This window comes from Pristiophorus japonicus, chromosome 5 (genome assembly GCF_044704955.1).
Source record: "Pristiophorus japonicus isolate sPriJap1 chromosome 5, sPriJap1.hap1, whole genome shotgun sequence".
Lineage (NCBI taxonomy): Eukaryota > Metazoa > Chordata > Chondrichthyes > Pristiophoridae > Pristiophorus > Pristiophorus japonicus.
In genome coordinates this window covers 72,676,844-73,830,276 of record NC_091981.1, presented here as the reverse complement: position 1 = coordinate 73,830,276, position 1,153,433 = coordinate 72,676,844, and the positions used below count along the sequence as shown (strand labels likewise).

Sequence of the window (1,153,433 nt, the reverse complement as noted above, 5' to 3'; positions counted from 1 at the left end):
CACTGTCACAGGACAGAGAGTGGAGAGCACCTGTTCCAACTGTCGCAGGACGGGAGAGTGGAGAGCACCAGTTCCAACTGTCACAGGAGAGAGAGTGGAGAGCACCAGTTCCAACTGTCACAGGACAGAGAGTGGAGAGCACCAGTTCCCACTGTCACAGGACAGAGAGTGGAGAGCACCAGTTCCAACTGTCACAGGAGAGAGAGTGGAGTGCACCAGTTCCAACTGTCACAGGAGAGAGAGTGGAGAGCACCAGTTCCAACTGTCACAGGAGAGAGAGTGGAGAGCACCAGTTCCAACTGTCACAGGAGAGAGAGTGGAGAGCACCAGTTCCAACTGTCACAGGACAGAGATTGGAGAGCACCAGTTCCCACTGTCACAGGACAGAGAGTGGGGTGCACCAGTTCCCACTGTCACAGGAGAGAGAGTGGAGAGCACCAGTTCCAACTGTCACAGGAGAGAGAATGGAGAGCACCAGTTCCCACTGTCACAGGACAGAGAGTGGAGAGCACCAGTTCCAACTGTTACAGGACGGGAGAGTGGAGAGCACCAGTTCCAACTGTCACAGGAGAGAGAGTGGAGAGCACCAGTTCCCACTGTCACAGGACAGAGAGTGGAGAGCACCAGTTCCCACTGTCACAGGACAGAGAGTGGAGAGCACCAGTTCCAACTGTCACAGGAGAGAGAGTGGAGAGCACCAGTTCCCACTGTCACAGGACGGGAGAGTGGAGAGCACCAGTTCCCACTGTCACAGGAGAGAGAGTGTAGAGCACCAGTTCCCACTGTCACAGGAGAGAGAGTGGAGAGCACCAGTTCCCACTGTCACAGAACGGGAGAGTGGAGAGCACCAGTTCCCACTGTCACAGGACAGAGAGTGGAGAGCATCAGTTCAAACTGTCACAGGACAGAGAGTGGAGAGCACCAGTTCCAACTGTCACAGGAGAGAGAGTGGAGAGCACCAGTTCCCACTGTCACAGAACGGGAGAGTGGAGAGCACCAGTTCCCACTGTCACAGGACAGAGAGTGGAGAGCATCAGTTCAAACTGTCACAGGACAGAGAGTGGAGAGCACCAGTTCCCACTGTCACAGGACAGGAGAGTGGAGAGCACCAGTTCCCACTGTCACAGGACAGGAGAGTGGAGAGCACCAGTTCCCACTTTCACAGGAGAGAGAGTGGAGAGCACAAGTTCCCACTGTCACAGGAGAGAGAGTGGAGAGCACCAGTTCCCACTGTCACAGGACGGGAGAGTGGAGAGCACCAGTTCCCACTGTCACAGGACAGAGAGTGGAGAGCATCAGTTCAAACTGTCACAGGACAGAGAGTTGAGAGCACCAGTTCCCACTGTCACAGGACAGAGAGTGGAGAGCACCAGTTCCCACTGTCACAGGAGAGAGAGTGGAGAGCACCAGTTCCCACTGTCACAGGACAGAGAGTGGAGAGCACCAGTTCCCACTGTCACAGGACAGAGAGTGGAGAGCACCAGTTCCAACTGTCACAGGACAGAGAGTGGAGAGCACCAGTTCCAACTGTCACAGGACAGGAGAGTGGAGAGCACCAGTTCCCACTGTCACAGGACAGAGAGTGGAGAGCACCAGTTCCCACTGTCACAGGACAGAGAGTGGAGAGCACCAGTTCCAACTGTCACAGGACAGAGAGTGGAGAGCACCAGTTCCAACTGTCACAGGACAGAGAGTGGAGAGCACCAGTTCCCACTGTCACAGGACAGAGAGTGGAGAGCACCAGTTCCCACTGTCACAGGACAGAGAGTGGAGAGCACCAGTTCCAACTGTCACAGGAGAGAGTGGAGAGCACCAGTTCCCACTGTCACAGGACAGAGAGTGGAGAGCACTAGTTCCCACTGTCACAGGACAGAGAGTGGGGAGCACCAGTTCCCACTGTCACAGGACAGAGAGTGGAGAGCACCAGTTCCCACTGTCACAGGACAGAGAGTGGAGAGCACCAGTTCCAACTGTCACAGGAGAGAGTGGAGAGCACCAGTTCCAACTGTCACAGGAGAGAGTGGAGAGCACCAGTTCCCACTGTCACAGGACAGAGAGTGGAGAGCACCAGTTCCCACTGTCACAGGACAGAGAGGGGAGTGCACCAGTTCCCACTGTCACAGGACAGAGAGTGGAGAGCACCAGTTCCCACTGTCACAGGACAGAGAGTGGAGAGCACCAGTTCCAACTGTCACAGGACAGAGAGTGGAGAGCACCAGTTCCAACTGTCACAGGACAGAGAGTGGAGAGCACCAGTTCCCACTGTCACAGGACAGAGATTGGAGAGCACCAGTTCAAACTGTCACAGGAGAGAGTGGAGAGCACCAGTTCCAACTGTCACAGGACAGAGATTGGAGAGCACCAGTTCCCACTGTCACAGGACAGAGAGTGGAGAGCACCAGTTCCCACTGTCACAGGACAGAGATTGGAGAGCACCAGTTCAAACTGTCACAGGAGAGAGAGTGGAGAGCACCAGTTCCAACTGTCAGAGGACGGGAGAGTGGAGAGCACCAGTTCCCACTGTCACAGGACAGAGAGTGGAGAGCACCAGTTCCCACTGTCACAGGACAGAGAGTTGAGAGCACCAGTTCCAACTGTCACAGGACAGAGAGTGGAGTGCACCAGTTCCAACTGTCACAGGAGAGAGTGGAGAGCACCAGTTCCAACTGTCACAGGACAGAGAGTGGAGAGCACCAGTTCCAACTGTCACAGGACAGAGAGTGGAGAGCACCAGTTCCCACTGTCACAGGACAGAGAGTGGAGAGCACCAGTTCCCACTGTCACAGGACAGAGAGTGGAGAGCACCAGTTCCAACTGTCACAGGAGAGAGTGGAGAGCACCAGTTCCCACTGTCACAGGACAGAGAGTGGAGAGCACTAGTTCCCACTGTCACAGGACAGAGAGTGGGGAGCACCAGTTCCCACTGTCACAGGACAGAGAGTGGAGAGCACCAGTTCCCACTGTCACAGGACAGAGAGTGGAGAGCACCAGTTCCAACTGTCACAGGAGAGAGTGGAGAGCACCAGTTCCAACTGTCACAGGAGAGAGTGGAGAGCACCAGTTCCCACTGTCACAGGACAGAGAGTGGAGAGCACCAGTTCCCACTGTCACAGGACAGAGAGGGGAGTGCACCAGTTCCCACTGTCACAGGACAGAGAGTGGAGAGCACCAGTTCCCACTGTCACAGGACAGAGAGTGGAGAGCACCAGTTCCAACTGTCACAGGACAGAGAGTGGAGAGCACCAGTTCCAACTGTCACAGGACAGAGAGTGGAGAGCACCAGTTCCCACTGTCACAGGACAGAGATTGGAGAGCACCAGTTCAAACTGTCACAGGAGAGAGTGGAGAGCACCAGTTCCAACTGTCACAGGACAGAGATTGGAGAGCACCAGTTCCCACTGTCACAGGACAGAGAGTGGAGAGCACCAGTTCCCACTGTCACAGGACAGAGATTGGAGAGCACCAGTTCAAACTGTCACAGGAGAGAGAGTGGAGAGCACCAGTTCCAACTGTCAGAGGACGGGAGAGTGGAGAGCACCAGTTCCCACTGTCACAGGACAGAGAGTGGAGAGCACCAGTTCCCACTGTCACAGGACAGAGAGTTGAGAGCACCAGTTCCCACTGTCACAGGACGGGAGAGTGGAGAGCACCAGTTCCAACTGTCACAGGACAGAGAGTGGAGAGCACCAGTTCCAACTGTCACAGGACAGAGAGTGGAGAGCACCAGTTCCAACTGTCACAGGACAGAGAGTGGAGAGCACCAGTTCCCACTGTCACAGGACAGAGAGTGGAGAGCACCAGTTCCCACTGTCACAGGACAGAGAGTGGAGAGCACCAGTTCCCACTGTCACAGGACAGAGAGTGGAGAGCACCAGTTCCAACTGTCACAGGACAGAGAGTGGAGAGCACCAGTTCCAACTGTCACAGGACAGAGAGTGGAGAGCACCAGTTCCAACTGTCACAGGACAGAGAGTGGAGAGCACCAGTTCCCACTGTCACAGGACAGAGAGTGGAGAGCACCAGTTCCCACTGTCACAGGACAGAGAGTGGAGAGCACCAGTTCCCACTGTCACAGGACAGAGAGTGGAGAGCACCAGTTCCAACTGTCACAGGACAGAGAGTGGAGAGCACCAGTTCCAACTGTCAGAGGACGGGAGAGTGGAGAGCACCAGTTCCCACTGTCACAGGACAGAGAGTGGAGAGCACCAGTTCCCACTGTCACAGGACAGAGAGTTGAGAGCACCAGTTCCCACTGTCACAGGACAGAGTCTGGAGAGCACCAGTTCCCACTGTCACAGGACAGAGAGTGGAGAGCACCAGTTCCAAATGTCACAGGACAGAGAGTGGAGAGCACCAGTTCCAATTGTCACAGGAGAGAGAGTGAAGAGCATCAGTTCCAATTCTCACAGGAGAGAGAGTGGAGAGCACCAGTTCCAACTGTCACAGGACAGAGAGTGGAGAGCACCAGTTCCCACTGTCACAGGACAGAGAGTGGAGAGCACCAGTTCCCACTGTCACAGGACGGGAGAGTTGAGAGCACCAGTTCCAACTGTCACAGGAGAGAGAGTGGAGAGCAACAGTTCCAACTGTTACAGGACAGAGTGTGGAGAGCACCAGTTCCCACTGTTACAGGACAGAGAGTGGAGAGCACCAGTTCCCACTGTCACAGGACAGAGAGTGGAGAGCACCAGTTCCCACTGTCACAGGAGAGAGAGTGGAGAGCACCAGTTCCCACTGTCACAGGACGGGAGAATGGGGAGCACCAGTTCCAACTGTCACAGGACAGAGAGTGGAGAGCAACAGTTCCAACTGTCACAGGACAGAGAGTAGAGAGCACCAGTTCCAACTGTCACAGGACAGAGAGTGGAGAGCACCAGTTCCCACTGTCACAGGACGGGAGAATGGGGAGCACCAGTTCCAACTGTCACAGGACAGAGAGTGGAGAGCACCAGTTCCAACTGTCACAGGAGAGAGTGGAGAGCACCAGTTCCAACTGTCACAGGAGAGAGAGTGGAGAGCACCAGTTCCAATTGTCACAGGACAGAGAATGGAGAGCACCAGTTCCAACTTTCACAGGACAGGAGAGTGGAGAGCACCAGTTCCAACTGTCACAGGAGAGAGAGTGGAGAGCAGCAGTTCCCACTGTCACAGGACAGAGAGTGGAGAGCACCAGTTCCCACTGTCACAGGAGAGAGAGTGGAGCGCACCAGTTCCAACTGTCACAGGACAGAGAGTGGAGAGCACCAGTTCCCACTGTCACAGGACAGAGAGTGGAGAGCACCAGTTCCCACTGTCACAGGACAGAGAGTGGAGAGTACCAGTTCCAACTGTCACAGGACAGAGAGTGGAGAGCACCAGTTCCAACTTTCACAGGACAGAGAGTGGAGAGCACCAGTTCCCACTGTCACAGGACAGAGAGTGGAGAGCACCAGTTCCCACTGTCACAGGAGAGAGAATGGAGAGCACCAGTTCCCACTGTCACAGGAGAGAGAGTGGAGAGCACCAGTTCCCACTGTCGCAGGACGGGAGAGTGGAGAGCACCAGTTCCCACTGTCACAGGACAGAGAGTGGAGAGCACCTGTTCCAACTGTTACAGGAGAGAGAGTGGAGAGCACCAGTTCCAACTGTCACAGGACAGAGAGTGGAGAGCACCAGTTCCCACTGTCACAGGACAGAGAGTGGAGAGCACCAGTTCCAACTGTCACAGGAGAGAGAGTGGAGAGCACCAGTTCCAACTGTCACAGGACAGAGAGTGGAGAGCACCAGTTCCAACTGTCACAGGAGAGAGAGTGGAGAGCACCAGTTCCCACTGTCACAGGACGGGAGAGTGGAGAGCACCAGTTCCCACTGTCACAGGACAGAGAGTGGAGAGCACCAGTTCCAACTTTCACAGGACAGGAGAGTGGAGAGCACCAGTTCCAACTGTCACAGGAGAGAGAGTGGAGAGCAGCAGTTCCCACTGTCACAGGACAGAGAGTGGAGAGCACCAGTTCCCACTGTCACAGGACAGAGAGTGGAGAGCACCAGTTCCCACTGTCACAGGACAGAGAGTGGAGAGCACCAGTTCCCACTGTCACAGGACAGAGAGTGGAGAGCACCAGTTCCCACTGTCACAGGACAGAGAGTGGAGAGTACCAGTTCCAACTGTCACAGGACAGAGAGTGGAGAGCACCAGTTCCAACTGTCACAGGACAGAGAGTGGAGAGCACCAGTTCCCACTGTCACAGGACAGAGAGTGGAGAGCACCAGTTCCCACTGTCACAGGAGAGAGAATGGAGAGCACCAGTTCCCACTGTCACAGGACAGAGAGTGGAGAGCACCAGTTCCAACTGTCACAGGACGGGAGAGTGGAGAGCACCAGTTCCCACTGTCACAGGACAGAGAGTGGAGAGCACCAGTTCCCACTGTCACAGGAGAGAGAATGGAGAGCACCAGTTCCCACTGTCACAGGACAGAGAGTGGAGAGCACCTGTTCCAACTGTCGCAGGACGGGAGAGTGGAGAGCACCAGTTCCAACTGTCACAGGAGAGAGAGTGGAGAGCACCAGTTCCAACTGTCACAGGACAGAGAGTGGAGAGCACCAGTTCCCACTGTCACAGGACAGAGAGTGGAGAGCACCAGTTCCAACTGTCACAGGAGAGAGAGTGGAGTGCACCAGTTCCAACTGTCACAGGAGAGAGAGTGGAGAGCACCAGTTCCAACTGTCACAGGAGAGAGAGTGGAGAGCACCAGTTCCAACTGTCACAGGAGAGAGAGTGGAGAGCACCAGTTCCAACTGTCACAGGACAGAGATTGGAGAGCACCAGTTCCCACTGTCACAGGACAGAGAGTGGGGTGCACCAGTTCCCACTGTCACAGGAGAGAGAGTGGAGAGCACCAGTTCCAACTGTCACAGGAGAGAGAATGGAGAGCACCAGTTCCCACTGTCACAGGACAGAGAGTGGAGAGCACCAGTTCCAACTGTTACAGGACGGGAGAGTGGAGAGCACCAGTTCCAACTGTCACAGGAGAGAGAGTGGAGAGCACCAGTTCCCACTGTCACAGGACAGAGAGTGGAGAGCACCAGTTCCCACTGTCACAGGACAGAGAGTGGAGAGCACCAGTTCCAACTGTCACAGGAGAGAGAGTGGAGAGCACCAGTTCCCACTGTCACAGGACGGGAGAGTGGAGAGCACCAGTTCCCACTGTCACAGGAGAGAGAGTGTAGAGCACCAGTTCCCACTGTCACAGGAGAGAGAGTGGAGAGCACCAGTTCCCACTGTCACAGAACGGGAGAGTGGAGAGCACCAGTTCCCACTGTCACAGGACAGAGAGTGGAGAGCATCAGTTCAAACTGTCACAGGACAGAGAGTGGAGAGCACCAGTTCCAACTGTCACAGGAGAGAGAGTGGAGAGCACCAGTTCCCACTGTCACAGAACGGGAGAGTGGAGAGCACCAGTTCCCACTGTCACAGGACAGAGAGTGGAGAGCATCAGTTCAAACTGTCACAGGACAGAGAGTGGAGAGCACCAGTTCCCACTGTCACAGGACAGGAGAGTGGAGAGCACCAGTTCCCACTGTCACAGGACAGGAGAGTGGAGAGCACCAGTTCCCACTTTCACAGGAGAGAGAGTGGAGAGCACAAGTTCCCACTGTCACAGGAGAGAGAGTGGAGAGCACCAGTTTCCACTGTCACAGGACGGGAGAGTGGAGAGCACCAGTTCCCACTGTCACAGGACAGAGAGTGGAGAGCATCAGTTCAAACTGTCACAGGACAGAGAGTTGAGAGCACCAGTTCCCACTGTCACAGGACAGAGAGTGGAGAGCACCAGTTCCCACTGTCACAGGAGAGAGAGTGGAGAGCACCAGTTCCCACTGTCACAGGACAGAGAGTGGAGAGCACCAGTTCCCACTGTCACAGGACAGAGAGTGGAGAGCACCAGTTCCAACTGTCACAGGACAGAGAGTGGAGAGCACCAGTTCCAACTGTCACAGGACAGGAGAGTGGAGAGCACCAGTTCCCACTGTCACAGGACAGAGAGTGGAGAGCACCAGTTCCCACTGTCACAGGACAGAGAGTGGAGAGCACCAGTTCCAACTGTCACAGGAGAGAGTGGAGAGCACCAGTTCCAACTGTCACAGGAGAGAGAGTGGAGAGCACCAGTTCCCACTGTCACAGGACAGAGAGTGGAGAGCACCAGTTCCAATTGTCACAGGACAGAGAGTGGAGAGCACCAGTTCCAACTGTCACAGGAGAGAGAGTGGAGAGCACCAGTTCCAATTGTCACAGGACAGAGAGTGGAGAGCACCAGCTCCAACTGTCACAGGACGGGAGAGTGGAGAGCACCAGTTCCAACTGTCACAGGAGAGAGAGTGGAGAGCACCAGTTCCCACTGTCGCAGGACGGGAGAGTGGAGAGCACTAATTCCAACTGTCACAGGACAGAGAGTGGAGAGCACCAGTTCCAACTGTCACAGGAGAGAGAGTGGAGTGCACCAGTTCCCACTGTCACAGGACAGAGCGTGGAGAGCACCAGTTCCAACTGTCACAGGAGAGAGAGTGGAGAGCACCAGTTCCCACTGTCACAGGACGGGAGAGTGGAGAGCACCAGTTCCCACTGTCACAGGAGAGAGAGTGTAGAGCACCAGTTCCCACTGTCACAGGACAGAGAGTGGAGAGCACCAGTTCCAACTGTCACAGGACAGAGAGTGGAGAGCACCAGTTCCCACTGTCACAGGACAGAGAGTGGAGAGCACCAGTTCCAACTGTCACAGGACAGAGAGTGGAGAGCACCAGTTCCAACTGTCACAGGAGAGAGAGTGGAGAGCACCAGTTCCCACTGTCACAGAACGGGAGAGTGGAGAGCACCAGTTCCCACTGTCACAGGACAGAGAGTGGAGAGCATCAGTTCAAACTGTCACAGGACAGAGAGTGGAGAGCACCAGTTCCCACTGTCACAGGACAGGAGAGTGGAGAGCACCAGTTCCCACTGTCACAGGACAGGAGAGTGGAGAGCACCAGTTCCCACTTTCACAGGAGAGAGAGTGGAGAGCACAAGTTCCCACTGTCACAGGAGAGAGAGTGGAGAGCACCAGTTCCCACTGTCACAGGACGGGAGAGTGGAGAGCACCAGTTCCCACTGTCACAGGACAGAGAGTGGAGAGCATCAGTTCAAACTGTCACAGGACAGAGAGTGGAGAGCACCAGTTCCCACTGTCACAGGACGGGAGAGTGGAGAGCACCAGTTCCCACTGTCACAGGACAGAGAGTGGAGAGCATCAGTTCAAACTGCACAGGACAGAGAGTGGAGAGCACCAGTACCCACTGTCACAGGACAGAGAGTGGAGAGCACCAGTTCCCACTGTCACAGGAGAGAGAGTGGAGAGCACCAGTTCAAACTGTCACAGGACAGAGAGAGTGGAGAGCACCAGTTCCCACTGTCACAGGACGGGAGAGTGGAGAGCACCAGTTCCCACTGTCACAGGACAGAGAGTGGAGAGCACCAGTTCCAACTGTCACAGGACAGAGAGTGGAGAGCACCAGTTCCAACTGTCACAGGACAGAGAGTGGAGAGCATCAGTTCCCACTGTCACAGGACAGAGTGTGGAGAGCACCAGTTCTCACTGTTACAGGACAGAGAGTGGAGAGCACCAGTTCCAACTGTTACAGGACAGAGTGTGGAGAGCACCAGTTCTCACTGTTACAGGACAGAGAGTGGAGAGCACCAGTTCCAGCTGTCACAGGAGAGAGAGTGGAGAGCACCATTTCCCACTGTTAAAGGACAGAGAGTGGAGAGCACCAGTTCTCACTGTCACAGGACAGAGAGTGGAGAGCACCATTCCAACTGTCACAGGACAGAGAGTGGAGAGCACCAGTTCCCACTGTCACAGGACAGAGAGTGGAAAGCACCAGTTCCCACTGTCACAGAAGAGAGAGTGGAGAGCACCAGTTCCCACTGTCACAGGACAGAGATTGGAGAGCACCAGTTCCAACTGTCGCAGGACAGAGAGTGGAGAGCACCAGTTCCAACTGTCGCAGGACAGAGAGTGGAGAGCACCAGTTCCAACTGTCACAGGACGGGAGAGTGGAGAGCACCAGTTCCCACTGTCACAGGACGGGAGAGTGGAGAGCACCAGTTCCCACTGTCACAGGACGGGAGAGTGGAGAGCACCAGTTACCACTGTCACAGGACAGAGAGTGGAGAGCACCAGTTCCCACTGTCACAGGACAGAGAGTGGAGAGCACCAGTTCCAACTGTCACAGGACGGGAGAGTGGAGAGCACCAGTTCCCACTGTCACAGGACGGGAGAGTGGAGAGCACCAGTTACCACTGTCACAGGACAGAGAGTGGAGAGCACCAGTTCCAACTGTCACAGGAGAGAGTGGAGAGCACCAGTTCCAACTGTCACAGGACAGAGAGTGGAGAGCACCAGTTCAAACTGTCACAGGAGAGAGAGTGGAGAGCACCAGTTCCCACTGTCAGAGGACGGGAGAGTGGAGAGCACCAGTTCCCACTGTCACAGGACAGAGAGTGGAGAGCACCAGTTCCCACTGTCACAGGACAGAGAGTGGAGAGCACCAGTTCCAAATGTCACAGGACAGAGAGTGGAGAGCACCAGTTCCAATTGTCACAGGAGAGAGAGTGAAGAGCATCAGTTCCAATTGTCACAGGAAAGAGAGTGGAGAGCACCAGTTCCAACTGTTACAGGACAGAGTGTGGAGAGCACCAGTTCCCACTGTTACAGGACAGAGAGTGGAGAGCACCAGTTCCCACTGTCACAGGACAGAGAGTGGAGAGCACCAGTTCCCACTGTCACAGGAGAGAGAGTGGAGAGCACCAGTTCCCACTGTCACAGGAGAGAGAGTGGAGAGCACCAATTCCCACTGTCACAGGACAGAGAGTGGAGAGCACCAGTTCCCACTGTCACAGGACAGAGAGTGGAGAGCACCAGTTCCCACTGTCACAGGAGAGAGAGTGGAGAGCACCAGTTCCCACTGTCACAGGACAGAGAGTGGGGAGCACCAGTTCCAACTGTCACAGGACAGAGAGTGGAGAGCACCAGTTCCCACTGTCACAGGACAGAGATTGGAGAGCACCAGTTCCAACTGTCGCAGGACAGAGAGTGGAGAGCACCAGTTCCAACTGTCGCAGGACAGAGAGTGGAGAGCACCAGTTCCAACTGTCACAGGACGGGAGAGTGGAGAGCACCAGTTCCAACTGTCACAGGACGGGAGAGTGGAGAGCACCAGTTCCCACTGTCACAGGACGGGAGAGTGGAGAGCACCAGTTCCCACTGTCACAGGACGGGAGAGTGGAGAGCACCAGTTACCACTGTCACAGGACAGAGAGTGGAGAGCACCAGTTCCCACTGTCACAGGACAGAGAGTGGAGAGCACCAGTTCCAACTGTCACAGGAGAGAGTGGAGAGCACCAGTTCCAACTGTCACAGGACAGAGAGTGGAGAGCACCAGTTCAAACTGTCACAGGAGAGAGATTGGAGAGCACCAGTTCCAACTGTCACAGGACAGAGAGTGGAGAGCAACAGTTCCCACTGTCACAGGACAGAGAGTGGAGAGCACCAGTTCCCACTGTCACAGGACGGGAGAGTTGAGAGCACCAGTTCCAACTGTTACAGGACAGAGTGTGGAGAGCACCAGTTCCCACTGTTACAGGACAGAGAGTGGAGAGCACCAGTTCCCACTGTCACAGGACAGAGAGTGGAGAGCACCAGTTCCCACTGTCACAGGAGAGAGAGTGGAGAGCACCAGTTCCCACTGTCACAGGAGAGAGAGTGGAGAGCACCAGTTCCCACTGTCACAGGACAGAGAGTGGAGAGCACCAGTTCCCACTGTCACAGGACAGAGAGTGGAGAGCACCAGTTCCCACTGTCACAGGAGAGAGAGTGGAGAGCACCAGTTCCCACTGTCACAGGACAGAGAGTGGAGAGCACCAGTTCCAACTGTCGCAGGACAGAGAGTGGAGAGCACCAGTTCCAACTGTCACAGGACGGGAGAGTGGAGAACACCAGTTCCAACTGTCACAGGACGGGAGAGTGGAGAGCACCAGTTCCCACTGTCACAGGACGGGAGAGTGGAGAGCACCAGTTCCCACTGTCACAGGACGGGAGAGTGGAGAGCACCAGTTACCACTGTCACAGGACAGAGAGTGGAGAGCACCAGTTCCCACTGTCACAGGACAGAGAGTGGAGAGCACCAGTTCCAACTGTCACAGGAGAGAGTGGAGAGCACCAGTTCCAACTGTCACAGGAGAGAGAGTGGAGAGCACCAGTTCCCACTGTCAGAGGACGGGAGAGTGGAGAGCACCAGTTCCCACTGTCACAGGACAGAGAGTGGAGAGCACCAGTTCCCACTGTCACAGGACAGAGAGTTGAGAGCACCAGTTCCAACTGTCACAGGACAGAGAGTGGAGAGCACCAGTTCCAAATGTCACAGGAGAGAGAGTGAAGAGCATCAGTTCCAATTGTCACAGGAGAGAGAGTGGAGAGCACCAGTTCCAACTGTCACAGGACAGAGAGTGGAGAGCACCAGTTCCCACTGTCACAGGACAGAGAGTGGAGAGCACCAGTTCCCACTGTCACAGGACGGGAGAGTTGAGAGCACCAGTTCCAACTGTCACAGGAGAGAGAGTGGAGAGCACCAGTTCCAACTGTTACAGGACAGAGTGTGGAGAGCACCAGTTCCCACTGTTACAGGACAGAGAGTGGAGAGCACCAGTTCCCACTGTCACAGGACAGAGAGTGGAGAGCACCAGTTCCCACTGTCACAGGAGAGAGAGTGGAGAGCACCAGTTCCCACTGTTGCAGGACAGAGAGTGGAGAGCACCAGTTCCCACTGTCACAGGACAGAGAGTGGAGAGCACCAGTTCCCACTGTCACAGGACAGAGAGTGGGGAGCACCAGTTCCAACTGTCACAGGACAGAGAGTGGAGAGCACCAGTTCCAACTGTCACAGGATGGGAGAGTGGAGAGCACCAGTTCCAACTGTCACAGGACGGGAGAGTGGAGAGCACCAGTTCCCACTGTCACAGGACAGAGAGTGGAGAGCACCAGTTCCAACTGTCACAGGACAGAGAGTGGAGAGCAACAGTTCCAACTGTCACAGGAGAGAGAGTGGAGAGCACCAGTTCCCACTGTCACAGGACGGGAGAGTGGAGAGCACCAGTTCCAACTCTCACAGGACAGAGAGTGGAGAGCAACAGTTCCAACTGTCACAGGACAGAGAGTAGAGAGCACCAGTTCCAACTGTCACAGGACAGAGAGTGGAGAGCAACAGTTCCCACTGTCACAGGACGGGAGAGTGGAGAGCACCAGTTCCCACTGTCACAGGACGGGAGAGTGGAGAGCACCAGTTCCCATTTTCACAGGACAGAGAGTGGAGAGCACCAGTTCCAACTGTCACAGGACAGAGAGTGGAGAGCACCAGTTCCCACTGTCACAGGACAGAGAGTGGAGAGCACCAGTTCCCACTGTCACAGGACAGTGAGTGGAGAGCACCAGTTCCCACTGTCGCAGGACGGGAGAGTGGAGAGCACCAGTTCCAACTGTCACAGGACAGAGAGTGGAGAGCACCAGTTCCAACTGTCACAGGACAGAGAGTGGAGAGCACCAGTTCCCAGTGTCACAGGACAGACAGTGGAGAGCACTAGTTCCCACTGTCACAGGACAGAGATTGGAGTGCACCAGTTCTCAATTTCACAGGACAGAGAGTGGAGAGCACCAGTTCCAACTGTCACAGGTTGGGAGAGTGGAGAGCACCAGTTCCAACTGTCGCAGGACAGAGAGTGGAGAGCACCAGTTCCCACTGTCACAAAAAAGAGAGTGGAGAGCACCAGTTCCCCTTGTCACAGGACAGAAAGTGGAGAGGACCAGTTCAAACTGTCACAGGACAGAGAGTGGAGAGCACCAGTTCCCATTGTCATTGGACAGAAAGTGGAGAGCACCAGTTCAAACTGTCACAGGACAGAGAGTGGAGAACACCAGTTCCCACTGTCACAGGACAGAGAGTGGAGAGCACCAGTTCCCACTGTCACAGGAGAGAGAGTGGAGAGCACCAGTTCCCACTGTCACAGGACAGAGAGTGGAGAGCACCAGTTCCAACTGTCACAGGACAGAGAGTGGAGAGCACCAGTTCCCACTGTCACAGGACAGAGAGTGGAGAGCACCAGTTCCCACTGTCAAAGGACAGAGAGTGGAGAGCACCAGTTCCCACTGTCAAAGGACAGAGAGTGGAGAGCACCAGTACCCATTGTCACAGGACGGAAAGTGGAGAGCACCAGTTCCCACTGTCACAGGAGAGAGAGTGGAGAGCACCAGTTCCCACTGTCACAGGACAGAGAGTGGAGAGCACCAGTTCCCACTGTCACAGGATAGAGAGTGGAGAGCACTCGTTCCAAATGTCACAGGACAGAGAGTGGAGAGCACCAGTTCCCACTGTCACAGGACAGAGAGTGGAGAGCGTCAGTTTCCACTGTCACAGGACGGAGAGTGGAGACCACCAGTTCCCACTGTCACAGGAGGGAGTGGAGAGCACCAGTTCCAACTGTTAAGGCAGAGAGATTGGAGAGCACCAATTCCAACTGTCACAGGACGGGAGAGTGGAGAGCACCAGTTCCAACTGTCACAAGACAGAGAGTGGAGAGCACCAGTTCCCACTGTCACAGGACAGAGAGTGGAGAGCACCAGTTCCCACTGTCACAGGACAGAGAGTGGAGAGCACCAGTTCCCACTGTCACAGGACAGAGAGTGGAGAGCACCAATTCCAACTGTCACAGGACGGGTGAGTGGAGAGCACCAGTTCCCACTGTCACAGGACAGAGAGTGGAGAGCACCAGTTCCAACTGTCACAGGACAGAGAGTGGAGAGCACCAGTTCCAACTGTCACAGGACAGGAGAGTGGAGAGCACCAGTTCCCACTGTCACAGGACAGAGAGTGGAGAGCACCAGTTCCCACTGTCACAGGACAGAGAGTGGAGAGCACCAGTTCCAACTGTCACAGGAGAGAGTGGAGTGCACCAGTTCCAACTGTCACAGGAGAGAGAGTGGAGAGCACCAGTTCCAATTGTCACAGGACAGAGAGTGGAGAGCACCAGTTCCAACTTTCACAGGACAGGAGAGTGGAGAGCACCAGTTCCCACTGTCACAGGAGAGAGAGTGGAGAGCACAAGTTCCCACTGTCACAGGACGGGAGAGTGGAGAGCACCAGTTCCAACTGTCACAGGAGAGAGAGTGGAGAGCAGCAGTTCCCACTGTCGCAGGACGGGAGAGTGGATAGCACCAGTTCCAACTGTCACAGGACAGAGAGTGGAGAGCACCAGTTCCAACTGTCACAGGAGAGAGAGTGGAGAGCACCAGTTCCCATTGTACAGGACAGAGAGTGGAGAGCACCAGTTCCAACTGTCACAGGAGAGAGAGTGGAGAGCACCAGTTCCCACTGTCACAGAACGGGAGAGTGGAGAGCACCAGTTCCCACTGTCACAGGACAGAGAGTGGAGAGCATCAGTTCAAACTGTCACAGGACAGAGAGTGGAGAGCACCAGTTCCCACTGTCACAGGACAGGAGAGTGGAGAGCACCAGTTCCCACTGTCACAGGACAGGAGAGTGGAGAGCACCAGTTCCCACTTTCACAGGAGAGAGAGTGGAGAGCACAAGTTCCCACTGTCACAGGACGGGAGAGTGGAGAGCACCAGTTCCAACTGTCACAGGAGAGAGAGTGGAGAGCACCAGTTCCCACTGTCACAGGACGGGAGAGTGGAGAGCACCAGTACCTACTGTCACAGGACAGAGAGTGGAGAGCATCAGTTCAAACTGTCACAGGACAGAGAGTGGAGAGCACCAGTTCCCACTGTCACAGGACGGGAGAGTGGAGAGCACCAGTTCCCACTGTCACAGGACAGAGAGTGGAGAGCATCAGTTCAAACTGTCACAGGACAGAGAGTGGAGAGCACCAGTACCCACTGTCACAGGACAGAGAGTGGAGAGCAAAGTTCCCACTGTCACAGGAGAGCGAGTGGAGAGCACCAGTTCAAACTGTCACAGGACAGAGAGAGTGGAGAGCACCAGTTCCCACTGTCACAGGACAGAGAGTGGAGAGCACCAGTTCCAACTGTCACAGGACAGAGAGTGGAGAGCACCAGTTCCAACTGTCACAGGACAGAGAGTGGAGAGCATCAGTTCCCACTGTCACAGGAGATAGAGTGGAGAGCACCAGTTCCAACTGTTACAGGACAGAGTGTGGAGAGCACCAGTTCTCACTGTTACAGGACAGAGAGTGGAGAGCACCAGTTCCAGCTGTCACAGGAGAGAGAGTGGAGAGCACCATTTCCCACTGTTAAAGGACAGAGAGTGGAGAGCACCAGTTCTCACTGTCACAGGACAGAGAGTGGAGAGCACCATTCCAACTGTCACAGGACAGAGAGTGGAGAGCACCAGTTCCCACTGTCACAGGACAGAGAGTGGAGAGCACCAGTTCCAACTGTCACAGGACAGAGAGTGGAGAGCACCAGTTCCCACTGTCACAGGACAGAGAGTGGAGAGCACCAGTTCCAACTGTCACAGGACAGAGAGTGGAGAGCACCAGTTCCAACTGTCGCAGGACAGAGAGTGGAGAGCACCAGTTCCAACTGTCACAGGAGAGAGTGGAGAGCACCAGTTCCAACTGTCACAGGACAGAGAGTGGAGAGCACCAGTTCAAACTGTCACAGGAGAGAGAGTGGAGAGCACCAGTTCCCACTGTCAGAGGACGGGAGAGTGGAGAGCACCAGTTCCCACTGTCACAGGACAGAGAGTGGAGAGCACCAGTTCCCACTGTCACAGGACAGAGAGTGGAGAGCACCAGTTCCAACTGCCACAGGACAGAGAGTGGAGAGCACCAGTTCCAAATGTCACAGGACAGAGAGTGGAGAGCACCAGTTCCAATTGTCACAGGAGAGAGAGTGAAGAGCATCAGTTCCAATTGTCACAGGAGAGAGAGTGGAGAGCACCAGTTCCAACTGTCACAGGACAGAGAGTGGAGAGCACCAGTTCCCACTGTCACAGGACGGGAGAGTGGGGACACCAGTTCCAACTGTCACAGGACAGAGAGTGGAGAGCACCAGTTCCAACTGTCACAGGACAGAAAGTTGAGAGCACCAGCTCCCACTGTCACAGGACAGAGAGTGGAGAGCACCAGTTCCAACTGTCACAGGATGGGAGAGTGGAGAGCAACAGTTCCAACTGTCACAGGACAGAGAGTGGAAAGCACCAGTTCCCACTGTCACAAGAGAGAGTGGAGAGCACCAGTTCCCACTGTCACAGGACAGAGATTGGAGAGCACCAGTTCCAACTGTTGCAGGACATAGAGTGGAGAGCACCAGTTCCAACTGTCGCAGGACAGAGAGTGGAGAGCACCAGTTCCAACTGTCACAGGACGGGAGAGTGGAGAGCACCAGTTCCAACTGTCACAGGACGGGAGAGTGGAGAGCACCAGTTCCCACTGTCACAGGACGGGAGAGTGGAGAGCACCAGTTCCCACCGTCACAGGACGGGAGAGTGGAGAGCACCAGTTCCCACTGTCAGAGGACAGAGAGTGGAGAGCACCAGTTCCCACTGTCAAAGGACAGAGAGTGGAGAGCACCAGTTCCCACTTTCACAGGACAGAGAGTGGAGAACACCAGTTCCAACTGTCACAGGAGAGAGAGTGGAGAGCACCAGTTCCAACTGTCACAGGACAGAGAGTGGAGAGCACCAGTACCCATTGTCACAGGACAGAAAGTGGAGAGCACCAGTTCCCACTGTCACAGGAGAGAGAGTGGAGAGCACCAGTTCCCACTGTCACAGGACAGAGAGTGGAGAGCACCAGTTCCCACTGTCACAGGATAGAGAGTGGAGAGCACTCGTTCCAACTGTCACAGGACAGAGAGTGGAGAGCACCAGTTCCCACTGTCACAGGACAGAGAGTGGAGAGCGTCAGTTTCCACTGTCACAGGACAGAGAGTGGAGACCACCAGTTCCCACTGTCACAGGAGGGAGTGGAGAGCACCAGTTCCAACTGTTACAGCAGAGAGATTGGAGAGCACCAATTCCAACTGTCACAGGACGGGAGAGTGGAGAGCACCAGTTCCAACTGTCACAAGACAGAGAGTGGAGAGCACCAGTTCCCAGTGTCACAGGACAGAGAGTGGAGAGCACCAGTTCCCACTGTCACAGGACAGAGAGTGGAGAGCACCAGTTCCCACTGTCACAGGACAGAGAGTGGAGAGCACCAATTCCAACTATCACAGGACGGGTGAGTGGAGAGCACCAGTTCCAACTGTCACAGGACAGAGAGTGGAGAGCACCAGTTCAAACTGTAACAGGAGAGAGAGTGGAGAGCACCAGTTCCCACTGTCACAGGACAGAGAGTGGAGAGCACCAGTTCCCACTGTCACAGGACAGAGAGTGGAGAGCACCAGTTCCAACTGTCACAGGAGAGAGTGGAGAGCACCAGTTCCAACTGTCACAGGACAGAGAGTGGAGAGCACCAGTTCAAACTGTCACAGGAGAGAGAGTGGAGAGCACCAGTTCCCACTGTCACAGGACAGAGAGTGGAGAGCACCAGTTCCCACTGTCACTGGACAGAGAGTGGAGAGCACCAGTTCCAACTGTCACAGGACAGAGAGTGGAGAGCACCAGTTCCAATTGTCACGGGAGAGAGAGTGAAGAGCATCAGTTCTAATTGTCACAGGAGAGAGAGTGGAGAGCACCAGTTCCAACTGTCACAGGACAGAGAGTGGAGAGCACCAGTTCTAATTGTCACAGGAGAGAGAGTGGAGAGCACCAGTTCACACTGTCACAGGACAGAGAGTGGAGAGCACCAGTTCCCACTGTTACAGGACGGGAGAGTTGAGAGCACCAGTTCCAACTGTCACAGGAGAGAGAGTGGAGAGCACCAGTTCCAACTGTTACAGGACGGGAGAGTTGAGAGCACCAGTTCCAACTGTCACAGGAGAGAGAGTGAAGAGCACCAGTTCCAACTGTTACAGGACAGAGAGTGGAGAGCACCAGTTCCCACTGTTACAGGACAGAGAGTGGAGAGCACCAGTTCCCACTGTCACAGGACAGAGAGTGGAGAGCACCAGTTCCCACTGTCACAGGAGAGAGAGTGGAGAGCACCAGTTCCCACTGTCACAGGACAGAGAGTGGAGAGCACAAGTTCCTACTGTCACAGGAGAGAGAGTGGAGAGCACCAGTTCCCACTGTCACAGGACAGAGAGTGGAGAGCACAAGTTCCTACTGTCACAGGACGGGAGAGTGGGGAGCACCAGTTCCAACTGTCACAGGACAGAGAGTGGAGAGCACCAGTTCCAACTGTCACAGGACGGGAGAGTGGAGAGCACCAGTTCCCACTGTCACAGGACGGGAGAGTGGGGAGCACCAGTTCCAACTGTCACAGGACAGAGAGTGGAGAGCACCAGTTCCAACTGTCACAGGACAGAAAGTTGAGAGCACCAGCTCCCACTGTCACAGGACAGAGAGTGGAGAGCACCAGTTCCCACTGTCACAGGACGGGAGAGTGGAGAGCACCAGTTCCAACTGTCACAGGACAGAGAGTGGAGAGCACCAGTTCCCACTGTCACAGGACGGGAGAGTGGAGAGCACCAGTTCCAACTGTCACAATATGGGAGAGTGGAGAGCACCAGTTCCCACTGTCACAGGACGGGAGAATGGAGAGCACCAGTTCCAACTGTCACAATATGGGAGAGTGGAGAGCACCAGTTCCCACTGTCACAGGACGGGAGAGTGGAGAGCACCAGTTCCAACTGTCACAGGACAGAGAGTTGAGAGCAACAGTTCCAACTGTCACAGGACAGAGAGTGGAGAGCACCAGTTCCAACTGTCACAGGACAGAGAGTGGAGAGCACCAGTTCCCACTGTCACAGGACAGAGAGTGGAGAGCACCAGTTCTCACTTTCACAGGACAGAGAGTGGAGAGCACCAGTTCCAACTGTCACAGGTTGGGAGAGTGGAGAGCACCAGTTCCAACTGTCACAGGACGGGAGAGTAGAGAGCACCAGTTCCAACTGTCGCAGGACAGAGAGTGGAGAGCACCAGTTCCCACTGTCACAAAAAAGAGAGTGGAGAGCACCAGTTCCCATTGTCATTGGACAGAAAGTGGAGAGCACCAGTTCAAACTGTCACAGGACAGAGAGTGGAGAGCACCAGTTCCCACTGTCACAGGACAGAGAGTGGAGAGCACCAGTTCCAACTGTCACAGGAGAGAGAGTGGAGAGCACCAGTTCCCACTGTCACAGGACAGAGAGTGGAGAGCACCAGTTCCAACTGTCACAGGACAGAGAGTGGAGAGCACCAGTTCCCACTGTCACAGGACAGAGAGTGGAGAGCACCAGTTCCCACTGTCAAAGGACAGAGAGTAGAGAGCACCAGTTCCCACTTTCACAGGACAGAGAGTGGAGAACACCAGTTCCAACTGTCACAGGAGAGAGAGTGGAGAGCACCAGTTCCAACTGTCACAGGACAGAGAGTGGAGAACACCAGTTCCAACTGTCACAGGAGAGAGAGTGGAGAGCACCAGTACCCATTGTCACAGGACAGAAAGTGGAGAGCCCCAGTTCCCACTGTCACAGGAGAGAGAGTGGAGAGCATCAGTTCCAACTGTCACAGGAGAGAGAGTGGAGAGCACCAGTTCCAACTGTCACAGGAGAGAGAGTGGAGAGCACCAGTTCCCACTGTCACAGGACAGAGAGTGGAGAGCACCAGTTCCCACTGTCACAGGACAGAGAGTGGAGAGCACCAGTTCCCACTGTCACAGGACAGAGAGTGGAGAGCACCAGTTCCCACTGTCACAGGACAGAGAGTGGAGAGCACCAGTTCCCACTGTCACAGGAGAGAGAGTGGAGAGCACCAGTTCCCACTGTCACAGGAGAGAGAGTGGAGAGCACCAGTTCAAACTGTCACAGGAGAGAGAGTGGAGAGCACCAGTTCCAACTGTCACAGGACAGAGAGTGGAGAGCACCAGTTCCAACTGTCACAGGAGAGAGAGTGGAGAGCACCAGTTCCCACTGTCACAGGACAGAGAGTGGAGAGCACCAGTTCCCACTGTCACAGGACAGAGAGTGGAGAGCACCAGTTCCAACTGTCACAGGAGAGAGAGTGGAGAGCACCAGTTCCAACTGTCACAGGACAGAGAGTGGAGAGCACCAGTTCCCACTGTCACAGGACAGAGAGTGGAGAGCACCAGTTCCCACTGTCACAGGACAGAGCGTGGAGACCACCAGTTCCCACTGTCACAGGAGAGAGAGTGGAGAGCACCAGTTCCAACTGTCACAGGAGAGAGAGTGGAGAGCACCAGTTCCAACTGTCACAGGACGGGAGAGTGGAGAGCACCAGTTCCCACTGTCACAGGAGAGAGAGTGGAGAGCACCAGTTCCCACTGTCACAGGACAGAGAGTGGAGAGCACCAGTTCCAACTGTCACAGGACAGAGAGTGGAGAGCACCAGTTCCCACTGTCACAGGACGGGAGAGTGGAGAGCACCAGTTCCCACTGTCACAGGAGAGAGAGTGGAGAGCACCAGTTCCAACTGTCACAGGACAGAGAGTGGAGAGCACCAGTTCCCACTGTCACAGGACAGAGAGTGGAGAGCACCAGTTCCAACTGTCACAGGACAGAGAGTGGAGAGCACCAGTTCCCACTGTCACAGGACAGAGAGTGGAGAGCACCAGTTCCAACTGTCACAGGACAGAGAGTGGAGAGCACCAGTTTAAACTGTCACAGGACAGAGAGTGGAGAGCACCAGTTCCCACTGTCACAGGACAGAGAGTGGAGAGCACCAGTTCCAACTGTCACAGGACAGAGAGTGGAGAGCACCAGTTCCAACTGTCACAGGACAGAGAGTGGAGAGCACCAGTTCCCACTGTCACAGGAGAGAGAGTGGAGAGCACCAGTTCCCACTGTCACAGGAGAGAGAGTGGAGAGCACCAGATCCAACTGTCACAGGAAAGAGAGTGGAGAGCACCAGTTCCCACTGTCACAGGAGAGAGAGTGGAGAGCACCAGTTCCCACTGTCACAGGAGAGAGAGTGGAGAGCACCAGATCCAACTGTCACAGGAAAGAGAGTGGAGAGCACCAGTTCCCACTGTCACAGGAGAGAGAGTGGAGAGCACCAGTTCCAACTGTCACAGGACGGGAGAGTGGAGAGCACCAGTTCCCACTGTCACAGGACAGAGAGTGGAGAGCACCAGTTCCAACTGTCACAGGAGAGAGAGTGGAGAGCACCAGTTCCAACTGTCACAGGACAGAGAGTGGAGAGCACCAGTGCCCACTGTCACAGGACGGGAGAGTGGAGAGCACCAGTTCCCACTGTCACAGGACAGAGAGTGGAGAGCACCAGTTCCAACTGTCACAGGAAAGAGAGTGGAGAGCACCAGTTCCAACTGTCACAGGACAGAGAGTGGAGAGCACCAGTTCCAACTGTCACAGGAAAGAGAGTGGAGAGCACCAGTTCCCACTGTCACAGGACGGGAGAGTGGAGAGCACCAGTTCCAACTGTCACAGGACAGAGAGTGGAGAGCACCAGTTCAACCTGTCACAGGAGAGAGAGTGGAGAGCACCAGTTCAACCTGTCACAGGAGAGAGAGTGGAGAGCACCAGTTCAACCTGTCACAGGAGAGAGAGTGGAGAGCACCAGTTCCAACTGTCACAGGACAGGAGAGTGGAGAGCACCAGTTCCAACTGTCACAGGACAGGAGAGTGGAGAGCACCAGTTCCCACTGTCACAGGACAGAGAGTGGAGAGCACCAGTTCCCACTGTCACAGGAGAGAGAGTGGAGAGCACCAGTTCGCACTGTCACAGGACAGAGAGTGGAGAGCACCAGTTCCCACTGTCACAGAACGGGAGAGTGGAGAGCACCAGTTCCAATTGTCACAGGAGAGAGAGTGGAGAGCACCAGTTCCCACTGTCACAGAACGGGAGAGTGGAGAGCATCAGTTCCAATTGTCACAGGACAGAGAGTGGAGAGCACCAGTTCCCACTGTCACAGGACAGAGAGTGGAGAGCACCAGTTCCAACTGTCACAGGCAGAGAGTGGAGAGCACCAGTTCCAACTGTCACAGGACAGAGAGTGGGGAGCACCAGTTCCCACTGTCACAGGACAGGAGAGTGGAGAGCACCAGTTCCCACTGACACAGGACAGAGAGTGGAGAGCACCAGTTCCCACTGTCACAGGAGAGAGAGTGGAGAGCACCAGTTCCAACTGTCACAGGACAGAGAGTGGAGAGCACCAGTTCCAACTGTCACAGGACAGAGAGTGGAGAGCACCAGTACCCATTGTCACAGGACAGAAAGTGGAGAGCACCAGTTCCCACTGTCACAGGAGAGAGAGTGGAGAGCACCAGTTCCCACTGCCACAGGACAGAGATTGGAGAGCACCAGTTCCCACTGTCACAGGATAGAGAGTGGAGAGCACTCGTTCCAACTGTCACAGGACAGAGAGTGGAGAGCACCAGTTCCCACTGTCACAGGACAGAGAGTGGAGAGCGTCAGTTTCCACTGTCACAGGACAGAGAGTGGAGACCACCAGTTCCCACTGTCACAGGAGGGAGTGGAGAGCACCAGTTCCAACTGTTACAGCAGAGAGATTGGAGAGCACCAATTCCCACTGTCACAGGAGAGAGAGTGGAGAGCACCAGTTCCCACTGTCACAGGACAAAGAGTGCAGAGCACCAGTTCCCACTGTCACAGGACAGAGAGTGGAGAGCACCGGTTCCCACTGTCACAGGACAGAGAGTGGAGAGCACCAGTTCCCACTGTCACAGGACAGAGAGTGGAGAGCACCAATTCCAACTGTCACAGGACGGGTGAGTGGAGAGCACCAGTTCCCACTGTCACAGGACGGGAGAGTGGAGAGCACCAGTTCCCACTGTCACAGGACAGAGAGTGGAGAGCACCAGTTCCAACTGTCACAGGACAGAGAGTGGAGAGCACCAGTTCCAACTGTCACAGGACAGAGATTGGAGAGCACCAGTTCCCACTGTCATAGGACAGAGAGTGGAGAGCACCAGTTCCCACTGTCACAGGAGAGAGAGTGGAGAGCACCAGTTCCAACTGTCACAGGACGGGAGAGTGGAGAGCACCAGTTCAAACTGTCACAGGAGAGAGAGTGGAGAGCACCAGTTCCCACTGTCACAGGAGAGAGAGTGGAGAGCACCAGTTCCCACTGTCACAGGAGAGAGAGTGGTGAGCACCAGTTCAAACTGTCACAGGACAGAGAGTGGAGAGCACCAGTTCCCACTGTCACAGGACAGAGAGTGGAGAGCACCAGTTTAAACTGTCACAGGACAGAGAGTGGAGAGCACCAGTGCCCACTGTCACAGGACAGAGAGTGGAGAGCACCAGTTTAAACTGTCACAGGACAGAGAGTGGAGAGTACCAGTTCCCACTGTCACAGGACGGGAGAGGTTAAAGCACCAGTTCCCACTGTCACAGGACAGAGAATGGAGAGCACCAGTTCCAACTGTCACAGGACGGGAGAGTGGAGAGCACCAGTTCCAACTGTCACAGGACAGGAGAGTGGAGAGCACCAGTTCCCACTGTCACAGGACAGAGAGTGGAGAGCACCAGTTCCAACTGTCACAGGACAGAGAGAGTGGAGAGCACCAGTTCCCACTGTCACAGGACAGAGAGTGGAGAGCACCAGTTCCAACTGTCACAGGAGAGAGAGTGGAGAGCACCAGTTCCCACTGTCACAGGACAGAGAGTGGAGAGCACCAGTTCCCACTGTCACAGGACAGAGAGTGGAGAGCACCAGTTCCAACTGTCACAGGACGGGAGAGTGGAGAGCACCAGTTCCAACTGTCACAGGACGGGAGAGTGGAGAGCACCAGTTCCAACTGTCACAGGACAGAGAGTGGAGAGCACCAGTTCCCACTGTCACAGGACAGAGAGTGGAGAGCACCAGTTCCCACTGTCACAGGACAGAGAGTGGGGAGCACCAGTTTCCACTGTCACAGGACAGAGAGTGGAGAGCACCAGTTCCAACTGTCACAGGACGGGAGAGTGGAGAGCACCAGTTCCAACTGTCACAGGACAGAGAGTGGAGAGCACCAGTTCCCACTGTCACAGGACAGAGAGTGGAGAGCACCAGTTCCCACTGTCACAGGACAGAGAGTGGGGAGCACCAGTTCCCACTGTCACAGGACGGGAGAGTGGAGAGCACCAGTTCCCACTGTTACAGCAGAGAGATTGGAGAGCACCAATTCCAACTGTCACAGGACGGGAGAGTGGAGAGCACCAGTTCCCACTGTCACAGGACGGGAGAGTGGAGAGCACCAGTTCCAACTGTCACAGGACGGGAGAGTGGAGAGCACCAGTTCCCACTGTCACAGGACAGAGAGTGGAGAGCACAAGTTCCAACTGTCACAGGACGGGAGAGTGGAGAGCACCAGTTCCCACTGTCACAGGACAGAGAGTGGAGAGCACCAGTTCCAACTGTCATAGGACGGGAGAGTGGAGAGCACCAGTTCCAACTGTCACAGGACAGAGAGTGGAGAGCACCAGTTCCCACTGTCACAGGACAGAGAGTGGAGAGCACCAGTTCCTACTGTCACAGGACGGGAGAGTGGAGAGCACCAGTTCCAACTGTCACAGGACGGGAGAGTGGAGAGCACCAGTTCCAACTGTCACAGGAGAGAGAGTGGAGAGCACCAGTTCCAACTATCACAGGACAGAGAGTGGAGAGCACCAGTTCCCACTCTCACAGGAGAGAGAGTGGAGAGCACCAGTTCCAACTGTCACAGGAGAGAGAGTGGAGAGCACCAGTTCCCACTGTCACAGGACAGAGAGTGGAGAGCACCAGTTCCTACTGTCACAGGACGGGAGAGTGGAGAGCACCAGTTCCCACTGTTACAGCAGAGAGATTGGAGAGCACCAATTCCAACTTTCACAGGACGGGAGAGTGGAGAGCACCAGTTCCAACTGTCACAAGACAGAGAGTGGAGAGCACCAGTTCCCACTGTCACAGGACAGAGAGTGGAGAGCACCAGTTCCCACTGTCACAGGACAGAGAGTGGAGAGCACCAGTTCCCACTGTCACAGGACAGAGAGTGGAGAGCACCAGTTCCCACTGTCACAGGACAGAGAGTGGAGAGCACCAGTTCCCACTGTCACAGGACAGAGAGTGGAGAGCACCAGTTCCAACTGTCACAGGACAGAGATTGGAGAGCACCAGTTCCCACTGTCACAGGAGAGAGAGTGGAGAGCACCAGTTCCAACTGTCACAGGACGGGAGAGTGGAGAGCACCAGTTCAAACTGTCACAGGAGAGAGAGTGGAGAGCACCAGTTCCCACTGTCACAGGAGAGAGAGTGGTGAGCACCAGTTCAAACTGTCACAGGACAGAGAGTGGAGAGCACCAGTTCCCACTGTCACAGGACAGAGAGTGGAGAGCACCAGTTTAAACTGTCACAGGACAGAGAGTGGAGAGCACCAGTTCTCACTGTCACAGGACTGAGAGTGGAGAGCACCAGTGCCCACTGTCACAGGACAGAGAGTGGAGAGCACCAGTTTAAACTGTCACAGGACAGAGAGTGGAGAGTACCAGTTCCCACTGTCACAGGACGGGAGAGTGGAAAGCACCAGTTCCCACTGTCACAGGACAGAGAATGGAGAGCACCAGTTCCAACTGTCACAGGACAGAGAGTGGAGAGCACCAGTTCCCACTGTCACAGGAGAGAGAGTGGGGAGCACCAGTTCCCACTGTCACAGGACAGAGAGTGGAGAGCACCAGTTCCAACTGTCACAGGACAGAGAGTGGAGAGCACCAGTTCCAACTGTCACAGGACAGAGAGTGGAGAGCACCAGTTCCCACTGTCACAGGACAGAGAGTGGAGAGCACCAGTTCCTACTGTCACAGGACGGGAGAGTGGAGAGCACCAGTTCCCACTGTCACAGGAGAGAGAGTGGAGAGCACCAGTTCCAACTGTCACAGGACAGAGAGTGGAGAGCACCAGTTCCCACTGTCACAGGAGAGAGAGTGGAGAGCACCAGTTCCAACTGTCACAGGAGAGAGAGTGGAGAGCACCAGTTCCCACTGTCACAGGAGAGAGAGTGGGGAGCACCAGTTCCCACTGTCACAGGACGGGAGAGTGGAGAGCACCAGATCCAACTGTCACAGGAGAGAGAGTGGAGAGCACCAGTTCCAACTGTCACAGGAGAGAGAGTGGAGAGCACCAGTTCCAACTGTCACAGGACAGAGAGTGGAGAGCACCAGTTCCAACTGTCACAGGAAAGAGAGTGGAGAGCACCAGTTCCCACTGTCACAGGACAGAGAGTGGAGAGCACCAGTTCCAACTGTCACAGGACAGAGAATGGAGAGCACCAGTTCCCACTGTCACAGGACAGAGAGTGGAGAGCACCAGTTCCAACTGTCACAGGAAAGAGAGTGGAGAGCACCAGTTCCAACTGTCACAGGACAGAGAGTGGAGAGCACCAGTTCCCACTGTCACAGGACAGAGAGTGGGGAGCACCAGTTCAACCTGTCACAGGAGAGAGAGTGGAGAGCACCAGTTCCCACTGTCACAGGACAGAGAGTGGAGAGCACCAGTTCCCACTGTCACAGGACAGAGAGTGGAGAGCACCAGTTCCAACTGTCACAGGACAGAGAGTGGAGAGCACCAGTTCAACCTGTCACAGGAGAGAGAGTGGAGAGCACCAGTTCAACCTGTCACAGGAGAGAGAGTGGAGAGCACCAGTTCAACCTGTCACAGGAAAGAGTGGAGAGCACCAGTTCCAACTGTCACAGGACAGGAGAGTGGATAGCACCAGTTCCCACTGTCACAGGACAGAGAGTGGAGAGCACCAGTTCCCACTGTCACAGGACAGAGAGTGGAGAGCACCAGTTCCCACTGTCACAGGACAGAGAGTGGAGAGCACCAGTTCCCACTGTCACAGGAGAGAGAGTGGAGAGCACCAGTTCGCATTGTCACAGGACAGAGAGTGGAGAGCACCAGTTCCCACTGTCACAGGACAGAGAGTGGAGAGCACCAGTTCGCACTATCACAGGACAGAGAGTGGAGAGCACCAGTTCCCACTGTCACAGGAGAGAGAGTGGAGAGCACCAGTTCCAATTGTCACAGGAGAGAGAGTGGAGAGCACCAGTTCCCACTGTCACAGAACGGGAGAGTGGAGAGCATCAGTTCCAATTGTCACAGGACAGAGAGTGGAGAGCACCAGTTCCCACTGTCACAGGACAGAGAGTGGAGAGCATCAGTTCAAACTGTCACAGGACAGAGAGTGGAGAGCACCAGTTCCAACTGTCACAGGAGAGAGAGTGGAGAGCATCAGTTCCAACTGTCACAGGACAGAGAGTGGAGAGCACCAGTTCCCACTGTCACAGGACAGGAGAGTGGAGAGCACCAGTTCCCACTGACACAGGACAGAGAGTGGAGAGCACCAGTTCCCACTGTCACAGGAGAGAGAGTGGAGAGCACCAGTTCCAACTGTCACAGGACAGAGAGTGGAGAGCACCAGTTCCAACTGTCACAGGAGAGAAAGTGGAGAGCACCAGTTCCAACTGTCACAGGACAGAGAGTGGAGAGCACCAGTACCCATTGTCACAGGACAGAAAGTGGAGAGCACCAGTTCCCACTGTCACAGGAGAGAGAGTGGAGAGCACCAGTTCCCACTGCCACAGGACAGAGATTGGAGAGCACCAGTTCCCACTGTCACAGGATAGAGAGTGGAGAGCACTCGTTCCAACTGTCACAGGACAGAGAGTGGAGAGCACCAGTTCCCACTGTCACAGGACAGAGAATGGAGAGCGTCAGTTTCCACTGTCACAGGACAGAGAGTGGAGACCACCAGTTCCCACTGTCACAGGAGGGAGTGGAGAGCACCAGTTCCAACTGTTACAGCAGAGAGATTGGAGAGCACCAATTCCAACTGTCACAGGACGGGAGAGTGGAGAGCACCAGTTCCAACTGTCACAAGACAGAGAGTGGAGAGCACCAGTTCCCACTGTCACAGGACAGAGAGTGGAGAGCACCAGTTCCCACTGTCACAGGACAGAGAGTGGAGAGCACCAGTTCCCACTGTCACAGGACAGAGAGTGGAGAGCACCAGTTCCCACTGTCACAGGACAGAGAGTGGAGAGCACCAGTTCCCACTGTCACAGGACAGAGAGTGGAGAGCACCAGTTCCCACTGTCACAGGACAGAGAGTGGAGAGCACCAATTCCAACTGTCACAGGACGGGTGAGTGGAGAGCACCAGTTCCCACTGTCACAGGACAGAGAGTGGAGAGCACCAGTTCCCACTGTCACAGGACAGAGAGTGGAGAGCACCAGTTCCAACTGTCACAGGACAGAGAGTGGAGAGCACCAGTTCCAACTGTCACAGGACAGAGAGTGGAGAGCACCAGTCCCAACTGTCACAGGACAGAGATTGGAGAGCACCAGTTCCCACTGTCACAGGACAGAGAGTGGAGAGCACCAGTTCCAAATGTCACAGGACGGGAGAGTGGAGAGCACCAGTTCAAACTGTCACAGGAGAGAGAGTGGAGAGCACCAGTTCCCACTGTCACAGGAGAGAGAGTGGAGAGCACCAGTTCCCACTGTCACAGGAGAGAGAGTGGTGAGCACCAGTTCAAACTGTCACAGGACAGAGAGTGGAGAGCACCAGTTCCCACTGTCACAGGACAGAGAGTGGAGAGCACCAGTTTAAACTGTCACAGGACAGAGAGTGGAGAGCACCAGTTCTCACTGTCACAGGACTGAGAGTGGAGAGCACCAGTGCCCACTGTCACAGGACAGAGAGTGGAGAGCACCAGTTTAAACTGTCACAGGACAGAGAGTGGAGAGCACCAGTTCCAACTGTCACAGGACAGAGAGTGGAGAGCACCAGTTCCTACTGTCACAGGACAGAGAATGGAGAGCACCAGTTCCAACTGTCACAGGACGGGAGAGTGGAGAGCACCCGTTCCAACTGTCACAGGAGAGAGAGTGGAGAGCACCAGTTCCAACTATCACAGGACAGAGAGTGGAGAGCACCAGTTCCCACTGTCACAGGACAGAGAGTGGAGAGCACCAGTTCCTACTGTCACAGGACGGGAGAGTGGAGAGCACCAGTTCCAACTGTCACAGCACGGGAGAGTGGAGAGCACCAGTTCCAACTGTCACAGGAAAGAGAGTGGAGAGCACCAGTTCCAACTGTCACAGGACAGAGAGTGGAGAGCATCAGTTCCAATTGTCACAGGAAAGAGAGTGGAGAGCACCAGTTCCAACTGTCACAGGACAGAGAGTGGAGAGCATCAGTTCCAATTGTCACATGAAAGAGAGTGGAGAGCACCAGTTCCAACTGTCACAGGACAGAGAGTGGAGAGCACCAGTTCCCACTGTCACAGGAAAGAGAGTGGAGAGCACCAGTTCCAACTGTCACAGGACAGAGAGTGGAGAGCATCAGTTCCAATTGTCACAGGACAGAGAGTGGAGAGCACCAGTTCCCACTGTCACAGGACAGAGAGTGGAGAGCATCAGTTCAAACTGTCACAGGACAGAGAGTGGAGAGCACCAGTTCCAACTGTCACAGGAGAGAGAGTGGAGAGCATCAGTTCCAACTGTCACAGGACAGAGAGTGGAGAGCACCAGTTCCCACTCTCACAGGAAAGGAGAGTGGAGAGCACCAGTTCCCACTGACACAGGACAGAGAGTGGAGAGCACCAGTTCCCACTGTCACAGGAGAGAGAGTGGAGAGCACCAGTTCCAACTGTCACAGGACAGAGAGTGGAGAGCACCAGTTCCAACTGTCACAGGACAGAGAGTGGAGAGCACCAGTACCCATTGTCACAGGACAGAAAGTGGAGAGCACCAGTTCCCACTGTCACAGGAGAGAGAGTGGAGAGCACCAGTTCCCACTGTCACAGGAGAGAGAGTGGAGAGCACCAGTTCCCACTGTCACAGGACAGAGAGTGGAGAGCACCAGTTCCCACTGTCACAGGACAGAAAGTGGAGAGCACCAGTTCCCACTGTCACAGGAGAGAGAGTGGAGAGCACCAGTTCCCACTGTCACAGGACAGAGAGTGGAGAGCACCAGTTCCCACTGTCACAGGAGAGAGAGTGGAGAGCACCAGTTCCCACTGCCACAGGACAGAGATTGGAGAGCACCAGTTCCCACTGTCACAGGATAGAGAGTGGAGAGCACTCGTTCCAACTGTCACAGGACAGAGAGTGGAGAGCACCAGTTCCCACTGTCACAGGACAGAGAGTGGAGAGCGTCAGTTTCCACTGTCACAGGACAGAGAGTGGAGACCACCAGTTCCCACTGTCACAGGAGGGAGTGGAGAGCACCAGTTCCAACTGTTACAGCAGAGAGATTGGAGAGCACCAAATCCAACTGTCACAGGACGGGAGAGTGGAGAGCACCAGTTCCAACTGTCACAAGACAGAGAGTGGAGAGCACCAGTTCCCACTGTCACAGGACAGAGAGTGGAGAGCACCAGTTCCCACTGTCACAGGACAGAGAGTGGAGAGCACCAGTTCCCACTGTCACAGGACAGAGAGTGGAGAGCACCAGTTCCCACTGTCACAGGACAGAGAGTGGAGAGCACCAGTTCCCACTGTCACAGGACAGAGAGTGGAGAGCACCAATTCCAACTGTCACAGGACGGGTGAGTGGAGAGCACCAGTTCCCACTGTCACAGGACAGAGAGTGGAGAGCACCAGTGCCCACTGTCACAGGACAGAGAGTGGAGAGTACCAGTTCCCACTGTCACAGGACAGAGAGTGGAGAGCACCAGTTCCAACTGTCACAGGACAGAGAGTGGAGAGCACCAGTTCCAACTGTCACAGGACGGGAGAGTGGAGAGCACCAGTTCCCACTGTCACAGGACAGAGAGTGGAGAGCACCAGTTCCAACTGTCACAGGACAGAGAGTGGAGAGCACCAGTTCAAACTGTCACAGGAGAGAGAGTGGAGAGCACCAGTTCCCACTGTCACAGGAGAGAGAGTGGAGAGCACCAGTTCCCACTGTCACAGGAGAGAGAGTGGTGAGCACCAGTTCAAACTGTCACAGGACAGAGAGTGGAGAGCACCAGTTCCCACTGTCACAGGACAGAGAGTGGAGAGCACCAGTTTAAACTGTCACAGGACAGAGAGTGGAGAGCACCAGTTCTCACTGTCACAGGACTGAGAGTGGAGAGCACCAGTGCCCACTGTCACAGGACAGAGAGTGGAGAGCACCAGTTTAAACTGTCACAGGACAGAGAGTGGAGAGTACCAGTTGCCACTGTCACAGGACGGGAGAGTGGAAAGCACCAGTTCCCACTGTCACAGGACAGAGAATGGAGAGCACCAGTTCCAACTGTCACAGGACGGGAGAGTGGAGAGCACCAGTTCCAACTGTCACAGGACAGAGAGTGGAGAGCACCAGTTCCCACTGTCACAGGATGGGAGAGTGGAGAGCACCAGTTCCAACTGTCACAGGACGGGAGAGTGGAGAGCACCAGTTCCCACTGTCACAGGACAGAGAGTGGAGAGCACCAGTTCCAACTGTCACAGGACGGGAGAGTGGAGAGCACCAGTTCCAACTGTCACAGGACAGAGAATGGAGAGCACCAGTTCCCACTGTCACAGGACGGGAGTGGAGAGCACCAGTTCCCACTGTCACAGGACAGAGAGTGGAGAGCACCAGTTCCAACTGTCACAGGACAGAGAGTGGAGAGCACCAGTTCCTACTGTCACAGGACGGGAGAGTGGAGAGCACCAGTTCCAACTGTCACAGGACGGGAGAGTGGAGAGCACCCGTTCCAACTGTCACAGGAGAGAGAGTGGAGAGCACCAGTTCCCACTGTCACAGGACAGAGAGTGGAGAGCACCAGTTCCCACTGTCAGAGGACAGAGAGTGGAGAGCACCAGTTCCCAACTGTCACAGGACAGAGAGTGGAGAGCACCAGTTCCAAATGTCACAGGAGAGAGAGTGGAGAGCACCAGTTCCAACTGTCACAGGAGAGAGAGTGGAGAGCACCAGTTCCAACTGTCACAGGACAGAGAGTGGAGAGCACCAGTTCCTACTGTCACAGGACGGGAGAGTGGAGAGCACCAGTTCAAACTCTCACAAGACAGAGAGTGGAGAGCACCAGTTCCCACTGTCACAGGACAGGAGAGTGGAGAGCACCAGTTCCAACTGTCACAGGAAAGAGAGTGGAGAGCACCAGTTCCAACTGTCACAGGACAGAGAGTGGAGAGCACCAGTTCAACCTGTCACAGGAGAGAGAGTGGAGAGCACCAGTTCAACCTGTCACAGGAGAGAGAGTGGAGAGCACCAGTTCAACCTGTCACAGGAGAGAGAGTGGAGAGCACCAGTTCAACCTGTCACAGGAAAGAGTGGAGAGCACCAGTTCCAACTGTCACAGGACAGGAGAGTGGATAGCACCAGTTCCCACTGTCACAGGACAGAGAGTGGAGAGCACCAGTTCCCACTGTCACAGGACAGAGAGTGGAGAGCACCAGTTCCCACTGTCACAGGACAGAGAGTGGAGAGCACCAGTTCCCACTGTCACAGGAGAGAGAGTGGAGAGCACCAGTTCGCACTGTCACAGGACAGAGAGTGGAGAGCACTAGTTCCCACTGTCACAGAACGGGAGAGTGGAGAGCACCAGTTCCAATTGTCACAGGAGAGAGAGTGGAGAGCACCAGTTCCCACTGTCACAGAACGGGAGAGTGGAGAGCATCAGTTCCAATTGTCACAGGACAGAGAGTGGAGAGCACCAGTTCCCACTGTCACAGGACAGAGAGTGGAGAGCATCAGTTCAAACTGTCACAGGACAGAGAGTGGAGAGCACCAGTTCCAACTGTCACAGGAGAGAGAGTGGAGAGCACCAGTTCCAACTGTCACAGGACAGAGAGTGGAGAGCACCAGTTCCCACTGTCACAGGACAGGAGAGTGGAGAGCACCAGTTCCCACTGACACAGGACAGAGAGTGGAGAGCACCAGTTCCCACTCTCACAGGACAGAGAGTGGAGAGCACCAGTTCCAACTGTCACAGGACGGGAGAGTAGAGAGCACCAGTTCCCACTGTCATAGGACAGAGAGTGGAGAGCACCAGTTCCCACTGTCACAGGAGAGAGAGTGGAGAGCACCAGTTCCCACTGTCACAGGACAGAGAGTGGAGAGCACCAGTTCCCACTGTCACAGAACGGGAGAGTGGAGAGCACCAGTTCCAATTGTCACAGGAGAGAGAGTGGAGAGCATCAGTTCCCACTGTCACAGAACGGGTGAGTGGAGAGCATCAGTTCCAATTGTCACAGGACAGAGAGTGGAGAGCACCAGTTCCCACTGTCACAGGACAGAGAGTGGAGAGCATCAGTTCAAACTGTCACAGGACAGAGAGTGGAGAGCACCAGTTCCCACTGTCACAGGGGAGAGAGTGGAGAGCACCAGTTCCCACTGTCACAGGATGGGAGAGTGGAGAGCACCAGTTCCCACTGTCACAGGACAGACAGTGGAGAGCACCAGTTCCCACTGTCACAGGACAGAGAGTGGAGAGCACCATTTCCCACTGTCACAGGAGAGAGAGTGGAGAGCACCAGTTCCCACTGTCACAGGACAGAGAGTGGAGAACACCAGTTCCCACTGTCACAGGACAGAGAGTGGAGAGCACCAGTTCCCACTGTCACAGGAGAGAGATTGGAGAGCACCAGTTCCCACTGTCACAGGACAGAGAGTGCAGAGCACCAGTTCCCACTGTCACAGGACAGAGAGTGGAGAGCATCAGTTCCCAGTGTCACAGGAGAGAGAGTGGAGAGCACCAGTTCCAACTGTTACAGGACAGAGTGTGGAGAGCACCAGTTCCCACTGTTACAGGACAGAGAATGGAGAACACCAGTTCCCACTGTCACAGGACAGAGAGTGGAGAGCACCAGTTCCCACTGTCACAGGACAGAGAGTGGAGAGCACCAGTTCCAACTGTCACAGGAGAGAGAGTGGAGAGCAACAGTTCCAACTGTCGCAGGACAGAGAGTGGAGAGCACCAGTTCCAAATGTCACAGGACGGGAGAGTGGAGACCACCAGTTCCAACTGTCACAGGACGAGAGAGTAGAGAGCACCAGTTCCCACTGTCACAGGACGGGAGAGTGGAGAGCACCAGTTCCCACTGTCACAGGACAGAGAGTGGAGATCACCAGTTCCAACTGTCACAGGACAGAGAGTGGAGGGCACCAGTTCCAACTGTCACAGGACAGAGAGTGGAGAGCACCAGTTCCAACTGTCACAGGACAGAGAGTGGAGAGCACCAGTTCCAACTGTCACAGGACGGGAGAGTGGAGAGCACCAGTTCCCACTGTCACAGGACGGGAGAGTGGAGAGCACCAGTTCCCACTGTCACAGGACGGGAGAGTGGAGAGCACCAGTTCCAACTGTCACAGGACGGGAGAGTGGAGAGCACCAGTTCCCACTGTCACAGGACAGAGAGTGGAGAGCACCAGTTCCCACTGTCACAGGACAGAGAGTGGAGAGCACCAGTTCCAACTGTCACAGGACAGAGAGTGGAGAGCACCACTTCCAACTGTCACAGGACAGAGACTGGAGAGCACCAGTTCCCACTGTCACAGGACAGAGAGTGGAGAGCACCAGTTCCAACTGTCGGAAGACAGAGAGTGGAGAGCACCAGTTCCCACTGTCACAGGAGAGAGAGTGGAGAGCACCAGTTCCCACTGTCACAGGACAGAGAGTGGAGAGCACCAGTTCCCACTGTCACAGGACCGAGAGTGGAGAGCACCACTTCCAACTGTCACAGGACAGAGACTGGAGAGCACCAGTTCCCACTGTCACAGGACAGAGAGTGGAGAGCATCAGTTCCCACTGTCACAGGACGGGAGAGTGGAGAGCACCAGTTCCAACTGTCACAGGACAGAGAGTGGAGAGCACCAGTTCTAACTGTCACAGGACAGAGACTGGAGAGCACCAGTTCCCACTGTCACAGGACAGAGAGTGGAGAGCACCAGTTCCCACTGTCACAGGACGGGAGAGTGGAGAGCACCAGTTCCAACTGTCACAGGACAGAGAGTGGAGAGCATCAGTTCCCACTGTCACAGGAGAGAGAGTGGAGAGCACCAGTTCCAACTGTTACAGGACAGAGTGTGGAGGGCACCAATTCCCACTGTTACAGGACAGAGAGTGGAGAGCACCAGTTCCCACTGTCACAAGACAGAGTGTGGAGAGCACCAGTTCCAACTGTCACAGGACTGAGATTGGAGAGCACCAGTTCCCACTGTCACAGGACAGAAATTGGAGAGCACCAGTACCCACTGTCACAGGACAGAGAGTGGAGAGCACCAGTTCCCACTGTCACAGGACAGAGAGTGGAGAGCACCAGTTCCAACTGTCGCAGGACAGAGAGTGGAGAGCACCAGTTCCAACTGTCACAGGACGGGGGAGTGGAGAGCACCAGTTCCCACTGTCACAGGACGGGAGAGTAGAGAGCACCAGTTCCAACTGTCGCAGGACAGAGAGCGGAGGGCACCAGTTCCAACTGTCACAGGACAGAGAGTGGAGAGCACCTGTTCCCACTGTCACAGGACGGGAGAGTGGAGAGCACCAGTTCCCACTGTCACAGGACTGGAGAGTGGAGACCACCATTTCCCACTGTCACAGGACAGAGAGTGGACAGCACCAGTTCCAACTGTCACAGGACAGAGAGTGGAGAGCACCAGTTCCCACTGTCACAGGACAGAGAGTGGAGAGCACCAGTTCCCACTGTCACAGGACAGTGAGTGGAGAGCACCTGTTCCAACTGTCGCAGGACGGGAGAGTGGAGAGCACCAGTTCCCACTGTGACAGGACAGAGAGTGGAGAGCACCAGTTCCAACTGTCACAGGACAGGAGAGTGGAGAGCACCAGCTCCAACTGTCACAGGACAGAGAGTGGAGAGCACCAGTTCCCACTGTCATAGGACAGAGAGTGGAGAGCACCAGTTGCCACTGTCACAGGACAGAGAATGGAGAGCACAAGTTCCCACTGTCACAGGACAGAGAGTGGAGAGCGCCAGTTCCCACTGTTACAGGAGAGAGAGTGGAGAGCACCAGTTCCAACTGTCACAGGACAGGAGAGTGGAGAGCACCAGCTCCAACTGTCACAGGACAGAGAGTGGAGAGCACCAGTTCCAACAGTCACAGGACAGAGACTGGAGAGCACCAGTTCCAACTGTCACAGGACAGAGAATGGAGAGCACAAGTTCCCACTGTCACAGGACAGAGAGTGGAGAGCGCCAGTTCCCACTGTTACAGGAGAGAGAGTGGAGAGCACCAGTTCCAACTGTCACAGGACAGGAGAGTGGAGAGCACCAGCTCCAACTGTCACAGGACAGAGAGTGGAGAGCACCAGTTCCCACTGTCATAGGACAGAGAGTGGAGAGCACCAGTTGCCACTGTCACAGGACAGAGAGTGGAGAGCACCAGTTCCCACTGTCACAGGAGAGAGAGTGGAGAGCACCAGTTCCCACTGTCACAGGACAGAGAGTGGAGAGCACAAGTTCCAACTGTCACAGGACAGAGAGTGGAGAGCACCTGTTCCCACTGTCACAGGACAGAGAGTGGAGAGCACAAGTTCCCACTGTCACAGGACAGAGAGTGGAGAGCACCTGTTCCCACTGTCACAGGACAGAGAGTGGAGAGCACAAGTTCCCACTCTCACAGGACAGAGAGTGGAGAGCACCAGTTCCAACTGTCACAGGACAGGAGAGTGGAGAGCACCAGCTCCAACTGTCACAGGACAGAGAGTGGAGAGCACCAGTTCCCACAGTCATAGGACAGAGAGTGGAGAGCACCAGTTGCCACTGTCACAGGACAGAGAGTGGAGAGCACCAGTTCCCACTGTCACAGGAGAGAGAGTGGAGAGCACCAGTTCCCACTGTCACAGGACAGAGAGTGGAGAGCACCAGTTCCAACTGTCACAGGACAGAGAGTGGAGAGCACCTGTTCCCACTGTCACAGGACGGGAGAGTGGAGAGCACCAGTTCCCACTGTCACAGGACGGGAGAGTGGAGAGCACCAGTCCCCACTGTCACAGGACAGAGAGTGGAGAGCACCAGTTCCAACTGTCACAGGAGAGAGAGTGGAGAGCACCAGTAAACATTGTCACAGGACAGAAAGTGGAGAGCACGAGCTCCCATTGTCACAGGACAGAGAGTGGAGAGCACCAGTTCCCACTGTCACAGGAGAGAGAGTGGAGAGCACCAGTTCCCCTTGTCACAGGACAGAAAGTGGAGAGCACCAGTTCAAACTGTCACAGGACAGAGAGTGCAGAGCACCAGTTCCCACTGTCACAGGACAGAGTGTGGAGAGCACCAGTTCCAACTGTCACAGGACAGAGAGTCGAGAGCACCAGTTCCCACTGTCACAGGACAGAGAGTGGGGAGTACCAGTTCCCACTGTCGCAGGACGGGAGAGTGGAGAGCACCAGTTACCACTCTCACAGGACAGAGAGTGGAGAGCACCAGTTCCAAATGTCACAGGACAGAGATTGGAGAGCACCAGTTCCAACTGTCACAGGACAGAGAGTGGAGTGCACCAGTTCCAACTGTCACAGGAGAGAGAGTGGAGAGCACCAGTTCCCACTGTCACAGGAGAGAGAATGGAGAGCACCAGTTCCCCTTGGCACAGGACAGAAAGTGGAGAGCACCAGTTCCCATTGTCACAGGACAGAGAGTGGAGAGCAACAGTTCCTACTGTCACAGGAGAGAGAGTGGAGAGCACCAGTTCCCCTTGTCACAGGACAGAAAGTGGAGAGCACCAGTTCAAACTGTCACAGGACAGAGAGTGGAGAGCACCAGTTCCCACTGTCACAGGACAGAGAGTGGAGAGCACCAGCTCCCACTGTCACAGGACAGGAGAGTGGAGAGCACCAGTTCCCACTGTCACAGGACAGAGAGTGGAGAGCACCAGTTCCAACTGTTGCAGGACAGAGAGTGGAGAGCACCAGTTCCAACTGTTACAGGACGGGAGAGTGGAGAGCACCAGTTCCAACTGTCACAGGACAGAGAGTGGAGAGCAGCAGTTCCAACTGTCACAGGACGGGAGAGTGGAGAGCACCAGTTCCAACTGTCACAGGACGGGAGAGTGGAGAGCACCAGTTCCCACTGTCACAGGACAGAGAGTGGAGAGCACCAGTTCCCACTGTCGCAGGACAGAGAGCGGAGAGCACCAGTTCCAACTGTCACAGGACGGGAGAGTGGAGAGCACCAGTTCCCACTGTCACAGGACAGAGAGTGGAGAGCACCAGTTCCCACTGTCGCAGGACAGAGAGCGGAGAGCACCAGTTCCAACTGTCACAGGACAGAGAGTGGAGAGCACCAGTTCCAACTGTCACAGGACAGAGAGTGGAGAGCACCTGTTCCCACTGTCACAGGACGGGAGAGTGGAGAGCACCAGTTCCCACTATCACAGGACGGGAGAGTGGAGAGCACCAGTTCCCACTGTCACAGGACAGAGAGTGGAGAGCACCAGTTCCAACTGTCACAGGACAGAGAGTGGAGAGCACCAGTTCCCACTGTCACAGGACAGAGAGTGGAGAGCACCAGTTCCCACTGTCACAGGACAGTGAGTGGAGAGCACCAGTTCCCACTGTCGCAGGACGGGAGAGTGGAGAGCACCAGTTCCCACTATCACAGGACAGAGAGTGGAGAGTACCAGTTCCCACTGTCACAGGAGAGAGAGTAGAGAGCACCAGTTCCCACTGTCACAGGAGAGAGTGGAGAGCACCAGTTCCCCTTGTCACAGGACAGAAAGTGGAGAGCACCAGTTCAAACTGTCACAGGAAAGAGAGTGGAGAGCACCAGTTCCAACTGTCACAGGAGAGAGAGTGGAGAGCACCAGTAAACATTGTCACAGGACAGAAAGTGGAGAGCACCAGTTCCCATTGTCACAGGACAGAGAGTGGAGAGCACCAGTTCCCATTGTCACAGGACAGAGAGTGGAGAGCACCAGTTCCCACTGTCACAGGAGAGAGTGGAGAGCACCAGTTCCCCTTGTCACAGGACAGAAAGTGGAGAGCACCAGTTCAAACTGTCACAGGAAAGAGAGTGGAGAGCACCAGTTCCAACTGTCACAGGAGAGAGAGTGGAGAGCACCAGTAAACATTGTCACAGGACAGAAAGTGGAGAGCACCAGTTCCCATTGTCACAGGACAGAGAGTGGAGAGCACCAGTTCCCACTGTCACAGGAGAGTGAGTGGAGAGCACCAGTTTCCACTGTCACAGAACGGGAGAGTTGAGAGCACCAGTTCCAACTCTCACAGGACAGGAGAGTGGAGAGCACCAGTTCCCACTGTCACAGGAGAGAGAGTGGAGAGCACCAGTAAACATTGTCACAGGACAGAAAGTGGAGAGCACCAGTTCCCACTGTCACAGAACGGGAGAGTTGAGAGCACCAGTTCCAACTCTCACAGGACAGGAGAGTGGAGAGCACCAGTTCCCACTGTCACAGGAGAGAGAGTGGAGAGCACCAGTTCCCACTGTCACAGAACGGGAGAGTGGAGAGCACCAGTTCCCACTGTCACAGGTGAGAGAGTGGAGATCACCAGTTCCAACTGTTACAGGACAGAGTGTGGAGAGCACCAGTTCCCACTGTTACAGGACAGAGAGTGGAGAGCACCAGTTCCCACTGTCACAGGACAGAGAGTGGAGAGCACCAGTTCCCATTGTCACAGGAGAGAGAGTGGAGAGCACCAGTTCCAACTGTCACAGGACAGAGAGTGGAGTGCACCAGTTCCAACTGTCACAGGAGAGAGAGTGGAGTGCACCAGTTCCCACTGTCACAGTACAGAGAGTGGAGAGCACCAGTTCCCACTGTCACAGGACGGGAGAGTTGAGAGCATAGTTCCAACTGTCGCAGGACAGAGAGTGGAGAGCACCAGTTCCAACTGTCACAGGACAGAGAGTGGAGAGCACCAGTTCCCACTGTCATAGGAGAGAGAGTGGAGAGCACCAGTTCCAACTGTCACAGGACAGATAGTGGAGAGCACCAGTTCTAACTGTCACAGGACAGAGAGTGGAGAGCACCAGTTCCCACTGTCACAGGACGGGAGAGTTGAGAGCACAGTTCCAACTGTCACAGGACAGAGAGTGGAGAGCACCAGTTTAAACTGTCACAGGACAGAGAGTGGAGAGCACCAGTTCCCACTGTCACAGGACGGGAGAGTGGAGAGCACCAGTTCCAACTGTCACAGGACAGAGAGTGGAGAGCACCAGTTCCAACTGTCACAGGACAGAGAGTGGAGAGCACCAGTTCCCACTGTCACAGGACAGAGAGTGGAGAGCACCATTTCCCACTGTCACAGGAGAGAGAGTGGAGAGCACCAGTTCCAACTGTCACAGGACAGAGAGTGGAGAGCACCAGTTCCAACTGTCACAGGACAGAGAGTGGAGAGCACCAGTTCCCACTGTCACAGGACAGAGAGTGGAGAGCACCAGTTCCCACTGTCACAGGACAGAGAGTGGGGAGCACCAGTTCCAACTGTCACAGGACAGAGAGTGGAGAGCACCAGTTCCCACTGTCACAGGACAGAGAGTGGAGAGCACCAGTTCCCACTGTCACAGGACAGAGAGTGGAGAGCACCAGTTCCCACTGTCACAGGACAGAGAGTGGAGAGCACCAGTTCCCACTGTCACAGGACAGAGAGTGGAGAGCACCAGTTCCCACTGTCACAGGACAGAGAGTGGAGAGCACCAGTTCCCACTGTCACAGGACAGAGAGTGGAGAGCACCAGTTCCCACTGTCACAGGACAGAGAGTGGGGAGCACCAGTTCCCACTGTCACACGACGGGGAGTGGAGAGCACCAGTTCCCACTGTCACAGGACAGAGAGTGGAGAGCACCAGTTCCCACTGTCACAGAACAGAGAGTGGGGAGCACCAGTTCCCACTGTCACAGGAGAGAGAGTGGAGAGCACCAGTTCCCACTGTCACAGGACAGAGAGTGGAGAGCACCAGTTCCCACTTTCACAGGACAGAGAGTGGAGAGCACCAGTTCCAACTGTCACAGGACGGGAGAGTGGAGAGCACCAGTTCCCACTGTCACAGGACGGGAGAGTGGAGAGCACCAGTTCCCACTGTCACCGGAGGGAGTGGAGAGCACCAGTTCCAATTGTCACAGGAGAGAGAGTGGAGAGCATCAGTTCCAATTGTCACAGGAGAGAGAGTGGAGAGCACCAGTTCCAACTGTCACAGGACAGAGAGTGGAGAGCACCAGTTCCCACTGTCACAGGACAGAGTGTGGAGAGCACCAGTTCCCACTGTCACAGGACGGGAGTGTTGAGAGCACCAGTTCCAACTGTCGCAGGACAGAGAGTGGAGAGCACCAGTTCCAACTGTCGCAGGACAGAGACTGCAGAGCACCAGTTCCCACTGTCACAGGAGAGAGAGTGGAGAGCACCAGTTCCCACTGTCACAGAACGGGAGAGTGGAGAGCACCAGTTCCCACTGTCACATGACAGAGAGTGGAGAGCACCAGTTCCAACTGTCACAGGACAGAGAGTGGAGAGCACCAGTTCCAACTGTCACAGGATGGGAGAGTGGAGAGCACCATTTCCCACTGTCACAGGACAGAGAGTGGAGAGCACCAGTTCCCACTGTCACAGGACAGAGAGTGGAGAGCACCAGTTCCAACTGTCACAGGACGGGAGAGTGGAGAGCACCAGTTCCCACTGTCACAGGACAGAGAGTGGAGAGCACCAGTTCCCACTGTCACAGGACAGAGAGTGGAGAGCACCAGTTCCCACTTTCACAGGACAGAGATTGGAGAGCACCAGTTCCCACTGTCACAGGACAGAGAGTGGAGGGCACCAGTTCCAACTGTCACAGGAGAGACAGTGGAGAGCACCAGTTCCAACTGTCACAGGAGAGAGAGTTGAGAGCACCAGTTCAAACTGTCACAGGACGGGAGAGTGGAGGGCACCAGTTCCAACTGTCACAGGAGAGAGAGTTGAGAGCACCAGTTCAAACTGTCACAGGACAGAGAGTGGAGAGCACCAGTTCCCACTGTCACAGGACAGAGAGTGGAGAGCACCAGTTCCCACTGTCACAGGACAGAGAGTGGAGAGCACCAGTTCCCACTGTCACAGGACGGGAGAGTGGAGAGCACCAGTTCCCACTGTCACAGGACGGGAGAGTGGAGAGCACCAGTTCCATCTGTCACAGGACAGAGAGTGGAGAGCACCAGTTCCCACTGTCACAGGACAGAGAGTGGAGAGCTCCAGTTCCAACTGTCACAGGAGAGAGAGTGGAGAGCACCAGTTCCAACTGTCACAGGACAGAGAGTGGAGAGCACCAGTTCCAACTGTCACAGGAGAGAGAGTGGAGAGCACCAGTTCCCACTGTCACAGGACGGGAGAGTGGAGAGCACCAGTTCCCACTGTCACAGGAGAGAGAGTGGAGAGCACCAGTTCCCACTGTCACAGGACAGAGAGTGGAGAGCACCAGTTCCAACTGTCACAGGAGAGAGAGTGGAGAGCACCACTTCCAATTGTCACAGGAGAGAGAGTGGAGAGCACCAGTTCCTACTGTCACAGGACAGAGAGTGGAGAGCACCAGTTCCAACTGTCACAGGAGAGAGAGTGGAGAGCACCAGTTCCAACTGTCACAGGACGGGAGAGTGGAGAGCACCAGTTCCCACTGTCACAGGACGGGAGAGTGGAGATCACCAGTGCCCACTGGCACAGGACGGGAGAGTGAAGAGCACCAGTTTCCACTGTCACCGGAGGGAGTGGAGAGCACCAGTTCCCACTGTCACAGGACAGAGAGTGGAGAGCACCAGTTCCCACTGTCACAGGACAGAGAGTGGAGAGCACCAGTTCCCACTGTCACAGGACAGAGAGTGGGGAGCACCAGTTCCCACTGTCACACGACGGGGAGTGGAGAGCACCAGTTCCCACTGTCACAGGACAGAGAGTGGAGAGCACCAGTTCCCACTGTCACAGAACAGAGAGTGGGGAGCACCAGTTCCCACTGTCACAGGAGAGAGAGTGGAGAGCACCAGTTCCCACTGTCACAGGACAGAGAGTGGAGAGCACCAGTTCCCACTTTCACAGGACAGAGAGTGGAGAGCACCAGTTCCAACTGTCACAGGACGGGAGAGTGGAGAGCACCAGTTCCCACTGTCACAGGACGGGAGAGTGGAGAGCACCAGTTCCCACTGTCACCGGAGGGAGTGGAGAGCACCAGTTCCAATTGTCACAGGAGAGAGAGTGGAGAGCATCAGTTCCAATTGTCACAGGAGAGAGAGTGGAGAGCACCAGTTCCAACTGTCACAGGACAGAGAGTGGAGAGCACCAGTTCCCACTGTCACAGGACAGAGTGTGGAGAGCACCAGTTCCCACTGTCACAGGACGGGAGTGTTGAGAGCACCAGTTCCAACTGTCGCAGGACAGAGAGTGGAGAGCACCAGTTCCAACTGTCGCAGGACAGAGACTGCAGAGCACCAGTTCCCACTGTCACAGGAGAGAGAGTGGAGAGCACCAGTTCCCACTGTCACAGAACGGGAGAGTGGAGAGCACCAGTTCCCACTGTCACATGACAGAGAGTGGAGAGCACCAGTTCCAACTGTCACAGGACAGAGAGTGGAGAGCACCAGTTCCAACTGTCACAGGATGGGAGAGTGGAGAGCACCATTTCCCACTGTCACAGGACAGAGAGTGGAGAGCACCAGTTCCCACTGTCACAGGACAGAGAGTGGAGAGCACCAGTTCCAACTGTCACAGGACGGGAGAGTGGAGAGCACCAGTTCCCACTGTCACAGGACAGAGAGTGGAGAGCACCAGTTCCCACTGTCACAGGACAGAGAGTGGAGAGCACCAGTTCCCACTTTCACAGGACAGAGATTGGAGAGCACCAGTTCCCACTGTCACAGGACAGAGAGTGGAGGGCACCAGTTCCAACTGTCACAGGAGAGACAGTGGAGAGCACCAGTTCCAACTGTCACAGGAGAGAGAGTTGAGAGCACCAGTTCAAACTGTCACAGGACGGGAGAGTGGAGGGCACCAGTTCCAACTGTCACAGGAGAGAGAGTTGAGAGCACCAGTTCAAACTGTCACAGGACAGAGAGTGGAGAGCACCAGTTCCCACTGTCACAGGACAGAGAGTGGAGAGCACCAGTTCCCACTGTCACAGGACAGAGAGTGGAGAGCACCAGTTCCCACTGTCACAGGACGGGAGAGTGGAGAGCACCAGTTCCCACTGTCACAGGACGGGAGAGTGGAGAGCACCAGTTCCATCTGTCACAGGACAGAGAGTGGAGAGCACCAGTTCCCACTGTCACAGGACAGAGAGTGGAGAGCTCCAGTTCCAACTGTCACAGGAGAGAGAGTGGAGAGCACCAGTTCCAACTGTCACAGGACAGAGAGTGGAGAGCACCAGTTCCAACTGTCACAGGAGAGAGAGTGGAGAGCACCAGTTCCCACTGTCACAGGACGGGAGAGTGGAGAGCACCAGTTCCCACTGTCACAGGAGAGAGAGTGGAGAGCACCAGTTCCCACTGTCACAGGACAGAGAGTGGAGAGCACCAGTTCCAACTGTCACAGGAGAGAGAGTGGAGAGCACCACTTCCAATTGTCACAGGAGAGAGAGTGGAGAGCACCAGTTCCTACTGTCACAGGACAGAGAGTGGAGAGCACCAGTTCCAACTGTCACAGGAGAGAGAGTGGAGAGCACCAGTTCCAACTGTCACAGGACGGGAGAGTGGAGAGCACCAGTTCCCACTGTCACAGGACGGGAGAGTGGAGATCACCAGTGCCCACTGGCACAGGACGGGAGAGTGAAGAGCACCAGTTTCCACTGTCACCGGAGGGAGTGGAGAGCACCAGTTCCCACTGTCACAGGACAGAGAGTGGAGAGCACCAGTTCCAACTGTCACAGGACGGGAGAGTGGAGAGCACCAGTGCTCACTGTCACAGGACGGGAGAGTGGAGAGCACCAGTTCCAACTGTCACAGGACAGAGAGTGGGGAGCACCAGTTCCCACTGTCACAGGAGAGAGAGTGGAGAGCACCAGTTCCAACTGTCACCGGAGGGAGTGGAGAGCACCAGTTCCAACTGTCACAGGTTTGAGAGTGGAGAGCACCAGTTCCCACTGTCACCGGAGGGAGTGGAGAGCACCAGTTCCAACTGTCACAGGTTTGAGAGTGGAGAGCACCAGTTCCAACTGTCACAGGACAGAGAGTGGAGGAGCACCAGTTCCCACTGTCACAGGAGAGAGAGTGGAGAGCACCAGTTCCAACTGTCACAGGACGGAAGAGTGGAGAGCACCAGTTCCAATTGTCACAGGAGAGAGTGTGGAGAGCACCAGTTCCAACTGTCACAGGACAGAGAGTGGAGAGCACCAGTTCCCACTGTCACAGGACAGAGAGTGGGGAGCACCAGTTCACACTGTCACAGGACGGGAGAGTTGAGAGCACAGTTCCAACTGTCGCAGGACAGAGAGTGGAGAGCACCAGTTCCCACTGTCACAGGACAGAGAGTGGAGAGCACCAGTTCCCACTGTCACAGGACGGGAGAGTTGAGAGCACAGTTTCAACTGTCGCAGGACAGAGAGTGGAGAGCACCAGTTCCCACTGTCACAGGACAGAGAGTGGAGAGCACCAGTTCCAACTGTCACAGGAGAGAGAGTGGAGAGCACCAGTTCCCACTGTCACAGTACAGAGAGTGGAGAGCACCAGTTCCCACTGTCACAGGACGGGAGAGTTGAGAGCACAGTTCCAACTGTCGCAGGACAGAGAGTGGAGAGCACCAGTTCCAACTGTTACAGGACAGAGAGTGGAGAGCACCAGTTCCAACTGTCACAGGACGGGAGAGTGGAGAGCACCAGTTCCCACTGTCACAGGACGGGAGAGTGGAGAGCACCAGTTCCCACTGTCACAGGACGGGAGAGTGGAGAGCACCAGATCCAACTGTCACAGGACGGGAGAGTGGAGAGCACCAGTTCCAACTGTCACAGGACGGGAGAGTGGAGAGCACCAGTTCCCACTGTCACAGGACGGGAGAGTGGAGAGCACCAGTTCCATCTGTCACAGGACAGAGAGTGGAGAGCACCAGTTCCCACTGTCACAGGACAGAGAGTGGAGAGCACCAGTTCCAACTGTCACAGGAGAGAGAGTGGAGAGCACCAGTTCCAACTGTCACAGGAGAGAGAGTGGAGAGCACCAGTTCCTACTGTCACAGGAGAGAGAGTGGGGAGCACCAGTTCCCACTGTCACAGGACGGGGAGTGGAGAGCACCAGTTCCAACTGTCACAGGAGAGAGTGGAGAGCACCAGTTCCAACTGTCACAGGACGGGAGAGTGGAGAGCACCAGTTCCCACTGTCACAGGACGGGAGAGTGGAGATCACCTGTGCCCACTTGCACAGGACGGGAGAGTGAAGAGCACCAGTTCCCACTGTCACCGGAGGGAGTGGAGAGCACCAGTTCCCACTGTCACAGGACAGAGAGTGGAGAGCACCAGTTCCAACTGTCACAGGACGGGAGAGTGGAGAGCACCAGTGCTCACTGTCACAGGACGGGAGAGTGGAGAGCACCAGTTCCCACTGTCACCGGAGGGAGTGGAGAGCACCAGTTCCAACTGTCACAGGATTGAGAGTGGAGAGCACCAGTTCCAACTGTCACAGGACAGAGAGTGGAGAGCACCAGTTCCCACTGTCACAGGAGAGAGAGTGGAGAGCACCAGTTCCAACTGTCACAGGACGGAAGAGTGGAGAGCACCAGTTCCAATTGTCACAGCAGAGAGTGTGGAGAGCACCAGTTCCAACTGTCACAGGACAGAGAGTGGAGAGCACCAGTTCCCACTGTCACAGGACAGAGAGTGGGGAGCACCAGTTCACACTGTCACAGGACGGGAGAGTTGAGAGCACAGTTCCAACTGTCGCAGGACAGAGAGTGGAGAGCACCAGTTCCCACTGTCACAGTACAGAGAGTGGAGAGCACCAGTTCCCACTGTCACAGGACGGGAGAGTTGAGAGCACAGTTTCAACTGTCGCAGGACAGAGAGTGGAGAGCACCAGTTCCCACTGTCACAGGACAGAGAGTGGAGAGCACCAGTTCCAACTGTCACAGGAGAGAGAGTGGAGAGCACCAGTTCCCACTGTCACAGTACAGAGAGTGGAGAGCACCAGTTCCCACTGTCACAGGACGGGAGAGTTGAGAGCACAGTTCCAACTGTCGCAGGACAGAGAGTGGAGAGCACCAGTTCCAACTGTTACAGGACAGAGAGTGGAGAGCACCAGTTCCCACTGTCAGAGGACAGAGAGTGGAGAGCACCAGTTCCCACTGTCACTGGACAGAGAGTGGAGAGCACCAGTTCCAAATGTCGCAGGACAGAGAGTGGAGAGCACCAGTTCCAACTGTCACAGGACAGAGAGTGGAGAGCACCAGTTCCCACTGTCACAGGACAGAGAGTGGGGAGCACCAGTTCCAACTGTCACAGGACAGAGAGTGGGGAGCACCAGTTCCAACTGTCACAGGACAGAGAGTGGAGAGCACCAGTTCCAACTGTCACAGGACAGAGAGTGGAGAGCACCAGTTCCAACTGTCACAGGACAGAGAGTGGGGAGCACCAGTTCCCACTGTCACAGGACGGGAGAGTGGAGAGCACCAGTTCCCACTGTCACAGGACAGTGAGTGGAGAGCACCAGTTCCCACTGTCACAGGACAGAGAGTGGGGAGCACCAGTTCCCACTGTCACAGGACGGGGAGTGGAGAGCACCAGTTCCCACTGTCACAGGACAGAGAGTGGAGAGCACCAGTTCCCACTGTCACAGAACAGAGAGTGGGGAGCACCAGTTCCCACTGTCACAGGAGAGAGAGTGGAGAGCACCAGTTCCCACTGTCACAGGACAGAGAGTGGAGAGCACCAGTTCCCACTTTCACAGGACAGAGAGTGGAGAGCACCAGTTCCAACTGTCACAGGACGGGAGAGTGGAGAGCACCAGTTCCCACTGTCACAGGACGGGAGAGTGGAGAGCACCAGTTCCCACTGTCACCGGAGGGAGTGGAGAGCACCAGTTCCAATTGTCACAGGAGAGAGAGTGGAGAGCATCAGTTCCAATTGTCACAGGAGAGAAAGTGGAGAGCACCAGTTCCAACTGTCACAGGACAGAGAGTGGAGAGCACCAGTTCCCACTGTCACAGGACAGAGTGTGGAGAGCACCAGTTCCCACTGTCACAGGACGGGAGTGTTTAGGGCACCAGTTCCAACTGTCGCAGGACAGAGAGTGGAGAGCACCAGTTCCAACTGTCGCAGGACAGAGACTGCAGAGCACCAGTTCCCACTGTCACAGGAGAGAGAGTGGAGAGCACCAGTTCCCACTGTCACAGAACGGGAGAGTGGAGAGCACCAGTTCCCACTGTCACAGGACAGAGAGTGGAGAGCACCAGTTCCAACTGTCACAGGACAGAGAGTGGAGAGCACCAGTTCCAACTGTCACAGGATGGGAGAGTGGAGAGCACCATTTCCCACTGTCACAGGACAGAGAGTGGAGAGCACCAGTTCCCACTGTCACAGGACAGAGAGTGGAGAGCACCAGTTCCAACTGTCACAGGACGGGAGAGTGGAGAGCACCAGTTCCCACTGTCACAGGACGGGAGAGTGGAGAGCACCAGTTCCCACTGTCACCGGAGGGAGTGGAGAGCCCCAGTTCCAATTGTCACAGGAGAGAGAGTGGAGAGCATCAGTTCCAATTGTCACAGGAGAGAGAGTGGAGAGCACCAGTTCCAACTGTCACAGGACAGAGAGTGGAGAGCACCAGTTCCCACTGTCACAGGACAGAGTGTGGAGAGCACCAGTTCCCACTGTCACAGGACGGGAGTGTTGAGAGCACCAGTTCCAACTGTCGCAGGACAGAGAGTGGAGAGCACCAGTTCCCACTGTCACAGGACGGGAGAGTGGAGAGCACCAGTTCCCACTGTCACAGGACAGAGAGTGGAGAGCACCAGTTCCAACTGTCACAGGACAGAGAGTGGAGAGCACCAGTTCCCACTGTCACAGGACAGAGAGTGGAGAGCACCAGTTCCCACTGTCACAGGACAGTGAGTGGAGAGCACCAGTTCCCACTGTCGCAGGACGGGAGAGTGGAGAGCACCAGTTCCCACTATCACAGGACAGAGAGTGGAGAGCACCAGTTCCAACTGTCACAGGACAGAGAGTGGAGAGCACCAGTTCCAACTGTCACAGGAGAGAGAGTGGAGAGCACCAGTAAACATTGTCACAGGACAGAAAGTGGAGAGCACCAGTTCCCATTGTCACAGGACAGAGAGTGGAGAGCACCAGTTCCCATTGTCACAGGACAGAGAGTGGAGAGTACCAGTTCCCACTGTCACAGGACAGAGAGTGGAGAGCACCAGTTCCCACTGTCACAGGAGAGAGAGTGGAGAGCACCAGTTCCCCTTGTCACAGGACAGAAAGTGGAGAGCACCAGTTCAAACTGTCACAGGAAAGAGAGTGGAGAGCACCAGTTCCAACTGTCACAGGAGAGAGAGTGGAGAGCACCAGTAAACCTTGTCACAGGACAGAAAGTGGAGAGCACCAGTTCCCACTGTCACAGGACAGAGAGTGGAGAGCACCAGTTCCCACTGTCACAGGAGAGAGAGTGGAGAGCACCAGTTCCCACTGTCACAGGACAGAGAGTGGAGAGCACGAGTTCCCACTGTCACAGGACAGAGAGTGGAGAGCACCAGTCCCCACTGTCACAGGACAGAGAGTGGAGAGCACCAGTTCGCACTGTCACAGCACAGAGAGTGGAGACCACCAGTTCCCACTGTCACAGGAGGGAGTGGAGAGCACCAGTTCCAACTGTCACAGGACGGGAGAGTGGAGAGCACCAGTTCCCACTGTCACAGGACAGAGAGTGGAGAGCACCAGTTCCCACTGTCACAGAACAGAGAGTGGGGAGCACCAGTTCCCACTGTCACAGGACGGGAGAGTGGAGAGCACCAGTTCCCACTGTCACAGGACAGAGAGTGGAGAGCACCAGTTCGCACTGTCACAGGACAGAGAGTGGAGAGCACCAGTTCCAACTATCACAGGACGGGAGAGTGGAGAGCACCAGTTCCCACTGTCACAGGACAGAGAGTGGAGAGCACCAGTTCCCACTGTCACAGAACAGAGAGTGGGGAGCACCAGTTCCCACTGTCACAGGACGGGAGAGTGGAGAGCACCAGTTCCCACTGTCACAGGACAGAGAGTGGAGAGCACCAGTTCGCACTGTCACAGGACAGAGAGTGGAGAGCACCAGTTCCCACTGTCACAGGACAGAGAGTGGAGAGCACCAGTTCCAACTGTCACAGGACGGGAGAGTGGAGAGCACCAGTTCCAACTGTCACAGGACAGAGAGTGGAGAGCACCAGTTCCCACTGTCACAGGAGAGAGAGAGTGGAGAGCACCAGTTCCAACTGTCACAGGACAGAGAGTGGAGAGCACCAGTTCCCACTGTCACAGGACGGGAGAGTTGAGAGCACCAGTTCCCACTGTCACCGGAGGGAGTGGAGAGCACCAGTTCCAACTGTCACAGGAGAGAGAGTGGAGAGCACCAGTTCCAACTGTCACAGGACAGAGATTGGAGAGCACCAGTTCCCACTGTCACAGGAGAGATAGTGGAGAGCACCAGTTCCAACTGTCACAGGACGGAAGAGTGAAGAGCACCAGTTCCAATTGTCACAGGAGAGAGTGTGGAGAGCATCAGTTCGAATTGTCACAGGAGAGAGAGTGGAGAGCACCAGTTCCAACTGTCACAGGACAGAGAGTGGAGAGCACCAGTTCCCACTGTCACAGGACGGGAGAGTTGAGAGCACAGTTCCAACTGTCGCAGGATAGAGAGTGGAGAGCACCAGTTCCAACTGTCACAGGACAGAGAGTGGAGAGCACCAGTTCCCACTGTCACAGGACAGAGAGTGGAGAGCACCAGTTCCAAATGTCGCAGGACAGAGAGTGGAGAGCACCAGTTCCCACTGTCACAGGAGAGAGAGTGGAGAGCACCAGTTCCAACTGTCACAGGACAGAGAGTGGAGAGCACCAGTTCCAACTGTCACAGGAGAGAGAGTGGAGAGCACCAGTTCCCACTGTCACAGGACGGGAGAGTTGAGAGCACAGTTCCAACTGTCGCAGGACAGAGAGTGGAGAGCACCAGTTCCAACTGTCACAGGACAGAGAGTGGAGAGCACCAGTTCCCACTGTCAGAGGACAGAGAGTGGAGAGCACCAGTTCCCACTATCACTGGACAGAGAGTGGAGAGCACCAGTTCCCACTGTCTCAGGACAGAGAGTGGAGAGCACCAGTTCTAACTGTCGCAGGACAGAGAGCGGAGAGCACCAGTTCCAACTGTCACAGGACAGAGAGTGGAGAGCACCAGTTCCAACTGTCACAGGACAGAGAGTGGAGAGCACCTGTTCCCACTGTCACAGGATGGGAGAGTGGAGAGCACCAGTTCCCACTGTCACAGGACGGGAGAGTGGAGAGCACCAGTTCCCACTGTCACAGGACAGAGAGTGGAGAGCACCAGTTCCAACTGTCACAGGACAGAGAGTGGAGAGCACCAGTTCCCACTGTCACAGGACAGTGAGTGGAGAGCTCCAGTTCCCACTGTCGCAGGACGGGAGAGTGGAGAGCACAAGTTCCCACTGTCACAGGACAGAGAGTGGAGAGCACCAGTTCCAACTGTCACAGGACAGAGATTGGAGAGCACCAGTTCCAACTGTCACAGGACAGAGAGTGGAGAGCACCAGTTCCAACTGTCACAGGAGAGAGAGTGGAGAGCACCAGTAAACATTGTCACAGGACAGAAAGTGGAGAGCACCAGTTCCCACTGTCACAGGACAGAGAGTGGAGAGCACCAGTTCCAACTGTCACAGGACAGAAACTGGAGAGCACCAGTTCCCACTGTCACAGGACAGAGAGTGGAGAGCACCAGTTCCCACTGTCACAGGAGAGAGAGTGGAGAGCACCACTTCCCACTGTCACAGGACAGAGAGTGGAGAGCACGAGTTCCCACTTTCACAGGACAGAGAGTGGAGAGCACCAGTCCCCACTGTCACAGGACAGAGAGTGGAGAGCACCAGTTCCCACTGTCACAGCACAGAGAGTGGAGACCACCAGTTCCCACTGTCACAGGAGGGAGTGGAGAGCACCAGTTCCAACTGTCACAGGAGAGAGATTGGAGAGCACCAGTTCCCACTGTCACAGGACAGAGAGTGGAGAGCACCAATTCCAACTGTCACAGGACAGAGAGTGGAGCGCACCAATTCCAACTGTCACAGGACAGAGAGTGGAGGGCACCAGTTCCAACTGTCACAGGACAGAGAGTGGAGAGCACCAGTTCCCACTGTCACAGGACAGAGAGTGGAGAGCACCAGTTCCCACAGTCACAGGACAGAGAGTGGAGAGCACCAGTTCCCACTTTCACAGGACAGAGATTGGAGAGCACCAGTTCCAACTGTCACAGGAGAGAGAGTGGAGAGCACCAGTTCCAACTGTCACAGGAGAGTGGAGAGCACCAGTTCCCATTGTCACAGGACAGAAAGTGGAGAGCACCAGTTCCCACTGTCACAGGAGAGAGAGTGGAGAGCACCAGTTCCCACTGTCACAGGACAGAGAATGGAGAGCACCAGTTCCCACTGTCACAGGACAGAGAGTGGAGAGCACCAGTTCCAACTGTCACAGAACAGAGAGTGGAGAGCACCAGTTCCCACTGTCACAGGACAGAGAGTGGAGAGCACCAGTTCCCACTGTCACAGGACAGAGAGTGGAGAGCACCAGTTCGCACTTTCACAGGACAGAGAGTGGAGAGCACCAGTTCCAACTGTCACAGGAGAGAGAGTGGAGAGCACCAGTTCCCACTGTCACAGGACAGAGAGTGGAGAGCACCAGTTCCAACTGTCACAGGAGAGAGATTGGAGAGCACCAGTTCCCACTGTCACAGGACAGAGAGTGGAGAGCACCAATTCCAACTGTCACAGGACAGAGAGTGGAGAGCACCAATTCCAACTGTCACAGGACAGAGAGTGGAGGGCACCAGTTCCAACTGTCACAGGACAGAGAGTGGAGAGCACCAGTTCCCACTGTCACAGGACAGAGAGTGGAGAGCACCAGTTCCCACAGTCACAGGACAGAGAGTGGAGAGCACCAGTTCCCACTTTCACAGGACAGAGATTGGAGAGCACCAGTTCCAACTGTCACAGGAGAGAGAGTGGAGAGCACCAGTTCCAACTGTCACAGGAGAGTGGAGAGCACCAGTTCCCATTGTCACAGGACAGAAAGTGGAGAGCACCAGTTCCCACTGTCACAGGAGAGAGAGTGGAGAGCACCAGTTCCCACTGTCACAGGACAGAGAATGGAGAGCACCAGTTCCCACTGTCACAGGACAGAGAGTGGAGAGCACCAGTGCCAACTGTCACAGAACAGAGAGTGGAGAGCACCAGTTCCCACTGTCACAGGACAGAGAGTGGAGAGCACCAGTTCCCACTGTCACAGGACAGAGAGTGGAGAGCACCAGTTCGCACTTTCACAGGACAGAGAGTGGAGAGCACCAGTTCCAACTGTCACAGGAGAGAGAGTGGAGAGCACCAGTTCCAACTGTCACAGGACGGGAGAGTGGAGAGCACCAGTTCCCACTGTCACAGGAGAGAGAGTGGAGAGCACCAGTTCCCACTGTCACAGGAGAGAGAGTGGAGAGCACCAGTTCCCACTGTCACAGGAGAGAGAGTGGTGAGCACCAGTTCCCATTGTCACAGGACAGAGAGTGGAGTGCACCAGTTCCAACTGTCACAGGACAGAGAGTGGAGAGCACCAGTTCCAACTGTCACAGGACAGAGAGTGGAGAGCACCAGTTCCAACTGTCACAGGACGGGAGAGTGGAGTGCACCAGTTCCAACTGTCACAGGACGGGAGAGTGGAGAGCACCAGTTCCCACTGTCACAGGACAGAGAGTGGAGAGCACCAGTTCCAACTGTCGCAGGACAGAGAGCGGAGAGCACCAGTTCCAACTGTCACAGGACAGAGAGTGGAGAGCACCAGTTCCAACTGTCACAGGACAGAGAGTGGAGAGCACCTGTTCCCACTGTCACAGGATGGGAGAGTGGAGAGCACCAGTTCCCACTGTCACAGGACGGGAGAGTGGAGAGCACCAGTTCCCACTGTCACAGGACAGAGAGTGGAGAGCACCAGTTCCAACTGTCACAGGACAGAGAGTGGAGAGCACCAGTTCCCACTGTCACAGGACAGTGAGTGGAGAGCTCCAGTTCCCACTGTCGCAGGACGGGAGAGTGGAGAGCACAAGTTCCCACTGTCACAGGACAGAGAGTGGAGAGCACCAGTTCCCACTGTCACAGGACAGAGAGTGGAGAGCACCAGTTCCAACTGTCACAGGACAGAAAGTGGAGAGCACCAGTTCCCACTGTCACAGGAGAGAGAGTGGAGAGCACCACTTCCCACTGTCACAGGACAGAGAGTGGAGAGCACGAGTTCCCACTTTCACAGGACAGAGAGTGGAGAGCACCAGTCCCCACTGTCACAGGACAGAGAGTGGAGAGCACCAGTTCCCACTGTCACAGCACAGAGAGTGGAGACCACCAGTTCCCACTGTCACAGGAGGGAGTGGAGAGCACCAGTTCCAACTGTCACAGGAGAGAGATTGGAGAGCACCAGTTCCCACTGTCACAGGACAGAGAGTGGAGAGCACCAATTCCAACTGTCACAGGACAGAGAGTGGAGAGCACCAATTCCAACTGTCACAGCAGAGAGAGTGAAGAGCACCAGTTCCCACTGTCACAGGAGAGAGAGTGGAGAGCACCAGTTCCAACTGTCACAGGAGAGAGAGTGGAGAGCACCAGTTCCAACTGTCACAGGACGGGAGAGTGGAGAGCACCAGTTCCAACTGTCACAGGACAGAGAGTGGAGAGCACCAGTTCCCACTGTCACAGGACGGGAGAGTGGAGAGCACCAGTGCCCACTGTCACAGGACGGGAGAGTGGTGAGCACCAGTTCCCACTCTCACCGGAGGGAGTGGAGAGCACCAGTTCCAACTCTCACAGGACAGAGAGTGGAGAGCACCAGTTCCAACTGTCACAGGACAGAGAGTGGAGAGCACCAGTTCCCACTGTCACAGGACATAGAGTGGAGAGCACCAGTTCCAACTGTCACAGGACGGGAGAGTGGAGAGCACCAGTTCCCACTGTCACAGGACATAGAGTGGAGAGCACCAGTTCCAACTGTCACAGGACAGAGAGTGGGGAGCACCAGTTCCAACTGTCACAGGAGAGAGAGTGGAGAGCACCAGTTCCAACTGTCACAGGACGGGAGAGTGGAGAGCACCAGTTCCCACTGTCACAGGAGAGAGAGTGGAGAACACCAGTTCCCACTGTCACAGGAGAGAGAGTGGAGAGCACCAGTTCCCACTGTCACAGGAGAGAGAGTGGTGAGCACCAGTTCCCATTGTCACAGGACAGAGAGTGGAGTGCACCAGTTCCAACTGTCACAGGACGGGAGAGTGGAGAGCACCAGTTCCAACTGTCACAGGACAGAGAGTGGAGAGCACCAGTTCCAACTGTCGCAGGACAGAGAGCGGAGAGCACCAGTTCCAACTGTCACAGGACAGAGAGTGGAGAGCACCAGTTCCAACTGTCACAGGACAGAGAGTGGAGAGCACCTGTTCCCACTGTCACAGGATGGGAGAGTGGAGAGCACCAGTTCGCACTGTCACAGGACGGGAGAGTGGAGAGCACCAGTTCCCACTGTCACAGGACAGAGAGTGGAGAGCACCAGTTCCAACTGTCACAGGACAGAGAGTGGAGAGCACCAGTTCCCACTGTCACAGGACAGTGAGTGGAGAGCTCCAGTTCCCACTGTCGCAGGACGGGAGAGTGGAGAGCACAAGTTCCCACTGTCACAGGACAGAGAGTGGAGAGCACCAGTTCCAACTGTCACAGGACAGAGATTGGAGAGCACCAGTTCCATCTGTCACAGGAGAGAGAATGGAGAGCACCAGTAAACATTGTCACAGGACAGAAAGTGGAGAGCACCAGTTCCCACTGTCACAGGACAGAGAGTGGAGAGCACCAGTTCCAACTGTCACAGGACAGAAAGTGGAGAGCACCAGTTCCCACTGTCACAGGAGAGAGAGTGGAGAGCACCACTTCCCACTGTCACAGGACAGAGAGTGGAGAGCACCAGTTCCCACTGTCACAGCACAGAGAGTGGAGACCACCAGTTCCCACTGTCACAGGAGGGAGTGGAGAGCACCAGTTCCAACTGTCACAGGAGAGAGATTGGAGAGCACCAGTTCCCACTGTCACAGGACAGAGAGTGGAGAGCACCAATTCCAACTGTCACAGGACAGAGAGTGGAGAGCACCAATTCCAACTGTCACAGGACAGAGAGTGGAGGGCACCAGTTCCAACTGTCACAGGACAGAGAGTGGAGAGCACCAGTTCCCACTGTCACAGGAGAGAGAGTGGAGAGCACTAGTTCCAACTGTCACAGGAGAGAGAGTTGAGAGCACTAGTTCCAACTGTCACAGGAGAGAGAGTGGCGAGCACCAGTTCCAACTGTCACAGGACAGAGAGTGGAGAGCACCAGTTCCCACTGTCACAGGAGAGAGAGTGGAGAGCACCAGTTCCAACTGTCACAGGACGGAAGAGTGGAGAGCACCAGTTCCAATTGTCACAGGAGAGAGTGTGGAGAGCATCAGTTCTAATTGTCACAGGAGAGAGAGTGGAGAGCACCAATTCCAACTGTCACAGGACAGAGAGTGGAGAGCACCAGTTCCCACTGTCACAGTACAGAGAGTGGAGAGCACCAGTTCCCACTGTCACAGGACGGGAGAGTTGAGAGCACAGTTCCAACTGTCGCAGGACAGAGAGTGGAGAGCACCAGTTCCCACTGTCACAGGACGGAAGAGTGGAGAGCACCAGTTCCAACTGTCACAGGAGAGAGAGTGGAGAGCACCAGTTCCCACTGTCACAGGAGAGAGAGTGGAGAACACCAGTTCCCACTGTCACAGGAGAGAGAGTGGAGAGCACCAGTTCCCACTGTCACAGGAGAGAGAGTGGTGAGCACCAGTTCCCATTGTCACAGGACAGAGAGTGGAGTGCACCAGTTCCAACTGTCACAGGACGGGAGAGTGGAGAGCACCAGTTCCAACTGTCACAGGACAGAGAGTGGAGAGCACCAGTTCCAACTGTCGCAGGACAGAGAGCGGAGAGCACCAGTTCCAACTGTCACAGGACAGAGAGTGGAGAGCACCAGTTCCAACTGTCACAGGACAGAGAGTGGAGAGCACCTGTTCCCACTGTCACAGGATGGGAGAGTGGAGAGCACCAGTTCGCACTGTCACAGGACGGGAGAGTGGAGAGCACCAGTTCCCACTGTCACAGGACAGAGAGTGGAGAGCACCAGTTCCAACTGTCACAGGACAGAGAGTGGAGAGCACCAGTTCCCACTGTCACAGGACAGTGAGTGGAGAGCTCCAGTTCCCACTGTCGCAGGACGGGAGAGTGGAGAGCACAAGTTCCCACTGTCACAGGACAGAGAGTGGAGAGCACCAGTTCCAACTGTCACAGGACAGAGATTGGAGAGCACCAGTTCCATCTGTCACAGGAGAGAGAATGGAGAGCACCAGTAAACATTGTCACAGGACAGAAAGTGGAGAGCACCAGTTCCCACTGTCACAGGACAGAGAGTGGAGAGCACCAGTTCCAACTGTCACAGGACAGAAAGTGGAGAGCACCAGTTCCCACTGTCACAGGAGAGAGAGTGGAGAGCACCACTTCCCACTGTCACAGGACAGAGAGTGGAGAGCACCAGTTCCCACTGTCACAGCACAGAGAGTGGAGACCACCAGTTCCCACTGTCACAGGAGGGAGTGGAGAGCACCAGTTCCAACTGTCACAGGAGAGAGATTGGAGAGCACCAGTTCCCACTGTCACAGGACAGAGAGTGGAGAGCACCAATTCCAACTGTCACAGGACAGAGAGTGGAGAGCACCAATTCCAACTGTCACAGGACAGAGAGTGGAGGGCACCAGTTCCAACTGTCACAGGACAGAGAGTGGAGAGCACCAGTTCCCACTGTCACAGGAGAGAGAGTGGAGAGCACTAGTTCCAACTGTCACAGGAGAGAGAGTTGAGAGCACTAGTTCCAACTGTCACAGGAGAGAGAGTGGCGAGCACCAGTTCCAACTGTCACAGGACAGAGAGTGGAGAGCACCAGTTCCCACTGTCACAGGAGAGAGAGTGGAGAGCACCAGTTCCAACTGTCACAGGACGGAAGAGTGGAGAGCACCAGTTCCAATTGTCACAGGAGAGAGTGTGGAGAGCATCAGTTCTAATTGTCACAGGAGAGAGAGTGGAGAGCACCAATTCCAACTGTCACAGGACAGAGAGTGGAGAGCACCAGTTCCCACTGTCACAGTACAGAGAGTGGAGAGCACCAGTTCCCACTGTCACAGGACGGGAGAGTTGAGAGCACAGTTCCAACTGTCGCAGGACAGAGAGTGGAGAGCACCAGTTCCCACTGTCACAGGACGGAAGAGTGGAGAGCACCAGTTCCAACTGTCACAGGAGAGAGAGTGGAGAGCACCAGTTCCCACTGTCACAGGAGAGAGAGTGGAGAGCACCAATTACCACTGTCACAGGACAGAGAGTGGAGAGCACCAGTTCCAACTGTCACAGGACAGAGTGGAGAGCACCAGTTCCAACTGTCACAGGAGAGAGAGTGGAGAGCACCAGTTCCCACTGTCACAGGACAGAGAGTGGAGAGCACCAGTTCCCACTGTCACAGGACAGAGAGTGGAGAGCACCAGTTCCAACTGTCACAGGAGAGAGAGTGGAGAGCACCAGTTCCAACTGTCACAGGACAGAGAGTGGGGAGCACCAGTTCCCACTGTCACAGGACAGGAGAGTGGAGAGCACCAGTTCCCACTGTCACAGGACAGAGAGTGGAGAGCACCAGTTCCCACTGTCACAGAACAGAGAGTGGGGAGCATCAGTTCCCACTGTCACAGGACGGGAGAGTGGAGAGCTCCAGTTCCCACTGTCACAGGACAGAGAGTGGAGAGCACCAGTTTCCACTTTCACAAGACAGAGAGTGGAGAGCACCAGTTCCCACTGTCACAGGACGGGAGAGTGGAGAGCACCAGTTCCCACTGTCACCGGAGGGAGTGGAGAGCACCAGTTCCAATTGTCACAGGAGAGAGAGTGGAGAGCACCAGTTCCAACTGTCACAGGACAGAGAGTGGAGAGCACCAGTTCCCAATGTCACAGGACAGAGTGTGGAGAGCACCAGTTCCCACTGTCACAGGACGGGAGAGTTGAGAGCACCAGTTCCAACTGTCGCAGGACAGAGAGTGGAGAGCACCAGTTCCAACTGTCCCAGGACAGAGAGTGCAGAGCACCAGTTCCCACTGTCACAGGAGAGAGAGTGGAGAGCACCAGTTCCCACTGTCACAGAACGGGAGACTGGAGAGCACCAGTTCCCACTGTCACAGGACAGAGAGTGGAGAGCACCAGTTCCAACTGTCACAGGACAGAGAGTGGAGAGCACCAGTTCAAACTGTCACAGGACAGAGTGGAGAGCACCAGTTCCAACTGTCACAGGACGGGAGTGTGGAGAGCACCAGTTCAAACTGTCACTGGAGAGAGAGTGGAGAGCACCAGTTCCCACTGTCACAGGACGGGAGAGTGGAGAGCACAAGTTCCAACTGTCACAGGACAGAGAGTGGAGAGCACCAGTTCCCACTGTCACAGGACAGAGAGTGGAGAGCACCAGTTCCAACTGTCGCAGGACAGAGAGCGGAGAGCACCAGTTCCAACTGTCACAGGACAGAGAGTGGAGAGCACCAGTTCCCACTGTCACAGGACGGGAGAGTGGAGAGCGCCAGTTCCCACTGTCACAGGACGGGAGAGTGGAGAGCACCAGTTCCCACTGTCACAGGACAGAGAGTGGAGAGCACCAGTTCCAACTGTCACAGGACAGAGAGTGGAGAGCACCAGTTTAAACTGTCACAGGACAGTGAGTGGAGAGCTCCAGTTCCCACTGTCGCAGGACGGGAGAGTGGAGAGCACAAGTTCCCACTGTCACAGGACAGAGAGTGGAGAGCACCAATTCGAACTGTCACAGGACAGAGATTGGAGAGCACCAGTTCCAACTGTCACAGGACAGAGAGTGGAGAGCACCAGTTCCAACTGTCACAGCAGAGAGAGTGGAGAGCACCAGTCAACATTGTCACAGGACAGAAAGTGGAGAGCACCAGTTCCCACTGTCACAGGACAGAGAGTGGAGAGCACCATTTCCAACTGTCACAGGACAGAGAGTGGAGAGCACCAGTTCCCACTGTCACAGGACAGAGAGTGGAGAGCACCAGTTCCCACTGTCACAGGAGAGAGAGTGGAGAGCACCAGTTCCCACTGTCACAGGACAGAGAGTGGAGAGCACGAGTTCCCACTGTCACAGGACAGAGAGTGGAGAGCACCAGTCCCCACTGTCACAGGACAGAGAGTGGAGAGCACCAGTTCCAACTGTCACAGCACAGAGAGTGGAGACCACCAGTTCCCACTGTCACAGGAGTGAGTGGAGAGCACCAGTTCCAACTGTCACAGGAGAGAGATTGGAGAGCACCAGTTCCCACTGTCACAGGACAGAGAGTGGAGAGCACCAGTTCCCACTGTCACAGGACAGAGAGTGGAGAGCACCAATTCCAACTGTCACAGGACAGGAGAGTGGAGAGCACCAGTTCCCACTGTCACAGGACAGAGAGTGGAGAGCACCAGTTCCCACTGTCACAGAACAGAGAGTGGGGAGCATCAGTTCCCACTGTCACAGGACGGGAGAGTGGAGAGCTCCAGTTCCCACTGTCACAGGACAGAGAGTGGAGAGCACCAGTTTCCACTTTCACAAGACAGAGAGTGGAGAGCACCAGTTCCCACTGTCACAGGACGGGAGAGTGGAGAGCACCAGTTCCCACTGTCACCGGAGGGAGTGGAGAGCACCAGTTCCAATTGTCACAGGAGAGAGAGTGGAGAGCACCAGTTCCAACTGTCACAGGACAGAGAGTGGAGAGCACCAGTTCCCAATGTCACAGGACAGAGTGTGGAGAGCACCAGTTCCCACTGTCACAGGACGGGAGAGTTGAGAGCACCAGTTCCAACTGTCGCAGGACAGAGAGTGGAGAGCACCAGTTCCAACTGTCCCAGGACAGAGAGTGCAGAGCACCAGTTCCCACTGTCACAGGAGAGAGAGTGGAGAGCACCAGTTCCCACTGTCACAGAACGGGAGACTGGAGAGCACCAGTTCCCACTGTCACAGGACAGAGAGTGGAGAGCACCAGTTCCAACTGTCACAGGACAGAGAGTGGAGAGCACCAGTTCAAACTGTCACAGGACAGAGTGGAGAGCACCAGTTCCAACTGTCACAGGACGGGAGTGTGGAGAGCACCAGTTCAAACTGTCACTGGAGAGAGAGTGGAGAGCACCAGTTCCCACTGTCACAGGACAGAGAGTGGAGAGCACCAGTTCCAACTGTCGCAGGACAGAGAGCGGAGAGCACCAGTTCCAACTGTCACAGGACAGAGAGTGGAGAGCACCAGTTCCAACTGTCACAGGACAGAGAGTGGAGAGCACCAGTTCCCACTGTCACAGGACGGGAGAGTGGAGAGCGCCTGTTCCCACTGTCACAGGACGGGAGAGTGGAGAGCACCAGTTCCCACTGTCACAGGACAGAGAGTGGAGAGCACCAGTTCCAACTGTCACAGGACAGAGAGTGGAGAGCACCAGTTCCCACTGTCACAGGACAGTGAGTGGAGAGCTCCAGTTCCCACTGTCGCAGGACGGGAGAGTGGAGAGCACAAGTTCCCACTGTCACAGGACAGAGAGTGGAGAGCACCAATTCGAACTGTCACAGGACAGAGATTGGAGAGCACCAGTTCCAACTGTCACAGGACAGAGAGTGGAGAGCACCAGTTCCAACTGTCACAGCAGAGAGAGTGGAGAGCACCAGTCAACATTGTCACAGGACAGAAAGTGGAGAGCACCAGTTCCCACTGTCGCAGGACAGAGAGTGGAGAGCACCATTTCCAACTGTCACAGGACAGAGAGTGGAGAGCACCAGTTCCCACTGTCACAGGACAGAGAGTGGAGAGCACCAGTTCCCACTGTCACAGGAGAGAGAGTGGAGAGCACCAGTTCCCACTGTCACAGGACAGAGAGTGGAGAGCACGAGTTCCCACTGTCACAGGACAGAGAGTGGAGAGCACCAGTCCCCACTGTCACAGGACAGAGAGTGGAGAGCACCAGTTCCAACTGTCACAGCACAGAGAGTGGAGACCACCAGTTCCCACTGTCACAGGAGCGAGTGGAGAGCACCAGTTCCAACTGTCACAGGAGAGAGATTGGAGAGCACCAGTTCCCACTGTCACAGGACAGAGAGTGGAGAGCACCAGTTCCCACTGTCACAGGACAGAGAGTGGAGAGCACCAATTCCAACTGTCACAGGACAGAGAGTGGAGGGCACCAGTTCCAACTGTCACAGGACAGAGAGTGGAGAGCACCAGTTCCCACTGTCACAGGACAGAGAGTGGAGAGCACCAGTTCCCACTGTCACAGGACGGGAGAGTGGAGAGCACCAGTTCCAACTGTCACTGGAGAGAGAGTGGAGAGCACCAGTTCCAACTGTCACAGGACAGAGAGTGGAGAGCACCAGTTCCCACTGTCACAGGACAGGAGAGTGGAGAGCACCAGTTCCAACTGTCACAGGACGGGAGAGTGGAGAGTACCAGTTCCCACTGTCACAGGACAGGAGAGTGGAGAACACCAGTTCCAACTGTCACAGGACGGGAGAGTGGAGAGCACCAGTTCCAACTGTCACAGGACGGGAGAGTGGAGAGCACCAGTTCCCACTGTCACAGGACAGAGAGTTGAGAGCACCAGTTCCCACTGTCACCGGAGGGAGTGGAGAGCACCAGTTCCCACTGTCACAGGACGGGAGAGTGGAGAGCACCAGTTCCAACTGTCACAGGACAGAGAGTGGAGAGCACCAGTTCCAACTGTCACAGGACAGAGAGTGGAGAGCACCAGTTCCAACTGTCACAGGACAGAGAGTGGAGAGCACCAGTTCCAACTGTCACAGGACAGAGAGTGGAGAGCACCAGTTCCAACTGTCACAGGACGGGAGAGTGGAGAGCACCAGTTCCAACTGTCACAGGACAGAGAGTGGAGAGCACCAGTTCCAACTGTCACAGGACAGAGAGTGGAGAGCACCAGTTCCCACTGTCACAGGACGGGAGAGTGGGGAGCACCAGTTCCCACTGTCACAGGACAGGAGAGTGGAGAGCACCAGTTCCCACTGTCACAGGACAGAGAGTGGAGAGCACCAGTTCCCACTGTCACAGAACAGAGAGTGGGGAGCACCAGTTCCCACTGTCACAGGACGGGAGAGTGGAGAGCTCCAGTTCCCACTGTCACAGGACAGAGAGTGGAGAGCACCAGTTCCCACTTTCACAGGACAGAGAGTGGAGAGCACCAGTTCCAACTGTCACAGGACGGGAGAGTGGAGAGCACCAGTTCCCACTGTCACAGGACGGGAGAGTGGAGAGCACCAGTTCCCACTGTCACCGGAGGGAGTGGAGACCACCAGTTCCAATTGTCACAGGAGAGAGAGTGGAGAGCACCAGTTCCAACTGTCACAGGACAGAGAGTGGAGAGCACCAGTTCACACTGTCACAGGACAGAGTGTGGAGAGCACCAGTTCCCACTGTCACAGGACGGGAGAGTTGAGAGCACCAGTTCCAACTGTCGCAGGACAGAGAGTGGAGAGCACGAGTTCCAACTGTCACAGGATGGGAGAGTGGAGAGCACCAGTTCACACTGTCACAGGACAGAGTGTGGAGAGCACCAGTTCCCACTGTCACAGGACGGGAGAGTGGAGAGCACCAGTTCCAACTGTCCCAGGACAGAGAGTGGAGAGCACCAGTTCAAACTGTCACAGGACAGAGTGGAGAGCACCAGTTCCAACTGTCACAGGATGGGAGAGTGGAGCCACCAGTTCCCACTGTCACAGAACGGGAAAGTGGAGAGCACCAGTTCCCACTGTCACAGGACGGGAGAGTGGAGAGCACCAGTTCCCACTGTCACCGGAGGGAGTGGAGAGCACCAGTTCCAATTGTCACAGGAGAGAGAGTGGAGAGCATCAGTTCCAATTGTCACAGGAGAGAGAGTGGAGAGCACCAGTTCCCACTCTCACAGAACGGGAGAGTGAAGAGCACCAGTTCCCACTGTCACAGGACAGAGAGTGGAGAGCACCAGTTCCAACTGTCACAGGACAGAGAGTGGAGAGCACCAGTTCCCACTGTCACAGGACAGAGAGTGGAGAGCACCAGTTCCCACTGTCACAGGACAGAGAATGGAGAGCACCAGTTCCCACTTTCACAGGACAGAGATTGGAGAGCACCAGTTCCAACTGTCACAGGACAGAGAGTGGAGAGCACCAGTTCCCACTGTCACAGGACAGTGAGTGGAGAGCTCCAGTTCCCACTGTCGCAGGACGGGAGAGTGGAGAGCACAAGTTCCCACTGTCACAGGACAGAGAGTGGAGAGCACCAGTTCCAACTGTCACAGGACAGAGATTGGAGAGCACCAGTTCCAACTGTCACAGGACAGAGAGTGGAGAGCACCAGTTCCAACTGTCACAGGAGAGAGAGTGGAGAGCACCAGTAAACATTGTCACAGGACAGAAAGTGGAGAGCACCAGTTCCCACTGTCACAGGACAGAGAGTGGAGAGCACCAGTTCCAACTGTCACTGGACAGAGAGTGGAGAGCACCAGTTCCCACTGTCGCAGGACAGAGAGTGGAAAGCACCAGTTCCCACTGTCACAGGAGAGAGAGTGGAGAGCACCAGTTCCCACTGTCACAGGACAGAGAGTGGAGAGCACCAGTTCCCACTGTCACAGGACAGAGAGTGGAGAGCACCAATTCCAACTGTCACAGGACAGAGAGTGGAGGGCACCAGTTCCAACTGTCACAGGACAGAGAGTGGAGAGCACCAGTTCCCACTGTCACAGGAGAGAGAGTGGAGAGCACCAGTTCCCACTGTCACAGGACAGAGAGTGGAGAGCACCAGTTCCCACTGTCACAGGACAGTGAGTGGAGAGCACCAGTTCCAACTGTCACAGGACAGAGAGTGGAGAGCACCAGTTCCAACTGTCACAGGACGGGAGAGTGGAGAGCACCAGTTCCAACTGTCACAGGACGGGAGAGTGGAGAGCACCAGTTCCAACTGTCACAGGACAGAGAGTGGAGAGCACCAGTTCCAACTGTCACAGGACAGAGAGTGGAGAGCACCAGTTCCAACTGTCACAGGACAGAGAGTGGAGAGCACCAGTTCCAACTGTCACAGGACGGGAGAGTGGAGAGCACCAGTTCCAACTGTCACAGGACGGGAGAGTGGAGAGCACCAGTTCCAACTGTCACAGGACAGAGAGTGGAGAGCACCAGTTCCCACTGTCACAGGACAGAGAGTTGAGAGCACCAGTTCCCACTGTCACCGGAGGGAGTGGAGAGCACCAGTTCCAACTGTCACAGGACAGAGAGTGGAGAGCACCAGTTCCAACTGTCACAGGACAGAGAGTGGAGAGCACCAGTTCCAACTGTCACAGGACAGAGAGTGGAGAGCACCAGTTCCAACTGTCACTGGAGAGAGAGTGGAGAGCACCAGTTCCAACTGTCACAGGACAGAGAGTGGAGAGCACCAGTTCCAACTGTCACAGGACAGAGAGTGGAGAGCACCAGTTCCAACTGTCACTGGAGAGAGAGTGGAGAGCACCAGTTCCAACTGTCACAGGACAGAGAGTGGAGAGCACCAGTTCCCACTGTCACAGGACAGAGAGTGGAGAGCACCAGTTCCCACTGTCACAGGACAGAGAGTGGAGAGCACCAGTTCCAACTGTCACAGGACAGAGAGTGGAGAGCACCAGTTCCAACTGTCACTGGAGAGAGAGTGGAGAGCACCAGTTCCAACTGTCACAGGACAGAGAGTGGAGAGCACCAGTTCCAACTGTCACAGGACGGGAGAGTGGAGAGCACCAGTTCCAACTGTCACAGGACGGGAGAGTGGAGAGCACCAGTTCCAACTGTCACAGGACAGAGAGTGGAGAGCACCAGTTCCCACTGTCACAGGACAGAGAGTTGAGAGCACCAGTTCCCACTGTCACCGGAGGGAGTGGAGAGCACCAGTTCCCACTGTCACAGGACGGGAGAGTGGAGAACACCAGTTCCAACTGTCACAGGACAGAGAGTGGAGAGCACCAGTTCCAACTGTCACAGGACAGAGAGTGGAGAGCACCAGTTCCCACTCTCACAGGACAGAGAGTGGAGAGCACCAGTTCCAACTGTCACAGGACAGAGAGTGGGGAGCACCAGTTCCCACTGTCACAGGACAGGAGAGTGGAGAGCACCAGTTCCCACTGTCACAGGACAGAGAGTGGAGAGCACCAGTTCCCACTGTCACAGAACAGAGAGTGGGGAGCACCAGTTCCCACTGTCACAGGACTGGAGAGTGGAGAGCTCCAGTTCCCACTGTCACAGGACAGAGAGTGGAGAGCACCAGTTCCCACTTTCACAGGACAGAGAGTGGAGAGCACCAGTTCCAACTGTCACAGGACGGGAGAGTGGAGAGCACCAGTTCCCACTGTCACAGGACGGGAGAGTGGAGAGCACCAGTTCCCACTGTCACCGGAGGGAGTGGAGAGCACCAGTTCCAATTGTCACAGGAGAGAGAGTGGAGAGCACCAGTTCCAACTGTCACAGGACAGAGAGTGGAGAGCACCAGTTCACACTGTCACAGGACAGAGTGTGGAGAGCACCAGTTCCCACTGTCACAGGACGGGAGAGTTGAGAGCACCAGTTCCAACTGTCGCAGGACAGAGAGTGGAGAGCACGAGTTCCAACTGTCCCAGGACAGAGAGTGGAGAGCACCAGTTCAAACTGTCACAGGACAGAGTGGAGAGCACCAGTTCCAACTGTCACAGGATGGGAGAGTGGAGCCACCAGTTCCCACTGTCACAGAACGGGAAAGTGGAGAGCACCAGTTCCCACTGTCACAGGACGGGAGAGTGGAGAGCACCAGTTCCCACTGTCACCGGAGGGAGTGGAGAGCACCAGTTCCAATTGTCACAGGAGAGAGAGTGGAGAGCATCAGTTCCAATTGTCACAGGAGAGAGAGTGGAGAGCACCAGTTCCCACTCTCACAGAACGGGAGAGTGAAGAGCACCAGTTCCCACTGTCACAGGACAGAGAGTGGAGAGCACCAGTTCCAACTGTCACAGGACAGAGAGTGGAGAGCACCAGTTCCCACTGTCACAGGACAGAGAGTGGAGAGCACCAGTTCCCACTGTCACAGGACAGAGAGTGGAGAGCACCAGTTCCCACTTTCACAGGACAGAGATTGGAGAGCACCAGTTCCAACTGTCACAGGACAGAGAGTGGAGAGCACCAGTTCCCACTGTCACAGGACAGTGAGTGGAGAGCTCCAGTTCCCACTGTCGCAGGACGGGAGAGTGGAGAGCACAAGTTCCCACTGTCACAGGACAGAGAGTGGAGAGCACCAGTTCCAACTGTCACAGGACAGAGATTGGAGAGCACCAGTTCCAACTGTCACAGGACAGAGAGTGGAGAGCACCAGTTCCCACTGTCACAGGACAGTGAGTGGAGAGCTCCAGTTCCCACTGTCGCAGGACGGGAGAGTGGAGAGCACAAGTTCCCACTGTCACAGGACAGAGAGTGGAGAGCACCAGTTCCAACTGTCACAGGACAGAGATTGGAGAGCACCAGTTCCAACTGTCACAGGACAGAGAGTGGAGAGCACCAGTTCCAACTGTCACAGGAGAGAGAGTGGAGAGCACCAGTAAACATTGTCACAGGACAGAAAGTGGAGAGCACCAGTTCCCACTGTCACAGGACAGAGAGTGGAGAGCACCAGTTCCAACTGTCACTGGACAGAGAGTGGAGAGCACCAGTTCCCACTGTCGCAGGACAGAGAGTGGAGAGCACCAGTTCCCACTGTCACAGGAGAGAGAGTGGAGAGCACCAGTTCCCACTGTCACAGGACAGAGAGTGGAGAGCACGAGTTCCCACTGTCACAGGACAGAGAGTGGAGAGCACCAGTCCCCACTGTCACAGGACAGAGAGTGGAGAGCACCAGTTCCCACTGTCACAGCACAGAGAGTGGAGACCACCAGTTCCCACTGTCACAGGAGGGAGTGGAGAGCACCAGTTCCAACTGTCACAGGACGGGAGAGTGGAGAGCACCAATTCCAACTGTCACAGGACAGAGCGTGGAGGGCACCAGTTCCAACTGTCACAGGACAGAGAGTGGAGAGCACCAGTTCCCAATGTCACAGGAGAGAGAGTGGAGAGCACCAGTTCCAACTGTCACAGGAGAGAGAGTGGGGAGCACCAGTTCCAACTGTCACAGGACGGGAGAGTGGAGAGCACCAGTTCCAACTGTCACAGGACAGGGAGTGGAGAGCACCAGTTCCCACTGTCACAGGACGGGAGAGTGGAGAGCACCAGTTCCAACTGTCACAGGACAGGGAGTGGAGAGCACCAGTTCCCACTGTCACAGGACAGAGAGTGGAGAGCACCAGTTCCAACTGTCACTGGAGAGAGAGTGGAGAGCACCAGTTCCAACTGTCACAGGACAGAGAGTGGAGAGCACCAGTTCCAACTGTCACAGGACGGGAGAGTGGAGAGCACCAGTTCCAACTGTCACAGGACGGGAGAGTGGAGAGCACCAGTTCCCACTGTCACAGGACAGAGAGTTGAGAGCACCAGTTCCCACTGTCACCGGAGGGAGTGGAGAGCACCAGTTCCCACTGTCACAGGACGCGAGAGTGTAGAACACCAGTTCCAACTGTCACAGGACAGAGAGTGGAGAGCACCAGTTCCAACTGTCACAGGACAGAGAGTGGAGAGCACCAGTTCCCACTCTCACAGGACAGAGAGTGGAGAGCACCAGTTCCAACTGTCACAGGACAGAGAGTGGGGAGCACCAGTTCCCACTGTCACAGGACAGGAGAGTGGAGAGCACCAGTTCCCACTGTCACAGGACAGAGAGTGGAGAGCACCAGTTCCCACTGTCACAGAACAGAGAGTGGGGAGCACCAGTTCCCACTGTCACAGGACGGGAGAGTGGAGAGCTCCAGTTCCCACTGTCACAGGACAGAGAGTGGAGAGCACCAGTTCCCACTTTCACAGGACAGAGAGTGGAGAGCACCAGTTCCAACTGTCACAGGACGGGAGAGTGGAGAGCACCAGTTCCCACTGTCACAGGACGGGAGAGTGGAGAGCACCAGTTCCCACTGTCACCGGAGGGAGTGGAGAGCACCAGTTCCAATTGTCACAGGAGAGAGAGTGGAGAGCACCAGTTCCAACTGTCACAGGACAGAGAGTGGAGAGCACCAGTTCACACTGTCACAGGACAGAGTGTGGAGAGCACCAGTTCCCACTGTCACAGGACGGGAGAGTTGAGAGCACCAGTTCCAACTGTCGCAGGACAGAGAGTGGAGAGCACGAGTTCCAACTGTCCCAGGACAGAGAGTGGAGAGCACCAGTTCAAACTGTCACAGGACAGAGTGGAGAGCACCAGTTCCAACTGTCACAGGATGGGAGAGTGGAGCCACCAGTTCCCACTGTCACAGAACGGGAAAGTGGAGAGCACCAGTTCCCACTGTCACAGGACGGGAGAGTGGAGAGCACCAGTTCCCACTGTCACCGGAGGGAGTGGAGAGCACCAGTTCCAATTGTCACAGGAGAGAGAGTGGAGAGCATCAGTTCCAATTGTCACAGGAGAGAGAGTGGAGAGCACCAGTTCCCACTCTCACAGAACGGGAGAGTGAAGAGCACCAGTTCCCACTGTCACAGGACAGAGAGTGGAGAGCACCAGTTCCAACTGTCACAGGACAGAGAGTGGAGAGCACCAGTTCCCACTGTCACAGGACAGAGAGTGGAGAGCACCAGTTCCCACTGTCACAGGACAGAGAGTGGAGAGCACCAGTTCCCACTTTCACAGGACAGAGATTGGAGAGCACCAGTTCCAACTGTCACAGGACAGAGAGTGGAGAGCACCAGTTCCCACTGTCACAGGACAGTGAGTGGAGAGCTCCAGTTCCCACTGTCGCAGGACGGGAGAGTGGAGAGCACAAGTTCCCACTGTCACAGGACAGAGAGTGGAGAGCACCAGTTCCAACTGTCACAGGACAGAGATTGGAGAGCACCAGTTCCAACTGTCACAGGACAGAGAGTGGAGAGCACCAGTTCCCACTGTCACAGGACAGTGAGTGGAGAGCTCCAGTTCCCACTGTCGCAGGACGGGAGAGTGGAGAGCACAAGTTCCCACTGTCACAGGACAGAGAGTGGAGAGCACCAGTTCCAACTGTCACAGGACAGAGATTGGAGAGCACCAGTTCCAACTGTCACAGGACAGAGAGTGGAGAGCACCAGTTCCAACTGTCACAGGAGAGAGAGTGGAGAGCACCAGTAAACATTGTCACAGGACAGAAAGTGGAGAGCACCAGTTCCCACTGTCACAGGACAGAGAGTGGAGAGCACCAGTTCCAACTGTCACTGGACAGAGAGTGGAGAGCACCAGTTCCCACTGTCGCAGGACAGAGAGTGGAGAGGACCAGTTCCCACTGTCACAGGAGAGAGAGTGGAGAGCACCAGTTCCCACTGTCACAGGACAGAGAGTGGAGAGCACGAGTTCCCACTGTCACAGGACAGAGAGTGGAGAGCACCAGTCCCCACTGTCACAGGACAGAGAGTGGAGAGCACCAGTTCCCACTGTCACAGCACAGAGAGTGGAGACCACCAGTTCCCACTGTCACAGGAGGGAGTGGAGAGCACCAGTTCCAACTGTCACAGGACGGGAGAGTGGAGAGCACCAATTCCAACTGTCACAGGACAGAGCGTGGAGGGCACCAGTTCCAACTGTCACAGGACAGAGAGTGGAGAGCACCAGTTCCCAATGTCACAGGAGAGAGAGTGGAGAGCACCAGTTCCAACTGTCACAGGAGAGAGAGTGGGGAGCACCAGTTCCAACTGTCACAGGACGGGAGAGTGGAGAGCACCAGTTGCAACTGTCACAGGACAGAGAGTGGAGAGCACCAGTTCCAACTGTCACAGGACGGGAGAGTGGAGAGCACCAGTTCCAACTGTCACAGGACGGGAGAGTGGAGAGCACCAGTTCCAACTGTCACAGGACAGAGAGTGGAGAGCACCAGTTCCCACTGTCACAGGAGAGAGAGTGGAGAGCACCAGTTCCCACTGTCACAGGACAGAGAGTGGAGAGCACCAGTTCCCACTGTCACAGGACGGGAGAGTGGAGAGCACCAGTTCCCACTCTCACCGGAGGGAATGGAGAGCACCAGTTCCAACTGTCACAGGAGAGAGAGTGGGGATCACCAGTTCCAACTGTCACAGGACGGGAGAGTGGAGAGCACCAGTTCCAACTGTCACAGGACGGGAGAGTTGAGAGCACCAGTGCCCACTGTCACTGGACGGGAGAGTGGAGAGCACCAGTTCCCACTCTCACCGGAGGGAGTGGAGAGCACCAGTTCCCACTGTCACAGGAGAGAGAGTGGAGAGCACCAGTTCCAACTGTCACAGGACAGAGATTGGAGAGCACCAGTTCCAACTGTCACAGGACGGGAGAGTGGAGAGCACCAGTGCCCACTGTCACAGGACGGGAGAGTGGAGAGCACCAGTTCCCACTGTCACAGGACAGAGAGTGGAGAGCACCAGTTCCCACTGTCACAGAACAGAGAGTGGGGAGCACCAGTTCCCACTGTCACAGGACGGGAGAGTGGAGAGCACCAGTTCCCACTGTCACAGGACAGAGAGTGGAGAGCCACCAGTTCCCACTCTCACAGGACAGAGAGTGGAGAGCACCAGTTCCAACTGTCACAGGACAGAGAGTGGAGAGCACCAGTTCCAACTGTCACAGGACAGAGAGTGGAGAGCACCAGTTCCAACTGTCACAGGACAGAGAGTGGAGTGCACCAGTTCCAACTGTCACAGGACAGAGAGTGGGGAGCACCAGTTCCCACTGTCACAGGACAGGAGAGTGGAGAGCACCAGTTCCCACTGTCACAGGACAGAGAGTGGAGAGCACCAGTTCCCACTGTCACAGAACAGAGAGTGGGGAGCACCAGTTCCCACTGTCACAGGACGGGAGAGTGGAGAGCTCCAGTTCCCACTGTCACAGGACAGAGAGTGGAGAGCACCAGTTCCCACTTTCACAGGACAGAGAGTGGAGAGCACCAGTTCCAACTGTCACAGGACGGGAGAGTGGAGAGCACCAGTTCCCACTGTCACAGGACGGGAGAGTGGAGAGCACCAGTTCCCACTGTCACCGGAGGGAGTGGAGAGCACCAGTTCCAATTGTCACAGGAGAGAGAGTGGAGAGCACCAGTTCCAACTGTCACAGCACAGAGAGTGGAGACCACCAGTTCCCACTGTCACAGGAGGGAGTGGAGAGCACCAGTTCCAACTGTCACAGGACGGGAGAGTGGAGAGCACTAATTCCAACTGTCACAGGACAGAGCGTGGAGGGCACCAGTTCCAACTGTCACAGGACAGAGAGTGGAGAGCACCAGTTCCCAATGTCACAGGAGAGAGAGTGGAGAGCACCAGTTCCAACTGTCACAGGAGAGAGAGTGGGGAGCACCAGTTCCAACTGTCACAGGACGGGAGAGTGGAGAGCACCAGTTCCAACTGTCACAGGACGGGAGAGTGGAGAGCACCAGTTCCAACTGTCACAGGACAGAGAGTGGAGAGCACCAGTTCCCACTGTCACAGGAGAGAGAGTGGAGAGCACCAGTTCCCACTGTCACAGGACAGAGAGTGGAGAGCACCAGTTCCCACTGTCACAGGACGGGAGAGTGGAGAGCACCAGTTCCCACTCTCACCGGAGGGAATGGAGAGCACCAGTTCCAACTGTCACAGGAGAGAGAGTGGGGATCACCAGTTCCAACTGTCACAGGACGGGAGAGTGGAGAGCACCAGTTCCAACTGTCACAGGACGGGAGAGTTGAGAGCACCAGTGCCCACTGTCACTGGACGGGAGAGTGGAGAGCACCAGTTCCCACTCTCACCGGAGGGAGTGGAGAGCACCAGTTCCCACTGTCACAGGAGAGAGAGTGGAGAGCACCAGTTCCAACTGTCACAGGACAGAGATTGGAGAGCACCAGTTCCAACTGTCACAGGACGGGAGAATGGAGAGCACCAGTGCCCACTGTCACAGGACGGGAGAGTGGAGAGCACCAGTTCCCACTGTCACAGGACAGAGAGTGGAGAGCACCAGTTCCCACTGTCACAGAACAGAGAGTGGGGAGCACCAGTTCCCACTGTCACAGGACGGGAGAGTGGAGAGCACCAGTTCCCACTGTCACAGGACAGAGAGTGGAGAGCACCAGTTCCCACTCTCACAGGACAGAGAGTGGAGAGCACCAGTTCCAACTGTCACAGGACAGAGAGTGGAGAGCACCAGTTCCAACTGTCACAGGACAGAGAGTGGAGAGCACCAGTTCCAACTGTCACAGGACAGAGAGTGGAGTGCACCAGTTCCAACTGTCACAGGACAGAGAGTGGGGAGCACCAGTTCCCACTGTCACAGGACAGGAGAGTGGAGAGCACCAGTTCCCACTGTCACAGGACAGAGAGTGGAGAGCACCAGTTCCCACTGTCACAGAACAGAGAGTGGGGAGCACCAGTTCCCACTGTCACAGGACGGGAGAGTGGAGAGCTCCAGTTCCCACTGTCACAGGACAGAGAGTGGAGAGCACCAGTTCCCACTTTCACAGGACAGAGAGTGGAGAGCACCAGTTCCAACTGTCACAGGACGGGAGAGTGGAGAGCACCAGTTCCCACTGTCACAGGACGGGAGAGTGGAGAGCACCAGTTCCCACTGTCACCGGAGGGAGTGGAGAGCACCAGTTCCAATTGTCACAGGAGAGAGAGTGGAGAGCACCAGTTCCAACTGTCACAGGACAGAGAGTGGAGAGCACCAGTTCACACTGTCACAGGACAGAGTGTGGAGAGCACCAGTTCCCACTGTCACAGGACGGGAGAGTTGAGAGCACCAGTTCCAACTGTCGCAGGACAGAGAGTGGAGAGCACGAGTTCCAACTGTCCCAGGACAGAGAGTGGAGAGCACCAGTTCAAACTGTCACAGGACAGAGTGGAGAGCACCAGTTCCAACTGTCACAGGATGGGAGAGTGGAGCCACCAGTTCCCACTGTCACAGAACGGGAAAGTGGAGAGCACCAGTTCCCACTGTCACAGGACGGGAGAGTGGAGAGCACCAGTTCCCACTGTCACCGGAGGGAGTGGAGAGCACCAGTTCCAATTGTCACAGGAGAGAGAGTGGAGAGCATCAGTTCCAATTGTCACAGGAGAGAGAGTGGAGAGCACCAGTTCCCACTCTCACAGAACGGGAGAGTGAAGAGCACCAGTTCCCACTGTCACAGGACAGAGAGTGGAGAGCACCAGTTCCAACTGTCACAGGACAGAGAGTGGAGAGCACCAGTTCCCACTGTCACAGGACAGAGAGTGGAGAGCACCAGTTCCCACTGTCACAGGACAGAGAGTGGAGAGCACCAGTTCCCACTTTCACAGGACAGAGATTGGAGAGCACCAGTTCCAACTGTCACAGGACAGAGAGTGGAGAGCACCAGTTCCCACTGTCACAGGACAGTGAGTGGAGAGCTCCAGTTCCCACTGTCGCAGGACGGGAGAGTGGAGAGCACAAGTTCCCACTGTCACAGGACAGAGAGTGGAGAGCACCAGTTCCAACTGTCACAGGACAGAGATTGGAGAGCACCAGTTCCAACTATCACAGGACAGAGAGTGGAGAGCACCAGTTCCAACTGTCACAGGAGAGAGAGTGGAGAGCACCAGTAAACATTGTCACAGGACAGAAAGTGGAGAGCACCAGTTCCCACTTTCACAGGACAGAGAGTGGAGAGCACCAGTTCCAACTGTCACTGGACAGAGAGTGGAGAGCACCAGTTCCCACTGTCGCAGGACAGAGAGTGGAAAGCACCAGTTCCCACTGTCACAGGAGAGAGAGTGGAGAGCACCAGTTCCCACTGTCACAGGACAGAGAGTGGAGAGCACCAGTTCCCACTGTCACAGGACAGAGAGTGGAGAGCACCAATTCCAACTGTCACAGGACAGAGAGTGGAGGGCACCAGTTCCAACTGTCACAGGACAGAGAGTGGAGAGCACCAGTTCCCACTGTCACAGGAGAGAGAGTGGAGAGCACCAGTTCCCACTGTCACAGGACAGAGAGTGGAGAGCACCAGTTCCCACTGTCACAGGACAGTGAGTGGAGAGCACCAGTTCCAACTGTCGCAGGACGGGAGAGTGGAGAGCACCAGTTCCAACTGTCACATGACAGGGAGTGGAGAGCACCAGTTCCAACTGTCACATGACGGGAGAGTGGAGAGCACCAGTTCCCACTGTCACAGGACGGGAGAGTGGAGAGCACCAGTTCCAACTTTCACAGGAGAGAGAGTGGAGAGCACCAGTTCCAACTGTCACAGGACAGAGATTGGAGAGCACCAGTTCCAACTGTCACAGGACGGGAGAGTGGAGAGCACCAGTGCCCACTGTCACAGGACGGGAGAGTGGAGAGCACCAGTTCCCACTGTCACAGGACAGAGAGTGGAGAGCACCAGTTCCCACTGTCACAGAACAGAGAGTGGGGAGCACCAGTTCCCACTGTCACAGGACGGGAGAGTGGAGAGCACCAGTTCCCACTGTCACAGGACAGAGAGTGGAGAGCACCAGTTCCCACTCTCACAGGACAGAGAGTGGAGAGCACCAGTTCCAACTGTCACAGGACAGAGAGTGGAGAGCACCAGTTCCAACTGTCACAGGACAGAGAGTGGAGAGCACCAGTTCCAACTGTCACAGGACAGAGAGTGGAGTGCACCAGTTCCAACTGTCACAGGACAGAGAGTGGGGAGCACCAGTTCCCACTGTCACAGGACAGGAGAGTGGAGAGCACCAGTTCCCACTGTCACAGGACAGAGAGTGGAGAGCACCAGTTCCCACTGTCACAGAACAGAGAGTGGGGAGCACCAGTTCCCACTGTCACAGGACGGGAGAGTGGAGAGCTCCAGTTCCAACTGTCACAGGACAGAGAGTGGAGAGCACCAGTTCCCACTTTCACAGGACAGAGAGTGGAGAGCACCAGTTCCAACTGTCACAGGACGGGAGAGTGGAGAGCACCAGTTCCCACTGTCACAGGACGGGAGAGTGGAGAGCACCAGTTCCCACTGTCACCGGAGGGAGTGGAGAGCACCAGTTCCAATTGTCACAGGAGAGAGAGTGGAGAGCACCAGTTCCAACTGTCACAGCACAGAGAGTGGAGACCACCAGTTCCCACTGTCACAGGAGGGAGTGGAGAGCACCAGTTCCAACTGTCACAGGACGGGAGAGTGGAGAGCACTAATTCCAACTGTCACAGGACAGAGCGTGGAGGGCACCAGTTCCAACTGTCACAGGACAGAGAGTGGAGAGCACCAGTTCCCAATGTCACAGGAGAGAGAGTGGAGAGCACCAGTTCCAACTGTCACAGGAGAGAGAGTGGGGAGCACCAGTTCCAACTGTCACAGGACGGGAGAGTGGAGAGCACCAGTTCCAACTGTCACAGGACGGGAGAGTGGAGAGCACCAGTTCCAACTGTCACAGGACAGAGAGTGGAGAGCACCAGTTCCCACTGTCACAGGAGAGAGAGTGGAGAGCACCAGTTCCCACTGTCACAGGACAGAGAGTGGAGAGCACCAGTTCCCACTGTCACAGGACGGGAGAGTGGAGAGCACCAGTTCCCACTCTCACCGGAGGGAATGGAGAGCACCAGTTCCAACTGTCACAGGAGAGAGAGTGGGGATCACCAGTTCCAACTGTCACAGGACGGGAGAGTGGAGAGCACCAGTTCCAACTGTCACAGGACGGGAGAGTTGAGAGCACCAGTGCCCACTGTCACTGGACGGGAGAGTGGAGAGCACCAGTTCCCACTCTCACCGGAGGGAGTGGAGAGCACCAGTTCCCACTGTCACAGGAGAGAGAGTGGAGAGCACCAGTTCCAACTGTCACAGGACAGAGATTGGAGAGCACCAGTTCCAACTGTCACAGGACGGGAGAATGGAGAGCACCAGTGCCCACTGTCACAGGACGGGAGAGTGGAGAGCACCAGTTCCCACTGTCACAGGACAGAGAGTGGAGAGCACCAGTTCCCACTGTCACAGAACAGAGAGTGGGGAGCACCAGTTCCCACTGTCACAGGACGGGAGAGTGGAGAGCACCAGTTCCCACTGTCACAGGACAGAGAGTGGAGAGCACCAGTTCCCACTCTCACAGGACAGAGAGTGGAGAGCACCAGTTCCAACTGTCACAGGACAGAGAGTGGAGAGCACCAGTTCCAACTGTCACAGGACAGAGAGTGGAGAGCACCAGTTCCAACTGTCACAGGACAGAGAGTGGAGTGCACCAGTTCCAACTGTCACAGGACAGAGAGTGGGGAGCACCAGTTCCCACTGTCACAGGACAGGAGAGTGGAGAGCACCAGTTCCCACTGTCACAGGACAGAGAGTGGAGAGCACCAGTTCCCACTGTCACAGAACAGAGAGTGGGGAGCACCAGTTCCCACTGTCACAGGACGGGAGAGTGGAGAGCTCCAGTTCCCACTGTCACAGGACAGAGAGTGGAGAGCACCAGTTCCCACTTTCACAGGACAGAGAGTGGAGAGCACCAGTTCCAACTGTCACAGGACGGGAGAGTGGAGAGCACCAGTTCCCACTGTCACAGGACGGGAGAGTGGAGAGCACCAGTTCCCACTGTCACCGGAGGGAGTGGAGAGCACCAGTTCCAATTGTCACAGGAGAGAGAGTGGAGAGCACCAGTTCCAACTGTCACAGGACAGAGAGTGGAGAGCACCAGTTCACACTGTCACAGGACAGAGTGTGGAGAGCACCAGTTCCCACTGTCACAGGACGGGAGAGTTGAGAGCACCAGTTCCAACTGTCGCAGGACAGAGAGTGGAGAGCACGAGTTCCAACTGTCCCAGGACAGAGAGTGGAGAGCACCAGTTCAAACTGTCACAGGACAGAGTGGAGAGCACCAGTTCCAACTGTCACAGGATGGGAGAGTGGAGCCACCAGTTCCCACTGTCACAGAACGGGAAAGTGGAGAGCACCAGTTCCCACTGTCACAGGACGGGAGAGTGGAGAGCACCAGTTCCCACTGTCACCGGAGGGAGTGGAGAGCACCAGTTCCAATTGTCACAGGAGAGAGAGTGGAGAGCATCAGTTCCAATTGTCACAGGAGAGAGAGTGGAGAGCACCAGTTCCCACTCTCACAGAACGGGAGAGTGAAGAGCACCAGTTCCCACTGTCACAGGACAGAGAGTGGAGAGCACCAGTTCCAACTGTCACAGGACAGAGAGTGGAGAGCACCAGTTCCCACTGTCACAGGACAGAGAGTGGAGAGCACCAGTTCCCACTGTCACAGGACAGAGAGTGGAGAGCACCAGTTCCCACTTTCACAGGACAGAGATTGGAGAGCACCAGTTCCAACTGTCACAGGACAGAGAGTGGAGAGCACCAGTTCCCACTGTCACAGGACAGTGAGTGGAGAGCTCCAGTTCCCACTGTCGCAGGACGGGAGAGTGGAGAGCACAAGTTCCCACTGTCACAGGACAGAGAGTGGAGAGCACCAGTTCCAACTGTCACAGGACAGAGATTGGAGAGCACCAGTTCCAACTATCACAGGACAGAGAGTGGAGAGCACCAGTTCCAACTGTCACAGGAGAGAGAGTGGAGAGCACCAGTAAACATTGTCACAGGACAGAAAGTGGAGAGCACCAGTTCCCACTTTCACAGGACAGAGAGTGGAGAGCACCAGTTCCAACTGTCACTGGACAGAGAGTGGAGAGCACCAGTTCCCACTGTCGCAGGACAGAGAGTGGAAAGCACCAGTTCCCACTGTCACAGGAGAGAGAGTGGAGAGCACCAGTTCCCACTGTCACAGGACAGAGAGTGGAGAGCACCAGTTCCCACTGTCACAGGACAGAGAGTGGAGAGCACCAATTCCAACTGTCACAGGACAGAGAGTGGAGGGCACCAGTTCCAACTGTCACAGGACAGAGAGTGGAGAGCACCAGTTCCCACTGTCACAGGAGAGAGAGTGGAGAGCACCAGTTCCCACTGTCACAGGACAGAGAGTGGAGAGCACCAGTTCCCACTGTCACAGGACAGTGAGTGGAGAGCACCAGTTCCAACTGTCGCAGGACGGGAGAGTGGAGAGCACCAGTTCCAACTGTCACATGACAGGGAGTGGAGAGCACCAGTGCCCACTGTCACAGGACGGGAGAGTGGAGAGCACCAGTTCCAACTGTCACTGGAGAGAGAGTGGAGAGCACCAGTTCCAACTGTCACAGGACAGAGAGTGGAGAGCACCAGTTCCCACTGTCACAGGACAGAGAGTGGAGAGCACCAGTTCCAACTGTCACAGGACGGGAGAGTGGAGAGCACCAGTTCCAACTGTCACAGGACGGGAGAGTGGAGAGCACCAGTTCCCACTGTCACAGGACAGAGAGTTGAGAGCACCAGTTCCCACTGTCACCGGAGGGAGTGGAGAGCACCAGTTCCCACTGTCACAGGACGGGAGAGTGGAGAACACCAGTTCCAACTGTCACAGGACAGAGAGTGGAGAGCACCAGTTCCAACTGTCACAGGACAGAGAGTGGAGAGCACCAGTTCCCACTCTCACAGGACAGAGCGTGGAGAGCACCAGTTCCAACTGTCACAGGACAGAGAGTGGAGAGCACCAGTTCCAACTGTCACAGGACAGAGAGTGGAGAGCACCAGTTCCAACTGTCACAGGACAGAGAGTGGAGTGCACCAGTTCCAACTGTCACAGGACAGAGAGTGGGGAGCACCAGTTCCCACTGTCACAGGACAGGAGAGTGGAGAGCACCAGTTCCCACTGTCACAGGACAGAGAGTGGAGAGCACCAGTTCCCACTGTCACAGAACAGAGAGTGGGGAGCACCAGTTCCCACTGTCACAGGACGGGAGAGTGGAGAGCTCCAGTTCCCACTGTCACAGGACAGAGAGTGGAGAGCACCAGTTCCCACTTTCACAGGACAGAGAGTGGAGAGCACCAGTTCCAACTGTCACAGGACGGGAGAGTGGAGAGCACCAGTTCCCACTGTCACAGGACGGGAGAGTGGAGAGCACCAGTTCCCACTGTCACCGGAGGGAGTGGAGAGCACCAGTTCCAATTGTCACAGGAGAGAGAGTGGAGAGCACCAGTTCCAACTGTCACAGGACAGAGAGTGGAGAGCACCAGTTCACACTGTCACAGGACAGAGTGTGGAGAGCACCAGTTCCCACTGTCACAGGACGGGAGAGTTGAGAGCACCAGTTCCAACTGTCGCAGGACAGAGAGTGGAGAGCACGAGTTCCAACTGTCCCAGGACAGAGAGTGGAGAGCACCAGTTCAAACTGTCACAGGACAGAGTGGAGAGCACCAGTTCCAACTGTCACAGGATGGGAGAGTGGAGCCACCAGTTCCCACTGTCACAGAACGGGAAAGTGGAGAGCACCAGTTCCCACTGTCACAGGACGGGAGAGTGGAGAGCACCAGTTCCCACTGTCACCGGAGGGAGTGGAGAGCACCAGTTCCAATTGTCACAGGAGAGAGAGTGGAGAGCATCAGTTCCAATTGTCACAGGAGAGAGAGTGGAGAGCACCAGTTCCCACTCTCACAGAACGGGAGAGTGAAGAGCACCAGTTCCCACTGTCACAGGACAGAGAGTGGAGAGCACCAGTTCCAACTGTCACAGGACAGAGAGTGGAGAGCACCAGTTCCCACTGTCACAGGACAGAGAGTGGAGAGCACCAGTTCCCACTGTCACAGGACAGAGAGTGGAGAGCACCAGTTCCCACTTTCACAGGACAGAGATTGGAGAGCACCAGTTCCAACTGTCACAGGACAGAGAGTGGAGAGCACCAGTTCCCACTGTCACAGGACAGTGAGTGGAGAGCTCCAGTTCCCACTGTCGCAGGACGGGAGAGTGGAGAGCACAAGTTCCCACTGTCACAGGACAGAGAGTGGAGAGCACCAGTTCCAACTGTCACAGGACAGAGATTGGAGAGCACCAGTTCCAACTGTCACAGGACAGAGAGTGGAGAGCACCAGTTCCAACTGTCACAGGAGAGAGAGTGGAGAGCACCAGTAAACATTGTCACAGGACAGAAAGTGGAGAGCACCAGTTCCCACTGTCACAGGACAGAGAGTGGAGAGCACCAGTTCCAACTGTCACTGGACAGAGAGTGGAGAGCACCAGTTCCCACTGTCGCAGGACAGAGAGTGGAGAGCACCAGTTCCCACTGTCACAGGAGAGAGAGTGGAGAGCACCAGTTCCCACTGTCACAGGACAGAGAGTGGAGAGCACGAGTTCCCACTGTCACAGGACAGAGAGTGGAGAGCACCAGTCCCCACTGTCACAGGACAGAGAGTGGAGAGCACCAGTTCCCACTGTCACAGCACAGAGAGTGGAGACAACCAGTTCCCACTGTCACAGGAGGGAGTGGAGAGCACCAGTTCCAACTGTCACAGGACGGGAGAGTGGAGAGCACCAATTCCAACTGTCACAGGACAGAGCGTGGAGGGCACCAGTTCCAACTGTCACAGGACAGAGAGTGGAGAGCACCAGTTCCCAATGTCACAGGAGAGAGATTGGAGAGCACCAGTTCCAACTGTCACAGGTGAGAGAGTGGGGAGCACCAGTTCCAACTGTCACAGGACGGGAGAGTGGAGAGCACCAGTTCCAACTGTCACAGGACGGGAGAGTGGAGAGCACCAGTTCCAACTGTCACAGGACAGAGAGTGGAGAGCACCAGTTCCCACTGTCACAGGAGAGAGAGTGGAGAGCACCAGTTCCCACTGTCACAGGACAGAGAGTGGAGAGCACCAGTTCCCACTGTCACAGGACGGGAGAGTGGAGAGCACCAGTTCCCACTCTCACTGGAGGGAATGGAGAGCACCAGTTCCAACTGTCACAGGAGAGAGAGTGGGGATCACCAGTTCCAACTGTCACAGGACGGGAGAGTGGAGAGCACCAGTTCCAACTGTCACAGGACGGGAGAGTTGAGAGCACCAGTGCCCACTGTCACAGGACGGGAGAGTGGAGAGCACCAGTTCCCACTCTCACCGGAGGGAGTGGAGAGCACCAGTTCCCACTGTCACAGGAGAGAGAGTGGAGAGCACCAGTTCCAACTGTCACAGGACAGAGAGTGGAGAGCACCAGTTCCAACTGTCACAGGACGGGAGAGTGGAGAGCACCAGTGCCCACTGTCACAGGACGGGAGAGTGGAGAGCACCAGTTCCCACTGTCACAGGACAGAGAGTGGAGAGCACCAGTTCCCACTGTCACAGAACAGAGAGTGGGGAGCACCAGTTCCCACTGTCACAGGACGGGAGAGTGGAGAGCACCAGTTCCCACTGTCACAGGACAGAGAGTGGAGAGCACCAGTTCCCACTTTCACAGGACAGAGAGTGGAGAGCACCAGTTCCAACTGTCACAGGACGGGAGAGTGGAGAGCACCAGTTCCAACTGTCGCAGGACAGAGAGTGGAGAGCATCAGTTCCAACTGTCGCAGGACAGAGAGTGCAGAGCACCAGTTCCCACTGTCACAGGAGAGAGAGTGGAGAGCACCAGTTCCCACTGTCACAGGAGAGAGAGTGGAGAGCACCAGTTCCCACTGTCACAGGATGGGAGAGTGGAGAGCACCAGTTCCCACTGTCACAGTACAGAGAGTGGAGAGCACCAGTTGCAACTGTCACAGGACAGAGAGTGGAGAGCACCAGTTCCCACTGTCACAGGACAGAGAGTGGAGAGCACCAGTTCCCACTGTCACAGGACAGAGAGTGGAGAGCACCAGTTCCCACTTTCACAGGACAGAGAGTGGAGAGCACCAGTTCCAACTGTCACAGGACGGGAGAGTGGAGAGCACCAGTTCCAACTGTCGCAGGACAGAGAGTGGAGAGCATCAGTTCCAACTGTCGCAGGACAGAGAGTGCAGAGCACCAGTTCCCACTGTCACAGGAGAGAGAGTGGAGAGCACCAGTTCCCACTGTCACAGGAGAGAGAGTGGAGAGCACCAGTTCCCACTGTCACAGGATGGGAGAGTGGAGAGCACCAGTTCCCACTGTCACAGTACAGAGAGTGGAGAGCACCAGTTGCAACTGTCACAGGACAGAGAGTGGAGAGCACCAGTTCCCACTGTCACAGGACAGTGAGTGGAGAGCTCCAGTTCCCACTGTCGCAGGACGGCAGAGTGGAGAGCACAAGTTCCCACTGTCACAGGACAGAGAGTGGAGAGCACCAGTTCCAACTGTCACAGGACAGAGATTGGAGAGCACCAGTTCCAACTATCACAGGACAGAGAGTGGAGAGCACCAGTTCCAACTGTCACAGGAGAGAGAGTGGAGAGCACCAGTAAACATTGTCACAGGACAGAAAGTGGAGAGCACCAGTTCCCACTGTCACAGGACAGAGAGTGGAGAGCACCAGTTCCAACTGTCACTGGACAGAGAGTGGAGAGCACCAGTTCCCACTGTCGCAGGACAGAGAGTGGAGAGCACCAGTTCCCACTGTCACAGGACAGTGAGTGGAGAGCACCAGTTCCCACTGTCACAGGAGAGAGAGTGGAGAGCACCAGTTCCCACTGTCACAGGAGAGAGAGTGGAGAGCACCAGTTCCCACTGTCACAGGACAGAGAGTGGAGAGCACCAGTTCCCACTGTCACAGGACAGAGAGTGGAGAGCACCAATTCCAACTGTCACAGGACAGAGAGTGGAGGGCACCAGTTCCAACTGTCACAGGACAGAGAGTGGAGAGCACCAGTTCCCACTGTCACAGGAGAGAGAGTGGAGAACACCAGTTCCCACTGTCACAGGACAGAGAGTGGAGAGCACCAGTTCCCACTGTCACAGGACAGTGAGTGGAGAGCACCAGTTCCAACTGTCACAGGACGGGAGAGTGGAGAGCACCAGTTCCAACTGTCACAGGACAGGGATTGGAGAGCACCAGTGCCCACTGTCACAGGACGGGAGAGTGGAGAGCACCAGTTCCCACTGTCACCGGAGGGAGTGGAGAGCACCAGTTCCAACTGTCACAGGACAGAGAGTGGAGAGCACCAGTTCCAACTGTCACAGGACAGAGAGTGGAGAGCACCAGTTCCAACTGTCACAGGACGGGAGAGTGGAGAGCACCAGTTCCAACTGTCACAGGACGGGAGAGTGGAGAGCACCAGTTCCCACTGTCACAGGACAGAGAGTTGAGAGCACCAGTTCCCACTGTCACCGGAGGGAGTGGAGAGCACCAGTTCCCACTGTCACAGGACGGGAGAGTGGAGAACACCAGTTCCAACTGTCACAGGACAGAGAGTGGAGAGCACCAGTTCCAACTGTCACAGGACAGAGAGTGGAGAGCACCAGTTGCAACTGTCACGGGACAGAGAGTGGAGAGCACCAGTTCCCACTGTCACAGGACAGAGAGTGGAGAGCACCAGTTCCCACTGTCACAGGACAGAGAGTGGAGAGCACCAGTTCCCACTTTCACAGGACAGAGAGTGGAGAGCACCAGTTCCAACTGTCACAGGACGGGAGAGTGGAGAGCACCAGTTCCAACTGTCGCAGGACAGAGAGTGGAGAGCATCAGTTCCAACTGTCGCAGGACAGAGAGTGCAGAGCACCAGTTCCCACTGTCACAGGAGAGAGAGTGGAGAGCACCAGTTCCCACTGTCACAGGAGAGAGAGTGGAGAGCACCAGTTCCCACTGTCACAGGATGGGAGAGTGGAGAGCACCAGTTCCCACTGTCACAGTACAGAGAGTGGAGAGCACCAGTTGCAACTGTCACAGGACAGAGAGTGGAGAGCACCAGTTCCCACTGTCACAGGACAGTGAGTGGAGAGCTCCAGTTCCAACTGTCGCAGGACGGGAGAGTGGAGAGCACAAGTTCCCACTGTCACAGGACAGAGAGTGGAGAGCACCAGTTCCAACTGTCACAGGACAGAGATTGGAGAGCACCAGTTCCAACTATCACAGGACAGAGAGTGGAGAGCACCAGTTCCAACTGTCACAGGAGAGAGAGTGGAGAGCACCAGTAAACATTGTCACAGGACAGAAAGTGGAGAGCACCAGTTCCCACTGTCACAGGACAGAGAGTGGAGAGCACCAGTTCCAACTGTCACTGGACAGAGAGTGGAGAGCACCAGTTCCCACTGTCGCAGGACAGAGAGTGGAAAGCACCAGTTCCCACTGTCACAGGAGAGAGAGTGGAGAGCACCAGTTCCCACTGTCACAGGACAGAGAGTGGAGAGCACCAGTTCCCACTGTCACAGGACAGAGAGTGGAGAGCACCAATTCCAACTGTCACAGGACAGAGAGTGGAGGGCACCAGTTCCAACTGTCACAGGACAGAGAGTGGAGAGCACCAGTTCCCACTGTCACAGGAGAGAGAGTGGAGAGCACCAGTTCCCACTGTCACAGGACAGAGAGTGGAGAGCACCAGTTCCCACTGTCACAGGACAGTGAGTGGAGAGCACCAGTTCCAACTGTCACAGGACGGGAGAGTGGAGAGCACCAGTTCCAACTGTCACAGGACAGGGATTGGAGAGCACCAGTGCCCACTGTCACAGGACGGGAGAGTGGAGAGCACCAGTTCCCACTGTCACCGGAGGGAGTGGAGAGCACCAGTTCCAACTGTCACAGGACAGAGAGTGGAGAGCACCAGTTCCAACTGTCACAGGACGGGAGAGTGGAGAGCACCAGTTCCAACTGTCACTGGAGAGAGAGTGGAGAGCACCAGTTCCAACTGTCACAGGACGGGAGAGTGGAGAGCACCAGTTCCAACTGTCACAGGACAGATAGTGGAGAGCACCAGTTCCAACTGTCACAGGACAGAGAGTGGAGAGCACCAGTTCCCACTGTCACAGGACAGAGAGTGGAGAGCACCAGTTCCAACTGTCACAGGACGGGAGAGTGGAGAGCACCAGTTCCAACTGTCACAGGACGGGAGAGTGGAGAGCACCAGTTCCCACTGTCACAGGACAGAGAGTTGAGAGCACCAGTTCCCACTGTCACCGGAGGGAGTGGAGAGCACCAGTTCCCACTGTCACAGGACGGGAGAGTGGAGAACACCAGTTCCAACTGTCACAGGACAGAGAGTGGAGAGCACCAGTTCCAACTGTCACAGGACAGAGAGTGGAGAGCACCAGTTCCCACTCTCACAGGACAGAGAGTGGAGAGCACCAGTTCCAACTGTCACAGGACAGAGAGTGGAGAGCACCAGTTCCACCTGTCACAGGACAGAGAGTGGAGAGCACCAGTTCCAACTGTCACAGGACAGAGAGTGGAGTGCACCAGTTCCAACTGTCACAGGACAGAGAGTGGGGAGCACCAGTTCCCACTGTCACAGGACAGGAGAGTGGAGAGCACCAGTTCCCACTGTCACAGGACAGAGAGTGGAGAGCACCAGTTCCCACTGTCACAGAACAGAGAGTGGGGAGCACCAGTTCCCACTGTCACAGGACGGGAGAGTGGAGAGCTCCAGTTCCCACTGTCACAGGACAGAGAGTGGAGAGCACCAGTTCCCACTTTCACAGGACAGAGAGTGGAGAGCACCAGTTCCAACTGTCACAGGACGGGAGAGTGGAGAGCACCAGTTCCCACTGTCACCGGAGGGAGTGGAGAGCACCAGTTCCAATTGTCACAGGAGAGAGAGTGGAGAGCACCAGTTCCAACTGTCACAGGACAGAGAGTGGAGAGCACCAGTTCACACTGTCACAGGACAGAGTGTGGAGAGCACCAGTTCCCACTGTCACAGGACGGGAGAGTTGAGAGCACCAGTTCCAACTGTCGCAGGACAGAGAGTGGAGAGCACGAGTTCCAACTTTCCCAGGACAGAGAGTGGAGAGCACCAGTTCAAACTGTCACAGGACAGAGTGGAGAGCACCAGTTCCAACTGTCACAGGATGGGAGAGTGGAGCCACCAGTTCCCACTGTCACAGAACGGGAAAGTGGAGAGCACCAGTTCCCACTGTCACAGGACGGGAGAGTGGAGAGCACCAGTTCCCACTGTCACCGGAGGGAGTGGAGAGCACCAGTTCCAATTGTCACAGGAGAGAGAGTGGAGAGCATCAGTTCCAATTGTCACAGGAGAGAGAGTGGAGAGCACCAGTTCCCACTCTCACAGAACGGGAGAGTGAAGAGCACCAGTTCCCACTGTCACAGGACAGAGAGTGGAGAGCACCAGTTCCAACTGTCACAGGACAGAGAGTGGAGAGCACCAGTTCCCACTGTCACAGGACAGAGAGTGGAGAGCACCAGTTCCCACTGTCACAGGACAGAGAGTGGAGAGCACCAGTTCCCACTTTCACAGGACAGAGATTGGAGAGCACCAGTTCCAACTGTCACAGGACAGAGAGTGGAGAGCACCAGTTCCCACTGTCACAGGACAGTGAGTGGAGAGCTCCAGTTCCCACTGTCGCAGGACGGGAGAGTGGAGAGCACAAGTTCCCACTGTCACAGGACAGAGAGTGGAGAGCACCAGTTCCAACTGTCACAGGACAGAGATTGGAGAGCATCAGTTCCAACTGTCACAGGACAGAGTGTGGAGAGCACCAGTTCCCACTGTCACAGGACAGAGAGTGGAGAGCACCAGTTCCAACTGTCACAGGAGAGAGAGTGGAGAGCACCAGTAAACATTGTCACAGGACAGAAAGTGGAGAGCACCAGTTCCCACTGTCACAGGACAGAGAGTGGAGAGCACCAGTTCCAACTGTCACTGGACAGAGAGTGGAGAGCACCAGTTCCCACTGTCGCAGGACAGAGAGTGGAGAGCACCAGTTCCCACTGTCACAGGAGAGAGAGTGGAGAGCACCAGTTCCCACTGTCACAGGACAGAGAGTGGAGAGCACGAGTTCCCACTGTCACAGGACAGAGAGTGGAGAGCACCAGTCCCCACTGTCACAGGACAGAGAGTGGAGAGCACCAGTTCCCACTGTCACAGCACAGAGAGTGGAGACCACCAGTTCCCACTGTCACAGGAGGGAGTGGAGAGCACCAGATCGAACTGTCACAGGACGGGAGAGTGGAGAGCACCAATTCCAACTGTCACAGGACAGAGCGTGGAGGGCACCAGTTCCAACTGTCACAGGACAGAGAGTGGAGAGCATCAGTTCCCAATGTCACAGGAGAGAGATTGGAGAGCACCAGTTCCAACTGTCACAGGTGAGAGAGTGGGGAGCACCAGTTCCAACTGTCACAGGACGGGAGAGTGGAGAGCACCAGTTCCAACTGTCACAGGACGGGAGAGTGGAGAGCACCAGTTCCAACTGTCACAGGACAGAGAGTGGAGAGCACCAGTTCCCACTGTCACAGGAGAGAGAGTGGAGAGCACCAGTTCCCACTGTCACAGGACAGAGAGTGGAGAGCACCAGTTCCCACTGTCACAGGACGGGAGAGTGGAGAGCACCAGTTCCCACTCTCACTGGAGGGAATGGAGAGCACCAGTTCCAACTGTCACAGGAGAGAGAGTGGGGATCACCAGTTCCAACTGTCACAGGACGGGAGAGTGGAGAGCACCAGTTCCAACTGTCACAGGACGGGAGAGTTGAGAGCACCAGTGCCCACTGTCACAGGACGGGAGAGTGGAGAGCACCAGTTCCCACTCTCACCGGAGGGAGTGGAGAGCACCAGTTCCCACTGTCACAGGAGAGAGAGTGGAGAGCACCAGTTCCCACTGTCACAGGACAGAGAGTGGAGAGCACCAGTTCCCACAGTCACAGGACAGAGAGTGGAGAGCACCAGTTCCCACTTTCACAGGACAGAGATTGGAGAGCACCAGTTCCAACTGTCACAGGACAGAGAGTGGAGAGCACCAGTTCCAACTGTGACAGGAGAGTGGAGAGCACCAGTTCCCATTGTCACAGGACAGAAAGTGGAGAACACCAGTTCCCACTGTCACAGGAGAGAGAGTGGAGAGCACCAGTTCCCACTGTCACAGGACAGAGAATGGAGAGCACCAGTTCCCACTGTGACAGGACAGAGAGTGGAGAGCACCAGTTCCCACTGTCACAGGACAGAGAGTGGAGAGCACCAGTTCCAACTGTCACAGGACAGAGAGTGGAGAGCACCAGTTCCCACTGTCACAGGACAGAGAGTGGAGAGCACCAGTTCGCACTTTCACAGGACAGAGAGTGGAGAGCACCAGTTCCAACTGTCACAGGAGAGAGAGTGGAGAGCACCAGTTCCAACTGTCACAAGACGGGAGAGTGGAGAGCACCACTTCCCACTGTCACAGGAGAGAGAGTGGCGAGCACCAGTTCCCACTGTCACAGGAGAGAGAGTGGAGAGCACCAGTTCCCACTGTCACAGGAGAGAGAGTGGTGAGCACCAGTTCCCATTGTCACAGGACAGAGAGTGGAGTGCACCAGTTCCAACTGTCACAGGACGGGAGAGTGGAGAGCACCAGTTCCAACTGTCACAGGACAGAGAGTGGAGAGCACCAGTTCCCACTGTCACAGGACAGAGAGTGGAGAGCACCAGTTCCAACTGTCGCAGGACAGAGAGCGGAGAGCACCAGTTCCAACTGTCACAGGACAGAGAGTGGAGAGCACCAGTTCCCACTGTCACAGGACAGTGAGTGGAGAGCTCCAGTTCCCACTGTCGCAGGACGGGAGAGTGGAGAGCACAAGTTCCCACTGTCACAGGACAGAGAGTGGAGAGCACCAGTTCCAACTGTCACAGGACAGAGATTGGAGAGCACCAGTTCCAACTGTCACAGGACAGAGAGTGGAGAGCACCAGTTCCAACTGTCACAGGAGAGAGAATGGAGAGCACCAGTAAACATTGTCACAGGACAGAAAGTGGAGAGCACCAGTTCCTACTGTCACAGGACAGAGAGTGGAGAGCACCAGTTCCAACTGTCACAGGACAGAAAGTGGAGAGCACCAGTTCCCACTGTCACAGGACAGAGAGTGGAGAGCACCAGTTCCCACTGTCACAGGAGAGAGAGTGGAGAGCACCACTTCCCACTGTCACAGGACAGAGAGTGGAGAGCACGAGTTCCCACTGTCACAGGACAGAGAGTGGAGAGCACCAGTCCCCACTGTCACAGGACAGAGAGTGGAGAGCACCAGTTCCCACTGTCACAGCACAGAGAGTGGAGAGCACCAGTTCCCACTGTCACAGGAGGGAGTGGAGAGCACCAGTTCCAACTGTCACAGGAGAGAGATTGGAGAGCACCACTTCCCACTGTCACAGGACAGAGAGTGGAGAGCACCAGTCCCCACTGTCACAGGACAGAGAGTGGAGAGCACCTGTTCCCACTGTCACAGGACAGAGAGTGGAGAGCACCAATTCCAACTGTCACAGGACAGAGAGTGGAGAGCACCAATTCCCACTGTCACAGGACAGAGAGTGGAGGGCGCCAGTTCCAACTGTCACAGGACAGAGAGTGGAGAGCACCAGTTCCCACTGTCACAGGAGAGAGAGTGGAGAGCACCAGTTCCAACTGTCACAGGAGAGAGAGTGGAGAGCACCAGTTCCCACTGTCACAGGACGGGAGAGTGGAGAGCACCAGTTCCAACTGTCACAGGACAGAGAGTGGAGAGCACCAGTTCCCACTGTCACAGGACGGGAGAGTGGAGAGCACCAGTGCCCACTGTCACAGGACGGGAGAGTGGAGAGCACCAGTTCCCACTCTCACCGGAGGGAGTGGAGAGCACCAGTTCCAACTGTCACAGGAGAGAGAGTGGAGAGCACCAGTTCCAACTGTCATAGGTCAGAGAGTGGAGAGCACCAGTTCCCACTGTCACCGGAGGGAGTGGAGAGCACCAGTTCCAACTGTCACAGGAGAGAGAGTGGAGAGCACCAGTTCCAAATGTCACAGGACGGGAGAGTGGAGAGCACCAGTTCCCACTGTCACCGGAGGGAGTGGAGAGCACCAGTTCCAACTGTCACAGGAGAGAGAGTGGAGAGCACCAGTTCCAACTGTCACAGGTGAGAGAGTGGAAAGCACCAGTTCCCACTGTCACAGGACGGGAGAGTGGAGGGCACCAGTTCCAACTGTCACAGGAGAGAGAGTGGAGAGCACCAGTTCCAACTGTCACAGGAGAGAGAGTGGAGAGCACCAGTTCCCACTGTCACAGGACGGGAGAGTGGAGGGCACCAGTTCCAACTGTCACAGGACAGAGAGTGGAGAGCACCAGTTCCCACTGTCACAGGACAGAGAGTGGAGAGCACCAGTTCCAACTGTCACAGGACAGAGAGTGGAGAGCACCAGTTCCAACTGTCACAGGACAGAGAGTGGAGAGCACCTGTTCCCACTGTCACAGGATGGGAGAGTGGAGAGCACCAGTTCCCACTGTCACAGGACGGGAGAGTGGAGAGCACCAGTTCCCACTGTCACAGGACAGAGAGTGGAGAGCACCAGTTCCAACTGTCACAGGACAGAGAGTGGAGAGCACCAGTTCCCACTGTCACAGGACAGTGAGTGGAGAGCTCCAGTTCCCACTGTCGCAGGACGGGAGAGTGGAGAGCACAAGTTCCCACTGTCACAGGACAGAGAGTGGAGAGCACCAGTTCCAACTGTCACAGGACAGAGATTGGAGAGCACCAGTTCCAACTGTCACAGGACAGAGAGTGGAGAGCACCAGTTCCAACTGTCACAGGAGAGAGAATGGAGAGCACCAGTAAACATTGTCACAGGACAGAAAGTGGAGAGCACCAGTTCCCACTGTCACAGGACAGAGAGTGGAGAGCACCAGTTCCAACTGTCACAGGACAGAAAGTGGAGAGCACCAGTTCCCACTGTCACAGGACAGAGAGTGGAGAGCACCAGTTCCCACTGTCACAGGAGAGAGAGTGGAGAGCACCACTTCCCACTGTCACAGGACAGAGAGTGGAGAGCACGACTTCCCACTGTCACAGGACAGAGAGTGGAGAGCACCAGTCCCCACTGTCACAGGACAGAGAGTGGAGAGCACCAGTTCCAACTGTCACAGGAGAGAGAGTGGAGAACACCAGTTCCAACTGTCACAGGACAGAGAGTGGAGAGCACCAGTTCCAACTGTCACAGGACGGGAGAGTGGAGAGCACCAGTTCCCACTGTCACAGGACGGGAGAGTGGAGAGCACCAGTTCCCACTGTCACCGGAGGGAGTGGAGAGCACCAGTTCCAACTGTCACAGGAGAGAGAGTGGAGAGCACCAGTTCCAAATGTCACAGGACGGGAGAGTGGAGAGCACCAGTTCCCACTGTCACCGGAGGGAGTGGAGAGCACAAGTTCCAACTGTCACAGGAGAGAGAGTGGAGAGCACCAGTTCCCACTGTCACAGGACAGAGAGTGGGGAGCACCAGTTCCAACTGTCACAGGAGAGAGAGTGGAGAGCACCAGTTCCCACTGTCACAGGACGGGAGAGTGGAGAGCACCAGTTCCAACTGTCACAGGAGAGAGAGTGGAGAGCACCAGTTCCCACTGTCACAGGAGAGAGAGTGGAGAGCACCAGTTCCCACTGTCACAGGACAGAGAGTGGAGAGCACCAGTTCCCACTGTCACAGGACGGGAGAGTGGAGAGCACCAGTTCCAACTGTCACAGGAGAGAGAGTGGAGAGCACCAGTTCCCACTGTCACAGGAGAGAGAGTGGAGAGCACCAGTTCCCACTGTCACAGGACAGAGAGTGGAAAGCACCAGTTCCAACTGTCACAGGAGAGAGAGTGGCGAGCACCAGTTCCAACTGTCACAGGACAGAGAGTGGAGAGCACCAGTTCCCACTGTCACAGGAGAGAGAGTGGAGAGCACCACTTCCCACTGTCACAGGACAGAGAGTGGAGAGCACGACTTCCCACTGTCACAGGACAGAGAGTGGAGAGCACCAGTCCCCACTGTCACAGGACAGAGAGTGGAGAGCACCAGTTCCCACTGTCACAGCACAGAGAGTGGAGACCACCAGTTCCCACTGTCACAGGAGGGAGTGGAGAGCACCAGTTCCAACTGTCACAGGAGAGAGATTGGAGAGCACCAGTTCCCACTGTCACAGGACAGAGAGTGGAGAGCACCAATTCCAACTGTCACAGGACAGAGAGTGGAGAGCACCAGTTCCCACTGTCACAGGACAGAGAGTGGAGAGCACCAGTTCCCACTGTCACAGGACAGAGAGTGGAGAGCACCATTTCCAACTGTCACAGGACAGAGAGTGGAGAGCACCAGTTCCAACTGTCACAGGACAGAGAGTGGGGAGCACCAGTTCCCACTGTCACAGGACAGAGAGTGGAGAGCACCAGTTCCAACTGTCACAGGAGAGAGAGTGGAGAGCACCAGTTCCAACTGTCGCACGATGGGAGAGCGGAGAGCACCAGTTCCAACTGTCACAGGACAGAGAGTGGAGAGCACCAGTTCCCACTGTCACAGGACAGAGAGTGGAGAGCACCAGTTCCCACTGTCACAGGACGGGAGAGTGGAGAGCACCAGTGCCCACTGTCACAGGACGGGAGAGTGGAGAGCACCAGTTCCCACTCTCACCGGAGGGAGTGGAGAGCACCAGTTCCAACTGTCACAGGACAGAGAGTGGGGAGCACAAGTTCCAACTGTCACAGGACACAGAGTGGAGAGCACCAGTTCCCACTGTCACAGGACGGGAGAGTGGAGAGCACCAGTGCCCACTGTCACAGGACGGGAGAGTGGAGAGCACCAGTTCCAACTGTCACACGACGGGAGAGTGGAGAGCACCAGTGCCCACTGTCACAGGACGGGAGAGTGGAGAGCACCAGTTCCCACTGTCACAGGACAGAGAGTGGAGAGCACCAGTTCCAACTGTCACAGGAGAGAGAGTGGAGAGCACCAGTTCCAACTGTCACAGGAGAGAGAGTGGAGAGCACCAGTTCCCACTGTCACAGGACAGAGAGTGGAGAGCACCAGTTCCCACTGTCACAGGACAGAGAGTGGAGAGCACCAGTTCCAACTGTCACAGGACAGAGAGTGGAGAGCACCAGTTCCAACTGTCACAGGACGGGAGAGTGGAGAGCACCAGTTCAAACTGTCACAGGAGAGAGAGTGGAGAGCACCAGTTCCCACTGTCACTGGACGGGAGAGTGGAGAGCACCAGTTCCCACTGTCACAGGACGGGAGAGTGGAGAGCACCAGTTCCAACTGTCACAGGACGGGAGAGTGGAGAGCACCAGTTCCAACTGTCACAGGACGGGAGAGTGGAGAGCACCAGTTCCAACTGTCACAGGACGGGAGAGTGGAGAGCACCAGTTCAAACTGTCACAGGACGGGAGAGTGGAGAGCACCAGTTCAAACTGTCACAGGAGAGAGAGTGGAGAGCACCAGTTCCCACTGTCACAGGACAGGAGAGTGGAGAGCACCAGTTCCAACTGTCGCAGGACAGAGAGTGGAGAGCACCAGTTCCCACTGTCACAGGACAGAGAGTGGAGAGCACCAGTTCCAACTGTCACAGGACAGAGAGTGGAGAGCACCAGTTCCCACTGTCACAGGACAGAGAGAGGAGAGCACCAGTTCCCACTGTCACAGGACAGAGAGTGGAGAGCACCAGTTCCAACTGTCACAGGACAGAGAGTGGAGAGCACCAGTTCCCACTGTCACAGGACAGAGAGTGGAGAGCACCAGTTCCCACTGTCACAGGACAGAGAGTGGAGAGCACCAGTTCCCACTGTCACAGGACGGGAGAGTGGAGAGCACCAGTTCCAACTGTCACAGGACAGAGAGTGGAGAGCACCAGTTCCAACTGTCACAGGAGAGAGAGTGGAGAGCACCAGTTCCAACTGTCACAGGACAGAGAGTGGAGATCACCAGTTCCAACTGTCACAGGACAGAGAGTGGAGAGCACCAGTTCCCACTGTCACAGGACAGAGAGTGGAGAGCACCAGTTCCCACTGTCACAGGACAGAGAGTGGAGAGCACCAGTTCCAACTGTCACAGGACGGGAGATTGGAGAGCACCAGTTCCAACTGTCACAGGACGGGAGAGTGGAGAGCACCAGTTCCCACTGTCACAGGACAGAGAGTGGAGAGCACCAGTTCCAACTGTCACAGGACGGGAGAGTGGAGAGCACCAGTTCAAACTGTCACAGGACAGAGAGTTGAGAGCACTAGTTCCAACTGTCACAGGACAGAGAGTGGAGAGCACCAGTTCCAACTGTCACAGGAGAGAGAGTGGAGAGCACCAGTTCCAACTGTCACAGGACAGAGAGTGGAGAGCACCAGTTCCCAATGTCACAGGACAGAGTGTGGAGAGCACCAGTTCCAAATGTCACAGGAGAGAGAGTGGAGAGCACCAGTTCCAACTGTCACAGGACAGAGAGTGGAGAGCACCAGTTCCAATTGTCACAGGAGAGAGAGTGGAGAGCACCAGTTCCAACTGTCACAGGACAGAGAGTGGAGAGCACCAGTTCCAATTGTCACAGGAGAGAGAGTGGAGAGCACCAGTTCCAACTGTCACAGGAGAGAGAGTGGAGAGCACCAGTTCCAACTGTCACAGGACAGAGAGTGGAGAGCACCAGTTCCCACTGTCACAGGACAGAGTGTGGAGAGCACCAGTTCCAAATGTCACAGGAGAGAGAGTGGAGAGCACCAGTTCCAACTGTCACAGGACAGAGAGTGGAGAGCACCAGTTCCAATTGTCACAGGAGAGAGAGTGGAGAGCACCAGTTCCAACTGTCACAGGACAGAGAGTGGAGAGCACCAGTTCCCAATGTCACAGGACAGAGTGTGGAGAGCACCAGTTCCCACTGTCACAGGACGGGAGAGTGGAGAGCACCAGTTCCAACTGTCCCAGGACAGAGAGTGCAGAGCACCAGTTCCCACTGTCACAGGAGAGAGAGTGGAGAGCACCAGTTCCCACTGTCACAGAACGGGAGACTGGAGAGCACCAGTTCCCACTGTCACAGGACAGAGAGTGGAGAGCACCAGTTCAAACTGTCACAGGACAGAGTGGAGAGCACCAGTTCCAACTGTCACAGGACAGAGAGTGGAGAGCACCAGTTCAAACTGTCACAGGACAGAGTGGAGAGCACCAGTTCCAACTGTCACAGGACGGGAGTGTGGAGAGCACCAGTTCAAACTGTCACAGGACAGAGAGTGGAGAGCACCAGTTCCCACTGTCACAGGACGGGAGTGTGGAGAGCACCAGTTCCAACTGTCACAGGACGGGAGAGTGGAGAGCACCAGTTCCAACTGTCACAGGACGGAAGTGTGGAGAGCACCAGTTCAAAGTGTCACTGGAGAGAGTGGAGAGCACCAGTTCCCACTGTCACAGGACAGAGAGTGGAGAGCACCAGTTCCAACTGTCGCAGGACAGAGAGCGGAGAGCACCAGTTCCAACTGTCACAGGACAGAGAGTGGAGAGCACCTGTTCCCACTGTCACAGGACGGGAGAGTGGAGAGCGCCAGTTCCCACTGTCACAGGACGGGAGAGTGGAGAGCACCAGTTCCCACTGTCACAGGACAGAGAGTGGAGAGCACCAGTTCCAACTGTCACAGGACAGAGAGTGGAGAGCACCAGTTCCCACTGTCACAGGACAGTGAGTGGAGAGCTCCAGTTCCCACTGTCGCAGGACGGGAGAGTGGAGAGCACAAGTTCCCACTGTCACAGGACAGAGAGTGGAGAGCACCAATTCGAACTGTCACAGGACAGAGATTGGAGAGCACCAGTTCCAACTGTCACCGGACAGAGAGTGGAGAGCACCAGTTCCAACTGTCACAGCAGAGAGAGTGGAGAGCACCAGTCCCCACTGTCACAGGACAGAGAGTGGAGAGCACCAGTTCCAACTGTCACAGGAGAGAGATTGGAGAGCACCAGTTCCAACTGTCACAGGACGGGAGAGTGGAGAGCACCAGTTCCCACTGTCACAGGACAGAGAGTGGAGAGCACCAATTCCAACTGTCACAGGACAGAGAGTGGAGAGCACCAGTTCTCACTGTCACAGGAGAGAGAGTGGAGAGCACCAGTTCCCACTGTCACAGGACGGGAGAGTGGAGAGCACCAATTCCAATTGTCACAGGACAGAGAGTGGAGGGCACCAGTTCCAACTGTCACAGGAGAGAGAGTGGAGAGCACCAGTTCCAACTGTCACAGCAGAGAGAGTGGAGAGCACCAGTTCCCACTGTCACAGGACAGTGAGTGGAGAGCACCAGTTCCAACTGTCACAGCAGAGAGAGTGGAGGGCACCAGTTCCCACTGTCACAGGACAGTGAGTGGAGAGCACCAGTTCCAACTGTCAAAGGACGGGAGAGTGGAGAGCACCAGTTCCAACTTTCACAGGACAGGCAGTGGAGAGCACCAGTGCCCACTGTCACAGGACGGGAGAGTGGAGAGCACCAGTTCCCACTGTCACCGGAGGGAGTGGAGAGCACCAGTTCCAACTGTCACAGGACAGAGAGTGGAGAGCACCAGTTCCAACTGTCACAGGACGGGAGAGTGGAGAGCTCCAGTTCCCACTGTCACAGGACAGAGAGTGGAGGGCACCAGTTCCAACTGTCACAGGACAGAGAGTGGAGAGCACCAGTTCCAACTGTCACAGGACGGGAGAGTGGAGAGCACCAGTTCCAACTGTCACAGGACAGAGAGTGGAGAGCACCAGTTCCAACTGTCACAGGACAGAGAGTGGAGAGCACCAGTTCCAACTATCACAGGACAGAGAGTGGAGAGCACCAGTTCCAACTGTCACAGGACAGAGAGTGGAGAGCACCAGCTCCAACTATCACAGGACAGAGAGTGGAGAGCACCAGTTCCAACTGTCACAGGACAGAGAGTGGAGAGCACCAGCGCCCACTGTCACACGAGAGAGAGTGGAGAGCACCAGTTCCCACTGTCACAGGACGGGAGAGTGGAGGGCACCAGTTCCAACTGTCACAGGAGAGAGAGTGGAGAGCACCAGTTCCAACTGTCACAGGAGAGAGAGTGGAGTGCACCAGTTCCAACTGTCACAGGACGGGAGAGTGGAGAGCACCAGTGCTCACTGTCACAGGACGGGAGAGTGGAGAGCACCAGTTCCCACTGTCACCGGAGGGAGTGGAGAGCACCAGTTCCAACTGTCACAGGACAGAGAGTGGAGAGCACCAGTTCCAACTGTCACAGGACGGGAGAGTGGAGAGCACCAGTTCCAACTGTCACAGGATGGGAGAGTGGAGAGCACCAGTGTCCACTGTCACAGGACGGGAGAGTGGAGAGCACCAGTTCCCACTGTCACAGGAGAGAGTGTGGAGAGCATCAGTTCTAATTGTCACAGGAGAGAGAGTGGAGAGCACCAGTTCCAACTGTCACAGGACAGAGAGTGGAGAGCACCAGTTCCCACTGTCACAGGAGAGAGAGTGGAGAGCACCAGTTCCAACTGTCACAGGACGGAAGAGTGGAGAGCACCAGTTCCAATTGTCACAGGAGAGAGTGTGGAGAGCATCAGTTCTAATTGTCACAGGAGAGAGAGTGGGGAGCACCAGTTCCAACTGTCACAGGACAGAGAGTGGAGAACACCAGTTCCCACTGTCACAGTACAGAGAGTGGAGAGCACCAGTTCCCACTGTCACAGGACGGGAGAGTGGAGAACACCAGTTCCCACTGTCACAGGACGGGAGAGTGGAGAGCACCAGTTCCAACTGTCACAGGAGAGAGAGTGGAGAGCACCAGTTCCAACTGTCACAGGAGAGAGAGTGGAGAGCACCAGTTCCAACTGTCACAGGACAGAGAGCGGAGAGCACCAGTTCCCACTGTCACAGGACAGAGAGTGGAGAGCACCAGTTCCCACTGTCACAGGACGGGAGAGTGGAGAGCACCAGTTCCCACTGTCGCAGGACAGAGAGTGTAGAGCACCAGTTCCCACTGTCACAGGACGGGAGAGTGGAGAGCACCAGTTCCCACTGTCGCAGGACAGAGAGTGTAGAGCACCAGTTCCCACTGTCACAGGATGGGAGAGTGGAGAGCACCAGTTCCAACTGTCACAGGACAGAGAGTGGAGAGCACCAGTTCCCACTGTCACAGGACGGGAGAGTGGAGAGCACCAGTTCCCACTGTCACAGGACAGAGAGTGTAGAGCACCAGTTCCAACTGTCACAGGACAGAGAGTGGAGAGCACCAGTTCCCACTGTCACAGGACAGAGAGTGGAGAGCACCAGTTCCAACTGTCACAGGACAGAGAGTGGAGAGCACCAGTTCCCACTGTCACAGGACAGAGAGTGGAGCGCACCAGTTCCAACTGTCACAGGACAGAGAGTGGAGAGCACCAGTTCCCACTGTCACAGGACAGAGAGTGGAGAGCACCAGTTCCAACTGTCACAGGACAGAGAGTGGAGAGCACCAGTTCCAACTGTCACAGGACAGAGAGTGGAGTGCACCAGTTCCAACTGTCACTGGACAGAGAGTGGGGAGCACCAGTTCCCACTGTCACAGGACAGGAGAGTGGAGAGCACCAGTTCCCACTGTCACAGGACAGAGAGTGGAGAGCACCAGTTCCCACTGTCACAGAACAGAGAGTGGGGAGCACCAGTTCCCACTGTCACAGGATGGGAGAGTGGAGAGCTCCAGTTCCCACTGTTACAGGACAGAGAGTGGAGAGCACCAGTTCCAACTGTCACAGGACGGGAGAGTGGAGAGCACCAGTTCCCACTGTCAAGGACGGGAGAGTGGAGAGCACCAGTTCCCACTGTCACCGGAGGGAGTGGAGAGCACCAGTTCCAATTGTCACAGGAGAGAGAGTGGAGAGCACCAGTTCCATCTGTCACAGGACAGAGAGTGGAGAGCACCAGTTCCCACTGTCACAGGACAGAGTGTGGAGAGCACCAGTTCCCACTGTCACAGGACGGGAGAGTTGAGAGCACCAGTTCCAACTGTCGCAGGACAGAGAGTGGAGAGCACCAGTTCCAACTGTCCCAGGACAGAGAGTGCAGAGCACCAGTTCCCACTGTCACAGGAGAGAGAGTGGAGAGCACCAGTTCCCACTGTCACAGAACGGGAGAGTGGAGAGCACCAGTTCCCACTGTCACAGCACAGAGAGTGGAGAGCACCAGTTCCAACTGTCACAGGAGAGAGAGTGGAGAGCACCAGTTCAAACTGTCACAGGACAGAGTGGAGAGCACCAGTTCCAACTGTCACAGGATGGGAGAGTGGAGAGCACCAGTTCCAACTGTCACAGGACAGAGTGTGGAGGGCACCAGTTCCAACTGTCACAGGACAGAGAGTGGAGAGCACCAGTTCCTACTGTCACAGGACAGAGTGTGGAGGGCACCAGTTCCCACTGTCACAGGACAGAGTGTGGAGGGCACCAGTTCCCACTGTCACAGGACAGAGAGTGGAGAGCACCAGTTCCAACTGTCACAGGACAGAGATTGGAGAGCACCAGTTCCAACTGTCACAGGACAGAGCGTGGAGAGCACCAGTTCCCACTGTCACAGGACGGGAGAGTGGAAAGCACCAGTTCCCACTGTCACAGGACAGAGACTGGAGAGCACCAGTTCCCACTGTCACAGAACAGAGAGTGGGGAGCACCAGTTCCCACTGTCACAGGACGGGAGAGTGGAAAGCACCAGTTCCCACTGTCACAGGACAGAGACTGGAGAGCACCAGTTCCCACTGTCACAGAACAGAGAGTGGGGAGCACCAGTTCCCACTGTCACAGGACGGGAGAGTGGAGAGCACCAGTTCCCACTGTCACAGGAGAGAGTGGAGAGCACCAGTTCCCACTTTCACAGGACAGAGAGTGGAGAGCACCAGTTCCAACTGTCACAGGACGGGAGAGTGGAGAGCACCAGTTCCCACTGTCACAGGACGGGAGAGTGGAGAGCACCAGTTCCCACTGTCACCGGAGGGAGTGGAGAGCACCAGTTCCAATTGTCACAGGAGAGAGAGTGGAGAGCATCAGTTCCAATTGTCACAGGAGAGAGAGTGGAGAGCACCAGTTCCAACTGCCACAGGACAGAGAGTGGAGAGCACCAGTTCCCACTGTCACAGGACAGAGTGTGGAGAGCACCAGTTCCCACTGTCACAGGACGGGAGAGTTGAGAGCACCAGTTCCAACTGTCGCAGGACAGAGAGTGGAGAGCACCATTTCAACTGTCGCAGGACAGAGAGTGCAGAGCACCAGTTCCCACTGTCACAGGAGAGAGAGTGGAGAGCACCAGTTCCCACTGTCACAGAACGGGAGAGTGGATAGCACCAGTTCCCACTGTCACAGGACAGAGAGTGGAGAGCACCAGTTCCAACTGTCACAGGACAGAGAGTGGAGAGCACCAGTTGCCACTGTCACAGGACAGAGAGTGGAGAGCACCATTTCCCACTGTCACAGGACAGAGAGTGGAGAGCACCAGTTCCCACTTTCACAGGACAGAGATTGGAGAGCACCAGTTACAACTGTCACAGGAGAGAGAGTGGAGAGCACCAGTTCCAACTGTCACAGGAGAGAGGGTGGAGAGCACCAGTTCCCATTGTCACAGGACAGAAAGTGGAGAGCACCAGTTCCCACTTTCACAGGAGAGAGAGTGGAGAGCACCAGTTCCCACTGTCACAGGACAGAGAATGGAGTGCACCAGTTCCCACTGTCACAGGACAGAGAGTGGAGAGCACCAGTTCCAACTGTCACAGGACAGAGAGTGGAGAGCACCAGTTCCCACTGTCACAGGACAGAGAGTGGAGAGCACCAGTTCCCACTGTCACAGGACAGAGAGTGGAGAGCACCAGTTCGCACTTTCACAGGACAGAGAGTGGAGAGCACCAGTTCCAACTGTCACAGGAGAGAGAGTGGAGAGCACCAGTTCCAACTGTCACAGGACGGGAGAGTGGAGAGCACCAGTTCCCACTGTCACAGGAGAGAGAGTGGAGAGCACCTGTTCCCACTGTCACAGGACAGAGAGTGGAGAGCACCAGTTCCAACTGTCACAGGACAGAGAGTGGAGAGCACCAGTTCCCACTGTCGCAGGACGGGAGAGTGGAGAGCACAAGTTCCCACTGTCACAGGACAGAGAATAGTGAGCACCAGTTCCCACTGTCACAGGACAGAGAGTGGAGAGCACCAGTTCCAACTCTCACTGGAGAGAGATTGGAGAGCACCAGTTCCAACTGTCACAGGACAGAGTGGAGAGCACCAGTTCCCACTGTCACAGGACAGAGAGTGGAGAGCACCAGTTCCCACTGTCACAGGACAGAGAATAGAGAGCACCAGTTCCCACTGTCACAGGACAGAGAGTGGAGAGCACCAGTTCCAACTGTCACAGGACAGAGAGTGGAGAGCACCAGTTCCCACTGTCACAGGACAGAGAGTGGAGAGCACCAGTTCCCACTGTCACAGGACAGAGAGTGGAGAGCACCAGTTCCCACTGTCACAGGACAGAGAGTGGAGAGCACCAGTTCGCACTTTCACAGCACAGAGAGTGGAGAGCACCAGTTCCAACTCTCACTGGAGAGAGATTGGAGAGCACCAGTTCCAACTGTCACAGGACAGAGAGTGGAGAGCACCAGTTCCAACTGTCACAGGACAGAGAGTGGTGAGCATCAGTTCCCACTCTCTCAGGACGGGAGAGTGGAGAGCACCAGTTCCCACTGTCACAGGACAGAGAGTGGAGATCACCAGTTCCCACTGTCACAGAACAGAGAGTGGGGAGCACCAGTTCCCACTTCACAGGACGGGAGAGTGGAGAGCTCCAGTTCCCACTGTCACAGGACAGAGAGTGGAGAGCACCAGTTCCCACTTTCACAGGAAAGAGAGTGGAGAGCATCAGTTCCAACTGTCACAGGACGGGAGAGTGGAGAGCACCAGTTCCCACTGTCACAGGACGGGAGAGTGGAGAGCACCAGTTCCCACTGTCACCGGAGGGAGTGGAGAGCACCAGTTCCAATTGTCACAGGAGAGAGACTGGAGAGCATCAGTTCCAATTGTCACAGGAGAAAGAGTAGAGAGCACCAGTTCCAACTATCACAGGACAGAGAGTGGAGAGCACCAGTTCCCACTGTCACAGGACGGAGTGTGGAGAGCACCAGTTCCCACTGTCACAGGACGGGAGAGTTGAGAGCACCAGTTCCAACTGTCGCAGGACAGAGAGTGGAGAGCACCAGTTCCAACTGTCCCAGGACAGAGAGTGCAGAGCACCAGTTCCCACTGTCACAGGAGAGAGAGTGGAGAGCACCAGTTCCCACTGTCACAGAACGGGAGAGTGGAGAGCACCAGTTCCCACTGTCACAGGACAGAGAGTGGAGAGCACCAGTTCCAACTGTCACAGGACAGAGAGTGGAGAGCACCAGTTCAAACTGTCACAGGACAGAGAGTGGAGAGCACCAGTTCCCACTGTCACAGGAGAGAGAGGTTGGGAGCACCAGTTCCCACTGTCACAGGAGAGAGAGTGGAGAGCACCAGTTCCCACTGTCACAGGACAGAGAGTGGAGAGCACCAGTTCCAACTGTCACAGGAGAGAGAGTGGAGAGCACCAGTTCCCACTGTCACAGGACAGAGAGTGGAGAGCACCAGTTCCCACTGTCACAGGACAGAGAGTGGAGAGCACCAGTTCCCACTGTCACAGGACAGAGAGTGGAGAGCACCAGTTCCAACTGTCACAGGATGGGAGAGTGGAGAGCACCAGTTCCAACTGTCACAGGAGAGAGAGTGGAGAGCACCAGTTCCAACTGTCACAGGACAGAGAGTGGAGAGCACCAGTTCCCACTGTCACAGGACGGCAGAGTGGAGAGCACCAGTTCCCACTGTCACCGGAGAGAGAGTGGAGAGCACCAGTTCCCACTGTCACAGGAGAGAGAGTGGAGAGCACCAGTTCCCACTGTCACAGGAGAGAGAGTGGAGAGCACCAGTTCCAACTCTCACTGGAGAGAGATTGAAGAGCACCAGTTCCAACTGTCACAGGACAGAGAGTGGAGAGCACCAGTTCCAACTGTCACAGGAGAGTGAGTGGAGAGCACCAGTTCCAACTGTCACAGGAGAGAGAGTGGAGAGCACCAGTTCCCACTGTCACAGGACAGAGAGTGGAGAGCACCAGTTCCCACTGTCACAGGACAGAGAGTGGAGATCACCAGTTCCCACTGTCACAGAACAGAGAGTGGGGAGCACCAGTTCCCACTGTCACAGGACGGGAGAGTGGAGAACTCCAGTTCCCACTGTCACAGGACAGAGAGTGGAGAGCACAAGTTCCCACTTTCACAGGACAGAGAGTGGAGAGCATCAGTTCCAACTGTCACAGGACGGGAGAGTGGAGAGCACCAGTTCCCACTGTCACAGGACGGGAGAGTGGAGAGCACCAGTTCCCACTGTCACCGGAGGGAGTGGAGAGCACCAGTCCAACTGTCACAGGACAGAGAGTGGAGAGCACCAGTTCCAACTGTCACAGGAGAGAGAGTGGAGAGCATCAGTTCCAATTGTCACAGGAGAAAGAGTGGAGAGCACCAGTTCCAACTATCACAGGACAGAGAGTGGAGACCACCAGTTCCCACTGTCACAGGACAGAGTGTGGAGAGCACCAGTTCCCACTGTCACAGGACGGGAGAGTTGAGAGCACCAGTTCCAACTGTCGCAGGACAGAGAGTGGAGAGCACCAGTTCCAACTGTCCCAGGACAGAGAGTGCAGAGCACCAGTTCCCACTGTCACAGGAGAGAGAGTGGAGAGCACCAGTTCCCACTGTCACAGAACCGGAGTGTGGAGAGCACCAGTTCCCATTGTCACAGGACAGAGAGTGGAGAGCATCAGTTCCAACTGTCACAGGACAGAGAGTGGAGAGCACCAGTTCAAACTGTCACAGGACAGAGAGTGGAGAGCACCAGTTCCCACTGTCACAGGAGAGAGAGGTTGGGAGCACCAGTTCCAACTGTCACAGGACAGAGAGTGGAGAGCACCAGTTCCCACTGTCACAGGAGAGAGTGGAGAGCACCAGTCCAACTGTCACAGGACAGAGAGTGGAGAGCACCAGTTCCCACTGTCACAGGAGAGAGAGTCGAGAGCACCAGTTCCCACTGTCACAGGACAGAGAGTGGAGAGCACCAGTTCCCACTGTCACAGGACGGGAGAGTGGAGAGCACCAGTTCCCACTGTCACAGGACAGAGTGTGGAGAGCACCAGTTCCCACTGTCACAGAACAGAGAGTGGGGAGCACCAGTTCCCACTGTCACAGGACGGGAGAGTGGAGAGCACCAGTTCCCACTGTCACAGGACAGAGAGTGGAGAGCACCAGTTCCCACTTTCACAGGACGGGAGAGTGGAGAGCACCAGTTCCCACTGATACAGGACGGGAGAGTGGAGAGCACCAATTCCCACTGTCACCGGAGGGAGTGGAGAGCACCAGTTCCAATTGTCACAGGAGAGAGAGTGGAGAGCACCAGTTCCCACTGTCACAGGACAGAGAGTGGAGAGCACCAGTTCCCACTGTCACAGGACAGAGAGTGGAGAGCACCAGTTCCCACTGTCACAGGACAGAGTGTGGAGAGCACCAGTTCCCACTGTCACAGGACGGGAGAGTTGAGAGCACCAGTTCCAACTGTTGCAGGACAGAGAGTGGAGAGCACTATTTCAACTGTCGCAGGACAGAGAGTGCAGAGCACCAGTTCCCACTGTCACAGGAGAGAGAGTGGAGAGCACCAGTTCCCACTGTCACAGAACGGGAGAGTGGAGAGCATCAGTTCCCACTGTCACTGGACAGAGAGTGGGGAGCACCAGTCTCCACTGTCACAGGACGGGAGAGTGGAGAGCTCCAGTTCCCACTGTCACAGGACAGAGAGTGGAGAGCACCAGTTCCCACTTTCACAGGACAGAGAGTGGAGAGCATCAGTTCCAACTGTCACAGGACGGGAGAGTGGAGAGCACCAGTTCCCACTGTCACAGGACGGGAGAGTGGAGAGCACCAGTTCCCACTGTCACCGGAGGGAGTGGAGAGCACCAGTTCCAATTGTCACAGGAGAGAGACTGGAGAGCATCAGTTCCAATTGTCACAGGAGAAAGAGTGGAGAGCACCAGTTCCAACTATCACAGGACAGAGAGTGGAGACCACCAGTTCCCACTGTCACAGGACAGAGTGTGGAGAGCACCAGTTCCCACTGTCACAGGACAGAGTGTGGAGAGCACCAGTTCCAACTGTCACAGGAGAGAGAGTGGAGAGCACCAGTTCCAACTGTCACAGGACAGAGAGTGGAGAGCACCAGTTCCAACTGTCACAGGACAGAGAGTGGAGAGCACCAGTTCCAACTGTCACAGGACAGAGAGTGGAGAGCACCAGTTCCCACTGTCACAGGACAGAGAGTGGAGAGCATCAGTTCCCACTGTCACAGGACAGAGAGTGGAGAGCACCAGTTCCAACTGTCACAGGACAGAGAGTGGAGAGCACCAGTTCCAACTGTCACAGGACAGAGAGTGGAGAGCACCAGTTCCAACTGTCACAGGACAGAGAGTGGAGAGCACCAGTTCCAACTGTCACAGGACAGAGAGTGGAGAGCACCAGTTCCCACTGTCACAGGACAGAGAGTGGAGAGCACCAGTTCCCACTGTCACAGGAGGGAGTGGAGAGCACCAGTTCCAATTGTCACAGGAGAGAGAGTGGAGAGCACCAGTTCCAATTGTCACAGGAGAGAGAGTGGAGAGCACCAGTTCCCACTGTCACAGGAGAGAGAGTGGAGAGCACCAGTTCCAACTGTCACAGGACAGAGAGTGGAGAGCACCAGTTCCCACTTTCACAGGACAGAGAGTGGAGAGCACCAGTTCCAACTGTCACAGGACGTGTGAGTGGAGAGCACCAGTTCCCACTGTCACCGGAGGGAGTGGAGAGCACCAGTTCAAATTGTCACAGGACAGAGAGTGGAGAGCACCAGTTCCAACTATCACAGGACAGAGAGTGGAGAGCACCAGTTCCCACTGTCACAGGACAGAGAGTGGGGAGCACCAGTTCCCACTGTCACAGGACAGGAGAGTGGAGAGCACCAGTTCCCACTGTCACAGGACAGAGAGTGGAGAGCACCAGTTCCAACTGTCACAGGACAGGAAAGTGGAGAGCACCAGTTCCCACTGTCACAGGAGAGAGAGTGGAGAGCACCAGTTCCCACTGTCACAGGACGGGAGAGTGGAGAGCACCAGTTCCCACTGATACAGGACGGGAGAGTGGAGAGCACCAATTCCCACTGTCACCGGAGGGAGTGGAGAGCACCAGTTCCAATTGTCACAGGAGAGAGAGTGGAGAGCATCAGTTCCAATTGTCACAGGAGAGAGAGTGGAGAGCACCAGTTCCAACTGTCACAGGACAGAGAGTGGAGAGCACCAGTTCCCACTGTCACAGGACAGAGTGTGGAGAGCACCAGTTCCCACTGTCACAGGACGGGAGAGTTGAGAGCACCAGTTCCAACTGTTGCAGGACAGAGAGTGGAGAGCACTATTTCAACTGTCGCAGGACAGAGAATGCAGAGCACCAGTTCCCACTGTCACAGGAGAGAGAGTGGAGAGCACCAGTTCCCACTGTCACAGAACGGGAGAGTGGAGAGCATCAGTTCCCACTATCACTGGACAGAGAGTGGAGAGCACCAGTTCCCACTGTCACAGCACAGAGAGTGGAGAGCACCAGTTCCCACTGTCACAGGACAGAGAGTGGAGAGCACCAGTTCCCACTGTCACAGGACAGAGAGTGGGGAGCACCAGTTCCCACTGTCACAGGACGGGAGAGTGGAGAGCTCCAGTTCCCACTGTCACAGGACAGAGAGTGGAGAGCACCAGTTCCCACTTTCACAGGACAGAGAGTGGAGAGCATCAGTTCCAACTGTCACAGGACGGGAGAGTGGAGAGCACCAGTTCCCACTGTCACAGGACGGGAGAGTGGAGAGCACCAGTTCCCACTGTCACCGGAGGGAGTGGAGAGCACCAGTTCCAATTGTCACAGGAGAGAGACTGGAGAGCATCAGTTCCAATTGTCACAGGAGAAAGAGTGGAGAGCACCAGTTCCAACTATCACAGGACAGAGAGTGGAGACCACCAGTTCCCACTGTCACAGGAGAGAGAGTGGAGAGCACCAGTTCCAACTGTCACAGGACAGAGAGTGGAGAGCACCAGTTCCAACTGTCACAGGACAGAGAGTGGAGAGCACCAGTTCCCACTGTCACAGGACAGAGAGTGGAGAGCACCAGTTCCCACTGTCACAGGAGGGAGTGGAGAGCACCAGTTCCAATTGTCACAGGAGAGAGAGTGGAGAGCACCAGTTCCAATTGTCACAGGAGAGAGAGTGGAGAGCACCAGTTCCCACTGTCACAGGAGAGAGAGTGGAGAGCACCAGTTCCAACTGTCACAGGACAGAGAGTGGAGAGCACCAGTTCCCACTTTCACAGGACAGAGAGTGGAGAGCACCAGTTCCAACTGTCACAGGACGTGTGAGTGGAGAGCACCAGTTCCCACTGTCACCGGAGGGAGTGGAGAGCACCAGTTCAAATTGTCACAGGAGAGAGAGTGGAGAGCATCAGTTCCAATTGTCACAGGAGAAAGAGTGGAGAGCACCAGTTCCAACTATCACAGGACAGAGAGTGGAGAGCACCAGTTCCCACTGTCACAGGACAGAGTGTGGAGAGCACCAGTTCCCACTGTCACAGGACGGGAGAGTGGAGAGCACCAGTTCCCACTGTCACAGGACAGAGTGTGGAGAGCACCAGTTCCCACTGTCACAGAACAGAGAGTGGGGAGCACCAGTTCCCACTGTCACAGGACGGGAGAGTGGAGAGCACCAGTTCCCACTGTCACAGGACAGAGAGTGGAGAGCACCAGTTCCAACTGTCACAGGACAGGAAAGTGGAGAGCACCAGTTCCCACTGTCACAGGAGAGAGAGTGGAGAGCACCAGTTCCCACTGTCACAGAACGGGAGAGTGGAGAGCACCAGTTCCCACTGTCACAGGAGAGAGAGTGGAGAGCACCAGTTCCAACTGTCACAGGAGAGAGAGTGGAGAGCACCAGTTCCAACTGTCACAGGACAGAGTGGAGAGCACCAGTTCCCACTGTCACAGGACAGAGAGTGGAGAGCACCAGTTCCCACTGTCACAGGACAGAGAGTGGAGAGCACAGTTCCAACTGTCGCAGGACAGAGAGTGGAGAGCACCAGTTCCCACTGTCACAGGACAGAGAGTGGAGAGCACCAGTTCCCACTGTCACAGGACGGGAGAGTGGAGAGCACCAGTTGCAACTGTCACAGGAGAGAGAGTGGAGAGCACCAGTTCCCACTGTCACAGGAGAGAGAGTGGAGAGCACCAGTTCCAACTGTCACAGGACAGAGAGTGGAGAGCACCAGTTCCCACTGTCACAGGACAGAGAGTGGAGAGCACCAGTTCCCACTGTCACAGGACAGAGAGTGGAGAGCACAGTTCCAACTGTCGCAGGACAGAGAGTGTAGAGCACCAGTTCCAACTGTCACAGGACAGAGAGTGGAGAGCACCAGTTCCAACTGTCACAGGACAGAGAGTGGGGAGCACCAGTTCCCACTCTCACAGGACGGGAGAGTTGAGAGCACCAGTTCCCACTGTCACAGGACGGGAGAGTGGAGAGCACCAGTTCCCACTGTCACAGGACAGAGAGTGGAGAGCACCAGTTCCAACTGTCACAGGACAGAGAGTGGAGAGCACCAGTTCAAACTGTCACAGGACAGAGAGTGGAGAGCACCAGTTCCCACTGTCACAGGAGAGAGAGTGGAAAGCACCAGTTCCAACTGTCACAGGACAGAGTGGAGAGCACCAGTTCCAACTCTCACTGGAGAGAGATTGGAGAGCACTAGTTCCCACTGTCACAGGACAGAGAGTGGAGAGCACCAGCTCCAACTGTCTCAGGACAGAGAGTGGAGAGCACCAGTTCCCACTGTCACAGGACAGAGAGTGGAGAGCACCAGCTCCAACTGTCACAGGACAGAGAGTGGAGAGCACCAGTTCCAACTTTCACAGGACAGAGAGTGGAGAGCACCAGTTCCCACTGTCACAGGACAGAGAGTGGAGAGCACCAGTTCCAACTGTCACAGGACAGAGAGTGGGGAGCACCAGTTCCCACTGTCACAGGACGGGAGAGTGGAGAGCTCCAGTTCCCACTGTCACAGGACAGAGAGTGGAGAGCACCAGTTCCCACTTTCACAGGACAGAGAGTGGAGAGCATCAGTTCCAACTGTCACAGGACGGGAGAGTGGAGAGCACCAGTTCCCACTGTCACAGGACGGGAGAGTGGAGAGCACCAGTTCCCACTGTCACCGGAGGAAGTGGAGAGCACCAGTTCCAATTGTCACAGGAGAGAGAGTGGAGAGCATCAGTTCCAATTGTCACAGGAGAAAGAGTGGAGAGCACCAGTTCCAACTGTCACAGGACAGAGAGTGGAGAGCACCAGTTCCCACTGTCACTGGACAGAGTGTGGAGAGCACCAGTTCCCACTGTCACAGGATGGGAGAGTTGAGAGCACCAGTTCCAACTGTCCCAGGACAGAGAGTGCAGAGCACCAGTTCCCACTGTCACAGGAGAGAGCGTGGAGAGCACCAGTTCCCACTGTCACAGAACGGGAGAGTGGAGAGCACCAGTTCCCACTGTCACAGGACAGAGAGTGGAGAGCACCAGTTCCCACTATCACAGGACAGAGAGTGGAGAGCACCAGTTCCAACTGTCACAGGACAGAGAGTGGAGAGCACCAGTTCAAACTGTCACAGGAGAGAGAGTGGAGAGCACCAGTTCCAACTGTCACAGGACAGAGAGTGGAGAGCACCAGTTCCCACTGTCACAGGACGGGAGAGTGGAGAGCACAAGTTCCAACTGTCACAGGAGAGAGAGTGGAGAGCACCAGTTCCCACTGTCACAGGACGGGAGAGTGGAGAGCACCAGTTCCAACTGTCACAGGACAGAGAGTGGAGAGCACCAGTTCCAACTGTCACAGGACGGGAGAGTTGAGAGCACAGTTCCAACTGTCGCAGGACAGAGAGTGTAGAGCACCAGTACCAACTGTCACAGGACAGAGAGTGGAGAGCACCAGTTCCAACTGTCACAGGACAGAGAGTGGGGAGCACCAGTTCCCACTCTCACAGGACGGGAGAGTGGAGAGCACCAGTTCCCACTGTCACAGGAGAGAGAGTGGAAAGCACCAGTTCCAACTGTCACAGGACAGAGTGGAGAGCACCAGTTCCAACTCTCACTGGAGAGAGATTGGAGAGCACCAGTTCCAACTGTCTCAGGACAGAGAGTGGAGAGCACCAGTTCCCACTGTCACAGGAGAGAGAGTGGAGAGCACCAGTTCCAACTGTCACAGGACAGAGAGTGGAGAGCACCAGCTCCAACTGTCACAGGACAGAGAGTGGAGAGCACCAGTTCCCACTGTCACAGGACAGAGTGTGGAGAGCACCAGTTCCCACTGTCACAGAACAGAGAGTGGAGAGCACCAGTTCAAACTGTCACAGGACAGAGAGTGGAGAGCACCAGTTCCCACTGTCACAGGAGAGAGTGGAGAGCACCAGTCCAACTGTCAGAGGACAGAGAGTGGAGAGCACCAGTTCCCACTGTCACAGGAGAGAGAGTCGAGAGCACCAGTTCCCACTGTCACAGGACAGAGAGTGGAGAGCACCAGTTCCCACTGTCACAGGACGGGAGAGTGGAGAGCACCAGTTCCCACTGTCACAGGACAGAGTGTGGAGAGCACCAGTTCCCACTGTCACAGAACAGAGAATGGGGAGCACCAGTTCCCACTGTCACAGGACGGGAGAGTGGAGAGCACCAGTTCCCACTGTCACAGGACAGAGAGTGGAGAGCACCAGTTCCCACTTTCACAGGACGGGAGAGTGGAGAGCACCAGTTCCCACTGATACAGGACGGGAGAGTGGAGAGCACCAATTCCCACTGTCACCGGAGGGAGTGGAGAGCACCAGTTCCAATTGTCACAGGAGAGAGAGTGGAGAGCATCAGTTCCAATTGTCACAGGAGAGAGAGTGGAGAGCACCAGTTCCAACTGTCACAGGACAGAGAGTGGAGAGCACCAGTTCCCACTGTCACAGGACAGAGTGTGGAGAGCACCAGTTCCCACTGTCACAGGACGGGAGAGTTGAGAGCACCAGTTCCAACTGTTGCAGGACAGAGAGTGGAGAGCACTATTTCAACTGTCGCAGGACAGAGAGTGCAGAGCTCCAGTTCCCACTGTCACAGGAGAGAGAGTGGAGAGCACCAGTTCCCACTGTCACAGGACAGAGAGTGGAGAGCACCAGTTCCCACTGTCACAGAACGGGAGAGTGGAGAGCACCAGTTCCAACTGTCACAGGACAGAGAGTGGAGAGCACCAGTTCCCACTGTCACAGGACAGAGAGTGGAGAGCACCAGTTCCCACTGTCACAGGACAGAGAGTGGAGAGCACCAGTTCCAACTGTCACAGGACAGAGAGTGGAGAGCACCAGTTCCAACTGTCACAGGACAGAGAGTGGAGAGCACCAGTTCCAACTGTCACAGGACAGAGAGTGGAGAGCACCAGTTCCAACTGTCACAGGACAGAGAGTGGAGAGCACCAGTTCCCACTGTCACAGGACAGAGAGTGGAGAGCACCAGTTCCAACTGTCACAGGACAGAGAGTGGAGAGCACCAGTTCCAACTGTCACAGGACAGAGAGTGGAGAGCACCAGTTCCAACTGTCACAGGACAGAGAGTGGAGAGCACCAGTTCCCACTGTCACAGGAGGGAGTGGAGAGCACCAGTTCCAATTGTCACAGGAGAGAGAGTGGAGACCACCAGTTCCAATTGTCACAGGAGAGAGAGTGGAGAGCACCAGTTCCCACTGTCACAGGAGAGAGAGTGGAGAGCACCAGTTCCAACTGTCACAGGACAGAGAGTGGAGAGCACCAGTTCCCACTTTCACAGGACAGAGAGTGGAGAGCACCAGTTCCAACTGTCACAGGACGTGTGAGTGGAGAGCACCAGTTCCCACTGTCACCGGAGGGAGTGGAGAGCACCAGTTCAAATTGTCACAGGAGAGAGAATGGAGAGCATCAGTTCCAATTGTCACAGGAGAAAGAGTGGAGAGCACCAGTTCCAACTATCACAGGACAGAGAGTGGAGAGCACCACTTCCCACTGTCACAGGACAGAGTGTGGAGAGTCCCAGTTCCCACTGTCACAGGACGGGAGATTGGAGAGCACCAGTTCCCACTGTCACAGGACAGAGTGTGGAGAGCACCAGTTCCCACTGTCACAGGACAGAGAGTGGAGAGCACCAGTTCCAACTGTCACAGGACAGGAAAGTGGAGAGCACCAGTTCCCACTGTCACAGGAGAGAGAGTGGAGAGCACCAGTTCCCACTGTCACAGAACGGGAGAGTGGAGAGCACCAGTTCCCACTGTCACAGGAGAGAGAGTGGAGAGCACCAGTTCCAACTGTCACAGGAGAGAGAGTGGAGAGCACCAGTTCCAACTGTCACAGGACAGAGTGGAGAGCACCAGTTCCCACTGTCACAGGACAGAGAGTGGAGAGCACCAGTTCCCACTGTCACAGGACAGAGAGTGGAGAGCACAGTTCCAACTGTCGCAGGACAGAGAGTGGAGAGCACCAGTTCCCACTGTCACAGGACAGAGAGTGGAGAGCACCAGTTCCCACTGTCACAGGACGGGAGAGTGGAGAGCACCAGTTGCAACTGTCACAGGAGAGAGAGTGGAGAGCACCAGTTCCCACTGTCACAGGACAGAGAGTGGAGAGCACCAGTTCCCACTGTCACAGGACGGGAGAGTGGAGAGCACCAGTTCCAACTGTCACAGGAGAGAGAGTGGAGAGCACCAGTTCCAACTGTCACAGGACAGAGAGTGGAGAGCACCAGTTCCCACTGTCACAGGACAGAGAGTGGAGAGCACCAGTTCCCACTGTCACAGGACAGAGAGTGGAGAGCACCAGTTCCAACTGTCACAGGACGGGAGAGTTGAGAGCACAGTTCCAACTGTCGCAGGACAGAGAGTGTAGAGCACCAGTTCCAACTGTCACAGGACAGAGAGTGGAGAGCACCAGTTCAAACTGTCACAGGACAGAGAGTGGAGAGCACCAGTTCCCACTGTCACAGGAGAGAGATTGGAGAGCACCAGTTCCAACTGTCTCAGGACAGAGAGTGGAGAGCACCAGTTCCCACTGTCACAGGACAGAGAGTGGAGAGCACCAGCTCCAACTGTCACAGGACAGAGAGTGGAGAGCACCAGTTCCAACTTTCACAGGACAGAGAGTGGAGAGCACCAGTTCCCACTGTCACAGGACAGAGAGTGGAGAGCACCAGTTCCCACTGTCACAGGACGGGAGAGTGGAGAGCTCCAGTTCCCACTGTCACAGGACAGAGAGTGGAGAGCACCAGTTCCCACTTTCACAGGACAGAGAGTGGAGAGCATCAGTTCCAACTGTCACAGGACGGGAGAGTGGAGAGCACCAGTTCCCACTGTCACCGGAGGAAGTGGAGAGCACCAGTTCCAATTGTCACAGGAGAGAGAGTGGAGAGCATCAGTTCCAATTGTCACAGGAGAAAGAGTGGAGAGCACCAGTTCCAACTGTCACAGGACAGAGAGTGGAGAGCACCAGTTCCCACTGTCACAGGACAGAGTGTGGAGAGCACCAGTTCCCACTGTCACAGGACGGGAGAGTTGAGAGCACCAGTTCCAACTGTCCCAGGACAGAGAGTGCAGAGCACCAGTTCCCACTGTCACAGGAGAGAGAGTGGAGAGCACCAGTTCCCACTTTCACAGAACGGGAGAGTGGAGAGCACCAGTTCCCACTGTCACAGGACAGAGAGTGGAGAGCACCAGTTCCCACTGTCACAGGACAGAGAGTGGAGAGCACCAGTTCCAATTGTCACAGGAGAGAGTGTGGAGAGCACCAGTTCCAACTGTCACAGGAGAGAGAGTGGAGAGCACCAGTTCAAACTGTCACAGGAGAGAGAGTGGAGAGCACCAGTTCCAACTGTCACAGGACAGAGAGTGGAGAGCACCAGTTCCCACTGTCACAGGACGGGAGAGTGGAGAGCACCAGTTCCAACTGTCACAGGAGAGAGAGTGGAGAGCACCAGTTCCCACTGTCACAGGACGGGAGAGTGGAGAGCACAGTTCCCACTGTCACAGGACAGAGAGTGGAGAGCACCAGTTCCAACTGTCACAGGACGGGAGAGTGGAATGCACCAGTTCCCACTGTCACAGGACAGAGAGTGGGGAGCACCAGTTCCAACTGTCACAGGACAGAGAGTGGAGAGCACCAGTTCCAACTGTCACAGGACGGGAGAGTTGAGAGCACAGTTCCAACTGTCGCAGGACAGAGAGTGTAGAGCACCAATACCAACTGTCACAGGACAGAGAGTGGAGAGCACCAGTTCCAACTGTCACAGGACAGAGAGTGGGGAGCACCAGTTCCCACTCTCACAGGACGGGAGAGTGGAGAGCACCAGTTCCCACTGTCACAGGAGAGAGAGAGTGGAAAGCACCAGTTCCAACTGTCACAGGACAGAGTGGAGAGCACCAGTTCCAACTCTCACTGGAGAGAGATTGGAGAGCACCAGTTCCAACTGTCTCAGGACAGAGAGTGGAGAGCACCAGTTCCCACTGTCACAGGAGAGAGAGTGGAGAGCACCAGTTCCAACTGTCACAGGACAGAGAGTGGAGAGCACCAGCTCCAACTGTCACAGGACAGAGAGTGGAGAGCACCAGTTCCCACTGTCACAGGACAGAGAGTGGAGAGCACCAGTTCCAACTGTCACAGGACAGAGAGTGGGGAGCACCAGTTCCCACTGTCACAGGACGGGAGAGTGGAGAGCTCCAGTTCCCACTGTCACAGGACAGAGAGTGGAGAGCACCAGTTCCCACTTTCACAGGACACAGAGTGGAGAGCATCAGTTCCAACTGTCACAGGACGGGAGAGTGGAGAGCACCAGTTCCCACTGTCACAGGACGGGAGAGTGGAGAGCACCAGTTCCCACTGTCACCGGAGGAAGTGGAGAGCACCAGTTCCAATTGTCACAGGAGAAAGAGTGGAGAGCATCAGTTCCAATTGTCACAGGAGAAAGAGTGGAGAGCACCAGTTCCAACTGTCACAGGACAGAGAGTGGAGAGCACCAGTTCTCACTGTCATAGGACAGAGTGTGGAGAGCACCAGTTCCCACTGTCACAGGACGGGAGAGTTGAGAGCACCAGTTCCAACTGTCCCAGGACAGAGAGTGCAGAGCACCAGTTCCCACTGTCACAGGAGAGAGAGTGGAGAGCACCCGTTCCCACTGTCACAGAACGGGAGAGTGGAGAGCACCAGTTCCCACTGTCACAGGAGAGAGAGTCGAGAGCACCAGCTCCCACTGTCACAGGACAGAGAGTGGAGAGCACCAGTTCCCACTGTCACAGGACGGGAGAGTGGAGAGCACCAGTTCCCACTGTCACAGGACAGAGAGTGGAGAGCACCAGTTCCCACTGTCACAGGACAGAGAGTGGAGAGCACCAGTTCCAACTGTCACAGGACAGAGTGCAGAGCACCAGTTCCAACTGTCACTGGAGAGAGAGTGTAGAGCACCAGTTCCAACTTTCACAGGACAGAGAGTGGAGAGCACCAGTTCCAATTGTCACAGGAAAGAGAGTGGAGAGCATCAGTTCCAATTGTCACAGGAGAGAGAGTGGAGAGCACCAGTTCCAACTGTCACAGGACAGAGAGTGGAGAGCACCAGTTCCCACTGTCACAGGACAGAGTGTGGAGAGCACCAGTTCCCACTGTCACAGGAGAGAGAGTGGAGAGCACCAGTTCCAACTGTCACAGGACAGAGAGTGGAGAGCACCAGTTCCCACTGTCACAGGACAGAGAGTGGAGAGCACCAGTTCCCACTGTCACAGGACAGAGAGTGGAGAGCACCAGTTCCCACTGTCACAGGAGAGAGTGGAGAGCACCAAACCAACTGTCACAGGACAGAGAGTGGAGAGCACCAGTTCCCACTGTCACAGGACAGAGAGTGGAGAGCACCAGTTCCAACTGTCGCAGGACAGAGAGCGGAGAGCACCAGTTCCAACTGTCACAGGACAGAGAGTGGAGAGCACCAGTTCCAACTGTCACAGGACAGAGAGTGGAGAGCACCAGTTCCCACTGTCACAGGACGGGAGAGTGGAGAGCACCAGTTCCCAATGTCACAGGACAGAGAGTGGAGAGCACCAGTTCCAACTGTCACAGGACGGGAGAGTGGAGAGCACCAGTTCCCACTGTCACAGGACAGTGAGTGGAGAGCTCCAGTTCCCACTGTCGCAGGACGGGAGAGTGGAGAGCACCAGTTCCAACTGGCTCAGGACAGAGAGTGGAGAGCACCAGTTCCCACTGTCACAGGACAGTGAGTGGAGAGCTTCAGTTCCCACTGTCGCAGGACGGGAGAGTGGAGAGCACCAGTTCCAACTGTCACATGACGGGAGAGTGGAGAGCACCAGTTCCAACTGTCACATGACGGGAGAGTGGAGAGCACCAGTTCCCACTGTCACAGGAGAGAGAGTGGAGAGCACCAGTTCCAACTGTCACAGGATGGGAGAGTGGAGAGCACCAGTGCCCACTGTCACAGGACGGGAGAGTGGAGAGCACCAGTTCCCACTGTCACCGGAGGGAGTGGAGAGCACCAGTTCCAACTGTCACAGGAGAGAGAGTGGAGAGCACCAGTTCCAACTGTCACAGGACGGGAGTGGAGAGCACCAGTTCCAATTGTCACAGGAGAGAGTGTGGAGAGCATCAGTTCCAATTGTCACAGGAGAGAGATTGGAGAGCACCAGTTCCTACTGTCACAGGAGAGAGAGTGGAGAGCACCAGTTCCCACTGTCACAGGACGGGAGAGTGGAGAGCACCAGTTCCCACTGTCACAGGACGGGAGAATGGAGAGCACCAGTTCCCACTGTCGCCGGAGGGAGTGGAGAGCACCAGTTCCAATTGTAACAGGAGAGAGAGTGGAGAGCATCAGTTCCAATTGTCACAGGAGAGAGAGTGGAGAGCACCAGTTCCCACTGTCACAGGACAGAGTGTGGAGAGCACCAGTTTCCACTGTCTCAGGACGGGAGAGTTGAGAGCACCAGTTCCAACTGTCGCAGGACAGAGAGTGGAGAGCACCAGTTCCAACTGTCGCAGGACAGAGAGTGCAGAGCACCAGTTCCCACTGTCACAGGAGAGAGAGTGGAGAGCACCAGTTCCCACTGTCTCAGAACAGGAGAGTGGAGAGCACCAGTTCCCACTGTCACAGGACAGAGAGTGGAGAGCACCAGTTCCAACTGTCACACGACAGAGAGTGGAGAGCACCAGTTCCCACTGTCACAGGACAGAGAGTGGAGAGCACCAGTTCTCACTGTCACAGGACAGAGAGTGGAGAACACCAGTTCCCACTTTCACAGGACAGAGAGTGGAGAGCACCAGTTCCAACTGTCACAGGAGGGAGAGTGGAGAGCACCAGTTCCAACTGTCACAGGAGAGAGAGTGGAGAGCACCAGTTCCCATTGTCACAGGACAGAAAGTGGAGAGCACCAGTTCCCACTCTCACAGGACAGAGAGTGGAGACCACCAGTTCCCACTGTCACAGGAGGGAGTGGAGAGCACCAGTTCCAACTCTCACAGGAGAGAGATTGGAGAGCACCAGTTCCAACTGTCACAGGACGGGTGAGTGGAGAGCACCAGTTCCCACTGTCACAGGACAGAGAGTGGAGAGCACCAGTTCAAACTGTCACAGGACAGAGAGCGGAGAGCACCAGTTCCAACTGTCACAGGACAGAGAGTGGAGAGCTCCAGTTCCAACTGTCGCAGGACAGAGAGTGGAGAGCACCAGTTCCAACTGTCACAGGACGGGAGAGTGGAGAGCACCAGTTCCAACTGTCGCAGGACAGAGAGTGGAGAGCACCAGTTCCCACTGTCACAGGACAGAGAGTGGAGAGCACCAGTTCCCACTGTCACAGGACGGGAGAGTGGAGAGCACCAGTTCCCACTGTCATAGGACAGAGTGTGGAGAGCACCAGTGCCCACTGTCACAGGACGGGAGAGTGGAGAGCACCAGTTCCCACTGTCACAGGACGGGAGAGTGGAGAGCACCAGTTCCAACTGTCACAGGAGAGAGAGTGGAGAGCACCAGTTCCAACTGTCGCAGGACAGAGAGTGGAGAGCACCAGTTCCAACTGTCACAGGACGGGAGAGTGGAGAGCACCAGTTCCAACTGTCCCAGGACAGAGAGTGCAGAGCACCAGTTCCCACTGTCACAGGAGAGAGAGTGGAGAGCACCAGTTCCCACTGTCACAGAACGGGAGAGTGGAGAGCACCAGTTCCCACTGTCACAGGAGAGAGAGTCGAGAGCACCAGTTCCCACTGTCACAGGACAGAGAGTGGAGAGCACCAGTTCCCACTGTCACAGGACGGGAGAGTGGAGAGCACCAGTTCCCACTGTCACAGGACAGAGAGTGGAGAGCTACCAGTTCCCACTGTCACAGAACAGAGAGTGGGGAGCACCAGTTCCCACTGTCACAGGACAGAGAGTGGAGAGCACCAGTTCCCACTGTCACAGGACAGAGAGTGGAGAGCACCAGTTCCAACTGTCACAGGACAGAGTGGAGAGCACCAGTTCCAACTGTCACTGGAGAGAGAGTGGAGAGCACCAGTTCCAACTTTCACAGGACAGAGAGTGGAGAGCACCAGTTCCAATTGTCACAGGAGAGAGAGTGGAGAGCATCAGTTCCAATTGTCACAGGAGAGAGAGTGGAGAGCACCAGTTCCAACTGTCACAGGACAGAGAGTGGAGAGCACCAGTTCCCACTGTCACAGGACAGAGTGTGGAGAGCACCAGTTCCCACTGTCACAGGACGGGAGAGTTGAGAGCACCAGTTCCAACTGTTGCAGGACAGAGAGTGGAGAGCACTATTTCAACTGTCGCAGGACAGAGAGTGCAGAGCACCAGTTCCAACTGTCACAGGAGAGAGAGTGGAGAGCACCAGTTCCAACTGTCACAGGACAGAGAGTGGAGAGCACCAGTTCCCACTGTCACAGGACAGAGAGTGGAGAGCACCAGTTCCCACTGTCACAGGACAGAGAGTGGAGAGCACCAGTTCCCACTGTCACAGGAGAGAGTGGAGAGCACCAATCCAACTGTCACAGGACAGAGAGTAGAGAGCACCAGTTCCCACTGTCACAGGAGAGAGAGTGGAGAGCACCAGTTCCAACTGTCACAGGACAGAGAGTGGAGAGCACCAGTTCCCACTGTCACAGGACAGAGAGTGGAGAGCACCAGTTCCAACTGTCACAGGACAGAGAGTGGAGAGCACCTGTTCCCACTGTCACAGGACGGGAGAGTGGAGAGCACCAGTTCCCACTGTCACAGGACGGGAGAGTGGAGAGCACCAGTTCCCAATGTCACAGGACAGAGAGTGGAGAGCACCAGTTCCAACTGTCACAGGACGGGAGAGTGGAGAGCACCAGTTCCCACTGTCACAGGACAGTGAGTGGAGAGCTCCAGTTCCCACTGTCGCAGGACGGGAGAGTGGAGAGCACCAGTTCCAACTGGCTCAGGACAGAGAGTGGAGAGCACCAGTTCCCACTGTCACAGGACAGTGAGTGGAGAGCTTCAGTTCCCACTGTCGCAGGACGGGAGAGTGGAGAGCACCAGTTCCAACTGTCACATGACGGGAGAGTGGAGAGCACCAGTTCCCACTGTCACAGGACGGGAGAGTGGAGAGCACCAGTTCCAACTTTCACAGGAGAGAGAGTGGAGAGCACCAGTTCCAACTGTCACAGGAGAGAGAGTGGAGAGCACCAGTTCCAACTGTCACAGGATGGGAGAGTGGAGAGCACCAGTGCCCACTGTCACAGGACGGGAGAGTGGAGAGCACCAGTTCCCACTGTCACCGGAGGTAGTGGAGAGCACCAGTTCCAACTGTCACAGGAGAGAGAGTGGAGAGCACCAGTTCCAACTGTCACAGGAGAGAGAGTGGAGAGCACCAGTTCCTACTGTCACAGGAGAGAGAGTGGAGAGCACCAGTTCCAACTGTCACAGGACGGGAGAGTGGAGAGCACCAGTTCCCACTGTCACAGGACGGGAGAATGGAGAGCACCAGTTCCCACTGTCGCCGGAGGGAGTGGAGAGCACCAGTTCCAATTGTAACAGGAGAGAGAGTGGAGAGCATCAGTTCCAATTGTCACAGGAGAGAGAGTGGAGAGCACCAGTTCCCACTGTCACAGGACAGAGTGTGGAGAGCACCAGTTTCCACTGTCTCAGGACGGGAGAGTTGAGAGCACCAGTTCCAACTGTCGCAGGACAGAGAGTGGAGAGCACCAGTTCCAACTGTCGCAGGACAGAGAGTGCAGAGCACCAGTTCCCACTGTCACAGGAGAGAGAGTGGAGAGCACCAGTTCCCACTGTCTCAGAACAGGAGAGTTGAGAGCACCAGTTCCCACTGTCACAGGACAGAGAGTGGAGAGCACCAGTTCCAACTGTCACACGACAGAGAGTGGAGAGCACCAGTTCCCACTGTCACAGGACAGAGAGTGGAGAGCACCAGTTCTCACTGTCACAGGACAGAGAGTGGAGAACACCAGTTCCCACTTTCACAGGACAGAGAGTGGAGAGCACCAGTTCCAACTGTCACAGGAGGGAGAGTGGAGAGCACCAGTTCCAACTGTCACAGGAGAGAGAGTGGAGAGCACCAGTTCCCATTGTCACAGGACAGAAAGTGGAGAGCACCAGTTCCCACTCTCACAGGACAGAGAGTGGAGAGCACCAGTTCCCACTGTCACAGGACAGAGAGTGGAGACCACCAGTTCCCACTGTCACAGGAGGGAGTGGAGTGCACCAGTTCCAACTCTCACAGGAGAGAGATTGGAGAGCACCAGTTCCAACTGTCACAGGACGGGTGAGTGGAGAGCACCAGTTCCCACTGTCACAGGACAGAGAGTGGAGAGCACCAGTTCAAACTGTCACAGGACAGAGAGCGGAGAGCACCAGTTCCAACTGTCACAGGACAGAGAGTGGAAAGCACCAGTTCCAACTGTCGCAGGACAGAGAGTGGAGAGCACCAGTTCCAACTGTCACAGGACGGGAGAGTGGAGAGCACCAGTTCCAACTGTCGCAGGACAGAGAGTGGAGAGCACCAGTTCCCACTGTCACAGGACAGAGAGTGGAGAGCACCAGTTCCCACTGTCACAGGACGGGAGAGTGGAGAGCACCAGTTCCCACTGTCACAGGAGAGAGAGTGGAGAGCACCAGTTCCCACTGTCATTGGACAGAGTGTGGAGAGCACCAGTGCCCACTGTCACAGGACGGGAGAGTGGAGAGCACCAGTTCCCACTGTCACAGGACGGGAGAGTGGAGAGCACCAGTTCCAACTGTCACAGGAGAGAAAGTGGAGAGCACCAGTTCCAACTGTCACAGGACAGAGAGTGGAGAGCACCAGTTCCAACTGTTACAGGACAGAGTGTGGAGAGCACCAATTCCCACTGTTACAGGACAGAGAGTGGAGAGCACCAGTTCCCACTGTCACAGGACAGAGAGTGGATAGCACCAGTTCCCACTGTCACAGGACAGAGAGTGGAGAGCACCAGTTCAAACTGTCACAGGACGGGAGAATGGAGAGCACCAGTTCCAACTGTCGCAGGACAGAGAGTGGAGAGCACCAGTTCCAACTGTCACAGGACAGAGAGTGGAGAGCACCAGTTCCCACTGTCACAGGACAGAGAGTGGATAGCACCAGTTCCCACTGTCACAGGACAGAGAGTGGAGAGCACCAGTTCCAACTGTCACAGGACGGGAGAATGGAGAGCACCAGTTCCAACTGTCGCAGGACAGAGAGTGGAGAGCACCAGTTCCAACTGTCACAGGACAGAGAGTGGAGAGCACCAGTTCCCACTGTCACAGGAGAGAGAGTGGAGAGCACCAGTTCCCACTGTCATAGGACAGAGTGTGGAGAGCACCAGTGCCCACTGTCACAGGACGGGAGAGTGGAGAGCACCAGTTCCCACTGTCACAGGACGGGAGAGTGGAGAGCACCAGTTCCAACTGTCACAGGAGAGAAAGTGGAGAGCACCAGTTCCAACTGTCACAGGACAGAGAGTGGAGAGCACCAGTTCCAACTGTTACAGGACAGAGTGTGGAGAGCACCAGTTCCCACTGTTACAGGACAGAGAGTGGAGAGCACCAGTTCCCACTGTCACAGGACAGAGAGTGGATAGCACCAGTTCCCACTGTCACAGGACAGAGAGTGGAGAGCACCAGTTCCAACTGTCACAGGACGGGAGAATGGAGAGCACCAGTTCCCACTGTCACAGGACAGAGAGTGGAGAGCACCAGTTCCCACTGTCACAGGACAGGAGAATGGAGAGCACCATTTCCCACTGTCACAGGAGGGAGTGGAGAGCACCAGTTCCAACTGTCATACGAGAGAGAGTGGAGAGCACCAGTTCCAACTGTCACAGGACAGAGAGTGGAGAGCACCAGTTCCCACTGTCACAGGACAGAGAGTGGGGAGCACCAGTTCCCACTGTCACAGGACAGAGAGTGGAGACCACCAGTTCCCACTGTCACAGGAGGGAGTGGAGAGCACCAGTTCCAACTGTCACAGGAGAGAGAGTGGAGAGCACCAGTTCCAACTATCACAGGACAGAGAGTGGAGAGCACCAGTTCCCACTGTTGCAGGACGGGAGAGTGGAGAGCATCAGTTCCAACTGTCACAGGACGGGAGAGTGGAGAGCATCAGTTCCAACTGTCACGGGACGGGAGAGTGGAGAGCATCAGTTCCAACTGTCACGGGACGGGAGAGTGGAGAGCATCAGTTCCAACTGTCACAGGACAGAGAGTTGAGAGCACCAGTTCCCACTGTCACCGGAGGGAGTGGAGAGCACCAGTTCCCACTGTCGCAGGACGGGAGAGTGGAGAGCACCAGTTCCAACTGTCACAGGACAGAGAGTGGAGAGCACCAGTTCCAATTGTCACAGGAAAGAGTGTGGAGAGCACCAGTTCCAACTGTCACAGGACGGGAGAGTGGAGAGCACAAGTTCCAACTGTCACAGGACAGAGAGTGGAGAGCACCAGTTCCCACTGTCACAGGACAGAGAGTGGAGAGCACCAGTTCCCACTGTCACAGGACGGGAGAGTGGAGAGCACCAGTTCCAACTGTCACAGGAGAGAGAGTGGAGAGCACCAGTTCCAACTGTCACAGGACAGAGAGTGGAGAGCACCAGTTCCAACTGTTACAGGACAGAGTGTGGAGAGCACCAGTTCCCACTGTTACAGGACAGAGAGTGGAGAGCACCAGTTCCCACTGTCACAGGACAGAGAGTGGAGAGCACCAGTTCCCACTGTCACAGGACGGGAGAGTGGAGAGCACCAGTTCCAACTGTCGCAGGACAGAGAGTGGAGAGCACCAGTTCCAACTGTCACAGGACAGAGAGTGGAGAGCACCCGTTCCCACTGTCACAGGACAGAGAGTGGAGAGCACCTGTTCAAACTGTCACAGGACAGAGAGTGGAGAGCACCATTTCCCACTGTCACAGGAGGGAGTGGAGAGCACCAGTTCCAACTGTCACAGGACAGAGAGTGGAGAGCACCAGTTCCCACTGTCACAGGAGGGAGTGGAGAGCACCAGTTCCAACTGTCATACGAGAGAGAGTGGAGAGCACCAGTTCTAACTGTCACAGGACAGAGAGTGGAGAGCACCAGTTCCCACTGTCACAGGACAGAGAGTGGAGAGCACCAGTTCCCACTGTCACAGGACAGAGAGTGGAGACCACCAGTTCCCACTGTCACAGGAGGGAGTGGAGAGCACCAGTTCCAACTGTCACAGGAGAGAGAGTGGAGAGCACCAGTTCCAACTATCACAGGACAGAGAGTGGAGAGCACCAGTTCCAACTGTTACAGGACAGAGTGTGGAGAGCACCAGTTCCCACTGTTACAGGACAGAGAGTGGAGAGCACCAGTTCCCACTGTCACAGGACAGAGAGTGGATAGCACCAGTTCCCACTGTCACAGGACAGAGAGTGGAGAGCACCAGTTCCAACTGTCACAGGACGGGAGAATGGAGAGCACCAGTTCCCACTGTCACAGGACAGAGAGTGGAGAGCACCAGTTCCCACTGTCACAGGACAGGAGAATGGAGAGCACCATTTCCCACTGTCACAGGAGGGAGTGGAGAGCACCAGTTCCAACTGTCATACGAGAGAGAGTGGAGAGCACCAGTTCCAACTGTCACAGGACAGAGAGTGGAGAGCACCAGTTCCCACTGTCACAGGACAGAGAGTGGGGAGCACCAGTTCCCACTGTCACAGGACAGAGAGTGGAGACCACCAGTTCCCACTGTCACAGGAGGGAGTGGAGAGCACCAGTTCCAACTGTCACAGGAGAGAGAGTGGAGAGCACCAGTTCCAACTATCACAGGACAGAGAGTGGAGAGCACCAGTTCCCACTGTTGCAGGACGGGAGAGTGGAGAGCATCAGTTCCAACTGTCACAGGACGGGAGAGTGGAGAGCATCAGTTCCAACTGTCACGGGACGGGAGAGTGGAGAGCATCAGTTCCAACTGTCACGGGACGGGAGAGTGGAGAGCATCAGTTCCAACTGTCACAGGACAGAGAGTTGAGAGCACCAGTTCCCACTGTCACCGGAGGGAGTGGAGAGCACCAGTTCCCACTGTCGCAGGACGGGAGAGTGGAGAGCACCAGTTCCAACTGTCACAGGACAGAGAGTGGAGAGCACCAGTTCCAATTGTCACAGGAAAGAGTGTGGAGAGCACCAGTTCCAACTGTCACAGGACGGGAGAGTGGAGAGCACAAGTTCCAACTGTCACAGGACAGAGAGTGGAGAGCACCAGTTCCCACTGTCACAGGACAGAGAGTGGAGAGCACCAGTTCCCACTGTCACAGGACGGGAGAGTGGAGAGCACCAGTTCCAACTGTCACAGGAGAGAGAGTGGAGAGCACCAGTTCCAACTGTCACAGGACAGAGAGTGGAGAGCACCAGTTCCAACTGTTACAGGACAGAGTGTGGAGAGCACCAGTTCCCACTGTTACAGGACAGAGAGTGGAGAGCACCAGTTCCCACTGTCACAGGACAGAGAGTGGAGAGCACCAGTTCCCACTGTCACAGGACGGGAGAGTGGAGAGCACCAGTTCCAACTGTCGCAGGACAGAGAGTGGAGAGCACCAGTTCCAACAGTCACAGGACAGAGAGTGGAGAGCACCCGTTCCCACTGTCACAGGACAGAGAGTGGAGAGCACCTGTTCAAACTGTCACAGGACAGAGAGTGGAGAGCACCATTTCCCACTGTCACAGGAGGGAGTGGAGAGCACCAGTTCCAACTGTCATACGAGAGAGAGTGGAGAGCACCAGTTCTAACTGTCACAGGACAGAGAGTGGAGAGCACCAGTTCCCACTGTCACAGGACAGAGAGTGGAGAGCACCAGTTCCCACTGTCACAGGACAGAGAGTGGAGACCACCAGTTCCCACTGTCACAGGAGGGAGTGGAGAGCACCAGTTCCAACTGTCACAGGAGAGAGAGTGGAGAGCACCAGTTCCAACTATCACAGGACAGAGAGTGGAGAGCACCAGTTCCCACTGTCACAGGACAGAGAGTGGAGAGCACCAGTTCCAACTGTCACAGGACAGAGAGTGGAGAGCACCAGTTCCAATTGTCACAAGTGAGAGAGTGGAGAGCATCAGTTCCAATTGTCACAGGTGAGAGAGTGGAGAGCACCAGTTCCCACTGTCACAGGACAGAGAGTGGGGAGCACGAGTTCCCACTGTCACAGGACCGAGAGTGGAGAGCACCAGTTCCCACTGTCACAAGACAGAGACTGGGGAGCACGAGTTCCCACTGTCACAGGACCGAGAGTGGAGAGCACCAGTTCCAACTGGCGCAGGACAGAAATTGGAGAGCACCAGTTTCAACTGTCGCCGCAGGACAGTGAGTGCAGAGCACCAGTTCCAACTGTCACAGAACAGAAGAGTGGAGAGCACCAGTTCCCACTGTCACAGGAGAGAGAGTGGAGAGAACCAGTTCCCACTGTCACAGGACGGGAGAGTGGAGAGCACCAGTTCCAACTGTCACAGGACAGAGAGTGGAGAGCATCAGTTCCCACTGTCACAAGAGAGAGAGTGGAGAGCACCAGTTCCCACTGTTACAGGACAGAGAGTGGAGAGCACCAGTTCCCACTGTCACAGGACAGAGAGTGGAGAGCACCAGTTCCCACTGTCACAGGACAGAGAGTGGAGAGCACTAGTTCCAACTGTCACAGGAAAGAGAGTGGAGAGCACCAGTTCCAACTGTCACAGGACAGAGAGTGGAGAGCACCAGTTCCAACTGTCACAGGACAGAGAGTGGAGAGCACCAGTTCCCACTGTCACAGGACGGGAGAGTGGAGAGCACCAGTTCCCACTGTCACAGGACGGGAGAGTGGAGAGCACCAGTTCCCACTGTCACAGGACAGATAGTGGAGAGCACCAGTTCCCACTGTCACAGGACAGTGAGTGGAGGGCACCAGTTCCCACTGTCGCAGGACGGGAGAGTGGAGAGCACCAGTTCCCACTGTCACAGGACAGAGAGTGGAGAGCACCAGTTCCAACTGTCACAGGACAGAGATTGGAGAGCACCAGTTCCAGCTGTCACAGGACAGAGAGTGGAGAGCACCAGTTCCCAGTGTCACAGGACAGACAGTGGAGAGCACTAGTTCCCACTGTCACAGGACAGAGAGTGGAGAGCACCAGTTCCCACTTTCACAGGACAGAGAGTGGAGAGCACCAGTTCCAACTGTCACAGGAGAGAGAGTGTAGAGCACCAGTTCCCATTGTCAAAGGACAGAAAATGGAGAGCACCAGTTCCCATTGTCACAGGACAGAGAGTGGCGAGCACCAGTTCCCACTGTCACAGGAGAGAGAGTGGAGAGCACCAGTTCCCCTTGTCACAGGACAGAATGTGGAGAGCACCAGTTCAATCTGTCACAGGACAGAGAGTGGAGAGCACCAGTTCCCATTGTCACAGGACAGAAAGTGGAGAGCACCAGTTCCAACTGTCACAGGACGGGAGAGTGGAGAGCACCAGTTCCAACTGTCACAGGAGAGAGATTGGAGAGCACCAGTTCCCACTGTCACAGGACAGAGAGTGGAGAGCACCAGTTCCCACTGTCACAGGACAGAGAGTGGAGAGCACCAGTTCCAACTGTCGCAGGACAGAGAGTGGAGAGCACCAGTTCCAACTGTCACAGGACAGAGAGTGGAGAGCACCAGTTCCAACTGTCACAGGACGGGAGAGTGGAGAGCACCAGTTCCCACTGTCACAGGACAGAGAGTGGAGAGCACCAGTTCCCACTGTCACAGGACAGAGAGTGGAGAGCACCAGTTCCCACTGTCACAGGACGGGAGAGTGGAGAGCACCAGTTCCAACTGTCGCAGGACAGAGAGTGGAGAGCACCAGTTCCAACTGTCACAGGACAGAGAGTGGAGAGCACCAGTTCCAACTGTCACAGGACGGGAGAGTGGAGAGCACCAGTTCCAACTGTCACAGGAGAGAGAGTGGAGCGCACCAGTTCCCACTGTCACAGGAGAGAGTGTGGAGAGCACCAGTTCCCACTGTCACAGGACAGAGAGTGGAGAGCACCAGTTCCCACTGTCACAGGACAGAGAGTGGAGAGCACCAGTTCCAACTGTCACAGGACAGAGAGTGGAGAGCACCAGTTCCCACTGTCACAGGACAGAGAGTGGAGAGCACCAGTTCCAACTGTCACAGGAGAGAGTGTGGAGAGCACCAGTTCCCACTGTCACAGGACAGAGAGTGGAGAGCACCAGTTCCCACTGTCACAGGACAGAGAGTGGAGAGCACCAGTTCCAACTGTCACAGGACAGAGAGTGGAGAGCACCAGTTCCAACTGTCACAGGACGGGAGAGTGGAGAGCAGCAGTTCCAACTGTCACAGGACAGAAACTGGAGAGCACCAGTTCCAACTGTCACAGGACAGAGAGTGGAGAGCACCAGTTCCAACTGTCACAGGAGAGAGAGTGGAGAGCACCAGTTCCAACTGTCACAGGAGAGAGAGTGGAGAGCACCAGTTCCCACTGTCACAGGAGAGAGAGTGGAGAGCACCAGTTCCAACTGTCACAGGACGGGAGAGTGGAGAGCACCAGTTCCCACTGTCACAGGACAGAGAGTGGAGAGCACCAGTTCCAACTGTCACAGGAGAGAGAGTGGAGAGCGCCAGTTCAAACTGTCACAGGAGAGAGAGTGGAGAGCACCAGTTCCCACTGTCACAGGACAGAGAGTGGAGAGCACCAGTTCCCACAGTCACAGGACAGAGAGTGGAGAGCACCAGTTCCCACTGTCACAGGACAGAGAGTGGAGAGCACCAGTTCCCACTGTCACAGGACGGGAGTGTGGAGAGCACCAGTTCCCACTGTCACAGGACAGAGAGTGGAGAGCACCAGTTCAAACTGTTACAGGAGAGAGAGTGGAGAGCACCAGTTCAAACTGTCACAGGACAGAGAGTGGAGAGCACCAGTTCCCACTGTCACAGGACAGAGAGTGGAGAGCACCAGTTCCCACTTTCACAGGACGGGAGAGTTGAGAGCACCAGTTCCAACTGTCACAGGACAGAGAGTGGAGAGCACCAGTTCCCACTGTCACAGGACGGGAGAGTTGAGAGCACCAGTTCCAACTGTCACAGGACAGAGAGTGGAGAGCACCAGTTCCAACTGTCACAGGACAGAGAGTAGAGAGCACCAGTTCCCACTGTCACCGGAGGGAGTGGAGAGCACCAGTTCCAATTGTCACAGGAGAGAGAGTGGAGAGCACCAGTTCCAACTGTCACAGGACAGAGAGTGGAGAGCACCAATTCCCACTGTCACAGGACAGAGTGTGGAGAGCACCAGTTTCCACTGTCTCAGGACGGGAGAGTTGAGAGCACCAGTTCCAACTGTCGCAGGACAGAGAGTGGAGAGCACCAGTTCCAACTGTCACAGGAGAGAGAGTGGAGTGCACCAGTTCCAACTGTCGCAGGACAGAGAGTGGAGAGCACCAGTTCCAACTGTCACAGGACAGAGAGTGGAGAGCACCAGTTCCAACTGTTACAGGGCAGAGAGTGGAGAGCACCAATTCCCACTGTCACAGGACAGAGTGTGGAGAGCACCAGTTTCCACTGTCTCAGGACGGGAGAGTTGAGAGCACCAGTTCCAACTGTCGCAGGACAGAGAGTGGAGAGCACCAGTTCCAACTGTCGCAGGACAGAGAGTGCAGAGCACCAGTTCCCACTGTCACAGGAGAGAGAGTGGAGAGCACCAGTTCCCACTGTCACAGGACAGAGATTGGAGAGCACCAGTTCCAACAGTCACAGGACAGAGAGTGGAGAGCACCAGTTCCAACTGTCACACGACAGAGAGTGGAGAGCACCAGTTCCAACTGTCACAGGACAGAGAGTGGAGAGCACCAGTTCCAACTGTCACAGGACAGAGAGTGGAGAGCACCAGTTCCCACTGTCACAGGACAGAGAGTGGAGAGCACCAGTTCCAACTGTCACACGACAGAGAGTGGAGAGCACCAGTTCCCACTGTCACAGGACAGAGAGTGGAGAGCACCAGTTCCCACTGTCACAGGACAGAAAGTGGAGAGCACCAGTTCCCACTGTCACAGGACAGAGAGTGGAGAGCACCAGTTCCAACTGTCACAGGACGGGAGAGTGGAGAGCACCAGTTCCCATTGTCACAGGACAGAAAGTGGAGAGCACCAGTTCCCACTGTCACAGGAGAGAGAGCAGAGAGCACCAGTTCCCACTGTCACAGGACAGAGAGTGGAGAGCACCAGTTCCCACTGTCACAGGACAGAGAGTGGAGAGCACCAGTTCCAACTGTCACAGGACAGAGAGTGGAGAGCACCAGTTCCTACTGTCGCAGGACAGAGAGTGGAGAGCACCAGTTCCCACTGTCACAGGACAGAGAGTGGAGAGCACCAGTTCCAACTGTCACAGGACAGAGAGTGGAGAGCACCAGTTCCCACTATCACAGGAGGGAGTGGAGAGCACCAGTTCCAACTGTCACAGGACAGAGAGTGGAGAGCACCAGTTCAAACTGTCACAGGACAGAGAGTGGAGAGCACCAGTTCCCACTGTCACAGGACGGGAGAGTGGAGAGCACCAGTTCCCACTGTCACAGGACAGAGAGTGGAGAGCACCAGTTCCCACTGTCACAGGAGGGAGTGGAGAGCACCAGTTCCAACTGTCACAGGACAGAGAGTGGAGAGCACCAGTTCCCACTGTCACAGGACAGAGAGTGGAGAGCACCAGTTCCCACTGTCACAGGACGGGAGAGTGGAGAGCACCAGTTCCCACTGTCACAGGACAGAGAGTGGAGAGCACCAGTTCCCACTGTCACAGGACAGAGAGTGGAGAGCACCAGTTCCCACTTTCACAGGACAGAGAGTGGAGAGCACCAGTTCCAACTGTCGCAGGACAGAGAGTGGAGAGCACCAGTTCCCACTGTCACAGGACAGAGAGTGGAGAGCACCAGTTCCCACTGTCACAGGAAGGGAGAGTGGAGAGCACCAGTTCCCACTGTCACAGGAGAGAGAGTGGAGAGCACCAGTTCCCACTGTCACAGGAGAGAGAGTGGAGAGCACCAGTTCCCACTGTCACAGGACAGAGAGTGGAGAGCACCAGTTCCAACTGTCACAGGACAGAGAGTGGAGAGCACCAGTTCCCACTGTCACAGGACAGAGAGTGGAGAGCACCAGTTCCCACTGTCACAGGAGGGAGTGGAGAGCACCAGTTCCAACTGTCACAGGACAGAGAGTGGAGAGCACCAGTTCAAACTGTCACAGGACAGAGAGTGGAGAGCACCAGTTCCCACTGTCACAGGACGGGAGAGTGGAGAGCACCAGTTCCCACTGTCACAGGACAGAGAGTGGAGAGCACCAGTTCCCACTGTCACAGGACAGAGAGTGGAGAGCACCAGTTCAAACTGTCACAGGACAGAGAGTGGAGAGCACCAGTTCCAACTGTCGCAGGACAGAGAGTGGAGAGCACCAGTTCCCACTGTCACAGGACAGAGAGTGGAGAGCACCAGTTCCCACTGTCACAGGAAGGGAGAGTGGAGAGCACCAGTTCCCACTGTCACAGGAGAGAGAGTGGAGAGCACCAGTTCCAACTGTCGCAGGACAGAGAGTGGAGAGCACAAGTTCCAACTGTCACAGGAGAGAGAGTGGAGAGCACCAATTCCCACTGTCACAGGACAGAGTGTGGAGAGCACCAGTTTCCACTGTCTCAGGACGGGAGAGTTGAGAGCACCAGTTCCAACTGTCGCAGGACAGAGAGTGGAGAGCACCAGTTCCAACTGTCGCAGGACAGAGAGTGGAGAGCACCAGTTCCAACTGTCACAGGAGAGAGAGTGGAGAGCACCAGTTCCCACTGTCACAGGACAGAGAGTGGAGAGCACCAGTTCCCACTGTCACAGGACAGAGAGTGGAGAGCACCAGTTCCCACTGTCACAGGACAGAGAGTGGAGAGCACCAGTTCCAACTGTCACACGACAGAGAGTGGAGAGCACCAGTTCCCACTGTCACAGGACAGAGAGTGGAGAGCACCAGTTCCCACTGTCACAGGACAGCGATTGGAGAACACCAGTTCCCACTTTCACAGGACAGAGAGTGGAGAGCACCAGTTCCAACTGTCACACGACAGAGAGTGGAGAGCACCAGTTCCAACTGTCACAGGAGTGAGAGTGGAGAGCACCAGTTCCCATTGTCACAGGACAGAAAGTGGAGAGCACCAGTTCCCACTGTCACAGGAGAGAGAGCAGAGAGCACCAGTTCCCACTGTCACAGGACAGAGAGTGGAGAGCACCAGTTCCCACTGTCACAGGACAGAGAGTGGGGAGCACCAGTTCCAACTGTCACAGGACAGAGAGTGGAGAGCACCAGTTCCTACTGTCGCAGGACAGAGAGTGGAGAGCACCAGTTCCAACTGTCACAGGACAGAGAGTGGAGAGCACCAGTTCCTACTGTCGCAGGACAGAGAGTGGAGAGCACCAGTTCCCACTGTCACAGGACAGAGAGTGGAGAGCACCAGTTCCAACTGTCACAGGACAGAGAGTGGAGAGCACCAGTTCCCACTGTCACAGGAGGGAGTGGAGAGCACCAGTTCCAACTGTCACAGGACAGAGAGTGGAGAGCACCAGTTCAAACTGTCACAGGACAGAGAGTGGAGAGCACCAGTTCCCACTGTCACAGGACGGGAGAGTGGAGAGCACCAGTTCCCACTGTCACAGGACAGAGAGTGGAGAGCACCAGTTCCCACTGTCACAGGACAGAGAGTGGAGAGCACCAGTTCAAACTGTCACAGGACAGAGAGTGGAGAGCACCAGTTCCAACTGTCGCAGGACAGAGAGTGGAGAGCACCAGTTCCCACTGTCACAGGACAGAGAGTGGAGAGCACCAGTTCCCACTGTCACAGGAAGGGAGAGTGGAGAGCACCAGTTCCCACTCTCACAGGAGAGAGAGTGGAGAGCACCAGTTCCCACTGTCACAGGACAGAGAGTGGAGAGCACCAGTTCCCACTGTCACAGGACAGAGAGTGGAGAGCACCAGTTCCAACTGTCACAGGACAGAGAGTGGAGAGCACCAGTTCCCACTGTCACAGGAGGGAGTGGAGAGCACCAGTTCCAACTGTCACAGGACAGAGAGTGGAGAGCACCAGTTCAAACTGTCACAGGACAGAGAGTGGAGAGCACCAGTTCCCACTGTCACAGGACGGGAGAGTGGAGAGCACCAGTTCCCACTGTCACAGGACAGAGAGTGGAGAGCACCAGTTCCCACTGTCACAGGATAGAGAGTGGAGAGCACCAGTTCAAACTGTCACAGGACAGAGAGTGGAGAGCACCAGTTCCAATTGTCGCAGGACAGAGAGTGGAGAGCACCAGTTCCCACTGTCACAGGACAGAGAGTGGAGAGCACCAGTTCCCACTGTCACAGGAAGGGAGAGTGGAGAGCACCAGTTCCCACTGTCACAGGAGAGAGAGTGGAGAGCACCAGTTCCCACTGTCACAGGACAGAGTGTGGAGAGCACCAGTGCCCACTGTCACAGGACGGGAGAGTGGAGAGCACCAGTTCCAACTGTCACAGGACAGAGAGTGGAGAGCACCAGTTCCAACTGTCACAGGACAGAGAGTGGAGAGCACCAGTTCCCACTGTCACAGGACGGGAGAGTGGAGAGCACCAGTTCCAACTGTCATACGAGAGAGAGTGGCGAGCACCAGTTCCAACTGTCACAGGACTGAGAGTGGAGAGCACCAGTTCCCACTGTCACAGGACGGGAGAGTGGAGAGCACCAGTTCAAACTGTCACAGGACAGAGAGTGGAGAGCAACACTTCCCACTGTCACAGGACAGAGAGTGGAGAGCAAAAGTTCCCACTGTCACAGGACAGAGAGTGGAGAGCACCAGTTCCCACTGTCACAGGACAGAGAGTGGAGACCACCAGTTCCCACTGTCACAGGAGGGAGTGGAGAGCACCAGTTCCAACTGTCACAGAGAGAGAGTGGAGAGCACCAGTTCCAACTATCACAGGACAGAGAGTGGAGAGCACCAGTTCCCACTGTCACAGGACAGAGAGTGGAGACCACCAGTTCCCACTGTCACAGGAGGGAGTGGAGAGCACCAGTTCCAACTGTCACAGGACGGGAGAGTGGAGAGCACCAGTTCCAATTGTCACAGGTGAGAGAGTGGAGAGGATCAGTTCCAATTGTCACAGGAGAGAGAGTGGAGAGCACCAGTTCTAACTGTCACAGGACAGAGAGTGGAGAGCACCAGTTCCCACTGTCACAGGACAGAGAGTGGGGAGCACGAGTTCCCACTGTCACAGGACCGAGAGTGGAGAGCACCAGTTCCAACTGGCGCAGGACAGAGAGTGGAGAGCACCAGTTCCAACTGTCGCAGGACAGTGAGTGCAGAGCACCAGTTCCAACTGTCACAGAACAGGAGAGTGGAGAGCACCAGTTCCCACTGTCACAGGAGAGAGAGTGGAGAGAACCAGTTCCCACTGTCACAGGACGGGAGAGTGGAGAGCACCAGTTCCTACTGTCACAGGACAGAGAGTGGAGAGAATCAGTTCCCACTGTCACAAGAGAGAGAGTGGAGAGCACCAGTTCCAACTGTTACAGGACAGAGAGTGGAGAGCACCAGTTCCCACTGTCACAGGACAGAGAGTGGAGAGCACCAGTTCCCACTGTCACAGGACAGAGAGTGGAGAGCACTAGTTCCAACTGTCACAGGAGAGAGAGTGGAGAGTACTAGTTCCAACTGTCACAGGACAGAGAGTGGAGAGCACCAGTTCCAACTGTCACAGGACAGAGAGTGGAGAGCACCAGTTCCCACTGTCACAGGACGGGAGAGTGGAGAGCACCAGTTCCCACTGTCACAGGACGGAAGAGTGGAGAGCACCAGTTCCCACTGTCACAGGACAGAGAGTGGAGAGCACCAGTTCCCACTGTCACAGGACAGTGAGTGGAGAGCACCAGTTCCCACTGTCGCAGGACGGGAGAGTGGAGAGCACCAGTTCCCACTGTCACAGGACAGAGAGTGGAGAGCACCAGTTCCAACTGTCACAGGACAGAGATTGGAGAGCACCAGTTCCAACTGTCACAGGACAGAGAGTGGAGAGCACCAGTTCCCAGTGTCACAGGACAGACACTGGAGAGCACTAGTTCCCACTGTCACAGGACAGAGAGTGGAGAGCACCAGTTCCCACTTTCACAGGACAGAGAGTGGAGAGCACCAGTTCCAACTGTCACAGGAGAGAGAGTGGAGAGCAACAGTTCCCACTGTCACAGGACAGAGAGTGGAGAGCAAAAGTTCCCACTGTCACAGGACAGAGAGTGGAGAGCACCAGTTCCCACTGTCACAGGACAGAGAGTGGAGACCACCAGTTCCCACTGTCACAGGAGGGAGTGGAGAGCACCAGTTCCAACTGTCACAGGAGAGAGAGTGGAGAGCACCAGTTCCAACTATCACAGGACAGAGAGTGGAGAGCACCAGTTCCCACTGTCACAGGACAGAGAGTGGAGACCACCAGTTCCCACTGTCACAGGAGGGAGTGGAGAGCACCAGTTCCAACTGTCACAGGACGGGAGAGTGGAGAGCACCAGTTCCAATTGTCACAGGTGAGAGAGTGGAGAGGATCAGTTCCAATTGTCACAGGAGAGAGAGTGGAGAGCACCAGTTCCCACTGTCACAGGAGAGAGAGTGGAGAGAACCAGTTCCCACTGTCACAGGACGGGAGAGTGGAGAGCACCAGTTCCTACTGTCACAGGACAGAGAGTGGAGAGAATCAGTTCCCACTGTCACAAGAGAGAGAGTGGAGAGCACCAGTTCCAACTGTTACAGGACAGAGAGTGGAGAGCACCAGTTCCCACTGTCACAGGACAGAGAGTGGAGAGCACCAGTTCCCACTGTCACAGGACAGAGAGTGGAGAGCACTAGTTCCAACTGTCACAGGAGAGAGAGTGGAGAGTACCAGTTCCAACTGTCACAGGACAGAGATTGGAGAGCACCAGTTCCAACTGTCACAGGACAGAGAGTGGAGAGCACCAGTTCCCACTGTCACAGGACGGGAGAGTGGAGAGCACCAGTTCCCACTGTCACAGGACGGAAGAGTGGAGAGCACCAGTTCCCACTGTCACACGACAGAGAGTGGAGAGCACCAGTTCCCACTGTCACAGGACAGTGAGTGGAGAGCACCAGTTCCCACTGTCGCAGGACGGGAGAGTGGAGAGCACCAGTTCCCACTGTCACAGGACAGAGAGTGGAGAGCACCAGTTCCAACTGTCACAGGACAGAGATTGGAGAGCACCAGTTCCAACTGTCACAGGACAGAGAGTGGAGAGCACCAGTTCCCAGTGTCACAGGACAGACACTGGAGAGCACTAGTTCCCACTGTCACAGGACAGAGAGTGGAGAGCACCAGTTCCCACTTTCACAGGACAGAGAGTGGAGAGCACCAGTTCCAACTGTCACAGGAGAGAGAGTGGAGAGCACCAGTTCCCACTGTCACAGGAGCGAGTGGAGAGCACCAGTTCCAACTGTCACAGGACGGGAGAGTGGAGAGCACCAGTTCCAATTGTCACAGGTGAGAGAGTGGAGAGGATCAGTTCCAATTGTCACAGGAGAGAGAGTGGAGAGCACCAGTTCTAACTGTCACAGGACAGAGAGTGGAGAGCACCAGTTCCCACTGTCACAGGACAGAGAGTGGGGAGCACGAGTTCCCACTGTCACAGGACCGAGAGTGGAGAGCACCAGTTCCAACTGGCGCAGGACAGAGAGTGGAGAGCACCAGTTCCAACTGTCGCAGGACAGTGAGTGCAGAGCACCAGTTCCAACTGTCACAGAACAGGAGAGTGGAGAGCACCAGTTCCCACTGTCACAGGAGAGAGAGTGGAGAGAACCAGTTCCCACTGTCACAGGACGGGAGAGTGGAGAGCACCAGTTCCTACTGTCACAGGACAGAGAGTGGAGAGAATCAGTTCCCACTGTCACAGGACGGGAGAGTAGAGAGCACCAGTTCCAACTGTCGCAGGACAGAGAGTGGAGAGCACCAGTTCCCACTGTCACAGGACAGAGAGTGGAGAGCACCAGTTCCCCTTGTCACAGGACAGGAGAGTGGAGAGCACCAGTTCCAACTGTCACAGGACAGAGAGTGGAGAGCACCAGTTCCCCTTGTCACAGGATAGAATGTGGAGAGCACCAGTTCCAAACCTCACAGGATAGAGAGTGGAGAGCACCAGTTCCCACTGTCACAGGACGGGAGAGTGGAGAGCACCAGTTCCCACTGTCACAGGACAGAGAGTGGAGAGCACCAGTTCCAACTGTCACAGGACAGAGAGTGGAGAGCACCAGTTCCCACTGTCACAGGAGAGAGAGTGGAGAGCACCAGTTCCCACTGTCGCAGGACGGGAGAGTGGAGAGCACCAGTTCCCACTGTCACAGGACGGGAGAGTGGGGAGCACCAGTTCCAACTGTCACAGGACAGAGAGTGGAGATCACCAGTTCCAACTGTCACAGGACAGAGAGTGGAGAGCACCAGTTCCCACTGTCACAGGACAGAGAGTGGAGAGCACCAGTTCCCACTGTCACAGGACAGTGAGTGGAGAGCACCATTTCCCACTGTCGCAGGACGGGAGAGTGGAGAGCACCAGTTCCCACTGTCACAGGACAGAGAGTGGAGAGCACCAGTTCCAACTGTCACAGGACAGAGTTTGGAGAGCACCAGTTCCCACTGTCACAGGACAGAGAGTGGAGAGCGCCAGTTCCCACTGTCACAGGAGAGAGAGTGGAGAGCGCCAGTTCCAACTGTCACAGGACAGAGAGTGGAGAGCACCAGTTCCCACTGTCACAGGACAGAGAGTGGAGAGCACCAGTTCCCACTGTCACAGGACGGGAGAGTGGAGAGCACCAGTTCCCACTGTCACAGGACAGAGAGTGGAGAGCACCAGTTCCCACTGTCACAGGACAGAGAGTGGAGAGCACCAGTTCCCACTGTCACAGGACGGGAGAGTGGAGAGCACCAGTTCCCACTGTCACAGGACAGAGAGTGGAGAGCACCAGTTCCCACTGTCACAGGACAGAGAGTGGAGAGCACCAGTTCCAACTGTCACAGGACAGAGAGTGGAGAGCACCAGTTCCAACTGTCACAGGACAGAGAGTGGAGAGCACCAGTTCCAACTGTCGCAGGACAGAGTGGAGAGCACCAGTTCAAACTGTCGCAGGACAGAGTGGAGAGCACCAGTTCCAACTGTCACAGGACAGAGAGTGGAGAGCACCAGTTCCAACTGTCACAGGACAGAGAGTGGAGAGCACCAGTTCCAACTGTCGCAGGACAGAGTGGAGAGCACCAGTTCCCACTGTCACAGGACAGAGAGTGGAGAGCACCAGTTCCCACTGTCACAGGACAGAGAGTGGAGAGCACCAGTTCCAACTGTCGCAGGACAGAGTGGAGAGCACCAGTTCCAACTGTCGCAGGACAGAGTGGAGAGCACCAGTTCAAACTGTCGCAGGACAGAGAGTGGAGAGCGCCAGTTCAAACTGTCACAGGACAGAGAGTGGAGAGCACCAGTTCCCACTGTCAAAGGAGAGAGAGTGGAGAGCACCAGTTCCCACTGTCACAGGACAGAGAGTGGAGAGCGCCAGTTCAAACTGTCACAGGACAGAGAGTGGAGAGCACCAGTTCCAACTGTCACAGGACAGAGAGTGGAGAGCACCAGTTCCCACTGTCACAGGACGGGAGAGTGGAGAGCACCAGTTCCCACTGACACAGGACAGAGAGTGGAGAGCACCAGTTCCCACTGTCAAAGGAGAGAGAGTGGAGAGCACCAGTTCCAACTGTCACAGGACAGAGAGTGGAGAGCACCAGTTCCAACTGTCACAGGAGAGAGAGTGGAGAGCACCAGTTCCCACTGTCACAGGACAGAGAGTGGAGAGCACCAGTTCCCACTTTCACAGGACAGAGAGTGGAGAGCACCAGTTCCAACTGTCACAGGAGAGAGAGTGGAGAGCACCAGTTCCCACTATCACAGGAGCGAGTGGAGAGCACCAGTTCCAACTGTCACAGGACGGGAGAGTGGAGAGCACCAGTTCCAATTGTCACAGGTGAGAGAGTGGAGAGGATCAGTTCCAATTGTCACAGGAGAGAGAGTGGAGAGCACCAGTTCTAACTGTCACAGGACAGAGAGTGGAGAGCACCAGTTCCCACTGTCACAGGACAGAGAGTGGGGAGCACGAGTTCCCACTGTCACAGGACCGAGAGTGGAGAGCACCAGTTCCAACTGGCGCAGGACAGAGAGTGGAGAGCACCAGTTCCAACTGTCGCAGGACAGTGAGTGCAGAGCACCAGTTCCAACTGTCACAGAACAGGAGAGTGGAGAGCACCAGTTCCCACTGTCACAGGAGAGAGAGTGGAGAGAACCAGTTCCCACTGTCACAGGACGGGAGAGTGGAGAGCACCAGTTCCTACTGTCACAGGACAGAGAGTGGAGAGAATCAGTTCCCACTGTCACAGGACGGGAGAGTAGAGAGCACCAGTTCCAACTGTCGCAGGACAGAGAGTGGAGAGCACCAGTTCCCACTGTCACAGGACAGAGAGTGGAGAGCACCAGTTCCCCTTGTCACAGGACAGGAGAGTGGAGAGCACCAGTTCCAACTGTCACAGGACAGAGAGTGGAGAGCACCAGTTCCCCTTGTCACAGGATAGAATGTGGAGAGCACCAGTTCCAAACCTCACAGGATAGAGAGTGGAGAGCACCAGTTCCCACTGTCACAGGACGGGAGAGTGGAGAGCACCAGTTCCCACTGTCACAGGACAGAGAGTGGAGAGCACCAGTTCCAACTGTCACAGGACAGAGAGTGGAGAGCACCAGTTCCCACTGTCACAGGAGAGAGAGTGGAGAGCACCAGTTCCCACTGTCGCAGGACGGGAGAGTGGAGAGCACCAGTTCCCACTGTCACAGGACGGGAGAGTGGGGAGCACCAGTTCCAACTGTCACAGGACAGAGAGTGGAGATCACCAGTTCCAACTGTCACAGGACAGAGAGTGGAGAGCACCAGTTCCCACTGTCACAGGACAGAGAGTGGAGAGCACCAGTTCCCACTGTCACAGGACAGTGAGTGGAGAGCACCATTTCCCACTGTCGCAGGACGGGAGAGTGGAGAGCACCAGTTCCCACTGTCACAGGACAGAGAGTGGAGAGCACCAGTTCCAACTGTCACAGGACAGAGTTTGGAGAGCACCAGTTCCCACTGTCACAGGACAGAGAGTGGAGAGCGCCAGTTCCCACTGTCACAGGAGAGAGAGTGGAGAGCGCCAGTTCCAACTGTCACAGGACAGAGAGTGGAGAGCACCAGTTCCCACTGTCACAGGACAGAGAGTGGAGAGCACCAGTTCCCACTGTCACAGGACGGGAGAGTGGAGAGCACCAGTTCCCACTGTCACAGGACAGAGAGTGGAGAGCACCAGTTCCCACTGTCACAGGACAGAGAGTGGAGAGCACCAGTTCCCACTGTCACAGGACGGGAGAGTGGAGAGCACCAGTTCCCACTGTCACAGGACAGAGAGTGGAGAGCACCAGTTCCCACTGTCACAGGACAGAGAGTGGAGAGCACCAGTTCCAACTGTCACAGGACAGAGAGTGGAGAGCACCAGTTCCAACTGTCACAGGACAGAGAGTGGAGAGCACCAGTTCCAACTGTCGCAGGACAGAGTGGAGAGCACCAGTTCAAACTGTCGCAGGACAGAGTGGAGAGCACCAGTTCAAACTGTCGCAGGACAGAGTGGAGAGCACCAGTTCCAACTGTCACAGGACAGAGAGTGGAGAGCACCAGTTCCAACTGTCACAGGACAGAGAGTGGAGAGCACCAGTTCCAACTGTCGCAGGACAGAGTGGAGAGCACCAGTTCCCACTGTCACAGGACAGAGAGTGGAGAGCACCAGTTCCCACTGTCACAGGACAGAGTGGAGAGCACCAGTTCCAACTGTCGCAGGACAGAGTGGAGAGCACCAGTTCCAACTGTCGCAGGACAGAGTGGAGAGCACCAGTTCAAACTGTCGCAGGACAGAGAGTGGAAAGCACCAGTTCCAACTGTCACAGGACAGAGAGTGGAGAGCACCAGTTCCCACTGTCACAGGACAGAGAGTGGAGAGCACCAGTTCCCACTGTCAAAGGAGAGAGAGTGGAGAGCACCAGTTCCAACTGTCACAGGACAGAGAGTGGAGAGCACCAGTTCCAACTGTCACAGGAGAGAGAGTGGAGAGCACCAGTTCCCACTGTCACAGGACAGGAGAGTGGAGAGCACCAGTTCCCACTGTCACAGGACAGAGAGTGGAGAGCACCAGTTCCCACTGTCACAGGAGAGAGAGTGGAGAGCACCAGTTCCCACTGTCACAGGAGAGAGAGTGGAGAGCACCAGTTCCCACTGTCACAGGACAGGAGAGTGGAGAGCACCAGTTCCCACTGTCACAGGACAGAGAGTGGAGAGCACCAGTTCCCACTGTCACAGGACAGAGAGTGGAGAGCACCAGTTCCAACTGTCACAGGACAGAGAGTGGAGAGCACCAGTTCCAACTGTCACAGGACAGGAGAGTGGAGAGCACCAGTTCCCACTGTCACAGGACAGAGAGTGGAGAGCACCAGTTCCCACTGTCACAGGAGAGAGAGTGGAGAGCACCAGTTCCCACTGTCACAGGACGAGAGAGTGGAGAGCACCAGTTCCCACTGTCACAGGACAGGAGAGTGGAGAGCACCAGTTCCAACTGTCGCAGGACAGAGTGGAGAGCACCAGTTCCAACTGTCGCAGGACAGAGTGGAGAGCACCAGTTCCCACTGTCACAGGAGAGAGAGTGGAGAGCACCAGTTCCCACTGTCACAGGAGAGAGAGTGGAGAGCACCAGTTCCCACTGTCACAGGACGGGAGAGTGGAGAGCACCAGTTCCCACTGTCACAGGACAGAGTGTGGAGAGCACCAGTTCCCACTGTCACAGGACGGGAGAGTGGAGAGCACCAGTTCCCACTGTCACAGGACAGGAGAGTGGAGAGCACCAGTTCCAGCTGTCGCAGGACAGAGTGGAGAGCACCAGTTACCACTGTCACAGGACGGGAGAGTGGAGAGTATTAGCTCCAACTGTCACAGGAGAGAGAGTGGAGAGCACCAGTTCCAACTGTCACAGGACAGAGAGTGGAGAGCACCAGTTCCCACTGTCACAGGACAGAGAGTGGAGAGCACCAGTTCCAACTGTTGCAGGAAAGAGAGGAAAGGCAAAGAGCACCCAGCCCAACCAGTCCACCTCACACAACTGCGACACCCCTTATACTGAAACATTCTACGCTCCACCCCAACCGGAGCCATGTGATCTCCTGGGAGAGGCAAAATCCAGATAAAAACCCAGGCCAATTTAGGGAGAAAAAATCTGGGAAAATTCCTCTCCGACCCATCTCGGCGATCAAAACTAGTCCAGTAGATCACCCTGGCTGTATTCTACCCCCTGCAGTAATTACCATTCATACTGCGTCGGTCAACAAAAGTTCATCCAGTCTAATCCCAATTACCAGCTCTAACTAAGTCCGTAACCCTGCAGGTTACTACACTTTAAGTGCCCATCCAACCACCTTTTAAAAGTGGTGAAGGTTTCAGCATCCACCACTCTTCCATTCAGCGTGTTCCAGATCCCCACAACCCTCTGCGTAAAGAAGCACCCCCCCTCAAATCCCCTCTAACCCTTCCACTAACCACCTTAAAACTATGCCCCCTTGTAATAATCCCCTCCACCAAGGGAAATAGACTCTTACTATCCATTATGTCCAGGCCCCTCAATATTTTGTACACCTCAATGAGGTCTCCTCGCAACCTTCTCTGTTCCAATGCGAACAAACCTAGCCTATCCAATCTGTCCTCGGAACTAAGATTCTCCATTCCGGGCAGCATCCTAGTAAATCTCCTTTGCACCCTCTCTAGTGCAATCATGTCCTTCCTATAATATGGTGACCAGAACTGCAGGCAGTACTCCAGCTGTGGCCTAACCAAAGTATTATTCAATTTAAGCATAACCTCCTTGCTCTTGTATTCTATGCCTCGACCAATAAAGGCAAGCATTCCGTATGCCGTCTTAACCACCTTATCCACCTGGCCTGCTACTTTCAGGGATCTGTGGACAAGCACTTCATCTACACTATTAAATGGCCGACCGCTTAAGGTGTATACCATTTCCTTATTAGCCCTCCCAAAGTGCATCACCTCAGACTTCTCTGAATTAAATTCCATTTGCCTTTGCTCTGCCCACCTGACCAGTAGATTGATATCCTCCTGCAGCCCATGACTTTCTTCTTCATTATCAACCACACAGCCAATTTTAGTGTCGTCTGCAAACTTCTTAATCATACTCCATATATTCAAATTTAAATTGTTGATATATACCACAAAAAGCAAGGGACCCAGTACTGAGCCCTGCGGATCCCACTGGAAACATCCTTCCAGTCACAAAAACATCACATCAATCATTACACTTTGCTTCCTACCTCCAAGCTAATTTTGGATCCAACTTGCCTCTTTGCCCTGCAACCCATGGGCTTTAACCTTCATGACCAGTCTACAATGTGGGACCTTATCAAAAGCCTTGGTAAAGTCCATATATACTACATCCTATGCACTACCTTCTTGGTTACCTCCTCAAAAAATTCAATCCAGGTTAGTCAGACACGATCTTCCCTTAACAAATCCATGCTGACTGTCCCTAATTAATCTCTGCCTTGCCAAATTCAGATTTATCTGGTCTTTCAGGATGTTTTCCAATAGTTTTCCCACCACTGACGTTAGGCTGACAGGCCTGTAATTACTCAGCCTATCCCTTTCTCCCTTCTTAAACAAGGGTACTACATTAGCAGTCCTCCAATCCTCTGGCACCATGCCCAGATCCAAAGAGGACTGGAAAATGATGGTCAAGGCCTTTGCTATTTCCTCTTTTATATCGCTCAACAGCCTGGGATGCATTTCATCCGGGCCTGGGGACTTATCTGCTTTCAAAGCTGCTGAACCCCTTAATACTTCCTCTCTCACTATATTTATTTCATCCAGAATATCACACTCCTCCTCGATTGCAGTTTCTGCAGTACCCCTTTCCTTTGTGAAAACAGATGGAAAGTGTTCGTTAAGAACCTTACCAACATCTTCCGCCTCCACACAAAGATTACCCTCATGGTCTCCTTTCTTTAGTTACCCTCTTACTCTTAATATATTTAAAGAACATCTTAGGATTTTCCTTAATTTTACTGGCCAAGAATTTCTTGTGCTCTCTCTTTGCATTCTTAATATCCTTTTTAATTTTGCCTCTTAAATTTTCATATTCCTCTAAAGATTCGAAAGTATTTAGCCGTTGGTATATGACATAAGCGTTCCTTTTTTTCTTAATCCTCCCCTGTAAGTTCCTAGACATCCAGGGTGCTCTAGAATTATTTTTCCCAGCCTTTTTCTTTCAGGGCACATGTTTGGCTTGAGCCTTCCGGATCTCCTCCTTGAATGCCTCCCACTGTTCCGACACTGATTTACCCACAAGTAGCTGTTTCAAATCCACTATGGCCAAATCACTCCTTAACATAGCAAAATTATCTTTCCCCAATTCGAAATTTTTATTTCAGGCCTATTCTTGTCCTTATCCAAAATCTGACTAAATTATGGTCACTGGCACCCATGTGCTCTCCCACTAATACCCCTTCAACCTGCCCAGCTTCATTCCCCAAAACTAAATGCAAGACCACCCCCTCTCATGTTGGGCTTGCTACATACTGACTAAAAAAGTTCTCTTGAATGCATTCAAGAATTGCGCATCCTCAATACTCTTCACACTATATTTGTCCCAGTCATTATTTGGATAGTAAAAATCCCCTACTATTCCTACCCTATGGTTTTTGGACTTCACAGCAATTTGCCAACATATTTACTCCTCTATCTCCCTCCCACTGTTTGGGGGTCTATAATACACACCCAGCAGTGTGATTGCCGCTTTTTTATTTTCCAATTCGACCCATATGGCCTCATTTGATGAGCCCTCTAACATCATCCCTCCTCACCGTTGTAATAGATTGTTTAATCAGTACCGCAACCACCGCCTTTTTACCCATCTCTCTATCTTGCCGAAGAATACTACAGCCAGGAATATTGATCTGCCAACCACAATATGATATTTCTGCAAATGTGCCATGATGCTTTTGCCCTGCGGCAGACCAAGCTCCCTGATGTCTTTGCACCTGCAAGCAGACTGAAGGGGTGGCTGAGGAGCTACTCCCCGAGTTCAAACTGTCACAGGACAGAGAGTGGAGAGCACCAGTTCCAACTGTCACAGCTGAGAGAGTGGAGAGCACCAGTTCCAACTGTCACAGGACGGGAGAGTGGAGAGCACCAGTTCCCACTGTCACAGGACGGGAGAGTGGAGAGCACCAGTTCCCACTGTCACAGGACAGAGCGTGGAGAGCACCAGTTCCAACTGTCACAGGACAGAGAGTGGGAGCACCAGTTCCCACTGTCACAGGACAGAGAGTGGAGAGCACCAGTTCTAACTGTCACAGGACGGGAGAGTGGAGAGCACCAGATCCCACTGTCACAGGACAGAGCGTGGAGAGCATCAGTTCCCACTGTCACAGGACAGAGAGTGGAGAGCACCAGTTCTAACTGTCACAGGACGGGAGAGTGGAGAGCACCAGATCCCACTGTCACAGGACAGAGAGTGGAGAGCACCAGTTCCCACTGTCACAGGACAGAGCGTGGAGAGCACCAGTTCCCACTGTCACAGGAGAGAGAGTGGAGAGCACCAGTTCCCACTGTCACAGGAGAGAGAGTGGAGAGCACCAGTTCCAACTGTCACAGGACAGAGAGTGGAGAGCACCAGTTCCCACTGTCACAGGACGGGAGAGTGGAGAGCACCAGTTCCCACTGTCACAGGACGGGAGAGTGGAGAGCACCAGCTCCCACTGTCACAGGACGGGAGAGTGAAGAGCACCAGTTCCCACTGTCACAGGACGGGAGAGTGGAGAGCACCAGTTCAAACTATCACAGGACAGAGAGTGGAGAGCACCAGTTCAAACTGTCACAGGACGGGAGAGTGGAGAGCACCAGTTCCAACTGTCACAGGATGGGAGAGTGGAGAGCACCAGTTCCCACTGTCACAGGATGGGAGAGTGGAGAGCTCCAGTTCCAACTGTCACAGGACAGAGAGTGGAGAGCACCAGTTCCCACTGTCACAGGACAGAGAGTGGAGGGCACCAGTTCCCACTGTCACAGGACAGAGAGTGGAGAGCACCAGTTCCCACTGTCACAGGACGGGAGAGTGGAGTGCACCAGTTCCCACTGTCACAGGACGGGAGAATGGAGAGCACCAGTTCCAACTGTCACAGGACAGAGAGTGGAGAGCACCAGTTCCAACTGTCACAGGACAGAGAGTGGAGAGCACCAGTTCCAACTGTCACAGGACGGGAGAGTGGAGAGCACCAGTTCCCACTGTCACAGGACAGAGAGTGGAGAGCACCAGTTCCCACTGTCACAGGACAGAGAGTGGAGCGCACCAGTTCCCACTGTCACAGGAGAGAGAGTGGAGAACACCTGTTCCCACTGTCACAGGACAGAGAGTGGAGAGCACCAGTTCCCACTGTCACAGGAGAGAGAGTGGAGAGCACCAGTTCCAACTGTCACAGGAGAGAGAGTGGGGAGCACCAGTTCCAACTGTCACAGGACGGGAGAGTGGAGAGCACCAGTTCCCACTGTCACAGGACAGAGAGTGGAGAGCACCAGTTCTCACTGTCACAGGAGAGAGAGTGGAGAGCACCAGTTCCCACTGTCACAGGACAGAGAGTGGAGAGCACCAGTTCCCACTGTCACAGGACAGAGAGTGGAGAGCACCAGTTCCAACTGTCACAGGAGAGAGAGTGGGGAGCACCAGTTCCAACTGTCACAGGACGGGAGAGTGGAGAGCACCAGTTCCCACTGTCACAGGACAGAGTGGAGAGCACCAGTTCCCACTGTCACAGGAGAGAGAGTGGAGAGCACCAGTTCCCACTGTCACAGGACAGAGAGTGGAGAGCACCAGTTCCCACTATCACAGGACAGAGAGTGGAGAGCACCAGTTCAAACTGTCACAGGACAGAGAGTGGAGAGCACCAGTTCCCACTGTCACAGGACGGGAGAGTGGAGAGCACCAGTTCCCACTGTCACAGGACAGAGAGTGGAGAGCACCAGTTCCAACTGTCACAGGAGAGAGAGTGGAGAGCACCAGTTCCCACTGTCACAGGACAGAGAGTGGAGAGCACCAGTTCCCACTGTCACAGGACAGAGAGTGGAGAGCACCAGTTCCCACTGTCACAGGACAGAGAGTGGAGAGCACCAGTTCCCACTGTCACAGGACAGAGAGTGGAGAGTACCAGTTCCCACTGTTACAGGACAGGAGAGTGGAGAGCACCATTTCAAACTGTCACAGGACAGAGAGTGGAGAGCACCAGTTCCCACTGTCACAGGACAGAGAGTGGAGAGCACCAGTTCCCATTGTCACAGGACAGAGAGTGGAGAGCACCAGTTCCCACTGTCACAGGACAGAGAGTGGAGAGCACCAGTTTCCACTGTCACAGGATAGAGAGTGGAGAGCACCAGTTCCAACTGTCACAGGACAGAAAGTGGAGAGCACCAGTTCCCACTGTCACAGGACAGAGAGTGGAGAGCACCAGTTCCCACTGTCACAGGACAGAGAGTGGAGAGCACCAGTTCCCACTGTCACAGGACAGAGAGTGGAGAGCACCAGTTCCCACTGTCACAGGAGAGAGAGTGGAGAGCACCAGTTCCCACTGTCACAGGACAGAGAGTGGAGAGCACCATTTCAAACTGTCACAGGAGCATCCAGTCGTGCCCCGGTAACTGCCCCCAAAGGAAATGGAGTGTAGGAAATTGCACTCAGCTTCCATTGAGGGGTGGTAAGGCCAATTCTGCAGCAGGAGCAGGACTTCCACGCTGGGGGCTATAATTCTCTGCCCCAGAAGGTTATCGCCCCCAAGATGGGAGACTGTGCGGGGAGGCAGAGGGGAGACGGGGGCGGGGGATGGAGGGGAGAGTGGTGGAGGTGGGGGGTGGAGAAACCCAGGGTGGGGGACAGGAGGGGCCACATTGCAGCGAAGGTTTGGGGGGGTGCGAAGTGTGTTGGAAGGGCAGGCCTGGGGGCTCTGTGCCCCGGTGCGGGGAGTGTTCAGAGTGGGGTGGACGGGTTGACTGCGCAGATGGTGGTTGGTGGATGTGGTGTGGTTGACGTCGCGGGGGCTTGGCTCCGGGGTGGCCGGGGCTGGGGGCTCGACATCCGGGGGTGGACAGCATTTGGGAAGGAATCTGATGGGTCGGGGCGGGTTGGGTGCGGGGGGAGTGTTCTCGGTGTTGGGTGGGTCCAGAGCCGGGGGGGTGGCACGCTCTTGGGATGGGGGGTGGGCTGTTTGGGGCTGGGATTGGGAGAGACTTCTGCACTCGGGGAGTTGTTGGCCTGTGGGGTTCCCTGCCGTGGAGAGTTGTTGATACCAGTTCATTGGATGTGTTCTGGAGGGAGTTGGATGTGGTCCTTGCGGCTGGGGGGGTCGCGGGGGTGTGGGCGGAGGTGCCGGGGTGAGTGATCAGCCATGATCTTGTTAAATGGTGGTGCAGGCTTGAAGGGCCGAATGGCCTACTCCTGCACCTATTTTCTATGTTTCTATGAGTCACAGTGCACAACGGGCATGATTTTTGCAACGCGACAGTTGCAGGATAAATGCAGGGAACAGCACTAGTCCTTATACATCGCCTTCTTCGAACTTACAAAGGCCTTTGACACTCTCAACTACGAGGGTCTATGAACCGTTCTCCTCCATTTCGGATGTCCCCAAACGTTCGTCAGCATCCTCCGCCTGCTCCACTACAACATACAGGCCGTGATCCTTCCCAACGGATCCATTACAGACCCAATCCTAGGAGAGTGCTAAGCTGCTGATGACACCTGGTAGAATCCCGACCAATGAAGGCTTAACAGCGCTACAATGAATGCTGTTTTTCAGCCGGCACAACCACAATGGGCTGAATAGCCTCCATCTGTGCTGTAAATTTTTATGATTCTATATGACCACCAGATGTTTGGTCGAACAAGCCATCGATATGCTGAAGATGACCTTCAGTGGCTAGACAGATCTGGAGATGCCCTTCAATGTGCAGCAGCCAGGTTGTCCACAATGATGGTGCTCTGCTGCGCTATGGACAACATTGTGCGGATTTAGCATGCAGGAGCAACAAGGTGCAGGGCTCAGATCTTTGGACAATTCCGAGGAGGAGAAGGATGATAACAAGGAGGAAGGTGATGAGTGCAATGCACTGCCAGCTGCTCACATTGCAGCCTGGGATACCAGGGATGCCTTTATTAATGCAAGGTTCATTTAGGTTACAGCAGCGGAATGATGTCACAAGCATATACAACGGTCAATCTACCATGATCACCCTCCCACCCGGCCCCAATGCTACTGACACAGAGCAATCTTGTAAACATGCAACCATCCCTTGCATATCCCCCCCATTAGTCCCTCTCAATTCGGCTCTTTTCATTTATCATTAAACAACTTAAAATGTGACATTCCACTCAGCAACCAAGATGGGCAAGATGGGAAAGTAATGTCAAAGCATAAAATATACGTGCTTTAATTGAAGAATAGAAACTTAATAACATTACATTTTATCATACACCCATGTGCAACTACAAAGCTTTGCTCTTCCTTTTTCTACTACTCCTATGTTGTGCAACCCCTGTGGCTTGAGCAGAGATAGAGGCAGGCTGCTCAGATCCCTGCTCTGACTGCTGAGATGCTCTTGACTTTTGGGTTTTGGAGCCCGTAAGGGCCCCGCCAAAGACTGCTCCAGGGTGCTGGAGCAGGGTCAGCCATCGGGAGACAAGGCAGCATTTCGGGTACTGACTGAAGGGGGAGCAACGAGTGAGAAGTGGATGAACTTTGAGTGGAGTCCTCACTTCCATATCCCATTTCACCATCATCCATCTCACCTTTCACAATCATCTCTTTCATGGCCCAGCTGCATTTCAATGCTATCACTGTGCTGGAGAGCACTGTTGTGAGGACAAGGTAAGGACAAGGCCAAGGTATCTGTCGTCCTATTTAAGGTGGCAGACATGTTGTAAAGTCCTTACTCGACAGCATGAAACCTCACGAGGCACACTCTGTGACCTTAACTCTTTATTCACAGGACTCCAAAGACGATGACCCTGCATGGGACCTCCCTTTTTATACCTGTGTGATCAGGTAAGGAGTGTCTCCCACAAGTTCACCTCTTGTGGTCAAGGTGTGCATCTAGGTTGAGTGAATATACAGTAATACAGTGGTGTTACATTGTGGTTACATACATGACATCACCTCCCCCCACCCCCCCCCAAAATCTTATTGGGATCATAGGTTTAGTCTTTCAAGTGGTCTACATTCCCTCGTGGAGCGCCGCAGTTGGGGCTCTGGTTGTTGAACACTGACGTGAGTGTCTGTCACCTGTGGTGATTCCGGCCTGTCCGGGCTGACCACAAGGACTGTGCATTCTTCTGATTGCTCTTGTTGCTCATTCACTGGTGGTGTTATGAGCTCCATCTCATGGTCTTCAATAGGTTCCTCCGTGTCGATGCTGAACCTTTTTTTTACTTGGTCCAGATGCTTACGGCATATCTGACCATTGCTGAGTTTTACCATGATGTCCCTATTCCCCTCTTTGTCAATTACAGTGCCCTCAAGCCACCTGGGCCCCATGGCGTGATTGAGGACGAATACAGGATCATTTATTTCTATACATCTCCCCCTCGAATTACTTCATGGTACTCGTTTTGTGACTTGCGCTTGCCCTCAACTATGTCGGTCAGGACTGGGTGAATGAGGGACAACCGAGTTTTGAGTGTCCATTTCATTAGTAGCTCTGCGGGCAGGACCCCAGTGAGCGAGTGCGGTCGGGATCTATAGGCCAGCAGGAGACATGATAGGCGGCATTGTAGGGAGGGTCCTTGAATCCTGAGCATACCTTACTTAATGATTTGGACCGCACTTTCCGCCTGGCCATTGGAGGACGGCTTGAACGCCGCAGTCCTGACGTGGTTGATGCCATTGCCCGACATAAACTTTCGGAATTCGTAGCTTGTGAAACATGGGCCATTATCACTAACCAGGATGTCCGGCAAGCCATGGGTTGCAAAGATCGCACGTAGGCTTTCCACGGTGGTGGATGACGTGCATGAATTCAGAATGATGCACTCGATCCATTTCGAGTACGCATCTATCACAATAAGGAACATTTTACCCATGAACGGGCCCGTGTAGTCTACATGAATGCGAGACCATAGCCTGGTGGGCCAGGGCCACGGGCTGAGCGGGGCCTCCCTGGGGGCATTACCCAGCTGGGCACACGTCGTGCACCTGCGAACACAGTGTTCCAGGTCTGAATCAATTCCAGGCCACCAAACGTGTGACCGGGCAATGGCCTTTATCAGCACAATGCCTGGGTACTCGCTGTGGAGTTCCCTGATGAATGCCTCCCTGCCCTTCTGGGGCATAACTACCTGGCTGCCCCATAGTAGACAGTCGGCTTGGATGGAGAGCTCATCCATCTGTCTGTGGAACGGTCTGACCTCCTCAGGGCATGCTCCGTGTGCGGGCGCCCAATCCCCAGTCAGGACACATTTCTTATTCAGGGATAGGAGGGGATCTGTGTTTGTCCAGATTTTAATCTGGCGGGTTGTGATGGGGGAGCCTGCGCTGTCAAAGGCATCGACAGCCATGACCATCTCGGCGCTTTGCTCCGCTGCCCCCTCAGTGGTGGCCAGTGGAAGCCTGCTGAGCATATCAGCACAATTTTCAGTGCCGGGCCGGTGCCGGATGGAGTCGTCATAAGCAGCCAGCGTGAGAACCCATCGCTGTATGCGAGCTGATGCGTTGGCATTGATAGCTTTGCTGTCTGACAACAGGGATGTTAATGGCTTGTGGTCCGTCTCTCATTCAAACTTCCTACCAAAGAGGTACTGATGCACTTTTTTTTACACCAAAGATTCATGCAAGCGCTTCCTTCTCGACCATCCCATATCCCCGTTCTGCTTGAGAGAGCGACCTGGAGGCATAAGTCACAGGTTGTAGTTGATCCTGAGCATTGCCCTGCTGCAACACACACCCAACCCCATAGGACGATGCATCACATGTCAGAACCAATTTTTTTACAGGGGTCGTACAGGGTCAACAACTTGTTTGATTAAAGTAGGTTTTGCGCCCGATCTAAAGCCCGTTCCTGACAGTCCCCCCAAAACCAATCGCAACCCTTACGCAGGAGCACGTGTAGCAGCTCCAGCAACGTGCTCAAGTTCGGCAGAAAGTTCCCAAAATAGTTCAACAGTCCCAGGAATGAACGCAACTCCGATGTGTTGCTGGGCCTGGGTGCTCACCGAATCGCCTCTGTTTTGGATTCCGTGGGCCGAATCCCATCTGCAGCAACCCTCCTGCCCAGAAACTCAACCTCAGGAGATAAGAACGCACATTTAGACTTCTTGAGTCGCAGGCCTACCCGGTCCAGTCAGCGTAGCACCTCCTCCAGGTTGTGGAGGTGTTCCTCGGTGTCTCGACCCGTGATGAGGATGTCGTCCTGGAATACAATCGTTCCAGGAATGGATTTAAGCAGGCTTTCCATGTTTCGTTGAAAAATCGCAGCCGCTGATCGAATACCAAACGGGCGCCTGTTATAAACCAACAGTCCCTTGTGCGTGGTGATGGTGGTCAGTAGTTTAGATTAATCGGCCAGTTCCTGGGTCATATAGGCTGAAGTGAGGTCCATCTTGGTGAACAGCTTGCCGCCTGCCAACGTGGCAAAAAGGTTCTCCGCTCTTGGCAGCGGGTATTGATCTTGTAGGGACACCCGATTGATGGTGGCCTTGTAGTCGCCACAGATCCTGACAGAGCCATCCACTTTTAGGACGGGAACAATGGGGCTCACCCAGTCGCTGAATTCAACAGCCGAGATGATGCCCTCTCTCAAAAGCCGGTCCAATTCGCTCTTGATCTTTTCCCGCATCACAAGCGGCACTGCTCTGGCTTTGTGGTGCACTGGCCTGGCGTCCGGGGTGATGTGTATCACTACTTTAGTGCCTTTGAAAGTCCCGACGCCAGGTTGGAATAGTGAATCAAATTGTTGTAGGACTTGTGAGCATGAACTTCGCTCCACAGATAACATTGCGTGAACATCTTCCCATTTCCAGTTCATCTTGGCTAACCAGCTCCTCCCCAACCGTGCGGGACCATTGCCCAGGACAATCCAGAGTGGCAGCCGATTCACTAACCCATTGTGTGTGACAGCCAACATTGCATTGCACTGACTTTAGTGTAAGTCTGTAATTGTGTCTCAATACGTGCTAATTTAGGTCTACTGGCTTTAAGTAGCCATAGCTTCTCAAATTGCTGAACGCCCATGATTAACTGGCTGGCCCCAGTGTCCAGCTCCATGCATACAGGGATACCATTTAATAAAACCCTCATCATCATTGGTGACGTTCTGGTGTATGAACTGTGAATATTCGCCACATGGACCTGCTGAACCTCGGCGTCCATCGATTTGCCCCAAAAGTCATCCTACCTCAGTCTTTCCCAACACAGTACCATTCCTCTGTGCTACTGGTGGCCATTCTCGTGGGCCGTGAATTCCCGTTTCTCGTCGCCACTGTAAAGTCCTTACTCTACAGCATGAAACAACACGAGGCACATTCTGGGGACAAGGTCACTCTGTGATCTTAACTCTTTATTCACAGGACTCCAAAGACGATGACCCTGCGTGGGACCTCCCTTTTTATACCTGTGTGATCAGGTACGGAATGTCTCCCACAAGTTCACTCCTTGTGGTCAAGGTGTGCATCTAGGTTGAGTGTATACAGTAATACAGTGGTGTTACATTGTAGTTACATACATGACACATGTTGTCATCCATAATCTGCACAGTCGTGGTCAAGGCTTACATGAACTCATTTTATTGCAGCGTTTGATGTTCCATGGAGTTGGCCACTCCAGGCATGCAAGAACACATCATCGCAATGCCCTGCAACATCAACCCACTCATGCTTGAGGTGGCTCCCCCATTCTCTCTGCAATCATGGTCAGTGTGCTTAGAAGGCCTTTGACTGCATCGCACATTCTTTGCTGCTGCTCAGTGCTACAACTGCTTTCTTAAGAAATAGGAGCAGTAATAGGCCATTTGGCCTCTCGAGCCATTCAATAAGATCATGGCTGATCTGATCTTGGGCTAAGCTCCACTTCCCTGCCCACTCCTCATAACCCTTCACTCCTTTGTCGCTCAAAAATCTGTCTTATCTCAACCTTAAATATATTCAATGACCCAGCCTCCACAGCTCTCTGGGGCAGAGAATGCCATAGATTTACAACCCTCTGAGAGAAGAAATTCCACCTCATCTCAGTTCTAAATGGGCGACCCCTTATTCTGAAACTATGCCCCCTAGTTCTAGATTCTCCACGAGTGGAAACATTCTCTCTGCATCTACCTTGTCGAGCCCACTCATTATCTTATATGTTTAAATAAGATCACCTCTCATTCTTCTGAACTCCAATGAGTACAGGCCCAAACTGCTCAACCTTTCTTTATAATTCAACCCCTTCATCTCAGGAATCAACCTAGTGAACCTTCTCTGAACAGCCTCCAATGCAAGTACATCCCTCCTTAAATAAGGAGACCAAAACTGTACACATTTGGAGCAGGACTTCTCTGCTTTTATACTCCACCCCCTTTGCAATAAAGGTCAACATTCCATTTGCCTTCCTGATTATTGCTGTACCTGCATACTATTTGTGTTTCATGCACAAGGACCCCAGATCCCTCTGTATTGCAGCATTTTGTAATTTCTCTCCATTTAAATAATAATTTGCTTTTCTATTTTTTCTGCCAAAGTGGGTAATCTTACATTTTCCCATATTAAACTTCAGCTGCCAAATTTTTGCCCACTCACTTAGCCTGTCTATATCCCTTTGCAGATTTTTTGTGTCCTCCTCACAATTTGCTTTCCCACCCATCTTTGTATCATCAGCAAACTTGGCTACATTACACTCGGTCCCTTCGATTAAATCATCAATATAGATTGTAAGTACTTGAGGTCCCAGCACCGATCCCTGTGGCACCCCACTAGTTACCATTTGCCAACCTGAAAATGACCCATTTATCCCTACTCTCTGTTTTCTGTTAGTTAGCCAATCCTCTATCCCTGCTAATATATTACCCCCAAATCCGTGAACTTTTATCTTGTGCAGTAACCTTTTATGTGGAACGTTATCGAATGCCTTCTGGAAATCCAAATACACCACATCCACTGGTTCCCCTTTATCCACCCTGTTCGTTACATCCTCAAAGAACTCAAGAAAATTTGTCAAACGTGATTTCGCTTTCATAAAACCATGCTGCCTCTGCTTGACTGTATTATACTTTTCCAAATGTCCTGCTACTGCATCCTTAATAATGGACTCCAGCATTTTCCCAATGACAGATGTTAGGCTAACTGGTCTATAGTTTCCTGTTTTCTGTCTGCCTCCTTTTTTAATTAAGGGCGTTACATTTGCGGTTTTCCAATCTGCTGGCCCTCACCAGAATCCAGGTAATTTTGGTAGATTACAACCAGTACGTCCACTATATCTGTAGCTACTTCTTTTAAGACCCTAGGATGCAAGCCATCAGGTCCAAAGGACTTGTCCACCTTATGTCGCATAACTTTACCGAGTTCTTTTTCTTTAGTGATAGTAATTGTTTTAAGTTCCTCCCTCCCAATAACTCTATGATTATCCATTATTGGAATGTTTTTAGTGTTTTATCATGAAGACTGATACAAAATATCTGTTCAAAGTCTCTGCCATTTCCCTGTTTCCCATAATTAATTCCCCAGTCTCATCCTCTAAGGGACTCACTTTTACTTTAGTTACTCTTTCTTTTTATACACCTGTAGAAACTCTTACTATCTGTTTTTATATTTTTTACTAGTTTACTCTCATAATCTATCTTCCTTCTCTTTACTATTTTTTTAGTCGTCCTTTGCTGGTTTTTAAAATTTTCCCAATCCTCTGGCCTCCCACTAATCTTGGCAACTTTGTATGCCATTGTTTTCAAATTTGCAACAATCCTTTACGTTCTTAGTTAGCCACGGATGATTCTCCCTTCTCTTAAAGTCTTTCCTTCTCACTGGATTATATTTTTGTTGAGTGTTATGAAATATCTCCTTAAATGTCTGCCACTGCTTTTCATCCGTCTTACAATTTAATCTATTTTCCCAGTCTACTTTAGCCAACTCTGCCTTCATAACTTTGTAATCTCCTTTATTTAAGATCAGGACAACTTTCTCACCTTCAAGCTGAATTTGAAATTTGAGCCTGCTATGATCACTCTTTCCTAGAGGATCCTTTACTCGGGGACCGAAATTCATCACCTCACCGGCCGCTGCTGCCCATTGAGGCCGACATTGCTCTTCTTAATCCGCCCAGTGCCACTTTCAGGTGGAAGGAGAGAGGTGCCACTAACCGCCCGCTGACGTCAGCGGATGGCCAAGTGCCTCTGCTGCCGAGAATGAGCCCTGCCGCCCAGATTGGCGGCGTATGTCATCCATTTGTCACCCGCTGACCTTTGAGGGAGTTGGTAATGAATATACTGCCAAAAGTACCGTCCGGTACTTCAGCAGCCATTGGCAGCATTTTGGGTGGTACTTGGGCGGGCGGAGGCTTTGATGAAAATTGGCCCCTAGGAGATCATTTATTAATCCTGTCTCATTACACAGTACCAGATTTAAGATAGCCTGCTCCCTGGTTGGTTCCATAACGTACTGTTCAAGGAAACCATCCCAGATTCACTCCATGAACTCTTCCTCAAGGCTACCTTGGCCAATTTGATTTGTCCAAACAATATGAAGATTAAAATCGCCCATGATTATTGCCGTTCCGTTCTTACAAGCCTCCATTATTTCTTGATTTATACTCCGTCCCACTGTTAGAGGGCCTATAAACTACGCCCACCAGTGACTTCTTCCCCTTATTATTTCTTATCTCCATCCAAACTGATTCTACATTTTGACTTTCTGAGCTAATATAATTTCTCGCTACTGCACTGATCTCATCCTTTATTAACAGAGCTACCCCACCTCCTTTTCCTTTCTGTTTATCCTTCCAAATTGTCAAATACCCCTGAATATTCAGTTCCCAGCCATGGTCACATTGCAACCACGTCGCTGTAATGGCTATCAGATCATACCCATTTATATCTGTTTGTGCCGTCAACTCATCTACCTTTTACGAATGCTGCGTGCATTCAGATAAAGAGCTTTTAATTTTGTTCTTTTTACTATTTTTCCCTGCTTGACCCCACTTTCTGATACACTCTTATTTTTATACATTCTGTCCCTTCCTGTCACACTCTGATTATCATTTCCCCTACTGCTAACCTGCTGTATTGCCTTCGTATGATGGGAAAAGATTATAATGAGATGTCTAGTTTTGCTATCCATTCGATAGCCTCCTGAGATACTAACTGGAAAAATGAGATACCTCCTGCAGTAGACCTTAGTGGGCAGGTTGATGTGATGTGTTCCATAGTCGGGAACTCATGGCCGCAGTTGCAGCTCGGGTCATGTCTCATCTTCCACTTGTGGAGCAGGTGGCCACATTGTGCATGTCCTGTGCAGATTCGATTCAGCGCTGTCTACTGTCCTCGAGGGAGGTCGAAGCCTCTGCTGTTGCATCAGTGATGAGATGTTGGTTCTTTATGTTGCATGCCCACGATTTCGTCCATCTGGATAGTGCGTTGATACTAGCTGCATGAATATTGGCTGTCGTTTCCCAGAATGGCTGGAGTGATATCTAGCACTTTCGTTATGGGTTTTTCAAATCTTCACGAATGGGAAGGTCAGTGTTGCTCATAATTTGTTCATCTCGCAGAGCACGGTGGCGTCGCGGCAAATGGCAGGCAGGGCAATGTGGGACAGTACCTGGAACCACTCCATTGGAGTGCACTTAAGTGTCCCTGACACCATCCTCATGGTGGCATTTAGCTGCACGTCGACGATCTTTGTGTGGTGCCTCCAGGACCTTGAGGTAGAGCAGTATTCAGCAGCAGAGTAGACTCAGGCCACTGTTATGGTGCAAAGTGTCCTGGCTGTGCCCCTATCCGCGGCTCCCCACCCATGATGTTTAAGTGAGTTTCTTGTCCAGGTTCACCTTGGTTTTTACTTTTTGCCTGCTGATAGGTGAGAATACTGTCCAGGGTGACATCCAGGTATTTTGCGTGGGGTCATGGGTAAGTCGCCTTCCACAGAAGGAAACATTGAGTTCTTTCCATGGATTGGGGCGGAGGGGCCAGGTCCAGAAGTAGCATTCCAGTAGGTCCAGGTCGCTTGTGAGCATCCTACTTTCATCCTCTGCTCAATGTTGCTCAATGATTCTCCTTTTATCGAAGGCGCAGCATCTATGCCCAGCTGAACAGAGCTTGGAGATGGCTGTGCCCTCCAACATGGACTCCCTTCTGCTTCACCAGGTGAAAACACAACTATTTGTCTAAGTAGTCCCATTGAAGTGCGAGTATCTGAGCTGGAGCATTGTATGTATGAATCCTGTGATGGTGCACCCTCAGAACTCAGCTCCTTTGAGGAATTGTTGTTGGCCAGTTCCACCAACTTCTGGTGCATGCCTGAAGGCCCTGTAAGAATAAAAAACTTGAATTAGTACAGGCAAGGTAACAATATTGCAATTTATCATTATGAAGATACTCATAATACCAGGAACGATAGCATTGTCGTTACGTTATGGGACTAGTAATCCGTAGACATGAGTTCAAATCTCACCACGGTAGCTGTGGGATTTAAATTAAATAAAATAAATCTAGAATAAAAAGCTAGTGTCAGTAATGGTGACCATGAAAATTATCGTAAAAACCCATCTGGTTCACAAATGTCATTTAGGGAAGGAAATCTCCCATTCTTTCCTGGTCTGGCCTATATGTGACTCCAGACCCACAGCAATGTGGTTGACTCCTAACTGCTCTCTGAAATGGCAAGCCACTCAGTTGGAACAAAACACTACAAGAAACAATAATAAGAATAAAACCGGACGGACCACCCGGCATCGACAAGACACACCTAGCCCAGTCGACCCTGCAAAATCCTCGTTGGTAACATCTGGGGATTTGTGACAAAATTGGTAGAGCTGTCTCACAGACTAGTCAAGCAACAGCCTGGCATAGTCATACTCATAGAATCACACCCTTCACCCAATGTCCCAGACTCCTCCATCACCATCCCTACGTATGTCCTGTCCCATCGGCAGGACAGACCCACCCATGACGCACAGTGGTATACAGGTGGGAGGGAGTGGCCCGGGGAGTCTTCAACATTGACTCCGGACTCCATGAAGTCACATGACTTCAGGTTAAGCATGGGCAAGGAAATCTCCTGCTGATTACCACCTACCACCGTCCCTCAGCTGATGAATCAACACTCCTCCATGTTGAACACCACTTGGAAGAAGCACTGAGGGCAGGAAGAGTACAGAATGTACTCTGGTTGCAGACTTCAATGTCCACCACCAAGAGTGGCTCGGTAGTACCACTACTGACCAAGCTAGCTGAGTCCTGAAGGACATAGCTACCAGACTGGGCCTGGAGCAGATGGTGAGAGAACCAACATGAGGGAAAAACCTACTTGACCTCGTCCTCACCAATTACCATTGCTGAATCCCCCACCATCAACATCCTGACAGTCACCATTGACCAGAAACTTACCTGGAGCAGCCTCATAAATACTGTGGATACAAGAACAGGCCAGAGGCAGGATATTCTGCAGCGAATGTCTCACCTCCTGACTCCCCAAAACCTTTCCACCATCTACAAGGCACAAGTCAGGAGTGTGGTGGATTACTCGCCACTTGCCTGGTTTGGTGCAGCTCTAACAACACTCAAGGGGGCCGCCATTTTGTAAATTGCTCTTTGTGAGTTTTGGAGCGGTGCCCAGGACTACTGAGCCTGTTTTCCCACCGTGGCGTGCTCGCATCGATCCCTTACCGACTGGCGGGAACCCCCTCGAAATTGCCCATTTCCCGGTATTACCCTGTGGGAGCGGCCCTATTGCCAATCGGTGCCTCCGACAGCTTTTGCTGTCAGTACATTCTCTGTGGCATGGTGGCGCGGCCGCCCTTAAAGGGGAGGGCACACGCTGCAGCTGCCATGTTATTTTTTAATTAGCCAACTGCCAGGTTGGTCCGACAATTACGGCCGCGGGTTCGGCCGGGCCGCCAACAGGCAGCCTTGCACCCCCTCTTGGGTACCGGGCTGCTGGCCCCGCCAAAACCCTCCCTGGTAGCCCAGTGTTTCATCATCATCATCATCATAGGCAGTCCCGCTTCCACTCTTAAAACGAGTCCTTACGTGGCTGAACAGTCCAACACGAGAACCACATTCCCTGTCACAGGTGGGACAGATAGTCGTTGAGGATAAAGGAATGGGACAAGTTTGCCACACGCTCTTTCCGCTGCCTGCGCTTGATTTCTGCATGAGACTCGGCGATGAGACTCGAGGTGCTCAGCGCCCTCCAGGATGCACTTCCTCCACTTAGGGTGGTCTTTGGCCAGGGAATCCCAGGTGTCGATGGGGATGCTGTACTTTATCAGGGAGGCTTTGAGGGTTTCCTCAATATTTCTTCTGCCCACCTTTGGCTCCTTTGCCGTGAAGGAGTTCCAAGTACAGCGCTTGCTTTAGGAGTCTCGTGTCTGGCATGCAGACAATGTGGCCTGCCCAGCAGAGCTGATCAACTGTAGTCAGTGCTTCAGTGCTGGGGGATTTGTAGGATCTTGCGGAGACATCGTTGGTGGTATTTCTCCAGCGACTTGAGGTGTCTACTGTACATGGTCCATGTCTCTGAGCCATACAGGAGGGTGGGTATTACTACAGCCCTGTAGACCATGAACTTGGTGGTAGATTTGAGGGCCTGATCTTCGAACACTCTTTTCCTCAGGCAGCTGAAGGCTGCACCGGCGCACTGGAGGCAGTGTTGAATCACTTCATGGTTGTCTGCTCTTGTTGATAAAAGGCTCCCGAGGAAATTGTCCACGCTGTCAAGGGCCACACTGTGGATCTTGATGTCTGGGGGGGTAATGCTGTGCGGCGAGGACAGGCTGGTGGAGGACCTTTGTCTTACGGATGCTTAGCATAAGGTCCATGCTTTTGTACGCCTCAGTAAATACGTTGACTATTTCCTGGATGCCACTAAAGTGGCTGCAGAGTTTGCAACGGCTCACCCCTTTAACCGAAGGGGAGAGACAGTGTGACGAGCCAGCGCGATGACTTCATCATCGCAGTGCTGATGACTAGCAGCCTCGGCTACTCTGCCCCACCCCCACTTCCTCCCTGCTATTGACGGCCAATCCGTCCCACCCTCAATTCCGCCCCCATGATGAGGCCACTTCTGCCTCGCTTGAATAAAATCCCCGAAGTGCTGAATTTCGACAGTTAGGCCACACATCGAAAATGGTAGGTGTGCCTTGTTGCCGGCGGTGGGCAATATCAGCCCCAAGAAGCTCGACACCATCCAGGACAAAGCAGCCCACAGTTCTGGGGGAGGTGGGATCAGTACAAAATGGACGGTCTGCACCTGAGCAGGCTCAGAACCAATGTGCTAGGGGGAGTGTTTGCTAATGCTGTTGGGGAGGAGTTAAACTAACATGGCAGGGGGATGGGAATCTATGCAGGGAGACAGAGGGAAATAAAATGGAGGCAGAAGTAAAAGATAGAAAGGAGAATAGTAAAAGTGGAGGGCAGAGAAATCCAAGGCAAAAAACAAAAAGGGCCACATTACAGCAAAATTCTAAAGGGGCAAAGTGTGTTAAAAAGACAAGCCTGAAGGCTCTGTACCTCAATGCGAGGAGTATTCGGAATAAGGTGGATGAATTAACTGCACAGACAGCAGTTAATGGATATGATGCAATAGGCATCACGGAGACATGGCTCCAGGGTGATCAAGGCTGGGAACTCAACATCCAGGGGTATTCAACATTTAGGAAGGATAGGCAGAGAAGAAAAGGAGGCGGAGTGGCGTTGCTGGTTAAAGAGGAAATTAATGCAATAGTAAGGAGGGACATTAGCCTGGATGATGTGGAATCGGTATGGGTGGAGCTACGGAATTCCAAAGGGCAGAAAACGCTAGTGGGAGTTGTGTACAGACCACCAAACAGTAGTAGAGAGGTTGGGGACAGCATCAAACAAGAAATAAGGGATGTGTGCAATAAAGGTACAGCAATTATCATGGGCGACTTTAATCTACATATTGATTGGGCGAACCAAGCAATGCAGTGGAGGAGGATTTCCTGGAGTGTATTAGGGATGGTTTTCTAGACCAATATGTCGAGGAACCAACTAGAAAGCTGGCCATCCTAGACTGGGTGATGTGTAATGAGAAGGGACGAATTAGCAATCTTGTTGTGCGAGGCCCCTTGGGGAAGAGTGACCATAATATGGTAGAATTCTTTATTAAGATGGAGAGTGACACAGTTAATTCGGAAACTGGAGTCCTGAACTTAAGGAAAGGTAACTTCGACGGCATGAGGCGTAAATTGGCTAGAATAGACTGGCAAAGGATACTTAAAGGGTTGACGGTGGATAAGTAATGGCAAACATTTAAAGGTCACATGGATGAACTTCAGCAATTGTACATCCTTGTCTGGAGTAAAAAATAAAACGGGGAAAGTGGCTCAACCATGGCTAACAAGGGAAATTAAGGATGGTGTTAAAGCCAAGGAAGAGGCATATACATTGGCTAGAAAAAGTAACAAACCTGAGGACTGGGAGAAATTTAGAATTCAACAGAGGAGGACAAAGGGTTTAATTAAGAGGGGGAAAATAGAGTACGAGAGGAAGCTTGCAGGGAACATAAAAACTAACTGCAAAAGCTTCTATAGATATGTGAAGAGAAAAAGATTAGTGAAGACAAACGTAGGTCCCTTGCAGTCGGATTCAGGTGAATTTATAATGGGGAACAAAGAAATGGCAGACCAATTGAACAAATACTTTGGTTCTGTCTTTACGAAGGAAGACACAAATAACCTTCCGAATGTATTAGGAGACAGTGGGTCTAGTGAGAAGAAGGAACTGAAGGATATCCTTATTAGGCAGGAAATTGTGTTAGGGAAATTGATGGGATTGAAGACCGATAAATCCCCGGGACCTGATAGTCTGCATCCCAGAGTACTTAAGGAAGTGGCCCTAGAAATAGTGGATGCATTGGAGATCATTTTCCAACAATCTATCGACTCTTGATCAGTTCCTATGGACTGGAGGGTAGCTAATGCAGCACCACTTTTTTAAAAAGGAGGGAGAGATAAAATGGGTAATTACAGACCGGTTAGCCTGACATCAGTAGTGGGGTAAATGTTGGAATCAATCATTAAGGATGAAATAGCAGCGCATTTGGAAAGCAGCGACATGATCGGTCCAAGTCAGCATGGATTTATGAAACAGAAATCATGCTTGACGAATCTTCTGGAATTTTTTGAGGATGTAACAGGCAGAGTGGACAAGGGAGAACCAGTGGATTTGGTGTATTTGGACTTTCAAAAGGCTTTTGACAAGGTCCCGCACAAGAGATTGGTGTGCAAAATCAAAGCACATGGTGTTGGGGGTAATGTACTGACGTGGATAGAGAACTGGTTGGCAGACAGGAAGCAGAGAGTCGGGATAAACAGGTCCTTTTCAGAATGGCAGGCAGTGACTAATAGGGTGCCGCAGGGCTCAGTGGTGGGACCCCAGCTCTTTACAATATACATTAACTATTTAGATGACGGAATTGAGTGTAATATCTCCAAGTTTGCAGATGACACAAAACTGGGTGGCGGTGTGAGCTGTGAGGAGGACGCTAAGAGGTTGCAGGGTGACTTGGACAGGTTAAGTGAGTGGGCAAATGCATGGCAGATGCGGTATAATGTGGATAAATGTGAGGTTATCCATTTTGGGGGCAAAAACACGAAGGCAGAATATTATCTGAATGGTGGCAGATTAGGAAAAGGGGAGATGCAACGAGACCTGAGTATCATGGTTCATCAATCATTGAAAGTTGGCATGCAGGTACAGCAGGCAGTGAAGAAGGCAAATGGTATGTTGGCCTTCACAGCTAGGGGATTTGAGTATAGGAGCAGGGAGGTCTTACTGCAGTTTTACAGGGCCTTAGTGAGGCATCACCTGGAATATTGTGTTCAGTTTTGGTCTCCTAATCTGAGGAAGGACGTTCTTGCTATTGAGGGAGTGCAGCGAAGGTTCACCAGACTCCAGGGATGGCTGGACTGTCATATGAGGAGAGACTGGATCAACTGGGCCTTTATTCACTGGAGTTTAGAAGGATGAGAGGGGATCTCATAGAAACATATAAGATTCTGACAGGAGTGAACAGGTTAGATGCGAGAAGAATCTTCCTGATGTTGGGGAAATCCAGCAACAGGGGACATAATCTTAGGATAAGGGGTAGGCCATTTAGGACTGAGATGAGGAGAAACTTCTTCACTAGAGTTGTTAACCTTTGGAATTCCCTGCAGCAGTGAGTTGTTGATGCCAATTTATTGGATATATTCAAGAGGGAGTTAGATATGGCCCTTACGGCTAAGGGGATCAAGGGGTATGGAGAGAAAGCAGGAAAGGGGTACTAGGGAATGATCAGCCATGATCTTATTGAATGGCGGTGTTAGCTCGAAGGGCCAAATGGCCTACTCCTGCACCTATTTTCTGTATTTCTATTAGCACCCCATCCACCACCTTAAACATTCACTCCCTCCACTGTGGCTGCAGTATTTACCATCTATAAGAGGCACTGCAGCAACTCCCCACAGCTTCTTTGGCAGCACCTCTCAAACCTCTACCATCTGGAAGGACAAGCGCAGTGGGAACACCATCACGTCCAAGTTCCCCTCCAAGTTACACACCATCCTGACTTGAAAATTGTAAGGGGTGGTCCCGGGGGTCAGGTTCACCTCTGACCTACTTGAGCAGTTCGAATCGCTCCCACTCCTTTGGGTTCTAGACTCTGGATTTACTTGGGGGATGGGATAAAGTGCAAAGGCCACTGGGTTGGTGCAAAAGAACTTTGATTTGATTACAGACAAGAAAGTACAATGTCAAACTTATAATCTCTCTAATAAAGAACAATACATTACACATTCAAAGGGGTTTACAGTAAAAATTACACCTCCCATCTCCCAATACCTAATCCTAGCTAGGTTAGACTCCAGGGTAGGCAGGGACTATGCTTACCAATCCTTTCTGGTCAGTTAGAGGTAGTTCGCAATGTTGGGGTTTGTTGAATTGTAGAATGTCGGAGGAGACTTCTTACTGCGCAATCTTCAGTTGAGTTGAGTCTGCTGATACGGTAAGACGCGTTTTGGATTTGTGGGGTAAGTACCCATTTTCTTTTGCTAGAAGTAGTTTTTTTACAGTTCTTTAGGTAATGTTTTACCCGTTGGTAGCTCAGGAACAGCTTGTGGAGTGGAAACTTTCGATTCTTCAGTTTCTTTCTGTTGGAGTTTTGTTTCGAGTTTGATCGATCACGGTGGTTTTGGTGGTACCACATTGGCTGTGGTCGGTTGCTGCCGTGATGGCGATGTTTTTCCTTCATTTTGGACTTCAGGACTTCGAGGCTGGAGAAGTTGGTTTTCAACTGTCGCATTGGTTTGTCTCCCTTCTTGATGGCATAGTCGCAGTATGGCATACCCTTTGTTAAAACAGGGGGCCAGTTATATGGTTTGAGTTGTCCTAATCTTCGCACCAAATCAGTCCAGAATTCTTTGTTTAAATTTGGTGGACTTGACATTTCTTTGCAATATTTTGACGGGTTAGTTAAAAGTTAATATGTCTTGGGAGGGTTGCTCTTCTAAATCTGTTTCCTGATGGAAATATTAGCTTGGTAATCGCAATGTCCTTTTGTGCTTGGTATTTGCATACAGGCTGTATTGGGCCCTTTGTTCTTATTCATGCTGAAGATGGCTTTTCTCGGTTCAGTTTGATGGCTGGCCATCTCTGAGTTATTGTTGTTATGTTAATGTCTCTTATGTAGAAGGGTTTTTGAATATCCATTTCTCCAGACAACTTAGTTTAGTCCTAACACCCAGACAGTTCCAATAATCAAGTTGGCTCCTTTCGTTCCTTAGGCCCACCCACAGACTTGAATTTGTCTTGTAAAAGTCCAAAATTCGATTAAAGTTCGTAGTTTCTTCCATAAGCACTTTAGGATTTCAAACTTTCCGGTAGATAGTCCCAAATTAAATTTCCTTTCCAATGAGCCCAAACACTGGGGGGGTTCCTGTGAATTTTGACCTTTTAAAATATATCACGTTCCTTCATCATCGCTGGGTTAAAATCCTGAAACTCTCTCCTAACAGTACTGTGGAAGTACCTTCACAACACGAACTGCAGCGGTTCACGAAGGTGGCTCACCACCAACTTCTCAAGGACAATTAGGGATGGGCAATAAATGCTGGCCTTGCCAGCGACACCCACATCGTGCAACAAATAAAAAAATATATTTCATTCACTGTTGAAATCAAGTCAATATGACTAAGTGCTAATGTGGGACACTAATATTTAACGTGTCACCAGGTAGCTGCGAGATCCCCACTGAATCTCCACTCATCACCAGCACCTTTTCCTCTGCACCGAGAGTTGGAAAATCTGTGGCGGTCCACATTCAGTTCTCTCTTTCTCCCTTATGTTCTGTGCTCCCTTCTCCTGCAATGAGGAAAGGAACACACCTATGAGCATCTGTGCACCCGATAGATGCCTGCATTTGGTGCGGGTGATCAGGATGACGGTGAGTGGCAGTGGTGGATGGATAGATGGGGATGTGAGGAAGTGCATGGATAGTGAAGGATGGATGGGTGTGAGGAGTGATATGATGGAGTAGACTTGACAAGGCAGAGTGAGAGGTTGGAGTGATGCGCATAACAGGATGTAGGTGAATGTGCAACTGTATTCACCTTTCCTGACCAGGTTGGGTCATTAATGCACTATCTGTGCTGAATCCAGAAGTGTGGCGCTACGCTCTTGGTGCTGACTTCCTGCGCCACCTCCAGCCATGTCTTCTTGATTCCATCAGCTGGTTTCTTCCTCCCATTGCTGGAGAAGAGTATCTTTCGCCGGCTTCTCACAGCCCCAGCAGCACATTAAGGAAGGCAACGTTAAAAATCGGCGCAGTCTTTGTCCAACTCAAAGTCATCATTGAACTCCTATTGTTGCAAACTCCAACTTCCGCAAATTGTACCTTCGGATTGGCCCTTCCAATACTGGAGTTGAGATTGCATCATGCGATTCCTCATCACGCCTGCTGCTACGGATTGGACACGAAACTCAGAAGTAAAATGTTAATGAACTGGGTGAGTTAAAAAACCACTGACAGATTCGCTGAACTTCCAGTTTTTCCGCATGATATTGGACCCTGTCGAAGATACCGATTCAAGGTAAGACTCTTAACACAAGCAGACCATCAGATTGTTAGTTTATTTTTACTTGTATACAAGGGGAGAGTGCCCTAGTCAAAGGCTTAGAGTACCAACTCCGCAATCCAAAGAAATTGGAACTTATTTATACACCCAAGTAAACAAGTCCTATAGAATTACATGTTCCTCTTTTTTGTACTAGTGCAGAGTCTGCAAGATTCAACAGTCTCTCTACAGCAGTGTAATTAATTACCTCATCAGTGTTATCCAATGGATACTTGTTTTAGCTACCCTTTCCTTATTTGGGCTAACCTTTTCCTTGCCCCCTGTACACTCCAGTGTCTGGTTTTTGGTTATCACATCCTCATTGTGGTTATAATTAAACAAAAAAGACAGATGACCTCAGTTGCTGCAAAGTAATGCAACCCGTGGTTTCAACTGCTGACAGCTTGTTTGGTATAGTTGCTGAAGTAAGCTCTAATTCTTAGGTTGACCAAAGATAATATCCCAGCAAGCCTTGCAATCTATGGTTGCTCTTTTTCTATCTTTCCACATTCCTCCCTTTTGTCCCTATAGAGACAATAACTTTTAGTCCAACTGAATTTTACAGAGTCTCTCCATCTCCATGGTTTCTGTCTTCTCTGAGGCTTCTGGGGTTGTGGCTACCATCATGGTGGTCGCCCCCGCTGGTACGGCTGTAGCCCCTAGTAGCGCACAGCAGCATTTTATCAGGACAAATACCAAATATAGAGCAAAGATAATGACCAGGAATATGATCAGCCCTTGTACTATGGTTTAACCTATAGGCCCGAACCATCCGCCTGCCCAGGGAACCTGGTTTCTTTAACTTTTCAACTTCCTTCCAGATGTGGTCCACTAAGTTACCTATTTCCTCAGAATTGTCAGGAATTCAGAATTGTCAGGAATGTACGTGCAACACTCGGACCCTATTAGTGCACATGTTTCACCCTTTTCTGCCAGCAGATAGTCTAGAGCCATTCTATTTTGCAAAGCTACTGTTCTTATAGCCACCGTCTCATCGTTTAATCCGCTTATAGCTTCTGCAGTGTCGTTTGCTACCTCTTCTAATATTCTAGCCACTTTTCTTATTTCTCTTATGGCATGTGCTACTCCTAGAGGGGAAACAAGGATAGAAAAGAATCGTTGTTTCTGTAATGGTTCGTCTGGATCGATAATGCGGGTGATTTTCTAGAGAGGATAAGTGACGAATGTATGGTACCACATATGCCAGGTAACATGATCTTGTCCAGCCCCTTGGCAACCAGAGGTAGGCCTTGTGGCCACAAACAAAGTATGTTCCATTGGTGGTTTCATCCACATTAAACCCTGCGGATACCAGGGAATAGTTGAAAGTACCTATCTGGTTGGCGTATGGGACATTCAATGTACAACCATAAAACTGAGAGGACGTATAAATTGGAAACTTGTCAGGAGTACCCATCACTGTAAAATTATATTCGCACTGACTCATGCCTACGAATATTTCCCCGGCCAAGTTCCTTACTAAACATTTTGTCCCCAGCGGCCTTCCCATACCTGTGGCCCTGGTAAGGGTGAGGAAGGGAGGCTGTTGGGAGTGGTCATACCTCGGTTGGTACCACCCTTCAAAGGTATTCAGACGATATCCACCCTTTTCCCAGGGCTCTGCAGATATGGGGTAAAATGATAAACTAGAGGATTCCATCATCTTCCCATCGCCCGATGGTGGGTATACTACCACAGACGCAACTCTCATCATCCTAGGGAATTGGCGTGTTCCATTCTGGTAGATATACCATTCTACTACTTCTGACAGGTTAAGTTTAAGTGAGATAGGTCTAAGAGGAATCCCTCCCTTAGAGTGGAGAGGGGTTTGGGTACATATCCAACAACCGCCTTCCTTGTTGTTTTCCATAGCGTATTTGTGAGACATATACAAGAAGGTGTTTACATGCAATTCGGGCATTACAGGTATTATAAGTATCACAAGGAAACATAGTCCTAATGTCCATTTCCCTTTACTGATGGGGTTGGTGATTTCTTTTCCTCGTGTCCTGGAGCTCTTTTGCAGTGTGAAGCGTGGATCCATGCTGGTCTCTCCTTTATCTTCACGGCAGTATTGGTGGTCAACAGGATCTGGAATGGACCTTCAAACCTTGGGTGAAGATTATTTTTCCTCTTGAACACCTTCACGTACACGAACTCGCCAGGCTTCAAGCTATGGCATCTTCCTTCAGCAGGATCAAATTGGGCTTCCTTTACCTGGGAATGAAAGCGAGAAATATATTTTGTTAAAGCAATTAAATAGTTTAGCATATTTTCTTCCATTTTATGGACATCCATTTGTTTAGCAGTAAACGGTGCAGAAAAAGGCAAACGCTGGGGACGTCCCATGACGATTTCATGTGGTGATAATCCTGTTGTTCTATTTGTTGCTGATCGCATTACCATTACTGCCAAAGGTAACAGTTCGACCCATTTGAGTCCATTCTCATCACATAACTTTGCTAGTTTATTCTTCAATATTCCGTTGTATCTCTCCACCAATCCAGCTGACTGTGGGTGATAACTGCAGTGGAAATGTTGGTCGATTTGTAACGCTCGACACATTTCTTTCACAATTGTCCCAGTAAAATGTGACCCATTGTCACTTGAGAGTTGTACAGGTATGCCAAATCGTGGCACACTTTCTTTTAACAAATGCTTCGCGACAGTAGTTGTGTAATTCTTTTTACATGGAAAAGCTTCAACCCATTTAGAAAACACATCTATAATTACTAATACATACTTAAATCCCATGCATGGGGGTAATTCAATAAAATCCATTTGCAAATTTACAAAAGGCCCCATTGGGTTTGAGTGGGAGGCAGATTCTACCTTTTCCGTTTTACCTGGATTCATTGTCTGACAGGTAACACAATTTTCACAGATTTGTTTTGCAATTGCCGAAATACCTGGTGCATACCAAGTTGCCAAAATATAATCTGCCACCCCCCTTTTGTATTTGTATCTATTATTGGATTACAAAATGTCAAATATGGTAATACTGTTTTTTTTAAATCGGACTTCTCATTTATGCTTATAGTGATTCACAGATCACAGAATGCAAAGTACTTGTTTTATAATTGTGTGCCCAACTCCTGGTTTAGAAGTTGAACATCAAAAACTTCAATATTTTTCTCTGTAACTTCAATTTTATGATAGTGTCTTATAAATTACAACCTTTTAAGCTTCAGCTCCTGACTCAGTAGTTTTGTAATTTTATTAAAAAGGCTTCCAAACCCAAGATTTTTCCAATACAACCAAAATGTTTATCAAGGAGAATCACCTGAAATATCTCAAAATCCCAATTCGGATATTGTACTGCCAATCTTTTATTTAAAATCTATTTACTGAGCTAGAAGCTTTCGCGTCAAGGTTTTACACAAAGGGCAATGGGAGCATACTCCCCCAGCCTGCAGCCTCGAATTTAAAAAAAATGCATTACAACTTCCCTTCTCAGACCGCGCAGGCTTTTTAAAAAAATGCTTTACACTTCCCTTGTCAGACCACGCATGTTTTTAAAAAAAAAATCTTTTGCTCAACAAACCTATCCTTTGTTCACTTCCTAGCTCCATAACTTATCATCCGAATAAATCCACACCTTCGTTTCTAACTTAAAATGTAATTCAATAAGGTTCACACTCTTAAACTTCCCACATACAGGACAACACTACGAAGGGTTTAAAAAAAAACTTCACTCTGTTTGAAAAAGTGGTGGAGCTAAAACAAACCGACAACTCCCCAGTTTCCCATCAGGCTTTCATTCATTCTGCAGTCAAAATCACACAAGTACTCTCACTCAGAAACAGACATTCACAAAAGTCTCTCTTCATTCAACAAAGCTTATTGTTTGGCCAGCTCTATATTTTGGATCCATATACATCACTATAAGGTTTCTTCTTTTTTTTTCCTTTTCTTACATATTGATTTACTTCCTCTGTTAATTTTAAGTGGGCTCGAAGAATCGGAACCCAGGCCATTTTTTAATTACTTTTTCCCCTGGGTCTCTGTTTATAAGACACTCCTCTACATGTTGTTCTCTTTAAATTAAATGAACCATCGGGTGGAAATGGCCTGTTTTCACCCTTAGTCCATTTTTTTTTAGGTGATCCATTGAAGACTGACTACAATTCTGGAGCATGAAAAAGGCTGGTGTGCCCTTTCTTGCTCCGGCACCCATATTTAACTGTTTGAGATATCACAGTTCTCCATATCAATGTCCTCTCGCTCCAACCGAGTTCCCCATGCCCAATTCACCTGGCCGTCACGTGACCCATTTGGGTTCTTAATTCGGGCTCAGTCTGGGTGTTTGAGATATTGTTGGACACGAGTCACTCGCTGCTAATCAACCGATCACTGTTCTCTCTCAACCAATTTATATGTTTCTGAAACACAACCTCCCCTGTTGATTTCCCCGTTATGTCTTCCTAAGAGCTCATAAACAATTGACGCACATAACAATATTATGAAGACAATAAAAAAACGCGTAAACCCAAAGGGGTGCACAGATCATAATCCTTATGCTTGAACTAAACAAATAATTAATTCTTAGTCTGCGTTGTATGCCCCTACAGACTGAGTCCTTAACTTATTCTAAATGACCCCATCAAACAAGGGTCCTCATCCTGTCACACAAGGGTGACTTATCCTATCACACAAGGATAATTTCTATGATCCTATCCCACAAGGATCGTGTCCCATCTTATTTCTCCCTATCACACAAGGGTATTTGTTTCCATCACACAAGAAACAGGGATCTTTTAATGATGTCTTTTCTTACCTTCCCCCTTTACAATCTGCCGGCCCGCTTCAGCGCTAAATTTTTTTGCTTTTTGGAATCTGTCCCCTCTTACTGTCTAGCTGAAAGAGGAAGTGATTACAAAAATTTAACTCAATCCTGAAATGAGTCCTACAATCGCAGTACTTTTGCCGAGACAAACAGACTACACTCGCACTCTCTCCAAGGAAGGGCTCCTTTAGTAACAAAAATGTCACCGATGACTGGCCAGTTAGAGTCCTTCCCTAGAGAGTCACCGTGTTCTTGTCCGTTTATTCACCGGCAAATAGTAAGCGATCTCGGTGGGACCTCCAATAAATTCTGTCGAAGATACAGATTCAAGGTAAGACTCTTAACACAAGCAGACCGTCAGATTGTTAGTTTATTTTTACTTGTATACAAGGGGAGAGTGCCGTAGTCAAAGGCTTAGGGTACCAACTCCGCAATCCAAAGAAATTGGAACTTATTTATACACCCAAGTAAACAAGTCCCATAGAATTATGTGTAATGGTTCCTCTTTTTTGTACTAGTGCAGAGTCTGCAAGATTCAACAGTCTCTCTACAGCAGTGTAATTAGTTACCTCATCAGTGTTATCCAATGGATACTTGTCTTAGCTACCCTTTCCTTATTTGGGCTAACCTTTTCCTTTCCCCCTGTACACTCCAGTGTCTGGTTTTTGGTTATCACATCCTCATTGTGGTTATAATTAAACAGAAAAGACAGATGACCTCAGTTGCTGCAAGGTAATGCAACCCATGGTTTCAATTGCTGACAGCTTGTTTGGTATAGTTGCTGAAGTAAGCTCTAATTCTTAGGTTGACCAAATATAATGTCCCAGCAAGCCTTGCAATCTATGGTTGCTCTTTTTCTATCTTTCCACAACCCCCTGAGTTAATATTGGGGTCTTTGTTTTCAGAACCTGTGTTCTGCTCCATCTTCTCATTGCCTTCAGCATCTTAGCCAAGCATTGAAATTGTGAAAAGGCTCTATAGAAATTCCTCCAAGGAGCTGAAGGTGGAAAAATCATCATGAATAGTTTCATAAATTGGACTATGCATAAACTGCAGATTTTACTATAAAACTGCTCCACAAGACTAAAAAGCACATTTATTTATTTCAAGCATTGACATTTATAGGGGCACCAGCATTGTACTTGAGGATTTTTAAGCCTTTGCTGAATATTATCGATACTTTATGAACATTGTAAAAAGAATATAGTTGCTTAGTGAATCAGTGTCTGAGGGCATGTTGGCTGGTCCTTTCTCAGAAGATTGAACAGTTTATGAGTTAAGGTTTTTCTAGATAGATTAAAGATTTTCTGGGTCGGAACTGCTGCCTTTCTTCAACCTGAATACTTTTAATGTGTGCTATTTTGCACCAGCGTGCTTGTATTAAATCAATCAATAAATGTCAGCCATAGCTCAGAGGAAACCTTCCATTCTCTAAGTCAGAGGGCCATGAGTTCAAGCCCTATTCCAGAGACTCAAGCACATAATCCAGGGTGCACTTTCAGAGGTACTGTCTTCTCAAGTGGATGGGAAAGAGCCCCTGGTAGGATTCAGAGGAGAGATGGGGTGGTCTCTTGGTGTCCTATCTATCCAACCAACACCATCAAAAAACAGATTATCTGGGCATTTATCTCATTACTGTTTGTGGTCATTGTGTGCAATTTGGCTGCTGCACTTCATTATATTACGATAGTGATTCCACTTCAAAATATTGGCTGCGAAGTACTGAAGATGTGAAAGTCACTGTGTAAAATTGAATTAACTCTTTACTCTTTCTCTAATACATTTCCTGCATCTGGCAGCATTCATTGTATGGCAGTCCTATGTGCCAGCTGCATTTCAGCCACGGCAGCAAACCAAAGGTTGGCTATTGGGCGAGAAGGGCTATCCGCTGATGACATGGCTCATGACTCCAGTTCCCAACACACGAATGCATGAGCACCATGCATAAAATGAGAGCCATGCTGCCACAAGAAATGTAATATTAGTGTGTGAAACAACAATTCTGCTGTCTGGACTGCTCTGGAGGAGCCCTGCAGTACTCGGGTGAGCTGGTCTCATGATTCGTGGTGGTCTGCTGCATGCTGCACAACATCATCATCATGAGGGGACAGCCCTTGCCAGGCAAGCAACTGAGGAGCAGGAGCATGAGGAGGAGGAGGAAGTGGAAGGGAGGCAGCAACCTAGACAGCTCCTTTCTGCCAGGGCTGTCTGTGCAGAACTAATATGAGTGTTATGCCAGTAACTGCAACCCCAATTCCCCGTTGACCAACAGTCCCACACTCCTTACCTTCCCTCTGTCACTAAGCAATACATCGTCCTCTTGGCCACATTTCAAAAATAATATCTACCTCAAAATAAACATTGCAAAAAAAATTTATCAATGAAAGCATGCCATATTCCATTCACAATTAATTTCCATTTGTCTTCTGCTTCTCCTTTCACGGTGTAACAATCTGGGTTTCCTTATCAACACCATTTATGCTGGAAAGTTATTTGGGACTTCTGCTCATCCTCCATAACTTTGGAAACCCCACCGAACCTCTGCCACAGTTACAGCAGTGGAGCGGGAGAAATCCTGAGGAGATTCCTGAGATGTTCTATGTACTTCAATAATCCACCTCAATAGTCTTTATTCTAACTGTAAAGTATCATCTTCTCTATCCTTCCCCCTTGGCTCATCCCCTATACACTTGAGATTGAACTTGTTGCTCTTTACTGTATCCTTGACAATTACGGTCTGTGCATTATAAAGCCAGATGCTAATTTCTGGAAGTATATATGTTATAGCTTTAGCTGTGGCTCAGTATCTCAGTATTCCATTGTCTTTTTACTGCTTTGCGAGATTTTTCCAAACATTGAAAATTGTTACTTCTATACCTTTCTAAATCTTTCTGTGTTGATTTGATTCCTTTATTTCCATCAGGAGTAAGGTCATTTAATGTTTATGGCACTAGATGAACAACTCAGAGATGGTGAGTTCCAATCCCAGCTTGGCTATTTGTGAAATTGTATTTAATAAATCTGGTAATTTATGGGTTAGTGCCAGATCATGAAAGCTGCTGAATTGTTACAAAGATCCAACTAGTTCACTAATGTCCTTCGGGGAAGGGAACCTGCCACCCTACCAAGTCTGGACTATATGTAACTCCAACCCCATACTGCGTGGTTGATAATGCTTTCAAGGCAACCAGAGATAGCCATTAAATGCCAATATCGTCCACATCCCAATAACTGATTTTTTTAAATCAACTGATTGTACATTTTTTGTAACACTTTTCATTTATATCAGTGTTAAATGTCATCTGCCACATGTCTGCCTAATTGCATACGTGAACCAAATATCTGAAAATCATTTTTGCTGCATCCTTTGTTTTTACTGCTCTCCCGACATTTGTGTCATTGGTAGATTTGGCTAGTTTTGCTTCCAGGTCAGTTACGTCGATTAGAAGCCATATGGGTTTAAGCACTGACCCTTGTGGGAATGCACTTACCACTCTCTTCCCACTCGCCATTACACATCCCACAAATACTCTGGTACTTATTTTTTAGCACTTTCTTATCCAGTCATATGTTCTACTCTGGATTTTTTTGACTTTTAGTTTGAGTAAAAGCCTTCAATGCAGAACTTTACCAAAATTTTTCTGAAACCAATCAGTGAATAGCACGAGCTAAATATGCTGTAATATCCTCAAGGACACTCAAGGGTGCTGGTCAGGAGGTACTTTCCCTTTTAAATCCACACCGGCTGTTGCTGATTAAGATTGACAATTAATAACTCCATTATTTTATCTGTTATTGAGGTTGTGGTCTGGAGTTGCCTTGGTCATTTTGGTGTCCTTTTTAAATAGAGGACAATATTGGTAAAATCTTTTGCAATGAACCTAGAATAGAAACCCAATGTAAGTCCTTTATTACTGAAGAGCCCCAAGGGAGTGAAGGGTTATGGGGAGCAGGTAGGGAAGTGGAGCTGAGCCCAAGATCAGATCACCAATGATCTTATTAAATGGCAGAGCAGGCTCGAAGGGCCAAATGGCCTAGCCCTGCTCCTATTTCTTATCTTCTTCTGTTTCTTATGTGATAACTCTATATTTGAACGGTATATGAATACCAAGTTATAATAATGTGTTATGCATTCTGTGCTGGCTTGGGAGCCTTAAGCATTACATGTTATCAGAGAATATTGCAACAAAGGGATATAACAAAGTTTTTTAACATAAGAACATAAGAAATAGGAACAGGAGTAGGCCATATGGCCCCTCACGCCAGCTCCGCTATTCAATACGATCATGGCTGATCTGATCATGGACTCAGCTTCACTTCCTCGCCGGCTCCCCATAACCCCTTACCGTTTAAGAAACTGTCTATTTCTGTCTTAAATTTATTCAATGTCCCAGCTTCCACAGCTCTCTGAGGCAGGGAATTCCACAGATTTACAACCCTCTGAGAGAAGAAATTTCTCCCCATCTCTGTTTTAAATGGGTGGCCACTTATTCTAAGATCATGCCCTCTAGTTCTAGTCTCTCCCATTAGTGGAAACATCCTCTCTGCATCCACCTTGTCAAGCCCCCTCATAATCTTATACGTTTCGATAAGATCAGCTCTCATTCTTCTGAATTCCAATGAGTAGGGGCCCAACCTACTCAACCTTTCCTCATAAGTCAACCCCCCTCATCCCCGGAATCAACCTCGCGAACCTTCTCTGAACTGCCTCCAAATCAAGTATATCCTTTCATAAATATGGAAACCAAAACTGCACGCAGTATTCCAGGTGTGGCCTCACTAATACCTTATATAGCTGTAGCAAGACTTCCCTGCTTTTATACTCCATCCCCTTTGCAATAAAGGCCAAGATACCATTGGCCTTCCTGATCACTTGCTGTACCTGCATACTATCCTTTAGTGTTTCATGCGCAAGTACCCCCAGGTCCCGCTGTACTGCAGCACTTTGCAATCTTTCTCCATTCAAATAATAACTTGTTCTTTGATTTTTTTTCTGCCAAAGTGCATGACCTCACACTTTTCCAACATTATACTCCATCTGCCAAATTTTTGCCCACTCATTTAGCCTGTCTATGTCCTTTTGCAGATTTTTTGTGTCCTCCTCACACATTGCTTTTCCTCCCATCTTTGTATCATCAGCAATCATGGCTACATTCCACTCGGTCCCTTCAAGTTGTTAATATAGATTGTAAATAGTTGGGGTCCCAACACTGATCACTGCTGCACCCCACTATTTACTGGTTGCCAACCAGAGAATGAACCATTTATCCCGACTCTCTGTTTTCTGTTCGTTAGCCAATCCTCTATCCATGCTAATATATTACCCGCAACCCCGTGAACTTTTATCTTGTGCAGTAACCTTTTATGTGGCACCTTGTCAAATGCCTTCTAGAAGTCCAAATACACCATATCCACTGGTTCCCCTTTATCCACCCTGTTCATTACATCCTCAAAGAACTCCAGAAAATTTGTCAAACATGACTTCCCCTTCATAAATCCATGCTGACTTTGTCTAACCGAATTTTGCTTTTCCAAATGTCCTGCTACTGCTTCTTTAATAATGGACTCCAACATTTTCCCAACCACAGATGTTAGGCTAACTGGTCTATAGTTTCCTGCTTTTTGTCTGCCTCCTTTTTTAAATAGGGGCGTTTTTCAATCTGCTGGGACCTCCCCAGAATGCAGGGAATTTTGGTAAATTACAACCAATCCATTCACAATCCCTATGAAGTCTATCTTGTTTTGTATAATTTAAATATAACAAATACTTAAAATTGGACTCAAATCAAAAGCTATCTCAAGAAATTACTTGGCAAGTTATATTTTATTGCAAGCACAGGTGTCTTGGATGGTGCAGAGATGTTAATAAATACATCTGGTTTTGCAGTCACATATGGTGATACAGCAGTTTTAGAACAGCTTCTCTCTCTGATTTTTGCTATTCAATACAGTAATGAAAGCGGGATGTGCAAAGCAATTAATTTGTAGAGGAGCAAAGAATGACGATGTTGGTTCTTTTACCTGCAGTGCTATTGATCTTCCTGCTGTTTATAACTTGAAACAGCATACACCATCTCACTCCACTGATGAACCTTTCTGGTTGGAAGGTTTTGTTTGGATTGAAACAGTAAGTTTAATTTGGTAAGAGTTAAAATGTGGTTGTCTAACTGCCCATTACAAATTTGTGATGATTGATAGGATTGTCGTGTTTCACATTTCTATTTTGGGTGTACTATGCATACTTAAAATTACACGGTAGCTGCAGTGCTTTTTATTTTAAAAAGGTGTTCGTTAGCTTTGAGTAATTCAGTAAAATATAAGGGCAGGGTCAACCTATTTGTTTCAGGTTTACAGTTTGTGTTTAATTCTGCTACATAGGTTTAAAGAGCAGGATTGTGCCACAGATATTATAAATGTTCACATTGCTTATTTTAGGTGCTGTAACTGCACAATTAAAGGTTGTTTAAAGTTACAGCACTAAACCCTTTTTCTGGTGGCATTATTTCTGTGCTAGTCACTGCAAGGAGAGATAACAGCTTGATGTTCTGTAATTATCAGGAAAAATGAGAGAAGCTCAGCGATGTATTACCTTAAATTGCATTAGGTCATAGGTAATTAAATACAGGATTTCAGCACTCACCACATATTTTATCTTCAAGGTTTCCATTCCCCCATCCCCACTCCCCAATCTTTTCCCATCTCTTCCAGGAAGGGACTTGTGCTGGGTTCCACATATGTTGGCAGCTCTCCAATGTCTTTCTCAAATGGTCATTCCTAATTGTGAGCCCATGAGTGAGTTTCATAGGCTATTCAAGTACAAAGGCATCACAGATGAGCCAATTCTGTCCCATCACCCCTGACTGACATTTTTCCTTCCCTCCTTCTCTCTGGACCCTGGCACTTGCCCAGTGATGTTGAGGTCAGTTGTTATGCTCCACGATTCATCATCATAGGCAGTCCCTCGGAATCGAGGAAGACTGGCTTCCACTCTTAACATGAGTCCTTAGGTGGCTGAACAGTCCAATACGAGAGCCACAGTCCCTGCCACAGGTGGGACAGACAGTCGTTGGGGGTAAGGGAGGGTGGGACAGGTTTTCCGCACATTCTTTCCCCTGCCTGCGCATGTTTTCTGCATGCACTTGGCGATGAGAATCGAGGTGCTCAGCGCCCTCCCGGATACACTTCCTCCACTTAGGGCGGGCTTTGGCCAGGGACTCCATGGTGTCGGTGGGGATGTTGCACTTTATCAGGGAGGCTTTCAGGGTGTCCTTGTAACATTTCCTCTGTCCACCTTTGGCTCGTTTGCCATGAAGGAGTTCCGAGTAGAGCGCTTGCTTTGGGAGTCTCGTGTCTGGCATGCGGACAGTGTGGCCTGCCCAGCGGAGCTGATCAAATGTGGTCAGTGCTTCAATGCTGGGGATGTTGGTCTGGACGAGGACACTAATGTTGGTGCGTCTGTCCTCCCAGGGGATTTGTAGGATCTTGCGGAGGCATCGTTGGTGGTATTTCTCCAGTGACTTGAGGTGTCTACTGTACATAGTCCATATCTCTGAGCCATACAGGAGGGCGGGTATTACTACAGCCCTGTAGACCATGAGCTTGGTGGTAGATTTGAGGGTCTGGTCTTCAAACACTCTTTTCCTCAGGCGCATGAAGGCTGTGCTGGCACACTGGAGGCAGTGTTGAATCTCCTCATCAATGTCTGCTTTTGTTGATAAAAGGCTCCCGAGGTATGAGAAATGGTCCATGTTGTCCAGGGCCACGCCGTGGATCTTGATGACTGGGAGGCAGTGCTGTGCGGCGAGGACAGGCTGGTGGAGGACCTTTGTCTTATGGACTAATGCAGTTGAGAATAACTAACGTAGATAATCCTAGGACCCTACTGATCTGAAGACACTGTCCCACTCTACACCACGTACCCAGTGAGCCATTAGGGTATTGAAGTAAAATGTGATTTTGATTTTCTTTTTTATAGTTTAGATATATTTTACATAATCAAATATTCTTACAGAAAATACTGTCTATTAAATAACCATAATGTCATAATGAAACATTGAAACTGTAACTCAACTTTTATTGTATTCTAGTTATCAAAGTAAGTCAATGTATTTGGGATTTTATATTTTGCAAATGTTTTAATTGGTTTCTACATTTTGATTACTAATTGAATCAATAGAAAGTGCATTGTGATAAATTTTGGGATACAGTTTTCTTTGCCATTAACAGGTTGATTTGGTAACTTGCATGTCATGAGTAATGAATAGCACTACATGGGGCATAATTCAATTTGCTTAGCTTTTTATCCAGTATTGTGCTCATACCTTGTGTTGGGCAAACAGTTAAATGGAAATCTAAATATATTTTAAATTTAGACTATTTTGAATTATGAATTGCAGGCTGTTAAACCTTTAAACTGGTTTTCATATTACTGTTGGTTATCAATTGTAATGTTATCTCCATGAAATATGAAACATATTCAGTGGTGCTGAATTCATCTTGTGGTCTGAAATCTGTTCATGTTCAGAAATGAAAGCAATGTAAAGGTTGGTGTTATTATGAAGGCAGCTCACTGCAGCAGTTTATAAGGCAGAGTTCATTAAACTTTTTCTTTATTAAAAATATTTAATTCCCTTTGTTTAGTTTTCTTTGTTATCATCTGTTGTCTGTAGTCTCTATGTAATTTCCTCCTGTTGTATGAACAGTTTGTTTTCTTAACTTGATGTCATGTTTTGGGTTTCTAATTATTTTATTTCTCCACAGAAAGGATTAGGAATGAGCTATCTTTCAGTGATGGAAACAAATTTAATTCACAGAGGTTTTAAATATCTTTCAGAACACAGACAGTGAAGTTGTGTGATAAAGCCTTATGAGCCAGTTTGTGGAATGTTGCAGCTCATAGACTATTTCAAGCTAATGCAATGAGAGATAATTGTCAACCCAAGCCCATTAGGCCAACATATCCCTTGTTCATTTCAAAGAATACTCGGGAATATTTCTTTTCAACCCACACCCACAAGGATGAGGGAGATAGACAGACAGTTTTATTGACAGGCCTATTGGTGAATCACTGATCAGGGAGAAGTCAGAGAGACAGTTCTTCCACAGTCCTACACATAAAGAAAAGGACAAAAAGACATATGTGTAGTCATCCAGCTAGGTCTAGCCTGGCCTGGCGAGGAAATACTTATTTTTCTCAAGCCCAAAGCCAGTCAGGATCAGAAAGCTGACCAAGAAAAGTACACAAATTGGTATAGTGCGGTATATTTTTTTTATCATTATTATTAATAGTCTTGAGCTTTTGTCATTGGTTGAATTAAGATAAATTTTATTACATCCTTTATGTTCGATTGCTATTGTAAAACAAAGCATTTTCAAGATTTAGATTTCACCTTGTCTCACTCAGTATTTCATTCCACCATTGGAAAGATTGGAGTAGGGTATGTGAAAAGAGTGGCATTTGAGTGGGGGGTGTGGGGGAGGTGAAGAACAATATCCAGTTCAGATCACAAGTATGCCTTTTGTTAAACCACTGAGTTAAACTACTATACAGTTAGATATTGGCCTGAACGGCACATTGCTAAATGTAAGTTTCTCAGATCACTTTCGGGACTAGGATTACTAGGACCTGAAACTTGTAACATCCAAATATTATTTTAGTGGTCTTACAGTAAACTGGGTGTTATTGTTCTTCTTGCCACTGTTTTGGTTTTCATTGCTAGTTTGAGAAATTCAGCTCTCTAATATCATCAGAAGACTTACCCTCTTAACAAAACAGACCAATTTTAATGCCATTCAAGGGCCGGGATTTTACGAACCTCGGCAGGTCTGTGGCGGGCGATGTCGGTGGTGAGTCCCATTGCTGGCTCCATCCCGCTCTGTGAAACTAATTTCCCTTGATAGGGCTTGTTAAGTCCACCCAGAGTATTTCTCGGCCAATTCGAATAACTGGGTATGGTGATGTCATTTGATGACACGTCATCAGCTGGTTTCCTTAAAGGGACCATGTCCAAATTAATTTTGACACTGCATTAAGGTGCTGCAAACACTGATATTGACTGCACAAAGGCACAGGGCTGTACCAGGCTCTCCCATAACTCCGTCCATATGCTTATGGAGGGAGTCACAGCATACAGGGAAGTCCTTTTCCCTTCGATGGAGGGGAAGAGGCCTCCCCAGAAGATCAACACAGCCAGGTTGCACATTGCACAAGAGGGCACAAGCAGGGATGTGGTCAGGAGGACCTGAGTGCAAGCCGCAAACATTTCAATGATCTCAATAGATCACGAAACATTAATACAAAGCCACACTCAACCTCATTCTGCTGTGCCTTTGATCACATCCCCATCACACTGCCTTCCCTAACCTACTCCTGCACAACTCACTTTGCATCTCCACCCATCACTTTATATCTATATTATCACATCCCCAACTCACTACCCACCCTTCACACTCACCATTATCCTAGTGCACAGTGCGCACGCTGTGATATATGTGTGCACTAGGTCTGTGCAGCAGAGCTGGTCTCCAGTCGTCTTGGTTAGTCCTTGCCACTGGACCAAGACCTAGCTCTGTCAAGTCCCTCTGGTGGCTGGTATGCAATGGCCACCACGTTTTTAAAAAATCCATGCACAGGCATCTTCCACCCTCCAAGATGTAATTCTGGATTCAGAATATTAGGTTCTTCATTGAAACACCTGTGAACTCATCCCTTTTCAGCATGGAAGCAAGTCATCCTCGTTTCGAGGGACTACCTATGATGATGATATCCTCGTGCAATCATACCAGCTAAAGAAAGAAAGACTTGGATTTATATAGCACCTTTCATGACCACTGGATGTCCCAAAGCACTTTACAGCTAATGAAGTACTTTTGAAGGTAGTCACTGTTGTAATGTAGGAAATGCGAGCTCCCACAAACAACAATGTGATAATGATCAGATAATCTGTTTTTTTGTTGTTATGTTGATTAAGGGATAAATATTGGCCAGCACACTGGGGATAACTCAAAATAGTGCCATGGGATCTTTTACGTCCACCTGAAAGAGCAGACGGGAACTCAGTTTAACGTCTTATCCGAAAGACGAAAAACAAACAACACACAAGGGTAGGCACTTGGTAGTTTTATACAATGTTCATGTAAAGTTTCTATTAATGTGGTGTCAAACATTGAAACCTTTATTTTCAACACTTTGCATTCTTGGACAGATTCGTGTGCACCTTTGGAAGTGGCTTAGTGAGTTGCAGTGAATGGTGAGACATAACGGTATCCCCACACTGGTCATGAGTGTGAAAAGAATGGCTTAGACACTGCAGGGATGCTTTATGGCGCTAGTGTGGGATGGGGTGGTGCCAACCTGGCACACCATGTGACAGCCAGGGTGTACAGCACCAAGTGAAGTAAACCTGGCCATGGTGAGGCCATCACTGGCCTCCCGGGCAGCAATGTGGTTGGGTGCTGATACCCTGTGTCCAGCGCAGTATCAGCTGATTGTAGAGAAGGTTGGTGTTGTTGTTGGTGCTGCTGTTGTGACTGGTGCTGCTGTTATTGGGGCTGATCATGGTAGGATTCTGAGGACCAAAGTGAGAGAGTATAAAGGGCACCCATGCTGATGGAATAGATGGCAGGTGAAGTAGAGATGACAGAAGTGACCTGTCGATGGTGATAGGGGTTGCTGCAATGAAGTGATACTGGCTGGAGAGTTTGCTCCAACACTTGCAGCCTGCATAAAGCTCAATCTGCATTCTAAAGGGATAAAGCAACAGCCTCTGTGCTTGGAAAGATAACATGTGTGATGTGGGAGATTTTATACAACATTTCAAGCTGTCATTCATCAGCTGATTCAATGGCCACTCAACTTCCACCTCAGGTTAACAGACGGGGTCCAGGAGCAGTGTGGAAACCGTGGGTGAGCTATTAAAATTAAAAGGTAAGGTCTTAAGGGCTTGTCAACAAGCCAATAATTGTTTAATTTAGGTCCCCTGCTGCTGCTGGTCAGGTTTGCTCAGTGCTGGCAGACCTGACATTGGGAAAAGCAAATGTGCATTATTTGACAGGAGGTTCGCGAGTGCTTGTCAATCAAATCAAATTGCACTGCCGACCCGCCAACGATCCTATCTGCTGAGCACCGCCAAGATGTTTGTGCTCTGACTTGTTTTTAGTAATCTGAGTAACTCATCGTAGAATTTTTGAAATTCAGTGTCATAAGAACATAAGAATTAAGAGCAGGAGTAGGCCGTTCAGCCCTTCGAGCCTGTTCTGCCATTCAATGAGATCATGGCTGATCTTCGACCTCAACTCCACATTCCTACCCAATCCCCATATCCTTTGATTCCCTGAGAGTCCAACAATCTATCGATCTCAACCTTGAATATACTCATATACTCAACAACTCAGCATCCACAGCACTTTGGGGTAGATAATTCCAAAGATTCACAGCCCTCTAAGCAAAGAAATTTCTCCTCATCTCAGTCTTAAATTTCCGACCCCTTATAGAATCATAGAATTATTACAGCACAGTAGGAGGCCATACGGCCCGTGGAGCCCATGCCGGCTTTCTGCAAAAACACGTCAGCTGGTCCCACACCCCAGCCCTTTCTTTCCTCCAGGTACTTTTTAAATTCCCTTTTGAAAACCACAATTGAATCTGCCTCCACTTTCAGGCAGTGCCTTCTATTGTGTTCCTAACACAGATGAGACTGCACATAGGGAGGTTAAAGTAACAGTGACCTCAGTCTTTATCAAGACACTCCAGAGTCAAGAACAGGCCTTGGGGTCGGCTTATATTCAGTGCTCCCAAGGGATGCTGGGATCCCTTAGGACTTAAGGGGATGCGCTCCCTGGTGGCGGAACGTGGGAGTGCATGCTTTACAGATACACAACATCACTCCCCCGAAAATCAAAGTGAAAACTATTTACAAGGTGAGGCGGTCGGGAGTCTTTCTTTCCCTCGTGGACTGCCTCGGTACAAATGTCGATTCTGGTGTGTTGGCTGTGCCCTCGCTGGGCTGGCGTGTTGTTGGCCCTGCAGGGCTGCTGGGTGAGCCTGGCCTTGCTGGGCTATTGGGTGTGATGGGTTCGATTTCCTGGTCCGGCGTGGTGTCGTTGATCCTTTGGGTGTGTTGTGGGCTCGAAAAAGGTGGTGTCTGCTGTGGGTTGTTCAGGGCAGTCTGTGAACCGCAGCCTCGTTTGGTCCAGGTGCTTTCTGCAAATTTGTCCATTGTCGAGTTTGACTACAAACACCCTACTCCCTTCTTTAGCTATCACTGTGCCTGCGATCCACTTGGGACCATGTCCATAGTTTATCACATACAAGGTTCGTTCAGATCAATTTCCCGTGACACAGTGGCGCGACCATCGTTTACATTTTGTTGCTGCCGCCTGCTCTCTACCTGATCATGCAGGTTGGGGTGAACCAGCGAAAGTCTGATTTTAAGTGTCCCTTTCATGAGTAGCTTAGCCAGGAGCACCCCTGTGATTGTGTGGGGTCTCGTGCAGTAGCTGAGCAGTACTTGGGACAGGCGGGTTTGGAGTGAGCCTTCTGTGACTCGTTTAAGGCTCTTTTTGATTGTTTGTACTGCCCGCTCTGCCTGCCCATTGGAGGCTGGTTGAAACAGGGCCGAGGTAACATGTTTGATCCCATTGCGGGTCATGAATTCTTTAAACTCGGCACTGGTGAAACATGACCCGTTGTCACTGACCAGTATGTCATACAGGCCGTGGGTGGCAAACATGGCTCTCAGGCTTTTAATTGTGGCAGTGGTGGTGCTTCCCGACATTATTTCACATTCAATCCATTTTGAAACAGCATCCACCACCACCAGGAACATTTTACCGAGAAACAGGCCCGCATAGTCGACATGGATCCTTGACCATGGTCTGGAGGGCCAGGACCACAATCTTAGTGGTGCCTCTCTGGCCGAGTTGCTCAACTGAGCACACACGCTGCATTGCCGTACATAGGACTCTAAGTCAGAGTTGATACCGGGCCACCACACGTGGGATCTGGCTATCGCTTTCATCATTACTATACCCGGGTGTGTGCTGTGGAGATCCGAGATGAACGTCTCCCTGCCCTTTTTGGGTAGCACTAGGTTACCCCACAACAGGCAGTATGCCTGAATGGACAGCTCGTCCTTTCGCCGCTGGAACGGCTTGATTAGTTCTTGCATTTCAATGGGGATGCTGGCCCAGCTCCCATGCAGTACACAGTTTTTTATTAGGGACAGCAGAGGATCTTGGCTGGTCCAAGTCCTAATCTGGCAGGCTGTGACAGGTGATTTATCATTTTCAAACGCTTCCATGACCATCAACAAGTCTGCGGGCTACGCCACCATCAACAAGTTTGCAGGCTGCGCCATTTCCACCCCCGTGGTGGGCAATGGTAGCCGACTGAGAGCATCCGCACAGTTCTCGGTGCCTGGCCTGGCTGATAGCATGAGTGCCCACCTTTGAATGCGGGCTGAGGCATCAGTATTTATCCCCTTGTTTTCAACAAACAGGAATATGAGGGGCTTGAGATTGGTTTCCAGCTCAAATTTGAGGCCAAACAGGTACTGATGCATTTTCTTTACCCAGAACACACACACTAATGCCTCTTTCTCAATCATGCTGTTGGCCCTCTCGACCTTAGACAAGCTCCTGGAGGCTTAGACGACAGGTTGCAACTTCCCTGCAACGTTAACTTGTTGCAATACACACCCGACTCCATACGACGATGCATCACATGCTAGCACAAGTCTTTTACACGGGTTATACAATACAAACAGCTTGTTGGAGAATAAAATGTTTCTGGCTTTCTCAAAAGCAATTACTTGGTTTTTTTCCCCCATACCCAGTTCTCACCTTTACGCAATAACACATGTAGGGGCTTTAAGAGCATACTTAACCCCGGTAGGAAGTTACCAAAATAGCTGAGGAGTCCCAGGAACAACCGCAGCTCTGTGACGTTCTGTGGTCTGGGCGCGTTCCTGATAGCCTCTGTCTTGGCGTCTGTGGGTCGAATGCCGTCCGCCGTGATCTTTCTTCCCAAAAACTCCACTTCTGTTGCCATGAAGACGCATTTCGACCTCTTCAGCCGCAGCCCTACGCGATTCAGTTGCTGGAGGACCTCCTCCAGGTTTTGTAGGTGCTTGATGGTATCCCGACCCGTGACCAATATGTTGTCCTTAAAAACCACCGTGCGTGGTACCAACTTGAGTAAGCTCTCCATGTTTCGCTGGAAGATCGCTGCAGCCGACCAAATTCCAAACGGGCATCTGTTGTAGATGAACAGTCCCTTGTGCGTGTTGATGCAGGTGAGGCCCTTTGAAGACTCCTCCAGCTCCTGCGTCTTGTAGGCCGAAGTCAGGTCGAGCTTGGTGAACGTCTTGCCTCCTGCCAGTGTCGCAAATAGGTCGTCTGCATTAGGTAGCGGGTATTGGTCCTGTAGCGAGAAACGATTAATAGTTACTTTATAATCGCCGCAAATTCTGACCGTGCCATCACTTTTGAGTACTGGAACAATCGGGCTGGTCCACTCACTGAATTCCACTGGGGAGATGATGCCCTCGCGCTGCAGCCTGTCCAGCTCGATTTCCACTCTCTCCCTCATCATGTGCAGTATCGCTCGCGCCTTGTGAATGGGTCGTGCCTCTGGGACCAAGTGAATCCGCACCTTCACCCCGGAAAGGTTTCCAATGCCTGGCTCAAAAAGGGAAGGAAATTTGTTGAGAACCTGGGTACATGAGGCCTCATCGACATGTGACAGTGCTCGGATGTCATCCCAGTTCCAGCGGATTTTGCCCTGCCAGCTCCTTCCAAGCAGTGTGGGCATTGCCCGGGACAATCCAGAGTGGCAGTTCATGCACCGTGCCCTCGTTGGTGACCTTGACCATGGCGCTGACCAGGATAGTGAAAAACTCTTTGGTCTTTCGTGTGGATGGGGCTCAGGGCTGGTCTGAGTGCCTTGTTGCACAATAGTCTCTCAAACATCTTTTTCCTCAGGATGGATTGGCTAGCGCCAGTGTCCAGTTCCATGGCTATGGGTAAGCCATTCAATTTTACATTTAGCATTATAGGTGGACATTTCGTCGATAATGTGTGCATCCCGTGTACTTCAGCATCTGCCTCCTCTCTCTGAGGCTCGAAATTACTTTGATCCACCATGGACCGATCTTCCTCTGCCATGTGGTGGTTAGCAGGTTTTGCAGAACTTGCAGCTCGTCTGCAAGCTCGTCGGAGGTGCTCCATTGTTCCACAGCTCTTGCAAACATACCCTTTGAAGCGACATGAATAGGCTGAATGCAAGCCTCCACAACGCCAACAAGGTGTGAATTGCCTTGCATTCATCCTTTGTTGCGGACTCTGAGTCATCTGGGTCACCTGAGGTCTGCTGGCAGTTGCAGACTCGTGGTTTCTGCCCTGTATATTTCTGCTCGCAAACACAATTACAGTTAATTTACATTGCATTGCTACCAGTTGTGTGCTGAGAGATTTGTTTAATGTTATCACTGGTGGACATAAACGCCTGTGCTATCGCAATGGCCTTACTGAGGGTCAGTGTCTCTACAGTCAAAAGTTTTCGTAGGATGGTCTCGTGGCCAATGCCCAGTACAAAAAAGTCTCTGAGCATTTGCTCCAGGTAGCCATCAAACTCACATTGTCCTGCAAGTCACCTTAGCGCGGCGACGTAGCTCGCCACTTCCTGACCTTCAGATCGCTGGCACGTGTAGAACCGATACCTCGCCATCAGCACGCTCTCCCTCGGATTAAGATGCTCCCGAACCAGTGTACACAGATCCTCATACAACTTATCTGTGGGTTTCACCGGAGCCAGAAGATTCTTCATGAGGCTGTAGGTTGGTGCCCTGCAGACCGTGAGGAGGACCACTCTCCTTTTTGCAGCACTTCCTTCTCCGTCCAGCTCGTTGGCTACAAAGTACTGGTCTAACCGTTCGACATAGGCTTCCCAGTCCTCACCCTCCGAGAACTTCTCCAGGATGGCCACAGTTTGCTGCATCTTTGTGTATACTCATTGCCAGTTATTGTGTTCCTAACACAGATGAGACTGCACACAGGGAGGTTAAAGTAACAGTGACCTCAGTCTTTATTAAGACACTCCAGAGTGAGTAACATGCCTTAGGGGCTGGCTTATATACAGTACTCCTAAGGGATGCTGGGATCCCTTGGGACTTCAGGGGATGCACTCCCTGGTGGCGAAACATGGGAGTGCATGCTTTACAGATACACAACACATTCCAAATACTAATTGCTCGTTGCATCAAAAAGTTTTTCCTCATGTGCTTTTGTATCTTCTGCCAATCTGTGTCCTCTGGTTCTTGACCCCTCCGCCAATGGAAACAATTTCTCTCTATCTACTCTGTCTGGACTCCTCATGATTTTGACCACTTCTATTAAATCTCCTCTCAATCCTCTCTGCTCCAAGGAGAACAACCCCAGCTTCTCCAGTCTATCCAAGTAACTGAAGTCCCTCATCCCTGGAAACATTCTTGTAAATCTTTTCTGCACCCTCTCCGAAGCCTTCACATCCTTCCTAAAGTGCAATGCCCAGAATTGGATAAATCAGTGATTTACTTAAGAAATAAGAACATAAGAAATAGGAGCAGGAGTAGGCTTGCTGTACTTGCTGTACCTGCATACCAATCTTTTGTGTTTCATGCACAAGTACCCCCAGGTGCCACTGTACTGCAGCACTTTGCAATCTTTCTCCATTTAAATAATAACTTACTCTTTGATTTTTTTTCTGTCAAAGTGTGTGACCTCACACTTTCCAACATTATACTCCATCTGCCAAATTTTTGCCCATTCACTTAGCTTGTCTATGTCCTTTTGTAGATTTCCGTGTCCTCCTCAAACATTGCTTTTGTTATGCATTTAACCCTTGGCAATCTGTATCACACCACCACCAGAGGGCCTACCTGTTGGAGTCCCAAGGGATCCCAGCATCCCTTGGGAGCACTGTATTTAAGCAGGCCACCCACGCGGTACCTGGACTCTGGAGTCTAATTAAAGGACTTAAGGTTACATTCATTGCTCACAGTTTCACCCTTTATTATGAGCTTAGCAATTGGCGACAAGGTAACGAACAACCGCATGAAAATGCAAAGAACAGTTGATATCCTGGAGACGTTCTCAGAAGGGGATGATTGGGAGGCCTTCGTGGAGAGACTCGACCAATACTTCGTGGCCAACGAGCTGGAAGGGGACGAGAATGCTGCCAAATGAAGGATGATCCTCCTTAACGCCTGTGCGGCAACAACCTATGGCCTCATGAAGAATCTTCTAGCTCCGGTAAAACCAACAACCAAATCCGATGGAGAATTGTGTACGCTGGTCCGGGAGCACCTAAATCCTAAGGAAAGCATTTTGATGGCAAGGTATTGGTTCTACATGTGTCAACGGTCGGTGGGCCAGGAAGTGGCGAGCTACGTCGCCGAACTAAGGTGCCTCGCAGAACATTGCGAATTTGATGGATTCCTAGAACAAATGCTGACAGACTTTTTTGTGCTTGGCATTGGCCATGAGGTAATCGTTCGCAAACTATTGACTGTTGAAACACCGAATCTGTGCAAAGCCATTTCGATAGCCCAGGTATTTATGTTCACCAGCGATAACACCAAACAAATTTTGCAGCATAAAGAGGTTTCGGCCAGTACTGTGCACAAAGTAACGTCGTTTTTGAGCAGGAATATAAATGGCAGAATGTATACGCTGGCTGCTGCACGACCTCAGATGACCCAGAGTCCACCATCAATTGTTAATGCGAGGCAGTTAACACCTTGTTGGCGTTATGGAGGTGATCATCGGGCCCATCAATGCTGCTCCAAGCACTATGCATGCAACGGCTGCAGAACAATGGGACACCTTCAGCGAATGTGCAGGCGAGCTGCAAACCCTGCAAACCACCACGTTGCAGAGGAAGATCGATCCACTGTGGATCAGGCTGCACTAGAGACTCGAGCCGAGGAGGCAGAAGTGTATGGACTGCACACCTTCACCACGAAATGTCCACCAATAATGTTAAAAGTTGAACTGAATGGAATTCCAGTATCCATGGAACTGGACACGGGTGCGAGTCAGTCCATAATGAGCAAAAAGGTCTTAGACAGGCTGTGCTGCAACAAGGCACACAGGCCCAAACTTAGCCCCATTCACACCAAGCTAAGAACTTACACCAAAGAACTGGTCCCTGTAATTGGCAGTGCAGAAGTCAAAGTCTCCTATGATGGAGCAGTACACAAACTCCCGCTATGGATCATGCCAGGGGATGGCCCCACACTGTTCGGCAGAAGCTGGCTGGGAAAAATCCGCTGGAACTGGGACGACATCTGAGTGCTTTCGTCCATCGACGACGCCTCATGTGCCCAGGTTCTAAGCAGATTTTCATTGTTGTTTGAGCCAGGCATTGGAAGTTTCTCGGGGGCGAAAGTGCAGATCCATTTGGTTCCCGGTTCATGACCCATCCACCACAAGGCACGGGCGGTACCGTATATGATGTGAGAGAAAGTGGAAATTGAGCTAGATAGGCCGCATCGAGAAAGCATCATTGCGCCGGTGGAATTCAATGAGTGGACCAGTCCGATTGTCCCGGTACTTAAAGGTGACGGCACGGTCAGAATTTGTGGGGACTATAAAGTAACGATTAATCGTTTTTCGCTACAAGACCAGTACCCGCTACCCAAGGCAGATGATCAATTTGCGACCCTGGCTGGAGGGAAGACATTCACCATGTTGGACCTAACCTCGGTCTACATGACACAGGAGCTGGAGGAATCTTCGAAAGGCCTCACCTGCATCAACACGCACAAAGGTGTATAACAGATGCCCGTTTGAGATTCGGTTGGCCATGGCAATTTTCCAACGGAACATGGAGAGCCTGCTAAAGTTGTTTCCTCGCACTGTGGTTTTGCAGGACGACATACTGGTTACAGGTCGGGACACCATCGAACACGTGAAAAATCTGGAAGAGGTTCTAAGTCGGCTAGATCACGTGGGACTCAGGTTGAAATGCTTAAAGTGTTTTCCTGGTGCTGGAGGTCAAGTTCTTGGAAGAGGAATCGCAGCAGACGGCATCAGATCCACCGACACCAAGACAGACGCCATCAAGAACGAGCCGAGACGACATAACGTGACGGAGCTGTGGTCGTTCCTGTGATTCCTCAACTATTTCGGTAATTTCCTACCCAGGTTAAGCACCTTGCTAGAACCCCAATATGTGCTACTGTGCAAGGGAGATGACTGGGTATAGGGGAATTCACAAAAGGCTGCCTTTGGGAAAGCCAGAAATCTGTTATGTTCAAACAAACTGCTTGTTCTGTATAACCCTTGTAAACGATTAGTGCTAGCTTGCGATGCGTCGTCATACGAGGTCGGGTGTGTGTTACAACGAATCGGGGATTTTGCAACTGGTCGCCTATGCGTCCAAGACCGAAAGAGTCTACAGCATGATTGAAAAAGAAGCTCTGGCATGCGTTTACGGGGTGAAAAAAATGCACCAGTATTTGTTTGGCCTCAAATTTAAGCTTGAAACTGATTATAAGCCGCTCATATCGCTATTCTCAGAAAACAAAGGGATTAACACCAATGCCTCTGCCCACATCCAAAGATGGGCGTTCACGCTGTCGTCATACAACTATGTAATCCACCGCAGACTGGGCACAGAGAACTGCGCTGATGCTCTCAGTTGGCTACCATTGCCCACCACCGGGTTGCAAATGGCACAGCCTGCAGACTTGCTCATGGTGATGGATGCATTCGAAAACGAAAAGTCACCTGTTACGGCCCGCCAGATCAGGACCTGGACCAGCCAGGATCCTTTACTGTCCCTGGTTAAAAAAACGGTGTCCTCCATGGGAGCTGGTCCAATATCCCAGCGGAGATGCAGGAGGCGATTAAGCCATTCCACAGGCACAAAGACGAAATGTCCTTGCAGGCGGATTGTCTTTTGTGGGGTAATCGTGTGGTCTTGCCCAAGAAAGGTAGAGAAACGTTCATTCGTGACCTACACAGCACCCACCCAGGCATTTTAATGATGAAAGCCATAGCCAGATCCCATGTGTGGTGGCCCAGCATCGACTCAGATTTAGAGTAATGCGTGCGCCAGTGCAACACGTGCTCTCAACTGAGCAATGCACCCAGGGAGGCATCGCCAAACCGTGGTTGAGAATCCACGTTGACTATGCGGGCCCATCTCGAGGCAAAATGTTCTTGGTTGTCCTGGATGCTTATTCAAAATGGATTGAATGTGTAATATTGTCTGTAAGTACGTCCACTGCCACCATCGAAAGCCTACGAACCATGTTTGCCACACACGGCCTGCCTGATGTCCGAGTCAGCGACAATGGGCCGTGTTTCACCAGTGCTGAATTCAAGGAATTCATGACCCGCAATGTGATCAAGCACATCACATCTGTCCTGTTCAAGCCCGCATCCAACGGCCAGGAAGAACGGGCAATTCAGACTATCAAGCAAAGCTTGAAATGCGTGTCGTAAGGCTCCCTGCAGACCCGACTGTCCCGAGTTCTGCTCAGCTACCGCACCAGACCCCACTCGCTCACCGTGTTTCCCCCAGTCGAGCTGCTCATGAAAAGGGCGCTCAAAACTAGGCTCTCTCTTGTCCACCCTGATCTCCATGATCATGTAGAGGGCAGGCGGCATCAGCAAAGTATGTACCATGATCGCGCAAAGTTGTCACGCGATATTGAGGTCAATGATCCTGTGTTTGTGCTCAATTATGGACATGGTCCCAAATGGCTCGCTGGCACGGTGATAGCCAAAGAAGGTAGTAGGGTGTTTCAGGTCAAATTGGCCAATGGACTAACGTGCAGAAAACATTTGGACCAAATCAAATTGCGGTTCACTAACCGCTACGAGCAACCGGAAGAGGATACCACCAACTTCGACCCTCCAACACACACACACACGTGGCAACCGACATCATGGTTGACCACGAAGCCGAACTCACCATCCCCAGCAGCCAGGCAAGGCCGGCTGCCCAGCAGCCCAGTGAAGAACTAACCAACTCACCCACACCATACCGAGACGATCGACAAGTGAGCGAAAAGCCCCAGATCGTCTCACCCTGTAAATAAGTGTACTATTGACTTTACAAGGGAGTGATGCTATGTGTTTAACCCTTGGCAACCTGTATCACACCACCACCAGAGGGCCTACCTGTTGGAGTCCTAAGGGATCCCAGCATCCTGTGTTTGTACTCAATTATGGACATGGTACCTGGATTCTGGAGTCTAATTAAAGGAGCTAAGGTCACACTTACTCATTGCTCACAGTATACAGTTTCATCTTTTTATGAGCTTATCAGCTTTTCCTCCCATTTTTGTATCGTCAGCAAACTTGGCTACGTTACACTCAATCCCTTCTTCCAAGTTGTTAATATAGATTGTAAATAGTTGGGGTCCCAGCACTGATCCCTGCGGCACCCCACTGGTTACTGATTGCCAACCTGAGAATGAATCATTTATCCCGACGCTTTGTTTTCTGTTCGTTAGCCAATCCTCTATACATGCTAATATATTACCTCCAAACCCCGTGAACTTTTATTTTGTGCAGTAACCTTTTATGTGGCACCTTGTCAAATGCCTTCTGGAAGTCCAAATACACCACATCCACTGGTTCCCCTTTATCCACTCTATTCGTTACATTCTCAAAGAATTGTAGCAAATTTGTCAAACATGACTTCCCCTTCATAAATCCATGCTGACTCTGCCTGACCGAATTTTGCTTTTCCAAATGTCCTGCTACTGCTTCTTTAATAATGGATTCCATCTTCACAACCACAGACATTAGGCTAACTCGTCTATAGTTTCCTGGTTTTTGTCTGCCTCCTTTTTTAAATAGGGGCATTACATTTGCAGTTTTCCAATCTGCTGGGACCTTTTCAGAATCCAGGGAATTTTGGTAAAGGTAAAGGTTCATCATAACTTCCTTGCTTTTGTACACTATACCTCTTTTTATAGTGTCAGCTGTGGCTCAGTGGTGAGCACACTCACCTCTGAGTCAGAAAGTTGTGAGTTTAAGCCCCACTCCAGGGACTTGAGCACATGAATCTAGGTTGACGCTCAAGTGCAATGCTGAGGGAGTGCTGCACTGTCGGAGGTGTCGTCTTTTGGTTGAGATGTTAAACTGAGGCCCTGTCTGCTCTCTCAGGTGGAAGTAAAAGATCCTATGGTACTATTTCGAAGAAGAGCAGGGGTGTTATCCCTGATGTCCTGGCCAATATTTATCCCTCAATCAACATAAGAAATAAAAACAGATCATCTGATCATTATCACAGTGCTGTTTGTGGGAGCTTGCTGTGCGCAAATTGGCTGCCGTGTTTCCCACATTACAACAGTGACTACACTCCAAAAAAAAGTGCTTCATTGGCTGTAAAGCGCTATGAGACGGTGGTCGTGAAAGGCGCTATATAAATATAAGTATTTTTTTTCTTATGGAGCTTACGATCCCAAATGCTTTTTTAACCGTGTTCTCAACAAGCCTTGCCATCTTCAGCGATTTGTGCACATATACCCTCAGGTCTCATGCACCCTATTTAGAATTGTACCCTTTAGTTTATGTTGCCTCTCCTCATTCTTCTGACCAAAATGTATCACTTTGCATTTTTCTGCATTAAATTTCATCTGCAACGTGCCCACCATTCCATCAGCCTGTCTATGTCCTCTTGAAATCTATCCCTATCCTGTTCACTATATTTCCAAGTTTTGGGTCTTCTGCAAATTTTGAAATAGTTCCCTGTACACCCAAGTCCAAGTTATTAATATATAGCAAGAAAAGCAGTGGTCCTAGTACTGACCCTTGGTGAACTCTGTTTCCTGTCACTTAGCCAATTTCGTATCCATGCTGCCACTGTCCCTTTTATTCCATGGGCTTCAACTTTGCTGGCATGCCTATTATGTGGCATTTTATTAAATGCTTTTGGAAGTCCATGTCCACCATATCAACCATATTGCCCTCATCAACCCTCTATGTTACCTCATCAGAAAATTTAATCAAGTTAGTTAAACACGATTTGCCTTTAACATATCCATGCTGGCTTTCCTTAATTAATCCACACTTGTCCAAGTGACTATTAATGTTTTTCCGGATTATCGTTTCTAAAAACTTCCCCACCACCAAGGTTAAGCTGACTGGCCTGTAGTTGCTGGGTTTATCCTTTTTTGAGCAAGGGTGAAATAATTCTCCAGTCCTCTGGCACCACACTATCCAGCCTGTGGAAGATTATGACCAATACCAACTCAATGTCAATCTTTATTAATTCGTATCCAGCCCTGTTGACTTATAATTACAGCCAGCCTTTTTAGTACCTTCTCTTTATCAATTTTTAGCCCATCCAGTATCTCAACTACCTCCTCTTTCACTATGACTTTGGCAGCATCTTCTTTCTGGGTAAAGACAGATGCAATGTACTCATATAGGGCCCAATTTTGATAACTCATTTTTTTGCCGCACTGACCCTTGATGCACCGACTTTGTGTGCTGGAAAGGATGCCAAAAAACTTACTTAGTATCCTGGCCCCTCTGCCGAGTGTCCCGGGTCCTGGCGCGGCGTTCATGGTGGAGTGGGGGGGGCGGAGCTACAACCCTGCGCTGAAAATACCGCCGGCAGCTGTCGCATGTGCAGTGGAGTCTGTGCGCTTGCTCCTCGCCCTCCCAGCATGTCCTGCAAGCTGTCAGCAGGACCCGATGTTTGCCACCCCTAGCCGTGGCCGAATGGTCGCCCGCGTCTGAGTGCAGCCCAGGCTGCCAGAACCCTACCCGTCGAGCCCAGCCTTTCCTCTCCCTCCATCCCTTCCACCCTCCAGCCTCCTGATGCGTCTTTGCCGGCCGCCCATCCCACGCCAAATGGCCTCCCGTACAGACTGGCCCGCTGTCTTCCCCGGCCCAGGGTAGGATTTTCTTCAAATATTTAATTGTTAATCAATTGTTTACCTCAGTTCTTTATTTTTATTTAGTTATTTTAACTTTTATTTGGAATGTTTGCTGTTTGGCGCTTGGGTGCAGGACCTTACTTACTTACCTGCGCCGATTTCTTAACTGCCCATAACGTTTTTAAGAGCTGACCACATACGCTGACCTAAGTCGATTTGGTGTAAGTGTTAGCTAGCCAAAGTGGCATAAATGGCCAAAATTGGCGTAAGTGTCTGGGAACACCACCCCCTTTGAAAAAAAAAACTGACTAAAAAAAAATCATGTCTAAGTTACTCAGGTGCAAGTTTATTGGGGAAAATGTTTTTTTTTTTAAAACTTACGTCAGAAAAATCAACTTACTCCAAAAAAATTGATGCAAGTCATGGCCAAAATTGAGCCCTTAGTACCTCAGTCGTCTCCTCTACCTCCATGTATAGATCTCCTTTTTGGTCTCCAATCGGCCCCACCCACCTCTTGCTACCCATTTACTTTTTTATATGCCTATAGAAGAACTTTGGATTCCCTTTTATGTTAGCTGCCAGTCTATTCTCATAATCTCCCTTTGATCCTCTTATTTCTTTTTACACTTCCTCTCTGAACTTTCTATATTCGGCCTGATTCTTGTATTCTTAGCCTGACATCTGTCATATGCCCTTTTTTCTGCTTCATCATACTATTTATCTCTTTTGTCATCCAGGGAGCTCTGACTTTGGTTGCCCTACCTTTCCCCCTTGTGGGAATGTACCTTGACTGTACCCGAACCATCTCCTCTTTATCGGCAGACCATTGTTCAATTACATTTTTAGCTGTCAATCTTTGATTCCAATTTACCTGGGCCAGATCGATTCTCAACCCACTGAAGTTGGTCCTCCTCCAAGTATTTTAACTCTAGATGGCTCCTTATCCTTTTCCATAGCTAATCCAAACCTTGTGATACTATGATCACTGTTCCCTAACTGTTCCCCTACTGACACTTGACCCACCTCATTCCCCAGAACTAGATCCAACAATGCCTCCTTCGTCGTTGGGCCAGAAACGTACTGCAGAACACCAAAGGGCAAAAAACGTTAGTGGGAGTTGTGTACAGACCTCCAAACAGTAGTAGTGATGTTGGGGAGGGCATCAAACATGAAATTAGGGGTGCGTGCAATAAAGGTGCAGCAGTTATAATGGGTGACTTTAATAGATTGGGCTAACCAAACTGGAAACAATACGGTGGAGGAGGATTTTCTGGAGTGCATAAGGGATGGTTTTTTAGACCAATATGTCGAGGAACCAACTAGGGGGGAGGCCATCTTAGACTGGGTGTTATGTAATGAGAGAGGATTAATTAGCAATCTCGTTGTGCGAGGCCCCTTGGGGAAGAGTGACCATAATATGGTGGAATTCTGCATTGGAATGGAGAATGAAACAGTTAATTCAGAGACCATGGTCCAGAACTTAAAGAAGGCTAACTTTGAAGGTATGAGGCGTGAATTGGCTGGGATGGATTGGCAAATGATACTTAAGGTGTTGACTGTGGATGGGCAATGGCAGACATTTAGAGACCGCATGGATGAACTACAACAATTTTACATTCCTGTCTGGCATAAAAATAAAAAAGGGAAGGTGGCTCAACCGTGGCTATCAAGGGAAATCAGGGATAGTATTAAAGCCAAGGAAGTGGCATACAAATTGGCCAGAAATAGCAGCGAACCTGGGGACTGGGAGAAATTAAGAACTCAGCAGAGGAGGACAAAGGGTTTGATTAGGGCAGGGAAAATGGAGTATATGAAGAAGCTTGCAGGGAACATTAAGACGGATTGCAAAAGTTTCTATAGATATGTAAAGAGAAAAAGGTTAGTAAAGACAAACGTAGGTCCGCTGCAGTCAGAATCAGGGGAAGTCATAACGGGGAACAAAGAAATGGCGGACCAATTGAACAAGTACTTTGGTTCGGTATTCACGAAGGAGGACACGAACAACCTTCCGGTTATAAAAGGGGTCGGGGGGTCTAGTAAGGAGGAGGAACTGAGGGAAATCCTTATTAGCCGGGAAATTATGTTGGGAAATTGATGGGATTGAAGGCCGATAAATCCCCAGGGCCTGATGGACTGCATCCCAGAGTACTTAAGGAGGTGGCCTTGGAAATAGTGGATGCGTTGACAGTCATTTTCCAACATTCCATTGACTCTGGATCAGTTCCTATAGAGTGGAGGGTAGCCAATGTAACCCCACTTTTTAAAAAAGGAGGGAGAGAGAAAACAGGGAATTATAGACCGGTCAGCCTGACATCGGTAGTGGGTAAAATGATGGAATCAATTATTAAGGATGTCATAGCAGTGCATTTGGAAAGAGGTGACATGATAGGTCCAAGTCAGCATGGATTTGTGAAAGGGAAATCATGCTTGACAAATCTTCTGGAATTTTTTGAGGATGTTTCCAGTAGAGTGGACAAGGGAGAACCAGTTGATGTGGTATATTTGGACTTTCAGAAGGCGTTCGACAAGGTCCCACACAAGAGATTGATGTGCAAAGTTAGAGCACATGGGATTGGGGGTAGTGTACTAACATGGATTGAGAACTGGTTGTCAGACAGGAAGCAAAGAGTAGGAGTAAATGGGGACTTTTCAGAATGGCAGGCAGTGACTAGTGGGGTACCGCAAGGTTCTGTGCTGGGGCCCCAGCTGTTTACACTGTACATTAATGATTTAGATGAGGGGATTAAATGTAGTATCTCCAAATTTGCGGATGACACTAAGATGGGTGGCAGTGTGAGCTGCGAGGAGGATGCTGTGAGGCTGCAGAGCAACTTGGATAGGTTAGGTGAGTGGGCAAATGCATGGCAGATGAAGTATAATGTGGATAAATGTGAGGTTATCCACTTTGGTGGTAAAAACAGAGAGACAGACTATTATCTGAATGGTGACAGATTAGGAAAAGGGGAGGTGCAAAGAGACCTGGGTGTCATGGTACATCAGTCATTGAAGGTTGGCATGCAGGTGCAGCAGGCGGTTAAGAAAGCAAATGGCATGTTGGCCTTCATAGCAAGGGGATTTGAGTACAGGGGCAGGGAGGTGTTGCTACAGTTGTACAGGGCATTGGTGAGGCCACACCTGGAGTATTGTGTACAGTTTTGGTCTCCTAACCTGAGGAAGGACATTCTTGCTATTGAGGGAGTGCAGCGAAGGTTCACCAGACTAATTCCCGGGATGGCGGGACTGACCTATCAAGAAAGACTGGATCAACTGGACTTGTATTCACTGGAGTTCAGAAGAATGAGAGGGGACCTCATAGAAACATTTAAAATTCTGACGGGGTTAGACAGGTTAGATGCAGGAAGAATGTTCCCAATGTTGGGGAAGTCAAGAACCAGAGGTCACAGTCTAAGGATAAGGGGTAAGCCATTTAGGACCGAGATGCGGAGGAACTTCTTCACCCAGAGAGTGGTGAACCTGTGGAATTCTCTACCACAGAAAGTTGTTGAGGCCAATTCACTAAATATATTCAAAAAGGAGTTAGATGAGGTCCTTACTACTAGGGGGATCAAGGGGTATGGCGAGAAAGCAGGAATGGGGTACTGAAGTTGAATGTTCAACCATGAACTCATTGAATGGCGGTGCAGGCTAGAAGGGCCGAATGGCCTACTCCTGCACCTATTTTCTATGTTTCTATGTTTCTATGATCAAGAAAGTTCTCTTGAACACACTTCATACTTCAGAAATTCTTCTCCCCTCTGCCCTTTACGCTATTACTATCGCAGTCATTACGATAATTGAAGTCATTTTTTTGAGCCAGATCTCTGTTACTGCCACATCACATTCTCATGTGGCTATTTGTGCCTGCAGCTCACCAACCTTATTTACCACACTTTGTGTGTTTACACACATGCACTATAAACATATATTAGACCTTTTTGTATTCTCTCTTCGTCTGACCCTACCTAATACTCTTACTCTCGTGCTATCTCTCTCTCACTCCTTTGTGTAACTTGTTTCTCCTTTCTAATGCTACATCCTGGTATTGATCCCCCTGCCCAACAGCACTAGCGAAACCTCTTCCCCCCTCCACCACCACCCACTGCAAGGACATTGGTCCTGGCTCTGTTGAGGTGCAACCCATCCGGCCTGTAAAGGTCCCATCTCCCACAATGTCCAAGGTATCTAAAGCCCTCCCTCCTGCACCATCTCTCCCACCACGCATTCATCTTCTTTATCCTCTCATTTCTATACTCACTAGTGCACGGCACAGGGAGTATTCCGGAGATTACGACTTTTGAGGTTCTGCTTTTTAATCTCTTTCCTAGTTCCCTAAAATATGCCTGCAGAACATCATCCCTCTTTACCTATGTCGTTGATACCAATATGGAGCACAATCTCTGGCTGTACACCCTCTCCTCTCAAAATGTTCTGCAGCCGCTCAGTGACGCCCTTGACCCTGGGATCAGGGAGGCAACATAGAATCTTGGAGTCACGTCTGCGGCCACAGAAATGCCTGTCTGTTCCCCTAACTATTGAATCCCCTATCATTACTGCTTTCCCAATCTTCCTTCTCTCCCCGCCCCCAACCCACCCCATATAGCTGAACCACCAATGGTGTCGTGGACTTGGCTCTGTCTATACTCTCCAGAGGAACCATCGTCCTCACCAATATTCGATTAGAGAGTGAGATGCACTTCAAGGACTCCTGCACTACCTGCCTGGTCCTTCTTTTCTGTATGATGGTCACCCATTTCCTCTCTGCCTGCATACTCTTAAGCGGAGGGGTGACCACCTTCTTCAAACATGCTATCCACGAAGCTTTCGGCCTCACGGATGCACCACAGTGACGCCAGATGCTGCTCCAGCTCCGAAACCCGGACTCGAGCTCCTCCAACTGACAAAACTTATTAGTCATGTGGTTTTCCAAGACATTGGAAACGTTCTGGATTTCTCACATGGCACAAGATGTGCATTCCAAAGGACTGAGGTGCCCCGCTATGCCTCTATATAATGGATTATTAACTAACTTAGCAGAAATATACTTAATATTTAACAAAGACACTTACCAGCTACTCACTAATTAGCTCAGTCCCTTGTGCTAACATCAATTTAGGTTTTTTACTCTGATGTCACCCTTCAAATTCTGCCTGTGTTGAGTTGCTCCCAGCTCTGCACTCGCTCCTTCTGCTCTCGGGCCTCCTCTGATGCTGTGCTATTCATCCTGCTCCATTCTCGCTCCATCTACTCTCAGGCTCCTCTGTCGATGTGCTATTTCTGCTGCTGCACTCTTGCTACTTCTGCTCCTGAGACTATGCCTCCTAGTTCTAGACTTTATAGTCAGGGAACACAACATCTCAGCATCTGTCAATTCCCATCAGAGTCTTCTGTTTCAATTAGATCACCTGTTATTCTTCTAAACTCCAGAGAGCATAGGCCCAAACTACTCAATCTCGCCTCATAGGACAACCCTCTCATCCCAGGGTTCAATCCAGTGAACATTCATTGCACCGCCTCTAAGGCATGCAAGTCCTTTCTCAAATAAGGAGACCAAAACTGTGCACAGTACTCCAGGTGTGGTCCCACCAAAGCCCTGTACAATTGTAATAAGACTTCCTTACTCTTGTATACCAACCCCCTTACAATAAAGGCCAACATACCATTTGTCTTCCTAATTGCTTGTTGTACCTGCATGCTAACTTTCTATGCTTCCTATATGAGGACACCTACATTTCTCTGAACACCAACATTTAATAGTTTCTCACCTTTTAAAAAATATTTTAATTTTTCTATTCTTCCTACCAAAGTGAATAACCTTACATTTCCCCACATTATACTCCATCTGCCATCTTATTGTTTACTCACTTAACCTGTCTATATCCCTTTGAAGGCTCTTTGTGCTCTCCTCATAGCTTACTTCCCCATCTAGCTTTGTATCAGCAAACTTTAATACATTGCAATCGGTCCCTTTATTTGTCATTAACATAGATTGTAAATAGCTGAGGCCCAAGCACTGATGCTTGAGGCACCCCACCAGTTACAGCCTGCCAATTTGAAAATGTTTATCCCTACTCTCTGTTTTCTGCCCATTAACCAATCCTCTATCTCTGCAAATATATTACCCCCAACCCCATGAGTACTTATCTTGCGTAGCAACCTTGTATGTGGCACCTTATTGAATGCCTTGTGGAAATCCAAATATGCTACATCTACTGGTTCCCCTTTATCTACCTGCTGGTTACATTCACAAAAAACTATAATAAATTTGTTAAATATGATTTCCCTTTCATATACCATGTTGTCTCTGCCTAATCATATTATGATTTTTTTTAAGTGCCCTGTTACCACATCCTTAATAATGGATTCCAGCATTTTTCCGATGACTGATGTCAGGCTAACTGACCTGTAGTTCCCTGTTTTCCCTCTCCCTCCTTTCTTGAACAGTGGGGTTACATTTGCTATCTTCCAATCTGCTGGGACCATTCTAGAATTTAGGGAATTTTGGAAGATCATAACCAATGCATCCACTATCTCTGCAGCCACTAGCACACGAGGATGTAGGCCATCAGGTCCAAGGGATTTGTCGGCTTTTAGTCCCATTAGTTTCTCAATTAGTTTTTCTCTACTAATATTAATTACTTTAAGTTCCTCACTCTTATTAGCTCCTTGGCTCCCCACTTTTTTTGCTATGCTTTTTGCATCTTCTACTGTGAAGACTGTTACAAAATATTTGTTTAAAATCTCTGCAATTTCCTTATTCCCCATTATAATTTCACCTATCTCAGCCTCTAAGGCACCAATGCTTACTCTTTTTTTACATATTTGTCTTGGCATATCATCTTGTTGCAGATATTAATTTGGAAACGGATTCTCTCTTTCAAAATCAGCATTCCGATATATTTCATTAGGGTGAATTTTCCGATGAGTTGCACTTCTGTTTTTGCCCCGGGCGGGCGGTCAGCTTCCAGCGTCCCGCGGAGCTTTTCGGGGCTGGATTTGCGGAAGAGTTGAGCCGGTGTACAATGCCCCTGGTTGCGACACCGGCTTGATTCTTGAGTCCTGCCCGACCCATACACCCCACAGTGCACCATCCTGGGACCGCCTGTGAAAACGGGCAGTCCAATCTATACCAGCTGCAGTGAGGTAAGTAATGCCAACCTCAGGAAAGTGTCATTGTTTTTTCTTTTAAATTTTTTGTTCATTTATGTTGCAGTGGCGTGGGAATGTTTTTGGGTGGGGTTTTTTCAGGTTTTTTTTTTCTCCCTAGGCCTCTCACAGAGCACTCACGGGCCGGCTCTTTAGCTCAGGATTTTCACATGCTCAACTGACCTAACACCCGAAGAGAAGTGTACAACGCCTCCCTTCGTGCTCCGCCCCACACCAGCCCAACGCCTTAATGACTGAGGCGCAAACTGTTCCTGGGTGCAAACTTTACTGCCCCACCGCCATTACTGCCCCGAAATCAGCAAAGCTGAAAAGCCAGCCCCATATGATATTTAATCATCCTCAAGGGATGGTTGCAGTATAAATTATGGTTCCTACCTCTGTCGCTCTTGTGTTTAGTATCCGTGCAGAACCGTCTAAAATCAGTGAAGTATTTCCACCAAATTTATCCTGATATATTACCAAAGGTTATTAACCAAAAGGGAATAACATTTTCCTTTCTATCCTACAGATGTCTCTATTTTAATAGATGTCACTTTTTCATCCAATTTGAGTTATTTCATTATACAATACTGTGTGATGCAGAAATGCAAAGCATTTTGCTGGTTGCAAAATAATTGATGTAATAAGCAAGTTTTTGTATTGTCGTTAAATATCAGACGTGGGTGTGAATGAGAATTGAGGTGATTCATTACTATGGCATGATGTTCTGCTGTATGGCTACAAAAGTTTGGTGCTAAGTCTTTCTCGTTTTAAATAAAATTTAAGTTGTGTATGACAAAGTGAGAGGGAAAGCACAACCATTGTTCAACTTTGCTCAATGATATCACCCATGCCTCTGAGTCAGAATGTCATAGGCTCAAGCCCCATTCCATTCCTAAGCATATAAGCTCTGGCTGACACCAGTACAGTACTGAGGGAGTGCTGCATTGTCAACGACGCTATCTTTTTGATGAAATGTTAAACCAAGGCCAGATAGAGGTAAAAGATCCCTGGACTATTTGATGATGAGTAGGGAATTCTCCTGGTGTACTGGCTGACTTTTCCCTCAACCAACACAGCAGATCAGATTAACTGACCATTTATTTGATTTACTTCTTTGAAGGATCTTGCTGTGCACATTTTGGCTGCCATATACACATACACAACAGTGAGTACTCTGGAAAAGCAGTTCATTGGAAATGCGGCCACACTGTGCCCTACTAAGACCCCAATATGGCATGTAAATTAGTGTCATGCCTTTCTTGTAGGACCTGATTTATATTTTCGATCACCTCAGTGCTTCACTTGCCATGTGCTGACCTTGCACAGCCCAACGTGATACAAGCTGGCATGAAGGCCCCCTCACCAGTGCTACTTACATCTAATGAATTGCTTTTGAAGTAAGCCCATCTCTTCTATTTCCCTTTTATTCCCCGTTTTTTTCTTCTTTTCTCTTTGCCACTCTTAAGCCCTTCTCTCCTGTCATTTCTCCCCTCTCGGGAACTCTACCCCCACAAATCCCTATCTCAACTCTTCAGCACTCCTTGATCTTCCTACACTCCTGCTGCCGTCCCGGGCTTGACTCCCTCTTAGATAAGCCTACAGCTTCCCTTTATGCCTCTTTTGACATCCTCCAAAGGGCCTATCGAAACACTCGTCACTGTCTCCTTATGAATAGCAATCCCCACTGCCACATCCTACTCTCTTACCAACCTTCCAGCCCAGGGGGCTAATCTTGCCAATCTCCTCTCTGTCCCACTCACTCCTCCCAATGCTGTGGACTCTGCCAGTAGATCAGCTATTACTGATCTTCTCTGCACCTCCCTCCAGAATGTCCATTCACTTGTAATTACAGCCCTTGCCAGGCATGAGCTCATTGTGGATGATTGCATCAATATTTTAGCATATATGGAAATTACTGACAGATGATGACACCTTCCCTCAAAATGAAGCCTCCCCACCTAGCTATACCTTCCATCACTTGCCATGCTCAGACCACCGCGGTAGCAGTGTGGCCCTCATCACCAAATATACCTTGGTCAGTCCCCCCACTTCTCTGGTGCCTTCTCCTTCTTTGAGCATTTCAACTTGTTCCACCCCTCTTGCCTCTCCTCCTGTCACTAGAAAGACAAATACCAACACCAAATCAAGAACAAAGAACAATTGATCAGACAAATCGTGTTAGCATTGATTTAAAAAAATGACGAATCATCCTGTGCAAGGGTGTGCAGATGGGCTCTTCCTCCTCCAGTGACAGCCTGTTGCCTTCAATGATGGACAACCTCCAGCAGCAAGAAAGTGTTTGAAAGAAAGAAAGACTTGCGTTTATATAACACCTTTCACAACCACTGGATATCTCTCAGCGCTTTACAGCCAGTGAAGTACTATTGGAGTGCAGTCACTGTGGTAATGTGGGAAACACAGCAGCCATTTGCACACAGCAATGTGATACCTGTAATGACCAGATAATCTGTTTTTGTTATGTTGATTGAGGGATAAATATTGGCCAGGACACCAGGAAGAACTCCCTGCACTTCTTTGAAATAGCACCATGGGATCTTTTACATCCACCTGAGAGAGCAGACGAGACCTCAATTTAAGGTCTCATCTGAAAGACGGCACCTCCCTCTGCACTGCACTGGAGTGTCAACCTAGATTTAGTGTCCCTGGAGTGGGACTTGAGCGCACAGAGGCAAGTGTGCCACAGCTGACACTATAAATAGAAGTGTACAAAAGCAAGGAAGTTATGATGAATCTTTATAAAACACTGATTCAGTCTCAACTGGAGTATTGTGTCCAATTCTGGGCACCGCACTAACACAATGAGAGTTTTGTGAGGTATTTGGAGAATGTGGTTGAATACGGAGAATGAGATTTCTTCTCACTGTGAAGAAAATACCTGGATGACTTCCTGCGCCCTCGGGAGGGAAGAGGATGTCCCACCACTCTCCACTGTCTGCACCAAGGCCTCCAGTGCAGCATTGGAGAACTTTAGTGCTCGCTTGCTCAGCTATTTGTTTACCAACATCTTGCTTCTGTGCAGCCAGAAAGGGCCTCCCATTTAAGTGCTGCTGGCTGCATTTAAGTGGCATATCCACCCCCGCCCGGATAGTTGTAGAGCCAATAAACAACGTTAGCTGGACCCCTGTTCATTAAAATGAACAAGCAGAATGAATATTGCATGTTGTCTGTATAAACGTCAACTGTTGCATGCTGTTAAGGGGCTGCGCGGCCCATTCAAAATACCGCGCATGCACGGTTTTTCCTATTTAAAAGCCGGTGAGCCAGCTGCAAGCGAGCTGCAGATTGCTGTGCGGCCACGCAGCTTAAAGGAAACATCGGTAGTGAACCTCTAAGACATTACTGTCTGTTTTGCTGGGTGCTGACTCTGTTCCTGCCTTCAAGAGAGAGCTGGACCAGTTCTTGACTGGGGAAGAAATTGCATCATATAACAGGTACGTGTCTTTATAGATAACACTTGGTCCGTAGAATCAAAGAATAGTACAGCACTGAAGGAGGCCATTTGGCCTATCAAGTTTGTGCCAGCTCTTTCGAAAAGCAATCCAGTTAGTCCCACTTTCCTGTATCACTGTAGCTTTTTTCTCCTTCAATATTTATCCAATTCCCTTTTAAAATCTGTATCCACCACCCTGTCAGGCAGTGCATTCCAAATCCTAAACACTCGTTGCATAAAAAAGTTTTTCCTCATGCCACCTCTGATTCTTTTGCCAATTACTTTAAACGTGTGCCCCTTATCAACCCTTCAGCCATTGGAAGCAGTTTCTCTTTATTTACACCATCTAAACCCGTCGTGATTTCAAACACCTCTGTCAAATCTCCACTAAGCCTTCTATGCTCTGAGGAGAATGTGATCTCCTGGAAATTTTCCTGCTCGTCAATTTCATATGTTCATCTGTATTTCTATAAATTGCTTGTCTATATCCCTACATTACCCTTGCAATCCTTATTCATGCCTTTATGATTATTAAACTTGATTTTTTCAATGCCCTCCTTGTTGACTTCCAACCTACATAAGCTACAAATTGTTCTAAACTGCACCACCTGCATCCTGGATATGCCAGGCCCCACTTGCCCGTCATCCCGGTCCTCCCTGACTTGTATACCCTGTCCCCCAACACATGCTACTTAAAATCCTTATTCTCCTCTACAAATCTTTCAACAACTCACTTCACTGTACCTTTGCAACCTTCTCCAGCCTTAAGTCTCTTCTGGTCCTCTGATTCTGGCCTCCTCCAGTTTCTTACCCTGCCCACCCTCCACTCAATCTGCCGCTGCTCTTTCATACTCTCTGCAACTCCCTCCCAAATCCTTCTGTTTGAGCCTTCTTTCCATCCTGTCTTCAAAAGTCTTCTACAACCCCATCTCTTTCATCATTCTTTTGGTCACTTCTGACTCTCTTTCAACGCTTTTGAGGTTTTTTAATCTCCTCTGTGAAGCACATCAGGAGGTTTTTCGGCTTTAAAGATACTATATAAATTCAAATAAATATAAGGTTTGATGTCACAGATCATCTTTAGTCAGACAATATAGTACTTGATAAACGTGGTACAGCTGGAGAATGCATCATTGCAAAACAATATAGTAATTATATACAAATGAAATTTAACATGAATGTAAGCAATTGCATATTGTTATAGAAACATAGAAAATAGGTGCAGGAGTAGGCCATTTGGTCCTTCGACCTGCACCACCATTCAATAAGATCATGCAACTTCAGTACCCCATTCCTGCTTTCTCTCCATTCCCCTTGATCCCTTTAGCCGTAAGGGCCACATCTAACTCCCTTTTGAATATATCCAACGAACTGGCCTCAACAACTTTCTGTGGTAGAGAATTCCACAGGTTCACAATTCTCTGAGTGAAGAAGTTTCTCCTCATCTCGGTCCTAAATGGCTTACCCCTTATCCTTAGACTGTGACCCCTGGTTCTGGACTTCCCCAACATCGGGAACATTCTTCCTGCATCTAACCTGTCCAATCCCGTCAGAATTTTATATGGGCACACACACAGACCAGCCTTGGCTCAGTGATAGCACTCCAGGGACTGAGCATATCATCTAAGTTGAAGCTTCAGTACAGTATTGAGGAATTGCTGCGCTACCAGTGATGGTATCCTTTGGATGGGACATTAAACCATCGCCCCATTTGCCCCCTCAGGTGGATATGAAAGATTCTATAGCACTATTCAAAAATGAGCAGAATTCTTCCGGTTTCTGACCAACATTTATCCCAATGTCCCAGACTCCTGCTTCACCATCCCTGGGTATGTCCTGCCCTACCGCCAGTACAGATCCACCACAGGCGGTGGCACAGTGGTATACAGTCAGTAGGAAGTGCCCCTTGGTGTCCTCAACATTAACTCCGGATCTCATGAAGTCTCATGACTTCAGGTCAAGCATGGGTAAGGAAATCTCCTCCTGATTACCACCTACTGCTCTCCCTCAGCTGATGATTCAGTACTCCTCCATGTTGGACACCACTTGGAAGAAGCACTGAGGGTAGCAAAGAAGTAGAATGTACTCTGGGTGGGGGACTTGAATGTCCATCCCCAAGAGTGGCTTGGTAGCACCACTACTGACTGAGCTAGCCGAGTCCTGAAGGACATATCTGCCAGACTGGACCTGCGGCAGGTGGTGAGAGAACCAACATGAGGGAAAAGCCTACTTGACCTTGTCCTCACCGATTTACCTGTATTGGTAGGAGTGATCACTGCATAGTCCTTGTGAAGACAAAGTCCTGTCTTCACACTGAGGACACCCTCAGTCGTGTTGTGTGGCATTACCACTGTGCTAAATGGGATAGATTCAGAACAGGCTTCACAGCTCAAAACTGGGTATCCATGAAGTGCTGTGGGCATTCAGCAACAGCAGAATTGTATTCCACCACAATTTATAACTTCATGGCCAGGCATATCCCTCACTCTACCATTACTATCAAGCTAGGGGGTCAAACCTGGTTCAATTAGGAATACAGAAGAGCATGCCAGGAGCAGCACCAGGTGTACCTATAAATTAGGTGCCAAACTGGGGAAACTGCAACACCAGACTACGTGCATGGTAAACAGTGGAAACAACATGCTAAAGACAGAGCTAAGCCATCCCACAACCAACGGATTACATCAAAGCACTACTGTCCTGCCACATCAAGTCGTGAATGGTGGTGGACAATTAAACAACTAAGAGGAGGTTCCATGAATATCTCCATCCTCAATGATGGTGGAGCTCAGCATACGTGCAAAAGACAAGGCAAAGGAAAAGTGTTTGCAACCATCTTCAGCCAAAAGTGTCGAGTGGATGATGTCATCTTGACTAACCCTTGCCACTGGCTCAAGATCTAGCTCTGTCAAGCCCATGTGGTGGCTGGTGTACAACGGCCACCCCACGTTAAAAGAATCCATGCACAGGCATCTTCCACCCTTCAGTATGTAGTTCGGGATCTTGAATGTCAGGACCCTCATTGAAACACCTGTGAACGCATCCCCTTTTTGGTGTGAAAGTGGGTCATCCTCGATACGAGGGCTGCCTAATACTAATACAATACTATGCAATAAAAATTTGACACCGAGCTGCATAAGTAGAAATTAGCACAGATGACCAAAAGCTTAGTCAAAGACGTATGTTTTAAGGAGCGTCTTGAAGGAGGAGAGAGAGGCAGAGAGGTTTAGGCAGAGAATTCCAGAGCTTAGGGCCAAGGCAACAGAAGGCACGCCACCAATGGTTGAATGATTACAATCACTCATACACTCACTCACTCACCCACTCCCTCACTCACTCACTCACCCACCCACTCACTCACTCACTCACTCACTCACTCACTCACTCACTCACTCACTCACTCACTCACTCACTCACTCACTCCGATATTGGGGAAGTCCAGAACCAGGGGACACAGTCTAAGGATAAGGGGTAAGCCATTTAGGACTGAGATGAGGAGAAACTTCTTCACTCAGAGAGTTGTTAACCTGTGGAAATCCCTACCGCAGAGAGTTATTGATGCCAGTTCATTGGATATATTCAAGAGGGAGATACATATGTCCCTTACGGCTAAAGGGATTAAGGGGTATGGAGAAAAAGCAGGAAAGGGGTACTGAGGTGAATGATCAGCCATGATCTTATTGAATGATAGTGCAGGCTCGAAGGGCTAAATGGCCTACTCCTGCACCTATTTTCTATGTAATGCTCAGGAGGGCAGAGTTAGAGGAGCGCAGACATCTTGGGGGTTTGTGGTGCTAAAGGAGATTACAGAGATAGGGAGGGGTGAGACCTTGGAGGTATTTGAAAATAAGGATGAGAATTTTGAAATCAAGGCGTTGCTTAACCGGAAGCCAATGGAGGTCAGCGAGCACAGGCATGATGTGTGAGCGGGACTTGGTGCAAGTTAGGACACAGGCAGCTGCGTTTTGGTTGACCTCTAGTTTTCGTAGGGTAGAATGTGGGAGGCAAGCCAGGAGTGCGTTGGAACAGTCAAGTCTAGAGGTAACAAAGGCATGGATGAGGGCTTCAGCAGCAGATGAGCTGAGTCAAGGGCAGAGACGGGCGATCTTACGGAGGTGGAAATAGGCGGTCTTAGTTATGCTGCGGACATCTGATCGAATGCTCATTTCAGGGTCAAATATGACACTAAGGTTGTGAACATAGTGATGGAAAGTGTCGTCGAAAGTGTTATCAAGCGTCACTTACTCACCAATAACCTGCTCACCGATGCTCAGTTTGGGTTCCACCTGAACCACTTAGCTCCAGACCTCACTACAGCCTTGGTCCTCATCCTACCCCTTATCCTTAGACTGTGTCCCCTGGTTCTGGACAGAAGAGCTGGTTCTGGATTCCAGAGGTCAGATGAGAGTGACTTCCCTTGACATCAAAGCAGCATTTGACCAAGAATGGCGTCAAGGAACTCTAATAAAATTGAAGTCAATGGGAATCAGGGTGAAAACACTCCACTGGCTGGAGTCATACCTAGCACGAAGGAAGATGGTTGCGGTTTTTGGAGGCAATCATCTCAGCCCCAGGACATCACTGCAGGAGTTCCTCAGGCAGTGCTCTAGGCCCAACCATTTTCAGCTGCTTCATCAATGACCTTCCATCTGTCCTAAGTTCAGAAGTAGGAAAGCTTGTTGATGATTGCACAGTGTTCAGTTCCATTCGCAACTCCTCAGATAATGGAGCAGTCCATGCCTGCATGCAGGAACACCTGGATGACATTCAGGCTTGGGCTGATAAGTGGCATGTAACATTCGCACCACACAAGTGCTTGGCAATGGCTACCTCGAACAAGCGAGAATCTAACCAATGCTCCTTGACATTCAACAGCATTACCATCACATAAATACTGTGGCTGTAAGAGCAGGTCAGAGGCTGGATATTCTGTGGCCAGTGTCTGACCTCCTGACTCCCTGAAGCCTTTCCACCATCTACAAAGCACAAATCAGGAGCATGATGGATACGTGCAGCTCCAACAAACTCAAGAAGCTCGACACCATCCAGGACAAAGCAGCCCGCTTGATTGTCACCCTATCCACCACTTTAAACATTCACTCCCACCACCACTAGCGCACCCTGGCTGCAGTGTGTACCATCTAAAAGATGCAGTGCAGCAACTCGCCAAGGCTTCTTTGACAACACCTTACAAGCCCGCAACCTCTACCATCTAGAAGGAAAAGGGCAGCAGGCGCAGTGGAAGCCCATTACCTGCAAGTTTGCCACCAAGTCATATGCCATTTTGACTTGAAAATATATCGCTGATCCTTCAGCGTCACTGGGTCAAAATCCTGGAACTCCATTCCTAACAGCACTATGGGAGTACCTTCACGCACAGACTGAAGCAATTCAAGAAGGCGGCTCACCATCACCTTCTCAAGGGAAAATACACATGGGTACACAGAATATGTTAATAGCATGAGGTCTGAGCTTTTGAGAGAAGCAGGTCTGATTTTATTTTTTTCTCTTTTGGTAGCATTTTTTAATATTACTGCGATCAAAGCAACTCATTTTCTAAGCAACAAAAAAAAATGCAGGCACCTGATATGAAACAGGATCAGAATGGCCTCTGATGGAACATCCACCCCATGCCTTACAGTTTTCTTTATCATCCATGAAGCTCTTCCCTATACATTAAAAAATCATTGAGGGAGCCCCTCTCTCGACACAAAACAATCATCTAGGGAGCCCCACCTATACATTAAAAAATAATCTCGGCAGCTCTTCCCTATACATTAAAAAAATCATCGAAGGAGCCTGTTCTATCTTACAAAATACATTCGATACAATTGATTTCGGGGGAATAACTTGTGGGTTTATTTAAATACTGCTAGACAAGATGGATGCCATCTTAACTATAAAACATGTTTTAGCAAGTATCGCCAATAGAGGGCGCTACGATAAAAACTCTTAACTCCAGGTTACTGCAACTCTCCTTTTAGAACACGAATACCAGAACTTCCAAAACTTCAATAGGTTTGAACTTAAAAACCAAATGTTTGGGAAAATCTGGTACTTAGATTTTTTATGAACATTGTTATACACATGTAGTGGTTCTGAAAACAAGTCTCTTTTTGTTCTCCTAGGTATTGGTGAAAACAACAATAATACTGTTAAATGTCCAATGGTTGAGTATTTACACATTATTGTCCAGACAGTGTTTATAGGGTACTTGTAATTATACTTAAGTGTCAACACAAAACTTTGCTTAAGCGTAACAGATCTGGGGAACCTTAGCAATCCGGTTTGGTGTGAACGCGCGTGGATCTGCGAGGTTCAGTTTCTGGTTTATTGTTCAGTAGGCTAGTCTGCTCAACTTTGGGCACCATCGATGGTTGTTGTACAGGGTCTGGAGCAATATCAACCTGTACTGTTGGTTGTTCATCAACCATCTCCTCCCTCTCTGGTGACAAAGTGGGGAAAACTGGATCCATAAAGGATGGGGATGTAGGTAACGGATAGGATCGACAAGACATTTCCACACACGTCCATCCTCATGTTGGATGTTGTACATGAGATGGCCAATTAACGCTGTGACATGACCTGCAAGCCATCTCGCTCCATGTGCAAAGTTTTGCACATAGACAGTATCCTTGACATTGAATGAGCGATGTTTATCATAATTCTCCTTCTGTGCGAGTTGCTTGCTAACGCGACGTTAGACATCTGGATGGACTAAGTCAAGTCACGTCCATGGTTGGTGATTCATCAACATTTGAGCTAGTGACAATCCTGTTGTGGAATGCAGTGTGATGCGATATGTCATCAAGAATCGTGATAACTTTGTTTCAATTGTACCTCCATTCATGCATTTCATTCCAGCTTTGAATGACTGAACCACTCTTTCAGCCAAACCATTGGATGACGGGTGTAATGGCACTCATCTGATGTTCTTAATGCCATTCTCATGAATATTACCGCTCCCCCAGAAGGTCCCAATGCCTCAGGAATCTAAAGCCCTCCCTCCTGCACCATTTCTCCAGCTACACGTTCATCTGCTCTATCCTCCTATTTCTGTAGTCACTAGCACATGACACCGGGAGTAATCCAGAGATTACTACCTTTGAAGTCATGCTTTTAAAACTCTCTCCTAGCTCCCTAAACTCTGCCTGCATGACTTCATCCCTCTTTCTACCTATGTCATATCGACCACGACCTCTGGCTGTTCACCCTCTCCTCTCACACTAAGAACATAAGAAATAGGAGCAAGAGTAGGCCACCTGGCCCCTCGAGCCTGTTCCACCATTTAATAAGATCATGGCTGATCTGATCATGGACTCAGATTCACTTCCCTGCCTGCTCCCCATAACCCTTTATTCCCTTATCACTCAAAAATCTGTCTATCTCCGCCTTAAATATATTCAATGACCCAGCCTCCACAGCACCGTATCGCAGATTTACAACCCTTTGAGAGAAGAAATTCCTCCTCATTTCAGTTTTAAATGGGCGGCCCCTTATTCTGAGACTATGTCCCCTAGTTTTAGTTTCCCCTATGAGTGGAAATATCCTCTCTGCATCCACTTTGTCGAGCTCCCTCATTATCTTAGAAGTTTTGATAATATCATCTCTCATTCTTCTGAACTCCAATGAGTATAGGCCCAACCTATTCAACCTATCTTCCTCATAAGTCAACCCCCTCATCTCCGGAATCAACCTAGTGAACCTTCTCTGAACAGCCTCCAATGCAAGTATATCCTTCCTTAAATACGGAGACCAAAACTGTACACAGTACTCTAGGTGTGGCCTCATCCAATTCCCTGTAAAGTTGTAGCTGGACTTCTCTGCTTTTATACTCTATCCCCCTTGCAATAAAGGCCAAAATTCCATTTGCCTTCCTGATTACTTGCTGTACCTGCATACTAATTTTTTGTGTTTCATGCACAAGGACCCCCAGGGTCCCTATATACCGCAGCACTTTGCAATTTTTCTCCATTTAAATTATAATGTCCTTTTCTATTTTTTCTGTAAAAGTGGATAACCTCACATTTTGCTACATTAGACTCCATGTAGAACATTTTTGCCCATTCACTGAGCCTGTCTAAATCCCTTTGCAGATTTTTTGTGTCCTCACAATTTGCTTTCCCACCCATCTTTGTATCATCAGCAAACTTGACTACATTACACTAGGTCCCTTCATCCAAGTCATTAATATAGATTGTAAATAGTTGAAAACCCTGTGGCACCCCATTGTCACTCTTTGCCTACCGGAAAATGACCCATTTATCCCGATTCTCTTTTTCTCTATTAGCTAGTCAATCCTCTATCCATGCTAATATATTACTCCCAACCCCGTGAACTTTTATCTTGTGCAGCAACCTTTTATGTGGCACCTTATTGAATGCCTTCTGGAAATCCAAATACACCACATCCACTGGTTCCCACTTTTCCACCCTGCTTGTGACATCCTCAAAGAACTCCAGCAAATTTGTCAAACATGATTTCCCTTTCATAAAACCATGCTGACCCTGCTTGATTAAATTATGCTTTTCCAAGTGTCCTGCTACTGCTTCCTTAATAATGGACTCCAGCATGTTTCCAACAACAGATGTTAGGCTAACTGGTTTATAGTTTCCTGCTTTCTTTCTCCCTCCTTTGTTAAATAGGGGCGTTACATTTGCGGTTTTCGAATCAGCTGGGACCGCCCCAGAATCCAGGGAATTTTGGTAGATTACAACCAATGCATCCATTATCTCTACAGCCACCTCTCTCAAGACCCTACGATGTAAGCTATCATGTCCAGGGGACTTGTCTGCCTTTAGTCCCATTATTTTACCTAGTAGTACTTCATTAATGATAGTGATTGTATTAAGTTCCTCCCTCCCTATAGCCCCTTGATTATCTACTATTGGGATGTTTTTAGTGTCTTCTACTGTGAAGACTGATACAAAATATTTCTTCAACGTCTCTGTCATTTCCTTGTTCTCTATTGTTAATTCTCCAGTCTCATCCTCTAGGGGACCAACATTTACTTTAGCCACTCTTTTCCTTTTTATGTACCTGTAGAAACACTTACTATCTGTTTTTATATTCCGTGCTAGTTTACTTTCATAATATATCTTCTCTCTCTACCATTTTTTTAGTTGTTCTTTGTTGGCTTTTAAAAGTTTTCCAATCCTCTGGCCTACCACTGGTCTTGGCCACATTGTATGCCCTTGTTTTCAGTTTGATACTGTCGCTTATTTCCTTAGTTAGCCACAGATAGTTCTCCCTTCTCTTACAGTCTTTCCTTCTCATTGGGATATATTTTTGTCGCGAGTTATGAAATATCTCCTTAAATGTCTGCCACTGCTCATCAACCCTCTCATTTTAATCTATTTTCCCAGTCTAATTTAGCCAACTCTGCCTTCATACCTTTGTAGTCTCCTTTATTTAAGCTCAGAACATTGGTTTGAGAACCAACTTTCTCAACCTCCAACTGAATTTTAAATCCAAACATATTATGGTCACTCATTACTAGAGGATCCTTTACTACAAGATCATTTATTAATCCTGTCTCATTACACAGTAGCAGATCTAAGATAGCCTTGTCCCTGGTTGGTTCCGCACCGCAATGTTCAAGGAAACTGTCCTGGATACACCGATGAACTCTTCCTCAAGGCTACCCTGGCCAATTTGCTTTGTCCAATCAATATGAAGGTTAAAATCGCCCATGATTATTGTGGTTCCTTTATCACAAGCCTCCATTATTTCTTGATTTATACTCCATCCAACTCTTTCGCTACTGTTAGCGGGCCTATAGACTATGCCCACCAGTGACTTTTTCCCCTTATTATTCCTTATCTCCACCCAAACTGATTCAACATCTTGATCTTCTGAGCCAATATCATTTCTCACTAACGCAGTGATCACATCCTTTATTAACAGTGCTACCCCTAACTTCTTTTCCTTTCTGTCTGTCTTTCTGAATTGTCAAATACCCCCGAATATTTAGTTCCCAGTGCTGATCATCTTGCAACCACGTCTCTGTAATGGCTATCCATACCCATTTGTATCTATTTATAAGAGCATAAGAACATAAGAAATAGGAACAAGAGTAGGCCATACAGCCCCTCGAGCCTGCTCCGCCATTCAATAAGATCATGGCTGATCTGATCAGCTCCACTTACCCGCCCGCTCCCCATAACCCTTTATCCCCTTATCATTTAAGAAACTGTCTATTTGTGTCTTAAATTTATTCAATGTACCAGCTTCCACAGCTCTCTGAGGTGGCGAATTCCGCAGATTTACAACCCTCAGAGAAGAAATTTCTCCTCATCTCTGTTTTAAATGGGCAGCCCCTTATTCTAAGATCATGCCCTCTACTTCTAGTCTCCCCCATCAGTAGAAACATCCTCTCTGCATCCACCTTGTCAAGCCCCGTCATAATCTTATACGTTTCGATAAGATCATCTCACATTCTTCTGAATTCCAATGAGTAGAGGCCCAACCTACTCTACCTTTCCTCATAAATCGACCCCCTCATCCCCGGAATCAACCTAGTGAACCTTCTCTGAACTGCCTCCAAAGCAAGTATATCCTTTCGTAAATATGGAAACCAAACTGCACGCAGTATTCCAGGTGTGGCCTCACCAATACCTTATATAGCTGTAGTAAGACTTCCCTGCTTTTATACTCCATCCCCTTTGCAATAAAGGCCAAGATACCACTGGCTTTCCTGATCACTTGCTGTACCTGCATACTATTCTTTTGTGTTTCATGCGCAAGTACTCCCAGGTCCCGCTGTACTGCAGCACTTTGCAATCTTTCTCCATTCAAATAATAACTTGCTCTTTGATTTTTTTTCTGCCAAAGTGCATGACCTCACACTTTCCAACATTATATTCCATCTGCCAAATTTTTGCCCATTCACTTAGCCTGTCTATGTCCTTTTGCAGATTTTTTGTGTCCTCCTCACACATTGCTTTTCCTCCCAACTTTGTATCGTCAGCAAACTTTACTACGTTATACTCAGTCCCTTCTTCCAAGTCATTAATATAGATTGTAAAAAGTTGGGGTCCCAGCACTGATCCCTGCGGCATCCCACTAGATACTGTTTGCCAACCAGAGAATGAACCATTTATTCTGACTCCCTGTTCTTTGTTAGTTAGCCAATCCTCTACCCATGCTAATATATTACCCCCAACCCTGTGAACTTTTATCTTGTGCCATCAACTCATCTATTTTATTACGAATGCTACATGCATTCAATTAAACAGTTTTTAAGTTGTTTTTTTACCATTTTTTCCTGCTTTGACCCCACTTTCTGATTAACCTTTATGTCAATACATTCTGTCCCTTCCTGTCACGCTCTGGTTTTCCTTTCCCCCCGTGCTACCCTGATCTATTGCCTTCACCTTATTCTTTGAATTTTGACATTTTCGCTCACCTGAATCCTCCCCCCAACTAGTTAATTTAAAGCCTTCTCTACAGCCCACGTTATTTGATTCACCAGGACCCTAGTCTCAGCACAGTCTAAGTGGAGTCCGTCCCAACGGAACAGCTCCCTTTTACCCCCGCACTGCTGCCAGTGTCCCACAAACCAAAACCCATTTCTCCCACACCAGTCTTTGAGCGACGTGGTTAACTCTCTGATCTTATTTACCCTGTTCAAATTTGCTCGTGGCTCTGCAGCCGCTCAGTGTAAGAGTGGAAACTTTGCTGGCGAACACAAATTATTCCCTTTACATCCTTGTTTTCAAATCCCTCCATGGCCATACCCCTCCCTACACTTTGCCTTTGAGGCGGTGCAACAAAGGTTCACGAGATTGATTCCTGGGATGAGAGGGTTGTCCTATGAGGTGAGATTAAGTAGATTGGATGAGTACTCTCTGGAGTTTAGAAAAATGAGGGGTTATCTCATTGAAACATATAAGATTCTGGGATTGACAGGGTAGATGCTGAGAGGTTATTTCGCCTGCCTGGAGTGTCTAAATCTACGGGGCATAGTCACAGGATAAGTGGTCAGCCATTCGAGACTGAGATGAGGAGAAATTTTTTCACTCAAAGGGTTGTGAATCTTTGGAATTCCAGACTCCAAAGGGTTATGGTTGCTGAATCGCTGAAATAGATGGATTTTAGGGGGCTGAAATTCAGTGTCTGTATAAGATTCCTCTGTTTAGCCATGCGGCGGAATCGAGTGGCTGCCGCGTTGCAATCCAATGGCCGCCCCGACCCAAATTCAGTTTGGAGATTTTTCAGCCTGTCCCCAATTCCACCCCGCTGTTGATGACTGTCGCAGGCGCATCATCAAAACACGCACCACCGCTCTCCCTCACCTCTAGAATACTCTGACCGAAATTTAGGTTAAAAAATCGCTGCCCCGCCGCGCGGTGCCCCCGACAGCTTTCTCTGTCAGTGTACCTTGTATGCTCTCCCTCTGCCCTGGTATGCGGCGGCCATGAAAGGCAAGGGCCGAATGCCACGGCTGCCATCTTATTTTTTTTGCAAAGTCACCCTCTCTTGGCTGCCAGGCCGCAACCCTCCCTCGTGGCCCAGTGGCCAAATCTAAAAAATGCCTGTTTCTCTCCCCTTTAACGGAGGGGAGAGAGCGTGGTGACGCACATGTCCTGTGATGTCACCGCCGCTCCGCCGCTGAGTGACAGCGGCGGAGTCTCGATCCCGCCCCAATTTCCGCCCCTCAGCCTGATTTACCGCCGCACTTTTGCCCCCACTATGACCGACTTCCAGTCCAATGATAAAAAAATTACAAAGTCCCAAAAATTGATGGAAAGGCTGCCTCAACACTCCCAGCAGAAAAAACTTCAAAAAAAATGGTAGGTGCGCCAGCTTTCTGGCGGCCCTGAATTTCAGCCCTGAGGACTCTAGGAGAATCAAGGGATATGGAGTTGAGGTCGAAGATCAGCCATGTTATTGAATGGCGGAACAGGCTCGAGGGGGTATATGGCCTACTCCTGCTCCTAATTCTTATATTCTTATGTTCTAAAAGATATGCAAAATCAGCAGACTCTAAAATGAGGCACCTTCTCTTCTCCGTGATTCTGTGCTTTTGCAATTTGGAGCTGGTGCAGAATCCTTGCTCGCGTTCGGTGGTTTTCTGATTTTCTTTCCCTTATCCTTAAGATTCACCTCAGCTTTTTTGACTGCTGTCTTCTTGATTGGAGCTTGTGTTTTAGTAGTACTCTATTGCTTTAATATTATTAGTTCTTGAGCATGTGTAGCAGATTCAAATGATTTGGGCATAATCGCTGGCGCTTGAATTTAATGTAACAAACCCACTGACAGCTGACTAAGTTTGCTCCTCTCCATAAATGTTTATTTTAAATATTGCTTCTGAGCCCAATCACCACAGAGAAGTTGACCGATAAGTACATTTCAAACTTACCTCTGAGGCCAGTGAGCTGAGAAACAAGGTCAATTTTTTTCTGATAACACTTCTATAAGATGCCTTGGGATGTTTTACTATGTTAAAGGTGCAATATAAACGCAAGTTGTTGTTGATGTCAGCATTAAGAAATGGGGCTGATCTCTCAGGGGAAAAAATAACATTTGTTGGAGCATCAGGCTGGTTTTTGGCTGAGTAGGAGAAAGGACAGAGGAAGTGATGTCTCCAGCAGAGCTGAGGAACCAACAGCTGGAATGGATACAGGCTCTGTAGTCCCAGCACTGGTGTGAATACTGCTGTGTGGCAGACAGTGCTGGGAGGTATGAATGCCGTGTGGCAAGTTTATATTGCAAAATCCCATTATAAATATGGACATCGACATGAACATGAAGTGAATTGGTGGAGACAGGAAGTGTGTGCAGATGTAAGACTTTTATATATTATACAGTGACATAAGAAACTTTAAATCTTTTCCTTGAGTTTTAGAGTTGGGACACCAATTATTTTTGGGAATTAAGCTGTCATGTAGACTGATTGGAAAGAGCCGTGTATGATCTTTCTGTTTTCAAGTGTATCCTGACTTGGACATTTTGTCATTTTCAGCTCCTCACCTTTTTTCTTCTTTTATTGTCCCACTACCACTCTCTTTTGCCTTGCACCATCATCCCTTTTGTTATTTAAACACTCCTACCTTCCATTTTATCAGAAACCTTCCCTTTTATTCTTTCCTCCCCTTTGGAGTTATGCAAGGTCCCACAGTGATCTGCTGATGAGGCAGGATTATGTTCATGGGCAGTATATTTTTCACCACATCCTTAATTGTCATTTTGGAATCCATTGACTACAGTCAACATTAGCTTTGCTGAGAATAACATGTTAACTATGCTCATTTTATTAAACATCAAAAGCAACAACTACTCTCTTCAGCTCTTGGATTGAGACAATGAAAAGCTATGGTCATTAAATATGAAAACATTGCTGAATTGGAACAGTACTCAAAAAGTGGAATGAATATAAAGCATGTCTGTTTAAATTTAGAATTGAAACTCTCTTTAAAAATACATTTTCGAAGTGAAAGCAGCTTGCATTTTGGAAAAATCAAACCTTTTATGTGCTACCATCTTTCACAAGATAATGTTCTGATTGATGGTAACCAACAGTTCTGACTTAATTTATAGTGAAATATCGAGAGCTGGATCAGTTTCATGTATACATGTACTTCACATACATAGAATGCCCAGATTGACCAACTATCACTTCTTCAGCTTCATAATCACTCTTTTTGATTTTTCTTAAACTCACATACATTGCTCTTAAATATAAATTCATCTCCATGTGTTAGTAGTACTAGAAAAATTAATAGGACTAAGTGGCAACAAATCCCCTGGACCTGACAACCTACGCCCTAGGGTTTTAAAAGAGGTAGCTGCAGAGATAGTGGATGCACTGGTATTAATCTTCTAGAATTCCCTAGATTCGAGAACAGTCCCCAAGGATTGGAAGGTAGCAAACATTATTTAAGAAAGGAGGAAGAGAAAAAACAGGGAACTATACGCCAAATAACCTGACATCAGTAGTAGGCAAAATGCTAGAATCTATTATTAGGGGCATGGTATCAGGGCACTTAGAAAATCATAATATGATTGGGCAGAGTCAACATGGTTTTATGAAAGGGAAATCGTGTTTGACAAATCTGTTGGAGTTTTTTTAAAGATGTATCTCGTAGAATGGATAAGGGAACCAGTGGATGTAGTGTATTTGGATTTTCAAAAAGCATTCGATAAGGTGTCACACAAGAGATTATTACACAAAATTAGGATTCATGGTATTGGGGGTATTCAACATTCAGGAAGGATAGAATAAAAGGAAAAGGAGGTGGGGTAGCATTGCTGGTTAAGGAGGAGATTAAGGCAATAGTTAGGAAGGACATTAGCTTGGATGATGTGGAATCTATATGGGTAGAGCTGCAGAACACCAAAGGGCAAAAAACGTTAGTGGGAGTTGTGTACAGACCTCCAAACAGTAGTAGTGATGTTGGGGAGGGCATCAAACAGGAAATTAGGGGTGCGTGCAATAAAGGTGCAGCAGTTATAATGGGTGACTTTAATATGCACATAGATTGGGCTAACCAAACTGGAAGCAATACGGTGGAGGAGGATTTTCTGGAGTGCATAAGGGATGGTTTTTTAGACCAATATGTCGAGGAACCAACTAGGGGGGAGGCCATCTTAGACTGGGTGTTATGTAATGAGAAAGGATTAATTAGCAATCTCGTTGTGCGAGGCCCCTTGGGGAAGAGTGACCATAATATGGTGGAATTCTGCATTAGGATGGAGAATGAAACAGTTAATTCAGAGACCATGGTCCAGAACTTAAAGAAGGCTAACTTTGAAGGTATGAGGCGTGAATTGGCTGAGATGGATTGGCGAATGATACTTAAGGGGTTGACTGTGGATGGGCAATGGCAGACATTTAGAGACCGCATGGATGAACTACAACAATTGTACATTCCTGTCTGGCATAGAAATAAAAAAGGGAAGGTGGCTCAACCGTGGCTATCAAGGGAAATCAGGGATAGTATTAAAGCCAAGGAAGTGGCATACAAATTGGCCAGAAATAGCAGCGAACCTGGGGACTGGGAGAAATTTAGAACTCAGCAGAGGAGGACAAAGGGTTTGATTAGGGCAGGGAAAATGGAGTATGAGAAGAAGCTTGCAGGGAACATTAAGACGGATTGCAAAAGTTTCTATAGATATGTAAAGAGAAAAAGGTTAGTAAAGACAAACGTAGGTCCCCTGCAGTCAGAATCAGGGGAAGTCATAACGGGGAACAAAGAAATGGCGGACCAATTGAACAAGTACTTTGGTTCGGTATTCACGAAGGAGGACACGAACAACCTTCCGGTTATAAAAGGGGTCGGGGGGTCTAGTAAGGAGGAGGAACTGAGGGAAATCCTTATTAGCCGGGAAATTGTGTTGGGGAAATTGATGGGATTGAAGGCAGATAAATCCCCAGGGCCTGATGGACTGCATCCCAGAGTACTTAAGGAGGTGGCCTTGGAAATAGTGGATGCGTTGACAGTCATTTTCCAACATTCCATTGACTCTGGATCAGTTCCTATGGAGTGGAGGGTAGCCAATGTAACCCCACTTTTTAAAAAAGGAGGGAGAGAGAAAACAGGGAATTATAGACCGGTCAGCCTGACATCGGTAGTGGGTAAAATGATGGAATCAATTATTAAGGATGTCATAGCAGTGCATTTGGAAAGAGGTGACATGATAGGTCCAAGTCAGCATGGATTTGTGAAAGGGAAATCATGCTTGACAAATCTTCTGGAATTTTTTGAGGATGTTTCCAGTAGAGTGGATAAGGGAGAACCAGTTGATGTGGTATATTTGGACTTTCAGAAGGCGTTCGACAAGGTCCCACACAAGAGATTGATGTGCAAAGTTAGAGCACATGGGATTGGGGGTAGTGTACTGACATGGATTGAGAACTGGTTGTCAGACAGGAAGCAAAGAGTAGGAGTAAATGGGTACTTTTCAGAATGGCAGGCAGTGACTAGTGGGGTACCGCAAGGTTCTGTGCTGGGGCCCCAGCTGTTTACACTGTACATTAATGATTTAGATGAGGGGATTAAATGTAGTATCTCCAAATTTGCGGATGACACTAAGTTGGGTGGCAGTGTGAGCTGCGAGGAGGATGCTGGGAGGCTGCAGAGCGACTTGGATAGGTTAGGTGAGTGGGCAAATGCATGGCAGATGAAGTATAATGTGGATAAATGTGAGGTTATCCACTTTGGTGGTAAAAACAGAGAGACAGACTATTATCTGAATGGTGACAGATTAGGAAAAGGGGAGGTGCAAAGAGACCTGGGTGTCATGGTACATCAGTCATTGAAGGTTGGCATGCAGGTGCAGCAGGCGGTTAAGAAAGCAAATGGCATGTTGGCCTTCATAGCAAGGGGATTTGAGTACAGGGGCAGGGAGGTGTTGCTACAGTTGTACAGGGCATTGGTGAGGCCACACCTGGAGTATTGTGTACAGTTTTGGTCTCCTAACCTGAGGAAGGACATTCTTGCTATTGAGGGAGTGCAGCGAAGGTTCACCAGACTGATTCCCGGGATGGCGGGACTGACCTATCAAGAAAGACTGGATCAACTGGGCTTGTATTCACTGGAGTTCAGAAGAATGAGAGGGGACCTCATAGAAACATATAAAATTCTGACGGGGTTAGACAGGTTAGATGCAGTAAGAATGTTCCCAATGTTGGGGAAGTCCAGAACCAGGGGTCACAGTCTAAGGATAAGGGGTAAGCCATTTAGGACCGAGATGCGGAGGAACTTCTTCACCCAGAGAGTGGTGAACCTGTGGAATTCTCTACCACAGAAAGTTGTTGAGGCCAATTCACTAAATATATTCAAAAAGGAGTTAGATGAGGTCCTTACTGCTAGGGGGATCAAGGGGTATGGCGAGAAAGCAGGAATGGGGTACTGAAGTTGAATGTTCAGCCATGAACTCATTGAATGGCGGTGCAGGCTAGAAGGGCCGAATGGCCTACTCCTGCACCTATTTTCTATGTTTCTATGTTTCTATTGAGAATTGGTTAATGGGCAGAAAACAGAGAGTAGGAATAAACCTGATTTTTGCAGGTTGGCAGGCTGTAACTAGCAGGATAGCGCAAGGATCAGTGCTTGACCCTCAGCTATTTATAATCTATATTAATGACTTAGATGAAAGGACTGAGTGTAATGCATCCAAGTTTTCTGATGATATGAAGTTAGGTGATAAAGTAAGCTGTGAGGAGGACGCAAATAGGCTGCAGAGAGATATAGACGGGTTGACTGAGTGGGCAAGAACATGGCACATGGAATAAAATGTGGGGAAGTGTTAAATTATCCACTTTGGTAGGAAAAGCAAAAACGCAGAATATTTTTTGAATGGTGAGAGACTGGGAAATGTTTGCATTCAGAGGGACCTGGGTGTCCTTGTACATCAATTACAGAAAGTTAACATGCAGGTGCAGCAAGAAATTATGAAAGCCAATGGTATATTAGCTTTTGTTGAAAATGGATTAGAGTATAAGAGTTTAAAAAGTCGTACTACTATTATACAGGGCATTGGTGAGGCCACACCTGAAGTACCGTGTACAGTTCTGGTCTCCTTAGCTAAGGTAAAACATACCTGCCTTAGAGGGAGTGCAGCAAGGTTCACTAGGCAGTTTCCTGGGATGAGGGGATTGCCCTATGAGGACTCAGTGAGTAGATTTTCAACTTTCGAGGTTTTTCAGCAAAAACAGTAATGATATGTGAAAATTAATGTTTACGTTGTGCTACCGTTTTTAGGATAAACTTTCGGCCTTTACGTCTGCGCCAGGGTTAAAGGAAGCATTGCACGATTATTCATGGCGCAAAATGTGAGTTTTGGCAACTTTAGTCCGTGGTCTTTTGCACTGCGATATAGGCCTTGGGAGGGGAAAAAAAAAATTGCAAAAAGCATTCACAAAACCCTTAGCTAGCAAATCGTTGAAAAATAATTGAAAAATAAAAACTTTAACTTACCTTTTTAGCAGATTTTCATACTTACCGCTGCTGGCAGGGCTATGCCGACAGGTTTGACCTGTCGGTATTCTGGGCGCGGCGTATGGGTCCCGAGAGTGCTTAAAGTATGACGGTAATGCAATCCACGTTGTTACACCTCTCCCCAGCGGTACTTGAAAGCGCCGCCGCAAACAGGTACCCGAGGATCCCGCCTAGGCTTTGCAATCGGGTTTTCGTTGCGGAGGGTCAAATCGCGACGAAAACCCAGTCGCAAACCTGCCGAAAATCCGGTCCCGGCCTATATTCCTTAGATTTTAGAATTCTTAAGGGGCTTAATGCTGGGAAAATGTTTCCCCTGGCTGGGTAAATCTAGAACACGGGGTCACAGTCACAGAATAAGGGGTAGGCCATTTATGACTGAGATCAGGAGAAATTCCTTCACTCAAGGGGTTGTGAATCTTTGGAATTCTCTACCCCAGGGAGCTGTGGATACTCAGTCGTTGATTATATTCAAGACAGAGGTCGATCAATTTTTGTGAACAAAGGGAATTAAGAGATATGGGGATATTGCGGGAAGGTAGAGTTGAGGTACAAGATTAGCCATGATCTTGTTGAATGGCTGAGCAGGCTCGAAGGACCAAATGGCCTACTCAAGCTCCTATTTCTTATGTTGTTATGTTCAATGCTACCCTGAAGTGCCAGACGGGTTTGCTCATTTAACAACCCTGTTTAAAAAGGGGAAGAGGGATAAACCTGATAAATACAGGCCAGTCAACCAGGTGGTGGGTAAACTTTTAGAGACAATAATCCGGGAAAGAATTAATTGGTATTTGGAAAAGTATGGGCTAACAAATGAAAGCCAGCATGGATTTGTTAAAGGCGAGTCGCGTTTGACTAACAGGATCACGGTTGTTGATGAAATAATGGAGAGGTTTGATGAGGGTAGTGCAGCTGATGGTCTATATGGACGTTCAAAAGGCATTTGAAAAAGTACCACATAATAGACTTGTTAGATAAGTTAAAGCCCATGGGATTAAGGGACAGTGGCAGCATGGATACAACATTGGCTAAGGGACAGGAAGCAGACAGTAGTGGTGAATGGTTACTTTTCAGACTGGTGGGAAGTATACTATGGTGTTCCCAAGGGTTGGTATTAGGACCACTGCTCTTTTTGATATATATTAATGACCTGGACGTGGGTATTCAGGGCATAATTTCAAAGTGTGCAGATGACAAGAAACTCAGAAATGTAGTAAACAGTGAGGATGTAGATAGACTGGTGAAATGAAAAGACACATGACAGATGAAATTTAATGCAGAGAAGTATGAAGTAAAATATTTTGGTAAGAAGAATGAGGAGAGGCAATATGAACCAAATGGTACAATTTTAAAGGGTCTGCAGAAACAGAGAGACCTGGGGGTGTATGTACGACCACCGGACATCTCAAAGTGCTTTATAGCTAATGAAGTACTTTTGGATTGTAGTCACTGTTGTAAAGTAGGAAATATAGGAAACGCAGCAGCCAATTTTCACACAGCAAGCAATGTGATAAGAAATTCAGAGAAGGTTCACTAGATTGATTCCTGAGATGAAGAGGTTGACTTATGAAGAAAGGTTGAGTAGATTGGGCCGATACTCCTTTGAGTTCAGAATAATGAGAGGTGATCTTATTGAAACATTAAAGATAATGAGGGGGCTCGACAAGGTAGATGCAGAGAGGATGTTTTCACTCATGGAGGAATCTAGAACTGGGGGGGCATAGTTTCAGAATAAAGGGTCGCCCATTAAAAACGGAGATGAGGAGGAATTTCTTCTCTCAGAGAGTTGTAAATCTGTGGAATTCTCTGCCTCATATTTAAGGCGGAGATAGACAGTTTTTTGAGTGATAAGGGACTAAAGGGTTATGGGGAGTGGGCAGGAAAGTGGAGCTGAGCCAAAGATCAGATCAGCCATGATCTTATTGAATGGCGGAGCAGGCTCAATTGACCAAATGACCTACTCCTGCTCCTATTTCTTATGTTCTTAAATTCTTGAAGGAGACAGGACAAGTTGAGAAGGCTGTTTAAAAAAAGGCATATGAAATCCTTAGCTTTATTACCTTTCATGACCACCGGACATCTCAAAGCGCTTTACAGCCAATGAAGTACTTTTGAAGTGTAGTTACTGTTGTAATGCAGGCAACACAGCAGCCAATTTGCACCCAGCAAGCAATGTGATAATGACCAGTTGATTGAGGGATAAATATTGGCCAGGACAGCGGGGATAACTCCTCTGCTCTTCTTCGAAATAGTACCATGGGATTTTTTACATTCGCTTGAGAGAGCAGACGGGGCCTCGGTTTAATGTCTCATCCGAAAGCCGGCACCTCCGACAATGCAGCACTCCCTCAGTACTGCACTGGAGTGTCAGCCTAGATTTTTGTGCTCAAGTCCCTGGAGCGGGACTTGAACCCACAACCTTCTAACTCAGCGGCGAGAGTGCTACCCACTTAAAATATATATATATATATATTGAACATTAAAAACATTTACAACATTCCATTGTATCACACAAATCCAATCCGCCAACACATATTAACATTAAAACCTGAACTTTAATTTGTCTCGCATAACATATATTAATCGATTGTACTTCAAAAATTGATCATAAAATACTATCTTTTAATTCCTTTCTGAATAAAACAGCCACAGATAATGATCTTTTAGCTTATATTTAAAATACTCTTTTAGATTTATTCTCCTCCCCTTAAAAACAGAGCATTCGTTCTTTGCACAATCAAAAATCTAGCCAAACTGTACATTAAATTAATTGCCGCTCCGCTCGACTCGGGCAGACTCTCCTGCAATCCCCGTCTCAAAATTGAGTCCCACCGGATTCCCATTCTCGCTCTTCGGTCCTCATCCAGCAAGAAAACCTCATACAACTGTTGAACATAGTATTTAAAATCCTTTAACTGCGGACATAACACTAGTAAATGGGATAGAGTCTCGTCCCGTGTCCCACACATTGGGCAAGTTACCACCTCCACTCATCCAATCGTACATAAGACCATCATGGTAAAATCCAGTTATGAGCCAATTTGAAATCCAGTTCAATCCACACTGGACATTTAAAATTCGCTCACACTCCCTTCCAAATTCTGTTGAAGTTCAGCTGTGGGTATATATACTCTGCCAAAACTCCTGACCAGCAAGTGTCGTGAATCTCCATTCTCTAAATACCCCATAGAAATCTTGGGTATTACAGTTGTCAAATTGGACCAACACCTGCCCTTTCTCCAGCAGAAAGCTTGGAAAAGCGGGATGTATTTTACCTCCTTTGGAGATTTGCGTATTTAGTTTTTCCATCCAACCCTATGGCTTTGCCCTCACAATCTTCTCATGCATGATCATATTTGCTTTTTCCTCTACCTTCTGACCCTCCTCCCAAACCATGTCCCTCACTACCGTTTCCGGCAACCAACCTGGAATTACCTCATATAATATATCTTTCACATATATAATACCAGCTTTTATAAACGCTTGATTAAATAAAACCTCTCCTTCAATGTTGACCCACCTGTTCAAAAATAAGAGTTGTTCTAAAAATTCCTCAGCACCTCTGGGCATAAACTGCACACTTGAAAAAAAATTGGGCCCCCTTATAAAACCTAGGGAGAGGTTTCATCGATTTCAAAAACATATTATTGTATTCCATACAAAATATACCCTGTCCTCCCATCCCACTTCATTTAAAGAAATGCTGAAAACAATTCTTCCAAAAACTTGGATTTGTCTGCTGAAGAAATCTCTTCACCCATTTGATTCTAAGGGATTTTTTCTTTCAACCAGTATCTGGGAAATTGAGTCCTCACTGATTTCTCCATCCAATGATGGTACTGTAAGCAACCAAGACTGCTTTCCCTTCTGATAAAAACCTCACACAAGCCTCTCGGATGGACTTTTCTGCCCACTCAGGAATATCCTCCACCGTCAATAAGTACCATAGTTTGGATAGCAGGAGAGCTGAACCTACTATCGCTAATCCTTGAACTTTCAACCAACTTCTTTCCCATCTTCCCAAAATCTTTTAAAATTTCCATAACCTTCAGTTCCCAATTTAATCGATCCACTTCATCCCTATCTTTCTTATGCCCCAGAACTTCCAAAACCTCCACCACCTTAAAAGGTCTTTCCTCCAACCATTCCACCCTGTGGCTTCCCGCAACCAGGCATTGGGACTTACTATAATTCACTCTGACTCCTGAAGCTCTACAATACTCCTCCACTCCTCCCATAGCTTTCCTCACTGACTCCCCATCTCTCAACGTTAAGGTTGTGACATCTGCATATTGGTGTATCACTGACACCCGCCTGGAACTGGGAACCACAATCCTGACTACGCCTTCTTCCTTTCGCATCATGTAATGGTTTTGCTACCAATGTGTACAACAATGGGGACAGGGGACAACTCTGTCTCAATGACCTCTGTATTGGAAAATACTTGGATAAAAGCCCATTACATTTAACACAGCTAAATATGTTTGAATAAAAAATCCTTATCTACTCAATGAAATTTTTCCTGAAACCAAATGCTTCTAAAACCATCAATAAAAACTCATGAGAGACTCTATCAAAGGTTTTCTCTTGATCTATCTTTAGCACACAAGCCTCCCTCCCACTCTCTTCCATGAGCTCTATCACATCTTGGATTGAGACCACAGAGTCTGCGATTTCCTGGCCTATGACTCCATAGGACTGAGAGGGTGAAACTATCTGCGGCATCACCTCCTTCATATGATTTGCCATAACCCTCAACTAAATCATAATCCATATTTAATAATGTGATGGGCCTCCAATTCTTCAAATCCCTTTTCTCCTCTTTATTTTTATAAACTAAGCTTATGATACCTCTCCTCATAGCTGGGGTCAGGCTTCCGTCAATTTTAATCTCCTTAAAAACCTCTAAGAGCAATGGACTTAAAATCTCTAAAAATTCTTTATAAAATTCTGCAATTTGTCTATCAGACCCTGGGCTTTCCTCCCCTTCATTCCACTTATTACTACTTTTAATTCCACTTATCCTACTTCTTTGTCACACATGCTTATCTCATCCTCCTTTAAACATTCTTCAATAATATTACTAACCTTCTCCATCGCCAATTTGGAAATGTCTTCTTGTGTAGATAACTCTTGATAAAAGCTACTAGCCATCTTCAAAATCTTCCTGCTTTCATTAATGATCTTCTCCTCAACCTTCAACTCTCCAATTAATGATAACCTTTGTCACAACTTCTCTTGCTGTAGAAAATATCTAGTGCATCTTTCTCCCTCCAATGCAACTTTAGCCTTTGCATGGAGAATGGCCCCGTTGCATTTTTCAGGTTGCAATAATTCTCACTCTTCCTATAAAACCAACCACTTAGCCTCTGCTCCCTTATTCCCATCGTCAACTGCTTTACAGATATCTGTTTATATTCTCTTCTCAACGGCGGTTAGCTGCTGCTCTCTCCCATAACCGAAAAAACTTTTGCCTCATATTTGAAATTGTCCCACCAAACTCTTCTTTCTTCCGTGCATTCTTTATTATATTTAAAATCCCAACTTGGGGAGGGGTGGGGGAATGGCAAATCTGTTTTCGTCCAAAGGTGGGCTTACAGAAGGCAAAATAACTTCACATGAATGGATAGGCACAACTAATATTGGGCCTCGGGCCTGATTATCAGTGAACCGGCGAGCTGAGAATACCTAATGGGCGTTCCCTGGCAGCTTGCTGGAGAAGTCGTCCCGAAGATCGGCTTCCTGCCGGAAACAGCTGAGCAGCTGACTGACCTATTTTAATTGAGCCCCAGCAGCTAAAACCTGGTGAGCTGCGATACGCACTACCCTGCAGGATTGCTGTGCTTTCCCACCAGATTCCCTTCAGAAGTTAAAATTAGCCCTATAGTCCGAGAGTGGAGTTTCTGATTGCAGCAATCTATCTGAAGCAATCTATCGTATGACTGACACCAGGAAAAATATTACACACATACGGTCACAGGGTTTTACAGTATTTATCAACTGCTATAAAAAGCTGGTTTAAGATGCATGGTTCAGTTAATTCCGAACCAAAACCTAGTTATTAGCATTTTTTTTAATTGCTCTCTTACTACACCACTAAAAAGTGTGGGGTGCAAGTAGATAAGAAAATAATAACATAAGAAATAGGAGAAGGGTAGGCCATATTTAGTTTTAGGGAATGAAGCTGGGCAGATGGAAGGGGTATCAATGGTGCTAGTGACTATAATTCAGTTCGATTTTAGGTATTTATGGAAAATGACAAGGATAGACCAGGAATAAAAGTTCTAAATTGGGGAAAAGCCAACTTTGCTAATCTGAGAGGTAGTGGACTGGGAACAGCTACTTGTAGGTAAATCAGTGTCAGAGCAGTGGGAGGCATTCAAGGAGGAGATCCGGAGGGTTCAGTCCAAATATGTGCTGGGACTAACAAATCTAGAGCCCCCTGGATGTCGAGGGACATACAGGATAGGCTAAAGAAAAAAAGGGAGGCTTAAGACAGATAATGAGGGCAGAATCTCTAGAGGAGTAAAGAAAGTCCAGGGGTGAAATTAAAAAGGATATTAGGAAAGCAAAGAGAGAGCATGAAAAATTCTTGGCAAGTAAAATCAAGGAAAACGCAAAGATGTTTTATAAATATATTAAGAGTAAGAGAATAACGAAAGAAAGGGTAGGGCCTATTAGAGACCATGGGCCGAAGTTCAGTGCAGCCAGAAAGCTGGTGGTGTTAAGGCCTTTTTTCCCCAATTAGCGCCGCAAAATTTGTGGCGGCCATTGAATCCAAGTTCAGCTTTTTGACCACAAAAATATGTTCCAGTCTTATTAGCCCTTCAAACCTGAAAGTTTGCATTCTTAATTGGGCCGTTATTCCCACGGGAAATTCACCCTTAGAGTGGGCAAATGCATGGCAGATGAAGTATAATGTGGATAAATGTGAGGTTATCCACTTTGGTGGTAAAAACAGAGAGACAGACTATTATCTGAATGGTGACAGATTAGGAAAAGGGGAGGCGCAACGAGACCTGGGTGTCATGGTACATCAGTCATTGAAGGTTGGCATGCAGGTACAGCAGGCGGTTCAGAAAGCAAATGGCATGTTGGCCTTCATAGCGAGGGGATTTGAGTACAGGGGCAGGGAGGTGTTGCTACAGTTGTACAGGGCCTTGGTGAGGCCACACCTGGAGTATTGTGGACAGTTTTGGTCTCCTAACTTGAGGAAGGACATTCTTGCTATTGAGGGAGTGCAGCGAAGGTTCACCAGACTGATTCCCGGGATGGCGGGACTGACCTATCAAGAAAGACTGGATCAACTGGGCTTGTATTCACTGGAGTTCAGAAGAATGAGAGGGGATCTCATAGAAACGTTTAAAATTCTGACGGGTTTAGACAGGTTAGATGCAGGAAGAATGTTACCAATGTTGGGGAAGTCCAGAACCAGGGGTCACAGTCTAAGGATAAGGGGTAAGCCATATAGGACCGAGATGCGGAGAAACTTCTTCACCCAGAGAGTGGTGAACCTGTGGAATTCTCTATCACAGAAAGTTGTTGAGGCCAATTCACTAAATATATTCAAAAAGGAGTTAGATGTAGTCCTTACTACTAGGGGGATCAAGGGGTATGGCGAGAAAGCAGGAATGGGGTACTGAAGTTGCATGTTCAGCCATGAACTCATTGAATGGTGGTGCAGGCTCGAAGGGCCGAATGGCCTACTCCTGCACCTATTTTCTATGTTTCTATGTGGCAGCTGCCATTGCAGTACAGGCGCGAAGGAACGAGCGTATCGGTCTGTTTTGGAGAGGATGGCCGTGGCTCTGCAAGAGTCGACAGAGCATCTAAGTGCTGTCATAGCTGATGACTTTCAGACTGTGGCTGCTCGCATGCTGACTCACTGGATGCCCCCCAAGACCGCAGTGTTGCTTTCGCAGCTGGGTCCACTACGGGCATTTTGGTTTGGCGCTACAGCACCGACCTGAGCTCCCTCAGATTGGTGGTGCTGGTATTGTACCACCCCTGGTGAGTTATTCAGGCTCCTTGGGCCAGGATACAGATAATGCGCTCCCTCCGGCTCGCAGCATTCCTGGCCCCAGACCTGTCACTCCGCCAGTGCCTTCACATCTGGCCTCACCCGAGCCAAGTCAGATTGGACCCTCCCAGGCAGGTTTTGACCAGCCTCCAGCTGGTCCTTCCAGGCCAAAAGCTGCTCGAGGATATCCTAGAAGGACATCTGCAGTTTCCACACAGAGAACACAGCAGCCTTCCCAAACCCATGAGACAGCCACAGGGGAGACACTGAGCTGAAGTCGCAGGTTAGGCACGCCTATGATCATCAAAGTTGAGAATGACTTGCTTCCACTCTAAAAATGTGTTCTCAGGTGGTTGAACTGTCCAATGCAGGACCTACATTCTCTATCACAGGTGGGGCAGACAGTGGTTGAAAGAAATGGTGGGTGGGGAGCCTGGGTTGCCGCATGCTCCTTCCGCTGACTGCGCTTGGTTTCTGCATCCTCTTGGCGACGAGACTCGAGGTGCTCAGCGCCCTCCCGGATGTGCTTCCTCCACTTTGGGCGGTCTTGGGAAAGGGATTCCCAGGTGTCGGTGGGGATGTTGCACTTTTTCAAGGAGACTTTGAGGGTGTCCTTGAATCGGTTCCTCTGCCCACCTGGGGCTCGCTTGCTGTGTCGAGGCTCTGAGAAGAGTGTTTGCTTTGGGAGTCTCGTTTTGGGCATGCGGAGGATGTGGCATGCCCAGTGGAGCTGATCGAATGTGGTCAGTGCTTCAATGCTAGGGATGCTGGCCTGAGCGAGAATACTGACATTGGTGCATCTGTCCTCCCAATGGATTTGCAGGACCTTGCGGAGGCAGCGTTGGTGGTACTTCTCCAGTGCTTTGAGGTGTCTGCTGGAAATATTCCACGTCTATGAGCCATATAGGAGGGAGGGTATCACTACTTTAGTGTTTAAATTAATATGGCAGGGGGATGGGAACATATGCAGTGAGATAAGGCGAAGTAATATGGAGTCAGAAACAGATGGTAGAAAGGTAAAAAGGTGGGATAGCATTGCTGGTTAAAGAGGAGATTAATGCAATAGTTAGGAAGGACATTAGCTTGGATGATGTGGAATCTATATGGGTAGAGCTGCAGAACACCAAAGGGCAAAAAACGTTAGTAGGAGTTGTGTACAGACCTCCAAACAGTAGTAGTGATGTTGGGGAGGGCATCAAACAGGAAATTAGGGGTGCATGCAATAAAGGTGCAGCAGTTATCACGGGTGACTTTAATATGCATATTAACCAAACTGGAAGCAATACGGTGGAGGATGATTTCCTGGAGTGCATAAAGGATGGTTTTCTAGACCAATATGTTGAGGAACCAACTAGGGGGGAGGCCATCTTAGACTGGGTGTTGTGTAATGAGAGAGGATTAATTAGCAATCTCGTTGTGCAAGGCCCCTTGGGGAAGAGTGACCATAATATGGTGGAATTCTACATTAGGATGGAGAATGAAACAGTTAATTCAGAGACCATGGTCCAGAACTTAAAGAAGGGTAACTTTGAAGGTATGAGGCGTGAATTGGCTAGGATAGATTGGCAAATGATACTTAAGGGGTTGACAGTGGATGGGCAATAGCAGACGTTTAGAGACTGCATGGATGAACTACAACAATAGTAAATCCCTGTCTGGCGTAAAAATAAAAAAGGGAAGGTGGCTCAACCGTGGCTATCAAGGGAAATCAGGGATAGTATTAAAGCCAAGGAAGTGGCATACAAATTGGCCAGAAATAGCAGTGGACCTGGGGACTGGGAGAAATTTAGAACTCAGCAGAGGAGGACAAAGGGTTTGATTAGGGCAGGGAAAATAGAGTACGAGAGGAAGCTTGCAGGGAACATTAAAACGAACTGCAAAAGTTTTTATTGATATGTAAAGAGAAAAAGGTTAGTAAAGACAAACTTAGGTCCCCTGCAGTCAGAATCAGGGGAAGTCATAATGGGGAACAAAGAAATGGCAGACGAATTGAACAAGTACTTTGGTTCGGTATTCACTAAGGAGGACACAAACAACCTTCCGGATATAAAAGGGGTCAGAGGGTCTAGTAAGAAGGAGAAACTGAGGGAAATCCTTATTAGTCGGGAAATTGTGTTGGGGAAATTGATGGGATTGAAGACCGATAAATCCCCAGGGCCTGATGGACTGCATCCCAGAGTACTTAAGGAGGTGGCCTTGGAAATAGCGGATGCATTGACAGTCATTTTCCAACATTCCATAGACTCTGGATCAGTTCCTATCGAGTGGAGGGTAGCCAATGTAACCCCACTTTTTAAAAAAAGGAGGGAGAGAGAAAACAGGGAATTATAGACCGGTCAGCCTGACATCAGTAGTGGGTAAAATGATGGAATCGATTCTTAAGGATGTCACAGCAGCGCATTTGGAAAGAGGTGACATGATAGGTCCAAGTCAGCATGGATTTGTGAAAGGGAAATCATGCTTGACAAACCTTCTGGAATTTTTTGAGGATGTTTCCAGTAGAGTGGACAAGGGAGAACCAGTTGATGTGGTATATTTGGACTTTCAGAAGGCTTTCGACAAGGTCCCACACAAGAGATTAATGTGCAAAGTTAAAGCACATGGGATTGGGAGTAGTGTGCTGACATGGATTGAGAACTGGTTGTCAGACAGGAAGCAAAGAGTAGGAGTAAATGGGTACTTTTCAGAATGGCAGGCAGTGACTAGTCGGGTACCGCAAGGCTCTGTGCTGGGGCCCCAGCTGTTTACATTGTACATTAATGATTTGGATGAGGGGATTAAATGTAGTATCTCCAAATTTGCGGATGACACTAAGTTGAGTGGCAGTGTGAGCTGCGAGGAGGATGCTATGAGGCTGCAGAGTGACTTGGATAGGTTAGGTGAGTGGGCAGATGAAGTATAATGTGGATAAATGTGAGGTTATCCACTTTGGTGGTAAAAACAGAGAGACAGACTATTATCTGAATGGCGACAGATTAGGAAAAGGGGAGGTGCAACAAGACCTGGGTGTCATGGTACATCAGTCATTGAAGGTTGGCATGCAGGTACAGCAGGCGGTTCAGAAAGCAAATGGCATGTTGGCCTTCATAGCGAGGGGATTTGAGTACGGGGCAGGGAGGTGTTGCTACAGTTGTACAGGGCCTTGGTGAGGCCACACCTGGAGTATTGTGTACAGTTTTGGTCTCCTAACTTGAGGAAGGACATTCTTGCTATTGAGAGAGTGCAGCGAAGGTTCACCAGACTGATTCCCGGGATGGCGGGACTGACATATCAAGAAAGACTGGATCAACTGGGCTTGTATTCACTGGAGTTCAGAAGAATGAGAGGGGATCTCATAGAAACGTTTAAAATTCTGACGGGTTTAGACAGGTTAGATGCAGGAAGAATGTTCCCAATGTTGGGGATGTCCAGAACCAGGGGTCACAGTCTAAGGATAAGGGGTAAGTCATTTAGGACCAAGATGAGGAAAAACCTCTTCACCCAGAGAGTGGTGAACCTGTGGAATTCTCTACCACAGAAAGTTGTTGAGGCCAATTCACTAAATATATTCAAAAAGGCGTTAGATGTAGTCCTTACTTCTAGGGGGATCAAGGGGTATGGAGAGAAAGCAGGAATGGGGTACTGAGGTTGCATGTTCAGCCATGAACTCATTGAATGGTGGTGCAAGCTCGTAGGGCCGAATGGCCTACTCCTGCACCTATTTTCTATGTTTCTATGTTTCTACTACTGCCCTGTAGAACATAAGCATGGTGCCAGATTTGACGTCCTGGTCTTCAAAAACTCTCTTCCTCAGGTAACCAAAGGCTGCGCTGGCACACTGAAGGCAGTGTTGGACATCGTCATTGATGTCTGCCTTTGCTGACAGTAGGCTCCCGAGGTATGGAAAATGGTCCACATTGTCCAAGGCCTCATCGTGGGTTTTGATAACCGGAGGGCAGTGCTGTGTGATGGGGTCAGGTTGGTGGAGGACCTTTGTCTTACGGATGTTTAGTGTAAGGCCCATGCTTTCGTAAACCTTGGTGAAGGTATTGACGATCGCTTGGAGTTTGGCCTCCGCATGTGCACAGACACAAGCGTCGTTCACATACTGTAGTTTGATAACAGACGATGGGACGACCTTGGATCTAGCCTGGAGGCAGTGGAGGTGGAACAGATTCCCATTTGTTACAGCTTGGAATGCTGAGCTGGGGTAACGTTTCCAGTCTGAGCCCCTGGATTGAGACTTCGGTTTTTGCTCATTGAATCTCGGGATCTCTATTTCGCTCTCTCTCTAGTTTTTTTTCCCCTTTTCTCTTTCTCTATTCCTATTTCTCTATTTCGCTCTCTCCCAATCAAATGTTCTCATTCTGTTTCTCATTCCCTTTCCTCCCTTCTATCTCTTTCTCCTTTCTCTTTTGCTTCCTTCCCTCTCTCTCTCTCTCCCTCCCTCTCTCTCTCACCCTCTCCCTCCCGCTCTCTCTCTCTCTCCCACTCTCTTTCTCTCTCGCTTTCTCTCCCTCGCTCTCTTTGCCTCCCTCCGAGTGCGGATTCTGTGCTGAAGTCCTCCGATCCATTGAAGAGGCTCTTAGACTTGTTGCTGAGCAATACGGAGCTGGCTCCATGATCTTGCCCTGTCCGGAGCTCACTGATCTCCCCCAGATGATCTCTTACCAGACTTCTCTGTGAGACCGACTCAGCTGCTATTACATCGAGGACTCTGGGGAGCTTCCGACCCATCCTCAGGTTTGGATCTTCTTGTCACTCTCCACTCCCACGGCTCCGAGATCTCTGCACTCTGCACCAGCCCTAAAAGCTGGCGGGGGCACTGTTAGCTGAAGGGCTGGCTTCTTCATGCTGGAAATGGGTCCGGGGGCGGAGCAGCAGTGGTGCGCACTTTTAGCACGTCACTATTGCCGCATGCCCCACACTGCCATGAGAGTTGGCAGTGGCCCACACCGCTGCAAGACCTCCCGGACCGAATCTATGTTGTTGCGGCCAGTTGAGCCAAATGGCCGCCACAAACGGGCAGTAATGGTCCTTCCCAGAAACATGAATTTTGGGGCCCATGAGGGTAATCTGTAGGTGGAGGCGGAAGATATGGGTATGGTTCTTAATGAATACTTTGCGTCTGTTTTCACAAAAGAGATGGGCGATGCAGATACTGCTATCGAGGAGGAGGAGTGTGAAATATTAGATGAAATAAACATAGTGAGAGAGGAGGTAACAAGGAAAGGGAATACACACTAAATGGTAGGACATTGAGAAGTGTAGAGGAACAAAGGGACCTTGGAATGCATGTTCACAGATCCCTGAAAGTAGGAGGCCAGATAGCTAAGGTGGTTAAGACGGCATACAGAATACTTGCCTTTATTAGCTGAGGCAAAGAATACAAGAGCAGGGGAGTTATGCTTGAACTTTATAAAACACTGGTTAGGCCACAACTGGAGTACTGCATGCAATTCTGTTCACCACATTACAGGAAGGACGTGATTGCATTGGAGAGGGTACAGAGGAGATTTACGAGGATGTTGCTGGAAGTGGAGAATTTTAGCTGCGAGGACAGATTGGATAGGCTGGATCTGTTTTCCTTGGAACAGAGGAGGCTGAGGGGAGACCTCATTGAGGTTTATAAAATTATGAGGGGCCTAGATATAAAGCACCTCCCCTTTAAGAAGTGCAGGCAGCATTTCACTTAGCAGGCAACCTTTAAATACAGATCAGACTACTCACAATATTGGGCCCCCTGCTGAGCGCTGAGCCAACTAGCAGTGCTTTCAGCACTGAGCTCCGCACTTCAATCATGTTAATTAGTAGTCAGCATGAATTTCGCGTAGTGCCTGCATTACTTTCAACGAGTGTGGGCAGATTGAGCATTGCGATTCCCACGCCTATTTTAGGGCCTTATCGAATTTAGCCCCCTGTTTCTTCTAATTGCGAAGTCATTGATGATAAGTCATCAATTAAAAATTATTACTAAGAGAGTTACGAAAGCAAATATAAAATAAACAATGCTGGAAATATTCAACAGGTCAGGTAACATCTGTGGAGAGAGAAACAGAGTTCACGTTTCAGGTCGATGACCTTTCATCAGAACTGAAAGAAGTTAGTGATGTAACAGTTTGTAAGCAAGTACAGAGCCAGAGAAACTGGGGAGGAGAGAAAAGAAGCAAAGGGAAAATCTATGATAAGGTGGAAGGCAGCAGTGATTAAGTACCAGATGGGATGATGGCGCAAGGCAAAAGGGATTGGGACAAGTAAAGAAACAAAATATGGATCTATTAACAGCACTTGCTGCCCAAAAAATGGGAGCAGTGGTTCTGATCGAAATTGTTGAATTCCCTGTTATTTTTTTTCTTCCTCAGTTATTCACATGATGAGATATTTCCCCCCTTGTTTTCCACTTTGGGTCCGTAGTTCTTGTTGAACTTGTTGATGCTGTAGTACTGCCAGGGAGGTTTTTCCCACTGCAGAGTTTCCAAGGTCCAGCACAAGTTTATTGGTTTTAATTTGGCTCTGGCTAGATTCGAAATATGCAGCAAAAACATTTCTTTGTCCATGTCTTGCTCCAAGCCCACATGCAGCAAGACCTGGAAAACATTCAGGCTTGGGTTGATAAATGGCAAGACACATTCGCACCACACAAGTGCCAGGCAATGACTATCTCCAATAGGAAAGAGTCTAACCACCTCCACTTGACACTAAATGGCATTACCTTCAATGTATCCCCCACCTGGGGGTCATCATTGACATTAATTCAACTGGTCTAGCCAAATAAATGCCGTGGCAATTCGAACAGGTGTGAGGCTGGGTATTCTGCGGCAATTGTCTTACCACCTAACTCTCCAAAGCCTCTCCACCACCTACAAGGCACAAGTCAGGAGTATGATGGAATATACTCCACTTGCCAGGATGAGTGCAGCTCCAACAACACTCAAGAAGCTTGACACCATCCAGGACAAAGCATTCCACTTGATCAGCAGCCAATCCACCACCTTAAGCATCCATTCCCTCCACCCGACACAACGGTAATTTCGCTCTGCCACCGGCCGGAACAATGCACTAACACCAATATTGCTCAAATCTCCACCTCATGGATTGGGGCAGAGAAAAAAATTAAAAATCGTTAAGTGTGCCCCATTTGGTGTGGCGGGCAATTTCTTTTCATGACTTAAACTCTGCAAAATGTTGTATAAAATGTGTTTTTTTTCCTGTCATTTATAGTTCATTATTGTTTGTAAATATTCCATCAAGCTTACCATTGGTAGTGTAGTTCCGTACAAATAGGCGAAAAATGCAACTCCTGTGATGAATCTCTTTCTCAGAAACAAAATCTACCCACAGTTGATGGAATTTTGAGGACTCAAGTGATATTTCCAACTTAATCCCAGGCTCTTGAACATGCAGGACTTTCTAATATTAAATGACAAATCTTATGTGCAAGTTTAGTGAATTTTAATTAGTAACAAAAGGGGTGAGATAATGACAGAACTTTGAAATTTGTCTGAAAAACTGTGGAGGAAATCTGGGGTTAGATCTTCAATGCATTAACGCCACCTGTTAGCGCCTGGGCGGTGCGATACCGGAGCAATAATTGGTTATCGCCCAGGCGCAACGATTTTAGCACCACTCGTGAACTTCATTATGTTTTTATTCGTGGCGTTAATACTTAGTGCCAGGAACTGTAGTGGCAAAGACCCCATGATGCCAAAGAATGTGCAACGCCCTGTTGGCGCCCCCTTCACAATATTGATTAGCTTTACTTCACTTAGCGCTTGGCGCTAATGACGCCAGAAAAAGCAAGAATTTATACCTGGGATTGGAGGGACCGCGGCGATATTTAAAGGGATGGGCAACCGGGTCATTGTGAGGTCAGATTGATTGCTACCTTTTCAGATAGCGTTTTGACTGCTTTCATATTGTGCACATTGTTGCTTTGTTGCTGCTCTTACAGTTTCTTCAGTAGCATTTCTCTGAACATTTACACCTGCTGCTTTGTCTCATTTATGTGTACTATGCTGCCAATGCACCTTGCCATCCACCAACTACTTTTGAGGCGGCGGCTGCAGGGACAAAGAATGCCAAATGTGGCCAGAGGCAGGTGGAGGACTGTAGACATCACAACAAGAGGCCTTACCCTCCCAGGGTTTTCCGGGAGCACTTCTCCTACATTCATCTCGCAGAGGAGCAGTGCCTTAGAAGGCTCCGCTTCAGCAAGGAGGTAAGCACAGAGCTCTGCCATTCTTGCTGCAGCCATACCTCCAGCCTCAGGTCAGGACCAGGACTTCGTTCTCAGTGGTAGTTGAGGTCACAGTTGCTCTCAATTTCTATGCTGGCGGCTCCATCCAGGCAACAGTAAGGGATATAGCAAACATTTCACAGTTCGCCATCCATTGCTGCATTCGGGATGTGACACATGCTCTGTACAGCAGGACAAGGGAGCACATCTCATTTAGCATGACCAGGGAGAAGCAGCAGGAATGCTCATGCGGATTTTCAAGGATAGCGGGCTTCCCCATGGTTCAGGGCCCCATTGACTGCACACACGTGGCATTGACGGCACCTCATCACATAAGAACTTAAGAAATAGGAGCAGGCCATTTGGTCTCTCGAGTCTGCTCCGCCATTCAATAAGATCATAGCTGATCTGATCCTCGCCTCAACTCCACTTCCCCGCCTGCTCCCCATAACCTTGACTCCCTTATCATTTAAAAATCTGTCTATCTCCACCTTAAATATATTCGAAGACCCAGCCTCCACAGCTCTCTAGGGTAGAGAATTCCAAAGATTCATTACCCTCTGAGAGAAGAAATTCCTCCTCATTTCTGTTTTAAATGGGCAACCCTTTATTCTGAAACTATGCCCCCTAGCTCTAGATTCCTCCACGAGGGCAAACATCCTCTTTGCATCTACCCTGTCAAGCCCTCTCAGAATTTTATATGTTTCAGTAAGATCACCTATCATTCTTCTAAACTCCAAGGAGTATTGGCCCAACCTGCTCAACCTTTCTTCATATGACAACCCCTTCATCTCAGGAATCAACCTCATGAACCTTCTCTGAATTGCCTCCAATGCAAGTATATCCTTCCTTAAATAAGGAGACCAAAACTGTGCACAGTACTCTAGGTGTGGTCTCACCAGTACCCTGTACAGTTGTAGCAGGACTTCTCTACTTTTATACTCCATCCACCTTGCAATAAAGGCCAACATTCCATTTGCCTTCCTGATTACTTGCTGTATGTGCACACTAACTTTTTGTGTTTCATGCACAAGGACCCCCAGCTCGAGCAGTACTGCAGCATTTTGTAATTTTTCTCCATTTAAATAGTAATTTGCTTTTAAATTTTTTGTGCCAAAGTGGTTAACCTTACATTTTGCCTCATTATACTCCATCTGCCAAATTTTTGCCCACTCACTTAGCCTGTCTATATCCCTTTGCAGATTTTTTGTGTGCTCCTCACAACTTGCTTTCCCACCCATCTTTGTATCATCAGCAAACTTGGCTACATGACACTTGGTCCCTTCATCCAAGTCATTAATATAGATTGTAAATAGTTGAGGCCGCAGCATCGATCCCTGCGGCACCCCACTAGTCACTGTTTGCCAGTGTTATAGCTGTAATGGAACGGCTTGGCTAGAGGTGCAGCTGATTCAAGTCTTCAGCACGGCAGCCGTGATGTTGTCAGGGTCCATCGTCTTTACTGTATCCAGTATCGCTCAGCCATTTCTTGATATCACATGGGGTGAATCGAATTGGCTGAAGACTGGCTTCTGTGATGGTGTGGAGGAGGCCGAGATGCATTATCCACTCGGCACCTCTCGTTGAAGATGGTTGCAAATGCTCCAGCCTTGTCTCTTCATCCCTTCATCCAAATCATTAATATAGATTGTAAATAGTTGAGGCCGCAGCACCGATCCCTGTGGCACCCATCATAGGCAGTCCCTCGGAATTGAGGAAGACTTGCTTCCACTCTTAAAATGAGTCTTTAGGTGGCTGAACAGTTCAATATGAGAGCCACAGACCCTGTCACAGGTGGAATAGATAATCGTTGAGGGTCAGGGTGGGTGGGACTGGTTTGCTGTATGCTCCTTCCGCTGCCTGCGCTTGATTTATTCATGCTCTCGGCGACGAGACTCGAGGTGCTCAGCGCCTTCCCGGATTTCTTCCTCCACTTAGGGCGGTCTTTGGCCAGGGACTCCCAGGTGTCGGTGGGGGTGTTGCACTTTATCAGGGAGGCTTTCAGGGTGTCCTTGTAATGTCCACCTTTGGCTCGTTTGCTGTGAAGGAGTTCCGAGTAGAGCTCTTGCTTTGGGAGTCTTGTGTCTGGCATGCAGACAATGTGACCTGCCCAGCGGAGCTGATCATGTGTGGTCAGTGTTTCAATGTTGGGGATGTTGGCCTGGTCGAGGATGCTAATGTTGGTGTGGCTGTCCTCCCAGGGGATTTGTAGGATCCTGCGGAGATATCGTTGGTGGTATTTCTCCAGTGACTTGAGGTGTCTACTGTAAATGGTCCATGTCTCTGGAGGGCAGGTATTACTACAGCCCTGTAGACCATGAGCTTGGTGGTAGATTTAAGGGCCTGGTCTTCGAACACTCTTTTCCTCAGGTGGCCGAAGGCTGCACTGGCGCACTGGAGGCAGTGTTGAACCTCTTCATCAATGTCTGCTCTTGTTGATAAGAGGCTCTCGAGGTATGGGAAATGGTCCACGTTGTCCAGGGCCGCGATGTGGATCTTGATGACTGGGGGGCAGTGCTGTGCGGCGAGGACAGGCTGGTGGGGGACCTTTGTCTTACGAATGTTTAGCGTAAGGCCCATGCTTTCGCACTCCTCAGTAAATACATCGACTATGTCCTGGAGTTCAGCCTCTGTATGTTCGCCGACGCAGGCGTCGTCCGCCTACTGTAGCTCGACGTCAGAGGTTGGGGTGGTCTTGGACATGGCCTGAAGACTGTTTGCCACCTGGAAAATGAGCCATTTATCCCGACTTTCTGTTTTCTGTTAGTTAGCCAATCCTCTATCCATGCTAAAATATTACCCCCAACCCCGTGAACTTTTACCTTGTCCAGTAAGCTTTTATGTGGCACCTTATCGAATGCCTTCTGGAAATCCAAATATAAGACATCAGCTGGTTCTCCTTTATCCACCCTGCTCAGTACATCCTCAAAGCACTCTAGCAAATGTGTCAAACATGCTTTCCCTTTCATAAAACCTTGCTGATCTGCTTGACTGTATTATACTTTTCCAAATGTCCTGCTACTGTTTCCTTAATTATGAACTCTAGCATTTTCCCAATGACAGATGTTCGGCTAACTGGTCTAAAGGTTCCTGGTTTCTGTCTCCCTCCTTTCTTAAATAGAGGTGTTACATTTGTGGTTTTGCAGTCCGCAGGGACCTCTCCAGAATTCAGAGAATTTTGGTAGATTACAACCAACGCATCCACTATCTCTGCAGCCACTTCTTTTAAGACCCTAGGATGCATGTCATCAGGTCCAGGGGACTTGTCCACCTTTAATCCCATTAGTTTGCCTGGTACTTTATCTACAGTGATAGGGATTGTTTTAAGGCCCCCCCCCCGCCCCCCCCCCCACAATAGCTCCTTGATTATCAATTATTGGGAGGTTTTTAATGTCCTCTACCACGAAGACCAATACAAAATATTTGTTCAAAGTCTCTGCCATTTCCCTGTTTCCCATTATTAATTCTCCAGTCCCATCCTCTAAGGGACCAACGTTTACTTGAGCTACTCGTTTTCTTTTTATATACCTGTAGAAGCTTTTACTGTCTGTTTTTATATTTCTTGCTAGTTTACTCTCATATGCTATCGTCCCTGTCTTTATCAGTTTTTAGTCATCCTTTGCTGGTTTCTAAAAATGTCCTAATTTTCTGGCCTTCCACTGTCCTTTGCAATATTCTATGCCTTTGATACCATCCTTTACTTCCTTAGTTAGCTAGGGATGATTCCTGCTTCTCTTAGCAAATTTATTTCTCATTGAAATAAATCTTTGCTGAGAGTTATGAACTATCTCCTTAAATGTTTGCTACTGCGTTTCTACAGTCTTACCCTGTAATATATTTTCCCAGTTCACTTTAACCAACTCTGCCTTCATATCTTTGTAATTACTTTTATTTAAGTTCAGGACACTAGTTTGAGACGTAGCTTCCTCACCCTCAAACTGAATTTGAAATTCTACCATGTTATGATCACTCTTCCCAAGAGGATCCTTCACTACAAGATCATTAATTAATCCAGACTCATAACACTTTACCAGATCTAAAATAGTTTGCTCCCTGGTTGATTCCACAACATACTGTTCCAAAAAACCATTCCGCATCAACTCTATGAACTGTTCCTCAAGGTCACCATTACCAATTTAATTTTTCCAATCAATATGAAGATTAAAATCGCCATGATTATTGCTGTACCTTTCTTACAGGTCTCCATTATTTCTTGATTTATACCAGTACCACCAGTGACTTATTTCCCTTATTACTTCTTATCTCGACCCAAACTGATTCTACATCTTGATTTTCTGAGCCAATATAATTTCTTACTACTGCACTGATCTCATCCTTTATTAACAGAGTTACCTCACCTCCTTTTCCTTTCTGCCTATCCTCAGGAAATGGCAAATACTCCTGAATATTTAGTTCCCAGCCTTGGTCACCTTGCAACCATGTCTCTATAATGGCAATCAGATCATACCCATTTATTTACATTTGTGTCGTCAACTCAGCTATCTTGTTACGAATGCTGTGTGCATTCAGATATAGAGCTTTTAATTTTGTCTTATGTGTATGGGCTCTGTCCCTACTTGTCTGACTCTGGTTATCATTACCCCTATCGCTACCCTGCACTTTTACCTTCTCCTTTCTCTTTGACTTTTTTAATTTCCGCTCACCGTATCCCTCCCCCCCACTATTTAGTTTAAAGCCCTATATACAGCCCTAGTTATTTGATTCGCCAGGTCACTGTTCAAGTTCAGTCTGTCCCGACGGAACAGCTCCCTCCTGTCCCAGTCCTGGTGCCAGTGCCCCATGAATTGAAACCCTTTCCTCCCACACCAATCTTTGAGCCATGCATTCATCTCCCTGATCCTATTTACCCTATGCAAATTTGCTCGTGGCTCAGGTCGTAATCCAAAGATTATTACCCTTGTGGTTCTGCTTTTTCATTTAATCCCGAGCTGCTCATACTCCCTCAGCAGAACCTCTTTCTTTGTTCTACCTATATCGTTGATACCCACGTGGACCACGACAACTGGATCTTCCCCCTCCCACTCCAAGTTCCTCCCAGCCTAGAGGAGATGTCCTTAACCCTGGCACCGTGCAGGCAACACAGCCTTCGGGACTCAATCTCTCGGCTGCAGAAAACTGTATCTATCCCCCTAATGATACTGTCCCCTACCACTACAACATTTCTTTTTACTCCCCTCATTTGAATGCCCCCCTGTACTATGGTACTGTGGTCAGTTTGCTCATCCTCCCTGCAGTCCTTGCTCTCATCCACACAGGGAGCAGGTATCTCGTACCAGTTGGACAAGAGCAAGGACCGAGGTTCCTCAATGACTATCTCCTGGATCCCCATACCGGCCTCGCTCGTAGTCACTCGTTCCTGTCCCTGACCATGGACCAAATTTGAGTTAATTAATCTAATTGTTGTGACTGCTTCCTGGAACATTGCGTTCAGGTAACTCTCCCCCTCCCTGATGTGTCGCAGTGTCCGCAGCTCAGGCTCCAGCTCATCAACACAGAACCGAAGGTGCTTGAGCTGCAGACACTTGCGGCAGCTCCCACATGCAACAGCAGAAACACAGCACCTGCTCTGCAATCTCTAATGCATTCAAATAGTTAAGATTTGAAATTTTGAATGTTTAGTTTATAATCCCAGCTCTTAATTTAAACCAATGCCCAAGAAAAGAGAAAAAAACTGACCAACCCAATGCAGAAGTGTTCCGTAACCACAAAGGCGATCACTCTCTGAACATTCAGTTGGTGTGCAACCACAGGAAGCTCATCCTCACTGTCAATGCCCGCCATCCTGGCAGCACTCACAATTCATTCATCCTGCAACAGACCACTGTCCCAGCACTGTTCCAACCACCACATGGATCTCGCAGCTGGCTGCTCGAGAACAAGAGTTATGCACTCGCCACTTGGCTGATGACACCCCTCTGCAACCCCAACAATCTTGCTCAGCACGTCTATAATGAGAGCCATGCCGCCACCAGGAACCTCATCGAACAGACTATCGGGGTACTGAAACAACAGTTCCGCTGCCTTGACTGCTGTGGAGGAGCATTGCAGTACTCCACTGATCGAGCCTTCCTTTTCGTCATTGTGTGCTGCATGCTGCACAACCCAGTCATTGCCATCAGGGATTGCAGGTCCAGCTCAGGAGGAAGGAAGAGGGAATGGAGGGGGAGGAGGAGGATCAGCAGCAACGGAGGAAGGAGCGTGCCAATGTTGCTTCCGCAAGGGCCGTGCGTGACGGTCACATTATGCAGTGGTTACACCAAAGCAGAGATCACATGGTGATTGCGCAGCACCAACAAATGGCTCTATGCAAGACGCAGCCACTATCACCTGCAAAGGCCAAATGAGAAACACCACAAAAAGTGAAATGTCCAATTACCCATTTATTGTAACCCCCAACAGCAACCGTAACTACCCACAACCATCATCAACAACAATATCTTTACAAATAACCCTTTGGTTTTCAAAAATAAGAAACCACAAACAACGGCACAAACATATTTACAAATTATTGACCAGACGATGTCAGCAAAACTGCTTTACTGGCCTTTTTTGTAATTTTTCTCCTGGTCCCTTCTCCCACTCCCAGCCCTGCTGCTCCTCCTTAATGAGGCACCAGTGGCTGCAGTAAGACTGGTAGCAGGCTGCTCACTGTGCGACACAGAGACTGCAGATGGCCTAGGAGGACACCCTCAACCAACCCTGGGCCTGGAAGGCCCGGCTACAGACTGCACCACCTCAGGCTGGGAGGCAGCATGCTCGGATGGCTGGGGTGCAGACAGCGCCAAGTGCAATGGCGAAGTGGCAGTGGTGGGAGCCGGAATGCTGTCATCCTGAGAGAGGACAGCACCTTCCATTTCTACCAACATACTGCCATTCCCCCAGGACAGCACCTCAGCATCCGGAGCAATCTGCTGGAGCACGGACTGCTGGCCTGCTTCGGCACCGTGACTTCCCCGTTAGAAATGATGGCAGCAGTCAGTGCTTGTGTGGCATCAATCTGAAAGCAGACTGAGTTTGGATGCCACCATGTACTGAATCCATTACAGCACTAAGCCATTGCGTTGCTTCGGCCTGTGCTGCAATAGCTGCTGCCAACTCACCCATGACATGCAGCATGAGGTCTGGGTCCCCAAGGTCCATTTATGAATCCACCATCCACAAAGGCGCGCTGGTAGACAAGTGAAATGCTGGAGGCGGACTCCTCCAAACTTAGAGCAAATGCTTCCATGCTCTCGAGCACCCTTGCCATTGCACCCAGAAGCTCGCTGTGCATGCCCACTGACCGCCTGGCTAAAGCCTCCATATCAAGGTCCACATCTGAGTCCTGCTGAGCAGAACTCGCGCACGAACTCACCCTCCGGGGAGCAGCTCCTCAAGCTTCCTTTGCCTCATGCTGTTGCTGCATGCCACTGGGTCCTGGAGCATCACCCTCCTCGAACCCAGGATCATTGCCTCTTCCACTGACGTCATCTCCCCAGAGTTGGAGACAGCATGCTGAGGTAACTGAGGCAGTGATGAAGTCTCCTCTCCTTCCTCCTCCTCTCTGGCATCGCTGCCACTGGGAGGCTGAGGGACAGGCTGCTGCTGTACTGGCTGATTATCTGAAAGCATGAAGACATAAGAGTGTGGTTAAGTTCAGGGGAGGGGGACAGGAACGGAGCAAGGAATGGAGACAGTATACTTTAATGGAAAATGGGAAAGGCTTATGATTTGAGGGGGAAGTGACATGAGAGGAGAGGTGAGGAACATACCATTATGTCCCAGTGGGGTCGGCCTCGCAGCATGCTGCAACTCCCACGAGTTGTGAGCCGATGATCTCGTGGACTCGATCCTCGATGTCAGTGAGGAGCGTGAGATCCGCCTCACCTCCTCCCATCCTTCCTGCTCACGGCGGTTAACATAGAAACCTAGAAAATAGGAGCAGTAGTAGGCCATTCGGCCCTTCGAGCCTGCACCGCCATTCAATATGATCATGGCTGATCCTCTATCTCAACACCATATTCCCACTTTCTCCCCATACCATATCTTGATGCCTTTTGTGTCTGGAAATCTATCTATATCCTTCTTAAATATATTCAGTGACTTGGCCTCCACAGCCTTCTGTGGTAGAAAATTCCACAGGTTCACCACCCTCTGAGTGAAGAAATTTCTCCTATCTCAGAGCTAAATTTCCTACCCTGTATCCTGAGACTGTGACCCCCTGTTCTAGACTTCCCAGCCGGTGGAAACATCCTCCCCACATTCAGTCTGTCCAGCCCCGTCAGAATTTTATATGTTTCAATGAGATCCTCTTTCATTCTTATAAACTCTAGTGAATACAAGCCTAGTCAACCCAATCTCTCCTCATACGACAGTCCCGCCATCCCAGAAATCAGTCTGGTGAACCTTCGTTACACTCCCACTATGGCAAGTATATCCTTTCTTGGGTAAGGAGACCAAAACTGTGGTCTCACCAAGGCCCTGTATAACTGTAGTCAGTCATCCTTGTTCCTGTACTCAAATCCTCCTGCAATGAAGGCCAACATACCATTTGCCTTCCTAACTGCTTGCTGCACCTGCATGTTTACTTTCAATGACTAGTGTACGAGGACACCCAGGTCCCTTTGTATATCAACATTTCCTAAGCTAACACCATTTAAATAATACTTTGTATGTTTTTTTTTAACCAAAGTGGATAACTTCACATTCATCCACATTATACTGCATCTTCCAAGTGTTTGCCCACTCACTCAACCTATCTAAATTGCCTTGCAGCATCTTTGCATCCTCCTCACAACTCACAATCCCACCTAGTTTTGTGTCGTCAGCAAACTTGGAAATATTACATTTGGTTCCCTCATCCAAATCATTTATATATGTTGTGAATAGCTGGGACCCAAGCACTGATCCCTGTGGTACCCCACTAGTCACTGCCTGCCACCCCGTTAACCAAGTTTCATCCATGCCAGTTTATTACTCCCAATCCTATGTGCTTTAATTTTGCACACTAACTTCTTATGTGGGACTTTATCAAAGGCCTTCTGAAAATGAAAATGCACTACATCCACTGGTTCTCCCTTATCTATTCTATCAGTTACATCCTCAAAAATCTCCAGTAGGTTTGTCAAACACCATTTTACTTTCATAAATCCATGTTGAATTTGTCTACTCCCATTGATATTATCTAAGTGTGCCATGATCACATCCTTTATAATAGACTCCAGCATTTTCCCTACGACTGATGTAAGGCGAACTGGTCTGTAGTTCCCTATTTTCTCTCTCCCTCTTTTTAAAATAGTGGGGTTACATTTGTCACCCTCCAATCTACAGTAACTGTTCCATAATCTATAGAATTTTGGAAGATGACGACTGTGATATCTTCGGAGAGCACACAACACACAATCTTTAAGATGGCTGCCGGTCCGGAATCTTCTGACCTGCTGGTCAGGTGACCTGCTCTTTATTAAACAGCACTAGCTGCAGTAACACAGGCATCCACAGTGTGGAGCTACAGACATTACACTTCTCCCTCCTTAATGAAGAAGTTATTATAACAATCAACATGGTTATACATAACAAGGATGTGGACTTATTTTCCCATAATAACAAATCAAGCTTAACCACTTGTTTTCTGTTTTGAAGAGGATACCTTTACTCTTGAACAGAACCTTCCAAACATGGAGTCCAATTTAAACTCATTCGAAGCTTATCCCGAGGGAAGTTTTCGTCCAAGGGATGCCCTTGATTTCCATTTCAACGCTCTCTAACTTCAGACTGTTTGTTTTCCTGACTCGGACTAAGACTTAAATTCTGACTTTCTCTTGGATTTGTTTCCAGTACATTGTATGTAGGATATGCTGCTGGTGTATCAAAACAATCTGATGAGTCAGAAATAATTGGATCACTCCCACTCTCAACTACTTCCATGTCTGTGGGTAAATATGATCAACGTGAACAAACCTAACCTGTCCATTATCAAACATCTTGACTAAATATGTGCGAGGATCACATATCTTCACCATTCTTCCTGGTAACCACTTTACCCATTTATGGTGATGGTTCTTCACTCTCACCTTCTGATTTAATTTCACACTTCTCTCTTTTACTCTACCTCTATCATGATTCTCTTTCTGTCTTAATTGTGTCTCTTCTACGGACTATGTCAGGTTTGGTTTTAACAACAAGGATCTGGTTCGTGGCTGTCGTTTGAGAAACAATCCTGCTGGTATTCTATCAGTAATTTTGTGAGGGGTATTATGATACATTATTAGAAAATTATCCAATTTATGGTCCAATGACGACTGTCGTTTCTTTGGATTTGCATCCAACATTTGTTTGATGAGGGCACGTTTTACAATTTGTACAGTGCGCTCTGCTGCACCATTCGAAGCAGGGTGGTACGGTGGATCTGCAAGATCCTGCAAATCCCCTGGGAGGGCAGGCACACCAACATCAGTGGCCTCGACCAGGCCAACATTCACAGAATTGAAGCATTGACCACACTCGATCAGCTTCGCTGGGCAGGCCACATAGTTTGCATGCCGGATACGAGACTCCCGAAGCAAATGCTTTATACGGAGCTCCTTCGTGGTAAACAAGCCAAAGGAGGACAGCGGAAAGGTTATAAGGACACCCTCAAAGCCTCCCTGGTAAAGTGCGACATAACCACTGACAGTTGGGAGACCCTGGCCGAAGACCGCCCGAGCTGGAGAAAGTGTATCCAGGAGGTGAAGAGGCCAAGCGCAGGCAGCGGAAGGAGCGTGCGGCAAACCAGCCGCACCAACACTTTCCCTCGACGAATGTCTGTCCACCTGTGACAGGGTCTGTGGCTCTCATATCAGACTGTTCAGCCATCAAAGAACTCACTTTTGGAGTGGAAGCAAGTCTTCCTCGATTCTGAGGGACTGCCTATGATGATGATGGGTATGGTGGAACCTTGGTATGTTTCACACCATTTTTGCTCGTGAACTGTGCAAATTCTTCTGAACGAAACTGTGGTCCATTATCCGAAACAATTTCTTCTGGGAGGCCAAATGAAGAAAATAATCTTCACAAAATGTCTAATGTTTTACTTGTTGTTATTTTCCACATTGGAAGCACCTCGATCCACTTCGAATGGCTATCAATCACAATGAACAATTGTTGTCCTTCTAGCTCAGCAAAATCAATATGTAGCCTTTGCCACACCCTGGGAGGCCATTTCCATGGCTGTAATGGTACTGATAGTGGTTGCTTGCTTACCGATTGACATGTCGCACACTGACTTATGATGTACTCGATATCTTTATCAAGACCTGGCCACCATAAGTAACTGCGTGCAAAACCCTTGGTCAAGCACATTCCCAGGTACTGGTCATGGAGGTCTCCTAATAAGTTGGACCTGAATTTATTTGGTATAACCACTCTTGCACCCCACATGATACAATCTTTATCGACTGATAATTCATTCCTATGAATGAAGAATGGATGAATATCTTTGTCTGTTACCTGGTTTGGCCATCCATTTTCAATATAATCATACACCTTTGACATCACTGGGTTACGTTTGCTTGCTCTACCAATCTCTTCAGCTGTGACTGGCAGTTCATCAATGTATGAAAAATAGAACACCTCTTCCCTATCGGTTGTAACTTGTGATGGGGATGACAATCTAGACATAGCATCAGCATTACTGTGATCAGCTGATCATCTGTATTCAATATCATATATATATGCTGACAAAATCAAAGCCCATCTCTGCATTCGGGCTGCAGCTAATGTTGGAACTGGGGACTTTGGATAGAGGATTGCTGTCAGGGGCTTATGATCCATAACGAGAGTAAACTTACAACCATTCAAGTATTTGTGGAACTTCTTGACCCCAAAAATTAGTGCCAAAGCTTCCCTTTCAATTTGCGCATAATTACTCTCACTGGCACTGAGAGTGTATGAAGCAAAAGCAATTGGTCTCTCCTCCCCACTAAGTAATACATGAGTGCTTCTTATCTTACTCTTTTTTTCATTAACCTAGGTTTCCCTGGTCTCTTATTCATATCAATGATCCACTCATCATCAACTCTCCACTCTTTTGTTAATTTTATTGTACCTTCATCAATTAATTTAAAATCACAACCTTCGCATACAATCTCTCAGTGCTCTGATTAATGCACTATAGCTTCATCTCATTTATGCCCTTTAAACAATGAAAATCTTATTTCTTTCAAATCTTCCAATACACCTTTTCACATCTCAAATCAAATCAACAGCAAGCACACTAAACACTGGCTGCATTATTGGTCTTTTAGCTATTGCCAATCTTTGCACCACTATCACCTAACATGTTTAGCGGAGCTCATGCACCCTACCTCACTGCTGTCTTATAGCACAGGCCCTTGCCTTTCAACTTATTAGTTTCTAAAAAAATGAAAAAAATTGTCGTGGCTTTTCCTAATTACTAATCACAAAGCACTCCTATAATTAAGAGACAGAATAATCTTGGTAATTATTCAGCATCACACTTCAGTGTTAAACATGTGCTATAAGGCGCACTTTAATTTGCCGTAATGCAGAATATACTATACCCATTTTATGACTTAACAACTTAAATACAAATCTGCGATCTATGTTCTGCTACATTTAAAATGGTGGGTTTTATAGAACTATTGTTACAATGAATAATGTGATCACAAAGGAATTTTAGGACTTGTAGGCAATATTTTATATAAGCTGAATACAATTGCAGCAAAGGGGCTTAATTGCAAAGAGAAAATCTATCTTTGATTAGTTCGCCTCTCCTGTTCCCCCTTTCAAATTCTATTCGAGCACATGGCTGGATTGAATCCCTCTGAGGACAAACAGTCTGACAAGAGATGGATTTGAAGTAAAATGTCAGTTTGTGTTGACCTTTTCATTTCTGACATTAATCCAATGGAAAATGAGATAGGCGTCTTGCTCTGCACTTCTTCCCTTGCAGATTGTTCTGTTCTATTTCTTCGACTGTAAACCAATGTTTGACGATGTGCCAGCCATGGCTCAGTGGGTAGCATACTCACCCCCGAGTCAGAAGATCGTGGGTTCAGAGACTTGAGCACAAAGATCTAGGCTGATACTCCAGTACAGTACTGAGGGAGTGCTGCCCTGTCGGAGTTGCCGTCTTTTGGATGAGATGTTAAACTGAGACCCTGTCTGCTCTCTCAAGTGGATGTAGAAGACCTCAGGACATGATTTCAAAGAAGAGCATGGGAGTTATCCCCGGTGTCCTGGCCAATATTTATTTCTCAATCAACATAACACAAACAAATTATCTGGTTATTATCACATTGCTGTTTGTGCAAGCTTGCTCTGCGCAAATTTCTACCGCGTTTCCTATAGAAACATAGAAACATAGAAAATAGGTGCAGAAGTAGGCGATTCGGCCCTTCGAGCCTGCACCACCATTCAATATGATCATGGCTGATCATGCAACTTCAGTACCCCATTCCTGCTTCCTCTCCATACCCCTTGATCCCTGTATGCCAACTTTCAATGACTGATGTACCATGACACCCAGGTCACATTGCACCTCCCCTTTTACTAATCTATCACCATTCAGATAATAATCTGCCTTCCTGTTTTTACCACCAACATTTATCTACACTATACAGCATCTGCCATGTATGTGCCCACTCACCTAACCTGTCCAAGTCACCCTGCTGCCTCTTAACAACCTCACAGCTCACACTGCTACCCAGCTTAGTGTCATCTGCAAACTTGGAGTTATTACATTCAATTATGTTACAACATAATTTCCTATGTATTTCTTCAGCTGTAAAACACTTTGGGTTAGAAATTCAGCAGGTTTGTGCCCTTTCACCACCATTTTACTTACTGCCGTTTTTGGGCGGAAAAAGTAATTTTTGGGGCTGAAAATGCAACGCACAAAATTTAGTGCCAGCGCCAAAAATACCACCTGCCCTTTTTTCCACTGTTTTTATGATGTCAATCGGTGTGCAATGCCTCGCTATCGCCGCGAGCGGGAAATTCACCGATACTGCTATTTTTACCACCCTCCCAGAAATCCATCGTGAAAACTCAAGTCTTACCTGCTCAGATCCATGATGCACCCAACGTTGACGACATTTTGAAAAATGGAGCAGACGTTCACTGCATAAAAGGATTTTGAGAGAAGGCTATGTTTTACACAGTGAGCTTTATGTGAGTTCATAGTTCATATTTGAGGCTATTTGAGCACATTGGAGGACATTTGTACACAACCCTTTTCTCGATCTTCCTCGCTGCAATGCTCCATCTCAACAAGCTCCCCGCTGGAGTGGAGATAAACTATTGAACCAGTTGGAACTTATTCAACCTTCGTAACCTCCAGGCTAGATCGAAGTCCGTCCCATCCTCTGTCGTCGAACTACAGTATGCAGATGACACTTGCGTCTGCGCACATTCAGAGGCTGAACTCCAAGCCACCGTCAACATCTTCACCGAGATGTACGAAAGCATGGGCCTTACACTATACATCCGTAAGACAAAGGTCCTGCACCAACCTGACCCCGCCACACAGCACTTCCCCCCCCACCCCAGTCATCAAAATCCTTGGACAACTTTTCATACCTCAGGAGCCTACTATCAGCAAGCACAGACATCAACGACGAGGTCCAACACCGCCTCCATTACGCCAGGGCAGCCTTCGGTTGCCTGAGGAAGAGAGTGTTCGAAGATTGGGCCCTCAAATCTGGCAGCAAGCTTATGGGGCTGTAGTGATACCCGCCCTCCTGTATGACTCAGAGACGTGGACCATATACAGTAGACACCTCAAATCACTGGAGAAATACCACCAACGATGTCTGCAAGTTCCTGCAAATCCCCTGGGAAGATAGACGCACCAATGTCAGTGCCCCAACTCCTTGATCTCCTGAGATACGTCATAGTAAACTAACATGGCGCTCTCTACCAAGTTGCTTTTACACTCCTTGAATGCTGTATCGCATTCTTTTGACCACTTCCAATGGACCTGTTTTTTCAATAGTTCATTCAGTGGTTGGAATACTGTAGCCAAATTTGGTAGGAACTTCCCATAATAGTTCAAAGGACCCAAAAATGATCGAAGTTCATTTGTTGCATCCATTTTTTCCTTGGTTGGATGTAAACCATCTTTGTCTACTCTGTACCCTAAGTACTCCACTGAGTTTTGAAATAACTCACACTTGCGAGCAGACACTCGTAGTCTGTGCTTCTCTAGCCATTTGAGGACTTCATTCAATATGTTGTTATGAATTTGCCTATTTGGTGCTGAAATTAGTATCTCATCTAACTAACATACTATCCCTTCAATCGCTTGCAAAATCTGGTTCATTACCCCTTGGAATATGGCAGGGGCGGAAGATACTCTAAATGGTAGCCCATTAAATTGATATAGGCCTAGAAAGGTATTTATAGTCAAGCATGAGTTGGACTCCCCGCCTAGTTCAAGCTGTAAGTAGGCATTCGTAAGATCCAACTTTGAGAAAACCTGACCACCTGTCATTGTTGTGAACAAATCTTCTTTATTTGGCAATGTATTGGGGACATTACCCTCTAGAACCTGGTTTACGGTTACTTTATAATCACCACACAATCTTACCTTACAATTGGACTTAAGTACAACAACAATGGATGTAGCCCAATTACATCGATCTATCTTAGAAATAATGTTCTCAGTCTCTAATCTTTTGAGTTCTTGCTCAACTTTCTCCTTGAGTGCATATGGTACGGAACGTGGCTTGCAGTAAACCGATCTCGCATCTTTCTGTACCGACACTCACCTTGAAACCTTGGAACGGACTGTCTGTTTTGCAGAACACCTACGGATAATTCTTGATGACATCATCCTTTGAGGCAAATCTCATTTCAACACGAAAAATCTCACTCCAATCCAGCTTCAGTGATCCCAATCAATTTCTTCCTAGTAAGGCAGGCTTGTCTTCTGCCACTACTATTAGAAGCAAGCTTTGAACTTGATCCTTGTATTTCACCGGTACAGTGATATGACCTACCACCGGACTGTTCTCTCCTGAGTAGTCTCACAGCTCTATCTTGGATTTCTCCAATGGAAATCCCACATTTGTCAAGGTATAGCGACTCCGGTACTACACTCACGGATGCACCAGTGTCGATTTCCATGGGTATCTTGAATCCTGCAACATCTATGTGGATTATTATACTTTTCGAATCGCCGTCCGTTAACCTCATGCTCCTGATGACTTTTAACTCTAACATCTCCTTGTCCTGTTGTTTTTCCATGCTATATAGTCTTGGCGATTTCTACTCATAACTTTGAAAGCTGGTTTACCCGACAGTCGGCATGCCTTCGCAAGATGCCCAGTTTTCCTGCAGACGAAACACTCTGCCTTCACATATGGGCAACCTTGAGCAATATGTTGTCCCAGGCACCGATAGCAGGACGTCGATGCTCTGTTCCCATTTGCAGTTTCTGAGACTTTGGGGCCCCACTGCCTTTTACTTTGAACTTGCAGGCGGTTCACCTCGGTTGTCTGATGACTGAAATTAGTATGAAATTCTTGGGAATATTGGTCGGCCATGCTCATCGACCTAGCTGTCTGACAAGCTAAATCAAAAGTCAAGTTAGGCGTTGTCAGTAACTTTCTTCTGATCGCATCATCTTTCATCCCACAAGCAATGCTCGGTTCTGAAAGTCTCCGAAATTACAGTGAATAGAAAGCTTTTTTAACGCTACAATGTACTCACTGATATTTTCTTCGGCCTTCTGATTTCATATTCCGAAACGATAACTTTCAGCAATTTCTAACGGAACGGGGCTGTAATGTTGTTCTAGCTTAGTTAGAATCTGTTTCTGCGTCGTATCCTTTGGCTTGTCAGGCCCAAGCAAATTTATCAGCATTTTATACAACTCGAGACCGGCCTCAGTTAAGAATATAGCTCTTTTTCGTTCCAACACCGCCCGGTTATTGTCTTCATTACCGGGAATTTCGATGCTATTATTTGCAGTGAAAAACATTTCTAACAGATCCACATATGCTCTGAAACTTTCACGGTCGCATTGAAATTCCCCCAAATGCCCTATAACTCCCATAGGGGCAGCCATTTTGACTTTGGCAGTTTAACCAATTGTGCTCGTAATATACCTTGGATTTGTAGCTATTTCCAAAAACAGAGAAGCTCTCAAAGTCTCTCTGTCGGCTGGCTGAGTCCTTCACCATCAAAAATTTCAGCTTTGTATTATCCGATTACATCCCATTCCCGTCATCAAATGTGATCTCTTCAGAGAGCACACAACACACAACCTGTAAGATGGCTACCGGTTCGGAATTTTCTGATCTGCTGGTCAGGTGACCTGCTCTTTATTAAACAGCATTAGCTGCAGTAACACAGGCATCCACAGTGTGGAGCTACAGCCATTACAAAACCAATGCATCCACTATTTCCCTGGCTATCTCTTTTAGTACTCTGGAATGCAGATTACCAGGCCCTGGAGATTTATTGGCTTTCTGTCCCATTAGTTTCTCCAGCACTATTTTCTTACGAATAATCATTTCCTTTAATTCCTCTTGCTCACTAGACCCTTGGTACCCCAGCTATTTACAATATACATTAATGATTTAGATGAAGGAATTGAATGTAATATCTCCAAGTTTGCAGATGACACTAAGCTGGGTGGCAGTGCGAGCTGCGAGGAGGATGCTAAGAGGCTGCAGGGGGACTTGGACAGGTTAGTTGAATGGGCAAATGCAGTATAATGTGGATAAGTGTGAGGTTATCCATTTTGGTGGCAAAAACAGGAAGGCAGATTATTATCTGAATGGTGACAGATTACTAAAAGGGGAAGTGCAACGAGACCTGGGGGTCATGGTACATCAGTTATTGAAGGTAGGCATGCAGGTACAGCAGACAGTAAAGAAAGCAAATGGCATGTTGGCCTTCATAGTGAGGGGATTTGAATATAGGAGCAGGGAGGTCTTACTGCAGTTGTACAGGGCCTTGGTGAGACCACACCTTGAGTATTGTGTGCAGTTTTGGTCTCCTAATCTGAGGAAGGACATTCTTGGTATTGAGAGAATGCAGCTAAGATTCACCAGACTGATTCCCGGGATGGCAGGACTGACATATGAAGAAAGACTGGATCGACGAGGCTTATATTCACTGGAGTTTAGAAGAATGAGAGGGGATCTCATAGAAACATATAAAATTCTGACGGGATTCGACAGGTTAGATGCAGGAAGAATGATCCTGATATTGGGGAAGTCCAGAAACAGGGGTCACAGTCTAAGGCTAAAGGGTGAGCCATTTAGGACCGAGATGAGGAGAAACTTCTTCACTCAGAGAATTTTGATCATGTGAAATTCTCTACCACAGAAAGTTGTTGAGGCCAGTTCGTTGGATATATTCAAGAAGGAGTTAGATGTGGCCCTTATGGCTAAAGGGATCAAGGGGTATGGAGAGAAAGCAGGAAAGGGGTACTGAAGTTGCATGATCAGCCATGACCATACTGAATGGTGGTGCAGGCTCGAAGGGTTGAATGGCCTACTCCTGTACCTATTTGCTATGTTTCTCTGTTCCCTCGCATTTCTGGGACGTTATTTGAGTCCTCTTCCGTAAAGACAGAATTGAAGTATTTATTTAATTGTTCTGGCATTTCCTTGTACCCTATTATAAATTCTCCCTTTTCTGACTGCAAAGGACCGATATTTGTCTTCATTAATCTTTTTCTTTTTACTTGTAAAAACTTTTGTAGTCTGTTTTTATGTTCCTTGCAAGTTTACTCTCATACTCTATTTTTCCCCTCTTAATCAATCTCTTGATCCCTTTTTGCTGAATTCTAAACTGCTCCCAATCCTCAGGCTTGCTACTTTTTCTGGCAACTTTGTATGACTCCTCTTTGGATCTAATACTATCCTTTCTTTTGTTAGCCATGGTCGGCCACTTTTCCTTTTGTGTTGTTGTGCCAGAAAGGAATGTATAACTGTTGCAATTCATGCATTCGTTCCTTAAATGTCAGCTATTGCCTATCCACCATCATACCTTTTAATGATATGATGTAATTGGCATCATGGAGACATGGCTCCAGGGTGACCAAGGCTGGGAACTCAACATCCAGGGATATTCAACATTTAGGAAGGATAGGCAGAGACGAAAAGGAGGTGGGGTGGTGTGCCTGGTTAAAGAGGAAATTAATGCAATAGTAAGGAGGGACATTAGCCTGGATGATGTGGAATCGGTATGGGTGGAACTGCGGAATATCAAAGGGCAGAATATGTTAGTGGAAGGTGTGTACAGACCACCAAATAGTAGTAGTGAGGTTGGGGACAGCATCAAACAAGCAATAAGGGATGTGTGCAACAAAGGTACAGCAGTTATCATGGGCGACTTTAATCTATATACTGATTGGGCGAACCAAACTGGTAGCAATATGGTGGAGGAGGATTTCCTGGAATGTATTAGGGATGGTTTGCTCGACCAATATGTTGAGGAACCAACTAGAAAGCTGGCCATCCTAGACTGGGTGATGTGTAATGAGAAGGGACTAATTAGCAATCTTGTTGTGCGAGGCCCCTTGGGAAAGAGTGACCATAATATGGTAGAATTCTTTATTAAGATGGAGAGTGACACAGTTAATTCGGAAACTACGGTCCTGAACTTAAGGAAAGGTAACTTCGACGGTATGAGGTGTGTATTGGCAAGAATAGACTGGCAAAGGATACTTAAAGGGTTGACGGTGGATAAGAAATGGCAAATATTTAAAGATCACATGGATGAACTTCAGCAATTGTACATCCTTGTCTGGAGTAAAAATAAAATGGGGAAGGTGGCTCAACTGTGGCTAACAAGAGAAATTAAGGATAGTGTTAAAACCAAGGAATAGGCATATAAATTGGCTAGAAAAAGTAACAAAACTGAGGACTGGGAGAAATTTAGAATTGAACAGAGGAGGACTAAGGGTTTAATTAAGAGGGGGAAAATAGAGTACGAGAGGAAGCTTGCAGTGAACATAAAAACTGACTGCAAAAGCTTCTATAAATATGTGAAGAGAAAAAGATTACTGAAGACAAATGTAGCTCCCTTGCAGTCATTCAGATGAATTTATAATGGGGAATAAAGAAATGGCAGACCAATTGATCAAATACTTCGGTTCTGTCTTCACGAAGGAAGACACGAATAACCTTCCAAATGTACTGGGGGACAGTGGGTCTAGTGAGAAGGAGGAACTGAAGGATACCCTTATTAGGCAGGAAATTGTGTTAGGGAAATTAATGGGATTGAAGACTGATAAATCCCCGGGGCCTGATAGTCTGCATCCCAGAATACTTAAGGAAGTGGCCCGAGAAATAGTGGATGCATTGGTGAACATTTTCCAACAGTCTATCGACTCTGGCTCAGTTCCTATGGACTGGAGGGTAGCTAATGTAATACCACTTTTTAAAAAAGGAGGGAGAGAGAAAACGGGTAATGTTAGCCTGACATCAGTAGTGGGGAAAATGTTGGAATCAATCATTAAGGATGAAATAGCAGTGCATTTGGAAAGCAGTGACAGGACTGGTCCAAGTCAGCATGGATTTATGAAAGGGAAATCATGCTTGATGAATCTTCTGGAATTTTTTGAGGATGTAACTAGCAGAGTGGACAAGGGAGAACCAGTGGATGTGGTGTATTTGGACTTTCAAAAGGCTCTTGACAAGGTCCAGCACAAGAGATTGGTGTGCAAAGTCAAAGCGCATGGTATAGGGGGTAATATACTGCCGTGGATGGAAACTGGTTGGCACACAGGAAGCAGAGAGTCAGGATAAACGGGTCCTTTTCAGAATGGCAGGTAGTGACTAGTGGAGTGCCGCAGGGCTCAGTGCTGGGACCCCAGCTCTTTACAATATACATTAACGATTTGGATGAAGGAATTGAATGTAATATCTCCGAGTTTGCAGATGACGCTAAACTGGGTGGCGGTGAGGGCTGTGAGGGGCTGCTAAGAGGCTGCAGGGTGACTTGGACAGGTTAGATGAGTGGGCAAATGCATGGCAGATGCAGTATAATATGGATAAATGTGAGGTTATCCATTTTGGGGGCAAAAACACGAAGGCAGAATATTATCTGAATGGCGGCAGATTAGGGGAGGTGCAACGAGACCTCAGGTTCATGGTTCATTAGTCATTGAAAGTTGGCATGCAGGTACAACAGACGGTGAAGAAGACAAATGGTATGTTGGTCTTCAGAGCTAGGGGATTTGAGTATAGGAGCAGGGAGTTATTAATGCAGTTGTACAGGGCCTTAGTGAGGCCTCACCTGGAATATTGTGTTCAGTTTTGGTCTCCTAATCTGAGGAAGGACGTTCTTGCTATTGAGGGAGTGCAGCGAAGATTCACCAGACTAATTCCAGGGATGGCTGGACTGTCATATGAGGAGAGACTGGATCAATTGGGCCTTTATTCACTGGAGTTTCGAAGGATGAGAGGGGATCTCATAGAAACGTATAAGATTCTGATGGGACTAGATAGGTTAGATGCGAGAAGAATGTTCCCAATGTTGGGGAAGTCCAGAACCAGGGGACATAGTCTTAGGGGAAGGGGTATGCCATTTAGGACTGAGATGAGGAGAAACTTCTTCACTCAGAGAGTTGTTAACCTGTGGAAATCCCTGCCGCAGAGAGTTGTTGATGCCAGTTCATTGGACAGATTCAAGAGGGAGTTAGATATGGCCCTTACGGCTAAGGGGATCAAGGGGTATGGAGAGAAAGCAGGAAAGGGGTACTGAGGGAATGATCAGCCATGATCTTATTGAATGGCGGTGCAGGCTCGAAGGGCCGAATGGCCTACTCCTGCACCTATTTTCTATGTTTCTATGTTTCCCAATCTATCAGAGCCAATTCATTCCTTATACTTTCGTAGTTCCCTTTGTTTAGATTTAGGATCCTAGTTTCAGATTGGACAACTTCACTTTCCATCTTAATAAAGATTTCAATCATGTTATAGCCACTCTTCCCTAATGGACACCGCACAACAAGACTGTTAATTAACCCCTTCTCATTGCACAATACCCAATCTAGGATAGCCTGTTTCCTCATAGGCTCCTCAACATACTGGTCTAAAAAACGATCTCGTACGCACTCCAGGAATTCATCTTCCACAGTATTATTTCTAATTTGGTTTGGCCAGTCTATATGGAGATTAAAGTCACCTACGATTACTGTAGTACCCTTGTTACATGCGTCTCTAATTTCCTGTTTGATGCCATCCCCTACATTACCGCTACTATTTGGAGGCCTATAGACAACTCCCACTAATATTTTCTGCCCCTTAGTGCTCCTTAGCTCCACCCAGACTGATTCTACATCTTGATTTTCTGAGCCAATATCCTTTCTCACTATTGCTCTGATTTCATCCTTTACTAACAATGCCACACCACCCCCTTTCTGCCTCACCTCCTCCCATCCTTTCCTGCTCACGGCGGTTGTCAACAAGTTTGGCCTGCAAGAGAGAAGAAAGCGTGTGAGTGAGTATGGTGCTAGGTGTTTGTCACACATGCTACCATAGTTGAATAGCTGTTAATGTATGGAAGTGGTGAGATGTGGATGTTACTTTCATGAGGTGGGCACAGTTTGTGGGTGAGTGCTGTGATGTGGCGGTTTCTACAGTGTGTACAAATAATGAGGTTGACATTGTGGCATGCAGAGGTTTTGGAAGAATGTACCCACCCTGACCACCCGAGCGAGGTCATTGAACTTTTTTTGGCATTGCGTGGCAGTCCTGTCCACCACGCTGCTGGCGGAGACTCCAAGGCCTGGTCGCGAAACCGCACAGCCTTTTGGCATGGCCTCTGAGCTGTCATTGTGCTCCTTCCACACCTATTGCATAGAGTAGAGTGATGAGTTTTTAGGCTGTGCAGCATCATTGTCCCTCCCCTTTGAGAACCAGATCATCATCATCATCATAGGCGATCCCTCAAAACGAGGATGACTTGCTTTCACGCCAAAAAAGGATAAGTTCACCGGTGTTCCAATGAAGGACCTAAAATTCCAGGTCCTGAACTACATCCTGAAGTGTGGAAGATGCCTGTGCGTGGAATTTTTTTACATGTGGTGGTCGATGCACACGGACTTGACACAGCTAGGCCTTGGTCCGGCGGCAAGTATTACCCAAGATGACTGGAGACCTACTCTGCTGCATGGACTTAGCGTGCACACATATTGCAGTGTAGGCTGGACTGTGCTGCCCCTGGGCCCCTGGCCCCGAACTCATGCCTCCCCTGGGCCCCGATCACATCCCTCCACAGTCTCTCGCTGCTCCTTCGCCCCGACCTCGCCGCTCCTGCTATATCTGACAACGCTCCAATCATTGACCTGGACCTTGATGATGTCACTCTTCGCTAGCGTTGCAGCTCATGCCGCTCCCTGAGGTGGCGTGTCTCCACTCTGCTCCTAGGGCCTCCACTTGTCGTTCCTTTTATGGCCCCTGTTATGTATTGTCCAGGTACATTAAATGTATAAGTACAATGGTGCACCACAGAGGGCGCTGTGGTGGGAGACCTGAAAGTACCTGCAAAACAGAGTATAAAAGGCTGCCCACCACACCTGAAAGGCACTCTGGAGTTACACAATAAAGGACCAAGGTCACAGCAGTTGTAGTAACAACACCAGACTGCGTGGAGTCAGTGATTTGAGTGCTGCATATACCACATTGACGACGAGGACATGGAATAGCTTCACACAACTATGGCTACTCTGGGCTCGTTAAAGGATTTTACGGTGGGCAATGATTGGGAGGCCTTTACGGAAAGGCTCGAGTACTACATTACAGCAAACGACCTGACAGGGAACACGGACGCACTGAGAGAGAAGCGTAAGGCGATATTACTTTCCAGTTGTGGCGAGGAGGTTTACTGTCTCGTCAGGGATTTGCTGGCACCCGCGAGCACCAGGGACAAGTCATGAGGAGCTGATCCAACTCATTCATGACCAACTGAAACTGAAGGAGAGTATCCTCATGGCCAGGCACAAATTCTACCACCACTGCAGACCTGAGGGCCAGGATGTCACCAAAAATGCTGCGGACCTCAGGAGTCTCACGGCGCCATGTGACTTTGGCACACTCCTTGACAAGGTGTTGCAAGACGTTTTTGTTATGGGGATTGGCCATGAGGGTCTACTCCACAAGCTGCTAGCCACTGAACCTCCAGTCACCCTGAAGCAAGCCATCACCATCAGCAGGGCATTTATGACCTCGACTTACAGCACCAAGCAGATGATACACACAGTCTCGAACCCGATAAAACTGCAGAACGTGGCTCTGCCCAGGGAAGAGAGCACGGACCTTGGGGTCCTGGAACTCAGAGTCCTCCGAGGGGGGCTAATCGAGCAGCACCATGCTGGCGCTGCGGAGGAAGCCATGGGGCTCACCGGTGCAGGTTTGCAGAGTATACGTGCAATGCCTACCACACGAAAGGCCACCTTCAGCATATGTGCAAAAGAAACCTGACTAACTGTGTGGCTGAGGAGATGGTAGAGGGTCCATTTTCCAGCGAGGAGCAGGCAGAGGAAGACGAGGCGTTGTTTGGACTGTATACGTGTACCAACGGTTCGGCCCCGGTGATTACGGAGGTCAAGATTAACGGAGTCCCAGTGAGTATGGAAGTGGACACTGGATCGGGTCCGTCGTTGATGAGTCAGGAAACTTTTGATAAACTGTGGGTCAACTCAGTTGCACGACCCAAGCTGGTCCTGGTCACGGCGAAGCTGCGTACCTACACCAAGGAACTAATACCTGTTCTTGGCAGAGCGGATATGCAGTTATCTCACGGGGGCGAGACGCACGGTTTACCTTTGCGGGTCATTGCAGGCGATGGGCCGACGCTTCTCGGCAGGAGGTGGATGGGGAAGGTCCGTGGGAGCTGGGAAGACTTCATTCCTCCACAGACTGCTGTTCCCCAGGTTCCCAAAGAGCAGCGCCGACCGAGCTGGAGGAGAAAGAAGCCGTTCATCAGCAGTCTAAATCCCCATGCAGGCGAGCAGACCCTGGAAGAGCAGTTTTTCAAGTGCGGGCCGATCGCTGAGGTGCGAGCCGGTGACGCGCTGTGGGCGATGAACGGGAGGTCTATCGATGGCCGACAAGTCCGGGGGGGGTGCCCACGCGGAGAAAGAGTCGGGCGGCGGTCGCGGCTACCGTTGAGGCTGGGAGAGGCGGCAGTTACTGGGACAACGGCAGGAGCGGAGGCTACAGGAGAGGCGGCAGTTGCTGGTACAGTGGCAGGAGCGGAGGCTGCAGCGGCGGCGGAGGCTACGGCAGCGGCGGGTATGACTCGGGAGAATGCGACAGCTACTCGGGTGGGTGCAGGAGCCAGAGCGGAGGATACGGTAGCAATCACGGAGGCTGCCCTCACAGGGACCATGACTGATCAAATCCAAAGAGCCACTTCTGCCAGATTCAAGATCGGATTGTGTTGGCTGTTTTCCTTCCTTCTTTCTTCTTTATTCCTTCTATTCCAGAGAGTAAAACGTCATGCCAGCGAGCTCAAGATGGTGGCGAGCCTCGTGGCAGCAGAGCTCTGTAGACAAAGGCAAGCAGAGCAACTAAAATGGCGGCGCCCAAGGGAAGCCTCGTGGGAACCACAAGATGGCGTCTTAAAAGGGAAATGCACCCGTGAGTCTTAAAAGGGCTTTACACCGTGGCGGTCCCCACAAAGAGACTGTTGTAAGGCAAGCGCGAGTCTAAATGAGCAATGTGATCTGTATGATGACGTGAGTTATGAATAGAAGTAATATTTTTATGCTGGTTGGGTACTGTGTTTAAAATAAGAGATATGTATTACAAAAACAGTTAATACCACAAGGTACAAGTAAAAGGGTAAATGGGCCCGTGACTAACATGATTAATGAACCAATACGATTCTTGATTTATGTAATTCATGCAATGGTTCAGCGGCTGCAGTTGAGCTGCTAAGGCGATCACTTTCTGAGAACAGAGGCAACGCACCAAATGTGATACTCTGCCTCAGCGCAGCCCGTTACCTCGGGCAAAAAGGGGCAGTATACCGCCACTATACTTCATCCAGAAGAGCTGGGATTAAACTGTTCAGTGTACCTGCAACCTTTTGACATAACATCTGTACCACATGTTATATGTACCATACAAATGTACTGTCTATGTATACCTGTTTTCTGTTGGAGGTTATGCCTGTGTACTTCATCACCCATGTAAGGGCTGCAAACACCACAGTAAGGACTCACACTCACAAATCAACCAGGACGAACAAGGCCGAGGTCACCGGCAATGGCTTCTGGAACGGGGGGCGGAGTGAGATGTTATGTATTGTCCAGGTACATTAAATGTATAAGTACAATGGTGCGCCACAGAGGGCGCTGTGGTGGGAGACCTGAAAGTACCTGCAAGACAGAGTATAAAAGGCTGCCCACCACACCTGAGAGGCACTCTGGAGATACACAATAAAGGACCAAGGTCACAGCAGTTACTACAACAACAGACTGCGTGGAGTCAGTGATTTGAGTGCTGCATACACCACAGCCCCGACCTGCCATTGGTGTTCTCCCGCAGGTCGGGGCCTCCACGCTGCTCCCAAGGCCTCTGCTCACTTCTCCGTTTATGGCCCCAATCTGCTGCTGGTGTTCTCTCGCAGGTCGGGGCCAGATAGAGCCAGTACGTCTGATGAGTCTCCAGATTAGCGCAGCAGAAATTGTTTTGTGCTATGAGGGTAGCGCCACACTAGTCGATAGTATCGCCCTAAGAGAAGTGTCCATCACTTGATTTAGTGCTCCTCGTCCTTCTTGGAGCGCAAAAAATTAATTTCCCGATCGCCGGCGCTAAACTTACTGACCAAGCGATGTTAGCACCTCAAAATGGTCGATAATCAATTTCTCCCCCTTGTAGTTTTCATAAATACGTAACAAAGTAATGGTTGATGCAGTTGAGTTCATGGCGAAAAACAGAGGTCAGCAATGAAGTCATCAGAAGCTGTAGTGCTTGAAAGTACCAGCTGGTTAGAATTGAACTCACATTCTCTGGATTATTAGACTAGGCTTCTGGATTACTAACCCAGTAACATTACCACTACACTACTGTACATGAGGATGTGTGGATGTTCTTTGTGTGCATTGGAGAAGAGGTTTAGAGGATAAGTTTGTGACCTTGGGAGAAATAATTTAGAGGAGAAAATTGTAACCTAACAAAATTTTAAGTTGGTGCAACTGAGCTAAACATCTCTGTGCCTGTCCATATGATTTTACTATCAGATAACTGGAGGCATACTGGTTGTGGACATGGTGGTAGCCTGCACAATCTTGACTGACATTTCATGAATTTTGTTACACAAGGTGTTACAGCACTGCAAAAATGATATTCATAATTAGTTTTAAGAAGTTAGGTTTGAAAGTGCATCTTTATTCAAACTAAATTGTGACTCAAAAGCCATTAGTTGCTCCGTGTACAATAGGGTGTACCCACCTTGATGGCTATTTTATGTTGCTAGAACTTGAAGAAGAATTTCCTTCTCTGCTGTAGTTAGTGGTCTCAAGTATAGGAAATTTTCATCTGGAAAATTCAGTCTACAGTAATTTGTGAGGAGGTGTCCATTATGATAGTGTATCATCTAAAACAGACTGCAAGGTGCAATTTCTGGCATTAGATTGAAATGAAAACTGGTTAGTGATTAAACTGAATGAATCATTTGACTGTGCCGTATGGATTGCTACTCTCATTGAAGACGACTGCATCTGGATTACCATAATCAATTTCATTCCTCTTCAGGCTGCTTGTGCAATAAGTTTGTAGATGCATGTTATTTTTCACTATTCGGACATTTTTGCTTTGATGCTGTGTTTAACAGTTATCACTGCTGTCCTTCAGTCTAGGGAAAAATTGTGAACTTCTGCCGTTGTGGAACCTTGAGGTCTGCATCGCCAGTGGGTGCTAACAAGGCGCAAAACTGGTTTTGCCTGGGGGCGGACTGGGGCAGAGGGGGCGGGGGGGGGGGGTGCGTGTTACGGGCTCCGAGAAATTGCGCGGGAGTTAGCGGAGGCACGAAAACGGTGGCGCCGCAGGACGCTGCACCTCCGGCGGAAACTGGCCATCTCCAGGTGATGCCCGCTCCAGTCTCGGCAGTTGCGAACCCACCGCGGGGCGAACCTTAAAGGGAAGGTGCAATGCGCCATGTGTTGCCATCTTTTATTTATTCCCACTTCGCCGCTCCTTTCGCAGGGTCTGGGCCATGATCGTGCAGCCCGTCACTCCTGTGGACATGGCACTTCTTAGCTCTGTTGGCCCAGTGGAGGCCTTCAAAGGACATGCAGAGCTCGCGGCGTCCCTCCCCTTGCCTCGGTTACCGCCCCCAAACGGGGCATAACTGAATTTCGCACCCCTTCTGTTTTAAAACTGTTCTGTTTAAACGCAGTCTGCCCCTCCTTGCTGAATGTAATGACAGGAAGAATGTTCCCGTTGCTGGGGAGTTCCAGAACCAGGGGTCACAGTCTAAGAATAAGGGTGAGCCATTTAGGACCGAGATGAGGAGAAACTTCTTCACTCAGAGAGTGATTAACCTGTGGAATTCTCTAACGCAGCAAGTTGTTGAGGCCAGTTCGTTAGGTATATTCAAAAGGTAGTTAGATATGGCCCTTACGGCTAAAGGGATCAAGGGGTATGGAGAGAAAGCAGGAAAGGGATACTGAGGTTGAATGATCTGCCATGATCTTAGTGAATGGCAGTGCAGGCTCGAAGGGCTGAATGGCCTACTCCTGCACCTAATTTCTATGTTCTATGTTTCTATGACATAGGGACCAAAATTGATGAACTTACTGCCCACTGCCACCCTCTGCCGCCGACATTCCTCTGCCCAAACCGTCCAGTGCCACTTTTGATGTGGCCTAGAGCGGGCAGGAGCGGAGAAGTGTCAGGAAGTGCTCGCCAACGTCAGCGGATGGCCAGTGCACATAAATAGACACCCGCCCACCGAGATGCCAATTTGATGTGGGCGGGAGTCGGCTGGAGTTGGTGGCAGGACGGCGGTGGACCGCTATATGGAGGCTGCTCTGTCCTCGATGGTAAATGTGTAGATGGGGGACAAAAAGGTTAGTGACGTTTTTAAAATGTATTTCTTTACAGGGACTTACCTCTATGGGGTAAGATGGTTTTTTTGCTGCTTTTTATTTTTAGGCGTTCGACCCTCTGTGGGTCCGACTCCATCCTCGGCGGCACTTGGGCGGCAAGCGCAGATTGGTGGCGTACGTCGCTGCTTTGCCGCCCGCCAACCTTCGAGGGTCATTGCTAATGAAATCCCCATCCAAAGAACCGTCAGGGACCTCGCCGTCCATCGGCAGTCCTTTGGGCAGCACTTGGGCAGGCGAGGGCCTTCATCAAATTCGGGCCTATAGTTTATTTTTAGAAAATGGTGATTCAGCCTATGAATCAGTGAAGATAAAGATAACTGCCAAATTCTGCATGTTACAGCATGTTCCTAGAGCAGTTCAAAAAATATTGAGGGGTAAATATGTTCATAATCTTTTTTATTGTATGACCTTTGAAGACGTTCATTTGTTGATCAGAAAGATGTGGAAGTCTTGTAATAGCACTTGTGTGATAGCCATACTAAACATTGCTCAGGTGTGTAGGAGGAAACTGAGCTTAGATTGGCTGGTGAATCCTGTTAGTTTCAGTAATTTTATTTTATATTATGTTATAAACCTCTCTTACATTCAGTATGCATAATGTGTAGTAACTCTACAAGACTGCTTTGGGGGAGAAATTTAATTAACTTTTTTTATCTCTCCTTATTTAGCCACAGATGGTTGGACAAATCAAATTGGCAAAGTTTTGTGTATGCAATAACTATTCGACTGAGTACTGTTTAACTCCAAGTGTTATGACCTTGGCTCTGCTTTATTAAGGCCCAAAGTGCATATTATACAAAATGGCTGGCCTTTTATACTTGGATTGCACTTGGCCTCCAAAAGTGATGCATGCCATCTAGTGGATAGTGATCTCAAAAGTACATACATGACCATACCCACCTCTGAGATATTAACACAGTCTTTTACAAATTGAGACGGTCCGGTGTTTTATGCTCCTGGGTTGACCGTCTCAGTTCAACTCCAGCCTTGGGTGAGTGTTCAGAGTCTGTTGTGACTGGTGGCTGGGTGGCTGACCTGGTGGAAGTGGCAATGGCCATGTCAGGGATTGCAAGTCCATTTTCATTGAACATGTCAGTGATTGAAAGTCCCGATTTACTGATGACCACTGAGTCCTCTGATGACTGAGGGTAGGTCGTCGATTGTCCCTTCTTCCGACAGTTCCGGTTCGTCTGTGTGCCGCAGCTTTGTCTGATCCATATGTTTCCTGCATATTTGCCCATTTTTGAGCTTGACAATAAATACTCTGTTGCCTTCCTTGGCCATGACAGTACCAGTGATCCACTTGGGACCCTGACCATAATTCAGAATATATACAGGATCATTTACAGAAATATCGCGTGACATAGCTGCGCGATCGTGATGCTCTTGCTAACTTTGTCTTCTATATTCAACATGATTATTTAAGTCAGGGTGTACAAGAGATAGCTTTGTCTCAAGACCTCTCTTCATCATTAGTTCAGCAGGTGAGACCCCGGTAAGCGTGTGTGGTCTTGTCCTATAACTAAGCAGTATGCATGATTGGTGGGTCTGCAGTGACCCTTGCGTTACTCACATCATACTCTGCTTTATGATTTGGACAGCACGTTCTGCTTGCCCATTGGATGCAGGTTTGAATGGTGCTGACCTTACATGTTTGATGCCATTGAGTTTCATGAACACTTGAAACTCCTGACTGGTGAAGCACGATCCGTTGTCGCTAACAACGATGTCAGGCAGACCATGAGTTGCGAACATGACACTGAGATTCTCAATGGTAGTTGTGGATGTGCTGGATGACATGATTATACACTTTAACCACTTCGAATATGCATCCACCACAACTAAAAAATCTTTCCCAGGAAGGGACCTGCAAAGTCTATGTGGATCCTGGACCAAGGTTTGGACGGCCACAACCACAGACTCAGCGGCGATTCCGCTGGTGCTTTGCTGAGCTGCATGCAAGTGTTGCACTGATGCACACATGATTCCAGCTCAGATTCAATTCCCGGCCACCATACATGAGACCTGGCGATGGCTTTCATCATTACAATGCCGGGATGTGTGCTATATAGCTCACGTACAAATTTCTCTCTCCCTTTCTTGGGCATAACAACACGGTTGCCCCACAGTATACAATCCGACTGAATAGACAGTTTGTCTTTGCGATGAATGTAAGGTTTGGTCTCCACGCACATTGGGTTGGGTATGGCAGACCAATCACATTTGAGGATGCAACTCTTCACCACCGATAAAATCGGGTCCTGTCTGGTCCAGGTCTTAACTTGTTGAGTCATGATAGGGGTTCCTTCACTCTCAAAAGCATCCATAACTAACAATAGGTCCGCCGGTTGTGGCATTTCCACCTCCGGTGTGGGCAACAGCAGACGGCTCAAAGCATCGGCACAATTCTTGGTGCCAGGTCTATGGCAAATGACATAACCATAAGCGGATAATGTCAGCGCCCACCTCTGGATGCGGGATGAAGCATTGGTATTGATACCTTTGTTTTCAGAGAAGAGAGAAATGAGCGGCTTGTGATTTGTCTCCAGTTCAAACCGAAGCCCAAACTGGTACTGATGCATCTTTTTAACCCCATACATACAGGCTAGTGCTTCTTTCTCTACAATGCTCGAGGCTCTTTCCGCTTTAGACAAACTTTTTGAAGCATATGCGACTGGTTGAAGTTTACCTGACCCATTAGCTTGTTGGAGTACGTAACCAATTCCATATGACGAAGCATCACAGGCCAATACTAAACGTTTACATGGGTCATAATTTACCAGCAGCTTGTTAGAGCAAAGCAGATTAGTGGCTTTCTCAAAAGCTCTGTCTTGAGACGCACCCCACACCCAGTTGTCGCCTTTTCTTAGCAGCATGTGCAGTGGTTCTAATAAGGTGCTCAATTTAGGTAGGAAGTTACCGAAGTAGTTGAGTAGACCCAGGAATGAACGTAGCTCCGTCACATTCTGCGGCTTGGGCGCATTCTTGATGGCCTTGGTTTTCGCGTCTGTGGGCCTGATGCCGTCAGCAACAATTTTCCTCCCCAGGAATTCGACTTCTGGTGCCATGAAGGCGCACTTTGAGCGTTTCAGTCTGAGTCCCACTTTGTCCAGACGATGTAAAACCTCTTCCAGGTTGTTCAGATGTTCCTCGGAGTCACGACCTGTCATCTTGGAACACGGCGGTTCTGGGAACGGACTTCAGTAGACTCTCCATGTTCCTCTGAAATATTGCTGCAGCCGAGCGAATTTTAAAAGGGCACCTGTGATAAATAAACAGTCCTTTATGCATGTTAATGCACATAAGTCTCTTCGACGTCTCGACCAGCTCCTGTGTCATGTAGGCTGACGTCAAGTCCAGTTTGGTGAACGACTTCCCCCCGGCTAGCGTTACAAACAAGTCATCAGCCTTCGGTAATGGGCACTGATCCTGTTTTGAAACCCTGTTGATCGTAGCCTTGAAATCTCCACAGATTCTGACTGTGCCATCACTTTTCAGCACAGGAACAATGGGACTTGCTCATTCATTAAATTCAACCGGTGATACAATCCTTTCACGCTGTAGTCTGTCCAGTTCGATTTTGACCTTCTCCTTCATCAAAGACGGAACTGCCTGAGCTTTATGATGAACACGTCTTGCATCTGAGTCCACGTGGATCTGCACCTTGGCTCCCGTGAAGTTGCCGATACCTGGTTCGAACAGCGAGGGGAACTTGTTCAATACCTGGGCACATGTATCTTTCTCTGACGACAGTGTCTTGATGTCATTCCAATTGCAACTGACTTTTTTAAGCCAGTTCCTGCCGAACAGTTGGGCCATTTCCTGGGACAATCCATAGCAGTAACTCGCGAACTGCATCCTCATACGACACTTTAATTGTGGCACTGTCAATCACCGTTATGAGTTCTTTGGTGTACATGCGCAACTTGGCATTGACTGGACTCAGCCTGAGCCTCACAATCTTATATCCCACAGCTTGTCGAATGCCCTCTGGCTCATTATCAATTGATTCGCACCTGTGTCCAGTTCTATCGATACTGGCACTCCATTAAATTTCACATTGATCATTATCAGTTTGCTCTTAGTTAGGAACGCGTACAGTCCATACACTTCCTCCTCTGATAACTCGGATTGCATATCCGGACCCACGCTAGTCTGACCATCATTCTTCACGTGGTGCGTCGCAGCACGCTTGCTTATCTGCGGATACTTGCGCTGGAGATGCCCCACTCTCAGACAGCCTTTGAAACTATATTGCTTAATTCAGCAATGCTGGTACTGGTTATTTCCTCCACAATGCCAACAGAGAGAAATCAGATGCATTCCCAATGGCGGATTTTGGCCAGCTACAGGTTTTGTGTACACAGTCAGGTAGGCCCTGCCATGTGCTGCTCTGCCGAACTCCGAATCAATCATATTTTCAGTACTTGCCGAGTTTCAATTTTTCACTGATATCTGCTTTAGACTTCTATCCATCGTTATGCATGACTGAATGATCGTGATGGCCCTGTTCAAGTCCAACGTCTCCACCGCCAGTAGTTTACACAGGATCACCTCGTGGTTGATGCCGATTACAAAGTAGTCCCGCAGCATGTCTGCCATCACAGCCCCAAACTTACATGGTCCCGCTAGACGTCTCGGGTCGGCAACGAATTCCACCGCATTCTGGCCCTCTGAGCAGACGTGCGTGTAAAATCTGTATCTCGAGATGATGATGCCTTCGTCTGGCTTAAGGTGGTCCTGTACCAGCGTACACAATTCTTCATATGTTTTCTCTGTTGGACTCACAGGCAGGAGTTGATTCTTTATCAGATCATAAATTTTTGGACCGCAATCGTGAGGAACACCGTTCAGCGCCGATCTATGTCGCCGACCTCCTCCATTTTGTTGGCCACGTAGAACTGGCTCTAGCGGCTCACAAAGTCTGCCCAATCTTCTCCTTCCACAAATCACTCCAACAATCCAATTGTGCTAATTTTTGCAAGCAAAGGCTCTTGTTGCCTCGTCGCTAAATGTTGTATATGCAATAAATGTTAGACTGAGTACTGTTTAACTCCAAGAGGTATGACCTTAGCTCTATTTTATTAAGGCCCAAAGTGCATATTATACAAAATGGCTGGCCTTTTAAACTTGTGCTGCACACATCTGCGTACAGCCCAATGGCATCCAACATTGATGCCATCTAGTGGCTAGTGATCCCAAAAGTACATACATGACACAAAGGTAGCCTTGAGGAAGAGTTCTTAGAACAATACATTGTGGAACCAACCAGGGAGCAGACTATTTAAGATCTGGTAAAGTGTAATGAGACTGGATTCATTAATGATCTCATAGTAAAGGATCCTCTTGGGAAGAGTGATCATAGCATGGTAGAATTTAAAATTAAATTTGAGGGTGAGAAAACTATGTTTCAAACTAGTGCCCTGAACTTAAATAAAGACAATTACAAAGGTATGAAGGCAGAGTTGGCTAATGTGGACCGGGAAAATAGATCAACAGGTAAGACGGTAGATAAACAGTGGCAAACATTTAAGGAGATATTTCATAACTCTCAGCAAAGATATATTCAGTAAGAAAGAACAGCTCCAAGACAAGGATGAACCATCTGTGGCTAACTAAGGAAAGGATGCTATCAAATTGAAAACAAATGCATACAATGTTGCAAAGAACAGTGGAAGGCCAGAGGTTTGGGAAATTTTTAGAAACCAGTTTGGATACTCCTTGATAACCTCATCCGTTGATGCAAATCTCACTTCCACACGGAAAATCTCACTCCAATCCAGCTTCAGTGATCTCAACCAATTTCTTCCTAGTAAGGCAGGCTTGTCTCCTTTCACTACAATTAGAGGCAAGTTCTGAAATTGATCCTTATATTTCACCGGTACGGTGATACGACCTACCACAGGAATTTTCTCTCCCAAGTAGCCGCGCCTCTTCATCTTTGATTTCTCCAATGGGAAATCACTCAATTTGTCGAGGTATAGTGACTCTGGTAATACACTCACAGATGCACCTGTATCAATTTCCATTGGTATCTTGAATCCCGCAACTGCTATGTGGATTTTGATACTTTCCGAATCGCTGTCCGTTAACCTCGTGCTCCTGATGACGTTTAACTCTAACATCTCCATGTCCTGTTGTTGTTCTTCCTTGCTATGTAGTCTCTGGGGATTTCTACTCATAGCTTTGTATGTTGGACTCATAGCTTTGAAAGCTGATTTACCCTTCAATCGGCATGACTTCCTAAGATGCCCAGTCTTTCTGCAAAATAAACACTCTGCCTTCACATATGGACAACTTTGAGCAATGTGTTGTCCCAGGCACCTATAGCACGACTTCGACGCTCTGTTAGAATTTCCAGTTTCTGAGACTTTGGGCCTCCCCCGTCTTTTACTTTGAACCTGCAGGCGATTTACCTCGGTTGACTGACGACCATAATTATTATTTAATTCTCGGGAACGTTGTTCGACCATGCCCATCGACCTCGCTGTCTGACAAGCAATCTCAAAAGCCAAGTCATCCATCGTCACTAACTTTCTTCTGAGCGCATCATTTTTCACCCCACAAACAAAACAATCCCATAATGCTCGGTTTTGAAGGTTTCCGAAGTTACAGTGAATCGATAGCTTTTTTAATGTTGCAGTGTACTCACTGATACTTTCATCAGCCTTTTGATTTCAAATACCGAAACGATTTCTTTCAGCAATTTCTAACAGTTTGGGGTTATAGTGCTGCTCCAGCTTCGTTAAAATCTCTTTAAGCATTGTGTCCTTTGGCTCGTCAGGCACAAGCAGATTTCTCAGTGTTTTATACAATGCCGGTCCAGCTTCCGATAAGAAAATTGCTCTCTTATGTTCCAATATTGCCTGATTCTGGATTGCATTGTCTGGAAGTTCGATTATGTTATTTGCAGTGAAATACATTTCCAGCCGATCCACATATGCTTTAAAATGTTCCCGGTCGTGTCTATATTCACCCAAATGTCCCATTACACCTGCGGGTGCTGCCATTTTAATTTCTAGCTGTTCACAGTGTGCTGTATTTTACCTTGGATTTTGTAGCATTTTTCAAAATCAGAGAAGCTCCCAAAGTCTCTCTGTCGGCTGGCTGAATCCTTCACCAACAAAGTTTCAGCTTTAAAGCATCCAAAAAATCCCATCTCACCACCAAATATGATATATTCACAGAGCACAAGAACACACAGCTTCTAACATGGCAGATAGCTCTCTTGGAAGCTTCCAGAACATGCCTGGTTCTGTTTAATTATTAACTCTGTAGTTGCAGTACACAATATGTCCACATCCACAGTGTGGCGCTCCAAACATTACAAGCTCACAGACATTACAGATTAGGTGCCACTGAAAAGGTTACTGCACAAGATTAGAGCTCACGGGGTTGAGGGTAATATTTTAGCATGGATAGAGGATTGGCTAACTAACAGAAAACAGAGAGTCGGGATAAATGGGTAATTTTCAGGTTGGCATGTAGGAGTGCCACAGGGATCAATGGTGGTACCTCAACTATTTACAATCTATATTAAGACTTGAATGAAGGGACTGAGCGTAATGTAGCCAAATTTGCTGATGATACAAAGATAGGTGGGAAAGCAAGTTGTATGGAGGACACAAATAATCTGCAAAGAGATATAGATAGGCTAAGTGAGTGGGCAAAAAATTGGCAGATGGAGTATAATGTGGGAAAATGTGAGGTTATCCATTTTGGTAGGAAAAATAAAAAAGCAAATTATTATTTAAATGGGGAGACATTACAAAATACTACAGTACAGAGGGATCTGGGGTCCTTTTAGATTAAACACAAAAAGTTAGCATGCAGGTACAGCAAGTAATTAGGAAGGAAAATGGAATGTTAATTTATTGCAAGGGGGATGGAGTATAAAGTTAGTTGTGCTACAAATGTTGGTGAAACCACACCTGGAGTACTGCGTACAGTTTTGGTCTCCTTATTTATGGAGAGATATACTTGCATTGGAGGCAGTTCAGAGGAGGTTCACGAGGTTGATTCCTGAGATGAAGGGGTTGTTTTATGAAGAAAGGTTGAGCAGGTTGGGCCTATACTCATTGGAGTTCAGAAGAATGAGAGTTGATCTTATTGAAACATATAAGATTCTGAGGGGGCTTGACAGGATAGATGCAGAGAGGACGTTTCCCTCGTGGGGGAATCTAGAACAAGGGGCATAGTTTCAGAATAAGAGGTCGCCCATTTAAAACAGAAATGAGGAAGAATTTCTTCTCTCAGAGGGTAATGAATCTTTGGAATTCTCTACCCCAGAGAGCTGTGGAGGTGGAGATAGAGAGATGTTTGAATGATAAGGGAGTCAAAGGTAATGGGGTGCGGGCAGGGAAGTGGAGTTGAGGCAAAAATCAGATCAGCCATGATCTTATTGAATGGCGGAGCAGGCTCAAGGGGCCAAATGGCCTACTCCTGTCCTATTTCTTATGTAAAGGGCAGTGCTGCTGCACACTCTCCAAGGCCTCTGATGGCCTCCACTAGGCCAGCAGGGCAGTGTGCGACCGGGCCTGCATCCGGCACCCAAAACGGAGTGCCAGATTGCACAATGGTGGCCCAGACCATGCTAGGGCTGCCATTGTTGAACCGACCTGAAAGTCGGCAGGCAAAACAAATGGCTGGCTGGGGCCCTGGTGCCCTCCCCTTTAAGAAGCGTCCCGAGAGTGGATGTTGGCCAGATTCATGACCCAGGAAGCTGGCATTGACATCTGGCTGCACCAGCCTAGTGGTCCACGGGACAATTTTCCCCATGGGGCGTTAAGGGGTCGGAGCAGGGCGGTGAGGAGTCATCACACATAGCAATTACATTATCGACGGATGCGCGGTGACCCGGGGCACAAACTGCGGGGCTCGACGCTTCCATTGAGGCATCTCCACAAACTCTTGGGCTATTTCCTGGGAGGGGGTAGCATCCCCCCTCCCCCAGGCAAAAAGTCTCCTCCGCCTTTTTAGTGCCCCCCAGAGGCACTAATGGGTCTATAAAAAGGGGCAATTTTGTCCCCTCAAACTTTCCCATTCAGTTTGGCCCTTACAATGTATTTCTTTAATATGACTAGTTGATCTCCTGTGGTATTGCTCATTGTAAGTCAGAGGATAGGATATTTTATAAGGATACAAATGTTACATCCTTTAATGCACAATGTATTATTCTGCTGCTAGTTTCAATTTGTGTCCTTTTAAGTTCACAAAATGTAATTGTTAAGTAATGCAGCTTTAGGTCATGCAATTAGCTGTTGAATAAAATAAAATGCTGAAGAATAATGGTTGAAGCAAATCATTTATCTTTGTGGAATGCACTTGCACACATAATTAATGATGTGGTTTGTACACACATATATACACTCACTCACACACTCACACACACACACACACACACACACTCACTCACTCACTCACACACCGACACATACACATACACACACATATACGCACACATACACACACATATACGCACACATACACACAAACACATTGCAAACACTTTGTATTTGCTCATTTCAGTTCGTGTTAATCAGATGAGATACATTTTTGCCGGTGGACATTAGGACCCTGCGACTGCCCATCCGGCGGTGCTGTGAGGTCACGGTTCCAGGCTCTGTCTGACACAATTAGTGGGCCATGTGAAAGCGGAATAAAAAATACAGCAGGGAAAACAATCGTCAACATTAAAGAACTCGTTGGTAAGCCGATTGAAAAATGTTTTTAAGATTTCAGCTCCAGGTCAGAATGCCTTTTTTCTCTTCCCTACTATTTAGGAAATATAACTATGGGCCCAAATTTGTCCCACCCGTTTTTTCGACGCACTCACCAGAGATGCGCCGACTTCGTAGGCTGAAAACGGCGCCAAAAAGATCTCCCTGGATTCTGGCTGCTCTATTGACTCTCCCGGGGCTTGGCATTGTGTGGGGAGGGGAGGGGGGAGGGGGGGTGGGGAGGGGAGGGGGGGGGGGCGCGGAGCTAGGGCCCTGCTGGAAAAACAGTGCCGACAGCTGTCCGCATGCGTCTTACAGCATTCGTGCATGCGCAGTAGCTTCTGCCGATGATGATGATGATGATGCATGCTGCAGCGTGGGACCCGATGTATCCCACCCCCTATCCCGGGCCGAGTGGCCTGCTGCACAGTAACGCGAGAAGCCTGCCTTCTTCTAAAGCACTTGGTTCTTTTGTTGGCTGCCTGCATTATTGCCACTTTATGTCAATATTCTACACACAACTTGAAGACTTGAGGACATTGCCATGCAAAAGCTCAGGTAGAATTGTCTGTTTTGAAATCCATCTCAAGAGTTTGATGGGGGCGGGGGAGTTTTGATCCAGTGGGGTGTGAGTTTTAATCAGCAGGCGGGGTGGGGGGTGTTTTCATCCTGGGGGGAAATTTTGATCTCGGGGGAGGGGGCAGTTTTGATCTCGGGGGAGGGGGCAGTTTTGATCTCGGGGGAGGGGGCAGTTTTGATCTCGGGGGAGGGGGCAGTTTTGATCTCGGGGGAGGGGGCAGTTTTGATCTCGGGGGAGGGGGCAGTTTTGATCCGGGTGGGGAGTTTTTTTCCTGGGGAGGAGTTTTGATCCCGGGGGGTGGGGCGCGTTGATGACTGTGTAGCCATTAATTTTAAAGTCTTACTCAAGACTTTCCTTAACCCTGTTGATGAAACCCTGCATAAGAACATAAGAATTACGAACAGGAGGTACTTCTATTTTTTATTTGGATATTTTGAAAAAGTTATGTAAATATGTTTTGTCTCTTTACTTCTTTTATTTTTGTAGTTTAAGCTTTCATGAATGTTTCTGTTGTATAGTAGATTAACTTTGTGAAATTTGTCATATGATGTCCTGTATAGCTGTTTGATCCTATTCACATTCTTTAGTCAAGTCATTAAGTTCTGCTGGCCTCCGATGGACTTACCTGCACTGATTTCTTAACTCTCCGCAAGGGTTTTCTGTGCGGCCACAAGTGGCCACATATGCTGGCCTAAGTTAGTTTGGAGTAACTATTAGCTGTCCAAAGTGGCCTAAATGACCAAAACGGGCGTAGGTGGCTGGTAACGCCCCCTTTTGAAAAAAATGAAACTAAACTAAAAAAATCCTAACTAACTCACTTACACTGGCACAAATTGAATGTGCAAAATGGAGATTTTTAATATGCTCCAGAAAAATCAAGTTGTTCCCAAAAAAATGGAGCAACTCCTGAGCAATTTTGAGCCCATTGTGTGTATCTCTATCTATATATTATTGTGCATGTAATTGTATTTAGAAAGTGCTATGATATTTAGTTCTGCTTATGTGCAGATTATCGGCACTCTACTTTGTAATTTCGCATTGCTGTTTTAAAATTCTAAATATGTTAAAGGTATGAAAGATGGCTTTGTCAATGTGAAAGCAAACTCAATTAAGTATCAAGCTATACTGTAAGAATGTAAGAATGTGCTTGTAATATTCATTACGGATAAGTTCCTTGCTAAACCAGTAGCAACAGCTTTCATTGTTTCGTAGCTTTTGGCTGAACAGGCACGTAAAGCCGATTAAAGATAGTTTGTTAATATTAGGGATCAGTAGGGTTTGGATACCTGAACTGTAAAAACAGGATGAGTCAATAATAATATTTAAAGCTCACCAAATATGAGTGCACAATTTCCACCAAGTGAACCACCAAAGAATGTAGGTGCACTGTGAAGGTCTTTTTTAAATTCCCTGCTCCTACACAATGGAACTTGAAAACATATTCCACACTTAACTGGCAGCAATAGCCTTTTATTAGCTCCCTACACCTGTGCATGTATACAACGGAGCTGGGGAAGAGAAATAGACTGGCAATCTTTATAATAAACTTTATTTAATTGGTTATTTTCCATTCTTCTTATTCACCAGGCAAGTTACATCAAACCTATTACACAAAACTCTTCCACATAATTTAAATCATCTCCCTAATCTCATTCAATGAGATTTTCTCCCTAATATCAGCCCTCCTAAATAACATAATTTACAGCTGCCATGATAGGGATGGAGGGCAGACAGATCAGGCTGTGGCAAAAATATATTGGGGACAGATGCTCACTTGCATTATAAAACTTTAAAAATAAGGGGCTGTTAGTGCCTCCAGCCGACGCTAACAGGGCAATGATGTCATCGCCGTGCACGCCAACCCCTTATCGCCCTGCATCGATCCCTTTGTGCCCCGTGGAGGAAATTGCCCCACAGGAGCATGGTCGGCACTGGGCGATGTCGCTGGCCTTAAATGTGCCCGTGGCTGGGGCGCTGGAGCTGGCCTTAAAGGGGAGCGCCGCGGATGCCATCTTAGTCAGAGTCGGCCCGACAATGGCGGTTGCTGGTTAACCTGGCGTGCAAGCAGGCTGATGGGTGATATCTATAGCTGTTAAATGGACACACACATCAATCAGGTTGAATGGAAGGGTTTGGACTGTTTAAAATGTTTTTTTATTCAAATGCTGGCTTGCTGAAATAGATGTAAGAAGTTTTTAATTGTTTTGAGAGTGCTGCTGGATGCTTGCAAGGGCTCGGATGGTCAGTGAAAGCCTTTGAGAAGACAGAACATACTGCGAATACTCAGCAGGTCACGATACAACCATGGAGTTCACGTCTCAGTTCGACATGCTGCCTGACCAACTGAGTATTGGCAGCATTTTATTTTTTAATTTTACATTTACAGCGTCCGCTTGCAGAGGGAAGAAGAAGGTGCAGAAGAGGGGGAAGCTGAAGAGGACTAATCAGATGGAAGGATGCATCCCAGACAGCCTCTTTGTGGCTGGCATATCCGGGATGGAATCATCCGCCTATGGTCCCACTGGCTGGGTAGGCTGCATTTCTTGGGTGTGTGTCATGAAGAAGGCACATGGATGGAGTTGTGCTGATGGGAGGGTGGGAAGCCAAGAGGTGCATGCCAGAAGGAGGATAACACTCGAGGAAACCTACATCTTTTATCCTTTTAGCCCTGCCACTGGCTAAGGGCTCAAACATGGCCCTGCCAAGAATGGCCTGCACTGTCTCCTCCAGGGGAGTGAGGTGATGCTAGGAATGGGAGATGTGCCTTGTGATTGGTGCATATCGTTGATAGGTGAGTGATTAGGGGAACTTGCATTTAGCAATGCATGAGGTTCGTGATTCAATTGGTAGGTGACATCTTTTGAAGGTGCATTTACTGATCTTCATTAGTGGTTTGAGGTCATAAAGCTTCTTTGGGCACTAGAACCAGGTGGTGAGGGCGACACTGGGAGTGACGGGGAGTAATGTACTCCGGTACTCCCACATTGTTCTTTCTGGAGTGGCTCTTGACCCCTGTGTGTGAGGGCCAGTCTTGCAGTATTGACACCCTGCACAAAGCTGGTGTGCTGCGTTGAGAATCTGGGTGCCCCTTCCCTGGCTTGCTGAGCCATTTGTGGTAGTGCTGAGGCAGTTTTCCCATTTATTGAGTTTAGGAAAGTAATTCAGCTTTAAGTGCTGAATATTGACATTTGGAACTTCTTTTAAATATTGATTATTTGTTAAAGACAGAAAGGGCTGAAAAATGTATTGAATCAGTGCATTTTATTTTGACTTGCTTCAATATCCATGCTCCTTTAAAGTTGAGATCCTCACTGTCCACAATGCATTGCGAGCTTCACAGACGCTCGGGGAAGCAACAACGCCGCACCAGCACAACGAATTGGTCCCGGATCCCTCGTGCAATGCCACCAGGGCAGTGTTGCATCAAAGGTTAGCGTTGCGCTACCTACCTCCAAGCCCCCCCACACCAACTTACCTTGTTTACTGCAGCGGCCATTTCGGGCGGCCATCAACAGCAGTTGGCAAGGACACCGACTGCTTTCCGGGATAGAACAAACTTCTCCCCTTCTGTAACTACCCTATCGAATCTTTTTATTATTTTAAAAGCTCGATTTGATCAACCCTAATTATTCTATATTCAAGGAAATACAAGCCACATTTATGCAATCTATCTTCATACTTTTAACCCTTTAAGCTCTGTATAATTCTGCTGAATCTGTGCTGTACCCTCTCCAAGGCCGATATATCCTTCCTGAGGTGTGGTGCCCAGAACTGAACATATTATTCCAGATGGGGTCCGACCAAGGCTCTATACAATCAAAGCGTAACGTCCTCCCTTTGTATTCCAGCCCCTTTAAGATAAAGGCCAACATTCCATTTGCCTTTTTGATTACTTTTTGTAGCTGTGCACTAGCCTTGAGTTATATCTGTACACGGACAATCTAAACTGGTTGCTCCTCCACAGTACCTGGTTTCTCACTATTTATAAAATATTCCTATTTGTCTTTCTTGGATCGAAAGTGGATGCCCCAGACTTGCTCGCAATGAACTTCATTTAAAGATCACATGGATGAACTACAACAATTGTACATCTCTGTGTGGCGTAAGAATAAAAAAGGGAAGGTGGCTCAACCGTGGCTAACAAGGGAAATTAGGGAAAGTATTAAATCCGAGGAAGAGACATATAAATTGGCCAGAAAAAGCAGCAAACCTGAGGACTGGGAGAAATTTAGAATTCAGCAGAGGAGGATAAGGGGTTTAATTAGGAGGGGGAAAATAGAGTATGAGAGTAAGCTTGCAGGGAACATAAAAACTGACTGCAAAATCTTATGTGAAGTAAAAAGATTAGTGAAGACTAATGTCGGTCCCAAGCATTCAGAATCAAGTGAATTCATAATGGGGAACAAGGAAATGGCAGACAAATTGAACTAATACTTTGGTTCTATTTTCACTAAGGAAGACACGAGTAACCTCCCGAAAATACAAGGGGACCGAGGATCTAACGAGAAGGGGGAACTGAGGGAAATCCTTATCAGTCAGGAAATGGTGTTAGGGAAATTGAAGGGACTGAACGCCGATAAATCCCCAAAGCCTGATAGTCTGCATCCCAGAGTACTTAAGGAAGTGGCCCTAGAAATAGTAGATGCATTGATGATCATTTTCCAACATTCCATGGACTCTGGATCAGTTCTTATGGATTGGAGGGTAGCTAATGTAACCCCACTTTTTAAAAAAGGAGGGAGAGAGAAAACAGGGAATTATAGTCTGACATCGGTGGTGGAGAAAATGCTGGAATCAATTATTAAAGATGTAATAGCAGCGCATCTGGAAAGCAATGACAGAATCGGTCCAAATCAGCATGTATTTATGAAAGGGAAATCATGCTTGACAAATCTTCTAGAGTTTTTTGAGGATGTAACTAGTAGAGTGGATAGGGGAGATCCAGTGGATGTGGTGTATTTGGACTTTCAAAAGGCTTTTGACAAGGTCCCACACAAGAGACTAGTGTGCAAAATTAAGGCACAAGTTATTGGGAATAATGTATTGACATGGATAGAGAACTGGTTGGCAGATAGGAAGCAAAGAGTGGGGATAAATGGGTCCTTTTCAGAATGGCAGGCAGTAACTAGTGGGGTGCCGCAGGGTTCAGTGCTGGGCCTCCAGCTATTTACAATATACATTAATGATTTAGACGAAGGAATTGAAGATAATATCTCCAAGTTTGCAGATAATACTAAGCTGGGTGGCAGTTCAAGCTGTGAAGCGGATGCTAAGAGGCTGCAGGGGGACTTGGACAGGTTAGGTGAATGGGCAAATGCATGCCAGATGCAGTGTAATGTGGAAATTCAAAAGGGAGTTAGATGTGGCCCTTACGGCTAAAGAGATCAGGGGGTATGGAGAGAAGGCAGGGGTGGTGTGATCATGAGGTTGCATGATCAGCCATGATCATATTGAATGGCAGTGCAGGCTCGAAGGGCCGAATGGCCTGCTCCTGCACCTATTTTCTATGTTTCTATGTTTCCCATTGTTTTTCCGATTCACTTCATCAGTAAGTCAAGGAGCCAATTTGGGAACAGTCTATTTTAGATTTAGTATTGTGCAATGAGACAGGGTTAATTAATATCCTTGTAGTAAAGGAGCCTCTGGGGAAGAAAAACCATGATATGATAGAATGTTATATTGAGTCTGAGAGTGATTTAGTTAAGTCCAAAACTAGGGTCTTAAACTTGAATAAAGCAAACTTCATAGATATGAGGGGCGAGTTGGTTAAGCTAGATTGTGAAGCTAGATTAAATAATATAATGGTAGATAAACAATGGAAAACATAATTCATAAAAACTGTGGCGAACAAGAGTAGTTAAAAATAGTATTAGATTAAAGGAAATGGCTTATAATGTTGCCAAAAAAGTAGTAAGCCTGAGGATTGGGAGAATTTTAGAATTCAGCAAAGGATGACCGATAAATTGATAATGAGAGAGAAAATAGAATATTAAAGAAAACTAGCAAGTGACATAAAAACAGATTAAAAAAGAAAGAGATTAGCGAAAGTAAACGTGGGTCGACTTGCAGGCAGACAGGAGAAATTATAAACAGGGAATAAGGAAATGGCAGATATTTTGTATCTGTCTTCACAGAAGATGACACAAAAAACATTCTGGAAATAGTGGGCAACCGAGGGTTTAGTTTGAGAAATTTAAAGAAATAGCATTGGAGAAATTATTGGGATGAAAAGCCAATAAATCCCCTGCATCTGATTGCCTAAATCCTCGGGTTTTAGAAGAAGTGGCTATAGCGATAGTGGCTGCATTGAATCCCCTAGATTCTAGAAAGATCCCCACCGGTTGGGAGGTAGCAAATGACCTATGAGGAGAGAGTTTAGAAGAATGAGATGTGATCTCATTGTAATGTATTAAATTCTTAAGAGGTTTGACAGTGTAGATGCTGGGAGGATGTTTCGCCTGGCTGGGGAGTCTAGACCTCGTGGTTACAATCTCAGAATAAGAGGTGGACCATTTAGGACTGAGATGAGCAGACATTTCTTCACCCAAAGGGTTGCGAATCTTTGAAATTCTCTACCCCAGAGGATTGTGGATGCTCAGTCATTGAGTATATTCATATTCAAGACAGAGACTGATAGATTTTTGGATACTGTGGGAACCAAGGGTATGGGGATAGTGCGGAAAGTTGAGGTAGAAGACCAGCCATGAGAGTGGTGAACCTGTGGAATTCTCTACCACAGAAAGTTGTTGAGGCCAATTCACTAAATATATTCAAAAAGGAGTTAGATGAGGTCCTTACTACTAGGGGGATCAAGGGGTATGGCGAGAAAGCAGGAATGGGGTACTGAAGTTGAATGTTCAGCCATGAACTCATTGAATGGCGGTGCAGGCTAGAAGGGCCGAATGGCCTACTCCTGCACCTATTTTCTATGTTTTCTATGTTTCTATGATCTTATTGAATGGTGGAGCAGGCTCAAAGAGTGGAATGGCCTACCTTCCTATTTCTTATGTTCTTACGTCTATGTCCCTTTCTAACTTGCTGCTCCCATCTGCAATGCTTACTGCACCTTCTAACTTAGTGTCATCTGCAAACTTGAATATATGGCTCGCTAATCCTTTATCCAAGTCATTGATACATATGGTGAAAAGCTGAGTCTCCAGTACAGATCCCTGGGCAACACCTTTTGTCACACCCTGCCAACCCATGTTGCAGAGATGCCTCTAATTGCCTGTGCTTTCATTGTTGCTAATAATCTGTGGTGTCGAACCTTATAACATGCCTTCTGGAAGTCCATAAAGATAACATCCATAGCCATTCGCTTATCTACCATGTTAGTGATCTCAAAAATTCAACTAGATTAGTCAGACATGACGTATCCCTCACAATTACATGCTGACTCTTTCATCAACTGATACACAGGGATAAGGGACTTAAGTTAGGTGGAGAGACAAGAGAAGCTGGGATTGTTCTCCATTAATGATTTAGACGAGGGGATTAAATGTAATATCTCCAAGGGCTGAAGGGCTGAATAGCCTACTCCTACAAATATTTTCTATGTTTCTATGCAACAGAAAAGGCTTAAGCGAGATTTAATCGAGATGTACAACATTATGAATGGTTTTGGTAGAGTAAATTAGGAGAGACTGTTTCCACTGGCAGGAGGGTCAGAAACTAGGGGACACAGACTTACGGTAATTGGCAAAAGAACCAAAGGGGAGATGAGGAGAATTTCTTTATGCAGCGTGTTGTTATGATCTGAAATGCATTGTCTGAAAGGGTGGTGGAAGCAGATTCAATAGCAAGTTTCAAAAGAGAACTGATTATACACTTGTAAAGGAAAAAGTTGCAGGGCTATGGGGAAAGAGTAGAAGGGTGTATAGAATCATAGAAATTTAGAGCACAGAAGGAAGCCATAAGGCACATGTCTGTGCCGGCTGAAAAATTGCTATCCAACCTAATCCCACTTTCCAGCTCTTGGTCCGTAACCTTGTATGTTATGGCATTTCAAGTGCACATCCAAGCACTTTGTAAATGCAGTGTGAGTTTCTGGCTCTACCACACTTTCAGGCTCTGGCTGAAAAGATTTCTCCTCAACTCTCCTTGAATCCTTCTACTAATTAATTTAAATCTATGCCCCCTGGTTATTGAACTCTCTGCTAAGGAATATAAGTCCTTCTTATCCACTCTATAGGGCTCAAGTTTTCCCAGGAGTTGCTGTTTTTTTTTGGAGCAACTAGATTTTTTTGGAGTTACTTAAAAATCGCAATTCTCCCCATTTTATTGACTCCAGTGTAAGTGAGTTAGTTAGATTTTTTTTTTAGTTTCGTTTTTTTTTCTCAAAAGGGGTTGTTATCCGCCACTTACGCCTGTTTTGGCCATTTAAGCAAGTTTATCCAGCAAAAAGTTACTCCAAACTAACTTAGGCTAGCATATGAGGCCACTTGTTTCTGTTCAGAAAAACCTTAGTGAATTAAGAAATCAGCACAGGTAGTCTCCAAATGACGGTGTTATGATAGGAATGCTAGTTTTTTTTTTCAATCCCAAGCCAGCGAGACTGGACAGAGTGATTAAACTGAGTATATTTTTAGTAAAGATAGCTAGATATTAAAGAACTGGAAAATCTTTGAAGATTCTTTTCTCCAAACCCCGCCGCTGCCCGCCCCCCCCACCAGGCATGCTGGATCAAAACTCTTCCCCTCTCGCTCCGATCAATACTCTTCCCTCATCAATCTGTCTCTTGTAGGCCTGTGCAGCAGGCCATTCGGCCCGGGATAGGGACGGTGTGCTTTGGACCCCTGCAGCTGCAGCACACGCACACAGAATCTGGGGGGAGGAGCTACTGCGCATGCGCGTGCACTCTAGCGCGCATGTGCAGAGGTCCTGGCACTGTTTTCAGCGGTGGGACCTGGCTTCGCCCCCGAATCTAGTTGCCACGCTACGCCACCATGGAGGAGAGGCTGGGGAGCGGCCAAACTTGGCCCAAAGATTTTTGGCGCCCTTGGAGTTCTACAAAAGTGGCACACCTCTGGTGACTGCACCAGAAATCTGTACTGGCCAAATTTGGGCCCTATATAAGCCCCTCATAATTTTATACACCTCCTCTGTTTCAAAGAAAACAACACCAGTCTTTCCAATCTTTCCTCATAGCTAAAATTTTCCAGTCCTGGCAACATCCTTGTAATTCTCCTCTGTACCCTCTCGAGTGCAATCACATCCTTCCTGTAATGTGGTGACCAGTACTTTAGCGTCGTTGTCTCCAATGGGCACGCACCACCTGGCACCCAATGATCTGCAGCACTCAAAAGATTAGCAAAAGTAATCCTGGGTCCCTTGCAGGCTGAGACAGGAAAAATTATAATGGGGAATAAGGAAATGGTAGCGAAATTAAACAAATACTTTGTGTCTGTCTTCACAGAAGAAGGCGCAAAAACCTTCCAGAAATAGTGGAGAACCAAGGGTCTAGCGAAAATGAGGAACTGAAAAAAATTATTAGTAAAAAAAAATAGTACTGAAGAAATTAATGGGACTGAAAGCCAATAAATCCCCTGGTCTGATGGCCTACATTCTCGGGATTTAAAAGAGGTGGCTATAGAGATAGTGGATGCATTGATTTTGTCTTCCAAGATTCTAGAATCCACAGATTGGAAGGTAGCAAATATAAACCCATTATTTAAGAAAGGAAAGAGAGAGAAAACGGGGAACTACAGACCAGTTAGCCTGACATCAATCATAAGGAAAATGCTAGAATCTATTATTAAGGACCGAGTAATTACAGGCCAATTATTGGAAATCATCCTGTGGGACAGGATAAATCTTCATTTGGAAAGACATAGATTAATCAAGGACATGGATTTGTTAAGGGAAGGTCGTGTCTGACTAACTTGAGTGAATTTTCCGAGGAGGTAACCAGCGGGATCGACGAGGGCAGTGCGTATGATGTAGTGTATATGGATTTTAGCAAAGCTTTTGATCAGGTCCCACATGGCAGACTGGTCATGAAAGTAAAAGCCCATGGGCTCCAGGGCAAAGTGGCAACTTGGATCCAAAGTTGGCTGAGAGGCAGGAAGCAAAGAGTAATGGTTGATGGGTGTTTTTGTGGCTGGAAGGTTGTATCCAGTGGAGTTCCGCAGGGCTCAGTGCCAGGTCTTTTTGTGGTATTTATCAATTACCTGGACTTGAATGTTGGGGATATGATTAAGAAGTTTGCAGATGACACTAAAATAGGCTGTGTGGTTGATAATGAAGAAGAAAGCTGCGGACTGCAGAAAGATATCAATGTACTGGTCAGGTGGGCAGAACAGTGGCAAATGGAATTCAATAGGGATAAGTGTGAGGTAATGCATATGCGGAGATCTTACAAGGCAAGGGAATACACATTAAATGGTACAACACTGAAAAATGTAGAGGAACAAAGGGACCTTGGAGAGCAGGTCCACAGATCTCTGAAGGTTGCAGGCCAGGTAGATAAGGTGGTTGAGAAGGCATATGGTTAGTCGAGGCATTGGAATACAAGAGCAAGGAGGTTATGCTTGAACTGTATAAAATGGCCTTCTTCCGTGCTGTAAATTTCTATGATTCTCTGATTCTTTGAGGACGTGGTAACAGGGCACTTAGAAAATAATAATAGGATTCGGCAGAGTCAACATGGATTTGTGAAAGGGAAATAGGGAATCGGTTGGAGTTTTTTGAGGTTGTAACTAGCAGAATAGTTAAGGAGGAACCAGTGGATGTGGTGTATTTGGATTTCCAGAACGCATTCAATAATGTGCCACACAAGAGGTTATTAAACATAATTAGGGCTCATGTGCTTGTGGCTAATATACTAGCAAGGATTGAGGTTTAGTTAACGGACAGAAAACAGAGAGCAGGAATAAACGGGTTATTTTCAGGTTGGCAGGCCGTAACTAGTCAGGTACCACAAGGATCAGTGCTTGGGTCTCAGCTATTCACAATCTATATCAATGATTTGGATGAGGGGGCCCAATGTTGACAGTGTTGTTGCCAAATTAAGTGTATCTAAAGGTTAAGTCATGGCAGGAGAGCTCGGTCACGTGATATGCTCCTCCTCTACCATGTGGGAACTCAGGGACACTTCCGGTGTCCCTGACGACTACGTGTGCAGGAAGTGTATCCACCTCCAGCTCCTGACAGACCGCGTTGTGGAATTGGAGCTGAGGGTGGATTCACTCTGGAGCATCCACGATGCTGAGTGACGTGAGTAGCACGTGTAGCGAGTTGGTCTTACCGCAGGAAAAGGGTCCACAGCCAGATCGTGAATGGAAGACCAGCAGGAAGAGCAGTGCAAGGAAGGTAGTGCAGGGGTCCCCTGCATTCATCCCCCTGCAAAAGAGATATACCGCTTTGAGTACTGTTGAGGGGGATGACTCATCAGGGGAGGACAGCAGCAGCCAAGTTCATAGCACCGTGGCTGGCTCTGCTGCACAGGAGGGCAGGAAAAAGAGTGGGAGAGCGAAAGTGACAGAGGATTCAATTATAAGGGGAATAGTTAGGCGTTTCTGCGGCCACAACCGAGACTCCAGGATGATATGTTGCCTCCCTGGTGCAAGGGTGAAGGATGTCTCAGAGCGGGTGCAGGACATTCTGAAAAGGGAGGGTGAACAGCCAGTTGTCGTGGTGCACATTGGTATCAACGATATAGGTAAAAAAAGGGATGAGGTCCTACGAGACGAATTTAAGGAGCTAGGAGCTAAATTAAAAAGTAGGACCTCAAAGGTAGTAATCTCAGGATTGCTACCAGTGCCACGTGCTAGTCAGAGTAGGAATCGCAGGATAGCTCAGATGAATATGTGGCTTGAGCAGTGGTGCAGCAGGGAGGGATTCAAATTCCTGGGGCATTGGAACCGGTTCTGGGGGAGGTGGGACCAGTACAAACCGGCCGGTCTGCACCTGGGCAGGACCGGAACCAATGTCCTCGGGGGAGTGTTTGCTAGTGCTGTTGGGAGGAGTTAAACTAATATGGCAGGGGGATAGGAACCAATGCAGGGAGACAGAGGGAAACAAAATGGACAGTAAGGAGATGAGTAAAAGTGGATGGCAGAGAAACCCAAGGCAAAAAACAAAAAGGGTTACTGTACAGCAACATTCTAAAGGTTAATAAAAAGGCAAGCCTGAAAGCTCTGTGCCTCAATGCGAGGAGTATTCGGAACCCAGGAGAGGGCTCTGAGCTAGTTAGAGTGGGTGAGAGCTCAGATGAACAGGACCTCAAGAAAGAATGCAAAAGGCAGGAGGCAACAGATTAGAGTAGCACTGGGATAAGTGTAAAGCACAAGGTGATAGGAAGGGACAATATGTATGAATCTAAAGGGGCTGCAGGAGGGGTCAAAACTAAAAATCATGGTTTAAAAACTAGTATTAAAACACTCTACCTAAACGCACGCAGCATTCGAAATAAAGTAAATGAGTTGACGGCACAAATCATTACAAATGGTGGCCATTACAGAAACATGGTTGCAGGGTGGCCAAGACTGGGAATTAAACATGCAGGGGTATGTGACAATTCGGAAAGATAGACAAGAAGGGAAAGGAGATGGGGTAGCTCTGTTCAGAAAGGATGATATCAGGGCAGTTGTGAGAGACGATATTGGCTCCAATGAACAAAATGTTAAATCATTGTGAGTGGAGATTAGAGACAGTAAGGGGAAAAGTCACTGGTGGGCGTAGTTTATAGGCCCCCAAATAATAACTTCAGGGTGGGGCGGACAATAATCAAGGGAATAATGGAGGCATGTGAAAAAGGAATGGCAGTAATCATGGGGGATTTTAACCTACAGATCGATTGGTCAAATCAAATCGCACGGGGTAGCCTTGAGGAGGAATTCAAAGAATGCATACGGGATTGTTTCTTAGAACAGTATGTTACAGAACCTACAAGGGAGCAAGCTATCTTAGATCTGGTCCTGTGTAATGAGACAGAAATAATAAACGATCTCCTAGTAAAAAATCCTCTCGGAATGAGTGCTCACAGTATGGTTAAATTTGTCATACAGATTGAGGATGAGGAAGTAGTGTCTCAAATGAGCATACTATGCTTAAACAAAGGGGACTAAAGTGGGATGAGGGCAGAGTTGGCTAAAGTAGACTAGGAACACAGATTAAACGGTGGCACAATTGAGGAACAGTGGAGGACTTTTAAGGAGCTCTTTCATAGTGCTCAACAAAAACGTATTCCAGTGAAAAAGAAGGGCGGTAAGAGAAGGGCTAACCAGCCGTGGATAACCAAGGAAATAAAAGAGAGTATCAAATTAAAAACCAATGCATATAAGGTGGCCAAGGTTAGTGGGAAACTAGAAGATTGGGAAAATTTTAAACAACAGCAAAGAATGACTAAGAAAGCAATAAAGAAGGAGAAGATAGATTACGAATGTAAACTTGCGCAAAACATAAAAACAGATAGTAAAAGCTTTTACCGATATATAAAGCGGAAAAGAGTGACTAAAGTAAATGTTGGTCCCTTAGAAGATGAGAAAGGGGATTTAATAATGGGAAATGTGGAAATGGCTGAGACCTTAAACAATTATTTTGCTTTGGTCTTCACAGTGGAAGACACAAAAACCATGCCAAAAATTGCTGGTCACGGGAATGTGGGAAGGGAGGACCTTGAGACAATCACTATCACTAGGGGGGTAGTGGTGGACAGGCTAATGGGACTCAAGGTAGACAAGTCCCCTGGTCCTGATGAAATGCATCCCAGGGTATTAAAAGAGATGGCGGAAGTTATAGCAGATGCATTCGTTATAATCTACCAAAATTCTCTGGACTCTGGGGAGGTGCCATCGGATTGGAAAGCAGCTAATGTAACGCCTCTGTTTAAAAAAGGGGGCAGACAAAAGGCAGGTAACTATAGGCCGGTTAGTTTAACATCTGGAGTGGGGAAAATGCTTGAAGCTATCATTAAGGAAGAAATAGCAGGACATCTAGATAGGAATAGTGCAATCAAGCAGACGCAACATGGATTCATGAAGGGGAAATCATGTGTAACTAATTTACTGGAATTCTTTGAGGATATAACGAGCATGGTGGATAGAGGTGTACCAATGGATGTGGTGTATTTAGATTTCCAAAAGGCATTCGATAAGGTGCCACACAGAAGATAAAGGTACGCGGAGTCAGAGGAAATGTATTAGCATGAATCGAGAATTGGCTGGCTAACAGAAAGCAGAGAGTCGGGATAAATGGGTCCTTTTCGGGTTGGAAATCGGTGGTTAGTGGTGTGCCACAGGGATCGATGCTGGGACCACAAATGTTTACAATATACATAGATGACCTGGAAGAGGGGACAGAGTGCAGTGCAACAAAATTTGCAGATGACACAAAGATTAGTGGGAAAGCGGGTTGTGTAGAGGGCACAGAGAGGCTGCAAAGAGATTTAGATAGGTTAAGCGAATGGGCTAAGGTTTGGCAGATGGAATACAATGTCGGAAAATGTGAGGTCACCCACCTTGGGAAAAAAAAACAGTAAAAGGGAATATTATTTTAATGGGGAGAAATTACAACATGCTGCGGTGCAGAGGGACCTGGGGGTCCTTGTGCATGAAACTCTTTTTGGAGTTTATCTGCAAAACAAAAAACATTAAACCGTGCCACCCGACCTGGGTGACACACCAGACATTTACAAGGCCCTTTTTTTTCCCCCCCTTTTTTTTTTGTGTTTTTCTTTTTTGTTTTTTTTTTTTGGGCACTAAATTCACAATTTTCCCCAGTGCCCCCTATAAAAGGGAAGGGGGACACTACAAGCACCGGCAATTAAAACAAATTAAACTTAAAAAACGTAAAATCAAATTAAAATTTGGTTGCCGGGCGTGATGATGCACTCCAGTCCCTCCGGTGCCCACCTCTCGCGGAAGGCCGCGAGCGTACCGGTGGACACCGCGTGCTCCATCTCCAAGGACACCCTGGACCGGATGTAAGAGCGGAAGAGAGGCAGGCAGTCAGGTTGAACGACCCCCTCGACCGCCCGCTGCCTGGACCGGCTGATGGCACCCTTGGCCGTGCCCAGGAGCAGTCCTCCTTGTGCATGAAACTCTTTTGAGTTTACCTGAAAATAACCATAAACATTAAAACCATGCCACCCGCCTGGGTGACACAGCAGACATTTTCAAGGCCCCTTTTTTTTTTCCTTTTTTTTTTGGTTTTTTTTTGGGGCACTAAAATCAAATTTTTCCAGTGCCCCCTATAAAAGGGGAGGGGTCCTTGTGCATGAATCCCAAAAAGTTAGTTTGCAGGTGCAGCAGGTAATCAGGAAAACGAATGGAATGTTGGCCTTCATTGCGAGAGGGATGGAGTACAAAAGCAGGGAGGTCCTTCTGCAACTGTATAGGGTATTGGTGAGGCCGCACCTGGAGTACTGCGTGCAGTTTTGGTCACCTTACTTAAGGAAGGATATACTAGCTTTGGAGGGGGTACAGAGACGATTCACTCGGCTGATTCTGGAGATGAGGGGGTTACCTTACGATGATAGATTGAGTAGACTGGGTCTTTACTCGTTGGAGTTCAGAAGGATGAGGGGTGATCTTATAGAAACATTTAAAATCATGAAAGGGATAGACAAGATAGAAGCAGAGAGGTTGTTTCCACTGGTCGGGGAGACTAGAACTAGGGGGCACAGCCTCAAAATATGGGGGAGCCAATTTAAAACCGAGTTGAGAAGGAATTTCTTCTCCCAGAGGGTTGTGAATCTGTGGGATTCTCTGCCCAAGGAAGCAGTTGAGGCTGGCTCATTGAATGTATTCAAATCACAGATAGATAGATTTTTAACCAATAAGGGAATTAAGGGTTATGGGGAGCGGGCGGGTAAGTGGAGCTGAGTCCACGGCCAGATCAGCCATGATCTTGTTGAATGGCGGAGCAGGCTCCAGGGTCTAGATGGCCTACTCCTGTTCCTAATTCTTATGTTCTTATGTTCTTATGTACTATTGCCAGAACACACGCAAGATTTGGTGTGAAGTGAAAATGCTACTGTCTCTATGCGTATTCCACTAGCAGAAGCAACAAAGTTGTCATACCAGTTTTCTTGAAACGTGTCCTGGCTACTTTGTTGTGCTCCCACACAATGGGCCCAAGTTTCCACATGATTTGCGCCTGATTTTTAGGAGCAACTGGTGGAGAACGGACTATCTTAGAAATTGCAATTCTCCACATTTCATTTTCTGCAGTTCTAGTCAGGTAGAACAGTTCTACTTTGGAACAGAATTTTTTCTTCAAAAGGGGGCGTGTCCGGCCACTGACGCCTGATTTGAAAGTTTCCACAGTGAAAACGTACTCCAAACTAAGTTAGAATGGAGCAAGTGAAGATTTTTGTAGAACTGAAAAAACATGTTCTACACATTAAAAAATCAGGCGCAGGTTACAAATTAGGCGTCCAGAACGAGGTGGGGGGGGGGACTGGGGGGGGGGGGAAGGGAAGTCATTAAATTCTACAATAAATCCTTATTTATACTTCTGCAAATATTATACAAATAAATCCAACCTGAATAAACATTTATAAGCAAAGAAAAGATTAAATAAACCATCTTCCTACCTGTGTGAAAGTGCTTCAGCCAGGGAGAATTCTGCAGCCGTTTGTTGCCGCTGAGCGGGAGGTGGGGGGGAGAAAGCCATTCGTTGCCGCTGTGCGGGAAGGGGGGAGTAGGAGGAGACAGCCGTTCGTTGCCGCTGTGCGGGAGGGCGGGGGGGTGGAGGGAGAGACAGCCGTTCGTTGCCGGGGGGGCGGGGGGAAGGAGACAGTGAGAAGGTTGCAAGAAGCCTTAGTGCTGATGTCAATGTGCTTTTATTAAAAAATGTTCAAAAATTAAACAGCTGCAAAGAACTACAAAAATGGCCGAGTGCCAATGATTTTTTCACACTGCGCGTGCGCGAACGCTCCAACGCGCACACGCAGCGTTGCCGGCAGGAAAAAAACTAATTTAAATAGTACCCGCCCCCTCCCACTTACAAAATCGGCGCGAGTGTAGGCTCCGCCCCCCTGCGCGCCGCGCCAGGCAGACAAGGAGCTGCAGGGCGCTCGAGAATAGCGCGTTTTTTTTTAGGCGCCGTTTTTTTCCGTGTGGAAACTTGGGCCCATTGTGTCTCCAGACTCAGTTTAGAAAATATGATCACCCTAACATTGATACACTGGGGGCAGTACAGAGAATTGTCGGGAGTTGAATCCTTCATGTCAAAGCTGAGAGTTGTGAGACAAAATCCCTTGCTTCATTTAATAAACAATTAGAGGCAGCAATGGTCAGATATTAGGGTTTTTCTGGGTGGATGAATTGAGATGGTCTAATTGGTCTTCCTGTCTGCAATTTTCTTGTGATGCTGATACCACCATTCCTCTCTGTTATGTTGGAAGAGTCGAAATGAAAATTCTGAGGGGCCAAAATTCATCGACATACTACCCACTACCGCCTGCTTACTGCCCAAAAACACAAGTTGTGTCAAAAAAACAGGTACATACCGCCTGGCGAAAATTTCATCAGTGACATACCGCCAGGCGGTATGCATACTGCACGCCCATGCAGACTGCCGACATACTGCCCAAAAGTGTAAAATTCATGACATACCGCTGACATACTGCCAGAACTGCATACCGTCCTGGAGAAGATGCTTTTAAGTGGATGTTAAGTGGGCAGTATGGATACAGAGCTGACAAGTTTGTTTGATATTACATAGATCTTTATAGTTCTCCACAATTTGATGTATTTTTAAATGGAATGTAGTATTTTCTAGTGTTAGGCAATAATATAAATGGTCTAATAAAGCCTCATTTACTTCTTTATTAATGAACTATAATAAAAATGTTATTAGTCTCTCTCACCCCTCCAATCTCTCCCACACCCCAGCCTCTCTCACCCCGCAGTCACGCTCACCCACCAGTCTCTCTCAACCCCCAGTCTCCCTCTCTCTCTCTCTTCTCTAGTCTCTCTCCCACGCCCCAGTCTCTCCCCCCGCCCTCCACAGCGATCTCTTGCCCTCCCCCAAAACGATCTCTTCCCCTCCCCACACAGCGATCTCTCCCCTCCCACAGCGATCTCTCCCCTCCCACAGCGATCTCTCCATCCCCGCACCCCCCCACAGCGATTTCTTTACCCGCCTCCCCCACAGCGATCTCTCCATCCCCGCACCCCCCCACAGCGATCTCTCCACCCCCGCCTCCCCCCCCCCCACAGCGATTTCTTCCCCCCCCCACAGCGATTTCTCCCCCCCCCCCCCAACAGCGATTTCTTCCCCACACAGTGATCTCTTCCCCCTCCCCCAGTGATCTCTTCCCCCTCCCTCCACAGTGATCTCTTCCCCCTCCCGCCCCCCACAGCGATCTCCCCCACAGCGATTTCTTCCCCCTCCACAGTGATTTCTTCCCCCCCCACAGCGTTTTCTTCCCCCCCCGCCACAGCGATCTCTCCACCCCCGCCTCACCACACAGCGATCTCTCCCCTCCCACAGCGATCTCTCCCCTCCCACAGCGATCTCTCCACCCCCGCCTCCCCACACAGCGATCTCTCCCCTCCCACAGCGATCTCTCCCCTCCCACAGCGATCTCTCCATCCCCGCACCCCCCCACAGCGATTTCTTTACCCGCCTCCCCCACAGCGATCTCTCCACCCCCGTCTCCCCCCCCCCCCACAGCGATTTCTTCCCCCCCCCCCCCAACAGCAATTTCTTCCTCCCCATAGTGATCTCTTTCCCCCCCCCCTCCCACCCCCAGTGATCTCTTCCCCCCCCACCACAGTGATCTCAGGTCAGCAGTCTCTGGCCACTCGTCGGTGCCAATCGGAGGCCGGAGTTTGACAGCCGTCGTGCACAACTCAGGAGCCGAGGATTCCCGAGTCAAAAGGCCTCCTTTGCCGCACGTTGCCCGCTGCACTCCGCCACCACCCGCTGCATTCCACTCCGGTTACCAGAGAGAAAAGTGGGATGAAATTCCCCCCCATTTAGCCCCAGCGGTATCGGGCGGTAAAAAATGACGCACCGCCCGGGGACCTCCGAAAAACGGGCAGAACTTGTGTTTCATCAATTTCGGCCTCCGAGTCTTTATGAAATAAGTATTAGAAAAGATCAACTGAGAAAAATGGTGATACCGAACATTGAAATATTAGAATTGTGCAGTACATCATGCTATTAATAAACATGTCTTTGGGATTTTGAGACCACTGTTCTGATTAATTGGCTATTTTCACTAGGATTACACTTGCTGTAGAAAGTGCAGGGCAATGTCTGAAAGTTTAATGACTATCACTGAATCTTGAAGGTTGCAAAACCACTAATTACACACTGACATCAGCAATTACTTATTCTCAGGAACTGAACTGATGTAAAAGAGACTTGGCAGCCTCCACGTTACATAAAGGTCAGCAGCATATTTCTCATCTAACAACATTTGGCTCTAGAACTGACTATAGGAATAGCAACTATTTCAAAATAGATAAGATTCAATATATTGGTGTTCAGGGTGTCATGGAGACGATTCAGCTTGGTCCTGCTCTTCAGTTAGTGGCTCTGGATATTATAATGACTCTTCTGTTGTTGGGTGTTCTGTACTGACACAGAACTTTGCACATTATTGTGATATTTTGGAGAGGTTTGCAAAACAATACACTAATTTAGATAAAAGGGAAAATAAGCTATTCATGTCTCAATTCATGGAGGGGGCATTTAAAAAAAAATAAAACAAAATTGCAGTACTCTGGTCTTTCTCAGACACCTGCCATCTCCCAGCCAGTAATTCCTGTACTGTGGGCATTCAACTCTTACCCTGTTGTGTCAGGCTTGCTCATACCCGGAGAACACTTCATCTGGCTGCCTTCGGTTGCATCATTAAAGCTACACTTGAAATAACAAAAATACTGCTTGAATCAAAGAATCATAGAATGGTTACAGCACGGAAGGAGGCCATTTGGCCCGTTGAGCCCGTGCCGGCTATGTGCAAGAGCACTTTTGCTAATCCCACTCCCCTACCCTTTCCCTGTAGCCCTGAAAAAAAATTCCTTCAGGTACTTATTCAATTCCCTTTTCAAAGCCATGGTTGAGTCCGCCCCACCACTTTCAGGCAGTGTATTCCTGATCCTTACTGCTCACTGCGTAAAAAGGTTTTTCCTCATGTCGTTTTTGGCTCTTTTGCCAATCACCTTAAATCTGTGTACTCTGGTTCTTGACCCTTCTGTCAATGGGAACAGTTTCTCTCTATCCAATCTGTTTAGACCCATCATGATTTTGAACACCTCTATCAAATCTCCTCTCAACCTTCTCTGCTCCAAGGAGAACAATCCCAGCTTCTCTAGTCTATCCATGTAACTGAAGTCCCTTCTTGCAAATCTTTTCTGCACCTTCTCTGAAGCCTTCACATCCTCCCTAAAGTACGGTGCCCAGAATTCGACACAATACTCCAGTTGAGGCCGAACCAGTCTTTTATTAAAGTTCATTATAACTTCCTTGCTTTTGTATTCTGTGCCTCTATTTATGAATCCCAGGATCCCGTAAGCTTTTTTAATTGCTTTCTCAACCTGCCCTGCCACCTTCAGTGATTTGTGCACATATACCCCCAGGTCTCTCTGTTCATGCGCCCCCTGTAGAATTGTACCCTTCAGTTTATATTGCCTCTCTTCGTTCTTACCAAAATGTATCATTATGCACTTTTCTGCATTAAATTTCATCTGCCACGTGTCTGCTTATTTCACCGGCCTGTCTATGCCTTCTTGAAGTCAATCACTCTCCTCCTCACTGTTCACTATACTTCCAAGTTTTGTGTCATCTGCAAATTTTGAAATTGTTCCCTGTACATTCAAGTCGAAGTTATTAATATATATCAAGAAAAGCAGTAGTCCTAGTACCGACCCTTGAGAACACCACTATATGGCCCTGAAATTCCAATGTCCCGGCTCCGTACGAAATTTCGACGGACCCAGGAAGGCATCGGAAAAGCCGGTTTTCAGCGCGCAATGCGCATGCGCTGAAAGCCGGCTTTTCCAATCTGTCAAGTTTCTGGCTTGACAGATCCAACGCATATCGGAAGCGAGGGCACTTGCGAATATCTATTTATGAATATCTTGCCCAGCAAATGTCCTTTAAAATCTTGCCCAGCAAATGTCCTTTAAAATCTTGCGCCTGAAAAAGCAGACATATCGCATACTTTAAAGGCGCAAGTGTTTAAAAATACAAAAACATTTTAAAATAAAGTTATAACAACACATTTTATTGTTAAAAACCCTCCCCACTATGGTAAGTTTATTTTAAGGCTTAATTAAAAAAACTTTTTTAAAAATTCAGGAAAAGATTTTTTTTATAACAACTTTAATTTAAATGAATGTTAAATATGTAGTTTATTTTCTATTTTTTGTTGTGTTTTGGGTGTTTGGGGTGGGGGGGGCTTCTCATTCATAGGAATAGGAGTTCCGGACTTACGGAACTCCTATTACTAGGAATGAAAATCTATACTACATCTGATTGGCTGCTGCCACCAGATCCTGGCCTGCGCACGTCCCCACGTGCACACGCTGCGACGCGCAGTCACGAGAGGCCTCAGGCTCGGAAGTTCCAACGGGTGCAGCAGCAACAGGTAAGTGCACATCTTTTTTCTTTCTTTCGTTTGCCCGCGGGAAGAGCTCGACTGGAATATGTTCCTCCAGTCCAAAAAACAACCGTTCATCTCTCATTGTCAGGAGCAAGCTGTTCCTGGGTTGTAAATCTTATTGACATTAGGGTTAAAAATTGCCCAGTTCCTTGATTGCTTTAACTTATACAAAAAAAATGTGTTTGTGTATAGCTGCAGATATACTCTGTCATGGCAAATAGATTAGTCTGTTAGTCTGGCTGAGGTGTGTGCTCTGCTGTTGTGGTTATGTAGTGATTGTCAAAAGGCCTACTTCTAAGCGAAGTGAATAACTTTACAGCTGACAAGTCAGCCTGAGTTTTTTTTCTTTTTAGCTTGAGTACTTTATTTCATTCATATCTTTATTATAATCTATTGTATATTATGATCTGTAGGTGGTTCATTGCATTGAAATCTCCATTGTCAACAACAACTTGAATTTTTCACTGTAGTATAGTTTCCCCTAGATCTGTTGCAAATCAATATGTAGAGTAAACTCAAATGTCAGTGGGGCTCCCCTCCATTCAGAGAGGTCTGAGTTTAAACACCCCCCAACCCCATAATAAGATATGCTCCAGAGCCACCCAACTCACTTTAGGACGTAATATGAGTTGCCTTGTCTCTGCTAGGCTGTGGGTAAGTTCTCAACCACTGCTGTCTATAATATCAGCTATTTTGTCCCTGTCGCTGTCCCTGACAACATTTCCGACCTGTCACCTCCCGAAAAACAGTTATTGCCTTTCCATTGGCCCCACTCTTTATTGGCTCCTACACTTCTGTCATTTTTCTCACCTGTCTTGGGAAGCTGCTTTTCCCTTGGACCTACCTGGTGTCAGCTTTTATGCCTGCCTCGGTGACTGAAATCGTGCTCTGTCACAGTTCTTCTGCTTGTTTCTGGGACCAGATTCCCATTCCTGGCCCCTTTTGTAGGCCTGTTGCGCCGCCATCATGACCAGATACAGGCACTGATCCTGCCCTCAATTTTTTTCAGGCCCTGTAAGAGAGACAGGTGGTTGAGAACATTGCTAAGACTAGGGTTGCCAACTCTGGACCTATTTCTGCAGGTATGGTGGCATGACATTTTAATTCATTTAACATTGTACAGCAGAAATGAATGGCCTCCCTTTAAATGTCTTTACCTTTCTTTCCTCATTTGGGTGCAGGTTTCATTAGTATAATGGTATAACTGTGTTATAACTGACCTGAGAGTGGCTGATGCTGGCACTGGGTGCCTAAGAGAGAAAGTACAACTCTTCTTAGTACTAATGTCTCTCACCTTTCATAAGGTTAACTAAAACATTTATTTTAAAATGATACATGTTGTAAATAAGCAGTTTATTATTTTTTAAAGTTTATTATAGTTTAATTTTAGACTTTATTTTGTGATCTGTGCCTTTTTCAGGGAATAAGAAATGTCACATACATAATATTTTAATGGATTTATATTGAATCTGATTGCTTGTCTCCACTACTGACAGAAAGTGAGAAAATAAACCATTAAAATGAACCCTACTGTGCACATCTTTCAAACCACATCACAACTTGAGTGATGTTTTCATTAGTGTTACAAAACATAGAAACAATTGTCTAGATGCTATGAAGTCTTGATGATCTTGGCAATCTTGGGATAGGCATACAGCAGGGGTGGGCAATTATTTGGACTGGAGGGCCATTTAACAAGTTTTGGTGAGCTGTTGAGGACTGCACACCAATGTTCCCGTTAATCAGTTAGTATAAATAATCAGTGTGAAATAAATCAATGAGATAATTAAAATGCTAATTAATAAACACAAATCAGTTTTGCATTAATTAGTTAGATGGTAGTTAATAACGTTAACATTTATCATCCATCAGTCAGCCCATTACTGGGGATTGGGCCTCGGCTGTGGGGGGGAACGGGCCTGCGCCCTCCCCGCTGCTGTATTCATCGCTCTCCACCGGCTTAAGAGCCGCATTGCCATCGGTAAAAAGCCCTCACCTGGGGAGCCATGGCCCAGTGTGCGACTCCCGGCCAGCTTCTGTCCACCTCAGCCGCCAGTCTCCGTATCTTCTTTTCCTATCTCTAAGGCCCATTGCTAAACTCCCCTGCTGCCTCGGGGACAATGACCCGCCACTTGAAAATACATGGGGAGTGGTCAGGCTAGGAGTAAAGTGCGGTGGATGTTCGGCCTCAAATCCAGGCCTTGGCTGGCCAGATCGAATCCATTGGCAGGCCGGATACGACCCATGGGCCATATTTTGCGCGCCACTGGCATAGACCAACGTATGCACAATTTAGTATAAATTCATAACTAGGTTAACTAGGTTTAGTTTATTTTCATTGAGCAGCTCAGTCACATCTTTGGATTTGTGAGGTATGAAAGCACACTGCAATGTTGCAGGAGTTACTTTTTCAGCACCTGAGAACAATTTTAGAAACTGCAGACACTAGATAATACATGAAGTAGAATAACTAACGGTTATTTCATATTTTAACACATTGGCTGTAATTTTGCCAATGCTCGGTGGGCCCGATTAGTGGCGGATCAACTGTGAAATTTAAAATAATTGACATGGGTCGAGAACTCGCTGTCAAAACACGCACAACTGCATTTCCCGATGCTGAGCAGACCCGACAGGCAGTGGCAGGGGACCTAATTCAAATCATTAGTGGTTTGTTTAGAGCCACTTAACAATGCTTTTTTCCCTAGATTTGTGAATTTGACAGGTCTCCCACCAATTTCCCATTGTGCCTAGACCTCGTCTGTGAAGCTGAGGTGGGAGGTCACTGGCTATTGAACCAGTTGTTGAGTTGGCAGCTTCACATGTCAAGCCAAAGCTCCCAGCTGATCGAGAAATGTTCCCTTAACTACTAGCTTCTCTAAACTGCATTTCCACTACAGATTCAGGATCCTGCAAGTCTTTACACAAGTCTCCATCCAGTCTGATCTCATTACCTCTCCCACCATTGACAGATCACTTCTATCATCTCTACTTCACCTGCCATCTACACCATTAGCATTGTTGCACTTTACTGCCTCATCTTGGTCTTCAGAATCTGACCATGATCAACCCCAATACCAGCATCAACAACCACACCAACCTTCTCCGCAATCAACTGATGCTGCACAGGACACAGGCCATCAGCACCTGACCACATTGTTGCCCAGGATGCCAGGGATGGCCTCACCATGGCCACATTTACTTCACGTGACGTTGCACACCCTGGCTGCCACATGATGCACCAGGTTGGCACCATCCCACACACCAACAACATAAAGTATCCCCATAATGCCCAAGCCATTCCTTTCACAATCAGCATTGTAGGAGGGTACCGTTATGTTTCAGCATTCACTGCAACTCACTAAGCCACTTCCAAAGGTGCACACAAATCTATCCAAGAATGCAAAGTGTGGAAAATAAAGATTTCAATGTTTGATAGCACAGTAACAGAAACTTCACATAAACATTGGCTAAAACACACAAGTGCTACCCTTGTATGTTGTTAGTTGGTATGATTGAACTAGGATGAGTGTGTGTGTGAGGGGTAGCAAGTGAGAATGGGAAGTGATAATATAGATAGAGGGGGATAGGTGGAGGTGCAAGGTAAGTTGGTGTGAGTATGGATCTGTACATGTAGGGTAGAGAAGGCAGAGTGATGGGAATGTGATGAGTGGCACAGCAGGATGAGGTTGAGTGTGTCTTTGCAATAAAGTTCCGTGATCTACTGAGATCATTGAAAGGTTTGGGCCATTGCAGCCTGATCCTCCTGATGACATCCCTGCTTGTGCCCTCCTGTGCAATGTGCAACCAAGCTACGTTGGACTCTGGACAGGTCTCTTCCACCCACTGGAAGGGAAGAGAACTTCCCTGCGGGCTGCGACTCCCTCCTGTGTGCAGTGCTTGTCAGTGTTTGCAGCACCTCAATGCTGTAGAAAAGTGACAGCACAAATATCAAAATAAATTTGCGTATGGTCCCTTTAAGGAAACCGGTTGATGATGCGTCATCAAATGACGTCATCAGACCCACGCTCTTCAATTGGCCGGGAACCACGTGCTGGGCAGGTTGAACAAGCCCAATCAATGGAAAGTCATGTCAGCGACTGGGCTGAAGCCAGAAACAAGGCCGTGACTCACCAGTGACATTGCCTGTCACGGACCTGCCAAGGTACGGAAAATCGCGGCCTTTTTCTTTTACAACGTACACTAAATTCTCTAGCAATAGTATTTGGCAACTGTAACAGCAGAATGGTTATGTGAACATAAACATTTGTCGTTTAAATCTAATGAAAGTTTCCATGGTCTTACATGAGATGACACTTGAAACTCTCTAACACAGCATAATGTTAAAAAAAAAATCAGATTACATGCGCAGGAGGTGCGATGGAGCAAAATCGAATGTGGAAGTCCTTTTCTCATGGGTCACCAGCAGCGGGGCCGAGGAGATCGGTCACCCATTTTGGGAGAATCCTGGGAAATCCGAAAGGGTTGGCAATCCTACTATATATTGAGATTGGGGCACAGGGAGACATAGACACAGAGATGGAGGAAAGGTTGAAGTGAATGGAAGGAAACAGGACAGAAAAATGGGGATGGACATTGTTGCAGACAGACATGAGGGAGAGAAAGCGAGGGAGAAAAAATGGAAGAGTGACATACAGAAGAGATGTTATTGAACAATTATGTGTGGTGTCTCATTTCTTCAGATTGTGAATTGTTTTAAGAGATTTTAAAAAATCTATTTTTTTTCTTTCTTTTCTGTTCTGACTCTTCATTCTCTCTATCTTAATCCAATCTTTATTTCTCTCTTTACTTGATTTGACATTGAATTCACCCACTCTAACTCACCCTCCTTCACGGTCCTTCAATTGTTTCTCAATCCTTTAATCTAATTGTTTAAGGACACCATTTGTCCCGCAATTCACCAAGGTCCAAGATGCCTTGTTGCTCTCGCTGCGCCATTATCAGCTTGCACTTCCAGTAACTTTGTGGGCCAAAAATGTTAAACCCGATTTTAAGTCTAACTAATGTGGTACATTGCAAGATGACTCACGCCAGTAAAATTTGACCCAATGAGAAAAGAAAGAAAAGAACTTGCATTCATATATTGTCTTTCCCAAATTGGCACAGTAGCGTTGTGGTTATGAGAACGTAATTTCAAATTCCACCATGGCAGTTTGAAAAATTGAACTCCGTTTTAAAAACATCTGAAAATAAATAGCTGGTATCAGTACTAGTAAAGTGACCATAAACTCATTGGATTGCTGTAAAACCCCTCATTGTTGTAAAAACCAAACTGATTTACTAATGTACTTTAGGGAAGAAAACCTGATATCCATATCCATTCTGGCTTATATGTGACTCCAATCCCATACAAAATATAGTTGACTCTTAATTGCCCTCTGAAGTGGCATAATAGGCCATTAATTTATATCAAATCGCGACAAGAACTGCAGCAGTTCAGGAAGCAGGCCCATCACCATCTTCTCAAGGTTAATGCCGGCCTTCCCATCGATGCCTACAGTCTGAGAATTCATATTAAAAAACACAGTCAGTATGTCTAAAAGTGTCTCGCAACCAATTTTGAAGTGTGGTCACTGATTTAATGTAGGGAAAAGCAGCAACCAATTTGCACACAAACTGCAATGAGACAAATTACCTTAGCCATCTGGCCCTGCTCCCTTCCAAAAACGAGCTGGCTTCACATCTTTAACTCAAACTACCCTCACATCATTTACACCTCCCCATGCTTCGTGCTTTTCTGCGTGGACATGCAAGCCTGGCCGATGCTGATGACCTTGCTGAGGTCCGGCGTCTCCGCAGCCAGCAGCTTACTTAAGATCACCTCGTGGTTGACCCCGATCACGAAAAAGTCACGCAGCATGTCTTCCAAAGCAGGCCCAAATTTGCAAGGCCCTGCAAGACGTCTCAGGTCGGCAACGAATGCCGCTACGCCCTGGCATATAGAAGCGACATCTGGATATGAGGATTCCTTCCGTGGGTTTAAGGTGTTCCTGAACTATAGCACACAGTTCTTTGTAATCCTTTTCTGTGGGAAGAGTGGCTGAGAGCAGATTCTTGATGAGTGCATAGATCATGGGGCCACAGATGGTGAGAAGAACTGCTCTGCGCTTCTCTGCATCTTTATTTAGGTCGTTTGCCATGAAGTACTGGTCAAGACGATCCGTGAAATCTCCCCAATCCTCTCACTCGTTGAATCCTCGAGAATTCCAACAGTACTCGCTATCCTTTTGCATGGGTTCATATTCTCGTCGCCAGTTGTAGTGTATGAAATGATACAATGAACTCCATGCTGTGAGCCAGTGACTAGGTATAACCTGGTCAGTCTTTAATGCTTCCAGAAGTGAAGATACAAAGGAGAAGTTCAGGTTATATACCGGGCCCAGCACCTATGACCCGAGGACCTCCGACGGTAGTGCCTCCTATTGGTGGGAAGACCTTATGTACACACATCACACCACCCCCACCCCACTTTTTCAAACATTGACATCAATCAAATGGTCAACATGTCCAGCAACACAGAATACAAATGCAAACCAACCGGGTGGCCCCCTCCCTCCATATATTACAATAAATTGCATACACCCAGATGGAGATATAACACAGCCATCACCTGCGGATATGCACCTCACACCTCCCCACCTCTACCCCTTCCCCTCCTCGCCCCAGGCGGTGGCTCATTGGGGGGGGATGAAGGCAGAGCTGATGGTTGAACGGATATGGGAGCGGGTGGTACCGAGGTGGGAACATTCTCGGATTTAGAAGCCGGATCTTGCTCCTGTCTCTCGTGTCGTTGGCATTGGGGTGCGGAACCGAGGGGTGGAGTGCCACGCTCCAGGACCACTGGGAGGTCTGTGCCATGAGTGTTTCTGGCTATCGCCTCCAGGGCCTCTGCAATCTGCAGAACGTACTCCGTCATAGTGCCGGAGATGCTGGCCAGCTGTCGGGATATGCCCCATAATGCATGTAGAATCTGGTCACCTATGTCTACAGACCTCCTGGACAACTGTACCATCTCTCCGCTCTCATCTGATGCTCGTGGAGCAGACCTGCCACGTCCACGAAACCTCCGCAGGGTCGGCGCCGTCCTGGGGCCACCCGGGTTGCCCTGTGGCGTGGGGCTTGGGCCCGGTACCTCCAGAGTGGAGGTGGGAATGACCAGAGGAGTACGAGATGACCTTGGGGTTGTATGCCTTCTGGAGCCTGGCGATGCAATCTCCTCAAAGTCGGCACTCTCATCCGTGGAGCACAGACGCAGCTGATTGATGGGCGAGAATCGGACCTCCTCAGCACCAGATGTAGGACCGTCCTGCGAGTCCGGCCTCGCGCCCCCACCTTCTGTCCTCTGTGGTCTTGCCTGGGGCCGCGCTGCTGGCTGAGCTGCAAAACATAAATGAGGTTATTAGAGGAGAAGGGGGTGCTAGTGTCACAAGGCGAGTCCAGCGCTGCACAGAGTATATGCACGACAAAAGCACCACCGCTATCAACATCATCACAGACATCACATTTCATGACCATCAACATATTCTGCATTGCAATGATTTTCATTCGGTCAGCATTATTTATAGGACAATTTTAGAAATCATCGATCATATATTATTGTTCGGATATGAGTGGGTGTGGCATCTATTGACTTTACATCACGCAATGGTGTATACTTTACTCACGTGGCATCACTTCAGGATCTGCAGTTGCCTGCGTGGCCATCTGGGGGTTGCTCCCCACTCGTGCGAGCACCCGGTCCTCAATGTCAGTGAGGTCGCTGGTGACTGGTGACCCCCGCACCTGTACGCCTCTGCTCGAACCTATTCATCGAGAGCTTCTTCTGTAAAAGGTAACAACAGCACGACATGGCATGAGATAATTGCGTGATATAATTGCTAGGTACTGTCACAGAGACTGATAGATCACATAACCAACAAATGTAATCATGATTATTATGATAATTAGCATTCTTGACCTAAAGACGTGCACCGTGACCACAGGCTTTGAGTACAACATTCCCGGTAAAAGTGAAAGACCTCACATCTGATGATAGTCACTCATGACTCTTACAAATCAAATTATATAAATACATAAATACATGTAAATAAATGTAATACTTAAATTACTCTTGCAGATCCGACAAGGTCATTTCATTGCTTGCGGCATTGGTTTCCCTCACGTACCTCGTTGGTCGCCGACGAGACCACCTCTGCTATCTCGGCCCATATCTTCTGATAGGCCTTTGGGGTGGGCTTCCCACGCCCTCCCTGTGTCAAATCACCCCAGCGTGACTGGACCTCCTGCATGAGGGAGGCATTAGCCTCGTCCGAGAACCTCCTCACTTTTTTGCGTCCTCCAATGTGCTCCTTTCCCAGCTCACTGCTCTCACCAGCATCAGTCTCCACAACATGCTGTGTCGCCTGCTCCACTCCCTCCATTATAGGCACCAAATTCGGGAAAATATCTGGCTAGTAACAGCTAAGTTTTTTGGCACAATTTTCTATAAAGCTTGAAACTCTACCTCCATCCTCCCAAAGCAGCCACACCACACCCACACATGCCTTCACTCCCTCTCAGCCTGTCTCCTCTTATGCACATGTAATGATGACCCTTGACCTCCTGAATCGCGGGAATCGAGCATTGCGATGCCGTTACGAAGGACGGACGCTTTACGGCAGAAGGTCAGAGAGATTTAACGCTAACTCCCATTTCAGATCACTCGAGGCAACGCCCAATTTTTAAAATGGAGACTAGGGGCTCCCGGCGATCTGAAAACCCATTTTTACTGCCCAAGCCGGAAATAACGCCCATTTTTGGGCAATCTGCACAAAAGTGTATAATCTTGCCCTAGATCCCTTTGCAGCCTCTTTGTATCTTCCTCACAACTTACGTTCCCAACTGGCATTGTATCGTCAGCAATCTTGGATACATTGCACTCATCTAAGTCATAGATTGTAAATAGCTGATCCTTGCAAAACTCACTTGTTACAGCCTGCCAACCTGAAAATTAACCATTTATTCCAAAAGCTGTTTTCTGTCAGTTAACCAATCCTCAATTCATCCCGTGAGCCCTAATTTTGCGTAATAACCTCTTGTGTGGCGTCTTATCGATGGCTTTCTGAAAATTCAAATACACGACATCCACTGATTCCCCCTTATTTACCCTGCTAATGACAATCTAAGTGCCCTGTTACTATATCCCAAATAATAGATTCTACCATTTTCCCTAATTCACATGTCCGGCTAATTGCTCTATAGTTCCCTGTTTTCTCTCCCTCATTTCTTGAACAGTGGTGTTACATTTGCTGACTTCCAATCGCAGGGCCCATCCTCGAATCTAATATCTTTGTAGCCACGTCTCTTAAAATCGTAGGATGTGGGCCATCAGGTCCAAGGGATTTGTCAGCTGTTAGTCCCATTAATTTCTCCAGTACTATTTCTTTACTAATAAATTCTTTAAGTTTCTCATTCTCACTGGAACCTTGGTTCCCCACTATTTCCAGAATGTTTTTTGTGTCTTCTTCCATGAAGACAGTTATGAAGTATTTGTTTAATATCTGCCATTTTCTTATTCCCCATTATCATTTCGGGATGAACTATTTGTACTGCACTTTTTTTTGACAGACCCCCACTGCCCGTACAGCACTTTTTTGACAGACATGAGACAAGCCCCGCCCTGTCAAGCTCCGCCTCCGTCCCGGCCGAATCATTCCCTCCGCGTGGTGCCAGAAGCAGGACCTGAGGCTCCGACTCTTCCTTCCCCCCATCCACCCCTCCCCACCCTGGCCACCCAGTCTGGGGCCAAGAGTGGAGGGCCTTCGGGCTGCGAGTCAGAGAGGCTGGGTGGGTGAGAGAAGGGGGCTGAGGGGGGGTGAGAGAGAGGGGCTGGGGGGGGGAAGAGAGAGGGGCTGGGGGGGGGGAAGAGCGAAGGGCTGGGGGGGGAAGAGAGAGGGGCTGGGTTGGGGGGAGGGGAAGAGAGAGGGGCTGGGGAGGGGAAGAGAGGGGCTGGGGGGGTAAGAGAGAGGGGCTGGGGGGAGGAAGAGAGCTGGGGTGGGGGAAGAGAGAGGGGCTGGGGTAGAGAGAGAGAGAGAGAGAGAGAGAGAGGCTGGTGGGGTAGAGAGAGAGAGGCTGGTGGGGGGGAGAGAGAGAGGCTGGTGGGGGAAAGAGAGAGAGGCTGGTGGGGGAAAGAGAGAGAGGCTGGTGGGGGAGAGAGAGAGAGAGAGGCTGGTGGGGGAGAGAGAGAGAGAGGCTGGTGGGGGAGAGAGAGAGAGAGGCTGGTGGGGGAGAGAGAGAGAGGCTGGTGGGGGAGAGAGAGAGAGAGAGAGAGAGGCTGGTGGGGGAGAGAGAGAGAGAGGTTGGTGGGGGAGAGAGAGAGAGAGAGAGAGGCTGGTGGGGTAGAGAGAGAGAGGCTGGTGGGGGGGAGAGAGAGAGAGGCTGGTGGGGGAAAGAGAGAGAGGCTGGTGGGGGAGAGAGAGAGAGAGAGGCTGGTGGGGGAGAGAGAGAGAGAGAGAGGCTGGTGGGGGAGAGAGAGAGGCTGGTGGGGGAGAGAGAGAGAGGCTGGTGGGGGAGAGAGAAAGAGAGGCTGGTGGGGGAGAGAGAAAGAGAGGCTGGTGGGGGAGAGAGAGAGAGAGGCTGGTGGGGGAGAGAGAGAGAGAGAGAGAGGCTGGTGGGAGAGAGAGGCTGGTGGGGGGGAGAGAGAGAGAGAGAGGCTGGTGGGGGAGAGAGAGAGAGAGAGGCTGGTGGGGGAGAGAGAGAGAGAGAGGCTGGTGGGGGAGAGAGAGAGAGAGAGGCTAGTGGGGGAGAGAGAGAGAGAGAGGCTGGTGGGGGAGAGAGAGAGAGAGAGGCTGGTGGGGGAGAGAGAGAGAGAGAGAGGCTGGTGGGGGAGAGAGAGAGAGAGAGAGGCTGGTGGGGGAGAGAGAGAGAGAGAGAGGCTAGTGGGGGAGAGAGAGAGAGAGAGGCTGGTGGGGGAGAGAGAAAGAGAGGCTGGTGGGGGAGAGAGAAAGAGAGGCTGGTGGGGGAGAGAGAGAGAGAGAGAGGCTGGTGGGAGAGAGAGAGAGAGGCTGGTGGGGGAGAGAGAGAGAGAGAGAGAGGCTGGTGGGGGAGAGAGAGAGAGAGGCTGGTGGGGGAGAGAGAGAGAGAGGCTGGTGGGGGAGAGAGAGAGAGGCTGGTGGGGGAGAGAGAGAGAGAGAGAGAGGCTGGTGGGGGAGAGAGAGAGAGAGGTTGGTGGGGGAGAGAGAGAGAGAGAGAGAGAGAGAGAGGCTGGTGGGGGAGAGAGAAAGAGAGGCTGGTGGGGGAGAGAGAAAGAGAGGCTGGTGGGGGAGAGAGAGAGAGAGGCTGGTGGGAGAGAGAGAGAGGCTGGTGGGAGAGAGAGGCTGGTGGGGGGGAGAGAGAGAGAGAGGCTGGTGGGGGAGAGAGAGAGGCTGGTGGGGGGGAGAGAGAGAGAGAGAGGCTGGTGGGGGGGAGAGAGAGAGAGAGGCTGGTGGGGGAGAAAGAGAGGCTGGTGGGGGAGAGAGAGAGAGAGAGAGGCTGGTGGGAGAGAGAGAGAGAGGCTGGTGGGGGAGAGAGAGAGAGAGAGAGGCTGGTGGGAGAGAGAGAGAGAGCGAGAGAGGCTGGTGGGGGAGAGAGAGAGAGAGAGAGAGAGAGAGGCTGGTGGGGGAGAGAGAGAGAGAGGCTGGTGGGGGAGAGAGAGAGAGAGGCTGGTGGGGGAGAGAGAGAGAGGCTGGTGGGGGAGAGAGAGAGAGAGAGAGAGAGAGGCTGGTGGGGGAGAGAGAGAGAGAGGTTGGTGGGGGAGAGAGAGAGAGAGAGAGAGAGGTTGGTGGGGGAGAGAGAAAGAGAGGCTGGTGGGGGAGAGAGAAAGAGAGGCTGGTGGGGGAGAGAGAGAGAGAGGCTGGTGGGGGAGAGAGAGAGAGAGAGAGGCTGGTGGGAGAGAGAGGCTGGTGGGGGGGAGAGAGAGAGAGAGGCTGGTGGGGGAGAGAGAGAGGCTGGTGGGGGGGAGAGAGAGAGAGAGAGGCTGGTGGGGGGGAGAGAGAGAGAGAGGCTGGTGGGGGAGAGAGAGAGGCTGGTGGGGGGGAGAGAGAGAGAGAGAGGCTGGTGGGGGAGAGAGAGAGAGGCTGGTGGGAGAGAGAGAGGCTGGTGGGGAAGAGAGAGAGAGAGAGAGAGGCTGGTGGGGAAGAGAGAGAGAGAGAGAGGCTGGTGGGGGGGAGAGAGAGAGAGGCTGGTGGGGGAGAGAGAAAGAGAGGCTGGTGGGGGAGAGAGAGAGAGAGAGAGGCTGGTGGGGGAGAGAGAGAGAGAAAGAGGCTGGTGGGGGAGAGAGAGAGAGAGAGGCTGGTGGGGGAGAGAGAGAGAGAGAGAGAGAGGCTGGTGGGGAAGAGAGAGAGAGAGGCTGGTGGGGAAGAGAGAGAGAGAGGCTGGTGGGGAAGAGAGAGAGAGAGAGGCTGGTGGGGAAGAGAGAGAGAGAGAGGCTGGTGGGGGAGAGAGAGAGAGAGAGGCTGGTGGGGGAGAGAGAGAGAGAGAGAGGCTGGTGGGGGAGAGAGAGAGAGAGAGGCTGGGGAGGGAGAGAGAGAAAGACTGGTGGGGGAGAGAGAGAGAGAGGCTGGGGAGGGAGGGAGAGAGAGAGAGAGAGAGAGGCTGGTGGGGGAGAGAGAGAGAGAAAGACTGGGGAGGGAGAGAGAGAGAGAGAGGCTGGGGAGGGAGAGAGAGAGAGAGAGGCTGGGGAGGGAGAGAGAGAGAGAGAGAGAGAGAGGCTGGGGAGGGAGAGAGAGAGAGAGAGAGGCTGGTGGGGGAAGAGAGAGAGAGAGGCTGGTGGGGGAAGAGAGAGAGAGAGAGAGAGGCTGGTGGGGGAAGAGAGAGAGAGAGGCTGGTGGGGGAAGAGAGAGAGAGGCTGGTGGGGGAAGAGAGAGAGAGGCTGGTAGGGGATAGAGAGAGAGAGAGAGAGAGGCTGGTGGGGGAGAGAGAGAGGCTGGTGGGGGAGAGAGAGAGAGGCTGGTGGGGGGGAGGGAGAGAGAGAGAGAGAGAGAGAGACTGGGGATGGAGAGAGAGAGAGAGAGGCTGGGGAGGGAGAGAGCGAGAGGCTGGGGAGGGAGAGAGAGAGAGAGGCTGGGGAGGGAGAGAGAGAGAGAGGCTGGGGAGGGGGAGAGAGAGAGAGAGGCTGGGGGGGGGAGAGAGAGAGAGAGGCTGGGGAGGGAGAGAGAGAGAGAGGCTGGGGAGGGAGAGAGAGAGAGAGGCTGGGGAGGGAGAGAGAGAGAGAGGCTGGGGAGGGAGAGAGAGAGAGGCTGGGGAGGGAGAGAGAGAGAGAGAGAGGCTGGTGGGGGAGAGAGAGAGAAAGACTGGGGAGAGAGAGAGAGAGAGGCTGGGGAGGGAGAGAGAGAGAGGCTGGGGAGGGAGAGAGAGAGAGAGAGGCTGGTGGGGGAAGAGAGAGAGAGAGAGAGGCTGGTGGGGGAAGAGAGAGAGAGAGAGGCTGGTGGGGGAAGAGAGAGAGAGAGGCTGGTGGGGGAAGAGAGAGAGAGAGAGGCTGGTGGGGGAAGAGAGAGAGAGAGGCTAGTGGGGGAAGAGAGAGAGAGGCTGGTGGGGGAAGAGAGAGAGAGGCTGGTGGGGGAAGAGAGAGAGAGGCTAGTAGGGGATAGAGAGAGAGAGAGAGAGGCTGGTGGGGGAGAGAGAGAGAGAGGCTGGTGGGGGGGAGGGAGAGAGAGAGAGAGAGAGGCTGGGGAGGGAGAGGGAGAGAGAGGCTGGGGAGGGGGAGAGAGAGAGGCTGGGGAGAGAGAGAGAGAGGCTGGGGAGGGAGAGAGAGAGAGAGGCTGGGGAGGGAGAGAGAGAGAGAGAGGCTGGGGAGGGAGAGAGAGAGAGAGAGGCTGGGGAGGGGGAGAGAGAGAGAGAGGCTGGGGAGGGGGAGAGCGAGAGGCTGGGTGGAGAGAGAGAGAGAGGCTGGGGGCGGGGGGAGGAGAGCGAGAGACACGGGGGGGGGTGGGGGGGGGGGGCGGAGGGGTGGTCAGAAGGGAGAGATAGAACTCAGAAAAGACAGATCACGTTTTTCCAACTCCCTGCAAGGGCCATTGTTGGATTGGATGATTCCAGAGGTCACAACTGTCACTATTCACTTCATATCCAATAAACCTGTTAATAATCCATACACAATGCCCCATCTATGGGATGGGGAGGATGCACTTGCGCTTGGGTAAGGCACTTCAGCTGGGTGAGGAATGTACTTGGACTGGGGTAAGGCACTTTGGCTGGCCCTTGTTGTCTTCTGGGTAGCTCTGTCCTCTGTCGCTTCAGGAAGTCAAAGTGGATCGAGTTACAATTTACAAAGTCAGTGAGACTTTGGGATGGGCGGATCCAGTGACGCATTCCTGTGAAACTTCAGGGTGTGGCTTATCCTTCAAGGAGACCAATCAGAAATTAGGGGTGGAACCTCTTGGTCATGTTTTGCAGTACAAATAAGCGTGTCCTTTATTCCTGTCTCTGCCTGTAAAGGACTCACTTTTACTCTCGCTAATCTCTTCCGATTTACATACTTATCGACTCTCGGGTTCCCAGCTCGCTTTTAACAATTTCTTTTTTACTCAATTGCTTATAAAATACTTTACTTGTAAAATACTTTTTTACTTGATATTGTTGTTAGTTTTCCTTATTCCACTCTTAGGGCTGGATTTTCAGCTTTTTTGCACCTCTGTTTGCACCCCGGAAGGGCGGTAAATGCCAGGCATTCAAGCACGGCCAGTAAATTTGGCAACTGATTTGCGCCGATGCAAAACTTATCGCCCTACCCTCCATTTTGACTGAGATCATGCCGTCAATCGTCGTGCAACGCTGCACCAGCGCCCCGGATGGAAAATTCGGCCCTTATGCCTCATTTAATGCCCATCCCAGGAAACATCTGAAAAAAATTGGCGTTCCCAGGGTGCGGCAGGCAGTATGGGCGACGTAGTTAAAGGGAGGGTGGTGGATTAGACATTGCAGTTGACATTGACAGCTATGGTTGCGAACAGCATGCTGCGTGAAGCTCCGATTTGCAAACGGCACTTTTAAGTGCCATTACAATTTACATACAAAGTCAATGAGTGATTTGAATGGGGGCATTACTAGTTCGCCCGCGTATTATACTGGTTGCTATTGGCAGATGCCTTCAAGCTAGAAGGAGGGCTCTGGGATATGTGGGCCCATGGATGAGGAGAGGTCGAGGACGTGTGCTGAGGAAGCCTTACCCCCCATGGGTTTACAGGGACCATCGCTCATACCTCCAGCTCTCTGTGGTGCAGTGCGTGAGAATGCTGCACTTCTGAAAAGAAGTGCTGACAGAGATATGCTAGCTCCTACAGCCAGACCTACATCCTACCAGCGTCAACAGGACTGAGCTGCCCGGCACAGTGAAGATGACTGGCGGTGGTCTTCTATGTCTCCGGCTCCTTCCACGCTACAGCAGCATCTCTCAACATGCTGCACATCGCTGCATTCAGCATGTAACAAAGGCTCTGTATGCCCACAGAATGGACTTCATAAAGTTCCCTGTGAGCAGGGACAGCCAGAATGAGAGGGCAGAATTGTGGGCTTCCCGAGGGTTCAAGGAGCCATTGACTGCACACACGACGCTTGCGAGCACCATTCGACAACGCAGAGGTATTCAGAAACCGAAAGGGATAACACTCCCTAAACGTGCAGCTGGTGTGCGACCACACACACCGCATCCTCGCAGTGAATGCCCGCTATCCAGGGAGCGCACTTGATGCTTTCATCTTGTGCGAGAGCAATGTCTCACGAATGTTTCAGCATCAATGGCAAGGGCACGGCTGGCTAATCGGGGACAAAGGATATGACTTGCTCATGACCCCCTTCCACAACCCCACCACAGAAGCCAAGCAGCACCTACAATGACAGCTACCCGCAACATCATTGAACAGACGCTAGTGGTGCTCAAACAGCACTTCTGACGCCTGGACCGCTCTGGAGGTAGCCTTCAATACTCCCCTCAACAGGTCTCAAAATTTATTGTGGTATGCTGCATGCTACACAAGCTAGCCATCATGAGGGGCCAGGCATTGCCAGTGGGGATTTCAGGCCCACCTTAGGAGGAGGAGGACGATGAAGAGGAACAACGTGGAGATGCTGCCGGAGAAAGATCCACATGGCGCCAGCTCATCATCGGTGGAAGCAGTCATTGGTGGCTCGGGTGTGTACCATGTAGGGTGCATGGTTGGAGGAAGGTGGCATTGCACATTTATATTTGAAGGCCCTCCGCTACTTTATAATACGTCTCAATGAAGTCACATCAGTCGTGCAATCCATGTACTTACCCTCACTACTCGATGAGGGCTCAGCATCGCCCCTGGCAACTGCCTGAGCTGGTGCTCCACTGAGTACAGACACCCATTCCTCGACATCCGTCAAGTTTAGGATCTGAAGCGGATCCCCGCCTGTGCGCAGCTGCTCATGCCTGTTGAGTGAATGCTTCGACTGCAAAGAAAAAAATAGGAAGGGTTCAGACAGGGTCCATCTCCATTTGTGCCACTTACCATACTTCAATAGGTGAGGCTGTGTGCATCTTCTAATGCCTTCACTTCAATCTGTGTGGATGTTGCATGAACTTTGTGAGCGATTGTTAGGAGGTGAGAGGGAAGTAACATTGGGGCTGCAGGTGATCATTATGAAAACAATATCAGTAGTGGTAATGTACTGTGAGGAAGGTTCTCACTGATTAGGGAACTAGAATCTATGTGCATCCTTCATCAAGAGGCAATGGCTGGAGAAGTCATCCTTCAGTTTTCTGATGTATTGTGAAACCGACCCCACCCCACAGCACTGAGAATGAGCAGATACATGAAAGACGAAAAAAATGATTAAGAACGGGAGATAGAAAGTAAACTAGCACAAAATATAAAAACAGATAGCAAGAGTTTCTACAGGTTTATAAAAAGGAAAAGAGTGGCTAAAGTAAATGTTGGTCCCATAGAGGACGAGACCGGGGAATTAGTGATGGGGAACATGGCGATGGCAGTAACTCTGAACAAATATTTTGTATCAGTCTTTATGGTAGAGGACACTAAAAATATCCCAACACTGGATAGTCAAGGGCCTATGGGGGGGAGGAACTTAACACAATCACTAAGGAGGTGGTACTCCGTAAGATAATGAGAGTAAAGGCGGATAAATCCCCTGGACCTGATGACTTGCATCCTCGGGGTCTGAAGCGAAGTAGTGGCAGGGATAGTGGATGCATTGGTTATAATTTACCAACATTTCCTGGATTCTGGGGAGGTCCAAGCAGATTGGAAAACTGCAACTGTAACACCCCTATTTAAAAAAGGAGGCAGACAAAAAGCAGGAAACTATAGACCAGTTAGCCTAACATCTGTGGTTGGGAAAATGTTGGCGACCATTATTAAAGAAGCAGTAGCAGGACATTTTGGAAACGCATAATGCAGTCAGGGCAGAGTCAGCATGAATTTATGAAGTGGAAGTCATGTTTGACAAATATGCTGGAATTCTTTAAGGATGTAACGAACAGGGTGGATAAAGGGGAACCAGTGGATGTGGTGTATTTGGACTCCCAGAAGGCTTTTGACAACATGCCACAAGAAAGGTTCTGCACAAAATAAAAGTTCACGGGGTTGCGGGTAATATATTAGCATGGATAGAGGATTGGCTAACCAGCAGAAAACAGAGAGTCGGGATAAATGGTTCATTCTTGGGTTGGCAACCAGTAACTAGTGGTGTGCCACAGGAATCAGTGCTGGGACCCCAACCATTTACAATCTATTAATGACTTGGATGAAGGGACCTAGTGTAACGTAGCCAAGTTTGCTGATACAAAGATGGGAGGACACAAAAAACTGCAAAAGGACATAGACAGGCTAAGTGAGTGGGCAAAAATTTGGCAGATAGAATATAATATTGGTAAGTGTGAGTTTACGTACTTTGACAGAAGAAATGGACGAGCAAGTTATTACTTAAATGGAGAAAAATTGCAAACTGCTTTAGTACAACGGGACCTGGGGGTCCTGGTGCATGAAACACAAAAGGATTGTATACAGGTACAGCAATTGATTAGGAAGGCCAATGGAATGTTGGCCTTTATTGCAAAGTGGGTGGAGTATAAAAGCAGGGAAGTCTTGCTACAATTATACAGGGTATTGGTGAGGCCACACCTGGAATATTGTGTACAGTTTTGGTTTCAATATTTAAGAAAGGATATATTTGCTTTGGAGGCTGTTTAGAGAAGGTTCACTCGGTTGATTCCGGAGTTGAGGGGGTTGACTTATGAGGAAAAGTTGAGTAGGTTGGGCCTCTACTCATTGGAATTCAGAAGAATGAGAGGTGATCTTATCGAAACATATAAGATTATGAGGGGCTTGTCAAGATGGTTGCGGTGAGGATGTTTTCACTGATAGGGAAGACTAGAACTAGGGGCATGATCTTAGAATAAGGGGCCGCCTATTTAAAACTGAGATGAGGAGGAACTTCTTCTCTCAGAGGGTTGTAAATCTGTGGAATTTAGGGTTCGGGTTAGCTGGGGAAGCTGCGTCATTGAATAAATTTAAGACAGAGATCGACAGTTTCTTAACCGATAAGGGAATAAGGAGTTATGGGGAGTGGGCAGGGAAATGGACCCGAGTCCATGATCGGATCAGCCATGAGCGTATTAAATGGCAGAGCAGGCTCGAGGGGCCGTATGACCTACTCCTGCTCCTATTTCTTATGTTCTTATGACTTCACATGGTGTCTGACATTCATGTTGGAAGGATAACAGCCTTAAATAAATGTGAATGGTACTCACCCTGACGATTCTGGTAAAGTTGTTGAACTTTTTGCGGCATTGTGTCCCAGTTCTGGGAACCGTATCTGCCGCAGACATCTCATGGGCAATTTCTCTATAAATTCGTTTAAATAAAGCTGTCAGCGGTCTCGCTCCCTCAGCCAGATTGAATGAGGACCACCTCCTCTCCACTATGTACACTAAGCCCTCAGTAGCCTCATTTGAAAATCGCCTGACGCTGCCTGCCCTCCTGCTGCTCCATCTCTGCATGCGCGGACGAAGCTGCCATGCCCTGAAATAGCATTTTTGCCCAGGAAACAAAAAACATACTGCGCATGCCCAAAATGGCCACTTCTTTTACCGCAGCGATTTTTGGCTCAGGTGCACAAAGTCAGTTGTATAATGGCTAACTTAACGCCCACGATCATGGATCCTAATTTTTTGCTGAATTTTCCAGTCGAGGGCGCAAATTATTTTCAGGCAGTTTCTTTTCCGCCCCACTGTGATTAGCGCCCCGAAATCGGGAAAGCTGTAAATCCAGCCCTTGATCTCTTATTTTCTCATATTCTCCTTTAGTGTTTTTTAGTGGCTTTATAGTCCTCATTGGCCCTTTTAAATTTAAATTTGTTACTAAACTCTTTATTTATCCAGGGTACCTTAAACTTCTACAGGTTGAGTGTTCGAAATCCGGAGTTCCGAAATTCAGAATTTTCCGCAATCTGGACAGCGGGCTGATCCGTGGCAGGGTGTACGGAATCCGGAAAATGTTCCGAAATCTGGACACTTTTTAAAACCGATTACCACTGCGAATTGGTCCTAGGGAGGGGGTTAAACCCCCCCCCCCCCCAAAATTCCAAAAAACAAAAAATTAAAATTCACAAAACATTCACAAAACACTTAGCAATAAATCACTGAAAAATAATTTAAAAATTTAGGGCTAAACTTTCCTTTAATTTTCGGTGGGTTTTTGGCGATTTTCTCGGCGATACAGCTGTTTTCCTGCCTGGCAAAAGTTTCCCCCTTTATTTATTAATGGTATCGCCCAAATCTGAAAACAGCCGCCGGGACCAAACCACCGACGTGCACTGCCGAGAAGATCGCCAGGGCATAAGTTTGGTCTTAATGGAAGCCTGTCCAGATCGTCGAGGAAACCGCCCTGTAAAAACTGCTTAAACAGGGCGGTAGGTGAGTACTCCGCAAAGACAGCTAAGTTAAAGGTTCTTTATTTTTTTCAAATTGTAAAATGCCGATGAGGTGTAAAAGTGTCTTGGGAATGTTTTTTCACTTTTTTTTTAGTGAATTTAAAAAAAAGTTTTCCCCCCTCCCTAGGCCCAACCGCTGCCTCAGACTAAATTTTTTAAAAAACACCCGTTTTACTTAGTTTCCCCTTAACAGCTGAGAAAACCAACGAGAATAATGGTGCAAGATCTATTTTCTCGTCGGGCGATTATTTTTAACTTAAAAGTGGAAATTCTTGCCAGCATTACTTACAAAATGTTAGCGGTTTTTCTGGGAGGGCAATCAGGCATTGAGGGGCTTTCGGGAAAGTCTAGCCCAAAAACTTTAACTTACCTTTTTTGCAGGTCTTCAACGCAGGTTTTTCCCGGCCACCGACCCTTGACCCAGAACCCCTGACCCCTGACCCGCAGCCAACGATGCCGAACCCGGAACCGTCGACCCCCCCTCTGTTCCACCGCCGACCCCCTCTCCAGGCCCCACCGCCCGCCATACACCCCAGGCCCCGTCGCCCACTAGACTCCCCAGGCCTCGCCGCCCGCCGGTCTTCCCAGGCCTTGCCTCTTGACGGACCTCCCAGGTCCCGCCGCCTGCCGGACCCCCGCTCCGCTCCCGCCCCCCCTCCCCCCCACCCCCCACCCCCACCTTACCTCGGCCCAGGCATTTCCGAATTCATGACATCAGAAAGACATTCCGCAATTCGGAAATACCCAAACCTCGGCTCGGGCTTTTCTGTATTCGGGATGTTGGAAAGACGTTGAGACGTTCCTAAATCCGGCAGTACCCTAAATCCGGAACAGCCTTGGTCCCGAGGTTTCCGGATTTCGGACACTCCACCTGTAGTAGTTTATTTATGAATGCAATATATGTACTCTGCATTATTTTAGAAATCATATCACTGTTGCTCTACAATCCTGTGTGCCAACTTCTCCTTCAACCTCACCTGAGCTAGCTTACTCCTCATCTTTTGAAAATCTGCCCTAATGCAAACTGGTGTTCCTAGTTTTTGCACTGAGATTTTCCCTTTCTATTTGGATCTTAAACTTCATCTAATTGTGGTCACTTCTCCCAAGGAGCTCACCCACATTCAGCTCATCTATCTGATCTATTTCATTGCTTATAACCAGATCGAGTCACGACTCTGCCCTTCTGGGTCTAACAACATACTGCTTGAGCAAGGAGTCCTGTACACATTTTAGGAATTCCATTCACTTTTTCTCCACATGCTCCCCATCTGTCTCCACAGGTAAGTGGAGAACAAAAATCTCCAAGAACAATGATTTGTTTTGGCTACTCATCTCGCTAAACTGACCAAATGTTCTCTTCCATTTCCTTCCCATAACTTGGAGGTCTGCAATACACCCCTACCAATGTACCAAGCCCTTTTTTATCTTGAGCTCCAATCATGTTAACTCTGTACCCCTTTCTTGTCTACATGAATCATCTCCACAGTATATATTCCTCCTCTTACCAATATTGCCATCCTGCTTCCTTTATTTTCTTTTTATGCCTCATATTATATCTCAATTGCATAATTTCACTTCTTATCCAATTTGAGACCAGTCCGGCATGGACACAATGGGTCGAATAGCCTCCTTCTGTGTCGTAATTTTTCTATGATTTCTGTTAAAGCTGCTAAATCTAGGTCTTCATGTAAAAATAATTGGGGCCTAAATTGGATTGCAAAGCAGGCAGCACAACAACTTCGTGCTGCCTGCTCACTTAATGTTTTCAACGTGCAGTTAGCACTAACTGCGCTGTTCATTGGCTGCACACATCAGCAGGGGACCCAAAATCATAACTTGCTAGTACCAATTAAAGCTAATGTGCACTGCTTAAAGCTAGCCTTGAAGTGGAGGTGCATTGTGGCTGGAGCAGGTGCTGGCAATCGTGCAGGAAGTGAATCTGACATGGGAAACAGTGAAGAATGGCACAACATGGGAGAGTGCGCAGGCTCCAAGATTTTCTAATGCTGCACTGGAAGCCTTGGTAGAGGAGTTGGAAAGTAGGAGAAATGTCCTCTATCTACAGGGGGCCAGGATGCCCTCCAGACACATGATCAAAAAGGAGCAGATAGCTGTGGAGGTCAATGATAGGAATCAAGTTCTGAGGATCTGGATGCAGTGCCACAAGAAGTTCAGTGACCTTACACGAGTAGTCAAGGTCAGCGAATGCATCTTCAAATGCTATTTTCCATACCTCAGGAGCCTACTATCAGCAAGGGCAAACATCGACGACGAGGTCCAACACCGCCTCCAGTGTGTCAGTGCAGCCTTTGGTCGCCTGAGGGAGAAAGTGTTTGAAGAGAAGGACCTCAAATAGTGATATCTGCCCTCCTATATGGCTCAGAGACGCAGACCATATACAGTAGACATCTCAAGGTGCTGGAGAAGTACCACCAGCGCCGCCTCCACAAGATCCTGCAAATCCACTGGGAGTATAGACGCACCAACGTCAGTGTTCTCGATCAGGCCAACATCCCCAGCATCGAAGCACTGACCACACTCAACCAGTTCCGTTGGGCAGGCCACATCGTCCGCATGCCCGACAAGAGACTCCCAAAGCAAGCGCTCTGCTCGGAACTCCTACACGGCAAGCGAGCCCCAGGTGGGCAGAGGAAACGTTTCAAGGACACCCTCATAACCTACAACCTCCTTGATAAAGTGCAACATCCCCACTGACACCGGGGAGTCCCTGGCCCAAGACTGCCCTTAGTGGAACAAGAGCATCTGGGAGGGCGCTGAACACCTCGAGTCTCATCGCTGAGAGCAGGCAGAAACCAAGCACAGGCAGCGGAAGGAGCGTGTGGCAAACCAAGCTCCCCACCCACCCTTTCCTTCAATGACTGTCTGCCGCACCTGTGACAGAGACGGTAATTCCCATATTGGACTGTACAGTCACCTGAGAACTCACTTTTAGAGTGGAAGCAAGTCCTCCTCGATTTCGAGGGGCTGCCTATGATGATGATGAAATGCCATTTCCTACCAACTGTACCACTAGCCACAGCCACTGCTGAATTCACCATACCCCCATCACTCACCTCTTAATAATCTCTATCAATCAGGACTCATATCTAACATTCATAGTTTCACCTCACTGCTGCAAGCCTCACACCCGCATCTCCCAGCTTGCACACACTGCCAGCTATTCAACTATGACAGCTACATCACCCAAACACATTGCACAATACTCACTGACACACTTTGTCCTCTTACGGGACAATGTGGCGCACAAATGTGGTTGGGAAAGATACGCTGGAATTGGGACAATGTCCGAGCGCTTTCAGCCGTCGATGACACCTCATGTGCCCAGGTCCTAAACAAGTTCCCCTCGCTGTTCGAACCAGGCATCAGGAAGTTCCAAGGAGCAAAAGTGCAGATCCATTTGATTCCGGGTGCGCGACCCATCCATCATAAGGCAAGAGCAGTACCTTACATGTTGAGAGAGAGGGTGGAGATTGAGGTGGACAGGCTGCAACGAGAGGGCATCATTTCGCCGATCGAATTCAATGAGTGGACCAGTCCGATTGTTTCATTTCTCAAGGGAGATGGCACCGTCAGAATCTGTGGTGATTACAAAGTAACTATCAATCGTTTCTCACTGCAGGTTCAATACGCGCTACCAAAGGCAGACGATCTATTTGCGACGCTGGCGGGAGGGAAAACGTTCACGAAGCTGGACTTAACCTCGATCTACATGACGCAGGAGCTGGAGGAATCATCGAAAGACCTCACCTGCATCAACACGCACAAAGGTCTCTTCATTTACAACAGATGCCTGTTTCGGATTCGATCGGCCAGGGCAATTTTCCAGAGGAACGTTGAAAGCTTGCTGAAGTCTGTCCCGTGCACCGTGGTCCTCCAGGATGACATCTTGGTTACAGGTCGGGATACTGTCGAGCACCTGCAGAACCTGGAGGAGATTCTTAGTCGGCTTAATCGTGTGGGGCTCAGACTAAAACGCTCAAAGTGAATTTCCCTGGCACCTTAAGTGGAGTTGCTGGGGAGAAGAATCGCGGCGGGCGGCATCAGTCCCACCGATTCGAGGATGGAGGCAATCAAGAATGCACCGAGACCACAGAACGTGACGGAGCTGCAGTCATTTCTCGGACTCCTGAACTATTTTGGTAACTTCTTACCGGGTCTTAGCACATTGTTAGAACCCCTGCATTCTTTACTGTGCAAAGGAGATGAATGGGTATGGATCAAAAGCCAAGAAAATGCCTTTGAGAAAGCTAGGAAGCTGTTATGTTCAAACAAGTTGCTTGTGATGTACGATCCATGTAAACGTTTGATACTAGCACGTGATGCATCATCGTACGGGGTCGGGTGTGTATTGCAACAAGCTAATAAATTTGGGAAATTGCAACCGGTTGCTTATGCATCCAGAAATCTGTCTAAGGCTGAGAGGGCCTACAGTATGATCGAAAAAGAAGCGTTAGCGTGTGTTTATGGGGTAAATAAAATTCATCAATATCTGTTCGGGCTCAAATTTGAATTGGAAACCGACCATAAGCTGTTTATATCCATCTTTTCTGAAAACAAGCGGATAAATACGAATGCATCGGCCCACATCCAGAGATGGGCGCTCACGTTGTCCGCATACAATTACCTCATCCGCCACAGGCCAGGCACAGAAAACTGTGCCGATGCTCTCAGTCGGCTGCCATTGCCCCCCACAGGGGTGGAGATGGCACAGCCCACAAATTTAGTTATGGTAATGAAAGCATTCGAGAGTGAGCAATCACCTGCAACCGCCCAACAGATTAGAACGTGGATGAGCCAGGATCCCTTACTGTCCTTAGTAAAAAAAAATCTATGTGCTCCAAGGGAGTTGGTCTAGTGTCCCATTGGAGATGCAGGAAGAAATAAAGCCATACCAGCAGCGCAGAGATGAAATGTCTATATAGGCAGACTGCCTCCTATGGGGTAATCGGGTAGTGGTGCCAAAAAAGGGCAGGGACACTTTCATCAGTGATCTCCATAGCACCCACCCAGGCATCGTAATGATGAGAGCGATAGCGAGATCCCACGTGTGGTGGCCCGGTATCAATGCAGACTTGGAGTCCTGCGTGCATAAATGTAACACATGTTCACAGTTAAGCAATGCACCCAGGGAGGTGCCACTAAGTTTATGGTCTTGGCCCTCCAAACCGTGGTCCAGAGTCCATGTCAACTATGCAGGCCCAGTCTTGGGAAAAATGTTCTTAATGGTTGTAGATGCACCCTCCAAATGGATTGAATGTGTGATAATGTCAGCAAGCATGTCCGCTGCCACCATTGAAAGCCTACTGGCCATGTTTGCCACGCACGGCCTGCCTGATGTCCTTGTAAGTGACAATGGGCCGTGCTTTACCAGTGCCGAGTTCAAGGAGTTCATGACCCGCAATGGGATCAAACATGTCACATCTGCCCCGTTTAAACCAGCGTCCAACAGTCAGGCAGAACGAGCAGTTCAAACAATCAAGCTTGAAAATGGTAACTGAAGGCTCACTGCAGACTCGCTTATCCCGAGTCCTGCTTCGTTACCGCACAAGACCCCACTTGCTCACTGGGGTCCCTCCCGCTGAACTGCTCATGAAAAGGGCACTGAAGACAAGGCTCTCGTTAGTCCACCCTGATCTACACGAACAGGTAGAGAGCAGGCAGCTTCAACAGAATACATATCATGATCGCGCAAATGTGTCACGTGAAATTGAGATAAATGATCCTGTATTTGTGTTGAACTATGGACAAGGTCCCAAGTAGCTTCCTGGCACGGTTTTGGTCAAAGAGGGGAGTAGTGTTTGTGGTCAAACTCGCAAATGAACTCACCTGTACGAAACATTTGACCAAACCAAACTCAGATTTACAGATTATCCAGAATATCTTTTTCGACCCTCCAACACACACACACACAAGTGGCAACCAACCCAGCGGTTGACCACGAAGCAGAACCCACGAAGTTGACCCGCAGCAGCCCAGCAGGACTCAACACCCCCAGCAGCCCAACAAGGCCAGCTGCGCAGCAGCCAAGTGAGGGCCCAACAAATGACTCACCAAAACCAGCATTTGCACCGAGACGGTCAACCGGGGAAAGGAAGGCCCCAGATCGACTCACATTGTAAATAGTTAAACTATTGACTTTGGGGGGTGGGGGTGGGGGTGTCTTGCTATGTATGTAAACCTGTAAATACCATGTCTAACTACCAGAGGGCTTATCCCCTGGAGTCCCAAGGGATCCCACAATCCCTTGGGAGCACCTGTATATAAGGAGGCCTCACAGGCTGAAGAGGCACTCTGAGATCTGCAATAAAGGACTACGGTCACACCTTACTTTGAGCTTGCAGTATCTAGTCTGACTCTTTATGCAAGACATAACACCCTTGAAGCAGAGTTGCATCCTTCTCACTTCTCGCTTTATATCATCAATAAACTTGGATATATTACTTTTGATCCCCTCTTTCATATCATTGATCTCGATTGTGAATAGCTGAGGCCCAAGCACTGATCCTTGCGGCACTCCACTATAGTTACAGCCTGCCAACCCAAAAATGACCTGTTTATTCCTACTCTCTATTATCTGCCCATTAACCAATCCTCAATCCTATGAGCCCTAATTTTGTTTAATAACCTCTTGCTTGCTGATGCAACACATGTGTAGAGTAACATACAGTACAATCAAATTATTTGCTCTTGATTTCTACTTTTGGTTCCTGCTAACAGGAACTCAGAGGGATAGTTACCCTGTTCAGCACTCATACGGCTAGTGTGATCAGTACAGACACATATTAGAGGAGTCTAAGAACTGAACAGCTGATCTATAGGGAGATCACAGCAGAACAAACATGAAAATGGAACAAAAATAAAAGCCATTCCCAATGTAGATATTATTATAATTGTTAGAGTGTAGTAGTTAATCTGGCCACTGATGACGTGCTTGGCATGATATTTTGTATCCTGTTTTGAATTTTATTGCAATATCACCTCAAGTACTCCATCTGGTAGCAAGTTCCACATTCTCACTACTCTCTGAGTAACCAATGTGGGATAATCAAAAGGGTTCTGGACAGGATAGGTCACTGGCAGAGAGTCATGAGATCTGTTAAAAGAAATGAGAATTTAGAGTACATATTCAGTAGTAATATGTCTGAAGCAGCAGAGCTGGAATGAAATCTGGGGGTTTTAGTGAAGAATTCATTAAAAATAATGATTCGTTGTTTGCAAGCAGTCAAGAAAGCAAATACAATATTGGGACAGGCAACTAGGGATATTAAGAAAGTGATTTTGTAATTATATTAACCTTTGGCAAGACTGTTCAGTTTGTGTCCCGTATTACAGGAAGAATATAGATGGAGTCCAGAGGAGGCCGACAAGGCTGATTATGAAATTGGAGGACTGGATTATGAGGAAAGATTATCTACCCTGGGACTTTACATTCTAAAGAAGAGCAGGATGGAGGGGGCGGGGATGGGGGGGAGTGAGGGGGGCTGGGGGTAGCTGTGAGGGCAGCAACTTAAGGTCGTCAAATTTTTGGCGATATGGCAAAATTAGATCTAGGAACGTCCATCTGTTGAATGTGAATTCAAGGGTTAGTTTAAAGTAAAGTGTGCAAAAAAGAAATTTAGGCAACATTTTTTAGTAATAATGGTAAAATTATGGAAATTATTACCAGTGGATGGGGAATAAAAATTACAGCAGATTTGAAATAAAGAACTGACTGGATTCCTGTTAGGAAAGGATATTGTATATTAGTTCAATTCTTCTGGTGGTTTGGAAGTATAGGCTAGATGAGTCAATGTCTTCTTTCCAAAACATTACAATGTTAACAATTTGTAAACTGGAACTTAGCAAAAGCCATGGGGGGCCTAAATTGCCCCTTTCCATAAGAGCCGTGACCGCCTCAAAGAGGTGGCCACAGGTCGGTAAGGACTCACTGCTCAGTGGCCTCCTTTATTTTTGAAGCAGTGTACGGGACCACCCCGCCTGTTTTCCCACCGCGTTGGGCACATGCCGACCCCTTACCGACTGCCAGAGACCCGCTTTCTGACCCCTGCAGGAGATTGCTCCATGTGGAATTGCCCCGCAGGAGCGCCGCCGGTCGGTGCAACTGGCAGCTTTCCCCGGTGGGGAGCTATCTGTGGCTGAGCGGTGCGTCCGCCCTTAAAGAGGAGGTCACGCTGCCGGCGACTCCATTTTTTTTTATTGTTGGGCCGACAGTATGCATACTGCTTCGGTTGGGCCGCCAGCAGGCAGCCTGGCACCCCCTCTTGGGTGCCAGGCCACTGGCCCAGCCAAACCTTCCCTGGTGGCCCAGTGGACATAACTAAGAACTTTGCAGAGTTTGCAGCGGCCCTCCCCTTTAACTGAAGGGGAGGGACTTTGTCACGCATCAGCGACGCCCTGATGTCATCAGTGCGACGCTGATGACTTGGAGCGACAGCCGTTTTGACCCGCCCGCACCTCTGGCCCCACATCCGCCCCGCTCCAAGAAAAAGAAGAACTAAATTTTGTCAGATTGTCATTAACATTTTTTAGCTCCATTTCCCACCCGGCAACAGCCCAATAGACAGCCTCGTTGGCAGGTGGGAAGGAAGACAGCAGCAGGAGGCCGTTGCCGGAGACCCTTGATCAGGAAGGCTGGATGGAGGCTGGAGATTGGGGCTGGGGTGGAGGGGGGGGGTAGTGAAGGCATTCTTGATGGGGGGAGCACTGCTGCTCCTCCTGGCTCACAAGGAGTGCTGAAAGAGTGCATCAGAAATTTGTTTTTCAGAATTTTTTTGAAGATGTCTACATGGAATTACTCAGAATTTTACAGCACATAAACAGGCCATTCAGCCCAACAGATCTATGCTGCTGTTTATGCTCCAAGGACAGAGAGGTCAAAGTCGGAATGCAGTGGAGAATTAAAGTGACAGTCGACTGGAAGCTCAGAGTCACACTTGTGAACTGAACGGAGGTGCTCTGCAAAGCAGTCACCCAATGTAGAGGAGACCACATTGTGAGCAGCGAATACAGTATACTAAATTGAAAGAAGTACAAGTAAATCGCTGTTTCACCTGGAAGGAATATTTGGGGCCCTGGATGGTGGGAAGGGAGGAAGTAAAAGGGCAGGGTTGTATCCTGCGCTTGTACGGAAAAGTGCCGTGGGAAGGGGAGAGGGTGCTGTGGGTGACTGCAGAATGGAGCAGGGTGTCATGGAGAGAGCGGTCCCTTCAGAATGCTAACTTACTTGATCTAATCCCATCAATAGACTACAGAGAAGAATAATTTCTTATTGTGAAATCTAATTTTCTGCAATCACTTGCTGGTAATCTCCAGCAACTCATAGAATAGAGTCATAGAAATTTACTGCACGAAAAGAGGCCATTCAGCCCATTGTGTTTGTGCCAGCTGAAAAAGAGCTTTGCAGCCAAATCCCATTTTCCGGCTCTTGACCTGTAGTCTTGTATCAAGTGTATATTCAGGTATTTTTAAATGCGATGAGGTTTCTGCTTCTACCACCCTTTTAGGCAGTGTGTTCCAAACCCCCACCACCCCCTTGATGAACACTGAGGGGCTTTTATTACACTCTCATCATGTGTATAGTGCATGCAATCACCATGTATCTGGATAAAAGGATGCTTCGTGTTGGATCTTTAATAGGTTGATCTACCGAAAGCTTGAATTACTGACTCAGTGTGACTGCAGTTCCTGTTCAGTCCCTTTAACAATGCAGTTTTGACTTCCACCAGCAGAAGGCAGATATGCTCAATTTATAATGGACGCAAACTTCAATTTATAAATAAAAGCAATATACTATGGATGCTAGATATCTGAAACAATTTATAATGTTCACATAAGAATAGGACTTCTCTCAAATATCAAGCAACTGATTCAATTTAACTCATCCTATGCCATTTTTTTAGATGCAATTCATGGTTGACACGTTGCTATTAATATTTTGATTTAATTTTATTAAAAAGTGGTAAATATGAGTCATATTGAAAGGATAAATAGTTACAATCATAACCTGGTGTTTGCGGTCAGGATGATGGCGATCTGATAGCGTTCACCATCATTCCGCCTTTGGAACTAACCGCACCTTTGGGATTTGGCATATGCAGAAATCCCGAAGTTGCAGTTAGTCATTGAAAGCTCCGAAAGAGGCTGCGGGTCCCCATGCCATAGAGCTGACAATCTGTGAAATCAGCTAAATCATTGAAACTGACTAAAACTTTTCAGTGCTGAATACCAGTGAGGGTGACGACACCTTGGGGGAGTACAGTGGTCATAGGGGATTTGATCAGGGCATAGGCAGGCATTTCTGCAACTGGTGATGTGAGTCTCACATGGTGCGTTGCTTCCCTGGTGCAGAGCATTTTGAGGGGTGGTTGGGGGGCGAGGGGGTGGAATGTAGGGAAACAGCCAGAAGTTGTGGTCCATGTGGGAAAAATGACATAGGAAGGAAAAGGGTTGAGGTCCTGCAGTCAGAATTTCAGGAGCTCGGGTTAAAAATCAGCATCTCAAAGGTAGTAATCTCTGGATTATTCTCAGTGCCATGCACTGGTGAGTATAGGAATAGTAGGATAAGATGGGTTAATGCGTGGTTGGAAAAATGATGAAGGAGGGAGGGCTTTAGATTCTTGGGGCATTGGGACCAATTCTGAGGCAGGAGGGACTGGTTCAAGGTGGACGGGCTGCACCTCAACTGAGCTCGTAATGTGGGGGAGGATTAAACGAATTTGGCAGGTGGAGTGGGCATCAGTATGAAACATGAGAGAGGAGAAACAAAGTGAACAATAGACTGGGAGAGGCAAATAGCACTAGAATAAAGAATAGGTCAGAAGCAGGACGGATTGGATAGGGGACAACTGCAAAGCAGTCCAAGATGGGTTTGAGTGCCTGTACGTAAATGCATGTAGCATGGTAAATAAGATTGATGAGCTGCAGGCACAAGTCGCCACATAGGACTATGTTTAGTGACAATAACAGAAAGCTGGTTCAAAGAAGGGCAGGATTTGCAACTTAATATTCCTGGCTACAAGAATTTGAGAAAAGCTAGGGAAGGAAACTAAGGATGAGGGGTGGCAGTATTGATCAAACTATTATAGCTGGAGACAGATAATGCAGTTGAGGGGCCAAACACTCAGGTCTAGAATTTCGTCTCGGGCGTTGGTGCAAATTGGGTGGTATCGGGTCGTTGCTTGTTATACGCAGTGCCTGATAATCAGTTTCATTGACTATACTGGAGCTGAATATCAGGCGCTGCGTATAACGGGCGACAATCCAATACCACCCGCTTTGCGCCACCGCCTGAGACGAATTTCTAGGCCACAGTCTATTTGGTTAGAATTAAGGAACAATAGAGTAGCTATTACTCTATTGGACGAATACCAACGGCCAGCAAATAATGCAAGAAGATAGAGTAGCAAATTCACAGGCAAAGAAGAAAAGGAAAGATTTACATTTATATAGCGCCTTTCACGACCACTAGATGTCTCAAAGTGCTTTCCAGCCAATCAAATACTTTAGGAGTCAGTGTTGTAATGTGGGAAACATGGCAGCCAATTTGCGAACAGCAAGCTCCCACAAACAGCAATGTTGTAATGATCAGATAATCTGTTTTTGTTATGTCGATTGAGGGATAAATATTGGCCAGGACACCGGGGATAACTCTCCTGCTCTTCTTCGAAATAGTGCCATGAGATCTTTTACATCCATCTGAGAGAGCAAATGGGGCCTCGGTTTAACGTCTCTTCCGAAAGACGGCAACTCCGACTGTGCAGCAGTCCCTCAGCACTGCACTGCAGTGTCAGCCGAGATTTTTGTGCTTACGTCCCTGGAGTGGGACTTGAACCCACATCCTTCTGACTCAGAGGAGAGTGTGCTACGTGTAGTGTATGGAGAACGAGTCAGACTGAACACTGCGAGCTCAAAGTAAAGTGTGACTTTAGTCTTTTATTGCAGGTCTCCAGAGTGCCTCTCCAACCTGTGAAGCCTCCTTAAATACCTGTGCTCCCAAGGGATTATGGGATCCATTGGGACTCCAGGGGGATGAGCCCTCTGGTGGCTGTATAGAGTAAATACAATACAATAACAACACTTCCCCACCCCCCCCCCACTAATGTCAATAGTGTAACTATTTACAATGTGAGTCGATCTGGGGCCCTTGTTTATCGTCTCGGTGTGAAAGCTGGTGTTGTTGAATCATTTGTTGGGTCCTTGCTGGGCTACTGTGCAGCTGGCCTTGCTGGGCTGCCTGGTGTGTTGGGTCTTGGTGGGCTGCTGTGGATGATGGGTTCTGCGTCGTGTTCAACCGTGATGCCGGTTGCCACTGGTGTGTATGTTGGGGGATCAAAGAAGGTAGGGTCCAAGGTGGATTGCTCAGGATAGTCCGTGAATCTGAGTTTGATTTGGCCCAAGTGTTTCTGGTGAATGAGTCCATTTGAAAGTTTGACCTGAAACACCCTGCTCCCCTCTTTGGCCACGACAGTGCCGGGAAGCCAGTTGGGACCTTGTCCATAATTTAATACAAATATAGGATCATTGATTTCAATCTCGCGTGACACATTTGAGCTGTCATGGTATACACTTTGTTGAAGCCGTTGCTGTTCATGTAGATCAGGGTGAACTAACGAGAGCTTTGTCTTCAGTACTCTTTTCATGAGCAGTTCAGCAGGTGGGATCCCAGTGAGTGAGTGGGGTCTCATGCGGTAGCTAAGCAGGACTCGGGATAGGCGAGTCTGCAGTGAGCCTTCAGTTACCCTCTTCAAGCCTTGCTTGATAGTTTGTACTGCTCTCTCTGCCTGACAATTGGACGCTGGTTTAAACGGGGCAGATGTGACATGTTTGATCCCGTTACAGGTCATGAATTCTTTGAACTCATCACTGGTAAAACATCTCCCGTTGTTGCTCAGCAGGATATCGGGTAGGCCGTGTATGACAAACATGGCCTTCAGTAGTGGCAGCGGACTTGCTAGCCGACATTACCTCACATTCAATCCACTTAGAATACGTGTCTGCAACCACAAGGAACATTTTACCCAAGAACGGGCCTGCATAGCCGACGTGTACCCTAGACCACAGTTTGGAGGGCCAAGACCATAAACTTAGCGGCGCCTTCCTGGGTGCATTGCTTAACTGCGAGCATGTATTACATCTGTGAACACAGGACTTTAAGTCCGCATCGATACCGGGCCACCACACGTAAGATCTGGCTATCGCTTTCATCATTACGATGCCTTGGTGGGTACGTTGGAGGTCATTAATGAAGATGTCTCTGCCCTTCTTGGGGACCACTACTCAATTGCCCCACAGAAGGCAGTCTGCCTGTACAGACATTTCATCTTTGCACCGCTGGAACGTCTTTAACTCTTCCTGCATTTCCACTGAGGCACTGGACCAGTTCCCGTGAAGCTCTCAGCTTTTGACTAGAGATAATAAGGGGTCCTGGCTTGTCCAGGTTTTGATCTGCTCGGTAGTGACGGGTGATTGCTCACTCTCAAATGCTTCCATAACCATGGCTAGATCTGTGGACTGCGTCATTTCCACCCCCATGGTGGGCAATGACAGCCTACTGAGAGCATCGGCACAGTTTTCTGTGCCTGGCCTGTGGCGGATGGCGTAGTTGTATGCGGACAACGTGAGCGCCCATCTTTGGATGCGGGCCAATGCATTGGTATTTATCCCTTTATTCTCAGAGAACAGGATATAAGTGCTTTGTGGTCAGTTTCCATTTCGAACTTTAGCCCAAACAGGTATTGAGGCATTTTCTTTGCCCCATAGACACGCACGAACGCTTCTTTCTTGATCATGCTGTTGGCTCACTCAGCCTTGAACAGACTCCTGGATACATAAGCAACCGGTTGCAGTTTCCCGAAATCATTAGCTTGTTGCAGTACATATGCGACGCCATATGACACCGCATCAATGCTAATACCAAACGCTTACATGGATCATACAACACAAGTAATTTGTTTGAGCATAACAATTTTCTCGCTTTTAGAAAGGCATTTTCTTAGTTTTTGCCCCAAACCCATTCATCTCCTTTTCATAGTAAGACATGCAGTGGTTCTAACAGTGTGCTGAGACCCGGTAAGAAGTTACCAAAGTTTTTCAGGAGTCCCAGAAATGACCGCAGCTCCGTCACGTTCTGTGGCATTGGTGCATTCTTGAGTGCCTCCGTCTTCGCGTTGGTGGGCCTGATGCTGTCTGCCGCAATCCCCCTTCCCAGGAACTCCACTTCAGGTGCCAGGAAAACGCACTTCGAGCATTTTAACCTGAGCCCCACGCTGTTGATTCGACTAAGAACCTCCTCCAGGTTCTGCAGATGCTCGACTGTGTTCCGACCTGTGACCAAGATGCTAGCCTGGAAGTCCATGGTGTGCGGGACCGACTTCAGTAAGCTTTCCATGTTTCTCTGGAATATTGCTGCCGCTGATCGGATTCCAAACGGGCATCTGTTATAAACAAAAAGACCTTTGTGCGTGTTGATGCAGGTGAGGGCCTTGGATGATTCCTCCAGTTCCTGCGTCATGCAGGCTGAAGTCAGATCCAGCTTCATGAACGTCTTTCCTCCCGTTGGCGTTACAAAGAGGTCGTCGGCCTTTGGTAGTGGGTATTGGTCCTGCAGGGAGAAACTATTGATAGTTACTTTGTAAGCGCCACAGATTCTGATGGTGCCGTCTCCCTTGAGGACTGGGACGATAGGACTGGCCCACTCGTTGAACTCGATCGGGGAAATTATGCCCTCTCTTTGCAGCCGGTCTAGCTCGATCTCTACCCTTTCTCTCATCATGTATGGTACTGCTCTCGCCTTGTGATGGATGGGTCGTGCCCCCAGAATTAGGTGGATCTGCACTTTTGCTCCTTGGAATTTCCCGATGCCTGGTTCGAACAGCGAAGGAAATTTGTTTTAAGACCTGGGCACACGAAGTGTCTTCAGCAGGCGATAGCGCTCAGATGTTGTCCAGCTCCAGCGTATCTTTCCCAGCCAGCTCCTGCCGAGCCACGTGGAACCATCGCCCAGTACCAACCAGAGTGGTAGCTTGTGCACCGCTCCATCATGGGAGACCTTTACGGTATCACTGCCGATTACAGGAATCAGTTCTTTCGTGTAAGTACTTAGTTTCGTGCGAACTGGAGTTAAGACTGGTCTGGAGGCCTTGTTGCACCACAATCTTTCGAAAATCTTTTTGCCCATGATGCACTGGCGCGCGCCCATGTCGAGCTCCATTGACACCGGGAGTCCAGTTAGTTAAACATTCGGCATTATCGGGGGACAATTCGTGGTGAATGTGTACACCCCATATACCTCTGCCTCCTCGATCTGAGGCTCTGGTTCATCGTGATCCTCCGTGGATCTGTCCTCCTCTGCAACATGGTTGTTTGCAGATTTAACAGGCTTTGCAGCTCACCTGCACACTCGCTGAAGGTGTCCCATTGTTCGACAACCATTGCAAACGTACTCTTTGCATCGGCAGGAATGGAAACGATGATCACCCCCACAGCGCCAACAAGATGTCAATGGCCTTGCATTCATCAGCCTTGATGGTGGACTCAGACACCTGTGTGACCTGCCCTGTACGTTACAATTCAAATACAACATCATTTTGTCCACAGTACTTGTAGCAGCACTTGTGTGCTGAGAGAATTGCTTCGTATTGTTACTGGTGACAATGAACGCCTGGGCTATCGCTATGGCCTTACTCAAGATTGGGGTCTCTGCAGTCAAAAGTTTGTGAAGCATGGTTTTGTGGCCAATGCCAAGTACGGAAAAGTCTCTGAGCATGTGCTCCAAATGTCTTTCAAATTCGCAATGTTTCTGCAAGGCGTCTCAGCTCGGCGACATAACTCGCCACTTCCTGGCCTTCAGACATTTTGTAGGTGTAGAACCGGTACTTCGCCATCAGAACGCTTTCCTTTGGGTTCAAATGCTCTTGGACCAGTGTGCACAAATCGTCGTATGATTTCTCCGTGGGTTTCGCTGGAGTGAGCAGATTCTTCATGAGGCCATACGTTGGTGCCCAACAGACGGTGAGGAGGATCGCCCTTTGTTTGGCAGCGCTCTCTTCTTCATCTGGCTCGTTAGCCACGAAGTATTGGTCGAGTCACTCCACAAAAGTTTCCCAATCATCTCCCTCCAAGAATTTCTCCAGGATGCCCACTGTTCTCTGCATCTTTGGGTTCGCTATCTGTATCTCGTCGCCAGTTGTAGTGTATGGAGAAAGAGTCAGACTGAACACTGTGAGCTCAAAGTAAAGTGTGACCTTGGTCTTTTATTGCAGGTCTCCAGAGTGCCTCTCCAACCTGTGAAGCCTCCTTAAATACCTGTGTTCCCAAGAGATTATGGGATCCCTTGGGACTCCAGGGGATGAGCCCTCTGGTGGCTGTACTGAGTAAATACGTATATATATAAAACACTACCCACTGAGCCACAGCTGATAGAAACATACAAAAACTACAGAATAGTGATAAAAGGAGACTTCAGTTATCCTAATATAGACTGGGATAGTAACAGTGTAACGGGCAAAGAAGGGGAGGAATTCCTGAAATATGTACCAGAGAACTTTCTTGTTCAGTGTGTTTCCAGCCCAATGAGGAAGGAAGCATTGCTGGATCTAGTTTTGGAGAATGAAGTGGAGCATGTTTCATTGGAAGAGCATTTTGGGCACAATGATCATAATAGCATCAGGTTTAGAATAGTTATGGAAAAGAACAAGGAACAATCAAGCATAAAAATACTTAACTATAGATGAGCTATTTTTATTGAGATAAACATGGACCTGGCCCAGGTATTAAAAGGTTAGCAGTCTTCAAAGTAGAAAATTCTCCCATTCTGGATGGGATGCATCTTAAGTTACTGAGGGAAGTAAGGGTGGAAATTGCACAGGCTCTGGCCATAATCTCCCAATCCTGTTAGGATATGTGGGTGATGCCACATGACTGGAGGATTACAGATGTAATACCCCGGTTTAAAAAAGGGGAGAGGGATTGTAATGTATTTGCTTCATGTGTTCTTTGCTTAAGAATTCTTAGCATAAGAGAACTAGTTGGTTTATTAACAAAGGTTTAACAATCACACGACACATTACCAGTTCATCCACTATGCTCACAACTGCATACCTCATCGTGGATGATGTTGACCCAACTGACTGGGGTTTTATTGTGTATTGTGAACATTACGTGACTGGCTAAGCCACTCACAATGCAATGGCTCGACAGCTATTTTAGTTGTATCAGTAATCAAGTGCCCCCCTGATTAAAGGGCAGGGTGGGGGGGGGTGCGCGGGGGGAGAGGCACACTCCAAAAACCTTTCAGGTGCCCCCTTGTTTTTTTTTCAGGGCACTAGAAACACAAATTATACAAGTGGCCCCTGGCTAAAAGGGCGGGCGGGGGCGGGCACCAAAACCAACAATTTAAACAAATTAAACTTTCGACATTAAAATGAAATTAAAATTTGGTTGCCGGGGGTGATGATGCCCACTTCTCCGGAAGGCTGCGAGTGTACCGGTGGACACCATGTGATCCATTTCCAGGGATACCCTGGCTCGGATATAACCGTGGAAGAGAGGCAGGCAGTCGGGCTGAATGACCCCCTCGCCCGCTGCCTGGACCGGCTGATAGCCGCCTTGGCCATGTCCAGGAGCAGTCCTACGAGGAGGCCATCTGACCTGTCCGCTCCCCTCCGCACAGGGTGCCCAAAGATCAGGAGTGTGGGACTGAAGTGCAACCTAAATTTGAGGAGCAGCCCTTTCAAATATTGGAAGAGGTGCTGCAACCTCACACATTCCACAAAAACATGGAACACGGACTCTTCCAGACCGCAGAAATTGCAGGCAGCCTGAGAGCCCGTGAAGCGACTTAAAAACTTATTGCACGGGACTGCTCTGTACAACACCCTCCAGGTCAAGTCCCCAATAAATAAGGGCAGGACTCCCCTGTAGAGAGCACTCCATTGGGGACCCCCGCCTCCTCCGGACGGCAAGTTGGTGCGCCATGGCCTATCCGGATAGCAGACGAGGATGGCAACGTGGAGAGTGTGCAAGAGCAGCCTGTACAGAAATCCCCTCCGCGCAGAACTGAAAGGCACAGAGGGGATTTCCCCGAGGAGGCTCAAGTTGTGAGGCGCCGGCTCCCTAGGGAGGTTTCGGGCTTGGCGCCGATGAGGAATTCCATCCAGATTGGGGTCATTTCGGACGGGATCTCCCCACATGCTTGAGCCTCCTCGACACACATAACGGAGTCAGGGTCCAGCGCTGTTTTTAGCGGCTTAATGGCATTGACCACCTGCTGGACGTCGGCCCAGGATAGGTGCCGTGCCAGCATGTCAAGGGCGCCATCGAGCAAGTCCCTGACTCTGGTCACCTCGCCAGCCACAGCCCTCTCGTCCGCCTGCCACCTAAAACCACGGTCGTGGAGGTACAGATTCCTGAGCAGCAGCTCCTGCAGGACGGCCGCCACTCCAGACAGGGGAGAGCTGCGCTTGGTGGCGACTCTGTTCCAGACCCTGATGAGTTCCTGGTAAAAGACAGGCAGCCCCCGCATGGCGGTCCTGATGCCCCTCAGGCTCACAAACAGGAGCTGCGTGTCATAATTGAGGCAGTATTGCTGGTGGAAGAAATACGTCGCCAGCGCACGCCATCTAGGAGGGGGCTCGACATAGAGGTATCTCTGCAGGGTCTGAAGACGGAAAGTCGCATGCTGGGTGCTGACGCACACCAACGACTGACCGCCCTCCCCATGTGGGAGACTCAGAACCACAGCAGAGACCCAGTGCTTCTTGTTGTTCCAGAAGAAGTCCATCAGCTTCTTCTGTATCTTGGCGACAAACGCAGGGGGAGGGGTCAAAGTGACCAGCTGGTACCACAGCGTAGCGGCCACCAGCTGGTTTATGACTAGCGCTCGACCCGTCGGAGCAGTCCTGTCCAGTGCCCTAGGCGAGCGGCGACTTTGGCCTCCAACTCCTGCCAGTTCGCCGGCCAGGCTTCCTCGTCGGGGCTAAGGTAGACTCCCAGATAGAGGAGATGGGTCATGCTCCAGGCAAAAGGCCCGAGCTCCTCCGGCAGGAAGTCCACCCGCCACTGACCCACCAGGAGTCCGGAACCTTTCTCCCAGTTGATCCTGATGGAGGATGCGGCCGAGTAAATCTCCTGGCACTCACGCATCCTTCGCAGGTCAACAGGATCCCCGACCATGAGAAGCACGTCATCGGCATAAGCCAACAGGACGACCTCCACGCCCGGCCCTTGCAGATCCAGTCCCATCAACCTCTTCCGCGAGAGGCGCAGATGGCATATAACTGGCCGGACATGGAGCATTTTTGGCGTACCCCTCTCCCAAAGTGAAGGGGCGCCGTCAAAGACCTGTTAACCTTAATCAGACACTCCGCGGCGATGTACAAAAGTCGGATTCTGGCGGCGAAATGCGTCCTGAACCCAAAAGCGCAGAATTCCGAACAGATACTCGTGATCCACACTGTATCTGGTCGAGGGAAAGAAAGGCGACCGACAGACCAGCCTCCTGGGAATGATGGATCAGGTCCCGGACCAGATGGATGTTATCATGGATTGTCCGACCCAGGACCGTGTAGGACGAGTCGGGGTGGATCATGTGGTCCAGCACGGCGCCAGACATCACCCTGGCAAAAATGTTTTAATCCGTGCTGAGGAGGGAGACTGGACGCCAGTTCTTTAGTAGACAGAGATCGGCCTTCTTCGGCAGCAGGACGATGACTGCCATGCGCCAAGAGAGGGGCATCTCCCCAGTCGCCAGACTTTCCCCTAGGACCCGTGCTTAGTCGCCGCCCCCCCCCCCCCCCACCAAGACGTCCCAGACGCCTTGTGGAACTCCACGGTCAGCCCGTCTAGCCCCGGGGACTTTCCCCTCGAGAGCTGGTCGAGGGCACCGGTCAGCTTCGCCAGGCTTAGCAGAACATCCAGATTTTCGGTGCCCTCTGGGCCAACCTTCAGCAAGTCCTCCCGCAAAGCTCTACGCGAATCCTTGCTGGACGGATCCAGTGAGAACAGAGCCTCAATAGTCTCGGGCCCTGTTGCTGATGCCCTCCGGATCTGAGACCAGAGATCTGACATCGGCCAGCAGCATCAAGAGCTGCTTACGGGCCCCCCGTCTTCTTTCCAGCGAGTAGAAGAAGGGGGAGCCGCGGTCCAGGTCCCAGAGGAACTGAATTCGCGACATCACGAACGCACCTCGGGACCCGACAAGCTGCAGGTCCTACAGCGCGGCCGTTTTCACTTCGACAACTTGACCGGGTCCTCGATAACTTGACCAAGACGGGATTCCAGGTCGAGCACCTCCATCTCCAGGCACCCCACCCTGGCCACCCGCCTCTTGGTCGACCCCTTCGCGTACTCTTGACAGAAGAGACAAACTTGAGCCTTGCCCACGTCCCACCATAGCCTCAAGGAGGAGAAGCCCCCCTGCTTCCTTCTCCAGTTGGCCCAGAAGCAACGGAACGAATCCTGGAAGCGCACGTCCTCCAGCAGCAGGTTGTTAAAGTGCCAGTACGCGGACCCCACCCACGCGCGGAGCGAAGCAAGCTCCGCCCACACCAGATGGTGGTCCGAGTACGGCGCCGGCCACATGGAAGCCGCCGAAACTCAAGAGACGTATGCCCGAGACATGTAAAGGCGGTCGATTCTGGACCATGCTCTTCTAGGTCTCACCCAAGTAAGGCGCTGGAGTCGGGATGGAGATTTCGCCAGACGTCCACTAAGTCGAAGGACCCGACCAGGTCCCCAGGTCCCTCAACTTTTCCATCGCCGTCATGCTCTGCGGGGCACTGGAGTAGTCTCTCACCTCGAGGGTGCAATTAAAATCCCCTCCCTCCCACCGAGAACAATGCAGTCATCGACATCGATGGAGCCTAGAAGAGTGGACACTTCTTCAAAGAAGTGCACTTGCTGCGGCCCGGGCTGGGCGGCGTACACGTTCACGAAATGGAGCGGCACATCCCCCAGGTGAACCGTGACAGGGAGCAAGCAGCCTGGCATAGGTTCCTCGACCCCAACATCTCCAGCTGAAAATGCGGGGCCAGCAAGATAATGGCGGTGAGGTGGCTCGTGCGGACCTCTCCTTGCCATTCCAGCAGCCACGTGGCCTCGTCTCCCGGAACGGTGTGGGTTTCTTGCAGGAAGCACACTGCATATTTCCCCTCCCATAGGAGCAAAAAATTGTTAAATATAAGGCGTGCCTCCCTGCCGCTGTTGACATTGAAGCTGGCTATGGTTATCTTCATGGCAAAAACATAGTGCAACTTCTAACTTAAACTACTGTGGGGGTGGAGATCGCAGTTGTTTAATGACCTCCACTCCCTCAGCAACCCAGCGAAGAATGTTCTGAGCCAACGCAGCTCAAGGCTTTCTGGTTTTGATAAGGCCCCGCCCACGCCCATGGCGATGTGGACGTACCTGATGAGCAACGCTGGCTCGGACCATTTGTCCCTGGCCAGATGGGCTCTATTGCGGCGACCCTAGCGTTCCGCCAAAAAGTCCCGGAGTTCCTTGGCAGGAATGAGGGGGGACTCAGTGGCGGGCACGAGGAGATCCTCTCCCGCAGCTACCACTGAGTCCCCGTCCTCCTCCAGGAGGTCGCCACCAGCAACCGGTCCGTCTCCTGCACGGGGTACGGTGAAAGGCCCGGCCGCACCATCCGGCCCTACCTCTGTCACGATCCCACCCCCAAGTTCATTGGCAGAGGAGTCCCCCATGGGCTCTTCCTGGGATGCCAGGTTGGGAAGTGGCAGCGGACGGGGGACCCCCTCCGTCCCAGCCACCGGGGAACACGGAGAGACTGGGCTGAAAAACTGCTCCAGGTCCTCCAAGAACCCCAGCTCCAACGTCAGGGCCAAATATTGGGGTTCCACACCCTCCCCGCCACCACCCTTTGGCCCAGCAGTTGGGGGGTTCATAAAATTTGATACATTTTTCTGCCAGGTCAAGCAGATCCCGGGGGATGGCAATAATTGGCTGGGCGGGCTCAGACTTGGCCTCTTCGGCCTCGCCCGCCTCAATTCCCGGGACGCTCGACCCGGCGGCGATACATTCTTTTTGCGGCCTTGTGCCCCCTGCAACAGGCAGGTCTTTTTCCCCCATTCCCGGGAGGCTCAGGCTGACAGCCTTGGATGTCTCGCCCTCCCAAGGGACAGACTCCCCCGACCTTCGGCGCGCATTGGGAACGCTGGTGGGGGACGCGGGTCACTCGCCGGACACCAACCCCTCCATGGAGGTATCTTGTTCATCTTCCGCTTCCTTGGAGCGGTGCCTCCTTTTTGGTCTGGGTGGACATGGAGGCAGGGCGACCTCCATGTCTGCCGAGGCCTCCGGCTCTGCTCCCTCCTCCTGTATTTCGAACCCGCGCCCTAGACCGACCGCGGGGGCAAAATCTCCGCGGAAGCAGATATGGTCAAGGGTTTGGGCACGGGCTCGGGATACCCCGCGCTCGCTGGTGACATGGGTTGGCTGAGCGCAGTGATGGGGCTGTCTGGCCCACTGAGTGGACTCGCCTCAAGGCGTTTTGTTTTCCTCCGCGCCTTCCTTCCGACCGGATGCTCTCCCCACCCCCTGCTGGAGGCTGTGATGACCTTGACCCCCGACGCTTCCCGAGCATCTATGGCTCCCAACGCCTTGGCCGTCTTTGCTGTTTTAGCTGCCTGGGATGTAGGGCAGTTCTTGTGGACGGGCCCCACCTCCTTACAGATGTGGCACTGCACGGCGTGGTAGGCTGTCCCCTCTTGGACCACGGTAAATGATCCTTCTGTTACCTCCTCCTGGGCCAGCTGGATGAAAAGTTGGCGCTGGACGGAGAACACAGGACGGAGGCTGGCCTTCCTGAAGCTGAGCAGTATCGGCGTTATCCCCAACCTTACCTCCCCCAGTTGATGTAGGTCAGGGAGGAGAAGCTCACCGGGAACAAAGGGCGGGAGGTTTCAAATAACGACTCTCGAGACGATCTACCGGCAGGAAGGTCCCGCCCACCGTGAGCCCCTTTTCAAGGGCCAAGGACACCGGCCACTTCGACCCCAGGAAGAACACAGCCTTGCCGGACATTTTGGAGGCAGCGACAATGGCCGAGGGGTTGACGACCCCAGCCATTGCCCGCACGCACTCCTCAATGGTCATGTTGGGGTGAGTGTAGCTCTTGACCCCGCTCTTTTTCGTGAATGGTGGCAGGGCAGCAGGAGGCGCTGTGGCCGTGGATGCCATGTGTGCATAAGTTTGCGCTGGCCCTGCCACCAGCGAAGGTGGACTCACCATGTCAGGGTCCCTTTAAGGGCTACACTCACCCCAATGTCACAGGCCTAATGGTCTTAATTGGCCTCCTTAATGAGCAGAGGGTGCTCTTAATGAGGCATACCTCTCCCCTGCTTAACGATTGGGGAGGAGCCTTTTTCCCTCTGCTCAGTTGTCTTATATTTTTTTTAACTATATTTTTTAAAAGGAGGAGAAAGAGGCCTCTCAGAGAGAGGGGAGAGACAGAGAGAGAGCGAGTGAGAGGGGTGGGAAGGAGGGAAGCTGTGAGAGCAGGTCACCCCTCACAGCATTGGGTGGGTGCTTGCAGGGGTGCACTCTCCGATGGTAAAAACAAATCTTTAAATGGTGGTCTTCTGGCAGGGGGCAGAAGATGTCTTCCCCTGGGATAGCTGGAACTACCCAGGCACAGTCCTCCTAACGATGTTAATTTAGTGAGAAACGAGTCTTCACCCAGGTAGCTCCAGCTAACCCGGGCCAGGCAATGGGGGAGGGGTGTTTTAGTGGTTTGTGGGGCCTAGTTATTCGCAAGAACCCCACATACACTTGCACACCGCCCCCGCCACCCCCCCCCCACGATATTCTGGTCTTCTTATAAATCTTCTTTCCTCCCCCCACCGATAAAACAAAGTCTTTTGTGGAGAGTGCACCAATACACCCAACTGTCGGTTGTTGATAATGGCTCTCCCTCCTTCCACACAAAATGGTGTTGTTTTTTTTCATTTTCCCCTCTCTCCAACTCTGTAGCAGTGTTGTAGTTCTTACTCTCCTCCCCTCCCTTGAAATGTTGAAGCAGTCGGCCCCTTCCTCCACTCCTGAGGACTCAGGTTGGCTGCAGGCTTGCAGAGAGAATTGCAGGAGCTCCTCACTCCACAGACTCACAGCTCCAAGCGAATAGGTCACGCCCACAACAGCTCTACACACCAGTGAGCATCCTCACACATGCATATATTACAGGGATAAAACCGCAACTACAGGAAAGTGAGCCAAACATTGGTGCTGGGGAAACTTTTAGGGAAAATAATCCAGAACAAAATTAATTGGCATTTGGTATCGTATGGACTAATAAATTAAAGGCAACACAAATTTGTTGAATGCAAATCGTGTTTGACTAACTTGATCGAGTTTGTTGATGAAGCAACGGAGAGAGTTGGTGAGGGTAGTGTGGTTGAAGTTGTGTATATGGACTTTGAAAAGGCATTTGGCAAAGTACCACATAATAAACTTGTGAGCAAAGGAGTAAGAAGTGTTGTGGAGCCATCTAGTGGACTACTGATGCAATAACAATAAAGCCATGAGCTCTACACAGTTCTACCTGGGAGCCATGTTGTGCAGCTATGTGTTTACTGTGTCTCAAGATATCACACCTATTTTTTGTGTTGCCTGCAAATTTTGATATTGAGTCCCCTATGGGCTAGATTTTCGGTATATCATCACCCATTTATCGCCCATATAAGCGCTAAGATGCAGGCTATGGCCCATATTTGCTGAAAAGTGGAAACTAGTGCCCGATTATAGCCCATTTATTGCCGGTGCAACTTTCGACATACGTGAATGAGCTGCATCTACTGGCCTTTTTTTTGTGAAATATATATGACCTCATCCTCGTGCAAAGCTGAGAATAGTGTTTATAATGGAAACTAGTGCTCGATTATTATCGCCGAGTGCTACTTTTGGCATTTCGCCCATAATTCGCCCGAATGATCGCTGGCCCAAAAAGAGGCTGAAGAAAAGCTGCAATCACCTGACCTTAACTCGGCACTGCGGATGTCATTTTGTAACTCGGAGGATCTTTAATAAAAGGTTGCTTGAAGTGCTTGTCAGGAGGAGAATTTGTGAGAAACATAGAAACATAGAAAATAGGTGCAGGAGTAGGCCATTCGGTCCTTCGAGCCTGCACCGCCATTCAATAAGATCATGGCTGATCATTCCCTCAGTACCCCTTTCCTGCTTTCTCTCCATGCCCCTTAATCCCCTTAGCCGTAAGGGCCATATCTAACTCGCTCTTGAATATATCCAATGAACTGGCATCAACAACTCTCTGCGGCAGAGAATTCCATAGGTTAACAACTCTCTGAGTGAAGAAGTTTCTCCTCATCTCAGTCCTAAATGGACTACCCCTTTTCCTAAGACTATGTCCCCTGGTTCTGGACTTCCCCAACATCGGGAACATTCTTCCCCCATCTAATCTGTCCAGTCCCGTCAGAAACTTATACGTTTCTATGAGATCCCCTCTCATCCTTCTGAACTCCAGTGAATAGAGGCCCAGTTGATCCAGTCTCTCCTCATATGACAGTCCAGCCATCCCTGGAATCAGTCTGGTGAACCTTCGCTGCACTCTCTCAATAGCAAGAACGTCCTTCCTCAGATTAGGAGACCAAAACTGAACACAACATTCCAGGTGAGGCCTCACCAAGGCCCTGTACAATTGCAGTAAGACCTCCCTGCTCCTATACTCAAATCCCCTATCTATGAAGGCCAACATACCATTTGCCTTCTGCACCGCCTGCTGGACCTGCATGCCACTTTCAGTGACTAATGAACCATGACACACAGGTCTCGTTGCACCTCCCCTTTCCCTAATCTACCACCATTCAGATAATATTCTGCCTTCGTGTTTTTGGCCCCAAAATGGATAACCTCACATTTATCCACATTATACTGCATCTGCCATGCATTTGCCCACTCACCTAACCTGTCCAAGTCACCCTGCAGCCTCTTAGCGTCCTCCTCATAGCTCACACCACCACCCAGTTTAGTGTCATCTGCAAACCTGGAGATATTACACTCAATTCCTTCATCTAAATCATTAATGTATATTGTAAAGAGTTGGGGTCCCAGTACTGAGCCCTGTGGCACTCCACTAGTCACTGCCTCCATTCTGAAAAGGACCCGTTTATCCCGACTCTCTGCTTCCTGTCTGCCAACCAGTTCTCTATCCACGTCAGTACATTACCCCCAATACCATGCGCTTTGATTTTGCACACCAATCTCTTGTGCGGGACCTTGTCAAAAGCCTTTTGAAAGTCCAAGTACACCACATCCACTGGTTCTCCCTTGTCCACTCTGTTAGTTACAGCCTCAAAAATTCCAGAAGATTCGTCAAGCATGATTTCCCTTTCATAAATCCATGCTGACTTGGAACGATCCTGTCACTGCTTTCCAAATGCGCTGCTATTTCATCTTTAATAATTGATTCCAACATTTTCCCCATTAATTATATCAGGCTAACTGGTCTATAATTACCCAATTTCTCTCTCCTTTTTTAAAAAGTGGTGTTACATTAGCTACCCTCCAGTCCACAGGAACTGATCCAGACTCGATAGACTGTTGGAAAATGATCACAATACATCCACTATTTCTCGGGCCACTTCCTTAAGTACTCCTGAATGCAGACTCTCAGGCCCCGGGGATTTATCGGCCTTCAAGCCCATCAATTTCCCTAACACAATTTCCCGCCGAAAAAGGATATCCGTCAGTTCCTCCTTCTCACTAGACCCACTGCCCCTAGTACATTCGGAAGGTTATTTGTATCTTCCTTCTTGAAGACAGAACCAAAGTATTTGTTCAATTGGTCTGCCATTTCTTTGTTCCCCATTCTAAATTCAACTGAATCCGATTGCAAGGGACCTACGTTTGTCTTCACTAATATTTTTCTCTTCACATATTTATGGAAACTTTTGCAGTCAGTTTTTATGTTCCCTGCAAGCTTCCTCTCGTACTCTATTTCCCCCCTCTTAATTAAACCCTTTGTCCTCCTCTGTTGAATTCTAAATTTCTCCCAGTCCTCAGGTTTGTTGCTTTTTCTAGCCAATTTATATGCCTTTTCCTTGGTTTAACACTATCCTTAATTTCCCTTGTTAGCCATGGTTGAGCCACCTTCCCCATTTTATTTTTACTCATGAGAGGGATGCACAATTGCTGAAGTTCATCCATGTGATCTTTTAATGTTTGCCATTGCTTATCCACCATCAACCCTTTACGTATCCTTTGCCAGTCTATTCTAGCCAATTCACGTCTCATACCATCGAAGTTACCTTTCCTTAAGTTCAGAACCCTGGTTTCCGAATTAACTGTGTCACTCTCCATCTTAATAAAGAATTCTACCATATTATGCTCACTCTTCCCCAAGGGGCCTCGCACAACAAGATTGCTAATTAGTCCCTTCTCATTACACATCACCCAGTCTAGGATGGCCAGCTCTCTAGTTGGTTCCTCGACATATTGGTCTAGAAAACCATCCCTAATACACTCCAGGAAATCCTCCTCCACCACATTGCTACCAGTTTGGTTAGCCCAATCAATATGTAGATTAAAGTCGCCCATGATAACTGCTGTACCTTTATTGCACACATCCCTTATTTCTTATTTGATGCTGTCCCCAACCTCACTACTACTGTTTTGTGGTCTGTACACAACTCCCACTAATGTTTTCTGCCCTTTGGAATTCCGCAGTTCCACCCATAGCGATTCCACATCATCCAGGCTAATGTCCCTCCTTACTATTGCATTAATTTCCTCTTTAACCAGCAACGCCACCCCGCCTCCTTTTCCTCTCTGCCTATCCTTCCTAAATGTTGAATACCCCTGGATGTTAATTACCCAGCCTTGGTTACCCTGGAGCCATGTCTCCGTAATGCCAATTACATCATCATATCCGTTAACTGCTATCTGCGCAGTTAATTCGTCCACCTTCGTGAGTGATTTTAACTGCCTTTTTGACTCTTGCCAATAATCTAATCATATTTGCATTTGTTGAGGACAAATTAAGGACAGTTATAGTGATGGGGCCTGTAATTTCTCAACCAGTATTGATCACTAATCACATGCTGCAGAATAGCGATGGGAGAAGGTATATTGAGGAGCATTATGTGCCCAATCAAAGAGGTGGCAGACTGCTGAGGAGGAGGAGACGTTACACCCAACGCATTTACAGGGATAAGCGATCATACCTGGACATGTCCGATAACACGTGCATTAGAAGGCTGCGCTTCGAAAGGAGGTCATCAGTGAGATATGCAAGCTAATTAAGGGGGATTTGCAGCCTACCAGCACTATCAGGACCGCACTGCTCATTGAGGTTAAGGTTACTGCGGTACTTTCCTTCTATGCATCGGGCTCCTTTCAGTCCTCAGCTGGCGACATTTGCGGTATCTCTCAGCACGCCACACATTGCTGCATTCGACATGTGACTGAAGCCCTTTGCACACACAGGATGGACTTTATAAGCTTCCCGATGACCAGGGAGGCACAGACTGAGAGGGCTTTGGGTTTCTCAAGAATAGTAAACTTTCCCAACGTGCAGGGAGCATTAGACTGTACGCACATCACCCTGCAAGCACCTTCACAGGATGCTGAGGTGTTTCGGAGCCAAAAGTGATTCCACTCACTGAATGTGCAGCTCGTTGTTGACCACAAGCAAATAATCATGGCAGTAAATGCAAATTTTCCAGGGAGCATCCATGATGCGTACATCTTGCGTGAGAACACTGTCTCTGACCTGTTTACGAGTCAGCCACAAGGTCATGGTTGGATGCAGGGGGATAAAGGATATGGCCTTGCCAGCTGGCTCATGACCCCCCTGCGTAAGCCCCAGACAAAAGCCAAGAAACGCTACAATGAAAGCCATATAGCTACACACAATATCGAAAAGACAATTGGAGTACTTAAGCAGCGCTTCTGATCCCTGGACCACTCGGGAGGCAACCTACAATACCACCCAGAGCAGGTCGCTGAGTTCATTGTGGTGTGCTGCATGTTGCATAATCTAGTCATCAGGAGAGGACAACAATTGTCAGATGGGACCGCTGCTCCACCTCAGGAGGGAGGGGAGGTGGAAGAGGAGGAGGAGGACGAGAACCTCAGGGAGGACAATCAGCCTGGCAATGAACCCATGCTCCCACGACCCCCAGCCCCCCCCCCTGCCACAACACTGGAAAAACCCCGTGGTAGATACGCAGCTGCAAAACTCTTGCGTCAGCAGCTCATAAATGAACGCTTTGCATGAAGTTACATTGGTGACAGTTACAGTTTCATTACATTTCACCCTTGCCTGGCCTGGCCAGGGCCATTGTGTCCAACCATTGTATTGATGTTTTACCTTATTAGAAGACACTTTACAACACTTGTAAACTTAAAATAAAAATATTTACTGAACAGAAAATGTTCTTTTTTCTTTTAACAAACAAATATAACCCCCCCGCCCCCAACAATCAACAACATTTTTAACACAACAATATAACAACACTCTCCCATCATCCCCAACAATGAACATTCAACAAAATGTTTTTTTATAAAAACAACAATATACAGCCCCTCCACCCTCCCTATCTGCGGCCACGCTTCATTCCTGCACCTTGACCCCCCACTTGTAGTAACCCCCTATTTCCCACTAACTCCTCGAGTTAAAGAACCAAGATATCTTGCAGCAGAGCACCTCAAGGCCTGCTGCTATGGGGGGGGCGGGGTGGTGACGTCGGCAGAATGATCTCAGTGGCTGGAGGAGAAGACGTTTGCGAAGAAACATCTTCCGAGTCAGAAGGAAGTTCTTCCGACTGTCCCGCATCTGTCGTGGTGGTTAGTGGTACGGCAACTTGGGGTGCAGTGCCGTCTCCCGAAACTATTGCATGCTGCAAGGCATTGACAGAGTTAGTCGTTTTCCCCATTGCCGCAACTATCCGTTCCATGCCTTCCATTATTCGCGCGGACAGTGTGGCAATGTTGCCAGTCAACCCACCAAGTGCCTTGAGGAGCTCTCGACCTATGTCGACGCTCGCCCTCGACAGTGACACCATGTCAGAAGGGATAACCAGCCGTGGATAACCAAGGAAATAAAGGAAAGTATCAAATCAAAGACCAATGCATATAAGGTGGCCAAGGTTAGTGGGAAACTAGAGGATTGGGAAGATTTTAAGCAACAGCAAAGAATGACAAAAAAAGCAATAAAGAAAGGGAAGATAGATTACGAAGGTAAACTTGCACAAAACATAAAAACAGATAGTAACAGCTTTTACAGATATATAAAACGGAAAAGAGTGACTAAAGTAAATGTTGGTCCCTTAGAAGATGAGAAGGGGGATTTAATAATGGGAAATGTGGAAATGGCTGAGACCTTAAAAATTATTTTGCTTCCGTCTTCACAGTGGAAGACACAAAAACCATGCCAAAAATTGCTGGTCATAGGAATGTGGGAAGGGAGGACCTTGAGATGATCACTATCACCTATGGAGGTAGTGCTGGACAGAATAATGGGATTGAAGGTCGACAAGTCCCCTGGTCCTGATGAAATGCATCCCAGGGTATTAAAAGAAGTTATAGCAGATGCATTCGTTATAATCTACCAAAATTCTCTGGACTCTAGGGAGGTACCAGCGGATTGGAGAGCAGCTAATGTAACGCCTCTGTTTAAAAAAGGGGGCAGGCAAAAGGCAGGTAACTATAGGCCGGTTAGTTTAACATCTGTAGTGGGGAAAATGCTTGAAACTATCATTAAGGAAGAAATAGCGGGACATCTAGATAGGAATAGTGCAGTCAAGCAGACGCAGCATGGATTCATGAAGGGGAAATCATGTTTAACTAACTTACTGGAATTCTTTGAGGATATAACGAGCATGGTGGATAGAGGTGTACTGATGGATGTGGTGTATTTAGATTTCCAAAAGGCATTCGATAAGGTGCCACACAAAAGGTTACTGCAGAAGATAAAGGTACGCGGAGTCAGAGGAAATGTATTAGCATGGATAGAGAATTGGCTGGCGAACAGAAAGCAGAGAGCCGGGATAAATGGGTCCTTTTCCGGTTGGAAATCAGTGGTTTGTGGTGTGCCACAGGGATCGGTGCTGGGACCACAACTGTTTACAATATACATAGATGACCTAGAGGAGGGGACAGAGTGTAGTGCAACAAAATTTGCAGATTACACAAAGATTAGTGGGAAAGCGGGTTGTGTCGAGGACTCAGAGAGGCTGCAAGGAGATTTAGATAGGTTAAGCGAATGGGCTAAGGTTTGGCAGATGGAATACAATGTCGGAAAGTGTGAGGTCATCCACCTTGGGAAAAAAAACAGTAAAAGGGAATATTATTTGAATGGGGAGAAATTACAACATGCTGTGGTGCAGAGGGACCTGGGGGTCCTTGTGCATGAAACTCTTTTGAGTTAACCTGCAAAACATAAAACATGTATCCGTGCCACCCGACCTGGATGACACACACAAGACATTTACAAGGCCCTTTTTTTTTCTTTTTTTTTTTTGGGCACTAAAATCAAATTTTTCCTTTTTTCCAGTGCCCCCTATAAAAGGAGAGGGGGACACTAAAAGCACCGGCAATTAAAACAAATTAAACTTAAAAAACGTAAAATCAAATTAAAATTTGGTTGCCGGGCGTGATGATGCACTCCAGTCCCTCCGGTGCCCACCTCTCGCGGAAGGCCGCGAGCGTACCGGTGGACACCGCGTGCTCCATCTCCAAGGACACCCTGGACCGGATGTAAGAGCGGAAGAGAGGCAGGCAGTCAGGTTGAACGACCCCCTCGACCGCCCGCTGCCTGGACCGGCTGATGGCACCCTTGGCCGTGCCCAGGAGCAGTCCTACGAGGAGGCCTTCGGACCTACCCGCTCCCCTCCGCACAGGGTGCCCAAAGATCAGGAGAGTGGGACTGAAGTGCAGCCAGAATTTCAGGAGCAGCCCCTTCAAATAGTGGAACAGGGGCTGCAACCTTGTGCATTCAATAAAAACATGGAACACGGACTCCTCCAGACCGCAGAAATTGCAGGCGGCCTGGGAGTCCGTGAACCGGCTTAAAAATTTATTGCACGGCACTGCTCCGTGCGCCACCCTCCAGGCCAAGTCCCCGATGAATAGTGGGAGGACCCCTGCGTAGAGTGCCCTCCATCGGGGACCCCCGCCTCCTCCGGTCCTTGTGCATGAATCCCAAAAGGTTAGTTTGCAGGTGCAGCAGGTAATCAGGAAAGCAAATGGAATGTTGGCCTTCATTGCGAGAGGGATGGTGTACAAAAGCAGGGAGGTGTTGCTGCAACTTATAAGGTATTGGTAAGGCCGCACCTGGAGTACTGCGTGCAGTTTTGGTCACCTTACTTAAGGAAGGATATACTAGCTTTGGAAGGGGTACAGAGACGATTCACTAGGCTGATTCGAGAAATGAGGGGGTTAACTTATGATGATAGATTGAGTAGACTGGGTCTTTACTCCTTGGAGTTCAGAAGGATGAGGGGTGATCTTATAGAAACATTTAAAATCATGAAAGGAATAGACAAGATAGAGGCAGAGAGGTTGTTTCCACTGGTAGGGGAGACTAGAACTAGGGGGCACAGTCTCGAAATACGGAGGAGCCAATTTAAAACCGAGTTGAGAAAGAATTTCTTCTCCCAGAGGGTTGTGAATCTGTGGAATTCTCTGCTCAAGGAAGCAGTTGAGGCTGGCTCATTGAATGTTTTCAAGTCAAAGACAGATAGATTTTTAAGCAATAAGGGAATTAAGGGTTACGGGGAGAGGGCGGGTAAGTGGAGCTGAGTCCACGACCAGATCAGCCATGATCTTATTGAATGGCGGAGCAGGCTCGAGGGGCTAGATGGCCTACTCCTGTTCCTAATTCTTATGTTCTTATGTTCTTATGTCCTCATTTGCATCTGCCGTCGCAGGGCGTGCCTACCTTGCCGACTCAATCTCCGCGGGGCCGGCGTGAGCACTGGACGCCTTGGAGTGGCCTGCTGCAAGCCGCCCTGGCCCTGCTACTTCATCCATTGAGGATGACATGACCGCAGGTACCACAGACCAACTCTGGCTCATCTTCCTCCTCCTCAGTTTCGTGTTTGTCACCCATGGTGATGACGACCTGTAGCGGTGCAGGGGCCTCCCTTTGCATCTGGGATGTCTGGGTAGCTGCAAAACATAATTGAGGTTATTAGAAGAGAAGGGTAGACATGAGAATGCTTGCGCTGCGCTGGCATATGTAAGAGGAGCAACACTACTGCAATAAATGTGAACGAGAGATGTTACATATGATTAACCCCAAATTGTTTAAAAAGTATAAAAGTTGATTAAAATTTTAAAAATTAATTAAAAGTTGGTTCGGAGTTTAAGACGTTGGGTTGAACGCTGCGGCTGTGGTCCCTTCGGCCGGTTCAGCGCCGGCCTGGAGTCCCTTCAGCCGGTTCCACGTTCCCCCAATCTGTCAGCACAATGAACACCTGGTGTGCGACCACAGGGACACGTGTGAGCAGGTGTGGAGTTCTTTCGGCCTGGATTACCCTCAAGTCCTTTCAACCGGCACAGGATCCCTTCAGCCCGGGACAGAAGCGGCCGGCGCGAGGTCCCTTCGGCAACTGCAAGGTAACGTCTGTGCACATTCAGAGGCTGAAATCCAGGATATAGTCAATGTATTCACTGAGGCATATGAAAGCATGGCCCTTCGCTTAACATCCGTAAGACAAAGGTCTTCCACCACCCTGTCACTGCCGCACAGCACTGCCCTCCAATCATCAAGATTCACGGCAGTGACAGGGTGGTGGAAGACCTTTGTCTTACGGATGTTAAGCGTAAGGCCCTCGACAACGTGGACCATTTCCCATTTCTTGGGAGCCTCTTATCAACAAAGGCAGACATTGATGCGGAGATTCAGCATCGCCTCCAGTGCGCCAGTGCAGCTTTCGGCCGTCTGAGGAAAAGAGTGTTTGAAGACCAGGCCCTCAAATCTACCACCAAGCTCATGGTCTACATGGCTGTAGTAATACCCACCCTCCTGTATGGATCTGAGGCATGGACGATGTATAGAAGGCACCTCAAGTCGCTGGAGATATATCACCAATGATGTCTCCGCAAGATCCTGCAAATCCCCTGGGAGGACAGGCGCACCAACATCAGTGTCCTCGACCAGGCTAACATCCCCAGTATTGAAGCACTGACCACACTCGATCAGCTTCGCTGGGCAGGCCACATAGTACGCATGCCAGACACGAGACTCCCTAAGCAAATGCTCTACGCGGAACTCCTTCATGGTAAACGAATCAAAGGAGGACAGCGGAAACGTTATAAGGACACCCTTAAAACCTCCCTGGTAAAGTGCAACATCACCACTGACACTTGGGAGACCCTAGCCGAAGACCGCCCGAGGTGGAGAAAGTACATCCGGGATGGCGTTGAGCTCTTCGAGTCTCAACGCAAAGAGCATGAAGAGGCCAAGCGCAGGCAGCGTAAGGAGCCCGCAGCAAACCAGCCCCATCGACCCCTTCCTTCGACGAATGTCTGTCCCACCTGTAACAGGGTCTCGTATCGGACTGTTCAGCCATCAAAGAACGATTCCGAGGGACTGCCTATGATGATGATATGATTAACATGAGAGTACAGAAGCTGCATGCATAACATTACATCATTCATATATTACAATGAAATTACCACTGGTTTACCACTGCTTTACACATTACTCACCTGGCGCAACAACGAGATCTGCACCACCATGCGTGGCAGAACGATTGTGGGTGCCCAATAGTGCTGCGGCACATTCCTCTAAGTCAGTGAGCCGGTGGAGCTCAGCACACCCTACTCCGGTCAGCCTCTGCTCCACATGATTCTTGGATATCTTCCTCTGCAAACATGACAAGAGCATGGCATAAGCTCGGTACTATTACAGAAACACAACATATTATAATCCACAATTAGTCACCCCATGATTCTATTCATCCATATCTTTAACATTATATGCTAATACGGTTTATAACATCTACGTTCAGAGAAAATATTTAATAAGATTGTGTTTATGAACTAATGCTTGACACCAAACATCTTGCGTACAATCTCCAGGAAAGGCCCCATCCACGGGCCGTGCCATTCGGCGCCTGAGGGGAGGTAGGCGCTTTATTTGAAGCGATGGAGGTCCCCTGGAGGGGGGGGGAAATCAGGACTGCTGGCGAGTTCGGCAATGACAGGACTGTAATGGGGCGGGGCACCATGTCCATGGGCTGTGCTCGGAGACCTCTGTGTGGCCGGAGCTAATGTCCCAAAGTGTCCCAGGGCAGCTCTCCCCCAGACCAGGATGGGTCAGTGTGTGAGTGACAACAGTCGGAGAGACTCATACAGTCTGGGTAAAGGTGTCCAGACCTCTCAGTGCTCAGTTGTGCAACATCTACCAATGTAACCAAAAAGGAGACGATGCCCAAGTTAAAGACTTGCTCACAGCACACAAAAATTCTCCTTCCAAACTAAAGTGGTAGAAATGCCAAATATTTGCGGACTGTCTGTTTCCAGTCATTCCTTAAATAATAATCATTAATGCTGTTGATTAAATGCAAGGCATCTCAGCAAAATTAAACTTAAAGAGTGGGGGTTCCGACCCCAGTCCAAATCTTAGCAGGAAAGCTACCCATGATTACTCAGATTAATTACAATCCGGAAGATTTACATTCTAATTAATTTAGCGCATCATTACAATTTACAATGTAATAATTTAATACTTTTGCCAAAACAACAAGGCTGTTCCACCTCTTGCGGCACTGGTCTGCCTCACGCTATCATGGTCCACTGAAGACACTACGGTGGCGCCGAGGGACACCATGTAGATGCGAAATAGGAGAGAGACAAGGGTAGATCCTTGGGAGACTCCAGAGGTAACGGTGCTGGAGCAGGAAGAGAAGCCATTGCAGGTGATTCTCTGGCTATGACTGAATAGATAAGAATGGAACCAGGCGATGTAGTTTCACCCAGCGAGACGACAGAGGAGAGGTGTTGGAGGAGAATAGAGTGGTCAACCCTGCCAAAGACTGCAGACAAGTTGAGAAGGATGAAGAGGGATAGTTTCTAATGGTCACAGTTACATGGGGGGGGGGGGAAATTTGCACCTCCCGTTAGCTCCTGCAGGGTGTGGTAACGAGGCATTAAGGGCTTACCGACTAGGCGCGGCAAAATCACTGACACCTGCGAACTTCCCTGGTGGTTTTGTCCTGGTACTCACACTTACTGCTTCGCTCTCTTGTGCCCCGTAGATTGTGACGTCATCTGGAGCGCAGCACCTTGTTTACACCCCAGATGTAATATTCGCTCCCGCCCCCTGCAGCATCGCCGGGCGTCAACAACAGCAGCTGCAGGAGGCGTTGTTACCTTGGCTGGCCGCTAGGGGAGCGATATTTAAAGGCAGTTGTTGTCAGGTAGGGCAAAATTTATTTATAATCCCCAATCTGGTGCCTCCTGATTTCTTTTGCCCCTGCGATTGTTCAGCCCTGTACTCTCTTGGAGTGTTTGGGGATGCAATGCAGGTAGTGCAGCCATGGCCCAACAGAGACAGCATGAAAGCTCATTCAACCCATTATTGGCCCTTCCCTTTAAGTGAGGGAAGGAGCCTGTACAGATGGCAGCATGACACTGCACATTGCTCAGCACTCTGCCGATACCGTCCCCTCATCCCTTTAGCACTCTAAGGGAAGTGGTAGCACTTGATTTAGCGCTCCCTCATGGAGTTCCCGACAGCAGAAAATCTTTTCTGCTCATCGATATTTTTGCGTTCCCTGAAAAGTTATCGGCCAAATGGGGTGCTATGCAATTTCTAGCCCAGGATGTCATTTCTGACTTCAGAAAGAGCTGTTTCGTTACTGTGGCAGGGAGGAAACCTGATTGGCGGATTCAAAAATGGAGCTTGGGAATGATGGGCATGGATTTGGGAGGCAACAACATATTGAAGGATTTTAGAGAGGAAAGGGAGGTTGGAAATGTGGCGGTAGTTTGCAAGAACAGAGAGATCAGGGGTTGTCTTTTTGTGGAAAGGGGTGATGATAGCAGATTGAGCAGGACAGTATCCAAAGAGAGAGAGAACTGTTAACAATTTCAGCTTTAATGTGGTTAGGTGGTCAGCAGTTGAGTGGGAATAGGGTCATGGGAGCAGAAGGTGGGTCTCATGGACAAGATCAGGTCAGAGGGGAGATGGGAGAGATACTAGATAAAGATGTGACATCAGGGCTAGGGCAGGGGGATCCTTAGAGGAAGTTTGGCCCTGTGGGCTAGGGGAAGGGAATGAAGTGGCAGAGGTAGCTGAATGGACGGTCTCAATCTTGGTGACAAAGAAGTTCATGAGCTCCTTGCACTTGTTGGAGGTGAAGGTAGATGAGGCAGGGGAAAGGGGTTTAAGAAGATGGTTTATAGTAGAGCAAAGAAACTGGGGGTTATCATTCCTGGAATAGTGAGCAGTTTTGGCAGAGGAAAACAGGTAGTGCTTTACGTGGTCCAGGCAAATCTGGCGATTAGTGGCTAAACCAGTTGTCCACCATATTCGTTAAAGTCTGCACCCCTTGGACTTAAGGGAGTGAAGGTGAGGGCCATACCAAGGGAAATGGCCAAGGTGAGAGAGGGTAATGGTTTTAATGGGAGAGCTGTAGAGACTGGGTTATTGAACATATTTAAGGTGGAGATAGACAGATTTTTGAATGAACAGGGGGTGAAGGGTTATGGGGAGTGGGCAGGGAAGTGGAGCTGAGCCCAAGACCAGATCAGCCATGATCCTATTGAATGGCAGAGTAGGCTCGAAGGGCCAAATGGCCTACTCCTGCTCCTATTTCTTATAATGGGGACTAGGGCATTTAAAAGTGGAGGTGAGGGTGTAATTGAGCAGATGGGTAGCTGCAGAAATGTTGTGGTGAATGGATGACCAAAGGCTAGACAGCTTTGATTTGCAAGCGCAGTTTTAAATGAATTGGGAGAGAGTTTTTTTTTTCCAGGGGTGGTTATAGAAGAAAATAGGGTTGGGTGGAGAAGGTCGATGTAGGTGGAGAGCGAAACAAGGAAATGATCAGAGATAGCCCTATCTGTAATTGGCACGGGAGGAATAGCAAGGCCACGTGAGATGGCAAGGTCAAGCGGGTGGCCGTGAATATGGGTTGGGAAGTTTATGTGGAGGGAGCGATTAAGGGAGGACAGGAAGGTAGTGAACTCAGAGGAGAGAGAGCATGATGAGTTGAGATGGAGGTTGAAATCACGAAGGATGGGAAGTCGTTCAGCGCAGAGTTTGAGGGAGGAAAACAGTGAAGAAATATCAGTGAAAAAATAGGCATGGTACTTGATAGGCAGTAGAGAATGAGGATTTTAAATGAGAGGCAAGGGGTGGAACAAGGTGAGATGCTCAAAGGACGAGAAAGTGCCAGAGGAGTCGGGGGACAGACGAAGGTATGATTTGGGCGAGGCAAGTGGTGGAATGTATTGCCAGGCGGGGAGGCTTCATTTAGGGGGAAGGTGTCATCACCCTCAGCTAGGTTTCCGGCATGGCCATGATGCAGTCTTCCAGAATAATCTCTCAGATGGTGAGGGCCTTGTTCACAAGTAAACAGATATTCTGGAGAGAGATGTGCTGAGGGACAGTGATAGCTGATTCACTGGCAGAGTACACAGGGTTAGCATTGCGAGGACTGAATGGGATGGGAAGGAGGGAGGAAAGATCAGCCTCCAGAGGGCATGCTGGGTGAGAAACTCGGTGAGAGAGTAGAATGGGGCAGCTGGCGGTGCTGAAAAGAGACAGCGATCAGTGACTCGATGGGCCCTTCGGCGAGGCAGAGAGCAGCTTTAGAGTTATCTAAGGGGAGTCAAGCCTGGGACAGCGTCAGAAGAATAGGAAGGTCAAGGAGTGCTGAAGGGTTGGGGTAGGGATTGGGAGGGCAAACTCTCCAAGAGGGGATAATTGAAAGGAAGCATAATGACAGGAGAGAGGAGTTTAGGAGGGGTAAAGAGAAAATAAGAAAAAAAGGGGAGAAAAATGTTGAAAAAGAAGTGATTGGCTCGGGTCCTTTATCCTTGTCACATGATACCTCTTCTCTCAGTTCATATGATCTTTTGATGCTCCATTACAACAGTGACTACATTTTAAAAGTACTTGATTCGCTATAAAGTGCTTTGGGGCATCCTGAAGTCATGAAACACAGAAACACAGAAAATAGGAGAAGTAGTAGGCCCTTCGAGTCTGCAGCGCCATTCAATATGATCATGGCTGATCCTCTATCTCAACACCATATTCTCGCTTTTTCCCCATACCCCTTGATGCCTTTTGTGGTTAGAAATCTATCCATCTCCCTTTTAAATATATTCAGTGACTTGGCCTCCAGAGCCTTCTGTGGTAGAGAATTCCACAGGTTCACCACCCTCTGAGCGAAAACATTTCTCCTCATCTCGGTCCTAAATTTCCGACCCCGTATCCTGAGACTGTGACCCCTTGTTCTAGACTTTTCAGCCAAGGGAAACATCCTCTCCGCATCCAGTCTATCCAACCCAGTCAGAATTTTATACATTTCAATTCTCATTCTTCTAAACTCTAGTGAATACAGGCCTAGTTGACCCAATATTTCCTCATACGACAGTCCTGCCATCCCAGGAATCAGTCTGGTGAACCTTCGCTGCACTCCCTCTATGGCAAGTATATCGTTTCTTAGGTAAGGAGACCAAAACTGCACACAATACTCCAGGTGCGGTCTCACCAAGGCCCTATATAACTGTAGTAAGATATCCTTGCTTCTGTACTCAATCCTCTTGCAATGAAGGCCAACATACCATTTGCTTGCTGCACCTGCATGTTTGCTTTCAATGACTGGTGTACAAGGACACCCAGGTACCTCTGTACATCGACACTTCCCAAGCCATCACAACTTAAATAATACTTTGTTCTTGTGTTTTTCCTATAAAAGTGGATAACTTCACATTTATCCACATTATACTGCATCTGCCATATGTTTGCCCACTCACTCAACCTATCTAAATCGTCTTGCAGCGTCTTTGCATCCTCCTCACAACTCACAATCCCACCTAGTTTTGTGCCGTCAGCAAACTTGGAAATATTACATTTGGTTCCCTCATCCAAATCATTTATATATGTTGTGAATAGCTGGGACCCAAGCACTGATCCCTGTGGCACCCCACTAGTCACTGCCCGCCACCCCGAAAAAGACCCATTTATTCCTACTCTCTGTTTCCTGTCAGTTAACCAATTTTCAATCCATGCCAATACATTACCCCCAATCCTATGTGCTTTAATTTTGCACACTAACCTCTTATGTGGGACTTTATCAAAAGCCTGCTGAAAATCCAAATACACTACATCCACTGGTTCTCCTTGATCTATTCTATCAGTTACATCCTCAAAAATCTCCAGTAGATTTATCAAACATGATTTTCCTTTCATAAATCCATGTTGACTTTGTTTAATCTCTTTGATATTATCTAAGTGTGCCGTTATCACATAATAGACTCCAGCATTTTCCCTACTACTGATGTTAGGCCCTGGGAATTTATCTGCCTTCAGTCCCATTAGTTTCTTCATACTCTATTTTTCCACTCTTAATCAATCTCTTGGTGCTTTTTTGCTGAATTCTAAACTGCTCCCAATCCTCAGGCTTGCTACTTTTTCTGGCAACTTTGTATAACTCTTCTTTGGATCGAATATTATCCTCAGTTTCTTTTGTTAGCCATGGCCACTTTTCCTTTTGTGCTTTTACGCCAGAAAGGAATGTATAACTGTTGCAATTCATGCATTCATTCCTTAAATATTAGTCATTGCCTATCCACGTTCATGCCTTTTAATGAATCTTCCCCATCTATCATAGCCAATTAAATCCTAATACCTTCGTAGTTTCTTTTGTTTAGATTTAGGACCCTAGTTTCAGATTGGACGACTTCACTTTCCATCTTAATAAGAAATTCAATCATGTTATGGTCACTCTTCCCTAAAGGACCCCGCACAATGAGACTGTTAATTAACCTCTTCTCATTACACAATACCCAATCTAGGATAGCCTGTTCAGTAGTAGGCTCCTCAACATACTGTAACAAAGAGGGCGGATAAAGGGGATGTGGTGTATTTGTACTTCGAGAAGGCATTTGACAAGATGCCACATAAAAGGTTACTGCACAAGATAAAATTTCATGGGGTTAGGGGTAATATATTAGCATGGATAGAGGATTGGCCAACGAACAGAAAACAGAGAGTAGGGATAAATGGTTCATTCTTCGGTTGGCAATCAGTAACCAGTGAGGGGCCGCAAGGATCAGTGCTGGGACCCCAACTATTTTAATGACTTGGAAGAAGGGACTGAGTGTAACGTAGCCAAGTTTGCCGAAGATACATAGAAACTTAGAAAATAGGTGCAGGAGTAGGCCATTCGGCTGTTCGAGCCTGCGCCACCATTCAATAAGATCATGGCTGATCATTCACCTCAGTACCCCTTTCCTGCTTTCTCTCCATACCTCTTGATCCCTTTAGCCATAAGGGCCATAATGAACTGTCATCAACAACTCTCTGCGGTAGGGAATTCCACAGGTTAACAACTCTCTGAGTGAAGAAGATCCTCCTCATCTCAGTCCTAAATGGCTTACCCCTTATCCTTAGACTATGTCCCCTGGTTCTGGACTTCCCCAACATCGGGAACATTCTTCCTGCATCTAACCTGTCCAGTCCTGTCAGAATGTTATATGTTTCTATGAGATCCCTTCTCATCCTTCTAAACTCCAGTGAATACAGGCCCAGTCGATCCAGTTTCTCCTCATATGTCAGTCCTGCCATCCCAGGAATCAGTCTGGTGAACCTTCGCTGCACTCCCTCAATAGCAAGAATGTTCTTCCTCAGATTAGGAGACCAAAACTGAACACAATATTCCAGGTGAGGCCTGACTAAGGCCTGAAGGCCAACATACCATTTGCCTTCTTCACCGCCTGTGTACCTGCATGCCAACTTTCAATGACTAATGTACCATGATGCCCAGGTATCATTGCACCTCCCCTTTTCCTAATCTGCCGCCATGCAGATAATATTCTGCCTTCGTGTTTTTGTCCCCAAAATGGATAACCTCACATTTATCCACATTATACTGCATCTGCCACTCATTTGCCCACTCACCTAACCTGTCCAAGTCACCCTGCAGCCTTTTAGCGTCCTCCTCACAGCTCACACCGCCACCCAGCTTAGTGTCATCTGCAAACTTGGAGATATTACACTCAATTTCCTCATCCAAATCATTAATGTATATTGTAAATAGCTGGGGTCCCAGCACTGAGCCCTGCGGCACCCCACTAGTCACTGCCTGCCATTCTGAAAAGAACTCGTTTATCCCGACTCTCTGCTACCTGTCTGCCAACCAGTTCTCTATCCACGTCAGTACATTACCCCCAATAACATGTGCTTTAATTTTGCACACCAATCTCTTGTGTGGGACCTTGTCAAAAGTCTTTTGTAAGTCCAAATACACCACATCCACCGGTTCTCCCTTGTCCACTCTACCAGTTACATCCTCAAAAAATTCTAAAAGATTTGTCAAGCAGGATTTCCCTTTCATAAATCCATGCTGACTTGGACCGATCCTGTCACTGCGTTCCAAATGTGCTGCTATTTCATCTTTAATAATTGATTCCAACATTTTCCCCACTACTGATGTCAGGCTAACCGGTCTATGAATCCCTGTTTTCTCTCTCCCTCCTTTCTTCAAAAGTGGTGTTACATTATTTACCCTCCAGTCCATAGGAACCGATCCAGAGTTGTTAGACTGTTGGAAAATTTAGGACTGAGATGAGGCGAAACTTCTTCACTCAGAGAGTTGTTAACCTGTGGAATTTCCAACCGCAGAGAGTTCTTGATGCCAGTTCATTGGATATATTCAAGAGGGTGTTAGATATGGCCCTTACAGCTAAAGGGATCAAAGGGTATGGAGAGAAAGCAGGAAAGGGGTACTGAGGTGAATGATCAGCCATGATCTTATTGAATGGTGGTGCAGGCTCGAAGAGCCGAATGGCCTACTCCTGCACCTATTTTCTATGTTTCTATGTTTCTAAGATGGGCTCGCTGGAGTCCTCAGATAATCGGGCAATGCGTGAGGCTGCCTCTGCCACACTCACAGCAAGTGCATTGATGCGTTGCTGGTGTTGTGTCAGACTGAACTCTGTGAGTTCAAAGTAAAGTGTGAACTTAGTCTTTTAATGCAGGTCTCCAGAGTGCCTCTCCAACCTGTGAAGCATTCTTAAATACCTGTGCTCCCAAGGATTATGGGATCCCTTGGGACTCCGGGGAATGAGCCCTCTGGTGGCTGTACTGAGTCAATACAAGTCCACATAGATAACAACATTCCCCCGCAAAGTCAATAGTGTAACTATTCACAATGTGAGTTGATCTGGGGCCCTTCTTGCCCTGGTTGATCGTCTCGGTGTGAAAGCTGGTGTTGTTGAATCATTTGTTGGGCTATCGTTGGGCTGCTGTGCAGCTGGGCTTGCTGGGCTGCCTGGTGTGTTGGGCCCTGCAGGGCTGCTGTGGATGATGGGTTCTGCTTCGTGGTATCATTTGCCACTGGTGTGTGTGTTAGGGTCCAAGGTGGGTTGCTCAGGATAGTCCGTGAATCTGAGTTTGATTTGGTCCAAGTGTTTCCGGTGAATGAATCCATTTGAAAGTTTGACCCAAAACACCCTGCGCCCCTCTTTGACCACGACAGTGCCAGGAAGCCACTTGGGACCTTGTCCATAATTTAATACAAATACAGGATCATTGACTTCAATCTTGCGTGATACATTTGCGCTATCATGGTATGCACTTTGTTGAAGCCGCCTGCTCTCTACCTGTTCATGTAGATCAGGGTGAACTAACGAGAGCCTTGTCGTAAGTGCTCTTTTCATGAGCAGTTCAGCAGGTGGGATCCCAGTGAATGTGGTCTCATGCGGTAGCTAAGCGGGACTCGGGATATGCGAGTCTGCAGTGAGCCTTCATTTGCCCTCTTTAAGCCTTGCTTGATGGTTTGCACTGCTCTCTCTGCCTGACCATTGGACGCTGGTTTAAACGGGGCAGATGTGACATGTTTGATCCTGTTATGGGTCATGAATTTTTGAACTCAGCACTGGTAAAACATGACCCGTTGACGCTCACCAGGACATCGGGTAAGCCGTGTGTGGCAAAAATGGCCCCCAGGCTTTCAGTGGTGGCAGCGGACGTGCGAGTCGACATTATCTCACATCCAATCCACTTGGAGTACATGTCTACAACCACAAGGAACATTTTACCCAAGAACGGGCCTGCATAGTCGACGTGTACCCTAGACCACGGTTTGGAGGGCCAAGACCATAAACTTAGCAGCGCCTCCCTGGGTACATTGCTTAACTGCGAGCATGTATTACATCTGTGAACGCAGGACTCAAGTCCGCATCGATACCGGGCCACCACACGTGGCATCTGGCTATTGCTTTCATCATTACGATGCCTGGGTGGGTACTGTGGAGGTCATTGATGAAGGTGTCTCTGCCCTTCTTGGGGACCACCACTCGATTGCCCCACAGAAGGCAGTCTGTCTGTGTAGACATTTCATCTTTGCGCCGCTGGAACGGGTTTATCTCTTCCTGCATTTCCACTGGGGCACTGGACCAGCTCCCGTGAAGCACACAGCTTTTGACTAGAGATAATAAGGGGTCCTGGCTTGTCAAGGTTTTTATCTGCTGAGCAGTGACGTGTGATTGCTCACTCTCAAATGCTTCCATAACCATAGCTAAATCTGTGGGCTGCGCCATTTCCACCCCCGTGATGGGCAATGGCAGCCTACTGAGAGCATCGGCAAAGTTTTCTTTGCCTGGCCTGTGGCAGATGGCGTAGTTGTATGCGGACAACGTGAGCACACATCTCAGGATGCTGATGCGTTGGTATTTATCCCTTTACTCTCGGAAAACTGGCATATAAGTGGCTTATGGTCAGTTTCCAATTTGAATATTAGCCCAAATAGGTATTGATGCATTTTCTTTATCCCATCGACACACGCTAATCATGCTGTAGGCTCTCTCGGCCTTAGACAGACTCCTGGATGTATCAGCAACCGGTTGCAGCTTCCCGAAATCATTAGCTTGTTGCAATACACACCCGACGCGATATGACGACACATCACATGCTAATACCAAACGCTTACATGGATCATACAACACAAGTAATTTGTTTGAGCATAACAATTTTCTCGCTTTTACAAAGGTATTTTCTTGGCTTTTGCCCCAAACCCATTCACCCACTTTTTGTAGTAACACATGTAGTGGTTCCAACAGTTTGCTGAGACCTGGTAAGAAATTACCAAAGTAGTTCAAGAGTCCCAGAAACGACCGCAGTTCCGTCACGTTCTGTGGCCTCGGTGCGTTCTCGGTTGCCTCCATCTTCGTGTTGGTGGGCCTGATGCCGTCCGCTGCAATCCTCCTTCCCAGGAACTCCACTTCAGGCGCCAGCAAAACGCACTTCGAGCGTTTTAACCTGAGCTCCACGTGGTTGAGTCGACTAAGAACCTCCTCCAGGTTCTGCAGGTACTCCACTGTGTTCCGACCTGTGAACAAGATGTCGTACTGGAAGACCACAGTGTGCGGGACTGACTTCAGTAAACTTTCCATGTTTCTCTGGAATATCGCCGCCGCTGATCGGATTCCAAACGGGCATCTGTGATAAACAAAAAGACCTTTGTGCGTGTTGATGCAGGTGAGGGCCTTCAATGATTCCTCCAGTTCCTGCGTCATGTAGACTGAAGTCAGATCCAGTTTTGTGAACGTCTTTCCTCCCACCAGCATAGCAAAGAGGTCGTCGGCTTTTGGTAGTGAGTATTGGTCCTGCAGGGAAAAACGATTGATAGTTACTTTGTAATCGCCACAGATTCTGACGGTGCTGTCTCCCTTTAAGACAGGGACAATGGGACTCACCCACTCGCTGAACTCGATCGGTGAAATGATGCCCTCTCGTTGCAGCTGGTCGAGCTCGATCTCTACCCTTTCTCTCATCATGTATGGTACTGCTCTCACCTTGTGATGGGTGGGTCGCGCCCCTGGAATTAGGTGATCTGCACTTTTGCTCCTTGGAATTTCCCAATGCCTGGTTCGAACAGCGAAGGAAATTTGTTTAAGATCTGGGCACACGAAGTGTCGTCAGCGGGCGATAGCGCTTGGTTGTCCTCCCAGTTCCAGCGTATCTTTCCCAGCCAGCTCCTGCCGAGCAGCGTGGGACCATCGTCTGGTACCACCCAGAGTGGTAGCTTGTGCACCACTCCATCGTAGGAGACCTTTACGGTGGCACTGCCGATTACAGGAATCAGTTCTTTACTGTAAGTTCTTAGTCTCGTACGAACTGGAGTTAAGACTGGCCTTGAGGTCTTGTTGCACCACAACCTTTCGAAAGTCTTTTTGCCCATGATGGACTGGCTCGCACCCGTGTCCAGCTCCATTGACAGCGGGAGTCCATTTAGTTCAACATTCAGCATTTTCGGAGAACAATTCGTGCTGAATGTGTGCACCCCATGTACCTCTACCTCCTCTATCTGAGGCTCTGATTCTTAATGATCCTCCATGGATCTGTCCTCCTCTGCAACGTCGTGGTTTGCAGGTTTAGCAGGCTTATCAGCTCGCCTGCTCACTCGCTGGAGGTGCCCCATTGTTCCACACCCCTTGCAAACGTATCCTTTGAATCGGCATGAATGGAAACGATGATCACTCCCGCAGCGCCAACAACGTGTTAATGTCCTTGCATTCATCACCCTTGATGGTGGACTCTGAGACATCTGCGGACGTGTGGCTGCAGATATGTGTGACCTGCCCTGTGTGTTGCAATTCGAAAACGACATCACTTTGTTCACAGTAGTTGTAGCAGCACTTGTGTGCTGAGAGATTTGCATCGTATTGTCACTGGTGGCAATGAACGCCTGGGCTATCGCTATGGCCTTACTCAAGGTTGGGGTCTCTACAGTCGAAGTATGGTTTTGTGGCCAATGCCAAGGACGAAAAAGTCTCTGAGCATGTGCTCCAAATGTCCTTCAAATTCGCAATGTCCTGCAAGGCGTCTCAGCTCGGCGACATAACTCGCCACTTCCTGGCCTTCAGACCTTTTGTAGGTGTAGAACCGGTACCTCGCCATCAGAACGTTTTCCTTCCGGTTCAAATGCTCTCGGACCAGTGTGCACAAATCGTCATACGATTTCTCCATGGGTTTCACTGGAGTGAACAGATTCTTCATGAGGCCATACGTTTGTGCCCCACAGACGGTGAGGAGGATCGCTCTACGTTTGGTGGCGCTCTCTTCCCCATCTAGCTCGTTGGCCACGAAGTATTGGTCGAGTTGCTCTACAAAAGTTTCCAGGATGCCCACTGTTCTCTGCACATTTGGGTTCGCTATCTGTATCTCGTCGCCAGTTATTGTGTATGGAGAAAGAGTCAGACTGAACACTGTGAGCTCAAAGTAAAGTGTGACCGTAGTCTTTTATTGCAGGTCTCCAGAGTGCCTCTCCAACCTGTGAAGCCTTCTTAAATACCTGTGCTCCCAAGGGATTATGGGATTCCTTGGGACTCCGGAATGAGCCCTCTCGTGGCTGTGCAGAGTAAATACAAGTCCACATATATAACAGCTGAACCCTACCCAATGCACCCATGAGGTCACGGTGCATTTACATGTTCTTCTTGGACATAGCCACCAAGTTCAGGTCCACATCTGCCAGTCTCTGAGCAGGACTACTAGGCCGACTCACCCTCCGGGGAGCTGTCCTCCGAGCTTCCCCTCCTGCTCGCCGTTGCTGTAGGCCAGGAGCCTCAGACTCTTCAAAGCCCTCAAAGGAGACATCATCTCCCGATGTTGTTTCCTCACTCGGTGGGACTGATGGGGTCTTCCCACTTGATGGGACTGATGGGATCTTCCCACTTGGTGGGACTGATGGGTCTTCCCACTTGTTGAGACTGATGGGTTCTCCCGCTCAGGAACACAATGGCATCCCCTCCCTCGTCATCTCCCCTGTGCCCAGATTTGACGGCTCATGGGAGGGCTGGTCATCTGTAAGCACAAAGCAACAGACGTGTGGCTGGCAGCAAGGGAGGGGGCAGGGAGATAACAGGAAGGTGACATTGGACATCTATATGTAAAAAGGCTAGGCCACTTGATATTAGGGGTCAAGGAACTCACATCAATCGCAAAAGCCATTCACATACTCTCTACCTCGGTGAGGTCCTGCAGATCAGGCTCTCTGCCTCCGGTTTGCTGCTGCTCCCGCCGATTATGCGATAACTTGGCCTACAATAAGTGCAAGTAGAAGGGTTGAGTAAGTGTGCAGCCTTCCATAGTGGAATAGCTGCCACTGTGTGGAAGTGCAAATGTGTCAGTATAATCTGTGTGGCTGCGGACTGAACATGTGGAAAAACTGGGAGGGGGTGAGAGCCAGGTAGCATTGCGGCTCAGTGTCACATTTGGGCAACACTTATCAACAATGGAAGGGGAGTGTGAGGAGGGGTAACAATGATTCGGGGGCAAGAGGGTCCGTGCCGCCTGAATGCGCAGGGCATGGTTGGTGAAATGAGCCTCCAGCTTACAGGTGGCTTCAACAACTCAAACCATGGCCTCGAACACATAGAGAAGGGGCAGCTCCAGCAAAGACTTAACCTTGCGTGAGACAGTGATCTTGCCACCATGGCAGGGGTCACAAATGTAAAGCATACTCACCCTGACGACCCTCGTGAGGTTGTTAAACTTCTTGCGGCATTGAGTGGCAGTTATAGCCGTGTCTGCTGCTGACACCTCCAGGGCCATCTCCCTCCAAATCCTTCTGAAGACCCTTGGCACAGGCTTCTGTCCTCCCATGAGATGCAGTGCAGGCCATTTCCTCTCAATGGCCTGAACTAGGGTCTTAGCGGCTGTTGCAGAGAAGCGACGTGCTCTCTGGCTTCCCTCCTGCTGCACCATATCTCCCGCTCTGCAAAGTGGGCCGGTGGATCTGTGCATGCGCAAACAAAATCGGTGTGCCCTAAACTTTCGCCTGGGCCCAGGAAGCTTTGAGCATGTTTGTGCATGCGCAAAGTGTAGATCATTTTTTGGACCGTGGTTTTCGGCTGGGGCGGAAGTACAGGTGTGTAACTCCTGATTTAGCGTCCCTGATCATTAAACCTCAGTTTCGGTTGAATTTTATGAATGGGAAGCACAAACTTTTTCCAGGCGCTATCAGTACCACTCCGCCCTGAAATCACCAAACCCAAAAATCCAGCCCATAATCTCTCAGTTCTGGTGCCATACTTTTAAATCTTTTATGCACGTTCTCCAGTGCATCTGTGTCCTTTTTATAGTTTGTAGACCAGAACTGTGCACAGTACTGCAAATGTGGCCTGACCAGGCACCTATACAAGTTTAACATAAATTCACTACGTTGAATTCTATCCCCCTCAAAATAAATCGCAGTGCTTTGTTCGCATTTTTAATTGATTTGCCGACCTGTGATGCTGCTTTTAATGATTTGTTCACCTGTATCTCTAGATCCCTTTGCTCTTCTACCCCATTCAGTTTTTAACTTTCTAAGGTGTAGATGATGTTTCTATTTTTCCTACCAAAGTGTATCAGTTCAAATGTTTCTATGTTAATGTTCATTTGTCTCTTAACTGCGCAGTCTGCAAGTTTTCCAATGATGTCTTATGTTATGTTGCATTCTTCCTCATTGTTAGTTTGGTATCATCTGCAAATTTTGATATTGAGTTACTTCTTCCTAATCCAAATCATTAATGTGAATTATGAATAATAGTGGTCCTAGGATTGATCCTTGTGGAATACTGCTTTCTACCTTCCTCCAATCTGAATAACTATCCTTTACACCTACTCTGTGCTTTCTATTTTCTAGCCAATTTGCTATCTATTCAGCTATTTGTCCTCTGACTCCACATGCCCTAACCTTTGTCAAAAGCCTACCATGTGATACCTTATCGGAGCCCTTTTGAAAATCCAAGTATATGACATCTAATACATTACCCTTGTTACTTCAAAGAATCATATCAGGGTAGTGAAGTGTGATTTAGCCTTTTGGTATCCACGCTGACTATTTTTAATTATATTTTCTGTATCTAGCAGATCTTCTATCACATCTTTTAGTACAGATTCCAGTATATTTTCTGTTCTATCTTCCTTTTTGTATGGAGGATCAAGATTAGTTGCCGCTAGTCCTCTGGCACTATCCCCTCTTCTACAGAACTTGTATATATAAATATATATATATAAATTAGTGCCTCTGCTATTTCCTCCCTGCTTCCCTTGATTATACGTGGGTCGAATAACTAACTGAGAGAGGGCTTTAAAATAAATAGTGGGGCGGGGGGGTTGGGAGGGTTTGGGTAAGCAGAAATTTAAAAAATCAAAGAGAAAGGAGAAGGCAATAGAGCAGGGTAACGATGGGAAAAATGGTAACCAGAGTGTGACAGGAAGGGGGACAGAATGTATAAAAGTAAGAGTGTATCAGAAAGGTGTTGCGGAGGCCTTCTCTTCCCATGCTGCGAAGCGCACTCCCGTCCTCCAGGTTCCCACACAGAAGGTGCAGTCAGGTTTGACGGCACAACCAATCAGGTACAGTATTCCAGTTTTCTCATTAATAGCAATGAGAACTCCGTATCTACGCGTTCTCATTGCTATTAATGAGAAAAAACAAACACACTAAACACCATAATAAAAATTAAAAAACACACCTCATATAATTAAAATTAATTGAAATTAAAGTTAATAAATGCCTTAGAAAAAAACAAATATTTTTCCGATTTTCTTTAAAGTTTAGTGGACAGGGGTTTTAACAATAAAATGTTTTTTTTTATTTAATTATATTTTTGTATGTTTTAAAACTCTTATACCTGTAAAAGTAGGCTATGTGCCTGCTTTTACCAGCTTGACAGTTTTCAGCGCATGGACCCGGGGAGGCCGGGATTTGCAGGCCAATTAAGGGAAGAAATCACTGGTGGGCATAGTCTATAGGTCCTCTAATAGTAGCTACACTGTTGTACAGAGTATAAATCAAGAAATAATGGAGGCTTGTAAGAAAGGTATGGCAATAATCGTGAGTGATTTTAATCTTCATATTGATTGGATAAATCAAATTGGCAAAGGTTGCCTTAAGGAAGAATTCTTAGAACAATATGTTGTGCCACCAACCAGGAAGCAGACTATTTTAGATTTGGTACAGTGTAATGAGACAGGATTAATAAATATCTCATATTAAAGGATCCTCTAGGAAAGAGTCATCATAGCATGGTTGAATTTCAAATTCAGTTGGAGGGTGAGAAAGTTGGGTCTCAAACCAGTGTCCTGTTCCTAAATGAAGGCGATGACAAAGGTATGAAGGCAGAGTTGGCTAAAGTGGACTGGGAAAATAGATTAAAGTGTATGACAGTTGATCAGCAGTGCAGACATTTAGGAGATATTTCATAACTCTAAATGAAATTATATTCCAGTGAGAAGGAAATACTTTAAGAGAAGGGAGAACTATCCGTGGCTAATTAAGGAAGTAAAGGATGGTATCAAATTGGAAACAATGGCATACAATGTTGCCAAGATTAGTGGGAGGCCAGAGGATTGGGAAATTTTTAAAAACTAGCAAAGGACAACGAAAAAATAATAGAGAGAAGATGGATTATGAGTAAACTAGTAAGAAATATAATAACAGATAGCAAGAGCTTCGACAGGTATATAAAAAGGAAGAGGGTAGCTGAAGTAAACATTGGTCCTTCAGAGGAGGAGACTGGGGAATTAATAATGGGGAACATGGAAATGGCCAAGAGTTGAACAAATATTTTGTATCGGTCTTCATGGTAGAGGACACTAAAAACATCCCAATAATAGATAATCAAGGGGCTACAGGGAGGAGGGAACTTAAAACAATCACTATCACTAAAGAAAAAGTATTCAGTAAAATAATTGCACGAAAGGTGGCTTACATCCTAGGGTCTTAAAAGAAATGGCTGCAGAGATAATGGATGCATTGGTTGGAATCCTGAATTTCCTGAATTCTGGAGAGGCCCGAGCAGATTTGAAAACCGCAAATGTAACGCCCCTCTTTTACAAAGGAGGGAGAAAGAAAGCAGGAAACTATAGACCAGTTAGCCTAACATCTGTCGTTGGGAAAATGCTGGAGTCCATTTTTAAGGAAGCAGTAGCAGAACATTTGGAAAAACATAATACAGTCAAGCAGAGTCAGCATGGTTTTATGAAAGGGAAATCATGTTTGACAAATTTGCTGGAGTTCTTTGAGGATGTAACAAGCAGGGTGGATAAAGGGGAACCAGTGGATGTGGTGCATTCAATAAGGTGCCACATAAAAGGTTTCTGCACAAGATAGCCCACGGGGTTGGGGGTAACATATTCGCATGGATAGAGGATTGGCTAACTAACAGAAAACAGGGATAAATGGGTCAATTTCCAGATGGCAAAAAGTAACTAGTGGGGTGCCACAGGGATCAGTGCTGGAGCCTCAACTATTTACAATATATATTCATGACTTGGATGAAGGGCCCGAGTGTAATGTAGCCAAGTATGCTGATGACACAAAGATGGGTAGAAAAGCAAGTTGTGAGGAGGACACAAAGAATTCGCAAAGGGATATAGACATACTAAGTGAGTAGACAAACATTTGGCAAATGGAGTATAATGTTGGAAAGTGTGAGGTTATCCACTTTGGCAGGAAAAATAAAAAAGCAAATTATTATTTAAATGGAGAGAGGTTACAAAATGCTGCAATACAGAGGGACCCGGGGGTCCTTGTGCATGAAACACAAAAAGTTAGTATGCAGGTACAGCAAGTGATCAAGAAGGCAAATGGAATATTAGCCTTTATTGCAAGAGGGCTAGAGTATAAAAGCAGAGAAGTCCTGCTACAACTGTACAGGATATTGGTGAGACCACACCTAGAGTACCGCGTACAGTTTTGGTCTCCTTATGTAAGGAGGAATATACTTGCATTGGAGACTGTTCAGAGAAGATTCACTAAGTTGATTCTGGAGATGAGGGGGTTGACTTATGAAGTTAGGTTGAGTAGGTTGGGTTCAGGTGATCTTATCGAAACATAAGATTAATGAGGGGGCTCGACAAGGTGGATTTCCACTCATAGGGGAAACTAAAACTAGGGGGAATAGTCTCGGAATAAGGGGTCGCCCATTTAAAACTGAAATGAGGAGGAATTTCTTCTCTCAGTGGGTTGTTAATCTATGGAATTCTCTGCCCCAGACAGCTGTGGAGGCTGAGTTTTCAAATATTTTTAAAACGGAGATTGACAGAATTTTGTGCGTTCAGGGAATAAAGGGATATGGGGAGCAGGCAGGGAAGTGGAACTGAGTGCATGATCAGATCAGCCATGATTTTATTAAATGGCAGAGCAGGCTGTAGCAACCACATGGCCTACTCCTGCTCCTATTTCTTATGTTCTTATGTTCTTAAAGCACTCTGCATCCAGGAAAACCTGTGGATGTTTGGCCAGCTCATGGTTGTTGCGAGGAGACAGGTGAGGCTGGGACTGGTAAAGAAGTTTGGTCGGAGGAGGTTACCAGCTAGAATCTGATGAGGTGAGGGTGACAGATTGATTGGATCGGAGCTGCAGAAGAACATGTGGAATTATATGCCTATATGGAAATAATGAGGGAAATGGGTCGGAAGTAGCTTCAACGTAGATGAGTTTACGACTAATTTAGACTGCTGATGTCAGCACCAATCACCAGTCCCACTTTGTTAAAAAAAGGTCTGCATGATTGACTTTTTTCAGAAGGTGTAATCTGTGCTGCTATATCAGAGCACCACCTCCACATACATTAACTCCATTTTAATTTTAATTTCAGAAAAGTCAGTTTATTAAAATCCTTCTCTAACTCCCTAATATCTTCCCTTAAATGTAGTTGCGGAATCGGTGGGTGTTATTTGCAGAGAGATTTCTTGACAGACGACACACATTTAACAGGGAAACAGGCTTGCAACTCTGTAACAATTCTGTAATTGTGCTGGTCTGCTGTGAGTACTGCCGAAGTCATGTGATTGTGGCAGTGTGAGTGCTTCCCTGCACAAAGAACCGTGCAGCACGCTTTGTTGCTCCATATGTTAGGAAACTGCAATGTTTAAAGCTACAGTCCAGCTGTCAACGTGGATCATCTGATCATTGAGGAGGTTTGTGCTCTCTATCCTTTTGTTGATGCAACCTACTGGCTGGAGGAGTGCAATTACATTATTGAGAGTGTTTCAAAATGCTCTCAGCCTCCTGCTTCTCAGCAGTTGGCTTAATTCACTGTTGCACAAAACCAATGAACTCACAGAGCCCTCAGAGAGAAGCCAGGAAGCATTTCTTGGTGAAGGTAGGGAGCAACAAGGCTTTTACTGGCTGTGCTTTAGTTTCCTTATTCTTGCTTTAGTGATCTTCACTTTTAATTAAGGGGCGTTATGTTCAGATGCATTATGTACTGTATGTACTGTTCGAGTGGCCAGTTCGGTCAGATTTTAAGGGTCTTTGGTTTACTCAGATCAGTGGTACCTTTTCCCGTTTGTATCATCTGTTAATTTATAAATGCATTCTGTTTTGTTTCATGATGTGATTGCAAGGATCAGATGGTGCCTGGTACTGACAAGCTTTGCATAATCGCTTCTAATTTTTTTTGTTGGGTGGTCTAGAAACAAACACAGATCGCATTTACCTTATATGTAGCACAGCAGAACTGTGATATACAGATTGTGGCAGTGTGTTGTGTGTTCACAGTTTGATGCTAAATGTATGCTGACATTGTAGAGTGTGTGTTGAGGACAGTTGGGGCTTTTTAAAAAATCTGGTTGGTTTGTCTCATTTACAGCAGCTGCCACCCTTAAAAATGCTTTTATAATAGTGCACCTGCACCACCCCAAGGGCTTTCCTTGGACTGAGAATAGAAATGAGCCGTATAGGGAGACATACACCCTGAAATTTGAGGAGTCCCATTCTGCTGGGAAATGGACCGGAGCAGGACTCCTGTCTGCCTGCAGCCAATACTGTAGGCCTCAGCCCAAATCATGGGGATTGGGTCATTTCCATAATCAAGGCTGGCTGCCTATGTTTGCCTCCCCCTCCCTATCGAACTGCTCTGATAGGGAGGGGGAGGCATAACCCCTTAATGGGCTGAAGAGGAAATAAATAATAAAAAATTTGGGCTGCTTTTGGAACAGGGTAGAAATCTGGAGCTATGGATTCCACCCTAAATCACAGCCCCCTGAATTTCAGGAGTTTGTTCTTTTTAATTTGTTCTTTCATTCTTTCTCTCTCTGTCTCTTTTTCTTCTGACTTTCTCTACCACTCTCTCCCCCTCACGCACCATCCCCCTCTCTCATCCCCTCGTTATCCCTCTCTCCCCTCTATTTCCCCGTCATCTCTCTTTCCCACTCCATCCCTCCCTTATCTTTTTATGTCTCTTACATACACACATATACAGAAAAACACATACATATATATAGACACACAAATATAGACACATGCATATATTCAGTTGCAACACTGAAATACAGTTGCGCAGAAGAGCTATTAACCTGCAGCATATTCCTCTTCTCGAGTTTTCTTTTCGCCCAACCCTTGTACACATTCCCATTCCATGATCTCCATGAGTGACTCTTCAAAGAGTTGTGATGTTTGCCTGTAGGCAGTTAATGCCTTTTATTCTGTAAGGAGAGGTATTGAACAAGCAAACACTTTGGGGTAGATTTTAAATCGTGGGTGGGAAGACAGTAGGAATTCGCAGCCTTCCTGCCTGGAAGTCTGTGTGGGAGGTCTCGGACAATATTAACTGATGGTCCTCATCTACATCCCACTGGCCAGCTGCGCACTGGCTGGCTTCGGGCAGGTCAAAATCGTAGGGCTCAGCAGTCACCCTCCAGCACCAAGGTAAGTTGCTAGGGGGAGGGATCGGAACTGTTTCACGGGTGGGAATAGTGGGGACCTGAGGCAGCAGAGTCCCAGATATTTCTCCTGGGGTCTGGAAGAGCACTCCTGGTTCTTTTGGGCCCAATGAACAAAGACTTGACTTACCTTAGACGGCCTCCTCTTCTTCTCCGCAAGGTTTTACTAAGTGGGATGCATATGGAGGGCGCCCTATTCAGTAGGCCGTTAAAATGTCATTGGGGTCCTATGGACCCAATTAACATGTGTTAATGAGGTTCCTTCTTCAGTCAAGCAGGGGCCTCAACCACCTGTTTAAAAAGTACTATTTGAGATGGTAGCAGGCTGGAATTGAGTTGGAATGGGGCAGTAAGTATTTACACAGCTATTTTAACTGTGCGCTCACCCCATTCTCGCCAGGCCGGATGGGTTACATTTGTCCCATTTAGAGAGTAGTGCTGTTTTATGGCCTGATGCAATTCATTGTAAAGTACCTTACCTACAGAAAGTTTGAGGGAGTATTCGAGAGATTATAATTGTCTGCTGTTTGTGTGAATAACTAGTCAGTCTTCAGTATTTCTCAGCTGTATCATTCTCGGTTCTCCTTTTTTAATTTTGTGCTAGTTCCCAACCATCTTCAATAGTATTCTCTGAGCTGCATTTATAGCGAGTTATGAGATTAACAAAATTAGTGTATTGAGGGGTATTAGTGAATACCAACCTATAACCTGCCACCATACATGGTATCTCTCTATATGGAAAGTGAATTTTGTTCACACATCCTCATTATTCACTTAGCACATGGCTGGAAAGTGGAATTGATGGAGAAGTTCAGCCATGATCTTACTGAACGGCAGAACAGACTCGATGGGCCGAAGGGCCTACTCCTGCTCATATTTCTTATATTCTTATTCTCTTGGATATTCTTCTAAACTCTCTCGGTATGATATATACATTGAAGCCCTGTGTGATAACCCCCTCCTCCTGATGTCTGTTTTATCCTCTAGCCACTTTTTCACTTCCCCATTGCTGTGCTCTCATGCCATCTATTATGATCTGCAGATTTTGATCAGTAAATCTCATTTTACATCTTGCTTTCACTTTCTATAGAATTTATGCACTCCACAGATAGGCTAGGTTAAAGGTTAAGTGGGTATCTGGCTGGTTGAGCACACTTTTGCAGGTCACTTCCCATTTGCTGTCTAGATTGGCCATTTTGTTTAAGCATATGCCACCGTGCTAAGGATAAAGAAAAGACAGAGAGTAAAGTTACGAGTGTTTCAAAAACAACATATACATTTTAAAGTCTGTGCATTAGTTGATTTCACCCCCAAATCAATTATGTTTTGCTTTTTAATGAGTAATATATTAGTTGCCACTGGTATGTGGAGACTATGCACGGAATATTCCGAAGGCCCGTGCCACCAACTGTCTATCAATTATGATGTTGTGTATATGGATTTTAACAAGACTTCTGATAAGGTCCCACATGGCAGGCTGGTCACAAAAGTAAAAGCCCATGGGACCCAAAGCAAAGTGGCAAGTTGGATCCTAAATTGGCTCAGAGGCAGGAAGCAAAGGGTAATGGTTGATGTTTTTTTTGTGACTCGCAGGCTGTTTCCAGTGGGGTTCCGTAGGGCTCAGTACTCAGTATCTTGCTTTTTGCGGTATATATCAATGATTTAGACATGAATGTAGGGGGTATGATTAAGACGTTTGCAGATGATACTAATATCGACCATGTGGTTGATAATGAAGAGGAAAACTGTAGACTGCAGGAAGATAACAATGAACTGGTCAGGTGGGCAGAACAGTGGCAAATGGAATTCAATCTGGAGAAGTGTGCGATAATGCATTTGGGGAGAGCTAACAGGCAAGGTATTGTGTTCCTAACACAGATGAGGCTGCACACAGGGAGGCTAAAGTAACAGTGACCTCAGTCTTTATTAAGACACTCCAGAATGAGGAACAGGCCTTTGGGGCCGGCTTATATACAGTGCTCTCAAGGGATGCTGGGATCCCTTGAGACTTCAGGGGATGCGTTCCCTGGTGGCGGAACATGGTAGTGTATGCTTTGCAGATACACAACATCACTCCCCCCCACGCCCCCCAAAGTCAAAGTGAAAACTATTTACAAGGTGAGGCGGTCGGAAGCCTTTCTTTCCCTGGTGGACTGCCTCGGTACAAATGTCTGTTCTGGTGTGTTGGCTGTGCTCTCGCTGGGTTGACGTGTTGTTGGCCCTGCAGGGCTGCTGGGTGAGCCTGGCCTTGCTGGGCTGTTGGGCGTGATGGATTCAATTTCCTGGTCCAGGGTGGTGTCGTTGATCCTTTGGGTGTGTGTTGTGGGCTTGAAAAAGGTGGTATCTGCTGTGGGTTGTTCAGGGCAGTCTGTGAACCGCAGCCTCGTTTGGTCCAGGTGCTTTCTGCAAATTTGTCCATTGTCGAGTTTGACTACAAACACCCTACTCCCTTCTTTAGCTATCATTGTGCCCACAATCTACTTGGGAACATGTCCATAGTTTGCACATACACAGGGTCATTCAGATCAATTTCCCGTAACACAGTGGCGCGACCATCGTTTACATTTTGTTGCTGCTGCCTGCTCTCTACCTGATCATGCAGGTTGGGGTGAACCAGCGAGAGTCTGGTTTTAAGTGTCCTTTTCATGAGTAGCTCAGCCGGGGGCACCCCTGTGAGCGAGTGGGGTCTCGTGCAGTAGCTGAGCAGTACTCAAGACAGGCGGGTTTGGAGTGAGCCTTCTGTGACTCATTTAAGGCTGTTTGATTGTTTGTACTGCCCGCTCTGCCTGCCCATTGGAGGCTGGTTTAAACGGGGCCGAGGTGACATGTTTGATCCCATTGCGGGTCATGAATTCTTTAAATGCGGCACTGGTGAAACATAGCCCGTTGTCACTGACCAGTATGTCAGGCAGGCCGTGGGTGGCAAACATGGCGCTCAGGCTTTCAATGGTGGCGGTGGCAGTGCTTCCCGACATTATTTCACATTCAATCCATTTTGAAAAAGCATCCACCACCACCAGGAACATTTTACCGAGAAACGGGCCCGCATAGTCGACATGGATCCTCGACCATGGTCTGGAGGGCCAGGACCACAAACTTAGTGGTGCCTCTCTGGGCGCGTTGCTCAACTGAGCACACACACGGCATTGCCGTACACAGGACTCTAAGTCAGAGTCGATACCGGGCCACCACACGTGGGATCTGGCTATCGCTTTCATCATTACTATACCCGGGTATGTGCTGTGGAGATCCGTGATGAACGTCTCCCAGCCCTTTTTGGGTAGCACTACCCGGTTACCCCACAACAGGCAGTCTGCCTAAATGGACAGCGCATCCTTTCGCCGCTGGAACGGCTTGATTGGCTCTTGCATTTCAACGGGGATGCTGGCCCAGCTCCCATGCAGTACACAGTTTTTTACTCGGGACAACAGAGGATCTTGGCTGGTCCAAGTCCTAATCTGGTGGGCCGTGACAGGTAATTTATCATTTTCAAACGCTTCCATGACCATCAACAAGCCTGCGGTCTGCGCCACCATCAGCAAGTTTGCAGGCTGCGCCATTTCCACCCCCGTGGTGGGCAATGGTAGCCGACTGAGAGCATCTGCACAGTTCTCGGTGCCTGGCCTGTGGCGGATGGTATAGTTATACGCTGATAGCACGAGTGCCCACCTTTGTATGCGGGCTGAGGCATGAGTATTTATCCCCTTGCTTTCAGTGAACAGGGATATGAGGGGCTTGTGATCAGTTTCCAGCTCAAATTTGAGGCCAAACAGTTACTGATGCATTTTCTTTACCCCGAACACACACGCTAATTTCTCTTTCTCAATCATGCTGTAGGCCCTCTCGGCCTTAGACAAGCTCCTGGAGACATAAGCGACAGGTTGTAACTTCCCCGCAACATTAGCTTGTTGTAATACACACCCGACTCTGTACGACGACGCATCACATGCTAGCACAAGTCTTTTACACGGGTTACACAATACAAGGAGCATAAAATGTGTCTGGCTTTCTCAAAAGCAATGACTTGTTTTTTTCCCATACCCAGTTTTCACCTTTACGCAATAACAGATGTAGGGCCTCTCAGAGGGTGCTTAACCCGGGTAGGAAGTTACCAAAATAGTTGAGGAGTCCCAGGAACGAATGCAGCTCCGTGACGTTCTGTGGCCTGGGCATGTTCCTGATAGCCTCTGTCTTGGTGTCTGTGGGCCAAATGCCGTCCGCCATGATCTTTCTCCCCAAAAACTCCACTTCTGCTGCCATGAAGACGCATTTTGACCTCTTCAGCCGCAGCCCTACGCGATCCAGTCACTGGATGACCTCCTCCAGGTTTTGTAGGTACTCGATGGTGTCCCGACCCGTGACCAATATATCGTCCTGAAAAACCACCATGCGTGGTACCGACTTGAGTAGGCGCTCCATGTTTCTCTGGTCTTCCAGGATGACATCTTGGTAACAGGTCGGAACACAGTCGAGCATCTGCAGAACCTGGAGGAGGTTCTTCGTCGACTCAACCGCGTGGGGCTCAGGTTAAAACACTCGAAGTGCACTTTCTTGGCACCTGAAGTGGAGTTCTTGCGAAGGAGGATTACGGCAGACGGCATCAGTCCCACCAACATGAAGACAGAGGCAATCGAGAACGCACCGAGGCCACAGAACGTGATGGAGCTGGGGTCATTTCTGGGACTCCTGAACTACTTTGGTAGCTTCTTACCAGGTCTCAGCACACTGTTAGAACCACTGCATGTCTTACTACGAAAAGGGGACGAATGGGTTTGGGGCAAAAGCCAAGAAAATGCATTTGTAAAAGCGAGAAAATTGTTATAAGAACATAAGAACATAAGAATTAGGAACAGGAGTAGGCCATCTAGACCCTCGAGCCTGCTCCGGCATTCAACAAGATCATGGCTGATCTGGCCGTGGACTCAGCTCCACTTACCCGCCCACTCCCCGTAACCCTTCATTCCCTTATTGGTTAAAAATCTATCTATCTGTGATTAGAATATATTTAATGAGCTAGCCTCAACTGCTTCCTTGGGCAGAGAATTCCAACCCTCTGGGAGAAGAAATTCCTTCTCAAATCGGTTTTAAATTGGCTCCCCCGTATTTTGAGGCTGTGCCCCCTAGTTCTAGTCTCCCCGACCAGTGGAAACAACCTCTCTGCCTCTCTGCCTCTATCTTGTCTATTCCTTTCATTATTTTAAATGTTTCTATAAGATCACCCCTCATCCTTCTGAACTCCAACGAGTAAAGACCCAGTCTGTTCAATCTATCATCATAAGGTAACCCTCTCATCTCCGGAATCAGCCTAGTGAATCGTCTCTGTACCCCCTCCAAAGCTAGTATATCCTTCCTTAAGTAAGGTGACCAAAACTGCACGCAGTACTCCAGGTGCGGCCTCACTAACACCCTATACAGTTGCAGCAAGACCTCCCTGCTTTTGTACTCCATCCCTCTCGCAATGAAGGCCAACATTCCATTCGCCTTCCTGATTACCTGCTGCACCTGCAAACTAACTTTTTGGGATTCATGCACAAGGACCCCCAGGTCCCTCTGCACCGCAGCATGTTGTAATTTCTCCCCATTCAAATAATATTCCCTTTTACTGCTTTTTTTTCCAAGGTGGATGACCTCACATTTTCCGACATTGTATTCCATCTGCCAAACCTTAGCCCATTCGCTTAACCTATCTAAATCTCTTTGCAGCCTCTCTGTGTCCTCTACACAATCCGCTTTCCCACTAATCTTTGTGTCATCTGCAAATTTTGTTACACTACACTCTGTCCCCTTTTCCAGGTCATCTATGTATATTGTAAACAGTTGTGGTCCCAGCACCGATCCCTGTGGCACACCACTAAACACCGATTTCCAACCCATTTAGGACCCATTTATCCCAACTCTATGCTTTCTGTTAGCCAGCTAATTCTCTATCCATGCTAATATATTTCCTCTGACTCCGCGTTCCTTTATCTTCTGCAGTAACTTTTTGTTTGGCACCTTATTGAATGCCTTTTGTAAATCTAAATACACCACATCCATCAGTACACCTCGATCCACCATGCTCGTTATATCCTCAAAGAATTCCAGTAAATTAGTTTAACATGATTTCCCCTTCATGAATCCATGTTGCGTGTGCTTGATTGCACTATTCCTATCTAGATGTCCCGCTATTTCTTCCTTAATGAAAGCTTCAAGCATTTTCCCCACTACAGATGTTAAACTAACCGGCCTATAGTTACCTGCCTTTTGTCTGCCCCCTTTTTTAAACAGAGGCGTTACATTAGGTGCTTTCCAATCCGCTGGTACCTCCCCAGAGTCCAGAGAATTTTGGTAGATTATAATGAATGCATCTGCTATAACTTCCGCCTTCTCTTTTAATACCCTGGGATGCATTTCATCAGGACCAGGGGATTTGTCTATCTTGAGTCCCATTAGCCTGTCCACCACTACCCCTCTAGTGATCGTGATTATCACAAGGTTCTCCCTTCCCACATTCCCGTGACCAGCAATTTTTGGCATGGTTTTTGTGTCTTCCACTGTGAAGACCGAAGCAAAATGATTGTTTAAGGTCTCAGCCATTTCCCAATTTCCCATGATTAAATCCCCCTTCTCATCTTTTAAAGGACCAACATTTACTTTAGTCACTTTTTTCCGTTTTATATATCGGTAAAAGCTTTTACTATCTGTTTTTATGTTTTGCGTAAGTTTACTTTCGTAATCTATATTTCCTTTCTTTATTGCTTTCTGAGTCATTCTTTGCTGTTGTTTAAAATGTTCCCAATCTTCTAGTTTCCCACTAACCTTGGCCACCTTATACGCATTGGTTTTTAATTTGATACTCTCCCTTATTTTCTTGGTTATCCACGGCTGGTTAGCCCTTCTCTTACCGCCCTTTTTCACTGGAATATATATTTTTTGAGCACTATGAAAGAGCTCCTTAAAAGTCCTCCACTGTTCCTCAATTGTGCCACCGTTTAGTCTGTGTTTCCAGTCTATTTTAGCCAACTCTGTCCTCATCCCACTGTAGTCCCCTTTGTTTTAGCATAGTATGCTCGTTTGAGACACTACTTCCTCACCCTCAATCTGTATTACAAATTCAACCATACTGTGATCACTCATTCCGAGAGGATCTTTTACCAGGAGATCCTTTACTTTTCCTGTCTCATTACACAGGACCAGATCTAAGATAGCTTGCTCCCTTGTAGGTTCTGTAACATACTGCTCTAAGAAACAATCCCGTATGCATTCTATGAATTCGTCCTCAAGGCTACCCCGTGCGATTTGATTTGACCAATCGATATGTAGGTTAAAATCCCCCGTGATTACTGCCGTTCCTTTTTCACATGCCTCCATTATTCCCTTGATTATTGCCTGCCCCACCATGAAGTTATTATTTGGGGCTCTATAAACTATGCCCACCAGTGACTTTTTCCCCATACTATCTCTAATCTCCTCCCACAATGATTCAACATTTTGTTCATTAGAGCCAATATCGTCTCTCACAACTGCCCTGATATCATCCTTTGTTAACAGAGCTACCTCACCTCCTTTCCCTTCTTGTCTATCTTTCCGAATTGTCAGATACCCCTGTATGTTTAATTCCCAATCTTGGCCCCCCTGCAACCACGTTTCTGTAATGGCCACCAAATCATACCCATTCGTAATGATTTGTGCCGTCAACTCATTTATTTTATTTCGAATGCTGTGAGCATTTCGGTAGAGTGTTTTAATACTAGTTTTTAAACAATGATTTTTAGTTTTGACCTCTCCTGCAGCCCCTTTATATTCATAGATATTGTCCCTTCCTGTCACCTTGTGGTTTACACTTACCCCAGTGCTACTCTGCTCTGTTGCCTCCTGCCTTTTGCATTCTTTCTTGGGGTCCTGTTCATCTGAGTTCTCACCCACTCTAACTAGTTCAGAGCCCTCTCCTGGGTTCCGAATACTCCTTGCATTGAGGCACCGAGCTTTCATGCTTGCCTTTTCATTACACTTTGACCCTTTAGAATTTTGCTGTACAGTGGCCCTTTTTGTTTTTTGCCTTGGGTTTCTCTGCCCTCCACTTTTACTCATCTCCTTTCTGTCTTTCGCTTTTGTCTCCATTTTGTTTCCCTCTGTCTCCCTGCATTGGTTCCCATCCCCCTGCCATATTAGTTTAATTCATCCCTAACAGCACTAGCAAACAAATTGTTTGTGTGGTATGATCCATGTACTAGCATGTGATGCGTCGTCATATGGCACTGGGTGTGTATTGCAACAAGATAATGATTTTGGTAAACTGCAACCGGTTGCTTATGCATCCAGGAGTCTGTCTAAGGTTGAGAGAGCCTACAGCATGATTGAGAAAGAAGCGTTAGCGTGTATCTATGGGGTAAAGAAAATGCACCAATACCTCTTTGAACTAAAATTCGAATTGGAAACTGACCATAAGCCACTCATATCCCTGTTTTCCGAGAGTAAAGGGATAAATACCAATGCCTTGGCCTACATCCAGAGATGGGCGCTCACGTTGTCCGCATACAACTACGCCATCCGCCACAGGCCAGGCACAGAAAACTGCGCTGATGCTCTCAGTAGGCTGCCATTGCCAACAACAGGAGTGGAAATGGCGCAGCCCGCAGATCTAGCCATGGTTATGGAAGCATTTGAGAGTGAGCAATCACCCGTTACTGCCCGGCAGATCAAAACCTGGACGAGCCAGGACCCCTTATTATCCCTCGTCAAAAGCTTTGTGCTTCACGGGAGCTGGTACAGTGTCCCAGTGGAAATGCAGGACGAGATAAAGCCGTTCCAGCGGCGCAAAGATGAAATGTCTATACAGACAGACTGCCTTCTGTGGGGCAATCGTGTAGTGGTTCCCAAGAAGGGCAGAGACACCTTCATGATTGACCTCCACAGTACCCACCAAGGCATCGTAATGATGAAAGCGATAGCCAGATCCCACGTGTGGTGGCCTTGTATCGATGCGAACTTAGAGTCCTGCATTCAAAGAACTAATACATGCTCGCAGTTCAGCAATGTACCCAGGGAGGCGCTGCTTAGTTTGTGGTCTTGGCCCTCCAAACCCTGGTCTAGGGTACACGTCGACTATGCAGGCCCGTTCTTGGGTAGAATGTTCCATGTGGTTGTAGATGCCACTCCAAATGGATTGAATGTAAGATAATGTCGGCTAGCACATCCGCTGCCACTACTGAAAGCCTGCGGGCCATGTTTACCACACACAGCCTACCCGATGTCCTGGTGAGCGACAACGGGCCATGTTTTACCAGTGCTGAGTTCAAAGAATTCATGACCCGTAATGGGATCAAAGATGTCACATCTGCCCCGTTTAAACCAGTGTCCAATGGTGAGGCAGAGAGCAGTGTAAACCATTAAGCAAGGCTTGAAGAGGGTAACTGAAGGGTCACTGCAGACTCGCCTATCCCGAGTCCTGCTTAGCTACCGCACGAGACCCCACTTGCTCACTGGAATCCCACCTGCTAAACTGCTCATGAAAAGAGAACTTAAGACAAGGCTCTCATTAGTTCACCCTGATCTACATGAACAGGTAGAGAGCAGGCGGCTTCAACAAAGTACGTACCATGATAGCACAAATGTGTCACGCGAGATTGAAATCAATGATCCTGTATTTGTATTAAATTATGGACAAGGTCCCAACTGGCTTCCTGGCACTGTCGTGGCCAAAGAGGGGAGCAGGGTGTTTCGGGTCAAACTTTCAAATGGACTCATTCACCGGAAACACTTGGACCAAATCAAACTCAGATTCACGGACTATCCTGAGCAACCCACCTTGGACCCTACCTTTTTTGATCCCCAACCCACACACCAATGGCAACCGACACCACGGTTGACCACGAAGCAGAACCCATCATCCACAGCAGCCCAGCAGAGCCCAACACACCAGGCAGCCCAGCGAGGGCCCAACAATTGATCCAACAATACCAGCTTTCACACCGAGACGATCAACCAGGGCAAGAAGTATCCCAGATCAACTCACATTGTAAATAGTTACACTATTGACTTTGGGGGGAAGGTTGTTATGTATCTGGACTTGTATTTACTCTGTACAGCCACCAGTGGGCTCATCCCCTGGAGTCCCAATGGATCCCATAATCCCTTGGGAGCACCGGTATTTAAGGGGGTCTCACAGGTTGGAGAGGCACTGTGGAGACCTGCAATAAAGGACTACGGCCACACTTTGAGCTCACAGTGTTCAGTCTGACTCTTTCTCCATACATAACACCCTCCAAGGCCAATATATTCTTCCTCAGGTGCAGTGCCCAGAACTGAATGCAGTACTCCAGAATGGGTCTTAACCTGAGCTTGATACAACTTTAACATAACCTCTGTCCCTTTGTATTCAAGTCCCCTTGAGAAAAAGGACAACATTCCGTTAGCCTTATAAATTATATTTTGTTTCTGTTCACTGGTTTTTAGTGATTTCTGTACTTGGACCCCTAAATCTCTCTGCTCCTTCACTGTTTCTAGCTTCTCACCATTTTGGTAATACTCTGATCTATCTTCTTAGGTCCAAAGTGGATGACCTCAAACTGAACTCCATCTGCCACAGTTTTGCCTACTTGCTCAATCTATCAATCTCCCTTTGCATCTTTCTGCTTCGATCTACTCTACTTGCTCTGCCACCTAACTTGGTGTTATCAGCAAACTTAAGGCTCTCTATACCTTCATCTAAGTCATTAATAAATATAGTGAAAAGTTGAGGCCACAGTACAGATCCCTGGGGGCACCACAAGAGATATGCTGTCGTTTGGAGTATGTACTCAATATCCCTGCTCCCTGTATCTGACCTCCGAACAAATTTCCTACCCATATCAATAGGTTGCCACCAATTCCATGCACTTCTATTTTTGATATCAGTCTCCTTATCGAATGCCTTCTGGAATTTCATTTAAATAACTTACCTAACACATTAGTGAATTCCTCAAAAAATTTAACTTGGCTCATTAGACATCAGTTACATTTTATAAATCCATACTGGCTCTCTGATCAGTTCATATTTGTCCAAGTTTTCAGTATCTCTATCCCTAATAATTGATTCTAGTAACTTCCCCACAACAGACGTTAGACTAATAGGGGCTAGAAATGAACCTGTTGAGCAGTGGCGCCATGAAACAGCAATAAAATGGCGGCAGCCGCAGCTGATGGCGGATCCGGTGGCAGCTGCCATATTTGTCATGTATGTAACCTTCATGTAACTAACATTCATGTAACAACACTGCATACTATATACACCAAAGAAATGCACACCTTGACCACAGGGGGTGAACTTGTGGGAGGCACTCCCAGCCTGGTCTTTCAGGTATAAAAGAGGAAGCTCCACCCACCTTCATCACTTCTTGGTCCTGTGAATAAAGGTTAGGTCACAGTGACTTTGTCTGCAGAATGTACCACGTGTGAATTTATAGTAGTGTGTATACAACATTTGGCGACGAGAAACTGGAATCAACGACTCACGAGAATGGCCACCAGTAGCACAGAGGAATGGTACTGTGTTGGTGAGGACTGGGACGATTTCGTTGAGAGGCTTCAGCAGAGCTTTGTCACGAAGGACTGGTTGGGAGACGCAGCGGCTGACAAGCAAAGGACGCATCTACTGACAGCTGTGGACCCAAGACGTACGCGCAAGGGCAATTCGACACCACCCAGGCTGTAACAGACTCTATAGAGTGGGTCATCAACAGAGACAATGGCAGGTTGAACGGACATTTACACCATCACAAGGGACAATACGTCCCGGGATGGGGCCATTGACACCCACTAACAGAATGTTCAAGAGTAATCAAAGAGACAATCAGAGAGGAATGCCTGGTAACGGCCCTTTTATTCACAACAATCTCAGCTCATGCTGGAGCAGACATGCTGCAGAAACCTGCAGGTTCCAACAAGTCATCTGTAGAAATTATAACTTCAGTGGATATTTAGCCAGAATGTGCAGGAAGCCTGTAGCGAGGCTAATTTATGAGGCAGATGAACCACAAGAGGGGTCTGCAAGGCAGGGTGATGCTTGGGATACAGCCATGCATGCTGAAGTTCAGCGGGTTCAGGTGGCAAACATCCACAGCTCATATACAAAAACGCCACCTATGATGATGAAAGTCCTATTAAACGGCATGGAGCTGGACACAGGGGCCAGCCAGTCACTTATGAGTGTCCAACAATTCCAGAAACTATGGCTACTCAGAGCTAGCAGACCCAAACTAGAATACATTGACACGCAATTACGGACGTACACCAAAGAGATCATCCCAGTGCTAGGCAGTGCAATGTTGGTGGTCACACATAATGGATTGTCCCGGGGAATGGTCCCGCGCTTTTGTGGAGGAACTGGCTAGCCGAGATGAACTGGAAATGGGGGATGTGCACGCCATTTCATCTGTGGAGCGAAGTTCATGCTCACAGGTCCTACAAAAATTTGAATCACTATTTCAACCTGGTGTCGGGACTTTCAAAGGTACCAAAGTTGTGATATGCATCACCCAAGGTGCCAGAACAGTGCACCATAAAGCCACAGCTGTGCCGTATGTGATGCGGGAGAAAATTGAGAGTGAGTTGGACAGGTGGCTAAGAGAGGGCATCATTTCGGCCATTGAATTCAGCGACTGGGCAAGCCCCATTGTCCCTGTCCTAAAAGTGGATGGCTCGGTCAGGATCTGTGGCGACTACAAGGCCACTATCAACCGAGTGTCACTACAAGACCAATACCCGCTTCCAAGAGCGGAGGATCTTTTTGCCATGCTGGCAGGCGGCAAGCTGTTCACCAAGTTGGACCTCACTTCAGCCTACATGACCCAGGAACTGGCCAAAGAATCCAAGCTACTGACCACCATCACCCAGCACAAGGGGCTGTTTGTCTGCAACAGGTGTCCGTTTGGCATTCGTTCAGCAGCCACTATCTTTCAAAGGAACATGGAAAGCCTGCTCAAATCCATTCCTGGAACAATCATATTTCACGACGACATTCTTATCACGGGTCGAGACACCGAGGAACACCTCCACAACCTGGAGGAGGTGCTACGCTGACTGGACCGGGTACGCCTGCGACTAAAGTGCGTGTTTTTGGCCCCAGAGGTCGAGTTTTTGGGCAGGAGGGTTGCTGCAGACCGGCCTACCGAATCCAAAACGGAGGTGATTCATCGTGCGCCCAGGCCCGGCAACACATCGGAGTTGCGTTCATTTCTGGGACTCTTGAACTATTTCAGGAACTTTCTGCCAAACTTAAGCACATTATTGGAGCCGCTAATCGCGCTCCTGCGCAAGGGTTGCGATTGGTTTTGGGGGGACTGTCAGAAACGGGCGTTCAATCGGGCGCGGAACCTGCTTTGTTCTAATCAGCTATTGACCCTGTACAACCCCTGTAAGAAATTGGTTTTGACATATGATGCATCATCCTATGGGGTTGAGTGCGTGTTGCAGCAGAGTAATGATGAGGGCCAACTCCAAACTGTAGCTTATGCCTCCAGGTCGCTCTCCCAAGCAGAAAGGGGATATGGGATGGTTGAAAAGGAAGCACTCGCATGTGTTGACGGGGTGAAAAAGATGCACCAGTACCTTTTTGGCAGAAGGTTAGAGTTAGAAACGGACCACAAGCCGTTAACATCCCTGTTGTCAATTCAATATGATGCACTCGATCCATTTCGAGTACGCATCAACAACAATGAGGAACATTTTTCCCATGAACGGGCCTGCGTAGTCTATGTGAATACGTGACCATGGCCGGGCTAAGTGGGGCCTCCCTGGGGGCATTGCCAATGCGTCAGCTTGCATACAGCGATGGGCTCTCACGCTCGCTGCATTTGACTACACCATACGGCACCGGCCCGGCACCGAAAATTGCGCTGAAGCGTTCAGCAGGCTTCCACTGGCCACCACTGAGGGGGCAGCGGAGCAAAGCGCTGAGATGGTCATGGCTGTCGATGCTTTTGACAGCGCAGGCTCCCCCATCACATCCTGCCAGATCAAAATCTGGACCAACAGAGATCCCCTCCTATCCTTGATTAAGAAATGTGTCCTGACTGGGGATTGGGCGCCCGCACACGGAGCATGCCCTGAGGAGGTCAGACCGTTTCACAGACGGATGGATGAGCTCTCCATCCAAGCCGACTGCCTACTATGGGGCAGCCGGGTAGTCATGCCCCAGAAGGGAAAGGAAGCATTCATCAGGAAACTCCACAGCAAGCACCCAGGCTTCGTGCAAATGAAGGCCATTGCCCAGTCACATGTATGGTGGCCTGGAATTGACTCAGACCTGGAACACTCTGTTCGCAGGTGCACGACGTATGCGCAGCTGGGCAATGCCCCCAGGGAGGCCCCACTTAACCCGGCCATGGTCACGTATTCACGTAGACTACGCAGGCCCGTTCATGGGAAAAATGTTCCTGATTGTTGTTGATGCATACTCGAAATGGATCGAGTGCATCATATTGAATTCGTGCACGACATACACCACTGTGGAGAGTCTGCGTGCGGTCCTTGTGACCCACGGCTTGCCGGACATCCTGGTTAGCGACAACGGCCCGTGTTTCACTAGCTATGAATTCCGGGAGTTCATGTCGGGTAATGGCATCAAACATGTCGGGTAATGGCATCAAACATGTCAGGACAGCACCGTTCAAGCCGGCCTCCAATGACCAGGCGGAACGTGCGGTCCAAATCATAAAACAAGGCATGCTCCGGATTCAAGGACCTCCCTTCAATGCCGCCTATCGCGCCTCCTGCTGATCTTTAGGTCCCGACCGCATTCGCCCACAGGGGTCCCGCCAGCGGAACTACTCATGAAACGTACACTTAAAACTCGGCTGTCCCTCATTCATCCAGTCCTGTCAGACATTGTTGAGGGCAAGCGCCAGTCCCAAAATGAGTGCCACGACCGTAACTCAAAGGGGAGATGTATGGAAATCGATGACCCTGTATTTATTCTTAATCACGCTTTGGGGCCCGAGTGGCTTGAGGGTACTGTAATTGGCAAAGAGAGGAATAGGGTCATAGTGGTCAGACTTGACAATGGACAGATATGCCGCAAGCATCTGGACCAAGTAAAAAAAAAGGTTCAGCATGGGCACTGAGGAACCTGAGGAAGATCATGAGATGCTGCCCACACCACCGCCAGTGAATGAGCAACAAGAACCGTCAGCAGCATGCACAGTCCCTGCAGCCAGCCCGGACGAGTAGGAATCACCACAGGTGACAGAGACACATGCCAAGGCTCAACAACCAGAGCCCCAACTGCGGCGCTCCACGAGAGAGCGTCGACCGCCCGAAAGACTTAATCTTTGACCCCACAAGATGTGTGGGAGGAGGTGATGTCATGTATGTAACCTTCATGTTACTGTAAAATTCATGTAACAACACTGCATACTATATTCACCTAAGAAATGCACACCTTGACCACAGGGGGTAAACTTGTGGGAGATACTCCTAGCCTGGTCTTTCAGGTATAAAAGGGGAAGCTCCACCCACCTTCATCACTTCTTGGTCCTGTGAATAAAGGTTAGATCACAGAGTGACTTTGTCTGCAGAATGTGCCTCGTGAGAATTTATAGTAGTGTGTAAGGACACAACAATATTCCTCTCCTCCTTTGCGCTACCTGCAACTGACAGCGCCTGGGAAAAAAATGGCGGCATGGTGACGTCAATCGACGTGCAACGCCAACTTAACATCACCAATGCATCCTAAGCATGCCAGGTTAACCTGGTAGGTGTGTGTCTTTTGAAAATGCATTCACTGACCGTGACCAGTGGTCAGAGGTCAGGAAGCTTCTTTAGGCACTGGAGCCAGCTGGTGGAGGTGACATTGATGGCAGTGACGGCCTTAGTGATGTACTCCCCCATCGTTCTTTCTGGAGGGCCTCCTGACCCCTGTGGGTAGAGGGTCGCTCTTGCAGTATTGACCTCCTGCACAAAACTGGAGTGCTGCATGTGAGACTCTCGATGCCCCTTCCCTGGCTTGCTGAGTCACTTATGTTAATACTAAAGCAGTTTTCCCATCTGTTGAGTTCAGGAAGCTAATTCAGTTTTAACAGCTGAATATTCACATTTGGAACTTCTTTTAAATATTGAATATTTCTTAAAAGGCAGAAAGGGCTGAAAAATGTATTGAGTCACTGCATTTTATTTTGTATTGCTTCAGTGTGCATGGCTCCTTTAATTCTCAGACCTCTTCAATTCCCAAAAATTCATTGCGAATTTCACAACTTCACTCACAGAGGCTGTGGGAAGCTGCAGTGCCGCACCTGGACAGGAACTTCGTCCTGGATCCCTCCAGTAATGCCACCAGGATGGCATTGCATGGAAGGTGAGAGCTGCGTCACCTATCTCCATCTCCATTTCCTCACTTACTTATTTTAATACCCTGGACCTAAGGCAACAGATCCTGGAGATTTGTTTATCTTCAGTCTCATTATTTTCTCCATTATGATTTTCCTTACTTATATTAAGTGTAGTATGTTCCTCCACTTAATTTATTCTTAGTTTTCCTCGTATCTCTGATACTTTATCCTCATCCTCTACTGTGAACACCAGTACAAAGTAATTATTTAGCAAGTCTGCCTTTTCCTTATTTTTAATTATATCATCTGCGTCTGTCTTTATGGGGTCTGCATTACTCTTGGCCACGCACTTTCTCCTAATATACTTGTAAAACCTTTGTGTCTTATTTCTTGTATTCTATTTTTGCAGCTCTTACTACTTTCTTTGTATCCCTTTGCTGTTCTTTATATCTCGCCCAGACCACGAGATCGCCACTATTCTCTGCGTTTGTGTAAACCCTTTCCTTTAGTTTTATACTATCTTTCACCTCTTTTGTTGACCAAGGTTGTTTAATTATACAAGTAAAGGACAAGTGCGAGGAGCTAATGTACTTTTTTATCAATAAAATTGAGAGCCTCCTATCAGCTATCCCTCCCTTCGCATAGATTTTCAAGCCAAGGTTCCGCCTAGGTTAACGCTTGCCATAAACCTGAGCATACATCTCTCTCCCTTCGTGCCCTCTCCAAGCTTATCATGTCCGTGAGACCCAGCTCTTACTCCCTTGACCCTATTCCTATTAAATTGCTGACCACCCAACTTCCCTTCCTGGCCCCCATGCTGATATTGTAAATGGTCCCTTTTCCTCAGGTACTGTCCCATACCCATTCAAATCTGTCATCATTACCTCCCTCCTCAAAAAACCCACCCTTGACCACCTATGTTCTTGAAAACTACCACCCCATCTCCAACCTCCCTTTGCTCTCCAAAGTCCTGAATGTGTTGTTGCCTCCCAAATCAGTGCCCAGCTTTTTCACAATTCTATACTTGAACCTATTAGGATTAATAAAAAAATGAGAACTGGAAAGATTAATGGGCCTGAAAGCCGATAAGTTCCATGAACCTGATGGCCTACATCCGAGGGTTTTGAAAGAGGTGGATATAGAGATTGTGGATGCATTGGTTGTCATCTTCCAAAATTCCATAGATTTTAGAACGGTTCCCGCAGATTGGAAGGTAGCTAATGTAACCCTGCTATTAAAGAAATGAGAGATAGAGAAAATAGACCAGTTAGCCTGACATCAGCAGTAGGGAAAATGCTAGAATCTATTATTAAGGATGTGATAACAGGACACTTAGAAAATAATAATAGGATTGGGCAGAGTTAACATGGATTTATGAAAGGGAAATCATGTTTGACAACTCAGTTAGAGTTTTTTGAGGTTGTAATTAATAGAGTAGATCAGGGGGAACCAGTGGATGTGGTGTATTTAGATTTTCAGAAGACATTCGAAAGGGTGACACACAAGAGATTATTAAACAAAATTAGGGTAATGGGATGGGGGGTAATATAGTAGCATGGATTGAGGATTGGTTAACGATCAGAAAACAGAGAGTAGGAATAAACGGGTCATTTTTTGGATTGGCAGGCTGTAACTTGTGGGGTGCCACAAGGATCAGTGCTTCGGCCTCAGCTATTCACAATCTAGATCAATGATTTAATTGAGAGGATCAAATGTAATATATCCAAGTTTGCTGATGATATAAAGCTAGGTGGGAATGTAAGTTATGAGGAGGATGCAAAGCATTCAAATGGTATAGACAGGCTAAGTGAGCGGGCAAGAACATGGCAAATGAAATATAATGTGGAGAAATGTGAAGTTATCCACTTCAGTAGGAAAATTAGAAAAGCACAGTATTTTTTAAATGGTGAGAGATTGGGAAATGTTGGTGTCCAGAGGGACCTGGGTGTCCTTGTACTCCCGAATCACCAAAAGTTAACATGCAGGCACAGCAAGCAATTAAAAAAGCAAATCATATGTTGGCCTTTATTACAAGAGGATTTGAGTATAAGAGTAAAGACGTCTTACTGCAATTATATAGGGCCCCTGGTGAGACTGCACCTGGAGTATTGTGTACAGTTTGGTCTCCTTACCTAAGGAAGGATATATACTTGACATTGAGGGAGTGCAAAGAAGGTTCACCAGATTGATTCCTGGGATGGGGGGTTGTCCTATGATGAGAGATTGACAGGGTAGATGCAGGGAAGATGTTTCCTCTGGCTGAGGAATCTAGAATCAGGGGTCACAATCTCAGAATAAAGGGTCGGCCATTTAGGACTGAGATGAGGAGAAACTTTTTCACTCAGAGGGTGGTGAATCTTTGGAATTCTTTATCCCAGAGGGCTGTGGACGCTCAGTCTTTGAGTATATTATAGACAGAGATCAATAGGTTTTTGTATATTAAGGGAATCAAGGGATATGGGGATAGTGCAGGAAAGTGGAGTTGAGGTAGAAGATCAGCCATGATCTCACTGAATGGTGGAGCAGGCTCAGGAGGCCGAATGGCCTACTCCTGATTCTTATATTCTAACCTCAACCAACCTGATTTCCTCCCCGCTGCTGTACTTAAACAGCACTAATCAAAGTTACAAAAGACATCCTATTGACTGTGACCGTCGTACACTATCTCTTCTCATCCTTCTCGACCTGTCTGCAGCCTTTGATCATACCATCCTCCTCCAATGCCTCTCCTCCATTATCCAGCTGAGGAAACTGTTCTCACCTGGTTCCACAGTTAACTATTCAGTTAAAGCCAAGGAATATCCAGCAATGGCTTCTCTTCCCACACCTGATCCCATATGTCTGGAATCCCCCAAGGATCTAGCTTTGGCCCCCTCCTATTTTTGATCTACAGGATAGCCCACAGCAACATCATCCAAAGACACAAGGTCAGGTTCCAAATGTACACTGATGATACTGAGTTCTACCTCACCACCATCTCTCTCAACTGCTTCACTGCCTCTGATTCTCGCGTTGATGCTCCTCCTGGTTGTTCTTTCATCTTCCAGCTTGACCTCATCCAAACCTCTGCTGTCCATATCTTAACTCACACTAATTCCTGTTCACCCATCACCCCTGTGTTAGCTGACTTATATTGAGTCCCAGTCCATGAATGCCTTAATTTAAAAATGATCAATCTTGTGTTCAAATCCCTCCATGGCCTTGCCCCTCCCTATCTCTGTAACCTCCTCCAGCCCTATAACCTTCTGAGAACTCTGCGTTCCCCCAACTCAGGCCACTTGTGCATCCCTCCACTTCCTTCACCACACCATTGGTGTCCCTGTCTTCAGCCACCTAGGCCCTAAGCTCTGGAATTATCTCCCCAACCTCTTCGCCTCTCCACCTTTCTCTCCTCCTTTAAAGATGTTGTTTTAAACCTACCTCTTTGATCAACTGTTTGGTGACCTGTCCTAATGTCTCCTTATAAAAGCAAAATACTGCGGATGCTGGAATCTGAAATAAAAACAGAAAATGCTGGCAATCTCAGCGGGTCAGGTAGCATCTGTGGAGAGAAAAACCAAGTTAACGTTTCAGGTCGATGGCCCTTTGTCAGAACTGGCGAATGTTCGAAAGAACATTCTTAAGGAGCACTGAAAGGGAGAGGGGAAGAAAGAACAAAAGGGAAGGTCTGTGATAGAATGGAAGGCAGGAGAGATTAGAGAGACAAAAGGGATGATGGGCCGAATTGAAATGGTAATGACAGAAGTTAGAAAAAGGTTAATCCAGATTGGGTGTGAATAGCAGAATAATGACCATTGGAGACGAAGAGAAAAAAAACACAAGGTGGGGGTGGGGGCGGGGGGGTAGGGGGTAAGGGAGCCAAAGATGGCCAGAGGTTACGCACTGAAATTGTTGAACTTAATGTTGAGTCCAGAACGTTGTAAAGTGCCTAAACGAAAGATGAGGTGCTGTTCTTCGAGCTTGCATTGAGCTTCATTGGAACAGTGTAGGAGTCCGAGGAGGGAGATATCAGAGTGGGAGTAAAGTGGAGAATTAAAGTGACAGGCGACCGGAAACTCAGGATCACTAACGTTTCCTTCTTTGGCTTGGTGTCAATTTTCATTTAGTTATGCTCCTGTGAAGGTAATTGGACATTTTACTATGTTAAAGGTGTCATATAAATTGTTGTTCATAGAATCATAGAAATTTACAGCACGGAAGGAGGCCATTTCGGTCCATCATGTCTGCGCCAGCCGACCAAGAGCTATATAGCCTCATCCCACTTTCCAACTCTTGGTCTGTAGCTCTGTAGGTTACGGCACTTTAAGTGCACATCTAAGTATCTTTTAAATATGGTGAGGGTTCCTGCCTTTCAGGCAGTGAGTTCCAGACCCCCACCACCCTCTGGGTGAAGAACTTTCCCCTCATATCTCATCTAACCCTCCCCCCAATTACTTTAAATCTATGCCCCCTGGTTGTTGACCTCTCTGCCAAGGGAAACAGGTCATTCCTATCCACTCTATCCAGGCCCCTCATCATTTTATACACCTTAGCGCCTCTGTTCCAACGAAAACAGACCCAGCATCTCCAATCTTTCCTTATAGCCAAAATTCTCCAGTCCAGGCAACATTTTGTAAATCTCCTCTGCATCTTTTCCAGTGCAATCACATCTTTCCTGTAATGTGGTGACCAGAACTGCACACAGTATTCCAGCTGTGGCCTAACCAGTTTTTTATACAGTTCAAGCATAACCTCCTTGCTCTTGCCTTCATAAGTCGAGGCATGGAATACAAGTATTCCATACGCCTTCTTAACCACCTTATCTACCTGGCCTGCTATCTTCAGGGATCTGTGGCCCTGCACTCCAAGATCCCTTTGTTTCTCAACACTTTTCAGTGTCGTATCAGTTAATGTGTATTCCCTTACCTTGTTAGACCTCCCCAAATGCATTACGTCACACTTATCCAGATTGAATTCCATTTGCCACTGTTCTGCCCACCTGACCAGTTCATTGAGATCTTCCTGCAGGCTACAGCTTTCTTCTTCATTATCAACCATACAGCCTATTTTAGTGTCATCTGCAAACTTCTTCATCATATCTCCAACATTTAAGTCCAAGTCATTGATCTATACCACAAAAATCAAGGGACCCAGCACTGAGCCCTGCGGAACTCCACTGGATACAGCCTTCCAGACACAAAAACACTCATCAATCATTACCCTATGCTTCCTGCCTCTGAGCCAATTTTGGATCCAACTTGCCACTTTTCCCTGGATCCCATGGGCTATTATTTTCGTGACCAGTCTGCCATGTGGGATCTTATCAAAAGCTTTGCTAACATCCATATACATTACATCATACACACTGCCCTCATCGACCCTCCTGGTTACCTCCTTGAAAAATTCTATCAAGTTAGTCAGACACGAACTTTCCTTGAAAAATCTATGCTGACTGTCCTTGATTAATCCAAATGGAGATTTATCCTGTCCCTCACAATTTTTTCCAATAATTTCCCCACCACCGAGATTAGGCTGACTGGCCTGTAATTACTCGGTCTGTCCCTTACTCCCTTTTTAAACAAAGGTACAACATTAGCAGTTCTCCAGTCCTCTGGCACCACACGTGCAGCCAGAGGGGATTGGAAAATGATGGTCAGAGCCTCTGCTATTTCCTCTTTTGCTTCTCTTAATAGCCTGGGATACATTTCTTCTGGGCTTGGCTTATCCACTTTGAAAGCTGCTAAGCCCCTTATTATATCCTCTCTCACAATGTTTATCTCATCTAATCTTTCATACTCCTCCCTCATTGGGAAGTCTGCATCGCCCCTCTCTTTTGTGAAAACAGATGCAAAGTATTCATTAAGAATCCTATATTAAGTGTCTTCCGCCTCCAGACACAGATTTCCTTTATGATCTCTAATAGGCCCCACTCTTTCTCTAGTTATGCTCTTGCTCTTACTGTATTTATAAAACATCTTTGGGTTTCCCCTGATTTTACTTCCCAACATTCTTTCATGCTCTCTCTTTGCTTTCCTGATATATTTTTTAATTGCACCCCTGCACTTCTTATACTCAACCAGAGTTTAAGAAAGGTGACGTCACAGCCAAGGGGGTAAGTGATTGGCTGGTGATTGGTAAGTAGCTTTTCTTTTTTCTTTTCTTTATCAGTAAATAACATTTAACATTGTTGTTGCCAAATTAAGTTAATCTAAAGGTTAAGTCATGGCAGGACAGCTCGGACACGTGTTATGCTCATCCTGTGCTATGTGGGAAGTTAGGAACGCTTCCGGTGTCCCTGACGACTACGTGTGCGGGAAGTGTATCCGCCTCCAGCTCCTGATAGACCACATTGCGGCACTGGAGCTGCGGGTGGATTCACTCTGGAGCATTCACGATGTTGAGAATGATGTGAATAGCACGTTTAGCGAGTTGGTCTTACCGCAGGAAAAGGGTACACAGCCAGATAGGGAATGGGTGACCAACAGGAAGAGCAGTGCAAGGCAGGTAGTGCAGGGGTCCCCTGCGGTCATCGCCCTGCGAAATAGATACACTGCTTTGTGTACTGTTGGGGGGGTTGACTCATCAGCGGGAGCAGCAGCAGCCAAGTTCATGGCACCGTGGGTGGCTCTGCTGCACAAGAGGGCAGGAAAAAGAGTGGGAGAGCTATAGTGATAGGGGATTCAATTGTAAGGGGAATAGATAGACGTCAGGATGGTATATTGCCTCCCTGGTGCAAGGGTCAAGGATATCTCGGAGCGGGTGCAGGACATTCTGAAAAGGGAGGGTGAACAGCCAGTTGTCGTGGTGCATACAGGTACCAACGATATCGGTAAAAAACGGGATGAGGTCCTACGAGATGAATCTAGAGAGCTAGGAGCTAGGAGCTAAATTAAAAAGTAGGACCTCAAAAGTAGTAATCTCAGGATTGCTACCAGTGCCACATGCTAGTCAGAGTAGGAATCGCAGGATAGCTCAGATGAATGCGTGGCTTGAGGAGTGGTGCAAAAGGGAGGTATTCAAATTCCTGGGACATTGGAACTGGTTCTGGGGGAGGTGGGACCAGGAGAAACTGGATGGTCTGTACCTGGACAGGACCGGAACCAATGTTCGAGGGGGAGTATTTGCTAGTGCTGTTGGGCAGGAGTTAAACTAACATGGCAGAGGTATGGGGACATATGCAGGGAGACAGAGGGAACTAAAATGGAGGCAGAAGCAAAAGAGAGAAAGGAGAATAGTAAAAGTGGAGGGCAGAGAAACCCAAGGCAAAAAACAAAAAGGGCCACATTACAGTAAAATTCTAAAGGGGCAAAGTGTGTTAAAAAGACAAGCCTGCAGGCTCTGTGCCTCAGTGCGAGGAGTATTCAGAATAAGGTGGACGAATTAACTGCACATACGGCAGTTAACGGATATGATGTAATTGGCATCACGGAGACATGGCTCCAGGGTGACCAAGGCTGGGAACTCAACATCCAGGAGTATTCAACATTTAGGAAGGATAGGCAGAGAGGAAAAGGAGGCGGAGTGGCGTTGCTGGCTAAAGAGGAAATTATGCAATAGTAAGGAGGGACATTAGCCTGGATGATGTGGATTTGGTATGGGTGGAGCTGCGGAATTCCAAAGGGCAGAAAATGCTAGTGGGAGTTGTGTATAGACCATCAAACAGTAGTAGTGAGGTTGGGGACAGCATCAATCAAGAAATAAGGGATGTGTGCAATAAAGGTACAGCAGTAATCATGGGCGACTTTAATCTACATATTGATTGGGCTAACCAAACTGGTAGCAATGCGGTGGAGGAGGATTTCCTGGAGTGTATTAGGGATGGTTTTCTAGACCAATATGTCGAGGAACCAACTAGAGAGCTGGCCATCCTCGACTGGGTGATGTGTAATGAGAAGGGACTAATTAGCAATCTTGTTGTGTGAGGCCCCTTGGGGAAGAGTGACCATAATATGGTAGAATTCTTTATTAAGATGGAGAGTGACACAGTTAATTCGGAAACTAGGGTCCTGAACTTCAGGAAAGGTAACTTCGACGGTATGAGGCGTGACTTGGCTAGAATAGACTGGCAAAGGATACTTAAAGGGTCGATGGTGGATAAGCAATGGCAAACATTTAAAGATCACATGGATGAACTTCAGCAATTGTACATCCCTGTCTGGAGTAAAAATAAAACGGGGAAAGTGGCTCAACCATGGCTAACAAGGGAAATTAAGGATCGTGTTAAAACCAAGGAAGAGGCATATAAATTGGCTAGAAAAAGCAACAAACCTGAGGACTGGGAGAAATCTAGAATTGAACAGAGGAGGACTAAGGGTTTAATTAAGAGGGGGAAAATAGAGTACTAGAGGAAGCTTGCAGGGAACATAAAAACTGACTGCAAAAGCTTCTATAAATATATGAAGAGAAAAAGATTAGTGAAGACAAACGTAGGTCACTTGCAGTCGGATTCAGGTGAATTTATAATGGGGAACAAAGAAATGGCAGACCATTTGAACAAATACTTCGGTTCTGTCTTCACGAAGGAAGACAAAAATAACCTTCCGAATGTACTAGGGGACAGTAGGTCTAGTGAGAAGGAGGAACTGAAGGATATCCTTATTAGGCCGGAAATTGTTTCAGGGAAATTGATGCGATTGAAGGCCGATAAATCCCCAGGGCGTGATAGTCTGCATCCCAGAGTACTTAAAGAAGTGGCCTTAGAAATAGTGGATGCATTGGTGATCATTTTCCAGCAGTCTATCGACTCTGGATCAGTTCCTATGGACTGGAGGGTAGCTAATGTAACACCACTGTTTAAAAAAGGAGGGAGAGAGAAAACGGGTAATTATAAACCGGTTAGCCTGACATCAGTAGTGAGGAAAATATTGGAATCACTCATTAAGGATGAAATAGCAGCGCATTTGGAAAGCAGTGACAGGATCGGACCAAGGCAGCATGGATTTATGAAAGGGAAATGATTGCCGAATCTTCTGGAATTTTTTGAGGATGTAACTAGCAGAGTGGAGAAGGGAGAATCAGTGGATGTGGTGTAATTGGATTTACAAAAGGCTTTTGACAAGATCCCGCACAAGAGCTGGGTGTGCAAAATCAAAGCGCATGGTATTGGGGGTAATGTACTGACGTGGATAAAGAACTGGTTGGCAGACTGGAAGCAGAGAGTCGGGATAAACGGGTCCTTTTCAGAATGGCAGGCAGTGACTAATGGAGTGCCGCAGGGCTCAGTGCTGGAGCCCCAGCTCTTTACAATATACATAATGATTTAGATGAAGGAATTGAGTGTAATATCTCCAAGTTTGCAGATGGGTGGCAGTGTGAGCTGTGAGGAGGACGCTAAGAGACTTGGACAGGTTAGGTGAGTGGGCAAATGCATGGCAGATGCAGTATAATGTGGATAAATGTGAGGTTATCCATTTTGGGGACAAAAACACGAAGGAAGAATATTATATTAATGGCGGCAGATTAGGAAAAGGGGAGGTGCAACGAGACCTGGGTGTCATGGTTCATCAGTCATTGAAAGTTGGCATTCAGGTACAGCAGGCGGTGAAGAAGGCAAATGGCATGTTGGCCTTCATAGCTAGGGGATTTGAGTATAGGAACAGGGAGGTCTTACTGCAATTGTACAGGGCCTTGGTGAGGCCTCACCTGGAATATTGTGTTCAGTTTTGGTCTCCTAATCTGAATTCTTGCTATTGAGGGAGTACAGCGAAGGTTCACCAGACTGATTCCAGGCATGGCTGGATTGTCATATGAGGAAAGACTGGATCAACTGGGCCTTTATTCACTGGAGTTTAGAAGGATGAGACGGGATGTCATAGAAATGTATAAGATTCTGACAGGACTGGAGAGGTTAGATGCGGGAAGAACGTTCCCAATGTTGGGGAAGTCCAGAACCAAGGGACATAGTCTTAGGATAAGGGGTAAGCCATTTCGGACTGAGATGAGGAGAAACTTCTTCACTCAGAGAGTTGTTAACCTATGGAATTCCCTCTCTAGCTGTTGATGCCAGTTCATTGGATATATTCAAGAGGGAGTTAGATATGGCCCTTATGACTAAGGGGATCAAGGGGTATGAAGAGAAAGCGGGAAAGGGGTACTGAGGGAATAATCAGCCATGATCTTATTGAATGGCGGTGCAGGCTCGAAGGGCTAAATGGCCTACTCCTGCACCTATTTTCTATGTTTCTATGTTCCTGCAGTGTTGAGCTCCCGGTATCTGTCATAAGCTTCCCTTTTTTCTTTATCTTACCCTGTATGTTACTTGACACCCAGTGGGCTCTAGATTTGTTAGCCCCATCTTTTTTTTTAAGGGAACTGTAATCTGTACTCTCTGGATCTCCTCCTTGAATGCGTCCCAGTGTTCTGACACTGATTTACCATCAAGTAGCCGTTTCCAGTCCACTTTGACCAAATCCCATCTCAACTCAGCAAAATTGGCTTTACCCCAATTGAGAACTTTTTTTCCTGGTCCCCTTTTGTCCTTTTCCATAACTACCCTAAATCTTACTGAATCACTATCACCAAAATGCACTCCCACTGATACCCCTTCCACCTGTCCCTCTTCATTCCCCAAATCCAAGTCCAGAACCGTCCCCTCCATTGTTGATCTTGTTACATATAAGCTAAAGAAGTCTTCCTGAATGCATTTTAGGAATTCCGCACCCTCTGTACCATTCACGCTACCTTTTTCCCAGTTAATATTAGGGTAGTTGAAATCCCAAACTATTACAGCTCTATAGTTCTTGCACGTCGCAGCAATTTGCCCACATGTTTGTTCTTCTATCTCCCTCTGACTGCTTGGGGGTTTATAGTACACTCCCAGTAATGTGATCGCCCCTTCCTTTTCTTTAATTCAATCCTTAAGTCCTCATTTGATGATCCCTCTAACATATCACTTCTCACAGCAGTAATTGTTTCTTTAATCAATACTGTGACCACTCTCCTTTTTTAGCCCCCTTTCTATCCCATCTCAAAACCTTGTAACCAGGATGTTGAGCTGCCATACCTACTCTTCTTTCAGCCATATCTCAGTAATAGCGATAGTATCGTACTCGCAAGTATCAATCTGTGCTCTCAGCTCATCTGCCTTATTCCCTATACTCCTTGCATTGAAGTATATACCATTTAGTATTGCCAAACTCCCCTGTTGTCTATTTCCCAGCCCTTGTTTCCTCTGTCTTCCAAATTCACATTCTCTGCTGCCCAATTCCAACTTTGCTTCTCTCCCCACTGAATCTATTCTCCTGTTCCCATCCCCTGACAAGCTAGTTTAAACCCTTGTTATTGTTGTTGTTAAGACTCTTTACCTTTAAGGGTATATACAGGTCTTGTACCAAATACTTCTTTAAATACCTCCCATTGTTCATCTGTAATTTTACATGTTAACAATTCCTCCCAGTTTACTGTGGTCAATTTGTGCCTCATCCCTTCAAAGTCAGCCTTACCTAAATTTAAAGCCTTGGTTTGTGACTCATCCTTCTCCCTCTTAAATCTAATGTTGAATTCAATCATGTCATGGTCATTGTTAGGTAGGTGTTTCTTACCGTTAGATTGTTGGCTAATTCTGGCACATTACTCATCATTAAATCTAGTGTGGTCTGTCCTCTTGTTGGTTCAAGAGGATATTGTACCAGTAAACCATCACGAATAGACTCATGGGGCTAGAATTTGATCAAAATCCACCACCACTGGATTGCCGCCCAAAACAACACTAAGATTATTCAATTAAGGCCAGTGGGAAATGGATCAAAAAATTGAAAAAATTCCGCCCGGCGGGAAAAATCGGTCTTCTACGCGGATTCTCAGTGGAAAACGCGATTCTCGTCAAATTGAGAGGTACTTAATCAAAATTTAGTCCGAGGCTGCGAGTTGGGCCTAGGGAGGGGGGAAAACACAAAAAATATTTTTCCAAAAATTGGGAAACCTTCACAGGACCCTTTCCCATTCAATCGCTGCAAAGGAATGTAAAAAAGTCTTTCATTGACCTTTTTTTGCAGGGTTTCATACCCACCATCGCTGCTCCGGCTGGTTTCTCCTGGGCAGTGTTTTTTTCAACAACTACCACCAAACCCGGATGGTGGAAGTTTTTTCAGTGTTGCACACCGGCAGTCCGCTCCCCAGCGGTATTTCAAAACCGCTGGTGGAACACTTTGACAAAACTTGGTCTTCAACCAAAAAAAAGGAATCCGAGAAACCGGGCAGAAACGCTGATCAAATTCTAGCCCAAGAACTTCGCTGCCTTTGGGACTTGAGTTGTTCTGCTTCTCCCAATCCAAGTGAAAATTAAAGTCTCCCATTATAACCTCACAGCTTTGTCTTCTATTCCTTTAGAAATTAGCCCCAGTACTTTGGTTTGCAATCTTTATGGCCTTACCAACTTGTGTTGCTATTTTTAGCAATTTATGAATCTGTTTTCCCACATCTCTGCTGTTCTACCCTATTTAGTTTCTTACCTTCCAAGCAATGAGTTGCTGCTTTATTCCTGCTACCGAAATAAACCACCTCACACTTCACTATACTGAATTTAATTTGCCTGTTTATGTCTGCCTGTAATTTGGTGCAATCCTCCACATTATTAGCTTTACCTCCCAATCTGGTATCATCTGCAAATTTCAAAACCACATCCCCAATTTCTGAGTCCAAACCATTTTTGCATATGGTGAACAACAGCACAGATCCTTGTGGAACACCACTTCCCACTTTCTGCCAGTCCAAGGACATAGGAACAGAAGTAGGCCTTTCAGCCCTTCTAACCTGTTCTGCCATTCAATCAGATTATGGCAGATCTGTACCTCAACTCCATTTACGCACCTTAAATCCATATCCATTGATAACCTTAGGTAACAAAACTATTAATCTCAGTGTTGAAAGTCCATAGGTTTGGGGGATTTCCCTTATCTCGTACTCTGTGTTTTTGTAGACATATTTCACTCCATTCTACTGAAAGTCCCCTGATCCCATACGTGACTTTTGTCATGAGTCCCTTATATGGACCTTGTATAATTCCACCCAAGGTGACTTTCGAAGTATGATGACATGAGCCTAATGAATGTACTTGGGTAAGGGCATAAAATTAGATTTAAAATAATGTATCATTACAATTACGGTTGAAATAAATACATTTTAAAATATTTATATTCTGAAACATCAAGAAAATGTAGTGCTGCACTGCTGTGAGACATACATTCTCTCGTCAAAGCTTTCAGGCTGTTTGTCGCTACACATGCTTTCTAAAGTGGCTAAAGGAAGGGGGAGGAGCATGTGTTATCTTGTCAAATTGTACAGTCACAGTTTGCTGCAAATTGTCTTCAACTCCCTGGAAAATCTGCATTTCATTCTCATTGTGTTTCATTTAGTCCAAGATCTAGGATCATACTGTTGTTCAGTGGGCTGCATTATAATAGGATATGTCTATTTAATTTGTTCAGTAGTTTCGGGTCTATTTTGAAGGAATATTTGACTGCAGTATGCAGTCTTACTGCCTCAGCAAATTTAAATGTGTAGTAGGCAGGATATAATACAATAAATGTGAGTGTGGGTCCTGTTACAGTGAGAGGCTTTTGTTTATTTATAAGGGATGAATACTTTTGCATTGCTTTTTATTAAAGTACCAAACAGCTGGCGAATAAACATAATTCTACACAAAATATTTTTAAATTAGCAGCAGAGGACTGAGGTGTAATCTATGAACAATTGCCTCCAGCTGACTTGACAGTTCCAACAATTTGTCTAGGGTTAACTGTTCCTAAACATACTAATATGTGCTGCAAGATTCAGTTCCCAGCCTATTATTAAGGAAATACTTAACAATTTCAGTACAGGAGTGCTATTTATTGCATCTAGAGGACAGTAACCTCAAGGGATACATACTGTAGCTGAGAACTGATTAGAGCCTGAACTGCTGATCAAGCTGATTATATTTTATGTGTGGCAGAGAGATCAAGGTGTAGAGGGGATGGCACGCTGTGTGTGCACTCAGCGTATCTAAATTTGGATTGCCTCAAACAGCACGGTCAGAAGGGTCACCAGAAGTCGACTGGGGTCTTGTCTCCTGATCTCCTTGTGATGCAGCTTGGTGTTAATCCTTTAGTCTATTGATGGCATGTTCTGCTTATACAGAACAGCACACATTTCCTGCTGGCTGTAGAGGAAGATCAGCACAAAGCATGAGTGGGGAAAAGCCCAAAAAGAAAACCTTTTACCTCATGAGGATGAAGCCATTGAAGGAGCCTGCTAACCACAATGTTTCCTTCGTGATTCAGTGCCATATAGGCAAGGAGATAAAGCATATTTGCAGCAATTGCAGTCGTGGAGAAATAGCTAAAGACGGTAAGGTTGTTTTTGCTTTTTGTAGCTTGTGGTGTTGTCAAGAGCTGTTGCTTTACATTTGATATACTGTATTGCAGGAATGATTGTCTAAATAATTTATTAAGCCGTGATTGCAAAAGCTACCATGCGGATCAGCCAGAAACTAAGAAGTCATCGTTCCAGTCTTTAACTGTGCTAGTCATACCAGTCATTTTAAATCTTATCATATGAAAGTGAACTGCCTGGGACATTGCTAGTTTCTTGTATCTTTCAGTTATCAATACCTGAGGTCATAGTATTATCGATCACTGTTTTATTTGAACATGTGGCATTGTATTTACACTATTGATTGTTGAATGGTATCAGTGTATTGTCATCCAGTGAGTATTTGTAAAGGGAATCTGGAATTTTTTGTGTCCTCCAATAATAGCTGTAAATGGAGGGGAATAAATGGGCAAGTTGTTCAAGTGTAAGCAGATTACACAACTAACTGGAATACTGTAAGAGGGGTGGTAACAGAGCACTATCAGAATTATCTATCAGAATTTAGAAATACTTTATTAAAATTCTCTATCATAAATTAATAATACTTTATTAATAATCAGTGGACACAGAAAGTATTGTGTGATGTGAAGTATATGACAAAGGTAATGAATAGATATTACTGTATGCGGATCACTGCAGAGGGGTAGGAATGCTGAATCTTGCAGTCTTTGGTCAGCTCTCTGACTGCAGTCTGTAGTAATCTCAGTGATCTCTCACTGTAAGAGCCTTGTTTTGTTTCTGTGGTAGCATCTGGTGTATTTATTTATTCATTCATTCACAATGAGAACTCTAAGGTCACTAGTGTGAATTATGTGATTGGAACAGAGGCAGTTGTGACATTACTCTATTTTGTTATGTTGATGTAACTGGCTGATCTTTCAAACCCTGCTGACATCCAGAAGCATCCTAGCCACATTTTTACTTTGATTTTTACTTAGTTTTTTTTCTTAAATAACAGAAGTCACATTGTGACAGTGACCTCAACCATGTCAAAAAGCAATTTGATGAATATGTTCTGTGTAATAGGTCTTGGGCTAATACACTGTTACATCTCATTTTTAATGTGAGCTTAAATACACCAATTATAATGTATAGACCCTGACCACCATGGCTTGAAATATTTAGGGGAATGTTACAGGGGGTATTCATCAAGGTATTGAGAGAGGCTGACACTGACTGGCTCTTAATATGAGGGTCATCAAGTTAATAGCTTATTCATGCTCCATCTCCATCTAAAAATAGAGTCTTCTCATCTGCAAAAAAAGCCTTTAAATATGAATATATTTCAGAAAAAAGTATGATACATAAATTGAAATCTGCAAAAATGTTAGTTTTTTAACAATCTAATGATATAATATTTTTGTTATAGTAATATTTTAAAATTTTGTGCCGCTATCCTCTGTCTTAAAAAAAAGTCTTCATGGGAACAAAGTGACCTGCTGAAAGGGACCAACTTGTCCTCGGAGTTAATTTAGGAGGGCACATAAGGGCTGATTTTTTGACCATGTGCTGCTGATGAAGAGCTTCATCCGCTGGCGCCAACATCTGGAAACTTTGGGTGCACTGCCTGCATTTCCCGATTGCACTCAGTTACCAGACAAGGTTACCTACGGACAAAGCATACTCAGAAAATGAGTCTTGTAAATTGGTCACCAGCTTGCCACAAGCAGAGTAGTTGGCATGTGTAGCACTGTCAGAAGGATGGTGCCTTTGCCATAAGCAGAACTATACTGTGTGCATGCTAGCCCTTAATGATGACAGGGATTGTAAGCCCCATAATTCAAAAGCTGCAATTGCGTAATATGATTCAGGTAAACAAATATTGTGGTAAACTGGAAATCCACCCATTTGGCTGGCAAAACATCAACTAGTGCTGTCAACATGAGAAACACTTTGCCTTAATATAATTAATTCCCCCAACCATTGGTTCATGTTGTCCCCTGAGTAGCATATGTGTATTTCTGTCAGTTAAAAATGACATTTGCATTATAAGCCATTTGAAGATCATAGGCAGTCCATCGGAATCGAGGAAGACTTGCTTCCACTCCTAAAGTGAGTTCTTTGTGGGCTGAACAGTCCAATACGAGAGCCACAGACCCTGTCACAGGTGGGACAGACATTTATCGGGAGAAGGGGGGGTGGGAGTGATTTGCCGCACGCTCATTCCGCTGTCTGCACCTGACCTCTTCATGCTCGCGGCCTTGAGATTCGAAGAGCTCAACGCCCTTCCGGATGCACTTTCTCCACCTAGGGCGGTCTGCGGCCAGGGACCCCCCGGTGTCAGTGGTGATGTTGCACTTTACCAGGGAGGCTTTGAGGGTGTCCTTGTAATGTTTCCGCTGTCCTCCTTTGGCTCTGCATAGAGCAATTGCTTAGGGAGTCTCGTGTCTGGCAAGCGAACTACGTGACCTGCCCAGCGAAGCTGATCGAGTGTGGTCAGTGCTTCAATGTTGGGGATGTTAGCCTGGTCGAGGACACTGATGTTGGTGCGCCTGTCCTCCCAGGGGATTTGCAGGATCTTGCGGAGAGATCGTTGGTGATATGTCTCCATCGACTTGAGGTGTCTTCTGTACATCGTCCATGCCTCTGATCCGTACAGGAGGGCGGGTATTACTGCAGCCTCATAGACCATGAGCTTGGTGGTAGATTTGAGGTCCTAGTCTTCGAACACTTTTTTCCTCAGGCGGCCGAAGGCTGCACTGGAGGTGATGTTGAATCTCCGCATCAATGTCTGCCTTTGTTGATAAGAGGCTCCCGAGATATGGGAAGTGGTCCACGTTGTCGAGGGCCGCGCCATGAATCTTGATGACTGGGGGGCAGTGCTGTGCAGCGAGGACAGGCTGGTGGAGGACCTTTGTCTTACAGATGTTAAGCATAAGGCCCATGCTTTCATATACCTCAGTGAATACATCGACTATATCCTAGAGTTCAGCCTCAGAATGTGCTCAGATGCAGGCGTCGTCTGCATACTGTAGCTCAACGAGAGAGGTTGGGGTGATCTTGGACCTGGCCTGGAGGCGGCATAGGTTAAACAGCTTCCCACTGGTTCTTTAGTTCAGTTCCACTCCAGCGGGCAGCTTGTTGACTGTGAAGTGGAGCATGGCAGCGAGGAAGATTGAGAAGAGGGTTAGAGCGATGACGCAGCCCTGTTTGACCCCGATCCAGACATGGATTGGGTCTGTAATAGATCCGCTGGTAAGGATCACGGCCTGTATGTCATCGTGGAGCAGGCAAAGGATTTTGACAAACTTTTGGGGGCATCCAAAACGGAGGAGGACGCTCCATAAGCCCTCACAGTTGACAGTGTCGTAAGATCTAAAAAGGCCATGTATAAGGGCTGGCGCTGCTCTCTGCATTTTTCCTGCAGCTGTCGCGCTACAAAGGTTATGTCCGTTGTGCCCCGTAGGGGATGAAATACGCACTGCGACTCCGGGAAGAGCTCCTCGGCCAAAGGGAGAAGACGGTTGAGGAGAATTCTCACGACAAACTTCCCAGTGGCTGATAGCAGGGAGATTCCCCTGTAGTTGCCGCAGTCGGACTTGTCCCCCTTTTTAAAGATGGTCATGATCACTGCATCTCTGAGATCTCCCGGCATGCTCTCCTCCCTCCAAATGAGAGAGATGAGGTCATGTATCCGCGCCAACAGCGCCTCTCCGCCATACTTTAGCACCTCAGCGGGACTTCCATCTGCACCCGTAGCCTTGTTATTCTTGAGCTGTTTTATGGCTTTGCCGACCTCGTGCAGTGTTGGGGTTTCACTGAGGTGGTGGGGGGTCCATGCTGGGGGATGGAGTTGAGAACGCCTGTGTCAAAGGCAGAGTCTCAATTGAGGAGATCTTCAAAGTGCTCCTTCCAGCGGGCCCTGACAGCCTCGGTGTCCTTGATGAGTGTTTCCCCGTTCTTGGCCAGCAGTGGGGTGGGGCCTTGGGAGTTTGGATCATAGGTGTCCTTGACTGCAGCGAAGAATCCTCGCATATCGTGGCTGTCGACCAGTTGTTGTATCTCCTGTGCTTTCTCCATCCACCACCTGTTCTTTAGGTCCCGGGTTTTTTGTTGGACCTGAGCCTTGAGCCGCCTGTAACATTGCTTTGCAGCTCCCGAGTTGGGTTGTTGCTTGAGGCTCAGAAATACTCTGCACTTACAATCTATTAGCTCTTGGATCTCCTGATCATTTTCATCAAACCAGTCCTGGTGTTTTCTGGTTGAGTAACCAAGTGTCTCTTCACAGCCCCTGGTTATGGAGGCCTGGAGGGCAGAGCAAGCGCTGTGGGCATTCAGCATCTCGGGGTCATCAAGGAACACCAGATTGGCTGTGAGGCGCTGGCTGTATACGGCTCTCTTAGCTGGGTCTTTAAGTGCCCCGGCATTAACTTTTTGCGGCACTGCTTCTGCTGTCCCCTCTGCTTTGAGTCTATGTTAATATCGATGATGGATCGGATTAGGCGATGGTCCGTCCAACAGTCATCAGCTCCTGTCATAGCGCAGGTGATGTGCACATCCTTGCGCTCTCTGGCTCGGATGATGACATAGTCGAGCAGGTGCCAGTGTTTGGAGAAAGGGTGTTGCCACGATGCCTTGTATTTGTCCGTCTGGCGGAACAAGTTGTTGATGATGAGGAGTTCATGTTCTAGACATTTTGTCAGGATTAGGGTACCGCTGGAGTTGGCTTTCCCTACCCCCTCTCTGCCAGTCACACCTCCCCAGAGGGCTGTGTCTTTGCTGACTGTGGCATTAAAGTCACCTGGAAGGATCAATTTGTCGTCTGTGGGAACGCGGGTCAGGGATGTCTCAAGGTTGGAATAAAAACCCTCTTTAGCCTCATCCGTTGCATCTAGTGTTGGGGCGTACGCACTGATGACTGTGGTGCACTGGTTCCGGGATAGGGTAAGGCGAAGAGTCATGACACGTTCGTTAACCCTGCAGGGGGAGTCTTTGAGGAGGTCGACCTGTTCATTTTTGACGGCGAAGCCGATTCCATGAAAGGCGGCTTTCTTCCTCTGGATTTCCTTTCCAGAAAAAGGTGTAACCTCCACCATGTTCCTTCAGCTGGCCTTCCCCTGCCTGCCGGGTCTCGCTTAGGGCGGCGATGTCGATGTCAAAACATCTAAGTTCCCGGGCAACTGTGGTGGTGCGGAGTTCCGGCCTGTTGCTGTTGGAATTGTCCATGAAGGTCCTGACATTCCAGGTCCCGAACTTCATATTAACGAAGTGGAAGATGCCTGTGTGTTAGTTCTTTTAACGCTGCACACCGGCAACCACACGGGCTTAGCTGAGCAAGGTCTTGGTCCAGTGGCAAGGGGGTCCAAGACGACTAGAGATCTGGCACTGCTGTATAAGCCTAATTGCCTACGGCGAGGTGTTAGCCGCAAGCTCGGCGCTGAGTAGTGCCATTGATGGTAGATGGCCCGAGGCTTGGTTGGGGAGCAGGCATTAGGAAGGTCAACTGTCCGCTGGGATTCCGAGGCATGTTTCGGAAAGTTTCTTCCTAGGTTAAAAATGTCCCCAGAGGTTTCCAAGTTGTTTTAAAAGTTTTAACAGTTTAAAAGTATTTCCAAATTATTTTTTTTCAGTTACACAGGTTGATTGAAGGTTTAATAAATAGTTTAAGAGTTGGTTAAAAGTTGATAAAAAAAAGACTAAAATGTAAATCAAGTTGTTTAAAAGTTAGTATTCACCGCTAGCGACCTAGGGCAGGTACAGCCCGTCGTTGGACCCGGAGTGCGAGGCTGGGCTGGGCCGGCTGGCCGAAGGGACCTGGAGTGCGAGGCTGGGTTGGGCCGGCTGGCCGAAGGGACCTGGAGTGCGAGGCTGGGTTGGGCCGGCTGGCCGAAGGGACCTGGAGTGCGTCATCTCACCCGCTGCCTCAGAAACAGCCGCCCCACCGCGCATGCTCAGCTCACACTGTCACTTGAACAGAACCTTCCTGGAATGGATACTATATAGAGAGATTTATGCTCTTGCTTATATAATCAAAGAAAGGGAATTAGCTAGGATAGATGGATTAACACAGTTAGCAGTGTTTAATTTCACAAGTGACAAAAGAATGGCTCAATTTTGCCCAAGCCCGTTTTCCTCAGCCACAAATGCGGCAGAAATATTTTGCCAAAGTTTCCCCAATATATAATTCAAATTTGGCACCACGCAGCGTGAACAGTCGCCTCAGGTGGCGGGGTGGAGTCTGCTGTCTGTGCTGAAAAAAATGATGCTGCACCTTCCATGCATGCGTGGGAAAAAAACATGAAGTTTTTGACGTTATTTCAATGGATGCACAGTACAGCTCCGGGTTAGCAATCGGCCATTTTTTAAAGAGCCAGTTGTGCGTGTGAGAACGTTGAATGCTGTGTGAGAGCATTGGAAAAATCGGAGCTGCAGCAATACAAGATGCAACGCGGTGCAAGGACCAAGAATTTCTTACAGGAGGAAGTGGAGGCACTAGTTACTGTGATTGAGACCAGATGGCAGGAGCTGGACACCAGCAGAGGCCACATAAAAGTTCCACCCAAAGAAATGAAGAAATGCTGGAACTAAGTTGCAGAAGATTACTGCGCAATGGTGCATACATCCCCAGTTGTAGCTTGAAACGATCCGGAGGCATAGAATGAAAGTGCAGCTGTAACCTTCACTTCAAGTGACAAAGCAGTCCTCCTGACGCTTCTAGGTTGCAGGTCTGCTTTCACCAACTCAGATCTCAGTTACAACTTCTTGTGGAAACGCAGCCTTCTGATACAGTCTGCATCACTCAGATGCAGGTACGAACGCCTATCTCGATGTACCTAAGGTGGGTAAGGCCTTCTGCCCAGCACCCTCGGGGCTCTGATGTTCCTCGTGCGATGACATCAAATCAATTGTCTCCTACGTAGCAACATCATGCAGAAGGCTCGTACAAGGTATGTCATTGTTAGTATTGCCCCCATGGTTAAATGTTACCTTTGCAAGAAGCTCAAAATGGCAGAAAGGCAGGCAGGACAGGTTCTTTGTTGTCTCTGCCCAAGGTCTGTATGGATGGACCACACCCAGGTCATGAATTCTCTCCCCCCACAACCCCCCCCAACTCATTGCGGTCTTGTGACTTCTCCCCCGCCACACCCCCCGCCAAAAACTCATTGCAGTCTTGTGCCTAGTGCAGCAGCCTTCCGATCGCCACCTCCCTCCATGGGCTCAGTGCAGAAGCCTTCTGATCACCACCTCTCTCCCCCACCCCCCCGGGCTTGTTTCCCAGCCGAGCCCCGAGCCCGTGTCCAAGCGTGGAGCCGCTTCTGACGGCCGACGCTATGACTCACAGCCGTGCTTGAAGACATTTGGTGGTGGCGTGTGAGTAATAAAAAATATGAAAACTTCAGAAATCCAAGAAACTTCCATGTACTCCGTTGAAAGTTTAAAAAAAGGTAAAAAAAAAAGTTGAACTTAATGGATATTTAAAGTGTTCTTGACTCCCTCCCAAATCTTCAATGAAAAACAATGGTGTGTTTCAGTGCCGGTTTCTCAATGTGCGCTGCTTTCTGTCAACTCACCAGAAGGTTTTTTTGGGAGTGGCCAGATACGCTGACCGAGGATTCAAATTTTTTGGGCAAACTGCGAAAAATAATGAAAACTGGTGCAGACATGAGGGAACCAATGATGTGAAAAAACCTAACCTAGAAAAATCGTAACTAAAGCAGTTACACTGGCGCAGATTCCAGGGGGAATCTTTGAATAAATACTTAAGCCAGAAAAAACGTCGCGTACCAAAAAATTGACGCAACTGACTTGGGAAAATTGAGCCCAATGTATCCCTCTTGGACTTAGACTTAAACAATGCTAGCTAATATCCTGTAGCATTGCTTACATTTTGTGCTATCGAGCACTTTTACCTTTAAAGTAATTGCGCTGGTTTTCCTGTGGGTAAGTCGTCTAACCAGGCACAGGTCACTTAGAGGCTAATTGATGTTGCTGTTGGAGATTGCTCTAGATTGACAGCTTTGGTTCTTTGAGAAAAGGTGAAGCTATCTTAAAGTGGCAAATGACTCATTCTTCTGAATAGCCTAACATCTGGGAAAATGTTGGAGTCCATTATTAAAGAAGCAGTAGCAGGACATTTGGAAAAGAAAATTTGGTCAGGCAGAGTCAGCATGGATTTATGAAGGGGAAGTCATGTTTGACAAATTTGCTGGAATTCTTTGAGGATGCAACGAACAGGGTGGATAAATGTGAACCAGTGGATGTGGTGTATTTGGACTTCCAGAAGGCATTTGACAAGGTGCCACATAATAAAGCACAAGATAAAAGTTCACGGGGTTGGGGGTTATCTATTAGCATGGATAGAGGATTGGCTAATTAACAGAAAACAGAGAGTCGGGATAAATGGTTCATTCTCAGGTTGGCAATCAGTAACTAGTGGGGTGCCTCGGGGATCAGTACTGGGATGCCAACTATTTACAATCTATATTAACGACTTGGAAGAAGGGACCGAGTGTAACGTAACCAAGTTTGCTGACGATACAAAGATGGGAGGAAAAGCAATGTGTGAGGAGGACACAAAAAATCTGCAAAAGGACATATACAGGCTAAGTGAGTGGGCAAATATGTGGCAGATGGAGTATAATGTTGGAAAGTGTGAGGTCATGCACTTCGGCAGAAAAAAATCAAAGAACAAGTTAGTATTTAAATGGAGAAAGATTGCAAAGTACTGCAGTACAGCGGGACCTGGGGGTACTTGTGCATGAAACACAAAAGGTTAGTATGCAGGTACAGCAAGTGATCAGGAAGGCCATCGCAAAGAGGATGGAGTATAAAAGCAGGGAAGTCTTGCTACAGTTGTACAGGGTATTGGTGAGGCCACAACTGGAATACTGCGTGCAGTTTTGGTTTTCATATATACGAAAGGATATACTTGCTTTGGAGGCAGTTCAGAGAAGGTTCACAAGGTTGATTCCAGTGATGAGGGGGTAGACTTATGAGGAAAGGCTGAGCAGGTTCGACCTCTATTCGTTGAAATTCAGAAGAATGAGAGGTGATCTTATCGAAACGTAAAAGATTATGAGGGGGCTTGACAAGGTGGATGCAGAGAGGATGTTTCCACTGATGGGGGAGATTAGAACTAGAGGGCATAATCTTAGAATAAGGGGTCGCCCATTTAAAACAGATGTGGAGAAATTTCTTCTCTCAGAGGATTGTGGATCTGTGGAATTTGCTACCTCAGAGAGCTGTGGAAGCTGGGACATTGAATAAATTTAAGACAGAAATAGACAGTTTCTTAAACGATAAGGGGATAAGGGGTAATGGAGAGCGGGCAGGGAAGTGACCGTGAGTCCATGATCGGATCAGCCATGATCGTGTGGAATGGCAGAGCAGGTTTGAGAGGCCGTATGGCCTATTCCTGTTCCTATTTCTTATGTTCTTATGACTGGTTTCCTTTCGCTTCACATTAGATTCAAGACTTTTACAATGTGCTTGCAGCACAGAAACAGGCCATTCGGCCCAATAGATTCATGGCAGTGCTAATGCTCCACATGACCCTCCTCACACCCTTCTTCATCTAAATCCATTTACATATCCTTCTATTGCTTTCTCCCTCATGTGCTTATCTTAAATGCGTCTATATTATTCGCCTCAACTACTTCTTGTGATAGATAGCAAGTTTCACATTCTAACCACTCTATGGGTAAATCATTTTCTCCTGAATTCCCTATTGGATTATTAGTGACTATCTTATATTTATGGCCCCTAGTTCTCCCTAGTCTCACCTGCAAGTGGAAACATAAGTGTTATATATGTAAACCTGTAATTGCCATGTCTAACCACAAGAGGGCTTATCCCCTGGAGTCCCAAGGGATCCCACAATCCCTTGGGAGCACCTGTATATAAAAAAATAAGGATGCCTCACAGGCTGGAGAGGCACTCTGAGATCTGTAATAAAGACTACGGTCACACTTACTTTGAGCTTGCAGTATCTAGTCTGACTCTTTATTCAAGACATAACAATAAGAATATAAGAAATAGGAACAGGAGTAGGCCATTTGGCCCCTTGAGCCTGCTCTGCCATTCAGTAAGATCATGGCTGATCTGATCATGGACACAGCTCCACTTCCCTGCCCGCTCCCCATAACCCTTTACTCCCTAACTGCTCAAAAATCTGTCTATCTCCGCCTTAAATATATTAAATGACCCAGCCTCCACAGCTCTCGGGGGCAGAGAATTCCATAGATTTACAACCGTCAGAGAAGAAATTTCTCCTCATTTCAGTTTTAAATGGGCAGCCCCTTATTCTAAGACTATGTCCCCGAGTTTTAGTTTCCCCTATGAGTTGAAATATCCTCACTGCATCCATCTTGTCGAGCCCCCTCATTATCTTATAAATTTCAATAAGATCACCTCTAATTCTTATGAATTCCAATGTGTACAGGCCCAACCTACTCAACCTATTCTCATAAGTCAATCCCCTCATCTTCAGAATCAACCTAATGAACCTTCTCTGAACAGCCTCCAATGCAAGTATATCCTTTCTTAAATACGGAGACCAAAGCTGTACACAGTACTCGAGGTGTGGCCTCACCAATACCATGTAAAGTTGTAACAGGACTTCTCTGCTTTTATACGCTATCCCTTTTGCAATAAAGGCCAACATTCCATTTGCCTTCCTGATTACTTGCTGTACCTGCATACTAACATTTTGTGTTTCATGCACAAGGACCCCCAGGTCTCTCTGTACTGCAGCACTTTGCAATTTTTCTCCATTTAAATTATAATTTGCTTTTCTATTATTTCTGCCAAAGTGGATAACCTCATATTTCCCCTCATATATTCTTCTTAAATTTTGATAATTTACATGATTGCCTTTTGGACTTGACTCCCTTTCTTCCAGATGCAAATCACTTATAGAATGCTGCAAGTTTCAACTGCCTCTGTCCAAGAGCATGTCAACATTTTCTTAATTGATCTGTCAATAACACAAACACAGGGTTCTGATTTACTACCTGTCTATAAGTGAACTTACCTTTCATTGCAAGCATACAGAGCAATTGCACCTTCCAATCTTAAAACACCGTGACACCTGTTGCTGTCGTTATAAACAGTACATCCTCTAACTTATTGTGAGTAGCGCCATGAAAGGAGTGGATACAAAAAAAAATGAAAGAAGTGGAAGTTATGCTACAGTTGTATGAAGCTCTGGTTAAACTGCAACTAGAGTATTGCATTCAGTTCTGGACACTGCACTTCAGGAATATTTGCCTTGGATGGAATGCAGTGCAGATTCACCAGACTGATACTGCGGCTAACAGGGTTAAATTATAAAGGCAGGTTGCATAGACTATGCTTGTATTCGCTTGAGTGTGGAAGATTAACGGGTGATTTAATTGAGGTGTTTAAGACAACAATAGGATTTGATAGGATAGATATGGAGAAACAATTTCCTCTGCTGGGGGAGACCAGAACAAGAGAGTGTAACCTTAAAATTAGAGCTAGGCCATTCAGGAGAGATGTCAGCAATTACTTCTTCACACAAAGGGTAGTGAAATCTGGAACTCCTTCCCTCAAAAAGCTGTTGAGGCTAGCTCAATTGAAAATTTCAAAACTAATTGATTATTGTTAGGTAAGGGTATTAAGGGATATGGAACCAATGCACATAAATTAAGTTAAGACACAGATCAGCCATGATCTAATTGAATGGCAGAACGGGCTTAAGGAGCTGAATGGCCTACTCCTATTCATATAAAAGATTTGCTAATAATTTTATTTATACTTTACAGATGCATGCACATCCTGTCTTGTCATTCTTCACCTGTTGCACATTGTCCAATGCAATTTTCCGTGCTACGCTTGGAGAAAAGTGTAAAATATAAAGAAACAAAGAAAGTCCTCTGGAATGTACAGACAAGCCCTCCAGCAGCAAAATATACAGATGCCACAATATCTCCAGCCTTTTTATGACCTGTGTTTAAAGTTAAATAGATTTTGTAGCTACATCGTAGTAGCAGAATACAGGAGCAATGTCCCGAATCTGGAACTCCAAAAACCGGAATTGCCCGAAAACCGGACATTTTGCGCATCCCAGATGATGTCGTCCGAAAACTGGACATTTTTGAGACAGCCAAGATGGTAACATCGGGCAGCAAGGGACAAGGAAACCGGTAAAAAGCACAGCGCTGGGTGGCTGCGGGCGGCGTGAATGGCGAGGAGCGGAGTAAATGGGTGAGGAGCGGAGTGAATGGACGAGGGGTGAGGAGTGGAGTGAATGGGCGAGGAGTAGAGTGAATGGACGAGGGGTGAGGAGCAGGGTGAATGGGCGAGGAGCGGAGTGAATGGGCGAGGAGCGGAGTGAATGGGCGAGGGGTGAGGAGTGGAGTGAATGGGTGAGGAGCAGAGTGAATGGGCGAGGGGTGAGGAGTGGAGTGAATGGGCGAGTGATGAGGAGCGGAGTGAATGGGCGAGTGGTGAGGAGCGGAGTGAATGGGCGAGTGGTGAGGAGCGGAGTGAATGGGCGAGTGATGAGGAGTGGAGTGAATGGGCGAGTGATGAGCAGCGGAGTGAATGGGCGAGTGGTGAGGAGCGGAGTGAATGGATGAGGGGTGAGGAGTGGAGTGAATGGGCGAGTGGTGAGGAGTGGAGTGAATGGGCGAGTGATGAGGAGTGGAGTGAATGGGCGAGTGATGAGGAGCGGCGTGATTCGGCGAGTGGTGAGGAGCGGAGTGAATGGGCGAGTGGTGAGGAGCGGAGTGAATGGATGAGGGGTGAGGAGTGGAGTGAATGGGCGAGTGGTGAGGAGTGGAGTGAATGGGCGAGTGGTGAGGAGCGGAGTGAATGGATGAGGGGTGAGGAGTGGAGTGAATGGGCGAGTGGTGAGGAGTGGAGTGAATGGGCGAGTGATGAGGAGCGGAGTGAATGGGCGAGTGATGAGGAGCGGAGTGAATGGGCGAGTGGTGAGGAGTGGAGTGAATGGGCGAGTGATGAGGAGCGGAGTGAATGGATGAGGGGTGAGGAGTGGAGTGAATGGGCGAGTGGTGAGGAGTGGAGTGAATGGGCGAGTGGTGAGGAGTGGAGTGAATGGGCGAGTGGTGAGGAGTGGAGTGAATGGGCGAGTGGTGAGGAGTGGAGTGAATGGGCGAGTGATGAGGAGCGGAGTGAATGGATGAGGGGTGAGGAGTGGAGTGAATGGGCGAGTGGTGAGGAGTGGAGTGAATGGGCGAGTGGTGAGGAGTGGAGTGAATGGGCGAGTGGTGAGGAGTGGAGTGAATGGGCGAGCGGCGAGGAGTGGCGTGATTCGGCGAGGTCTTTATTCCAGCAAAACCTGAAATCCGGCACGGATTTGGTTGAGGATTCCAGATTTCAGACGTTGTACCTGTAATACAGTGTATTTAGATGACATAATGTTCCTGTCCTCATACAATGGAATAAATCTGACTTACCATGATCAGTACCATAGGAGAGTCATGAGTAATATAGAAAATGTGTGCTTGCTGATATCATTTTACAATCATCATAGTGCCAACTTCACAAACAACTGATCACATGGTTCCAGTGCTGCTGGCCTGTGGTTGTAACTGGATTCCCTCATTACAAATGTTCCTGATCTTTGTGGTTATGGGCTTGTGGCCTTCCATGTAACACAACCTAAAGAGGGCAGAGAAAGATAAGAATAGGTAAAGAAGCAGAAGAGAACAGAGATAGATGCAGAAGAGAATGGAGACAGAAAAGCAGTTTGGCCATCTACACCCTCAGCCCTCGAGCGGTTGTGAAATAAATCAGAATATGAAAGCTGAAATTCATACTGGGGCTTACATTTTCAACTTCCAACTCAGAGGTAAGAGTGCTACCAACTGAGGCAAGCTGACATTGTAGGTTCAAAAAGTCAGATGTAGCAGAGGAGAAACAAACGGGAAGAAAATCAAAAGCAGAAAGCAAAGATCTATGGGAAAGGCAGAAAAAAAGAAAAAGCAATACAAAATGAGAGTCAGACTGAGAGTAATATGTCCTTACTATACAGTATAAATGCACACGAGGCCCATACTTGAGAGAAGGTCACTCTGTCACCAGTTACCTTTATTACCAAGACCTCAAGAGGGAGACGGTGGGTGGAGTTTCCCCTTTTATACCGGAAAGTCCAGGTTAGGAGTGCCTCCCACAAGTTCAACACTGTGGTCAGTGTTCTCACGGTGTACAACTTAGGTCAGCTTATACATAGGTTACAATGACAGTTGAATACATGACAACACCTCCCCCGCAAAGTCTTATTGGGATAACAAGTTAAGTCTCTCTGGTGGTTTACGCTCCCTTGTAGAGCGCCTGAATTGGGGCTCCGGTTGTTGGGCGCTGGCCTGAGTGTCTGCTGTTTGCGGTGCCTCAGGCCTGTCCGGACTGCCCACAGTGACTGGGCTCTCCTCCACTTGGTTCTGGTGTTCGGTCACCTGTGGTGGAGTAAACTCTACGTTGTGTTCTTCCTCTGCTTCTTCTATGGGGTTGCTGAACCTCCATTTAATTTGATCCACGTGTTTGCGGCAGATTTGTCCATTGGTAAGTTTAACTACCAAAACCTTATTCCCCTCTTTGGCAGTCACAGTGACTGCAAGGCATTTGGGCCCTGCAGCGTAATTAAGGACAAAAACAGGGTCATTGACATCAATACATCACGCCCTCGCATTCCTGTCATGGTAGTCACATTGTGACTGATGCCTGCTCTAAACGATTTCTTTCATAGTAGGGTGTAAAAGGGATAACCTGGTTTTGAGCGTCCTTTTCATTAGCAGCTCTGCGGGTAGAACCCCTGTGAGCGAGTGTGGTCGGGTTCTATTGGCCAACAGGAGGCGTGATAAGCGGCTTTGTAGGGAACCCCCTTAGATTCTGAGCATCCCGTTTGATTATCTGCACTGCTTGTTCCGCCTTGCCGTTTGAGGCCGGCTTGAACGCTGCCGTTTTGACATGGTTGATTCCATTGCCTGCCATGAAGTCCTGGAACCACGGGCCATTGTCGCTGACCAAGACATCCGGTAGACCATGGGTGGCGAACATTGCCTGTAGACTCTCTACCGTGGCAGAGGATGTGCTTGAATTTAAAATGGCACACTCAATCCATTTGGAGTAGGCGTCTACTACATCCAAAAATATTTTTCCCATGAAAGGACCTGCGTAGTCCACATGGATGCCTGACGATGGCTTGGCGGGCCAGGACCAGGGCTAAGGGGGGCTTCCCTGGGTGTGTTGCCCAGCTGAGCATACGTGTTGCACCTGCACAAAGTTCCAGGTCTGCATCTATCCCTGGCCACCAAACGTGTGACCTAGCAATTGCCTTCATCATGACAATGCCCGGGTGCTCATTGTGAAGTTCTCTGATAAACATCTCTCAGCTCTTCTGGGGTATGACTACTCGGTTTGCCCACAATAGACAATTGGCCTGAATCGAGAGTTCATCCTTGCGCCTATGAAATGGTTTAAACTCCTCAGGGCATGCCCCATACGTGGCTGCCCAGTCCCCATTCAGGACACATTTCTTAACTAAAGACAGTAGCGGGTCTTTATTTGTCCAGACTTTAATCTGACGGGCTGTCACAGGTGAGCCTTCACTTTCGAAAGCTTCAACAGCCATGACCATTTCAGCATCATGCTCAGCTGCTCCCTCAGTGGTGGCTAGTGGTAGCCTGCTGAGTGCATCGGCACAGTTTTCAGTGCCCGGTCTGTGTCGAATTGTGTAGTCATAGGCGGCTAACGTAAGTGCCCACCTCTGTATGCAGGCCAATGCATTCGCATTTATGGCCTTGTTGTTGGCCAAAAGGGACGTTAGGGGTTTGTGATCTGTCTCCAGCTCAAATTTCCTGTCAAACACGTACTGGTGCATTTTTTTTACTGCATATACACATGCTAGCGCTTCCTTGTCGACCATCCCGTAGCCCCTTTCTGCCCGGGACAGACTTCTGGAGGCATAAGCTACCGACTGTAACTGACCATTGGCATTCACATGCTGCAAGACACACCCGACCCACTAGGACGATGCATCACACGTTAAAACTAGTTTCTTACACTGGTCGGATAACGTTAACAGTTTGTTGGAGCATAACAAATTGCGTGCTCTATCAAAAGCCCTTTCCTGGCTGTCCCCCCAGACCCAATCGCAATCTTTGCATAGAAGCACGTGTAGCTGCTCTAACAGCGTGCTCAATTTGGGAAGAAAGTTGCCAAAATAGTTCAGGAGCCCCAGGAATGAACGCAGCTCCGTCGTGTTACCGGGTCTGGGTGCTCTCTGGATCGCTTCCATAGAAACATAGAAACATAGAAAATAGGTTGGCTGTAGGCTTCCTGTACATATGCGCCAAGTGACTGCTGCGTTGCAGTTTCTGCAGGTATATTGCTGATACCTGCAAGCTCTGGCTAGGTGTTTGCCTCCACACCTCCAGCATGAGCTGGAGACCCCATTGTTGGAAACAATAGGTCCATTACCAGTCGATCATCTCTGACTGTCTCTGTAACTGTCCTTAAGCGCACCATTAACAGGTGTTAATGGCCCCATTACTGGCTGCATTGTCCATTGCGATGGCATGAATCACCGTTCAGCTAGCCATTGTCTCAGTTGAATTCCCTCTTTGGGTTCGACTGCATGCTGGGGCACGTCCGATTGCCCTTGTCTGCCTAGGGAACTGTGTGCTGCATTAACAATGTTGACTCCCTGGTCATTTGCCGCATTTGAGCCAAGATTTTTGTCACAAATCATTCTGGTCTCATCCTCCCCTGAGATAATTGTCTGGGCTATTATAGCCGCCGCTTCCAAGGTCAAGTCTTTGGTCTCAATCAGTTTCCTGAAAACCCCAGCGTGCCCGATGCCCTCAATTAAAAATTCTCGCAGCATCTCCGCTCTGCATGCATCCGGGAACTTACATAGGCTCGCCAGTCGCCAGAGATCTGCCACAAAGTCAGGAACGCCTTGCCCTTCTCGCCGCCGGTGCGTGTAAAACCGGTGTCTCGCCATGTCCATGTGCAAGGTGTTCCCCGATCAACTTACTGAGCTCTTTGAACGTTTTGTCCGCCGGCTTCTCTGGTGCTAGAAGGTCCTTCATCAGGGAGTACGTTCTGGATCCACAAACTGTCAGGAGATGAGCCCCGTGTTTGTCGGCCGAATCCTCTCCCAACCATTCCTTCGTGACAAAACTTTGCTGTAGTCTTTCAATAAAGTCGTCCCAATCATCACCAACACAGTACCTCTCTTCTGTGCTGCTAGTGGCCATGCTCGCGTGGTTTAAATCCCAGTTTCTCGTCACCAATACTATGCCCTTACTATACAGTATAAATGCACATGAGGCCCATACTTGAGAGAAGGTCACTCTGTGACCAGTTACCTTTATTACCAAGACCTCAAGAGGGAGACGGTGGGTGGAGTTTCCCCTTTTATTGCGGAAAGTGCAGGTTAGGAGTGTCTCCCACAAGTTCGTCCCCTGTCTTCAGTGTTCTCAAGGTATGCAACTTAGGTCAGCTCATACATGGGTTACAATGACAGTTGAATACATGACAGAGAGAAAACTCAGATGAAGAGAATGTGTAAGAGAGGAAAAAAGAAAGGGAGAATATGACCCGCTGAGATTTTGCATCACATTCCTTGTCCATACTTTACTGCCAAGCTGTCTCACCCTTTGCTGGACATCAGGCACCCTCACAACATCCTGGACTGTCAGGCAGATACTGGCCTGAAACTTGTTTTAAGGACAGAATCAACTTGAAATATTGTATTTGTCAGCTTTAGCTTCAGAATAACATCAACAACTAGCATTTATGTAATACCTCAACGTAGAAAAACATTCAAAGATACTTCACAGAGGCATAAGGAAAAGAATGGACGCCAGAGAAAGACGTTGGTTCAATGCTCGGGCAGAAAGAAGCCGAGGTGAGGTTGTCTTGATGGACATGGTGAAGAGGGGAAGAAACAGAGATAGCTGAACCAATGTTCTCAATCTTAGTGACAAAGATGTCCATGAGCTCCTCACACTTGTTGTTGGAGGTGAGAGTAGTAAAGCAAGAAGGCTGCTGCGTTTCCCATATTATAATAGTGATTACACTCCAAAAAGTACTTCAGTAGCTGTAAAGCACTTTGAGAGTGACCATAATATGGTGGAATTCTGCATTAGGATGGAGAATGAAACAGTTAATTCAGAGACCATGGTCCAGATCTTAAAGAAGGGTAACTTTGAAGGTATGAGGCGTGAATTGGCTAGGATAGATTGGCGAATGATACTTAAGGGGTTGACTGTGGATGGGCAATGGCAGACATTTAGAGACCGCATGGATGAACTACAACAATTGTATATTCCTGTCTGGCGTAAAAATAAAAAAGGGAAGGTGGCTCAACCGTGGCTATCAAGGGAAATCAGGGATAGTATTAAAGCCAAGGAAGTGGCATACAAATTGGCCAGAAATAGCAGCGAACCCGGGGACTGGGAGAAATTTAGAACTCAGCAGAGGAGGACAAAGGATTTGATTAGGGCAGGGAAAATGGAGTACGAGAAGAAGCTTGCAGGGAACATTAAGGCAGATTGCAAAAGTTTCTATAGATATGTAAAGAGAAAAAGGTTAGTAAAGACAAACGTAGATCCCCTGCAGTCAGAATCAGGGGAAGTCATAACGGGGAACAAAGAAATGGCAGACCAATTGAACAAGTACTTTGGTTCGGTATTCACTAAGGAGGACACCAACAACCTTCCGGATATAAAAGGGGTCAGAGGGTCTAGTAAGGAGGAGGAACTGAGGGAAATCCTTATTAGCCGGGAAATTGTGTTGGGGAAATTGATGGGATTGAAGGCCGATAAATCCCCAGGGCCTGATGGACTGCATCCCAGAGTACTTAAGGAGGTGGCCTTGGAAATAGTGGATGCATTGACAGTCATTTTCCAACATTCCATTGACTCTGGATCAGTTCCTATCGAGTGGAGGGTAGCCACTTTTTAAAAAAGGAGGGAGAGAGAAAACAGGGAATTATAGACCGGTCAGCCTGACCTCAGTAGTGGGTAAAATGATGGAATCAATTATTAAGGATGTCATAGCAGTGCATTTGGAAAATGGTGACATGATAGGTCCAAGTCAGCATGGATTTGTGAAAGGGAAATCATGCTTGACAAACCTTCTGGAATTTTTTGAGGATGTTTCCAGTAAAGTGGACAAGGGAGAACCAGTTGATGTGGTATATTTGGACTTTCAGAAGGCTTTCGACAAGGTCCCACACAAGAGATTAATGTGCAAAGTTAAAGCACATGGGATTGGGGGTAGTGTGCTGACGTGGATTGAAGACTGGTTGTCAGACAGGAAGCAAAGAGTAGGAGTAAATGGGTACTTTTCAGAATGGCAGGCAGTGACTAGTGGGGTACCGCAAGGTTCTGTGCTGGGGCCCCAGCTGTTTACATTGTACATTAATGATTTAGACGAGGGGATTAAATATAGTATCTCCAAATTTGCGGATGACACTAAGTTGGGTGGCAGTGTGAGCTGCGAGGAGGATGCTATGAGGCTGCAGAGTGACTTGGATAGGTTAGGTGAGTGGGCAAATGCATGGCAGATGAAATATAATGTGGATAAATGTGAGGTTATCCACTTTGGTGGTAAAAACAGAGAGACAGACTATTATCTGAATGGTGACAGATTAGGAAAAGGGGAGGAGCAACGAGACCTGGGTGTCATGGTACATCAGTCATTGAAGGTTGGCATGCAGGTACAGCAGGCGGTTAAGAAAGCAAATGGCATGTTGGCCTTCATAGCGAGGGGATTTGAGTACAGGGGCAGGGAGGTGTTGCTACAGTTGTACAGGGCCTTGGTGAGGCCACACCTGGAGTATTGTGTACAGTTTTGGTCTCCTAACTTGAGGAAGGACATTCTTGCTATTGAGGGAGTGCAGCGAAGATTCACCAGACTGATTCCCAGGATGGTGGGACTGACCTATCAAGAAAGACTCGATCAACTGGGCTTGTATTCACTGAAGTTCAGAAGAATGAGAGGGGACCTCATAGAAACGTTTAAAATTCTGATGGGTTTAGACAGGTTAGATGCAGGACGAATGTTCCCAATGTTGGGGAAGTCCAGAACCAGGGGTCACAGTCTAAGGATAAGGGGTAAGCCATTTAGGACCGAGATGAGGAGAAACTTCTTCACCCAAAGAGTGGTGAACCTGTGGAATTCTCTACCACAGAAAGTAGTTGAGGCCAATTCACTAAATATATTCAAAAGGGAGATGAAGTCCTTACTACACGGGGGATCAAGGGGTATGGCGAGAAAGCAGGAAGGGGGTACTGAAGTTGCATGTTCAGCCATGAACTCATTGAATGGCGGTGCAGGCTAGAAGGGCTGAATGGCCTACTCCTGCACCTATTTTCTATGTTTCTATGTTTCTATGAGATGTCCAGTGGTCATGAAAGGCGCGATATAAATGCAAGTCTTTCAAGCCTTTCTTTAGAGAGAAGGATTTAACAAGATGGTTCGCAGCTGAGAAATTAAGCCGGTACTTATCTTTGCTCTCCAGGAAGACCCTGGATTAGAGCAGTTTTGTTCGAGAAGAGTGAGGTCCAACAGCACTTGATGTGGTTCGGCCAGATCTGCAGTAGTCGTAATAGAGGTAACAACGATGCTTGTGCCTGGAGTTCTCAAAATAGTATAGTCTGCACTTGAAATCTTGTTACTGCTGGATGTACTTAGAAATTCACAACATGCACCAGTATAGTTCTCTCAGAAAATCTGTACAATAACTCAAAGCGATAGTACTATAATCATCATTATAATCAGCTATCGTAGGCAGTCCCTCGAAATCGAGGAAGACTTGCTTCCACACTAAAAGTGATTTCTCAGGTGACTGTACAGTCCAATATGGCAATTACTGTCTCTGTCACAGGTGGGACAGACAGTGATTGAAGAAAAGAGTCTGGTCGTCTGGTTTTCCGCACGCTCCTTCCGCTGTCTGTGTTTGGTTTCTGCATGCTCTCGGCGACGAGACACGAGGTACTCAGCTCCCTCCCGGATACTCTTCCTCCACTTAGGGCGGTCTTTGGCCAGGGACTCCCAGGTGTCGTTGGGGATGCTGCAATATATCAAGGAGGCTTTCAGGGTGTCCTTGAAACGTTTCTTCTGCCCACTGGGGGCTCACTTGCTGTGAAGGAGTTCCAAGTAGAGCGCTTGCTTTGGGAGTCTTGTGTCAGGCATGTGGACGATGTGGCCTGACCAATGGAGCTGGTCGAGTGTGGTCATTGCTTCGATGCTGGGGATGTTGGCCTGATCGAGAACACTGATGTTGGTGCGTCTATCCTCCCAGTGTATTTGCAGGATCTTGCGGAGGCAGCATTGGTGGTACTTCTCCAGCACTTTGAGGGTGTCTACTGAGGTCGAAACAACAATTATGAGTTAGTTTTTCCAAATAATATCAAAATAAGCTGGAGCATGAGCTTAAGGGGAAAAAAGATTACAGGAAAAGTGATTTACTTGGTTGACTGGAAGAGACACATATCGACACAGTGAACAGAAAGAGAACAGTGAGAAGAAGACAAAGGGTATAACTAGAGTACCTGCATTTCATGGTTTATACTGAGAATTTGAAAATGATCATTGTTGACGATAATATTTATTAATGCTGTTATTCTATGCATTTATCTGGTACAATGGGTAAGAAAAACTATTCATTTTCTAGCAGACCATCAAAGAACATTTGCTTCACTACCTCTGAGCAGAAGTCTTAGACACTTCTTTCCCTCACACTCTGGTACCTTTCCCTGTGCAACATTGTAGCCTCAAACTCTACGTCAGCAATGCCGTGGGGAAATCTGCTAATATAGATGGCTTTCGTTTGCGGTAAGGTTTCAGAATTAGAAGGATCAAAATGCATGTTAAATTAAATTATACAAAAAAAGTTAAAAATTATAATGTAAAGCTGCAATAAATATTCCACTCAAATTAATTTGATCTAAACCCAGGGCACAGCATTGCTGAAAAATAGTCCTCAACTCTGAAGCACTGCTATACACTTAAGAAAGCAAATAATGGGTCAAGGGGTATGGAGAGAAAGCAGGAAAGGGGTACTGAGGTGAATGATCAGCCATGATCTTATTGAATGGTGGTGCAGGCTCAAAGGGCCGAATGGCCTACTCCTGCACCTATTTTCTATGTTTCTATGTTTTAAGCTGTACTCTCAAAAGTGGGAATGTGAGTGACAGATTTGGCCTCTGAGTTATGTCCCTACTGTGCTCCCATATAGCAAAACTGCAAGAGCGGAGCCTTGTAAAACTAGTCCTACAAAGTATGCTAGACTCAGCTAGAAAATAATATTTTAAGCACTATATTTCATCATCAACATCATCATAGGCAGTCCCTCGAAATCGAGGAAGACTTGCTTCCACTCTTAAACTGCGTCCTTAGGTGACTGAACAGTCAAATTACAGTCTCTGTCACAGGTGGGACAGACAGTTGTTGAAGGAAAGGGTTGGTGGGACTGGTTTGCCGCACGCTCCTTCCACTGCCTGCGCTTGATATCTTCACGCTCTCGGCAGAGAGACTCGAGGTGCTCAGTGCCCTCCCTGATCCACTTCCTCCACTTAGGGCGGACATTGGCCAGGGACTCCCAGGTGTTGGTGGGGATGTTGCATTTTATTAAGGAGGCGTTGAGGGTGTCGTTAAAACGCTTCCTCTCCCCACCTTGGTCTCGCTTGCTGTGTAGGGGTTCTGAGTAGAACGCTTGCTTTGGGATTCTTGTGTCAGGCATGCGAACACTGTGGCCCCCCCAGCGGAGCTGGTCGAGTATGGTCAGTGCTTCGATGCTGGGGATGTTGGCCTGATCGAAGATGCTAACATTGGTGCGTCTGTCCTCCCAGGGGATTTGCAGGATCTTGCGGAGACATCGTTGGTGGTATTTCTCTATTGATTTGAGGTGTCTACTGTATATGGTCCATGTCTCTGAGCCATACAGGAGGGCGGGTATCACTACAACCCTGTAGACCATGAGCTTGGTGGCAGATTTGAGGGCCTGATCTTCGAACACTCTTTTCCTCAGGCGGCCGAAGGCTGCGCTGGCACACTGGAGGCGGTGTTGAATCTCATCGTCGATGTCTGCCCTTGTTGATAATAGGCTCCCGAGGTATGGAAAGTGGTCCACGTTGTCCAGCGCTGCATTGTGGATCTTGATGCTGTGTGGCGGGGTCAGGCTGATGGAGGACCTTTGTCTTACAGATGTTTAGTGTAAGGCCCATGCTTTCGTATGCCTCGGTGAAGATGTTGACTATGACTTGGAGTTCAGTCTCTGAATGTGCGCAGACACAAGTGTCGTCCGCGTACTGTAGTTCGACGACAGAGGTTGGGACGGTCTTGGATCTGGTCTGGAGATGACGAAGGTCGAACAGATTCCCACTGCTTCTGTAGTTTAGTTCCAATCCAGCGGGGGGATTGTTGAGTGTGAGGTGGAGCATTGTAGCGAGGAAGATTGAGAAGAGGGTTGGCGCGATGATGCTGCCTCGCTTGACCCGGGTCCGGACATCAATTGGGTCTGTAATGGATCTATTAGTAAGGATCACGGCCTGCGTGTCGTTGTGGAGCAGGCGGAGGATGGTGACGAACTTTCGGGAGCAGCCGAAATGGAGGAGGACGCTTCATAATCCGTCACGGTTGACAGTGTCAAAGGCCTTTGTAAGGTCAAAGAAGGCCATGTACAAGGGTTGGTGCTGTTCCCTGCATTTTTCTTGCAGCTGTTGTGCTATAAAAATCATGTCCGTTGTACCCCTGTAGAGGACAAAATCCACGCTGTGACACAGAGAGGACCTCCTCGGTCACTAAATGCAGTGGTTGAGGAGGATTCTAGCGACGACTTTCCCAGTGGCTGATAACAGGGAGATTCCTCTGTAGTTGCCGCAGTCGGACTTGTCCCCTTTTTTAAAGATGGTCACGATTACTTCATCTCTGAGATGTCCCGGCATGCTCTCCTCCTTCCAGATGAGAGAGATGAGGTCATCCATTCATGCCAATAGTGCCTCTCTGCCATACTTTAGTGCCTCAGCAGGGATTCCATCTGCTCCCGTTGCCTTGTTGTTCTTAAGTTGGTGGATGGCCTTTTCTACCTTGTACAGGGCTGGGGTTTTACTGAGATGCTATGGGATGGAGTCGAGGGCACTCGAGTCACTATATTTACAGTAACACAAGATAATGAGAACATTTATTGTGCCTATTGAATGAAGATTTTCCACTGGCACTGAGTAATTAATGAGGTGTTCGACTTGACCTATTTAAATGAACAATTAACAGATCAACTTTTGTAATGGTAAGTCATTGGACCATTAATACAATGATTCAGCCAGCACTGTGTGTGTTTACAGACAGCAAACCCATACATTTACATGAAAATTCCCCTTATTAGTGCACATGAAAGAGTAATCGACTGACAGATGTAGGAAAAATATATTTTATTGCTGACTGATTAATATCACCTGAAACATTATTACTGTTGAATGTACATAGCATCTATTAATTGTAATATATTTTCATGCTTTACCTTTTATAAAGCAAGGGAGAAAATTCCAGTATAATGAACAGAATAACAAAGGATTTAGTTTAGGTCTTGCTATTTTCCCCTGAATTGTTTACCTGCGTACCATTTCTGGTCCAAGGTCAGAATCTGTGACAATTCTACCCTTAGTTCTTGAGGCTCCAGGCTGCTCTTTGTTACCCCTCCATGCCCAGGTGGATGTGAAAGATCTCATGACACTACTAGAAAAACAGGAGCCCCAATTTTAACATGAGGCAGGAATCAGGCGGATGGGAGTGGGCGGCAAGCTGCTGTAATTCTCGGGCCCCATTTACGTGCCACTGGTCAGTCGTCTGTCTGAAACAAACGTTCTTATATTCCTATGAAGAGGCAGCTAGCTTGTAGGTGGGAGTACAACATCAGACGGCAGGCTGCGGTTGCGGACCGATAGAACATTCCCTGGAGAGGAGGGCAGCGGGGACAAGAGCCTCACGATTGGGAAGGAGGAGAGGTCCGGCACAGAGGAGGCTTAAGCTTTCCCAGTGGAGGCCGGAGCAATATTCTTGCTCTTCAAGACCCCAAAAGGAAGGCGAAAAAAAGTTTAAAAACTTATCGTTCTGACTAAAGGTTATCGAACTGAAACGTTAGCTCTGTTTCTCTCTTCACAATTGCTGCCTGACCTGCTAAGTATTTCCAGCATCTTGTTTTTATTTAAAAACCTACTTCTTGATCTTTTTGGTCCCAAATGTTCTTCCCGCTACATCAGCCTGGTGGGAAAGCCACATTCCCTGCTGAGGCCAATGGTTAAATGATGTCATCAAAGCCTGCTCTGCATATTTAAAGACTCGTAAACATGCTGGTTTCCAATTTCAGAAGAGCAGGATAAAATGGAAGACTGAGGGAAGGGAGCTGGACGTCAGCAGACAACTCTCCTGGGTGATGTTAACTGCTCATGAACCAGATAGCCCCCTGAAGGGCTGGCTTAAAATCACCGCTAGGGAATTTTGCAAGTATCCTGGCCAGCAGAATTCTCCCAATTTACACCATCAAAAACAGATTAACTGGCTATTCATTCATTTGCTATTTATGTGCATAGGCTGCTGCATTAGCCTTTATAACAGCAGTAAATATACTTCAACAGTTGTAAAGCACTTTTGGACATCCTGAGGATGTGAAAATTGCTTCCTTTCTTTCTAGTCTGTGATGTGTTACAGTGTACTTTGAGACTTGACCTATGTTACTGCCTTGGAATATGTTCTCGAATGTGTGACTGTGGTGCTTTATGTTTCAATGAGATCACCTTTCATTCTTCTAAACTCCAGAGAGTATAGGCCCATTCTACTCTAAAATGTATTTTAGCCAACTTGAAGTGTAGTTACTGTTGTAATGTAGAAAAAGCGGAAGCCAAATTGTGAACAGCAAGCTCCCATAAACAACAATGTGATAATCACCAGATAATCTGTTTTAGTAGTGGTGGTTGTGGGTTAAATATCGGCCAGGAGCTCCCCTGCCCCTCTTCGAATAGTGCCATGGGATCTTTCTGTTCACCTGAGCTGGCAGTCGGGGCCTTGATATAGCAAGGCAAGAATTTGTGGGCACTAACACCTTGTTATGCTGAAAGTAGATCGGAGCCTGATTCTGGTCCTTTTTCAGAATTCCCAAGTTGCAATAAGTTAGCCCTAGTTCCCATAGTTTTCAGGAGTCCATTGTCTGTTATTCCAGAGTATTAATAAATGCTTATCCAGGATACACAACCATCACAACAAATAATTGTGTATGAAATTAGTCTCCATTGAACAACAACAGCAATTTGCATTTATATAGTGCCTTTAACGTAATAAAATGTCCCAAAGCACTTCACAGGAGCGTTATCAAGCAACATTTGACACCGAGTTAGGTCAGCTGGCCATAAGGTTGGTCAAAGAGGTAGGTTTTAAGAAGCGTCTTGAAGCAGGAAAGAGAAATGGGAAGGTTTAAGGAGGGAATACTAGATCTTAGGGCCTCAGCAGCTAAAGGCATGGCCGCCAATGGTAGAACGATTAAAATCAGGGATGCACAAAAGACCAGAATTGGAGGGGCGCTGACATCTAGGAGGATTGTGGGGCTGGAGGAAGTTACAAAAATAGGAAGTGGTGAGGCCATGGAGGGATTTGAAAACAAGGATGAGAATTTTAAAATTGATGCATTGTCTAACCGGGAGCCAATGTAGGTCAGCGAGCAAAGGGGTGATGGGTGAACGGGACTTAGTGCGAGTTAGAATATAGAAAGCAGAGTTTTGGATGTGCTTAAGTTTATAGAGGGTGGAAGAAGGGAGGCCGGCCAGGAGTGCATTGGAATAGTCAAATCTAGAGGTAACAAAGGCATGGATGAGGATTTCAGCAGCAGAAAAGCAGAGGCTGAGGTGGAGTCGGGCGATGTTACTGAGGTGGAAATAGGCGGTCTTCATGATGGCGCGGATATATGGTCAGATGCTCAACCCGGGGTCAAATACGACATCAAGGTTGTGAACAGTCTGGTTCATTTAGAGAGAGTTGCCAGGAAGAAGGATGAAGCTGGTTGCTAGGGAATGGAGTTTGTGGCGGGGACCGAAGACAGTGGGGGTGAAATTCGATAAGGCCCAAAAATGGGCCTGGGCACCACAATGCAAGATATGCCATTCAGAAAGTGCAGGCAGCACATCAACTTGGTGCTGCCTGCTAATTAACAATCTAGCGAGTAACACGCTGCTGACAGGCTGTGCACTGAGCAGGTGGCTGAAGTTCACGTCACTGGAGCAAGGCTGGTTCTACTTAAAGATAGCCTACTCCTTTTCAAGGTAGTCTCTAGCTTTTAAAGCTGAATTGCACATAAAAAATGCTAAAAGTGTTTCAGTACTAACAAAAATGGCTCAACAGGCCAGGGAGAGAGCACCCAGGATCTCGGACGCAGCACTCCAGCTTTGTGCAGGGAGTGAACAGTAAAATAAAGGTCCTCTACCCACAAGGGGCCAAGCAACCCTCCAGAAAGAAGAATGTGGAACCAAATCTCACTGCCTGAAAGGGTGGTAGAGGCAGAAACCCTCAGCACATTTAAAAAGTACTTGGATGTGCACTTGAAGTGCAGTAACCTGCAAGGTTACGGACCAAGAGCTGGAAAGTGGGATTAATCTGGATAGCTCTTTGTTGGCCGGCGTGGACACGATGGGCCAAAATTACCTCCTTCCGTGATGTAAATTTCTATGATTCTATGAGATCGCAAAAGTGGTCACTGCTCCACAACCTGGCTCCAGTGTCCAAAGAAGTTTCAGGACCTCAGACCAGTGATCAAAGTAAATGAATGAATCTTCAAAAGCCGTCTCCGACCAACTGCACCACTAGCCTCACACACTGCTCAATATACGACTCCACCCCCATCACTCACACACCTACAATCTGTACCAAACACAAGGCACACCTCTCATTCCTAGGAGACGGTGCTGCCATTCTGAGCCCTTGGTCAATGGCGGGGCTGAAAGAATACCCCCTCATCCCAAAATCTCTGCTGATTTAAAAGCTGCACATGCACCTCTTGCTTTACCCCGCTCCCCTCACCACAACCTTACCCTTGTACCTTCCTCATTTCAGACATCCAAGAAATCCAGCCTGCCCAGCCAGTGGTTTATCAAGGAGAGAGGAGAGTGAAGAAGAAGAAAACAAAATACCGTCACTCAATTTCATGCTTCCAGCCACTAGCTCCTCAAGGTTGAGCAGCAAGGTCATTTACAGTGGCCCCACTGAAAGTCAGCAGTCTTCCACCAGCCATGCTGTATCGGTTGTGTATGGAGAAAGAGTCAGACTGAACACTGTGAGCTCAAAGTAAAGTGTGACCGTAATCTTTTATTGCACGTCTCCAGAGTGCCTCTCCAACCTGTGAAGCTTTCTTAAATACCTGTGCTCCCAAGGAATTATGGGATTCCACAGAGTAAATACAAGTCCACATACATAACAACATTCCCCTCCAAAGTCAATAGTGTAACTATTTACAATGTGAGTCGATCTGGGGCCCTTCTTGCCCTGGTTGATTGTCTCGGTGTGAAAGCTGATGTTGTTGAATCATTTGATGGGCCCTCGCTGGACTGCTGTGCAGCTGGCCTTGCTGGGCTGCCTGGTGTGTTAGGTCCTGTAGGGCTGCTGTGGATGATGGGTTCGGCTTCGTGGTTAACCGTGGTGTCGGTTGCCACTGGTGTGTGTGTTGGGGGATCTAAAAAGTTAGGGTCCAAGGTGGGTTGCTCAGGATAGTCCATGAATCTGAGTTTGATTTGGTCCAAGTGTTTCCGGTGAATGAGTCCATTTGAAAGTTTGACCCGAAACACCCTGCTCCCCTCTTTGGCCATGACAGTGCCGGGAAGCCACTTGGGACCTTGTCCATAATTTAATACAAATACAGGATTATTGACTTCAATCTCACGTGACACATTTGCGCTATCATGGTATGCACTTTGTTGAAGCTGCCTGCTCTCTACCTGTTCATGTAGATCAGGGTGAACTAACGAGAGCATTGTCTTAAGTGCTCTTTTCATGAGCAGTTCAGCAGGTGGGATCCCAGTAAGTGAGTGTGGTCTCGTGCGGTACCTAAGCAGGACTCGGGATAGGCGAGTCTGCAGTGAGCCTTCAGTTACCCTCTTCAAGCCTTGCTTGATGGTTTGCACTGCTCTCTCTGCCTGTGCATTGGACATTGGTTTAAATGGGGCAGATGTGACATGTTTAATTCCATTACAGGCCATGAATTCTTTGAACTCAGCACTGGTAAAACATGGCCCGTTGTCGCTCACCAGGACGTCGGGTAAGCCGTGTGTGGCAAACATGGCCCGCAGGCTTTCAGTGGTGGCAGCGGACGTGCTAGCCGACATTATCTCACATTCAATCCACTTGGTACGCGTCTACAACCACAAGGAACATTTTAACCAAGAACGGGCCTGCATAGTTGACGTGTACCCTAGACCACGGTTTGCAGGGCCAAGACCATAAACTTAGCGGCACCTCCCTGGGTACATTGCTTAACTGCGAGCATGTATTGCATCTGTGAACGGAGGACTCTAAGTCCGCATCGATACCGGGCCACCACACGTGGGATCTGGCTATTGCTTTCATCATCACGATGCCTGGGTGGGTACTGTGGAGGTCATTGATGAAGGTGTCTCTGCTCTTCTTGGGGACCACTACACGATTGCCCCACAGAAGGCAGTCTGCCTGTATAGACATTTCAGCTTTGCGCCGCTAGAGTGGCTTTATCTCTTCCTGCATTTCCACTGGGACACTGGACCAGCTCCTGTGAAGCACACACATTTTAACTAGAGATAATAAGGGGCCCTAGCTTGTCCAGGATTTGATCTGCTGGACAGTGACAGGTGATTGCGCACTCTCAAATGCTTCCACAACCATGGCTAGATCTGCGGGCTGCACCATTTCCACCCCCGTGGTGGGCAATGGCAGCATACTGAGAGCATTCGCGCAGTTTTCTGTGCCTGGCTTGTGGCGGATGGAGTAGTTGTATGCGGACAACGTGAGCGCCCATCTCTGGATACGGGCCGATGCGTTAGTATTTATCCCTTTACTCTCAGAAAACAGGGATATAAGTGGCTTCCAATTAGAATTTTAGACCAAACGGGTATTGATGCATTTCCTTTACCCCATAGACACACGCTAACACTTCTTTCTCAATCATGCTGTAGGCTCTCTCGTCCCTAGACAGACTCCTGGATGCACAAGCAACCGGTTGCAGTTTCCCAAAATCATTAGCTTGTTGCGATACACAACCGACGCCATTTAACGACGCAGCACATGCTAGTGCCAAACACATCGATCATACAACACAAGCAATTTGTTTGAGCATAACAATTTTCTCGCTTTTACAAAGGCATTTTATTGGCATTTGCCCCAAACCCATTTGCCCCCTTTTCGTAGTAAGACATGTAGTGGTTCTAGCAGGGTGCCGAGACCCGATAAGAAGTTACCAAAGTAGATCAAGAGTCCCAGAAACGACCGCAGCTCCATCACGTTCTGTGGCCTCGGTGCGTTCTCGATTGCCTCCATCTTTGCGTTGGTGAGCCTGATGCCATCTGCCACAATCCTCCTTCGCAGGAACTCCACTTCAGGCACCAGGAAAACACACTTCGAGCATTTTAACCTGAGCCCCACGTGGTTGAGTCGACTAAGAACTCCTCCAGGTTCTGCAGGTGCTCGACTGTGTTCCGACCTGTGACCAAGATGTCATCATGGAAGACCACGATGTGCAAGACCGACTTCAGTAAACTTTCCATGTTTCTCTGGAATATCGCCGCCGCTGATCGGATTCCAAATGGGCATAAGACCTTTGTGCACGTTGATGCAGGTGAGGGCCTTCGATGATTCCTCCAGTTCCTGTGTCATGAAGGCTGAAGTCAGATCCAGCTTCATGAACATCTTTCCTCCTCCAGCATTGCAAAGAGTTCGTCGGCTTTTGGTAGTGGGTATTGGTCCTGCAGAGAGAAACGATTGATAGTTACTTTGTAATCGCCACAGATTCTGATGGTGCCGTCTCCCTTGAGGACTGGGACAATTGGACTGGCCCACTCGCTGAACTAGATCGATGAAATGATGCCCTCTCGTTGCAGCCAGTCTAGCTCGATCTCTACCCTTTCATCATGTACGGTACTGCTCTCGCCTTGTGATGGATGGGTCGTGCCCCCGGAATTCGGTGGATCTGTACTTTTGCTCCTTGGAATTTCCCGATGCCTGGTTCGAACAGCGAAGGAAATTTGTTTAAGACCTGGGCACACGAAGTGCCATCAGTGGGCGAAAGCGCTCGGACGTCGTCCCAGTTCCAGCGTATCTTTCCCAGCCAGCTCCTGTCGAGCAGCGTGGGACCATCCCCTGTACCACCCAGAGTGGTAGCTTGTGCACCGCTCCATCGTAGGAGACCTTTATGGTAGCACTGCCGATTACAGGAATCAGTTCTTTCGTGTAAATTCTTAGTCTCTGGAGTTAAGACTGGAGTTAAGACTGGCCTTGAGGCCTTGTTGCACTACAACCTTTCGAAAGTTTTTTTGCCCATGATGGACTGGCCTGTGTCCAGCTCCATTGACACCAGGAGTCCATTTAGTTCAACATTCAGCATTATCGGGGGACAATTCATGGTGAATGTGTGCACCCCATGTACCTCTGCCTCCTCTTTCTGAGGCTCTGGTTCGTAGTGATCCTCCATGGATCTGTCTTCCTCTGCAACGTGGTGGCTTGCAGGTTTAACAGGCTTAGCATCTCGCCTGCACATTCATTGGAGGTGCCCCATTGTTCCACAGCCCTTGCAAACGTATCCTTTGAATCGGCATGAATGGAAAAGATGATCACCCCCGCAGCACCAACAAGGTGTTAATGAGCTTGTATTCATCACCTTTGATGGTGGACTCAGACATCTGTGGACGTGTAACTGCAGGTATGTGTGACCTGCCCTGTACGTTACGATTCGAAAACAACATCACTTTGTTCACAGTACTTGTAGCAGCACTTGTGTGCTGAGAGATTTGCTTCGTATTGTCACTGGTGGCAATGAATGCCTGGGCTATCGCTATGGCCTTACTCAAGGTTGGGGTCTCTACAGTCAAAAGTTTGCGAATGATGGTTTTGTGGCCAATGCCAAGTACGAAAAAGTTTCTAAGCATGTGCTTCAAATGTCCTTCAACTTCGCAATGTCCTGCAAGGCATCTTAGCTTGGCGACATAACTCGCCATTTCCTGGCCTTCAGACCTTTTGTTCGTATAGAACCGCTAACACTTTCCTTCGGGTTCAAATGCCCTCGGACCAGTGTGCGCAAATCGTCGTACGATTTCTCCGTGGGTTTCGCAGATTATTCATGAGGCCATACGTTGTTGCCCCATAGATGGTGAGCAGGATTGCTGTATGTTTGGCAGCGCTCTCTTTCCCATCTAGCTCGTTGGCCACGAAGTATTGGTTGAGTCGCTCCACAAAAGTTTCCTAATCATCTCCCTCCAAAAATTTCTCCAGGATGCCCACTGTTCTCTGCATCTTTGGGTTCGCTATCTGTATCTCGTCGGCAGTTGTTGTATATGGAGAAAGAGTCAGACTGAACACTGTGAGCTCAAAGTAAAATGTGACCTTGGTATTTTATTGCAGGTCTCCAGAGTACCTCTCCAACTTGTGAAGCCTTCTTAAATACCTGTGCTCCCAAGGGATTATGGGATCCCTTGGGACTCCAGGGAATGAGCCCTCTGGTGGCTGTACAGAGTAAATACAAGTCCACATATATAACAGTATCCACTGGGGTGGTACTGCGTAACATCACTGGAATAGGCAAAGGCACACGCAAGACAGGCACTAAAGAATGCACAAGGGCAAATAAGTGATTTTTCTTCATATAACAGAAGAACATAAGATCATTTGAAATAGGAGCAGGAGTAGGCCATACGGCACCTCGAGCCTGCTCCGCCATTTAATACGATCATGGCTGATCCGATCATGGGCTCAGGTCCACTTCCCTGCCCTCTCTCGATAACCCCTTATTCCCTTATCGTTTAAGAAACTGTCTATTTCTGTCTTAAATTTATCCAATGTCCCAGCTTCCACAGTTCTTTGAGGCAGAGAATTCCACAGATCCACAACCCTCTGAGAGAAGAAATTTCTCTTCATCTCAGTTTTAAATGTGCGGCCCCTTATTCTAAGCTTATGCCCTCTAGTTCTGGTCTCCCCCACCAGTGGAAACATCCTCTCTGCATGCACCTTGTCAAGCCCCCTCATAATCTTATACGTTGTGATAAGATCCCCTCTCATTCTTCTGAATTTCAATGAGTAGACGTCCAACCTACTCAACCTTTCCTCATAAGTCAACCCCCTCATCTCCGAAATCAACCTAGTGAACCTTCTCTGAACATTGGATACATACTTGGATAGTTGGATTGGAAAGTTTGCTTTATGGTGGCTTTTATTTCAGCATTGTGGTCGAGATGGTCAGGAACAGATCGAAGGTAAGGTGTGGGACAAATGTTAAAAGAGGAATTGGGGTTGTGTTCACTGGTACCACAGGCGGATGGTTCCATCGCAGACATCCTGGCCAGAAAGGGGCTGTCTGGGTTACATCCTTCATTCCGCTTACTCTTCTACATTTTCCTCCTGATTCCTCCTCTTCTGCTTCTTCCTCTGCTGCTTTCACCTCCCTCTGCGAGCAGCTTGTCTGCTTTGTATCTCTGCTCCAGCTCCATGTGATGTTGCAGCCCAAGGGGGATTGCAACTAAAGTCCCCAAGACTGGGAACAATTGGTGTTCTCAGAGGTCTTCCTTTAACAACCAAAGCTTTGTTAACATCTAGCAGCACTCCATGCACATGTTAACATCTTTTTTTTAATGTATTGTACCAAGCCACTACTCCAATAAAATGTAAAAAAATACTATTCAAAAGCAAAAATCTAAACTTACCTGAAACTGTGTGTGTCCCTTTAAGAAGTGCTGACAACATCTTTGTTGTACTGCTGCACGCACATTCTTCCATGCATGGTTTAGAAACATAGAAACATAGAAAATAGGTGCAGGAGTAGGCCATCCGGCCCTTCGAGCCTGCACCACCATTCAATAAGATCATGGCTGATCATTCCCTCAGTACCCCTTTCCTGCTTTCTCTCCATACCCCTTGATCCCTTTAGCCGCAAAGGCCATATCTAACTCCCTCTTAAATATATCCAATGACTTCAACAACTCTCTGCGGTAGGGAATTCCACAGGTTAACAACTCTCTGAGTGAAGAAGTTCCTCCTCATCTCAGTCCTAAATTGCTTTCCCCTTATCCTTAGACTATGTCCCCTTGTTCTGGACTTTCCCAACATCGGGAACATTCTTCCTGCATCTAACCTGTCCAGTCCCGTCAGAATTTTATATATTTCTATGAGATCCCCTCTCATTCTTCTAAACTCCAGTGAATACAGGCCCAGTCGATCCAGTCTCTCCTCATATGTCAGTCCTGCCATCCCGGGAATCAGTCTGGTGAACTTCGCTGCACTCCCTCAATAGCAAGAACGTCCTTCCTCAGATTAGGGGACCAAAACTGAACACAATATTCCAGGTGGGGCCTCACCAAGGCCTTGTACAACTGCAGTAAGACTTCCCTGCTCCTATACTCAAATCCCCTTGCTATGAAGGCCAACATACCATTTGCCTTCTTCACCACCTGCTGTACATGCATGCCAATCTTCAATGACTGATGAACCATGACACCCAGGTCTTGCTGCACCTCCCCTATTCCTAATCTGCCGTCATTCAGATAATATTCTGCCATCGTGTTTTTGCCCCCAAAATGAATAACCTCACATTTATCCACATTATACTGCATCTGCCATGTATTTGCCCACTCGCCTAACCTGTCCAAATCACCCTGCAGCCTCTTAGCGTCCTCCTCACAGCTCACACCACCACCTAGTTAAGTGTCATCTGCAAACTTGGAGATATTACACTCAATTCCATCATCTAAATCATTAATATATAATATGTATATACAGTGCAAGCATCTACTAGGGGATCCCGAAGGTTGCATAGTCGTCAGATTTCTGCTTGTCTGGGGTTGGACCTATTGTGCACCATGAGTACATCATCTCAGAAGTTCTGCATGCAGCATTTTTCTGTATTTCTTGTCTTACTAGTGAATTATCTCTGTTGCTTTATATGCAAATTAAAATGTTGTCTGCGTTTTATGGAACTGTATTTTTAAAGAACAATATAAAGTATTATCTGCTGACTATAATTATTGGAGCAGCTTCAAACAATTTTATCTGTATTTTTTTTGACGTTTTTTTCCTTTGGATGTCACAGTGCCAGCAGGGATAGTAAGATGCTCTCCACCCAGAGCTCTCTGTGGCTGCTTCTGTGATTATGTGGCGAGGCACATTAGTGGTTAGGAGCTGCCATTATGTCCTCTCTGTGACTCAATGGGCCCAAGTTTCCACATGATTTGCGCCTGATTTTTAGGAGCAACTGGTGGAGAACGGACTATCTTAGAAATCGCAATTCTCCACATTTTTTTCTTCTGCAGTTCTAGTCAGTTAGAACAGTTTCACTTTGGAACAGAATTTTTTCTTCAAAAGGGGGCGTGTCCGGCCACTGATGCCTGATTTCAAAGTTTCCACAGTGAAAACGTTTGGAGAGGGTGTTATCAAGAGCGGCGATGTCGAAAATCATGTGTGAATTCAGGTGTTGCACGGTGATTGACATCACAATCTGTATCATTTAAATGTGGGCGGCAAGTGTAGAAAACAGCAGCGCTGCCTTCCCGCCCAAAATGGTGGCCACCACATTCCGTGCCGGAAGCAAGGCGGCTACCATTTTTTCTAAATGGCCAATGATACAGCTCCAAATTTTGTGGGCAATGGCTTCGGTCATCCCAATATTTAGTTGGAGGATACTTCTGCACATCCAGTATGACAGTTTAGAGACAATGGGGGGGCATGAGAGGCGGTGGTGAGGTAGAGCTGATTGTCGTCAGCGTACATGCAGAACCTCACATTGTGTCGCCGAGGAGCAGCATGTTGATGAGAAAAAGGAGGGGGCCAAGGATAGATACTTGAGGGACACCAGGGTAAAGTGCAGGAGCGGGAAGAGAAGCCATTGCAAACCTCATTACAGCCTGGTTCCCAACATGGACAAAGGAGCTGACTTCCAGAGGTGAGTTGAGAGTGACTGCCCTTGGCATCACGGCAGCATTTGACTGAGTGTGGCATCAAGGAGCTCGAGTAAAATTAAAATCAATGGGAATCAGGGGGAAAACTCTCCACTGGCTGGAGTCATACCTTGCAAAAAGGAAGGTGGTTGTGGTTGTTGGAGGTCAATCATTCCAGCCCCAGGACATCACTGCAGGAGTTCCTCAGGGCAGTGTCCGAGGCCTAACCAGCTTCAGCTGCTTTATAAATGACCTTCCCTCCATCATAAGGTCAGAAATTGGGCTGTTCACTGATGATTGCACAGTGTTCAGTTCCATTCGCAACTCCTCAGAAAATGAAGCAGTCCATGCCTGCATGCAGCAAGACCTGGACGACATTCAAGCTTGGGCTGATAAGTGGCAAGTAACATTCACGCCACACAAGTGCCAGGCAATGACCATCTCCAACAAGCGAGAGTCTAGCCACCTCCCCTTGATATTCAATGGCATTACCATCTCCAAATCCCGCACCATCAACATCCTGGGGGCCACCATTGACCAGAAACTTAACTGGACCAGCCATAAATACTGTGGCAACAAGAGCAGGTTAGAGGTTGGGTATTCTGCGGCGAGTGTCTCACCTCCTGACTGCCCAAAGCCTTTTCACCATCTACAAGGCACAGGTCAGGCGTGTGATGAAATATTCTCCACTTGCCTGGATGAGTGCAGCTCCAACAACACTCAAGAAGCTGGACACCATCCAGGAAAAAGCAGCCCGCTTGATTGGCACCACATCTACCATCTTCACCGTTCACTCCCTCCACCACTGGCGCACCGTTGCTGCTGTGTGTACCATCTATAAGATGCACTGCAGCATCTCGCCACGGTTTTTTTGGCAGCACCTCCACAATCCACGACCTCTACCACCTAGAAGGACAAGGGCAGCAGGCGCTTGAGAGCACCATCACCTGCAAGTTCCCCTCCAAGTTACACACCATCTTGACTTGAAAATATATCGCCCTTCCTTCATCTTTGCTGGGTGAAAATCCTGGAACTCCCTCCCTAACAGCACTGTGGGAGCACCTTCACTACAAGGAATGTAGCAGTTCACCGCCACCTTCTCAAGAGCAAATAGTGATGGGCAATAAATGCTGGTCTTGCCAGCGATGCCCACATCATGGAATTAATTTCTAAAAAGGTGATTCTCTGGCTGCGACTGGATAGATAAGAATGAATCCAGGCAAGTGCAGTCACACCCAGTTGAACGACGGAGGAGAGGCATTGGAGGAGGATGCTGTGGTCAACCGTTGTCAAAGGCTGCAAACAGGTCAAGAAGGATGCGGAGACAAATTTATCTTTGTCAAATAGGATTCCATTTGTGACTTTGATCAGAGCTGTTTCAGTAATGTCGGAGGGATGAAAATCTGACTGGAGGGATTCAAACATGGAGTTCCGGGAAGAATGGGCAAGAGTTTGGGAGGCACCAGCATCTTCAAGGACTTTGGAGAGCAAAGGGAGGTTGAAGAAACATAGAAACATAGAAAATAGGTGCAGGAGTAGGCCATTCGGCCCTTCGAGCCCGCACCACCATTCAATAAGATCATGGCTGATCATGCACCTCAGTACCCCTTTCCTGCTTTCTCTACATATGCCTTGATTCTTTTAGCTGTCAGGACCATATCGAACTCCCTCTGAATATATCTAACGAACTGGCATCAATATCTCTCTGCGGTAGGGAATTCCAGAGGTTAACTCTCTGAGTGAAGAAGTTTGTCCTCATCTCAGTCCTAAATGGCTTACCCCTTATCCTTAGACTGTGACCTCTGGTTCTGGACTTCCCCAACATCGGGAACATTCTTCCTGCATCTAACCTGTCCAGTCCCGTCAGAATTTTATATGTTTCTATGAGACCCACTCTCATCCTTCTAAACTCCAGTGAATACAGGCCCAGTCGCTCCAATCTCTCCTCATATGTCAGTCCCGTCATCCCAGGATTCAGTCTGGTGAACCTTTGCTGCACTCCCTCAATAGCAAGAACGTCCTTCCTCAGATTAGGAGGCCAAAACTGAACACAATATTCCAGGTGAGGCCTCACCAAGACCCTGTACAACTGCATTAAGACCTCCCTGCTCCTATACTCAAATCCTCTAGCTATGAAGGTCAACATGCCATTTGCCGCCTTCACCGCCTGCTGTACCTGCATGCCAACTTTCAATGCCTGATATACCATGACACCCAAATCCCATTGCACCTCCCTTTTTCCTAATCTGCTGCCATTCAGATATTATTCTGCCTTCATGTTTTTGCCACCAAAGAGGATAACCTCACATTTATCCACATTATACTGCATCTGCCATGCATTTGCCCACTCACCTAACCTGTCCAAGTCACCCTGCACCCTCTTAGCATCCGCCTCACAGCTCACACCACCAACCAGCTTGGTGATGTCTGCAAACTTGGAGATAATACACTCAAATCCTTCATGTTAATCATTGATGTATATTGTAAATAGCTGTGGTCCCAGCACTGAGCCCTGCGGCACCCCACTAGTCACTGTCTGCCATTCTGAGAAGGATCCGTTTATCCCTACTCTCTGCTTCCAGTCTGCCAACTAGTTCTCTATCCACGTCAATACATTACCCCCAATACCATGTGCTTTAATTTTGCACACTAATCTCTTGTGTGGGATCTTATCAAAAGCCTTTTGAAAGTCCAAATACACTATATCTACTGGTTCTCCCTTGTCCACTCGACTAGTTACATCCTCAAAAAATTCTAGAAGATTTGTCAAGCATCATAATCCATGCTGACTTGGACCGATCCTGTCACTGCTTTCCAAATGGGCTGCTATTTCATCTTTAATAATTGATTCCAACATTTTCCCCACTACTGATGTCAGGCTAACTGGTCGATAATTACCCGTTTTCTCTCTCCCTCCTTTTTTAAAAAGTTGTGTTACATTAGCTACCCTCCAGTCAATAGGAACTGATCCAGAGTCAATAGACTGTTGGAAAATGATCACCAATGCATCCATTATTTCGAGGGCGACTTCCTTAGGTACTCTGGGATGCAGACTATCAGGCCCTGGGGATTTATCGGCCTTCAATCCCATCAATTTCCCGAACACAATTTCCTGACTAATAAGAATTTCCTTCAGTTCCTCCTTCTCGCTGGACCCTCGGTCCCCTAGTATTTCCAGGTTATATGTGTCTTCCTTCGTGAAGACAGAACCAAAGTGTTTGTTCAATTGGTCTGCCACTTCTTTATTCCCCATTATAAATTCACCTGATTCTGACTGCAAGGGACCTACGTTTGTCTTCACTAATCTTTTTCTCTTCACATATCTATAGAACCTTTTGCAGATACGGTTAAGCCACTTTCCCCGTTTTGTTTTTACATCAGACAGGGATGTACAATTGTTGAAGTTCATCTATGCGATCTTTAAATGTTTGCCATTGCGTATCCACTGTCAACCCTTTAAATATAATTTGTCAGTCTATTCTAGCCAATTCATGTCTCATACCATCGATGTTACCTTTCCTTAAGTTCAGGACCCTAGTCTCTGAATTAACTGTGTCACTCTCCATCTTAATAAAGAATTCTACCATATTATGGTCACTCTTATCCAAGCCGCCTCGTGCAACAAGATTGCTAATTAGTCCTTTCTCATTACACATCACCCAGTCTAGGATGGTCAGCCCTCTCGTTGGTTCCTCGACCTATTGGTCAAGAAAATCATCCCTAATACACTCCAGGAAATCCTCCTCCACAGTATTGCTACCAGTTTGGTTCACCCAATCTATAAGTAGATTAAAATCGCCCATGATAACTGCTGTACCTTTATTGCACATATCCCTAATTTCTTGATTGATGCTGTCCCGAACCTCACTACTACTGTTTGGTGGTCTGTACACAACTCCCACTAGCGTTTTCTGACCTTTAGTATTCCACAGCTCTACCCATACTGATTCCACATCATCCAAGCAAATGTCCTTCCTTACTATTGCATTAATTTCCTCTTTAACCAGCAACAGTACCCCCCTCCTTTTCCTTTCTGTCTATCCTTCCTGAATGCTGAATACCCCTGGATGTTGAGTTCAGTTCCCAGCCTTGGTCACCCTGGAGCCATGTCTCCGTAATACCAATTATATCATATTCGTGAATAGCTGCCTGCGCAGTTAATTCATCCACCTTATTAGAAGGCAGTTGTTAGCATGGACAGAGGTGTCAAGGGTTGCTTTTTGAGGAGAGAGGTGATGACAGTAGATTTGAAGGGGAGGGGACAGAACCTGAAAAAAAAGAACCGTTAACAATAACAGCTAATAAGATTGCCAGGGATGATGTTGAGTGGTCATGATGTTGGGTGGAAGGAGCAGGAAATGGATCTCATGAACCAGATGAGCTTGGAGGGGGCATGAGAGTAGATATGAGAAGAAGTAGAGAAAGATGCGAGTTCAGGACTAGGAGGGAGGGAACCTTAGAGGAAGTTTCACCCGGTGTTCTAGGGGAAGGGAGGGAAATGGCAGAGGCAGCTGAACTGATGGTCTCAATGTTAGTGATAAAGAAGTTCATGAGCTCCTCACACTTGTTGGAGGAGGTAAGGACGTTGGGTTTAAGAAGACAGTTTGCAGTAGAGAAAAGAAGCCAGGATTATCTTTGTATTCCAGGTTGATCCTGAATCGTGAACAGTTTTGGAAAAGGAGAGCAGGATGTGATAATGCTTTAGATGGTCCAGTCAGATCTGGTGAGGAATGGCTAAACCAGTTTTCGCTACATACGTTCAAGTCTGCATCCCTTGGACTTAGGTCTAATCTGAAAGACGGCACCTCCAGCAGTGCAGTACTCCCTCAGTTGGTAGGAATAACCACCGCACAGTCTTACATCAAAAATAGGAGCAGTAGTAGGTCATTCAGCCCTTCGAGTCTGCACCACCTTTCAATATGATCATGGCTGATCCTCTATCTCAAAACCATATTCCCGCTTTTTCCCCATACCCTTGATGCCTTTTGTTTCTAGAAATCTATCTAACTCCCTCTTAACTATATTCAGTGACTTGGCCTCCACAGCTTTCTATGGTAGAGAATTCCACAGGTTCACCACCCTCTGAGTGAAAACATTTCTCTTCATATCGGTCCTAAATTTCCTACCCCGTATCTTGAGACTGTGTCCCCTTGTTCTAGACTTCCCAGCCAGGGGAAACATCCTCCCCGCATCCAGTCTATTCAACCCAGTCAGAATTTTATACGTTTCAATGAGATCCCCTCTCATTCTTCCAAACCCTAGTGAATACAGGCCTAGTCAACCCAATCTCTCCTCATACGACAGTCCTGCCATCCCAGGAATCAGTCTGGTGAATCTTTGCTGCACTCCCTCTATGGCAAGTATATCCTTTCTTCGGTAAGGACCAAAACTGCACACAGTCTCACCAACGCCCTGTATAACTGTAGTAAAACATCCTTGCTCCTGTACTCAAATCCTCTTGCAATGAAGACCAACATACCATTTGCTTTCCTAACTGCTTGCTACACCTGCATGTTTGCTTTCAATGACTGGTGTACAATGACACCCAGGTCCCTCTGTACATCGACTCTTCCCAAGCCATCACCATTTAAATAATACTTTGTCCTTATGTTTTCCCTCCCAAAGTGGATAACTTCACATTTATCCATGTTATACTGCATCTGCCATATGTTTGCCCACTCACTCAATCTATCTAAATCACTTTGCAGCATCTTTGCATCCGCCTCACAACTCATAATCCCACCTAATTTTGTGTCGTCAGCAAACTTGGAAATATTACATTTGGTTCCCTCATCCAAATCATTTATATATATATTGTGAATAGCTGGGGCTCAAGCACTGATTCCTGTGGTACCCCAATAGTCATTGCCCGCCACCCCGAAAAAGACCTGTTTATTCCTACTCTCTGTTTCCTGTCAGTTAATCAATTTTCAATTCGTGCCGATACCTTAACCCCAATCCTATGTGCTTTAATTTTGCACACTAACCTCTTATGTGGGACTTTATCAAAGGCCTTCTGAAAATCCAAATACACTACATCCACTGGTTCGCCCTGATCTATTCTATCAGTTACATCCTCAAAAAACTCCAGTAGGTTTGTCAAACATGATTTTCCTTTCATAAATCCATGTTGACTTTGTTTAATCCCGTTGATATTATCTAAGTTTGCCGTTATCACATCTTTTATAATCGACTTCAGCATTTTCCTCCTACTGATGTCAAGCTAACCAGTCTGTAGTTCCTCGTTTTCTCTCTCCCTTCTTTTTTAAGTAGTGGGGTTACATTTGCCACCCTCCAATCTACAGGAACTGTTCCATAATCTATAGAATTTTGGAAGATGACAACTAATACATCTACTAATTCCACGGCTACCTCTTTTAGTACTCTGGGATGCTGATCATTAGGCCCTGGGGATTTATCTGCCTTCAGTACCATTAGTTTCTCCAGCACTATTTTCTTACTAATTTCCTTTAATTCCTCATGCTCACTAGACCTTTGATTCCCTCGCATTTCTGGGACGTTATTTCTGACTTCATCTGTGAAGGTAGAACCAAAGCATTTATTTAACTGTTCTGCCATTTCCTTGTTCCCCATTACAAATTCTCCCGTTTCTGACTGCAAAGGACCTAAATTTATCTTCACTAATCTTTTTCTTTTTACGTACTTGTTGAATTTTTTGCAGTTGGTTTTTATGTTCCTTGCAAGTTAAATCTCATACTCTATTTTTCCCCTCTTAATCAACCTCTTGGTCCTTTTTTGCTGAATTCTAACCTGCTCCCAATCCTCAGGCTTGCTACTTTTTCTGGCAACTTTGTATAACTCGTCTTTGGATGTAATACTATCCTTAATTTCTTTTGTTAGCCGTGGTTGGGCCACTTTTCCTTTTGTGTTTTTACACCAGAAAGGAATGTATAACTGTTGCAATTCATGCATTCGTTCCTTAAATATTAGCCATTGCCTATCCACCGTCATGCCTTTTAATGCATCTTCCCAATCTATCATAGCCAATTCATTCCTCATACCTTTGTAGTTTCCTTTGTTTAGATTTAGGACCCTAATTTTAGATTGTAGTGGAGATGAAGTCCCCTCTTCACACTGAGGACACTCTCTATCTTTCACTACCACCATGCTAATTGGGATAGATGTAGAACAGATCTAGCAACACAAAACTGGTCATCCATGAGGCGCTGTGAACCATTACCAGCAACAGATTTGTATTCCACCACAATCTGTAATCTCTTGGCCTGGCATATTCCTCACTTTACCATTACCATCAAATCAGGGGACCACCTCTGGTTCATACATGCAAAACAGCATGCTATAGAAAGAGCGAAGTGACCCTACAATAAACGGATTAGATCAAAGCTCTGCAGTCCTGCCACATCCAGTCATGAATGGTGGTGGACAATTAAACAACTGACGGGAGGGGGATGTAGTGTCTCTGCACCTTGTTACAAACTCATACGAGGCATGTATATATCAGACACGGTCACTCTGTGACCTTCACTTTATTCCCAGGGCCAAGGAGTGCTGACTCTGGGTGGGACCTCCCCTTTTATACCTGGAAACCCAGGTGAGGAGTGTCTCCCGCAAGCTCACCCCCTGTGGTCAGAGTGCATTTCAAGGGTACAGGTACAGTGTGCATGAGTTACAGTTACATAACCATTGTCATTGCAAGATGGTGAAATACTTGACATCACTTCCCCCCTTAAGTCTTTTAGTTTCAGAGGTTAAGTCTATCGTGTGGTCGACGCTCTCTCGTGGAGCGCCGCAGTTGTGGCTCTGGTGGCTGATCCTCAGCACGTGTCTCTGTCACTTGAGGTGATTCCGGCTGGCCGCCGGGACTGTGCATGCTCAGGGCTGTCTTTGTTGCTGGTACGCTGGCAGTGGTGTGAGTGCTATCTCATCATGCTCTTTTTCGGGTTCCTCCGTGTCTATGCTGAACCTTGTCTTTACTTGGTCCAAGTGTTTGCGGCATATCTACCCATTGTTTAGTCTGACCGCCATGACCCTGTTTCTTTCTTTGCCAATTACGGTGCCCTCAAGCCATTTGGGTCCCAAAGCATGGTTAAGAACAAATACTGGGTAATCTATTTCTATACACCTCCCCCTTGAGCCTCGATCATGGAGCTCGGTTTGGGACTGGCGCTTGCCCTCACCAATGTCTGCCAGGTCTGGGTGAATGAGGACAGCCGCGTCTTGAGCGTGCGTTTCATGAGGAGTTCTGCTGGCGGGACTCCCGTGAGTGAGTGTGGCCAGCAGGAGGCGCGATAGGCGGTACTGAAGGGAGGGTTCTTGGATGCGTAGCATGCCCTGCTTTATGACTTCGACCGCCCCTTCCGCCTGGCCATTGGAAGCCAGCTTGAATGGCGCTGTCCGGACGTGCTTGATCCCATTGCCCGACATAAACTCCTGGAATTCATGGCTGGTAAAACACGGGCTATTGTCGCTGACCAGGATGTCCGGCAAGCCGTGGGTCGCGAAAACCATATGCAGACTCTCCACAGTGATAGATGTTGTGCACAAGTTCAATATGATGCACTCGATCCACTTCGAGTATGCATCGACAATGATCGGGAACATTTTCCCCATGAACAGGCCTGCATAGTCTACGTGAATGCATGACCATGGCTGAATGGAGCCTCCCTGGGGGCATTACCCAGCTGGGCACTCGTTGTGCAATTGCGAACTCAGTGTTCCAGGTCTGAGTCAATCCCCGGCCACCATACATGTGACCGGGCAATGGCCATCATTAACACTCGCTGTGGAGTTACCTGATGAATGCTTCCCTTCCTTTCTGGGGCATGACTACCCGGCTGCCCCATAACAGGCAGTCGGCTTGGATGGAGAGTTCATCCATCCGTCTCTGAAACAGCCTGACTTCCTCGGGGCACGCCCTGTGTGCGGGCGCCCAATTCCCAGTCAGGACACATTTCTTTATCATGGATAGGAGGGGGTCCCTGTTGGTCCCTCTTGGTCCAGAGTTTGATCTGTCGGGCTGTGATGGGGGAGCCAGCAGTGTCAAAAGCCTCAACGGCCATGACCATCTCGGCGCTCTGCTCCGACGCCCCCTCGGTGGTGGCCAGTGGGAGCCTGCTGAGTGCGTCAGCGCAGTTTTCGGTGCCTGGCCGGTGCCATCATATGTAGTCATACGCAGCCAGCGTGAGGGCCCATCGCTGTATGCGAGCTGACGCGTTGGCGTTGACAGCCTTGCTGTCGGACAACAGGGATGTTAACGGCTTGTGGTCTGTCTCTAGCTCGAACTGTCTACCGAAAAGGTACTGGTGCATCTTTTTCACACCATACATACAGGCAAGTGCCTCATTCTCGACCATGCCATATCCACGCTCTGCCTGGGAGAGCGACCTGGAGGTGTAAGCCACCGGTTGGAGTCGGCCGTCATCGTTACCCTGCTGCAACACACACCCAACCCCATAGGATGACGCATCGCATGTCAAAACCAGTTTTTTACAGGGGTCATACAAAGTCAACAGTTTGTTGCAACACAGCAGGTTCCTCGCCTTATTGAAAGCCCGTTCTTGACAATCCCCCTAAAACCATTCACACCCTTTACGGAGGAGCATATGTAACGGCTCCAGCAATGTGCTTAAGTTTGGCAGAAAGTTCCCAAAATAGTTCAAATGTCCCGGGAATGATCGCAACTCCGACGTGTTGCCGGGCCCAGGCACCCAGTGAATCACCTCAGTTTTTGGTTCAGTGGGCCGGATCCCATCTGCGGCAACCCTCCTGCCAGGAACTCGACCTCTGGGGCCAAAAGCACGCACTTGGCCTTTTTTAGCCGCAAGCCTACCCGTTCCAATCAGCGTAGCACCTCCTCCAGGTTGCGGAGGTGTTCCTCGGTGTCTCGACCTGTTATAAGGATGTCGTCTTGGAATACGACCGTTCCAGGGATGGACTTGAGCAAGTTTTCCATGTTCCGCTGAAAGATAGCCGCTGCCGAACGAATGCCAAATGGGCACCTGTTGTAGACAAATAATCCTTTGTGCGTCGTGATGGTGGTCAGAAGCTTGGAATCTTCCGCCAGTTCCTTAGTCATGTAGGCCGAAGTGCGGTCCAGCTTCGTGAACAGCTTGCCACCTGCCAGCGTGGCAAAGAGGTCCTCCGCTCTCGGAAGCGGGTATTGGTCTTGCAGTGACACTCGGTTGATGGTGGCTTCGTAGTCGCCACAAATCCTAACCATCTGCTTTGAGGATGGGAACGATGGGACTTGCCCAGTCGCTGAATTCAACGGCCGAAATTATGCCCTCTCTGAGCAGCGTGTCCAGTTCACTTTCAATTTTCTCACGCATCACGTACGGCACTGCTCTGGCTTTGTGGTGCACTGGTCTGGCTTCCGGAGTGATGTGTATCACTACTTTAGTGTCCTTGAACATTCCAACACCGGGTTGAAAGAGTGACTCGAATTTTTGCAATACCTGCGAGCATGAACTTCACTCCTCGGATGAAATGGCGTGCACATCCCCCCCATTTCCAATTCATCTCAGCTAGCCAACTCCTCCCCAAAAGCGCAGGGCCATTTCCCGGAACAATCCAGAGTGGCAGCCTGTTCTGTAATCCATTATGTGTTACCACCAAGTTTGCACTGCCCAGCACTGGGATTATCTCTTTGGTGTACGTACGTAGCTGCGTCTCAATGCGTTCCAGTTTGGGCCTGCTAGCTCTGTGTGGCCATAGTCTCTCAAATTGTTGGGCGTTCATGAGTGACTGGCTAGCTCCCGTATCCAGCTCCATGCCATTCAGTAAGACTTTCATCATCATGGGTGGCGTTTTAGTGTATGAACTGTGGACGTCAGCCACATGAATTCTCTAAACTTCAGCATCCATGGTTGTTCCCCAGGCCTCATCCTGCATTGCAGACCCCTCGTCTGGTTCCTCTGTCTCGCAGACTAGCCTCGCGACGGCCTTTTTGCACATCCTGGCCAAGTGTCCACTGATGTTACAAATCCTACAGGTATACTGCTGGAACCTGCAGCTTTTGGCAGTGTGTCTACCCCCACACTTCCAACATGAGCTGAGATTGCTGGTTAACAAAAGGACTATTCCCAGGCATTCCTCTCTGATGGCCTGTTTGGCTGTTTCTAAGCACTCTGATGGAGGGTGTTACTGGTCCCATCACGGGATGCATTGTTCCTCGTGATGGCATGAATTGCCGACCCCCTTTCCATTGTCCCTGTTGCGGGCCCACCCTGGAGCTTGTTGCTGCCTGGGCAGTGTCGAATTGCCCTTGCCTGCCTGCCTGGGCGGTGTCGAATTGCCCTTGCCTGCCTGCGGGGTTTTGTATCACTTTTACAACATTAACTCCCTGGTTCATCCCACTGTTAAAACCAGGGCTGCATGCGTAAATTAGCTTGGTCTCCTCTTCCCCTGCCATAAAGGCCGCCCCTTCTAAAGTCAAGTCCTTAGTCTTTATGAGCTCCCTGAAAATGCCGGCATGATTAATGCCCTCGATGAAAAAGTCCCTTAACACCTCCCTCCTGCAGGCATTGGAGAACTTACAGAGACTGGCCAAACGCTGCATTTCCGCCACGAAGTCCGAGACGTTGTGACCCTCCTGACGCCAGTGTGAGTAGAACCGGTACCGGGCCATGTGTACGCTACTTGCCGGCTTGAGATGCTCACTGATCAGCTGGCTGAGCTCTTCGAAGGACTTGTCCGCTGGCTTTTCGGGTGCGAGCAGGTCTTTCATCAGCGCATACGTCTGTGGACCACAGCTTGTCAGCCACTGTCTCTTCCAGCCAGTCCTTTGTGACAAAGCTCTGCTGGAGTCTTTCCACAAAGTCGTCCCAGTCCTCACCCACACAGTAGCATTCCTCTGCGCCACCGGTGGCCATCCTCGTGGTTCGGTGATTCCCGTTTCTCGTTGCCAACAGTAGTGTCTCCTCATCTTGTTACAAACTCACACAAGGCATGTATATATCAGACACGGTCACTCTGTGACCTTCACTTTATTCCCAGGACCAAGGAGTGCTGACTCTGGGTGGGATCTCCCCTTTTATATCTGGAAACCCAGGTGAGGAGTGTCTCCCGCAAGCTCACCCCCTGTGGTCAGTGTGTGCATTTCAAGGATACAGGTACAGTGTGCATGAGTTATAGTTACATAACTATTGTCATTGCAAGATGGTGAAATACATGACAGAGAAGGTTCTATGAACATCCCCATCCTCAATGATGGTGGAGCCCATCACGTGAGTGCAAAAGACAAGGCTTAAATGTTCGCATTTCCAGTCAGAACTGGATGATCCATTCTCGGCCTCCTCCTGAGCCTCATACCATTGCAGAAGCCAGTCTTCAGCCAATTCGATTCACTCCACGTGATATTAAGGAATGGCTGACTGAGTGCACTGGATACAGCAAAGGCTATGGGCCCTGACAACATTCCAGCTGTCGTGCTGAAGACTTGTGCTCCAAAACTAGCTGCACCTCTAGCCAAGCTGTTCTAATAGCTACAACACTGGCATCTACACGACAATGTGAAAAATTGCCCAGGTATGTTATATCCACAAAAAGCAGGACAAATCCAATCCAGCCAGTTACAGCCCTATCAGTCTAATCTATACCTGGAGTACCGTGCACAGTTTTGGTCTCCTTACCTGAGGAAGGATATACTTATCTTGGAGGGAGTGCAACGAAGGTTCACCAGACTGATTCATGGGATGAGGGGCTTGTCCTATGAGGAGAGTTTGAGGAGACAAGGCCTATAATTCCTAGAATTTAGAAGAATGAGAGATGATCTCATTGAAACATATAGGGCTAGAAATTGCTTAGCATCCTGTTTGGGGTGCTAACTTTTCAGGGAGTGCAAAAGTAGCAGAAGGTGGAAAAGATTTTTTGCTCCCGGGAACTTTCGCTTTAGTACTCCAAAAGGGAAGTGGAGCACTAAATCAAGCGCTATCACTTCCCTTCGAGGGCTAAAGGGAGTGAGAGGTGCGGAAGTGGCAGAGCGCTGAACATTGTTCCGCGCAGCACTGCCACCTTTCTCGGCTCCTTATCTCACTTAAAGGGAAGGGACAATGTTGGTTTGCTTCAATCTTCATCCCAACTCTGTGGGGCGACGAGACTTGTGCTCGGTGCACAACAGCCCCAGGCACTCAGAGTGCAGGGCTGACAAAGAAACATAGAACCATAGAAAGTAGGTGCAGGATTAGGCCATTCGGCCCTTCGAGCCTGCACCATCATTCAATATGATCATGGCTGATCATGCAACTTCAGTACCCCATTCCTGCTTTCTCTCCATACCCTTGATCCCTTTAGCCATAAGGGCCACATCTAACTCCCTTTTGAATATATCTAACGAACTGACCTCAACAACTTCTGTGGTAGAGAATTCCACAGGTTCCCAATTCTCTGAGTGATGAAGTTTTTCCGCATCTCGGTCCTAAATGGCTTACCCCTTATCCTTAGACTGTGACTCCTGGTTCTGGATTTCCCCAACATCGGGAACATTCTTCCTGCATCTAACCTGTCCAGTCCCGTCAGAATTTTATATGTTTCTATGAGATCCCCTCTCATTCTTCTAAATTCCAGTGAATATAAGCCTAGTCGATCCAGTCTTTCTTCATATGTCAGTTCTGCCATCCCGGGATTCAGTCTGGTGAATCTTCGCTGCACTCCCTCAATAGCAAGAATGTCCTTCCTCAGATTAGGAGACCAAAACTGAACACAATATTCAAGTTGTGGCCTCACCAAGATCCTGTACAACTGCAATAATACTTCCCTGCTCCTATACTCAAATCGTCTTGGTATGAAGACCAACATGCCATTTGCTTTCTTCACCGACTGCTGTATCTGCATGCCAACTTTCAATGACTGATGAACCATGACACCCAGGTCTCGTTGCACTTCCCCTTTTCCTAATCTGTCACCATTCAGATAATAATTTGCCTTCCTGTTTTTGCCACCAAAGTGGATAACCTCACATTTATCTACATGAAACTGTATCTGCCATGCATTTGCCCACTCACCTAACCGGTCCAAGTCACTCTGTAGCCTCTTAGCATCCTTCTCACAGCTCACACTGCCACCCAGCTTAGTGTCATCTGCAAACTTGGCGATATTACACTCAATTCATTTGTCTAAATCATTCATGTATATTGTAAAGATCTGGGGTCCCAGCACTGAACCTTGCGGTACCCCACTAGTCACTGCCTGCCATTCTGAAAAGACCCATTTATTCCTACTCTTTGCTTCCTGTCTGCCAACCAGTTCTCTATCCACGTCAGTACATTACCCCCAATACCATGTGCTTTAATTTTGCACACTAATCACTTGTATGGGACCTTGTCAAAAGTCCAAATACACCACATCCACTGGTTCTCCCTTGTCCACTCTACTAGTTACATCCTCAAAAAATTCTAGAAGATTGATTTCACTTTCATAAATCCATGCTGACTTGGACCAATCCTATCACTGCTTTCCAAATGTGCTGCTATTATATCTTTAATAATTGATTCCAACATTTTCCCCATGACCGATGTCAGGCTAACCAGTCTATAATTCACTGTTTTCTCTCTCCCTCCTTTTTTAAAAAGTGGTGTTACATTAGCTACCCTCCAATCCATAGGAACGGATCCAAAGTCTATAGAATGTTGGAAGATGACCACAATACATCCACTATTTCTAGGGCTACTTCTTTAAGTACTCCGGGATGCAAACTATCAGGCCCTGGGGATTTATCGGACTTCAATCCCATCAATTTCCCGAACACAATTTCCTGATTAATAAGGATTTCCTTCAGTTCCTCCTTGTCACTCGACCCTCGGTCCCCTACTATTAGGTTATTTGTGTCTTCCTTCGTGAAGACAGAACCAAAGTATTTGTTCAATTGGTCTACCATTTCTTTGTTCCCCATTATAAGAACATAAGAACATAAGAATTAGGAACAGGAATAGGCCATCTAGCCCCTCGAGCCTGCTCCGCCATTTAACAAGATCATGGCTGATCTGGCCGTGGACTCAGCTCCACTTACCCGCCTGCTCCCCGTAACCCTTAATTCCCTTATTGGTTAAAAATCTATCTATCTGTGACTTGAATACATTCAATGAGCCAGCCTCAACTGCTTCCTTGGGCAGAGAATTCCACAGATTCACAATCCTCTGGGAGAAGAAATTCCTTCTCAACTCAGTTTTAAATTGGCTCCCCCGTATTTTGAGGCTGTGCCCCCTAGTTCTAGTCTCCCCGACCAGTGGAAACAACCTCTCTGCCTCTATCTTGTCTATCCCTTTCATTATTTTAAATGTTTCTATAAGATCACCCCTCATCCTTCTGAACTCCAAGGAGTAAAGACCCAGTCTACTCAATCTTTCATCATAAGGTAACCCCCTCATCTCCGGAATCAGCCTAGTGAATCGTCTCTGTACCCACTCCAAAGCTAGAATATCCTTCCTTAAGTAAGGTGACCAAAACTGCATGCAGTACTCCAGGTGCGGCCTCACCAATACCCTATACAGTTGCAGAAGGACCTCCCTGCTTTTGTACTCCATCCCTCTCGCAATGAAGACCAACATTCCATTCGCCTTCCTGATTACCTGCTGCACCTGCAAACTAACTTTTTGGGATTCATGCACAAGGACCCCCAGGTCCCTCTGCACCGCAGCATGTTGTAATTTCTCCCCATTCAAATAATATTCCCTTTTACTGTTTTTTTTCCCAAGGTGGATGACCTCACATTTTCCGACATTATATTCCATCTGCCAAACCTTCGCCCATTCGCTTAACCTATCTAAATCTCTTTGCAACCTTTCTGTGTCCTCGACACAACCTGCTTTCCCACTAATCTTTGTGTCATCTGCAAATTTTGTTACACTGCACTCTGTCCCCTCTTCCAGGTCATTATGTATATTGTAAACAGTTGTGGTTCCAGCACTGATCCCTGTGGCACACCACTAACCACCGATTTCCAACCCGAAAAGGACCCATTTATCCCGACTCTCTGCTTTCTGTTCGCCAGCCAATTCTTTATCCATGCTAATACATTTCCTCTGACTCCGCGTACCTTTATTTTCTGCAGTAACCTTTTGTGTGGCACCTTATCGAATGCCTTTTGTAAATCTAAATACACCACATCCATCGGTACACCTCTATCCACCATGCTCGTTCCAGTAAATTAGTTAAACATGATTTCCCCTTCATGAATCCATGCTGCGTCTGCTTGACTGCACTATTCCTATCTAGATGTCCCGCTATTTCTTCCTTAATGATAGTTTCAAGCATTTTCCCCACTACAGATGTTAAACTAACCGGCCTACAGTTATCTGCCTTTTGTCTGCCCCCTTTTTTAAACAGAGGCGTTACATTAACTGCTTTCCAATCTGCTGGTACCTCCCCAGAGTCCAGAGAATTTTGGTAGATTATAACGAATGCATCTGCTATAACTTCCACCATCTCTTTTAATACCCTGGGATGCATTTCATGAGGACCAGGGGACTTGTCTACCTTGAGTCCCATTAGCCTGTCCAGCACTACCCCCCTAGTGATAGTGATTGTCTCAAGGTCCTCCCTTCCCACATTCCTGTGACCAGCAATTTTTGGCATGGTTTTTGTGTCTTCCACTGTGAAGACCGAAGCAAAATAATTGTTTAAGGTATCAGCCATTTCCACATTTCCCATTATTAAATCCCCCTTCTCATCTTCTAAGGGACCAACATTTACTTTAGTCACTCTTTTCCGTTTTACATATCTGTAAAAGCTTTTACTATCCGTTTTTATGTTTTGTGCAAGTTTACCTTCGTAATCTATCTTTTCTTTCTTTATTGCTTTCTTAGTCATTCTTTGCTGTCGTTTAAAATTTTCCCACTCTTCTTTTTTCCCACTAAACTTGGCCACCTTATACGTATTAGTTTTTAATTTGATACTCTCCTTTATTTCCTTGGTTATCCACGGCTGGTTATCCCTTCTCTTACCGCCCTTCTTTTTCACTGGAATATATTTTTGTTGAGCACAACGAAAGAGCTCCTTAAAAGTCCTCCACTGTTCCTCAATTGTGCCACCGTTTAGTCTGTGTTTCCAGTCTACTTTAGCCAACTCTGCCCTCATCCCACTGTAGTCCCCTTTGTTTAAGCATAGTACGCTCGTTTGAGACACTACTTCCTCATCCTCAATCTGTATTACAAATTCAACCATACTGTGATCACTCATTCCGAGAGGATCTTTTACTCGGAGATCGTTAATTATTCCTGTCTCATTACACAGGACCAGAGCTAAGATAGCTTGCTCCCTTGTAGGTTCTGTAACATACTGTTCTAAGAAACAATCCCATATGCATTCTATGAATTCCTCCTCCAGGCTACCCCGTGCGATTTGAGTTGACCAATCGATATGTAGGTTAAAATCCCCCATGATTACTGCCGTTCCTTTTTCACATGCCTCCATTATTCCTTTGATTATTGCCCTCCCCACAGTGAATATATTATTTGGGGGCCTATAAACTATGCCCACCAGTGATTTTTTCCCCTTACTATCTCTAATCTCCACCCACAATGATTCAACATTTTGTTCATTAGAGCCAATATCGTCTCTCACAACTGCCCTGATATCATCCTTTATGAACAGAGCTACCCCAACCTCCTTTCCCTTCTTGTCTATCTTTCCGGATCGTCAGATACCCCTGTATGTTTAATTCCCAGTCTTGGCCACGCTGTAACCACCTTTCTGTAATGGCCACCAAATCATACCCATTTGTAATGATTTGTGCCGTCAATTCATTTACTTTATTTCGAATGCTGCATGCGTTTAGGTAGAGTGTTTTAATACTAGTTTTTAAACCATGATTTTTAGTTTTGACCCCTCCTGCAGCCCCTTTATATTCAGTGGCCCTTTTTGTTTTTTGTCTTGGGTTTCTCTGCCCTCCACTTTTACTCATCTCCTTTCTGTCTTTTGCTTTTGTCTCCTTTTTGTTTCCCTCTGTCTCCCTGCATTGGTTCCCATCCACCTGCCATATTAGTTTAACTCCTCCCCAACAGCACTAGCAAACACTTCCCGAAGGACATTGGTTCCGATCCTGCCCAGGTGCAGACCGGTCGGTTTGTACTGGTCCCACCTTCCCCAGAACCAGTTCCAATGCCCCACGAATTTGAATCCCTCCCTGCTGCACCACTACTCAAGCCACGTATTCATCTGAGCTATCCTGCGATTCCTACTCTGACTAGCACGTGTCACTGGTAGCAATCCTGAGATTACTACTTTTGAGGTCCTACTTTTTAATTTAGCTCCTAGCTCCTTAGATTCGTCTTGTAGGACCTCATCCCTTTTTTTACCTATATCGTTGGTACCAATGTGCACCACGACAACTGGCTGTTCACCCTCCCTTTTCAGAATGTCCTGCACCTGCTCCGAGACATCCTTGACCCTTGCACCAGGGAGGCAACATACCATCCTGGAGTCTCGGTTGCAGCCGCAGAAACGCCTATCTATTCCCCTTACAATCGAAATGTCTATCACTATTGCTCTCCCACTCTTTGCCTGCCCTCCTGTGCAGCAGAGCCAGCCACGGTGCCATGAACTTGGCTGCTGCTGCCCTGCCCTGATGAGTCATCCCCCTCAACAGTACTCAAAATGGTGTATCTGTTTTGCAGGGGGATGACCGCAGGGGACCCCTGCATTACCTTCCTTGCACTGCTCTTCCTGCTGGTCTTCCATTCCCTAGCTGGCTGTGGACCCTTCACCTGTGGTAAGACCAACTCGCTGCACGTCCTACTCACGTCATTATCAGCATCGTGGATGCTCCAGTGTGAATCCACCCTCAGCTTCAATTCCACAACACGGACCGTTAGGAGCTGGAAACGGATACACTTCCCACACACGTAGTCGTCAGGGACACCGGAAGTGTCCCTGAGTTCCCACATGGTACAGGAGGAGCGTATCAACCTATTATAAATTCATCTGATTGACTGCAAGGGACCTACATTTGTCTTCACTAATTTTTTTCTCTTCACATATCTATAGAAGCTTTTGCAGTCAGTTTTTATGTTCCCTGAAGCTTACTCTCTATTTCCCCCCTCCCAATTAAACCCTTTGTCCTCCTCTGCTGAGTTCTAAATTTCTCCCAGTCCTCAGGTTTGCTGCTTTTTCTGGCTAATTTATCTGTCTCTTAGATTTAACACGATGCCTAACTTCCCTTGTTAGCCACGGTTGAGCCACTTTCCCCGTTTTATTTTTACGCCAGACAGGGATGTACAATTGTTGAAGTTCATCCATGTGATCTTTAAATGCCTGCCATTGCCTTTCCACTGTCAACCCTTTCGTCAGTCTATCCTAGACAATTCACATCACATACCATCAAAGTTACCTTTCTTTAAGTTCAGGACCCTAGAGTCTGAGTTAGCTGTGTCACTCTTCATCTTCATGAAAAATTCTACTATATTATGGTCACTCTTACCTAAGGGGCATCGCACGACAAGATTGCTAATTAATCCTCTCTCATTACAAAACACCCAGTCTAGGATGGCCAGCTCTCTAGTTGGTTCCTCGACATATTGGTCTAGAAAACCGTCCCTTATACACTCCAGGAAATCCTCCATCGTATTGCTACCAGTTTCGTTAGCCCAATTTATTGTCACCCATGATAACTGCTGTACCTTTATTGCACGCATCCCTAATTTCCTGTTTGATGCCATCCCGAACCTCACTACTACTGTTAGTGATCTGTACACAACTCCCACTCGTGTGTTCTTCCCCTCGGTGTTTCGCAGCTCTACCCATACAGATTCCACATCGTCCCAGCTGATGTCCTTCCTTACTATTGCGTTAATTTCCTCTTTAACCAGCAAAGCTACCCCACCTCCTTTTCCTTTCTGTCTATCCTTCCTGAATATTGAGTACCACTGGATGTTGAGTTCCCAGCCTTGGTCACTCTGGAGCCATGTCTCCGTAATCCCAATTACATCATATCCGTTAACGGCTGTCTGCATAGTTAATTCATCCACCTTATTACGAATGCTGCTCGCATTGAGACACAGCACCTTCAGGCTTGTTTTTTTAACACTCTTTGTCCTTTTAGAATTATGTTGTAATGTGGCTCTTTTTGACTTTTGCCTTTGATTTCTCTGCTCTCTACTTTTACTTATCTCCTTTCTACCTTTTGCTTCTGCCCCCCATTTTACTTCCCTCTGTCTCCCTGCAAAGATTCCCAACCCCCTGCCATATTAGTTTAAACCCTCCCCAACAGCACTAGCAAACACTTCCCCTAGGACATCGGTTCCAGTCCTGCCCAGGTGCAGACTGTCTGGTTTTTTCTGCTCCCACCTCCCCCAGAACTGGTTCCAATGTCCCAGGAATTTGAATCCCTCCCTCTTGCACCATTCCTCAAGTCACGTATTCATCTTAACTATCCTGCTATTTCTACTGACGAATCGCGGGGTCCAAAAAAAGCAGAAGACACCAGACTGGAGAGATGAATAAATGTTGTCCTACCTGACCACCCATCACTGTCTTTAAATTGCACTCCCCAAATGGCCGGCCGAGGTGACAACGCCTCCTGCAGCTGCCGTTGTTGAAGCTCGGCGTTGCTAAAGGAGGTGGGAGTAAATGTTACATCCGAGCGGTAACTGGGCATTGCACACCGGATGACATCACGATCACGGTAAGTGCTAGCGCTAGTGCAAAACCGCCAAAGAAATTTGCGGGTGTCAGTGAATTTGCCGCACCCGGTCGGTACCCCCCGTTAGTGTCCCATTACCGCCGCCCGCAGGTGCTAATGGGAGGTGCAAAGCAGCTCAATTTCTTCCCCATAAAATTCTTATAGGGCTTGACAGGGTAGATGCTGCGAGCATGTTTCCCTGGCTGGGGAGTCTAGAACTAGTGGTCATAGTCTCAGCACATGGGGTCGGCCATTCAGAATAGAGCTGAGGAGAGATTTCCTCACACAAAAGCTTGTGAATCTTTGAAATTCTCTACTTCAAAGGATTGTGGATGCTCAGTCATTGAGTATATTCAAGACAGAGATCGATACAATGTTGGGCACGATGGGAATCATGGGATATGGGGATAATGCGGAAAGTGGAGTTGAGGTAGAAGATCAGCCATGGCTCGAGGGGCCGAATGGCCTGCTCCTGCTTGTATTTCTTATATTCCTATGTTCTGAGGGAGAGAAGGACAGGAAGGCAAGATGGACTCCTTCCCCGCTGCGGGTACAGGACACCCCTTCACCTTTGGCCTTCCTCCACCAGAGTTTCCAGTGCTACGTCTGGGATCTTGTGCACCCTCTCACTCGTTCCCTGTGCCATCCTGAACCCTGCCGCTGTGTGTCATCCAGCGCAGTCCACACCTTCAGTACAAGTGGGTGTGAGGAGCCCACATACACTGCTCCATGAAAATTGCTTCTAATCAGCGCTTGAGTGCTAAACAAAGGCATGTTCACATTATAGTAATCAGCAGTTAGGATCAAAATTGCTTGCTAAAACCAGATTTGCAATCATTAGCACAGTATCCATTTAGGGCCTGTTTTCACCCATTCACCAAAATAACCCCAAAATTCTTAAAAAGAAGCAAAACCTTTAATTATGCAGTCGTTGAAGTGTTAGTAAATGAGGCTGTTCATATGGTATTACAATAACACAAAGACATCCACCCAGTTCTACAAGTTATTTTCCATCCATGTAAGTTGCATGATCAGCCATGATCATATTGAATGACGGTGCAGGCTCGAAGGGCCGAATGGCCTGCACCTGCATCTGTTTTCTATGTTTCTGTGAAATGCATTTTTATATTTGACCCTGACCTACAAATGTTGCACAGAAAGTGCTGGAAGTTATGATAAACCTTTGTAAATCACTGGTTAGACCCCAGCTGGAGTATTGTGCCCAGCTGGATTACGAAGGATTGCATGGTCTTGGAGAGTGTGCAGAGGAGATTTACTAGAATTGTATCAGGGATGCGGGACGTCAATTATGTGAAAAGAACATAAGAATTAGGAGCTGGTGTAGGCCATTTGGCCCCTCGAGCCTGTTCCACCATTCAATAAGATCATGGCTGATCTTCTACCTCAACTCTGCTTTCCTGCACTATCCCCATATCCCTTGATTCCATTAATATCCAAAAATCTATCGCTCTCTGTCTTGAATATACTCAAAGACTGAGCCTCCAGAGCCCTTTGTGGTAGAGAATTCCACAGATTCATCACCTTCTGAGTGAAGAAATGTCTCCTTATCTCGGTCCTAAATGGCCGACCCGTTATTCTGAGACTGTGACTCCTGGTTCTAGACTCCCTAGGCAGGGGAAACACCCTCCCAGCATCTACCCTGTCAAGCCCTGTAAGAATTGTGTGTGTTTGAATAAGATCATCTTTCAGTGTTCTAAATTTTAGAGAATATAGGCCTAGTCTACTCCATCTCTCTTCATAATCCCCCCCACCCCAGGAATCAGATTGGTGAACTTTCATTAGGGTTCATAGGCATCAGGGAGGTCACAGGCATCTGTGAATCTACCCGACGCTAGAAGCAATGGCAAAAGCCCCGAGAGCAGGCAACTTGAGCCAACCGGGTTCCCACTGAAAGCAGACTACCTGGACACCATCCAGCAGTTCTGGCACTAGTTTGTCCTCACGCACCGGTGCTGACCCCAGCACTGACTCCAAGTATATTCCAAGTATGTACCTCACCATTCAAATGTACTTACCTCACCACGTTACCACGAATGCAATACTGTAAATAAAAAATTTTTTTGGACTTGAATGTATATGAATGTAATGAGCCAATGGCACAATCTGTATGTGGGGAGCGGGGGAGAGAATGGAGTGGTCATGGACACACAAACAGAAACCACCAGTAACTCTACTGCCAACGAAACACCACCTACTCACCCAAGATGGAAACGACCCTCCAAGGCTCAGTCAGATAGAGCTAAGCCTAGAGCACAGTCAATGCAAACACAATTTGCACTCAAGACTTGGGGGAGAGTGATGTCATGTATCCTACATGGTTACTGCTTGTACTATTACAAGGTGTGCCACCAGAGGGCACTGCAGTGAGAGACTTGTAGGTTACCTGTACAGGTATGCCAGGACTAGTATAAAAGGCAGGCCACCGTGTGTGATCCTCACTCTGGAGTTACATTAAATGGACTAAGGTCACTACAGTTCAAGCACAACACATTGTCTCGTGGAGTCATTATTAGAGCATCTGAAGACATAACAGCCACGTATATTCCTCCTGACATCACCCAGCAGTAATTCCAGTGAGATGTCATTAAATTCGAGTGCTGCCCTCGCTCTATGTCCAGCTTCCATCCTGAACACCTCCAATTTCCATGTGTGCACTGTCCGCTTAAATAGAGCTGAGCTCACATCTTACTGGTGTGCATCACGCTAACTGCGCAGCTTGGAAAAGTGAAACCCAGAAGTCAAAATTAATTGGTACAATTCCGTTGCGATTCCCGCTCATTTGACTTCTGGGTTTCACATTCCACCCCCACGTTCCATGCTCCATGTTACATGTTGCGACAATATTAAAAAGAAAACAAGCTTTTTTCTCTTTCATAGAATGGTAATGCGTCCAAAATCAGGATTTTCCATGAGAGGTGTTTCAAGGCACCTGCCCCTTTAAGAAGAAGGAGAGATGCCACCTCCAGTAGCCCTGCTCCTTTAAGAGGCAGTGTGAGGCTACCTCTCTCTCTCTCTCGAACAAAAAAATAGTTATAAAGATTTAGCAATGAGCATCCATCTTTCCCAATTGCTTTTCTGCAACTTTTTGCCGAATGTGGATTGCCAATGACATCACCGGGGGAAAGTGGAGTTGAGGTAGAAGATCAGCCACAATCTTATTGTGGATCAGGCTCAAAGGACCGAATGCTTCAATCAGGTTCTCTCTCATACAACTTGTTTTCTAAGGCTAAAGGATTATTATCATGGTTTTCTGACCTCTCTTTTGATTTGGAATTTCTATTGATTTGGATAAAGGTGCCAATTTCCAGATACAAGAAGATCCAGAAGTCATGGCTCATAACCATTAAAGGCAAAACTTTTTCTTCCTCTTTCTCTTTCTCTTCCAAATACTTTTTTTCATCAAGCTGCCTGTTTTTGTTGCTTTGATTCACAGCACAGATAAACAGAAAAAAAGAAAGACTTGTGCCTTTCATAACTTCCGGATGTCCCAAAGAGCTTGACAGCCAATTAAGTACTTTTCTGGTGTAGCCACTATTGTGATGTAATAAACAGAGGTTCTAGAAACAAGGAAGAAAATTTCAATGCATTAGAACATAAGAAATAGGAGCAGGAGTCGGCTCCTTAAGCCTGCTCCGCCATTCAATAAGATCATGGCTGAGCTGATCTTGGCCTCAACTCCACTTCCCTGCCCGCTCCCCACTTCCCTTATCGTTCAAAAATCTGTCTATCTCCACCTTAAATATATTCAATGACCCAGCTTCCACAGCTCTCTGGGGCAGAGAATTCCACAGATTTATGAGCCTCAGAAGAAATTCCTCCTCATCTCTGTTTTAAATGGGTGACCCCTTATTCTAGATTCCCCCACGAGTGGAAACATCCTCTCTGCATCTACCTTGTTGAGCCCCCTCAGAATCGTATATGTTTCAATATGATCACCTCTCATTCTTCTAAACTCCAATGAGTATCGGCTCAACCTTTCTTCATAAGACAACCCCTTCATCTCAGGAATCAACCTAGTGAACCTTCTCTGAACTGTCTCCGAGGCAAGTATATCCTTTCTTTGAGACCAAACCTGTATGCAGTACTCCAGGTGTGGTCTCACCAATATCCTGTACAATTGTAGCAGGACTTCCCTGCTTTTATACTCCATCCCGTGAACATAAGTGGCTAGGCTTGCGTTTCACTAACCCATTATGTGGTGATCGTTAATTAGGCATTAGACGGCGAAGAGGGACATCATCAAAGTCCAGGTCGGTGATTGGAACGTGGGCAGGTACTGCAGGAGTGGCGAGATCGGTGCGAAGGAGCGGCAAGATCGGGTGAAGGAGCGGCAGGAAATTGTAGAGGGACGTGATCGGGGCCCAGGAGAGGTGCGAGCTCGGGGCCAGAAGAGGCGTGGGCCCGGGGACAGCACGGGTCAGCCCACACTGCGATATGTGTGTGCAGTAGGCCCGTGCAGCAGAGCGGGTCTCCAGTCATCTTGGTTAATCCTTACCACTGGGCCAAGACCTAGCTCTGTCAAGCCCATGTGGTGTCTGATGTGCAACGGTTACCACACATTAAAAAAATCCGCGCACAGGCATCTTCCACCCTACACTATGTAGTTCAGGACCTGGAATATTAGGTCCTTCTGTGAAACACCTTTTTTGGCGTGGAAGCAAGTCATCCTCATTTTGAGGGACTGCCAATGATGATGATCATGATGATGATGTAATAAGCACAGGAGACAATTTGCGCACAGCAAGGACGCACACACTGGAATGTGATAATGACCTGATAATCTGTTGTTAGGTAATAAAAAGGATGCGCTTATTTGTACTGCAAAAATGGCCAACAGGCTCCACCCCTTATTTCTGATTGGTCCCCTTGGAGGATAAGCCACACGCTGAAGTTTCACAGGAATGTGTCACTGGATCTGCCCACTCCATGGTCTCACTGACTTTGCAAATTGTAACTCGACCCACTTTGACTTCCTGAAGCGAGAGGACAGAGCTCCCCAGAAGACAGCAAGGGCCAACCAAAGTGTCTTACCCCAGTCCAACTACTTCTCTCTCCCAGCCAAAGTGCCTTACCCAAGTGCATCCTACCCCCATAAATGGGCCATTGTGTATGGATTGTTAATAGGTTTATTAGGTATGAAGTGAATAGTGACAGTGTCGTGACTTCTGGATATCATCCACTCCAACGATGTCCCTTGTAGGAGGTTGGAAGAATGTGATCCGTCTTTCCTGAGTTCCGGCGGGGGGAGTCAGAGTCGGTGAGTCCTCGGGGGGGGGGGGGAATTCGGAGTCGGCAGGCCTAGCGAGTCCGGGGGGGCGGGGTGGGGGGAGTCGGAGAGTTGGGCCTAGCGATTCCTGGGGGAGCGAGTCGGCGAGGGTATCAGTGGAGTCTCGAGTCTCATGTCCTGCTTCTTGGCACCACGTGGACAGAATGATTCGGGGCCCGGGAGGGGATGATGGGTGGAGCTTGACAGGGGGCGGGGCTTGTCACCTGTCGGTCAAAAAAATGCAGTCGGGCAGGGGCGGGGCTGGGCAGATGCCTGTCTGTCAAAGAAAAGTGCAAATAGTTAATCCCTAATAAAAACAGAAAATGCTGGAATACTCAGCAGGTTAGGCAACATCTGTGGGGAGAGAAACAGAGTTAATGTCTCAGGTCGATGACCCATCGTCAGAACTGGAAAAAGTTTGAGATGTCACAGATTTTTAAGCAAGTGTCGGAGCAGGGAAAAGGGGGAGGGGAGGAAAGATCAATAGGGAAGGTCTGTGATAGGGTGGAAGGGAGGAGTGATTAAAAGACAAAAGGAGATGGTAATGGGGCAAGTTAAGAAATTAAATATGAGTATAGATGAGGTGTAAATGGTAATGGCACAATCATCAACAGCTGCCATGTGAAAAAAATAGGGGGAGAGGTTATGGTCTGAAATTGTTGAACTCCTTGTTGAGTCCAGAAGGCGGTCAAGTGCCTAGTCGAAAGATGAGGTACTGATCCTCAAGCTTATGATGAGCTTCATTGGAACAGTATAAGAGGCCATGGACAGAGAAGTCAGAGTGGGAGTGGAGCGAAGAATTAAAGTGACAGGCGACTGGAAGCTTGGGGTCACGCTTGCAGACTGAACGGAAATGTTCCCCAAAGCGATCACCCAATCTGGGTTTGCTCTCCCCAATGTAGAGGAGACCACATCGTGAGCAGCGAATACAATATATTAAATTGAAAAAAGTACAAGTAAATCACTGTTTCACCTCGAAGGAGTGTTTGGGCCTGGATGTTAGGAAGGGAGGAGGTAAAATGGCAGGTGTTGCACCTCCTATGCTTGCACGGGAAGGTGCCGTGGGAAGGGGAGGGTGTGTTGGGGGTGATTGAGAAATGGACCAGGGTGTTGCGGATGGAGCGGTTCCTTCGAAATACTGAGAGGGAAGGGGAGGGGAAGATGTGTTTGGTGGTGGGATCATGCTGGAGGTAGTGAAAATGGCAGAGGACGATACATTGAATGTCATCATCATCATAGGCAGTCCCATACCCCGAGCTTCTCCAGTGGATCCACACATGGCATCTCCATTGTCTCTCCTCCCAATACAGCAGGACTCTGGCTGCACGAACTCTTGGCGCCAACTTGGGTCGGGTCCTGACATGAGGGAGGGGGTTAGGGTGAAGGGCAAGAGCCGGAGGTAAAAGATGTTCGGTGCAGGGGTTGTTGATTTGTTGTTTTGTTATTCTATTAAAGTTTTAAAAGTTTACAAAGCCCGTTCAAGTTCAAATTTTATTTAAGTGTCATAATTATGTTTAACAAGTTTACAATGTTTATTCAATTCTTTTGTTCACCTTAACCATTCCTGTGTAGTGTCTCACTTGCAGAATAAGAGGGGAAATAGTCAACATGGTGGGATAGAGTGGCCAGGCAATGGTCAAACGTGCCATTCACTATTCAAGCAAAGCATTGAATTATGAGCTGCTGACATAAGGCTTTTGCAGTGGCAAAAGCTGCATGAGGCCTTCACTGTGGTGGTGGTGGTAGCATGGGTTCCTCACCAGGCTCCTCGTCCTCGTCCTCATCCTCGACTTCGACTTCATCCTCGTCCTCATCCTCCCCCCCCCCACCTCCTTCTCCTCCCCGCCTCGCTCTTGAGGTGGTCCTGCAGTCCCCATTGGTAAATCCTGTCCCCTCATGATGGCTAAGTTGTGTAGCATGCAGCACACCACAATTAACTCAGCGATCTGCTGAGGGGAGTGTTGCAGGCTGCCTTCAGAGTGGTCCATGCATCGGAAGTACTGCTTGAGCACTCCAATTGTCTGTTCGATGATGTTGCATGTGGCTATATGGCTCTCTTTATAGCGATGCTCGGCTTCTGCCTGAGGGTTCCGGAGGTGGGTCATAAGCCAGGTAGCGAGGCCGTAACCTTTGTCCCCCAGCATCCAGCTCTGGCCTTGTGGTCGATGCTCAAACAGGCATGAGACACTGCTCTCACGCAAGATGAGAGCATCATGGATGTTCCCTGAATATTGTGCATTGACTGCCATGATGCACTGAGTATGATTGCAGACGATCTGTACGTTCATGGAGTGGAATCCCTTTTGGTTTCGGTAAACCTCTGGATTGAGTAAAGGTGCTCGCAGGGCGATGTGTGTACAGTTAAGGGCACCCTAAACCTTGGGAAAGCCAGCAATTCATAATAAAACCTATAGCCCTCTCAGTCTGTGCCTCCTTGGTCATTGGGAAGTTTATGAAGTCCATCCTGCGTGCATACAGTGCAGTAGTCACCTGGCGAATGCAGCAATGTGTAGCATACTGCGAGGTGGAGCATATGTCCCCTGCTGATGCCTGAAAGGAGCCGGAGGCATAGAATGCAAGTGCCACAGTCACCTTCACCTTGACAGGCAGCACAGTCCTGTTGCCGCTGGTAGGCTGTAGGTCTGCTTTTATGAGCTGGCATATCTCTGTGACCACCTCTTTTCAGAAGCACAGCCTTCTAATGCACTGTGCCTCAGAGAGCTGCAGATATGAGCACTGCTCTCTGTAAACTCGTGGGGGGTAAGGCCTCCTCCCCATATATCTGCAACCTCTTCAATTACGCTCATAATGATCATCAATAAGCCTTCTTTCAGCTCAGCACTGTATAAATACAGCAGCCAGGAATAATGGCTGACATAGTATAGCCCCCATTTTTTAAAATGTCCTTAAATATCCTTTAAAACTCACATAAAACTTCACCGTGTAAAATTCAGCCTTCTTCTCCAAATCCTTTTATGTACTGAACTTATGCTCCGTTTTCAAGGTGGCGCCGTTAGAGCCACTGCGTCCTGGGTCTGACCTGGGATCGACTGATTTTTTTTTTGGCGGGTTCCCAGCGGACAGTAAATTGGGTGATATCGGCGAATTTTCCGCCCGGGGCGATAGCACAGCATTGCACGCCGATTGATGTCATCCAAACAGTGAAAACATCAGGCAGGCGCTAAGTTTTAGGGCCGCTGCAAAACCACTGCCGAAATTTCCACCTGGGTGCAAAATGTTGTGCAACTCGTTTAGCACCAAAAAAGTAGTTTTTGCGCTTCGCCCAGGCGAAAAAACGGTCGCAAACCTGTCGAAAATCTAGCCCAGTGAATCAGCAAAGGGATATAGACAGGCTAAGTGAGTGGGCAAACATTTGGCAGATGGAGTATAATGTGAGAAAGTGTGAGGTTATCCATTTTGGCAAGAAAAATAAAACAGCAAATTATTATTTAAATGGAGAGAGATTACAAAATGCTGCAGTACAGAGGGACCTAGGGATCCTTGTGCATGAAACACAAACAGTCGTAAATCTGTGGAATTCGCTACCCCAGAGAGCTGTGGAGGCTGGGTCATTGAATATATTTAAGGTGGAGATAGACAGATTTTTGAAAGACAAGAGAGTGAAAGGTTATGAGGAGCGGGCAGGGAAATGGAGCTAAGCCCAAGATCAGATCAGCCATAATCTTATAGAATGGCGGAGCAGGCTCAATGGGCCAAATGGCCTACTCCTGCTCCTATTTCTTATGTTCTTATGTAAAAAGGACAACATTTATGCAGTTTTTGAAATGGGAGATTGGTTGAGTTTTTATTGGTTCTCTGTGAAAGGGGGGGGTTCCTGGATTTACAGGTGCCTCTGCCATCATCCTTCCCCTTTAGGCAACGTAACAATGGGGGCAAGGGGTGAGGTGGGTGCCATGTTGAGTGGCAATGATGCATTCAAGAACCTTGGAGAGGAATGGAAGGTTGAATAGGGCAGTGGTTGAAGACCTGGATGGGGTCATAGGTGGACTCTTTAAAGAGAGCGCTGATGTCTGATGTTTTGAAGGGTAGAGGGACAATGCTAGATGTGATGGAGAAGTTAATTTTGTAAATGAGCGCAACATTATGTGCTCAAGTCTCTGGAGTGTGACTTGTTAAGTGAATCAGAAGAGACTGAAAATTGCGGGGTAGCATACTTGTCATTCACTTTCCTTGTCTGCGTGGCCGGATGGCATGGCCACCAGTGCCAAGCAGGAAATTCCACCCTCAGTTTCGGGGCAATTGAAACATTGCTCCTGAGAACAACTCCAAGCTAGTACGATGGGCTTTTTTGGCAACAATAAGGGCCATTCATTGAATGTTCCTGGGCACTGTGGAATAAAATTCATGTTCCAGAACAGAATGTTCCTGGCTCATGTCATTCGAGTCTCAGTTCCCTTTGAAAGCGCTTTCCTGTGTTATTCCAGAATTTGAACATTTATTTAGATATAATTGAGGAATCTATTTCTTAATCCTGCCAGTCTTGCCTTCCTCTATCCTGCCCACTGCACCAGCTGAAATAACACATTCAATAGTGAGGTTGCCACTGCTATCATTCTGCTAATACTTTCCTGGTGAATAGTCTTAGGTTATGGTACGGTTGGAACATACAGCTCCAATGTGCTCACCCTCGGGACCTTTTGCTATATTAAGAGTGCTATATAAATGCAAGTTGCTGTTCCTGTGAATAAAGAGTTAAGGTCACATCCCCAGAATGTGCCTCGTGGGACCTCCCTTTTTATACCTGTGTGGTCAGGTAAGGAGTGTCTCCCACAAGTTCACCCCTTGTGGTCAAGGTATGCATCTTGGTTGAGTGTGTATAGTAATACAGTGGTGTTACATTGTGGTTACATACATGACATCACCCCCCCCCAAAAGTCTTATTGGGATCACAGGTTTATTCCCCTCTTTGTCAATTACAGTGTCCCCAAGCCATTTGGACCCCATGCCATGATTGAGGACGAAAACAGGATCATTTATTTTTATACATCTCCCCCTCGAATTACGATCATGGTATTTTGTGACTTGCGCTTGCCCTCAACTATGTCGGTCAGGACTGGGTGAATGAGGGACAACTAAGTTTTGAGTGTCCATTTCATTAGTAGCTCTGCGGGCGGGACCCCCGTGAGCGTGTGCGGTTGGGATCTATAGGTCAGCAGGAGACGCGACAGACGGCATTGTAGGGAGGGTCCTTGAATCCTGAGCATACCTTGCTTAATGATTTGGACCACACATTCTGCCTGGCCATTGGAGGCTGGCTTGAACAACGCAGTCCTGACATGGTTGATGCCATTGCCCGACATAAACTCTCGGAATTCGTAGCTTGTGAAACATGGGCCATTATCACTAACCAGGATGTCCGGCAAGCCATGGGTTGCAAAGATCGCACGTAGGTTTTCCACGGTGGTGGATGACGTGCATGAATTCAGAATGATGCACTCGATCCATTTCGAGTACACATCTACTGCAATAAGGAACATCTTTCCCATGAACGGGCCCGCGTAGTCAACATGAATGCGTGACCATGGCCTGGTGGGCCAGGGCCACGGGCTGAGCGGGGCCTCCCTGGGGGCATGACCGAGCTGGGCACATGTCGGCACCTGCGAACGATTGAAATTTTTAAAAAAGATTCCAAAGGTCAGGAGACCAAAACTGTACACTATACTCCAGGTGTGGTCTCACCAGGGCCCTATTTAACTGCAGTAAGACATCTTTACTCTTATACTCAAATCCTCTTGTAATAAAGGCCACCTGTAAACGATTGAACATGTATCCAATAAGTTAACCAAGGCAGCAGCCTGTACTCACGGGACTAAAGAGACGTACCAAAGTGTGTCCCAATATGTGCTCGAGTCAGACAAGCTGCCCATCCCGCAAGTTTTGGAGAGCAGAGGCACCATTATCGATGTGTTGTTTCGAGAATGCCTAACACTGTCTGTGCACTGTAACATGATCCGCCACGGGCCAGGCACTGAGAATGGTACTAATGCCCTCAGTTGGCTACCATTGCCCACCACCGGTGTGGAAACGGCACAGCCTGTAGACCCACTCGCGGTTACGAAAGTGCTAGAAAGCGAGGGGTCAACTGTAACGGCCCCCCAGTTTAGGACCTGGACCAGCCAGGATTCCATGTTACTGCCTGCCAAAGGTGAACTGCTAGATGGGATGTTGCAACCTATCCGTTACAAAGACGAAAGGCCCAACCCAACGTTGCAAAATAAGGCAGGGCGGCTGCACACAATCGGTGGTCCAGGGCCCCCATATTATGGCCCAGGATCCACAGGGACCACGAGGCCTCCCGCCACTACCGAAAGTCTCAAGGCCATTGCGACCACCCTGAGTTTGCTAGACCTCAGGGTCAGCGACAATAACCCGGAGCAGGCAGCCCAAATCACTAAACCAAGCACCACGCGCGTCACGGTGGACTACCTACAGACCCGGCTATCCTGGGTGCTACGCAGTCACCAGGACAGAATCACTCAGAACCGAGCCTTCTGTAGGCCATCAGCAGAGAATGCACCATGATCGCACGGCTCCCCAACGCGACATCAGAATAAGTGATGTAGACCATGTTCAAGGCCCCAGTTGGGCCACTAGCACCGCATTTGCCAAGGGGGGGGAATGGAGTGTATGTGAGGGAAACAGGGCGTTTGATTGTGAAACCGTGCACTGGGCTAACGTGTAAAGCATTTGGACTAGATCAAATTGCGAACTACAGATAACCAGGAACCGTGAAAGGACCTGGCCCCCAGCGACCCAGTAACACAATCGACTTCGCCTTCAACCACAAGGATGAACCCACCATGTCAGGACTTCAACCCAGGTGATCGATCCGGGGATGCGGGGCGCCAGATCGCCTCAACTTGCAAATAACTTGCACATAAGACTTTGGGGGGGGGAGTGATGTTATGTATGTATGTATGTAAACCTTACCAAAATGTAAGACTTGCCACTAGGGGGAACACCTGTGGAAGACCTGAGGGTCACCTGTGCACCCTGGGGCAAGCAGGTATAATAGATGATTCACCATGCTGCCTCGGCACTCTGGAGTCTGAATAAAGAGTTTGAGCTAGCAATACAGTCCTGTGGATTTATTCTGAACACAACAAGAACTGTACACAGTACTCCAGGTGTGGCCTCACCAATGCCCTGTATAATTGTAGTAAGACTTCTTTACTCTTATACTCTAATCCCTTTGTAACAAAAGTAAATGCACCATTTGCTTTCCTAATTGCTGCATATTAACTTTCTGTGATTCATGTACAACGACACCAGGTCTCTCTGAATGCAAACATTTCCCAGTCTCTCACCCACCATTCAACAAATATTCTGCTTTTTTGTTTTTCCTCCCAAAGTGGATAACTTTACACTTCCCCACATTGTATTCCATTTGCCAAGTTCTTGTTCACTCAATCAATCAGCCTATATCTCCCTGCAGCCTCTTTCCAACCTCCCTCACAGCTTATTTTCCCACCTAAATTTGTATCATCAGCAACTTTGCATATGTTAAACTCAGTCCCTTCACCTAAATCAATGGCGGTAAAATCCCGGCCTCGCAAAAGCCGTATTTCCGATCTGTCAAGATTTCGCTTGACAGATCCTCCGCAACTCTCCAGGAAGGACAGCCGCGCAGCAGAGATTGGGCTATTTGTCCATCTTTTGCCTAGTGAATGTCCTTGAAACTTGTACGCCTGGTAAAAGCAGGCACATAGCCTACTTTAACCAGAGTAAGAGTTTTAAAACATATAAAAATTAAATTTAAATGCAGATTTTTAAGAGTAAAAACTCTGTCCATTAAGGTAAGTTTATTTTAAACCCTATTAAAACACAAAAAAAAAATCTAAAAACTATATATTTTTTCTAAAACATTTAATTAACTTTAATTTCAATTAATTTAAATATGTGAGTTTTTTTTATTATGTTGTGTTTCTGTGTTTTAGGGGGTTATTCTTATTGATAGTAATGGGAACTCGGAGAAACGGAGTTCCCGTTATTATCAATGAAAATAATGCAGAGTGATTAGTGGTCCAGGCCCCCGTGACTCCAGATTTTTTGTGCGTGCAAGGAAGTCCTCTTCCTGTATGCTACACATCGAATCGAGGCCTCTGACTGGAATTGAAGGTGCCTCCGGGACCACCAGGTACTGTCGTAGAAAAATTTTGGGTCGGAGGCGTCCGTCCGAAGGAAGCCTCCGACAGGAATCTTAGGCCCATTAATATAGATTGTAAATAGCTAAGGCCCAAGCACTGATCCTTGTGGTACCCCGCCAGTTACAGCCTGCCATCCCGAAAAAGCCCTATTTATTCCCACACTCTGTTTTCTGTCCATGAACCAATCCTAAATCCATGCTAATATATTAACCCTAATCCCATGAGTCCTAATTTTGTGTAATAACTTCTTGTGTGGCACCTTACCAAATGCTTTTTGAAAATCCAAATACACTACATCCACTGGTTTCCCTCTTATCCATCCTACTAGTTACATCTTCAAAAAAACGTTTTGTCAAACAAAAAAAAAAGAGAAAAAAATATTTTTTGCCATTTTTTTTAAATGGCAAAATGATGCTTCAATGAGTTTTATTTTACTATTTATGTTGGAGTTGGAGTAGGAGGAGGAGGAATACAAAGGATGGCATGGAGGTCTGAGGCCTTAGGAGGAGTGCCATCAAGATCCATTATTACCCCAGGCAGTGTGTGCACAGCTGCAGCAGGGCCACCTCAATGTGACTGAGGAAAAATACGTGAGCTGGCTACTGGGCCAGTTCAAGTTTGGTATACTCAGGTACTCATGCAAACACCTCTGCCATCTGTCACTTACTTTGATTGGCATTGTTTTTTTAATTTGTTCAGGAGATGTGGGCATTGCTGGCAAGGAACAGCATTTATTGCACATCCCTAATTGCCATTAAGAAGGTGGTGCCTTCTTGAACTGCTGCAGACCGTGTGGTGAATCTACCTGAGTGTGTTAAACCTGAGCCCATAGTACTGTTCAGGTAGGGAGTTCTAGGATTTTGACCCAGCGACGATGAAGGAACAGTGATTATATTTCCAAGTCAGAATGGTGTGTGACTTGGAGGGGAACTTGCAGGTGATGGTGTTCCCATGTGCTTGCTGCCCTTGTCCTTCCAGGCAGTAGAGGTCGTGGGTTTGGGAGGTGCTGCCGAAGAAGCTTTGGTAAGTTGCTGCAGTGCAACTTGTAGATGGTACACACTGCAGCTACGGTGCATGGTGGTGGATGGGGTGCCAATCAAGTGGGCTGCTTTGTCCTGGATGGTGTCAAGCTTCTTGAGTGTTGGAACTGCACTCATCCAGGCAAGTGGAGAGCATTCAATGACACCACTGACTTGTGCCTTGTAGATGAGGGAAAGGCTTTGGGGAGTCAGAAGGTGAGTCACTCATTGCAGAATATCCAGCCTCTGACCTGCTCTTGTAGCCACAGTATTTATGAGGCTGGTCTAGTTAAATTGCTGGTCAATGGTGATCCCCAGGATGTTAATGGTGGGGGATTTGGTGATAGTAATACTGTTGAATGTAAAGAGGAGGTGGTTAGACCAGCTCTTGTTGGAGATGGTCATTGGCTGGAACTTGTGTGGCATCAATAGCTTCAGTTTCATATACAGTTTCTGCAAACATTTTCTCGTGGTGACTTTGTTTCTCACCTTGCCACTTTTCTTCAGGTATGACACCTTCTTGCAAATAATAGTACAGCTTCACTGATTCTCTGTTGACCATCATGTGATGGCCTCTACGATCTACTTTACTCTCTGTCAATTGGTGTGTTGCCACTTGGCAAGGTAGCGAGTCTTTCACCTGTTGTCACACCACTATGAACTGAAGATCATGTGATATTAAACTAGTTCGAGCAGGATTGTTGCAGATGCTTTCAGATTAGATACCCGGCTATGTGTTAATTTTAGTGCACTCAAATATACTGAAGCTTCCATTGAGCAAAGTCATGTGTTTCTAATGGTGAATTTTTAAAAAACGATTTTAAAAAACAGGTGCCAACATACTATTTGCGTTCTTAACTGCTTGCCATACCTGCATTTCCCAATTTCTCACCATTTAAAAAATATTCTGCTTTTCTATTTTTTTTACAAAAGTGGATAACTTCATATTTCTCCATAGTATATTCCATTTGCCATGTTCTTGCCCACTCACTTAGCCTGTCTCTATCCCCTTGAAGCCTTTTTACATCTTCCTCACAACTTACACTCTCACCTACCTTTGCATCATCAGCAAATTTAGATATATTACATTTGGTCCCCTCATCCAAATCATTGATATAGATTGTGAATAGCTGAGCCTAAGCACGATCCTTTCGGCACCCCACGAGTTACAGCCTGCACCTGAAAATGGCCCGTTTATTCCTGCCTACACTCTATTTTCTATTCGTTAGCCAATCCTCAATCCATGTTAGTATATTACCCCCAATCCTATGAACCCTAATTTTGTTTAATAACCTCTTGTGTGGCACTTTATCAAATGCCTTCTGAAAATCCAAAAACATCACATCCACTGGTTTCTCCATATCCAATCTACTAGTTACAACCTCCAAAAATAACAGATTTGTCAAGCATGATTTCCCTTTCATAAATCCGTGTTGACTCTGCCCAGTCCTATTATTCTTTTCTAAGTGTCCTGTTGCCACATCCTTATTAGATTCTAGCATTTTCCCTGCTACTGATGTCAGGTTAACTGGTCTGTAGTTCCCCATTTTCTCTCTCCCTCATTTCTTAAATAGTGGGGTTACATTCGCTACCAATCTGCGGGAACCGTTCTAGAATCTGTGGAATTTTGGAAGATGTCAATCAATGAATCCACTATCTCTATAGCCACCTCTTTCAAAACCATAGGATGTCGGCCATCAGGTCCAGGGGATTTATTGGCTTTCAGTCCCATTTATTTCCCCAGTACTATTTTTTTACTAATACAGTTCAACCTCTCCAGTCCGGCCCCCTTCGGACCTGACTAGTGCCGGAGCAGAGAATTTTCCAGACTACCGGCGGTCACGCCGACCCTAGCATTGCTGACAGTACCCTAGACTTACCAGGTACTGCTAACAACGCTGCTGACAATGACCCGGCTGCGTTCTGCGCATGCGCTGCACAGAAGCATACTGTGCAACATTTTTCAGGCCCAGCTTCGGCATCTCAGTCAGCCGCCACACTCCTTGCCCCCTCTCCACACTGATCCAATCAAGGAGAGAACACTGCAAGCAGCGGGGAGAAGAACAGCAGTCAGCCCCAGAACACAGCGCGGGTCGGGAATCATGTTGGCTGACCAAAGAGTCCCAGACTGGAGAGGTACAATCTGTACTAATTTCTTTCAGTTCCTCATTCTCAGGCTAGACTTTCCACTTCACATCGCTGGGCTAGTGCCCATATATCGGCCAAAAAGCCCTGCTATTGCCCATTTTGACTCAAAAGTGGAAAATTGGGCCGGCACATCGCCAGAAAATTGGCGTCCCAGCTTTCGGCTCACATAACTGAGGTGATCTCCCACACATCGCCCAGCCCAACTTTCCGCACATCGCTGGGCTGATCGCTCGCTGAGAACATCGCTGAAGAATAGTTGCTTTTCCCTGGCCTTCCTCACAGAGCTCGGCACTACGGACGCCATTTTGAATGTCAAAGGAAGCGAGGAGGCTGCTTAAACAGGGGCTTAGATATTTTGTGAATTATATAAGGGCCTTTTAAAGATAGATCCACTCACAATTAATTTTATTATATTTATATTAATAAGTGATGTTTCATCTTTAATTGGTCTGGCCTGGCCATTGTTTTACAATAGTTGCATTGATGTTTTACTAAAACTTACATTATTAGAAGACACTGCACAACAATTGTAAAGTGAAAGAAAATTGTTTTAATAAAATAACAGCTCTTGAATGTTATTTTTAAATAACACCAAAACACCCCCCCCCCACCCCACCAACCACCCCCCCCCCCACCCACACCCCAACAGTGAAACAACAATAAAAAACACCAACAATGTGAACAATATGTACAATATAAAAAAGATTGCGTCCCCCTCCATACCTGCGGCCATGTTTCCCTCCAGATCCTGGATCCCCCCCCCCCACCCCATCTCCTTACCTCACCCACCCATTTTGGCCCCCGGGTACTGCTACGAAGCTGGCGTGCAGTGGGCAATGGCAAGACTTCCTGCCATGGTGGGGGATGTAGTGGCACAATCGCCTGTTAGGGGGCTGTTGGAGGGGAAGACAAAACATGGGGATCGCCTTCCGAGTGAAGGGGTGGTGCTTCCTCCGGACCTACCTGTGTGCCGGTGCTTGTGGTCACGGGACCTTGGGGTGCAACGCCGTGTGCCGCCAAGAACGCATGCCGCAATGCATGGCTGGAGGTGGTGTTTTCACCATCTCGTGGATCATCTGCTGCGTCGCCTCCGCTTGGCGAGCAGATACCCGGGAGAATTCCTCCGTGAACCCCACAAACATGTGGAGCTGCTCGTGATTGATCGCGACAGACTCTTCGCACAGTCGTGCCAGGCTCTCTATGCGATTGTCCAGGGTAGGCCTTTGCTCAAGCCGCTGACCCGGCCTCCGTGGGGTCTGCGACAGCACCAATGTGCGCCTTGGCATCGCCAACTGCATGCCGCTTGCTGCCGCTACCTCTTCGGTGGAAATCAACATCGTGGCCGCAGGTTCAACAGACAGAGGGATACAAGGGGCATCCTCCTCTGCAAGTATTCCTCCTCCTCTGGCTCGGTGGTCTCCTCTTCACCACCCGTGGTGAATGACACATGCAGTGGGTCAGGTGCATGAGAGGGTGTGTCCTCCATTGGCGCTTCTGGAGCTGGGAGTCCTGCAAAACACAATTGAGCTTATTAGAACAGAAGGGATTATTGCGCCACGCTGGCATACGTAGGAGGAACAGCACTACTCCAATAAATGTGAGCGAGAGATGTTATATATTAATGCATCATATGGTAGTGCATATGGTGGTACATCTATGTGGAATTCACTGCGCCAGAGAGCTGTGGAGACTGGATCAGTCGCAGATAGACAGAATGATAAGGGAGCGAGGGTTTATGGGGTGCAGACAGAGAAGGGGACAGGTGGCCAGATGGCCTGCTCTTATGTTCTTATGTTGTCAACCTGAGAGTAGCACAGAGGCTGCATGCATAACATGACATAATTCGTCTATTCTATTATAATGAAATGATGTTACATTACTTTAACACTGCTTGACACATTATCACATGACACATGGGAGGGTCCGGCAACACCACGGGTGGTAACAGTGCGACTGTGGGTCTCCACTAGTGCTGCAACATGTTCCTCAAGGCCAGTCAGTGGCTCTATTACAGCAGGCCCTCCTCCGGTGTGCCTCTGCTGCGCCCAATTATGAGATATCTTCCTCTGTAAACGTGCAAAGAGCATGGCATAAGCTACTTGACGAGGTTATATCATTTATAGACAACAGTTCCCAACGTTATATGCTAATAGGGTTTGTGTCCACAATTGATGCTCGGTTATAACAACGATCGGTGTGTTTAGGAGCTAATGCTTGACACAAACATCTCTCTTGAGTACAATCTACATTGAACTCGGCAATGACAGGAGCTAATGTCCCAAAGTGTTCCAGGCCAGACAGTGAGCAAAGGCAGCTCTCCCTCAGTCAATGCTGGGCCCCTGTTTAAGTGACAGCAGCCAGAGAGATTTTAAAAAGGCATAGGTTCATAGCCATGTCCAGTTCTTAGCGGGGATGATATATCTTTTATATGTTAGAATAACAAGCTTACATTCAATCCAGGAGATTGACTATTATAATTAAAATTATACTTAAATTTGCATCATTACAATATAAAATCGTACTTACTCTTGCTGAAGCCACAAGACTGCTCCAGCGCTTGCAACACTGATCAGATTCCCTGGCTTCGTGGGACGTAGACAAGACAACAGTGGCGATCTTGCCCCATATCTAATGTTTGCCACCACCCTCCCTCCTGGTCAGTTGGGCCCACCGGGAGTGGACCTCTGTGACGAGGGCCTCGTTGGCCTCATCCAAAAAGGGTTTGGACCTCTTCCTCCCCATCTCTGCATCTCTAACACTTTCATCACTGTCAGACATATTCTTTATCTCTCTCTTTTCTCTTTCCTCTCTGTCTCGGCCTTCCTCCTCTCTATCTCTCTCTATCCTCTCTCGATCTCTCTCCCCCTTCTGCGCATGTGTGGATGACCCCTGACCTCCTGAAACGCAGGAAAATATGTCCACCAAAAAAAAACAAGCATGTGCAGAAGCCTGTTGCGAGTGAAGCTTTTGCCTTCATCGTTGCTGCGCTATCGCTGGCCAATGTCACATTGCTGGGCTGTCACTTTGCCCATTTCACATCGCTGGGTTATCGCCAAGCCGAAAGTCGCGATCCAAAAAATGGGCGATGCTCCAGCGATCATGAAGGCTGAAACATCGCTCATTTTTTGGGCCCTAGCGAGCAAAGTGGAAAGTCTAGCCCTTGGTTCTGAACTATTTCCAGGAGGTTTTTTGTGACTTCATCCGTGAAGGCGGACACAAAGGACTAGGTTTTACACTTTTTATGCAAGTATAACACCCACTTAATGTCCATTTTACTGCTGAAATGAGGTATGACGCCCAGATATTGCCCATTTAGCCGCAAAATGGAAACTGACGCCCATTTTTCAGATACTTATTGCCGAGTGTTACTTTCCCCATGTGCGTAACCCGCCCACTTTTTTTGGGTGGAATCATCAGAATGGGCGAAACCAATGGCCATAATATCGGCAAGCGTTACTTTCCGCACGTAATTACTGCTGAGATTCAATAATATCGACCGCCCACTTTTTTTTGTAGTAACTAACGCCCAGGAGATCACCCAGCATCACTTTCACCACCTCGCACACATCTCGCCCACAATATCGCTTGCCCAAAACACCGCTCAGAAAAAGTGGAACTGTTCTGAACGAATCACAGCGATGTGTACGCCATTTTTGAAAATGCAGGTCGCTTCATTCAAAAGGCTGCTTTAACTTCGGGGGAGTTTGGATTGACTCTGGAGTTCTGCTCAGGTGAAGTGACCATCTCAACAGACATATTTTCAGACTCTGGACTATTGGGGGTTTACTGTAGGTGTATTTTAGTGAGGAAATTATTGCTTCTGATTAATCGCTATCATACTTTCATTGCAATGGGTCCAGCCATTTCTCAGCCTGCATCGATTAATACGCAGATGCTGCAGAGTGCAAATGGCTCAATGTCTAATGCACATCTTTATGTGCCCAATTTAAGACGTGCCAGAATGAGGAGGAGGTCCAGAACATACACACCTCGCACTTACAGAGAGAAGAGGTCTTACCTCGACGTGTCCGAGCACATCTGCCTTTGGAGACTGCACTTCCACAAGGTGGTGATCAATGAAATATGTGAGCTCGTCAGGCCATATATGCAGCCTGCTGTCAGGGCATCAGTGTCAGTCGAGGTCAAGGTCACTGCGGCACTGTCTTTCTACGCATCCGGTTCCTTTCGGGCCTCCACGGTCGAGATTGTCCCTCTGTCTCACCATGCCACCCATCGCTGCATTAGACAGGTCACGGAGGCCCTGCACGCGTGTAGGATGGACTTTATCAGCTTCCCCATGATCACGGAGGCTCAGGCTGACAGGGCTGGAGCATTCTACCACATTGCTAAGTTCCCCAGGTTGCAGGGAGCAATACAGTGCACACACATCGCCATGCGGGCACCTTCTCAGGACCCAGAGCTTTTTTGTAACAGAAAAGGATTTCACTCCTTGAAGGTCCAACTAGTTGTCGACCACAACCAGATCATAATGGCAGTGAATGCCAAATGCCCGGGCAGCTTCGATGAGGCTTACATCCTGCGTGAGAGCGCTGTCTCTGACATGTTTAAGAGTCAGCCACAAGGACAATGCTGGATGCTTGGTGACAACCGATATGGCCTAGCCACCTGGCTGATGACCCCCCTGCGTGACACCCACACCGAGGTCGAGAAATGATACAACGAGAGCCACAGAGACACACGCAATGTGGTCCAGAAAATAATAACTGTGCTTAAGCAGCGCTTTAGTTGCCTGGACCACTCAGGAGAGGAGCTACAATACAACCCTGAGCAAGTAGCTAAATTCGTGGTCGTGTGCTCCACCTGCACTACCTGGCTATCAGGAGGGGCCAAGAATTGCCAGAAGGGACTGATGCTCCACCTCAGGAGAGAGAGGAAGAGGACGACGAGGGGCTGGACACTGACCTACGGCCAGACAATCAGGCTGGCGATGCAACCATGCCCACGCCCCCCTCCAGACCTCAGGAAAGGGCCCATGGTGGTTACATAGCTGCAAGGCTCTTACGTCAGGAGCTGATTTGCCTGAAAGAACGTTGCTGTGAGTGACAACTCTGACACACTGCTGTGTGAGTGCAGCTCAGACATCAATGGTGGGCTTCACCTTGGTGCCAGTTAAAGTTTAAGTTGATTGAAGTTAAGTTTTATTTAACCCTTTCATGTTAGGGAATCATCAGTGTGTAACGGTCCAGCTATCTGAGACAATGCGCAACAAAGTTATGTTGAATAAAAAACATTTTATATGAACACTGACCTGAAATCATAAGTATCACGGCCAAAAACACCCCACCCCCGCCCACACCCCATTTTTTCGAGCATTGACATCAATCAAATCGTCAACATGTCCAGCAACACAGAATACAAAGGCAAAGCAGGAGGGTGGCCCCCTCCCCCCATACATTACAACAAATTGCATACACCCAGATGGAGATATAACACAGCCATCACCTGTGGACATGCACCTCACTTTCCTTTCCCCCTCCCCTTCTTCTCCCCACCTCTACCTCTTCCTCTCCTCGCTCCACACCGCCTGACCGAAGAGCTCCTCAGGCGATGCTTCATTGGGGGGGGGGATGAAGGCAGAGACAGTGATTGGACGGGTACGGGAGCTGGGGGTGCCGAGGGGGGGAACATTCTCTGATCCAGAAGCAGTGGTAGTGCAGAACCTAGGGGTGGAGTGTCACGCTATGGGACCACTGGGAGGCCTGTGCCAGCAGTGTTCCTAGCTATCGCCTCCAGGGCCTCCGCTATCCGCGGAACGTACTCAATCAATGTTTGGCCAGCTGTCGGGATATGCCCCCCAATGCATCGAGGATCTGGTCACCAGTCTACAGTCCTCCTGGACAACTGTACCATCTCATGTGGTGCTCGTGGACCTACCTGCAACGTCCATGAAACCTCTGCGGAGTTGGCGCCATCCTGGGGACAAATAGGGTGCTCTGTGGCGAAGTGCTTGGGGCAAGTACCTCCAGAGTGGAGGGGGGGAATGACCGAAGGAGCACTAGATGGCCTTGGGGTGGAATGGCTTCTTAAGCGTAGCGATACAGGTTCCTCGAAGTCCGCTCTCTCATCCGTAGAGCACAGACCCAGTGGATTGACGGGCGAGAATCGGAGCTCTTCAGCACCAGATGTTGGATAGTCCGGCGAGTCCGGCCCCATGCCACCACCTTCTGGCCTCTGTGGTCTTGCCTGGGGCCGCTCTGCTGGCTGAGCTGCAAAACACAAATGAGGTTATAGAGGAGAAGGGGGTGCTAGGATCACAAGGTGAGTCCAGCGCTACACACAGCATATGCACGACAAAAACACCACCACTATCAAAATCATCACAGACATCACATTTCTTGACCATCAATACATTCTGCATTGCAATGATTTTCATTAGACTAGCATTATTTCTAGGACAATTTTAGAAATCATCTATCATATATAATTGTTCGGATATGAGTGGGTGTGGCATCTATTGACTTTACATCACGCAATGGTGTAAGCTTTAGTCATGTCGCATCACTTCAGGGTCTGCAGTTGCTTGCGTGGCCGTCCGGGGGCTGCTTCCCCACGAGTGTGAGCACCCGTTCCCCCATGTCAGTGATGTTGCAAGAACTGGTGGCCCCCTACCCGATCACCTCTGCACGGACCTCATTGTCGATAGCTTCTTCTGTAAAAGGTAACAGGACGACATAGCATGAGATCATTGCGTGATATTATTGCTAGGTACTGTCACAGAGACTGATACAACACATAACCGATAGATGTAATCATTGATTATTATGATAATTAGCATTCTTTACCTAAAGACGTGCACCGTGACCACAGGCTTTGACGAAAACATTCCCGGTAAAAGTGAAAGACCTCACATCTGCTGATAGTCACTCATGACTGTTACAAATCAAATTATTTAAATACATAAATACATGTAAATAAATGTAATACTTACTCTTGCGGATCCAACAAGGTCATTCCATCGTTTGCAGCATTGGTTGCCCTCACGCACCTCTTTGGTCGCCGACAAGACCACCTCTGCTATCTCTGCCCATATCTACTGGTAGGCCTTTGAGGTGGGTTTTCTCTGCCCTCCCTGTATCAAATCACCCCAGCGTAACTCGACCTCCTGCAAGAAGGAGGCATTTGCCTCATCCGAGAACCTCCTGGCTCTTTTGCGCCTGCAAATGTGTTCCTCTCCCAACTCACTGCTTTCGCCAGCGTCAGTCTCCACAGCCTTCATTATCATCACCAAATTAGGCCAAATATTTTCCCAATTTGCTAAAAGCTCAAAACTCTCCCTCCTTTCTCCCAAAGCAGCCACACCACAACCACACACGCCTTCATTCCCTCTCAGCTCACTATCTGTCTTCTCTCCTGCGCATGTCATGATGACCCTTGACCTCCTGAATCGCAGAAATCGAGCATTGCCATTCCGTTGCTAAGGACAGTGGCACTTTATGGCAGAAGGTCAGAGAGATTTAACGCTACTGCCCATTTCATATCGCTCGCAGTAACACCCAATTTAAAAAATTGAGACGAGGAGCTTTGAGAATGGGTGACAAACCGACGATCTGAAAACCCATTTTTACTGGCCACACCAGAAATGCCGCTCATTTTTGGGCGATCTGCACAAAAGTATAAAATCGAGTCCCAAGTATTTTTTTAAATTTCTCTGCCATTTCCTTATTCCCCATTATTATTTAGCCTGTAGCTAATTGTTTCCTTTTTACAAATCTATAGAAGCTTTTACAGTCTGCTTTTATGTCTCTCACTAGTTTACTCTCATATTCTATTCTCCCTTTCTTTATCAATTTGTTGGTCCTGAATTCTAAACTCCTCAGGCTTACTGCTCTTTTTGTTAACATTATAAACCTCTTCCTTTGATCGAATACTATCTTTAATTTTTCTTGTTAGCCATGGTTGGATCACTTTTACTGTGGGGTTTTTGTGCCTTAAAGGAATGTATGTTTGTTGTAAATTATGTATTAATTTTTAAAATGCTAGCCATTGCTTGTCGACCGTCATACCTTTTAATGTAGTTTCACAATCTACCTTAGCCAACTCACCCCTCATACCTATGTAGTTTGCTTTGTTTAGATTTAAGACTCCAGTTACGGATTTAACAAAATCACTTTCAAACTCGATATAAAATTCTATAATATTGTGGTCACTCTTCCCTAAAGGCCCTTTTACTACAAGGTTATTAATTAATGCTGTCTCATTGCACAATACTAGATCTAAAATAGCCTGTTCCCTAGTTGGTTCCTCAACATAATGATCTAGAAAACTATCTTGTATACATTCCATGAATTCATCCTCCACACTATTACTGCACATTTAGTTTGTAGATTAAAGTCCTCCATGATTACTGTATTACCCTTGTTATATGCACCTCTAATTTCCTGATTTATACTGTGCCCTGCATTATCACTACTGTTTGGCGGCCTATAAACAACTCCCACCAATGTTTTCTGCCCCTTGCTGTTTCTTAGCTCCACCCAAACTGATTCTACTCCTTGATTTTCTGAGCTGTGATCCTTTCTCTCAACTGGCTTTATCCCATTCTTTATCATCATATCTCTTCTAAAAGTTAAGACTCCTGGAATACTTAGTTCCCAATCTTGGTCACTTTGCAACCACGTCTCCGCAATCATCATAGGCAGTCCCTCGAAACCGAGGAAGACGTGCTTCCACTCCTAAAGTGAGTTCTTTGGTGGCTGAACAGTCCAACATGAGAGCCACAGACCCTGTTACAGGTGGGATAGATATTCGTCGGGGGAATGGGGGTGGCACTGATTTATCATACACTCCTTCCGCTGCCTGCATTCAAGGAGCTCAACGCCCTCCCGGATGTACTTTGTCCACCTAGGGCGGACTTTGGCCAGGGTCTCCCAGGTGTCAGTGGTGATGTCGCACTTCAACAGGGAGGCTTTGAGGGTGTCTTTGTAACGTTTCCGCTGCCCACCTTTGGCTCGTTTGCCATGAAGGAGCTCCGCGTAGAGCAATTGCTATTCGATCAAACCTATTAATTCCTATCTGCGCTATTAATTAGTCTATGTTGTTGCGAATGCTTCGCGCATTTAGATATAGTGGGGTAGAAATTCACCCCCGCCAGAAACCTGGCGCACCTACTGTTTTCAAAGTGTTTTTACCATCGCATCAGACGAGGTAGACTCTTGATTGATTTTCACCTCTTTGGCAATTATTTTGGAGTGGGCCGGAATTCGATCATAATTGCGGAAGTGTGGCGGTAAGTACTGTAGAGGGGCGGAAGTGGGGGCGAGACGGAGTCGCCGCTGCTGTCAGCCAGCGGCGGAGCGGTGCTGCTGTCAGTGCGCGTGTGCGTCACCACGTCTCTCCCCTCATTTAAAGGGGAGAGAACCAACAATTATTTAGCTTCGGCCCACTGGGCCACCAGAGAGGGTTTCGGCTGGGCCAATGGCCTGGCTCCCAAGAGGGGGTGCCAGACTGCCTGTTCGCAGCCCGGTCAAACCAGGGGCCATAATTATCCGGCAAGTCTGCCAGCAAAAAAAAGCATGGCGGCCGCAGCAGTGTGCCTTCCCCTTGAAGGGCCGTCGCGCTGCCATGGCTAACAGACTGAAAGCAAGTTGCATGGACAGAAAAAGCTGTCAGCGTCACTGTGTGGCGGGTTAAAGGTTTTTGGACCTGAATTTGGCGGGAGGTGCTATGGAGTTGCTGGTGATTGGCGGTAGCGCCCTTTGATGACCCACTTAGGACAGTCGGCAGCAGCGGGATGGAAGTGGGGACCGCCAGAAAACCCCCCAGCTGAATTTCACTTCCGTTGGACCGGAAGTTGGCTGCCACTCGACTCAGCCGCCTGGCTGCCGCTTTCTGGCGGTAAGTGGCCTTTTTGGGAGGTTGAATTTCAGCCCCAGTGCCTTTAGCTTTAACTTTTACCTATTTTTCCCTGATATCACCTTAATCACTGATGCCCTATTACCTTTGTGACTCTCTCTGTCGCTTCCTGACCCACTCTGCTTATTTTTAGCCTTGACATTTCTCTTGCTGCTTTTAAATTTATTCTTTCTTGAATGCTCCCAACCCCGTTCATTAGTTTAAAGCACTTTCACCTGCCCTAGTTATTTGATTAGCCAGAACACTGTTTCCAGCCCGGTTCAAGTGGAACCAGTCCCAATGGAACAGCTCCCTCATCCCCCAGTAATGTTGCCAGTGCCCCATGAAGCAAAACCCCTGTCTCCAACACCACTCTTTGAGCCACGCAATTAACTTTCTAATTTGCTTATCCCTTTACCAATTGGCACGTGGCTCAAGTAACAATCCAGAGATTATTACCTTTGAGGTTCTGCTTTTTAATTTGGACCCCACCTCCTCAAACTCTTTCAGCAGAATCTCAGAGTCTGGAGAAGCTGGGATTGTTTACTTTAAGGCAGAGAAGATAAAGGGGAGATTTATTAGAAGTGTTCAAAACTATGAATAGTTTTGGTAGAGTATTTAGGGAGAAATTGTTTCCAGTCGTAGGGGGGTTGATAACCAGAGCGCACAGATTTAAGATAATTGGCAAAAGAAAGGGGGAAATGAGGACATTTTTTGTTACCTAGTGGAACAATCTGGAACGCAGTAACTGAAAAATAAAAACTTGCATTGACAGAATGCCTTTCACGTCCTCAAGACATCCCAAAGCGCTTTACAACCAATATAAGGTGGGAAAATGTGAGGTTATCCACTTTGGTAGAAAGAATAATAACGCAAATTATTATTTAAGTGGAGAGAGTCGACAAAATGATCCGGTACAGAAGGATCTCGGGATCTTTGTACATGAAGCATGCAGGTACAGCAAGTAATTAGGAAGGCAAAGGCAATATTGGCCTTTATTGCAAGGGAGATGGAGTATAAAAGTAGGAAGGTCCTGCTACAAATGTACAGGGTGTTGGTGAGTAATGCATACAGTTTTAGACTCCTTATTTAAGGATGGATCTACTTGCATTTGAGGCAGTTAAGAGACGGTCATAGAAACATAGAAACATAGAAAATAGGTGCAGGAGTAGGCCATTCGGCCCTTCTAGCCTGCACTGCCATTCAATGAGTTCATGGCTGAACATGCAACTTCAGTACCCCATTCCTGCTTTCTCGCCATACCCCTTGATCCCCCTAGTAGTAAGGACTACATCTAACTCCTTCTTGAATATATTTAGTGAATTGGCCTCAACAACTTTCTGTGGTAGAGAATTACACAGGTTCACCACTCTCTGGGTGAAGAAGTTTCTCCTCATCTCGGTCCTAAATGGCTTACCCCTTATCCTTAACCTGTGGCCCCTGGTTCTGGACTTCCCCAACATTGGGAACATTCTTCCTGCATCTAACCTGTCTGAACCCATCAGAATTTTAAACGTTTCTATGAGGTCCCCTCTCATTCTTCTGAACTCCAGTGAGTACAAGTCCAGTTGATCCAGTCTTTCTTGATCGGTCAGTCCTGCCATCCCGGGAATCAGTCTGGTGAACCTTCGCTGCACTCCCTCAATAGCAAGAATGTCCTTCCTCAAGTTAGGAGACCAAAACTGTACACAATACTCCAGGTGTGGCCTCACAAAGGCCCTGTACAACTGCAGCAACACCTCCCTGCCCCTGTACTCAAATCCCCTCGCTATGAAGGCCAACATGCCATTTGCTTTCTTAACCGCCTGCTGTACCTGCATGCCAACCTTCAATGATTGATGTACCATGACACCCAGGTCTCGTTGCAGCTCCCCTTTTCCGAATCTGTCACCATTCAGATAATAGTCTGTCTCTCTGTTTTTACCATCAAAATGGATAACCTCACATTTATCCACATTATATGTCATCTGCCATGCATTTGCCCACTCACTTAACCTATCCAAGTCAATCTGCAGCCTCATAGCATCCTCCTCGCAGCTCACACTGCCACCCAACTTAGTGTCATCCGCAAATTTGGAGATACTACATTTAATCCCCTCATCTAAATCATTAATGTACAGTGTAAACAACTGGGGCCCCATCACAGAACCTTGCGGTACCCCAGTAGTCACTGCCTGCCATTCTGAAAAGTACCCATTTACTCCTACTCTTTGCTTCCTGTCTGACAACCAGTTCTCAATCCATGTCAGCACACTACCCCCAATCCCATGTGCTTTAACTTTGCACATTAATCTCTTGTATGGGACCTTGTCGAAAGCCTTCTGAAAGTCCAAATATACCACATCAACTGGTTCCCCCTTGTCCACTCTACTGGAAACATCCTCAAAAAATTCCAGAAGATTTGTCAAGCATGATTTCCCTTTCACAAATCCATGCTGACTTGGACCTATCATGTCACCTCTTTCCAAATGCGCTGCTATGACATCCTTAATAATTGATTCCATCATTTTACCCATTACTGAGGTCAGGCTGACCAGTCTATAATTCCGTTTTCTCTCTCCCTCCTTTGTTTAAAAAGTGGGGTTACATTGGCTACCCTTCACTGATCCAGAGTCAATGGAATGTTGGAAAATGGCTGTCAATGCATCCGCTATTTCCAAGGCCACCTCCTTAAGTACTCTGGGATGCAGTCCATCAGGCCCTAGGGATTTATCGGCCTTCAATCCCATCAATTTCCCCAACACAATTTCCCTATTAATAAGGATTTCCCTCAGTTCCTCCTCCTTACTAGACCCTCTGACCCCTTTTATATCCGGAAGGTTGTTTGTGTCCTCCTTAGTGAATACCGAACCAAAGTACTTGTTCAATTGGTCTGCCATTTCTTTGTTCCCAGTTATGACTTCCCCTGATACTGACTGCAGGGGACCTACGTTTGTCTTTACTAACCTTTTTCTCTTGACATATCTATAGAAACTTTTGCAATCCGTCTTAATGTTCCCTGCAAGCTTCTTCTCGTACTCCATTTTCCCTGCCCTATTCAAACCCTTTGTCCTCCTCTGCTGAGTTCTAAATTTCTCCCAGTCCCCGGGTTCGCTGCTATTTCTGGCCAATTTGTATGCCACTTCCTTGGCTTTAATACTATCCCTGATTTCCCTTGATAGCCACGGTTGAGCCACCTTCCCTTTTTTATTTTTACCACCAGACAAGAATGTACAATTGTTGTAGTTCATCCATGTGGTCTCTAAATGTCTGCCATTGCCCATTCACAGTCAACCCCTTAAGTATCATTCGCCAATCTATCCTAGCCAATTCACGCCTCATACCTTCAAAGTTACCCATCTTTAAGTTCTGGACCATGGTCTCCGAATTAACTGTTTCATTCTCCATCCTAATGTAGAATTCCACCATATTATGGTCACTCTTCCCCAAGGGGCCTTGCACAACAAGATTGCTAATTAATCCTCTCTCATTACACAACACCCAGTCTAAGATGGCCTCCCCCCGAGTTGGTTCCTCGACATATTGGTCTAGAAAACCATCCCTTATGCACTCCAGGAAATCCTCCTCCACCGTATTGCTTCCAGTTTGGTTAGCCCAATCTATGTGCATATTAAAGTCACCCATTATAACTGCTGCACATTTATTGCATGCACCCCTAATTTCCTGTTTGATGCCCTCCCCAACATCACTACTATTATTTGGAGGTCTGTACACAACTCCCACTAACGTTTTTTGCCCTTTGGTGTTCTGCAGCTCTACCCATATAGATTCCACATCATCCAAGCTAATGTCCTTCCTAACTATTGCATTAATCTCCTCTTTAACCAGCAATGCTACCTCACCTCCTTTTCCTTTTATTCTATCCTTCCTGAATGTTGAATACCCCTGGATGTTGAGTTCCAAGCCCTGATCATCCTGGAGCCACGTCTCCGTAATCCCAATCACATCATATTTGTTAACATCTATTTGCACAGTTAATTCATCCACCTTATTATGGATACTCCTTGCATTAAGACACAAAGCCTTCAGGCTTGTTTTTTTAACACCCTTTGCACCCTTTGTCCTTTTAGAATTTTGCTGTACAGTGGCCCTTTTTGTTCTTTGCTTTGTGTTTCTCTACCCTCCACTTTTCCTAATCTCCTTTCTGTCTTTTGCTTTTGTCTCCTTTTTGTTTCCCTCTGTCTCCCTGCATTGGTTCCCATCCCCCTGCCATATTAGTTGAACTCCTCCCCAACAGCACTAGCAAACACCCCCCCTAGGACATTGGTTCCGGTCCTGCCCAGGTGCAGACCGTCCAGTTTGTACTGGTCCCATCTCCCCCCAATGCCCCAGGAATTTGAATCCCTCCCTGCTGCACCACTGCTCAAGCCACGTATTCATCTGCGCTATCCTGCGATTCCTACTCTGACTAGCACGTGGCACTGGTAGCAATCCCGAGATTACTACTTTTGAGGTCCGACTTTTTAAATTTAGCTCCTAGCTCCTTAAATTCGTTTCATAGGACCTCATCCCTTTTTTTACCTGTGTCGTTGGTACCAATGTGCACCACGACAACTGGCTGTTCTCCCTCCCTTTTTAGAATGTCCTGCACCCGCTCCGAGACATTCACATACCATCCCGGAGTCTCGGTTGCGGCCGCAGAAACGCCTATTTATTCCCCTCACAATTGAATCCCCTATCACTATCGCTCTCCGACTCTTTTTCCTGCCCTCCTGTGCAACAGAGCCAGCCACGGTGCCATGAACTTGGCTGCTGCTGCCCTCCCCTTATGAGTCATCCCCCTCAACAGTACTCAAAGCAGTGTATCTGTTTTGCAGGGGGATGACCACAGGGGACCCCTGCACTACCTTCCTTGCACTACTCTTCCTGCTGGTCTTCCATTCCCTAGCTGGCTGTGGATCCTTCTCCTGCGGTAAGACCAACTCGCTACACATGCTACTCACGTCATTCTCAGCATCGTGGATGCTCCAGAGTGAATCCACCCTCAGCTCCAATTCCACAACGCGGTCCGTCAGGAGCTGGTGGCGGATACACTTCCCTCAGATGTAGTCGTCAGGGAAACCAGATGTGTCCCTGAGTTCCCACATGGTACAGGAGGAGCATATCACGTGACCGAGCTCTCCTGCCATGACTTAACCCTTCGATACACTTAAATTGGTGACAACACTGTTACAGGTTACTTATTGATATAAAAAAGAAAAAGAAAAACTACTTACCAATCACCAGCCAATCACTTACCCCTTTGGCTGTGACGTCACCTTTTGATTCCTTTCTACTTCTTTTCTGCTTTTTCTCCCGGCTGGAGCTGCACAAGCTGGGCCTTTATAGGCCTCATCACGCTGCTCCCACCTCTCGCTGACTGCCGCTGCCTGTGGAACACCCGCTGGGCCTTTTATAGGCCTCACCACGCTGCTCCCACCTCTCGCTGACTGCCGCTGCCTGTGGAACACCCGCTGGGCCTTTATCGGCCTCACCACGCTGCTCCCGCCTCTCGCCTCTCGCCGACTGCCGCTGCCTGTGGAACACCCGCTGGGCCTTTTATAGGCCTCACCACGCTGCTCCCACCTCTCGCCGACTGCCGAGGTTCGAGAGGTTGATTCCTGAGATGAAGGGGTTGTCATATGAAGAAAGGTTGAGCCTATACTCATTGGAGTTTAGATGAATGAGAGATGATCCTATTGAAATATATAAGATACTGAGGGGGCTCGACAAGTTAGATGCGGAGAGGATGTTTCCACTTGTGGGGGAATCTAGCACGAGGGGGCAGAGTTTTAGAATAAAGGGTCGCTCATTTAGAACTGAGATGAGGAAGAATTTCTTCTCTCAGATGGATGTGATTCTGTGGAATTCTCTGCCCCAGAGCTCTGTGGAGGCTGGGTCATTGAATATATTTAAGGTGGAGATAGACAGATTTTTGAATGACATGGATATCAAGGAATATGGGGAGTGGGCAGGGAAGTGGAGTTGAGGCCATGACGAGATCAGCTATGATCTTATTGAATGTTCTTATATAAGTACTTTACAAAGTCTAGTCACTGTTCTAATCTTTTAGGTCCACCTGAGGGGACAGATTGGGCCTCGGTTAAACATCTCATCTGAAAAACGGCACCCCCGACAGTGCAGCAATCCCTCAGTACTGCACTGGAGTGTCAGGCTAGACTTTTGTGTTCCAGTCTGTGGAGTGGGAAAGGGTAGTGGAAGCAGATTCAATTCTAACTTTCAAAAGGAAATTGAATATGTACTTGAAAAGGAGAAATTTTCACAGCAAAGTATTAGCCCAGACATTTATCTCAGGGGAGGAAGAGACCAGAATGATGTATGACAAAAATCTTGGCTCAAATGCGGCAAACGACCAGGGAGTCAACATTGTTAACGCGGCACACAATTCTCTAGGCAGACAAGGGCAATCGGACATGCCCCAGCATGTAGTCGAACCCAAAGGGGGAATTCAACAGAAACAATGGCTAGCTGAACGGCGATTCATGCCATCGCAATGGACAATGCGGCTAGTAATGGGGCCATCAACACCTGTTAATGGTACGCTTAAGGACAGTTACAGAGACAGTCAGAGACGATCGACTGGTAATGGACCTTTTTTTTCCAACAATGCGGCCCCCAGCTGGGTCCAGTAATACACCTGCAGAAACTGCAAAGTCAGCGGTCACTTGGCCCGTATGTGCAGGAAGCCTGCAGCCAGGTTGATGTATAAGGAGGACGGGCCCGATGTAAGCCCTACGATGCCAAATCAATACTTGGGGAAATCGCTGGAAGATGAAGTTCAATGAGTTCATGTGGAGCCCATATACAGTTCATATACCAGGACGCCACCGATAATGCTGAAAGTGCTCCTCAGTGGCATCCCAGTATTAATGGAGCTAGACACAGGAGCCAGCCAGTCCCTGATGATGATCAAACAATTCGAAAGGTTGGTGTCCAAGGCCAGCAGGCCAAAATTATTGCCGATTGACGCACAGCTATGGACATATACAAAGGAGATCATTCCGGTGCTAGGCAGCGCCACGGTAGTCATGACCCACAAAGATTCAGAAAACAGGTTGCCACTCTGGATTGTCCTGGAGGACGGTCCCACACTACTGGGGAGGAGTTGGCTTGCTATCATGAACTGGAAATGGGGCAATGTCAATGCAATTTCTTTTGTGGAGCAAGTATCATGCTCACAGGTCCTGGACAAATTTGACTCATTATTTCAACCCGGCATCGGCACTTTCATGGGGGCCAATGTAGTGATGCACATAAACTTGGATGCCAGGCCAGTACACCACAAGGCCAGAGTGGTGCCGTACGTGATGTGGGAAAAGATAGAATGCGAATTGGTCCGCCTGTTGAGGGAAGGTATCATCTCGCCAGTCGAATTCAATGACTGGGTGAGTCCGATCGTGCTCAAGGCGGATGGGTCGGTCAGGAAATGTGGCGATTACAAGGCCACCATCAATCAGGTGTCACTCCAAGACCAGTACCCGCTACCGAGAGCGTAGGACCTCTTTGCGATGCTGTCCGGTGGCAAACTTTTTTCAAAATTGGACCTGACCTCAGCTTACATGACCCAGGAGCTGGCGAGTGAGTCGAAGAAGCTGACCACCATCACTACACACAAGGGGTTGTTTGAGTATAACAGATGTCCGTTCGGGATTCGTTCGGTCGCTGCGATCTTTCAGCGAAATATGGAAAGCCTCCTCAAGTCGATTCCAAGGACGGTGGTTTTTCAAGCGACATCCTCATCACGGGTCATGATACTGAAGAACACCTCCACAACCTGGAGGAGGTGCTACGCAGACTGGACCGGGTAGGGCTGCGACTGAAAAAGGCGAAGTGCGTCTTCTTAGCTCCAGAGGTAGAATTCCTGGGGATGAGGGTAGCAGCAGACGGGATATCAGACCTACTGCGTCCAAAATGGAAGCGATCCAGAGAGCATCCAGACCCCGTAACACGATGGAGCTCCTGGGGCTCCTGAAGTATTTTGGCAACTTTCTTCCCAAATTGAGCACACTGTTAGAGCCGCTAACGTGCTCCTACGCAAAGGTCGCGATTGGGTCTGGGGGGACAGCCAGGAAAGGGCTTTTGATGGAGCATAACAAATTGCGTGCTCTAACAAACTGTTAACATTATATGGCCCGTGTAAGAAACTTGTGTTAACGTGCGATGTGTCGTTCCTATGGGGTCAGTTACAGCCGGTAGCTTATGCCTCCAGAAGTCTGTCCCAGGTAGAAAGGGGCTACGGGATGGTAGAATAGGAAGCGCTAGCATGTGTATATGCGGTAAAGAAAATGCACCAGTACCTGTTTGGCAGGAAATTTGAGCTGGAGACAGATCGCAAACCCCTAACGTCCCTTTTGGCCGACAACAAGGCCATAAATGCGAACGCATCGGCCTGCATACAGAGGTGGGCACTTACGTTAGCCAACTATGACTACACAATTCGGCACAGACCGGGCACCGAAAACTGCGCCGATGCACTCAGCAGGCTCCCACTCGCCACCACTGAGGGAGCAACTGAGCATGATGCTGAGATGGTCATGGCTGTTGAAGCTTTCGAAAGCGAAGGCTCACCTGTGACAGCCTGTCAGATTAAAGTCTGGACAAATAAAGACCCGCTGCTATCTTTAGTTAAGAAATGTGTCCTGAATGGGGACCGGGCAGCCACGTACGGGGCATGCCCTGAGGAGTTTAAACCGTTTCATAGGCGCAAGGGTGAACTCCCGATTCAGGCCGATTGCCTACTGTGGGGAAACCGAGCAGTCATGCCCCAGATGGGCAGAGAGGTGTTTATCAGAGAACTTCACAATGAGCACCCGGGCATTGTCATGATGAAGGCAATTGCCAGGTCACACGTTTGGTGGCCTGGGATAGATGCAGACCTGAAACTTTGTGTTTGCAGGTGCAACATGTGTGCTCAGATGAGCAACGCACCCAGGGAAGCCCCCCTTAGCCAATGGTCCTGGCCCGCCAAGCCATGGTCACGCATCCATGTGGACTACGCAGGTCCTTTCATGGGAAAAATGTTTTTGGTTGTAGAAGACGCCTACTCCAAATGGATTGAGTGTGCCATTTTAAATTCAAGCACATCCTCTGCCATGGTAGAAAGTCTACAGGCAATGTTCGCCGCCCATGGTCTACTGGATGTCTTGGTCAGCGACAATGGCCCGTACTTCATAAGCACTGAATTCCACGACTTCATGGCAGGCAATGGAATCAACCATGCCAAAATGGCCAGGCGGAACGAGCAGTGCAGATAATCAAACAGGGGATGCTCAGAATCCAAGGGAGTTCCCTACAAAGCTGCTTATGATGCCTCCTGTTGGCCAATAGATCCCGACCACACTCGCTCACAGGAGTTCCACCCGCAGAGCTGCTAATAAAAAGGACGCTCAAAACCAGGTTATCCCTTATACACCCTACTATGAAAGAAATCGTTTAGAGCAGGCATCAGTCACAATGTGACTACCATGACAGGAATGCGATGTATTGATGTCAATGACCCTGTTTTTGTCCTTAATTACACTGCAGGGCCCAAATGGCTTGCAGGCACTGTGATTGCCAAAGAGGGGAATAGGGTTTTGGTAGCTAAACTTACCAATGGACAAATCTGCCGCAAACACGTGGATCAAACTAAAAGGAGGTTCAGCAATCCCATAGAAGAAGCAGAGGAAGAACACGACGTAGAGTTTACTCCACCACAGGTGACCGAACAGCGGAACCAAGTGGTGGAGAGCCCAGTCACTGTGGGTAGTCCGGACAGGCCTGAGACACCGCAAACAGCAGACACTCAGGCCAGCGCCCAACAACCGGAGCCCCAACTCAGGCACTCTACAAGGGAGCGTAAACCACCAGAGAGACTTAACCTGTGATCCCAATAAGACTTTGGGGGGGAGGTGATGTCATGTATTCAACTGTCAATGTAACCCATGTATCAGCTGACCTAAGTTGTACACCTTGAGAACATTGACCACAAGGGGGTAAACTTGTGGGAGACACTCCTAACCTGGACTTTCAGGTATAAAAGGGGAAGCTCCACCCACCTTCATCACTTGAGGTTTTAGTAATAAAAGTTACTGGTCACAGAGTGAACTTCTCTCAAGTATGGGCCTCGTGTGCATTTATACTGTACAGTAAGGACATATCACAATGGGCTAAATGTGCTGTATGATTTTATGAAATATGTAGCATCTGAAAAGAAAGACAGGTTAATGAATTCAGCTGGAGGCTGCCAGAAATGGGCTGAGATGTTTTTAAGGGTGCCATTAATCGGTATGGAAGGATATGTGAAAGAACAGACAGCCCTAGCAAAAAGAATTTATATAGCATTTATATAGCGCTTTTCACGTACTTTGGCTCTCAAAGCACTTCACAACCAATTGTTTACTTTTGAAGTGTAATCACTGTTATATAGGTGAATAAAGCTGCCAATTTGTGTACAGCCAAGTCTCACTCACAGCGATTACATAAGAACATAAGAAATAGGAGCATGAGTAGGACATTTGGCCCCTCGAGCCCGCTCCGCCATTTAATAAGATCATGCCTGATTTCATTACGGACTCAGCTCCACTTCCCTGCTCGCTCCCCGTAACCCTTTATTCCCTTATCGCTCAAAAATCTGTCTATCTCCACCTTAAATTTATTAAATGACCCAGCCTCCACAGCTCTCTGGAGTAGAGAATTCCACAGATTTACAACCCTCAGAGAAGAAATTCCTCCTCATCTCAGTTTTAAATGGGCAGCTCCTCATTCTGAGACTATTCCCCCTAGTTTTAGTTTCCCCTATGAGCAGAAATATGATTAGATAAATGACCTGTTCTAATGATGTTGATTGAGGAATTTTGGTTGAAGGCTTTCTTCAGAATGAGTTGACTCCCTCAGAAGGGTCTTAATCAATTTTGGCAAACAACCTCAACATGAAATTATTAACCTGCCTTTTCCCTTTCCAGATGTTGGTGGACTTGCTGTATATTTCTAGCATTTCTTGTTTTTATGTCACTATGAACAGGTGGTAAAAAATAACTGATGCCATTAATTCTGATAATGCATTGGTGCGTTTGGAATATTCAGGGCCAATTTTAACCCTCCTACTGTAAAACTTTTATGATGTACGGTTCTTGGCAATCAGTGGCACAAAGATAAAAACAGAAAATGCTGGAAATCTCAACAGGTCAGGCAGCATCTGTAGAGAGGAAGCAGAGTTAACATTTCGGGTCGATGACCCTTCATCAGAACTGGAGAGTGTTCGAAAAGAACAGATTCTTAACAAGCACTGAACGGAGGAGGGGACAAAAGAAGGGAAGGTCTGTGATAGGTTGGAAGACAGGATAAATTAGAGACACTAAACGGATGATGGCACAAAGCAGTCACCCAATCTACGCTTGGTCTCCCCAATGTAGAGGAGACCACATCTTGAGCATCGAATACAGTATACTAAATTGAAAGAAGTACAAGTAAATCGCTGTTTCACCTGGAAGGAGTATTTGGGGCCCTGGATAGTGGGAAGGGAGGAGGTAAAAGGGCAGGTGTTGCATCTCCTGCGCTTTTCAGAAAGGTGCCGTGGGAAGGGGAGTGGGTGCTGGGGATGACTGCGAAATGGACCAGGATGTCGCGGAGGCAGCGGTCCCTTTGGAATGCTGAGAGGGGAGGGGAAGACGTGTTTGGTGGTGGGATCACGCTGGAGGTGGCGGAAATGGTGGAGGATAAACCATTGAACGTGGAGGCTGGTGGGGTGAAAGGTGAGGACAAGAGGAACCCTATCATGGTTCTGAGAGGGAGGGGAAGGCTTGAGGACAGAAGTGCGGTAAATAGAACAGACACGGTCAAAGGCCATGTTAACCACGGCGAAGGGGGATCCTCTGTTGAGGAAAAAGGAAGACATGTCAGAGGCACTAGTGTGAAAGGTGGCGTAGTCAGATCAGATGTGACAGAGACAGAGAAACTGGGAGAATGGAATGGAGTCCTTACAGGATGCGGGGTGGGAGGAAGTGTTTTCCAGGTAGCTGTGGGAGTCAGTGGGCTTATAGTGGATACTGGTCGAAAGCTTATCTCTAGAGATGAAGACGGAGAAGTCGAGGAAGGGAAGGGAAGAGTCGGAGATGGACCATGTGAAGGTGAGGGAAGGGTGGAAATTGGATGCAAAGTGGATGAAATGGTAGCACAGAGACACCATTAACCACCCCCCGCCACACCCAATAAGAACAGAGTATGGACGTTAAAGTAGAGGCAGCGTCCTGACCTCTGGCCTGGCTCTGCAATCTCATCATAATTTTCGTGAATCCATTTTTGGTTAACAGCATCAGCACTTTCGACCTCTCACCCACCACATCTCAGGCCGACTTTCTTCTTCATGCCTCTGCTGGGCACCCAACAGGCCCAGGCTTGTGAATTTGGAGAAGTTCCAGAAATCCCAGTTTGGTAGCGCAAGCCGGAGAGATGACCCAACGCGTCCTACTTCACATTGCACTTGGGAAACTACACATTCCCCAGACACAAGAAAGAGGAAAATGTGCTCACTTTAAATATTTTAGTCTAGTGTGTCTTAATAGCTAAGAATGTACTAAATTAAAGTGTAACTTAATTAAAACCAGCTGTTTTAATGGATTTTTAATGGCATTTTATAAAAAGTACAAATACTATCTTGGTACTCCCTGAGGCTACCACTTCTGGTATATTTACACATTCCCATTCACCTACAACCAATGTTCCCTTTCCGCGCAGCTCTCTGGACCTCCCACGTAGCCAGCGTGTTGGCTTTTCAAAGCGAAGATATTTTGAATAGGCTGCACAGCCCCTTAAAGGGGATACGAACCCCCCCCCCCCCCAAAAAAAATGAACGGGAATATTGCCTACATAGAAACATAGAAAATAGTTGAAGGAGTAGGCCATTTGGCCCTTCGAGCCTGTACCACCATTCGATAAGATCATGGCTGATCATTCCCTCAGTACCCCTTTCCTGCTTTCTCTCCATACCCTTTGATCCCTTTAGCCCTAAGGGCCATATCTAACTCCCTCTTGAATATATCAATGAACTGGCATCAACAACTCTCTGCTGTAGGGAATTCCACAGGTTAACAACTCTCTGAGTGAAGAAGTTTCTCCTCATCTCAGTCCTAAATGGCCTACCCCTTATCCTAAGACTGTGGCCCCTGGTTCTGGACTTCCCCAACATCGGGAACAATCGATCCGCATCTAACCTGTCCCATCCCGTCAGAATCTTGTATGTTTTTATAAGATCCCCTCTCATTCTTCTAAACTCCAGTGAATACAGGCCCAGTTGATGCAGTTTCTCCTTATATGTCAGTCCAGCCATCCCGGGAATCAGTCTGGTGAACCTTCACTGCACTCCCTCAGTAGCAAGAATGTCCTTCCTCAGATTTTTTGAAGCAGCCCATCCTACAGGGCCAAGTGTGATAGATTCACATATGTGTTTGGCGCAACACCTGACCCAGAGACACCGCAGACAGAATAGTTAGGTGTAAGGAAACTCTCTCCTTATCAGCTTGTCATTTAAAAAAAAATCATACTCTACAATGAATGATTTTATGCTGCTGCCTGATTATGTAGTCACTGCTAACTCAGGACACAAGCTCTCTCAGTAACTGTCACCTAATTTCTACTGTAAACCTTTTAAGATGTACAGTTTTTGGCAATCAGTGGCACAAAGATAACATTAAAGTTACAGAAGTAAAGAAGTAATAGCATGCAATTGGAACGACATTTTAAAAAGTGACACACAGTTTCTGCATGTGCTTCAGAGTCGGAGAGAGACAGACTAAGGCAGAAAGAGAAATACTCACACTTATGGAGAGACAAGAAGAGGGACAGGGAGAGAAGCAGATAGATTGTACATGAGAGCCGACAGAGACACCATGTAAATGAGCCCTACAGTGATGAGGTTCACTATGGACAGGTGCTAATCATGACAGAGTTTATTTTGTGTTGTGAGCTGTTAGCTTTACTGGGGACTTTAGTCAATAATAATTTACAATTGAAACATGACGTGGCAGTGATGGAAAGTAAACTTACTCCATGTGCTGACATCACGTTGATCAGCTTTCTGTTCTTTTTTTCTCAATCCAGCTGAAGAAGTCGAGAGGCTGGCTGCAATGCGTTCGGAATCACTGGTCCCAGGGACTCACACACCGCCCATCAGGAGAAGAAGCAAGTTTGCAACATTAGGGAGGCTGTTTAAACCATGGAAATGGAGGAAGAAGAAAAGCGAAAAGTTTAAACAGACATCTGCAGGTAGGCATTTTTTACAAGTTACTCTCATCAATTCTGTTCTGAATATGGGGAGCCATGCAAAATGAGCAGTGTTCGGACTGAGAAATAGCAAAGTCCACCTCTCTGGGACAGGGAGGGGTCCTTCATGGGCAAACAATCTTCTATGCTACTAAGCTTGTTATGGTCTGGTGGAATTTTTAGATCTCTATCAAAATGTGAACAGTAACTTGTTCTGCTTCAAGCTTCTATCGATCGACCCCGCCCCCGCATCAGTATAATTTCATATTCGCCAGACACGCCGGGTACCTTTCCCGCTTCATGTGTAAATCATGACAATGGGTATTGGAAGTAAGCAGTGGAAGAAATATTCAGCTACAGAAGCCAAGGCAGCTGAGCTCATCCCTCCACAGGAATTCCAGTTGATTTTCTCTTCCCTTACCAATTGCAGCACCCTTACTAAGAGCCCAGTTGAGATCATCTGACTCAGCACGAACCTGGAATAGCTGTGGACTACTTTGTGTGTAAGGCTCAAATATCAACTGCTTCAATCAATTGAGCCATTGCCATTGGGGGAGCTGATTTTTATTACGGTTTATTTTGCATCAATGTTATGTTCAATGCTAATTCATGACACAACCAACAACAACAACTGGTATTTATATAGCATATTTAAAATAGTAAAGGAGAAAAGAGAGGTTTAGGGAGGGAATTCCAGATCTTAGGGCCATGGCAGCTGAAGGCACGGCCCTAATGGTGGAGTGATTAAAATCGGGATGCTCAAGAGGCCAAAATTTGAGGAGCGCAGACAACTTTCCCTTTAAGTATGGTCACATAGCTATTTACCGGTCCTGCGCAGCCTGGGACCAGCTTTTTCAATGTTAAGTTTCATGCAAACTGTGAATAGGCTGCGCATCAAAGAAAATGAGGGGGTACATTGAATGCAGATATCTCGGTGGGTTGTAAGGCTGAAGGAGATTACAGAGATAGAGAGGGGCAAGACCATGGATGAATATGAAAACAAGAATAAAAATTTTAAAATCGAGACGTTGTTTAAAAAGAAAAGAAAGAAAGACTTGCATTTATATATTGCCTTTCACGGCCACCGGCCGTCCCAAAACGCTTTACAGCCAATTAAGTACTTTTGAAGTGTAGTCACTGTTGTAATATGGGAAACAAGGCAGCCAAAATACGCACAGCAAGCTCCCACAAATAGCAATGTGATAATGACCAGATAATCTGTTTTTAGTGATGTTGATTGAGGGATAAATATTGGTCAGAAAACTAGCAATAACTCCCCTGCTCTTCTTCAAAATAGTGCCATGGGATATTTTACATCCACCTGAGAGGGCAGACAGGGCCTCGGTTTAACGTTTCATCCGAAAGACAGCATCTCCAACAGTACAGCACTCCCTCTGCACTGCACTGGAATGTCAGCCTAGATTTCTGTGTTCAAGTCTCTGGAGTAGGACTTGAACCCATAACCTTCTGACTCAGAGGCGAGGGTGGTACCACTGAGCCACTCAACCGGGAGCCAATGCAAGCCATCATCATCATCATCATAGGTAGTCCCTCGGAATCGAGGAAGACCTGCTTCCACTCCTAAAGTGAGTTCTTTGGTGGCTGAACAGTCCAATACGAGAGCCACAGACCCTGTCACAGGTGGGACAGACATTCGACGGAGGAAGGGGAAGTGGGACTGATTTGCCGCATGCTCCTTCTGCTGCCTGCGCCTGATCTCATCATGCTCGCAGCGTTGAGATTCGAAGAGCTCAACGCCCTCCCGGATGCACTTTCTCCACCTAGGGCGGTCTTCGGCCAGGGACTTCCAGGTGTCAGTGGTGATGTTGCACTTTACCAGGGAGGCTTTGAGGGAGTCCTTGTAATGTTTCTGTTAAGTCTTTAAATGCTCTAATAATGACTCCACGAGGCAAAGTATTGCACTTGAACTGTAGTGATCTTAGTCCATTTAATATAACTCCAGAGTGAGGATACCACATGATGGACTCCTTTTTATTCCTGGGTACCTACGGTACAGGTGACCCCTGGGCCTCCACCAGTTGCACCCTCTGTTGATGCCAGCATAGTGTATACAGTGTGAACCTTGTTAATGGTACCTCCGGTAAACAAGTTTCCATCTTATGCAACTATACAGAGAGTATATTTATAGTATTCATATATAACATCATTCTCCCCCAAGTCTTTTGTGCCAATACCTTTGCACTATGTGCTCTGGCTTGGCTCTCCCCAGACTTAAGTGCCAATAGACCTTGGGTGTGCTTTGGCTTGGCTCGCTCCCTGTTAACCCCCAAGTCCTTATTGCCACAACGTTAGGTAGTGGTTACCAGTTGGGATGGTTCGATGATGCAGTGGGGCTTCAGTGGGTTCTGGGTGAGATCCATGTGTGTGTCCATGGCTACATACATACATTTTCCCCTCAACATGTAGATCACGCCAGTGGCTCATCACATTCATATACATTCATATACATTCAAGTCCAGAAAAGGAAATTTGCATTTACATCATTGCATTTGTGGTACAGTTGTGAGGCAGGTATATTTGACTGGTGAAATACATTGATGGTACATCTTTAGGATCAGTGCTGGGGTCAGCACCGGTGCGTGAGGACAAGCTAGTTCCAGAGCTGCTGGATGGCGTCCAAGTAGCCTGGTGGTCGGTGCTGGCAGTGGGAACCCGGTTGGCTCGCGTTGCCTGCTCTCGGGGCCTTTGCCGTTGCTCCTAGCGTCGGGCAGGTTCACAGATGCCTGTGACCTCCCTGTCCTCTCCTTGCGCCCCGGGTCGCTGCTGCTCCCAGAGGAGCAGTTGTTGAGCAGTGCACAGAGAACTGCTAACTCGCTTGCCTGGGTGTTATTTGGTTTGGGATCCTGGCTGGTCCCGGTCCCAATTGAGAGAACCTCCGCGGGTGACCCCTCGCTCCCAGGCTTGGCCTTGGTGGCGATGGGGTCTGGGGACTGCGCCTTGGCGCAGTTTGCTCTTTCAGGCTCGTGGCAGTTTGTGCCATCGGGTGCTGAGAGGTGGAGCCGATCAGGGGCAGGGTATCGATACCAGTGCCGTTGCCCTCCTGAGATCGCTTGCTCTGCAACTTGTCTATTTTTGCTGCTTGTGGCCACACTCCATGGTGCATCACCCTGTTCCCAGGGGTGCAGGCTACAGCATCGGGTAGCCCATTGAACCTGTGTGCTTCCGATGGGTGTTTGCCTGCTACATAATCAGAATACAGTTGAAATCCTGCATCGCACAATGTTTCATTGCTTATTGTAGATAAACTGTAGCTCCGATTGCAATCGCCCGACTTTTCTTTGCTTAATACATGTATAAAACTCTGATCATCAATTACAAGCTTTACATTTAGCTCACAGTTGTTATTACATTGAGTGAGAATGTGGGACTGTCCATTTAAGTGTGGTGGATTGCTGGCCTCCTTTAAGAGAGCCTTGCTATCTTTACCCCAATCCGCTTAGAAACATAGAAACATAGAAATTTACAGCGCCGGCCGACAAAGTACAGCAGCCTTAAAGGTTACATACAAACCCATGAACAATAAAAGAAAGGCAAATAGCACCCAGCCCAACCAGTCCGCCACACACCACTGCAACACCCCTTATACTAAAAACATCTAGATTCCAACCCAACTAATTAGCAATCTTGTTGTGCGAGGCCCCTTGGGGAAGAGTGACCATAATATGGTAGAATTCTTTATTAAGATGGAGAGTGACACAGTTAATTCGGAACTGAGTGTGCTGAACTTAAGAAAAGGTAACTTCGACGGTATGAGGCGTGAATTGGCTAGAATAGACTGGCAAAGGATACTTAAAGGGTTGACGGTGGATAAGCAATGGCAAACATTTAAAGATCACATGGATGAACTTCAGCAATTGTACATCACTGTCTGGAGTAAAAATAAAACGGGGAAGATGGCTCAACCATGGATAACAAGGGAAATTAAAGAAAGTGTTAAAACCAAGGAAGAGGTATATAAATTGGCTAGAAAAAGTAACGAACCTGAGGACTGGGAGAAATGTAGAATTCAACAGAGGAGGACTAAGGGTTTAATTAAGAGGGGGAAAATAGAGTACAAGAGGAATCTTGCAGGGAACATAAAAACTGACTGCAAAAGCTTCTATAAATATGTGAAGATAAAAAGATTAGTGAAGACAAATGTAGGTCCCTTGCAGTCAGATTCAGGTGAATTTATAATGGGGAACAAAGAAATGACAGACCATTGAACAAATACTTCGGTTGTGTCTTCACGAAGGAAGACACAAATAACCTTCCGAAGGTACTAGGGGACAGTGGGTCGAGTGAGAAGGAGGAACTGAAGGGTATCCTTATTAGGAGGAAAATTGTGTTAGGGAAATTGATGGGATTGAAGGCCGATAAATCCCTGGGGCCTGATAGTCTGCATCCCAGAGTACTTAAGGAAGTGGCCCTAGAAATAGTGGATGCATTGGTGATCATTTTCCAACAGCCTATCGACTCGAGATCAGTTCCTATGGACTGGAGGGTAGCTAATGTAACACCACTTTTTAAAAAAGGAGGGAGAGAGAAAACCATTTAGCCTGACATCAGTAGTGGGGAAAATGTTGGAATCAATCATTAAGGATGAAATAGCAGCGCATTTGGAAATCAGTGACAGGACTGGTCCAAGTCAGCATGGATTTATGAAAGGGAAATCATGCTTGACGAATCTTCTGGAATTTTTTTAGGATGTAATTAGCAGAGTGGACAAGGGAGAACCAGTGGATGTGGTGTATTTGGACTTTCTAAAGGCTTTTGACAAGGTCCCGCACAGAGATTGGTGTGCAAAGTCAAAGCGCATGGTATTGGGGGTAATGTATTGACGTGGATAGAGAACTGGTTGGCAGACAGGAAAAGCAGAGAGTCGGGATAAACGGGTCCTTTTCAGAATGGCAGGCAGTGACTAGTGGAGTGCCGCAGGGCTCAGTGCTGGGACCCCAGCTCTTTACAATATACATTAACGATTTGGATGAAGGAATTGAGTGTAATATCTCCAAGTTTGCAGATGACACTAAACTGGGTGGCGGTGTGAGCTGTGAGGGGGACGCTAAGAGGCTGCAGGGTGACTTGGACAGGTTAGGTGAGTGGGCAAATGCATGGTAGATGCAGTATAATGTGGATAAATGTGAGGCTATCCATTTTGGCGGCAAAAACACGAAGGCAGAATATTATCTGAATGGCGGCAGATTAGGAAAAGGGGAGGTGCAACGAGACCTGGGTGTCATGGTTCATCAGTCATTGAAGGTTGGCATGCAGGTACAGCAGGCGGTGAAGTAGGTAAATGGCATGTTGGCCTTCATAGCTAGGGGATTTGAGTATAGGAGCAGGGAGGTCTTACTGCAGCTGTACAGGGCCTTAGTGAGGCCTCACCTGGAATATTGTGTTCAGTTTTGGTCTCCTAATCTGAGGAAGGACATCCTTGCTATTGAGGGAGTGCAGCGAAGGGTCACCAGACTGATTCCCGGGATGGCAGGACTGTCATATGAGGAGAGACTGGATCAACTGGGCCTTTATTCACTGGAGTTTAGAAGGATGAGAGGGAATCTCATCGAAATGTATAAGATTCTGATGGGACTGGACAGGGTAGATGTGGGAAGAATGTTCCCGATGTTGGGGAAGTCCAGAACCAGGGGACATAGTCTTAGGATAAGGGGTAGGCCATTTAGGACTGAGATGAGGAGAAACTTCTTCACTCAGAGAGTTGTTAACCCGTGGAATTACCTGCCGCAGAGAATTGTTAATGCCAGTTCATTGGATATATTGAAGAGGGAGTTGGATATGGCCCTTACGGCTAAGGGGATCAAGGGGTATGGAGAGAAAGCAGGAAAGGGGTACTGAGGGAATGATCAGCCATATCTCCTGCCCCTATTTTCTATGTTTCTGTGGGCCCAAGTTTCGGGCCGCGCCTAGAATGGCGCAGTCCCGACCTGGACGCCCGTTTCTTGCGCCACAAAGCGCGCCTAAAAAAAACTTACAGATTTTCCGGCTCCCTGCTGGTCCTCTGGAGTCGGGCACGGCACAGCAGGAGCTGTAGGGGGCGGAGCCAGGTCCCTGAGCTGAAAACAGTGCCGGGACCTCTGCACATGCGCGCTACAGTGGGCGCGCATGTGCAGTCGCTCCAGGCGCCCAAAACTGTGTGGGAGGGGCCGAAGCACGCAGCCCCCTAACCCTGGCCCAATGGCCTCACTGGTGCTGCGTGAATAAGGCTGCCTCCCACGGCCAGCTCCTGCTTCCTCCCGACCGGCTCGACTTCGAATCCTGCTTCCGCCCCCGCCCCCCCGTCCCTGGACCCGACCCGACCCCGACACTGACCCGACTCCTGCTCCCCCCCCCACAGCCCCGGACCGGACCGGACCCGACCCCCCGGACTGGACCCGACCCGCGCTACCGCCCCCCCCTCCACCCGACCTGACCTCCCTCTCCCTCCCTCCCTCCCTCCCGCCCCCCCCCGACCTGAACCGAACAGACCTCCCTCTCACCACCCCCCGACCCGACCCGCGCTCCCGACGCCCCCCCGCCCCCCCCCAACCCGGACCGGACCCGACCCAACCTAACCTCCCTCCCCCCGCCCCCGACACGAACCGACCCAACCTAACCTCCCTCCCCCCGCCCCCGAACCGACCCTACCCGACCCGACCCATGCTCCCTCCCTCCCCCCCACTGAACCAACCCAACCTCCCTCCTCCCCTCCCCCCGATCCGACCCGTGCTCCCGACCGCCCCCCCCCCGCCCCTGGACCGGACCCAACCCGACCTCCCTCTGCCCCCCCCCGACCCGACCCGACCCGCACTCCTGACCCCGACTCGTGCTCCCCCCGACCCGACCCGCAGTCCCGACCCGACCCAACGCCACCTACCTGTAAATCTGGTGCTGGGGATGGGCTCTGCCCGAAGTCTTGGGCCCTACCGGGCCCGGCCCGTTCAGCCTCCCTTCCCCTTCCCCTCCCGCCCCGGTTCTCCTTCCCCCACCCCCCTTCTCCTCCCCCCCTTCTCCTTCTCCCCCTTCTCCTCTCCCCCTCTTCTTCTCCCCCTTCTCCTTCCCACTTCTCCTTTCCCCCCTTCTCCTTTCCCCCCTTCTCCTTTCTCCCCCCTTCTCTTTCCCTCCACTTCTCCTTCTCCCTTCTCCTTTCCCCCCTTCTCCTTTCCTTTCCCCCCCTCCTTCCCCATCTCCCCCTTCTCTTTCCACTTCCCCCCCTTTCCCCTTCTCCCCCTTCCCCTTCTCCCTCCCTTCCCCCTCTCTCCCCCTTCCCCCCCTCCCCTTCTCCTTCTCAACTTCCCCTTCTCCTTCTCCCCCCTTCTCCTTCTCCCCCCTTCCCCTTCTCCTCCCTTCCCCTTCTCCTCCCCCCCTTCCCCTTCTCCTCCCCTCCTTCCCCTTCTCCCCCCCTTCTCCCCCCTTCTCCCCCCTCCCCCCCTTCTCCCCCTTCCCTCCCCCTTCTCCCCCTTCTCCCCCTTCCCTCCCCCTTCTCCCCCATCCCTCCCCCTTCCCTCCCTCCCCCTCTGCCTCCCTCCCTCTCCTCCCCCTGCCCCCCCCTCTCTCCCTCTACCCCCCTCCTCCCCATCCCCTCGCTGTCAGAAACACATACACTGACAGACAGAGAGTGAGAGACACACACAGACAGACAGACAGAGAGATAGAGACGCTGACAGAGACACACTGAGGGGGGATCCCAGCACGCTGTTGGAGAGCTCCCGGTGCTGCAGTCGGTAAGTAGAAAATGTTTTATTTATTGATTTAAAAAAAAAATTATTTCTTATTAATTTTTTTGATTGATTTATTGGTTGATTTATTGATGTTTTTATCATTTATTATTGATGATGGCTCTTTATTTGTAAAACTGAAGTGTTTAATGTTTGTAAACTTCCCTTTAAACCCCCCCCCCCCTCCATTCTCTACGCCTGATTTGTAACCTACGCCTGATTTTCTAAAGTGTAGACAAGGTTTTTTCGAGCGTACAAAAATCTTCACTTACTCCATTCTAAGTTAGTTTGGAGTAAGTTTTCACTGCCGAAACTTTGAAAACAGGCGTAAGTGGCCGGACACGCCCCCTTTTGAAAAATAAATTCTGTTCCAAAGTGAAACTGTTCTGACTGACGAGAACTGGAGCAAACTAAATGCCGAGAATTTGAATTTCTAAGATACTCCGTTCTACACCAGTTGCTCCAAAAAATCAGGAGCAACTGAGGCCGAAACTTGGGCCCATTGTTTCTAACTGGATCTATGTAATCTCCTGGGAGTTGCAAAAACCAGATAAAAACCCGGCCAATTTAGGGAGAAAAAATCTGGGACAATTCCTCTCCGACCCATCCAGGCGATTGAAACTAGTCCAGGAGATCACCCTGGCCGTATTCTATTCCCTGCAGTACTTACCATTATATCTGCGACGACCAACCATCTAGTCTAGTCTAGTCTAATCCCAATTACCAGCTCTAGGTCTGTAACCCTGCAGGTTACGGCATTTTAAGTGCCCATCCAACCATCTCTTAAAAGTGGTGAGGGTTTCTGCATCCAACTCTCTTCCAGGTAGCGAGTTCCAGATCCCCACAACCCTCTGTGTAAAGAACGCACCCCCCCGCTCAAATCCCTTCTAAACCTTCCACCAACCACCTTAAAACTATTCCCTATCATAATAGCCCTCTCCACCAATGGAAATAGACCCTTACTATCCACTATCCAGGCCCCTCAATATTTTGTACACCTTGCTGAGGTCTCCTCTCAACCTCCTCTGTCCAATGAGAACAAACCCAGCCTATCTAATCTATCCTCATAATTAATATTCTCCATTCCAGGCAGCATCCGAGTAAATCTCCTCTGCACTCTCTCTAGTGCAATCACTTCCTTCCTATAATACTGCGACCAGAACTGCACGCAGTACTCCAGCTGTGGCCTAACCAAAGTATTATACAATTTAAGCATAACCTCCCTGCTCTTATATTCTATGCCTCGGCCAATAAAGGCAAGCATTCTTAACCATCTTATCCACCTGGCCTACTACTTTCAAGGATCTGTGGACAAGCACTCCAAGGTCCCTTTGTTCATCAAAACTATTAAGTGGCCTACTGCTTAATGTGTATATACCCTTTCCTTATTAGCCATCCCAAAGTGCATTACCTCACACTTCTCTGAATTAAATTCCATTTGTCACTGCTCTGCCCACCTGACCAGTAGATTGATATCATCCTGCAGCCCATGACTTTCCTCTTCATTATCAACCACACAGCCAATTTTAGTGTCGTCTGCAAACCTCTTAATTATACTTCCTATATTCAAATCTAAATCGTTGATATGTTCCACAAAGAGCAAAGACCCAGTACTGAGCCCAGCGGAACCCCACTGGAAACATCCTTCCAGTCACAAAATCATCCATCAATCATTTGCCTTTGCTTCCTACCTCCAAGCTAATTTTGGATCCAACTTGTCATTTTGCCCTGGATCCCATGGGCTTTAACCTTCATGACCAGTCTACCATGCGGGACCTTATCAAAAGCCTTGCTAAAGTCCATATATACTACATCATACGCACTACCCTCTTCGACGCTCTTGCTTACCTCCTCAAAAATTTCAATCTGTTTAGTCAAACACGATCTTCCCGTAACAATTCTGTGCTGACTGTCCCTAATTAATCCTTGCCTATCCAAATGCAGATTTATCCTGTCTTTCAGGATTTTTTTCCAATAATTTTCCCACTACTGATGTTAGGCTGACAGGCCTGTAATTACTCGGCCTATCCCTTTTTCCCTTCTTAAACATTAGCAGTCCTCCAATCCTCCGGCACCATGCCCATATCCAAAGAGGTCTGGAAAATGATGGTCAGGACCTCTGCTATTTCCTCTTTTACTTCGCTCAACAACCTGGAATGCAGTTCATCCAGGCCTGGGGACTTATTTACTTTCAAAGCTGCTAAATCCGTTAATATTTCCTGTCTCACTATATTTATTTCATCCAGAATATCACACTCCTCCTCTATAGCAGTATCTGCATTACCTCTTTCCTTTGTGAAAACATTCGTTAAGAACCCTACCAACATCTTCTGCCTCCTCACAAAGTTTACCCTCATGGTCTCTAATAGACCCTCCCCTTTCCTTCGTTACCTCTTACTCTTAATATATTTCTAGAACATCTTAGGGTTTTCCTTAATTTTACTGGCCAATAATTTTTTGTGCTCTCTCTTCGTATTCCTAATATCCTTTTTAATTTTAACTCTTATCTTTTTATATTCCTCTAAAGATTCTAAAGTATTTAGCCATTGATATGTGACATAAGCGTCCCTTTTTTTCTTAATCCTCCCCTGTAAATCCCTAGACATCCGGGGGTTCTAGAATTATTATTCCCAGCTTTTTTCTTTAAGGGCGCATGTTTGGCCTGAACCTTTCGGATCTCCTCCTTGGATGCCTCCCACTGTTCCGACAGCGATTTACCCACAAGTAGCTGTTTCCAGTCCATTATGGCCAAATCACTCCTTAACTTAGCAAAATTAGCTTTTCCCCAATTTGGAACTTTTATTCCAGGCCTATTCTTGTCCTTATCCATAACCAACTTGAATCTGACTGAATTATGGTCACTGGCACCCAAATGCTCTCCCACCAATACTCCTTCAACCTGCCCAGCTTCATTCTCCAAAACTAAATCCAAGACCGTCCCCTCTCGTGTTGGGCTTGCTACATACTGACTAAAAAAGTTCTCTTGAATGCATTTCAAGAATTCCACACCCTCTATACCCTTCACACTAAATTTGTCCCAATCAATATTTGGATAAAATCCACTACTATTACTACCCTATGGTTTTTAGACTTCACAGCAATTTGCCTCCATATTTGCTCCTCTATCTCCCTCCCACAGTTTGGGGGTCTATAATACACTCCCAGCAGTGTGATCGCCCATTTTTTATTTTTCAATTCGACCCACATTCGACTCTTCTTCGTTTGGTGCCACGTGTTGCTCCATCAGCGCTGCACCTCATGGTCTGGGCGACATCTTTCTTCCATACACGATGTTGGCTGCTGTGATCCTCTTCTCCCCGGGTTCTGCCACCGAAGCTGGGAAGTCGCCTCTGGATCCGAATTTCTTCCTCCGGAGTCCTGCCACTGGAGCCTGGAAGGTGTGTTCGGGTCGTCTCAGCTGGATCATCTCCACGCAGTCGTGCTGAGCGGTCTGTGCCTCGGGTGCTGTACTGGTCTGCTCTCTGGTGCCGGATCCAATGTCAGATGAGGCCTTGCTTTGCCTCTGAGCATGGAGGACGTCGATCGCTGGAGGGGTGAAATCTTCCCAGCTCCAGTGGATCTTCTCCATCCACCTTCTTCCGAGTAGCGTTGGTCCATCACCTGCAACAATCCACAGGGGTAACTTGTGCACCCAGCCATCATGGAGTACCTTAACATTCGCACTACCAACAACTGGAATAAGTTCATTGGTGTAGGTGAACAGCTTTGCTTGAACCGGGACCAATTTGGGTCGTTCAGTTTGATTGTCCCATAGCCTCTCAAAGGCTTCTTGATTCATTACTGACTGGCTCGCCCCGTGTCCACCTCCATGAAGACTGGAGCGCTGTTTATCTAAACTTCCATTCTCAACGGGGAACATTCTGTGGTGCAGGTAAGCATTACGTACACCTCATCGTGGGGCTGAGCTGCCTCACTGACCACCTCTTCATAATCCGCACTGGATTCATGGCCCTCTGCAGACTCTTCATCAACATGGTGAGTCCTATTTCTTTTACACATTTGCTGGAGGTGGCCCTTTGTGCTGCACCCTTTGCACACATAGTCCTTAAAATGGCACTGGTGAGACTGGTGATTTCCTCCGCAACGTCAGCATGGTGCTAACCGATTAGCCCCACTCAGCGGACTCAGAATTAAGGAACTCGGGGGCTTGTATTCGCTCCCCTGAGGAGATTCACGTTCTACAAATCTGCCTCTATTAGGCGCCAGTCTGTGTACAGTACTTGCCGGGTTTGAGTCCTGAGGATGAGTCATCCACCAAGAGCCGCAGGTCGAGATCAAGAATGCCTGACTCATGGTGATGGCCTTCTGCAGTGTGACTGTGGTATCCATGAAGAAGGCCCTCGTGGCCGATTCCGATGACAAAGACATCCCGCAGCGCTTCGGTGTGGTGTTTGCCGAAATCACACAGTGCCGCCAGCCTCCTGAGGCCTGCAGCTTATTTCGCGATTTCCTGGCCTTTGGGCCATCGGTGGGTGTAAAACCGGTGTCTGACTGTGAGGATGCTCTCTTTGGGCTTGAGTTGTTCTTGGATCAGCGTTATAAGCTCCTCGTTCTTGGTCGTTGTCTTCGCTGGTGCCAGCAAGAGTAGTAGTGATGTTGGGGAGGGCATCAAACAGGAAATTAGGGGTGCATGAAATAAAGGTGCAGCAGTTATCAAGGGTGACTTTAATATGCATATAAATTGGGCTAACCAAACTGGAAGCAATACGGTGGAGGAGGATTTCCTGGAGTGCATAAGGGATGGTTTTCTAGACCAATATGTCGAGGAATGAACGAGGGGGGAGGCCATCTTAGACTGGGTGTTGTGTAATGAGAGAGGATTAATTAGCAATCTCGTTGTGCGAGGCCCCTTGGGGAAGAGTGGCCATAATATGGTGGAATTCTACATTAGGATGGAGAATGAAACAGTTAATTCAGAGACCATGGTCCAGAACTTAAAGAAGGGTAACTTTGAAGGTATGAGGCGTGAATTGGCTAGGATAGATTGCCGAATGATACTTAAGAGCTTGACTGTGGATGGGCAATGGCAGACATTTAGAGACCGCATGGATGAACTACAACAATTGTACATCCCTGTCTGGCGTAAAAATAAAAAAGGGAAGGTGGCTCAACCGTGGCTCTCAAGGGAAATCAGGGATAGTATTAAAGCCAAGGAAGTGGCATACAAATTGGCCAGAAATACCAGCGAACCCGGGGACTGGGAGAAATTTAGAACTCAGCAGAGGAAGACAAAGGGTTTGATTAGGGCAGGGAAAATAGAGTACGAGAGGAAGCTTGCAGGGAACATTAAGACGAACTGCAAAAGCTTCTATAGATATGTAAAGAGAAAAAGGTTAGTAAAGACAAACGTAGGTCCCCTGCAGTCAGAATCAGGGGAAGTCATAATGGGGAACAAAGAAATGGCAGACCAATTGAACAAGTACTTTGGTTCGGCATTCACTAAGGAGGACACAAACAACCTTCCGGACTTAAAAGGGGCCAGAGGGTCTCGTAAGGAGGAGGAACTGAGGGAAATCCTTATTAGTCGGGAAATTGTGTTGGGGAAATTGATGGGATTGAAGGCCGATAAATCCCCAGGGCCTAATGGACTGCATCCCAGAGTACTTAAGGAGGTGGCCTTGGAAATAGCGGATGTATTGACAGTCATTTTCCAACATTCCATAGACTCTGGATCAGTTCCTATGGAGTGGAGGGTAGCCAATGTAACCCCACTTTTTAAAAAAGGAGGGAGAGAGAAAACAGGGAATTATAGACCGGTCAGCCTGACATCGGTAGTGGGTAAAATGATGGAATCAATTATTAAGAATGTCATAGCAGCACATTTGGAAAGAGGTGACGTGATAGGTGTAAGTCAGCATGGATTTGTGAAAGGGAAATCATGCTTGACAAATCTTCTGGAATTTTTTGAGGATGTTTCCAGTAGAGTGGACAAGGGAGAACCAGTTGATGTGGTGTATTTGGACTTTCAGAAGGCTTTCGACAAGGTCCCACACAAGAGATTAATGTGCAAAGTTAAAGCATATGGGATTGGGGGTAGTGTGCTGACATGGATTGAGAACTGGTTGGCAGACAGGAAGCAAAGAGTAGGAGTAAATGGGTACTTTTCAGAATAGCAGGCAGTGACTAGTGGGGTACCGCAAGGTTTTGTGCTGGGGCCCCAGCTGTTTACATTGTACATTAATAATTTAGACGAGGGGATTAAATGTAATATCTCCAGATTTGCGGATGACACTAAGTTGGGTGGCAGTGTGTGCTGCGAGGAGGATGCTATGAGGCTGCAGAGTGACTTGGATAGGTTAGGTGAGTGGGCAAAGGCATAGCAGATGAAGTATAATGTGGATAAATATGAGGTTATCCACTTTGGTGGTAAAAACAGAGAGACAGACTGTTATCTGAATGGTGACAGATTAGGAAAAGGGGAGGTGCAACGAGACCTGGGTGTCATGGTACATCAGTCATTGAAGGTTGGCATGAAGGTACAGCAGGCGGTTAAGAAAGCAAATGGCATGTTGGCCTTCATAGCGAGGGGATTTGAGTACAGGGGCAGGGAGGTGTTACTACAGTTGTACAGGGCCTTGGTGAGGCCACACCTGGAGTATTGTGTACAGTTTTGGTCTCCTAACTTGAGGAAGGACATTCTTGCTATTGAGGGAGTGCAGCAGAGGTTCACCAGACTGATTCCCGGGATGGCGGGACGGACATATCAAGAAAGACAGGATCAACTGGGCTTGCATTCACTGGAGTTCAGAAGAATGAGAGGGGATCTCATAGAAACGTTTAAAATTCTGACGGGTTTAGACAGGTTAGATGCAGGAAGAATGTTCCCAATTTTGGGGAAGTCCAGAACCAGGGGGCACCGTCGAAGGATAAGGGGTAAGCCATTTAGGACCGAGATGAGGAGAAACTTCTTCACCCAGAGAGTGGTGAACCTGTGGAATTCTCTACCACAGAAAGTTGTTGAGGCCAATTCACTAAATATATTCAAAAAGGAGTTAGATGTAGACCTTATTACTAGGGGGATCAGGGGTATGGCGAGAAAGCAGGAATGGGGTTACTGAAGTTGCATGTTCAGCCATGAACTCATTGAATGGTGGTGCAGGCTAGAAGGGCCGAATGGCCTACTCCTGCACCTATTTTCTATGTTTCTATGTTTCTGACGAGGCCATAGACGGTGGGCCCACAACTGGTGAGCAGGATAGCTCCATGCTTATCAGGCAGTGTGGCCGGACCATCGCCTGCCAGGTCACTTGCTGTGAAGAAATGGTTGAGCCTCTCCACAAATGTATCCCAATCATCCCCATCAGCAAACTGCTGCAACTTACCAAAGTTAGCCATTTTCGCGTGAAAGTCCGTAATCTAGTCGCCAATTGGTGTGTCTTTAGATGCTCTGATAATGACTCCACGAGGCAATGTATTGCAGTTGAACTGTAGTGACTTTAGTCCATTTAATATAACTCCAGAGTGAGGATACCACATGGTGGACTCCCTTTTATATCTGGCTCCCTGTGGTGTACAGGTGACCCCTGGGCCTCCACCAATTGCAACATCTGGCGGTGCCAGCATAGTGTATACAGTGTGAACCTAGTTGACGGTTGATGCATTCACAATAAAGGATGAAACTGAGTACTGTGCACAATGAGCAAGTGTGACCTTAGCTCCTTTAATAAGACTCCAGAGTGCAGGTACCTCGTGGGTGGCCTGCTTATATACCGTGCTCCGAAGGGATGCTAGGTTTCCTTGGGACTCTCAAAGGTAGGCCCTCTGGTGGTAGTGTAATACAGGTTGCAAGGAGTTAAATACATAACATCACTCCCCCGTAAAGTCAATAGTACACTTATTTACAAGGTGAGATGATCTGGGGCTTTTTGCTCCCTTGTATATCGTCTCGGTACAAATGCGGGTGTGGGTGAGTTGGTTAGTTCTTCACTGAGCTGCTGAGCAACCGGCCTTGCCGGGCTGCTGGCAATGGTGTGTTCGGCTTTGTGGTCAACCATGATGTCAGTTGCCACTTGTGTGTGTATTGGAGGGTCCAAAGTTGGTGGTGTCTTCTTCAGGTTATTCGTAGCTCTTGGTGAACCGCAATTTGATTTGGTCGAAATGATTTCTGCACGTTAGTCCGTTGGCCAATTTGACCTGAAACACCCTACTCCCCTCTTTGGCTATGACCGTGCCAGCGAGGCATTTGGGACCATATCCATAAATGAGTACAAATAAAGGGTCCTTGACCTCCACGTGATCATGGAGATCAGGATGGACAAGAGAAAGCCTTGTTTTGAGCACCCTTTTCATGAGCAGCTCAGCTGGGGGGACCCCGGTGAGTGAGTGGGATCTGTTGCGGAGGCTCAGCAGCACTCGAGACAGCTGGATCTGCAGAGAGCCTTCCGACACGCATTTCAAGCTTTGCTTGATGGTCTGAATGGCCCGTTCTGCCTGGCCATTGGATGAGGGCTTCAACGGGAAAGCTGTGACGTGCTTGATCCCATTGCGGGTCATGAATTCCTTGAATTCAGCACTGGTGAAATACAGCCCATTGTCGCTGACTAGGACATCGGGCAGGCCTTGCGTGGCAAACATGGCTCATAGGCTTTCAATAGTGGCCGTGGACGTGCTTACAGACATTATTGCACATTCAATCCATTTTGAGTAAGCATCCACGACAACCAAGAACATTTTGCCTAGAAATGGGCCTGCATAGTCCACGTGGATCCTCGACCATGGTTTGGAGGGCCACGACCACAAACTTAGCGGAGCCTCTCTGGGTGCATTGCTCAGCTGAGAGCAAGTGTTGCATTGGCACACGCATGACTTTAAATCTGAGTCGATGCCGGGCCACCACACATGGGATCTGGCTATGACTTTCATCATTACAATGCCCGGGTGGGTGCTGTGCAGTTCACAAATGAACTTATCTCTGCCTTTCTTGGGCAAGACCATGCGATTACCCCACAACAGACAGTCCGCCTGCAGGGACATTTCGTCTTTGCGCCTGTGGAACGGCTTAATTGCCTCCTGCATCTCCGTTAGGATGCTGAACCAGTTCCCATGGAGAACACAGTTTTTTACCAAGGACAGTAAAGGATCCTGGCTGGTCCAGGTCCTGATCTGGCGGGCCGTAACAGGTGACATTTCATTTTCGAATGTATCCATTATCATGAGCAAGTCCGCAGACCGTGCCATTTCCACCCTAGTGGCAGCCGACTGAGAGCATCAGCACAGTTCTCTGTGCCCAGTCTGTGGCGGATTACATAGTTGTATGCCGATAGCGTGAGCGCCCATCTTTGGATGCGGGCAGAGACATTGGTGTTAATCCCTTTGCTCTCAGAGAACAGCGATATGAGTAGCTTGTGGTCAATTTCAAGCTCAAACTTGAGGGCAAATAAGTACTGGTGCATTTTCTTTACCACGTAAATGCATGCCAGAGCCTCATTTTCAATCATGCTGTAGGCCCTTTCGGCCTTGGATAAACTGCTGGATGCACAAGCGACTGGTTGCAAAATCCTCGATTCGTTAGCTGTTGTAACACACAGCCGACCCCATATGACGACGCAACGCAAGCTAGCACTAATCGTTTACATGGGTTATACACGACAAATAGTTTGTTAGAACACAATAGATTCCTGGCTTTCTTAAAGCCAGCCTCTTGTGAATTTCCCCATACCCAGTGCACTTGCACAGTAGCACATGCAGGGGTTCTAGCAGGGTGCTTAACCCAGGTAGGAAATTACCGAAATAGTTAAGGAGTCCCAGGAACGACCGCAGCTCTGTCACGTTCTGTGGTCTCAACGTGTTTTTGATGGCCTCCGTCTTGGCGTCGGTGAGTCTGATACTGTCTGCTGCGATTCTTCTTCCCAAGAACTCGACCTCCTGCGCCAGGAAAACACACTTCGAGCATTTCAACCTGAGTCCCACGCGATCCAACCGGCTAAGAACCTCTTCCAGATTCTTCAAGTGCTCAATGGTATCCCGACCAGTATGTCATCCTGGAAAACCACGGTGCGAGGAACTGACTTTAGCAGGCTCTCCATGTTCCGTTGGAAGATTGCCGCAGCTGACCGAGTCCTGAACGGGCATCTGTTATAGATGAACAGACCTTTGTGTGTGTTGATGCAGGTGAGGTCTTTCGAAGACTCCTCCAGCTCCTGCGTCATGTAGGCCGAGGTCAGGTCCAGCTTGGTGAATGTCTTCCCTCCAGCCAGAGTCACAAATAGGTCGTCTGCCTTGGGTAGCGGGTACTGGTCCTGTAACGAAAAACGGTTAATCGTTATTTTATAGTCCCCACAAATTCTGACCGTGCCGTCCTCTTTAAGTACCGGGACAATCGGACTGGCCCAGTCGTTGAATTCCACCGGCGTGATGATGCCTTCTCGCTGCAGGCTGTCCAGCTCAATTTCCACTTTCTCACGCATCATGTATGGTACCGCCCGTGCCTTGTGGTGGATGGGTCGTGTACCGGGAACCAAATGAATCTGCACTTTCACCCCCGAGAAGTTTCCAATGTCTGGCTCGAACAATGATGGAAACCTGCTCAGAACCTGGGCACATGAGGCATTGTCGACGGAGGAAAGTACTCGGATGTCATCCCAGTTCCAGCGGATTTTTCCCAGCCAGCTTCTGCCAAATAATGTGGGGCCATCCCTTGGCATGATCCACAGTGGGAATTTGTGTACTGCTCCATCATAGGAGACTTTGACTTCTGCACTGCAAATTACAGGGATTAGTTCCTTGGTGTATGTCCTTAGTTTGGTGTGAATGGAGCTGAGCTTGGGCATGTGTGCCTTGTTGCCCCACAGCCTGTCGAAGGCCTTTTTACTCATTATGGACTGACTCGCACCCGTGTCCAATTCCATAGATACTCGAATTCCGTTCAGTTCAACTTTCAACATTATTGGTGGACATTTCATGGTGGATGTGTCTACCCCGTACACTTCTGCCACCTCGGTATGAGTCTCCAATTCAGCCTGATGCACAGTGGATCTATCTTCCTCTGAAATGTGGTGGTTTGCAGAGTTTGCAGGGTTTGCTCACCTGCACATTTGCTGGAGGTTTCCCATTGTTCTGCAACTGTTGCACGCATAGTGCTTGAAGCGGCATTGATGGGGCCGATGATCACTCCACAGCATCAACAAGGTGTTAACTGCCTCGCATTAACAATTGATGGATCATCTGAAGTCGTGCAGCAGCAGCCGGCGTGTACATTCTGCCATGTATATTCCTGCTCGAAAACGACGTTACTTTATGCACAGTACTGGCCGAAACTTCTTTACTTTGCGAAATCTGCTTGGTGTTGTCGCTGGACATAAATGCCTGGGCTATCGTTATGGCTTTACTTAGATTCGGAATTTCAACAATCAACAGTTTGCGAAGGATTGTCTCATGGCAAATGCCCAGTACAAAAATGTCTCTAAGCATTTGTTCTTGGAATCCCTCAAATTCGCAATGTCCTGCGAGGCACCTTAGTTCGGCAACATAGCTCGCCACTTCCTGGCCCTCCGACCGTTAACACATGTAGAACCGATATCTTGCCGTCAAAATGCTTTCCTTAGGATTTAGGTGCTCCTAGACCAGCGTACACAATTCTTCATAGGATTTAGCTCTTGATTTTACCAGAGCTAGGAGATTCTTCATGAGGCCATAGGTTGTTGCCCCACAGGAGGATCGCCCTTCGTTTGGCAGCGTTCTCGTCCCCTTCCAGCTCGTTGGTCATGTAATATTGGTCGAGTCTCTCCACGAAGGCCTCCCAATCATCCCCTTCTGAGAACTTCCCCAGGATACCAACTGTTCTTTGCATTTTTGCACGGTTGTTTGTTACCTCGTCGCCAATTGATGCGTTCACAATAAAGGATGAAACTGAGTACTGTGTACAATGAGCAAGGGATGCTGGGATCCCTTGAGACTCCAACAGGTAGGCCCTCTGGTGGTAGTGCAAGACAGGTTGCAAGTAGTTAAATACATAACAATGGTACCTCCGGTAAACAAGTCTCCATCTTATGCAACTATACAGTGACTACACAGAAAGTATATCTATAGTATACATATATAACAATTTCCGCTGCCCCCCTTTGACTCAATTGCTGTTAAGGAGCTCCGCATAGAGTAATTGCTTAGGGAGTCTTGTGTCTGCCATGCGAACTATGTGGCCTGCCCAGCGAAGCTGATCGAGTGTGGTCAGTGCTTCAATGCTGGGGATGTTAGCCTGGGCGAGGACACTGATGTTGGTGCGCCTGTCCTCCCAGGGGATTTGCAGGATCTTGCAGAGACATCGTTGGCGATATATCTCCAGCAACTTGAGGTGTCTACTGTACATCGTCCATGCCCCTGATCCATGCAGGAGGGCGGGTGTTATTACAGTCCTGTAGACCATGAGCTTGGTGGTAGATTTGAGGGCCTGGTCTTCGAACACTCTTTTCCTCAGGCGGCCGAAGGCTGCACTGGCGCACTGGAAGCGATGTTGAATCTCCGCATCAATGTCTGCCTTTGTTGATAAGAGGTTCCCGAGGCGTGGGAAGTGGTCTACATTGTTGAGGGCCGCGCCGTGAATCTTGATGACTGGGGGGCAATGCTGTGCGGCGCGGACAGGCTGGTGGAGGACCCTTGTCTTATGGATGTTAAGCATAAGGCCCATGCTTTCATTTGCCTTGGTGAATACATCGACTATATCCTGGAGTTCAGCCTCAGAATGTGCTCAGATGCAGTCATTGTCGGCGTACTGCAGCTCAACGACAGAGGTTGGGGTGATCTTGGACCTGGCCTGGAGGTGGTGTTGGTTAAACAGCTTCCCACTGGTTCTGTAGTTTAGTTCCACTCCAGCGGGGAGCTTGTTGACTGTGAGGTGGAGCATGGCAGTGAGGAAGATTGAGAAGAGGGTTGGAGTGATCGCGCAGCCCTGTTTGACCCCGGTCCGGACGTGGATTGGGTCTGTAATAGATCCGTTGGTAAGGATCACGGCCTGCATGTCATCGTTGAGCTGGCGAAGGATGTTGACAAACTTTTGGGCACATCCAAAACGGAGGAGGACGCTCCATAAGCCCTCACGGTTGATGTAAGATCGTGGCCCTTTATAAGATCGAAAAAGGCCCTGTATAAGGGCTGGCGCTGCTCCCTGCATTTTTCCTGCAACTGTCGCACTGCAAAGATCATGTCCGTTGTGGCCCGTAAGGGACGAATTCCGCACTGTGATTCCGGGAGGAGCTCCTCGGCCACAGGGAGAAGACGGTTGAGGAGAACTCTAACGACAACCTTCCCAGTGGCTGATAGCAGGGAGATTCCCCTGTAGTTGCCGCAGTCAGACCTATCCCTCTTTTTAAAAATGGTCACAATCACTGCATCTCTGAGATCTCCCGGCATGCTCTCCTCCCTCCAATTGAGAGATGAGGTCATGTATCCATGCCAACAGCGCCTCTTTACTTTAGCACCTCAGCAGGAATTCCATCCGCACCCGTAGACTTGTTATTCTTGAGCTGTTTTGTTTCAGCAAGCACAGGTTAATGGGTGAACGGGATTTGTTGTGAGTTAGGATACAGGCAGCAGAGTTTTGGATGACCTCAAGATTACAAAGTTTAGAATGTGGGGGATCGGCAGGGAGTGCATTGGAATGGTCAAGTCCAGAGGTAACAAAGATATCGCTGAGAGTTTCAGCAGCAGATGAACTAAAACAGGAGCAGAAACAGGCGATGTTATGGAGGCGGAAATAGATAGTCTAAGTGAATGCACGGATATGTGGTTGAAAAGTTATCACGTAGTCAAATATGAAACCAAGTTTGCGAACAGTTTGATTAAGCCTCAGACAATGCTTCCGGTGTTTCTAATATTTATTTGGATGAAATTTCTGCTCATCCAGTACTGGATGTCAGACAAGTGGAGGGGTCAAGAGAGGTGGTGGTGAGGTAGAGCTAAGTGTCGTTAGTGTACATGTTGATACTGACACTGTGTTTCCAGAAGATGTCACTGAGGGTGCAGCACATAGATGAGAAATAGGAGGGGACAAGGATAAACTCTTGGGGGACACCAGAGGTAACGATATGGGAGCAGGAAGCGAAGCCACTCCCAATTCAGTTGATTCGCTGGCTACGACTAAATAGATAAGAATGGAACCAGGTGAGTGGCTGACAGTGGAAAGGCGTTGGAGGTGGATGGTATGGTCAATCATATCAATGTCTGTAGAAAGGTCGAGAAGGAAGAAGAGGGATAGTTTACCTTTGTCACAATCACGTAGGATGTCATTTGTGACTTTGATAATAGCTGTTTCGGTACTATGTAGGGCTGGAAACCTGTTTGGAGGGATTGAAACATGGAGCTGCTGGAAAGATAGGCACGGATTTGAGAGGCGACAGCACACTCAAGGACTTGGAAGTGGAAAGGGAGGTTGGAGATGGTGCTATAGTTTACCAGGATACAGGGGTCAAGGCCTATTTTTTTGAGAAGTGGGGTGATGATGGCAGATTTGAAGGGGGAGGGGACAGTACCTAAGGGGAGAGAATCATTAACAATATGCGCTAATGTGGGAGCCAGGAAGGGAAGTTGGATGATCAGTAATTTAGTTGGAATAGGTTCGAGGGAGCAGGAGTTGGGTCTCATGGATAAAATGAGCTTAGCAGAGCATGAGAGGAGATAGGAGAGAAGCTAGAGGAAGAGGCTAGTTCAGCGCCAGGACAGGGTGAACCTTAGAGGAAGTTTGTCCCAGTGGGCTAGGGGAAGGAAGGAAAGCGACAGAGATAGCTGATCAACTCAATCTTAGAGACAAAGTCCGTAAGCTCCTCGCACTTGTTGTTGGTGAGTGTGGAGGAGACAGGGGAGAGGGGTTTAAGAAGATGGTTTGCAGTAGATAAAAGAAAGTTAACTTTGCATTCCAGAATGGTTTTGGAATAGTAAGCAGATTTTGCAGATGAGAGGAGGACGCAATGTAGTCCAGGCAGATCTGGTGGTGAATGGTTAAACCAATTTTCCACCATATCCATTTGATTTTGTGTCTCTTGGACTCAGGGAGCGGAGATGAGGGCCGTAATAGGAGGAATAGCCAGGGAGAGAGAGAGTAGTGCTTTTAACGGGGACTAGGGTATCAAAGATGGAGGCGAAGGTGTGATTGAGCAAATTGGTTGCTGCAGAAATGTGATGAATGGAGAGCCAAAGGCTAGACAGTTGGGATTTTGAAAGTGCAGTTGTAAGAGCATTGGGGGAGAGATTTTTCCAGGGGCGAACACAGAAGGAAGTAGGGTTGGGAGGGGGAAGGGGGGGATCTGGGTGGAGAGTGACACAAGGAAGAGATCAGAGATGGCCTTTTCTGCTTCCTGGTTATATTTGTGAGTCTTTTGCAATTGCTGAACATACTAATTGAACTGGCATTTTTTACCAGAGTACTCTAACCATATATTAGAAATCTCATCATTTAAAAATAATACATCTGTTTACTGTGGTCTTTGTGAATCACACACCAGCTATGGCTGAGTGGGTGGACTGGTGCCATACTCTCAGGCCCCAGCGCCAGTCAAAGGACAGTGACCTGCAAAGAATTCTGGCTTTGATTCTTCATTACACGCGATGGGAACTGGTTGACAACCCTCCAAGAGCTCAGTGTTTTAGGAAACTGGCCCCACTGCAGTGGTATCCCCCATAAACTCCTTCTCTCACACCCAGAGATCAAGTTGTTTTTGTGTAAAATATTTACTGAGTGTTCTTCATTTTTGAATGGAGGTTTAACGAGCTGTGACACAAAGACTAACAAATAAGACATTTTTCTCCGCAGTTTATAGACTTCATGAGGCAGGAGTAATGCTGACTAAGGTATTACATTTCTTGGCAGCGTGCTTATCAGGAGTCAGCCGCATGAGTTTTAGGAACTCATCAAGGTTTTGCACCCACCATCGCCTCTTGTCCACGACAGCTGCTTGCAATGAGTTGCAAATTTATTGTGTTTGTGATGCAAAAAATGAAACTCGGTATTGAGCTCCTGGAGAGTTGCTCAAAAAGGGTTTGTGCAGTGAAGCAGTGGTTTATTATGTAAAGGTTTATGCAGTGAAGCAGTGGTTTATTATGTAAAGGTTTATGCAGTGAAGCAGTGGTTTATTATGTAAAGGTTTATGCAGTGAAGCAGTGGTTTATTATGTAAAGGTTTATGCAGTGAAGCAGTGGTTTATTATGTAAAGGTTTATGCAGTGAAGCAGTGGTTTATTATGTAAAGGTTTATGCAGTGAAGCAGTGGTTTATTATGTAAAGGTTTATGCAGTGAAGCAATGGTTTATTATGTAAAGGTTTATGCAGTGAAGCAATGGTTTATTATGTAAAGGTTTATGCAGTGAAGCAATGGTTTATTATGCAAGGGTTTATGCAGTGAAGCAGTGGTTTATTATGTAAGGGTTTATGCAGTGAAGCAGTGGCTTATTATGTAAGGGTTTATGCGGTGAAGCAGTGGTTTATTATGTAAGGGTTTATGCAGTGAAGCAGTGGTTTATTATGTAAGGGTTTATGCAGTGAAGCAGTGGTTTATTATGTAAGGGTTTATGCGGTGAAGCAGTCGTTTATTATATAAACTCTGTGCACACTTTTTTTTCACTTAAAGAATTTTTCTCTTTAAATTTATTCCGCTTATCTCAGCTGTCATCAGCAGTTGCCTTTCACTCTTATTTTTACGCTTTCTAAGGTTGTACTACATGCCAATTAAACAGTGAATGGGACAATGGAGCTTCTGAAATTCCATCCCTGAACTGGTCACAGTGAGGTGGGGGTGGGACGTATCATATGTGGGAGCAGGTGTGCATCATGTGCGAGTGAGTGTGTGTCATGTGAGAGTGGGCGTATGTCATGTGGGAGTGCAGTTTACAGCGGATTACAGGCAATAATTTAATCTTAGGGTCATTGTTGAAGAAACCAATCAAGCTCAACTCACATAGTTTTCAGTGCCTTCTGAATTCATTGACTGGATTATTGGCTTATAATCACTCCCAGCTCAGTATCCTCTGTACATATTACAGGCATCTTACATGAAGGAGAGCTGCTCATTGTTGGCAGAGATGTTGACTTGTGGCATTCACATGTTTGGCTCAAAGGTAGGCTGACCAGACGTCCCCATTTTCCCGTGAGAGCAGAGGTTTGCAAATTTACCATTGGCCATTAGAGATCAGAGACTCCAGCTGACCTAATGATTGTTCTAAATAATTGCTTAAGATTTCATTCGGAGGTAGTCAGACTTATTAGTCAGGTTTTTCCAGCTTCTGCACCCACAAACCCACAATTCTAAGGTCATTTCCTGTATTTTTGATTGAAGTATTAACTTTTTTGCAGTACTTCTCTTATTTTCTGTCTATCACTTGTATAATAACAGGCGTGGAGGCCTCGACCTGTGGGAGAACACCAACGGCTGGTCAGGGCCATAAAGAAGCTGCGAGAGGAGGCCCAGGAGCAGCGTGGAGGCCTCGACCTGTGAAAGAACACCAGCAGCAGGTTGGGGCCATAAAAGGAGCAGCGAGCAGTGGCCTGGGAGCAGCATGGAGGCATGCTACCTCAGGGAGCAGCACGAGCTGCGACGGTAGCGAAGAATGACATCATCAAGGTCCAGGTCGGTGATTGGAGCGTGGGCAGATACAGCAGGAGCGGCAAGGTCGGGGCGAAGGAGCAGCGAGAGACTGTGGAGGGATGTGATCGGGGCCCAGGGGAGGCATGAGTTCGGGCCAGTGGCCCAGGGGCCCAGGGGCAGCACGGGCCAGCCCACACTGCAATATGTGTGCGCGCTAGGTCCGTGCAGCAGAGCAGGTCTCCAGTCGTCTTGGTTAATCCTTACCACCGGACCAAGACCCAGCTCTGTCAAGCCCGTGTGGTGGCTGGTGTGCAACGACCACCACACATTAAAAAAATCCACGTACAGGCATCTTCCACCCTTCAGGATGTAGTTCAGGACCTGGAATTTTAAGTCCTGCATTGGAACACCTGTGAACTTATCCTTTTTTGGCGTGGAAGCAAGTCATCCTCGTTTCGAGGGACCGCCTATGATAATGATGATGATGATGACACCGGGCAAAGTTTGTGCAATTAACTGTTGAATTTGATGTTAAAAGTACATACAGCGGGAAGGGGAAGTATAGCTTGCTACTTCCGAATGTATGCGACTAGGGCGCTACACTCTCCACGCTGCATTCAGAAAACATGCCAAATTGAATCCAAGTGCAGGATCAATTCCAGTCACTCTACTAATGAATATCTATTTTTATTTTCTGTCCCAGTTGTAAAAGTCTTTTTACAAAGTTAATTATTTCTTCTCGTTGGTTAAAGTAAGCAGTAACACTAAAACTTAAATGAACGAGGCATGAATCGGACTGAATCGTCCCTATTGTTCCCTGAAAGTTCATTCAACTTTAAAAAAAAATTCAGTTTGAGGGTCAGAGAAAGGATCCACTCTGCAGGATCCACCAATACCACTCTACAATCAGGACACTTTCATTTGTCCCCCTGAATCAGAAAGCAATGCAATCCTGGAAGGTGCTTTGCGTAGAAGCTGTGGCTGACTACTGTTGCATCTCGTTGAAACAGAAGCTGGCAGATAGTCGTGTCAGATGGCTCTGAGATTTGAGAAATGTGCCCTCTGATTTGGAAAGCAAATGTTTTTATTATCAAACTGCCAGGCTGGGCATCCCAAATTGTGTTTTGACATGGAAGGCCATAAAACATCTTATGATGTCATTGTATAATTTCATTTTGAGAAATTGTATCCGTAAGCTGTGCTAGAGTGCCTCTCCCGGCAATATTATTGCTTCTTTCCCCTTTGTAAGTCACAAGTGTTCTAACATGCCTGTCAACACGTTTTCTAAACTAAAAGCACTGTGGTAAGTGTCTTAACTCATTTTCTGCAATCTGTTGCACTTAACAAGACTGTTCTGTTAAGACAAGTGCATGTAAAGTGGTTGAGCCTCAAAAACACATTTCTTTAGAATACTATCCTATATTACAATAAAAAAACTGTTCTAGAGCTTATCACATTGTAGTTATATAGATGGCACTCTTGTGGACCTACATATACTATGCAGCCTATGGTAGTGTAGTCTAGAGATTATAATACTGGACTAATAATGTAGAAGTTATGAATTTAAATCCTACCATTGAAAATTGTGAAATGCATATATGTCAATAAGGGGCCTACTCTGGCTTACTTGGATCCGGGCACTGTTTTTTTGCTATCTTCAGTTCCTCAACCCACCCACAAACCATTGGTGGATTATCGGGGCGCGGGGGGGGGCTGTAATTTTCAGCACTATTTAAAAAGATCCCCAGCTACTCTCGGATTAAACTCTGGAACATTTAGTGAAACATTTGGTTGCTATTACATTGACATTTTTGACTACTTAGACTATTTTAATGTGCTAGTAGTGACTGTAGAATGTTCTCATCTCTAAAGGAGCTTCAGGCAACACAGCTTTTTCATCGTGGGGGTTCTTCAAATAATTCCACTCTAGCTAGAAAAACAGAAGGAGGATCAGGAGGCAGGAGCACACAGAGCTGTAGCTGCAGTGACAGCAATTACAAGGATAAGTGCTCACAGGAATCCTTGCCCTCCCAGTGTTTATTAGTCAGGACAACATACCAATAGTTCTGGAAGGAGCAGTGCATAAAGGGGCTGCACTTCTCCAGGGAGACTGTTGCAGAATTATGTCAGCTCCTGCAAAAAAGCCCACAGCACAGCATTGCCTCTTACACTGCAACCCTCAAATTCTTTACATCCAGCTCCTTCCAGTCTGCCACAGGGTATAGAATCATCAAATCATAGAACCATTACGACACAGCAAGAGGCCATTTGGCCCTTCGTGTCTGTGCTGGTCGAAAAAGAGCTACCCAGCCTGATCCCACCTTCCAACACTCGGCCCGTAGCCCTGTAAGTTCCGGCTGCTTAATCCAAGTACATTTTAAATGTGATGAGGGTTTCTGCCTCTACTTTCAGGCAGTGAGTTCCAGACCCCCACCGTCCTCAGGGTGAATTTTCTTTCCCTCATCTGCCCTCTAATCCTTCTACCAATTATTTTAAATCTATGCCCTCTGTTTATTGACTCCTCTGCTAAGGGAAATAGGTCCTTCCTATCCACTCGATCTAGGCCCCTCATAATTTTGTACACTTCAATTAAATCTCCCCTCAGCCTCCTCTGTTCCAAAGAAAACAACCCCAACCTATCCAATCTTTCTTCATAGCCAAAATGTTCTAGTCCTGGTAACATCCTCATAAATCTCTTCTGCACCCTCTCCAGTGAAATCACATCCTTTCTGTAATGTGGTGACCAGAACTGTACGCAGTACTCAAGCTGTGGCTTAACTAGTGTTTTATACAGTTCTAACATTACTTCCCTGCTCTTATATTCTATGCCTCAGCTATTAAAGGAAATGCCTTTTTAACTACCTTATCGACCTGTCCTGCTACCTTTAAGGATGTGTGGACATACACTCCAAGGTCATTTGTTCCTCCACACTTCTTAGTATCCTTCCATTTATTGTGTGTTTTCTTGTCTTGTTGCACCTCCCCAAATGCATTAAATCACACTTCTCCGGGTTGAATTCCATTTTCCACTTTTCTGCCTAAATGACCAGTCCATGGATATCTTCCTGCAGTTTAAAGCTTTCCTCCTCACTGTCAACCACAAGTCCAATTTTTGTATCATCTGCAAATGTCTTTAACATAAGAACATAAGAAATAGGAGCAGGAGTAGGCCATTTGACCCCTCGAGCCTGCTCCGCCATTTAATAAGATCATGGCTGATCTGATCACTGACTCAGCTCCACTTCCCTGCCCGCTCCCCATAACCCTTTATTCCCTTATCGCTCAAAAATCTGTCTATCTCCGCCTTAAATATATTCAATGACCCAGCCTCCACAGCTCTCTGGGGCAGAGAATTCCACAGATTTACAACCTTCTGAGAGAAGAAATTCCTCCTCATCTCAGTTTTAAATGGGCGGCCCCTTATTCTGAGACAATGCCCCCTAGTTTTAATTTCCCCTATGAGTGGAAATATCCTCTCTGCATCCAACTTGTCGAGCCCTCTCATTACCTTATATGTTTTGAAAAGATCACCTCTCATTCTCCTGAACTCCAATGAGTATAATCCCAACCTATCTTCACAACTCAACCCTCTCACCTCCGGAATCAACCTAGTGAACCTTCTCTGAACAGCCGCCAATGCAAATATATCCTTCCTTAAATGTGGAGACCAAAACTGCACGCAGTACTCCAGGTGTGGCCTCACCAATACCCTGTACAGTTGTAGCAGGACTTCTCTGCTTTTATACTCTATCCCCCCTGCAATAAAGGCCAACATTCCATTTGCCTTCCTGATTACTTGCTGTACCTGTATACTAACTTTTTATGTTTCATGCACAAGGATCCCCAGGTCCCTCGGTACTGAAGCACTTTTCAGTTTTGCTCCATTTAAATTATAATTTGCGTTTTTATTATTTCTGCCAAAGTAGATAACGGCACATTTTCCCACATTATACTCCATGGGCCAAATTTTTTGCCCACTCACTTAGCCTGTCTATATCCCTTTGCAGATTGTTTGTGTCCTCCTCATAATTTGCTTTCCCACCCATCTTTGTATCATCAGCAAACTTGGCTACATTATTCTCAGTCCCTTCATCCAAGTCATTAAAATACATTGTAAATAGTTGAGGCTCCAGCACCAATCCCTGCAGCACCCCACTAGTTACTGTTTTCCAACTGAAAAATTATCCGTTTATCCCGACTCTCTGTTTCCTGTTAGTGAGCCAATCCTCAATCCATGCTAATATATTACCCCCAATACCATGAGCTCTTATCTTGTGCAGTAACCTTTTATGTGGCAACCTTTAATCGAATGCCTTCTGGAAATCCAAATGCACCACATCCACTGGTTCCCCCTTATCCACCCTGCTCGTTACATCCTCAAAGAACTCCAGCAAGTTTGTCAAACATGATTTCTATTTCATAAAACCATTCTGCTTGATTGAATTATGCTTTCCCGATGTCCTGCTACTGCTTCCTTAATAATGGACTCCAGCACTTTTCCAACGACAGATGTTAGGCTAACTGGTCTATAATTTGTTCTGAAAACCGGAGTCCCCCACCTCAGCCCGACCTCTGGCCGCCCGTTCTCGCCTCGGCCCAACCTCCCCCAGCCTCGGCCTGACCTCCCCTGGCCTCGGCCCGAACTCGCCCGGCCCAATCTCCCCCGGCCTCGGCCCAACCTCTCAAGGCCCGACCTCCCCCGGCCTCGGCTTGACCTCACCCGGCCTCGGCCCGATCTCCGGCCGCCCGAACTTGCCTCAGCCCGATCTCCACCGGCTCAGCCTGACCTCCCCCGGCCTCGGCTGTGTCATGTTTGTAACTACAATGGAACACCACTGTATTACTGTACACACTCAACTTAGGTGCTTACCTTGACCACAGGGGGTGAACTTGTGGGAGACACTCCTTACCTGATCACACAGGTATATAAAGGGAGGTCCCACACAGGGTCATCACTTCTGGAGTCCTATAATAAAGAGTTAAGGTCACAGAGTGGCCTTGTCCCTGGAATGTGCCTCATGTGGTTTCATGCTGTAGAGTAAGAACTTTACAACCTAGCCTCGGCCTGACCTCCGGCCATCCAACCTTGCCTCGGCCCAACCTCCCCAGGCCTTGGCCCAACCTCACCCGGCCTCTGGCCGCTCGACCTCCCCGCATCTCGGACTGACAAATCATCCCCGACCTCAGGCCGCCTGACCACCTCTGGCCTTGGCCCGACCTCCGGCAGCCCGACATCGCCTCGGCCCAACCTCTCCCGGCCTCGACCCGACCTCCCCGGTCTCCGGCCGCACGACCTCCCCCCCGTCTTGGACCAACCGTCCTCCCCTGACCTCCGGCTGTCCGACCTCCCCTAACCTCCAACCGCCCGACATCTGGCTGCCCGACCTCGCCTTGGCCTGACCACCCCCGGCCTCAGCCCGACCTCCCGCAGCCTTGGCCCGACCTCCGGCCGCCCGACCTCGCCTTGGCCCAACCTCCCTGACCTCGGCCCGACCTCCCCCGACATCCGGCCTCCCGACCTCCCCCGGCAATGGCCCAACCGACCCCCCCCCCACACCGAGACTCCAGGATGGTATGTTGCCTCCCTGGTGCAAGGGTCAAGGATGTCTCGGAGCGGGTGCAGGACATTCTAAAAAGGGAGGGAGAACAGCCAGTTGTCGTGGTGCACGTTGGTACCAACGACATAGGTAAAAAAAGGGATGAGGTCCTACGAAATGAATTTAAGGAGCTAGGAGCTAAATTAAAAAGTAGGACCTCAAAAGTAGTAATCGGGATTGCTACCAGTGCCACGTGCTAGACAGAGTAGGAATCGCAGGATAGCTCAGATGAATATGTGGCTTGAGCAATGGTGCAGCAGGGAGGGATTCAAATTCCTGGGGCATTGGAACCGGTTCTGGGGGAGGTGGGACCAGTACAAACCGGACGGGCTGCACCTGGGCAGGACCGGAACCAATGTCCTCGGGGGAGTGTTTGCTAGTGCTGTTGGGGAGGAGTTAAACTAATATGGCAGGGGGATGGGAACCAATGCAGGGAGATAGAGGGAAACATAAAGGAAGCAAAAGGAAAAGACAGAAAGGAGATGAGGAAAAGTGGAGGGCAGAGAAACCCAAGGCAAAGAACAAAAAGGACCATTGTACAGCAAAATTCTAAAAGGACAAAGGGTGTTAAAAAAACAAGCCTGAAGGCTTTGTGTCTTAATGCAAGGAGTATCCGCAATAAGATGGATGAATTAACTGTGCAAATAGATGTTAACAAATATGATGTGATTGGGATTACGGAGACGTGGCTCCAGGATGATCAGGGCTGGGAACTCAACATCCAGGGGTATTCAACATTCAGGAAGGATAGAATAAAAGGAAAAGGAGGTGGGGTAGCATTGCTGGTTAAGGAGGAGATTAAGGCAATAGTTAGGAAGGACATTAGCTTGAATGATGTGGAATCTATATGGGTAGAGCTACAGAACACCAAAGGTCAAAAAACGTTAGTGGGAGTTGTGTACAGACCTCCAAACAGTAGTAGTGATGTTCGGGAGGGCATCAAACAGGAAATTAGGGGTGCATGCAATAAAGGTGCAGCAGTTATAATGGGTGACTTTAATATGCACTTAGATTGGGCTAACCAAACTGGAAGCAATACGGTGGAGGAGGATTTCCTGGAGTGCATAAGGGATGGTTTTTTTAGACCAATATGTCGAGGAACCAAGTAGGGGGGAGGCCATCTTAGACTGGGTGTTATGTAATGAGAGAGGATTAATTAGCAATCTCGTTGTGCGAGGCCCCTTGGGGAAGAGTGACCATAATATGGTGGAATTCTGCATTAGGATGGAGAATGAAACAGTTAATTCAGAGACCATGGTCCAGAACTTAAAGAAGGCTAACTTTGAAGGTATGAGGCGTGAATTGGCTGGGATGGATTGGCGAATGATACTTAAGGGGTTGACTGTGGATGGGCAATGGCAGACATTTAGAGACCGCATGGATGAACTACAACAATTGTACATTCCTGTCTGGCATAAAAATAAAAAAGGGAAGGTGGCTCAACCGTGGCTATCAAGGGAAATCAGGGATAGTATTAAAGCCAAGGAAGTGGCATACAAATTGGCCAGAAATAGCAGCGAACCTGGGGACTGGGAGAAATTTAGAACTCAGCAGAGGAGGACAAAGGGTTTGATTAGGGCAGGGAAAATGGAGTATGAGAAGAAGCTTGCAGGGAACATTAAGACGGATTGCAAAACTTTCTATAGATATGTAAAGAGAAAAAGGTTAGTAAAGACAAACGTAGGTCCCCTGCAGTCAGAATCAGGCGAAGTCATAACGGGGAACAAAGAAATGGCGGACCAATTGAACAAGTACTTTGGTTCGGTATTCACGAAGGAGGACACAAACAACCTTCCGGTTATAAAAGGAGTCGGGGGGTCTAGTAAGGAGGAGGAACTGAGGGAAATCGTTATTAGCCGGGAAATTGTGTTGGGGAAATTGATGGGATTGAAGGCCGATAAATCCCCAGGGCCTGATGGACTGCATCCCAGAGTACTTAAGGAGGTGGCCTTGTAAATAGTGGATGCATTGACAGTCATTTTCCAACATTCCATTGACTCTGGATCAGTTCCTATAGAGTGGAGGGTAGCCAATGTAACCCCACTTTTTAAAAAAGGAGGGAGAGAGAAAGCAGGGAATTATAGACCGGTCAGCCTGACATCGGTAGTGGGTAAAATGATGGAATCAATTATTAAGGATGTCATAGCAGTGCATTTGGAAAGCGGTGACATGATAGGTCCAAGTCAGCATGGATTTGTGAAAGGGAAATCATGCTTGACAAATCTTCTGGAATTTTTTGAGGATGTTTCCAGTAGAGTGGACAAGGGAGAACCAGTTGATGTGGTATATTTGGACTTTCAGAAGGCGTTCGACAAGGTCCCACACAAGAGATTGATGTGCAAAGTTAAAGCACATGGGATTGGGGGTAGTGTGCTGACGTGGATTGAGAACTGGTTGTCAGACAGGAAGCAAAGAGTAGGAGTAAATGGGTACTTTTCAGAATGGCAGGCAGTGACTAGTGGGGTACCGCAAGGTTCTGTTTACACTGTTTACAGCTGTTTACAGCTGTTTACGCTGTACATTAATGATTTAGATGAGGGGATTAAATGTAGTATCTCCAAATTTGCGGATGACACTAAGTTGGGTGGCAGTGTGAGCTGCGAGGAGGATGCAGTGAGGCTGCAGAGCGACTTGGATAGGTTAGGTGAGTGGGCAAATGCATGGCAGATGAAGTATAATGTGGATAAATGTGAGGTTATCCACTTTGGTGGTAAAAACAGAGAGACAGACTATTATCTGAATGGTGACAGATTAGGAAAAGGGGAGGTGCAAAGAGACCTGGGTGTCATGGTACATCAGTCATTGAAGGTTGGCATGCAGGTGCAGCAGGCGGTTAAGAAAGCAAATGGCATGTTGGCCTTCATAGCAAGGGGATTTGAGTACAGGGGCAGGGAGGTGTTGCTACAGTTATACAGGGCATTGGTGAGGCCACACCTGGAGTATTGTGTACAGTTTTGGTCTCCTAACCTGAGGAAGGACATTCTTGCTATTGAGGGAGTGCAGCGAAGGTTCACCAGACTGATTCCCGGGATGGCGGGACTGACCTATCAAGAAAGACTGGATCAACTGGGCTTGTATTCACTGGAGTTCAGAAGAATGAGAGGGGACCTCATAGAAACATTTAAAATTCTGACGGGGTTAGACAGGTTAGATGCAGGAAGAATGTTCCCAATGTTGGGGAAGTCCAGAACCAGAGGTCACAGTCTAAGGATAAGGGGTAAGCCATTTAGGACCGAGATGCGGAGGAACTTCTTCACCCAGAGAGTGGTGAACCTGTGGAATTCTCTACCACAGAAAGTTGTTGAGGCCAATTCACTAAATATATTCAAAAAGGAGTTAGATGAGGTCCTTACTACTAGGGGGATCAAGGGGTATGGCGAGAAAGCAGGAATGGGGTACTGAAGTTGAATGTTCAGCCATGAACTCATTGAATGGCGGTGCAGGCTAGAAGGGCCGAATCGCCTACTCCTGCACCTATTTTCTATGTTTCTAAGGCCTCGGCCCAACTGACAATCCTGACCTCCGGTGGCCCGACCAACACCCCCCGGCCTCGGCCCGACCGACACCCCTCCGGCCTCAGCCCGATGCACCTCCCCCGGTCTCGGCCAGACCTACATCCCCGATCTCCAGTGGCCTGACCGACCCTCCGACCTCCAACGGCCCGATCGACCCCCAGCTACCTACCTTCCTCAGCCCAGGCAAAGACGTTCCGAAATCCGGAAATATCCCGAATCCGGAATGGCCTTGGTCCCAAGGTTTCTGGATTTCGGATATTACAACTGTACTACAAAAAGCAGGGGACTGAGTACTGAGCCCTGTGGAGACCCACTGGTAACAGCCTTCCAGTCGCAACAACACCCATCAACCATTACCCTTTACTTCCTGCCACTGAGTCAATTTTGGATCCAATTTGCCATTCTCTCTTTGATCCCATGGGCTTTTACTTTTTTGATCAGCCTGCCATGTGAGATCTTGTCAAAAGACTTACTAAAATCCATGTGGACTACATCAAACGCACTGCCCTCATCGACCCTCCTTGTTACCTCCTCAAAAAATTCAATCAAGTTTTCAGACACGGCCTTCCCTTAACAAATCCATGCCGACTGTTCTTGATTAATCTGTGTCTTTCTAAATGAAGGTTTATACTGTCCCTCAGAGTTGATTCCTAAATTTGTCCACCATTGTGGTTAAACTAACTGGCCTGTAATTACAAAAGCAAAATAATGTGGATGCTGGAAATCTGAAATAAAAACAGAAAATGCTGGAAATGGGTGCAAAGATGGGTGGGAAAGCAAATTGTGAGGAAGACACAAAAAATCTGCAAATGGATATAGGCTAAGTGAGTGGGGAAAAATTTGGCAGATGTGAGAAATGTGAAGTTATCCACTTTGGCAGAAAAAATAGAAAAGCAAATTATAATTTAAATGGAGAAAAATTGCAAAGTGCTTCAATACAGAGGGATCTGGCGATCATTGTGCATAACACATAAAAGGTTATTATGCAGATACAGCAAGTAATCAGGAAGGCAAATGGAATGTTGACCTTTATTGCAAGGTGGATAGAGTATAAAAGCAGAGAAGTCCTGTTACAACTGTACAGGGTATTGGTAAGGTCGCACCTGGAGTACTGCGTGCAGTTTTGGTCTCCGTTTTTAAAGAAGGATATACTTGCATTGGAGGCGGTTCAGAGAAGGTTCACTAAATTGATTCCGGAGATGAGGGGGTTGACTTATGATAGTAGGTTGGACCTATACACATTGGAGTTCAGAAGAATGAGAGGTGATCTTATTGAAACATATGTAATGAGGGGGCTCGACAAGGTGGATGCAGAGAGGATATTTCCACTCATAGGGGAAACTAAAACTAGGGGACATAGTCTCACAATAAGGGGCCGCCCATTTAAAACTGAGATGAGAAGGAATTTCTTCTCTCAGAGGGTTGTAAATCTATGGAATTCTCTGCCCTAGAGAGCTGTGGAGGCTGGGTCATTGAATATATTTAAGGCGGTGATAGACAGATTTTTGAAAGATAAAGGAGTAAAGGGTTATGGGGAGCGGGCAGGGAAGTGGAGCTGAGTCCATGATCAGATCAGCCATGATCTTATTGAATGGCTCGAAGGATCAAATGGCCTACTCCTGCTTCTATTTCTTATGTTTCTTTTGAAATACTCAGCAGGTCAGGCAGCATCTGCGGAGAGAGAAACAGTTAACATTTCAGGTTGATGACCCTTCATCAGTACTGGAAAAAGTTAGAGATGTAACAGGTTATCAAGCAAGTGTAGGGGCAGGGAAAGGCAGGAGGGGAGGAAAGAACAAAAGTGAAGGTCTGTGTTAGAGTGGAATGTAGAAGAAATTAAGAGACAAAAGGGATGATGGTGCAAGGGAAAAGGAGATGGTAATGGGACAAGTTAAGAAACAAAAGATGATTCTAGATAGGGTATAAATGAAAAAATCAATAACAGCTGCCATGGGAAAGAGGAAAAAAACAGAAATAAATATATAATAAAATAATAAATATATAAAAATAGGAGCAGGGATTACGGTCTGAAATTGTTGAACTCGATGTTGAGTCCAGAAGGTTGTAAAGTGCCTAAATGAAAGATGAGGTGCTGTTCCCCGAGCTTACGTTGAGCTGTATTGAAACAGTGTAAGAGACCGAGGATGGAGAGATCAGAGTGGGAGTGGAGCGGAGAATTAAAGCGACTGGAAGTTTGGGGTCATGCTTACGGACTGAACAGAGTTCTGTTCTGTTCTGTTCTGCAAACGGTCACCCAATCTGTGTTTGGTCTCCTCAATGTAGAGGTGACCACATCGTGATCAGTGAATACAGTATACTAAATTGCAAGAAGTTCAAGTAAATCGCTGTTTCACCCGAAAGGAGTGTTTGGGGCCCTGGACAGTGGGAAGGGAAGAGGTAAAAGGACAGGTGTTGCAGCTCCTTCGTTTGCACGGGAAGGTGCTGTGGCCTGTAATTACTCGGTTTATTTCTTCCTCCCTTTTTAAACAATGGTACAAAGTTAGCAATTCTCCAATCCTGGAGCCAGGGAGGATTGGAAAAGATGTCCAGAGCATCCGCAATGTCCTCTCTTTCATCTTTTAATAGCCTAGGATATATTTCATCCTGTCTTGACTATCTACTTTCAAAGACGCTAAGCGTTTTAATACTTCCTCTCTTGCTATGTTTATCCCATCCACTCTCTTCCTGCTTAACTTCAATGTCGGCATAGTCCCCCTTTTTTGAGAAGACAGCCACAAAGTATTCATTAAGTACCTTACCCACATCCTCCACCTTCACACATAGATTACCATTTTGGTCCCTAATAGGCCCTACTCTTTCCTTCGTTAACCTCTTGCTCTTTATGTAATTATAAAACATCTTTGGGTTTTCTTTGATTCTACTTGCCAATATTTTTTCATGCCCTCTCTTTGCTTTCCTAATTTCCTTTTTAATTTCACCCCTACACTTTCTTTACTCTTCTAGGCTTTCTGCAGTATTGAGCTCTCGATGTAAACTTCCCTTTTTTTGCCTTATTTTACCCTATATGCATCTTGTCATCCAGGGGGCTCTAAATTTGGTAGCTCTACCCTCTTTCTTTGTGGGAACATGTTGACCCTGAACCCCTTGTATCTCCCTCTTGAATGCCTCCGACTGCTCTGACACTGATTTATCTTCAAGTAACTGTTTCCAGTCCGCTTTTGCTAAATCACTTCTCAACCCAGTAAAATTGGCCTTCCCCCTATTTAGAACCTTTGTTCCTGTTTTGTCTTTGTCCATAACTATGCTAAAACAAACTGAATTATGCTCACTACCACAAGCAATGGTCCTAATACCCACCCCTGTGGGACTCCACTGCATACTTCTCTCCAGTCTCTAGCAATGCCCCTCGCGAGGATATTGGTCCTGGCCCCATTGAGGTGCAATCCTGGGGGACCTGGGACCTGCACATGGTCCGGCTTGTGCAGGACCCACTTCCCCCAGAATTGGCCCCAATGCCCCAAGAATCTAAAGCCCTCCCTCCTGCACCATCTCTCCAGCCACTCATTCATCTGCCCTATCCTCCTATTTCTGTACTCACTGGCGCGTGGTAATCCGGAGATTACTACCTTTGAGGTCCTGCTTCTTAATCTCTTCCCCAACTCCCTAAAATCTGCCTGCAGGGCCTCATCCCTCTTTCTACCCATGTCATTGGTACCGATATGGACCATATATAGGGTCTATCAGCAACATCAGGTTGTCTGCAGTTCATCATTGTGTTAGGGAACGGTGTGTTCTTACTTATACTTGCTAAGGTCAGAGCATGTGGAGTCAGGGGACAAGTAGCAGAATGGATAGCAAACTGGCTACAAATCAGAAAGCAGAGAGTAGGAGTTAAGGGTAGTTACTCAGTCTGGCCAGTCTAGCAAAAGATGAGAAGTGATGTTCCACAAGGATCGGTGCTGGGATCACTGTTGTTCACCATTTGCATGAACAAGTTGAACTCGGGAATCGGAAGTATAATTTCAAAATGTACAGATGGCACAAAATTGGGGATGGGGAGGGTGGGATATAATTGATACTGAAGAAGACTGCAACAAAATACAAGAAGATATTCATAAACTTGCAAATTGGGCATGTAATTGGCAAATTAATTTCAATATTTCTGTGTGAGGTGGTGCATTTTGGTAGGAAGAATATGGAGGCTACATATTCTTTGCCTGAATCTTAACACCCAAAAACAGGTGGGTTGGGGTCATGTCAGAGGTTAAAATGTGAAAACTCTGAAACAGGAACTTGACCCGCCCACTTCTGGTTTTAATGGAGATGGGACGAGGGGCCGGTGACCAACCGCTTGCACGAGACAGGTTGGTCATTTAAATATTATAATGAGGCCACCTGCCTTCATTTTAAAAGTTATTCTAGTTTTAATTCTTGTCAGCCGTATTTCCCAGGCCTCGGGAAACCTGGCAGGTGCAAGAAGGCGAGAAGGGCTGAATCCATGAGGTATCTTTACAGCACTGCTCATGGACTAGGAGGAGCAGGAGTGTTTCCTCCAAGCCCAACAAGCTACCCATTAACGCCATTAGAATGGCAGTTAACATAAAAGGGAACCCAAAAATCTTCTACTGGCATGTAAATAGTAAAAGGCAGGGTGGGGCCAATTAGGGACAAAGAAGGTGATATATGCTTAGAGGCGCAGGGCAAGGCTTGAATATTTAATGAGTACTTTGTATCGGTGTTTAATAAGAAAGAGGATACTGACAAAATATTGGTCGAAGCAGAGATGGTAAAGGTAATGGATGGGGTGAAAATTGATAGGCAGGATGTATTGGAAAGGCTGGATATGCTTCGAGTGGATAAGTCGCTGACATCCCAGGTTGCTAAGGGAAGTGGAGGTGGAGATAGTGCCATAATCTTCCAATCTTCCCTAGATTCAGGTGAGTTGCCAAAGGATTGGAAAGTGGCAAATGTGACACCCTTGTTCAAGAAAGGGTGTAAGGACAATCCTAGTAACAACAGGCTGGTCAATTTAATTCCAGTAGTGGGTAAGGTTTTAGAAACAATATTCAGGGAAAAAATTAACAGGCACTTGGAGAGGTTTAAGTTAATTAAGGAGAGCCAGCACGGATTTGTAAAAGGCAGATTGTGTTTGACTAATTGAATGTTTTGATGAAGTAACAGAGAAGGTTGATGAAGGGAATGCAGTGGATGCTGGCTATCTGGATTTAAAAAAATCGTTTGCCAAAGTACCACATAAAAGTCTGGTTAACAAAATTGAGGCTCATGCAATAGGAGGGTCAATGTCAGCTTGGATAAAAATTGGCTTAAGGACAGAAAACAGCGAGTCGTGGTAAATGGTTGTTTATTAGACGGGAGGATGGTAGATAGTGGTGTTCCCCAATGGTCAGTGCTAAGACCACTGCTTTTTTTGATATATATCAATGACTTGGATATTGGCATATAGAGTAAAATTTCAAAATTTTCCAGTGATACCAAACTTGGAGGTGTAGCAAACAGTGAGGATGATATCAATCGATTGCAACAGGACATAGGGCCCAAGTTTGGTCAAACCTAAGTTCCGCCCATTTACCATCGAAAAGACCGCTAAGATCCTGACAGTACTTTGGGCGGATGTTTGGTGAAAAAAAATGGAAAAAAAAATGCCCGGCATAAAAAATTGATGTTACACGCCGGATTCTGGACGGCAAATGCGATCCTCGGCAAAGTAACGCCGAGGCCCAGGGAGGGGGGAATGGCAAAAAAAAAATCTTTAACAAATGAAAAACAAAACATGACAAAACCTTCAGAGGATCCTATCAAACAAAATCGCTGCAAAAGAAATAAAGCAAACCATTTCACTAACCTTTTCTTGCAAGTCTTCTTACCTACTGTTCAAGTAAGACCTGCTTCCACGTGGTGGTCTTTTCTTCTGCTGGAGCGGAGGATTGCTTAGACCACCAGAAGTGGGCGGGAGGACTTTTTTTGGCGTTGCACGCCAGCGGACACCAACGGACACTCCCCAGCGGTCTTCTCACACCGCCGGCGTGAAGGCATCACCAAACTCGCTCGGAGGGGGGAGCGCCGAAAAAAGAGGGAGACCGCGGAGAAAACTCGGCAGCAGCCTTTGGACAAATTCGGGCCCATAGATAGGCTAACAGAATGGGCTGACAAGTGGCAGATGGAATTTAATACCAAGAAGTGTGAGGTGATGCATTTTGGTGGAAGGGATAGGGAAAGGCAACGTCGACTTAATGGAACAGTTCTAAAGAGTGTGCAGGGAGAAAGGGACCTAAGGGTTCATGTGCATCAATCCTTGAAGGTGGTAGGACATATTGAGAGAGTAATTAGCAAAGCATATGGTGGGATCTTGGGCTTCACAAGTAGATGGATAAAAGCAGGGAAGTTATGCTGAACTTTCATAAAGATCTGGTTAAGCCACAACTGGAGTATTGCGTCCAGTTCTGGTAACCACACTTTAAGAAGGATGTAGTTGTCCTTGAGAGGATGCAGAGAAGAATTACCAGAATGGTTCCAGGGATGAGGGATTTTAGCTACAAGGTTAGGTTGGTGAAGCTGGGGTTGTTCTCTTTGGAGCAAAGGAGTTAAAGGGAGATTTGATAGAGATGTACAAGATTCATCATAGGCGGTCCCTCGAACTAGGATGACTTGCTTCCACGAGAATTCACAGATGTTTCAATGAAGGACCCGATGTTCCAGTCCTGAACTCCAGTTGAAAGGTTGGAAGATGCCTGCGCTTGGATTTTTTTTTAACGTGTGATGACTGTTGCACATCAGCCACCACATGGGCTTGACAGAGCTAGGCCTTTATCCAGTGGCAAGGGTTAACCAGGATGACTGGAGACCTGCTCTGCTGCACGGACCTAGTGCGCACACATATCGCAGTGAGCTGGCCCATGCTGCCCCTGGGTCCTCGCCTCTTCTGGGCCCCGTATCTTCATTCGCCGCACCTCCGCCACAAGGTTATGACCGGTTTGGATAAGGTAGACAGAGAAAGGCTGTTACCATTAGCTGATGGTACAAGGACTAGGGGACACAGATTTAATGTTTTCGGCAAGAGATACAGGGGGATGAGAGGAAGAACTTTTTTACGCAGCGAGTGGTAATGACCTGGAACTCGCTGTTGACGAGGGTGGTGGAAGCAGAGATGATCAATGATTTCAAAAGGAAATTGGATAGGTACGTGAAGGAAATATACTTGCAGGGCTACGGGGATAGAGCAGGGGAATGGGACTGACTGGATTGCTCTACAGAGAGCCGGCATGGACTCAATGGGTAGAATGGCCTCCTTCTGTGCCGTTATGACTCTATGAAAATGTGACCTTTATTGCTCTATTCTTACTGCAACATAGCCCTGAAGAAATTTATAAATACATTTAAGCTGAGTGCAGCCTGATATTTCTTCATTGTGCAAATCACACGTCAGCTGATTAACAAATCATCTGCCACTGTTATGGGGGATAATGCTTTCATTTTGCTCTGCACTAAGCTGCATGTCCCCTAGTCCTTGTACCTTTGAAAATGGAAGTGAAGTGAGGCCTACTGCAAGATCCCTGTCCCCGCAAGCGCTGCTGGAAATCTTCCTCCACGCTCATCACCTCCTCCAAGCAAAGAACTGGGCTGCTTTACCCTTGACTGGTCCACTGCATCTAAATGACAGTGGGAGGGAGGGGGCCAAGGAACCCAGCCGATTTCTCTGCCTTCCACCTTACGTACTACCAACCCCAACTACTGGCAGGAGAGAGGTTGTAGGTTATGATGGGGTAGTGGTGATAATGGCTTTGTTGGAGAGAGAGGGGCCTAAAAGTGGGCATCTCTCCGACTTTTCCACTCCCATACCTGGTCCTGAGGAAATCATGGCCCACTCAGATATTTGTCTTCAATTTTTAGAAAAAATCTTTGCGTGCTTCTGTCCCTTTTAATATTGTCTGGTCCTACTCAGGGGCCGCAGTAGATTCCACTTCCTGAATTTGTAGCTGGTGTGCACCCACAGGTAGCACATGATGCATGTGAATGCACGTTATCCTGGCTGTAATCACAATTCCTTCAATCTGCAGCAGTCCTCACCATGACAAGTTAAAGGCTGGCTACTGGGCAACATTCATGACATGGCTCATGACTCCAGTACGGAACCTATGCATGTGTGCACAGCAGACCCACTGCCACAAGGAACGTTATCGGGCACACCATCAGTTTCCTCAAGCAATGCTTCTGCTACCTGGACTGCTCTGGAGAAGCCCTGCAGTACTCAGCTGAGCGGGTATCAAGATTTGTCGTGGTTTGCTGCATGCTGCAAAACCTCGCCATTATGAGGGAACAGCCTTTGGCATCTATCAGGCGAGAAGCTGAGGAAGCACGAGGAAGAAGAGGAGGAAGAGAATGTGGAGGAGGAGAAAGTGCAACAGGAAGTGGAGGAAGAGAATAAGGAAGGGAGGCTACAATGTAAAAATCTTTCAGCCCAGGCTCTACGTGATGAAGTAATTAATGAGTGATACCAGTAACCTCAGCCCCATTCACCAACAGTCCCACACTCCTTACCTTTCCTCCATCACTGAACATCATTCTCTTTCAGACAACACAAAAATAAAATCCATCAGAAAATGCACATTCCAATCCAAATTTATAAATTCAATCATTTCATAATGCATACCAAAATAAGCTAATCACTCTTCTGCATTCTCTTAGTGCATGTCTTCTGTGTTCCATGCCTCGCCTAGTGCTCCTACAAAGTGCTTCCACAGTAGCTGCAGCGTGGATGGTGGAAAACTGCCAATCTTCAATGGAGATGACTGCTGATGGCCTTGCAGGAAAACCACGAGCAGCTCTAGGCCTAGAAGGCCTGGCTTCAGACTGCACCATTTCAACCTGGGCTGCAGCAGTGTGAGCTGGCTGGCTGACAGGCAACAGCAAGAGCACTGGCGGAGTGGCAGGTGTGGGAACAGGAATGCAGTCATCCTGATAGAGGAAAGGATTCTCCCGGAGTGATGCCTCAGCAATCCTACTGATCTGTTGGAGAACAGGTTGATGGACTGTTGTGGCGCACTGGAAGCCTCTTTGAACAGTGGTATCTAGAGCCATAAAGACAGCAGTCTGAGCTTCCACTGCAGCACTCAGACCTTTGATGGAAGCTGTTTGTGCTGTAATTGAAGCTGTCTTATTGGCCATCAAGTGCTGCATCATGGTGGGTTCCACAGGTGTACTGATGGAGGTTTACACCCATTCCATGTTGGTAAGAATGAGCTCCAAGGTCTGAGCAAAGCTCTGCGCCACGTTGGTGCTGGACTCCTCCATGCTCCTTAACATTGAGCACAGTCTTTCTGGTATGCTTTCCAGCACACCAAGCATTTGGTTATGTTTAGCCATCAGTCTACTTCTGAAGCCCAGCCCATCACAGTCCTGATCTGAGTCCTCTGCAGCAGACGTAGTGTACGACCTTCCCCTCCTGTGAGTTGGCACCTATCCTATCCCCTATGCCATGGATCCTGCAACACTTGTACCAGATGTCTTACCACGTGCAGATTCCTCCTCTACCCCAGTCTCTGAAACACGCGCAGTGTCATTATCTGAGCTGGTTGCTGCAACTGTAAGATTGAGTGACGGTGTCTCTTCATTTTTACTGTCTTCATCCTCATTCTCCACTTACTGGGAAGGTTCCAGTTATTTGCTATCTGAAATGAAAAAGGGAAAGGGGTTGGGTTGTGCTGAAGGAAGAGGAGAAAGTAAGAGGTGCATGCTTACACCATCAGCAGCTTTTAAGTCAAACAGATTGCGGGATGAGGGGGATGTGGGATGAGAGGAGGAGGATTAAGTATGCAGTACCCTTATCATCGATTGCTTCAGCTTCGCCAGTTGCCATGGCCTCAGTGATGCCCCTTCCTCATGATGGCCAGCACTGTCTCCTCTATGAGGTTTAAAACATTCAGGCGCGCTTGTCCTCCTCCAGTACTTTGCAGCTGCTTGCTGTTATATGCCACCTTCACCCGCCAGAAAGCAGGCAGTATGTCAGTGAGTGTCCTTCAATATGTTTGGATGCTGTGTCTGTCATGGTTGAATAGCTGCCAATGTTTGCGACCTGTGAGTTGTGGTTGCTTGGCTTTCAACAGTGCTACATATGTGAGGGTGAGGTAAAGCATATAAATTTTAGGGTTGAGTACTTATTGATAAGATTATTGGTAGATGCATGATGGAGGTGTAATAAATTGAGCAGTGGATGAAGCTAGTGGTGCAGTTGGTAGGATATGCCATTTGAAGATGAACTCACTCACCTTGATAACTCATGTCTGATCATTAAACTTCTTCCCGAACAACATCCATGTTCTTGGAGCTACACTCCTGGCATTGACCTCTGCTGCTACTTGTTCCCACTGCCTCCCAGCCCCCTATGGATATAGGACATCTCTCCTTCTTTCCACCTCTTCCACTAAGACCTCCGTGGATTGTCTGAATACGATGCACGCTCTTTTGCATATTCAGCCATTGCTCAAAGTATCACAGCAGAGATTCACTATTCAAATGACTCCCACCACTTCTTGCAGCCACAATGCACCTCTCCTTTAAGATTAACACTGTGCAACATAATGACACTGTGCAACAATCATGTAAAGCACCTGCAATCCAATGAGAGGGTGCAGGTTAATCTCGTACCGCGATCGCCATGCCCGTTTTCGGGGGTTAGCCTCTTTCTTTTTCTATAGACTTTGCTCTCTTTTCTTAAATATTTGGTGTTCATCTGTGGCTTTGCTCTGTGGTTTATGCCTCCAGCAGAAATGTTATTTTTAGAAAAACTGTGGGAACAAGCATAGTATAATTTTATTTATACCACCCACTCCCAACATGTGTGTCATCCTTATTTAAACAGTTTTATTATATATATTTTTTAAATTGCATCAATTTTTAACTATTCTTTCTCCAGTTCTGGTTTGTTTCACTTGAAGTCCCCAGCTCTTAGTTTAGGTTTAATTGATTCTGGGCTGTGTGCATCCCTGAAGGAGCACGTAACATTCAGCTTCTGTTTCTCAGCCATTTCCATTCAGTACAAAGCTTGGTTGACACCTCAACTATCATAGAAACATAGAAACATAGAAAATAGGTGCAGGAGTAGGCCATTCGGCCCTTCTAGCCTGCACCGCCATTCAATGAGTTCATGGCTGAACATTCAACTTCAGTACCCCATTCCTGCTTTCTCGCCATACCCCTTGATCCCCCTAGCAGTAAGGACCTCATCTAACTCCTTTTTGAATATATTTAGTGAATTGGCCTCAACAACTTTCTGTGGTAGAGAATTCCACAGGTTCACCACTCTCTGGGTGAAGAAGTTCCTCCACATCTCGGTCCTAAATGGCTTACCCCTTATCCTTAGACTGTGACCCCTGGTTCTGGACTTCCCCAACATTGGGAACATTCTTCCTGCATCTAACCTGTCTAACCCCGTCAGAATTTTATATGTTTCTATGAGGTCCCCTCTCATTCTTCTGAACTCCAGTGAATACAAGCCCAGTTGATCCAGTCTTTCTTGATAGGTCAGTCCCGCCATCCCGGGAATCAGTCTGGTGAACCTTCGCTGCACTCCCTCAATAGCAAGAATGTCCTTCCTCAGGTTAGGAGACCAAAACTGTACACAATACTCCAGGTGTGGCCTCACCAATGCCCTGTACAACTGTAGCAACACCTCCCTGCCCCTGTACTCAAATCCCCTTGCTATGAAGGCCAACATGCCATTTGCTTTCTTAACCGCCTGCTGCACCTGCATGCCAACCTTCAATGACTGATGTACCATGACACCCAGGTCTCTTTGCACCTCCCCTTTTCCTAATCTGTCACCATTCAGATAATAGTCTGCCTCTCTGTTTTTACCACCAAAGTGGATAACCTCACATTTATCCACATTATACTTCATCTGCCATGCATTTGCCCACTCACCTAACCTATCCAAGTCGCTCTGCAGCCTCACAGCATCCTCCTCGCAGCTCACACTGCCACCCAACTTAGTGTCATCCGCAAATTTGGAGATACTACATTTAATCCCCTCATCTAAATCATTAATGTACAGTGTAAACAGCTGGGGCCCCAGCACAGAACCTTGCGGTACCCCACTAGTCACTGCCTGCCATTCTGAAAAGTACCCATTTACTCCTACTCTTTGCTTCCTGTCTGACAACCAGTTCTCAATCCATGTCAGTACACTACCCCCAATCCCATGTGCTCTAACTTTGCACATCAATCTCTTGTGTGGGACCTTGTCGAACGCCTTCTGAAAGTCCAAATATACCACATCAACTGGTTCTCCCTTATCCACTCTACTGGAAACATCCTCAAAAAATTCCAGAAGATTTGTCAAGCATGATTTCCCTTTCACAAATCCATGCTGACTTGGACCTATCATGTCACCTCTTTCCAAATGCACTGCTATGACATCCTTAATAATTGATTCCATCATTTTACCCACTACCGATGTCAGGCTGACCGGTCTATAATTCCCTGTTTTCTCTCTCCCTCCTTTTTTAAAAAGTGGGGTTACATTGGCTACCCTCCACTCCATAGGAACTGATCCAGAGTCAATGGAATGTTGGAAAATGACTGTCAACGCATCGACTATTTCCAAGGCCACCTCCTTAAGTACTCTGGGATGCAGTCCATCAGGCCCTGGGGATTTATCGGCCTTCAATCCCATCAATTTCCCCAACACAATTTCCCGGCTAATAAGGATTTCCCTCAGTTCCTCCTCCTTACTAGACCCCCCGACCCCTTTTATAACCGGAAGGTTGTTCGTGTCCTCCTTCGTGAATACCGAACCAAAGTACTTGTTCAATTGGTCCGCCATTTCTTTGTTCCCCGTTATGACTTCCCCTGATTCTGACTGCAGGGGACCTACGTTTGTCTTTACTAACCTTTTTCTCTTTACATATCTATAGAAACTTTTGCAATCCGTCTTAATGTTCCCTGCAAGCTTCTTCTCATACTCCATTTTCTCTGCCCTAATCAAACCCTTTGTCCTCCTCTGCTGAGTTCTTAATTTCTCCCAGTCCCCAGGTTCGCTGCTATTTCTGGCCAATTTGTATGCCACTTCCTTGGCTTTAATACTATCCCTGATTTCCCTTGATAGCCACGGTTGAGCCACCTTCCCTTTTTTATTTCTATGCCAGACAGGAATGTACAATTGTTGTAGTTCATCCATGCGGTCTCTAAATGTCTGCCATTGCCCATCCACAGTCAACCCCTTAAGTATCATTCGCCAATCCATCTCAGCCAATTCACGCCTCATACCTTCAAAGTTACCCTTCTTTAAGTTCAGTGTAAATAGTGCATTTGCAATCAATAGTGCATAGCACAGGTTTCTGTCATGTATGTAACCACAATGTAACACCACTGTATTACTGTATACACTCAACCTAGATGCACACCTTGACCACAAGGGGTGAACTTGTGGGAGACACTCCTTACCTGATCACACAGGTATCAAAAGGCAGGTCCCACACAGGGTCACCGTCTTTGGAGTCCTGTAAATAAAGAGAGCAGGTCACAGAGTGACCTTGTCCCCAGAATGTGCCTCGTGTGGTTTCATACTGTAGAGTAAGGACTTTACATTGGCGACGAGAAATGGGAATTCACGATCCACGAGAATGGCCACCGGTAGCACAGAGGAACGGTACTGTGTTGGGGAGGACTGGGACGATTTTGTCAAGAGGCTTCAGCAAAGCTTCGTTACGAAAGAATGGCTGGGGGATGCAGCGGCCAACAAGCGAAGGGCTCACCTGTTGACCATCTGCGGACCAAAGGCTTACGCGCTCATGAAGGACTTAATAGCACCCGAAAAGCCGGCGGACAAAACCTTTGAAGAACTTAGCAAATTGATCGGGGAGCACCTCAAAGCAGCGAGTAGCATACATATGGCCCGACACAGATTCGACATCCACCGACGTCATGAAGGACAGAGCATACCGGACTTCGTAGTGGACCTCCGGCGTTTGGCTAGCCTCTGTAAGTTCACAGACGCCTGCAAGGGACTTCTTTATCGAGGGCATCGGTCATGCGGGAATTTTCCGTAAATTAATTGAGACCAAGGATTTGACTTTGGAAGCGGCGGCGTTGATGGCTCAAACTTTCATGGCGGGGGAGCAAGAGACGAAAATAATATACGCGCGCAATTCTACCTCTAATGCGGCGATGGATCAGGGAGTCAACATCATTAATGCGACTCAGAGCCCCGCAGGCAGGCAGGGGCAGGCCGAAGCAATAGACCCCAGAGCAGTACTTCAACACAGACAATGGCAGGCTGAACGGACATTCTCGCCATCACAGTGGACAATGCGGCCCGGGATGGGGCCATTGACATCCACTAGTAGGGTACTCAAGAGCAGTCAAAGGGACAGTCAGCGCGGAATGCCTGGCCATAGTCCCTTTGTTCCCAACAATGGAAACTTTAACTCATGTTGGAGGTGTGGGGGAAAACACTCAGCTAGATCTTGCAGATTTCAACAGTTTGTCTGCAGGAATTGCAATCTCAGTGGCCACTTAGCTCGAATGTGCAGAAAGTCTGCAACCAGACTAATATATGAGGCGGATGGACCAGAAGAGGGTACTTTGAGGCAGGATGACCTTTGGGGAAAATCGATGGACGCTGAGGTTCAGCGGGTTCATGTGGCGAATATTCACAGTTCATACACCAGAACGCCACCAAAGATGATGAAGGTTTTATTAAACGGCATCTCTGTACGCATGGAACTGGACACTGGGGCCAGCCAGTCACTCATGGGCGTTCAGCAATTTGAGAAGCTATGGCCACTTAAAGCCAGTAGACCCAAAATTAGCACGTGTTGAGACACAATTACGAACTTACACTAAAGAAATCATTCCGGTGCAAGGCAGTGCAATGTTGGCTGTCACACACAATGGGTTAGTGAATCGGCTACCGCTCTGGATTGTCCCGGGCAATAGTCCTGCACTGTTGGGGAGGAGCTGGTTAGCCGGGATGAACTGAAAATGGGGGGATGCTCACGCAATGTCATCTGTGGAGCGAAGTTTGTGCTCACAAGTCCTACAACAATTCGAGTCACCATTCCAAACTGGCGTCGGGATCTTCAAAGGCACTAAAGTAGTGATACACATCACCCCGGACACCAGGCCAGTGCACCACAAAGCCAGAGCGGTGCCGTATGTGATGTGGGAAAAGATCAAGAGCGAACTGGACCGGCTGATGAGAGAGGACATTATCTCGCCTGTTGAATTCAGTGACTGGGCGAGCCCCATCGTTCCCGTCCTAAAAGCGGATGGTTCCGTCAGGATCTATGGCGACTACAAGGCCACCTGTCCCTACAATATCAATACCCGCTCCCGAGAGCAGAGGACCTCTTCGCCACGCTGACAGGCGGCAAGCTGTTCACCAAGTTGGACCTCACTTCAGCCCGTATGACCCAGGAACTGACCAACGAATCTAAGCTACTGACCACCATCACCACGCACAAGGGACTGTTCGTCTATAACAGGTGCCCGTTTGGCATTCGATCAGCAGCCGCGATTTTTCATTAAATCCATTCCTGGAACCATCGTATTCCAGGACGACATCCTCATCATGCATTGAGACACCGAGGAACACCTCCACAACCTGGAGGAGGTGCTACGCCGACTGGACCGGGTAGGCCTGCGACTCAAGAAGTCTAAATGTGTGTTTTTAGCTCCTGAGGTAGAGTTCCTGGGCAGGAGGGCTGCTGCCGATGGGATTCGGCCTACCAAATCCAAAACAGAGGCGATTCGATGAGCACCCAGGCCCTGCAACACATCGGAGTTGCGTTCATTCCTGGGACTGTTGCACTATTTCGGGAACTTTCTGCCGAACTTGAGCACGTTGTTGGAGCCGCTACACGCGCTCCTGCATAAAGGTTGTGATTGGTTTTGGGGGGACTGTCAGGAACGGGCTTTTGATCGGGCGCATAACCTACTTTGTTCAAACAAGTTGTTGGCCCTGTACGACCCCTGTAAAAAATTGGTTCTGACATGTGATGCATCATCCTATGGGGTTGGGTGCGTGTTGCAGCAGGGCAATGCTGAGGGTCAACTACAACCTGTGGCTTATGCCTCCAGGTCGCTCTCTCAAGCAGAACGGGGATATGGGATGGTCGAGAAGGAAGCGCTTGCATGTGTCTATGGTGCAAAAAAATGCATCAGTACCTATTTGGTAGGAAGTTTGAATTAGAGACGGACCACAAGCCATTAATATCCCTGTTGTCAGACAGCAAGGCTATCAATGCCAACGCATCAGCTCGCATACAGCGGTGGGTTCTCACGCTGGCTGCGTATGACTACTCCATCCGGCACCGGCCCGGAACTGAAAATTGTGCTGACGTGCTCAGCAGGCTTCCACTGGCCTCTACTGTGGGAGCAGCGGCGCAAAGCGCGAGATGGTCATGGCTGTCGATGCCTTTGACAGCGCAGGCTCCCCCATCACGGCCCGCCAGATCAAAATCTGGACTAACAGAGATCCCCTCCTATCCCTGATTAAGAAATGTGTCCTGACTGGGGATTGGGCGCCCGCACACGGAGCATGCCCTGAGGAGGTCCGACCGTTCCACAGACTGATGGATGAGCTCTCCATCCAAGCCGACTGCCTACTATGGGGCAGCCGGGTAGTCATGCCCCAGAGGGCAGGGAGGCATTCATCAGGAACTCCACAGCGCGTACCCAGGCATTGTGCTGAAGAAGGCCATTGCCAGGTCACATATTTGGTGGCCTGGAATTGATTCAGACCTGGAACACTGTGTTGGCAGGTGCACGACGTGTGCCCAGCTGGGTAATGCCCCCAAAGAGGCCCCGCTCAGCCCGTGGCCCTGGCCCATCAAGCCATGGTCACTCATTCATGTTGACTACGCGGGCCCGTTCATGGGTAAGATGTTCCTTATTGTGGTAGATGCGTACTCGAAATGGATCGAGTGCATCATTCTGAATTCATGCACATCATCCACCACCGTGGAAAGCCTACGTGCGATCTTTGCAACCCATGGCTTGCCGGACATCCTGGTTAGTGATAATGGCCCATGTTTTACAAGCTACGAATTCCGAGAGTTTATGTCGGGCAATGGCATCAACCACATCAGGACTGCGCCGTTCAAGCTGGCCTCCAATGGCCAGGAGGTTCATGCGATCCAAATCATTAAGCAAGGTATGCTCGGGATTCAAGGACCCTCCCTACAATGCCGCCTATCGCGTCTCCTGCTGGCCTATAGATCCCGACCATACTCGCTCACGGGGGTCCCGCCCGCAGAGCTACTAATGAAACGGACACTCAAAACTCGGTTGTCCCTCATTCACCCAGTCCTGACCGACATAGTTGAGGGCAAGCGCAAGTCACAAAACGAGTACCATGACCGTAATTCAAGGGGGAGATGTATAGAAATAAATGATCCTGTATTCATCCTCAATCACACCATGGGGCCCAAATGGCTTGAGGGCACTGTAATTGACAAAAAGGGGAATAGTGGTAAAACTTAACAATGGTCAGATATGCTGTACACATCTGGACCAAGTAAAAAAATGGTTCAGCATCAACACGGAGGAACCTGAAGAAGACCATGAGATGGAGCTCACAACACCGCCAGTGAACGAGCAACAAGAGCAATCAGAAGAATACACAGTCCCTGCGGTCAGCCCGGACAGTCCGGAATCACCACAGGTGACAGACACTCACGTCAGTGTTCAACAACCAGAGCCCCAACTGCGGCGCTCCACGAGGGAGCGTAGACCACCTGAAAGACTAAACCTATGATTCTAAATTAGTCTTTGTGGGGGGAGTTGATGTCATGTATGTAACCACAATGTAACACCACTGTATTACTGTATACACTCAACCTAGATGCACACCTTGACCACAAGGGGTGAACTTGTGGGAGACACTCCTTACCACACAGGTATAAAAAGGCAGGTCCCACGCAGGGTCACCGTCTTTGGAGTCCTGCAAGTAAAGAGAGCAGGTCACAGTGTGACCTTGTCCCCAGAATGTTCCTCGTGTGGTTTCATACTGTAGAGTAAGGTCTTTACAGTTTCCAAACTTGGATCCACAGACCCCAGGAATCTGCAACATTATCAGATCTGTCCATCTGGAGCTGTGTGTTATAAGCAGTGGGGCTGAAATTCAGGCCCGCCAGAAAACTGACGCACTTACCATTTTTTAAGTGTATTTACCGCCGTCTCAGAAGAGCTCGACTCTTGACCGATATTCAGGTCTTTGTCTTTTTTTTCCAAGTGGACTGGAAGTTGCTCATAATGTAGTGGAAGTGCAGCGGTAAGTGCTGGTAAGGGTCGGAAGTAGAGGCGAGATGGATTCTCCGCCGTTGTCACTCAGCAGCCGAGCAGTGGTGACATCATTGCGGGTCTGCATCACCACGGTGAATCTTTACGATAAGCCACTGGGCCACCAGGGAGGATTTCGGCTGGGCCAGCAGCCTGGCACCCAAGAGGTGGCCCGGCCGAACCAGGGGGCTCCATAGTCCGGCCAACATAGAAGTCGGCCGGCAAAAAAAAATAAAGCGGCGGCGGCATTGGGCCCTTGACTTTAATAGCCGCCGCACAGCCAAGACTCACAGAGGGAATGAAAGGTGCACCGACAGAAAAAGCTGTCAGAGGCACCGCTCGGCGGGCATTAGATGTTTCGGCCTGAATATCGATGGAGGTGGGGGGTACTAGCGGTGCACGCACTGTTGATGCACTTACGGCCGCTCGGCAGTAGTGGGGCGGAAGTGGGGACCCCCAGAAAAACCCCCTGCTGAATTTGGCTGGCGGCGGCCATTCGACCAGAAATTGGCGGCCATTGGATTCCGCCACGGGGCCGTCAGATTCCAGTGGTAATGGGCCTTATCGGGACCCTGAATTTCGGCTCCAGTGTGTTTTGAGAATTCTGTATTCTGCCTTTTCTTGTATTTATTGACTTGTTCGCAAATTATTTCTGGTATTTGTACGAACTAAAACGAGCATCCACAAAATGCTTGGCAGGCCGCTGTGTCACTGGAAGTGCTGTAGGATGGGACTCCAACCTGCCGACTAGGCCTGACACGGACCCTGTATGGTCGTCCCAATGATGCAATGAAGTGGTGGGGTGGGGGTGAGGGGGGTGGCCTGCAGGGGCAGTGAATGAGTTTTGCTGTGGCACCTTCACCGTAGATTCTCTGAACCGGTCAAGCCAGACAAAATTGAAAGAAAAGAGCTGAAAGGCCGAGATTTTGCTGTTTTCCTGGAGAAACCAGCTTTTAAAGAACTGCTGGGCCAGACTTCCACCAGGATTTAGTCTCAGCACGTACATACGCATGCAATCAACACCTTGGGGCAGCTGAGATAGGACTGGCGGGATTTACAATGCCTGATGTCTTCTCAACAGTCCTCCCAATTCCTGTGTCATCACTATGGAAAAGGGTGGGTGTAGCCAGTCATTACATTCTGTGGAATTTTTGGTCTTCATAAAAAGGCATGGAGACTCAGTGGATTTTAGTCCCACTCCAAAGCCACTAGGGAGGGCTTTGGCCGTGCCAGTGGTCTGGCACCCAAGAGGAGTTGCTAGGCTGCCTTTTGACGACCCGGCCTAACCCACGGGCATAATTGTCGGGCAGACCTGGCAGTTGGCCAACAATTAAAAATAAAATGAGGTCGCCGGCAGTGCCACCTCCCCTTTAAGGGTGGCCGTGCCGCCCAGCCACAGACAGGGTACCAACAGCAAAAGCTGTCAGGGGCATCGACCAGTGGTGCCGCTGCTCCCGCGGGTCAATTTTCAAAAGGGGCAATTTCGCACAGGACAATTTCGGAAAGGTCGCTGCTGGTCGGTAAGGGGTTGGCGTGTGCACGACGCAGCGGGAAAATGGGTGGGTTGGTCTGCGACACCGCTCCAAAACTGAAGGAGGGCAATATTCAAAATGGCAGCCCCGCCGCAGCGAATCTGCGGCCAGTCCGCACTGACCCATGGCCGCCGCTTTCGGGGAGGGCCACGGGCCTTATAGAAAGGGGCAATGTCAGCCCTGCGCTTTCAGAAGTTAAGATAGGGGTCTCTGGAAGTGTGTTTATCTTTAAGTGGGCATCCTGAACCTGTCAGTATATACAGGGAGTCCGCAGTACGGTTCCAATATTTGCAGAGGATCTGTGGGACATTTCAGCATTTATGATTGAAAAATCTGGGCTTGTGTTATGACATTGTGCATCATGATTTTCATTGGGATTTGAGATAATGTGCTATTATACTGAACCATAAACAATGACAAACTTGTTGGATGCAGATTAGCTGATTCACACTGCGATTTGATTCTGTATTAGGGATTTTCATGTTGAATTCATTGACTACTAAGTCAGCACAAAAATCCTGTCAAAACAGGAATTTTAAAAACCTTATAGTCAGCAGATAGAGGAGTCATGACAGCCACATCAGTGCTGGTTTTGACTTCAAACCCGAGAGATTAAAGGGTGTTGCATTAATCCACTCTGTTACCCTGTTCTCCTTACCCTTTTTTTCTTAGTTTATATCTCAGCTAAATGTGATGAGCCTCCTGTTAAAAGAAATATAGGATATGTTGGGATAATTTTAAAAGACTCCTTTTTATGCTCTTCTCCCTAAATCAAGAAGTAATTTTTTGTGAGATTTGTAATAAACCAGTTTCTCTTATTTGGGCAGTGGGAATCTCATTCTCATCATAATGATTCGCCTATAATAATTAAAAAATATTGTCAGATTAATTTCACTCCAATTCTCAATGTGTTGATGAATTGCAGCATGTTACAGATACTCATTTAGTGCTATAACCTGTCCCTAAGCAGGGAACAGATGGCATCATCTGCCATTGAAATTAACAATAATGAATGGTAGAGTTAGGTACTTTAGGCATATTGTACAAATTGGCAGGATCGACGCACCAACATCAGCGTTCTTGCTCAGGCCAACATCCCCAGCATCGAAACACTGACCACACTCGATCAGCTCCGTTGGGTGAGCCACGTTGTCCGCATGCCCGATATGAAAGTCCCAAAACAAACAGTCTACTCGGAGCTCCGGCACAGCAAGCGAGCCGCAGGTGGGCACTCTCAAGGACACTCTCAAATCCTCCTTGAAAAATTGCAACATCCCCACCGACACCTGGGAATCCCTCCCTGGCCCAAGACCTCACAAAATGGAGAAAAAACATCCAGGAAGGCAACGAACACCTTGAGTCTCTATGCCAAGAGCAAGCTGAAACCAAACGTAAACAGTGGAAGGAGCCCACAGCATCCCAATCACCCCAGCCACCCGTTCCTTCTACCACCATCTGCCCCACCTGTGACAGAGACTGTATGTCCCGCATAGGACTCATTAGTTACATGAGAACTCATTTTTAGCGTGGAAGCAAGTCATCCTCGATTCCGAGGGACTGCCTGTTGTGGAGAAAGAGCCAGACTGAACACTGTGAGCTCAAAGTAAAGTGTGACCTTAGTCTTTTATTGCACGTCTCCAGAGTGCCTCTCCAACCTGTGAAGCCGACTTAAATACCTGTGCTCCCAAGGGATTATGGGATCCTTGGGAATCCAGGGGATGAGCTCTCTAGTGGCTGTACAGATTAAATATAAATCCACATATATAACAACATTCCCCCCCCGGCCCCAAAGTCAATAGTGTAACTATTTACAATGTGAGTTGATCTGGGGCCCTTCTTGCCCTGGTTGATCGTCTCGGTGTGAAAGCTGATGTTATTGGATCATTTGTTGGGCGCTCGCTGGGCTGCTGTGCAGCTGGCCTTGCTGGGCTGCCTGGTGTGTTAGGCCCTGCAGGACTGCTGTGGATGATGGGTTCTGCTTCGTGGCCAACCGTGGTGCCGGTTGCCACTGGTGTGTGTGTTGGGGGATCAAAAAAGGTAGGGTCCAAGGTGGGTTGCTCAGGGTAGTCCGTGAATCTGAGTTTGATTTGGTCCAAGTATTTCCAGTGAATGAGTCTATTTGAAAGTTTGACCCGAAACACCCTGCTCCCCTCTTTGACCACGACAATGCCGGGAAGCCACTTGGGACCTTGTCCATAATTTAATACAAATACAGGATCATTGACTTCAATCTCGCGTGACACATTTGCGCTATCATGGTATGCACTTTGTTGAAGCCACCTGCTCTCTACCTGTTCATGTAGATCAGGGTGAACTAATGAGAGCCTTGTCTTAAGTGCTCTTTTCATGAGCAGTTCAGCAGGTGGGATCGCAGTGAGTGAGTGGGGTCCCGTGCAGTAGCTAAGCAGGACTCGGGATAGACGAGTCTGCAGTGAGCCTTCAGTTACCCTCTTCAATCCTTGCTTGATGGTTTGCACTGCTCTCTCTGCCTGACCATTGGACGTTGGTTTAAATGAGGCAGATGTGACATGTTTGATCCCGTTATGGGTCATGAATTCTTTGAACTGGTAAAACATGGCCCGTTGTCGCTCACCAGGACATCGGGTAAGCCGTGAGTGGCAAACATGGCCCGCAGGCTTTCAGTAGTGGCAGCGGACGTGCTAGCTAACATTATCTCACATTCAATCTACTTGGAATACGCATCTACAACCATAAGGAACATTTTACCCAAGAACAGGCCTGCATAGTCGATGTGTACCCTAGACCACGGTTTGGAGGGCCATGACCATAAACTTAGCGGCGCCTCCCTGCGTGCATTGCTTAACTGTGAGCATGTATTACATCTGTGAATGCAGGACTCTAAGTCTGCATCGATACCGGGCCACCACACGTGGGATCTGGCTATCGCTTTCATCATTACGATGCCTGGGTGGGTATTGTAGAGTTCATTGATGAAGGTGTCTCTGCCCTTCTTGGGGACCACTATTCGATTGCCCCACAGAAGGCAGTCTGCCTGTATCGACATTTCATCTTTGTGCCGCTGGAATGGCTTAATCTCTTCCTGCATTTCCACTGGGACACTGGAACAGCTCCCGTGAAGCACACAGCTTTTGACTAGAGATAACAAAGGATCCTGGCTTGTCCAGGTTTTGATCTGCTGGGCAGTGACAGGTGATTGCTCCCTCTCAAATGCTTCCATAACCATGGCAAAATCTGCGGACTGCGTCATTTCCACCTCCATGGTGGGCAATGGCAGCCTACTGAGAGCATCGGCGCAGTTTTCTATGCCTGGCCTTGGCGGATGGCGTAGTTGTATGCAGACAACGTGAGTGCCCATCGGTATTTATCCCTTTACTCTCGGAAAACAGGGATATAAGTGGCTTATGTTCAGTTTCCAATTCGAATTTTAGCCCAAACAGGTATTAATGCATTTTCTTTACCTCATAGACACATGCTAATGCTTCTTTTTTAATCATGCTGTAGGCTCTTTCAGCCTTAGACAGACTCCAGGATGCATAAGCAACCGGTTGCAGTTTCCCGAAATCATTAGCTTGTTGCAATACACACCCGACGCCATATGACGATGCATCACATGCTAGGACCAAAAGCTTCCACGGATCATACAACACAAGCAATTTGATGGAGCATAACAATTTTCTTGCTTTTACAAAGACATTTTCTTGGCTTTTGCTCCAAACCAATTCACCCCCTTTTCGTAGTAAGACATGTAGTGGTTCTAGCAGTGTGCTGAGACCTGGTAAGAAGTTACCAAAGTAGTTCAAGAGTCCGAGAAACAACCGCAGCTCCGTCATGTTCTGTGGCCCCGGTGCGTTCTTGAACGCCTCTGTCTTCGCGTTAGTGGGCCTGATGCCGTCCGACGCAATCCTCCTTCCCAAGAACTCCACTTCAGGCGCCAGGAAAATGCACTTCGAGCGTTTCAACCTGAGCCCCACGCGGTTGAGTCGACTAAGAACCTCCTCTAGGTTCTGCAGATGCTTGACTGTGTTCCGACCTGTGAGCAAGATGTCGTCCTGGAAGACCACGGTGTGCTGGACCGATTTCAGTAAGCTTTCCATGTTTCTCTGGAATTCTCCACCTCTGATCGGATTCCAAGCAAGCGTCTGTGATAAACAAAAAGACCTTTGTGTGTGTTGATGCAGGTGAGGGCCTTCGATGATTACTCCAGTTCCTACGTCATGTAGGCTGAAGTCAGATCCAGCTTCGTGAACGTCTTTCCTCCCCCCAACGTTGCAAAGTGGTCGTCTGCCTTTGGTAGTGGGTATTGGTCCTGCATGGAGTAATGATTGATAGTTACTTTGTTATCGCCACAGATTCTGACGGTGCCATCTCCCTTGAGGACAGGGACAATAGGACTGGCCCAGTTGCTGAACTCGATCGGTAAAATGATGCCCTCTCTTTGCAGCCAGTCTTGTCATGTATGTAACCTATATGTAACAACACTGAATTACTGTATATACGTAAGAAATGCACACCTTGACCACAGGGGGTGAACATGTGGGAGACACTCCTCACCTGGTCATCCAGGTATATAAAGGGAGGTCTCTGGCAGAGTCATCACTTCTTGGTCCTGTGAATAAAGGTTCAGGTCATGGAGTGACCTTGTCCATAGAATGTGCCTCGTGTGGATTTGTGGTATTGTGTAAGGACTTTACATTGGCGATGAGAAACGGGAATCAGAACGGTACTGTGTTGGTGAGGGCTGGGACGATTTCATTGAGAGGCTCCAGCAGAGTTTTGTCATGAAGGACTGGCTGGGAGACGCAGCAGCCGACAAGCGAAGGCCTCATCTGCTGACCAGCTGTGGACCTAAGACGTACACGCTCATGAAAGACCTGCTAGCACCTGAGAAGCCGGCGGACAAAACCTTTGAAGAGCTCAGCAAACTAATCGGTGAGCACTTCAAACTGGCGAGCAGCGTACACATGGCCCGACACAGATTCTATACCCAACGACGTCGGGAAGGACAGAGCATACCGGATTTCGTTGCGGACCTCCGGCACTTGGCCAGCCTCTGTAAGTTCACAGACGCCTGCAGGGAGGAGTTGCGAAGGGATTTCTTTATTGAGGACATCGGTCATGCTGGGATTTTCAGAAAGCTAATTGAGACCAAGGACTTGACCTTGGAGGCGGCGGCGTTGATGGCTCAGACGTTTATGGCGGGGGAGGAGGAAATCAAGATAATATACGCACGCAATTCTGCTTCCAGTGGCGATGGATCAGGGAGTGAATATCATAAACGCGACACAGAGCCCAGCAGGCAGGCAAGGGCAGTTCGACACACCACAGGCAGCAATAGACCCAAGAGTAAGTCTCCAACAGAGACAAAGGCAAGTTGAACGGACATTTACGCCCCCCTAGTGGACAATGCGGCCCAGGATGGGGCGATTGACACCCACTAACAGGATGCTCAAGAGCAGTCAAAGGGACAATCAGCGAGGAATGCCTTGTAACGTTTCTATGTAACAGCTCTTTTGTTCACAACAATGGGAATCACAGTTCATGCTGGAGGTGTGGGGCCAGGACTTGCAGGTTTCAACAGTTCGTCTGCAGAAATTGTAACCTCAGTGGCCATTTAGCCAGAATGTGCAGAAAGCCTGTGACCAGGCTAATATACGAGGCGGATGAACCAGATGAGGGGTCTGCAAGGCAGGATGACGCTTGGGGAAAATCAATGGACGCTGAAGTTCAGTGGGTTCATGTGGCAAACTTTCACAGCTCATGTACCAAAACGCCACCCTGATGATGAAAGTACTATTAAACGGCATCCCTGTACGCATGGAGCTGGATACGGGGGCCAGCCAGTCACTCATGAATGTTCAACAATTCGAAAAGCTGTGGCCACTCAAAGCCAGCAGACCCAAACTAGAACGCATTGAGACGCAATTACGGACGTACACCAAAGAAATCATTCCAGTGCTAGGCAGTGCAATGTTGGCGGTCACACACAATGAATCGGTGAACCGGCTCCCGCTCTGCATTGTCCCGGGAAATGGTCCCGCACTGTTGGGGAGGAGCTGGTGAGCTGAGATAAACTGGAAATGGGGGGATGTGCACGCCATGTCATCTGTGGAGTGAAGTTCATGCTCACAGGTCCTACAGCAATTTGAATCACTATTTCAACCTGGCGTCGGGACGTTCAAAGGTACCAAAGTAGTGACACGCATCACCCTGGACGCCAGACCAGTGCACCACAAAGCCAGAGCTGTGCCATATGTGATGCAGGAGAAAATTGAAAGCGAGTTAGACCTGTTGCTGAGAGAGGGCATCATCTTGCCCATTGAATTCAGCGACTGGGCGAGCCCCATCGTTCCCGTCCTAAAAGCGGATGGCTCGGTCAGGATCTGTGGCGACTACAAGGCCACTATCAACCGGGTGTCCCTACAAGACCAATACCCGCTCCCGAGAGCGGAGGACCTTTTTGCCACTTGGCAGGCGGCAAGCTGTTCACCAAGTTGGACCTCACTTCAGCCTACATGACCCACGAACTGGCCGACGAATCTAAACTACTGACCACCATCACCACGCACAAGGGACTGTTTGTTTACAACAGGTGTCCATTTGGCATTCGATCAGCGGCCGCGATTTTTCAAAGAAACATGGAAAGCCTGCTCAAATCCATTCCCGGAACAATCGTATTTCAAGACGACATCCTCATCACCGGTCGTGACACCGAGGAACATCTCCAGAACCTGGAGGAGGTGCTACGCCGATTGGACCAGATAGGCCTGCGACTCAAGAAGTCTAAATGTGTGTTTTTGGCTCCTGAGGTTGAGTTCCTGGACAGGAGGGTTGCTGCAGATGGGATTCGGCCCACTGAATCCAAAACAGAGCCGATTCGACGAGCACCCAGGCCCTGCAGCACATCGGAGTTGCATTCATTTCTGGGACTCTTGAACTATTTCGGGAACTTTCTGCCGAACTTAAGCACATTGTTGGAGCTGCTACACGTGCTACTGCGTAAGGGTTGCGATTGGTTTTGGGGGGACTGTCAGGAACGGGCTTTCAATCGGACGCGAAACCTACTTTGTTCAAATAAGTTGTTGACCCTGTGCAACCCCCGTAAGAAATTGGTTCTGACATGTGATGCATCGTCCTATGGGGTTGGGTACGTGTTGCAGCAGGGTAACGCTGAGGGCCAACTACAACCTGTGGCTTAAGCCTCCAGGTCGCTCTCTCAAGCAGAAAGGGGATATGGGATGGTTGAGAAGGAAGCACTCGCATGTGTCTGTGGGGTGAAAAAGATGCATCAGTACCTTTTTGGCAGGAGGTTCGAAATAGAAATGAACCACAAGCCGTTAACATCCCTGCTGTCAGACAGCAAGGCTGTCAATGCCAATGCGTCAGCTCGCATACAGCGATGGGCTCTCACGCTCGCTGCATATGACTACACCATCCGGCACCGGCCCGGCACCGAAAACTGTGCTGACGCGCTCAGCAGGCTTCCACTAGCCACCACTGAGGGGGCAGCGGAGCAAAGCGCTGAGATGGTCATGGCTGTCGATGCCTTTGACAGCGCAGGCTCCCCATCACAGCCTGCCAGATCAAAATCTGGACCAACTGAGATCCCCTCCTATCCTTGATTAAGAAATGTGTCCTGACTGGGGATTGGGCGCCCGCACACGGAGCATGCCCCGAGGAGGTCAGACCGTTTCACAGACGGATGGATGAGCTCTCCATCCAAGCCGACTGCCTACTATGGGGCAGCCTGGTAGTCATGCCCCAGAGAGGCAGGGAAGCATTCATCAGGGAACTCCACAGCGAGCACCCAGGCATCGTGCTGATGAAGGCCGTTGCCCGGTCACGTGTGGTGGCCGGGAATTGATTCAGACCTGGAACACTGTGTTTGCAGGTGCACGACGTGTGCCCAGCTAGGTAATGCCCTCAGGGAGGCCCCGCTCTGCCCGTGTTCACATAGACTACGTGGGCCCGTTCATGGGAAAAATGTTTCTCATTGTGGTTGATGCGCACTCGAAATGGATCGAGTGCATCATTTTGAATTCGTGCACGATATCCACCACTGTGGAGAGTCTGTGCGTGGTCTCAAGTAGGACCTCAAAAGTAGTAATCTCGGGATTGCTACTAGTGCCACGTGCTAGTCAGTGTAGGAATCGCAGGATAGCTCAGATGAATACGTGGCTTGAGCAGTGGTGCAGCAGGGAAGGATTCAAATTCCTGGAGCATTGGAACTGGTTCTGGGGGAGGTGGGACCAGTACAAACCGGACGGTCTGCACCTCGGCAGGACCGGAACCAATGTCCTAGGGGGAGTGTTTGCTAGTGCTGTTGGGGAGGAGTTAAACTAATATGGCAGGGAACCATATGGCAGGGAACCAATACAGGGAGACAGAGGGAACCAAAATGGAGACAGAAGCAAAAGACAGAAAGGAGATGAGTAAAAGTGGAGGGCAGAGAAACCTAAGGCAAAAAACAAAAAGGGCCACTTTACAGCAAAATTCTTAAGGGTCAAAGTGTAATAAAAAGGCAAGCCTGAAGGCTCTGTGCCTCAATGCGAGGAGTAATCGGAATAAGGTGGACGAATTAACTGTGCAGATAGCAGTTAACGGATACGATGTGGTTGGCATCACGGAGACATGGCTCCAGGGTGACCAAGGCTGGGAACTCAACATCCAAGGGTACTCAACATTTAGGAAAGATAGACAGAAAAAAAAAGGAGGCGGGGTGGCGTTGCTGATTAAAGAGGAAATTAATGCAATTGTAAGGAAGGACATTAGCTTGGATGATGTGGAATTGATATGGGTGGAGCTACGGAATACCAAAGGGCAGAAAATGCTAGTGGGAGTTGTGTACAGACCTCCAAACAGTAGTAGTGATATTGGGGAGGGCATCAAACAGGAAATTAAGGGTGCATGCAATAAAGGTGCAGCAGTTATCATGGGTGACTTTAATATGCATATAGATTGGGCTAACCAAACTGGAAAGAATACGGTGGAGGAGGATTTCCTGGAGTGCATATGGGATGGTTTTCTAGACCAATATGTCGAGGAACCAATGAGGGGGGAGGCCATCTTAGACTGGGTGTTGTGTAATGAGAGAGGATTAATTAACAATCTCGTTGTGCGAGGCCCCTTGGGGAAGAGTGACCATAACATGGTGTTCTACATTATGATGGAGAAGGAAACAGTTAATTCAGAAACCATGGTCCAGAACTTAAAGAAGGGTAACTTTGAAGGTATGAGGCGTGAATTGGCTAGGATAGATTAGCGAATGATACTTAAGGGGTTGACAGTGGATGGGCAATGGCAGACATTTAGAGACCGCATGGATGAACTACAGCAATTGTACATCCCTGTCTGGCATAAAAATAAAAAAGGGAAGGTGGCTCAACCGTGGCTCTCAAGGGAAATCAGGGATAGTATTAAGCTCAAATACTCTCGGACCAGTTTGCACAAATCGTCGTATGATTTCTCTGTGGGTTTCGCTGGAGTGAGCAGATTCTTCATGCGGCCAAACGTTGGTGCCCCACAGACGGTGAGGAGGATCGCCCTTCGTTTGTCAGCGCTCTCATCCCCATCTAGCTCGTTGGCCACAAAGTATTGGTCGAGTCACTCCACAAATGTTTCCCAATCCTCTCCAGGATTTCTCCAGGATGCCCACTGTTCCCTGCATCTTTGGATTCATTATCTGTATCTCGTCGCCAGTTGTTGTGTATGGAGAAAGAGTCAGACTGAACACTGTGAGCTCAAAGTAAAGTGTGACCTTAATCTTTTATTGCAGGTCTCCAGAGTGCCTCTCCAACCTGTGAAGCCTCCTTAAATACCCGTGCTCCCAAGGGATTATGGAACTCCAGGGGATGAGCCCTCTGGTGGCTGTACAGAGTAAATACAAGTCCACATATAAAACACTGTCTAAGAGAGAGAAGAGACAAATCTTCTGAATAACTAGTTGTAAAAAGAATGCTGACTGAAAATTTGCACAAGACATACACAGATTGCTAACTACAATGTATAAATCAATTGCTGTGCACTGGAGGGTTCCTTCGTGGGGAGCTAAATGTTAAATATGGTGAAAGTAATCTCTCGAACATTATGTGCTATCCAGACATCTCAAGTGGCAGAAAGCAATTGAAGAAAGATAAAGGTGAAGAAATTGGGCTCTGTAGCACCCATATTTTAGGTGCGAATCAGCCTCCTAATGCTCAAAAATGGCGTCCGAGATGCAGATGCACACTTCCGAAGAGAAATGCACTGAATGCTGCTTTGGTAAAGAGGCTTGTGTGCGTATACTTAATGACTACCAGCAGCATGCTGAGCAGGCAGAATATGACGTCAATCAGGGTGCAATGCTGATTTGACATCAGCACTGTCATTTTTGAGCTCTTCACTGCAGCCTATGCCCTCACTGAACAGAATGACAATCACTAAGGAGGTGGTGCTCAATAAAATAATGGGACGAAAGGCGGATAAATCCCCTAGGGTCTTAAGAGAAGTAGTGGCAAGGATAGTGGATGCATTGGTTGTAATTTACCAAAATTCCCTGAATTCTGGGGCGGTCCCAGCAGATTGAAAACTGCAAATGTAATGCCCCATTCAAAAAAGGAGGCAGACAAAAAGCAGGAAACTATCGACCAGTTAGCCTAACATCTGTTGGGAAAATGTTGGAGTCCATCATTAAAGAAGCAGTAGCAGGACATTTGGGAAAGCATAATTCGGTCAGGCAGAGTCAGCATGGATTTATAAAGGGGAAGTCATGTTTGACAAATTTGAGGATGTAACGGACAGGGTGGATGAAGGGGAACCAGTGGATGTGGTGTATTTGGACTTCCAGAAGGCATTTGACAAGGTGACACATAAAAGGTTACTGCACAAGATAAAAGTTCACGGGGTTGGGGCATGGATAGAGGATTGGATAATTAACAGAAAACAGAGTCGGAATAAATGGTTCATTCTCGGGTTGGCAATCAGTAACGAGTGGGGTGCCGCAGGGATCAGTGCTGGGACCCCAACTATTTACAATCTACATTGACGACTTGGATGAAGGGACCGAGTGTAACGTAGCCAAGTTTGCTGACGATACAAAGATGGGAGGAAAAACAACGTGTGAGGAGGACACAAATAACCTGCAAAAGGACATAGACAGGCTAAGTGAGTGGGAAAAAATTTGGCAGATGGGGTATAATGTTAGAAAGTGTGAGGTTATGCACTTTGGCAGAAAAAAATCGAAGAGCAAATTATTATTTAAATGGAGAAAAATTGCAAAGTGCTGCAGTACAGCGGGACCTGGAGGTCCTGGTGCATGCAACACAAAAGGTTAGTATGCAGGTACAGCAAGTGATCAGGAAGGCCAATTGAATCTTGGCCTTTGTTGCAAATGGATGGCGTATAAAAGTAGAGAAGTCTTGCTACAGCTATACAGGGTATTGGTGAGGCCACACCTGGAATACTGCGTGCAGTTTTGGTTTCCATATTTAAGAAAGGATATACTTGCTTTGGAGGCAGTTCAGAGAAGGTTCACTAGGTTGATTCCAGGGATGAGGGGTTGACTTATGAGGAAAGGTTGAGTAGGTTGGGCTTCTACTCTTTGGAATTCAGAAGAATGGGAGGTGATCATATCGAAACGTATAAGATTATGAGGCGGCTTGACAAGGTGGATGCAGAGAGGGTGTTTCCACTGATGGGGGAGACTAGAACTAGAGGGCATGATCTTAGAATAAGGGGCCGCCCATTTAAAACTGAGATGAGAAGAAATTTCTTCTCTCAGAGGGTTGTAAATCTGTGAAATTCACTGCCTTGGAGCGCTGCGGAAGTTGGGTCATTGAATAAATTTAAGACATACTTAGACAGTTTCTTAACCGCTAAGGGAATAAGGGGTTATGGAGATCGGGCAAGGAAGTGGACCTGAGTCCATGAACGGATCTGCCACGATCGTATTAAATGGTGGAGCAGGCTTGAGGGGCCGTATGGCCTACTCCTGGTCTTATTTCTTATGTTCTTATGTTCTTAACCCCGCACAGCTGAACTTTAAGCAATTATGAACTATTTACAGGTTCGTTGCTTTATTGTCAGTTACCCCACAAGATGTCTGCGGTCCACAAATTCTGCGCTTTTGAAAATCCCTCATTGTAATTGCTCAACCATCAGTGGCCATGCCTTCAGCTGTTTGGGCCCTAATCTCTGGAACTCCCTCCCTAAACCTCTCCTCCTCTCTGCCTGTCTTTATGACGCGCCTTAAAACCTACCTCTTTAACCTGCTTTTGGTCATCTGCCTTAATTTCTTCTTTTGTGGATTGGTATCAAATTTATCTGTTATGTCTTGTTAACACCGATATGAAACGCCTTGGGATGTTTTACTATGTTAAAGGCGCTATATAAATGAAAGTTATAATTATTTTTTTATTATATTATTTCTTCTGGCTGATGGTGAAATTATAAGTGTTTTTGGAGCTCTCCTATACATGTCTAAAGTTTGAATAGTCTACAGGATGTGGTCTGGCTAGTGCTGAGATACTTTTTTTGGTGATTTAAAGGTTTGTGCTGAAAGAAGTTGCTGCCAAACATGGATGGTTTGGTAGGTGTTCATCTTGGAATTGAGCATGACTGGGAGTATGAAAAGGGGCCACACAAAGCAGGACAAGCTGCTCGGAAAAGGGAGGAGGAGGAGGAAAAGGGTTCTCAGCAGGAGGCCTTTCCGCCGAGGATCTTTAGGGAGCAATTCACTGACCTCAATTTCAGCGACGACCAATGCTTGAGACATCTTCACTTCATTAAAGATGTCATGACTGAAATCTGACAATTGTTGCAGCCACAACTGCAAACTCTGAGCAGAGCAAGGATCGCATTGCCTGTGGAGCTGTCAAGCTGACTGTGGGTCTAAATTTTAATGCACCTAGCTCCTTCCAGGTTGCTGCTGCAGATATAAGCAACATCTTGCAGTTTGCAGTAAACTGCTGTATAAGGGAGGTCAGTGGGGCTCTCTACACAAAGAGACAGCTTCAACTCATTCCTTCTTGCAAGAGACAAGCAGGTGAAGCAAGCAGGAGGGCTTGTTTAGATTGCAGGCTTCGCCATGGTGCAGGGTGCCATTGACTGCATCCACATTACATTTGCCACATGTGAACTCAGCTATTTTCAGGATCAGTGTTAGCCTAGTTGGCGAGCTGGAGTCCCATGGTTCTGCACTTCCAGCGACACAACAGCCTGTAATGTAGCAGCAGCATGCTCCCAGGTTTGTAGCGCTGATGGGGGAGACTAGAACTAGGGGGCATAATCTTAGAATAAAAGGACGCCCATTTAAAACTGAGATTGGGAGGAATTTTTTCTCTCAGAGGGTTGTAAATCTGTGGAATTCTCTGCCTCAGAATTCTGTGGAAGCTGAGCCATTGAATAAATTCAAGACAGAGATAGACAGTTTCTTATCTGATAAGGGAATAAGGGGTTATGGGGAGCGGGCAGGGAAGTGGACCTGAGTCCATGATCAGATCAGCCATGATGGTATTAAATGGTGGAGCAGGCTCGAGGGACCGTATGGCCTACTCTTGCTCCTATTTCTTATGTTCTTATGTTGCACTATAAGTGACTTACTCAGTCATGTGATGTTCACAAGCCATAATAAAAGCCCGGTTCATTGAGTTCAGGTGCTCGTCGATGAGGTGGGCTGTTGTGAGCCTGGTGGATGAACTGGTAGTGTTCAGATTGTTGTTAAATCTTTTCTAATAAACCAGCTAGTTCTTTACAGCAAATGTGTAGCCATGAATTCTTAAACAAAGAACCCATGAAGCAAATACACTACACAGCCAACATTCATACTCCCACATTTTCAGCTGGAGTAATGGATAGCGAACTGGATGTGGATTATCGCTGATTCTTTCCCTCCCCAATCTGGGGAAGCTGAGACAGCAATACAACTCTACTGCTACCTTGACTGAGGCCACTGTTCTCACCTGCCATCTTTCTCAGTGTTGATAAATTTATCTAACTGTGCGTGTCAGGCAGAATTTTAAAATAATTTGAAAATAATTTTGTATTAATAACAATCTGTTGACATAGATCATCAATACAGGAAGTAGACTATCTTAGCTTGTCCATCTAAGAAAAAGCCTTATAGTACACCATCATTTCATCAAAATGAATCTTGAATAAATCCAAGGCATTCACTTCCATTACTTTATGTGTAGCATTCCAAATTTGAGATTTCTTTGACTAGTGGCTCGCCCAAGCACCAATTCATATATCGAGTATGGTAGTGAGATGGTTAGAGTACTAACATCCCAGATGCCGTGAGTTCAAATTCAATTTGTGGTAAATTGTGAAATTGAATTTAATAAATCTCATAATTCCTAGCACCAGGAATAATGCTGTAAAAATTGCCAGGCTCTACTCATACTGAACCTGGCCCACATATGATATCAATCCATACCATGTGCTTGACTTCTGAATGCCAGTGTCTACTACCCAAAAGAAAACAGTGTGATTGCTGCATTTTATGTTCCTGTATTAACTGGCATTTGCAATTGAGCATTTCCTTGCACTGAATTTGCCGATCTCCTTTTGGTCTTGCATTGTACGTGTTTGGTTCTTGGTGGGTGAAGAATTCAATAGCAACGATGGCCAAATAGAGACGTCGGAAAGGTTTGGGGTAATACCATGGGTTACCATAAACATAAATATAGATTTATATTAGAATCATAGGGGAAGAAGTGAGTAATTCGGGTGTTTTACGCCACCCTTTACCGGCTAAATGTTGCGAAAACATGGTGTCCGCCGCTCTTTCTCCAGCTGGTGGTGGGTCCCACGGTGTCTGTCATTTTCTGAAGGCCGGCAGCACTGCTGGTAAAAGTGAAATTTAAATTAGGGAGAAAGTAATGTCAGTTGGCGTGCAATGCTGATTTAGTGCTGGGTCCTGAGCTCGCCATGAAAACCCTCCATTCAGCAGACTGACAGAGGCGCTGTCAACACCTCTTAAAGGGACACACACACCTTTCAGGTATATTTGCGCTTAAGCATTTGACTTGGTTTTTGTTTTTATTTTATTGAAGTAGTGGCTTGCTGCACTATATGATATAAGTTTTTTAAGTGTACGGGGAGTGTTGCCGCAGATGGTAAAGGAAGGCTTCTGAGAAGACAGAAAATACTGTAAATACTCAACAGGTCAGGCAACATCAATGGAGAGAGAAATAGAGTTCATGCTGCCTGACCTGCTGAGTATTTCCAGCATTTTATGCTTTTATTTCAGATTTTCAGCATCTGCTCGCAGAGGAAAGAGAAAGACGCAGAAGAGGAAGAAGCAGAAGGGAAAGAAGCAGAAGAAAAGGAAGCAGAAGAGGAGGAACCAGAAGAGGAGGAAGGATGCAACCCAGACAGCCCCTTTCTAGCCAGGATATCCAAGATGGAATCATCCACCTGCGATACCAGTGATCACAACCCCAATTCCCCTTTCAATATTTGGCCCACAGCCTACCTGCCCCTCTTTTGCTGACCATCACAGCGTCCTCTTGGCCACAATGATGAAATAAAAGCTACCACAAAGCAAACTTTCCAATCCAACTTTATACATCTGTCCATCCAATTTGACGTCCTACTGATGTCACGCAGTGCTACCCCAGTGGCTGAAGCATAGCTGGTGAAAGGCAGCTTACTTTCAGTGGGGGACACTGCAAATGGCCTTGCTGGTTGACCTTGAGGTGCTGGTCCCTGGGAGTGTCAAATCAAGAGATGATGTTTCTTCTTTCTCTTCACTCTCCTCTCCCTTTTCTTTCTCAACCACTGACTGGGCAGGCTGCATTTCTTGAGAAATGAGGAATGCACGGTGGTGAAGTTGTGGTGAAGGGATGGCGGGAAAGCAAGAGTTACATGCAAGAATGAGGATAATGTATGGGTATACCAACATCTTGTAATCTTTCAGCCATCCTGCTTGCCAAGGGCTCAGACATGCCCCTGCCAAGAATGGCCAGCACCATCTCCTCCAAGGGGATGAGGTGAAGCTAAGAATGGGAGGTGTGCCTCGTGATTGGTACATATTGTTGGTTGGAGAGTGATTGGGGTGGGGGGTGAGGAGTCGTGCATTGGGAAGTGTGTGAGGCTAGTGATGCAGCTGGTAGGAGACAGTTTATGAAGATGCACTCACAGACCTTAGGAACATAGGAACTGTAGTAGGCCATTGAGCCCCTCGAGCCCGTTTGGCCATTCAATGAGATCATAGCTGGTCTGTGACCTAACTCCATATACCCGCCTTTGGCCCATATCCCTTAATTCCTTTATTAACAAAAAGCTATCAATCTCTGATTTAAAATTAACAATTGATCCAACATCAATTGCTGTTTGTGGAAGAGAGTTCCAAACTTCTACCACCCTTTGTGTGTAGAAGTGTTTCCTAATCTCACTCCTGAAAGGTCTGGCTCCACTTTTTAGACTATGCCTCATAATCCTAGACACCCCAACCAGCAGAAATAGTTTCTCTCTATCTATCCTATCTGTTCCCAGTGGTCTGAGGTCATGAAACTTCTTTGGGCACTGGAGCCAGGTGGTGGGAGCGAAACTGCTGTCAGTGACGGCCTTCGTGATGTGGTTCTTTCTGGAGGGTCTCCTGATCCCTGTGGGTAGAGGACATCTCTTGGCAGTGTTGACCTCCTGCACATAGCTGGAGTGCTACGTGAGAAACCCTGGGTGCCTCTTCCCTGGCTTGTGTTCGTGCTAAAGCTCTTTTCCCATTTTTTGAGGTGTGGAAAATAATTCAGCTTTAAGAGCTGAAGACTCTCATTTGGAAATTTGTTGCAAATATTAATTTTTTAAAAAAAGGCAGTCTAGCTGTAAGGGCTGAAAACTGCATTTTTTTTTACTTCATTTTAATTTTTATCAGTTCAGAAGGCATTGCCCTTTTAAGTAAACAATAATGCATTGCCCTTTTACTATCCGCAATGTTTAGTGAAATTATAGCCTCGCTTCCAAATGCTGTTGGAAGAAGCAATGCCGCTTCTTGATGCCACATTCGGAACTGGTGCCACATTCGGAACAGGATAGCGTTACATGATCAGTTTAGTACTGTGTTAATAATCCTTAATTCCCAGCATGAATTTTTCACTCCTACCGGAGGCCATTAACTTGTTAACTGGCAGGTATCATCACTGATGAGTTATCTGTGGAATGATGGCAAGCTTCTTTCGATGAAATGTGTTGGATGGAGGGTTAAAATTGTGGAGGCTTTCAAAATTATACTCCTGTGTCCATTGTTGTGCATGGTTCAAGTGCTAAGCAATCCCTCAGTCGTTGTGACATCAGATGCTGCAGTTCACAGATCCACTCCAATCTTGCCCCAATTAATTAGATTAGATCACACCTGGACTATTGTGTGCAGTTTTGGTCTCCTCACCGAAGAAAGGATATACTTTCCATGGAGGGAGTGCAGCGAAGGTTCACCAGACTGATTCCTGGGATGGCAGGATGTCGTATGAGGAGAGATTGGGTTGACTAGGCCTGTATTCACTAAGTTTAGAAGAATGAGAGGGAATCTCATTGAAACATATAAAATTCTGACGGGGTTGGATAGACTGGATGCGGGAAGGATGTTTCCCCTGGCTGGGAAGTCTAGAACAAGGGGTCACAGTTTCAGGATACGGGGTAGGAAATTTAGCACTGAGTTGAGGAGAAATGTTTTCACTCAGAGGGTGGTGAACCTGTGGAATTCTCTACTACAGAAGGCTGTGGAGACCAAGTCACTGAATATAGTTAAGAGGGAGATAGATTTCGAGACAAAAAATACATCAAGGGGTATGGGGGAAAAGCGGGAATATGGTGTTGAGATAGAGGATCAGCCATGATCATATTGAATGGCGGTGCAGACTCGAAGGGCCGAATGGCCTACTACTGCTCCTATTTTATATGTTTCTATGTTTTGCAGCATTGAAGCCATGTCTTTCATCCAATTGTTGAGGACTTTGGCTACCTCTTGCCCAGACTTCCTGCCCTGCATTTTACTTAACTTCCTCCTGGATGATGAAAATAGAATTTCCATCCTCCTTTCTGTCTCCCTTCTCCTTTCAACTTCTTGCAGAATCAACTCGAGGCTTTCATGCTGAAGGAGGGGGCCTGAATAAGAACATAAGAACATAAGAAATAGGAGCAGGAGTAGGCCATTTGGCCCCTCGAGCCTGCTCCACTATTCAATAAGATCATGGCTGATCTGATCATGGACTCAGGTCCACTTCCCTGCCCACTCTCCATTACCCCTTATTCACTTATCATTTAAGAAACTGTCTATTTCTGTCTTAAATTTATTCAATGTCCACATCTCTGAGGCAGCGAATTCCACAGATCCACAACTCTCTGAGAGAAGAAATTTCTCCTCATCTCAGTTTTAAATGGGCAGCCCCTTATTCTAAGATCATGCCCTCTAGTTCTAGTCTCCCCTATCAGTGGAAACATCCTCTCTGCATCCACCCTGTCAAGTCCCCTCATAATCTTATATGTTTCAATCAGATCATCTCTCATTCTTCTGAATTCCAATAAGTAGAGGTCCAACCTACTCAACCTTTCCTCATCTCTGGAATCAACCTTGTGAACCCCCTTCTCTGAACTGCTTCCAAAGCAAGTATATCTTTCATAAATATGAAACCAAAACTGCACGCAGTATTCCAGGTGTGGCCCCACCAATACCCTTTACAAGTGTAGCAAGACTTCCCTGCTTTTATACTCCATCCCCTTTGCAATAAAGGCCAAGATTCCATTGGTTTCCTGATCACTTGCTGTACCTGCATACTAACCTTTTGTGTTTCATGCACAAGTACCCCCAGGTCCCGCTGTACTGCAGCACTTTGCAATCTTTCTCCATTTAAATAATAACTTGTTCTTTGATTTTTTTCTGCCAAAGTGCATGACCTCACACTTTCCAACATTATAGTCCATCTGCTAAATTTCTTCCCACTCACATGTGGCGGTCCAGTCTAGAGGTCATTCTTAGAAGCAGGTAAAAATATTTCAGCTGGCGTGGTCAAAAACAAAACTCACCAGTGATGTTCAAACACAAAGATGCCTCCAAAGATTAACAGTGCACTCAAGGAAGTTGAGTCAAAGAAGGCCTTTAAGGTCTAACATGGCCACCTAATCTCCTCCAGTCAGAAGGCTCTTGTACCACTACAAAGCCCCCTCCATACAGATGAAGGAGAACAGAAAATGTGGACATTATCACGTGATTCCAGGTGAAGTGCACTTCATCGATTTTGCCTCAGTGCTCCTGCTGCCAAGTTAAACCTGCCCTATCTTATCTAATCACCTATAACTGAAAAAAGGAAGATTTTGGGGAGGTAAGAGGGAAGAATGAATAAATTAAATAGCTATATTTTAACTAAATACTGGCAATCTACTGTGAGAGTTAGGGGAAAAAAGAACGTAAATAACTAAGAACAAGACATTTTGGCGAGGGAAGAACAGTTATTTGCATCTTAAGCAACTTTTGTAATGTGGTCGATGAATAGTATAGGTGGAAGCTCTCTTATCCGGCACCCTCAGGACCTGGCCTGTGCCGGATAAGGGATTTTGGCGGACGAGGGGCGTTCACATTAAATTGGATGGTACAGGCACTGAACAAGGGCATATCAGGGCTGGCTGGCTTTGGGCTGGGAGTGCGGCAGAGAGATCGTGGGGGTGGCAATGAATCACGGGGTCAGACCAGTGATTGAGGGAGTCGGCAGTGAGGACAGACATCAATTTGTTCATGTCGGAGTTCTGTGCATGTGTCACCCGGTGGCCGGGAATGGTGCCGGACGAGGGGTGGTGCCGGATAAGGGAGATTCACCCTGTATTATGAATGTTATATCGTGATGTCTTCATCTTTCAGTATTAATAATATGTGTAATGTTTTTACTTTGTATCAGTCACGTGATATATTGTTTCAACAAATTTGATGTTCCGACAATGATGGGTGAACTGCTGTGGAGGGAGTGCGATAAAGCACATTCCATGTAGCGGATTGCCCATGAGTAACCACACGGGAGATCTATTAATATCTTTTTAACTTGACTTTTCATTCATTTAAATTTAAATCCTTTAGTCCGACGTAAAGGCAGTATTCTAGATTGAACTATATCATTTAATATTTCATCTACCTTGATGAGGTCACGTTTTAATTTCACTCAGAGCTTAAAATTCTCAAATGTTCCCTCATATTTAATTCCATTTACAGATCCTATTACACGGATCAGTCTTGTTACTTTTCTCTGCACCCCCTCCAGAGTAAGTACATCTATATTTGTGGCTGTGCTGAAATGCATTGCAAAAAACCTTATCATGCTTGCACACAGAGGACCTTGTAGTGACAAAAATTATGATGCACTGATTCTATCTTAAACTCCAGATATTTTGTATCAGTTTTTTATTTTTTTAAAAACCTGAGCAAAAAAAAAACTGCAGTGAAAATATTTGAATTGAACTGTGAATTGTGCTTCTTTTGATTGGTTCTTGGGATGCGGATGACGTTGGCAAGGCTGTGTTTGCCCATACCCGGTTAACCTGCTGGTGGGCCACCTTCTGGAACCTCTGTAGTGCTTGTGGTGATGGTTCAGGCCTTTCTTGCCTATGCAAGATCTGTACCTGCCCAAATAGTTCTTAATATGTTGTCTCAGTTCTTTGAACGCCCCAGTTTTGGACAGATGCCCTATCCGTTTGCACAGGATCTGTAAAATGTCAATTTGTTTCATCTGAAAATGACTCAGAATGAAACACATGCACCAGATATGCATTTCAATAGAAAACTCGCCACTGAATGTAAAGTAAAATTATGATATACAAAGCACTTCAATGTTTATTCAAAGCCACAGCAGATTGATTAAACAAACCTGAATTGCTTTAGGATCAAATGAGTTCCTACCTGTAACAGCATAAGAGTCAGCGGCATGTGAATTAAATAATGTTGGCAGGTGGTGACTGCAGACTGCTCTGAGTAATTAATGTACGGGTTGACAGAGAATGAAGAACCATTTTGTCAGTCAGGATGCAAGAAACTAGTTGAGAGGAGTTACCCTTGGGCAAAATAATGTTGTTGCATGACCCGATAGACCGAAACTAGCGTGTTACCATGGAACGACCCAGGGTTATAGCCACCAAGCACATGGTTTAATGGTCTGTTGGGTCATTTTACAGATTGCTTTCGTAAATATTCTTCCCGACGCTATTAAAGGGATTGTGAAACGCAAAGACAAAATGTTGCAAGCACTCAGCAGGCAAGGCAGCATCTGTGAAGAGAGAAGCAGAATTAACTTTTCAAGTGTGGAAACACTTGTCAAAACTGGAAGATATTGCAGATGATATTACAGCATTTTAAAAGGAACAATACAAAGGGAAGAAGATGGGAAAAAACACACACACAAGGAAATAGAATGACCTATAAAATACTTCAGTGGAAAGCAGGAATGATTAAATGATATTAAATGATATTAGCATAAGACAATAGGAGGCATAATGAGAGCAATCAAAAAAAATAAATTACATTTACGAAGCACAGTGCAGTCAAAATACAATGGCACTGTGTCTGTTTTTCGGGTGCTAAACGGTTGCTTAAGCCTCTAATATGGTAGATAGGTGGTGTGCGCTCATTACAAGCTGGAAGTGCCATACTGGTATAGACATAAAATAAGCACCTGAACGAGGTGTAACACCTTTTCCACGTGCAAATAGAGGCCTAACACCTGTTTGAGTCTCTTTCTGCATATTTGACTGCATTCAGGAAAACCAGGTCCACATGTGGCCTAGCAGGTCACCAAAAAGGTAAGTTTTTAAGTGCTCCTCCCGAACCCATATTCAAACCGTAGGCTACTCTCTGCTCTCCGCATGAAGACCGAGTAATTAAGAGCAGTCTACTTAGGCCCACAAGCACAGTAGAAGAAACAAGCAGCTCAATACCAAAGGTGCAGATCCCTTTGCTAGCACAGGATTCCAATAAGGATGGTCCCCATCGCAACCACCAACCTGCTACTTTTGCTATCCACGGAAATGCTTGCACCTCCATTCCACATTTTCAGCACTGCCTGTTAGAGTGAAAATGGGAGCTATAGTTAAAGTCATTATTGAGCACAGATGGCTGCAAAGTGTCTAGTAAAAAGATGTGCTGTTCATTGAGTTTGTGTTGAGCTTCATTGGAATAATGGAGAACGTTAAAGACAGAAGTCAAAGTTGGAGTGGGAAAAATTGAAATGGCAGCCAACAAGGAGCTTGGGATTGTATTTGCGGACACAATAGAACTGTTCAGCAAAATGCTAACCTAATCTGCATTTGGTCTGCCTAATGGCGACGAGACTGCACCATGAGCAGCAAATACAATATACTAGGTTACTAGGTTGGAGGAAGTATACGTAAACTTCTGTCTCACCTGAAAGTATGTTTGGGATCCTGGGCAGTGTTGTGAGAGAAGGTGACGAGGCAAGTAGGATCATTATAGATGAAGGAGGCGCGCTTGTAGTGGAGTGTGCAGCAAAGGAACGTTGGAGTAGGAATAGACCATTTAGCTCCTTAAGCCTGTTCAACGAGATCATGGCTGATTTGCGACCTAACTCTATATATACCCACCTTTGCCCCATATCCCTTAATAACTTTGGTTAACAAAAATCTATAAATCTCAGATTTAAAATTTACAATTGATCTCACATCAATTGCTGTTTGCGGAAGAGAGTTTTAAACTATTACCACCCTTTGTGTGTACAAGTATTTCCTAATTTCACTCCTGAAAGGTCTGGCTCTAATTTTTAGACTATGCCCCCTAGACTCCCCAACCAGCGGAAATAATTTGAAGCTGAAATTGCCCCTTCCCCTAAAACCTGTTACCGCCAGAAATCGGCGGCCATACTGAGGAGTGGAATGGCAGCCGATTTTTTGTGGAATGGCTGCCATTTTGAAAATTCCGCTCCTGTGGTATCCCGGCAGTGATCCTGCTCCCCCTATTACCGCTCTGCTGTTGCTGATCCATCCTAAGTGCGTCATCAGCGCGCACTGCCGATGTGCTTCCCCGACATGAAATTCCACTTAAAACATTTTCTCTGCTGGTCGGTGCTACCTACAGCTTTTTCTGTCGGTGCACTGTGCTTGGAGTACTTGCAAAATGGCAGTGCGCCTACCATTAAAGGGAAGAACCTACTGCGGTGGCTGCCATCTTATTTTTTTCCAGTCGGCTGGCAGAACTGGTCGACAATTATGCCCCCTGGATTTCTACCGGGCCGCCAACAGGCAGCCTGGCACCCCTTCTTGGCTCGGCCGCAACCATCCTGGTGTCCCAGTGGAGCTAACTTAAAGAATTGCAACAGCTCTCCCCTTTAAGTGAAGGGGAGCGACATGGTGACGCGCCAGCGTAATGGCATCATCTGTGCTGTCTGCCCCCCACTTCCGCTCCTCTACTTACCGTACTTCCGCTCCCATTATGACCGACTTCCGGGCTGCTCAAAAAAAAACAAAGAGCGGAATTTTGCGCAAGAGGCCACCGCATCCATCACTGTGGAAAAACAATCGAAACGCGGTAGGTGCAACCCGTTTTCAGCAGGGGTCAATTTCAGCCCGCTTATCTCTATCTACCCTATCTGTTCTCCTTTAATGTCTTGAAAACTTAGACCAAATTACCCCTTTACCTCCTAAATTCCAGGGAATATAACCCTAGTTTATGCAATCTCTCCTCGTTATTTTACCCTTGGAGTCCGTGTATCATTCTAGTAAATCTACGCTGCTCTCCCTCGAAGGAGCAAATATGTAGGCAAATTGCTGTGAAATTCAAAAACCATAGAGTAGTAAAAGTAGGGGATTTTAACTATCCAAATATTGATTGGAACAAATTTAGTGTGAAGGGTATAGAGGGTGCGGAATTCTTGAAATGCATTCAAGAGAACTTTTTTAGTCAGTATGTAACAAGCCAAACACAAGAGGGGGCAGTCTTGGATTTAGTTTTGAGGAATGAAGCTGGGCAGGTTGAAGGAGTATTAGTGGGAGAGCACTTGGGTGCCAGTGACCATAATTCAGTCAGATTCAAGTTGGTTATGGATAAGGACAAGAATAGGCCTGGAATAAAAGTCACGAATTGGGGAAAAGCTAATTTTGCTACGTTAAGGAATGATTTGGCCATGGTGGACTGGAAACAGCTACTTGTGGGTAAATCAGTGTCAGAACAGTGTGAGCATTTAAGGAGGAGATCTGGAAGGCTCAGGCCAAACATGTGCCCTTAAAGAAAAAGGCTGGGAAAAATAATTCTAGAGCCCCCTGGATGTCTTGGGACTTACAGGGGAGGATAAAAAAAAAGGGTCGCTTATGTCATATACCAACGGCTAAATACCATAGAATCTTTAGAGGATTATAGAAAGTTAAGAGGCAAAATTCAAAAGGATATTAGGAATGCCAAGAGAGAGCACGAGAAATTCTTGGCCAGTAAAATTAAGGAAAACACTAAGATATTCTATAAATATATTAAGAGTAAGAGGGTAACTAAAGAAAGGGTAGGGCCTATTAGAGACCATGAGAGTAACATTTATGTGGAGGTGGAAGATGTTGGTAGGGTTCTTAATGAATACTTTGCATCTGTTTTCACAAAGAAAAGGGGCAATGCAGGTACTGCAATTGAGGAGGAGTGTGATATTCTGGATGAAATAAATATAGTGAGAGAGGAAGCATTAGGGGTTTAGCAGCTTTGGAAGTAGATAAGTCCCCAGGCCCGGATGAAATGCATCCCAGACTGTTGAGTGAAGTAAAAGAGGAAATAGCAGAGGCCTTGGCCATCATTTTCCAGTCCTCTTTGGATCTGGGCATGGTGCCGGAGGATTGAAGTATCCTAATATAGTACCCTTGTTTAAGAAGGGAGAAAGGGATAGGCCGAGTAATTATAGGCCTGTCAGCCTAACCTCAGTGGTGGAAAAATTATTGGAAAAAATCTTGAAAGACAGGATAAATCTACATTTGGAAAGTCAAGGATTAATTCGGGACAGTCAGCACAGATTTGTTAAGGGAAAATCGTGTTTGACTAACCTGATTGAATTTTTTGAGGAGGTAACCAAGAGGGTCGATGAAGGTAGTGCATACAATATATATATGGACTTCAGCAAGGCTTTTGATATGGTCCCACATGGGACACAGGGCAAAGTGGCAAGTTGGATCCAAAATTGGCTTGGAGATAGGAAGCAAAGGCTAATGGTTGATGGATGTTTTTGTGACTGGAAGGATGTTTCCAGTGGGGTTCCGCAGGGCTCAGTACTAGGACTCTTGCTTTTTGTGGTATATATCAACGATTTAGATTTAAATATAGGGAGTATGATTAAGAAGTTTGCAGACGACACTAAAATTGGCTGTGTGGTTGATAATGAAGAGGAAAGTCATGGGCTGCGGGAGGATATCAATCTACTGGTCAGGTGGGCAGAGCAGTGGCAAATGGAATTTAATTCAGAGAAGTGTGAGGTGATGCACATAGGGTGGGCTAATAAGGAAAGGGTATACACATTAAGAGGTAGACCACGTAACAGTGTAGATAAACAAAGGGACCTTGGAGTGCTTGTCCACAGATCCCTGAAAGTAGCAGGCCAGGTGGATAAGGTGGTTAAGAAGGCAAATGGAATGCTTACCTTTATTGGCTGAGGCATTGAATATAAGAGCAGGGAGGTTATGCTTAAATTGTATAATACTTAGGTTAGGCCACAGCTGGAGTACTGCGTGCAGTTCTGGTCGCCGTATTATAGGAAGGACGTGATTGCACTAGAGAGGGTGCAGAGGAGATTTACTAGGATGCTGCCTGTAATGGAGAATCTTAGTTATGAGGACAGATTGTATAGGCTAGGTTTGTTCCCATTGGAACAGAGGAGGTTGAGAGGAGACCTCATTGAGGCATACAAAATATTGAGGGGCTTGGACATAGTCGATAGTAAGTGTCTATTTCCATTGGTGGAGGGGTCTATTATGAGGGGGCATAGTTTTAAGGTGGTTGATGGAAGGTTTAGAGGGGATTTGAGGGGGGCTTCTTTACGCAGAGGGTTGTGGGGATCTGGAACTCGCTGCCTGGAAGAGTGGTGGATGCAGAAACCCTCACCACTTTTAAGAGATGGTTGGATGGGCACTTAAAGTGCAGTAACCTTCAGGATTACGGACCTGGAGCTGGTAATTGATATTAGACTGGATGATCTTTTGTTGGACGGCGCAAATATAATGGTAAGTTCTGCAGGGAATAGAATACGGCCAGGGTGATCTCCTGGACTTGCTTCAATCACCTTAATGGGTCGGAGAGGAATTTTCCCAGATTTTTTCTCCCGAAATTGACCTGGGTTTTTATCTGGTTTTTGCCTCTCCCAGGAGATCACATGGGTCGGATTGGGGTGGAGTGTAGAATGTTTCAGTATAAGTGGTGTCACAGTTGTGTGAGGTGGAATGGTTGGTCTTTGCCTTTCTGTCATTGTTCATAGGTTTATATGTAACCTTTAGCGCTGCTGTCCGAGTGCCGTACGGCTCTTTGTCGACCGGCGCGGACACGATGGGCCAAAATGACCTCCTTCTGCGCTGTAAATTTCTATGTTTCTATGTTTCTAAGGCCAATATATCTTTCCTAAGGTGTGGTGCCCAGAACTACTCACTGTACTCCAGGTGTGGTCTAGCCAGGGCTTTATATAGCTGTAGCATAACTTCTACCCCATTGTATTCTCGTCCTCTAGATATATCAATATCGCTTTGTAATTTTATGCTTTCATCTACACTGCCTACAATGCCAACTATCTCTATGTCATTGGGAAATGTGAATATGTGGCTTTCTATCCCATTATCTAAGTCGTTAATACATACAGTGAATAGTTGAGGTCCCAACACGGATCCCTGCGGGACACCACTAGTCACATCCTGCCAAGTTGAGTACCTGCCCATTATTCCAAGGGACCGAAATTCAGCCTTCCGATAAGGCCTGTTACTGCCGGAATGCGACGGCTACGTAGTGGTGTCGAATGGCCGCCGATTTTTTTGCTGAATGGCAGCCGCTCATGAAATTCACCTTGGTGGTTTTTCCAGCGGTCCCCACTTCTGCCCTGCTGTTGCCAACCCTCCTAAGTGCGTCATCAAAGCGCACACCACCACTCTCCTGCCCCGAAGCAAAATTTACCTTCCAAAATCTTCGGCCCACCACACGGTGCCCCCGGCAGTTTTATCTGTTGGTGAACTGTGCTTGCACAGACTGCAAAATGGCGGTGCAGCCACCATTAAAGGGAAGGGTGCTCTGCCGCGACCGCCAACTTATTTTTTGTTGTTGGCCGATTGCCAGGTTGGCCTGAAAATTATGTCTCCGGGTTTGGCCAGGGGTGCCAGGCCGTTGGCCTGGCCGAAACCCTCCCTGGTGGCCAAGTGGACCTCACTAAATGAATCGCAGAGCTCGCAGCGGTCCTCCCCTTTCAGTGAAGAGGGGAGACATGGTGACGCGCCAGCGTGATGATGTCATCAGTGTTACGCTGATGACTGACAGCAGCGGACACTGCGCCTGGCCCCACTCTGCTCCCAGTTTGACGGATACTCCGCTCCCGCCTCCACTTCTGCCCCCATTATGATCAACTTCCACCCCGCTGGAAAAAAAGACAAAGGGCTACATTTTACACTATTGTGCACATCGCCCAAAAATGGCCGTTATTTGCGGCGTGGGCGATAAAAATGGGTTTTCAGATCGCTAACTTCTCGGCCATTCTCAAAGCCCCTAGTCTCCATTTTTGAAATTGGGCATAACCGCGAGCGATATGAAATGGGCGGTGGCGTTAAATCTCTCTGACCTTCTGCCGTAAGGTGTCGCCATCCTTAGTAACGACATGGCAATGCTCGATTCCCGCGATTCAGGAGGTCAAGGGTCATCATGACATGTGCAGAAGAGGAGGCAGAGAGAGAGGGAGCTGAGAGGAACTGAAAGAGTGTGTGGCTGTGGTGTGTGCTTGTTTGGCTGTTATGGGAGGCACGAGGGAGATTCACCAGCAGCAAAATGCCTACTAAGCACCAAGAACATAGTTGGCACCGAGTTTTTGTCCAACAAATGATATATAACATGGAAGGGATGGAGGAGGTCCTGGTAGCCAGGAACACTGGTGGCAGAGGGCTCCCAGTGTTCCCGGAGCGCGGCATTGCACCCCAAGGTGACGCACCCGCATTGCCAATGACACATGAGAGCCAGGAGCAACATCTTACTTCTGGCTCGGAGCGCGTTCCCACCTCGGGACCGTTCTCTCCCGTACCCGTCCAAGCAGCGGTTCGGCTGTCATTCCCCGCCGCCCCCCCCCCCAATGAAGCATCGCCTGAAGAGCTCCTTGGCCAGGTGGCTTGTAGTCAGAAGGGGAAGGGGAAGGGGTAGAGGTGGGGAGGAGAAGCATGGCGCGGGTGGAGGGGGAGGGTTGGTTTTTACAGAAATACTTATAATTTCAGACAAATGTTTGGTTTAATTGTTTTTTTATTTAACAAAACATTGTTGCGCATTGGCTCAGATAGCTGCACCGTTACATGCTGGTGATTCCTTAACATCCAAGGGTATAATTACACTTAACTTGAATCAACTTAAACTTTAACTGTCACCAAAGTGATGCCCACCATTGATGTATGACCTGCACACCCAGTAGTGTGTCAGCCTTGTAAATACCACCAATGTTCTTTCAGGCAAAGCGCTCATTGATGAGCTCCTGATGTAAGAGTCTTGCAGCTATCATGCCACTACGGGCCCTTTCATGTGGTCTGCAGGGGGTCGGGGGCATGGCTTCAGCATCAGCCTGATTGTCTGGCCCGATGTCAGCATCCACCTCCTCGTCCTCCTCTTCCTCTCTCTGGTGAGGTGGATTGTCAGACTCTTCAGGCAATTCGTGTCCCCCCCTGATAGCCAAGTTGTGCAGCATGAAGCACACCACCACGAATTGAGCTACCTGCTCAGGGTGGTATTGCAGCTCACCTCCTTAGTGGTCCAGGCATCTAAAGTATTGCTTAAGCACTCCAATGGTTTTCTCCATAATATTGCGAGTGGCTCTGTGGCTCTTGTTGTATCGACTCTCGGCTTCAGTGTGGGTGTCACACAGTGGGGTCATCAGCCAGGTGGCGAGGCCATATTCTTTGTCACCATGGATCCAGCATTGACCTTGTGGCTGATTGTTAAACAAGTCAGATACAGTGCTCTCAAGCAGGATGTGAGCATCATGGATGCTGCCCGGAAATTTAGCATTCATTGTCATAATAATTTGCTGGTGGTCGACAAGAGTTGTACATTCAGGGAGTGGAATCCCTTGCGGTTCCTGAAAACCTCTGCATCCTGAAAAGGTGCCCACATCGCAATGTGCATACAATCTACTGCTCCCTGCATCTTGGGGAAGTTTACAATTCTGGAGATTCCTAGAGCCCTCTCAGTCTGTGCCTCCCTGGTCATAGGGAAGCTGATCAAGTCCATCCTGCATGCGTACAGGGCTTCAAAGACCTGTCTAATGCAGCAATGTATGGCATGCTGAGGCAGATCGCAAATGTCGCCAGCTGAGGCCTGAAAAGAACCCGACACTTAGAACGACAGTGCCACGGTGACTTTGACCTCGACGGACAGTGCAGTACTGTTGGTGCTGGCAGGCTGCACATCTCCCCTTATGAGCTGGCATATCTCAGTGATAACCTCTTTGTGGAAGTGCAGTCTCCGAAGGCAGGTGGTGTCAGGCAAGTTGAGGTAAGACTGCTTCTCCCTGTACTTGCAGGGAGTGTTGCATTGCAATAGCTATCTAGTTTCCACCGATTGGTCACAAAGAATGAATGTCTCAACGAAGACACCTATTCAATTCCAATCATTCACAGTATGATAAAGATGTTTGTTCAGATGTTCACATCACCTCCAACACCTCCAGAGTACATCCGAACTCTCCAGAGGTTGAAGCAGAACCGCCTTTTAGAGGATGCGACATGTGATTCAGAACATGGCGTCCATAACGCTGTGACTAGTTCCGGTTAGTTCCACTTTTTCCAGGCGTCTTTTGGGGCGAGCGGTATTGTGGGGGTTATGTGTGCGAGGTGGTGAAAGTGTCGCTGGGCAATGTCCTGGGCGTTAGTTTCGGCAAATGTGATCTTGACAACAAAATAAAGTGGGCGGTCGGTATTATTGAATCTTGGTGTTAATTCTGTGCGGAAACTAACGCTGGGTGATATTATGGGCATTGATTTCGCCCATTCTGATGATTTCGCCCCAAAAAAGTGGGCAGGTGGTATTATTTTTTCCCGGCATTGAGCACATGGGGAACATAACGCCCGTCTGAAAAATGCCCGTCAGTTTCCATTTTGTGGCTAACTGGGCAATATATGGGCGTATTATGTGATTTCAGCAGGAAAATGGACGTTAAGTGGCCATTAAGCATGCAAAAAAATGGGAAAATCTAGCCCAAAGAGCTGAATTTCGCACATGAGGCCACCACATCCCTTGCGGCGTGGAAACAGAAGAAACACAGCCTAGTTTCCGGCGGGGTGAATTTCGGCCTCATACTCTCTGTCTCCTGCCGCTCAGCTAATTTCCTAACCAGGTCAATAATTTGCCTTCAATTCAGTGGGTTTCAACCTTAGTTAAAAGTCTCTTGTAAGGGACTTTATCCAATGCCTTCTGGAAGTCTATATTAATAACATCCATAGACATTCCCCTGTCCATTACTTTAGTCACCTGCTCAAAAAATCCAATCAGGTTCGTCAGGCCTTTTACAAATCCATGCTGGCTCTCTCTGATCAGCTGAAAATATTAAAGATGTTTAGTCACCCCATCCTTAATTATAGATTCTAGTAATTTCCTGACAACAAATGTTAGGTTAACAGGTCTAGAATTCCAGGGTTTCTCTCTCTTACCATTCTTAAATAGCAGAGTGACATGTGCAATTTTCCAATCTAAATGAATGGTTCCTAAATCGAGAGAACTTTGGAGGATTATAGCTAGGCCATCTGCAATGTGCTCACCTACTTCCTTTAAAACCCTCGGATGGAAACCATCAGGTCCTGTAAATTTGCCATACTTACTGGAATTCTTTGAGGATATAACGAGCATGGTGAATAGAGGTGTACCGATAGATGTGGTGTATTTAGATTTCCAAAAGGCATTCGATAAGGTGCCACACAAAAGGTTACTGCAGAAGATAAAGGTATGCGGAGTCAGAGGAAATGTATTAGCATGGATAGAGAATTGGCTGGCGAACAGAAAGCAGAGAGTCGGGATAAATGGGTCCTTTTCCGGTTGGAAACCAGTGGTTAGTGGTGTGCCACAGGGATCAGTACTGGGACCACAACTGTTTACAATATACATAGATGACCTAGAAGAGGGGACAGAGTGTAGTGCAACAAAATTTGCAGATGACACTAAGATTAGTGGGAAAGCGGGTTGTGTCGAGGACTCAGAGAGGCTGCAAGGAGATTTGGATAGGTTAAGCGAATGGGCTAAGGTTTGGCAGATGGAATACAATGTCGGAAAGTGTGAGGTCATCCACCTTGGGAAAAAAAACAAAAAAAGGGAATACTATTTGAATGGGGAGAAATTACAACATGCTGCGGTGCAGAGGGACCTGGGGGACCTTGTGCATGAATCCCAAAAGGTTAGTTTGCAGGAAGGCAAATGGAATGTTGGCCTTCATTGCGAGAGGGATAGAGTACAAAAGCAGGGAGGTCTTGCTGCAACTGTATAAGGTATTGGTAAGGCCGCACCTGGAGTACTACGTGCAGTTTTGGTCACCTTACTTAAGGAAGGATATACAAGCTTTGGAAGGGGTACAGAGACGATTCACTAGGCTGATTCGAGAAATGAGGGGGTTACCTTATGATGATAGATTGAGTAGACTGGGTCTTTACTCGTTGGAGTTCAGAAGGATGAGGGGTGATCTTATAGAAACATTTAAAATCATGAAAGGGATAGACAAGATAGAGGCAGAGAGGTTGTTTCCATTGGTGGGGGAGACTAGAACTAGGGGGCACAGCCTCAAAATACGGAGGAGCCAATTTAAAACCGAGTTGAGAAGGAATTTCTTCTCCCAGAGGGTTGTGAATCTGTGGAATTCTCTGCCCAAGGAAGCAGTTGAGACTAGCTCATTGAATGTTTTCAAGTCAAAGATAGATAGATTTTTAAGCAATAAGGGAATTAAGGGTTACGGGGAGAGGGCGGGTAAGTGGAGCTGAGTCCACAACCAGATCAGCCATGATCTTATTGAATGGCGGAGCAGGCTCGAGGGGCTAGATGGCCTACTCCTGTTCTTAATTCTTATGTTCTTATGTTCTTATGTTTAGTGCGATTATTTTCTTCGTTATTGTTATTTTGCTTATGTTAATTTTGTTGAATCCTTGTCCCTGATTGAATATTAGTTTCCTTGAGATTTGTGGCACAAATACTGGTGCAAAATAATTATTCAACTTGTCCGCCATTTCCTTATTATCATTGACAAGATTGTGGCCCAGAAATCCCGGTTTCTCCTTCCCGCGGGTGTTTGATTGGATTCTAGAAAAAAGAAGGGCATCTACCTGAAGCTGCTGCGCCCACACGAGAGCCCGGTCCTGAGGCCTCCCCTAACTGTGCATCACAGCGTGTGCACGTCAGGACGTGCGCAGGCCTGGAGCTGACATCACATGGCTCTGGGCAGCCAATCAGGTATAGTATATTCTCATTCATAATAATGGGAACCAGTTGGAGTTCCCATTATTATGAATGAGAAACAGTCTCCAAAAGAGACATAACCAATAATAAAAGATAGAAAAAATACACAACATATTTTTATTAATTTAAATTAAAGTTATTTATGTATTTAAAAAGATAAATATTTTTCTGATTTTTTAAAAAGTTTTTTAAATTATGGTTTAAAATCAACTTACCATGGTGGGCAGGGTTTTTAAACAATAAAATGTGTTTTTAGAATTTTATTTTACAATGTTTTTGTGTGTTTTAGAACTCTTACGCCTCTAAAAGTAGGTTAGCGCCTGCTATTATCAGGCGCAAGAGTTTTGAGAACATTTGCTGGGCAAGATATGGGTAAAAACCGCAAATAATGGGTGAAGAAGGCAAATGGCATGTTGGCCTTCATAGCTAGGGGATTTGAGTCGAGGAGCAGGGAGGTCTTACTGCAATTGTACAGGGCCTTGGTGAGGCCTCACCTGGAATGTTGTGTTCAGTTTTGGTCCCCTAATCTGAGGAAGGACGTTCTTGCTATCGAGGGAGTGTAGCGAAGGTTCACTAGACTGATTCCAGGGATGGCTGAACTGACATATGAGGAGAGACTGGATCAACTGGGCCTTTATTCACTGGAGTTTAGAAGGATAAGAGGGGATCTCATAGAAATATATAAGATTCTGACGGGACGGGACAGGTTAGATGTGGGAAGAATGTTCCCGATGTTGGGGAAGTCCAGAACCAGGGGACACAGTCTAAGGATGCCGGGTATGCCATTTAGGACTGAGATGAGGAGAAACGTCTTCACACAGAGAGTTGTTAACCTGTGGAGTTCCCTGCCGCAGAGAGTTGTTAATGCCAGTTCATTGGATATATTCAAGAGGGAGTTAGATATGGCCCTTATGGCTAAAGGGATCAAGGGGCATGGAGAGAAAGCAGGAAAGAGGTACTGAGGTGAATGATCAGCCATGATCTTATCTAATGGCGGTGCAGGCTCGAAGGGCCAAATGGCCTACTCCTGCACCTATTTTTTATGTTTCTATGTTTCTATGTTTCAGACAAATGTCCTCGCTCCCGAGATGCGGAGGATCTGTCAAACTCCTGACAGATCGGAAAAGATGATTTTCAGTGCGTGCTGAAAACCGGCTTTTCCGATGTCTTCCCAGGATCCGTAGAAACTCCGTACGGACCCAGGGATGCCGAATTTTCAGGGCCTGTATTTTTTCTATTTTTGTATGCTTTTTCTTTTAGTTTTATATTGTCTCTTACTTCTTTAATCATCCATAACTGTTTTTATTGGCAAGTAGAGCTGTTGCCTCTCAGGGGTATAAACTGGTTCTGTATTACATTCAGTTATTTTTTGGACACCTCCCAATGATCTTCTGTCATTTTACCCATTAACAGATTTGCCTAGTTTATGTTGGACAGTCTCTGTCTCATCACATTAAAATCAGCCTTACCCAAATCTAGACTCTTAGTACTTCGTGGTTCTCCCTTTCAAACATTACGTTGAGCGTGATCATGTTATGATTGCTATTTGATAAGTGTTCATGCACTGTTAGGCTGTTAACTAAATTTGGCTCATTACTCATTACTAAATCTAATGTGGCATGCCCCCTTGTTGTTTCTCAGACAAATTATTGTAGAAAACTATCACACTCGGACACACTCAAGAAAATCATTACCTTTCTGACATGTGCTAATCTGCTTGTCCCAATCTATATGATTGTTATAATCCCCCATTAAAACCACTCGGTCTTTACTACACACTTGTCTAACTTCTGTATTTATACAATCTAGCAGTTCACAGCTGCTACCAGGGGGCCTATACACAACTCCCACCACAGTCTTAAATCCTTTTCTATTTCTTAATTCTACCCATAAAATCTCCACTGCCTTCTTCACTCTCATTATATCCTCTTTTATCATTGAAGTAATTTCATCATTAATCACGAAGGCTACTCCTCCCCCTCTACAATTTTCCCTATATTTCCTGTAGACCCTATAACCTGGTATATTTAGTTTCCAGTCCTTAGCGTTTTGCAGCCATGTCTCAGTAATTGCCACCATGTCATACCCTCCAAGTTGACTTTGCGGCTGCAGTTCATTAAATTTTTCCTACTATTCTGTGCGTTTGTATAAAGAATGTTTATTTGGGCCACACGCCATAATCTGTCCTTCAGCTCTAATGGTTTACTCACATGTTTCTTATTTCTCTCTCACATCTTTTAGTTTTCCCTTTACCTGTAGGGGCCGAAATTGGCCCCTGACCAAAAAGTAAGCGCACTTACCGATCTTGAAGTTTTCTCTCCACCCCAATCAATGGGGCAGATCTTGCGCCGATATTCAGAACTTTGTCCTGCATTTCCCGGTTGAGGTGGTGTTGAGGGGCGGAAGTGCCCTTGCAGCAGGGCGACCGACGCAATGAGTCATCAGAACCGCGCTGATGACGTCAGAATGACGCAGACGTGCCACATCATGCTGACGCGTCTCAACGTCCCTCCCCTTCAGTTAAAGGGGAGGACCACTGCAAGCTCTCCACTAGGGAGAGTTTTGGCCAGGCAAAGAGGGTACCACTATTGTCGGGCCGACCTCGGAGTCAGCCCGACAATTAAAATAAAATAGAGGTGCTGGCAGTGCGCCCTTCTTTTTAAGGGCGGACGCGCCGTCCGGGCACACACAGCTTCCCGCAGAGGAAACCTGTCAATGGCACAGACCAGCGGCCGCTCCGCTCCCGCGGGGCAATTTCCCATGGGTGGTCGGAAAGGGGTCGCCACCGGTCAGTGGGGGGTCGGCGCGTGTCCAACAGGCGGCAGTACGGGCGGTGCGGAAACCCGTTCTTGCCGCTCCTTGTCCAGTGGCAATTTAGACAGATCGGCCCATTCGTATACCCCTGGTCGGTAAAGCGTATCCGCTCCATTACTGCCTCTTAGAGGAGGTAATGCAGCTTAAGGAGAGGGGCAATTTCAGCCCTGTAGTGCCTAAAGCACAATTTCTGACTGTTACTCTACTTGCTTCCCTTTCGTTTGTTTTTGAACTATTATTTATACTACATTTTCCACCTGAGCCTGAGATGCTAATTACTTTGGGGGAGAAATTCATTATCACCCCATTTGGGGGCGCTAACTTTTGAAAGCCGGGAAACTTAGCACCAGGCGCTAATGCTTCCCCGCTCTCAAAAAATTGGCTGTAGCGCTCCATGAAGGAAGCGCTCCATTTCCCCTTAATTGCTGCAGGCCCTGCAATTTACCTGGACCACCAAGGGAGCGTGAACCCACGAGATTAGCCCGGCACTCAAGCAGAAGAAAACGGAATCAACAGAGGTAAGTTTTGTTTTTACTTATCTCAGGCATCTCACTTTTAATCGTCACCCTGGTAGCAGCCAGCTGTCTAATACATGCCTCCTGCAGCTGCCGGTGTTTCTCGCCCGGTGCTGCTGCAGGACGTGAAAGTGAATTTCGGGTCCGGGGCGCTAATGGACACCACGATGATGTCATGATCTCCGAGCACAGGAGAACGGGGCACGCGCCATATGGTGGGAATTGCTATCAGCACTGCGCTCAGTCGCAAAGCCTACAGGAGGCACAAATGCACCCAATTTCTAGCCCTTTGTTTCAGTTGTCACCGATGAGGTGATTGTAGGACTCATCAAAAATTAGCTAGTTTGGCGCCTCAGAATCTCTCTATGGGATAAACAAATACCTCATGAGCCTTTGGCTCACCCTAACCCGGAACCAGTATGACATGGTCGTCAGTGCGTACGCCCCAACCCTGGAAGCTACAGACGAGGCCAAGGAGGAATTCTACTCTAGCCTTGAACAATCCCTATCCCGAGTCCCAATGGGTGACAAGCTGATTCTCCTTGGCGACTTTAATGCCAGAGTAGGAAAGGACACAGACCTCTGGAGAGGGGTGATTGGCAGGGACTGGGTAGGGAAAATGGTATCCTCCTCCTGACAAAATGCTTAGAACATGGTCTTGTCATAACCAACACCTTGTTTCATCAAAAGGACAAGTACAAGGCCTCCTGGTAACACCCTTGCTCCAGGCATTGGCATCTGCTGGACTACGTTATCGTCCGAGTGAGGGACCGCAAGGATGTCCATATCACTCGCGCCATGACAGGAGCTGATGACAGCTGGACTGACCACTGGCTAATCCCCTCTGATATTTCCATCAACGTCGCCTCAAAATTGCGGGGCAACAGAAATGCTGCCGCAAAAAGATCAACGTTGAAGCATTCAAAGACCCTGCAAAGAAAGCCCTACTCAGCCAACGCCTCCCAGACAACATGACGACCTCCAATGAACCGGAGCCGCAGAGTGTCCATAAGTGCCTGGTCTGCCCTCAAGTCCACCATAATTAGCACCTGCGAAGAGACTCTTGGTTACTCTGCCAGAGAACATCAAGACTGGTTCGATTAGAACAACCAGGAGATCCAGGAGCTAATAAACCCAAACGTAAAGCATTTCTGAATTGGAAACAACTCCAAAACTTGAGTCAAAGAATGCAGACCTACAGACAACTGAAGGCCAAGGTCCAACGAAAAACTCGTTACCTAAAGAACAAATGGTGGGTAGAAAAAGCACAGGAGATCCAGCATTTAGCCAACAATCACGACGTGTGTGGATTTTTAAGCACAGTCAAGTCCACCTATGGCTCAAGCACGCAAGATCCTATTCCACTGAGCCAGGAATGAAGAGGTGCTTACCAAAGACAGGGAGGCAGTCATTGCCCACTGGAAGGAGCACTTGGAAGATCTCCTCAGCCAAGATTCTGGGGCCGATATTGGTGGATGTTGCGCCCGTAGCCGCCGAGGTTCCGTCGGAAATGTAGTTTGTTTTGGGCGATTCCTCCGGAACCGCCCATCTGCCGTCCACGTTCCGCCGGCCATGAGATTGGTCGCGGAGAGTTCCACCGGCGTGCCGTCATGTCGCCCACCCATGTCAGATGCTACAAATTGTCCATTTTTGTCAGGGATGCTGGCCTCAGATCGACCTGCCGCCCGCCAGAAGGACCGCTGGCAAAAGCAGGTCTGAGTTGGCTTTGAGTCGGGCAGCAGGGAGAATGGCTTCGAGTGCTGCAGCGCTGCACATCGTGGGTATCATGCAGATGCTGCAGCATTATGAGTTGGACTGCTAGAAAAAAAGTTTGCTAGATGGATGTTGCTTTAGTTTATATATCATGCTCATGTTTAATTTTCATGCAATAAAAGCAACTAAAATGTGTCTAAGCTGATGGAAACTTTTTTTTTAACCTTGCTGAAACACCTTCATTTATGGTCAAGGCCAAATAATTATCAATAACTGAAAAGTATGCAGCATGTCATATTTTGTACAGCCAAGCTCATTAATTAATTCTATGACACAGTCCTTCTAAAAGTTCTCAGGGACGCACTAGATATAACATAGAAGGTCAGAGGCACAGACTTAGTAAGCCTGAGACAGCTGCAGATTCTCACAACATTTGTATGGGAGGAAAAAGGTATAAAGTTACAGCTATTCAACTTTAGGGGCAGCGCTATTACAGAGGAACTGAGGAAAGACTGCGTTCAATAGAACACAGCAAGAGACAGCGGCCTACCAGTGAGGTTTCAACGAAGAGACTGTCACTATCACCTTGTTAAGTTTTATTTATTTGTACTGCAAGGAAACTACTTAATAAAATCTGTTCTGTTTAAAATACCTGTACCCAGCATGCTTTGTTGTGGTGACGGACATAAGTCTATTCTGAGAGATGTAATTAAACCCTCACAGCACATAAAGAGTAATGTGATGGACCTTAACCTGCACAGAAAGAGTTCAGATATGTTTCTCCATATGACTCCATTGAAGGGAAGGTGTAGTGGATGAAGTGGCAATGATTAGCGAAAGATGGTAAAGGCTCAGTGGAGATGCCCTCCAAGAGTTTTGAGAGCATTTACTGGGGAACATATTTAGGCGCATATTGTCACTGCACAGATGACATGGGATTATGTCAGACTGAATAAGCGAGAGTTAGAAGATGTAAAGAAATGGTGCATCGCTACAACTGATAGTCAGAAGAGGTATGGAACATGGGAAAATACATTTAATGTACTCATGATCATTATCATCATAGGCAGTCCCTCGGAATCGAGGAAGACTTAGCTTCCACTCTTAAAGTGAGTTCTTAGGTGGCTGAACAGTCCAATACGAGAGCCACAGACTCTGTCACAGTTGGGACAAATAGTCGTTGAGGGAAAGGATGGGTGGGACTGGTTCGACACACGCTCTTTCCGCTGCCTGCGCTTGATTTCTGCATGCTTTCGACGATGAGACTCGAAGTGCTCAGCGTGCTCCCGGATGCACTTCCTCCACTTAGGGCATTCTTTGGCCAGGGACTCCCAGGTGTCAGTGGGGATGTGTTACTTTACCAGGGAGGCTTTGAGGGTGTCCTTGTAACGCTTCCGCTGCCCACCTTTGGCTCGTTTGCCGTGAAAGAGTTCCGAGTAGAGCACTTGCTTTGGGAGTCTCGTACTGCAATGTAACTGCTTATCATGTCATCTCGGGTGGCACTCCCCCATGTTTGGCCTTGGAAAAAGAGGGTTGAAGTGCAAGCCTTAAGGTCTGCCTCTGCAAGAAGGTAAAGTGAGTGTCATTGAATGGCAGCCTTCCTGCATGAGTGAAGGTGGCGATGCTGCCAGCTGTCCCAGTCATGGTCTGGAGCATATCGTAACCTATCTCCACGCTTGCCGGGATAGCTGGATCATCTCCTGAATAGCAGAGAGCCGTCCTGCATCTTCAGCTGGTTGTTCACTCCTGGTGGGATCAGGCTCCTTGGTTGCCTTCGCGCCACGGCCTCTGCGCTTGGTACAACTCGCTAGTGTGGAGTCCGTTCCAAACCCCAGGAACTCTGAGCCCAACGCCGAGGTTCTGCGGACAGTTGGCAAAATGGCAGGAGGCTGCTGTCATCCTGTTCCAGCGCCTCGAATTCAAGGGCCTTTTCCCTCCTCTTCTTCATGGCTCTGGACGGCGGAGGTGGGAGCGTTGGAAATGGGTGATCTGGGGGGGTGGGGGAGGGGTGGAGAAAGGAGCCGCTGTGTTGGGCTGGGGACAACGCCAGAGTAGGAGACGTTGGGGTCTGATGGCTTCTCTGAATGCCAGAAGCGGATGGTGTGCCTTGATCCATGCTGTCCGAGTCATCATCTGCAAGTAGAGGACAACATTTCAATGTGTGGGTGGTAGGGCAGGTGGTGCTGGTGAAGCTGACCTGTGAGCCGTGCCATCTCACAATGTACCATCTCTACATGCGCACATCAATAATGGGCGACAAAGTGTGCGTTAAACCGCGATTGCCTTAATATTGCCATGAGCGTGGCTCACACTGGAGATTAGTATAGCCTTACCATGCTGTAGCACTGGATGTGCATCAACCTTTGTGGTTGCATGGCGGCGGGCACCCATCAATGCTCCTCCATGCTGCTCAATTCTACCACCTCTGCTGGTCCCCCTCCCATGCCATGCAGGCTTGCTGCCTTGGATGCATTTTTCCTGCACAAAGAAACATTGCAGCCTTTAGCCCCTTTGCTGATGCCCCCCACACGCACTCCCACACACACACACAACTGGCGCACAACCTTTTTGGAGTTGGACAGGAGGGGGGGGTGTGGGGGGCAGTAAATTTTTACTCACTCTTGCTGCCACCGCCAAATCATTCCCCAACGCAACGTTGCCCATTGTGGTCACAATCTCACCGATCTCCCTCCAAATGCGATGGTATTGGGGTGGTAGAGGCTTGCCACGACCATCACGGGTGATATCTTTCTACCTGCAATTCCTCTTCATTAAACCAGGGAGCTCAGGGCCTGGTTTTGATAGTCTTCATTGCAAATTTTTTCCTTTTTCCTCAATGATTAAAGGAATGGCTGCTCAAGACTTTGTGGCTCTCAATTTACAAGACTGCCATCTCTCCCACTCAGACTCTGCCCTCTCACTCAGACTGTACCCTCTCCCACTCAGACTGTCCTCTCTCCCGCTCAGACTGTACCCTCTCCCACTCAGACTGTACCCTCTCCCACTCAGACTGTACCTTCTCTAATCTCCAACTCACACTCTCCCCTCTCCCACTCACAGCTGCAAGAGAGTGGTGTGCCTTTAAGCGAATGCGCAGATGTCCCATCAGCCTCAAACGTGGCCAAAATGACGTCAAATGGGGGAGACTACAACCCCCCCCCCAAATCTTGTGCATGCGCGTTGCAGGGCCTCCGAAGTTCTCCGATTCGAGCGGCCTGCACCTGGCTCTCACTGATACTGACGCCCGCTCCCACCTGCCAACTCCCGCTGCCTGCCGCTGCGACCCACACAACCTCGCCGAAAATGGCTCCCGACAGGACCCGGCAACAGCGGGCACCAAAAAGATAGGTGCCGCCCGGGTACTGCCGAAAAATGGACGGGCCTTAACAGACATCAATTTGGGGCCTCTGTCTTTGAGTATCCTAGATTCCATCCCACAGCATGCTACCCGTCACCACCTCGGCACAATCACAGCCCGGCATGAGGTTGAAAAGGCCATCCGACAACTGAAAAACAACAAAGCCTCAGGAGCAGATGGAATCCCCGCTGAAGTACTGAAGCATGCTGGAGAAGTACTCTTGCCGTGAATCCACGACCTAATTTCTCTGATCTGGAAGGAGGAGAGCATGCTAGGGGATCTCACAGATGCCGTAATTATGACCATCTTCAAGAAAGGGGACAAGTCTGACTGCGGTAATTACAGAGGAGTTTCCCTGCTGTCTCCTGCAGGAAAAATCATCGCAAGAATCCTCCTCAATTGTCTCCTCCCAGATTCCGCCAACTAAGGGGCACAACGGACATGATCTTCATTGTGCAACAAATCCAAGAAAAATTTAGGGAGCAGCATCAACCTCTGTACATGGCATTCTTTGACCTTACAAAGACCTTCGACTCTGTCAACCGTGAGGGATTATGGAGTGTCCTTCTCAATTTCGGCTGTCCTCAACTATTGGTCACCATCCTCCGCCTGCTTCACAATGACATGCAAGCTGTGATTTTGACCAACCGATCCACCACAGACCCAATTCAAGTGCTGACCAGGGTCAAGCAAGGCTGTGTCATCGCACCAACGCTCTTCTCAATCTTCCGCACTGCAATGCTTCATCTTACCCTTAAGAAGCTCCCCGCTGGAGTGGAGTTAATCTACAGGACAAGAAATAATTTTTCAACCTCTGACGCCTCCAGTCCAGATCCAAGGTTGCTCCAACTTCTGTTACTGAATTACAATATACAGATGACTCTTGCATTTGTGCACACTCCGAGTCAGAACACCAAATCATCGTTGACACCTTCACTGAACTGTACGAGAGTCTAGGCCTCACAATAAACATCAGTAAGCTCCTCTATCAACCTGCCCCTGCCACACACTACTGCTCCCCAGTTATCAAGATCCACGATGAGATCTTGGGCATTGTGGACCACTTCCCACACCTTAGGAGCCTACTATCAGCAAGGACAGACATCGCTGACGAAGTCCAACACCGCCTTCAGTGTGCCAGTGCAGCCCTTGGCCGCCTGAGGAAAAGACTGTTCAAAGACCAGGATCTCAAACCCGGCACCCAGCTCGGTCTACAGAGCAGTAGTGATACCCACTCTTCTTTATGTTTCAGAGACATCGATTATGTACAGTAGGCACCTCAAAGCACTGGAGAAGTAACACCAACACTGCCTGCGCGAACTTCTGCAAATTCATTCGCAGGATAGGCGCACCAACATCAGAGTTCTCTCACTGGCTAACATCCCCAGCATCGAGGCATTGACCACGCTCGATCAGCTCCGGTGGGCTGACCACATTGATTGCATGCCTGATGCTAGAGTCCTGAAACAAGCTATGTCATGGCAAGCAAGCCCCAGGAGGGCAGAGAAAATGCTTCAAGGACAGCCTCAAAGCCTCCTTGAAAAATTGCAACAACCCCACCGAGTGGGAAAAAAATTGGCAGATGGAGGATAATGTGGGAAAATGTGAGGTTCTCCACTTTGGCAGAAAAAATGTGAGGTTCTCCACTTTGGCAGAAAAAATACAAAAGCAAATTTTAATTTAAATGAAGAAAAATTTCAGAGTGCTACACTACAGAGGGACCTAGGGGTCCTTGTGTATGAAACACAAAAACTTAGTATGCAGGTACAGCAAGTAATCAGGAAGGCAAATGGAATGTTGGCCTTTATAATAGAACATAAGAACATAAGAAATACGAGCAGGAGTAGGCCATAGGGCCCCTCGAGCCTGCTCCACCATTTAATACAATCATGGCTGATCCAATCATGGACTCAGGTCCACTTCCCTGACCGCTCCCCATAACCCCTTATTCCCTTAGCGGTTAAGAAACTGTCTTAAAATTATTCAATGACCCAGCTTTCACAGCTCTCTGAGGTAGTGAATTCCACAGATTTACAACCCTCTGAGAGAAGAAATTCCTCCTCTTCTCAGTTTTAAATGGGCGGCCCCTTATTCTAAGATTATGCCCCCTAACTCTAGTCTCCCCTATCAGTGGAAACATCCTCTCTGTATCCACCTTGTCAAGCCCCCTCATAATCTTATACGTTTCGCTAAGATCACCTCTCATTCTTATGAATTCCAATGAGTAAAGGCCCAATCTACTCAACCTTTCCTCATAAGTCAACCCCCTCATCTCCGGAATGAACCTAGTGAACCTGCTCTGAACTGCCTTCAAAGCAAGTATATCCTTTCTTAAATATGGAAACCAAAACTGCATGCAGTATTTCAGGTGTGGCCTCACCAATACCCTGTATAACTGTAGCAAGACTTCCCTATTTTTATACTCTATCCCTTTTGCAATATGCCTTCCTGATTATTTGCTGTACCTGCATAGTAACTGTCATGTATGTAGACCATGTATATTAACTGTATAGTCACATAAGGTGCGCCACCAGAGGACACTATGGTGGGAGACCTGAGGGTCACCTGCATAGGTGTGCAGGGCCCAGTATAAAAGGCTGCCCACCATGCTTGTGCCTCACTCTGGAGTTACAATAAATGGGACTAAGGTCACAACAGCTCAAGTACAATACTAGACCTCATGGAGTCATTCATAAGAGTACTAAAGACATAACGCTAACCTATTGTGTTTCATGCACAAGTACCCCCAGGTCCCACTGTACTGCAGCACTTTGCAATTTTTCTGCCAAAGTGCATGACCTCACTCCTTCCAACATTATACTCCATCTGCCAAATTTTTGCCCATTCACTTAGCCTGTCTATGTCCTTTTGCAGGTTTTTTGTGTCCTCACACATTGCTTTTCCTCCCATCTTTGTATCGTCAGCAAACTCGGCTACATTACACTCAGTCCCTTCATCCAAGTTGTTAATATAGGAGGAAGTGCACCTCGAGTCTCAACGTCGAGAGCATGCAGAAATCAAGCGCAGGCAGCGGAAAGAGCGTGCGGCAAACTAGTCTCACCCACCTCTTCCCTCAATGACTATCTGTCCCACCTGTGACAAAGTCTGTGGCTCTCGTATTGGACTGTTCAGCCACCAAAGAACTCACTTCACTGAATTTATAATGGGGACCAAAGAAATGGCAGACCAATTGAACCAATACTTCTGTTCTATCTTCACAAAGGAAGATACAAATAACCTTCCGAATGTACAGTGGGTCTAGTGAGAATGAGGAACTGAAAGATATCCTTATTAGGCGGGAAATTGTGTTCGGAAAATTGATGGGATTAAAGGCCGATAAATCCCCTGGTCCTGATAGTCTGCATCCCAGAGTACTTAAGGAAGTGGCCCTAGAAATAGTGCATGCATTGGTGATCATTTTCCAACAATCTATCGACTCTGGATCAGTTCCTATGGACTGGAGGGTAGCTAATGTAACATCACTTTTTAAAAAAGGAGGGAGAGAGAAAGCGGGTAATTATAGACAAGTTAGCCTGACATCAGTACTGGAGAAAATGTTGGAATCAATCATTAAGGATGAAATAGCAGGCCATTTGGAAAGCAGTGACAGGATCGGACCGAGTCAGCATGGATTTATGAAAGGGAAATCATGCTTGACAAATCTTCTGGAATTTTTTGAGGATGTAACTAGTAGAGTGAACAAGGGAGAACCAGTGGATGTGGTGTATTTGGACTTTCACAAGGCTTTTGACAAGGTCCTGCACAAGAGATTGGTGTACAAAATCAAAGTACATGGTATTGGGGGTAATGTACTGACATGGATAGAGAACTGGTTGGCAGACAGGAAGCAGAGAGTCGGGATAAACGGGTCCTTTTCAGAATGGCAGGCAGTTACTGGTGGGGTGCCGCAGGGTTCAGTGCTGGGACCCCAGCTCTTTACAATATACATTAACGATTTGGATGACGGAATAGAGTGTAATATCTCCAAGTTTGCGGATGACACTAAACTGGGTGGCGGTGTGAGCTGTGAGGAGGACGCTAAGAGGCTGCAGGGTGACTTGGACAGATTAGGTGATTGGGCAAATACATGGCAGATGCAGTATAATGTGGATAAATGTGAGGTTATCCATTTTGGGGGCAAAAACAGGAAGGCAGAATATTATCTGAATGGCGGCAGACTAGAAAAAGGGAAGGTGCAACGAGACCTGGGTGTCATGGTTCATCAGTCACTGAAAGTGGGCACGCAGGTACAGCAGGCGGTAAAGAAGGCAAATGGTATGTTGGCCTTCATAGCTAGGGGATTTGAATATCGGAGCAGGGAGGTCTTATTGCAGTTGTATAGGGCCTTACTGAGGCCTCACCTGGAATATTGTGCTCAGTTGTGGTCTCCTAGTCTGAGGAAGGACGTTCTTGCTATTGAGGGAGTGCAGCGAAGGTTCACCAGACTGATTCCAAGGATGACTGGGCTGGATATGAGGAGAGACTGGATCAACTGGGCCTTTATACTCTGGAGTTTAGAAGGATGAGAGGGGATCTCATAGAAACATATAAGATTCTGACAGGACTGGACAGGTTAGATGCGGGAATGTTCTTGATGTTGGGGAAGTCCAGAACCAGGGGACATAGTCTTAGGATAAGGGGTAGGCCATTTAGGACTGAGTTGAGGAGAAACTTCTTCACTGAGAGTTGTTGACCTGTGGAATTCCCTACCACAGAGAGTTGTTGATGCCAGTTCATTGGATATATTCAAGAGGGAGTTCAATATGGCCCTTACGGCTAAGGGGATCAAGGGGTATGAAGAGAAAGCAGGAAAGGGGTACTGAAGAAATGATCAGCCATGATCTTATTGAATGGCGGTGCAGGCTCGAAGGGCCGAATGGCCTATTCCTGCACCTATTTTCTATGTTGCTATGTTTCAGGAGTGAAAGCAAGTTTTCCTCGATTCCAAGGGACTGCCTATGATGATGATAATTGTAAATAGTTGGTGTCCCAGCACTGATCCCTGCGGCACCCCACTTGTTACTGATTGCCAACCCGAGAATGAACCATTTATCCCGACTCCCTGTTTTCTGTTAGTTAGTTAATCCTTTATCCATGCTAATATATTACCCACAACCCTGTGAACTTATATCTTGTGGCCTTTTATGTGTCACCTTGTCAAATGTCTTCTGGAAATCCAAATACACCACATCCACTTGTTCCCCTTTATCCACTCTGTTCGTTACATCCTTAAAGAATTCCAGCAAATTTGTCAAACATGATTTCCTCTTCTAAATCCATGCTGACTCTGCCTGACTGAATTATGCTTTTCCAAATGTCCTGCTACTGCTTCTTTAATAATGGTCTCCAACATTTTTCCAAACAAAGATGTTAGGCTAACTGGTCTATAGTTTCCTGCTTTTTGTCTGCCTCCTTTTTTAAATAGGGGCATTACATTTGCAGTTTTCCAATCTGCTGGGACCTCCCCAGAATCCAGGGAATTTTGGTAAATTGCAACCAATGCATCCACTATCCCTGCCGCTACTTCTCTTAAGACCCTAGGATGCAAGCCAACAGGTCCAGGGGATTTATCCGCCTATAGTCGCATTATCTTACCGAGTACCAGCTCCTTAGTGATTGTGATTGTGTTAAGTTCCTCCCCCCCTATAGCCCCTTGACTATCCACTGTTGGGATATTTTTAGTGTCCTCTACCGTAAAGACTGATACAAAATATTTGTTCAGAGTTTCTGCCATCTCCATGTTCCCCATCACTAATTCCCCGGTCTCGTCCTCTAAGGGACCAACATTTACTTTAGCCACTCTTTTCCTTTTTATATACCTGTAGAAACTCTTGCTATCTGTTTTTATATTTCGTGCTAGTTTACTTTCATAGTCTATCTTCCCTTTCTTAATCATTTTTTTAGTCATTCTTTGCTGTCTTTTAAAAGCTTCGCAATCTTCTGTCCTCCCAGTAGTTTTGGCCACTGTGTATGCCCTTGTTTTTAATTGGATACCATCTTTTATTTCTTTGGTTAGCCACGGATGACTATCTTTTCTTTTACACCCTTTCCTCCTCACTGGAATATATTTTTCTTGAAAGTTATGAACTATCTCCTTAAATGTACGCCACTGTTCATCAACCGTCCTACACTTTAATCTATTTTCCCAGTCCACTTTAGCCAACTCTGTCCTTATACCTTTGTAGTCTCCTTTATTTAAGTTTAGTATGCATTATTGCAAGGGGGTTAGAGGATAATAGCAGAGAAGTCCTGCTACAATTGTACAGGGTATTGGTGAGGTCACACCTGCGTACAGTTTTGGTCTCCGTATTTAAGGAAGGATATACTTAAATTGGAGTCTGTTCAGAGAAGCTCCATTTGGTTGATTCCTGAGATGAGGGGGTTGACTTATGAAGATAGGTTGAGTAAGTTGGGCCTATACTTATTGGAGTTCAGAAGAATGAGATGTGATCTTATCAAAACTTATAAGATAATGAGGGGACTCGACAAGGTGGATGCAGAGAGGATATTTCCACACATAGGGGAAACTAAAACTAGTGGAAGTAGTTTCTGAATAAGGGGCCACCCATTTAAAACTGAGATGAGGAGGAATTTATTCTTTCAAAGGGTTGTAAATCTATGGACTTCTCTACCCCAGAGAGCTGTGGAGGCTGGGTCATTGAATATATTTAAGGCGGAGATAGACAGATTTTTGAGTGATAAGGGAATAAAGGGTTATAGGGAGTGAGGAGGGTAGTGGCGCTGAGTCCATGATAAGATCAGCCATGATCTTATTAAATGGCGGAGCAGGCTCGAGGGGCCAGGTGGTCTACTCCTGCTCGTATTTCTTATGTTCTTATGACTCTTGGGAATCCTTGGCCCAAGACCGCTCAAACTGGAGGAGGAGTATCCAAGAAGGCACTGAATACTTCGAGTCTCTTTGTCAGGAGCACACAGAAACCAAGCACAAAAAGCAGGAGCGTACGACAAATCAAGTACCCCATCCACCCGTCTCTCCAACCACTGTCGGCCCCACCTGTGACAGAGACTAGATCACGCATTAGTCTCATCAGCCACCTTAGAAGTCATTTTAATGTGGAAGCAAGTTATCCTCGACTCCGGGGTACTGCCTAAGAGAAGAAGAGAGCGAGATTGTAGGATTGTAGAACCACCAGTGTTAGGTTGATTGGCATCCCATCCACCACCTTAAACATTCACTCCCTCCACCACCATCGCACCGTGGCTGCTGTGTGTACCATCTACAAGATGCACTGCAACAATTTGCCAAGATTTCTTCAACTGCAGCACCCAAACCCACGACCTCTACCACCTAGAAGGACAAGAGCAGCAGGCATATGGGAACGCCATCCACCTCCAAGTAACACAGCATCCTGACTTGGAAGTATATTGTCGCTGGGTCAAAATCCTTGATCGCCATCCCTAACAGTACTATGGGAGTACCTTCATCACATGGACTGCAGTGGTTCAAGAAGGGAGCTCACCACCACCTTCTCAAGGGCAATTAGGAATGGGCAATAAATTCTAGACTTGCCAGCAATGCCCACATCCCCGGAATAAAAAAAAGCAAAGGGGGCAGCCAAGGCCTGATTAGCCAAAAGCAAAACGTAGGCCAAAATTGTTATCTGCCAGTAAATTGGATGGAAGGTGCAACCGAATTCTTCAGTCGACTCAGAAGAATTCAACTGGGCATTAGCAGATGCTGGTTCCACCTTGCCAATCAGGATCGCATCTGGTGGGATTCCAAAAGTTTCCAGGAAAACCCCCATACATGCACCAAAACAACAGAGGCACCAATCCCCAGTTCACAATTTCTCGTAGATTTCTGAATGGAGTGAAAACCTAGTGGATCCGGGTTGCTTCCTGTCTTCTGATACCCCCACTCCCGCTAGAATTACACCAGAATTGCGCTGGCGACATTGCACAATATCTGGTCCCCCAAAGAGTTACATCAGCCCCTTCTTTTGTCATCAGCATTATTTTGCCCACCAGCGATTAATTTCCTTTCATTGTGGCTATTTCACATTGAATGGCAGTTGCAGCTCTTTAATAGCCTCAATTGTGCCAGATTTCCTACCGTCCCATAGAATCAGCTTCTGACAGAAAACAAAACCCAGGTTAACAGCTCACCTGTAAATACAATTAGACTTTATTCTGGAAGATACGGCAGGGTTGCCCATTCCTTGTTCATGTGAATTCAAAATCGCAGTGCTCAAGGACCATAGCACAAGTGGTGGGAGTGGAAAATCTACCTTGGTGAGTTTACCCACTGAGTAGCTGGTCCATAAATATCAGGAAGGTCCTGGTCTCATTCACACTTCTGTGCTCAGTCATCTGATTTTAGCCACAGTAAGCACTGGCAATGCTATATTTACCCTCAATTTACTGGGTTCCAATCTTGTGGCCAAGTTTTATAAATGGCCCAGTGGGGGTTTAACCGCCACCCTCCCTTTACAGGATCATTGCTGTAAGGGAGGAGAGAGCTGGGGTCAGAGACTCTGAAAGTTGGGGGATCCAGAGTATGGTTGGTACTTGTCCCACCAGCACACCATCTGATAGTAGTGAGCTTCACCTGGGGGTCCGGGTCAAGTTGACGGCCTGGAGCACCTGATGATTAACAACAAATTTTAAGGTGTGCTGGAGCAACTAAGGGCGAGACTTTCCACTTCACATCGCCAATATATCGCTCATATATCGCCCAAAACGGCCGGATAGCGCCCATTTTGAGCTAAAAATGGAAACTCAGGCTGGAACATCACCGGGAAATTAAGCCCCCAAGTTTCGGCTCACATCGCCAAGCTGATCGCCGAGGTGATCGCCCGCACATCGCCGAGTGGCACTTTCGGCATATCGCCGGCACATCGCTCGCCGAGAACATCACTGGATAATAGTTGCTTTTCCTGGGCACTACAGACGCCATTTTGAATTTTGGAAGAAGGGAGGAGTCAGTTAAAAAAGTCGAGCTTTTATATTGTGAGTTATTTAAGGGTCTTTTACAGATGGATGCACTCACATTTATAATTATATTTCATTGTACTAATAATAGCTTAGTAGATTAGGCATTTCTTTTACTAAAAAGCACATTTATAGCAAGTGAAAATAATTATTGATAGTGATGGGGCCTATGCTTTCTCTGCCATTACTTGTAACTGCTCACACATTGGTTTCTGAAAGGATCAATTGAAGAGGCGGCAGAGTAGTGCAGAGACAGAGGAGGCGAGCGTGCAGCCAACGAAGGTACAAGGAAAAGCAATCTGACCTCAACTTGTCTGATAATACGTGTCTTAGGAGGCTGCAATTCCGGAAGGAGGTCACCGATGAGATTTGCCAGCTCACCAAGAGGGATCTGCAGCCTTCCAGCACCATCAGAACCGCACTGCCCGTGGAGCTAAATGTTACTGCGGCACTATCAGGCTTCAGCTGGCGACATCTGTGGTATCCCTCAGCATGCCACACACTGCTGCATTCGGCAGGTGACTGAAGCACTTTACACTCGCAGGATGGACTAAACTTCCCTATGACTAGGGAGGCACAGACCGGGAGAGCTTTGGGTTTCTCGAGAATAGCAAACTTCCCCAAGGTGTAGGGAGCAATAGACTGCAGGCATATCGCCCTGAAAGCCCCTTTACAGAATGCGGAGGTGTTTCATAACAGAAAGGGATTCCACTCCCTGAATGTGCAGCTTGTTGTCGACCACAACCAAATAATTATGACAGCAAATGCTACATTTTCTGGCAGCATCCATGATGCGCACATCCTGCATGAGAGTGCTATCCCTGACCTGTTTGTCAATCAGCCAGAAGGTCATGGTTGGATGCTGAGGAATAAAGGATATGACCTTGTCAGCTGGCTGATGACCTCACTGCATAATCCCATCACTGAAGCCAAGAAACATTACAACGAAAGCCACATAACTACACGCAACATCGTCGAAAAGACAACTGGAATCCTAAAGCAGCGCTTCAGATACCTGGACTCTGGTGGCAGCCTACAGTACCACCCTGACCAGGTCGCTGAGTTTATTGTGGTGTGTTGTATGTTGCATAACCTAGCTATAAGGAGAAGACAACAAATGCCAAATGGGGCTGTAGGTCCACCTCCAGAAAGAGGGGAGACGGAAGAGCCAGACAGCGAGGAGCAAGAGGAGGAGGCTGGTGAGGACCTTGGGGAGGACAATCATCCTGGTGATGTAGCCATGGTCCCACCACCATCCCTCCTGCACCTCCCCCATCCCCCCCCCCCCCCCCCCCCACCGCAGAAGACCGTACCCCGTGGGAGTTACGTGGCTGCAAAGTTGTTGCGTTAGCAGATCATAAATGAACGCTTTGCATGAACTTACATTGGGGACAGTTACATTTACAGTTACAGTTACAGTTAAACAAAAGTTGCAATTGTGTTGAGTTACGTTGAGTTACGTTTTAGCCTTGCCTGCACTGGCCTGGCCTGTCCATTGTTGCACAACATTTGCATTAATGCTTAACTTAACTAAACTTATGTTATTATAAGAGAATGCACAACAATTGTTAAATTCAGTAAAAAAAAATTATTACAAACAAAGAATTTTTTTTTTTAATCAACACCCCCTCACCCACCCCTTACACCCCCGCCCCCGACACCCCCCCTCCCCCCCGGCCGCCACACTAACAGTAACAATTTAACACTTTAACATCAACACTAAAAAATCTAACATGAACATGAACAGAATAAGCTAACATTGCAAAAACACCTCCCTACCTCCGGCCACGTTTCTCTCCAGGTCCTGTACCTGCTTGTGTCTTAGCACCGCCAGCCAAAAGGGCGCAGAGTTCGGGAGGAGTAACACACACTGGGAGATCGAGGCCCAGATAAAAGAGCGCAGAGTTCGGGAGGAGTAACACACAACAGGAGATCGAGGCCCAGATAAAAGGGCGCAGAGTTCAGGAGGAGTAACATACACTGGGAGATCGAGGCCCAGATAAAAGGGCGTGGAGTTCGGGAGGAGCCAGCTGGTGCAGGGTCAAAAGTTAAAAAAAGGAAATCGAAGTGTGACGTCACAGCCAAGTGGGTAAGTGATTAGCTGGTGGATTGGTGAGTATTTTTCTTTTTCTTTTCTGTAGGAGACCTTTGGCATTGTTGTAAGTAGGATCTGCAAGTAAATATATCTGATGTTATTATCTAATGAGAGCCAGTTAATTAAATCGGCTGTTTGCTGAGTAGCAGCTGGGTATGTTGTGCTAAGGTTGAGAGTTTATTTTTGTTGATAGTTCCGAGTGTAATTAGAGAGATGTCATGGCAACTCAGTCCCGTGGATTGCGTATCCTGTGGCATGTGGGAAGTCCCAGACGCTTCGCGCAACTGGGGCGACCATGTGTGCAGGAGGTGTCTCCAGCTGCACCAACTCGAGCTCCGCATTTTGGAACTTGAGCAGCGGCTGGGGTCAGTGCGGTGCATCCGTGATACTGAGAGCAACTGGGATAGCACATTTCTAGAGGCAGTCACCCCACAGCTTTAGAGTGTGCAGGCAGAGAGGGAGTGGGTGACTGCCAGACAGAAGAGGAGGACTAGGCAGGTAGTACAGGAGTCCCCTGAGTCCATCACTCTCTCCAACCAGTACTCTGTTCTGAGTACCGGTGGGGACGGTGGTGGCTCTGGGGAGTGCAGCTAGAGTCAAGTCCACTGCAGCATGGGTGGCTTAGCTGCACAGTGGGGGAGGGAGGAAAAAGAATGGAAGAGCTATAGTGGTAGGGAATTCGCTAGTCAGGGGAGCAGACAGGCGTTTTTGCGGCCACAGACACGACTTCAGGATGGTGTGTTGCCTCCCTGGTGCCAGGGTCAAGGATGTCACCGAACGGCTGCAGGGCATTCTGCGGGGAGAGGGTGAACAGCCAGAGGTCGTGGTTCACATCGGTACCAATGACATAGGTAGGAAGAGGGATGAGATCCTGCAGGCAGAGTTTTGGGAGCTAGGAGAGAGATTAAAAAGCAGGACCTCAAAAGGTAGTAATCTCCAGATTACTCCCAGTGCCACGAGCTAGTGAGTCCAGAAATAGGAGGATAGAGCAGATGAATATGTGGCTGGAGAGATGGTGCAGGCGGGAGGGCTTTAGTTTCCTGAGGCATTGGGACCACTTCTGGGGGATGTGGGACCTGTACAAGCCAGACGGGTTGCACCTCAACAGAACCGGGACCAATATCCTCGCAGGGGGTTTGCTAGTGCTGTTGTGGAGGGTTTAAACTAGCTTGGCAGGGGAATGAGAACCTGAAAATAGATTCAGTAGGGAAGGGAGTAAAGCTGGAATTAGAAAGCAAAAATAAAGAAACTGAGTTTGAAGGAGAGAGGAAACAAGCAGGAAAAAAGGGTAATAAAACAAACTTAAAGGCACTTTGTCTAAATGCACGTAGCATTTGTAACAAAATAGATGAGTTGACGGCACAAATTGAGACAAATGGGTATGATCTGATATCCATTACAGAGACGTGGTTGCAAGAATACCAGGACAGGGAATTAAATATTCAGGGGTACTTGACAATCTGGAAGGACAGACAGAAATGAAAAGGAGATTGGGTAGCTCTATTGATAAAGGATGGAATCACTGCAATAGTAAGAAACGGTATTGGCTCAAATGATATGGGTGTTGAAACAGTTTGGTTGAAGATAAGGAATAATAAGGGGAAAAAGTCACTGGTGGGCATAGTCTATAGGCCCCCTAACAGTAGCAAGTCTGTTGGTCCAGGCATAAACCAGGAAATAGTGGGGGCTTGTGAAAAGGGAACGGCAATAATCATGGGTGATTTTAACCTCCATATTGATTAGACAAATCAAATTGGTCAGGGTAGCCTTGAGGAGGAGTTCATAGACTGCACAAGGGACGGGTTCCTTGAGCAATATGTAACGGAACCAACCAGGAAGCAGGCTATCTTAGATCTGGTCCTGTATAATGAGACAGGATTAATAAACGATCTCCTCGTAAAGAATTCCCTCAAAATGAGTGATCATAGCATGATTGAATTTCAAATTCAGATGGAGGGTGAGAAAGTTGGATCTCTAACCAGCGTACTAAGCTTAAATAAAGGAGAGTATGAAAGTATGAGGGCAGAGTTGGGTAAAGTGGAATGGGAAAATAGATTAAAGTGTAGGACGGTTGATGAACAGTGGTGTGCGTTTAAGGAGATATTTCACAACTCTCAAGAAAAATATATTCCAGTGAGGAGGAAAGGGTATAAGAGAAAAGATAGCCACCCGTGGCTAATTAAAGAAATAAAGGACGGTATCCAATTAAAAACAAGGGCATACAAAGTGGCCAAAACTAGAGGGAGGACAGAAGACTGGGAAGCTTTTAAAAGCCAGCAAAGAACGACTAAAAAGAAAATGATTAAGAAAGGAAAGATACACTTTGAAAATAAACTGCCACAAAATATAAAAACAGATAGCAAGAGTTTCTATAGGTATATAAAAAGGAAAAGAATGGCTAAAGTAAATGTTGGTCCCTTAGAGGACGAGGCTGGGGAACTAGTAATGGAGAACATGGAGATGGCAGGAACTCTGAGCAAATATTTTGTATCAGTCTTTACGGTAGAGGACACTAACAATGGGCCCAACTTTGGCCATGACTTGCATCAATTTCTTTGGAGTAAGTTGTTTTTTCTGACGTAAGTTAAAAAAATGCCATTTTCCCCTCAAAATTTGCTCCAGAGTAAGTCAGTTAGGTACGATTTTTTTTTAAGGTAATTTATTTTTTCAAAAGGGGGCGTTCCCAGACATTTTCGCCAGTTTTGGCCATTTATGCCACTTTGGCCAGCAAAAACCTACTCCAAATCGACTTAAGTCAGCGTATGTGGCCAGCTCTGAAAAACCTTGAGGGCAGTGAAGCAAAAGCAGTGCACATTCGGCAGACATTAGGGCAGGGATAGGGGAGGGAAGGGAACTGGAGAGGACCTCAACAACCAAGCACCAAACATTGCAAGGAAAAGCTCAAACAATTAAAATACTAATAAAAATGAAGTAAATCCTACTGGAGAAATGTGAGCTGCTGGCCGCGATGTTACAGGGGCGGGGGGGACAGGGTGGTGTGGGGGTGGAGTAGCCAGAGAGAGAGATATGCTGGTATTCTCCCCCCCTCCACCCCCAAAAGTTTTTTTCTCCCCCCCCCTCCAAAACTCTCCTCCTCCCCCCCATACACCCTTTCTCTGTCCCCCCAATACGCTCTTTCTCTCTCCCCCCAATACACTGTTTCTCTCCCCACCCCCAAAACTCTCCTCCTCTCCCCGCCCCCGCTCCGCAAAACTCTCCTCCTTCACCCCCTCACCCCAACCAAAACTCTCAAGCACACACAACCACTAAATAAAAAATAGAACCGAAGTCCTACCTCGCCCGGGAACTCAGCGGGCCGGCCGGTCGATGTTGGAGGCAACTCGGCTGGGGATAGGGTGCGGCGAGATCGGACGTCCCTTTGGCCAGGGATAGGGGCTGTGAGCATCGGGTCCTGCTCACAGCCTGCAGGACACGCTGAGAGGGCAGGAGTACGCACGCAGCCTTCACTGAACATGCGTGCAGGTGCCGGCAGTGCTTTCTGCACTAGCCTGTTGCTCCACCGCCCCCCCCCCCCCTGTTTCAGACTGCACGCCACTCCGGGGACTCCAAAGAGTGGCCAGGATGGGGCCCCTTTTTTCTGGCGCCCTTTCCAGCGCAAAGTCAAGCGCGCCGAAAAAAGAGGTTGGTCAAAGTTGGGCCCAATATTCCAACAGTGGATAGTCAAGGGGCTATAGGGGTGGGGGGGGGGGAGGAACTTAACACAATCACAATCACTAAGGAGGTGGTACTCAGTAAGATAATGGGACTAAAGGCAGATAAATCTCCTGGACCTGATGGCTTGCATCCTAGGGTCTTAAGAGAAGTATGGGCAGGGATTGTGGATGCATTGGTTGTAATTTACCAAAATTCCCTGGATTCTGGGGAGGTCCCAGTAGATTGGAAAACTGCAAATGTAACGCCCCTCTCTAAAAAAGGAGGCAAACAAAAAAGCAGGAAACTATAGACCAGTTAGCTTAACATCTGTGGTTGGGAAAATGTTGGAGTCCATTATTAAAGAAGCAGTAGCAGGACATTTGGATAAGCAAAATTTGGTCAGGCAGAGTCAGCATGGATTTGCTGGAGTTCTTTGAGGATGTAATGAACCAGTGGATGTGGTGTATTTGGACTTCCAGAAGGCATTTGACAAGGTGCCACATAAAAGGTTACTGCACAAAATAAAAGTTCACGGAGTCGGGGGTAATATTTTGGCATGGATAGAGGATTGGCTAACAGAAAACTGAGAGTCGGGATAAATGGTTCATTCTCTGGTTGGCAACCAGTAACTAGTGGGATGCCGCAGGGATCAGTGTTGGGACCTCAACTATTTACAATCTATATTAACGACTTTGATGAAGGGACTGAGTGTAACGTAGCCAAGTTTGCTGACGATACAAAAGCAGTGTGTGAGGAGGACACAAAAAATCTGTAAAAGGACAGAGACAGGCTAAGTGAGTGGGCAAAAATTTGGCAGATGGAGTATAATGTTGGAAAGTGTGAGGTCATGCACTTTGGCAGAAAAAATCAATGAGCAAGTTATTATTTAAATGGAGAAAGATTGCAAAGTGCCACAGTATAGCAGCACCAGGGGGTACTTGTGCATGAAACACAAAAGGATAGTATGCAGGTACTGCAAGTGTTCAGGAAGGCCAATGGTATCTTGGCCTTTATTGCATAGGGTATGGAGTATTAAAGCAGGGAAGTCTTGCTGCAGCTATACAAGGTATTGGTGAAGCCACACCTGGAATACTGCATACAGTTTTGGTTTCAATATTTACGAAAGGATGTACTTGCTTTGGAGGCAGTTCAGAGAAGGTTCACTAGGTTGATTCCGGGGATGAGGGGGTTGACTTATGAGGAAAGGTTGAGTAGGTTGGGCCTCTACTCATTGGAATTCAGAAGAATGAGAGGTGATCTTATCAAAATGTATAAGATTATGAGGGGGCTTGACAAGGTGGTTGCAGAGAGGATGTTTCCACTGATGGGGAAGACTAGAACTAGAGGGCATGATCTTAGAATAAGGGGCCGCCTATTTAAAACAGGGATGTGGAGAAATTTCTTCTTTCAGAGGGTTGTAAATCTGTGGAAGCTGGAACACTGAATACATTTAAGACAGAAATAGAATGTTTATTGAACGATAAGGGGATAAGGGGTTATGGGGAGCGGGTGGGGAAGTGGAGCTGAGTCCATGATCAGATCAGCCATGATCTTATTGAATGGCGGAGCAGGCTCGAGAGGCCATATGGCCTACTCCTGTTCCTATTTCTTATGTTCTTATGTTCTTATGTATTCTAGCTGCTTTAGCACTGGGGACACCCCAAATGTGCCCCCAGCCCATTGATTGCAAATCGTGTGACCTTACCTAGATCCTACAAACTTTGGTGGGGGCAATGAGAGAGGTCGCGGGTCGACATTTCTCATTACATAGGCCAAGATGCACCACCCTGTGGTATTTCAGAGCATTGTAGTTTACCAACAACTGAAGTAAGATTATTTGGCCTACAATTTCTTGGCTTACCGCGCTCTCCTTTTTAAGAGGGGTTTATTTTCTCCAATCCACTGCCACAATTTACCTTTCCATAAAAGTTTGGCAAATTGGTTCGAACCTCTATTTTTTGTCTAGATTTCTTCTTGATTTCATGATGTAAACCATCAGGTTTCTGGGTTTTGTGTACCTTCAGTTTGAGTAACTTCTTTAGCATCATCTCTCTTTAAATAGTAATCTCCAGTCACTGTTCTGATACCTTTTATTTTTATTCGTTCATGGGATGGGACCTCGCTGGTATTGCTAGCATTTATTGCCCATCCTTAATTGCCTTTGAAAAGGTTGTGGTGAGCTGCCTTCTTGAACTGCTGCAGTATGTGTAGTGAAAGTACTCCCACAGTGCCTTTTAGGGAGGGAGTTCCAGGAGTTTGACCCAGGGACAATGAAGGAACAGCGATATATTTCCAAGTCAGGATGGTGTGTGACTTGGAGGAGAACTTGGAGGTAATGCCGATCCCGTGCAGATCCCAATCTGCAGCCACGGTGCGCCGGTGGTGCATAAAACTAAAAGAAAAAGCATACAAAAATGCAAAAAATAGCACAGATTCTGGTGCATGGGAAAGATATGAAGAACAGCAAAGGGTCAGAAAACAGATAGTAAAAGCTACGAAAAAGGAGTTTGAAAAGAAACTTGCAAGGGATATCAAAATCAATACGAACAATTTTTATAATTATATTAGGAAAAAGAAAAAGTTGGCCCCTTAAAAACTGAAAGCGGTGATATTGTCAATGATAATAATTATTAAATAATTACTTTGCGTCAGTAGATAGTAGGAGATGAGGATAGCATGCCGGAAATCCCAACAAAACCAATATTGAATCAGGAAAATAGACTCAATAAAATTAACGTAAGTAAAATAACAGTAATGAAGAAAATAATGGCACTAAAGAGCGACAAATCCCCAGGACCAGACGGTTTGCAGGGTTTTAAAGGAAGAAGGTGAGCACATTGCAGATGCCCCAATTATAATCCTCCAAATTTTCTCTCGATTCAGGAACCATTCCTTTAGATTGGAAAATTGCACGTGTCACTCTGGTATTTAAGAATGGCGAGAGGGGGAAACCAGGAAAGTATAGACCAGTTAGCCTAACATCTGTTGTCGGGAAATTGCTTGAGTCTACAATTAAGGATAGGGTGACTGGAACACCTGGAAAATTTTCAATTGATCAGAGAGGGGTAACATGGATTTGTGAAAGGTAGGTCATGCCTGACAAACCTAATTAAATTTTTGAAGAGGTGACTAAAGTAGTGGACAGGGGAATGTCTATGGATGTTATTTATATGGACTTCCAGAAGGCAGTTGATAAAGTTCCATATAAGTGACTGTTATCTAAGGTAGAAGCCCATGGAATTGAGGGCAAATTACTGACCTGATTAGGAAATTGGCTGAATGGCAGGAGAGAGAGAGTAAGGATAATGGGTAGGTATGCAAATTGGTAGGATGTGTCTAGTAGTATCCCACAGGGATCTGTGTAGGGGCCTCAACTATTCACAATATTTATTCATGACTTAGATGATGGCATAGAAAGTCATAAATCCAAATTTGCCAGTCGCACAAAGATAGGGGGCATTGTAGGCAGTGTAGATGAAAGCTTAAAATTAAAAAGGGATATTGATAGATTAGGTGAATGGGCAAAACTGTGGTAAAGGGATTTCAATGTAACCAAATGTGAGATCATCCACTTTGGACCTAAAAAGGATAAATCAGGGTACTTTCTAAATGGTGAAAAGCTAAAAACAATGGATGTCCAAAGAGGTTTGGGGGTCCAGGTACATAGATCATTAAAATGTCATGAACAGATACCAAAAATAATTTAAAAGGCTAATGGAATTCTGGCCTTTATATCTAGAGGACTAGAATACAAAGAGGGTAGAGGTTATGCTGAAAGGAAGGAGTGCTACATATATAAAGAGACTATAAGGACAGGTCAGCGGAACAGGCAGTTTACATTGGCTGCTCTGATGAGCTTCAACGAGGTGGCACTCATCAAAATATCTGGTTCCTGACCCAAAACGGTCCGCTCTTCGTGCTCTGTATCTCCACCACAAGGACCTGCAGGTCCAAGTCCTTGACGTTTACACTCATTTGTTCAATCCGGCTACTTATTCCAAGGTTGCCATAACTCCTTTAAGCAGCAACAAATTTCACATCAAATATTTCCAGGCTAGCTCTCCATCCCCTTTCCCTCTCCATTCCTTTGTTCCCTTTGCCCCAGCTTCTCCCACTCCTCTGTCAAGCTATTTTCCAATTAAAAAAGAAAATCTTGCATTTAAATAGCGCCTTACACAACCACCGAACATCTCAAAGAGCTTTACAGCCATTTAAGTACTTTTTGTAGTGTATTCACTGTTGTAATGTAGGAAACACGACAGGCAATTTGCGCACAGCAAGTTCCCATAAACAGCAGTGTAATAATGACCGGATTATCTGTTTTAGTGATGTTGATTGAGGGATAAATATTGGCCAGGACACCGGAGATAACTCCCCTGCTCTTCTTCAAAATAGTGCCATCGGATCTTTTACATCCACTTGAGAGAGCAGACGGGGCCTCGGTTTAACATGTCATTCGAAAGACAGCACCTCCGACAGTGCAGCACTCCCTCAATACAGCACTGGAGTGTCAGCCTAGATTTTGTGCTCAAGTCTCTGGAGTGGGACTTGAACCACAAACTACTGACTCAGAGTCGAGAGTGCTACCACAGAATCACAGAGTGCTACGGAACCACAGCTGACACTTCAGTACCCTCCGTTCCCCCCCTTCATCGTGTATTTGGGGCCTAACTCTCACCTTTTCCTATTTTCTTCCCTCATTAGGCACATCAGGGGCACTATACGTTGTGCCTAGACAGCTTGCACACCTCTGCATACTTAAAGTCTATCGAGCCCACAACTTGTGCAGGGTCGATGCTATGAAGTCCAGGAACGCAGAAGTCCTGCTTTGTCTCTGTTCCGATGAGGCAGGGGCACTATTGAAACGTCAGGTCCAGGGTAACTTTTCTCATTGTAATTGAGTTCATTTTTCAAAAAGGTAGTTGAATTTTAAAGCAAACAACCTCTAAATATCCCTGATCAACTGTTGTGTTGACAATTTGGACAGCTCCAATAATCTCACCTGATTATCATCCAGGTTATGTTGACAGTTAGAACAGCCTTTAATTATCTTACCAAAAAAGTGTAGCTAAATGTGTATCTATTGTATTTTAATCAGAGGAGGAAGAGGAGAATTCACTTCCCAATTCTAAACAAGAACTGAATTCTCTTTTGCAGACCTGCTGTACTAAACACCACATCATCATCATCATAGGCAGTCCCTCGGAATGAGTCCTTAGGTGGCTAAACAGTCCAATACGAGATCCACAGGTGGCATTACAAACACCACAAACACAGGAGTGAAGGTCCTAAACATTAGTTGTCTTTCTAAATAAATGTAGTTCAAAAGTTAACATGCAGATATGCGTATGTAAAATAGCAATATGTTCTGTTACAAGACTTAGGGGGTGAAATTCATTATCGCACCGTTTGGGGGAAGTAACATCCAGGAGGCGCAAGACTTAGCACCAGGCGTGGAAGTCCCGCCCCCGGGAGGAAGTGGAGCACTAAATCAAGCACTTCACTTCCTTTCTGGGGCGCTAACAGTTGACGCCTCAGTAGCACCACACTGGGCAGTGCAGTGTTACGCTTCCGAGGGGCCCTTCTCTCACTTAAAGGGAAAGGCCCACGCAAGGAGAAAAGTCACCTACCTGGACCACCAGGGAGTGCGACCAGCCCGGCACTCAATCAGAGTGCCAGGCTGCGCGATCGCTGGCAGAATGTCAGAGTTCAATAATAACTCTATGGGATAAAATTTAATAATGTAATTGAGAATACATGGGCTAGCACTCACTGCTTCTCCCTTCCTCTCATTTTACCTCCCCTCCTTACTCCTCCCCACCATCATTCTCTCCTCCTCTCTTCCCCTGCTTTTCTCTTCCTCCTCCATACTTCAAGCCTTCCTTTCTTCCAGCTCCCTTCATTGTTGCTCTTCCTCAACCACTCCTGTCCTCCTACCCTTCCTCTGTCCTCTCCTTACCCTTGCATATCCTCCCCTCCTCATCTCTACCCCTTCTCCATCTTGTCACTCTCCATTCCCCCTTTTCATCCCTCTCCTCTGCCACCTCCTCCCCCCCATCCCCTATTTTGTCCCCTCTCTCCTGAGCTCCCTCTCCTCCGCCTCTCGCTTCTTTTCGCTCCGTTGCATTAATCTTGCACTCTTCTTGTCAACATTTTATTTATAATGGAAGCTGCCTATGCAAACCTATTGCATCCTCTCTCAGTGGAGGAGCTGCAGTGCCAATAAGAGTGTGTAATTACAGCGTGAGAAGTATACACAGGCAGTTTCCATTATAAATATAGACGTACAAATATATAGAAGTAGAAAAAAGCAGAAGCGGAGTCGAGTTGTGGTCGGGATTCATTTTTTTAGCACTTTAACCTTCCACCTGACCCCAACCCACTCGTTCTTTAGGGTTAAAAGTGTCCCCAATATGTTAGGGTTCCATAGGGGGCTACTCCCTGATGGCCCTGCCACCAACAATGGTGCTGCAGAAAGGGATGAAATGAGGACTCCCCAGTGGGTGGACATTGGATGAAGAACTGATTAAAATAGCTGAGTGGCAGGTATTAGAATGCCAAATGGAGGAGCACTATATATTGAAATTATCCCTTCATAGTAATGCTCATTTGTATGAAAAGCAACATTTGAATAGTTACTAAATTTATTAAATGTGTTGTACCTTTAGTAATAGTCACTAACACTAAGATTAGGGCATCCTATAATCTTACAGCATTTATCTTATATCAGAAAAGGTGATCATGAAGCTGCTGGATTGTCATATAAAACCAACGGGTTCATGAATGCCCTTTGCGGAAGGAAAGCTGCCCTCCCTCCTCGGTCTGGTCTATATGTAACTCCAGTCTCAGACCAATGTGGTTGACCTTTAACTGTCCTCTGAAGGTGTGTAGTGAGTTTCTCATTGTATCAAACCATTACAAGCAGTTCCAAAGAAGTCCCACCACCATCTTCTAAGAGCAACTAGGGATGCCAGCATGTCCATATCCTGAAAATATAAAAATTGATACGATACAGTTTCAAAAATATTTGCCAGTTATGATTGTCCTGCATACACATAATGAAAATGAACCTAATTTTACTGACTGGTTTCTTTCATCAAGACTGCATTATTGTAAGATGTCAGCACTCTCGCCTCTGAGTCAGGAGGTCATAGGACCTAGGGCATTCAGCCCGCAAGCCTGTTCCGCCATTCAATTAGATCATTGCTTTTTTTATTCATTCACTTGATGTGAGTGACGCTGGCAGGCCATGTGGTGAGGGTGCTCCCATAGGGAGGGAGTTTCAGGATTTTGGCCCAATGACAATGAAGGAATGGCGATATATTTCCAAGTCAGAATTGGATATGACTTGGAGGGGAACTTGGAGGTGGTGCTGTTCCAATGCGCCTGCTGCGTTTGTCCTTCTAAGTGTCAGAGGTCACAGATTTATGTGCTGCTGTCGAAGAAGCCTTGGCGAGTTGCTGCAGTGCACCTTGTAGATGGTACACACTGCAGGCATAGGTGGTGAAGGGAGTGAATGTTTAAGGTGGTGGATGGAGTGCCAATCAAGCAAGCTGATTTGATGTCATAAGCGTCGCGCTGACATGCTCATGACTTCGCCCACCTTCCGCTCCACTCCAAAAGCACTTTCACCCCCAAATACTGCCGCTACAATTAGAGAAACAAATGAAGGTAATTTCCCTCTATTCTCCGCCCCATGGATTCGGGCAGAGAATATTCACTTTATTTGAATTATCCACCCAGTTTGGTGCAGAGGGCAATTTCAGCCCCCTAAACTGTACACAGTACTCCAGGTGTGGTCTCACCAAGGCCCTATATAATTGCACTGACATTTACTCTTACACTCCAATCCTTTTATAATAAAGGCCAAAATACCATTTGATTTCCTAATTGCTTGCTGTACCTGCACGTTAACTTTCAGTAATTTGTGGACAAGGACACCGAGGTCCCTCTGATTACCAACATTTTCCAATCTTTCACCATTTAAAAAACATTTTGCTTTTCTATTTTTCCTACCAAAGCAGATAACACAGTGGTTGCACAAGAAGCCAGAATTGAAGGAGTATAGAGATCTCGGAGAGATAAGGGGCTGGAGGAGGTTACAAAGATAGGGAGGGGATTTGAAAATAAGAATGATAATTTTAAAATTGAGGTGCTGCAGGATCGGGAGCCAATGTAGGTCAGCGAGCCGATGTGAGTTAGGACATGGGCAGCAGAGATTTGGTTGAGCTCAAGTTTTTGTAGGGTGGATGTCCAGGAGGGCATTGGAATAGTCAAGTGCAGAGGTAACAAAGACATAGATGAGGTTTTCAGAAGCAGATGAGCTTTGGCAGGGGTGGAGTTGGGCAAAATTACAGAGGTGGAAGTAAGCGGTCGTGGCGATGATGCGGATACATGGTTGGAAACTCACCTTGGGGTCAAATACAACACCAAGGTTCAGCCTCAGACAGTTGCCAGGGAGAGGGATGGAGAGGCTAGGGACCGGAGTTTGTGGGGCGGACCGAAGACAATGGCTTTGGTTTTCCCAATATTTAGTTGGAAAGATTTCTGTTCATCGAGTACTGGATGTCGGATGATGTTGCCAAAAGGCAGCATGTTGATGAGAAATAGATCCTTCGGGGACTCTGGAGGTAAACGTGTGGAAATAGAAAGAGAAGCTATGGCAGATGATTCTCTGGCTATGAATAGATAGATAAGACTGGAACCAGACGAGAGCAGTCCTACCCAACTGGACGATAGAGGAGCGGCTTTGGAGGAGGATGGTGTGGTTACCTATGTCAAAGGCAGCAGACTGATCAAGTAGAATGAGGAGGGATAATTTACCATGGTCACAGTCACATAGGAAATCATTTGTGACTTTGATAAGGGCCATTTCACTATGGAGTGGAAATCTGATTGGAGGAATTCAAACATGAAGTTGCAGGGAAAATGGGAGTCAACAACACATTCAAGGACTTTGGAAAGCAAAAGGAGGTTAGAAGTAGGGTCGTAGTTTGCAAGGTAGTTTGCAAGATGGGTTTTTTGAGGAGATCAGTGATGATAGCAGATTTGAGAGAGAGGGGGATAGTACCTGAGGAGAGGTATCCATTATGAATATCAGCTACCATTGGGCCAGAAAGAGAAGTTGGGTGGTCAGCAGATTGATGGGAATAAGGTCAAGGGAGCAGGGGAGGTTGGTCACCTGGACAACATGAGATCAGAGATGGCATAAAGTGAGAAACTAGAGAAATATGCAAGTTCGGGGCTACGGCAGAATTACAAAGCAAGAATTTCCACAGATCACAAACCTAGACATTTAAACAGTATGGCATAGGCAGAAGCAAACTTAGAAAAGTTTAGGGTACAATGGAGGAAAGTGAAATTGAAAATGGCCATCTATGATAATTATAAGGTAAGGGAGACCACATGAGTTCAAAGCTAACAAAAGGAGCATGGCAGTTCTCAACTTGAGTGAAGTTAAACTGAAAGGGAGCAAATGGGAGAATAAGGAATAAAGGAAACCTGTATGAATAAAGCAAATGAGAGAAGTTTTACAGAGGAACAAATAAAAGTAAGCTTGAGGTCATGAAGAGTGTCTGCTGAAGGATGGTCAAAAATGAGAGCACCATGTTTAATTGAATGCTCAAGAGGTGCAAAAATGGTTAATTGATCAGTAAACTATAAGAAAGGGTTATGGCTTTTGAGAGAAGGTACAGGAACTATCAATGGTAGATAATTTCTGCAATTGCTGTAGCCTTATCCTTTAGTTCCATTTAAGGTTATCAATTGGTCTGTTTAGGCGACCCCCACTAGAAACTGAAACACTCCCAAGGACCTCAAATATTGGCACATTTTCAACGAACCTTTGCTCCCAAGGACCTTCAGCGTATATTACCACACTTGAGAGCAAATCATTGAGGATCGAAGCTGAAACATAGAAACATAGAAAATAGATGCAGGAGCAGGCCATTCGGCCCTTTAAGCCTGCACTACCATTCAATATGATCATGGCTGATCATGCAACTTCAGTACTCCATCCTGCCTTCTCTCCATACCTCCTGATCCCTTTAGCCATAAGGGCCACATCTAACTCCCTTTTGAATATATCCAACGAACTGGACTCAACAACTTTCTGTGGTAGAGAATTCCATAAGATCACAATTCTCTGTGTGAAAAAGTTTCTCCTCATCTCATTCCTAGATGGCTTACCACTTATCCTTAGACTGTGACCTCTGATTCTGGACTTCCAACATCGGGAACATTCTTTTGCATCTAATCTGTCGAATCCCGTCAGAATTTTATATGCTTCTATGAGATCCCCTCTCATTCTTCTAAATTCCAATAAATATAAGCCTAGTCAATCCAGTCTTTCTTCATAGGTCAGTCCTGCCATCCCGGGAATTAGTCTGGTGAACCTTCGCTGCACTCCGTCAATAGCAAGAATGTTCTTCCCCAGATTAGGAGACCAAAACTGCACACAATACTCAAGGTGTGGTCTCACCAAGGACCTGTACAACTGCAGCAAAACCTCCCTGCTCCTATACTCAAATCCTCTCGCTATGAAGGCCAACATGCCATTTGCTTTCTTAACTGCCTGCTGTACCTGCATGCCTACTTTCAATGGTTGATGTACCATGACTCCCAGGTCTCATTGTACCTCCCCTTTTATTATCTGTCACCATTCAGATAACAATCTGCCTTCCTGGTTTTGGACCAAAGTGGATAACCTCACATTTATCCACATTATACTGCATCTGCCATGCATTTGCACACTCACCTAACCTGTCCAAGTCACCCTGCAGCCTCTTAGCATCCTCCTCACAGCTCACACTGCCAGCCAGCTTAGTGTCATCTGCAAACTTGGAGATATTACATTAAATTCCTTCGTCTAAATCATTAATATATATTGTAAATAGCTGGGGTCCCAGCGATACCCCACTAGTCACTGCCTGCCATTCTAAAAAGGACCCGTTTATACACACTCTTTGCTTCCTGTCTGCCAACCCGTTCTCTATCCACATCAATACATTACCCCCAATACCATGTGCCTTAATTTTGCACACTAATCTCTTGTGTGGGACCTTGTCAAAAGACTTTTGAAAGTTCAATGTAGGTCCACTGGTACTCCCTTATCCACATCCGCTGGTTCTCTCTTATCCACTCTACTAGTTACATCCTCAAAAGATTCTAGAAGATTTTGTCAAGCTTAATTTCCCTTTCATAAATCCATGCTGGCTTGGACCGATCCGGTCACTGTTTTCCAAATGCACTGCTCTGACATCTTTAATAATTGATGCCAACATTTTCCCCACCACAGATGTCAGGCTAACTCTACAATTCCCTGTTTTCTCTCTCTCCCTCCTTTTTTAAAAAGTGGGGTTACATTAGCTACACTCCAATCCATAAGAACTGATCCAGAGTCTATAGAATGTTGGAAAATGACCACCAATGCATCTACTATTTCGAGGGCCACTTCCTTAAGTACTCTGGGATGCAGACTATCAGACACTGGGGATTTATCGGCGTTCAATCCCATCAATTTCCCTAACACCATTTCATGACTAATAACGATTTTCCTCAGTTCCCTCGGTTCCTCCTTCTCGCTAGACCCTCGGTTCCCTAGTATTTTCGGGAGGTTATTCGTGTCTTACTTAGTGAAGACAGAACCAAAGTATTTGTTCAATTGGTCTGCCATTTCCTTGTTCCCCATTATGAATTCATCTGATGCTGACTGCAAGGGACTTACATTAGACTTCACTAATCTTTTTCTCTTCACATATCTATAGAAGCTTTTGCAGTCAGTTTTTATGTTCCCTGCAAGCTTACTCTCATACTCTATTTTCCCCCTCCTAATTAAACCCTTAGTCCTCCTCTGCTGAATTCTAAATTTCTCCCAGTCCTCAGGTTTTCTGCTTTTTCTGGCCAAGTTATATGCCTCTTCCTTGGATTTAACACTATCCCTAATTTCCCTTGTTAGCCACGGTTGAGCCACCTTCCCCGTTTTATTTTTTGCCAGACAGGGATGTACAATTGTTGTAGTTCATCCATGTGATCTTTAAATGTCTGCCATTGCCTATCTACCATCAGTCCTTTAAGTATCATTTGCTAGTCTATCCTAGCCAATTCATGTCTCATACCATCGAAATTACCTTTCTTTAAGTTCAGGACCCTCGTCTCTGAATTAACTGTGTCACTCTCCATCTTAATGAAGAATTCTACCATATTATGGTCACTCTTCCCCAAGGGGCCTCGCTCGGCAAGATTGTTAATTAATCTTCTCCCATTACGCAAGACCCAGTCTAGGATGGCCAGCTCCCTAGTTGGTTCCTCGACATATTGGTCTAGAAAACCATCCCTTATACACTCCAAGAAATCCTCCTCCACAGTATTGCTACCAGTTTGGTTAGCCCAATCTATATGTAGATTAAAGTCACCCATGATAACTGCTGTACCTTTATTGCACGCATCCCTAATTTCCTGTTTGATGCCAGTAAAGCAATGATGTCTGAAGATCAGTAAAATCAGGGACAGAGATTATATCAAATAGAGACAAGGATTGAGGGAAGCCAATGAAATGGAGATAGTGGATGAATTAAGGTTGTTAAAATTATAAGACAGGTAAGAAAGCCTTTGAAAATACCCATGAGGTATCATGGACTGTCCATCAACACAGGAAGAAACAAAGGGGTTGATTTTAACTTCTGGGTGGGAACATAGTCTCGCCTGCCCATCAAGGAATGGCAGTGGAGAAGCCCAAATGATTTTAACAGCCAGACATCATTAACACGCCGCTGACCGAGTCCTGACCAAAATGTCCGGGAAGTAATTGGGAAGCAGCTGCCCGGCTGTTAAAATCGGGCTGGTGAAGCCTCTAACGATCCCCACCAATGATGCGCTGCAGGTGCCTGGACAATTCTGGAGGCACCCTTTATTACTCGCCAGCGAGAGAATGTAGGATAATCATGGTAATTTGTGTTCGGCACAATAAAGCTCAACAGCGAGGATTAGAGGAGGAGGAGGAGCAGGTCACTCAGCAATCTTAATTTGGTGAGGATTCTAATTGAGAAGAGAAGGAAGATGAAGATGGGGCCCTCAATGCCAGACCAGCCATTCACATTGCTGTTCGACGTGCCAGGATGCAGTAATCGCTCAAAGGTTCAGTTAATCACGCACACAGGACCAAAATAGCTATCGCAACACCCGCCCATGGAGTTCCCGCTTCCATGTCCCGTTTCCATCATCCCTCTCCAGGGCTATCAGCACATCACTCCTGTCTCTCTGCGAGAGACCTGCTTGGAGCAGATCAGTCAAGCTACAACTAAAGTATCTGTCATCCTGTTTAAGGCGACAAAAATATTGCCGCCCATAGTTTGCACAGCCATGGGTCATGACCTGCAGGGACTGATGAGAGTGCCGCGCTTGAAGTTCCACAGAGGACACCACTCTATCCAGGGAAGATATCCTTGCAGTGACCTGTGATATCAATCCACAAATGTTTGAATTGGAGTCCTCCATCCCAGGTGCTATTGTGGACAGTGTGCCTGGCATGACTGCCAGTACCTCGTACATTTGCTGCTGACCCTATATAAGAACATAAGAAATAGGAGCAGGAGTAGGCTATACGGCCCCTTGAGCCTGCTCCGCTATTTAATATGATCATGGCTGATCCGATCATGGACTCAGGTCCACTCCCCATAACCCCTTATCCCCTTATCGTTTAAGAAACTGTTTATTTCTCGTCTTAAATTTATTCAATGTCCCAGCTTCCACAGCTCTGAAGCAGAAAATTCCACAGATTTAGAACTCTTTGAGAGAAAAAATGTCTCCTCATCTCAGTTTCAAATAGGCAGTCCCTTATTCTAAGATCATGCCCTCCAGTTCTAGACTCCCCCAAGGGTGGAAACATCCTCTCTGCATCCACCTTGTCAAGCCCCCTCATAATCTTATACGTTTCGATAAGATCACCTCTCATTCTTCTGAATTCCAATGAGTAGAGACCCAATCTACTCAACCTTTCCTCATATGTCAACCCTCTCATCTCCGGAATCCTGAGTGAACCTTCTCTGAACTGCCTCCAAAGCAAGTATATCCTTTCTTAAATATGGAAACCCAAACTTCACGCAGTATTCCAGGTGTGGCCTCACTAATATCCTGTATAATTGTTGCAAGACTTCCCTGCTTTTATTCTCCATGCCCTTTGCAATAAAGGCCAAGATTCCATTGGTCTCCCTGATCACTTGCTGTACCTGCATACTATCCTTTTGTGTTTCATGCACAAGTACCCCCAGATCCTGCTGTACTGCAGCACTTTGCAATCTTTCTCTATTTAAATAATAACTTGCCTTTTGATTTTTTTCTGCCAAAGTGCATGACCTCACACATCCCAACGTTATACTCCATCTGCCAAATTTTTGCCCACTCACTTAGCCTGTTTATGTCCTTTTGCAGATATCATTCTCCTTTTCAATAATGGCCCCCAGGGTACAGCATCTCTGTCCACCTGAGCAAAGCTTGGAGTGGACTGCGCTCTCTGATGCAGACTCTCCATAGCTGTCCTTACCATCACTGCCTGCTTATGCACACTTGTGAACTGTCTTTTACCAGGTGAGATCCCACCTAACTCTCTAGCAGTGCCCATTGAACTGCTCGTATCCATGCCTGATAACAGTGCACCCTCAGAAGGAATCAGATCCTCTGAGGGAACGTCATCAATGAAGGCCCCAGTCTGCTGTTCTTCGCGTGATGATCCTGGAGGAGTGAAAACAACAACATCAACTTGTATTTATGTAGCATCTTTAATGTAGTCCCAAGTCGCTTCAAAGCAGTATTATGAGACAAAAGATTTGACACCGAGCGACATGAGGAGAAATAAGGGCAGGTGACCAAAAGCTTTGTCAGAGAGGTAGGTTTTAAGAAGAATCTTAAAAGGAGGAAAGAGAGCTGCAGAGCTTTAGGCAGGGAATTCCAGAGCTTAGGGCCTAGGCAACAGAAAGGACGAATGATTATAATCAGGGATGCTCAAGAGGGCAGAATTAGAGGAGTGCAGATACTCGGTGGGGTTGTGGGGCTGAAGGAAATTACAGAGGTAGCAAGGGGCGAGGTCTTGGAGGGATTTGAAAACAAGGATGAGAATTTTGAAATCGATGTGTTGCTTAACGGGGAGCAAATGTAGGTCAGCGAGCACAGAATTGATGGATGAGTGGGTCGTGGTGCGAGTTCGGACAAGGGCAACCGAGTTTTAGATCACCTCAAATTTACGTAGGGTAGCTTGTTGGAATAGTCAAGTCTAGAGGTAACAAAGGCATGGATGAGGGTTTCAGCAGTGGATGAGCTGAGGCAAAGGTGGAGATGGGTGATGTTACGGAGGTGGAAATAGGCATTCGTAGTTATACTGCGGATATGTGGTTAAAAATGATACCAAGGTTGTGAACATTGTGGTCAGCCTCAGATAGAAGTTGGGGAGAGGGATGGAGTCAGTGGCTAGGAAACAGAGTTTGTGGCGAGGACCGAAAACAATGGCTTCGGTATTCCCAATATTTAATTGGAGAAAATTTCTGCTCATCCAGAACTGGATGTCAGGGACCGTGGAGGGGCCAAGAGAACTGGTAGTGAGGTAGATCTGGGTGTCATCAGCGTACATGTGGAAACTGACACTGTTTTCGGATATTGCCGCCAAGGGGCAGCATGCAGATGAGAAATAGGAGCGAGCCAAGGGTAGATCCTTGGGGGACACCAGAGGTAACAATGCGGGGACGGGAAGAGAAGCTGTTGCAGGTGATTCTCTGGCTACGATTACATAGATAAGAATGGAACCATGCTAGTGCAGTCCCGCCCAGCTGGAGAAGGATAGAGTGGTCAACAGTGTCAAAGGCTGCAGACAAGTCAAGAAGGACGAGGAGGGATAGTTTGCCTTTTTCACATTCACAAAGGAGGTCATTTGTTACTTTGACGAGTGCTATTTAGGTACTGTGGCAGGCACGGAAACTGAATTGGAGGGATTCAAATATGGAGTTGCAGGAAAGATAGGCACGGATTTGGGAGGCAACAACACGTTCAAGAACTTTGGAGTTCAGCCCCGCCACTGGCCACAGGCTTAGCAATGCCTCTCTCAATAATGGCCAACACCTACGCCTCCGTAGGGTTCAGGTTATGCAGGTGCGCCTGTCCCCAGCCAATTAGGTCCTGTTGGAGTCGGTTATGAGCCACCTTTTCCTGCAAGAGAAGGGGAAGTGTGTCAGTGACTGTGGTGCAGTGTATTTGGGTGATATGCTTGTCATGGTTGAATAGCTGGCTGTGAACAAGCTGTGAGATGTGGATGTGAGGCTTGCAGCAGTGCTAATTGTGTGAGGGTGAGGTGAAGCTATGAATGTGAGGTATGAATCATGTTTGGTAGAGATTGTTGGTAGGTGAGTGATGGGGGTGTGGTGAGTTTAGCAGTGTGTGAGGCTAGTGCTGCAGATGGTGGGATATGGCATTTGAAGATTAATTCGCTGACCTTGACCACTCCTGTGAGGTCATTAAACTTGTTCCTGCACTGCATCCAGGTCCTCGGGGCTAAACTGCTGGCATTCATCACAGTGGCTATCTGCTCCCATTGGACTTCACACATTTGCCTGGAAGGCCTTCTGGCCCCTGTGGAAAAAACACCTCCTACCTTGAATTGACCTCCTGCACCAATTTCCCCAGTGCTGCATCGAAGAACCCTGGTGCATGCACTCTCCCCTGTTGTCATATCATTGTTTTTCTTTCCTCTTCTCACTCGCTTCCCCAGCCAGTTGAATGAGCTGCTGGAGGCAGAATGCACTTCCCCTTTTAGACTGCCTTTAGGAAGTGCAGACTCGCTTTAATTGGAGCTAGCCTCATACAAACTTGGGCCCCCTGCTGAGCGTCCAGCCACTCAGCAGCTCGTTCAGCGGTGGGATGAATGCAGCAATGAAGCTAATCAGTAGGCAGCATAAAGTTCACCTGCTGCCTGCGTTACTTTGAATGGGTGCGGGGTGATCACCGCGCCCGTTTTTGGTGGCTAATACATTTTTAGGCCATTGTTTATAAGCCCATTCCATTTTGCTGCACCTAACAAAAGGCAATTCCCCCTCATCCCAAGATCCTTATGTTGTGTGATGTTTGTCACGCTTTTTGACAGCTTTGACACAGTCCTAACCCTCCAAGGTTGTTACTTTTAACAATAAATATAGTTCAATTCCATCCTGACATTTCTTTAGAAGTGATACCTATTTAAGTGTAATGAAAGAGAATGCTCGATTATTTTATTACTAACATAACTTTCCTGACAGCCTGCATTTCCCACAAGAGTGCCACCAGGCTAATTTGTAAAACACAAGTGGCTATTTAACATGGTTAATTTGCACTGTGCCTTGTTGCTGTTCTCAGGGCACCTGCTGTTCAGTCATTGAAGGCTGAACTTTTAAAAGGTTTTAACATTCTAGAACCCTGGGCTTATTTGAAGAACTTCCTTGTTTCACCAAAATAGTTATGGAAATATATATATTTTTATTAGTTCCTGGGAATTGGGAGTCGCTGGAATTTATTGCCCATCTCTAATTGCCCTTGAGAAGGTGGTAGTGAGCTGCCTTCTTGAACCGCTGCAGTCTGTGTGGTGTAGGTTCTCCCACAGTGCTGTTAGGGAGGAAGTACCAAGATTTTGATGCAGTGATGATGCAGGACGATATATTTCCAAGTCAGGATATGTAACTTGGAAGGCAAATTGGATGGTGTCCGCATGTGCCTGCTGCTCTTATCCTTCTAGATGATAGCGATCATGAGTTCGGAAGGTGCTACCTAAGAAGTCTTGGCGAGATGCTACAGTGCATCTTGTAGAGGTACATACTGCACTCATGGTGTGCCAGTGGTGGAGAGAGTGAATGTTTAAGGTGATGAATTGAGTGCCGATCAAGCAGGTTGCTTTGTCCTGGATGGTATCGAGCTTCTGGAGTGTTGTTGGAGCTGCACTCATCTAGGCAAGTGGAGAGTCTTCCATCGCACTCCTGACTTGTGCCTTGTACATGGTGGAAAGGCTTTGGAGAGTCAAAAGCTGAGACACTCACCACAGAATACCCAGCCTCTGACCTGCTCTTGTTGCCACAGTATTTATGTGGCTGGTTAAGTTTTTGATAAATGGTGACCCCCAGGATGTTGATGGTGGGGGATTCAGCAATGGTAGTGCTGTTGAATGTCAAGGTTCTTAGACTCTCGCTTGTTGGAGATAGTAATTGCCTGCCACTTGTGTGGCGTGAATGTTACTTGCCACTTATCAGCCCAAGCTTGAATGTCGTCCAGGTCTTGGGGCAGGCAGGCATGGACTACTCCATTATCTGAGGAGTTGTGAATGGAATTGAACAATGTGCAGTCATCAGCGAACATTCCCACGACTGACCTTATGATGGAGGACAGGTCATTGATGAAGCAGCTGAAGATAGTTGGGCCTGGGAACTGATGAACTCTTGCAGCGATGTCCTGGGGCTGAGATGATTGACCTCCACCAACCGCAACCATCTTCCTTTGTGCTAGGTATGACTCCAGCCAGTGGAGAATTTACCCATGATTCTCATTGATTTCAATTTTACTAGGGCTCCTTGATGCCACACTCAATCAAATGCAGCCTGATGTCAAGGGCAGTCACTCTCACCACACCTCTGGAATTCAGCTCTTTTGTCTATGTTTGGACCAAGGCTGTAATGAGGTCTGGAGCTGAGCGGTCATTGTGGAACCCAAACTGAGCATCAGTGAGTACGTTATTGGTGAGTAAGTGCCGCTTGATAGCACTGTCGATGACACCTTCCATCACTTTGCTGATAATTGAGAGTAGGCTAATCGGTGGTAATTGGCTGGATTAGATTTGTCCTAGTTTTTGTGGACAGGACATATCTGAGCAGTTTTCCACATTGTTGAGTAGATAGAACATAAGAACATAAGAAATAGGAGCAGGAGTAGGCCATTTGGCCCCTCGAGCCTGCTCCACTATTCAATAAGATCATGGCTGATCTGATCATGGACTCAGCTCTACTTCCCTGCCCAATCCCCATAACCCTTTACTCCCTTATCGCTCAAAAATCTGTCTATCTCCGCCTTGAATATATTCATTGATCCAGCCTCCACAGCTCTCTGGGACAGAGAATTCCATGGATTTACAACCCTCTGAGAGAAGAAATTTCTCCTCATCTCAGTTTTAAATGGGCGGCTCCTTATTCTAAGACTATGTCCCCTAGTTTTAGTTTCCCCTATGAGTGGAAATATCCTCTCTGCATCCACCTTGTCGAGCCCCCCTCATTATCTTACAAATTTCAATAAGATCACCTCTCATTCTTCTGAACTCCAATGAATATAGGTCCATCCTACTCAACGTATCTTCATAAGTCAACCCCCTCATCTCCGGAATCAACCTAGTGAACAGCCTCCAATGCAAGTATATCCTTCTTTAAATATGGAGACCAAAACTGCACTCAGTACTCCAGGTGTGGTCTCACCAATACCCTGTACAGTTGTAGCAGGACTTCTCTGCTTTTATACTCTATCTCCCTCGCAATAAAGGCCAACATTCCATTTGCCTTCCTGATTACTTGCTGTACCTGCATACTAACTTTTTGTGTTTCATGCACAAGGAACCCTAGGTCGCTCTGTACTGCAGCACTTTGCAATTTTTCTCCATTTAAATTATAATTTGCTTTTCTATTATTTCTGCCAAGGTGGATAACCTCACATTTTCCCACATTATACTCCACCTGCCAATTGTTTGCCCACCCACTTAGCCTGTCTATATCCCGTTGCAAATGTTTTGTGTCCTCCTCACAATTTGCTTTCCCACCCATCTTTGCATCATCAGCAAACTTGCCTACATTACACTTGGTCCCTTCATCCAAGTCATTAATATAGATTGTAAATAGTTGAGGACCCAGCACCGATCCCTGCGGCACCCCACTAGTCACTGTTTGCCAGTGTTGTAGCTGTAGTGGAATGGCTTGGCTAGAGGTGCAGCTAATTCTGGAGCACAAGTCTTCAGCACGGCAGCCGTGATGTTGTCAGGGCCCATCATCTTTACTGTATCCAGTATCACATGGGGTGAATCGAATTGGCTGAAGACTGGCTTCTGTGATGGTGTGGAGGAAGCCGAGATGCATTATCCATTCTGCACTTCTAGTTGAAGATGGTTGCAAATGCTCCAGCCTTGTCTTTTGCACTCATGTGCCGGGCTCTGCCATCATTTAGGGATGGCGAAGTTCAGAAAGCCTCCTCTTCTCGTTAGTTGTTTAATTTCCACCACCGAATGTGGCAGGACTGCAGAGCTTTGATCTGATCCGTTGATTGTGGGATTGCTTAGCTCTGTCAATAGCATGCTCCTTCCACTGTTTAGCTTACATGTAGTCTTGTGTTGTGCCTTTTCCAGATTGGTAACTCATCTTTAGGTATGCCTGGTGCTGCTCCTGGCATGGCTTGTACACTCCTCATTGAACCAGGGTTGGTCCCCTGGCTTGATGGTAATGATAACATGAGGGATATGCTGTACCATGAGGTTACAGATTGTGTTGTAATACAATTCTGCTGCTGCTGATAGCTGCCTGGTTTTGAGCTGCTAGACCTGTTCTGAATCTATCCCATTTAGCATGGTGGTAGTACCACACAATACGATGGAGGGTGCCCTCCGTGTGAAGATGGGATTTTGTCTCCACAATAACTGTGCGGTGATCACTGCTACGAATGTTATCATGGACAGATGCATCTGCGACAGGTAGATTGGCGGGGACGAGGTCAAGTAGGTTTTTCCCTCATGTTGGTTCTCTCACCACCTGCTGCAGGCCCAGCCTGGCAGCTATGTCCTTCAGAATTCGGCCAGCTCGGTCAGTAGTGGTGCTACCGAGCCACTCTTGGTGATGGACATTGAAGTCCCCCACCCAGAGTACTTTCTGTCCCCTTGCTACCCTCAGTGCTTCTTCCATGTGGTGTTCAACAAGTGGGTTAGGGTTAGGTTTGTCATCTCCTTTGCAATAAAGGCCAAGATTCCATTGGCCTTCCTGATTACTTGCTGTACCTGCATACTATCCTTTGTGTTTCATGCACAAGTACCCCCAGGTCCTGCTGTACTGCTGCTTTCTCCATTTAAATAATAACTTGCCCATTGATTTTTTTTCTGCCAAAGTGCATGACCTCACACTTTCCAGCATTATACTCCATCTGCCAAATTTTTGCCCACTCACTTAGCCTGTCTGTGTCCTTTTGCAAATTTTTTGTGTCTTCCTCACACATTGCTTTTCCTCCCATCTTTGTATCATCAGCAAACTTGGCTACATTACACTCGGTCCCTTCTTCCAAGTCATTAATTTAGATTGTAAATAGTTGGGGTCCCAGCACTGATCCCTGCGGCACCCCACTAGTTACTGGTTGCCAACCAGAGAATCAACCATTTATTCCGACTCTCTGTTTTCTGTTAGTTAGCCAATCCTCTATCCATGCTAATATATTACCCCCAATCCTGTGAACTTTTATCTTGTGCAGTATTTTCCAGACCCCCACCACTCCCTCGGTGAAAACATTTCTCCTCAGCTTCCCTCTAAGCTTTCTCCCAAACACTTTAAGTCTATTACACTCATGACCACCCTTGTATTGATCGCTCTGTTAAGGGAAATAGGTCCATTCTATCTAGGCCCCTCATAATTTTATACAACTCAATCAAGTCTCCCCTCAGCTTCCTCTGTTCAAAATAAAACCACCTCAGCCTATCCAATCTTTCTACATAGCTAAAATTCTCCAGTCCTGGCAACATCCTCGTAAATCTCCTCTGTACCCTTTCTAATGCAATCACATCCTTCCTGTAATGTGGTGACCAGAACTCTACGCAGTACTCTAGCTGTGGCCTAACTAATGTTTTATATAGTTCAAGCATAACTTCCCTGCTCTTATATTCTATGCCTCGGCTAATAAAGGAAAGTATTCTGTATGCCTTCTTAACCACCTTCAGGGATCTGTGGACAAGCACGCCAAGGTACCTCTGTTCCTCTACATTTCTCATTATTCAACCATTGATTGTGTATTCCCTTGTCTTGTTAGCCCTTCCCAAATGCATTTACCTCACAGTTCTCCATGTTGAATTCCATTTGCCATTTTTCTGCACACCTGACCAGTCCAGTGATATCTTCATGTAGTCTGCAGCTTTCTTCTTCAACCACGCTGCCAATTTTTGTATCATCTGCAAACTTCTTAATCAGGCCACCTATATTGAAGTCTAAATCATTGATATATACTGCAAAAAGCAAGGGACCTAGTACTGAGCCCTGTGGAACCCCACTGGAAACAGCCTTCCAGTCACAAAAACCATCGACCATTTCCCTTTGCTCTCTGCCACTGTGCCAATTTTGGATCCAACGTGCCACTTTTCCTTGAATCCCATGGGCTTTTACTTTTCTGACCGGTCTGCCATGTGGGACCTTATCAAAAGCCTTGCTAAAGTCCATGTAGACTACATCAAATGTGCTACGCTCATCGACTCTCTTCATTACCTCCTCAAAAAATCAATCAAGTTAGCCAAAGAAGTTCTTCCCTTAACAAATCCATACTGACACTCCTTGATTAATCCATGTCTTTCTAAATGACGATTAATACTGCTCCTCAGAATTTTTTCCAATCATTTACCCACTACCGAGGTTAGGCTGATTGGCCTGTAATTACTCGGTCTATCCCTTTCCCCCATTTTAAACAACAGTACCACAATGCCATCTGTTTAAATGGAAAAAGATAGCAAAGTGCTGAAGTACAGCGGGACCTGGGGGGTGCATGAAACACAGAAGGATAGTATGCAGGTACAGCAAATGATCAGGAAGGCCAATGGAATCTTGGCCTTTATTGCAAAGGGAATGGAGTATAAAAGCAGAGAAGTTTATCACAGCTGTACAGAGTATTGGTAAGGCCACACCTAGAATACTGCGTGCAGTTTTGGTTTCCATATTTACGAAAGGATATGCTTGCTTTGGAGGCAGTTCAGAGAAGGTTCACTAGGTTGATTCCGAGGATGAGGGGGTTGACTTATGAGGAAAGGTTGAGTACGTTGAGCCTCTACTTATTGGAATTCAGAAGAACGCGAGGTGATCTTATCGAAACGTATAAGATTATGACGGGGCTTGACAAGGTGGATGCAGAGAGGATGTTTCCACTGATGGGGGAAACTAGAAGTAGAGGGCATGATCTTAGAATAAGGGGCCGCTCATTTAAAACTGAGATGAAAAATTTCTTCTCTCAGGGGGTTGTGAATCTGTGTTTTTCGCTGCCTCAGAGAGCTGTGGAAGCTGGGACATTAAATAAATTTAAGACAGAAATAGACAGTTTATTGAACGATAAGGGGATAAGGGGTTATGGGGAGCGGGCAGGGAAGTGGAGCTGAGTCCATGATCAGATCAGCCATGGTCTTATTGAATGGCGGAGCAGGCTTGAGGGGCCGTATGGCCTACTCCTGCTCCTACTTCTTATGTTCTTATGTTAGCAGCAGTGTAAATTCCAATCAGAGGATCCTCAAAGGGAATTGATCGCCTAATAATGATCAACAGATTCGGACTGCATATTTTGATTTACCAAATGACACCATCCCCTGCAGCAAAAGCAAGAATTATGCTAGGCCTCCCAACAACAGGTGCTTTCTCTTGAGCTGTCACCAGCACTAAGATCCATTTTACTTATACACTGTGACTCACCAGTGCTATCTCTTCAAGGTCATGTCTACATCCTATTATGTAGTTGTAGCTCTGCTGGTGCTTTGCAAAGGTGGGTAGATTGATGCAGCGTGATGTGAGGTCCAGGCTTGCTTGGAGGCACTGGCTGTGGTGTAACTCTTCTACCAGCCCTACAAAACAGAAGAGGAGCTGTCTCAAAGAAACAGTTCAAACAGTCCTTGCTTTGCAGTTTACTGTTTGAGATGTTTTTGAAATTGATTTTATGCTAGTGACTGAATAGGGAGACTATGCATAACAAGAATATGATGGTCCTTGCCCTGAGTTCATGGGAGGCCTTCAGATTTACCCATCCCTATTCTCTGGATACACTTGCATCCTGTGTTGTCCAGAGCAGCCTCTTGTGCTGCAAGTAGATTAATAAGCTTGAGATTTGGTACATTTAGGTAGTACAGACAGTGTCCATCATTCAGCACATTCTATTTGACACTAAATGGAGATGTGAAGCCGCTTTAAGATTTTTCCATGCCGACAGTTTGATTTATACGGTTGCTCATTGCATTTCTCTCATGCTGCAGTATGACCATGCCTGGTAAACATTCAGGCCCTTTTCTTCTCCCATGATGGGACGTCACAGAATAAGCTTCTATTAATAGTTATGGTCGTTCAATATAAAATTATTCATAGTTTATGAGAGTATGCTTTATACCAAGCCTATATCAGGACACTTGGTATTCCAAACTATACTTCAGCCTTTCCTTTCGTGCTTGTTAAGATTCCTCATATCTGTCCAGGTTCTGTCCAGGCTGTGTTCTGGAAACTATATTTACCCTGCCTGCTATTAGTTACAAATCCTACTGTGTGCAGGAGGGAGGAGGGGGAATTAATATGCTATTCCTTAGTTCTTTGATCAGTGTCTGATTGTCAAAATTCATTTGCTCACTTCCTGTTCACCTGTATTGTGCAGCAATATTGCTGAGTAGAGGAGAGCTGGCCAGAGGTTTACTCAGCAACACTGTAACCAGGTTGCAAGGGCTTAAATTCCTCCTTAATACATTTAACAGATCCACAGCCTTGATATGACTTCTATTGCTCCATAGGTCAATTTGCTGTGTGGGCATTGTATTTAAGCCACTAATATCTCTCAGAAACTTTTTGTCACCCACAGTTTACATGCCCTCCTCTACCACCTGGATAACACCAACAGACATTTGTAGGTCCAGATCACTCTCCTAATTTGCTTCATCTTGTTCACCAAAGACATGATAGGGCCAATTTTCATCTCTGTAGTCATGAAGAGAAGTGTTATGTCTTTAAAAGTCTTATGAATGACTCCACGAGGTCTAGTATTGTACATGAACTGTTGTGACCTTAGTTCCATTTATTGTAACTCCAGAATGAGGCACAAGCATGGTGGGCAGCCTTTTATACTGGGCCCTACACACCTATGCAGGTGACCCTCAGGTCTCCCACCGCAGTGCCCTCTGGTGGCACACCTTACGTGACCATACAGTTAGTATACATGGTCTACATACATGAAAAGAGGAGGAAGTTTAGATGCTTCTTCAGCATCACCAGCACCATTAAAATAGAAGGCACAATTAAAGCGCCATGGGAGTGCCAGAAGGATTGTTGATTTTTTTTTGCATGTAATGGGGTAAGATTATTATCTGGACACCTTTTGATAAAGAAGAATTTTTAAATGAAAGTGTCTGTGCCAAAAGCTGTAAACTGCATATTGCTGGTCTTCACAGTTTATAAGGGTTCCGTTCCCTATGAATGTGTCTGTGCTGCTGTGCATGGCTAAAATAACAGGACTACCTCAAGCAGCAGTCAGGGTGCCCCAGCAGTCTACCTTGGAGTGAGTTGGTAATCAGGCAGCGTCCTGGACTTAAACAGTAATTAGAGGAACAGAGATATCAAGACAGAAGAAGAATTGCATGGGAATAGGAGGTTGGTGCTTGATTGACTTTGAACTTGTCATTTTAGTCCAGGTGGCATAAAGTAGGCCCATGGCCTGGAGAGGAGACATTTGCACTCTGTGGCTTGGCCTCCATCCTCACACTCTAACCTGGCCCTCCTGTCCATCTAATTACTACAAGTAATGCCTCCTCTTCCAGTGGACTCAGGGTTTTCTGTGATGGTTCTCCCTGGTTTTCCTTCTGCAGCACTGGTTCTATGCCTTCTGTTTTCTTTGGTGGGAGAGAAGACAAATTTTGCAGGCTTGTGTCATGGAACTTGCCCCAAATGAGGTTGCGCAAGCCATAATGATGAGATCTGAATGTGACTTGTGCCTGTAAATGATGTGTCCTTGAAGACCTGCAGGAGTCCTTGTGGCAGGCACAATGGGTTAAGAGAGTGGCTTTGAATAAAGAAGGTGTTTCAGTTTTTGGTGACTTTATCTGACATCCAGGTGCTAAGAAAAAGTATGATGGATAAGGAGGTGAGTGAAATTTTACGAGAGGCAGGGGATGGGTATTGGCATCAGAGCCTTGATTTACCTTAGCAACTCTTGAGAGGTCATTGAGACTTCCCCTGCATCATCTAGCAGTTCTTGGCTGGTGGAGGTTGCATTCAGCCACCTCCTTCCAGACAGCCTGTACCACTATCCTATGAGGCCACCTCCCCGCAGTATCCTTTAGCTGGTCTCTTTTGGCCTTACTTCTACCAAAAGCACCTTCACTGACTCATTGAAAAATCTGGGCACCCACTCAGCTGCTGACTCTCTGAAGCTGCTGCTCCTTCTACCATCTTACTGAGAAGTATTGCAGCCCTTTATTGGCTGCAGCCTTTTAAAGGTTATATTATCCTCCCTCCCAAGGGCTGTAAGTCAATGAAGAGTGGTTTTCAGGCCTGCTAACAGCCCTCCGTGGCTAATAAGATCTCTGAGAGGAAATTGCGGCAGGTTAGCAGTGGTATCACTTTGGGGAGTATTAAGATTACCCCCTGCAAATCTGCCAACGGGGAGAGTTCAGGCCAGTGAATCAGTTGGGATTTTACAATTTACCAGGCTGGCTGCATTCATGAAAACATGGGCTACATGCGGCCTAACCAACGGTCCCTAAAGGGACCACTGGAGGCCGCTGCCAAAAAGATACATTTTAAAAAAAAACAAAACTGAATGTGGAGCAGGGAGGTGCAGGAGTGCTCCCCCCAACTTCACTATCGTGTCAATGACTGCAATTGGATTGCGAAGTTTGGTTTGACGTATTGCCAGAGATTTGATCGGGTGACATTTGATCACATGATATTGAATTACGTTACACCGCTCATGTGATGCTTAATCACATGATATTTGATCATGTGATAATTGCCCATTGTTTGCAAATGTTATTGCATTTACCTCAGTTGACTGTCCCAATATCACCAAACCCCAAATAAAATATTTGACTTTTTGACCACGAAATTCGGTATCGCCCCGTTTGGGAGTGCTAACAGCTCTCGGGGGCGGGAGCGAGGCACAAAGCCATGCGGTGGGATGCGTAGCGCTGGCATGTGGACAGGGCCCTCCCCTTCATTAAAGGGAAGGGCCAAGCTGCCAACTCTGTGGGTGGGAAACAAGGCCATCGCTGGACCACCAGGGAATGGATGCCGTGGCAGCAACCCGGCACATAAGCGGAGTGCCAGTCTGCAAGCTCACGGCAGAGATCCCGCGATCGACCAACAAGAAGGCCTTTTTTTTCCTGCTGCACCTCCCACTTAATTATCGCGAGCGGCCTACAGCCCGGTACGCACCCCGTGAAGATGTCGTGAGCATCCCATATCCCACCACTCAAGCCCCACTTTCAGGGCGATGAGGCTCAGTCCTTGGAGAGAAGCACCAAGGCTGCTTGACTCCCAGAACAAAACACATTACACAACAGCGCACATCACAGGCCCTCACTCCAGTTTGTGTTGCACAATGTCTCCCTCCTCCAGTTTGTATTGCTCCCTCGCACCCTCCCCCAGTTTGTATTGCTCTCTCTCTCTCCCGCCCCCATTTTATGTTGCTCTCTCTCCCTCCCTTCAGTTTGTTTTGTTCTCTCTCTCCTTCCACAGCTTGTATTTCTCTCTCCCTCCCTCAGTTTGTGTTTTTGTCTCTCTCCCTCCCCATTTGTGTTTCACTCTCCCTGCAGTTTGTCTTGTTCTCTTTTTCCCTCCCCAGTTTGTATTTCCCTCCCGCTCCCAGTTTGTGTTGCTCTCTCTCTCTCTCTCTCTCTCTCCCTCAGTTGCTTTGGTCCAATGCTGTCATCTTCACAACCAATAGCAGGGAGACCAGCGGGCCCAGACAACAGTGTTTGGGTGCAAGCCACGACAGCTGGGGTACTACACATGCACGAACCATGCATACAAGGATCGTTTCTCCCGCGTTACCAGCAGGAGTGCTCGCGAGACCAATCACCCATTCCGGTAGATTCCTGCCCAATACTGGAGGATTGGGAACCCCGATCATCTCCCTCCTGCTAGATCCCCTCCCTCCCAAATGCTTCCCACCCTCTCGAGCTTGCCCTCTTCCTCCCGATCGCTTCCCCACCGTCTCACTCCGAATTGCTTCCTACCCTCCTCCAGGACCTGCCGGGGATGCAGCAGCCCGAAATTGAAATCTACATTGTCGCTATACTGCCTGGGCTGTAGGTCGCCAGCCTCATGAAAATTGGGTGTGCCTTGGGTTTACCCATTGCGGCGCAGGAACTATGCCCGTTGCTAAGGTCACTTAGGGCAAACCAATTTCTAATCCGTAACTTCGAGGCTGTTAGTGCAGTACCAGAAACACTACTCTGTCATATTCAATTTATAAATGAGGATATGTCTACACCATATACACCATTTTTGTTGCAGTTGCCTGAGAATGAATAGAAATCACTAAACCATTATAGAAACATAGAAACAGAATTTTACAGCACAGAAGTAGGCCATTTCGGCCCATTGTGTCCGCGTCAGCAGCCCTGAAGGTTATATATAAACCTATGAACAATGAACAATGGCGGAAAGGCAAAGAGCACCCAGCCCAACGAGTCCGCCCCACACAACTGCGACACCCCTTACACTGAAACATTCTAAACTCCACCTCAACCGGAACCATGTGATTTCCTGGGAGAGGCAAAGGTCAGATAAAAACCCAGGCCAATTTAGGGAGAAAAAATCTGGGAAAATTCCTCTCTGACCCATCCAGGCGATCGAAACTAGTCCAAGAGATCACCCTGGCTGTATTCGATTCCCTGCAGTACTTACCATTATATCTGCGCCAGCCAACAAAAGGTTATCCAGTCTAATCCCAATTACCAGCTCTAGGTCCATAACCCTGCAGGTTACTGCACTTTAAGTGCCCATCCAACCATCTCTTAAAAGTGGTGAGGGTTTCTGCATCCACCACTTTTCCAGGAAGCGGGTTCCAGATCCCCACAACCCTCTGTATAATGAAGCCTGCCGCCTCAAATCCCCTCTAAACCTTCCACCAACCACCTTAAAACCCCTCCACCAATGGAATAAGCCCTTACTATCCATTATGTCCAGGCCCCTCAATATTTTGTACACCTCGATGAAGTCTCCTCTCAATAGTTAAAGTTCATAAACCAATGCAATATTTGAGATGTCTTGACATGCTGCTTTTATCCATTCATTCATTTTCATAGGCAGTCCCTCGGAAACGAGGAGGACTTGCTTCCACTCCCAAAGTGAGTTCTTTGATGGCTGAACAGTCCGATACGAGAGCCACAGACCCTGTTACAGGTGGGACAGACATTCGTCGAGGGAAGGGGCTATGTGCTCCTTCCGCTGCCTGCGCTTGGCTTCTTCATGCACTTTGCATTGAGACTTGAAGAGTTCAACGGCCTCCCGGATGCACTTTCTCCAACTCGGGCGGTCTTCGGTCAGGGTCTCCCAGGTGTCAGTGGTGATGTCGCACTTTACCAGCGAGGCTTTGAGGGTGTCCTTAGAATATTTCCGCTGTCCTCCTTTGGCTCGTTTACCATGAAGGAGCTCCGCATAAAGCATTTACTTAGGGAGTCTCATATCTGGCATGCGAACTATGTGGCCTGCCCAGGGAAGCTGATTGAGTGTGGTCAGTGCTTCAATACTGGGGATGTTAGCCTGGTCGAGGACACTGATGTTGGTGTGCCTGTCCTCCCAGGGAATTTGCAAGATTTGCAGATTTGCTTTTATAGGTGTTTAGTGAATGATATAACTTTGAGCTGTGGTTGTAATATGGTGGTGTATATAATGATGGCCCATCTGTTATCACTATATTGTACTCCTAGATTACTTTGTAGGTGGTACTCACTTTCATATTAAGCCATTACTCATTAGAAAGATAGTACTGTACATAATCTCTCCCTAAATACCATTTTTGGGACTTGTTTTTAACTTACACAAGTGGATATACCTGCCTCATGTGGCATGCAAGAATATGCAAACATGGCTACAGAGATGAGAGGAAACTACCTAAAAATACAACTTCTTAGTACAGTGTGTGCAGTCTTTTTTGGATGCTGTGACAGAGTCCTTGAGAATTAACTGATATTCAGATTTAACTGCACCTGCTGCCACACAGCTTCAATGCTGGATGATACATTTGGCTGTAGTTTAGTATTCCATCTCCGAGGTGAGAAGAAAGAATGAAACACTTGCATTTATGCAGTGTCTTTCAGAAAGATCTCAAAATGCTTCATAACAAATTATACAGAAAAACACTGTAGACAATTTGCACTAAAGCAAGATTCTGCAAACTGCAATGAGATGAATTACCTGGAATGGAAACTTGGCAGGTTGGGCTATGCATCAAGCGTAGCCAGCTGTGGGGGAGGCAGGTCTGGTTTGAGAATGAAGGACACTGCTGAGGCCTCTGGATTGAGGTTAATGTGCAGAGCAGCAGAGCGCAATTTTGAGGAAGTGTCCAAGGATAGAAAATGAAGCATTTCAGGGGCGTTGAATGTGGAGTGAGGTGCTCAGGTTTATTAAATTGACTCTGATGCTTCTAGAGGTCTTGGGGCTAGAACCTCCACTTTTGAGCTTATTGCCCAAAAATGGGCGTTATTTCCAGCGTGGGTGTTAAAAAAGAGTTTTCAGATCGCCGGCTTCTCGCCCATTCTCAAATCACCTAGTTTACATTTTTGAAAATGGGCGTTACCGCGAGCAATATCAAATGGGTGGTAGCGTTAAATTTTTTTGACTTTCTGCCGTAAAGTGTGGCCGTCCTTAGCAATGGCATGGCAATGCTCGATTCCCATGATTCTGGAGGTCAAAGGTCACCATGACATGTGCAGAAGAGGAGGCAGAGAGAGAAGGAGCTCAGAGGCACTGAAAGCGTGTGTGGCTGTGGTGTGTGCTTGTTTGGCTGTTGTGGGAGGAACGAGGGAGATTCGCCAGCAGCAAAAAGCCCACTAAGCACCAAGAACATAGTTGGCACCGAGTTTTTGTCCAACAAATAACATATAAATTGGAAGGGATGGAGGAGGCCCTGGAGCTGGTAGACAGGAACACTGTGGCAGAGGTCTCTCAATGGTCCCGAAGCGCACTGCACCCCAAGGTGACGCACCCCCATTGCCAGCCACACGAGAGCCAGCAGCAACATCTTGCTTCTGGCTCGGAGCACGTTCCCAACTCGGGACAGTCCTCTCCCGTATCCATCCAAGCAACGCTTCGGCCATCACCCCCCCGCAATGAAGCATCACCTGAGGACCTCCTCAGCCAGGCGGCTTGGAGTCAGGAGGGGAAGGGGAAGGGGTAGAGGTGGGGAGGAGAAGTAGGGATTGGGGGAGGAGGGGAGGATTGGTTTGTACAGAAATTCTGATGATTTCAGACTAATGTTCAGTTTAAATGTTTTTTATTTTAAAAAACCTTGCAGCACATTGGCTCAGATAGCTGCACCATTACATGCTGGTGATTCCTTAATATCAAAAGGTATAATCACACGTAACTTCAATCAACTTAAACTTTAACTGTCACCAAAGTGATGCCCACCATGAACTGCACACCCATCAGTATGTGAGCCTTGTAAATAACACCAACGTTCTTTCAGTCAAAGCGATCATTGATGAACTCCTGACGTAAGGCTGTTGCAGCTATCATGCCACCATGGGCCCTTTCATGCGGTCTACAGGGGTACGGGGGCATGGCTTCAGCGTCAGCCTGATTGTCTGGCCCGATGTCAGCGTCCATCTCCTCGTCCTCCTCTTCTTCTCTCTGGTGAGGTGGACTGTCAGGCTCATCAGGCAATTTCTTATCCCCTCCTGATAACCAGGTTGTGTACCACGAATTGAGCTAACTGCTCAGGGTGGTATTAGAGCTTGCTTCCTGAGTGGTCCAGACATCTGAAGCGCTGCTTCAGCACTCCAATAGTTTTCTCCACAATATTGCGAGTTTCTCTGTGGCTCTCTTTGTATCAGCCTCGGTGTGGGTGTCACGCAGTGGGGTCATCAGCCAGGTAGCGAGGCCTTATCCTTTGTCCCCAAGCATTCAGCATTGACCTTGTGGCTCATTGTTAAACAAGTCAGATACAGTGCTCTCATGCAGGATGTGCGCATCATGGATGCTGTCCGGATATTGAGCATTCACAGCCAGTATAATTTTCTGGTGGTCAAACGACCAGCTGGCCATTCAGGGAGTGGAATCCCTTGCGGCTCCTGCAAACCTCAGCATCCTGAAAAGGTGCCCGCATCGCAATGTGCGTACAATCTATTGCTCCCTGCACCTTGGGGGAAGTTTGCAATTCTGGAGAATCCTAGAGCCCTCTCACTCTGCCTCCCTGGTCATAGGGAAGCTGATCAAGTCCCTCCTGCATGTGTACAGGGCTTCAGTGACCTGTCTAATGCAGCAATGTATGGCATGCTAAGCAAGTCCGCAAATGTCGCCAGCTGTGGCCTGAAAAGAACCCGAGGCATAGAACGACTTTGACCTCGATGGACAGTGCATTTCTGATGGTGCTGGCAGGCCGCAGATCTGCCCTTATCAGCTGGCATACCTCAAATGCAGGAAGAGATGAAGCCGTTCCAGCGGCGCAAAGATGAAATGTCTATACAGGCAGGGTGCCTTCTGTGGGGCAATCAAATAGTGGTCCCCAAGAAGGGCAGAGACACCTTCATCACTGACCTCCACAGTACCCTCCCAGGCATCGTAATGATGAAAGCGATAGCCAGATCCCACGTGTGGTGGCCCGGTATCGATGCGGACGTAAAGTCCTGCGTTCACAGATGTAATACATGCTCGCAGTTAAGCAATGTACCCAGGGAGGCTCCACTAAATTTATGGTCCTGGCCCTCCAAACTGTGGTCTAAGGTACACGTCGACTATGCAGGCCCGTTCTTGGGTAAAATGATCCTTGTGGTTGTAGACGAGTACTCCAAGAGGATTGAATGTGAGATAACGTCGACCAGCAAGTCCGCTGCCACTACTGAAAGCCTGCGGGCCATGTTTGCCACACACGGCCGACCCGATGTCCTGGTGAGCGACAACTGGCCATGTTTTACCAGTGCTGAGTTCAAAGAATTCATGACCCATAACGGGATCAAACATGTCACATCTGCCCCATTTAAACCAACGTCCAATGGTCAGGCAGAGAGAGCAGTGCAAACCATCAAGCAAGGCTTGGAGAGGGTAACTGAAGGCTCACTGCAGATTCGCCTATCCTGAGTCCTGCTTAGCTACCGCATAAGACCCCACTCACTCACTGGAATCCCACCTGCTGAACTGCTCATGAAAAGAGCACTTAAGACAAGGCTCTCGTTAGTTCACCCTGATCTACATGAACAGGTAGAGAGCAGGCGGCTTCAACAAAGTGCATACATGATAGAGCAAATGTGTCACGCAAGATTGAAGTCAATGATCCTGTATTTGTTTTAAATTATGGACAAGGTCCCAACTGGCTTCCCGGCACTGTCGTGGTCAAAGAGGGGAGCAGGGTGTTTCGGGTCAAACTTTCAAATGGACTAATTCACTGGAAACACTTGGACCAAATCAAACTCAGATTCACGGACTATCCTGAGCAACCCACCTTGGACCCTACCTTTTTTGATCCCCCAACATACACACCAGTGGCAACCGGCACCACGGCTGACCACGAAGCAGAACCCACAGCAGCCAGCCCAGCAATGCCAGCTGCACAGCAGCCCAGCGAGGGCCCAACAAATGATTCAACAACACCAGCTTTCACACCGAGACGATCAACCAGGGCAAGAAGGGCCCCAGTTCGACTCAAATTGTAAATAGTTACACTATTGACTTTGGGGGGGGGGGGGGCGGGAATGTTGTTATATATGTAATCTTGTATTTACTCTGTACAGCCACCAGAGGGCTCATCCCCTGGCATCCCAAGGGATCCCATAATCCTTGGGAGCACAGGTATTTAAGGAGTCTTCACAGGCTGAAGAGGTATTCTGGAGACCTGCAATAAAAGACTAAGGTCACACTTTACTTTGAGCTCACAGTGTTCAGTCTGTGGGATCTCGTAGAAACGTATAAGATTCTGACGGGACTGGACAGGTTAGATGCGGGAAGAATGTTCCCGATGTTGGGGAAGTCCAGAACCAGGGGACATAGTCTTAGGATAAGGGGTAGGCTATTTAGGACTGAGGTGAGGAGAAACTTCTTCACTCGGAGAGTTGTTAACCTGTGAAATTCCCTGCCGCAGAGAGTTGTTGATGCCAGTTCATTGGATATATTGAAGAGGGAGTTAGATATGGCCCTTACGGTTAAAGGGATCAAGGGATATGGAGAGAAAGCAGGAAAGGGGTACTGAGGGAATGATCAGCCATGATCTTATTGAATGGTGGTGCAGGCTTGAAGGGGCGAATGGCCTACTCTTGCACCTATTTTCTATGTTTCTATGTCTGACTCTTTCTCCAAACACTACACTCTACCTCTCCACCTCTTCTCTCCACCTCTGCTTGGTATCTAAATTGTCAGATTGCTTGCCCGGCATCCAGTACTGGATGAGCAGAAATTTTCTCCAATTAAATATTGTGAAGACCAAAGCCATTATCTTTGGTCCCCGCCACAAACTGCGTTCCCTAACCACTGACTCCATCCCTCTCCCTAGCATCAATCTGGGGGTGAACAAGACTGTTCACAACCCAGGTGTCATATTTGACTCTGAAATGTGTTTCCAGCCACATATCCGTGGCATAACTAAAACCGCCTTTTTGCACCTCTCTAACATTGCCCGCCTCTGCCCTAGCATCAGCACTTCTGCTGCTGAAACCCTCATTCATGCCTTTGTTAACTCCAGACTTGACTACTCCAGACTTGACTACTCCAACTCACTCCTGGCTGGCCTCCCACATTCTACACTACAGAAGCTTGAGGTCATCCAAAACTCTGCAGCCCATGTCCTAACTCGCACCAACTCACGGTCACCCATCACCCATGTGCTTTCTGACCTACATTGGCTCCTAGTTAAACAACGCCTCAATTTCAAAATTCTCATCCTTGTTTACAAATCACTCTATGGCCTCGCCCCTCCCTATGTCTGTAATCTTTATCAGCCTCACAACCCCACAAGATGTCTGCCCTCCTCAAATTCTGAGCATCCCTCATTATAACTGCTCAACCATAGTTGGCCGTGCCTTCAGCTGTTTGGGTCCTACGCTCTGGAATTCCCTGCCTAAAGCTCTCCGCCTCTCTATCTCTGTTTCCTCCTTTAAGACGCTCCTTAAATCCTACCCTCTTTAAACAAGCTTTTGGTCATCTGTCTTAATTTCTCCTTTTGTGGGCGGGATCAAATTTATCGGTTTTGTCTTGTAACACTGTTGTGAAGCACCTTGGAATGTTTACTACGTTAAAGGAGCTACATAAATAAAAGGTATTATTATAAGTCTGTGGCATGGGGTTCAAATCCACAACCGTCTGACTCAGAGGTGAGAGTGCTACCACTGCACAAACGCTAACGGGCCTTTAACATAGAAAAACATCCCAAGGCACTACTAAATGAAGCGAGGCTCGGTTTGAATCGTTGAGCTGCTTTATTTCACAGTAAGGTGCACATACCGAGTAACAGTTATGATCAGATTCCCTTCGTTCAATAAGTAATTAGATGAACATTTAAAAATAATGGGCAAACCACGCCACCCTACTGCAGTGAGTTGCTTCCCTTAACTCAAGCAGAATTACTCCTCTGCATCCTGACGTTTTTAAGATTGTCTTTCCGCCTCAACTTGCAGTTTCTCCAAAAACTAAACTGCTCTTTAGGTGTCTCACATAGAGACACATTCTGCTTTGTTTCACAGTCAGAAAGAAACCAAACACCTAACAACACAAATGGGTGTAAAGTGCTTACGGAGACAAGCTACTGAATTGTTTATTATTTACAGGGTTGTAGAAATACCCACCCTCCTGTATGGCTCAGAGACATGGACCATGTACAGTCGACACCTCAAGTCGCTGGAGAAATACCACCAACGATGTCTCCTCAAGATCCTACAAATCCCCTGGGAGGACAGACACACCAACGTCCTCGACCAGGCCAACATTCCCAGCCTTGAAGCACTGACCACAGTCGATCAACTTCACTGGGCAGGCCACATTGTTCGCATACCTGACACGAGACTGCCAAAGCTTGCACTCTACTCGGAACTCCTTCACCTCGAGTCTCATCGCCGAGAGCATGCAGAAATCAAGCGCAGGCAGCGGAAAGAGCATGCGACAAACCAGTCCCACCCACCCCTTCCCTCAACGACTGTCTGTCCCACCTGTGGCATGGACTGTGGTTCTCATATTGGACACCTAAGGACTCATTTTTAGAGTGGAAGCAAGTCTTCCTCGATTCCGAGGGCCAGCCTATGATGATGATTTATAGTCCATGAGAAAACAGCATCTACTTGCCTTCCACCTCAGAACCCTTTTTTTTTTACTTGCAATAATGCACCTTGCTTTTAAAGCACAACATTAAAAGTAACACCTCTTCCAAATCTTTTCTGTGCAAAAAATTATCAAAAAAATCCTGAAACATGACTCCGTCATTTCAAACTTCATTTAATCTTTTTATTGAACTTGCAAATTTATTTTGCTTGTTTATTTTGGGTAGACTATTATTTCAAAAGTCTCTGAGTGGTGAGTGGACCTTTCTCTTCATGCACATTCATCTAAATAAAATTGCAGAATTTTATAACGAAGTTGAATTTTAATTTAGCTTCTGATAGAGCTCACAGATGGAGCTCACAGCTGCACGATTTGAATAGCTCTTTGTTGGGGTCTAGATTGTTGGGATAAGGAATCCTATTCTCTGAGTATCCCCAAATAAGTATTGATCAAGATGCTCTTCTGTATGACTCTTTGATGGTCTAGTGCAAAGCAGTGTGCTGTAGAGTCAGCTCTTGCTTGCACTGAATGGCACTTACCCAGTCGCTAACTATATTCTCTTATTATAATTACAATAGCTCAATTGAAAACAGATAATCAATTGTATAGGCGCTTTTCTTTGTCTCAGTGGTTATTGCCCTGAGTCACGTCATTGCATGCAACATGATTAATTCAGTCATTGCTCAAGCAACAACAATTACTTGTATTTATATAGTGCCTTTAACATAGTGAAATGTCCCAAGGCACTTCACAGGGGTATTATGAGAATAAAACTTTGACACCGAGCCACAGGAGAAATCAGGGCAGGTGACCAAAGCCTTGCTCAAAGAGGCAGGTTTTAAGGAGCATCTTGAAGGAGGAAAGAGACGTAGCGAGGCAGAAAGGTTTAGGCAGGGAGTTCCAGAGCTTAGGGCCTCGGCAACAGAAGGCACGGCCATCATGAACAAGTGCCTACCCTTGTGTGTTGTTAGTTGGTATGATTGGACAAGAAAGAGGGTGAGTGTAAAGGGTGGCTACTGAGATGGAGAACTGATAATGTAGAGAGAGGAATGGGTGGCGGTGCAAGGTAAAGTTGGTGTGTAAGGATGTGCAGGGGAAGAGTCGGGAAGGCAGAATGATGGGGATGAGATGAGGTTGAGTGTAGCTTTGCAGCAACATTTCGTGATCTAATATGCAACCAGGCTGTGTTGGTGTCCTGGGGAGGTCTCTTCCACCCATTGGAAGAGAAGAGGACTTCCCTGCGTTCTGTGACTCCCTGATAAGCATCTGGAGGGAGTGATGAGAGAGTCTGGATACAGCTGTACACCTGTGTGCAATGCGTGTCAGTGTTTGCAGCAGCTCAATGCTGCAGAACACTGCCACAAGAACTGCCAAAATCAATTTGAGCATGATCCCTTTAAGGAAACCGGTTTATGACGCATCATCAAATTATGTCATCAGACCCACTTCCTGTTAATTGGCCGAGAACCTTACAGAGCGGGCTTAACAAGCCCCATCTAGGGAAGATTGCTTCAAGAGGACAGGATGGAATTGGGACGGGTTTCCCACATGCCAATGCTGACGTCCGCCCCGGTCTCACCATGGGTGCTGAAATCACGACCAAGTGTGGTGAAAACCTCGCACATAAGCAGGGTTTCCACGCATTTACAGTGAAGTTACAGCAGTGAAACGATGGCAGTTATTCAAAATTTCCAGGCCATTATTTTACATTCTGACCTATCAATTAATTATACAAAGAAAGGGCCGGTTAGATCAGAAAATGTTACGTCAGAATAAATAATCAAACTGTTAAAAATCTTGCATACTTCCTGTCCATAAACGTACTCCCTTTCGACATGATTTTTGGTCACACTTTTATTTCAACTTTTCACATAGAGGGGAAAATTGCGCTCGGAGACTTCCTTCGGACGAACGCCTCCGACCCCAAATTTTTTTACGAAAATACCTGGTGGTCACGGAGGCACCTTTGATCCCGGTCGGAGGCCTTCATTTGATGCGTAGCGTATGGGGAGATGACTTCCCCGTACATACGGAAATGCTGGAGTAACATGGGCCTGAACCACCAATCACTAAGTAGTATTCTCATTGATAAAAATGGGATCTCCATTTTTATGGACTCCCATTACTATCAATGAGAAAACTCTCCTAAAACAAGAAACACAGCATAATAAATTAAAAAAACACCTCACATATTTAAAATTAATTGCAATTAAATGTAATTAAATGTTTCAGAAAAAAAAATATTTTTCGGAATTTTTTTTAATGTGTTTTAATAGGGTTAAAAATAAACTTACCTTAATGGACAGGGTTTTTAACATAAAAATGAATGATTAAATTTAATTTTTCTATACTTTAAAACTCTTACGCTGGCAAAAGTAAGCCAAGCACCTGTTTTTACCAGGTGTACAATTTTGAAGGACATACGCTGGGCATGAGTTGGGCAAATAGCCCAATCTCTCCCGCGCGAATGTCCTTCTCTCGTGGATGCGGAGCTTCTATCGAGAGAGACAGCTCGGAAAAGCCGGTTTTCAGCGCATATCTCCCCGAAAACTGGCTTTTGCGAGGTCACACCGGCTTCATGCGTACTTCATACGGACCTGGCAAGGCCAGAATTTTTGGTCCATTGTAAATTGGTATGTCAACATTTCCCATTCAATTTTATGAAGGCACAGCTGCAGGAGTGTGCTCCCTCATCCTGTGAAGTTTGAGAGTTTATTTTCTTTTACAAAAAGGCTTCCAAAGAAACTGGAGATTGAATTCTCAAAACTTTTATTTCAGGCAAATAATGAATTGCTATAAATATACTATAATTGTGCCTTTCTGTTATGAACTCCTCAACGACAAACAACAACCAAGAAAAGCAGCATATTTGAACAGCAACAGCTGTTATTGTGATCTCTTTTGTTGATAATTAGAAAGGAAACAAAGACATTATTTGCAGAGAATGTATTTTTTTTTAAATGTCACCTCTTTCGGTTGCATGTATTCAGTTTAGTTTGAGGAAATGTAATATAAAAACCAGGGAACTGCATAAATTATGAACTTGAGTTTTTTATTAGATCATTTTTGTTTCTTTATAAAATCATCGAATTGTTACAGCACAGAAGGAAGCCATTCGGCCTATTGAGCCTATGCTGGCTCTCTGCAAGAGCACTTTAGCTAGTCCCACTCCCACACCCTTTCCCTGTAGCCCTGCAAATTTTTTTCCTTCAAGTAATTATCCAATTCCCTTTTGAAAGCCATGATTGAATCCGCCTCCTCCACCCTTTCAGGCAGTGCATTCCAAATCCTAACCACTTGCTGCGTAATAAAGTTTTCCCTCATGTTGCCTAAGGTTCTTCTGCCAATCACCATAACTCTGTATCCTCTGGAAAAAAAATCATGCTTCTTTTAATGTCCCGATGATTTTTCTCCTTAGCAGAGTCCTGGAGATTAATCTTGAGGGAGAGAAATTGGGCTACATTGCGCCTCCAGTTAGCACCCGTGGGGTGCGCTCACGGGGCTCAAATGAGTTTTCACCCAGGGGCAGCTAGGACAGCGCCTCCCGCTAAATTGGGTAGGGGTTTTGCGGCGACGCTAACACGTGATGCTGACGTCATTGCCGTGTGCACGCCCCTTATCGTCCTGGAATATAAATTAGCCCTCGCCCGTGTTTTACCATCTGCTGCTGACAACGACAGCTTCAGTTGCTGTGTTTCAGTCAGAAGTCGGCTGGAGGAGTGCTATTTAAAGGTGTCAGCATCAGGTAAACTTTTAGTCAGCAAATAATGGTTGCTGCTTACTTCCACATAGACAGAGAGGTGTTTTGACAGATTTCACCCATTCCCAGGTGAAGGAGTGTCCTAGCTGTTGAAGATTTGTGACTTTCATTGAGGGCAGATTTGAAATTTCAACATTTATATCGTTTCATGGGGGCTGTGTACACACTGGACCTCGTGCTCCAATGTCGCTGTCAGAGGTAACTTAGGCAGACAGAAAGACAGCAAAATGTGGCCAGAGGGAGGAAGGCCTACAGGGCTGTCAACAGGAGACCTTACTCTCCCAAGGTTTTTGGCAGCAGTTCTCCGACATTAATTTCACTGAGGAACAGTGTGATCAAAGGCTGTGCTTCAGCAAGGATGTGGTCACAGAGCACTGCCACCTCCTGCAAACAGATCTCAAGCCTCAGATCAGGGCGAAGATGGCTCTCTCAGTGGCAGTCAAGGTCACTATCGCATTCAATTTCTACACCAGTGGATCCTTCCAGTGTGCAACAGGAGATATCTCCAAAATCTCCCAGTTTGCCGTCCATTGCTGCATCCCCAAGGTCGCAGATGCTCTGTACAGAAGGAGAAGGGAATACATTTCCTTCCCCATGACCAGAGCGAAGCAGCTGGAGTGTGCATGGGGCTTTGCCAGGATAGCAGACTTCCCCATGGTGCAGGCCACCATTGACTGCACCCACATCGCTTTGTGAGCACCTCACCACAATCCTGAGGTATTCCGTAACCGCAAAGGCAGTTGAACTGCGACCACACACGTCAAATCCTTACCGTCAATGCCCGCTATCCTGGCAGCAGCCACGATGTCTTTGTCCTTCGTCCCAGTAGATTGGAAAACTGCAAATGTAACACCCCTATTTTAAAAAGGAGGCAGACAAAAAGCGGGAAACTATAGACCAGTTAGCCTAACATCTGTGGTTGGGAAAATGTTGGAGTCCATTATTAAAGAAGCAGTAGCAGGACATTTGGAAAAGCATAATCCAGTCAGGCAGAGTCAGCATGGATTTATGAAAGGGAAGTCATGTTTGACAAATTTGCTGGAATTCTTTGAGGATGTAATTAACAGGGTGGATAAAGGGGAACCAGTGGATGTGGTGTATTTGAACTTCCAGAAGGCACTTGACAAGGTGCCACATAAAAGGTTACTGCACAAGATAAAAGTTCACGGGGTTGGGGATAATATATTAGCATGGATAGAGGATTGGCTAACAAACAGAAAACAGAGAGTCGGGATAAATGGTTCATTCTCGGGTTGGCAATCAGTGACTAGTGGGGTGCCGCAGGGATCAGTGCTGGAGCCCCAACTATTTACAATCTATATTAATGACTTGAAAGAAGGGACCGAGTGTAATGTAGCCAAGTTTGCTGACGATACAAAGGTGGGAGGAAAAGCAATGTGTGAGGAGGACACAAAAGATCTGCAAAAGGACATAGACAGGCTGAGTGGGCAAATATTTGGACGATGGAATATAATGTTGGAAAGTGTGAGGTCATGCACTTTGTCAGAAAAAAAATCAAAGAGCAAGTTATTATTTAAATGGAGAAAGGTTGCAAAGTGCTGCAGTACAGTGGGACCTGGGGGTACTTGAGCATGAAACAAAAAAGATTGGGATGCAGGTACAGCAAGTGATCAGGAAGGCCAATGGAAACTTGGCCTTTATTGCAAAGGGGATGGAGTATAAAAGCAGGGAAGTCTTGCTCCAGTTATACAGGGTATTGGTGAGGCCACACCTGGAATACTGCGTGCAATTTTGGTTTCCATATTTAAGAAACGATATACTTGCTTTGGAGGCAGTTCAGAAATAGTTCACTAGGATGATTCCGGAGATGAGGGGGTTGACCTATGAGGAAAGGTTGAGTAGGTTGGGCCTCTACTCATTGGAATTCAGAAGATTGAGAGGTGATCTTATCGAAACGTATAAAATTATGAGGGGGCTTGACAAGGTGGATGCAGAGAGAATGTTTCCACTGATGGGGGAGACTAGAACTAGGGGGCATAATCTTAGAATAAGGGGCCACCCATTTACAACTGAGATGAGGAGAAATTTCTTTTCTCAGACAGTTGTAAATCTGTGGAATTTGCTGCCTCAGAGAGCTGTGGAAGCTGGGACATTGAATAAATTTAAGACAGAGATAGACAGTTTCTTAACTGATAAGGGGTTATGGGGAGCGGGCAGGGAAGTGGACCTGAGCCCATGATCGGATCAGCCATGATCGTATTAAATGGTGGAGCAGGCTCGAAGGGCCATATGGCCTACTCCTGGTCCTATTTCTTATGTTCTTATGTATCCTGCACCAGACCGGTGTGCCAGCTCTCTTCCAGCCACCACATTAAGCTCGCAATTGGCTGCTAGGGTACAATGGCTATCTGCTCTCTATCTGGCTTTATGTTCCTGCCTTTGCAGCTCCAACACTCCAGTCCAGCACTCTTATAATGAGAGCCATGCTGCCACCAGGAGCATCTTTGAGCAGACCTTTGGAGTGCTCAAGCAACGGTTCCACTGCCTTGATCGCTCGCGAGGAGTCCTCCGGAACTCAGCTGAGCAGTTGTCCCTTTTCGCCATCGTCTGCTGCATGCTGCACAACTTGACCATCATGAGGGCACAGCCATTGCCACCAGATATAACTTCACCACCTCTGGAGGATGAGGAGGAGCAGGAGTAGGAACAGCAGCAATGGAGGAGGCAGCCGCACCATCGGCATTCTGCAAGGGCGGTCCACGACCACCTCATCAGATTTTGGTTCCAATGAATTCCAGGCCAATTTCTGGTTGCTCTGCATGTCCCCATAAGCACATTAATTTCCCTTCCATACCACAGCCCCAAAACTGAAATGAGAAGCTGCACCAAATATGCAACAGCCCAATTAAAATTCATCTCATAACATTCACCACAATTATAAACAACAATTAAATTTACGAATCACCCTCGTGCAAAACCTTATATTCCCTCTTAACACTGGTTTTATCTATTCTATTGCTCCTTCGTAGTGTGCCCCTGTGGCTGCAGCACGGCTGGTGGAAAGTTGCTGAGTGTCAGGGCCAGAAACTACATATGGCCTGGCAGGACACCCTCGACAAGCTGTGGGACTGGAAAGCCCGACTGTAGACTGCACCACCTCAGGCTGGGCGACAGCAGTCTGGGCTGGCTGGATGACAGGCAGCAACAACTGCAATGGCGGAGTGGCAGTGGTGGACTCAGGAATACTGTCATCCTGAGAGAGGACAGCAGGTTCCTGCTCCACTGACTCATTGCCACTTTCATCAAGTAGCACCTCAGCATCCCTCCCAACCTGCTAGAGCACAAATGGTGGCCTGCTGCGACACCGTGAAATGCCCGGTGGCCCCAGCGACGATGGCAGCAGTCAGAGCACGCATGGCATGCAGCTGAGACTGAATGAGAGCAGTCTGAGCTTTGATGCCAGCAACCATTGTCTGCTTTACAACATGTTGTGTTGCTTCCGCCTGTACTGCAATGGAAGCTGCCACTTCACCCATGACACGTGTCATGAGGTCTGGGTCTCCACGGTCTCTCTGGGCATCCACCATCATCTGTAGACTGAAATGATGGGCCCCATGGTTTGCGCAGAGCTCTGTGCAATGTTGGAGATGGACTCCTCCATGCTTCTTACAATTGCGGGAGGCTCTCGGTCACCCTTGCCACTGCACCTATGATGTCAGAGTGCATAGCCATCACCCTTCTTGTGAATGCCGCCCCATCAATGGGTTCATTTTAGTTCTGTGCAATCGCACACGAACTCTCCCTCCGAGGAGCTGTCTCCCGAGCTACCCTTTCCCCTTGGCCTTGCTGCAGCCCGCTAGGCCCCAGTGCATCACCCAGTACAGACCTTTCTACTAAGCTAACCTTTAACAAATGCGCAGTGCCAGTATCTAAGCTGGAGCCTGCGGGTGAGAAATGCAGAGACGCGGAGCTTGGGTCCGCCTCCTCTTCTCTTTCTTCACTATCATTGGGGGGCTCAGGCACTGGATGGCATCTACTGGCTGATTATCTGAAAATATAAAAGGCACAAGTCTCGCGTTAAGGTCAGGGCAGGGGGGCAGGAATGGAGCAAGGGAGGCAGACTGTATAAGGAGCTGAAAAGTGATGAAGCCTTAACGTTTGACGGGGAAGTGGGATGAGCAAAGGCGAGAGGATGAAGATACCGCTGTTGCCCCCAGTGGGGTTGACATCGCTTGCCCACCTCTGCTGCCCAATCAGTTGCTCCTCCAGGTAGGATAGCTGCTGGAGCTGAGGTTCACCCCTGCCTGTCCTCTGCTGCTCCCTCCTATTGTGTGCCATCTTGGCCTGCAAAAGAAAGGAATGTGTGTGAGTCAGACTCCATGTGTTTGGGAGATTTGCCTGCCATCGCTGAATAGCTGTGAATGTTGGCAAAGCATGAGATGAGGATGTGAGTTTGAGCAGTTGTAGATGTTTGATGGGTGAGTGGTGGGGGAGTGGTGGTTTGCACAGTGTGCACAGATAAAGGTTCAGAGGCTGGTACATAGGAGGTGAGGTAGCATGTACTCACCTTGACCACTAACTGAGGTCATTGAATTTCTTCCGACACTGTGTGAAGGTTTATTGAATGACAGTGCTGGCCGACACCTCCTCTGCCACTTCCCTTCTCATTGCCCAGAAGACCTGGGGCAATGGCCTCCTTCCACTTGCCAGGAAGAATGCTTCTCTCCTTCATTCGACTGCCCCACCAATGCCCTCAATGTTACGTCATGGAAACAATGAGCTCTCTCCCTTACAACTGGATTAGCAGCAGCCATAGCAAAATGTTCCTGCAGTACCTCTCTGGTCTCCTTCAGATGCAGCACTGCTGAAAATGAGCAGCTGCAGCTTGATAGAACCTCCCCTTTAAGAGCTGGATTGAGCCAGTGTCAAAGATTGAAGGATGTTTGCTGATTGCAAGTCACCTGAAATTAGGTAGTGCTCTGGTGTTAGCGTCCCTGTAGTGCCCCACTGAGGTCATTAGTGCTTGATTTACTGTCCCCCCCCTTTCCTGCAGCACTAAAGCTCACTTTAGAAGAAGTTAAAGTTCCTTTGCACCTGGTGCTAATTTTTCAAAACTTAAAAATTAGCGCCTCAAATGGGGCCCTACCAAATTTTTCCTCCTTAATTTCTGGAAACTTCAGGCCAATCCTAGAGAGTTGGCAATCCTACCTGGTCAGCTTGTGTGTGCCCTTGTCACTTGTAATTTAATTTTGCAGCCAGCAAGATTGAAATGGAAAAACAGTAGGCAGGTTCTCCGCTCCATTTTAACAGCCCCCTTCTCCCCGGATGGTTTCTGCCAGGTGTGGGAGTTAAAATCAAGGCCACGGTCATAGGAAGGAGGAGACAATGTTTTGTATATTTCACCATGAGCAACACGACAACAAATCAACTAACTAAGTAAATTTTTATAAAAATTACATCTCTCTAAATTATTTTCTATAGTATGGTCAATAACACATTTAAGAGGTCGACTCTTTTTCATTATATACCTACAACATTGAACACTTTGATAAAAATGTGGTGAAGTGAATATGTTTATTATCGCTACAGATTTATTGGAATTGTTTTTAAGATGATTACAGCATTCTGTCTCACATTTCGAGTCTTTGATTTATGTGTTATTTTAAGATTTGTTTGCTATGTTGGGAATATTCTCAAGCTACCAGATCAACCATGTCATTGCTCACAATATATTGAATGATATGCTTTTTTATAATGACAGGAATATCATACCATGCAATTCATAATCTATTTTTTACTGGTAAAGTGCAGCTATGTTTACAGGCTGTCCCCTTAAGCCTATAAAATTTAATGGGGCCAAAATTCTGCCTCCCAATAGGGCCTCACGCGGTGGTGTCGAATGGCCGTCAATTTTTCTTCGAATGGCCGCCACTCGCAAAATTCTCCTCAGGGTTTTTTCCAGTGGTGACCATATCCGCCCCGCTCCCCTCACTTCCACCTTGCTGCTGCCGAATCCTCCTAAGTGCATCATCAAAGCGCGCACCGCCAATGTCCTGCCGCGGAAACGAAATTCAGCTGAGAAAGTCTTCCAGCCACCAGCTGGTGTCCCCGACAGCTTTTTCTATCGGTGCATGATGTATAATATGGCGGTGCGGCCACCATTAAAGGGGAGGGCGCAGTGCCGTGGCCGCCATCTTATTTTTTTTGTTAGCCGACTACTAGGTCGGCCCAACAATTATGCCCCTGGGTTCTGCCGGGCCGCCAACAGGCAGCCTGGCACCCCCTCTTGGGTGCCAGGCCGCTGGCCCAGCCGAAACCCTCACTGGTGGCCCAGTGGACTTAACTTAAACAGATGCAGAGCTGGCAGTGGCTCTTCCCTTTAACTGAAGGGAAGAGACATTCTGAAGCACCAGCGCGATGATGTCACCAGCCCGTCGCTGATGACTGACAGCGGCAGAGACTCCATCCCACCACCACTCCTGTCCACATTATGACCGACTTCCACCCTGCTTGAAAAAAAATGACAAAGTGCTGAAGTTCGCATGATGGGCCACCACATCCATTGTGGCGGCCAAAACACTACAAAAAGGTACGACCTGTTTCTGGCAGGAGTGAATTTCAGCCCCAATGTCTGTAAATAAGCACATCCCAAGATCAATTCATGGTTAATTGCTGTTGGTGAGTGAAGTTTGCAAATTGGAAGGTGTTTGTGAACTTCTAGCTCTAAGTCAGAACAAACCAGCTTGAAATGATTGCTTTTTCCTGCCCTTTTTATACTTTTAACACTCTGAAGTGCTATGGGTGTGCACTAAATGTGAGACACACATACTTACATATTTCATGAAAAGTTCCTGTTTTCACACTTAATTCTATGTGTCACTATTTGCCATGCCTTTATCACAAATGAGTAACACCTGTAAGCATTTAAAATATCTACATTGGTTTGAAACTCATGCTTACCTTGCAGGCCCCTTAATGCTAGATGCTGCTGTTGCACATCCAAACTGCATTGCCCATCTGCATTTTAAATGTTTTTCACGCAAGTCAGCACAGATATTATTAATTTCATTCTTTGGCTATGACATTATCTATTTACCACTTTGTCTCCAATATATTTTATTCAAGGAGTCCGAGAATTCATGTGACTCAGTCCACTCAGCTTAGTTCTGATATCTTTAATGTAATTAACTAACTGAGATGTTAGCGTAAATTTAGCGTAAATAACACCGTGGCTGATCTGCTATATAATAGGCCTTTCGTATAGCCCACACTTTCTATAAATGTTATGTGGTGTCAGCCTTCGCTCAGTGGGATCCGATGTTCCCTTTAAGCTGCGCGACCACACAGCACTCCGGAACTCCTGCTCAGCCAGTTCACCGGCTTTTAACTGGGAAAATATGCATATGCGCAGTACTTTGTATGGGCCACGCAGCCAAAAGAATAATTGAAAGGAACATTGGTGATATCATTTGCACTTGCAGGTCAGAAGGTTGTGGGTTCAAGTCCCCCTCCAGTGACTTGAGTGACTAATCTATGTTGACATTTCAGTGCAGTACTGAGGGAGTGTTACACTATCAGAGGTGCCATCTTTCAGATGAGATATTAAACTGAGACCCAGCCTGCCCATTTAGCTGGATGGAAAAGATCCCATGGCACTGTTTGAAGAAGAGCATGGAAATTCTTCCTTATAAATATGCACTTCCTGTTTGTCACACTTACTTCCTCTGTCATGATTCTGTCATGCCTGGTGTCATAATTTTCACACACCTGGGTAATTTCTTAGATGATGCTTTATTTTTAAAATTCCTGGAAATGCTTTTAAACTGATATCGTTACTATTACTTACCTTACAGCCTTCCAAACGCTAGATGGTGCTGTTGTAGAAACACTCCACCACCCAGCACTAAGGTATAATTGCCACCATTTCAACCTTTTCCCACCTTGAAGGTTACAATTAATGTGGGTTTTTTTGAGAGGTTTTGTTGGGGGTTAGCTTACCAGTTGTCAAATCCTCTTTCCAGCTCTCCTCTTGGGCTATGGCCTCTGTCTGACCCATCTGCACCTCTGTTACCCACTCCCAAACTCACTCTTTCTTCGTCTCTTGTAGTCCTGGTGTTGTGCCCACTCTCTGCCCTGTTCTGGTTCTGCCTTTCGATCCCAGTCTCAGCCTGCCTATCTCATAGAATCATAAAAGTTTACAGCACGGAAGGAGGCCATTTTGGCCCATCGTGTCCATGCCGGCCAACAAGAGACTATCAAGTCTAATCCCACTTTCCAGTTCTAGGTCCATAACCCTGCAGGTTACGGCAGTTCAGGTGCACATTCAAGTACTTTTTAAATGTGGTGAGGGTTTCTGCCTCTACCACCCTCTGTGTGAAGAAATTTCCCCTCAAATCCCCTCAAAACCTTCTACCAATTACTTTAAATTTATGCCCCCTGGTTGTTGACCTCTCTGCTAAGGGAAATAGGCTCTTTCTATCCACTATACCTAGGCCTCTCATAATTTTATACACCTCAATTAGGTCTCCCCTCAGTGTTCTCTGTTCCAATTAAAATAAACCCAGCCCATATAATCTGTTCTCATAGCTTAGATTCTCAACTCCCAGCAATATCCTCATAAATCTCCTCTGTGCCCTCTCCAGTGCAATCACTTCCTTCCTGTAGTGTGACCAGAACTGCACACAGTTATCTAGCTGTGGCCGAACTAGTGTTTTATACAATTGAAGCATAATCCCCCTGCTCTTGTATTCTATGTCTCGGCTAATAAAGGCAAGTATTACGTATGCCTTCTTAACCACCTTATCAACCTGGCCTGCTACTTTTAGGGATCTGTGGACATGCACTCCAAGGTCACTTTGTTCCTCTACACTTCTCAGTATCCTACCATTTAACATGTATTCCCTTTCCTTGTTAGTTCTCCCAAAATGCATTACCTCACACTTCTCTGGATTAAATTCCTTTTGCCACTGTTCTGCCCACCTGACCAGTTGATTGATATCTTCCTGCAGTCCGCAGCTTTCTTCATTATCAACCACACAGCCGATTTTAGAATCATCTGCAAACTTCTAAATCATACCCTCAACATTCAAGTCTAGATCATTGATGTATATCACAAAAAGCAAGGGACTTAGTACTGAGCCCTACGGAACCCCACTGGTAACATCCTTCCAGTCGCAGAAACACCCTGCACCGTACAACAAACTCACACGAGGCATGTATTGTAGGCACAGTCACAACGTGATCTTAACCTTTATTCCCAGGACCAAGGAGTGATGACCCTGGGTGGCACCTCCCTTTTTATACCTGGAAACCCAGGTGAGGAGTGTCTCCCACAAATTCACCCCCTGTGGTCAGGGTGTGCATTTCTAGAGTATAAGTACAGTGTACAGGAGTTGCATGAAGGTTACAGTTACATGAATATTACCATTGAATGATAGTTACATACATGACAGAGTTGGCCACCTGTTCCATGCTGGAAAGGATGGGCTCCAAGCTATGCACAAAGCCCTATGTCAAGTTTGTGCCGGACTCCACCATGCTCCTTCACATTCAGCGCAGGCTTCCCAATGTGCCAAGAATTGATTAGATTTCAGGAAAATGGACAGTTAATCAATGGAAAGGTATATCATGGACTTTAATAAGTTGTACAAAAGGTTTACAAAGTTTAATTTGGGAATCCCTGGATCGATATTAATGTTTAAATTACTAGATTGTGGTATGTGTCTCATATGAGGTGTATAAAATTATGAGGAATCTGGATAGAGTGGATAGGACAGACCTGTTTCCCTTGGCAGAGGGGGTCAACAACCAGGGTGCATAGATTTAAAGTAATTGGGGGGAGGTATAGAGGAGATATGAGGGGAAATTTCTTTATCCAGAGGGTAGTGAGGGTCTGGAACTCAGTGCCTGAAAGGATGGTAGAGGCAGAAAGCCTCACCACATCTAAAAAGTACTTGGATGCCATGACCTACAGGGCTACGGACCAAGAGCTGGAAAGTGGGATTAGGCTCGATAGCCCTTGGTCGGCCGGCATGGACACGATGGGCCGAAATGGCCTCCTTCCGTGTTGTAAATTTCTATGATTCTATGATATGGATGAGCAACTGGTCCTTACTGGCGTTCAGTTCTCAGAAAAGGACATTCTGCTGGAGCAGATGTTTGCTGCCTTAAACATATTCCTGGGGAAACAGTCATACCCTTCAACTTCATGGAACAACTGAGGTATACTGCGGTGACACAAAGTATAGAAGAATCGATGGTTACCAGGTTTCGAAATAACATAGATAGTGGATGTAAATGCCAATGTAACTTCCTTCCGGATTAAAGACAGACAAAATGGTGAGGAAAGCACATACAGAAAATATGGTTACATCAACAGACGATAAAATGGGGACAGTAATAGTGGGCGAATGAATGCCAGAAATGCACAAGGAAAAATCAGTAGATGCTTTAGATGTGACTCTAAGTATCATTATGTGGCAAATTGCCCAGAGCGAAGACGCAGGGTCCTTGAAAAGACACATGAAGAAAGTAGTTCTGAAGAAGAGGATGAAAATAATAATGATTATACTGATCAAAAGAAGTTTTAATCCTGTGATGAATGTATTACTCAAGGACACCTTTAATTGTGCGGTATTAGTGCATATACTTCAACTGCATGCGGGGTAGATTGGTTCAAATGTTATCTTGATTCACTAAGTAGTGATGACCGATGCAAGGTTAAGAAATATAAAAGTACTACATGCTTTAGGTTTGGAAACGACAACATCTTGAGGTTAGAGAGTGATAATTCCATGTACGATTGCTGGAGTAGGCCATTTTCTATTTACGGATGTACGGGCTGAAATTCGGGGGCGTTAATCACTGCGAGGTGAGACATCCTGCGCCAAGCGCAGAAGTCCCAGCAGCGAAATTAGGGGGTTACCATCCCCGAGAGGAAGTGGAGTGTGATGCCGGGCGCTCCACTTCCTCTCGGGGACACTACTGGGGCGCTAAGCGTGGGAATTTTCCAGCACCACGCAGAGCGCCATGTAGCGTTGGTGGGAACACAGTGCCCTCCCCTTCCATTAAAGGACCAACTCTGTATCGGGCAGAAGGGCCCACCACTTCTCCACTTCTCCAAAGGGGAGTGGGGTGCCATGGCAGCAGCCCAGCACAGAAGCGGAGCGCTGGGCTGCAACATCGCGGCACGGACCCCGCGAACTGAACAAGGCCAGGCCACAACCGGTAGGTTGGCCATTTTAAATTAAGTGCGCGCTGCATGTCCCCTTTATTTTTTTCACCCCATGAGTGGAGTGTGGCTCGTTTCGTGACCCGTGAAGCGGGTGCGAGCATCGCCCGAGATGGCCTCACGGGGTGCTGCCGAATTTTCACTCCAGGACGTTGTCGCAGCAGCGGGGCACTACCGGTTTGTGACTCCGCTAACTCCCGCAGAATTTCACGGGAGGCAGTAGTGGCCCCAGGCGACAAGTTGTTTGCACAGGGAGGCGCAATCAAAGCAAATTTCTCCCCCGTAGTCTTGAGTGAGATACCCATGCTTCTAAGTAAATTGTAGTGTATGCAGGCACCTTTGGTAATGACTCCACGAGACAGGGTATGGTATTTAAACTGTGTAGACTGTACTCCTTTATTTGCAGCTCCTTGAGTGAGGACACCAAGCTGTGAGCTCCCTTTTATACTGGGTTACCTGCAGTGTGTAGGTAACCCTTAGATCTCCAGCAGCAGCACCTTCTGGTGTACAGTAAGGTATGTACAGTGTAAGGTACATTCAGTGTTACAGACATTATATAACAATACAAGCATGCATACATAACAACACTCCCCCTAAGCATTTTTGAAGTCCTTATTCTAATGACCTGGGAGGTGATCAGTAGTGGGCTGTGGGAGGTTGTGGTGAGGGTTGTGTGGGGGCCAGGTGTGATCCCTGTACTTGAGGCTGGCCTCATACATTCCCCGCCCCCCCCTTCATACACAGACCATACTATTGTGGGATCTCTCAGTGGGGTAGTCATTGCAGCAGTGGGTAGGTAGCATACTCTGTGATGTGGGTAGTTGTGTGGTGGTGGGCAGGGCCACAGGACTGTGTGGGCTCCTTGTCCTCCAATTGGGATGAGAGTCTGGTCATCCCAGTGTTTGCCAGGAAAGCTGGAGGGTATTGGCCTCTTGCTCCTGGTGTTGGCCCTGGTGGCCAGGGGGTGTAGGGCCGGTCTGGGGCAGGTTGCCAGTGGTGGCGGCTGTGCTGCCCATTGACCACTGTCCCTGTAGTGGGTCTGCTCCCACTGCATGTGTGTGTGTCCTTCCTGGGGCATCACACTAGTTCCAAAGGTCCAGGCTACATGGTCTGGTAGCCAGCTGAACCTTGGGGGTCTTCCACGGGGGGGATTCCTCTAGCATTTGCACGGTCCCTGTTGAATCCAGTGTCCTTTAACAGTGTTCTACCTGTATACATGACATCACGGCTCTGGTCATACATAGTCGAGTCTATATTATTGACTGCCTTTACATTGTTAATAACAGCATTTGCATCACTTTTTATCGTGGTCTGACCAGACATGGTTATAGTAGGCATTTCAAACTCTCTGTCATAATCATCACACATAACAAGCTTGTTCTTAACCTTACTTCCACAAGCATTCATTTCATTTTTCACATTAGTTATACCAGCATCACAATCCATGGTTACATTATCATACTTGCACCTTTTTACTGCATTTTTAGCTTTAAAGTCCCTGTCATAGAAACATAGACAGAAACTTAAACATCATCTTTAAGTCGAAACTGTCCCTTTAAATTTTTTTGGTTACCGGTCTCCTTTAAGGGAGCCTTCAAATCCGATTGGCCGCTCGGTGTCACATGTCGCTCCTCCAATGCTGCCCCTCGTAGTCTGGTCGTGGCCATTTTAATTTTAGGTTCTTCATCTCGTGGTGCAGCCGCCATCTTCTGGCTCTCCTCCAGGTAGGCTGTGGTGATCTTTTCTTCCTCAAGTTCGGCCATGGACGTCGGGAATCCACTTCTTTCAATGATGTTCGCCTCTTGGAGTACTGCCCCGGCCTGGAAGGTGGAGTTTGGGTTTTCGGTCCTGAAGATTTCGCCGTGATGTGGTCCTGGAGATTTTGTCGCGCATTCGAGCTAGACAGTGTGATCTCTAGATGCAGCGATGGATCCATGTTCGATGTCGATTGCTGGAGCCTGGAGGCCTGATTTGGACCGGGTTCATCCAATTCCTTCCCAGCAGCATGGGACCATCTCCGGCAACGATCCACTGGGGGAATTTGTTTAACACGCTGCCCTGGGAGACCTGGACGTCCACGCTGCCAACGATTTGGATTTTACCTTTGGTATCGGTGAGCAGCTGCGCCTGGACAGGAGACAGTTTTAGTCGAGTGGCGAGATTCACCCAGATTTTTTCAAAGGTTGTTTGGCTCATCACAGACTGGCTCGCCCCTGTGTCGATCTCCATGGAAACTGGGACCCCGTCGATGTCTTCTTCCATCGTCCATGGAGAACTTTCGGTGGAGCAGGTATAAACTCCATACTCTTCTTCCAGGGGTTGAGCAGCTTCATCTTCATCTGTGTCGGAGCCCCGGTGATCAGCCAACTCATCAGAGACGTGGTGAGTAAAGCTTTTTCTGCACATTCTCTGAAGGTGCCTTTTTTCTTTTCAGCCTTTGCATGTATAGTCTTTGTAGTGGCACTGGTGGGCCCTGTGGTTTCCTCCACAGCGCCAGCACGGGGCCATCCGGTTTGCCCCATGTGGCAGACTCAGGGTTGCGGGACTCAGGGCTGCATTTCTGCCTTTAGAAGTAGCCATGTGGTACACTGCGCTCACCGGTTTAGTGTCCTGGGTCAGTATTCGCCTGGAGTCACTGGCCGAAACCATGTAGGCCTGGCTGACTTGAATTGCTTTCTGCAGGGTGACTGTGACAGCAATTTGTGTAGGAGACCCTCGTGGCCAATTCCGATGACAAATATGTCCCTTAGTGCTTCATTAAGGTGGTCTCCAAAATCACATGGTGCAGCTAGTCTTCTTAAATGTGCAGCATTCTTAATAATTTCTTGGCCTTCGGGTCGCCGATAAGTGTAGAAGTGGTGCCTGTCTGTGAGGATGCTTTCTTTTGGTTCTAGTTGCTCCTGTATTAATGTTACAAGTTTCTCAAAGCTCTTGGTGATTTTCTTCTCCGAGGCTAGCAAGTCCCTGACCAGACAATAGATGGGGGGCCCACAACTGCTAGGCAAGATGGCCCTGCGCTTTTTCGGTCGTGTGGCCGATCTGTCTCCATCCAGGTCGTAGGCTATGAAGAAATGTTCCAATCTTTCTACAAAAGCGTCCCAATCTTTCCCATTGGTAAATTGCTGAAAGTTGCTGAGATGCGACATGCTGAGTGTGTAGTTCGTGACCTCGTCGCCAGTTGTAGTGTATGCAGGCACCTTTGGTAATGACTCCACGAGGCAGGGTATGGTACTTAAACTGTGTAGACTGTAGTCCTTTATTTGCAGCTCCTCGAGTGAGGAACCAAACTGTGAGCTCTCTTTTATACTGGGTTACCTGCAATGTGCAGGTAACCCCGAGGTCTCCAGCAGCAGCACCCGCTGGTGTACAGTAAGGTGTGTACAGTGTAAGGTCCATTCAGTGTTACAGACATCATATAGCAATACAAGCATGCCTACATAACATAAATCTTCATGAAAAAGTACAAATGAAACTTGAAATGGAACACAATAAGGCAATTATTTGGAGGAAATCGATTGTTCTTTATTTTTTTTGTCTCATAACACTCCTGTGAAGCTCCTTGGGACGTTTTACTATGTTTTACTACGTTAAAGGCGCTATATAAATACCAGTTGTATTTTTTATCATCTGCACTTTACCCAGTCTGGACATTATTGTATCCCCATTACAAAACCTGATGATTCTCATAAGAGTGTTCAATAAGTATTAATGGCATTAGGTGATGAGGATAAGAGAGAAATAAAAACAAATTGCCTTAAAGTTACATAGACAATTTGTCCACCCTACTTGTTAATGTGTAAAACTCCTGCTAAATGATGCAGGTGTAGTTGATAAGGAGTAAAAGAGGATTATAGAAGAGAGTAGTGAGAAATGTGAAATTTGTAAGAAGTATAGAAGGCTGCCCCCATGTCCTATTGTAAGTATTCCATTGGCATGTGACTTTATTGAGGTAGTTGACATGGGACACTGACAGAAATGTTATCATCATTCATTTTATTGACCTGGCTACAAGATCTTGGGGGGAAAATTTGTGTTCGCCAGCAAAGTTTCTGGTCTTACCGGCAACTGCAGTTAATGGCCACTGGAAATGACTCCAATGCTTCGAGTGAAATTTGTCTAGGGGCATGGAGATCGGTGGCACGGCACCTGGGGGGATCCGTGATGAAGTTTCTGTCCAGGTCCGGCCTTGCAGCTTCCCACAGCCTCTGTGAGCAAAACTGTGGAGCTCGCAGGGAATTGAAGAGGTCTGAGAATTAAAGGAGCCATGCAAACTGAAGCACTGCAAAATAAAATTCAGTGAATCAATACATTTTTCAGCCCTTTCTGCCTTTTAAGAAATATTCAATATTTAAAAGAACTTCCAAATGTGAATATTCAGCTGTTAAAACTGAATTAGCTTCCTAAACTCAACAGATGGGAAAACTGCTTTAGTATTAACATAAGTGGCTCAGCAAGGAAGGGGCACTGAGGGTCTCGCATGCAGCACTCCAGCTTTGTGCATGGGGTCAACAATGCAAGATCGGATCTCTACCCAATGGGCCAGGAGGCCCTCCAGAAAGAATAATGTGGAAGTACATCACTAAGGCTGTCACTGCCAGAAGTATCGCCCCCCCACCTCCCCCCGCCCCAGCCCAGGTCATTCTTTGCAAGGGCATGGATGAGGCCTTGGGCAGTGGCGGGGCTGAAGGATAAAAGAGGCTGGTATCCTCATATGTTATCCTCCTTCTGGCATGCATCTCTTGCTTTCCTGCCCTCCCCTCAGCACAACTCCACCCTTGTGCCTTCCTCATATCACACACCAAAGAAATGCAGCCTACCCAACCAATGGTTGACCAAGAAGTCGGAGAGGAGAATGAAGAAGAAGAAGATTTGACACTTCCAACCACCAGCTTCTCAAGGTCCCCCAGCAAGGCTATTTGAAGTGTCCCCCATTGAACGTCAGCAGTCTTTCATCAGCCATGCTGCAGTTACTCGGGTAGCACTTTATGACATCAGTAGGATAGGCAAAGGCAATCACTAAGAGAATGCATAAGGGTGATTGGTTGATTTCTTGGTGTTATATTGGATGGATAGTTGTATAAGTAGGATTGGAAAGTTTGCATTGTGGTGGCTTTTATTTCAGCATTGTGGCTAAGAGGATATTGATATGGTCAGTAAAAGAGGGATGGTAAGGTGTGGGACAAATGTTGAAAGTGGAATTGGGGTTCTGGTCACTGGGACTGCAGGCAGCTGATTCCATCCTGGATATCCCAGCCAGAAAGGGGCTATCTGGGTGGCATCCTTCCTGCTGCTTCCTACTCTTCGGCTTGCTACTCTGCTTCTTTCCTCTGCGATTGAATGCTTTAAATCTGAAATTACAGCATAAAATGCTGGAAATACTCAGCAGGTCAGGCAGCACCTTGACCTGAGACGTGAACTCTGTTTTTCTCAGAACGAATGTTGCCTGATCTGCTGAGTATTCACAGCATGTTCTGTCTTCCAAGAGTCCTTTGTTTACCATCTGAGGCCTCCCAAGGATCCAGCAACACTCCATACGCACTTAAAATACTTTTAACATCTATTGCAGCAAGCCACTATATGAATTTTAAAAATGGTCACAATCACTGAGTCACTCAGATCTCCCGGCATGCTCTCTTCCCTCCAGATGAGAGAAATGAGGTCATGTATCCGCTCCAACAGCGCCTCTCCGCCATATTTTAGTGCCTCAGCAGAGATTCCATCCACACCTGTAGCCTTGTTATTTTTAAGCTGTTTTATGGCTTTGCCTACCTCGTGAAATGTTGGAGTTTCACTGAGTTGGTTGCGGGTAGCATGCTGCGGGATGGAGTCGAGAATACTCGAGTCAAAGGCAGAGTCTCGATTGAGGAGATCTTCAAAGTGCTCCTTCCATCGGGCCCCGACAGCCTCGGTGTCCTTAAAAGTAATTTTTTTTAAAAACAGTCCAAAAGTTTAATTGCAAACTTACCTGAAGGATAGGTGCATCCCTTTAAGAGATGTTGACATTGCCATTCTCAGCCTGCTTGCATGCTAGGTTTCTTAGGACCCAGCGCCGAATTCAGTGCTAGGGTCGAAGTTCGGCGTGGTGACGGTAAGTCAGCGTTGCATGTCGATTGACATCACCATGCTGCCATTTTTTTTTCTTTCAGGGCACTGCCAATTACCGGCAGTGCAAAGAGGGTCAGGAATATGACGGACGCTGCCAAACCCACCACCAGCTGGTGAAAGAGTGGCGGCTGCCAGTTTATCACCATTTCATGGCGCTGCAGAGTGGCGCTCAGCAGATGAATTTCTAGCCCTATTTCTACACATATGTAGTTAGGAGAAGAAGGTTATTATAGATTAACTTATGGAAAATGGATAGTGACTGGACTTAGGACACCACCGGCAAAGTTTTTGACTGATAATGGAGGTGAATTTGCTAACAAAGAGTTCAGAGATATGTGTGAGAATATAATTATCATTGTCATGAATACACAAGCTGAGAGCTCTTTTAGCAATGAGCTTTGTGAAAGGAATCATTCTGTGATTGACGACATAGTGTATAAAATGTTGGCTGATTGATCAGAGTGTAAATTGTCAACTGTCCTGGCATGGGCAGTTCATGCAAAGAATTCTGGTTAGAGAATATATTGTCCTTACTAACTAGCCTTTGGACGCAATCCCAAATCACCTTCTGTTCTTTGTGATAATCCTCCTGCTCTGGAAGATACTACAATTTGTGTTATTTTTTCTGAGCATTTAGTGCTTTACATGCAGGGAGACAGGCTTTTATCAAGACTTCATGATGTGGGAGATTCCCTGATACCACCCCGGAAGTGCTAGTCCATGCCCCTGCCAAAAATGTCCTGTACCATTTCCTCCAAAGGGATGAGGTGATGCTAGGAATGGGAGATGTGTCTCGTGATTGCTGCAGATTATTGGTAGGTGAGTGATTGGGGGTCATGGATTGAGCAGTGTGTGAGGCTAGAGGTGCAGTTGGTAGGTGACGGCTTCTTTGGGCACTGTTGGGGGCGAGACAGTTGGCAGTGATGGCCTCAGTGATATGGTTCCGCCTCCTGACTCCTATGGGTAGAGGATTCCTCTTGCAATGTTGACCCCCTGCACAAAGCTGGAGTGTTGCGTGCGAGACCCTAGGTGACCTTTCCCTGGTTTGCTGAGCCATTTGTGCTAAAGCTGAAGCACTTTGCCAACTTTTTTAGGTGCGGAAGAGAATTCAGTTTTAAGAGCTGAAGACTCCCATTTAGGAATGGTTTTTCAATGTTTATTTTTTAAAAGGCAGTTGAGCTGTAAAGGCTGACAACTTCTGCCTTTTTTTACATAATTTTAAAATTTTACATTTCAGAGGGTCTTTTAAGAAAATATCAACGCATTACCCTTTTAAGATCCCACAATGTTTTGCAAAATCACAGTCTCGCTTTTAGAGGCTGTTGAAGCAGCAATTCCCCTTGGGCACGCCACATTGGGGCTTGCTGCCGGGACAAGCACAACTAGGGGTGTGTTACACTGAGTTTAGTGTTGGGTTAATGAGAATTAATCCGCAGCGCATATTTTTCAGTCCTGCTAGTACTACCATTTTGGTGGCCACAAATTTTATTTAAAGAGAGAAAAGGAAATCTGTTAATTGTATTAAAATACTACGTAGCAATTGGGTGCTAATTGTATCCAGATGGTGGGAATTAATTGGCGATTCGTGCTTCTATACATATATACACTGGAGTACGCTAGGGAAGGGTTGTCAGCTTATTGTGGCTGTGCACAGTAAGTAATCTGTGTCTCTGTGAATAAAGGCTTGTAAGCAACTAAAGACTAGGGGGCAAAAATTTAGTATCTTAGCACCTCCAGTTAGCGCCTGGCGGGGACGCTAATGGTATGCTGAGGCAGTAGTGCCATGGCGAGGCGAATCCAGCGACACACGCCAAATCCGGCCCTCCAATCCTTTCTTTGAGCAAAGAGACTCAATTTTGCATGCAGCGTGATTCATTAGCGCCTGGTGCTAAATCTCAAACTTTCCTAAAGTTAACTCTGAGCTATAATGAATTTCTCCCCCGTGGCTCTAGTCTTCTATCCTTCACCAACTAGTCATCCGACTTTTACATGTGAGGTCATTAAACTTCTTGCGGAATTGCATTCAGGTTCTTTGGAACTAAACTCCTGACATTGACCTCCGCAGCTATTTGTTCCCACTGTCTTCTCACTGTGTGTCTGGAGGGCATCCTGGCCCCCAGAAGACACAGGACATCTCTCCATTTTTCCACCTCCTCCAGCAAGTGCAGCGTCCAAACACCTGCGTGCCCAATTTCTCGCTTGGTTAGCCATTCTTCACTCTTTACCAGGTCAGACTCAGTTGCAGAACAACTCCTAGAACCTGATCCAACCACAGGGCACCATCGACTGCACACATGTGGCTTTGTGGGTGTCGCATCTAAATTCTGAGATGCACCACAACCGCAAAGGTTATCACTTGCTGAATGTGTAGTTGGTGTGCGACCATTCTCAGCAGATCATGATGAATGCTAGGTATCCTGTCAGCAATCATGATGCTTTTATTCTGTGCCAGTCTGCTGTTCCCTCAGTCTTTGAGCCACCAAGACAAACCAGAGGGTGGCTACTGGGCAACAAGGGCTATCCGCTGACCATCTGGTTCATGACTCCGCTCCACAACCTGACAATACATGGGCAGCATGCGTACAATGAGAGCTATGCTGCCACACGAAATTTGATAGAGCAGACCACTGGCCTCCTTAAACAATGATTCTGCTGCCTGACCGCTCTGGAGGAGCCCGGCAGTACTCACCAGAACGCGTTGTGGTGGCTGCATGCTCCACAACCTTGCGATCAAGAAGGCCCAGCCCTTGCCATCAAGCCTTCGGCGACGAGCTGAGGAGGAGGAGGAAGCGGAAGAGGAGGAGGAGGAGGTGAAAAGGAGGAAGCAGAAGGGAGGAAGCAATCTAGACAACCTCTTGCTGCCTGGATGCTCCATGATTGACTCATCGGACAGTGGTATGAGTGAACGCAACCCCAATTCCCCATTAAGCAATAGTCCCACACTTTACTTTCCTTCTGTTACTGACTATCACAGCGTTCTCTTGGCCTCGATGCTGAAATAAAAATCATCACAAAAGAAACACTCCAATCCAACTTTATCAACATAACAAAATCAATTAAGCATTCTTGTGCATTCCTCAGAGCCTGTCTTCAGCGTGTCTTTGCTTGTACTAGTGTTCCTACAAAGTGCTACCCCGGTGGCTGCAGCATGGCTAGTGGAAGGCTGCTGACTTTCAGTAGGGCAGATGGTAGATGGGCTTGCAAGATGATCTCGAGCATCTCTGGGCCTAGAAGGCCAGTTCTGGACTACATCACCTCGCCATGGGCGGTAGCAGTTTGTGTTGGCAGGCTGACAGGCAACAGCAAGGGCACTGGTGGAGTGGCAGAGGTGGGAGGATGAATGCCATCATTCTGAGAGAGGACATCAACTTCTCGCTCCATGGAGCCACTGCTAGTGGCACCTTAGCATTCCTAGCCATCTGTTGGAGGACAGATTGCTGGACTGCTGTGACATCCTCCAATCCCCTTTCCACACTGGCCAACCCTACCACGATGGCAGCAGTCCGAGCTTGTGTGGCAGAAAGCTGAGCCTGCATGAGAACAGTCTGAGCTGGCATTGCAGCACTTAGGGTGGCCTGTAAGCTGAAACATCAGCCATCAGACATTGCATGATGGTTGGGTCCACAAGTGCGCTCATGGATCTGCCCACCCCTTCCATGCTGGAAAGCTTCAAACTCTGCGCAAAGCTAGGTGCAAGGACGGTACCGGACTCATCCATGCTCCTTGGCATTGCATTCAGGCTTTCTGGCAGGCCTGCCAATGCACCAAGCATTTTTTGTGCATGCCTATCAGCATTCTTCTGTCGGTCTCTGTAGTACTCATCGAAGTCCTCTGCAGCAGAACTCGTGTGTGGCCTCGCCCTCCAGGGTTCTCTTGGCCTCGATGCTGAAATAAAAATCATCACAAAAGAAACACTCCAATCCAACTTTATCAACATAACAAAATCAATTAAGCATTCTTGTGCATTCCTCAGAGCCTGTCTTCAGCGTGTCTTTGCTTGTACTAGTGTTCCTACAAAGTGCTACCCCGGTGGCTGCAGCATGGCTAGTGGAAGGCTGCTGACTTTCAGTGGGGCAGATGGTAGATGGGCTTGCAAGATGATCTCGAGCATCTCTGGGCCTTGCCTTGGCTGCAGCACACTCATGCTAGCAACTCAACACGTGCAGATCTCAGCTCTAAGCTACTCTCTTTTGGTCTCCGCATTTAAGGAAGGATATACTTGCATTGGAGGCTGTTCAGAGAAGGTTCACTAGGTTGATTCCAGAGATGAGGGGGTTGACTTATGAGGGTAGGTTGAGTAGGTTGGGCCGATAAACATTGGAGTTCAGAAGAATGAGAGGTGATATTATCGAAACGTATAAGATAATGAGGGGGCTCGAGAACCCTCGACAAGGTGGATGCAGAGAGGATACTTCCACTCATAGGGGAAACTAAAACTAGGGGACATAGTCTCAGACTAAGGGGCCGCCCATTAAAACTGAGATGAGGAGGAATTTCTTCTGTGAGAGTTTTAAATCTATGGAATTCTCTGCCCCAGAGAGCTGTGGAGGCTGGGTCATTGAATATATTTAAGGCAGAGACAGACAGATTTTTGAGCAATAAGAGAGCTGAGTCCATGATCAGTTCAGCCATAACATTGAATGGCGGAGCAGGCTTGAGGGACCAAATGGCCTACTCTTGCTCCTATTTCTTATGTTCCTATGTTCTTTAAAGGCAGCGCAGTGCCAGTATCTGAGCTGGTGCTGCGATTGTCAGATAAAGTGACTGTGTTTCTTCTTCTTCATCCTCTCTCTTCCTCTTACACCACTGACTGGGCAGGTTGGATTTCTGAAATGAGAAAGGCACACGGGTAGAGTTGTAGTGAGGAGAGGGGTGGAGAAGCAAGAGGTGCATGCTTAAACCATCTGCAGCTTGTAAATCAGAAGAGATTGTGAGATGTGGGGAAAGTGGGATGTGAGAAGGAGGATAGTGTATGAAGATACTGGCTTCTTGTACCCTTTCAGCCTCGCCGCTGGCCTTAGCTTCAGCCATGCTCCCCCCAAGAATGGCCAGCACTGTCACCTTTATGAAGGTGAGGTGGTGCAGGTGAGCCTGTTCCCTGTCGGTTAGGTTCTGTTGGCGCCGGTTACGCGCCGCTTTTTCCTGTAAGAATGTGAGGTATGATTCGTGATTGATAGAGAATGTTGGTAGGTGAGTGATGGGCGTGCGTTGAATTGAGCAGTGCATGAGGCTAGTGGTGCAGTTTGTGGGATATGGCATTTGAAGATGAATTCACTGTCCTTGACTACTCGTGTGAGATCATCAAACTTCTTCCTGCACTATGTTCACATCCTCGGGGCTACATTTCTGCCAGTCACCACAGTCGCTATCTGTACCCAGTGTACTTTGCTGTGTTGCCTGGAATACATCCTGGCCCCCTGTGGAAATAACACCTCTCTCCTCCTATTGGCCTCCTGCACCAAGACCTCCAGTGCTGCATTGAAGAACTTTGGTGCATGCTCTCTCCCCTGTTGTGCCATCATTAATAGTTCTTTTCCACTGTCTTCCTCAGCCAGTTTTATGATCTGCTGTAGGCAGAATGCACCTCCCCTTTATGAGGTGCAGACTGCCTTTATGTAGTACAGGCTAGCTTTAATTGGTGCTAGCCTCGCACCAGCTTGGGAGCCCCGCTGAGTGCTTAGTCACTCAGCAGCGCATTCAGCAGAACGCCACAATCATGGAAATGAGCAAGCAGCACAAAGCTGCCCGCAGTCCTCCAAACGGGCGCAGGTTGCTAGTGCAGCACGATCCCTGTGCCCGTTTTCAGAAGCAAACAAATTTCTAGGCCACCGTATCTAAACATAATCTCTGTTAATTTCAGCTCTGGAAAGAAAGATTTCCACACGGCAAAGCAGAGAAGAGCTGATAAAACGAGGAGTACTGAAAGAAATTTTTGAAAAAGGTAAGTCTTCTGATACAGAAAAGGATGAGTGATGTATCTTGTTCCTGGATTTAACTATAACTTCATTTATATTGTAATATTTTTGAGAGCAAATGCTTATCAGAGTATTTTTTTTAAATATGTGTGACACCTTTTTTTGCAAGTAATGTTCCTCCTTCCTCACTCTTCCCATGTCACTCAACCAACTGCAGTCAGGAACATGGGTGGATGACCTCTCCGCGGTCATTGCAATCAGCGATTGATTCTTCGAATGATTTCCCCTCCCTTAGTAAAGTTACTGAGGATGTGCACTCAGTGTATAAGGGAGCACAGCCCCTAATCTGCCTGTACTAAGGAACAGTTCTTAATACTGATTTATATTCATCTTGAAGTTATGGAGGTCAGTGCTGAAGTCATACAATAGTGTAACATAGGGCCCAAGTTTCCACACGATAAAAAACGGGCGCCCCTCCAAGCTGGGCGCCCGTTTTTCGCGCCTAAAACGGCGCCTAAAAAATAAATCGCGATTCTGGAACGTTCTGCAGCTCCTTGTCTGCCTGGCGCGGCGCCCAGGGGGGCGGAGCCTACACTCGCGCCGATTTTGTAAGTGGGAGGGGGCAGGTACTATTTAAATTAGTTTTTTTCCTGCCGGCAACGCTGCGCGTGCGCGTTGGAGCGTTCGCGCATGCTCAGTGTGAAAAAAACATTGGCACTCGGCCATTTTTGTAGTTCTTTGTAGCTGTTTAATTTTTGAACATTTTTTTAATAAAAGCACATTGCCATCAGCACGTCAGCACTTGCAGCTTTCTCACTGTCTCCTCCCCCCCCCCCCGCGGGAAGAATGGGCGCCTCCTCCCCCCCCCGCGGGAAGAACGGGCGTCTCCTCCCCCCTCCCACCCCGCGGGAAGAACGGGCGCCTCCTCCTCCCCCCCCCCCCCCCCCGCGGGAAGAATGGGCGCCTCCTCCCCCCACCGCGGGAAGAACGGGCGCCTCCTCCTCCCCCCCCCCCCCCGCGGGAAGAACGGGCGCCTCCTCCTCCCTCCCCCCCCCCCGCGGGAAGAACGGGCACCTCAGGCTGACTGCAGCATTCTCCGTGCCTGAAGCACTTTCACACAGGTAGGAAGATGGTTTATTTAATCTTTTCTTTGCTTATAAATGTTTATTCAGGTTGGATTTATTTGTATAATATTTGTAGAAGTATAAATAAGGATTTATTGTAGAATTTAATGACTTCCCTTCCCCCCCACCTCGTTCTGGACGCCTAATTTGTAACCTGCGCCTGATTTTTTAATGTGTCGAACAGGTTTTTTCAGTTCTACAAAAATCTTCACTTGCTCCATTCTAACTTAGTTTGGAGTACGTTTTCACTGTGGAAACTTTGAAATCAGGCGTCAGTGGCCGGACACGCCCCCTTTTGAAGAAAAAATTCTGTTCCAAAGTAGAACTGTTCTACCTGACTAGAACTGCAGAAAAAAAAATGTGGAGAATTGCGATTTCTAAGATAGTCCGTTCTCCACCAGTTGCTCCTAAAAATCAGGCGCAAATCATGTGGAAACTTGGGTCCATAGTCACTGCAAGGGACATCTATCGGTTTCATAGCACAATCTTGATCAGAATCCACTAAGCCACACCTCAAACTGGAGAATTAGAGTAGTTATATACTTTTATTGTCATTTAATTTTCATCATTATTTTCATTATATGAATGAATTCAACTTGGGTCACACTGACTGTAATTCAGCACAAATATGACTAAACACTGTTGGATCCCATTTCTAGCATAATAATAAAGATACTTTGAATTGCCAGGGTACGTTTTAACATATATGGGTCGATTCCATGCTCTTTTGGGGGACATTATGGGAAATTTTAGTGTGCCCTCTGATTTCCCATCTATTGATTTTAATGGGCACCAAAGATTTCCTGCCATAGCATCCTCTCCCCACTGAGATTGTAGAAACAGTCCTTAGAGAAGTTCAGGCACACTCAAATGGGAAATCTACTAATCAGCCAGTAATCAGCTGCACTCAAATTCTCACATCTGCTACCAGTGCACAAAGTGCTGCACCGGAAATACTGAAGATGAAAAATAATAAGGGTAGATTCTAGATTTTAGTATTCCCACATGGATCTTTGACCATCTGGAGCACATAGCAGGAATTCAGGCACTGAGGTCAGCAGGATTCATACAGCAGGGGTTGCGTCGTTGGATCACCTTTGGGAGCCCTCACATTATTTTACATTCACCCAGTTATTTCAGTACATTAGTGTCCATTCCACTGATCATTTTAAGATGACAACATTTCAACCCAAATATTAATTTTTTGCACATCACAAGAAAAAGCAGCTTTTTTCAAAGCAGGACTGGAAGCAATGAGAAGCAATCAGATTGATTGGAATGGCATGACTGGAAGTAATGAGAACCAATCAGATTGATTGGAACAGCAGGACTGGAAGATATCAAAACCAATCAATCACGTTTCTTTCTCCCACTTGAACTTGAGGCAGCAAAGTTTTATGATAAGCTGATGGCTTCTGAGTGTCACAGTATTTATTTATTGCTGTTATAATGCAGCCTTCAAAAACTTTGTATTTTCCAGCTGTTGTATGATATGAAGATTTGTTTTCTTATAGGACGAGTTGTATCTGCTTTTTTGAGATAATTAGGATGTTCCCTGCATTAACTGCCTTTAATTGAGCATTGCTATCCCTGCATTTGCAGGATTTCCAGGGTGTATAAACAAAGGGAAGGAGGTTGGGATGAGCTTTACGCCACCCATTACCGTCAAAATGTAGCGAAAAGACTGCGGCGGCCACTGTTTCACCAACTGGTGGCAGGTCCCGCAACATCCGTCACTTTTGACGTCCGGCAGCACTGCCTGTAAGAGCGATGGCCCTGGAAATTTAAATTAGGGAGAGGCACACACCGACTTAACGTCAGCTCGGCAAACTTGGACCTTAGTGCTGAGTTCAGCGCTAGGTCCAAAGCTCACCATGAAAACCCAGCATTCAGCTGACTGACAGAGGCACTGTCAGCACCTCTTAAAGGGATGCACATATCTTTCAGGTAAGTTTGCATTTAAGCTTTTGGACAGGACTTTTTTGATTTTATTGAAGTAGTGACTTGCTCCAATATATGTTAAAAGTTTTTTAAGTGTACAGGGAATGCTGCTGGATGCTTGCAAGACTCCAATAGTAAAGGATGGCCTCTGAGAAGACAGAAAATGCTGGAAATACTCAGCAGATAAGGCAGCATCCGGGGAGAGAGAAACAGAATTCACATCCCAGGTTGAGATGCTGCCAGGCCAACTGAGTATTTCCAGCATTTTATGCTTTTATTTCAAATTTACAGCATCCACTCGCAGAGGGAAGAGGAAGACGCAAAAGAATAAAATGCAGAAGATGGAGATGCTGAAGAGGAAGAAGCAGAAGGAAGGATGCAACTTAGGCAGCCCCTTTCTGACCGCGATATCTGGGATGGAATCATCCGTCTTCATTACTAGTGGCCACAGCCCCAATTCTCCTTTCGACATTTGTCCCACACCTTACCTTTGCTCTGTTACTGACTCTCTCAGCATCCTATTGGGCACAATGCTGAAGTAAAAGCCACCACAAAGCAAAATTTCTAATCCAAATTTATACATCTATCCATCCAATATTGACATAAAGAAACCAACTCATCACCCTTTTGTATTCCCTCAGTGATTGTCTTATGTGTGCCTTTGCCTATCCTACTGATGTCATGCAGCGCAACCCCAGTGGCTGCAGCATAAGAACATAACATAGAATTAGGAACAGGAGGAGGCTATGCATCCCCTCGAGCCTGCTCTGCATGGCTGATGGAAGGCTGCTGACTTTCAGCGGCGACACTGCAAATGGCCTTGCTGGTCGACCTTGAGCTGTTTGCTGGGAGTGTGAATTTGAGTGACGGTGCTTCTTTTTTTTCCTCTTCTTCTCTTCCTCCTCTTCCTTTTTCTTTTTCTTTTTCTTTTTCTCTCTCCTCTCCTTCTTATTAGTCAATCACTGGCTGGGCAAGCTGCATTCTTGGGTGTGTGAAATGAGGAAGGCACAAGGGTGGAGTTGTGGTGAGGGGTGGCGGGAAAGCAAGAGGTACATGACAGAAGGAAGATAACATATGAAGATACCAGCATCTTGTATCCTTTCAGTCCCGCTGCTGACCAAGGCCTCGGCCTTGCCCCTGCACCTTCTCCTCCAAACTAAGAATGGGAGGTGTGCCTTGTGATTGGTACAGATTGTTGCTAGGTGAGTGATTGGTTGGGGGTGGGGGTGGGGGTGGAATCGTACATTGAGCAGTGTGAGAAGCTAGTGGTGCAGTTGGTAGGAGACAGCTTTTGAAGATGCATTCACTGACCTTGATGACTGGTCTGAGGTAATAAAGCTTCTTAGGACACTGGAGCCAAGTGGTGGGGGTGACACTGGTGGCAGTGATGACCTCAGTGATCTGGTTCCACATCATTCTTCCTGGTGGACCTCTGGCCCTCTGTGGGTAGAGGACCCCTCTTGCAGAGTTGACCCCCTGCACAAAGCTGGAGTGCTGCATGCGAGACCTGGGTGCCCTTTCCTTGGCTAACTAGACTATTTGGGCCCAAGTTTCCACACGCGCCTAGAACGGCGCAGTCCCGACCTGGACGCCCGTTTTTCGCGCCACAAAGTGCGCCTAAAAAAATCCTCCATATTCTCCACCTCCCTGCAGGTCCTCTGGCCCTCGGTGCAGCCAGCACGAGCTGTGGGGGGGCGGAGCCAGGACCCTGCGTTGAAAACAGTGCCGGGACCTCTGCACATGCGCACTACAGTGGGCATGCAAGTGCAGTAGCTCCAGGCGCCGAACTGTGTGGGAGGGGCCCGAAGCACGCAGCCCCTAGCCCTGGCCCAATGGCCTCACTGGGGCTGCATGAATAAGGCTCCTCCCACGGCCAGCTCCTGCTCCCCCCCCCCGACCAGACCCGACACCCTCTCCCCCCCCCCCCCCCGCCCTGCCTCCGGACCACACCCGAAAGCCTGCTCCCCCCCCCCTCCGACTGACCCGACTGGACCCGACCCGACCCGCGCTCCTGTTCCCGCTCCCCGCCTCCCCGACCCGACCCGCGCTCCTGTTCCCGCTCCCCGCCTCCCCGACCCGACCCGACCCGAGCTCCTGTTCCCGCTCCCCACCCCACCTCCCCCTGGCCCGACTGGACCCGACCCGACCCGCGCTCCCGTCCCCTGACCCGACCCGACACCCGCTCCCGGACTGGATCCGACCTGACCACCCCCCCCCTCCCTCCCGTGACCTGAACCAACCGAACCTCCCCGACCCGACCCGACCCGACGCCACCTACCGGTAAATCTGGTGCTGGGGACGGGCCCTGCCTGAAGTCTCAGGCCGGCCCGTTCAGCCTTCGGTTCCGAAAGGCCTGCCTGAAGCACTTTCACACAGGTAGGAAGATGGTTTATTTAATCTTTTCTTTGCTTATAAATGTTTATTCAGGTTGGATTTATTTGTATAATATTTGTATAAGTATAAATAAGGATTTATTATAGAATTTAATGACTTCCCTTCCCCCCCACCTCGTTCTGGACGCCTAATTTGTAACCTGCGCCTGATTTTTTAATGTGTAGAACAGGTTTTTTCAGTTCTACAAAAATCTTCACTTGCTCCATTCTACTTTAGTTTGGAGTACGTTTTCACTGTGGAAACTTTCAAATCAGGCGTCAGTGGCCGGACACGCCCCCTTTTGAAGAAAAAATTCTGTTCCAAAGTAGAACTGTTCTACCTGACTAGAACTGCAGAAAAAGAAATGTGGAGAATTGTGATTTCTAAGATAGTCCGTTCTCCACCAGTTGCTCCTAAAAATCAGGCGCAAATCATGTGGAAACTTGGGCCCTTTGTGTTAGTGCTGAAGCACTTCTCCCATTTTTGAGGTACGAAAGGGAATTCAGCTTTAAGAGCTGACGAATCCCATTTGGGGATGTTTTTTCAAATGTTTGTTTTTTAAAAGGCAATTGAGCTGTAAGAACTGAAAACTGCAATTTTTTACTTCAGTTTTTTTTCAGTTCAGAAAGCAAATGACAATATCTCGTGTTGCTTCGAGAAGCTGTAGGAAGATGTAGCGCAGCTTCTGGACAGTACATTCGGCACCGATGCCTGGACTAATGCCACCAGGAGGGCATTACACAATCAGTTTCATGCTGCGGTAATAGCAGGAAACATTGATGTGGTTTGCCAGGAGATGGCGCTGAAATACCTTTGACAGCTGATGCTGGTTCCAGCATATCGGTGGTGCTGGTAGCACTGTTGGTAAACCCGAGCACCAGGGAGCTTTCCATCATAGAGATCGTGACGTCAATGAGTGTGCAACGCTTACTGGATGCCCGATCGCTAACATTGGATTTAGCCGCTTACTTTAATGGCAGCGCAGAACAATGACAGGGAGAGCTGGTGTCACCAAGCAGAAAGCAGGCTGTAGCAGCAATATTTAAAGGCACCATCCCCAATCAGCTGCACCTGACAGGGTTTTGCAGTTTCATTGTTTGTTTGCTACTTCCTGCAACTGAAACAGCTCTTCTTAGTTATTTTAAGATTTTTTGGTGACAAGGTATATTCATTCAAGTGCAGAAGTCACTCATTATTTGTTAAAGGCCTCTGCTCACAATACTTTCTCACAGTCACAGGGCTGAGGGATTGCGGCATTACATCAGGAGAATGACGAGGCATAGGAAGACAAGGAGGAAGAGGATGTGGAGGAGGAGGATTAGGAGGAGGCCGAGGAGGAAGAGGACGAGGCGGAGGGAGGGCCTCCCCTTTAATCATTACTTGCGTTTAGACAACACCCAATATTGGTCCATCTTTTCAGTATAACGCCAATGAGCTTAGGGTTTTAGACTGCGGGGCGGGGGGGCGTGGGGGTGTGAAATTGCCACTCACCCCGATTTGGGGCAGTAACCTTCCGGAGCCAGGATATTTATCACCTGGCCAGATAGTCTCGCCCTGATGCGGAATTGGGCCTTCTGCCCCTCAAAGGAAGCGGAGCGCTGTCACCGGCGCTCCAATTCCTTTGGGGGCGGTGCTGGGGCAGTAGCACAGCACTTAGGCCAGCGCTACGCAGATGCTCTGCGTAGCATTGACATGGTACAACACCCCTCCCCTTCCATTAAAGGGGAGGGCAGCTGCGCACTCTGCATGGTGACCGTCACTGGATCACCAGGGCAGCACGGGATCGGGCCAGTAGCTCGGCACCTAAAACAGAGAGCCGGGCTACATGATGGCCACGTGGTCCATGCTAGGGCCGCCATGGTCGGATCTACCCAAGAGTTGGCCTACCAATCAACATGGTGGCTTGGGTCGCTGTAAGCCTCCCCTTTAAGCATCGCCATAGGAGTGGATGGATGCCAGCTTCACAACCCGCGAAGCTGGTGTTGACATCCCCCCACTCCAGCCTCAAGGGTTCAGCGCACACGCTGATTAAGTCATCACTGGTTGCACGTGGCCCGGGGCACTAACCGCAGGTCACGGCGCTGCCGGGACAATCCCTCCCAAACCTCCAGGGCAATTTCCCGCAAAGCGGCAGCGCCCCCTTCCCCGAGGCAACAACATCCTTGTGCCCCGTTTGCCCCCGAGATTTATGTCTCCAATCATTTTAATGAGGAGTGAGGATGAATTTTGTGTCTTGTCTATTCGATTTTCACATGCGCTAATTCACCATTTTTAGTCTAAATACCATCCATTCCTTGGATATATGAATTTTTAGCCCTATCTTTTGTCCTCAGCATGATTTTTTCTCTCCTACCAGTGCAACCATTTTAATCAGCCGTTAACCCAAGTCAACTGGCAACTTTTGTGTCACTGTTGAAATTTCTAGATTTATGTTTGGTGCCTCCCGTGCCTGAGGGGGCCGCTAACAGGGTACTAATGGATTAGTGACTGGGTGCAGTGAGTGCAGGAACGCCCGTCAACTTCAATGCTGGTCAACTCTTACTGCCTGGGCCTCTAGCACCTCGCAGATCATGACGTCATAAAGTGTGCAGCGCTCAGTTATCACCCTGGATGTAAAATTGACTCTTGCCCCCTGCTGTATCGACAACGCCATCAAGAGTAGGCATTGCGAACTCGGTTGGCCTCTTGGGGAGCGGTAATTAAAGCGAATGGTTTTCTGCTAGCGCGACCTTTATTATTTGCACCAGTCTGGTGCCTGCAGAAAGTTTTTCATGTTTCACTGGTGCAAGATGCCCAAACCTCCACTTTGTGAGAGTGTTTGGGGCTGAAATGACAGTCACACAGGTTGTCTTACAAAACAGAACTGCCGACAACTAGCTTGTGCAGCATCATTGGCCCTTCCCTTTAAGCGAGGGAAGCAGCCTCTGGTTGGCACTCTGCCACTACTGACTGGTTAGCGCTTGGTTTAGTGCTCCATTTCCCTTTTGGAGAACTCGCTGGAGAAGAGAATGATTAGCACCTGGCGCTACTTTTTCAACTTTTCAAAATTTAACGTCCCAAGTGGGGCGCTATCAAATTTCTAGTCTTTTTATTACAGTGATGCCTGATGCTAAATGTTGGTCTGTATGTGTGTGAGTTGTAGTGGGTGGTTATATTCTGTAATTTTGAACACTATTTTGAGTGTTTGTAATTAAACATGCACAGTGATGGTCTTTTTGTTACTGTGAAGTAACTGAGGAAAGAACATGCATTAGAGCAGCCAGTGTTAATGGGAAAGTGTAAGAGGTGACATTATTAATCAATATAGCATAATAGAGTGTAAGCCCAGACTGTAGGCAATCAGACAAGTTTACTTAAGAGCACAAGATTCAGTTTCATATGCCTGTTCCTGCAAACCAGATTTTCGATTGCAATGTGTGATAATTTTTATTTGCGGTAAAAGCAAACCATAACAGATTCAAAAAGCAATATATTCCAATGATATAGCAGATGAATGCTTAATGCATTCTTATGAGATTCCTCTGTTATTTTAATGGTGGAGCTAATGCGTTTATTTTAGATGAAGTAATATGTCCAAGTTTAGCATTTGTTCACTATTATCACAAATTTATTGGTGTGTAAAGACTTTAGAAACAGAAAATGTTTTAAATATACAGCAAGATAATCACATCTAAAAGAAGGAAAGAGACTAACCCTTTATCAGACTTGGGTTCACAAATTTTGTTTCAATGATATTAACTCACCCGACCCACCTGAAACAACTCGAATGTATTTAGAATAGTTGAGTCAACAAGTCCTGAATATAGGAAAGTACCTCGCCAAACGCTCGCCCTCCCCCACTGCCCCCCCACCCCACCCCCCTCTCCCCACCTATAGGAATCTGGAATCGAGATAGATGTGATAGTGGGCCAGATTTAGCTTGTGAATGGAGTTATTCTAGGTGTGTGTTGTAAAAGGTTTCACTTCACAAAGTAACATGATGTATCTAGACAAAACCAAAATATTATGGATGCTGGAAATCTGAAATAAAAACAGAAAATGCTGGAAATACTCAGCAGGTCAGGCAGCATCTGGAAAGAGAAACAGAGTTAACTTTTCAGGTTGATGACCCTTCATCAGAACTGGCGAACTTTAAATGTATCTGGAATTAGATTCCCAGTGAAGTGAGATGAATTCTTTAAAGGTGGATTGCAGTCCCCACAAGGTCTTGTTTTCATTTATAAAATATATGTAACTCTTCCAGGCTGAATTATGTTTGGCCAAAAAGATAGAATTATATTAGATCCTAAAATGTAAAAAAAATGCACCAAATAAACAGTCCAAAATCAATATTTTCTAGAGGAGAATGCCCCAGGCCTCTAGAAAAAAACCCACTATTGCCTGCAGCACTCACATCCCCTTCAGTAATATCTAAATCCATCAGTGCTAAAAACTGCCTTTCTGTACTTTAGATTTTCACAACACTAAAAGTCTTTACTAAAGATGATGCTGCCAATGGCACAGTAAAGGAGGATGGCGATAGAGAAATGGATAGGACCGAAATAGATAAAGAGGAGGCACTACAGTGGCTGGCAGCGCTCAAAGTAGAAAACCTACCAGGTCCGGATGGGCTGCACCCTTGGTTACCGAGGGAAATAAGAGTGGCGATAGGGGAGACTTTGTCACAATCTTTCAATCCTCCTTGAATTTCTTGATCAGTATATTTCCAGCCCAACGAGGAAGGAAGCAATGCTAGATCTAGTTCTGGGGGAATGAAGTGGGGCAAGTGGAGCATCTTTCAATGGGAGAGCATTTGGCAAACAGTGATCACAATAACATTAGATTTAGAGTAGTTATGGAAAATGTTATATATGCAGACTATAGATATACTTTCTGTGTAGTAACTGTATAGTTGCATACGATGAAGACTTGTTTATCTGATGTACTTTCAACAAGGTTTACACTGTATATATACATGCTGGCACCACTAGAGGGGGCAACTGGTAGAGACTGGGGTTTCCTGCCCTGGTGGCAGTGGTTGTTTAAAAGGGGAGCCACCATGTGGCTGCCTCACTCTGGAGTTAGGAATAAAGGACCAAGGTCACTACAGTTTGAGTACAACACATTGCTTCTTGGAGTCATTTATAAGTACATTACAGACATAATAACTGGTGACAAGAATACGGACTTTCACGCGATTATGGCTATCTTTGGAACACTAAAAGACCTCGCAGAAGGTGATGATTGGGATGCTTTCACGGAAAGTCTCAAGCAATATTTTGTGGCAAACGACCTGGCAGGGGAGACGGACACATTGGCGGAGAAGTGCAAGGCTGACCAGTTGTGGGCCCGAGGTCTACCGCCTTGTCAGGGACTTGTCACAGAAAACAAATTGATCCTCCTGGGTGACTTTAATGTGAGGCAAAGACACAACCCTCTGGGGAGGCGTGATTGGCAGAGAGGGGGTAGGGAAAGCCAACTCCAGTGGTACCCTATTTCTGACAAAATATCTAGAACATGAACTCCTCATCACCAACACCCTGTTCCGCCAGAGGGACAAATACAAGGCATCGTGGCAACACCCTCGCTCCAAATACTGGCATCTGCTTGACTATGTCATCGTCCGAACCAGGGATCGCAAGAATGTGCGCATCACCCGCGCCATGACAGGAGCTGACGACTGCTGGACGGACCACCGTCTAATCCGATCCATCATCAACATTAACATAGCCCAAAAGCAGAGGGGATAGCAGAAGCAGTGCTGCAAAAAGTTAATGCCGGGGCACTGAGAGACCCAGCTAAGAGAGCCCTATACAGCCAGCGTCTCATAGCCAATCTGCCGTGCCTTGATGATCCTGAGATGCTGAATGCCCACAGCGCTCGGTCTGCCCTCCAGACCTCTATAACTAGTGCTTGTGATGAGATACTTGGTCACTCAACCAGAAAACATCAGGACTGGTTTGATGAAAATGATCAGGAGATCGAAGAAAAAGCATTTCTGAGCCTCAAGCAACAACCCAACTTGGGAGCTGCAAAACAACATTATAGACAGCTCAAGGCTGAGGTCCAACAAAAACCCGGGACCTAAAGAACAGGTGGTGGATGGAGAAAGCACAGGAGATACAATAACTGGCCGACAGCCATGATATGCGAGGATTCTTCATTGCAGTCAAGGCCACCTATGATCCAAACTCCCAAGGCCCCACCACTCCTGGCCAAGAACGGCGAAACACTCATTCAAGGCCCGATGGAAGGAGCACTTTGAAGATCTCCTCAATCGAGACTCTGCCTTTGACTTCAGTGTTCTCGACTCCATCCTGCAGAATGCGACCCGCCACCAACTCAGTGAAACTCCAACGTTGCACGAGGTAGGCAAAGCCATAAAACAACTTAAGAATAGCAAGGCTATGGGTGCAGATGGAATCCCTGCTGAGGCGCTCAAGTGTGGCAGAGAGGCGCTGTTGGCGTGGATACATGACCTCATCTCTCTCATCTGGAGGGAGGAGAGCATGCCGGGAGATCTCAGAGATGCGGTGATTGTGACCATTTTTTAAAAAGGGGACAAGTCCGACTGCGGCAACTAAAGGGGAATCTCCCTGCTATCAGCCATTAGGAAGGTTATTGCTAGAGTTCTCCTCAACCATCTTCTCCCTGTGACCGAGGAGCTCCTCCCGGAATCACAGTGCAGATTTCGTCCCCTACGGGGTACAACGGACATGATCTTTGCAGCGCGACAGCTGCAGGAAAAATGCAGGGAGCAGCGCCAGCCCTTATATATGGCCTTCTTCGATCTTACAAAGGCCTTTGACACTGTCAACCTTGAGGGTCCATGGAGCGTCCTCCTCCATTTCGGATGCCCCCAAAAGTTTGTCAACATCCTTCGCCTGCTTCACGACGACAGGCAGGCCATAATCCTTACCAACGGATCCATTACAGACCCAATTCATGTCCGGACCGGGGTCAAAAAGGGCTGCGTCATCGCCCCAACCCTCTTGGCAATCTTCCTCGCTGCCATGCTCCACCTCACAGTCAACAAGCTCCCCGCTGGAGTGGAACTAAACTACAGAACCAGTGGGAAGCTGTTTAACCTACACCATCTCCAGGCTAGGTCCAAGATCACCCCAACCTCTGTCGTTGAGCTGCAGTATGTGGACGATGCCTGCGTCTGTGCACACTCAGAGGCTGAACTCCAGGATATAGTCAATGTATTCACTGAGGCATAAGAAAGCATGGGCCTTACGCTTAACATCCGTAAGACAAAGATCTTCCACCAACCTGTCCCCGCCACACAGCACTGCCCTCCAATCATCAAGATTTATGGTGCAGCCCTTGACAATGTGGACCATTTCCCATATCTCGGGAGCCTCTTATCAACAAAGGCAGACATTGATGCGGAGGTTTAACATCACCTCCAGTGCATTAGTGCAGCCTTTGGCCGTCTGAGGAAAAGAGTGTTTGAAGACCTGGCCCTCAAGTCTACCACCAAGCTCATGGTCGACAAGGCTGTAGTAATACCCGCCCTCCTGTATGGATCTGAGGCATGGACGATGTATAGAAGGCACCTCAAATCGCTGGAGATATATCACCAATGATGTCTCCGCAAGATCCTGCAAATCCCCTGGGAAGACAGGCGCACCAACATCAGTGTCCTCGTCCAGGCTAACATCCCCAGCATTGAAGCACTGACCACACTCGATCAGCTTCGCTGGGCAGGCCACGTAGTTCGCATGCCAGATATGAGACTCTCTAAGCAAATGCTTTATGTGGAGCTCCTTCATGGTAAACGAGCCAAAGGTATGCAGCAGAAGCGTTACAAGAACACCCTCAAAGCCTCGCTGGTAAAGTGTGACATCATCACTGACACCTGGGAGACCTTGGCCGAAGACTGCCCGAGGTGGAGAAAGTGCATCCGGGAGGGCGTTGAGTTCTTCGAGTCTCAACGCAAAGAGCTTGAAGAGGTCAAGCGCAGATAGTGGAAGGAGCGCGCGGCAAACCAGCCCCACCAACCCCTTCCCTCGACGAATGTCTGTCCCACCTGTGGCAGGGTCTGTGGCTCTCATATTAGACTGTTCAGCCACCAGAGAACTCACTTTGGGAGTGGAAGCAAGTCTTCCTCGATTCCGAGGGACTGCCTATGATGGATCCATTGGTCAGGAACACGGCTTGCATGTTGTTGTGGAGCAGGCGGAGGATGGCGCCAATCTTATCGAGGAAGCCAAAACGGAAGAGGACGCTCCATAGTCCCTCATGGTTAACAGTGTCAAAGTCCTTTGTAAGGTCAAAGAAGGCCATGTACAAGGGTTGGTGCTGTTCCCTGCATTTCTCTTGCAGTTGTCGCACCGTAAAGATCATGCCCGCTGCACCCCATAGCGGACGGAATCTGCACTCTCGACATTGCCACTCTAAGCTAGACCCGGCGGGCAGGGGAAGGCCAGATCAAAGACCAAGGTGAAGGTTACACCTTCTTCTGGAAAGGCAATCCAAAGGAAGAATGCTGCTTCCATGGAGTCGGTTTTGCCATCAAGAACGAGCTGGTCGACTGCCTCAGAGACTCCCCCTGCGGGACTAGCGAACGTCTCATGACTCTCCAACTCACCCTATCCTGGAACCAGTGTGCCACAGTTATCAGTGCATACGCCCCAACACTCGACGCAATAGATAAGGCCAAAGAAGGATTTTATCTGGCCTAGAACAAGTCCTGTCCCGCGTCCCTACGGACGACAAACTGATCCTCTTCGGCGACTTCAATGCCAGAGTCGGTAAGGACACAAACCTCTGGGTAGGCGTGATCGGCAGAGAGGGGGTAGGGGAAAGCAACTCCAGTGGTACCCTGCTTCTGACAAAATGCCTCGAACACGACCTTGCCATCACCAACACCTTGTTCCGCCAGAGGGACAAGTACAAGGCATCTTGGCAACACCCTCGCTCCAAACATTGGCACCTGCTCAACGACGTCATTGTTCGAGCAAGGGATTGCAAGGACGTATGCATCACCCATGCCATGAGAGGAGCTGGCAACTGCTGGACGGCCCACCGTCTAATCCGTTCCGTCATCATCAATATAGCCCCAAAGCGACGACGGCAGCAGAGCAGTGCCACAGAAAAATCAATCCCGGGGTACTCAAAGACCCAGCTAAGAGAACCCTATACACCAGCGTCTCGCTGCTAACCTGGCAATCCTCGATGACCTGAGACACAGAGTTCCCACGGCGTTTGGTCTGACCTCCAGGCCACCATAACCAGTGTCTGCGAAGAGATGCTCAGTCACTCAACCAGGAAACACCAGGACTGGTTTGATGAGAATGACCAGGCGATCCTAAAGCTAATAAATTGCAAGCACAGGGCATTTCTGAACCTAAAACAACAACTCAACTTGGCAGCAGCAAAGCAGCTTTACAGATGGCTTAAGGCTGAGGTCCAACAAAAAACCCGCGACCTAAAGAACAGATGGTGGGTAGAGAAAGCACAGGAGATTCAGCAGCTGGCCGACAGTCATGATGTGTGAGGATTCTTCACCGTAGTCAAGTACACCTATGGCCCAAGCACCCAAGGCCCCATCCCACTGCTGTCCAAGAATGGGGAGACACTCATCAAGGACACCGAGGCAGTCAGGACCCGCTGGAAGGAGCACTTAGAAAATCTCCTTAATCGAGACTCTGACTTTGACACGAGTGTCCTCGACTCCATCCCGCAGCATGCTACCCGCCACCATCTCAGCAAAACCCCAGCCCTGCACCAGGTAGAAAAAGCCATCCGTCAGCTCAAGAACAGCAAAGCATCGGGAGAAGATGAAATCCCCGCTGAGGCACTAAAGTAAGGCGGAGAGGCACTATTAGAATTAATGCATGACCTCATCTCTCTCATCTGGAAGGAGGAGAGCATGCCGGAAGATCTCAGAGATGCAAAAATCGTGACCATTTTTTACAAAGGGGACAAGTCCGACTGTGGCAACTACAGAGGAATCTCCCTGTTGTCAGCCACTGGGAAAGTCATTGCTAGAATCCTCCACAACCATCTTCTCCTGTGGCTGAGGAGCTCCTCCCGGAGTCACAATGCGGATGAAGGATATAGTTGCCAGCTGGGCCTGAGGCAGATGGTGGGAGAACCAACACGAGGGAAAAACCGACTTAAACTCATCTACACCAATCTACCTGTGACAGATGCATCTGTCCATGACAGTATTGGGAGCAGTGATCACAGCACAATCCCTGTGGAGACAAAGTCCTGTCTTCACATTGAGGACACCCTCCATCGTGTTGTGTGGGACTACAACCGTGCTAAATGGGATATATTCAGAACAGATCGAGCAGGTCAAAACTGGGCATCCATGTGGCTATGGGCCATCAGCAGAATTATATATCACCACAATCTGTAACCTCATATCCCTCACTCTATAATTACCATCAAGCCAGAGGACCAACACTGGATCAATGAGGATTATAGAAGAGCATGCCAGGAGCAGCACCAGGCATTCCTAAAAATAGGTGCCAATCTGGTGAGACTACAACACAGGACTATATGCATGCTAATCAGTGGAAACAGCATGTTATAGACCGGACTAAGCGATCCACATCCAGTCATGAATGGTGGTGCACACCTACCTGACAATGATCAACAGGAACTGCCTCTGCAGGCTCCTGGTCTGAAGGAAGTCAGCGTCAGATGTTACCATCATCTGGAGTCAGATCAGCAGCCAATTTTCACCATTTGATTGACACTGTCAGTGGTGGTCAAGTGACTGCAACCTTTTATGCCTCCAGCTCCTCGCAGCTACACAAGGGTGATCTTCAACTTCACTATATCAAACAGTTGACTGGATGCAATGTTCAACATGGTCGACCATTTCATCCATTTTCCTACTGCACAGCAAGAGCAGTATATCATGGGTAACCAGTTTCACTGCACTGCTGATCAGTGCATCATTGACTACGATCTTCAGCAGAATACAATTCTCCTTAAATGAACAGAGATGGGTTTTGTAGTGTATGGAGAAAGAGTCAGACTGAACACTGTGAGCTCAAAGTGAAGTGTGACCGTAGTCTTTTATTGCAGGTCTCCAGTGTGCCTCTCCAACCTGTGAAGCCTCCTGAAATACCTGTGCTCCCAAGGGATTATGGGATCCCTTGGGATCCCTTGGGACTCCAGGGGATGAGCCCCCTGGTGGCTGTACTCAGTAAATACAAGTCCACATATATAACAGGATTTTACTGCATTAATGCGCAACTGGTTAGTGAGTGAGGACACCCTATCATGACAGTCAATACCTGCGTATCAGTCAGTGATCACAATGCTTTCATTTTAAGACAGTCAGTTGTGCTAAACTTATTTGAATGACAAGCCACATGGAAGAATAGTTTCTCCGAGACCAAGACTGCAATAGCTAAACAAATTTGCTCCAGCTATGACAAAAGTAGAATACAGATACGACATGTACAACTGTCAGAGTCATTATAGAACATACCTTTGACATCTTGAAGCAGTGCTTCAAATCCATCAGCAGAAGGAAGGTGCCTTACAGTACAGCCCTGCAATGCAAATAAGCTTAACTATGAAGGAAAAGGAGGAAGCAAATCATCAATCAAAGGACCAACAAGATTTTGCTATAGAAACGCCAATGCAGCCCAGACGGCTATGGGTTAGATGCATAGAGAGAAATCCAGCTAAGTGCCAAGGTGCCCCTTCAAGGAACCCTGCTGTCCACATGTGCACAATTAAGTGAATCACAGCCATCCTTTGCAGTTATTTAATTTTCTTTAGGATATGCAGACGCAGCCTATAATTCCAGCCATGTTAGTACATTGTCATCACCAGCATGCATAACATGTAGGCCACCAAATAATTTAGTTAGTGGGCAATATTTTATGATGTGGGACATGGTTCATATTTGTCATTGCCACAAAGCCCCCCAAAGGTGCAGATATAAGGTGCACTATCCCTTTCCATTTCGAAAGTGGTTAAGAAGCATCCAAATATGTTGTGGCCAGTTGAATCCTGGTTGATGTTTGATGGGGCCGGAGATAATTTGGTGATTTTTAGGAACATATGCTGTCCACTCTTCCCACCAGCAAGTTGGTAAGGAAAAATCAAAGGACTCAGGAGAGGTTGACCAAATTATGTGTCTCGAACAGAGCCGTGCTGTTGATAGCACAAATCAGAGTGAATTGCCAATATGGTTTCATCATGAAGTCTATTTATCAACTTTATTACTGCATCCTTTGTTTTGCTGCTTTCTGATTCTGCTACATCAAAAAGAAACTGCAAAATAAAGAGCCACTAATTTATTAGCCTAATTTCTGTTATGTCTCTGAAGTTTTTACAAATACATTTGCTGGGCCAATAGCCCAATCTTGCCAGTGCGAATGTCCTTCCTGCGGAGCTGTGGAAGATCTGTCAAGCCATATCTTGACAGACCGGAAAAGCCGGATTTCGGCGCATGCGCATTGTGCACCAAAAACCAGTTTTTGCGAGGCCTCGCTGGGACTGTATGTATTCTGTATGGACCCGGCAAGGCCGGGATTTCAGGGCCATTAAGAAAGAGGGTGGCTAAGGGTTATGTAGGCCCCTTGACGCAGGTGATTGTAATGTCTGTAGCTCCATACTGTGGACTCCTGTTACTGCAGCCAGTGCTGTTTATAATAAAGAACCATGTTACCTGACTTCAGAAGACTTCTGGAAGCTTCTGCCATCTTAAAAGCTGTGTGTGCTATGTGCACTCTGGAAATATTACAATGGCGATGATGAGGGGATTAAGCGGATAAAACAAAGCTACAAATTTTGTTGGTGGAGGATTCAGCCAGCCGACAGAGTGACTTTGAGAGCTTCTCTGTTTTGATTAACAGCAACAAATCCGAGGTAAATTACAAGCACACTTGTTTGAACTGCCAGAGTCCAGATGGCCTCATCTATGGGGGTAATGTGGCATTTGGGGGCATTTCAACGCGACCGTGACAGTTTCAGAGCATATGTGGAGTGGCTAGAAATGTTTTTCACAGCAAATAATATCATTGAAGTCCCCAATGAGGAAAACCATAACCAGGTGGTGTTGGAACGACAAAGGGCTATTTTCTTAACTGAAGCAGGGCTCAAGGTGTATGAAAACTTGAAAAATTAGCTTGTGCCTGACAAGCCAAAGGACAAACTACAGCCCAAAGCCCTTGGAAATTGCGGAAAGTTATTGTTTCGGAATATGAGATCAGTTAACCGAAGAAAATATCAGTGAGTACATTGTAGCATTAAAAAAGCTATATATTCACTGTAATTAAGCCCTGCAATCTTCCTCTCGTACTCCATTTTCCCCCTCTTAATTAAACCATTAATCTTCCTCTGTTGAATTCTAAATTTCTATCAGTCCTTAGGTTTGTTGCTTTTTCTAGCCAAATTATATGCCTCTTCCTTGGCTTTACACTATCCTTAATTTCCCTTGTTAGCCACGGTTGAGCCACTTTCCCCATTTTATTTTTACTCCAGACAGGGATGTGCAATTGCTGAAGTTCATTCATATGATCTTTAAATGTTTGCCATTGCCTATCCACCATTAACCCTTTAAGTATCATTTGCCAGTCTATTCTAGCCAATTCACGCCTCATACCGTCGAAGTTACCTTTCCTTAAGTTCAGGACTCGAGTTTCCGAATTAACTGTGGCACCCTCCATCTTAATAAAGAATTCTACCATATTATGGTCACTCTTCCCCAAGGGGCCTCGCACAACAAGATTGCTAATGAGTCCCTTCTCATTACACATCACCCAGTCTAGGATGGCCAGCCCTCTATTGGTTACTCGACAGATTGGTCTTGAAAACCATCCCTAATACACTCCAGGAAATCCTCCTCCACCGTATTGCTTGGTTCGCCCAATGAATATGAAGATTAAAGTCGCCCATGATAACTGCTGTACTTTTATTGCACACATCCCTTATTTCTTGTTTGATGCTGTCCCCAACCTCACTACTACTGTTTGGTGGTCTGTACACAACTCCCACTAGCGTTTTCTGCCCTTTGGAATTCCGCAGCTCCATACCGAGTCCACATCATCCAGGCTTATGTCCCTCCTTACCATTGCATTAATTTCCTCTTTAACCAGCAGCGCCACCCCGCCTCCTTTTCCTTTCTGTCTATTCTTCCTTAATGCTGAATACCCTTGGATGTTGAGTTCCCAGCCTTGGTCACCCTGGAGGCATGTCTCCATGATGCCAATTACATCATACCCATTAACTGTTATCTGTGCAGTTAATTCATCCACCTTATTCCGAATACTCCTCGCATTGAGGCACAGAGCCTTCAGGCTTGTCTTTTTAACACACTTTGCCCCTTTAGAATTTTGCTGTAATGTGGCCCTTTTTGTCTTTTGCTTTGGGTTTCTCTGCCCTCCACTTTTACCATTCTCCTTTCTATCTTTTGCTTCTGACTCCATTTTATTTCCCTCTGTCTCCCTGCCTAGGTTCCCATCCCCCTGCCATATTAGTTTAACTCCCCCCCGCAACAGCACTAGCAAACACTCCCCCTAGGACATTGTATCTGGTCCTGCCCAGGTGCAGACGGTCCGGTCTGTACTGGTCCCACCTCCCCCAGAACCGGTTCCAATGCCCCAGGAATTTGAATCCCTCCCTTCTGCACCACTGTTCAAGCCACGTATTCATCTGAGCTATCCTGCGATTCTGACTCTGACTAGCATGTGGCACTGGTAGTAAACCTGAGATTACTAATTTTGAGGTCCTACTTTTTAATTTAGCTCCTAGCTCCCTAAATTTGTCTCATAGGATCTCTATCGTTTTACCTTTATCGTTGGTACCTATATGCACCACGATAACTGGCTGTTCACCCTCCCTTTTCAGAATGTCCCGCACCCGCTCCGAGACATCCTTGACCCTTGCACCAGGGAGGCAACATACCATCCTGGAGTCTCGGTTACAGCTGCAGAAACGCCTATTTATTCCCCTTATAATCGAATCTTCTATCACTATCGCTCTCCCACTCTTTTTCCTGCCCTCCTGTGTAGCAGAGCCATCCGCGGTGCCATAAACTTGGCTGCTGCTGCCCTCCCCTGCTGAGTCATCCCCCTCAACAGCACCCAAAGCGGTGTATCTGTTTTGCAGGGGGATTACCACAGGGAATCCCTGCACTGCCTTCCTTGCACTGCTCTTCCTGTTGGTCTTCTATTCCCTATCTGGCTGTGTACCCTTTTCCTTCGGTAAGACCAACTCACTAAATGTGTTATTCACATCATTCCCAGCATCGTGGATGCTCCAGAGTGAATCCACCCTCAGCTCCAGTGCCGCAATGCGGTATGCCTTCTTAACCACCTTATCTACCTGACCCGCTACCTTCAGGAATCTGTGGCATGCACTCAAAGGTCCCTTTGTTCCTCTACACTTCTCAGTGACCTACTATTTAATGTGTATTTCCTTGTCTTGTTAGCCCTCCCCAAATGCATTACCTCACACTTCTCCGGATTGAATTCCAATCGTCACTGTTCTGCCCATCATTGATATCTTCTTGCAGTCCACTGCTTTCTTCTTCATTATCAACCACACAGCCTATTTTAATATCATCTGCAAACTTCTTAATCATAACCCCTACATTTAAGTTGAAATCATTAATATATACCACAAAAAGCAAGGGAGCCCTGCGGAACCCCACTGGAAACAGCCTTCCAGTCACAAAAACACCCATCAACCATTACCCTTCACTTCCTGCCTCTGGGCCAATTTTGGATCCAACTTACCACTTTGCTCTGGATCCGATGGGCTTTTACTTTCGTGACCAGTCTGCCATGTGGGATCAAAAGCCTTGCTAAAATCCATAAATCATCATCATCACTACATCAAACGCACTACCCTCATTGACCCTCCTCGTTACCTCCTCAAAAAATTCAATCAAGTTAGTCAGACACGACCTTCCCTTAACAAATCCATGCTGACTGGCCTTGATTAATCAGTGTCTTTCTAAATGAAGATTTATCCTGTCCCTCAGAACTTTTTCCAATAATTTTCCCACCACAGAGCTTAGGCTGCTTCCTGTAATTACTTGGTCTATCCCTTTCTCCCTTTTGAAACAAAGGAACCACGTTAGCAGTCCTTCAGCCCTCCAGCACCACACATGTAGCCAGAGCGGATTGGAAAATGATGGTCAGCGCCTCTGCTATTTCCTCTTTTGCATCTCTCAACAGCCTGGGATACATTTCATCCGGGCCTGTGGATTTATCCATTTTCAAATCTGCTAAACCCCTTAATACTTCCCTCTCACTATGTTCATTTAATCTAATATTTCACACTCCTCCTCTCAGGAGGATTATCCTTCGCATATAAATGCAAAATGTGCATGTACGTGGCTATGTGAGTGTGTGCGTGTGTCTGTATATCTTAAAAGTTGCAGATTTGGTGATGAGCTCTATCTCTGCCTTTGCCAGAAAAGATTTAGATAAATAAATCCAATCCTCACATCATTAGCAAACATGCTGAGAAAGTAGTCGGTATATGTCTCCCTTGCGGAGACTGAATCCCAACCCTCTGGGAACCTTTCCTACCTCCCCTGAACCACCGGCACACTATTGAACATTTAACAACTAATTTCCCAGAATGTCATTGGCCTCATCTCCTCTGGCTATCTTTCTCCCATGGCTTCCAACCTCTTAGTTGTACAACTCTGCACAACTCCTCAAAATCCACAAATGAGACTGTCGTGGTAGACCCATTGTTTCTGCCTGCTGCTATCCCAATGAACTAATTTATTTTCATCTCAACTCTATTTTTCCCACTTGTCCAGTCCCTACCCACCCACCTACATCTAATTATCACTGCCACATTAAAAACTCCAGGTTTCTGGCCCTGGCCATTTTCTTTTGACCATGGCGGAGGGTCCCACTATATTCTCTCATCAGGATGGTCAGGGCCTTCCGCTTCTTACATATGAATATACGAAAAATGACAGACAAGTAAAGACCAGCTGGTCCATCAAGCTTGTCCCACACAATTGTGTTACCTTGTGTATCACAACAGAAACACTCCACCCCACCTGAAACCATGTGATCTCCTGGGAGAGGCAAAAAAAACAGATAAAAAAGCAAGCTAATTTGGGGGAAAAAATTTGGGAAATTCCTCTCCGACCCATCTAGATGATCAAAACTAGTCCAGGAGATCATTCTGGCCATTAAATTCACTGTAGTACCTACCTTCTATAAGAGGTAATCTCCACCTCAGCCAGAAACAAGTCCAGCTTTTGCTTGAAGGAATTCAGTGAGTCTGCATTCACCACATGAAAGGGCAGCTTGTTCCAGAGTTCTAGTATTCTCTGTGAAAAGAACCACCTCCTGACATCTAACCTAGATCTAGCCTTATAGAACTTAAATTTGTGCCCCTGGTCCTACCTAACCTATTTAATTAAAATAAACTGTCAGCTGGAACATTGTCTATTCCCTTCATTATCTTATAAACCTCAATCATATTTCCCCACCACCCAAAGTCTAAGCTGCTATAAGGTAAAGAGTCCCAACTCTTTTAACCTATCTTGATAACTAAGATGTTTTAGACTTGGAATTAGTCTAATGGCCCTCTTCTGCACCCTTTCCAGAGCCTCAATATTACCCACCATGTGAGGAGACCAAAACTGGACACAGTAATCCAAGTGTGGCCTGACTACGATCTTGTACAAGGACAAAACAGTACGCCTCGTCTTATACTCAATTGTCCTATGGATACACCCTAATAACCTATTTGCTCTAGCTATCGCTGCATGGCATTGCTCGTATACCTTTAAGGATGTATGCACTAGAATGCACAAATCTCTTTTTATTTCCACCCTGGAGGGTGTATGAATGTTAAGCATTTGCCCTGCCCACATGCACAACACTGCACTTATCTAAGTTATACATTATTTTCCAGTCTTGAGCCCAATCTCTCAACACATTAAGATCTGCCTGAATCAGATGAACCTCTTCTATAGTTCTAGCACTTACAGATCTTGGTATCACCTGCAAACTTTCAAATTGTGCTGCCAACCCTTGAATCCAGATCATTAATAAAAATACTAAAGAGCAACGGTCCCAACACTGAATCCTGCGGGACACACTGGTGACCGGTCTCCAAACAGATCCAAATCCATCTATAACTACTCTTTGCCTGCGTCCTGCCAGCCAGTTCTGTATCCAGCTCAATATATGTCCACTAATACCAGCTCCAATCTTAGAGAAGCCTCTTCTGCGAGGTATCTTGTCAAAAGCTTTTTGGAAATTTAAGTAGACGATGTCTACTGGGCTTCCCTGTAGGTGGTTTGCCTTGGTGATTTCAAATCACCCCAGCCTATGGTTCTAGACACGGGAATTATTTGGGGGAACAGAAAACTGAACCACAGACAGGTCTTTTGGTCTCAAACGTGCAATTCTATATTCGGTTCCACACACACACACACACACACACACACCAGTAAAAGTAACACCTAGTGGCATAAACGAAACAGTACAACAGTACCAAAACTGACACATCCTAACAGGCCCCTGTCACAAATTAAGATGACTCAGAAAACATACTACGGTAATGTACAGGGTATAACTGGATTCGTCCAACAAACCCACCTTACACACACTATAATCACATGCAGCACCTCCCCACTAAACCCCTAAGGCTTGATTTGGAACACACGACACCCCCTCACACTCGATTCGGTGGCCTTAACAGTGCGTGGGCTTGGCTAATGCTCACCCAGATTATCCGTTGACTCACTCGCTGCTTTATCCTTGGGGGAAAACTTTCTCTTACGATTCCGTGCTGCCATTTTAGCATTCAGGTCCTGGTCTCAAGGGTCCTTCCAAAGGTAGAATAGCGAGGCTCTTGGTCCCTGGTTGGTGGTTTCCTCTCTGTCCCAGATGGAGTGCACAGTTCTTGAAGTGAAGAAAGAAGAGAGAGTAATGGCAGCAAACTGCCTTCTCTTATACGTTACAGTCCATGCTTCTTCCTGCCAAAATAGAGTATTTCCTTTGTTTGGGGTGATTGTCTGAATGGCCCAACATCCCAGATCTTACGTTCGTGTATTCTGTTGATGGCTCCTGATGGCTTCTGCTTCCACTGGGTCTGCGACTTACTGGCAGTTCTTTGTTCGCCTTTCGGGGCTATCTCATCCAGGTAATGGCGTAAATGGCCGTTGTTGGGTTTCTGCTTCGCACCCGATCTTGGGCTTTCCCATTACTGAACAATCCTGCCAATCGCCTGGAATGAGTTTTCTCTCCTGGCCATTGTTGCCCAGAAACCTCAGTCTGCTCCAGACATTTTCAGCAAACAATGAAACACAATATGTAAACAGTGTCCATCATGTTCTTTAATAAAAACCTTCTGGCGTAAGCACTTTGTCCAACATCCCTTAATATCTTCCTAGGGCCTGCGCCGATGCTTACAGACCCCTCCTTTTGATATTTCAAAATGTCCCCACTGGAATATCAAATATCTTCACTGTGGAGAAGCATCGTGGTCCCCAAACCGAATTCTTTACTTTTAAACAACCCCAAATTCTGTTCTTTTAAAAACAAACATACATTCAACAACATATTTACACAGAACAAACTCGTGGTCACCCTTTAACCAAAGACTCCCAATGACTTCGGAGTGCCTTGCTTCTCTTTTTACAGGACAGCTGTAACAAATACAATACAAGCAGACTTTGTATAACTACAAGAGTATGTAAGCATATCCAGATCCACGGAGAGATCTCGACATTAAATCCGACATCCCACCAGAGGAATTTATCCCTTTAATTTCCTCCCGTGTCCCGGTTTCGCTGCTCGAGCATGTAAAAATGTTTCTGAGAGAGCTCGACAGCTTCTATTACCTTGCTGAGGTGTTCGGGCAGAGAAGGTATTTCGTACCCGAACTGTGTAATGTATTGCTGCAGGTTCTGTACCGTGTTTATTACCGCGAGATGTACTGTGGATGGCTCCGCAATGGGAAGGATGCGCTCTTGTGCCACCTGAACTTCCGTGTGGGGTTTGAAGCAGAAAGTCGTATCGGTGACCAGGCACCAAGTGTCGTTGTGTAGCCGGTACTGGTCTGTAGTGTCCTTACACACTACTATAAATTCACACAAGGCACATTCTGCAGACAAGGTCACTCTGTGACCTGAACTTTTATTCACAGGACCAAGAAGTGATGACCCTGCGTGGGACCTCCCTTTATATACCTGGATGACCAGGTGAGGAGTGTCTCCCACAAGTTCACACCCTGTGGTCAAGGTGTGCATTTCTTAGGTGTATACAGTATGCAGTGTTGTTATGAAGGTTACAGTTACATCGAGGTTACATACATGACATCACCTCTCCTCCAACGTCTTATGGGGTCAAAGATTAAGTCTTTCAGGCGGCCGATGCTCTCTCGTGGAGCGCCGCAGTTGGGGCTCTGGTTGTTGAGCCTTGGCATGCATCTCTGTCACCTGTGGCGATTCCTGCCTGTCCGGGCTGACCGCAGGGACTGTGCATGCTGCTGAATGTTCTTGTTGCTCGTTCACTGGCGGTGGTGTGGGCAACATCTCATGATCTTCCTCAGGTTCCTCAGTGTCCATGCTGAACCTTTTTTTTACTTGGTCCAGATGCTTGCAGCATATCTGTCCATTGTTAAGTCTGACCACTATGACCCTATTCCCTTCTTTGCCAACCACTTGGGCCCAAAAACGTGATTCAGAACAAGTACAGGGTCATCGATTTCTATACATCTCCCCTTTGAGTTACGGTCATGGCACTCATTTTGGGACTGGAGCTTGCCCTCAACAATGTCTGACAGGACAGAATGAATGAGGGATAGCCGCGTTTTAAGTGTACGTTTCATGACCCTGTACTTGTTCTTAATCCCGTTTTTGGGCCCAAGTGGTTGGCAAAGAAGGGAATAGGGTCATAGTGGTCAGACTTAACAATGGACAGATATGCCGCAAGCATCTGGACCAAGTAAAAAAAAGGTTCAGCATGGACACTGAGGAATCTGAGGATGATCATGAGTGGGCAGGACCCCTGTGAGCGAATGCGGTCGGGACCTATAGAACAGCAGGAGGCGCGATAGGCGGCATTGAAGGGAGGGTCTTTGAATCCGGAGCATGCCCTGTTTTATGATTTGGACCGCACGTTCCACCTGGCCATTGGAGGCCGGCTTGAACGGTGCCGTCCTGATATGTTTGATGCCATTACCCGACATGAGCTCCCGGAATTCATAGCTAGTTAAACACGGGCCGTTGTCGCTAACCAGTATGTCCGGCAAACCGTGGGTCACAAGGACCGCACGCAGACTCTCCACAGTGGTGGATGTCATGCACGAATTCAATATGATGCACTCGATCCATTTCGAGTACGCTTCAACAACAATGAGGAACATTCTTCCCATGAACGGGCCCGCGTAGTCTACGTGAATACGTGGCCGTGGCCTGGTGGGCCAGGGCCACGGGCTAAGTGGGGCCTCCCTGGGGGCATTGCCCAGCTGGGCACACGTCGTGCACCTGCGAACACAGTGTTCCAGGTCTGAGTCAATTCCCAGCCACCATACATGTGACCGGGCAATGGCCTTCATTAGCACGATTCCTGGGTGCTCGCTGTGGAGTTCCCTGATGAATGCTTCCCTTCCCTTCTGGGGCATAACTACCTGGCTGCCCCATAGTAGGGAGTCGGCTTGGATGGAGAGCTCATCCATCCATCTGTGAAATGGTCTGACCTCCTCGGGGCATGTCCGTGTGTGGGCAACCAATACCCAGTCAGGACACATTTCTTAATCAAGGATAGGAGGGGATCTCTGTTGGAACAGATTTTGATCTGGCGGGCTGTGATGGGGGAGCCTGCGCTGTCAAAGGCTTCAACAGCCATGACCATCTCAGCACTTTGCTCCGCTGCCCCCTCAGTGGTGGCCAGTGGAAGCCTGCTGAGCGCGTCAGTGCAATTTTTGGTGCCTGGCCGGTGCCGTATGGTGTAGTCATACGCAGCCAGTGTTAGAGCCCATCACTGTATGCGAGCTGACGCATTAGCATTGACAGCTTTGCTGTCTGACAACAGGGATGTTAACGGCTTGTGGTCCGTTTCTAACTCAACCCTTCTGCCAAAAAGGTACTGGGGCATCTTTTTCACCCCGTAGACACATGCGAGTGCTTCCTTTTCAACCATCCCATATCCCCGTTCTGCTTGGGAGAGTGACCTGGAGGCATAAGACACAGGTTGAAGTTGGCCCTCATCATTACTCTGCTGCAACACACACCCAACCCCATAGGATGATGCATCACATGTCAAAATCAATTTCTTACAGAGGTTGTACAGAGTCAGCAGCTCATTAGAACAAAGCAGGTTCCGTGCCTGATTGAAAGCCCGTTCCTGACAGTCCCCCCAAAGCCAATCACAACCCTTATGCAGGAGCACGTGTAGCGGCTCCAACAATGTGCTTAAGTTCGGCAGAAAGCTCCCGAAATAGTTCAAGAGTCCCAGAAATGAATGCGATGTGTTGCCGGGCCTGGGCGCACGACAAATCGCCTCCGTTTTGGATTCGGTAGGCCGGATCCCGTCAGCGCCAACCCTCCTGCCCAAAAGCTCGACCTCTGGGGCCAAAACCACACACTTGGACTTCTTTAGTCGCAGGCCTATCCGGTCCAGTCGGTGTAGCATCTCTTCCAGGTTATGGAGATGTTCCTCGGTGCCTCGACCCGTGATAAGGATGTCGTCCTGAAATACGATTGTTCCAGGGATGGATTCGAGCAGGCTTTCCATGTTCCATTGAAAGATAGTGGCCGCTGATCGAATGCCAAATGGACACCTGTTGTAAACAAACAGCCCCTTGTGCGTGGTGATGGTGGTCGGTAGCTTGGATTCTTCGGCCAGTTCCTGGGTCATGTAGGCCGAAGTGAGGTCCAACTTGGTGAACAGCTTGCCGCCTGCCAGCGTGGCAAAAGGATCCTCCGCTCTCGGAAGCAGGTATTGGTCTTGTAGTGACACTCGGTTGATAGTGGCCTTGTAGTCGCCACAGATCCTGACCGAGCCATCCGCTTTTAGGACAGGGACGATGGGGCTTGCCCAGTCGCTGAATTCAACGGGCGAAATTATGCCCTCTCTTCGCAACCTGTCCAACTCACTCTCAATTTTCTCTCGCATCACATACGGCACAGCTTTGGCTTTGTGGTGCACTGGTCTGGTGATGCGTATCAGTACTTTGGTGCCTTTGAAAGTCCCGACACCAGGTTGAAAGAGTGACTCAAATTTCTGTAGGACCTGTGAGCATGAACTTGGCTCCACAAATGAAATGGCATGCACATCCTCCCATTTCCAGTTCATCTCGGCTAGCCAGCTCCTCCCCAAAAGCGCGGGACCATTTACCGGGACAATCCAGAGTGGCAGCCGGTTCTCTGATCTATTACCTGCGACCACCACATTGCATTGCCTAGCACTGGGATGATCTCTTTGGTGTATGTCCGTAATTGCGTGTCAATGCGTTCTAGTTTGGGTCTGCTAGCTCTGAGTGGCCATAGTTTCTCGAATTGTTGGACACTCATAAGTGACTGGCTGGCCCCTGTGTCCAGCTCCATGTGTACTGGGATGCCGTTTAATAGGACTTTCATCATCATAGGTGGCATTTTGGTATATGAGCTGTGTATGTTTGCCACATGAACCCGCTGAACTTCAGCGTCCATTGCTTTGTCCCAAGCATCAACCTGCCTTGCAGACCCCTCTTCTGGTTCATCTGCCTCATAAATTAGCCTCACTGCGGGCTTCCTGCACATTCTGGCTAAATGTCGACTGAAGTTACAATTTCTGCAGATAAATTGTTGAAACCTACAGGTTTTTGCAGCATGTCTGCCGCTGCACCTCCAGCATGAGCTGAGATCGTTGTGAACAAAAGGGCTGTTACCAGGCATTCCTCTCTGATTGTCTCTTTGATTACTCTTGAGCACTCTGTTAATGGGTGTCAATGGCCCCATCCGGGACGCATTGTCCACCGTGATGGTGTAAATGTCCGTTCAACCTGCCATTGTCTCTGTTGAGGACCCACTCTAGAGTCTGTTGCTGCCTGGGTGGTGTCGAATTGCCCTTGCCTGCCTGCGGGGTTCTGAGTCGCGTTTACAATGTTAACTCCCTGATCCATCGCCATGTTGGAAGCAGAGTTGCGCGCGTATATTATCTTGGTTTCCTCCTCCCCCGCCATGAAGGTCTGAGCCATTAACGCTTCCGCTTCCAAGGTCAAGTCCTTGGTCTCAATTAGCTTTCTGAAAATCCCGGCATGAGCAATCCTGTATAAAGAAATCCTGTAACATCTCCCCGCTGCAGGCGTCTGTGAACTTACAGAGGCTGACCAAGCGCCGAAGGTCCGCTCTGTCCTTCCCGATGTCTGTGTGTATAGAATCGGTATCGGGCCATGTGTATACTGCTCGCCGGTTTGAGGTGCTCACCGATCAGTTTACTGAGCTCTTCAAAGGTTTTGTCCGCCGGCTTTTCGGGTGCGAGCAGGTCTTTCATCAGCGCGTACGTCTTAGGTCCACAGCTGGTCAGTAGATGCACCTTTCGCTTGTCAGCCGCTGCATCTCCCAGCCAGTCCTTCGTGACAAAGCTCTGCTGGAGCCTCTCAACGAAATTGTCCCAATCCTCACCAACACAGTACCGTTCCTCTGTGCTACCGGTGGCCATTCTCGTGAGTCGTTGATTCCCATTTCTCATCGCCAAATGTTGTGTCCTTACACACTACTATAAATTCACACGAGGCACATTCTGCAGACAAGGTCACTCTGTGACCTGAGCCTTTATTCACAGGACCATGAAGTGATGACCCTGCGTGGGACCTCCCTTTATATACCTGGATGACCAGGTGAGGAGTGTCTCCCACAAGTTCACCCCCTGTGGTCAAGGTGTGCATTTCTTAGGTGTATACAGTATGCAGTGTTGTTATGAAGGTTACAGTTACATGGAGGTTACATACATGACATGGTCCACGCTCATCACGACGCAGTACGTCCCATTGCCCACATATGCTACCTGAGGTGGAATGTGGCTTTGGGTCATCACCTCCATGGTGCAATGAATGGGCTCTGCACCCTGTGATTCAAACCCGCACACTGGCCGAGCGAACGCATTCATACGCTGGCGACACAATATTACGTGTGCGTCCCTGCTCTGGCACCCCTTCAGGTCAGTGCCCGTCATGGCATGCTCCCACTTTATTACAAACGGTGGAGCCCCATGATACCGCACATGCACCCCGTCCCGTAAGACACTAATGTTCTCCACCCATTATACTGACGCTGACTTTGGTGACCCACCCATTACCGGCGTACGTAATACAATCCCCATTACTGTTTAATTGGACCAGCCGCAATCAACTGGGACTGGGTCGGCTTCGGAAGCTAATCGGAGCTGACACGGACTCATTCAATTATCATATGGGCTCAGCGCTGCGAGGTGCCGGTTGCTAACCCACAACAGGAACTGACCTTGCTGTAGGTTCTCCAGATTACTGCGCCCCTCGTTTAGCAACCAGGCCCCGTATAACACGCACACATCATTCCTGGCCGCCTGTGCTGAGGCACTCCTGTCCTCTCGTATTAACTCATTCACTGTTTTTGCATGTGTCTCCAGCTCAGCAATGACCTCCTTTAAATGAATGGTCATTGCCTGGTCCTCCTTTAGCTCCAAATCTACCACTTCGTTCCCTTCCCCCAGCATCTTTCGCAGTTGGTCCCTTAAACTATTAACCAGCATCTGCAGCTGGAAATCATCCAAACCATTGACAAGGGACATGCCCATGCTAAAAGCTGTGACCATGTCATTAAACGTCACTCGCCTCTGCCTACCTGATTACCTCGATCGTACCATATAGTTTCATGCCATATATACCATCATGCCAAATAGTTTTTCCCGACTCACATCCCCGTAACTGAGTTTGAAAAATTGTCGGAACATCTCTTTAATTAAAGCTTCAGAAAGCTGCTCAGTCTCCTTCAGACAGCACTCAGACAGCCCACCTTACGCACACTATAATCACACGCAGCACCTCCCCACTAAACCCCTAAGGCTTGGTTTGGGACATACGACAGCCCCTCACACGTGATTCAGTGGCCTTAATGTTGCATGGACTTGGATAACGCTCACCCAGATTATCCGTTGGCTTACTCTCTGTTTCTTCTTCGGGGGAAAGCTTTCTCTTCCGATTCCGTGCCGCCATTGCAGCATTTAGGTCCTGGTCTCGCGGGCCCTTCTGAAGGTAGAGTAGCGACACTCTTGGTCCCTCATTGGTGGGTTTCCTCTCCGTCCCGGTCTGTGTGCACAGTTGTTGAAGTGAAAAGAGAAGTGTATTCTGTTAATGGCTCCTGATGGCTTCTGCTTCCACTGGGTCTGCGACTTAATGGCAGTTCTTTGTTCAGTTTCCTGCCTTTCGGGGCTATCTCATCCAGGTAATGGCGTAAATGGCCGTTGATGGGTTTCTGCTTCGCACCCGATCTTCGGCTAAGTGGTTTCCCATTGCTGAACAATCTGGCCAATCGATAGGATGAGTTCTCTCTCCTATCCATTGTTGCCCAGAGACTTTAGTCTGCTCTAGACATTTTCAGCAAACAACGAAACACAATGTAAACAGTAGTGTCCATCATGTTCTTTAATAAAAATGTTCTGGCGTAAGCACTTTGTCCAATATCCTTTAATATCTTACTGGGGCCTGCGCCGATCATCCACCAACTTTAACTTTTTCGAAAAATACAATAAATTTGAGAGACATGACCTCTATTTTATGAAGCCATGTTGGGTGTCCCCAATACGTCCCTCCCTATCCAAGTATTCATCCCTTATGATTCTTTCAAGCATCTTACTCATTACTGATATTAAAGTGATGGGCCTATAGTTACCCGGGTCTGCCTGGTCATCTTTTTAAAAAAATGGGGACTACATTAGCCTCCTTTCAATCTGTAGGAACCATTCCAGAGTGCAGTGAGCTATTAAAAATACAGGCCAGCGGCTCGCACAGCATACGAGAGGTGAGTGAGCAAAATTAAAGCACATAGGTGTCATGTATGTACATTCTGGTTGTAGCCACCAGATGGCATCATTGTTGGAGGCCACTGAGCAGCATGCACATGGTGTTGCTCAGGTATAAAAGGTCAGCCATTTTGAGAGTCAGGCACTTTGGGCCTAAATAAAGCAGAGCCAAGGTTGTACCTTGCTTAGTTAAACAGTACTCAGTTTGAAACTTTATTGCATACATAACAATAGGATTGGGGGTAATGTATTGACGTGGATTGAAAATTGGTTAACTGACAAGAAACAGAGATTAGGAATAAATGGGTCTTTTTCGGGGTGGCAGGCAGTGACTAGTGGGGTACCACATGGATCAGTGCTTGGGCCCCAGCTATTCACATATATATATATAAAGTTTGCTGATGTGAGTTGTGAGGAGGATGCAAAGACGCTGCAAGGCAATTTAGATAGGTTGAGTGGGCAAACACATGGCAGATACAGTCTAATATGGATAAATGTGAAATTATCTACTTTAGTAGGAAAAACATAAAGACAAAGTATTATTTAAATGGTGATTGTCATGTACTCAACTGTCATTGTAACCCATGTATAAGCTGACCTAAGTTGTATACCTTGAGAACATTGACCACAGGTGGCGAACTTGTGGGAGACACTCCTAACCTGGACTTTCTGGTATAAAAGGGGAAGCTCCACCCACCGTCTACCTCTTGAGGTCTTGGTAATAAAAGTAACTGATCACAGAGTGATCTTTTCTCAAGTATGGGCCTCGTGTGCATTTATACTGTATAGTAAGGACATATCAGTGAAAGCTTGGGAAATGACCTGATGACCTTGTACACCAGTCACTGAAAGCAAACATGGCAGGTGCAGCAAGCAGTTAGGAAGGCAAATGGTATGTTGGCCTTCATTGCAAGAGGATTTGAGTACAGGAGCAAGGATGTCTTACTACAGTTATACAGGGCCTTGGTGAGATGACACCTGGAGTATTGTGTGCAGTTTTGGTCTCCTTACTCCTTGCCACAGAGGGAATGCAGCGAAGGTTCACCAGACTGATTCCTGGGATGGCAGGACTGTCATATGAGGAGAGATTGGGTCGATTAGGCCTGTTTAGAAGAATGAGAGGGGATCTCAGGGTGGTGAACTTGTGGAATTCTCTACCTCAGAAGGCTGTGGAGGCCAAGTCACTGAATATATTTAAGAAGGAGATAGATAGATTTCTAGACACAAAAGGCATCAAGGGGTATGGGGAAAAAGCGGGAATATGGTGTTGAGATAGAGGATCAGCCATGACCATATTGAATGGCAGTGTAGGCTCGAAGGGCCGAATGGCCTACTCCTATTTTCTATGTTTCTATGTCCCAACTCCCGGAGGACCCTCGGGTGAATATCATACGATCCTGTTGCTTTATCTATTTTTAAGTTCCTAATTCTTTCTAAAACAATATGCTGATCTATGTTAATATTACTGATAACACTAGTATTGTTATATTCTAATATTCGAGCATCATCTTCAAGGATCAATACTGATGCAAAGTACTCATTTCATATTTCCGCCATACTCAGAGTGGTTTGTAACATGTCCTTGAACACCCTTCAGTAGCCCAATACAGTCTTTGATAGTTCTGACTCTTTACATAACTAAAAAAGCTCTTCCCATTACTGCCACAATTGCCCACAATCCTTTTTTCACCCATTAGCCTTTTTGCTGATCTAATAGCAGCCTTCATTTTATTTAGTTCTTCTTTGTATTCAACCCTATTTATTTGTGTGTTAAATGTCTTTAATTTATAGAAACATTTCTGTTTACATCTTATTTATCATTATTCATGCCCAGTCAGCCACCTTGGCTTTTTCTTACCACATTTCTTTCTTTTGATTTTCAGTACGTTTGTTTTTAATCTTGTTCTTAAAAACTTTCCATTTATATTTATCATTGGTCGCATCACCACCGAGGAAGTTTAGCCAATTTATCCTTCCAAATCATTTGCCATTTTGGAGAAGTTTGTTCTTCTTAAATCCGGTACGAGTTGCCGGATCTCAGTACCTTTAGTTCTACTAGCCAATTGGAACCGTATAATGTTGTGATATCTGTTGCCCAGATGTTCCCCCACACGGAGGCCTGATATGAGGCTAGGCTCACTACTAAATACCAGATCCAATATATGATTTTCCCTAGTTACTTCATTAGTATGGTGAGTCAGGAAACAGTCATGTATATGTTCGATACATTTTTCAGCTGCACTTCCCACCACAACAGCAGGTTGTGCCACTGAATGCCAGGAAAATTAAAATCACCCATCAAACAAAGGTGGCATTTTATATTAAAAGCATCAGTGATCTGTTTCCATAATAACTCATCACGTTCAAGTGAATCCTTCAAAACAAATGAGGGCCAAAATTGCCCCTTCCTTTAAGGCCTGTCATCGCCGGAAATCAGTGGCCACGTTGCTGTGTGCATTGGCCGCTGATTTTTCGTGTAATGACCGTCATTTTTAAAATTCCGCTCCGCGGTATCCCGGTGGTGGCCCGCTCCCCCCGACCACTCCGCTGCTGCAGATTTGTCCTAAGTGCGTCGTAAGAGCGCACACAGCCGATGTTCCCCCCCCCTCCCCCGCCCTGAAATTCCACTGACAAAATCTTTCTCCCGCTGCGCGGTGCCAAAAGCTACTGGGGCCAGAATTGGTCACCGCTGGAAACGGGGCACACCTACTCGGTTTCTCGGGTTTTTACTGGCACGGTTGATGTGGTGGCCCCACTTCTGCCCCCATTATACTGACTTCCTGACTGGGGGGAAGGGGGATCCATTCCCCCTTTCCCTTGTCTGTTTTGTTTAAATCATCATCATAGGCAGTCCCTCGGAATCGAGGAAGACTTGCTTCCACTCTTAAAATGAGTCCTTAGGTAGCTGAACAGTCCAATACGAGAGCCAAAGTCCCTTTCAAAGGTGGGACAGATAGTCATTGAGGATAAAGGAGGGTGGGACAGATTTGCCGCACGCTCTTTCCGCTGCCTGCGCTTGATTTCTGCATGCTCTCGGCGATGAGACTCGAGATGCTCAGCGCCCTCCCGGATGCACTTCCTCCTCTTTGGGCGGTCTTTGGCCAGGGACTCCCAGGTGTCAGTGGGGATGTTGCACTTTATCAGGGAGGCTTTGAGGGTGTCCTTGTAACGTTTCCTCTGCCCACCTTTGGCTCGTTTACCGTGAAGGAGTACCAAGTAGAGAGCTTGCTTTGGGAGTCTCATGTTTGGCATGCGGACAATGTGGCCTGCCCAGCGGAGCTGATCAAGTGTGGTCAGTGCTTCAATGCTGGGGATATTGGCCTGGTCGAGGACGCTAATGTTGGTGCATCTGTCCTCCCAGGGGATTTGTAGGAGACATCGTTGGTGGTATATCTCCAGCGACTTGAGGTGTGTACTGTACATGGTCCATGTCTCTGAGCCATACAGGAGGGTGGGTATTACTACTGCCCTGTAGACCATGAGCTTGGTGGCAGATTTGAGGGCCTGGTCTTCAAACACTCTTTTCCTCAGGCAGCTGAAGGCTGCACTGGCACACTGGAGGCGGTATTGAATCTCATCATCAATGTCTGCTCTTGTTGATAAGAGGCTCCCGAGGTATGGGAAATAGTCCACATTATCCAGGGCCGCACCGTGGATCTTGATGACTTGGGTGCAGTGCTGTGCGGCGAGGACAGGCTGGTGGAGGACCTTTGTCTAACGGATGTTTAGCGTTAAATACTGTTCATCTGTCCTCACCTTGCAGTTCTGATGAGGAGACCCCAACACCTCGACTTCTGTTCTCTTAATACGTGCAGTTTCTGTTTTTATTTAAAATTGAAAAGTAATCTGCACTAATTTAATTGAGTATGGTCACCTGCCATTCAAAATTCTGCTCCATTGGTTCAAAAAAAATTAAAAGGCTAATTTTGGATTTCCTGGAGGGAAGTGTGTTCACTTTGTAAAATCCTGCTAAAATTACACAGCCAGAAAGAGAAAGCCAAGGTGAGAGGGCGAGTCCTGTGATAATGAGGTTTAATTTGCTCTGTGCCATGTTTGGTGTACAGTCTATGTTTTAGTCAAGTTCGTGCTTGGATTACATTAACACAGTTGTTAATGGCCCTTAATTTCACGTGAAAATAACTGTGAGGTTGTTGCTGCTCGCTGTTATTTATGTGCAAATGCTACAGCAACTTCAGGTGAGGAAAGATGCGTGGTTAAAGGCAGAAATCCCAAAGTTGTTGCCCGAGATGCACTTTCACCATTAGCTTTGTGAAAGCGGCATCTCGCTGTCTACCCCACCATCAAAATGTATTAAACACTATTACATTGCTGCATTTGCGCAGTAAATACAAACTAAACTCACCACAGAAATTTAGAGGAAATTAAGGATAGTGTTAAATCCAAGGAAAAGGCATATAAATTGGTCAGAAAAAGGAGCAAACTTGAGGAAATTTAGAATTCAGCAGAGGAGGACAAAAAGTTTAATTTGGAGGAGGAAAATAGAGTATGAGAGGAAGCTTGCTGGGAACATAAAAATTGGCTGCAAAAGCTTCGATAAGGTGGACGAATTAACTCTGCAGATAGCAGTTAACGTTTATGATGTAATTGGCATCACAGAGACATGGCTCCAGGGTGACCAAGGCTGGGAATTCAACATCCAGGGATATTCAACATTTAGGAAGGTTAGACAGAAAGGAAAAGGAGGCGGGTTGCATTGCTGGTTAAAGAGGAAATTAATGCAATAGTAAGGAATACCAACTGTCAGAAAACGCAAGTGGAAGTTGTGTACAGACCACCAAACAGTAGTAGTGAGGTTGGGGACAGCATCAAACAAGAAATAAAGGATGCGTACAATAAAGGTACAGCAGTTATCATGGGTGACTTTAATCTACATATTGATTGGGCTAACCAAACTGGTAGCAATGCGGTGGAGGAGGATTTCCTGGAGTGTATTAGGGATGGTTTTCTAGACCAATATGTCGAGGAACCAACTAGAGAGCTGGCCATCCTAGACTGGGTGATGTGGAATGAGAAAGGACTAATTAGCAATCTTGTTGTGTGAGCCCCCTTGGGGAAGAGTAACCATAATATGGTAGAATTCTTTATTAAGATGGAGAGTGACACAGTTAATTCAGAAACTAGGGTCCTGAACTTAAGGAAAGGTAACTTCGATGGTTTGGGGCATGAATTGGCTCGAATAGACTGGCATATGATACTTAAAGGGTTGATGGTGGATAGGCAATGGCAAACATTTAAAGATCACATGGATGAACTTCAGCAATTGTACATCACTGTCTGGAGTAAAAAATAAAACGGGGAAGGTGGCTCAACCGTTGCTAACAAGGGAAATTAAGGATAGTGTTAAATCCAAGGAAGATGCATATAAATTGGCCAGAAAAAGCAGCAAACCTGAGGACTGGGAGAAGTTTAGAATTCAGCAAAGGAGGACAAAAGGTTTAATTAAGAGGGGGAAATAGAGTACAAGAGGATGCTTGCAGGGAACATAAAAATTGACTGGAAAAGATATGTGAAGAGAAAAAGATTAGTGAAGACAAACGTAGGTCCCTTGCAATCGGATTCAGGTGAACTTATAATGGGGAACAAAGAAATGGCAGACCAATTGAACAAATACTTTGGTTCTGTCTTCACGAAGGAAGACATAAATAACCTTCCGGAAGTACTAGGAGACCAAGGGGCTAGTGAGAAGGAGGAACTGAAGGATATCCTTATTAGGCGGGAAATTGTGTTAGGGAAATTAATGGGATTGAAGGCCGATAAATCCCTGGGGTTGATAGTCTGCATCCCAGAGTACTTAAGGAAGTGGCCCTAGAAATAGTGGATGCATTGGTGATCATTTTCCAACAGTCTATCGACTCTGGTTCAATTCCTATGGACTGGAGGGTAGCTAATGTAACACCACTTTTAAAAAGGGAGGGAGAGAGAAAATAGGTAATTATAGACCGGTTAGCCTGACATCAGTAGTGGGGAAAATGTTAGAATGAATTATTAAAGATGAAATAGCAGCACATTTGGAAAGCAGTGACAGGATCGGTCCAAGTCAGCATGGATTTATGAAAGGGAAATCCTGCTTGACAAATCTTTTGGAATTTTTTGAGGATGTAACTAGTAGAGTGGACAAGGGAGAACCAGTGGATGTGGTGTATTTAGACTTTCAAAAGGCTTTTGACAAGGTCCCACACAAGAGATTGACGTGCAAAATCAAAGCACATGGTGGTGAAGAAGGCAAATGGTATGTTGGCCTTCATAGCTAAGGGATTTGAGTATAGGAGCAGGGAGGCCTTACTGCAGTTGTACAGGGCCTTAGTGAGGCCTCACCTGGACTATTGTGTTCAGTTTTGGTCAAGGACGTTCTTGGTATTGGGGGAGTGCAGCGAAGGTTCACCAGAATAATTCCAGAGATGGCTGGACTGGCATATGAGGAGAGACTGGATCAACTGGGCCTTTATTCACTGGAGTTTAGAAGGATGAGAGGGGATTTCTGACGGGACTGGACAGGTTAGATGTGGGAAGAATGGCCGAATCTACTCCTGCACCTATTTTCTATTTTTCTATGTTTCTATGGTATTGGGGGTACTGACCTGGATAGAGAACTGGTTGGCAGACAGGAAGCAAAGAGTCGGGATAAACGGGCCCTTTTCAGAATGGCAGGCAGTGACTAGTGGAGTGCCACAGGGGTAAGTGCTGGGACCCCAGCTCTTTACAATATATATTAACGATTTGGATGAAAGAATTGTGTGTAGTATCTCCAAGTTTGCAGGTGACACTAAACTGGGTGGCGGTGTGATCTGTGAGGAGGAGGCTAAGAGGCTGCAGGTTGATTTGGACAGGTTAGGTGAGTGGGCAAATGCATGGCAGATACAGTATAATGTGGATAAATGTGAGATTATCCACTTTGGGGGCAAAAACAGGAAGGTAGAATATTATCTGAATGGCGGCAGATTAGGAAAAGGGGAGGTGCAACGAGAGGTATCAGTCATTTAAATTTGGCATGCAGGTACAGCAGGCAGTGAAGAAGGCAAATGGTATGTTGGCCTTCATAGCTAGGGAATTGGAGTATAGGAGCAGGGAGGCCTTACTGCAGTTGCACAGGGCCTTGGTGAGGCCGCACCTTGAATATTATGTTCAGTTTTGGTCTCGTAATCTGAGGAAAGATGTTCTTGCTATTGAGGGAGTGCAGCAAAGGTTCACCAGACTGATTCCCGGGATGGCTGGTCTGACATATGAGGAGAGACTGGATCAACTGGGCCTTTATACACTGGAGTTTAGAAGGATGAGAGAGGATCTCATGGAAACATATAAGATTCTGACGGGACTGGACAGGTTAGATGTGGAAAGAATGTTCCCGATGTTAGGGAAGTCCAGAACCAGGGGATAAAGTCTTAGGATAAGGGGTAGGCCATTTCGGACTGAGATGAGGAGAAACTTCTTCACTCAGAGAGTTGTTAACCTATGGAATTCCCTGCCGCAGAGAGTTGTTGATGCCAGTTCATTGGATATATTCAAGAGGGAGTTAGATATGGCCCTTGAGGCTAAAGGGATCAAGGGGTATGGAGAGAAAGCAGGAAAGGGGTTCTGAGGTGAATGATCAGCCATGATCTTATTGAATGGTGGTGCAGGCTCGAAGGGTCAAATGGCCTACTCCGGCACCTATTTTCTATGTTTCTATGTCTCTGTAGATATGTGAAGAGAAAAAGATTAGTGAAGACAAACGTAGGTCCCTTGCAGTCAGATTCAGGTGAATTTAAAATGGGGAACAAATAAATGGCAGACCAGTTGGACAAATACTTTGGTTCTGTCTTGACAAAGGAAGAAATAAATAACCTTCTGGAAATACTAGGGGACCGAGGGTCTAGTGAGAAGGAGGAACTGAAGGAAATCCTTATTAGTCGGGAAATTGTGTTCGGGAAATTGATGGGATTGAAGGCCGATAAATCCCCGGGGCCTGATAGTCTGCCTCCCAGAGTACTTAAGTAAGTGGCCCTAGAAATAATGGATGCATTGGTGATCATTTTCCAATAGTCTATCTGCTCTGGATCAATTCCTATGGATTGGAGGGTAGCTAATGTAACACCACTTTTTAAAAAAGGAGGGAGAGAGAAAACGGGTAATTATAGACTGGTTAGCCTGACATCAGTAGTGGGGAAAATGTTGGAATCAATTATTAAAGATGAAATAGCAGCACATTTGGAAAGCAGTGACAGGATCGATTCAAGTTAGCATGGATTTATGAAAGGGAAATCATGCTTGAATTATCTTCGAGAATTTTTTCAGGAAGTAACTAGTAGATTGGACAAGGGAGAACCAGTGGATATGGTGTATTTGGACTTTCAAAAGGCTTTTGACAAGATCCCACACAAGAGATTGGTGTGCAAAATTACAGCATATGGTATTGGGGGTAATGTACTGACGTGGATAGAGAACTGGTTGGTAGACAGGAAGCAAAGAGTAGGAATAAAGGGGTCCTTTTCAGAATGGCAGGCAGTGACTAGTGGAGTGCCGCAGGGCTCAGTGCTGGGACCCCAGCTATTTACAATATACATCAATGATTTAGATAAAGGAATTGAGTGTAATATCTCCAAGTTTGCAGATGGCAGTAAGCTAGGTGGTGGTGTGAGCTGTGAGGTAGATGCTAAGAAGCTGCAGGATTACTTGTACAGGTTAGGCGAGTGGGCAAATGCATGGCAGATGCAGTATAATGTGGATAAATGTGACGTTATCCACTTTGGTGGTAAATACAGAAAGGCAGAATATTATCTGAATGGCGGCAGATTAGGAAAAGGGGAGGTGCAACGAGACATGGATGTCATGGTACATCAGTCATTGAAAGTTGGCATGCAGGTACAGCAGGTGGTGAAGAAGGCAAGTGGTATGTTGGCCTTCATAGCTAGGGGATTGGAGTATAGGAGCAGGGAGGTCTTACTGCAGTTGTACAGGGCCTTGGTGAGGCCTCAACTGGAATAATGTGTTCAAGTTTGGTCTCCTAATCTGAGGAAGGATGTTCTTGCTATTGAAGGAGTGCAGCGAAGATTCACCAGACTGATTCCCGGGATGGCAGGACTGACATATGAGGAGAGACTGGATTGACTGTGCCTGGAGTTTACAGGATGAGAGGGGATCTAATAGAAACGTATAAAATTCTGATGGGACTGGACAGGTTAGATGCAGGAAGAATGTTCCCGATGTTGGGGAAGTCCAGAATCAGGGGACACAGTCTAAAGATAAGGGGTAAGCCATTTAGGACTGAGATGAGGAGAAACTTCTTCACTCAGAGAGTTGTTAACCTGTGGAATTCTCTACCTCAGAGAGTTGTTGATACCAGTTCATTGGATATATTCAAGAGGGAGTTAGATATGGCCCTTACTGCTAAAGGGATCAAGGGGTATGGAGAGAAAGCAGGAAAGGGGTTCTGAGGTGAATGATCAGCCATGATCTTATTGAATGGTGGTGCAGGCTCGAAGGGTCAAATGGCCTACTCCTGCACCAATTTTCTATGTTTCTATGTCCATTTCCGTCTAAGCACCCGTTTAACAACGTGATGTGTTAATTACTACCAGTCAACCTCTGACACTGAAAATTAACTATTATAAGTGTGGAGTTCATTCTTTAGGATTTAATTGTTGTTCGAGATTTAAAAAAGATAACATTTTAAAAATGTATTTTTCCTTTCTGTCTCTTTTTTTCTCTCCCTAAATCCAATCTTTCTTTCCCTCTCTTTATTTATCTTTCTGTAACTTATTTGGCATACACTTTGGTCAATCATTCACAGTACCTTGGATTACTCAGACTTTGTTGGTTCAGATATTGGATTACTGAAATAAAAACAGAAAATGCTGCAAGTATTCAGGGGGGCAGGAAGGCTCTTTAAGAAGCACCAACCTCCTCTTTCTAAAGAACTTCATCCAGATTCTCTCCTAATTTAATTTGAAGAAGGTTTGCCAGAACGCAGTTTTGTTTGAGATTTATTCGATGAAATGTTTCATCCTTCTATTTGTTATGTATTTAACCCTTTGTAACCCACATGACACCTGACCACCAGAGGGCCCACCTGTTGGAGTCCCAAGGGATCCCAGACACTCTTGGGAGCACAGTATATAAGCAGGCCACCCACGAGGTACCTGCACTCTGGAATCTTATTAAAGGAGCTAAGGCACACTTGCTGATTGTACACAGTATTCAGTTTCACCCTTTATTATGTGCGTATCAATTGGCGACGAGGTAACGAACAACCACGCGAAAATGCAAAGAACAGTCGACATCCTGGAGAAGTTCTCAGAAGGGGACGATTGGGAGGCCTTCGTGGAGAGACTCGACCAATACTTCGTGGACAACAAGCTGGAAGGGGACGAGAACGCTATCAAACAAAGGGCGATCCCTCGTAACTGCCTGTGGGGCAACAACCTATGGCCTCATGAAGAATCTCTTGGCCCCGGCAAAACCAACAGAGAAATCCTACGAAGAATTGTGTACGCTGGTCCGGGAGCACCTAAATCGAAAGGAAAGCGTTTTGATGGCGAGATATCGGTTCTACACGTGTCAACGATCGGAGGGCCAGGAAGTGGGGAGCTACGTCGCCTAACTAAGGCGCCTCACAGGACATTGAGAGTTTGAGGGATTCCTCGAACAAATGCTCAGAGACTTTTTTTGCACTGGCCATTGGACATGAGACAATCCTTCGCAAACTGTTGACTGTAGAAACTCTGAATCTAAGTAAAACCATAATGATAGCCCAGGCATTTTTGTCCACCGGCGACAACACCAAGCAGATTTCGCAGAATAAAGATGTTTCGGCCAGTACTGTGCATAAAGTAACGTGTGTGTCGAGCAGAAATATACATGGCAGAACGTACACTCCTGCTGTTGTGGCCTGACCTCAGATAACCCAGAGTCCGCCATCAATTATTAATGCGAGGCAGTTAACACCTTGTTGGCATTGCGGAGGTGATCATTGGCCCCATCAATGCCACTTTAAGCACTATGCGTGCAATCGTTGCGGAACAATGGGATACCTCCAATAAATGTGCAGGTGAGCTGCAAACCCTGCAAACCCTGCAAACCACCACGTTGCAAAGGAAGATTGATCTACATTGGATCAGGCTGAATTAAAGTCTCGTACTGAGGAGGCAGAAGTGTACGGGGTACACACGTTCACTACGAAATGTCGACCAATAATGTTGAAAGTTGAACTGAACGGTATTCCAGTATCTATGGAGCTGGACATGGGGGCAAGTCAGTCCATAATGAGTAAAAAGGCCTTCGACAGGCTGTGGGGCAAAAAGGCACACAGGCCCAAGTTCAGCCCCATTCACACCAAACTAAGACTTACACCAAGGAACTAATCCCTGTAATTGGCAGTGCAGAAGTCAAAGTCTCCTGTGACGGAGCAGTACACGAACTCCCGCTGTGGATTGTACCAGGGGATGACCCCACGTTGTTTGGCAGAAGCTGGCTGGGCAAAATCCGCTGGAACTGGGACGACATCCGAGCACTTTCGTCCGTCAACGACACCTCATGTACCCAGGTTGTGAGCAAGATTCCATCGTTGTTCAAGCCAGGCATCAGAAGCTTCTCAGGGACGAAAGTGCAGATCCATTTGGTTCCCAGTATGCGACCCATCCACCACAAGGCACGGGCGGTACCGTACGTGATTCGTGAAAAAGTAGAAATTGAGCTGGACAGGCTGCAATGTGAAGGCATCATTGCGCTGGTGGAATTCAATGACTGGGCCAATCTGATTGTCCCGGTACTTAAGGAGGACGGCACGGTTAGAATTTGTGGGGAATATAAAGTAATGATTAACCGCTTTTCGCTGCAGGACCAGTACCTGCTACCAAAGACAAACGACCTAATTGCAACCCTGGCTGGAGGGAAGGCGTTCACCAAGCTGGACCTGACCTCGGCATACATGACACAGGAGCTGGAGGAGTCTTCGAAAGGCCTCACCTGCATCAACACGCACAACTGCCGCCCGTTCGGGATTCGGTCGTCCGCCACGATCTTCCAGCGGAACTTGGAGAACCTGCTAAAGTTGATTCCTCACACAGTGGTCTTCCAGGACGACATATTGGTTACAGGTTGGGACACCATGGAACACTTGAAGAATCTGGAGGAGGTTCTTAGTCGGTTGGATCGCGTGGGGCTCAGGTTGAAACGCTCGAAGTACGTTTTCCTGGCACAGGACATCGAGTTCTTGGGAAGAAGAATCACAGCAGACAGCATCAGACCCACCGACGCCATCAAGAACGCATCGCGACCACAGAATGTGACGGAGCTGCAGTCATTCCTGGGACTCCTTAACTATTTTGGTAATTTCTTATCTGGGTTAAGCACACTGCTCGAACCCCTACATGCGCTACTCTGCAAGGGAGACGACTGGGTATGGGGGAATTCACAAGAGGCTGGCTTTAAGAAAGCCAGAAATCTGTTGTGTTCGAACAAACTGTTTGTCCTGTATAACCCTTTAAACGGATAGTGCTAGCTTACAATGCATCGCCATAAGGAGTCGGGTGTGTGTTACAACAGGCTAATGAATCGAGGATTTTGCAACCGATCGCTTATGCGTCCAGGAGTTTGTCCAAGGCCGAAAGGGCCTACAGCATGGTTGAAAAAGAGACTCTGGCGTGAGTTTATGGGGTAAAAAAAATGCACCAGTATTTATTTGGCCTCAAGTTTGAGCTTGAAACTGACCACAAGCCGCTCATCGCTGTTCTCTGAGAGCAAAGGGATTAATACCAATGCCTCTTCCTGCATCCAAAGATGGGCGCTCATGCTGTCGGCATACAACTATGTAATCCGCCACATACCGGGTACAGAGAACTGCGCAGATGCTCTCAGTCGACTGCCATTGCCCACCACCGGGGTGGAAGTGGCACAGCCAGCGGACTTGCTCATGGTCATGGAGGCATTCGAGAGCGAGAAGTCCCATGTTACGGCCCGCCAGATCAGGACCTGGACCAGCCAGGATCCTTTACTGTCCTTGGTAAGAAACTATGTCCTCCATGGGAGCTGGTCAGATGTCCCAATGGAGATGCAGGAGGCGATTAAGCCGTTCCACAGACGCAAAGACGAGTTGTCCCTGCAGGCATACTGTCTATTGTGGGGCAATCGCGTGGTCTTGCCCAAGAAAGGCAGAGACACATTCATATGTGAACTGAACAGCACCCACCCAGGTTTCGTAATGATGAAAACCATAGCCAGATCCCATGTGTGGTGGCCCAGCATCGACTCAGATTTCGAGTCATGCGTGTGCCAGTGCAACACTTGCTCTCAGCTGAGCAATGCACCCAGAGAGGCACCGCTAAGTTTGTGGTCGTGGCTCTCCAAACCGTGGTCGAGGATCCACGTGGACTATGCAGGCCCATTTCTAGGCAAAATGTTCTTGGTTGTCGTGGATGCTTACTCAAAATGGATTGAATGTGCAATAATGTCTGTAAGCACGTCCATGGCCACTATTGAAAGCCTATGAGCCATGTTTTCCATGCACAGCTTGCCTGATGTCCTAGTCAGCGACAATGGGCTGTGCTTCACCAATGCTGAATTCAAGGAATTCATGGCCCGCAACGGGATCAAACATGTCACATCTGCCCCGTTCAAGCCTGCATCCAATGGCCAGGCAGAACGGGCAGTTCAGACCATCAAGCAAAGCTTGAAACGTGTGTCGGAAAGCTCCCTGCAGACCTGGTTGTCCCGAGTGCTGCTCAGCTACCACACCAGACCCCACTCACTCACCGGGGTTCCCCCAGCCGAGCTGCTCATGAAAAGGGCGATTGAAACAAGGCTGTCTGTTGGCCACCCTGATCTCCATGATCACGTGGATGGCAAGCGGCATCAACAAAGTGTGTATCTTGACCGCACAAATTTGTCACGCGATATTGAGATCAATGATCCTGTGTTTGTGCTCAATTATGGACATGGCTTGCTGGCACGGTCACAGGCAAAGGGTGTTTCAGGTCAAATTGGCCAATGGACAAACGCACAGAAAACATTTGGACCAAATCAAATTGCGGTTCACCAACAGCTACGAACAACCCGAAGAGGACACCACCAACTTCGACCCGCCAACACACACACAAGTGGCAACTAACATCATGGTTGACCACGAAACCGAACTCATCATCCCCAGCAGCGTAAAGCCTCAGATCGTCTCGTAAATAAGTGTACTGTTGACTTCACGGGGGTGTGATGTTATGTATTTAACCCTTTGTAACCTGTATGACACCTGACCACCAGAGGGCCCACCTGTTGGAGTCCCAAGGGATCCCAGCATCCCTTTGGAGCACAGTATATAAGCAGGTCACCCACGAGGTACCTGCACTCTGGAATCTTATTAAAGGAGCTATGGTCACACTTGCTCATTGTACACGGTACTCAGTGTCACCCTTTCTTATGAGCGTATCACGATTAAACTATCCTGCGAAAATAAATTGTTCCACTGGGTGGATGTAACCCATTGCTTTCAATGTAAGCTCTGCTCGAAATTGAAGATCTGAATTCATGCCCGACATGAACTAAAAAGGAAAACGATCCAACGTGCTAGTTTGTCACATTTAACCGGTGTGAACAGCAAGATTGACACTTGTCTTTGTAATCAAATTTATTGAAGATTATTTGTTTAAAAAAACATCCGTGGAGACAGAAACAAAGAAACACCAGTTCTGATGAAAGGTCATCAACCTAAAATGTTAACTTTGTTTCTCTCTCTACAGCTGCTGCATGACGTGCTAAGTATTTCCATCATTTTCTGTTATTTCAGAGCATCCACAGCCTTTTCGCCCTAGTATTGGATTACTGAGTCTGACATGTGCCATTCCCTGGGTTCCTATTTCCCATTGCAAGTCATGTCATCTTGGGAGCAATTTCAGCACAAAAAGCCTGATTGATTCCCCCAGATATCCCTCCGAAGGGATACTAACCAGTTGGTCATTAAACAACTGACGAACACAGTTTTGAACCTTCACCAGATAGACAGTAGAGACTGGGAATTCCTCCTAAGTGGCCCAACTAGCCATAAAGTCTATTCTGCATGAAAATGTTAGATTTCAGAATTAATGGAAGCCCATAGTATTGGGATAAACTTAACGAAAAATTAATTTTACAAAAATATCCTCTCATTAAACAAGTGACATGCTATAGTATCAGCAAAGGGAAGACTTAAAAGTTAATTAATCAAACAAGTTACAGACAGGAATAAATTTTACAATTGCACATTTTCAGCATAGAGCCTTGTTCACCAAGTCCGCATATCAGAAAATTGTGAAAGTTCAGCAATTTTTCAACATATGCATCCGTAGGCAAAAATCAAACACCTAGAGCACATAATCACACAACTCAGCCGCACATTCACTTAATAGATTCATGGAGGCTGTAAATCTGAGATCATTAACACCATTTACTTTATGTATCATTAAACAAATAGATTGAGTATATTTTTTATTTAGACTCTCCTATCATTCACCTTTTAATCTTTCTATCAGGTGAGAAAGTTATCTTTATTTTCCAGCAGATTTGATTGATTGTGCATGAAGTTTATAGAAACGCATAACGAAAAGGCTTTAACAGTCAGCCAGGCTGACTGCAGTAACATGTGGTGGACAAGGTAGCAGCTGCAGTGTTGTGTATTAGGCACCAACACAGCTCTGAACGTCACTGACAGAGATGCACAAACCTGAATTCATAGTAAGACTTCAACAAAGTTACTGTCTGGCCAAAGTGTCACATAGTCATAGAAAGACAGAGAAACTTTAACGAAAGCGTTAATATTTTTCTCTCTTTTAATTTTAATCATACTTTGCAAGAAGGGAGTTCTTTACAAAATATCTATCTTACCAGCTTCCTTAACACATGAAACATTGCAACAAAGAGTAACTAGAAACAGTGTACGCTTTGTAGGATTAAAGAAAGAACTAGGGACATCTCAAAGTATACTTGACAAACATTGAATTAGTTGTTTTATAGGCAAACAGCCAATTTGTGTACTACAAAACAGCAAGGGAGATGAATCGGCAACTAATGCATTTTTGATGGTGTTGGTTGAGGAGGAATGTTGGCAGGACTTCCTGCTCTTCTTTGGCTAGTATCATGGAATCCTTTACATCAACCTAAACAGGAATACGAGTTTAACATCACATCTGACCTGAAAGATGGAACTGATTGTCAGCATAATTACTGCGCCCAAGTCCTGAAGTACGACTGGAACTCTTAACCTTTTGAATGATAAGGGAGTCAAGGGTTAAGGGGAGTGGGCAGGGAAGTGGAGCTGAGCCCAAGATCAGATCAACCATGATCTTATTAAATGGTGGAGCAGGCTCGAGGGGCCAATGGCCTACTCCTGCTCCTTTTTCTTATGTTCTTATTGTTAAGTACGGAAGAACTCCACAAGACTGAGTACTGTGAGCTAAAACTGATGTGACCTTAGTCTCTTTAATACAACTTCAGAGTGCCTAAGCAGCATGGCAGACAACCTTTTATACTCCTTTGCACAAGGTGTGCAGGTGACCTTGGGCCTCCAACAGTTGCGCCCACTGGTGGCAAGTCTTACACAGTTAAAATGTTTACATACATAACATCACCCCCCCCTCCCCCCAAAAGGCTTTGATACAAATTATTTACAAGTTGAGATGATCCGGGGCCCTATGCTCCCTGGTTGATCGTCTGACTTCAAACTCTGGCATGGGTAGTTGAGCGGACCATGCTGCACTGCGGCGCGGCTGGTCTGACAGGACAGGTGGGTTCATTCTCTTGATTGCCAGCGAGGTCGATTACTGGTTGGGTGTGTGTTGGTGGATCGATGATGGTAATGTCCTCTTCAGGTTGTTCCTGGTTGTCGGTGAACCGCAGTTTGGTCTGATCCAAATGCTTTCTGCACATTTGTCCATTCATTAGTTTGACTATGAACACTCTATTCCCCTCCTTGGCCAAGACAGTGCCAGCAATCCATTTAGGACCATGACCGTAATTAAGGACAAACACAGGGTCGTTAACATCAATGTCACGCGATGCAGCCGCGCGATCGTGGTACATGTTTTGCCGGTGACGCCGGATTTCCACGTGATCATTTAGATCTGGGTGGACTAGGGAGAGCCTGGTTTTGAGTGCTCTCTTCATTAACAATTCTGCAGGGGTAACCCCAGTGAGCGAGTGGGGTCGCGTCCTGTAGCTGAGCAGAGCCCGAGATAAGCGGGTCTGCAAGGAGCCTCCCGTCACGTGTTTCAAGCTCTTGCTTGATAGTTTGGACTGCTCGTTCCTCTTGACCGTTGGATGCGGACTTAAACGGGGAAGACCTGACATGCTTGATGCAATTGCGGGTCATAAACTTGTTGAATTTTGAGCTGGTGAAACACGGTCCATTGTTACTGACAAGGACGTCGGGTAAGCCATGGGTGGCGAACATAGCCCGGACGCTTTCAATGGTGGCAGTGGATGTGCTGGATGACATGATTATACATTCAATCCATTTAGAGTAAGCGTCCACTACAATTAAAAACATCTTTCCGAGAAAGGGGCCAGCAAAATCTACGTGGATCCTAGACCACGGTTTGGAGGGCCACGACCACAGACTCAATGGAGCTTTCCTTGGTGCATTGCCCAATTGTGTTGCACTGGTGTACGCATGACTCTAAGTCCAAATCAATGCCGGGCCACCAAACATGCGACCTGGCTATAGCCTTCATCATGACTATGCCTGGGTGGGTCTTGTGTAGTCCGCGTATAAACGTTTCGCTGCCTTTTTTTGGCAAAACAATGTGCTTACCCCATAAGAGATAATCCGACTGGATGGACATTTCATCTTTGTGTGGGTGAAACGGCTTAATTTCATCTTGCATTTCCCCGGGAGCGGCCGACTAGCTCCCATTGAGGACGCAACTTTTTACAAGTGATAGCACAGGATCCTGGCTGGTCCAGGTCCTGATCTGGCGAGCAGTGACGGGTGACCCCTCGCTCTCAAAAGCATCCCTGACCAGAAGCAAGTCTGCGGGCTGCGCCATTTCCACCCCGGTACTGGGCAATGGTAGCCGACTGAGGGCATCAGCACAGTTTTCAGTGCCTGGTCTGTGGTGGATAACATAGTCATAGACGGACAATGTTTGTGCCCATCTTTGGATGCGGGACGAAGCATTGGTGTTTATACCTTTGCTTTCTGAAAACAGCAAAATGAACGGTTTGTGATCGGTTTCAAGCTCAAACCGAAATCCAAATAGGTATTGGTGCGTTTTCTTAATCCTATATACATATGCTAACGCCTCTTTCTTGACCATACTGTAGGCACTTCAGCCTTAGACAGACTTCTAGACAAGTATGCAACCGGTTGAAGTTTGCCCGATACATTGGTTTGCTGTAATACACAGCCGACCCTGTAGGAAGATGCATCACAAGCTCGCACTAATCATTTACACGGGTCATACAGTACAAGTAACTTATTAGAACAAAGTAGGTTTCTGGCCTTCTCAAAGGCTGTCTCTTGAGATTTACCCTAAACCCAGTCGTCACCCTTACGTAGCAACATGTGCAACAGTTCCAGCAAAGTGCTTAACCTGGGTAGAAAGTTACCAAAATAGTTGAGGAGTCCCAGGAACGAACGCAGCTCCATCACATTCTGTGGTCTGGGTGCATTTTTGATGGCCCCTGTCTTTGAGTCCGTGGGTCTGATGTCATCTGCCGCAATTTTCTCCCCAAAAATTCGACCTCTGGCACCAGGAAAACACACTTGGAGCGTTTCAGCTTGAGTCGCACTCGTCTAGTCGACTTAGAACCTGTTCCAGGTTGTGCAGGTGTCCGGTGATCTGGATGTCGTCTTGAAACACAACTGTGCGTGGAACCGATTTCAAGAGACTCTCCATGTTCCTCTGGAAGCTGGCAGCAGCCGAGCGAATCCCAAAAGGGAACCTGTGGTATATAAACAGTTGTTGATGCACTTCAATCGTTTTGAAGATTCAGCCAGCTCCTGTGTCATGTTGGCGGAGGTTAGGTCCAACTTGGTGAACAACTTCTCCCCTCTAACATTGCGAACAGGTCATCCACCTTGGGTAGCGGTTACTGATCTTGTAACGAGACTCGGTTGATCGTTACCTTGTAGTCGCCGCAGATTCTGACCGTGCCATCACTTTTCAACACCGGAACAATCAGACTGGCCCATTCATTGAACTCAACTGGCGATATGATTCCCTCTCATTGAAGTCTGTCCAGTTCGATCTCGACTTTCTCCCTCATCATATATGGAACTACTCGAGCCTTGTGATGAACGAGCCTTGCATCGGGGACTAGATGGATCTGCACCTCGGCGCCTGTGAAATTGCCGATGCCTGGTTCAAATAGCGATGGAAACTTGCTCAGCACTTGGGCACACGAGGCATCATCCACTGAAGATAGTGCTTTGATGTCGTCCCAGTTCCATCGAATCTTTCCCAGCCAGCTTCTGCCGAATAGCGTTGAGCCATCGCCTGGTACAATCCGCAGTGATAAATCATGCACAGCTCCATCATATGATACCTTAACTGCCGCACTGCCAATGACTGGTATGAGCTCTTTGGTGTTGGTGCACAGCTTTGTCTGAATCGGGCTCAGTTTGGATTTTTGTGCCTTGTTGCCTCACAGTTTCTCAAAAGCCTTCTGGCTCATAAATGACTGACTCACCCCCGTGTCCAACTCCATTGACACCGGAATACCATTCAATTTGACTTTCAGCATGATAGGAGGGCTCTTAGTAGTGAAGGTGTGTACCCTATACACTTCTTCCTCGGGTTGAGTTGCCTTTCTTGTTTGTTCTGCATGATCTGCGCCGGATCAATCATCCTCTGCCGACTCTGCCACATGGTGAATCGCAGCACTCTTGCACATTCGCAGCCTTTGCACATGTAGTGCTTGAATCGACATTGATGGGCTTGATGATTACCCCCGCAGCGCCAACATGGTGCTAATGGATTTGCATTCACGCCCGATGGCGGACTCTGAATCATCCTAGGTCTTGCAGCTGCAGACATGTAGGCCCTGACATATGCAGTTCTGCCTGCTAGCGACGTTATTTTATGCACAGTACTTGCCGGTGAGCTTCGATGCTGGGAAGCTATCTATCTGATATTATCGCTCATGGATATGAATGCCTGGGCTATTGAGATGGCCTTGCTCAGGTCTAGGGATTCGGCGGACAGCAGATTGTGAAAAATGACCTAGTGGCCGATGCCAAGCACAAAAAGGTCCCAAAGCATTTTCCCCCAAAATCCAGCAAATTCGTAAGTTCCCGCAAGGCGTCTCAGGTCGGCGACATAACTCGCCACGTCCTGGCCCTCGGAGTGGTGGTGCATGTAGAAGCAATATCTGGCCATTAAGATGCTCTCCTTCAGCTTGAGGTGGTTCCGAACCAGTGTACACAGCTCTGTATATGTCTTCTCCGTTGGTTTCTCCGGTGCAAGCAGATTTTTGATGAGGCCATATATTGTGGACCCACACACGGTGAGGAGAATTGCCCTGCGCTTGATCGCTTTATCATCCCTATCCTTGGCTACGAAGTACTGGTCGAGACGCTCAACAAAGGCTTCCCAATCATCACCCTCTACAAATCTCTCTAAAATACGAACAGCAGTCATAACCGCATGAAAGTTCAACCTGTTACTCGTCGCCAATTGTTAAGTATGGAAGAACTCCATAAGACTGAGTACTGTGAGCTAAAACTGATGTGACCTTAGTCTCTTTAATCCAGAGTGCCTAAGTAGCATGGCAGACAACTTTTTATACTCCCTTGCACGAGGTGTGCAGGTGACCCTTCGGCCTCCAACAGTTGCATCCTCTGGTAGCAAGTCTTACACAGTTACAATGTTTACATACATAATACTTATAACCTTCTAACTTAGCAGCAAGAGTGTTACCAATAGTGCCCAATGTGTGACTATTCATTCGAATCTAAGAACTAGGAAATCTCTACCTTAAAAAGACAAAATTAATTTTTACTTGGCCTGCTCCTCACAGGACATTTGAAAAAAAAATGTTAAACCCTGAGCAGTGTGAGTGATCACTTTGTTTATGGCACTGTTATCCCACATCGACTGGCGGAACTGTTCGTATTCTTTACCACTCTGCATCACTGACTCCTTGCTGGTTGTTGCTGTGGCTACAGCTGAAACTGGCGAGTTGCCCCTGAAAGATACCAATCTAGTTTTTCTGTGCTAAATTATGGATAATATGACAGAAACTTTGTGAGATTCAATACTGAGGTAGACAAATTATTCAAAATACGAATGGGAATTTCAAATCACAGAAAGTTAAACATTTGAGTGGGTGAATGTTTGGGTCTGATAAACAGGCTTCTTTAGGCAGTGTTTGCAGCACTGATGGAGGTTAACAGGATTGTTCAGCTGTGAATTTGTTTTCATTCATTCAAGGGATGTGGGCGTTGTGGCAAGGCCAGCATTTATTTCCCATCCCTAATTTCCCTTGTGACGGTCGTGGTGAGCTGCCTTCTTCAACCGCTGCAGTCCCTGCGGTGAAGGTACTCCCAAAGAGCTGTAAGGGAGGGAGTTCCAGGATTTTGACCCAGCGACAATGAACGAATGTGTGACTTGGAGGTGTTCCCATATGCCTGCTGCCCTTGTCCAAGGTCATCCCATCCTCTGTCATCGAACCATAGTACGTGGACGACGCTTGCATCTGCACACACACAGAGGCCGAACTCCAAGCCACTGTCAACACTTTCACCGAGGTGTCCAAAAGCATGGGTCTTGCGCTAAACATCCGTAAGACAAAGGTCCTCCACCAACCTGACCCTGTCACACAGCACTGCCCTCCGGTCATCAAAATCCATGTTGTGGCCTTGGACAACATGAACCATTATCCATACCTCGGGAGCCTACTATCAACAAGGGCAGACATCAATGACGAGGTCCAACACCACCTCCAGTGTGCCAGCGCAGCTTTCAGTCGCCTGAGGAAGAGAGTGTTTGAAGACCAGGACCTCAAATCTGGCACCAAGCTTATGGTCTACAGGACAGTAGTGATACCCGCCCCCCCTATGTAGAACAGAGATGTGGACCATATACAGCCGACATCTCAAAGCACTGGAGAAGTACCACCAATGCTGCCTCGGCAAGATCCTGCAAATCCGCTGGGAGGATAGACGCACCAATGTCAGTTTTCTCGCTCAAGTCAACATCCCCAGCATTGAAGCACTGACCACACTCAACCAACTCCGTTGCCCGACACGAGACTCCCTAAGCAAGTGTTCTACTCGGAACTCCTACACGGCAATCGAGCCCCAGGTGGGCAGAGGAAATGTTTCAGACACCTCAAAGCCTCCTTGATAAAGTGCAACATCCCCACCGGCACCTGGGAATCCCAGGCCCAAGACTGCCCAAAATGGAGCAAGAGCATCTGGGAGGGCACTGAGTACCTTGAGTCTCGTCGCCGAGTGCATGCAGAAATCAAGCGCAGACAGCGGAAGGACTGTGCGGCAACCCAGGCTCCCCACCCACTCTTTCCTTCAACCACTGTCTGTCCCACTTGTGACGGAGACTGTAATTCCCGCATTGGACTGTACAACCACTTGAGAACTCACTTTTAGAGTGGAAACAAGTCTTCCTCGATTCAGAGGGTCTGCCTATGATGATGGTAGAGGTCACGGGTTTGGGAGGTGTTGCCAAAGAAGCCTTGGCAAGTTGCTGCAGTGCATCTTGTAGATTGTACACACTGCAGCCACGGTGTGCTGGTGGTGGAGGAAGTGAATGTTTAAGGTGGATGGGGTGTCAATCAAGAGGGCTGCTTTGCCCTGGATGGTGTCGAGCATCTTGAGTGTTGTTAGAGCTGCTCTCATCCAGGCAAATGGAGAGCATTCCATCACACTCTTGACTTGTGCTTTGGTGGATGGTGGAAAGGCTTTGTGGAGTCAGGAGTTGAGATACTCGCCATAGTATGCCCAGCCTCTGACCTGCTCTTATTGCCACAGTATTTATGTGGTTGGTCCAGTTAAGTTTCTGGTCAATGGTGACCCCCAGGATGTTGATGGTGGGGGATTCGGCGATAACAATGCCGTTGAATGTCAAAGGCGGTGGTTAGATTCTCACTTGTTGGAGATAGTAATTGTCTGGCACTTGTGTGGCGTGTATGTTACTTGTCACTTATCAGCCCAAGCCTGAATGCTGTACAGGTCTTGTTGCATGCAGGCATGGACTGCGGCATTATCTAAGGAGTTACAAATGGCACTGAACACTGTGCAGTCATCAGCGAACAATCCACTTCTGACCTTATGATGGAGGGTGGGTCATTGATAAAGCAGCTGAAGGTGGTTGGGCCTAGGGGCTATACTTTTGGCATATATCCGCCCATTTACCACCGAATTAGCACCCATATAATCGCCGAGATTCTGTTTACCGACCATATTTGATTATAAATGGAAACTATCGCCCGATTGGCGCCCATTTATCGCCGGCAGAACTTTCAGCATACAATCACCGCTGGGAATTGCTGAACCACCCACCCATTTAAAAAAAATAAAATCCGATGTCATCACTCGTGCACCACCCCGAAAATTGTTTGTAAAGAAAAGTACCGCCCAAAACACCGCCCAAATGATCGCCGAGCAGTAATTTCGGCATTTCACCCATACACCACCCAAATGATTGCCCGCCCAAAAAGACGCTCAAGAAAAGGCACTCAAACACCTTAACCCAGCGGTACGGACGTCATATTGTAAATCGGAGGACGTTTAATAAAAGGCTGCTTCAAGTTGATGGGAGCATTGAAGTAATTTGTGAGTGATTTTAAGGGGGTTTTAGAATCTTGACAATCACCTAATCACATTGTGGTCAATTTTGAGTTTATATTGTGTTTGTCAAGGACAATTTAAGAATTTTGAAGACAAATTAAGGCATTTATAGTAAATGGGGCCGATAATTTCTCAGCCAGTATTGATGACTATTCACATGCTGCAGAATGGAGATGAGAAAAGGTTCGTTGAAGAGCATTATGTGCCCAATGAACGAGGTGGCAGACTGCTGAGGAGGAGGGGACTTTACACCTAACGCATTTACAGGGATAAGTTATCATACCTGAACTTGTCCGATAACACGTGTGTTAGAAGGCTGTGCTTCCGAAAGGAAGTCATCAATGAGATATGCCAGCTAATTAAGGAAGATCTGCAGACTACCAGTACCATCAGGACCGTACTGCCCGTTGAGGTTAAGGTTACTGCATTGGGATCCTTTCAGGCCTCAGCTGGGGACATTTTCTGCATCTCTCAGCACGCCACACATTGCTCCATTCAACAGGTGATTGATGTTGTGTATCTGTAAAGCATGCACTCCCATGTTCCGCCACCAGGGAGTGCACCCCCTGAAGTCCCAAGGGATTCCAGCATCCCTTGGGAGCACTGTATATAAGCTGGCCCCTAAGGCCTGTTCCTCACTCTAGAGTGTCTTAATAAAGACTGAGGTCACTGTTACTTTAACTTCCCTGTGTGCAGTCTCATCTCTGTTAGGAACACAATAACTGGCGACGAGTATACGAATCCAACGCAAAGATACAGCAAACTGTAGGCATCCTGGAGAAGTTCTCAGAGGGTGAGGACTGGCAAGCCTCTGTCGAACAGCTAGACCAGTACTTTGTAGCCAACAAGCTGTATGGAGAAGGAAACGCTGCAAAAAGCAGACCGGTCCTCCTCACTGTCTGTGGGGCGCCGACCTACAGCCTCATGAAGAATCTTCTGGCTCCGGTGAAACCCACAGATAAGTTGTCTTGAGGAGTTGTGTACACTGGTTCGGGAGCATCTTAACCCGAGGAAGAGCGTGCTGATGGCGAGGTATCGGTTCGACACGTGCCAGCGATCTGAAGGTCAGGAAGTGGCGAGCTATGTCACCGAGCTAAGGCGACTTGCAGGACAAGGTGAGTTTGATGGCTACCTGGAGCAGATGCTCAGAGACTTTTTGTACTGGGCATTGGCCATGAGACCATCCTGCGAAAACTTTTGACTGTAGAGACACCGACCCTCAGTGAGGCCATTGCGATAGCACAGGCATTTATGTCCACCAGTGATAACACCAAGCAAATCTCTCAGCACACAAGTGCTAGCAATGTTCATAAATTAACTGGAACTGTATTTGCGAGCAGAAATCTCCAGGACAGAAAGCACGAGTCTGCAACTACCAGCAGGCCTCAGATGACCCAGATGACTCAAAGTCCACAACAAAGGATGAATGCAAGGCAATTCACACCTTGTTGGCGTTGTGGAGGCTTCCATTCAGCCTATTCATGCCGCTTCAAAGGGTATGTTTGCAAGAGCTGTGGAACAATGGGGTACCTCCAACGAGCTTGAAAATGAACTGCAAGCTCTGCAAAACCTGCTAACCACCACGTGGCAGAGGAAGATCGGTCCATGGTGGATCAAAACAATTTTGAGCCTCAGAGAGAGGAGGCAGACACTGACGTACACGGGGTGCACACATTTTTGACGAAATCTCCACCTATAATGCTAAATGTAAAATTGATGGCTTACCTGTAGCCATGGAACTGGACACTGCGCTAGCCAATCCATCATGAGTAAAAAGATGTTTGAGAGACTGTGGTGCAACAAGGCACTCAGACCAGCCCTGAGCCCCATCTACACGAAACTGAAAATGTACATCAAAGAGCTCATCACTGTCCTGGGCAGCGCCATGGTCAAGGTCAACTACGAGGGCATGGTGCACGAACTGCCACTCTGGATTGTCCCGGGTGATGGCCCCACACTGCTTGGAAGGAGCTGGCTGGGCAAAATCCGCTGGAACTGGGATGACATCCGAGTGCTATCACATGTCGACGAGGCCTCATGTACCCAGGTTCTTAACAAATTTCCTTCCCTTTTTGAGCCAGGCATTGGAAACTTTTCCGGGGCGAAGGTACGGATCCACTTGGTCCCAGAGGCACGACCCATTCACCACAAGGCGCGAGCGGTACCTCACATGATGAGGGAGAGAGTGGAAATCGAGCTGGACAGGCTGCAACGCGAGGGCATCATCTCCCCAGTGGAATTCAGCGAGTGGGCCAGCCCGATTGTTCCAGTACTCAAAAGTGATGGCATGATCAGGATTTGCGGCGATTATAAAGTAACTATTAATCGTTTCTCGCTACAGGACCAATACCCGCTACCTAAGGCAGATGACCTATTTGTGACGCTGGCAGGAGGCAAGACGTTCACCAAGCTCGACCTGACTTCAGCCTACATGATGCAGGAGCTGGAGGAGTCTTCGAAGGGCCTCACCTGCATCAACACGCACAAGGGACTGTTCATCTACAACAGATGTCCGTTTGAAATTCGGTCGGCTGCAGCGATCTTCCAGAGAAACATGGAGAGCCTACTCAAGTCGGTACCACGAATAGTGGTTTTTCAGAACACAGGTCGGGACACCATCGAGCACCTACAAAACCTGGAGGAGGTCCTCCAGTGACTGGATCGCGTAGGGCTGCGGGTGAAGAGGTTGAAATGCGTCTTTATGGCAACAGAGGTGGAGTTTTTGGGGAGAAAGATTGCGGCAGATGGCATTCGGCCCACAGACGCCAAGACAGAGGCAATCAGGAATGCGCCCAGGCCACAGAACATCACGGAGCTGCGGTCGTTCCTGGGACTCCTCAACTATTTTGGTAACTTCCTACAGGGTGAAGCACCCTCTGAGTTATTGCGTAAAGGTGTTATTGCACCTTTAGCAATAACTCATGTTTACTACATGTGTTTACTACATGTGTTTACTACTTGTGTTATTGCGTAGAGGTGAGAACAGGTTGTGGGGAAAAAGCCAGAAACATTTTATGCTCCAACAAGCTGCTTGTATTGTATAACCCGTGTAAAAGACTTGTGCTAGCATGTGATGCATCGTCGTACGGAGTCGGGTGTGTATTACGACAAGCTAACTTTGCGGGGAAGTTGCAACCTGTCGCCTATGGCTCCAGGAGCTTAAGGCCGAGAAGGCCTACAGCATGATTGAGAAAGAGGCATTAGCTTATGTGCTCGGGGTAAAGAAAATACATCAGTACCTGTTTGGCCTCAAATTTGAGCTGGAAACCGATCACAAGCCCCTCATATCCATGAAAACAAGGTGATAAATACTAATGCCTCAGCCCGCATACAAAGGTGGGCACTCGCACCATCAGCGTATAACTAATCCATCTGCCACAGGCCAGGCACCGAGAATTGTGCGGATGCTCTCAGTCGGCTACCATTGCCCACCACGGGGGTGGAAATGGTGCAGCCTGCAAACTTGTTGATGGTGGCGCAGCCCGCAGATTTGTTGATGGTTATGGAAGCGTTTGAAAATGATAAATCACCTGTCTCGGCTGCCAGGTTATGACTTGGACCAGCCAAGATCCTCTGCTGTCCCTAGTAAAAAAAACTGTGTACTGCATGGGAGCTGGGCCAGCATCCCCGTTGAAATGCAAGAGCTAATCAAGCCGTTCCAGCGGCAAAAGGATGAGCTGTCCATTCAGGCAGACTGCTACCCAAAAAGGGCAGGGAGACATTCATCTCGGATCTCCACAGCACACATCCGGGTATAGTAATGATGAAAGCGATAGCCAGATCCCACGTGTGGTGGCCCAGTATCGACTCTGACTTAGAGTCCTGTGTACGGCAATACCGCGTGTGTGCTCAGTTGAGCAACGCGCCCAGAGAGGCACCACCAAGTTTGTGGTCCTGGCCCTCCAGACCATGGTCGAGGATCCATGTCGGCTATACGGGCCCGTTTCTCGGTGAAATGTTCCTGGTGGTGGTGGATGCTTTTTCAAAATGGATTGAATGTGAAATAATGTTGAGAAGCACCGCCACCGCCACCATTGAAAGCCTGAGGGCCATGTTTGCCACCCACGGCCTGCCTGATATACTGGTCAGTGACAACGGGCCATGTTTCACCAGTGCCGAATTTAAAGAATTCATGATCCGCAATGATATCAAACATGTCACCTCGGCCCCGTTTAAACCAGCCTCCAATGGGCAGGCAGAGCGGGCAGTACAAACAATCAAACAGAGCCTAAAACGAGTCACAGAAGGCTCACCCCAAACCCACCTGTCCCGAGTACTGCTCAGCTACCGCACGAGACCCCACTTGCTCACAGGTGTGCCCTCGGCTGAGCTACTCATGAAAAGGACACTTAAAACCAGACTCTCGCTGGTTCACCCCAACCTGCATGATCAGGTAGAGAGCAGGCGGCAGCAACAAAATGTAAACGATGGTCACGCCACTGTGTCACGGGAAATTGATCTGAATGACCTTGTGTATGTGCTAAAGTTTGGACATGGTCCCAAGTGAATCGCGGGCACGGTGATAGCTAAAGAATGGAGTAGGGTGTTTGTAGTCAAACTAGACAATGGACAAATTTGCAGCAAATACCTGGACCAAACGAGGCTGCAGTTCACAGACTGCCCTGAACAACCCACAGCGGACACCACCTTTTTCGAGCCCACAACACACACCCAAAGGATCAAAGACACCACCCCGGACCAGGAAGTTGAACCCATCACGTGCAACAGCCCAGCAAGGCCAGGCTCACCCAGCAGCCCTGCAGGGCCAACAACACGCCAGCCCAGCGAGGGCACAGCCAACACACCAGAACAGATATTTGTACTGAGGCGGTCCACCAGGGAAAGAAGGCTGCCAACTGCCTCACCTTGTAAATAGTTTTCACTTTGACTTTGCGGGGGGGAAGTGATGTTGTGTATCTGTAAAGCATGCACTCCCATGTTCCACCACCAGGGAGTGCATCCCCTGAAGTCCCAAGGGATCCCAGCATCCCTTGGGAGCACTATATTTCAGCTGACCCCTAAGGCCTGTTCCTCACTCTGGAGTGTCTTAATAAAGACTGAGGTCACTGTTACTTTAACCTCCCTGTGTGCAGTCTCATCTGTGTTAGGAACACAATAATTGTAGCCCTTTACGCATGTAGGATGGATTTTATAAACTTCCCAATGACCAGAGAGGCACAGAGTGAGAGGGCTTTGGGGTTCTCGAGAATAGCAAACTCCCCCAAGGTGCAAGTTGCAATAGACTGTACGCACATCGACCTGTAAGCATCTCTAGAGAATGCAAAGGTTTACCGTAACCAAAAGGGATTTCACTCCCTGATTGTGTAGCTCGTTGTCAACCACAAGCAAATAATCATGACAGCAAATGCAAATTTTACAGGTAGCATTCATGATGCGCAGATCTTGCTTAAGAGCACTATCTCTGACCTGTTTAAGAGTCAGTCGCAAGGTCACTGCTGGATGCTGGGGAATAATGGATATGGCCTTGCCAGCTGGTTCATGAACCCCCCCTGCGAAAGACTCAGACAGAAGCTGAGAAGGACTACATCGAAAGCCATACAGCCAAACGCAATATCGTCGAAAAGACAATTGCAGTGCTGAAGCAAAGCTTCAGATGCCTGGACCACTCAGGAGGCAACCTACAATCCCAGCCTGAGCAGGTTGCTGAGTTTATTGCGGTGTGCTGCATGTTGCATAACTTAGCTATCAGGAGGGGACAAGAATTGCCAAATGGGACTGCCGGTCCACCTCAGGAGAGAGGGGAGGCGGAAGTGGAGGAGGAGGAGTTGGAGGACGAGGAAATCGGGGAGATCAATCAGCCTGCTGATGAACCCATGCCAACCGCCCCACCCCCCTCTCCCCCCTGGCCACCACACCACGGGCAAAGTTCCACAGTCGTTACATAGCTGCAAAACTGTTGCGTCAGCAGCTCATAAATGCTTGAGGTTACATTGGTGACAGTTACACTAAGTTACGTTTCCTCCTGGCCTGGCCATTGATTATAACCGTTGAATGGATGTTTAACCTTCTGTTATTAGAAGACACTACACAACAATTGTAAAGTTAAATAGAATTTTTTAATGAACATTGGAAGTAAATTTTTGAAGAAACTATGTGAAATAACGAACATACATTAAATACATAATTGAATAGAAACATCCATCCCCTCCCCACCCCCAACAGTCATCAATTTTTAAATAACAACAATAACAACCCCCCCCAATAGTCGACAATTTTAATAACAATAAAAAGTACCCCCCAACCATTCGAATATCCCCCTACCTGCGGCCATGCTTTCCTCTACCTCTACGCCCCCTCGTCTGAACCCCGCCCTTTCCCACTTAAGCTCCCCCTTCTGCCTGCATTAACGCCAAGTCATCTTGCAGCAGGGCACCTCAAGCACTGCTGCTGTGGAGGAGGCAGGGGGCGGGTGGGGAGGGGGATGACGTTGGCAGAGTCAATTGGGACCCTGGAGAAACGTCTTCCGAGTCAGAACCAACTACATCCTCCTGACTCGCATCTGTTGATGTTGGTGGTACGGCACCTTGGGGTGCAGTGTCGTATCCCAAAACTATCGCCTGCCGCATGGCATCGATGGAGTCAGCCATTCGCCGCATTGCCGCAACTATCTGCCCCATGTCCTCCAAGATGCATGCAGATAGTGCGACAATGTTGCCGGTGAACCCACCAATCGCTTGGAGGAGCTCTTGACCAATGTCGACGCTCTCCCTCCACAGTGACACCATTTCCAGGTTTACATCCGCCTGTCGCTGCGCATGCCTACCTCACTGAACCAACCTCTGTGGTTCAGTGAGACCACTCCGAGTGCCCTGCTGCAGACAGCTTGGCCCCACTACTTCATCCATCGATGATGACGTGAGTGCAGGTACAGCAGACCCTTGAGTTGACGCCTCAACCTGCGCTGAGCAGCACGGTTGAGGCTCATCATCCTCCTCGGTTGTCTCTTCTGTGGTCAGCACAACCTGTACCAGAAGAGGTGACACTCCTGCGTTGCGCCTGCGGAGCCTGGGGAGCTAGAAAACATAATTGAGGTTAGTAGAAGGTGAAGGGGAGACCAGGGTGACATGAGAATGCTTGCGCTGCGCAGGCATATGTATGAGGAGCAACACTACTGCAATAAATATCAACGACAGACATTACATATAATTAAAATGAGAGTACAGAAGTATTGCAATAATATTTCATGATCCCAGCATTAATTACATAACATTACATCATTCATATATTATACTCAAATGGCATTAAATTACTTTAAATTACGACTGGTTTATACATTACTCACGTGGCGCAACAACGGGATCTGCACCTCCACGGGTGGCCGAATGATTATGCACTCCGACAAGGGCTGAGGAACGCTCCTCCAGGTCGCTTAATAGATACAGATCAGCAGGCCCTCCTCCTGCACTTGGCCCGATTCTTAGATGTCTTCTTCTGCAAACGTGACAAGACATGGCATAAGCTAATTGCCTAGGTACTATTATGGAAATACACAGATATTATAATCCACAATTAATCATTGCCCATGCTATTCATCAATGTTATATGCTAATACGGTTTGTATGCAATTGATGCATGGTTATAGTATCTACGTTCAGAGAAGAAATTTTATAAGATCGTGGTTACAATCAGGCAGATTTACATTTTAATTAATGAGTCAGTGCATCATTACGTTTATAAATTTTATAATTTAATACTTACTCTTGCAGACGCAACCAAGTCGTTCCAGTGCTTGCGGCCCTGGTTTGGCTCTCTCACGTTGTGGGCCACCGATGAAACCGCTTTGGTGATCTCTGCCCATATTCGCTGGTTTCCTACACTCACCCCGGGTTAATTGGCCCCACCGAGTCTCTACCTTGTGGACCAGAGCTGCATTAGCCTCATTAGAGAAGGGTTTCGCCCTCCTTCTCCCTCCAACCTCCGCAAAATCACTCTCTTCCTCAACCACATCTGCCACCTCACCAACATCACTGACTCCTCGTACTCCATCTCCACTTTTAAAAATTAAGTATGCAGTATTTAAGTAGCCTCAATCAAACCTTCCTGCTCATCTCCAAAGACAAATGCGGTATCTCTCTCCCTCCCTTTGTTTTCTGAGCATGCGCAGAAGACCCTCCTGGCCTCCCGAATTGCAGGAAAAGTTAATTGCCTGAAAAAAAAAAGTGCATGCGCAGAACAGCCGTTGCTACGGGCGCCGGCCTTGCATGGCTAAATACAAATGGCTATCACCCATTTCATATCGTTACCGCTATTGCCCAAATTAAAAAGGCAAAACTAGCAGTTTTTAAAATGGGCGATATTCCGTTGGTTCTGAAAAGTGAGACAACCACTAACGCCGGAAACATTTTTGGGCGATAGCAAATACACTGCAAAGTCTAGCCCTAGGACACTGCCCTGAGAAACTTCTGCAGCGATGTCCTGGGGCTGTGATGATTGACCTCCAACCACCACCTTCCTTTGTGCTAGGTATGACCCCAGCCAAGAGTTTTCCCCTGATTCCCATTGACTTCAGTTTTACTAGGGCTCCTTGATGCCACACTCGGTCAAATGCTGCCTTGATGTCAAGGGCAGTCACTTGCACCACATCTCTGGAATTCAGCTCCTTTGTCCATGTTTGGACCAAGGCTGGAGCCATGTGGTCCTGACGGAACCCAAATTGGGTATCGGTGGGCCGAGCAGGTTATTTGGTGAGTAAGTGCCACTTGATAGCACTATCGACGACACCTTCCATCTCTTTCCTGATGATTGACAGTAGGCGGTAATTGACAGATTAGATTTGTCCTGCTTTTTGTGGACAGGTCATACCTGGGCAGTTATACACATTGTCGGGTAGATGCCAGTATTGTAGCTGTACTGGAACAGCTTGGCTAGAGCCATGGCTAGTTCTGGGGCACAAGTCTTCAGCACGAGAGTTGGGATGTTGTCAGGGCCCATAGCTGTTGCTGTAGCTCAGCCGTTTCTTGATACCACGTGGAGTAAATTGAATTGGCTGAAGACTGGCTTCTGTGATAGTGGGAACCTCAGGAGGAGGCCGATATGGATCATCCACTCAGCACTTCTGGCTGAAGATGGTTGAAAACGCTTCAGCCTTGTATTTTGCACTCACGTTCTGGGCTCTGTCATCATTTAGGATGGGAATATCCATGGATCCTCGTCCACCCAATAGTTGTTTAACAGTCCATCACCATTCACAGCTGCAAGTAGCAGGACTGCAGAACTTTGATCTGATCCGTTGATTTTTGGATCGCTTAGCCCTGTCTATAGCATGCTGCTACACTCTTTAGCATGCATGTCGTCCAGCTTCCCCAGGTTGGTACTTCATTTTTAGATATGCCTGGTGCTGCTCCTGGCATGCTCTTCTGCACTCCTTATTGCACCAAGGTTGGTCTCCTGGCTTGATGGTAACGGTAGAGTGAGGGATATGCCGGGTCATGAGGTTACAGATTGTGGTGGAATACAATTCTGCTGCTGGCCCACTGCACCTCATGGATGTCCAGTTTTGAGCTGCTCGATCTGTCCTGAATCTAACCCACTTAACACAGTGGTAGTGCCACACAACACGATGGAGCGTCCCCTCATTGTGAAGATGGGACTTCGTCTCCTCAAGGACTGTGCGGTGGTCACTGCTACCTACCAATGCTGTCATGGACAGATGTATCTGCAACAGGTAGATTGCTGAGGACGAGGTCAAGTAGGTTTTTGCCTCGTGTTGGTTCTCTTACCTGTCGCAGGCCCGTCTGGCAACTATGTCCTTCAGGACTTGGCCGGCTTGGTCAGTAATGTAGCTACCGAGCCACTCTTGGTGATGGATATTGAAGTCCCCCAACCAGAGTACATTCTGTGCTTCTTCCAAGTGGTGTTCAACATGCATGAGTACTGATTCAACAGCTGAGGGAAGGTGGTAGGTCGTAATCAGCAGGAGGTTTCCTTGTCCATGTTGACCTGAAGCAATTAGACTTCAGGGGATCGGGAATCAATGTTGTGAACTCCCAGGGTCACTCCCTCCTGACAGTGTACCACTCTGCCGCCAATCCTGGTGGGTCTGTCCTGCCGGTGGGACAGGACATATCCAGGGGTGGTGATGGAGAAGTTTGGCACATTTGCTGAAAGGTACGATTCTGTGAGTATGACTATGTCAAGCTAATGCTTGACTAATGGGACAGCTCTCCCAATTTTGGCACATGCCTCCAGCTATTGGGGAGGAGGACTTTGCATCATTGACTGGGCTTGGTGTGCCGTTGTCGTGTCCGTAGCCGGTGCCGAGGTCTATGCATTGTGGTCCGTCTAGTTTTATTCTTATTATTGTTTTTTGTATCATTTTTTTACAACTGAGGGCTTGCTAGACCATTTCAGAGAGCAGTTAAGATTAACCACATTGCTATCGGTCTGGAGTCACATATAGGCCAGATCAGGTAAGGCTGGCAGATTTCCTTCCCGAAAGGATATTAGTGAACCAGATGGGTTTTTACGGCAATCTGTTAGTTTCATGGTCACCATTACTGGTACTAGCTTTTTATTCCAGATTTAATTAACTTAATTTATTTAATTAACTTAATTTAAATTCCCCAGCTGCCATGGATGGTGCAATACCCCACAAATTAAAGTCGCAGCAGAAAAATGGTCACATTCATCATAACCAACCTCTTGTTAGGTGGTAACATTTGCTCATGCTGTTACGCAATAAATTTTGCACGTTAGCACTCCTGTTTGACAGGAGATCTGCAACATTGGTTTGCCTGCTTGCTGCCTCGGAGAAACCCAAGCCTAAACCTCGCATAAGTGAAAAAAGATGACTCAAAAGTTGGAAGTATAGTGAACAGTCAGGAGGAGAGTGATTGTCTTCAAGAAGACATAAACAGTTTGCGGAAATGGGCGAACATATGGCAGATGAAAATTAACACAGAAAAGCGTGAACTGATTCATTTTGGGAGGAAAAACGAAGAGAGGCAATATAAAATAAAGGGTAGAATCCTAAAAGGGGTGCATGAACTGAGAGGCCTGGGGCTTTAAGTACACATATCGTTGAAGGTGGCAGGGCAAGTTGAGAAAGCGGTTAACAAACATATGGGATCGTGGGCTTCATAAATAGAGACATAGAGTACAAAAATAGGAAGTTATACTGAACCTTTATAAAACACTGGGTCAGCCTCAACTGGAGTATTGCGTCCAATTCTTTAGGAAGGATGTGAAGGCCTTAGAGAGGGTACAGAAATTATTTACAAGAATGATTCCAGGGATGAGGGACTTCAGTTACGTGGATAGACTAGAGAAGCTGGGGTTGTTCTCCTTAGAGCAGAGAAGGTTGAGAGGAGATTAGATAGAGGTGTTCAAAATCATGAGGGGTCTAGACAGAGTAGATCGAGAGAAACTGTTCCCATTGGCGAAAGGGTCGAGAACCAGAGGACACAGATTTAAGGTGATTGGTAAAAGAACCAAAGAGGACATGAGGGAAAACTTTTTTACACAGCTAATGATTGGGATCTGGAATGTACTGCCTGAAAGGATGGTAGAGGCAGACTATATCATGGCTTTAAAAAGGGAATTGGATAAGTACCTGAAGGAAAAAAAATTGCAGTGCTGCGGGAAAAGGCGGGAGAGTGAGACTAGTGAGGTGCTCATGCAGAGAGCCAGCACAGGCTCAACAGGCCGAATGGCCTCCTCCTGTGCTGTAACAATTCTATTATTCTAGGTATTTACCACAATAGCCACCACTCCCAGTCCCGAGATCTCCAACATCAGGCCCTGGCCCCGATCTCCAAGTCCCCGATCTCCCTCCCTCCACTTGGCACCGAACTCCGGGGTCCCGGCATTTGAATCCTCTCCTCTGGTCCCCAGTATCTTCTCTGAGACCCCAATCCTTCCCCACAGCTCCCAACATCTCCCTGACTCCTGATCGTAGCCTCTACGGTCCACCAAACCCCGCTGCCCCCCCACAACCCGACCCAACTACTTACTTGTGCGGCCTCATACCGCAGCGACATGTTCATTATGATGTGTTTCGAGGCCCAAAATATGAGGCTCCTTGGACCTCACCATTTGTGTACAAGGCGCTAATGCTTGGCGGGGTGGGGGGGTAGGACGTCCAAAAGTGTGTGCTCCCGAATTTAACCCCCAACCTTTTACCAATGGTATCATCCCTTTGTACAATTAGTTTCCTTTTAATGCAGTTCGTGTGCCTGCTGTTGGATCATTTCGCCATGGCTGTCTCTGCTCAGTCCACTGACCTGATCCTCTGGTTTCAGATGGAGATGCGCCAGTACATAATGAAGAGGAGGTAATAGAGAACGGGCAAGTCCAGACGTCACTGCCGGAGGATGTGGAGCCTGAGCCAGTGTCAGGTGAAGCCGTAGCAGACGATGCAGTCCCATGTACAGCGTCAACGGACAAGCCAGGTGGGATTTGTCTCGCAAGAGAATCAAACCTTTCCTGTAATATCACACCGGATTGTCTGTCATTTGTAGGTAGCTCTTAGTACATCTCTCTTAATCCTAAAGTTGCCAGGAATATTTAGTGCACTCTATTCTCAGCATTGCAAATTGTGGTAGCTTTATAAATAGAGGAAGCGATCACCTGTTTACTCAGAACTCAGCTCAGAAGTATTGAACAATTTAAATAAATTCTCCTTTTATTATTGACGCAGACTGAGCCCGGTGTCTCTCACACACTGCTCCTGCAGCAGAACAGTGTTTAATTATGTTGTTTTGCAGTGTGCAGGGAACCAACAGTGATTTGGCCCATTTCTCCAACACAAGCTCAGTTTGAAGTATTTTCATTTACTGCCAGTTTCATATCAGCAGGAACAAAATGAAGATTTATGCTGAAAACCAAGGGTGGAGTCAATGAATTTGACAGCAGTTATATGAAGCTTTTTAGTTCTGATCAGCTCCCAATTCAGTATTGTTCTGACTGACCAGCTTATTTGATAGCTTTACAATTACACAGAGAGTCGTTGCCTGAAACTTAATAATGGCTACAAGGCTTCCTAAAGTGGATTAGATAGTGAGCCAGCAGGTTCTGCACATGGTGAAACACCCGGCACCATAGAGCAGCAGTAGGTACTAGTGGTACGAGACTGTTCATCATAGGGCAAAATACTCTTCCAGCTACATAGAATTTTACAGCACAGATACAGGCCTTTTGGCCCAACAAGTCTATGTCAGTGCTTATGGTCTACTCGAGTCTCCTTCCACCTTACTTCATCTCACCCTATCAATATATCCTTCTATTCCTTTCTCCGTCATGTACTTATCTAGCTTCCCCTTAAATGCATCTATGCTATTCGCCTCAACCACTCCATGTGGTAGTCTTCTTCTTCTTTCGTATGGTAGTAGCAAAGCAAATCAAATGTCAATATCTAAGTTGGATATCCAGGCCAAAGCTTCTGGTGTAACAGCGTGGATATCTTGTAGGCTGCCTGCAAATTTCCTCTGAGGGCAGTGCTCAATGATGTGCTCCAGGGACTTATTAGGAGCTCTCCACAGTCGCATGGTGGTAGTGAGTTCCACATTCTCACCAACCTCTGAGTAAAGAAGTTTCTCCTGAATTCCTCATTGGATTTATTAGTGAGCTTTTTATATTTATAGCCCCCAGTTATGGACAGCTCTGCTGAGGAAGGCACAGATGAGAACGTTAGTAGCCCAGTCATGAAAGTAAAACTGCTGGCCTCACACAAGCAGTTATACCAGGTATTGCAAGACTTACCAACAAGTTTCACCATTGTAGCTTAAAGTGGAGAGGCGTCCCCTTCCAGCCTGAGTGGATCCTCCTATTGAACAGTAGGTTTAAAACACATAGGCCTAGAAATTCGATAATGTGGCACTCGTTTTACAAGCATTAAATGGGCACCAAAGCATCCAATATGGTGGGCATGCACTTTCTAAGCTGGAAGTGTCCATCCTGAAATATTAGATTGAATTTTTACTTTGAAGAGTCTGAGGGTTTGCGAGTGGGTGGACAGTTAAAAGCGATGAAATTGACAGCGTGTCGGGAAGCCGGCTTCAACCCATCGGCTTTTGCCTTTAACTCGGGCGTGTCAGCATGCCAGAAATCCGATCGGGAGAGGCAGGTGACCTAATTAAAGCATTTTAGAGCTCGTTAAGAGGCTAATAATCTGATTAGCAGCTTTTACTGGCTATCTACGGAATTCCCGGGCTTGTTAAATCTCGCCAGTGAAAGCAAGGTGAAAGCAGAGTGGCCATTGTGGGAGTTGGACAATTGACAGTTAAAAAAAAAATCATATAAATAATCACACCTTGCACCTGCTTTGTTGTCGAAGGGAAAGGCTCTTGCTGATACCATTTGTACTGAGAGTTTGCGTTCAGGAGTTTGTGGGTGAACATCTTTGGAAGTCACTCTCACTACTTTGGAGGATTACGCCTCTGATCTCCACTTTATCTGGCATTTATCAGATCTGCATAGGTGCAACTTATGTGCATGGGCTCAATTTTCCCCAGTGATTTGTGCCGTTTATTTGGAGCAGGCTACTTTTTTTGGCCTAAGTTTAAAAAAACAGTTTCCCCGATCAATTTGCACTCAATTATGATTTCTTTTAGGTACATTTTTTTTTTCAGCCAGAGGGGGCGTAACCTGCCACCCGTGCCAATTCTGGCCATTTAGGGCAACTTAGCCAGCTGAGAGTTACTCCAGTTCTTCTTAGGCCAGTGTATGTGACCTCTGCAGAAAAACCTTCTGGAGATTTAAGGAAATCGGTGCAGGTAAGTGCAGCAGATGCCCGGAGAGCAGCAGCAGGAGAGGTAAGAAAGAGGGGGTGAAGGGAAGGAAGGGAGGGTGAGAGAGGGGGGTGGAGGAGCCTTTCAGGTATAGTTGGTGCGGGGACCGGAAGGGAGGAGGCCATTTGGCCTGGGATAGGGTCGGGGGAGCGGACCTGGAGGCCATTCGGCCAGGGCTGGGGCGGGGAAGCAGGGCCAGCAAGGCACTCCAGGCTAGGGGCGGGCAGGGGAGCGGACTGGGAGACCCTTCGGCCAGAGCTAGGGGTGGTGGAGCAGACCGGCAGGTCACTTGGTTGGGGGACCGGACCGACAGGTTACTTGGCCAGGGTTAGGGGCGGGGGAAGCAGACCAGGAGGCCCTTCGGTCTGGGATGGGGGCGGGGATCAGCACCGGCATCGGGAGAGGGGGGTGGGACTTTAATAATTGGAGGTAAGTTGCTGCAATATATTTTAATGTGTTTTTAAGTTGCTGCAATGTATTTTAATGTGTTGCGAGCTGGCTGTATGTTTCACTTTGCAGCCTCCGCCTGTATTGTGTCCCTGATTACCATGGCAACCCAATCTTTTTGGCGCAGATCAAGGCTCCACCCCCAAAATTAAAGAACAGGTTAGGCTGTGGCAAAATTAAAAAATCGAACGGGGAAACCTAGAACAATTTTTTTTGGCTTACTTGGGCCCCCAAAAAACGGGCGTAACTCTTTAAGTACGCCAAAAAAGATCTTTGGAGAAAATTGAGCCCATGCTGTTTCACCTTGGACCTCAGCTTCAGATCACAATGAACCCCAGCAGCAACAACAGCAGCAGCAGCAGTCTTCTCCTTACTGACCTGTTGCTCAACAGGAGAGAGTGGATGAGCACAGGGGTGCACTTCGCAGGAGGTGATATCCCCAACACAGATATATAGGCAGAGGATCAGCTTCCTGGACATGACTGAACACCAGTGCCTCAGGCTATCGTGTAATGTTGTGGCAGACATTTCTAGCCTGCTGGAAGAAGACCTGTTGCCAAGTGGACCTGGTGGACATGCTTTACCAGTGGTTGTCAAAGTGACCACCGCCCGCAACTGTTGTTCACAGCAGGCATGCACTCGTTCAACTGACGCAGTTGATGCTCCATGCAGGTGACCACCCTTTCCATGGAGGAACACATTATAACCATGGTCTGCGACATAGTGCTGCTCATGTTGGAGATGGACTCCTCCGTTCTCTTTACGATCGAGTACATCATGGCTGGAAAAGCTGCCAGAGTCTCCCGCATTTGTTGCTCCTCAAGAAGTATCCGCTTTGTTGATGGCCCCCAAGGTTCAGCATCTTTGTCCAGCTGAGCGCAGCTTGGAGTATCCTACACCCTCCGACGAGTCGCACTCCACTGCTGTCCCTGCCTCCACCATCTGCTCTTGCTCACATGTCATCTGTGAGACACCAGGTGACAACACTACTTTCTCTCTTACTGGAGCCATTGATATCTGCGCTGGTGCTGGGTGTGCATGCATCCTGTGATGGTGCACCCTCAGAGTCCGCGACCTCCTCTGAGGAGTCGACTTCCTCCTCTATCTGGACAGTGGGTCTGTGGGAGAGTAAAGAGATGAATTAGAACTGTTTTGATAAGAATGTTTTAAGTTACCGTTATGCACATGCTCATATTTCACTGGCTGCTGACATCAAGTCAACATGAGTGACTGTTGTATGCCATGTGGCTGTATGATATTTAATTGTCACCAGGTAACTAGGAATACCCTCTATCACCATCTACCATCACCAGCTGCTCCGCAACCTGGCTCAATTCCAATGTCTCTTCCTCTGTTGAAGTCAGCGGTGTGGTTACTAGTGGGTCACCACCGTTTCACTCCCTCTCCCGGGTGTTCTGTGCTCTCTTCTCCTGCAAGGAGTGAAAAAAGAGATCTTTGAGTGAAAGTGATGCCATGAGTATAAGCGATGGATGGGCAACATCTGTTGAATGATTATGAGGGAGATGTGAAACATTGCACTAAGATGAGGGTGTGTGTCAGTGGTGGGTGGTTCGATGGAGATTTGAGTAAGTACATAGACAGTGATGGATGGGTGCACCTGCGAGGAGTGATGTCCAGGAATAGGATTGGAAAGGCAGAATGAGGCGGTTGGGGTGACATGCACATCAGGATGAAGGGCAATGTTTTTTTTTATTTGTTCAAGGATGTGAGCGTCGCTGACAAGGCCAGCATTTAACCCCCATCCCTAATTGCCTTTGAGAAGGTGGTGATGAGCCGCCTTCTTGAACCGCTGCAGTTCTTGTGGTGAAGGTACTCCCTCAGTGCTGTTAGGGAGGGACTTCCAGGATTTTGACCCAGCAATGATGAAGGAACGACGATATATTTCCAAGTCAGGATGGTGTGTAACTTGGAGGGGAACTTGCAGAGGATGGTGTTCCCATGCGCCTGCTGCCCTTGTCCCTCTAGATCATAGAGGCTGTGGGTTTGGGAGGTGCTGCCTAAGAAGCCTTGGTGAGTTGGTGCAGTGCATCTTGTAGATGGTACACACTGCAGCCACGATGCGAAATGGTGGAGAGAATGAATGTGTAAGATGGTGAATGGGGTGCCAATCAATCTGGGTGCTTTGTCCTGGATGGTGTCAAACGTCTTGAGTATTGTTGGAGCTGCACTCATCCAGGCAAGTGGAGATTATTCCATCAAACTCCTGACTTGTGCCTTGTAGATAGTGGAAAGGCTTTGGGGAGTCAGGAGGTGAGACATGCGCCGCAGAATACCCTGCCTCTGACCTGCTCTTGTAGCCACAGTATTGACCCCCAGAATGTTGATGGTGGGGGATTCGGCGATGGTAATGCCGTTGAATGTCAAGGGCCGGTGGTTAGACTCTTGCTTTTTGGAGATAGTCATTGCCTGGCACTTGTATAGTGCAAATGTTACTTGCCACTTATCAGCCAAGCCTTAATGTTGTCCACGTCTTGTTGCATGCGGGCACGGACTGCTTCATTATCTAAGGAATTGCAATGGAACTGAATAGTGTGCAATCAGCAGTGAACATCCCCACTTCTGACCTTATGATGGAGGGAATTTCATTGATGAAGTAACTGTAGATGGTTGGGCCTAGGACACTGCACTGAGGAACTCCAACAACCACAGCCATCTTCCTTTCTGCTTGGTATGACTCCAGCCATTGAAGAGATTTCCCGTTGATTCCCACTGACTTCAGTTTTACTTGTTGCTACACTCAGTCAAATGCTGCCTTGATGGGCAGTCACTCATATCTCATCTCTGGAATTCAGCTCTTTTGTCCATGTTTGGACCAAGGCTGCAATGAAGTCTGGAGCTGAGTGGTCCTGGCGGAACCCAAACTGAGCATCGGTGAGTAGGTTATTGGTGAGTAAGTACCACTTGATAGCACTGTCGATGACACCTTCCATCACTTTGCTGATGATGGAGAGTAGACTGCCCCAGTTTCGAACTGCACTGACGGCACTGAAATTTGCATCCAGCTCATTCGAATAATTATGCACAGCTGCTTTTGCAGATTTGTTGTGCAGGGGATAGTTTCTGACTATCCAATATAAATTAAAGAATATATCCACTTAAAGGTGAGTGCCTGAATATAAGTACAGACATTCATTTCCATTTTATCAAGCTTCAAAATCAATTTAACATAACTTGGCCAAGGCTGCGGAATGGGAGAAGAGTCAGTCATAAATAAAGTGAAAGGAAATCTAATATGATTCTATAAGCACGTGAATGAGTGATACAGCGGCTACTGTCCTGTGTCAGGAATAGTTAAATCAACATATAGCTGCATAGTTGAGCTTGAGGAGGGTTATCCAATTTGCCACTTGAGATTAGCCTCCCCAGCGGACACAAGGGTACCATTCGTGTCAGCAGGTGGTAAGGAGACTCAGTGCTGTGCCCACTAACTGGGACAAAATGGAGAAAACAACACAACAAGGCAACATTACCCAATTACACTATGGGCTGACCTTTCGGTTGGAGGATTCTTAGGGTGCTAATGGCAGCAGGCCGGTAAATTTTGTATCGGGAAATGGTTTGCGACGGCAGCCAACAAATTTGGTTGCTGCAACCTGAGAGTGGAGTGGAGCGGAGCGCTAAGGGTAGAATTCCACACCTCTCTTAGGGCACTAGGCCAGATGAGCAACTGAAAATCCGTTGCTAAAGAGCCGGCTTTGAAGTGCCCTAAGAGACCACCTCCCTGGAAAAAAAATTGGCACAAAAAACATTCCCAATATATTGCTCACCCCAAATAAAACAATCACACTTACCTCATGCAGTCATTCATTCCCTCACCGCTGCTGGTACAGCTCTGACCACCAGTTTTCTCTGGGTTGGCTACGGGGCGCTACGGGTTAGCACGAAACAAATTTTGAGATCAGTTCGATAACGGGGGCATTACACACCAATGCGATGCTCCTGGGTGGTACTACTCAGCACTGCCACAAAACCGCCACCAAATTTCCTGGCGTGGCGCTGGAAGCTGGCCACCCACAGAGCAATAATTTCCAGACGCATTACTTCATAATCCAAACGAAAATCCAGCCCAACGTATCTCGTAGATGGTCTTATGGTTGCTATCCGCAAGGTGTTGTCTGTTCTACATGTACTGCTCACTCACGCTAAGCCTCTACACAACTTTACAGCTCATTTGTTTGCCTCTCACACCTACCCAAGCCTCAGGATAGCACCCCTTCAAGATGCAGTGTAGAATCAGAAGCTCTACCACACTCTTTCGCGGCCATAATACATTAAGTCATAAAATCTTTGAAAGAATCATAGAATGGTTACACCACAGAAGGAGTCTATTCGGCCCATTGAACTCGTTGAGCTCTCTGCATGAACATTTACCTAGCCTCATTCCCCCGCCCTTTCCCCGTAATCCTGCAATTTTTTTCCCTTCAGGTATTTATCCAGTTCCCTTTTGAAAACCACAGTTGAATCTGTCTCCACCACCTTTTCAGGCAGTGCATTCCAGATCCTAATTAGCTGCGTAAAAAGGTTTTTCCTCATGTAGGTTTTAGTTCCTTTGCCAATCACTTTAAATCTGTGTCTTCTGGTTAACAACCCTTCTGCCAATCGGAAGTTGCTCTCTATCTATTCTGTCTAGACCCATCATGATTTTGAGCAGCTCTATCAAATCTCCTCTCAACCTTCCAATGAGAACTGTTATATCTGTAAACATTACCAATGTGTAAGACTTGCCACCAACGGATGCACCTGTGGGAGAGCAAAGAGCTACCTGCACACCCTGGGCAAGCAGGTATAAAAGGCAGACTACCATGCTGCCTCCACACTCGAGTTACAATAAAGAGACCAAGGTCATAACAGTTTGAGCTTCAGATATACAGTCTTGTGCAGTTATTCTAAACATAACAATTGGTGACAAGTAAAAGATCACAAACTTTCACGCAGTTATGGCTGCCGTTGGTATTCTTGAGAGATTTGTTGAGGGTGATGATTGGGAAGCCTTCATTGAGCGTCTTGACCAACGAGCTGGAAAAGGAAGACACCGCGGTCAAGTGCAGGGCGATTCTCCTCACCGTTTGCGGGTCCACGAGATATGGCCTCATCAAAAATCTGCTGGCACTGACGAAACCAACAGAGAAGACATATGAAGAGCTGTGCACACAAGTTCAGGAACACCTCAAGCCGAAGGAGAGCATCCTGATGGCCAGGTATCGCTTTTATACGCACCACCGCTCCGAGGGCCAGGACGTGGCGAGTTATGTCGCCGACCTAAGACGTCTTGTGGGACCGTGCATATTTGCTGGATTTTTGGGGGAAGTGTTGCGGGACTTTTTCGTGCTTGGAATCGGCCACGAGGTCATTCTTCGCAAACTGCTGTCTGCCGAATCCCGAGATCGGAGCAAGGCCATCACGATAGCCCAGGCTTTTATGTCCACGAACGATAGCACTAAACAGATATTGTTGTGTATCTATAAAGCATGCACTCCCATGTTCCGCCACCAGGGAGCACATCCCCTGAAGTCCCAAGGGATCCCAGCATCCCTTGGGAGCACTGTATATAAGCCGGCCCCTAAGGCCTGTTCCTCACACTGTAGCGTCTTAATAAAGACTGAGGTCACTGTTACTTTAACCTCCCTGTGTGCAGTCTCATCTGTGTTAGGAACACAATAACTGGCGATGAGTATACGAATCCAATGCAAAGATGCAGCAAACTGTGGGCATCCTGGGGAAGTTCTCGGAGTGTGAGGACTGGGAAGCCTATGTCGAACGGCTAGACCAGTACTTTGTAGCCAATGAGCTGGACGGAGAAGGAAGCGCTGCAAAAAGGAGAGCGGTTCTCCTCACTGTCTGTGGGGCACCCGACCTACAGCCTCATGAAGAATCTTCTGGCTCTGGTGAAACCCACAGATAAGTCATATGAGGAGCTGTGTACATTGATTCGGGAGCATCTTAACCCAAGGGTAAGTGTGCTGATGGCGAGGTATCGGTTCAACACGTGCCAGCGATCTGAAGGTCAGGAAGTGGCGAGCTGCGTCGCTAAGCTAAGGCGACTTGCAGGACAATGTGAGTTTGATCGCTACCTGGAGCAGATGCTCAGAGACTTTTTTGTACTGGTCATTGGCCACGAGACCATCCTACGAAAACCTTTGACTGTAGAGACACCGACCCTCAGTAAGGCCATTGCAATAGCACAGGCGTTTATGTCCACCAGTGATAACACCAAACAAATCTCTCAGCACACAAGTTCCAGCAATGTTCATAAATTAACTGGAACTGTTTTTGCGAGCAGAAATGTACAGGGCAGAACCCACGAGTCTGCAACTTACAGCAGGCCTCAGGTGACCCAGATGACTCAGAGTCCGCAACAAAGGATGAATGCAAGGCAATTCACACCTTGTTGGTGTTGTGGAGGCTTCCATTCAGCCTATTCATGCCGCTTCAAAGGGTATGTTTGCAAGAGCTGTGGAACAAAAGGGACCTCCAGCAAGCTTGCAGATGAGCTGCAAACTCTGCAAAACCTGCTAACCACCACGTGGCAGAGGAAGATTGGTCCATGGTGGATCAAAGCAATTTCCAGCCTCAGAGAGGAGGCAGATGCTGAAGTACACGGGGTGCATACATTTTCGACGAAATGTCCACCTATAATGCTAAATGTAAAATTGAATGGCTTACCTGGAGCCATGGAACTCGACACTGCGCTAGCCAATCCATCATGAGTAAAAAGATGTTTCAAAGATTGTGGTGCAACAAGGCACTCAGACCAGCCCTGAGCCCCATCCACACGAAACTGAGAACGTACACCTAAGAGCTCATCGCTGTCCTGGGCAGCACCATGGTCAAGGTCACCTATGAGGGTACGGAGCACGAACTGCCACTCTGGATTGTCCCGGGCGATGGCCCCACACTGCTTGGAAGGAGTTGGCTGGGCAAAATCCGCTGGAACTGGGATGACATCCGAGCGCTATCACATGTCGACGAGGCCTCTTGTACCCAGGTTCTTAACAAATTTCCTTCCCTTTATGAGCCAGGCATTGGAAACTTTTCAGGGGCGAAGGTGTGGATCCACTTGGTCCCAGAGGCACGACCCATTCACCACAAGGTGCGAGCGGTACCTCACATGATGAGGGAGAGAGTGGAAATCGAGCTGGACAGGCTGCAACGTGAGAGCATCATCTCCCCAATGGAATTCAGCGAGTGGGCCAGCCCAATTGTTCCAGTATTCAAAGGTGATGGCACAGTCAGGATATGCAGTGATTATAAAGTAACTATTAATCGTTTCTCGCCACAGGACCAATACCCGCGACCTAAGGCAGTCAACCTATTTGCAACGCTGGCAGGAGGCAAGACGTTCACCAAGCTCGACCTGACTTCGGCCTACAAGATACAGGAGCTGGAGGAGTCTTCGAATGGCCTCACCTGCATCAACACGCACAAGGGACTGTTTATCTACAACAGATGTCCGTTTGGAATTCGGTCGGCTGCAGCGATCTTCCAGAAAAACATGGAGAGCCTACTCAAGTTGCTACCACGCACGGTGGTTTTTCAGGACGATATATTGGTCACGGGTCGGGACACCGTCGAGCACCTACAAAACCTGGAGAAGGTCCTCCAGCGACTGGATCGCATAGGGCTGCGGCTGAACAGGTCGAAATGCGTCTTCATGGCAACAAAAGTGGAGGTTTTGGAGAGAAAGATCGCGGCGGACGCATTCGGCCCACAGACACCAAGATAGTTCAGGAATGTGCCCAGGACACAGAACGTCACGGAGCTGCGGTTGTTCCTGGGACTCCTCAACTATTTTGGTAACTTCCTACTGGGATTAAGCACACTCTTAGAGCCCCTACATGTGTTATTGTGTAAAGGTGAGAACTGGATATGGGGAAAAACACAAGTAATTTCTTTTGAAAAAGGCAGAAATATTTTATGCTTCAACAAGCTGCTGTATTGTATAACCCGTGTAAAAGACTTGTGCTAGCATGTGATGCGTCGTCGTACGGAGTCGAGTGTGTATTACGACAAGCTAACGTTGCGGGGAAGTTGCAACCTGTTGCCTATGCCTCCAGGAGCTTGTCTAGGGCCAAGAGGGCCTATGGCATGTTTGAGAAAGAGGCGTTAGCGTGTGTGTTCAGGGTAAAGAAAATGCATCAGTACCTGTTTGGCCTCAAATTTGAGCTGGAAACCGATCACAAGCCCCTCATATCTCTGTTCGTTGAAAACAAGGGGATAAATTCTAATGCCTCAGCCCGCATAGCGCGAGTGCCCACCTTTGTATCAGCATATAGCTATATCATCCGCCACAAGCCAGGGACCGAGAACTGTGTGGATGCTCTCAGTCGGCTACCATTGCCCACCACGGGGGTGGAAATGGCGCAGCCTGCAAACTTGTTGATGGTGGCGCAGCCCACAGACTTGTTGATGGTCATGGAAGCGTTTGAAAATGATAAATCACCTGTCACGGCCCGCCAGATTAGGACTTGGAGCAGCCAAGATCTCCTGCTGTCCCTAATTAAAAAAACTGTGTACTGCATGGGAGCTGGGCCAGCACCCCGTTGAAATGCAAGAGCTAATCAAGCCATTCCAGCGGCGAAAGGATGAGCTGCCTGTTGTAGGGTAACCGCGTAGTGCTACCTAAAAAGAGACATTCGTGTCGGATCTCCACAGCACACACCCGGGTAAAGTAATGATGAAATCAATAGCCAGATCCCACGTGCGGTGGCCCGGTATCAACTCTGACTTAGAGTCCTGTGTACGGCAATGCAGCATGTGCACTCAGTTGAGCAATGAGCCTACAGAGGCACCACTAAGTTTGTGGTCCTGGCCCTCTAGACCATGGTCGAGGATCCATGTCGACTATGTGGGCCCGTTTCTCGATAAAATGTTCCTGGTGGTGATGGATGCTTTTTAAAATGGATTGAATGTGAAATAATGTCGGGAAGCACCGCCGCCGCCACCATTGAAAGCCTGAGGGACATGTTTGCCACCTTGGCCCCGTTTAAACCAGCCTCCAATGGGCAGACAGAGTGGGCAGTACAAACAATCAAACAGAGCCTTCAACGAGTCACAGAAGGCTCACCCCAAACCCGCCTGTCCCGAGTAGTGTTCAGCTACTGCACGAGACCCCACTCGCCCACAGGTGTGCCCTCGGCTGAGCTACTCATGAAAAGGACACTTAAAACCAGACTCTCGCTGGTTCACCCCAACCTGCATGATCAGGTAGAGAGTAGCATTACTGCTGAAATGACGTACAACACCCAGATAGTGCCCATTTAGCCACAAAATGGAAACTGACACCCATTTTTAGGAAACTTATCACAGAGCGTTACTTTCCCCATGTACTTAATGCCGGGAAAAAATATTACCGGAATCATCAGAATGGGCAAAATCAATGGCCATAATATCGCCCAGCGTTTCTCGCAACAGGACCAATTTCCGCACTGATTTAACGCCGAGCTTCAATATTAACGCCCGCCCACTTTTTTTTGTCGTGAAGAGCATATTTACCAAAACTAACGCCCAGCAGATCGCCCAGCATCAATTTCACCACCTGCACACATATCGCCCACAATATCGCTCGCCCAAAAAAACGGCCACAAAAAGTGGAACTGTTCTGAATGAATGCCAGCACTGTGGCTGGCATTTTTAAAATCCCACTCTTACGTGAGGAGCTGATATCTGAACGATTTGTCTGAAAGAGCATTGATGTGAGTGACAACGCTGACACAACTGCTGTGTGTGTGCAGCTCAGACATCAATGGTGCCCATCACCTTGGTGCCAGTTAAAGTTTACGTTCATTGATAAGTTGTATTTAACCCCTTTCATGTTAAGGAATCACCAGAGTGTAACGGTTCAGCTATCTGAGACAATGCACAACAAGGTTATGTTCAATAACAAAAATTTTATACCAACATTGGTCTGAAATCATGAGCATCACAGGCAATAACACCCAACCCCTGCCCACATCCCACTTTTTCCACCATTGACATTAATCACAGTTTCAATATGTCCAGCAACACAGAATACAAAGGCAAAGCAAGAGCGTGGTCCCCAGCCCCCATACATTGCAACAAATTGCATAAACCCAGGTGGAGATATAACACAGCCATCACCTGCAGACATGCACCTCACTATCCTTCCCTCCTTCCCTTCTTCTCCCCACCTCTACACTTTCCCCACCTCGCTCCACGGCGCCTGGCTGAGGAGCTCCTCAGGCGGTGCCTCACTGCGGCGAATGAAGGCAGATGCAGTCATTGGATGGGTACGGGAGCGGGGGGTGGCAAGGGGGCAACGTTCTCTGATGCAAAAGCAGAATCTTAGTCCTTGCTCTCATCTGTCATTCGCAGTGAAGGTGCGGAACTTCGGGGTGGAGTGCCGCACTCGGGGACCACTGGGAGGCCAGTAGCAGCAGTGTTCCTCGCTATCGCATCCAGGGACTCCACCATCCGCAGAATGTACTTGGTCATGATGCCGAAGATGGTGGCCCCCAATGCTTCGTTGAGCTGGTCATCAATGTCGACAGTCCAGCTGGACAACTGTACCTTCTCTCCGCTGTCATGTAGCGCTCTTGAAACAGACCTGCCGCGTCCACGGGACCTCCGCGGGGTCAGCGCCGTCCTGGGGACAAATGGGGTCCCCTGTGGTGAGGTGCTTGGGGCCAGTACCTCCAGAGTGGAGGCGGGAATGACTGGAGGACCACTAGATGGCCTTGGGGTGGAATGGCTTCTGGAACGTGTCCATGAAGGTTCCTCGAAGTCCGCGCTCTCATCCATTGAGAACAGACCCAGCGGATTGACGGGTGAGAATCGGACCTCCTCAGACCAGATGTAGTAGGATCATCCATTGACTCCTGCCCCGCGCTCCCACCTTCTGACCTCTGTGATCTTGCCTTAGGACGCACTGCTGGCTGAGCTGCAAAATACAAATGAGGTTATTAGAGGAGAAGTGAGTGCTAGGGTGACAAGGTGAGTCCAGCGCTACACACAGCCTATGCAAGACAAAAGCACCACCGCTCTCAAAATCATCACAGACGTCAAATTTCATGACCATCAGCACATTTGCATTCCAATGATTTTCATTAGGCCATCATTATTTATATCACAATGTTAGAAATCATCCATCATATATGATTGTTCGGATATGAGTGGGTGTGGCATCTATTGACTTTGCATCATGCAATGGTGTAAGCTTTTCTCATGTGGCATCATTTCAGGGTCTGCCGATGCATCCGTGGCTGTTCGGGTGTGCTTCCCCTCTCCATGTCAGTGATGTCACTGGGGACTGGTGGCCCCCCACCCATTCGCCTCTGCACGGACCCATCATCGATAGCTTCTACTGTAAAAGGTGACAGGACGACATGGCATGAGATCATTGTGTGATAGCATTGCTAGGCACTGTCACAGACACTGATACAACACATAACTGACAGATGTAATCATCATTCTTTACCTAAAGACGTACACCGTGACTGCAGGCTTTAAGTAAAACATTCCCGGTAAAAGTGAAAGACCTCACATCTGATGATAGTCACTCATGACTGTTACAAATCAAATTATATAAATACATAAGTACATGTAAATCAATGTAATACTTATCCTTGCGGATCCCACAAGGTCGTTCCATCGTTTGCGGCATTGGTTACCCTCACGCACCTAGTTGGTCGCCGACAAGACTACCTCTGCTGGTATGCCTTTGGGGTGGGCTTCCCATGCCCCCCTGTTTCAAATTCGGTCAAATATGTGGCTGGTAACAGCTACTTTTTCTTTGCCTACTTGCTGTGAAGCTCTAAAGTCTCCCTTCTTCCTCCCAAAGCAGCCACACCACACCCAGACATGCCTTCAGTCCCAGAGTGGAGGCGGGAATGACCGGAGGACCACTAGATGACCTTGGGGTGGAATGGCTTCTGGAGCGTTGCTCTGTCTCCTCTTCTGCGCATGTCATGATGACGCTTGACCTCCAGAATCATGGGAATCGAACATTGCCATGCCGTTGCTAAGGATGGCCACACTTTACAGCAGAAGGTCAAAAAAATGTAACCCTACCGCCCATTTTATATCACTCGCGGTAACGCCTATTTTCAAAAGTGGAAACTTGGTGCTTTGAGAATGGGCGAGAAACCGGAGATCTGAAACCCTTTTTTAATGCCCACATCGGAAATATCGCCCATTTTTGTGCGATAACCGCAAAAGTGCAGATTCTAGCCGCAGGACTGGTTTGATGAGAATGATCAGGAGGTCCAAGAACTAATAGATCGCAAGCGCAGAGCATTTCTGAACCTTAAGCAACAATTCAACTCTGGAGCAGCAAAGCAACATTACAGACGGCTCAAGGCTGAGGTCCAACAAAAAGCCCGGGACCTAAAGAACAGGTGGTGGATGGAGAAAGCACAGGAGATACAACAACTGGCCAGCAGCCATGATGTGTGAGGATTCTTCATCGCCGTCAAGGTCATCTACAGTCCAAACTCCCAAGACCCCACCCCACTGCTGGCCAAGAACGGGGAACACTCATCAAGGACACCGAGACAGTCAGGGCCCATTGGAAGGAGCATTTCGAAGATTTCCTCAATTGAGACTCTACCTTTGACTCAAGTGTTCTCGACTCCATCCCGCAGCATGCTACCCGCCACCTCCTCAGTGAAACCCCAATGTGGTAGGAAAAGCCATAAGACAGCTCATGAGCAACAAGGCTATGGGAACAGATGGAATCCCTGCTGAGGCACTAAAGTATGGCGGAGAGGCACTGTTGGCACTGATACATGACCTCATCTCTCTCATCCGGAGGGAGGAAAGCATGCCGGGAGATCTCAGAGATGCAGTGATTGTGACCATCTTTAGAAAAGAGGACAAGTCCGACTGCGGCAGCTACAGAGGAATCTCTCTGCTATCAGCCACTGGGAAAGTTGTCGCTAGAATCCTCCTCAACCGCCTTCTGCCTGTGGCCGAAGAGCTCCTCCCGGAGTCACATTGCAGATTTCATCCCCTACAGGGCACAACGGACATGATCTTTGCAGCGTGACAGCTACAGGAAAAATGCAGGGAGCAGCACCAGCCCTTATACGTGGTCGCCTTCGACCTTACAAAGGCCTTTGACACTGTCAACTGCGAGGATCTATGGAGCGTCCTTCTCTGTTTCGGATGGCCCCAAAAGTTCGTCAACACCCTCCGCCTGCTCCATGACGACACGCAGGCCGTGATCCTTACCAACGGATCCATTACAGACCCAATCGACATCTGGACCGGAGTCAAACAGGGCTGCGTCATCGCTCCAACCCTCTTCTCAATCTTCCTCGCTGCCATGCTCCACCTCACAGTCAACAAGCTCCCCACTGGAGTGGAACTAAACTACAGAACCAGTGGGAAGCTGTGCAACCTTCGCCATCTCCAAGCCAGGTCCAAGACCACCCCAACCTCTGTCGTTGAGCTGCAGTACTCGGACGACGCCTGCGTCTGCGCACATACAGAGGCTGAACTCCAGGACATAGTCGACGTATTTACTGAGGCGAAGGAAAGCATAGGCCTTACGCTAAACATCCATAAGTCAAAGGTCCTCCACCAGCCTGTTCTCGTCGCACAGCACTGCCCCCCGAGTCATCAAGATCCACGGTACGGCCCTGGACAACATGGACCATTTCCCATATCTCAGGAGCCTTTTATCAACAAAAGCAGACATTGATGAGGAGATTCAACACCGCCTCCAGTGCGCCAGCGCAGCCTTCGGCCGCCTGAGGAAAAGAGTGTTCAAAAACCAGGACCTCAAATCTACCACCAAGCTCATGGTCTACAGGGCTGTAGTAACACCCAGCCTCCTGTATGGCTCAGAGACATGGACCATGTACAGTAGACACCAAGTCGCTGGAGAAATACCACCAACGATGCCTCTGCAAAATCCAACAAATCCCCTGAGAGGACAGACGCACCAACATTAGTGTCCTCGACCAGGTCAACATCCCCAGCATTGAAGCACTGACCACACTTGATCAGCTCCGCTGGGCAGGCCACATTGTCCGCATGCCAGACACGAGACTCCCAAAGCTAGCGCTCTACTCAGAACTCCTTCATGGCAAATGAGCCAAAGGTGGACAGAGGAAACTTTACAAGGACACCCTGAAAGCCTCCCTGATAAAGTGCAACATCCCCATCGACACCTGGGAGTCCCTGGCCAAAGACCGCCCTAAGTGGAGGAAGTGCATTCGGGAGGGCGCTGAGTGCCTCGAGTCTCATCGCTGAGTGCATGCAGAAAACAAACGCAGGCAGCAGAAAGAACGTGCGGCAAACTTGTCCCACCCTCCCTTACCCTCAACGACTGTCTGTTCCACCTGTGGCAGGGACTGTGGCTCTTCTATTTGACTGTTCAGCCACCTAAGGACTTATTCTAAGAGTGGAAGCAAGTTTTCCTCGATTCAGAGGGATTGCCTATGATGATGAGATTTCCCAGAGATCCTGCTCTTCCCCAAACACACAGGAACCTCATACACCTCAAGCATGCTGCCCACACTTTTCTTTCATTCATTTAAACTGATGGAAAATCAGGGAAGCCCACCCCTGAGTTCCTACTATACACAGCAGTAGGTGTGACACCTCAAGAAAACCACAAGCTCAGAAAATCAGCCCTGTTATATCATTTACTTGATTGAAACGTTGGTGGGATAAGAGCTGAGGCCTTGAAATTATATTGAAGAATATTATCTTATGAGCTCTAGCCCAGTCATATGGAAATCCTTTTTCCACTCTTTAATCTGTTCTGTTAACATATTTGTTAAATTAGTGATGGAAAGAATTCCAGATGAATCATTAAGCATTTGTAAATTAAGTCCCGTTTACAGGTTCATTTCCTGCTGCGCACATTACCTTTTTAGGCAACACATTTCTAAACAAAGAGATTTGTTTATTTTAACTTCAAAATATAATGGAGTTATCCAAGTGCAATACTATTTTCACGCAGTAGAAAGCATTGTTAATGTTCTGGTTTTGCCCATTCTGTGCCCTAAGGTATGAGTAAAACCAAGGATTGATTTTATCGTGCACAATATTGAACTATAAATAGAGAAACATCTCCACACCGCTTAATTACTACCTTGAAGTGTCAATCTGCAGAGACTGCTAGTACTTACATAAATACAGATAATTATTATTAGTCCAGCATAGTTTTAGTAAAGATGCAAAAACTATTTTCTTTATGACCAGGGCCTTAAAATATACACTGGCGACAGGAACCTCACTTATCATCAACACATATCGAAAAGTTGAGGGCTCAGTCCTACGATTTTTCATCCAGTCATTTCAATAAACATACTTGGGAATTTATACTATATACATCAGAAAACATAGAAAATAGGTGCAGGAGCAGGCCATTCGGCCCTTCGAGCCTGCACCACCATTCAATATGATCATGGCTGATCATGCAACTTCAATACCCCACTCCTGCCTTCTCTCCATACCCCCTGATCTCTTGAGCCGTAAGGGCCACATCGAACTCCCTTTTGTAGATATCCAACGAACTGGACTCAACAACTTTCTGTGGTAGAGAATTACATAGGTTCACAATTCTCTGGGTGAAAAAGTTTCTCCTCGTCTCGGTCCTAAATGGCTTACCCCTTATCCTTAGACTGTGACCCCTGGTTCTGGACTTCCCCAACATCGGAAACATTCTTCCTGCATCTAACCTGTCCAATCCCGTCAGAATTTTATATGTTTCTATGAGATCCCCTCTCATTCTTCTAAATTCCTGTGAATATAAGCCTAGTCGATCCAGTCTTTCTTCATATATCAGTCCTGCCAATCCGGGAATCAGTCTAGTGAACCTTCGTTGCACTCCCTCAATAGCAAGAATGTCCTTCCTCAGATTAGGAGACCAAAGCTGCACACAATATTCAAGGTGTGGTCTTACCAAGGCCCTGTATAACTGCAGCAAGACCTCCCTGCTCCTATACTCAAATTCTCTCGCTATGAAGACCAACATGCCATTTGCTTTCTTAACTGCCTGCTGTACCTGCATGCCTACTTTCAATGACACCCAGGTCTCGTTGCACCTCCCCTTTTACTAATCTGTTACCATTCAGATAATAATCTGCCTTCATGTTTTTGCCACTAAAGTGGATAACCTACACTTACCGACATTATACTGCATCTGCCATGCATTTGCCCACTCACCTAACTGTCCAAATCACCCTGCAGCCTCTCCGCATCCCCCTCACAGCTCATACTGCCACCCAGCTTAGTGCCATCTGCAAACTTGAAGATATTACATTCAATTCCTTTGTCTAAATCATTAATATATATTGTAAATAGCTGGGGTCCCAGCATTGAACCTTGCGGTACCCCACTAGTCACTGCCTGCCATTCTGAAAAGAACCTGTTTATTCCCACTCTTTGCTTCCTGTCTGCCAACCATAACACTTTTGGTATTAATGTTATCAAAATCACACTGGGTTCTCTCAAAAACGGAACCTTTAACTGCATGTATAGCAGATTTGAACAAGTAATCTTACTAGCCATCAGGTCAGCCTAACAGTTGTGAGGTGGATGTGGGGAGGAACTTCGCTGGATTCTCCCCTGCGATCCCACTGAAAATGGTGCAGGATAGCAGTGCAGAATGAGGCAAAATCCAGTGGTGAGGCTGCCGTTGTTGACCACCAATTCCCTGCCCACTGCATGAGGGGAGTAGAGCCCAGAACCCTGGCAGATTTCCTGGCAACTGCCCCAGTTGCCACTGGTTCCTCGAACTATTATGTAGATGGTAGCAGTAGGTTTTGGAGGTGGCACTAATGAATCCACCTATCTTCCTGCAGAATTCTACTGGATGCGATTTTCCTTATTTTGAGGCTCTTCTGCCCCTTTAAATGCCTGGCCACCTCTTCTGGTTCTCAAGGTTATCAGATCCTGATCTCCTCTGGCAAAACTGCTTACTATTCCAGGAGCATTATGGAATGCAAAGATAACCTTGGCTTCTCTTCTCAACTACAAACTGTCTTCTTTAGTGTCAGCTGTGGCTCAGTTAGTAGCATACTTGCCTCTGAGTCAGAAGGTTGTGGTTTCAAATCACAATCCAGATACTTGAGCACAGAAATTCCAGTGCAGTACTGAGGGAGTGCTGCATTGTTAGAAGTACCATCTTTCAGATCAGACGTTAAACTGAGGTCCCTTCTGTTCTCTCAGATGGACATAAAAAATCCAATGACACTATTTCAAAGAAGATCAGAGGCTTTCTCCCCGGTGTGCTGGTCAATATATATCCCTCAATCAACATCACGAAAACAGATTATTAGGTCATTATCACATTGCTGTTTGTGGGAGCTTGCAGTGCGTTTCCTATATTACAATAGTGACTACACAAAAAAAATAACTTCATAGGCTGTAAAGCACTTTGGGATGTCCGGTGGTCATGAAAGGCACTATATAAATGCAAATCTTTATTTTCTTAAGCCCCTCTCCCCTGCCCCCTCCACCCTCACCTCCAACAACAAGTGCAAGTTGTTAAGATTGAGACCATCCTTACAGCTATCTCTACTGCTTCCCTCTCTCCCCTACCCTACAACGCTAAACTTCCCCTAAGGTTCTCCCCTGCCCTAGCCCTGAACTTGCTTCTTTCTCTAGTTTCCCTATCTTCCCTCATGCCCTATCCGAGCTCATCTTGCCCATGACATCCACCTCCTGCTCCTTCGAACCGATTCCCACCAAAATGTTATGTTTTACGTTTCTTTGTTCATTGAAGTGAACCACTTCCATATTTTCCCTATATGATTTGTTGAGGTCATTCTTTCTCTTTCATAGAATCATAGAATGATTACAGCACAGAGGAGGCCATTTGGCCTGTCAAGCCCATGCCGGCTCTGCAAGAGCATTTCAGCTTATTCCACTGCACGGCCTTTCCCCATAGCCCTGCAATTTTTTTCCTTCAGGTACTTATCCAGTTCCCTTTTGAAAGTCAAAATTGAGTCTGTCTCCACCACCCTTTCAGGCAGTGCATTCCAAATCCTTAACCACGCACTGCGTAAAAAAAGTTTTTTCTCACTTCGTCTTTGGTTCTGCCAATCACCTTAAATCTGTGTCCTCTGGTTCTTGACCCTTCCGCCAGTGGGAACAGTTTGTCTCTATCTACTCTGACTAGAGCCCTCATGATTTTGAACACCTCTATCAAATCTCCTCTCAAAACTGATCTGCTCTAAGCTTCTCCAGTCTATCCATGTAACTGAAGTCCCTCATCAAGTCCTTCTCGTAAATCTTTTCTGCACCCTCTTCACATCCTTCCTAAAGTGCGGTGCTCAGAATTGGACACAATACTCCAGTTGAGACCGAACCAGTGTTTTATAAAGCTTCATTATAACTTCCTTGCTTCAGTACTCTTATGCGGGAGAAATTCGAATAATTTGCACCTCCCATTAGCGACTTTGCGACCGGGCGCAGAACTGCTAAATTCAGCAGGAGTTTAGCGGCAGCGCTACGGTATTGCGCCCCGATCTCCTGCGCCCGGAGATTGTGACATCATTGCTGTGCGCAGCGCCCCATTAGCACCCCAGACCCTAAATTGGGTATCGCCCACTGAAGCTGCGGTGGGCAATAATAGTGACAGCATCAGGGGGGCGCGTATCGTGCGGCCGGCTGCTAGCGGGGCAAAAGTTAAAGCAGAGGTGGCCGGCTGCTCATCAAAAAAATTTCGGCTTTTTTGGTCCATGCCAGTGATCACTCAGCCCGGCACACTGCTTGAGTGCTGGGCTGATCGCACAGCTCCCCCGCTCCCCGGTGGTCCAAGTAGGTGTGTTTAAAATATGCAGAGTCTGCAGTCTGGGCCCTTCTCATTAATGCAGCGAAGAGCCGCTCCTACATGGAAGTGCTACGCAGCCCAGTGCGTGCGCCCCGCTCCTGCCCCAGAAAGGAAGTGGAGCGCTTGTTTTAGCGCTCCACTTCCTTTCAAGTGCGGTAACCCCAATTTCTCGCGAGAAGCGAGATTTCTGCGCCTGATGTACTTCCGTCTCGCGAGTATTACCACCCCCAGACAGGACACACCCGAATGTTTAGCCCTGCGCCTCTCTTGATGAATCCCAGGATCGCGTATGCATTTTAAACCACTTTCTCAACCTGCCCTGCCACCTTGAACGATTTGTGCACATATACCCCCCAGGTCTCTCTGTTCATGCACCCCCTTTAGGATTGTTGCATTTTTAATTTGTTTGCAAATGCATTTTGGGTCACTTTTCTTTAAGTCTGAGTTTTTTGATGTATATGTGATTATCCTGCATATTCAGTATTATACCGTTAAAGGTATCCCTTTTGTGTTATCAAATTATTTGTTTTATTTATTCCCTCATCTCATTGAATTTATCACTTTTAAACTCATATCCCAGGCTCCTGGTCTTAGGCATTTCATTGAGTAGAAGTTTCCACCAATTAAATATTAGGAAGACCAAAGTCATTGTCTTCAGTCCCCTAGCCACCGACTCCATCACTCTCCCTGGCCATTGTCTGAGGTTGAACCAAACCAATCGCAGCCTTGGAGTCCTATTTGACCCTGAGCCCATCTCCAACGCTGCCTCAGCCCATCAGCTGCTGAAACCCTCATCCATACCTTTGTTACCTGAAGACCTGACCATTTCAATGCTCTCCTGGCCAGCCTCCCACCTTGCACCCTCCGTAAACTTGAGCTCATCCATAACTCTTCTGCTCATATTCTATCTCGCACCAAGTCTCAGTAATCCATCACCTCCGTGCTTGCTGACCTATGCTGGCTCCTGGATGGGCAATGCCTCAATTTTAAAATTCTCATCTTGTCTTCAAATTTCTCTATGGCCTTGTCCTCCTCCTCCCTACCTCTGTAATCTTCATCAGCCCTACAACCTTCTCAGATTTTATTAAAACGTTTCTTATTCATTCACATGATGTGTGTGCCGCTGGCAGAGCCAGCATTTATTGCCTATCCCTAATTGACATTCAGAAGGTGATGGTGAGCCACCTTCTTGAACTGCTGCAGTCCTTGGGTGAAGGTACTCCCATAGGCCCCAAGTTTCCAAACGCAGCAAAAAAGGCGTACCTCAGAGCTGGGCGCCTGTTTTTCGCGCCGAAAACGGCGCCGGGAAAAAAGTGCGGTATTCTCGAGCTCCTTGGAGCTCGATGTCTGCTTGGCGCGGCGCACAGGGGGCGGAGCCTACCACTCGTGTCGATTTTGTAAGTAGGAGGGGGCGGGTACAATTGAAATGAGGCTTCTTTGTGCCGGCAACCCTGCGCGTGCGCATTGGAGCGTTCGCGCATGCGCAGTCTGAAGTAAACATTGGCACTCGGCCATTTTTAAAAGTACTGCAGAAAAAGTGAAGATTTGTTTCTTGGACCCCTGCAAAGGCTTGTATTTTAATTTTCTTGATATTTCTGTGTGTGAGGGAGTGCTTTAAGCAGCACTGCTGAATAAATCACCTGCTGAAATCAGTGAGTTCAGCTTTTCACTGCTAAACTTGCAGAACCGGTGCCTGCAAATTAAGGACTGTGTGTTTGGAGAAATAAAAGTGCCAATTCAACTTTGCAATGGATCAACGTCCACCAAGAACAAAGAATTTCTTGCATGAGGAAGCAAACCATTGCATAATATGTGGTGCACCCATTCTGCAAATTTAAATATAAAGATGTCGATGTGGCTGCCTCTCCCTGTCCAAATGGCCTCAGTCAGTCCCCCTCACAGCTCGAAGGCTGCTGCTGTTCTTTCTTCGGCTCCCGACCAGCCACTGACGCCGCTGCAATCCCATGGCCGAATGGCCTCACGTCCACTCCTGATTCTTCGGCTGCCTTTGAGCCACTGACGCCGCCCCATAAGCGTGGCCGAACGGCCTAAAGAATTTTAAATCTGCAGCTGCGTGTGTCCTGTGTTCATTCTTCGGCTCCCGGCCAGCCACTGACGCCGCTGCAATCCCATGGCCGAATGGCCTCAAGTCCGTCCGGGTGCTGCATCTTCGCGGGGAATGAAGGCCTGCCTCAAGCACTGCAGCTCAGCTCGAAGGCTGCTTGCTGCCTGCCCCTGCCGTCGAGACGAGACACTGACGCCACACCCCTGCCTGTCTCCAACATGAAAGGCCTGCCTGAAGCACAGCAGCTGCTGCTGTTTCACACAGGTAGGAAGATGGTTTATTTAATATTTTCTTTGCTGATACATTTTTATTCAGGTTTGATTTATTTGTATAATATTTGTATAAGTATAACTAACGATTGATTGTACAATTTAATGACTTCCCTTCCCCCCCCCTCCCCCCCCACCTCGTTCCCTGCGCCTAATTTGTAACCTACGCCTTATTTTCTAAAGTGTAGACAAGGTTTTTTCCAGCGTACAAAAATCTTCACTTACTCCATTCTAAGTTAGTTTGGAGTAAGTTTTCACTGTGGAAACTTTGAAAACAGGCGTAAGTGGCCGGACACGCCCCCTTTTGAAAAAAAAATTCTGTTCAAAAATGAAACTGTTCTAACTGACTAGAACTGGAGCACACTCAATGTGGAGAATACCGATTTCTAAGATACTCCGTTCTACACCAGTTGCTCCTAAAAATCAGGAGCAAATCATGTGGAAACTTGGGGCCATAGTGCTGTTAGGGAGAGAGTTATAGGATTTTGACGCAGCGATGACGAAGGAACAACGATATATTTCCAAGTCAGGATGATGTGTGACTTGGAGGAGAACTTGGAGATGGTGATATTCCCATGCGCCTGCCACCCATAACCTTCTAGAGGTGGTAGAGGTCACAGCTTTGGGAAGTGCTGTCGAAGAAGTCTTTGTGGGAGAAATTGGGGTACTTTGCTCCTCCTGTTAGCACCCCGGGTGTTGATGAGTTTTCACATGGGTGTAGTGAGAATAGCGCCTCCTGCTAAATTGGCTGGGGCTTTCGGGCGGCACGAGCACGTAGCGCTCCGGAAGATGAATTGGCCCTTGCCCCCTGTTTTACTACCTGGCGCTGACGACAACTTCAACTGTTATGTTTCAGTCGGAAGTTGGCTGAAGGAGTGCTACTTAAAGGTGTCAGCATCTGGTACAGCTTTAGTCTGCCAATAATGGTTGCTGCTTAATTCCACATAGGTAGACAGGCATTTTGACAGATTTCACCGATTTCCAGTTGAAGGAGTGTCCTGCCTGTTAAAGATCTGTGACTTTCGTTGAGGGCAGATTTGAAAGTCCAATATTTATATAGTTTCATGGGGGCTGTGTTGGTACTGGACCTCGCACTTCAACGTCACCATCGGAGGTAACTTAAGCAGAGAGAAAGGCAGCAAAATGTGCCCAGAGAGAGGAGGATCATCAGGGCTCTCAACAGGAGGCCTTATCCTCCCAGGATATCCTGTCAGCAATTCTCCGACATCATTTTCACTGTAGAACAGTGTGTTCGAAAGCTGGGTTTCAGCAAGAATGCGGTCACAGAGCTCTGCCACTTCCTGCAACCAGACCTGGAGCCTCAGACCAGGGTGAGGACGGCTCACTCAGTGGCAGTCAAGGTCACCATCGCGTTCAATTTCTATGCCAGCGGATCCTTCCAGTGTGCAACAGGAGATATCTCCAACATCTTCCAGTTTGCAAACTCACAGAAGCTCTGTACAGAAGGAGAAGGGAATACATTTTCTTCCCCATGACCAGAGAGAAGCAGCTGGAGCATGCATGTGGCATAGTTCAGGGCGCCATTGACTGCACCCATGTAATTTTGTGGGCTCCACATAACAATCCTGAGGTATTCCTAACCGCAAAGGCTATCACGTACTGAATGTGCGACCACACATGCAGAATCCTCACCATCAATGTTCGCTATCCTAGCATCAGCCACAATGCCTTCATCTTGCATCAGACCATTGTGCCTGCTCTCTTACAGCCACCATATCAAACTCGCACCTGCCTGCTTGGAGACAATGTATATCCGCTCTCCATCTGACTCATGACTCCCCTCCGCAACCCCAACACACATGCCCAGCACTCATATAATGAGAGCCATACTGCCACCAGGAACATCATTGAGCAGACCATCGGAATGCTCAAGCAATGGTTCCACAGCCGTGACCGCTCGGGAGGAGCCCTCCAGTACTCGGCTGAGCGGGTGTCCCTTTTCGTCATTGCTTGCTGCATGCTGCATAACTTAGCCATCATGAGGGCACAGCCATTACTACCAGACATAGCTCCACCACTACAGCAGGAGGAGGATTAGGAGCAGGAGGAGGACGAGGAGGAGCAGGAGCAGCAACAGCAGCGACAGAGGAGGCAGCCACTCAGTCGGCATTCTGCAACGACTGCCTCATTAGACTTTGCTTCCAATGAATTCCAGCCCACTTCCTGACTGCTCTGCACGTCCCCATCAGCACTTTAATTTCCCTTTCACAGCCCCAAAACTGAAATGAGACATGTGATATATTCTTTACGACATCATTAAGCACACTATGCACAAGATGGCTCTACAGAGAACTTGTAATGTGAACTTGTCACATGATCCTTTTATTATATACATCAGGAGTTGCATTATCACAGTAGTCCACTAGGTGGAGCAGTAGTCCACCAGGTGGAGCTCCATATTACACTACTCCCTCCTTAACAAAATAATTAGCATACATAACTTGCATGGTTACACACACCAAAAGATATGGACTTAATTTGCCATATTTACAAATCAAACTTAACCACTGGTATTCTGTTTCAAAGAGGATATCTTCAGTCTTGAACAGAACTTTCTAAACTTGGTGTCGAACTTAAACTCATTCTAGGCTGAGCCTGAGGAGCATTTTTCTCCAAGGGCAACCCTTGATTTACATTTGAACTCCCTACAACTGCAGACTGTCTGTCTGCCTGACTCAGGCTTAAAATCTGACTTCCTCTTGGATGTGTTTCTAGTACATCTGATGTAGGATTTGCTACTGGTACTCTACTTGTAACAAGATTATCTGACTTAACAGAAATAATCGAATCATTCAAACATTCAACTCCTTCCACATCTTTTAATAAAATATGATCTATGTGAACAAATCTAACTATTCCATGATCAAACATCTTGACCAAATATGTGCGAGGACCACATATCTTCACTACTCTTCCTGGTAACCACTTTAACCATTTATGGTGATGGTTCATCACTCTAACCTTCTGATTGATTTTCACACTTCTCTCTCTTACTCTACCTCTATCATGATTCTCTTTCTGTCATAATTGTTTCTCTTCTACTGACTATGCCAAGTTCGGCTTTTACAATGAGAACCTGGTTCGTGGCTGTCGTTTGAGAAACAACTCTGCTGGTATTCTACCAGTAGTTGTGTGAGGAGTATTACAATAAGTCATCAGAAAGTTTGCTAATTTGTGGTCCAGCAACAACTTACGTTTCCTTGGATTTGGATCTAACATTTGCTTGATGAGAGCACATTTTACAATTTGTACTATGCGCTCTGCTGCACCATTTGAAGCAGAGTAGTATGGTGGAACCTTGGTATGTTTCACACCATTTCTGCTCGTGAATTGTTCTAAACAAAATTGCGGAACATTATCAGACACAATTTCTTCTGGGAGGCCATATGAAGAAAGCAATCTTCGCAAATTGTCTAGTGTTTTACTTGTTTTTTCTGCATCGGAAACACCTCTACCCACTTTGAATGGCTCTCAATCACAGTGAACAATTGTTGTCCTTCTAGCTCAGCAAAATCTACATGTAACCTTTGCCACACCCTGGGAGGCCATTTCCATGATTGTAATGATATTGATGGTGGTTTCTTGTTTACTGATTGACATGTTATACACGGACTAACGATGTACTCTATATCCTTATTTAAACCTGGCCACCATAAGTAACTGCTCTTGATCCAGCACATTCCCAGATGCTGGTCACGAAGATCTCCTCACAATTTGGACCTGAACTTATTTGGAATAACTATTCTTGGACCCCACATGATACAATCTTAATCCACTGACAATTCATTCCTACGAACAAAGTATGGCTGAATATCTTTCTCTAATACCTGGTCTGGCCAGCCATTTGCTATGTAATCATACACCTTTGACATCACTGGGTCACATTTGGTTGCTCTTCCAATCTCTTCAGCTGTGACTGGCAGTTCACCAATGTATGAAAAATAGAACATTTCTTCCCTATTGGGTGTAACTTCTGATGGGGATGGCAACCTGGACATAGCATCAGCATTACCATCTGACTTAGATCCAACAACACAATCGGTGTAGCCCAATTACTTAGATCTATCTTAGAGATAATGTTCTCAGTTTCTAGGCTTTTGAGTTCTTGCTCAACCTTCTCCTTGAGTGCATATGGTACGTGACATGGCTTATAGTAAACTGGTCTAGCGTCCTTCTGCACTCTGACATTCACCTTGAAGCCTTGGATTGGACTGCCTGTTTCACAGAACACCTTCGGATATTGCTTGATGACATCATCCTTTGATGCAAATATCGTTTCCCCACAAAAAAATCTCATTCCAATCCGGCTTCAGTAATCCCAACCAATTTCTACCTATCAAGACAGGCTTGTCTCCTGCCACTACTATAAGAGGCAAGCTCTGAAACCGATCCTTGTATTTGACCAGTACGGTGATACATCCTACCACAAGAATTTGCTCTCCTGAATAGACTCGCAGCTCTATCTTCGATTTCTCTGTCGGAAAATCACTCAACTTGTCGCAATATAGCGATTCCAGTACAACAGTCATGATGCACCAGTATCAATTTCCATGGGTATCCTGGTTCCTCAAACGTCTACTTGGATGACGATACATCGCAAATCATTATTAGGTACTCTTGTGCTCCTGATGATGTGTATCTTCAGAACCTCCTCATCCTGTTGCTTCTCTTCAATGCTGTGTAGTGTCTGGTGATTTCTACTTATAGCATTGATAGTTGGTTTACTCTCCAGCTGGCATGCCTTCGCAAGATGCCCTGTTTTCTTGCAGAAGAAACACTCTGCCTTCACTTTTGGACAGCTTTGAGCAATGTGTTGTCCCAGGCACCAATAGCATGACTTCAATACACTGTTACATTGGCCAGTTGCTGAGTCCTTGGGGCCCTTCTGCCTTTTACTTTTAACCTGCAGGCGATTCACCTCGGTTGGTTGATGACTCAAAATGGTATAAAATTCTCGAGAATATTGGTCGACCATATCCATTGACATAGCTGTCTGACAAGCTAAATCAAAAGTCAAGTTAGGGGTTGTCAACAACTTCCTCCTGATCGCTTCATTTTGAATCCTACAAACAAAGCGGTCACATAATGAATGCTTGGTCCTGAAAGTTTCCGAGATGTCAGTGAATGGATAGCTTTTGTAAAGCTACAATGTACTCACTGATACTCTCGTCAATTAATTGATTTTGTATTCCAAAATGATACCTTTCAGCAACTTCCAGGGGCTCACAACTGTACTGCTGTTTTAACTTGGTTAGAATCTCCGTCAATGGCTTGTCCTTCGGCTTGTCGGGAACAAGCACATATTTCAGGGTTTCATATACCTCGAGGCCTGCTTCAGTTAGGAAAATAGCCCGTTTTCTTGCGAACACCACCTGGTTATGGTTTTAATTAAGAGGGACTTTGACAATATAATTTGTGGTGAAAAACATTTCTAGCCGCTCCACATATGCTCCGAAAGTCTCTCGGTCACGATGGAACTCACCCAAGTGCCCTATTTTTCCCATAGGCGTGGTCATCTGGGGCCCAAGTTTCGGGCCGCGCCTAGAACGGCGCAACCCCGACCCGTTTTTCGCGCCACAAAATGCGCCTAAAAAAAACTTTGATTTTCCGGCTCTCTGCTGGTCCTTTGGCCCTTGGCGCGGCGCAGCACGAGCTGTAGGGGGCGGAGCTAGGTCCCTCCGCTGAAAACAGTGCCGCGACCTCTGCACATGCGCGCTACAGTGGGCGCGCATGTGCAGTAGCTCCAGGCGCCCAAAACTGTGTGGGAGGGGCCCGAAGCACGCAGCCCCTAGCCCTGGCCAAATGGCCTCACTGGGGCTGCATGCATAAGGCTGCCTCTCACGCCCAGTTCCTGCTTCCTCCCGACCCGACTCGACTCCCGCTTCCCCACCCCCGCCCCCGGACCGGACCCCCCGGACTGGACCCGACCCGCGCTCCCGACCCCGCCCCCCACCCGGACCAGACCCGATTCAACCTGACCTCCCTCCCTCCGCCCCCGACCCGAACTGACCTCCTCCCCCCCCGACCCGACCCGTGCTCCCGACCGCTGCCCCCCCACCCCCGGACCGGCCCCGATCCGACCCGCGCTCCCCCTTCCCCTCTCCCCCCCTTCCCCTTCTCCACCCCTCCCACTTCTTCTCCTCCCCCCTTCCCCTTATCCCCCCCTCCCCTTCCCCTTCTCCCCCCTCCCTTCTCCTCCTCCTCCCCCTCTCCCCCGTCTCCTCCATCCCTCCCTCCCTCCCCTCCCCCTTCCCCCCCCTCTCTCCCTCTACCCCCCTCCTCCCCCTCCCCTCACTGTCAGAAACACAGACACTGACAGACAGAGAGTGAGAGACACACACAGACAGACAGAGAGATAGAGACACTGACAGAGACACACTGTGGGGGGGCATCCCAGCACGCTGTTGGAGGGCTCCCAGTGCTGCAGTCGGTAAGTAGAAAATGTTTTATTTATTGATTTAAAAAAAACATTATTTCTTATTAACTTTTTTTGATTGATTTATTGGTTGATTTATTGATGTTTTTATCATTTATTATTGATGATGGCTCTTTATTTGTAAAACTGAAGTGTTTAATGTTTGTAAACTTCCCTTTAACCCCCCACCCCCCATTCCCTACGCCTGATTTGTAACCTACGCCTGATTTTCTAAAGTGTAGACAAAGTTTTTTCGAGCGTACAAAAATCTTCACTTACTCCATTCTAAGTTAGTTTGGAGTAAGTTTTCACTGCCGAAACTTTGAAAACAGGCGTAAGTGGCCGGACACGCCCCCTTTTGAAAAAAAAATTCTATTCCAAAGTGAAACTGTTTAACTGACTAGAACTGGAGCAAACTAAATGCCGAGAATTTTAATTTCTAAGATACTCCAAAAAATCAGGAGCAACTGAGGCCGAAACTTGGGCCCCTGGACTCTGGCAATGTCAACAGTATGCTTGAAATGTACCTTGGATTTTTAGCTGTGCTGCAAAACAAAGAACCTCTCAAAGTCTCTCTGCTGTTTGGCTGAATGATCCACCAACAAAAATTTCAGCTAGGGAATCTGACTATCCTATCTTCATCACCAATGTGATATATTCTTTACAACATCACTAAATACACTACACACAAGATGACTCTACAGAGAACTTGTCATGCGTATGATCTTTTTATTATATACATCAGAAGTTGCATTGCCACAGTAGTCCACTAGGTGAAGCAGTAGTCCACTAGGTGGAGCTCTATATTACAAGAGGCAACACCAAATATGCAACATTCCAATTAAAATTGATTTCATAACATTGTCCACAATTATAAACAACAATTACATATACAAATCAACCTTGTGCAATACCTTCTATCCCTTCGTAACATTGGATTTACCTATTCTACAGCTCCTTCATTGTGTGTCCCTGTAGTTGCAGCATGACTGTTGGAAGGCTGCTGAGTATTAGGGCCAGAGACTACAGATGGCCTTGCAGGACACCCTCAACCAGCTGTGGGCTTGGAATGCCCGGCTGTTGACTGCACCACCTCAGGCTGGGCAGCGGCAGTCTGGGCTGGCTGGATGACAGGCAATGACAAGTGCAATGGCGGAGTGGCAGTGATGAGATCAGGAATGCTGTCCAGTATGTTCCTGCTCCACTGACCCACTGTCACACCCCGGGGCAGCACCCCAGCATGCCGCCCAGTCTTCTGGAGCACAGAATGTTGGTCTGCTGCGACACTGTGAGATCACCATCAACTATGGTGGACGCAGCAACGATGGCAGCAGTGGCATCCAGCTGAGACTGCATGAGAACAGTCTGAGACTCGATATCCCCTTCCATTGACTACATGACAGCACTAAGACATTGCGTGGTATCCAGCTGAGACTGCATGAGAACAGTCTGAGACTCGATATCCCCTTCCATTGACTACATGACAGCACTAAGACATTGCGTGGTATCCAGCTGAGACTGCATGAAAGTAGTCTCAGATTCGATGCCACCAACCATTGCCTGCATTACAGTACTAAGACATTTTGTTGCTTCCGCCTGTGCTACAATGGAAGCTGCCACATCGCCCATGACAGACATCATGAGGTCTCTCTGGGAGTCCTGCATCCTCTGCAGATTGGAAATAATGGGCTCCATGGTGTGCGTAGAGCTCTCTGCAATTTTGGAAGTGAACTCCTTCAGGTTCCTTACCATTGCTGAGTGGCTCTCATGCACCCTTGCGATTGCACCTATAAATTTGGATTGCATGGCCATCACCCTTCTTGTGGACACCTCCCCATCGAGGTCCTCATCTGAGTCCTGTGCAACAGAACTTGGCACAAACTCTCTCTCCGGGGAGCTGGCTCGCGAGCTACCCTTTCCCCTTGGCCTTGCTGCAGCCCGCTAGGCGCCAGTGCATCACCTAGTGCAGACACCTCTACTAAGTTACCTCTAACGAACACGTCATTTTGAACGATAAGGGAGTCAAGGGTTATGGGGAGCGAATGGGGAAATGGAATTGAGGCAGGATCAGATCAGCCATGATCTTATTGAATGGTAGAGCAGGCTCAAGGTGCCAAATGGCCTACTCCTGCTCCTATTTCTTATATTCTTATGTTCTGATGTCGTGTCTGCAGGTGAGAGATGCAATGACGCAGTGCTTGGGTTCTCCTCCTCTTCTCACTCGTCACTATCATGGGGGCGGGGGGGCGGCGGGGGGAGGGTCAGGTACAAGCTCGTCATCTGCTTTCTGACTGTGTGAAAGCATAAAGGCACAAGATTCATGTTAGGGTGAGGGCAGGGGGATAGAAATCGAGCAAGGAAGGCAGACTGCGTCAGGAGCTGGAAGGTGATATAGACTTCTGGTGTGAGGGCTAAGTGGGATGAGAAAAGGAGAGGCCATAAAGATACTGTTGTTGCCCCCAGCGGGGTCGACATCGCTAAGGCCATGGCACCCACCACCTGCTGCCCAATCAGTTGCAGCACTCGCTCCTTCAGGTAGGACAGCTGCTGGAGCTAGGATTCACCCTTGCCCATCCTCTGCTGCCCGCTTTGATTGTGTGCCATCTTGGCCTGAAAAAACAAGGAATTTGGGTGAGTAAAAGTCCATCTATGTGGGAGATATGCCTGCTGTTGTTGAATAGGTGAATGTAGGCAAGACATGAGATCAGGATGTGAGTCTGAGTGGAGGTTTGTGCAATGTGCACAGGCAGAGGTTCAGAGGCTGGTATGTAGGAGGTGTGGTAGCATGTGCTCACCTTGACCGCTCGACTGAGGTAATTTAATTTCTTCCGGCACTGTGGGAGGGCTTATTGAATGACAGTGCTGGCCGACACTTCCTCTGCCACTTCTCGACACATGGCCCAGAAGACCTGTGGCAATGGCCTCCTTCCAGTTCCCGAGAAAAGCACTTCCCTCCTTCGTTTGACTGCCCTCACTAATACCTCTAATACTATGTCAGAGATAGTGGATGCATTGGTTGTAATCTACCAAAATTCCCTGGATTCTGGGGAGGTCCCAGTGGATTGGAAAACTGCAAATGTAACGCCCCTATTTTAAAAAGGAGGCAGACGGAAAGCAGGAAACTACAGACCAGTTAGCCTAACATCTGTCGTTGGGAAAATGCTGGAGTCCATTAAGGAAGCAGTAGCTGGACATTTGGAAATGCCTAATACAGTCAAGCAGTCGGCATGTTTTTATGAAAGGGAAATCATGTTCAACAAATTTGCTGGAGTTCGTTAAGGATATAACAAGCAGGGTGGATAAGAGGGAACCAGTGAATGCGGTGTTTTTGGATTTCCAAAAGGCATTCGATAAAGTGCTACATAAAAAGTTACTGCACAAGATAAAAGTTCATGGGGTTGGGGTAATATATTGCTTGTATAGTGGATTGGCTAACAAACAGAAAATAGAGAGTTGGGATAAATGGGTCACTTTCCAGTTGGCAAATTGTAACTAGTGGGATCGGTGCCGCGGCCTCAACTATTGACAATTTATATTGATGACTTGGATGAAGGGACCGAGTGTAATGTAGCCAAGTTTGCTGATGATACAAAGATGGGTTGGAAAGCAAGTTGTGAGGAAGGCACAAAAAATCTTCAAAGGGATATAGACAGGCTAAGTGCGTAGGCAAACATTTGGCAAATGGATTACGATGTGGGAAAGTGTGAGGTTATCCACTTTGGCAAGAAAAATAAAAAAGCAAATTATTATTTAAATGGAGATAAATTACAAAAGGGTGCAATACAGACGGACCTGGGGTCCTTGTGCATGAAACACAAAAAGTTGGTGTGCTGGTACAGCAGGTAATCAGGAAGACTAATTGAATGTTGCCAAAGGGCATGGAGTAAAAAAGCAGGGAAGTCCTGCTACAACTGTGCAGGTTATTGCTGAGGCCACACCTGGAGTACTGCGTGCAGTTTTGGTCTCCTTAGTTAAAGAAGGATATACTTGCATTGGAGGCAGTTCAGAGAAGGTTCATTGGGTTGGTTCCTGAGATGAAGAGATTAACTTATGAGAAAAGATTGAGTAGGTTGGGGTTTAGAAAAATGAGAGGTAATCTTATTGAAACATATAAGATACTGAGGGGGCTCGACAATTTAGATGCAGGGAGGATGTTTCCCCTCGTGGGGAATCTAGAACTAGGGGGCATAGTTTCAGATTAAGGGGGCGGGTCGCCTATTTAAAATTGAGATAAGGAGGAATTTCTTCTATCAGAGGGTTGTGAATCTGTGGAATTCTCTGTCCCAGAGAGCTGTGGAGGCTGTGTCATTGAACATATTTAAGGTGGATGCACACAGATTTTTGAACAATAAGAGAGTGAAGGGTTATGGGGAGCGGGCAGTGGAGCTGAGCCCAAGACCAGATCAGCCATGATCTTAATGAATGGCGGAGCAGGCTTGAGGGGCCAAATGGCCTACTCCTACTCCAATTTCTTATGTTATGTCATTAAAAAGACGAGCTCTCTCCCTTACAGCTGGATTAGCAGGGTCAGTTGAACTACAGTGCTGGCCGAAACCTCGTCTGCCTCTTCCCTCCACATGGCCCTGAAGACCGGAGTCAATGGCCTCCTTCCACTTGCCGGGAAGAGCACTTCCTTCCTTCGATCGTCTGCCCCCACTGATGCCTCCAATGCTACGTCATTGAAACAACGAGCTCTCCCTTACAATTGGATTAGCAGCAGCCATAGCAAAAAGTTGTAGCAGTACCTCTCAGGTCTCCTTCAGATGCAGGACTGGTGAAAATGAGCAGCTGCAGCTTGATGTAACCTCCCCTTTAACAGCTGGAATGAGCCAGTGTGAAGGATTGAAGGATGATTGCTGAATGCAAGTCACCTGAACTTGGGTAGTGCTCTGGTGTTCGCAGTCCTGCAGCACCCCACTGAGGTGATAAGCGCTTGATTTACCGCTCCCTTTCTTCCTGGGGCGCTAACACCCAATTTAGAAGTTAAGATTCCTTTGCGCCTGGCACTAAATTTTCAAAAAACAGGTAGCGTCCCAATTTATCCACCTTTGTTTGTTGCAGCAGTGCATCTTGTAGCGGTTGAGGGAGAGAATGTTTAAGGTAGTGGGTGGGGTGTCAATCAAGCAGGCTGCTTTGGTCCTGGATGGGTGTTGCTGAGTGTTGCTGAAGCTGCACTCATCCAGGCAAGGGGAAAATATTCCATCACATCCTGACTTGTGCCTTGTAGGTGGTGGATCGTCTTTGGGGAATTAGGAAATGAGTTGCTCGATGTTGAATACCTAAACACTGACCTGCTCTTGTAGCCACAGTATTTATGTGTCTGGTCTAGTTAAGTTTCTGGTCAACAGTGACCCCCAGGATGTTTATGGTGGGGTATTGAATGATGATAATGCCTTTGAATGCGAACAGGAGGTAGTTAGACTCTGCCTTGTTGGAAATAGTCATTGCCTGGTACTTGTGTGGTGCAAATGTTACATGCCACTTATCAGTCAGAGCCTTAATGTTGTCCAGGTCTTGCTGCATGCAGGCATGGACTGCTTCATTATCTGAGGAATTGTGAATGGAACTGAACACTGTGCAATTATCAGCGAACACCGCCACTTCTGAGCTTATGATGGAGCTAAGGTCAATAATGAAGCAGCTGAAGATGTTTGCACCCAGGACAGTGCCCTCAGGAACTCCTGCAGCAATGTCCTGAGCTAAGATGATTGTCATCCAACAACCACCAGCATCTTCCTTTGTGCTAGGTATGACTCAGCCAGTGGAGCATATTTCCCCCTGATCCCATTAGCTTCAATTTTACGAGGGTTCCTTGGTGACACACTCGGTCAAATGCTGCCTTGATTTCAAGGACAACCACTCTCATCTCACCTCTGCAATTCAGATCTTTTGTCCATGTTTCACCCAAGGCTGTAATCAGGTTTGGAGCCATTTGATCCTAGCAGAACTCAAACATGGCATCAGTTAGCAGGTTATGGGTGAATAAATGCCACTTGATAGCACTATCGATGACACCTTCCATTACTTTGCTGATGATTGTTCGCAGGCTAATTGTACGGCCGGATTTGATTTGTCCTGCTTTTTGTGGACAGGACATATCTGGACAATTTTCCACTTTGTCGGGTAGATGCCAGTGTTGAAGCCGTACTGGAGCAGCTTAACTGGAGGTACAGCTAGTTTTGGAGCACAAGTTTTCAGCACTACAGCCGGGCTGTTGTTGGAGCCCATAGTCTTTACTGTAGTGCGCTCAGCTGTTTCTTGGTATCATGTGGAGTGAATCGAATTGGCTGAAGACTGTCATCTGTGATAGTGGGGGCCTCAGGAAGAATCCAAGACGAATCATCCACTTGGCACTTCTGGATGAAGATGGTTGTGAGTGCTTCAGCTTTGTCTTTTTCACTCACATGCCGGGCTTCTTCATTCGTAGAGCATCTCCTCCTGTTAGTTGTTTAATTGTCCACCACCATTCACGACTGGATGTGGCAGGACTGCAGAGCTTTGATTGTGGGATCGCTTAGCTCTGTCTATAGCATACAGCTTCTGCTGCTTAGCATGTTCTAGCTTCATCAGGTTCACACCTTATTTTTAAGTATGCCTGGTGCTGTTACTGGCATACTCTTCATTTACCCAGGGTTGATCATCTGCTTTGATGGTAATGGTAGAGTGAGAGATATGCCAGGCCATAAGATTACAGATTGTGGTAGAATACAATCGGTTCTGAATCTATCCCATTCATCATTGTGGCGGTGTCACATAACACAATGGAGGGTGTCTTCAGTGTGAAGATGGGACTTCTTCTCCACAAGCACTATGCGGTGGTCGCTCCTACCTATACTCTCATAGACAGATGCATCTGCGACAGGTAGATTGGTGATGACAAGATCAATTTGCTTTATCCTTTGTTACCTGCCGCAAGCCCAGTCTGGAAGCTATGTCCTTCAGTACGCGGATAGCTCGGTCAGTAATAGTGCTACCGAGCCATTCTTGGTGATGGATATTGACGTCCCCCAACCCAGAGTACATTCTGTGCCCTCAGTGCTTCCAAGTGGTGTTCAACATGCAGGAGTACTAATTCAGCAGCTGAGGGAGGGCAGTAGGTGGTAATCAGCAGAGGTTATCTTGCCATGGCATTTCATGGAGCCCAGAGTCAATGTTGAGGATGTCCAGGGCCACTCCCTCCTGACTGTAAACCACTGTGTCGACACCTCAGCTGGGCTGCTGGTGGGACAGGACATACCCAAGGATGGTGATGGAAGAGTCTGGAACATTGACTAAAAGTTATGATTCTGTGAGTATGACTCTGTCAGACTATCCCAATTTTGGTGCAAGTGCCCAGATGTTAGTGAGGAGTACTTTGCAGGGTCATAGAATCATAGAAAAATTACAACACAGTAGGAGGCCGTTCGGCCCATAGTGTCTGTGCCGGTCGAAAAAGAGCTACTCAGCCTAAACCCACCTTCGAGCACTAGGTCCGTAGCCCTGTACGTCACGACTCTTTAAATGCAAATCCAAGTATTTTTTAAATGTGATGAGGGTTTTTGTTTCTACCATTCTTTCAGGTAGTGAGTTCCAGATCCCCATCATCCTCTGGGCGAAAAATAATTTCCTCATCTCTCCTCTAATCCTTCTACCAACTACTTTAAATCTATGCCTCCTGATTATTGACCCCTCTGCTAAGGGAAATAGGTCCTTCCTATCCACTATCTAGGCCCCTCATAATTATAATATAATTAAAATAATAACACCTCAATTAAATCTGCTCTCAGCCTCCTCTGTTCCAAAGAAAACAACCACAACCTATCCAATCTTTCCTCATAGCTAAAATGTTCTAGTCCTGGCAACGTCCTTGTAAATCATCTCTCCAGTGCAATCACATTTTTCCTGTAATGTGGTGACCAGAACTCAAGTACTTAAGCTGTGGCCTAACTAGTGTTGTATACAGTTCGAGCATAACTTCCCTGCTCTTGTATTCTATACCTCAGCTAATAAAGGAAAGCATTCTGTATGCCTTTTTAGTCTCTTGATCAACCTGTCCGCTACCTTTAAGGATCAGTGGACATACACTCCAAGGTCCCTCTGTTCCTCCACACCTCTCAGTATCCTCTCATTATTGTGTATTCCCTTGCCTTGTTGCAATTTCCCTAATGCATTAAACGAAACAGAAAATACAGTGCAGTTCTCAGTGAGAATATTTTTTTTTAATGTTTATTCGCCTGAAAATTTGGTCATAATTTTAAGAAAGCCTCTGAACAAGTGCAATTACAGGAGAAATTGTATATGAGACTTTGTAACTTGGGGGCGGGCCGTGATTATAGGACGAGGTGCGTTCGCAAGGTGGGATCGATAGAGGATTATAAAAGATCAAGGAGAATTCGGCATATTTTACTTATCGCCGTTCCTTCGTTGTTGCTGGGTCAAAATCCTAGAACTTCCTAGCTAACAGTACTGTGGGAGTATCTTCACACATGGATTGCAGTGGTTCAAGTAAAACATCCATCGCCACCTTTTCAAGGGCAACTAGGTGATGTGCAATAAATGCCTACCTTGCGAGCGACATCCACGCAGAACTCATGCCCAAAATTCCATGTAATTGATTTGCACCCCGGTTATGTTTGCTTGGGTGCAAATATGGAAGAAATACAAGCCATTGGGTATTCTTGCCTTGTAACAAATTTGAACGGTGTTTTAAGTGGTATAGTCTGTTTATTACTGTATATGTTATCTTGCATTGTTCAAGTATAACATTAGCATTACACGTGGGAGAAAAGAGAGCAAAATTCTTCCTTTGTATGCTGGACTGAAATGCACACATTGCATTACCATATTACAAAGAAGGAATCTGGCTCCCCTTTCCCCATATAATTGAAATTGCTTTGATTTTAAAACAAAATATACTGCACTGTGGAGTGTTCTCTTGATTTCCTTCTTAAAATATAATAGTTTAAAAACAATTGCCATCTCTAGATCAGGTAAACTTTACAAAATAAATATTCCTGATAATCCTCACGCACTGGAGATACCCGTCAAGATGTCAGCTGGGGAGGTCAGCAGGCCCTGCACAGTTTTCAGGGGCCCACATGATTTTGGATCCCCGAGTACCTAATAAACGTCTCACGGTGAGAAGCTCTGCACTGAGAGTAAAATGGTTACTTTCTGAGTGTGCTTCCAGGAGGAATCTAGTCCACGAAGGGCATATATCAGAAATGTGACTATGAACTGCTCATGATTATCCAACCATTTTAAAATTGTGCGCATTGCTTAAATTTTCGATATGGGCTCTTAGGGGAACTGTTTGCTAATGCTGTTGGGGAGGGGTTAAACTAATATGGCAGGGGGATGGGAATCTATGCAGGGAGACAGAGTGAAGTAGAATGGGGGCAGAAGCGAAAGATAGAAAGAAGAAAAGTAAAAGTGGAGGGCAGAGAAACCCAAGGCAAAAATTAAAAAGGGCACATTACAGCAAAATTCTAAAGGGGCAAAGTGTGTTAAAAAGACAAGCCTGAAGGCTCTGTGCCTCAATGCGAGGAGTATGCATAATAAGGTGGACAAATTAATTGCGCAGGCAGCCTTAAAGAATATGATAGAATTGGCATTACGGAGACATGGCTCCAGGGTGACCAAGCCTTGGAACTCAACATCCAGGGGTATTCAACATTCAGGAAGTGTCATATATGTGGACTTGTATTTACTCTGTACAGCCACCAGAGGGCTCATCCCCTGAAGTCCCAAGGGATTCCATAATCTCTTGGGAGGACAGGTATTTAAGGAGACTTCACAGGTTGGAGAGGCACTCTGGAGACCTGCAATAAAAGATTACGGTCACACTTTACTTTTAGCTCAGTGTTCAGTCTGACTCTTTCTCCATACAAAACAACTGGCGATGAGATACAGATAGCGAACCCAAAGATGCAGAGAACAGTGGGCATCTGGAGAAATTTTCGGAGGGAGATGATTGGGAAACTTTTGTGGAGCGATTCGACCAATACTTCGTGGCCAACGAGCTAGATGGGGAAGAGAGCGCTGCCAAACGAAGGGCGATCCTCCTCACCGTCTGTGGGGCACCAACGTATGACCTCATGAAGAATCTGCTCATTCCAGTGAAACCCACAGAGAAATCGTACGATGATTTGTGCACACTGGCCCGAGAGCATTTGAACCCGAAGGAAAGTGTTCTGATGGTGAGGTATCGGTTCTACACCTACAAAAGGTCTGAAGGCCAGGAAGTGGCGAGTTATGTCGCCGAGCTAAGATGCCTTGCAGGATATTGCGAATTTGAAGGACATTTGGAGCAAATGCTCAGAGACTTTTTTGTACTTGGCATTGGCCACGAAACCATACTTCGCAAACTTTTGACTGTAGAGAAGTAAGGCCATAGCGATAGCCCATGAATTCATTGCCACCAGTGACAATACGAAGCAAATCTCTCAGCACACAAGTGCTGCTACAATACTGTGAACAAAGTGATGTTGTTTTCGAATTGTAACATACAGGGCAGGTCACACATACCTGCAGCTGCACTACCGCAGATGTCTCAGAGTCCACCATCAAGGGTGATGAATGTAAGGCCATTAACACCTTGTTGACGCTGTGAGGGTGATCATCGTTTCCATTCATGCCAATTCAAAGAGTATGTTGCAAGGGCTGTGGAACAATGGGACACCTCCAACGAGTGTGCAGGCAAGCTGCTAAGCCTGTTAAACCTGCAAATCACCATGTTGCAGAGGAGGACAGATCCATGGAGGATCACAATGAACCAGAACCTCAGATAGAGGAGGCAGAGGTACATGGGTGCACACATTCACCACGAATTGTTCCCCGATAATGCTGAATGTTGAACTAAATGGACTCCCGGTGTCAATGGAGCTGGACACAGGCGCGAGCCAGTCCATCATGGGCAAAAAGACTTTCGAAAGGTTGTGGTGCAACAAGGCCTCAAGGCCAGACTTAACTCCAGTTCGCATGAAACTAAGAACTTACACGAAAGAACTGATTCCTGTAATCGGCAATGCTACCGTAAAGGTCTCCTACGATGGAGCATTGCACAAGCTACCACTCAGGGTGGTACCGGGTGATGGTCCCACGCTGCTCGGCAGGAGCTGGCTGGGAAAGATACGCTGGAACTGGGACGATGTCCAAGCGTTATCACCCACTGACAACACTTCGTGTGCACAGGTCTTAAACAAATTTCCTTCGCTGTTCGAACCAGGCATCGGGAAATTCCAAGGAGCAAAAGTGCAGATCCACCTAATTCCGGGGGCATGATCCATCCATCACAAGGCGAGAGCAGTACCTTACATGTTGAGAGAAAGGGTCAAGATTGAGCTAGACCGGCTGCAACGAGAGGGCATCATTTCACCGATCGAGTTCAGCGAGTGGGCCAGTCCTATTTTCCCAGTCCTCAAGGTCAGAATCTGTAGTGATGACAACGTAACTATCAATCGTTTCTCCCTGCAGGACCAATACCCACCACCAAAGACCGACGATCTCTTTGCAACGCTGGCGGGAGGAAAGTCGTTCACGAAGCTGGATCTGACTTCAGCCTAAATGACACAGGAACTGGAGGAATCATTGAAGGCCCTCACCTGCATCAACACGCAGAAGTGTCTTTTAGTTTATAACAGATGCCCGTTTGGAATCCGATCAGCAATGGCGATATTCCAGAGAAACATGGAAAGTTTACTGAAATCGGTCCCGCACATCGTGGTCTTCCATGACGACATCTTGGTCACAGGTCAGAACACAGTCGAGCACCTACAGAACCTGGAGAAGGTTCTTAGTCGACTCAACTGTGTGGGGCTCAGGTTAAAACGCTCGAACTGCGTTTTCCTGGTGCCTGAAGTGGAGTTCCTGGGAAGGAGGATTGCAGCGGACAGCATCAGGCCCACCAACACAAAGACGGAGGCAATCGAGAATGCACCGAGGCCACAGAACGTGACGGAGCTGCGGTCGTTTCTGTGACTCATGAACTACTTTGGTAACTTCTTACTGGGTCTCAGCACACTACTAGAACCACTTACTACGAAAATGGGGGAATGGGTTTGGGGCAAAAGCTAAGAAAATGCCTTTGTAAAAGCGAGAAAATTGTTATGCTCAAACAAATTACTTGAGTTGCATGATCCATGCAAACGTTTGGTACTAGCAGGTGATGCATCGTCATATGGCATTGCCTGTGTATTGCAACAAGCTAATGATTTTGGGAAACTGCAACCGGTTGCTTATGCATCCAGGAGTCTGTCTAACACTGAGAGAGCCTACAGCATGATTGAAAACGAAGCGTTAGCGTGTGTCTATGGGGTAAAGAAAATGCATCAATACCTTTTTGGGGTAAAATTCGAATTGGAAACTGACCATAAGCCACTTATTTCACTGTTTTCCGAGAGTAAAGGGATGAATACCAACGCATCGCCTCGAATCCAGAGATGGGCACGCACATTGTCCGCATACAACTATGCCATCCGCCACAGGTCAGGCACAGAAAACTGCGCTGATGATCTCAGTCGGTTGCCATTGCCCACCACGGGGATGGAAATGGCGCAGCCCGCAGATCTAGCCATGGTTATGGATGCATTTGAGAGGGAGCAATCACCCGTCACTGCCCAGCAGATCAAAACCTGGACAAGCCAGGACCCCTTATTATCTCTAGTCAAAAGCTGTGTGCTTCACGGGAGCTGGTCCAGTGTCCCAGTGGAAATGCAGGAAGAGATAAAGCCGTTCCAGCAGCGCAAAGATGAAATGTCGATACAGGCAGACTGCCTTCTGTGGGACAATCGAGTAGTGGTCCCCAAGAAGGGCAGAGACACCTTCATCAATGACCTCCACAGTACCCACCCAGGCATCATAATGATGAAAGCGATAGCCAGATCCCACATGTGATAACCCAGTATCGATGCGGACTTAGAATCCTGCGTTCACAGATGTAATCAATGCTCGCAGTCAAGCAATGTACCCAGGGAGGCGCCACCAAGTTTATGATCTTGGCCCTGCAAACCGTGGTCTAGGGTACACGTCGACTATGCAGGCCCGATCTTGGGTAAAATGTTCCTTGTGGTTGTAGACGCGTACTCCAAGTGGATTGAATGTGAGATAATGTCGGCTAGCACGTCCGCTGCCACTACTGAAAGCCTGCGGGCCATGTTTGCCACACACGGCTTACCCGATGTCCCGGTGAGCGACAGTGGGCCATGTTTTACCAGTGCTGAGTTCAAAGAATTCATGACCCGTAATGGGATCAAACATGTCACATCTGCCCCGTTTAAACCAGCGTCCAATGGTCAGGCAGAGAGAGCAGTGCAAACCATCAAGCAAGACTTGAAGAGGGTAACTGAAGGCTCACTGCAGACTCACCTATCCCGAGTCCTGCTTAGCTGCTGCACGAGACCCCACTCACTCACTGGGATCCCACCTGCTGAACTGCTCATGAAAAGAGCACTTAAGACAAGGCCCTCGTTAGTTCACCCTGATCTACAGGAACAGGTAGAGAGCAGGCGGCTTCAACAAAGTGCATACCATGATAGCGCAAATGTGTCACGCGAGATTGAAATCAATGATCCTGTATTTTATTAAATTATGGACAATGTTGCAAGTGGCTTCCCGGCACTGTCGTGGCCAAAGAGGGAAGTAGGGTTTTTCAGGTCAAACTTTCAAATGGGCTCATTCACCGGAAACACTTGGACCAAATCAAACTCAGATTCACGGACTATCCTGAGCAACCCACCTTGGACCCTACCTTTTTTGATCCCCCAACATACACACCAGTGGCATCCGGAACCATGGTTGACCACGAAGCAGAACCCATCATTCACAGCAGCCCTGCAGGGCTCAACACACCAGGCAGCCCAGCAAGGCCAGCTGCACAGCAGCCCAACGAGGGCCCAACAAATGATTCAACAACACCAGCTTTCACACGGAGACAATCAATCAGGGCAAGAAGGGCCCCAGATTGACTCACATTGTAAATAGTTACATTATTGTCTTTGGGGGGGGAAGTGTTGTTATATATGTAGACTTGTATTTACTCTGTACAGCCACCAGAGGGCTCATCCCCTGGAGTCCCAAGGGATCCCATAATCTCTTGGGAGCACAGGTATTTAAGGAGGCTTCACAGGTTGGAGAGGCACTCTGGAGACCTGCAATAAAAGACTACGGTCATACTTTACTTTGAGCTCACAGTGTTCAGTCTGACTCTTTCTCGATATACAACAGGAAGGACAGACAGAAAGGAAAAGAAGGTGTGGTAGCATTGCTGGTTAAAGAGGATAGTAATGCAATAGTAAGGAAGGACATTAGCTTGGATGATATGGAATCTGTATGGGTAGAATTGGCCAGAAAAAGCAGCAAACCTGAGGACTGGGATAAATTTATAATTCAGCAGAGGAGGACAAAGGGTTTAATTAGGAGGGGGAAAATAGAATATGAGAGGAAGCTTGCTGGGTACATAAAAACTGACTGCAAAAGCTTCTATAGATATGTGAAGCAAAAAAGATTAGTGAAGACAAATGTAGGTCCCTTGCAGTCAGATTCTGGTGAATTTATAATGGGGAACAAAGAAATGGCAGAACAATTGAACAAATACTTTGGTTCTGTCTTCATGAAGGAAGACACAAATAACCTTCCGGAAATACTAGGGGACAGAGGGTCTAATGAGAACGAGGAACTGAAGGAAATCCTTATTAGTCGGGAAATTGTATTATGGAAATTGATCGGATTGAAGGCCGATAAATCCCCAGGGCCTGATAGTCTGTATCCCAGAGTATTTAAGGAAGTGGCCCGAGAAATAGTGGATGCATTAGTGATCATTTTCCAGCAGTCTATCGATTCTGGATCAGTTCCTATGGACGAAGGTAGCTAATGTAACGCCACTTTTTAAGAAAGGAAGGAGAGAGAAAACGGGGAATTATAGACCAGTTAGCCTAACATCAGTGGTGGGCAAAATGTTGGAATCAATTATTAAAATGAAATGCATTTGGAAAGCAGTGACAGGATCAGTCCAAGTCAGCATGGATTTATGAAAGGGAAATCATGCTTGACAAATCTTCTAGAATTTTTTGAGGATGTAACTAGCAGAATGGACAAGGGAGAATCAGTGGATGTGGTGTATTTGACTTTCAAAAGGCTTTTGACAAGGTCCCACACAAGAGATTGGTGTGCAAAATTAAAGCACATGGTATTGGGGGTAATGTATTGACGTGGATAGAGAACTGGTTGGCAGACAGGAAGTAGAGAGTCGGGATAAATGGGTCCTTTTCAGAATGGCAGGCAGTGACTAGTGGGGTGCCGCAGGGCTCAGTGCTGGGACCCCAGCTATTTACAATATACATCAATGATTTTGATGAAGGAATTGAATGTAATATCTCCAAGTTTGCAGATGACACTAAGCTGGGTGGCAGTGTGAGCTGCGAGGAGGATGCTAAGAGGCGCAGGGTGACTTGGACAGGTTAGGTGAGTGGGCAAATGCATGGCAGAGGCAGTATAATGTGAATAAATGTGAGGTTATCCACTTTGGTGGCAAAAACACGAAGGCAGAATATTATCTGAATGGCAGCAGATTAGGAAAAGGGGAGGTGCAACGGGACCTGGGTGTCATGGTTCATCAGTCATTGACAGTTGGCATGCAGGTACAGCAGGCGATGAAGACAAATGGCATGTTGGCCTTCATAGCGAGGGGATTTGAGTATAGGAGCAGGGAGATCTTACTGCAGTTGTATATGGCCTTGGTGAGGCCTTACCTGGAATATTGTGTTCAGTTTTGGTCTCCTAATCTGAGGAAGGACATTCTTGCTATTGAGGGAGTGCAGCGAAGGTTCACCAGACTGATTCCTGGGATGACAGGACTGACATATGAGGAGAGACTGGATCGACTGGGCCTGTATTCACTGGAGTTTAGAAGAATGAAAGGGGATCTCGCAGAAACATATAAAATACTGATGGGACTGGACAGGTTAGAAACAGGAAGAATGTGCCCGATGTTGGGGAAGTCCAGAACCAGGGGACATGGTCTAAGGATAAGGGGTAAGCCATTTAGGACCGAGATGAGGAGAAACTTCTTCACTCAGAGACCTGTGGAATTCTCTGCTGCAGAGAGTTGTTGATGCCAGTTCGTTGGATATATTCAAGAGGGAGTTAGGTATTGTCCTTGCGGCTAAAGGGATCAAGGGGTATGGAGAGAAAGCAGGAAAGGGGTACTGAGGTGATGATCAGCCATGATCTTATTGAATGGTGGTGCAGGCTCGAAGGGCCGAATGGCCTACTCCTGCACATATTTTCTGTGTTTCTCTGTTTACCAGATGAAACTTCCTATTCAGACAATTGCTGCAAACAACAAAAATGTAAAGCAATTCCTGTGAGGAGCAAACCTTTCCATGAGACATACCAGATATTAGAAGAATTGACTGTTTGATCAAGAGCAGCTGGTCTGCTAAAAATAATACAGTAAATCTTCCCCAATGATTTGTGTGTTAATATTCCAAATAGAGATATTACGTAGATTTGACAGTTTTGCAATTTTAAGTCGGCAGGGAAAAAGTTGCAAAGTTTGGGTGTTATGTTTAACTATTTGTTCTTTTACTTACTGCTTTGTTACTTGTTAAGCTTAGGAAGCTTCTTAATGTGATCCTTGAATTCTGGCATTCTTTGCTTGTCTATTTTAAATATCTCTAATTCTGTTTGTGTCCTCTAGCTCAAGAAGATAGTCCCACAGATAATAGGGCAGTAGTACCTGAGCAGGATCCATCAGCTAAACCGGCATTGCTACTGCCCCCTAAAAAGTCTGTAGCATTCCACTGTGACATTGAGGAAACTCCCACAAAACAACAATCCCATCCTAAACAACCCCCTGCCCTACCTCCCAAACCACTAACGAGGATCGCCAACCACATAGCTGGTAAGTTCCCTTCAGCTGGCTTTTAAGGCTACACACTAATAAATGTGTACTTTTCTCTATTTAAGACTGTTGTATCATGTAACCTGTCCATATAGCTAGAATTTAAATGGAATGGTTTTAAAAAGGTTGCATTTAGTGCTTCTTCCAAGAACGGGCAAATTCATACATTGAAATGGTCCAACATGAAAAAAGTTGCATATTTTATTGCAATTTAAAAATTTTGTAGAATTGTTTTCTCTCTCAACTGCACTTCCTGTAAGCAGACCTTGTATCCATGATCCAGAAGCTATTCCTTTTCTATACCGTGTGCTCACAACATTGTATATCAAAACTACTTGGCTAAACCAGGTTTAATATAGGCTCACACAACACTAGCTCTCGTCAAAATGGTAGGTATTACCACCTCAGCCAAACACTCACACACTAAGTCAAATAATAATTTCTTGCTTTTAACACTTAGTTGAAGTGTTATTCCGGCACTCAATTCTTTTCATGTGCTGATTCTTAGATGACATCAACAATACTTCACACATATGCACAATTTCTATGCTGAACAGATGTCACAGACAGAATACAACATATTCCAAGTAGATATGACCACTTCATATGTCGGCATCAATCATACAAAATTGTACAAACAAATGGAACAAACAAATTCTTTCACATGAAAAGAGCAATGCTAAATATTATATCAAGGAAGTAAGCTATTTTGAAGTAAATTAAACCAACAATTCATACATTTCTACATATCCACAGTTAGTCCAAATAACACTGGAAAGAGAGGCAACAATCATTGGTACCATCCTTTACTGGAATGTTCACAAACACATACAAATGCAGATCATGTTGGAGATGGCAGACATTAAATGCATATGTAGAGGCTGAAATTCAGCCTCCCAACAAAGCCTGTTACAGCCGGAAAGTGGCAGCCATGTGGCAGAGTCGAATGGCTGCCGATTTTCTGTCGAATGGCTGCCGCTAGCGAAATTCTCCTCTGCATTTTTTCCAGTGGTCCTCACTTCCGCCCCGTTGCTGTTGAACCCTCCTAAGTGTGTCATCAAAACGCACGCCGCCGATCTCCCTCCCCGCAAGCAAAATTCAAGTAAAAAAACCTTGCAGTTGCCACACGGTACTCCCGACAGTTTTTTCTGTCGGTGCACTGTGTTTGCAGTGTAGAATAGTGGTGCAGCCGACATTAAATGGGAGGGTGCACTGCTGCGGCTGTCATTTTTTTTTTGTCGGACAACTGCCAGGTCGGCCCGACAATTACGCCCCCAGGTTCAGCCGGGCCGCCAACAGGAAGCCTGGCACCCCCTCTAATCACAGAGCTCACAGCAGCTCTCCCCTTTAAGTGAAGGGGAGAGACTTGGTGATGCGCCACGCTGTTGACTGACAGTGGCGGCGGCTCCGTCTGGCCTCCACTTCCGTCCCTCTGATGACCGATCTGCTTTCCGACCCCATTATGACCGACTTGCGTTCCGCTCGGAAAAAAAATACAAAGAGCTGAATTTCGCGCAAGAAGGCACTTCATCCACCGCGGCGGTGAAAACACAGGAAAAATGGTAGGTGTGACCCGTTTTCGGCGGAGGTGAATTTCTACCCCATAATGTCCTCACAACGTGCCAGTTAGCCCATCTCTAATGAACTCATGTTAAGAATAATTCATTTTCGGGTATCTGAACTTCACCTATGTTTTTAACTGAGATGTTTATCTTCCAGATTTCTTAGGTTTATGAGAATGTTTTAAAATAGTACACAAATAAAATAAGTGAAGGGAGAATCGAATATTGGAAAAGAGTTCACAAGCAGGAAATGCTTGGGTTATATATTTTCTAATATCTTCCATTGAATTATTTTCTAGTATTCCACTACTCTCAGGTTGATTATTCTGTTTATGCTTCACATTTGTGGTGTATATAATTATTTTTTTCAGTATTATGATCATAAAAGCTGATGACAACCAGGATTCCATTTCAAATGATCCTTGGTCATTATTTCCAAGGGCCAATATAAAGTACAATATTGTTTTTCAAGCCAACAGGAGACAAACTGCACAATGTAGCATGGGACTGACTTAGAGGTAATTCATTGGTTCTGTGCACCAAATGGGGAGCTATGCTCAAAGGGAAGACAGGTTGGAGAATCAGAACTGCAGTCCTGAAACCCTCTCTCCAATCCACACTCCAACCCACACTCCTTTCAAGTGGTGTTCCCCCTCTGCAAGTATAGGATCATGGAATCTTCCCTGTAACATCTTAATCCCAGCTTCAGAAGAACAATCTGTCTTCCACCAGTGTGTATTTTTCTATCTCCCACATCATCCATCCATGTGATCTCAGTGTATGAGATTGCCAGCATAGTGCCAATTAATACTACATTTTGGATAATTTTACATTGTATGCCTCTTCCTACTTTGACTTAAGATGAATCTTCACAAACTAATTTCAAGTTGGAATCAAACAGACTTTCTTCTCATTGGTCTGGACTGGATTCAAACGGGGTTTCTTCAGAGGCAAAGTGCGCTAACCCACGGTCCTGCCCCATCCTCACTTTGTGATGAGAAAATGTCTCCATTGCATCAAGTAGTTCTGAAAGATATGAAATTTCTGCCACTGATGGCATCAGGAGTGAGAGAGCAACCAGCACAGTGTCTGCAGCTTTGCATGATGTATCCTTCAGGCTGATATTTAAAGGGTAAGACCAGGCTATCGTTCGCCAGTAATATGGATCAGAGGATCATGTGCAGGGGTCAGTAAGCCCAATTTGTGCCATTCAAAATGTTATGGTCATTAATTTCAATAATTGGAAACCCAGGAGCTCTGTGAATCAGCTATGCCCAATTCACTGATCTGCACTCCATGCTGGGAGACTAGTTTAGTATATCCATATCCCTTAAAAAAATAAGCAACTGTTGGAGATGTTGTTTTATTGAAAATGTGCCCCATAACCTCAGAACCACATGTCCGATGCAACATTCTGAGGCATTTGCAGTCTTTCCTATTTCTTTTTACTATTTTCCTTTGAATTTTTTCTTGAACCAGACTGTGTGCAGTGGCTGGTGAATGTAGAAACAACACCACAGCGTGGAATGGTCCACAGACTACAGGTGGGGTCAGAACTGGTTGGAGACATTATCAACAATGCATTCCAGCTCATGAAACACCCCTAGTATGAATTGGGGCATTTTGAACACGCAGGAGATACTAGAACATATGGTACATGTGTACATCAAAGCAACAAAGTTGATTCTGAAGGGATCACCCACTTTGGTTTGGAATTATGGATCTGAACTCAGCTTAACTGTGGAGCTGGGGACTGAAGAAGAAGCACTGTAGAGTTTGTGCTTCCCTAAAGGATGTGCTGTCTATCTGATCCTCATGCATCAGAATGCAGATATCCACAGTGATCATTTCCACACTCTCTTGCAGTGCCCCCATTGTCAGTGGCTCTCACAAAAATATCAAATGCAAGCCCACTGCACTTTTTGAATAAAATTTCAACATTTAAAAAAGATTTCCGATTAAAAAAATGTTCTTCCCATCTTTTAGGTTTCCCCGCAGCCTACACCATACCTCGGCTGAGAAGGCAGACAGACAGGCAGGCAGCCTATTCCCAGGACTCTACCATTGGCACTTGTAAGAAACCAATGGGGAACCTAAGAGTGATCCGGGGTGAGTTGCCTCTGATTTTCTCTTTCTTTCTGTGCAAACGAGTGTAGCCTGTGCTCAGTACATAGCTGTTAAGGTGTGGCCAAGATCAGCAATTTAACATGCAGGAAATCACTGTCATCCACAATAGATTGCTACAATTTAAAAAATATTTTGACTGTATTGTTTAGCCCCCAAGGGGTCTCATTTTTAAATGTTTGTGTATTTTTCTCATTTATACTGGACACATGACATATCACTTTGCCTCTGCACTGTGTACATAACTGGTTATTTTAAACTGGTTATTTTTAACACTTTCTGTGGTTTAGTTTGGCGGGTGAGAATGCATCACAGGTCTTGTGACTCCTTTCAGATATGACTTTTGGCAGCAGGAATTTAATCCTTAATGTGTTCTGTGACAATTTTATATTACCTGACAATATAGTAATGTCACTTCACCCTAGCTCATTACTTAACAATGTTATTTTAAGTACCTTCTATAAACAGAAACTATGTACTCGGAATATATATGACAGCGGTCAATAAAAATGGCAGTTTATAATTTTGCTCAGTGACAATAGTCACTTCTGTTGTTGCATAGGCCAAAGAAACAGCTCAGTTTCAAGGCTCACTGCTCTTTCTCTGCAACATTTGAAGTATACATGTTCTTACCAGGAGGAAATATTCTTAGAAATATGTTAACACAGAGTCCTCCAAATGACAATGCATTTACCAAAGTACTGAGGAGAAGGTTAACTACTAAGATGATCTTATGGATTAGCAATTGTAAAATTGTCCCATGAGAATCAGTAGAATAACTCGAAAATCAAGTTTCATTTGTACCTGTGTTGACAGAAGTAAATTTTGTTCATATCTTGAAGTTGGAGGAAGAAATAGAGAATTGTATGTCCATGTTTGCAGATGACGCTAAATTAGGAGGCACAGTACATTGGGCCCAAGTTTCGGCATCTGGTGAAAACGGCGCACCTCCGAGACTTACGTGACCTGCCTGGGCTCAAAGGTGCGCTGGAATATTTTGCTGCAATTCTCCGGTCCTCCTGCGGCGTGGCGCAGTCTTCCTGGGGCAGAGCAAGCTGCAGGTGGGCGGGGCTAAGCCCCTGCATGTCTGAAGACTGCCGGCTTCGTTGCGCGTGCGCGTTGCAACGTGCGTGCCTGCGCAATGGCTCAGCAGAGCGTTTTTCCCAGTCTGTTTCAGAATGGTGTTGGTACCGGGGAGGGATGGAGGAGCGTAGAAACATAGAAACATAGAAACATAGAAAATAGGCCCTTCTAGCCTGCACCGCCATTCAATGAGTTCATGGCTGAACATGCAACTTCAGTACCCCATTCCTGCTTTCTCACCATACCCCTTGATCCCCCTAGTAGTAAGGACTTCATCTAACTCCTTTTTGAATATATTTAGTGAATTGGCCTCAACAACTTTCTGTGGTAGAGAATTCCACAGGTTCACCACTCTCTGGGTGAAGAAATTCCTCCTCATCTCGGTCCTAAATGGCTTCCCCCTTATCCTTAGACTGTGTCCCCTGGTTCTGGACTTCCCCAACATTGGGAACATTCTTCCTGCATCTAACCTGTCTAAGCCCGTCAGAATTTTAAACGTTTCTATGAGATCCCCTCTCATTCTTCTGAACTCCAGTGAATACAAGCCCATTTGATCTAGTCTTTCTTGATATGTCAGTCTCGCCATCCCGGAAATCAGTCTGGTGAACCTTCGCTGCACTCCCTCAATAGCAAGAATGTCCTTTGTCAGGTTAGAAAGAGGGCACTGGGGAGGTGATGGGTGGGAGAGAAACATGGGGAGGTGATCGGTGGGGGAGAAACATGGGAAGTGCTGGAGAAGCATGGGAAGGGATGGAGAAGCACGGGAAGGGATGTAGGAGCGAGGCAAGGAATGGAGGAGCGAGGCAAGGAATGGAGGAGCGAGGCAAGGGATGGAGGAGCGAGGCAAGGGATGGAGGAGCGAGGCAAGAGATGAAGGAGCGAGGCAAGGGATGGAGGAGCGAGGCAAGGAGCGAGGCAAGGGATGGAGGAGCGTGGCAAGGGATGGAGGAGTATGGGTTGGGGGGCACTCGAAATGATCAAAGGGCCAGAAGCGAGAGCAGGGGTGCTTCCGTCCAGCCTCCCTCCCCCCGCGTTCAGCCCCCCCACACCCCCCCCCACGTTCCGCCCCACAGCCCCTCCCCGCGCTCAGCCACAGCCCCCCGCCACACACTCCCCCCCACACACCCACCCCATACACCCCCACCACACCCCCCCCATCTCACACCATCCCCGCCATCACACCCCCACCTCCCCCACACACCCCACTCCCCCCAACACACACACACCCCCCCCACACACACCCCCACCCCCCCCACACACACCCCCACCCCCCCACACACACACACACACACCCCCACACACACATATACACACACACAAACCCCCCCCGCCATCACACACCCCCACACACCCCTCCCCCCACACACCCCCACACCCTCACCACCACCCCCACACACCTCCCACCCCTCACTGTCAGATACAGAGAGAGAGAGAGAGAGACACTGACAGAAACACCTTCCCTTCACATAAAGGTAGGACTTCTATTTTTTTTTATTGATTGGTTGCTTATTACTTTTTGTGCTTCGTAAATGTACTGCTTTGTTTTGTGCTTACTGCTTTAAATGTATTTTGCTGCTTTAATGTTGTTGTGAAGGTGTTTATGGAAAATCCTCTAACTTCCCTCTCCCCCTGTTGTGATGTTGATGTGTCCTTTGTGTTTAATGCTTCCCACCCGCCGTCTCTGGCTGTGCCTGCACTAAACTTAACTCTAGGTAAGGTTTTTCAGAACTTACAAAAGTGGACACTTACTCCATCCTAAGTTAGTTTGTAGTAAGTTTTCACTGCCGAAACTTGCAAAACAGTCCTGAGTGGCTGGACACACCCCCTTTTGAAAAAAAAATACCTTACCTAAAGCCAACCTAAACTAACTCACTAGAACTGGAGCAAACTATTATCCGAGAATTGCAATTTCTAACATACTCCAAACTAAACTAGTTGCTCCAAAAAACTAGGAGCAACTCCATCCAAAACTTGGGCCCATTGTGTCGGTGGCATCAGGAGGTTACAAAGGGACATAGACAGACTAAGTGAGTAGTCCAAACTTTTCCGGATAGAGTTCAATGTGGGAAAGTGTGAGGTCATCCGTGAAAGACTAATTTTAATTGTTTTTAATGGTAATCAACTAGGAGGAGGAAAAGGATTTAAGTGTCCATGCAGAATACAATAGTGAGGAAGTGAGGAAGTTGTATAGAGCCGTGATCAGACCCCGTCTGGAGTACAGCTTTCAGTTTTGGGCACCAAATCTCAGGAAGGATATATTGGTCTTGGAGGATGTACAGCACAGATTCACCAAAATACCAAGGGCTAAAAGAGGGTTAAATTATGAGGACAGGTTACATAAACTTTGTTTGTATTCCCTTGAGTTTAGAAAATTGAAGGGTAATTTAATCGCGGTTTTTAAATGATCAAGGGAAACTATTTCCTATGGTGGGAGAAACCCAGAACAAGGGGACATAATCTTAAAATTAGAGCTAGCCCATTTAGGAATTAAATCAGAAAGCACTTTTTCACACAGTGGGTAATAGAAATTTTTAATTCTCTCCCCAGATACTGGGTTACTTGAAATTTTAAAGCCTGAGATCGATAGTTTTTTTAGGTAAGGGTATCAGGGGATTTTGGAATAAATGGAGTTGAGTTACAGCTCAGCCATGAATGGAGAAAAAGGCTCAAGGAGCTGAATGGCCTACTCCTATTCCAATTATACCAGTATCTTAATTTTATTTGCCATCAAGTAGCTACTTATGTATTTGCGGCTATCGTATATGGCAGGCTATATTTACTCATCCTCATTCTTACTCACTTTGCTGCTTTTTTCAATTCCAACTGCCTGTGTGATGGTCCGGACAGCTGATTCACCCTTTGAGCAGTGGTACCCTCCTCTCAGCTGTAGCGTCATACTATCCATTGTGATCTTCAGATCCTGATCTGTAAATCCTGATTCACGGCTTCTGCACTCTCCCTCCATTTCTCCATGAAATTGTACACTCCAGAGCTGCTTTGATCTGCAGTGAGCTATTTCTGTAAGTTAAATGATTGTTTAGTCAGTTCAACAGCTGCCTTCTGAGGGCCCAAAATTGGTCGATGTACCGCCCAGGGACTGCTGGCATACCGCCCAAAAAACACCGACATACCGCTGACATACTGCTCGGCGGAATATTCATCAGTGACATACCGCCGAGTGGTATGCATACTGTCCCCTGTGCAGGACCGCCCGCATACCACCCAAAAAGTGAGATTTTCATCGCATACCGCCAACATACCACCAGAGCAACATACCATCCTGGAAAAGGTGGTTTTACGCGATGTTAAATGGCCGGGAATGGGCAGAGTGCACGGAGCCGCCATTTTGGAAATTGGGAACTGTCAGCTGAAGCAACAGTTCTGTATCTCGGAGGTGACCAGTGATTTTAGAGTGCGATTTTGATTGGAAAAGGTATATTTACTATTACTGAGTAAATTATTAAGATAGAAAGGCATTTTTAAAATTTTTTTTGATCGAAAAATATAGTGGAGATTTAAAAAGAATGGTGTTTATCTCAGCCTGTATTGATGACAACCTGTCTAATGAAGGAACCAGATTTGAGGAAGTTTATTGAGCAGAGTTATAAGGCTTATAGAAGAGGTTGCAGAATGATGAGGAGGAGGAGGAGGCCTTACCCGCAAAGGATCTTCATTGAGAAGTGTTCATACTTGGACCTGACCGATCGACAGTGTATCCGATGGCTGTGTTTCCGAAAAGAGGTCACCACTGAGATTTGCCAACACATTAAGGCAGTCCTGAAGCCTGGTAATACCGATATTACTGCACTTTCTGTCGAGATGAAGGTGACTGTGGCACTTTCCTTTTATGCATGTGGGTCTTTTCGATCATCAGCTGGGGACATATGCACTATTTCTCACTATGCTACTCATCGGTGCATCGACAGGTAACCGAAGCACTGTATGCATGCTGGATGAAATTTATAAACTTCCCAATGACGAGGGAGGCTTAGAGTGACAGGGCTTTGGGATTTGCACGCATTGCCAGCTTCTCCAAGGTGCAGGGTGCTATTGACTGTACCCATATTGCCTTGCGAGCACCATTACAAGAGGCAGAGGTGTACTGAAACCATAAGGGCTTTCACTCCCTCAATGTGCAGCTGGTATGCGACCATACACAGTGGATAATGGCAGTGAATGCTAACTTTCCAGGGAGCATCCATGATGCGCATATCTTGTGGGAGAGCACTGTGTCTGACCTGTTGAAGTCTGAGCCACAAAGTAAATGCTGAATGCTGGGCGACAAAGGATACGACCTTGCTACCTGGCTCTTGAACCCCCCTGTGGAACCCTCACACAGAACCCGAGCAACGATATAATATAGCCACACATAACATAATTGAAAAGACAATTGGAGTGCTGAAGCAGCGCTTTTGATGCTTGGACCACTCGGGAGGCAGGCTGCAATACTACCCTGAGCAGATTGCTAAGTTCACAGCGGTGTGCTGCATATTGCATAATTTAGCAATCATGCAGGGACAGGAATTGCCACAGGAACTGCGGGACCACCTGAGGAGAGAGTGCTGAAGATGAAGGAGGAAGAAGAGGACAATGAGGGGTAGGAGGATGACGAGGAGCTTGCAGATGAATCCATGGCACCACCCCCAACACCACAGTGGAGGGCACGCAGAGCGTATGCCACTGCAAAATTGTCACATCAGCAGCTCATAAATAACGCTTTGCTTGAATGTGGAGAGCTGCATTTTGGGACCCTCATGAATGTTACCCCAAAAGTTTGACACTGTACAAGAGTGGTTAAATTCAATTCAAACTTTTATCTAAAAATTTTAAAAATATACAACAATTTCAAAACTTTGTAAAAATTAACAACTGTTACAACTTTAATAAAAACTTTAACAAAACTTACAAAACTTTAATACCAACTTTAACAAACATTTTACAACTTTAATAACAAACCCTTTATTTTCCCCGCCCAAGCCCTCTGCCCCTTCCGCGGCCACGTGGTACACCACCCTTGGGACTATTGCCCCCTTTTTTACTGCCGCCCTTCCCTTTCGCAATGGCCCTGAGCCTGGATCTTCCCAGGTGCATACCAAGCTGGTGTCCAGCACCGCACCCCAAGTGCAGTTGCTGTCGTTATGGGGGGAGTGAGACATTGCAGGTGCAATAACTGGGGCCTCAGGAGAAGCTCACGATGTGGAAGGTGAGGCTTCAGAGCTGGGAGATGATGTCAGCTCCCCACCCTCCGGTGCTGTCGACCTGACTACTATGGCACGTGGGGGTTCCACGCCATGTCCCGATCCTGTTGATTACCGCATGGCTTCGATGGCGTCGACGGTTCGCTCCGTCGTGGTGATCATATGCAACTATTTCTCTGATTGCCACTCTGATAGAATCGTGATGTTAGTGGCTATTGTAGTCATGGCCTTGAGCAGCTCTCGACCTATGTCGACGCTGGTCTGTGACAACGCACCATGTTCTGGTACACCGACCTTTTCTGCACCAACCTCCATCGCTGTGACAAAGGTACTGCAAAATGGGGGGTGCCTTACTGCGCACAGCTTGGTCCGGCAGATTCAGAGGACCCATGGGGGAATCCCATGAATATAGACTCCGTGGTGGTGAAAGATTTTCCAGCTGTCCCACATGGAGCTGGTGCATCCTCCTCCATCTCCACCACCAGCTCCACCTCCACTGGCTGTTGGATCAGCGGCTCTTCCTGTTCGTCTTCCTCTTCCTCTTCCTCATCAGGAGAGTGCTAGGTGACGCCAGAAGTGGAGGCAGTGGGTATGTCATCAGTTTCACTGTGGTGTGAATCATCGGAGTCTGGAAGTACAAAACAATATTTAAAAATGCTTGGCTGTAGGGAAGGGGTGACGGTTACATTAGTACATAGTACAGTGACTTCTCGCAGTCTTAAATGTCCATCACTGCTGCAGTACTGCATTACATATCGCAGACAGACAATATATATATGCATTGCATTACATGAGGCCAACGTTACAGTGAAACAAACTTACATTACATTACATCAGGCCAACATTATAGTTACAGTTAGATTACATGACATGATAGGACCGCAACACAAACTGCATTTTATTCAACTTACCATCTTGTGTGAGTGGGTCAGCTCCAATGCCGGTGGTGGATCCCCAACCAGGGACAGGGCATGGATCTTAATATCTGTAAGCGGCTCCTGGATTGTGGGGCCGCCACCCGCGCGATGCTGATCAGCTGCTATTGCAGATGTCTTCCTCTGCAGAAAGGAAAGTAAATCAAAGTATAAATCCTCAATCCATTTAACATGGCATAGACAGATAGACAGACACACACACACACACACAGACACAATCATGAAAAAAGCACGATGTTGATCCTCTTGTCATTGCCTGAAAAGCACAAATACATTGCCGTAACCTTACGATAAATAACATCATCCATGTGACACTGAATCTACATTTACATGGTACATGGTGGGGAGGGGTGGGGGGCATAAATAAAATCATTACTTACTCTTGCAACCCTCGCCAGGTCATTCCACCTCTTACGGCACCTTTCCCCGGTGCATACCATCGTACTTTTCGAGGACACGGCCTCCCCGGTCTCGTCCCAAATTCGGTGTACTCCTTTGGGAAGAGCTTTCCATGACCACCCTTGGTGAGGTCGCAATACCTCTCTGTGATGTGCTCCAGTAGGGCAGGTAACTCCATTTCATCGAAGGCAGGCACCCTCAACCTCCCCTCCTTCTCGATATTCCTGCGCGTGCTTGTTTTCTTGAACATTGGTATAATTTTTTTCTGGATATTAATTTTCCCTTCTTAAATATATGATCTTGTGTTGAAACTGAATAATTATTAGTTGCTACCAATTTTTTTCAACTGTGCTATCTGTTTTCAAACTCACTGGCCTTCGACTACCTTGCTGCTCCTTCTCACTCTCTCTCTCTCTCCTCCTCAACTCACTGTGCATGCGTGGATGACCCCGACCCCCGAAATCATGGGTAAAATGCTTGTGAAAAAAAAATCTGAAAAAAAATACTCGCGCATGCGCAGTTCCATGCCACACCGCCCATCGAACAGAAAGTCGATCTTGATCAACTACTAAGGTGCATACCACCCGATGCAGACCGCTGACATACCGCCGACATAATGGAAAATTTTTTTTTAAACAATTTTGCCGCCTTCGGTCTCGGCAGTATGCCGGCGTTATGAAATAACATACCGCCGAGAAATGGGCGGACCATCGGTATCGACCAATTTTGGCTCCCAAGTGTTTTACATATGGTTATTCAGTTGTGTGTTAACTTTGGTGTAACTTAATGCATCCGAGTTCCCAGGATACACACAAAGTGTTGTGTTCTGACAAGTTTGCAACAAAAATTGACATAAATTGTTCCTCCTCTTTAATACACTCCCAGTGCAATAAGAATAATTTCAGCCCTATAGTGAGCAAAGTGCCCAATATTGGATTGGGAGATTTTACGTTCAGCCTTATGCTAATGAGTTTGCATGAAAACTTCAGAGTGACTTCACCTCAACAAAACCGGCTCAGTATCCAGTGCATTCTGAGTGCATTTTGCCAATAGCGCCCCTAGTGGGTGTTGAAAATTTGCAGCACTTTCCTAATATTATTCAATGGCTTTTTTATTCTTTTCTTACTAATTCTTTCACTTCCCCATCTCAACTGAGGCTGTTGACTCTTTGCTGGATTATACTTTCCCATGTGGTTGCTGTATGAAACCATACTGATTTGTCCATTATTAAAGTGTGAGTCTCAATAGTGAGTAACAGCAGGATATTTGACCTCAGGGAGCACCATAGTCGAGCCTTCATAATGTCCACATCAGCAGATTTCCACCAAGGGCTAGTCCATAGTAATCACAAGTGAAATCCTCAGCCATTTTCACCTCCCTAACCCAAGGATTCTAAGCCAATTATAGTAACCATATTGCCACCTCAGCTGAGATTAATTAATTTATCAGATACTGGGGATCAAACGTGGGATCTTCCTGCTCTGTGATACTGCTTGAATAAACCCGATAAGCCTGTGGGGCAATGTGTCAGTTGTTTGGGCCATATCAAGTGGGGAAAGATTTATGCTTTTGGTGAAAATGTCTGTAGGACTGAGGATAATCTGCTGTTGTGGACATGATTGTGGTATTTGATATTCATTTAATTAGTAAAGTCAGACAGTGACGACCAGTGATTCCATGGAGTCTAGCTGTAAGTGTTTAATTGTCTGTGATTTTGATAATATGAAGTAAAGATAGCCATGGTCCTAATACTAGAATTCATTAGTTTAACAGTTTTGAAAGTGCTAATTTTATATGTTATCAAAATGCAAACTTACAAGTTTACACAGTTTGTGCTTTTAATTACTGTATTTATTAAAAGCTGTTTTTATTTAACATCCCACAATAAAATGTGAGACTGATTAACTGGGTGCATATGAACCACCAAATATCCAAATTGCTTCTAATAACAATAGTAATGAGAGCATTTAACACCAGAGGCCAGCCGAGGACCATGCTACTACTTTGTTACAAAAATACATGGAAACAAATTGATTAACATGTGGTTCCACATGTTTCTTTAATTCTGATTCACAATAATTAGCAATTCAAAACTTCTGCAATATACATTCAGCACATGCCAATATTTATCCCTCGAGGGAGCTTTACTCTATCCCTCAACCAAAAAGAAAAGAACGATTTGGATTTATATAGCATTATAAAAGGGACAACCACAGCGAAATTCACCGAGGAAAAGCGCTATACAGCCAATTAAGTGCTTTTGGAGTGTAGGCATTGTTATACTGTGGGGAAAAAAGATTATCTAGTCATTATGACATTGTTGTTTGTGGGAGCGTGTTGTGCGCAATTGGCTGCCGCGTTTGAAAAGTACTTCATTGTTTGTAAAGCATTTTGGGACATCCAGTGGTCATGAAAGGCATTATATAAATGCAAAACTTTCTTTATTTCTTTCTTTTCCAGGCACAGCTTTTTGCAGAGCTCTGGGGAAAGAGCAGAGTGTTACTAATTGGATAGCTCTTTCAAGAAATTGACACAGGCAGGATGGGCCAAATGGCCACCTTCTGTGCTGCATAATTCTATGATAGCAGCGTCAGCCTAGATTATATATTCGAGTCTGAGAGTGGGGCATTAATCCACAACCTATAAGCGCAAGTGAAGCCAACTCATAGAATCATAGAAACTTACAACACAGAAGGAGGCCATCTGAGCCAACCTGACACGTAGCCAAGGTTACTGATGATATAGTGGAAACACAGCAATGAAAAAGAGAAAAACCTGCTGAGGGGAAGCCTTTTTGAAATCAGTGCAACTAATTAGTCAGCCCAGGAAGGAGTGAGTATCTGAGATTCTGCTAGAGCCTCAATGTAGTCATATAACTGGGTATTTCAGTGTGCAGCAGCCATTGCTTGATGTAAATATGAGGAAAATTATAGGCCAAGAAATTGGATAAGGCGCAAAAACGAGCGGAGATGCTGCACTATTTGCTGCGCCTGTTCTAAGTGGTGCAGGAAGCATGCAAAATTCTTGCGGCCTGCTCATTATAATGATTGCAGCACTAAGCATACTGCTGATTGGGGTGGGGGTGGGCGATATCTACCGGCCAATAAAGCTTGGCCTAGTATCTCTCCAATAATTAAAAGGGAGTTGCTTTGTTGCAGAAGCACCTCATTGTCAGGTGAATGGAAACCATGGCCCAACAACCAAGAGAAAGGGCAAAACTAATTTCTGATCCAGCACTAGAGACCTTGGTCCTAGGAGACCAAGGACACGGGGACATCCTATTCCTGCATGGGGGCAAGAGACCTTCTAAGTTGAACACAAGAATCATCTAGGAGGAGATCGTTCAGTCCATCACTGCGAAAAGTGTGGTCCCAGGACCTGGATCTAGTGCCGCAAAAAGTTAAATGACCTTGCATGAGTGGTCAAAGTGAGTGACTGCATCAACAAATGCCATATCCCACCATCCCACTGACTAATCTAATTGAATTTTTTGATGAAGTAACAGGGAAGGTTGATGAAGGGAATGCAGTGGAAGTTGTCTATAGATTTTAAGAAAGTGTTTCACAAAGTAAAAGGCTGATTAGAAACATAGAAACATAGAAAATAAGTGCAGGAGTAGGCCATTCAACCCTTCAAGCCTGCACCACCTTTCAATAAGATCATGGCTGATCATTCACCTCAGTACCCCTTTCCTGCTTTCTCACCATACCCCTTGATCCCTTTAGCCGTAAGGGCCATATCTAACTCCCTTTTGAATATATCTAACGAACTGGCATCAACAACTCTCTGCAGTAGAGAATTCCACAGGTTCACAATTCTCTGAGTGAAGAAGTTTCTCCTCATCTCAGTCCTAAATGGCTTACCCCTTATCCTTAGACTGTGACCCCTGGTTCTGGACTTCCTCAACATCGGGATCATTTTTCCTGCCTCTAACCTGTCCAGACCCATCAAATTTTATATGTTTCTATGAGATCCCCTCTCATTCATCTAAACTCCAGTGAATACAGGCCCAGTCGATCCAGTCTCTCCTCATATGTTAGTCCTGCCATCCCGGGAATCAATCTGGTGAACCTTCGCTGCACTCCCTCAATAGCAAGAATGTCCTTCCTCAGATTAGGAGACCAAAACTGTACACAATATTCAAGGTTAGGCCTCACCAAGGCCCTGTACAACTGCAGTAAGACCTCCCTGCTCCTATACTCAAATCCCCTAGCTATGAAGGCCAACATGCCATTTGCCGCCTTCATCGCCTGCTGTACCTGCATGTCAACCTTCAATGATTGATGTACCATGACACCCAGGTCTCATTGCACCTCCACTTTTCCTAATCTGCCACCATTCAGATAATATTCTGCCTTCCTGTTTTTGCCACCAAAGTGGATAATCTCACATTTATCCATATTATACTGCATCTGCCATGCATTTGCCCACTCATCTGTCCAAGTCACCCTGCAATCTCTTAGCATCCTCCTCACAGCTCACACTGCCTCCCAGCTTAATGTCATCTGCAAACTTGCAAACTTGATTAATAAAATTGAGGCTCATGGAATAGGAGGTTCAATGCCAGATTGGATAAGAAATTGGCTTAAGGACAGAAAACAGCGAGTCATGATAAATTGTTGTTTTTCAAACTGGAGGATGTTAGACAGCAATGTTCCCCAGGGGTCAGTGCTTGGACCACTGCTTTTTTTGATATATATAAATGACTTGGATATTAGAATACAGAGTAAAATTTCAAAATTTGCCGAACTTGGAGGTGTGGCAAACAGTGAGGATGATACTAATTGACTCCAACAGGGCATAGATAGGCTAGCAGAATAAGCAGACAAGTGGCAGATGGAATTTAATACAGAGAAGTGTGAGGTGATGCATTTTGGCAGAATGGATAGGGAGAGGCAATATGGACTTAATAGCACAGTTCTAAAGAGTGTGCAGGGACAGAAGGACCTGTGGTTCATGTGCATAGATCTTTGAAGGTGAAAATACATGTTGAGAGAGTAGTTAGCAAAGCATATGGGATCTTGGGCTTCATAAATAGGTACAAAATTAATTACATAATTAACCACAAAAACGCTTTGTAAAGCTCTGGTTAGGGCACAACTAGAGTATTGCGTCCAGTTCTGGTCACCAGACTTTAGTAAGGATGAGAAGCTCCTTGAGAGGGTTCAGAGGAGATTTGCCAGAATGGTTCCAGGGATGAGGGATTTTAGCTACAATGTTAGGTTGGTGAAGCTGGGGTTGTTCTCCTTGGAGCAAAGGAAGCTGAGGGGAGATTTGATAGAGGTGTACAAGATTATGACGGGTTTGGATAAGGTAGAGAGAGAAAGGCTGTTCCCATTAGTTGATGGTACAAGGACTAGTTTTTATAGATTTAAGACTTTGGGCAAGAAATATAGGGGGGATGTGAGGAAGAACTTTTTTATGCAGCGAGTGGTAATCACCTGGAATTCGCTGCCAACAAAAGTGTTGGAAGTGGAGATGATCAATGATTTCAAAAGGAAATTGGATAGGCATGTGAGGGTGTCATATATCCTACATGGCTACTGTTGGTACTATCACAAAGTGTGCCACCAGTGGGCACAGCAGTGGGAGACTTGTAGGTTACCTGTACAGGTGTGCCTGGTCTAGTATAAAAGGCAGGCCACCAGGTGTGATCCTCACTCTGGAGTTAACAAATAAAGGACTAAGGTCACTATAGTTCAAGTACAACACATTGCCTTGTGGAGTCATTATTAGAGCATCTAAGGACGCAACAATTGCCGACGAGATTACGAACTTTCACGCGAAAATGGCTACCCTTGGTACGTTGCAGCAGTTCGCCGATGGTGATGATTGGGACATCTTTGTGGAGAGGCTCGAACATTTCTTCACACCAAACGACCTGGCAGGAGCCGACACGGCCACACTGGCTGATAAGCGCAGAACTATCTTGCTAACCAGTTGTGGGCCCACCGTCTATGGCCTCGTCAGGGACTTGCTGGCACCAGCGAAGACAACGACCAAGATGTACAAGGAGTTCATAACTCTGATCCATGAGCAACTCAAGCCCAAGGAGAACATCCTCACAGCCAGACACCGGTTCTACACCCACCAACCGACCAAAGGCCAGGAAATTGCGAAGTACGCTGCAGACCTCAGGAGGCTGGCGGCACTGTGCGAGTTCGGCAACCACCTCACCGAAGCACTGCGGGACATTTTTGTCATTGGAATTGGCCATGAGGGTCTTCTTCATAAGCGACTGTTGGCAGATACCACAGTCACACTGCAGAAGGCCATCTCTGTGAGCCAGTCATTCATGACCTCGACCTGCTGCTCTAGGCAGATGACTCACCCTCAGGACTCAAACCCGGCAGTTACTGTGCACAGAGGGACGCCGTTTAGAGGCTGGACTGTAGAGTGCGAACCCTCTCGGGGAAGCGAGAACAGGCCCCCCGAGTCCCTTAACCCAGGTCCACCAAGGAGGGCTAATCGAGTAGCTCCATGCTGGTGTTGTGGAGGGAATCACAGGACTCACCAGTGCCGATTTAAACACTATGTATGCAAAGGCTGCAGCACAAAGGGCCACCTCCAGCGAATGTATAAGAAGAAGAGTCTGCAGATGTCCATGAATCCAGCACGGATTATGAAATGATAGGCAGAGAGGCAGCTGAGCCCCACGATGAGGTATATGGCATGTTTACCTGCACCACCGAGTGTTCCCTGCTGAAGATGGAAGTTGAGATAGATGGCGTTCCAGTCTTCATGAGAAGTGGACATGGGGGTGAGCCAGTCAGTGATGAATCAAGAAGCCTTTGAGAGGCTTTGGGACAAGCAAGCTGAACGACCCAAGTTGGTCCTGGTTCAGGCAAAGCTGCTCACCTACACCGATGAAATTATCCCAGTCGTTGGTAGTGTGAATGTAAAGGTACCCCATGATGGCGCGGTGCACAAGTTACCTCTGTGGATTGTTGCAGCTGATGGACCAACGCTGCTCGGCAGAAGGTGGATGAAGGAGCTCTATTGGAAGTGGGAAGACTTCACCCCTCCAGTGATCGACGTCCTCTGCATTGGGAGGCACAGCACGCCCTCAGTTGAGGGTGGATCCGGCACCAGAGAGCAGACCAGCACAGCACTCGAAGCACAGACTGCTCAGCACGATTGCGTGGAGGTGATCCAGCTGAGATGACCCGAATGCACCTTTCAGGCTCCAGTAGCAGGACTCCGGAGGAAGAAAATTGGATCCAAAGGTGACTTCCCAGCATCAGTGGCAGAACCCCCGAGAGAAGAGGATCACCGCAGTCGACATCGTGAGTACTGGAGAGCTCCTCCCGAGCAGTTAAGGTAACGGAACCATTGCTCGTGGCTGCATGGTTGTCATTATATGAGTGCTGGTCATGAGTGGTAGTGTTGTGGAGAGGAGTCATCAGCCAGGTGCAGAGCGGATAGCCCTTGTTTCTGAGCAGCCACTCTTGGGTTTGACATGGTGGCTGGAAGATTGCTGGCACATTGGACGAGCGCAGAATGAAGCGGGCATTGGCCATCATGATGCGCTTGGTGTGGTCGAACAACAACTGCACATTAAGTGAGTGGTAGCCTTTACTGTTAGATTGATATACGGCGCCCACAATGCCTTGTGTGCGCAGTCAATGGCACTCTGGGGAAGCCTATTATCCTGGCAAAGCCACATGCGCGCTCTCTGTTCAGAGAGAAGACAATGAAGTCCCTTCTACTGAAGTACAGAGTCTCTGTGGCCTCCTGGATGTAGCAATGAATGGCAAACTGAGAGATGTTAGTCCTGTTGCAGACTGGAAGGATCTTGTGGTGAATAAATTGAGGGCCACAATGACCTTGAGGGCCACTGGCAGTACCATCTTCGCCGTGCTCTGAGGCTGCAGGTCTGGTTGCAGTAGATGGCAGAGTTCTGTGACCACCTCCTTGGTGAAGCGGAGCCTCCTAATACACTGCTCCTCGCTTAAATGGAGGTAAGAGAAGTGCTCTCGGAGGACCCTAGGTGGGCAAGGCCTCCTGCTGAGTGCCCTCCTGCCCCTCCTCCTCCCTCTGTGAGCATCTTTTCCTCTTCGCTGCTTCTGTTCCATCTCCCTGTCAAATTCGAGTGCGAGGGGGACTGCAAGTAGGTGTGACTGTGAGCAAGTGGTGTGAACAGGACCCTTTAAATAAACAATACTCCCTGACCCTTCAGCAATTTTAAACAATGCTAGAGAGCTCCAAGAGTTGCTCAAACTTAGACAGAGCCAGTAGAACTAAAAAAGAAAGTCAGCTGCAAGTTGGGGGATCCTTCCTGCTGCAGAAAATTTAGTCCACTGGTCGTGATGAGAAGGTGTTGAATGGAGTGACAACGTCCAAAATGGCACATCAAACGTCAAATCAGCATTGCACAATCATTCAGCTTATGATCTGCCTCATCTAAATATGTGGAGCGAGAGCTGGCAATAGCAGCCATGGGACCCACCAGAAGCGAGGCGGTTGCCATTCTTTCAGCAAAACTGGCCTTAATGGCCAGTGTTAAACCCTCGAATTTCGCAGCAATAGAGACTAATGTCAGAAGATAATGAAGGGCGATTACCCTTGTGGTGTCCAAATATGTATTCCCAGTAGGCAAGGCTTTGTCTTGGGAGCATGTACTCATATAAGTTACCCACATGTCAGAATATAAATGTTATCCTACCTGGGTGAGCTATTCCTTTCCATGTCTGGTTAATCAGTGCACATAATTCCAAAGCAGCCTTTAGCAGTCAGATTGGCCAATCTAGACCAGATTGCTATTTCTCTGGTTAACTCACCACAGCTTCTTCGGCAGCACCTCCCAAACCCACGACCTCCACCACCTAGAAGGACAAGGGCAGCAGGCGCATGGGAACACCATCATCTGCAAGTTCCCCAAGTTACACACCATCCTGACTTGTAAATATATATCGTTGTTCCTTCATCGTCGCTGGGTCAAAATCCTGGAAATCCCTCCCTAACAGCACTGTGGAGGAACTTTCACCACACGGACTGCAGCGGTTCACCACCACTACTTTCTGAAGGGCAATTAGGAATGGGCAATAAATGCTGGCCTAGCCAGCGACGCCCACATCCCAGGAACGAATAAAAAAAAACATTAGTTCATCTACTGAAAACATGTTAATTTTTCCAGCTTTCGAAACCAAAGCCTTCCATTTGTAATTCAATCCTTATTAGAAAATAGCTGACTGAAAATTCTAGGCTGTCGCATACAACATGCAATATGCATAAAGAATACAGCGGAATCATAAACACACTAGAACACCGAAGGCTCAGCAATGTCACAGCAGACAAGTAATGCAGTACATGCTAACTTTACCACAGCTCCCTGGGATCAGGCTCATCAGTCATCCACAAACTAAATCACACTGCACCTTGTACATACCATGAGTATATTCCCTATCAGCATGCCCAAAGCAAAGCTTCAATCAGTCAGAACAGATATTGTCAATATGGGCACAGAGATCAACACGTGCTTTTCTGTTATTAAGTTAAATGAACGTTAAATCATGATGTGGGCCATGAATCAAGCAAGGTGACCTCTATCTCTGGATTTTTGATGTGCTCTCCTACCATGCAAAGCCTTGAGTCAACATCACTAACTAATAAAATTTATCCCTTTGAATGTATTGTGTGACAATGTATTGTAACCAAAGAGCCATTGTAATTAAAAGGTGTTTTGAAAAATTATACAATAAGGTAACATTTCTTTAATATGTTTCTCAAGGTGAGATCATGCTGGGGAGTGGAACTCTTTCCATTTCAGACACTCATAGGGAAATTTTAACCCCTAAGGATGGTTGGGTTAGGGACAGGTGAGAATGTAAGAACATAAGAAATAAGAGCAGGAGTAGGCCATTTGGCCCCTCGAGCCTCTTCCGCCATTCAATAAGATTATGGCTGATCTTCTACCTCAACTCCACTTTCCTGCACTATCCCCATATCCGTGATTCCCATCGTGCCCAAAAATCTATCAATCTCTGTCATGAATATACTCAAAGACTGAGCCTCCACAGCTCTCTGGGGTAGAAAATTCCAAAGATTCACCACCCTCTGAGTGAAGTTTCTCCTCATCTCAGTCCTAAATGGCCGACCCCTTATTCTGAGACTGTGACCCCTAGTTCTAGACTCCCCAACCAGGAGAAATATTCTCCCTGCATCTACCCTGTCAAACACTAAGAATTGTGCATGTTTCAATGAGATCACCTCTTATTCTTCTGAACTCGAGGGAATATTGGCCTAGTCTACTCAATCTCTCCTCATAGGACAATCCCCTGATCCCAGGAATCAGTCTGGTGAACCTTCATTGCACTCCCTCTATGGCAAGTGTATCCTTCCTTAGGTAATGAGCCCAAAACTGTATGCAATACACCAGGTGTGATCTCACCAGGGCCCTATTATAATAGCAGTAAGACATCTTGGGGCCAAAATTGCCGTTCTCCTTAAGGCCTGTTGCCACCGCATATCGGCGGCGATGCTGCAGAGTGGAGTGGCCGCTAACTTTTCGTGGAATGGCCGTTGATAGCCCAATTGACCTTCCGAGGTTTCCCGGCAGTGCCCTGTTTCCCCCCTTACCGCTCCGCTGCTGCCGATCCGCTTCACCACCGTGCGCACCGCTGATCTACCCCACCCGACGACGACATTCCCCTCTGAAAATCTTTGGCCTGCCCAGCGGTGCCGAAACCTGTTTTTTCCCGGTGGTCCAGTGAGGCTGTGGACTTCTGCAATGGCGGGGCGGCTTCCCGTAAAGAGGAGGATGCACTGCCACTGCCGCCATGTTTTATTTTTGTCGGCCCGACAATTATGCCCCCGGATTTGGCTAGGCTGCGAACAGGCAGCCTGGCACCCTCTCTTGGGTGCTAGGCCACTGGCCTGGTTGGAACCCTCCCTGGAGGACCAGTGAGCCGAAGTTTTAAAATCGCGAAGGCTCTCCCCTTTATGTGAAGCGTAGAGCCGTGGTGACGCGGTGCCGTTATGACGTCATCGCGCCGGTCACTCCGCATCAGCTCCAACTTTTGACACTCAGGTGTTGACACTGCTGCGTATCCATCCCTCTCGTGTAGTCACCGCCCCCATTAAGAGTGATTTCCAGATCCCAATTTAAAAAAACAACATAGAGCGGAATTTCGCTCAAGAGGCAACCACAGCTGCGGTAAAAACTACTGAAACAGGGTGCAATTTCAGCCCCTTTACTCTTATACTTAAATCCTCTTTTAATAAAGGTCATTATACCATTTGCTTTCTTAATTGCTGGCTGTACCTGCATGTTAACTTTCAGTGATTTGTGTACAAGGACAGCCAGGTCCCTCTGAATATCAACCTTTCCCAATCTCTCACCATTTAAAAAAGACTCTGCTTTTCTATTTTTCCTACCAAAGTGAATAACTTCACATTTCTCCACATTATATTCCATTTCCCATGTTCGTGCCCGCTCACTTAGCCTGTCTATATCCCCTTGAAGGCTCTTTGCAACCTCCTCACAACTTACATTCCCACCTAGCTTTGTATCATCAGCAAACTTGGATCTGTTACATTTGATCCCCTCAATTAAAATCGTTGATATATAATGGCCCAGAATTTGCCATCGGAGGTTTCCCGCAGGCGGATGCCTCCGACCACAAAAATTTCTACGAAAGTACCTGTTGTTCCCGGAGTTTCGGAGACCTGCGTAGAGGCCCACGTATTCCAGCAGCGTATATACATCACTGGAATCACGTGGGCCGGACCAACCTATCAAAATGGAGAATTCCCATTGATAGTTATGGTGAGTACGGAGTTCGGAGCTGTCATAACTATGAATGTGAATACCCCCAAAAACACAAACACATTAAATAAATAAATAAAACAAATCACATCATACGGAGCATGCTCGAGGGGCCAAATGGCCTACTCATGCTCCTATTTCTTACATTTAAAATTAATTGAAATTTAATGGACAGGGTTTTAAATATAAAAATTCTATCTTTTCAAACTCTTACACTGCTGGTAGAAGCAGGCTTTTACCAGGTATAAAAATTTGAAGGTATGAACTAAGCAAATAGTGGTTGCAGAGGGTCTGTCAAGAGAAATCTTGATAGACCGCAAGTTCTGGATTTGGGCGCACCTCGTACGGTGGGGCCATGATTTCAGGCTCCATAAGTATGAATGGGAATATCCCCCAAAACGCACAAACATAAATTAAAAAAACATCACATGTTTAAAATTAATCAAAATAGAATTTAATTAATTATTTAAAACAAAAATTTAATTTTTGAAAAATAAATTAACATATTTTAAAGACTCTGGTGCTGAAATTCATCACCTCCCCACCCACTGCCGCTGACATTGCTCTTCTTGATCCGCCCAGTGCCACTTTGGAGGTGGCCTGGAGCAGGCGGGAGGGGAGAGCCACCGGGAACTACCCACTGACGTCAGCGGACGGCTGAGTGGTGCAACTGAGCTCCCGCCCGCCGAGCTCCCAGATTCCTGCGGGAGTCGGCGGGACTCGGCAGCAGAACCGGAGTGGACCGCTGGCTGGAGACTAGTCTGTCCGCGACGGTGAATATGAAGCACCTGAAAAAAAGGTAAGTTAACATTTTTTTTTAAAATTCCACAGGAACCTACCTGCATGGGGTCCCCTGGCAGTCTTCCAATAGTTTTTTTTATTTTTTACTGCTGAATTTATTTTCCAGGTCTTCGACCCTCCATCCTCGGGGCAAGCGCCTCTGTCACTGAGAATGAGACCTCCTGCCCGCTGCTGCTTAGATTGGTGGCATACATCATCCATTTGCCGCCCGCTGACCTTTGAGGGATCTCGGTGATGAATATCCCGCCGAAAGTACCATCCGGTATCTCGGCGGCACTTTGGCAGGCAGAGGCCTTGATGAAAATCGACCCCTCTAAAACTAAACTTACCTTGTTTAATAGAATTTTAAATGTTTCAATTATTGAAAAAAACGTATTATTCTGTGCTTCAAAAGTTTTACGTTGATAAAAAGCAGTCATAAGCTGGGCAGAAGTTGGACAAATAACCTTCCACCTGCAGATGCCCTTTACTTTTTGATGCTTGTGATCTGTCAAAAGGATTCTTGACCGATCGCAATTTCCAATTCAGGCTCATGCGCTTCGCATGCCTAAACCCTGAACTTGCGTGGGCGCGTTGCAGCTCTTACGTGCCTGTAGCGGCCGCAAATCCAAGGCCACTGTGAATAGCTGAGGCCCAAGGACTGATCCTTCTGGAACCCCACTAGTTACAGCCTGTCAACCTGAAAATGACCCATTTATTCCTATTCTCTGTTTTTTGGCCATTAGCCAATCCTCAATCCATACTACCCCCAATCCCATGAGTCTTAATTTTGTTTAATAACCTCTTGTGTGGCATCGTATCGAATGACTTCTGAAAATCCAAATGCATGATATCCACTGGTTCCCCCTTGTCTATTCTGCTAGTTACAACCTCAACAAACTCTTAACAGATTTGTCAAATATGATTTCCCTTTCATAAATCTGTGTTGACTCTGTCCAATCCTATTATTATTTTCTAAGTGCCCTGTTACCACATCCATAATAATAGATTCTATTTTTTCTATTACTGATGTCAGGCTAATTGGTCTGAAGTGCCCCGTTTTCTATCTCCTTTCTTAAATAGTGGGGTTACATTTGCTACCTTCCAATCAGTGGGAACCATTCATAAATCTATGGAATTTTGGAAGATGAAAACCAATGCTTCCACTATCTCTATAGCCACCTCTTTCAAAACTCTAGGATGTAGGCCATCAGGTCCAGGGGATTTATCGACTTTCAATCCCATTAATTTCTCCAGTACCATTTTTTAATTAATACTAATTTATTTCAGTTCCTTATTCTCGCTAGACCCTTGATTCTCCATTATTTCAGGGAGGTTTTTTGCGTCTTCTTCCGTGAAGACAGACACAAAGGGGTAGAAATTGCCCCCCACCCGAAAATGGGCGCATGCACCCTGTTTGAATGGTTTTTACCACAGCTGCAGTTCAGGTCGCCTATTGAGCGAAATTTCGCTCTTTGTTGTTTTTTTTTACCTTGGATCCGGAAGTAGCTCTTAATGGGGGCGGTGACAACACTTGAGGGGCGGATACACGACGGTGGCAACACCTGAGGGGCAGAAGTTGGGGGCGATGCGGAGTGACCGCCGTGATGCTGTCATCACTGCGCCGCGTCATCATGGCTCTCCCTTTCACTTAAAGGGGGGAGCCTCCACAATTTTAAAACTTTGGCCCACTATGCCACCAGGGAGACTTTCGGCTGGGCCAGCAGCCTGGCTCCCAAGACTGCCTGTTGGTGACCCGGCTGAACCCGGGGGCATAATTGTCGGGCCAACATGGCAGTCAGCGACAAAAAAAAACATGCTGGCAACGGCAGTGCATCCTCCTCTTTAAGGGATGCTGCACTGCTATTGCGGAAGGCCACAGCCTTACTGGACCACCAGGAAAAACCAGCACCGGTGATGACGCGCTTACCATGGATCGGCAGCAGCGGAGGGTGGGGGGGGGAATCATGGCACTGCCAGGAAACCTCGAGAGGACAATTGGGCTATCAGCAGCCATTCCACGAAGTGAACCTCATAAAACACTTGGAAAAATAATTAGTACCTGGTAAAATTCTTTTTAAATACATTTAAAGTATCTCTTAATGATGTTCATTGGCTGGCCCGTCGCTTGGTGTTGGATCTGTGAACCGCAGCAAGACCTGGCACTTTGGAAACTTACAAGGAGGCGGTTTCAGAGTGGACTTCCCTCCCCCCCGTTGTCAATCACGGCCATTTTGACAGTGGGCCTGCTGGAAACATGCACCTTGCTAGCACTGAAATGACTGCACCAGAGTCTGGAGGTAGCATGAATACACCAGAATTTACAGCTCTCTCAAACACAAATGAAACAGGTAGGAGAATATGTAAAAAATCTTCCTTTAAAATAGAATTAAATATCATAATTATTTTGTTCCTAAGTCACGCTTTGTTTTCTGTTTTCTCGGTTATATTCCTTTGCTAAAATCGTTGGTCTTGCAGCTTTTTCTAGTGGTAATTGGTAACGAGAATCAGTAAGGTAAAAGCAATCAGTGTGGGGCCAGGGTAACAAATCTCAGAATCAGCATTGCAGCATAAGCAGAGTACAGTAAGATTGATAAACCTGTGTAGAATTGTGTCACACAAGAAATGGTTTAACAACTGTGAAACTATATCAATTTCATTTATTGGATAAAACACAGTTTTATCACAGGGTGATGAAGTGTGTAAAATTTGTTCTGAGAGTTGATATTTTAGTTCCAGTAGCAAATCAGCGAATAGAAAATGAGTATTCTTAGGCCAAGAAATTTGGGGGTTCATTGCCACCCGTTACCGCCAGATTCTGGTGCAAAATGGAGACTGCAGCATTATCGCTGACTGCCAGTGGTCCTGCGGCAGCCGCAGTTTTTGGCAGGTTCCATTGCCTGGATCCAAAATTAGCTCAGTGGCAGGAAGCAAAGGGTGATGGTCAATGAGTATTTTTGTGACTAGAAGGCTGTTTCCAGTGGGTTTCCACAAGGCTCAGCACTCGGTCCCTTGCTTTTTGTGGTATATATCAATGATTTAGACTTGAATGTAGGGGGCATGATTAAGAAATTTGCAGACGATACAAAAATTGGCCGTGTGATTGATAGTGAGAAAGAAAGCTGCGGTCTGCTGGAAGATATCATAAGAACATATGAACAGAAGAAATAGGAGCAGGAGTAGGCCATATGGCCCCTTGAGCCTGCTCCGCCATTTAATACGATCATGGCTGATCCAATCATGGACTCAGGTCCACTTCCCTGCCTGCTCCTCATAACTCCTTATTCCGTAACAGTTAAGAAACTGTCTAGCTCTGTCTTAAATTTATTCAATGATTCAGCTTCCACAGCTCTCTGAGGCAGCAAATTCCACAGATTTACAATCCTCTGAGAGAAGAAATTCCTTTTCATCTCAGTTTTAAATGGGCGGCCCCTTATTCTAAGATCATGCCCGCTTGTTCTAGTCAATGGACTGGCCAGCAGGGCAGAAAAGTTGCAAATGGAATTCAATCGAGAGAAGTGTGAGGTAAAGCATTTGGGGAGAGCTACTAAGGCAAGGGAATATACAAAAAATGGTAGGACACTGAGAACTGTAAAGGAACAGCGAGACCTTGGAGTGCATGTCCACAGATCCCTGAAGGTAGTACGATCAGTAGATAAGTTGGTTAAGAAGACATACAGGATACTTTCCTTTATTAGCCTAGCAATAATATACAAAAGCGGGGGGGGTTGTGCTTGAACTGTATGAAACACTAGTTAAGCCTCAGCTAGAGTACTCTAGCAGTTCTGGTCACCGCATTACAGAAAAGATGTGATTGCACGAGAGAGGACACAGAGGAGATTTATGAGGATGTTGCCAGGACTAGGGAATCTTAGCTATGAGGAAGATTGGATAGGCTTGGGTTGTTTTCTTTGGAACAGAGGAGGCTGAGGGGAGACGTTATTGAGGTGTATAAAATTTAAGGGCCAAGATAGAGTGGGTAGTAAGGAGCTATTTCCCTCAGCAGAGAGTTCAATAACCAGGGGGACATAGATTTAAGGTAATTGGTAGAAGGATTAGAGGGGAATTGAGAGATGGTAGGGGTCTTGAACTCACTGCTTGAAAGAAAGGATGATAGAGGTAGAAACCTTCATCACATTTAAAAAGTACTTGGATATGCACTTGAAGTGTTGTACCCTACAAGGCTACGGACCAAGAGCTGGAAAGTGGGATTTGGCTGGATAGCTATTTTTCGACCGCCACAGACACGCTGGGCCATAAATTTCTATGAATTCTATGATTTTAATGAGTTGGAGCGTGATGTTAAATGGCGAGCAATGCAGGGTTAATGCCTGCTCACCCATTGTGGATTTTGCTGCTCCTATTGCCATCCACTCTAAATCATGCCAGTGCATGCAGCTATTCAAAGTGTTTCAGCAGTATTAATGGCCATAAGGATTCTGGTAGGACTTGGCAGATTTTATACGAGGATGGAGGCTGACAAATGAAAAACAGCGCAGATAGATGCCGGAACTTTAAACGCCTCCTTTGCCAAGTTTCTTCTTTTATACTTTCAATTTTTGTCCATCAGCTGGGGTGGGAGGCAGGGGGTTGTATTTTCTGGCAGCTTTCCGGGAGACCTGCAGGTCAGTAAATGCATGGGTGAACTCCATTGCAACGTTTGAAGATCATCTCTGATAAGATCTATTTTACCTTTATGATAGCATCACCTGAACATCACCCCTAGCAAATTTGGACTCAACTGCTTAAGATTGTGAGGAATTATAATTAATTTATTCAAAATTGCATAACCAATTATATATCAAATAATTATATTGTGTCGAGTATGCAAGACACTAAAAGCTGGCATGATTACTACACATTTAAACACTTTCAAGGGTAACCATTGCAGAAGGATTCGTGTTACACAGAATGCAGATATATTCATTTCATGAACTATTAAAACATCAACAAACATCAGGTGGCAGGTAATATTTTTGTCGCAAGTATGCCATGTTCCATACATGGTCTACAGATTTCCTCCTTTCTTTCCCTTTCCCCTTCACTGCAAGTGGGAGACAGACTCGACCATCGGCCTCCTGCTGAGCTTAGCGCTGGAAAGATCGCATTACACCAGAAAATCATCGTCAAGCTGATATTAATGAGCAGGCAACAGCAAAATATCGGTACTTCCTGCGTTCTCTCGACCAGCAGCTATTAGGCTTGGGCATTACTGTTACCGGCAGGGTTTCTAGCCTTCTCGCATTTCTAGGCCATAGTTCCTCAATTACTCACAGTCAGATCTAGCCCCCCTCCCCAAAACACACCCCAACCACATGGGATACACTCTGTATTCCAGGATCAGCCCATTCATTATTTTCTCAGGGAGCAACACATTCTTGAGCTTGAGATAAGCTTCACTCTTGCAGTTTATCATTAAGGAGGAGCTCTCTGTCATGTCTGTCTTATATTTTGCAGCTTGTATGTATTTCACTTTTGGGCTTAATCCCATGTTTGTACTGATTATATCACAGGAAAACAGAAATGATATGCAACAAGTATCAATGTAGATTGAGACAACTTCATCAACCACAATTTAATCCACATTTGACTTTTACAAACAGTGGAAAGGCACTGGCATTCCACATCTTGAGCTATTTGCAGCATTATCAATCCGAGGATAAGAGCTTGATGCTGTGCACTATCTATCTGAGTTAGAAGTTTGTGGGTTCAAGTTCCTCGGAGGTGCATTTTTTTGGATAATGCGTTAAACTGAGTCTGCCTTCTCAGGTGGGTGTAAAAGGCACTATTTCAAACAAAAGCAGGGCAGTTCTCCCAGTGTCCTGTCCAATATTTATCCCTCAAACAATAGCTGTTTGTGTGCACTTGCTGTGCGCAAATTAGCTGTTGCGTTTCCTACATTATAACAGCGACTGCACTTCAAAAAGTACTTCATTTATATAAAATGCTTTGGGACGCATTGAGGTCATGAAAGGTGCTATGTAAGTTTTTTTTTATTCGTTCATGGGATGTGGGCATTGCTGGCAAGGCCAGCATTTATTGCCCACCCCTAATTGCACTTGAGCCGCTGCAGTCCGTGTGGTAAAGTGCAAGTCTTTCCTTTAACAAGCATGCAATGAACTGAAAACTGGCATATTGGAATAAACTTTCTGATTGCATTCTCCCAGTCTCACTCCCTGGAGCGCATATTTAGAAATTTACCTCATGTTTTGCTCAGGGCTCTGCAGTGGGTTAGTCTCAGCGTGAAGTTTCCGTACTTACAACAACAACAACAACAACTTGCATTTATATAGCGCCTTTAAAGTAGTAAAACATCCCAAGGCGCTTCACAGGAATGTTTTAAGACAAAACAAATACATTTGACACCGAGCCACATAAAAAAAAATTACGGCAGATGACCAAAAGCATGGTTAAAGAGTTAAGGTGCTTCTTAAAGGAGGAAAGAGAGGTTTAGGGAGGGAGTTCCAGAGCTTGGGGACTAGGCAGCTGAAGGCACAGTCACCAATGGTTGAGCGATTATAATCAGGAATGCTCAAGAGGGCATAATTTAAGGAGCTCAGACACCTCAGGGGGTTGTGTGTTGAAGGAGATTATAGAGCTAGGGAGGAGCAAGGCCATGGAGGGATTTGTAAACAAGGATGAGAATTTTGAAATCAAGGCATTGCTTAACAGGGAGCCAATTTAGGTCGGCGAACACAGGGGTGATGGGTGAGTGGGACTTGGTGCGAGTTAGGACAAGGGCTGCCGAGTTTTGGATGACCTCAAGGTTACATAGGGTCAAATGTGGGAGGCCAGCCAGGAGTACATTGGAGTAGTTGAGTTTAGAGGTAACAAAGGCATGGATCAAGGTTTCAGCAGCAGATGAGCTGAGGCGGGGTAGAAACGGGCAATGTTACGGAAGTGGAAATAGTTTTAGTTATGCCGCGGATATGTGGCTGGAAGCTTATTTCAGGGTCAACTATGATACCTAGGTTGCGAACAGTCTGGTTCCGCCTCAGACAGCGGTTGGGGAGAGAGATGGAGTCAATGGCTTGGGAACGCAATTTGTGGCGATGACCAAAGACAATGGCTTCAGTCTTCCCAATATTTAATTGGAAAATATTTCTGCTCATCCAGTGCTGGATGTCGGACAAACAGTCTGACGATTTCAAGACCATGAGGAGTCGAGAGAAGTGGCGGTGAGGTAGAGCTCGGTGTCGTCAGTGTACATGTGGAAACTAATGACGTATTTTCAGATGATATCACCAAGGGGCAGCATATAGATGAGAAATAGGAGAGGGGCCAAGGATAGATCCTTGGGGGACACCAGAGGTAACGATGCGGGAGTGAGAAGAGAAGGCATTGCAGGTAATTTTTTGGCTATGATTAAATAGATAAGAATGGAACCAGGCTAGTGTAGTCCCACCCAATGGTGGTGGAAAGGCGTTGGAGGAGGATGGATACTCAACCATGACAAAGGCTGCAGACAGGTCGAGAAGGATGAAGAGGGATAGTTTACCTTTGTCACAGTCACAAAGGATGTCATTCGGTACTATGGCAAGGACGCAAACCAGATTGAAGGGCTTCAAACATGGAGTTCCAGGAAAGATGGGCATGGATTCAAGGTGGACTCCCTGAAATAAGGAGTCGACACCCACCCGTATAGCGACCACGGAATCACTCAGACAAAACCTTGGTCCAACCGATCTTTATTCAAGCATATGCAGGGGAAGAGTTCAGGAATTAACCTTCAAAGAACAGGGGTTCTACATGCACACTTATACAGTTTTTGAGGTATGCGACCCGCCTACAAAACCTTCTATGACCACCGGTTGGCCTACAGCTTAACAGCGGAGCTTAATTGATTCGTGGACCCTTATCAAACTGGCTGCTGAGTGGTATCTCAACTTCTCCATTTCCCATAGCACCTCAGCCTTCTGGGATGTGTTGTTCTACAGTGTTAACCTTGCCTTGGTTTCCCATGGTGTATTGTTCAACCTTGCCTTGGTTTCCCATGGCTAATTCTGCAACTGGTTTCCCATGGCTAGTTCTGCACCTGGTTTCTTATCAGACAAAACTATCCCTTTCCCATGAGCTCAGCAAACTATCCCTTTCCCATAGGATGTTTCCAGACAGTTTACTCCCCACTGTCCTTGGAGTTGAGCTCTGCTGTTGCTACAATTAGTAGGTGTTGTCAACTCTGCCTTTCATTCCCTTAAATGTACTGAATATGTAAAGTTTTCATTATACGGCCATTTTCAATTAATTAAATGCAAGTTTTACACACAATCATTTATAAGTGAGTTTTACATACAATCTGTCCATAGGCAATATATTACAATCCCTATCTTGAGGTGGAGAAACTCCTGACTCCTCACAACCTCCTAATACTGATAAGCCCTTTTAATCTGAACCATCTTACATGTCAGATCAATTCACTACCTTCAGTATCCCTTTAGTGACCATCTGTCTACCTTATACATTATCCCCTTACAACACCCACATCCCAAGAACCAAAAAAAATGGATGTTCAATTTATTCCACAAGTGAGGCAAATCTGATAACCCATAAGTTATGAGGGACTTTAAAAAAAAAAATTCATTCATGGGATGTGGGCATTACTGGCAATGCCAGCATTTATTGCCCATCCCTAATTGCCCTTCAGAAGGTGGTGATGAGGTAAGGAGGGCAGGTAAGGAGGGCAGATTTCCTTCCCTAAAGGATATTAGTGAACCAGATGGATTTTAGGGCAATCCGGTAGTTACATGGTCACCAATTCTGATACTAGTTTTTTATTTCAGATTTATTTAATTAATTGAATTTAAATACCCCAATGAGTAGAAAACCTTTTCATTAAAATTGAATCAATTTGGGGTTTTTTCAACTTAATTTTTATCTGAATGCAGAAAGCTTTTTGTCATTTGTTTTGATATACCCATTGCTTCCCTCTGGTGATAATTGGCAGCCAATTGTTATTTGATAATCATTTATTCCAGAAGCAAGTCATTGACCAATAGGTAATACGCCATCAGGACCAAATCACAGAATGAGTACAGTGCAAATTGACCAGGAGTGGTTTTTGAGGTCAGCTCATTTCAATAATTTGAACATGCTCACTGCATACATTGCCCAGGTGTAGGATGCCCAAGTAATGTGTGGGTGGGATATCTGGTGAGCCCACAGCTCTTAAAAGGCTGCTGGTAAAATTTAACAGAAGGTTAAATCCACTTAGAAGGAGATGGTCGCATACCGGATAAAAATGGTGAAGGCTGAACATAGTTTTTCAATAATACTAACTTTTCCAAAGGTTTGTTGAGGGAAAAGAAATCCTGGCAGAACAAGGGGAAGTAAATTTAATGTATGTACTTTTGGGATCACTAGCCACTAGATGGTGTCACTGTTGGAGGCCATTGGGCTGCACACACATGTGTGCAGCCCAAGTATAAAAGGCCAGCCATTTTGTATATTAGTCACTTTGGGCCTTAATAAAGCAGAGCCAAGGTCATATCTATTGCAGTTAAACAGTACTCAGTCTAACAGTTATTGCATACACAACATTTGGCGACAAGGCAACAAGAACCTTTTCATGCAAAAATGAGCACAATTGGATTGTTGAAGCGATTTGTGGGAGGGGAACATTGGGCAGACTTTCTCATCCATTTGAGCCAGTTCTTTGTGGCCAACAAAATGGAGGAGGTCGGCGACACAGATTGGCGCCGGGTGCTGTTCCTCACGGTTTGTGGTCCAAAAATGTATGGTCTGATAAAGAATCTACTCCAACAGAAAAGATGTATGAAGAATTGTGTACACTGGTACAGGACCACCTTAAGCCAGACGAAGGTATCATCATCACGAGATACAGATTTTACACACACGTTCGCTCAGAGGGCCAGAATGTGGCGGAATTCGTTGCCGACCCGAGATGTCGAGCGGGACCGTGTAAGTTCGGGGATGTGTTGGCAGACAAGCTGCGGGACTTCTTTGTAATCGGCATCAACCATGAGGTGATCCTGCATAATCTACTGGCGGTGGAGACGTTGGACTTGAACAGGGTCATCACGATCGCTCAGTCATGCATGACGATGGATGGAAGTCTGAAGCAGAAATCAGTGAAAAACCGAAACTCAGCAAGTACTGTAAATATGATTGATTCAGCGTTCGGCAGAGCGGCACATGGCAGGTACCCGAATGCGTACGCGAAATCTGTCACCGCCCAAAGTCTGCCAGCGGGAATGCTCTGTGTTGGCATTGTGGGGGAAGTCACCGGCACCAGCAGTGCTGATTTAAGCAATATAGTTGCAAAGGCTGTCTGAGAGTGGGGCATCTCCAGCGCAAGTGTCCGCAGATGAGCAAGCGAGCTGCGACACACCACTTGGAGGATGATGGTCAGACTAGCGCGGATCCAGATACGCAATCTGAGATACCAGAGTAGGAAGTGTATGGACTGTACTCGTTCCTAACTAAGAGCAAACCGATAATGATCAACGTGAAATTTAATGGGGTGCCGGTATCGATAGAACTGCACACGGGGGCGAGTCAATCAATAATAACAGAGGTCACGCTGTGGGATGCTAAGGCTGTGAGGCCCAGGCTGAGTCCAGTCTGTTATATATGTGGACTTGTATTTACTCTCTACAGCCACCAGAGGGCTCATCCCCTGGAGTCCCAAGGGATCCCATAATCCCTTGGGAGCACAGGTATTTAAGGAGGCTTCACAGGTTGGAGAGGCACTCTGGAGACCTGCAATAAAAGAGTACGGTTACACTTTACTTTGAGCTCACAGTGTTCAGTCTGAATCTTTCTCCATACACAACAACTGGTGACAAGATACAGATAGCGAACCCAAAGATGCAGAGAACAGTGGGCATCCTGGAGAAATTTTCAGAGTGAGATGATTGGGAAATTTTGTGGAGCGACTTGACCAATAGTTCGTGGCCAACGAGCTAGATGGGGAAGAGAGTGCTGCTAAACGAAAGGCGATCCTCCTCACCATCTGTGGGGCACCAACATATGGCCTCATGAAGTATCTGCTCACTCCAACGAAATCCATGGAGAAATCGTACGATGATTTGTGCACACTGGTCCGAGAGCATTTGAACCCGAAGGAAAGCGTTTTGATGGCGAGGTACCGGTTCTACACCTACAAAAGATCTGAAGGCCAGGAAGTGGCGAGTTATGTCACTGAGCTAAGACGCCTTGCAGGACATTGCGAATTTGAAGGACATTTGGAGCACATGCTCAGAGACCTTTTTTACTTGGCATTGGCCACGAAACCATACTTCGCAAACTTTTGACTGTAGAGACGCCAACCTTGAGTAAGGCCATAGCGATAGCCCAGGCGTTCATTGCCACCAGTGACAATATAAAGCAAATCTCTCAGCACACAAACACTGCTACATGTACTGTGAACAAAGTGATGTTGTTTTCGAATTGTAACGTACAGGGCAGGTCAAACATACCTGCAGCTACACGTCCGCAGATGACTCAGAGTCCACCATCAAGGGTGATGAATGCAAGGTCATTAACACCTTGTTGGCGTTGCGGGGGTGATCACCGTTTCCATTCATGCTGATTCAAAGAGTACGTTTGCAAGGGCTGTGGAACAATGGGACACCTCCAACGAGCGTGCAGGCGAGCTGCAAAGCCTGTTAAACCTGCAAACCACCATGTTGCAGAGGAGGACAGATCCACGGAGGATCACGACGAACCAGAGCCTTGGATCGAGGAGGCAGAGGTACATGGGGTGCACACATTCACCACGAATTGTCCCCTGATAATGCTGAATGTTGAACTAAATGGACTCCCGGTGTCAATGGAGCTGGACACGGGCGCGAGCCAGTCCATCATGGGCAAAAAGGTTGTGGTGCAACAAGGACTCAAGGAGTTCGCACGAAACTAAGAACTTACACCAAGGAACTGATCCCTGTAATCGGCAGAGCTACAGTAAAGGTCTTCTACGATGGAGCAGTGCACAAGCTACCACTCTGGGTGGTACTGGCCGATGGTCCCACGCTGCTTGGCAGGAGCTGGCTGGGAAAGATACGCTGGAACTGGGATGACTTCTGAGCGCTATCGCCCGCTGACGACACTTTGTGTGCTCAGGTCTTAAAAAAATTTCCTTCGTTGTTCGAACCAGGCATCGGGAAATTCCAAGGAGCAAAAGTGCAGATCCACCTAATTCTGGGGGCGCGACCCATCCATTACAAAGCGAGAGCAGTACCGTACATGATGAGAGAAAGGGTAGAGATCAAACTAGACCGGCTACAAAGAGAGGGCATCATTTCACCGATCGAGTTCAGTGAGTGGGCCTGTCCTATTGTGCCAGTCCTCAAGCGAGACGGCACCGTCAGAATCTGTGGCGATTACAAAGTAACTATCAATCGTTTCTCCCTGCAGGACCAGTACCCACTACCAAAGGTCGACGACCTCTTTGCAACTCTGGTGGGAGGAAAGAAGTTCACGAAGCTGGATCTGACTTCAGCCTACCTGACGCAGGAACTGGAGGAATCATCGAAGGCCCTCACCTGCATAAACACGCACAAATGTCTTTTTGTTTAGAACAAATGCCCGTTTGGAATCCGATCAGCGGCGGCGATATTCCAGAGAAACATGGAAAGTTTACTGAAGTCGGTCCTGCACACTGTGGTCTTCCAGGACGACATCTTGGTCACAGATCGGAACACAGTCGAGCACCTGCAGAACCTGGAGGAGGTTCTTAGTCGACTCAACTGCACGGGGCTCAGGTTAAAACGCTAGAAGTGCATTTTCCTGGTGCCTGAAGTGGAGTTCTTGGGAAGTAGGATTGCGGCGAACGGCATCAGCCCACCAACGCGAAGACGGAGGCAATCGAGAACGCACCGAGGCCACAGAACATGACGGAGCTGCGGTCGTTTCTGGGACTCTTGAATTACTTTGGCAACTTCTTACCGGGTCTTAGCACCCTGCTAGAACCACAACATGTCTTACTACGAAAAGGGGGCAAATGGGTGTGGGGCAAAAGCCAAGAAAATGCCTTTGTAAAAGCGAGAAAATTGTTATGCTCAAACAAATTGCTTGTGTTATATGATCCATGTAAGCTTTTGGTACTAGCATGTGATGCGTGGTCATATGGCGTCGGGTGTGTACTGCAACAAGCTAATGATTTCGGGAAACTGCAACTGTTTGCTTATGCATCCAGGAGTCTGTCTAAGGCTGAGAGAGCCTACAGCATGATTGAAAAAGAAGCGTTAGCGTGTGTCTATGGGGTAAAAAAAATGCATCAATACCTGTTTGGGCTAAAATTCGAATTGCAAACTGACCATAAGTCACTTATATCCCTGTTCTCCGAGAGTAAAGGGATAAATACCAACGCATCGGCCAGAGATGGGTGCTCACGTTGTCCGCATACAACTATGCCATCCGCCACAGGCCAGGCACAGAAAACTGCGCCGATGCTCTCAGTAGGCTGCCATTGCCCACCACAGGGATGGAAATGGCACAGCCGCAGATCTAGCCATGGTTCTGGAAGCATTTGAGAGTGAGCAATCACCCGTCACTGCCCGGCAGATCAAAACCTGGACAAGCCAGGACCCCTTATTATCTCCAGTCAAAAGCTATGTGCTTCACGGGAGCTGGTCCAGTGTCCCAGTGGAAATGCAGGAAGAGATTAAGCCATTCCAGCGGCGCAAAGATGAAATGTCTATACAGGCAGACTGCCTTCTGTGGGGCAATCGAGTAGTGGTTCCCAAGAAGGGCAGAGACACCTTCATCAATGACCTCCACAGTACCCACCCAGGCATCGTAATGATGAAAGCGATAGCCAGATCCCACGTGTGGTGGCCCGGAATCGATGCGGACTTAGAGAGTCCTGCATTCACAGATGTAATACATGCTCACAGTTAAGCAATGTACCCAGGGAGGCATGTTTATGGTCTTGGCCCTCCAAACCATGGTCTAGGGTACACGTTGACTATGCAGGCCCGTTCTTGGGTAAAATGTTCCTTGTGGTTGTAGACGCGTTTTCCAAGTGGATTGAATGTGAGATAATGTCGGCTAGCATGTCAGCTGCCACTACTGAAAGCCTGCGGACCATGTTTGCCACTCCAGGCTTACCCGATGTCCTGGTGAGCGACAGTGGGCCATGTTTTACCAGTGCTGAGTTCAAAGAATTCATGACCCGTAATGGGATCAAACATGTCACATCTGCCCTGTTTAAACCAGCATCCAATGGTCAGGCAGAGAGAGCAGTGTAAACCATTAAGCAAGGCTTGAAGAGGGTAACTGAAGGCTCACTGCAGACTCGCCTATCCCGAGTCCTGCTTAGCTACCGCACGATCCCACCTGCTGAACTGCTCATGAAAAGAGCACTTAAGACAAGGCTCTCGTTAGTTCACCCTGATCTACATGAACAGGTAGAGAGCAGGCAGCTTCAACAAATTGCATACCATGATAGAGCAAATGTGTCACGCGAGATTGGAATCAATGATCCTGTATTTGTGTTAAATTATGGGCAAGGTCCCAAGTGGATTCCCGGCACTGTCGTGGCCAAAGAGGGGAGCAGGGTGTTTTGGGTCAAACTTTCAAATGGACTCATTCACCGGAAACACTTGGACCAAATCAAACTCAGATTCACGGACTATCCTGAGCAACCCACCTTGGACCCTACCTTTTTTGATCCCCCAACATACACACCAGTGGCAACCGGCACCATGGTTGACCACGAAGCAGAACCCATCATCCACAGCAGTCCTGCAGGGCCTAACACACCAGGCAACCCAGAAAGGCCAGCTGCACAGCAGCCCAGCGAGGGACCAACAAATAATTCAACAACACCAGCTTTCACACCGAGACGATCAACCAGGGTAAGAAGGGCTCCAGATCGACTTACATTTTAAATAGTTACATTATTGACTTTGCGGGGGAGTGTTGTTATACATGTGGACTTGTATTTACTCTCTACAGCCACCAGAGGGCTCATCCCCTGGAGTCCCAAGGGATCCCATAATCCCTTGGGAGCACAGGTATTTAAGGGGGCCTCATAGGTTGGAGAGGCACTCTGGAGACCTGCAATAAAAGACTAAGGTCACACTTTACCTTGCGTTCACAGTGTTCAGTCTGACTCTTTCTCCATACATAACACAGTCAATGCCAAATTGCGCACATACACCAAAGAACTCATAACGGTGATTGGCAGTGCCACATCTAAAGTGTCGTACGACGGTGTGGTTCACGAGTTACCGCGATCGATTGTCCCAGGCAATGGCCCAACGCTGATTGGCAGGAACTGGCTTAAAAAAATCAGTTGCGATTGGAACGATCTCAAGCCGTTGTCGTCGGAGAAAAGATACATGTGCCCAAGTACAAGTTCCCCTCGCTGTTCGAACCAGGCATCATGGGAGCCAAGGTGCAGATCCACGTGGACTCAGATGCAAGACCCGTCCATCATAAAGCTCGGGCAGTGTCGTATATGATGAGGGAGAAGGTCGAAATCGAACTGGACAGACTCCAGCGTGAAGGGATCATATCACCGGTTGAATTTAATGAATGGGCCAGCCCCATTGTTCCTGTGCTGAAAAGTGATGGCACAGTCAGAATCTGTGGAGACAACAAGGGTACGATCAACAGGGTTTCGAAACAGGATCAGTTCCCATGACCGAAGGCTGGTGATTTGTTTGCAACGCTAGCGGGGGGGAAGTGGTTCATCAAACTGGACTTGACGTCGGCCTACATGACACAGGAGCTGGTTGAGACGTCAAAGAGACTTACGTGCATTAACACACATAAAGGACTGTTTATTTATCACAGGTGCCCTTTTGAAATTCGCTTGGCTGCAGCAATATTTCAGAGGAGCATGGAGAGTCTACTGAAGTCCGTTCCCAGAACCGCCGTGTTCCAAGATGACATCCTGATCACAGGTTGTGACTCCGAGGAACATCTGACCAACCTGGACCAAACTTTTTGAAGCATACGCGACTGGCTGAAGTTTACCCGACTCATTAGCTTGTACATGATGACCCATGTAAACATTTAGTATTGGCCTGTGATGCTTTGTCATATGGAATTGGTTGCGTACTCCAACAAGCTAATGAGTCGGGTAAACTTCAACCAGTCGCATATGCTTCAAAAAGTTTGTCTAAAATGGAAAGAGCCTGCAGCATGGTAGAGAAAGAAGTACTAGCCTGTGTGTATGGGGTTAAAAAGATGCATCAGTACCCGTTTAGTCTTCGGTTTGAACTGGAGACAGATCACAAGCTGTTCATTTCACTGTTCTCTGAAAACAAATGTAGCAATACCAATGTTTCATCCTGCATCCAGAGCTGGGAACTGACATTATCCGCTTATGATTATGCCCATTCGCCACAGACCTGGCACCAAGAATTGTGCAGATGCTTTGAGCCGTCTGCTGTTGCCCACACCGGAGGTGGAAATGCCACATTCGGCAGACCTATTGTTAGTTATGAATGCTTTTGAGAGTGAAGGAACCCCTATCATGACTCAACAAGTTAAGACCTGGACCAGTCAGGACCCGATTTTATCGGTGGTGAAGCGTTGCACCCTCAAAGGTGATTAGTATGCCATACCCAAGCAAATGTGCGAGGAGACCAAACCTTACATTCGTCGCAAGGACAAACTGTCTATTCAGTCGAATTGTACATTGTGGGGCAATCGTGTTGATTTGCCTAAGAAAGGGAGAGAGAAATTTGTACATGAGCTACAAAGCACACATCCCGGCATTGTAATGATGAAAGCCATCGCCAGGTCTCATGTATGGTGGCCGGGAATTGACTCTGTGCTGGAATCATGTGTGCATCAGTGCAACACTTGCATGCAGCTCAGCAAATCATCAACAGAATCGCTGCTGAGTCTGTGGTCGTGGCCGTCCAAACCATGGTCCAGGATCCACATAGACTTTGCAGGTCCCTTCCTGGGGAAGATGTTTTTAGTTGTGGTGGATGCATATTCGAAGTGGATCGAGTGTATAATCATGTCATCCAGCACATCCACAGCTATCATTGAGAATCTCAGTGTCATTGTTAGCGACAACGGATAATGCTTCACCAGTCAGGAGTTTCAAGAGTTCATTAAACTCAATGGTATCAAACATGTAAGGTCAGCACCATTCAAATCTGCATCCAATGAGCAAGCAGAACGTGCTGTCCAAATCATAAAGCAGAGTATGAAGCGAGTAACCCAAGGGTCACTGCAGACCCGCCTGTCATGCATACTGCTTAATTACAGGACAAGACCACACACGCTTACCGGGGTCTTGCCTGCTGAACTAATGATGAAGAGAGGTCTTAAGACCAAGCTATCTCTTGTACACCCTGACTTGAATAATCATGTTGAATATAGAAGACAAAGTCATCAAGAGCATCACGATCGCGTAGCTGTGTCACGCGATATTTCTGTAAATAATCCTGTATATGTTCTGAATTATGGTCAGGGCCCCAAGTGGATCGCTGGTACTGTCATGGCCAAGGAGGGCAACAGAGTATTTATTGTCAAGCTAAAAAATGGGCAAATATAGAGGAAACATATGGATCAGACAGTCGACGACCAACCAACCTACCCCCAGTCATCAGAGGACTCAGTTATCATCAGTGAATCGGGTCTTTCAGTCACTGACATGTTCAATGAAAATGGACTTTCAATCCCTGACATGGCCATTGCCACTCCCACCAGGTCAGCCACCAGTCACAACAGACTCTGAACACTCACCCAAGGCTGGAGTTGAACTGAGATGGTCAACCCAGGAGCATAAAACACCGGACTGTCTCAATTTGTAAAAGAATGTGTTAATATCTCAGAGGGGGGTATTGTCATGTATGTACTTTTGGGATTACTAGCCACTAGATGGCGTGCATCACTGTTGGAGGCCATTGGGCTGCATGCACGTGTGTGCAGCCCATGTATAAAAGTCCAGCCATTTTGTATATTCGCCACTTTGGACCTTAATAAAGCAGAGCCAAGGTCATACCTCTTGGAGTTAAACAATACTCAGTCTAACAGTTATTGCATGCACAACAGGCATCAAACATAGTTTGTGGGCAAGTGAAGCAGTAAAGCATCCAACATGATGCATTGGATGTGTTGTGTACAAGGTGGGGGCAAGGAGAGTTGCCTTATTTAACGCTCTAGGATGATCTTCTCACAAGAAGCCAATTCTACTGAAGTCCTGTAAATGCTTCACTTGTAGTTTGCTTTCCAGTGACTTTGCAAGCAATAATGGACTTTTTTGGGGAGAGTGAGAAGCAAACTTCTTGTAATAAGTAAATAAAAATAATGGGAACAGTAGCATAGTGATAATGTTACTGGACTAGTAATCCAGAGGCCTGGATTTATAATCCAGAAACAAGTGTTCAAATCCCATCATGGAAGCTAGGTAAATTTAAATTCAGTTAATTAAATAAATCTGGAATAAAAGGCTAGTGTCAATAATAGTGACCATTGAACTACCAGATTGTCGTAAAAACCTCTGAGGTTCACTAATGTCCTGAGGGAAGGAAATCTGCCAACCTTACTCGGTCTGGCCTATATGTGACTCCAGACCCACAGCAATGTGGTTGACTCTTAACTGCCCTCTGAAATGGTCAAGTAAGCCACTCAAGGACAATTAGGAATGGGCAATAACTGCTGGCTTTTCCAGCGATACTCACATCCTGTGAACGAATAAAAAAAAATTTACCTCCAAAAGTGATTCCAAAAACACATACAAATTTAAATTTTATAAATATAAAATGCTTTTAATAGGTACAATACAGTACTCAAAGGGTACTGTAAATATTGCAACTACAAAGAATTATACAAAGCCAGTTTTCCATTAAGAGCTCGATTGCACATGGAGCTTTACCTGCTAGAAGTGCATATTGGGACAGAGGTCAGTGAGCCATGCAAAATTTTACATCGAGAAATATTTAAGGATGAAAGGTTTGCAGGGCCTGCACTCATGGCACGCAAATCTCCTCATTGGGCATACAAATTAATAAACTGTACCCTGGAGCTTTCTGTCAGTCCATAAAAAGTGGGCTTCCAAGACAAAAAGTGCAATCCCAACAGACAGGCTGGAAATTGCACCACTTTTGAATGCATTCTTGGGCTTTAATGAGCCTACAGCACAAAATGTACACAAACTCTCCAGCACATAATATGCAACCTGCTTGAAAATCATGGGCAGAAGGAATTGTGCACAAAACATGCCTAAGGTTTGCTCACCTATTTGCCTGTCCCCCTGAAACCATTTTCACTGATTGCTTATGTGAATGTTTATGTGTCAAATTTATGAATTTGTGTCCCTAACATTGAAGTTCTGTATCAAGAGCCCAAATTGTAAACAAATAATAACAATTAGAATACATCAGCAAAGTGAATTGGAGGAGGGGGTGATAGTAGATCTTACCAAACCTGGGACCTTGGTTCAAATCCAACCAAGATTGATGGGTTGAAAATCTCCCTTGTCTGCTGGCTATAAAGGGTAAATTTTGTGAGGTGATGCTCCCAGCTTGGAGCCTCACTAGATGGGAAATAGAATCAATCGTGCAATCCAAGCTCCTGTCTAGCAAGTAGTATGTAAAGCTTGTAAGAGTATAAAGCTCTATTAACATTCTGTAATTGAGTAAAAACTCCAGGGTATCAATCTGCATTGCAGCTAATATTATCCAACCCTGACCAGTTGCATTCCACAGATATTCATTATTTTCATGGGGGAGAAATTTGGCTGCTTTGCGCCTCCCGTTGGGGGGGGCGGCAGTAATGGGGCGCTATGTGGTTACCAACTGGGTGTGGCTTATTTAGCAACGCCCGTGAATTTCTCTGCCGGTTTAGCACTGGCGCTAACACTTACTACCTCGGCCTCTAGTGCCTCACAGATCATGACATCATAAAGTGCGCAGCGCCCCGTTACCGCCCCAATGTGAAATTGCCTCCCGCCCCCTGCTGCATCGCCAGGTGACAGCAACAGCAGGAAGAGGAGGCGTTGTCACCGCGGCTGACTGCTTGGGAGCGCTAATTAAAGACACTGGTTTTCAGATAGGCCAACTTTATTCTTTGCACCAGTCTGGTGCCTGCTGAAAGTTTTTGATGCTTTATTGCAGGGCGATGTCGAAGTCCTCCACACTCAGAGTGTTTGGGGCTCAAATTGCAGTCATGCAGGTCACCTGGCAACACAGAACTGAGTAGAAGTATGTTGTGCACCATCATTGGCCCTCCCCTTTAAGCAAGGGAAGCAGCCTCTAATGCCGGTAGCATTACACTCCACATTGATCTGCGCTCTGCTGCTACCGCTGCGCTCTCGCACTTCAGCGCCCTAAAAGGAATGGTTAGTGTTATGTATGTAACCCTTGGCAACCTGTATCATACCACCACCAGAGGGCCTACCTGTTTGAGTCCCAAGGGATCCCAGCATCCTGTACCAACACTCTGGAGTTTAATTAAAGGAGCTAAGGTCACACTTACTCATTGCATACAGTACTCAGTTGTATCACTTTATTATGAGCGTAACAATTGGCGACGAGATAATGAACAACCACGCGAAAATGCAAAGAACTGTTGTATCCTGGAGAAATTCTCAGAAGGGGACAATTGGGAGGCCTTTGTGGAGCGACTCGACCAATACTTTATGGCTAACTAGCTGGAAGGGGACGAAAACACTGCCAAATGAAGGGCGATCCTCCTTACCATCTGCGGGGCAACAACCTATGGCCTCATGAAGAATCTTCTAGCTCCGGTGAAACCAACAACCAAATCCTATGAAGAACTGTGTACGCTGGTCCGGGAGCACCTAAATCCGACGGAAAGTATTTTGATGGCAAGGTATCAGTTCTACACGTGTCAACAGTCTGAAGGCCAGGAAGTGGCGAGCTACGTCACCGAACTAAGGCGCCTTGCAGGACATTGCGAATTCGATGGATTCCTTGAGCAAATGCTACGAGACTTTTTTGTGCTTGGCATTGTCCATGAGGTTATCCTTCACAAATTTTTGACTGTTGAAACACTGAATTTGAGCAAAGCCAAAACAATAGCCCAGGCATTTATATCCACCAGCGATAACACCAAACAAATTTCGCAGCATAAAGAGGTTTCGGCTAGTACTGTACACAAAGTAATGTAGTTTTCAGGCAGGAATGCATATGGCAGAATGCACACGCCGGCAGCTGCACGACCTCAGATGACCCAGAGTCCGCCATCAATCATTAATGCGAGGCAGTTAACACCTTGTTGGCGCTGTGGAGGTGATCATCGGGCCCATCAATGCCGCTTCAAACACTATGCGTGCAAAGGCTGTGGAACAATGGGACACCTCCAGCGAATGTGCAGATGAGCTGCAAACCCTGCAAACCATCACGTTGCAGAGGAAGATCGATCCATGGTGGATCAGACTGAACTAGAGACTCGAACCGAGGAGACAGAAGTGTACGGGGTACACAACTTCACCACGAAATGTCCACCGATCATGTTAAAAGTTGAACTGAATGGAATTCCAGTATCCATGGAACTGGACACGGGTGCGAGTCAGTCTATCATGAGCAAAAAGGCCTGCGACAGGCTGAGGTGCAACAAGGCACACAGGCCCAAGCTTATCCCCATTCACACCAAGCTAAGAACTTACACCAAAGAGCTGATCCCAGTTATTGGCAGCACAGAAGTAAAAGTATCCGATGATGCAGTGCATGAACTATCACTATGGATTGTGCCACGAGATGGCCCCATACTGTTCGGCAGAAGCTGGCTGGGAAAAATCCGCTGGAACTGGGATGACACCCGAAAGCTCTCGTCCGTCGACAATGCCTCATGTGCCCAGGTTCTGAGCAGGCTCCCGTCGTTGTTTGAGCCAGGCATTGGAAGTTTCTCGGGGGCAAAGTTACAGATCTACTTGGTTCCCGGTATACGGCCCATCCACCACAAGGCACGGGCGGTGCCATATATGATGCAAGAGAAAGTGGAAATTGAGCTGGACAGGCTGCAGCGAGAAGTCATCATCGTGCCGGTGGAGTTCAACGAGTGCGCCAGTCCGATTGTTTCGGTTCTCAAAGGCGACGGCACGGTCAGAATTTGTGGGGACTATAAAGTAACGATTAACCATTTTTCACTGCAGGACTAATACTGGCTACCCAAGGCAGATGACCTATTTGCGACCCTGGCTGGAGGAAAGACGTTCACCAAGTTGGACCTGACTTCGGCCTACATGACGCAGGAGCTGGAGGAATCTTCGAAAGGCTCACCTGCATCAACACGCACAAAGGTCTGTTCATCTACAACAGATGCCCGTTTGGGATTCGTTCGGCCGCGGCAATTTTCCAATGGAACATGGAGAGCCTGCTAAAGTCGGTTCCGCGCACAGGTCGGGACACTATCGCACTATCGAACACTTGCAGAACCTAGAAGAGGTTCTAAGTCGGCTAGATCACGTGGGACTCAGGTTGAAACGCTCGAAGTGTGTTTTCCTGGCAGCAGAGGTCGAGTTCTTAGGAAGAAGAATCTCAGCAGACAGCATCAGACCCACCGACGCCAAGACGGAGGCCATCAAGAACACGCCAAGACCACAGAACGTGACGGAGCTGCGGTCGTTCCTGGGACTCCTCAACTATTTTGGTAATTTCCTGCTGGAACGTCTACATGTGCTACTGTGCAAGGGAGACGACTGGGTATGGGGGAAATCACAAGTGGCTGCTTTTGAGAAAGGCATAAATCTGTTTTGTTCCAACAAACTGCTTGCTCTGTATAACCCATGTAAACGATTAGTGCTAGCTTGCGATGCATCGTCATATGGGGTCGGTTGTGTGTTACAACAGGCTACCGAATCGGTAACATTGCAACTGGTCGCCTATGCGTCCAGGAGTTTGTCCAAGGCTGAAAGAGCTTACAGCATGATTAAAAAAGAAGCTCTGGCATGCGTTTTCGGGGTGAAAAAAATGCACCAGTACCTATTTGGTCTCAAGTTTGAGCTAGAAACTGACCATAAGCCGCTCATATCGCTATTCTCAGAGAGCAAAGGGATTAATACCAATGCCTCTGCACGCATCCAAAGATGGGCGCTCACATACAACTATGTAATCCGCCACAGACCAGGCACAGAGAAGTGCGCCGATGCTCTCAGTCGGCTGCCATTGCCCACCACCAGGGTGGAAATGGCACAGTCTGCAGACTTGCTCTTGGTGATGGATGCATTCTAAAACGAAAAATCACCCATTATGGCCCACCAGATCAGGACCTGGACCAACTAGGATCCTTTACTGTCCCTGGTAAAAAACGATATCCTCCATGGGAGCTGATCCAGCATCCCAGCAGAGATGCAAGAAGCGATCAAGCCATTCCAGTGGCGCAAAGACGAAATGTCCATGCAGGTGGACTGTCTTTTGTGGGGTAATCGCGTGGTTTTGCCTAAGAAAGGCAGGGAAACGTTCATACATGACCTATACAGTACCCACCCAGGCATAGTAATGATGAAAGCTATAGCCAGATCCCATGTGTGGTGGCCCGGCATCGACTCAGAGTTAGAGTTATGCGTGCACCAATGCAACACTTGCTCTCAACTGAGCAATGCACCCAGGGAGGCACTGCTAAGTTTGTGGTCATGGCCCTCCAAACCGTGGTCTAGGATCCACGTTGACTTTGCGGGCCCATTCTTAGGCAAAATTTTCTTGGTTGTTGTGGATGCTTATTCAAAATGGATTGAATGTGTAATAATGTCTGTAAGCACGTCCACTGCCAACATCGAAAGCCTACGAGCCATGTCTGCCACACACGGCCTGCCTGATGTCCTTGTCAGCTACAATGGGCTGTGTTTCACCAGTGCTGTATTCAAGGAATTCATGACACGGAATGGGATCAAGCACGTCACATCTGCCCTGTTTAAGCCCGCATCCAATGGCCAGGCAGAACGGGCAGTCCAAACCATCAAGCAAAGCTTGAAACGTGTGTCAGAAGGCTCCCTGCAGACCCGCCTGTCCCGAGTCCTGCTCAGCTACCGCACCAGACCTCACTCGCTCACCGGGGTTCCCCCAGCCGAACTGCTCATGAAAAAGGTGCTCAAAACAAGGCTCTCTCTGGTCCACCCTGATCTCCATGATCACATCGAGGACAGGCGGCATCAACAAAGCATGTACCATGATCGCGAAAACCTGTCACGTGACATTGAAGTCAATGACCCTGTATTTGTACTCAACTATGGACATGGTCCCAAATGATTTGCTGGCATGGTCATAGCCAAAGAAGGGAGTAGGGTGTTTCAGGTCAAACTTGCCAATGGACTAACGTGTAGAGAGCATTTGGACCAAACCAAATTGCGATTCACAAACAGCCACGAATACCCCAAAGAGGACACCACCAACTTCGACCCTCCAACACACATGCAAGTGGCAACCGACATCACAATTGACCACGAAGCTGAACTCACCATCCCCAGCAGCCGGCAAGGCCAGCTACCCAGCAGCCCAGTGAAGAAACAACCAACTCACCCACACCTGCATTTGTACTGAGACGATCGACAAGGGAGCGAAAAGCCCCAGATCGTCTCACCCTGTAAATAACTGGACTATTGACTTTGGGAGGGAGTGATATTATGTATGTAACCCTTGGCAACCTGTATCATACCACCACCAGAGTGTCTACCTGTTGGAGTCCCAAGGCATCCCAGCATCCCTTGGGAGCACTGTATATAGGCAGGCCTCCGACGCTGTACCAACACTCTGGAGTTTAATTAAAGGAGCTAAGGTCACACTTACTCATTGCATACAGTACTCAGTTGTATCACTTTATTATGAGCGTAACAATTGGCGACGAGATAATGAACAACCACGCGAAAATGCAAAGAACTGTTGTATCCTGGAGAAATTCTCAGAAGGGGACAATTGGGAGGCCTTTGTGGAGCGACTCGACCAATACTTTATGGCTAACTAGCTGGAAGGGGACGAAAACACTGCCAAATGAAGGGCGATCCTCCTTACCATCTGCGGGGCAACAACCTATGGCCTCATGAAGAATCTTCTAGCTCCGGTGAAACCAACAACCAAATCCTATGAAGAACTGTGTACGCTGGTCCGGGAGCACCTAAATCCGACGGAAAGTATTTTGATGGCAAGGTATCAGTTCTACACGTGTCAACAGTCTGAAGGCCAGGAAGTGGCGAGCTACGTCACCGAACTAAGGCGCCTTGCAGGACATTGCGAATTCGATGGATTCCTTGAGCAAATGCTACGAGACTTTTTTGTGCTTGGCATTGGCCATGAGGTTATCCTTCGCAAATTTTTGACTGTTGAAACACTGAATTTGAGCAAAGCCAAAACAATAGCCCAGGCATTTATATCCACCAGCGATAACACCAAACAAATTTCGCAGCATAAAGAGGTTTCGGCTAGTACTGTACACAAAGTAACGTAGTTTTCAGGCAGGAATGCATATGGTAGAATGTACACACCGGCAGCTGCACGACTTCAGATGACCCAGAGTCCGCCATCAATCGTTAATGCGAGGCAGTTAACACCTTGTTGGCGCTGTGGAGGTGATCATCGGGCCCATCAATGCCGCTTCAAGCACTCTGCATGCAAAGGCTGTGGAACAATGGGACACCTCCAGCGAATGTGCAGATGAGCTGCAAACCCTGCAAACCATCACGTTGCAGAGGAAGATCGATCCATGGTGGATCAGACTGAACTAGAGACTCGAACCGAGGAGACAGAAGTGTACGGGGTACACAACTTCACCACGAAATGTCCACCGATCATGTTAAAAGTTGAACTGAACGGAATTCCAGTATCCATGGAACTGGACACGGGTGCGAGTCAGTCTATCGTGAGCAAAAAGGCCTGCGACAGGCTGTGGTGCAACAAGGCACACAGGCCCAAGCTTATCCCCATTCACACCAAGCTAAGAACTTACACCAAAGAGCTGATCCCAGTTATTGGCAGCACAGAAGTAAAAGTATCCGATGATGCAGTGCATGAACTATCACTATGGATTGTGCCACGAGATGGCCCCATACTGTTCGGCAGTAGCTGGCTGGGAAAAATCCGCTGGAACTGGGACGACATCCGACGCTTTCGTCCGTCGACAATGCCTCATGTGCCCAGGTTCTGAGCAGGCTCCCGTCGTTGTTTGAGCCAGGCATTGGAAGTTTCTCGGGGGCAAAGTTACAGATCTACTTGGTTCCCGGTATACGGCCCATCCACCACAAGGCACGGGCGGTGCCATATATGATGCAAGAGAAAGTGGAAATTGAGCTGCAGCGAGAAGTCATCATCGTGCCGTTGGAGTTCAACGAGTGCGCCAGTCCGATTGTTTCGGTTCTCAAAGGCAACGGCACGGTCAGAATTTGTGGGGACTATAAAGTAACGATTAACCATTTTTCACTGCAGGACTAATACTGGCTACCCAAGGCAGATGACCTATTTGCGACCCTGGCTGGAGGAAAGACGTTCACCAAGTTGGACCTGACTTCGGCCTACATGACGCAGGAGCTGGAGGAATCTTCGAAAGGCTCACCTGCATCAACACACACAAAGGTCTGTTCATCTACAACAGATGCCCGTTTGGGATTCGTTCGGCCGCGGCAATTTTCCAATGGAACATGGAGAGCCTGCTAAAGTCGGTTCCGCGCACAGGTCGGGACACTATCGCACTATCGAACACTTGCAGAACCTAGAAGAGGTTCTAAGTCGGCTAGATCACGTGGGACTCAGGTTGAAACGCTCGAAGTGTGTTTTCCTGGCAGCAGAGGTCGAGTTCTTAGGAAGAAGAATCTCAGCAGACAGCATCAGACCCACCGACGCCAAGACGGAGGCCATCAAGAACACGCCAAGACCACAGAACGTGACGGAGCTGCGGTCGTTCCTGGGACTCCTCAACTATTTTGGTAATTTCCTGCTGGAACGTCTACATGTGCTACTGTGCAAGGGAGACGACTGGGTATGGGGGAAATCACAAGTGGCTGCTTTTGAGAAAGGCATAAATCTGTTTTGTTCCAACAAACTGCTTGCTCTGTATAACCCATGTAAACGATTAGTGCTAGCTTGCGATGCATCGTCATATGGGGTCGGTTGTGTGTTACAACAGGCTACCGAATCGGGAACATTACAACTGGTCGCCTATGCGTCCAGGAGTTTGTCCAAGGCTGAAAGAGCTTACAGCATGATTAAAAAAGAAGCTCTGGCATGCGTTTTCGGGGTGAAAAAAATGCACCAGTACCTATTTGGTCTCAAGTTTGAGCTAGAAACTGACCATAAGCCGCTCATATCGCTATTCTCAGAGAGCAAAGGGATTAATACCAATGCCTCTGCACGCATCCAAAGATGGGCGCTCACATACAACTATGTAATCCGCCACAGACCAGGCACAGAGAAGTGCGCTGATGCTCTCAGTCGGCTGCCATTGCCCACCACCAGGGTGGAAATGGCACAGTCTGCAGACTTGCTCTTGGTGATGGATGCATTCTAAAACGAAAAATCACCCATTACGGCCCACCAGATCAGGACCTGGACCAACTAGGATCCTTTACTGTCCCTGGTAAAAAACTATATCCTTCATGGGAGCTGATCCAGCATCCCAGCAGAGATGCAAGAAGCGATCAAGCCATTCCAGTGGCGCAAAGACGAAATGTCCATGCAGGTGGACTGTCTTTTGTGGGGTAATCGCGTGGTTTTGCCTAAGAAAGGCAGGGAAACGTTCATACATGACCTATACAGTACCCACCCAGGCATAGTAATGATGAAAGCTATAGCCAGATCCCATGTGTGGTGGCCCGGCATCGACTCAGAGTTAGAGTTATGCGTGCACCAATGCAACACTTGCTCTCAACTGAGCAATGCACCCAGGGAGGCACTGCTAAGTTTGTGGCCATGGCCCTCCAAACCGTGGTCTAGGATCCACGTTGACTTTGCGGGCCCATTCTTAGGCAAAATTTTCTTGGTTGTTGTGGATGCTTATTCAAAATGGATTGAATGTGTAATAATGTCTGTAAGCACGTCCACTGCCAACATCGAAAGCCTACGAGCCATGTCTGCCACACACGGCCTGCCTGATGTCCTTGTCAGCTACAATGGGCTGTGTTTCACCAGTGCTGTATTCAAGGAATTCATGACACGGAATGGGATCAAGCACGTCACATCTGCCCTGTTTAAGCCCGCATCCAATGGCCAGGCAGAACGGGCAGTCCAAACCATCAAGCAAAGCTTGAAACGTGTGTCAGAAGGCTCCCTGCAGACCCGCCTGTCCCGAGTCCTGCTCAGCTACCGCACCAGACCTCACTCGCTCACCGGGGTTCCCCCAGCCGAACTGCTCATGAAAAAGGTGCTCAAAACAAGGCTCTCTCTGGTCCACCCTGATCTCCATGATCACATCGAGGACAGGCGGCATCAACAAAGCATGTACCATGATCGCGAAAACCTGTCACGTGACATTGAAGTCAATGACCCTGTATTTGTACTCAACTATGGACATGGTCCCAAATGATTTGCTGGCATGGTCATAGCCAAAGAAGGGAGTAGGGTGTTTCAGGTCAAACTTGCCAATGGACTGACGTGTAGAGAGCATTTGGACCAAACCAAATTGCGATTCACAAACAGCCACGAATACCCCAAAGAGGACACCACCAACTTCGACCCTCCAACACACATGCAAGTGGCAACCGACATCACAATTGACCACGAAGCTGAACTCACCATCCCCAGCAGCCGGCAAGGCCAGCTACCCAGCAGCCCAGTGAAGAAACAACCAACTCACCCACACCTGCATTTGTACTGAGACGATCGACAAGGGAGCGAAAAGCCCCAGATCGTCTCACCCTGTAAATAACTGGACTATTGACTTTGGGAGGGAGTGATATTATGTATGTAACCCTTGGCAACCTGTATCATACCACCACCAGAGTGTCTACCTGTTGGAGTCCCAAGGCATCCCAGCATCCCTTGGGAGCACTGTATATAGGCAGGCCTCCGACGCTGTACCAACACTCTGGAGTTTAATTAAAGGAGCTAAGGTCACACTTACTCATTGCATACAGTACTCAGTTATATCACTTTATTATGAGCGTAGCAGTTGGCACTTGATTTAGCACGCCACTTCCCCCTTGGAGCGCTAAAGATGAATTTCCCAGGAGCAAAAAATGGTTATCGTCTGGCAATATTTTTCCAAGATTTCAAAAGTTATCGCCCCAAATGGGTATTTTTAGCCCATGGTTGTAGCAGCATAAAAACAATTGTGTTCCAAGGAATATTTAATTAGCCATGTCGGTACTTTTCCTTCTAACCGACAGATACATTGTCATCCTGGTATTTGTACAGATCCTTTTAATGAACATTATTTTGACTGCATCCTCCCCTACCCAGTCTGACCTACACATGGCTCCAGTTGTATATTACTTCACTGACCTTGAATAACCTCTAAAGTGGCTACTCAGTTGTAAAAATTATGACAAAATAAGAAGTCACACCACCATTTTGGGCAATAAATGCACTCTTGCCAGAGCAAACCACATCTTAAAAATGTTTTAAAACATAAGATAAATACAGATGAGGAAGGTCATTCAGCTTATTGTAATTCATTCATCCAGAAAAATCCACACTTGGAGAAAGGCCAATTTCAGTGGGTTGGGTAAATTGGAATCAAAGATTATCAGGCAGAACTGTAATTGAACAATGGGCTGCTTTTAAAGAGGACATGGTTTGGTTACAGTTGAGGTACATTCCCACAAAAAGTTAGTATGCAGGTACAGCACGTAATCAGGAAGGCAAATCGAATGTTGGCCTTTATTGCAAGGGGGATAGAGTATAAAAGCAGAGAAGTCCTGCTACAACTGTACAGGGTATTGGTGAGGCCACACCTAGAGTACTGCGTACAGTTTTGGTCTCCATATTTAAGGAAGGATATACTTGCATTGGAGGCAGTTCAGAGCAGGTTCACTAGGTTGATTCCGGAGATGAGGGGGTTGACTTATGAAGATAAGTTGAGTAGGTTGGGCCTATACACATTAGAGTTCAGAAGAATGAGAGGTGATCTGATTGAAACTTATAAAATAATGAGGGGGCTCAACAAGGTGGATACAGAGAGGATATTTCCACTCATAGGGGAAACTAAAACGCGGGGACATAGTCTTAGAATAAGGGGCCGCCCATTTAAAACTGAGATGAGGAGAAATTTCTTCTCTCAGAGGGTTGTAAATCTATGGAATTCTCTGCCCCAGAGAGCTGTGGAGGCTGGATCAATGAATATATTTAAGGCAGACATAGACAGAGTGGGCAGGGAAGTGGAGCTGAGCCCATGATCAGATCAGCCATGATCTTATTGAATGGTGGAGCAGGCTCGAGGGGCCAAATGGCCTACTCCTGCTCCTATTTCTTCTGTTCTTATGTAAGGCAACCAAAACCAGAGCTCCCTGGATGACGAGTAAGATAAAGCAGAAAAAGGGGCATACGATAGATGTTAGGTTGAGAATACAAATGAGAACCAGGCTAAATGTAGAAATTTCAGAGCGAAGTGAAAAAGGAATTAAGAGGGGCAAAGAGAGAGTATGAATAGATTTTAGGCTAACATAAAAGGGAATCCCAAAGTGTTCTATAGACATATAAATAGTAAACGAGTAGTAAGATGAGGAGTGGGGCCGAATAAGGACCAAACAGGAGACCTATGCATGGAGGTGGAGAGCATGGCTGAGGTACTAAATGAGTACTTTGCATCTGTCATTACCAAGGAAGAAGATGCTGCAAATGTCATAATGAAAGAGGAGGTAGTTGAGATACTGGATGGGATAAAAATTGATAAGGAGGACGTACTAGAAAGGCTGGCTATACTTAAAGTAGATAAATAACCAGGACCGGATGGGATGCATCCTAGGATGCTGAGGGAAGTAAAGGTGGAAATTGCAGAGGTACTGGCCATAATCTTCCAATCCTTCTTGGATATGGGGGTGGTGCCAGAGGACTGGAGAAATGCAAATGTTACACTTTTTTTTTTAAATGATGCAAGGATAAACCCAGCAACTCCAGGCCAGTCAGCTTAACCTCGGTGGCGGGGAAGCTTTTAGAAATTATAATCTGGGACAAAATTAACAGTTACTTGGACAAGTGAGTAACAGGAATATGGTGGCCAGGTCCTGAATACAGAGCATGAAGAAAGTTAATGACCCCATGAGGTCAGGAAAGGTGAGTACAATGCCACATTCAACTACATCCTGATTTGCATGTCTCCCCTCTGTCTTCTCAAGCCTACTCCTGCACATCACTCCTCACACCAACCTACCTTACAGGTGCACTCATCTCTCTCTATGTACTTCCTCACATCCCCGTCTGACCATCCACCACTGATACTCATCTTCATCTTAATGCAATGTAATGCCTCTCCCTCATAGTCACCCTGCACCCATCCATTGGTTCTACTCATTCCATGATTCTCACTCAAAGGTCTCTGTTTCCCTCCTTGCAGGAGAAGAGACCACAGAATACCCAGGAGAGGCAGAGAGCCAGAGCTGGCCCTCTAGTCATAGCAACGCTGACTGCAGCAGAGGAGGAGGTGCTGGAGATCAGCAGAGTATCGAGCATTGATGGTGCTGTGAAATGGAGAGACGGGAGTTCCCAGTTACCTGGTGATAGAATGAAGTATCACACAGCCACATGGCATACAACAGTCACTCATGTTGACTTGGTGTCAGCAGCCAGTGAAATATGATCATGTATACAATGTTCACTCAAAACATTCTTATCATGACAGTTCTAATTCATGTGTTTACACTCCCACTCACCCATCAAGTGTCCCAAAGCCAGTCCAACCAGAGGAGGAAGAAGACTCCTCAGAGGAGGTCACTGATTCCAAGGGTGCATCAACACAGGACGCATGCACACCAAGCACCAGTGCAGATACACACACATCGGTGGGACCATGAAGTCAGAAAGTAGTACCCTCACCTGGTGTCTCACACATCACATGTAAGCAAGAGCAGAAGGTGCATACAGGGACAGCAGTACCAGTGGAGGGCGTAGGACGCTCGATGTTGTGCTCAGCTGGACGAAGGTGCTGAACCTCGGGGGCTAGTGACTAGGATGATGATTTTGGAGGAGCAACAATAAATTCATGGGACTCTGGCAGGATTTACAGCCACGATGTGCTTGCTTGCAAGTAGAATGGAGGAGTCCATCTTAGCATGACTGGCATGATATTGCAGGCCATGGCTATGGTGTGTTCGACATTCAAATGAGTGCATGCCTGCTCTCATGAACAGCTTTCACACTCTGTGTTAAGTTCAGAATAACTCCACGAGACTGTGTTGTAAGCTCAAACAATTGTGACCTTGGTCTCTTTAATATAACTCCAAAAAGGCAGCAGCATGGTGGACTGCCTTTTATACCTGCTTGCTCCAGGGTGCACAGTTGACACATAGATCTCCCACAGATGTGCAAGTCTTACACATAGGTGAGGTTTGCATACATAACATCACTTCCCCCCAATGTCTTATGTACAAGTTATTTACAGGTTGAGGCGATCTGGTGCTCTGCGTTCCCGGGTCGATCGCCTGAGTTGAAGTCCTGGCCTGGGTGAGTTGGTCGGATCATTGCTGCACGGCAGCGCAGCTGGTCTGATCAGAGTGTCGGGCATGGTGGGTTCATCCTCATGGTTGACAGCGATTGCTGGTTGGGTGTGTGTTGGTGGATCATAGATGATAAAGTCTTCTTTAAACTGTTCCTGGTTGTCCGTGAATCGCAGTTTGGTTTGATCCAAGTGCTTTCTGCACGTTTGCCCATTCAACAATTTAACAACAAACACTCTATTTCCCTCCATGACTAAAACAGTGCCAGCAATCCACTTGGGACCGTGATCGTAATTGAGAACAAACACAGGATCATTAACCTCAATGTCACATGATACAGCCGTGCGATCGTGGTACACGTTATGCCGGTGCCGCCGGGTTTCTACCTGATCATTGAGATCTGGGTGGACTAAGGAGAGCCTGGTTTTGGGTGTTCTCTTCATTAACAATTCTGCAGGGGGAACCCCGGTGAGCGAGTGGGGGCGTGTCCGCTAGATGAGCAGGACCCGAGATAACCAGGTCTTCAAGGAGCCGTCCGTTACGCGTTTCAAGCTCTGTTTGATGGTTTTGACTGCCCGTTCTGCTTGACCATTGGATGCGGGCTTAAATGGGGCAGACCTGACATGCTTAATGCCATTGCGGGTCATGAAGTCGTTGAATTCCGAGCTGGTGAAACATGGTCCATTGTCAATTACAAGGACTTCGGGCAAACCATGGGTGGCGAACATGGCCCTAAGGCTTTCAATGGTGGCAGTGGACGTACATGATGACATTATTATACATTCAATCCATTTAAAATAAGCGTCCACTGCTACAAGAAACATCTTCCCTAGAAAAGGGCCAGCAAAATCTACGTGGACCCTGGACCACAGTTTGGAGGGCCATGACCACAGGCTCAGGGGGGCCTCCCTAGGTGCATTGCTCAATTGTGAGCAAGTGTTGCATTGGTGTACGCATGACTTCAATTCGGAGTCAATGCCGGGCCACCAAACATGAGACCAGCAATGTCCTTCATCATGACAATGCCTGGGTGGGTACTGTGTAAATCTCGCACAAATGTTTCCTTGCCTTTTTTTGGCATAACAACACAATTAGCCCATAACAGACAATCATACTGAATAGACAATTCATTTTTGCGGCGGCTATAAGGCTTAATTTCATTCTGCATTTCCCTGGGAATGGCAGACCAATTTCCATTTAGGACACACCTTTTTACGCTTGACAGTACAGGATCCTGGCTGGTCCAGGTCCTAATTTGGCGAGCCGTGACGGGTGACCCCTCGCTCTCGAAGGCATCCATGACCAGCAGCAAGTCTGCGGGCTGCGGCATTTCCACCCCGGTTGTGGGAAATGGTAGCCAGCTAAGCGCATCAGCACAGATTTCAGTGCCTGATCTGTGGCGGATGACATAATCATGTGGATAATGTCAGTGCCCATCTTTGGATGTGGGATGAGGCATTGGTGTTTATACCTTTGCTCTCAGAAAACAATGAAATGAGCGGCTTGTGGTCTGTTTCAAGCTCAAACCGAAGCCCAAACTAGTATTGGTGCCTTTTCCTAACTCCATATACGCATGCTAAAGCCTTTTTCTCTACCATACTATTGGCTCTTTCAGCCTTAGACAGACTTCTGGATGTGTATGCAACTGGTTGGAGGTTGCCTGAAACATTGGCTTGCTGGAGCACACAACCGACTCCATATGATGAGGTGTCGCAGGCCAGCACTAACCGCTTACATGGGTCATAGTGTACCAGTAATTTATTGGAACATAGCAGGTTCCTTGTCCTCTCAAACGCTCTGTCTTGAGATTTGCCCCAAACCCAGTTGTTACACTTTCTCAGCAACATGTACAAGGGCTCTAGCAATGTGCTCAAACTATTCAGAAAATTACCAAAATAGTTGCGAAGACCTAGGAACAAATGCAGCTCCGTCACACTCTGGCGTCTGGGTGCATTCTTGATGGCCTCTGTCTTCGAGGCCATAGGACTGATGCCATCTGCTGCAATCTTTCTCCCCAGGAATTCGACTTCTGGTGCCATAAAAACGCACTTGGCGCATTTTAGCCTGAGTCCCACTCTGTCCAGACGACGTAGAACCTCTTCCAGGTTGTGCAGATGTTCAATGGCGTCGCGACCGGTGATCAGGATGTCATTTTGGAACACGATGGTTCTCGGGATGGACTTCAGCAAACTTTCCATGTTTCTCTGAAATATGGCTGCTATCGAGCGAATTCCGAAAGGGCATCTGTGCTATATAAACAATCCTTTGTGGACATCAGTTTTTTCGACAATTCGACCAGCTCCTGTGTCATGTAAGCAAAGGTCAGATCCAATGACTTCCTCCCCACTAGCGTTGCAAACAGCTCGTCAGCCTTGGGTAATGGGTACTGATCCTGTATTGAGACTTGGTTGATCGTTACCTTGTAGTCGCTGCAGATCCTGACGTGCCATCACTTTTCAACACCATGAAATTGGACTGGCCCATTTGCTGAACTCGACTGGTGATATGATTCCTTCCCGTTGAAGCCTGTCCAGTTCGATCTCGACCTTCTCCCTCGTCATGTACAGAACCGCCCGAGCCTTGTGATGGATGGGTCTTGCATCCGGGCCTAGGTGGATCTGCACCTTAGCTCCCGTGAAGTTGCCGATGCCAGGTTCGAACAATGAGGGAAACTTACTCAGCACTTGAGCACACGAAGCGTCATCCACTGATGATAAGGCTTTAAATTTTTCCAGTTCCATTTCATTTTCTCAAGCCAACTTCTGCCGAACAGCATTGGGCCATTGTCTGGAACGATCCACAATGATAAATCATACACAGCTCCATCGTACGATATCTTTACTGCCACACTGCCAATGACGGGTATGAGAATTTTGGTGTAGGTATGCAGCTTCGCATTGATTGGGCTCAGTTTGGGTCTTTCTGCCTTAGTGTCCCACAGCTTTTCGAAAACCCTCTGGCTCATTATTGACTGTCCAATTCCATGGGTACTGGAACCACATTTAATTTAACTTCCAGCATTATCGGAGGACTTTTGGTAAAAAAATGTACCCCATACACTTCTTTGTCCTGTACCTCAGATTGAGTTGCCTGTGCCGCTTGATCCATGCCGGATCGATCATCCTCAGCCACATGGTGTGTCGCAGCACGCTTGCTCGGTTGTGGACACATTCGCTGAAGGTGCCCCATTGTTGCACAGCCTTTGCACACGTATTGCTTGAATTGGCATTGATGGGCCCAATGATAGCCCCAGCAACGCCAACAAGGCGCGATTTGATTCACCCCCGATGGAGGACTTTGAGCAGTTACAGGTCATACGAACGCGGACGAGTAGGCCCTGCCATGTGCAGCTCTGCCTGCCGACGATATTATTTTATGCAAAGTACTTGCCGATGAGTTTCGATGCTGGGAAGATATCTGTTTCGAGATTTCGTCCGTGAACATACATGCTTGGGGGATCGTGATGGCCCTACTCAGCTCTAGAGATTCAGCAGCCAGCAGCTTTCGAAGGATGACCTCCTGGCCAATGCCAAGCACGAAAAAGTCCCGCAGCCAGCATTTCCTCTAATGCAGCTTCGAAGTTGCACGGCCCAGAGAGATGTCTCAGGTCGGTGAAATTCCACCACGTCCTGGCCCTTGGAGCGATTGTGCGTATAGAAACGATACCTTGCCATGATGATGCTTTCCTTCGGTTTAAAGTGGCTCCGAACCAGCGTACACAATTCATCATAAGTCTTATCCATTGCTCGAGATGGTGAGAGTAGATTCTTGATAAGGCCATAAATTTTTGACCCACAAATGGTGTGGAGAACCCCCCTGCGCTTAATTGCGTTATTGGTTCCTTCCAATCCGTTGGTTACGAAGTACTGGTCGAGGCAATCAGTGAAATCCTCCCAATCTTCCCCTTCCACGAATCTCTCTAAAATTCCAACAGTCATGGTTGCATGAAAGTTAGTATTTTTAACTTGTCGCCAGTTCGGTGAGCAAGTTCAGGCATGACCTTACTCCAGTTTATTTATTCTCTAAGTGAGGATTTAACATCGTTGCCAACATTATATACACGGCTTGCACGTGTCTGCCAGTGACCATTAGGACTCTGACAGTCTGGTGGCAGGTAAAACCCGGTTAACATATGTAGTAATGGGTGTCTGGTGGGAAAGGTTTGGTCATTTTAGGACTGCTTTTTGATTGAGGGGGAAAGTCGATTCAACATCTGGGTGCCAGATGGGTGCACTGGTGCAACCTAACTAAATCATGCCATTACGAGGCCATCTCAGGCATCCCAAGCAGCAATGTGCGCCGCTGCTAGTGGAATGTCCACACCAAGTTCCTCCTCCTCCTGTTCCTCCTCCTCCAAAGAGGCTCGGTGCTCTGTGCCTTGCTCCTCCAGCAGCTCCAATCCTTGCTGTTGCGTTCTGTTGTTCTGAGTATAGCGTACCACAATCATTCTGGAAGCCCTGGCTGGTGCAAATTGAAGGGCTCCTCCAGATCTGTCCAGACAGCTTCAACAACCTGATTGCTTGCTCTATTACACATCTTGACATCATTTGGCTTTGATTGTAGCGCTCTTTGGCCTCATTTCTTGGCCTCCTCAAGGGTGTCATCAGTGGGTACCCCTTGGGGCTGAAATTGCCCCTTTCAATAAGGCCTCTGACTGCCGGAAAGTGGCGGCCACACGGCGGCACGGAATGGCCGCCGACACTCCGCAGCGAGGCCACCATTTTTTAAATTGCCCTTGCTAAGGTTTGGAGCGATGTCTGGGACAGCTCCATTCGTTTTCCCACTGTGGCGTGCACGCGTCGACCCCTTACCATCTGGCAGGGTCTCCCTCTCCGAATTTGCCCCACGGTAGCGGACCCATCACTGGCCAGTGCCCCCGACAGCTTTTTCTGTTGGTGCACAGTGTATAATATGGTGGTGCGTCACCATTAAAGGGGAGGTTACACTGCCGCGGCCGCCATCTTTTTCTTTTTTGGCGGCCGACTGCCAGGTCGGCCCGATAATTGTTCCCCCGGGGTTTGACCAGGCCACCAACAGGTAGCCCGTCACCCCCTCTTAGGTGCCAGACTGCTGGCCCGGCCGACACCCTCCCTGGTGGCCCTTAAAAAGATCTTGCAGCGGCCCTGCCTTTTAACTGAAGGGGAGAGATGTTGTGACACACCAGCACGATGACTTCACCAGCTCGGCGCTGATGACTGACAGTGACAGAGAATCCGTCCTGCCTCCACTTCTGACCCCATTATGACCATTCCGCCCGCTCGAAAAAAAACGGCAAAAAGCTGAATTTCGCAAGATAGGCTGCCGCATCCATCAAAAATGGTAGTTCTGCTCTATTTCCGGCGGATGTGATTTTCACCCCCCTTGTCTCCAAGCAGCCAACCGGTAAGTCTGGTCAGAAGTGCGAAGGGCTGAGGGAGAGCGGACTGGCGCAAAATGAATGAATTATGACAACTCCGTGGAATCTGGCACACACATGCTTGATAATCTTTTTGTGGTTGAAGCCGAGGATTGATGGATTGGAAACCCTTATGGTTCATGAATACTCCTGATCTGAGGGTGCCTTTATGGCCACCTGTGTGCAGTTGATGAAGCCACGCACCTGTGTGAAGCCAGCCAAATCCACAAAGCCGAACCCACTCATTCTGACTTGCTTCATCCATGGCAAAGTGTACGTAACTGCCTGCCCTGGCAAACATGGCATCGGTCACCTGGGTGATGCATTTGTGGGCAACCGACTGTAAAATCCTGCAGATCCCAGGAAGGAGCCTGAGCTGAAAAAGTTGAGGGCGGTGGTCACTGTGACAGCCACTGGTAATGCGTGTCCACCAGGTCCACTTGGCAGCAGGTCTTCTTCAAGCACGTTACAAATGTCAGCCATGACCTGATACAGAAGCCTGAGCCACCTAAGGCACTGGTGTTCAATCCCGTCCCGTCCAGGAAGCTGATCCTCTGCCGAGATACCCAGTGTTAAGGGTGCACGGTGCACTCCTGTGCTCATCCTCTCTCCAGTGGAGCGGCAGGTCAGTGAGGAGAAGGCTGCTGCTGCTCCTGCTGGTGCTGCTGTTGTTGTTGCAGCTGGTGCTCATCTTGTTCCTCATCTGAGGACCAAGGTGAAACAGCATAATTGGCACCCATGCTGATCTGATACATGACAGATGTAAAGTGCTGATCAAACGCACAATCCTCCAATGTAGTGAGAGTGACCGCCAAAGTTGTTGAAATCACCTGCAAACTCCTAAAGCAAACTCTCAGTGGTGTGAGCAAAAGCTTTTCTCTTCGGTAAGGAAGCAGGTGTGAGGTCTCAGTATTTATCGGATTTTTTGATTGTCATTTATTCAGCCCACTCAATTGCTACTCTGCTCGTGCCTTGCTTTCACTGGCCCGGTACAGGAATCCCGGAATCCCGCGGACACACAGTAAAAGTTGAAACCCCAGTTTAAAAGACTCTTAATATGCTCTTAACAAGCTGTTAATTGCTTTAAATAGCTAACCCGCCTCTCCCAAGGGGGCTTCTCGCTCGCAGCTGAATGCACACCAGTTAAATGTAGAAGCCGGCAGGTTGAAGCTGGCTTCCCGACGTGCTGTCAATTTAACCTCCCACCTGTTCCCAAACCCACTCACTCTTTGATTTTAAAATGACTGAAGTCTCACTCCTCTAACTCATCTTTTTTTGCCAATCTCCATTGGGTTTCCATACCCCAATTATCCTCATCCCTGTTTACAAATTCCTCCAGGATCTTCCAGCTCTCTGCATCAGTACACACCATCTGATCTTCTATCTCTGGCATTCTTCTGTCACGGGCTCAACCATGCCCCTGCCAAGAATGGCCAGCACTGTCTCCTCCAAGGTGAGGTGAAGCTAGGAATGTAAGGTGTGTCACGTGTTTGGTAAATGAGGGGGGGGGGTGGTGCCGGGAGTCGTGCATTGAGCAATGTGTGAGGCTAGTGGTGCATTTGGTAGGAGACAGCTTTTGAAGATGAATTCATTGACCTTGACCAGTGATCTGAAATCATGAAATTTCTTTGGGCACTGGAGCCAAGTGGGGGGGGCGGGTGGCGGGGCGACGATGCTGAAGCGATGGCCTCGGTGATTCTAGTCCCACATCATTCTTTCTCGGGGGCCTCCTGGCTCCCTGTGCGTAGGTGATCTCTCTTCCAGTGTTGACCCCTACACATAGCTGGAATGCTGCATGCAAGACCCTGGCTTGTTGAGCCATTTGTCTTAGTGTTGAAGCACTTTTACCATTTGTTTACGTGCAATAGGAAGTTTAGCTTTAAGAGTTGAAGACTGCCATTTTGGAATTATTTTTTACGTCTTTTTTGCCAGAAGGCAGTTGAACTCTACTGGCTAAAGACTGCCTATTTTCAAATGATTTTTTACTTTTTCATTTTAGAAGGCAGTTCCCCTTTAAGAGCTTGAGGCTCCTCTCTAAAATGATAGCCTAGCTTTAAGACAATGCTGCTTCTCTCAAGGGACACTCCAGCCATGCTACATTGGGCCTCCTGCTAAGTGCACCACCTGAAACAGCGCATTGCACATTAGGATCTGTGCTCCCATTCAAATAACGGTACTGCCTGCACTCTTTTTACGAGTGTGAGTTAACCTTGCCCCGCAGTTACCTCACCAAGAGTGATTGATATTAAGGAGTAGAAATTCACCTCTGCCTGAAACGGGCCGCACCTACCATTTTTGAAGTGTTCTGGCCGCCGCAATGGATATGGCGGACTATCCGTCGAAATCCAGCTCTTCGTGGGGTTTCTTCCAGCAGGGCGGAAGTGTGGGTGAGACAGAGTCGCTGTCAGTCATCAGCGCCAGGCTGGTGACGTCATCACGCTGGTGCGTCACAACGTCTCTCCCCTTCGGTTCAAGGGGAGCGCCGCTGCAAACTCTGCATTCATTTTAGTTAGGTCCACTGGGCCATCAGGGAGGGTTTCGGCCAGGCCAGCGGCCTGGCATCCAAAAGGGGCGTGACAGGCTGCCTGTTGGTGGCCCAGCTGAACCTGCGGCTATAATTGTCGGCCTGACCTTTAAGGGTGGCTGTGCCACCATTTCACAGAGGGTGCACTGACAGCAAAAGCTGGCAGGGGCATCGGCCTGCAGTAGCGCCGTTCCGGCAGGCCAATTTCAGGTAAGGGGCAATTTCACGAGGGGGTCCCCACCAGATGGTAAGGGATCCGCGTGTGCACGCCGCGCCAGAAAAATGGGCGAAGCAGTCCCGGACACCACTCCGCTTCTGAGGAAGGCCAATTTACAAAATGGTGGCCCCTCCATGGAGAGTTGGCAGCCATTCCGTGCCACCCCGTGGCCGCTACTTTCAGGCAGTCAGAGGTCATATCAGAAGGGCCAATTTTGGCCCCTAAGTCTGGATAAAGAAGTGTAATAGTCTGTTTCATACTTCATTTTTAATGCTAAAGAAGTTCACCTCTTGCAAGCTTTGTGAAGAATATTTTGCCCAATTCCCCATTAGAAACTGTATGGAAAGAAGCATTGCTATGCTTTAGTAAAACACAAGTGTAGTTCACCGGCATGGGCTGGTTGGGCCGAAAATGAGGAATATTCTGCACTGAAAACAGGTTCTCACACAATTTAGCCTGTAGCCACTGTCGAAGTAATTCCCTAATCTCACACTCCCAATAGAGGGGCTGCACCCTCAGTGAATGTAGTTAAGGTTACAATGTTGTAGCTCTCTCTCTGCCCTGTACTTCTGGCATGTGCAGTCACCCGCGACAAGCACATAATTGACTCCTATGGCTTTTTTTTACACATCAGACTATGTGAGTGGGAAAATATTAGGGGAGAGTGTGGAAGAATTTGTAAATGGCAAACTGTTAAGTTGTTCTCTGAGTTGTACTTTAATATGTTTTTTTTTTATCAGACGCTGGCCAGCCTGTGAAGCTGCCTTGTATGCCACCTGTGAGGTTGTCACCCCCTCTACCGCCAAAGAAAGTGATGATTTGCATTCCATCACAGGCTACAGACTCTCCGCCTACGTCCTATTCTGTAGTGCAGAAAATCTCCCAGCAGCCTTCGGTACAGCATCAGCTGCTGCCTTCCCAGCTTGCCGCTCATCAGCATCAGCTACAGTACGGAGGTTCCCATTCTTCATCTTTATCCAGCGGGCTACCTCTCCACCCACCAGTACATACTAGTAAAGTGATAGAAGAACTCAACAAGACATTGGCCTTGACAATGCAAAGGCTTGAAAGGTAACATGTCAAACATCATGCTTTGTTCTTGACTTGTAAAACTTTGAGCTCATACAGCACAATCAAAAAAACAGACCCAGAGAATAAGAGGGCTGGGTGTGATGTAACATATTCAGAATTATGTAAAAGTTGGAAGGGCTTAAGGTGTCAGTGGCAGCATAACAAACTGGAATCAAAAGACCTATGTGAAAAACTGAGCCTTTTGGACCCAAACTGATTTCAGACAAATTCTGATAATAAGGTTGCAGAGACTTTTATAGTTTCAGCTTGCAGATTTCTTGGAGGATGAGTATGAGGGAGATACAATGAGGAAATTAAAAGGCAGTGGGGGTGAAGGTGGTGGTGTCTGAGCAGTGAACTGTCACTGATGAGGGTTAGACATGTATATGTATATGTGCAAAAACAAGGGACCCAATAGTGATAAATGTCAATGGTTAGTTGTGTTAGTAGGAAATAGATCATAGATTTTCAAACTTCATATCCAATACTCTGGGTGAGGGAGGGTGCATATGTGAATACTCCATAAGGCAATCAGACCTCAGTTCATGTGGGACGAGGCATGATACAACCTGCAGGCAGTCTGTTTGTATTGTATCTTTATATTTGTTAATTTATTGTTTCTATTGCTGTTCACTAATTAAAAGAATGTTCTGCAATGATAACATTAGTTTCCTTTGTGTAACTGACATTGTCTTTTGGAATTTAGAAACGGGCCACTGAGAGTGTGTCTATATTTGCAGGGTGTTCCTGGGAATGTGTCTATATTTGCAGGATGTACCTGGGAGTGTGTCAATATTTGCAGTATGTACCTGGGGTGTGGCAATATTTTCAGGGTATACCAGGGAGTATGGTAATATTTGCAGGGTATACCAGGGAGTGTGGTAATATTTTCAGGGTATACCAGGGAGTGTGGTAATATTTGCAGGGTATACCAGGGAGTGTGGTAATATTTTCAGGGTATACCAGGGAGTGTGGTAATATTTGAAGGGTATACCAGGGAGTGTGGTAATATTTTCAGGGTATCCCTGAGAGTGTGGGAATATTTGCAGGGTGTATCTGGGAGTGTGTGACAATTTTTTATTTGTTCCGAGATGTTGGTGACGCTGGCTAAGCCAGCATTTATTGCCCATCCCTAATTGCCCTGGTGGTGGTGAGCTGCCTTCTTGAACCGCTGCAGTCCTTATGGTAAAGGTACTCCCACAGTGCTGTTAGGGAGGGAGTACTAAGATTTTGATCCATCGACGATGAAGTAACGGCAATATATTTCCAAGTCAGGATGCTGTGTAACTTGGAGGGGAACTTGCAGGTGATGGTATTCCCATGCGCCTGCTGCCCTTGTCCTAGGGGGTAGAGGTTGCAGGTTTGGGAGGTGTTGCCGAAGAAGCCGTGGCGAATTGCTGCTATGTATTTTATAGATGGTACACACTGCAGCCACGATAGGGTGCCAATCAAGCAGGCTGCTTTGTCCTGGATGGTGTCGAGCTTCATCAGTGTTGTTGGAGCTCCACTTATCCAGGCAACTGGAGAGTATTCCGTCACACTCCTAACTAATGCCTTGTAGATGGTGGAAAGTCTTTGGGGAGTCAGGAGGTGAGATACCCACTGCAGAATACCCAGCCTCTGACCCGCTCTTGTTGCCACAGTATTTATGTGACCGATCCAATTAAGTTTCTGGTCAATGGTGACCCCCCCAGGTGTTGATGGTGGGGGATTCGGCGATGGTAATGTTGTTGAATATCAACGGGAGGTGGTTAGACTCTCGCTTGTTGGAGTTGGTCATTGTCTGAAAAATGTAACCTGCCACTTATCAGCCCAAGTATAATGTCATCCAGATCTTGCTGACTGCGGGCATGGACTGTTTCATTTTCTGAAGAATTGCAAAAGAAACTGAACACTGTGCAATCATCAGCGAACACCGCCACTTCTGACCTTATGATGGAGAGAAGCTCATTGATAAAGCAGCTGAAGATGGATGGGCTTAGGACATGACCTAGAGGAACTCCTGCAGCGATGTTCTGGGGCTGTGATGATTGACCTCCAACAACCACAACCCTCTTCCTTTGTGCTCGGTATAATTCTAGCCAGTGGAGAGTTTTCCTCCTGATTCCCATTGACTTCAATTTTACAAGGGCTCCTACTGCCACACGAGGTCAAATCCTGCTTTGATGTCAGGGGCAGTCACTCTCGCCTCACCTCTGAATTTCGCTCTTTTTTCCATGATTGGACCAAGGCTGTAATGAGGTCTGGAGCCGAGTGGTCCTGGCAGAACCCGATAGCACTGTCGACGACACCTTCCATCACTTTGCTGATGATTGAGAGTAGACTGATGGGGCGATATTTGTCCAGATTGAACTTGCCCTGATTTTTGTGGACCAGGACATACTTGGGCAGTTTTCCACATTGTCGGGTAGATGCCAGTATTGTAGCTGTACGAGAACAGCTTGGCGAGAGGCTCGTCTAGTTCAGGAGTTCAACAGCCAGGATGTTGTCGGGGCCCATAGCCTTTGCTGTATTCAGTGCGTTCAGCTGCTTCCTGATATCACGTGGAGTGCATCAAAATTGGCAGAAGACTGGCTTCTGTGATGGAGGAGACCTCAGGAGGAGGCCGATATGGATCAACCACTCGGCACTTCTGGCTGAAGATGGTTGCAAACTCTTAAGCCTAGTCTTTTGCACTTGCGTGTTGGGCTCCACTATCATTGAGGATGCAGATATTCATGGAGCCCCCTCCTCCCGTTAGTTATTTAATTGTCCACTACCATTCACAACTGGATGTGGCAGGACTGAAGAGTTTTGATCAAATCCGTTTATTGTGGGATTGCTTACCTCTGTTTAATATTTTCAGGGTGTACTTGGGAGTTTGTCATTGTTTGCAGATGTACCTAGGGATGTGTCAATATTTGCAGGGTGTTCCTGGGAATGTGACAATGTTTTCAAGGTGTCTATGGGATTGTGTCAATACTTGCAGGGTGTTACTAGGAGTAGGTGAATATTTTCAGGGTGTTCTTGAGTGTATATTGATATTTGCAGGATATACCTGGGAGTGTGTAAATATTTGCAGGGCATACCTGGGATATGTCAATATTTACAGGCAAAACTGGCTAAGAGGAGGATTGAGAACTTAATATTCCTTGCTGTGAGGTATTCAGTAAAGATAGGGCAGGGAAAACGGAGGGGGTTGCAGTATTGATCAAATAAACTATTATAGTATTGGAGAGGGATGATGCAATTGAAGGACCAATCAGAGTCTATTTGGTTAGAATTAAGAAACAATAGAGGAGCCATTATGCTACTGGGTTTATACTATAGGCCACCAAAGAGTGGGAAGGAGATAGGGGAGCAAATTTGCAGGCAAATTACAGAAAGTTCCAAGAACTACACAGTACTGATAATGGGTGTTGTGTATCTGTAAAGCATGCACTCCCATGTTCTGCCACCAGGGAGCGGATCCCCTGAAGTCCCAAGGGATCCCAGCATCCCTTGGGAGCACTGTAAGCCGACCCCTAAAGCATGTTCCTCACTCTGGAATGCCTTGATAAAGACTGAGGTCACTGTTACTTTAACCTCCCTGTGTGCAGTCTCATCTGTGTTAGGAACACAATAACTGGCGACGAGTATACGAATCCAACGCAGAGATGCAGCAAACTGTGGGCATCCTGGAGAAGTTCTCGGAGGGTGAGGACTGGGAAGCCTATGTCGAACGGCTAGACCAGTATTTTGTAGCCAACGAGCTGGATGGAGAAGGAAGCGCTGCAAAAAGGAGAGCAGTCCTCCCCACGATCTGCGGGGCACCGACCTACAACCTCATGAAGAATCTTCTGGCTCCGGTGAAACCCACAGATAAGTCGTATGAGGAGCTGTGTACACTGGTTCGGGAGCATCTTCGGGAGTGCGTGCTGATGGCGAGGTATCGGTTCTACACGTGCCAGCGATCTGAATGTCAGGAAGTGGCAAGCTATGTCGTCGAGCTAAGGCGACTTGCAGGACAATGTGAGTTTGATGGCTACCTGGAGCAAATGCTCAGAGACTTTTTTGTACTGAGCATTGGCCACGAGACCATCCTACGAAAACTTTTGACTGTAGAGACACCGACCCTCAGTAAGGCCGTTGTGATAGCAGAGATGTTTATGTCCACCAATGATAACACCAAACAAATCTCTCAGCACACAAGTGCGAGCAATGTTCTTAAATTAACTGGAACTGTGTTTGCGAGCAGAAATGTACAGGGCAGAAACCACGAGTCTGCAACTGCCAGCAGGCCTCAGGTGACCCAAATGACTCAGAGTCCGCAACAAAGAATGAATGCAAGGCATTTCACACCTTGTTGGCGTTGTGGAGGCTTCCATTCAGCCTATTCATGCCGCTTCAAAGGGAATGTTTGCAAGAGCTGTGGAACAATGGGGCACCTCCAACGAGCTTGCAGACGAGCTGCAAGCTCTGCAAAACCTGCTAACCACCACGTGGAAGTGGAGTTTTTGGGGAGAAAGATCGGCATTTGGCCCACAGACGCCAAGACAGAGGCTTTCAGGAACATGCCCAGGCCACTGAACATCACGGAGCTGCGGTCGTTCCTGGGACTCCTCAACTATTTTGGTAACTTCTTACCAGGGTTAAGCACCCTCTTAGAGTCCCGACATGTGTCAGTGCATAAAGGTGAGAACTGGGTATGGGGAAAAAAACAAATAATTGCTTTTGAGAAAGCCAGAAACATTTTATGCTCCAACAAGCTGTTTGTATTGTATAACCTGTGTAAAAGACTTGTGCTAGCATGTGATGCGTCATCGTACGGAGTCGGGTGTGTATTACAACAAGCTAACGTTGCGGGGAAGTTGCAACCTGTCGCCGATGGCTCCAGGAGCTTGTCTAAGGCCGAGAGGGCCTACAGCATGATTGAGAAAGAGGCATTAGAGTGTGTGTTCGGCGTAAAGAAATGCATCAGTGCCTGTTTGGCCTCAAATTTGAGCTGGAAACCGATCACACGCACCTCATATCCCTCTTCGCTGAAAACAAGGGGATAAATACGAATGCCTCAGCCCGCATACAAAGGTGGGCACTCGTGCTATCAGCATAAAGCTATACCATCCACCACAGGCCAGGCACCAAGAACTGTGCGAATGCTCTCAGTCGGCTACCATTGCCCACCACGGGGGTGGAAATGGCGCAGCCTACAAACTTGTTGATGGTGGCGCAGCCCACAGATTTGTTGATGGTCATGGAAGAATTTGAAAATGATAAATCACCTGTCACGACCCGGCAGATTAGGACTTAGACCAGCCAAGATCCTCTGCTGTCCCTAGTAAAAAACTGTGTAATGCATGGGAGCTGGGCCAGCATCCCCATTGAAATGCAAGAGCTAATCAAGCCGTTCCAGCGGCGAAAGGATGAGCTGTCCATTCAGGCAGACTGCCTGTTGTGGGGTAGCCGCGTAGCGCTACCCAAAAAGGGCTGGGAGACGTTCATCTCGGATCTCCACAGCACACAGCCGGGTAAAGTAATGATGAAAGTGACAGCCAGATCCCACGTGTGGTGGCCCGGTATCGACTCTGACTTAGAGTCCTGTGTGTGGCAATGCAGTGTGTGTGCTCAGTTGAGCAACGTGCCCAGAGAGGCACCACTAAGTTTGTGGTCCTGGCCCTCCAGACCATGGTCGAGGATCCATGTCAACTATGAGGGCCCGTTTCTCGGTAAAATATTCCTGGTGGTGGTGGATGCTTTTTCAAAATGGATTGAATGTGAAATAACTTGGGGAAGCACCACCACCAGCACTATTGAAAGCCTGACGGCCATGTTTGCCACCCACGGCCTGCCTGACATACTGGTCAGTGACGCAGAAACATAGAGACATAGAAAATAGGTGCAGGAGTAAGCCATTCGGCCCTTCGAGCCTGCACCACCATTCAATAAGATCATGGCTGATCATTCACCTCAGTACCCCTTTCCTGCTTTCTCTCCATACCCCTTGATCCCTTTAGCTGTAAGGGCCATATCAAACTCCCTCTTGAATATATCCAATGAACTGGCATCAACGACTCTCTGCGGCAGGGAATCCCACAGGTTAACAACTCTCTGAGTGAAGAAGTTTCTCCTCATCTCAGTCCTAAATGGCCTACCCCTTATCCTAAGAATGTGTCCCCTGGTTTTGGACTTCCCCAACATCGGGAACATTCTTCCCGCATCTAACCTGTCCCGTCCCGTCAGAATCTTATACGTTTCTATGAGATCCCCTCTCATGCTTCTAAACTACAGTGTATAAAGGCCCAGTTGATCCAGTCTCTCCTCATATGTCAGTCCAGCCATCCCTGGAATCAGTCTGGTGAACCTTCGCTGCACTCCCTCAATAGCAAGAACGTCCTTCCTCAGATTAGGAGACCAAAACTGAGCTCAGTATTCCAGGTGAGGCCTCACCAAGGCCCTGTACAGTTGCAGTAAGACCTCCCTGCTCCTATACTCAAATCCCCTAGCTATGAAGGCCAACATGCCATTTGCCTTCTTCACCGCCTGCTGTACCTGCATGCCAACTTTCAATGACTGATGAACCATGACACCCAAGTTCTCGTTGCACCTCCCCTTTTCCTAATCTGCCACCATTCAGATAATATTCTGCCTTGGTGTTTTTGACACCAAATTGGATAACCTCACATTTATCCTCATTATACTGCATCTGCCATGCATTTGCCCACTCACCTAACCTGTCCAAGTCACCCTGCAGCCTCTTAGCATCCTCCTCACTGCTCACACCACCACCCAGTTTCGTGTCATCTGCAAACTTGGAGATATTACACTGAGTTCCTTCATCCAAATCATTAATGTATATTGTAAAGAGCTGAGGTCTCAACACTGAGCCCTGCAACACTCCACTAGTCACTGCCTCCCATTCCGAAAAGGAGCCGTTTATCCCGACTCTCTGCTTCCTGTCTGCCAACCAATCCTCTATCCACGCCAGTACATTACCCCCAATACCATGTGCTTTGATTTTGCACACCAATCTCTTATGTGGGACCTTGTCAAAGGCCTTTTGAAAGTCCAAATACACCACATCCACTGGTTCTCCCTTGTCCACTCTACTAGTTACATCCTCAAAAAATTCCAGAAGTTTTGTCAAGCATGATTTCCCTTTCACAAATCCATGCTGACTTGGACCGATCCTGTCACTGCTTGACAAATGCGCTGCTATTTCATCCTTAATAATTAATTCCATCATTTTCCCCACTACTGATGTCAGACGAACCGATCTATAATTACCCGTTTTCTCTCTCCCTCCTTTTTTAAAAAGTGGTATTACATTTGCTACCCTCCAGTCCATAGGAACTGAGCCAGAGTTGATAGACTGTTGGAAAATGATCACCAATGCATCCACTATTTCTCGGGCCACCTCCTTAAGTATTCTGGGATGCAATCAGGCCCCGGGAATTTATCGGCCTTCAATCCCATCAATTTTCCCAACACAATTTCCCGCCTAATAAGGATATCCTTCAGTTCCTCCTTCTCACTAGACCCTCGGTCCCCTAGTACACCCAGAAGGTTATTTGTGTCTTCCTTCGTGAAGATAGAACCAAAGTTTTGGCCATCTTTCACCAGTGCCGAATTTAAAGAATTCATGATCCGCAATGGGATCAAACATGTCACCTCGGCCCCGTTTAAACCAGCCTCCAATGGGCAGGCAGAGCGGGCAGTACAAACAATCAAACAGAGCCTTCAACGAGTCACAGAAAGCTTACTCCAAACCCGCCTGTCCCGAGTACTGTTCAGCTACCGCACGAGACCCCACTCACTCACAGGGGTGCCCCCGGCTGAGCTACTCATGAAAAGGACACTTAAAACCAGATTCTCGCTGGTTCACCCCAACCTGCATGATCAGGTAGAGAGCAGGCGGCAGCAACAAAATGTAAATGATGGTCGCGCCACTGTGTCACAGGAAATTGATCTGAATGACCCTGTGTATGTGCTAAACTATGAAAATGGTCCCAAGTGGATCGCGGGCACGGTGATAGCTAAAGAAGGGAATAGGGTGCTTGTAGTCAAACCAGACAATGGACAAATTTGCAGAAAGCACCTGGACCAAACGAGGCTGCGGTTCACAGATTGCCCTGAACAACCCACAGCAGACACCACCTTTTTCGAGCCCACAACACACACCCAAAGGATCAACGACACCACGCAGGACCAGGAAATTGAACCCATAACGCCCAACAGCCCAGCAAGGCCAGGCTCACCCAGCAGCCCTGCAGGGCCAACAACACGCCAGCCCAGCGCGGGCACAGCCAACACACCAGAACAGACATTTGTACCAAGGCGGTCCACCAGGGAAAGAAAGACTCCCAATCGCCTCACCTTGTAAATAGTCTTCACTTTGACTTTGCGGGGGAGTGATGTTGTATATCTGTAAAACATGCATTCCCATGTTCCGCCACCAGGGACCGCATCCCCTGAAGTCCCATGGGATCCCAGCATCCTTTGGGAGCACTGTATATAAGTCGGCCCCTAAGGCCTGATCCTCACTCTGGAGTGTCTTGATAAAGACTGAGGTCACTGTTACTTTAACCTCCCTGTGTGCAGTCTCATCTTTGTAAGGAACACAATAATGGGGAACTTCAATTATCCTAATATAGGGCTTAAAGTTGGCCCACGTGTTTTTCAGCGCACTCACGGGAGATGCGCAAGCTTTCTGCATGGAAAACTGCTCCGATAAAATCACTCCCCACTTTGGATGGTGTCTGGCCTCTCCTCGGTCGTCGCGCACCGTGGCCAGTGGAGTGGGGGGTGGAGCCAGCGTCCTGCGCTGAAAAAAGTGCATGCGCATTGGAGTTGGGTCGCGATGTCCGCGCGTGTGCAATAGCACAGAACTTTGGCAATCGGCCATCTTTAAAGGGAAACGAAGCTGCTTGATTTTTGGTGCCAGAAGGAATGCTGTGGAATAAATCAGCTGCTGCAATCAAGAAGCAGTGAGTGCTCTGTGTTAATAGTGCTGCATTCATGCTTGGAAAAGTTCCAAAAGAAGTGCTGTATATCTGAAAATAATTGCTGCATGCAAAATAAGGATTGTGTGTTTCAAAAAAATCACTGTGAGTGTCAATTCAATACAGCAATGCAACAACGTGCACCAAGAATGAAGAATTTCTTGCATGACAAAGTGGAGTTACTAGTTAATGTCATTGAGAACAGATGGCAGGAGCTGGATACCAGCAACAGAGGTCGCACAAAAGTGCCACCCAAAGAAATGAAGAAACGCTGGAATCAAGTTGCAAAAGATTTCTGCGCAGTGGTGAACACCCAGAGATCTGGAAGCCAGCGCAAAAAGAAATGGCAGGACCTTAGTCAAGTCGTTAGTGTAAGTAATATTTTCATTTATTCAATGCAATTGCAATTGTAAATGTCCCACCCAACAGAAAGACATCCTCTCTAAAAGGTTGCATTTCATCTCTGCAGAAGAAATTGTCCCACAACAAAAGGGAAAGAACTCAAACAGGAGGAGGCCCGCCAAATCTGCAGCAACTGACACCCTTGGAAGAAAGGGTCGCTGCTTTGATGGGTCCTACCTGGAGAAAAACAATCACCACTGCACAAGCTGGGCCCACACGCGAGGGAGAGGGTAAGTCCTGAAAATTGATCGTGGCGCTTCAAATCAACCTGCTGCCTGGCCTGCTATGTGTGAGCCTACTCATACCACCCATCCTGCCCCCTGCTGCTAACCATTTCACTGTTCTGTTATATTTTGCAGAACCCAATGCCCATCCTGAAGATCCAGAAGAAGATTCAGCCGCGTCCGAGCATAACCCTGCAGAGAGAACCGGACAGGGTGGGGATGGAGATGGATGAAGGGGACAATGTTGTAATGAATATGGATGAGGCCATGTTAATGGACTTCGCGTTGATAAACTCTTCCATGAGTTCTGGTGTGACATTCCTTGGTTTCAGCCTATCCATGATTAGTGGTTTAAGTTCTGATGTGACATTCCATGGTTTCACAGCGTCCGAGGTTGAGGGTCCCAGTGGTGATGGGATGCAGCATGGAACACCTAGGGCCCTACCGTCCGAGGTTGCGGGCCCCAGTGGTCTTGGGATGCAGAATGGAACATCCAGGACCCCACCGTCTGAGGTTGCGGGCCCCAGTGGTCTTGGGATGCAGAATGGAACATCCAGGACCCCACCGTCTGAGGTTGCGGGCCACAGTGGTGATGGGATGCAGCATGGAACACCCAGGACCCCACTGTCCCAGCCTGTGCCTTCCACTGGGGGGGTGCCGCGAGGCAGACCCAGGGTGAGGTTAAGGAGAAATCGACCACGCTCTCCTGAGATGCAATAGATGTGGTTCAGATCATGGCATTAAGTGCGGAGAGCATTGACCTTACCCGATCACTCGTGCACACCATCAGTGGGGTGGGTGATGAGGTAACGGGACTGTCGGGAGAAGTAACAGTAATCGCACGGGAAATGGGAATGATTTCCGGGAACATCAGTGAGGGAATAGTGTCCATGAGGGAGGGAATGTCAGAGGTAGTGGAAAGGACAGCACAGGCCATCAGGGAGGGCATGTATGAGTTAGCTGTTGCAGTAAGGGAACATGTCCAGGCCATGCGCCACCACTCCCACTGCAATCCCCACACCAGTCTCTGAAGAGACCCAAGCTGGGCCTTCCACATTAACACCTGACCCCGTCCCCCACCGCCACCACCATGAAGAAGTGCTCATTCACCGAGATGGGGATGAGAGATGGGTGCAGCCTTTCTTTGCTGCTGTTGTTGTTGTTGATGTTACTGTTGTAACTGTTTTCAAATCGAAAGTTTTTTTAAGTTATGTATAATTACAACTTTATAAGTGATCTTAAAGTTTTTAAGTGATCTTAAAGAGTCATAGTAAAGTAAAGTTTGATACAAGAATTATTTTATGACACTAAAGTTAAGTATATTGTAAACTTTTGAATAAAATATATATTACATTAAAACTGAATCATGTTCCATTAACACAACACAACATTTAGGAACAACTGCAAAAAATAAACATGTCCGTGCGGAATAGTTGTCGCAGAGCCCTCAGGCATCAGTAAAGCGTTCACGGATGAGCTGCTGACGCAAGGCTCGAGCAATCGTTAAAGGAGCACGATGGCCCGTCCTCCTTCGACGTCGTGCTCCAGCATCAGGCACTTGCATAGTTTCCTCATCATCATCATCATCCTCCTCCACACCTCCTCCTCCTCCTCCTGCTCATCACTTGCATCTTCCAAATCATTATCATCAGCCACTCTCACCGCAGGTGGGTCTTCCACTATCAGGTGCTGCTGCCTCATGATGGTTACGTTGTGCAGCATGCAGCACACAACAGTGAATTAACCGACAATCTCAGGGGAATATTGCAAGTAGCCTCTGGAATGATCCTAGCATCGGAAACGCTGTTTCAAAATGCCAGTGGTCCTCTCTATGATGCTGCGTGTCGTAATGTGCGACGTGTTGTATTGATGGTCAGCTTCCGTCTCGGTTACGCGTAGGGGCATCATGAGCCAGGTGGCGAGCCCGTACCCTTTGTCTCCCAGTAGCCAGCTCTGCCCTTCTGGCTGCTGCTCAAACATGTCAGATATAAAGCTGTCGCATAGGATGAACGCATCATGGGTGCTGCCAGGGTATATTGCATCGACTGACATGATGCGATGCATGTTGTCACACACGAGCTGCACATTAATGGAGTGGAAGCCTTTTCTATTCCTGAACAGCTCGGCATCCTTCAAAGCTGCTTGCAAACGATGTGGGTACAATCAATGCTGCCCTGTACCTTTGGGAAGCCAGAAATCCTTGAGAACCCCACAGCCCTGTCATGGATTGCTTAGGTGGTCATTGGGAACTTGATGAAGTCATTCCTCCATGAATACAGTGCAGCCGTGACCTGGCAAAACGAGACATGTATTCCATGTTGAGAGATGGCGCACACATCTACAGTTGTAGCTTGAAACAATCCTGAGGCATAGAAGGAAAGTGCAGCTGTAACCTTCACTTCAACTGACAAAGCAGTCCACCTGCTGCTTCTTGGCTGTAAGTCTGCTCTCAGCAACTCACAGATCTCACAGACAACTTCTCTGCAGAAACACAGCCTTCTGACAAAATCTGCATCACTCAGGTCCAGTTAGGAATGCCTGACTCAAAATTACCGAGGTGAGTAAGGCCTCCTGCCCAGCAGCCGATGGGCTTTGATGTTCCTGATGTGATAAGCTCAAATCAATTGTCTCCTACGTAGCACAATGATACAGAATGCTCGCAAAAGGTATATAAGAACATAAGAACGTAAGAATTAGGAACAGGAGTAGGCCATCTAGCCCCTCGAGCCTGCTCCGCCATTCAACAAGATCATGGCTGATCTGGCCGTGGACTCAGCTCCACTTACCCGCTCGCTCCCCGTAACCCTTAATTCCCTTATTGGTTAAAAATCTGTCTATCTGTGATTTGAATACATTCAATGAGCTAGCCTCAACTGCTTCCTTGGGCAGAGAATTCCACAGATTCACAACCCTCTGGGAGAAGAAATTCCTTCTCAACTCAGTTTTAAATTGGCTCCCCCGTATTTTGAGGCTGTGCCCCCTAGTTCTAGTCTCCCCGACCAGTGGAAACAACCTCTCTGCCTCTATCTTGTCGATCCCTTTCATTATTTTAAATGTTTCTATAAGATCACCCCTCATCCTTCTGAACTCCAACGAGTAAAGACCCAGTCTACTCAATCTATCATTATAAGGTAACCTCCTCATCTCCGGAATCAGCCTAGTGAATTGTCTCTGTACCCCCTCTAAAGCTAGTATATCCTTCCTTAAGAAAGGTGACCAAAACTGCACGCAGTACTCCAGGTGCGGCCTCACCAATACCCTATACAGTTGCAGCAGGACCTCCCTGCTTTTGTACTCCATCCCACTCGCAATGAAGGCCAACATTCCATTCGCCTTCCTGATTACCTGCTGCACCTGCAAACTAACTTTTTGGGATTCATGCACAAGGACCCCCGGGTCCCTCTGCACGGCAGCATGTTGTAATTTCTCCCCATTCAAATAATATTCCCTTTTACTGTTTTTTTTCCCAAGGTGGATGACCTCACACTTTCCGACATTGTGTTCCATCTGCCAAACCTTAGCCCATTCACTTAGCCAATCTAAATCTCTTTGCAGCCTCTCTGTGTCCTCTACACAACCCGCTTTCCCACTAATCTTTGTGTCATCTGCAAATTTTGTTACACTACACTTTGTCCCCTCTTCCAGGTCATCTATGTATATTGTAAACAGTTGTGGTCCCAGTACCGATCCCTGTGGCACACCACTAACCACCGATTTCCAACCGAAAAGGACCCATTTATCCCGACTCTCTGCTTTCTATTCGCCAGCCAATTCTCTATCCATGCTAATACATTTCCTCTGACTCCGCGTACCTTTATCTTCTGCAGTAACCTTTTGTGTGACATCTTATCGAATGCCTTTTGGAAATCTAAATACACCACATCCATCGGTACACCTCTATCCACCACGCTCGTTATAGCCTCAAAGAATTCCAGTAAATTAGTTAAACATGATTTCCCCTTCATGAATCCATGTTGCGTCTGCTTGATTGCACTATTCCTATCTAGATGTCCCGCTATTTCTTCCTTAATGATAGCTTCAAGCATTTTCCCCACTACAGATGTTAAACTAACTGGCCTATAGTTACCTGCCTTTTGTCTGCCCCCTTTTTTAAACAGAGGCGTTACATTAGCTGCTTTCCAATCCGATGGTACCTCCCCAGAGTCCAGAGAATTTTGGTAAATTATAACGAATGCATCTGCTATAACTTCCGCCATCTCTTTTAATACCCTGGGATGCATTTCATCAGGATCAAGGGACTTGTCTACCTTGAGTCCCATTAGCCTGTCCAGCACTACCCCCCTAGTGATAGTGATTATCTCAAGGTCCTCCCTTCCCACATTCCCGTGGCCAGCAATTTTTGGCATGGTTTTTGTGTCTTCCACTGTGAAGACCGAAGCAAAATAATTGTTTAAGGTCTCAGCCATTTCCACATTTCCCATTATTAAATCCCCCTTCTCATCTTCTAAGGGACAACATTTACTTTAGTCACTCTTTTCCGTTTTATATATCGGTAAAAGCTTTTACTATCTGTTTTTATGTTTTGCGCAAGTTTACTTTCGTAATCTATCTTTCCTTTCTTTATTGCTTTCTTAGTCATTCTTTGCTGTCGTTTAAAATTCTCCCAATATTCTAGTTTCCCACTAACCTTGGCCACCTTATACGCATTGGTTTTTAATTTGATACTCTCCTTTATTTCCTTGGTTATCCATGGCTAGCTATCCCTTCTCTTACCGCCCTTCTTTTTTAATGGAATATATTTTTGTTGAGCACTCTGAAAGAGCTCCTTAAAAGTCCTCCACTGTTCCTCAATTGTGCCACCATTTAGTCTGTGATCCCAGTCTACTTTAGCCAACTCTGCCCTCATCCCACTGCAGTCCCCTTTGTTTAAGCATAGTACGCTCGTTTGAGACACTACTTCCTCACCCGCAATCTGTATTACAAATTCAACCATACTGTGATCACTCATTCCCTGAGGATCTTTTACTAGGAGATCGTTTATTGTTCCTGTCTCATTACACAGGACCAAATCTAAGATAGCTTGCTCTCTTGTAGCTTCTGTAACATACTGTTCTAAGCAACAATCCCGTATGCATTCTATGAATTCCTCCTCAAGGCTACCCCGTGCGATTTGATTTGACCAATCGATATGTAGGTTAAAATCCCCCATGATTACTGCCGTTCCTTTTTCACATGCCTCCATTATTCCCTTGATATTGTCCGCCCCACCGTGAGGTTATTATTTGGGGGCCTATAAACTACTCCCACCAGTGACTTTTTCCCCTTACTATCTCTAATCTCCACCCACAATGATTCAACATTTTGTTCATTAGAGCCAATCTCTCACAACTGCCCTGATATCTTCCTTTATTAACAGAGCTACCTCACCTCCTTTCCCTTCTTGTCTATCTTTCCAAATTGTCAGATACCCCTGTATGTTTAATTCCCAGTCTTGGCCACCCTGCAACCACGTTTCTGTAATGGCCACCAAATCATACCCATTTGTAATGATTTGTGCTGTCAACTCATTTACTTTATTTCGAATGCTGCATGCATTTATGTAGAATGTTTTAATACTAGTTTTTAAACCATGATTTTTAGTTTTGACCCCTCCTGCAGCCCCTTTATATTCATACATATTGTCCCATCCTATCACCTTGTGGTTTACACTTACCCCAGTGCTACTCTGCTCAGTTGCCTCCTGCCTTTTGCATTCTTTCTTGGGGTCCTGTTCATCTGAGCTCTCACCCACTCCAAGTAGCTCAGAGCCCTCTCCTGGGTTCCGAATACTCCTCGCATTGAGGCACAGAGCTTTCAGGCTTGCCTTTTTATTACACTTTGACCCTTTAGAATTTTGCTGTACAGTGGCCTTTTTTGTTTTTTGCCTTGGGTTTCTCTCCCTTCCACTTTTATTCATCTCCTTTGTCTTTTGCTTCTGCCTCCATTTTGTTTCCCTCTGTCTCCCTGCATTGGTTCCCATCCCCCAGCCACATTAGTTTAACTCCTCCCCAACAGCACTAGAAAACACTCCCCCTAGGACATTGGTTCCGGTCCTGCCCAGGTGCAAACCGTCCGGTTGCAGGAGAAACAGACAGGAGGGCGAGGTGGGCTCCTTCACCCCCCTCATCGCTGGTACAGAACATTCCTTCTCCTCTAGACCTCCTCCACCAGGACCTCCAGCGCCATGCCCGAGAACCTGTGCACCCCCTCCCTCGGTCCCTGAGTCATCCTGAAATGTTCCATTGTATATCAGCCAGCGCACTCCACATCTTCAGTGGAAATGGGTGCATGGAGGCTACATATAACCATCCACAGAAATTGGTTCTAATCAGCGCTTGTGTGCTAAACCTGCAGGTGTCTATTTTAGCACCTCCAGACAAAATTTAAATCATGGTAATGATCAATTAGACCCAAAATTGCAGGCTAAAACCAGACTTTCAAACAGGTGTGCCTTATTAGCACCCACTTAGCGGCTGTTTTCATCTTTCACCAAAATAACTCTCTGAAGGTTTTACAAATGTATTAAGAGAAAGAGGGTGGTAATGAATAATGTGGGCCTTGTAATGACAGATGCAGGTGATACTGTAATTGGAGATTATACTATAATATTATTATAATACCAGAGATACAAGGAAAACTAAAACTAAATCAAGGGGACGTTCTAACTAGATTCAACATAAGTAAAAGAAATGGTGATGGAGAAACTAATTTTAGTAAAGATAGACAAATCACCAGGACTTGATGGTTTCCACTCCAGGATATTAAAAGAAGTAGATGAGAAAATTGTTGATGCATTAGTCATGATCTTCCAAAACTTTTAGCGATTTAGGAATTGCTCCCTTGGATTGGAAAATTGCCAATCTCACCTCACTATTTAAGAAGGGTAAAAGAGATAACCTAGGATAAACATGGATGTGGGTATCACTGGCAAGGCCAGAATTTATTGCCCATCCCTAATTGCCCTTGAAAAGGTGGTGGTGAGTTGCCTTCTTGAACCGCTGCAGTTTGTGAGGTGAAGGTACCAACACAGTGCTGTTAGGGAGGGAGTTCCAGGATTTTGACCCAGGGACGATGAAGGAAGTCTTGCTATAATTGTACAGGGTTTTGGGAAACCACATCTGGAGTACTGTGCACAATTTAGGTCTCATTATGAGGAAGGATATACTTGCCTTAGGGACCATGCAATGAAGGTTCACTGGATTGATTCTTGGGATGAGAGGATTGTCCTACGAGGAGATTGGGTCTATACTCTCTGGAGTTTAGAAGAGTAAGAGGTGGTCTCATTGAAACATAAAAGATTCTGAGAGTAGAAGCTGAAAGGCTGTTCCCCTCGCTGAAGAATCTAGGGGGTACAAATTGCCCTCTGCCAGAAATGGGGTGCACTTACCCTTTTTGAATGGATGCGGTGGCCTATCTGTCGAAATTCAGCTCTTCGGAGTTTTTTTTCCAGCGGGGCGGAAGTGGATCATCTTGGGAGCAGAAGTAGGGGCGGAGTGAAGTGGCCGTCACTAGCGGGGCGGAAATGGGGGCGGGACGGAGTGTCCACAGCTGTCAGTCATCAGCGCTGCACTGATGACGTCATCGCGCTGGTGTGTCACAATGTCTCTCCCCTTCAGTTAAAGGGGAGAGCTGCTGCGAACTCTGCAGATATTTTAGTTTGGTCCACTGGGCTACCAGGGAGGGTTTCCGCCAGACCAGTGGCCTGGCACTCAAGAGGGGGTGCCAGGCTACCTGTTGGCGATCCGGACGAACACAGGGGCGCAATTGTCGGTGCGATCTGGCAGTGGGCCGACAAAAAAATAACATGGCGGGCACGGCAGTGGGCCCTCTTCTTTAAGGGCGGCCATGCCCCAATTTCACAGAGAGTGCAGTGACAGCAAAAGCTGTCGGGGGCACCGGCCAGCAGTGGGCAATTTTGGGTAAGGGGCAATTTTGCGAGGGGGTCCCTGCCAGACAGTAAGGGGTCAACGCGTGCACGCTGCGGCGGGAAAACAGGCGGAGTGGTCCCGGACACCACTCTGCTCCTGAGGCAATTTCTAAAATAGCGGCCCCTCCACGGAGAGTCGGTGGCCATTCCACGGTGCCCGTGGCAGCCGCTTTCCAGCGACCAGAGGCCTTATCGGGAGGGGCAATTTCGGCCCCTAGATCTAGGGGGCATAGTCTCAGGATAAGTGTTGGCCATTTAAGATCAGGAAGAATTTCTTCAATCAAAGGGCCGTGGATGCTGAATCATTGAATATATTCTAGGTTGAGATAGATAGATTTTTTGACTCATGGGGAATCAAGTGATATGGGGATCAGGCGGGAAAGTGTTCAAATCGAAGACCAGCCACGATCTGATTGTATAGCGGAGCGTATGGCCTACTCCTGCTCCTAATTCTTATGTTCTTATATATTTCCAAGTCAGCATGGTGTGCACTGCTGCCCTTGTCCTCTCCAGGTGGTAGAGGTTGCGAGTTTGGGAGGTGCTGTCAAAGAAGCCTTGGCAAGTTGCTGCAGTGCATCTTGTAGATGGTACACACACAACTACTGTGAGCCGGTGGTCAGGAGAGTGAATGTTTAAAGTGGTGGATGGAGTGCCAATCAAGCAGGCTGCTTTGTCCTGGATGGTGTCAAGCTTCTTGAGTGTTTTTAGAGCTGTACCCATCCAGGCAAGTGGCGAGTATTCCATCACACCCCTGACTTGTGCCTTGCAGATGATGAAAAGGCTTTGAGGAATAAGGAGGTGAGTTACTCGCCGCAAAATACCCAATCTCTGACCTGCTCTTGTAGCACAGTAGTTATGTGACTGGTCCAGTTAAATTTCTGGTCAATGGTGATGTTGATGATGGGTGATTCAGTGACAGTAATCCTGTTGAATGTCAAGGGGAAGTGGTCATTGCCTGGCACTTGAGTGGTGCCAATGTTACTTGCGACTTATCAGCCCAAGCCTGAATTTTGTCCAGGTCTTACTGCATACAGGCACGGACTGCTTGATTATCTGAGGAGTTGCGAATGTAATTGAACACAGTGCAATCATCAATGAACATCCCCACTTCAGACCTTATGATGGAGGGAAGGTCATTGATGAAGCAGCTAAAGATAGTTGGGTCAAGGACGCTGCCCTCAGGAACACCTGTGACAACGTTCTGCGGCTCAGATGATTGACACCCATCCACCATAAACACCTTCCTTTGTGTCAAATATGACTTTACCCAGAGCAGAGTTTCCCCCCTGATTCCTGTTGACTTCAGTTTTACTAAGGATCTTTGGTGCCATACTTGGTCAAATGCTGCCTTGATGTCAAGGGCAGTCATTCACCTCTGGAATTCGTGTGTCCATTTTTAGACCAAAGCTGTAATGAGGTCTGGAGCTGAGTAGTCCTGGTGGAACCCAAACTGTGCATCGGTGATCAGGTAATTGGTGAAAAAGTGCCGCTTGATCGCCAATTACCTGATCGCCGATGCATAGTTTGGGTTCCACCAGGACCACTTGCTTGATAGCATTGTTGACGACTCGTTCCCTCACTTGGCTGATGATTGAGAGTAGACTGATAGGATGGTAGTTGGTCAGCTTGAATTTGTAGTGCTTTTTGTAGACAGGAGATACCTGGGCAACTTTTCACTTTGTCAGGTAAATGCCAGTGTTGTAGCTTTACTGGAACAAGTTGGCTAAACCTACTGCTAGTTCTGAAGCACAGGTCTTCAGCACTGCAGCCGGGATGTTGTAGGGGCCCATAGCCTTTGCTGAGATCAGTTAACTCAGCTGCAAAGGGATATAGACAGGTTAAGTGAGTAGACAAGAACGGCAGATGGAATATAATGTGGAGAAGTGTAAAATTATCCACTTTGGTAGGAAAAATAGAAGAGCAGAATATTTTTTTAAAGTTGAGAGACTGGGAAATATTAGTATTCAGAAGGACCTGAGTGTCCTTGTACAAAAATCACAGAACGCTAACATGCAGGTGCAGCAAGCAATTAGTAAAACAAATGATTTGTTAGCCTTTATTACAAGGGATTGGAGTATAAGAGAAAAGAAGTTTTACTGCACTTATATAGGGCCTTGTAACAACCAGACCTGGAGTATTTTGTACAGTTTTGGTCTACTTACCTAAGGAATGATATACTTGCCAGAGGTTCACTAGACTGATTCCTGGGATGAATGGATTGTCCTATGTAGCTGTGATGATCTTATTGAATGACAAAGCAGGCTCGAAGGGGCGAATAGCTTACTCATGCTTCTATTTCTATGTTCTTATGTTCTTGATATCATGTGGAGTGAATGGAATTGGCCAAAGCACCTGTGACAGTGGGAATCTCAGGAGGAGGCCAAGATGTATCATCCACTCAGCACTTCTGGCTGAAGATTGCTATGAAAGCTTCAGCCTTATCTCTTGCACCCACTGATAGGCTCCAACATCATTGAGGATTGAGATATTCATTGAGCCTTCTCCTCCTGTTTGTCATGTATGTATATGCTGTTTGTAGCCACCAGATGGTGCCATTGCTGGAGGCCACTGAGCAGCACGCACATGGTATTGCTCAGGTATAAAAGGCCAGCCATTTTGTGAGTCAGTCACATTGGGACTAAATAAAGCACAGCCAAGGTTGTACCTTGCTTAGTTAAACAGTACTCAGTTTGAACCTTTATTGCATACATAACATTTGACAATGAGAATATAAGAACCTTTGTTTGCAAAATGAGCACGATTGGATTTTTAGAGTAATTCATGGAGGGAGAAGATTGGGCAGACTTTGTGAGCTGTTTGAACCAGTACTTCGTGTTCAACAAAATGAAGGGGGTTGACAATACAGATCGGTGCCAGGCCGTGTTCCTCACTGTGTGCGGTTCAAAGATCTAAAGTCTGATAAAGAATCTACTCATACCTAGTGATCCAACAGAGAAAACGTATGAGGAGTTGTGTACATTGGTACGGGAGCACCTCAAGCCAAATGACGGCATCATCATCTTGAGATACAAGTTTTATACACACATTTGATCAGAGGGCCAAAGCGCGGTGGAATTCTTTGCCAACCTGAGACGTCTAGTGGGACCGTGCAAGTTCGGGACGATGTTGACAGACATGCTGCGGGACTTCTTTGTTATCAGTATCAACCACGAGGTGATCCTGCGCAAACTTCTGGCGGTGGAGGGGTTGAATTTAAAAAGGGCCATCCAGATCGCTCAATCATGTATGACCACGGACAGGAGTTTAAAGCAAATATCGGTGAAGAACCAAACCTCGGCAAGTACTGTAAATGCGATTGATTCGGCGTTTGGCAGAGCGGCACATGGCAGGGCCTATCCGGCTGCATTCGCGAAACCTGTGGCTGCCGAAAGTCCGCCAGCGGGAATGTATCCAACTTCTCCCTGTTGGTGTTGTGGGGGAAATTTAAGCCGATTTAAGCAATATAGTTGCAAAGGCTGTCTGAGAGTGGGGCATCTCCAGCACAAGGGTTCGCAGATGAGCAAGCAAGCTGCGACACACCATGTAGAGGACGAGAGTCAGACTAGCGCGGATCCGGATACGCAATCCGAGATGTCAGAGGAGGAAGTGTGTGGACTGTACTCTTTCATAACCAAGAATCAACCAACTTTGATTAACGTGAAGTTTAACGGAATACCGGTATCGATGGAATTGGACACAGGGGCGAGTCAATCGATCATAAATGAGAGGGTATTTAATAAGTTGTGGGATACTAAGACTGTGAGGCCCAGGCTGAGCCCTGTTAACGCCAAGCTGCGCACGTACACCAAAGAACTGATAAAGGTGATTGGCAGTGCACAAATTAATGTGACATATAACGGTGCGGTTCACGAGTTACCGCTGTGGATTGTTCCAGGCAATGACCCAACGCTGCTCGGCAGGAGCTAGTTGGAGAAAATTAGATGCAACTGGAACGACATAAAAGCGTTGTCGTCGGAGGAAGATACATGTGCCCAAGGTTTGAGCAAGTTCCCCTCGCTGTTCGAAACGAGTATCATAGAAACATAGAAAAATAGGTGCAGGAGTAGGCCATTCGGCCCTTCGAGCTTGCAACACCATTCAATAAGATCATGGCTGATCATTCACCTCAGTACCCTTTTCCTGCTTTCTCTCCATACTCCTTGATCCCTTTAGCCGTAAGGGCCATATTTAACTCCCTCTTGAAAATATCCAATGAACTGGCATCAACAACTCTCTGCGGTAGGGAATTCCAAAGGTTAAAAACTCTCTGAGTGAAAAAGTTTCTCCTCATTTCAGTTCTAAATGGCTGACCCCTTATCCTTAGACTATGTCCCTGGTTCGGACTTCCCCAACATCGAGAACATTCTTTCTGCATCTAACCTGTCCAGTCCCGTCAGAATTTTATATATTTCTATGAGATCCCCTCTCATCCTTCTAAACTCCAGTGAATACAGGCCCAGTCGATCCAGTCTCTCCTCATATGTCAGTCCTGCCATCCCGGGAATCAGTCTGGTGAACCTTCGCTGCACTCCATCAATAGCAAGAATGTCCTTCCTCAGATTAGGAGACCAAAACTGAACACACTATTCCAGGTGAGGCCTCACTAAGGCCCTGAACAACTGCAGTAAGACCTCCCTGCTCCTATACTCAAATCCCCTAGCTATGAAGGCCAACATATCATTTGCCTTCATCACCGCCTGCTGTACTTGCATGCCAACTTTCAATGTCTGATGTACCATGACACCCAGGTCTCGTTGCATCTCCCCTTTTCCAAATCTGCCGCCATTCAGAAAATATTCTGCCTTCGTGTTTTTGCCACCAAAGTGGATAACCTCACATTTATCCACATTATACCGCATCTGCCATGCGTTTGCCCACTCACCTAACCTGTTCAAGTCACCCTGCTGCCCCTTAGCGTCCTTCTCACAGCTCACACCGCCACCCAGTTTAGTGTCATATGCAAACTTGGAGATATTACACTCAATTCCTTCATCTAAATCATTAATGTATATTGTAAATAGCTGGGGTCCCAGCACTGAACCCTGCAGTACCTCTCTAGTCACTGCCTGACATTCTGAAAAGGACCCATTTATCCCAATTCTCTGCTTCCTGTCTGCCAACCATTTCTCTATCCACATTAGTGCATTACCCCCAATACCATGTGTTTTAATTTTGCACACTAATCTCTTGTGTGGGACCTTGTCAAAAGCCTTTTGAAAGTCCAAATACACCACATCCACTGGTTCTCCCTTGTCCACTCTACCAGATGCATCCTCAAAAAATTCTAGAAGATTTGTCAAGCATGATTTCCCTTTCATAAATCCATGCTGACTTCGATCGATCCTGTCACTGCTTTCCAAATGCGCTGCTATTTCATCTTTAATAATTGATTCCAACATTTTCCCCACTACTGATGTCAGGCTAACCGGTCTATAATTCCACATTTTCTCTCTCCCTCCTTTCTGAAAAAGTGGTGTTACCTTAGCTGCCCTCCAGTCCATTGGAACTGGTCCAGAATCGATAGACTGTTGGAAAGTGACCACCAATGCATCCACTATTTCTAGGGCCATTTCCTTAAGCAGACTATCAGGTCCCGGGGATTTATCGGCCTTCAATCCCATCAATTTCCCCAACACAATTTTCGGCCTAATAAGGATTTCCTTCAGCTCCACCTTCTCACGAGACCCTCGGTCCCCTAGTACATCCGGAACGTTATTTGTGTCTTCCTTCGTGAAGACAGAACCAAAGTATTTGTTTAACTGGTCCGCCATTTCTTTATTCCCCATTATACATTCACCTGATCTGACTGCACGAGATTTCCGTTTGTCTTCACTAATCATTTTCTCTTCACATATCCATAGAAGCTTTTGCAGTCAGTTTTTATGTTCCCAGCAAGCTTCCTCTCATACTCTATTTCCCCCTAATTAAACCCTTTGTCTCCTCTGCTGAATTCTAAATTTCTCCCAGTCCTGAAGTTTGCTGCTTTTTCTGGCCAATTTATCTGCCTCTTCCTTGGATTTAACACCATCCTTAATTTCCCTTGTTAGCCACAGTTGAGCCAACTTCCCCGTTTTATTTCCCGTTACATCCAGACAGGGATGTACAATTGTTGAAGTTCACCCATGTGATCTTTAAATGTTTGCCATTGCCTATCCACCATCAACCCTTTAAGTATCACGCGCCAGTCTATTCTAGCCAATTCACATCTCAATACCATCGAAGGGGCCTCGCACAACAAGATTGCTAATTAGTCCCTTCTCATTATACCCAGTCTAGGATGCCCAGCTCCCTAGTTGGTTCCTCAACATATTGGTCGAGAAAACCATCCATAATACATTCCAGGAAATCCTCCTCCACCGCATTACTACCAGTTTGGTTAGCCCAATCAATATGTAGATTAAAGTCGCCCATGCTAACTGCTGTACCTTTATTGCACGCATCCCTAATTTCTTGTTTGATGCTGTCCCCAACCTCTCTACTACTGTTTGGTGGTATGTACACAGCTCCCACTTGTGTTTTCTGCCCTTTGGTATTCCGTAGCTCAACCCATACCGATTCCACATGATCCAAGCTAATGTCCTTCCTTACTATTGCGTTAATTTCCTCTTTAACCAGCAACGCCACCCCGCCTCCTTTTCCTTTCTGTCTATCCTTCCTGAATGTTGAATACCTCTGGATGTTGAGTTCCCAGCCTTGGTCACCCTGGAGCCATGTCTCCGTGATGCCAATTACATCATATCTGTTAACAGCTATCTACGCATTTAATTGGTCCATCTTATTATGAATACTCCTCGCATTGAGGCACAGAGCCTTCAGGCTTGTCTTTTTAACACACTTTGCCCCTTTAGAATTTTGCCATGATGTGGCCATTTTTGATTTTTGCCTTGGGTTTCTCTGCCCTCCACTTTTACTTTTCTTCTTTCTATCTTTTGCTTCTACCCCCATTCTACTTCCCTCTGTCTCCCTGCATAGGTTCCCAACCCCCTGCCATGTTAGTTTAACCCCTCCCCAACAGCACTAGCAAACACTCCCCCGATGACAACTTCAGGGGAGCCAAGATGCAGATCCACATGGACTCAGATGCAAGACCTATCCATCATAAATCTCGGGCAGTGCCGTATTTGATGAGCGAGAAGGTCAAAATTGAACTGGACAGACTCCAGCGTAACGGAATCATATCACCGGTCGAATTTAATGAATGGGCCAGTCCCATTGTTCCTGTGCTGAAAAGTGATGGCACAGTCAGAATCTGTGGAGACTACAAGGTTACGATCAACAGGGTTTCGAAACAAGATCAGTACCCGTTACCAAAGGCTGATGACTTGTTTGCGACACTAGCCAGAGGCAAGTCGTTCACTTGACTTCGGCCTCTATGACGCAGGAGTTGGTCAAGACGTCGAAGAGACTTACGTGCATTAACACGCACAAAGGACTGTTTATTTACCACAGGTGCCCATTTGGAATTCGCTCGGCTGCAGCAATATTCCAGACGAATAAGGAAAGTCTACTGAAGTCCGTTCCTGGAACTGTTGTGTTCCAAGATGACATCCTGACCACCGATCGTGACTCCAAGGAACCTCTGAACAACCTGGAAGAGGTTCTACTGCGTTTGGACAGAGTGGGACTCAGACTTAAATGCTCGAAGTGTGTCTTCATGGCACTGGAGGTCGAATTCCTCAGGAGGAAAATTGCCGCTGATGGCATCAGACCTACTGATGTGAAAACCAAAGCCATGAAGAATGCACCCAAGCCGCAGAACGTGACGTAACTGTGTTCATTCTTGGGTCTACTCAACTACTTTGGTAACTTCCTACCTAAATTGAGCACCTTACTTGAACCACTGTACATGCTATTGAGAAAAGGCAACAACTGGGTGTGGAGCGCATTGCAAGACAGAGCTTTCGAGAAAGCTACCAATCTGCTTTTCTCGAATAAACTGCGGTTACATTATCACCCATGCAAACGTTTAGTTTTGGCTTGTGACGCATCGTCATGTGGAATTGGTTGCGTGTTACAACAAGCCAATGAGTCGGGGAAACTTCAACCTGTCGCGTATGCATCCAAAAGTTTGTCTAAAGCAAAACGAACCGACAGTGTGGTAGAAAAAGAAGCTTTACCGTGTGTGTACGGTGTTAAAAAGATGCATCAATACCTGTTCAGTCTGAGGTTCGAATTCGAGACCGATCACAAGCCGTGCATTTCGTTGTTTTCCGAGAGCAAAGCTATCAATACCAACGCTTCATCAATCATCCAAAGATGGGCGCTGACATTATCTGTCTATGATTATGTCATTCGCCACAGACCTGGCACAGAGAATTGTGCCGATGCTTTGAGCCGGTTGCCGTTGCCCACACCGGAGGTGGAAACGCCACAACCGGTAGATTTACTGTTAATCATGGATGCTTTTGAGAGTGACGGTACCCCTGTCATAGCTCAACAAGTTAAGACCTGGACCAGCCAGGACCCGATATTATCAATGGTAAAGGGCTGCAAAGGGGATTGGTCTGCCATACCTAAGCAAATGAGCGAGGAGGCCAAACCATACATTTGTCGCAAGGACGAACTGTCTATTCAAGCAGATTGCATATTGTGGGTCAATCGTGTTGTAATGTCTAAGAAAGGGAGAGAGAAGTTTATGCGTGAGTTACACAGTACACATCATGTGATGATGAAGGCCATCGCCAGGTCCCACGTATGGTGGCCAGGAATTGATTCTGAGCTGGAAGCATGTGTCCATCAGTGCAACACCTGCATGCAGCTCAGCAAAGCACCAGCAGAATCGCCGCTGAGTCTGTGGTCATGGCCATCCAAACCTTGGTCCAGGATCCATGTAGATTTTGCAGGTCCTTTCCTGGGCAAGATGTTTTTAGTGATGGTGGATGCTTAATCATAGTGGATAGAATGCATAATCATGTCTTCCAGTACGTCCACAGTAACCATAGAGAATCTCAATGTCATGTTCATGAAACATGGTCTGCCTGACATAGTGGTGAGCGACAATGGGTTGTGCTTCATCAGTCAGGAATTTCAGGAGTTTGTAAAATTTAACGGCATAAAACATGTAAAGTCAGCACCGTTCAAGCCTGCGTCCAACGGGCAATTGGAATGTGCAGCACAAATTATCAAGCAGAGCATGAGGAGAGTACCCAAGGGTCACTGCAGACCCGCTTGTCTCGCATACTGCTGAATTGGGTCTCGCCTGCTGAACTCATGATGAAAAGAGGTCCTAAGACCAAGTTATCTCTTGTTTATCTCTTGTACTCCCGGATTTAAGTAATCATGTTGAATACAGAAGACAGAGTCAACAAGGGTACCACAATCGCGCAACTCTGTTCACGTAAGATTTCTGTTAATGATCCTGTATATATGTTGAGTTATGGTCAGGGTCCCAAATGGATCGCCGGTACGGTCATGGCCAAGGAGGGCAACAGAGTATTTGTTATTAAGCTCAGGAATGGGCAAACTTGCAGGAAACACATGGATCAAACAAAGCTGAGGCACACAGACGAGTCAGCGCAGTCGGACGACCAACCAACCTACCAGCAGCCTTCAGTGGACTCAAGGGTCATCAGTGAACCCGGAATTTCCATCACAGACTTGTTCAATAAAAATGGACTTGCAATTCCTGACATGGCCACTGCCACTTCCAACAAGTCAACCATCCAGCCATCAGCCACAACAGACTCCGCACATTCACCCAAGGCCGGAATCGAACTGAGACGGTCAACACGGGAACGTAAAGTACCGGACCGTCTCAACCTATGAAAGACTGTGATCAGATCTCAGAGGGGGGTATTGCCATGTTTTTAACCACCAGATGGCGTCATTGTTGGAGGCCTCTGAGCATCACGCACATGGTGCTGCTCGGGTATAAAAGGCCAGCCATTTTGTGAGTCAGCCACTTTGGAACTAAATAAAGCACAGCCAAGGTCGTACCTTGCTTAGTTAAACAGTACTCAGTTTGAAGCTTTATTGCATACATAACACTGTTAACTGCTTAATTTGCCACTACCATTCCTGACTATATTTTGCAGGACTGCAGAGCTTTGACCTGATCTGTTGGTTGTGGGATTGCTCTGTCCTTAGGATGCTGCTTCTGCTGTTTAGCATGCATGTCATTCTGTGTTGTAGTTTCATCAGTTTGGCACCTCGTTTTCAAGTATGCCTGGTGCTGCTCCCAGCTTGCTCTTCTACACTCATCATTGAAATAATGTCATCTGGCCTAATGCTGATGGAGGAGTGAGGTATATATGCCAGGCTATGAGGTTACAGATTATGGTGGAGCAAAATTTTACTGCTGCTGATGGCCCATAGAGCCTCATGGATGGCCAGTTTTGAACTGCTCAATCTGTTTGAAATCGATCCCACTTAGTATGGTGGTGGTGTGACACAACATGCTGTCCTCAGTGTGTATAGGGGATTTGATCTCTACAATGTAGGAAGCAAAAGATCGAAAGGAGATAAGGAAAAGTGGAGGCCAGAGAAATCAAAGGCAAAAATTAAAAAGGGCCACAATACAACATAATTCTAAAAGGAAAAAGAGTGTTAAAAAATCAAGCCTGAAGGCTCTCTGCCTCAATGTGAGGAGCATTCATAATAAGGTGGATGAATTAACTGCGCAGACAGCTGTTAACGAATATGATTTAATTGGGATTATGGAGAAATGGCTCAAGGGTGACCAAGGCTGGGAAAACAACATCCAGGGGTATTCAATATTCAGGAAGGATAGACAGAAAGGAAAAGGAGGTGGGGTAGCGTTGCTGGTTAAAGAGGAGATTAACACAATAGTAAGGAAGGACATTAGCTTGGATGATGTGGAATCTGTATGGGTAGAGCTGCGGAACACCAAAGGGCAGAAAACGCTAGTGGGATTGTGTACAGACCATTCGATAAGGTGCCACACAAAAGGTTACTGCAGAAGATAAAGGTATGCGGAGTCAGAGGAAATGTATTAGCATGGATCGAGAATTGGCTGGCGAACAGAAAGCAGAGAGTCGGGATAAATGGGTCCTTTTCAGGTTGGCAATCGGTGGTTAGTGGTGTGCCACAGGGATCGGTGCTGGGACCACAACTGTTTACAATATACATAGATGACCTGGAAGAGGGGACGGAGTGTATTGTAACAAAATTTGCAGATGACACAAAGATTAGTGGGAAAGCGGGTTGTGTAGAGGACACAAAGAGGCTGCAAAGAGATTTAGATAGGTTAAGCGAATGGGCTAAGGTTTGGCAGATGGAATACAATGTCAGAAAATGTGAGGTCATCCATCTTGGAAAAAAAAACAGTATAAGGGAATATTATTTGAATGGGAAGAAATTACAACATGCTGCGGTGCAGAGGGACCTGGGGTCCTTGTGCATGAATCCAAAAAAGTTAGTTTGCAAGTGCAGCAGGTAATCAGGAAGGCGAATGGAATGTTGGCCTTCATTGCGAGATGGATGGAGTACAAAAGCAGGGAGGTCCTGCTGCAACTGTATAGGGTATTGGTGAGGCCGCACCTGGAGTACTGCATGCAGTTTTGGTCACCTTACTTAAGGAAGGATATACTAGCTTTGGAGGGGGTACAGAGACGATTCACTAGGCTGATTCCGGAGATGAGGGGGTTAGCTTATGATAATAGATTGAGTAGACTGGGTCTTTACTAGTTGGAGTTCAGAAGGATGAGGGGTGATCTTATAGAAACATTTAAAATAATGAAAGAGATAGACAAGATAGAGGCAGAGAGGTTGTTTCCACTGGTTGGGGAGACTAGAACAAGGGGCACAGCCTCAAAATACGGGGGAGCCAATTTAAAACCGAGTTGAGAAGGAATTTCTTCTCCCAGAGGGTTGTGAATCTGTGGAATTCTCTGCCCAAGGAATCACAGATAGATAGATTTTTAACCAATAAGGAAATTAAGGGTTATGGGGAGCGGGCGGGTAAGTGGAGCTGAGTCCACGGCAACATCAGCCATGATCTTGTTGAATGGCGGAGCAGGCTCGAGGGGCTAGATGGCCTACTGCTGTTCCTAATTCTTATGTTCTTATATTCTATGGATTGGAGGGTAGCTAATGTAACCCCACTTTTTAAAAAAGGAGGGAGGGAGAACACATGGAATTATAAACCGGTTAGCCTGACATCAGTAGTGGGGAAAATGTTGGAATCAATTATTAATGTTGTAATAGCAGCGCATTTGGAAAGCAGTGACAGGATCAGTCCAAGTCAGCATGGATTTATGAAAGGGAAATCATGCTTGACAAATCTTCTGGAATTTTTTGAGGATGTAACTAGTAGAGTGGACAAGGGAGAACCAGTGGATGTGGTGTATTTGGACTTTCAAAAGGCTTTTGACAAGGTCCCAAACAAGAGATTAGTGTGCAAAATTAAAGCATATGGTATTGGGGGTAATGTATTGCCGTGGATAGAGAACTAGTTGGCAGACAGGAAGCAAACAGTAGGAATAAATGGGTCCTTTTCAGAATGTCAGACAGTGACTAGTGGGGTACCACAAGGTTCAGTGCTGGGACCCCAGCTATTTACAATATACATCAATGATTTAGACGAAGGAATTGAATGTAATATCTCCAAATTTTCAGATGCCACTAAGCTGGGTGGCAGTGTGAGCTGTGAGGGGGATGCTAAGAGGCTGCAGGGTGACTTGGACAGGTTAGGTGATGGGCAAGTGCATGGCAGATGCAGTATGAGGTCGATAAATGTGAGGTTATCCACTTTGGTAGCAAAAACAGAAAGGCAGAATATTATCTGAATGGTGACAGATTAGTAAAAGGGAAGGTGCCTGGGTGTCATGGTACATCAGTCATTGAAAGTTGGCATACAGGTACAGCAGGCGATGAAGAAGGCAAATGGCATGTTGGCCTTCATAGCAAGAGGATTTGAGTATAGGAGCAGGGAGGTCTTACTACAGTTGGTGAGGCCACATTTTGAATATTATGTACAGTTTTGGTCTCCTAATCTGAGGATGGAAATTCTTGCTATTGAGGGAATGCAGCAAAGGTTCACCAGATTGATACCCGGGATGACAGGACTGACATATGAAGAAAGACTGGATCGACAAGGCTTATATTGAATGGAATTTAGAAGAATGAAATGGGATCTCATAGAAACATACAAAATTCTGACGGGATTGGACAGGTTAGATGCAGGAAGAATGTTCCCAATGTTGGGGAAGTCCAGAACCAGGGGTCACAGTCTAAGGATAAGGAGTAAGCCATTTAGGACCGAGATGAGGAGAAACTTCTTCACTCAGAGAATTGTGAACCTGTGGAATTCTCTACCCCAGAAAGTTGTTGAGGGCAGTTCATTAGGTCTATGAAAAAGGGAGTTAGATGTGGTCCTTATGGCTAAAGGGATCAAGGGATATGGAGAGAAAGCAGGAATGGGGTGCTGAAGTTGCATGATCAGCCAATGCTCATATTGAATGGCAATGCAGGCTCGAAGGGCTGAATGGCCTACACCTATTTTCTATGTTTCTATGTTTCCACAAGTACCGTGCGGTGTGCAATCCTTCCAATACCAGCATGGATAGACACATCTGCGACAGGTAGATTGGAGTGGATGAGTTTAAGTAGTTTATTTTCTCGTGTTGGTTCTCTCACCATGTGTCCAGTCTGGCAGTTATGTCTTTCAAGATTCAGCCAACTCAGGTAGTGGTGGTGCAACCGAGCCACTCTTGGTGAGGAAATTGAAGTCCCCACCCAGAGTACATTCTGTTCCCTTGCTGTCCTCAGTGCTTTCTTCAAGAGGTGTTCAACATGGAGGAGTACTCGGTCATCTACTGCAGAAGAGGGGTAGGTACTAATCAGCAGGAGTTTCCTTTGCCCATGTTTGACCTGAAGCCATGAGACCTCATGGGGTCTAGAGTCAATGTTGAAGACTCACAAGTCCACTTCCAGTATAATGTACCTGTATACCACTGTGCTCCCACCTCTAATTTGTCCATCTTGTCGACGGGAGAGGACATATTCAAGTATGGTGATGGAGGAGTCTGAGACATTGGTAAGATTTTGTGAGTTTGACTCTGTCAGGCTGTTGCTTGTCTAGTTTGTGCGACAGCGCTCCAACTTTGGCACCAGTCCCTAGATATTAGTGAGGAGACTTTGCAGGGTCTGGATGTTCTAATTCAGTGCCTTGGAAACAGGCGAGTGGTCGGTCCGGTTTTACTCTCCTTACTTTTTGAAGCAGTTTGATGCAACTGAATGAGTTGCTCGACCACTTCTGAGGGCAGTTAAGAGTCAGCCACATGTGAGACTGGAGTCATGTATAGGCCAGACTGGGTGAGGACAGCAGGTTTCATTTCCTGACGAATATTAATGAACCAGTTGGGTTCTTATGACTGGGTTTAATAGATTAAATGACTTTTCCAATTGAGACTTACCTGTGATGATTGTATTTGGCTAGAGGCAAAACATTTTGCATTGATTCTTAATTGCCATGTCTTTCAGTTTAATAGCTTTGATCTCTAACCATCTTTTGACTTCCTACAACTATGAATAATGGTCTTTTTGTTCTAGTGCTTTACAGTAGTATTATACCAGGATGGTATGTTGCCTCCCTGGTGTCAAGGTCAAGAATGTCACCAAGCAACTGCAGGGCATTCTGGGGGGAGAGGGTGAACAGCTAGGAGTCATGGTCCATATCGGTACCAACGCTATAGGTACAAAGAGGGATGAGGTCCCACAGGCAGAGTTTAGGGAGCTAGGAGAGAGATTAAAAAGCAGGGCCTCAAAGGTAGTAATCTCCGGATTACTCCCGGTGCCACATGCTAGTGATTACAGAAATAGGAGAATAGAGAAGATGAATGCATAGCTGGAGAGATGGTGCAGGTGGGAGAGTTTTAGATTCCTAAGACATTGGGACCATTTTTGGGGGAGGTGGGATCTGTACAAGCCGGATGGGTTGTACCTCAACAGAGCCGGGACCAATATCCTCGCGGGGGTTTTGCTACTGCTGTTGGGGAGGGTTTAAACTAGCTTGGCAGGGGGATGGGAACCTGAGAATAGATTCAGAAGTGAGAGAAGCAAAGCTGAAATTGAAAAGCAAAAAAGTAGAATTTGAATTTGGAAAACAGAGGGCTAGAAAATAGACAACAAGGGAGTTTGGCAGTGCTTAATGGCATATACTTCAATGCAAGGAGTATAGGGAATAAGACAAATGAGCTAAGAGCACAGACAGACACTTGGGAGTACGATATAGCTATTACTGAGACATGGCTGAAAGAAGGGTAGGTATGGCAGCTCGACATTCCTGGTTACAGGTTTTCAGATGGGATAGAGAGGGGTGTAAACAAAGAGGGAGAATTGCAGTATTGATTAAATAAACAATTACAACTGTGAGGAGGGATGATATGTTCGAAGGATCATCAAATGAGGCCTTATGGGTTGAATTGAAGAACGAAAAAGGGGCGATCGTACTGCTAGGAGTGTACTCTAGACACCCAAACAGTCAGAGGGAGATAGAAGAGGAAATATGTAGGCAAATTTCTGCAAAGTGCAAAAACTATAGGGCAGTAATAGTAGGGGATTTCAACTACCCAAATATTAACCAGGATAAAATTAATGTGAATGGTACAGAGGGTGCGGAATTCCTAAAATACAGTCAGGAGAACTTTTTTAGCCAGTATGGAGCAAGTCCAACAAGGGAGGGGGCAGTTCTGGACTTAGATTTAGGGAATGAAGCTGGGCAGGTGGAAGGGGTATTAGTGGGAGAGCATTTTTGTGCTAGTAATCATAATTCAGTTAGATTTATGGAAAAGGACAAAGATAGACCAGGAATAAAAGTTCTCAATTGGGGAAAAGCCAATTTTGCTAGGCTGAGGTGGGATTTAGCCAAAGTGTGAAACAGCTATTTGAATTAGTGTCAGAGCAGTGGGAGGCATTCAAGGTGGAGATCTTGAGGGTACAGAGCAAGTATGTTCCCTTTTAAAAAAATGGTGGGATTAACAAATCTAGAGCTCCCTGGATGTCAAGGGACATATAGGGTAGGATAAAGAAAAAAAGGGAGGCTGATGACAGATACCGAGGGCTCAATACTGCAGAAACTCAAGAGGAGTATAGAAAATGCAGGAGTGCAATTAAAAATTAGGAAAGCAAAGAGAGAGCATGAAAAAATGTTGGCAAATAAACTCAAGGAAAACCCAACGATGTTTTATAAATATATTAAGAGCAAGAGGATAACTGGAGAAAGAGTGGGGCCTATTAGAGAACATAAAGGTAATCTGTGTGTGGAGGCGGAAGACGTGGCTATGGTTCTTAATGAATACTTTGCATCTGTTTTCACAAAAGAGTGGGGCGATATAGATATTGCAATCAGGGAGGAGGAGTGTGAAATATTAGAGGAAATAAACATAGTGAGAGAGGATGCATTAAGGGGCTTAGCAGTTTTGAAAGTGGATAAATCCCCAGGTACGGATAAAATGTATCCCAGGCTGTTAAGAGAAGCAAAAGAGGAAATAGCATCATTTTGCAATCCTCTCTGGCTACAAGTGTGGTTCCAGAGCACTGGAAGACACTAATTTTGTACCTTTGTTTACAAAGGGAGAAAGGGATAGACTGAAAGGGACAGGCCAGTCAGCTTAACCTTGGTGGTGGGAAATTTATTGGAAAAAATTCTGAGGTACAGGATGAATCTTAATTTAGAAAGACGCGGATTAATCAAGGACAGTCAGCGTGGATTTGTTAAGAGAAGGTCGTGTCTGACTAACTTAGTTGAAAGTTTTTGAAAAGGTAACAAGGAGGGTCAATGAGGGTAGTGTTGATGTAGTGTATATGGATTTTAACAATGCTTTTGGTATGGTCCCACATGGCAGACTGATCACAAAAGGAAAAGCCGATGGGATCCAGGGCAAAGTGGCAAGTTGGATACAAAATTGGCTAGGAGGCAGGAAGCAAAGATGGGTGTTTTTGTGACTGGAAGGCTGTTTCCAGTAGGGTTCCGCAGGGTCTCTTACTTTTTGTTGTATATATCAATAATTTAGACTTGAATGAAGAGGTTATGATGAAGAAGTTTATAGATGACACTAAAATAGGCCGTGTGGTTGATAATGAAGAAGAAAGCTGCGGGACTGCAGGAAGATATCAATGTACTGGTCAGGTGGGCAGAACAGTGGCAAATAGAATTCAATCCAGATAAGTGTGAGGTAATGCATTCGGGGAGGGCTAACAAGGCAAGGAAATATACATTAAATGGTAGGACATTGAGAAGTGTAGAGGTACAAAGGGACCTTGGAGTGCATGTGCACAGATCCCTGAAGGTAGCAGGCCAGGTAGACAAGGTGGTTAAGATGTCTTACGGAATACTTGCCTTTATTAGCCGAGGTATGGAATACAAGAGCAGGGAGTTTATGCTTCAACTGTATAAATAACTGGTTAGGCTGCAGCTGGAGTAGTGTATGCAGTTCTGGTCACCACATTACAGGAAAGATGTGATTGCACTAGAGAGGGTATAAAGGAGATGTTCAAGAATGTAGAATGTTGTCTGGGCTGGAGAATTTTGGCTGTGAGGAAAGTTTGGAGATGCTGGGTCTGTTTTCTTTGGCATAGAGGAGGCTGACGGGTGACCTGATTGAGGTGTATAAAATTACGAGGGGCCTGGATAGAGTGGATAGGAAGGACCTGTTTCCCTTGGCAGAGGGGTCAACAACCAGGGGGCTTAGATATAAAGGAATTGATAGGAGGTTTATAGGAGATAAGAGGGGAAATGTTTTCACCCAGAGGGTTGTGGGTGTTTGGAACTCACTGCCTGAAAGGATAGTAGGGGCAGAAGCCCTCAGCACATTTAAAAAGTACTTGGATGTGCACTTGAAATGCCGTTACCTACAGGGCTATGGACCAAGAGCTGGAAAGTGGGATTAGGCTGGATAGTTCTTGGTCAGCCAGCGTGGACAAGATGGGCCAATGGCCTCCTTCCGTGCTGTAAATCTCTATGGGCCCGAACTTGATCAAAGCCAAGGTCCGCCCAAGTGCCACCCAATGGACCGCCGGTGACCGCCGGTGACCGCCGGTGACCGCCGAGAGACCTGGTGGTACTTTGCCAGGGAGGTTCCTATAAAAGATATGCCCGGCAGCAAAAAAACGACTTATGCGTGAATCTGGGCGGCAGCGGGCGGGAACTTCCAATCTCAGCGGCAAATGCAATCTGCGCCAAAGTGCCACTGAGGATTGAGTTGGGCCCAGGGAGGGGGAACAGCTGAAAATAAAGATTTTTAAAAAACAATGCAAAACCTTCAGGAGACCCCATCCACATAAATCGCTAAAAAAAATTAAATAAAAGAAGTTCACTAACCTTTTTTTGAAGGTCTTTTTACTTACCGTCGGGGTTAGACCTGCCTTCATGCAGTGGTCCTTCCCCCTGCTGCAGCTGACTCCCGCCCGGAGGAATCTGGCAGCTCGACGGGCGGGAGGTCACTTACGCGACTTGCGCGCTAGCGACCATCAGCGGGCAGTTCCCATCGGTACTCCCCTCCCGCCGGTGACAGACCTAGAGGGATCTGTCATCGAGGGGCGACCGCCGAAAAAACTCGGCAGCAGTGGGCGGTAAGGCCACCAAGTTCAGGCCTTGTGATTCTATGATTCAAATATAAGTGATTTCTCGTTGACTGTAATGATAAATAACGTGTCACAACATGTCTACAACAACAATGATAGAGCCACGGGAAGTTGAAAAGAGACCAATGGAAAAGACTGGGGAATGGGGCATCAAAAGAGTTACTTCTGAAAGGGCAAGTCAGATTTGATAAGGGTTTCTATTAGAAGTTAGAAATATAAACAGAAAATGTTGGAACAGCAGGTGCATCAGCATCTAAAAAGATAAATGGCATATTAATCTTTTGGTGAAGACCCATTCATCAGAACTGGAACCTGGAAAATAAACAAGCCGCTACAGTGGCCTAGGAGGGGCATAGAATCAGCGATGAGCTACAGAGCTACAGTGTTTATGGCAAGGACTGAAGACAATAGCTTTACTCTTCCCAACTTTTATCTGGAGGAAATTATGGGAGCTAAATTGGATAACCCCCAAAAATAGGCGCCTGGATTGTTATGCGCGATTACCTTGCGCCATTCAATATAATGCAAGCAACATGCCATCTTCTGCTGCCTGCTCATTATCATGCTTGCTGCATGCGGCCAGTGCTAACCATGCTATTCATTGGCTGCACGCATCAGCAGGGGGCCCAATATCGTTACTAGCTAGCACTACTTAAAGTTAGCCTGCACTGCTTAAAGCTAGCCTGCACCTCTTAAAGGAAGGTGCTTTGTGGCTGCAGGAGGTGCTGACATCATTCAGAATAGTGCTGTGCAACAAAGAACATTGGCTGACCATGGGAGAGAGCATGCACCACGGTGTTCTGATGCTGCTCTGGAGGTCTGGTGGAGCAGTTGGAAAGGAGGAGTGATGTCCTGTATCCACAGCGGTGCCGGGAGGCCCTTCAGACACACAATGAGAAGGCAGTGGGAAGAAATAGCCGTGGAGGTAATAGCTAGGGATTTAGGCCTGCAGACCTGGATGCAGCGCCGCAAGAAGTTTAATGACCTCACACGTTGGTCAAGGTCAGTAAATGCATCTTCAAACGCTATATCCTGTAGCACTAGCCAAAGCCACTGCTCAATTCACCACACCCCCATCACTCACCTACCAACAATCCCTATCAATCAGGACTCATGCTTCACCTCACCCTCACACACTTAGCACTGTTGCAAGCCTTACACCCACATCTCACAGTTTGCACACACTGCCAGCTATTCAATCATGACAGCCACATCACCTGAACATATTGCATAACACTCACTCTTGCAGAAGAAGATGGTGCACAACCAAAGGCAGCAGGAACTAACCAGAGGGGGAGAGGCGCGTCTGCATGACCTTACCCCGATGAAGGAGACAGTGCCAGTAATATTGGAACGGATATTGCTGAGGCCATGTGGCGAGGCTGAATCCATTGAAGATGACAGTATCCCCATATCTAATCCTCCTTCTCACATTCCACTTGCCCCTCATCCCACAATCTCTTCTGATTACAAGCTGCAGATGATGTAAGCATGCACCTCTTACTGTCCCCTCTCCCCTCACCATAACCTTACCGTTGTCTGTTATTCCTTTCAGATACCTAAGAACTGTCACCTGCCCAGGCAGTGGTGGATGAGCAGGAAGACAGGGATGCTGAAGATACACCATCACTTGATTTCACACTCACAGCCACCAGCTCAGATACTGACACTGCACATATCTTAGAGGATAGCATAGAGGCGGGATTTGCACATGGTGAGACACTGAACATGGACATGATGGGCCGAATGGCCTCCTTCTGTGTCGTAATTTTTCTATGATTTTAAATGCACTGCAGCCAGGGCAGGGGGCAAGGCTAGTGCAGGTGCCAGCTCCCCGAAGGGCGGGGTCACACCGAGTTCTGCTGCACAGGACTCAGATCAGGACTTCGATGGGCCAGGCTACAGAAGAAGACTGATGGGGCTAAAATGCTTGGTGCATTGGGAAGCCTGCCAGAAAGCCTGGATGCAATGTCAAGGAGGATGGAGGGATCCGGCACCCACTTGACACAGGGCCTTGCGCAGAACTTGGAGCCCATCCTTTCCAACATCGAACTGGTGGCCAACTCCATCAACACACTTGCGGGACCCAACTGTGACACAGCATCTGATGACTTATGTCTCAACTTCCTTTGCAGCACAAGCAGCTTCCGGCAAAAGTCTGAGTGCTGCACTGGAAGCTCAGACATCATGGCTGTGGATACCAGTGTTCAAATGGGCTTACAGGGAGTCACAGCACTTCAGCAATCTGTCCTCCAACAGATAACTAGGATTGCTGAGGCACCACCACAGGGAAGTGGCAGTGGCTCCATGGTGCACAAACCTGCTGTTCCCTCTCAGGATGACAATATTCATGATCTCACCCTTGCTACTCCACCAGTGCCCTTGCTGTTGCCAGTCAGACAGCCAGCCCAGACTGCTGCCACCTATGCTGAGATGATGCATTCTAAAGCTGTGGCTCCTAGGCCCAGAGCTGCTCAAGGTCATCCTTCAAGGCCATCTACAGTCTCCTCCACTGAAAGTCAGCAGCCTTCCATCAGCCATGCTGCAACCACTTAGGTAGCAAGCACTGCGCAGGAGCAATACGACAGACAAAGGCATATGGAAGACAGGCACTAAGGGAATGCACTAGGGTGCTTCAATTCATTTTGTATGCAATATGGCATACTTCAGTTTAACAATTTGGGTTGGGATGTGTATTTTGTGTTGGATTAGGGAAGGTAAAATGTAAATGGAATTGGGGTTGCGATTACTGGTATCGCAGCCGGATGAATTGGTTCATGGACCGCCCGGCCAGAAAGGGGATGTCTGGGTTGACTCCTCCCTTCCTCTTCCACCTCACACCATTTCCGTACTGAGGGAGTAGAATCCCTTTTGATTCCAGGATATGGCAGAGTTGCAATGCGGCGCCTGCAAAGCAATGTGCATGCAGTCAATGGCACCCTTTACCATGGGTGCAATGTATGCACCTGTGAGTATGCGCACAGGTTTGAGAGCTGTTGGGGTCATTCAGCCCGACTGCCTGCCTCTCTTCCATGCTTACATCCGAGCCAGGGTGTCGCTGGAGATGGAACAAGCGGTGTCCACCGGTACACTCGCGGCCTTCCAAGAGAGGTGGGCGCCGGAGGGACTGGAGTGCATCATCACCCCCGGCAACCAAATTTTTATTTGATTTTATATGTTTTAAAGTCGAATTTGTTTTATTGTGCCGGGTTTTAGTGCCCCTCCCTTTTAGTCAGGGAGCACTTGTATAATTTGTGGTTTTAGTGCTCCCCAAAAAAACACAAAAAAAACCCACAAAAAAAAACAAAAAAAAGGGGCACTTGAAAACTGTTTGGAGTGTTCCTCCTTTAATCAGGGGGCACTTGATTTAATTGATTTATTGTTTTACAGCCAAAAAGAGTTGTAAAGCTGTTGCATTGTGACCACACGATGTTAACAAGACTCAATAAAACCCCAGAGGTATGCAGTTGTGAGCCTAGTGGATGAACAGGCAATGTGTAGTGTGATTGTTAAACCTTTGTTAATAAACCAGCTAGTTATTAATACTGAATTCTTAAGCAAAGAACCCATGAAACAAATACCTTACAGTAGGAAACCCTGCAACCTTTGCAAACCCTTGTGCTTGCTCTGCCTGTGTCTCTCTGACAAGAGTGAATGAAATTAAGTTATGTCTCTTTGAATATAGAACAACAGTGGATTGCAAACTGCGAAATGTTGCTAATATCTGCAGCACCAGCCTAGAAGGAGCCAGATGCATAAAACTTCATAGCCATGGTCACCATCACAGCTACTGGCAATGCAGTTGTTGCCCTGCTGTGAGATTGGAGTTGTGGCTGCAGCAGTTGGCATATTTTAGTGATGACCAGCTTAGTGAAGTGCAGACTTCTCAAATATTGGCCGTCACTGAGGTTTAGGTTGGAGAATTGCTCCCTGAAAACCCTGGATGGATAGGGCCTCCTGCTGAGAGCCCTTCTCCCCCTCCTCCTCCTCCCTCTTCTAGCAGCTTGTCGTGGCCTTTGCTCATTCTCCCAGTTCTGCTCAATTCCAAGAGGAAGACCAATAGTGCACCCATGCCTGAAAGCAATCATTTATGCAGAAGCCTTAAAGTCAGAAAAACATATTGCAGCATTAGCCACACCTCTCCCTTTACACTTTTGAAACTTGAAATAACTATGGAATGCATAAAAAATGTGTAGAATTGTAGCAATAGCCAGAAGAAATCAACCAGCAACTAACCTGTAAGTAGTTGATGATCCCTTTAAATAGCACTGCTGGGGGTCAATGTTCCCTTTAACTTTTTTGGCATGCATAGTTTTGCTTATTTAAAATTCAGTGAGCCAGCTGCGTGGCAGCATTGGTGGGGGTTCTGTTATGTATGTAGTTATGTAATACTTGCCACCAGAGGGCGCAATTGTTGGATTCCTAATGGTCACCTGCACACACGTGCAGAGTCAGTATAAAAGTTTGGCTGCCATGTTGTTTAGGCACTCTGGAGTTGTAATAAAGAAGACTAAGGTCACACTAAGTTTAGCTCACAGTTCTCAGCCTCGTGGAGTTCTTCTATACACAACAATTGGTGATGCGTAACAGAATACAAACCTTCACGCAACCATGGCTGCCGTTGGAATATTAGAGAGGTTTGTAGAGGGTGATGATTGGGAAGCCTTCGTCGAGCGTCTCGACCAGTACTTCATAGCCATCGAGCTGGAAGGAGACACTAACGCGGCCAATTGCAGGCCGGTTCTCCTCACCGTCTGTGGGCCTAAAATATACGGCCTCATCTAGAATCAGCTCACACCGACAAAACCAATGGAGAGGGAATATACAGAGTTGTGCACGCCGAAGGAGAGTATCCTCATGGCCAGATATTGTTTTTACACGCACCATCGCTCCGGGAGCCAGGACGTGGCGGATTATATCACCGACCTGAGACGCCTCGCGGGACCTTGCGATTTTGGAGCTGCATTGGGGCAAATGCTGCGGGACTTTTTCATGCTGGGCATCAGCCATGAGGTCATTTTTCGAAAGCTGCTGGCTGCTGAAACCCTAGAGCAGGGTCATCACGATCGCCCAGGCATGCATGGCCACAGACAATAACACCAAACAGATATCTTCTCAACATCGAAGCTCACCGGCAAGTATTGTACATAAAATGACGTCGCTAGCAGGCAGAATTGCATATGGTAGGGCCTATACGTCTGAGACTGCAAGACCTGTGATGACTCAGAGTCTGCCATCGGGGGGTGAATGTGAATCCATTAGCACTGTGTTGCGCTGCGGGGGTAATCATCAGGCCCTTCAATGTCGATTCAAGCACTACGTGTGCAAAGGCTGCACAATGATGGGGCACCTCCAGCGAATGTGCAAACGTGCTGCGACATACCACGTGGCAGAGGATGATTGATCCAGCGCGGATCATGCAGCACAGGCAACTCAACCCGAGAAGAAGTATATAGAGCACATACCTTCACCACCAAGAGCTCTCCTATAATGCTGACAGTCAAATTAAATGGAGTTCCAGTATCCATGGAATTGGACACAGGTGCGAGTCAGTCAATAATGAGCCAGAAGGCTTTCGAGAAACTGTGGTGCAATAAAGCACAAAGGCCCAAACTGAGCCCGATTAATGCAAAGCTGCTTACCTACGCCAAAGAGTTCATACCAGTCATTGGAAGTGCGGCAGTGAAGGTATCGTATGATAGAGCTGTGCATGACCTATCATTGTGGATTGTTCCAGGCAATGGCCCAACGCTGTTCGGCAGAAGCTGGCTAGAAAAAATTAGATGGAATTGGAACGACATCAAAGCACTATCTTCAGTGGATGACGCCTCGTGTGCTCAAGTGCTGAGCAAGTTTCCCTCGCTATTCGAACCAGACATCAGCAACTTTACAGGTGCCAAGGTGCAGATCCATCTAGGCCCCGATGCACGGCCTGTCCATTACAAGGTTCGGGCGGTTCTGTCCATGATGAGGGAGAAAGTCGAGATCGAACTGGGCAGACTCCAACGCGAAGAAATCATATCGCTAGTCGGGGTCAACGAGTGGGCCAGTCCAATTGTTCCAGTGTTGAAAAGCAATGGCACGGTCAGAATCTGCGGAGACTACAAGGTAACGATTAACCGAGTCTCACTACAGGACCAGTACCCGCTGCCCAAGGCGGATGACCTGTTCGCAACATTAGCGGGAGGGAAGTCGTTCACCAAGTTGGACCTAACCTCTGCCTGCATGACACAAGAGCTGGCTGAATCTTCGAAAAGACTGACGTGCATCAACATACACAAAGTGCTGTTTATATACCAGAGGTGCCCTTTCATGATTCACTCGGCTGCAGCCATTTTCCAGAGAAACATGGAGAGTTTGCTGAAATTTGTTCCGCACACCGTTGTGTTTCAAGATGACATCCTGATCACCGGTCGTGACACCATCGAACATCTACACAACCTGGAAGAGGTTCTAAGTCACCTCGACAGAGTGGGACTCAGGCTGAAATGCTCAAGTGTGTTTTCCTGGCACCAGAAGTCGAATTTTTGGGGAGAAAGATTGCAGCAGACGACATCAGGCCCATGGACTCAAAGACAGAGGCCATCAAGAATGCACCCAGACCACAGAATGTGACGGAGCTGCGTTCATTCCTGGGACTCCTCAACTATTTCAGGAAGTTTCTACCCGGGTTGAGCACTTTGTTAGAGCCTTTGCACATGTTGCTATGCAAGGGTGACAACTGGGTTTGGGGCAAATCTCAAGACACAGCCTTTGAGAAGGCCAGGAACCTGCTATGTTCAAATAAGTTACTTGTACACTATGACCCATGTAAACATTTAGTGCTAGCTTGTGATGCCTCATCGTACGGAGTCGGCTGTGTGTTACAGCAAGCCAATGTATCGGGCAACCTACAACCGGTTGCATACGCATCTCGAAGTCTGTCTAAGGCTGGGAAAGTCTAGAGTATGATCGAGAAAGAGGCATTACCATGTGTATGTGGGGTTAAGAAAATGCACCAATACCTATTTGGACTTCGGTTTGAGCTTGAAACTGACCACAAGCCATTCATTTTGTTGTTTTCAGAGAGTAAAGGTATAAACACCAATGCTTCGTCCCGCATCCAAAGATGGGCACAAACATTATCCGCTTATGACTATATAATCTGCCACAGACCAGGCACTGAAAACTGTGCCGATGCTCTCAGCTGGCTACCATTACCCACCACTGGGGTTGAAATAGTGCAGCCCGCAGACTTGCTACGAGTCATGATGCTTTTGAGAGCGAGGGGTCACCCGTCACAGCTCGCCAGATCAGGACCTGGACCAGCCAGGATCCTGTGCTATCATTAGTAAAGAGTTGCGTCCTAAATGGGAACTGGTCGGCCATTCCCAGGGAAATGCAAGATGAAATTAAGCCATTTCATCGATGCAAAGATGAAATGTCCATCCAATCGAATTGTCTCTTATGGGGTAATCATGTGGTTTTGCCAAAAAAAGGCAGGGAAACGTTTATACATGACATACACAGTACCCACCAAGCATTGTCATGATGAAGGCAATTGCCAGGTCACATGTTTGGTGGCCAGGCATTGACTCGGACCTGGAGTCATGCATGCATCAGTGCAACACTTGCTCGCAACTGAGCAATGCACCAAGGGAGGCTCCACTGAGTCTGTGGTCATGACCCTCCAAACCGTGGTCCAGGATCCACGTAGATTTTGCCGGGCCTCTTTCTAGGAATAATGTTTTTAGTAGTTGTGGATGCTTACTCCAAATGGATTGAATGCGTAATCATGTCATCCAGCACGTCCACAGCCACCATTGAAAACCTCCGGGCCATGTTCACCACCCATGGCTTGTCCGATGTCCTTGTCAGCGACAATGGACCGTATTTTACCAGCTCGAAATTCAACAAGTTTATGGCCCGCAATGGCATCAAGCATGTCAGGTCTGCTCCATTTAAGCCCGGGTCGAATGGTCAAGCGGAGCATGAAACGTGTGACGGACGGCTCCCTGCAGACCCGCTTGTCTTGCTTTCTGCTCTGTTACCGGACGCGACCCCGCTTGGTCACCGGGGTTCCCCCAACAAAATTGTTAATGAAGAGAGCCCTCAAAACCAGACTCTCCCTAGTCCACCCGGATCTCAATAGTCACATGGAAACCCAGCGACACCGACAGAACATGTACCACAATCGCGCGGTTCTTTCACGTGTCTTTGATGTTGACGACACTGTGTTTGTCCTGAATTACGGTCATGGTCCCAAATGGGTTACTGGCACTGTTTTGGCCAAGGAAGGTAATAGGGTGTTTAATAATCAAATTGTTAAATGGCCAAACGTGCAGAAAGCATTTAGATCAGGCCAAATTGTGATTTACTGACAACCAGGAACGACTTGAAGAGGACATCACCATCGACGATCCACCAACACACACCCAACCAGCAATCGAACTCGCTGTCAATCAAGAGGATGAACCCACCATTCCTGACAGTCCGGTCAGACCAGCCGCGGTGCAGTGCAGCAATGGTCCGGCCAACGCACACACGCCAGGGTTTGAACTTAGACGATCAACCAGGGAGCGAAGGGCTCCGGATCGCCTCAACTTGTAAATAACTTGTACCGAAGACTTTGGGGGGAGTGATGTTATGTATGTAACTATATAATACTTGCCACCAGAGGGCGCGACTGTTGGAGTCCTAAAAGTCACCTGCACACATGTTCAGGGCCAGTATAAAAGGTTGGCTGCTACGTTGTTTAGGCACTCTGGAGTTGTAATAAAGAAGACTAAGGTCACACTAAGTTTAGCTCACAGTACTCAGCCTCGTGGAGTTCTTCTATACACAAAAGGGTCCTTCATGCTTAACGTCATGTTCAGCTGTGTGAGGTTAAGAGAGGTCATTGGCTGGAGCGTGGAGCTCCAGAATTAATGTGTTGGTGTCAAATCAGCATTGCACGCTGATTGACGTCATGATCCGCCTATCCTGCATACTTCCATTGGAAGTTAGCTGCTTGCATGCTAACTCCTTTATCACGATGGTGTCCGGTGCGCTTCGCATCAGAAACGTGCGTGCGTGATGCAGACGCCATTTTGGAGCACTATTGGCACTCGTAGCTACCGATCCCAATCTCTCCCCCACTGACTCTTCAAGACTGACTGGGAGAAGATTGTAACCCCCCTCCCCCATCCCCATAACAGGCAGGACAGGATCGTGGTGGGGGAGTAATTCGTAAAAATGTGAAATCCGCCGCAAATGTGCCTACTTCCAGTTTAACTGTGGCATGTTTCGTGGCGTCCTTGTAACCCACTCTGGAGATGCGGGTCAATGATTATAATATTTAAATGAGGCTCCATTCCTCAGATTTTGGGAGCAATTTGAATTTAACACCTGTGGCGGTGGGGGAGCGTGGGGCATATTTGCCAGGGCTCGGGATCCAGGAGCTGAAAGGAGGCAGGATGTGACAGATCCAGCAGGTAAGTGCATTTCCAGCACTGCCTGTGGGCCAGGAGGAGCAGGAATGCATTCCCTCTAGCCCCTGAAGCTTACCTTCTGCCCCAATCTTCTCCAATTGCCGGGGACCATCCTCCTGGTTGCGGCCTTCTTATCACAGGCTTTCTCACCTGGCAGCTAGCCTTCAATCTGTCCGGCTGCCTGGCGGGAAAAAGAGTAAAAACATTATAATGAGGTCCTGCCATAAATTCGGCCTTCCCTGCATATCCGGGTTTCCCGGCCGCAGACGTGTGACCCCGCTCCATCCCCACCTCCTTGCAAATATCAGGGCCAAAATGTCAGCCTCTGCTTAGTGATAGCACTGTTGGTTCTGCATTAAGCACGCACTCCATAGACTTGAATATATAATCTTGGCTGACACTTCACGCAATACTGAGGGGTTGCTGCGTTGAATAACAACGCCACTTCAAAAAGTACTTCATTGGCTGTACAGCACTTTGGGACATCCTAAGAGTGTGAAAAGCACGATATAATTTAAATGTATTTCTTTTTCTTTCTTTTGAATATCAAACAAGCAATCTGACTGTGTGAAGGGGTCAAGAGTAGTGTGGAGAGGTAGAGTGTGCACCAGCTTTGTTGCTGTGACTATCCGGTACTGCCACAATGGTAGAAAAATGTGCAGAAAGGTTGAGTAATGACTATACATAAAGGTAGATACCTTGTTTCGTGTACATTTTGGTTGAAGTCAGACAGAACTGAATCGTCCAAATTTTTGTTGTTGTCAGATTTAACCATGATCCGATGCATTTTAAGTAACTGGATTGAAAATTTGATCGAATAGTCATCTATAGTACATAGAATTACATAGCACTTTACAGCACAGAAAAAAGGCCATTCAGCCCAAAATGTATATTCTGTTTCTTTATGCTCCACATGAGCCTCCTCCTACATTACTTTATCTCACCCGATCAACAAATCCTTCTCTTCCTTTATTCTTCCTGTACCTATTTAGCTTCCCCTTAAATGCATCTATGATATTTGCCTCTAATATGTGTGTTTCACATTCTCACTACTCTGAGTAAAGAAGTTCCTCCTGAATTTCTTATTGGATTTATAGTAACTTTCTTATATTTATGGCCCCTAGTTTTGGATTCCTCCACAGTGGAAATATCTTCTCTGCGTCTACCTGATCAAACCTGTTCAGTCTTTCCTGATAGTTGTACTATCTCAGTTCTGATATTATCCATGTAAATCATTTTTAGACTTTAGTGCTCCTATATCCTTTTTGTAATAAGAGGACCAGAATTGTAGACAGTACTTCAAGTCTATATAAGTTTAACATAACTTCTCTGCTTTTGAATTCTATTCCTCAAATCAATGTGTATAAATAGTGACATAGAGAAGTTGTTACTTTACCATCCAGTTTTAAATAGGTACTGAGATAAGTGCCCTAAGAGAATTGAGGGTGATTATTAGCACTGTATAACACCACTTTTTGCTGTTTGCTTTTTTTGGTAGTTCAGGGCTGCATACTGGAGAAAGTGGAACGAAAATAGGAAAAAGCAATACAACCGACATTCGACAAGTGCCAACGGTAGTGGTTGAGTATGATGATGATAAAGAAAATGTGCCTAATGAATCAGATTATGAAGACACTTTCAGTATGCACGGAGAGGAAGATGAGGAGGATGACGGTGATAACGATGATGATGATGATGATGATGATGATGAAGACAATTTTTTCATAAGTATGAACAAGTAATGTTTAGATGTCAATGACTTAATCTGCAAACACCAGAGAAAATCAGAATTGCTGACAAACTAATCATAAGCAAACATTGGTGACTCAGGCCTCAACCTATATGTCTTTCAGACTTGTGAGCTGTGTGACTCGTTATTAACCATTCAACTATTTTATTCATTCAGAAATAAATATTGTCTTTCTTTTAAATAAAATTGGATACATTACCTATTTCTAGCTCTCATATGTGATTTTTCAAAAAGACTTGTATAAAAATAAAAATAAATCATTGAGCCACATAGACAAGGAAGGTCCTCGATTCGATCCATTTTTTGTATTTAGTTACTTGAGCTCAGCTGAAGCAACCATTGTGATTGACCTCAGCACTCTGGTTCAGGGAAACAACAGTTGGCCAATGTTTATGCTTCTGATGAGCATCTAATGCCACCTGGTGATAGTGTGCTTGTGCCATCATGTGAGTATAGTATCAGACTTGCCTATGAAGCCCCGTGCAAACAGCTGACTGCCTGAAGAACAGCCACTTAGATAAGATGCTGGGGAGCAACTGGCAAGAAATCAATGGCTTCAGGAGGGGAGGAAACGAGTGGAAGAAATTACTAAATGTGGACATTATTGGTTATCTAAATATAATGTTAATGCATCAGTTCTTATTGTGCATCAGTTGTGTTATATTTGCAAAACTTGTCAGACCCCCCCTCATTTTCTTCAATTTCTTTATAGGTTCGTTGGCATTAAAAGTTTGTAGGAAAGACTCTTTGGCAATAAAACTGAGCAACAGGCCATCAAAGCGTGAGCTGGAGGACAAGAACATTATTCCAATGCAGACAGATGAGGAGAGACTTGAAATGAGGCAGCAAATTGGAACAAAGCTGACAAGGTTAGTTATAAATGTTACTCAAACTTTTCCACAACTTTGATACCAGCACAACTCACTACTCAGATGACAATAAGAGTGTAGAGTATTGGGTAAATTTAGTACTCCCAACCCAGAGATTTGACAGTAATGAGCATCAGACTATCGGAGCTTTAAAGGCCGATTTTAACTCTGTCTGCCCAGCAGTAACTGAGCAGGCAGACAATTAAAATGGCTGCCGTGACTTAGCTCCACCGATCCTGCTGCTTTCTATCTATCTATGGTTGCAATCTTAACCTTGTATTTTGAGCAGGCAAGCGGGATACCCCCTGAAAGCAGTGAGTTCCTTCTATAACTATGGAGATCTCCAATGATGTCATTAGGACCCAACTGCAATTTTAACACAAGGCTTGCATAGGGAAACTGTCATAGCTTCCCCATCTTCTTTGTGGGTCAGAAAACTTTGCACCTCCTCTACCAGGGGTTTCACTCCCCCTCCCCATCCAGCTGTTCTTCCCCTAGCTGCGATGTTCTCCTGACCTCCCTCTCAACCACTGACCTGAGTGCCGAGCACCATTCCTTCAGGTGCCCGGCAACAGCTTTGAGCTGCCCGAATTCCTACTCCTGCCTGCCAGGAGTTAAAATATCTCAGGCTTTATGCTGCAGCGGACCAGACAGTTTTCCGCCCCACCCATAAGACTCCCACTAGCAGTTAAAATCGGTCCTTAATGCCCTGTCACCAAACTGTGCTCCTATCTATCCATGCTGAGGATGACAACTCCAGTTAATATTCCCAGTTAAAGTATACGGGCTGAAATTCATCTCCCCAGAAAGGCTGCCTACTGTCAGAAAGTGATGGCCAAGCAGCAGAGTCGAGTGACTGTCGACTTCCGGTCCAATGGCCATCGTCAGCGAAATTCAGCTCAGGGATTTTTCTGACGGTCCCCACTTCTGCCCCACCGCTGCCGACCGGTCCTAAGTGCATGATCAAAGCATGCACCACAGATCTCTGGCACCTCCAGCCAAATTCAGCTGTAAAAATCCTTAATCCGCCGAGCTGTACCCCCGACAGCGTTTTCTGTCAGTGCACCTTGTCTTCTGTGTGTGGAAGTTGGCTGCGCAGTGGCCATTATTTTTTTTGGCAGCCAACTTCCAGATCAGCTGGACAATTGTGCCCCCGGGTTCGGTTGGGCTACCAACAGGCAGCCTGGCACCCACCCCTCTTGGGTATCAGACCGCTGGCCCGGCCGAAAACCTCCCTGGTGGCCCAGTGGACCGAACCTAAAGAATCGCTGATTCTCTCCCCTTTAAATGAAGGGGAGAGATGTGGTGACGCATACACGTAATGACATCATCATCGCTCCTCTTGCTGACTAACAGCGGCGTACAATCCGTCCCGCCTTCACTTCCGTCTCTCTAGAGTACTTACCGCCCAACTTCCGCCCCCATTATGACAGACATCCGGTCCGCTTCAAAAAAACCGACAAAGAGCTGAATTTCGGGAAAGAGACCACCTCATCCAACGTGATGGAGAAATCACTTCATGCGACCTGTTTCGGACGGGGGTGAATTTCGGCCCCATAATCCGTTGTAAACATAAATTATCTTAATTTTAGAATTGAGGGAATAAAATTGAATTCAGGAGGTATAACAAATTGTGACAAAGATTGTGAAAGACTCCATATCATAGTTAGGATAGTTGTTTGGGCCGATGGATGGCAGATGCAGTTCAGTGTAGAAAATTATATATTATTTGCCGTTCCCACACTTTTTATGTAAGAATGTATCGAGGAAATACACCTTAAAGGTAAGATTTTAAATAGAGTAGAGGTGCATATACACAGCTCATTAAAGGCAGCAACACAAGTAGTTAAGGCACCAAAAAGGTCAAATGGATTCCTTCAATTTGTGAGGCTCTTGAACTTGCACCAGACCTCAGTTGGGCTTTAGTTGAGGTACTGTGTACATTTTGGATACCCTATGCAATGCAATAAAAACAATTGTAAAGGTGCAGTGTATATTCAGTAGGATGTTAGCTGATTGCAGGGCTAGATTTATGAAGAGAAATTTGGCTTTTTTCACTTGAGCTGAGTCGGGTTAACAGGCAACCTGACAGAACTCTTCAAGAGTAGTGTTTTGATGAGGGAAATACTGATCCAGTTTTTTTCCACTAGTCAACAAATTGATAATGAGGGCACAAATTTAAGATAATCTCAAAAAGAACGAGGAGTTAGAAACATTTATTTGCTTAGAAGGTGGTTGGAATGTAGAATTCTCTTCCACAAATCATTATTGAAGCAGAGTCCAAAAACTAATTTAAAAGAGAATTAGTTGCTTGAAGAGAAGGAATTTTAAAGGACATGAAGAGCAAGCAAGCTGCTGGGTTGCTCATGAAGAAAAGCATCAGCACAGATGTGATGAGTCAAATAGCTTATTTCTGTGCTGAAACATTCTGGCTCCGATTTTAACTCCTGGCTAGTTTTCAGTCAGTGAGTGAAGAAACTCACCCATTGCTCCAGAAATGTTAACTGCTGGAGCTAATTTAAATCCTGCTGGCCAACTTCCCATCCGTTCCAGGTGGGAAGTTGGTGGGAAGTGATGGAAAATTGTGCAGTCCAAAGGCCACCCACCGACACTAGGTAATTGACGGGATCAAGTGCTAGGACATCCCGTGATTGGGAGGAGGGGCAAGTTCACAAAAGTGAAGGTCAATGCTTTCCTTGTGGGGTCTGGAAGAGCACTTCTGCTCCTCCTTGCCCCACAAGGAAAATAAAACAAAATTTAAAACTTGCCTTTTTCCAGTCCACTATGAAACTTGCATGGCCTATGGCAAACTCATTGTTGCTTCCCGCTCAGACTGCCTAGTAAAAATTGGCCGTTGACCTGACACATATGTTAAAAATGACACCACCAGCTTTGGGTGGGTGTCCTTGCCGTCTACTCAGGAAAGCAGGTGAAAATCGGAACCTCTCCAGACCTGCAGCTCAAGGACTGGTAAGTAACTGAGGCGAATTTAACTGCAGGTCTGATTGGGGTTTCAATAAGACAGGCCTCTCAGTTCATATTGAAGTGCTTTAATTATTTTAATATACGCCGTCTCATTAAGGTTTTCAGGATCTCGTTATTTTTATAACTACTGACAGTAGAACAGAGAAGTGTCGTGACGGTATCACAGCAGGACATTACAAATTGTCAGTCAACAACAACTTGTACATTTTTGTTCTTAATAGCTGTAGAGGCAAAGTTCATAGTTGACCACAGGATTCTAGTCGAACTAGGAATGAGGTTCTGCTGAAAGAGTTTGAGGAGTTAGGGTCTAAATTAAAAAGCAGATCCTTAAATGTAATAATCTCTGGATTGTTACCTGAGCTATGCGCCAATTGGTATAGAAACAAGCAGATTAGAAAGTTAACTGCTTGGCTCAAAGAGTGGTGTGGGAGGCAGGGGATTTGCTTCGTGGGGCACTAACACCAGTACTGGGGAAAGAGGGAGCTGTTCCGTTCGTACGGGCTCTACGTGAATTGGGCTGGAACCAGTGTCCTGGCGAATCGAATAACTAGGGCAGTAAATGGGGCTTTAAGCTAATGAAGGGCGGTTGGGAGGATTCAGGAACGAGTAAATTTAAAAGCAGTAAGGGAAATGTCATGGCTCGAGAGCAGAGCAGAGTTTTAGGTAAAAATAAGCAGAGTGTGTCAGAGAGAGTAACAAAGGTAATCATAGGCAGTCCCTCGAAACAAGGATGACCACGCCAAAAAAGGATGAGTTCACAGGTGTTCCAATGAAGGACCCGAACTACATCCTCAACAGTGGAAGATGCCTGTGTGTGGATTTTTTTAACGTGTGGTGGCCATTGCACACCAGCCACCACACGGGCTTGACAGAGCTAGGCCTTGGTCCAGTGGCAAGGATTACCCAAGATGACTGGAGACCAGCTCTGCTGCATGGACATAGTACGCACACATATCACAGTGTGGGCTGACCCGTGCTGCTCCTGGGCCCCTGGCCTCGAACTCACACCTCCCCTGGGCCCCGATCACGTCCCTCTACAGTCTCTCGCCTCTCGTTCACCATGACCTCGCTGCTCCTGCTGTATCTGCCCACGCTACAATCACCGACCTGGACCTTGATGATGTCACTCTTCGCTGCCGTCGCCCTCCTGCATCAGCTCGCGCTGCTCCTTTCAGGGACCTACAAGCTGCTCCCGGGCTGGCGCTCGCCACTCCTTTTATGGCCCTGACCTACCGCTGGTGTTCTCACGCAGGTCGGGGCCTCCACGCTGCCCCCGATGCCTCCACACTGCTCCTTTTATGGCCCCGACCTGCTGATGGTGTTCTCACGCAGGTCGGGGCCTCTACAAACATAATAAGGCATCACTGACAAAGGTGACATCAGGGAAAAATAGAAAACAGTCAAAGCTAAAGGCACTATGGGTTAGATTTTGGCCAACTTTGCGACTGGGTTTTCGTCGCGATTTGACCCTCTGCGATGAAAACCGGTTGGCGGGATCCTCGGTGACCTCTTTGCGGTGGTGCTTTCATGTACTTTCGGCTCTCTTGGGACCTGTATGCCACGCCCAGAATACCAACAGGGTCAAACCTGTCAGTACAGCCCTTCCAGCAGCGGTAAGTATGAAGACTTGCAAAAAGGTAAGTTAAAGTATTTATTTTTTAATTATTTTGCAGCGATTTAGTAGGTAAGTGTTTTTGAATGTTTTTTGAATGTTTTTTTTGGCAATTTCTTTTGTTTCGTTTTTTCCCCTCTCCCAAGGCCTTTCTCGCAACGCTACCGGCCTCTGATTAAGGTTGCCGCAACTCGCGGTTTGCGCCGTGAATCCTCACGCAATGCCGATTTTACTGATGAATAAATGCTGAAAGTTAGCCCTGAAAACGGTAGCGCAGCAAAAACGGTAATTTTGGCGTAAAATTACCGTTTTTGCAAAAGCCCAAAAATCCAGCCCTATATCTGAATGCACGAAACATTCGCAACAAAATAGATGAATTAATAACACAGATAGAAATTAATAGAAAAGCAAAATACTGTAGATGCTGGAATCTGGAATAAAAACAGAAAATGCTGGAAATCTCAGCATGTCAGGCAGCATTTGTGGAGAGGAAGCAGAGTTAACGTTTTGGGTCGATGCCCCTTCGTCAGAACTGGAGAGTGTTCGAAAAGAACAGATTCTCAACAAGCACTGACCGGGGGAGGGGAAGAAAGAACAAAAGGGAAGGTCTGTGATAGGTTGGAAGAGAGATTAGAGACCATCAATAGGTTTGATCTAATAGCCATTATGGAGATGTGGTTGCAATGTGACCAAGGTTGGGAACTAAATAGTGCAGGATACTTAACTTTTAGAAGAGATAGGCAAAATACAAAAGGAGGACGCGTAGCCCTGATAATAAAGGATGGGATAAAGACAGTTGAGAGAAAGGATCACAGCTCGAAAAATCAAGAAGTAGAATCAGTTTGGATGGAGCTAAGAAACAGCAAGGGGCAGAAAACATTGGTGGGAGTTTTTTATAGGCCCCCAAACAGTAGTGGTAATGTAGGGCACAGATTAAATCAGGAAATTAGAGGTGCATGTAACAAAGGTAATACAATAATCATGGGGAACTTTAACTACATATAGACTGAGCAAACCAAATGTGCAGTAATAGTGTAGGGGACGAATTCATGGAATGTATATAAGATGGTTTTCTCGATCTGTATGTTGAGGAACCAACCAAAGAAAAGGCTGTTTTAGATCCAGTGCTGTGCAATGAGAAAGGGTTAATTAATAACCTTGCAGTAAAGGGGCCTTTAGGGAAGAATGATCAAAATATGATAACATTTTATATTGAGTTTGAAAGTATTTAGTTAAATCTGAAACTAGAGTCTTAAATCTAAACTAAGGAAACTATGAGGGGCATGTTGACTAAGGTAGATTGGGAAACTACATTAAAAGTTTTTATGGTAGACAAGCAAAGACTATCATTTAAAGAATTAATACATAATTTATAACAATACATTCCTTGAAGGCACTAAAACCCCACAGGAAAAATGGTCCAACTGTGGCTAACAAGAAAAGTTAAAGGTAGTATTAGATCAAAGGAAGACGCTTATAATGTTGCCAAAAAGAGCAGTAAGCCTGAGGATTGAGAGGATTTTAGAATTCAGCAAAGGAGGACCAACAAATTGATAATGAAAGGGATAATAGAATATGAGAGTAAACTGGCGAGAGACATAAAAACAGATGTTAAATGCTACTATAGGTATGTAAAAAAAGAAAAGATTAGTGAAAGTAAATGTAGGTCCTTTACAGGCTGAGACAGGAGAAATTATAATGGAGAACAAGAAAATGGCAGAGAAATTAAACAAATACTTTGTATCTGTCGTCACGGAAGAAGAAACACAAAACTTCCTGGAAATAATGGAGAGCCAAGGGTCTAGCGATAAAGAGGAACTGAAAGAAATTAGTATTAATAAAAAAATAATACTGGAGAAATTAGTGGAACTGAAATCCAATAAATCTCCTGGACATGATGGCCTACATACTGGGGTTTTTAAAAATGTAGCTATAGATTTGTCATCTTCCAAAATTCTATAGATTCTAGAACAGTTCTCGCCGATTGGAAGGTAGAGAATGTAACCCCGCTATTTAAGAAAGGAGGGAAAGGGAAAACAGGGAACTACAGACCAATTAGTCTGATGTCAGTTATAGGGAAAATGCTAGAATCTATTATTAAGGATGTGGTAACAGATGCCAATGGGAATGGTTACTGGAGGGCCCATCTGCTCTTGTAGCACACACAGATAGCCATCAATGCACTTATACCATACTGTGTGCATTTAGAACAATCCTTTGTTTAATGGCCCTGAAAGTTGCACATGGTTCATGAGGAAGACATCAAAGTACAGAAACATCTTTTAAGTTCTCAGAAAGCAATATTAGTAATGTGTAAAGATCATTCATGGCAAATAAGGTGCAACACTAAGCCTATCTATACCAACATGTGTCAGATATGGAATTTAAGTAGTGAAGGTGTGCATCAATAAAAATATTACTTACTCTAAGGAGCCTGCAATGGTCACTGAACCTCTTGTGGCACTGGGTATGGGTACTGTTATGTATGTAAACCTGTAAATACTATGTCTAACCACCAGAGGGCTTAACCCCTGGAATCCCAAGGGATCCCACAATCCCTTGGGAGCACCTGTACATAAGGAGGCCTCACAGGCTGGAGAGGCACTCTGAGATCTGTAATAAAGGATTACAGTCACACCTTACTTTGAGCTTGCAGTATCTCGTCTGACTCTTTATTCAAGACATAACAACTGGCGACGAGATACAAATGATAAATCCCACCGCAACAATGCCATTAACACCTTGTTGGCGCTGCGGGGGTGAACATCGTTTCCATTTATGCCACTTCAAAGGATACGTTTGCAAGGGCTGTGGAACAATGGGACACTTCCAACGTATGTGCAGGCGAGCTACAAATCCTGCTAATCCTGCAAACCACCATTTGCAGAGGAGGACAGATCCATGGTGGATTATGACGAATCAGAGCCTCAGACCGAGGAGTAGAGGTATATGGGGTGCACACATTTACCACAAAGTGTCCCCCGATAATGCTGAATGTTGAATTAAATTGGCTCCTAGTGTCCATGGAGCTGGACACGGGCGCAAACCAATCCATAACGAACAAAAAGACTTTCGATAAGTTGTGGTACAGCAAGGCTTCAAGGCCAGTCCTGAGTCCCATTCGTACTAAACTGAGAACATATATAAAGGAACTGATTCCCATAATTGGCAGTGTGACCGTAAAGGTTTCCTACGACGCTGTTCGGCGGAGCTGGCTGGGAAAGATACGCTGGAACTGGGACGACGTCTGAGCGCTTTCGTCCCTCAACGACACCTCATGTGCCCAGACAGACGACCTATTTGCGACGCTGGTGGGAGGGAAAATGTTCACGAAGCTGGATTTGATCTCGGCCTACATGACGCAGGAGCTGGAGGAATCATCGAAGGGCCTCACCTGCATCAACACGCACAAAGGTCTCTTCATTTACAACAGATGCCTGTTTGGGATTCGATCAGCCACGGCGATATTCCAGAGGAACATGGAAAGCTTGCTGAAGTCGGTCCCGTGCACCATGTTCTTCCAGGACGACATCTTGGTTACAGGTCGAGACACGATCGAGCACCTGCAGAACCTGGAGGAGGTTCTTAGTCGGCTTAATGGTGTGGGGCTCAGGCTAAAACGCTCGAAGTGCGTTTTCCTGGCGCCTGAAGTGAAGTTCCTGGGGAGAAGAATCGCGGCGGACGGCATCAGACCCACCGATTCAAAGACGGAGGCAATCATGAACGGACCGAGACCACAGAACATGATGGAGCTGCGGTCCTTTCTAGGACTCCTGAACTATTTTGGTAACTTCTTACTGGTTCCTAGCACTCTTTACTGTGTAAAGGAAATGAATGGGTATGGGGTAAAAGCCAAAAAAATGTCTTTGAGAAAGCTGTTATTTTCAAACAAATTGCTTGTGTTGTACAATCCATGTAAGCATTTGGTACTAGCATGTGATGCGCTGTTGTACGGTGTCGGGTGTGTATTGCAACAAGCTAATGAATTTGGGAAATTGCAACCGGGTGCTTATGCATCCAGAAGTCTGTCCAAGGTCGAGAGGGCCTACAGTATGATCGAAAAAGAAGCTTTAGCGTGTGTTTACGGGGTAAAGAAAATGCATCAATATCTATTCGGGCTCAAATTTTAATTGGAAACCTACCATAAGCCATTGATATCCCTCTTTTCTGAAAGCAAGTGGATAAATATGAATGCATCGGCCCGCATCCAGAGATGGATGCTCACATTGTCTGCATACAAATACGCCATCCGCCACAGGCCAGGCACAGAAAACTGTGTCAATGCTTTCAGCAGGCTGCCATTGCCCACCACAGGAGTAGAGATGGCACAGCCTGCAGATTTAGTTATGGTAATGGAAGCATTCGAAAGTGAGCAATCACCTGTTGCCGCCTGACAGATTAGAACCTGGATGAGCCAGGACCCCCTACTATCCTTAGTAAAAAACTGTGTGCTCCATGGGAGCTGGTGCAGTGTCCCATTAGAGATGCAGGAAGAAATAAAGCCGTATCAGCGGCACAAAGATGAAATGTCTATACAGGCAGACTGCCTCCAATGGGGTAATCGGGTAGTGGTGCCAAAAAAGGGCAGGGACACTTTCATTAGTGATCTCCACAGTACCCACCCAGACATCGTAATGATGAAAGTGATAGCCAGATCCCACCTGTGGTGGCCCGGTATCAATGCAGACTTAGAGTCCTGCGTGCACAAATGTAATACTTGTTCACAGTTAAGCAATGCACCCAGGGAGTCGCCACATGTTTATGGTCCTGGCCCTCCAAACCGTGGTGCAGGCACATTCTTGGGAAAAATTTTCTTAGTGGTTGTAAATGCATACTCCAAATGGATTGAATGTGTGATAATGTTGGCGAGCACGTCCGCTGCCACCATTGAAAGCCTACGGGCCATGTTTGCCATGCACGGCCTGCCTGATGTCCTTGTAAGTGACAATGGGCCGTGCTTTACCAGTGCCGAGTGCAAGGAGTTCATGACCCGCAATGGGATCAAACATTTCACATCTGCCCCGTTTAAACCAGCGTCCAACGGTCAGGCAGAACGAGCAGTTCAGACAATCAAGCAGAGCTTGAAAAGGGTAACTGAAGGCTCACTGCAGACCCGCTTTTCCCGAGTCATGCTCAGGTACCGCACAAGACTCCACTCGCTCACTGGGGTCCCTCCTGCTGAACTGCTCATGAAAAGGGCATTAAGACAAGGCTCTCTTTAGTCAACCCTGATCAACACGAACCGGTAGAGAGCAGGCGGCTTCAACAGAATACATATCATGATCGCGCAAATGTGTCACGCAAAATTGAGATAAATGATCCTGTATTTGTGTTGAACTATGGACAAGGTCCCAAGTGGCTTCCTGGCACTGTTGTGGCCAAAGAAGGGAGTAGGGTGTTTGTGGTCAAACTCTCAAATGGACTCACCTGCAGGAAACACTTGAACCAAACCAAACTCAGATTTACGGACTATCCAGAACAACCCACAATAGACTCCGCCTTTTTCGACCCTCCAACCCAGCGGGTGACCACGAAGCAGAACCAATCACCCCCAGCAGCCCAGCAAGGCCAGCTGCGCAGCAGCCCAGCGAGGGCCCAACAAACGACTCACCAAAACCAGCATTTGCACCGAGACGATCAACCAGGGAAAGGAAGACCCCAGATTGACTCACGTTGTAAATAGTTACACTATTGACTTTGGGGGGAGTGTTGTTATGTATGTAAACCTGTAAATACCATGTCTAACCACGAGAGTGCTTATCCCCTGGAGTCCCAAGGGATCCCACAATATAAGGAGGCCTCACAGGTTGGAGAGGCACTCTGAAATCTGTAATAAAGGACTATGGTCACTCCTTACTTTGAGCTTGCAGTATCTAGTCTGACTCTTTATTCAAGAAATAACAGGGCACTTTGAATGTTGTTGATACAAGACACCTCCTCAGCGATGGTGGTCCAAATGTGACTAAAAACCACTGGGAGGGGTTTACTTGCAACCCTGCTGTTTAATTCCGCCCATCTCCTTTCCACAGCAGTGTCAAGGGCCTCGTTGGCCTCATTACTAAACTTTCCGGCTCGGTGCCTGCCCCCATCTCCTTCCATCGTGAATGCAATATAAAAATGGCTGATTCAGCCCTGGGTGTACTGCGCATGTGCGGGAGCTCCCTGACAGCTGACTATAAACGCGGGAAGAAGAAAAAAATGGCAGGAAAATGGCAAAAAAAAAATTCACGAATGCGTAGAAGGTCCGATTTTTTTTCGGTCACAAATTTCGGCTCCGGCACACAAATTCAGTTGTGCAATGCCGGATTTATTGCTATGGCTCTTCACCATTTGACGAATTTTAATAGCTCTGGCGGTAACGGTATCGCAGCACTAAAATAAATTTTTCGCCGCGATTAATACTCAAAAACGGGCGAAATCGTTAAAACCCGAAATTCTAGCCCTTTATGTTTTGCAGCAAATCTTATCAGAAAATATTTCATGTGAAAAGGTTAATGGAGTCCCCTGGGCAATTAGAATTTTATAGATAGTAAGGCACACAGACATTGAAAATTTGCTGTATTACAGTCTCTTCAAAAGATAAACAATCGCTATAAATCATTTAACAGCAAAGAAACATTGAGAACCAAATGCTCAATTTTTGTTGAGCATATTTATAATGAACTAATTAATAATGAGCAGAGCTGTTTTATAGCTAAAGGTTAACACTATTAGTCTATAAAACAGATGATTTTAATCTGTGAACATTTTTACTAGACAAGTGATGTCATGTTGGCCATTTGTTTTTAAACTCTTCATAATCATAGAACTTCAGAACACAAGGAGACCATTCAGCAAATGAGTTCTATAACTGGAGTTATCCTTGGCCCCCTCCATTTCTCATTTCCATGCTGCCCCTCGGCAACATCATCCTAAAACACGACATCAGCTTTCACATGTACACTGACAGCACCCAACTCTACCTCAGCACCACCTCTCTTGACCCCTCCACTGTCTCTAAATTGTCAAACTGTTTGGGTGACATCCAGTACTGAACGAGCAGGGATTTCTTCCGACTAAACATTGGGAAGACCGAAGCTCTGTTCCTTAGCCACCGATTCCATCCCGCTCCCTTGCAACTGTCTGAAGCTAAACCAGACTGTTTGCAACCTTGGTGTCGTATTTGACCCTGAGGTGAGCTTCCAACCATATATCCACGCCATCACTAAGACTGCCTACTTTCACCTCTGTAACATCACCTGACACAACCCCTGCCTTAGCTCATCGGCTTCTGAAACTCTCATCCATGCCTTTATTACCTATAGACTTGACTATTCCAATGCACGCCTGGCTGGCCTCCGATTTTCACCCTCCATAAATTTAAGCTCATCCAAAACTCTGCTGCCTGTATCCTAACTCGCACCAAGTCCCATTCACCCATCACCCCGTCCGCACTGACCCACATCAGCTCCCAGTCTGGTGATGCCTCTATTTTAAAATTCTCATCCCTGCTTTCAAATCCCTCCATGGCTTAACCTATCTCTATAACCTCTTCTAGCCCTCCAACCCCCTGAGATCTCTGTGGTCCTCCAATTCTGGCCTCTTGCACATCCCTGATTTTAATCGTTCCACCACTGACACCAGTGCCTTCAGCTGTCGAGGCCCTAAACTCTGGAATTCCCTCCATATTCCTCTCTGCGACTTTACCTATCTTTTCTCCTTTAAGATGGCCCTTAAAATCTACCTTTCACCAAGCTTTTGGTTATCTGCCCTAATATCTCCTTATGTGGCTTGGTGTCAAATTTTGTTTGATAACATTCCTGTGAACTGGATGTTTTAATATGTTAAAGGTGCTATATAAATGCAAGCTGTTGTTGTTAGCTACACTAACCTTATTTATCTGCCTTTTCCACACATATGTTTATATTCTTTTTTGAATGCTTATATACAAATTCATGACCTGCTTCTGCTCTATTTGAATAGGAGCTCAGAAGTCAGCTGGATATTGTAAGACTGGACTTCCAGCTGATGATAACAATTAAAGTGCAGTTCAGCCTATTTTTAGTGACTGAAATAATCTTGATACACTTTAGTTTCCCATGCATTCAGATGGCAGGGAGTAAGCTGAAGACTTTTGTTCAAAATCAGCTGCAGATAATGTGGCAATGATTGTGTAATGGAAAGAATCTCAGTAATCTTATCCACAACATGAATTATTGCAGTGAGATGTGGGTTAGATTTGCATGGTTATCGATTACATCAACCTAAGGGAAAAGATCTGCTGATGTGTAGCTTTGATTGAATTTCACCTTCTATTGCTTACACAGTTTAAATAAAATTAGCAGTTGATTTGAATAAACTTGTACTTGCACACTATGGGAAAAGATTTATATTCTCAATTTTTAGTAATAAAAATCCATTGTTTAACATCTTTATAGAATCATAGAATGATACAAACAGAAGAAGGCCATTTGGCCCATCATGCCAGTGCTGGTTCTTTGGTAGAATTACTCAACTAGACCCACTCCCCCTTTCTTTCCCCATAGCTGTGTATTTTTTTTTTCCCTTCAGGTATTAATCCAATTCTCTTTGTTATTGAATCTGCTTCCACCATCCTTTCAGGCAGTGTATTCCAGATCATAAAAACTTGCTGCAAACAATTATTTCTCCTCATGTCACCTCTGATTCTTCTGTCAATTACCATAAATTTGGTTCATCTGTTACGGACCCTCCTGCCAGTGGTAATAGTGTCTCCATAAGTACTTTTCCAAAACCGTTCATGATTTTGAACTCCTCTATCAAAATCTCCTCTTAATCTTCTCTGTTCTAAGGAGAACAACCCCAGCTTTTATTAAATTCGTTCATAGGATGTGGGTGTTTGTTGGCAAGGCCAGCATTTATTACCCATCCTTAATTGCCCTTGAGAAGATGGTGGTGAGCTGCCTTCTTGAACTGCTGCAGTCCGTGTGGTAAAGGTATTCCCACAGTGCTGATAGGGAGGGAGTTCCAGGATTTTGACCCAGCGACGATGAAGGAGCAGCGATATACTTCCAAGTCACGATGGTGTGTGACTTGGAGGGGAACGTGGAGGTGGTGGTGATCCCAATTGCCTGCTGCCCTCCTTCTAGATGGTAGAGGTCGCGGATTTGGGAGATGCTGCCAAAGAAGCGGTGGTGAGTCGCTGCTGTGCATCTTGTATAAGGTACACACCGCAGCCACTGTCATCATCATCATACGCAGTCCCTCGGAGTCGAGGATGACTTCCTTCCATTCTAAAAGTGAGTTCTCAGGTGGCTGAAGAGTCAAATGCGGGACCTACAGTCTCTGTCACAGATCTTGCTACATGTGGGCATGGACTGCTTCCTTATCTGAGGAGTTTCGAATGGCACTGAACGCTGTGCAGTCATCAGCGAACATCCCCACTTCTGATGGAGTGAACCACATTGATGAAGCAACTTAAGATGGTTGAAAATGTAGCCACAGTATGCTGGTGGTGGAAGGAGTGAATGTTTAAGGTGTTGGAGGGGATGCCAATCAAGTGGGCTGCTTGGTCCTGGATGGTGTTGAGCTTTTTAAGTGTTGTTGGAGCTGCACTCATCCAGGCAAGTGGAGGGCATTCCATCACACTTCTGAATTGTGCCTTGTAGATGGGGGAAAGGCTTTTGGGAGTCAGGAGGTGAGACACTCGCCACGGAATATCCAGCCTCTGATCTGCTCTTGGTGCAACCCTATTAATGTGGCGGGTTCAGTTACGTTTATGGTCAATGGTGACCCCCAGGATTTTGATGGTGGAGAATTCGGCAAAGGTAATGCTGTTGAATGTCAAAGGGTGGTGGTTAGACTCTCGCTTGTTGGAGATAGTCATTGCCTGGCACTTGTGTGGTGCAAATGTTACTTGCTACTTACCAGCCCAAGCCTGAATGTCTTGCTACATGCGGGCACGGACTGCTTCATTATCTGAGGAGTTGCGAATGGCACTGAACACTGTGCAGTCATCAGCGAACATCCCCACCTGACCTTATGATGGAGTGAACCACATTGATGAAGCAACTGAAGGTGGTTGGGATTCTCCATTCTCTTCACATAACTGAAGGCACCATTCTAGTAAATCTCCTCTGCACTCTCTCTAAGGCCTTGACATCCTTTCTAAAGTTTGTTGCCCAAAATTGAACACAATTCTCCTGCTGAGACCTAACCAGTGTTTATTTTCATTTTGGTTCTTAATCATCCCCACCCTTCTTTTGACTACCCTTCTACTATTTATGTATTTAACACAGACTTTTGTGTTTCCTTTTATGTTAGATTCTAATCTATTCTCATAATCTCTTTGTACCTCTTATTCTCTTTTTCTGATCTCTTCTGCACTTTCTATGGGGTACTGAAGTTGAATGTTCAGCCATGAACTCATTGAATGGCGGTGCAGGCTAGAAGGGCCGAATGGCCTACTCCTGCACCTATTTTCTATGTTTCTATGTTTTTCTATGTTTCTATATTTAGCTTTGTTCTCTAACAAACTTGTCCTTGTTATAAGCCTTCTTTTTCTGTCTCATTTTAACCTCTATATTGTTATTCATCCAGAGAGCTCCAGCTATGGATAACCTTCTTTTCTCCCTCAAAAAAAAATGTCTATTCTGTACCTGAACCCTCTCCTCTTTGAAGGCCTCCCATTGTTCAATTACTGTTTTACCACCAATTTTTGATTCTAATCCACCTGGGCCGTTTTCCCTTTTTAACTCATTGAAGTTAGCCTTCCTCTAGTTAAGTATTTTTACACTTGATTGTTCCTTGTCCATAACTTTTCCGTAACTTTTTTAAACCTGATGATATTATGATCACTGTTCCCCAAATGCTCTCCCACTGAAACATGCTCCACTTGCCCCACTTCATTCCAAAAAACTAGATCCAGCACTGCTTCCTTCCTTGTTGGGCTGGAAACACACTGATCAAGAAAGTTCTCTTGTACACATTTCCAGAATTCTGCCCCCTCTTTGCCCTTTATACTTTAACTATCTCAGTCTATATTAGGATAATTGAAGTCCCCCATTATCACTACTCTCTAGTTCTTGCATCGTTCTGTAGTTTGCTGCAAATTTTCTCCTTTATTTCTCTCCCATTTTTGGTATAAACCCAATATCATAATAGCTCCTCTATTATTCCTTAATTATAATCAAATATATTCTGTCTTTGAACCCTCAACTACATCATCCCTCCCCAGTGCTGTAAAAGTTTCTTTGATCAATACAGCCAGAATCCCCTTCTGTCTTTCCTTCCATATCTTTCCTGAATACCATGTAGCCAGGAATATTAAGTTCCCAATCCTCCGCTTCAATGAGCCAGTTCTCTGTTATTGCCACTTTATCATAGTACTATGTGATGACTTATAGCTGCACCTCACCAACCTATTTACCACTCTTTGTGCATTTATGCCGAAATTCACCCCTGCCAGAAACGAGTCGCACCATCCATTTTTCTGCGTTTTCACCTCCGCGGTGGATGCGGTCGCCTCTTGCACAAAATTCAGCTCGTTGTCTTTTTTATTCGAGCGGGGCAGAAGTCGGTCATAATGAGGGTGGAAGTGGGGACGGGAGCAGAGTGTCCGTCAAAATGGTGGTGGAACTGGAGGTGGGAGCAGCGTGTCCGTCATAAGAGGGGAGAAAGTGGGGGTGGGCGGAGTGTCTCTCGCTGTCAGTCACCAAGATGGGTGAGAAAGCAAATTGTGAGGAGGACACAAAAAAATCTGCAAAGTGAGTGGGCAAAAATTTGGCAGATGGAGTATAATGTGGGAAGATGTGAGGTTATCCACTTTCGCAGAAATAATAGAAAAGCAAATTATAATTTAAATGGAGAAAGATTGCAAAATGCTGCAGTACAGAGAGACATAGAAACGTAGAAAATAGGTGCAGGAGTAGACATTTTGGCCCTTCGAGGCTGCATCACCATTCAATAAGATCATGGCTGATCATTCACCTCAGTACCTCTTTCCTGCTTTCTCTCCATGCCCCTTGATCCCTTCAGCCATGAGGGCCATATCTAGCTCTCTCTTGAATACATCTAACGAACTGGCATCAACAACTCTCTGCAGTAGAGAAATCCACAGTTTCACAACTCTCTGAGTGAAGACGTTTCTCCTCATCTCGGTCCTAAATGGCTTATCCCTTATCCTTAGACTGTGACCCCTGGTTCTGGACTACCCTAACATCGGGAACATTCTTCCTGCATCTAACCTGTCTAGTCCTGTCAGAATTTTATATGTTTCTATGAGATCCCCTCTCATTCTTCTAAACTCCAGTGAATACAGGCCCAGTCGATCCAGTCTCTCCTCATATGTCAGTCCTGCCATCCCGGGAATTAGTCTGGTGAACCTTTGCTGCACTCTCTCAATAGCAATAACGTCCTTCCTCAGATTAGGAGACCAAAACTGAACACAATATTCCAGGTGAGGCCTCACCAAGGCCCTGTACAACTGCAGTAAGACCTCCCTGCTCCTAAACTCAAATCACCTAGCTATGAAGGCCAGCATGCCATTTGCCTTCTTCACCGCCTGCTGTACCTGCATGCCAACTTTCAATGACTGATGTACCATGACACCCAGGTCTCGTTGCACTTCGCCTTTTCCTAATCTGCCAACATTCAGATTGTAAAGTCCTTACTCAATGGCACAAAACCCACACGAGGCACATTCTATAGACAAGGTCACTCTATGACCTGAACCTTTATTCATAGGACCAAGAAGTGATGACCCTGCGTGGGACCTCCCTTTATATACCTGGATGACTAGGTAAGGAGTGTCTCCCACAAGTTCACCCCCTGTGGTCAAGGTGTGCATTGCTTAAGTATATACAGTATTGCAGTGGTGTTACATAGAGGTTACATACATGACATCACCTCCCCCACAAAGTCTTATTGGGATCATAGGTTAAGTCTTTCAGGTGGTCTACGCTCCCTCGTGGAGCACCGCAGTTGGGGCTCTGGTTGTTGAGCCTTGGCGTGAGTGTCTGTCACCTGTGGTGATTCCGGCCTGTCCGGGCTGACCGCCGGGACTGTGCATTCTGCTGAATGTTCTTGTTGCTCGTTCACTGGCGGTGGTGTGAGCACCATCTCATGATCTTCCTCAGGTTCCTCAGTGTCTATGCTGAACCTTTTTTTTACTTGGTCCAGATGCTTACGACATATCTGCCCATTGTTAAGTTTGACCACGCTGACCCTGTTCCTCTCTTTGTCTATTACCGTACCCTCAAGCCATTTGGGTCCCACGGCATGATTGAGGACAAATACGGGGTCATTTATTTCTATACATCTCCCCCTTGAGTTTCGGTCATGTTACTCGTTTTGGGACTGGCGCTTGCCCTCAAATATGTCGGTCAGGACTGGGTGAATGAGGGACAACTGAGTTTTGAGTGTTCGTTTCATAAGTAGCAAAGTGGGCGGGACCCCCGTGAGCGATTGCGGTCGGGACCTATCGGCCAGCAGGAGGCGCGATAAGCGGCATTGAAGGGAGGGTCCTTGAATCCTGAGCATGCCTTGTTTAATGATTTGGACCGCACGTTCTGCCTGGCCATTGCCCGACATGAACTCCCGGAATTCGTAGCTCGTGAAACATGGGCCATTATCGCTAACAAGGATGTCCGGCAAGCCGTGGGTCGCAAAGATCGCACGTCGATGTCGTGCACGAATTCAAAATGATGCACTTGATCCATTTCAAGTACGCATCTACCACAATGAGAAACATTTTTCCCATGAACGGGCCCGCGTAGTCTACATGAATACATGACCATGGCTTGGTGGGCCAGGGCCACGAGCTCAGTGGGGCCTCCCTGGGGGCATTACCCAGCTGGGCACACGTCATGCACCTGCGAACACAGTGTTCCAGGTCTGAATTAATTCCCGGCCACCAAACATGTGACCGGGAATGGCCTTCATCAGAACGATGCCTGGATGCTCACTGTGGAGTTTCCTGATGAATGCCTCCCTGCCCCTCTGGGGCATGACTACACGGCTGCCCCATATTAGGCAGTCAGCTTGAATGGAGAGCTCATCCAGCCGCCTGTGAAACGGTCTGACCTCCTCAGGGCATGCTCCGTGTGCGGGCGCCCAATCCCCCGTCAGGACACATTTCTTAATCAGAGATAGGAGGGGATCTCTGTTTGTCCAGATTTTGATCTGGCGGGCTGTGATGGGGGAGCCTGCGCTGTCAAAGGCATCAACGGCCATGACCATCTCAGCGCTTTGTTCCGCTGCCCCCTCGGTGGTGGCCAGAGGAAGCCTGCTGAGCACGTCAGCGCAATTTTCGGTGCCAGGCCGGTGCCGGATGGAGTTGTCATAAGCAGTCAACGTGAGAGCCCATCGCTGTATGTGGGCTGACGCGTTGGCATTGACAGCCTTGCTGTCTGACAACAGGGATGTTAACGGCTTGTGGTCCGTTTATAATTCGAACCTCCTGCCAAAAAGGTACTAATGCATTTTTTTTACACCATAGACACACGCGAGTGCCTCCTTCTCAACCATCCCATATCCCTGTTCTGCTTGAGAGAGCGACCTGGAAGCATAAGCTACAGGTTGTAGTTGGCTCTCAGCATTACTCTGCTGCAACACGCACTCAACCCCATAGGACGATGCATCACATATCAGAACCAATTTCTTACAGGGGTCGTACAGGGTCAATAACTTATTTGAACAAAGTAGGTTCCGCGTCTGATTGAAAGCCCGTTCCTGACAGTCTCCCCAAAACCAATCACAACCCTTATGCAGGAGCACGTGAAGCAGCTCCAACAACGTGCTTTAGTTTGGCAGAATGTTCTCGAAATAGTTTAAGAGTCCCAGAAATGAAGTAACTCCGATGTGTTGCCGGGCCTGGGCGCTCGTCGAATCGCCTCTGTTTTGGATTCAGTGGGCCGACGTCCATCTGCAGCAACCCTCCTGCCCAGGAACTCAACCTCAGGAGCCAAAAACACACATTTAGACTTCTTGAGTTGCAGGCCTACCCGGTCCAGTTGGCGTAGCACCTCCTCCAGATTGTGGAGATGTTCCTCGGAGTCACGACCCATGATGAGGATGTCGTCCTGGAATACGATCGTTCCAGGAATGGATTTAAGCAGGCTTTACATGTTTCTTTGAAAAATCGAATGCCAAACGGGCACCTGTTGTAAACGAACAGTCCCTTGTGCGTAGTGATGGTGGTCAGTTGTTTAGATTCGTCGGCCAGTTGTAGGGTCATGTAGGCTGAAGTGAGATCCAACTTGGTAAACAGCTTGCCACCTGCCAGCGTGGCGAAAAGATCCTCCGCTCTCGGGAGCGGATATTGGTCTTGTAGGGACACCCGATTGATAGTGCCCTTGTAGTCGCCACAGATCCTGACAGAACCATCCGCTTTTAGGACGGGAACGATGGGGCTCGCCCAGTCGCTGAATTCAACGGGCGAGATGATGCTCTCTCTTAGCAAACGGTCCAATTCGCTCTCAATTTTCTCCCGCATCACATAAGCACCGCTCTGGTTTTGTGGTGCACTGGTCTGGCATCCAGGGTGATGCGTATTACTACTTTGGTACCTTTGACCGTCTCGCCGCCAGGTTGGAATAGTGACTCAAATTGTTGTTGGACCTGTGAGCACGAACTTCGCTCCACAGATGACATTGCGTGCACATCCCCCCATTTCCAGTTCATCTCAGCTAACCAGCTCCTTCCCAACTGTGCAGGACCATTGCCCGGGACAATTCAGAGCAGCAGCCGGTTCACTGATCCATTGTGTGTGACCGCCAATATTACACTACCTCGTACTGGAATGATTTCTTTGGTATACGTCCGTAGTTGTGTATCAATGTCTTCTAGTTTGGGTCTACTGGCTTTGTGTGGCCATAGCTTTTCGAATTGTTGAACGCTCATGAGTGACTGGCTGGCCACCATGTCCAGCTCCATGTGTACAGGGATGCCGTTTAATAAAATCTTCATCATCATTAGTGGCGTTTTGGTATATGAGCTGTAAATGTTTGCCACATGAACCCGCTGAACTTCAGTGTCCATTGATTTGCCCCAAAAGTCATCCTGCATCACAGACCCCTCTTCTGGTCCATCCGCCTCATAAATTAGCCTGGTTACAGGTTTCCTGCACATTCGAGCTAAGTGGCCACTGAGGTTGCAATTTCTGCAGATGAATTGTTGAAACCTGCAAGTCCTGGCAGAGTGTTTGCCCCCACACCTCCAGCATGAGCTGAGATTCCCATTGTTGTGAACAAAGGAGCTATGACCCGGCATTCCTCGCTGATTGTCCCTTTGACTTCCCTTGAGTACCCTGTTAGTGGGTGTCAATGGCCCCATCCCGGACTGCATTGTCCACTGTGATGGCGTAAATGTCCGTTCAGCCTGTCATTGTCTCTGTTGAAAACCTGCTCTGGGGTCTATTGCTGCCTGGGGTGTGTCGAACTGCCCTTGCCTGCTTGCGGGGCTCTGAGTCGCGTTTATGATATTGACTCCCTGATACCCCGCCGCGTTGGAGGTAGAATTGCGTGCGTATATTATTTTGGTTTCCTCCTCCCCCGCTGTGAAAGTCTGAGCCATCAACGCCGCCGCTTCCAAAGTCAAGTCATTGGTCTCAATTAACTTTCGGAAAATTCCCGCATGACCGATGCCCTCAATAAAGAAATCCCTTAACATCTCCCCCCTGCAAGCGTCTGTGAACTTACAGAGGCTGGCCAAACGCCGGAGGTCCGCAACGAAGTCCGGTATGCTCTGTCCTTCACGACGTCGGTGGGTAGAGAATCTGTGTCGGGCCATGTGTACGCTGCTCGCCGGTTTGAGGTGCTCACCGATTAGTTTACTAAGCTCTTCAAAGGTTTTGTCCGCCGGCTTTTCGGGTGCCAGCAGGCCCTTCATGAGTGCGTAAGTCTTAGGTCCGCAGCTGGTCAGCAGATGTGCCCTTCGCTTGTCGGCTGCTGCATCTCCCAGCCATTCTTTCGTGACAAAGCTTTGCTGGAGCCTCTCAATGAAATCGTCCCAGTCCTCACCAACACAGTACCGTTCCTCTGTGCTACCATTGGCCATTCTCGTGGGTCGTTGATTCTCGTTTCTCATCGCCAATGTAAAGTCCTTACTCAATGACACAAAACCCACACAAGGCACATTCTATGGACAAGGTCACTCTATGACCTGAACCTTTATTCACAGGACCAAGAAGTGATGACCCTGCGTGGGACCTCCCTTTATATACCTGGATGACCAGGTAAGGAATTCTCCCACAAATTCAACCCCTGTGGTCAAGGTGTGCATTGCTTAAGTATATACAGTATTGCAGAGGTGTTACATAGAGGTTACATACATGACACAGATAATATTCTGCCTTCACCTTTTTGCCACCAAAGTGGATAGCCTCACATTTATCCACATTATACTGCATCTGCCATGCATTTGCCCACTCACCTAACCTGTGCAAATCACCCTGCAGCCTCTTAGCATCCTCCTCACAGCTCACACCGCCACCCAGCTTAGTGTCATCTGCAAACTTGGAGATATTACACTCAATTGCTTCATCTAAATCATTGATGTATATTGTAAATAGCTGGGGTCCCAGCACTGAGCCCTGCGGCACCCCTCTAGTCACTGCCTGCAATTCTGAAAAGGACTTGTTTATCCTGACTCTCTGCTTCCTGTCTGCCAACCAGTTCTCTATCCACGTCAATACATTACCCCCATTACCATGTGCTTTAATTTTGCACAACAATCTCTTGTGTGGGACCTTGTCAAAAGCTTTTTGAAAGTCCAAATACACCACATCCACTGGTTCTCCCTTGGCCACTCTACTAGTTACATCCTCAAAACATTCTAGAATATTTATCAAGCATGATTTCCCTTTCATAAATCCATGCTGACTTGGACTGATCCTGTCACTGCTTTCCAAATGTGCTGCTATTTCATCTTTAATAATTGATTCCAACGTTTTCCCTAATGTCAGGCTAACTGGTCTATAATTCCCCGTTTTCTCTCTCCCTCCTTTTTTAAAAAGTGGTGTTGCATTAGCTACCCTCCAGTCCATAGAAACTGATCCAGAGTTGACAGATTGATGGAAAATGATTACCAATGCATCCACTATTTCTCGGGTCACTTCCTTAATACTCTGGGATGCAGACTATCAGGCCCTGGGGATTTATCGGCCTTCAATCCCATCAATTTCCCAAACACAATTTCCTGACCATTAAGGATTTCCTTCAGTTCCTCCTTCTCGCTAGATCCTCTGTCCCCTATTATTTCCGGAAGGTTATTCGTGGGGGTCCTTGTGCATAAAGCACAAAAAGTTAGTATGCAGGTACAGTAAGTAATCAGGAAGGCAAATGGAATGTTGGCCTTTATTGCAAGGGGGATAGAGTATAAAAGCAGAGAAGTCCTGCTACAACTGAACAGGGTATTGATGAGGCCACACCTGGAGTACTGCGTTTAGTTTTGGTCTCTGTATTTAAGGAAGGATATACTTGCATTGGAGGATGTTCAGAGAAGGTTCACTAGATTGATTCCGGAGATGAGGGGGTTGACTTATGAGGATAGGTTGAGTAAGTTGGGCCTATACATATTGGAGTTCAGAAGAATGAGAGGTGATCTTATTGAAACTTGTAAGATAATGATGGGGCTCGACAAGATGGATGCAGAGAGGATATTTCTATTCATTGGAGAAACTAAAACTAGAGGACTTCTTAGAATAAGGGGCCGCCTATTTAAAACTGAGATGAGGATAAATTTCTTCTCTCAGAGTGTTGTAAATCTGTGGAGGCTGGGTCATTGAATATATTTAAGGCGGAGATAGACAGATTTTTGAGCGATAAGGGAGTAAAGGGTTATGGGGAGCAGACAGGGAGAGGGGAAAAGTCGCGGTGCGGAGCAGGGAGAGGTCACGATGGGGAGTGGGGAGAGAGGTCGCATGTACAGGGCAAAAGGTTGCAATGGGAAGGGGGAGAGGTCGCGACGGGGAGAGGGAGAGAATTTGTGATGTAGAGGGGAGAGGTCACGATGGGGAGGGGAGAGAGGTTGCGATGTGCAGGGGGGAGAAGTCGTGGGGGAGGGGGAGAGGTCATGATGGGGAGGGGGAGAGATCAAGATGGGGAGGGGGAGATGTCACAATGTGGACTGGGGAGAGGTCGCGATGTACAGGGCAAAAGGTCGCAATGGGTAGCGGGAGAGGTCGCGACGGGGACGGGGAGAGAATTCGTGATGTGAGGGGAGAGGTCACAAAGCGGAGGGGGGGGAAGTCGCGATGGGGAGGGGGAGAGGTCATGATGGGAAGGGGGAGAGAGGTCACGATGGGGATGGGGGATGAGTGGTTGCAATGGGAAGGTGAGAAAGGTCATGATGGGGAGGGGCAGAGAGGTCATGATGGGGATGGAGGAATGAATGGTTGCGATGGGGAGGGACGTGGGAGGTCACGATGGGGATGGGGGAGTGAGTGGTTGTGATGGGGAGGGACGTGGGAGGTCACGATGGGGATGGGGGAGTGAGTGGTTGTGATGGGGAGGTACGTGGGAGGTCACGATGGGGATGGGGGAGTGAGTGGTTGTGATGGGGAGAGGGAGAGGTCACGATGGGGAAGGAGGGTGTGAGTGGTCACGATGGGAAGGAGGAGAGAGGTCACGATGGGGAGGGGGAAAGAGGTCACGATGGGGAGGGGGATAGCGGTCACGTTGGGGATGGGGAGAGAGGTCACGATGGGGATGGGGGGGTGAGTGGTTGTGATGGGGAGAGGGAGAGGTCACGATGGGGAAGGGGTGTGTGAGTGGTCATGATGGGGAGGGGGAGAGAGGTCACGATGGGGAGGGGGAAAGAGGTCACGATGGGGAGGGGGAAAGAGGTCACGATGGGGAGGGGGAGAGAGGTCATGATGGGGATGGCGGGGGTGAGTGGTTGCGATGGGGAGGGGGAGTGAGGTCACGATGAGGAGGGGAAGAGAAGTTGCTGCCCAAGATGCCCTGCTCCTCCACAAACTTACAGAAAGCGGGATCTTGCCATCTGGCACTCCATTCAAATATATTTAATGGTGTAAATTTGCAGTACTTATCTCATACATACGAATTAAACTCGCCATAAAAAGTTAGGTCTTGTGGATTCCCATGTAAGTATTCATTTACCGGTGTGGCAAAACTTAATTACTGCCAAAAAACCTCTCTGGCATTGAAAATTGTCTTTTAAAAGTGAGGAGTTTCATTCCTTCAAATTGTAATTATTGTTAGAGATTTAAAAAAATTAAAAAATGTATTTACCTTTTCTTTCTCTCCCTCTTAATCCAATCTTTCTTCCTCTTTCTTTATTTTTCTTTCTGCACCTGATTTGACATTGAATTCCCTATTCTAATTGATACTTCCTGGTTCAAACTCTGTGCTGCTCATTAATGATCTGAGATGCCCTGTAGAGGTTGCTGCACTTTTTGATATTCTAATTTACAGTAAGTTCCAGTGCAAAATCCCATAGAAAGTCTATGAGCAAGTTTAATGAACAGCTAGCGCCTTTCATTTGTTGCTGAGAGCAAAATCCGACCCAATGGCTTTGGTAGTCATTTTTATTAATTAATGGTTCATGGTAATAATTATCATCATCCAGAGAGGATAAAGGCACATTTTAAAGACCAAAAATTCAAACTTTTAGGCCTTTTTCTTATTCATTATCGCACTTTTCAGTGTCCAAAAATTACCCAGGAAGTTCAGCTGATTTTCTGTTCTCCTTTTCCTCAAGTGCTTTGTTTCCAACCTCTCTATCTGTCTATCTTGCTACTCTGCCTCTTACTATGTCTCCTTTTTTTCTTTCTTTGTTTCTCTTTCACTCTCTATCTCCCTCTTGTCAACAGGATCTGAAGTATACCAGTTATGAATTGATAGATGGACAGTACTCCATCTATATGGCAGCAAAGAAAATTGAAAATTCCTCATATGCTAGCAGCCTGGTGCATTTTTTCAGTGTGAGGACACTTTTAATCAAGAGTCATAACTATTTCATAAGTTTCAAATTCTCTTTAGAGCAAATGGCTCGAATGGGAATTTCAACTCAGTACAGCAGAATCAGATAAATAAAAACAATATGAAAAGAACATGTACTTCTTTGGGTTAGTGAATTTGGGGACTTCCATATAGACATGCCATCATCAGTATTATGAATAGTGTTTGGGGAGTATACAAAGTCAGGCAGTTTCATACACTACAGTGCCCTGTGCACAAGTTATCAGGATCAAAAAAGTCAGGAAGCAGGCATGGGAGGAAGGAAATGATGCAAAATAAAAAGTTTGCCAGACACCACTTTGTGAGGATAATGCAAGGATAGAGGATAATGTGGGACTATACTTCACTTTCTACAGATGAAAAGACAGTAGCAGACTTTATTTGTGACAAAAGTGTAACATTTTGCTCCAGGTGCTGTGTTGTGGCTTCTTGGCTGGAGTGGTAGAGTTCAATATACATCTTTAGCAGCCTTTTCCATCCATACAAGTTCCAGCAGAGAATAATGACAGAATTGTAGCACACACAGCTGTGAAGAGACATGGTGCAGAGACTGATCCTGATATTTTTTCGCAGGCGATTAAGCCAGAGGCCAACTGCGGAGGAACTGGAACAAAGAAACATCCTGAAACGTAAGTAATGCTTTATCATTATAAAATTGTCAGTATTGTCAGTGTCAGAACAAAATTGAGTCTTTAACGCAGTGGACATAAAGTGCCAAGCCCTGCTCCTCACTGCTTATCGAATGGCTGACTAAGCAGAAAATGTGGTTCTCTTTGAGGTTTGAATTTCTGTTGCTGGACAAATTTGTATTTTATCGCCTAATATCCACCCATACACTCTAATCTATTTTGTTCTGTAATATGAAAGTGTAAATGACTTTCACAGTGCTATGGAAGTAAGGAATACTGCAGCCCCTTATGAAAAACTGTCGTCAAACCTCTGAAGAGTTGATGAAGGCTTATATTTGAGAGCGGGTGTATTGAATTGGTGAGGAGATTCTCCAGTCAGTTGCACATATTAGAAGATTGTGTGCACAATGCCCACAATTTAAAATGAAATGGACAGAAATTCATGATTTCCCGATATGTGTGGTCAGCGGGTAAGGCACCCCTGCAGCAGTTTGCATTCCGAAACTCACCTCTTTGATGTTTATTTCTAATTTCATTAATCTTTGAAGTGTTTTGTTAAAGGATCAGATCATAGGTACCTGTATGGCTTTAGTAAAAGTTAACCACATGTGCTTTGGTCGGCAAATGTTACATGTTTTGTCATTGTTGTAAATCGGTCATTTATTGGGTACTTAGATTAAACCCTGAAAATGCATTGTATTTATCCACTGAGAATTCAGCTACCTGCTTAGATAGTTGATCTATAAGTGTCAAGAAAGAATGATAGAGGAATGAAATGTACACTTTCTTTCCTGAAATGCTTCCTGAAAAGTACAGCTAACTGAGAGAAAGCATCACTTCACCTTTAAATGTCAGATGCTATGGGCTCAGACAACAGTGGGTGCCAGAGTGCTAATAAACCAGAAAGAGCTGGAAGGCCCCAAGTTACATCCCTTCTCTAAGTTGAGTTTACTAATTTCAGCTATGCCTTTTTCAGATGCTGCAATTAGCCTTAGTGTCCCTGGGCTAGGAATCAGGGAAATCAGACTGGTTATCACACTTCTGATCACCACCTAGTGACTCATTTTGGAAAGTACATACATGTGCATGTCAAATGAGAAAAGGATCAGGCTCAGTTGTGACCCCAATGGTGAGTTGTCAACATCTGGACAACTGCACTATATCATCGGAGAGAGGAAAGGAGAAAATGGGCAAAAAGTCAACATGGACTGTGGAGCCGAAAGCATTATATATATGAAGGACTACAAGATGAACAGGCAGCAGAAAGCCATAAGACCAACAATCATTGATGAGTTTTCAGGCAAATGTGCACTGATGAATTTCATGATTAACATGTAGAAAGATATTTGCGGGTGCAGTGGATCAATACACTCTCCACTTGTCCATGGGACCTGGGTTCAAATGCAGCAAAGTTTGCTCAATGAGGTTCTCCTCCTTGTCAGCTGCAAAGGTCACTGGCACTTATGCTGCATCCTGGAGACAACTTGAGACCTGCTTTCTTTATCACCTGTGATCAGATGCTCCATTTGGCTCTAGGCATCTGTTGAAAGATAGTTGATGCAACACTGGGTGCAATGTTTTGGATATAGTCTTTACACTGCTCTGCATACCTCAAGCTGAATTGTTATCTGAAATTTTTGAAATATGCATAGACTGTCCATGCCTCAATCTTCAGACACCACCATGTGGTGTCGAAGTTGAAATGGATACATTAGTCTGTTCAAGATTAAGACAATGGCAGGTTGAATACCATGCCTTGTCTGAGCACAAACTGATATCTGTCATTTATATCAGTTGCCCATTAGACAGGAGGTTTGTACAACGCCCCTATAAACAACAGCAGTGTGGACCTGTACAACGCCCCTATAAACAACAGCAGTGTGGACCTGTACAACGCCCCTATAAACAACAGCAGTGTGGACCTGTACAACACCCCTATAAACAAGAGTAGTGTGGATCTGTACAACGCCCCTATAAACAACAGCAGTGTGGACCTGTACAACACTCCTATAAACAACAGCAGTGTGGACCTGTACAACACCCCTATAAACAACAGCAGTGTGGACCTGTACAACACCCCTATAAACAACAGTAGTATGGATCTGTACAACACTCCTATAAACAACAGTAGTGTGGACCTGTACAACACCACTATAAACAACAGTAGTGTGGACCTGTACAACGCTTCTATAAACAACAGCAGTGTGGACCTGTACAACGCCCCTATAAACAACAGCAGTGTGGACCTGTACAACACCCCTATAAACAACAGTAGTGTGGATCTGTACAACACTCCTATAAACAACAGTAGTGTGGACCTGTACAACGCCCCTATAAACAACAGCAGTGTGGACCTGTACAACGCCCCTATAAACAACAGCAGTGTGGACCTGTACAACGCCCCTATAAACAACAGCAGTGTGGACCTGTACAACACCCCTATAAACAACAGTAGTGTGGATCTGTACAACGCCCCTAAAAACAACAGCAGTGTGGATCTGTACAACGCCCCTAAAAACAACAGCAGTGTGGACCTGTACAACACTCCTATAAACAACAGCAGTGTGGACCTGTACAACACCCCTATAAACAACAGCAGTGTGGACCTGTACAACACCCCTATAAACAACAGTAGTATGGATCTGTACAACACTCCTATAAACAACAGTAGTGTGGACCTGTACAACACCCCTATAAACAACAGTAGTGTGGACCTGTACAACGCTTCTATAAACAACAGTAGTGTGGACCTGTACAACGCCCCTATAAACAACAGCAGTGTGGACCTGTACAACGCCCCTATAAACAACAGCAGTGTGGACCTGTACAACGCCCCTATAAACAACAGCAGTGTGGACCTGTACAACACCTCTATAAACAACAGTAGTGTGGATCTGTACAACGCCCCTAAAAACAACAGCAGTGTGGACCTGTACAACACTCCTATAAACAACAGCAGTGTGGACCTGTACAACACCCCTATAAACAACAGCAGTGTGGACCTGTACAACACCCCTATAAACAACAGTAGTATGGATCTGTACAACACTCCTATAAACAACAGTAGTGTGGACCTGTACAACACCCTTATAAACAACAGCAGTGTGGACCTGTACAACACCCCTATAAACAACAGCAGTGTGGACCTGTACAATGCCCCTATAAACAACAGCAGTGTGGACCTGTACAAAACTCCTATAAACAACAGCAGTGTGGACCTGTACAACACTCCTATAAACAACAGTAGTGTGGACCTGTACAACACCCCTATAAACAACAGCAGTGTGGACTTGTACAACGCTTCTATAAACAACAGTAGTGTGGACCTGTACAACACCCCTATAAACAACAGCAGTGTGGACCTGTACAACACCTCTATAAACAACAGCAGTGTGGACCTGTACAACACCCCTATAAACAACAGCAGTGTGGATCTGTACAACACCCCTATAAACAACAGCAGTGTGGATCTGTACAACACCCCTATAAACAACAGCAGTGTGGATCTGTACAACGCTCCTATAAACAACAGCAGTGTGGACCTGTACAACGCTCCTATAAACAACAGCAGTGTGGACCTGTACAACGCCCCTATAAACAACAGCAGTGTGGATCTGTACAACACTCCTATAAACAACAGCAGTGTGGACCTGTACAACACCCCTATAAACAACAGCAGTGTAGACCTGTACAACGCTCCTATAAACAACAGCAGTGTGGACCTGTACAACGCCCCTATAAACAACAGTAATGTGGACCTGTACAACACCCCTATAAACAACAGCAGTGTGGACCTGTACAACGCCTCTATAAACAACAGCAGTGTGGACCTGTACAACGCCCCTATAAACAACAGCAGTGTGGACCTGTACAACGCTCCTATAAACAACAGCAGTGTGGACCTGTACAATGCTCCTATAAACAACAGCAGTATGGACCTGTACAACGCTCCTATAAACAACAGCAGTGTGGATCTGTACAACGTCTCTATAAACAACAGCAGTGTGGACCTGTACAACGCCCCTATAAACAACAGCAGTGTGAATCTGTACAACACCCCTATAAACAACAGTAGTGTGGACCTGTACAACACCCCTATAAACAACAGCAGTGTGGACCTGTACAACACCCCTATAAACAACAGCAGTGTGGACCTGTACAACACCCCGATAAACAACAGCAGTGTGGACCTGTACAACACCCCTATAAACAACAGCAGTGTGGATCTGTACAACGCCCCTATAAGCAACAGCAGTGTGGACCTGTACAACGCTCCTATAAACAACAGCTGTGTGGACCTGTACAACGCCCCGATAAACAACAGCAGTGTGGACCTGTACAACGCTTCTATAAACCACAGCAGTGTGGACCTGTACAACACCCCTATAAACAACAGCAGTGTGGACCTGTACAACGCTTCTAAAACAACAGCAGTGTGGACCTGTACAACACCCCTATAAACAACAGTAGTGTGGACCTGTACAACGCCCCTATAAACAACAAGTGTGGACCTGTACAACGCTTCTATAAACCACAGCAGTGTGGACCTGTACAACACCCCTATAAACAACAGTAGTGTGGACCTGTACAACGCCCCTATAAACAACAACAGTGTGGACCTGTACAACGCTTCTATAAACCACAGCAGTGTGGACCTGTACAACACCCCTATAGACAACAGCATTGTGGACCTGTACAACACTTCTATAAACAACAGCAGTGTGGACCTGTACAACGCCCCTATAAACAACAGTAATGTGGACCTGTACAACGCTCCTATAAACAACAGCAGTGTGGACCTGTACAACGCCCCTATAAACAACAGAAGTGTGGACCTGTACAACGCTTCTATAAACAACAGCAGTGTGGACCTGTACAACGTCTCTATAAACAACAGCAGTGTGGACCTGTACAACGCCCCTATAAACAACAGCAGTGTGAATCTGTACAACACCCCTATAAACAACAGTAGTGTGGACCTGTACAACACCCCTACCTATAAACAACAGCAGTGTGGACCTGTACAACACCCCTATAAACAACAGCAGTGTGGACCTGTACAATGCCTCTATAAACAACAGCAGTGTGGACCTGTACAACACCCTGATAAACAACAGCAGTGTGGACCTGTACAACACCCCTATAAACAACAGCAGTGTGGATCTGTACAACGCCCCTATAAGCAACAGCAGTGTGGACCTGTACAACGCTCCTATAAACAACAGCTGTGTGGACCTGTACAACGCCCCTATAAACAACAGCAGTGTGGACCTGTACAACGCTTCTATAAACCACAGCAGTGTGGACCTGTACAACACCCCTATAAACAACAGCAGTGTGGACCTGTACAACGCTTCTATAAACAACAGCAGTGTGGACCTGTACAACGCCCCTATAAACAACAACAGTGTGGACCTGTACAACGCTTCTATAAACCACAGCAGTGTGGACCTGTACAACACCCCTATAAACAACAGCAGTGTGGACCTGTACAACGCTTCTATAAACAACAGCAGTGTGGACCTGTACAACGCCCCTATAAACAACAACAGTGTGGACCTGTACAACGCTTCTATAAACCACAGCAGTGTGGACCTGTACAACACCCCTATAAACAACAGCAGTGTGGACCTGTACAACACCCCTATAAACAACAGCAGTGTGGACCTGTACAACACCCCTATAAACAACAGCAGTGTGGATCTGTACAACACCCCTATAAACAACAGCAGTGTGGATCTGTACAACACCCCTATAAACAACAGCAGTGTGGATCTGTACAACGCTCCTATAAACAACAGCAGTGTGGACCTGTACAACGCTCCTATAAACAACAGCAGTGTGGACCTGTACAACGCCCCTATAAACAACTGCAGTGTGGATCTGTACAACACTCCTATAAACAACAGCAGTGTGGACCTGTACAACACCCCTATAAACAACAGCAGTGTAGACCTGTACAACGCTCCTATAAACAACAGCAGTGTGGACCTGTACAACGCCCCTATAAACAACAGTAATGTGGACCTGTACAACATCCCTATAAACAACAGCAGTGTGGACCTGTACAACGCCTCTATAAACAACAGCAGTGTGGACCTGTACAACGCCCCTATAAACACCAGCAGTGTGGACCTGTACAACGCCCCTATAAACAACAGCAGTGTGGACCTGTACAACGCCCCTATAAACAACAGCAGTGTGGATCTGTACAACGCACCTATAAACAACAGCAGTGTGGACTTGTACAACGCCCCTATAAACAACAGCAGTGTGGACCTGTACAACACTCCTATAAACAACATTAGTGTGGACCTGTACAACGCTCCTATAAACAACAGTAGTGTGGACTTGTACAAAGCTTCTATAAACAACAGCAATGTGGATCTGTACAACGCCCCTATAAACAACAGTAGTGTGGACTTGTACAACGGCCCTATAAACAACAGCAGTGTGGACCTGTACAGCGCCCCTATAAACAACAGCAGTGTGGACCTGTACAACGCTCATATAAACAACAGTAGTGTGGACCTGTACAACGCTCCTATAAACAACAGTAGTGTGGACTTGTACAACGCTTCTTTAAACAACAGCAGTGTGGACCTGTACAACACCCCTATAAACAACAGCAGTGTGGACCTGTACAACGCTTCTATAAACAACAGCAGTGTGGACTTGTACAACGCCCCTATAAACAACAGCAGTGTGGACCTGTACAACACCCCTATAAACAACAGCAGTGTGGACCTGTACAACACCCCTATAAACAACAGCAGTGTGGACTTGTACAACGCCCCTATAAACAACAGTAGTGTGGACCTGTACAACGCTTCTATAAACAACAGCAGTGTGGACCTGTACAACACCCCTATAAACAACAGTAGTGTGGACCTGTACAACACCCCTATAAACAACAGCAGTGTGGACCTGTACAACACCCCTATAAACAACAGCAGTGTGGACCTGTACAACACCCCTATAAACAACAGCAGTGTCGACCTGTACAACACCCCTATAAACAACAGCAGTGTGGACCTGTACAACACCCCTATAAACAACAGCAGTGTGGACCTGTACAACGCCCCTATAAACAACAGCAGTGTGGACTTGTACAACGCTTCTATAAACAACAGCAGTGTGGACCTGTACAACGCCCCTTTCAACAACAGCAGTGTGGACCTGTACAACGCTTCTATAAACAACAGCAGTGTGGACCTGTACAACACCCCTATAAACAACAGCAGTGTGGACCTGTACAACACCCCTATAAACAACAGCAGTGTGGACCTGTACAACGCCCCTGTAAACAACAGCAGTGTGGACCTGTACAACTCCCCTATAAACAACAGCAGTGTGGATCTGTACAACACCACTATAAACAACAGCAGTGTGGACCTGTACAACACTCCTGTAAACAACAGCAGTGTGGACCTGTACAACACTCCTATAAACAACAGCAGTGTGGACCTCTACAACACTCCTATAAACAACAGCAGTGTGGACCTGTACAACGCCCCGATAAACAACAGCAGTGTGGACTTGTACAACGCTTCTATAAACAACAGCAGTGTGGACCTGTACAACGCCCCTATAAACAACAGCAGTGTGGACCTGTACAACACCCCTATAAACAAAAGCAGTGTGGACTTGTACAACGCTTCTATAAACAACAGCAGTGTGGACCTGTACAACACTCCTATAAACAACAGTAGTGTGGACCCGTACAACACCCCTATAAACAAAAGCAGTGTGGACCTGTACAACGCCCCTATAAACAACAGCAGTGTGGATCTGTACAACGCCCCTATAAACAACAGCAGTGTGGACCTGTACAATGCCCCTATAAACAACAGCAGTGTGGACCTGTACAACGCTCCTATAAACAACAGCAGTGTGGACCTGTACAACGCCCCTATAAACAACAGTAGTGTGGACCTGTACAACGCTTCTATTAACAACAGTAGTGTGGACCTGTACAACACCCCTATAAACAACAGCAGTGTGGACTTGTACAACGCTCCTATAAACAACAGCAGTGTGGATCTGTACAACACCTCTATAAACAACAGCAGTGTGGACCTGTACAACGCTCCTATAACCCATTGTCAGTGTGGACCTGTACAACGCCCCTATTAACAACAGCAGTGTGGATCTGTACAACACGCCCTATAAACAACAGCAGTGTGTACTTGTACAACGCTTCTATAAACAACAGCAGTGTGGACCTGTACAACACCCCTATAAACAACAGCAGTGTGGACCTGTGCAACGCTTCTATAAACAACAGCAGTGTGGACCTGTACAACGCCCCTATAAACAACAGCGGTGTGGACCTGTACAACGCCCCTATAAACAACAGCAGTGTGGACCTGTACAACGCCCCTATAAGCAACAGCAGTGTGGACCTGTACAACACTCCTATAAACAACAGCAGTGTGGACCTGTACAACACCCCTATAAACAACAGCAGTGTGGACCTGTACAACGCCCCTATAAACAACAGCAGTGTGGACCTGTACAACGCCCCTATAAACAACAGCAGTGTGGACCTTACAACACCCCTATAAACAACAGCAGTGTGGACCTGTACAACGCCCCCATAAACAACAGCAGTGTGGACTTGTACAACGCCCCTATAAACAACAGCAGTGTGGACCTGTACAACACCCCTATAAACAACAGTAGTGTGGACCTGTACAACACCCCTATAAACAACAGCAGTGTGGACCTGTACAACGCCCCTATAAACAACAGTAGTGTGGACCTGTACAACACCCCTATAAACAACAGCAGTGTGGACCTGTACAACACTCCTATAAACAACAGCAGTGTGAACCTGTACAACACCCCTATAAACAACAGCAGTGTGGACCTGTACAACACTCCTATAAACAACAGTAGTGTGGACCTGTACAACATCCCTATAAACAACAGCAGTGTGGACCTGTACAACACCCCTATAAACAACAGCAGTGTGGACCTGTACAACACTCCTATAAACAACAGTAGTGTGGACCTGTACAACATCCCTATAAACAACAGCAGTGAGGACCTGTACAACGCCCCTATAAACAACAGCGGTGTGGACCTGTACAACGCCCCTATAAACAACAGCAGTGTGGATCTGTACAATGCCCCTATAAACAACAGCAGTGTGGACCTGTACAACGCTCCTATAAACAACAGCAGTGTGGACCTGTACAACACCCCTATAAACAACAGCAGTGTGGACCTGTACAACGCCCCTATAAACAACAGCAGTGTGGACCTGTACAACGCCCCTATAAACAACAGTAGTGTGGGTCTGTACAACGCCCCTATAAACAACAGTAGTGTGGACCTGTACAACGCTTCTATAAACAACAGCAGTGTGGACCTGTACAACACCCCTATAAACAACAGCAGTATGGACCTGTACAACGTCTCCTATAAACAACAGCAGTGTGGACCTGTACAACACCCCTATAAACAACAGTAGTGTGGACCTGTACAACGCCCCTATAAACAACAGTAGTGTGAATCTGTACAACGCCCCTATAAACAACAGTAGTGTGGATCTGTACAACACCCCTATAAACAACAGTAGTGTGGATCTGTACAATGCCCCTATAACCCATTGTCAGTGTGGATCTGTACAACACCCCTATAAACAACAGCAGTGTGGATCTGTACAATGCCCCTATAAACAACAGCAGTGTGGATCTGTACAACACCCCTATAAACAACAGCAGTGTGGATCTGTACAACGCCCCTATAACCCATTGTCAGTGTGGATCTGTACAACGCCCCTATAACCCATTGTCAGTGTGGACCTGTACAACGCTCCCCAGGGTTTAAATACATTGGTAGATGGCAACTTTTGAAAAGGAGAGATTCATCTTATTTGATTTCATTCATCAGATCTGCAGTAATTCAGCCAATGCGTTTTGAAAACAATTTATTGATTTCTCTCTTTAGCAAGAAATGAGCAAGAAGAAGAGGAGGAAAAGCGAGAAATTAAAAGAAGACTGACACGAAAGGTAAGTGTCGGCAATTTGATTTAGATCAGATGGTGCAAAAGGAATGAACATGACACAGACAGTTTTCTTATGTCACTAGGTAATACTGACTGAAACCTTTCATTTTTACATTCTTGTCCTCTTTGCTTTGAACACTCAGATTGAAGGAAAGAGTTGAGTAACTGCTCTTCAGTAATTCCAGTATAACTCTTTTGATTAAATTAAAAATGTTATGAGTTCACAAGCTCAAGTCAGAAAATTGTGCATCCAAACTTTCAATATACAGGCAAGGTTCCCACTGCCAGTGTGCACTTGTACAATGTCCCTACAACCCACTGTCAGTGTGGACCTGTACAACACCCCTATAAACAACAGCAGTGTGGACCTGTACAACACCCCTATAAACAACAGCAGTGTGGACCTGTACAACACCCCTATAAACAACAGCAGTGTGGACCTGTACAACACCCCTATAACCCATCGGCAGTGTGGACCTGTACAACGTCTCGATAACCCACCGGCAGTGTGGACCTGTCTAACCCACCGGCAGTGTGGACCTGTACAACGTCTCTATAACCTACTAGCAGTGTGGACCTGTACAACACCCCTATAACCCATCGGCAGTGTGGACCTGTACAACGTCTCTATAACCCACCGGCAGTGTGGACCTGTCTAACCCACTGTCAGTGTGGACCTGTACAATGCCGCTATAACCCACTGGCAGTGTGGACCTGCACAATGCCCCTATAACCTACCAACAGTGTGAACCTGTACAATGACCCCATAATCGTTTTGGAAAATTTCACAGTATCACACTCAAGCAGTTTCTGAATACCTTTCTTCAGTGGTCAGTCCAGACACTTCCTTAAATTTAAATTAAGTGACAAAACACAGCAAGCTAAATTGTTCAAAAACAAACAGAATGGCCCAAAAATAACTGTCGCAGGCCAACAAATGGTGCGTGCTGTTAGTTAGACTGGCCCTTGCCTGTTTAATGTTGATGATATTTTGCCCTGCCAGTTACTGGACGTGGCAGATTGAAACGGTGCAGTGCTCTCAACATGGCATCTGGGATCTGAGTGAACAGGGCAAGCAACTGTGGCTCCTTAACCAATCAGATTGAAAGATTATGAAATTAACAGCACAAGGACAGAGAAGGATGTGTAATTTAGAGCGAGTAAATTCAATGTATAATTAGATACAGAAAGATAAATAAAGAGAGAGAAAGAAAGAAACAAAAGCTGATGCTGAAAAATACTCAGCAGGTCAAGCAGCATCTGTGGAGAGAGAAATAGAGTTAACGTTTCAGGTCATTGACCCTTCTCCAGAACTGGAAAAAGTTGGAGATATAACAGGTTTTAAGCAAGTACACAGGCAGGGAAAGGGGGAAGAGAGCAAAGAACAAAAGGGAAGATCTGTGATTAAGTGAAGGGAAGGAGCGATAAATGGTGCGAGCAAAAAGGGGTGTTAATGTGACAAGTAAAGAAACAAAAGATGGGACTAGAATTGGTGAAAATGGTAATAGAAACACAGAAACATAGAAACATAGAAAATAGGTGCAGGAGTAGGCCATTCGGCCCTTCGAGCCTGCACCACCATTCAATAAGATCATGGCTGATCATTCACCTCAGTACCCCTTTCCTGCTTTCTCTCCATACCCCTTGATCCCTTTAACAATAAGGGCCATATCTAACTCCCTCTTGAATATATCCAATGAACTGGCATCAACAACTCTCTGTGGTAGAGAATTCCACAGGTTAACAACTCTCTGAGTGAAGAAGTTTCTCCTCATCTCAGTCCTAAATAGCTTACCTCTTATCCTTAGACTGTGTCCCCTGGTTCTGGACTTCCCCAACATCGGGAACATTCTTCCTGCATCTAACCTGTCCAGTCCCGTCAGAAGTTTATATGTCTCTATGAGATCCCCTCTCATCCTTCTAAACTGCAGTGAATACAGGCCCAGTCGATCCAGTCTCTCCTTATATGTCAGTCCTGCCATTCCGGGAATCCGTCTGGTGAACCTTTGTTGCACTCCCTCAATAGCAAGAACGTCCTTCCTCAGATTAGGAGATCAAAACTGAACACAATATTCCAGGTGAGGCCTCACCAAGGCCCTGTACAAGTGCAGTAAGACCTCCCTGCTCCTATACTCAAATCCCCTAGCTATGAAGGCCAACATACCATTTGCCTTCTTCACCGCCTGCTGTACTTGCATGTCAACTTTCAATGACTGATTGCACCTCCCCTTTTTCGAATCTGCCGCCATTCAGATAATATTCTGCCTTCGTGTTTTTGCCACCAACTGTCATGTATCTCACACTACTGTATATAACTGTATCTTACCATGCTATACATAACTAGATATGACCTGTAACCACATATGACCTGTAACCACAAGCATACTTTACCACCAGGGGTGCAGTTGCAGGAGACACTGCATACCTGTTCCACACAGGTATATAAAGGCAGGTCTCAGGCAAGTGTGGCACTCGAGAGCTGTGAAATAAAGGTGGAGGGCCAGAGTGACCTTGACTTCAGCATGTGCCTCGTGTAAGTCTGTACTGCAGGGTCAGGATTTTACAGTGGCGACGAGTTACGGGATCACAGAATCCACAGAATGGCTACCAATGGCTTAGATGAGAAATACAATACTGGAGACAATTGGGAGGACTTTATAGAAAGGCTCCAGCAAAACTTTGTAACCAAAGACTGGTTGGGCAATGATAAGGCAGACAAGAGAAGAGCCCATCTCTTGACCAGCTGTGGCTCGAAAACATACGCCTTAATGAAGGACCTGCTGGCATCCGAGAAACCAGCAAGCAAGTCGTTTGAGGAGTTGAGCACATTGATGAGAGACCACCTGAAGCCAGCGAGCAGCCTACACATGGCAAGACACAAGTGCCACAACTACAGATGCTGTGTGGGCCAGAGCATACCCGACTTTGTGGCGAAACTTCGGAGGCTGGCTAGTTTATGTGAGTTCTCCGATGAACTAAGAAGAGAAGTATTGAGAGACTTTTTTATTGAAGGAATCGGCCACGCAGGCATATTCCAAAAGCTTATAGAGACCAAGAACTTGACCCTAGAGGCAGCAGCACTGGTCGCACAGACATTCTTGGCAGGAGAAGAAGAAACGAGGTTGATCTATACTGCGGGTACGACAACCACCGAAACATTGGAACAAGGGGTTCACAGCGTGAAACAAGCCGCTACCCCCACACACAGACAAAGGCAGGAGAGCAGAACTTCAACAGCAGGCAGTGGCGCCAGAAGTCATCAAGGGCCACATGAATGGCCGTTCACACCTCATCAACCCACAATGCGAGCAATCAACTACAGACTGAGAGAAGCTCAAGAGAGATCAGCCAGACGCAGCGCATCCTTCGGAAACAATGGAAGCGGTCTGTGCTGGAGATGTGGGGGAAGGCACTCAACAAGGGGGTGTCGATTTCAGCATGCTGTTTGCAGAAACTGCAACTATACAGGGCATCTGGCTCACATGTGCAGAAAAACAGCAGCTCAGCTGGTATATGAATCGGAAGGGTCGGAAAGCAGACCAGAAGACGGTGTGGACAGTGCCCAGGACACCGAGGTACAACGGGTCAACACGATCAATGTCCACTGTTCTTACAACAAGACGCCTCCAATAATGATGAGGGTCCTACTCAACGGGATACCCGTCAACATGGAACTGGACACGGGAGCTAGTCAATCTCTCATGAGCGTCCAACAATTTGAACAGCTGTGGCCGCACAAAAGCAACAGACCAAAACTCACAAGGATCGACACCACCTAAGGACCTATACCAAAGAAATTGTCCCAGTCCTTGGCAGCGCCATGCTCTCAGTCACACACAAAGGGACGGTGAACCGACTTCCACTGTGGATTGTCCCCGGAGATCTCCCAGCACTGTTGGGGAGAAGCTGGCTGGCAAAACTAAATTGGAATTGGGATGATGTTCACGCCATGTCATCAGAGGAACAGACCTCCTGCTCAACAGTTCTAAGACGTTTTGAACATCTCTTTCAGCCAGGTGTGGGCACCTTCAAAGGGGCTAAAGTTAAAATCTACATCACACAGGATGCCAGACCATCACAAGGCTAGATCTGTGCCTTATGTGATGAGGGAAAAGATTGAACACGAACTGGACCGGCTTCTGCGCGAAGGCATTATCTCACCCGTGGAATTTAGCGACTCGTCCCCATCATGAAGCCTGATGGATCCGTACGAATCTGTGGGGATTACAAGTCTACAATAAACAGAGTCTCCCTACAGTACCAATACCCGCTGCCCAGAGTGGAGGACCTATTTGCCACATTGGCTGGAGGAAAACCTTTCTCGAAACTAGATCTCACATCTGTGTATATGACGCAAGAACTGACCGAAGAGTCTAAGCTACTCACCACCATCAACACACATCGAGGCCTTTTTATGTACAATCGATGCCCATTCGGCATCAGGTTGGCAGCTGCTATATTCCAGCGCAACATGGAGAGTCTGCTCAAGTCCATCCGGGGACGGTTGTGTTTCAAGATGACATAATCATCACGGGCAGGGACACCGACTCCCATCTCCGCAATTTGGAGGAAGTACTAAGTCGATTGGATTGGGTAGGCTTCAGAGTTAAGAAATCCAAGTGTCTGTTTCTCGCGCCCGAGGTTGAATTTTTGGGCAGAAGGATTGCCGCTGATGGAATCCGCCCAACAGAATCCAAAACTGAAGCAATTCGTCTGACACCCAGGCCCCGGAATGTCTCGGAACTGCGCGCCTTTCGCGGGCTACTCAATTACTTTGGGAACTTTATGCAGAACTTGAGCACGCTGCTGGAGCCTCTCCATGTGCTACTCAGAAAGGGGTGCAATTGGTTTTGTGGGGACGCCCAAGAACGCACCTTCAATAAGGCACGCAACCTTCTATGTTCCAACAGTGTTTTAGCCTTTTTTGACCCAGGTAAAAAGCTAGTTCTCACATGTCATGCGTTAGCGTACGGGGTCGGGTGTGTTTTACAGCATGTCAATGATGCGGGTAAATTACAACCCATTGCTTATGCCTCCAGGTCACTTTCGCGGGTGGAGCGCGGGTACGGTATGGTTGAGAAGGAGGCGTTTGCGTGCGTGTACGATGTCAAAAAGATGCGCCAATACCTTTTCGGGGCCAAGTACATGTTAGAAACCGACCACAAACCCCTCATGTCCCTGCTATCGAGTGCAAGGCAATAAACGGCAACGCCTCGGCGCGCATTCAGCGGTGGGCACTCATGCTGGCATCTTACGACTACACAATAAGGCACAGACCAGGCACAGACAACTGTGCCGACGCGCTTAGCAGGCTACCCCTGGCGACCACGGAAGGGTCGACGAACAGGACTGTGAGATGGTCATGGCAATCAATGCCTTTGAATCCACAGGTTTGCCCATGACAGCTCGCCAAATCAGAGCCTGGACGACCAGCGACCCCACGTTATCCTTAGTCAAAAGATGTGTTTTAACTGGCGACTGGGCAGAGGCTCACGCTGCCTGCCCCGAGGAGATCAAGCCTTTCCATAGGCGCATGCATGAACTATCACTACAGGGAGACTGCCTGATGTGGGGCAGCCGAGTAGTTATGCCCTTGCGAGGCAGAGAGGCGTTTATCCGGGCGCTCCACCGCGAGCACCCGGGGATCGTCCTTATGAAGGCCATAGCCAGATCCCACGTGGCCTGGCATTGACGCGGACTTGGAGCACCATTTGTGCCCAACTCAGTAATGCCCCCAGGGAGGCCCCCCCTAAGCCCCTGACCCTGGCCACCAAACCGTGGTCGCGGGTGCATGTAGACTATGCGGGCCCATTCATGGGCAAAATGTTCCTCGTAGTCGTCGATGCATTTTCAAATTGGATTGGGTACACTATTTTAAACTCGAGCACCAGCTCCACCACTGTGGACAGCCTTAGAACCATGTTTTCAATGCACAGAATTCCTGACATATTGGTCAGTGATAATGGTCCGTGCTTCACCAGCGCAGAATTTCAAGATTTTATAGTTGACCACGGCATAAATCACGTTAAGACGGCACCGTTCAAGCCGGCCTCCAATGGCCAGGCGGAGCGAGCAGTGCAAATCATTAAACAAGGCATGCTCAAAATCCAAGGTCCCATGCTGCAGAGCCGCCTGTCGCGACTGCTGCTGGCATACCGTCCGCCCGCGCAACTATTGATGAAACGGACCTTAAAGACTAGGCTCTCGTTAATCCTCCCAGAAATGCATGAAATTGTAGAGGCAAAGCGCTGGAAGCTAACTGAGTACCATGACCGAAATTTGAGGGGGAGGTGGAATGAGATAGGGGACAAAGTGTTTGTGCTAAACTATGGCAGGTGTCCCAAATGGCTGGCAGGGACAGTAACAGGCAAGGAAGGAAACAGGCTACTGGTTGTACAAATGGACAATGGCCAAACCTGCCGGAGGCATGTAGACCAAGTAAAAAGTAGATTCACCAACAACACTGCGGAACCAGAGGCAGACTACAATGTGGAACTCACACCACACCTGGTGGACAGACAGAGGGAACAACCTGAGGAAAGGGCAGTCTCAACAGACAGCCCAGACGAGATACCAGCAATCATACTGAACGAAACAGACAGCCCAGGCGAGATACCAGCAATCACACCGAAAGAAAAGCAGGCACCAAGGCAAACAACTGAACCACAACAAAGACGCTCCACGCGAGAGCGTAGACCACCTGAGAGACTGAATCTATAAAGACAATAAGACCTTGGGGAAGGGTGATGGCATGTATCTCACACTACTGTATGTAACTGTATCGTACCATGCTATACATGACTGTAACTAGATATGACCTGTAACCACAAGCATACTTTACCACCAGGGGTGCACTTGCAGGAGACACTGCATACCTGTTCCACACAGGTATGTAAAGGCAGGTCTCAGGCAAGTGTGGCACTCGAGAGCTGTGAAATAAAGGTGGAGGGCCAGAGTGACCTTGACTTCAGCATGTGCCTCATGTAAGTCTGTACTGCAGGGTCAGGACTTTACACCAACTTGGATAACCTCACATTTATCCACATTATACTGCATCTGCCATGCATTTGCCCACTCCCCTAACCTGTCGAAGTCACCCTGCAGCTTCTAAGCATCCTCCTCACAGCTCACACCGCCACCCAGCTTAGTGTCATCTGAAAACTTGGAGATATTACACTCAATTCCTTCATCTAAATCATTAATGTATATTATAAATAGCTGGGGTCCCAGCACTGAGTCCCGTGGCACCCCACTGTCACTGTCTGCCATTCTGAAAGGATCTGTTTATCCTGACTCTCTGCTTCCTGTCTGCCAACCAGTTCTCGATCCACGTCAGTACATTACTCCCAATACCATGTGCTTTGATTTTGCACACCAATCTCTTGTGTGGGACCTTGTCAAAAGCCTTTTGAAAGTCCAAATACACCACAGCCACTGGTTCTCCCTTATCCACTCTACGAGTTACATCCTTAAAAAATTCTAGGAGATGTGTCAAGCATGATTTCCCTTTCATAAATCCATGCTGACTTGGACCGATCCTGTCACTGCTTTCCAAATGCGCTGCTATTTCATCTTTAATAATTGATTCCAACATTTTCCCCACTTCTGATGTCAGGCTAACCCCCATTTTCCCCATTTTCTCTCTCCTTTTTTTAAAAAGTGGTGTTACATTAGCTACCCTCCAGTCCATAGGAACTGATCCAGCGTCAATAGACTGTTTGAAAATGATCACCAATGCAACCACTATTTCTAGGGTGACTTCTTTAAGTACTCTGGGATGCAGACTATCAGGCCCCAGTGATTTATCGGCCTTCAATCCCATCAATTTCTCAAACACAATTTCCCACCTAATCAGGATTTCCTTCAGTTCCTCCTTCTCACTAGACCCTCAGTCCCCTAGTATTTCCGCAAGGTTATTTATGTCTTCCTTAGTGATGACAGAACCAAAGTATTTATTCAACTGGTCTGCCATTTCTTTGTTCCCCATTATAAAGTCACCTGAATCTGACTGCAAGGGACCTACGTTTGTCTTCACTAATCTTTTTCTCTTCACATATTTATAGAAGGTTTTGCAGTCAATTTTTATGTTGCCTGCAAGCTTCCTTTCGTACTCTATTTTCCTCCTCCTAATTAACCCCTTTGTCCTCCTCTGCTGAATTCTAAATTTCTCCCAGTCCTCAGGTTTGCTGCTTTTTCTGGTCAATTTATATGCCTCTTCCTTGGATTTAACATTATCCCTAATTTCCCTTGTTAGCCAAGGTTGAGCCATCTTCCCCGTTTTATTTTTACTCCAGACAGGGATGTACAATTGTTGAAGTTCATCCATGTGATCTTTAAATGTTTGCCATTGCCTATCCACCGTCAACCCTTTAAGTATCATTCGCCACTCTATTCTAGCCAATTCATGTCTCATATATTCAAAGTTACCTTTCTTTAAGTTCAGGACCCTAATCTCTGAATTAACTGTGTCACTCTCCATCTTAATAACGAATTCTACCATATTGTGGTCACTCTTTCCCAAGGGGCCTCGCACAACAAGATTGCTAATTAGCCCTTTCTTATTACGCATCACCCAGTCTAGGATGGCCAGCCCTCTAGTTGGTTCCTCGACATATTGGTCTCGAAAACCATCCCTAATACACTCCAGGAAATCCTCCTCCACCGTATTGCTACCAGTTTGGTTAGCCCAATCCATATGTAGATTAAAGTCGCCCATGATAACTGCTGTACCTTTATTGCACGCATCCCTGATTTCTTGTTTGATGCTGTCCCAACCTCACTACTACTGTTTGGTGGTCTGTACACAACTCCCACTAGCATTTTCTGCCCTTTGGTATTCTGCAGCTCCACCCATACAGATTCCACATCATCCAAGCTAATGTCCTTCCTTACAATTGCATTAATTTCCTCTTTAACCAGCAACGCGACCACTATAGCTCTTCCACTCTTTTTCCTGTCCTCTTGTACAGCAGAGCCACCCACGGTGCCATGAATTCGGCTACTGCTGCCCTCCCCTGATGAGTCATCCCCCCCAACAGTACCCAAAACGGTGTATCTGTTTTGGAGGGGGCTGACCGCAGGGAACCCCTGCACTACCTTCCTTCCACGGCTCTTCCTGCTGGTCACCCGTCCCCTATCTGTCTGTGAAACCTTTACCTGCGGTATGACCTTCTCGCTAAATGTGCTATTCACGGCATCCTCAGCATCATTACCAACTCCTGCTGTCCGAAAAAATAAAAGTCGTGGTTATGGTCTGAAATTGTTGAACTCAAGGCTGTAAAATGCTTAATCAAACAATAAGGTGCTGTTCCTCGAGCTCCCACTGAGCTTCATTGGAGCAGTTTAGGAGGCCGAGGACAGAGAGGTTAGAATGGAAGTGGGACGGGGAATTAAAATGACAAGCGACCGGAAGCTCAGGGTCACACTTGTGGATTGAACGGCGGTATTCTGCAAAGCTGTCACCCAATCTGCATGTGGTCTCCCCAATGTAGAAGAGACCACATCGTGAGCAACGAATACAGCATACTAAATTGAAAGAAGTACATGTAAATTGCCGTTTCACCTGGAAGGAATGCATGGGGCTCTGGACAGTGGGAAGGGAGGAGGTGAAAGGGAAGATGTTGCACCTCCTGTGCTTGCACGGAAACGGGGCCAGGGGAAGGGGAGCGGGTGTTGGAGGTGATTGAAGATTGGAGCAGGATGTCACGGAGGGAACTGTCCCTTTGCAATGATGAAAGGGAGAGAAGAGGAATATGTGCTTGGTGGTAGCATCGGACTGGAGGTAGCAGAAATGGCAAAGAATGATTGTTGAATGTGGAGGCTGATGGGTGGAAGGTTAAGACAAAGGGAACCTTATTCTGGTTCTGGGAGGAAAGGGAAGGGGTGAGAGCAGAAGCGCAGTAAATGGGCCGGAAATGGTCGAGGGCCATGTCAACCACAGTGGACAGGAATCCTTTGTTGAGGAAAAAGGAAGATATATCGGAAAAACTAGTGTGGAAGGTGTCATCATCAGAACAGATGTGATGGAGGCAAAGAAACTGGGAGAAGGGAGTAGAGTCCCTACAGGAAGCGGGGTGGGAGGAAGTGTAGTCCAGGTAGCTGTGGGAGTCGGTGGCTTATAGTAGATATTGATTGATAGCCTATCCCCAGAAATGAAGATGCAGAAGTCAAGGAAGGGAAGCAAAGAGTCGGAGATGGACCATGTGAAGACGAGGGAAGGGTGGAAATTGGAAACAAAGTTGATGAAATGTTCCAGTTTGGGATGAGAACAGGAAGCGACACCAATACAGTCATTAATATAGCAGAGAAAGAGCCGAGAGATGGGACCTGTGTTGGATTGGAACAAAGAATGTTCCACATATCCCATGAAAAGGCAGGCATAGCTCGGATCCATATGGGTTCCCATAGCAACATCTTTTATTTGAAGGAAGTGAGTGGATTCAAAGGAGAAGTTGCTCAATGTAAGAACAAGTTCAGCCAGATGGAGGAGGGTGTAGTGGACGGGGACTGGTTAGGCCTCTTTTCAAGGAAGACCTTCCTGGTGGGAAATGGAAGTGTAGTGGGACTGGTCGTCCAAGGAGAAAGGAACGGTTAGGGCCAGCAAACTAGAAACTGTTAAAGTGGCAGATGGTGTTAGAAGAGTGGCAGATGCAGATGGGAAGAGACTGGACATGGGGAGAAAAAATAGTGCTGAACAGGCTGAAACATTGGGCCCAAGTTTCCACATGATTCGCGCCTGATTTTTAGGAGCAACTGGTGGAGAACGGACTATTTTAGAAATCGCAATTCTCCACATTTTTTTTCCTGCAGTTCTAGTCAGGTAGAACAGTTCTAGTTTAGAACAGAATTTTTTCTTCAAAAGGGGGCGTGTCCGGCCACTGACGCCTGATTTCAAAGTTTCCACAGTGAAAATGTACTCCAAACTAAAGTAGAATGGAGCCAGTGAAGATTTTTGCAGAACTGAAAAAACCTGTTCTACACATTAAAAAATCAGGCGCAGGTTACAAATTAGGCGTCCAGAACGAGGTGGGGGGGGAGGGGGGAAGGGAACTCATTAAATTCGACAATAAATCCTTATTTATACTTCTACAAATATTGTACAAATAAATCCAACCTGAATAAACATTTATAAGCCACGAAAAGATTAAATAAACCATCTTCCTACCTGTGTGAAAGTGCTTCAGCCAGGGAGAATGCTGCAGCCGTTTGTGCCGCTGAGCGGGAGGTGGGGGGAGAGAGAGAGAGGGGGGGGAGGGAGGGAGAGAGAGAGGAGGGGGGGGGGGAGGGAGGGAGAGAGAGGGGAGGAGGGAGAGAGAGAGGGGGGGGGAGGGAGGGAGAGAGAGAGGGGGGGGAGGGAGGGAGAGAGAGAGGAGGGGGGGGGGAGGGAGGGAGAGAGAGGGGAGGAGGGAGAGAGAGAGGGGGGGGGAGGGAGGGAGAGAGAGAGGGGGGGAGAGAGAGGGGGGGAGAGAGGGGGAGAGGGAGGGGGGGGGGAGAGGGAGGGGGGGGGAGAGGGAGAGGGGAGAGGGGGGGAGAGAGGGAGAGGGGAGGGGGGGAGAGAGGGAGAGAGAGAGGGGAGAGGGGAGGGAGAGAGAGAGGAGGGAGGGAGGGAGAGAGGGGAGAGAGAGAGAGGCAGGGAGATGGAGGGAGGGGGAGGGAGAGAGAGAGAGGGGAGGGAGAGAGAGGCAGGGAGATGGAGAGAGAGGGAGGGGGAGAGAGAGAGAGAGGGGGGGGAGAGAGAGAGGGAGGGAGGGGGGGGAGAGAGAGAGGGAGGGAGGGGGGGGCGTCGGGTCGGGGAACAGGAGCGCGGGTCGGGTCAGTGGTGGGGGGGGGAGCGGGTGTCGGGTCTCGGGGCGGGGGGGGGAGCGGGTGTCGGGTCTCGGTGCGGGGGGGGGGGAGCGGGTGTCGGGTCGGTGCGGTGGGGGGGGAGTGGGTGTCGGGTCGTCGGGATGGGTGGGGAGCGGGTGTCGGGTCGGGTCAGGCGGGGAGCAGGAGCTGGCCGTGGGAGGAGCCTGATTCACGCAGCCCCAGTGAGGCCATTGGGCCAGGGCTAGGGGCTGCGTGCTTCGGGCCCCTCCCACACAGTTCGGCGCCTGGAGCTACTGCACTTGCGTGCCGACTGTAGCGCGCATGTGCAGAGGTCCCGGCACTGTTTTCAGCGCCGGGACCTGGCTCTGCCCCCCCCACAGCTCGTGCTGGCTGCACCGAGGGCCAGAGGACCTATCGGTAGGTGCAGACTACCGAGGATTTTTTTAGGCGCCGTTTTAGGCGCGAAAAACGGGCGCCCAGCTCGGAGGGGTGCCCGTTTTTTTTCTTGTGGAAACTTGGGCCCATTGAGTCTACCTGGGCAGTCCTGTTTGTGGATCTTGGGAAGGAGGTAAACGCGGGCTGTGAAGGGTTGGGGGACTAGGAGGTTGGAGGCCATGAAGGAGAAATCTCCAGAGGAAATAAGGTCAGTGACAGTCTGGGAAGCATTGCCTTGCTGCTTGGTGGTGGGATCATCGTCTGGGGTGGGAGGTATCTTAGAGTCGCATTTAGCCTCTGCAAGGCACAGGTTAATTCGCCAAACAACAGTAGCGCCACCCTTGTCAGCAGGTTTATTGACAATGTCAGTATTGTACATGAGAGAACAGAGTGCTGCAATTCAGAGGGAGGTAGGTTAAAGTGAGTGACGGGACTAAATCAATTGAGACAGCCAGTGTTACACCAGCAGTTCCCAATGAAAAGATCGAGAGTGGGGAAGAGACCAGAGGGAGTAATCCAGGTGAATGAGATTTCTGAAGATGGGGGAACGGGTCCGCTTTGGAGGAGAAAACTGGCCATGGAGATGAAGGCGAGGGAAGAAAGATTTAGATTTATATAGCGCCTTTCACGACCACCTGACGTCTCAAAGCGCTTTACATCCAATGAAGTACTTTTGGAGTGTAGTCACTGTTGCAATGTAGGAAATGCAGCAGCCAATTTGCACACAAGCAAGCTCCCACAAACAGCAATGTGATAATGAACAAATAATGTTTCTTTTGTTATGTTGATTGAAGGATAAATATTGGCCAGTACACGAGGGATAACTCCCTTTTTCTTTTTCGAAATAGTGCCATAGGATCTTTTACGTCCACTTGAGAGAGCAGACAGGACCTCCATTTAATGTCTACACCCAAAAGATGCCACCTCCAACAGTGCAACACTCGCTCAGCACTACACTGGAGTGTCAGCCTCAATTTTTTTGTGCTCAAATCCCTGGAGTGGGATTTGAACCCACAACCTTCTGACTCAGAGCCAAGGGTGCTACCTACTGACCCACAGCTGACATTATGGCTGATCACCTATCATACTAAGTATCATGCTGAGCTCGAAACTCATTGAGATAGGGGCGTAAAAGGATGAAGTTGTGGATTTTGCTGAGGACTGATCGTTCGGGTCAGTGAGGGGGAAGATCAGAAGGGATAATGAAAACACAGCAAAGGATGAGATTGGAAGGAGGGATGGGGTCAGAGGAAAGTAGAGGGAATGAAGGATACCCTATGTTGAGAAGAGGGAAAGGAAAATTGGATTAAGTGAGAAAGAAAAAAAGAGACAGAAAGAAAAAGTAAAAAAATGTTAGTTTTATTTATTTTAAATCTCCAACAACAATTAAAACATGCAGGAATGAGACATTTGTAATAGATAAGTTTCAGTGGCAGAGAGGTTGACTGGCAAAAATTAACACTTATACCCTTGTTGAAAGGGTTCTTGAAATGACTTGACTTAACCTTCTGAGGCAAGTTTATCTCGTATCTACCGTGCAAATGCAGGAACTTCACGCTGCTAAATGCATTTGAATGGGAGGCAGCGAGATGTTTTCGTGAAGCGCCGCATCTCCGACAGCAACTTTCCGTGCTTAATCGTACACGTGCCCTTGCCTGTAGTTACTGTGGCATTTCCACATAACAAATGACAAGCGCTATTATGTTCACCATTATTTTGACTCCGTTTTTGGACCCTTATTGTTACTGTGCTGTGATAGACGTTAATAATATAAAATAATAAGTAGAGGTGTTCAATTACTCTTAAACCGATGAAACCAAAAGGATACTTAATAGATTGAGGAAGAGAGTCCCACTGCGACACAGTGTGAGCAATTCAAGATGAAACAGAGCTCAGTGTATCATACTAATATGGCAGGGGGATGGGAACCAATGCAGAGAGACAGAGGGAAACAAAAAGGAGGCAAAAGCAAAAGACAGAAAGGAGATGAGGAAAAGTGGAGGGCAGAGAAACCCAAGGCAAAGAACAAAAAGGGCCATTGTACAGCAAAATTCTAAAAGGACAAAGGGTGTTAAAAAAACAAGCCTGAAAGCTTTGTGTCTTAATGCAAGGAGTATCCGCAATAAGGTGGATGAATTAACTGTGCAAATAGATGTTAACAAATATGATGTGATTGGGATTACGGAGACGTGGCTCCAGGATGATCAGGGCTGGGAACTCAACATCCAGGGGTATTCAACATTCAGGAAAGATAGAATAAAAGGAAAAGGAGGTGGGATAGCATTGCTGGTTAAGAAGGAAATTAAGGCAATAGTTCGGAAGGACATTAGCTTGGATGATGTGGAATCTATATGGGTAGAGCTGCAGAATACCAAAGGGCAAAAAACGTTAGTCGGAGTTGTGTACAGACCTCCAAACAGTAGTAGTGATGTTGGGGAGGGCATCAAACATGAAATTAGGGGTGCGTGCAATAAAGGTGCAGCAGTTATTATGGGTGACTTTAATATCCACATAGATTGGGTTAACCAAACTGGAAGCAATACGGTGGAGGAGGATTTCCTGGAGTGCATAAGGGATGGTTTTTTAGACCAATATGTCGAGAAACCAACTAGGGGGGAGGCCATCTTAGACAGGGTGTTGTGTAATGAGAGAGGATTAATTAGCAATCTCGTTGTGCGAGGCTCCTTGGGGAAGAGTGACCATAATATGGTGGAATTCTGCATTAGGATGGAGAATGAAACAGTTAATTCAGAGACCATGGTCCAGAACTTAAAGAAGGGTAACTTTGAAGGTATGAGGCGTGAATTGGCTAGGATAGATTGGCAAATGATACTTAAGGGGTTGACTGTGGATGGGCAATGGCAGACATTTAGAGACCGCATGGATGAACTACAACAATTGTACATTCCTGTCTGGCGTAAAAATAAAAAAGGGAAGGTGGCTCAACTGTGGCTATCAAGGGAAATCAGGGATAGTATTAAAGCCAAGGAAGTGGCATACAAATTGGCCAGAAATAGCAGCGAACCCGGGGACTGGGAGAAATTTAGAACTCAGCAGAGGAGGACAAAGGGTTTGATTAGGGCAGGGAAAATGGAGTACGAGAAGAAGCTTGCAGGGAACATTAAGACGGATTGCAAAAGTTTCTACAGATATGTAAAGAGAAAAAGGTTAGTAAAGTCAGAATCAGGGAAAGTCATAACGGGGAACAAAGAAATGGCGGACCAATTGAACAAGTACTTTGGTTCGGTATTCACTGAGGAGGACACAAACAACCTTCCGGATATAAAAGGGGTCGGAGTGTCTCGGAAGGAGGAGGAACTGAGGGAAATCCTTATTAGTCGGGAAATTGTGTTGGGGAAATTGATGGGATTGAAGGCCGATAAATCCCCAGGGCCTGATGGACTGCATCCCAGAGTACTTAAGGAGGTGGCCTTGGAAATAGTGGATGCATTGACAGTCATTTTCCAACATTCCATTGACTCTGGATCAGTTCCTATGGAGTGGAGGGTAGCCAATGTAACCCCACTTTTTAAAAAAGGAGGGAGAGAGATAACAGGGAATTATAGACCGGTCAGCCTGACATCGTGGGTAAAATGATGGAATCAATTATTAAGGATATCATAGCAGCGCATTTGGAAAGAGGTGATATGATAGGTCCAAGTCAGCATGGATTTGTGAAAGGGAAATCATGCTTGACAAATCTTCTGGAATTTTTTGAGGATGTTTCCAGTAGAGTGGACAAGGGAGAACCAGTTGATGTGGTATATTTGGACTTTCAGAAGGCTTTCGACAAGGTCCCACACAAGAGATTAATGTGCAAAGTTAAAGCACATGGGTTGGGGGTAGTGTGCTGACATGGATTGAGAACTGATTGTCAGACAGGAAGCAAAGAGTAGGAGTAAATGGGGACTTTTCAGAATGGCAGGCAGTGACTAGTGGGGTACCGCAAGGTTCTGTGCTGGGGCCCCAGCTGTTTACACTGTACATTAATGATTTAGACGAGGGGATTAAATGTAGTATCTCCAAATTTGCGGATGACACTAAGTTGGGTGGCAGTGTGAGCTGCGAGGAGGATGCTATGAGGCTGCAGAGCGACTTGGATAGGTTAGGTGAGTGGGCAAATGCATGGCAGATGAAGTATAATGTGGATAAATGTGAGGTTATCCACTTTGGTGGTAAAAACAGAGAGACAGATTATTATCTGAATGGTGACAGATTAGGAAAAGGGGAGGTGCAAAGAGACCTGGGTGTCATGGTACATCAGTCATTGAAGGTTGGCATGCAGGTACAGCAGGCGGTTAAGAAAGCAAATGGCATGTTGGCCTTCATAGCTAGGGGATTTGAGTACAACGGCAGGGAGGTGTTGCTACAGTTGTACAGGGCCTTGGTGAGGCCACACCTGGAGTATTGTGTACAGTTTTGGTCTCCTAACCTGAGGAAGGACATTCTTGCTATTGAGGGAGTGCAGCGAAGGTTCACCAGACTGATTCCCGGGATGGCGGGACTGACCTATCAAGAAAGACTGGATCAACTGGGCTTGTATTCACTGGAGTTCAGAAGAATGAGAGGGGACTTCATAGAAACATTTAAAATTCTGACGGGGTTAGACAGGTTAGATGCAGGAAGAATGTTCCCAATGTTGGGGAAGTCCAGAACCAGGGGACACAGTCTAAGGATAAGGGATAAGCCATTTAGGACCGAGATGAAGAGGAATTTCTTCACCCAGAGAGTGGTGAACCTGTGGAATTTTCTACCACAGAAAGTTGTTGAGGCCAATTCACTAAATATATTCAAAAAGGAGTTAGATGAAGTCCTTACTACTAGGGGGATCAAGGGGTATGGTGAGAAAGCAGGAATGGGGTACTGAAGTTGCATGTTCAGCCATGAACTCATTGAATGGCGGTGCAGGCTAGAAGGGCCGAATGGCCTACTCCTGCACCTATTTTCTATGTTTCTATGTTTCTATATTGTTGCTGCTGGTGGTAATCCACGATGTTAAGACTGGATGCAGAATATAAACATGTAAAAGCATAAAAGTAAAATCCTGCCGAGAATCTGCTTCAGTGACGAGTAATTTCTCTATAAAGTGACATTGCAAAGCTGTTGAATAGCTCCTGTGACTGATCGTATGTATTGTTGGATTTGTGAAATTAGACTGCAATGACACATTAGGCAACCCTAAAGGCAGCATTGACTCAGCCCAATAAGTTAAACCCTAGTTTATCTATTTTTACAATGTAAGTGAACTACAAGTTTGATATAAGTATTTGAAAATAACAAATATAAAATCATACATTGAAAGGGCAGGGAAATGAGATTATAGTAGCTGGCTGTAACTGAAGAACTCACACTAGCACAGGCACTTTGGATTGAATGGCCCCTTTCTGTGCTGTAATTTCTGTGAATCTCTGATTCTATATGCTGCTGTAAAACATATCGATAATGATTATACACACAGTATCATATTTGTAATTTCCTGACAGTTATAAAGTATATTGTAGAAAAGCCTCTGGTAGCCAACATTTATCTTTAAAAAATATCAATTTGTGTTCTCTGTCTGTTATTTAGTTATAAATTGCCCGAAGTTTAGTGGGAATATTTGGCATTGATCTATATTAGCTTTTTCCTCTATTTCATTATTTCCGCCTTCATTGATACTACATTTTGCAGGAAATTCTACTTAATAGAATCATAGAATAGTACAGCACAGAAAGAGGCCATTCGGCCCAGCGAGTCTACACCGGCTCTTTCGAACAGCAAGCTCAACAAGTCCCACTCTCCAGCTCTTTCCCCAATGGAGAAATTTAATGCGGAGAAGTGTGAAGTGATGCATTTTAGAAGGAAAAATGAGGAGAGGCAATTTTAAAGGAGGTGTAGGAACAGAGAGACCTGGGTTTGTACATACACAAATCTTGGACGCTGGCAGGATAAGTTGATATGGCTGTTGAAAAGCATAAGAGACATTGGCTTTATAAATTGAGGCATAGAGTACAAAAGTAAGAAGTTTTGCTAAACCTGTATAAATCACAGGTTGGAGCTCAGCTACGCTGGGCACCACACTTTAGAAAGGTCATCAAGGCCTTGGTGAGGATACAGAAGAGCTGTATGGTACCAGGGATGAAGAACATCAGTTATCTGGGGAGACTAGTGAAGCGGGGGTTATTCTACTTAATGCAGAGAACGATAAGAGGAGATTTAATAGAGGTGTTCAAAATGATATGGGGTTTTGATAGAGTCGATCAGGAGTAACTTTCCAATGGCAGGAGAGCCGGTAACCTGAGGATATGGATTTAAGATAATTGCCAAAAAAGCAGGTGGGGGAGATGAGGAGAATGCTTTTTACTCAGCTAGCTGTTATGATCTGGAATGCACTGCCTGAAAGGATGATGGAAGCAGATTCAAAAGTAACTTTCAAAAGGGAATTGGATATAAACTTAAAAAGGAAACATTGGCAGGATTATGGGGAAAGAACAGGGTAGTGGGACAAATTGGACTGCTCTTTCAAAGAGGCACATAGGCCGAATGGCCTCCTTCTGTGCTGTAAGATTCTGTGATTCTATATAACGTGGAATTATGATATATGTAATAATATATAATGAATGGCATGAAGTATATTATTTGTAGCTCCAATTTAGTATACAGTATTCACTGTTCATTATGTGGTCTCCTCTACATTGGGGAGACCAAACGCAGATTGGGTGACAGCTTTGCGGAACACCTCCGTTCAATCCACAAGTGTGACCCCGAGCTTCTGGTCACCTGTCACTTTAATTCTTTGCTCCACTCCCATTCTGACCTCTCTGTCTTCGTCCTCTGACACTGTTCCAACGAAACCCAATGTAAGCTCGAGGAACAGCACCTCATCTTTCAATTAGAAAGAATGGAAGACTTGCATTTATATAGCGTCTTTTATGACCACTGAATATCCCAAAGCACTTTACAGCCAGTGAAGTTCTTTTTGAAGTGTAGTCACTATTGTAATGTAGGAAACGCGGCAGCCAATTTACACACAGCAAGCTCCCACAAACCCATCATCATCATAGGCAGTCCCTCGGAATCGAGGAGGACTTGCTTCCACTCCCAAAGTGAGTCCTTTGATGGCTGAACAGTCCAATACGAGAGCCACAGACCCTGTTACAGGTGGGACAGACATTCGTCAAGGGAAGCTGTCGGTGGGGCTGGTTCGCCGCGTGGTCCTTCCACTGCCTGCGCTTGGCCTCTTCACGCACTTTGCATTGAGACTCTAAGAGCTCAACGCCCTCCCGGATGGACTTTCTCCATCTCGGGCGGTCTGCGGCCAGGGTCTCTCAGGTGTCAGTGGTGATGTCGCACTTTACCAGGGAGGCTTTGAGGGTGTCCTTATAACGTTTCCGCTGTCCTCCTTTGGCTCGTTTACCATGAAGGAGCTCCGTATAAAGCATTTGCTTAGGGAGTCTCGTATCTGGTGCATACTATGTGGCCTGCCCAGCAAAACTGATCGAGTGTGGTCAGTGCTTCAATACTGGGGATGTTAGCCTGATCGAGGACACTGATGTTGGTTCGCCTGTCCTCCCAGGGGATTTGCAGGATCTTGCAGAGACATCGCTGGTGATATATCTCCAGCAACTTGAGGTGCCTTCTATACATAGTCCATGCCTCAGATCCATACAGGAGGTCGGGTATTACTACAACCCTGTAGACCATGAGTTTGGTGGTAGATTTGAGGGCCTGGTCTTCAAACACTCTTCTCCTCAGACGGCCGAAGGCTGCGCTGACGCACTGGAGGCGATGCTGAATCTCCGCATCAATATCTGCCTTTGTTGAGAAGAGGCTCCCGAGATATGGGAAATGGTCCACGTTGTCCAGGGCCGTGCCGTGGATCTTGATGATTGGAGGGCAGTGCTGTGCGGCGGTGACAGGCTGGTGGAGGACCTTTGTCTTAAGGATGTTAAGCATAAGGCCCATGCTTTCATATGCCTCAGTGAACACATTGACTATATCCTGGAGTTCAGCCTCTGAATGCACAGACGCAGGCGTCGTCCGCATACTGCAGCTCAACGACAGAGGTTGGGGTGATCTTGGACCTGGCCGGGAGACGGCATAGGTTAAACAGCTTCCCACTGGTTCTGTAGTTTAGTTCCACTCCAGTGGGGGGCTTGTTGATTGTGAGGTGGAGCATGGCGGCGAGGAAGATTGAGAAGAAGGTTGGAGTGATAACGCAGCCTGTTTGACCCTGGTCCGGATGTGGATTGGGTCTGTAATGGATCAGTTGGTAAGGATCACGGCCTGCATGTCATCGTGAAGCAGGCGAAGGATGTTGACAAACGTTTGGGGGCATCCAAAACGGAGGAGGACGCTCCATGGACCCTCACAGTTGACAGTGTCAAAGGCTTTTGTAAGATCGAAAAAGGCCATGTATAAGCTGCTCCCTGCATTTTTCCTGCAACTGGCGCGCTGCAAAAATCATGTCTGTTGTGCCCCATAGGGGATGAAATACGCATTGTGATTCCGGGAGGAGCTCCTCGGCCACAGGGAGGAGAACTCAAGCGACAACTTTCCCAGTGGCTGAAAGCAGGGAGATTCCCCTGTAGTTGTCGCAGTCGGACTTGTCCCCTTTTTAAAGATGGTCACGATCACTGCATCTCTCAGATCTCCCGGCATGCTCTCCTCCCTCCAGATGAGAGAGATGAGGTCATGTATCCGCGCCAACAGTGCCTCTCCGCCATATTTTAGCGCCTCAGCAGGGAATCCATCCACACCCGTAGCCTTGTTATTCTTAAGCTGTTTTATGGCTTTGCCTACCTCGTGCAATGTTGGAGTTTCACTGAGTTGGTGGCGGGTCGCATGCTGTGGGATGGAATCGAGAGCACTCGAGTCAAAGGCAGAGTCTCGATTGAGGAGATCTTCAAAGTGCTCCTACCATCGGGCCCTGACAGCCTCGGTGTCCTTGATGAGTGTTTCCCTGTTCTTGGCCAGGAGTGGGGTGGGGCCTTGGGAGTTTGGACCGTAGGTAGCCTTGACTGCAGCGAAGAATCCTCGCATATCATGGCTGTCGACCAGTTATTGTATCTCCTGTGCTTTCTCCATCCACCACCTGTTCTTTAGGTCCAGAGTTTTTATTGGACCTGAGCATTGAGCCGTCTGTAATGTTTTACAGCTCTCGAGTTGGGCTGTTGCTTGAGACTCAGGAATGCTTTGCGCTTGCCATCTATTAGTTCTTCAATCTCCTGATCATTTTCATCAAAGCAGTCCTGATGTTTTCTGGTTGAGTGCCCAAGTGTCTCTTCACAGGCACTGATTATAGAGGCCTGGAGGGCAGACCAAGTGCTATGGGGATTCAGCATCTCAGGGTCATCAAGGCACGCCAGATTGGCTGTGAGGCACTGGCAGTATAGGGCTCTCTTAGCTGGGTCTCTAAGTGACCCAGCATTAACTTTTTTGCGGAACTGCTTCTGCTGTCCCCTCTGTTTTGGGGCAATATTAATGTTGATGATGGATCAGATTAGGCGGTGGTCCGTCCAGCAGTCGTCAGCTCCTGTCATGGCGCGGGTGATGCGCACATCCTTGCGATCCCTGGCTCGGACGATGACAGTCGAGCAGGTGCCACTGTTTGGAATGAGGGTGTTGCCACAATGCCTTGTATTTGCCCCTCTGGTGGAACAGGGTGTTGGTGATGCGGAGTTCGTGTTCTAGACATTTTGTCAGGAGTAGGGTACCACTGGAGTTGGCTTTCCTTACCCCCTCTCTGCCAGCAATGTGATAATGACCAGATAATCTGTTTTAGTGATGTTGATAGAGGGATAAATATCGACCAAGACACCAGGGATAACTCCCCTGCTCTTCTTCAAAATAGTTTCATAGATTAGACACTTTTCAGCCTTCTGGACTCAATATCGAGTTCAACAATTTCAGATCATAACCTCTGTCCCCATTTTTTTGAACAGCAGCTGTTGATGATTCTGCTATTCCCATTTACACCTCTTCTAGACCCATCTTTTGTTCTTTACTTTCCCCATTACCATCTCCTTTTGCTTTGTACAATCATATCTTTTGTTATTTAATCTCTCCTGCCTTCCACCCCATCACAGACCTTCCGCTTTGTTCTTTCCTCCCCTCCCTACTTTCCCTGCCTCTGCGTTCGCTTAAAATCTGTTACATCTCTAACTTTTTCCAGTTCTGACAAAAAGACATCGACCTGAAACGTTAACTCTCTTCCTCTATCCACAGATGCTGTCTGACCTGCTGAGTATTTCCAGCATTTTCTGTTTTTATTCTTAGCTCCACGTGATTACATGAAAGCAATAGCATATTAAAATAATTATCTTATTAGAAAAAGTTATTAAAACCAAACCACGGGCCAGAGACTATTAAGATGTTGGTTCCTCCATCAGTTGATCAAAGCTGTTGCTGGGGATTTCAAGCCCATAAAATAACCAGCACAAGAGGAAGGTCATCAGATCAGATAGAAGCAGCTTAATTGTTAGAAAACCCACTGCTACCCAGCGACACAGACATCTGTACCTGAGACTGCAGTGAATGGATGGCTGATTTTACACAAATTTCGAGACTCCAGCTGAACAAAGAGGAAATTAACAGACAGTTTATAGTTAAGTACTTCACACAAAGCACACGAATGTGTGGAACAGAGTACCCCAGGAGGTAGATACTGTCAGTAAATTCAAGAGGGAGTTGGATGTTTTTTTGACAAGCAAAGCAATAGATGAATATGTGACTTAAAAGATAATTGGATTTTAATGAATGGAAAATTGCGGGCTGCTCACTCCCAATTTCCTGATATGTGCAACTGGTGGATGAGGTTTCCTGCTGGCAGTACATACTTGGGAAATTCATCCATTAGAGTATACTCTAAAGATTTCATACAGTTGGATCGGATTGCAAAAGTCGCTGCCACTACTGTATATTCCCAAATTCATGTGACACATCTTTGTGTTCAGATGAGATTAAATAAATTGGAAAAGCTTCACTTTTTCACTTTTGTGGTTTTAGTATACCACCTGAAGCCTTCAACCTGTTACTGCTTTGCAGCACTCTCTGGCCAGTGTACTATTTTGTATCTGAGTATAATTACTACTCAATCATAATCCCAGGAATAAACAAGTGCACAGGGTATCTGAAATTGTAATCTGTCTTATTTTCATGCACTATTAATAATCGGTCTCTGAAATTTCTGTTATTATCATCTAAAATATTTAATAGTTTGCTCCAGTAAAATGTCGACATTCAGCATTTCTAAAATGTGAAAATGAATGAAGTGTTCAGCAAGTAAATTGTTTATTTATTGTACAAAGAATGGTTGATGGCACCAAACTGGGGAGTGTCAGGGAGACTCGGGTTCAAGAACTGCCAAAAACAGGTTAAACAGAAAACTCCATGCGGTGGGTGCTGCCATATTATGTCACTAGGAAAACCAACTGCTGCATAAGCGTGTGCAGAGCGAGTGTCTGATTCTTGTCAGAACACTTCATAAAATTGGGACAAAAATAATTAAATTTATACAATTATATGCAATCAATGTGATGACCGAGTCATATTGAGGAATGTGGCATAATTATTAATTTTAACTGATGGTAAAATTGTGCAGGCTGAAAATCAATTGCACTGATCTCTGTCCAATTTAAGCTCCGTCATACGAAGCTTTGCACCAGGAGTAAATCATAAAACATATGCCTTATATGTTGGTGTGATATATGGCTATGTAAGTGATGCCTTTGTGGAACAATAACATGGAGGCCTTCTTTGTACTGATTGGGTCAGTATAAAGGGATGCTAATAAACTAGCGTAAAAAATGGTTTGAGTTAATAGTTCCAGTGATGACAACAAATATTTTTGTTGATTTATATTAATGTCTTTTTCTGACCCATATGTTCTCATTTAGGTCCAGTCATTATTTAAACACTAAACAACAACAAATAGAACAACTTGCATTTACATAGCACCTTTAACGTAGTAAAACTTTCCAGGGTGCTTTAAAAAAGCATTATCAAACAAAATTTGACACCAAGCCACATAAGGAGATATTAGAAGAGGTGACCAAAAGCTTGGTCAGAGAGGTAGGTTTTAAACAGCATCTCAAAGGAGGAGAGAGAGGTAGAGGTAGAGGGGTAGAACGGTTTAGGGAGGGAATTCCAGAACTTAGGGCCTGGGCAGATGAAGACACGGTACAGGGGTGATGGGTGAATGGGATACAGGCAGCAGAGTTTTTTGGATGAGCTAAAGTTTACAAAGGGTGCAAGGTGGGAGGCCAGGCAGGACAGCATTAGAAAAATTGAGTCTATAGGTAACAAAGGCATGGATAAGCTAAGGCAGGGGTATCATCAATGTAAGCAAAGCTTTTCAGTAAAAAACACTGGTGCCATCAAAGTAACTTAATGAGATCTGATTCAGAGTTAGTGAGCTAGATTATTATTGTTGCTAGCTGGGTGTTAAGCATTGCCTTGGTGGAATGCAGAAAGGGAAATCTCATGGGGTGGATTGCACACTATTAACAAAACACACGTCACATTCTTTCCAGAGATCATGGTTGTCCACCAATTTCACCTTTCTTCTGTAAACTTGAATCCATCTAAAACTCTGCTGCCTGTATCTATTCATCCATCACCCCTGTGCTTGCTGACATACATTGGCTCCAGGTCCAGCAAGCCTCCATTTAAAAATGTTCATTCCTTGTTTTCAAATCCCTTCATGGCCTCACCCTTCCCTATCTCTGTAACCTCTTCCAGCCCTACAACACTCCTAGATATTCGCACTTCAATTCTGGTCTCTTGCACATCCCTGATTTTTATCACTTCACCACTGGCGGCCGTGCTTTCAGTTGCTTAGGCCCTAAACTCTGACATTCCTTCCCTAAATCTCTCCTTCTCTCTACCTCTCTCTCCTTCTTTGAGACACTCCTTCAAACCTTACCTCTTTCATCAAGCTCTTGGTCACCTTTTCTAATATCTCTGTATGTGGCTCGGTGTCACATAAGAATATAAGAAATAAGAGCAGGAGTAGGCCATTCGGCCCCTCGAGCCTGCTCCGCCATTCAATAAGATCATGGCTGATCTTCTACCTCAACTCCATTTTCCTGCACTATCCCCATATCCCTTGATTCTCTTAATATCCAAAAATCTATCGATCTGTGTCTTGAATATACTCAACGACTGAGCCTTTGCAGTTCTCTGACGTAGAGAATTCCAAAGAGTCACCACCTTCTGAGTGAAGAGGTTTCTCCTCATCTCAGTCCTAAATGGCAGACCCCTTAATCTGAGACTGTGGCCTCTGGTTCTAGACTCCCCAGCCAGGGGAAACATCCTCCCAGCATCTACCCTGTCAAGCCCTGTAAGAATTTTGTATGTTTCAATGAGGTCACCTCTTATTCTTCTAAACTCTAGACTACTCAATCTCTCCTCATAGGACAAACCCCCATCCCAGGAATCAGTCTGGTAAACCTTCAACTCTCTGCTTCTATCGCAAGTATATCCTTGTTAGGTAAGGAGGCCAAAACTGTACACAATACTCCAGATGCGGTCTCACCAGGGCCCTATATAATTGCAGTAAGTCATCTTACTCTTGTACTCAAATCCTCTTGTAATAAAGGCCAACATACCATTTGCTTTCTTAATTGCTTGCTGTACCTGCATAATAACTTTCAGTGATTTTATACAAGGATACTCAGATTCCTCTGAAGACCAACATTTCCCAATCTCTCACAATTTAAGATATACTCTGCTTTTCTATTTTTCCTACCAAAGTGGATAACTTCACATTTCTCCACTTTATATTCCAATTGCCATATTCTTGCCCACTCACTTAGCCTGTCTATATCCCCTTGAAGCCTCTTTGCATCCTCCTCACAACTTACATTCCCACTTTGCATTGTATCACCAGTAAACTTGGATAGATTACATTTGGTCCCCTCATCCAAATCATTGATGTATAGCTGGGGTCCAAGCACTGATCCTTGCGGCACCGCACTAGTTACAGCCTGACAATCCGCAAATGACACGTTTAGTCCTACTCTCTGTTTTCTGTCTGTTAACCAATCCTCAATCCATGCTAGTATATTATCCCCAATCCCATGAGCCCTAATTTTGTTTAATAATGTCTAGTCTGGCACCTTATCGAGTAACTTCTGAAAATCCAAATACATCACATCCACTGGTTCTCCCTTATCCATTCTGCTAGTTACAACCTCAAAAAACTCTAACAGATTTGTCAAACATGATTTCCCTTTCATAAATCAATGTTGACTCTGCCCAATCCTATTATTATTTTCTAAGTGCCTTGTTACCACATCCTTAATAATAGCTTCTAGCATTTTCCTTGCTACTGATGTCAGCTAACTGGTCTGTAGTTCCCCATTTTCTCTTTTTGTCCTTTCTTAAATAGTGAAGTTACATTTGCTACCTTCTAATCTGCGGAAACCGTTCTAGAATCTATGGAATTTTAGATGATGACAACCAATGCATCCACTATCTCTGCAGCCACCTCTTTCAAAACCCTAGGATGTAGTCCATCAGGTCCCCGGGGAATTTATCGGCTTTTAGTTCCATTCATTTCTCCCGTATTATTTTTTTACTAATACTAATTTATTTCATAAGAACATAAGAAATAGGAGCAGGAGTAGGCCATTTGGTCCCTCGAGCCTGCTCCGCCATTTAATAAGATCATGGCTGATCTGATCATGGACTCAGCTCCACTTCCCTGCGCTCCCCATAACCATCATTCAAAAATCTGTCCATCTCCACCTTAAATATATTCAACTACAGCTCTCTGGGGCAGAGAATTCTATAGATTTACAACCCTCTGAGAGAAAACATTTCTCCTCATCTCAGTTTTAAATGGGCCCTTATTCTGAGACATGTTTTAGTTTCCTCTCTGAGTGGAAATATCCTCTCTGCATCCACCTTGTCGAGCCCTCTCATTATCTTATATGTTTCAATAAGATCACCTCTCAGTATTCTGAACTCCAATGTGTATAGGCTCAACCTACTCAACCTATCCTCATAAGTCAACCCCTCATCTCCGGAATCAACTTAGTGAACCTTCTCTGAACAGCCTTCAAAGCAAGTAAATCCTTCCTTAAATATGGAAACCAAAACTGTACGCTGTACTCTAGGTGTGGCCTCACCAATAACCTGTACAGTTGTAGCAGGACTTCTCTGCTTTTATACTCTATCCCCCTTTCAGTTCCTCATTCTCGCTAGACTCTTAGTTCCCCACTATTTTTCCAGGAGATTTTTTGCGTCTTCTTCCATGAAGACACTGGGAAAAAATACTAGCACCCGCCCACTTTTTTTGGGCAGAATCATCAGAATGGGCGAAATCAACGCCCATAATATCGCCCAGCATTCATTTCCACACTGATGTAACGCTGAGATTCAATAATACCGCCTGCCCACTTTTTTTTGTCATAAAGAGCATATTTACCAAAACTAGCGGCCATGAGATCGCCCAACGTCAATTTCACCACCTTGCACACATATCACCCACAATATCGCTCTCCCAAAAAACTGCCCACAAAAATGGAACTGTTCTGAACGAACATCAATGGTGTGGCTGGAATTTTAAAAATCCCACTCTTACGTGAGGAGCTGATATCTGAACGATATGCCTGAAAGAGCGTTGAGGTGAGTGACAACGCTGACACACTGCTGTGTGTGTGCAGCTCAGACATCAATGGTGCCCATTATCTTGGTGCCAGTTAAAGTTTAAGTTGTATTTAACCCTTTCATGTTAAGGAATCACCAGTGTGTAATAGTGCAGCTATCTGAGACAATGCGCAACAAGGTTATGTTCAATAACAAAACTTTTATACCAACATTGGTCTGAAACCATAAGTATCACAGGGAATAACACCCAACCCCCGCCCACACCCCACTTTTTCTACCATTGACATAAATCACATGTTCAACATGCCCAGCAACACAGAATACAAAGGCAAAGCAGGAGCGTGGTTCTAGCCCCCATACATTACAACAAATTGCATACATCCAGATAGAGATATAACACAGCCATCACCTGCAGACATTCAACTCACTTTCCTTCGCCCCGCCCCTTCTTTTCCCCACCTCTACCCCTACCCCTCCTCGCTCCACGGCGCCTGGCCGAGGAGCTCCTCAGGCGGTGCCTCATTGGGGGAATGAAGGCAGATGCGGTCGCTGCACGGGTGCGGGAGCAGGGGGTGCGAAGGAGGCAACATTCTCTGAGCAGAAGCAGGATCTTGGTCCTTGCTCTCATCTGTCATTCGCAGTGGTAGTGCGGAACCTAGGGGTGGAGTGCCACGCTCGGGGACCACTGGGAGGCCTGTGCCAACAGTGTTCGTGGCTATCGCATCCAGGGCCTCCGCCATCCATGGATTGTACTCGGTCATGGTGGCCAGCTGTCGGGATATGCCCCCCAATGCTTCGATGAGCTGGTCATCCATGTCTACAGTCCTCCTGGACAACTGTACCATCTCTCCGCTGTCACGTGTGGCGCTTGTGGAACAGACCTGCCGAGTCCATGGGACCTTCGCGGGGTCGGCGCTGTCCTGGGGACAAATGGGGTGTCCTGTGGTGAGGTGCTTGGGGCTGGTACCTTCAGAGTGGAGGTAAGAATGACCGGAGGACAACTGGAGGACCTTGGGGTGGAATGGCTTCTGGAGCGTCGCAATGCAGGTTCCTCAAAGTCCGCGCTCTCATCCGTGGAGAACAGACCCAGAGAATTGATGGGCGAAAATCAGAGCTCCTCAGATGTAGGATCGTCTGCCGACTCCTGCCCCGCGCCCCCACTTTCTGGCCTCTGTGGTCTTGCTTTGGGATGCACTGCTGGCTGAGCTGACAAACACAAATGAGTTTATTAGGAGAAGCGGGTGCTAGGGTCACAAGGTGAGTCCAGCGCTACACACAGCATATGCACGACAAAAGCACTACCGCTCTCAGAATCGTCGCAGACATCACATTTCATGACCATCAACATATTTGCATTCCAGTGATTTTCATTAGGCCAGCATTATTTTTATGATAATTTTGGAAATCATCTATCATATATGATTGTTCAGATGTGAGTGGGTGTGGCATCTATTGACTTCACATCACGCAATGGTGTAAGCTTTACTCACGTGGCATCACTTCAGGGTCTGCAGATGCGTCTGTGGCTGTCCGGGGGTGCTTCCCCATGAGTGTGAGCACCCGCTCCTCCATCTCTGTGATGTCGCTGGGGACTGGTGGCCCCCCACCCGTTCGTCTCTGCAGGGACCTCATCGTCGATAGCTTCTTCTGTAAAAGGTGACAGGACGACATGGCATGAGATCATTGTGTGATATCATTGCTAGGTACTGTCACAGACACTGATACAACACATAACCGACAGATGTAATTATGATTATTATGAAAATTATCATTCTTTACCTAAAGACGTACACCGTGACCGCAGGCTTTGAGTAAAACATTCCCAGTAAAGGTGAAAGACCTCACATCTGATGATAGTCACTCATGACTGTTACAAATCAAATTATATAAATACATAAGTACATGTAAATCAATGTAATACTTACTCTTGCGGATCCCACAAGGTCGTTCCATCGTTTGCGGTATTGGTTGCCCTCACGCACCTCGTTGGTCACTGATGAGACCACCTCTGCTATCTCGATCCATATCTTCTGTATGCCTTTGAGGTGGACTTCCCACGCTCTCCCTGTGTCAAATCACCCCAGCGTGACTCGACCTCCTGCAGGAGGGAGGCATTTGCCATGTCTGAGGACCTCCTGGCTCTTTTGCGCCCTCCAATGTGCTCCTCTCCCACCTCACTGCTCTCTCCAGCGTCAGTCTCCACAGCATGCTGTGATGCCTCCTCTTCTCTCTCCATTATAGGCCAAATTCGAGCAACTATGTGGCTGGTAACAGCTACTTTTTGTTTGCCGACTTGCTGTGAGGCTCGAAAGTCTCCCTCCTTCCTCCCAAAGCAGCCACACCACACCCAGACACGCCTTCAGTCCCTCTGAGCTCCCTCTCTCTCTGTCTCCTCTTCTGTGCATGTCAGAATGACCCTTGACCTCCTGAATCGCGGGAATCGAGCGTTGCCATGCTGTTGCTAAGGACACCCACTTTACGGCAGAAGGTCAAAAATATTTAACTCTACCGTCCATTTTATATCGCTCACGGTAATGCCCATTTTCAAAAATGAAGACTAGGTGCTTTGAGAATGGGCGAGAAGCCGGCTATCTGAAAACCCTTTTTTAATGCCCACACCGGAAGTATCGCCCAAAAACCACAAACGTGGAGGTTCTAGACCAGAACTAATATATTTATTTACAAATAAAATATTATATGGAAGAATGAAGACACAGCAAACTATGTATAGTATTGTTAACAGCGTAAGTGTGGCTTTGCATTGTTTTGCCTGAGCAGACCTATAGAAAATCATTGGGGACAGACCTGTGATTTCCCAATTTGTGCTCATGATGGGCATGGCTCCATGTCAGGAGCACATTCATAAAATTGGTCAATCAGAGATAAAGCACTAAATAACCTGGTAATACATTTACCGCCACTTTCTAGGTCAGCAACAGAGCAAAACAAGGAAATGGACAAAGCCAACATCTGCTGACAAAGTATGATGTCAGGGACAGACATTCAGAAATATTGGAAAGTTAGTGTCCATAGGTGGATTCTGAATAAAGTCCAGTACTGTAAGTCGTTAAATAGTGTACTAATTCACATTTAATGAGAATCACTATGGGAGTAATATTATGGATCTGTGCAGTCAGCAGGGATCTTTTCCCACAGCAGTGTAAAGCAGAAAATTCACATGTGCACTGCCCACTGGTTTCCTTGTTGTCATCGTAGGCAGTGTACTTGATTTTCTGACATGTACTGATGGCGGGTGAAATTCTTCGCCATCAGTTAACGTTTCACATTGGGGGGAAGATTGCGGTTGGAGGCTTCCTTCGTACGAATGCATCCGACCCAAAAAAATGTTCGAAACTACCTGTTGGTCCTGGAGAAATGTAGGCCTTCATTCGCTGTGCAGCATACAGGGATTTGTCTTCCACGTATGGACGCCTATGTTGCAATTACGTGGGCCTGGACCACCAATCACGAGGTAGCATTCTCATTGATAAAAATGGGAACTCCATTTGTACGAGACCCCATTACTATCAATGAGAATAACCCTCGAAAACAAGAAACACAGCACAATAAATTAAAGAAACACCTCACATCTTTAAAATTAATTGAAATTAAATGTAATTAAATGTTTTAGAAAAAAATATATGCATTAGAATTTTTTTTAATATGTTTTAATAGGGTTAGAAATGAACTTAACTGAATGGATAGGGTTTTAGATAGAAAATGAGTGATTAAATGTAATTTTTCTATGTTTTAAAAGTGTTATGCTGGTAAAAGTAATCTATGCGTATGCTTTTACCAGACGTAAAGGTTTGAAGGACATTCGCTGGGCATGAGTTGGGCAAATAGCCCAATTTCTCCCGCGCGGATGTCCTTCTCCTGGCGATGCGTAGAAGAAATTTTGACAGATCGGAAAAGCCCCGAAAACCGGCTTTTGCGAGGCCTCGCAGGGTACGCACTTTATACGAACCCAGCAAAGCAGCTATTAACGGCCAATTAAATCAATTGAAATGCCTACCCTGAAATGTGATCTGATTATCTGTGTGTTGGTAAGATTAGTTACCTGCAAAGTAACCCTATACTATTAGAAATGACTCTTGAATGAGCCACCTCTATCTATTAGTAATGGAAAAGATTACAAACAGGTTACTAACATTGTCTTGTAAATCTACACTATCAATTTTATTTTTTCTAGCTTAGCCAAAGGCCTACTGTGGAGGAGTTGAGGGAGAGAAAAATCCTAATTCGTTTCAGTGACTATGTGGAGGTGGCTGAGGCCCAGGATTATGACAGACGAGCAGACAAGCCATGGACAAGGCTAACAGCTGCTGACAAAGTAAGATGTCAGGGACAAACATTAAGAAATATTGGAATAGTACAAGAATTGAGAGTTATTTTTTGACCAACTGGATGTCTTACATGCACAGAAACCCATCATAAAAACAAACTGTTGAGAAATATTTACACAGGTAAATTTCATTTTGCCCAAAGTGCAGTATACACTCACTCCCCTTAATGAGAAGCACCACTTAGCTAAGTGTAGAGAGCTTTGTGCAAGTTGTCAGAACCAAGGCTTAGGGGTGAATGCATCACATCTTCCTGATCATTGCATGAACACACACTATATTCATCAAATTGTATTTCCGCTGATTTGAGATTCAGACTTTTATCAGCTTATCGCTCTGCAACCCAATTATGGTAGGCACTAAACTCTGGATATGTGAGCAGTTATCCTCTTACGAGGCCTTCAGGTAACACATTTGAGCAGTTGTATGCCCAACTCTGGAGTTTCTCATTAGCTGTATGACAAGCATCTACTTTCAGTATGGACTAATGCAAAGACCTGATATTCTAGGTGCCCAATTCCAATGCTGCATGCCAGAGCTTCACTAAGAGCTTAATACAGGGACTTTTGGAAAAGGGGCACACCTGCCATGAGGTTGGCTTCCACACTGGGTTGCTCTCCCTGAAACTGTTTTTCCTTTTTACACAAATCCGCCTCACAGCTGGATCTTGCACATAAACCAAAGGATGTTCTAGTTGCCTAGAAGTTATAAACCGTGAAGAACACATGTCATATGTCCTACTCCTGCTTCTATTTCTTATGTTCTTATACTGCACCTGGGAGCACCCACCTCCATAATGCAGTGGTTAGCTTATTGTTCAATATGGTGGCTAGAGTGCCCTAAATTGACAGGTCAGCCCAACAATATCAGAATATCAACTACGAAAAGGAATGTCATCATTCTTTCAGAAATGAGCAGAACAGTTTGAGTATTGAGCATTGAGAAAGTTGATTTACAATAAAACTAAACAGAGTTAGAGAATGAAGTTGGTTCTCATATTTGAAAAGAGTAACCCTACAGTAACATACTATATTGAAACCTTACTCATGCATTGGGCAAATTGCAGATAAGCATTTAGAGAAATCCTCTCAAGGCTATTCGTACTGCTGCAACATGGAACAGTTGTCATTTTTGTACCTATTGTCAGCATCAAGCTGAGGTGACGTATAATACAGCTCCAATGATATGCCCTTAGCTCCAACCTCAGAAAAGCACCTTCTATAGAGTAAATTTTCCCTTTTCCTAAACTAGTTGTGAACTCTCTTAATGGAGGAGCTGGAGAGCATCTTGCTGCACATCAGTGGGGCCATGAGGACCCAGCTCTATGCTGATATCCGTCCTAGAGAGAAGGTGAATGAGACTTTGCCATCTATCCTCCATAGCTAGCCATGTAGTCTTTAGAGAGACAATATGCTCCTGTGAGTGGTGCATTAGCTGCTCCATGCAAGTGGCCATCCTATCCATGGAGGAGCCTACAGTTGCCATCGCCTGCCCAGGTAGGGAAAATTATGGCCAATGTCTATGGAAGTACTTTCTACAGTCGATTTTAAAAACAGGTTCCATATATGAGACTGTTAGATAAATTAAATTGATGTCAAATTATTGACTTGGTTAGGAGGTAGGAGATAGAGAGTAGAGATAATGAGTATGTACTAAAAACTAAAAAAAATAAAAATCATGGTTTAAAAACTAGTATTAAAACACTCTACCTAAACGCACGCAGCATTAGAAATAAAGTAAATGAGTTGACGGCACAAATCATTACAAATGGGTATGATTTGGTGGCCATTACAGAAACGTGGTTGCAGGGTGGCCAAGACTGGAAATTAAACATACAGGGGTATCTGACGATCCGGAAAGATAGACAAGAAGGGAAAGGAGGTGGGGTAGCTCTGTTAATAAAGGATGATATCAGGGCAGTTGTGAGAGACAATATTGGCTCTAATGAATAAAATGTTGAATCATTGTGGGTGGAGATTAGAGATAGTAAGGGGAAAAAGTCGCTGGTGGGTGTAGTTTATAGGCCCCCAAATAATAACTTCACGGTGGGGCGGGCAATAATCAGGGGAATAATGGAGGCATGTGAAAAAGGAACGGCAGTAATCATGGGGGATTTTAATCTACATATCGATTGGTCAAATCAAATCGCACGGGGTAGCCTTGAGGAGGAATTCATAGAATGCATACGGGATTGTTTCTTAGAACAGTATGTTACAGAACTTACAAGGGAGCAAGCCATCTTAGATCTGGTCCTGTGTAATGAGTCAGGAATAATAAACGATCTCCTAGTAAAAGATCCTCTCGGAATGAGTGATCACAGTATGGTTGAATTTGTAATATAGATTGCGGGTGAGGAAGTAGTGTCTCAAACGAGCATACTATGCTTAAACAAAGGGGACTACAGTGGGATGAGGGCAGAGTTGGCTAAAGTAGACTGGAAACACTGACTAAACGGTGGCACAATTGAGGAAGAGTGGAGGACTTTTAAGGAGCTCTTTCATAGTGCTCAACAAAAATATATTCCAGTGAAAAAGAAGGATGGTAAGAGAAGGGATAACCAGCCATGGATAACCAAGGAAATAAAGGAGAGTATCAAATTAAAAACCAATGCGTATAAGGTGGCCAAGGTTAGTGGGAAAATAGAAGATTGGGAAAATTTTAAACGACAGCAAAGAATGACTCAGAAAGCAATAAAGAAAGGAAAGATAGATTACAAGGTAAACTTGCGCAAAACATAAAAACAGATAGTAAAAGCTTTTACAGATATATAAAACGGAAAAGAGTGACTAAAGTCAATGTTGGTCCCTTAGAAGATGAGAAGGAGGATTTAATAATGGGAAATGTGGAAATGGCTGAGACCTTAAACAATTATTTTTCTTCGGTCTTCACAGTGGAAGACACAAAAACCATGCCAAAAATTGTTGGTCACAGGAATGTGGGAAGGGAGGACCTTGAGATAATCACTATCACTAGGGGGGTAGTGCTGGACAGGCTAATGGGACTCAAGGTAGACAAGTCCCCTGGTTCTGATGAAATGCATCCCAGGGTATTAAAAGAGATGGCGGAAGTTATAGCAGATGCATTCGTTATAATCTACCAAAATTCTCTGGACTCTGGGGAGGTACCATCGGATTGGAAAGCAGCTAATGTAACGCCTCTGTTTAAAAAAGGGGGCAGACAAAAGGCAGGTAACTATAGGCCAGTTAGTTTAACATCTGTAGTGGCGAAAATGCTTGAAACTATCATTAAGGAAGAAATAGCGGGACATCTAGATAGGAATAGTGCAATCAAGCAGACGCAGCATGGATTCATGAAGGGGAAATCATGTTTAACTAATTTACTGGAATTCTTTGAGGATATAATGAGCATGGTGGATAGAGGTGTACTGATGGATGTGGTGTATTTAGATTTTCAAAAGGCATTCGATAAGGTGCCACACAAAAGGTTATTGCAGAAGATAAAGGTACGCGGAGTCAGAGGAAATGTATTAGCATGGATAGAAAATTGGCTGGCTAACAGAAAGCAGAGAGTCAGGATAAATGGGTCCTTTTCGGGTTGGAAATCGGTGGTTAGTGGTGTGCCACAGGGATCGGTGCTGGGACCACAACTGTTTACAATATACATAGATGACCTGGAAGAGGGGACAGAGTATAGTGTAACAAAATTTGCAGATGACACAAAGATTAGTGGGAAAGCGGGTTGTGTAGAGGACAGAGAAAGGCTGCAAAGAAATTTAGATAGGTTAAGCAAATGGGCTAAGGTTTGGCAGATGGAATACAATGTTGGAAAGTGTGAGGTCATCCACCTTGGGAAAAAAAACAGTAAAAGGGAATATTATTTGCATGGGGAGAAATTACAACATGCTGCGGTGCAGAGGAACCTGGGGGTCCTTGTGCTTGAAACTCTTTTTGGAGTTCACCTGCAAAAACATAAAACATTAAACGGTGCCACCCGACCTGGGTGACACTCCAGACATTTACAAGGCCCTTTTTTTTTCCCCCTTTTTTTTTTGTGTTTTTCTTTTTTTGGTTTTTTTTTTTGGGCACTAAAATCACAATTCTCCCCAGTGCCCCCTATAAAAGGGAAGGGGGACACTAAAAGCACCGGCAATTAAAACAAATTAAACTTAAAAACGTAAAATCAAATTAAAATTTGGTTGCCGGGCGTGATGATGCACTCCAGTCCCTCCGGTGCCCACCTCTCGCGGAAGGCCGCGAGCGTACCGGTGGACACCGCGTGCTCCATCTCCAAGGACACCCTGGACCGGATGTAAGAGCGGAAGAGAGGCAGGCAGTCAGGTTGAACGACCCCCTCGACCGCCCGCTGCCTGGACCGGCTGATGGCACCCTTGGCCGTGCCCAGGAGCAGTCCTACGAGGAGGCCTTCGGACCTACCCGCTCCCCTCCGCACAGGGTGCCCAAAGATCAGGAGAGTGGGACTGAAGTGCAGCCAGAATTTCAGGAGCAGCCCCTTCAAATAATAAAACAGGGGCTGCAACCTTGTGCATTCCATAAAAACATGGAACACGGACTCTTCCAGACCGCAGAAATTGCAGGCGGCCTGGGAGTCCGTGAACCGGCTTAAAAATTTGTTGCACGGCACTGCTCCGTGCACCACCCTCCAGGCCAAGTCCCCGATGAATAGTGGGAGGACCCCTGCGTAGAGTGCCCTCCATCGGGGACCCCCGCCTCCTCCGGACGGCAAGATGGTACGCCATGGCGTGTCCGGACGGCCGGCGAGGATTCCTTGTGCTTGAATCCCAAAAAAAGTTAGTTTGCAGGTGCAGCAGGTAATCAGGAAGGCGAATGGAATGTTGGCCTTCATTGCGAGAGAGATGGAGTACAAAAGCAGGGAGGTCCTTCTGCAACTGTATAGGGTATTGGTGAGGCCGCACCTGGAGTACTGCGTGCAGTTTTGGTCACCTTACTTAAGGAAGGATATACTGGCTTTGGAGGGGGTACAGAGACCATTCACTAGGCTGATTCCGGAGATGAGGGGGTTACCTTATGATGATAGATTGAGTAGACTGGGTCTTTACTCGTTGGAGTTCAGAAGGATGAGGGGTGATCTTATAGAAACATTTAAAATCATGAAAGGGATCAATAAGATAGAGGCAGAGAGGTTGTTTCCACTGGTCGGGGAAACTAGAACTAGGGGGCATAGCCTCAAAATACGGGGGAGCCAATTTAAAACCGAGTCGAGAAGGAATTTCTTCTCCCAGAGGGTTGTGAATCTGTGAAATTCTCTGCCCAAGGAAGCAGTTGAGGCTAGCTCATTGAATGTATTCAAGTCACAGATAGATAGATTTTTAACCAATAAGGGAATTAAGGGTTACGGGGAGCGGGCGGGTAAGTGGAGCTCAGTCCACGGCCAGATCAGCCATGATCTTATTGAATGGCGGAGCAGGCTCGAGGGGCTAGATGGCCTACTCCTGTTCTTATGTTCTTATGTTATGTACTCATATTAGAGATGGACTCCTCCATTCTCTAAAAATTTGCAGTCATCACACTCGCAAAACCTGTCAGAGCCCCCTGCACTTCTTCGTGCACCTCCAGGATCACCCGCTTTCTGAATGGCCCCCAAGTGTTTACATGCAGCTGAGCAGAGGTGGGAGCGTTCGCCGACCACTGGCAAGGACACTCCACTGCTGTCCCTGTCTCGACCATCTTCTCTTGCTCACTTGTGAGTTGTGGGATACCAGGTGACAACACCATTCTATCTTGCTGGAGGAGTTGTCTTCCTCTTCCTCCTGTATAGCATGGGGTGGGGGGCGGGTGGCGGGGGGTGGCTCTTGATGGACCTGTGGGAGAGTAAAAAGATGAGTTAGATATGTCATATGAAGAATGGGTACAGATACCATAATGCATATGATGACCATTCACTGGCTGTGACATCATTCCCCATGTAGCTGTATGATATATAATTTTAGCACCAGATTGCTGAGATGTCCCCATCTCTCCATCTCCTACTTCCAGCGACTCGGCAAACCAGATATTTTTAAACCAGCCTCCTCTGCTGTTGCAAGGTTTGCAAATGGTGGGGCGCCACCACCAGTTCTCTCCCTCTTCCTCTTATTTTGGGCTCTCTTTTCCTGCAAGAAGGGAACGAAGAGAAGGTTGAGTGAGAGTGATGGAATCAGTGGAAGGATTGTATGGGTTCGATCTTTAGAGGGAGACTATGATGGAGTGGGGTGCCAAAATGAAGTGGCCTCCTTCTGTGTTGTTAGTTGTTATGATTGTACTAGATGAAGGTGAGTGTGACGGGGTAGCTAGTAAGATGGGGATGTCATAACGGGGAACAAAGAAATGGCGGACCAATTGAACAAGTACTTTGGTTCGGTATTCACTGAGGAGGACACAAACAACCTTCCGGATATAAAAGGGATCGGAGGGTCTAGTAAGGAGGAGGAACTGAGGGAAATCCTTATTAGTCGGGAAATTGTGTTGGGGAAATTGATGGGATTGAAGGCTGATAAATCCCCAGGGCCTGATGGACTGCATCCCAGAGTACTTAAGGAGGTGGCCTTGGAAATAGTGGATGCATTGACAGTCATTTTCCAACATTCCATAGACTCTGAATCAGTTCCTATGGAGTGGAGGGTAGCCAATGTAACCCCACTTTTTAAAAAAGGAGGGAGAGAGAAAACAGGGAATTACAGACCGGTCAGCCTGACATCGGTAGTGGGTAAAATGATGGAATCAATTATTAAGGATGTCATTGCAGTGCATTTGGAAAGAGGTAATATGATAGGTCCAAGTCAGCATGGATTTGTGAAAGGGAAATCATGCTTGACAAATCTTCTGGAATTTTTTGAGGATGTTTCCAGTGGAGTGGACAAGGGAGAACCAGTTGATGTGGTATATTTGGACTTTCAGAAGGCTTTCGACAAGGTCCCACACAAGAGATTAATGTGCAAAGTTAAAGCACATGGGATTGGGGGTAGTGTGCTGACATGGATTGAGAACTGGTTGTCAGACAGGAAGCAAAGAGTAGGAGTAAATGGGGACTTTTCAGAATGGCAGGCAGTGACTAGTGGGGTACCGCAAGGTTCTGTGCTGGGGCCCCAGCTGTTTACACTGTACATTAATGATTTAGACGAGGGGATTAAATGTAGTATCTCCAAATTTGCAGATGACACTAAGTTGGGTGGCAGTGTGAGCTGCAAGGAGGATTCTATGAGGCTGCAGAGCGACTTGGATAGGTTAGGTGAGTGGGCAAATGCATGGCAGATGAAGTATAATGTGGATAAATGTGAGGTTATCCACTTTGGTGGTAAAAACAGAGAGACAGACTATTATCTGAACGGTGACAGATTAGGAAAAGGGCAGGTGCAAAGAGACCTGGGTGTCATGGTACATCAGTCATTGAAAGTTGGCATGCAGGTACAGCAGGCGGTTAAGAAAGCAAATGGCATGTTGGCCTTCATAGCGAGGGGATTTGAGTACAAGGGCAGGGAGGTGTTGCTACAATTGTACAGGGCCTTGGTGAGGCCACACCTGGAGTATTGTGTACAGTTTTGGTCTCCTAACCTGAGGAAGGACATTCTTGCTATTGAGGGAGTGCAGCGAAGGTTCACCAGACTGATTCCCGGGATGGCGGGACTGACCTATTAAGAAAGACTGGATCAACTGGGCTTGTATTCACTGGAGTTCAGAAGAATGAGAGGGGACCTCATAGAAACGTTTAAAATTCTGACGGGGTTAGACAGGTTAGATGCAGGAAGAATGTTCCCAATGTTGGGGAAGTCCAGAACCAGGGGACACAGTCTAAGGATAAGGGGGAAGCCATTTAGGACCGAGATGAGGAGGAATTTCTTCACCCAGAGAGTGGTGAACCTGTGGAATTCTCTACCACAGAAAGTTGTTGAGGCCAATTCACTAAATATATTCAAAAAGGAGTTAGATGAAGTCCTTACTACTAGGGGAATCAAGGGGTATGGTGAGAAAGCAGGAATGGGGTACTGAAGTTGCATGTTCAGCCATGAACTCATTGAATGGCGGTGCAGGCTAGAAGGGCCGAATGGCCTACTCCTGCACCTATTTTCTATGTTTCTATGCCTATGTTTCTATGTAGATAGAGAGAGGAATGGGTGGAGGTGCAAGGTATATTGGTGTGAGTAAGGATATGCAGGAGTAGGATTGGGAAGGCAGAGTGATGGGGATGTGATTTGAGGCACAGCAGGATTAAGTTGAGTGTGGCATATGGAGGGAGTAATCGGAGAACCTGGGTGCAGCCCTCTGTCTCTGTGCAGTCATTGTCAAAGCGTTTGCAGCACTCCAATGCTGTAGTGCACTGACAGCACTATGATACATTAACCTTCAAATGTAATGTGGCCATGGCCCCTTTAACAATCCCAGCTGAAAACACATCATGTATGACGTCACCAGACCTGCACCATGTAATTTGACTGGATAACATGCAGGACAGACTTAATACACCCCATTAACGTAAGGTCGTTTTGTGAAGCTGGATGGAGCCAGCAACGGGGTCATGACCCGCCATGGCAAGTGCCCACACCGGACTTGCCCAGGTCGGGAAAATTCTGGCCAGTGTCTATGGATGTAGTTTATATGGGCTTCCAGAAGATATTCGATAAAAAAAGGTTCCATATATGAGACTGTTAGCTAAAATTAAATTGACGTCAAATTATTGACCTGGTTAGGAGGTAGGAGACAGAGGGGCCAAAATTCACCGTCCCTGAAGGGACAGCTACCGTGTGGTCTGCCGCGATCGAGTCCATTTCGTAGGAAAATAGTTTTATTAATTTTAGTATTTTTATTTTGGATTCCAGCATCTGCAGTATTTTGCTTTTGAAATAGTTTTAACAAGTGTTTTGGCTCCATTAAAACTGCTGAGTGCTGCTCAGAGGTTTTCACATACTTTTGTGCCACTTTCAGGTCTGACACTTTAGTGGAGGCCTGTGGGCTGCAAAGACCTACTTGGTAGGGTTCACCCTGAGAATGGGAGGAGTGTTGGAAGGGTGACACCTGGTATATCTGGTCAGAAGCAAGGTGGCACGCAGCAGAAGGCATCGCCATCAGTACCGTGCAGACAGGCAGCGGGCAAGGGAGGCAGCAGCCATGATTCGTTCATTCTGTGCCAGACCAGTGTGCCCGCCGTCTTCACCGGCTCGAATCAGGATTGTGGTGGCTGCTTGAGGACAAGGGATATCCCCTGTCCATTTGGTTGCTCACTCCACTGCGGAACCCCAGGACAGTGCCAGAGCATGCCTACAATGACGCTCATTGTGCCACCAGGTGCATCGTCGAGCAGTGCATAGGCATCCTTAAGCAAAGGTTCCGATGCCTGGACCGCTCTGGTGGCACCTTGCAGTACTCTCCTCAATGGGTCTCCATAATTGTCGTGGTCTGCTGCATGCTGCACAACCTGGCCATCATGAGGGGACAGCCAACAGTACCACCTGAGGAGGAGGTCCAGGAGGAGGAGCATCCCCATCGCCCCAGAGCTAGGAGGCATCGACCCATCACCACCCTGAAAGGGCTGGGCGCAGACTGGCCAGCACCGTCCTGGGAGGGTGCATCCTCACATATATGGAGGTGCCTGATACCTCCCCTGCAATCTCCCTCCGTGCATTATGTACTGGCGATTTGCCAGGTCTCCCCACATCAGGAAACAGTATTCTTCTTCTGTCCTCCACACCATCCATCAGTGTCTCCAGCTCCATATCAGTGAACCTGTTGGTTCTCCTTGCACCTCTTACACCAGCCATCCTTCTAACCGCCTTCCAACCTCCATCCAAACCCCTTCCCCCCTCAGGGCCTTGCTGCAAACCCTAACCTTTAAAAAGGCCAGGGAGCAGCTGATTCGTTAGAAACCCTTACCTAAGTGCTGAATTTCTCAGTGGTCATTACACTCAAATTAAGAGAGCCACACCACTGAAAATCCACTTTGGAAGGGTTCGTTAGCGCTGGAACCCATTTTTTCACTTTTGGAGCTGAATATGGGTGGCTCAGCCACGAAGAAATATTGGTGCTAATGGCCCTAAAAAGATTGGGGACCAGCTTTTCAGCGGTCCTGAATTTCGGGCCCAGAGAGTAAGGATAATGAGGATGTACACAAATTGGAATGAATAGACTAGTGATGTCCCACAAGAATCTGTGTTGGATCCTCAACTATTCACTATATTTATTAATGATTTAGATAACACAATAGAGAGCCATATATCCAAGTTTGGCAATGACACAAAGATTGTTGGTATTACAAGTAATTTAGACAAAGAGACAGTGATAGATTAAGTAAGTGGACAAAACTGTGGTAGATGAATTTCAACAGGTAGGTGTGAGGTTATCTATTTTGGACCAAAAAAGGATAGATCTGAGTATTTTTAAATGGTGAAAAGCTGGGAACAGTGGAGGTCCCATGAGATTTAGGGGTCCATGTACACAGATCACTTAAATGTAGTAGTCAGATATAAAAAATAATCCAAAAGGCTAATGGAATATTAGCCTTGATAGAGAATATAAAGGGAAGGAATTTTTGCTACAGCTATACAAAGCCCTGGTTATAGCACATCTAGAATACCATGTACAGTTCTGGGCACCACACCTTAGAAAGGATACTTTGGCCTTGGAATGAGTGCAACGCAGATTCACCAGAATGTTACCAGGCTTCAACGGTTAATGACTTAGATGAAGGGACTGTGTTTACTGTATCCAAGTTTGATGATGTTAGATGGTGAGGAGAACGCAAAGAGCCTGCAGAGATATAGACAGGTTGACTGAGTGAGCAAGAACATGGCAAATGGAATACAATGTTGGGAAGTGTGAAGTTATCCACTTTGGTTGGAAAAACAAAAAAGCAGAATATTTTTTGAATGTCAAGAGACAACAGCAACGTAATTATATGGCGCCTTTAAAGTAGTAAAACATCCCAAAGCGCTTCACAGGAGTGTTATAAGACAAAAAAATATATTTGACACCGAGCCACATAAGAAGAGATTACGGCAGATGACCAAACGCTTGGTCAAAGAGGAAGGTTTAAAGGAGAAACATGAAGGAGCAAAGAGAGGTAGAGAGGCAGAGAGCTTTAGGGAGGGAGTTCCAGAGCTTAGGGCCTAGGCAGCTAAAGGCACGACCACCGATGGTTGAGCAGTTATAATCAGGGATGCTCAAGAGGGCAGAATTTGAGGAGCGCAGATATCCTGGGCGGTTGTGAGGCTGAAGGTGATTACAGCAATAGGGAGGGGCTAGGCCATGGAGGGATTTGTAAACAAGGATGAGAATTTTGAAATCGAGGCGTTGATTAACCAGAAGCCAATGTAGGTCAGCGAGCACAGGGGTGATGGGTGAATGGGACTTGGTACGAGTTAGGACATGGGCTGCCGACTTATGGATGACCTCAAGTTTACGGAGGGTAGAATGAGGGAGGCCATAAGAACATAAGAATTAGGAACAGGAGTAGGCTATCTAGCCCCTCAAGGCTGCTTCGCCATTTAATAAGATCATGGCTGATCTGGCCGTGGACTCAGCTCCACTTACCCGCCCGCTCCTCGTAACCCTTAATTCCCTTATTGGTTAAAAATCTATCTATCTGTGATTTGAATACATTCAATGAGCTAGCCTCAACTGCTTCCTTGGGCAGAGAATTCCACAGATCACAACCCTCTGGGAGAAGAAATTGCTTCTCAACTCGGTTTTAAATTGGCTCCCCCGTATTTTGAGGCTGTGCCCCCTAGTTCTAGTCTCCCCTACCAGTGGAAACAACCTCTCTGCCTCTATCTTGTCTATACCTTTCATTATTTTAAATGTTTCTATAAGATCACCCCTCATCCTTCTGGACTCCAACGAGTAAAGACCCAGTCTACTCAATCTATCATCATAAGGTAACCCCCTCATCTCCGGAATCAGCCTAGTGAATCGTCTCTGTACCCCCTCCAAAGCTAGTATATCCTTCCTTAAGTAAGGTGACCAAAACTGCACGCAGTACTCCAGGTGCGGCCTCACCAATACCCTGTACAGTTGCAGCAGGACCTCGCTGCTTTTGTACTCCATCCCTCTCGCAATGAAGGCCTTCTGCTGCACCTGCAAACTAACTTTTTGGGATTCATGCACAAGGAGGTCCTTGACGGCGCCCCTTCGCTTTAGGAGAGGGGTGCGCCAGGGATGCCCCATGTCCGGCCAGTTATACGCCGTTTGCGTGGAGCCTTTCCTGCGCCTCTTGCGGACGAGGTTGACGGGACTGGCTCTGCAAGGGCCGGGCGTGGAGGTCGTCCTCTCGGCTTACGCCGATGACGTGCTCCTCGCGATAGAGGATCCCGCTGACCTGCGGAGGATGCGTGAGTGCCAGGAGATTTACTCGGCCGCGTCCTCCGCCAGGATCAACTGGGAGAAATGTTCCGGACTCCTGGTGGGTCAGTGGCGGGTGGACTCCCTGCCGGAGGAGCTCAGGCCTTTTGCCTGGAGCACGACCCATCTCCTCTATCTGGGAGTCTACCTTAGCCCCGACGAGGGAGCCTGGCCGGCGAACTGGCAGGAGCTGGAGGCCAAGGTCGCCGCTCGCCTAGGGCGCTGGACAGGACTGCTCCGAGTGCTGTCCTACAGGGGTCGAGCGCTAGTCATAAACCAGCTGGTGGCCGCAATGCTGTGGTACCGGCTGGTCACTTTGACCCCTCCCCCTGCGTTTGTCGCCAAGATACAGAAGAAGCTGGTGGACTTCTTCTGGAACAACAGGAAGCACTGGGTCTCTGCCGCGGTCTTGAGTCTCCCGCTTGAGGAGGGCGGTCAGTCGTTGGTGTGCGTCAGCGCCCAGCTCGCGACTTTCCGTCTTCAGACCCTGCAGAGATACCTTTACGTCGAGCCCCCTCCTAGGTGGTGTGCTCTGGCGAGGTATTTCTTCCGCCATCAGCTCGACCTCAATTATGACACGCAGCTCCTGTTTGTGAACTTGGGGGGTGCCAGGACCGCCCTCCGGGAGCTGCCTGTCTTTTACAGGGAACTCATCAGGGTCTGGAACAAAGTCTCCACCAAGCGCAGCTCTCCGCCGGCTGGAGTGGCGGCCGTCCTGCAGGAACCGCTGCTCGGGAATCCGTACCTCCACGGCCGAGGCTTTATGTGGCGGTCGGAAGAGAGGGCTGTGGCTGGTGAGGTGACCAGGGTCAGGGACCTGCTCGATGGCGGAGGAGCGGGCTGGATGGCGCCAGACACGCTGGCGCGGCGCCTAAATTCTGCCAACGTCCGCCACGCGGCCGATGCCATCGAGTCGCTAAAAACAGCTCTGGGCCCTGACTCCGTTAGGTGCATCGAGGAGGCTCAAGCACGTGGGGAGATCCCGTCCGAACTGACCCCCGTCCGGACGGAATTCCTCATCGGCGCCAAACCCCGGAACCTCCCTCGGGGGCCGGCGCCTCACAACTTGAGCCGCCTCGGGGAAATCCCCTCCGTGCCTTTCAGTTCCGCGCGGAGGGGTTTCCTGTACGGGCTGCTCCTGCACACCCTCAACTTTGCCATCCTCGCCGGCCGTCCGGACACGCCATGGCGTACCATCTTGCCGTCCGGAGGAGGCGGGGGTCCCCGATGGAGGGCACTCTACGCAGGGGTCCTCCCACTATTCATCGGGGACTTGGCCTGGAGGGTGGTGCACGGAGCAGTGCCGTGCAACAAATTTTTAAGCCGGTTCACGGACTCCCAGGCCGCCTGCAATTTCTGCGGTCTGGAGGAGTCCGTGTTCCATGTTTTTATTGAATGCACAAGGTTGCAGCCCCTGTTCCACTATTTGAAGGGGCTGCTCCTGAAATTCTGGCTGCACTTCAGTCCCACTCTCCTGATCTTTGGGCACCCTGTGCGGAGGGGAGCGGGTAGGTCCGAAGGCCTCCTCGTAGGACTGCTCCTGGGCACGGCCAAGGGTGCCATCAGCCGGTCCAGGCAGCGGGCGGTCGAGGGGGTCGTTCAACCTGACTGCCTGCCTCTCTTCCGCTCTTACATCCGGTCCAGGGTGTCCTTGGAGATGGAGCACGCGGTGTCCACCGGTACGCTCGCGGCCTTCCGCGAGAGGTGGGCACCGGAGGGACTGGAGTGCATCATCACGCCCGGCAACCAAATTTTAATTTGATTTTACGTTTTTAAGTTTAATTTGTTTTAATTGCCGGTGCTTTTAGTGTCCCCCTTCCCTTTTATAGGGGGCACTGGAAAAATTTGATTTTAGCGCCCCCAAAAAAAAAAAAAAAAAACAAACAAAAAAAAGGGGCCTTGAAAATGTCTGGAGTGTCACCCAGGTCGGGTGGCACCGTTTAATGTTTTTGTGTTTTGCAGGTAAACTCAAAAGAGTTTCATGCACAAGGAGGTCCTTGACGGCGCCCCTTCGCTTTAGGAGAGGGGTGCGCCAGGGATGCCCCATGTCCGGCCAGTTATACGCCGTTTGCGTGGAGCCTTTCCTGCGCCTCTTGCGGACGAGGTTGACGGGACTGGCTCTGCAAGGGCCGGGCGTGGAGGTCGTCCTCTCGGCTTACGCCGATGACGTGCTCCTCGCGATAGAGGATCCCGCTGACCTGCGGAGGATACGTGAGTGCCAGGAGATTTACTCGGCCGCGTCCTCCGCCAGGATCAACTGGGAGAAATGTTCCGGACTCCTGGTGGGTCAGTGGCGGGTGGACTCCCTGCCGGAGGAGCTCAGGCCTTTTGCCTGGAGCACGACCCATCTCCTCTATCTGGGAGTCTACCTTAGCCCCGACGAGGGAGCCTGGCCGGCGAACTGGCAGGAGCTGGAGGCCAAGGTCGCCGCTCGCCTAGGGCGCTGGACAGGACTGCTCCGAGTGCTGTCCTACAGGGGTCGAGCGCTAGTCATAAACCAGCTGGTGGCCGCAATGTTGTGGTACCGGCTGGTCACTTTGACCCCTCCCCCTGCGTTTGTCGCCAAGATACAGAAGAAGCTGGTGGACTTCTTCTGGAACAACAGGAAGCACTGGGTCTCTGCTGCGGTCTTGAGTCTCCCGCTTGAGGAGGGCGGTCAGTCGTTGGTGTGCGTCAGCGCCCAGCTCGCGACTTTCCGTCTTCAGACCCTGCAGAGATACCTTTACGTCGAGCCCCCTCCTAGGTGGTGCGCTCTGGCGAGGTATTTCTTCCGCCAGCAGCTCGACCTCAATTATGACACGCAGCTCCTGTTTGTAAACTTGGGGGGTGCCAGGACCGCCCTCCGGGAGCTGCCTGTCTTTTACAGGGAACTCATCAGGGTCTGGAACAAAGTCTCCACCAAGCGCAGCTCTCCGCCGGCTGGAGTGGCGGCCGTCCTGCAGGAACCGCTGCTCGGGAATCCGTACCTCCACGGCCGAGGCTTTATGTGGCGGTCGGAAGAGAGGGCTGTGGCTGGTGAGGTGACCAGGGTCAGGGACCTTCTCGATGGCGGAGGAGCGGGCTGGATGGCGCCAGACACGCTGGCGCGGCGCCTAAATTCTGCCAACGTCCGCCACGCGGCCGATGCCATCGAGTCGCTAAAAACAGCTCTGGGCCCTGACTCCGTTAGGTGCATCGAGGAGGCTCAAGCACGTGGGGAGATCCCGTCCGAACTGACCCCCGTCCGGACGGAATTCCTCATCGGCGCCAAACCCCGGAACCTCCCTCGGGGGCCGGCGCCTCACAACTTGAGCCGCCTCGGGGAAATCCCCTCCGTGCCTTTCAGTTCCGCGCGGAGGGGTTTCCTGTACGGGCTGCTCCTGCACACCCTCAACTTTGCCATCCTCGCCGGCCGTCCGGACACGCCATGGCGTACCATCTTGCCGTCCGGAGGAGGCGGGGGTCCCCGATGGAGGGCACTCTACGCAGGGGTCCTCCCACTATTCATCGGGGACTTGGCCTGGAGGGTGGTGCACGGAGCAGTGCCGTGCAATAAATTTTTAAGCCGGTTCATGGACTCCCAGGCCGCCTGCAATTTCTGCGGTCTGGAGGAGTCCGTGTTCCATGTTTTTATTGAATGCACAAGGTTGCAGCCCCTGTTCCACTATTTGAAGGGGCTGCTCCTGAAATTCTGGCTGCACTTCAGTCCCACTCTCCTGATCTTTGGGCACCCTGTGCGGAGGGGAGCGGGTAGGACCGAAGGCCTCCTCGTAGGACTGCTCCTGGGCACGGCCAAGTGTGCCATCAGCCGGTCCAGGCAGCGGGCGGTCGAGGGGGTCGTTCAACCTGACTGCCTGCCTCTCTTCCGCTCTTACATCCGGTCCAGGGTGTCCTTGGAGATGGAGCACGCGGTGTCCACCGGTACGCTCGCGGCCTTCCGCGAGAGGTGGGCACCGGAGGGACTGGAGTGCATCATCACGCCCGGCAACCAAATTTTAATTTGATTTTACGTTTTTAAGTTTAATTTGTTTTAATTGCCGGTGCTTTTAGTGTCCCCCTTCCCTTTTATAGGGGGCACTGCGGAAAATTGTGATTTTAGTGCCCAAAAAAAAACCAAAAAAAAGAAAAACACAAAAAAAACAAAAAAAGGGGGGAAAAAAAAAAAGGGCCTTGTAAATGTCTGGAGTGTCACCCAGGTCGGGTGGCACCGTTTAATGTTTTATGTTTTCGCAGGTAAACTCAAAAGAGTTTCATGCACAAGGACCCCGAGGTCCCTCTGCACCGCAGCATGTTGTAATTTCTCCCCATTCAAATAATATTCCCTTTTACTGTTTTTTTTTTCCAAGGTGGATGAACTCACACTTTCCAACATTTTATTTCATCTGCCAAACCTTAGCCCATTCGCTTAACCTATCTAAATCTCTTTGCAGCCTCTCTGTATCCTCTGCACAACCCGCTTTCCCACTAATCTTGTGTCATCTGCAAATTTTGTTACAATACACTCTGGAAGCAATACGGTGGAGGAGGATTTCCTGGAGTGCATAAGGGATGGTTTTCTCGACCAATATGTTGAGGAACCAACTAGGGGGGAGGCCATCTTAGACTGGGTATTGTGTAATGAGAGAGGATTAATTAGTAATCTCGTTGTGCGAGGCCCCTTGGGGAAGAGTGACCATAATATGGTGGAATTCTGCATTAGGATGGAGAATGAAACAGTTAATTCAGAGACCATGGTCCAGAACTTAAAGAAGGCTAACTTTGAAGGTATGAGGCTTGAATTGACTAGGATAGATTGGCGAATGATACTTAAGGGGTTGACTGTGGATGGGCAATGGCAGACATTTAGAGACCGCATGGATGAACTACAACAATTATATATTCCTGTCTGGCGTAAAAATAAAAAAGGGAAGGTGGCTCAACCGTGGCTATCAAGGGAAATCAGGGATAGTATTAAAGCCAAGGAAGTGGCATACAAATTGGCCAGAAATAGCAGCGAACCCAGGGACTGGGAGAAATTTAGAACTCAGCAGAGGAGGACAAAGGGTTTGATTAGGGCAGGGAAAATGGAGTACGAGAAGAAGCTTGCAGGGAACATTAAGACGGATTGCAAAAGTTTCTATAGATACGTAAAGAGAAAAAGGTTAGTAAAGACAAACGTAGGTCCCCTGCAGTCAGAATCAGGGGAAGTCATAACGGGGAACAAAGAAATGGCAGACCAATTGAACAAGTACTTTGGTTCGGTATTCACTAAGGAGGACACAAACAACCTTCCGGATATAAAAGGGGTCAGAGGGTCTAGTAAGGAGGAGGAACTGAGGGAAATCCTTATTCGTCGGGAAATTGTGTTGGGGAAATTGATGGGATTGAAGGCTGATAAATCCCCAGGGCCTGATGGACTGCATCCCAGAGTACTTAAGGAGGTGGCCTTGGAAATAGCGAATGCATTGACAGTCATTTTCCAACATTCCATTGACTCTGGATCAGTTCCTATGGAGTGGAGGGTAGCCAATGTAACCCCACTTTTTAAAAAAGGAGGGAGAGAGAAAACAGGGAATTATCGACTGGTCAGCCTGACCTCAGTAGTGGGTAAAATGATGGAATCAATTATTAAGGATTTCATAGCAGTGCATTTGGAAAGAGGTGACATGATAGGTCCAAGTCAGCATGGATTTGTGAAAGGGAAATCATGCTTGACAAATCTTCTGGAATTTTTTGAGGATGTTTCCAGTAGAGTGGACAAGGGAGAACCAGTTGATGTGGTATATTTGGACTTTCAGAAGGCTTTCGACAAGATCCCATACAAGAGATTAATGTGCAAAGTTAAAGCACATGGGATTGGGGGTAGTGTGCTGACATGGATTGAGAACTGGTTGGCAGACAGGAAGCAAAGAGTAGGAGTAAACGGGTACTTTTCAGAATGGCAGGCAGTGACTAGTGGGGTACTGCAAGGTTCTGTGCTGGGGCCCCAGCTGTTTACACTGTATATTAATGATTTAGACAAGGGGATTAAATGTAGTATCTCCAAATTTGCGGATGTCACTAAGTTGGGTGGCAGTGTGAGCTGCGAGGAGGATGCTTTGAGACTGCAGAGTGACTTGGATAGGTTAGGTGAGTGGGCAAATGCATGGCAGATGAAGTATAATGTGGATAAATGTGAGGTTATCCACTTTGGTGGTAAAAACAGAGAGACAGACTATTATCTGAATGATAACAGATTAGGAAAAGGGGAGGTGCAACAAGACCTGGGTGTCATGGTACATCAGTCATTGAAGGTTGGCATGCAGGTACAGCAGGCGGTTAAGAAACCAAATGGCATGTTGCCTTCATAGCGAGGGGATTTGAGTACAGGGACAGGGAGGTGTTGCTACAGTTGTACAGGGCCTTGGTGAGGCCACACCTGGAGTATTGTGTACAGTTTTGGTCTCCAAACTTGAGGAAGCACATTCTTGCTATTGAGGGAGTGCAGTGAAGGTTCACCAGACTGATTCCCAGGATGGCGGGACTGACCTATCAAGAAAGACTGGATCAACTGGGCTTGTATTCACTGGAGTTCAGAAGAATGAGAGGGGACCTCATAGAAATGTTTAAAATTCTGATGGGTTCAGACAGGTTAGATGCAGGAAGAATGTTCCCAATGTTGGGGAAGTCCAGAACCAAGGGTCAAAGTCTAAGGATAAGGGGTAAGCCATTTAGGACCGAGATGAGGAGAAACTTCTTCACCCAGAGAGTGGTAAACCTGTGGAATTCTCTACCACAGAAAGTTGTTGAGGCCAATTCACTAAATATATTCAAAAAGGAGTTATTGGGGGATCAAGGGGTATGGCGAGAAAGCAGGAATGGGGTACTGAAGTTGCATGTTGAGCCATGAACTCATTGAATGGGGTTCAGGCTAGAAGGGCCGAATGACCTACTCCTGCACCTATTTTCTATGTTTCGATGTTTCTATGTCCCCTCTTCCCGGTCATCTATGTATATTGTAAACAGTTGTGTTCCCAGCACCGATCCCTGTGGCACACCACTAACCACCGATTTCCAACCCGAAAAGGACCCATTTATCCCGACTCTCTGCTTTCTGTTAGCCAGCCAATTCTCTATCCATGCTAATACATTTCCTCTGACTCCGTGTACCTTTATCTTCTGCAGTAATCTTTTGTGTGGCACCTTATCGAATGCCTTTTGGAAATCTAAATATACCACATCCATCAGTACACCTCTATCCACCATGCTCGTTATATCCTCAATTAATTCCAATAAATTAGTCAAACGTGATTTCCCCTTCATGAATCCATGTTGCGTCTGCTTGATTGCACTATTCCTATCTAGATGTCCTGCATTTCTTCCTTAATGATAGCTTCAAGCATTTTCCCCAAATACAGATGTTAAACTAACCAGCCTATAATTACCTGCCTTTTGTCTGCCCCCTTTTTTAAACAGAGGCGTTACATTAGCTGCTTTCCAATCTGCTGATACCTCCCCAGAGTCCAGAGAATTTTGGTAGATTATAACGAATGCATCTGCTATAACTTCCGCCATCTCTTTTAATACCCTGGGATGCATTTCATCAGGACCAGGGGACTTGTCTACCTTGAGTCCCATTAGCATGTCCAACACTACCCCCCTAGTGATAGTGATTGTCTCAAGGTCCTCCCTTCCCACATTCCTGTGACCAGCAATTTTTGGCATAGTTTTTGTGTCTTCCACTGTGAAGACCGAAGAAAAATAATTGTTTAAGGTTGTCAGCCATTTCCACATTTCCCATTATTAAATCCCCCTCCTCATCTTCTAAGGGACCAACATTTACTTTAGTCACTCTTTTCCGTTTTATATATCTGTGAAAGCTTTTACCAACTGTTTTTATGTTTTGCGCAAGTTTACTTTCGTAATCTATCTTTCCTTTCTTTCTTGCTTTCTTAGTCATTCTTTGCTGTCATTTAAATTTTCCCAATCACCTTGGCCACCTTATACGCATTGGTTTTTAATTTGATACTCTCCTTTATTTCCTTGGTTATCCACGGCTGGTTATCCCTTCTCTTACCGCCCTTCTTTTTCACTGGAATATATTTTTGTTGAGCACTATGAAAGAGCTCCTTAAAAGTCCTCCACTCTTCCTCAATTGTGCCACCGTTTAGTCTGTGTTTCCAGTCTACTTTAGCCAACTCTGCCCTCATCCCACTGTAGTCCCCTTTGTTTAAGCATAGTATGCTTGTTTGAGACACTACTTCCTCACCCTCAAACTGTATTACAAATTCAACCATACTGTGATCACTCATTCCGAGAGGATCTTTTACTAGGAGATCGTTTATTATTCCTGTCTCATTACACAGGACCAGATCTAAGATCGCTTGTTCCCTTTTAGGTTCTGTAATGTACTGTTCTAAGAAACAATCCCGTATGCATTCTATGAATTCCTCCTCAAGGCTACCCCGTGCGATTTGATTTGACCAATCGATATGTAGGTTAAAATTCCCCATGATTACTGCCGTTCCTTTTTCACATGCCTTCATTATTCCCTTGGTTATTGCCCGCCCCACCGTGAAGTTATTATTTGGGGGCCAATAAACTACGCCCACCAGTGACTTTTTCCCCTTACTATCTCTAATCTCCACCCACAATGATTCAACATTTTGTTCATTAGAGCCAATATCGTCTCTCACAACTGCCCTGATATCTTCCTTTATTAACAGAGCTACCTCATCTCCTTTCCCTTCTTGTCTATCTTTCCAAATTGTCAGATACCCCTGTATGTTTAATTCCCAGTCTTGGCCACCCTGCAACCACGTTTCTGTAATGGCCACCAAATCATACCCACTTGTAATGATTTGTGCCGTCAACTCATTTACTTTATTTCTAATGCTGCGTGCGTTTAGGTAAAGTGTTTTAATACTAGTTTTTAAACCATGATTTTTAGTTTTGACCCCTCCTGCAGCCCCTTTATATTCATACATATTGTCCCATCCTATCACCTTGTGATTTACACTTACCCCAGTGCTACTCTGCTCAGTTGCCTCCTGCCTTTTGCATTCTTTCTTTGGATCGTGTTCATCTGCGCTCTCACCCACTCTAACTAGCTTAGAGCCCTCTCCTGTGTTCCGAATACTCCTTGCATTGAGGCACCGAGCTTTCATGCTTGCCTTTTTATTACACTTTGACCCTTTAGAATTTTGCTGTACAGTGGCCCTTTTTGTTTTTTGCCTTGGGTTTTCTGCCCTCCACTTTTACTCATCTCCTTTCTGTCTTTTGCTTTTGTCTCCTTTTTGTTTCCCTCTGTCTCCCTGCATTGGTTCCCATCCCCCTGCCATATTAGTTTAACTCCTCCCTAACAGCACTAGAAAACACTCCCCCTAGGACATTGGTTCCAGTCCTGCCCAGGTGCAGACCGTCCAGTTTGTACTGGTCCCACCTCCCCCAGAACCGGTTCCAATGCCCCAGGAATTTGAATCCCTCCCTGCTGCACCACTGCTCAAGCCACGTATTCATCTGAGCTATCCTGCGATTCCTACTCTGACTAGCACGTGGCACTGGTAGCAATCCCAAGATTACGACTTTTGAGGTCCTATGTTTTAATTTAGCTCCTAGCTCCTTAAATTCGTCTCGTAGAACCTCATCCCTTTTTTTACCTATATCGTTGGTAGCAATGTGCACCACGACAACTGGCTTTTCACCGTCCCTTTTCAGAATGTCCTGCACCCGCTCCGAGACATCCTTGACCAGGGAGGCAACATACCATCCTGGAGTTTCGGTTGCGGCCGCAGAAATGCCTGTCTATTCCCCTTACAATCGAATCCCCTATCACTATCGCTCTCCCACTCTTTTTCCTGCCCTCCTGTGCAGCAGAGCCACCCACGATGCCATGAACTTGGCTACTGCTGCCCTCCCCTGATGAGTCATCCCCCTCAACAGTACTCAAAGCGGTGTATCTGTTTTGCAGGGGGATGACCGCAGGGGATCCCTGCACTACCTTCCTTGCACTGCTCTTCCTGCTGGTCTTCCATTCCCTATCTGGCTGTGGACCCTTTGCCTGCGGCCAGCCAGAAGTGCATTCGAATTGTCAAATCTAGAGGTAACAAAGGCATGGATGAGGGTTTCAACAGCAGATGAGCTGAGGCATGGGCGGAGACGGACAATATTACGGATGTGGAAATAGACAGTTTTAGTTATGCCACAGTATGTGGCCGGAAGCTCATTTCAGGGTCAAATATGATACCTAGGTTGTGAACAGTTTGGTTCAGCCTCAGACAGATGCTAGGAAAAGGGATGGAGTCAGTGGCTATGGAACACAGACTGAGAAATGTTTGTATTCAGAGGGACCTGGGTGTCCTTCTACATTAATCACAGAAAGTTAACATGCAGGTATAGCCAGCACTTCGGAAAGCAAATGGTATATTAACTTTTGTTGCAAAGGGATTAGAGTATAAGAGTAAAGATGTCTTACTGCAATTATACTGGGCATTGGTGAGGCCACACCTGGAATACTGTGTACAGTTCTGGTCTCGTTACCTAAGAAAATACATACTTGCCTTAGGGAGTGCAATGAAGGTTCATTAGGCTGGTTCCTGGGATGAGGGGATTACCCGCTGAGCAAAGATTGAGTAGACTAGGCCTATATTCTCTAGAGTTTATAAGAATGAGAGGTAATCTAATTGAAACATATAAAATTCTTTAGGGGCTTGACGGGGTTAAAGCTGAGAAGATGTTTCCCCTGACTGGAGAATCTAGAACACCTGTCCACATCATGACCTGTCTCCCCTCCGCATCATGACCACTCCCCCTCCCCATCGCAAACTCTCCCCCCTCCCCATTGTGACTTTTCGCCCTGTACATCGCGACCTCTCTCCCTGCTCCCCATCCAGACCCCTCCCTGCTCCCCATCGCTACTTCTCCCCTCTCCACATCATGACCACTCTTCCCCCTCCACATTGTGACCTCTCCCCTCCATGTCACGACTTCTCTCCCCCTTCCAATCACACATGTATTACAGTCAATGATGCCCTGCACCTGTGGGAAGCCAGCCAGAGCTGCAAATCTGACTGGTGACATTGCGGCAAAGTTGATATAATTGTCGGCCCTGCCAACCAAGTCATCAGTGACCTGTCTTATGCATTTGTGTGCCATCGACTGGGAGATCCTGCAAAAGACCTGGAAGGATACAGAGGCAAAAAAAGTTGAAGGCAGTGGTGACTTTGACAGCCACTGGTTAAGTGTGACCACCAGGTCTTGTTCCAGCAGGCTGCAAATATTTGCCACCACCTCATGAGACTCCCCAAGCCTCCTGTTCAGACAAGTCGAGGAAGCTTCTCATCTGCCTGTGGACCCTATGTGCTGGGTATGGCTTCCTGTGAGCTACACCTCTTTGCTGCTCCCCTCTCTCCTGTGGAGCTACAGGTCTGTGACCAGCAGACTTTTGCTGATGTCGGTCAACTTGGTCCTCATCTGACATCAAATCTAAGGCCGCATAAGCGGCACCCATCCTGATCTGATAGATCAGAGCTCCAGCCTCCAAAGTGTGTAAAGTAACCTTTCAACACAAGTACTGTGAGCAAACCCTTTCCCATGAGCAGGTAAGAAAACGGCTGTCAGTACTGAGTACTTATTGACATATTTCCCTGACATGGCTTCAGCTCCCTCAATTGCCACTGTGTTCACTGGTGAGTTCCAGGAAGCCTGGGAACCCCATGGACCCAAATTTAAGTTAAAAACCCATGTCAATATTGCTTTAATTGAGCGATTAACATATGTTAATTGGCAACCCAATTCTCCCAAAGGGATTGCGCACACACAATCTAACACGCTGCGGTGAAATCCGGAAGTCAGTGGGTTGAAGCTGGCTTCCCGACGCGCTATCAATTGCTGGTTTTAACCACCCAACTGTTCCTAAACCCATGTGACATTGCATGTTAAAATCTAGCCCTATATTCCTAAGTTCCTATGTGGGTTCAATGTCCTACTATCCACAAAAATCATCTACTCTGATGTGGTGGATCTACATGTTCATTTTTTAAAAGCTTTTATTGATTTGAGTAAAGGTGTGGGGCTAGATTTTCAGAAAACGGTAGTTTTACACCAAAATTATCGTTTTCGCTGCCCTATCATTTTTAGGCCTAACTTTCGGCCTTTACGGCATCAGTAAAGTTGGTGTTGCACAACGATTCGCGGCGCAAACTGCGAGTTTCTGCAACTTTATTTGGGGCTGGTAGCACTACGAGAGAGGCCTTGGGAGGGGGAAAAACAAACAAAAAAAATTTCCAAGAAACATTCCAAAAACATTTACACGACCATTATCTATAGAATCGCTAAAAAAAATTAAAAATAAAAACTTTAACTTACCTTTTTTTGCAGGTTTTCATACTTACCACTGCTGGCAGGGCTGCGCCAACAGGTTTGACCTGTCGGTATTCTGGGCGTGGAGTAAGGGTTGGGAGAGTGGCGAAAGTACAACGCAAACGCAATCTGCGTCATTGCACGTCAGCGCACCTCTCCCCAGCGGTATATGGAAGTGCTGCTGCAAACAGGTCCCGAGGATCCTGCCAACAGGGTTTTTGTTGGATAGGGTCAAATTGAGGCGAAAACCCGATCACAAAACTGGTGAAAATCCGGTCCATACAAGTTTTTTGGGGCTATGGCATGTTACAGGTTACATTACTTGTGCTTGCAGTTGGATACAATGAGTTTTAGAGTGTTCAATATTTATTTTTATGTAGTGCTTAATCACAGTGAACCATCTTAAGCACAATTATTTTGAATGCAGTGACTGCTGTTGTGGAGGTAGTACATTTTGTTAGCAATGGGTATTGAAGGTTGATAGGGTTTGGGGAGCTTGGAAGGGCAATAAGGATGAGTCAGGGAGCTCACTGTGTAAGAACTCTGGGCTTGGTATCCAAATAAATATGTCAAGGAACTAGACGAATCCTTAATCCCTTCACCTTAACTCCACACAGAAGAACTATCTGGGATTTACCATATAGTCTACCTCAGGATGCCTAAGTTAAATCATCTAGTTCAGATTGAATTCAAATTTACTTTATCAATCCCCCAATTAGGACACCTACAAGCTACTGAGTAAATTAATTCATCTTTTCTTGCCAGATTATCAAAGAAGAATTCAGACAAGTCATGCACTAACAATTGTTTATTAACTTTAAAATTATGATTAGCAATGCATAAATTTAAACACTGAATATGCAAATAATTAGTAAATAGGGTTAACTATTACATTACAACAGTGACTACACTCCAAAAGTACTTCATTGGCTTTAATGCACTTTAAGACATCCATGTTCGTGAAAGGCACTATATAAATGCAAGCTTTTCTTTCTTTTTGAACTAACAAAATGAATAACAGAGGTTAACCAGATAACTGTACTTTTCTACTCTATACCTCTAATTATGAAGCCCAGGATCCCGTAAGCCTTTTTAACTGCTTTCTCAACCTGCTCTGCCACCTTCAATGATTTATGCACACATACCCTAGGTTTTTCTTTGTGTATCCCTTTAGGATTGTACCATTTAGTTTATATGTCCTCTCCTCATTCTTTCCACCAAAATGCATCAGCTCACACTTTTCTGCATTAAACTTCATCTGCCACGTGTTTGTCCATTTCACCAGCCTTTCTATGTCTTCCTGAAGTCTATCACTCTCCTCACTGTTCACTATACTTCCAAGTTTTGTGCCATCTACAAATTTTAAAAATGTGTCCTGTTAACCCATGTCTAAGTCATTAGTATGTATCAAGAAAAGCAGTGGCACTAGAACCAATCCCTGGGGAACACCACTGTATACCTTCCTCCAGTCTGAAAAACAACCATTCACCACTACTCTGCTTCCTGTCACTTACGCAGTTTGGTATCCAGACTGTCACTGTCCCTTTTATTCCATGAGCTTCAATTTTACTGGCAAGCCTATTATGTGGCACTTTGTCAAGTGCCTTTTGGAAATCCATATACACATCAAGCACATTACCCTTATCAACCCTCTCTGTTACCTCATCAAAACAGTCGATCAAGTTGGTTAAACATGATTTGCCTTTAACAGATCCGTACTGACTTTCCTTCATTAATCCACTCTTATCCAAGTGACTGTTAATTTTGTCTCTGATTACTGTTTCTAAAATCTTCCCCACGACCGAGGTTAAACTGACTGGCCTGTAGTTGCTGGATTTATCTTTACACACTTTTTTGAACAATAGTGTAACATTTGCAATTCTCCAGTCCTCTGGCACCATGCCCATATCTATGAGGGATTGGAATATTATGGACATTACCTCCGCAATTTCCATTCTCAATTCCCTCAGCATCATAAGATCCCATCCACTCCTGGTGATTTATCAACTTTAAGTACAACTTCCAGTTCAATGTGAGGATTACTGAATAGGTTTGGGCAGTGTCCAGCCTCTTGAGGTGTTCATGAGTGTTGTGAGAAGCTAGGGTGTCCTTGATAAACCCATGGCCGAAGTGTCCCTTCATCTCCAGAAGGAATGTCACTATGTCATGGTGCTTCCCCAGTCCAAAGCACAGCCTGTGTATCACTGAGTCAGTCTAGCACATGCCCCGCAGTTAATTTGTCTACATGTTTGCTGTAGGGTTGGCATGTTGTACAATCACTAAAGAAGTAGCACTCGGTAAAATAATGGGACTCAAGGTGGACAAGTCCCCTGGACCTGATGGCTTACATCCTAAGGTCTTGAAAGAAGTGACTGCAGAGACAGTCGATGCATTGGTTGTAATCTAACAAAATTCCCTGGATTCTGGGGTGGTCCCAGCGGATTGGAAAACCGCAAACATAACGCCCCTATTTAAAAAAGGAGGCAGACAAAAAGCAGGAAACTATAGACCAGTTAGCCTAACATCTGTTGTTGGGGAAATGCTGGAGTCCATTATTAAGGAAGAAGTAGCAGGATATTTGGAAAAGCATAATTCAATCAAACAGAGTCAGCATGGTTTTATGAAAGGGAAATCATGTTTGACAAATTTGCTGCAGTTCTTTGAGGATGTAACGAGCAGGGTTGATAAGGGGAAACCAGTGGATGTGGTGGATTTGGATTTCCAGAAGGCATTTACAATCTATATTAATGACTTGGATGAAGGGACCGAGTGTAATATAGCTAAGTTTGCTGATGATACAAAGATGGGTGGGAAAGCAAATTGTGAGGAGGTGACAACAAAAATCTGCAAAGGGATATAGACAGTGAGTAGGCAAAAATTTGGCAGATGAGTACAATGTGGGAAAATGTGAGGTTATCCCCTTTGGCAGAAAAAATAGAAAAGCAAATTATAATTTAAATGGAGAAAAATTGCAAAGTGCTGCAGTACAGAGGGACCTGGGGAACCTTGTGCATGAAACACAAAAACTAAGTATGCAGGTACAGCAAGTAATCAGGAATGCAAATGGAGTGTTGGCCTTTGATGCAAAAGGGGATAGAGTATAATGGCAGAGAAGTCTTGCTACAACTGTATAGGGTATTGGTGAGACCACACCTGGAGTGCTGCGTACAGTTTTAGTCTCCGTATTTAAGGAAGGATATACTTGCATTGGAGGCTGTTCAGAGAAGGTTCACTAGGTTGATTCCGGAGATGAGGGGGTTGACTTATGAAGATAGGTTGAGTAGGTTGGGCCTATACTCATTGCAGTTCAGAAGAATGAGAGATGATCTTATTGAAACATATAAGATAATGAGGGGGCTCGACAAGATGGATGCAGGGAGGATATTTCCACTCATAGGGGAAACTAAAACTCGGGGACATAGTCTCAGAATAAGGGGCTGCCCATTTAAATCTGAGATGAGGAGAAATTTCTTCTCTCAGAGGGTTGTAAATCTATGGAACTCTCTGCCACTGAGAGCTGTGGAGGCTGGGTCATTGAATATATTTAAGGCGGAGATAAACAGATTTTTGAGCGATAAGGGAATAAAGAGTTATGGGGAGTGGGCAGGGAAGTGGAGCTGAGTCCATGATCGGATTAGCCATGATCTTGTTAAATGGCGGAGCAGGCTCGCGGGGCCAGGTGGCCTACTCCTGCTCCTATTTCTTTTGTTTTTTTGTTTTCGTCGCTAAAAGTGTGAACTGGGTAAGTCTACAGGTTGTGGCAGATTGTTCAGTTAGGTACAGGCCAAACAGGCATGGGATGACATCCAGAGGAAAGTAACACCCGTCACCACTCTGGCAATCTCTCAAACCTTTATCGAATCGAGCTCAAAATGAGAAAGTGATCAGAATATGTGCAATAGAGTACCTGCCTTCCTGTTCGATTGCAGTTCAGCCAGCATGCATTTGTCGGGTCTGGATAGAATTGAGTGAGACTTGGAAAAGAGCATGGGAGTAGTTACACATCACTTCTCCAGACATTGTTCAAAAGAACTAAATAAGTTAATAGAATGCTGGAGTATAGAGCCAGAGCAGTAGAGTACAGAATGTACACTAAGAATTTGCAAGTTCTAATCAGATCACACTACTGTGGGTGTGGATTATCACGGGGGTTCTCTCGCTGATTTTTTCAGGGTTTCTATGGCTTATCCACTGAAGTTATGGCAATGAGCAGGAGAAATGCTGTGAAAACTCATCTCTGTATTTCAGTCACCCTTCCATAAAAAATATTTACAAGGATGAGGAACAATAGACTGAAATGCTGCAATCCTTTTGGTGTATTCCTGCCACCATTTAGGCCCGGACCCAGCTACTGCAAATCGCAGCCTTCCCTGGAGCTTCCTGAATGGCCTGCAGTGGGTAAAGCCACCATCCACCCCAAACAAGGCCATTGATGCAAGAGAGGTCAATGCCAGGAATGAAGACCCCCTATGTCAGGAGTTATCGTATCTCCAGCCATCAGAGCACTTTTAACTTCTTTCTGAGGAGGGCGAATCTGGTACCCACCCCAGAACAAGCAAGTTGTGTTGGACTTCCTGGCCTCTTCATCAATGTGGGCACTCCATTTAGGACATAACAGCAAGAACTTCTTTCAGTACTAAAACAGTAAGAGGGTATTCATAAAAGAAAGTCTTGCATGTATACCTTTCACAACCTCAGATCATCCTAAAGAACATTAAAGCCAATGATGTACTTTTGAAGTGTAGTCACTGTTCTAATGTAGGAAACAAAGAGGTGAACACACTAAAAGATGCCAACAGATTGTTAATATATTAAATGATTATTTTCTCCAACTATTTGAGAGAGCAAGCATCCTCTTCTTAAATAGATATAATCCAAGCAAACAGCAACATGAATGAGATGGAAGCCAAAAGGGCTCAGAACAAATATATAATTAGGGATAGGTTCAGAGTACTAAGAGAGACAGGGAAGGGATGTGTGAGATTGTTATGTATGCAATAAAGGTTCAAACTGAGTAATGTTTAACTAAGCAAGGTACAATCTTGACTCTGCTTTATTTAGACCCAAAATGTCTGACTCATAAAATGGCTGGCCTTTTGTACCAGAGTAGCACCATATGCATACTGCTCAGTGGCCTCCAACAATTACACCATCTGGTGGCTACAAACAGCATGTACATACATGACAATACCCTCCTCTGAGACCTTATCACAGTCTTTCACAGGTTGAGACGGTCCGGTGCTTTACGCTCCGGGGTTGACCGTCTCAGTTTGATTCCGGCCTTGGGTGAATATGCAGAATCCGTTGTGGCTGGTGGCTGGATGGCTGACTTGTTGGGGGTGGCAGTGGCCATGTCAGGAATTGCAAGTCCATTTTTATTGAAGAAGTCCATGATGGAAATTCCGGGTTCACTGATGACCCTTGAGTCTACTGAAGGCTGCTGGTAGGTTGGTTGGTCATTGACGGTTTCTTCGTCCGACTGCTCTGGCTTGTCTGTGTGCGTCAGCTTTGTTTGATCCATGTGTTTCCTGCAAGTTTGCCTATTCTTGAGCTTAATAACAAATGCTCTGTTGCCCTCCTTGGCCATGACCGTACCAGCGATTCATTTGGGACCCTGACCATAATTCAACACATATACAGGATAATTAACATAAATCTTGCGTGACACAGTTGCACGATCGTGGTACCCTTGTTGACTCTGTCTTCTGTATTCAGCATGATTAATTAAATCCGGGAGTACAAGAGATAACTTGATTTGAAAACCTCTTTTCATCATGAGTTCAGCAGGTGAGATCCCTGTGAGTCTGTGGGGTCTTGTCCTGTAACTCAGCCATATGCAAGACAAGCGGGTCTGCAGTGACCCTTGGGTTACTCTCCTTATGCTTTACTTGATCATTTGTACTGCACGTTCTGCTTGCCCGTTGGACGCAGGTTTGAACGGTGCTGACCTTACATGTCTTATGCCATTAAGTTTTACAAACTCCTGAAATTCCTGACTGGTGAAGCAAGACCCATTGTCGCTCACCACTATGTCAGGCAGACCATGTGTTGCAAACATGACATTGAGATTCTCTATGGTTGCCGTGGACGTACTGGATGACATGATTATGCATTCTATCCACTTCGATTAAGCATCCACCACCACTAATAACATCTTGCCCAGGAAGGGATCTGCAAAATCTACATGGATCCTGGACCAAGTTTTGGATGGCCATGACCACAGACTCAGCGGCGATTCCGCTGGTGCTTTGCTGAGCTGCATGCAGGTGTTGCACTGATGGACACATGCTTCCAGCTCAGAATCAATTCCTGACCACCATAAGTGGGACCTGGCGATGGCCTTCATCATCACTATACCAGGATGTGTGCTGTGTAACTCACGCACAAACTTCTCTCTCCCTTTCTTAGACATTACAACACGATTGCCCCACAATATGCAATCTGCTTGAATAGACAGTTCGTCCTTGCGACGAATGTACAGTTTGGCCTCTTCGCACATTTGCTTCGGTATGGCAGACCAATCCCCTTTGAGGATGCAACCCTTTACCACCAATAATATTGGGTCCTGGCTGGTCCAGGTCTTAACTTGTTGAGCCGTGACAGGGGTACCTTCACTCTCAAAAGCATCCATGATTAACATTAAATCTGCTGGTTGTGGCGTTTCCACCTCCGGTGTGGGCAACAGCAACTGGCTCAAAGCATCGGCACAATTCTCTATGCCTGGTCTGTGGCGAATGACATAATCATAGGCAGATAATATCAGCTCCCACCTTTGGATGCGGGATGAAGCGTTGGTATTGATACCTTTGCTCTTGGAAAACAACGAAATGAGCGGCTTGTGATCGGTTTCTAATTCGAACCTCAGACCGAACAGGTATTGATGCATCTTTTTAACACCGTACGCACACGCTAAAACCTCTTTTTCTACCGTACTGTAGGCTCTTTCTGCTTTATCCAAACTTTTGGATGCATACGTGACAGGTTGAAGTTTCCCCAACTTATTGGCTTGTAACACACAACCAATTCCATATGACGATGCATCACAGGCCCAAACGAAACATTTACATGGGTCGTAATGTACCAGCTGCTTGTTTGAGCAAAGCAGGTTGGTGCCTTTCTCGAAAGCTCTGTCTTGCAATGCGTCCCACACCCAGTTGTTGCCTTTTCTCAATAGCATGTACAGTGGTTCAAGTAAGGTGCTCAATTTAGATAGGAAGTTACCAAAGCAGTTGAGTAGACTCAGGACGGAAACGCAGCTCCGTCATGTTCTGCGGCTTGGGTACATTGTTGATGGCTTTGGTTTTCACGTCAGTAGGTCTGATGCCATCAGCGGCGATTTTCCTCCTGAGGAATTCGACCTCCAGTGCCATGAAGACGCACTTTGAGCATTTAAGTCTGAGTCCCACTCTGTCCAAACGCAGTAGAACCTCTTCCAGGTTGTTCAGATGTTCCTTGGAGTCACGACCGGTGATCAGGATGTCATCTTGGAACATGATGGTTCTGGGAACGGACTTCAGTAGACTTTTCATATTCCACTGGAATATTGCTGCAGCCGAGCGAATTCCAAACAGGCACCTGTGGTAAATAAACAGTCCTTTATGCGTGTTAATGCACGTAAGTCTCTTCGATGTCTCGACCAACTCCTGCATCATAGAGGCCGACGTCAAGTCCAGTTTTGTGAACAACTTCCGTCTGGCTAGCATCGCAAACAAGTCATCAGCCTTCGATACTGGGTACTGACCTTGTTTCGAAACCCTGTTGATCGTAGCCTTGTAGTTTTCACAGATTCTGACTGTGCCATCACTTTTCAGCACAGGAACAATGGGGCAGGCCCATTCATTAAGTTCGACTGATGATATGATCCCTTTACGCTGGAGTCTGTCCAGTTCAATTTCAACCTTCTCCCTCATCATATACGGCACTGCCCAAGCTTTATAATGGATGGGTCTTGCATCTGAGTCCACGTGGATCTGCACATTGGCTCCCGTGAAGTTGCCGATACCCGGTTCGAAAAGCGAGGGGAACATGCTCAATAATTGGACACGTGTATCTTCCTCCGATGACAATGCCTTTGTCATGTATTCAACCAGCATTGTAACCCATGTATAATCTGACCTAAGTTGTATACTGTGAGAACACAGATCACTAGGTGGGAGACAGTCCTAACCTGGACCTTCAGGTATAAAAGGGGAAGCTCCACCCACCGTCATCACTTGAGTGCTAAGGAATAAAGGACAGGTCACAGACTGACCTTCTCTCAAGCATGGGCTTCGTGTGCATTTATACTGTGTAATAAGGACGTATCAATGGCGACAAGAAACTGGGATTTAAACCACGCGAGCATGGCCACTAGCAGAACAGACGAGAGGTACTGTGTTAAGGAATGGTTGGGACAGAGATTCAACATTGTTAAAGCAGCACACAGTTCTCCAGGCAGACAAGGGCAGTCAGGCATGCCCCAACATGTAGTCGAACCCAGAGGGGGTGTTCGACAGAGACAATGGCAAGTTGAACGGCGATTCACGCCATTGCAAGGGACATTGCGGCCAGTAATGGGGCCATCAACACCTGTTAATGGTGCACTCAAGGACAATAACAGGGGCAGTCAGGGACGATCGACTGGCAAGGGACCTTTTGTTTCAAACCGCAACTCATGCTGGAGGTGTGGAGGCATACATTCAGCCGGAGTTTGCAGAGATGAGCAAAATACCTGCAGAAATTGCAGAAATGGACACTGGGGGAAATCGCTGGAAGCTGAAGTTCAGCGAGTACATGTGGAGCACGTATACAGTTCATACACCAGGACGCCACCGATAATGATGAAAGTGCTCCTCAATGGCATCCCAGTATCAATGGAGTTAGACACGGGTGCCAGCCAGTCCCTGATGGGTATCAAACAGTTCAAAAAGTTGTGGGCATCCAAGGCCAGGAGGCCAAAATTATCGCCGATTGACGCACAGCTACGGACTTACACAAAGCAGATCATTCCGGTGCTAGGCAGCGCCACGGTTGTCGTGACCCACAAAGATTCGGAGAACAGGTTGCCACTCTGGATTGTCCCAGGGGACGGTCCCGCACTACTGGGGAGGAGTTGGCTTGCTGTCATGAACTGGAAATGGGGCGATGTCAATGCAATTTCCTCTGTGGAGCGAGTATCATGCTCACAGGTCCTGGACAAATTTGACTCATTATTTCAACCCGGCATTGGCACTTTCATGGGGGCCAAGGTAGTGATTCACATAAACCCGGACGCCAGGCCAGTACACCACAAGGCCAGAGTGGTGCTGTACGTGATGCGGGAAAAGATAGAAGGCGAATTGGACCGTCTGTTGAGGGAAGGCACCATCTCGCCAGTCGAATTCAGTGACTGGGCGAGCCCGATTGTGCCGGTGCTCAAGGCGGATGGGTCAGTCAGGATATGTGGTGATTACAAGGCCACCATCAATCGGGTGTCACTCCAAGACCACTACCCGCTACCGAGAGCGGAGGACCTCTTTGCGACGCTATCCGGTGGCAAACTTTTTTCAAAATTGGACCTGACCTCAGCTTACATGACCCAGGAGCTGGCGAGTGAGTCGAAGAAGCTGACCATCACGACACACAAGGGGTTGTTTGAGTACAACAGATGTCCGTTCGGGATTCGCTTGGCCGCCGCGATCTTCCAACAAAATATGGAAAGCCTCCTCAAGTCGATTCCAGGGACGGTGGTTTTTCAGGACGACATCCTCATTACGGGTTACGATACTGAAGAACACCTCCACAACCTGGAGGAGGTGCTACGCAGACTGGACCGGGTAGGTCTGCGACTGAAAAAGGCGAAGTGCGTCTTCCTAGCTCCAGAGGTAGAATTCCTGGGCATGAGGGTAGCAGCAGACGGGATCAGCCCTACTGCATCCAAGACGGAAGCGATCCAGAGAGCACCCAGACCCCGTAACACAACGGAGCTGCGTTCGTTCCTGGGGCTCCTGAACTATTTTGGTAACTTTCTTCCCAAATTGAGTACGCTGCTAGAGCCACTACACGTGCTCCTACGCAAAGGTCGCGCATGGGTCTGGGGGGACAGCCAGGAAAGGGCTTTTAATAGAGCACGCAATTTGTTATGTTCCAACAATCTGTTAACGCTATATGACCCATGCAAGAAACTTGTGTTAACGTGCGATGCGTCGTCCTATGGTGTCGGGTGTGTGTTGCAGCATGTCAGTGCCAAGGGTCAGTTACAGCCGGTAGCTTATGCCTCCAGGAGTCTGTCCCAGGCAGAAAGGGGCTACGGGATGGTAGAAAAGGAGGCGCTCGCATGTGTATATGCGGTAAAGAAAATGCACCAGTACCTGTTTGGCAGGAAATTTGAGCTGGAGACAGATCACAAACCCCTAACGTCCCTTTTGGCCGACAACAAGGCCATAAATGCAAACGCATCGGCCCGCATACAGAGGTGGGCACTCACGTTAGCTGCCTATGACTACACAATTCGGCACAGACCGGGCACCGAAAACTGCGCCGATGCACTCAGCAGGCTCCCACTAGCCACCACTGAGGGGGCTACCGAGCATGGTGCTGAGATGATCATGGCTGTTGAAGCTTTCGGAAGCGAAGGCTCACCCGTGACAGGCTGTCAGATTAAAGTCTGGACAAATAGAGACCCGCTATTGTCTCTAGTCAAGAAATGTATCCTGAATGGGGACTGGGCAGCCAGGTACAGGGCATGCCCTGAGAAATTTAAACCATTTCACAGGCGCAAGGATGAACTCTCGATTCAGGCCGATTGCCTACTGTGAGGAAACCGCGTAGTCATGCCCCAGATGGGCAGAGAGGTGTTCATCAGAGAACTCCACAATGGGCACCCGGGCATTGTCACGATGAAGGCAATTGCCAGGTCACACGTTTGGTGGCCAGGGATAGACGCAGATCTGGAACTTCGCAGGTGCAACACGTGTGCCCAGCTGGGCCATGCGCCCAGGGAAGCCCCCCTTAGCCCCTGGCCATGGACTGCCAAGCCTTGGCCACGCATCCATGTGGACTACGCAGGTCCTTTCACGGGGAAAATGTTTTTGGTTGTAGTAGACGCCTACTCCAAATGGATCGAGTGTGACATTTTAAATTCAAGCACATCCTCTGCCACGGTAGAAAGTCTACGGGCAATGTTCGCCGCCCACGGTCTACCGGACATCTTGGTCAGCGACAATGGCCCGTGCTTCACAAGCACTGAATTCCAGGACTTCATGGCAGGCAATGGAATTAACCATGTTAGAACGGCACCGTTCAAGCCAGCCTCAAACGGCCAGGCAGAACGAGCAGTGCAGATAATCAAACAGGGGATGCTCAGATTCCAAGGGGGTTCCCTACAAAGCTGCTTATCACGCCTCCTGTTGGCCTATAGATCCCGACCACACTTGCTCACAGGGGTTTCACCCGCAGAGCTACTAATGAAAAGGATGCTCAAAACCCGATTATCCCTTATACACCCCACTATGAAAGAAATTGTCGGGAGCAGGCGCCAGTCACAATATCACTACCATGACAGGAACGCGAGGGCGCGATGTATTGATGTAAATGATCCTGTTTTGTCCTCAACTACGCTGCAGGGCCCAAATGGCTCGCAGGCACTGTGGTTGCCAAAGAGGGAAATAGGATTCTGGTAGTTAAACTTACCAATGGACAAATCTGCCGCAGACATGTGGATCAAACAAAAAGGAGGTTCAGCAACCTCATAGAAGAAGCAGAGGAAGAACACGATATAGAGTTCACTCCACCACAGGTGACCGAACACCGGAACCAAAGGGAGGAGAGCCCAGTCACTGTGGGCAGTCCAGACAGGCCTGAGGCACTGCAAACAGCAGACACTCAGGCCAGCGCCCAACAACCGGAGCCCCAACTCAGGCGCTCTACAAGGGAGCGTAAACCACCAGAGAGACTCAACCTGTGATCCCAATAAGACTTTGGGGGGGGAGGTGATGTCATCTATTCAACCAGCGTTGTAACCCATGTATAATCTGACCTAAGTTGTACACCGTGAGAACACTGACCACTAGGTGGGAGACACTCCTAACCTGGACCTTCAGGTATAAAAGGGGAAGCTCCACCCCCCTCATCACTTGAGTGCTAAGGAATAAAGGACAGGTCACAGACTGACCTCTCAAGCATGGGCCTCGTGTGCATTTATACTGTGTAGTAAGGACGTATCAGCCTTCATGACGTTCCAGTTACATCTGAATTTCTCCAACCAGCTCCTACCGAGCAGCGTTGGGCCATTGCCTGGAACAATCCACAGCGGTAACTCGTGAACCACACCGTTATATGACACATTAATTCGTGCGCTGCCAATCACCTTTATCAGTGCTTTAGTGTACGTGCGCAGCTTGGCGTTAACAGTGCTCAGCCTGGGCCTCACAATCTTAGTATCCCACAGCTTATTAAATGCCCTCTCGTTCATGATCGATTGACTCTCCCCTGTGTCCAGTTCCATCGATACCGGTATTCCGTTAAAATTCATGTTAATCAAAATTGGTTTATTCTTGGTTATGAAAGAGTACAGTCCATACATTTCCTCCTCTGGCATCTCAGATTGAGTATCCGGATCCACGCTAGTCTGACTCTCATCCTCCATGTGGTGTGTCGCAGCTCGCTTTCTCATCTGAGGACACTTGCGCTGGAGATGCCCCACTCTCAGACAACCTTTGCAACTATACTTAGAACTGAGATGAGGAGAAATTTCTTCTCTCATGGGGTTGTGAATCTGTGGAATTCGCTGCCTCAGGGAGCTGTGGAAGCTGGGACATTAAATAAATTTAAGACAGAAATAGACAGTTTCTTAAACGATAAGGGGATAAGGGGTTTTGGGGAGCGAGCAGGGCAGTGGAGCTGAGTCCATGATCATATCAACCATGATCTTATTGAATGGCGGAGCAGGCTCGAGGGGCGGTTTGGCCTTCTCCTGCTCCTATTTCTTATGTTCTTATTGCTTAAATCGGAACTGCCGGTGCCGATGATTTCACCCACAACGCCAACACGAAGAAGTCGGATACATTCCCGCTGGCGGACTTTGGGCAGCCACAGGTTTCGCAAATGCAGCCGGATAGGCCCTGCCATGTGCCGCTCTGCCGAACACCGAATCATTCGCGAACGCAACCGGATAGGCCCTGCCATGTGCCACTCTGCCGAACACCGAATCATTCGCGAACGCAACCGGATAGGCCCTGTCATGTGCCACTCTGCCGAACACCGAATCATTCGCATTTACAGTACTTGCCGAGGTTCGGTTCTTCACCGATATTTGCTTTAAACTAATGTCCGTCGTCATACATGATTGAGCGATCTGGATGGCCCTTTTTAAATCCAACTCATCCACCGCCAGAAGTTGGTGCAGGAACAGTTCGTGGTTGATACTGATAACAAAGAACTCACGCAGCATGTCTGCCAACACCGTCCCGAATGTGCATGGTCCCCTTATGTGTCTTAAGTCAGCAACAAATTCTGCCGCACTCTGGTCCTTGATCGAACGTGTGTATAAAACCTGTATCTCGAGATGATGATGCCGTCGTCTGGCTTGAGGTACTCCCGAACCAATGTACACAACTCCTCGTACGTTTTCTCTGTTGGATCACTAAGCATGAGTAGATTCTTTATCAAACCATAGATCTTTGAACCGCACACAGTGAGGAACACGGCCTGGCACCGATCTGTATCATTGACCCCCTTCATTTTGTTGGCCATGACGTACTGGTTCAAACAGCTGACAAAGTTTTCCCAATCTTCTCCCTCCACAAAAGCTCAAAAAATCCAATCTTGTTCATTTTGCAAACAAAGGTTCTTGTATTCTCGTAGGCAAATGTTATGTATGTAATAAAGGTTCAAACTGAGTACCGTTTAACTAAGCAAGGTACAAACTTGGCTTTGCTTTATTTAGGCCCAAAGTGTCTGACTCATAAAATGGCTGGACATTTATACCAGAGCAGCACCATGTGCGTGCTGCTCAGTGGCCTCCAACAATGACACCATCTGGTGGCTACAAACAGCATGTACATACATGACAGAGATGTTGAGTCATGAGGAAATCAATGAATAGTGGAGTTTCGGACCACTGCCTATTTTGATATATATTAATCACTTGGACTTGGGGATACAGGGCACAAATTTGAAACTTGAAATGAAGAAGATAGTAATAGACTTCAAGATGACATAGACAGCCTGGTGGAATGGGAATGAGATGAAATTTAACGCAGAAAAGTATGAGGTGATACATTTTGGTCGGAAGAATGAGGAGAGACAATACAAGATAAATGGTGGAATTTTAAAGGAGGTGCAAAAAGAGAGATACCTGGTGGTGTTTATGTACAAATCTTTGCAGGTGGCAGGACAGGTTAACAAAGGAGTTAAGAAAGCATATGGGATACTAGGCTTTCTAAATAGAGGCTTGGAGTACAAAACCCAGGTAGGTATGCTAAACCTATATAGGACACGAGTTTGGCCCCAGGTAGAGTATGGTGTCCAATTCTGGACAACAAACTTTAGGAAGGATGTGAAGGCTTTGGAGAGCGTACAGAGAGATTAACTAGAATATTTCCAGGGATGAGGGATTACAGTTACATGGATAGATGAGACAAACTTGGGTTGTTCTCCTTAGAATAGAGAAGGATAAGTGGGATTAGGCTGAATAGTTCTTGGTCGGCCGACGCGGACACGATGGACCGAAATGACCTCCTTCCGTGCTGGAAATTTCTATGATTCCATGAAGAGGCAAGTTGATGAGAGGAGACGTGTTTAAAATTATGGTTCAGATAGAGTAAATAAAGAGAAACTGATTCCAATGGCTGAAAGGTCAATAGTCAGAGTGCACAAATTAATGGTGGTTACAAAGAAACGGAGGTGACATGAGGAAAACATTCTTACACATTGAGCAATTAGGATTTGGAATGCACTGCCAGATATGGTGGTGGAAACAGATTCAAAAGTAGTTTTCAAAAGGGAATTGGATAAATACTTAAAGGAGAAAAAAATTACAGAGATATAGGGACAGAGCCAGCAAGTGGGACTAACTGGATTGTTCAATGAAAGAGCCAGCGCAGACTCAATTGGCTGAGTGGCCTCATTCTGTGCTGTACTATTCTATCGCCGCAATTTTATGGGGTTTTGTGCGGGTGCAATTGGAGGCGGGTCGGGTGGGAAATTTGAAATATCTTGCAGCGGGTCAGGAGCCCGCCGTCATCCACGAGTGACCCGAACGACACAGGCAGGCGAGCTGGTTTAAACCATTGTGAGGTACTTGACAGACCCAAAACTGCCTTTTTTACACTACCTTTCAAATTTCCCTGAGTGAGCACGGGAATCATGCATCTTGGGAACCACAACTGTGAACCTGAGGCAGGAGATGAGTGGCCATTGATCCAGGTCATCACTGCACAGCTTCAAAACTACAATAAAAACTCCAACCTCACAGCTGATCAGTTTCCTAAGGAAGATGTTGTTGCTGACTGCATTGTCAGCACAGATTTAGCTTTCTAAAAGTTGCAAGTGTTTCAAAGTCGGCATCCGCTGTCACTGCATTGGTAGAACCTCATCATCATCATAGGCGGTCCTTAATATCGAGGATGACTTGTTTCCACGCCACAAATGGATGTGTACACAGGTCTTTCAATGAAGGACCTGATATTCCAGGTCCCGAACTACATATTGAAGGGTGGAAGATGCCTGCGGTGGATTTTTTTTAATGTGTGGTGGCCGTTGCACAGGCAAGGATTAACCAAGACGACTGGAGGCCAGCTCTGCTGCATGGACCTAGTGCGCACACATATCGCAGTGTGGGCTGACCCGTGCTGCCCCTGGGCTCTCACCTTCCTGGCCCCCGAACTTACACCTGTCCTGGGCCCCAATCACATCGCTCCATGATCTCTCGCTGCTCCTCCACCCCGACCTCGCCGCTCCTGCTGTACCTGGCCACGCTCCAATCACCGTTCTGGGTATGGTGACATCCAAACCAGTCGCCCTCTTCATAGCCGTTGCCCTCCTGCACCACCAAGCGCTTTTAAGGCCCTGACCTGCTGCTGATGGTCTTCGCAGGTCGGGGCCACCTTGCTAGAGTATGGCGGAGAAGCGTTATTGGCATGAATGCATGACCTCAGTAGTGGGGAAAATGTTGGAATCATTCATTAAGGATGAAATAGCAGCGCATTTGGAAAGCAGTGATAGGATTGGTCCAAGTCAGCATGGATTTATGAAAGGGAAATCCTGCTTGACAAATCTTCTAGAATTTTTTGAGGATGTAACTAGTAGAGTGGACAAGGGAGAACCAGTGGATGTGGTGTATTGGGACTTTCAAAAGGCTTTTGACAAGGTCCCACACAAGAGATTGATGTGCAAAATCAAAGCACATGTTATTGGGGGTACTGTACTGGTGTGGATAGGGAACTGGTTGGCAGACAGGAAGCAGGGAGTCGGGATAAACGGGTCCTTTTCAGAATGGCAGGCAGTGACTAGTGGAGTGCTGCAGGGCTTAGTGCTGGGACCCCAGCTATTTACAATATATATTAATGATTTAGATGATGGAATTGAGTATAATATCTCCAAGTTTGCTGATTTCACTAAACTGGGTGGCGGTGTGAGCTGTGAGGAGGACACTAAGAGGCTGCAGGGTGATTTGGACAGGTTAGGTGAGTGGGGAAATGCATGGCAGATGAAGTATAATGTGGATAAATGTGAGGTTATCCACTTTGGGGGCAAAAACACAAAGGCAGAATATTATCTGAATGGCAGCAGATTATGAAAAGGGGAGGTGCAACGAGACCTGGGTGTCATGGTTCATCAGTCACTGAAAGTGGGCACGCAGGTACAGCAGGCGATGAAGAAGGCAAATGGTATGTTGGCCTTCATAGCGAGGGGATTTGAGTATAGGAGCAGGGAGGTCTTACTACAGTTGTACAGGGCCTTGGTGAGGCCTCACCTGGAATATTGTGTACAGTTTTGGTCTCCTAATCTGAGGAAGGACGTTCTTGCTATTGAGGGAGTGCAGCGAAGGTTCACCAGACTGATTCCCGGGATGGCTGGACTGTCATATGAGTAGAGACTGGATCAACTGGGCCTTTATTCACTGGCGTTTCGAAGGATGAGAGGGGATCTCATAGAAACGTATAAGATTCTGATGGGACTGGACAGCTTAGATGCGGGAAGAATGTTCCCGATGTTAAGGAAGTCCAGAACCAGGGGACATAGTCTTAAGATAATGGGTAGGCCATTTAGGACTGAGATGAGGAGAAACTCCTTCACTCAGAGAGTTGTTAACCTATGGAATTCCCTGCCGCAGAGAGTTGTTGATGCCAGTTCATTGGATATATTCAAGAGAGAGTTAGATATGGCACTTACAGCGAAGGGGATCAAGGGGTATGGAGAGAAAGCAGGAAAGAGGTACTGAGGGAATGATCTTATTGATTGGCGTTGCAGGCTCGAAGGGCCGAATGGCCTATGCCTGCACCTATTTTCTATATTTCTGTGTTACATCATTTCTCTTATCTGGAAGACAGAGAGCATGTCATTTCACCAATGCTCTTCCCGATCTGCAATGCTCATACTGTGTGGTAGAACCTATCACACCATTGACAGATTGCTTCTGTCATCTCTACTTGACCTGCCATCTATTCACACTCAGCATGGGTCACCTTGGTCTTCATAATCGGACCACGATGAACCCCAACACCAGCAGCACCAGGCACACCAGCAGCATCAGCAACACCACCAACCTTGTCCTCAACCACCTGATGCTCCACAGAACAAAGGGCATCGGCGCAGGGCTGCACCGCACCGGAGGCGATTCCCCCAACACAAGGAGAGGATGAATTTCCTCAACATGACGGAGCAGCAGTGCCAAAGGAGGCTCAGGCTATCATGTCAGGTCATCGCAGACATTTGCACATTGCTGGAGCAAGACCTGCAGCCCAGAGGAGCGGGTCTTACCACTGGCTGTCAAAGTCACCAGCGCCCTCAATTTCTTCGCCTCATGCTCTTTCCAGGGATCTGTCGCAGACATTTGTGGCATCTCGCAGTCAGCCGCCCACAATGTATCACACAGGTCACCAATGTCCTGTTTGACAACTCACCCAATTATATCAAGTTTGCCAATGATGAAGCCAACGTTACTGAGCGGGCACTGGCCTTTGCCACTCTGGCTAGCTTCCGACGGGTGCAGGCCATCATTGACTGCAGACATGTGGCCGTCTGGGCACCCTGTCAACACCCAGGAGTTTTTGTCAACCGCAAGGCCTCCGCTCCCTCAATGTGCAACTCATCTGCAACGATAGGAAGATCATCATGCATGTGTATTCCTGATTCCCTGGCAGCTGCCATGACTCTTTGGTCCTGCACCAGTTCACTCTCCCTCAGCTCTTTGCTCCTCCAAACAGACTTTCCATCTGGCTGCATGGAGACAAGGGGGCCGAAATTCAGCCTCCCAATAAGGCCTGTTACTGCCGGAGAGCAGTGGCCGCGCGCGGTGCCGAATGGCCGCTGCTTTTTGGTCGAATGGCCGCCGCTCGCGAAATTCTCTTCGATGGTTTTTCCGGCGGTCTCTACTTCCGCCCCGCTGCTGCTGAAACCCCCTAAGTTGTCAAACTGACGATCTCTTGCACCGCAAACTAAACTCGTAAAAAAAATCTTGCAGCTGCCGCACGGTGCCCTTAACAGTTTTTTCTGTCGGTGCACTGTGTTTGCAGTGTGAGCAAAATGGTGGTAGGGCCGCCATTAAAGGGAAGGGCGCACTTCCACAGCCGCCATCTTATTTTATTTGTTGGCCACCAGTTTCGACCGCGCCGCCAACAGGTGGCCCAGTGGACCTAATTAAAATAACCACCGAGCCCGCAGCCGCTCTCCCTTTAAGTGAAGGGAAGAGACGTGGTGACGCGCCAGCATGGTGACGTCATCAGCGCTACACTGATGACTGACAGTGGAGGACAAGCCGCCCGTCCCACATCCACCCCTCTTATGACCGATCTTCTGTTCTTCACCCCACCTCCGCCCCCATTATGACCAACTTCCACTCCACTCGAAAAAAAAGACAAAGAGCTAAATTTCACGCAAGAGGCCACCTCATCCACTGCGGCAGTGAAAACACAGGAAAACCAGTAGGTGCAACCTGTTTCCGGGGGAGGTGAACTGCTGTCCCAAGGGCTATCCACTGAAGATGTGGCTCATGGCTCCCTTGAAGAGGCTAAGTACTGATGCTGAGTGCAGATGTAATGAAAGCCACATTTCCACCAGATATGTCATAGAGCAGACAATAGGCATGCTGCCCACTAGAAGGGACAAGGACCTCCCTGCGTGCTCTCACTCCCTCCACAAGCACATGGAGGGAGTCAACGGGGAACCTGGTGCAGCCCTCTGTCTCAGTGCAGTAACATTTAGCACTCTTGGTAGCAGTCCAACTGTGCAGTGTGCCACCTGCACACTTCTGGATGAACCTTCAAATGCAATGTGGCCATGGCTTCTTTAAATATACCTTCTGAAAACACATCATCGATGATGCCATCAGACCTGCACCATTTATTAGGGCCGGGAAACATGCAGGGTGGCTTTGCTTGGCCCCATTAATGGAAAGTTGTTCTCAGGAATGGCATAGTATGAAGAATGGAGTTGCAACCCGCCACGGCGATCTCCCGCACTTGAACCGCCCATGTACAGAAAATTCTGGCTGCTAATTTTATGGGGCAGAAATTCGGGGCGTTTGCGCTTCCCATTAGACACAAACGACTTTCCGTCCGGGAAAGGTGCTGCTAATGACTCCCGCACAATTCCATGGGAGTTTGGCGGCAGAAGTAACCAGTAGCAGCCCGCGGCAAACGGTAGCGTCCCACTCCACTTTGCTGGCGATGACAACATCATCACCGTGCGCAGTGACCCGTTTTCGCCATGGAGCGAAAATACGGTAGCGCTCTTGAAGCTGCGCCGGGCGTGCCCGCGACAGCATCAGGGGGCATGTACCGGGCTGTAGGCTGCTCACCGGGTGTTATTTAAAGCGGAGGTGTGGAATTTTTTTTACCGGTCGCGGCCTTCTTCCTGCCTGATCACGAGGTCCGTGCCGCGAACTTGCAGACTGGCACTCTGCTTTTGTGCCGGGCTGTTTGCCACGGCATCCTGCTCCCTGGTGGTCCAGGGATGTCCCCATTGCTCGGCCGCAGAGTTGGCAGCTTGGCTCTGCCCTTTAATGAAGGGGAGAGCCCTGTCTACGCGGCAGTGCTACGCGTCCCATCGCATAGCCTTACGTACCTCGCGGAGCCCTTTTGCCCCGCTCATGACCCACAGAGCAAGTGGAACGCGACATTTTGCACTTCACTTGCTCTTGCGAGCAGTAATCCCCCTAACGGGGTGGAACAGGCTCAAGGGGCTGAATGGCCTCCTCCTGTTGCTATGTTCCCACTACAAGTTAAACCTTGACGAATGAACATAGAGTAAAAGGCAAATTTAGGACTGATGTCAAGAAATTGTTCAGACAAAGAGTGACCTACATATGGGAAGGACTTTCACATTGAGTAGTGGAGACATAAAACCTGCAATTGTTAATGGAACAGTTAGATGCTGTGATAGGGGCTGTGTAGGGGCGAGCCAAAAATCTTTCCTCAACTCTGTCTAACTTGTGAAAGAGCATAGAAAAGGGCAACAAGATTGTGTGTCAGCTGTGACTCTGTAGGTAGCACTCTAGCCTCTTAGTCAGAAGGTCGTGGGTTCTAAGTCTCACTCCAGAGACATAGAAACATAAAAACATAGAAAATAGGTGCAGGAGTAGGCCATTCAGCCCTTTGAGCCTGCACCACCATTCAATAAGATCATGGCTGATCATCACTTCAGTACCCCTTTCCTGCTTTCTCTCCATACCCCTTGATCCCTTTAGCCATAAGGGCTATATCTAACTCCCTCTTGAATATATCCAACGAACTGGCATCAACAACTCTCTGCGGCAAAGAATTCCACAGCTTAACGACTCTCTGAGTGAAGAAGTTTCTCCTCATCTCAGTCCTAAATGGCTTACCCCTTATCCTTAGACTGTGTCCCCTGGTTCTGGACTTCCCCAACATCGGGAACATTCTTCCTGCATCTAACCTGTCCAGTCCAGTCAGTATCTTATATGTTTCTATGAGATCCCCTCTCATTCTTCTAAACTGCAGTGAATACAGGCCCAGTTGATCCAGTCTCTCCTCATATGTCAGTCCTGCCATCCCGGGAATCAGTCTGGTGAACGTTCGCTGCACTCCCTCAATAGCAAGAACATCCTTCCTCAGTTTAGGAGACCAAAACTGCACACAATATTCCAGGTGAGGCCTCACCAAAGCCCTGTACAACTGCAGTAAGACTTCCCTGCTCCTATACTCAAGTCCCTAGTTATGAAGGCCAACATGCCATTTGCCCTCTTCATCGCCTGCTGTACCTGCATGCCAAATTTCAACGACTGATATACCATGATACCCAGGTCTCTTTGCACCTCCCCTTTTCCTAATCTGCCGCCATTCAGATAATATTCTGCCTTCGTGTTTCTGCCCTCAAAGTGGATAACCTCACATTTATCCTCATTATACTGCATCTGCCATGCATTTGCCCACTCACCTAACCTGTCCAAGTCACCCTGCAGCCTCTTAGCATCCTCCTCGCAGCTCACACCGCCACCCAGCTTAGTGTCATCTGTAAACTTGGAGATAATACACTCAATTCCTTCATCTAAATCATTAATATATATTGTAAATAGCTGGGGTCCCAGCACTGAGCCTTGCAGCACCCCACTATTCACTGACTGCCATTCTGAAAAGGACCCGTTTATCCCGACTCTCTGCTTCCTGCTTGCCAACCAGTTCTCTACCCACGTCAATACATTACCCCCAATACCATGTGCTTTAATTTTGCACACCAATCTCTTGTGTGGGACCTTGTCAAAAGCCTTTCTCCCCTGAGTGGACAGGGGAGAACATGCACCGGTTCTCCCCTGTCCACTCTACTAGTTACATCCTCAAAAAATTCTAGAAGATTTGTCAAGCATGATTTCCCTTTCATAAATCCATGCTGACTTGGACCGATCCTGTCACTGCTTTCCAAATGCGCTGTTATTTCATCTTTAATAATTGATTCCAACATTTTCCCCACCACTGATGTCAGGCTAATCGGTCGATAATTACCCATTTTCTATCTCCCTCATTTTTTAAAAAGTGGTGTTACATTAACTTCCCTCCAGTCCAGAGGAACTGATCCAAAGTCGATAGACTGCTGGAAAATGATCACCAATGCATCCACTATTTCTAGGGCCACTTCCTTAAGTACTCTGGGATGCAGACTATCAGGCCCTGGGGATTTATCGGTCTTCAATCCCATCAATTTCCCGAAGACACTTTCCTGACTAATAAGGATTTCCTTCGGTTCATCGTTCTCCCTAGACCCTCTGATCCCTCGTGTTTCCAGAAGGTTATTTGTGTCTTCCTTCGTGAAGACAGAACCAAAGTATTTGTTCAATTGGTCTGCCATTTCTTTGTTCCGCATTATAAATTGATCTGATTCTGACTGCAAGGGACCCACGCTTGTCTGCACTAATCTTCTTCTCTTCACATATGGAAGCTTTTGCAGTCAGTTTTTATATTCCCAGCAAGCTTCCTCTCATTCTCTTATTTTCCCCCTCCTAATTAAATCCTTTGTCCACCTCTGTTGAATTCTAAATTTCTCCCAGTCCTCAGGTTTGCTGCTTTTTCTGGCCAATTTATATGCCTCTTCCTTGGATTTAACACTATCCTTAATTTCCCTTGTTAGCCACGGTTGAGCCACTTTCCCCATGTTATTCTTCCTCCAGACCGGGATGTACAATTGTTGAAGTTCATCCATGTGATCCTTAAATGTTTGCCATTGCCTATCCACCGTCAATCCTTTAAGTATCATTCGCCAGTCTATTCTAGCCAATTCACATAGAAACATAGAAACATAGAAAATGGGTGCAGGTGTAGGCCATTCGGCCCTTCGAGCCTGCACCGCCATTCAATGAGTTCATGGCTGAAAATGCAACTTCAGTACCCCATTCCTGCTTTCTCGCCATACCCCTTGATCCCCCTAGTAGTAAGGACTACATCTAACTTCTTTTTGAATATATTTAGTGAATTGGCCTCAACAACTTTCTGTGGTAGAGAATTCCACAGGTTCATCACTCTCTGGGTAAAGAAGTTTCTCCTCATCTCGGTCCTAAATGGATTACCCCTTATCCTTAGACTGTGACCCCTGGTTCTGGACTTCCCCAACATTGGGAACATTCTTCCTGCATCTAAGCTGTCTAAGCCTGTCAGAATTTTAAACATTTCTATGAGATCCCCTCTCATTCTTCTGAACTCCAGTGAATACAAGCCCAGTTGATCCAGTCTTTCTTGATATGTCAGTCCCGCCATCCCGGGAATCAGTCTGGTGAACCTTCGCTGCACTCCCTCAATAGCAAGAATGTCGTTCCTCAAGTTAGGAGACAAAAACTCTGCACAATACTCCAGGTGTGGCCTCACCAAGGCCCTGTACAACTGAAGCAACACCTCCCTGCCCCTGTACTCAAATCCCCTCGCTATAAATGCCAACATGCCATTTTCTTTCTTAACCGCCTGCTGTACCTGCATGCCAACCTTCAATGACTGATGTACCATGACACCCAGGTCTCGTTGCACCTCCCCTTTTCCTATTCTGTCACCATTCAGATAATAGTCTGTCTCTCTGATTTTACCACCAAAGTGGATAACCTCACATTTATCCACATTATACTTCATCTGCAATGCATTTGCCCACTCACCTAACCTATCCAAGTCACTCTGCAGCCTCATAGCATCCTCCTTGCAACTCACACTGCCACCCAACTTAGTGTCATCCGCAAATTTGGAGATACTACATTTAATCCCCTCGTCTAAATCATTAATGTACAATGTAAACAGCTGGGGCCCCAGCACAGAACCTTGCGGTATCCAACTAGTCACTGCCTGCCATTCTGAAAAGTACCCATTTACTCCTACTCTTTGCTTCCTGTCTGCCAACCAGTTCTCAATCCACATCAGCACATTACCCCCAATCCCATGTGCTCCAACTTTGCACATTAATCTCTTGTGTGGGACCTTGTTGAAAGCCTTCTGAAAGTCCAAATACACCACATCAACTGGTTCTCCCTTGTCCACTCTACTGGAAACATCCTCAAAAAATTCCAGAAGATTTGTCAAGCATGATTTCCCTTTCACAAATCCATGCTGACTTGGACCTATCATGTCACCTCTTTCCAAATGCGCTGCTATGACATCGTTAATAATTGATTCCATCACCTTAGCTATCCTGCAATTCCTACTCTGACTAGCACGTGGCACTGGTAGCAATCCTGTGATTACTACCTTTGAGTTCCTACTTTTTAATTTAACTCCTAGTTCCCTAAATTCAGCTTGTAGGACCTCATCCCATTTTTTACCTATATCATTGGTACCTATATGCACCACGACAACTGGCTGTTCACCCTCCCCTTCCAAAATGTCCTGCAGCCGTTCCGAGACATCCTTGACCCTTGCACCAGGGAGGCGACATACCATCCTGGTGTCTCAATCGCGGCCACAGAAACGTCTATCTATTCCCCTTACAATAGAATCCCCTACCATTATAGCTCTCCCACTCTTCTTCCTGCCCTCCTGTTCAGCAGAGCCACCCATGGTGCCACGAACTTGGCTGCTGCTGCCCTCCCCTGATGAGTCATCCCCTCCAACAGCACCCAAGGTGGTGTATCTGTTTTGGAGGGGGTGACCACAGGGGACCCCTGCACTACCTTCCTTCCACTGCTCTTCCTGATGATCACCCATTCCCTAGCTACATGAGTAACCTTTAGCTGCGGTGTGACCTACTCACTAAATGTGGTATTCATGATATCCTCAGCATCGCGGATGCTCCAGAGTGAATCCATGCGCAGCTCCAGTGCCACAATGCGGTCTGTCACGAGCTGCAGCTGGATACACTTCCTGCACATGTAGTCGTCAGGGACACTTCCAGTGTTCCCACATAGCACAGGAGGAGCATGACATGGGACTGAGCTCTCCTGCCATGATTTAACCCTTAAATTAACTTAATTTGGCAACAATGCTAAAGGTTACCTACTGATAAAGGAAAAGAAAAAGACTTGAGCACAAAAATCTAGGCTGACACTCCAGTGCAGTACTGAGGGAGGTGCCATCTTTCGGATGAGACATTAAACCGAGGCCCTGTCTGCTCTCTTAAGTGGATGTAAAAGATCCATAGCACTATTTCGAAGAAGAGCAGGGGAGTTATCTCCAGTGTCCTGGCCAATATTTATCCCTCAATCAATAAACATAAACAGATTACCTGGTCATTATCACATTGCTGTTTGTGGGAGCTTGCCGTGCGCAAATTGGCTGCCGCGTTTCCTACATTAAGTGAAGTGACTACACTTCAAAAATACTTCATTGGTTGTAAAGTGCTTTGATACGTCCGGTGGTCGGGAAAGGTGCTATATAAATGCAAGTCTTTCTTTCTCTCTTTAATCCTAAAGTAAAAGGGGCTGAACAATCAAGAAATATATGAGGTGGGAGGGGGCATTGTGGCAGAGAATGAGGGAAAATTTGGGTGGTGAGGCTTATTGCCACCTGAAGACCATGACAGGGGTTTCCCTTGGACTGCTTCTGTCTGGTCCCTCTCCACCTGCCTCATGCAAATGGCAGCAGGGACACAGCCTTGATCCCAGAAGATGTTCCTCCCATTCACTTCCAGGGCTGCCATTTGGAAGCTGCAGGCTCCAGGATGTGATGGTAAAAGCCTCGAGATCCCTGTGTGAAGAGAGAAGGTCCTGTAGCAACTTTTTCTTCCAGTCAGCCCAGACACTTACCTGCTGAAGGCCCAGTTCTAACTCCACTTCAGAGTGATACCTGGTTTGATCTTTGGGGTGTTTCTCCTTCTCCTCCTCTTATGGTGCTGCAGCGACCACTCCCCTACCACAATGACTTGGATTTTCTACCCATCTAGCACTGGTGGGCTCCTTCTTGAAGGCAGGAATCATGCTTAAAACCCGCAATTTATAAATTAGGAAACAGGTCAATGATGGGGTGGATCTGGAAGGGCAGACCGAAGTCCTACTCAACCACAACAGTACCTTACAGAGGACTCTTTAAAAAAAAGGGTATACAAGTGCACTTCATTGAAGTACTTCAAATATTAAATTGTATGGCTTTATTATTTCAAAATATACAAGTTTGTTGAACATAAGATAGAAATAGTAATTAGTGAAAAGAAGATTTAGTAGATAGCACGAAAAATATCATTGTTCAAAATGAGAAATGTTTGGAATAATCTACCAAACAAGGCAATAGAAGCAAACATTGATGTACTAGAAGGGTAGGTTTTGATGGGAAATGGTCTTGTTGGATTTGGAACTCTACTTATATTTTTATAGTTAGCCAGAGATTGTGTGGGAAGGCCAATCCAGGCATTGATTCCCTGGAGTTGGACCACTCAGTAATTTTTAAGTTTAATGGAATTTAGTCTACACATCTCATTAGGGAGTTAAAGCCACAGTAGTGTCATCCTTTGTTGCTTCCCTGCTCAGAGGAGCCCACAGATATCCTTGTCAAGCTCCTGCAACTGGTGAGGCGGGAGGCAAGTGGTATACTCCAGAAGAAGCCAGGGTGATCATTCATTTTGTTATGGTGCTTGACCTCCCCAAAAGCATGCTCGGCAGATCACTAGGTGTTCAGGTCACCACAAATGCTGGCTAGAAGATGGACAGGTTTTTCTTGAAATAGGCTGAGTATTTGGGTAACATTGTTGATAACATATAACAGCAACAACGGTGACTTGGATTTATGTAGCGCCCTCAATATAGTAAAGCCGCTTCACAGGAACATAACAAGATAAAAAATTGACACCCATCTTATCTATGCAAAGAGGTTGGCTTCGTATATCTGTTTTGAAGTCTCCTGGACAAGAGTTAAGTCCTCCATATTTGCGAAGGTGAGCTTGTAGCCTGAAAGGTCCAATTGTCTGATGAGTTACAAAATGTTGGGAAGGACAATAAAGGGCTTGGGGGCAGAAGAGGAAGATGTCATTTATATAGAGGGCTATTTTGTATTGCACTCCTCCAGCCTGTGCACTACGGGTTTGTTATTTTTGGGTTGCTAGGAGTTAAGTAGGAACATAGGAATGAGGCTATACAACTCCCTGAGCCTGTTCCAGCATTCAATCTGTATTTTAACTCCATCTACCCGCCTTGATCCAGGATCCCTTAATAACCTTGCTTAACAAAAATCTAGCAATCTCAGTTTATAAATTTTCAATTGACCTAGCCTCAACAGTTTTTTGAGGGAAGAGAGTTCCAGATTTCCACTACCCTTTTGTGTGAAGAAGTGCTTTCTGACATCACCCAAGAAATACACAGATAGGAATTTGAAAGGAATATTAGATAGAATGCATAAAATAGCGCAGGGAAGAAATTAAATCCCACGGTCTCTTTAAAACCTTTAATACTTTTTCAATTTCAGGCTGCTATTCGTAAGGAACTGAATGAATTCAAGAGCACTGAAATGGAAGTGCATGAATTAAGTAGGCACCTAACAAGGTGGGTGTACCTGTTTTACATCATATTGAATAGAATGTCTTCATATTCTAGATAAATGTCATCTATTAAATATTTACTGTATTCTTCTCAGGTTTCACAGGCCCTAGCTGTTTACTGCGTACAACCACAGGGAGTCTTATAAAAAAACCGAAGTGCTAGGACTGTACAGGTGCCCATTAAACCGAACCAGGACTGAACTCTTCTTAATTGCCTTTGTGTGTCAGATATTTACTGCAATGGAAACTTTCCAATTGTCTACCAATCTACTGACCTTCAGGAGTCACCATGTCCTTCCAGGGATTGGATCAGATGTGCCACATCCATAAGCTGATAGCTATATTTAGACTTCTAGTACCGTCATTCAGCGTTGTCTTGATCTCTTTCATTATTTATTGCTCTGGATGGTGCATAAGGATGAAATCTCAATCAATAATTCTCTTTAATGTCATTACATGTGTGATGGAGCTGAGGCAGCACATTGCAGTTGTTTCTCTAAAAAAACACCATAGTTTCTCTTCAGTTAATATTACTGAACTTTTAGCACACTATCGCTTTGTGACCTTAACTCAGATAGCCTGTACCAAGAGTGTGGCTGGCTAAATTGCACCCAGTTTATCAGGTATTGGCTGCATTTACACATCTGGATAGAGAATATATCTCCAATAGATATTCTCCGTTCAGCAGGTTTGCTGAAAGGGGCTACACTATATATTTTATAATAAATATATCTGCTACATAAAGATTAAAAATGACACATAACACATTGGATAACAATAAGCAGCAATTGACACAAATGTAACAGTAACAAGCTGTATTGCGCCTAACCATGTTCTGACCGCCTGGAACACAAATAACAGATTGTTTGCAGTTTTTTAAAGATGCTCCTGCACTGGTAAATGATGGGGATTCTTCAGTACACAGTTTGTACACCTTGAGCCTTGTATATGTAAGAAACGTCTTCACATATACAATTTGTTGGTCTAGCAGAATAAATTTATTACACTTGCTAAGTTACTAACTTTAAAAAAAAACTGAATTATTGATTTATCACACCGTGTTAAGGTTACAGAGGCTGCAGAGTCTAATATTCAATCAGAACCTATTTTAGAAACTTGCAAGAATGATTTTACCCAAGACAGTTGAGTTTTATACAATATAATAGACTGGACATGGGAGGATTAAACAAGTGTCTCTTTAGCTTGATGTAGGATATTGAAAGAAAGGGCCTGTGTCCATAGTTATCTGACAATGTTGATTTGTATTATATATTACCCATGTGGCTGCACTTTTCAAGGAAGACGCTTTACATATACCCATAATGAGTGCGTCATTTTGAACAGGGAAAAAAAGTGAATGGTGGTGTAAATCAAATGAGCCGTTCAGTTGTGTATAGTGAAGTATGTGTGTGACTGTATACCAGCCCAGACAATAGTTGTGAATGGGGTGCAACTGCCAGGCAGCACTGCTCTAAATGGAATGTTTTCTAATATGATCAACATGCTGAAGTTCAGCAGCCAGCATATACATGCTCAGTTATTCTAATAACCTTATTCTATATGTGCCAGTCCTGTATTTGACCTCAGATGCAGTGGCTGTATAAACTAGAGGCCTTTGTTCTTAATCTGCACCTAACTCTACTACAAAGTCGGGATTTGGGTATCAATATTAAGACAAACTTGAATGATTTATTCTAATTTTTCTATCATTTCTTACATTGAATGAAAAGGAAGTTCTACCAATGACCTTAGTAGAATTACAAAGAATGGAAAAGTTGCCATTAAATTTAAGCTTGTCTTTAAACTGCCATTGCCCACTAACCAACTACCATACAGTAGATTCTGTTGTTTTGTCCCTGCCATTTTAGCCAAACCTGTAATTCAACTCACTTAGAAACTGATGCTGTTGATGTTCAGCTCCTTCAGATTGGAGTTTAAACCATTATTTTCTGTGTGCATTAGCTAAACTGCTCAGAGTCTTTGATGTCCAGTTTAAACTCCAATTGCTCAGTATGTTTTCATGCACACATGATTCTGAACAAACAGTATGAATTCATGTGAGTGTTGAGTGCCTGTACATAGTTGTCTTTGTAAAGGAGTGAATGTTGTGGCAGCTCCCCCTGTGCTCTTCCAGTATTGTATAATTTAAAAAAAATTTTGATGTATGAAAACTGTAAATAACCATAAAAATATTTGAGTCTCTAATTTGGTTTGCTCCGGGCTTTGCCATCTGTACATACTGAAATTGCATGTTATTGTATAACTTAAATTACTGTCTACAAGTTTGTTTCAAATGATGTATACAGTTTCTTAAAACTAAATCTTATTTAAAAAAAGTCTTTTTTTAATGGTTGGAATTCAACAACTGTTTTTACACAAAAGGGACTTCAATTTAGAGAGTTTGGTTAAATCTAATTTTGCTAAATAACTCAAGCTTTGGTCCCATTAAAATTTAAAACAAAGGCAAACTGGTGTCATTTCATTTTCACAGTCATTTGATGCAAACTTTTGCAAGTTCGTTGAGTTTGGAATGGGTACACATTATAAATGCAAGTAATAAAGAGATAGGGAGCTAACCTGGGCTCTGTCATGCCCGTATTTTGGGCACCCTGAGGCCTCCTATAGGTCGAAAATGACATCTGCGATGCGCACGCACACACTTCCAAAGGGAAGTGTGCTGTGTGCTGGACACCATATTTGTAAAGGCATTTGCAAGTGTGCGCACAAAATCATGACCAAAACCATGCAGAGCAGGCAGAGCATGACATGTGCAACATTGATTTGATGCCATTTTCAAGCTCCATGTTGCAGTTTACAGCCTCTTAACTTCGCACAGCTGAACATGACGTTAAACAGCATGAAGGCCACCCCAGCAGCACTATTTAAAGTTTTAAAGTGATGAACTAATTATAGGTTAGTTGCCGGATTATTTCCTATGCCTGATGGTGCATTTCTAGGTGTTCTGGGAGCTATTCCATACTTGTGTAAAGTTTCAATCATCCAAAGGCAGTGGTCTAGTTGGGTGACTTAAAGGCTTGTGCTTAAAGCAGTTGCTTGCAGACATGGATGGCCTAGTAGACCTTCCTCTTGGAATTGAGCGTGAGTGGGAGAATGGCCACAAAGAGCAGGGCAAGCTTTTAGAAGAGGGAAGAGGAGGAGGGGGGGAAGGGCTGTCAGCAAGAGGCCATATCGCAGACGGAGTTTACAGAGCAATTCTCTTTTCTGAACCTCTGCAACCACCAATACTCGAGATGATAGCTATGAGGACAGATTGGATATGCTGGGTTTGTTTTCCTTGGAACAGAGGAGGCTGAGGGGAGACTTCATTGAGGTGTATAAAATTATGATGGGCTTAGATATAGTGGATAGAAAGGGCCTATTTCCCTTGGCAGAGGGGTCAACAATCAGGGGGCATAAATTTAAAGTAATTGGTAAAAGTTTTAGAGGGGATTTGAGGTGAAATTTATTCGCACAGAGGGTTGTAGGGGACTGGAACTCTCTGCCTGAAAGAGTGGTAGAGGCTGAAACCCTCACCACATTTAAAAAGTACTTGATGTACACTTGAAGTGCCATAACCTGCAGGGTTACGGACCTAGAGCTGGAAAGTGGGATTAGGCTGGATAGCCTCTTGTTGGCTGGCATGGACATAAGAACATAAGAACACAAGAAATAGGAACAGGATTAGGCCATACGGCCCCTCGAGTGTGCTCTGCCATTCAATAAGATCATGGCTGATCTGATCATGGACTCAACTCCATTTCCCCATAACCCCTTATCCACTTATCGATTAAGAAACTGTCTATTTCTGTCTTAAATTTATTCAATGTCCCGGCTTCCACAGCTCTCCAAAATAGCCTCCTTTTATGCTGTAAACTTCTATGATTCTATGATGTCTTCGTTTCACCAAAGAAGTCATGACTGAAATCTGCCAATTGCTGCAGCCATTAGTCCAGCCTCAGAACAGGGCAAGGACCGCATTGCCTGTGGTTGTCAAGGTGACTGCAGCTCTGAACTTCAATGAGTCTGGCTCCTTCCAGGCTGCTTCTGGAGATATAAGCAACATCTCACAGTTTGCAGTACACTGTTGCATTAGGCCCCGTGGAGCGTGGAGGCCCCGACCTGCGTGAGCATGCCAGCGTAAGCTGGGGCCATAAAAGGAGCGGCAAGTGGCCTGGGTGCAGCGTGGAGGCCCCGACCTGTGTGAGAACACCAGCGACAGGTCGGGGCCATAAAAGGAACAGTGAGCAGCGGCCCGGGAGCAGTGTGGAGGCATGCCACCTCAGGGAGCAGCACAAGCTGCGACGGCAGTGAAGAGTGATGTCATCAAGTTCCAGGTCAGTGATTGGAGCGTGGGTAGATACAGCAGGAGCGACGAGGTCAGGGCGAAGGAGCGGCGAGAGACTGTGGAGGGACGTGATCGGGGAGGTGTGATTTCGGGTCCAGGGGCAGCACGGGCCAACCCACACTGTGATATGTGTGCACACTAGGTCCGTGCAACAGAGCAGGTCTCCAGTCGTCTTGGGTAATCCTTGCCACTGGACCAAGACCCAGCTCTGTCAAGCCCGTGTGGTGGCTGGTGAGCAACGGTCACCACACGTTAAAAAAAATCCATGCACAGGCATCTTCCACCCCTTCAGGATGTAGTTCAGGACCTGGAATTTTAGACCCTTCATTGGAACACCTGTAAACTTATTCTTTTTTGGCGTGGAAGCAAGTCATCCTCGTTTTGAGGGACTGCCTATGATGATGATGAGGAAAGGTCACCAAGGCTCTCTTCAAAATGAGATGTTGGACATCATGGAGTGTTAAAGGATTAACAGTTAAATTTCTTTGTATCATGGAGCAATAGATTTTCCAATATAAATATAAATACAGAATGGTTTTGAATGGTTTTAAAGAGGTGGCTACAGAGATAGTAGATGCATTGGTTTTAATCTTCCAGAATTCCATAGATTCTAGAACGGTTCCTGTGAATTGGAAGGTAGCAAATGTCACCCTACTATTCAAGAAAGGAGGGCGAGAGAAAGCAAGGAACTATAGATCAGTTTGCCTGATTTCAGTAGTAGGAAAAATGTTAGAATCCATTATTAGGGATGTGGTAACAGGACACTTAGAAAATCATAATATGATTGGGCAGAGTCAACATGGATTTATGAAAGGAAAATCGTGTTTGACAAATCTAATAGAGTTTTTTTAGGTTGCACCTAGCAGGGTTGATAAGGGGAACCAGTGGATGTAGTGTGTTTTGATTTACAAAAAGCATTCAATACAGTGCTACCCAAGAGGTTATTACACAAAATTAGGGCTCATGGGATTTTAGGATAATATATTGCATTGAGGATTGGTTATCAGAAAACAGAGATTAGGAATAAACAGGTCTTTTTCGGGTTGGCAGGCTATAACTAGTGGGGTATCACAAGGATCAGTGCTTGGGCCTCAGCTATTTACAAGTTATATTAATGACGTAGATGAGGGGACTGAGTGTGATGTATCCAAGTTTGCTGACGATACAAAGCTAGGTGAGAAAGTAACTTCTGAGGAGGAGGCAAAGAGGCTGCAAAGGGTTATAAGACAGTTTAAGTGAATGGATAAGAACATGCAGATGGACTATAAAGTAGAGAAATGTGAAATTATCCACTTTGATAGGAAAAATAGAAAAGCAGATTATCTTTTAATTGGTGAGCGATTGGGAAATGTTGGTACATGAATCACACAAAGTTAACATGCAGGTAGAGCAAGCAATTAGGAAAGCAAATGGTATGTTAGCATTTATTACAAAAGGATTGGAGTAAAGGATCTAGAAATTCCAGGGTTTAGTGCCATTAAGGCCTATTTTGAAGAACAAAAATGGCGGCCGACTCGCTTCCGCCCGCTTCTGGCGGGTCCCATGGCGGCCACCATTTTCAGCAGTTCGCAGCAGCAATGGAAGTAAGGCAGATCGTGAAATCAATGAATGTATAACACTCACTTGATGCACGATGTGCTATTTTTGCCATCACCACTTCACTTAATGATCTCTCTTAATCACGACCAGCTGACCAAGCATTCAGTAGCAGGAAGGAGCCTCCTGTAATGGACCAGTGAGTATGCTCACTCTTTTATAGAGCTGTTGAGTTGTGAGTGGCTAAGCCAATCAGGTGATGTTCACTAGACTCAATATAACCCCAGCCAGTTGGGTTCTGCAGATCCATGATGAAGCAGCTGGTCATGAGCCTGATGGATGAACTAGTAATGTGTAGTGTGATTGTTAATCCTTTGCTAATATGCCAACTAATTCTTAATAGCAATGTGTTGCTACTAATTCTTAAGCAAAGAACCCATGAAGCAAATACCTTACAAAATGGCGATGAGAATGGAAGTTTCTTCATGAAGACAATTTTGGTGGAATTTCCTGTTATGGGAAGGCAAATGCAAGGAAATATACTGGTAGCGTGATTCCCAAATCAGAGTCTGGTGGTCCCATTTTTTTTGTGAGTACTGAACAGTGTTGAACTGAGTAAAAGAGCTTGTGGAAAGCCATTTAGAGTTATTGAAAAGCAAGTCAAAATATTGAGAGTGATTAACGGCCATAAAGCTAAGAAGGCAATATGGATGTGACAATGAGTTATGTCAGTAATTTGGGAGCCTTTGGCAAGAATAAGGAATCATTTAGATCCTACAGCGAAAGATTGCAAATGTTTTTTTTAAAGCTAATGATATCAATGCAGTCCCAGCAGTGTGGCAAATTCACAAATAAGGAATCAAACAGAGCACACATGGAAAGATGCCACGTTACAGCGGGCCTATGAGCACATCCTGCAATGGTGGTCTGAAGATCAACCACATTTAGATGATGGAATAAAGCCCTTTTTATCATTGTCGGCACAAATTATCATGTGAGCTGGGATGTCTAAAATGTAGCCTGAGAGTAGTCATTCCCAGTGCACTATGGGCCAAAGTCGTGATGGAACTTCACAGTGAACATACTGGCATCGTAGACATGAAAGTGGTGGCCCGAAGTTTTGTTTATTACCCTGGGTTGGATAAAGACTCAGAAGTATTAATAAGTAAGTGTACTATCTGTCAAAACTGCAGCACCATACTAGCTAAAACACCACTGCAAACATGGAGTTGGCCAACGAGACCAAAGAATACATAATGGCCCTGAAATTCCATTTTCCCACGGACATTTTAGAGAAAAAATACGCACCTACCTTCAGTTGCTGCCCGCGTTCGACTTTCCGATGCTGAGGCCTCTCCTGACTGCCAGTCGCAGCCCGTGCACGTCGGGATGTGCGCAGGCCGAGAGCTGGAGTCACATGGCTCTGGGCAGCCAATTAGGTAAAGTATTGTAGTAATAGGAGTTCTGAAGGGTCCTAAACTCCTATCATATTGATTGAGAAACAGCCTCAAACACCCAAATCACTAATTTAAAAAAATAGAAAATATACACTAATAACTTTAATTTAAATGAATGTAATGTCTTAAATATATATTTTCCCGATTTAAAAAAAAATAAACTTACCATTGTGGGGAGAGTCTTTAATGATAAAATATGTTTTAATAACTTTATTTTTATATGTTTTTGTGTTTTTGAAAACACTTGTACCTGTAAAAATAGGCTACGCACCTGCTTTTTCAGGCGCAAGATTTTTGAGAACATTTGTATGCATAAATATTGCAAATTTGCACTTACAAATGTCCTCGCTCCCGGTCTGCGGAGGATCTGTCAATCCAGAAACTTGACAGATAGGAAAAGCCGGTTTTCAGCGCATGTGCATTGCGTACTAAAAACCAGCTTTTCCAATGCCTTCCCGGGTCCATACAAACTTCGTACAGACCCGGGGAGGCCGGAATATCAGGGCCATTGATTTTTGCGAGTGGGACAGTGATCATTTTCTGGTTCTAATTGATAGCCATTTGAAATGGCTGGAGGTACAGCATATGGGGTCATCTACGACTACAGAGCGGACTTTGGATGAATTGTGGGACATTTTTGCATGCACGAAGAAATGGTGTCAGATAATGGGCCGCAATTTCGGCCCATGCAATTTGACAATTTTGCCAGACACAACAGTATCAAACACTCATTGTTAACACCGTATCATCCTGCTTCGAATGGTGCAGCTGAAAGCTTGGTCAGGATTGTCAAGGAGACTTTGCGGAAACAAGTTCTACAGACTGGGTCATCGATAAGCATGAAGCGTAGGTTAGCGAATTTTCTTTTGAAATACAGAACCACGCCTCAGTCTACAACAGGGTAGACACCTGCTGAATTATTGATGAAGATTAGACTGAGGACGCGTCTCAATTTATTGCAACCAAACTTGTCTGATAAGATAGTGTAGGCACAATCGGTATAGAAACGTCATCATCAGTCTGGTACTAAAGAGCGGTGCTTTCAGAAGGGTAATCAGGTCAGAGTTCTCAGTCCATCAAAAAGGACAAGTTCACGCAAATGGGATATTGGTACAATTATTCGAGTATGTGGCACGAAGCAGTACTTGGTTAAAATTGGTGAATACATCAGGAAGGTTCATAGAAACATAGAAAATAGGTGCAGGAGTAGGCCATTTGGCCCCTCGACCCTGCACCACCATTCAATAAGATCATGGCTGATCATTCACCTCAGTACCCCTTTCCTGCTTTCTCTCCATACCCCTCGATCCCATAGCCGTAAGGGCCACATCGAACTTGTCTTGAATATATCCAATGAACTGGCATCAACAACTCTCTGCGGCAGGGAATTCCACAGGTTAACAACTCTGAGTGAAGAAGTTTCTCCTCATCTCATTCCTAAATGGACTACCCCTTATCCTAAGATTGTGTCCCCTGGTTCTGGACTTCCCCAACATCGGGAACATTCTTCCCGCATCTAACCTGTCCCGTCCGGTCAGAATCTTAAACGTTTCTATGAGATCCCCTCTCATCCTTCTAAACTCCAGTGTATAAAGGCCCAGTTGATCCAGTCTCTCCTCATACGTCAGTCCAGCCATCCCTGGAATCAGTCTGGTGAACCGTCGCTGCACTCCCTCAATAGCAAGAACGTCCTTCCTCAGATTAGGAGACCAAAACTGAACACAATATTCCAGGTGTGGCCTCACCACGGCCCTGTACAATTGCAGTAAGACCTCCCTGCTCCTATACTTAATTCCCCTAGCTATGAACGGCAACATGCCATTTGCCTTCTTCACCGCCTGCTGTACCTGCATGTCAACTTTCAATGACTGATGAACCATGACACCCAGGTCTGATTGCACCTCCCCTTTTCCTAATCTGCTGCCATTCAGATAATATTCTGCCTTTGTGTTATTATCCTCCAAAGTGGATAACCTCACATTTATCCACATTATACTGCATCTGCCATGCATTTGTCCACTCACCTAACCTATCCAAATCACCCTGCAGCCTCTTAGCATCCTCCTCACAGCTCACACTGCCACCCAGTTTAGTGTCATCTGCAAACTTGGAGATATTACATTCAATTCCTTCATCCAAATCATTAATGTATATTGTAAAGAGCTGGGGTCCCAGCACTGAGCCCTGCGGCACTCCACTAGTCACTGCCTCCCATTCCGAAAAGGACCCATTTATCTCGACTCTCTGCTTCCTGTCTGCCAACCAATTCTCTATCCACGCCAGTACATTACCCCCGATAAAATGTGCTTTGATTTTGCACACCGATCTCTTGTGTGGGACCTTGTCAAAGGCCCTTTGAAAGTCCAAATACACCACATCCACTGGTTCTCCCTTGCCCACTCTACTAGTTACATCCTCAAAAAATTCTAGAAGATTTGTCAAGCATGATTTCCCTTTCATAAATCCATGCTGACTTGGACCGATCCTGTCACTGCTTTCCAAATGCGCTGTGATTTCATCCTTAATAATTGATTCCAACATTTTCCCCACTACTGATGTCAGGCTAACCAGTCTATAATTACCCGTTTTCTCTCTTCCCTCCTTTTTTAAAAAGTGGTGTTACATTAGCGACCCTCCAGTCCATAAGAACTGATCCAGAGTCGATAAACTGTTGGAAAATGATCACCAATGCATCCACTATTTCTAGGGCCACTTCCTTAAGTACTCTGGGATGCAGACAATCAGGACCCAGGGATTTATCGGCCTTCAATCCCATCAATTTCCCCAACATAATTTCCCGCCTAATAAGGATATCCTTCAGTTCCTCCTTCTCTCTCGATCCTCAGTCCCCTAGTACATTCGGAAGGTTATTTGTGTCTTCCTTCGTGAAGACAGAACCAAAGTATTTATTCAATTAGTCTGCATTTCTTTGTTCCCCATTATAAATTCACCTGAGTCCGACTGCAAGGGACCTACGTTTGTCTTCACTAATCTTTTTCTCTTCACATATCTATAGAAGCTTTTGCAGTCAGTTATTATGTTCCCGGCAAGCTTCCTCTAGTACTCTATTTTCCCCCTCCTAATCAAATCCTTTGTCCTCCTCTGCTGAAATCTAAATTTCTCCCAGTCCTCAGGTTTGCTGCTCTTTTTGGCCAATTTATATGCCTCTTCCTTGGATTGAACACTGTCCTTAATTTCCCTTGTTAGCCACGGTTGAGCCACATTCCCTGTTTTATTTTTACTCCAGACAGGGATGTACAATTGTTGAAGTTCATCCTTGTGATCTTTAAATGTTTGCCATTGCTTATCCACCATCAACCCTTTAAGTATCATTTGCCAGTCTATTCTAGCCAATTCACGCCTCATGCCATCGAAGTTACCTTTCCTTAAGTTCAGGACCCTAGTTTCTTAATTAACTGTGTCACTCTCCTTCTTAATAAAGAATTCTACCATATTATGGTCACTCTTCCCCAAGGGGCCTCGCACAACAAGATTGCTAATTAGTCCCTTCTCATTACACATCACCAGTCTAGGATGGCCAGCTCTCGAGTTGGTTCCTCGACATGTTGGTCAAGAAAACCATCCCGAATACACTCCAGGAAATCCTCCTCCACCGCATTGCTACCAGTTTGGTTCACCCAATCTATATGTAAATTAAAGTCGCCCATGATAACTGCTGTACCTTTATTGCACATGTCCCTTATTTCTTGTTTGATGCTGTCCCCAACCTCATGACTACTATTTGGGGATCTGTACACAACTCCCACCAGCGTTTTCTGCCCTTTGGTATTCCGTAGCTCCACCCATACCGATTCCACATCATCCAAGCCAATGCTTTCCTTACTATTGCATTAATTTCCTCTTTAACTAGTAATGCCACCCCGTCTCTTTTTGCTTTCTGTCTATCCTTCCTAAATGTTGAATACCTCTGGATGTTGAGTTCCCAGCCTTGGTCATCCTGGAGCCATGTCTCTGTGATGCCAATTACATCATATCCATTAACTGCTGTCTGCGCAGTTAATTTGTCCAACTTATTCCGAATACTCCTTGCATTGAGGCATTCAGGCTTGTCTTTTTAACACACTTTGCCCCTTTAGAATTTTGCTGTAATGTGGCCTTTTTTATTTTTTGCCTTGGGTTTCTCTGCCTTCCACTTTTGCTATTCTCCTTTCTATCTTTTGCCTCTGTCTCCCTTTTATTTCCCTCTGCCACCATGCATAGGTTCCCATCCCCCTGCCATATTAGTTTAACTCCTTCCCAACAGCACTAGCAAACACTCCTGCTAGGACATTGGTTCCGGTCCTGCCCAGGTGCAGACCGTCCGGTTTGTACTGGTCCCACCTACCCCAGAACTGGTTCCAATGTTCCAGGAATTTGAATCCCTCCCTTTTGCACCACTCCTCAAGCCACGCATTCATCTGAGCTATCCTGCGATTCCTACTCTGACCAGCACGTGGCACTGGTAGCAATCCTGAGATTACTACTTTTGAGGTCCTATTTTTTAATTTGGCTCCAAGCTCCCTAAATTCTTCTCGTAGGACCTCATCCCGTTTTTTACCTATATCGTTGGTACCTATATGCACCACGACAACTGGCTGTTCACCCTCCCTTTTCAGAATGTCCTGCACATTCATGTGGATCAAATGTTGCTAGCGAGTGATGCACCTTCGGTACCACGAGTAGATAATTATGAGCCTGACTTGGATGATGAACAGAGTGAGTTGGCAGGTCCAAGTACTTCAACGGTCACAACGTCTGTATCCCCACCTGCTCAGATGCAGCCAACAGAAGGTGGTTCTGTGGGCATGGGACAATCTTGCAGGGACTCTATATCTTCCGGGGGAGGGAGGTGGAGTTGAGGTTCAGTTGAGAAGATCAACGAGGAAACGCAAACCAACTAGACAGGATATTGATACCTGAGAATATCAAGATATTAGGAAGAAAGCTAACACGACTACGGATGTAAGGGTTCCAAGGAAACTCTAGAGGACACAGGAAGATAGAGGTTAGGAATCCTGGGCTACACGCCCTGAAAACAAAAATTCCCCAAGATGGTCGCCGGAGTCAAATAAGAATATAGAAACTGGCCATAGCCAGCCAATTACAAAGAAATGGAAGTCGGAGCAGGAGGAAGCTAAAAGCTTACAACAAGATACAATTGAAATCATGAATAATCTTTTGAAATATTGTATAAATATCTTGCTTCTAAAAAAAAGGAAAGCAGTGTAATGTATGAACCTGTGAGTATGCTCACAGGTTTGTAGAGCTGTTGAGGGGGCTATCAGCCGGTCCAGGCAGCGGGAGGTCGAGGGGATCGTTCAGCCTGACTACCTACCTCTCTTCCGCACGCACATCCAAGCCAGGGTGTCCTTGGAGATGGAGCACGCAGTGTCCACCGGTATGCTTGTGGCCTTCCGCGAGAGGTGGGTGCCGGAGGGACTGGAGAGCATCATCACCCCCGGCAACCAAATTTTAATTTGATTTTATATGTCTTAAAGTTTAATTTGTTTTATTGCCGGTTTTAATGTTCCCCTCCCCTACTGGAGGGGACACTTGTAAAATTTATGTTTTAGTGCCCAAAAAAACCCACAAAAAAAACATTTAAAAAAAACACAAAAAAAATACAAAAAAAACCCCAAAAAAGGCCTTGAAAAGTGTTTGGAGTGTTCCCCAGATCAGGGGGCACTTGATTTAATTGTTTAATTTTCTGTCCAACCAAAAAGAGTTGTAGAGCAGTTGAGGGGGCCATCAGTCGGTCCAGGCAGCGGGCGGTCGAGGGGGTCGTTCAACCCGACTACCTGCCTCTTTTTCGCGCTTACATCCGAGCCAGGGTGTCCCTGGAGATGGAGCACGCAGTGTCCACCGGTACGCTCGCGGCCTTCCGCGAGAGGTGGGCGCCGGAGGGACTGGAGTGCATCATCACCCCTGGCAACCAAATTTTAATTTGATTTTACATGTTTTAAAGTTTCATTTGGATTTTATTGCCGGTTTTAGCGTCCCCCGAGTCAGGGGACACTTGTATTATTTGCCTCTCGGTGCCCTTAAAAAAACCCACAAAAAAACCCACAAACAAAAGGGCGCTTGAAAAGTATTTGAAGTGTCCCCTTCCTTTAATCAGGGGGCACTTGAGTTAATGTTTATTTTTTTTTGTTCTCAACAAAAAGAGTTGTAGAGCTGTTGAGGGGGCCATCAGCCAGTCCAGGCAGCGGGCGGTCGATGGGGTCGTTCAGCCCGATTGACTGCCTCTCTTCCGTGCTTACATCTGAGCCAGGGTGTCCCTGGAGATGGAGCACGCGGTGTCCACCGGTATGCTCAAGGCCTTTCGCGAGAGGTGAGCGCCGGAGGGACTGGAGAGCATCATCACCCCCGGCAAACAGATTTTAATTTGATTTTATATGTTTTAAAGTTGAATTTGTTTTTATTGCTGGGTTTTAGTATCCAACTCCCCTTTTATAGGGGGCACTTGTATAATTTGTGGTTTAAGTGCCAAAAAAAACACAAAAACACCCACAAACCCTGCCCCACCCCCCCAAAAAAAAGGCACTTGTAAACTCTTTGGAGTGTCTCCCCCTTTAATAAGGGGGCACTTGATTTAATGTTTGTCGCTCTCTCTCAAAAGAGTTGTAGAGCTGTTGAGGGGGCCATCAGCCGGTCCAGGCAGCGGACGGTCGAGGGGGTTGTTCAGCCCGACTGCCTGCCTCTCTTCCGCGCGTAAATCCGAGCCAGAGTGTCCCTGGAGATGGAGCATGCGGTGTCCACCGGTACACTCACGGCCTTCCGTGAGAGGTGAGCACCGGAGAGACTGGAGTGCATCATCACCACCGGCAACCAAATTTTAATTTGATTACCTTTGTTTAAAGTTTAATTTGTTTCATTGCCGATTTTAGTGGCCACCTCTTTTAGCTAGGGGGCACTTGTATAATTTGCCTCTCGGTGCCCTCTGGGAAAAAAAAACCCAAAAAAGGGGGCACTTGTTTGAAAATGTTTGGTGTTTTCCCCCCCCCCCCCTTTAATCAGGTGGCACTTGATTTATTTATTATTTTTCTACAGAAAGAGTTGTAGAGCTGTTGAGGGTGCCATCAGCCGGTCCAGGCAACGGGCGGTCAAGGGGGCGTTCAGCCCGACTGCCTGCCTCTGTTCCTCGCTTACATCCGAGCAAGGGTATCCCTGGAGATGGAGCACGCAGTGTCCACCGGTACACTCGCGGCCTTCCGCGAGAGGTGGGCGCTGTAGGGACTGGAGTGCGTCATCACCCCCGGCAACCAAATTTTAATTTGATTTAATGTCTAAAGTTTATTTTGTTTAAGTTGTCGGTTTTAGTGCCCTCCCCCCCCCCGCTTTTAGCCAGGGGGCACTTGTATAATTTGTGTTTCTGGTGCCCTCAAAAAAAAACATGGGGGCACTTGTTTTAATGATTATGTTTTACAGATTACAAGAAAATAGTTGTTGAGTTGCGAGTGGCTGAGCCAGTCACGTGATGTTCAGAAGACTCAATAAAACCCCAGCCAGTTGGGTTCGGGGGATCCACGATGAGGCAGGTGGTTGTGAGCCTGATGGATAAACTGGTAATGAGACACTCAACAGGAGGCCTTACACGCATTGGGTTATCCAAGAATACTTCTCTTACCTGCAATTAAGCGAGGAGCAGTGTATTAGGAGACTCCGCTTCACCAAGTAGGTGGTCACAGAACTCTGCTACCTACTGCAACTAAACTTGCCCAGATCTGTAGCCTCAGAGCAGGGTAATCATGGCTCTGCCAGTGGCCCTCAAGGTCACTGTGGTCCTCAATTTCTTCATCAGTGTATCCTTCCAGCCTGTACCAAGAGACATAGCTAACATCTCCCAGTCCGCTGTCCATCGCTGCATCCGAAAAGTCACAGAGGCTGTCTACACCAGGAGAAGGGACTGCATTGTAATCTCTCTGAATAGAGAGAAGCAGGATGAGCACGCATGTGGCTTTGCCAGGATAGGAGGCTTCGCCATGGTGCAGGGCGCTATCGATTGCACACACAAGGCTATGCAGGCACCGTATACCGTATACCAATCCTGAGATGTTCTGTAACCACAAAGGCTACCACTCACTTAATGTGCAGTTGTTGTGTAACCACGCCCAGTGCAACATGATGGTCAATGCCCTCTATCCTGGCAGCAGCCATGATGTCTTCATCCTGTGCCAGTGTGCCAGAAACCTTCCAGCCACCACGTCAAACCCGAGGATGGCTGCCCGCAGACAAGGGCTATCCGCTCTGTACCTGGCTGATGACTCGCCTCTGCAACCCCAAAACTCATGCACAGCACTCATAATGAGAGCCATGCTGCCACCAGGAACATCATTGAGCAGACTATCGGGGTGCTAAAGCAATGGTTTTGCTACCTTGACCGCTCTGGTGGAGTCCTCCAGTACTCAATGGAGTGGGTGTCCCGTTTCATGGTGGTTTGCTGCATGCTTCACAACTTGGCCATCATGAGGGCACAGCTCTTGCCACCAGGGTTTGTGGCATCACCCCAGGAGGAGCAGGATGGAGAGGAGGAGGAGGAGGAGGAATAGGAGAGAGGGAGGAGGCAGGCATCAAATCCCCATTCCTGAAGGGCTGTCCATGAACAGTTCATCAGACTCCATTCCAATGAATGAAACCACAGATCCCTGTTGCTCACCATTTCTCCATCTTACCATCTTGTCATGGAACAAAGCTGAAATGAGAGCCACCACAAAACACAAATCATAAATTTATCAGAATCCAATCAACATACAATATGAAGTAATCACCCTTGTTCATTCCCTTAGTGTCTGTTGTACGTGTTCCTTTGCCTATTCTAATGCTGTTACATAGTGCACCCGCAGTGGCTGCAACATAGCTGGTAGTAGGCTGCTGACTTGCAGTGAGGGAGACTACAGATGGCCTTGCACGTCGACCTCGACCAGCTGTGGCCCTAGAAGGCTCGGTTGTAGACTGCATCACCTCGATGTGTGCGGCAGCAGTCTGGGCTGGTTGCCTGATAGGCAGCGGGGGAAGGGCAATGGCGGAGTGGCAGTGGTGGTAGTAAGAATGCTGTCATTATGAGAGAGGATAGCCAGACTTGGTCCACAGACTCACTGCCACTTCCCTGGGGCAGCACCTCAGCATTCCTAGCAATCTGTTGGAGGACAGGTTGATGGGCTGCTGCAACACCCTGCAAGCCCCTTTCGACACTCATAAACTCAGTGTCAATGGCAAAAGTCTGAGCCTGCGTGACAGCAAGCTGAGCCTGCAGGAGAGCACTGGTGGCCGTGACGGAAGCAGCTATCTCCTCCCAGAGCCTTCTGCACATGGACGTGGATGGCTTTCTGTCTGCAGTATATCCAACTTTCTTTCAATGGCCACAACCAAGACCTCCAGTAGAACATCTGAAAACCTTCATGTTTAGTCACTTGGTTGTTGAGCCATGCCTTCATCCAGACTGACAACGAGGTGCAGTTGCAACGAAGCACCTCACCTTTAAGTAGTGCAGCGAGCCTAGGCCAAAGATTATTGACCATTAGACTGCAACCAATAATGGCCACCGACACCACCCCATCCCACCCCCACTAAGCCAATCAGCAGTATGTTTAGCACTGTCATTGTAATAATCAGGCAGCAGATTTTTCGTGCTGCCTGGACCAATTTCAACAGGTGCAGGCAAATAGCGCTGGCCCATGACACTGCCTAATTTTGGGCTTAATCCAATTTCTAGTCCAAGAAGTTTTACTGCAATTATAAAGGGCATTGATGAGACCACACCTGGAGTACTGTCTAGTTTTGGTCTCTTTACCTAAGGAACCTTACAGGGAGTACAATGAAGGTTCACTGGAGTGATAACTGGAATAAGCGGATTGTCATATGAGGAGAGATTGAGTAGACGAGCCCTATGTTCCCTAGAGTTTAAAAGAATGAGAGGTGAGTCAGAGAAGCGGGAGTCCGGGGTCGGAGGCCTATAAAAAGGCCATGAGTTCAGCAGTCAGGAGCTCGTGAGTCGGAGAGGCGAGAGTCCGGGGTCAGAGACCTATATAAAAAGGCCGCGAGTTCAGCAGTCAGGAGTTCGTGAGTCGGAGAGGTGGGAGTCCGGGGTTGGAGGCCTATAAAAAGGCCATGAGTTCAGCAGTCAGGAGTTCGTGAGTCGGAGAGGCGAGAGTCCGGGGTCAGAGACCTATATAAAAAGGCCGCGAGTTTAGCAGTCAGGAGTTCGTGAGTCGGAGAGGCGAGAGTCCGGGGTTGGAGGCCTATAAAAAGGCCATGAGTTCAGCAGTCAGGGGTTTGTGAGTTGGAGAGGCGAGAGTCCGGGGTTGGAGGCCTATAAAAAGGCCATGAGTTCAGCAGTCAGGAGTTCGTGAGTTGGAGAGGCGAGAGTCCAGGGTTGGAGGCCTATAAAAAGGCCATGAGTTCAGCAGTCAGGAGTTCGTGAGTCGGAGAGGTGGGAGTCCGGGGTTGGAGGCCTATAAAAAGACCGCGAGTTCAGCAGTCAGGGGTTCGTGAGTCGGAGAGGTGGGAGTCCGGGGTTGGAGGCCTATAAAAAGGCCGCGAGTTCAGCAGTCAGGGGTTCGTGAGTCGGAGAGGCGAGAGTCCGGGGTCAGAGACCTATATAAAAAGACCGCGAGTTCAGCAGTCAGGAGTTCGTGAGTCGGAGAGGCGAGAGTCCGGGGTTGGAGGCCTATAAAAAGGCCGCGAGTTCAGCAGTCAGGGGTTCGTGAGTCGGAGAGGTGGGAGTCCGGGGTTGGAGGCCTATAAAAAGGCCGCGAGTTCAGCAGTCAGGGGTTCGTGAGTCGGAGAGGTGGGAGTCCGGGGTTGGAGGCCTATAAAAAGGCCATGAGTTCAGCAGTCAGGGGTTCGTGAGTCGGAGAGGTGGGAGTCCGGGGTTGGAGACCTATAAAAAGGCCATGAGTTCAGCAGTCAGGAGTTCGTGAGTCGGAGAGGTGGGAGTCCGGGGTTGGAGGCCTATAAAAAGGCCATGAGTTCAGCAGTCAGGGGTTCGTGAGTCGGAGAGGTGGGAGTCCGGGGTTGGAGACCTATAAAAAGGCCATGAGTTCAGCAGTCAGGAGTTCGTGAGTCGGAGAGGCGAGAGTCCGGGGTTGGAGGCCTATAAAAAGGCCGCGAGTTCAGCAGTCAGGGGTTCGTGAGTCGGAGAGGCGAGAGTCCTGGGTCAGAGACCTATATAAAAAGGCCGCGAGTTCAGCAGTCAGGAGTTCGTGAGTCGGAGAGGCGAGAGTCCGGGGTTGGAGGCCTATAAAAAGGCCATGAGTTCAGCAGTCAGGGGTTCGTGAGTCGGAGAGGCGAGAGTCCGGGGTCAGAGACCTATATAAAAAGGCCGCGAGTTCAGCAGTCAGGAGTTCGTGAGTCGGAGAGGCGAGAGTCCGGGGTTGGAGGCCTATAAAAAGGCCATGAGTTCAGCAGTCAGGGGTTCGTGAGTCGGAGAGGCCCAGCCAGTGCAGCTGCAGGGAGAAGGCAAAAAAGAATAGAAAGAAATCGAAAGGTGACTTCACAGCCAAGGGGGTAAGTGATTGGCTGGTGATTGGTAAGTAGTTTTTCTTTTTCTTTTCTTTATCAGTAAGTAACATTTAGCATTGTTGCCAAATTAAGTTAATCTAAGACTTAAGTCATGGCAGGAGAGCTCGGACACGTGTTATGCTCCTCCTGTACTATGTGGGAAGTCAGGGACGCTTCCGGTGTCCCTGACGACGAAGTGTGTGGGAAGTGCATCCGTCTGCAGCTCCTGACGGAACGCATTGCGGCACTGGAGCTGCAGGTGGATTCAGTCTGGAGCATTCACGATGCTGAGAATGACGTGAATAGCACGTTTAGTGAGTTGGTGTCACCGCAGATAAAGGGTACACAGCCCGATAGTAAATGGGTGACCAACAGGAAGAGCAGTGCAAGGAAGGTAGTGCAGGGGTCCCCTGCGGTCATCACACTGCAAAACAGATACACCGCTTTGGGTACTGTTGAGGGAGATGACTCATCAGGGGAGGGCAGCAGCAGCCAACTTCATGGCACCATGGCTGGCTCTGCTGCACAGGAGGGCAGGAAAAAGAGTGGGAGAGCTATAGTGATAGGGGATTCAATTGTAAGGGGAATAGATAGACATTTCTGTGGCCACAACCGAGACTCCTGGATGGTATGTTGCCTCCCTGGTGCAAGGGTCATGGATGTCTTGGAGCAGGTGCAGGACATTCTGGAAAGGGAGGGTGAATAGCCAGTTGTTGTGGTGCACATAGGTACCAATGATATCGGAAAAAAACGGGATTAGGTCATACGAGACGAATTTAGGGAGCTAGGAGCTAAATTAAAAAGTAGGACCTCAAAAGTAGTAATCTCAGGATTGCTACCAATGCCACATGTGAGTCAGAGTAGGAATTGCAGGATAGCCCAAATGAATACGTGGCTTGAGGAGTGGTGCAAAAGGGAGGGATTTAAATTCCTGGGACATTGGAACCGGTTCTGGGGGAGGTGGGACCAGTACAAACTGGATGGTCCACACCTGGGTAGGACCGGAACCAATGTCCTAGGGGGAGTGTTTGCTAGTGCTGTTGGGAAAGAGTTAAACTAATATGGCAGGGGGATGGGAACCTATGCAGGGAGACAGAGGGAAATAAAATGGAGGCAGAGGCAAAAGATAGAAAGGAGAATAGTAAAAGTGGAGGGCAGAAAACCCAAGGCAAAAAACATAAAGGGCCACATTACAGCAAAATTCTAAAGGGGCAAAGTGTGTTAAAAAGACAAGTCTGACGACTCTGTGCCTCAATGCGAGGAGTATTCGGAATAAGGTGGACGAATTAACTGCGCTGACAGCAATTAACGGATATGATGTAATTGGCATCACGGAGACATTGCTCCAGGGTGACCAATGCTGGGAACTCAACATCCAGGGGTATTCGGCATTTAGGAAGGATAGACAGAGAGGAAAAGGAGACTGGGTGGCGTTGCTGGTTAAAGAGGAAATTAATGCAATAGTAAGGAGGGACATTAGCCTGGATGATGTGGAATCGGTATGGGTGGAGCTGCGGAATACCAAAGGGCAGAAAACGCTGGTGGGAGTTGGGTACAGACCACCAAACAGTAGCAGTGAGATTGGGGACAGCATCAAACAAGAAATAAGGGATGTGTGCAATAAAGGTACAGCAGTTATCATGGGCGACTTTAATCTACATATTGATTGGGCTAACCAAACTGGTAGCAATGCGGTGGAGGAGGATTTCCTGGAGTGTATTCAGGATGGTTTTCTAGAACAGCATGTCAAGGAACCAATTAGAGAGCTGGCCATCCTAGACTGGGTGATGTGTAATGAGAAGGGACTCATTAGCAATCTTGTTGTGCGAGGCCCCTTGGGGAAGAGTGACCATAATATGGTCGAATTCTTTATTAAGATGGAGGGTGCCACAGTTAATTCGGAAACTAGGGTCCTGAACTTAAGGAAAGGTAACTTCGACGGCATGAGGCGTGAATTGGCTAGAATAGACTGGCAAAGGATACTTAAAGGGTTGACGGTGGATAAGCAATGGCAAACATTTAAAGAGCACATGGATGAACTTCAGCAATTGTACATCCCTGTCTGGAGTAAAAATAAAACTGGGAAGGTGGCTCAACCGTGGCTAACAAGGGGAATTAAGGATAGTGTTAAAACCAAGGAAGAGGCATAAAAATGAGCTAGAAAAAGTAACAAACCTGAGGACTGGGAGAAATTTAGAATTCAACAGAGAAAGATTAAGGATTTGATTAGGAGGGGCAAAATAGAGTACGAGAAGAAGCTAGCAGGGAACATAAAAACTGACTGCAAAAGCTTCTATAAATATGTGAAGAGAAATAGATTAGTGAAGACAAACATTGGTCCCTTGCAGTCGGATTGGTGAATTTATAATGGGGAACAACGAAATGGCAGACCAATTGAACAAATACTTTGGTTCTGTCTTCACGAAAGAAGACACAAATAACCTTCCGAATATATTAGGGGACAGTGGGTCTAGTGAGAAGGAGGAACGGAAGGATATCCTTCTTAGGCGGGAAATTGTGTTAGCGAAATTGATGGGATTGAAGGCCGATAAATCCCTGGGGCCTGAGAGTCTGCATCCCAGAGTACTTAAGGAACTGGCCCTAGAAATAGTGGATGCATTGGTAATCATTTTCCAACAGTCTATCGAATCTGGATCAGTTCCTATGGACTGGAGGGTAGCTAATGTAACACCACTTTTTAAAAAAGGAGGGAGAGAAAACGGGTAATTATAGACCGGTTAGCCTGACATCAGTAGTGGGGAAAATGTTGGAATCAATCATTAAGGATGAAATAGCAGCGCATTTCGAAAGCAGTGACAGGATCGGTCCAAGTCAACATGGATTTATGAAAGGGAAATCATGCTTGACGAATCTTCTGGAATTTTTTGAGGATGTAATTAGCAGAGTGGACAAAGGAGAACCAGTGGATGTGGTGTATTTGGACTTTCAAAAGGCGTTTGAAAAGGTCCCGCACAAGAGATTGGTGTGCAAAATTAAAGCGCATGGTATTGGGGGTAATGTACGACGTGGATAGAGAACTGGTTGGCAGACAGGAAGCAGAGAGTCGGGATAAACGGGTCCTTTTCAGAATGGCAGGCAGTGACTAGTGGAGTACCGCAGGGCTCAGTGCTGGGACCTCAGCTCTTTACAATATACATTAACAATTTGGATGAAGGAATTGAGTGTAACATCTCCAAGTTTGCAGATGACACTAAACTGGGTGGCGGTGTGAGCTGTGAGGGGGACGCTAAGAGGCTGCAGGGTGACTTGGACAGGTTAGATGAGTGCGCAAATGCATGGCAAATGCAGTATAATGTGGATATATGTGAGGTTATCCACTTTGGGGGCAAAAACATGAAGGCAGAATATTATCTGAATGGTGGTATATTAGGAAAAGGGGAGGTGCAACGAGACCTGGGTGCCATGGTTCATCAATCATTTAAGGTTGGCATGCAGGTACAGCAGGCGGTGAAGTAGGCAAATGGTATGTTGGCCTTCATAGCTAGGCGATTTGAGTATAGGAGCAGGGAGGTCTTACTGAAGTTGTACAGGGCCTTAATGAGGCCTCACCTGGAATATTGTGTTCAGTTTTGGTCTCCTAATCTGAGGAAGGACATTCTTGCTATTGAGGGAGTGCAGTGAAGGTTCACCAGACTAATTCCAGGAATGGCTGGAACGTCATGAGGAGAGACTGAATCAACTGGGCCTTTATTCACTGCAGTTTAGAAGGATGAGAGGGGATCTCATAGAAACATATAAGATTCTGATGGGACTGGACAGGTTAGATGAGGGAAGAATGTTCCCGATGTTGGGGAAGACCGGAACCAGGGGACATAGTCTTAGGATAAGGGGTAAGCCATTTAGGACTGAGATGAGGAGAAACTTCTTCACTCAGAGAGTTGTTAACCTGTGGAATTCCCTGCCACAGAGAGTTGTTGGTGCCAGTTTATTGGATATATTCAAGAGGGAATTAGATATGGCCCTTACGGCTAAGGGGATCAAGGGGTATGGAGAGAAAGCAGGAAAGAGGTACTGAGGGAATGATCAGCCATGATCTTATTGAATGGTGGTGCAGGCTCGAAAGGCCGAATGGCCTACTCCTGCACCTATTTTCTATGTTTCTATGTTTCTATCTCATTGAAACATATAAATTCTTAAGGACTTGACAACGTAGATGCTGGGAGGTGGTTTCCCCTGGCTTGGGAGTCTCGAACTTGGGGTCACAGTCACAGAATAAAGGATCGGCCATTTAGGACTGAGATGTGGAGACATTTCATCCCTCAAAGTGTTGAGGATATGGAATTCTCTACCCCAGAGAGATGTGGATGCTCACTCACTTACTCATTTTGGGTCAGTTTGGGTTCCGCCAGGACCACTCCGCTCCAAACCTCATTACAACCGTTGTCCAAACATGGACAAAAGAGCTGAATTCTAGAGGTGAGGTGAGAGTGACTGCCCTTGACATCAAGGCAATATTTGAATGAGTGTTGCATCAAAGAGCTCTAGTAAAATTGAAGTCAATGGGAATCAGGAGGAAAACTCTTCACTGGCTGGAGTCACACAAAGAAAAATGGTTTGTTTGATGGAAGCCAAGCATTTCAGCCTCATGATATCACTGCAGGAGTTCCTCAAGACAGTGTCCATGGCCCAACCATAATCAGCTGCTTCATCAATGACCTTCCCTCCATTATTATGTAAGGGTTACACATTTCATGATCAATGCACAGCAAGAGGCCACAGATGAAAATGGTTTAAAAGAAAACCTGTGGAGCTGTTGGGTGGGAGAAAGAACGCCAGCTTGGGGCGGGTGGTGACTCATAACTGATTAATGCAATTTCTGTGGTCAGGAGCAAGAACCGATTAACATCGAGACAAAGGATTTGATACAATCAAGCAGAGAAGCCCATGGATTAATTGGACGGAGGGGAAAAAACAGTTCCCTATGGAGACCACAAATCTGCGAAAAGCCAGGACCACAAAGGATCCCACAAGGCGTGCATTTTTGGATAACGGGGCAGAAAAGATAAGGAGTTATCTTTTGCCCTGTCAATTCCGTGCACAGAATGAGATGCGAATTATGCCCATCCAAACAGATCCAAACCCATCATCACAGCTGTAACCCTAGGCAACCTATATCATACCGCCACCAGAGGGCCTACCTGTTGGATCCCAGCATCCCTTGGGAGCACTGTATTTAAGAAGGGCTAGCACTCTGGAGTTTAAATAAAGGAGCTAAGGTCACACTTACTCATTGTCTACAGTACTCAGTTGTATTACTTTATTATCAGCATAACAATTGGCAACGAGATAACGAACAATCATGTGAAAATGCAAAGAACTGTTGGTATCCTGGAGAAATTCTCAGAAGGGGATGATTGGGTGGCCTTCGTGGAGCGACTTGACCAATACTTCGTGGCCAATGAACTGGAAGGGGATGAGCACGCTGCCAAACGAAGGGCGATCCTCCTTACCGTCTGTGGGGCAACAACCTATGGCCTCATGAAGAATCTTCTAGCTCCGGTGAAACCAACAACCAAATCCTATGAAGAACTGTGTATGCTGGTCCGGGTGCATCTAAATCCGAAGGAAAGCATTTTGATGGCAAGGTATCGATTCTACACATGTCAGTGGTCTGAAGGCCAGGAAGTGACGAGCTACGTCACCAAACTGAGGCGCCTTGCAGGACATTGTGAATTCGATGGATTCCTTGAGCAAATGCGAAGGGACTTTTTTGTGCTTGGCATTGGTCATAAGGTTATCCTTCGCAAACTATTGACTGTTGAAACACCGAGTCTGAGCAAAGCCATAATATCTGTGAGCACGTCCACTGCCACCATCGAAAGCCTACGTGCCATGTTCGCCACGCACGGCCTGCCTGATGTCCTTGTCAGCGACAATGGGCCGTGCTTCACCAGTGCTGAATTCAAGGAATTCATGACCCGCAATGGGATCAAGCACGTCACATCTGCCCCGTTCAAGCCCGCATCCAATGGCCAGGCAGAATGGGCAGTCCAAACCATTAAGCAAAGCTTGAAACATGTGTCGGAAGGCTCCCTGCAGACCCGCCTGTCCCGAGTCCTACTCAGCTACCGTACCAGACCCCACTCACTCACCGGGGATCCCCCAGCCAAGCTGCTCATGAAAAGGGCACTCAAAACAAGGCTCTCCCTCGCCCACCCTGATCTCCATGATCACGTCGAGGGCAGGCAGCATCAACAAAGCATGTACCATGATCGCAATAGTGAAATCAATGACCTTGTATTTGTACTCAATTATGGACATGGTCCCAAATGGCTTGCTGGCACTGTCATAGCCAAAGAAGGGAGTAGGGTGTTTCAGGTCAAACTTGCCAATGGACTAACTTGCAGAAAGCGTTTGGATCAAACCAAATTGCGATTCACAAACAGCCACGAGCAACCCGAAGAGGACACCACCAACTTCAACCCTCCAACACACACACAAGTGGCAACAGACATCACGGTTGACCACAATGCTGAATTCACCATCCCCAGCAGCCTGGCAAGGCCAGCTGCCCAGCAAAGAACCAACCAACTCACCCACACCTGCATTTCTACCGAGACGATCGACAAGGGAGCGAAAAGCCTCAGATCGTCTCACCCTGTAAATAAGTGTACTATTGACTTATGAGGGAGTGATGTTATATATGTAACCCTAGGCAACCGGTACCATACCACCACCAGAGGGCCTACCTGATGGCGTCCCAAGGGATCCCAGCTTCCCTTGGGAGCAGTGTATATAAGCAGGTCTCCCATGCTGTACCAGCATTCTGGAGTTTAAATAAAGGAGCTAAGGTCACACTTACTCATTGTCTACAGTGCTCAGTTGCATTACTTTATTATGAGCATAACAACAGCCATCGAGACTCATCCAGATACATTAACTGGAAAGCAGCCCAGTAGGAAATTTGTATAATCAAATGGATATATATGTAAACGCAGAGAACAAGCGCTCAGAACAACAGGTCGAAGAAACACCTCAGAACAACAGGTCAAAAGGAACAACGACCACGAAGCAAGCAGCTGGAACCCAACATCTTCCCTAGCTCCACGAGCCTACAATCGACAACAGCAGTAACTGGCTGGATGGGTGATTGTGTGTCTTCGATCAATCTCGAAGAAGTTTTGTTCTGTAATTTTTAGTTGTTTTTTTGTGTAATAAACTAACAGTTGGGTTTAAGCCTAAACTTTGCATTACTGTCATTCCTGTAATTCCCGAGGTCTATGAATCAAAGTAGAATGGAAAACAAACACCATACCTAAAATGGCGACCGTGACAGGACCTCAGAGTTTGGAATAGGATCACGGACACAAATCAAGGGCAAGAAATCCTGGGGAGGCTTGGTTAAGTCTTAGGTCGGCTAAAGTAGTCGGAAGAAGAAGTAATCTCAAGGGCGGCTTGGGCAACCAGAGGAGAGAAACAGTCTCGGATAGGCTGGAGTAATCTCGGGTCGACTAGGGTAGCCAGAGAGAGAAGCCAGAGTAACAGTGGGTCACTGCGAGGTGGTCTCAGGGGAGATGAAGGTAGTCAGGGATAATTTCTCAGCCAGAGGCACTGGAAATGAACTACTGCAGCAAAACGCAGTAGAGCCAGCTGCTAAGAGTAGTCGTAGGAAGTCCATGGAGGCTAAGGTAGCAACAAACTGGACATGGGCACGAGAACTGCTACACTCCAGGAATCCGCAGGAAAAAAGGGACAGAGTTGACACAAAGGGTCAAAAGAGAACACGATTTGGCTCATGTGCCTACAGAAACAAACGCAACTGTTAAGGGAAAAGATAGGACAGCTGGAGGATGAGAGTAGGGAATTAAAAGGTGAGAGAAGCCATTTGAATAGAGAAAGGCAGGACCAAAGTATTAAAGAAGAAATGGCGCATAATCACCTAGAATATTTGCAGAGTCAGGTGACCGAATGCAAAAGGCAGCAGCAGGCTCACATCAAGCAGAGTGAAAAGCACATAGAGAGAGCCAGCGAAGCAGAAGAACAACGAAGAGAGACAAAAATAGTATATCAGGTAGCGCAGAAATAGGGTTATGAGAGGGCAGATCACGGACCGTGTAAAGAAAAGATCCACCAGTTAACAGCAGAGTCAGACGGGGCCAAAGGGATGGTTTGTCTTATGGCACCTGGGAAGGTGAGGAAGTTTGGGACCCAGGAGTCAGACGATGGGCCCCAGTATAGTGAGCATCGGTCGGCTCTCGAGGTACCAGGACTCCCGAGACCAATGTGTCCCTGACAGCAGAAATTCGGTCCACTCCCACCAAATGGTGGTCCGGCACCATGACAGAGTGACTATGTGATCCTATACATACCACTTCAGCTGCAGAAGATGCTGACGGGTATGGCAAAATTAAAGCAAGGAGGGGATGACTCCATTAATTTGGCCAACATAAAGCAGATAGGGGGTATCAATAATTGCAGCGAGGAGGAGATAGTGAAGTTAACACTGCTCACCCTGGAAGGGAAGCTATATCACAGTTTGTCAACAGCCACCAAGTTAGGTGGAGGAACCCCACAGGGCTTAAAGGAGGAAATCTTGGCAGCGTTAGGGTACAGTCAAGGTAGTCCGTTCTGGCAGGTAGAACAGACTAGGCAGCAAGTAAACGAATCACCTGATACGTTTGCAGATAGACGGTGGCCTATTTATTTAAGGGCCACTGGAGGAAATCTGATACAGGCAGGCTTACTAGGGGAACCTAGAAATCATAGGCTGAGAACCATAATGGCTAACAGTTTACCAGGGCTCAGAGCACAGGTCGAAGCATGGTTTGACCCAGACAATCTGCAAAATACTGAGGCAGGGGTATTGGGAATATTGACTCTAGCATTTAAGTCCAGACAAGGGGAAGAGGAGAAACAAAAAGGGAAATTGCACGAAGTAAGAGGAGATGTTAGGGCAAAGAGAGAATGAAGACAAGAGGGAGGTAATGCGGGTCGATCAAGAGGGTGTTTTAACTGTGGGTTGGGAAACTGGAGCAAGGATTGTAGGCTCTCGAGAGGAAGGAAGCCAGGTTACAAGGGTCCAGAGAAGGGCCAAAGGAAGGTAGCTGACGACCCAATACAGGTTTTAGTGGCCACATTACAGCAGGTATGGGCAAGGGTGGAGGAAAGCTGGATGCTGCAGTGGGTGAAAAGCGTCAGCACCCCACTTTAACATTGCACCCATCCAGAGTACCTGTGTCCGCTCATCTACGATGAGTGGGACAGGCCATGTGTAGATGTAAAGGTGGAAGCCATTAGGAGAAGGTATCTTGTAGATACAGGAGCCTCTAGCACAGTTGTCCACTCACTGAATCTGACGACTTCCCCGTGGTCGAGCCGAGTCCCATTTACACTGGCAGGCTTTACGGGTAAAAAACAGGCTGGGGCTGTGTCAAAATTCTTAACAATAGAATTAGGACCTAACACAACAAAGTGGGAATGCATTTTAATGAAGTGGGAACAGCCAGGTTCAGGAATTCTCGGGGTCGACTACATGTTGGCAAACCACGCTATAGCGGATATGAAGAACAATTGTCTATGGGGGGCAGTTGATGCAGATAGGATAGGTGAGATTGTAGTGAGTCCCAGTGAGTACAGATAAAGACAGCACCTGCACGATGAAGCCGAAAGGGTGTTATGATTTAGAAAGATTAGTTGATAACGTTCCGGTCAGGTATCAAGGGCATGTACAGGAGAATATAGATGCATTTGCAATGCACAAGCATGATTGTGGGAGAGTAAGTGGGGTAGAGGTGAAGATAGATGGGGACCCGATGACACAGTCTCAGAAACAGTATAATTTTCCCCGGGAAGCAGAAAAGGATTTGGAAACTGCTATAAATTCCCTGGTGGAGCAAGGTGTGTGAAGAACCATAGCCGCACAAGTAAATTCACCCCTATGGCCAGTAAAGAAGCCCGATAACTCATGGACGGAAACGGTAGATTTCCGAGTCCTGAATAAAAATATTTCAGCTGGTGTGCCCACGGTAGCAGTGGTAGCAGATTTGATAGGGAGTATCCCTGCGGCCGCAACAACTTTTACCGTGCTGGACATTTCAAATGGGATTTTGTCCATTCCTGTGAGACAGGAGGACCAGTATAAATCTGCCTTTACTTTTAAGGGTCAGCAGTACATATGAACATATCTTCCACAAGGGTTTCAAAACAGTCCCTCAATCTTTCACCAGAGTATGGCTGAGGCACTAAAAGATTTTAGTCAGCCGAATCGGTTGGACCAATATGTGGACGACCTGTCGTTATTCTCTGAAAGTGCGGAGGACCACGGGCCATTATTGAGTGAATAGTTGCATTTATTAAAAGAAGGAGGTTTTAAGTTGAATCCGAAGAAAGCTCAAGTCAGCCAAGAGGAGGTGCAGTTTCTAGGATTGGCCATTACATAAGAACAGGAGTAGGCCATCTAGCCCCTCGAGCCTGCTCCGCCATTCAACAAGATCATGGCTGATCTGGCCGTGGACTCAGCTCCACTTACCCGCCCTCTCCCCGTAACCCTTAATTCCCTTATTGATTAAAAATCTATCTATCTGTGACTTGAATACATTCAACGAGCCAGCCTCAACTGCTTCCTTTGGCAGAGAATTCCAGAAATTCACAACCCACTGGGAGAAGAAATTCCTTCTCAACTCGGTTTTAAATTGGCTCCCCCCGTATTTTGAGGCTGTGCCCCCTAGTTCTAGTCTCCCCGACCAGTGGAAACAACCTCTCTGCCTCTATCTTGTCTATCCCTTTCATTATTTTAAATGTTTCTATAAGATCACCCCTCATCATTCTGAACTCCAATGCGTAAAGACCCAGACTACTCAATCTATCATCATAAGGTAACCCCCTCATCTCCGGAATCAACCGAGTGAATCGTCTCTGTACCCCCTCCAAAGCCAGTATATCCTTCCTTAAGTAAGGCGACCAAAACTGCATGCAGTACTCCAGGTGCGGCCTCACCAATATCCTATACAGTTGCAGAAGGACCTCCCTGCTTTTGTACTCCATCCCTCTCGCAATGAAGGCGAACATTCCATTCGCCTTCCTGATTACCTGCTGCACCTGCAAACTAACTTTTTGGGATTCATGCACAAGGACTCCCAGGTCCCTCTGCACCGCAGCCTGTTGTAATTTCTCCCCATTCAAATAGTATTCCCTTTGTTTTTTCGCAAGGTGGATGACCTCACACTTTCCGACATTATATTCCATCTGCCAATCCTTAGCCCATTCGCTTAACCTATCTAAATCTCTTTGCAGCCTCTCTGTGTCCTCTACAAAACCTGCTTTCCCACTAATCTTTGTGTCATCTGCAAATTGTGTTACACTACACTCTGTCCCCTCTTCCAGGTCATCTATGTATATTGTAAACAGTTGTGGTCCCAGCACCGATCCCTGTGGCACACCACTAACCACCGATTTCCAACCCGAAAAGGACCCATTTATCCCGACTCTCTGCTTTCTGTTAGCCAGCCAATTCTCTATCCATGCTAATACATTTCCACTGACCCCGCGTACCTTTATCTTCTGCAGTAACCTTTTGTGTGGCACCTTATCGAATGCCTTTTGAAAATCTAAATACACCACATCCATCGGTACACCTCTATCCACCATGCTCATTATATCCTCAAAGAATTCCAGTAAATTAGTTAAACATGATTTCCCCTTCATGAATCCATGCTGCGTCTGCTTGATTGCACTATTCCTATCTAGATGTCCCGCTATTTCTTCCTTAATGATAGTTTCAAGCATTTTCCCCACTATAGATGTTAAACTAACCGGCCTATAGCTACCTCCCTTTTGTCTGCCCCCTTTTTTAAACACAGGCGTTACATTAGCTGCTTTCCAATCTGCTGGTACCTCCCCAGAGTCCAGAGAATTTTGGTAGATTATAACGAATGCATCTGCTATAACTTCCGCCATCTCTTTTAATACCCTGGGATGCATTTCATCAGGACCAGAGGACTTGTCTATCTTGAGTCCCATTAGCCTGTCCAGCACTACCCCCCTCGTGATAGTGATTGTCTCAAGGTCCTCCCTTCCCACATTCCTGTGACCAGCAATTTCTGGCATGGTTTCTGTGTCTTCCACTGTGAAGACCGAAGCAAAATAATTGTTTAAGGTCTCAGCCATTTCCACATTTCCCATTATTAAATCCCCCTTCTCATCTTCTGAGGGACCAACATTGACTTTATTCACTCTTTTCCGTTTTACATATCTGTAAAAGCTTTTACTATCTGTTTTTATGTTTTGCGCAAGTTTACCTTCGTAATCTATCTTTCCTTTCTTTATTGCTTTCTTAGTCATTCTTTGCTGTCGTTTAAAATGTTCCCAATCTTCTAGTTTCCCACTAACCTTGGCCACCTTATACGCATTGGTTTTTAATTTGATACTCTCCTTAATTTCCCTGGTTATCCACGGCTGGTTATCCCTTCTATTACCGCCCTTCTTTTTCATTGGAATATATTTTTGTTGAGCACTATGAAAGAGCTCCTTAAAAGTCCTCCACTCTTCCTCAATTGTGCCACCGTTTAGTCTGTGTTTCCAGTCTACTTCAGCCAACTCTGCCCTCATCCCACTATAGCCCCCTTTGTTTAAGCATAGTATGCTCGTTTGAGACACTACTTCCTCACCCTCAATCTGTATTACAAATTCAACCATACTGCGAACACTCATTCCGAGAGGATCTTTTACTAGGAGATCGTTTATTATTCCTGTCTCATTACACAGGACCAGATCTAAGATAGCTTGCTCCCTTGTAGGTTCTGTAACATACTGTTCTCAGAAACAATCCCGTATGCATTCTATGAATTCCTCCTCAAGGCTATCCCGTGCGATTTGAGTTGACCAATCGATATGTAGGTTAAAATCCCCCATGATTACTGCTGTTTCTTTTTCACATGCCTCCATTATTCCCTTGATTATTGTCTGCCCCACCCTGAAGTTATTATTTGGGGGCCTATAAACTACGCCCACCAGTGACTTTTTCCCCTTACTATCTCTAATCTCCACCCACAATGATTCAACATTTTGTTCATTAGAGCCAATATCGTCTCTCACAACTGCCCTGATATCATCCTTTATTAACAGAGCTACCCCACCTCCTTTCCCTTCTTGTCTATCTTTCCGAATCGTCAGATACCCCTGTATGTTTAATTCCCAGTCTTGGCCACCCTGCAACCACGTTTCTGTAATGGCCACCAAATCATACCCATTTGTAATGATTTGTGCCGTCAACTCATTTACTTTATTTCGAATGCTGCATGCATTTAGGTAGAATGTTTTAATACTAGTTTTTAATCCATGATTTTTAGTTTTGACCCCTCCTGCAGCCCCTTTACATTCAGTGGCCCTTTTTGTTTTTTGCCTTGGGTTTCTCTGCCCTCCACTTTTACTCATCTCCTTTCTGCCTTTTGCTTTTGCCTCCTTTTTATTTCCCTCTGTCTCCCTGCATTGGTTCCCATCGCCCTGCCACATTAGTTTAACTCCTCCCCAACAGCACTAGCAAACACTCCCCCTAGGACATTGGTTCTGGTCCTGCCCAGGTGCAGACCGGCCGGTTTGTACTGGTCCCACCTCCTCCAGAACCGGTTCCAATGCCCCAGGAATTTGAATCCCTCCCTTTTGCACCACTGCTCAAGCCACGTATTCATCTGTGCTATCCTGCGATTTCTACTCTGACTATCACGTGGCACTGGTAGCAATCCTGAGATTACTACTTTTGAGGTCCTACGTTTTTACAGCAGGAGAGAGAGCTATAGATGGAGCTAAGAGAAAGACAATGCAGGAAATATCTGTTCCTAAGGACGTGTCTGGGAATAACGGGTTACTGCAGGGAATTTATCGAAGGATATGCAGCCATGGCAGCTCCTTTGTTGAGGCTTCTTAGGAAAGGAATAGAGTGGGAATGGAGTGAGAGTTGTCAGGAGACTTTCATTCATTTAAAGGAGGTGTTACAGATGGCACTAGCATTGGGAACAATAAATGGGGACCAGGACTTTAGTCTGGAGGTAGCAGCTACTGGGGACAGCTTGACTGCAGTGTTACTCCAGAAGCAACATGGCAAGCTGAGACTGGTGGCCTATGCCTCCCAAGTTCTCACAGAAGTAGAAAAGAGCTTTTCGAATTTCGACTGACATCTGTTAGCAACTTTTTGGGCAGTAAAACATTTTCTGTCACTCACAAGGTTAGCTATAGTGACTCTACTGATCTGTCACACCTTGACATAAATGTTACTGGACGGTAGAATGAAAGATGGGACAGTGAGCAGTAACAGGATTGCCCACTGGACATTGTTGCTTACTCAGTTAGACCTGAAGGTAGAATGACTAGGAGAACCAAAGCTAGCCCCGAACCTGGTTTATCTGGGAGCAGCTCACGTGTGTTCAGTGGAAGGAGTGTGGGATGTAGATGTGGGATTCCAAGCAGGGGAACATCCGACAGGCAGAGACATTTATGTAGATGGGTCTAGTTCAGTGACAAATGAAGAGAGAAAAACAAGCTGCGGGATTTATGATCCAGAGGCAGGGATAGAATAGGCCATAAAGCTCCCCAACACTTTAAGTGCACAGCAGGCCAAACTGACAGCTATAGCATATGTGGTCACACACCCTAGTGAATTCCCAACTCCCTATATGATATGTTCGGACTCCATGTTCACTTATAACTCCTGTGTAGAGTATTTAGAAATATGGGCTAGGCGAGGGTTTAATTCCTCAGACGGGAAGCTGTTGGCGACGGCTCCTTTGTTAAAAGTCATTCTGGACAACACAGGTAGGGACCAGAAGGGTTACTACATCCAAAAGGTCAAAGCACACTCTAAGACAGAGCCCAAGTGGGAAGGGAATGAGAAAGCTGACACGCTGGCCAAAACAGGGGCAGGAGAAGGGACACCTTGGGACCCATATCACTGTGGACAGATCATGGCTGTAACGGGCAGAGAGGGGTGCAAAGAAGTACCATTGCTGCCTGATTTAAAACAGGCTCAGATATGAGATGCAGACCTTAAAGTAGTGATTAGAGACACGGTAGACAAGGAGCCTGTAGCGGGACTTTAGGAGCTGCAGACGAGGCATTGAGACAGGGAATGCAATTTAAAGGAGTCAGTTGCATTGTGCCTGGGCCGTGCAGGGGAAAATTTCTTGCAGCTAGCCCATTGGGGTCCAGGGGCTGGACATCCATGGCCAGAAACAATGTGGAATAAAGTGGAGGCCGTGGGATGGTGGCCTGGGCTTAGAAACAATGTAAAGGATTATTGTTAGAATTGTCTAGTATGTGCTGCAAACAATCCAGACCCGCAGCGGAGGAAGGCTCCGTTGGGACACACGAGGAGGGGAGAAGGGCCATGGCAGTCTGTACAGATAGATTTCATTAGGCCACTGCCCGCCTCAGGCAGAGGCAATAAATATTGCCTGGTGTTAGTAGATCATTTCACGAAATGGGGAGAAGCTTTCCCTTGCAGGGTGGTCACCACATTAGTCACTGCAAAGATGCTAGTGCAAGAAGTATTTTCTCGATGGGGACTGTCCCTGACAGTGGAATCAGATCAAGGGAGTCATTTCACCAGAGCGGGAATGCAGGCCACCCTAAAGCTGTTAGGAATACAGGGAAAATGGCATGTGGCGTATAACCACCAATCATCAGGTCCAGTAGAGAGGACAAACCGGACCTTAAAAGAGAGGCTTAGGAAGGAGATAGGAGATACCCCAGAGAAATGGGATGAGATCCTACCCATAGTACTGATGAATCACTGAGCCAGTCTCTCTAAAAGTACAGGGCACTCCCTGCATGCGCTGATGACAGGGAGATTAATGAGGAATCCGACTCATATATTTGCACCAGTCCTGACCGAGAAACAGGTTAAAGAGATCACATGGGACAGGTTTGTCAGAATAAAGTGCTGCTGGAACCCTGGGTTACACAGGAATGGAGGGTAGGGGATCAGGTAATGGTCAGGAATTATGTCAGAGTAGGAGCATTTGAACCGTTGTACAAAAGACCATAAAACATAGTAGACAAGGCAAGCCCTATGGTCTACGCGATCCAGCTGCCAAAATGAATAAAGTGGTTTCACATAAACCAATGTAAGCTGTACAACCCCAGAGAGAAAAGTAAAAAGCGGGCCAAGGCCCAAAGAACTGTGATGAGTTTGATTAATGTGAGCCTTCCACCCATGCTGTGGAGATATTAGGGACGGAGCATTAAGACGGAGTGGTCGGGTGCTGCGACTGAGGGTGCCCTGGACAGCTCCTCCATTTCCACCCCCCGGGTCTCCAAAAGCCAAGGAAGAGGAAAGCAGTGATCTAAATCATGTAAATGTACATATGTGTATAACTGAAGGAGGATCTGTGAGGGGAGACCTCTCACAGAGCAGGGTTATTTCTTTCATTTTGTCTTTATAGAAGCGAATCGAGCCAAGATATGAGATGAGGTGGACATTGTGGATGAGCATGTGGATGGCCCTGATTAAAGCAGGATGGGGAGATCGGGGAGACACTGAGACATTCCTTACATACGGGTGAATGGGAGGAACAGGCCCCACCGTAACTCAAGGGGGAGCAATACGGAGCAACAAGGGCACAAACACCTTTGCACACACTGGGAGTTGGCCAGGGTGGTTAGGGTCAAATTCGACAAAGTACTCCAGACAAACCGAAGGTAAACTTGGGGAGGTGTCAGTGTAAACATCACGCCCAGAAAGGGTGAAAGAGGGTAGACGAGTTTGTCTGGAATGTAAAGGAAGTACCCCCATGGGAGGATGCTGGTGGTTACGGAAAACAGACAGGAGGGAAATTAATGCATTCACAGAATGGAAGAAATTGGGTAATAGTTCAAATAGGCGGACCACAGGAACAAAAGAAGGGGTGAAATTGCATTGGGAGAAATGGGGAAAGGAGGAACAAGAGATTTATGTCTGTGTCGTTGGATCAAGCCATAAGTTCAGGGGAGGTGTGGCGATTGTTTTTAAATGACAAAGGCAGGATTCCAGAGGTCAGGTATGAATTTGATGCAAAGTTTTGATTCTTGTGTGACCTTGAATCCTCCAAAAACAGTCAATGAAACCGAGCTAGTCGCGAGCAGATTAAAACCTCTCCCTAAAATGCTGGAGATTCCAAACCAAGAAGTTTTATGTCCTGTTCTAACACCTGGGCTTAAGAATGGGCTGGCGTTAATCCCAACAGGGAAAATGTTGTATCATACTGTGTATTACAAAGTAGCATCGGTTATTCTGAATTTAACAGAGTTACAATTACCCCGGTGGTGCCCGCCAGAAATGGAAAAGTTATATGAGCGATTGTTAAGAGAAATGTTTAAGCAATTCCATCAGAAGAATTATGGGGACGAAAGTCAGCGGTAAGCGTACAAACCGATAAGCAACAGCCAGATGGGCTGGGGGAGACGAAAAAGGGGACTGATGAATGATGTGGCAATGGCGTTTAATACAGGGACATCACTGGTCAATAGTGCAGACAACGTGCAGTTGCAAGTCCAAGTAAATACCTTAAGGGACCAGTTAAAGAATACTGGGGGAGGGTAGTGACATAGAGGGTCATGAACTACAGGAAGACCAGGTAATGACAGTGCATTTGAAAGAGATGGTAGCTGAGGTGGAGACACATGCTCAGACCATCAATGCTTTAATAAAGGAGGGTAGAAATGCGTCAGATCAAGCTGCTCAGAATGACATGTGTGTCATGTACAGGGCTTGGTTGTTAAATGAAGGATGCAGTAATTTAGAGGATTTAAAACAAGGCCACGTACCATCGTGGGTCAGTAACAAGCACCTAAAAGCTTTGAGTGTCTACACTAACCTCCTGAGTTTGTGCCAGCTACAGTCAGCATCCGAAGTGTACCCAGTTCCCGTCAACTGTGGTCAGAGTAATCAGTCTATAATGGGGATAGGGCTTAGAATACCGGTGATGGATCAGTCGCAATGACCCATACCGGTATACCAGGTGGAAAACATTCGGTTAATTCGGAACGGGGTACATGTGAAACATCATGAAACCCCTCGGTATGTGGTGAAATTGGGAGACTCAATAACCGGTGCTAGTCTGGAGGAATGTCAGAGAGGAGGTACGCATGTGGTATTGTGCCCCTATCGTCTGAATCCTTTTGACCGGCCGGTATGTGGGTTCAAGTACGGGGATGGGCAGCCTATAAGCTGTATCATGGAAGTAACGGCTCACAACCATGTCTTGCCCCAGGTTGCGTACAAGGGGAATGTGTCATACTGTGTCACCACCAGCGAAAGTCGGTATAGAGTACCATGACACTTGGTGTCCAGAGAAAAATTCTACCTTTTGCTTCAAACCCCAGGTAGAGATACAAGGACCACAATAAAAGATCATTCCTATCTCAGACCACAAACATATCAGTATTACAGTCAACGACACTTTACCGAACCTCCAGGGATACATATCACATTTTGGATATGATATTCCGCCGTTACCCGAACATTTGACTGAGCTATTAAAAAACATTGAGCTGTCCCACAAACATTATTACACGTTACACCAAATGAATGAAAAAGTAAGAGAGGAAATCGAGGAAGTTATTGCCCCTCCACGATGGGATGTCGAACTCAATATTGAGATTCCCCCTCCGGGTTCGAATCGTATCACACTTGTTAGTAATTGTACAATTAGTAATAGTGTTGAATCTATTCATCTTGTCTTGTCAATTAAAGGAAAAGACAAGGGAAGGGAATCTTGAAGGGTTATTAAAATGAACCAAGGCCAAAGTGATTGTAAAAGTATAAACTGAAGTCAAATGGATTAAGGCCAAATGGTGTTTTGTTGTAAAAAGTATGTAATATGAAGATTTGATTGAAGACTGCAATGCACCCAAAATACCTTGAGTAATGTATCTGAGTTTATAACAAGAGACATTAAAGGGGAAAGTGTAAGGGTTACACATTTTGTAATTAAGGCACAGCAAGAGGCCATAGACTAAAATGGTTTAAAAGAAAACCTGTGGGACTGTTGGATGGGAGAAAGAGCGTCAGCCTGGGGCAGGTGGTAACTCATAACTGATGAATGCAATTTCTGTGGTCAGGAGCGAGACCCGATTAACATCAAGACAAAGTGTTTTGATACAATCAAACAGAGAAGTCCATGGATTAATTGGCCAGAGGGGAAAAACCAGTTCCCTATGGAGACTACAAGTCTGTGAAAAGCCAGGACCACAAAGGATCCCACAATTTTTGGATAACCGGGCACAAAAGATAAGGAGTTATCTTTTGCCCTGTCAATTCCGTGCACAGAATGAGATGCAAATTGTGGCCATCCAACCAGATCCAGCCCCATCATCACAGTCATCGAGACTCATCCAGATGCATTAACTGGAAAGCAGCCCAGTAGGAGATTAGTATAATCAAATGGATATATATGTAAGAACAGAGAACAAGAGCTCAGAACAACAGCTCAGAGGAACAGGTCAGAATAACAGGTCAGAACAACAGGTCAAAGAAACACCTCAGAACAACAGGTCGAAGAAACAACGAATGAAGCAAGCAGCTGGAACCCAACATCTTCCCTCGCTCCACGAGCCTACAATCGACAATAGTAGCAACTGGCTGGATGGGTGATTGTATGTCTTCGATCACTCTCTAACAAATCTTCTTCTGTAATTTTTTGTTGTTTTTTTGTGTAATAAACTAACAGTTGGGTTTAAGCCTAAACATGGAGTCATTGCTGTAATTCCCAAGGTCTATGAATCAAATTAGAGTGGAAAACAAACACCCTGCAATAAGGGCAGAATGTTCGCTGATGATTGCAGTGTTCAGTTCCATTTGCAACTCCTCCAATAATGAAGCAATCCATGACCACATGCAGAAAGACCTGGACAACATTTAGGCTTCGGCTGATAAGTGGCAAGTAACATTCGTGCAACACAAGTGCCAGGCAATGACCATCTCCAACAAGATAGAATCTAGCCAGCTCCCTTTGACACTCAATGGGATTACCATCATCAAATCCACACCCATCAACATCCTGTGGGTCACCATTGTCCAGAAACCTAACTGGACCAGCCACAGAAATTCTGTGGCTATAAGAGCAGGTCAGAGGCTGGGTATTCTGTGGCAAGTGACTCACCTCCTGACTCCCAAAGCCTTTCCACCATGTGCAAAGCACAGGTCAGGAGTGTGATGGAATACTCTCCATGTAGTGTCAGCCATGGCTCAGTACAATCATATAGAATCATACATCACAGAAGGAGGCCATCTGGCTCATCATGCCTGTGCCGGTTGTATGAAAGAGCTATTCAATTAGACTAGCTCTTTCTCCATAGCCTTACAAATTAAATGACTGCTACTAGCAGGACATTCAAGGCCACTCATGACCTCGTGCCACAGCGGGGCGCTACTGAAGCAATACTGGATTATCACCCGGGCAAATCGATTTTAGCACCGTTCACAAAATTCGTTATCATTTTACCAGCAGCGCTAATACTTAGCACCTGGCCCTGTAGCTCAAATGTGTCCGTGACATCAATGACCGTACAACTAGCGCCCCGTTCACAATATTGATTGGCTTTGCTTCGCTTCACATAGCGCTTGGCATTAATGATGCCAGAAAAAGCAAGCGTTCATACGTGTGGTTGTCGCTCCTGGGATGATATTTAAAGGGATGAGAAACTGAGTCATTGGGAGGTCAGATTGATTGCTACCATTTCAGATAGTGTTTTGACTACTCTCACATTATGATCATCATTGCTTTGTTGCTGCTCTTACAGTTTTATCAGTAGCATTTCTCAGAACATTTAGACCTCCTGCTTTGTCTCATTTATGTGTACTGTGCTGCCAATGCACCTTACCATCCACCAACTACTTTGGAAGCAGCGGCTACAGAGACAGAGAATGCCAAATGTGGCCAGAGGCAGGTAGAGGGGCCGCATATTTTGCAACAGGAGGTCTTGCCCTCCCAGGAACACTTATCCTCCATTCATCTCTCAGAGCAGCAGTGCCTCAGAAGGCTCCGTTTCAGCAAGGAGGTAGTCACAGAGCTCTGCCACCTGCTCCAGCCTCATACCAGGAGCAGGACTTTGCTCTCAGTGGCAGTTAAGGTCACAGTAGCTCTCGATTTCTATGCTGGCGGTACAGCAGGGGATATAGCAAACATTTCACAATTCGCCATCCATTGCTGCATCAGGGATGTGACAGACGCTCTGTACAGCAGGACAAGGGATTACATCTCATTTAGCATGACCAGGCAGAAGCAGCAGGAACGCTCATGTGGCTTTGCAAGAAGAGCGGGCTCTCTCATGGTTTAGGGCCTTTTACTGTACCCATGTTGCATTGTGGGCACCTCATCACAATGCAAAGGTATTCTGTAACCTCAAAGGCCACCATTCTCTGAACATTTAGGTGGTGTGCGACCACAGGCAGCTCATCCTCATCGTCAATGCCCACTATACTGGCTAGAGTACGAGAGGAAGCTTGCAGGGAACATAAAAACTGACTGCAAAAGCTTCTATAAATATGTGAAGAGAAAAAGATTAGTGAAGACAAATGTAGGTCCCTTGCAGTCGGATTTAGGTGAATTTATAATGGGGAACAAACAAATAGCAGACCAATTGAACAAATACTTTGGTTCGGTCTTCACGAAGGAAGACACAAATAACCTTTCGAACGCACTAGGGGAGAGTGAGTCTAGTGAGAAGGAGGAACTGAAGGATATCCTTATTAGGTGGGAAATTGTGTTAGGGAAATTGATGGGATTCAAGGCTGATAAATCCCCGGGGCCTGATAGTCTGCATCCCAGAGTATTTAAGGAAGTGGCCCTAAAAATAGTGGATGCATTGGTGGTCATTTTCCAACAGTCTATCAATTCCTATGGACTGGAGGGTCGCTAATGTAACACCACTTTTTAAAAAAGGAGGGAGAGAGAAAACGGGTAATTATAGCCTGACATCAGTAGTGGGGAGAATGTTGGAATCAATCATTAAGGATGAAATAGCAGCGCATTTGGAAAGCAGTGACAGGATCGGACTAAATCAGCATGGATTTATGAATGGGAAATCATACTTGATGAATCTTCTGTAATTTTTTGAGTATGTAACTAGCAGAGTGGACAAGGGAGAACCAGTGCATGTGGTGTATTTGGACTTTCAAAAGGCTTTTGACAAGGTCCCGCACAAGAAATTGGTGTGCAAAATCAAAGCGCATAGTATTGGGGGTAATGTACTGACGTGGATGGAGAACTGGTTGGCAGACAGGAAGCAGAGAGTCGGGATAAACGGGTCCTTTTCAGAATGGCAGGCAGTGACCAGTGGAGTGCTGCAGGGCTCAGTGCTGGGACCCCAGCTCTTTACAATATACATTAACGATTTAGATGAAGGAATTGAGTATAATATCTCCAAGTTTGCAGATGACACTAAACTGGGTGGTGGTATGAGCTGTGAGGAGGACGCTAAGAGGCTGCAGGGTGACTTGGACAGGTTAGGTGAGTGGGCAAATGCATGGCAGATGCAGTATAATGTGGATAAATGTGAGGTTATCCATTTTAGGGGCAAAAACACGAAGGCAGAATATTATTTGATTGGCAGATTAGGAAAAGGGGAGGTGCAACGAGACCTGGGTGTCATGGTTCATTAGTCACTGAAAGTGGGCATGCAGATACAGCAGGCGGTGAAGAAAGCAAATGGTATGTTGGCCTTCTTAGCTAGGGGATTTGAGTATAGGAGCAGGGAGATCTTACTGAAGTTGTACAGGGCCTTAGTGAGGCCTCATCTGGAATATTGTGTTCAGTTTTGGTCTCCTAATCTGAGGAAGGACGTTCTTGCTATTGAGGGAGTGCAGCGAAGGTTCACCAGACTGATTCCAGGGATGGCTGGACTGTCATATGAGGAGAGACTGGATCGACTGGGCCTTTATTCACTGGAGTTTAGAAGGATGAGAGGGTATCTCATAGAAACGTATAGAATTCTGATGGGACTGGACAGGTTAGATGCGGGAAGAATGTTCCTGATGTTGGGAATTCCAGAACCAGGGGACATAGTTTTAGGATAAGGGGTAGGCCATTTAGGACTGAGATGAGGAGAAATTTCTTCACTCAGAGAGTTGTTAGCCTATGGAATTCCCTGCCGCAGAGAGTTGTTGATACCAGTTCATTGGATATATTCAAGAGGGAGTTAGATGTGGCCCTTACGGCTAAGGGGATCAAGGGGTATGGAGAGAAAGCAGGAAAGGGATACTGAAGGAATGATCAGCCATGATTTTATTGAATGGTGGTGCAGGCTCTAAGGGCCGAATGGCCTACTCCTGCACCTATTTTCTATGTTTCTATGAACCCACAATTTATTCATCCTGCGACAGACCACTGTCCCAGCACCATTCCAACCACCACATGGAGTTTGCGGTTGGCTGCTCGAAGATTTATCCACTCGCCACTTGGTCGATGACATCCTTGCGCAACCCCAACACTCTTGCTCAGCATGCATATAATGAGAGCCATGCAGCCACCAGGAACCTGATCGAGCAGATTATTCGGGTGCTGAACCAACGGTTCCACTGCCTTGACCACTCCTCTGGTGGACCCCTGCGGTACTCCCTTGATAGAGTCTCCCTTTTCGTTGTTGTGTGCTGCATGCTGCACAACCTGGCCATTCAGAGGCAATTGCCACCAGGGATTGCAGGTACACCTCAGGAGGAGGAAGAGGGAGGAGGAGCAGGAGGCAGAAGAGGAGGATGAAGAGGAGGAGGATCAGCAACACCAGAGGAGGGAGGTTTCAATGTTGCTTTTGCAAGGGTCATGGGTGGCCGTCTCATTTGACAGCGGTTCCACTAAAGCAGAGATTACATTGTGATTGCGCAGCGTGAAACATGGCTATGTGCAGAGCGCAGCCCCTATCACCCTGCAAAGGCCAAATGAGAAACACCACAAACATTGAAATGTCAAGTTACCCATTTAATTTCACCCACAACATCAACCATGACTACCCACAACCAACAGCAACAATTTATTTACAAGCAACCCTCGGGTTTTAAAACATAAGAAACCCCAACCAACAGCAGCAATATATTTACAAACAAATCTTTGGTTTTCAACTTAAGAAGCCACAAATAACAACAGAAACTTATTTACAAATAATTCAGCTGACGATGTCAGCAAAAGTATCTTATGACCTTTTTATTATGAGTTCCCTCCCGTTCGCTATTCCCCCTTCCCAGGCCTACTCCTCCTCCTTAACGTGGACCCAGTGGTTGCAGCAAGGCAAGTTGAAGGCTGCTCATTGTGCGATACAGAGACTGCAGATGGCCTAGCAGGATGTCCTCAATCAGCTCTGGGCCTGGAAGGCCCGGCTGCAGACTGCACCACCTCAGGGCTGGGCGGCAACCGTCTCGGATGGCTGGGGTGCAGACAGCACCAAGTGCAATGGCAAAGTGGCAGTGGTGGGAGCTGTAATGCTGTCATCCTGAGAGAGGACAACAACTTCCATTACAACCGCAGCACTGCCATTCCCCCGAGGCAGCACCTCAGCATCCGGAGCAATCTGCTGGAGCACGGACTGCTGGCCTGCTTCGGCACCGTGACTTTCCCGTTGGACTGTGGGGAAACCAGAGACGATGGCAGCTGTCAGTGCTTACGTGGCATCCATCTGAGTCTGCAAGAGAGCAGATTGAGTTTGCATGCCACCAACCACTGACTGCATTACAGCACTAAGCTGTTGCGTAACTTCGGCTTGTGATGTAATAACTGCTGCTACCTCACCCATGACACGTGTCATGATGTCTGGGTCCCCACGATCTCTGTGAGTCTACCATCCTTTGCAAGTTGCCAAGGATGGGCTCGTAGGTGTGCTGGGAAACAAGTGCAATGCTGGAGCTGGACTCCTCAAAATGCTCTCGGGCACTCTTGCTATTGCACCCAGAAGCGCGCAGTGCATGCCCACTGATCGTCTGGCCAAAGTCTCCACATCGAGGTCCTCATCTAAGTCCCACTGAGCAGAGCTCAGACATGAACTCACCCTCCAGGGAGCAGGCCCTCAAGCTTTCCTTGCCCCATGGTGTTGCTGCCTGCTGCTGGGTCTCACATTGAACCCCTCAAACATGGCCTCCTCCAGCGATGTCATGTCTACACAGTTGGAGGCAGCTTGCTGAGCTTGACACAGTGATGGTGTCTCCTCTCCTTCCTCTTCCTCTCCCGCATTGCTGCCACTAGGAGGCAGAGGAACAGGCTGCTGTGGTGCTGGCTGATTATCTGAAAGAATAAATGCACAAGAGTGTGGTTAAGTTCAGGGGAGGGGGCAGGTGAGGAGCTGAGGAGCAGGAGCATGAGGAGGAGGAGAGGAAGAAGTGGAGGATGAGGATGTGGAGGAACAGGAAGAGGAAGGGAGGAAACAATGTGAATAGCCTTTTTCTGTCTGGGCTCTAAGTGATCAAATAATTAATGAGCAATACAAGTAACCTCATCCCCATTCACGAACAGTCCCAGTCCTTACCTTTCCCCTGTCACTGACCATCACATCATCCTCTTTGCTACTATGCAAAATAAAAGCCAACATAAAATACACATTACAATCCAAATTTATAAATTAAATCATGACATAATGCATACAGAAAAAAGCTAAAGCACCCTTCTTCATTCCCTTATTACCTCTTCTGTATGCCTTTGCCTGTCCTAGTGCGTCTATTAGTTGCTTCCCCTGTGGCTACAGCATGGGTGGTGGAAGGCTGCTGACCTCCAATTGAGGAGACTGCAGATGGCCTGGGGGAAGGTGATCTTGCGCAGCTCTGGGCCTAGAATGGCCGGTTTCAGACTGCACCATCTCAGCCTAGCTGCTGCAATCTGGACTGGCTGACAGGTAACATCAAGGGCACTGGCGGAGTGGCAGGGGTGGGAGCACGAATGCTGTCATCCTGAGAGAGGACAGCAGGTTCATACTCCATGAAGCCACTGCCACTCTCCAGGGGCAGCGTCTCTGCAATCGTAGTAATCTGTTGGAGAACAGATTGCTGAAGCGCTGTGATGCCTTGGAAGCCTCTTTCCACACTGGTATCCAGAGGCATGATGGCAGCAAGCTGAAATTACAAGAAAACAATTTCAGCTTCCAATGCAGCACTCAGACATTTGGTGGAAGCTGTTTGTGCTGCAATGCAAAGTGTGATGTTGGCCATCACACGCTGCAGCATGCTGGGTTTCACAGGTGTGTTGATCGAGGTGATCACCCGTTCCATGTTGGAAAGGATGGGCTCCAAGCTCTGCGCAAAGCCCTGTGCCAAGTTGGTGCTGGACTTCTCCATGCTCCTTGACATTGAGTGCAGGTTTTCCGGAAGATATCCCAGTGCACCAGACATTTGGGTACTCTTGTGTGTGTACACCCAGTGCCGGGGGGGGGGGGGGGGGGAGGGGCACGGTCTTGGGATGGGGGGTGGGCTGTTTGGGGCTGGAATGGGGAGAGACTTCTTCACTCGGGGAATTGTTGGCCTGTGGGGTTCCCTGCCACGGAGAGTTGTTGATGCCAGTTCATTGGATGTGTTCAGAAAGGAGTTGGATGTGGTCCTTGCGGCTGGGGGGGTCTAGGGGTGTGGGGGGGGGGGGGTGCTGGGGTGGGTGATCAGCCATGATCTTGTTGAATGGCCTACTCCTGCACCTATTTTCTATGTTTCTATGTTTCTATTACACCCATCAGTCTTCTTCTGTAGCCTGGCCCATCAAAGTCCTCATCTGAAACCTCTGCAGCAGGACTAGTGTGCGACCTCGCACTCCGGCAAGTTGACACCTGCGCTATCCTTTCCTCCCGCCATCACTCCTGCACACTTATGCCCGGTGTCTCATCAGCTCCATCCTATCCTCCAAAATACATGAAGTGTCAGTATCTGAGCTGATGGCTGCGACTATGAGATCGAGTGACAGTATTGTTTCAGCTTCACTTTCTTCTTCCTCTTCCTCCATTGTCTGGGCAGTACCAGTTTTGAGTATCTGCAATGTGAAATGGAAAAGGGTTGGTTTGTGGTGAGGGGAGTTTGGGGGATGTAAGAAGTGCATGCTTACACTCTCTGAAGATTCTCAGTTAGAAGAGATTGAGGGATGAGGGAGAATTGTGATGAGAGCAGGAGGATTAGGTATGCGTATACCCTCATCATCAATCACTTCAGCCCCGCCGGTGACTACAGCGTCAGTGATGCCTCTTCCCATGTTAGCCAGCACTGTCTCCTCCATAGGGATTAAAGCATGCAGGCCGCTTATCCACCTCCAGTTAATTCCTTCTGCCTCCGGTAATGCATCACCTTCATAAGAACATAAGAACTTAAAAATTAGGAGCCATTTGGCCCCTGGAGCTTGCTCCGCCATTCAATGAGATCATCGCTGATCTTCTACCTCAACTCCACTTTCCTGCACTATCCCCATATCTTTTGATCCCCTTCCAAAAATCTATTGACCTTTGAATATACTCAAAGATTGAGGGCCCGAAATTGATGGCCTTACACCGACTGCCGCCAATTGCCACTCACCGCCCCGACATTCCTCTTGAAGTTGCATCCAGTGCCACTTTCCATTTGGTGTGGAGCGGTTGTGAGGGGAGAACCGGTAGAAACTGCCCGCTGATGACAGCGGATAGCCGCGTGGCGCAACTGACCTCCCGCCCACCGAGATGCCATATTGATGCGAGTGGGAGTCGGCGCCAGAACGGGGAAGGACCGCTGGCTGGAGGCTCTTCTATCCCCGATGGTGAGTATGAAGAGCTGAAAAAAAAGTAAACATTTTTTTAACATTTTCTGTTCACGACTTATCTGGATGGGGTTCCTTGAAGGTGTTTCGAAGTTTTTATTTCTAATTTTCCTTTTCAGGTCTTCAACCCTCCATGGCCGGACTCCATCCTCGGTGGCACTGGGGCGGCAAGTGCCTTTGCCGCCGGGATTGGGAGCTCCCGCTGGCTGCCTCCCAGATTGGCGGTATATGTCCCTCTTTTTTCACCCGCCGCCCTTTTTGAAAAAACCCCGCCCAAAGGCCATTGGCAGTCCTTTGGGCGGCACTTGAGTAGGTGGGGGCCTTCACTAATTTCGGCCCCTGAGCCTCCACAGATCTCTGGGATAGAGAATTCCAAAGATTTGCCACCCTCTGAGTGAAGAAGTTTCTCCTCATCTCAGTCCTAAATGGCCGACCCCTTATTCTGAGACTGTTACCCCTGGTTTTAGACTCTTCAGCCAGAGGAACCATCCTCCCTGCATCTACCCTGTGAAGACCTGTAAGAATTTTTCATATTTCAATGAGATCACCTCTCATTCTTCTAAACTCTAGAGAATATAGGCCTAGTCTGCTCAATCTTTCCACATAGGACAATCCCCCATCCCAGGAATCAGTCTGGTGAACCATCATTGCAAGTACACTCCCTCAATGGCAAGTATATCCTCCTTTAGGTAAGGAAAGCAAAACTATACACAATACTCCAGGTGCGTTCTCACCAGGGCCCTATATAATTGCAGTAAAACGTCTTTACTCTTATAAGAACATAAGAACATAAGAAATAGGAGCAGGAGTAGACCATTTGTTCCTCGAGCCTGCTCTGCCATTTAAAAAGATTAAGGCTGATCTGATCTTTCCTGCCCGCTCCCCATAAACGCTTCATTCTCTTTTCATTCAAAAATCTATCTCGTCCTTAAATATATTCAATGACCCAGCTTCCACAGCTCTCTGGGGCAGAGAATTCCACAGATTTATGACCCTATGAGAGAAGAAATTGCTCCTCATCTCAGTTCTAAATGGGCGACCTCTTATTCTTAAACTATGCCCCCTAGTTCTAGATTTCCACATAAGTGGAAACATCCTCTCTGCATCTATCCTGTCGAGCACCCTCAGTATCTTATATGTTTCAATAAGACAATCTCTCATTCTTCTAAATACTCAAATCCTCTGGCAATAAAGGCCAACATACCATTTGATTTCTTAATTTCTTGCTGTACCTGCATGTTAACTTTCAGTGACTCGTGTACAAGGACACCCAGGTCGCTCTGAACACCAACATTTCCCAATCTCTCACCATTTAAAAAATATTCTGCTTTTCTATTTTTGCTACCAAAGTGAATAACTTCACATTTCTCCACATTATATTCCATTTGCCATGTTATTGTCCACTCACTTAGCCTGTCTATCTCCCCTTGAAATCTTTTTGCATCCTCCTCACAACTTACATTTCCATCTAGCTTTGTATCATCAGCAAACTTGGATATATTATATTTGATCCCCTCATCTAAATCATTGATAAAGATTGTGAATAGCACCGATCCTTGCGGCACCCCACTAGTTACAGCCTGCCTACCCGAAAATGGCCCATTTATTCCCACTCTCTGTTTTCTGTTCGCTATATTACCGCTAATCCCATGAGCCCTAATTTTGTTCAATAACTTCTTGTGTGGCACCTTATCGAATGCCTTCTGAAAATCCAAATACACCACATCCACTGGTTCCCCCTTATCTATTCTGCTAGTTACAACCTCAAAAAACTCTAACAGATTTGTCAAACATGATTTCCCTTTCATAAATCCATGTTGACTCTGCCCAATCCTATTATTATTTATTAAGTGCCCTGTTACCACATCCTTAATAATAGATTCTAGCTTTTTCCCTACTAATGATGTTAGGCTAACTGGTTTCTCTCTCCTTTCTTAAATAGAGGGGTTATAATAGCTACCTTTCAATCTGCAGCAACCATTCTAGAATCTATGGAATTTTGGAAGATGACAACCAATGCATCCACTATTTCTATAGCCACCTCTTTCAAAACCCTAGGATGTCGGCCATCAGGTCCAGGGAATTTATCAGCTTTTCAGTACCATTAATTTCTCCAGTACTTTTTTTTACTAATACTCATTTCTTTCAGTTTCTCATTCTTGCTAGACTCTTGGTACTCCACCATTTCCGGGAGGTTTTTTGTGTCTTCTTCCGTGAAGACAGACCTAAAGTATTTATTTAATTTCTCTGCCATTTCCTTATTCCCCATTATAATTTCTCCTGTCTCAGCCTGTAGGGAACCCACATTCATTTTCACTAATCTTTTCCTTTTTACATACCTACAGAAGCTTTTACAGTTTGTTTTTATGTCTCTTGCTAGTTTAATCTCATATTCTGTTTTCCCTTTCTTAATCAATTTCTTGGTCCTACTTTGTTTAATTCTAAAATCCTCCCATTTCTCAGGCTTACTGCTCTTTTTGGCAACATTATAAACCTCTTCCTTTGATTGAATATTATCTTTAACTTCTCTTGTTAGCCACGGTTGGACCACTTTTCTTGTGGAGTTTTGTGCCTTAAAGGAATGTATGTTTGTTGTAAATTATGTATTAATTCTTTAAATGCTAGCCATTGCTTGTCTACCGTCATACCATTCTACCTTAGCCAACTCTTCCCTCATACCTATGTAGTTTCCTTAGTTTAGATTTAAGACCCTAGTTTCGGATTTAACTAAATCCCTTTCAAATTTAATGTAAAATTCTATCATATTATGGTCACTCTTCCCTAATGCCCCCTTTGTTACAAGTTTATTAATTAACCTTTTCTCATTGCACAATACAAGATCTAAAATAGCCTGTTCTCCAGTTAGTTCTTCAAAATACTGATCTAGAAAACCACCTGTATACAATCTATGAATTCGTCCTCCACGCTATTACTGCAAATTTGGTTTTCCCAGTCTCTATGTAGACTAAAGTCCCCCATGATTAATGTATTACCTTTGTTACATGCACCTCTAAATGTCAAATCTATACTGTGCCCTACATTACCACTACTGTTTGGGGGCCTATAAAAAACTCCCACTAGTGTTTTCTGCCCCTTGCTGTTTATTAGCTCCACCCAAACTGATTCTACTTCTTGATTTTCTGAGCTAAGGTCCTTTCTCTCAACTGTCTTTATCCCATCCTTTATTATCAGGGCTACCCCTCCTCCTTTTCCATTTTGCCCATGTCTTCTAAAAGTTAAGTATCCTGGAATATTTAGTTCCCAACCGTGGTCATTTTGCAACCACGTCTCCGTAATGGCTATTAGATCAAACCTATTAATTTCTATCTGCTTTATTAATTCATCTATTTTGTAAGAAAGTATGTCAGTGACTGTCATGTGATATATTTGGGTGATGGGGCTATCATGGTTGAATAGCTGCCGGTGTGTGAGCTGTGAGATGATGGTGTGAGGCTTGCAACAGTGCTACAGTGCTAAGTGTGTAATGGTCGGTAAAGCATATAAATGGTAGGGTTGAGACCTCATTTATGGAGAGTGTTGGTAGATGTGTGATGGGGGTGTAGTGAATTGAGCAGTGGATGAGGCTAGTGGTGCAGTTGGTAAGATATGGCTTTTGAAGATGAACTCACTGACGTTGACAACTAATGTGAGATCATTACACTTCTTCCTGCATAGTATCCAGGTTCCTGAAGTTATATGGCTGGCATTGACCTCCACCACTATCTCTTCCCACTGCCGCCTGAGCATGAATCTGGAGGGCCTCCTATGCCCCTAATGCTAAAGGACATCTCTCCTCAATTCTACCTGTTCCATCTAGATTTCCAGTGCAGTGTCTGAAAATTTCGGTGCAATCTCTCTACCATGGTCAGCCATTATTGAAGCTTCCACAGCACATGTTTGAAAATATTCTCACCACCTCCAGCAGCCTCAATGCACCTCCCCTATAAGAGGTGCAGGCTGGCTTTAAGTTATGCGAGGCACTAGCGTCCCCTGCTGATGCATGAAGCCAATGAACCGTTCAGTTAGTGCTGGCTGCATGTTGCAATCATTTAAAACAGCAGGCAGCACGAATTTGACATGTATGGTAGTTATCATGCATGGTAGTTATTTTCTGGGGTTTCTCCTGATTATTCGCCAGACCCCAGTGAAAAGGTGTAAATGGCTGTTTACATTCTTGCTCTATAGTTTCCGCGACCACCCACTGAAGTTATAGCAGGAGATCAGGGAACCCTGGTGGAAATTCTACCCCAGGATATATTTAGATATTAGTACCAGGCTAACAATTAAACAAAAGCTATTAAACATAAACTATTAGACACAAAGCATTAAACATAAACAATGAAACACAAACTATTAGTTGCAAACCATTAGACACAAGCTATAAAAGACAAACTTAAGTAGAATAGGAAGAAACTATCTATTTCCCTCACTAGTTATGATGGTAGTTCACAACATACTTAAATTTATTTTTATTAACTTGAATTGAGGTCCTTCAAAGGGGACTACAATGGGATGAGGGCAGAGTTGGCTAAAATAGACTGGGAACACAGACTAAACGGTGGCACAATTGAGGAACAGTGGAGGACTTTTAAGGAGCTCTTTCATAGTGCTCAACAAAAATATATTCCATTGAAAAAGAAGGGCGGTAAGAGAAGGGATAACCAGCTGTGGATAACCAAGGAAATAAAGGAGAGTATCAAATTAAAAACCAATGAGTATAAGGTGGCCAAGGTTAGTGGGAAACTAAAAGATTGGGAAAATTTTAAATGACAGCAAAGAATGACTAAGAAAGCAATAAAGAAAGGAAAGGTAGATTATGAAAGTAAACTTGCGCAAAACATAAAAACAGATAGTAAAAGCTTTTACCGATATATAAAACGGAAAAGAGTGACTAAAGTAAATGTTGGTCCCTTAGAAGATGAGGAGGGGGATTTAATAATGGGAAATGTGGAAATGGATGAGACCTTAAACAATTATTTGGTTCGGTCTTCACAGTGGAAGACACAAAAACCATGCCAAAAATTGCTGGCCATGGGAATGTGGGAAGGGAGGACCTGGAGACAATCAGTATCACTAGGGAGATAGTGCTGGACAGGCTAATGGGACACAAGGTAGACAAGTCCCCTGGTCCTGATGAAATGCATCCCAGGGTATTAAAAGAGATGGCGGAAGTTATAGCAGATGCATTCGTTATAATCTACCAAAATTCTCTGGACTCTGGGGAGGTACCATCGGATTGGAAAGCAGCTAATGTAACGCCTCTGTTTAAAAAAGGGGGCAGACAAAAGGCAGGTAACTATAGGCCAGTTAGTTTAACATCTGTAGTGGGGAAAATGCTTGAAACTATCATTAAGGAAGAAATAGCGGGACATCTAGATAGGAATAGTGCAATCAAGCAGACGCAACATGGATTCATGAAGGGGAAATCATGTTTAACTAATTTACTGGAATTCTTTGAGGATATAACAAGCATGGTGGATAGAGGTGTACCGGTGGATGTGGTGTATTTAGATTTCCAAAAGGCATTCGATAAGGTGCCACACAAAAAGTTACTGCAGAAGATAAAGGTACGCGGAGTCAGAGGAAATGTATTAGCATGGATGGAGAATTGACTAACTTACAGAAAGCAGAGAGTCGGGATAAATGGGTCCTTTTCAGGTTGGAAATCGGTGGTTAGTGGTGTGCACAGGGATCGGTGCTGGGACCACAACTGTTTACAATATACATAGATGACCTGGAAGAGGGGACAGAGTGTAGTGTAACAAAATTTGCAGATGACACAAAGATTAGTGGGAAAGCGGGTTGTGTAGAGGACACAGAGAGGCTGCAAAAAGATTTAGATAGGTTAAGCGAATGAGCTAAGGTTTGGAAGATGGAATACAATGTCGGAAAATGTGAGGTCATCCACCTTTGGAAAAAAAACAGTAAAAGGGAATATTATTTGAATGGGGAGAAATTACAACATGCTGCGGTGCAGAGGGACCTGGGGATCCTTGTGCATGAATCCCAAAAAGTTAGTTTGCAGGTGCAGCAGGTAATCAGGAAGGCGAATGGAATGTTGGCCTTCATTGCGAGAGGGATGGAGTACAAAAGCAGGGAGGTCCTGCTGCAACTGTACAGGGTATTGGTGAGGCCACATCTGGAGTACTGCATGCAGTTTTGGTCACCTTACTTAAGGAAGGATATACTAGCTTTGGAGGGGGTACAGAGACAATTCACCAGGCTGATTCCGGAGATGAGGGGGTTACCTTATGATGATAGATTGAGTAGACTGGGTCTTTACTCGTTGGAGTTCAGAAGGATGAGAGGTGATCTTATAGAAACATTTAAAATAATGAAAGGGATAGACAAGATAGAGGCAGAGAGGTTGTTTCCACTGGTCGGGGAGACTAGAACTAGGGGGCACAGCCTCAAAATACGGGGGAGGCAATTTAAAACCGAGTCGAGAAGGAATTTCTTCTCCCAGAGGGTTGTGAATCTGTGGAATTCTCTGCCCAAGGAAGCAGTTGAGGCTAGCTCATTGAATGTATTCAAATCACAGATAGATCGATTTTTAACCAATAAGGGAATTAAGGGTTATGGGGAGCGGGCAGGTAAGTGGAGCTGAGTCCACGGCCAGATCAGCCATGATCTTATTGAATGGCGGAGCAGGCTCGAGGGGCTAGATGGCCTACTCTTGTTCCTAATTCTTATGTTCTTATATTCTATTCCCACTACCCCAGTAATAGTGCTCTGAATTCACCTATCTGTACCAGTTAATAATGTACGTAGCACTCAATTTAACATTCTTTGTGTTGCTCTTCTCTGTGCCCTCGCCCAACAGATCAACATCCTTTGATGAAAAAGAAGCAAAACTGAACACAGTTTTCCAAGTATGGTGTGTATTTTAAAGCTTCAGAAAAAACCTCGGTAGACTTCACATTTTACGAATTAGCATCTGGAACAAAAATTTGCATGACAAGATCACATAGGAATTTTGGCAACTCAGTTTTAAAATTGATCTAAATCCTTCTGTAAATTGTTAACTGCATCCTATGTCTCTTCTGCACTCTCTATTTTAGGCCGCAATTTCCCCTACCTGGACCCCGTGAAAGTGGGAGATGGTGACGGCGGATGAAGAACCCACTCCTGCCAAAAATGCTATCTTCCCATAATAGGCGTTTCCCATTCCAATTAATTGGAGTGGGTCTGGTGACGTCACCAGATGATGCGATTCTTGCCGATATGTTTAAAAGGGCTATGTTTAAAATTTGCTGTCAGTTCATTTTCCACACGTTAACCTGGTGTGAGTGAGTGCAGGTCTGCACCATGTCATCAGAAAGGCAGAGATCAGCTCCGCGCTTTTACAATGAGTCCCTTTATTATCTTGTGGAGGGAGTGAGAGGATGTCGGGAGATTCTCTTCCCTGCGGATGGCAGGAAAAGGCCTCCCCAGCAGACAAGGACAGTGTGGTTACAGATAGACCAGGAAATAACAACGACTTCAGTAGTGCCTCGCAAAAGGTTCAATGATCTTCTAAGTTCTGAAACAGTGAGTATAATGCTACACTTACCTTGATGCTACTGTGCCTGTCATCACATCCCCCCCACTGTGCATTGTCAACCCTACTCCTCCATCATGTTATTCACCCCACGATTCCTTGGACTTTAATCCATCCCTTTTTCTCTACTGGTCCACATCTTACTTTCCACCCCTCATACTCAGCCTCATTGTAGTGCAAGGACAGCAAGTAACTGTACAAAAGGAGGCAACTTGGTATCACCAAGCCACTCCATCAAAGTCTCCCTGTAAAGCTGTATTCCATTCCATAAATTATGCTCATTCCATCAGACCAATCAACCTTCTCTTCTTTCCCTCCTTGCAGGAAAAGATTGCCCACCATAAGAGGAAGAGGGAGAGAATGGGAGGAGGATCTCAATCGCTGAATAATTTGATGAACGCGGAGGAGGCAGCACTCGACAGAGCTGGAGTGGTGGAGGTTCCAGAAGTGGGGGCTCAATAGAAGAAGCTCATGATAGAATAATTTTTCATACAGTTGCATGCCTTTCATCAGTCACTATAAGGGGTGTTATGTGAATAGAAAAATAATATTCATGATGTGTTTAATGGTATAAGACTGCACTTGACATCTCATTTATGTAACTCATGCCTTTACTCTTCCACAGGTCCATGTGGAGCCACCCCCGCCCCACTGTCCATGAACAACAGCAACAAGATTCCTCAGAGGAGCTTCTGCCTCTGAGGGTGCAGCGTCACCTCAGACAGCACAACCCAGCACCAGCACAGATAAGCACACCTCGGTGGTCTGTCACCACATAGTGTTGTCACCTGGTGTCTCACAGATTACAAGTGAGCCAGAACAGATAGTGGAGACAGTGACAGCAGTGGGGACACCTTGTCGAAGGGTGCAGGAGTCTCTTACCTCTGCTCGGTTGCATGCAGATGCTGAGCCTCGGGGGCCATCCAGGAAGAGGGTGATCCTGGAGCTGCAGAGACAAGTGCAGGAGGCTCTGACTGGTTTGTGACCACGGTGACTATGGAGGAGTCCTTCTCCAACATGAGCACTACCATGGTGCAGTCACCAGCAACTATAGCTTTCTCCATGGATAGGATTGCCACCTGCATGGAGGAATCAGATCGCCAGTATAATGACAACATGGCGTCACTTCTAAATAGATGGCTATCTATGGAGGATAGATGGGAATCTATGGAGGACAGCAGCCAGAGGCTCATAAACGTCCTTTCTAGGAGGGATGTCAGTATAGACGTGGTCCTCATGGACCCACTTGTCAGGTATGCAATAAAGGTACAAACTGAGTACTGTTTAACTGAACAAGGTGCAACCTTGTTTCTGCTTTATTATGGCCCAAAGTGCCTGACTCACAAAATGGCTGGCCTTTTATACCAGAGTAGCACCATGTGCGTGCTGCTCAGTGGCCTCCGACAATGACACCATCTGGTGGCTACAAACAGAATGTACATACATGAGAATACCCTCCTCTGAGATCTTATCACAGTCTTTCACAGGTTGAGACGGTCCGGAGCTTTACACTCCCTGGTTGACCGTCTCAGTTCGATTCTGGCCTTGGGTGAATGTGCGGAGTCTGTTGTGGCTGGTGGCTGGATGGCTGACTTGTTGGGGGTGGCAGTGGCCATGTTAGGAATTGCAAGTCCATTTTTATTGCACAAGTCTGTGATGGAAATTCCGGGTTCACTGATGACCCTTGAGTCCACTGAAGGCTGCTGGTAGTTGGTTGGTCGTCGACGGTTTCTTCGTCCGACTGCTCTGGCTCGTCTGTGTGCCTCAGCTTTGTTTGATCCATGTGTTTCCTGCAAGTTTGCCCATTCTTGAGCTTAATAACAAATACTCTGTTGCCCTCTTGGCCATGACCGTACCAGCGATTCATTTGGGACCCTGACCATAATTCAACATATATACAGGATCATTAACAGAAATCTCGCGTGACACAGTTGCGCGATCGTGGTACCCTTGTTGACTCTGTCTTCTGTATTCAACATGATTACTTAAATCCAGGTGTACAAGAGATAACTTGGTCTTAAGACCTCTTTTCATCATGAGTTCAGCAGATGAGACCCCTGTGAGTGTGTGGTGTCTTGTCCTGTAACTCAGCAGTATGCAAGATAAGCGGGTCTGCAGTGACCCTTGGGTTACTCTCCTCATGCTTTGCTTGATAATTTGTACTGCACGTTCTGCTTGCCCATTGGATGCAGGCTTGAATGGTGCTGACCTTACATGTTTTATGCCGTAAAGTTTTACAAACTCCAGAAACTCCTGACTGCTGAAGCAAAACCCATTGTCGCTCACCACTATGTCAGGCAGACCATGTGTCACAAACATGACATTGAGATTCTCTATGGTTGCCAAAGACGTACTGGATGACATGATTATGCATTCTATCCACTTTGAATAAGCATTCACCACCACTAAAAACATCTTGCCCAGGAAGGGACCTGCAAAATCTACATGGATCCTGGACCAAGGTTTGGATGGCCATGACCACAGACTCAGCGGCAATTCCACTGGTGCTTTTCTGAGCTGCATGCAGGTGTTGCACTGATGGACACATGCTTCCAGATCAAAATCAATTCCTGGCCACCATAAGTGGGACCTGGCGATGGCCTTCATCATCACTATGCCAGGATGTGTGCTGTGTAACTCAAGCACAAACTTCTCTCTCCCTTTCTTAGGCATCACAACTCAATTGCCCCACAATATGCAATCTGCTTGAATAGACAGTTCGTCCTTGCGACGAATGTATGGTTTGGCCTCCTCGCACATTTGCTTAGGTATGGCAGACCAATCCCCTTTGAGGGTGCAACCCTTTACCACTGATAATATCGGGTTCTGGCTGGTCCAGGTCTTAACTTGTTGGGCCGTGACAGGGTTACCTTCACTCTCAAAAGCATCCATGATTAACATCTGCCGGTTGTAGCGTTTCCACCTCCGGTGTGGGCAACAGCAACCGGCTCAAAGCATCGGCACAATTCTCTGTGCCAAGTCTGTGGCGAATGACATAATCATAGGCAGATAATGTCAGCTCCCACCTTTGGATGTGGGATGAAGCGTTGGTATTGATAGCTTTGCTCTCGGAAAACAACAAAATGAGCGGCTTGTGATTGGTTTCTAATTCGAACCTCAGACTGAACAGGTATTGATGCATCTTTTTAACACCGTACTCACAGGCTAAAACTTCTTTTTCTACCATACTGTAGGCTCTTTCTGCTTTAGACAAACCTTTGGATGCATATGCGACAGATTGAAGTTTCCCCAACTCATTGGCTTGACGATGCGTCACAGGCCCAAACGAAACATTTACATGGGTCGTAATGTACCAGCAGCTTGTTCGAGCAAAGCAGGTTGGTGCCTTTCTCGAAAGCTCTGTCTTGCAATGCGTCCCACACCCAGTTGTTGCCTTTTCTCAATAGCATGTACAGTGGTTCAAGTAAGGTGCTCAATTTAGGTAAGAAGTTACCAAAGTAGTTGAGTAGACCCAGGAACGAATGCAGCTCCGTCATGTTCTGCGGCTTGGGTACATTGTTGATGGCTTTGGTTTTCACGTCAGTAGGTCTGATGCCATCAGCGGCGATTTTCCTCCCGAGGAATTCGACCTCCAGTGCCATGAAGACGCACTTTGAGCGTTTAAGTCTGAGTCCCACTCTGTCCAAATGCAGTAGAACCTCTTCCAGGTTGTTCAGATGTTCCTTGGAGTCACGACCGGTGATCAGGATGTCATCTTGGAACATGATGGTTCTGGGAACGGACTTCAGTAGACTTTCCATATGCCTCTGGAATATTGCTGCAGCCGAGCGAATTACAAATGGGTACCTGTGGTAAATAAACAGTCCTTTGTGCGTGTTAATGCACGTAAGTCTCTTCGACGTCTCGACCAACTCCTGTGTCATATAGGCCAACGTCAAGTCCAGTTTTGTGAACGACTTCCCTCCAGCTAGCGTCGCAAAAAAGTCATCAGCCTTCAGTAATGGGTACTGATCTTGTTTTAAAACCATGTTGATCGTAGCCTTGTAGTCTCCACAGATTCTGACTGTGCCATCACTTTTCAGCACAGGAAAATTGGGGCTGGCCCTTTCATTAAATTCGACCAGTGATATGATCCCTTCACGCTGGAGTCTGTCCAGTTCAATTTTGACCTTCTCCCTCATCATATACGGCACTGCCCAAGCTTTAATAGAAACATAGAAACATAGAAAATAGGTGAAGGAGTAGGCCATTCAGCCCTTCGATCCTGCACCACCATTCAACAAGATCATGGCTGATCACCCACCCCAGCACCTCCCCCCCCACACCCCTTCCACACACCCCCGACCCCCCCAGCCGCAAGGACCACATCCAACTCCCGCCCGAACACATCCAACGAATTGGCATCAACAACTCTCCACGGCAGGGAACCCCACAGGCCAACAACACCCCGAGTGAAGAAGTCTCTCCAAATCCCAGCCCCAAACAGCCCACCCCCCCGGCTTCGGACCCACCCAACACCGGGAACACTCCCCCCGCACCCAACCCGCCCCATCCTGTCAGAATCCTTCCCAAATGCTGAACACCCCCAGATGTCGAGCCCCCAGCCCCGGCCACCCCGGAGCCACGCCCCCGCGACGCCAACCACATCACATCCACCAACCGCCATCTGCGCAGTCAACCCGTCCACCCCACTCTGAACACTCCCCGCACCGGGGCACAGAGCCCCCAGGCTCGCCCCTGCAACACACTTCGCCCCCCCCAGACCTCCGTTGCAATGTGGCCCCTCCTGTCCCCCGCCTTGGGTTTCTCCGCCCCCCCCCCCTCCACCACTCTCCCCTCCATCCCCCGCTCCCATCTCCCCTCATTTTCCCTCTGCCTCCCGGCACAGGCTCCCATCTTGGGGGCGGTAACCTTCTGGGGCCAGGAATTTTAGCCCCCAGCGTGGAAGTCCTGCTCCCGCCACAGAATTGGCTTTACCACCCTTCAATGGAAGCGGAGTGCAATTTCCCACACTCCACTTCCTTTGGGGGCAGTTACCGGGGCACGACTGGATTCTCCTGTGACCTTTATGATGGACGGGTCTTGCATCTGAGTCTATGTGGATTTCACCTTGGCTCCTGTGACGTTGCCGATACCCAGTTCGAACAGCGAGGGGAACTTGCTGAATATTTGGGCACATGTATCTTCCTCCGATGACAACGCCTTTATGTCGTTCCAGTCGCATCTAATTTTTTCCAACTAGCTCCTGCCGAGCAGCGTTGGGCCATTGCCTGGAACAATCCACAGCGGTAACTCGTGAACCGCACTGTTGTATGACACATTAATTTGTGCGCTGCCAATCATCTTTATCAGTTCTTTGGAGTACGTGTGCAGCTTGGCGTTAACAGGGCTCAGCCTGGGCCTCACAGTCTTAGTATCCCACAGCTTATTAAGTGCCCTCTCGTTCATGATCGATTGACTCGCCCCTGTGTCCAGTTCCATCGATACCGGTATCTCGTTAAACTTCACATTAATCAAAATTGATTTACACTTGGTTATGAAGGAGTACAGTCCATACACTTCCTCCCCTGGCATCTCGGATTGTGTATCCGGATCCGCTCTAGTCTGACTCTCATCCTCTACGTTGTGTGTCGCAGCACGCTTGCTCATCTGTGGACACTTGCGCTGGAGGTGACCCACTCTCAGACAGCCTTTGCAACTATATTGCTTAAATCGGCACTGCTGGTGCCGATGATTTTCCCCACAATGCCAACACGGAGAAGTCGGATACATTCCCGCTGGCGGACTTTGGGCAGCCACAGGTTTCGCGAATGCAGCCGGATAGGCCCTGCCATGTGCCGCTCTGCCGATCGCTGAATCAATCACATTTACAGAACTTGCCGAGGTTCGGTTCTTCACCAATATTTGCTTTAGACTTCTGTCCGTGGTCATACATGATTGAGCGATCTGGATGGCCCTTTTTAAATCCAACTCCTCCACCGCCAGAAGTTTGCACAGGATCACCTCGTGGCTGATACCGATAACAAAGAAGTCCCGCAGCATGTCTGCCAACACCGTCCCGAACTTGCACAGTCCCGCTAGATGGTTCAGGTAGGCAATGAATTCTGCCGTGCTCTGGCCCTCCGATCGAACGTGTGTATAAAACCTGCATTTCGAGATGATGATGCCGTCATCTGGCTTGAGGTGCTCCAGTACCAATGTACACAACTCCTCGTACGATTTCTCTGTTGGATCACTAGGTATGAGTAGATTCTTTATCAGACCGTAGATCTTTGAACCGCACACAGTGAGGAACACGGCCCAGTGCCGATCTGCATCGTCGACCCCCTTCATTTTGTTGGCCACGAAGTACTGGTTCAAACAGCTCACAATGTCTTCCCAATTTTCTCCCTCCACGAATCGGTCTAAAAATCCCATCGTGCTCATTTTGAAAACAAAGGTTCTTGTATTATCGTCGCCAAATGTTATGTATGCAATAAAGGTACAAACTGAGTACTGTTTAATTGAACAAGGTACAACCTTGTTTCTGCTTTATTATGGCCCAAAGTGCCTGACTCACAAAATGACTGGCCTTTTATACCAGAGCAGCACCATGTGTGTGCGGCTCAGTGGCCTCCAACAATGGCACCATCTGGTGGCTACAAACAGCATGTACGTACATGACACCACTAAAGTGCTGCAAGTTGCTCTCCAGCTCCTTTCTAGCAAGGAAGTGTGGGTGGCCAATGAGAGGGATGATGATTGACATGGAAATGGGGGTTCCTCTCCAAGCACTCCAACTTCCATCCGCTTGCCAATGCCTCGGTCAGAGCCCCAGATGCCTCCCCAGACAGTGATGGCCAAGTCTGCTCCTGCACAGTCGCAGGAGGAGCAGACTTTGGTGAGGTCCTCACAGACTCCAAAACCAAGAGGACGACTGACAAAGGCTTCTAAGCAGGTGCAGCAGGGAGGTGAGGAGGCTGCCTCTACCTCTGCTGAAGCCACAGGAGTAGCACCATGTAGAAGCACCCGGAAAAGAAAGATCCTACACAAACAGTCACAAGGGTAGTTGTTGTGTTTATTTGTTACAGCCCACTGGACGGGCATTAGGACCCTGAGGGAGCTATTCATCTACCCATCTAGAGAATCTGTCGACCATGACAAGAATGTTAGTGTATCCTTGGCATGAAGGAAGAGATATATAATCAACCTGCAGATGCTGGAATGGTCCGACAGGGGCAGGGGGCCTCAGTTGGGGCATTACCGTGATGGGTCCAGAATTATTTTTCTGGCAGACCACACAGCGGTCTGCTACCAGCTGGGCATGTTTTTTAAATCCCCAACCCCACCAGCTTTTCTGGAACCGTGCCGTCATCTGTTGTGAGGCCAAGTGTCCCCACGAGTGGATCTGTTGGGCTAAAAAAGGCATAAGTGCTTGTGGCGCGACTGGCTTGTCGGTAACTCTTTGTCTCCAGACACCATCTTCACATAGCTTACTTCCTGCCTCAATCCATGTCCATTTTTCCTCTCGGGAGCACTCGCCTTGCATTGTTTGAAGGTCTCGTGACAGAGTACTGAGTGCTTTCAATCTGCACATCTGTGTTGGTTCTTCTGGAGGAACGCCCTGTGCTTCTGTGGTATTTTCCCTGGTATGGGCCTTACACTTCAGGATGGATACTTCCTGAGGTAATTGTATGGCCTCCAGTAAGTCTCGGACTTCTTTTCCATTTCGGATAGGTGTACCAGCAGCAGTGAGGAATCCTCTTTTCCGCCATAACAGACCAAAGTCGTGAGCGACTCCAAAAGCATAACGCGAATCTGTGTAGACATTAGCTGTCTGTCCTTCTGCTATTCGACATGCTTCTGACAGGGCCCGTAACTCGGCCTGTTGTGCTGACGTTCCTGAGGGTAAACATCCTTTTGCCACTGCCTCATATAAGGTTGTAACTGCCCATCCTGCTTTTCTGGTACCATTGTCAACAAAGGAGGAAACATCTGTAAGCAGGATGAGGTCTGGGTTGTGCAGAGGCTCCTCTGCTGCTAAGGCTGCTTCTTCTGTTTCTTTTAAAATCTCCACGCAGTCATGCTCTTCACATTCTCCCCCCTCTTGCTCCCTCGATTCTGACATCGGGAGCATAGTTGCGGGATTAACCGGGCTGGCCCGTATGATATGGAGATTAGGAGCTTCCAAAACTGCTGTCCAGCGGGTCCATCTTGCTGCTGTCACCTGAGACATTCTATTCATAGACAGCAAAGCGTGTACGGTGTGGGGACACTTGACAATCAGCTTTTGGTCGAGGACTAGACCCGCAGTGGTCATTACCGCTCGACATGTAGCTTCCATGGCCCTTAGGCAACTTCCCCATCCGAGGGCTACCGCATCCAGTTTTGCCGAATAATAGCCAATAGGTCTTTGCCAATCCCCATGTTCTTGTGTCAGTATAGCTGTCATATATCCTTCTTTCTCATGGACAAACAGGGTAAATGGCTTACCACTGTCGGGGATTCCCAGAGCCGGTGCCGAATACAAAGCCTTTTCAAACTCAGGAGCTGTCCCAACTAAAAGAGCCACAGCCAATCACACTGCAAAGGTCTTGTGTAAGGATTACATTCCCCGATGGGGAGTCCCGAGTAGTATTGACTCAGATCAGGGAACACACTTCACAGGTGCTGTCTGCCAAGAAGTCTGTAGGTTACTGAACATTACGTGGGATTTACACTGTCCTTATCATCCACAATCATCAGGACAAGTCGAGCGAATGAATCGAACTCTGAAACAACGGCTTGCCAAATATCACTAAGAAGGAACACCATGGCCCCAGGCACTACCAATAGTGTTATGTAGCATTAGGGCAACCCCGAACAGAACTACTGGTCTAAGCCCATTTGAAATTATAACAGGAAGACCCATGTCGCTACCAGGAACTATCGATTTACTCTCTGCCAAGATTAAAAAGTTAAAACTACCATTGGAATTCGTATTTCATTAAAATTAAGAGATCTAACACCGAGAAGGCCAAGTGCAGCGAACCCCAAAACTGCGATTCACTGGCAACTGTCGAAAGGGATTGATGAGCATAGCCCCTGAACCCCCAGAGCTATAACTTAGTTAGTTAGGGGAATTGGGAGGTGGAGGCTGGGATAACTGGTGTAAATGTATCTGCATTCTCTCTTTACCCCATTTAGAGTTTGAGCTGTATTCTTTTCCCGACAGGCTGTATTTTGACATTTTATTCAATGTGTTGTACCCCTCAGTGTGTATTGGTATTACTATTCTGTGTGTGTTATTAAAGGTGTGCCTTTTACTTCTTTTTAGACACAATAAAGCCATACCTGCTTCCTACCTTGAAACCGATTGTCTGTCCAAGTCTGTCACAGTCCCTTCATAATTCCAGTGTCTAGAACCAAGGGTGTGGGAGCGATTCGGAACCGCTCATATAAGGTCAGAAGGGAAAGCTGACCCCCTGAAAACAACCGCTTACATAATGGCGACCCAGATGGGACACTGGTACAAGGGACGTGATAAGAGAGAGACTGGTTTCAGGAAGAGAAGCAAAATGGAAGAGGGGATTTTCTTGTATGTGTTTAAGAGGGTAAATGTGGCTAAGGAGTGGGTACTCGATCTATTGTATGCTGAGCATCCAGAAGATGCTGCAGCTCAATGGACCGAGAGCAAGGACCATAAAAGGTCAATAGAGAAGGCCATTTGGCTAATTTGCCTTCAGCGACAGATCCGGCTTCTAGATGAGGAGAATGAGAAATTAGAGGGAGTATTGAGGCAGGCAGAAGAGAGGTCCAGTGCAAGAGCCACAGTCAGGGAAAGGCTGTGGACAGAGGTGGGACAGTTAAAGGAAAGTAGAGAGCTCACTAAAGAAAGGCACAAAACCCAACTGGACCTTTTACAGTGTCAGATTATTGAAGCCAAGAATAGCGAACTGGCGTTGCGGGAAGAGAATTCCTGCCTCGCCAAGCAAGTTAAAGAGTACGGGGAGAGGGTGAGAGACATTCAGGTAGCCTATAAGGTAGCCAGTGCCAGGGAATTTGAGGCAGGAGACCATGGCCCCTGCCAGCAGCAGATCCAAAGCTTGAACCTTGCTCTATCCAGGGCTAAAGGCATGGTGTGCCTGATAAACCCGGGTTTAGCCCAGGAACACCTGGTAGAGCAAGGAGAAACCCCTCAGTCACCGCCTGCAGCTCCCAGGAACGGCCTGGAGCAGCAGGGATGTCAGCCAGAGTGCGGGGCAGGCAAGGATTGCGAATACCAACACAGGCAGCCCCAAGTTTTAACTCGGCTTGGCAGCAGGGGAAGCGGGCGAGCCAATACAAGGAGGGTCGGAACCAGGGCCAATGCACCCGGTCCGGCAGCAGAAGTTTGGCCCGCCTGATGCCAATGGGGCAGCAGGACCCCTAGAGAGCAACTTCGTAGTCCCCCACGACACCCAAAAACTGAGGGCTATGATAGGCCACCTAAGTAAGCTCACCCAACAGGGGGATCTCTCGGTACACTTCCTGGAAGTGGAACACACAGGGGATATTAACGGGTGCGATGATTCAGAGCAGGCTAAGCTGTTGCTCCTCTCACTAGACACCAAGCTGTGCCATTCCCTCTCTGCAGACAGCAGAAAGGGACGAAACACGTACGCTACGGTTAAGGAGGAGGTTCTAGAGGCCATGGGTATGAACGACGGAAGTCCTTTCTCCCGAGTGGAGAAGGCAGTGCAGCTCTATGGGGAGACTCCACAGGATTTCGCCGACAGTTGGTGGCCGGTCTACGAAAGGGCCTGTAGTGGGGTTCTTGACCGGGCCCACCTGAACCCTAACGAGCTGGCTCACTGGCTCCGCAGCCTGGTGGTAAACATCTTACCTGGAGTAAAGGCAAAAGCCGAGGTCTGGTTCAATCCAAGAGATCCCAGAACCACCGAGGAGACAGTGGTCAGACAGTTGACCCTGGCTTACCGGAACGGTAGAGGGACAGAGGAGCCCTCCTCTAAAGGGAGGGTCCATGAGATTAAACCCAGCCAAGAGAAGGTGGGAACCCTTCCGACAAAGGGGGTGAGTGTTGTGGGTGTGGGAAAAGTGGGCACTGGAGGAAGGATTGTAGGAACCCCTGGAAAGAGACTAAGGGAAAGGCCACTCCAGCCCCAGCCCGTAAGGCCGGGACAGGAACACCCGACTCATATGAGACATTCGTAGCTGCCCTGCAGACACTCATAAACAGACAGGGAGCAGTAGCTATCGCAACCGGTGCAGTAGCCATTACGGTAAAACCCTCTGCTCCAACCCACCCAGATGCATGACTAGTGTACCTGTGTTCCCTAGAGTACAATGCCTGGAAGAGACCATGCGTTATGATGCAGGTGGAGAAAGTGAAAGGGACCTACCTGCTAGATACTGGTGCTTCCAGCACCCTTGTATATGCAGATAACCCAGCTACCTCACCTCTATCGAACGGGGTCCCGTACAGTCTCGGGGTTCACGGCAATGAGCAAACTGGTTCGTTTTCCATCCCGCTCACCATTCAGTTAGGGACACTCAAAACCAAATGGAAGTGTGCCCTGATGAAATGGGAGCAGGAGGGAAAAGGGATCCTGGGGGCTGATTTTATCATTAGCCACCAGATCCTAGTGGATCTCAGGAACCACTGTCTATGGGGAGCCATAGTGTTTGACAGGGAAGGTGAGATGGCGGTGATCCCAGAAAAAGGGACCAAGGGAACGTTGTGCACCATAAAGTCAAAGGAGGGTTACGACTTGGAATTCCTGGTCAGTAACACCCCAGTGGAGTACCAGGCATATGTACGGGCACACCTTGCAGCATTCGCCACAACATGACTGTGGCAGGATAACGGGGGTGGAAGTTAGTATAAAAGTGGACCCAATAACCCGACCACAGAAGCAATATAACTTCCCCAGGGAGGCAGAGGCAGACCTGACAACGGCGCTGGGATCACTGGTAGAGCAAGGGGTGTTAAGACCGATAGCTACCCATGTGAATTCTCCACTGTGGCCAGTTAAGAAACCGGACAACTCATGGAGGGCCACCGTGGACTATCGAGTACTAAATAAAAATATCCCTGCCTGTGCACCCACTCTAGCAGCCGTAGCGGACTTCATAGGGAGTATTCCAGCATCTGCGACCACTTTCACGGTGCTGGACATTTCAAATGGGTTCTGGTCCATTCCTTTAAAAGGACCAGTACAAGTTCGCCTTTACCTTTAAGGGCCAACAATATATGTGGAACTGTCTTCCCCAAGGCTTCCACAACAGTCCCAGCAATTTTCACCAATGCATGGCGAACTGTTTAAGGAGCTTTAGCAAACCCCAGCAGTTGGTGCAGTATGTGGATGACCTGCTCCTGTTCACCAATCAGGGGGAGGAGCATGGCCCACTGCTGGAGCTGCTAAAAGAAGAAGGGTTTAATGTAAACCCCAAGAAGGCACAGATCGGCCAGAAGGAAGTCAAATTCCTGGGGCTGATTGTGCGAGCTGGGGAAAGGGCCATAGACAAGGCTAGAAGGGAGGCAGTACAGGAGTTACCAGCCCCCAACACAGTGACAGGGGTAAGATCCTTTCTAGGGCTCACCGGGTACTGCAGAGACTTCATTGAGGATTATGCAGCCACTGCAGCCCCTCTGCTCAGGCTCCTACACAAGGGTGTAGAGTGGGACTGGGATGAGGGTTGCGAGGCAGCATTTAATCAGCTCAAGAAGGTCTTGCAGACTGCGCCAGCCTTAGGAGCAATAGATGTAGGAAAGGAGTTTTTCCTGGAGATGGCAGCCAGCGGGGACAGTTTGAGCTCAGTGCTGCTTCAAGAGCAGCACTGCCAGCTGAGACCGGTGGTTTACTCCTCCAGGATCCTCACAGATGTGAAGAAGGGTTTCTCCAACTGTGAGAGATACCTCCTGGCCACACATTGGGCAGTGAAAAGATCCTTGATCTTCACGGGAGGGTCTCCTCTAACACTCCTAACCCACCACACACCTACTCAGATGCTCCTAGATGGGAGGATTAAGGACGGGACGGTGAGCAGTGCCCGCATTGCTCACTGGACCCTGCTCCTCTCCCAGATGGACCTCAGAGTAGAAGGCCCCCGCGAGCCAAGGCTCGCAGCAATCCTAGTCTACCCAGGGAAAGCCCACAGGTGCTCCATAGAAGGGGTATAGGAGGTGAACATTGGCCTTCGGGTGGGGTTACACCCTACAGGCCGGGGCATCTACGTGGACGGGTCCAGCACAGTATCTGCTGGCAAGCGACTCACTGGGTGCAGAGTCTATGACCCAAGGGCAGGTATTGCCCTGGCAATCAAGCTCCCCAGCACCATGAGCGCCCAGCATGCTGAACTGTCCGCCGTAATGTACGTGGTGACCCATCCCGAAGAATTCCCTCCCCCGTACACAATTTGCTCGGACAGTATGTTCACCTGCAATTCGTGGACGGAGTACCTGGCTATCTGGTCCCGTCGCGGATACACGTCCGCTGACGGGAGACCCCTGGCAATCAAGCCCCTGCTGGAGAAAATCACGACAGCGGTGGGGGAAGAAGGAAAGGTCTACATACATAAGGTGAAGGCCCATTCAAAAACCGAACCCCGTGCAGAGGGAAACCAACAGGCTGACAAACTGGCCAAAGTAGGTGCCCGCACGGGAAAGTTCTGTGACCCCATGACACCGGCCGCATAGCAGCGGTCAAGAATAAGAACAGGGCAGCAGAGTGTACAGGGATAGCTTTGGCCCCGGACTTAAAAACAGTTCAGTTACAGGACCCAGTCCTGAAAGCTGTCCTGAATGTGCTAGCTAGAGGAGAGAGAGTAGAAGGTCCGTACGGCACAGCAGCCATTACCGTTAAGGAAGGCATGCTGTTTAAAGAGGGACAATGGGTCGTGCCACAGCAGCACCAGAGGGAATTCCTAAAACTGGCCCATGAGGGTCCAGGAGCGGGACACCCCGGGCCTGAGACCACCTGGCAACGGGTGGAACAGGCAGGATGGTGGCCGGGACTCAGGGAGGACGTCCGCGAGTTCTGTGCGAACTGCCTGGTGTGTGCTGCGAACAACCCTGACCCCCAGAAAAGGAAGGTGTCCCTAGGACACGTCAGGAGGGTAGAGGGACCATGGCAGTCAATCCAAATTGACTACATCAGGCCCCTACCCACCGCCCAGGGAGGCTACAAATACTGCCTAGTCCTGGTGGACATGTTCTCAAAATGGGTTGAAGCCTTCCCCTGCCGAACAGCCACCGCACTAGGGACAGCTAAGATTCTAGTGAGGGAAGTGTTCTCCCGGTGGGGACTCCCACAGTATGTGGAGTCGGACCAGGGGAGCCATTTCACCGGGCAGGTAATGCAGGCAACCCTTAAGGTGCTCGGCATTGAGGGGAAATGGCACGTTGCCCACAATCCACAGTCATCTGGTATTGTGGAGCGTTTAAACTGCACCGTTAAAGAAAGGCTGCGGAAAGAGACGGGAGACTCACCCCAAAAGTGGGTGGAGGTCTTACCGTTGGTCCTAATGGGGATCCGAGCCAGCCAATCAAAGAGCACGGGGTATTCCCCATACGAGCTCATGACTGGCCGGATCATGCGGACCCCCACCCATGTCCTAGCCCCGGTGCTCACAGAAGGTCAGCTCAGAGAGGTGAACCGGGATTGGTTTGTCAGGAACCTGTTTGAACACCGAAAACAGATTCACTGGCAAGCTGCTAGTAACATGGGCAGACAGCATCGGAGTAACCGATTGCTGCTAGAACCCAGCAAACACCACAAATGAGAGATAGGGGACCAGGTCATGATGAGGAACTATGCTCAGGTAGGGGTTTTTGAAGCATTATATATGAGGCCATACAGCATTGTCAACAAGGCAAGCCTGATGGTCTATGCCATAAAGCTGCCCCGCCGTACTAAGTGGTTCCACATCAACCAGTGCAAGCTGTACAACCCAGGGTCAGCCAAGCACAGAGGGCAGCCGGGAGGGGTGAACCGTCCTCAGGACAGGGACCCTCCGTTGGCCGCCCCCGATGGTGGAGGACCCACAGGGAATGTGGCAGGCTCAGAAACCGTGCCTATAGGGGCAGTGAATTGCAGTACTGGAGGGGCTATCCCACCCATCGTTTGGGATTTGGACGCACCCTCAGTAACCGAAGCCCTGAGAAGGACCCTCCGTACACCACGGCCAAAGATACCGTGGTCACCGGCATCTGAGCCTCAGCAATTCTATCCTAGGAGAAGGGCAGCCCGACAGGGAAGGCCAAAGGTCAGAAGTACAGAGGCCGCTCAGAGTAGGGACTCCCAGCCAGCCGCCTTCAGCGGTGAGGGTCTCACAGGAGCAGTAGCAACGAGCTGTCCCAGAGACAAGGGTCTCCAGCTCACCGGCTGCGGGGAAACCCTAGCATCCAGGTGGCTATCAGGCCGCACAAAGCATGGGCCTGACAGGGACTAACCAGGCCACCTAGAGACCGGTGGCGGTTGTGCATAGATCTAATTTTTAGTTTAAGGCAGCTGACTGCACCATTTTACATTCTAAGGTTTAGTTTAGAATTAAGGTTAATGTTGCAGTAATGTTTCGGTGATTATTTTGAGTTTGTCTGATGTGTCAGCCAGCCTGAGAGCAGTTCTCAAGGGCAGGATCCAGACATTACCGGGTGATGGACAAACCTCAGAAGACCAATTGATGTTGTTTAATTTTAATCTATGTTCTTCCTTCTGTAATGTGGTTGTACGTTACCTACATGCTGGTGAATATAATGCAATTAAAATGAAATGTAACTGTGCTGTTGCAATTGTAGTGATTGAACCCCCTCCAAGCTGGGAGGGTGTAAATGTAAAAGGTTTGTACCTATAAAGGGAAACGTGTGTATCTATGGTGATGTTGCACAAGTGTAATGCATATTTTGGGTATTAGTTTAGTTAATTTACGGGGAAGGTTATCTCTTGGGAGTCAGGAACTTTACTCACCTGGAAGATGATACCATAAGTGGTATGGTATCACAGGGAGAAGTGTAGAATTTACCAATATTTCGCAAAGATTCCTTGTACCTTTCCCCTGCAGAGGAGACGAATCCCTTTCTGGACTTTGTTGGAACGAAAAACTTCAGGACACAAATGAGTTTAAAGGGGCAAACGAGGCCTGCAGGGGATAAAAGGACATGCATTCATGGAGGTCCCCCCCAGTGTTTGGACTCATAGGAAAGGGAATTTAATTTGGAACTATCTACCAGAAAGTTTGAAATCCTAAGGTGCACATGGAAGAAACTACGAACTTTAATCAAATTTGGGATTTTTAAAAGGTGAATGTTGGGTCTGCAAGAAAAGGGGTGGGGTCAATATCGAAAGGGCCAGTTTTGACATCGGAGCTAATCAAATTGTCTGGGAACTGTTTACCCTCGAAACTTGCCCCTAGAAAACATGAGCATTTAAACAATCGACTATGGAAGAAACATTATCACCCCACCTTGAGGACCCAAATGTCACATACATATTCCAACACCTTTTCAACAGGCATAGAAATATCTGGCTCAGGCCAGACTAGCACAATGGACGAGAGCTCATCAACTTCGAAAAGCCTATTAACGCCAGATTAAAACCACTTAATCAAGTTTCAGTTAGCTGGGCTGCAAAATCAAAACAAAGAGCTGGGCCAGATTTTGGTGGGAGATAAGGAAGCCTTTTTGGGGTATATCTATTCCCAGTTTTACAAGGAAAGATACAGACTCGAACACAGACAGACACAAGCAGCCAGAGCTGGGAAGTGAAGAAATGGAGTAGTGAAGGAAACTACAAGAAATCGTCACGGACCGACCGAGCACGAGGCCCACGAAATGGAAGGTTGTCAGCAACCAAATTGACAAACCCGGGCTACCACAACCGACCAAGCGAAACTACTCAGCAAAAACCGAAGAATCAACATTTATTTCCACTCTACAATCTACTTCTGAACAACCCAACGGGGGGGAGAAATTACCAAAAGGGACTAACTAAAACTATTCCTAACCAAAGAAAGTGGGTACTTACCCCATACATCCAAAACGCAACTTACCGCATCAACGGACGCACCCCAACTGAAGACTACGCAGTCCGAAGTCCTCTCCTCCGTCCGGGGTACGGCTCGCCTAGAAGGCCAAGTGCAGCGAACCCCGAAACTGCGATTCACCAGCAACTGTCTAAAGGGATTGGTGAGTATAGCCCCTGAACCCCCAGAGCTATAATTTAGTTAGTTAGGGGAATTGGGAGGGGGGAGGCTGGGATAACTTGTGTAAATGTATCTGCATTTTCCTCTTTACCCCATTTAGAGTTTAAGCTGTATTCTTTTCCCCACAGGCTGTATTTTGACATTTTATTCAATGTGTTGTACCCCTCAGTGTGTATTGGTATTACTATTCTGTGTGTGCTATTAAAGGTGTGCCTTTTACTTCTTTTTAGACACCTTTCCTACCTTGAAACCGATTGTCTGTCCAAGTCTGTCACAGTCCCTTCATAATTCCAGTGTCTAGAACCAAGGGTGTGGGAGCGATTTGGAACTGCTCATATAAGGTCAGAAGGGAAAGCTGACCCCCTGAAAACCACCCCTTACACCTCTTCCTACCATCGACGAACTGTCTTCAGAATTCCACGGCTCAATAGTCTTTATGAAACTCGACATGCTCCGCAGTTACCTGCAAATACCCCTAGCAGAGGATAGCAAACCACTCATGGCATTCACAACGCATGATGGTCTGTATCAATATTGACGCATGCCCTACGGACTATCTTCTGCACCGTGCATTTCAGAAGATTGTCACTACTATGCTAGCAGGCATAGAGGGAGCCCTCAATCTGCTTGACGATATCATCATCCATGGACAGACAATGGAAGAACATGACCAGCGACTTCACGCAGTTATAGCTAGACTTGCTACACATAACATTATACTTAATGCCGATAAGTGTACATTCGCTGCTGGAGAAATAAACTTTCTGGGCTACAGAGTCACAGCACAAGGTGTCAAGCCAACGCTTGTCAACATTGACACGATCCAGCGAATGCAGGAGGCTACCAACGTCAAAGAGCTTTCATCATTCATCGCCACTTGGAACGTCTATCTGAAGTTCGTCCCGCACTATGTGCGCATTGCCGAACCACTTCGCAATTTGCTGCGCAAGGACGTCCCTTGGGAATGGACAGATTCCCAGGCTCAGGTATTCACCACGCTTAAAGAGAAAATCACATCCCTTCCTATCCTTGTGCACTTTGATCCAAATGCCACTACTGTTGTTTTAAAAAGGGGGGAAATATGTTGTGTTCATACTCTATTTATTTGTTACAGCTCACAGGACGGGCATTAGGACCCTGCGGGAGCTATTCACAGTTGCTGTATTCATTCTGGGTCATGCCGGTTTGGGGACTCTATTTTGAGTTGTTGTATAAAGCACACGGTTTAAGTTACTTTTCTACTGGCTCTGTTTGTCAGTTATTTACATGCACAAAACAGCAGTTACTCGGGTGCTTTTCTAATGATCACTATGATGTTTGCACTATATGCACCAAAACTATTAAATCATTTATTTGTCACAGTTTGCAGTCACAGATAAATGTGTTTGATGGAATGGAGGTGGCAGAGTGGACAGTCAAGGCTCATTTGACATCCAGCAATGGCGGTGAGTGTTATGTCTCAAATAAAGCAATGTGACTGAATACTGTAGACTTGAGTAAGTGTGACCTTAGTCTCTTTATGCTGGGATCCCTTTGGAATCCAACAGATGCGCCCTCAGGTGGCGGTAGAATGCTGGTTAAAAGGTGTTGCATACATAACATCACTCCCCCCCACCAAAAGTCAACAGTACACTTATTTACAGGGTGAGACGATCTGGGGCTTTCCGCTCACTAGTCGATCGTCTCGGTACAAACACAGGTGCAGGTGAGTTGGTTGGGCCTTCGCTGGGCTGCTGGGCAGCTGGCCTTGCTGGGCTGCTGGGGATGATGAGTTCAGCTTCGTGGTCAACCGTGATGTCGGTTGCCACTTGTGTGTGTCGGAGGGTCGAAGTTGATGGTGTCCTCTTCAGGTTGCTCGTGGTTGTCTGTGAATCGCAGTTTGGTTTGGTCCAAATGCTTTCTGCAAGTTAGTCCATTTTCAAGTTTGACCTCAAACACCCTACTCCCTTCTTTGGCTATGACAGTGCCAGCAAGCCATTTTGAGACCATGTCCATAGTTGAGCACAAATACTCAGGGTCATTGACTTCAATATTGCATGACAAATTTGTGCGATCATTGTACATGCTTTGCTGATGCTGCCTGCCCTCGACATGATCATGGAGATCAGGGTGGACTAGAGAGAGCCTTGTTTTGAGTGCACTTTTCATGAGCAGTTCGGCTGGGGGAACTCCGGTGAGCGAGTGGGGTCTTGTGCGGTAGCTGAGCAGGACTCGGGACAGGCGGGTCTGCAGGGAGCCTTCCGACACACGTTTCAAGCTTTGCTTGATGGTTTGGACTGCCTGTTCTGCCTGGCCATTAGATGCGGGCTTGAACGGGGCAGATGTGACGTGCTTGATCCCATTGCGGGTCATGAATTCCTTGAATTCAGCGCTGGTGAAGCACGGCCCATTGTCGCTGACAAGGACATCAGGCAGGCCAGGCATGGCAAACATGGCTCGTAGGCTTTCGATGGTGGCAGTGGACGTGCTTACAAACATTATTACATACTCAATCTATTTTGAATAAGCATCCACAACAACCAAGATCATTTTGCCTAGAAACGGGCCAGTGAAGTCAACATGGATCCTAGACCAAGGTTTGGAGGGTCATGACCACAGACATAGCGGTGCCTTCCTGGGTGCATTGCTCAGTTGAGAGCAAGTGTTGCATTGGCGCACGCAAAACTCCAAATCTGAGTCGATGCCGGGCCACCACACATGGGATCTGGCTATAGCTTTCATCATTACTATGCCTGGGTGGGTACTGTGTAGATTGCGTATAAACGTTTCCCTGCCTTTCTTAGGCAAAACCATCGATTACCCCACAAAAGACAGTCTGCATGTGTGGACATTTCGTCTTTGCGCCGCTGGAACTGCTTGATCTCTTCATGCATCTCCGCTGTGGCACTAAACCAGCTCCCATGGAGGACACAATTTTTTACAAGGATCCTGGCTGGTCCAGGTCCTGATCTGGCGGGCCATACGGGTGACTTTTCATTTTCAAATGCATCCATCACCAAAAGCAAGTCTGCAGGCTGTGCCATTTCCACCCCGGTGTCGAAATCTCGACCTCCGAAAAGAATGACTCCGACACTTACAGCTCCGGTAGAAGTTTCTTTAATTTACTTGCTAGCAAGGGGTAGATTAAACTCAGTCAAGGGCTAAGTGAACACCTCCGAAATGGTTCAGTTTAACAAGATATTTATACAGTAAAACCAAAGTTATGGCCTCTTCCTGTGTATTGCTCTGTCTCACAGTCAGTGAATACAGATAAAGAGTTAATTACTATATCCTGGTCCTGACATGGTATCCAGATATTTCCTTTTGTCAGGGTTATTAGAAAGCCAAACGGCCATTACTCCATGAGTCATAGGTAATGGGCTATCACCTGTCTTGTATTGTGTCAGGATTGTTCCAATTTCCTGGTCAGTTTATCTGTTTGCATCAAATGGATGAGGTCTCGGGAAGAGATAATGGCTAGAAGATAAGGGTGGGGTGACATGGAACTCCTGTAGTGTAGACAATAGGAGAGCACCATGGGGGGTTACTTGTCTCAGCATGACTTGTCTCCTAGCTGTCTGATGGCCATCAGCCATCTCAAACCAGGTTTAGCTGTTTATGCAAGCTGACTGCTAAAATGCAGAAAGTTCTGGAAGGGCCAGGACTCCATTTTAATCAAAAGGCACACAAATACCGTATGGTATCGGCTTAGATAAAAATACATTTCCACATTCCCCCATTTTGTCCTTCACAAGGACAACTCAATCCATTCTGATCTTGTACAGTCTCTCCATTTCCATTTCCACACAAGAGCCTTCAGCAGTTGTTGCTACCATAACTCTAGCCGTGGTCTCACAGGTAACATAGTTTCTCCCACCCTGGCACAGCAACACTTAATGATGACAAATAATAGATACAGGGCGAAGACTGTCAGCAGGAATATGATCAAACCCTGTACCACAGATTTCCCCAGGGCTCCCAACCATCCTGATGCCCAACCCCACAAGGTGATACCGTCCTGGCCAACTGTCTGTTTATACTCTATTACCTTTTTCCTGATGTTTTCAGCTAGACTGCCAATATCTTCTGATTTATCTGGGATATACGTACAGCATTCTTCAACTATTAATGCGCATGTTCCTCCCTCCTTGGCTAGGAGATAATCTAAGGCCATACGATTTTGGAGCGCCACTGTTCGAATAGCTACCATTTCGTCATTTATCCCTTCAAAGGCTTGGGAAGTTGCGTTGGCTACTGATTCCACTAAGTTAGCCAGTTCCCGTAACTGCCATTCGGTCGATGCTATTCCATAGGGTGGCACCATTACCTTGAATATTCCGTTTAGCCACATTAAATCCCGTTTAAATCTATGACTTCCATAGGCCTCCCTTAGAGTCCTTACTGATCTGATAAGGGGCACCACATATCCTAAGTAACAGGACCCTGTCCAGTTGGCTGGTAACCATGGGTAGGCTTTATGGCCACAAATAAAGTAGGTGCAATTATAGGGCGTCAGCTCCTGGTCCTTTTGCACTATCCCTACTCGAGTGGTCTCACCTTCCCACCCTTCACCTGGGGCTTTGTTATGGACCGTTGTCCAGCCAACGGTTGCTATCTTTCTCTCAGTGGGATTAGTTGTGGCTTGCCATTTAATCATTTGGGAACACTTGCTGTGTCTCATTTCTGGTCCTTTAGTCTCATTACTCACTAGGCATATTATACCTTCAGGGTTTCCTATTCTGGGAGTAATGCTTAGGAAGGGAGGCTGATGGTTATTATCATAATTGGGCTGGTACCATCCCTGGAAGGCTGTAAGTTTATACCCTGCCGACCTCCATTCTGTTTGCTCCTTCGTTTCTGGCCCCTTAGTTAGTTTTGTCCTATTTTGCACTGTCAACCATTCTACCATTTCTGATTCGTTAAAGGGGACAGATCTCAGGGGAATACCCCCCCTGGAGTGGACAGGTACATGGGAACATATCCAACAACTCGACAAGTTTCTTTCTTGAGCATACCTATGACTCAGTGCCATAAATACGTTTACGTGCAATTCCCTTCGGTGGCGGGTCTGTACCCCTGGTGTAATCAATAATGTGAAGTAAAACCCTGTCAAGCCCAGCACCATCAGTCCCCATAGTCCATACAGTTCCTTATTCAGTCTTCCTTTTTCTGTTCCTCTGATTCCTTCGTCCCTTCCTCCTGGTCGGGTGCCCGTTTGCAATGGGATGCGTGGATCCATGTTGGTCTTTCCTTTACCTTGATTGCAGTATTGGTCGCCAGCAAGACCTGGTATGGTCCTTCGAATCTTGGCTGTAGACTGCTTTTTCTTTTAAAAATCTTGATATAAACGAATTCCCCTGGCTCCAGGTTATGACACTTCCCTTCCGCTGGTTGACTTGGGCTTCCTTTACCTGTGAATGAAAGCTGGAAATACATTTGGTTAGTGCAATACAATAATTCAACATATTTTCCTCCATTTTGTGGATGTCCATCTGTTTTGCAGTAAATGGTGCTGTAAAAGGTAGTCGTTGGGGACGTCCCATAACTATCTCATGCGGTGACAGGCCTGTTGTTCTGTTGGTTGCAGATCTCATTACCATCAAAGCTAAGGGCAGCAGTTCTGTCCATTTCAGTCCAGTGTCATTGCATAGTTTTGCCAGCTTATTTTTAAGCATTCCATTATATCTTTCAACAAGTCCAGCTGATTGTGGATGATAACTGCAATGAAAACGTTGATTAATCTGTAAAGCTTTACGCATTTCTCTTATAACAGTTCCCGTGAAATGTGACCCGTTATCACTAGAAAGCTTAGCAGGGATTCCGAAGCGCGGTACAATTTCTTTTAACAAACATTTAGCAACAGTAGTGGCATCGGCCTTTTTATATGGAAAGGCTTCAATTCATCTAGAGAACACATCTACAATAACTAATACATACTTGAATCCCATACACATAGGTAATTCAATAAAATCCATTTGTAAATGTACAAAAGGCCCGACTGGATTTGGGTGGGAGGCAGATTCAACTTTTTCCGTCTTACCCGGATTCATTGTCTGACAGGTAACACAATTTTCACAGATTTGTTTTGCAATTGCCGAAATACCTGGTGCATACCAAGTTGCCAAAATATAATCTGCCAATCCCCCTTTGCCAGCATGTGTGAATGTATGAACACATCGGGCAATCCATGGAAGTAAGGATCTAGGGGCCACCACGCGGCCGTCATGGTGAACCCATATTCCTTCTGGATTTTTATAACATTGATCCTTCGTCCAGGTCACCACCTCCTCCGTACTGGCCTGTGTCTGAAAGGCCAGCACGTCATTAATAGTGGGTGGCGGGTCTGAGCAATTATTTTTCCTTAGTGGGAACAATGACACCTGCATCCCCCCTTTCGACAGAGCTGCTGACTTAGCTGCATTATCAGCTCTGGCATTCCCAAGTGCCACCTCATTCGACTGGCCTGTATGTGCTTGGCATTTGATAATGGCAAGTTTCAAAGGGCATTGAATGGCTCGCAGGAGATTTTCCACTTGTTCTGCATTTTTGATAGGGGTTCCTGAAGAAGTCAGGTACCCGCGAATCTTCCAAATTTGTCCATAGTCATGTGATACCCCAAAAGCATACCTGGAGTCAGTGTAGATATTAACTGTGTGTCCTTCAGCCAGAATACAGGCTCGAGTTAACGCAAACAATTCGGCTTGTTGGGCTGAAAAGGAGTCTGGAAGAGAGGCTGTTTCGACAACATTAAACTGAGTTACAATTGCATAAGCCGCTCTAGGTTGGCCCCTATCATTTCGTAAGGCTGATCCGTCAACATAGTACACTAGATCAGGGTTACACATTGGTACATCTGTTAAATTGATACGTGGTTTAGTCACTAATTCGGTTACCATTTCACATGAATGGGGTTCGCCGTCGTCTTCCGTGGGGAGTAGAGTGGCTGGATTTAAGGTAGTACATCTTTTGATGATAAGGTTCGGATTTGATAACAGTTCGACCTCGTATTTAATGGTTCTTGCGGAGGTTAGGTGTTGGGTGGCACATTTAGTAAGTAAAATCTCGACAGAGTGTGGGATATACAAAATAGTCTGATGATTTAGAGTTATTGTCTGAGCCTGTTGCATAGCATAATAAGCTGCTGCCAACGAAGGAAGACATCCTGGTAGTCCGCGTGCCACTGGGTCTAGTTGGGTACTGAAATATGCTACCGGTCGCTGCCTGTCCCCATGTAACTGAGTCAAAACAGATTGTGCAAAACCCGACTTGTGATGCACAAATAAGTTGAATAGCTTAGTGTAATCTGGTAATCCCAAGGCGGGTGCTGAAGTGAGGGACTGTTTAAGGTTCTGGAAAGCATTCCGGGATACCTCATTCCACATCAACTTCTCTGGTAGTGCAGGCAAGGACATGTCTAATAGTGGTCTAATGATCTCGGAATAACTCGTAACCCATTGCCGGCAGTTTCCTGTCATGCCGAGGAGGTGTTTCATTTCTCTCTTGGTTACTGGTAGTGGGGCAGAGCAGATTGCTTTTACTCGGTCTTGTGTCAATTGTCTCGTATCTCTGACCAATTCGTGCCCTAGATACCGAACCTTTTCTGAGACAAATTGTAACTTTGCCTTTGACACCTTGTGTCCTTTCGAGGCCAGAGCTTTTAATAACACAAGGGAGTCCGTTTCGCAGGCCAATTTGGAGGGTGAGGCGAGCAATAAGTCGTCAACATACTGCACAAGTGTAGAACCTGCTGGTAAAATTACATCTTCCAGATCCCTCTTTAGGCATTGTGAGAATATGGTAGGGCTCTCGGTAAATCCCTGCGGGAGTCTTGTCCACGTATATTGGCGTCCTTCATACGTGAAGGCAAACAGGAATTGGGACTCTGGGTGAATGGGTATTGAGAAAACTGCTGAACACAGATCAACTACTGTGTAATACGTTGATGATGCCGGAATACTGGCAAGTATAATTGCCGGGTTGGGTACCACTGGATAAGTTGGGAATACCGAATGATTCACGGCTCGTAGGTCTTGGACAAATCTCCATTTGTCACTATTGGGCTTCTGCACCGGAAAGATCGGTGTGTTACATGGACTTCTAGTTGGAACGATTACTCCCTGGGCCAGCAGGAACTTAATGACTGGCTCAATACCTTGTTCTGCGGCTGGGGACAAGGGGTATTGGGGCTTCTTGGGGAGCGGGGCGGTTGAATTGATCGCTACCTTATAGGGTTGTGCGGTGAGCATCCTTCCTACTTCATTAGCGTGTGTAGACCATAGTTGTTCTGGAACTTTAGCAAGAAGCTCTGCTGTGCTTTGTCGTACTGGGAAGCTAGTGGCTGAGAGCATCCTTTCTTCTAAGACAGCATCGAAGTATATTTTCCCATTCAACTTGACAGAATAGCCTCCCCCCCCTTTCATGTTGCCCCAAAGTTCCATTACGTGTGTGCCATTCCTCTTGTACTGGGGATCCTTGCATTCTTTTAACCATTCGTCCTAAATCCTGCGGTTTATGTGTGCCTGCAACCGCAAGGGTGCAGTGTGGAACGCTCCCTTTAACCCTAAACAAGCTCTGACTGTGGGAGGATAATTCAACCCCTGCCGCTATCCCTTCGGGTCCGATAAAGATTTTTTCGATCATCAATTGATGTTTCTGGTGCAGGAATGGTTGATAAAAGATTTGTGCTGTAGCGTCTGATCCCGTGTTGTCACAATATGCTGTGCAGTGTAATGTTTCGTACCAATTTCCCAAGGTTTGAGATTTGAGGTAGTCTGTGATTAACCTTGTTACACACCAATATGAACCAACCAAATAGGATAGGGTTTTGCTTAGTGTGGGGTCCAAATTTTTCCAGGCATAAAATATGGGAGTTGTGGGTTGAAGTAGTGGATATGCGCCACATTTATCTATGGGGACTCGAACCTCCAGACCAGCTGGGGAACAGAGGATCGTGGCATTCATTTTACATAACAGGTCACATCCACACAGATTCACTGGAACCTCCTTAGACAGTAGGAATGAATGATTATCTTCGTAATCCTCTAATTGTACATTGATAGGGTTGGAGAAAAACATTTGCTGTGCGTGTCCAGATAGTCCAATCACTGAGGTTTGATTAGTGGAAGTGGGAATTCCCCTCGTATCCTCCCTTGAAAGGACCAAATAGGTGGCACCAGTATCCACTAGGAATGGGATATCCTTTCCTTGTATTCGTATTTTTACTTCAGGTTCTCCTATGGCATTTAACGAAACGACGGGTAGCTGTTTGTTCGCAGCACTCGGGTCTGGGATTGGGCGTCATTGATCATTATACGGGCAATTTGGTGGTTGGCCGAATTGCTTTTGATTCTGTGATCCAAATGGATCTTGCACAGAGAAATTAGTCTGAGGTCTAGCATGTACCTGGACTTGGGTCGCATACGGGTTGGGTTCTGAAGGGGGAGGGTGTGCTCTATTACCTGCCTGTTGAGTCCAATCATGATTTGGTTATTGCTGTTTTGCCCGGCAAGTTCTAGCCCAGTGTCCAATCTGACCACAATTGTGACAGGTATCATATTGTTCCTGCCCTGCACCTCCTCTCCCTCTTCCCCTGTAATATCCTCCTCTGGCTCGCCCTCTTCCTCTACCCTGGGGTGGGGCGTAGGACGGTGTCACCGGGGTGGGTGTTATTGGAGCTGCTTGTCCTACAAACACGGTGACCTTGTTTCTAGATTCTCTATTTCGCTCTTGTATGTCCTTTAACATAGATACAACCTTGGATAGCGATTCCTGTCGCCATCCGAGACAAACTAGTTTAAAGGGATCTCTGAGTTCGGGCCGTAGCCCGTTTACCACGGCGCTGATCATAGGAGCTTCTACCTCCTCCATTTTCATGCCTGAACATTGGTTCATGATCTCTCGCACTCTTTCTACATAATCCTCAACATCCTCCTCCTTTCTTTGTGTAGTTTCCATAATTTTGGACCAATTCGTTTTCCTCGGGAACACCGAATGGAAGGCTTCCCAACATCTTCCCCAGAACCCCTCTCCTGGCTTCGTGCTGGGATCTGCATCCGGAGCCTCTCCATGGGTTTTAAAATCTTTGAATTTTATCTCAAGTTCGACAAATTTTGTGTCCTTTAACCATTAAGATTTGACCATCTAATATACTGGGTTCGTGGCACAAGATGATTACTTTTAACTGGTCTATGGCCTTTTCAATATTGGTTTTGGGGTCTGCCAATCCTTCCACAATTATTCTTAATTCACTTGGTGACCATGGTCGATAAATAGGGACCGGAGCCCCCCCAGAGAGTGGACTGGGAAAAAGTCTTACTGGGTATGCAGATGATGATGGCTCCAGGGCAACGGGCTCTGGTCCACGGGTAAGACTTCGTGTGCCCCCTGCAGGGCCGTCACGGTATTGATTCCCTTGTGACTGACTTATATTTCCTGCAGCCGCACCTGTATTGTTGGGAGCGGGTGTTACCCCGTTTCCCTGTACTCCGGCCCGAGGATCGTCTCCTCCTTGGCCTGGAGCACCCCCCGGGGATGGAACATACGGCGGTGGTCGATGGCTGTAGGGAGTCCAATCCTCATCCCAGTCCTCATCCTCATCCTTATCCCAACCCTCAGGGGCCCTAGGTGAGTGTGCCTTTGTCTCTTTAGCAACCATAACGGATGAGTGTTTGTTATGTCGAGGGCGATTCACCTGCTCTACCCGTTCATCCCCCTGCTTTCTCCCTCTAATACACTGCTTGCTAACTCTTAGGCTCTTCTCGTGTCTTTCCTCAGCTTCCCTTTTCCAATCTCCAAACACTGACCAATTCACTTTTTTTTTTCCTCTTCTACCTGGGTCTCTGTCTATAAGGCATTCTTCTAGACAGGTTATTCTCTCTAAATTGAATGAACCATCGGGTGGAAATGGCCTGTTTTCACCCTTAGTCCATTTTACCCATTCTCTTAGGTGGTCAATTGAAGACTGACCACAATTCTGGAGCATAAAATGGGCTGGGGTCCCTTTTGGTGGTGGTTTACTTGCTCCAGCCCCCATTCTGGATGATTTAAGATTTTTCCACAGTTTCTGATCTCACAATCCTTTTGGCCAACCGAGTTCTCTACGCCCACTTCTCCTGGCCGTTACGTGGCCTGAAAAGGCTCTTAATTCGGGCTCAGTCTGGGTGTGTGAGATATGTTGGCACGAACCAATCGTAGTTCATCAATCAGTTACTGTTTCTTTTCCTAATCAATCCTTGGTTTTTTTTTTCGAATCACAACTTTCCCTAGTGACTCTTCCCGTTTCTCTAATGGCAATGACTCACAAAGGTATTGCACACGACAGTAATACAAGGACAACAAACAATATTCCCGTGAGTACACAAATCATAACCTCTAAACAAATTCTCAGTCTGCGTTGTACGCCACTACAGACCGAGTCCTTAACTTATCCTAATAAAAACTGATAAAACTTAAGGTTCCGTACCCAAACTCTTTGATCGATTGCGCTTTCTTTTTTTTTCTGTACTCTTATCACATAAGAACCCCTTACGAATTAAAAACAATAAAAATCTTATCACATAGGAACCTGGAACCCTTTTCGATCGACTAGCGCTCCCTTACCTACTGAAACCTTCCCCGGGCTGTCTCGAGATTTTTCCAGAACCTGTTCTCTTCTGCTGGCGAGCTGAGAAAGAAATGGTTATAAAAAATACCTTTAACTTTTAAATGCCGAGTCTTGTAGATGCAGTACCTCCGCTGTGGACAACAGATTACATCTGCGATTCAACAGTGAAAAAACCTCTTGTGAGCAAAAGGCTCACCTTGTTTGGCCACCGAAGCCTTTCACTGGAGAGGCACTATGCCCGTATCCGTTTTACTCACAGGACAGAGAGTATGCATCTCGGTGGAACCTCCAATAAACTGTCGAAATCTCGACCTCCGAAAAGAATGACTCCGACACTTACAGTTCCGGTAGAAGTTTCTTTAATTTACTTGCTAGCAAGGGGTAGATTACACTCAGTCAAGGGCTAAGTGAACACCTCCGAAATGGTTCAGTTTAACAAGATATTTATACAGTAAAACCAAAGTTATGGCCTCTCCCTGTGTATTGCTCTGTCTCACAGTCAGTGAATACAGATAAAGAGTTAATTACTATATCCTGGTCCTGACATGGTATCCAGATATTTCCTTTTGTCAGGGTTATCAGAAAGCCAAACGGCCATTACTCCATGAGTCATCGGTAATGGGCTATCACCTGTCTTGTATTGTGTCAGGATTGTTCCAATTTCCTGGTCAGTTTATCTGTTTGCATCAAATGGATGAGGTCTCGGGAAGAGATAATGGCTAGAAGATAAGGGTGGGGTGACATGGAACTCCTGTAGTGTAGACAATAGGAGAGCACCATGGGGGTTACTTGTCTCAGCATGACTTGTCTCCTAGCTGTCTGATGGCCATCAGCCATCTCAAACCAGGTTTAGCTGTTTATGCAAGCTGACTGCTAAAATGCAGAAAGTTCTGGAAGGGCCAGGACTCCATTTTAATCAAAAGGCACACAAATACCGTATGGTATTGGCTTAGATAAAAATACATTTCCACACCGGTGGTGGGCAATGGTAGCCGACTGAGAGCATCAGTGCAGTTCTTTGTGCCGGTCCTGTGGTGAATTACATAGTTATATGCAGACAGTGTGAGTGCCCATCTTTGGGTGCGAGCAGAGGCATTGGTAATAATACCTTTGCTCTCTGAGAATAGTGAATATGCATTCCTGCCTGAAAATGATGTTACTTTGTGTACAGTACTTGCCGATGCATCTTTATGCTGCGAAATTTGTTTGATGTTATCGCTGGTGGACATAAATGCCTGGGCTATTGTTATGGCTTTGCTCAGGTTCGGTGTTTCAACAGTCAATAGTTTGCGAAGGATAACCTTATGGCCAATGCCAAGCACAAAAAAGTCTCTTAGCATTTGCTCCAGGAATCCATCGAATTCGCAATGTCCTGCAAGGCGCCTTAGTTCGGCGATGTAGCTCACCACTTCCTGGCCTTCAGACCGTTGACATGTGTAAAATCGATACCTTGCCACCAGAAGACTCTCCTTCGGATTTAGGTGCTCCCGGACCAGCATACACAGTTCTTCATATGATTTGGTTGTTGGTTTCACCGGAGCTAGAAGATTCTTCATGAGGCCATAGGTTGTTGTCCCGCAGATGGTGAGGAGGATCGCACTTCGTTTGGCAGCGTTCTCATTCCCTTCCAGCTTGTTGGCTATGAAGTATTGGTCGAGTCGCTCCAGGAAGGCTTCCCAATCATCACCTTCTGAGAATTTCTCCAGGATACCAACAGTTTTCTGCATTTTCGTGTGATGGTTTGTTGTCATCACCAGTTGTTATGTTTCAAATAAAGCAATGTGACTGAGTACTGTAGACTTGAGTAAATGTTACCTTAGTGTTACCTTAGTCTCTGACTCCAGAGTGCTGGCACAGCATGGGAGACCTGCTTATATGCAGTGCTCTCAAGGGATGCTGTGATCGCTTGGGACTCCAACAGATGCACGCTCAGGTGGCGGTAGAATGCTGGTTACAAGGTGTTGCATACATAACAGTGAGGATGAAAACAAGGGACTAGTAAGTGTTTCTTTGGTTTATCACGATTATTCTAGAAACCCTTACTGGTGCACACTGAAGGGCCCCTCCAGATCTGTCCAGACACCTGAACCGCATTTTAAGCAACCCTATAGCTTGCTTGGTGATAGTTCTCGTGCAGCTGAGGTTCTGACTGTACCTTCCATCAGCCTCGTCGCTGGCCTCAAGAGTGTGTATGGGTACCCTACAGGCTGAGATAGGAGAAATTATAATGAGAAATTAGGAAATGGCAGAGAATTTAAAATTAAATTACTTAGTGTCTGTCTTCACGGAAGAAGACACAAAAAACTCCCGGAAGTAGTGGAGTACCAAGGGTCTAGCGAGAATGAGAAACTGAAAGAAATTATTATGAGTGAAAAAAATAGTACTGGAGAAATTAATGGGACTGAAAGCTGATCAATCCCTCGGACCTGATGGCCTGCATCCTCGGGCTTTGAAAGAGGTCGCTATAGAAATAGTGGATGCCATCTTTCAAAATTCGATAGATTCTAGAACGGTCGCCGCAGATTGGAAGGTAGCGAATGTAAACACGCTATTTAAGAAAGGAGGGAGAGAGAAAACAGGGAACTACAGACCAGTCGCCTGACATCAGTAGCAGGAAAATGCTAGAATCTATTATTAAAGATATAGTAACAGGGCACTTAGAAAATAATAACAGGATTGGGCAGAGTCAACATGGATTTGTGAAAGGGAAATCATGTTTGACAAATCTGTTAGTTTTTTGAGGTTGTAACTAGCAGAATAGATAAGGGGGACCAGTGGATGTGGTGTATTTGGATTTTCAGAAGGCATTCGATAAGGTGCCACACAAGAGGTTATTGAATAAAATTAGGGCTCATGTGATTGGGGGTAATATACTAGCATGGATTGAGGATTGATTAACTGACAGAAAACAGAGAGGAGGAATAAACAGGTCATTTTCGGGTTGGCAGGCTGTAACTAGTGCGGTGCCGTAAGGATTGGTGCTTGGGCCCCAGCTATCCACAATCCATATCAATGATTTAGATGAGGGGACTAAATGTAATATATCAAAGTTTGCTGCTGGTACAAAGCGAGGTGGGAATGTAAGTTGTGAGCAGGATGCAAAGAGACTTCAATGAGATATAGACAGTCTAAGTGAGTGGCAAGAGCAGGGCAAATGGAATATAATGTGGAGAAGTTTGAAGTTATCCACTTTGGTAGCAAAAATAGAAAAGCAGAGTATTTTTTAAATGGTAAGAGATTGGGAAATGCTGGTGTTCAGAGGGACCTGGGTGTCCTTATCACTGAAAGTAACATGCAGGTACAGCAAGCAATTAAAAAAGCAAATGGTATGTTGGCCTTAATTACAAGAGGATTTGAGTATAAGAGTAAAGATGTCTTACTGCAATTATATAGGGCCCTGTTGAGACTACACCTGGAGTATTGTATACAATTTTGGTCTCCTTACCTAAGGAAGGATATTCTTGCCATTGCGGGAGTGCAACGAAGGTTCACCAGACTGATTCTTGGATTGGAGGAATTGTCCTATGAGGAGAAATTGAGTAGACTACGCTATTATTCTCTAGAGCTTAGAAGAATCATAGAATCATAGAAATTTACAGCACGGAAGGGGGCCATTTCGGCCCATCGTGTCTGAGCTGGCCGACCAAGAGCTATTCAACTTAATCCCACTTTCTAGCTCTTGGTCCATAACCCTGTAGGTTACAGCACTTTAAGTGCACATCCAAGTATTTTTTTAAATGTGGTGAGACTTTCTGCCTCTACCACTCTTTCAGGCAGTGAGTTCCAGACCCCCACTACCCTCTGGGTAAAGAAATTTCCCCTCATGTCTCCTCTACACCTTCCCCCAATTACTTTAAATCTATGCCCTCTGGTTGTTGACCCCTCTGCCAAGGGAAACAGGTCCTTGCTAGCCACTCTATCCAGGACCCTCATAATTTTATACACCTCAATCAGGTGTATCTCAGCCTCCTCTATTCCAAAGAAAACAGACCCAGCATAAGAACATAAGAAATAGGAGCAGGAGTAGGCCATATGGCCCCTCGAGCCTGCTCCGCCATTTAATACGATCATGGCTGATCCGATCATTCACTCAGATCCAATTCCCTGCCCACTCTCCATAAACCCTTATTCCCTTATCATTTAAGAAACTGTCTACTTTCTGTCTTAAATTTATTCAATGTCCCAGCTTCCACAGCTCTCTGGGGCAAAGAATTCCACAGATCCACAACTGTCTGAGAGATGAAATTTCTCCTCATCTCAGTTTTAAATGGGCGGCCCCTTATTCTAAGATTATGCCCTCTAGTTCTAGTCTCCCCTATCAGTGTAAACATCCTCTCTGCATCCACCTTGTCAAGCCCCCTCATAATCTAATATGTTTTGATAAGATCACCTCTCATTCTTATGTATTCCAATGAGTAGAGGCCCAATCTACTCAACCTTTCCTCAGAAGTCCTCAAAGAGGAAATTAATGCAATAGTAAGGAGGGGCATTAGCCTGGATGATGTGGAATCGGTATGGGTGGAGCTATGGAATACCAAAGGGCAGAAAACGCTAGTGGGAGTTGTGTACAGACCACCAAACAATAGTAGTGAGGTTGGGGACAGCATCAAACAAGAAATAAGGGATGTGTGCAATAAGGTTACAGCAGTTATCATGGGCGACTTTAATCTACATATTGATTGGGCTAACCAAACTGGTAGCAATGTGGTGGAGGCGGATTTCCTGGAGTGTATTAGGGATGGTTTTCTAGACCAATATGTCGAGGAACCAACTAGAGAGCTGGCCATCCTAGACTGGGTGATGTGTAATGAGAAGGGACTAATTAGCAACCTTGTTGTGTGAGGCCCCTTGGGGAAAAGTGACAATAATATGGTAGAATTCTTTATTAAGATAGAGAGGGGCACAGTTAATTCGGAAACTAAGGTCCTGAACTTAAGGAAAGGTAACTTTGATGGTAAGAGGCGTGAATTGGCTAGACACGACTGGCAAAGGATACTTAAAGGGTTGACGGTGGATAAGCAATGGCAAACATTTAAAGATCACATGGATGAACTTCAACAATTGTACATCCTTGTCTGGAGTAAAAATAAAATGGGGAAGGTGGCTCAACCTTGGCTAACAAGGGAAATTAAGGATAGTGTTAAAACCAAGGAAGAGGCATATAAATTGGCTAGAAAAAGCAACAAACCTGAGGACTGGGAGAAATTTAGAATTCAACAGAGGAAGACTAAGGGTTTAATTAAGAGGGGTAAAATAGAGTACGAGAGGAAGCTTGCAGGGAACATAAAAACTGACTGCAAAAGCTTGTATAAATATGTGAAGAGAAAAAGATTAGTGAAGACAAACGTAGGTCCCTTACAGTCGGATTCAGGTGAATTTTTAATGGGGAACAAAGAAATGGCAGACCAATTGAACAAATACTTCGGTTCTGTCACGAGGGAAGACACATATAACCTTCCGATTGTACTAGGGGACAGTAGGTCTAGTGAGAAGAAGTAACTGAAGGATATCCTTATTAGGTGGGAAATTGTGTTAGCAAAATTGATGGGATTGAAGGCCGATAAATCCCCGGGGCCTAATAGTCTGCATCCCAGAGTACTTAAGAAAGTGGCCCTCGAAATAGTGGATGCATTGGTGATCATTTTCCAACAGTCTATCGCCTCTGGATCAGTTCCTATGGGCTGGAGGGTAGCTAATGTAACACCACTTTTTAAAAAAGGAGGGAGAGATAAAACGGGTAATTATAGGCCGGTTAGCCTGACATCAGTAGTGGGGAAAATGTTGGAATCATTCATTAAGGATAGCAGCGCATTCGGAAAGCAGTGACAGGATCAGTCCAAGTCAGCATGGATTTATGAAAGGGAAATCATGCTTGACGAATCTTCTGGAATTTTTTGAGGATGTAACTAGCAGAATAGACAAGGGAGAACCAGTGGATGTGGTGTATTTGGACTTTCAAAAGGCTTTTGACAAGGTCCCGCGCAAGAGATTGGTGTGCAAAATCAAAGCATATAGTATTGGGATTAATGCATTGACATGGATAGACAACTGGTTGGCAGACAGGAAGCAGAGAGTCGGGATAAACGGGTCCTTTTCAGAATGGCCGGCAGTGACTAGTGGAGTGCCGCAGGGCTCAGTGCTGGGACCCCAGCTCTTTACAATATACATCAATGATTTGGATGAAGGAATTGAGTGTAATATCTCCAAGTTTGCAGATGACACTAAACTGGGTGACGGTGTGAGCTGTGAGGAGGACGCTAAGAGGCTGCAGTGTGACTTGGACAGGTTAGGTGAGTGGGCAAATACATGGCAGATGCAGTATAATGTGGATAAATGTGAGGTTTTCCTTTTTGGGGTCAAAAACACGGAGGCAGAATATTATCTGAATGGCGGCAGATTAGGAAAAGGGGAGGTGCAACGGACCTGGGTGTCATGGTGCATCAGTCATTGAAAGTTGGCATGGAGGTACAGCAGGCGGTGAAGAAGGCAAATGGCATGTTGGCCTTCATAGCTAGGGGATTTGAGTATAGGAGCAGGGAGGTCTTACTGCAATTGTACAGGGCCTTAGTGAGGCCTCACCAAGAATATTGTGTTCAGTTTTGGTCTCCTAATCTGAGTTCTTGCTGTTGAGGGAGTACAGCGAAGGTTCACCAGACTGATTCCAGGGATGGCTGTACTCTCATATGAAGAGAGATTGGATCAACTGGGCCTTTATTCACTGGAGTTTAGATGGATGAGAGGGCATCTCATAGAAATGTATAAGATTCTGACGGGGCTGGACAGGTTAGATGCGGGAAGAATGTTCCCGATGTTGGGGAAGTCCAGAACCAGGGGACATATCTTAGGATAAGGGGTACGCCATTTAGGACTGCGATGAGGAGAAACTTCTTCACTCAGAGAGTTGTTAACCTGTGGAATTCCCTGCCGCAGAGAGTTGTTGATGCCAGTTCATTGGATATATTCAAGAGGGAGTTAGATATGGTCCTTACGGCTAAGGGGATCAAGGAGTATGAAGAGAAATCAGGAAAGGGGTACTGAGGGAGTGATCAGCCATGATCTTATTGAATGGTGGTGCAGGTTCGAAGGGCCGAATGGTCTACTCCTGCACCTATTTTCTATGTTTCTATGTTTCTAAGTCAACCCCCTCATCTCTGGAATCAACTTTGTAAACCTTCTCTGAACTGTCTCCAAAGCAAGTATATCCTTTCGTAAATTTGGAAACCAAACTGCACGCAGTATTCCAGGTGTGACCTCACCAATACCCTGTAGAATTATAGCAAGACTTCCCTGCTTTTATACTCCATCCCCTTTGCAATCAAGGCCAAGTTTCCATTGGCCTTCCTGATCACTTGCTGTACCTGCATACTAACGTTTTGTGTTTCGTGCACAAGGACCCCCAGGTCCCACTGTACTGCAGCACTTTGCAATCTTTCTCCATTTAAATAATAACTTGCTCTTTGATTTTTTTTCTGCCAAAGTGCATGACCTCACACTTTCCAACATTATACTCTATCTGCCAAATTTTTGCCCACTCACTTAGCCTGTCTATGTCCTTTTACAGATTTTTCGTGTTCTCCTCACACATTGCTTTTCCTCCCATCTTTGTATCATCGGCAAACTTAGCTACGTTACACTCGATCCCTTCTTCCAAGTCATTAACATAGATTGTAAATATTTGGGGTTCCAGCACTGATCCCTGCGACACCCCACTGGTTACTGATTGCCAACCCGAGAATGAACCATTTATCCCTACTCTCTGTTTTCTGTTAGTTAGCCAATCCTCTATCCATGCTAATATATTACACCCAACCCCGTGAACTTTTATCTTGTGCAGTAACCTTTTATGTGGCACCTTGTCAAATGCCTTCTGGAAGTCTAAATAAACTACATACACTGGTTCCCCCTTATCCACCCTGATTGTTACATCCTCAAAAAATTCTAGAAAATTTGTCAAACATGACTTCCCCTTCATAAATCCATGCTGACTCTGTCTGACCAAATTTTGCTTTTCCAAATGTCCTGCTACTGCTTCTTTCATAATGGACTCTAACATATTCCCAATGGCAGATGTTAGGCTAACTGGTCTATAGTTTCCTGCTTTTTGTCTGCCTCCTTTTTTAAATAGGGGCATTACATTTGCAGTTTTCCAATCTGCTGGGACCTCCCCAGATTCCAGGGAATTTTGGTAAATTACATCCAATGCATCCCTGCCGCTACTTCTCTTAAGAGCTTAGGATGCAAGCCATCGGGTCTAGATGATTTATCCACCTTTAGTCCCATTATCTTACTGAGTACCACCTCCTTAGTGAATGTGATTGTGTTAAGTTCCTACCCACCTATAGCCCCTTGACTATCCACTGTTGGAATAGTAATAGTGTACTCTACCATAAAGCCTGATACAAAATATTTGTTCAGAGTTTCTGCCATCTCCATGTTACCCATTACTAATTCCCCGATCTCGTCCTCTAAGGAACCAGCTTCTCCAATCTTTTCTCATAGCCAAAATTCTCCAGTCCAGGCAACATTCTTATAAATCTCCTCTGCACACTTTCCAGTGCAATCACATCTTTCCTGTAATTTTGTGACCAGAATTGCAGACAGTGGTCGAGCTGCGGCCTAACCAGTGTTTTATACATTTCAAGCATAACGTCCTTGCTCTTGTATTCCATGCCTCGACTAATAAAGTCAAGTATTCCAAATGCCTTCTTAACCACTTTATCTATCTGGCCTGCTACCTTCAGGGATCTGTGGACCTGCACTCCAAGGTCCACTTTGTTCTCTACACTTTTCAGTGTCGTACCATTTAATGTGTGTTCCCTTGCCTTGTTAGGCCTCCCCAAATGCATTACCTCACACTTATCCAGATTGAATTCCATTTGCCACTGTTCTGCCCACCTGACCAGTGCATTGATATCTTCCTGCAGTCCTCAGCTTTCTTATTCATTATCAACCACACAGCCTTTTTTAGTGTCATCTATAAACTTCTTAATCATGCCCCAACATTTGAGTATAAATCATTGATATATACCACAAAAAGTAAGGGACCCAGCACTGAGCCCTGTGGAACCCCACTGGATGCAGCCTTCCAGTCATAAAAATGCTTCCTCCCTCTGAGGCAATGTTGGATCCAACTTGCCACTTTACCCTGGATCCCTGGCTTTTACTTTCATGACCAGTCTGCCAAAGTGGGACCTTATCAAAAACGTTGCTAAAATCCATATACACTACATCATACACCCTTCTGGTTACCTCCTTGAAAAATTCAATCAAGTTAGTCAGACACGACCATCCCTTAACAAATCCATGCTGACTGCTGATTAATCCATGTCTTTTCAAATGAAGATTTATCCTGTACCTCAGGATTTTTTCCAATAATTTTCCCACCACTGAGGTTAGGCTGACTGGCTTGTAATTACTCGGTCTATCCCTTTGTTCCTTTTCAAACAAAGGTACATTAGCAGTCCTCCAGTCCTCTGGCACTGCACTTGTAGCCAGAGAGGCCTGGAAAATGAAGGTCAGAGCCTCTGCTATTTCCTCTTTTGCTTCTCTTAGCAGCCTGGGATACATTTCATTGGGACTGGGGATTTATCCATTTTCAAAGCTGCTAAGCCCCTTAATACGTCCTCTCTCCCTATGTTTATCAAGAATGAGAGGTGATCTCATTGAAACATACAAAATTCTTACAGGGCTTGAGTAGAGGCAGGGAGGTTGTTTCCTCTGGCTGAGGAGTCCAGAACCAGGGGTCACAGTCTCAGAATAAGGGGTCATCCATTTAGTACTGAGATGAGGAGAATGATGACTCTTTTGAATTCTCTATCCTAGAGGGCTGTGGATGCTCAGTCTTTGAGTATATTCAAGACAGGGATTGCTAGATTTTGGGGTATTAAGGGAATCAAGGGATATGGGGATCGTGCAGGTAAGTGGAGTTGAGGTAGAAGATCAGCCATGATATTGAATGGGCTGGCTCGAGGGGCCGAATGGCCTATTTCTGCTCCTAATTTTTATGTTCTTATGCCTTCAAACATGTCTCAAGTGGCTAGCCCTTGTCCCCAAGCAGCCAACCTGAAAGACTTTTTGGCGGTTCGAACAGCTGAGGGATCGTGGAGTGGCGCAGGATGTACGAATCATGGCAGCTACCAGGGAATTTGGCGCACACATGTATGATGTTATAGTGGTTGCACACCAGCTGAATGTTTAGGGAGTGGAAACCCTTGGAGTTGACAAAAGCTCTCGGATTGTAATGGGGTGTCTTGATGGCCACATGCGTGCAGTCAATCCCTGCACTCGTGGGAAGCCAGCCAGAACGGCAAAGCCTATTGCCCGCTCAGTCACACGGGCTTGATCAGTGGCAAACCTTATATAGTTGCCCAACTTGTGAAACAGGGCATCGGTGACCTGAGTGATGCATCTGGGTGTGGCAGACACATGCGGCAGATGCCTGGAAGGAGCCTGAGGTGATGACGTTGAGGGCAAGGGTGACTTTGACAGCCACTGGCAATGGGTGTCCATCCCTTCATGTGGGCTACAGGTCTTCCTTTTGCAATGCGCAAAGGTCGGTGACCACCTGGTGCAATAGCCTGAGTCTCCTTCGGTACTGTTGCTCCGTCATGTTCAGGTAGCTCATCCTTGGCCTATAGACCCTGTGCTGGGAGTAATGCCTCCGGCGCAGCACAGCCCTGCGCTGGTGCTCTCCATATGAGGCGGCTCAGGAGAAGGTTGGCGCTCTTGTTGTTGCTGCTGCTGGTGTGGCTGGTTCTGCTGCTCCTGCGGTTGTTTCTCATCAAACTTGGAGACCAAGATGAGAGAGCATAAATCATGCCCATTTTGATTGTTGATTTGCCACATCCTGTTGAGTTGATAGAAGCAATCTGTCAAAGAAGGTTACAGAGTTCACTGCAAACAGTTCCAAAGTGGATGAGGCTGAAAAGACTCTTCCGAACACTGAAGGTGACAGCTTCTGACATTGGAAAGTGAACAGCTGTCAAATGCTAGATTTGATACCACTTTTGCAGCTGTCACCTATTGAAAGTAATGCAGAGTCATGGAGAACCCAACTTCACTTACTTACAATGTTCCCTGAGGGATGGAAAGCCTGTCAAAAGGTTGGTAAAATTGTAAGTGCCTGTTATTAATTCTCTTAAGTAGCATTCAACTACCTGTTAACAACCTTAATTAACTGGCCCACTGCTTGGTGTCGGTTCTGTGAGCCACATGCTGACCGGATGGGTTCAGAGCAGGATCCCAACCCGCTGTCAATCACAGCCATTTTGACAGCGGGCCTGTCTCCAAACCCGCACTCGCAGGGCTGGGAAGCTTCCAGCCTAAGTGTCTGCAAATTTTTTTAAAGATCCATAATTTGAAGGCAGCTAGCAAGAAACCTGTTACATTAGGGGTAATTATATAGTTGGGATAAGATTTAACTGCCACCTCAAGATGTCTGCGCTCCTCTAATTCTGTCCTGAGCATAATTGTAATCGCTCAACCATTGGTGGCCCTGCATTCTGTTGCCTAGGCCCCAAACTCTGGAACTCCCTGTCTAAATCTCTCCGCCTGTCTACCTCTCTTTCCTCCATCAAGACGCTTCACTAAATATATTCAAAAAGGAGTTAGATGTAGTCCTTACTACTAGGGGTATCAAGGGGTATGGCGAGAAAGCAGGAATGGGGTACTGAAGTTGCATGTTCAGCCATGAACTCATTGAATGGCGGTGCAGGCTCGAAGGGCCGAATGGCCTACTCCTGCACCTATTTTCTATGTTTCTCTATGTTTCTTAAAACATACCTCTTTGACCAAGCTTTTGGTCACCTGTGCTAATTTTTACTTTTGCGACTCAGTGTCAAATTTTTATCGCATAATAATCCTGTGAAGCACCTTGGGACATTTCATTACGTTAAAGGTGCTATATAAATACAAGTTGTTGTTGTTGTATATTTGTAGTGCCTTTTTCTGTTCTTATAGGTAAGGGATGCTAGTAGTGGAAAATCAAACACAACTCTTTTGCCATCTTTCAGTGCTTTCAGATCTGGTATCAGACAAGCTAATGTTAAGCTCTGGGGGGCAAGACTGGAAATGGAACATAAGTTATTTTCAGATATACCAATAATGTCAGTGATAGAAAAGATACTGGAACTAAAAGAAGTGATAAAAGAGCATCTAGAGACAGAAAATATAATTAAAAGTATTCAGCATGGATTCAAAAATGTTAAGTCATGCTTAACAAATTTGATAGAATTCTTTAAAGAGGTAACGGAGGGAGCAGACAAGGGTAATGTAATAGATGTCACATACTTCCTGTGGTAGCGCGAGCCACATTCACATTATAACCACTCTTTAAGTAAATACATTTCTCCTTTATTTATTAGTAACTATCTTATATTTATGGCCTTTCGTTTTGAATTCTCCCACAAGGTGAAACATTCTCTCCACATCTACCCTGTCCAACTCATTCATCAGTTTAAAGACCTCCATCAGGTCACCTCAAAGTCTTCCCCTTTTCAAAGAAAAAAGCCCCAACCAGTTCAATCTTCCCCGATAGCTGTAATCTCTCAGTTCTGGTGCCATCTTTGTAAATCTTTTTTGCACTTTCTGCAGTCTTTCTGTGTCCTTATAGTTTTGAGACTAGAACTGTACATAGTACTCTAAGTGACACCCACAAGCCTGTGCTCTGACCAACTGATCATCACTCAAGTTCCTTTCAAAACTTAGGCCAATTTTAGTATCACTTTTTCTAAAGCTCCAAGTCACTGATGGTTAAAGTTGTTTCTCTCAGTAACTACAGGAAAATTAATTTCAGCTCAACAGAGATCATTCGGAAAAGTTGGTCTCACACCAGGAAGAACAGGGCTTTGTTCTAGTTAGTGCAAAGCCTCATTAAATAAAGTATGCTTTTAAAGTTAAAAGAAAGTTTAGTATCCGTCTATACCATAATTCACGTTCCTGTACCACTATTTAGCCAGCTGTGTCTTGTTGATCATTAAAAGTTTCACAGTGGCAGAGGTGAGTGAGCTGTGTTTCAGTACCAGATGTGGAGCTCTGCCTTCCCCAACTTCACAACACTGCAAACACAGCAAACTAGGCTTTCTAGTGCATCACTGAGAAATAAAGCCAATACGACATCCCTCATTGCAATATAAACATAAGAGGAACAAAAATCCTTAGCTCTTCTGGGGCACTCTTGTCAAAGATTTGGTGAAAGGGCCACGAATTAGATAAGGACTCGGATACATCAGGTTCCAGCCAATTCTGACTACTTTCACTGAACCTTGTTTAGGGTGGACCCTATACCAGGAGAGTGGCATAACATGAGGTGCGGTTTGGGGTTGGGGCTTATTGGCAAGGAGTTTCCTCGTCCTTCGCCTGGTGAAAAAAGAAAGACTTCCATTTCTATAGTTCCTTTCATGACCACCGGACATGCTAATGAAGCACTTTTGAAAGAAAGTGTAGTCACTGTTGTAATGTAGGAAACACGATAGCCAATTTGCACACAGCAAGCTCCCACAAACAGCAATGTGATAATTACCAGGTAATCTGTTTTAGTGATGTTGATTGAGGAATAAATATTGGCTAGGCGCATGAATGGTGGGCTGGCACGCCAAGTCACAGCAGGCATATGAACCCACCATCCAATAGAAATGGGGACCACTTATGGGTCCAAGCCAGGACACCCAAAGATTTTACATTTTTGACAGTTTTTTTCAGCTCACTCATTTAGAATCACAGAATCATACAGCACAGTGGGAGACCATTCAGTCTATCGTGTCTGTGCCGGCTCAAAAGAGCTATCTAATTAGTCCCACCCCACCTCCCCTGCACTATCGACATAGCCTTCAAATTTCTCCTTTTCAAGTATATATCCTATATATCCCAGAGATTTAATGGCGTTGTTCAAAATCTTGAAGGGTTTTGATCGAGTAAATAAGGAGAAATTGTTTCTAGTGGCAGAAGGGTCAGTATTAGAGGACATGAATAGGAATATAGGAAGAGGATCAGGGCATTCAGCCCCTCGAGCCTGATCAGTCCTTCAATGAGATCATGGCTGATTTGTATCATAACTCCATCCACCTACTTTTGCTCCATATCCTTTTATGACATTTGGCTAGCAAAACTCTATCGATCTCAGATTTAAAATTATTAATTGAGCTAACATCTACTGCTTTTTATGGGATAAAGTTCCACACTTCTATCACTCTTTGTGTGAAGAAGTGTTTCCTAACTTCTCTCCTGAATAGCCTGGTTCTGATTTTAAGCTAATGTCCCATTGTCCTAGACTGCCCGGCCAGTGGAAAAGGTTTACATAAGTTTACAAATCCATATTACATAGAATTACATAGGATATACGACACAAAAACAGGCCATTCGGCCCAACCAGTTCATGCCGATATTTATGTTCCACTCAAGCCTCCTCCTGTCTTTCCTCATCTAAATCTATCAGCATAACCCTCTATTCCCTTCTCCCTCATATGCTTGTCTAGTCTCCCTTTAAATGCATTTATACTATTCGCTTCAACCACTCCCTGTGGTAGCAAGTTCCACATTCCCACCATTCTTTGGGTAAAGAATTTTCTTCTGAATTCCCTATTGGATTTCTTGATGACTATCTTATATTGATGGCCTATATGTTCTTCCCCACAAGTGGAAACTGTCTCTCTGTATCCACTCTATCAAAACCTTTCATAATTTTAAAGACCTGTATTAGGTCACCCTTCAACCTTTTTTCAAGAGAAAAGAGCCCAGCATGTTCATCCTTTCATGTATACCCTCGCATTTCTGGTATCATCCTTGTAAATCTTCTCTGCACCCTTTGCAGTGCTTCTATATCCTTTTTATAATATGGCGACCGGAACTGTACGCAGTACTCTAAACATGTTCTAACCAAGGTTCGGTACAGGTTTAGCATAACTTCCTTACTTTTCAATTCTATACCTCTAGAAATAAATCCTAGTGCTTATTTTTCTTTTTAACCTTGCTAACCTATGTTGCAACTTTTAGTGATTTGTGTATTTGTACTCCGAGATCCCTTTCTTCCTCTACCCCACCTCGACTCGCACCCTCCAAGTAATAAGTGACCTCCCTATTATTCCTACCAAAATGTAATAGAATCATAGAATCATAGAACGGTTACAGCACAGAAGAAGGCCATTTGACCCATCGAGCCCGTGCCGGCTCTCTGCAAGAGCACCTCAGCTAGTCCCACTCCCCTGCCCTTTCCCTGTAGCCCTGTAATTTTTTCCTTCAGGTATTTATCCAATTCCCTTTTGAAAGCCGCGATTGAATCTGCCTCAACCACCCTTTCAGACAGTGCATTCCTTCTGACATGTTTCTCTCTATCTACTCTGTCTAGACCCCTCATGATTTTGAACACCTCCATCAAATCTCCTCTCAACCTTCTCTGCTCTAAGGAGAACGGACTGAGTGTAACATAGCCAAGTTTGCCGACGATACAAAGATGGGAAGAAAAGCAGTGTGTGAGGAGGACACACAAAATCTGCAAAAGGACATAGATAGGCTAAATGAGTGGGCAAAAATTTGGCAGATGGAGCATAATGTTGGAAAGTGTGAGATCATGCACTTTGGCAGAAAGAAAATCAAAGAGCAAGTTATTATTTAAATGGAGAAAGATTGCAAAGTGTTGCAGTACAACGGGACCTGGGGGTACTTGTGCATGAAACACAAAAAGTTGGTATGCAGGTACAGCAAGTGATCAGGAAGGCCAATGGAATCTTGGCCTTTATTGCAAAGGGGATGGAGTATAAAAGCGGGGAAGTCTTGCTACAGTTATAAAGGGTATTGGTGAGGCCACACCTGGAATACTGCATGCAGTTTTGGTTTCCATATTTACAAAAGGATATACTTGCTCTGGAGGCAGTTCAGAGAAGGTTCACACGGTTGATTCCAGAGATGAGAGGGTTGACTTATGAGAAAAGGTTGAGTAGGTTGGGCCTCTATTCATTGGAATTCAGAAGAATGAGAGGTGGTCTTATCGAAATGTATAAGATTATGAGGGGCTTGACAAAGTGGCCTCACATTTATCTGTGTTGAATTTCATTTGCCAGTGATATGCCCATTCTGCAAGTTTATTACTGTCTTCCTGTAATTTGTAGCCGTCCTCCTCAGTATTGACTATCCCCCCCAATTTGGTGTCATCCGCAAATGTAGAAATTGTGTTTTTGATTCCAAAGTCTAAATCGTTAATATAAATTGTGAACAATAGTGGTTCCAGAACTGGTCCTTGTGGAACACCACTACCCACCTCCTGCCACTGTGAATAGCTACCTTTTACCTCTACTCTCTGCTTTCTGTTTTGAAGCTAGCTAGCTATCCATTCTGCTACTTGTCCCCTGACTCCGCATTCTCTGACCTTGTTCATCAGTTTCTCTCTATCTATCCCATTAATTCCTTTCAAAATCCTCAAAACCTCAAACAAATCATCCCCTAACCTTCTATATACCAAGGAATACAAACCTAGTTTATGGAATCTCTCCTCATAATCTAACCCTTGGAGCCCTAGTGAATCTGCACTGCACTCCTTCCAAGGCCAATATATTCTTTCAAAGGTTGGTGCCCAATACTGTACACAGTACTCCAGATATGGTCTAACTAGGGCTTTGTATAGCTGTAGCAAAACACCTTTCCCTTTATATTCTACTGTTCTAGTTATAAATATTAACATTCCATTAGCCTTTTTGATTATTTTTTGTACATGGCTACTACAATTTAGTGATCAATGTACATGAACCCCTAAAGCTCTTTGGACCTCCGCTGCTCCTAGCTTTTCACCATTAAAAAAAAATTGATCTATCCTTTTTTGGTCCAAAATGGATGACCTCACACTTACCTGCATTAAAAACTATCTGCCACAGTTTTGCCTACCCACTATCAATGTCTCTTCAAGGTACCAGAGGCGAGAGGAGGATAATTGTTTTTTACGCAGCAAATTGTTATGATCTGGAATGCATTGCCTGAAAGGGTGATAGAAGCAGATTCAATAGTAACTTTCAGAAAAGAATTGGATAAATACTTGAAGGGGAAACATTTGGAAGGCTATAGGAAAAGGGCAGGGGAGTGGGACTAATTTATTTTTCAAAGAACCAGTTCAGGCACAATGGGCCGAATGGCCTCCTTGTCTGCTGTATCCTTCTATGATTCTATGATTCCCTTTTGACATCTGCTTCCACCGCCCTTTCAGGTACTGCAGCCCAGATCATAATAACGTGCTACATAAAAAATTCTCCTCATTTCCCCCCTGGATTTTATACCAATGATCTAAAATCTGTGTCCTCGGGTGACAGACCCATGTGCCAGTGGAAACAGTTTCTCCCTTTCTACTCAATCAAAATCCTTCATAATAGTGAACACCTCTAGCAAATCTCCCCTTAACCTTCTCTGCTCTAAGGAGAACAATCCTAGCCTCTCTAATCTCGCCACATAACTGAAGTCCCGTATCCCTCGTACCATTCTGGTAAATCTCCAATGCACCCTCAACAAAACCTTGATATCTTTCATAATGTTTGGTGCCCAGAATTGGACACAATGGTGGGAGTTTTAATCCACCCCACAACAGGTGGAAGAAGGTTGGGAGAGGGTGGTTAAATTGTTTAAAATCTGACACCCTACGCAACTACCTCCGGTTGAACTGTGGTGGGTTTAGGGGCATCTGAGTAACCCTCTCTGGAGAGGCAGATCAGTGATTATAATATTTAAATGAGGCTCCGTCCCCAGATTTTGGGAGCTATTTGAAATTAACGGCTGCAAACCAGGTTTTCCAGGAATTAGGAAATCTGGCAGCATCCGCCCCATCAGTCTACTCTCAATCATCAGCAAAATGATGGAAGGTGTCAGCAACAGTGCTATCAAGTGACACTTACTCATCAATAACCTGCTCACCGATGTCCAGTTTGGGTTCCATCAGCACCACTTGACTCCAGACCTCATTAAAGCTTTGGTCCAAACATGAACAAAAGAGCTGAATTCCAGAGGTGAGGTGAGAGTGAAGCCCTTGATATCAAAGGAGCATTTGACATGTGTGGCATCAAGGAGCCCGAGTAAAACTGAAGTCAATGAGAATCAGGGGGAAAACTCTCCACTGGCTGGAGTCATACCGAGCACAAAGGAAGATGGTTCTGGTGGTTGGAGGTCAATCATCACAGCCCTAGGACATTGCTGCAGGAGTTTTTCGGGGCAGTGTCCTAGGCCCAACCACCTTCAGCTGCTTCATCAATGAACTTCCCTCCATCACAAGCTCAGAAATGGGAATGTTCGCTGATGATTGTACAGTGTTCAGTTCCATTTGCAATTCCTCAGATAATGAAGCAGTCCGTGCCCGCATGCAGCAAGACCTGGACGACATTGAGGCTTGAGCTGATAAGTGACAAATAACATTCGCACCACACAAGTGCCAGGCAATAACTATCTCCAACAAGTGAGAGTCTAACCACCGCCCCTTGACATTCGATGCATTACCATTGCCAAATCCCACATCATCAACATCATGGGGGTCACCATTAACCAGGAATTTAACTGGACCAGCCACATAAATACTGTGGCAACAAGAGCAGGTCAGAGGCATTCTGCAGCGAGTGTCCCACCTTCTGATTCCCCAAAGGATTTCCACCATCTACAAGGCACAAATCAAGAGTGTGATAGAATATTTTCCACTTGCCTGCATGAGTGCAGCTTCAACAACATTCAAGAAGCTCGAGAATCCAGGACAAAGCAGCCCACTTGATTGGCACCCCATCCACCACCTTAAACCTTCACTCCCTCCATCACCGAAGTACCGTGGCTGCAGTGTGTACCATCTACAAGGTGCACTGCAGCAACTCACCAAGGCTTCTTTGGCAAACCCACAACCTCTACTATCTAGAAGGACAAGGGCAGCAAGCGCTTGGAACACCATTACCTGTGAGTTCCCCTCCAAGTCACACATCATCCTAATTTGAAAATATATTGCCGTTCCTTCTTCGTCGCTGGGTCAAAATCCTGAAACTCTCTCCCTAACAGCACTGTGAGTGTACCTTCACCACAAGGACTGCAGCGGTTCAAGAATACGGCTCACCACCATCTTCTCAAGGGCAATTAGGGATGGGCAATAAATACTGGCCTTGCTGGGATGCCCACATCCCATGAACGAATAAAAAAAAAGCTGAAGGGAAGCGTGAGTTGACAGAGCCAGCATGTAAGTGCTTTTCCAGCACTGCTTGTGGGCCAGGAAGAACAGGAATGCCTCCCCTGGCCCCTCAAGCAAATCTTCCTTCCTGAAGAACAGTTTTCTTCCTATCTAGCCACCCTTTATCCTCGTTTCAGACAATTTCTATGGGCCGGCTTTAATTGTTCTTATTTAATGGAGCTGCAGCCATATTCTGGATAACACAGGGATTTTATTCATTTCTTCTGCTCTCTTAAGCAGGCAAGTTGACAACTGAATGTTGGACTTTTATTTTGTTGGAGAACTCAGCATTGGGCATTTTAAAAAAAATATTTGGGCCTAGAAATTGGTTTTCCCCTGAAAACGGGCGAGGGTACCGCGATGCACTAGCAACCTGCGCCCATTCGGAGGAGTGCAGGCAGCACGTGAACTTCATGCTACCTGCTCATTTGCATGATTCTGGCGTTCAATACAATGTTGAATGTGGTTTCTGAGTGGCTGAACACTCAGCAGGGGGCCCAAGTTTATGCGAAGCTAGCACAAATTAGAGCAAGCCTGCACTACTGGAAGGCAGTCTGCACCTCTTAAAGTGGAGGTGCATTCTGTCTGCAGATCATCATCGAGGGACATACAGGGTAGGATAAAGAAAAAAAGGGAGGCTTATGACAGATACTGAGGGCTAAATACTGCACAATCTCGAGAGGAGTATAGAAAGTGCAGGGGTGAAATTAAAAAGGTTATTAGGAAAGCAAAGAAAGAGCATGAAAAATGATTGGCAAGTAAAATCAAGGGAAACCAAAAGATGTTTATAAATATATTAAGAGCAAGAGGATAACTAAAGGAAGGATAGGGCCTATTAGAGACCATGAGGTTAATCTGTGTGTGGAGGCGGAAGATATGGCTATGGTTCTTAATAAATACTTTGCATCTGTTTTCACAAAAGAGAGGGGCAATACAGACACTACTATCGAGGAGAAGAAGTATGAAATATTCAATGAAATAAACATAATGAGAGAGGAGGTATTAAGGGTTTAGCAGCTTCACCGCAGGTGAAGGGTCCACAGCCAGCTAGGGAATGGAAGACCAGCAGGAAGAGCAGTGCAAGGAAGGTAGTGCAGGGGTCCCCTGCAGTCATCCCCCTGCAAAACAGATACACTGCTTTGAGTATTGTTGAGGGGGATGACTCATCAGGGGAGGGCAGCAGCAGCCAAGTTCATGGCACCATGGCTGGCTCTGTTGCACAGGAGGGCAGGAAAAAGAGTGGGAGGGCGATAGTGATAGGGGATTCAATTGTAAGGGGAATAGATAGGCGTTTCTGCGGCCGCAACCGAGACTCCAGGATGGTATGTTGCCTCCCTGGTGCAAGGGTCAAGGATGTCTCGAAGCGGGTGCAGGACATTCTAAAAAGAGAGGGAGAACAGCCAGTTGTCGTGGTGCACATTGGTACCAACGACATAGGTAAAAAAAGGGATGAGGTCCTACGAGACGAATTTAAGGAGCTAGGAGCTAAATTAAAAAGTAGGACCTCAAAAGTAGTAATCTCAGGATTGCTACCAGTGCCACGTGCTAGTCAGAGTAGGAATCGCAGGATAGCTCAGATGAATACGTGGCTTGAGCAGTGGTGCAGCAGGGAGGGATTCAAATTCCTGGGGCATTGGAACCGGTTCTGGGGGAGGTGGGACCAGTACAAACCGGACGGTCTGCACCTGGGCAGGACCGGAACCAATGTCCTAGGGGGAGTGTTTGCTAGTGCTGTTGGGGAGGAGTTAAACTAATATGGCTGGGGGATGGCAACCAATGCAGGGAGACAGAAGGAAACAAAAAGGAGACAAAATCAAAAGACAGAAAGGAGATGAGTAAAAGTGGAGGGCAGAGAAACCCAAGGCAAAAAACAAAAAGAGCCACTGAATATAAAGGGGCTGCAGGAGGGGTCAAAACTAAAAATCATGGTTTAAAAACTAGGATTAAAACACTCTACCTAAATGCACGCAGCATTCGAAATAAAGTAAATGAGTTGACGGCACAAATCATTACAAATGGGTATGATTTGGTGGCCATTACAGAAACATGGTTGCAGGGTGGCCAAGACTGGGAATTAAACATACAGGGGTATCTGACGATCCGGAAAGATAGACAAGAAGGGAAAGGAGGTGGGGTAGCTGTTAATAAAGGATGATATCAGGGCAGTTGTGAGAGACGATATTGGCGCTAATGAACAAAATGTTGAATCATTGTGGAGATTAGAGATAGTAAGGGGAAAAAGGTCACTGGTGGGCGTAGTTTATAGGCCCCCAAATAATAACTTCACGGTGGGGCAGGCAATAATCAAGGAAATAATGGAGGCTTGTGAAAAAGGAACGGCAGTAGTCATGGGGGATTTTAACCTACATATCGATTGGTCAGCTCAAATCGCACGGGATAGCCTTGAGGAGGAATTCATAGAATGCATACGGGATTGTTTCTTAGAACAGTATGTTACAGAACTTACAAGGGAGCAAGCTATCTTAGATCTGGTCCTGTGTAATGAGACAGGAAAAGTAAAGGATCTCCTGGTAAAAGATCCTCTCGGAATGAGTGATCACAGTATGGTTGAATTTGTAATACAGATTGAGGGTAAGGAAGTTGTATCAGAAACGAGCGTACTATGCTTAAACAAAGGGGACTATAGTGGGATGAGGGCAGAGTTGGCTAAAGTAGACTGGAAACACAGGCTAAACGGTGGCACAATTGAGGAACAGTGGAGGACTTTTAAGGAGCTCTTTCATAGTGCGCAACAAAAATATTTTCCAGTGAAAAAGAAGGGCGGTAAGGGAAGGGATAACCAGCCGTGGATAACCAAGGAAATAAAGGAAAGTATCAAATCAAAGACCAATGCGTATAAGGTGGCCAAGGTTAGTGGGAAACTAGAGGATTGGGAAAATTTTAAACAACAGCAAAGAATGACTAAAAAAGCAATAAAGAAAGGAAAGATAGATTTCGAAGGTAAACTTGCGCAACACATAAAAACAGATAGTAAAAGCTTTTACAGATATATAAAACGGAAAAGAGTGACTAAAGTCAATGTTGGTCCCTTAGAAGATGAGAAGGGGGATTTAATAATGGGAAATGTGGAAATGGCTGAGACCTTAAACAATTATTTTGCTTCGGTCTTCACAGTGGAAGACACAAAAACCATGCCAAAAATTGCTGGTCACGGGAATGTGGGAAGGGAGGACCTTGAGACAATCACTATCACGAGGGGGGTAGTGCTGGACAGGCTAATGGGACTCAAGCTAGACAAGTCCCCTGGTCTGATGAAATGCATCCCAGGGTATTAAAAGAGATGGCGGAAGTTATAGCAGATGCATTCGTTATAATCTACCAAAATTCTCTGGACTCTGGGGAGGTACCAGCGGATTGGAAAGCAGCTAATGTAACGCCTCTGTTTAAAAAAGGGGGCAGACAAAAGGCAGGTAACTATAGGCCGGTTAGTTTAACATCTGTAGTGGGGAAAATGCTTGAAACTATCATTAAGGAAGAAATAGCGGGACATCTAGATAGGAATAGTGCAATCAAGCAGACGCAGCATGGATTCATGAAGGGGAAATCATGTTTAACTAATTTACTAGAATTCTTTGAGGATATAACGAGCATGGTGGATAGAGGTGTACCGATCGATGTGGTGTATTTAGATTTCCAAAAGGCATTCGATAAGGTGCCACACAAAAGGTTACTGCAGAAGATAAAGGTACGCGGAGTCAGAGGAAATGTATTAGCATGGATAGAGAATTGGCTGGCGAACAGAAAGCAGAGAGTCGGGATAAATGGGTCCTTTTCGGGTTGGAAATCGGTGGTTAGTGGTGTGCCACAGGGATCAGTGCTGGGACCACAACTGTTTACAATATACATAGATGACCTGGAAGAGGGGACAGAGTGTAGTGTAACGAAATTTGCAGATGACACGAAGATTAGTGGGAAAGCGGGTTATGTAGAGGACACAGAGAGGCTGCAAAAAGATTTAGATAGGTTAAGCGAATGGGCGAAGGTTTGGCAGATGGAATATAATGTCGGAAAGTGTGAGGTCATTCACCTTGGGAAAAAAAACAGTAAAAGGGAATATTATTTGAATGGGGAGAAATTACAACATGCTGCGGTGCAGAGGGACCTGGGGATCCTTGTGCATGAAACTCTTTTGAGTTTACCTGCAAAACATAAAAACATTAAACGGTGCCACCCGACCTGGGTGACACTCCAGACATTTACAAGGCCCTTTTTTTTTTTTTCCCCCCTTTTTTTTTTGGGCACTAAAATCACAAATTTCCCCAGTGCCCCCTATAAAAGGGAAGGGGGACACTAAAAGCACCGGCAATTAAGACAATGTAACTTAAAAAACGTAAAATCAAATCAAAATTTGGTTGCCGGGCGTGATGATGCACTCCAGTCCCTCCGGTGCCCACCTCTCGCGGAAGGCCGCGAGCGTACCGGTGGACACCGCGTGCTCCAGCTCCAAGGACACCCTGGACCAGATGTAAGAGCGGAAGAGAGGCAGGCAGTCAGGTTGAACGACCCCCTCGACCACCCGCTGCCTGGACCGGCTGATGGCACCCTTGGCCGTGCCCAGGAGCAGTCCTACGAGGAGGCCTTCGGACCTACCCGCTCCCCTCCGCACAGGGTGCCCAAAGATCAGGAGGGTGGGACTGAAGTGCAGCCAGAATTTCAGGAGCAGCCCCTTCAAATAATGGAACAGGGGCTGCAACCTTGTGCACTGAATAAAAACATGGAACACGGACTCCTCCAGACCGCAGAAATTGCAGGCGGCCTGGGAGTCCGTGAACCGGCTTAAAAATTTATTGCACCGCACTGCTCCGTGCACCACCCTCCAGGCCAAGTCCCCGATGAATAGTGGGAGGACCCCTGCGTAGAGTGCCCTCCATCGGGGACCCCCGCCTCCTCCGGACGGCAAGATGGTACGCCATGGCGTGTCCGGACGGCCGGCGAGGATGGCAAAGTTGAGGGTGTGCAGGAGCAGCCCGTACAGGAAACCCCTCCGCGCGGAACTGAAAGGCACGGAGGGGATTTCCCCGAGGCGGCTCAGGTTGTGAGGCGCCGGCCCCCGAGGGAGGTTCCGGGGTTTGGCGCCGATGAGGAATTCCGTCCGGACGGGGGTCAGATCGGACGGGATCTCCCCACGTGCTTGAGCCTCCTCGATACACCTAACGGAGTCAGGGCCCAGAGCTGTTTTTAGCGACTCGATGGCATCGGCCGCGTGGCGGACGTTGGCAGAATTTAGGCGCCGCGCCAGCGTGTCTGGCGCCATCCAGCCCGCTCCTCCGCCATCGAGCAGGTCCCTGACCCTGGTCACCTCACCAGCCACAGCCCTCTCTTCCGACCGCCATATAAAACCTCGGCCGTGGAGGTACGGATTCCCGAGCAGCGGTTCCTGCAGGACGGCCGCCACTCCATCCGGCGGAGAGCTGCGCTTGGTGGAGACTTTGTTCCAGACCCTGATGAGTTCCCTGTAAAAGACAGGCAGCTCCTGGAGGGCGGTCCTGGCACCCCCCAAGTTCACAAACAGGAGCTGCGTGTCATAATTGAGGTCGAGCTGCTGGCGGAAGAAATACCTCGCCAGAGCACACCACCTAGGAGGGGGCTCGACGTAAAGGTATCTCTGCAGGGTCTGAAGACGGAAAGTCGCGAGCTGGGCGCTGACGCACACCAACGACTGACCGCCCTCCTCAAGCGGGAGACTCAAGACCGCAGCAGAGACCCAGTGCTTCCTGTTGTTCCAGAAGAAGTCCACCAGCTTCTTCTGTATCTTGGCGACAAACGCAGGGGGAGGGGTCAAGTGACCAGCCGGTACCACAACATTGCGGCCACCAGCTGGTTTATGACTAGCGCTCGACCCCTGTAGGACAGCACTCGGAGCAGTCCTGTCCAGCGCCCTAGGCGAGCAGCGACCTTGGCCTCCAGCTCCTGCCAGTTCGCCGGCCAGGCTCTCTCGTCGGGGCTAAGGTAGACTCCCAGATAGAGGAGATGGGTCGTGCTCCAGGCAAAAGGCCTGAGCTCCTCCGGCAGGGAGTCCACCCGCCACTGACCCACCAGGAGTCCGGAACATTTCTCCCAGTTGATCCTGGCGGAGGACGCGGCCGAGTAAATCTCCTGGCACTCACGCATCCTCCGCAGGTCAGCGGGATCCTCTACCGCGAGGAGCACGTCATCGGCGTAAGCCGAGAGGACGACCTCCACGCCCGGCCCTTGCAGAGCCAGTCCCGTCAACCTCGTCCGCAAGAGGCGCAGGAAAGGCTCCACGCAAACGGCGTATAACTGGCCGGACATGGGGCATCCCTGGCGCACCCCTCTCCTAAAGCGAAGGGGCGCCGTCAAGGACCCGTTAACCTTAATCAGACACTCCGCGGCGGCGTACAAAAGTCGGATCCGGGCGACGAAATGCGTCCCGAACCCGAAAACGCGCAGAGTTCCGAGCAGATAGTCGTGATCCACCCTGTCGAACGCCTTCTCTTGGTCGAGGGATAGGAAGGCGACCGACAGACCAGCCTCCTGGGAACAATGGATGAGGTCCCGGACCAGATAGATGTTATCGTGGATTGTCCGGCCCGGGACCGTGTATGACTGGTCGGGGTGGATCATGTGGTCCAGCACGGCACCAAGGCGAGCAGACATCGCCCTGGCGAAGATTTTGTAGTCCGTGCTGAGGAGGGAGACCGGGCGCCAGTTCTTAAGGAGGCGGAGATCGCCCTTCTTAGGCAGCAGGACGATGACTGCCCTGCGCCAAGAGAGGGGCATCTCCCCGGTCGCCAGACTTTCCCCCAGGACCCGCGCGTAGTCGCTCCCCAGGACGTCCCAGAACGCCCTGTGGAACTCCACGGTCAGCCCGTCCAGCCCCGGGGATTTTCCCCTCGAGAGCCGGGCGAGGGCACCGGTCAGCTCCGCCAGGCTTAGCGGAGCTTCCAGATTTTCGGCGCCCTCCGGGCTGACCTTCGGCAGGTCCTCCCACAAAACTCTACGCGCTTCCTCGCTGGACGGATCCGGAGAGAACAGAGCCCCGTAATATTCACGGACCCTGTTGTTGACGCCCTCCGGATCCGAGATGAGAGAGCCGTCGTCGGCCAGCAGCGTCAAGAGCTGCTTACGGACACTCTGCCTTTTTTCCAGCGAGTAGAAGAAGGGGGAGCCGCGGTCCAGATCCCGCAGGAACCGGATCCGCGACCTCACGAACGCGCCTCGGGACCCGACGAGCTGCAGGTCCTTCAGCGCGGCCTTCTTCGCTTCGTACACCATCCGCAGGGCCGGGTCCTGGACGACTTGACCGAGACGGGCTTCCAGGTCGAGCACCACTTTTTCTAGGCGCCCGACTCTGGCCGCCCGCCTCTTGGTCGACCCCCTCGCGTACTCTTGACAGAAGACGCGGACGTGAGCCTTGCCCACGTCCCACCATAGCCTCAAGGAGGGGAAGCCCCCCTGCTTCCTTCTCCAGTCGGACCAGAATCGACGGAACGAGTCCTGGAACCGCACGTCCTCCAGCAGCCGGTTGTTAAAGTGCCAGTACGCGGACCCCGTCCTCGCGCGGAGCGAAGCGAGCTCCGCCCACACCAGGTGGTGGTCCGAACACGGCACCGGCCGCATGGAGGCTGCCGGGACGCAGGAAACGTACGCCCGAGACACGTAAAAGCGGTCGACTCTAGACCATCCTACTCCAGGCCTCACCCAAGTAAAGGCGCTGGAGTCGGGGTGGAGATTTCGCCAGACGTCCACCAAGTCGAAGGACCCGACCAGGTCCCTCAGCTTCTCCATCGCCGTCATGCACTGCGGGGCACCGGAGCGGTCCCTCGCCTCGAGGGTGCAGTTAAAATCCCCCCCGAGGACAATGCAGTCGCCGACGTCGACGGAGCCAAGAAGAGCGGACACCTCTTCAAAGAAGCGCGTTTGCTGCGGGCCGGGCTGAGGGGCGTAGACGTTCACGAGATGGAGCGGCACGTCCCCCAGGCGAACCGTTACGTGCAGCAAGCGGCCTGGCACGGGCTCCTCGACCCCCAAGATCTCCGGCTGAAAATGCGGGCCCAGCAAGATGGCCACCCCACTAGAAATGGCGGTGAGGTGGCTCATGCGGACCTCTCCTTGCCATTCCAGAAGCCACGTGGCTTCGTCTCCCGGAACGGTGTGGGTTTCTTGCAGGAAGCACACCGCATGTTTCCCCTCCCGCAGGAGCGAAAAATTGTCAAATCTACGGTGTGCCCCTCTGCCGCTGTTGATGTTGAGGCTGGCTATGGTTATCTTCATGGCAAAAGCATAGTGCAACCTCTACCTTAACCTATTGTGGGGGAGGGAGCGGAGTCTTTTGTTGAACTCCGCTCCCTCCGCAGCCCAGCGAGGAGTCCCTCGAGCTCGCGCAGCTCAAGGTGTTGCGCCTTTGTCAAAGGCCCGCCCGCGGCCAAGGTTTTGACAGCGGCGCGGACGGACCCCTTGATCAGCTCTGGCTCGGACCATTTTTCCAGGGCCAGTCGGGCTTGGTCGCAGCGACCCCGGCTCTGGGCCAAAAAGTCCCGGAGTTCCCTTGCAGGAATGAGGATGGTCTCGGCGGCGGCCGCGAGCAGATCCACCGCCTCGCTGGCGGTGGTCTCTAGGTCTTCACCCGCGTCCCCCACCGAGTCCCCGTCCTCCTCCGGGAGGTGGCCGCCAGCAGCCGGCCCATCGACCACACAAGGTACGGCAAATGAACCGGCCGCTCCAACCGGCCCTGGCTCTGCCCCGATCCCACCCCCAGGATCGTCGGCAGAGGAGTCCCCACTGGGCTCTTTTAAAAATGGTGCTGGGTCGGGAAATGACAGCGGAAGGGGTTCCCCCTCCACCCCAGGAACCGGAGAACAAGGAGAGACCCGGCCATAGGAAATCCCCAGGCCCTCCAAGTGCTCCAGCTCCAAAGTAAGGGGCGAGGGTGGGTGTTCCTCCCCCTCCCCGCTGCCACCCCCCGGCCCAGCATCTACAGTGTCATTAAAATCAATAAATTGTGTTTCTGCCGGGTCGAGCAACTCCCGGGGGAAGTTGGGTATTGGCTGGGCGGGCTCAGGTTCGGCCTTTTCGGCCCCGCCCGCCTCAGTCCCCGGGACGCTCGACCCGGCGGCAATGCATTCTTCCGCTGGCCCCACGCCCCCCCCACGACAGGCAGATCTTCCATGCCCTCCCCAGGAGGCAGCGGCTGGGCAGCCTCGACTGTCTCACCCTCCCCGGGGAAAGACTCTTCGCGCCTGCAGCGCAATTTGGGAGCGCTGGTGGGGGACGCGGGACACGCGGCGGGCACCGACTCCTCCGCGGAGGGATGTTGTTCCCCCTCCGCCTCATCGGAGCCGCGCCTCCTTTTGTTCCTGGGGGCGCGCGGAGGCAGGGAGACCCCCATGTCTGCCGAGGCCTCCCGCTCCGCCCCCCCCTTTTCCTTTCCTTTCCCGCGCCCGGGCCCCTTTGTGGTGTTATTCAAGGCCTCGGGCACGGGCTCGGGGCACCACGCGCTCGCCGGTGACTGGGTTGGGCTGAGCGCGGTGGTCAAACTTTCCGGCGCACTGAGGGGACCCGCCTCTTGATGTTTTGCCTTCTTCCGCGCCTTCCTTCCGTTCGGACGCGCTCCCTCCCCCCCGCCGGAGGCCCTGAAAACAAAGGCCTCCGACGATGCCCGCGCACCTACGGCTCCCGGCACGCGGACGCAACTAGGGGGAGGGGTGGCGGCGGCGCCAGCCTTGGCCGCCTTCGGTGGTTTGGCGGCCTTGGAGGCAGGGCAGTTCTTGCGAACGTGCCCCACCTCCCTACAGGCATGGCACCGCACGCCGTCCGACGTCCAGAAGACGCGGTAGGCAGTCCCCTCGTGCACCACATTAAAATTTCCCTCCGTCGTCTCCTCCCGCGCCAGCCGGACAAAGAGCTGGCGGCGGAAGGAGAACACGTGGCGCAGGCTGTTCTCCCTGAGGCTGAGCGGTATGGGGTTGATCCCCGACCTTACCTCCCCCAGTTGGTGTAGGTGAGGGAGGAGGAGCTCAGCGGGAACAAAGGGCGGGACGTTCGATATGATGACCCTCTGCGCGGTGGCCTCGAGAGGGTCCACCGGCAGGAACGTCCCGCCCACCGTGAGCCCCTTTTTGAGGGCCAGGGACACCGCCCGCTCCGACCCCAGGAAGAACACGGCCTTCCCAGACATCTTGGAGGCTGCTACAATGGCCGAGGGGCCGACTACCCCAGCCATCGCCCGCACGCACTCCTCAATGCTTATTGTGGGGTGAGTGTAGCTCTTGACCCCGTGTTTCCTGGTTATAAGTCTGAAAGGTGGCAGGGCAGCGGGTGGCGCAGGAGGTGCCGTGGAAGCGGTTGCCACCTGCGTATACGTCCTTGCTGGCCCTGCCACCGGCGTGGATGGGGTCGCCATCACGGGGTCCCTTTAAGGGCTACACCCACCCCAAAGTCACAGGCCTTAATGGTCTTGATTGGCCTCGTTTGGTTTGACTGAGCAGAGGAGCTCTTAATGAGGCACCTCTCCCCTAGTTGGTAATTGGGGAGGGGCCTTGCTCCCTCTGCTCAGTTGTCTTAATTGGTTTTTTTTTTAAATTAGGAAGAAAGGGCTCTCAGAGAGAGAGGGGAGAAACAGAGGGTAACGGAGAACGAGAGAGGGGGGTGGGAAGGGGGGGGGGCTGCGAGGGCAGGTCTCCCCTCGCAGCTGTGGGTGGGTGCACTCCCCAGATGGCAAAACACACAAGCACAGTCTTTGGGTTGGTCTTCAGGTGGGGGGAGAAGACGTCTTCACCTGGGGTAGCTAGAGCCACCAGGCACACACTCCTAACGATGTTAATTGGTGATTTAAACAATCTTCAGACTGGTAGCTCCAGCTATCCCAGGCTAGGCAATTGGGGGGGGGGGGGGGGGGTTCAGTTTTGTGTGGGGCCTAGTTGTAGCAAAGATCAGGAGAGTGGGACTGAAGTGCAGCCAGAATTTCAGGAGCAGCCCCTTCAAATAGTGGAACAGGGGCTGCAACCTCGTGCATTCAATAAAAACATGGAACACGGACTCCTCCAGACCGCAGAAATTGCAGGCGGCTTGGGAGTCCGTGAACCGGCTTAAAAATTTGTTGCACGGCACTGCTCCGTGCACCACCCTCCAGGCCAAGTCCCCGATGAATAGTGGGAGGACCCCTGCGTAGAGTGCCCTCCATCGGGGACCCCCGCCTCCTCCGGACGGCAAGATGGTACGCCATGGCGTGTCCGGACGGCCGGCGAGGATGGCAAAGTTGAGGGTGTGCAGGAGCAGCCCGTACAGGAAACCCCTCCGCGCGGAACTGAAAGGCACGGAGGGGATTTCCCCGAGGCGGCTCAGGTTGTGAGGCGCCGGCCCCCGAGGGAGGTTCCGGGGTTTGGCGCCGATGAGGAATTCCGTCCGGACGGGGGTCAGTTCGGACGGGATCTCCCCACGTGCCTGAGCCTCCTCGATGCACCTAACGGAGTCAGGGCCCAGAACTGTTTTTAGCGACTCGATGGCATCGGCCGCGCGGCGGACGTTGGCAGAATTTAGGCGCCGCGCCAGCGTGTCTGGCGCCATCCAGCCCGCTCCTCCGCCATCGAGCAGGTCCCTGACCCTGGTCACCTCACCAGCCACAGCCCTCTCTTCCGACCGCCACATAAAACCTCGGCCGTGGAGGTACGGATTCCCGAGCAGCGGCTCCTGCAGGACGGCCGCCACTCCAGCCGGCGGAGAGCTGCGCTTGGTGGAGACTTTGTTCCAGACCCTGATGAGTTCCCTGTAAAAGACAGGCAGCTCCCGGAGGGCGGTCCTGGCACCCCCCAAGTTCACAAACAGGAGCTGCGTGTCATAATTGAGGTCGAGCTGCTGGCGGAAGAAATACCTCGCCAGAGCGCACCACCTAGGAGGGGGCTCGACGTAAAGGTATCTCTGCAGGGTCTGAAGACGGAAAGTCGCGAGCTGGGCGCTGACGCACACCAACGACTGACCGCCCTCCTCAAGCGGGAGACTCAAGACCGCAGCAGAGACCCAGTGCTTCCTGTTGTTCCAGAAGAAGTCCACCAGCTTCTTCTGTATCTTGGCGACAAACGCAGGGGGAGGGGTCAAGTGACCAGCCGGTACCACAACATTGCGGCCACCAGCTGGTTTATGACTAGCGCTCGACCCCTGTAGGACAGCACTCGGAGCAGTCCTGTCCAGCGCCCTAGGCGAGCAGCGACCTTGGCCTCCAGCTCCTGCCAGTTCGCCGGCCAGGCTCTCTCGTCGGGGCTAAGGTAGACTCCCAGATAGAGGAGATGGGTCGTGCTCCAGGCAAAAGGCCTGAGCTCCTCCGGCAGGGAGTCCACCCGCCACTGACCCACCAGGAGTCCGGAACATTTCTCCCAGTTGATCCTGGCGGAGGACGCGGCCGAGTAAATCTCCTGGCACTCACGCATCCTCCGCAGGTCAGCGGGATCCTCTACCGCGAGGAGCACGTCATCGGCGTAAGCCGAGAGGACGACCTCCACGCCCGGCCCTTGCAGAGCCAGTCCCGTCAACCTCGTCCGCAAGAGGCGCAGGAAAGGCTCCACGCAAACGGCGTATAACTGGCCGGACATGGGGCATCCCTGGCGCACCCCTCTCCTAAAGCGAAGGGGCGCCGTCAAGGACCCGTTAACCTTAATCAGACACTCCGCGGCGGCGTACAAAAGTCGGATCCGGGCGACGAAATGCGTCCCGAACCCGAAAACGCGCAGAGTTCCGAGCAGATAGTCGTGATCCACCCTGTCGAACGCCTTCTCTTGGTCGAGGGATAGGAAGGCGACCGACAGACCAGCCTCCTGGGAACAATGGATGAGGTCCCGGACCAGATAGATGTTATCGTGGATTGTCCGGCCCGGGACCGTGTATGACTGGTCGGGGTGGATCATGTGGTCCAGCACGGCACCAAGGCGAGCAGACATCGCCCTGGCGAAGATTTTGTAGTCCGTGCTGAGGAGGGAGACCGGGCGCCAGTTCTTAAGGAGGCGGAGATCGCCCTTCTTAGGCAGCAGGACGATGACTGCCCTGCGCCAAGAGAGGGGCATCTCCCCGGTCGCCAGACTTTCCCCCAGGACCCGCGCGTAGTCGCTCCCCAGGACGTCCCAGAACGCCCTGTGGAACTCCACGGTCAGCCCGTCCAGCCCCGGGGATTTTCCCCTCGAGAGCCGGGCGAGGGCACCGGTCAGCTCCGCCAGGCTTAGCGGAGCTTCCAGATTTTCGGCGCCCTCCGGGCTGACCTTCGGCAGGTCCTCCCACAAAACTCTACGCGCTTCCTCGCTGGACGGATCCGGAGAGAACAGAGCCCCGTAATATTCACGGACCCTGTTGTTGACGCCCTCCGGATCCGAGACGAGAGAGCCGTCGTCGGCCAGCAGCGTCAAGAGCTGCTTACGGACACTCTGCCTTTTTTCCAGCGAGTAGAAGAAGGGGGAGCCGCGGTCCAGATCCCGCAGGAACCGGATCCGCGACCTCACGAACGCGCCTCGGGACCCGACGAGCTGCAGGTCCTTCAGCGCGGCCTTCTTCGCTTCGTACACCGTCCGCAGGGCCGGGTCCTGGACGACTTGACCGAGACGGGCTTCCAGGTCGAGCACCTCTTTTTCTAGGCGCCCGACTCTGGCCGCCCGCCTCTTGGTCGACCCCCTCGCGTACTCTTGACAGAAGACGCGGACGTGAGCCTTGCCCACGTCCCACCATAGCCTCAAGGAGGGGAAGCCCCCCTGCTTCCTTCTCCAGTCGGACCAGAATCGACGGAACGAGTCCTGGAACCGCACGTCCTCCAGCAGCCGGTTGTTAAAGTGCCAGTACGCGGACCCCGTCCTCGCGCGGAGCGAAGCGAGCTCCACCCACACCAGGTGGTGGTCCGAACACGGCACCGGCCGCATGGAGGCTGCCGGGACGCAGGAAACGTACGCCCGAGACACGTAAAGGCGGTCGACTCTGGACCATCCAACTCCAGGCCTCACCCAAGTAAAGGCGCTGGAGTCGGGGTGGAGATTTCGCCAGACGTCCACCAAGTCGAAGGACCCGACCAGGTCCCTCAACTTCTCCATCGCCGTCATGCACTGCGGGGCACCGGAGCGGTCCCTCGCCTCGAAGGTGCAGTTAAAATCCCCCCCGAGGACAATGCAGTCGCCGACGTCGACGGAGCCAAGAAGAGCGGACACCTCTTCAAAGAAGCGCGTTTGCTGCGGGCCGGGATGAGGGGCGTACACGTTCACGAGATGGAGCGGCACGTCCCCCAGGCGAACCGTTACGTGCAGCAAGTGGCCTGGCACGGGCTCCTCGACCCCCAAGATCTCCGGCTGAAAATGCGGGCCCAGCAAGATGGCCACCCCACTAGAAATGGCGGTGAGGTGGCTCATGCGGACCTCTCCTTGCCATTCCAGGAGCCACGTGGCTTCGTCTCCCGGAACGGTGTGGGTTTCTTGCAGGAAGCACACCGCATATTTCCCCTCCCGCAGGAGCGAAAAATTGTCAAATCTACGGCGTGCCCCTCTGCCGCCGTTGATGTTGAGGCTGGCTATGGTTATCTTCATGGCAAAAGCATAGTGCAACCTCTACCTAACCTATTGTGGGGGAGGGAGCGGAGTCTTTTGTTGAACTCCGCTCCCTCCGCAGCCCAGCGAGGAGTCCCTCGAGCTCGCGCAGCTCAAGGTGTTGCGCCTTTGTCAGGGGCCCGCCCACAGCCAAGGTTTTGACGGCGGCGCGGACGGACCCCTTGATCAGCTCCGGCTCGGACCATTTTTCCAGGGCCAGTCAGGCTTGGTTGCAGCGACCCCGGCTCTGGGCCAAAAAGTCCCGGAGTTCCTTTGCAGGAATGAGGATGGTCTCGGCGGCGGCCGCGAGCAGATCCACCGCCTCGCTGGCGGTGGTCTCTAGGTCTTCACCCGCGTCCCCCACCGAGTCCCCGTCCTCCTCCGGGAGGTGGCCGCCAGCAGCCAGCCCATCGACCGCACAAGGTACGGCAAATGAACCGGCCGCTCCAACCGGCCCTGGCTCTGCCCCGATCCCACCCCCAGGATCGTCGGCAGAGGAGTCCCCACTGGGCTCTTTTAAAAATGGTGCTGGGTCGGGAAATGACAGCGGAAGGGGTTCCCCCTCCGCCCCAGGAACCGGAGAACAAGGAGAGACCCGGCCATAGGAGATCCCCAGGCTCCCCAAGTGCTCCAGCTCCAAAGTAAAGGGCGAGGGTGGGTGTTCCTCCCCCTCCCCGCTGCCACCCCCCGGCCCAGCATCTACAGTTTCACCAAAATCAGTTCGTGTTTCTGCCGGGTCGAGCGACTCCCGGGGGAAGTTGGGTATTGGCTGGGCGGGCTCAGGTTCGGCCTTTTCGGCCCCGCCCGCCTCAGTCCCCGGGACGCCCGGCCCGGCGGCTACGCATTCCTCCGCGGTCCCCATGCCCCCCACGACAGGCAGATCTTCCACTCCATCCCCAGGAGGCAGCGGCTGGGCAGCCTCGACTGCCTCACCCTCCCCGGGGACAGACTCTTCGCGCCTGCAGCGCAATTTGGGAGCGCTGGTCGGGGACGCGGGACACGCGGCGGGCACCGACTCCTCCGCGGAGTGATGTTGTTCCCCCTCCGCCTCATCGGAGCCGCGCCTCCTTTTGTTCCTGGGGGCGCGCGGAGGCAGGGAGACCCCCATGTCTGCCGAGGCCTCCCGCTCCGCCCCTCCCTTTTCCTTTCCTTTCCCGCGCCCGGGCCCCTCTGTGGTGTTATTCAAGGGCTCGGGCACGGGCTCGGGGCACCACGCGCTCGCCGGTGACTGGGTTGGGCTGAGCGCGGTGGTCAAATTATCTGGCGCACCGAGGGAACCCGCCTCTAGATGTTTTGCCTTCTTCCGCGCCTTCTTTCCGGTCGGACGCTCTCCCTCCCCCCCGCCGGAGGCCCTGAAAACAAAGGCCTCCGACGATGCCCGCGCACCTACAGCTCCCGGCACGCGGACGCAACTAGGGGGAGGGGTGGCGGCGGCGCCAGCCTTGGCCACCTTCGGTGGTTTGGCGGCCTTGGAGGCAGGGCAGTTCTTGCGAACGTGCCCCACCTCCCTGCAGGCATGGCACCGCACGCCGTCCGACGTCCAGAAGACGCGGTAGGCAGTCCCCTCGTGCACCACATTAAAATTTCCCTCCGTCGTCTCCTCCCGCGCCAGCCGGACAAAGAGCTGGCGGCGGAAGGAGAACACGTGGCGCAGGCTGTTCTCCCTGAAGCCGAGCGGTATGGGGTTGATCCCCGACCTTACCTCCCCCAGTTGTTGTAGGTGAGGGAGGAGGAGCTCAGCGGGAACAAAGGGCGGGACGTTCGACACGATGACCCTCTGCGCGGTGGCCTCGAGAGGATCCACCGGCAGGAACGTCCCGCCCACCGTGAGCCCCCTTTCGAGGGCCAGGGACACCGCCCGCTCCGACCCCAGGAAGAAAACAGCCTTCCCAGACATCTTGGAGGCTGCGACAATGGCCGAGGGGCCGACTACCCCAGCCATCGCCCGCACGCACTCTTCGATGCTCATTGTGGGGTGAGTGTAGCTCTTGACCCCGTGTTTCTTCGTAATGAGTCTGAAAGGTGGCAGGGCAGCGGGTGGCGCAGGAGGTGCCGTGGAAGCGGTTGCCACCTGCGCATACGTCTTCGCTGGCCCTGCCACCGGCGTGGATGGGGTCGCCATCACGGGGTCCCTTTAAGGGCTACACCCACCCCAAAGTCACAGGCCTTAATGGTCTTTAATGGCCTCGTATATTTAACTGAGCAGAGGAGCCCTTAACGAGGCACCTCTCCCCTCGTTGGCAATTGGGGAGAGGCCTTGCTCCCTCTGCTCAGTTGTCTTAATTGGTTTTTTTTTTAAAAATTAGGAAGGAAAGGGTTCTCAGAGAGAGAGGGGAGAAACAGAGGGTAACGGAGAAAGAGAGAGGGGGGTGGGAAGGGGTGGGGGGCTGCGAGGGCAGGTCTCCCCTCGCAGCTGTGGGTGGGTGCACTCCCCAGATGGCAAAACACACAAAAAACACAGTCTTTGGGTTGGTCTTCAGGTGGGGGGAGAAGACGTCTTCACCTGGGGTAGCTAGAGCCACCAGGCACACACTCCTAAACGATCTTTAATAGGGTGATTAATGACAATCTTCAGCCTGGTAGCTCCAGCTATCCCAGGCTAGGCAAATGTGGGGGGGGTGGGGGGGTTCCAATTGTGGGGGGGGGGCCTAGTTGTAAGCACAGCCCCCACGCACACTACCACACACACACACACCCCCCGCGATGTTCCGGCCCTCAGTGGTCTTCTTTCCTCCCCCCACCGAAACAACAAAGTCTTTTTGGGAAATGCACCCACACCCACCTGTAGAATGTAGAGTCTCCCTCCTTCCACACTGGATGTTGTTGGTCTTTTCCCCCTCTCTCCAACTCCTTGCAGAATGGTAAAAAAGTTGAAATGTTTTCTTTTCTCCTCCTCTCCCTCTGGGTAAAGTTGGTGGTGAAGCCCCTTTCTTCCTTCTCTTCCTGGGCTGGTCTCAGGGCTCTCCAGGCAGGAGCAAAAGTTGCTAGCTGCTCCTCTCACTGCTCACAGCTCCAACTGAGCAGGACACGCCTCCACTGCTCTACCATTGGTTCCTTGTGCATGCAACTCTTTTAAGTTTACCTGCAAAACATAAAACATTAAGACCATGCCACCCGACCTGGGTGACACAGCAGACATTTTCAAGGCCCCTTTTTTTTTTTTAATTATTTTTTTGGGTTTTTTTTGGGGCGCTAAAATCAAATTTTCCCAGTGCCCCCTATAAAAGGGGAGGGGGACACTAAAAGCACCGGCAATTAAAACAAATTAAACTTTAAAACGTAAAATCAAATTAAAATTTGGTTGCCGGGCGTGATGATGCACTCCAGTCCCTCCGGTGCCCACCTCTCGCGGAAGGCCGCGAGCGTACCGGTGGACACCGCGTGCTCCATCTCCAAGGACACCCTGGACCGGATGTAAGAGCGGAAGAGAGGCAGGCAGTCAGGTTGAACGACCCCCTCGACCGCCCGCTGCCTGGACCGGCTGATGGCACCCTTGGCCGTGCCCAGGAGCAGTCCTACGAGGAGGCCTTCGGACCTACCCGCTCCCCTCCGCACAGGGTGCCCAAAGATCAGGAGAGTGGGACTGAAGTGCAGCCAGAATTTCAGGAGCAGCCCCTTCAAATAGTGGAACAGGGGCTGCAACCTTGTGCACTCCATAAAAACATGGAACACGGACTCCTCCAGACCGCAGAAATTGCAGGCGGCCTGGGAGTCCGTGAACCGGCTTAAAAATTTGTTGCACGGCACTGCTCCGTGCACCACCCTCCAGGCCAAGTCCCCGATGAATAGTGGGAGGACCCCTGCGTAGAGTGCCCTCCATCGGGGACCCCCGCCTCCTCCGGACGGCAAGATGGTACGCCATGGCGTGTCCGGACGGCCGGCGAGGATGGCAAAGTTGAGGGTGTGCAGGAGCAGCCCGTACAGGAAACCCCTCCGCGCGGAACTGAAAGGCACGGAGGGGATTTCCCCGAGGCGGCTCAAGTTGTGAGGCGCCGGCCCCCGAGGGAGGTTCCGGGGTTTGGCGCCGATGAGGAATTCCGTCCGGACGGGGGTCAGTTCGGACGGGATCTCCCCACGTGCTTGAGCCTCCTCGATGCACCTAACGGAGTCAGGGCCCAGAGATGTTTTTAGCGACTCGATGGCATCAGCCGCGTGGCGGACGTTGGCAGAATTTAGGCGCCGCGCCAGCGTGTCTGGCGCCATCCAGCCCGCTCCTCCGCCATCGAGCAGGTCCCTGACCCTGGTCACCTCACCAGCCACAGCCCTCTCTTCCGACCGCCACATAAAGCCTCGGCCGTGGAGGTACGGATTCCCGAGCAGCGGTTCCTGCAGGACGGCCGCCACTCCAGCCGGCGGAGAGCTGCGCTTGGTGGAGACTTTGTTCCAGACCCTGATGAGTTCCCTGTAAAAGACAGGCAGCTCCCGGAGGGCGGTCCTGGCACCCCCCAAGTTCACAAACAGGAGCTGCGTGTCATAATTGAGGTCGAGCTGCTGGCGGAAGAAATACCTCGCCAGAGCGCACCACCTAGGAGGGGGCTCGACGTAAAGGTATCTCTGCAGGGTCTGAAGACGGAAA

At 47.7% G+C, this 1,153,433-nt stretch overlaps 1 protein-coding gene and 1 long non-coding RNA gene across 2 annotated transcripts; both read left to right on the top strand.

The window, feature by feature from the left end:
* The first annotated feature begins 283,234 nt into the window (after positions 1-283,234).
* LOC139263829 (uncharacterized) lies at positions 283,235-439,988 on the top strand. Its single transcript, XR_011593217.1, has 3 exons — positions 283,235-283,312; positions 286,291-286,433; positions 439,960-439,988. It is a non-coding gene; the product is annotated as an uncharacterized lncRNA (long non-coding RNA).
* Positions 439,989-509,156: 69,168 nt separating this feature from the next.
* Positions 509,157-1,032,579, top strand: phactr1 (phosphatase and actin regulator 1). Its single transcript, XM_070879882.1, has 14 exons — positions 509,157-509,312; positions 682,450-682,530; positions 750,900-751,049; positions 798,048-798,251; positions 863,440-863,770; positions 886,314-886,338; positions 891,200-891,209; positions 910,776-911,000; positions 911,735-911,891; positions 938,001-938,056; positions 948,014-948,075; positions 980,098-980,238; positions 1,032,345-1,032,421; positions 1,032,513-1,032,579. The coding sequence occupies exons 1-14, from the start codon at positions 509,174-509,176 to the stop codon at positions 1,032,526-1,032,528; spliced, it is 1,674 nt and encodes a 557-aa protein (XP_070735983.1). The 5' UTR covers positions 509,157-509,173; the 3' UTR covers positions 1,032,529-1,032,579.
* The last annotated feature ends 120,854 nt before the right edge of the window (positions 1,032,580-1,153,433 follow it).

Bases quoted from the DNA above. Each gene is read 5' to 3' on its own strand.
- phactr1 (XM_070879882.1), top strand. From the start codon at position 509,174: ATGCGTTCGGAATCACTGGTCCCAGGGACTCACACACCGCCCATCAGG. The intron at 798,252-863,439 runs GTAAGTTCCCTT...TTTTTTTATCAG, and splicing joins GATCGCCAACCACATAGCTG to ACGCTGGCCAGCCTGTGAAG. The intron at 863,771-886,313 runs GTAACATGTCAA...CTGGGGTCCCAG, and splicing joins ACAATGCAAAGGCTTGAAAG to CACTGAACCCTGCAGTACCT.